Genomic DNA, 1,153,433 nt, shown 5'->3' on the forward strand with positions numbered 1-1,153,433 from the left:
GCGTTTCTTGTGAACCCATCGTCCCGGCGCTACGTGGAAACGAAGATTACATCTCTGTTCGAAACGAGTCTGAGGTAGGCAGCAAAAGCCCTTTCTCAGGCAGGGCTTAGCGAGCAGATGGTGAGGCAGTGGGTGTGGAGACAGGGCTTCCGAGTCTCTCTCAAAGCGTGGGGTGAGGGAGCGGGGCGGGCTCTGGGCTGCCCCACGGAGCCCCGCTGCCCCCCCCCGACCGCCTGCGCCTCGGGCCGCGACTGCCGCCCCTGCCTGCCCAACCCGCCGTGGGCTTGCCTGGTGAAGAAATGAGGACAGCCGGCTTTCGCTTCTTCAGTACAGGCTGCATCTGGGGAGAGAAACAGAGAGGAAAACAGGTGAAGCAGGAAGCAAGAAGGCTGGTGGCAGCAGAGTTAAAGCGTCGTCAAACACCTCCGTGAAATTCCTCCCGGCAGCTGTTTTGCCCGGGCGCCGGGCGAGCTGAAGGGCACCGAGTGCCGCCAGCCCCGGTCGGGCGGGCGTTCCGTTCCGAGCTCTGTCCTCCCGCAGGTCTCCTTGTTTCAGGTTTCCCATCTGTACAACGGGAACGATTTCGGTGACACCGTGGGGACAGCGGAGGTGGCACCGAGCCCCCAGCACGGTGGCTGCGGCTGGGGTCTCCCCCTGTTTCTGCAGCGTCCCTTTGCCTTTACTTCTGGCCGCACCCGTGCCCTGCCACGCTGCCCGGCACGGCACGGGGCCGCCGGCAGTGGGCTTGCCCTGAGAAGTTGATCTGCTTTTCTGCCATCTGTGTCCGTCCTTCTGTCCTTTCTCCTTCTCGCCCATGCCAGCTGCCGCCCTTCTGTGCAGCTCCCTGGTGAGGGCCCGGGAAATAAGGTGTGAAATCACCCAAGAAGGAATCAGCTCGTGGCAGAGATTTCGGCTGGCTGCTAGAAATTTTCCAACCCTCTTAGAGGGGCAGAACACTCTGCATTTATTGATGTGTTTTTTTAACTTTCTATCATAGAAACTTTCTGTGTGAGGAGAAGGAGCAAATTTAGGAGCGAGGGAAGAAGATGATGAGGATGCTTGCTTGCACAAAAGTATGGTCTTGCCTCCGAACATGCCTCAAATTTCCCAGTACGTACTTTGTGGCTCCTGGGGGGCAGAAGCCCGGCTCTCTGTGCAGTCGTGCTGATGCAGAGAGGTGTAAGATGCTGCTGTTTAGCTTTGGTACGATTTCAGGTGACCGTGGGTGGTGCAGGAAGGATGCTTCCTTCCCCTGCAGCACGAGGACAAGGCAGGATCGCTTCCTGCACCTCCGCATTGCTGCCAAAAGACCTGTAGGCTGCAGGGTTTTCCTGTCTGGGGTGTCTTCGCTGCTCCTCTCTGAGAGCTGTAAGTGGATTTGGTCGGCGTGCTGTGAACGTGGAGTCCCTGGAGTTACATTGATTTAGCTCTGCTCCTCTGGGGTTCATAATTAAAAGCAAAAAAAAAAAAAAAAAAAAAAGAGAAGAAAAAAATAAGCACTTCAGAAAAGGAGGGAGAGATCAGCTTCCCTGCCCGTTCCCCACCCCGAGTCCCTGGAGGTAGCGTGGGTTGTTGCAGTGACCAGCTGGGTTAGCATCAGTCTGTAAAAGCACTTTGCCTGATATTTATGTGGTAAATGAGTGCGGTCCAAGACACAACTGTGTAACCCACTGGCAGGGAGCACGCAGCGACGCGTATCGACTTACACCTCCGCACGCGGCGGACGCGAGTGCTACACGGTGACCGGGGCACAGCGGGTGCGGGGACAGCTGCAGCTGTAGCCCGTTAGCGGGCTCTCCGCAGCATTTAATTTCCCAGGAGCAAACGGCCAGCGCCAGCCCGCACCCACTCCGCGGGCGTTCGCAGCGCGCCCTGCTCCCGCAGCCGCCGCCGCTCCGGAGGGGTAATTTAATTTGCTTTCATTTTCTCTGGGGGCTGGGAGGAGGGGGACGATGGGTTTAGAGGAGCGTTGGGTTTCTGGGACAACTTGCTTCCTTCACCTGCTCTTACAGATCCTGGTTTTTGGGCTGGCAGCCAGAAACCCTCTGTGACCGAGCTCCCAAGCTGTTCGGTGTGCTGCCTCCATCCTCCCCGTCCCGATCGTCTACGGGGTACGTGCCACAGCAGCCGCGCGCTGCGCGGCGGCGAACGGCTCCATCGCCATCACCGCTCTAGGAGGTGGCAGGGGGTTATGCTCATTTAGGGGAGGGGGTGCGGTAGCAGGCTGGAAAGGCAGCTGGTCTTGGAGTGGTTGTAGCGCACAACTCCAACAGATGCTGCCATGGCTGGGACTCTGCCTGCGCATCCGAAACATAAAGCCGCTCCTTCAAACCCGCGGTGTTTCAGGCAATCCCGCAACGGGGATTTCGGGATGTTCTGGGCGATAGGAGCAGGGGATTGCTCTGTCCCGTGAGCTACCAAACCGGTCGCTTTGGGTGGGAGCGGAGACCAAAGCCCAGCCCACCGCGGGCGCGCGCTGGCGGCCGGTCCCCGGGCGCTGGGGCCACACACGGCGGCCGCGGGAGCCGCTGCTGGCCCTGCTCGCTGCCCTCACGGCTGTGCAGAAGTGGCCTGGTCGTGATGGCTTTATTTATGAAGCATTCATCCAAGGTAATTAAACAAAAAACCCCAGAATAAAGAACTATTTCAACTAAAAGCTAATCAAGCCAATAAAACCTGTCAGCGTAGCAGGGATGTCTCAGTGCTGTGGCGTAGAGACTAAGGCACCACCGAAGGCTCCGGCTCTTCTGGAGTCGCTGCTGGAAGGACCAGCTGGCCGGCGCTGTGGCATCCTCGTGGCGGCTACGTACCGTTCCCAGGCTAAGGATAGGTATGGGGCAGTAGGGCCCGGCCGTGGCGGAGCCCGCTGCCTTTTTGCAGCAGGAAAATTTCTTTCTGCCTGTATCTGTGCTGCTGTGCCCGGGCTGGCTGCCCCTGCCATGTGCTGGGGTGCTCAGGGCAGGGCTGCAACCTCCTAAATACCCCAGAGAAACGATCCAGAGCTGGATGGGTCATAGATAGCCGGTGTAAACCCTCTGGATTCTGGCTTTGCTTTCCTACGTAGTTTCAAGAGAGTTTCTGGGGCATGGAGGGTGGGGAGGCTCTGGGTGAGCCCGGGTGTCTGCGCAGACGAACGGCAGCGTTCACGCTTGGGCTGATCCACTCGGACACGCGCAGAGCTTCTCTGGAAAGGGGCACGGCCAGATGCTGGCTCCTGTTGTGGTGTCGTTCAGCAATGGTGCACATAAGCTTTCGGGGCAGTTTGACCAGCCAGAGGGTCAGAAGGCGCTCCGAGCGAATTAAAGGTTTGCCATTTGTAATATTCCCCTGGTAACGACTGATACAAAATCCATAATCTGTAGCCTGTGAGCAAGCTCATCATGAGCCCCGAATACCCCAACCACAGGCCCTGTTATTTACATTCGATTGAAGATGTAGGTCATACAATACGTTTTTTCTCTTTCCTGATCGGCTGAGCACAAAAGGCAGAATCCAGTTTTCGGTGGCAGTAGACCTGATTACAAATTCAAATTTTCACTTCTCTGAGCAGTTTTGTGACATTGGCATTGAAATTTGCCGTTTCCATAAATATTAGAGGTTCATTTGCTGGGATGTTCATCCAGAGCAGACGCAAGAGAGCTGCAAACACAGGCTGGGTGAAAGAATGAAACCTGTGGGCGCCTGTCAGGAGAAAAGGGTTGTGTGGCATCTGGCCGCCCTTCCCTCTCGCCCCGTTCTGCATACGTACAGCTGATGCGTGTACACCCATTGCTATATATTTTTAATGCCCAGGTGTTTCTGCCATAACGTCGCGCTGCTTCAGCCAGGGTCACGGGTCACTTAGGGCTCTTTGATTATGCAGAGAGTTCGTATTCATCCTTTCAGGCTGAAATCATTCGTGTCCGAGGACAAGGAGAGAACTTTCCCACCCAAAAGGGAAATGATGTTGCATTACTGAGCGACCAGCCCAAGTAATAATATAATCTTAGAAAAATGCAGTTCCCTCGAGTAAAGGAAGCTCTGTAAACTTCGGCTCCTCCAAGCTGTTAGCGTAGCTGTTGCCTGTGTTACAGTAACGCTGCTGTCAAAGCCAGACTACTGAAGTGCTCAGGAGAGCTCTGGGAAGAAAGGGAGTAATACCTAGTTCCTGCTTAAAATGAGGGACTCTTCTAGGATCTGAATACTGTGAAGTTTATAATACAGACTTTAGGATCTTGGGTCACATCTCTTCTTTGCTGTTAATTTGTTTTTTATCTCAGCTGGGTGCTGGATGTGGTGACAATCACCCCTGGTCCTGAAGAGCTTGGAGAAAGGGCAGGCAGAGCTTGGAGAAGGGTGAGCAGAGGGATCAGCTGGAGGAAGGTAAAACAACTGGAAGGTTGCCATGGACGGGGTCAAAAGTCTGGTTGTGTAAAACCGGGGGAGAAGGAGGTTCATTTTTAGAGCTGTCAGAGTTTGGGCAAACCCATGCAAGGGAAAGACACGCGATGAAGTAGCTCTGTGAGCAGTACCTGTGGTTCACTCTCTTCTGCTCGCCATGGGGTGGATGGCATCAGGACATGTCATGGTTTATTTTGGGCTCTGTTGGTGCTGAGTGTGTACGGGTCCCACGGCCAGGGTGTGAGACAAACCACAGGGACCTTCCTTGGTCTGGGTGCAGCAGCAACCCAAGCTGGACACTTACTTGAGTCTTCTCTAGCATAGTGCATGTCTTCATGAGACCTGTAGGAACTTGCTGTCTCGGAGGTCTCTGCCTTCCCGGCTAATTTGTTTCAATGTAGGAGGACAGACAAAGATGTCTCAGGAGCTTCATCTCTTCAGAAACTAGTATAAAATGTGTGAGATATAAAAATATTATTTCAAAAATTCCTGAAGAGCAAAACCCAACCTGTTTCCTATAAACAGGGTGCTTATCGGAAATACCCTACAAGCTGTCGCTGCTCCCATGCTGCTGACCCCACTCCCTCCCATGGCTTTGGATGAAGGTGTTCCCCGTTGCCTGTCCTTCACGCAGGCAGGGCTGTTGAGGAGGGTTGTATCTGCTTCGGCGTCCGCTGTGCCCTTGACTTGGAGCCATTTGATAAATAGTTTTGCAGTTGGTTACTTAAGCATCTCCCAAGCTGCAGTCAGCATCTCGGCTGTGGGCGAGAGAGCACTGCTGCCAAAAGTCAGGATCTGTGTCGAGAGCCTCCTAAGATTTGGCTGGCTTTCCTTAAAACCCCAGCTCCTGGAGTTGTCATTACAGGAGAATCGCTCGGAGAGGGAGAAAAAGAGCTTCTGGCTGTCGAGGTGGTAGATAAAAAGACCTTGAAAACGTGAGCTGCAAATCCAGGAGACACACAAGAAGTCCAGGTTGGCAGTTTTTTAAAAATACCACTAGCTCAAAGCTGATCTCTAGAGGCTTTTGAGTCCAGACGGAGGGGCAGTTTCAGACACTCCTGCTTGGCAGGGCTCTGCCTGTGGGTCTGCAGGAGAAGTGCAACCATCATAGTCGTCTTGCTTTGATGGGAAAAGAGAGGGTGCGCAAAGAAGCGCGGGGCAATGCAGCAGGAAAACGGGGTGCAAACCCAGTTGCTTTCTGCCCAGCTGTCCGAATACCTTGTGCAAGCACCTTGACCTTGGCAGATCGACTCTCCGCTGGGAGAAGCAAGCTCCATCTGCCTTTTCATTCTTTGCAAGGACAGGAAGCTAGGAGGACTTTTGAAACTGCCTTCACAGCATTCCAGCTGCAGTCTGGCCAGTTTAAGCTATTTGAGGGTGACTGTGTCACTCGTAATGCAACCAGATGCTGCAGGTCCTTCCCGTGGCCCTTCTGCACGAGCATCCCGTCTCGGGCTCCCCGGCCAGAAAAGTCCTTTGGAAACGCTGTGGCTTTTGCGGTTCTTTCGCCAAGGCAAACACAGAGATGTTTGAGGGACCAGTTGCACAGTGGTTGGATGGCAGCGAGGATCTTGCAGCTGAAGATTGGGAGGAAATACCTGTTTCTTTTTAACGCTGAGCTAATTTATCTCTGGGATGAAATCAGCTGGGAAAGGACTGCGGAGGAATCGTAAGTGGCCTGACAGATGAAGGGTTAACTGGGCAGGGTTAATGGTTGTCCCGGGGGTGCAGCGCAGACTGCATCTCCCAGAGGACATCGTGTTGCACACACACATTCAGGGCGTTTTGCTCAGCATTTTTCAGCGTGGTGTGATGGCAGAGGTTTTAAAGGCCCTTACAGGAATCAGTCTGACCTCTTGCCTCCATAGCAAGGCGGATATTGTTGACATTTCTGCTACCAGAACCACTCTCAGATTCCCTCAGGGATCTCCAGACCATGGAAGAAACTCTGTGCAGGAGTTTCGGGACGATGGGCAGGCTCCTTTGGGTTGCCGGTAGCAAAGGAGGGCTCTTTTTTTGTTTGTTTTTTTTTTTTTTTCAGAAGAGCATGCTAAAAGTCACTTCTGCATCTGGAGTGACAAGAGGAATTTGGATCCATAGAGCACAATTATCCGTGTCACCGCTTGTTAGGATGCTGGTGTTAACACCCTTCCTCTTGTGGAAAATCTCTTAAGCCCTGAGGACCAGCGTGGAACGTCACGCTCTGTTGAACTTCGCCGAAGTGTGGATGAATCACACTGAGTTGGAGATTTGGCTTCAATATATTATTGGAAAGATACCTCCTGTGATAGCCTAGCAGGAGGGCACTGCCGACCACCCAGGGTGGCAGGACCTGTCTTGGGGGAGGACAGCACTTAATTTTTGAGTATGTGTAAGTTGGGGGGGTGGAGGTTGGAGTTTGGATATTTGAGGGGTTTTTGGTTTGGTTTTGAGTGCTCTCTAAAAGCAAAAGGCAGGTCTGGAAGGGATCGCAAGACATCTCCCAAGGGATCTCAAGTCAAGTCCCCTTGCAGGATCACCCCAGAAGATGTTTCTCTCACACGTTTTTAAAAATTTGCTCCAGAGAAGGGTTTCACAGCATTTCTGGATAGCTGTCCTGCTACACCCGCGCCATTATAGGTAAGAAAACACTTTCTTATCAGGGAAACTGTAGCAGCTGGTAGTTAAACCTTCTGCAAAGGAAGATCTCTCATACAAGTGGTGGCCAGGTTTGACCCTGCGTAACTTCTAAGATCTCATGAACTGACAATTTAAGGCAATTTAGCCATCTGGAGAGGCAACGCAAAAGGTTAACCCCGTGTATTGAACTAATTTTTACCCCTGTGATGGGAATTAATTTCCAGGAGTGGAAACATCAGCAAACCAACTGCGCATGATTTGCTTTCCTTGTCAATTGGAATCAAGGACCCCAATTGTGGAGCATAATACTGCTCTTGTAATTCAGCCTTTATCTTTGTGCCGGAGCTGGGCATAATTGTATCTGTGTCTGGAGGGACAAGGAGAAGGGTTTCAGTAGCTGGTGCTCACAAAGGCATCTTTAGAAAGCTCCTTACCCCTGGTACAAGCTTGGAAGAGCTCAAAGGAAAATACCTCTGAGTAGCTTTAGGCATTTGAACAGTCATCATTGTTTGACTCGGATTCGGTTACAGGACTGACATCTAAATGTTAATTCTTTTTAGGACGTTATCAGCTCTTTCAGCAAATACAGAATGGGGCTGCAGGATTGGACTGGCAGCCAACTCTGCATATAAAAGCCCTTTGAAAGGGTGTTTCTCTAGGAGGGAAACTTGATCAGAGAGCGCAGAATAATCGTGAGGATGGTCTTTTCTGAGGGACATGGAGCAAATATGATGTGTGAAGAAATCCAAATGAGGACCAGAAGGGTTCTGACCCGGTGAATGGGCGTACCAGCAATTTTGTGGCCTCTGAGAATGGTCCACACGGTGCAGACAGAGCACCTCACAGTCCTGTCCTGCGAATTGCTGGTACGCCTGGAGATCCTGCGGTGCTGGGTAAGCTGCCGCACACGCTGGGTTAATACCAAAGTTGATGGTCACCTCATGGCAAGAGCGTGCCAGGGCGGTCGCTGCGAGGCAGCTCCCAGCTGGGTGATGTGGGTCAGCGTGTGGGCAGATGGGGTTTGGGCGCCCGTTTCTGGCCTCTTGTTCCTCTGCGCTGCCTTGCTCCGTGCCCAGCGCCCGTATGCACCAAGGCAGGCTGTGACCTGACCCTGACTCCCTGTGAGTCCTCAGTGACAGTTCAGAGGGTGACAGCCCAAACCTGCCCTTCTCCATCACCCATGTCCACTGCTGGCCGCAGGGCTCAGCCATGGGGCTGCCGGCTGCAGAGCAGAGACCCGCACGCAGCCGAAAGAAGGTGTTCTGTTTTCAGCCTCCCCGAAACACGTGCAGAAAGGCTCTGGAAACGGTAAAACCCTTCCCCCCCGGTTCTCAGAAAGGAAATGTGTGACCGCAGAGGCCGCGGGAGAGCGGCGGGGGCAGCGGGAGGGACGCCCGCTCCAGCCGCCCTGGGGCACGCTGCTCCTCCGCGGTGGCAGCGGTGACCGGCCGGTGGGTGCCCGCGGGGAAGGACCTGGCTCATCCCCTGGAAGAAGGAGGTCCGGCACCATCCTGAGCCCTGCCACTGCTGCTTCCGGCGGCAGAGCGGTGTGGTGTCATCTAGGAAATGCGATTTAGATCATCATCCTTTCGCAGGAGTTGGGGGAGGGGAGGCGGGGGCCCTTAGAAGAGATTCTGGGGATTAAAGTCTCTTTAAGCTGCTTTATTTTTTGGCCCATTTCTCCCTTCCCTCTCAAGTCTCACCATCCCTTGCTGGAGGAGCGGGAGCGTGAGAGGATCGGTGGTTCCTGCTGCCCTGACACCATGCCCTGCACCCCGCCTTCATCTGGGAGGAAAGACCTGGCTATAAGGCTGTGGCTGTTGTCAGTTTTCCCCTGGGACAGGGTTGGGTTTTGCTAGGTCACATGGAGGGAAGAATCCAGAAAGCCTGGTATCTGTGGGTCACCAGAATGCATCCACCCCTTGGTGGCCTTCTGATCCTCCTGCACCCGAGAGGACTCTTCATCCCCATCACGTCCTTGAGAAGTCACTCCGTTCCCAGGTTGGTCATCATCCCCGGTGCAGCCGCCGGCCAGCAAAGCACTTTGGCGTGTGCTTAGCATTAAGCACAGAGCATAGTTCCACGAGGAGCTTTTCTTAAGTGTGTTGCTGGAGCGAGGCTCTGGTCAAGGCACCTGGACCAAAGCCCACCCCGCGGTGGTGGGCAGCATCGCTCGGCTGCTGGGAGCCTATGGCAGCCCCCGGCTGCTCCCGGCATGGCCTCTTGGCATGGCAGCACCCCTTTTCCTATTCCCTCCTGCATCTTCCCGGTATTTATTGTCCCCTCCCGGCTATGGGAAGCAGCTTCTGGGCTCAGATCTCTTTGGAGCAGGGACCTGTGATTTTGTTTCCAGAGTCTGATGTGAAAATACCACCTTAGTTTTTTCCCGGGTCTGCAAAGGGCTGGAGTCCTCGGCTCCTGGGGTGGGTGGCTCCTGCTGTACGCACGCTTCATATGGCTGGGCGTCACTTTTTGATGCATGTCGAGGTTTTGAGCAGAAAAATCTGTGCTTCAGCCTGTAGTTCTGGTAGGCTTAAGCACGAAAAAATTATCAAAAGGCAATAGTTTAGGTTTTTTTCCCTGCAAGATCCATTTAAGTCAAATACAAGTCACTGAGCTTATATCGGGAGTAAATAAGCTTCACTGAGTGACTTCTGTTATACATGAGGTCAGACAGAATGAGCTAATGCTCCCTTCTGGCCTCGAAATCGAGTGTTTCAGAAAGCAAAATTTCATCCTGCAGCTTCTAAGCCACTAGCACCTTTCTTTATGGAGGAGCCCGAGCCCCGGGGCTGCACAGCACTCTGCACCTTGTGAGGCTGCTCACCCGCTTGTCGCCGAGATAAAGCCCTGCTTGGAGGCAGTTTTCTTATATTACCCCGTTTAAATGAACGCGGGTGTCTGCCAGGGGCGTGTGACGGTGCAAGAAAGCCGTATGATAGAGCGTGATGCCCTAGTTAGCATGCAAAGGGTAATTAATCTCTCCACAGAGGCAGCGGGCTAGCTTCCCTGGAAATACTGTTCTAGCAAGCCCCGTCTGAGATTTTTAGCAATTGCAAACTTTGCAGACAAATTCCTGGTTTCTGGAATTATTTGTGTGAGAGCTCGGGAGAAAGGTCCACGATAGAAACTAAGTCGCGTGCTTACAAAAGCCGGCAGCGGCATCGCCCTGCTCTCTCCAGCCCTGTTTCTTTCCACTTAACCAGTGCTGTACACACTGCCATGGCTTTTTTCCTTCCCCCCCCCCCCCCCCTTTTCTTTTTTGCAGCCAGGATGTTTTTTCTTGCCTTTTTATTGTTCCAGTGACCTAGCAACTCCACTTTGGTGGAGCCCTGCCAGGAGACTTCCTCCCTAAGCCGTCCGACAGTCTCCGGCAGCACTGCCCTCGGATGGGAGCACAAGTTAAAACGACACGGGGCTGGGTCCCCGCGCGGCTTTTGCTCTGCCCTGGCGAGCGCCGGCGAGGGTACCGCTGCCGTCCCACCCAGCAAAGCCTCCAGGGGACTTTAAAAACCCTGGAAAGGGGAAGGAGAGGCGCTGCGTGGGTGGTATTTTCTGTAACGTTTCCTGCAGGACATTACAGAAGAGCCCGGAGGGTTTCAGAAGCGAATTAGGTGGTGCTGGGATTTAACGTTTGGGATCTGCGGTGCAGGCAGGGTGGTTGGAGGCATTTCGGCATCGCAGGGCGGCGGGAGAGGGGACGGAGAGGAGGTGCGAGCGCTCGGAGAGCTGTGCCATTCGGGAGATTTCTTTTGGCTTATTTTTATTAGTGTTTACTGAAAACAGTGGGAAAGAAATCCCTTTGGTAGGTGTTCCTGGGCCCCCTCAGCGGGTGCCAGGGCAGAGCTGCCCTTGCACCCCGGGGGGCTGCAGGGGCTTTTCCCACATTAACGCCGGGAGACAACTCTAGAAGGGACCCTTCTGAAGTAGAAAATAAACCAGCTGGCAGGCAGGGAAATACAGCTAATTTGGGCTTTCTGCTTAGGAAAGGCAGCAGGGACACGGGTCCCGGGAGGCCTCTCTGGGGCTGGAGGCTCGGTGCCCTCTTCACTGGCTGTACGGATGGAGGGTCTGGGATTTTCCTGGAGCCTCAGCATGGTTGTGGGGTTTTTTAGGAGTATGGGTAGTCATGAGACAGCTTATCTCTGTTGAAAGTGGGCTTTTTTTTTAAATTCAGTTGCCAAAAGCAATTTAAAAACAAAAGCTCACGAAAAGAGGTTTAAGATGCTGCTCTGAGCCCCGGGCTGGTGTTTTTCAGGCAGCATGGGTCCCTGTGGTCCCAGGAGTCTTGAACCCAAACTGTCCAAGAAAGACGAGTGAGAAGCTCAGGGTTTCATAGGCTTGAGCTGGTGATCCGGGAGCCTGTGCCTCCCCAGGGGAATGTTTAGGATACCAAAATTAAGAGGCTGGAAACCACTGGATAAGCAGGACAGTATCCTGTCCCTGCACTGTGCAGGTTTTATCCCTGGTTGCAGGTGGGCCATATGCACACATGCCAAGCTTCTGGAAACAACCACAGGTTTCTGTGTGCTCTTTATTTTGGAGTACCTGTTTTTCTGCTTTAGGGTACTGCTCTTAAGAGGGGTACTTGGATCCTTTTTTTTCTTACGGCATGTCTGAGCAACAGACCCTGGGATCACGAACGCACTGCAAATAAAAAAGGGTAGGAAGCAAAAATGGCCTTTAGCATCCTCCGTGGTTTTACAGGTCCCGGAGGGGAGGTGATGTGGAAGTACATTGTGTTTTTGTCTCGGAAGGCAGCACTGCAAGCTAAGTGCCATGGCCTGGCATAGGAGGTGTTGAGGATGATGCTGATGTCCCCAGCCCTGCGGGCATCCATCACGCATAGCGGCCAGGTAGACATTACCACCCAGACCTTGGCACTCAGGGCTTGCAGGGTCTGCAGCTGGCATTAAGCCCCCATCACCTTTCTTGAGCTGACATATTAAAGCTCCAGTCACCTTTGGTGGCTGCATAAATCCTTGCTATTATGGTTAAAATGGTTTAACATCCTGCAACCTGCTCTGCCTGGGACCCAACAGGGGGAGGACGAGGACCATGAGGACCAGAGCAAGGTGCTGCCGGGGGATGCATCTGTAGGGCACCCCATCCAAACCGAGCCGCGCAGCAGGCTGGGAGGTGCCGGCAGGGCTTTCCTGCACCTCTTCTCTTCCCCCAGCCCCCCCTTTCTTCATCCAGCCTGAGTAATTCCTTTTATTAATATCAAAAGAATTAGCAAAAAGGGTCAACTGCGTGTGGTTAAACACCTCTCGCGTTCTTCCTGTGCTTAGCGCACGTGAGGGACCTTCCCCAAGCAATGTTATCAGCATGTTTACACTGAACTGACCCATCTCAAGTATGAAATTTTCTTTTAGGCTCCATTTCAGTGCCCCCTCTGTCCTCCCCCCACCTCGAACTGCTTCTTTCAGGGCAAGAACAAGGAAGGAAATTGAAAATCCCAGAGAGCCCTGGACGGTCCAGATTTAGGGCTGTAGCTTTTGTTCGCACAAACTCACTTGGCTTCTAACCGGCCTCCACCCATGATCCCGACATCCGCAGCAGCCGTTCAAAACACAGCGCAGAGCCCGGCCCCGGCCCCAGCGGGGACCAGCAGCCGCCCGTGCCACCCGCTGCGGGGCCGGCAGCCCCGGCTTTGCTCCCCACTTCTCCTCCCTCGCAGCCTGCCTTTCTTTCTAACCCTTCCCTACAGCCGGCAAGGAGCTTTCTAAGTTGAGATGAGGGTTTTTTCCCTCCGCCAGCCTCGGATGATGTTAAGATTATGCAACGTTAACAGATGTGGGCTTTATAATTATAGCTGCCTGTCCTCGGGAGGAGCCTGCTTGAGCTTCACGCGCGCTCAGCTCCGCATGGGATGCTCCCGGGGTGGCCGTAGCCCTGGCAAAACAGCTGCTGCATGGGCGGCCGTACCGGCGACGGTCCCCAGGGAATCGCCACCCTCCCAGGGAGGGACTGCTCTGGGGTGAAGGGCTGCTCCAGGCAGCCAAGTTACCACTCTTGGCTCTCCTTGTGTGCAAACACAGATTAAATTTGCGTTCCCCGGTCAAGGGAGTGTTTTTCTGCCCTTTGAGGAGAAAAATCCCTTCTGCAGGAAAGCAGCGGGGCTGGGATAGCTCACAGTGTGCCTTGGCTGGCTGCAACGCTGCTGCCAAATGCTGTCCGCAGGGATCCTGCTCGCCTGGCGTTAGCAGGATACATCCCTCCTCACTCCTTGCCCTAAAATGTCTGTGAGTGATCACAGCCGCTGCCGAAAACTTGGAGTATTGTGCTTTTCGGTGCTGTGCTGTCCCATGGTCGAGCCTTGAGCATCACCATGACATTGCCCTGGCAGCAGCCGCCTCCTGGCCAGGGCGATGTCTGTGCTGCAGCCAGGGATGGAGACAGAAAATCGCTGGTCCAAAAGGGATTTTTCAGGAGTCTCACAAGGTAGACATCCAGCTGGGCTGCCAGGGGCAAACCCAAAGCGTCGAGAAAGCAGCTGGAACTTGATCTGTTTGTCCTGGCCACGTTATAACTCAGCTCCCAGCAAGCGGCGGACTTGTTATGCTTGCGAAGAAAAAGTAACTCCAAGCCTCGACCTGTCTGGTGAGCATCACTGCTAGTTTTAACTGGGAAGGAAAACACCGGTCCGGCGGGTGGCAGGAGGGTTTTGTGCTGGAAGTCAAATATTTCTCTTGATGGCTGCAGTTGCGTGGAATTAAACCACAGAAAGCAGTTGGCAGCTTAGGATGTGACGAAACTGTTAGTGACAAATCGGTACCTGAGCTAAAGGGCCGCTCTGCTTTAAGCCTTTAATGCATCGGGGGAGGCCAGATGGTTCCCGTGTGTGTTTTTTGGGAAGAAGTTTGCGTCTAGTCCATCTGCTCCAGCGGAGAGTCGTCTTTGAAGGCTAATTTCTGCAGGCAAGTCAAAGAGGAGATTGCGGTTGTCTTGCGCTTCTGGTAGGTTTGTTTGATGGCTGTGTGACGAGCTGAGCTTTTCATGTCTATTTTGTTGTACAGCCCGATTTTTTGGGGTTTCCTTACTACATGCTGCGGGTTGGATTTTCAAGTACAGCTCATGCTCTGCACCCACTGAACTGAGGAGCTGAGCCTGTGCTGGCACGAGGTTTTCCTCTCTGCTCCAGGACCTGGCATACCTTGCAGGGCACAGTTAAAAATGCCAGATGACTCCAAAGAGCCTGTGTAAATAATACCTTCTTATTCAGCCGGTCCGCTCCCTGGCTGTACTCAAAGCCAGGTTTGCTGGCGCCCATGATAAGGGGAAGGGTTTTGCTTCTGTTTATTCCCAGCAGCTCAGCAGAGCCAAAAGGGGATAGAGAAGACTCTGAGATGGATTTGCAGGGCGAACAACCAGACAAGCAACCAGCAGCATTTTACTTTCAAACCGGTTGCATTCAATCAAGGGTCGGAGCTGAAGGTATTGCTTGCTGGCATTTCCAGGGTTGTTTTAAAGAAATGGCAATTAAATGCCTGCTCCAGTGCGTGCCCCACTATATATTTTAGCGTGCCTGGCCAGAGCCCTTGTTGACAATGACTTGGCAACCTGAGAAAGAAAATTTCCCTCTGCCTGTACTCATCCCCTAAGGGTTTCTTTAAGCATCTGCTGCTTTGCCTTTTTTCCTGTGCAGCAAAGCTGGCTGCTGGGGCACAGTGAGCACGGGTTGCACAGCTGAAAGCTTTTAGGGAGAGGGGAACGGAGAGAGACTAGTGCACCGCCCTCCAGCACACCCAAATTTCTCAGCATCGGGGCTGCTATAAATGGACTTGCAGGCTATAATTACAGGCCGGCTATTGGCTTGCAAATGGGCGTAGCGAGCGTCTCCTGCAACTTCGCGTCCCCTCGTCCGAATGGCGACAACAAGCAGCTTGTTCCACGGGACTCGCAGCGGGCTCCAGCCGGCGGCGGCTGCCGGGCGAGGTGGGCATTGCAGCCGTGGCCAGGGCTGTCAGCAGAGGCACGTGAGGGGCTCTGCTCCCCGGCAGCTCCTGTCTCCGTGGGCCTTGTGGTGCTCAGACTCCCGGGATGAAATGCAGGCTGTCCGACCTACATACCTCTTTTTTTTCTTGGTGAGTTCCCACTGAAGCTATTGCAGATGGATAGAGGAGACCACTCCAGTGGCCACCGCTGGCACGGCAGGTCCGGCATCCCCAAAGGAGGCACGCAAGGCAAGGAGGAGTAGGTGTCCCATGGGCGTTTCTCCGAGGCACAGCACAGAAAGTGCTTGGAGGACAAGGACAGATGTGCAAAGCTTAACCTTCAGCATCAGAGCTTTTGGGCAGGGACTGAGCGGTGCCTGGCTATCACCCACAGCCCTGTTCTGAGACGTCATGTGCGTGACGGGCAGGGCACGTCCCATAGCCTGGTGGTTCTCCGAGCTGCAAGATGGGGAGAGTTCCCCTCCCAAAACATGTGACTCTTCTCAGTTTCTCAAGAGGCTGCAGACCCTGTCACCCCGCATCGCGGTTTCCCTGGCCAGGCTCCCATTCTGCCCTCTCGGCAAGTGGAGCCTGCGCCGGGCTATTCCAGCCCGGAGATCGCGTGTTGGTTACGAGGAAGACGAGAGGCAAAACTGTGACCTTGCTGTTTCAGACGACACAGCTGTGATTTGGACTCGCTTTGACTTGTCGCGGACTTCGAAGGGCGTCGGAGGCCGCCGTGCCAGCCAAGCCTCAGGGCTGTCACGTGGGCAGGGACGGCTGGTTTTCATGCGATCGGCGCGCGGGGAAATCTCCCTCGCGCAGCCCTGGCTGGTGTTGCGGGCTGGAGGCCCCGATTCCCGCGGCAAATCTCCCTGGAGCCGCGCACGGCAGCTGCCGCTGGATGCTCTGCGCCGGGCGGTATCAGGCTGGATGGCAGACCCAAAGCTACCGCTACCGCACCAAGTCCTGCTGCCGCTGCCAGCGGCCAGCCTTACTGATGGAGCCGAGAAGCTGGCTATGGAGTAACGTCCTCAGTCCTTGCTTGGGGCCCAATTTGGGAACATGTTTATATTCTAGAGACGCACACAGCCATCTGTGTGCTTTTGGAGAGCCCGTAAAGCATGTAATGGCTGCTGTTGTCTCTGGGAGAAGTAATTTTTGGGACCGTGGGATGCAGCAGATGGTAGGAATGTAGAGGAAATTTGTGCAAAGAGGGGCTGAGATTGCTGCTGTTACATGTTGGCACAGTGGGGATCAAGCGGAGGGAGGGGAAGAGCTAGCTAAACTAAAGGGTAATGCTGGCTTGGGAACCAATATGCAGGAGCAAGAGAGCAGACCCAAACACTTTGAGGATGGAGCAGGTGCTCTGGCCACATTTGCTCACAGAAAATGGACCTGCAGATGCACAAGCTTCTTCTTCATCTTGTTTCTCATGTTCTGGTGGACGTCAACGCCAGATACACCAAAACGTCCGTCACCTTAGGGTGCTTCAGCACCTGGATGGCCAGTGCAATCCACACCATACGCTGATCTCTTCTGTCCCAGCGCCTTGTGGTGGCTGGATGGGTAACGCCAACCCTCCTGCTTGCCCCGCAGTTCTCAGCCAACTTAATGCCAGTTCTCTGGAAGTGGTCGGATTCGGGGTCAGGCATCCAGCAAGCACCGGCCGAGTGGGGAGAGAGGAAGAGCTGTGCCCCCTTTGTGATGGGGCACACGGGCTGTGCTGGGCTCCCGCTGGCCATCGGCTCTGGAGACCTACACACTCCTCCCATGGACTCCACACTGCACGTTATCTCCATCGGTTATTTGTTTAAGACTTTCTTTTTGCTCCTTTTTGTTTCTTTTAACACACAAAAAAAGCATGGAGTGCTGAATTGGATTAATCTTGCGCACAAAGGTGGGCTTCGGCATTTGGCCCCACAGGCCAATCTGATTTACACTGGTGTGAATCCAAAAATAAACTTAATGTCTGTGTTTTGATTATGCAAAACTTTCTCTAGTGTACATGAGATCAGAGCTTGGCCTCGGTGTTAGTGCAACAAGCCGAGCCTGCATATCGAGTGCTGATGAGTTTTTTAATTTTTTTCTTGTTTTTCCTTTCAGTCATCGAAAGCAGCCATCAGGCGAGAAGAACTTTGGACGCGGAGTTAAGGACGTCTGGTGCTCTTGTGGACAGCGTGGAGCTGGTGACAATGGTGGCCAGGAGCGGGGATCGGGCATCGCCGCCTGCCAGGCATAGTGTGGTGCCGGCGGCAAGCAGGATCACAGGGCACGTTGGTCCCCCCACCGGTGGTGGGGATGTCACCCCACCAGGAGCAGGACCCCCAGACAGCCCGTCTGCCAGGACAGACACTGCTCTGCCTGCCCACAGCCGTTCTGCCGGTGAGTTTTATCGATGCAAGAGTCCCTGTTTGCTGTACCCAGCCCATGGACCGAGCATAGCCGGTGGGTTAGGAATCGTTCCCGCTCTGCTGCTAGAAATTCAGATTTTTTGAAGGAATCCAATGCCAGGCAAGCTGATTTTTTTCTTAACTTTACAATGAAGGTGGTTCTCGGGAGCTGCCGCTGTCGCTTTTCAGCACCCAGCAGCACCCCAGAGAGTCCTGCCCATCCACGGAGCTTGAAGGCTGTGCACGGAGCGGAGATCCCCAGTGTTCCCACGCCTCCTCCCAGGAGGGGCTGAACCACATCGCGAACCTAACCTAGATTATAAGTGCCCGACTTAAAAATATCTGAACAGCTGCGTCATGATTTGTAGCTGAGGTCCTCACGTGGAAGTCGTGCAAGTGAGCACTTACCTTTGAGCTTGTTCATAATCTTCACCACGTTTTGTGGGACTGTGGTCATGAGTAAACCAATGTACTTTTTTAAGCATGCCCTAAATCAAAGCCTGTTTCCCACACCAGCAGGACAAGGCTGTGCTGATTGCCCTGTGCCCAATTCAGTTTTTTTCTTAATATCCCTGGATGAAATAAGTGTCTTGCTGAGATATGAGCATAAAGGTTTTCTTTAATTTTTTAATTCCTCATGGTTTTTTCCTGCTTAGGGACTAGAGTGAGGAGCTGGCATGCCCAGGCTGCTGGCTGCTGGCTGTCCTGGCGTAAGCAAGCTCCTCATTGCCTTCTGCATTTTTAGTGTTTTTTAAAAAAATCTGTGTTTCTTTTGCCATGCACAAATGAAGACAAATCCTGAAATACCGATATTTTTTGGTGGTAGAAACCCTCTGTTCCCAGCAGTCCTTCTTGCACTGTGCTCTGTGTTAAATAGAGGAAAAACAGGGGATGCAGCTGTGACCCTTCCTACTGTGTATGACAGTGGGGGTACCTCTGCGGGCGACGCTGCTGCCGCCCCAGCCGAGACAAATTAACCTGTCCAGGGGGAACATGACCCTCTCTGCGTCGCTTTTCAGCTGCTGGAAGCCATCACCATGCTGCAGGCAGCCAGGAGAGAGGCAAGAGGGCTCTGGCTTCTCCCAGCACCCCTGCAGCTGCCGAGAGGACGCCGCGGGTTTTGGCAGCCGTCAGCACCGATTCCGCTGAAGGGACGCTGGGTGGGCTCCACAACATGACCAGGACAGTGCTGCTGCCGTTGCCCGTGGAGACTCGTCCCCTGGGTGAGCCATCCCAGCTCAGCCTGGGAACAAGGTGGATGCTGTTCCCCGGAGAAACTGGGCATGGGTTAAGCCTGGCTTCACCGCATTGCTAGAGCTTCGTGTGCTGGATCTGGCCCTCCATCCTCACCATGTGCTTGAGGCAGTTTTCTGGCTTGCTTCATGCACAAGGGTGGAGAGAAAGATCCGTGTGGCTTCTCCTGGCCTTGAAAATGATGAATTACTCAGTGCAGCTCCCAAAGATGAAGTTGCTGTAGGCAGAGTGCAGGCAAGGGGACCGCAGGCTGTGGAGGGAGGGGGAGAGTGACAGCGGAGGATGCTGGCTGGGCGGCTCAGCCCGTCTGGGAGCCCTCACGTGCTTTCCCCCATTGCCTTGCAGGCACTGGCAGCCCCTCTCGACCGGCGAGTGGCTGGGTGGGCACGGAGCCGCCCGGCAGCCCTCCCGCAGGCACCGCAGCCGCTTCACCCAGCCCCTCGGGGAGTGGTGGGGGGACACTGCGGCCCCTCCTCAGCACCCCCCTCCCTGGCTCTCCGGGACAGCCCCAGTCCTTCCCCCGAGCTTCCAGTACCCAGGCTGGTGCAAAACATGTCACGCTACACCCCAGGGATGCCACGGAGGACTCTGCAAGCCCTTCGATCACAGCATCGCCTGCCACGGACAATGCTTTTGGAGGTGAGCTTTGCTGCCCACGGGTTTTTTTTACAGGTTTCAAAAGCCTTTCTAGAGCTTTTTCTTTCTTGAAACAGAGCAGATGCTGTGTTTTGCACGCGCTCTGTTTCTTATTGTTTGGATGGTTAACTGAAATTCCCTGCTGAAAGCAGGAAAAAGCAATGGAAACAATCATTTGGTCCAAAATTGGTTTCCTGCAGGGTGGGCATCTGCAGCTGCGAAATATCTCAGCTGGTTCAGTGCCAGCTGCAGAGCAAAAGCGAGGTGCCAGCCCCCCCCAGCTGCATGTCCCACCCGAGCGGAGCTGTAGTGGAGCGTGAGGTTGGTACCCCACGCTCACAGCCGCGCCGGCGGAGCTGCTGTTGGCTAGACGAGGTGAGATGCCTGTGCTTCAACAACCTGTACAGGACAACAGACCCGAGATCCCTGGGCTCCGCAGATTCCTCTCGCTTGCTTTGCGAGCAGCTGATTTCTGGAGCTCTCGAAAACGGAGACTTTGCTCCGCTCCACGTGAACTTATTGAAAACCTCGGTGTTGCCGAGTCCTTATGCTGTGCCCGGGGCTTGCCAGGAGCAAACGCATCTCCAGGGTTCTCACGCTGACACATCCCTTCCCTCTGTCACAGCTGCTGGGAGCAGCATCAGGGCTGCAGGAGACCCGAGGTCCGGTACCCGAACGGCAGCGCCCGGCTCCACGGCTCGGCCCCTGGCCTCAGTGCCCTCCTCGGTGGCCCCAGCGCCGGGACGTTTCCCCGGGCTCTCCACGGAGCGCTGGCTCGCTCCTTCTCGCCCGCCTTCAGAAGGCGCTGCCACGGGTGAGCTTGGCGTGTCTATGATTTGTTGTTTTACCCTGTTTTGCGCTTCCTTAAGCATTTTTCCCTGTTAAGCCCTGGAATGTGTAGTGAGCTGCAGGCTCATATGGGAATGTGGTTGCGCTCAGCTTTCCCCACTTTGCTGTTTGATGCTGTGGTCAAGCCACAAAAAAATACTAAGAGAGCCTGGGCCGATTTAAACCAGTCTTAGAGTAAAAGCGGGGTTTAAAGGCAAGTCCCAGCAGTCCTTGTCCCGTGGGGTTTCCTGCTGGCCGAGCCGCCCCAGCTCTCGTGAAGCCGTGCTGTCCTGGCAGCGAGCCCCGGGTTTTGTGCAAGGTCTTCCTGCGGCGAGGGGATTCATGCCTTTCCAAAAGAGCATTTTGTCCAGATTGAAAACTTCCTACGCTTAATATCCGTATGTCCGCTGTAAGCATCTGGGAAGAAAATGGATCCATCTGTTTGTAATTTCGTACATATAAATCCAGGGTTTTTTTGTGTGCCGTAGCCATTGGAAGCAGCTACCAGCCATCCAGAGTCTCAGCCACGGAGAGGAGAGCTTTGCATTTCCCCACCACCAGCTCTTCCGTTTCCACAACAGCCACCAAGGGTGAAGGGAGGACATTAAGGTCTCTGACAGCCGGCACCAGGCTGGCCAATGCAGCAGAGTTTTCCACCTCTGGTACCGAAATCACCAGCTCTTCAGACCAGACCCGGTCCCCTGGGATGTCTCCGGGAACCCGGGGCGGTGGTGGCCGAGGTGCCACAGACTCATTGCTCATGGGCTCGCCATCTGCTTCGGAAAGTGCTTCCACGAGTGAGTTTTGATAGCTATAGCTGTATAACTCAGAACATTATTTAAAGACTCTTTATAAACAAAATACATCCTTTTTATTTTAAAGAAAGGAGGAATAATATTGTATTTGGCACATTCTGTACGTTTAAAAACATTTCACAGAAATGAAAGTATGGATAAATATTATTCTTGTTGGAAGAGGAGAGCAGATTTTCCTTGCAAAATTTTCAGTTGAATTTTGCAAGCAATAACTTCAGGAGTTCCTATATAGAGAGACTATTTTTTTCTCTGTCTTAATGAGTTCCCAGTATTAAATATTTCCGTATTGAATATTCACACGTGCATTGTCTGTCTACTGATAATGGGACGAAACTTACCCAGCTGTTTTCATTTATATGTGTGCAGTTTTATGTTTCTTTTCTCCTTTTTTTAGCCTTTAGCAGCAGTTATGAACCCAAGAGCATCCCAGCTGCGGAAGAGGTGACGCTGCACTCGGACGCCCGCGGTGCTGACATGCCCAGCGTGGCAGCGGGGTCCCCCACAAACGGCCGCACAGCTGGGGTGGCAAGGGGCTCTGCCACCAGCACCGACCCCACCAGCTTTTTGGGGGGCACCCCGTCCTCCTCGGGGGCTGGGGCACACCATCCTAATGGCTCACAGGAAGCCACCCATCTCCCAGTGCCTCCCGGGGAACCCTTGCTCACAAGCTCCCTCCCTGCCTCCGAAAGCACTGTCACAGGTAAATTTGTTAGTCTGAAAGTTGGCTGCTTTGGGGCTGGACGAGATTTTGCATCCCTGTGCTGTTTTTCTTTAGATACGGCCACCAGTCGCTATCGGATACATGGATATTTTTATTACTGGCCGCACTGGGCTGGCAGAGGGGCTAGTGGGAAGGGTGGGATTAGATCTCCCAGCTTTTGGGAGAAAAAGTGAAAAACATCAGTGTCCTCACTGCTGATGAAACTCCTGTGCTGGGAAAAGCGGCCGTCGGTTAGAAATACGTGCCTGCGCCTTTTCCCTGCCCAGAGACACTTTTGCTGGGGATTTGCAGCCGTCGCCTGGCGCTGCATCTGCCGCGCAGGCTGGTCCGTAAGGGAGCTGGCGATCTGGGAGTCCCTGCAGCCGCGACACTGCCCTTGGCGTGGTCCCAAGTGAGCGCTGCCCCACCATTCGCCCTTAATTCACGGTTAAACCCGTAGCCCGGCGAGCCGTCGCGCAGCTCCCGGGGAGCTGGTGGGATATCGGCATCCCCAGCGCTGCAGCTGGGAGAGCCCCGGGGCAGCACGGCTGCTAAACACGGGGTAAATCAGGCTGGGTCAAGTGCCAGGCTGGGGTGCCAGGATGTTTCTGAGCACCATGGGTGAGCCTGTGGCCGGCTCTGCGTGGCCCTGGGTGCCGTGGGGAGGGTCTCAGCCCCACGGCCGAGCCGTCAGACCGGCACGGCTGAAACGGCAGCTTGGCGCTCTGGACTGTCACTAGAAAACCTAAACCGGGCCTCTTTTAGCTCATCCTCTACATTTGGTTTGAAGTGAGAGGGATATACTGATTTAAACAGGCTCGAAGGCAGCTTAAATGCATAAATCAGGTGTTGTGCACAGCCTGTAGTTAAAAAACGGGTTTAATTTGAGATTTTCATGGCTTTTTGTAAGCCACATATGCTTGAGTGTAAGGGATTCACCTTTTCCCAGAACAGCGCCTTTTCCAGCTTGAGAACTTGGCCTCTTCAACTTCTCAACGAATGGTAGAGAGACGGACGCTGTACAAACAATCCCTCAAATTTATAGCTCTATATGCATAAATCAAACCTGGTTTTATTGCATCTTAGGTGTCAGAAGCAGCCACCGACCAGTTAACAGCTCAAGGACAGAGGAAAAACCCCTTGCTTCCTCTCCCACCAGCATTTTCATTTCAGCCACGGCCACGGGCAGCGGTGGGAGGCCCCCGAGGTCTGCCACAGGCAGCAGCCGGTGGGCAGCAGAAGTCTCCACGTCCAGCAGCGGCACGTACAGGACGCTGGGCACGATCCCATCCTCATCCGCGTCCTCTGCGATAGAGACCTACGGAGCTCGTGGGTCCAGAGAAATCACGGATTTCACGGAGCGGGTGGCAAACCCTTCGCTAACACGCTCTCGCTCTCCTTCGGAAGGTTCTTCCCCAGGTGAGCTCAAGTTAGAAATGAAATACTGATTTTCTTGTCAGTAAAAGGAGGACTGTTACATCTGACACTTGCCTGACCATTTTTCTGCTATGCAGAATATATTGTTTGGAAGGATGCAGTGTCGTTTTGTGTCTGAAATATTTCAGCTCTTGCTTGACCAAAAAATGTGGTTTGGGATAGGACACACATGTGGAAAGTTTCATTATGCCAAGAAAAATAATAAACTTTCAAATCACGATTCTTTTTTTACTATCTCCAGTTGCCATCTCCATTTTATAGGCAAGAGAACTAAGCAAGTAAGGATTAGATCATGTCCCTGCAGTCCCAGGGACCGGACTGCAGTTCCTGCCCTCTGTTATACCCCTTGGACCATGCTGCTTCCCAGAAATTGAACCAGCTCAACAATTTTAAGGCAACTTTGAACGTGGTCTCTGAGGTCCTTCACGCCACTGTTTGGTCCCAGGCCCCGCTGCGGTGCTAACGGGGTCTGATGCCCCTGATCCCATTTCTTCAGAACTCTTCTCTAAGACCTTCACGTTGCTCAGCGTTGTGCCTTGTCTGAACTGATTTCCAGGCTTTTCTGGGTTGTTACAGCATTTGTTTGTTCTAGCAGCATGGAGTGCACTCAGGCACATAATGGTGAAATCAAATGCACAGCATTAGTAGTTCAACCATTTTTATACAATAGCACTTTTCTCAGCATCAAACCATGTTTTTTGGAAGACAGATTCCTGTGGGAAGGATTTACGTCTTTGGAAATTTCTTATTTTCTCAGGATCGACATCTTCTCATATTTTCTACTTGTGTGTGTACTTGCTGCCTCTGGGTGTTATTGGAAGAAAGCTCGTCTATTTATAGTTTCACATGTGTAAAAATGTAAATTGTTTCTTTATCACGTCTTAGCTACTGGAAGCAGCCACGTGTCATTCAGCATCCTGTTCACAGAGGGAAGAACCGATTTCCCTACCACCAGTACCACCGTGTCCACAACAGCCGCCAAGAGCGGAGGGAGGACGTTAAGGTCTCTGACAGCCAACACCAGACTGGCCCAAACAACAGAGGTTTCCTCCACTGGCACCAAAACCATCAGCTCTGCAGACCATACCCAGTCCTCTTTGGGAGCCCAGGGTGGTGGTGGCAGGGCTGCCACCGTATCATCCATGGACCCGTTGCTCACAGGCTCGCCGTCTTCTTCGGCAAGCGCGTCCCCAGGTGAGCTCTGACCGTCCCTGTGGGGCTTCCTCCAGCATCCGCTCTGTCTGGAGGGGTGAGGGCACGCTAGCAGGTGCCGGACAACGGCATTCGGCATTATGGAGGAAAATTTAAACTTCCAGAGAAAAATGCATTAGCTGTTTTTTTGCATTTAGTCAGCAGAAAAACCCAGCCTTACTGCAAGGGCCTGGGCCCGAGATCTGGTGTGTTTTCTGCAATTTCAGGACTGCCCTGTGTATACAAGCAGGAGGCAGCACCCGCCATTCCTGACTCCCGCCCTGGGGTGCAAATGCAGTATTTACCGATCCCGTATAAGCCTGCCGTACTTGCTTTCGAGTCTCGGGGTGCTGCTGTAACCCCACCTCGCTCACCGCCGGCGTGCGGTGCCGGTGGCCGGGCTGCGGTGCCAGGAGCGGCGCCGAAGGGAAGCGAACCCCACAGGGCTCCCATGGCTTGTTCCTAGTGCCCTCGTCAGGGTGTCCTCCTGCGAGCAGCACCTCCTCGCACAGGGAAGCGTTGTGTCTTCACCGTCACCGTTTTCTCCAGGTTTGGACCCTCTGCCGTGTTGTAGCTGTGCCGTCAGTCTAAGGGTGGTGATGGAAGAGAGCGCGCCCTCCTGTTTATAGCTTAGGGTGTATAAATCCATTTTCCTTTGCCCTTTCTCAGCAGAAGGGACCTCGGCTACAGGAGGACACCCGCCCGATGCTCCTCTCACCAGTACACCCAGCTCAGTGATAGCCACCAGTGTTGGGGAGAGGAGCACCGTGCCCCTGCCAGACACCCATGCAGCGTCCAGCGCGGCCGCGAGCTCCGCTCCTGCTCCACCCCGCACCAGCTCCTCGGACGTGGTCCTTCTGCCGTCCCCATCAGCAGCAGAGCCCGGGAGGCAGAGCGATGTTCCGCAGCACGGTGCTGGACGCGGTGAGCTTCCAACGAAGCTGCTGCCTGCGTTTTCTCCCAGCAGTTCAGTGCCTTCACCTTCACCAAGTGCTTCAGGTGGGTCTTGTGGTTTCCTAGTTCGCTGTGGAAGGCAGCTCTCCTCCTTCCCGGCCCCCCCTCCAAGCTCCCACCCTCCCTTTTCCAGCTTTAAACTAGATTTGCCTTTTGAGTAAGCGGTTTGTAGCGAAGGGCGACTGAGCACCGCACGGGTGGTGAGCTGTTCTCCTCACGGCACTTGGTGCAGCACTTCGTGTGTTGGGAACTAGACAGCCAGGCAGCTCCTCTGGGCCACATGCGAAGGCTGCCATGGGGCCTTGACCTCAGCCCTCGAACCAGGGGAGCCTGGCATGAGATGTGGCAAGGGATCGCTAGACCTTTTTCTGTTCCTTATATCCCAGTTGCCGTGTGTTTCAGCCTCAGCTCTGCTGCCAGCGTCCCCCCAGAGCTGGTTTGAAACCCACTGGTCTGCCCAAGGGAATTTTCTGCAGGATGCTCAAGACCGGATCCTACCTCCCTGCCACCATTCTCCTTCAGAAACACCGTGCACCGCAATCTGTTTTATTGTTCTAGTGTAAAGGGGAAAAGTACAGATCCCCTGGGAACACCACTTAGCAAATAAGTGATGTTGGTCACCAAGTGCCACCTCCGCTGTGAGGACTGAAATATTCTGATTTTAGTCCCTGTAGAGGCATCAAAGTTATTATTAATAGATAAAATATATATTTACCTGTATCTATCTCTGCTTTGCAATTCCAGAGAGAGGAAAAGGAGTTTCTGGTGCTCCTACTGAGACCATGTATGTCTCGACCACACTCTCCAGCCACAAGGAGGGGACATCTCAGGCTGCAGCTAACCGTGGCGTGTGGAGTACAGTGGCAGAAAGCCCCATGTCTCACCCAGACACTGGGGAGCCCCGCACCGGCCCCCTCCCATCCTCCACAGCATGGTCTGGAGTGGGACATGCCTCATCTGGCCGAGCAGGGTACCCAGAGCCCAAGGTCACCCTTTCATCCAGGATCCCCACCTACTTCTCAACTGCCGGTGAACATTCCAGTGAGTTTTTCTGAACTCTGGGGTGGTGTTTGAAGTAGGAAAAAACCCACTGCTTCTCCCTTCCCCTCTTCTGTGGGTTTGATATGACCACCAACATATGTCGGAACAGTTGCGGGTGTTGTGGGCAGGATTTATAAGCGGTGGCGATTCTGCTCCTTCATGTTGTATATCTGCAGCTGTTAATGCTTAAACAAAAGAAGTCTCAGGAATGAGACGTGTAATTTCTTGCTCTGTGACACACCTACTACCTGCCTGGGTGGGGTGATAATTATAAATAACATAAATATGCCATTATGACTCTAATGGTACCGATTGTCCCTCTGTATTTGGATAGTCCTGTTTCTTTGGAATAGGCTTTGTGTGTTAAATCACATTTAAGGGGATAGATATATGATGTCTACTTAATCTGTACTTAATCTGTGTTTATCTGTTCAATTTTAAGAATCTGCATTTCCAAACAGAATTATTGTAGAACTCACAAGTGCTCTCTGCTCTGAGATGATAAAATCAAATATCTGCTTTTCAATCCTCTTCTAGCCGCGGGCAGCAGCCATCACTCCCTAAGCAGCTCAAGTGCTGAGGAAAGGATGTCCAGCCCCATCACTGATCCTGTGTACAGCTCATCCACATCTGCTGGTGCTGGAGAGAGGACGCCACACTCGGTGACAGACAGCGCGCTGGCCGGTGGCACAGAGAGCTCTGCTTCTTACGCCGAAACCGCCAGCTCTCCAGGGCCAGCTCAGACGGTGTCGGTGGAGCAGAGCAGGACGGCCAACACCTCCACCAGCAGCGGGGACTTCATGGGCTTTGCGACGGAAACACTCTTCACACGTTCTTCCAAGATACCCACTTACTCTTCTTTCCAAAACGATCTCACAAGTAAGTTAGTGTCTCCCAGAGTACATTTGGGTGGGGGGAGAGAAGTTCACACTGTCCTGCATTTATCTTTGTTGTATGCAAAGTTCTCATTCATTAGTACATGCAATGCCACCTACGGGTTCACTCAGGGGGGTGTTTTCATCCAATGACTGAAAGCCAGACCCTACCTAGTTGGGGAATCGTTCTGGAAGTGAAGCCAAGGACCTGAGCAGGGAAACTCTCCTGTTTTAATGGCCACATTATTTTTTTGCATCCTAATTGGTTTCTCTTGGGTGATGCTTTCAGAAATGTTTCATGATGACCTAAGTCAACTGTAGAATTAAATCAAATATTCAATACCTTATTTTTTATTTTTAGAGATTGCTGGACTTAGTTGTACATTCTGAAATTCATATTATAAGATTGACTGCACCTTTTATGCTAAATGATCTGAATTTTTTGCAGACTGATGTGCTAGTCATTTAGGATTTCCTGGCTCCAAAGTTTTCAGTCAATGAGTTCACGATAAGCTGCAAATTAATATAATGTAATAATTTTGTCCTGCAGAGGTATGAAGTTCACTGTGTCTAAAAACAAATCAACTGAAGAAGATGGATATTCTTTACTTGGGAATGGAGGATAAGAGGGAGAGTTCTAGAAATTATGACTGATAAAGAGAACAGATGGGTTTTCCTGCTTGGCTTGTCACAAAATATCACAGAACAATAAGTGCTCAATCAAATTAGAAAAGCAATGCTGGAAGAACAGTGTTTTAGAAACCTACACCTTTCACGGGAGCCTTGTCTCTGTCCAAGTTCACCATTTTAGCATCAGTTAAGGAGCACAGAAGACTCCTAATTCGATACCCATGCTTGGATGGTGCTCTAAATTTTTAGAAGAGCACAGGCCAATTCACAGACAAGAACATTTTATGTATTTAGCAAGTGATTTTAATATGACATCAAAATACTTTCATATTACTCTGTCTTTCTAATATATTTTGTCCTTCTACTCCAGGATTTTCAAGTAGCCATCAGCCAGTCAGTAGCATCGATGCTGAGAAAAGGACCTCGGTTTCTCATACAGACGGCACATACATTTCAACCACATATACCAGAGGAGGAGAAAGGACCCTCCTGTCTATCTCAAATAGCAGCACCTCTGCTGACTCCTCAGAAAGTTCCACCTTTTTCTCTGAAATTTCCAACCCTTCTGATTCATCAAAATCTTCTGTGGCACAGGACAGGAGGAGCAATGTATCCAGTGACAGTGGTTTTGTTGAACCATCTACAGAGCCATTGCTGGTACACTCTTCCAAACTGTTGACTTCTGCTTCTGCAAGCAGCGTACAAAATACAACTCTCTTCAACACTGACTCTGAGTTGTTGACCACTGGCAGATCATCTATATCTTCGTCAGCATTTCCAGCCTCTTCCTCACTGTCATCGCTTCATCACTTGCTGTCATCAACACCACCAACAACTTACATGTTTACATCATCAGAATCATCTGAGCCACTCTTGTCCTCTGTGATGGCATCTTCACCCCCCCTGCAGGCTTTGTCATCCTCCTTGCCCACTTCCTCATTGCTTTCCCCATCTTATTCATTAGCATCTTTATTGCCTCTGTTTTCGTCACCATCATCCGTCTCGCAGTCCAATGATAGTGATCAAGCAAGCACCCCTGTAGCTACGACTGTGGTCAGGCGGGTGCCCTCCACAGCTGCCGTGGCTGGGAGCTCACCCAGAGGGACCAACAAGTACAATGTCACACACCAGCCCCAAAATAGCACCACCTTCACCTCTACTGGGTCTCCTCTCCCTACGGCACCCATGGAGCAGCTTGGTGGACACATCATGTCTGTGTCCACTCCCACGATGGTAATGGAGACCGCTTCACCAAAAGCCACCACCGCCCAGGGGAGCAGCTTTGGGAAGGCAACACCGCTGCTCACCACGGCCAGTGATGCCCCACGGGCTGGGCCAACAGATGCACCCCTTAGTCCCTCACCAAGTGCAACAAACCACAGTGTTCTCGTCCCTGCGGTGGCACTGACCACGGTAAAACCTCCTGTTCTGACAGTACCGGCCAGTCGCCAGCCAACCCCAGGTGATGCTAGCACCACGAAAGCCCACAGAGCTCAAGTGCCCACTACCACTAAGCATGTGTATACCACTGGTGAAAGCACAGAAGGTGTGGATCCCACCACTGCAAGGCCTGGTAAAGTCACTGAAGAAAACATCCCTGTTATGAGTCCTTCTGAAGCCCCTCCAACCAGCAAGACCACTGTAAGCATTGCAACTACTTTGGCTGCTACCAAACCAACTACCGTTCCTCCATCGACTAGCACGGCCGGGCTGAGGATGTCGTCTCCGGCAACAGGTAACGTGTCTAATTGGTGGGGCCAGGGATGAGGGGGCCAGGAATGCCTGGGCTCCACTTTAAGGGTCTTTGAAGGGTTATGTATGTATGTGTGTATGACAAGTCTGTTGTCAGCAGCGTTTGAGGATAAGAACGCGGTCTCTATGTTGGTATTTTTAAGCTAAGGGTTTAGCCATCAAGCTGAACTGCTGGGGAAGGGTGAGCATCTTGGTGAACATTTCTGATGGAAACGTTAAGCTGAAATTTGAGAATTTTAAGAAAATAAAGCTGACTGGCCTTCCAGGTAAGCATAGGATGCATTTTATATTTGTTGATTGGTCAACACAATTGGTTGATATCGATCAATATCTAACTTATTCATGAGAAAAGGTGGTTGGCCAGCACTTGGTATTTGTGTTGGAACTTCTTCTGTTGTTATGACCTATGGTCGTTTTCTCCCCACCTCACTAAATTATCTCTTGCTCAAGGGCCTGTTTCTTCTCCTGGTAGGCTACGTACCATAGTCTTGCTGAATGTGTTGTTACAGTAATTTATTACTGCTGCCAGGCTCCTTATCTTCTGAAGTAAATACCTTGACTGAAGTTTTGTATGAATAGAAATTAATTGTGTGTTTAAAGCCCAGGAGCCTGGCCCTCATGCCACTGTAGGATATTGTGTGTGCTAACTGCATTAATCTCAGTGAAATACTGGCAATAGTATATATTCCATCCAATAATTAAGTATTTAAAGGTTATTTCTCAGGCTGAATGCTTTTAATTATAGCTATGGCTTCATGCAAAAAAATTCACTGTAGGGGAATGGATATTTTTATTGAAAAATTAACGTGACCTATCCTTTTCACCAATGAATTCACACTGTTGCCAAGTTACTTCTTCTTTTAAATACTGAGTTTTGCCATTTACCAGAAGGCAAAAGATCCTTCTGCTGCCTGGGACGTGGTGCTTTGTACGTGGGTACTCACTGCTGCCAGAGAAGAAGCTGCCCTGGTCCCCACTGTACAACGCGCAAACAGAAGCACGGCGAAGTGAAAGCCGACGTTTTAAAATACGCCCACTCACTTCTGGTTGCTTAGATCAGAGATACCAAATCTCCTTCTCGCTGACGCTGAGGTAGCCATGCCAGGCCAGTCGAGACACGGGGATTGCGTCAAATGGCGCGTCCTGATGCGGAGGTTGGCTCGGGACTGTCTGGTCTGCAGGGCCTGCGTGATGTCACGGGGTAGCGTGGCGCTGTCAGAAACACACGCACGGGTTTGGCTCTCGTGCTTTACGATTTAACCGCAAAGCCCATCCTTCCTGCCTCTGCTGCAGTGCTCGGCAGCAGCCGCAAAATAGGTACAAGCAGTGTGTAAGGTGTCTTGCTCGTCATGTAGCGCTGCATTGCCGAGAAGCCCACAGTCCTGCCTACAGTCTGCCCTTGCACACGTGTGTGACGTGCATTTGTGCTTGCGTGAGTCATACGCACAGCAAGAGGAGAATTTCTGACCAGGACATGTTTTTTTCAAGGGCAAGTATTGTATATCTTCTCCAGGATTTACGGTTTGAGTTGGCTAATCTGTGAGGCATCTGGACTACAGCCGTTAATCCCTGATACTCCGTATTTCACAGCTGGCGTCTGCTCCCCGGGCCCTTGCTCACGCAGTGGGAGCTCCATTACAAGCCGTGGCACAGGCAGGTACCGCTGCTGTGGCCATCCCCAGCCTGGCACGGAGGAGGCTGCAGCCCTGGCAAAGGAGGTGACGGCAGCCAGGGCTGCCTCCGCTATTTCTGGGTAATCTGCAGACGGCATCAGTGTTCCAGCACTAGCTTTGGACCATGGAAACAGGACTTGGATGAACAGGGCAGGACTCTGGTGAAGGTGTCTAGCTCTGGCTGTTGAGGTCCCTTCTTCTGTCTCTCCATCCGTAACTGTGGTGGTGTTTGTCTTTGAAAAGTGCCCCGAGATCTGCAGATGAGCGGTGCTGTAGACAAGCTGGGTGTTCGTATTAGCATAGATCAACACTGGACCCCAAGGGCTTTTGAATGAATATCCAAGAGCAAGTGGTTTGTATTTATTCTTTCAGCTCCAACAGAATAATTAAGAGCAAGATAAGTAGTAAGTGCGAATGATGCAATGAAGCATCTCAGGGGGTCACAGAAGAGGAGCCAAGTTGATCCTTTTTAGCCCAACAGTTGATGATTTTTGTGATTCTGTAACTATAGCCTGAGGTTTTTTTCTGCTTTTGTAGATGTGGATAAATGTCTTTCCAACCCTTGTCCTGCACTGGCCACCTGCAACAACACCCGTGGCTCCTATATCTGTCAGTGTCCTCTTGGATATGAGCTGGAAAAAGGAAAGTGCAATTTAGGTAAGAAAACAAAAGTGAAAAACCAGGGGAGAAAAAGGTGGAAATAATTATCTGTAATCTTCTAAAATAAATTAACCTAGGCTCAGACTAGTGCGGGAGCTTAATGTTCCTCCCAGCCACCACATTTAACCAGAGCCTTTACTGTTTATACAAGTGCAGTGCCTAATGCCTGTCGTGCTGGGGTGCCCCGGGGAGCAGGCGCGGCGATAGCTGAGGGTTTCTTAAAAACACAGCAACAGAGCAGTGGGCTCAGGCTTGTTAGGAAGGACAGATGTGGCCTTTCTGTTCCTAATGTGTTTTACAACCCCCCAAAAAATGCTCAGCAGCCTGTGGTAGCTCCCAGCTCTGCAAATCCGGGCGACGGTGCCCGGCTTGGGAGAAGTGAGTGGGGCTATTGTGTAACCTGGCTTCAGTGAGACCAGCCATGTGCGGAAAATTAAGCAGCCGTGAAGGTCTTTGTAAGATCAAGGTCTTGTTTCGTACCGTTAGCATTTTTCATGCAGCACAGCTATTAGTTGGAACTCAGGTTCTGACCCCCTCCTTTCTGGTAGAGGACTCTCAATCTCAAGGACTTACAATGTCCCATTGTAAGGGGGAATTTGTTTTGCTAGAGTTTCTTCTGACCCTTACTCAGCGAGGATTAGAAGCATGGAAATTTTGCTAAGGAAACATGGGTGAGGTGTCCCTGAAGGGTGTTTCGAAACATTTCTTCAAGTTGGAATGTGTCAGCTTCTAATTTAGAGCGTTGTTTTGATTATGCCTTGAACTGGGATATGGGCAGATTGTATAAATACTGTGAAGGTGATTCTCATTTTTACCCGTAGTTGTTACATTAGAGCTGTCTGATATAAAATTTGTCATGAAAATAGGGTCTGTGGAGGGGAAAAAATGGGAAAGAATTGGAGGCTTTATAACGTTATCTGCAACCATATTTGTTTTTCTGGTGCAACATAAAACTGGAGCTCTGAGTTCTCATTTCCACCAAGTATCTCATGACACTTAATACAAGATTTAGGGATATTATCTCTCCGAGTCTGGACAACTTGGATTATTGCATTCTGCTGCCATGAATCAAATGTGAATCTAAGCATGGAAAAATGCATCTTTTGGACCTCTTTTCAAATATCATTGCTCATTCTGTCCAACAATTTGAAAAATGAAAATGTCCTTTCTGCAGTGCTTTATTTTGACTTGCTGATTTGCTTTCCTTCCATTGCAGGGAGGGGTAAGAGATTTGACACATTTACCCCAAGTTATTATAAATAGCTTTGGTACCTGAAACTGCCTTGTTGCTAAATTTACCCAGCTCTCTTTGTGTTCAGGGGTCCTGTTAAATTAGTCTGTGTTTCTATATGAAATGTATGAACGCTGTGGTGAAATGGTGGCTGTTCAGCAGCACTGAGCTCTGGAATTTGACTGGGGCTGTGGGAACATCGCAGCAACCCTTGGGAAAAATCCCAAGGCAGGGACTTTGCTTTACTGGGGCAGTGACTCTCAGACTGAGTTTTCTGTCTGCTGCATGAAGGGGTTTTCCAGGCAGACCGTCCCTCATGTAAGGTGGATGAAACCACGGCTACACATGGAACGGAGACATGTGTTCTGACTAACTTGTCTTACTCTCCTTTTTAGTAAGAATATTTATCGGCCAGGTCCCCCTGAAACTTAATATTACCCATGGGAAGTACGCAGAGCTGCTCCACGTCGAGGGTGAAATCCTGGCGATGGTGAGTGTCATTGCTGGGATGTCGGCAATGCTGACAGGACGGGTCCCCTTCGCTCCTCTTACGGTTGTCATGGGAAGCCATGAGACTCTGTAGCACGGATTTAGCCTTTTTAGTCATGGAACCATGGTGTAAGTAGGACTGGTGGGACGTACACTTTTGAATCCCAGCACACTTCTTTCCCTTGCCCTGCCCCAGCTGTCAAGACAGCAGCGGAGAGATCCGGCTCCTATGGGGCTTAAGACACCATACCCGCCCATAAGATCCCGAAGCCCTTTTTGTGAAGTGATGTGGCCGGGTTCGTGCTTCTGTAGCCTCCGTCCTTTGCTACTGTCTTCTGGCTGCATTGCCTTTTCCAGACCTCGAAAGGGCATTAATGCTCCTCCGAGGTCAAACATTAAAAAGTAACCCCGGGCTTCGTCGTTCATCAGTAAATCTCGCAGGTGCTGGGGCGGGTTGGACTGCAGCTGGTGCCACCTTGCTCTTCGCCAAACCCCACGGCATGAAGCGCATCGGCAGCACGCCCCAAACATACCTGCCTCTTGGTGGAGTTTCCCAGCTTTCACAGCCATGTGGCCCTCAGTCAGCTGAGAGCAAGTGCTGGGTGAGCTGGTGGCTTCCCTGTATGCTGTGCCATCAGTTGCTCCAAAAAGATCCCTGGGCTGGGAATACATACATCTCTCTGCATGTTTTAGCCAGATCGTTGCACGCGTGAGTTTGTTCTGTTCGCAGTTCCTGGGCTGGCTGCAGTTCATCCCAGCTCTTTTTGGAGTAGGTGATTTGGAGGTGCCGCGCAGGAGGGGGGAGCCGGGGTGCGCTGCCTTGGTGCTGCCTGCACAGCTTGTGCTGGGGGTGGGCACAGCCAACCGTGCGGATCCGGGGGAGGGAGGCTTCTGGGAAGATGCGCGTCTCGGAGGGCGCCGCTTTGAGCTCGGCCTTGCACGGGGCTCTCTCCCCGCTGGCTTCGGGCTTGGCCTTGGCCTTTGTGGTCATTGCACAGTGGGGCCGCAGGCAGATGCTCCTGTCAAAATCCCCAGGTCTTCGTTTCTGTCCAAGGCTGTGTGGCGGTGACTTCAGCCATCCCTCGCTGGCAACAGGACGGCGCGTCTTTCTTATTGAGCGGATGAACTGCTTGGGATGCTCAGAGCCCACTCAGCCTCAGAAGGCAGCTCTGGCGAGCACAGGGGATGGTGTTGGTGACCCAGGAGGGCCGTCCCATGCCGTGCCCTGCTGGGCTGCCTCCCTCCGTCATCCCCCAGGCCACTAACAGCTATTCTCTCCTTCCCTGCAGCTCGATGCGTCGCTGTCGGGCTTGCCGGGGTACCACCACTCCACAGTTAAGGCGACCAGGTAAGACTAAGGCTACCAGGGGAAGAACGAGACTCTCAAGCGTTCAGGATGTTCAACTTGACATCCACGTTCTCTTTCTTGAGTCGGTGCTGGGCTTGATGCGATCTGGCCCGGCAGTGGCGCAGGGCATGGGGAATGCCTGACCACCTTGCTCGGCTCTCCCGGTTCCCTTTTCCTGGCCCGAGCGGCTTGGGGACGGGATTGTGAACTGCCCAGGAGGGATTTAAGGCTGGTTTCAAAGTGAGCTACCAGTACCCCTTCCAGCCCCAAATTTACCTCTCAGTGTGTAAGTTCATCCTGGTTTTAAGGTCCGTTATACTGGCCGGCTGTTTCAGTATGTATGCAGTATTGTGTCTGTGATAAGCATCGCTTGCATTGATAAGAGTCCTCTGTATAATGTGCATTAATGAGTCCTATGTATAAGGTGCTAACGATGACATCAGACTGACCCGTGGTACTGAGGGCTGTTTTGTTCTGTTTTCTGTTAGGGAGGCAAATTTTGTGCATGTTTCAGTGCAATCCACGTTCTCTTTAGCATCCAACGTGACTTTCTATGACGTTGTCAGCAGCGTGAAAAGCTACATTCGAGCTTGCAAATCCCCCACCGAAGCCTGCCAGTTCATCTCCGGCCTGAAAATGCTCCACAGAGGTAAACAGCATCTGGAGGGACTGTGATGGGAGGGGAAAGGGATGTTTTATTTGGCTTCTTTTATAAGAGGGGAGAAAGATTTTGGGGTTTAGAAAAAACCCTCTGAATCTTTTTTATCTTATTTAAATGGGAGTCATCTTAAGAGCCTCCCAGTACAAAAGGGATGCAGATATCAAGCTTTATCTTCACCACATGTGTAAGAAATCTGCCTCTCTGTGAAAACATCGTGCAGCGCAGGATTAGAGGCATTGTAGGGCAGCCTTTCATCTCCGGGATGTGACACCGGGTCCTGGCCAGATCAAAAAAACATAAGTCTTAATTCTACCCGTGCAGCCGGGAGCCGGGGAAACAGCATGAAAGCCAAGAGACAAAACCCCCAACTGAAGCTGATTAGAGCTGCCCGAGGCTATGGGGGGAGCTGCACTATCCTGCCTGCCCAATTTCAGTGTTGCAGGGTATAAAAATGATTCACAGTTAAGAGCTTTCAATTTTGGTACCAAATCCTCTACCTGCCAAAGGGGAACATGGGTGCAGCACAGAGAGACCTGGAGAAGCACATCAGTGTTGTGCAGGGCCTTCTCCAGGTGAACCCCATCGGTGGTGGTGGCCCTGCGCCTTGCACCTCCCGGTCATCACTTTCCGAGGGAGCGATAGAGGAGATTTAGCTATGAGAGGTACCATATGAGAGGTACCAGCAGGATGGTACTTTGAAAGATGGGCTCTTGCAAGGAGGTGGTGGAGTCACCATCACTGGAAGTGTTCGAAAAACGTGTAGATGTGACACTTCAGGATATGGTCTAGTGGGCCTGGTGGTGTTGGGTTGATGATTGGACTTGATGATCTTAAAGTTCTTTTCCAACCTTAAACTTCTGCATGTGGAGCTCTGTGACTTCAGGGTTTGAGGCTTTGAGGTTTGGCTTTGAGGATGAAGGGCAGCAGTGCTTAGCCTGGCTGTAGTGGGAAACCCCTCGGATCATTTTGGCAATGTAAACACGAAGATGAGAAATTTAGTGTGTGCCTTTATTTTAACATGCTGTATTTTAAAGCCACACTCCACCATGGATTGAATTAAATTACTTTGGTAGACCTGCTCAGATGATATCTAGTCATTACGTCTGATACAATGCTTCTGGTAAAGTCTACTTCTAACTTGAAATAATCAGAATAAGAAACAAATTGTGTTCTTGTGTAAGTACTAAAAGAAAAGATGTCAGATAAAAAAAAAAGATGATGACTCTAGCAGGGAGAGGTTTATAAAAGGTGAGTGCCAAATGAGTGACATGTTTTCCATAAAATCCTATTTCTCGTGAATATTTTTTCATTTACTCATTTTTCTGACCTCCCAGTAAAAAATTTAAATTCGGTGACAGAATTTCCATCATTTACCCACATTTTTGCTGAACGCTCATTGTAACAAATCTGACTTTCTAAAGTAAAACACTGCTTCAAAGTAATGTAAATGAAAGGACAAATTCTTTGTTTGAAAAATGAAAAAATCCAGCTCTTAATATTGAAATGGAAGAAAATTGTTTTGGACTGAGCAAAATGTTTTTCTTGATATAAACTTAAAAATTGATTTGTTGAACTGTCTCAGGCGGTGAATGTGTTTCAGCTTGAGCCAAACCAAATTTTTCTTTTTCATTTTCCCTTCTGACTCCGAGCTGAAACATTTATTATTTACCCCCTCTATTTGCCTGTACAAATGACGATAGATACACTAGGAATGGTGACATAGCGTAATGTTGGCTGTGTCCTAATGGAACAAATATTATTTAAAAAAAGAAAGAAAAGATACTAAAGCAGCACATGAGCTGAATGTGATGCCTGGGAAAGCAAATGCGCATAATGGTGGGTTCAGAGAGAACCGTGCTGATGTTGGCCACCTCTTCCCAACAGTTGGCAGCTTGTGCAAGCAGAAAGACCCAGAATGTGACAAGGAAACTTCTGAATGCACCGACTTTGATGGAGTCGCGCTCTGCCAGTGCAAAAGTGGATACTTCAAATACAACAAGATGGACCACTCCTGCAGAGGTATTGCTCTTTGCGGTGTACCTTGCCTGAATTTTGCTTAAACCTTTTGTTCCGGTGGAAATGAGTATGTCTATGTGTGTGTGTATCGCTGTGCGTGCAAGAAGCTCAGTATTGTGAATAAATATTAGCAGCTCAAGTTTCTTTTATTTAGTTAGGGGACTTTTCAGCAGACACTGAAGATACAGCCTCTCTCTAGGAATAATATTATCTCTTTCTGGAGCACGCTGTGAGTCACGGTGATTGAGAAGAAGGAGAAAGGAGCCCGACTGCTTTGTGCTCCAGTTCAGTGGCACAGAGCAGAGATGACGTGCATCTCCGCCTGTTTTGATTTTGTCTGAACTCTCATTGAACTTAGGAGAAGTGCTTTAAACTCACAAGCTTATATTAATACATCATCAATATTTTTAAAATAATCGGAAAATTATTATGAATTTATTTTTCAGCTGGTTCCTAATAGAAATTTTAAGCTTAAGAATTATATTATTTTTTAGCTACTCCTCACATCATGAAATCTGTTTTTGCTACACTTTAAAAAAGGTCTTTGCATGCCAATGGTCAAAATGGTTTCTGTAGGATCAGGGTGTCCCTTCCTTAGTTCTAGTGGTTGTCACAGGGCTTCTTAAATGCAGTTTTCTGATGACATATCAATAAGAATTGCAGTAGTGGTTATATATTGCGTCTGGCAGTGTCTGTTGGGTTGCTGTTGAAATAGGAGGAGATGCTTTGTTGATTCCAAATCTGATCAGAGAGTGAGAAAAACGTGCCTGGAAATAACTCCCATGTTGCAGGTTCTGGGATGGACATCTCGGAGATGGGAATCTCTGGGTCCCGGGTCATGGTCCTGCCTCTCCTCCACTCTGCAGCTCCAGGCAAAACCTTTCTCTTTTGTGTTTTCCTTCCCTCCCTTCATCTTGTATGTTGGGGGATGGATTTCTATTAGGAAATACTGACCATCTTCACTGACCCTTGACAGGCGGAGAACGGCTTACGTAGTGAGTGGGGAGCTGAGCTGAAACCTAGAAGGCTTTTGCCCAATTCTTGCTCCATCACTAACGGTGGCGACCCAGGATGAGTTACTCCGTTTTTTTCATCCATGTGTCTTGCCAAGCAGTGCTGTGAAGATAAATACCTGAAAGACTGTGAGACACTTGGATGCAATGGTTGCAGAGAGTTAAGAGATCTAACATCTTGTACATGTGGTTACTCCCTACTTATGGGTTTGTTCGCTGTGCAAAATATAAAAAAACCCCACCTGTACACAATGATGCCTCAATTCCACCTTCAGCTCACTGTTGTCAGTAGGAAACATCTTATTGACCAGCTTGAGAGTGTCTGAGGGACAGGGTTGATGTGGGATTTAGACTGCAGTGCAGTGGCATGAGGGTAGCACCGACTGCATGGTGCCACGCTCCAGCAAGATACCACATTTTCAGCATCACTTTGTTCCCATCTGGGTAAGCCAGGTGGTTGGGATTTTTAAAGGCTTTTTCAATAGCCAAGCTATGGCCCTCATTTGATATTTAGGGCTATTTTCTGATAAATATAGCATACAATATGCCAGCCTCTGAAAATCTCTGCTCTCTTAGTGACTAAACAGGAACTGAGGTCTCCTGAGCATCCAACCCTCATTGTGGGTTGTGAAAATGTGGTGTGGTAACTCCAGTTATAGTATTTGCAAAGAGGGAAATGGCTATTGTGCTGCCCTATCCGGTCTTGCCCATGGGAAGGCGGGTGCAGCTGGGAGAGCCGCTGGGGCATGGGGGATCAGCTGCCCCAGCCCCCTGGGATTTTTCTGTCCTGCTTTGCGGTGTCTGTCCCCTGCGGTGTGCTCAAAAAAGCATCCCCTGGACCAAGGAAGGGTTGGATCTCTGAGCCACAGGAGTTTCAACATCCTGGCCATTGTACCTCTCAGGGTGCAGTTCAGTTGTCTCTGGGTCGTTACTGGTTTTCAACCTTCCTGGTATCTTCAGAGCTGTTTTAGAAACAGTGCGACAAACCCACTGTGCCAACTTTTCAAGGGCATGCTATTTTTAATAGTACAGAGTGTTTCTGGAGCGAAGCAAGGAGCAGCAAGGAGGGTTTCCAAAGAGACCCCTGAGTCTCTTTTGGGAAGGCAAAGGCAAAGGATTCCAGAGTAGAAAAGCACAACTTGATCGCTTTGCTTGACCCCCGACACTTTAAGCCTCTCCTCTGTTCCCTGCTCATGTTTGAAAGCTTGCTGAGTGAGTGTGACAGCGTGAGCTCTCCTGGGAGCATATTCAAAGGAGCAGGAAAGATGCCAGAGGAGAAAGCAAAGTGGGAGGAAAAGGCAGGGTGAGGACAGGAAAAGACATAAGCACCGAGCGTTTAAGTGAGACCGAGATGCATGTCCAGGATCTTGCTTTTCCTTTTTACTGCCCCTATAGCCTCCTGAGAGCTGTGTGCCATGGCGTCCCAGAGCTGCTCCTGCCCAAGGCACGGCTCCAGCCTTGAGAGCACTCAAGGTGTACGTTCCCTACGCACGTTGTTGGGCTAGGGCTGAGGGGTGAGGTTAGGCTGGGCTCCAGCATCTGCCTGCAGGCTCCTCCAGGCCTTCCCAGCACGCAAGCGGCAGGCTGGGGCTTGGGGTTGGGGCTGGGGTACCCGGGGCTGCTGTGCTTCTTAGGGAAGGCAACTTCAGTGAGCTGTCGAGGTGATGACTACCTCCCCTCCACTGCAGGTTTTGTTACTGCCTGACCCTGTTGTGTCACTTTGGAAGAACATTTGCCCTATAATATTTTCAGTCTGCTTTTGTTAGCGAGTGAAAGGAGCAACTCATTCAGTCTCATTTTGCTAATGCCTCGATGCTACAAATGAGCCAGGCAAGGATCCTTTGGGGTCTACTAGCCTTGCCCTGGCTGTTTGTTGACTGAGACTCTTAACACTTGTCCATCTACTGCTGGCCTCTTCCTTGACTTCAAAGAAACCATCTTAGAGAGAGAAAAATAAATCCAGTGCAAAAAGCATCATGATGAGATGCAGCAGGAGGGCTATGTAAAGCACCTCATCCTTCCTATCCCCAGCTCTGGGAAAATAAATGGAGTGAAAGAGGTAGTGGAAGAGTACTGGGACTATACAGGGCAGAGAAAGGGGTGTAAGACCAGCTGTGGTGGACATCAGCCCCCCTGTCATCATTGATGCCAGTTGCTATGGCAAGTCTGTGTCTAGAGCTGCGATATTCATGATGTGAGTGCATCTCTCATCTGCGTCCACACAGCCCGCAGGGAAAATGGCATGCTGAGTGACATGAGATGCTTAGTAAATGGTATACAGGCAAGCAGTATTTCAATATGGCTGCAAACAAGGCCAGCCATCCAAGAGCAGGGTGCCAGGCACACTGTGGGCTGCGTCTCCTGGAAAGCAGAGACTTGGGCAGAGCTGCGAAGGGGTCCTGGCAGGTAAAGAAGAGGTCCCCAGCTCTGGCTTGTAAGGCTAATATGGTCCCTGGGTGCATTTAGAGGGCACAAGCAGGCAGAAGAGGGGAAGTTTTGTTATTTCTGGGCTTGTGACATCTATTTCTGGGAACCAGAAATCAAAAGGGTCAAAGAGAACCTGTGAGCATTCAGAGAAAAGCTGCAATAACCAGGGACACTCAAAGATCTCAGTGCACTTGGCTTTATTAAAGGCAAAGGAGTGATTTGATGAGGAGAAATGTGATCATATAACTTTTTCCAATCTAGCAAGTGAACATCCAAAGGCTGGAATTTGACACTGGGATAATTCAGACCAGAAAGAAGGTGAATGTTTTTAATGGCTGAGGAAATTAACTTTATGAGCATCTGACCCAGGATTGTGGTTTATTGTCCGTCACTGAAAATATGAAGATCAATCTTGGATGGTTCTCTAAAATGTAGCTCCAGTTCAACTATTTGATTTGAAACTGGAATTAAACTTAGGGAAGTTCTGTGATCTGTATTACGAGGGGGAGGTCACAGTCACATTGCTCCCTGCTGGCATCAATATCACTTGTTGTTCATGCTGGAAGAGCCATAAACTTCTGAATCCAACCAGAATACTAGTGCTTTCTCTTGGTTTACTGTCATATTGCCAGCTCATCCTAATGGACAACATTACACATTTGTCCTCCTTTTCCTCCTTCCTCCCTTCCTGTGCTAAGTGTTTCTGAAAATACAGTTGCTGGCTGTGCCAGAGGAGAAAAGGCATCTGGCGTGCCGGGAGCAGCGAAGGAGGTGAGGGCTTTGCTGCAGCTTAGCTGGGACCTCTGCTGGGAAGCCCCCTCCTCACCCCACAGACTTCCTCGCACTTGCTGAGGTTAGAGAGTGCCCGAGCCTTCGACTGCAGGTTATTCCTATGGCTAGAGAGCAAGGCGGAAGGAAGAGGGCTTGAGAGCTGCTGCCTCACCATTTTTAAGCATATGGTGCTGAGGGGGAAAAAAAAAATCTATGAGCATTTTTGTTTTCAATTAACAATCTAGTTTTATTCCCTGCGGAGTGTGCTGCAGGGGTTTTGCAGACCCTTGGGTGACGTCTTGCAGACCCCCAAGGGCTGCTGCATGTGCTGGCCCTGGCTTGTCCCTCTGCCCAAAGCGACTCCATCCGTGTCACTCCTACTCAGGTCTTTGAGCGACCACCTTCGCTGCCTCTGCGAAAGGCAGCAGATCTGCAGGAGCTCTGGTGGGACTGTTGCTCAGAAAAGCAGTGATCTTAGCAATGATTTGAAGCTTATAATTGTATGTCCAATGTATCATTACCTTTGCTGTTCACCGGAAGGGTAGTATAATTTTCTCAAATAATTCAGGTGATGAAATAGCTGTCCATAAGCACAGAAATTACTTTATTTTGAAACGATTTCAGTTTTTCACCAACACTTTGTACATAGCAGTTTTCCGGGTTATTTAGACCTAGTAAATCTAATTTCTATTCTATATTAGATTCTATTAAAATTTGATTTAGCTCCAAATTTGAAAGACAAGAAATAAAGGTGACATAAGGCAAAACATAACATACCACTTTGGACTACCCTGACTGCGTTTGCATAACATTTTGTTGCAATACTAACATTTAAAGGTAATTACTAACATCCGTCAATGCTAAAGTAGCACTGTTCAAATGAGTTTTGAAAACAAAAACTGTAGACACTTGCAGATTTCTCACACTGCTTTTTTGTGGGAAGGAATACAAGTGTGCAGTGAGCTTGCATTTGGGCAAGAAGAGGTTCTGCTGGGAATTACGTTGCCAGCTGCCTACCCTGTGCCAGGTTCCAAGCTAGCTCTGCTGGGAAGCCCTGAAATGGTCCCATAAGTGGGAGATGAATTTAAGTGCACGGTGTTTTGCAGACCCTGCACCACGGCAGCGCGTGCGGCGTTCCTGCTGCGCCAGCAGCGTGGACTGGCCTGTCGGTGCCCAGGGCTGTTGGGGTGAGGCTGCCCTGGGAAGCGGCGGTGGGAAACGCCTCCCCTGCACCACTACGCGGTGCTCACGGCCCGTCTCTCTTCTGTGTTTTTAGCCTGCGAAGATGGATACAAGCTGGAAAATGAGACCTGTGTGAGGTATGGTGACTGTTCTGCCCTCCTTCTACCCCACCATCATTCTTAATAGAGTTTTGGTGGCCTGTTGGCACGACTAAGCCACTGAAACTCCCTGTTGTTTTCTGTTACCAGCTGCCCATTTGGCTTAGGCGGATTCAACTGTGGAAACCGTAAGTGCCAGGTTTTGTTTCTTTTAATTTCCGCAGTGTCAGAAATGGGAAATCTGAAACAAGTAATTGCAAATGACTATGTCTAAAATGCAGTAGGTACATGCTACTCTTGTCAGTGGTTTTTGTTTCTTCATTTTCTGTTGAAAATTATTTTGTTGACCTTCTTTGACAAAGTTGACGTAATATTATCTCCTAAGGAAAGGAGATCTCCTTTCTCTGGATGCTCTGTCATAATAGCACATATAGTGGGCACTCTTGAATCAAGATATTCAGAGGTGAATCCATGAATTATCATCTGAATTATTCTGATCGATCAGTGAAGGGAATCTGCCCCTAAGGGAAATAAGAGCTTGTTCTTCCTTCAGCAAGAGATCCCCAATTCCATCCATTTAACTTGAAAATTTAAGGCAATATTGCTCACGGGGAGCGGGGAGAAATGGGAAATAAGCAGTTAATCCCTTTACGTGAGGACTGCAGATGTGTTTACATTAGTGTTTACAACCACATTGTGGTTTCTAAGTGAGTCTCTGTCTTTCCCATCTGTAGCGTATCAGCTCATCACCGTGGTGATCGCGGCTGCAGGAGGAGGACTTCTGCTCATCATGGGCATAGCACTGATTGTCACCTGCTGCCGGTAGGTACCACCGCTGGCCCCAGCTCGTGTGGCATCCCCTCAGTGGGTTACACCACACTTAGTGCTCCACACGTGAACCCTGAAGGACCAAAATGAAGGTGAACACACAGGATAGCTAAGCAAGTGGGTTAATCAGAGATACTGAAGTATTACACTATGCTTTCATTTGGGGCATATCTTTTTTTTTTTTCCCCCTCCACTAACCAGACTAAAACATTCAACTTGGTGTCTGCTAAGGATGCACCTGGCAATCATGTCCTCTAAGGATGGGGATGCAAAGGAGTCCTTCCTACTCAGAGCTCTAAGGCAGCCAGGGAGCAGTCTCCAAAAATGCAAGCTAAGTAGAAAGGAGAAGTTTGGGCAACAGGAAGGGTTGCTGGCCATTGCTCAAGTGGTATTTGAGTGTATTTAAGGCTATTTTAATTTTCCTTTATGGACAAGTCCTGCATGTGCTCTCACTCTATGTGTCTCTGCCTCTCAGATGCACACATGCATGTACACACGTAGTTCCCGTACCAGCGGATAGCTTCGGACTAGAGGCAAGATGTGGAAGATGAGGAAGATCTGCTTCATGATTTATATATCATGAAAAGGATTGCCTTCCAGTAACACCCTCTCCCCCGCCATTCTATCTACCAAATCTAGGATTTCAATGCTCTCTGGTTAAAGTCAGCAGATGCATTTATCAGTAACACAGAAATGGCAGTGGTTTGGTTGGTACTGTGGTGTGCGCTTGCTCCCGCGTGCTTTGAGCCAGGGGAATGCCAGCAAGACCCAGCCAGGAGCTGTGATGGCCAGTACACCTCCATGCCCCGAAGTGCATATCTCTGCAGGGATGGACTGATCTTCTCATGAGTCCGGGACTTTGGCAGGTTATGTGACTTCCTGGTGGGTACTCTGCTTTGAACTGGAAGTGTCACCAAAGTCCACTCATACAACATAGTAGTCATGTAGGGGCATTTGATGTCATTTAGACCAGCCCCTTGCAGGTCTTCTTTTTTGGAATTATCATAGTGCCTAGAAGTGCTATAGTTAAGCACTTGGAGACTTGAATAGCATGGGAACTCCCATACGTTTTTATTTCTTCCCAGATTTCCGTGACTTTTTCATTGACGCAGGTGAACACATGCATTTTTAAGAGACAACAGGCATAAGCTGGAACAGGAGAGATTCAAACTGAATGTAGGGAAAAACTCTTTCACCAAGAGGACAGTAAGGCAGTGGAACAGGTTGCTCAGAGAGGTTACACCATATCCATCCTTGGACATTTCAAATCCCACCTGATAATGCCCTGAATAGCATGATCTGACCTCATATCTGATTTTGCCTTGGAGCAGAAGATTGGACTATAGCCCTTCTGAAGTGATCTTTGTTCCCAGTCAAGGTTCATAACGTGAAGAAAATCTTCTGAGATCACGTCAGAAGTTCATACAAGATGGCAGGATAAGTTGTGTGTTTTCACTTTCCTTCATTCTTTTATAAACAGGAAGAATAAAAATGACATAAGTAAACTCATTTTCAAGAGTGGGGATTTCCAGATGTCACCGTATGCTGAATATCCGAAGAACCCCCGGGCACAGGAGTGGGGCAGAGAGACCATCGAGATGCAGGAGAACGGAAGCACCAAGAACCTGTTGCAGATGACAGATGTGTATTATTCGGTATCTATCCATGGCTTAACTATTAATCCTTTGTGCCTGGATTACAGGAAAGACACATTCCTTTATTTTTGGAAGTACAGATCTCTTTCCTGCAAAATAAAAGAGCAAAGCAAATGACTTCCATAGACAACAAGGCATTGGGAGTGCTATGGACTCTAGTTATTACATGTGGTGAATACCACAAAGAGACGTCATTAGGAAGAGTGCTAAGGAAATGTGTAGGAACATTTTGGTAGATGCCCAAAAAGCCCAATCCTTGAGTAGAGAAGGACAGTGAAAGGTTTTGGACAGACTGCTAGGGATCCCTGTGGGTGGTTTTCTCCCTTTCACCCTCACTGATGATGCTGGAAGGTTGAGACCTCTGCCTGGGGGACTTCACCCCAAGGTGGGAAGAAGCTGGTGACTGAGGACCCCTCTTCCACTCATCCCCTCTCCAGGGTACAGGCCCCTTCCTGCAGCAGGGAGGCTGCATAACGAGCATCCCTTCAGCTCTGACGGAACAAGTGGCAGGGAAGAAGTGGTGGAGGAGTAATAGGCTGCGTAGGGCACAGAAAGACACAAGCACAAGACCTGCTGTCATGGTTGGTACCATCTGCTAATGTCTGTATCCAGAGCTGTGATGCTGGTGTATCATCTGTCATTAACCTACAGCAACATGTGCTTAAGGAGTGTGGGGGCTACTCATGTGAGTGAAGGTTGCAGGATTTCACCCAAATCACACATTCTGGACTCCTGCTTTCCAGAGTATAGAGCAGTGCGCAATACTTTTTTTTTTTTGGCTAGTATTTCAAGTTTTCCAGTAAGCAAGTTTAGTGGGTTGCACAGCGTGAAAGGAAATAATCCTCCTTCATGTTTCCAGTAAGAATGAGAGATTTGGAAATTAAAATGCATTTCCTAAACACTTTTTAAGACTTTTATTATGTTGGTAACTAGAAAGGGGAGCTTTTTAGCAGGGAGTAGGTGGTGAGGGCTTTGCATGGATCTGCTCTGTAACAGATCAAACCAGGTGGCTTGATATTATTTACTGGGTGAAAGAATTGTAGTCTTGGTCTTAGACATCAAAGTTCCTCAACCAAGTGTCCCCGGCAGATTTACTTAAGTAAGAGAAGGGAAGAGAAAGGAAGGTCAGACCACTTTTTATTTGACATATAATTCAAGTGCCTGTCTTGGGAGGGTAGGTACCTATGGTTAATGGGGAGAGGAGTGCTCCCAGGTAATGTTCAAAGCAGGAGACAAACTTTGATTTTCTAGAAGCATTTCCTTTAAGGATGGCTCTGGGACAGTATCATTTTCATGAGGGTTGTTTCAATGCCTGAGCTCATCAGCACAATTCTCTTGGATTAAAAATTAACTGTGGGCTTAGACTACACTTGGTAGAGTCAAGTAAACTTCAAGTTTGCTAACTGGCAAGATGTCAAAACTAGACTGCATCAGAATAATGGCCTTCAGGCAATGCATAATTCCCACAGTAAAAGTCATTCTAGGTTATAGAGATCATTATTGATCATATTGTTCCTTCTAGCTACTGAAATAACTGCTGGGAAAGGTGGTAAGGCTGTGCTTGAAGGAGGATTTGAGTGTGAGAATAAGACCCTTTTTATTTAATTTTTTTGCTAATGCAGCCAACTGGACTGAGAAACCCTGAACTGGAAAGAAACGGACTTTATCCTCCCTACACTGGTTTGCCTGGATCTCGACATTCATGCATCTACCCTGGACAATACAATCCATCCTTCATTAGTGACGAAACCAGAAGAAGAGACTATTTTTAGCAGGGAGTGGAGAGGGAGTGGAAGATTGACACAGTTTTGTGGCCCTTGATCCCCAGGTACAATCTGTCTCCTGGCAGTTCAGCCCACAACAATCTTACTCTTCCCATTTAACAGGAAGGACTTTGAACTCCACGCCGAGCTGCTGCCCTGAAGAACGGTTACACTTGCTGAGCAGCAGAGAGGAGGAGGGAATGGCTCAAGGTGCACATCACTAAAAGACCCAGATGGAAGTTAACACATGTCCTCCGGATTTGTTCTTTGCTCGTCTTCATTCTTTATGCTACATGGCAAGCATGGATCAGTACAGGCAGATGAACTGTGCCCATCACTCTGCATTGAATACCACTAAGGAGTGTTTTATTTACAAATCTTGTTCATTGTTGACTGTGCTTGTCTTTTTAGCCAACCTTCATGCAAAGTTTCACTGTGCAGCTGCTTTTGGTAGGGCAAACTCGTCCACTCCCTTTTCCGTTGCTGCATTGCTTTCTGCTTCGTACATGACAGGGAAGCTGGCTTGTCCCCCGGACCTCACCTTCTTACTGGTAGAAGTTCTCCAGATGGCTGGGTCCTTGCTGAAGCCTGGTGCCTGGCAATGTTGGCTGAATTCATGGGCTGATTGTCTCCAAGGATTACAGGAAAGTTAGTCATACCACTGCAATTTTTGCTGAAAAAAGACAGAGCTGACCCTAAGCACTGCTTTGAAAACTTCCTCTATACAGGGAAGAGTCCGAGTATGTTGTTGTTTTGTCAACCAATGTTGTTCAGAAGTGATGCGACTACCTGGCGTCATGGTGCTTCCATATAGGATCTTATGGGGCTCCGTTTCCCTGCAGGGATTTTAAATATCTGTAGAAACAGCAATATAATGTTAAATAATTGCTCACAGGGAAGAAAAATATGAGCTATGAATTCAGCATGCTCCTTACGAGGAATCTGGGAAGGAGCAGTAATGCTAGAGCCCTGACTGGGCAGGTGGAACCTGAATTCTGGGCACTGCAGGTGGGACATACTTTTGAAGTTTCCACAGCCCACCTCGACTTCTGTAGGAGCTGTGGAGGCTTTCACTACATCAGAAAATAAGACTCACTGCAGTCAGTTGCATTTAAGGGAGAGAAAAACATGACGCTTTCAATCCTCGTGGAGCAAATGTCACTTACATTGAAGAGTTTTTTCTTTCTTCCATCCTAGTTTCGAGTGATTCAGACCAGGCAGGTTTCCTCACGTAGGTGTATTAATTCATATTAATCACCTTGGCAAAAGCTGGATAATGTAACTTATTACATTTCTCACCAAAGGTCAGATTGAAAGCTATTGGACTGTATTCTGACCTGAGCTGGGTGTTGAAAGAGATGTTATTAATGAAGTACATTTACTGCTTATCTTTACTGCAGAGTTAGCCTGAGTCATCCAAACCCTGTCCAGATACAGATCCTTCCCCTGAATGTGAATGTACTTTTAATTCAAGGTGGCTACTTGTATGAGGATAACAAATACCACAAATCCATAGCAATTAACCCACCATCTCTGTAGTGCACACATAAACTAGTTTCACTGAAGAGCACATACCCTCTGATATTCCCTTCTCGTCCACAGTGCTTGAAAAGACACAGTGCCTACAAGTTCATAAGGTAGCTCAACTCACTGAAGCGCTAAGGACCACGGGATACGTGCCCCAAAGTGCCTAACCCCAACTGAGAACAGCAGTTCAGATGCTGATGTGTTGCGTGGTTGCTTCACGGAGGTAAACCTGGGGTGATGAGGAGCCTTCCATCAGGGAGGAGGTAGTGATACTTGCGTCTTACGGATGCTGTGATTCCCCCGATCCTTTCCCAGCACTTCCAAGGCTGTTGTTTTCCCTATCAAAAGTGAGCAACAGCTACCCAGAGGAAGGGGAGCTAGCACTAGGCAGTCATCAGCTGCATGGGCTAAGAGGTTTCTGGTCCCTGCTGACATTTACCTCTATTTTCTCAAAACCACGAGGCAGGAAAGGCACCACAAATGTGCTTGAGAAGACAGTTGGTGCACCAGCCATAGCACACAAATGCAGTGTGTTTTTATGTTTCACCCCTTATCTACTATGTAGAAGCAACAGTGTGGGCTTGCAGATGCCTAGGGCAGTATCCTTTGCACTTACATGATCTTATGGTGACGATGCGTGCAACTTCATGCCTGTCTGATCCATAATGAACCTCTCAGGTGGTAGTACACAGCTTATCTCAACTGTAGGGAGGAAATGAATGGATGCTGATGGCAAGTACAGCTGAATAAGAAGCTATATTTAAGGAAAACTCTAGTTACAGTATCCAAAATAGTGTAATGGATAAAGCACAAGAACTAGCTGTTCCTTGCCATGCTGATCAGTGTTTCCAGTCCGTGAATGATGTTCTTCTCCCTTTCATTGGCAGCCAATATCTTAATTACACAGGATCCATTGGATGATGTGAACTAAGGGCTTGACACTGCTGTGCTGTCCTTCGAAGAGGACATTGGCAGGGTTGTTTCTGTGTGGGTGAGTTGCCTCTGTTTTTGAGAGTGCCTAGGACAGAAATGACTGCCTTTCCCATGGTATGGAGGAAGGTTTTGTCTGTGTCACAAAAGAAAGGGGGAAGCTGGGATTCATGCTAAATATAAATCCAAAGCATATAGACGAGCACTGGGCTCTGACCCTGCTTACTAAAGCAGCTTAGCAATAAGGGAGAGTGTCCCAGCAATGACGGTAGGATTTAACCTCATGCCAGCATTTCTTCAAATAAGGAAGAGTTTAGGTACATGCTTATAGGCAGTTATGTTTAATTGCTTGGATAGTTCAAAGACTGGGAAACGTTCCTGTGTGTGCCAAATACAAAGGACAAAAGTAGGAAATACCAACTCGCAATTGCATATCAATCCTTCTCTATAAAGAGTAACATGGATTATACGAACAGAACTCCTGGTCTGTATCTCACAGCAAATGCAAATTGCAAGGGATTTGAGTGGAAATGAGGTAGGGCTGTTCCTAATTGAGATCACATGAAAGTTTGCAAGTAATTATTTTTAATTTCTTAATGATCTTCAAATTCTTCTTAATGCTGTATCTGGAGTGAAAGGGTCTCGGTAAACCCAGCAGGATTTTCTGAGTGAGGACTGCAAAACAGCCTTTTCCAAAAGAGAGAACACTGAAATTTTCTCTCTGCCAGAGCAGGTAAACATTGGGAAATTTCTTATGAGAATGTATCCATTGCAGCCTGACTTTCTTTTTAGCTTTGGTAAGAAAGGAGTCACAGAGCCAACGCATAGTCCACAGGAGGAGGAAGAAGGTCCCTCTCCTGACCTGCAGCACCTTCTCTGGGTGTCCTAGGAGGCCCTGCTCAGCAGGCAGGAGAGGATTTAGGCAGGTGTCAGTACTAGGGCAAGTGCAGGTGCTTTCCCACATGGTGACCAGGAAATCTTTGCGGAGCTGGCAGATGCAGCCCGAGGTGATTCAGCCCCCAGGCTTCCACCAGCCCAGCCACATTCTGTGCTGCAATGCTTCCATCTTCACTCAAGCCTCACTGGCTCCCAGCTCCACTAGGGCAGAAGGGGCGGGTGCAGTGCGGTGTGTTTTCCTGCAATTTATGACAGTTATTTTACCCCAGTCATTTACGACTACATCCCAGCAGCACTGGGCTTGCCCAGCCACGGCAGGGATGTGACGTGTTTCTGTGCAGCTTGCCTCTGTTAAAGCTGCTGCCGGGATCCTCTCCGTCTGCTTCCATCTCTGCCATAAACTAAGGATCCTTTGGCAGTGGAGTGGGATTTGTCGCTCCTGTCGGATGTGAGAGGGGTCTTCACATGTCCTCAAGCCCACTTGCAAATGTAGATGCCTCTCTGTTCAGTACCTAACTCCCCGTAGGATGTCTAAATAAATGCAGCTTATTTCTCATACTATTTAGATTACTTTTAGCTACCCCAAATTGCAAATTTTGAGGATACTGGATGTTTCTGCCAAGCGGAATTGCTCTGTACTGTCCAAGAGGATAAGATAGAAGTGGCATGTTTCTTGTAAGGAGGATGCAAGTGGTTCAGACAGATGTGGGGAAAGGAAGAAAAACTATACCAACACCGCACAGAGATCTGCTCTTGCTTCTGGCTGCTGTGGAAAGCTAGGGGAGCAGTCAGCAAGGGCTCACGGGCGGTTATGTGGGTGTATTTTTGATTAACTTTGGAAAAAATGCTAATTCTGTTGCTTGACAGGAAAAGATGTGGGAGGCCCACATGTGTTGCTATGGTGCTCTGCCAATTGTGCTGACAAAAGCCCCTCACTCACAGAAATACCCTCGGCATCCAGCCTAGGAGAGGCAGCCCCAGTGAACAGAACGTCGAAACGCAGATTTGAGGGATCATTCAAAAGGGAGGCTCATACACGCAGCCTTCCCGTGTCCCTCCATGCGCTGCTGCTTGCCCGGGCCAGCCCTCCCAGCGGCACTGGGAAAATCAGGGGCCTTTTGCATACTATTGAAACCTCACAGCACTGAACTGGGCTGTAGGAGGAAAAAACAAGACAGGGGTATAGGGATGCCCTTTGCCTTCCGCATTTAAAGCATTAGGTAACACAGCAGCAATGAATCTCATTGCTGTTGTGGCATTTCCCATAAGTCCCACTGTCACGGTCATATACTGAGTCACCCCTTGTGACCAGCCCTCTAAAAGGTATTTGCCTCCAAACTGAGCGGTAGTAAAAGGCTTTTAAAAATAACAATAAATTACAGTTGGAGAGAGGTGTTTGTCACTGTGAAACTGTTTGTGCCAATACTTGCAAAGGTTGTTTGCTGGGGCCTGAGTGGGCAGCAGAGCAGGTTTGGACATTGCTGCAGACACGCCAAGTGCTTCCCCAGGACTTGTCTCTAATGCTGGTCAATGGCCATATCTGTTCCAAATCCAGCTGGACTTCCCATTCCCTCATAGTGATCTTTAATCTTTAGTTTTCTTCCTTAAATTAACAAGAACGGATGCATTTTACTTACATTCTCTTCCTATGCTGACTAATGTTTTTTCCTCTTTACACACAAAGGACCTAATCCAGCATCCATTATAGTGACCGTGGACTGTAATGAAGTTTTTTTTAGGCCTGAATTATTCCACCACCAGGGTCACCTGTGTGTAGTACATGCTTTCCTGTGGCTCTGTGTTCTGCCTGTTTCTGTCATGCTGTTGCTGTCTTTCCATGTTGTATCTATTTTTTAAAAGTATACTTATTACTGTAGCAGGACCTGTATTATGTGAGATTGAACAAAACAGGTTCAAGATCTGAAACACTTTCCTGAGAAGAGAATGAATGTGAATTTTATGAAGTTGTTTTACTGATCAGGAGGAAAAAACAAGACAGGGGTATAGGGATGCCCTTTGCCTTCCACATTTAAAGCATTAGGTAACACAGCAGCAATGAATCTCATTGCTGTTGTGGCATTTCCCCTAAGTCCCACTGTCACGGTCATATACTGAGTCACCCCTTGTGACCAGCCTTTACTTACACCTGTTTCATGTCGTGTAAGATCTTCTAGGGACGTAGAGGTACTTTCTGCAGTCACCGATAGGAACTACTCATCAGTTCACTCTTACTTGTCCCTTAAGAAATGAAGCAAGATCTCCCAGTTTTGAAAGGGGTATGCACTGTGTGCTTGTAAGATTTTGGGAGCTTTGCAATGTGTATTTAATTCTGTGTTCTTTTGAACTGCTGAAATTGAAAAGCAGGACAGAAATCCATGAAGGGGTAAGAAATTAAAAAAAAAGAAAGAAAGAAGGGAATATGCTTACTTGTTTTGCAGAATTAAACATCTAAAGCAAGTGTGGCTTCTGTACTGTAAGGTCATATGTGGGACGACACCTCTTCTGTGTCTAGTTTGTGTTGCGTGAGTGTAATATCCTTGTTGAGGGAAAACGTAGAGACGGTGCCTGATGTTCCTCAAAAGCAGTATGTAAATGCTAAGTTCCCTGGTCTTTGTTCTGGTAAAATGCTAGAAGGGATGGGAGTCTTGCTTGGGTTAATGACCGCAGCAGGCAGCCCCCCAGATCTGCAAAATCCTGTATGGAAAAGTCCTGTGGAATACAGAAAAAAATGATCACTTCTTTTGAACAATGCCATAGAATTTGACTGGCATAAAAGATCTCCGATAAAATCTGCTAGGATATGTTCATTTTAAAGAAAAAAAAAAGAACACACCAGAATACATATTTAATAGTTTCCTTTTTTAAAGGAAATTCTCTTAAACTAAGTCATTTGTTTTAATCCCTGTTAAATTCAACAGGACTTTCTCCTAACAGAAGGTCAAACTTGGTGTGTAAAATTATAATGATTTATTTGAGCAGCTTTCAGAATTGCAGTAGTAAAGCTCATCTCTTGTGAGCTCTGTTTCAAAAGGTAAATATTCGGCATTTGTGTGTGCTTCTTTTATCAACTTGAATGTAAACCTGCTTTATGTTCTTGATACTGCCCTGTTTTCTTTCCTGTATCTCTGAATGTTTGCTTCCAAGTCTCTGGGGTTCTGAGGACATTTTCCAAACCAGTATTATTTAAAGTTGTATCATATTTTCAGCCCCCACTAATTATACAGTACTGTAGTAGCAAAATATAATTTTAAAGGATTGGATTATTTTTATACCTGCATCCAATATTATTAAATCTGGCGTTCTAGTCAGTATTATAAAAGGATATAATAAAACTATGACTATTATTATGTCTCAGTTTTTTTCTTGTCTTTAACTTTCCCTGTAGAGAGATGCATATGCAATTTTAGATTGTTTTAATACTGATTAGAAATCTAATCTATAAAATAGAAATTTTATAGTTCTTTTGTTCTTCTGCTGGTGCTTGGTGACTGAATAACCAAAATGAAAAGGAAAGAGGAAATGGGTATGTTCTATTAGTTGTGCTAAACAAACTTCTGCTCAGCTGAAATACAAGTTCTGTTCTGATTTTTATTTCTGTAGCATTAAGCAGCTCAAAGTTTAATTTTAAAGTTTTCCTTGATTTAATTTTTCATCCTGTTGGATATGCAAGAGAATTGGTGACACTGTGTGTGTGAATGCATGTTGGAGGGGAGGAAAACCTCAGGAGAGGTTGGTGCAGCAGGGCTGTTTGCAAGGGCGAGGGACTAGACCTGACCACAGTGAGATCGGTCCTACCTCACTAAGTGCCACTGGGGACTGTGAAGAATATACAGCTGAGTGTCTCTCAGGCGAAGAAGCAGGGTACCTTGAACCTAGATGAACACAATGTACAGCCCAGGCTGCTGGGAAGAGGTGTGATGTGGAAGAGCATCTGGAGTAATGGCAGGTATGTTCATCTGCAACAATCTTTTCCTATATTGCTCTGGAGGAGTAAACACTCAACTGCGATAGCAATCAGATGGGACTAAGGTGGGATTCATCTGCTCTACCAAAAGTTAGGTGGCCAGTTTGAACCCACCATCTAGCTCCTCTGGTAGCTATGAAAAGAGACAAACATCTGCAGAGGGTAGCTCACCCCATGGTCAGATATCCCTCACCCTTGACAGTAGTGTTGCAAGACCTCACACTAGACGGCTGCCCTAGGTGAAATGAGTGCCACTTGCAGAGAAATGGTGAGTCTAGAACATATTTCTTGCTACATCCTGAAACTTGCTTCTCCTTTCTACGGTGTTATAGTACAGAATTGTTTTATATGCCTGCTCCTTGTCTGTTAAGACTCCGGTGGGAAAATAAAGGAGACAGTAACCCGATTAAATCCTGAGGTTCCGTTCATTTGCAAGAGAAGTACTGTTACAATGCCTCAGTTTTATTACCAATACTATTGCAAGTTGTTCTATTTTCTGTGTGATGTTGGAATCTTTTAAGGAAATTGGCAATGCAGAAGGACTGGACACAACATTGCTGTGAGACTAGGTAAAAGACTGTCCTGGTTTTGGCTGGGACAAATTTGTTTTTTCTTCCTGATGGCTGGCATAGTGCTATGTTTTGGATTTGGTATGAGAATAATGTTGATAACACACTGATGGTTTTGGTTGTTGCTAAGTAGTTGTAGCGGTTATACTAAGTTAAGGACTTTTCAGCTTCCCATGCTCTGCCAGTAGGGAGGTGCACAGGAATCTGGGAGGGGGCAACAGCCAGGACAGCTGACCCAGGCTGGCCAAAGGGATACTCCCTTCCATATAATGTCATGTTTGGTATATAAACTGGACTTGGCCAGGAATTGCTGCTTGGGGATGGGCTATCGGTCACCGGGTCGTGAGCAATTATTGCATTATGCATCACTTGGTTTTGTATATTCCTTTATCAGTAATTATTATTATTAATCAATTATTCTTGTTATCATTGTTGTTTCCTCTTCTTTTGCTGTCCTATTGAACTGTTTTTATCTCAGCTCATGAGGTTTTTTCCAGTTCTCTCCACCATCCCACTTGAGGGGGAGGCAAGTGAGAGGCTATGTGATGCTTAGTTGCTGGATGAGGCTAAACCGCAACAAAGACCTTTGCAGTTATGGACAAGCACATGATTTAACAGTCCTGCTGACTTCAGATTTGCATACCAGTGCCTCCGAGACCATTGAATGCATCCATAGTGTGTATTCTCAGCCATCTTGGGAGCTGCCTGAAAAGAAGTCAAAGTGCATCTTCTTCCCCTGATTATGAGTAAATCTGTATGTATAGCACTTTGATTTAGACTTTCTGGAGGGTTTTTTTTTAACTTTTAGTTAATTACAACATATATTTCTAGTTGTGTATGTAATATACAGTGGAGGCACCAAATTTACATGAGATAGTGAAATGTATAGGAATGTTGTAAGGAATAGGATTGAAAAAATACACGGGAAGAAATCATCCAGCTGATGCATGTGAAGAGCTATAAAAGACACTTGCTCCTACTTTAACATAGGTCTTCTGGCAGCATGATTGCCCCTTGGTTACATGCAACTTCCAGTGAGGTAATGAGGCTGCGTGGGACTATGCACCTTCTAATAGCTAAACAAGCCCTTCTACCTTCAATACTTCTTTTTCCTGTCATAAACAAAGATCAAGACAAGAGAGCAACTACTGTGTTTGTTACTAAATATAGCACACTTTTTATTCCATAATAATAATTTGTCAGTGTTCTTGATTGCCTTATCTGAGCTTTGACACACAACAGTTTGGTTTTACAGCTTCTGGAAAGTTATTCATTTATTTCTGTAAAGAAGGTTTTCTCTGTAAATCCTGAAAGGGTGTCACAACTGCTGTGGCTGTGAGAGTCTGTCTGGACTAAAAGTCAACTATCTGTTATCTAAATATGTGCTTAATAACTTCATTAATAATTGCATTTGAGCTCCTGATGTTTCACTCATCTGAACTGACATCAGTTCTCTTGTTTTTGGTAATTCTGTGTCTGTTCTTCTAAACCATCAAATCTCTATTACTAATTCCCCCACAAACTGGCAAGCAATGGGGCACATACAGCCTCTCACCCCCTTTCTCTCTGGGGAGAACCTGTTGTGACCACGGGTGTGTCACGAAAGGGACAGGGGCAGGCAAGCAGAGAAGAAAAGTTCTGGTACATGAAGGTGTGTATCTATTAAGCGCATTATTTCCTTGAGGAGCTGGTGCCTTTCGCATTGCAAATCATTCACACTTTCCAAACTCTGATCATGATAAACAGGAACAATGAGGTAAGTATGGAAGTTAACTCTGAAAATATAAATAATATATTGGCTCCTGATGTGCATTCACTGCAGAGGACTGTTTTAATGTGCAGGACTACACACTCAATCAGTAGATACCAGTGTATCTGCAAAGCTACACCATTTACACCTGCTGAAGACCTGACCCTTATTTTTAGCTGTGCTCTGGGAAGTTCTCTTGGTCCTACATGCTCGCTTCACAGCCAACAGGAAGATATTAAGCCCTGGATTAGTCTAGTTGCACCTTGAGGCAGCATTGGAAAATCATGACTATTGTGATGACTGAAGACTCTACATATGGGAGATGGACATTGCCAGAGGACTGGTGGCACACAGCTCTGCCAACCACCCTCCACAGCCAGGTTTGTCCCACTCTGTGCACCGGTTTCCAGCTGGAACACAAGCTGTGGCTCCCCAAATGGCCGGTGCCTGGGGTTGTTGGGTCTCCCTGGAGGCTCACAGCACAGCCTGCTCAGGACTGAAATGCTTTACTCTAGTGAGACTTCGGGGTTAGTTTTCGGGTGCCCCCTGAGGCAAAGCTGAGAGGCTGGTGGTGGCCTGGCATGGAGGTCGGACACTGCCTGAGCAGGGAGGCACAGCGCTCTGGTGCCAAACGCTTCCCAGGCATTTCCTTCCCTATTTCTGTCAGCTCCCTGGCAAAAGGGAGTTTTAAGGAGGGGCGCAGAGGAATCGAATGGGCTGGGCTGGGCTTGGCAACTGGCATGGGAGCAAGGGGCAGCAGTGGTGGGAGCTGCATCCAGCGCGGCCTGGAGGGGTGGCTGGAGGGAAAGGGGGGCTGCAGGGGCACTGAGCATGCCCAGGCCGCCCTGGGGCTGGCTCTGACCCTGGCCAGCTGCACAGGCCAGCCCTGCTCCCTGGCTGGGGGTGGTGGGATGGGCCCTGGCTGCTCCTGGTGCCCCACCGCCCTTGGCCCCGCAGCTCCCTGACAGCGAGCACGGGCTGCCTCAAGCCCAGGACCCCCCACAGCGCCGGCTCCCGAGGGAGCCCCTAGCCTGGCCTGATCCCCCGCAGTGCTGCCCCTGCCCTGGGCAGGCCCACCACCTGGGGAAGGCTGGGGCAGTCCCCATGTCCTGAACTCCCTGCTGGGGGGCACACTGAAACTCAAATCCTGGCTTCCCCTCACACAGTTTGGGGTTTCCCCCACCCCACATAACCACCCTGGCGACCATGCAGGGTGTCAACCATGGGGCTCCATCAGGAGCTGTGGGCCAGTCCCAGGCTGCCATGGGGCAGGGCAGGTGCTGCCAGAGGGTCACTGTGGGGACCGCGGGTAGGTGCAGGGAGCAGACTGCACTGGAGGGGCTTCGGGGCCTGGGGGGCAAAGGAGGATGTGGACAAAACACCCCACGGTTCAGGCTTGGCGCCCTGAGCAGGTCTGTGTGGCAGGGGCAAGGCCGCTCATTCCCCATGTCGGCAGAGAGGCACCCAACCATTTTTGCTGTCTGTAAGCCGATGTTTCCTGGTTAGGTGCAAGCTAAAAGTTTAGGACAACCGTAAGCTCAGGAATGACTTGAGTAATACTTCTGGTCTCTCTCACCCTGCTACATACAAGGAGACCCACCCTCTGAATACACAAGATTAGTACACAAGACTGCGTGTCTTGTTCTTAAAACAGCAGATCAAAGGCAGGTGAAGGAAGGGCAGAGGCATTTAACAAACAGAGATGTTACTTTGCATTCAGAAACCTGTTCATAATCTGCCAGTGTTGCTGGCAGTGGAGTTTGCCAGAGGAGACCAGCTCCATACCATTAGAGGTGGCTTTGCAGTAAATACACCGATGGGTTGCTCATCCTTCTTGTCCATGTCTGGTAATGACAGGATAACCTGTGTTTATTTCACAGAAAGACTTCACTGGCAGTTGTGGCAGGATCCAGGGCCACCCAGACCTTTGAAGTGACAGAAATGACACCTTTGCCTGAAAAAGAGCAACTGGAAGCCACTGTGGGCCATCCGAGTTCTAATAGTCTCAAGCAGTGCATTTTACTGGAGCACAAAGCAGAACTAACACACTGTTCAGCTAGAGAACTCAGGCAGGTGAGGCAGCTGAAAATAAGAGGTTTTGGGAAAACCACAGCCCGCCTGCAGAGACCTTTTTTCCCATCTTGGTCTCTATCCAGCAATTTTCAGAGGCTTCCTGCGATGCTATGTCAAAAAGTCTCTGTCTCCCACCTATTTTCCCTCTGTCACAGGTGTGTTACCTCCTCCATGGCCTTCTGGGCTACTTCCCATTTCCAGATCTGCTGCAGGCTCCCTGCTCCAGCCTCCCTGCTCCAGCCTGATCATCCCTGCTTTCAGACATGTCCCTGGCACGAACACACTTCCTCTCAAGAAAGGAGGGCCACCACCCAGATAGTCAAACACCTGCTGGCGGTCTTGACTGCTCCCCCTTCTCTTGCCACACCACTTTAGTGAGCCCGTAGCACACGTAAGATAGCAGCAAACAAACCAGCCATAATCGCTGCCAGAAGGGCCAAGGTCAGTTATGTTTCTTTGATGTCAAAGATGCAGGTGATGTCTGTTGCTTTTTACCTTGTTGAGCAGTAAGGAGTGCTTTGGCATAAAATTTTGCTTATAAGGAAAGAACCATTGGGGTCTGAGGCATAGAGCTTGTCTGTACTGGTAATTTATTGCAAAGGAAGTGAGCCTGTGGATCCCAGGTACTCCACTCCAAGTGCATAATTCCTCCCAGTGCATAATTCCTCCAAGTGCATAATTCCTCTTCCTCTCAGTCTGAGGAGGAAGAAAAACACAGGTTAGATCTATCATTTGGCACTTGCCACCATGACGTCAGCTTGGGGCTGAACTCTCTACCTGTGGCTGGGGCCTTAAATGCGCTGACGCCAGAAGAGAAAAGCACTTTGTCTTAGGTTTAGCAGCAAGTAGCGACAGCAACAGAAGTGGCAATGAGACGCTGTGTATTCCTTGCTGTGTTGCTCAGCCTGGTGTTGAGCCTTTCAAAAGGTAAGAAACACTATCTTCTGTTTTGGGATTTATCAGGGCAGCTATTCTGTGGCAGTGAATGGATTGCTTAGTACTTTCAGCAGCTGCTGAGAGGCTGGGGGTCAGTGGCAATACACAATTCAGCATGTCTAGATTTTGATTAATTAACAACGAAAAATGTTACTGCAAGCCAACAGTTTTCCTCATTCACAGAACAATGCAAAAGCACTGGGGCTTGTGATTAACCTAATTTAGCCTATTCCAAGAGCAGTTTTCAGGACCTGCAAACTAAACCCAGGTAGTTCAAGCTCTATTACAGTTATCATAAAAGGTGCAACTGTTCCACTCCAGTACCCAGGGAAAGGAGTGCTGCCACTGGCCTTCCAGACAGAGGCTCCTTAAAAAATCAGTCTGGAAAGCAGCGTTGCCTGAGCTGGCTCGCAGAGCATTTGTTCCCTCCCGTTTAAGTTAATTAATGGGAACTTCACCACCAACTTGTGTGGCAGAGGGCTGCACTGTGGTCTATCCAGATGGAAAGGCAGGTGTCATTCCCTAAGCCACTTACTACTTTTTCTCACATTGTGACAAACTTAGTAGTTGTGGGCCAGAGCCTCTACCCAAACTTGCCTGCCCCTGATATTCAGTGACAGATATGAGGGAGCGAAGGCATTATCAGAAGCAGAGTTAAGGCAACTGTATGAAGAGATTTGTGGCGACTTGAAGCTGTGAGACCACAGGAAATCCCAGCTAATATGGAGATAAAGTTACAGAGATATGAGCCAAATTAAAACCTTCACTGATGCTATTAAGCTTGCAACTAGTGACAGATGGTTGTGGGTCTCTGTTGACCTCTGCAATTGAACATATGTGTTTCCAGCAACATCTACTACATGTCACAGACCAATTTTTAGCTATAAATTATAAGCATAGAAGTCTTCAAGATTGTCAGTTTGTTGGTTTTCTGTTTGAAGGCTTGTGGGTAACAGCAAGATGTGAAAAATCTTGACCCAAGAGCTACTGAAAGCAATGTGAACCTTTTACTTTCTTGAACAGACTGCATCAGGATGGGCCTGCCCAGGAACCTTTTTCACTCTAAGCAAACATTGTAAAAGCTTTGCAGGACATGCCCATTTGAATAGTACTGGCAAAGGCCCTGCCCTGCTCAGCAGCCAGATGTCTCTGTTATTCCACAACCTCAGGTGTAACATCCATTTCTTTATCTCCCTAGGAAGCACCTAAGCCTATTAACACATACTGTTTCCTTACACGGAAGGTTGGATCTAGGCAGACAGAGTCATAACATTTGCTCAGGTTGCCTTTGACAAGCCCATCAGCAATGTTCAATTGCAGCTCATGTGCTCTGTTGTCACCACGGACATGATTATTCCTGAGTCCAAAGGGTACTCCTGGACAACTGTTACCAGAGCATCTAACAGCCGTAGACTAAGGACTAGCTTTGTAAGAGAGTACTGTCCCAACACCTATTTTGAGAAGGCAGTCTAAACTTGTATCAGTGTGGCCAGCAGGAGTAGGGAGGTGATCGTCCCTCTGTACTCAGCACTGGTGAGGCCGCACCTCGAATACTGTGTTCAGTTTTGGGCTCCTCACTACAAGAAAGACATTGAGGTGCTGAAGCGTGTCCAAAGAATGACAATGAAGCTGGTGAGGGGTCTGGAGCACAAGTCTTATGAGGAGCGGCTGAGGGAACTGGTATTGTTTAGCCTGGAGAAAAGGAGTCTCACGAGAGACCTTATTGCTCTCTTCAGCTACCTAAAAGGAGGTTGTAGCAAGATGGGTGTCGGTTCTTCTCCCAAGTAACAAGCGATAGGAGGAAACGGCCTCAAGTTGCACCAGGGGTGGTGTAGATTGGAAATTAGGAAAAATTTCTTCACCAAAAGGGTTGCCAAGCACTGGAACAGGCTACCCAGGGAAGTCGTTGAGTCACCATCCCTGGAGGTATTTAAAAGACTGTGCAGATGTAGAGCTTAGGGACATGGTTTAGTGGTGGACTTGGCAGTGTTAGCTTTATGGTTGGACTAGGTGATCCTAAAGGTCTTTTCCAACCTAGATGATTCTATGATTCTAATACTCCAAAACCATGGCCTATGGCCAACATAGATTCATATTATCAGGGTTATAGAAAAAAATGTACATTTCTTCACATTGACAGGAACAAATAATGCTGCCTATAGAACTCAGTGACCACTGGAAGCAGAAGCCTTAGCAGAGAACTGGCACATTTACTTGTGTTTCCTCTTCACTTAGAGGATACTAATGGATTATTTGAGGCATTGCCTTTCTGATATGCTTTTCTACATCGGCTTTACTGATCAGAAGAAAAAGTTTAAAATGTTTGCCTCTCTTAGGATTTTCAAAGCCCTAAAAAGCACTTGAAAAGTGGGGTCTATTTTTCAAATGGCTGTTGAAACTTGCAAATATAAGAGTGTGTTAGTTCCAAGGATATTAGCCACAAACACATTAGTCTTCCAGCTGCATGCTGTTAATGTCTTAGATTAAATTATGATTGCAGCAGCATTAACTCAGAGTAAATATGTTTATTCCTAACTCATATATTAACTAATTCCGATTAAAGTTAGACCATATGATCCAAACTGGTAATTTTCAGTATCACACATTTATCTTCATTAAGAATTGGAACAGACTGCCCAGGGAAGTGGTGGAGTCACCATCACTGGAGGTGTTAAAAAAAATGTGTAGATGTGGCACTTCAGGACATGGTTTAGTGGGCATAATGGTGGTGTTGGGTGGATGGTTGGACTTGATCTTAGAGGTCTTTACCAACCTTAATGAGTCTATGATTATATCAACAAGGCTATTTTATTATTTGTGCTTCTTACTTATAGACAAAAAACCCCAAAACATTCCTTATATCAAGAGTTAAGAATGACACAGATTAAATATAGAATAAACATCCTAAAAATAAAAAGATAAAATACTTTAGAAGACTAAACACAGTAACAGGTAATGCTGAAACCAAGATGTGAGGAAAATTTTCTTCAGCTATTGTCAGTTATAAGCTAGGTTTCTTTTTATTCAGAAAAAATTAAAACAAGGAAGGAAAAAAATGACAAAACATAATGTATACTGTGATATTGGCATGGAAGTATAGTCCTGGAAAGAGGGCCTTGATACCACTGGTGATAATTTAGCAGAATATGCATTTTTTTGAAGAAAAATACTCTGCTTTTAATGTCCATTTGAATTTGTTACAGCACAGGAGATGATATTAGCAAAGGCAGTCATTCTTCACCGCTGCTCTGAAAGAGTCTATATAGAGTTTTTAATGATGCTTCTCCTGAGACCATCTTCCATAGTTGCAAAATATCTATATATGTATATCTTGCAGCAAATCAATTTTTTGTGGATTTAGCTGAGGTCTAGAGCAGAACCTGATAGTCACTCTGAACATGTTAACTGTGGAGCGAAATGTCACGTAAATCTAATTGAAAACAGCGCAACTACTGAAGATGCATTACAGTAAAAGCAATGCTTGTTGAAGGAATGAAAAAGCAAATTGACATATCAAGAAAAGGCAGCAACACTGGCCCTAAATCAGAGCAGAGCTCGGCCAGATCTCAGCCTGGACTGTATGGGTATCCAGATGGGGTGCCCTTAACCCTGCTCTGGCAGCACGCAATGCTCAGGTGGTACTGAGATGGGAAGGTGGAGGGAGCTTTCCTGCAGGGAGTCACACGTGCGCTGGCAACTCAGCATGCCACAGTAGCCGAGCGGAGAAAGGGGATAAGGGTACAAAACTCCTACTGATGGGAAGAAATCAAATGACAGGGAATGAAAGAAAGACTATGAGGGAAAATATCACAGCAATAAGGCATTGCAGCTGGAGACAGCGCAAAGGAAAGGCAAGGCTGCCCAGGGCTGTGGCTGCGCAGCCCCACGCAGGTTCCCCACTGAGCTGCTCAGAGGTTGCACCCACACACAACACAGAGCTCCCAAGACTTTTCCTCCACACAGCACTAATCGGTCCTACCATCTCTCTTCTTTTCCCTTCATCACGAAAAGGCACTGAAAAACCTCCTGCCCCAGCTGAGACGACGATGACGACAAGCCCAGCAGCTACAGGTAAGGAGCAAAAAGCCCTCAGGCGGCCCCTGATGAGGACAGGTTGGAGTAACTCAGTCCCAGGGAGCTCTGCAGCGCCCACGGGCAGGGACGTGCTCCCCCGGCCGGCCTGCCCCGAGTTCCTCCGCCAGGGGAGACAAAGGTCCCCCGACGAAGGCTGTGAATCCTCTCCACTCTTCCCTCTTTCCCCGCTGGCCTTTGCTGCAAGGGGAACGTGTTGGGGAAGAGGTGAAGAGGCTGCTCTTTCCCTGCTTGGTGCCTTTGCCTCCCGCAGCAGTCCTGGGTGCAAGAGGATCCCTGCAGAAGAGGTGCCCAGGCCAAGCCGGCGGTGGGGCCGTGCAGGGAGTTGCTCCCGTGGCTGCTGGGAGCACGGGCAGGGAGCGAGCCGGGGCACACCCCGGCATGGGGCTGAGTGCCAGGGGCTGTGGCCGCGGACCCTGGAGTGGATCCTGCCAGGAATCCGCCATGGGCGGGCCAAGACCCCTGTCCCATCCCAGCCTGGTGCTGGGGAGCCCCATCCCGGTGGGTCAAAGCTCCTGCTGGGGTCACCCTGAGGAGGATAAGCCTGCCCACCCCCTCAGCTCTTCCTTCATGGTAGGATTGCACGAGCACATCCTTGCTGCCAGCAGCGCGCTTTCCCATCCCGTCTGCCCACCGTCTGGAAAGACCGTGGTGCCTCAGACGTTCTCCCAAATGATCCTGGGGAGAAGACCACTATGTGGGGCGGGGGCTACGCTGGCTGCGCGCAGGCTGATGGTCCCCCTCGACTTGCTCTGGCAGCCGGAGCTGGCCGCGTGGCACGGCCTTGGGCAGGCGGGGGGAGCTTTCCTGCAGGGAGGCACGCGTGTGCCGGTGGCTGAGCCGGCTGTGGCCAGCGAGTGCAGCTGAGCTGGGGGCAAAGCACTGCCCGCGTGGGGCGTGTGCTCAAGCCCTGAGATCTGGGGGAGAACAGGCCATGGACGCGTCTGACTACACAGGCGTCACGGCCAGGGAGAGCCCAATGGCAGGGCAAGGCTGCCCAGCGCTGTGGCTGCTCAGCCCCACGCAGGTTCCCCACTGAGCTGCTCAGAGGTTGCACCCACACACAACACAGAGCTCCCAAGACTTTTCCTCCACACAGCACTAATCGGTCCTACCATCTCTCTTCTTTTCCCTTCATCACGAAAAGGCACTGAAAAACCCCCTGCCCCAGCTGAGACGACGATGACGACAAGCCCAGCAGCTACAGGTAAGGAGCAAAAAGCCCTCAGGCGGCCCCTGATGAGGACAGGTTGGAGTAACTCAGTCCCAGGGAGCTCTGCAGCGCCCACGGGCAGGGACGTGCTCCCCCGGCCGGCCTGCCCCGAGTTCCTCCGCCAGGGGAGACAAAGGTCCCCCGACGAAGGCTGTGAATCCTCTCCACTCTTCCCTCTTTCCCCGCTGGCCTTTGCTGCAAGGGGAACGTGTTGGGGAAGAGGTGAAGAGGCTGCTCTTTCCCTGCTTGGTGCCTTTGCCTCCCGCAGCAGTCCTGGGTGCAAGAGGATCCCTGCAGAAGAGGTGCCCAGGCCAAGCCGGCGGTGGGGCCGTGCAGGGAGTTGCTCCCGTGGCTGCTGGGAGCACGGGCAGGGAGCGAGCCGGGGCACACCCCGGCATGGGGCTGAGTGCCAGGGGCTGTGGCCGCGGACCCTGGAGTGGATCCTGCCAGGAATCCGCCATGGGCGGGCCAAGACCCCTGTCCCATCCCAGCCTGGTGCTGGGGAGCCCCATCCCGGCGGGTCAAAGCTCCTGCTGGGGTCACCCTGAGGAGGATAAGCCTGCCCACCCCCTCAGCTCTTCCTTCATGGTAGGATTGCACGAGCACATCCTTGCTGCCAGCAGCGCGCTTTCCCATCCCGTCTGCCCACCGTCTGGAAAGACCGTGGTGCCTCAGACGTTCTCCCAAATGATCCTGGGGAGAAGACCACTATGTGGGGCGGGGGCTACGCTGGCTGCGCGCAGGCTGATGGTCCCCCTCGACCTGCTCTGGCAGCCGGAGCTGGCCGCGTGGCACGGCCTTGGGCAGGCGGGGGGAGCTTTCCTGCAGGGAGGCACGCGTGTGCCGGTGGCTGAGCCGGCTGTGGCCAGCGAGTGCAGCTGAGCTGGGGGCAAAGCACTGCCCGCGTGGGGCGTGTGCTCAAGCCCTGAGATCTGGGGGAGAACAGGCCATGGACGCGTCTGACTACACGGGCGTCACGGCCAGGGAGAGCCCAATGGCAGGGCAAGGCTGCCCAGCGCTGTGGCTGCTCAGCCCCACGCAGGTTCCCCACTGAGCTGCTCAGAGGTTGCACCCACACACAACACAGAGCTCCCAAGACTTTTCCTCCACACAGCACTAATCGGTCCTACCATCTCTCTTCTTTTCCCTTCATCACGAAAAGGCACTGAAAAACCCCCTGCCCCAGCTGAGACGACGATGACGACAAGCCCAGCAGCTACAGGTAAGGAGCAAAAAGCCCTCAGGCGGCCCCTGATGAGGACAGGTTGGAGTAACTCAGTCCCAGGGAGCTCTGCAGCGCCCACGGGCAGGGACGTGCTCCCCCGGCCGGCCTGCCCCGAGTTCCTCCGCCAGGGGAGACAAAGGTCCCCCGACGAAGGCTGTGAATCCTCTCCACTCTTCCCTCTTTCCCCGCTGGCCTTTGCTGCAAGGGGAACGTGTTGGGGAAGAGGTGAAGAGGCTGCTCTTTCCCTGCTTGGTGCCTTTGCCTCCCGCAGCAGTCCTGGGTGCAAGAGGATCCCTGCAGAAGAGGTGCCCAGGCCAAGCCGGCGGTGGGGCCGTGCAGGGAGTTGCTCCCGTGGCTGCTGGGAGCACGGGCAGGGAGCGAGCCGGGGCACACCCCGGCATGGGGCTGAGTGCCAGGGGCTGTGGCCGCGGACCCTGGAGTGGATCCTGCCAGGAATCCGCCATGGGCGGGCCAAGACCCCTGTCCCATCCCAGCCTGGTGCTGGGGAGCCCCATCCCGGCGGGTCAAAGCTCCTGCTGGGGTCACCCTGAGGAGGATAAGCCTGCCCACCCCCTCAGCTCTTCCTTCATGGTAGGATTGCACGAGCACATCCTTGCTGCCAGCAGCGCGCTTTCCCATCCCGTCTGCCCACCGTCTGGAAAGACCGTGGTGCCTCAGACGTTCTCCCAAATGATCCTGGGGAGAAGACCACTATGTGGGGCGGGGGCTACGCTGGCTGCGCGCAGGCTGATGGTCCCCCTCGACCTGCTCTGGCAGCCGGAGCTGGCCGCGTGGCACGGCCTTGGGCAGGCGGGGGGAGCTTTCCTGCAGGGAGGCACGCGTGTGCCGGTGGCTGAGCCGGCTGTGGCCAGCGAGTGCAGCTGAGCTGGGGGCAAAGCACTGCCCGCGTGGGGCGTGTGCTCAAGCCCTGAGATCTGGGGGAGAACAGGCCATGGACGCGTCTGACTACACAGGCGTCACGGCCAGGGAGAGCCCAATGGCAGGGCAAGGCTGCCCAGCGCTGTGGCTGCTCAGCCCCACGCAGGTTCCCCACTGAGCTGCTCAGAGGTTGCACCCACACACAACACAGAGCTCCCAAGACTTTTCCTCCACACAGCACTAATCGGTCCTACCATCTCTCTTCTTTTCCCTTCATCACGAAAAGGCACTGAAAAACCTCCTGCCCCAGCTGAGACGACGATGACGACAAGCCCAGCAGCTACAGGTAAGGAGCAAAAAGCCCTCAGGCGGCCCCTGATGAGGACAGGTTGGAGTAACTCAGTCCCAGGGAGCTCTGCAGCGCCCACGGGCAGGGACGTGCTCCCCCGGCCGGCCTGCCCCGAGTTCCTCCGCCAGGGGAGACAAAGGTCCCCCGACGAAGGCTGTGAATCCTCTCCACTCTTCCCTCTTTCCCCGCTGGCCTTTGCTGCAAGGGGAACGTGTTGGGGAAGAGGTGAAGAGGCTGCTCTTTCCCTGCTTGGTGCCTTTGCCTCCCGCAGCAGTCCTGGGTGCAAGAGGATCCCTGCAGAAGAGGTGCCCAGGCCAAGCCGGCGGTGGGGCCGTGCAGGGAGTTGCTCCCGTGGCTGCTGGGAGCACGGGCAGGGAGCGAGCCGGGGCACACCCCGGCATGGGGCTGAGTGCCAGGGGCTGTGGCCGCGGACCCTGGAGTGGATCCTGCCAGGAATCCGCCATGGGCGGGCCAAGACCCCTGTCCCATCCCAGCCTGGTGCTGGGGAGCCCCATCCCGGTGGGTCAAAGCTCCTGCTGGGGTCACCCTGAGGAGGATAAGCCTGCCCACCCCCTCAGCTCTTCCTTCATGGTAGGATTGCACGAGCACATCCTTGCTGCCAGCAGCGCGCTTTCCCATCCCGTCTGCCCACCGTCTGGAAAGACCGTGGTGCCTCAGACGTTCTCCCAAATGATCCTGGGGAGAAGACCACTATGTGGGGCGGGGGCTACGCTGGCTGCGCGCAGGCTGATGGTCCCCCTCGACCTGCTCTGGCAGCCGGAGCTGGCCGCGTGGCACGGCCTTGGGCAGGCGGGGGGAGCTTTCCTGCAGGGAGGCACGCGTGTGCCGGTGGCTGAGCCGGCTGTGGCCAGCGAGTGCAGCTGAGCTGGGGGCAAAGCACTGCCCGCGTGGGGCGTGTGCTCAAGCCCTGAGATCTGGGGGAGAACAGGCCATGGACGCGTCTGACTACACAGGCGTCACGGCCAGGGAGAGCCCAATGGCAGGGCAAGGCTGCCCAGCGCTGTGGCTGCTCAGCCCCACGCAGGTTCCCCACTGAGCTGCTCAGAGGTTGCACCCACACACAACACAGAGCTCCCAAGACTTTTCCTCCACACAGCACTAATCGGTCCTACCATCTCTCTTCTTTTCCCTTCATCACGAAAAGGCACTGAAAAACCTCCTGCCCCAGCTGAGACGACGATGACGACAAGCCCAGCAGCTACAGGTAAGGAGCAAAAAGCCCTCAGGCGGCCCCTGATGAGGACAGGTTGGAGTAACTCAGTCCCAGGGAGCTCTGCAGTGCCCACGGGCAGGGACGTGCTCCCCCGGCCGGCCTGCCCCGAGTTCCTCCGCCAGGGGAGACAAAGGTCCCCCGACGAAGGCTGTGAATCCTCTCCACTCTTCCCTCTTTCCCCGCTGGCCTTTGCTGCAAGGGGAACGTGTTGGGGAAGAGGTGAAGAGGCTGCTCTTTCCCTGCTTGGTGCCTTTGCCTCCCGCAGCAGTCCTGGGTGCAAGAGGATCCCTGCAGAAGAGGTGCCCAGGCCAAGCCGGCGGTGGGGCCGTGCAGGGAGTTGCTCCCGTGGCTGCTGGGAGCACGGGCAGGGAGCGAGCCGGGGCACACCCCGGCATGGGGCTGAGTGCCAGGGGCTGTGGCCGCGGACCCTGGAGTGGATCCTGCCAGGAATCCGCCATGGGCGGGCCAAGACCCCTGTCCCATCCCAGCCTGGTGCTGGGGAGCCCCATCCCGGCGGGTCAAAGCTCCTGCTGGGGTCACCCTGAGGAGGATAAGCCTGCCCACCCCCTCAGCTCTTCCTTCATGGTAGGATTGCACGAGCACATCCTTGCTGCCAGCAGCGCGCTTTCCCATCCCGTCTGCCCACCGTCTGGAAAGACCGTGGTGCCTCAGACGTTCTCCCAAATGATCCTGGGGAGAAGACCACTATGTGGGGCGGGGGCTACGCTGGCTGCGCGCAGGCTGATGGTCCCCCTCGACCTGCTCTGGCAGCCGGAGCTGGCCGCGTGGCACGGCCTTGGGCAGGCGGGGGGAGCTTTCCTGCAGGGAGGCACGCGTGTGCCGGTGGCTGAGCCGGCTGTGGCCAGCGAGTGCAGCTGAGCTGGGGGCAAAGCACTGCCCGCGTGGGGCGTGTGCTCAAGCCCTGAGATCTGGGGGAGAACAGGCCATGGACGCGTCTGACTACACAGGCGTCACGGCCAGGGAGAGCCCAATGGCAGGGCAAGGCTGCCCAGCGCTGTGGCTGCTCAGCCCCACGCAGGTTCCCCACTGAGCTGCTCAGAGGTTGCACCCACACACAACACAGAGCTCCCAAGACTTTTCCTCCACACAGCACTAATCGGTCCTACCATCTCTCTTCTTTTCCCTTCATCACGAAAAGGCACTGAAAAACCTCCTGCCCCAGCTGAGACGACGATGACGACAAGCCCAGCAGCTACAGGTAAGGAGCAAAAAGCCCTCAGGCGGCCCCTGATGAGGACAGGTTGGAGTAACTCAGTCCCAGGGAGCTCTGCAGCGCCCACGGGCAGGGACGTGCTCCCCCGGCCGGCCTGCCCCGAGTTCCTCCGCCAGGGGAGACAAAGGTCCCCCGACGAAGGCTGTGAATCCTCTCCACTCTTCCCTCTTTCCCCGCTGGCCTTTGCTGCAAGGGGAACGTGTTGGGGAAGAGGTGAAGAGGCTGCTCTTTCCCTGCTTGGTGCCTTTGCCTCCCGCAGCAGTCCTGGGTGCAAGAGGATCCCTGCAGAAGAGGTGCCCAGGCCAAGCCGGCGGTGGGGCCGTGCAGGGAGTTGCTCCCGTGGCTGCTGGGAGCACGGGCAGGGAGCGAGCCGGGGCACACCCCGGCATGGGGCTGAGTGCCAGGGGCTGTGGCCGCGGACCCTGGAGTGGATCCTGCCAGGAATCCGCCATGGGCGGGCCAAGACCCCTGTCCCATCCCAGCCTGGTGCTGGGGAGCCCCATCCCGGCGGGTCAAAGCTCCTGCTGGGGTCACCCTGAGGAGGATAAGCCTGCCCACCCCCTCAGCTCTTCCTTCATGGTAGGATTGCACGAGCACATCCTTGCTGCCAGCAGCGCGCTTTCCCATCCCGTCTGCCCACCGTCTGGAAAGACCGTGGTGCCTCAGACGTTCTCCCAAATGATCCTGGGGAGAAGACCACTATGTGGGGCGGGGGCTACGCTGGCTGCGCGCAGGCTGATGGTCCCCCTCGACCTGCTCTGGCAGCCGGAGCTGGCCGCGTGGCACGGCCTTGGGCAGGCGGGGGGAGCTTTCCTGCAGGGAGGCACGCGTGTGCCGGTGGCTGAGCCGGCTGTGGCCAGCGAGTGCAGCTGAGCTGGGGGCAAAGCACTGCCCGCGTGGGGCGTGTGCTCAAGCCCTGAGATCTGGGGGAGAACAGGCCATGGACGCGTCTGACTACACAGGCGTCACGGCCAGGGAGAGCCCAATGGCAGGGCAAGGCTGCCCAGCGCTGTGGCTGCTCAGCCCCACGCAGGTTCCCCACTGAGCTGCTCAGAGGTTGCACCCACACACAACACAGAGCTCCCAAGACTTTTCCTCCACACAGCACTAATCGGTCCTACCATCTCTCTTCTTTTCCCTTCATCACGAAAAGGCACTGAAAAACCTCCTGCCCCAGCTGAGACGACGATGACGACAAGCCCAGCAGCTACAGGTAAGGAGCAAAAAGCCCTCAGGCGGCCCCTGATGAGGACAGGTTGGAGTAACTCAGTCCCAGGGAGCTCTGCAGCGCCCACGGGCAGGGACGTGCTCCCCCGGCCGGCCTGCCCCGAGTTCCTCCGCCAGGGGAGACAAAGGTCCCCCGACGAAGGCTGTGAATCCTCTCCACTCTTCCCTCTTTCCCCGCTGGCCTTTGCTGCAAGGGGAACGTGTTGGGGAAGAGGTGAAGAGGCTGCTCTTTCCCTGCTTGGTGCCTTTGCCTCCCGCAGCAGTCCTGGGTGCAAGAGGATCCCTGCAGAAGAGGTGCCCAGGCCAAGCCGGCGGTGGGGCCGTGCAGGGAGTTGCTCCCGTGGCTGCTGGGAGCACGGGCAGGGAGCGAGCCGGGGCACACCCCGGCATGGGGCTGAGTGCCAGGGGCTGTGGCCGCGGACCCTGGAGTGGATCCTGCCAGGAATCCGCCATGGGCGGGCCAAGACCCCTGTCCCATCCCAGCCTGGTGCTGGGGAGCCCCATCCCGGTGGGTCAAAGCTCCTGCTGGGGTCACCCTGAGGAGGATAAGCCTGCCCACCCCCTCAGCTCTTCCTTCATGGTAGGATTGCACGAGCACATCCTTGCTGCCAGCAGCGCGCTTTCCCATCACGTCTGCCCACCGTCTGGAAAGACCGTGGTGCCTCAGACGTTCTCCCAAATGATCCTGGGGAGAAGACCACTATGTGGGGCGGGGGCTACGCTGGCTGCGCGCAGGCTGATGGTCCCCCTCGACCTGCTCTGGCAGCCGGAGCTGGCCGCGTGGCACGGCCTTGGGCAGGCGGGGGGAGCTTTCCTGCAGGGAGGCACGCGTGTGCCGGTGGCTGAGCCGGCTGTGGCCAGCGAGTGCAGCTGAGCTGGGGGCAAAGCACTGCCCGCGTGGGGCGTGTGCTCAAGCCCTGAGATCTGGGGGAGAACAGGCCATGGACGCGTCTGACTACACGGGCGTCACGGCCAGGGAGAGCCCAATGGCAGGGCAAGGCTGCCCAGCGCTGTGGCTGCTCAGCCCCACGCAGGTTCCCCACTGAGCTGCTCAGAGGTTGCACCCACACACAACACAGAGCTCCCAAGACTTTTCCTCCACACAGCACTAATCGGTCCTACCATCTCTCTTCTTTTCCCTTCATCACGAAAAGGGACTGAAAAACCCCCTGCCCCAGCTGAGACGACGATGACGACAAGCCCAGCAGCTACAGGTAAGGAGCAAAAAGCCCTCAGGCGGCCCCTGATGAGGACAGGTTGGAGTAACTCAGTCCCAGGGAGCTCTGCAGCGCCCACGGGCAGGGACGTGCTCCCCCGGCCGGCCTGCCCCGAGTTCCTCCGCCAGGGGAGACAAAGGTCCCCCGACGAAGGCTGTGAATCCTCTCCACTCTTCCCTCTTTCCCCGCTGGCCTTTGCTGCAAGGGGAACGTGTTGGGGAAGAGGTGAAGAGGCTGCTCTTTCCCTGCTTGGTGCCTTTGCCTCCCGCAGCAGTCCTGGGTGCAAGAGGATCCCTGCAGAAGAGGTGCCCAGGCCAAGCCGGCGGTGGGGCCGTGCAGGGAGTTGCTCCCGTGGCTGCTGGGAGCACGGGCAGGGAGCGAGCCGGGGCACACCCCGGCATGGGGCTGAGTGCCAGGGGCTGTGGCCGCGGACCCTGGAGTGGATCCTGCCAGGAATCCGCCATGGGCGGGCCAAGACCCCTGTCCCATCCCAGCCTGGTGCTGGGGAGCCCCATCCCGGTGGGTCAAAGCTCCTACTGGGGTCACCCTGAGGAGGATAAGCCTGCCCACCCCCTCAGCTCTTCCTTCATGGTAGGATTGCACGAGCACATCCTTGCTGCCAGCAGCGCGCTTTCCCATCCCGTCTGCCCACCGTCTGGAAAGACCGTGGTGCCTCAGACGTTCTCCCAAATGATCCTGGGGAGAAGACCACTATGTGGGGCGGGGGCTACGCTGGCTGCGCGCAGGCTGATGGTCCCCCTCGACCTGCTCTGGCAGCCGGAGCTGGCCGCGTGGCACGGCCTTGGGCAGGCGGGGGGAGCTTTCCTGCAGGGAGGCACGCGTGTGCCGGTGGCTGAGCCGGCTGTGGCCAGCGAGTGCAGCTGAGCTGGGGGCAAAGCACTGCCCGCGTGGGGCGTGTGCTCAAGCCCTGAGATCTGGGGGAGAACAGGCCGTGGACGCGTCTGACTACACGGGCGTCACGGCCAGGGAGAGCCCAATGGCAGGGCAAGGCTGCCCAGCGCTGTGGCTGCTCAGCCCCACGCAGGTTCCCCACTGAGCTGCTCAGAGGTTGCACCCACACACAACACAGAGCTCCCAAGACTTTTCCTCCACACAGCACTAATCGGTCCTACCATCTCTCTTCTTTTCCCTTCATCACGAAAAGGCACTGAAAAACCTCCTGCCCCAGCTGAGACGACGATGACGACAAGCCCAGCAGCTACAGGTAAGGAGCAAAAAGCCCTCAGGCGGCCCCTGATGAGGACAGGTTGGAGTAACTCAGTCCCAGGGAGCTCTGCAGCGCCCACGGGCAGGGACGTGCTCCCCCGGCCGGCCTGCCCCGAGTTCCTCCGCCAGGGGAGACAAAGGTCCCCCGACGAAGGCTGTGAATCCTCTCCACTCTTCCCTCTTTCCCCACTGGCCTTTGCTGCAAGGGGAACGTGTTGGGGAAGAGGTGAAGAGGCTGCTCTTTCCCTGCTTGGTGCCTTTGCCTCCCGCAGCAGTCCTGGGTGCAAGAGGATCCCTGCAGAAGAGGTGCCCAGGCCAAGCCGGCGGTGGGGCCGTGCAGGGAGTTGCTCCCGTGGCTGCTGGGAGCACGGGCAGGGAGCGAGCCGGGGCACACCCCGGCATGGGGCTGAGTGCCAGGGGCTGTGGCCGCGGACCCTGGAGTGGATCCTGCCAGGAATCCGCCATGGGCGGGCCAAGACCCCTGTCCCATCCCAGCCTGGTGCTGGGGAGCCCCATCCCGGTGGGTCAAAGCTCCTGCTGGGGTCACCCTGAGGAGGATAAGCCTGCCCACCCCCTCAGCTCTTCCTTCATGGTAGGATTGCACGAGCACATCCTTGCTGCCAGCAGCGCGCTTTCCCATCCCGTCTGCCCACCGTCTGGAAAGACCGTGGTGCCTCAGACGTTCTCCCAAATGATCCTGGGGAGAAGACCACTATGTGGGGCGGGGGCTACGCTGGCTGCGCGCAGGCTGATGGTCCCCCTCGACCTGCTCTGGCAGCCGGAGCTGGCCGCGTGGCACGGCCTTGGGCAGGCGGGGGGAGCTTTCCTGCAGGGAGGCACGCGTGTGCCGGTGGCTGAGCCGGCTGTGGCCAGCGAGTGCAGCTGAGCTGGGGGCAAAGCACTGCCCGCGTGGGGCGTGTGCTCAAGCCCTGAGATCTGGGGGAGAACAGGCCATGGACGCGTCTGACTACACAGGCGTCACGGCCAGGGAGAGCCCAATGGCAGGGCAAGGCTGCCCAGCGCTGTGGCTGCTCAGCCCCACGCAGGTTCCCCACTGAGCTGCTCAGAGGTTGCACCCACACACAACACAGAGCTCCCAAGACTTTTCCTCCACACAGCACTAATCGGTCCTACCATCTCTCTTCTTTTCCCTTCATCACGAAAAGGCACTGAAAAACCTCCTGCCCCAGCTGAGACGACGATGACGACAAGCCCAGCAGCTACAGGTAAGGAGCAAAAAGCCCTCAGGCGGCCCCTGATGAGGACAGGTTGGAGTAACTCAGTCCCAGGGAGCTCTGCAGCGCCCACGGGCAGGGACGTGCTCCCCCGGCCGGCCTGCCCCGAGTTCCTCCGCCAGGGGAGACAAAGGTCCCCCGACGAAGGCTGTGAATCCTCTCCACTCTTCCCTCTTTCCCCGCTGGCCTTTGCTGCAAGGGGAACGTGTTGGGGAAGAGGTGAAGAGGCTGCTCTTTCCCTGCTTGGTGCCTTTGCCTCCCGCAGCAGTCCTGGGTGCAAGAGGATCCCTGCAGAAGAGGTGCCCAGGCCAAGCCGGCGGTGGGGCCGTGCAGGGAGTTGCTCCCGTGGCTGCTGGGAGCACGGGCAGGGAGCGAGCCGGGGCACACCCCGGCATGGGGCTGAGTGCCAGGGGCTGTGGCCGCGGACCCTGGAGTGGATCCTGCCAGGAATCCGCCATGGGCGGGCCAAGACCCCTGTCCCATCCCAGCCTGGTGCTGGGGAGCCCCATCCCGGTGGGTCAAAGCTCCTGCTGGGGTCACCCTGAGGAGGATAAGCCTGCCCACCCCCTCAGCTCTTCCTTCATGGTAGGATTGCACGAGCACATCCTTGCTGCCAGCAGCGCGCTTTCCCATCCCGTCTGCCCACCGTCTGGAAAGACCGTGGTGCCTCAGACGTTCTCCCAAATGATCCTGGGGAGAAGACCACTATGTGGGGCGGGGGCTACGCTGGCTGCGCGCAGGCTGATGGTCCCCCTCGACCTGCTCTGGCAGCCGGAGCTGGCCGCGTGGCACGGCCTTGGGCAGGCGGGGGGAGCTTTCCTGCAGGGAGGCACGCGTGTGCCGGTGGCTGAGCCGGCTGTGGCCAGCGAGTGCAGCTGAGCTGGGGGCAAAGCACTGCCCGCGTGGGGCGTGTGCTCAAGCCCTGAGATCTGGGGGAGAACAGGCCATGGACGCGTCTGACTACACAGGCGTCACGGCCAGGGAGAGCCCAATGGCAGGGCAAGGCTGCCCAGCGCTGTGGCTGCTCAGCCCCACGCAGGTTCCCCACTGAGCTGCTCAGAGGTTGCACCCACACACAACACAGAGCTCCCAAGACTTTTCCTCCACACAGCACTAATCGGTCCTACCATCTCTCTTCTTTTCCCTTCATCACGAAAAGGCACTGAAAAACCTCCTGCCCCAGCTGAGACGACGATGACGACAAGCCCAGCAGCTACAGGTAAGGAGCAAAAAGCCCTCAGGCGGCCCCTGATGAGGACAGGTTGGAGTAACTCAGTCCCAGGGAGCTCTGCAGCGCCCACGGGCAGGGACGTGCTCCCCCGGCCGGCCTGCCCCGAGTTCCTCCGCCAGGGGAGACAAAGGTCCCCCGACGAAGGCTGTGAATCCTCTCCACTCTTCCCTCTTTCCCCGCTGGCCTTTGCTGCAAGGGGAACGTGTTGGGGAAGAGGTGAAGAGGCTGCTCTTTCCCTGCTTGGTGCCTTTGCCTCCCGCAGCAGTCCTGGGTGCAAGAGGATCCCTGCAGAAGAGGTGCCCAGGCCAAGCCGGCGGTGGGGCCGTGCAGGGAGTTGCTCCCGTGGCTGCTGGGAGCACGGGCAGGGAGCGAGCCGGGGCACACCCCGGCATGGGGCTGAGTGCCAGGGGCTGTGGCCGCGGACCCTGGAGTGGATCCTGCCAGGAATCCGCCATGGGCGGGCCAAGACCCCTGTCCCATCCCAGCCTGGTGCTGGGGAGCCCCATCCCGGTGGGTCAAAGCTCCTGCTGGGGTCACCCTGAGGAGGATAAGCCTGCCCACCCCCTCAGCTCTTCCTTCATGGTAGGATTGCACGAGCACATCCTTGCTGCCAGCAGCGCGCTTTCCCATCCCGTCTGCCCACCGTCTGGAAAGACCGTGGTGCCTCAGACGTTCTCCCAAATGATCCTGGGGAGAAGACCACTATGTGGGGCGGGGGCTACGCTGGCTGCGCGCAGGCTGATGGTCCCCCTCGACCTGCTCTGGCAGCCGGAGCTGGCCGCGTGGCACGGCCTTGGGCAGGCAGGGGGAGCTTTCCTGCAGGGAGGCACGCGTGTGCCGGTGGCTGAGCCGGCTGTGGCCAGCGAGTGCAGCTGAGCTGGGGGCAAAGCACTGCCCGCGTGGGGCGTGTGCTCAAGCCCTGAGATCTGGGGGAGAACAGGCCATGGACGCGTCTGACTACACGGGCGTCACGGCCAGGGAGAGCCCAATGGCAGGGCAAGGCTGCCCAGCGCTGTGGCTGCTCAGCCCCACGCAGGTTCCCCACTGAGCTGCTCAGAGGTTGCACCCACACACAACACAGAGCTCCCAAGACTTTTCCTCCACACAGCACTAATCGGTCCTACCATCTCTCTTCTTTTCCCTTCATCACGAAAAGGCACTGAAAAACCCCCTGCCCCAGCTGAGACGACGATGACGACAAGCCCAGCAGCTACAGGTAAGGAGCAAAAAGCCCTCAGGCGGCCCCTGATGAGGACAGGTTGGAGTAACTCAGTCCCAGGGAGCTCTGCAGCGCCCACGGGCAGGGACGTGCTCCCCCGGCCGGCCTGCCCCGAGTTCCTCCGCCAGGGGAGACAAAGGTCCCCCGACGAAGGCTGTGAATCCTCTCCACTCTTCCCTCTTTCCCCGCTGGCCTTTGCTGCAAGGGGAACGTGTTGGGGAAGAGGTGAAGAGGCTGCTCTTTCCCTGCTTGGTGCCTTTGCCTCCCGCAGCAGTCCTGGGTGCAAGAGGATCCCTGCAGAAGAGGTGCCCAGGCCAAGCCGGCGGTGGGGCCGTGCAGGGAGTTGCTCCCGTGGCTGCTGGGAGCACGGGCAGGGAGCGAGCCGGGGCACACCCCGGCATGGGGCTGAGTGCCAGGGGCTGTGGCCGCGGACCCTGGAGTGGATCCTGCCAGGAATCCGCCATGGGCGGGCCAAGACCCCTGTCCCATCCCAGCCTGGTGCTGGGGAGCCCCATCCCGGTGGGTCAAAGCTCCTGCTGGGGTCACCCTGAGGAGGATAAGCCTGCCCACCCCCTCAGCTCTTCCTTCATGGTAGGATTGCACGAGCACATCCTTGCTGCCAGCAGCGCGCTTTCCCATCCCGTCTGCCCACCGTCTGGAAAGACCGTGGTGCCTCAGACGTTCTCCCAAATGATCCTGGGGAGAAGACCACTATGTGGGGCGGGGGCTACGCTGGCTGCGCGCAGGCTGATGGTCCCCCTCGACCTGCTCTGGCAGCCGGAGCTGGCCGCGTGGCACGGCCTTGGGCAGGCGGGGGGAGCTTTCCTGCAGGGAGGCACGCGTGTGCCGGTGGCTGAGCCGGCTGTGGCCAGCGAGTGCAGCTGAGCTGGGGGCAAAGCACTGCCCGCGTGGGGCGTGTGCTCAAGCCCTGAGATCTGGGGGAGAACAGGCCATGGACGCGTCTGACTACACGGGCGTCACGGCCAGGGAGAGCCCAATGGCAGGGCAAGGCTGCCCAGCGCTGTGGCTGCTCAGCCCCACGCAGGTTCCCCACTGAGCTGCTCAGAGGTTGCACCCACACACAACACAGAGCTCCCAAGACTTTTCCTCCACACAGCACTAATCGGTCCTACCATCTCTCTTCTTTTCCCTTCATCACGAAAAGGCACTGAAAAACCCCCTGCCCCAGCTGAGACGACGATGACGACAAGCCCAGCAGCTACAGGTAAGGAGCAAAAAGCCCTCAGGCGGCCCCTGATGAGGACAGGTTGGAGTAACTCAGTCCCAGGGAGCTCTGCAGCGCCCACGGGCAGGGACGTGCTCCCCCGGCCGGCCTGCCCCGAGTTCCTCCGCCAGGGGAGACAAAGGTCCCCCGACGAAGGCTGTGAATCCTCTCCACTCTTCCCTCTTTCCCCGCTGGCCTTTGCTGCAAGGGGAACGTGTTGGGGAAGAGGTGAAGAGGCTGCTCTTTCCCTGCTTGGTGCCTTTGCCTCCCGCAGCAGTCCTGGGTGCAAGAGGATCCCTGCAGAAGAGGTGCCCAGGCCAAGCCGGCGGTGGGGCCGTGCAGGGAGTTGCTCCCGTGGCTGCTGGGAGCACGGGCAGGGAGCGAGCCGGGGCACACCCCGGCATGGGGCTGAGTGCCAGGGGCTGTGGCCGCGGACCCTGGAGTGGATCCTGCCAGGAATCCGCCATGGGCGGGCCAAGACCCCTGTCCCATCCCAGCCTGGTGCTGGGGAGCCCCATCCCGGTGGGTCAAAGCTCCTGCTGGGGTCACCCTGAGGAGGATAAGCCTGCCCACCCCCTCAGCTCTTCCTTCATGGTAGGATTGCACGAGCACATCCTTGCTGCCAGCAGCGCGCTTTCCCATCCCGTCTGCCCACCGTCTGGAAAGACCGTGGTGCCTCAGACGTTCTCCCAAATGATCCTGGGGAGAAGACCACTATGTGGGGCGGGGGCTACGCTGGCTGCGCGCAGGCTGATGGTCCCCCTCGACCTGCTCTGGCAGCCGGAGCTGGCCGCGTGGCACGGCCTTGGGCAGGCGGGGGGAGCTTTCCTGCAGGGAGGCACGCGTGTGCCGGTGGCTGAGCCGGCTGTGGCCAGCGAGTGCAGCTGAGCTGGGGGCAAAGCACTGCCCGCGTGGGGCGTGTGCTCAAGCCCTGAGATCTGGGGGAGAACAGGCCGTGGACGCGTCTGACTACACGGGCGTCACGGCCAGGGAGAGCCCAATGGCAGGGCAAGGCTGCCCAGCGCTGTGGCTGCTCAGCCCCACGCAGGTTCCCCACTGAGCTGCTCAGAGGTTGCACCCACACACAACACAGAGCTCCCAAGACTTTTCCTCCACACAGCACTAATCGGTCCTACCATCTCTCTTCTTTTCCCTTCATCACGAAAAGGCACTGAAAAACCTCCTGCCCCAGCTGAGACGACGATGACGACAAGCCCAGCAGCTACAGGTAAGGAGCAAAAAGCCCTCAGGCGGCCCCTGATGAGGACAGGTTGGAGTAACTCAGTCCCAGGGAGCTCTGCAGCGCCCACGGGCAGGGACGTGCTCCCCCGGCCGGCCTGCCCCGAGTTCCTCCGCCAGGGGAGACAAAGGTCCCCCGACGAAGGCTGTGAATCCTCTCCACTCTTCCCTCTTTCCCCGCTGGCCTTTGCTGCAAGGGGAACGTGTTGGGGAAGAGGTGAAGAGGCTGCTCTTTCCCTGCTTGGTGCCTTTGCCTCCCGCAGCAGTCCTGGGTGCAAGAGGATCCCTGCAGAAGAGGTGCCCAGGCCAAGCCGGCGGTGGGGCCGTGCAGGGAGTTGCTCCCGTGGCTGCTGGGAGCACGGGCAGGGAGCGAGCCGGGGCACACCCCGGCATGGGGCTGAGTGCCAGGGGCTGTGGCCGCGGACCCTGGAGTGGATCCTGCCAGGAATCCGCCATGGGCGGGCCAAGACCCCTGTCCCATCCCAGCCTGGTGCTGGGGAGCCCCATCCCGGTGGGTCAAAGCTCCTGCTGGGGTCACCCTGAGGAGGATAAGCCTGCCCACCCCCTCAGCTCTTCCTTCATGGTAGGATTGCACGAGCACATCCTTGCTGCCAGCAGCGCGCTTTCCCATCCCGTCTGCCCACCGTCTGGAAAGACCGTGGTGCCTCAGACGTTCTCCCAAATGATCCTGGGGAGAAGACCACTATGTGGGGCGGGGGCTACGCTGGCTGCGCGCAGGCTGATGGTCCCCCTCGACCTGCTCTGGCAGCCGGAGCTGGCCGCGTGGCACGGCCTTGGGCAGGCGGGGGGAGCTTTCCTGCAGGGAGGCACGCGTGTGCCGGTGGCTGAGCCGGCTGTGGCCAGCGAGTGCAGCTGAGCTGGGGGCAAAGCACTGCCCGCGTGGGGCGTGTGCTCAAGCCCTGAGATCTGGGGGAGAACAGGCCGTGGACGCGTCTGACTACACGGGCGTCACGGCCAGGGAGAGCCCAATGGCAGGGCAAGGCTGCCCAGCGCTGTGGCTGCTCAGCCCCACGCAGGTTCCCCACTGAGCTGCTCAGAGGTTGCACCCAAACACGACACAGAGCTCCCAAGACTTTTCCTCCACACAGCACTAATCGGTCCTACCATCTCTCTTCTTTTCCCTTCATCACGAAAAGGCACTGAAAAACCCCCTGCCCCAGCTGAGACGACGATGACGACAAGCCCAGCAGCTACAGGTAAGGAGCAAAAAGCCCTCAGGCGGCCCCTGATGAGGACAGGTTGGAGTAACTCAGTCCCAGGGAGCTCTGCAGCGCCCACGGGCAGGGACGTGCTCCCCCGGCCGGCCTGCCCCGAGTTCCTCCGCCAGGGGAGACAAAGGTCCCCCGACGAAGGCTGTGAATCCTCTCCACTCTTCCCTCTTTCCCCGCTGGCCTTTGCTGCAAGGGGAACGTGTTGGGGAAGAGGTGAAGAGGCTGCTCTTTCCCTGCTTGGTGCCTTTGCCTCCCGCAGCAGTCCTGGGTGCAAGAGGATCCCTGCAGAAGAGGTGCCCAGGCCAAGCCGGCGGTGGGGCCGTGCAGGGAGTTGCTCCCGTGGCTGCTGGGAGCACGGGCAGGGAGCGAGCCGGGGCACACCCCGGCATGGGGCTGAGTGCCAGGGGCTGTGGCCGCGGACCCTGGAGTGGATCCTGCCAGGAATCCGCCATGGGCGGGCCAAGACCCCTGTCCCATCCCAGCCTGGTGCTGGGGAGCCCCATCCCGGTGGGTCAAAGCTCCTGCTGGGGTCACCCTGAGGAGGATAAGCCTGCCCACCCCCTCAGCTCTTCCTTCATGGTAGGATTGCACGAGCACATCCTTGCTGCCAGCAGCGCGCTTTCCCATCCCGTCTGCCCACCGTCTGGAAAGACCGTGGTGCCTCAGACGTTCTCCCAAATGATCCTGGGGAGAAGACCACTATGTGGGGCGGGGGCTACGCTGGCTGCGCGCAGGCTGATGGTCCCCCTCGACCTGCTCTGGCAGCCGGAGCTGGCCGCGTGGCACGGCCTTGGGCAGGCGGGGGGAGCTTTCCTGCAGGGAGGCACGCGTGTGCCGGTGGCTGAGCCGGCTGTGGCCAGCGAGTGCAGCTGAGCTGGGGGCAAAGCACTGCCCGCGTGGGGCGTGTGCTCAAGCCCTGAGATCTGGGGGAGAACAGGCCGTGGACGCGTCTGACTACACGGGCGTCACGGCCAGGGAGAGCCCAATGGCAGGGCAAGGCTGCCCAGCGCTGTGGCTGCTCAGCCCCACGCAGGTTCCCCACTGAGCTGCTCAGAGGTTGCACCCACACACGACACAGAGCTCCCAAGACTTTTCCTCCACACAGCACTAATCGGTCCTACCATCTCTCTTCTTTTCCCTTCATCACGAAAAGGCACTGAAAAACCCCCTGCCCCAGCTGAGACGACGATGACGACAAGCCCAGCAGCTACAGGTAAGGAGCAAAAAGCCCTCAGGCGGCCCCTGATGAGGACAGGTTGGAGTAACTCAGTCCCAGGGAGCTCTGCAGCGCCCACGGGCAGGGACGTGCTCCCCCGGCCGGCCTGCCCCGAGTTCCTCCGCCAGGGGAGACAAAGGTCCCCCGACGAAGGCTGTGAATCCTCTCCACTCTTCCCTCTTTCCCCGCTGGCCTTTGCTGCAAGGGGAACGTGTTGGGGAAGAGGTGAAGAGGCTGCTCTTTCCCTGCTTGGTGCCTTTGCCTCCCGCAGCAGTCCTGGGTGCAAGAGGATCCCTGCAGAAGAGGTGCCCAGGCCAAGCCGGCGGTGGGGCCGTGCAGGGAGTTGCTCCCGTGGCTGCTGGGAGCACGGGCAGGGAGCGAGCCGGGGCACACCCCGGCATGGGGCTGAGTGCCAGGGGCTGTGGCCGCGGACCCTGGAGTGGATCCTGCCAGGAATCCGCCATGGGCGGGCCAAGACCCCTGTCCCATCCCAGCCTGGTGCTGGGGAGCCCCATCCCGGTGGGTCAAAGCTCCTGCTGGGGTCACCCTGAGGAGGATAAGCCTGCCCACCCCCTCAGCTCTTCCTTCATGGTAGGATTGCACGAGCACATCCTTGCTGCCAGCAGCGCGCTTTCCCATCCCGTCTGCCCACCGTCTGGAAAGACCGTGGTGCCTCAGACGTTCTCCCAAATGATCCTGGGGAGAAGACCACTATGTGGGGCGGGGGCTACGCTGGCTGCGCGCAGGCTGATGGTCCCCCTCGACTTGCTCTGGCAGCCGGAGCTGGCCGCGTGGCACGGCCTTGGGCAGGCGGGGGGAGCTTTCCTGCAGGGAGGCACGCGTGTGCCGGTGGCTGAGCCGGCTGTGGCCAGCGAGTGCAGCTGAGCTGGGGGCAAAGCACTGCCCGCGTGGGGCGTGTGCTCAAGCCCTGAGATCTGGGGGAGAACAGGCCGTGGACGCGTCTGACTACACGGGCGTCACGGCCAGGGAGAGCCCAATGGCAGGGCAAGGCTGCCCAGCGCTGTGGCTGCTCAGCCCCACGCAGGTTCCCCACTGAGCTGCTCAGAGGTTGCACCCACACACAACACAGAGCTCCCAAGACTTTTCCTCCACACAGCACTAATCGGTCCTACCATCTCTCTTCTTTTCCCTTCATCACGAAAAGGCACTGAAAAACCCCCTGCCCCAGCTGAGACGACGATGACGACAAGCCCAGCAGCTACAGGTAAGGAGCAAAAAGCCCTCAGGCGGCCCCTGATGAGGACAGGTTGGAGTAACTCAGTCCCAGGGAGCTCTGCAGCGCCCACGGGCAGGGACGTGCTCCCCCGGCCGGCCTGCCCCGAGTTCCTCCGCCAGGGGAGACAAAGGTCCCCCGACGAAGGCTGTGAATCCTCTCCACTCTTCCCTCTTTCCCCGCTGGCCTTTGCTGCAAGGGGAACGTGTTGGGGAAGAGGTGAAGAGGCTGCTCTTTCCCTGCTTGGTGCCTTTGCCTCCCGCAGCAGTCCTGGGTGCAAGAGGATCCCTGCAGAAGAGGTGCCCAGGCCAAGCCGGCGGTGGGGCCGTGCAGGGAGTTGCTCCCGTGGCTGCTGGGAGCACGGGCAGGGAGCGAGCCGGGGCACACCCCGGCATGGGGCTGAGTGCCAGGGGCTGTGGCCGCGGACCCTGGAGTGGATCCTGCCAGGAATCCGCCATGGGCGGGCCAAGACCCCTGTCCCATCCCAGCCTGGTGCTGGGGAGCCCCATCCCGGTGGGTCAAAGCTCCTGCTGGGGTCACCCTGAGGAGGATAAGCCTGCCCACCCCCTCAGCTCTTCCTTCATGGTAGGATTACACGAGCACATCCTTGCTGCCAGCAGCGCGCTTTCCCATCCCGTCTGCCCACCGTCTGGAAAGACCGTGGTGCCTCAGACGTTCTCCCAAATGATCCTGGGGAGAAGACCACTATGTGGGGCGGGGGCTACGCTGGCTGCGCGCAGGCTGATGGTCCCCCTCGACCTGCTCTGGCAGCCGGAGCTGGCCGCGTGGCACGGCCTTGGGCAGGCGGGGGGAGCTTTCCTGCAGGGAGGCACGCGTGTGCCGGTGGCTGAGCCGGCTGTGGCCAGCGAGTGCAGCTGAGCTGGGGGCAAAGCACTGCCCGCGTGGGGCGTGTGCTCAAGCCCTGAGATCTGGGGGAGAACAGGCCATGGACGCGTCTGACTACACAGGCGTCACGGCCAGGGAGAGCCCAATGGCAGGGCAAGGCTGCCCAGCGCTGTGGCTGCTCAGCCCCACGCAGGTTCCCCACTGAGCTGCTCAGAGGTTGCACCCACACACAACACAGAGCTCCCAAGACTTTTCCTCCACACAGCACTAATCGGTCCTACCATCTCTCTTCTTTTCCCTTCATCACGAAAAGGCACTGAAAAACCCCCTGCCCCAGCTGAGACGACGATGACGACAAGCCCAGCAGCTACAGGTAAGGAGCAAAAAGCCCTCAGGCGGCCCCTGATGAGGACAGGTTGGAGTAACTCAGTCCCAGGGAGCTCTGCAGCGCCCACGGGCAGGGACGTGCTCCCCCGGCCGGCCTGCCCCGAGTTCCTCCGCCAGGGGAGACAAAGGTCCCCCGACGAAGGCTGTGAATCCTCTCCACTCTTCCCTCTTTCCCCGCTGGCCTTTGCTGCAAGGGGAACGTGTTGGGGAAGAGGTGAAGAGGCTGCTCTTTCCCTGCTTGGTGCCTTTGCCTCCCGCAGCAGTCCTGGGTGCAAGAGGATCCCTGCAGAAGAGGTGCCCAGGCCAAGCCGGCGGTGGGGCCGTGCAGGGAGTTGCTCCCGTGGCTGCTGGGAGCACGGGCAGGGAGCGAGCCGGGGCACACCCCGGCATGGGGCTGAGTGCCAGGGGCTGTGGCCGCGGACCCTGGAGTGGATCCTGCCAGGAATCCGCCATGGGCGGGCCAAGACCCCTGTCCCATCCCAGCCTGGTGCTGGGGAGCCCCATCCCGGTGGGTCAAAGCTCCTGCTGGGGTCACCCTGAGGAGGATAAGCCTGCCCACCCCCTCAGCTCTTCCTTCATGGTAGGATTACACGAGCACATCCTTGCTGCCAGCAGCGCGCTTTCCCATCCCGTCTGCCCACCGTCTGGAAAGACCGTGGTGCCTCAGACGTTCTCCCAAATGATCCTGGGGAGAAGACCACTATGTGGGGCGGGGGCTACGCTGGCTGCGCGCAGGCTGATGGTCCCCCTCGACCTGCTCTGGCAGCCGGAGCTGGCCGCGTGGCACGGCCTTGGGCAGGCGGGGGGAGCTTTCCTGCAGGGAGGCACGCGTGTGCCGGTGGCTGAGCCGGCTGTGGCCAGCGAGTGCAGCTGAGCTGGGGGCAAAGCACTGCCCGCGTGGGGCGTGTGCTCAAGCCCTGAGATCTGGGGGAGAACAGGCCGTGGACGCGTCTGACTACACGGGCGTCACGGCCAGGGAGAGCCCAATGGCAGGGCAAGGCTGCCCAGCGCTGTGGCTGCTCAGCCCCACGCAGGTTCCCCACTGAGCTGCTCAGAGGTTGCACCCACACACAACACAGAGCTCCCAAGACTTTTCCTCCACACAGCACTAATCGGTCCTACCATCTCTCTTCTTTTCCCTTCATCACGAAAAGGCACTGAAAAACCTCCTGCCCCAGCTGAGACGACGATGACGACAAGCCCAGCAGCTACAGGTAAGGAGCAAAAAGCCCTCAGGCGGCCCCTGATGAGGACAGGTTGGAGTAACTCAGTCCCAGGGAGCTCTGCAGCGCCCACGGGCAGGGACGTGCTCCCCCGGCCGGCCTGCCCCGAGTTCCTCCGCCAGGGGAGACAAAGGTCCCCCGACGAAGGCTGTGAATCCTCTCCACTCTTCCCTCTTTCCCCGCTGGCCTTTGCTGCAAGGGGAACGTGTTGGGGAAGAGGTGAAGAGGCTGCTCTTTCCCTGCTTGGTGCCTTTGCCTCCCGCAGCAGTCCTGGGTGCAAGAGGATCCCTGCAGAAGAGGTGCCCAGGCCAAGCCGGCGGTGGGGCCGTGCAGGGAGTTGCTCCCGTGGCTGCTGGGAGCACGGGCAGGGAGCGAGCCGGGGCACACCCCGGCATGGGGCTGAGTGCCAGGGGCTGTGGCCGCGGACCCTGGAGTGGATCCTGCCAGGAATCCGCCATGGGCGGGCCAAGACCCCTGTCCCATCCCAGCCTGGTGCTGGGGAGCCCCATCCCGGTGGGTCAAAGCTCCTGCTGGGGTCACCCTGAGGAGGATAAGCCTGCCCACCCCCTCAGCTCTTCCTTCATGGTAGGATTACACGAGCACATCCTTGCTGCCAGCAGCGCGCTTTCCCATCCCGTCTGCCCACCGTCTGGAAAGACCGTGGTGCCTCAGACGTTCTCCCAAATGATCCTGGGGAGAAGACCACTATGTGGGGCGGGGGCTACGCTGGCTGCGCGCAGGCTGATGGTCCCCCTCGACCTGCTCTGGCAGCCGGAGCTGGCCGCGTGGCACGGCCTTGGGCAGGCGGGGGGAGCTTTCCTGCAGGGAGGCACGCGTGTGCCGGTGGCTGAGCCGGCTGTGGCCAGCGAGTGCAGCTGAGCTGGGGGCAAAGCACTGCCCGCGTGGGGCGTGTGCTCAAGCCCTGAGATCTGGGGGAGAACAGGCCGTGGACGCGTCTGACTACACGGGCGTCACGGCCAGGGAGAGCCCAATGGCAGGGCAAGGCTGCCCAGCGCTGTGGCTGCTCAGCCCCACGCAGGTTCCCCACTGAGCTGCTCAGAGGTTGCACCCACACACAACACAGAGCTCCCAAGACTTTTCCTCCACACAGCACTAATCGGTCCTACCATCTCTCTTCTTTTCCCTTCATCACGAAAAGGCACTGAAAAACCTCCTGCCCCAGCTGAGACGACGATGACGACAAGCCCAGCAGCTACAGGTAAGGAGCAAAAAGCCCTCAGGCGGCCCCTGATGAGGACAGGTTGGAGTAACTCAGTCCCAGGGAGCTCTGCAGCGCCCACGGGCAGGGACGTGCTCCCCCGGCCGGCCTGCCCCGAGTTCCTCCGCCAGGGGAGACAAAGGTCCCCCGACGAAGGCTGTGAATCCTCTCCACTCTTCCCTCTTTCCCCGCTGGCCTTTGCTGCAAGGGGAACGTGTTGGGGAAGAGGTGAAGAGGCTGCTCTTTCCCTGCTTGGTGCCTTTGCCTCCCGCAGCAGTCCTGGGTGCAAGAGGATCCCTGCAGAAGAGGTGCCCAGGCCAAGCCGGCGGTGGGGCCGTGCAGGGAGTTGCTCCCGTGGCTGCTGGGAGCACGGGCAGGGAGCGAGCCGGGGCACACCCCGGCATGGGGCTGAGTGCCAGGGGCTGTGGCCGCGGACCCTGGAGTGGATCCTGCCAGGAATCCGCCATGGGCGGGCCAAGACCCCTGTCCCATCCCAGCCTGGTGCTGGGGAGCCCCATCCCGGTGGGTCAAAGCTCCTGCTGGGGTCACCCTGAGGAGGATAAGCCTGCCCACCCCCTCAGCTCTTCCTTCATGGTAGGATTGCACGAGCACATCCTTGCTGCCAGCAGCGCGCTTTCCCATCCCGTCTGCCCACCATCTGGAAAGACCGTGGTGCCTCAGACGTTCTCCCAAATGATCCTGGGGAGAAGACCACTATGTGGGGCGGGGGCTACGCTGGCTGCGCGCAGGCTGATGGTCCCCCTCGACCTGCTCTGGCAGCCGGAGCTGGCCGCGTGGCACGGCCTTGGGCAGGCGGGGGGAGCTTTCCTGCAGGGAGGCACGCGTGTGCCGGTGGCTGAGCCGGCTGTGGCCAGCGAGTGCAGCTGAGCTGGGGGCAAAGCACTGCCCGCGTGGGGCGTGTGCTCAAGCCCTGAGATCTGGGGGAGAACAGGCCATGGACGCGTCTGACTACACAGGCGTCATGGCCAGGGAGAGCCCAATGGCAGGGCAAGGCTGCCCAGCGCTGTGGCTGCTCAGCCCCACGCAGGTTCCCCACTGAGCTGCTCAGAGGTTGCACCCACACACAACACAGAGCTCCCAAGACTTTTCCTCCACACAGCACTAATCAGTCCTACCATCTCTCTTCTTTTCCCTTCATCACGAAAAGGCACTGAAAAACCCCCTGCCCCAGCTGAGACGACGATGACGACAAGCCCAGCAGCTACAGGTAAGGAGCAAAAAGCCCTCAGGCGGCCCCTGATGAGGACAGGTTGGAGTAACTCAGTCCCAGGGAGCTCTGCAGCGCCCACGGGCAGGGACGTGCTCCCCCGGCCGGCCTGCCCCGAGTTCCTCCGCCAGGGGAGACAAAGGTCCCCCGACGAAGGCTGTGAATCCTCTCCACTCTTCCCTCTTTCCCCGCTGGCCTTTGCTGCAAGGGGAACGTGTTGGGGAAGAGGTGAAGAGGCTGCTCTTTCCCTGCTTGGTGCCTTTGCCTCCCGCAGCAGTCCTGGGTGCAAGAGGATCCCTGCAGAAGAGGTGCCCAGGCCAAGCCGGCGGTGGGGCCGTGCAGGGAGTTGCTCCCGTGGCTGCTGGGAGCACGGGCAGGGAGCGAGCCGGGGCACACCCCGGCATGGGGCTGAGTGCCAGGGGCTGTGGCCGCGGACCCTGGAGTGGATCCTGCCAGGAATCCGCCATGGGCGGGCCAAGACCCCTGTCCCATCCCAGCCTGGTGCTGGGGAGCCCCATCCCGGTGGGTCAAAGCTCCTGCTGGGGTCACCCTGAGGAGGATAAGCCTGCCCACCCCCTCAGCTCTTCCTTCATGGTAGGATTGCACGAGCACATCCTTGCTGCCAGCAGCGCGCTTTCCCATCCCGTCTGCCCACCATCTGGAAAGACCGTGGTGCCTCAGACGTTCTCCCAAATGATCCTGGGGAGAAGACCACTATGTGGGGCGGGGGCTACGCTGGCTGCGCGCAGGCTGATGGTCCCCCTCGACCTGCTCTGGCAGCCGGAGCTGGCCGCGTGGCACGGCCTTGGGCAGGCGGGGGGAGCTTTCCTGCAGGGAGGCACGCGTGTGCCGGTGGCTGAGCCGGCTGTGGCCAGCGAGTGCAGCTGAGCTGGGGGCAAAGCACTGCCCGCGTGGGGCGTGTGCTCAAGCCCTGAGATCTGGGGGAGAACAGGCCATGGACGCGTCTGACTACACAGGCGTCATGGCCAGGGAGAGCCCAATGGCAGGGCAAGGCTGCCCAGCGCTGTGGCTGCTCAGCCCCACGCAGGTTCCCCACTGAGCTGCTCAGAGGTTGCACCCACACACAACACAGAGCTCCCAAGACTTTTCCTCCACACAGCACTAATCAGTCCTACCATCTCTCTTCTTTTCCCTTCATCACGAAAAGGCACTGAAAAACCCCCTGCCCCAGCTGAGACGACGATGACGACAAGCCCAGCAGCTACAGGTAAGGAGCAAAAAGCCCTCAGGCGGCCCCTGATGAGGACAGGTTGGAGTAACTCAGTCCCAGGGAGCTCTGCAGCGCCCACGGGCAGGGACGTGCTCCCCCGGCCGGCCTGCCCCGAGTTCCTCCGCCAGGGGAGACAAAGGTCCCCCGACGAAGGCTGTGAATCCTCTCCACTCTTCCCTCTTTCCCCGCTGGCCTTTGCTGCAAGGGGAACGTGTTGGGGAAGAGGTGAAGAGGCTGCTCTTTCCCTGCTTGGTGCCTTTGCCTCCCGCAGCAGTCCTGGGTGCAAGAGGATCCCTGCAGAAGAGGTGCCCAGGCCAAGCCGGCGGTGGGGCCGTGCAGGGAGTTGCTCCCGTGGCTGCTGGGAGCACGGGCAGGGAGCGAGCCGGGGCACACCCCGGCATGGGGCTGAGTGCCAGGGGCTGTGGCCGCGGACCCTGGAGTGGATCCTGCCAGGAATCCGCCATGGGCGGGCCAAGACCCCTGTCCCATCCCAGCCTGGTGCTGGGGAGCCCCATCCCGGTGGGTCAAAGCTCCTGCTGGGGTCACCCTGAGGAGGATAAGCCTGCCCACCCCCTCAGCTCTTCCTTCATGGTAGGATTGCACGAGCACATCCTTGCTGCCAGCAGCGCGCTTTCCCATCCCGTCTGCCCACCGTCTGGAAAGACCGTGGTGCCTCAGACGTTCTCCCAAATGATCCTGGGGAGAAGACCACTATGTGGGGCGGGGGCTACGCTGGCTGCGCGCAGGCTGATGGTCCCCCTCGACCTGCTCTGGCAGCCGGAGCTGGCCGCGTGGCACGGCCTTGGGCAGGCGGGGGGAGCTTTCCTGCAGGGAGGCACGCGTGTGCCGGTGGCTGAGCCGGCTGTGGCCAGCGAGTGCAGCTGAGCTGGGGGCAAAGCACTGCCCGCGTGGGGCGTGTGCTCAAGCCCTGAGATCTGGGGGAGAACAGGCCATGGACGCGTCTGACTACACAGGCGTCACGGCCAGGGAGAGCCCAATGGCAGGGCAAGGCTGCCCAGCGCTGTGGCTGCTCAGCCCCACGCAGGTTCCCCACTGAGCTGCTCAGAGGTTGCACCCACACACAACACAGAGCTCCCAAGACTTTTCCTCCACACAGCACTAATCGGTCCTACCATCTCTCTTCTTTTCCCTTCATCACGAAAAGGCACTGAAAAACCCCCTGCCCCAGCTGAGACGACGATGACGACAAGCCCAGCAGCTACAGGTAAGGAGCAAAAAGCCCTCAGGCGGCCCCTGATGAGGACAGGTTGGAGTAACTCAGTCCCAGGGAGCTCTGCAGTGCCCACGGGCAGGGACGTGCTCCCCCGGCCGGCCTGCCCCGAGTTCCTCCGCCAGGGGAGACAAAGGTCCCCCGACGAAGGCTGTGAATCCTCTCCACTCTTCCCTCTTTCCCCGCTGGCCTTTGCTGCAAGGGGAACGTGTTGGGGAAGAGGTGAAGAGGCTGCTCTTTCCCTGCTTGGTGCCTTTGCCTCCCGCAGCAGTCCTGGGTGCAAGAGGATCCCTGCAGAAGAGGTGCCCAGGCCAAGCCGGCGGTGGGGCCGTGCAGGGAGTTGCTCCCGTGGCTGCTGGGAGCACGGGCAGGGAGCGAGCCGGGGCACACCCCGGCATGGGGCTGAGTGCCAGGGGCTGTGGCCGCGGACCCTGGAGTGGATCCTGCCAGGAATCCGCCATGGGCGGGCCAAGACCCCTGTCCCATCCCAGCCTGGTGCTGGGGAGCCCCATCCCGGTGGGTCAAAGCTCCTGCTGGGGTCACCCTGAGGAGGATAAGCCTGCCCACCCCCTCAGCTCTTCCTTCATGGTAGGATTGCACGAGCACATCCTTGCTGCCAGCAGCGCACTTTCCCATCACGTCTGCCCACCGTCTGGAAAGACCGTGGTGCCTCAGACGTTCTCCCAAATGATCCTGGGGAGAAGACCACTATGTGGGGCGGGGGCTACGCTGGCTGCGCGCAGGCTGATGGTTCCCCTCGACCTGCTCTGGCAGCCGGAGCTGGCCGCGTGGCACGGCCTTGGGCAGGCGGGGGGAGCTTTCCTGCAGGGAGGCACGCGTGTGCCGGTGGCTGAGCCGGCTGTGGCCAGCGAGTGCAGCTGAGCTGGGGGCAAAGCACTGCCCGCGTGGGGCGTGTGCTCAAGCCCTGAGATCTGGGGGAGAACAGGCCATGGACGCGTCTGACTACACAGGCGTCACGGCCAGGGAGAGCCCAATGGCAGGGCAAGGCTGCCCAGCGCTGTGGCTGCTCAGCCCCACGCAGGTTCCCCACTGAGCTGCTCAGAGGTTGCACCCACACACAACACAGAGCTCCCAAGACTTTTCCTCCACACAGCACTAATCGGTCCTACCATCTCTCTTCTTTTCCCTTCATCACGAAAAGGCACTGAAAAACCCCCTGCCCCAGCTGAGACGACGATGACGACAAGCCCAGCAGCTACAGGTAAGGAGCAAAAAGCCCTCAGGCAGCCCCTGATGAGGACAGGTTGGAGTAACTCAGTCCCAGGGAGCTCTGCAGCGCCCACGGGCAGGGACGTGCTCCCCCGGCCGGCCTGCCCCGAGTTCCTCCGCCAGGGGAGACAAAGGTCCCCCGACGAAGGCTGTGAATCCTCTCCACTCTTCCCTCTTTCCCCGCTGGCCTTTGCTGCAAGGGGAACGTGTTGGGGAAGAGGTGAAGAGGCTGCTCTTTCCCTGCTTGGTGCCTTTGCCTCCCGCAGCAGTCCTGGGTGCAAGAGGATCCCTGCAGAAGAGGTGCCCAGGCCAAGCCGGCGGTGGGGCCGTGCAGGGAGTTGCTCCCGTGGCTGCTGGGAGCACGGGCAGGGAGCGAGCCGGGGCACACCCCGGCATGGGGCTGAGTGCCAGGGGCTGTGGCCGCGGACCCTGGAGTGGATCCTGCCAGGAATCCGCCATGGGCGGGCCAAGACCCCTGTCCCATCCCAGCCTGGTGCTGGGGAGCCCCATCCCGGTGGGTCAAAGCTCCTGCTGGGGTCACCCTGAGGAGGATAAGCCTGCCCACCCCCTCAGCTCTTCCTTCATGGTAGGATTGCACGAGCACATCCTTGCTGCCAGCAGCGCGCTTTCCCATCACGTCTGCCCACCGTCTGGAAAGACCGTGGTGCCTCAGACGTTCTCCCAAATGATCCTGGGGAGAAGACCACTATGTGGGGCGGGGGCTACGCTGGCTGCGCGCAGGCTGATGGTCCCCCTCGACCTGCTCTGGCAGCCGGAGCTGGCCGCGTGGCACGGCCTTGGGCAGGCGGGGGGAGCTTTCCTGCAGGGAGGCACGCGTGTGCCGGTGGCTGAGCCGGCTGTGGCCAGCGAGTGCAGCTGAGCTGGGGGCAAAGCACTGCCCGCGTGGGGCGTGTGCTCAAGCCCTGAGATCTGGGGGAGAACAGGCCATGGACGCGTCTGACTACACAGGCGTCACGGCCAGGGAGAGCCCAATGGCAGGGCAAGGCTGCCCAGCGCTGTGGCTGCTCAGCCCCACGCAGGTTCCCCACTGAGCTGCTCAGAGGTTGCACCCACACACAACACAGAGCTCCCAAGACTTTTCCTCCACACAGCACTAATCGGTCCTACCATCTCTCTTCTTTTCCCTTCATCACGAAAAGGCACTGAAAAACCTCCTGCCCCAGCTGAGACGACGATGACGACAAGCCCAGCAGCTACAGGTAAGGAGCAAAAAGCCCTCAGGCGGCCCCTGATGAGGACAGGTTGGAGTAACTCAGTCCCAGGGAGCTCTGCAGCCCCCATGGGCAGGGACGTGCTCCCCTGCCCGGCCTGCCCCGAGTTCCTTTGCTGGTGGAGTCACAATGCCCCAGATCAAGGCTCTATCTTCTCTCCTGCCTTTCTACTTTGACCCTGACGGCCTTTGCTGCCTAGGGAATCTCTTGTTGATGATTTGACAAGTCTTGACGCTCTCTTCTTGGGACATCTGCCTCCAGAAAACTAATTTGTCTTCAGTCAGCACTTTTTAATCATAATATCTGGTGTTTACACTTTATTACATTTTGTGAAAACAAGAGCCTCGCACTGGTCTGGGGACGCATTGATAAGGTTATTATTGGGGGCAAAGTGGACATTACAGAACCTCCAGAGCTTTCAGATAGAGATAATATGCAGAGAGAAGGCTAGTCAAATGGAGAGAGTTTGCCGGAGAAGATATGTCACAGGCTGGCATGCGGCTTGTACTACACCGAGCAAGATGTGCGGGTAAGAAGGGCAAGCTATTGCCTGGAGTGCAGGGCAAGGTAGAGGCAGGATTGGGAATGTGTTTGTGGCATCATACCATGCTGCCTTTGGTGGCCTCTCTCGAACCAAGCACTAACTGAGCTGACGTTAACTTATTTTCCATTTTCCAGGAATGAACGCAACATCATCTTCAGCTACAAGTCCAGGAAGTAAGTAGAAAGCAGCAGTTAGCACAAATCTGCAAATTTGTACTGCTGTAGAAATATGGTATAGTTGCCAGTTAATAGTTAGTCATATGGTGCTGACAGCTGGAAGCCCTGCAACAAATTCCTTAGCAGCATGCTCTGATATCTATTCAGGTATGTATATTGTGACGATTAATTTGTGAGCCTTCGTTTTATTAGTGTGTCCGCAGTAAAGGACCGTACCATGACACTGTATTATAATAAGGCATGTACATACCAGTACAGTATTAAAGATGCACATGCTGCTGTAGTCTGCCTTTTTCTAACTTAGTCACTGATTTTGGCATCCCTCGATATGCCTTTTTTTTTATTTGGTTTTAGTTGTATTAAGTAGAGTTAGATTGTGAATGCTTAGTGTGACAGATAATGAATTTCAGCCTTACTCTGTGTCATCACTGTGATATCCTGCTGGACTGTGTAGGGAAACCAGTTACTATACAGACATTAAGCAAGCAAGACATAGCCATGTGCTCTTTAATTGCATCTATACTCTATAAAACATATCTGGTAGTTTCCTTTAGTAGAAGTATATATGTAGTATTTAATATATGAACTACTTTATATATGAACTGGCTATTGCAATTTCATAGAAAACCTGATGTCAATATCTTTCATCTTTGTAGCAGGGGACGTGTGCAACCCCTACCCTTGTGGAACAAATTTGGCTAAATGTGTTGCTTTAAATACCACTTACACCTGCCTGTGCCAGTATGGATTCTACCACAGGAACAAGGATTGTCACAGAGGTGAGTTGCAAAAGGGCAACCTATATTTTTAGTTACTTCACAGGTGAATTTTTCTTCCCATATCTCTTGTTCTCATGTTATAACTGAAAACATTACCAGTCTGGGAAAGTGACTGCTGAATAATGCCTTGCTTTGCAGACAGCCACTGCTACAATGACCTAGATTGTTATCTCACAAAACAGTAACAGCCAAAGAGGTTAATGTGCTAGGAAAAGAAGGTGAGTTCTCTGTCAGGGGTGCTGGAGATTAAAATGAGTGAAAAGCAGAAAAAAATGCCAGTGTAAACCTGATGTCAATATTAACAGCTAGGATTTAAAAAGGCCCAAGCCTATGGAGACCTCTGAACCACTGGCTTGATTTTCCCTATTGCTAAACCCTCATTACAGTCCTGTTGAAGTGCATCTCTGAGATGCTGCTAATGGCCAAGTGTGTGAGCAAATGGGGCTTCATTTAAGTGCCAGCAGGCAAGGTTCTCAGATTTACTTGTGAGCCTAAAGAAGCAAGTAGATCCTGAATCACTTTCTCAGATAAGGTGAACCACGTTAGCTGCTTGGTGGCTGCGACTGCAAATTTGAAGTCCTTGATATAGGTACTTTCTCACTAAGTGCTGTAACACCTCAGATGGAGTCTTTTGTTAGCTTCAGGCCATGCTTACAGTTTAATGTTATTTGGTTTCATAGTCTGGCCAGTTTGGTTGAGCCCAGGACCCTGCCTTCTTCCCAGGTAACCAGAGTATATCCCCCATTGTGGCTGAATTTATTGAGCGACCATTTGTCCCCTACCAATTCCTGCAGTACACAAAAAATTGCACTGATTGATTTCTGCATTTATTTCCCCATCTCTGAAGGCTGGAGAACTCTAAGGGGAAACCTGACTTACTTGAATACTTTCTAATTAATTAATATTCTCTGTTCTCATTCCAGCAAAAATATTCCCAGGGGTCATTACACTGAAAGAATTTTACAGTAATAGTGTTCAAATTGTAAATTCTGTGCAGTATGAAGAGGTTTTCCGAAATACAACGGAGTTTGTGAGTGATGACTTTTTAAACCTTTTCTGTATATTTAATGCTTTCCTGAATGTCATGCAGGCAGAGGGGATACACGCTGCCTTTAATGTGGAGCCTAGGATAGTTTCACTTAAGAAATCTACTTCCTTCAAAGAATGTTTCACACTATTTTAGACCTATTCATAAAAGAGTTGAATTTTGCCCTCAAATGAGTACATGCATGGCTCTTGCTGAAGTGAAGGGATGTACCTGAAATAAGTAATGTCTGCATTTTTAGTGCCACTTCTATTCTGGGAAGTTCTCACATAAATTGCTCTGTATCTTTCACCATTCCCTCTCCAGAAACCATGGGGCTGAGCGAAGTTTTCCAATCCATTTAATTTTTGATCTCCACTGTTTGCCGAGAGCTCAGCAATACTCAGTGGTATGAGTAAAAATGAACAATTTTTTTTTTAAGAAAGCTATCGTTTCCACACAGCACAAACTTTTCAGAATGACTGTCCAGCAGTGTCTAAATACCTAAATAACAAGCCTCTTGCATAAGCATACCAGTATTAGTATTTTAATGCTATTAGTGAAATGGATATTGCACATTTTGAGCATTCTATGATTATAGATAAAATCTTGTAATGGATTTCCTGGAGAAATAAGATGAACAGTTTAATTTGTACTGCCATGTTGACACAAGTGGATTTGCTTACATTGCTTTCTACAAGTAAGGACGAAGAGGTATGCAACTCTACCAGACAGCTGTTAAAAAATATTCAGAAATATTAATAAGAATTCATCAAAAATGGTTAGAAAATTCTTCATGTTATTATATTGCTTCCTATGAATATTTTATCTGAAAGTAACCAAAAAATTGTCCCTCCATAATATTAAAAAATATTTTCCTCCATTTTTTTTCCCAACATTTTTTCATTACATAGTTGCAGAAGTGCATGATATGCAGCACTAGAATAGATATGTAGTAGTATACAAAAGTGAAAATAGCATAGAAAGTAATTTTAATTTTATTACAAAGAAGGATAGTTTATCTTTCATTTCAGTTGATTTAGACATCTTATCCTTTTCTCACAGTGCTTCCTGCTTGTGTGGCAGTTGGAGACAGCTGCCTCCCTCAGTTGTTCCCTGCTTCACACATGATAAGGGAGAGCAGTGACTTTTCTACTGACCCCATACAACCCCCAGTGCTTTCATCAGTGCTGTGCTTCTCCCCACAAGATCAACACCTGACAATCCCACTTCACTGCATCTTAGGGACATATGCCATCTGTAAAGATGCCTACTTCTCCCTCTTCCCTCTACTTGTACGTAGGTTGGTACCTCAGGGACTCCCTTTTAAGCAGTGAGTCTGCAAGGGAGTATCTGTAGCTCTCCAGCCAGTCAGCCCTGACACATTGCCTGACGTTCATTCAACTTGTGTCTCTCCATCCTTCCACTGCTTTCCTATGTTCCCTGTTTTACATCACCCCCCCACTGCTTCTCTTCTGCAATACCTTGCATCATGGGTGTGACTGATCAGCTTGCTTTATTTGTGCCTATAGTATCATGTTCTGGATTAAAACTGTACAGCTGAAGCCTCAATGCTCCCTATGATTTTGATCTATGTTTCTGCTCACCTTTAACTCCAATTCATTTATCTTTTACAGTTTGGGGATGCCTTTATCAATTTAACAAGCTATAGACAGACTGTCATTGTGCAAATTCAGTAAGTTTACCAGTTTTTTTTTTGCACAGTGTGTGCTTCCCACACAACTCACTTTAATCTGTTTTCCATGGAGTACCCAGTTCAAGAAAGGATATGGGATGAGTTCAGCTCAGTACGCCTCCTGTTAAGTAAGGGCATTCTTTTTGGACTTTTAAAGTTTCTGGGATGCTGGCCCCATTTTTACCCCATGGATTTCCAATAGGTCTGTGAAGTGGGCTGGCTGAGACAGCTCCACAGTGCATCTCCCACTTTTAGCACCATGTAGGATATAGCACTGTGCTATAACTAGCAGTCCCTGTGATAGCTGACGTGTCTTTGAAATTATAACAGTTAACTCTGAAGTTCCTATGAACAGGTTCAACTTGGATTCCTAGTATAATTTAAGAAAGACCCTCATTACAGAAGCTCACTGCATTGCATTGTGCATTGGCTGGTCTCTCTTGATGGCAGTCTGAGTAAAGTTGTTATTGAACGGGCTCTGGTGACTGTAGCTGTGGGCATAGGTCCTTTGCTGATCTAGGTGGACACTGTAAGATATCCCTCTCTGCCCATTCTCATCTGTTCCAGGTTACTGCCCCCAGAGCTCTGCCAGCTTCTCTGTGAGTGCCCCCTAACCCACATCAAGCAAAACATGGCATGCCAGCACACACAGCAGTGTAAACCCCTGCAGTGAACCCCATGGATTAAGCAGTTAAGCAGACTGTTGTTCTAGCAGAGCTGTGAGGGCAGTAACTTCCAGAAGAGTGGGTGTGACAAACACATGGGGCACAATCTACCACTTTAAGGTATTCGTGTGCATATCTCAGCAGCACAAACTTCAGCTGAAGAACAGCGTGGTCACTGCTGTTCTCCACTTCACCCCAGGGAGATTGCTGTCCAGCTGAACCCAACCCAGCTAGCATGTAGTTAGCATAGATACCTCTACATTGCAGACAGACCCTTCTGAATTCATTGCTGTCATACCCTGAATTATCCTTACCATGCTTCAGGATGGGTCATGTCATATTTGGATGACACCACAGGCTGATGAGAGCATGGGAAAGTTAGGGTGTAACAGATGAGGTCCTCCACATTACAGCCAGCTTGAAGTTAGCCCAGTAAAAAAATACCAGTTGCATGCCAACAGCACACAAAACAGTGATGATGTTAGCATTAAATCCAACAGTCTTTGCTTACCAGCTACCTATTTACATCTGGATCTCCTGGAAAGATGGCTGTTAATGTATTCCTAAGCAAGACTTGAACTCATTTTCAGGTGTCTTAGCAACTACCTATATTGTGGGATGAAAGAAGCTAGGGGAGAGAGAGAGGTTTGGCAGAAATCTTCTCATCTTTGCATCTAGCTTGCTATCCGTATAGATTATATAAGACTTTAAAATGATACTATCTGTGCTTTTCAGGCCTTTAAATGAAGGCAGAGCTTCTTTTTGGACGAGTGTTACAGTGACGAACCTGTTTACAGAGAACTCAGATGTAGACAATATGACAGTTAGTTCCGCAATAAACAAAGCAGTGGGAACTTCGCCCTGTGTCGCTCACTACAGTGGTATGTAATTCCTTACTATAGAAATAAATAATCAGTAGAAAGAGGTGTTCCTATCTTCAAAGCAGGTTAGAACATTTCTGTGTGCAGCAAAGCCCATGAGAGCATAGGCCCTGTTGTTTTTAAGGAGCTGAATGTTCAATCTTAGGTAATTTTGAAGACTCAATCATTCAGTGTTGGGCTTTTTTGTCTCATTAAGACTTTCTACTTCCTGTGTAAAAAAGAGAAGGAAAATACTTATTCACAAGTAAGCAGTGGTGGCATGTTGATTTTAACTTGCTGGGTGTTAAGTGGCTGGAAAAATCGGGACACAATATATACAGACGTATACTCTGCTTCTGAGAATAAACCAGTATTTTAGTGACAAAATAGAATGAAACTTTCTTTAGACTCCCATAATTAACCATGGTAATTGAAATGAGGCCTCATTGATTAGCTACTGAACTGGGTGATTCATTGGTCTAAACCAATAAAGCCTTGCATTACTAAAAGTGTAATACTTGGAGAACGATTTTGTAAATAAAATATGGATTTTTTTTCTCCTTTTTTTTTTTAAAGTATGCTCCTATTTTAAAACCAGCTTTCACAAAAGGCACAGCTTTTAGTTAAAGGAGTCCATTTCATGGCTCATAGCCTGAGTTTGGCCTCTGAAGGTGACCATATCCACCTCAACCATGACATTTCCTGTGTGCTAGTCCTAAATGTGAGGGCAAAACAGAAAAAAACCTGAGAGCTTAGAAAGCACTAGCACAATCATATCCCTCCACTGCATGCTACCCACTGAAGTTTGTAAACTATTGCCACCACTGGAACGTAGATCTAAAGAACAACATGCTAGGCAGAGAGCATACTAATATTGCTCGTGAAATGAGCTGCATGCTCATAAACATTTATATCTATGTAATGAGCTGCATGCTCATAAACATTTATATCTATGTAGAACTGTATGGGATCTAGGTCTCACAGTTCAGTTTTAGAAAAAAATAAGGGAATAGTGCTGGGAGTTTTCTATAGTTTTTTTTAAGGTGAGTCAGAAAGTCAGTGTTCACAATATGAACGTATGGGTAGAATTTCCCTCTTCATGGACTGGGGGGCAGGAAGGTTTGGAGGCAGTTGTAGGAGGCCGACAAACAGAAGGTCAGAAGATGGGATGGAAACAGGACCTTAACTGGTAAAGAGCAAGGGAAGGGAAAGGGCTGGTCCAAATACCTGCAGGATTGATGTCCTAAAAAAAGGACTTACCACTTCTTTGTGGTAAATAATTGCTTTATGATTTACTGAGCAAGAGCACTGCTTTCTATGAAATGATATTATTAGTGCCCAGTTTGCTTCCTGACTATTTCTCTTTTAAAGCTACAACCTATTGTGCTGCTTTTAATTGTGATGCCAAAACCACATACTGTGAAGAAGATATGTTTCCAAAATGCACGTGCAAGGCTAATTTCTCAAAGACAGAATGGGATGAACGTTCTTGTTCAGGTAAGAACCTTGCTATTTTATTTATCCCTGAAAGGCTGACCTGGTTATTCCCTGTCTCAGTCCCCTTTTGAAAAGGGTGCTCTGCAAATGGACTGACCTCTAAAAATCAGAGAGTGTGTGCCTCATTAAGAAAGTCATAGAAACACATTCTCACGTTTCACTTCAAACACATCTCTAATTCTATTCTGGTGGAATGAACTACTAAAGCCTGAGATTATCACTGAAACCAGTGAGTGAACAACTCTTTAAATGTGTTATTAAACTCTTCGTAAGAATTGAAACCTAAATAGGTAAAGGATGGAACAAACTGAATCCTATGTTCACAACCTTTTCTGCTGGGACATATTTTGGGAATAAATTCTACATGTTACCCAGAGGCAGCTATGGAGACGCTGACAGAACTGGAAGTCTCATGATGCATTACCATGACCTGTTAAAGCTTTGTCCCTTGTTGGTAGTTCTAGGATTGCATTATGTGTGTTTAGACAGGTTTTTGTGGGAAGAATGATTTATGTGATTTTTAGGAACTGTTAGTTGTTGGGGTTTTATTTGCTTGTTGGTTTTGAACTTTTTAATGAGTGCTCTGTTTATATTTTGAGCTATCCTCCACAGCCCTGAGATGTACCTTGTTTTCTTCTTATGAAAACTAAAATTTTCATGCTACAGAAAAAAAGTCTAAGATAAAAGATTTTAAGAAAAACAACAAATATTGAAAACGTTCGTGATGAAATCATGGAAGTTGGCTACAATAAAGGCAATGATATGTGATCCAGTTTAGGCTTTTGTGGCCCCTAACCTGTCTAAATCTGATTCAGTTTTAGATCAGTTGCAATACAAAACATCTGCTGTGAGATCAAACTGCAGGTGCATGTAAGATGCAGCCTAGCCAGATTTCCATTCTGATGAAGCTGGATGGTTTAAACGAAGACCATTTAATTTTGTGCTTTTGTATTTCAGTTTCTGTTGTACATAGATATAGCCCTAAAAAAGCTGTTCTGGTGCTTTGAAGCACAATAAAGTTGTGTGTGTTTACAATGCAACTAAAAAAATAAAAGAGGGTGGAATTTTCTCCAATGATGATTTTTTGGGGGCTATCTTCAATTCACTCTGGTTTTTTTTCCCTCTGAAAATACAGATTGCAGTAAAGACTGTTCTGCAGAAGAAAACAAGTACTGTGCAAAAGAAAAAGGGGTTCCAATATGCAAATGCATGCCTAACTTTGAAAAGAAGGATGAACAATGTGTATTGTGAGTACTCAGCTTTTTCTTGTGTTCCTGTGTTCTAGGCAAAGATAGGGGAGAAGAACATCTAACACAGGGTCACCTTCAATCTAGAAGAACAGCCTGCAGCTATGTGAATCAGAGAGGTACCTAAGGTGGTTAGCAGGTGGCCAAATTCCCATGGTGTTCCAAGTTATGGTATTTTAACTACTTGGCATTAGTTGTTGGTGTGCACTTATAATACCTCAGAGGAAAGTCAAAGAGATCCAAGATCATCTGTGAGTCAGTGAAGAGGATAAACTACTTCAAGCTTATTTTGTGGGTTGCCCACGTAACCATAAACTATTGCCACCGAGTAATTGAGCTATGGGAACTGTTATGCCAAAGCATTTAGTAAGTAGCAGGCATTAGATCAAGACTTGCCTCAAATCCCTGGAAAGTTTCCACTGATATCAGTGGAGACTGTTTCCTGATAACTTTCAGACCTATGTTACGTTCAATATTAAGTTATCATTAAAGAGGAAAACTGTAATGAACACGCCTTGCAGAGAAATTGCTGATAAAAGGTGGAAATATACTATTGTTTTGTGCTCATCTGCTTAACGGCATCATTCTTTTCTTTCTTTCCCCTTTATTCTCTCATGTAGTTGTCCAGTGGGCTACTCTGGAGAAAACTGCAAGAACAGTAAGTACAAGAATTTCTGATTTTTAATTACAGCATGGAAAAATACCCAGTAATGTTTAATCTGTCTGAGATAACAGAAATAACAAGTACTAGCCTTTAGGAGTGCCACCATCCTGTATCGACAGCAGTAAAATGTTAGGAAAAAAATGAGAGAAATACCACCGTGGCCTGGAAGGGAAAATCCTTCTTGAAACTGATATTCAGACAGACAGTAGCATTTCCTCTAATGGCCTCTGCATTAAGTCCAGTAGTTGTTAGTCACATAACACAGGTTATTTGATAGAAAAACATTTAGTACTCATCTAAAGACATGCAATGCTGAACTCAGCACCACTAATGAATTATTTTCTCCTGTAATTAATCACTTCCTCTGTTAAAACATCAGTGGATTACTCTCATTTGAAATGTTTCTGCTTGAATATCCAACCACTGGTTCTTGTTTGCGCTTTACCTTGCAAGCAAGCACTGCACAGTATCTAGTATTCTATACTGGTGAAGACATGATGGCCCCAACTCTGTTAAACCATAGCTGTAATCATCTGGTCAAGCTAACCAGACTGTCCTTCCAATGCTTTCTCACTATTCTGAGTCAGTTTTGCAGCTCTCCGCTGCACCTTCTCCAGTTTCCACCATTGTATAGATTAGGAGAGGACATTCTTCATGCCTTCTAGTGTTTGCATGTGCCTGAGCTCAGAACATCTAATACAGTCAAAGGCAGGTTGAAAAATGAACAGTTATGGTTCTTCACTTCTCAGAACTCCTTTGGCTTTATTTGAGCAAAAGGTATATCCTCATGTGGCCCTTTGAGTCTCACACTGCTGCATTCTTAAACTTATACATGTTTAACATACCTGTGTCTGCAGCTATGAGATCTTCAAGGGTTTTCTTCTGGTTTTGCCTAAAAGTTTTTGAGATTGCCTAAAAGTAGTTGTAAGTGCAGCACAAAGAATCTTGCCAGCTGTTAATGTTTGGCAGAAAGCACATTTTTCATCACATGGAACATATTTTTCTGGAGAAAGTTTTGGGAATTTTAAGGCCTTTTTCGTAAAGCAAATGAAAATGCTAAGTCACCACAAAATCCACACATTGTGAATTTAAACATGAATTTGGGTCCTGCTAATAATAAACACCATTGATAGCCTCATCTTCGCCATACGGCACTTGGTGGGTACTGATGTAAAAAATTTGCGGAGTAATAACCAAGGATACTTTACCCATGTGTTTGGCATGATGTTCTTTTGAGAAATTGTATGATTACATGTGCTGGATTGTTCTGCTGGTAATGGCACAGTTGGTGGTTTTATGTTGTGTATCTCCAGCATAGTCATTCAGTATACTAAATGGCAGATTCATAAATCCAGGCTGGGATCTTGAAGTAGGTAACACCAGTAAGATTGGGTGGCTCAAGAGACTGTCTTACTCTTCACACCCTTATCTTGAAATTATGCCCTGCAGGACACAATTCTTTTTTTTTCCACTTACCATGGCTATGCAGAGCTAAGACTAGGTTTTAGTAGCAATTCCATTCACAGTTGAAGGAAGATACAGAGAATGCAGGTCTTCCTCTCTTAGTCATGCTGGTTGTGCAGCAAGATGAGTGAAAATGAATTTTCCTTGCCAAACATTTATTCACATATGGGATATTTCTGCAGTGTTCATAGTGCCACATAATAGACATCTCAAATCAGTGTGCCTGAAGTGCCTAGAGCATGGGAAGAGCCTACTTTACACCTAACTATGTATTTTAGCAGCCATACTAGTTTAAGCAACCCCTATGCCCTCCCAGGACAGTTGTTCCTGTCCCTCAGCTATACTGGAACAGCGATGTGTGAAGCTGTTCAGTTGCATGGGATTAGGAACCTGAGCTGGGATCAAGATAGCCGTCCAGAAGAGGTGGTTTTTAATGTAGATCAGTTCCTTCATTTACATCTTTCTGTGTCCACAGACAGTTGTACTGAGACAGCACCTGGAGCCTGGGAATGAATAACATTTTCTTTCCTTCTTTCCTTCTTTCCCTCTTTCCTTCTTTCCTTCTCTCTCTCTTTCTTTCTTTCTCTCCTTCTATCCTTCTCTACCTCTCCCTCTCTCTCTCTTTCTCTTTGTCTCTATCTCTCCCCTTCCTTCCTTCCTTCTTTCTTTCTTTCCTTCTTTCTTTCCTTCTTTCTTTCCTTCTTTCTTTCCTTCTTTTTCTTTCCTTCTTTCTCTTTCCTTCTTTCTCTTTCCTTCTTTCTCTTTCCTTCTTTCTTTCCTTCTTTCTCTTTCCTTCTTTCTCTTTCCTTCCTTCCTTCTTTCTTTCCTTCCTTCCTTCCTTCCTTCCTTCCTTCCTTCCTTCCTTCCTTCCTTCCTTCCTTCCTTCCTTCCTTCCTTCCTTCCTAATAAGAAAAAGGACTTGGTTTGCAGTATTTACCATGAGTTTTCAATTGATGTTTTCTGTTTGTTTTTTTTTTTCCAGATAGCGAACTCATCCTTATAATAGTGGGTACAGTGTTTGGAGCGATTATCCTGAGCTTAGTGATAGCAGTCTCTATTATTTCAGTAAGGTAAGATTATTTCTGACAATTTAATAGAAGCTGCATTGCTGCATGTTCCTAGAGAACTAAGCAGAAATTTAGAGAGGGGTAGGGCTGTGAATGTGGTTGTGTGCCTAGTTGGGCAGACAAGTTCATTTAAGTCATATAGCCATTAGAATTTGGTTTTGCCTGTGTGCCCTCTCCAGAAGAATTTATTCTCTTGCTATGAATCTACCATGAAAGCCTCAGCCAAGACTTTCAAAATACACACCTGAGCCATTAACTCTAGTGCTGCCCTAGCCAGTACTGGTATGGCATCTGGATGAGACTGAAGAAGGATACTGATATCAGAAGACTGTGTGGCCCAAATTCAGACCCTCTGCAGGTTTCCTTGCTAGCACTTCAGGTCAAGGCCTGGCATGCCCCTTTCAGCTCAATACAGGTGGCATTTCCAGGCAAGCATCTCTGTAAAGCTTGCTATTCCTGGTTTACTGGAAAATTCCCAATTGCAGTAGCACCTCCTCACTTCTCTCCACACAATAAATATAGAAACGCTTAAGCAGCCTCTGCCTTTGCTCTCAGCAGTGCCCAGGTAAAAATGCCTATAAGACCACCCATAGCAGGCACAGCTCACCAGCAGGTGCACAAGCTGGTGCCGAGTGTGTGTGCAATGTATGGACTTCTCATCACAGGCAATTCAAATGCATTGAGTGTTCAACTTTGGCTGCAGGCACGAGGGCAACTTTTCTGAACTGGTCCTAATGAATGCCTCATTTCTTCCTCTGAACCATGGTGGTCAAGGAAATTTCTTCACTCTAGGAACTAGTTGAAAGAGGCCAAAGTCCCCCTCTGTCTCTCCTAGCACTTTAGCCCTATCTATGATAAGAGATTCCAAACTTTGCACTCTGTCATTGATAACAAGGGTTTTGCAATAGGTATGCTAGAAAAATCTGTTGTGTGTTTCAGAACAGGACTGAGCATTCAAAATAAGGTGGGAGTGGACAACTCAGTAAGTTGGACTTATTCAATAACTGAGGCACACTAAAAGGTCTTTTCAAACCTCCTTTGTTCTTTCTTTTCCCCTGAAGAGCCAAACACAAACAAGATCCAGAGAAGAAGAGCCTGATAAAGTCAGGATATTCCAACTCAAATACCTTTGATGATAGACAGACCATGATGTTCCCCAGAGTCCAGACCACTTCTGGCCATGCAAACCCAGGATATCAGCCAAACAACCCATATGAGATGCATTCCCCAAATAGAGGTCGTTTTCCAGAGAGGGATTATGATGATTTGGTAAGTGTTTCACGTGTCTCCCTATGGGAATTCTATTCCTGAACTGTAGCCTTGTGGGCTACAGATATTGTTGGAACCTAAACTCCACTCTGTCCATCCTCCCTTGATCTAGAAGGTCAAAGTGATTATAAAGGCAACCAAACAACTGTAGCTGCAGCTGAAAAAATTTCCCAAATACAGAGATCAGCACTCATTAAGACCTTTCTAAAAGCTCCAGTAGTCATCCCTGAGTCACCAGAGGGATATGTGAAAAGCAAGGGTCAAAGCAACAGTTTGGTGGCCCAGTGGTCTGCTGGGTCGTAGGACATTCGTCTGCATTGACTGAACACATCCTTCAGCACCGACGCGTATGCAAGCATCACAGGCTGTTACAACCTGTGCTTCTTTTAAGTCAGTTGTAGTGTCAATAGGTGCTGCAGTGGCAGTTCCCAGCTGCAGCCTCATGCAAGATTCACAGTCAGCTTAAGCTGGCACAGCTGCCCAGAGGGTTGGTGTCCTCCCACCTGCACTGCCACTGCCTAGTTCACAGCAAGAGCTTCTGCAGTTGCTGCACCATTGCAAAGGGGTAAAGTGTAAAGTGCCATGAAGAAGCTAGCACAGCTTTTGCATTGATATAGTCCAGAGGAGCCTGTTCAGCAGAAGTGTGTCACTAGCTGGAAGGTGATGTTTTGAAAAAACTGCCTGTTTTATCCTTGAACTCTGCAGGGTTGCTGCGGAGGGAGCCAGGGCTTGAGAAGTGCTGTGCTGTGATATGATTGATTTGCTGGGTTCTGCATGCATGCAGTAAATGTAAAGCACATTGTCCATTCAAAACTCATTTAAATGACATTTTAGCTCCACCTCTGTGGTGCAAGAAACTACCTCTGTTTAGTGAAGAAAACCTGTGTAATTGTAATACACATATGTGTTTTGCAGAATTGAGGCCTAAACCATGACAGAAGCAACACAGAAACCTGATGTTTAAAAAAAAAAAAAAAAAATCCTCTTTTGAAAAGCTGCCAATTAAGAGAAGCAAAACATCTGTTTAGTTAGTTGATTGATCAGATTCACATGGATTTTGTCATTTCTCACTTTCCGAAGACATCAACTTTTCACTGATTAGAATTTGCCTATAGAATGCATTTGGTTTTCCTTGAGGGCTAGTGTGTCACTTAGAGAGAGGGCTACCATGTGCTCAACTATTCTGAAAAAGGAGCTTTCTGACCTAGAGCTACTCTTTATTTCTCTTCTTGTCCAAATTCTGTGTAGTATGAAATATCACAGGAGCCTGAGGGCTTCAGGATGAGGAGCAGATACTAAGTGACCAGAGCAGTAGAAGGATGGACGACCACCATGACAATGGATCAGACCAAAGAGTTTCACAGCCTCTCACCAATGCAGTTACTTCAGCAGAAAATACAACAAAGTCCATAACCCCACATTCTCTGAAGATTTTCTGAAGGAAGACCCCTGCTTGAAAGAGATCTTCGACAACTCTCTGAAATAAGGGGAAAATGAAGCAAAGGGTATGGAGAAGAGGAGGACTTCTAAAAGAACTTATGAACTCCAATAAACATCAGACTTCTCTCAGGAGGCCAGTATGTTGTCAAGGGAGTGAGTGTAGACAAGATACCAGGATTTTAACCCTGCTGTTTTTCAGTTCTTCTGGAAGATGGAAGATGGCAATGTGTGTGATGCTGAAAAATGTCAGCACACAGAGATTTGCCTGTATTTGGGCTCTCTCCATTTCAGCAAAAGGCAGCCTGCATGGCTTTAGGCAGATCAAAACTGTTCTTCATGAGAACATAACCTTTTTCTCTTTACTATATCAGATACAGTCTTTTTCCCCTCCTCAACCCTCCCCATTTCCTATCTGAAAGCATTCAGTTCAGATCTCTGCTGCCATGCCTTGTGTGAGACAAAGGTACTTGTCTGACCTTTTATGCAGCCTTCCTTCCCAATACAATGACAAGAAACAATATCTTCAGACAAACACTATTGTTCTCCATCTTGCACAACTGCATTGATTTTACATTCTCAGCTCCTGTGGAAAGTGTTAGCATTTTTTTTCTCTTGCACTCTTTATGTTTTGATTGAATTATTTTAAGGGTTTTTGTTAGTGGTTTTTTTTTAATTTCTTACATACACTCAATGAATCTGTCCGTAAAAGAATCCACATTTTACCATACTTTACTGAGTATACATTATCTATTGACTAGCATTAACATTTCCTTATATATATTATATATATATGCACAAATATGTACATATATTTATAGGTTAAGTTCATTTAAAGCATCATTTAATTCCATGTTATATTTTGTGTTTTGGTTTGTATATATGCAGATTAATTATTCCTATTAAACTTTATTGTTTCTCAGGACCAAGGCTTTCTTGTGTTGCTGCCCAGTGGTGTAAATGTTTTTTTTTACAACTTCAGAGACTATTTTATGTTAAAACTTGTGCAGAGTTTAGACACAGTGGTTGCACCAGCACCCACCTTTCACTCAGAGGTTCCGATCAGAAATATTAAATCTTAATGAAGCTAAAAAGTTTATTGTTGTAAGTCTGGCACCAATTTTCTGTGATCGTTTTCGGTGGGAACTGGGTAGTTAGTGCAGCTGGGTCTCCTTTGAAAATGCTGGGCAAGGCGCTCTCTGTGATGGCAGCTTTGTGCATACGGGTCTGTTAATGTCACGCAGCTAAGAAAAGAAGTGTCTTTCAGCTTAAATTACAAGTTTGGGGCCAGTGGTAGAGAACACTGTATGTGGCTGTAGAGGTTACCAGGATGTGTACGCAGTGCTTCCAGTGATCAAAACCAGCTCCCATTTGCCAGTTATGCAGTTGAAAACTGGGAACTAAGCACTCCTGCTCTTTCTCATGTGGTTTCTCTAGCAAAAGAAGAGAGATGCTGCTTTCTCTGAACTGCCTGCAATGAGCAGTAGCTCAGAAGTAGCCTGGTGAGAAAAGGTGCAATTTTCTCTCTGTTTTTTTCTTGGGATTTCACTGTTTCTTTTGTCCAGTTGACCCTGTCCCCTTTGCTGCTGTCACCTGGCTGCGCAGCGCCTGCTGTTGGCAGCTGTCTGTAGAAGGCCAGGTTCCGGTGGCTTTAGCCACCCTCCACTGGCTCAACATGCACAAGGTGACCTTCACTCCCTGTGAGTAGGGCTGGCTGGATTTAGCTATTCATGATACCTTGTTCAAAGGATGGTAGAGATTTGGTCTTATTTTCTTGACTTTTCTTCTGAGAGTACTCACCTGTGAGGAGCAAAGCAAGGCTGCCCTTAACACAAGAGGCAGAGAGGCCCCGTCCTTCCTCCAGCTAGAAAAGCCCTACAAGGAGGACCAGCTCGCTTCCCCAACAGTTTCATTAATGTATGGCCACCCATGCCTGCTGCCCCCTTCTTTTTCTTTGAGCCTTGTGTGTCCCTACCATTCTCTCAGTGAAGGAGATGCTCCCTGCTTCTAATCCCTCTGCTAAGTCCTTTTCTTTTCCCCCTTTTCCTGATTTTTCAGCAGCAGGAAAAGGTTCTGCTGCCAGCAGAACACTCTGGGGAGTTTGCACACAGTGAGGCACTGAAAAACGGGTGGGATACAGGCAGAACAAATAGCAAAAAGTTGAGAAGCTCAGTGTAGACTTCTACTTTGTTCAGCCAGAGGCTTTTGCTTGGATACCCTCTCCTCCCCTTCTTTGTATGACAGACTGAAACTCAGGGTTAGCTGGAGTCTAATAAAAAGATTTCTATATATTAGGAGTAATAGCCCACACATCGTGGTCTTTCATTGGTAAATAGTCTGGTTCCATCAGCTTACTGCATTGTCCTTAAAATACATGTAACAGAACCTGCTACAGAGGCACATGAAGAGACTTTTAAATGTTCTCTCTTACTCTTTCTCAAAGTAATAGGGGTTGGAAATATAGCTGAAATCTCAACGATAAACAAAACTTTAATGCAGTAAAGCTTTATTGAAGGTGTGATATCTAGACCTTTGCCGTCATTGATAATAAAAGCAGCAAATATGGTCAGGTGTTGGCGTCATTTAGCTGCAGAGGAATTTTCATTGCTCTAGTTCAGAGCTAATTTCTGCAACTGCAACCAGTTCTCATTTAGCCTGTGCTGGGGAGGGGCTATCAGATACTACTGTAAGCCTGCTACTCTTGAGCATTTCAAAGACTGCTACAAACAGCTATTTTATCTGGACTGGAATTCTGTACCAAAAGGGCAAACTCCCAGGTATTTCAGTTCTCTTTGGCTATTAGCAATGTGTGATTCTGTTGCGAAATGTGATCATGGAAAATAGTTCTTTGTGGTGTTTTATGACTGTCGCTTGGCTGATGCGTTGTTTCAGCTTCTCATCCTTCAAAATCCAGCTGGGCATGGGAAAGGGAGCTAAGTGGGACCCTCAGCCGTTGGTGTGAGAGAGGACATGCCTGCAGACAGGGTGAGAGGCTTCAGGGAAGTGTCACAACTCATTTCACGTCCTGGGATCTCCCATCCATCTGCTCCCCCGAGGTACAAGATGTCCTGCTGGCACATAACCCACAGAAGATGTGGGAGGATGGTGCCACTCAAGTCTGCCACCTACTTTTGAGCAAAAATTACACCGCACATCTGCCCAGGGTGTACTAAAAAGTGCTAAATGAGTTGAGGACAGGGGTTTGCATGGTTATAACACATACTTGTATGGGGTTGTTGGGTTATAACCCCATATCGCTTAAGTCACATGCCATTCTTCATTTATCTGGCCGCACCTGAGCATATTCAAGCGATGTGGGTGGTAGGGAAGGGGTATGGTGCCATGGACGGCCGTGGGGTAAGAGCCTGGGCAGCTTCCTTAGAGGAGCTCTGACACAGCAACATGATGGGACAGTGGGGTAAGGATGGTCTTAATCAGGCCTAATGGATCTTGTGCTGTTCGCATGGCTTATGCCTGAAACCAGCCTCGAAAATGAGATGTAAAACCCTGCATCCAAACGCTCCCCAGCAAAGCCCAGCATCCAAACTTGCATGTGAAACGCAGCACCTTCCAGGCCCGAAAGCAGGACGCATTTTGCATTTTTCTGGTTACCTGCTGGTGAAAAGCACTTGTTGTTTCCTTTCTGAGACTGTTTTTACATAGATCCTGCTCGTGGTGTGCCAGGCTGTAACATAAACAAGTGAGAGCGAGCAATGAAGGTAAGACACCATTGCAGACCCAAGGAGTTTTCACTTCTTGCGTACTTCCTTTGACTTTGATGGCTTGCTGTTTTCAGGGTGAATGATAGCACTCCTTCCAACAGGAGGAACAGGGGTAAGGGAACAGGAGCCTCCCCTCTGCGAGAAGTGCTCCCCTCCTCGCTAGGAATGGCTTCCCCAGCAGAAACCCGCGGTACGGAGAGCTTTCAGGGAAACTCAGGCGAGGGCTGAAGGGATTCAGGCAGATGCCCTAGTGAACACCACTGTCCCTAGCTGGTTTTGGGGAGACCACCTTGGCTGCATCCCACACTCAGGAGAGTGACTGGACCCCAGCACAACCCAGGGACAGAGGATCCTGCTTGAAATTTGGGGTTCGTTAGCCCAGGGCCACAAAACACAGAAAGGCAAGCAAGGCAAGCTTAGCACTGCCTCACTCATCTGCCACTCCTGGGAGAGGAGTACTGTTTGTCAACTCTGGCAGCTGCCAAGTCATCAATTGCTATTTTTTTCCCAGTTTCCCACTTTCCCCCTTATTTTTAGCCCAGTAATGTTCCTGTTTCAAAGCCTTGTGCCCGGTGTTTGCCAATGGAGCAGTTTTGCTTATTAAGGCTTCCCAGGAGGATTAAATTGACTTCTCCCAGGTTTTGGGGGTTTGAGCTGAAGATACTGATTTTTGCAGAAACTAGTCAAAAAAATCCCCAAAGCCAACCCTAAAAGCCCAAAGAACAGGGTAGCCCATACAACATGTCAGGTCACAATTAAACAGGAAATAAATGGGGCTAAAAATAAGAATCCATAAATTGCCTTGCAAAGAATACTCTAACTGTTGATAAAAGGCTCTTTAAATATATCAAAGCCACAAAGGCAGCTAAGAAATCGGTGGGAACGCTAATGACAAGGTTATGAAAGGGGCAGATGGGGATGATGAAGATGTAGCAGAGGAGCTCAGTGGTTTCTTTGCGGCTGTTTTTACTGCTGAAGCTGTTGCGGAGCTTCCCACATCTGCCACACTCTGCAGTGGATCAGCCAGAGGAGCCAGAGCAATGAGAAATAAAAAGGTAACATGGAGTAAAGAGGTAACAGGAGTAAAGGAAAGTAAGGGAAGTGACTAGGTAACAGAAGGTACAAGGTCAAGTGGATGAAGTGGTTGTTAGTAAGTGACCAGGACCAGGCGATGCTGATCTGGGGGACCCAAAAGAGTGGCTCAGCCCAGCGGTTCGGGGGGCTGTGGTACCCAGCTGTGTTCCCAGGCACAGCCAGCCCATCGCACCCCATAGACTCACTGGGACACCGTGAGCCATCTTGATGAGTCTCCGAAGCCATTGACTCCGGGTGGCAGCCAAAGACCCACCAGAATTTGGGGGTATGCAAACTAGAGGAGGTCAGCATAAAGCAGACAGAAAAAAAAATACTTTACAGGCTTAGGTGGTGAACTTGTTGCCACAGGGGGTTGTGGATGCTGGAGCAGAGCCTGGGGCTGGATGGCTCACCTGGGCCAGAGGACATTTCTCGCCTTCTGAACTCATTGACCTGCTTTATTCAACAGCAGCAGGGGCTGAAAGCTGATGCCTGGGGTGTGCGTACGTAGTGTGTCTTGTATGCTCTGATTGTGGCCACGCTGTTCACAAACCGTGGAAAGGCAGGGTAAGGTGCTGTTCATCAGGCTCTTTAGTGTTTATGTAAAAGCAGCCTCATAAAAGAAACAAGGGGAAATTTTTGCAAGCAGATAACTCAAATAATGCAAAATGCTTCCTGCTTTCAAGCCCAAAAGGTGCTGCCTTTCACGTGCAAGCTCCAAACAGCAACCTCTGGAGAGCAAGTTTATGCCTCTGCTCTCCGCAAAAAGCAAACCAAGACCGCCAGCTCCAGCCCTCCCTCTCCTGGTGGAAGCAAAACAGCGTGTGAAGGAGCTGTGCCTCACCTGCTTCTCTCCGTCCCCAAACCCCGGGCAGTGTCCCCAAACCCCAGCACCCACCAAGGTGGGCGATATCAAAGGGAGCAAAGAGAAAATATCTGCCCAGCTGCTGGTCCAAACACAGCAGAGATTTCCACAGCAGAGCTGGGAGACTTGCAGGGACAAATAAGGTAGAAAAGGGAAAATAAGGCACTGAGAGGAGTAAGAAATTTTGCCCATGATGCCAGAGGGCTGTGGAGGGACCAACATTGCTTTTGGTGGGCATCTATGGCAACCTATCATTTTCTTCCTTTTTTTTGCCTGTTCTGAAACACTGATACCTCTGGTAGCACCTTGAGGGACATTTGTCCCAGCTGTTTTCCCAGTTTAGTCATTGCTTTGGCAGTGAGTTTCCTAAAGTGACATTAACAGCTTCCCAGAATAACGTCCATCACATCTCGGTGGGGTGGGAAGGGCAAGGAAAGCTCTCAGCCCTCCTGAGGTGGCTCCTCTAGACCCTCGCCAGTGTCATTGCTGCCTGCCCGTGCCTGCTGACGTAAGCCAGGATCAACATTAGGGAATCTCTGCCCCTCCTTTAGTCATGGATAGCTGGGTGTAGCTGGGGAAAGAAAGTCTGCTGCGTAAATGAGACTTTGGAAAAGAGGCTTTCTCTGACGTCCGTTATGTATAGAGATCCTTTTAAGGGGTAAATCAGCCAAAAATTTTTAAAAATGTTTCATATCTGGGACAGTCAACGAATTCGAGAGGTTATTATAGTGCGAAGGTACTTAATTCCCTCTCAAGCAGGGGAACGTTTAAATTGGTGGGAATCAGGGGTCAAATCCAGGCAGGTATTTCAGTGCCTAACTTGTACCACCTTTAATGGGAAGAAGGGTCCCCAGGGAGGAATTGTGGACCTGGGCCTATAGATCATGCCTATAAATGAAACAGGACTTGTGTTGCACATGTGTACAAGTACATTATTATTCTTTTCAAAGCAAGGTAGACTTCGTCATTTCTCAACTCTTCTGTCCTTCTAAAGATGGTTGGAACAGAGTCTGCAGCAAAGCTCATGCTGGGCAGAAACTGTTTGCCAGAAAAATAAGCAAAAACTCAAGAGTCCAGTGACTTACTTCAGATAGTGATTAAATAGCCAAGCGTCAACTGAGCTTTGAAAAAGCTACATGGGGCAGCAGGAGGCCCGAACTGCCCAGACCCAGGGTGAATTTCTTGGAAAGCCGTTTGTACCTCCGGTGAGCTCTGCTCGCCCGAGTGCTTGGGACCTGGGCTTTTCCTCCCCTCAGTGGGAATTTTGCCAGAGATTTCAGTGGAGCTGAGCCTATATGGCTCTACCTGCTGACGTATTAAATCATATTTAATGATGCTTCCCCCACATGCATGCATACTAAGGGAATCTTTTTGGGCTTTCCATTCCACTTGGGTTTTATGAGAAACCCTCTGCTAGAGGCGTGCGGTAAATGCTCCTGGCTTTTGTGGCTCTCCCGTAGTCCTAATCAGAATGGTTCCAGTTTATTTGGGGCAAGATGTGCAGGAAGAGAAAATATTTCTTAGTACATCGTGCAAGGCGGTAGGGATGGACCCTTCAGGCTATCAAACCCTCTGCCGCTCCCTCCTCCCCGTGACTTGGCAGAGTCCCTGGCCACAAGATGGAGCTGGCTCTTTGCAGTTGCAGGGCAAGCCACACAAAGGCAAAACCTTTCAATGAGCACATTTTAATTGGGGCTAACCATTAACCGAGACTACAGGCAGGTTTCCAGTGAGCTGCTAATTTTTAACCCTCTCCTGTGTCACAGCCTTGTGCATCCGCATGCATCCCTTTGATGGCACGCTCCTTAACTCTGGGGATTGGGGCATATTTTTCGGGGTAGCCTGTGGCTGGAGACATCCGTTACCCATTTCAGTTCAGCACATCAGTGAGACCCTCATGAAAATAGCCTCTTAGGCAGCCAAGAGCCCCCCAGGCTGCTCCAGGAGCCGTATGAACACCAAAATTTGCCAGGTTTGGTCTGGCTCCATCGCAACTATTTGAAGGACGCATGCTTACGCACCTTAGGGGCACGAGGAAAATCTCCGCTGTGTACCTGTCTTGCTTTCCAGCCCAGCAGCTCCAGGCATGGGCTTGCACAGAGATTTATTCTGAACCTTGCCTTTTTTCATGCAGGAGAGAGACAAAACTTGGCAAGAAGACCTTAAGTGCCGTTCTCTGCTTCCCAGCGTTATTGCAAAGCTTCCCCTCAGCCGGTTGGGAGTGGTAGCATTGCTCTTGAGTAGCTGAGAACAGAGGTTGATCCTCAGATGGTAAAAATAGATATTTTTCTATCTATTTTTATAGCGGGCAGCAGCAACATGAGCTGCATCTTTAGCCAGAGGAGAGCACATGCTCTTTAAGGAAGGATGAAATTCATGATTGTAATTTTTTGGCATGCGATTGCAGCCTACTACTGACATGGGTTTTGTGTGAATTGGAATTTGTTTCACTTCCATGGAAAAACTCTTTTTGCAGAGTTGTGAAAACCCCAGCAGCCAGGCCTGTGGGCTGGCTTGTGGGGGGAAAGGCAGCGTGGGGACGGCAAAGCCGCCCTGAGCCCACGGCCTCTGTGCTCCCACTTCCCACTGCGGCACAGCCAGGAGGACCCAGCAAACTGCACAGTGATGAACTGGAAAAGAAGAGAAAGTGTTTTCCTAATACAAGAACTGTTCATAACACAGTGGAGATCCCCAAGGTCCGAATGAGTTTGCGTTTTATTTCACAGCCCTGATCTGACCCCCCAGCTTGACCCCAGATCCCTCCAAAACTCCCTTGCATTAAAACCATAAATCAGCCCAGCTTGATTATCATCTGGTTCCTGTTTTGCTCATCTTTCGTTGAAAGAAGAGCTGTTTGGATCAAAGGATGGAGGGACATTCAGGACCTGCTGCACGCCGGCGGTGCCCAAGGCCAGGCTGCATCTGGATTCCCCTTCCAGCCACCACCAGCTTCATTGGGACTCCTGGAAATGGGTAATCTCAGCTTGTCTTTCTGGCACATGAGAAAGCTGCGCTTGAGATCCTATGGCTTCTGAACTGACTGCAGATACGGTGGTTGAATGAGTTATGTCCAATAATGAGGTTATCACGAGTTATATCCAGTCAGAGGATGTCTCTTCCAGCTGGAACCGCTAGTGAGTAGCAAACCTAAACTTAGACCATGGAGTCTAGAAATCGGGGAAAGTTGGAGGTGTCCCAGGATTTTACTGCAGGATCAAGGCAACAGTTTGTGAAACATTAAGGCTGAGGTGGAGTGTCAGTACCCTGAAACAGGCTGTGACCATGGGCCGGGGCTCTGGGACTGGCGTTTTGCTCAGACTGGTGCAGAAAGAGGGGTCATTGTTGAAAATCTAGAACCTTGTCAACACCATGGCAGACATCTAGACGTGACTCTCATGCTTTTATCCACCCTTCCTGCCACGAGGAAGATATGACAATGAAAACCTATCTTTAAAACATCCAAAGTATCTCTGATAAAGCAATTTATTTGTTTTGACTGATAATAAAACAGACAAAGAACTAACGCACAATTGCATTGCTTGCAAATGCATGCCTAGGTCAGATACACTGGGTTTATGTCCTGCTTCGACTATTGCTTTAAAATGCAAGTGATAAGCAAGCAGGCACAAAGATCAGGCCTTTCCAGCCCGGGGGTTTTCCTCTCTGTGTTCCAGCAGGACTGTGCAATGATAACCCAAAACCCAAGTTCAATGTCAAAAGACATGGACAGCGGTGATGGCTGTTTCTGGAGATCAAGAGTGACTTTGTTGCAGGTCATCCTTTTACAGTCCCCAAGAGATAGAGCCCTTCTTTGGGTTCCCATCCCAAAATTGTGGTGCTTCATCAAACTCATCTTTCACTGGCTTGTATGATCCCTTTGTTCTTAATAATCTTGTTAACACATGGGTACTGAAAGGTTTTTTCTCAGTCCCTTATTCAGCACAAGGGAATCCCAGGAGGAAGATGAAAGGCTTATCTGGTTTTGTACGTGGAGGCAATCTTCTTTTTGGGCGTCTGCTGTCACCCCATCGCTAAATTCGGAAAAGCAGCCAGCAGACATTGGTTCAGCACCCTCATCACAGATAAGCAGGAAAGATTAATACAAACACCATCTCTGGGGACCTCATTTCAGGCCACACATTGCTTCTGCTGGTGCTTCATTTCTTGATCTGCAGCCGACCTCAGGGACGCAAGGCTGCTTGCTCACTCCGGACCTCAGCGGCTCACCCTGTGGTGGGTGCATTTCCCACGTTCAACCATATTCAACCACCACAAAGTCCCCCTTTTGAGGTTACAGCTGCTCGCGTGGTCATTAGTGCAATTGCATCCCCTTTTTAGCTGCGTGGGGGGGCAAGAGCGCAGCGTTGGGTTTGGAGAAGGGTGTTAACGTTGTTCTCGTTGGGGAAGCCATGGCACTTCCTCCCCTGTAGCTCTGCGGGGTCTTTCCCTGTAGAGCACTGGGCCCACACTGTGGTCTGTGGATCAGCAGTGGTCTACTGGGATGAGATACACAGCCTGTGAATCTGCAGAGCCTTCACAGGGGTTTGGGTTGAAAAATACGATCATAAAGGTACATGCCTGATGGCAGATGTTGAGCACCGACAACAGCCCATGGCTCAAAAAATGTGTAGTAGCAGCTCCTGGCCTTCCCTCTTCTCTCAGGGGTTTCTCGTGGGGTCTGTGTGGCAAGGTGAGGTTGGGCACGGCGGGCACCGGGTGCTCGTGGTGATGCCGCAAGCGCCCACGGAAAGCAAGGGCAGGCGCTCGACCTCGCCTGAGCCCGGCTAAATATAACCGGTGGCTGATGAGGTCCTACGCCTTGCCTGGCTCCAGTCCCACGGCAATACCTTCCTTCTGAAAGTCGTCCCCCTCTTCCTCAAATCCTCTGCTCTGTCGGGTCTCACAAGGTGGTTTTCGTGCCTCCGAGTAGTTTCCTCCCCTGCGATCCTGCTTTTCCTTTCTCCCTCTTGCTCATTCACCACTTGCCCCTCTGCATCTGCTCCTTCCCGCAGCGCTCCCCGGGCAGCACCGCAGGACACAGGGACAAGGGATGAAGGATGAGAGATGAAGGACAAGGGATGAGGGTCTCCCTTTTCCTATGACCAAGGTGATTAAAGCTCTCACACACAAGCCTATCTATGTATGTTTGTACATGTGGTTGTGTCTCAGGGTACTTGGGCGTGGCCAGAAGATCTGAGAAGGGACTTCTATGTCTACACGAGGCTTCTCTGGACGCTAAGGCATTTTATCTCATGCAAATGTAGGATCTGCATTTCATTTTGTTTCTCTTCACAGAGAAAATTTTCACCAAAAATACGCCACAGAGGAACAACCCGCTCCGAAGTCCCCGCACACCATGTCTTGCATTTCCAGATCAGTCACAACGTGGCCAGTATTACTTTTATTATTAATAAAGGGTGATGGGCTCCACCTTATCGGGCTCTTGGGAGCAGCCTGTAGGTCACAGCCTGGCCCACGCATCATGTTCCTACCACAGCAGATGTCCTGGTGAGGCATTCAGAGATGTGTTTGCACCAGTTACAGGCAATACCCTTGTGATGCTCCCACAGCCACACCACGAGTTACTCTGGTTTAGCAGCACCAGGACAGTTAAAACATTTCAACTTCTGTAGGTGGATGTTTGCTAAGACAACAAATAGTCACTTTGAACCCAAACCTGGTATCTCCCAGGGGTAAGGAGAGGCTGAAGAAATCAGTGAAGTTTGTGAAAGCAGCCCTGGAAATCAGTGCAAATGAGAGGAAATGTTGGCATTACGGTGAGTCGCTTCTTTCTGAGAACCGTGATGCAACGTGTTGCATCGAGGGCATGTGTTTCAAGCATAATCTAATGGTCAGATTTAGTAGACATTACAAGCAGCACGAAGGTCTGCAGGCCATGAGTGGTTAACTGTTACTATAAATGGCCTTCAAAATCAGTGATCAGCTCTATGGTTGATTTATGATTTCTTTTAAAAACAGAAAAGAGAGAACAGAAAGCTCCCCAGCAACCCAAACACAATCATAAACCTGCTGTTTCCTTTAGATCTGAAGTGTTGCTGCCCCATCGTGATAGGGACAGGCGGTGGGTGTGCGGACAGTGCCAAAAAGCCGTCAGACAGGGCAGCGCTGCCTGCATGCCCTTGCCCAGGGAGCCCTTTAGCAGATGGACGCAGTTTGTTTGCACAGAGAAAATCCCTGAAGCGGGAAAATGCCATGTACGAGCGGCCACTGACCCGTGGGGAAACGAGGGCAAGCCCTGCTGTGAGCCCGGAGGAGGGCACGCGTTATTTGTGTGCCTGTCGGGTACATACGCATGTGTGTTGGTGCGTGTGTCTGTGTGCGCTGTGCACATCGGCCCGCAGGTATGTGTCCGGGTGTGCCCCCGTATGTGCCTCTCTGTGAGTGTGTCTGGGAAAGGTATGTACACATACATGCGTGTGTGCGCACGCGCATGCACCTGTGTGTGGGTGTCCGCGTGCAGGTGTGCATATGCAGGTGGGTGTATGCGTGTGCGTGTATGAGATGAGATGTGCATGCGTGTGCACACGCGCGTGTGTGTCCACAAATGTGGGCGTGTGTGCAGATCCAGTGTGTGTGTGTGTCCATGCACAGGCATCCACACGCGTGCGTGGGCCAGGCCGTTGCCCGCCTGTGCCCACTCTGTGTCCACGGGGGACAGGGTTCCGCCTCACTGCGCGGCGGGGCGGGGAGGTGGCAGCGCACCCTCGGGAGCGGGACAGACACGCAGACACTTCACGGACACACAGACACGCACGGGCGTCCCGTCGCGCCCCGCCCCGTCCCGCCGCCGAGCGCGGAGCGGAGCGCAGCGCCCGCCGCCCCCGGGGCAGCTCCGCGGCGCCGCCCCCGCCTCCTCCTCCGCCGCCGCCGCCGCCGCCGCCGCGGCTGCACAAAAGGCGGCGGGGAGGGCCCGGCCGGGAAGGGCTGCCCGGCCGCCCCGGCCGCCCGCACCATGCCCCGCCGAGGGGGGCTGCCGGCCCCCGCCGCCGCCCGCCGGCCCCCCCCGCTCCTCCTCCTCCGCCTCCTCCTGCTGGCCGCCCCGCTGCAGCCGGGCAGAGGTAAGGGCCGCTCCGCTGCCCGCCGCTCCGGGCCCTGCGAACGCCGCCCCGGAAGGCGGGTTATCCCCCAAACCCGCTTCGGTGCACGTTTGTTCCCGTGGCTACTTTCCCTCCCCGCCCCCAGTGCGCGTTATTTTGCGTGTGCGCCCGTTCCCCTTCCAGCCCCGCTGCCGGCGGGACGCGGCTCGCCGCCCCCCTGCCCCGGACCGGGCGGGGGCTGCCGGGGCTCTCCGCGCTTCCCCCGCCGGCCCCGGGGGACTGCGCGCCGGCCCGGGCCCGCTCTGCCTCGGCGGCCGGGCGGGGGGACCTGTGCTCCGCCGGCTCCATGCTGCGGGGCTTTACCCCTTCGCACCGCGAAGCGTGGGACTGCTGTGGAGACACCTCCCTCTGTGTGTGTGTGTGTATATATATAGATAGATAGATATATAGGTTAACGAACAGTTACAGCCGCTTCCATCCAGGGAAAAGCACTTCCCTGGGAGGTTTGTCCGGGCAGTCTGTGTTAACTGCCTGGATGAAGAACAGCAGCATGCAGCCACGAGTGTTTTCGCTCTGCCAGTGTCCCGTCTCCACCCTCTCACCTTATGTCGTTCCCCCACGCAAGCTTTGTGCCTGGGGAGCGGTCCCGGTCCCCGGCGGGGATGCTCTCCTGGCTCCTGAACGCTGTCGGAGCCCGCGCTGCGGGATGTGACTCTGCTTTCAGCCGTACTGGGAGTGGGGTTCCTCCGCTCCCCGAGCACTCGGGGAAGCTTTTTATATAAAGGGAGCCCACAAAATGCCTGAGTCCACCGTTCTGGTACTTAACTCTCAGTGTTTAATGTTTTAAGGAGTTATCTTAACAAGAGGCTGATCTTGCAGAGTGCTGTGGCACGCATCTGCAAAAACTCTTGAAGAGGTTTTCTTAGCTTTTCTTATTTATTTATTTTGTGAGTCTGATCCTTAGAATTGATGATTCGATAGTGCAACAGACTGTCTCGGGAACGAGGCCATTAGAATGCTTATTGCAAGCAAAAATAAAATTATCTTCTTTTCAGAATTAGCTGTATAAGGAATAAAGTGCATCACCTCCTCCCCCTTACCACCCCCCCCCCCAAGCAAGCCAGTACATTCATCTCAGTTTGAGGAGCTGCCCAAACTAGGATTTCTCGCAGAACAGGTTTAAAATGAGATTTGATTGCCTGGAGCATCTTTATGAGTAAATTGGTTGAGTACCTTTCATACGAGTTTCCTATCTTGCTCTGCATCAGTACTTTTATGTATTAAAATCTCAGCTGTCTAGTGGGATGCATGGTCTTCCTCTGCTTTTTTGGGCTCTCCTGCGGCTCAGACCAAGGGAAGGATGTTGTTTGGAGATGCTTTTTGTGCCTGCTGGATGCTGCTCTGCAACATTAAATTTGGCACAGGGCTTAGGACTCAGCGGCATCAGTGTGAAGGATGTATGTGGGGTGTGGAGCTCAGTGGTCCGGGGGGTGGATTATTTTCCTCCGCAGTTAATCCCAGCTAAATCCTGGATGGAATTTTCTCCATTATGAGACGTTTAGTCGAAGTTTAGGAGTGGTTTCATTAAATATATCAGAATCAAAGAGCAGACTGAGTTTCTTCCACTCTTACCGGGTGACGCGCCCCAGCATCTGGAAGTATCTGGACTAGCATGAGCCTCTTCAGGTCCTTCCTTTGCCCGATTCAGGAAAGACTGCGCTGAATCAAGCACAGCAAAGGCTTGTAACTGGAAAATCCTGTGTGTTTTTACTCCAACTCAAAAAGCTTGGGTTTCAGTCCAAAAATCAGAGGGCTTCACAAAGCTCTGTTTTCACAACAATGCTGGAAATGGTTTGGTTTTACTCCAAAGTGGAAAGAAAAGCATACTTGGAAACTTCAAAAGCTGCCACTGGGAGGAATGTCGCCCCGTGGCTGGCCACAGGCGTGTGGGCTGCTTTGGTCATGGCAGCCGGTGGAAGGAGGAGACCTTGGTTTTCTTTCAGATATTACTGTTACTAAGTGCTCTCAAAAATCCAGCAGTCAGGAATGGAGGTAAATATTATCCTATTTCCATGCAGATGGGCAAGTGTAGCCATGGGAGAGCCAGGGCTGGGTAGCCAGGGTACGAATGCAAGTGTTTGCTTTATAAAGCCTGTCATTTTTGCTGTGTTACCCAGCATGCTGCTACCAGAGCAGAGGCTCTTGAGGAGAAGCTTTCAGCGGTGTTGGAGGGTTTGGAAATGCAAGTGTTAATCTCTGTGCAAATTATAACTCGGTCAAACAAGTGGCATTTTACTTTATTTTACATATATGTTTTGAGCTCTTCCTATGTCCAGGAGCTGGAGTAGAACTTCTGGATGTGAACAAGGAATGAAATGCCTGGGTTGTGGTAACAGCCAGAAAAAAAAAAACCAACCCCTAAGAAGGCTCTTGTTCAGTATGAATGAGCCCAAGCAGCCTGTGTGAATGAGAGCCACAGAGAAAGCGCAGGGCTTCGCGCTCCCGCGTTCGTGTTAACCACCTTGTGGGCAGCAACGACCCGTCAGTGCAGGGCTCTGACAGGGTCATGCCTCGGCAGTGGCTGAGAATTACTGACAAAACCTACTTATCCTCTTTTTGCTTTTAGCCTAGGGCACACGAAGCTCTCCTCCAGCTGTCCAACTTGATTCACTGCTTCCTGCGCTCACAGCCCAGCCCCGTATGGGAGCGACCCAGGCAGCCACCACTTTTCATTTTTTGGTGAAATATTCACATGGGATACAGCAAAAATCCCTATTCCAAAGCTCTTGAAGCAGAAAGTTCTTGGGACAGGAGAAAACTCCATGTGGCTCTTCAGCAGCCATTGGCAAGTCTGTGCAATCTGCAGAATATACCCAGCAGCAGCGTGGTGCAGTGGTATCTGCAGATGCAACTGGCTGAAAATAGAGGCCTGACAATGCTTTTATTGACATTTGGGTTGGAAAAAATAGCAGACTCGCAGTTCAAACCCACGGCATTTCGTTTGGAGTGTGCAGCCTCTGTGCCGAGTCCTCGGTTGAAGATTTGTTTAATCAGTTATTGACAGTAGGAGTTAATAGCTGTGCCTGGGGGAGCTGGGGCATCGGTGGTATCGAAGGGCACATTCATAGCCACAGGCATGCTTAAAAAGCTGCTGCCTTCAAAGCCGATACCATTGACGTTTGCTTCGGCTTAACTTGTGTGGTTTCACTATATATTTTGACGCCCAAAGCCCAAATTGTAGATTTTGCAAGTGAAACTCGCTCAGTACCCCTTGTGGTGCTGGACACCAGCAATTCGGGAGCAAGGAACGTTGCTGCTGTCCCGGTCACTGCCACCTCGGTGGGCGCAGAGCCCCCGCTGGCATCGCGGGCATGGCATGGTGTCCCCACGGCAAAGCCCCAGCCAGCCTTGGATGTGCCCCAGTGCAAACGCGCTGCCTGGCTTAACCCGGATATCCTGTGGAAATGACTCCCGTAATAAATTAAAAGTAATTCACTGTAACATGAGTTCACTATGGAAATCACCTGTGTGGAAGGGAGAGATGAGTATCTTCCAAGGCTGCTTTAAGGTGAAAATTTTGGGGAGGGGCCTTTCATATATTCAGCTGGAAAAATTGATAAGATATGCCTAGTTTGAGTTCAAAAGTCAGCATCCCGGGGGTTTTTGGACAGCCACCTCCGTATTTCAGGCTAATCAAACAGCTGTTGCTTTCTGTCCACAGTGGTGGAAGTATTTCATCGGGAAGATGAATAGATGAACTCTTTGATTAACCAGAAACCACTGAAAAAGAGGGAAGAAAAGTCACCAGAGTCATATTTTGGTGGTTCTCAGCCCCTCAAAAACTGGTTTCTGCCCTTTCATTTTTCTTGGGGAAGGAAAAGAAAACTAGAGCTCCTCACAGCTGAAGAGAGGTTTATTCCTTCTCCAGCCTTTAAAGCTCCCAGGAGATTCTTTGCTCTTGAAACTGTTTGAACTTACAGTATATTTAGCATTAAGAATATCTCAGGAGACCCCTGAGCACTGTTTTGGAGTAAAGTAACTGTTCAGCCCACCCTGCTCTCTGTCCTCTCTTGCTGAAGGTCTCAATCTGTGCACGAGTGGAAGTGCCACGTCCTGCGAAGAGTGTCTCCTCATCCATCCCAAGTGTGCCTGGTGCTCCAAGGAGGTAGGTGGGCAGACTTTTTGTCTTGCATGCTTTTTGTAATGCAGAAAGGGAGCTATTCCGCCTCGCCTCTTCCTGACACCATCCATTGCCAGAAGCTGTGGGTGAGGGCAGCAGGGGCTCCCACGCTGAGCATAGTTTGGGCGTGTGTGACTCTCCAACTCTTTGACACTGTAGGAACTAAGTCCCTGACCCCGCTGGCCCCTGTGCATCCTCAACAGAGCAGCACTGTTCCTTCAGTCCTTCTGTGCCTTCAATTATCTTCTTGTTTTCGGTGGGAGCAGGGTCCCTGCATGGGCTCTGTGTTGCAGGGACCCTTGCTTGGAAGCTCTCCCTAAAAAGCCCCAAGCCCCTGGCTGGTGTCCCGCTACGTGTCCTTTGCTGCGTGGCCTGGCATGGCATGGGCTCTTTGTCTGTAACAAAGATGATTCTCCTCTCTGAATCTATTGTGTCGTTTTGGGAGCCGACCAATGCCGCTGGCATCCGTGCCGTGGCGATGAGTTACACAGCTTAACTGAGCACTTTGGGTCATGCATCCTGATGTTGGTGCTGAAGCTGCTCACCTGTAACTTAATTGGGCCTCCTTGGTTTGTGAGAAATTGCAAATACCTTTCCCTGCTCCCTAAGGACTGCTCATGAGTTTAGAGATATAGATATATCTATCTTATCAAATACACATCTTATGATATAGACTTATGATTTCTAGAGAACAAGGTTTGTGAAAGACCTGATAACGTCTGACGCATAGATAGCGGTAGTCTGCTTGGTGCCTGCATCTGTCCTGAGCGTTTAAGAGAGAAATACGGATGCTTGCAGATGCAGGGGAAGCCCCTGCTTGCTTGCTTGCAGGCACAGCTGCTGTGTCAGGAACCAGCTTTGGGCTGTAAGAAACCCCAGAGCAGTGGATGATCTTGGGCCTCTTGATGGGCATGGCCAGGAGTGATGCTTTCCTGCTCCCTGCAGACCCTTTTTCCTCTAGTACGGCTGTCCCTGTCCTGGTCCTGTTTTGGGGGAGGCAAGCTGTGGGGTTGAGCACGCGCTTCCAACTTCCAGCTATAGCTAGTGATGCTGAGCTGAGGATGCAGGTGCTGCCTGCGTGCCCCGCTCTGCTCCCATCCCTCCTCCTGCCAGCCCTGCCTGGGGCGGCTGCAGCCCCTCGGGGCAGGGGATGGAGCCAGGGAGGGGGCCAGGGGGGCTCCGAAGCCCCACGGTTTGTCTGCGTCTCGGGAGGTACCCCGGCCTCTGGCTCTCCAGGTCTGTTTTACTGGGTTTTCACTTATTTGTAGGCACAGTCGCAGCTCTCTGAGGAAGACCTCCTAACGCTACTAACACCATGCTACCTGACAGCATAATGGCTTTCGTGGGTTTTTTCCAGCGAGGCGCATGGTGTGCAGAAGGGAAAGGGTAAAGCAATAGATCCCGCTTTTGAGACATCTTGTAAACAGCTGTAAGAGCAGCTCTTTCAGCCAGCTAATCTGCGGTGGTGAGACTGCAGCCAGGAACGCTGGCTATTAAGCTATGGGTACCCAATAGCTTGCTTTTTTTTTTTTTTTTTTGGTTGCGTTTTGGCATCAAAAGACAACTTTTTGCAAAATGTTGCCAGTGGAAATGTTTATCCGGTGGTCGCTGCGACCACTAATTGTATAGCAGCCCACGGGACTGGCAGCCTGACTCTTATCTTGCAAACTGGAGAGTTACAAAAAAAAAATATTCCTAACTGGAATGGGGGGGCCAAGAAGGAAGATGGGTGTTTACAGGGAAGTGCAGTAATACTTCCTGACCTTTAGCCTGCAGCAGCTATTTAAAAATACATTTAAAGGTGTTTCATGCCAAGAGCTACGTGTTTAAAAGCTGTTGTCCTTGTTACACACTGCATGTTAAAACTTAGCGAGTTCTTATTCTAATTCTGTATTTATTTTTGTTTTAGAATTTACTGTTTGACAGTCTAATTGCTTCTCTTTAACTGAGATCATCAGGTGAGGTAATGGGATTGTGGAAGATATCTAGAGGTTTTTGACTTCAAAAGTTTTAAAGTAATATTATAAACTCTTAATATCATCTTTCCTTGCATAGTCGTTTCACCACCTTACTCCCCTCTGCCGCAGCCTAGTCAGGTATGCTCATTAAACTGCTTTTAGTCTGTTTTCCTCCTCTATTTCCATTAGCTCTCATTTGCAGCAGTATGTCGCCCGGGAGCGTATATGCCAGTCAAATTCTATGGCTCTGCTGCTGCTTAAGTATGAAGGCTAAGGTGTTGGAGGGGTTTCTGCAGATGGTAGTTATGTTGTGGTCGGAACCCCATCAGCTGATCAGTATGTGTTTTCTGCTCCCTGTGCATTTACTTAACGGGTTTGGGAGCCAGTTGGGCCAGCTGTTGTCATCTTTGCAGGCAACAATTAGTGATTTTGTCAGGAAGTCTATGTAATAGAAGTCTGTGAGTATATATAATATAATTCTACATATGATTATATATTAAAATATATATGTATTATATATATACAGTAGATGTAGAGATGTATATGATATCTATACACATCAAATACATTATTATACCTTCCTGTGTATAAATACCTTCTTCTACATAGTATTCCTCCCTTTGGGGTATAATGTCATCGGCAATGCCATTACACCTGCTGGTTCTTTGTCCCCCTGGGTGCCCAGCAGTGCCGGCGCTGCGAGGGACACCCCAGCTGTGGGAGAGGAGCAGTACGAGCCAGGGAAGCCGTGCCGTTTCCCAGAGACGACCACGGCTCGCACAGCCTCCGGCAGTGTCGCGTCCTCCTCCATCACTCTCTGCGTTCCCAGACCCAGGTGCCGCGTGGCCGCAGAGGAGCAGAAAGTCTCGAGCGCTCGTGGACTGCAAATAGGGGTTAGGAGTGCGCGGAAGCAATTCTGCAGATACAAGGGGCCCTATCCTGACAGCTTTCCGAGTGGGATAAGGTTCCTTGTATTTACATTACCTTGAATTGCGAGGGTAAGAACATGCGTATAGGATAGATGCTTACAGCAGAGTAGTCAACGTGCTGTAAATTTATAACTGCCGCTTCCTAACCTGTTAGTACAAGGGTGCATCACGTTTCCTCAGCTTGAATCGTCCTCCGTTCACTTCTGCTTGTGTTCAGCATCTCTGCTCCCATCCGAGAGGGTGATGATGGATGAGTTGATGATAGCAGCTTCTGGTATCCGGCAGCCCCAGAGCCCCCAGGGGCTGCTGAGCTAACCACAAGTCTTTGGGTTGTTGGAAATTTGGAAGCAGACATCGATTCTGTTGGCTTGTGGAAGAATACCTTGAAAGGCAGGACTTAAATGTAGTGATCTGTTTAAATGGCGCTTAAAAGAGGAGGTATATATGTGTGGCCTTAACCGTCACCCGAGCCTGCCTTGAACCAGGGCTGTCTGGGGCAAATATGTGACTCTTGGGTGATGGAGACTACTGCAGCCTTTCCATCCATGCTGGAATCTGAGGGGATTCCTCAGCTTCTCCTGCAAGCTCCAGAAGAAGCTGTCAATGATTCAAAATTGCTGACATGCTGCTGGTGAGAGACTGGCTGGAAGCTGCACGCTGGCCCGTGGGGTTGCTGTGATCTCTACAGCAGCCTGTTTTTTGTAGAGAGGAGGATGCTTGTTGATTTTTCTGCAGTGCTGTCAGGTTGCCCAGGCTCACCGCAGCTCGTTGGGCTTGCTGGGGAGAGCAGGGACCTCTGGAAGTGGCTTCGGTGCCGTCCTCCGAGCTGCTAGGTGGGCTTTGTGTTCACCATAAACCTGCCTGGAGTGCTTGTAGGAGGAATGCTCTCTGAAAGAGTGTTTGGGGCTAACAGTGTGGAGGGAAAAATTATGTCATTATGTTGCTTTTACCTTCTGTTTGCTGCTTTGGGGAGCAGCGTACAACGTGCAGAGGCTCCTCTTGTTTGTTAGGTGTGTGTGTACGTTGTGTGTACGTATGTTCAGCCATGCATTACCTATGTGGATACATTTATGTGTGTACATGCCACATAGATATGCAAATTATTACATTAATTAAACTGAAATTTCCTTTTTGACAAATTGAACTGGAATTTCCAAAAATTTCCAGAAAAATGATGCCCTCTGTTTTCCAGCAGGTTGCTTGTACCCTGTTGTCCCCCATCTCAGGGTTGTGTGTGTGGAGAATGAGGAAGGAAAATCAAGGATGTTCCTAGAGGGAACATGTCAATTCTTTTAAATGGAGAAGTCAGGCATAGTTCAGACTGAATTAATGCAGAACTACATTGATTAAAGCAAAAAACAGTAGGGGCGTGTCTAGTCAGGAGTCAGATATAGTCCGTTAGATACAGCCAGTGCTGTTCTCCATTTTTATGGCATGAACCAAGCAATTTGTCTTCAGACTGTCAAACTGATGAGCATGTAATTGTCACGCTGTTGTTTCCATTCGCTTCTGTCCGCTTGCGTGTGTTCGCTTTTGTGAGCTTGTGAGCGCAGAGGCGGGACGGCAAAGGGCCCACCGGGCTGCGGGCAGCCAGTGTTACGAACGAGGACGAGGTGGGATCTTCCCCAGCGGATGCTTCTCTGCGGCACCAAGCAATGCCTGGGGCCGTGCCCGCTTGCGGCGGGGTAGGTGCTGCGTTTCTCTCTGGGGCAGGTCAGCGAGCGGATGGTCAGCAGGTATTGGATGCACCGAATTACTGTGCTTAACTGTGAGGTGCCCTCTGCTCGGGGGGAGCGGAGGTTTGAGCTGGCACGCCACGCCTGAGCTGGCCTGGGGCTGCCTTTTGGTGTCGTTGCTTGTGAATTATTTGGACCTGTGTGATGTCCTTTACTCCTCAGATCTTCTCATTCTTTTTTCTTTTTGCTTAACCTCTGGAAGCCTCGATTTTTCCCTGTCACAGAAAACTTTGTGCTTCAGTTGGATGGTACCTGGTAGCCGCAGTTTTGGCTTTGGGGTTTGACTTGCAGGTGCACGTGAGGAGGGTTTGCTCGCAGGGTGCTGCGGCCATTGCTGGGGCTTTCCCGAGGCCACTGTCACTCCCCTGCTCGGTGTCACCCAGCCTGAGTGGGAAACCAAAGCAGAAGCAGGGGTCAGTCCCACAGCCCCTGGCTCCTGTGGCTGCACACCCTTCCCCGGGGCGTTTGCACCCCTGAGGGGGTTTATTTTCTTAGACCCCAGGTAATGCAGCCTTTCACCGAACAAGAAAGGGCCTGGATTTGATCTGAGCTGCAGTTCGTCCTGTGGCAAGTCCTCTGGGCTCATTTTGGAAGAACGTTTAAGAGAAAATAGCTGGGTCAAGCAAGGGGGACCTGGGGACTGGAGGAGTGCAGAGGTGCTGCTGCCCTGAGAGCTTTGAGCAGCTCCTGTCAGGAGGAGTTGTGTAGGGGCTTTCCCCCGACCTCCTGGGCTTCCACTGGAGACCCTTTGTCACGGAGGCTGCAGAAGAACACGTTGCAGCCGTAACCGTCTCTTGCCGCCGTGCAGACAGGCTTGCACATGCACGCTGTGCCCTGCCCCAAAAAAAAGGCTCCTGGCAGGTCCCACAGAGGTGTGCCCCTCGCCCCGCATGCCGGCGCTGTCCCGTCCCCAGCGTGCGGATGCTGCTCTCGCGTACGCCCCTTGCTGGGATGAGGAGCATCGGTATAAACGGTACCGTACCCAGAGCCGTCTCTCGTGGTGTTACAAGCGTGACTGCTGAAGAGTAGCAGCGGGGGGAGGAAGCTGCCATCCTCCTCTCCCCAGGCCGCCGGCACCTCCTGGCTTTTCTTCTGCTACCCCAGCCAGAAAATTAAGCCTTAATGCAAAGCCCTTTGAAGTTGAGTCTTTCTGTTCACATCAAGAGGCTTTGGAGCAGACCCTGGGGAGGACTGGAAGTGCCTGATAAAGGCTGCAGTTGCACGAGCAGCCCTACATATCATCCAATTTGGATTCCTCTCTCTGGCGTTAATTCCTGGGGAATAACTAAAGGTTCCCGGCTGCACTCCTGGTGCTATTTGTGTTGCTTTTTGCACAACCAGAGTGTCCTTTCTAGTAGGTGGGCAGCAGAAATGAGCTGGCAGAGGTGCTCAGCTGGAGCCATGGTCCAGGCACCGGGAGAGCAGGAGAGCATCTCCCCACTGGTGCCCTGCTGCTGGGCAGACCAGCCCAGGAGAACGCCTGGACCCCGCCGGCTTTTCACTGACTTTAGGTCAAACCACATCCAAGATAAACTTTTCTCCAAGGCTGCCCTAAACACGCTGCTCTGAAACGCTGGGCGTTGTTTTCGGTTTTGTGAGGGATTCTGATTTTTATTGTGTCATGCTGGAGATGATTTAAATAGTCCCAGTCCTCCTTTCTGCAAGTTCATCTGTTTACATGACGTGTTCCAAGAAATTCGTGTTCACATCCATCTGACGTGCCGTCTCCTTGGCTGGACCCCACTGCTGGGTGCTGGAATGCAAATCTCGCATTTTTCAAATAGCGTTGGGACCTTGTAGAGAGAAAATGCAGCAGAGAGCCTCTGTCTGCATCCCCCAGGCCTGTGGCTGAGGCTGTCCTTGGGGGGCCCCCGGAGCACCCCGCAGGGTGCAAAGGCGAGATCTGTCGGACGACCTCTCCCTCCTCAGTGCCTCCTCCGTCCTCTGCCATGCTGGAACATCAGCAAAAAGTGGGGTGTGTTCAGCCCCGTGCTGGTTTTTAGCTGTGCAGCTGAAGGAGGGGCTGGCATGGCTGCGAGCATCTTCTCTGCATTATTTCATGTCATTTTAGTCCATCAGCCCTGGAGCAGAAGATGGTTGTGTCTATTGTTATAGTGCAGAAATAAGTAGGAATCGGCTGTTGAAAATTCAGTAAGTTTTGGGCATGCGACTTGCTCCCTTTGGCCCTTTTGGGGAAAAAAAAAAAAATTAAAAAAAAGCATTCTAACAAATGGGCTCTTTGCAAAAGGCAGCATTGTGCAGCCGGTTGATCCCGAGCGCCGCCATGCACAATGCTGCATTGTGCACCACGCCTGGGGTGTGCGGCGAGGGCCGGAGCTCCAGGGACAGGCGCCGGGAGACTCCCTGCCATGGCAGCCCATCCTCCGGGAGCAAGCGGCTGCCTGTGCCTCGCTGCCTGTGCCTCGCTGCCTGCGCCGGGCATGGGCTGTCTTTTGACCACCTTCCATGCAGGCATCCCACGTCCCTTATTCTCCAGCAAAGCCCCCCAGCCGAGGTCAAACCACTCTGGCTATGCTCTGCCGCAGCGTCTGCTTGCTGTGGTCGCTGCTCTTCCCGTGTGACGGCATCGTGCCGACGCTGGCAGCACAGAAGCGTGAGGGAGGGGGAACACACGGTGCTTGTGGGGGAACGTGCAGTGTCTCGCCTGGGGAAGAGGGCGCAGGTCCCAGGAGCCGCCCAGCCTCAGTTTCCAGCTTCACACCTTGACTTGGCTCTCTCGGCTGGTGGGTTTGTCCTGCTTCCCATGGTGCCACCTCCTTGTCCTCTGCTCTCTCTTTTCCAAAGCTCCTTCAAGGCGATGCACGTACTAAAAATAATGGCTTCTCACCTTTTTCCTCTCAAAGAAATAGGAATCTGCTGTCCAGGTGGCAAACCAAACACTTTGCCTTCCTTTCACAGGGCTGGAAGCAAGTGCTGCTGCTGTGGCTGGGGTGAAAACCCAGGCTTAGCTTTCTGCTGTGGTGGTTTGTGAGCAAATTCAACTTTCAAACCTTCACAGGATTTCTTTTTTGGTAGACCCCTTTGACAGGCTCAAGGCTCAGTGTGGGCTGCTTTTGAGTACAGCCACCACAAATGACACCAGCTTTTCCTTGTCATCTCCTGTTTGCTGCAGATAGCAGCATGTCAAAACAAAGCTCCTGCTGTGGGATTGATGTCTCTCCCTCTCCTCCCCTTCCCTTTTGTCCATTCTTCACCCTCCAGGCATTCGGCAGCACGAAGTCCATCACATCACGGTGCGACTTCCTGCAGAACCTGGTTGCAAATGGTTGTGCCGGAGCCATCGAAAACCCCAGCAGCACCATCAACGTGCTGAAGAACGTCCCTCTGAGCAGCAAGGGCTCTGGCCAGACCCACCTGGACGTCACGCAGATCACACCTCAGAAGGTCGCCTTGAATCTTCGTCCCGGTGAGTCCCCAATGGCTCTGGGCCATGTGCTGGAGCGTGCTTCTTGGGGGTGAGAAAGGGTGGCCGAGACATGCCGAGAGCGTGTTATAGCCCATGACCTTGTAGCACGCTAAAGAAGGTGGGCTGCTGGCCCCTTCCAGAGCCTGTGAACTTCAGTGGTGCATCATGAACAGGTTTGGAGCTGAGGTGTATGCTCTCTGTGAGAGGGTACTGCTGTTATGCAAGGTCAATCAAATCCCACCCAAAACTGTTGTCAGTACTAGTCTTAACCTTTGCATGTGTTTAAAAGGAACCTGCTCGACTTAAAAAATGTAATCATTGGGTGGAAGGAGTTAAAATAACTTTGGATCCTCCACCAAGCTGACAGTGCTTGACTCTGAACTGAGACAGCTCCTTCTATAAATTGGAAACAAAAACACGTATCTGTTTTCTGTCGGTATGCAAAAGAGACGTGGGATCAAGGCTGAAGATGGAGATTTGAACTTGTGACTCAGGCCTTGGACTGTAGCCAGATCCCTGTTTCATTCCCCTGAGCCATCACTTTTCTTCAATCTTTTCCTTTTAATTAAAAATTAGAAGGGAAGGGCTAGCTGAGCCATGCGAGTATGCTTGTTATCAAAAGTTTTTGCATGGTGGGGGGAGGCTTTAATGTGGGTTCAGAATTCTTGCAAAAATTTGGCAGCCAATATTTCTGAAGGGGGGAGAAAAAAGCAGCTCTTTATTGCAAAGTTAAGAAGCAAATATAAAAGCTCGATTCATTATAAGGATTGGTGTGGGTTTCTAAGGCTTACAGTTTTGTGACAGCTCTCATGAGCGTACAGAAAAATGAAATATGATGTTTTGCCCGAGAAAAACAGGAGTTTGAGCTGGTGCTCACACTACCAGCGCTCTTCCAGAGCCTACCAGTTGCTGCAGGGTTTTCTGTTTTCATCCTATGCATTGGATAATCCTCATGTCTCTTAATTAGCTCTGCCTAAGCAATATGACTGCTGTCATCAGTCAGATGCTCAAAGGTAAAGAGATTTTGCTTCAAAGCCTTAAAAGCAGATACCTGAGGGTAGTTGTCACTGGATGTGTGGCTAGATGCATGGCTTCTGCAATGGAATGTTGCTGATGAAACAGGTTTGCTTCCATGAAAAAAAGGGAGTTGTTATTATTCCTGTTTCTTGAGGCAATTCCTGACAGAAGGGGCTGGCTCAGCTTTGACATCTCGCCTCCTGCAGGCTCTCCTTCATGCCCAGCGCCTGGTGCTGAGCAAATTCCCCTTTCCTAATCTCCATCCCTCTTGCCCAGCTGCGGGTGCCCACTGCTGCGGTCTGCAGCAGGGCATGGGGGCCCATCCCCCTGCGGCTTCCCGGATGCTTTTGGGCCGGGGAGCTCCTCTCCCCATGTGCCTGTCGCAGAGCATCGGAGTCATTGAAGGAGGAGGGACATACCTAGATGTTTTCAGTAGTATCTCCCATTTTTGGTCTCTTTTTGACGTTGGCCAGCACTCCATCTTACTGGGGGCTGATGACTTCCTAAACCCTTGTATTAGCATCCCCAGTAACCATTAATCCTTGAGAATGGGTCCTGAGGGTTTCACCCTGTGAAGCCGAGACAAAAAGGAGACAATGCTCACTTAATTTTGGGCACGAAGGGTGTACTATTTCAAAGATGAATTCACATGGCAGTCTGTGGCGATGGTGATCTTTTATTCTTAGGCCGCTAAGCAGAAGCAGAAGGGAGCGAATTGTCAATTGTTCGCTGATCCCACCCAGGCGGTTTGATCTAAGCAGAAGTCACGTCCCCAGATCTCTGTGCCCACAGCTGATTTCCAAAGGCCTTAAACTGATGTCTTTGCAGGGTAGCTTTCAGATCTGTCATTTAGTTTTTATAATACTGCTTTTTAATCTTGGGCCCAGCTATAAAGCAGTGTGTCCTTGTTAGATGAAAAATATGAATAGTGTAAAAGGAATTTAAAAAAATGAATAGTTGCAAGTTGTGTTGCCCATCAAGCCGTAAGCCTCACCAAGCGGAAAGAGCTTTTTGTGGAAAAGTGATTGTTGAGTTTGTGTTCTTAAGCTGGCCAAAAGCAGTTTTTCCAGTTTCTGCACTGCGTCTGTGTGACAGTATCCAAAAAACATTTCTGAATTCAGTTTTGACTTAAAAAATTTTCAGTGAAAGCCCTAAGGAGAGGATGGTGGTGACAGTACGTGAGGAAGGAGGGTGCTGGATTGTTCCTAGTAGTGTGAGAGTGATGTCATGCACAGAGAATAATAAATTCTTTTGCACTTACATCTGCATAATTAGCGATATCTTCTCCAAGATAATTGATTTATGCAGTTAGGAATGACAGAGGAACCAGGCCTAGGCTCCTGTTATTTTTGGTGCTTCTCAGGGACTAATAAATTCATGACTATTAAGAGAAGAAGGTTTCATCAGAGCATCCCAAATACTCTTTCTGGTACAGGAATTCCCATCTTAGCACCTGCTTGGGAAGAGGAGTGTTTTGGGAATGGAAATATTGGGAAATGCAGGACACATCCCCTTTTTCTGAAAGGGTTGGGTATTCCAGTGGGAAAAATATGTAGGAATTAAAAAAACAGGCATTAGAATGAATTTTCCCAGAGTTAAACGCATTCTTGCAGCACTGAATTAAAGTCCAGCGTGCAATCACTTTTTCTTGCCCTGCAATCAGTGCTGACGGGTATTGCACCGTATAAGCGATACGCTCCGTTGTTCCCCCCCGAAACGTGGGTGCCAGGTACTGTCTCAGGCCCACCCGCTCCGGCTGAGCCGCCTCCATCGCCTTGCTTTTACTGTATGCCCTGTGCCGAGCTGCACCCTGCCGCACCCCACGTCCCAGTGCCGCGCCGGCAAAGTCCCGCTGCCGCCAGGAAAGAAAGCTGGGGAGAAAAAGGAGGAATATTTACGGCAGGAGTTTCCTGCTTCCTGCAGCCGGTACCCGGGTGGTGCCTACCTGTGCGCGGCTGAGGACGCAGCCTCTGGCAGGAGGGGCTGCAGCAGGCTGTGGGGAGTAAGAAAAGCAGCCGCGGCTTGGAAGCAACCCTTGATCTAAATGTGCAGGGAAACCATTAAATAGGGGAAGGTCTTGGGTTAGGAGCCGTAGCTGGCTCCGCTGGTACCCCAGCACGGAGCTGGCTGAGAGGCGCAGAGAACCGATGGAGCAAAGAGCGCAGACCCGGGTCTAGACGCTTCACGGCTTCGGTTGCCGAAGAGGCAGCTGTGATGCTTACGCGCGTCCCTCTGGGTGCTGGGGCCTGGCTCCTTCGCCGAGGGGTGGATGCTGCCGGGCCAGAGCCGCTGCGGCAGAGGGCTGGGCGAGGGTGTCCGCTTGCACCCCGCACGCGGGGACGACCGCAGGAACCGCTGCGGAGCAGGCCCTGGAGCCAGGGAGGGTGTTCGGCCTGGCGTGCGGCTCGGCGTGGCGTGACCCCAGGTGCCACGCGGGGCTCCCGCCTGCCGGGCTGCGAAGCCCCTTGTGCCACGTCTCGCCAGCGCGGCGGTTTTGGGATGCTGCTGCTGCTGCTGCTGCATGTTGTTGGGCTGGAAGTAAGTGGGAGCAGCTGTGCTGCTCCAGACAATGAGGAGAACAATAAAACGGTTAGGGAAATGTTTTCACAGTACTAAAAAAATGTGCGTTTCATTTCTGGGGAAGAGGAGGGGAAGCCATGAGGGTTTTGCAGAACCTGCCAGTGCCCAAAGTTCAGCCTCGGCCGTGAAGAGCTGGGAGAGGTTGGCAGGAGGGGGAGCTTGGTCTTGAAAGGGTCCGAGTCCCTGGGCCTGAGACCCCACTGAGCTGGAAAAGGGTCTGAGGTGGCAGCTGGGGACATGGGATCTCCAAACCAGCCTGGGGTTTGATAGTGCTGGAGTCTGGGTTTTCCTTTTAGACCCCTCTCGCAAATGTTTGTAAAGCAAACATTTGCCACCTTCTCCCTGGCTCCACCAAGGTCTGCCTGGTGTAAAGCTGAGTTCGCTTTGAAGCCACTTCACCTTTTTCAAGGCATGGCCAGCGCTGGTGGTGGCCACCCTTCCTGGGCACCCCTTCTGGAGGGCATCTCTGGTGAAAGCGGTTTGGCAATAGGGAAGGTCAGGGGAAAGGCGTTCCTCTACTCTTCTTCACATTTGTGCAACCTGTGACTCAGCCCTGTCAGCTCCTTCCCATGTGTTCATCACTTCAGGAGGCTTCATCTCTGCCTTGGTACTTCCCTGTGTGACCCTGACAACCTTCTTTTTCCAGTTCACTTCCCTTTTGCCCTGCTTTCTCCAGAATGATGGTGGCACGGCTCTTTTTTGGGGGAGAGATCCTTTTCAAAGGTGTTTCTTCTGTGTCTGCTTCAACTTGACTTCCCTGCATGACTCTGAGGACATCTTGCATTCATCTCATGCTGGCTGTTTTTGCCTGACCCTCTTCCTTCTCCTGGTCCACCTCCTTCTCTCTTTTGTGCAGGACTTCTTGGACTGCTCCTGGTTCGTTTTGAGAACGTACCCAAGTAAGCATGTGCAGGGTCCCTCTTTTCAGTAGTCCGTGAAACATCCATTTGAGGTTCACTCTGCTTGCTTTTCTTTCCAGTTGTCTAAGAAAATGCCCCCGGACTGTACACAGTCCGGGGCAGCAGCATTTCTCATGTGTGTCCCCTTAGACATTCTCTCAGCTGAGATGGAAAGACCCTTTCCCGTATCTCCAAAGTGAAATAGAGACATGCACTCCATAGATGTGTCTTTTTCTTGCCAGCCAGTCCACTACATAGCTTTAAAGGACCCAAAGTCATTATCTGCTTTTCTACTAGTCTCCTAAGGGATGGATTTGGAAAATCTTATTCCCCTCACACTCTTCTTTAGAAGTGATCTGTCTGCTCTGCTGGGGGTAAAAAAACAAGCCTGCAGTCTGGATTTTATGTGTGCTAGGAGTTTCCTTTTCACCGCTCTCAACCCTTGTGTGTGTGCAGGTGACCGGACCTCCTTCCAAGTTCAGGTTCGGCAAGTGGAGGACTATCCTGTGGACCTCTACTACCTGATGGATCTCTCCCTGTCCATGAATGACGACCTAGATAATATTCGCAATCTGGGGACCAAGCTGGCTGAAGAGATGCGAAAGCTCACTAGCAATTTCCGGCTGGGGTTTGGCTCTTTCGTGGACAAAAACATTTCTCCTTTCTCCTACACAGCACCAAGATACCAAACCAATCCCTGCATTGGGTAAGTGGTAGGTGTACCCTGAAGGGACAAGCCCTGTGTTTGCACAGAGCCTGGCTGCAGTCTTCTCTTCCCGCCCTTGCTTTGAATGAGAGATGGGAAGTTGTTGTATTGGGAGCCTGAAGTTATTTTTAAGTACCTGAAGAGGATGAAGGCATAACAGGCTCTTTTACAGGCTTTAAGAAAAAGGAGCAAGAGCCAGAAATTCCTGATTTCTGATCCTAGCTCTGAGTCATAGTTTGGCCTTGAGTAAATCAGTTAAGCTCTTTGTCTCCATTTTACAGATAAGGAGGTCAAGGCAATGTAAGTTCTTCCCAACAGAAGTGTTTGGGGGAAGTGAGATTTGCGATGGCCTGTAATGAGTTTTTGTAAAGTGTTTTGAAGATGTCAGGCAGTTTTTTCCCTCTTTATTGCTGTGGAAGAAAAGCAGACTGAGTTGCAAAAAACACAAATGATGTGGTTTGCTTTTCGGTGATATCAGAGCCTTCCTCTTTGTTTTTTTGGGTGGGTTTTTTTGTTTGTTTGTTTTTTGTTAGTGTCTTTGCTAGAGTCTTTTTGTTTGCCTTTTAACCACTGGAGTTGGAATCAAGTCCACTGAATTGGGGGTTATGCCAGAGTGAAATTGGGTGTAGTGGAGTGTATCCAGGCTCAGATGGGTTTGGACATTGGCATGAAAGGATCGATACAGCAGCAAGTGCCCTCCTGGGAGAATGTCACTGTTGACACTTACTTTCATGGCCCCCATCTTCACCTCATCCATTGTTGGGATGCTTTCTAGTCGTGTAAGTACAGTAAGGTTGAGCCATTTGTGGATACTCGCATTGTACAATCACCGCACGAATAGATGTCAAGCTCTGTGAGTGTGCATCCTTTAAGTTTTCCACAGGTGAGGCAGATTAAAGAGGGTTTGCAACGGCTATGAGTTTCTAGGCCAACTTTTGGCACCGAGAAAGCATTTGGCATCTCGTTGCACATTGACCAGACAAGATTATCCATGTTCTCTTTTTACCAGTTCTGTCCAGAGATGAAAGTCAAATGGACTTTAACACTGAAAACTTGTGCTTTGGCTGTGAAACATAGCTAAAAGTGACCACGCTGACTGAGCCGGGAGGTGAATCTTTGCCGCCACAGCACCATACACAATGCTCTTCATAGCTCTTTCTCCCAGAAATTTGGCATGGCCTCAGAGGGATGTACTCAGCCATCTCCATTGTCCTCAGTCTCCATCACCCACTCATGTTGCTCATGGGCTGGGGACAGGGTTTTGTTCCCGCTGGGGAAATCTTGGAACTTTGCCCGGTGTGTGGCTTGATTGAAGTGACATGGCTTTTACTGAGTGCAACAGGGTGAAATGTGGAGGAGGGGAGGGCTGGGAGATAAGGAGAGGGTGGACCTGGACAACTCTGCAGCAAGACATGCCTGACTCTGCCAATGCCCTTTCATTGAGGTCATCCAGAGATGTCGCCTTGTCTTCTCCCACTGTGATCAGGCTTTCTGCACATCCTTTTGGTTTTACCCAGGTGGCTGCTTTTCTGTTCATGGGCTACATTAAGGTGGCCTGGTCTTGGGAAACCGTTTGGGAAGGATTGCCTAAGGCAGCTCGTCTGGTGGGCGCTCCCTTCCAGTCGTCATCTGTCCCCTCTTCATCCAAACCAGGGGTCCTGGCTCCCCACTGTTCTCTGTCTGAGCGGGCTGTTGCTGTTGCCGGCTGGCTCGATGATGTGGCAGCGGGGAGGGTTGTGAGGTGTGGTTTTATTTGCAGCTACTTCTAGTGTCAGAGCAGACTTTGTCCAGCGGCCTGCTCACGTCTAAAGAAAGCTGCCACTAAATATCAGCTTTGGTGGGTGTCTTTTGCCCCTGGTCCAGGCTCTCTCCTCCCTCTCTTCCTCCTCATGGTGATGGCCGTCCTGCAGGTCTGGGTGGGATGAGGCCCTGTTTTCGTGTGGAATCTGGCTGGGATCCCTGCCTCCTCCCTCCCACCCTGGGTCGCTGCTCGCCCCTGCTTCTGGCTCAGCATCCCGACTGGGACCTCCTGGGGAGCCAGGAGGTGGCCTTTCGCAGGTCTCTTGTAGCCACGGTGTCATTCAAGAGAGATAATACGAAGGAAACAAACACTAAATTTGAAAAGATAAGGAGGGCAGAGGGGTTTGACTGAACACCCAATTGCCCACCTATCTTGGGGAGGTTACAGCCTGAGGCCCACTGCTGTGTGCCATTGCATAATCACTCAGATACCCATATCTGTCCTGCTGCTGCCTGCAGCTTCTGTCTGCAAACCTGGGGTGTAAAACAAACAAAAAAGGATTAAATCACACTTAATACTCTATTCTGTCCTATTCTAAATAATAAATCCTCTTGGGATTGTAGAGAGCAGACAAGGGGCGAGACCCTAAGAGGTGGGACCCTACAGTATGTCAGTGTTTTCTTTCTGTATCAGGACTTTGGCAAACCAAGCACCCAGATGTGTCGTATGGGGCTAAGGGCTGCTTGCTGAGACCGTGCGGTGCGGAGGTTTCAGACATCGCACGCTCCTTACCTTGGCCCTAGGTGCGAGCGGGATGCAAGTCTGAAGACGGGGCTGATCACGAAGGATGGCTCTAATTGCCAGCTGGGCCCAGGGCAGAGGGACCTGCCCCATGGTTAGGTGTGTGCATGGCTGTGTGGGTGGGATTCCCTGCTCTGGGGTCCCTTGTGAGGGATTTGAGTTCCCAGGGGCGGTAAATCTTAAATACTCCTTTGTGTAAAAAGCCTCTTACACCTTACCCATAGTGGGTCATGTGTCAACAGAGGCTTTTAATTGTTCTCAGGGTTTTATCTTTGAAGATAACAGTGAATTAGTGCCAGCCCAACTCCTTTTTAAACACATTTTCTTCTTAACCCTTCTCGACCCTCTCCCCTGCACACACTCACTGATGTCCCACACCGCAGGAGCTGCTCTGCTGAGCTCTCCTGGCCACACAGTGAGCACCAAAGCCGCCTCCTGTTTCATACGGAAAAAAATAAGTTTTCCTGGTAGCCTGCCGAGACATTTCTCTGCCTTAGGGTGCCACTCCTACCTTTCTGCTCCAGCGGCGCTCGGGAAAGCAGAGATGGTGTTTGCTGACCGCCTTGCAGGGAGAGTGGGAGGATACGTGCGTGGTGTTAGTTACTAATGCACCTCGTGGTGTGCAATTGCCAGGTGCCTGGTGACGTGCAGTGGGTGCGGGTTGGCAGGTACTGCCAAGAAAACTGGGTGACAGAGTGAAAATGCATATTGAAAAATCGGGGAAAAGTAGCTGTGGGCAGTGACGCTCCTGCGTGGTTCCCTTTGACACCAGCCCTCCATCCTGGGCTGCTGGGGAGGGTGACTCTGGCCCTCCTGCCAAAACGTGGCCTCCTGATCACTTCGGGTCACATCCTGCACTGCAGATTCCATTGTGAAAAATGCTTTATGGGTGCTGAAACTCCAGAACCACATGGCCTGGTGCTTCTTGTCTCCACTCGGAGCTTATGTGGAGAGAGATGTTTGGTCCTGGTGAGATCTCTGGAAACTTCAACTGCTCAAAGCCCCTTGTGGGGAACCAAAAACATGGGCTCTACTGTAGAGTTTTGTAGATAAATAGCCAGAAATCAGAGTGTCCAAACATGAAGCTTGTGGAAGTATTTCATCCCTCCAAACAAAGATTTGGAGACCAGCCTGGTAGAGCTGGGAGCTTCTGCAGCTCTTGGCTGCTGATGTGGTTCCTCCCAGCTGACCACTCCTCTGTTCCTCCTGCAGTTACAAGCTCTTCCCCAGCTGTGTCCCATCCTTTGGCTTCCGCCACCTCTTGTCCCTAACGGATAAAGTCGACCGTTTCAACGAAGAAGTTCAGAAACAGAAGGTTTCCCGCAACCGAGATGCTCCAGAGGGTGGTTTCGATGCAATTTTGCAGGCTGCCGTGTGCAAGGTGAGTCGCTCTCATTTCTCGTCTTTTAAGGCAAAAAAGAGCAGGAGGACATTTCTTCTGATTTGTTCTTGGACCAGGGTAAGGATTTCTTGGAAATAACTACTAAATTTTTCTTGCAGAAACCATGAAAGATGCCTTGAAAAGTAGAGGCTATTGTTTTCATGTGCCTTTGTACATGAACAGGCAAAGAAAAAAGGTTAATATCTTTTCTAGTTTAAAGGGGTAAAAATGGAGTTTTTGCAAATGCAAATTTAGGGCTGAGATTTCATTGCGTGATTAGACTTGTGGGTGCTGATCCCTGAGCACCTGGGATGAAATCCTTTAAGATGCACATATGCTTGTGTGCAGCAGCATTGTGCGTCAGCTTAATGTGTTTCTTAAGCGTGTGTCAAACACATCTTGCAGAGATTGACCCATGTTGAGGGTTGGAGCTGGTTCCTACTGCTCGTACCTGCCCCCTTTGGCGTGTGGGGCTGGATGATCCCACCTCTGGGTGTTGATAGCTGGCTCTCCCTCTTTGTCGGCAAAACTGGAGCTGTGTGCAGCGTTAAAGACAGCACTCATTAGCTTGGTGCCATGTTAGCCACATCCTTAGGGTTTTTGGAGATGTTTGCTTGAATATCTTTCTGGAACAAATAGGTGGGTTGCTCCATATACCTTTGTGTGTCAGGGATGGAAGTGCTTGCTCCCCTCTGCTGTGTGGCAGAGCTGCCCTGCTTGCCAGGGATGCCTCCGTTTTCTTTTTCCCCTCTTGACATACAGTTTGGTTTTTGTTCACTCCAGCCTTCTGTAGTCCTTTTGGTTGGGCTTGTTTTCTTCTGCGTCTGGATTTTGGGAGCCAGGAGATAGGCATCGTCTGCAGGAGTGATGGGATGCAGGCTTGTGGGAAGCCAGATCTTCCCTCGCCTGGGTTGGCTTCATTTACGCTTTATGCTCTCGGCAGGACGGAACCTGCCCTGTTGGATCTGATGCCACCCAATAGTCATCTTCCCTCTCCCAGCCTGGCACAGATACGGGCATAAAGTGCCTCTCAGTTTTGGAGAGGCAGCTCTCATGGCTAGAGCAGAGACATCTCAGGATGGTGACTCAGTTGTGCCACCCACCATGTGGTTTTTTGCAGGCCCTTCCACCACGTTATTGCGAAAATGGGACAGTGTTTCCCTACGGTGCAGAAATACTGCGGTGTGTATCACAAGGGCTCATTTTGGAGGTGTTGCTGGAAGGCAGGAGACCTGCAAGATAATTCCTGCATGTTTGTGCCAGTCTCAAACTGTTGGTAAGGACCAAAATCTTTGACTGTGGCTCCTGAGTGGACAACCTGGTCCCTTCTAAATTCAGAAGATGAATTTAGGTGCTGGTGCCATCTAAATTCAGGACTGAGCATCCTCTAGGAAGGGTGAGCAGAGGTGAGCGTGTGCGCTTGCGTGGCTCTTGGCGTGATGTAGCAGGTCATGACAGAGGAATTTCTGCAGCCGTGGTGGTTAATTAATCACCGGAGCTTGGGTGTGGGAAAGAAGGTCCATGGGACCGGTGTGCAAGGAGGAGAACCGGCTGTGCCACAACTCGCGTGGCCTTGGCAGCCCCTTGCTGTGGGTGGAGCAGCTGCCTGCTGCAGAGTTAGAACTTCGACTTCTACCTCTGCCCAGAGCTAGAATAGCCAAAATTTCAGGCCAGCTGATTGGCCTCCTAAGCCCCATAGCCAAAACGGGAGCTTAGAGATTAGTTTCCCTCATGGCGACCGAGTGATGGCCCACACCGGTTGGCAGCTGCGGATTGTGGTGAAGGTGGCAGCCATCTGGGGCAGTGAGGTGCCGCTTCCTGGTGAGGATGCTCTTCGCTGCAACGAATGGCGCTTTGCATCCAGCAGTGTTTACTAAAGTGTCGTGGGGACTAAACCCTGCACAGACAGTAGTTTCTAGTAACTCAGGAACTATTTTCCCCCAGTGCAGGGAGAGCAGCATAGAGATACCTTGGTGACTTCTGGGGTGGGTTTCTTCATCACTGCTGTGGTACCCTGTTGCATCTCTCTGGCATGCTCCAGCTTTTTCCAGCTTTCACCCTCGCTACATTACTCAAAACCCAAGATTTAGGGCAGTTATGACCTTAGAAAGTCCCCCACCTTTGGGGCAATGCAGCCTGTTGACCATGAAGAACTTTGTGCTCAGCAGCAGAGTTTGTGGCATCAAGAGGGACGTCCCCGGGAGAGCCGGTCATGGCATGGCAGAGTCTTGCTGTTCCCAGGCCACGGTGTCTGAGTGTGGTCTTCTCCTCCACTTCAAGTGCTGAGGTGGGAGAAACAATACCTAGGTATTTTTATGATGTAATTCATATCAAGCATTTCTTCTGCATGAGCTGTCTAAGAGCTCTGTAATGCTCAAGTAATTTTTTGGCCTGGTTTTCAACCCAAGGAGTGGGGAAAGTTTGTACAGCTAATACAGACTAACAAGCAGGCCCAAGGTTTGGCTCGTTTCTGAAAGATGAAGATATGGTAAATGTTATTCTGGAGGCAATGAATGAGCCAGAGACAATAAGCCTTTATCCTGACGCTAAAATGGTTAGCCAGGAATATTAATCAACCTTCTGTAATTACATTTTCCATTTGCAGTATTTTGGTTTTCTGCCATTCTTTAAGTGCAAACATCATATGGCCTGGTGGTATGTAGAAGTTTCGAATCTTATATACTAAGCTGCAGCAAGGAGACAACGCTGGATTAGAAAATAAAGTGTCTGTTGAGACAGTTTTTATCGGTGCTTGCTTGACAGTGGTACATGGAGGTAGCCAAGACACCTGGGAGACACTGAGGTGCCTTTCAGATCTACGCAGACAAAGGAGGTTTTAGCTTTTTAATCTCTTAAGGCTTACTTGTCTCGCACCTGTAGCTGTTTCTTTCTTTCAAAAAGGTCTGCAATCTGAGCAACTGGTGGGGTTTTAGACATATTGATGAATCCAGGGGGGGGCCTCCTGGCAGCTGAAGCTTTGGCAATTAAACCCTTTTTATTCAGCACCCAAAACATAAATTTAGATATTTATTTCAGGCTTGGAATACTGATACTGGGTTTTGCAGCCTTTTCAATAGGATTTGGAGGGCTGGGCTGTGCTAAGACAGCTGTGGCACTTTTGCCAGTCGCTGCTGGCTGCAAGGAGAGAAAAGCTGGTCTTTCGGGGTACGGGAGGCAACTGCAGCTGGTTGTAGGAGTAAGGGCAGGATCTGTAGCGTGCCCAGCCCTGTGGAGACATGTCTTCCCACTTCACGCTGCTTTAGGTCAGGTCCCACCCCTGCTTTCAAAATCCTTTATATCCCATGGGGATCAAAAACCAGATGAGGGGGCAGACATCAGTGCAATATTTTTTTGTTCAACAATCCCAGTCCAGTAAAAATAAATGAAAGTCTCTGGTTATTTGTTTTAAGCAGAGCAGAGTGCTGCTCTGGGTTTCGTTGTGGAAACTGTGTTCTGAAAAAGCTGTATTTCCCAGTGCCTGGAAACCGCTGGCGGAGGCTGCGTGAGATGCGGTGGCTCCTTGGCGTGCCGGCCTCTCCGGGAGCTTTTCCCCTACGTCTCCGGCCCTTTTGGTGACGCATCGGCACCAGCTCAGCCACCCCATCTGAGACACCCTGGTCTGATGCTCCAAGGAGTTGAAGGCTCTCAGTGCCTGGATATTGGCTCCCAATGTGGGAGCTCATTGGTTTTTGGAACTGGGTTCCTGAACTGAGAAACCAAAGTGGTTTTGATGTTGTTTATGTGAGAAAGCGTGTGTTGGAGATGTCTGTAAAGGGATGCTTAGCCCTTGATTTAAAAGTGGTCTTAGCAGGCAGGTAAGAAGCATCATCCCTGAGGTGGTTTTACCTGCTGTTTGAATGCAGCTCGTTTTCTTTCTGCATAGCACATTTCTAAGGAAATTAAACTCAGATTAATCCTTTTAAATCTTGGCCTCAATAATTAAAGAAAAAAAAAAGAAATCAGCTCTGCATATGCAAAGTGAACTGGATGGGCTTCTGTCTGATGGCTGAGTAGACTGAGAACTACCTCTTGCATTGTTAGAGCTGTAGTCAGTTTTGTGTTGAGTGCTTGAGAACTTACATTTTAGCATGATGATTTTGCCTTTTGTCCGGTGGGGTCACTTCAGTCGAATGACTTCTGCTTCCCAGAGCAAAAAAAAGTCCTCACTGCATACTGAGCTGGCCTGTACGTGCTGGTACATGGCAAAGGACGTGTGTGGCCAGAGATTTCTTCCTATGGCCTTACTTGCATGGTGGGGGTCTCTAAAATGCCATTAGAGAAAAAATACCTTCTGCATTAGGGAAGAAAAAGAAATATACTCTGGGATAGTGTCCCTGAAGCAAGAGTTCTATTTATGGGAAAGATCAGCAGGCTGTGACTGACATTTGCAGGCGAAAATTGCACTGGCAGCAGTGATTACACATCCTTCTGCCTGCTCTGCCCTGCCCACGCCAGTGCTTTCCGTAGGAAGCGTCTTTGCAGCTGGGCTGTGGCAGCTCGTAGGCTAGCATCTTCCTGTAAAACGGGGCAGAGTTCAGCTAAATAATAAGCTCTGGAGGAGTTAGGTATATTCACCTGCACTGCGTTCCCATCAGCAAGCTTTTAACAGTTCTTCCCTCATCCCTTCCCAAGGGATTCGTGCTGTTGCTCTGAGCTGGGGGCTGGAGGGAGGAGGATGCTGGATGTGTGTGGGGAGGGAAGGCATGGGGCTGTGTCTTCTGCCAGCAGACGGGCAGGGTGGCCAGCCCGAGAGGAGGCTCTGGGAGATGGGGCTTTCTGGCTCCAACCTCTGCCGCAGCAGGATCTCCCTGCCGTGGCTGGCAGGCAGGACCTCAGCCCGCCTGGCTCGGCATGAGCTGGCAGTGGGAGCAGCCAGCGAGCGCGGGGAGTGTGCTGCAGTGCTCTAGTTTCCAAAAAATTTCCTTTGGGCTTCTCTGTTTCCCTCCGCTTCCATTGCAACAAGCAGCTTCAGTGTGCTATCATAGGCACAGATCTGCTTCTCAGGATGGTGCAAAGCTGGAAACCTGGGGAAGCTCCATGGGAGGGAAACATTTATCCACTAAATGTTATCTCTTTATTTGGAAAAAACCACAAACAAACAAACAAAAAAAACCCACCAAACCCAAAAAATCAAATCTATCCCTGCTTCTCTCTTCATGCAAAGATAGTCGTAGTGTCTGGTCCTCACACAGAGTGCCTGTGCATGCTCATGGGTACACCAAAGCCAGCCCCCTTGGGCAGGGACCTCACTGTGTCACAGCTCAGAAACAGCCTTTACAAGCGGGCAGTAATGAAACTGCTGAGCAGGGATAGTGCAGCTCTTGCTGTTTCCTTGGCCGCTTCACGGAGCTGAGGAAACAAGGTCAGATTAAATGTGAGTGGAGGAATTTGGCAAGTCTCCTTTGGCTATAAAAGCAGCTGAAATTCTTATTCTTGGATCTGGGTAGAGAAGGTCTGGTGGACGGTCCACATATCTCCTCATGCCTTTTTAAGTAAGCGTGTTGGAAGCAGATGCTGGGAAATGCTAGGTGGGCCCCTGACATTTTGTTTTCTTGCCAGGGATGGGTGGGCAGGAGCATGGTATTCTTCTAATTAGTGCTAATGGGTCTGCTGCTGGACGGGCACATGGCTGGGACCACGTGCAGGGTGAGGGGCGAAGCGTGGGCTTGGCAGGAGATGACTAGCTGTCTCACAGGGTTTGTTTTCCTCCAGGAGAAGATCGGCTGGCGTAAGGAGGCATCTCACTTGCTGGTCTTCACGACGGATGATGTGCCCCACATAGCCCTGGATGGGAAGCTGGGGGGGCTGGTGCAGCCCCACGATGGCCAGTGCCACCTGAACGAAGCCAATGAGTACAGCGCATCCAGCCAGCTGGTGAGGGGGGGACATGGGGGTATGTCCCATCCCAAAGGGTGGGAAGGGGGGTAGTGGTCAATAAGGTTGTATTGGATAGTGTGGTACCTGAGCATAACATAAATGGTATGGAATAAGGGGTGGATACTGTCCTGGTTTCAGCCAGGATAGAGTTAATTTTCTTCACAGAAGCTAGTGTGAGGCTGTGTTTCGGATTTGGGATGAGAAAATGGTGGTAATGTGCTGATGTTTTCAGTTGTTGCTAAGTAGTCAAGAACAGTCCAGCTTCTCGTGCTGGGCTGCCAGTGAGGAGGCTGGGGGTGCACGGGGAGCTGGGAGGGGACACAGCCAGGACAGCTGACCCAGGCTGGCCAGAGAGATATTCCATACCGTATGACATCATGCTCACTGTATAAAGCTGGGACAAAGAAGAAAGAAGGGGTGGAGGGACGTTCAGAGTGATGGCGTCTGTCTTCCCAAGAATCCATTACGCGTGATGCAGCCCTGCTTCCCTGGGGATGGCTGAACACCTGCCTGCCCATGGGCAGTGGTGAATGGATTCCCTGTTTTGCTCTGCTTGTGTGTGTGACCTTTGCTTTACTTATTATCTCAAACCATGAGTTTCCTCACTTTTACCCTTCTGATTCTCTCCCCCGTCCCACCGTGGGGGAGTGAGCGAGCGGCTGCGTGGGGCTTAGTTGCCAGCTGGGGCTAAACCACGACAGGGGTCCAGCCATTGGAGACCTTGGGGTGTTGGTGGACCTCTCTGGAGACCAGTCACCCCCAGCTCCAGCAGCTTTGGGCAAATGCAGCCCTTGAACAATGTGGTTTCACCTGGTCCTGCAGTTTGGAAATAAAATTTGCCGTTCCCCTGGGGCATCTGAGTTAGGAGCTTAACGAGTTCTTTCAGGGCTCATTGCAAGTGGGGAAAAAGTAACTTGGTGTCCTGAAGTGCATCAGATTTGCCTGCAAAGTGTGGAGGAAACATAAAATATGTCATCCCTTTCCTAAAATGTCCGGTGAACTGTCAGCTTCTCCCTGGGGAGGCTGAATCTACCTTGATGTGGCTACAGTAGCAAGCACAACAGGACACACTTCTTATTCACAGCCTTTGAGCAGAACACTAACATAGGTTTTAGTAATAAATAGGTAAACTAGCCCCTTTTTTAAATTTAAACTCAGTGGAGGAAACTTCTGTGATGAATGAGCACTTGCCTGCCAGCTCATTATCACATCCTTCTGCAGAACAGTGCTTTATTCAGCAGATCACAAGCACTAACTATGATTTTTGTTCTTGGATGGAAGTCCCCCTGTAAGGGAAGGTGTTTGTGGATGGCTGTGTTATGGCCAGAGGCTAGGGTCTGCGAGAAACCCTCTTTCCTCCTGCCTGTGCAATCCTAGCAAGTGTACGTAAGGGAGCACAGCCCTCGTACTGATGTGGAGTTTCGGTGGGGAGCTGGTGTGGGGATGCTGCCTTGGTGTTTCCATGTTTGAGTCTTGGAGGCTCTCAATCAGCCCTCCGGTCTGCAAGTAAATGAGATGATTTTTTTCCCTGAGGACAGCATTTCAGAAGCAGCCAGGGGTTTTACACTCAAGCTGGTCTCTTGAAAGTGAGCCCTGGTTCATTGTTTTTGTTGCTTGTGGGTAGCTAGAGCAGTATCTTCCTGCCATCCTCTCATCTGTCTGGGAAGTCTGCAGATTTAAAGAATTTACCGTAATGTCTTTATGATTCCAGTATGCAGAAAGAGCAGGCAGTGGATGTTTCTGCTTTGGAAGGAAAATCATGCATTTCCACTTACTGCAGTTCTAGATCTCCCTGCCTCACATCCCTGGAGATAGCGGCCAGCTTATTACACATGTGCATCTGCTGATGGCAAAGCAGAAAGAGGAAAGAAAGAAATCCAGTGGTTCAGGTGTTGCTGTAGCTAAAGGCGTTGTCAGTCATATTCTAGTGAAGGATGCAGCAGAAATATTTAAGGGATGACAGAATTTCTACTGTTTTTCAGCTGTGATTGTGCTGGTACTTCAGGGACTTCATCCCACAGCAAATGTGCCTGGAACGAATTTTGCTGTTGGGAGGAGAAAAGCAATGAAATTAGTCTTTGTTTCTGTGTTACCCATCAGTCTTTCTGCCCCTAGGACTATCCTTCCCTGGCGCTTCTTGGGGAGAAACTTGCTGAAAACAACATCCACCTGATTTTTGCTGTTACAAAAAGTCATTACGTCCTGTACAAGGTAAGCGTTGCCGAGCCACCCGGGCTGGGGGGAGATTTAAATGCCTTTTGAAAGCATCTTCCTGGTGGCACCGCGGAGCAGAGGCAGCCGTGAGCGCGCATGTGTGCAGCTGCAAGCGCGCGTGAGCGCGTGCGGCCACGTGCTGCCCGCGGGACTGGCAGGGGCAGGCAGATGCAGGCAGGCGAGGCTCAGCCCGCCATCCCTCCCCGCTAGTCCTTTCAGCAAAACACACTAAAGCTTCTTAGAGCAAACGGATATATACATGTTAGTGAGCATGCGAAGACCTAAAATAGACTCCAGCTTAATCTTGATGTTCAGATGGCTGCCAGCCGTGCAGCGTGCGAGAGCAGAAACCTGTTCAGCCCATTCTGCAGTGACTTAATCCCATTACCTAATCTCATGCAGTGTTTCTGCCCAGCTGTGTTTTTCCATCACGGAGTCCAGGGCCCTGACGCACCACATACAATTTAAACTCCCTCAAAAGGAAAAGGTGACCCGAGCCACAAGGGCCGGCCTGTGTCTGGAGCTGCCCCGCCAGGTTTCGCTCCTCTGCGGATGCAGGGAGGTGTTTTGGGTGGGGTCGCTTTCAGAAACCTCCGCTTTGGCTTCTCGAGGCTCCAGCAAAAACAACAAGCAGCCACGTTGCTGTGGTCGAGATGCTGCTGCTCGCCCGGAGAGCAGGAGGGCTGAGCTCATTCTCCACCCCTTCTCCGGGGATGCTCGTGGGTCGTGAGGTGAGGTGGGGCAGCCACCTCCCTCTCCTGCCGAATGCACAGCAGCTGGGTCTTGCTGCCTCCAGCAGCAGAACCGGGTCCATTAATCCCCATCCCGTGGCCATGAGCTTTGTTTAGTGTTCGACATGCCGTGTTAGCAATGCGTTGCTTTCAAAAGCTCCACGTTAACAGGGGCCAAGCCACACTGTGTACACCACCAGACAGCAGGGCAGGGTGTGTGGCCAGGGTCCCTGGCGTGGGGTCTATCCCTCCTCAGCCTCCGCTTTCCTCTCTCTTCTCAGTATTTTCTTTCATTTTCTTTCCTTTTTTTTTTTCCCCACCCCCTCCCTCCCAAGAACTTTACTGCCTTGATTCCTGGGACAACGGTGGAGATTTTGCACAAAGACTCCAAGAATATCATTGAGCTGATCGTCAAGGCCTACAACGTAAGTGCGTTTTAATACCCCAGCTGCTGTCGTGCGCAGCGCCAAGAGCTCGGCTGGCTCGCCTCGCCCCAGCGTGCTCCACCCGGCTTGGCCGCCTCCCTCCTGGTCCTCCGCACACTGCTGGAGCTGGGCACCCACCCCGGGGAGGGAGACGAGAGGTGTGAGGTGGAGATAGAACGCGGGGATGCCCAAGGGAGACTATGGCAGAGCAGAGACTTCACCCCACATCCCTCGTGTGCAGCAGCACCCTCAAAGTACAGTCCCGATGTAAAACAGTTCTCCCACACAGCACCCTTCCACTAGATAAAATAGATTATTTCTTTGCTATCTGATATTCAGAGGCCTGCCAGGGACATGTCTCGGCTCTGGCTAAGGTCACATCCTTCTGTTGGTCTCTGTGCAGCACAAGTCGGTCCACTGCAACCTGAGCATCACCATGTCTCTTGGGTCCCAAAGCAACCCTGACTATGTGGCATTGCCAGTGCAGCCTATCCTGCCACGATGGGGACCATGGGGAACAGCAAAGGACCTGCAGTTGTACCGCTGACCTGATGTTGTCCATCTCCGTGGGGGTCAGGGGAGCAGATCAATTAGAAGCAGCTAAATTGCACATTCATTGGGTAGTTAGTTGTCAACATTTCTGTTGACTTCTCCCTGAAGTCTTATGGGTTGGCTCCTCATGCTCCTGGAAGGATATTGCTGTTTCAGTGCCCAGGGCTTACATTACCCCCGAGATCCCTTTCCCCCATCTCTTCATCTTCCATTCCCCTTTTTCTTCTGCCTGGTGTGCTGTTGCCTCCCTCATCCCGCAGGGCATGAAGCAAAAGGGAACAGGGAGTGCTTTTTTCTCTGCCCTCACTAAGAATAAAACCCTTCCCCCAAATCTCAACAGGCCTGGGAGATGGAGGGGCTCATGGGGGGCTGTGCCGGGCAGTGCTGCTGCCCGCTGCCTGGGCTGGTGCAGCACTGGGGGTCTCTGCCCGGGCACCCAGGCTGGGTTTGGACTGAGGCAGCAAACAGGTTACTGGTTTAAAAAACGCTTCCCTAGACCAAATCCAGGCAGGTCTCAGATGCGTTTCTTATTACATCACTGATGTGTTTCCTGTGGCTGGCAGTGGGTGGCCTTCACATCAGCCATCCCTGGAGCTGCTGCCAGTTCAGGATTTCCTTGTTTTGACACTGAAACAATCCATCCTTTGAATTGCACCTGGTCTATAGCAAACACCTTTATTTCAGGTGGAGATGTTGCTCCATGTTGGAGCCAGGTCCTTCCCCCAGCATCCTCCGCTCATCCCTGAAGGCTCAGCAGGCTTGGGGCCACCAAACAACACAGCAGCAAAATCCTACAGTCGCCCTTAGTGGTGGCTGCAGTGCTGTGAGAAGGTATTGCTATGTAACGATGCAAAGTGACTAATAATAATAGCATTACAATTAGGCTAATAGCATTACTATATAGGGCTAATAAGAAACCTTGGCTTCTCTATAAGAACATAGGAATGGCTCACGCAAGGTTATACTGAGGTCTGACCTGGTGTCCTGTCTTCTGCCGTGCCCCAAATGAGGTGCTCTGGGCAGGAAGATGAGAGAGCGTGACAGCTAATTTCTACACAATAATTTTGGGCAGAGCAGCATGTTCAGCTTTACCGGCATGCGTGGCATTAGTGATGGATGCTCCGTACAGTCTGAACTTGCACCCCATGAATGGCTCCTCCATCACAGCAGAGAGATGGGAAATTATTCCTTTTTTCCCTCAAGGACTGTTTAGACTCGCCTGGCCTCATAAAAAAAATAAAACTCATTTATTTCCTGACCATTTCCAAAAGCGTTAGCTCTTTGCTGGTGTGTGAACCCTGGCTTTGTTACCACGTGGACTAGCCAGAGGTCTGAATTAACAGTTTTCCATAATCTGGCCACTTTAGTGAGGGTTGGGGACAAGGGGGAGAAGGATGGAGCTGCAAGCTGGCTTTGGAAAATAAATATATTTGTACAAAAAGCTCCATTTTGAAAACCTTTGTCTTTTGGGACACCACTCATAAAAAAAATCAGTTCCAGCCATTGGAAGAATGAAACAAAACCACCTCATTCTGAATTAATACTTACAAACTTAATTTTGTTTTGACTTGAAAAATCTGTGTGTGTAGCAGCATGGAGAGATGAGAAGCAGAAGAAAGGGGATAGGAGCATACCAACACCTTGCTGATGGAAAATGTTTTTCCCTTTGAAAAGTTTCACAAAGAAAGATATTTTTCATTTATTTTTTCCCGTGGTGGTGTTTCCAGCTGATGCATCTGAAAGGGTTCTTTTTGTTTGGCATTTTCTCCAAAGAGGGACGAGTCATTTTTTTGACCAGTTGGGTGAAATCAAGAAAGCAGGACAGAGTTAGCGCAGTTTTACACCTTCTCTAAGCAGTATGCTGGATGTCATAGGACAACTGCCAGTGGAGAATCAGGCCTTGCGCTTCGCTAAGGGGCTGGTTTGTGGGGAGGAGGAGGTGCAGATGTACGCACAAGGCTCTGACCTTCATCTTGGACATTCTCCATTTGTGATCGACAATGTTTTCTTCCTTCTTTTTCTTGAGCATACATACTTTTTCTCTGCTGACTACAGTGGTCATCACCACTGTCCTAGAGGGCATAAGCCACCCGCAGGGACTGTAGGCAGCTCCCCATGACTCTAGTTGTGTGTCCTGAGCTAGTTAAGTCAAACCCAAATGCCAATGTGTGTGCACAGGTGACTTTTTTTTCATATAGGTGCAGAGTTATCCTAGCTGCCCTCTGGAAACATCAGAAGAAGAGACTAATGTAGAAGAAACCAGCCTGCCTTTGGGAACCTGACGGTTTGCTTTCCTGTTGTGTTTCTAGAGTATTCGGTCCAAGGTGGAGCTCACAGTCTGGGACAGCCCTGAGGACATTGGCTTGACCTTCACTGCTACATGCCAGGATGGGTTGTCCTATCCCGGGCTCAGGAAGTGTGGGGATCTCAAAATAGGAGATACGGTGAGTCTGCCTTTCAGTCTGTCCCCCAGAGAGGCTGCTTCACACCCCATGCAGCCACATACCTCTCTTGATGAGTGGTCCTGGGAAATAAAATGCGGCTTTGCTTATCTTCCTCTGCTCTCCTCATGCTGTGCCATGTTAGTATGGCTCTGGGTGGTATAGATCAGCCCAAGATCAGCTGTGAGGAAAGAGGGAATACAGGCATCTTGTCTACAGCACCCTGAGCCGAAAGGTCTTGATCAGGCGGCAGGATGCAACAGTCAAGAATGGGCGCTTTTTTTTTCCCATAATCCCAGATATTCACATCACGCTCTCACCTGTTAAAACTTTATTGCCGTGGTCTGCTGGTCTTTTCCTGGTCTGTTAAATATGTAAGGTTTTCTTGTTATTGTTTGAGAATCTAAACCTGTCTTTTTCCCAGAGTGAAGAGGTCACAGTTAACCTCGGAGGTTGTGAAAAATGATGGGATGCTCAGAAAGGCAGCAACTTTCCTCTCTTGTGTTCCTAGAATTATTCGGTGGCAGCACAGAGTGAAAATACAGTTTACTCTTTAATGTTAAAAGTATACACAGCATAGTCCATACTGTGCTTTTTTAAAAAAAAAAAAAAACAGAAGAATTAAGCTTTGCTTGTTTAAATTGAATACTGATACAGATAAATGAGTTGCTGGGCTGCTGGGCTGGGGCAGGAAGGCTCAAACCAGCAGGGAACCCGCTCCCCTTCTCTAGTTTTTTGCTGTCTGCGAGGACGTGGGTTCATTAGCAGCCTGATTGCCTTATTTGAGAAGAGCTGCTCTGCAAACATACCAGAGCTCTAAGCGCTGAGGCATATAAAAATAGTTTGAAACAGTCAACAGTAGCTGGATTTTTACTCTGCCAAATAAGGATCATGCGAAGTGTTAAAAAGGGAGGTGGCCTCCGCTTTTTTAGCTGACTTTACTGGATCTCGGGTAAAAGCAATCCCTGGAGCGTTGCCACGCTAGGCACGTGCCCTCCTTGTTCCCACAGCAAAGCCTGAGCCCCGAGGTAGCAGAGTTAATCTGGTGGTTGATCCTGGGCTCCCGGCTTTGGCATGAGCAGGGGGGTCACTCCAGTCGCTGCAGCTCGTGCCGTAGAGGGGTTTGGCAAGTGGGTACGTGCATGCCCGTATCTGCAGAGGCTGATGGCATGAGCGGGAACGACTGGCTCTCCCAGTCTGGATGGACTGGGGATACCTTCTGCCCAGGCAGCGGAAGAGTTGGGGTGCAGCAGGAAGCCTGCACTAGGTACCTCTCACATTTTAGGTGTACCCCAGTATCGAGATGCCTGCACAGGCAGACGTGTCACAGGATCATGGAGGTCCCGTCCCTTTGTCCCCTCTCGTTCAGCTGCTCTCGGCCTCGTTGCTTCCATGGGGGTCAAAGTTTGACTCTTGCTAAGAAAGTTTCCCCAAAGAGGATAGCTCTGGCTCTGGGTCCTAATCTGCTGGGGTTTAGTCCTGGGGGCATGAGTGTCAGCCGGTGAAAAGGAGCAGGATTACCCTGATCCCCCAGCTTGCTTTCTGATCTCCTTCTCTGTATTTCGAGCTCATTGCCTCATTGCTTCAGGCCTCGGGAATGGGGGGGGTGCAGCTCTCCGGGCTGGAGGTGGCCGCTGTGCCGCCACCGGCACGTCGCCCCGTGGCATGTGGTATGGCACAGGCAGTGAGAGCCTGAGCTGGCCCCAAATGTCTCCAGAAGAAAATTGTTCCCTCCTGATGCCTAGGAAAGGGGCTCGTTTCCGTGGAATAAGGTTAATCATCTTTGCTTACCAACAGCCCCAGGCAGCACCGGCTGGCCTGAGACCCCCACCAAACAGCAGGATTAAATTGGGGGCCAAGCAAGCAGCCATAAGACGGTCTTGGTTTTCTCAAGGAGAAAATCCCTGACACTGGATTGTAGCAACAGAAAATTAGCAGGGGGGTGATGTATAAGCATATAATGATGTGTAACACTACTGAAGCCAGTCTTAATGGAAGCATCCATCAAAAATGGCCTGTTAACAGTGTGCTGAAAGCTTGGGACTGTGGGACTGATGCACATCTCTATGTGCAGACCAGGATTCTCATAAAACCTTCTAAATCCATGATCTTGTAGGCACCTCAGGCCCTTGTGCTGGGTTGGGTAGATCCTTGCTAGTGCTTGGTTTCAAAAGGGTTTGTTATTTTTAATGGTGTAAAAACCAGGCTATTTGCTAGAGATTTGTTCATGGGAATAGGCTGGCTCCTTCCTGCTTCACAGAAACCAATGGTTCCTGATGGTGAAAATTACTGCCAATAGATGACTGTAAAGAGTTTTAAAACGTTAAGGATGCCAAACCCCTCTAGGACTGGCAGATGTCCATGCATTGAGCTACAGATGCCCTCGCTAGACATGCAATTGTTTTGCACACCTGGGAGTGAAACTTGTGCTCACCATGGTCCTGCTCTGGGAAGTTGCTCCACAGCTTTTCTCTGGGACATTTGCCCTTCCCTCCTGCCTTCCTTCTCGGGACACCCGTGAGAGCTGTTCTGGGGCCGTGTGTGTTAACCTACATCTCAACCTGCCCCTCCAGGTTTCCTTTGAGGTGTCTGTGGAGGCACGGAGCTGCCCCGCTGAGGACACCTCCCATGCCTTCACCATCAAACCCGCCGGCTTTCGGGACACGCTGGAGGTGGCGGTGACCTACAACTGCCTCTGTGGCTGCACTGGCCACGCCGCGCCGGCCAGCGGCAAGTGCAGCGGCAACGGGACCTACGCCTGCGGGCTGTGCGAGTGCGATGCTGGCTACCTGGGGGCCAGGTGCGAGTGCGAGGAGGGTGCCAGCGGAGACATGCACCACGCCATGTGCCGGGAAGCAGAGGGCAAACCCCTCTGCAGCGGCAGAGGGGATTGCAGCTGCAACCAGTGCCTCTGCTATGAGAGTGAGTTTGGAAACATCTACGGGCCCTTCTGTGAGTGCGATGACTTCTCCTGCGCCAGGTACAAGGGAATCCTCTGCTCAGGTAGGAGTCTTTCCTCCCTTGTGCCCTTCGCTTTGCAGGGATGGGCTGCTGCGTGCAAGGTGGGCGAGGGGCTGTGCCTGCCCCACCTGCCACAATCTGCCCTGGTTCTGGAGAGATCTGCACTCCCTTTCTTTTCCTTATGGAAAAAAGGAGGCAGAGGTTTAAGTTCGTCCACACTAATGAGCAAAAAGTGCATTATCCCCATAAGAAGTGAGTTTCCAGCATTAGAGTGAAAAGGGTGTCTCCTGGCAGGCTTGTCCTCTGCCCAGGTCCCACGGAGGTGAGCAGAGTCTTGGCTTTGGTGGTGTTATTTTGATGTAACCATGCATATCTCTGGCACACTGAAGTATATCCCCAGGAAAGAGTAAACCAGCACAGGCTTGAATCCTCAGCAGACTTTTGATATCCTTTTAGGTTGGATTTCTTCTGTGTGTGCTGTCTTTTCCTATATAGTCAGAAACAATCTTTTTTTAAAGATGAAGTATTTGAAGTAATCCCCTGGTGCAGCACCGGTGAAAGAAAAGGTTGTGTTTCACTCTGCTATCTATTAGAGAAAATCTGTGTTGAAGATTGCTAAAAGTATTTTACACATACATTTTTCTGCCCACTGGGAAAGATGTAGCCAGTCAGCTTTGTTTAAGCAAAGGTAGAGGAGTTATTTAGCTGTGTTTGCCAAAATGGCTTTAATTCCTTGTCAGTCCGAGGTCACATAATTTACCTTGCACGTAATTGCCTGGATTAGCCCTTGGACATAATTCCCTCAGCTGGAGCTGAGCGAAAGTTTATTCTTTAAAACTTCCCTGCTTTCAAGCAAGTAAGATATTTCCTTAACTGAAAATCTTGGAAAAAAATATTTCCAAAACAAGCGTAAGCTTGGAAGAACAGCTGTTCTTTACATTTTCTCCAGGGCACTGGTAGGTTTTTTCCCCCCACTGTTTATCTTCCACTGCCTGTTTCTGAGCTGGGCAGTAAGTGGTGGGGCACCTCTTGGTTGCCAGTTTCTGGCTGTTGGAGACAGTCGTTGTGTTAGATGGGTAGAGGATGTTCACGCTCCTTTTCCTGTAGCCTGGCTAGTGATGTTTTGGCACTGCTGAAGATGGGGAGGTGATACCTAGGCCTCCGGCAGCACCCCGGGGCTCCCCACTGCAGAGCAGTGAGAAAGGCAGGTGCCACCTCCCACTGCGACTCTTCCGGACCAGGGGAGCTGGAGCTCTCCCCGCTCATGCAGGAGCGGAAGGAGGGATGAGCAAGCAGGAAAAAGGTATTTGAAAGTAGATGGGGGAAAAACTCAACTGTGAAGTGAATAAGAGCAACACTGCCTGGGGGTTCTCTGTATGACTATATGGCTTTGGTAGCATCATCCCTCCCAAAGGAGTATATTTAATAGCAAGCAGGGCAGAGATGCTTAAGAGAGGTTGGAAATTACTGGTGTAGGGGTTGGTACTGCAAGAGAAGGACATGCCTTTACCTGCATTTCCATTTCATCGGGAGAGCCAGAGCTTTACTGCTCCAGAGGAAAACAAGCTGTGTGTCTTCTGTTGCACCTGCTTCCTCCTGTCCCTGTGGAGGGCTTCTGGTGCTGGGAAGAGCAGCATAGCTGTTTTGGGATTTGCCAGAGTTTTTACAGTCATCTAAAAATCCTTTTTATAAAGGAAAGAAAACAAAGGGTAGGCTGAGGCCAAGTGGCCTTCTCTTTGCTTCAGGGGTGGGATGGAGCCTGGCATGGCTGCATGGGGTGGTTCTTGCTATGCCTCCTGGTATTTCCATTGCTGCTGGTTTTTGTTGGCGCTTTTTTTTAAATTCCAGCAGTTAGGTTGCTAAATCTCAGCTGTAGCAAGTGCCGTGCTAATCACATAACGTTATGAGGTGGTTTTGTCAGCCCAAGAGGCTTGGGGCTTCACCAGAAGCATCTTGAGCTTGCATAGAAAGCTGTGCCCAAAGCTGGCCCTAACGAACAGCCTTCTGCTACACAAGCACCTCTGGTGGCTTCCAGAAGACGTGTGCTCTCTCCTCACTACATATGTGGCCTTGTTGAAAAAGACTGTGTGTTTAGCTCAGCACTGAATGTCTCAGTCCACCAACACATGCAGATTTGGCAGCTAGAGGAATTTGGGTCACACCTTGGGTGCAGGAGGTCCTGTGGGGTGGTCATGCAGGGTCTGGTTGCTGCTTTTGTTCCTGCAAGGGGGAGGAATAACATCCTGCCCCTGCTCTGTCTTCTCCTTGGCACAATTTCTGTCCCTGAAAGGCCCCAGTATCCTGGTGCCCACCAGTCTCACAGGCTGAGTCCCACCGTGAGGGGAGAGTGCCGGGTTTTAGCAAATGCAGGAACGAAAAAAGCAGCATGGAGGAAATGGTTGTTCTGCTGCAGATTATTGTTGCCTCTGTCCTTGCTTGGGAGTTGCTTGGCTTGGACCCATGAAGAGAACTTATTACTGTTGTCAGGGGCTTGCTTTACACTATATGAATCTTTGATAGTGTAGAAGGTGCTTCATGACTCTCAATGAGTTTCTGATGACCACAGTTTGAACAGCATTTTCACTCCAAAAGTACCCAACCTCAGTTTTAGCACGCGGGCTGTGGTATCCCCCATTAAGTGGAACAACATGGTATCATGAACCTCTGAGTGCCCACCCTGGACAGAGCGTGTGGGAGAGCAGCCAGCTCAACCCAAAATGAGGTTTGGGGGAGCACAAGGAGGAAAGCAGAGTTTTCTAAGCTGAAAAGTAAAAATCCATGCATGCAAACTGTTTTGCATGTATGTGGCCATGCTTTTTGCGTGCCTCAGCTCAGAGTGCCTCACCGTGTGCCTGTCACCAGCCAACCTGGGCTTTTCTTCCTTGTATGATCCAGAGTGAAGCAGTCCCCATCGAGTCACTGCCATGACACAGGGCTGGGTGGCAGGTTGTGCTCAGCCATCACGTATTCCTGGCAAAGGCCACAGCGGGGTTGAAATAGTCTAAAATGAGCTCTGAGCTTCTTGTGTCATGATATTCAGTCCTTTGGCCAGCAAAAGCATTTTCATTCCCAGATCCATTTATAAATATTGGCCCCTCATTTTGTCAGGGTTTGAGAGGAGAGATGACTGCAGGCAGTGCTGCGTACGGATCCCGTCCTTTTGTGACAAAGTAAAAGTGGAGAAGCAGATTTTGGGTGGGAGATAATCTAAAGGAGAAGCAAGAACTTGATTCCAGTTAGTGGGAGGTTTAATGTGCCTCCTGCACCTGTGAGACAGTTGGGAAAAGGAGTCATTTATAACACGTTGTAAATGTTGGTTCAAGTGGCATCCAACTCTTAGTCGATGCTGCTTAGTCACTAAATGGCATTTGTTCTGCTGCTCCCGAGTCCGGGTAACGTTTCCAGAGTAGCTGTTTCAAACCATTAATCCAGCTTTTGGAAGGGCCGTCAGGGATGGCTTGCAGAAGTGCTCTGTTGCTCCAAAAGAGATGCAACCAGGTTATCCTTGGCATTGTGCTCTGACAAAGCAGGCAGTCGCTTCCCAAAGCCCTGAACGCTTTGCTCCCAGTTTTTCTCCGGATGGAGAAGTTGCCCTCTTGCAGTGAGACCTTCGGCACATCGCTCTGGCCTCTACACTGAAATGGGGGTGGCTGCAGGAGAGGGGAAGGGAGCCCTCCTGCCTGCGGCCGGCTCGGGAAGGGGCAGCTGGCTGTGCGGCCCAGCGGCTTTTGAACCCCTCGGCTGCCTGCCAGGCAGTTTGATGAAGGAGGAAACATCTCTGCGCTAATTGCATTCCTGAAGGTCCCATAAAACTAGGTGGCAAGAGGGAGGAGAGGCCCCAGCGAGGGCATCACGTGCTTGCCTCTAATGAAGAGAGACTGGCTCGCCAGGGGCCGAGCTTCATTAGCTTCAGTGCTATTGTATTTTGGAGGAGGGAGCTGCAGGGTTGTAGGACATTGTCTTTACTTTGGTGTCTCTAGGGAAATTTCCTCTTCACCATCACCGCTGTTACCCGGCTCCCCATGTGGCTGTCGTTTGTACGCTTTTCAGCCCAAGACGGTGGTTGTGTGCAGGAACATCATTACTGAGGCGTAAGTAAAGAGCACTCGCTCTGCAGCAAGCCATTTCTCCCCCTAAAACACAAAGGATCTCATGCCTAAAATCCATACCGCCTGAGCAACACACAGACTGCTGCTGATGGTGCAGCTTTGTGGGATCAGGTCTTCTGTAGTTTCTCATCTCCATTTTTTTAGAATTAGACAATAGATCAGATTTATAAATGCTTTCCAATTGTAAATCAAGCCCTGCAACTTCTCTCTAGCTCTTCATCAGCTGAGAGCATCTTAACTGGTTAAGAAAGATGACTAAAGGTGGCTGGCTGAAGCATGTTAAGATGGCAACGTCTCAGAATGCAGGAGCCGGCAGTCCGTCCCCCCTTGCCGATACAGAGCTTCCAGCACCATGAAAAGCTCAAGTCAGCAATAAAGCACCGGGTGTCAGATTTGCAAATATAGACAAGTGCCAGAATCACTTCTGAAATGGGATTTGGGAAGTGACAGCTCATTGAAAATCCGTGGCTTGTTTCGCAGAGAACAGCCAAGCTGACGTGTGCTGCGACGCCAGCTGCCTTACAGAAACCACTTCAAAAACTGCTGAGGACATACAAGTCCTCAGTATTTATTTCTGAATGCTTCCCTTTCTTGGTTTTATTAAATGAGGAAGCACTGTGAGTTTTTAGCCTGTACAAAGGCCCAGTGAGATAAGACTTTTTTGTTTGTTTTAACACAACCTCACATTAGAAATCTCATTCCTGCTTCTGCACCATCCCAGGTGCCATCACTGCATTTCATAGTGCAGCGTTTGCGGGAGGTCTGGTGGGGCGATGGCTCCCGTACCAGCGCCGCGGTTTCCGATTGTGCGATAGAGCCCCACTCTTTGAGAGCCGTGCTCGGGTTTGATGGCGCCCTGGGGTTTCTGGTGGGGTCTGTTACCATACAAATCACTGTGCTCATGGACACATCTTATGGAAATAGACCTTTTTCCTCACTTCTGTCACTGTTATTTACCTGCCCTGTTGTAGTGCCTGGATGGAGGATGCTGGTGTGCATCCGAAGGCTCAGATGTGAGAGTAAAGGTGCTTTTACATTTTGCTTTGACATTTCTTTTTTTCTTGTCTTAATTCTCCTCATTTCTAGTGTGTAAACTTTTACTGGAAGCTGCTGTTAAGAAAGAAATGGGTAGTATTCGATTTATTAACCTCCGAGGTGCAGGTGATGGGTTGAGTGTGGTTTGGGGAGGAAGGGGAGCTGGCCTGTGCCCACTGCCTGCAGCAGTGCCACAGGAGGGGTGGCATTAAGCAAATGTAGTCCCTTCCAGAAGGGAAGAGGGTGGCCTGCAGCAGAAAGAGGATAGGGAACGGAGCCTAAACCACATCTGCAATGTTTTCTTTTAAGTCATGTCAAGTCATGTTATCTTTAGGTTTTTGATTTGGGGGATTTGGGGGGGTTTCATTTAGTTCATGTAAAAAGGCGGAATCTGAGCGGGACCTGAAGGGGAGAGACAAAAGGACAACGTCAGAAATAGAAGCTAAAAATAATGCTTTGGTTGGTGCTAAGTACTTGTGCAGCCATGAGCCACGCAGCTGCAGAGGAGATGTGGCTCTGCCTCTGGGGCTGCTGTCCCACAGGTTGCTCCTGCTCTGCTCCCCGGGCTGCAGGAGGATCGGGGAGCACATGTCTGCTGGCATTTTTGAGGCTTGCTTTGGTGACAGAGGTCTGCTGCGTTGTCTGCTCAGGTCAGAACAGTGCAACCTCACAACACTGGTTTGCTTTGTTAGTGGTCCCAGTCGTTAGCAGCAGTTGGGGAGCTCGTGGTGGTGAGGCTGCAGGGCATGGGAGGGTGGTTTGGTGTGAGGTGAACCTGTGAAGTTCTCTGAGCCAAAACCCTTTTTGATGAGGACGAGTTGTAAGTTGTGCGAGTGTCTCTTTTCCCCACCAAAGGGCAGAGTGTGTGACAGGGAGCTAAACGCCAGATGGGGCTGGGCTAGGAAGCAGAGAGGTGTGCACGTGTTGTCACACTGTGTGGGTGCTGCGTGCCCATTGCTCCTCCTTAGCAGCCAAAAAACCTGGTTTCAAGCATCTTCAGTTCTCCTGCCTACAGCACCACAGCATAGCCCAGAGGGACGTTACAGCCAGAATAAGTAACGAGGAGATGGCACTGTGGTAGCGTCTCTTTTTTAAGATGTGGTCAAGACTCAAATCAGGCTGCATGTTTATCCTCGAGCTTCCTAAAAACCTTTCTCCATGCTGCATTCCTGTTTGGCCTTGACTTCTATCACCTGTAGAAGCTGCTCAGCAAAACCCCATGCCCCAAGATGTCTGCACACCTGAGAAGAAATGCATAAAACAAAAAAATCCCCCTGAATAAGAGTTAAAAATAAAGCTTTGACTTGCTGTGTCCCATAGCAGTGATGAACTGAGGCTGGAGCACCTGTGCCTGGCATTGCTGTTGGGTGGGCATCCCCTCTCCAGCTTACATCCCCCCTCCACCTGTGAAAAATTTTGGCTCCAACAAGAATTTATGTAGACTGCAAACATTTAATAAAAAATGAATCAAATGGGGGACGTCTGCTGTCCTCTTCCTTTTCGGGGTAAACTGCGAAGCTGGGCGTGTTCCACTTACTCTCATCACATGGATTAGTGTAAAGACATGTAAGGTTTAGGTCAGCTCTGTTTACTCACATCCTGTGGGTCAGCCTAAAGAAATGTAAGGTCCAGGTCAGCTGGCGCAGGCAGGGCTGAGGGCTGTGACGGGGATTAACTAGAAGAGCAGTCAACTGAATTCACCTTCATCCTGCTCGGACCGACATCGCTCTCACCCTGCATACAAGCTCCCTGCAGATGCTGTTTGGCCATGCATCTGATGTCATCTGTCTGCATGACATCTGAGCCCCAAATCAGGAAAAACTCTCTTTATTTTTTTCTGAAGTGTGTTTGTGTAAAACAGATCTTTTCTGATGTCAGTTGTTGATATTCCTGCATTCCTGCTTGACCTCCTGCAGAGTAAGGGGGCTGCTGTGCCATTGCAACATTTTGGGGAAGCAGAGCGTGATTGCTCAAGCAGTGATTTGGAAAATGTTTCTACAGGCAGGGAAGGAACTGTGGAGGAGCCCGCTGCTTCTGTCACATGTGGGACGTTGGCTTTTAGGTCTCACTCCAGTAATGGGAGCCGGTGGCCAAGCCCTGGGTCATCCTGGGCTGGTTCCCACAGTGCTTTCCTGAAAGCCTGTTTGGCCTGGGGGCAGTGAGCTCTGAGAGCAACACTCCAAACCTCTCAGCCTTTAATGGGGAATGTCACTGAGAAACTCTCTGCTCTTTACACAGTTGTGAAGAGGATGAGAAACCACAAGGACACATGCGGGACGCGCTTACCCGCTGCAGGCAGCCTACGGTGCGCCAGGCTGGCACCCGCCGTGATGGGAAGCAGGGACACCCAGCCCTGGGCTCCCAGATAATTTGCAAGGGTGGAGAGAGGCTCCACAGGAGCTGTGTGAGCGGCTGGCTGGTGTTAGTATCCCTCTTTAGCGGTGTTTGAATTTTCCTGGCAAGCAAGTGGCTCCCAAGCAGAAGCTACTATTATTTTGGAGGCAGAGAAATGGGGGCACTCGCACTGATGATTGATACCTATCACCATGTGTTAGTGGACTGCTTGTTATTTGTAACAGAGAAGCCAGGGAGGATTTTTATTTAATAACGCATCCTCTACCAATGCAGGCTTTCTGGGTCATGCAGATGGGCTTTGGCTCAGGTGCAAGCTCCCTCCTCTTGGCAGCCCTAAATCGAGAGAGACAGGCACCCCATAAACCACTCCCTTGGAAGGGACCTGTCCTTAATGCTGTCTTTGTGGCATCTGTGCAGCCAGCGTCTCACTCCTGACAGCTCCTTCACTCTTTGCTGGTGACTTTGAGATCTCTCTGCCTCAAGCTACCAAATTGAGCAGTGTGTCCCATGTGGTTCTGGGTGTGCTCATCTCCAGGGGTCATGGCTTGTAGCCCTGGTGCAGAGAGGGGCTGAGAGCTGGGTGGGAGGTGTTTGCTTCCCAAATTTTGTCTTCATCAAGTCTATTTCTCTGGCACATAAATGCTCGGTGGCCTTTTGGAGGAGCATGGGGATGACTCACTGCATATGTTTCCTCACATCTCCAGTCCTTGGGAGGCTCCTGAAACCTCCCTGCCTCTTTGCTCCGGGGCATCATTTCCACCCTTCCCCAATCTCTCTCTTCTGCTTCCTCTCCGAATTTATTTTTTCCTCTTTAACCTGGTTTCTGTTCTCTTTCCAGTTTTGTCCTGAGACATGTGCTGCTCTCCTCTGGGAGCGTGCGCCTCCCTGTCCTGCTCCGCGCCCGTTCAAAAGGCTGAAGATCCCAAGGGGTTCAAATGGTCTCAGGGCTGGGGCAAACGGCACAGGGTGACTCTCGCTCACTGGCCATGACCTGTGAAAGCATGGCCAGCACTTGTAGCTGTAGCGTGTAAAAATGCCCAGTTACCCCCTCTGATGGCTCTGCTAACCAGCTCCCACATTGCCCGGCATGGCTGCTGTGTTTCAGGTCAGAGGTGGCTGCGTTTCAGTGCAGGTAGATGGTCCTTAGCTAGACTGATCTGTGCTTGGTGTATATGCTCCTCTGGATTTCCTTCACAATAAATAAATGCAGTATTAGGTATTATACAACCAGGCATTACCATTACATCGTTGCCTGGTAAATATTGTTGATTATTTGGGATTTGGTCTCGATGATCCTTACGGGTCCCTTCCAACTCGAGATACTTTATGATCTTTACATGAATTTCTCACAGGAACACAAATAATACTTCAGTTCGTGTTTCAGCTCAGTGCTGTGTTTATTCTTCATCTTCCTTCATGCTTCTGGCAGCAGGTATACCCTGCCTGCCCTGCCTTGCTCATGCCAAGGGTTTGTGTTGATTGTTCACACCGAAACAGCAATTGAGTTGGACTTTCTTTCCCCCATGGATCGAGTCCTGCTTTGCCGGGGTTTCCATTTCTGGCGCAAAAGGGCAAGGCTGTCTTTTCTTACCTCTCCTTTCCCCCTGCCTGGGCCCTTATTGCTGTCAAAGTCTTGCAGCTCTCCCAAAATCTGGCAGCGGCTCCTTGGAGGACCAACCTGCACAAAGCTGCTGCTTTTCACTGGGGTTTCTTCTTGTCCTTGAGCAGACCTTTTGCAAGCGTTAATGCATGCTAATGAGGCATTAAATGCCAGGGCAGAATTAAAGAATAAAGAAGTGACGTTTTTTCGACGTCTTTATGGGAGCCAGAGCTCCATCTGTCGGTCTCTGCTCTGAAAGTGGCACAGCGTGTGGGTCGCAACTGGAGGTGTCATCTGATGGTGTATGCATGTACCCAAATCCCCCCGTCCTGCTGCAGCCACCCCCTCCCACCACTGGGAACCTCATATCTCAGAAAGTGGAAAGCTCCGGAAGAAAAACAAGATGAACTTTGAAAACACAGTCCATTGCCTACTTGCTCCCCAAAGAGAGAAGATAGTCTTAGAATGAACTCACTTAAATGCTCAATCTTTACAGCCGACAACCTGCCGAGTTTGGCGTTTGCATTTGGTCCTTTTCAGTATTTAACAGAAATATTTAACAGAAATAAACAGTTGGAAATGAATGCTGTATTTGGGGTTTAGAAGCAGATGAAAGCCTTAAACAAACAGGTGAGTGAAATTCTGGGTCTCTGCATTTCTTGTTGACATGCACTGACAACCTATGAGTTTTGCTCAGTTTGGTTTAAAAAAAAATGAATTTAAACAATTGACCTAAAAGGGAAGTGCAGCACAGGCTGTGGGTTTGTTCTTTCTCTTTTTTTTTTTCTTTTTCTTATTTTGAATGAAATCCTGGCTTCTTCCAGCTTCTTTGGGAAGGGAGAATACGTTCCAAAACCATGGACCTTCAGTGAACTTGCACCAGATTATGTGTTTGTGTCCAAACACAGAGCTGGGCAAGGCTCCCACGACACTGGATTGGGCAGAGAAAGAATCTTTCTCTGCTCCAGATACCACTCCTCTTAACGAGGTCCAGCTGAAGGGACATTCAGATCATTGGGCCTTTGGCAGAGTGGGGATTAGCCTGCTTTTCATCTGAAGGATGGGCCTAAACCATAGAATTTGGCCCTAGAGTTCAGGTGTTTGGGATCATGCAGCTTCGTTTTGGAGCCAAGTTTTATTTTAAGAACAAATCTGGAGGTTTTTGGGTGGTAGGAGGTAGTAGGAGCCTGCTTGGGCACCAGAGTAGAGAGATGAAGCTTATCCTTTCTGGAGGCAGCATGTGTTGGTGGACGGGTTGCAGCACTACAGCTTTTCTCAAGCCCTTTCTACATTTCATCTAACACATGGTCACCATATGTCCCCTCATCTTTCTGAATCTTCTAGAGCCTTCACAGTGACAAAAACTGAAAGCTAAACATAGAGTTGTGTAAGGAGACCTGAGCTAAGACATGGGCTAAAAAGTGTGTGAGTAGGAGAGAAGCTCCTGGTTCTGGACCCATGGGTGTTGGTGGTATCTGGGAAGGGTTGGGAGAACCAAGTGGAAACAGCTCTTTGCCGAGCGGTTTTCTTTGTTGGGCTTTTTGGGGTGAAAGGGAACAAATGGTGGGAGCTGCAGCAAGAGGGTTTTGTGCACTGCAACCTGTCTGTTAGGGGTTTGCAGATGAAATTCTTTAATGTGCCTGCGGGGCCAGAAAGTTGGATGGAGAGGGGAGCACCACGGTGGGAGAGGTGTTGATAGGTCCCATGGAAGACCCAGTAAACACCTGCATCAGAAGGGACTGAGGCTGGTGGAAGAGTGCAGCGGCACAGAGCCCCTTTTGAGTTAGAGCATTGGAGGGAAACAGGAGGAGGAAAAGGCAGAGGGTTCCCCCTTTATTCCTGGCTTAAGAAATAATAAGAATTCATAGCAGCTTTTGCAGTGCCTTCCATGTCGGGTTGCTTAAGGGGTGATGAAGCCATGGACAAGCGTGTGCCCAATTTGGTGGGATGGTATTTAGACCCACGGCTCAAAGGGAACCAGCGCACCCATCCCAATTGCTGCAATTTGGGGTGAAGTGCTGCGCCTCTGGGAGGGTCTGGCAGCGGCCCTGACCCCATATCACTCCCTGTATCAGTAGCAGAGTCGGCAGCAGGACCTAAAAGCTCCAATTCCCAGCTCTGGGTCTCCGTCCAAAAGGCCACGTGTGGCAGGCTCGGCTGAGGAGCTAATGTAAGCAAAAGTCAAGAGATTTGTGGAGTGCTGAAAAAAAAAAAAAGGAAGGCTTTATTTTAAGAAATGCAGCTTTAGATCTTCTTCAGGAAATGACTCCTCACTGCCTGTTTTGGCTTTCTGGTGGATCATCGGCTGTATCTTGTGATTGCATTTCAGCTCCCCTTCTGTAGCAGAGAGGAGGAAGAGAGGAAAGGCTGGCCAAGGCTACCACAGGAAATCCTCCTGCCCCGCATCGCTTTCAGCTGCCTTCATGAGACAGCAGTTTCCAGAGCCCTGTTTTCCCTGCCCAGTTCTCAGTTAACCCAGGAGGCAGTGCTGCAACGTGGGGGATGCTGGCGGTAACGTGGAGCTGGTGATGGGGCTTGTGGTACCCGAGGCTGAATTAGCAGCTCAAGTGTGTGTTTGTTCTTTCACCTTTGGTTTCATTAGTCTGCATTACTGATGCTATTTTTGATGACTGGTGAGCTCAGCCAGCGCTAGCATTGAAATAAAGGCTTATTTAAAGCCTTGTTGATTCTTGGCCAAACCCATATGCTTCAAGATATAAATATCCATTGAAATTAATGCAATGGGAAGATGCACAGATCCATGGTGTCTGGTGTAAATAACATACAGAAAAGTACTATTTACTTATTACTATCTTCTTAGTGTTTGTTTTTTTGTTTCAGTGTTCGGTTGTGGATAGATGAGCGTAGGCGAGCTCTCTTCTGGTGTGAATGGAGGCAGTTGGTGGATGCATTTCAGTTTACACAGAAATCTTGGACACTTGACATTTGTCTGTCTGTGTTTATATAGTAACCTCCTTTTCACAAGGAGGTGGTTATGCTCCGTAGGCTCCAGGAGTTGGGGATGCTTCTGCCAACCTGCCACCCTCGTTTTCTCTGCCTGTTTTCACTGATGTGACCCGGGAGATGGATCCTAAGCCCGTGCCCAGTATTTGAAATTTCCCGAGCTCTCCCTGCCTTCCTACCGATGCCGCCCATCTGGCAGCAGGACGGCGTGGTGAACCCGAGCTGTGCCGCGGGCAGGCTGCCTTGCCTTGCCTTGCCTGGCCTCTTGATGTGCAGCGCCGGCTGCTTTGAGTCACGGAAAGCAATTAGTGGGGAAGTCGATGATTTATTTGACTTAGCAGGCACTGTGTCTTACCCTAGCCTTTTCCCAAACGGAAAGGTCTATGTTTTCCAAGTGTTCAAAGCCTCTTCCGCTGCCCTTCCTCCTCCCACTCACAATGTGCTGTTCCCGGAGCTTTTCCTGCAGACGTCGGGCGCTTTTGCTGAGAGATTGGCTGGTCTGGTACAAAAACGATGCTCGAGCAGTGGGTTGCTTGCCCGTGTCGGCAGGGTTTGACGACTTCTCTCCTAAGCAGATGGTTTTGGTGCATCCAGCCCTAGGGAGTACAAACAACATGTGGCTTCTGCGTCAGGGCTCTCCGGGTGATGGGCACTTGTTAAAGGGATGGCACCAGGGAATCTGGAAATTGCTTGCCATAACTTACTTCTCTTAATCGGTTTTCCTGTGGGGTTTTTGTGGGGTTTTTTCAAACTAGTTGTTCAAGTAACCAAAAATGACAAAAGCACAGCATTTTGAAGGTGCTGACCCAAAGCCTGGATGCAAGCAAAGAGGCACAAAGATAAGTGGCTTGATTTAATGGGAATAAAATGCAGTATGACCTTCCCCCTCCCGAGTGCCCAAAAAACAAGAAACTGGCTTAAAAATAATAAGGATTTTTTTTAATTTATTTTTTTATTATGGTAGGCACATCGATTTAATTTTCTAGAAGGTGGGAAAAAAATGAGTGTTGGAGGGGCTTGTTTTCAATCCTTTTCTCCTCCTCCATAAAAGCTGGGATCACTTTTTATTTCTCTTGAAAGAAAGCTAGTATTTTTGCATAATTTTGTAGTCCCCAGAAGTAGGGGCCTTTAGAAAAAAACACTTTCTATCAAAAGACCTAGCGACAGAGCTTTTAGTGCATTGTGTTTCGGACCTCTTGGCGCAGCAGCGGTCGGTCCAATTCCTAAAAGGCAAACTTGGTTATCGCGGAGGGCAGACGGGCTGTCTGGCCGAACACTTGGTCACCACGGGGTCCCATGTTGCAGCCTGCTATCAGGAAGCCTGGGATGAAATCAGGGTCAGAGGCTGGAAGCTGCTGCCAGAAGCTGCTATCCTGCTCCCTGCTTGCCCGCAACGACCCCGCTCGGGGACCGGAGCCGCGGCACGCAGCAGCGGCGTTGGGCTGCCAAGCTGGGTGTGCACGGTGCCAGGGTGAGGGCAGAGGAGATCTGGTCTGCGGCTCTGATCCTGGCAGGCAGCCGAGGGGGAGAGGCAAAGGCAGCTGGGGTGAAATGAGGTCGGCTGGGTGTCCTGCCAAAAGCCGCCTGAGCGACAGCAAGACGTGCAGCCTGGCCGGGACACAGCAGTGGGATGGGGATGCATTTTGGGGCGGGGAGAGAGATGGAGGGACCAGCTGGGCTGCGGGTCTCGATCCACCTTTGGTGGCTTCCTTGGGAAGAGGGTGCCTCCTGCCCCACCAGAGACCAGACTAGTCCAAACCTAGTCTGGGGACTGCTCTCCCCCTTCGAGAAGCATTGCTTTCCTTTGATACACCAGCCCAGCATGTTTCTGCAGCCTCCCTGACGTGTGTTTCATGTTAGTCCCCCCAATAATTAAGAGCTGGCTGGAAAGTATGTTATCAAGTTCAGAGGGAGCATTTCATTTCCCAGTTAGATCTGGATCTTTTAAACATCTAAGCTCATCTCATTTCAAGGGTGGGAACAGAAGAAAACATCTGTTGTTAGGTTTGGAGAACATAATTAATGTCTTCTGGCTTCACAAACCATGCAAACTCAAAGGGTTCAAGGGGGTTAAAGTCCAGGCTAATATCCTGCACCATGAGACTTCTGCTGGTGCAGAGGTGCCTGGAAACACACCGTCCTCGAGGAAGCATTTTCATCTTGAAAATGAAGCTGGGAAGTGAAGCTAGGTTCATCATTGGTGTAGTGGTGGAAGGCTTCCCGCAGGCATCATCTTACATAGCACAGAGACCGCTTAACCACATCAGCTCTGCGTGTGACCGTAAGATAGCTGAGGCTGGAAACGTGCAGCACATTTTGCTGCGAAATACGAGTACCAGGTAGCACTCTGCATGCTGCCAACCTGAGCTCCAGGTCACCGTCACCAAAAGACTCACTGTGACCAGCACACTACATTGCCTTGGGGCTTCTCTTAGGTTCTGTCCTGAGCAAGAGGACAGAGTGGATTCCCACCTCCTCCACTCCAGGTGGGTGTTGAGAAGTGGGAGGACTCTTGTCATGCCTGTGTGAGAAATAAATGTATCCCACTCACCCACGTTTCTCCAGTCTTCAGGCTGCGTGGGGGATGGATGGCGAGCACCAGAAGTGGAGCACATGGTGCTTGCAGAGTCCCACTCTTGCAAGCTGATGCAGGCGGTGAAGTTTGTAACATCTTAGCCGTTAAAGGTCAACATGGAAATTCCCACTCTTGGCATTTTCCCCATGATGAGCTTCAGCCAGTGACTTCTTGCATAATGAGCCAGTGTGGCTGAGGCAGAAGACACATTTCAGCATGTTTTTATATTTCAAGCTCACACACCGCACTTAGTGACCCTCACAGAAGAGGGCTTTTTCTTTATCGCCTTCAATAAACAAAAGCGTTTGCTTTAAGAAGCTGTTTTTTAAATTTTCCAATCACAGTGGTTTAATAGGATGCATTATTTGGAAATGGCTCTTTCCCTTCCCCAGGACAGTTGTTCCAGGCTCCATCCCCAGCCTGCCAGGGTCTGGAAGGGATGTGCAGGTTTTCTAGCCTCCTACGCTGGCCTGGCACTGATGGCTCTAAAAACTGTACCATTTAATGAGCAATAACACTTCCAGAGAGAGATTTCCAATGGATTCACATCTTGTGCTTGGCTCTGTGGTGTCTAGGGGTGTCCAAGCTAAGGCAGGGGCTCTGCCCCTGGGCCCAGGAGCAGGAGGGTGGCTTCCACCCAGATCGGGACCATGAGGTTGTGTGAATGCAGTTGGCTTGCTTCTCTTGGCCCTCACAGCTCAAATTCAAGCATGGGCACATTTACTAAATGGCATATACACAGATTCACAGTGCCAGCTGCTTTGGATTCCTTGAAAACCATGATTTATAGCTAATTTGGACACATGCATTGCCATGGAGGCACCAAACTTGCTGTGTGCAAGAGCCTGATCACCTGAATTAATTGTGAATAAAAGCCAACCACCCCATTCGGTTCACTTGTGAAGCTGAGGGTGCAGGGGCCCCCGCTCTGCAGCTGCACACCGAGCAGCAGTGGTGGCAAACGTAGCTGTGTCCATGGGCTCAAAACCAGAGCTTTGTAGGGAAGGTGCAAACCAAACCCGCCTGTACGGATGTGTGTGGGGAAAGGGCAAGGCTGTCGTCGTGAAGGCAAACAGAGCGAGGGATTTTTAATCTCCATCAGATGTAGGCAGAGAAGAAGGTCACCTCTAGAGGTCTAGTAAATATAGCCTCCTCTGTCTAGCAATGTTTGAGTTTGCAGGCTGGATCCAAAGCAAACGGTGGGAGTGCAAAAGAAGCTGTAGGCGGGCATCTTGTGGTGTGCTGGGACATACGAGATGCCTTGTAAAACAGAAGGTGTTCCCATGACTGTTGGCAAGGGGTATAGCCTGACAATCCACAGCCTCTCTGGTAATCTTGGAGCGACGAGAGAGGCAGGGACATCAGTGGTTTTGTGCCGATGAAAGAAGCCTGTATATAATTTGTCTTGTCTGAGGCGCTTGAGGCTGTTTCCAGCGGGAAAGCTGAGCTGTAATTACGTTGCTGATGAGCCTTGTGTACAAACCCTTCAGCTCTATAAACTATGCCTTCAAAGGCATCCCTTCTCCTAGGGACTGACCAAGGAGGAATTCCAGCAGTATTTCCAGCAAGCTGATGGATGCTTTTCTGAAATCAGACGCTCGACAGCCAGCCACTCCACTTACTGGCACTGAAAGCCTTGAAGCCTGTTGACTCTCTCAGCCTGTTGACTCATCTCCCCCATAGATGCAAGGGGACGCTTCGGCAAAGGAGTGCCCTTACTGGATCGGTTTCTTCATCTGATTCTCTGCTGTAAGCTGCCCTGAGCTGCTCCCTGGGGGAGGTTCACCTGGTCCCAGCAACCTTCATGGTACTGGCTGGGATGTAGAGGTCTCACTTGGAGACAGGAGGCGATGCTTGTCAGTTTAATTTCTTTAAGGACTTTTTAATTTCTTTAAGGACTTTTAAGGTTTTTGGGAGTAGTTCTTAAGTAAAGCTGTTAGGAAAGCAGAGTGGGAAAGATCTCATGAAATGAGGTCTCATGAAAAGACCTCAAGTGCTCCCTCAGTAAGTTTGCAGACGACACCAAGTTGGGCGGGAGTGTTGATCTGCTCAAGGGCAGGAAGGCTCTGCAGAGGGATCTGGATCAATGGGCTGAGGTCAATTGTTTGAGGTTTAACAAGGGCAAGTGCCGGGTCCTGCACTTCAGTCACAACAAGCCCATGCAACGCTACAGGCTTGGGGAGGAGTGGCTGAAGAGCTGCCCGGGGGAAAAGGACCTGGGGGTGTTGGTTGACAGCCGGCTGAACATGAGCCGGCAGTGTGCCCAGGTGGCCAAGAAGGCCAACAGCATCCTGGCCTGTATCAGAAATAGTGTGGCCAGAAATAGTGTAGGGAAGTGATCGTGTCTCTGTACTCGGCACTGGTGAGGCCGCACCTCGAATACTGTGTTCAGTTTTGGGCCCCTCACTACAAGAAGGATGTTGAGGCGCTGGAGCGTGTCCAGAGAAGGGCAACGAAGCTGGTGAGGGGTCTGGAGCACAAGTCTTATGGGGAGCGGCTGAGGGAACTGGGTTTGTTTAGTCTGGAGAAGAGGAGGCTGAGGGGAGACCTTATCGCTCTCTACAACTACCTGAAAGGGGGTTGTGGTGAGGTGGGTGTTGGTCTCTTCTCCCAAGTAACTAGTGATAGGATGAGAGGAAATGGCCTCAAGTTGTGCCAGGGGAGGTTTAGATTGGATATTAGGAAAAATTTCTTCACCGAGAGAGTGGTCAAACATTGGAACAGGCTGCCCAGGGAGGTGGTGGAGTCACCATCACTGGAAGTGTTCAAAATCTTGTAGACGTGGCACTTCAGGACATGGTTTAGTGGGCTTGGTGGTGTTGGGTTGATGGTTGGACTTGATGATTTTGAAGGTCTTTTCCAACCTTAATGATTTTGTGATTCTGTGAAATGTTGCTAGGCTTTTTGCTGCTAAACCCTGGATTCAAAACCAGCAAGGAAGCACTGCTCCATTCCCATCCTCATTTCTCCCAATGTAGACAGAGAAAGGAGAGATTCATTTGTACAAAACACCAGCCAGTCCAGGAAACATGGAACCCCCTCTTTTACACCACTTTGAGGGCCCAGCAGTAATACCGACCTCCAGAGCTGAGTCCACAGTGCGAGGGGAAGCGTGAAGGAGGAGATAACTTCATGCTGAGTGGTGTGGCCTGGAGAAGGCCAGGCTGGAAGCATGGCTTGGGCCCCCATTTATGGGCACAGTGGCTCTGCTGGCAAAATCCGATGCCGTAGGAAGGCCAAGCAGAAAACTGGCTGCAGTCCGGCTGCGCTGCCTCCTGTCTGGCTCATGCAGTGAGCAGCCAGATCTCATCAACTCTGCCACATCCTCTAGTGCCCCAAAGTATTTGTCCTCCCAGTGCCATGCCTCCGAGATGGACATGTCTGGTTTGAGAAGCTCCTTGCTTAGCCAGAGCCTTCAGGTGGGCATGCGAGCGATGCCGAGCGATGCTTAGGAAGCGCTGGGGGCTGAGTGACAGAGATGCTGCTCGCCTTCTGCGGAGGTGGGAGGTGTCCCGCCCTGCAAAGCCCAGTTCCACGGCGCTGGGCTCCAGGAGGCGGAGGTGAGGAGTAGTCACTCTGCGGGTAAGAAAGGCTCCTGACAGCAAGTGCCAAAACGTGCTCTCAGGTGTTAATGTTTGCTTGGTGGTGTCAAGCACTGAATGGGGGGCAAGCTGAAAAGAGGGGGATACTTGGGAACCCGTATCTGGAGAGAGGAAAAGAAGAGGGTAACAAGTTTGACACCTGGCCAGAGCATGTGGTCTCTGCCAGATAATCCTCTTTGGGCTCTGCAATAGTCGGTGGTTGTTCCTCATGTGGAGCAGCTCATTTTACTGCCCTCCACCTGCAGAAGGATGACAGTGCTACACTGAGCGGGGGTCCTGGGAGGGGTGTGGGGTGGAAGTCACCTCCCCAGCTGCAGTCTGTGTCTGCTCGAAGGGGGCTGCTCTGTTCTCCCCGTGGCCACCATCACTGCTGGTGCCTCCCAAAGGCAGTTTGTCCTGGCCACCTGGTCCCACCTAGGAAGGCAGAGGTGCTCATTTGCCTTGAGTGACTATAGAGGGAAGCTGGAGGAGCTGCGGGTAGGTATTTTTTACTGCTAAATGTAGATAGTTACCTGATACCTAGGTGTTTCCCATCGCCATCTGTTTGATACTCTGCCAAGTAAGGTCTCTCTGGCAGCTTTTCGTGGTGGGCTGCTGGTCCCTCCTGCACAAGGGGCAGCTACCGCAGCCGGTGCTGGCCCGGGATGCTGCTGACGCCTCAACCTTGCTCTTGCCTTCAGGCCACGGGGAGTGCCACTGCGGGGAGTGCAAGTGCCACGCCGGTTACATCGGGGACAACTGCAACTGCTCCACCGAGACAGACGGCTGTGTTTCCAGCGACGGGCAGATGTGCAGCGGCAGGGGCACCTGTGTCTGTGGGAAGTGTCAATGCACTGAGCCCGGGGCTTTCGGAGAGACGTGTGAGAAGTGTCCCACCTGCCCAGGCGTCTGTAGCACTAAAAGGTACTCTTGGGGGGATTTAGGAGGGACTTCTCACTGGTAGGATGGGCAGCTTTTTGGTTCCTGGGAGACTTTTCAGCTAAGGAATTACACCTGCTTTGTTAAACAGGGCTGGTTAGCCCTAGGCAAGCCTGCAGCTGCTTGGAGCCCATGCTAAGCAACCCGAGAGTCTCCCAGGCAGAGAAGCAACGAGTGTTGCTGCCAGAGTCCTCATGGAGGTTCACGTCCCTGTTCGTTTCCAGTGCTGTCCCACTCAGCAGGAGAGGATGGCAACCCCGGTTTTGCTGCACCCTGAGCTGCAAACGACTATGCCCAGAGAGCTGTGAGCTGCAGAGGAAGGGGTGATGGGGACCACGGCCTGCCTCGCAGCGACAGAAGTGCCCTGGGCACCAGCCTCAGGCTGGTGCAGAGCAGCAACGCTCTCTGCCTTCGTCTTGAGCAGGACGGCTTTTGCAGTAGCTGACGTGCAGCTCCAAACATTCAAAAGGCAAACAGTCCCCAAACCTACCAGCTGCTTTGCACCTTCATTGAATCCACCCCCCAGAATAAATCTGTCCTTGAGATGGAGATGCTTGGCCCTGAATTTTCTCTTTCCTTGTGGTGCAGATGTGCAGCTTCCAGACCAACACCCAGGGAGTCCCTTTCCAAGGGATGAATCTCATGTGGTTTCTGATGGGTGCTTAATCTTGCCTCCATGTGTCTTTCTCCAGGGATTGCATTGAATGCAAGCTGTTTAACTCAGGAAGACTGGCTGATAACCAAACCTGCCAAAAGCACTGCAAGGACGAGATCATCACCACTGTGGATGTTCTCGGTAAGTAGGCAGCAACAGGACTGCAGACAGTGGGATCCAGCGACTGTGGTGTTGACTCCTCTTAACCAGACCAATTCATATCTGTAAAGAAAGCCTCAGGGAACACCTGGTATTTAGAAATGTATGTGTGTATGTAGTATGTCTATGTGCATATGGGGTATGTGTGACCTTCTCTCCAGGCCGCAATTTACACTGAAGTAAAAAAACCTTTGATTTTAAATAACATCTTAAAACCAAGATGTGTGAGGACCACTACTGCCAGTGCAAGGAGCAAAGACAGTGGGATGTGATCAGATGAGACAGAAGATTAGATGAGCTGTGTGAGCTGTGAGAGAGTGCAAAAGGACAAAGTATCACTCAAAAAAGGCATTCTGTAATCTTCCGAGAATTCATCTTGGATGAAGTGAGCTTATAAGAGAAAGCAAAGCTGTATTGGAGATGATGAGTTCTGCTTTGGTGGAATGGACTGCACCTCTCCTGCCCATTATGGCCTCTTCTAGAGGTCACCCCACATGTGCATGTCTCAGCAGATGACTTCCTCCTCCTTCTTTTCAAGCTCCATTCTGAGAGTCCCTGGTTCTGGTTGCTATTTGGGGGGATAGAAAGGACCCAAACTGTGACAGCTTTAATCCCAATCTTGACCCTGTGGGAGACTTTAGCAATACCACTGGGAGCAAGGGATAAGGAAGCTGGTGTTTCTAGATCAAGTAGGGATAAATTGCATTCCACATCTGACATTTCCTCCTTCTCTTCCCATAGTTTAGAGAGGTAGGAGTGCTCTACCTTTGCTTGCCCTTTCTCTCCTCCCGAGCTGCCTCCAGGTGCTGTTTTTCCCATTGACTGCTCTCATATTCAGTGTCTAGCTTTTAAATTATGACCAGCAGGGTTTCCTACCTCTTCCTTTGGGAGGCTTGCTCTCGTTCTCTTCATCCTCCCTGCAGTTTACCAGGGCATGCACCTGTACCAGCACACTGTGAGAGGTTACAAGGCACTTCCAAACCACATGATGCCTGACTGGCCTGTGTTTCTTAGGAGCCAGCAAATACTGGGGATTAAAGCTCAACCCTCCTGCCTGGGTGTTGCATCATGCGAAAGCCAGCTTTTGTGCTGACTGCACCCTGGAGGGTGAGGTTGGGCTGTGGTTTGCTAACTCACTGCATGGCTTGTAGAGAAAAACACAGCCAGATTTCTGTTTTAAGACATTTTAGGGAATTACCTTTATTCTTCTGTTGAACTACTGCAATCAGATTGTGGGTGGTGCTGAGCTCTTGGTAACTCAGGGCACTCTGCGTCTTGGAGATCTGGGCTACTGGAGAAAGAAGTAAAGCAAAGTATTCCTAGAGAAAGTGATTAGGGACTACAGACTTCTTTACAGGCAGGCTCAGCCAAATCCTGGTGTTCAAGTGCTTTTGTGGAACGTAGCACATGTTAAAAATCCCTGCTGAGACTGAATGCTGGTATTTGTCAGAGAAGACATAGGTCTGCATTGTCCTGGCAGTGGAGGGTGGGACCTTCTTAAATATCGAGTTGCAATGAACACACCCTGAAAGATCCCATGTGCCTTTTAGGTCTAGGTGTGAAGCAGCCAGTGCTTAAAAGCTTTGCAGAGCAGAGGCATCTATCATAGGACTGACTAGCCAGAATGATGCCTTTTGGGAGTCTTATATGACTTGCATTGGATTCTGCAGGATCGCCTTCGCTTCTGCAATATTACATTTCCATTCCTGATGGTTCCAGAGAGGAGCATGACTGGTCCAGTACTGAGCTGAACCTGCCAACAGCACACATCAGCAGACCTTGATCAGTGGAGCTTGATGGAGCCCTCATGCCTCTCTTTGTGGATGTGAAACCTAGTGAAGACCAACAGAGATCATTACTACCAAGTCTTTAATCACAATCTCTATTAGCAGAATAATGGTGCAAGGATGGGATTGAAAGCAGCTGGGCCTGGAGGAACTAAGATTTGCTGCTCAACTCAGAAGGGCATTAGTCAAGAAACATGGAAGTTTTATCAATATTAATCTAGTTAGTTCTTTGCTTTTTAACAATCAGTACTTCTCCAGCCCTGCCTTTGATACCACTGTGTAGGCAGAGCAGGTTCTCCTGTTCTGAGGTAGGATCAGATGAGGTTTGTCCACACCAGGAACTCACCAGAGGGGCAGTTGCATCTGGGCTCAGAGCAGTTGAAATGGAGGGTATTAATCTTTCAACTGAAAGCAGATCAAAGGCATTGAAAGGAAAGACAAACAGACAGGAGAGAGATGAGGGGCTGGAATAGCAGTGGTCATGAACACAGTAATTTTTCAGCATGATAGAGAGGCATGGATACGAGTGAGGAGGAGAGCTGTGGGAAGTATTTTCCAGGTGTTTAAACTAAGGTCACATCTTTGCCAGCCAATAGCACTGGGTGCCCAGATCCCTTCCTCTCCCTTGAAACTCTCAGCCCATGCAGGCCTCAGAGATGTGCTCCTGCAGAGCTACCTGGCATGGCTGGAGATGTTGCCCTGTCTCCCTCCAGGCACTGCAGCGGGGACACGCTACGAGCTGTGTCTGTGCAAGGGTGGTGGCTCTGCTGAAATCACCCCTGAAGCTAGAGCTGCAAACCTCAGATGATGGTTTTGCTGAAACTTTGTAATGGCCTTTGTGAAGCAGCCTTCCTCAGGAAGCATCTCACTGTGACCAGAGCAGCAACAGGCTCTGCCTGGTGCTATGGTGTGTTAATCAGGCAAAGAGCATCTGTATGGCCATGGGAATCTAGTAGCCTCATTTCTTGCAACTCCCCCATCTCCACATCCTCCTCTCCAACCAGCTTCTCCCTTCCCCCTCGTTCCCTCCTCCCCATTTTGCTCTTCTATCTCTCTCACCCTTGAAAAACAAACTTCTCAACCATTTCCAGAGCTGGAGCCGTTCACCACAGCTGGAGCACGAGCCAGCCATGGGCTACTGCTGCTGCTGGCCCCACTCGTGTCCTCACAGGCTGAGTCTCTGCCCCTCGCTTTCTCTTCAGCTTCCACACTTCAAGAAATTTAGCAAATTAAGAAGAAAATGGCATTTATTGCCAAAGCCGACCTGTGCGAAGGAAGAGCGTGTGTATGTGTGAGGTTGCCTCTTTTGCCATGCAATGTTTGCTGAGTGCCACATTATCTTGAGCAGTAAGTCTGGATGCTGCTTAGTTACAATTTGCACAAATTGTGATCAAACTGTGCTGCTTTCCAGGCTCGCTCCCTGTTCCTGCATTCCCAGGCACCTATGGGGAGCCCTGCTCAGCTTGCAGGGGAGAATTGTGCTAATTCCTAATACTAAACCTACCAACTAAGTCAACGAAGTGTAATATTGCAGCTTTAGACTTACCCTGTTAGAAAGGGTGGCGAGGTCAAAGATCAGGAGAGCCCATGCCATCACAAGTAGTTAGGGAAGAATTAGCTTAAAAAGAAGAGGGTTTTGGAAGCATTTGTGTAAGAAATAAGGATACAAGAGTTCTGCAGTCTTTAGGAATTTTGTTTATGTGTAAAAGACAAAATAAAATTCTGCAACTCTGCATCTCATTACAGAAACGGATGACCCGAACGTGATCCTCTGTGCCTACCCAGTGAACAACTGTGTCATGAAGTTCACCTACTCGGAGCTTGCCAGTGGGAAATCCAACCTCACCGTCCTCAAAGAGCCAGGTTGGCCCTCCCTTGGGTTTCTTTTCAATAGCACAGGTTGCCTTGGGAGAGGTGATGGGCTGCTGGGGAGCCTGGCGGGTTCCGAAGTGGCTGGTTTCACTGGCTGCTCAAAAGCACGTGCAAACAGATGAACCAGGATGATTTAAAAAAATAGTGTGTTTTACAGTGCTGAAACCCAGCTCCAAATGCTCCCAATTCAGTAAACAGAACTCTGGGAGCGAAACATGCACCTGAGCTGCCAGCATTGCTAGCAAGCAGAGGGCTTTCTGCCAGCTTGGGGTGCTGAAGTTAAACCCAGCCTATTTATGCAGCAAAAAGCATGCCATGTCCCGATACAACCACTGGGAGCAAAAAAAAATCAGAAGGGGACACTTAGTGGTGCCGCTCGTTAAGTCAGGATGTTAGGAAAGCCCTACACCACCTATGGATTTCTGCATTTCCAAAGAGCAGAAATTTCTGGGACAGGCAGCGTAAGGGCTGTGTGTCCCTGCTGCCCTCCCCAGGGCTGCAGCAGACAGCTGTGTTTCCCAGTATTATTTTAATCACGTGCAACGCAGTTTCTCAAAGAAAACCCCACGTGGTATTGCAGGATGAGCTGGCAAGCACCCAGCAGTAACTTCTGGCGATCTGCTCTGCTCCTCCAAGGCACAGGCCGGTATGGGAAAGACTGAGAGACTGCACGTTTTATTTTATTTGTGCAGCAGCTTGCACTTCATTGAAAAAACAGTTGATTATTGACAGTTAATGTACTTTTTTAAAGTACCTAGTGATCACCTGCCTCCATGTGGGCCAGAAGCTGTGCTGGCTTTTGCCAGAGGCACCTTAACCCTCTGTGTCCACGTGGGTCACCCAACATTAAAACCAGGTGTCACTGTAGGACGGCAGCACTGTAGCACGGCAGCACGGTAGCACAGCTCTTCCTCTGAAGCGCTACATGACATCTTGGCCCTGGTGACGTCCATGAGAGCTGTGCCTTTGACCTGCCTGTAGCCAGGAATTTATTTAATTAAAATAAAATCCCTTTGCTTTCAGAGATGACTGTCACTTTTTTTAATTTAGTCACTGCTGCTAGTGCTGCCCTGAGGTCACCTGCTCAGTGGCTGTAGTCCAGGTCATTACATCCCAGTATCCTTATCCAGGATACACTCACACCAGAGCTAATTACCTTCTCCCCCATCGTTACTAGCTTGCAGCTCAGCCCCCAGCGCCGTGACCATCGTGCTGGCGGTGATCGGCAGCGTGGTGCTGATCGGCATCATCCTGCTGGGGTTCTGGAAGCTGCTCGTCACCATTCATGACAGACGGGAATTCGACCGATTCCAGAGCGAACGCTCCCGGGCCAGATACGAAATGGTGAGCCCTGGTGCAGGGGTGCTGCTGGGGTACGGGGCGGGCTGTCGGGATGCGCCTGCAGCAAACATCTCTGCAGCGATGGAGAAGGGAGGTGGGCACAAGGGATGCAGATGCCCATGCCCTGCAGGGCCACGCAGCAGGGCATCAGGGTCCGGCACATTGCACTGCCCTTCCACTTGGTAAGTTACAAATATTCTGTGAAATTATGCCCAGCCGGTGGTTTCATCATGTATTTCCCAGCAGTGCTGGAGGGCTGAAGGAGGTGGGGGAGTGGCAACCAAGCTCCAGATGGAGGTTGGTCAGGTCCGCTCTGCTGGGAGGCTTCCTGTTCAGGTGGGTTTGCCCAGCATTTGAGGGCATTACCTGTGCCTGCAGACAGGACGGAATGTGGGTCTGATGGACAAATAACACCACTTTTGGATCTGAACGCACATTTCAGTCGAAGCCAAATGCAGCACTCTCTCCAAATTAATTGGCACAGGAAGGGGGATTATACACATTTTCACCATGACATGGACTTTGTTCCTCACCTTTGTTCTTTTCATCCACTCATTTCTCCAAAGGCATCCAATCCTCTCTACCGAAAGCCTATTTCCACGCATAACGTAGAGTTCACGTTCAACAAGCTCAACAAGTCTTACAACGGTACAGTTGACTGATGGGGTCTCGGCGCCTGGGACTGCTGTGGACAATTGCTTGACTGTATGTGCTGCTTCCCCACTTGAAGATGGGATCCTCTTCAGGGGCGAGAATCCCTTACGACAGGACTGGTCGATGACCAAAGCCTGTTATTTGCACAGTAAGGAGAAAAGTCTGGTTCATTCTGGAGGCACGGACACGAAGACAGGCTCCCCGCCTGTGCTGATGGACTCCGAGCCATGCGCAACTCCGTACCCCAGCTTTCTGGATATATTAAACCTGCCAACTAAGTCAACCAAGTGCCATATTGCAGCTTTAGACATATCCCATTAGAAAGGGTGACTAGGTCAAAAACCAGGGGAGCCCCTGCCATCGCAAGTTGTTAGGGGGGAATTAGCTTAAAAAGAAGAGGGTTTTGGAAGCATTTGTATAAGAAATTAGGATACAAGAGTTCTGCAGTCTTTAGGATTTTTTTTTTATATAAAAAAACAAAATAAAACTATTGTGCATATATGATGCTCTGAGTAGAGTTCATTGTTTCCTTGCTGAGCCCCCCACTGTCAGACGAAACGGGGGCTTGCTCCTGCAAGCGCAAGTGGTGCTGCCTGATTGATTTATTAATAGAGCCTTATCGGTCAGAGCATGGCTATAAAAATAGGAGCTGGAGCCGCAGTGACGGCCGCAGAAGGTATGTTGATTTAATATCCTGGTGTTGACCCAGGGCGGGGAGTGCCACAAGGAGCTCTCGCTCCATGCCGGTAGTGTTAAACATATGGGAAACTGGTGGGAGCCCAAGGGAAATGGGAGTTTAGTCTGAGGAAATGAAATTAAACGCCCATTCCTTGGGGTGTGCAAGTAGGCGTCTGTCCTGGGTGCCTGCAGGAGAGCAGCTGGGAGCACACAGGAGCTCGCCCAGACCTCCGACTTCTTGCCAGAGGACTAGAGCTGTGAGGTCCAGCAGAGCCTGGCTGGAAAAGCAGGGGAGCCCTGAGCTTTTGGCTGGGAAGGGAGCTGGATAAAACCCAGTGTTGTTACTTCACAACACACACTTTGCTTTGGGTTTGGGGTTTTTTTCCCCTCAAACTGCTCCCCCAACCCCATCATCTGCTTTCCTCTGGAGCTGGGGTTGGGGTTACCCCGGCTGACAGCTGCAGCTTTAAACCCACACAGGCTATGGCAGGGCTGCAGCCACCGGCAGGAGAGAGAAGCCAGAGCAATTGCTACTGCCTGCTTGGTTTTTTTTCTTTTTTCTTTTTTTCTTGTCTTTTTGCCCTGAACAGATCATGCAATAGTCAGCTGAAGGAAGCTTGCCAGGGGAAAGCAAAAACAAATGGTGTTCATTGTTTTGACTTGCTCTTCTCATTGGAAAAGTGCCATGGGCCCATCCTTCCGGATTTTTTTTTAATTTGTTTTTGCCTCTATAAACAGAAGCTCTTATTTGCTCAGTATAAACAGGTCTCCTTCGAGAACTTTATGGTTCCCCCTCCTCCTCCCAGCAGCACTGAAGAAACGCAGCAGACCACACTAAAAATATCTCGAAACCGGGATATTTCAGGAGTGCAGCAAGCGGCACATCGGTGGCACCGGCGCTGATCAGGTGGGCTAAAAAACCCAAAACCACAAATAAATGAAATCCATGCCCTGTCTTCCCACTTGATTCCCCTAGATCTGCCCTAGCAGGGGAGGAGGGTGCATGCATCCAGAAAACAAGTGCGAGCGCAGGCTCTGGTTAAATGTAACCCACCCGTGCATGGGCTAGGGGCTGCGCTGCCAACCCCCCCACTGCGGCACCACGAGCGATGGGACAGGCCTCAGCGCTGCTGAGGGGCAGCTCTTCAGAGCTCCACGTGTCCTACACAGTATTGAAGTCCAGGGTAATATTCGCAGGCTGAGACGTTGCGTATTGAATACCTGGGACTAACGCTGCCACCTGGGAAGGAGCATCCATGGGGCAAATTCTGTTTTCGTGACTAGTGCCAGGCCGGCAAGATAGATTTCATCACTATCACAAAAGAAAAAATAGCGAACAGTCAAAAAATACTCATCACAAGTGGACAGAGCAAGGTTTAGCGTGGTTCAGGTGACTGCCTCGCACCAGCCACTCTGCCCTGGGCACGGAAAGGGGGAGCAGGAAGGAAAGTAGAGAGAAAGGAAGAGCAGGAATGTTTTAAACCAGCTTTGCCACCCAAAGTAGCACACACTGTAAATACCGCTCTGCTGCCGTTAATCTGCAGTTTAAAAATGAAACCACCCCTTTGCTTTCTTCCTCTGCACTCCGAAAGGAAAGGCACAGGCAGTGCGTCCCTGCCCCCCCGCCCTTCAGATTACCTTTACGCTGCGGCTTTTCCCAGCACGCTGGGTTGGTGCTGAGAGACCGGACAACCAAGGCAGCCGAAGGGGCGAGGCTGGACTCATTGCTGAGGGGTGCTGTGGGAGGGGAGAGTGGGAGAGGGGAGAGCGAGGGCCTGGGGACAGGGCTGCAGGGGAGGCTGGTCTGCAGAGTAGCCAGGGAGCAGCGTGAGGAGCACATCGGTGAGGGGAGGGTGCCACAGGCCAGGCACCGACCTGGTGCACAAAAAGAAGGGAATAGGGTTGATGCCGTCAGTGAAGAGCATCCTGCAGCCCATGGCGCTGGGCCAGGCAGCAGAGAGCTCCCCCTCCCAAACTTAGCTTCTCCCCAAAGCTGCATCCAAAAAAAATAAAAAGAAGGAAGCGATGCTAAGGGCAAGAAGGCTTTGCTTTACTGTGTAAGCAGATCTGCCTTTACCCTTGCAAGGTTAGAGCCAAGGGCAGTCATGGGAATGGTGTATTTCAGTCAGCAGGCAGTTTATTTGTGTCTGTAAACACAGGCAGCCTGACCACAGCTAGCATTCCTGAATGAAAACTCCAGCAGAAGGCATCAACGGGTCACATGTGATGGAAAAACGTCAGCGCTTGTATGGCCAAGCTGGAATCCGGATGCCATTGCGACATCAGCTCCTCCTGTTTTCCCAGTCACAGCTGGCGGCTGCTGCTGCAATGGCCACTGGGGCTGGGGCTCACCAGCACGTTCTCCCTGTGCGCTGGTGTTTCCAGGGCAGAAAAGCTCTGGAGAGCATCGTACCATGTCTTGGGAAAAGTCAAGGCCAATGGTAGGAGCATCTCCTGGCCCTTACATCCCAGCATCATCCCCATATCTGAACACACGTTGAACTGGAAATGGCTGTTGTTCCTCTACCTCCTTTTCACTGCCAGCCTGCAAAATATCAAATCAATACAACAGAGACAGAGGGTTTTATTTCATCCTGTCCCTTTCTCCATGCCCAGTAGTCAGTGCTGATGTCCACTGAGGCAGCCCAACAGAAACGTCTCCATTTGGCTGTCACAACCCAGAAGGGTTACCCAGCCTGCGGGTCGGCAAAGGTTCGCAGGACTCGGTCGTGCACAAGGACACAGAGGCTTTATTTCCTAAATTACTTTATTGCTTTTTACCGCAGGTTACCACTCTCAAGGCAAGTATGATTAGCAAAACAAGTCTATCCACACTACAAATTACTACTGTAAAGCAAATACATATATCAACAGCAGCAGAAATCAATATTAGCAGCAATGAATATTACTAGCAAGTATATATTTAAATTTTACAAGTTACTACAGAATTACCACTAGTAAAGCAGCAAATATACTTGAGTGATTACTATTTAGAACAAGAGGAAATGGCCTGAAGTTGCACCAGGGAAGGTTTAGATTGGATGTTAGGAATAATTTCTTCACTGAAAGGGTTGCCAAGCACTGGAACAGGCTGCCCCCGAAGTGGTTGAGTCACCATCCCTGGAGGTATTTAAAAGACTGTCCAGACGTGACGCTTAGGGACATGGTTTAGTGGTGGACTTTACAGTGCTAGGTTTATGGTTGGTCTTGATGATCATAAAGGTCTTTTCCAACCTAAATGATTCTATGATTCTATGCGTGCCTATATATATATATGTGTATATATGTATACACACACACACACATATATATGTATAAAAAAAGTGTTACCGGTACCAAGTGGTCATCAAACCCATCCCAGAAGTGGGGCCAATTGACACTGGACAGTCTCACTTGGATGATGATCCGCATCACGGAGCTTAGAGTCAGCCAGGCGTCCCTGGCGAGGGTCCACTCTGCCAAGGAAAACTCATGGGGAACCGGGGTTCATGCACAGGCACTTCTCAGAGAAAGACGTTCCATTTTGGGTAAAAAGTCAGTTCATTTTATACCACAGAGATACAAAGGGGCGTAGGACACCACCAATAGATGCTGCTAACTTCTACATTTCACCTGGCACAGTCAATAAAAGATGATGTTCACTATTCTCTCAGGCCAATTTTTGTTTTATCAGACTGTTTTTCTCTTCTGTGACTTAGCCAATAGCAGTTACTAACTCTTCTTTCCTCAGGATGTTTTCTCCCTTTTCCAGGGTTTTTTTTTCACTTTCCTAGGTGATAAGTTGCTGTTACAGTTCCTTGTTTTTGCGCTTTGCATCAATGATATCTCAGGATATCTCTGGTTTCTTGGTATCCAGCTGCACTTCAAAGATGCCAGCTGCACTCCTCAAGGATGCTTCTGGTTCCCAGGCTGGCAGGCATTTTATCTTCTGTTCAATATTTATTTTCCCCCTTAACAACCAGGTCGCCTTTGGGGCTGCTCCCATCACTCCACCCCTTGGCCTACAACCACTGATGGGTCACTAGGAGTGAGACTACACCCTGTCTGGTGCGTCTCTCTTGCCTCCTAATGTGTGAGGCGGAGGAGACATGTCCATGTCAGGCCCAATGTTGTTGCAGCTCCTGAGAGGGTTTGTTGGTTGAGGCACGAGGGTACACTACTGCTTTGGATGAATGACACAGACAGTGCTTTGATACAAGACAGATAAACTACAGAAAAGCACGAATCCTACAGCTAGGACAAGAGCTAATGTCACAGAGAAGCGCCATGCCCATGTTCTGTGGTCTGGCAGCCAAGACAATGACCCTGGCTGGCCACCTGGCCAAACCGCAGGCAGGGGCTGCTCTTGGGCTATTTAGTGGACATGTTGCTGAATAACATTCACTTCATAGTCGATTTGTTTGGCTTTGTTAGCGTAGAGGCAATGGCTAGTATTCGTTAACACACAAATATAACACATGTCTATAACAAGGTAAGCAACATTTTACATTATGCCTAAAGGTATATTGTATGCTAGCAACATTCATACATCCCGCTATAGCTTAATTATTAGAAGTGTAGTAAGTAGTAGCATGTTTGACTCTGTCTAAATGTCTAAATTATCGTCTAAATCAACATCTAATCAGTGTCTAAATTATAATTTAAATCATCATTTAAATCATTTTCAGATCATTGTTAAATTGCTGTTTAATTAACATTCAATTATTCCTTAATAATAATTTGATGAGCGTTTGATTTTCATTGAATCATCAATTAATTACAATTTGATCATTGTTTGATCATTAATAAAATCCTTTTAGTAAACCCCACAACTATGTCTTCTCTTAATAAGTCACTTGCAACAGTAGCCAATTGTAAGAGCAAGTTAATCTCCATGTGTAGGTTCTTTAAAGCATCCATAGTAGCATTTTGGGTAATTTCAAGTGTAGCGGAAATACTAACAACAGCTTGTTCTAATTCAGCAACACCCAAGTTTGGAAACAGCGCAAGTACTAATTTGGGAAAATTAGATGGTCTTGCTATTGTGGGATTAGAAACTCTGCCCTGATTATCTACAGGGTAATGGTTTTCTTGAAAGTTAAATGTCAAACCTTGAGATCAAAATGCCGAAGGAACAAGACGTGCCTGTCCACTGTGGTAGTAGACTCAGAGGCATTAGTGCCGCAAAGCCAGAACCACACAGGTGTTAAAATGTTGGCCACCAGCCTCGCCCAGAGTCATTGCCATGTTTACAGAATGAGTTAGAAAAACAATTAAGTTTAATAAAGAACATTAATCGGAGTGTCCAGAAGGGTTATGATCTATACAGCCAGATATATTGCTTGGGCCACATACGTCCGAATTATCATTAGTACGAAGTAAACCATTACTCTGTAGACAACAGCGTGTAGAGTTAGGACCAGTGAGATCATAGTATCTTTGACAATTCGTGTTATTAATGTTCCACATGAGATGCCAGAGTCCATTAAAAACCCCTTTGTTTGTAATTGCTGATTCATTATTTCAGGTCCATGAGGTTTCCAGGATTAATACAAGCTTGTATTCTGTCCCATTTACATTGAAACCGTGTTTGGGTGTGATTGTAATACAAAGTGTAATTACAATTGCTTGTCTTCCCCCCTCCAGATTGAATTTGTGTCCTGGAGCATTGTAATGCACCATGGGGCATTATCATGTGAACGTTCTTTGAAAGGCTGTTGTCGATAGTTTGGTGTATTGGGGAGTAAGTATGCCAAATTAGGCTGATACCAAGATGCTTCAGGGATAGGTTCTGCTAACGATCAAAATTTGACATTTAATGATCAAGGGTGGCATAAGCAATATCAGCAATACAATTTGTTGCCTGCTTGAGAAATTGTATTCATAAATTGAACAATGTGATTGCTATTCCATCCGTGAGATAAGGGAACAAGCAATAGTGTAATTACTAGATATGATCCAATCATTGTGTATATAATATAGCAATTATAAGAAAGAAAAGTGCTCATGACGTCGTTTCATTTCATGACAACTTGCCAAATCAGTATGATGAATAAGGTAGGACCAAAATCCAGGAAGAATAATCGGAGTTTCCAGTTGCTGATGTTGCAGTTAGGGTGACCTGAAAGAAAAACAAAACCGCTTCATTCCTTTTGGATATTAGGTAATTTGGATATCCATCACTTAGAAATGAGATGCTCATCACCCTTTAATTTTCCATCTTTTAGTCTTCCAGTCGTGACATATATCGCATCGGCGCCGGGCTCAGGACCCCGTTGCCTTTGCGTACTGTCAATTCGCCCCACAAGCCCGGGTACCCCCTCGATCCAGCTGCGACGTGCGCTGTGTGTCACCATCTCCTAGACCGCACTGAGCATGCAATGGATGGAGGAGCAGCACGAGCAGCACCAGCAGCGGGGCAGCCAGCAGCGGCGAGGGACACGCGAGGACAAGGCGAGACTATGGCTGAACAAGGAGAGTTGTGCACCAACGCACGCAGTATGAGAAACAAACAGGGTGAACTGAAAGCATTGGTCAGTCCCCAGAGCTACCGAATCATTGGTATTGGTGAGACTCGGTGGAATGAGTCCCACGATTGCAGTGCTGGGGTGCATCCAACCCAGCATAACCAGCCGGTCAAAAGAGGTGTATTCAGCGTTGGTGTGGCCTCATCTTGAATACTGGGTGCAGTTCTGCACCCCACAATTTAAGAAGGATGTGAAAGAGAAGGACAACAGAGCTGGTGAAAGGGCTGGAAGGAATGTCCTGTGAGGAGCAGCTGAGGACTCTGGGTTTGTCTAGTTTGGAGAAAAGGAGGCTGAGGGGCAACCTCACTGCTCTCTGCAGCTGCCTGAGGAGGGGACGTGGAGAGGGAGGTGCTGAGCTCTCCTCCCTGGGATCCAGTGACAGGATGTGGGGTCCAAGGCTGCTCCAGGGGAGGTTTAGACTGGGCATGAGGAAGCATTTCTTTACCAAGAGGGTGGTCAAACACTGGAACAGGCTTCCTGTAGAGGTGGTTGATGCCCCAAGCCTGTCAGTGTTTAAGAGGCTGTCCTGGTTTCAGCCAGGATAGAGCTGGTTTTCCTCACAGAAGCTAGTGTGAGACTGTGTTTTGGATTTGGGATGAGGAACTGTTGATAATGTGCTGATGTTTTGGGTTGTTGCTGAGCCGTCAAGGACAGTCCAGCTTCTTGTGCTGGCCTGCCAGCGAGCAGGCTGGGGGTGCACGGGGAGCTGGGAGGGGACACAGCCGGGACAGCTGACCCAGACTGGCCAAAGAGATATTCCCTACCATACGACGTCATGCCCAGTACATAAACTGGAGTTGGCCGGGGGGCGGAAATCGCTGCTCGGGGACGGGCTGTCGATCACGGGGTGGTGAGCAATTTCTGTATTGGGCATCACTTGTTCTTATACATTCCTTTGTTGGTATTATCATTATTGTTCCCTTCTTTCTTTCTGTCCTATTAAACCGTGTTTATCTCAACCCACGAGGTTTTTCCTAATTCTCTCCCCCGTCCCGCTGTGGGAGGGAGAGTGAGCGAGCGGCTGCGTGGTGCTTAGCTGCCGGCTGGGGCTAAACCACGACAGAGGCATTTGGACAATGCCTCTTAATAACATGCTATAACTTCTGGTCAGCCCTGACGTGGTCAGGCAGTGGGACTAGATGATCGTTGCAGGTCCTTTCCAACTGAAGTATTCCATTCTATCCCTAAGGAATGGGAGCAGACTCTCTAATTCTTTTAAGAACAGAGAATGGGGTTTGTACTTCTAAAGGTGCGCCTCATGCGATGGGCTCTGGATCTAACAGGGCTGTATCAGTAGTCAGCAAGGATTTTTCCCAAGGCAAATATCACAACTGGGAACCTTTCCACCCCCTTAATCCAAATGGTGTAGGAGTTAACTGGGCTTTCTCAGGAACTCATTGCTACAAATCCCCATTGATATCCTCTACCTGTATGTCCTATGTGCAGGATTTTGGTATTATGGAGTCCATAGTTCTGAAACACTCCATTAATAAATTAAATGCTTCTTCATGAATAACTGCCCATGCCCAGGTAGCACGGCTCTGTAACAGACCATGTAAAGGTTGAGCAATTACACCAAACTCTGGAAAACATGCCTGCCAGAATCCTACAGTTCCCAGAGCAATCACACATTACTTGGACCTTACTGGGGGAATTGCCCCTTTAAAATGTCACCTGTGTATTAATATACTATCACCCCTGGCTCCTGTGGGACTTGCTCTGATTCCCTAGCTAAAGCCTGGTCTGACAACGTAGGGCTATGTCTGAACCTTCAGAGTATCCAGGTAAAAGCGAACTATATTCTGCCCCAGGTAAAAGTGAACCTCTCTCAATCCTCAGGTTGTAATGGGACCACAGAAAACATCTTTCATATCCAGGGCAGCCATCCAAGGCTGGGCTGCTTGCTCTATAGAAAAACCAAGATTTGTAATAGCGGGGACGGCAGCATGTAAGGGTCCAGTATTTTCATTTAATTTACGACAGTCTACCATCAAAGACCAGGTGCTGTTAGACTTACAGACAGGCTGTACGGGGGAGTTGTATGGTGAGTGAGCTTTCTGAACAATACCCCATTGTCCTAAATCCTGGATGAGAGCAGTTACGTCTTGCGAGGCTTCGGGGCTAATACAGTACTGTCATAGGTGGGTGAAGGGACTTTTAGGTAACTTGGGTGCTGCCTGTAACAGAAAAGCAATAGCCTCCACAGCAGATATTTTATCAATAGAAATTATAGGGTTCTGGCAACTGAGAGCCTAAAGGAGTATTAATAGTCTGGGATTTTAATATATCCAAACCCAAAATACTGAAGAGCCCTACTGCCACTATGGTTCTCAGTGTCTTGCCACCAGGCAGAGCTAATTTATCCTGGCCACAGGGAGCTCTCCTCTTTTCCTGACAATCACTACTATAGAAATCCTTCCTTGAGATATCTGAATTAATCCAGGGGCACCCTCAGCTTTAATCACCGATATTGAGGCTCCTGTACCCATAAGAAAAGAGACAGAGTAGTTGCCATCCACTATGAATGGCATACAAGGGTGCTAATATTGGTTCTAAAAATTGTGGACACCTGGGAGGGGTCACTGGGACTCCCTGGGCTGACACTGGGAGCTCCTCTGTTCGTTGTCGGGTAACGGGCTTGGGGGAGCGGGCAGAGCAAGGGGGTCCGGGAGGGGGGAAGCGGAGGGACTAATGCTGCCTGGCCCCTTCCCCGCCCCCGGGCTGCTGGTGCCGCCCCCATCGCGCTTCTCCCACAGCCTCTGCAAGACGAACATGGGCATCCCCTCCAGCTGGCCTGCTGTGAATCCTATTCCCAGCAGGAGATCCCATAAGCGTCTCCGTTCCAGATCACACCCCTGTTTGCCACGGGGTCGCTTGGTGTCAGATCGATTCATTTCAGGATTCTGAGCATTTTGTCCCTTATTCTTATTACCCTGACCTCCCTTTAGCATCTGGACAACCCTGACCCGACCTTCCCTTTTACAGACTCTCGTTTTGGGGGTGCTTCCCTGTCCTCGTCGCCTCCCCATAAGGGCTGTCCAATTTTGCAGCCCTTGGGTCATTATGGTGTTCCAGTCCCAGGTTTCATGGCATAACATCAAGGCCAGGTTTTTTGGCCCCCCGGCTGCTGCGTTTTGCAAGAGTTTTAGTTTCCCTGCTGCTGTTGCTGGCACAGCCATCATGTCCTGGGGTATCGCCCCTTGTCCCTTAAGGACATCCCGAGCAGCCAGTCTCATCGTCCAGCCAGAAAACCCATCAGGCGTACTCCAGGGCAGGGGAGGGAGATATCCCCACGGTCCTGGCATTTTTCTAACAGTGTGTATTACCAAACATAAGAGGGAGAAGGTATTCACTCCGGCCCCTGCATCGGGGGTCAGGAGGAATATTCCCCCTCCCAGGAACAGCTGTCCGGCCTCAGTCTGACTAAGGAACACGGTTCCAGCCCCTAGCTGGTAGCACCGCACCACCCATCCCACCCAGTCCTCGTGGGGCTTTTTGCCGTACTGCAGGGACAGCTGCCTTAGCTGCTCCGCGTTAAAATTCGCAGCGGTCATCGTGACCCCGGGCAGCGGGGGAGCGCCCTCCTCTCCGGCAGGAGCCGGGAGTTGTACCGGGGAAGCTTTAACGCGAGGGCACAAGGAGGCTGCGTTAACTGGACGATGCTTGGGTAACGAAGCGGGGGTGGAAGACCTGCTGCCAGAATCAAAGGCCTCCTCCTCGTTATCCATTTTCAGTACGTACATCTTTTCGATGATCTCGCTCTCTGAGACCAGGCATGTAGGCTCTTGCTCTAGCTGTGGTACAGCCAGAGGTCTGAGGTTCGTTTCTGACTGTCGAGGTAACGGGTTCGTAACAAAACTATGGGATTCAAAGGCCACTGCTCCTGCTTCTGCATCCTTAGCTCGCTGCAAGGCTTCCAGCTCCTGCCTAGCAGTGTACAACAACGGGCCCGCGGCCGCCAGCGCCTCCGTCAGCAGCCCGATGAAGGCCCCCTTGCTGTCCTCTGCTTTGCATTTGTGAGTGTCCTGCCACTTCTGAAACTCTGCTCGCAGCGTTTCCCAATTCAACAAGTTTTCAGACACCCAATCCCTGTCCCACCGAGGGGTTTTCCACCCCTTCGCCTCTTGCCATCTCCGCTGCTCTTCTACTGCCTTCTCCCAATCATCCATGACCTGTGTACCACAGAACCCCACTTCTGACACCAATTAATGCCGCGACCCCGTGGCAGGAGCACCCTCCTGCTCTGCGGGTCTAGCAGCACGGCACAGGGGCTGCGGTGGCTAGTTTGGCGAGAAGCGTGTGTGCTGCTCGGCACGTACACAGAGAACCCCCAGAAATGTACCCCACAAACTTGAGGCCACCAGAGACCACCTCAGCCAATAAGTCCATGTAGGAGATCCCTCAACCCATGGGAGTCGTGTGTGACCACGACCACGAGATGACCACAGTTCAGATCCGACCTGGGCTACAAATGGGGCGCCTGGAGGAGAACCCCTTGGAGCGGTTCTCCTCCAAGCAGTGGGCCTGTGACTGGGAGCCCTACCTCCAAAGTAACTTCTTGGGATTGAGTGTCCTCACCTTATAGGTGAGTGTTATGAGTATTTTGTGTCATCATTCTAAGCACAGATTCAGTCTCACACCGTGTAGTTGTAGTTCCCAACTGACATCCTGAACCTGTAAATAAGTTGTGTCTGCCGAAGTGTTTGTAACGTAAGATCCCTGTTCAGTTTGACTGTTCTACCTTTTTCCTGACCCCATTGAACTTTTTTTTAGAACATATTTTGTTGGTCTTGCACTTCCGTGACAGACCCAGAAGGATTACCTGGCCTGCGAGTGTGCGAAGATTGCAACTGTTTGCAGGTTTGCTCTGTCACGCACAAAGACACCAAGGATTTATTACCTATGTTCTTTACTTCATTGCAGTTTGCTACTATCAAGGTAAGTATAGTTACGATTGGCAAAACAAGTATAACTATGCTACAAGTTACTACAGATGACTACCAGAAAGCAAACACAGAGCAGCGGCAATATTAGCAGCAAGTCTCTATTTCAATATTACAAATTACTGCAGAATTACCACTAGTAAAGCAGCAAATATAAGAAATTACTTACATGCAAGCCTTTATGTGTGCATGTGTGTGTATATATATATATATATATATATATATTCAAAAATGTTACCGGTACCAAGCGCTCATCAAACCCATCCCAGAAGTGGAGCCAGTCGACAACGGATGAAGTCTCACTTGGACGATGATCTGCAACACGGAGCCCGGAGTCAGCCTGGTGTCCCCAGCAAGGGTCCGCTCTGCCAACAAAATCTCACGGGCAACAGGGGTTCATGTGCAGGAAAGAGGCTCCATTCTCAGTAAAAAGTCAGTCCTGTTTATATCACAGAGACATAAAGGGGCGTAGGACACCACCACCCAGAATAGCCAATAGAGGCTGCTAATTTCTATTTTTCACCTGGCACAGCCAATAACTGATGATGTTTTCTATTCTCTCAGGCCAATTTTTGTTTTATCAGACTGTTTTTCTCTTCTGTGACTTAGAACAGCCAATAGCAGTTACCAACGCTGAGGTCCTCAGGATGTTTTCTCCCTTTTCCAGGTTTTTTTTTTCACTTTCCTAGGTGATAAGTTGCTGTTACAGTTCCTTGTTTTTGCGCTTTGCATCAATGGTATCTCAGGGTATCTCTGGTTTCTTGGTATCCAGCTGCACTTCAAAGATGCCAGCTGCACTCCTCAAGGATGCTTCTGGTTCCCAGGCCCGGTTCCCAGGCTGGCAGGCATTTTATCTGTCAGTATTTGAGCAGAGGTCATCTTCTGTTCAATATTTCCCCCCTTACAACCAGGTCACCTTTATGGCTGCTCCCATCATCAGCCTAAAACAATGCCTCTCAGCAAAGCAGAAATGGTCAGCTGCAGGGAACACCACGGAATTTCCCCATCTAAACAGAATCACAGAATCACTAGGTTGGAAAGGACCTTCAAGATCATCAAGTCCAACCATTAATCCAGCGCCACCGTGTCCCCTAAACCATGTCCTGAAGCGCCACATCCACACATTTTTTGAACACTTCCAGAGATGGCGACCCCACCACCTCCCTGGGCAGCCTGTTCCAATGCCTGACCACCCTCTAGGTGAAGAAATTTTTCCTAATATCCAATCTAAACCTCCCCTGGCGCAACTTGAGGCCATTTCCTCTTGTCCTATCGCTAGTTACTTGGGAGAAGAGACCAACACCCTCGTCGCCACAACCCCCTTTCAGGTAGTTGTAGAGAGCGATAAGGTCTCCTCTCAGCCTCCTCTTCTTCAGACTAAACAACCCCAGTTCCCTCAGCCGCTCCTCATAAGACTTGTGCTCCAGATTTGTCTGGAGTCCTATTTGTGAAAATGTCTTTTGTATAGCTACTATTAGTTGTTCAGGAACAGATCGAAAGTGCCGGCAGTGGCTTAGCTTCTCCTGCAATACCTGTTTGGGCTAAACACAACCTATGAAGTACTATCACACTTCTGCTCAGGAGATCATGCTCTAGGCAAGAATTTTGCAGTTACAGCCCTGCTTGGGCATCTTCCTCTTCTCCCTGCTGGCCAGCCTCCACCTACAGCCCTGCAACGTCACAGCCTGACTGCGGGTAGCATCAACTTAGGAGAAAAAGCTCAGAGGAGGACAGGAGTCATGCAGAAACAGAGAACCAAGACTGAGGACAAACTAAACCCAGACATGCAGGCAGAGTCCCTGCCCCCAGCCTGCAAACGCCTGCCAGAAGGACTAGTGGAAAACCTGATGCTGGAGCAGGCACCAGGCTTGAGTTTTAATTTGCTGCAGCATTCAGACATGAAGCTGTACTCGTCACTGTGGCACAGCCTGACCAAGAACCAGCAGAGTGATTACAAACAAACAAAACATCCAGCCTGTCTAGCCCACTGTCCAGTTAAAAGTTTTCCAAAACAGACCATTTCCCTGAGTCAGTGACCTCCAAAACTTCCTCCGGGTGTTTCACATTCCTTTGGTCCTGTTCCCTAAATGCAATGTTTGTGTCACTTGCTAAAAAAATCCAGAGCAACAGGCTTTCCAAGTAAATTTAAACGGAAGTGATTCAGTTATTTTTTCTGGGATTAAGTCTTAAATAAATTTCCATAGAATAGGCTATGGAAACAATAATATGACCTGCCAATTATTGGTTAATAAACCAATTCTGATACTATGATGTACAAATCATACTTTTAAGGACAAAAATTTTAACTCAGATGGTTTTCATTCAGTGCTGGGTTTATCAAGATTTTGCAAGAATTTTAAGTCCAAGGCAAGCACTGTACTTTTGCAGTTACATTGATTAAAGTGCCCAGCCTTGCCACAACCTCAGAGAGAGAGACTGAACTTTACATACAAATATCAAAAGCTACATAATAATTCCTTAATGGTTCCAGCTTGTGCCGGTCTCACACAGTCCCTGCTGTGACTTGCTCAAAAATAGCAGCAAGTCAGCCCTTTTTCTGCTGCAAGCACTGACAATACTTGATTACAGTCTTGTTTCACTATGAAAAGTATGGTATCCTTTCGTTCTGTTATAAACCATACACCAGAGTGGATTAAGATTTGAAATTTCATTATAAATGCCTACTTGCCAGATAATATAAATCATGTGATAATCCAGAAATTTAAATATAGCCGTACACCTCTACCCCAGACACGATCAGATCAGAGAATGAACTGCAAGACTTTCAGATTCATATATTATGATGCAAATGAGTTTTGTAAATTGTGACCTAGTTCCCATGTTAGGAACAGTTGGGACCAACAGCAGGAACTATGCGATGAATGTGAGCAGCAGGGGCAAGCAAGGAAATCAACATTTGTTCTTAATTTGAAATGGATTTTTAATCACTTCCAGGTGCCTCAAAGAAAGTGCACACACTTGCTTACTATAATCATTCAGACAGAAGAATGCATATAGGAGGTAACATGTTTTTGTTTTACTAATTGAAATGTTTGCAACACTGGTGTCAAATGAAGCGCCAGAACACAGCTCTTTCTGGATGATTTACAGAGTGCACAATGAAGGACTGTGAAACGATGTTTTCCAATCAGTCTGTTCCTCAGAACCTGTTTTGTGAAGAAAATGAATTGCAAATATTCTCTAAAAGTGACTGGATATTAGATCACGTTAATCTTTCCAAATCCAGTTGCTCTTTTTTCAGCTAGGGGCCTGATAAACTAGCTCTCAGAAGACCCCGCTCAGAGATTTAGCTGCATAGATGTCAGCCAGTCACTTAACACGATTCAGCACAGTTAGTGGAAAACACTGAACTCAAGAGTGCTGAACTCCAGCCTGAGGCAGCTTTCTGGTAAACTCTACTGTTTTAAATGAGGGCATCAGCAAGGGTGTAACTTCTTGAAAACCACACCGATTTTCATCCTAAGCATATCTAGAATTGGTATCGCTGGAAACCAAGAGCTGTAAAAGCGCTGGGGCACCGACGCTCCTGAAACTTGGTGTCTCCGCTCCCCCTAGTGGAAAAAATAATTTTCTGCAAAACAGTTTATGTGAGAAAGTCTTGTTACTGCTACAGGCCTCAAGGCCATGAGATAATGAAGATGAGACAGTAAACAAATCCCAACTCCCCCATTCATGTTGAAGGACTGGAACTTCTTAGAAGTTGATGTGAAATACCACGACTTAGACTGTTGCAGGGCAGCTGCACAAGATACATCACACTCATGAAGTTGCAGCTGTGAAAGGAGGCCCAAGAGAGCCTCCACCTTCCCTGGATGGAGTTCTCCACATGTAAATGATGATACATAAGGCGACTATTGAAGGAAACGGCAGCCCCAAGGAAAACAAAACACACACACAGAAAGTTCTAATATTCTCTCCACAATAACCAACTCCTAAGCCCCATAAGCAGCCCCATCATAAAGGGGAGTGAAGCACATTTCCAGGGCATGTGGAGTGTGACAGGGTGAAGTCGTCACCCACAACACACCCAGAGAGAAAGTCTTTCAGTTGTACGTTTCTGAAATCTGACTGCCACCAGGGCACAATGTCACAAATACAAGAAGCATAAGCAAAGCCCTCAGACCCAAGCCTGCAGCCCTTGGTCTTGGACACTCTGCATAGATTAATCCAAACAACAAAAACTCTTTTGAACTTCAGCGTTACTCCAATCTCCTATTTTGAAAAGCTTAGTGAAGAGTCTAGTACTAATGCCAAAAAACACTTCTCACTATAGTTATCCCTAGCCTACAGGTAAATGTATCAACAAATGGACTCTGCTTTCTGCGTGCTTTGCATCAGCACAGCAATAGCAACAGTCTAGAACTCCATCACCATTCATCATTGTCTTCTTGATAGCAGTGAAAATTCAAGTCAATTTCCACCACACTACACTATTCCATCCTTTCTAATCAAAACCAATCATACAAGGTATTTCTATACTTCTCCTGATTCATTGTGAAAAGTAATTCCTGGAAGTATTCCAGCTATTGTCACAAAAAGTCAATAAACAGAAAGTACACTTTTGTTTCTCATTAGAGGAATCAACAGCTCCACTGTAATTAAGCATACAACTAGCTGCTCTGACAAATTCTTTGTAGCTCCTGTAAAGAGGATCAGGAGTAATTCCTGCAGTCACCAACAGTATTTCACACTGCCGCAGAAAGATAACCTATAGAGCCAATAAAAGGAAAAACAGTAGCAAAAGAGTATTTATTAAACACCACATTATTCAATTTCACAGTGTGGGATTAATATCCCTACTCACTCCTTGGAAATAGCAGAGCTCAGTAATCCTACAAGAGTGGGGCAGCAGGTCAGGTCTGCAGGTGAAGTTTATTAAGAACAGTAAAACACTGTTTCCAGAGCCAGAAGGAAGTTGAGGGTGGGGAATAGAAACAAAAGCAAGGACAGCCAACCAAAAACCCTTGGAGTGTTTTGTGCAACATTTTTCAGCCGAAAAAAGCTATTAAAGCTAAAAAATGGGCATGAAGTTTTGGGCTCATACATTCAAATATTAAAAAAAACATGGCATGTACAACTTGATCTATATGTGTGTCATTAAAAATAACATGGTAACAGATTTTTCTCCAAAAGGGCAGTTTTCTCCTGGCTGAGGTGTCTATGTATTTAACTGGAAGTCCCATGATGATTGCAGCTCCATCATCTTTGTTTATTGTCTAGGGAAGTAGCCTGCTTTCAATCTTTTGCATGAATACCAAGTCTGCTGACGTAGCTCTCCCAAGCTGCCTTCCTGTACTTCTCTGCTTCTTGAAGACAGTCTGAAGCTGACAAGATGCCACGTCCCACAATAATGATATCTGAACCTTTTTCATTAATAACTTTGTTGGGGCTTAGGTACTTCTGTCCAAGGTTATCACCTGAAATAGACACACCACTTTTTTTAGTTCATACAAAACTATCTACTTAAAACTGTCAAAGAGGTGCTGGAACAGAGAACAGGTATGCTGTTCCAGCTCTCACCCTAACAATCTACAGACATAACACAAAACTAACAAACCCCCTATTACAGAGATCAAATTTGACAGAGCGCGCCCTTCTTCACAACTTACTAAATCACAATAGATGGAACAGTTATGGAAAGCAGCACCAATCAGGATTACTGCAATTAAGGCTTAGTTGTCTTAAAACAGGCAAAACTCCCAAACATTTGTGTAAGCACTTGTGATTTCACTTCAGGTTTCATAAGAATTAAGCATTGCAGAGAAATATATCTCCCCTAGCTGGTTCAGTCAGTGTAAGACTTCCAATTCATTGATACTGCATCTGTATCAGTATTGTTAGACTTCTGTATTTGTTAAAAATCTTTTCTCTATCCTACTGAGTAGTTGTACATCTAACAACACTGAGGACACTTCACTTTTTAAGGACTGTGCTTTATAGTGTGCACAGAGCTGCGCAGCCTGCTGATTGCCTTTCAGAGCTCCCAGGGAAGGGATCAGTGTACCCAGACATACAGAAGGCAGCCCATATTGGCAAACAGACTCCTCCCACCAGAGAATCAGCAAACCCTTTTCAGAAGTCACTTTTTCACTGAAGGCTAGATCACTTTTTACAGACTGATTATAAATATTTCAGAAAAAGTTACCTCCAGTTTGCAGCTGCACCCCTGGAGTTAAGTGAAGAAATTCCGGTTTATTACTAACTCTAGATCCAGATATGAATCCAAAAACAAAATCCGGGTTGTCTTCAGCCATCTGTACCTGAAGATGAGTAAACAGGTAAAAGTGATATACCTAAAACTGCGCTTGACTAACAATCTGCTTCTCATCCACCCTTTGACACATTAAGCTGTGCAAGGCAGGAGTATGAAACACCTGTTCTTGCTTTATCAATATAAAGTCACCAAGAGCTGACTCACCCCTCACTGATCTTGCTGCACTTGCAGTCAGGAATATGAGTGTTATGTTTCTTTATGTTATAAATAATACAATGAATGAATTTAAACTAATTAGAAATGTATTGCTTAAGGAAAAAAAAAGGGGGGCTAATAGCAAATGTGGTATGTTTACTAGAATTCACAGTGAACTCTGACCACCTCACATGACTAGCCTACAGCTGCAACCTTTAAATACCACCCTGTCAAGATTCCCAAGTCTCCACTGGAAAAAAACCTGTAATAGTTAAGAGCTGGAGAGACTTTTGGAAGTGCAAATACTAGAAGCACACAAAACCTCTCCGTCACAGCACTTTACAAGCTTTATCCTGAAACAAGACTGCCTACTTACCGCAGCTTTTGTGTATTCACCTGTTGCAAGTGACCCTTGGGAACTCATCTCAGCAATCAGAAGACAGCCGCGCTGGAGAGGAAGACCTACTTCCTTCAGACCTTTCACAACTCCAGAGCCTGGAACCACGTGGGCATTAACAATGTCTGACCAGGATGCGATTCTGAACACACCACCTGAGAACATTGATAGGAAGACATAGGCAAAGTGTCATTAGAAATGTATTAAGCAGGAAACACAAGTCAAACAAAGCAAGCTGCATGCTAAATCATTCGCATTTTAAAAGACAGTTTTACTACTTAAGCTTGACAGTTACAAGTTCAGTCTCAGACAGTCCTGATAGTTGTCTAACTACAAAGTGTAATCTCTGTTTTACTTTTCATAAACACTTCTTAGTATCTTGCCTTTAATATTAACTGAGGCATTTATGGTAACCTAAAAATCCACTGTCACAGGTGCTACCTTTCAGTAAAGCATACACATCATACAGACGTAAGGATCAGAAAAAAACGTTTCTACAGTTCAGATGCAATATCAAATGAAAGCTGTAGAACGAGCACACGAGCATACAACAGCAGGCTGCCTTAAGAAGTCACGGTGCATTTTCTCATGGCAAACACCTACTCAAAAGTACTTACTGAGCACAACCACAGATTCATAAAAAGGTTTAGGTTGGAGGAGACCTCTGGAGGTCACGCCCTCTCAGCAGGGTTAACTTCAAAGATAGATCAGGTTGCTCAGGGGCTTGTCCCCTTGAGTCTTCTCCAAGGCTGGAGATTCCACAATGTCTCCTGGCAACTGTGCCAGCACTGCAATCACACACACCAGCAGCAACACCAGTTGAAGATAATCACCTTCGTATTGATGTTTCACTGTGTTTCCAATGTCTGCAAATTTCCTGTCTTCAAAAATCAAGAATTCATGTTGATCTGCAAGTGTTCTCAACTCTTTTACTACCTCTTGGGTGAAATCATTCAGGATGTCTATATGAGTCTTCAGGACACAAATGCTCGGGCCCAGGACGGCAGCTAACTGCAGCAGCTCTTTGGAGCTGGTGACATCAGCAGAAAGGCACAAGTTCGTTTGCTTCTTTTCCATGAGCATGAGAAGCCTGGCTGCAATAGGATGTACCCCTGGCAGCTTGGCACGAGTGCTGAAGCTCAGCTCTTTACAGAGTCTCTTCATGGGTGCGGGGCCATTCTGGGCCACTGGCTCAAACATATTTCCCTGAATGAATTTCTTCACCTTTTCAACCATCTCAGCTGCCACTTCTCCCTGCTGCTGGAGAATCTCCAACACCCCGGGCAAGGTGCACACAGAGTGCAGGCGAATTCCACGTTCCTCTAACCTGGCCTTCCCACCCTGCTCCCTGTCCAACAGCACTACAGCATCCGTGACTTTTAATCCTTCTTTCTGAAGAACTTCTGCAGTTTCCAGTACACTAGATCCACTTGTTACCACATCTTCAATGATCAAGCATGTTTCTCCTGGATTAATGGTGCCTTCTACCAGCCGCTTAGTACCTTAAAAATAAAAGGCAAACACTCTACTAAATGAAGAAAGTTTAAAAGACCCCCCAAAAAACCTTAGAAGTACCAAAACTTTAACTTGCTAGGCTAACATAAAGATCATATTTGTTCCACGTACAAGCATACATTGCAGCATACCCTGAAGTCCAACGGAATTCGAGAATACGAATTTCACATTCACTGTCAGTATGAAGAGGAAATTTGTTAGTACCTGACACCACAGTTCTTACCACAGCTCAGTCACTGACTCATAATTCAATTGATAAGGACTGTTACTTCTCCAAGTTAAGAAAATACTTTTTTATGTTTCCAGAAGTTATGTTCTATTAACAAAACTGACATATTGTTAACTGCACAAATTTAAATCTTTGGATGACTACAGAAGTTTATTATTGCCATGAACTGAATGCTCAGAATTACAAAACTATATTCTCCAGTTATTTAAAACATCTTTAAAGAAGCCAAGTTACTAGTACTCTTCAGCATATTTCCTATTTTCCACAGGCAGTATTCTGGGCTTAATATGCCTGTTAGAACAATTAGAAGGAGTAAAGCCCCAAATGCCTTTGCCCTAACCAACAACAGGCACAAGTCCATGAAAGGCCCCCTGGGGGGCAATAACAAAGGATGCCTAGTTTTCCCAAGGAAGTAGCAAGCAGCAGAACATTATGCAGTGAGTACGGTGCTCAGACCATGATAGTCTAGAGTACAGCTTTACAATCCACGTGACACCAGAAAACTTGTGCCAGGCAGTTAATTGCTATCACAATTGACTTGTCCTTCACAAGAAGGAAGAGGTTCTGTTTGGGGGTGAAATGTGGCACTGGTCTCAGCTTATGAGAGAAACCGAGTTATAAATCTTGGTTTCTGGAAGAGGCCAGTATCCCAGAACCATAGTAATGGTGCCAAGGAAAAAAAACAAAAAAAGCACACAAGCAAAAATAAAGAACATCACCCCCTCCCAAGAATCTCCAATCCTACTACAGCAGGATTCAAGCTGCAGCCTAATCAGCAACCAGCTGGGAGAGCCTGATGAGGTCAGGATGCTGTGGGAAGTATGTTTTAGGGGGAAAAGGGGCTGCTTTTTGAACTGGAGTGGTAAACTTAAACTGCACATTACAAAGAACTACAAATATATAAATCCATTTTCCAAACAAGACAACAAGTAGACACAAATTCTTGATTTGAAGGTTTTACCATAGTCTTTTGCTTCCTTCCTCCGTATCAGCATTGGAATCTGATTTTCTGAGCAGATAATCGTGGCCAGCGGCAGTGCTGTGTAAGGAACGCCACACACACAGTCATACTCCAGACCAGCATCTTTGGCTCTTTGAAAGAGAAGATCTGCGACCTGTAAAAGGAAAACCAAGCATTTTTCAAGTCAGACTGCTATGAACGTGACTAAACAAATGTATTGCCCAGGAAAGGAATGCAGGTGCATGAAAAACTCTCTCCTTTACACGATTTGACCGCCGCTGTCCCTACAGCGAGCAGCCAGCCCGACGCCTACATCCAGCTGTCTCCTGGACAGCAGAGCACGGCCCTAGCCGGGAAGGGCTCTCAGGAGAGGCCGCGGCAGCGCCCCCGTACCTCCTCCCCTCCTTCAGCTAGAAGTGACCCTCAGCCCCGCAAGAGGCGGAGAGATACCCGAGGCCTCCGGGGTGCAGGCACCGACAAGCGCTGCCTGGCACTCCGAGCAGGGCCCGGCCCGGCCCCTCGCCCCCCACAACGGCCGCGCTCGGGCCCGGTCCTGTACCTGGCGGAGGAGGAGCGGGTGGGAGACGAGGCCGCGCAAGTCGATGTAGACGGGGGAGGCCCGGCCACTCTTCAGTACGAAGTCGCCGAAGCGCAGGGCGCCCGCCTCGCGCAGCGCCCACGCCACGCGCTCCGCCGCTGCCATTCCCCCCCCCCCCACACGCCGCCCCGGCGCCGGGAGATGACGAAACCAGGGAGGGGCGGGGCGCGCTGCGCGCATGCGCAGGAGCCGGGTGGCACGTGGCGTGGCAACTGTTAGGCGAGGGCGGTGCCGGGGCCCAGCTCGGCCCTCCGCGGGGCCCGGCCCTCCGCGGGGCCCGTCCCTCCGCGGGGCCCGTCCCCCTGCGATCCCCGCCCCGTGCTGTGGGGCCCAGCCCCGCACGACAGAGAGGCCGGATCCCGCGCGCCCAGCTCCCCACGGCGTAAGGCCCAGCCCGCGCCACCCCGGGCCCGGCTCTCCGGGCCCCGGCCCCCAGGCGACGGGGGACCCCTCTGGGGAAGCTGCCCTCAGGGTCTGAGAAATAAGACTGACCCGGTCGTCTCTGAACAACTGTATTTAATCAAAAAAGCCCAGAAACGGAATCATTAGTATAGTCTATTTATGGGAATGCAAGGACAGAAGATGTACAGTTTGAAGCTACATCTGTAGATGATCATATATATACGGCAGTATAGTAGATACAACGTGGGACAGCAAGTAATCACCTCACAACAGTACACATGAGTGATCAGACTGACAAAGGAAATATTTACAAATGTAACCTTTACAAAACAACATTGTGTGCATACAAAATGAAACTTGCAATAAAACTGAAGATACATTTAAGGCAGACCAGCAATACACTGAAATAATTAAGGCTGTGGAATCACTTTGCACCTTGAAAATGCTGAGCTGTTAGCAATACTGTTTCTTTTTTCCTCCTTCGGTTGATTGTTGCAAAGATTGAAAAGCATCAATATGTTCCAACTGTTTGCTCTTATCTCAGTGTATGAGTCTGAGATTTCATTTTTTTTCTTTTTTTGCACTTTCTATTGCGTTTTCCTTCCAAAAGTTATCAGCAAATTGACTTCAGTGGCAGAGCAAGGCTGAACAGTTTGGTAGAAAGAGAAGTAAAAGCACCAGCATCATAAGTTGTACATGAAGGTGAGATACGGCTTGAGTAGAGATTTTTTTTTTCACTAGCTTCATAATAAAGACTACAGTTACAGCGAATATTCAGCATCCTGACGCTATGGTAACACTCACCACTATACAGATCCCAGAACGAGAATTCATCACTTGATGGCAGTATGCAGTCAGCCTAGTAAAATGGGATTTTATTTTGTTTCCTTGGGAAAGCACCATTTTCTGATGGGACATGAAATAATGAGCTGGAAAATAAATCCAAGCCCTGTGTTAGAGGAGAATCTACCTCTGCAGCAAAAGGAACAGCAACAAAACCAGGTGGTTAGCCCCTGTGTTAGACCTTTGTATATACAGACTAGCCTTTATATCTGTCTCTGAAGTTTATAATATCCCAGGTCACTTGATGCAGTTCCGTCATTGCAGGGGTATTAAAATATGGTTACATATAGTCAGGTCATAATGTGTGGTTCTGCATTTAGCCTTTATTCACTGTATTGGTAACAAAGGCCTAATAGCATCATCAGAAATGCTCAGGAACTCCACTGAAGCCACAGAACTTGTACAAGTCAGTTGAGGGCATGGACTTTGTCTCGGCATTAACTTAGCTTAAAACTAAAATGCTTTTAAAGATAAATGATACTGAAAAAAAAAAAGGGCAGTAAGACTAAAGAAGACTTGTTGGTACAAGAAGTAAGCAAGAAATTTTACAAATTTTAAAGCCTGGATTGCTTTAAAATATTAAAGTCTAAAACCCTGGACTGGCTACAGTGTGTCATCGCTGTAGTAGCATGCACAGGGGGCTTGGCAGCTTGGTGGATCACCCACAGGGCAGCAAGTGCTTGGGGCACCTGGTGGGAGCTGACAGTGTTACGTGGGCAATCAGATTTCCTATTCAATGGCTAAGGGTGAAACAGCCTGGCCTGGCTGCTCCAAGAGGAGTGGAAAGAAAGGGAGCTGAGCTAGTTTCTCATTGCCACGTGTGTTCATTAAACGTAGCCGTCTTAAATAACGAGCATTGAGTGTCACCATGCCCTCAGGGTGCCTTTGCCACTGCCTTTGCCGCTGCCTTTCTGCAGGCCTGTCACCCAGCCCAGCGTCAGGGGACACTGTGAGCAAGTGCACTTTGATGTCAGTGCGGGATAAGAGCACCGTGAAGGTGTCTGAAGGGGTGGCTGTGTGCGTAGTGCCCGACTGCACCAGGCTTGTGGTGCTCCCTTGCTAGTGTTCCTGTTGGTCATTCTAGCTGGTCTGAAGCTGCCGCAGAAGCTAGAGCGTGCAGCTACCATCATGCCTTCACTTGGCCGTCTTGGGAATACCCTGAGTGGTAAAGCTGCAGGTGGAAATCTTCCCCTTGGAGTCAGCTGCTCTCTGGGAAGCTTTGTAAAGGCAGAACGGAGCTTTATCAGAAACTCTGTTTCCCCATGTTTGTTACAAGCAATATTTCATGCACACAAAACCCCCAGTAGTTGGAGAATGCTGCAAAGGGGGTCGGCTGTGGTGCTTCTCACCCAGTGGGCTCACTCCAGGCCTACTTACCGAGCTTCTGTAGTCTCTTTACAACAGAGTTACAGTTTACAACAGAGTTACAGGACCTGTTGGATCTGCAGAGAGACAACAGGTTTGCTGAAAAAGACCTCGAGAGAGCAAGGTCACAATACTTTGTATTTATCATACGGCAGCACTTCATGTCAAGTTGATATTACTCAGGAAAAAGAAATCTTTGAGATAAAATGCAAGAACAGTTAATAATCACAAACATATCTGGAAGTACTAACAGGTTCAAGTTTTCCTGAATGTGCTTTAAGAAGAGCAATGCCCAGGAAGAGGAGTTCTCTAACATGAATATGGAAAAAGCAGAACCATAAAGGAAAGCAATCCCATAACATTCAAAATCTTCAGAGTTCAGCTCCTCCAGCTCTCTCTTGATGAGGAATCTCTTTTTTTAATCTAAGCATCAGTATATCCTCCTTCAGCCTTTTGTTTGGTTTTTTTTTTCTGTTATTTGATAGCAACAAGAGCCTTAACTATTCCCTTTAACAATCCAGCTTTTCCTCTCTGTGCATCCAAAGTGTCTGCTGTTGCAGTCTGAGATGCGAATCTAGGAGGTAGGAAAATAAAATTATAAATAACTCCGGATTTCATGTGATACATGAGAATTTGTTTGTATTAATGCCAAGCAGAAAGACTGTGGCTTAAACTGTACCCACAGGCCTAATAAAAGCTGTGAGTTTTATAAACCACACTTCCATAAACATTTTTTTAAGGGCAGCACAGAGCACAAAGAGCCTGCTTTGACAGCTAGGATAAAGTACAAACAGTCCTGTAGTGAGAAAGTACTTGAGGCTGGTGCTAATTAAAGACACCCTTTCATGACTGCTGTCTGAAGAAGTTTCAGTGGCTAAGCGATCGCATACTTCACACTCGTGCTCAGTATGAGAGTCTGGTCTTTGTCTAAGAGGTGCTGCTGGATTGCTTAGAAAATTAGCTGCTACACTACAGAGTGCAACTGAGAGAGGTTCTAGCTGATCCAGAAGGTTTAGCCTCTGTGAACACAAGCCTTTCCACAACTTCCCCCTGTATTAGATTTCTCTCCATCAGCCACACAGCCTCATATATCACTTCTGACTCTGCTCAGGCACCCGGGCTCACCCTTCGGACTGTGGCTCCCCAACCTCAAGGTCTGTTCTTGTACTGCATGCACGTGGTGCTGAATGTTGGGTTTTTTTACTATGCCTCCTTTCTTCTCCACTAGCAAAATATTGACCACTCCAGCTTACTGATAGAGCAAGCACAAAGAGAAGCACCAGGTCTCCTACCTGCCGTGAAACTGAGCTTGGAGATGGATCAGAAAAAGGGCTAGCAGAGCCCCAAGAATTTAACAGTATTTGCAGAGTATCTCCACCACCTGCTGGCAGAGAACAATTTTTGCTCCTGCAGATATATTGCAGGTCACAGTGCAGTTACTTGGATGGTAAATTAAATCTGACTCTTGCCCTTACAGGAGAGTCTGTACTGAGCACACGTGGTCAGATCAAGCCCTTTTCCTTAGGAAAACCTTTGGTAACAACTGGCATTTCCCATTACAGGCACAGCAATGGCACTCAGCACCAAGACAAAGTCCTTGCATGCCAGGGGAAAAAAAAATCTCTTTGATCCTCACCCTACAAGGCTATAGAGTCTTATGGTGTGGCAGCAGGATAGGGAAGCACAAGCCAGGGAGGTGTTTCCCCTCCCAGTCCCACTGCTAGAGAGGAGGATTTGGCCAGCCTGCAAACTGCTGATTTGTGACTGCAGGCTCCCTGCATTGGTTATACTTAAGGCTGGCTCCATCACTGTAACATCAATATGATGATGTTGCAACTTGGCTTGCAAGAGAGAAATGTTTTAATTGTGAGTATTTTTTATTTTATTACAAATTAGGTTTTGGACATAAAAATATCCTCACGAATGCTTTGGTGATGAGGTGCTAACGGCAGCTGAGAGATATTTACAAGTTTGGAAACGAAATGAATGACATAGTTTGAACACTGAAAACAATTTTCAAGCTGTAAGTACAAGGATGAACTCACCACTCCTACTGCACTCTGAAAGGCTTAGATGGACTTTGGGCCAAGCAATACTGAAGCTAGAAATGGAACAGGATCCTTTATATATATATATTTATATATATGATACAATATATGTATACTGAAAACCTGTGATAGAAAAAATTTGTCTTCATCATCATCATCATCTAGTTTACAGATACTGCAAAAATTGGACACAGCCTTTTCTCAATGCACAGGTTTTGCAAAAGATTTCTGTACAGTGTGTATAAAATGCTTTTAAAAAACCCATCATAGTCCCATTGTGCTTAGTCAAAACCAGCTGTATGCTCCAATGAATTCAGTGCCTTAATCGTAGCTCTGAAAAGTACTGCATGTTGACTTGACACAGCAGAAGGCCCAAGGATTAACGGGGGATTTTGGTCTGAGCACTAGCATGCAACGAGAGTGTATCCAAGCCATGCCACCACAGAAGCTGATCCAGCAGTGACTAGGGCCTGATCTTGCATGTCCTATGCAAGCAAAGTCCCCACTGAAATCCTGGCAAACCCAGGCATATGGGGCGTGCAAAATCTGTCTGTTAACCTGGAGCAGGCTTGCAACAACTGCACCAAAAACTGACTTCAGTCCAGTTCTGCAGTACATGCTAAGGTCAGCCTACTCTCACTCCCCCCCAACTAGCCTACTCCTAATCTCTCGTACATTTTGAAATCAGTTCAGCAAGATCAACAGGATTTCTTAGAAGGCTGCCTCACAAAGATTAAGGCAACTGCAATTTTGGCTCTCATTTCCAGTTGGTGTTTGCTTCCCGCAGTACTTTTTTGGCGGTGGATATGACAATACCACGTGTCCCAAGAGGAGCCCACCAAGTGGAGGGAGAGGGTACCCACCGCTGTTACCCCCTTCACTGTGGTCCTGAGGAACTGGGCAGGTACTGCCACCTCCGCCATGATTTGTAACCTGCAGTTAGGGAAGCCACGTGAAATGCAAACGCCGAATGCGGGACTATGTACAGACAGATCTGCTTTGCTGCTCCTCGCTCCCTGCGCCTGGCCTCAGGACCAGCAGTGTAGGACCCCAGGGATGGAGGCATTACGTGCCTGGGTTCAGCCTGCTCATCAGGAAACTCTTGACACTGGGGACTGGGTGCACGTCATACTGATGCCTGCGGCGCTCGATGAAGGAAGCCAAGCGGGAGGTATCCAGTGGGATCTTGGAATAGCTGCCGTTGTGTGGTTGCAGCCACGGATGCTGTAAACAAGTGGCTGCCGTTGGCCTTCTCCTGAAGTCTTCCTGAAGGATAACGTTGATGAAATCCCTGGCAGCATGACTCACATCGGAGAAGTACTCGGGTGGAAAGCTGAAATCTACTCTGCACACATTGATACAAGTCTCCTCTTTGCTTTCATCCAGGAATGGAGAGACACCACTTAACATGACGTAGGTGAGGACCCCAATGCTCCAGATATCCGTGCTCAGGGAGACAGGAAGGCCTTGGATAACTTCAGGAGCTGCGAACTCTGGATTTCCGAGGAGGTGGTGGACGTGGTAATGGCCTGTGATCTGAACTGCATCTTCCAAATCAATGATCTTGACACGAGGTACTGGGATTCTTAAATCAATAAGCAGATTTTCTGGCTGTTGAAAAGATAATGACAAAAAGTTAATTATCTTACATTTTTGCAAGTTAAATGTGTAGATTTCATTTAGGTTTAGTAACCAATCAAAGTTGCATTTAATCAGATGTGCAAGGTACAGATCAGGAGAGTGAATGACAAAGAACCAGCTCAGCTGCTGTTTACACTGCTGTAAATTCATATCAGTGCTGAAGTTGCAATGACAACACCCTCTTTTGCACTAGGGAACACACCGGGATTTTGCACTTTGTCCCAAATACCGACAGTATATTTCCCAAACTAATCTCTACAGATTAAGAGCGCTGACAGATTTTTAAATTTTTATAAGACTTGTGTATCTCTGAGCAGTTTATTTAGATTCCTTTTGTTTACATGACAGCTCGCTACATAAACATGTGTAATTTGTAGCAGAAACGTTCTTCAATAAGTAGTTACATTACTACTTCTTGAAGTAAATGTTCAACTTTGCTCCCACTACCACATATCCTGGGACGGACTCTGGTGCGTGCCATTACTATTGCTGTCAGTTGCAATGGATGGAGCTGCCAGTGTTCCCTTATAAACACCAGCACACAGTCATGCCTTCCAAGCCAGAATGCAATTATATTTCATGCCAGTTGGTCTTCCCTCTCTTTTACCAACTCTTTCAGTATTTAAGAGCTCTCTCTGCCTCTCAGTGGGAGATGCTGAGCATTGCCTATACACTCCGCTCTGGGGACTTAACATGGATTTTGCTTCCTTTGTTGCCTCTGAGATGATTTCTGAATTTATGTCTTGCACCCTCCTTAGAGTCATTTTTCTGTCTCATAGCCCCTCATCCTCATACATATTTTACTGCTGCCTCATGGCTATATATATAAAGCAAAGTTCACTACACTGCTGTTCAGATCTCCCCACTTGCTCTTCTCTTGTGCTGTCTGCATCAACAAAGACAACACGTTCTTGAGCAGGATCCTGGGACAAGACAGTCCATGGCTAGGTCTGCTGTCACTACCAATGCATCTCCTACTTGCCACTTAGCAACAGAAGGTTCTCTATTTAGCATCCCTCATTCAGGAGAACTGTAAATAGGTCACAGAAAATTGGCTTCCCACCTTGTTTCTGGGAAGTATCTTATGATCAAATAGAGAATTCAGTGCAGTTTCTTACCTCCAAGTGACACCTACTTTTTGACAGGTCCTATAAATACAGCAGAAAATACAAATAATCATACTGAAAGAAACCATGATGACTTAGCCTTTTGGGACTAATGCTCACATAAGGTACTGTACAAAAGGAATAATTTTTTTTCTGTAGTGGTAGTAGGCAGCAGAAGAATAAAAGCATCACTTCATCTGACATGCCTGGAGGTTGAGAGTTGAGAAGAGATCTCCTTGGAGCTGGACTGTCCACTATACAAGGAAGTTAAATTCTTATGTCGTTCTCCATTTTTAATTGGCATTTAAGTCTGAAAAGAACCTTATAGATTATCTGATATCCCTGGCAACCAGAATCAATGTTGCAGATCACAAAACTCAAAACACTTGAGCATAACTTCAATCGCTAATTCTCTGTGATCCAAGATAGCTGGGATGTTGGTGAGGACAGCAGTACAATGCCGAATCCAGGACAGTGCAGTGCCTCCTGCCATGTGCGCTAACAAAAGGAGGTACAAGCTGTGCTAATGTAAATGAACGTGACATTAGGGACTGCCTGAATTTCATCTCCACAATGCAGCCTGTTCTTCCTCTGCACCTCTCCCGGGGTGTATTTCCCACCCAGTTCCCCTCTCAGGCTCTGCAGCACAATGCAGCATGCTGCTTTCCCTTGCTCCTTCCTTTGCCTGGGCACAAGCCAGCTACCAGCTTGGTAGCTAAGTTGATACATGTGTAAGCCTAAACCACACCCTGTGGATTTATTTTATAATTCCCCTTCAATCAGGTGCTGGTAACACCTCACTCTTGTCTCAGACATCCTCCTCCTTCATTAAATCCAGAAAGCCCTTGAGAATAAACCAGTGAATCAAGGAAATAGGTGCATCTCTTGTCTGAAGGAAGAAAAAGACCTTGTGCTGCAGGTCAGTAAGTCCTTTTTCTTGTCCAGAGGTCTGAAAGATAGTGCTTCTCCATTTAGTGATCATCTCTTTGGGGTACAGACTGCACCCCCTCCCTGCCTGTGCAGCTAGGAACTCTCTGTACTAGGGCACTGAATAATAGCATCATTCTCTTTTCTTCTTACCTTTATGTCTAAGTGAGCCACTCTGCAATTGTGAAGATACTGCAAGGCTTCCATTGTGTCTCTTATATAGAAAGCGACTTTTTCCTCCATGAGTTCATCATGGTTCATTAAGTAATCTAAGAGACGACCGTCATCCATCCTACAAACAAATCAAACAGTGCACATCAAAGATCACATGGTATCTCTAGGAACAGTTAATATTTGAAAACAAAATTGCAATGGAAACTTCATGACCTAAAAATAGAGGAAGCTAAAATGGAAGATCTGATGAGCATTTAATGATATCTCAAGATACTGCAGGCCATGGAAGTGGTAGAATGATTAATCCTCAGTTGTTATCTCTGGTCCTTGAAAGATTTAGCAACAGTCTCAAAGTAAACTCGTTTGCTTAAGGATGGATTCAATAGACGGAGGCAATTCCTTTGAAAACAGATCCTCTTAATTATTTGGATTCATCTAATTATTTATAGAGCTGGTTGCATAATGCAGAAAAGAAAACACTGACATTTTCAGCTGGTAATATATTCTGTGGGAAAACTAACCCAATAAAAGTTTGCCACCTACTTTTATTTATCTGCATAAATAAATAAGTAAATAGCCCAAATATACTTTGTTGGATATACTGTAACAAAGAAGCATTTTGGATTTTGATTGCTACTTCTCCTTACAGAGGCAAGCATAGTTGCTACACAGCTCTTTTCACAAAGAAGTATTAGAACAATGCAGGCTTCAGTCTAGCTGAAACATATTTACTTGAATATAAAAGGTGGACAAAACTGCCCAAATAAATCTGATGCTATTCAATGGGACAAACTGCTGATACAATTACCCAAGCTTCACCGGAGTAGAAAGCAGTTTTATTTGTCCCTCTGAATTTTATTTACTGTAAAGAAAAGGCAGTGGAAGCTCTGCAGAAAATGACTATTTCATTTGCCATCACAATCAATAAAAAACAGATGACAAAATCTTTGCCCTGCTGAAGTCAGGGTGAATTTTATCCTTGGCTTTAAGAGGGCTGTGATTCCTACCCAGACACTTGAATTCAAGCTCCACGTACTTACAGTTCCAAAACTAAGATGTAAGAAGTAGGAGACTCATAGGTATCATGGATAGTGATATACTGAGGATGCTGTAGGTGCTGTAACAAAGCTGCTTCCTGTGCTGCTTGCTCTTTCTTTTTCATTTTTTTACTGATGAATTTTACAGCAACGTCTTTCCGGGTGGCTTTGTGAACACATTTCTTTACTATGGAGAATCGACCCCTGAAATAAAAAAAAAACACAACAGAATAATGAAGGAGCCTCATGAATAAATCATTACTAGTTTTCAGTGCAATAACAGACTGATTTTTGAAGTGTTATTTGATCCATTGCATTAATATTTTACAAGGAATTAGATTTAACTAGTTGTTCATAACTTTTCCAACAAAGAGCCTCCATCTCTTACTCTGGGTGTAGAGATTCTTTGGGGATTAACAAACACTGAGAGTGAACAGTGTCACTTTGCTTTGCGCAGCCATACAGATGTCCTCTAACAATCTCCCCTGGGTTCAATTTGCTGCCACTTTTACAGGTTCTATCTCTTTTTTTAGCTTGGGGTGTCCCTTCTCCAGTTGCTTTAATAAAGAGCTCAAACATTCTCAGACAGCTAAAAGAAAAGCCTTGCTAAATAATCACTAACCTATCATTTTGTCTCACTGTTTCAGGCACACAGTAAGAAATTAAGAAAAAAGCCTAGCACCATTTCTGAAAGTAAAACTACTCAGTGAAACTGTGTGCTGAACTTGGCCTCTTATTAGTACATCACTCTTCTTTCTATAGAACCAGAGAGACTCCTGTCCTTTCAGCCCCCGAATTACTTGCCTCATATCTCTCAGCTGAAGAATGAACTGCATTAACCTGAATTGTCTGTGTGCCCCTTATCTGTTGTCTGCGCAGAGCACCGACGTCTGACAACGTATGCAGCTCTTATTTAGGCTGCTGTTCAACTGACCATCCCATCAGCAAAGTGCTTCGGCATGTGATTTAAGTCAGTCACATGCCTCATGTGCTTCATCAAACTCAGTCTTTGAGGTTAAGCTTATCCAGAACCAGCACATTGTCATGACTTCAAAAGCTCACATAAAATCAGAGATGTCAGAGAAGATACCAGCGAAAGCTAGCAGTGGCTCTCAGAGATTTGGCTGCCTAATTGTTCACAAGTTTGCCAGGTTGCAATCCTCAAATCACAACTGATCTTGAAAAAACAGGATTTAGTCCATATTTTAGCCACTCTATAGTTTAATCAGTACTTAACGTGCTTTTGCAAGGAGCAGCAGTTTTCAAGCTAACTACAAAAAGCACTGTAAACTTTCCTCCAAGGAAAAAGCTTCAAGCCATTGTTTTGATGTTTTATTGCAGTGGTAAGCAGGGTTAATATTACCTCCCAATCTCATGCAGCTCTGCATAAGCGAGGTCAAAGTTTTCCTTCCATGAAATAGTGGCACCATCAGCAGCAGAGTCTTTGGGAGAACAAAGGACATTCAAGAAAGCATAAAATTAAAGACAGTTTCCAGTGGACTATAAACTGCATATTTTAAAATTATGGGAGACTATATTACTTAAAACCGTAAATAAGAGTCTAGTTTCATACTGCTCAGGCACAGGTCCAATGTGTTGCACCACTAAAAGCCAGAGTTCCCCAGAAGAAGGCGTGGATAAGGTGGATTCAAATCTGTCCTTGCAATTTTGGTCTAAAAAGGGCCATATGGACAGTCTAAGGGCATGTCTGTGCGTCACTGGGAGCTACGATTATGCCACGTGAGCTTTCATTTCATCCAGCACAGGCTATTCAAGCCAGTCACAGACCTAGTTACAAACTGGAGCTGCTAAAACATGGGGAAATGTGGGCTCTGCTCACAGCACCATCATGAGTGAGCTGTACCCCAAATTCCTGCAGGTCCGTATGCTGGGGGCTCACCTCCATTGCAGCCTTCCTATGCTGCATTGCTCGGAGGGTTACATTTTGCAAGCTGACTTGCAGACCACAGCTGGGCTGCCCAGCAGAAGCCCCTGGTGGTACCAGTATTGTGGAAAGGCAGGGGATGCAGTGGGCAGGACATGGAACCAGTTGCCCAGAGACGAAGACAAGAAATGGTCTTTGGATAGAAAGCAGGGACCTGCTAGGAAGCTGCAATAGCTTCTGTGACAGAGGGAGGCTGTGAGCCCTGCTGGAGGAGCAGATGTGAAAAGCCTTTCTAGTGGCATGAGCTGGCTTCCTCTTGTATTCCTACCAGCTCCAGAATCAGCGTTTTTATTGGGACCTGTCAAAGCACAAGTCTATCTTGCCATACTGACTGCACAAAGGTGGACACCTGCGCACATCCGCCCCTCCTCGCCGTGCCCCACTCACCGTACTCTGGGAGCCTTACAAATTCAGACGGGTCACTGGGCAAGCTGATCCCCCAGGGGTTGCTGGCGCTCACTCGAAACTGATACTGGCAGCCTGGGGCCAGGTCCTCAATGACAAGGTACGTGTCCAAAGTTGAGGCTACTGACTGCTGCCAGACTTGTGAGCCTGCGTTTTATCAAGGGAGAGGAGAGCAGAAGGAAACAGTCTCAATATGTGAACTCAGAGCAGAAGCTTTCTCTGCCCAACTCATGCAGTACCCTAGGAGGTTAAAATCCACAAGGTTTTTAAAAGGCAATGTTACGGCAGACTGGTGTATTTCGGTTAAACTAGAACCGGACTGCAGGAAGCTATTTTGTGTTGCAGCCACCTTCCAGTCTGGTTAAATGAGGGAAGAAGGAAATGCCTCTGCCTTGACCAATAGTGATGGAAAAAACGCAGCCCAGGGACAAGCTGACCTCTCTAGCAGTCTAGCCGTGGCTGTGTACTACAAGTGATGTCTCAGGGCAGTGTGATAAGCCAGGAATGGAGAGCTGATTTGATGACAACTCTGCTGTGAGAGAATTGCTAGCAAAAATACTGCAAAAAAAAATATGGACAAGGGAGTCCCAGGTGAAGCTGAGACAGGGCGTCCGTGCAATTGAAGTGCTTTTGCAGATGAAGTCTCTCAGAAGACATGGTGGCTACTGTGAAACCCGGAGCTGCAGGAGGAGAACCAGCTTTCTGAGGCTTAGTATGGTCTTTTTGCAGATGAGCAGGATTGCAGCAGAGAAATGTGTGGCTCTGCAATGTGTTTCTGCTCCTAGCAGAAACAAACCCAACAATTGCCCAACCTGTGGCATCCAAAGGGGCAATACTTTATTCATCTGCACAGGGTCACAGAACAGAAAAGGACTTGTGGGACACTGTGCTCAGTCACAGCCTATTATTTCTTTCAAGAATATATAAAATGTTATGTTATTTTAGTAAGTTCAGGGCCTTTTATCTTTACACTATTTACCATGACCCATATATTTTGTGTGCACTGTGAGCAAATTCTGATTGCCAGGTCTCACAAGGTCAAGGCTGGTTTTACAGAGAAGAGTCAGTGATTCCTCTGGAGTGGGAAGAATACTGAAAACTGAAAACACTGGTGCTTTTTTGCTGTTTGTTTTGGTGGCTGTTGTGAATAGAAGAGCTTTTATTCTTTCACAAAAATGACAATCACACTGATAGCATAGTGAGGGTCAAGGCAAAGTATTCGCTAAGAGGTGGTATTAATATGATGGAGTGATTAAGTTTGCACATTTACTAACATGAGGTAGGATTTTTTTGAAGGATGAAGGGGAAAAAACAGAGGCCACAAACCTAAGGCAAGGTTTACTGCCCAGGGACCCTGACACCTTTGTAGGAAGAATGCAAAAAGGGATATGAATCATTTCAAAATGCCCTTTTCAAGAGCACATAGGCATAACACATGCCTGTGCATATTGGGAAAACAGTGTGTTTAGTATCTATTTAATTATTCAAGGGAAAAGGATGGTTGGATCTAAGAACACATGGATTTCAGAGCTGAGCTTGAAAAGTATGCAGGGATCTGCAAATCCATCCAGATCAAAAAAATTATGAGGCTGCTTTCCCTGGAAACATTCACCAGAAAGAAAGGATACCATGGTGGTAAAATGCAAATGATGAAAGGATGCCTTAGTGATGGATACGTTTTAGCTTAGCATGCGTTACTTGCTATAAATGACTGGAGGAAACAGAGAGGTCTATAATATACGAGAAGTTGGACTGGATGATAGAAAGGCTTCTTTTGGCCTTAGACTTTGGGATCTGTGAGCAACGGCTAGTGGCACCCCAGTGGTGGCAAGGCTGCTTCTGGGACCTGTTGTGCCATAAAGGAGACTTACTTTGTTCTCATTCTCCCAGCTAGCAAGCACAGCTCAAACCACTTACTTACCTTCTTCTCTGTACTCTACAGTGTAGCCTGAAATGGTGCAATTGCCTGTACTGGATGGGGGTAGCCAGCGTAGGATCACAGAGGTGCAGCTTCTCTCCTGAGCAATGGGGCGATTTGGGGCAGCTGGGACACCTTGGGAAGAGAAAACAAGCACCAAGTCCAGCATCACATCAGCAAGCGCTAGTGCTTTATTCTGAAGATCAGGTGTATCAGGTACGTCAGCTGCATGTTGCAGAGGGAGTGCTCTGGTTTACCAGCACTACCAGAGGAAAGGCAATGTCATGGTCCTGTTCACCTACCACTGTGGGTCTGAGACCTCAATACAAGCAGCTAGGAGAGAACTGTGCTGCTTGCAGGCCCTGCTGCATTGACATGGTCTCACAGTACTACAGGGCAGGGGGAATATCTTCTTGCTCAGAGCTGGTGGTCAACTGGACTGCAACACCCCAGGGACCTCCCTGCGAGACTGGGAGAATTGCCCCTTGGGTGCAGAGGATCTGTCTGAGCTCAGCTGCTGTAAAGGCAGAGCCTCTTTACCTGCCACCTTCTGCTGCTAATTTTTGCTCCAGCTCAAGGCCTGATGCAAAGCCCATGGAACTGAGGAAAACAAATATTGTCATGGACTTCACCAAGCAGTGAGTGAGGTTCTGGAGCTGGGGAATCACCTTGAAATGTCCAAAAATTGCACAAGAAAGCCACTCAGAGTGCTTCTCGGTGTATGGCTCTTGGTATGTTTGGCAGCAATTGACAAATGGCCAGTAATTCTTCTGTGTTTTGCTCAGGGCTCCTTTCAGCACAGGAGTAGTTAGTGCAGCCACTAACTTGCTTGGATAAATTCGGGAAATTATATCTCTAGGGCAGTTTGTGAGACCAAACAAATTGAATTCTAAACAGTTGTAACACTCCTGCATCTGTAAGTCACCAGTTAGACATTTGTCTCTGTGCCATCCCCTTCAACACAGCAGGCACCCCTTATCTCTCATGCTAACAGATCCCTTCCTGGAGGTGGAGGTCACGAGCATCAACTCATCATTTCCTATTCATTACAATTAGATGGGTCATTCATTAATTACAGTGCTGAGAATTCAGACTTGGAGATTTGTCACTGAGTTGAGTCCCTGAAGAACAGTTCATCCAGGCCAAGCCCTACTCTCACTTCCTCCATCCCCCCAGAGAAGGGGAGGCTGAAAATCAGTGTCACTGGATCCCAGGTGCCCCGCTCCAGGCAAGCTCTAAAGCACAGAGCTCCCTGTGGGCAGCCGGGGCATCATCCCCTCAGGGGCTCGGCAGTCCGAGGGAGCTCAGCTTCCCCCAGTCAACCTCACTGAGCCCCTGGGAAGCAGCGCTGCGAGCAGGACGCAGGAGCTGAACCAGTGCCAACGCATTTTCATTTCCCAGATGTGATACTTATGATCAGACGACTTAATCAAGCGCAAGGAGTCTGTGATGCCTTCAGCCATCAGTGGGAGTCTTGGCTGAGGAATGGTTGTATGATTTTAACGTCTCAATTCACCTGGCACAGCTCCACGTCCAGCTGCCTTTGCACCGCCTATTCTCATGTGCTCCCAGCCCCCACCAAGGGACCCCGTACAGGAAAAATCCTGGGTGTTAAGGTCAGATGTGCTACCTTGAACTTTGATGGTTGCAGAGGTCGATGCAGTTCCATGTTCATTGGTTGCCACACAGGTGTAAATGCCGCTGTCCTGAGGCATCACGTTGCAGATCTTCAAGGTGAGCTCCCCGGAGTCACTGTGGATGCAGAAAGCCCCGATTACAAAGCGCTGCTTCACTTGCTAATGCTTTTTATACAAGTTCCTGTCCTGCCTCATTACAAACACACGTGCACACAAATCCTGTTAACACATTTGAAGGAACATCCCTCCAGCAATCTGGTACCCAAATACCACCCCTCCATATGTCAGGATTAGGCTGTTAATGAAACCTTCGAGCAGAATGGTCCAAATTGCCTGCCAGGAAATCTACTTATCTGTTGTGGCCTCGGAGGACATGGGCAAGGATCACTCAAGCAGCAAGCAAAGTCCAGGAGCTGAACATTTGCTGTGCCTATCCAGAGCTGGATGCTTAGACTCCATATATCTGGACAGATTTCCCCAGGTGCATCTTTCCTATCTTGGGAGACACTGAGCTGCTGTGCCTCTGCAGTTAAGTCCCACACACGCCAGACAAATGGGTCTTCCCACAGATGCAGAAGGCAGTCACACAGCGCAGGGTGCCTGACATTTCTGGGAAGCTTCAGACCCCTGGAGCATCTGCCGTTGATCTAATGAGGCTGCCAGACCCCTGGTCAGAAGGCTGGACATCTCACAACTGCTAGGGATAAAGAATGTCAGTGCTGAGTTTGTGAGAGACACTCAATCTTTGGGCCAATCTGAGCAAATAAACAGCTCTAGGGAGGACTCTAGTGAATTTATAGCAGGTCTGTATATAGTCACTTCAGTTTGCGCATTGCAGTCTTCAATATGCAATTTAAGGGAGTTGGCCTGAATTAAAGGATTCTGCTTGTGTAACTGCTTTAGCTGTACTGGAGACCCAGCTTAGAGCCAACAATAAATCCCCTTGATGGCAAAAGTAAACTAGTTCTTGAATGCGTAATCTATCGGAAACTGCAGAAGGACGTGGTTGCTGGTATGGACGCTGCGGTTTTTGCTGGTCTGACTATGCTGGTTTAAAACAAGACAGAAATACCCCCTTCCCCCACAATCTGGACACTCATGCCAGCAAGATTTGTAAGACAGCCACTGATCTGCTGGGCCTCTCCTTGGCAGGCAGTGTCTTCACTGAAAAACAAATACGAGTAACAAGACAATACAAGTGCTGATAATGCACAGGAGAAAGACTGCGATGGAAAACAGAACCCTGCGTGGAAACATCCCCCTATCCCAACCCCAGCCAGATCCTGAAGATAAGGCACGAGCAATCTACTGAATAATGGCTAAAAAGACAATTTTGGGTGCGCCGGTGTAGCCGCACAAGCCAATGGTCTCTGAAAAAAGCTCTTGATCAGATGTAAATTTTTTTTTATTGAAGATGTAAAATCCCTTCTCTTAGTGTTCATTTTTTACTTTCACTGGCTTTGTACTCCCTGGATTCATCTCAGTCTGAGCCAGAAGTGCTGAAAAGTTCGTATGAAAGATTGCTTCCCGGAGATTTCCACTGTACTTTGGCCCAAATTGCTTGTATAAGCTGCAGATGAGCATCCAGCAGCAGGCTATTACCTGACCTGAATTCAACTTCAGATCTTTTTGGATATTCCCACTGTTAGTTGCAGAGATGGTTTTCCTTCCCCCTAGACAGGCCGGGAAAATCATGACAAGCATCCTTCTGTCCAAGCACAGCCAGATGTAGCCTTCCCAGGAGCACATGTACGCTCTTTTAAGAACAGCTGAGGAGAGGCTCGGGAAAACTGCAGGAGTTACCACCTCTGCCCATGAGATGAGAAGACGCCCAATGATATGGGTATTGCAAGCCAGTGAGGGCTTGCTCTGCTCGACTCCTGATTCTACCAAAGGTGAGCATGGCATCAAACTCAAGCAGAGAAGCCCCAGCAACGCAGAGGCAATATTAGCCAAACTAATATGTCGGAAACATTCTGCCTTCCGGTTTGCAGCTGGCTCAGGAGGTCAATAGGAGCAAGCTCATGTCTGCCAGCAACACACTTTGTGGATATACCCTATGTCAGCTTGGGAAATGATAGAGCTACCCAAATGCCAAAGTTTGACCCTTTCTTGCTGACGCGTGGTGCAGCAATGCGCCAATACACCATGCCAGACCTGATTAACTGCATTTCTAATGAGACTTGTAGCCTGGCTGGTGCCATATTTGAGGGCAACATGACCATCATGACCAGCTACATTGGGATCCACAGGCAGGACCTTACCAGGATGACACTGTGTAAGTGGCCGTGCTGTTGTCATTGTCAAGAATGTTTTGATCCGGTCCTTTCCAGGTTATAGTTGGTTTGGGTCGTCCACAGACTTTGCACTGCAACATCACTGTGTCACCGAGCAGGCAGGTGATGTCCACTAACGGCACTAGAATCTCTGGAGCCACTGGAAAAAAATGTGGGGACACACACACGACACTTTCTTTTAATCTACAGGTGAGGTTGCTCACCCTGCAAGTCTAGAGAGTATGTTATAGGACTAACTATGAAATCTGGGTCTCAAACAGCCGAGGGTTCTGGGATTACATTACCAAAACTTCCCCTTCACTGAAAGCCAGCTGTCAACAGCTCAGCAAAGGGGGTAGCGGGGACTGCTTGCCCCCCAGGCTTGTGCTCTGGCAGGAGGGAGAGACATTTGAAGGCAGGTTTGGGGGGGTTCAGCCTCACCTGCAGCCTCAGGCTGTCTGAGCCGAGCAACCAGCAGAAGGAGTGCTCTCCCCGGGGAGCGCACCAGCCCTGCCAAGCAGCAGAGAGCTGCCTTTGCTGTAAAGGCTGGTGGGTGCGGAGCATGCTGTTGCACCCGAGAAAATCACAGCTGCTGACTTGCCCCTCGTGCCAGTCAGTGCACAGCTGTCCTTAACTTTAACTCACCTTCTTGAATGAAATTGGGGTTGATTATCTGAAAAATACAAAGAGATAAAAGCATTTATTTTTCTGGACAGTGACAAGGACATGTCTGGTTTCACATGGGAACGTGGTGAATGACCAGAACCGCAGAAGCACTGACCAGTGGCTACAAGCAACCTCTAACAACCGGCAGACACAGCAAGCTCTAGTGACAAGAGAACAAGCCCGTGCACAGCTGGGAAAGTAAATGAGAGCTACGGCTTCTTGGGCTCTGATAAAGCATCACAGGTAACAGGCACAACACTAAGGCTGAGGAGGGTGGACGTGCTTTCTCAAGTGCTAATGCTGAAGCCATTAACTCCTTTCTTCCTGGAGGTGGTTTGTGCCCCCCCTGTGCCCAGCTCCAGGACCACATCACACAGCACCTGCAGTCACCATGCACCTGGGGTGTCTCACCAGTGCTCTGGCCACTAATCAGCTTTGGGGAGATGTCTTTTAACTTCTGCTCAGCTTCAGGGAAAAAAGGGAAAGTGCTAAAACAAAAATACTGCCTTCTTTTCACCTACTGACAAGTGTCAGTCCTGCAACAATTCTTGGTCTATCATGACAAGTAAAATTTCACTCATTTCTTTGGACTGCTGGAAACTTTCTAACTTGAAACTAGGTTTGGATAACTGAGGGTTATTTTGTCTAACTAACTAGTTAATTGATCAAGTTACCAAAGAGTTAAAAAGTTACTGTCTGTGGCCTATATATACCAATTACCTCATGTAAACCCGGAAGCAAAGTTGGGAATAGCAAAGACAATGCCAGTAAGTTCTCACACGCAGCATCAACCCTAACTACATAGTGGTGTACAACAGTATAGAGGTTTTAGCCTCATTGACTGTTTTAATAATCTCGTAAGGCCTTGTTATCCAAACTCAAACTAATAATTTGTTATCAGGTACCATCAAAATGAATGTGGTTTATCTTGCCTTAAATATCTTTGTTACTATCTATTTCAGAGCTATTTTGAAAGATGCCAATGAAGCAGTGACCTAATTCGTGGCCTGCCAAAGCTGATGGGATTTTTTGCAGAGGCTCAGAAACCAGGCCATGAAGCAGAAGCAATAACCCTTCAAAATAACACAGATACATCTTCAAGATTTATATTTCTATTTTGGCTTTATAAATAGTTTTCCAAGATGAATGGCTCAGGGTGCCATTCAAGGAAGCACTTGAGCATATTCAGGTTCATTTTGGTTTCATAACCTTTCTTCATAGCCTCAGGCAAACCTCTGGTACCAGCACTGAGACCTCAGGCTCCGCTTTCCCCTATCACCATTGGAAAGCCCAAATGAAACGGGCATAACAGGGACTCACCACACACAAAGGTTTTTTCCCCCATAGAAGCATACCTTACATCGACAAATTCCTTGCCATCTGAGACTAAGACTATCCTTTGTCCTAGCAATAGGCAGAATTTGATCCTTTGGGACACACTGACAGAGAACACAGCGCTCACAGTACCGGCTGAAACAACCAGTCAATGACAATGCTTTACACTCTGTGCTCCAGAATGAGTAGGGACCGCTGTTTGTGGGCAAAGCCAGTTTCAGATCTTACCACCTAGTCAGTCAGTCCTAAAGATCTGTATCTGGTGGGCAAAAGCATGATCGTTTGGACTCTCACATGCTCCCAAGAACATTGAGATTTCAAACATTTCATTCCCAGCATCCTGGAAGGAGGCAATTTCTGCCTACATCCCTGGAGAGGACTCTTTGAGCACTATTATTATAATTAGGGCTTCTTTTTTTTTAAAGCCATATTGGGGGCCACCTCTGCAGTGGGGAGGAGGCAGGAGAGCATGCCACCCCTGTGATGTGGCGGCACGGCTGAGTGCCTGCCACTGAGGCAGGAGCCTGAGTGGGTGAGGGAGCCAGCTGGGTTCTTTGGGTCTTGCATTGGGTATTCCTCTTCCCAGCTGCACCTCCTGGCCCTAGTTTCACTTGGGAAATGCAAAGTCCCATCTGAAGGGTGCAGCTGGGCACCAATACCAGGACATGGACTGCTAGCCAGCCACCCTGGGAGCCTCTGAGAGGGTGAGGGGCTCAGAGGCAGCGATTGCTGCTCTGGAGGGTCCAGGACCCACATACGACCCCTGGATCCCATGGGCAGGAAAATATCAGGGCATAAGAGGGCACTGCATGAAGAACATCTTCTCTCCCACCTGTGCATGTGGAAAAGGAGAGATGGATCTTCATGATTGTGTCACTCGCATGACACAGCAAAGGAAGAAAAAGCTGTTCTGTAGACAACCGTCACTTGCCACTTTTCACTCAGTGAGACCATCTACTTATCAGCTTAACTTATTAACTACTTAACCCTGTGCATCAGCTCATTTGCACATACGTCTTCATTTGTGTACTTTTTGGCTTTAACTGGAATACACATCTATCCTCAAAAGCTCTCCCCTTCCTTCCCTGCAGTATGTACTAAATTCCCTTATTATTCACTGATTTCCATCCTTGTAGGATTAGAGATTGGGAGAAAGAAATGCTCATAACATTTTGTATTAATTTTATAACTCTAAAGCATTCATTAGAAGATGCAGCTACAATGATAAATTTAATGGATATATCTATAAATAAATAATGCTACATTTCTAATGACTTCCAAGGCACAATTATTTATAATAATTACCTTACCAATGTTTTTTTCCACTGTCTCACCATGGGAATATGAGAAAGAAAATTACCGCTGCTAGATAATATTGGAAGAGTCTAAAATTTACATTTCCTTTGCTAAAAATTCATCTGTTAATTAATGTTACCTTACAACACCCCCACATCCATGTTGCAGCTTTTGGCTGCTGTAAATTTAGGTGAGAAGAAAAGCCTATTTGCAAGAGCATGTTTAAGTGCTACCAAAGTGATTTAATACATCACTTAATTAGGGAACAGGATTTGGTCTGCTTTGAAGGAGGGGGTCAAATGACGGGGTGAGAAGTGCAGAAATAGGAAGGCCAAGGTTCACAGCCAGTGCTGCAGCTAGAAGCCAGCTCTGCTGGCTCACACGTCCGCTCCCAGGCCCTGGGGGCTTGCCGCCTCTCTCTGCAGCCCGGCCAGGTTTCCAGGCCATGGGCGGATGGCAGGAGATGACAGACTCCACAGAGTTTTTCTAGATTAAGTGCAAGACCTTTGGAGAGGATTTCTTCATTTGCCAAATAGGTTTTTAATCCCTGTGGCGGAGAGGAGGGCTCCAGAGCGTGGCCCCGCTGCCCTCGGAGGATGGGAGCTCACGTACTGCTTGTCCACGCAGCCTCCTGCTGGTGCCGTGGCTGTTTCCCTTATGGACAGACTTGCCAAGCATCTCCCAGAGCCTCTTGAAAATGATGGTGTGTGCAAGAAGCTGGAAAAGCTGTCAAAATCAATGCAAGTAACTCTTCCCAATTCTCCTTCTCTTTCTCAGGGCTTGCACAGAGAGATGAAAGCTGGGCTGCATGGCTCTGAAGAGCTGCCGCCGAGGCTTGGGGGCCAGCATGCTGCCAGAGATACTCGCACAGGCAACACGGTGGGCTCCAAATCCAAGGAACTTACCTCTCAGAGAAAAGGAGGTGAAAGACGGCCCTCTCCAACATGTTTTTCCCCATGTTAAAACCCCTGCTCGCCCTAAGGAGGTCCCACACAAGCCGAAGGGCAGTGGTGGTGTTTGTGGGGGTGATGCAGCAGCCCTGGCTTCTGCGCATCACTCCCTCAGGGAATGCTCTGCACTGCTTTGAGATTACCAGGTGGAGAAAAACCCTGCTGGTTATGTGGTTTTGTGGAGTTTTACTTTTCTTCTCTCTGAAAAGCAACATGAGGCTCAGTCCTGAAACCCCACTCAGCCGAGCAACCCTGGCCACGGTGACCACGAGCCAGGGAAGGCAGCCTGGGGTCTCATGCTGACAAGGGCTCCATGAAGAAATCCCAGCAAACACCAGCTGCACCACTACGGCTGGCAGTCTGGCCTGCAAGCAAAAAAACTTCTCACACCATCTTCAGCGTCAGTCCACGGCAGGCAAAAACCCTAAGGGGTGAAACTCAGTTGGCAGTGCAGTCACACTTCAGGTAGGAAACGCAGCCAGCTCTTTTTTCCAGGAACATAAATTTAGTTGAAATGAGATGATGATAGATTTATTTTTTCCATTGGAGGAAATACCTGTAGCCTGCTCCAGGGTAGGTGAAATCTTCTAACGCTCCCTCCGCAGCCAGGAGAGTTTCTGTTTCCCATACAATGATGGCTGAAAATGGAAACCCCACACCAGGTGACAAAGGCAGACCATGAAAGGGCCTCTGCTCAAGTGATGTGGGGTCTAACGCTGACCAGGCAAAGACAGGGAGCTGGAGAGAGGGGGGTGAGATAAAGAAATGGGAGGATGGGCCAGGGTTATTCAATAAAAAAAAAGCCAGAAACAGACCTTGCTTCTCCCTCCTCCAGCCTGCGCTGTTTCAGGGCTCAAACCAAGAAAGGCACACGAGGCGCGTACTTGAATGCCTTTGGGGACCTGCAGGGATCTAAGTGACTTAGATCTAAGTGACTTAAGTGTAACTTAGTGTAACAGTCAGGCTTTAGTAAAGCAGCATAAGTGCTGCAGCCAGCACTCAGTATTTTGCAGTACTGGGCCACTTTTTCCTGGTTTATTAAGCTCATGTTTTAAAGATAGAAAGGCATCTGCAGCAGCAGCAGCAAGTCCATTTGCAAAGAGACTCTGACTAATTATTAGCAAGAGCCTATCTTCCATACACATGCTGTATTCGGTGGGGAGTGAGAAACCATTCTGCACTGCCAATGGCTGGTCCTGAAACGCTCTGCGAGCACAGTTCGGCTGCCTGCAAGGGCTCTTCTCGCCTGGGCCAGGGTTTGCTTCTCTGTTGCAGAGATGTTCTGGCCATGCCTAGCCCACCTCCCTGGAGGAGGCGCGAGCCCAGCCCAGACACATACAATGCACAGAAGGGCCCAGCGGATGCCCGGATTTTTTCAATGCCACCTTTCAGTCCCATTTTAAGGGAGAGCATCAAAAACAGGAGTGAGAATATTTTTCCTCCCAAAGCATAAGGCTAGGCTGCAAACCAACTCCTCCGTAATAAGATCCATGCTTTATCTAAACAGTAGAGGGCATGTTTACTCCAAGACAAGCAGCTCAGCATTTTGTAAACACTTCATAGCATTTCTCATTCACTCAGTTAAAATAAAATATTGACGCATTTGCACATGGTGGTAACAGAGTCAGCAGCATATTCCTTGCTCCCTCAAAAAAAAGGAAAAACATTAATGATTCTCAGAGAAAAATGAAATTAGTTACAGAGGGATTAAGCCAACTGTAATTTGTAGGAAAAGATCTATCAATCCGTCTCTGACTAGGTCAACTTTTACTTTGAGACTTTTGGGGGGACAACCTCACAGTGTCACCAGCCTCCCCTCTGCCAAAAACCCAAACAAATTAACAAAAGAAATTTCTTGATAAGAGGAGAAAGTAAGGATCCTGCTACACATGGATAGATGCTACCAAAGGGAAAGTAGAATTTAAAATGGGAGAATTGTATCAGATGAAACGTCCCACAGCCTTTTGGTAGGCATGGGGGATGCTGCCTGGCACCCAGCATGGATGAGCTCAGCTGCTTTTGAGACTGATGGAGAAGCCACGAGGGATGCTGAATGTTGTACATGCATCCATGCAAAGCAGAAGTCCTGTTGCCCTTGTCTCGCTCTTGCTGCGAGGCCCTAATGGCTGGTATGCTTCAACGGCTGTAGGTGTGAGATGTCTCTGGTACTCCAGGCACTGTGTTGTAGCACTCTATCCTCTCCCTGCAGAAGTAGGGTCACTTCTTCCTTTTCTAAAAACCACCGCACCTGCACTGCCAGCTACGTCACAATGATGAGCCACCTTTCTGGTCAGTCTCAGCAATCCCTGGCCACCACTCAGGATAGCAGGACAGTGGTGTCATCCACGGAGGCCACGCCAGGGAAACACAAGAGGTTCTCTGGATTGTTCTTGTTCATACTGTGAGAACAGGCCAGGAAGGGCTTTCTTACCAGTATCGTATAAGATCTCACCAAGAGAGTATGTTAGATCTGCTCTGGAGATGGACAACTCAAGGCAGGGGGTGAAGGCATTTGCCTAAAGCACTTGGGAATTCTTGGCCTGAGCTGAGTGTTGACTTGGAGCCAATGCTGTATCCACCAAACTATTACTTACGCAACCGCTTGGACTGTGGGGGTGCTAACACAATATTCTTCCCTACAGGATGTTTCCTAGTGCTTATCTTGCTCTAAGTGTCTCTGAGTAGTTCTTAACATGCTAAAATGTCATAACTGAGAAAAACAGATTATGAAGCCAAATTTACTTACCTTGGCAATAGCCCAGCTCACTAATCTAATGATGGCACTTCCACTGACTCGGGGTGGGCCTGGACTTCATCTCTCCTTTGCACAGCTATGAAACTGGAACAAACACTAGACAGCCGGTGACAGTTGTGTGTTGGTCAGGATTACTTATAACGCACTGCAGTTGGAGTGGCGCTATGCAAAACAAGATGTCTGGGGCCATGTCAGAGACCCCTAAATGTGAGGTCCACCCCAAAGCCTGGAAGAGCTGCTGCTGAATTTAGCGAGGCTTAGTTCAGTCAGGTTTTCTGACTGCTGGAAGGACATTCACTTAGTCAAGGGAAGTAGCCCGATGGGATCTGCACAGTTGACTTATGACCCCTTCAGCAATTATCGAAACGCCATGTGACGTTACAACACAGTACTGTAGGACAATTAGTTGCGTCATTGTCCAGGACCCCAGACTTGGGTGTGGATGATATTTACTGATTCACAAGGACATACACCTTCCCAGAATTGGAGTTGCCTGTCCCTATGCAATTAGCTGCAGACATGTGGAAAGGGAGTCTCCGATCTTTCTTAAATATAGGTTACTCCTATCCCTCACATGGCTACACATGCTCCTGAAGTCCCTGCTCCTACACTCACGTGCCTAACAGGTGAGTTTGCACCTTCTGTTTTGTGGAACAACAGTGCAAAGCAGAAAACTAGGGGGAAAAGAGCCAAATTTAATTTCCATCCTTATGCACTTTCATTACATATTAATAAACGAAGAGGGAAGAAACAGACACCAAGAGATACTATTTCTAGTCAAAGTTACAATGAATGGGCAAAATCACAGCAACGGCATTTTAGCTCTTTTAAACAACCACCCAGAATTTCAGTTTCCTGCTCTAACTATGTATGTTCTCCACATTTCTTTCTGTCTATGTTTCCCCTTGAAAAAAGGCAAAGTGCTTCAGAAATCTGGAATCTACTGAACAGATATGTGGTATTTTATATATAGCAAGCAAAGCTAGATCTGAAAGACCACAGTAGCTGTGGGACTTCATGGATACTACAACCAGCTTACCAACTTCTTGCGCAGTGAGTATGCTGGAGGTAAATTGCACTGACATTTCCAAGTAATTAACATGTCTGCTTTGCATTTAGAGAGTACTCTCTCTATTCCAGCACTGCGTGCATGTTCTCATGCACGATGGGAGGAGGAGGGATGTCAGGGGTGACAGTCCTATACGAGAAGCCAGGTGACTTGCCCTGTTATTACCTGGCTGTAATAATAGCTGGAGACGACTCCACCTTAGTGACACAGGTAGGGCCTCAAGCACCTCTGAATGTCGATGGCCAGGACACAGCTCTCCTACCAGCACTTGCAGCATTTATAAAATCCATCACGAGCTGAGCTAGGTGTGGGGACAAGGGATTCCCCCTCCTTGGGCAGCTGGTCACACCGTCTCCAGCTCCCTGGGAGCTCGCAGGCGGCTCCGCTGGGACGTACCACACGGAGTAGGGAGAGGAAAACCAGGTGAGATGCTGATTTTCGCTGCACACACAGGTTGGGGTGGAGGAGTGGCACAGCTGTTTAACAGTTATTTAAGCCTAGGACACAAAGCCTAACAGACCAAATGAAGCCCTCAACCAGGCTCTGGCAGTGGAAGTAGCTTGCCTTGCCTCTGTTTTAATGAGAAAAGACTTCAGCTCCCAAGGCCTTAATACAGTTCATTTCTCATAACACATTTGAAAAGGAGCGTCAAATCACTCATAATGAAGCGAAAGGGAGAGCAACTGTGGCTTCTAGTAGTGAATACCCCAGACCTTTACAGACTAGGCTTCCTCATGGCTGCTTCTAGGGCTTCATAAGCATTTTATGAGCCTGTCCTTGCTCTGCTCCTGCTGGATGTATTTGTTTAGTTTATACTAGGTATCAGCAATCCCTCCCCTCCCAGTATTTCTTAGCCAGACCAATGAGCTGACCACACTCACTCCAGGCTGCAGATGTACTAAAATCAGCACAAAGCAAGGGCCGTGCTGCTCCTTGCAGGGCAGTGTGGCCTTAGTAAATCACCCCCACAACTGCACTCTTATTTTCAGCCCCTTTGCCATTGTAAACATTTGCTCAGCCCCAAAGAGGTTCGCTCAGAAGCAGACTTGAGCTTTCCAAGCCATGAGAAACACTGTGGCTCCTGGGGGCTGCAGGCACCTCCAGTAAGTGACCTGGGAGATGCAGGATGGGGTTTCTGAGTGTAAATCAAGTCACATACCAGGCACATAGTTACTCCTCTAGTAGGAGATCCACACCACAGCTAAGACTTCAAATTAGCATCTTTTGGTTTAAATAGAAAGGGTCGTACCCTCCTGAACTGAGGAGCAGGCAAGAACAGTAGACTGTACCAGGGTAAAAACCCAAATCAAAAAAGAAGACCCATGTGGAGCATGTCAGAGCTGACTAGAAACGCTGACAGTGTAAGGACTCTGATACCTTCCACTGACAATTTAAAAACATCTGGTTTTCCTCCTATGGAGCAAAATCAAAACACAGAAATCCTCCACAAAAAGAATGGCGATTCTCACCCAGCTCTGTACATTGCACCTGTATCTCAGCGATGTTTGACTCCACAGGGCAATTTCCAGTAATCTAAAGCTTACACAGACTTATGTGCAATAACTGGGCACTGCCTTGTGATGAATACGTTGTTGTTACCTGTGATTGGCAAAATGCTCTTTGAAAATGCAAACACACTCCTGAGAATAATGCAGCTTTAGTGGTAAGCACCATTCAGTCTCTAGGATGTCCGCTGGGTCAAAAGCTTTGCTTTAGTATGCATCTCCTTCTCAAAGATGTGTTTCTTTGTGCCAACACAATTAAAATAAAAGAGAGCCTTCAGCTTAATAGCTGAGGTAGTGCATCTCAATACGCTTCTGCTTTTTTTTCCTCCAGGAGGAAGATCATCTTTCTTTTGTGGGATGTTTATAGTGCAACCTGCCTAACAGCATCCCGGAGATCTCCTAGGATGCACAGACATCCCTGTTCTCCAGTGACCTGCCCTGTCATCTCTACAAAATCATGTCTCTCTGACCCTCGTCCTTGCCTATTTCAGTAGGAAGCTCTTTCAGCCTTGGTTCAATGTATACAAATGCTTGGTGTGGTCACTGTACTCAGAAAAAAAAGGGCCCTGCAAGATATTAATTGAGGAGAACCCTATCTATCTATAACTCTCATGATTTTAAGCTCCTTTGGGGTCTCTCAACAAGGCATGTCTCAGTCACTCCACTAGAATTGGTGGCTTCACACTGGAAAAAGAGTAGTGTAATGTATCATAATTTGGGCCCACCTATCTGCATCAGCCTTGCCTGTGATACAGGTACATTCACGCAACCAGTTTTACCATTCTCCTTCAGTGCCTTTCTAGAAATGCAGTTTCCCACTCTGCTAGGAGAAAAAAGAAATGCCTTTTCTGATCTTCTAGATAATTTAAAGCACATTTGCTCCAGTGATTTATAACAGAAGCATGACTAGCAGCTCAGCATGTATTGCCTGGACAAGGGGCCTTTTTAATATAGAAAGCTGCTACATTTATCGGCAGTTGACATGCATGCATTATCGTTTCACTGAATGAGGTCCCAGGTGGGAAAAAAGTGGCTGAGGGTGGCTATGTGAGCCTCCAGCTCAGCAGGAGCTTGTTCCTCAGCTTCCTCCACTGCTCCCACCAGAAAGGCAGCCCAAACTCCAGTTCAACACTTGGCAAAACCAGAATTGACGCTTTGTGTGACTCACGCTTAATTGGCACATACATCCACGAGCAACACGGACCCACCAGCTCCCCTTTCAGCAAAAGCGTATCAAAACAGGCACATGTTCTTGGAAAAAAAAAATTAAAAATCACAAGGATGATTGTCTCTACCTCCATGCTAGTATTGGGGTCAAGGTCATCACACTCTGATTCCTCTGAGCTGTTTGTCTCCTTGTTTGGCAGCATGAAGAGGAAGAAAGAGAAAAAGAGATTAGAAGAAAGATTGGTTAGACAGGGCAGAGCAGCACAGGAGTTGTGAGCAGCATGGAAATGGGTAACGGTACAGAAAATGCTCTTAAAAATTCAAACAAAACCCAAACCGACAACAAAATAAGGGAAGGAAAGGCAAAGACATGCTTTTGCCAAAGAAACAGCAGTGATTCTGCAAGTCGTCAGGTAGTAAAAACGGCGAGGAAGCAACAGGAGGAAGAACTATGGCCACCATGCCGGAGCAACCGCTTCCCTGGGGCCCAGTCCTTCCCCGGCTGGCTGCAGGGTGGCTGCGCAGTGGGTGCAAGGGGCGCCCGGGCTGCAATGGCAGGGTTCCTCCCTTTGCACATGCCATGGCTCTTTCACTAGACTGACAAGACAGAAAGCCTCCACAAAGGAAAACACTTAATCATGGGCTCTCCTGGAGAGGGGTGGATCCAAAAGACATGCTCAAGTGCTTTCCTGAATCAAGGCTGGGCTTTGGTTGTGTCAAAATCAGAAGTGTGTGCTTGCCTCTGTTGGGAGGGAAAGCCCCGGATTAGTCCTGAGCAGGCCTCATGGTCGGTTTATAGGGATGGATCCTCTGAATTGGAGCACAGTAGTCAGGCACCCAGAGCAGAAGATGGAGCTTAACCCCAGAGTTCTCAACCTTTTCCATACTGGGAGATCTCAGAGAGAGAGAGACAGACACAGACACACACACACACACACACGACCCTCTCCTGGCAAGACAGAGTTGGCATCTCTGCCCTGTCTGATAATATGGAAAGAAACAGGTCATTAAGACCATCTCCCCAGACCAAAAATCTTAAGCATCTCAAGGTTGAGAACCCCTTATGTCAAGATGCGGTGAAATACTGGCCTGAATAAAACTCAACTTCAGTCAGGCCTTTGGCTCACCCAGTGGCTTTCTCACTGCTGCAGCTGCTCTGATGGAGCTGCAGATTGGGCTAGGTCAGAGGTCAGTAAATCACTGTTGTCCCAATTTTAAGAACAGTTATTTAATCATATATATAGTTGTTTTTTTAATGAAGATTACTTACGTGTATGTGGGATGCCAGGAAAAAGAAAACGAAAAACAAAGGCTGCATTTTATCTTGCATGCAAAAATCCTGCTAAAATGGATACTACAAAAAAAGAAAAAAAAGATAACTAAAGTGGAAAGAAACAAAAAAAACCCAAAAAACAAACCCAAAATTGCCGCCCCCTCCCTCTCTCAGGAGAGGGTGCTGTAGGGGGTGAAGAGGATGGGAAGCAGGAGAGCAGCACACAGCTTTCAGATGGCCTTACTCACTTTAACAGAGACTTTGTTGCCCAGAATATCCTTGGATTTACGTGGCCCATTGGCTTCATTTTTGCCACTGCTCTCCTTTTCTGCCCGCTTTCTCATGCGCAGGGTATGCCATGAACATGACTTCCTGTTGTACCAAAAAACGCAGCAATCAAATGGCAAATCATAGCAGGAAGGAAGGATTTGGAAAGGGGAACCAGCATCCACATTTGCGATTACTGCAACTCCCTAGAAGGTCAAAGCCACCGGCAATATGCCTATCTCAATCTAAGCAACGAGAGTTGAAGTTAAAAACCAAACCAAACAGTTCTGCGAAGCAGATGTTGTGCCACACTTGCTGTTTCAATGCATGGAGCAGGAAAAAAATGCCCATGATGGAAGCCAGGCACCTAGAACTTGGTCATCTGGTTTGAGGGTCTTTGTCTTGCATTGCCACAAATAGAAATTTTTTTTTTTTTTTTTGCTACTGTTAAAAGGTCAATTTGGTCCTCAGTCTTGTTGGTGAAAAGCAGCAAAGCAAATATAAATAGAGGAGAACAGTCTTAACAGACTACTCAGTGGAGCAAATTAAAAAAAAATTTAGAAATTCAGGGTGTTGCTCCCTATTTTTTGCTCAGAACATGAACAGCTCAACAAATAGGAGCTACATCAGTGACTTTCCAAGAGGTAAGCCATTTCCTAGAATGCTGTGCCTCTCAAAACCAAGAATTTCCCATTTGCTTTTGCCAATCTGGCTAGAGAGGACATCAGTCAGTCCATGACTTTTGGCTAGCATCACAGCAGGCATGACTTGACTTCCAGTACACTTTTCACACCTAATTGCTGCTCCTATGACTTTAGTATTAGAAAAAAACAATAATGGACCTTGTCACCCTTTGTAAGAGCAATGCCGTGTTGACAACAAAAATTGCATATCAAAGCAGACATAAAAAATTAAGGAAAAATACCCCCAGTTCTTAATACGGATTTCACTTGGTTTATATAGTGGACAGGTTGGGGGGGATTTGGGAAGGGGTATGTTGTCCAAAGCAGAAAGCTCTTAACAGCAATGTGATGAGCTGGGATCCAGGTTCAAAGCATCTGCCCACCTTTAAGTCATGCAAATTTAATTTGCATGTTTAAGCCCAATGTTTGGCACATGTCATGTCTACAGTACCTTGATACTTTTTACAAAGCAAGTTGCATGTAATCCAACGATCACCTGCGATGCCAATAAAACGCAGTATGTTAGCAAGGTAGGACTCAAAGGTCACCCCACACAGTCGACGCTCCCCCCTGAACACTGCGTCTGACTCCTACGCATTTTTTGGTTATACTTGAGCACCTGATGGAAGCTGTACAATAGTTCAAATTAAAAAAAAAGTAAACTAATGGCCTCCCAACAGCTGGCTGCCACTGACACAAGACAGAACTGGGTCATAATGACTGTTTTTGCAACCAGGATTAGTGTCTCCACTGCAAACAGCTGGCACAGGCAGTCATGTTTGAGCACAAGGACCTCCAAAGCACCCTGCGCGTCTCAGCCAGACAGTAAGTGCTGCCTGATATTTGGGTGTTTCTGGAGGAGGTCCAAATAAGATATGCAGAGCAGGGGAAGTTGTCCAACCATTCAGGGCTGTGACGTTTTCCTTTAAAATATGGTAAGAGTCAAGGATGGGGCTGATGGACGCCCTGACCTATTGGTGAATAATACGTGGTGCCAACACTACTGGATTGACCACATATTTTGTGTACAGTATTTGTCAACAGAAGAATCAGTCTTATTACTTATACTAATTAGTCAGACAGGGCTGAAGACAACACCTGCTCTAGGTCTTTTTTTACCCAAAGGACTTCTATTATTCAAGCATCTGTTTGGTTTCAGGGTTGTTTTAGCTGTTTAAGTCTGAAAACATGATTTAAGACTTTAAATCTCACTGCAGTGAGAAAGAGAGAAGCACAATACATGTGTCTTTCAATTCTGGCACGCCTTCCTGGCCACAATTCATATGACTACATCACAGAATTTGACTGTACAGCTGCCATGAAATCAGAGTCTTCACCAGGAACCTGATGCTGTGGATGAACATAAGAGCACGTGGCTGCATATCGTGGTTAGAGAGGAACCAGGAATGGCCGTGGTGGATGTGCAAGAGACAGGCTAAGCAATTCCTTTGGCTTAACATGCAATTCATAGTAGCATTCATTGACTGACAGGTAAAGTCATAATTTTTCTTAACTGAAACTGCAGCAGAGATCAAATTATTATTTTTACTAAATCTGTCACAAAATCTTTCCTTGTGTTCAATTCTGCATCTTGAGGTACTCATGTAAGGTAACACAATTTTTAGCATACATTCATGCATTACCATCTAGTCATTTTAGATGTTAAAAGAAATCAACAGGTATTACTGAAAAGAGGGTTGTACCTTCTGTATTTAATACCAAAACTTTCTTGCATTAGTCATTTCAGACTGACAAATTTCTAAAAATCAGAAAAGAAAAATATATATCCACACATTTGTTAAATAAGCAACAAAATGTTATAAACAAAAAAAAAACAAAACAAAACCAAAAAAGGGTCAAACTAGTTCTTTAACCTCATTAAAACATGCTCATGGTGAAAATTTATTTTACATATTTAAAATAGTACATTTAAAATTAGTTACATTACAGGTACAATGATGAACATTGCGACTATCTATTATATTGCACAACCTGACTTCATCAATATGAGTTTGTTTTTTTTTTAAATAGTGCAAAATACTTTATACAGGAATGTACTTGGATGGGGGTCTTGCAAACAAAAAAATATATTACAAAAGATACTGCAAACAGAAAAAAAAACCAAAACAAAACAAAATAAAAAAAAAGATACAAGCTGTACAAGGAAATTGCCATAGACAACAAAATCTCTCCTCCTTGAGAAGCAAACCTCAGTCCAACACAGGGCCTGGATTTTTTTTGTGGGTTTTTTTTTGCTAGATGCTGTTATAACCAACATATAGATTAGTAACTTAATACAACATAAATATAAGTCCAGTCCAAGCAGGTCCATGTTGGTGTAAAATGGTGTAACATAAAACATGTCTTTAACCGTCTATGGTTTTATTTCTCTCCAAACTATAAACAAAACCCCACAAAACAAAAATAAGCAAAACCCGAGCTATCCACCATGGCTGCCCGACGCTGTGGATTGACCACTCAGCTTGTTCCAATGGCACTGTAGATAAAAATCAGCAGGAATTCCCTACCATTTGGGTTTGTTTATTATTTTTTTTTTCCTCAAAAAATCCACATAGTGCTCCCAGCGAAGCCAACATGGCACTTACTTGATGCTTCCGTCGGTATTATCTGTAGTGGATTTAGTGAGGGGAGCCAAGATATTGCCGGGGATCCATCCTTCAGCAGCCGGAGAGTGGTCGTTTGCAGGCTGGTACACGAGGAACATGTTCTGCTGGTTGATAGCAAGGATCTGTACCACCTCTCCTTGATTCACACAGATCTCATCCTCCTTCAGTGCATAGTAATCTTTAATCACCACCATGGAAGAGGTCCCATTGCACCCACCTAAATCAGTCTGTGAAAACAGACACAACAGAAACCGGTGAGCAGGCGGCACTGAGGAACCTGCGTTTTCCAGCAGCAATCCCACCACTTCATTTCCAGCCTAATTGTACCAGGGAAAAAGATACAAATCACTTAAAGTTCACATTGGTAGAAAGGGATTTTAAGGATCTGAAAGGTGGCAGTAATCTGGTACAAACCAGCCTCCTATTTCGTATTAGATTTCACAGCTGCTAGCAAGGGTGCCCCAGCCATGTACTCATTTGCATGTCAAGCCAAATGGGGGGAAAGACCAACGAAGGCTCAACGTTAGAAGCCAAATAAATACTCGCACATCTCATGATCTTAAATATAGGTCATATTGGAAAGTAGCTTTGGTCAACCACAGCCAGCAGCAGGATCCAAACACTGCTGGTGGTTACTGACTCTTTGGTGGCTTGTGTGCAGTGCACATGCACCCAAATTATAACCTTCAACTGGCACCCTGTGAGCTGTTACATGGGAAAACTCTTCCATACCATCAGAGTAGATCTATTCAGGAATGGGTGGTTAATGGATATTAGAGAAGCCTGAAGATTGCTGTCGCCAGTACTGCAAATGGATATTCAGTTCACCAGGTCTGCAAACACAGTGCCCAAAAAACCACTGGGTTCAATGCTCCAGGCTCCAGGCTCGGGCTCCATCTCCATTTCCCAGCTGAAGTGCCACCCGTCTGGATGCCAGAGCTTTCACAGTCTCTGCTTAATCCCACATCACATTTTACACCATTGCTTCACTATGTTGATTCCTGTTGACCTGGTTAGCTGATAATTAAAGCTAACCTCACAGATTGTCTATGGTATAAGAAATGGGCTATGAGATCATGTTTAATCAGATGAGCTCAGTACCTTGCTTTGTTCATACTTGTCTCCGGGCTGTGAGTGTTCATACCCTGTGCTGCCGTTGGAGGTAGATATCTTCAGGGGTGGGAGAGATGGGTTACGACTTGTAGCCTTCAAAGGCTTCTCAGACCCTACTGGAACAGAAGAATAGGGTCTGCTGTTGGGCTGAGGGACCCTACCGGTCTGGGGCCTCAGCACTGCTGAGCTACTTTCTTTGCGTTGGTACTCTATGGGAGACTGCAGCGCTGCAAAAGAGGACAAGAATTAGCTATATGCTTTCAATGATGTTGCAAAGGGATGCAGAGAGTGTGTGAGGTGATTCAACTGGAACAGACACAGAAGCTGCAAACCGAACAGGAACAGGAGATGCCACCCACAGAAGCACATGGCACATTCATGGCTAGACAGGACGCAAGCATGTTATGTTGTACTGCGCATGAACTGAACACAGCACACCATGCTGCTGCAAAGAATAGCTTCTCTAACCAACACAGTGGGCTAAAATATTTGCCATTTATAGCATACATAACTGCATTCATTTTCTTCAAAAGCACAGAAATTAATTGCATCCTGTAGTCAAAATAAATGAAAGCCTAATGAGAGATGCACAGCTCATTTACAGTGAATTTTATTATCATCAGAAAACACAGGTCAAGACCCATAAGTGTCATTTATGTATTCCCAAGAGAGTGTGACTACTGAACACTATTCAGACATGATGCACTGCAACTTGGCTCTCTATGTGCTTTATATATTAACTACTGTGGTTCAAGGAACTGCTGGAAATGACCAGCAAGTGAGGAAGTATAGATGGAACAAAGACATTAATCCCAGCAGTCCAGACCTCTCCAGAAAACACCCATAAGCAACATTAAACAGTTTCATAAGCCTTAAAAAAAAAGAGTCTGCTTGTGAAAGTGTACATTTCATAGTCATGGAAAGAGCTTACACAGGGAAAAGTGTAAGAAGGATAAAAATGCCAGATGGCAAAGAAATAAAGGGTTTGTTATGTTTGGGGGAGAAGGGATCAGGGCTGGGACTCACAGCGAATGGGAAAGAACAGATTTGCTAGGCTCAGACTACCATCCCCAGACCTATGGGTTTCTTTTTTTGCATGTCATGTGTACACAGTTAATACTGTGTACATGCACCAGACTAAACCTACTGGAATGCAGAGAGACTAGTCTAGCAAGAGGCAGACGGAAGACATAATGTCACAGCATCAGCCCAACCAGGGAATCACAACAGAAAGAATGTCTTTCCCAACAAGAGGAAAAGAAACAGAAAGGCTCAGCACCACACAGCATACTCTCTAGCATTCCCGTTCCAGAGAAAGGCAGGACTACTGCAACAAGAAATCTCTTAATACTAAAGAACAAGAGACAAAAAAAAAAAATCAAGGAGGATGCCAGGTCACCATTTTCTTCAAAAGGACAAACATAGACCTGTAGCAATCTGGAAGACTACTTGGCTCCAAAACCTGCTCAGTGATCCTTGTCACAGAAGTGCTTTGTATTTATGCCACAGTGACTACCAGTTTCACTTGCTTACCTCAACTGCAGCTGAAAACGGTTTGGTCCTGCTGCAGAAGGCCATAGAGGAGAAGGAAGGTTGGGGAGAACTTTGACAATGATTTCGACAGCGACGGTGACATTTTTCTAGTGTATACAGTAGATTAGGTTGCAAGGACTTTAGCAGTAAGATCTGAATGAACACTTATCAACCTGTCTCAAAACAATCTATCCTACTCAGTGCTTTTAAAGTGTATTTTGTTGAGTGTCCACTTGTGACTACTAATTCTACCATTAACTATCATGGCGATGTCTGGCTTCCAGTCTCCTGTTCAACATCTGTTAGTATTCTTACAAGCTTCTGGCCAAAATCAGCGTTCACTAACTTGCATGCTCTCTCTTTCTGTCTCACGCTCCCCGCCCCAACATGATTAAAAAAAAGGTACAGATTAATGGCATTTTCCTTATGAAATATATCCATCAGTGACATACTTTCTTTACAGCTTGCTTCTTAAAACAAAACGAAAGAACAGTCACTATATACAATCATTTAGTGCACAGTTTGTTTCTCAAGCTTAGCAGCTTTTGCTTTTCCAAGGAAAAATATGAAAAGCATGAATATTACAGTGTAATTGCACCAAGATTTACATTTATGAACTGTGGATACAAATACTATGCTTTGTACGTAGCCCCGTACTCTTCAGGACTTCCCTGTTGACGAGAGAAAATGAGAGACAGCTTGGGCAAAAACTCACAGGGAATATTTTGTTATTCAGTTTACGCAGCATTGGCTCAGTGTGGATTTAATATGATTTTAAAGACAGAAAACATCCGCTTTAATGAAATGCAAAGCTAAAGAACATATTTAAAGATTAGTCAGCCTCAATAAGATTACATCCTAAAAGCCACTTAAATTGTTCTGGACTGGACAGACTCTACTGGATACAATATAATTTTCTTGGATCTTATTTATAGGTTTAAAGTAAATGCTTAAGCCTGTGTTTTAATATAAATTTATTTTTACTTCTAGCTTTAGAGATACTGATGATTATATTCCTAACCCATCAAATTCCTTGCTGGCCTCACAGAACATAAGGCTAAATAGAGGCTATGAAGATGCTTCAGTAGAAAAAGGGGCTCACAGGGCAGTAGGTACTGGGAGGGTAAGAGTGAATATATAAAAAATAAAACAATGAGTAAGAAAGATGTGGAAGGGACAGAAAACCCATGCAGTAGGGTCTGTGGAGTTCTCACAAGGTTTAAAAAAAATTTCTGTAGCTAACCATTAGTGGAACTTATTTTTATTCCAATAAACCCTCATCCAAAGCTAACTGCACTGACACAAAACTAGCAAGTTCTGGTACCAACTGGTCAAATCGGAGAATTTAGACTGCTCATCTCACCAATGCATTTAAAGAATCATTTTACAGTGTTTGTATGAGGCCCTTTCTATTCCAAGACATGAAAACCCAATATCAAGTTTTAGAATCATGGATGAAACACTATTTCCCTTCTCAGCTCAGCCATAGTTTTCAAACTGTCACAAACAGCTTTTGGATGTAACCCTTTCCCAGCCAACTTCTGAAAAGTAAAACAAAGTTAAATTAAAATTTTTAAAACCTCTATCCTGAAGAAAAGGGAACCTTTGTTTTGATGTGAACTGAAAGATCTTCAGATTTTCACAGAATCGTTAAGGTTGGAAAAGACCTTGAAGATCATCAAGTCCAACCATCAACCCAACACCACCAAGCCCACTAAACCATGTCCGTTTTTTGAATACTTCCAGTGATGGTGACTCCACCACCTCCCTGGGCAGCCTGTCACAATGCTTGACCACTCCCTCAGTAATTTTTCTTAATATCTAGCCTAAACCTCCCCTGGTGCAACTTGAGGCCATTTCCTCTCGTCCTATCACTAGTTACTTGGGAGAAGAGACCAACACCACGTCGCCACAACCCCCTTCAGGTAGTTGTAGAGAGCGATAAGGTCTCCCCTCAGCCTTCTCTTCTCCAGACTGAACAACCCCAGTTCCCTCAGCTGCTCCTCGTAAGACTTGTGCTCCAGACTCCTCACCAGCTTCGCTGCCCTTCTTTGGACACGCTCAAGCACCTCAATGTCCTTCTTGTAGTGAGGGGCCCAAAACTGAACACAGGATTCGAGGTGCGGCCTCACCAGTGCCGAGTACAGGGGCACAATCACTTCCCTCTTCCTGCTGGCCACACTATTTCTGATACAGGCCAGGACGCTGTTGGCCTTCTTGGCCACCTGGGCACACTGCCGGCTCGTGTTCAGCTGGCTGTCAACCAGCACCTCCAGGTCCCTTTCCACTGGGCAGCTCCCCAGCCACTCCTCCCCAAGCCTGTAGCGTTGCATGGGGTTGTTGTGGCCCAAGTGCAGAACCCGGCACTTGGCCTTGTTAAACCTCATACAGCTGACCTCAGCCCATCGATCCAGCCTGTCCAGATCCCTCTGCAGAGCCTCCTACCCTCCAGCAGATCAACACTCCCGCCCAACGTGGTGTCATCTACAAACTTACTGAGGGAGCACTCGATCCCCTCATTCAGATCATTGATAAAGATATTGAACAAGACCGGCCCCAAAACTGAGCTCTGGGGAACACCGCTTGTAACCGTCCGCCAACTGGATTTAACTCCATTCATCAATTTTTGTTTTTTGCAACAAAAAAATCCACAAAACTGAACACCAAAACCCAAAAATCAAAAAAGCTAACAGATTGTGCCAAGCCAAAACATTTTGATTCAAGCAAATAAGTTTCATTATTGAACATGTATTTTAAATATAGAATTCTCTTCTAATATAAGCTCCATTAAAAAAAGCTGTTTTGAAATGAATAGTGTAAAACAATTTTGGAAGCATCCAAAGTAATGATTCCCACTTTGTTGCTTCCAAACAAAGAAAAGGGATACTATTTTTAGATTTTTCCTCTAGTTCTGGTTCCTCCTCTTTCCCACATCCAATCATGAGCAAGAACAAGCTAAAACTGTTAACTGAATTTGATTCCTCTGTATTCTTAAAGTACACACTTCTGTTGATCATGTGTGTTTGTCTGTCTGGTTTTTTTAGAAACACAGCTTTAATTTGAAATATTATTTCAAATCACCCCAAATCTATTCCTAAAGCAAAGCTGTAATTTTCGAAAGTCCCCCGTTCATGCACAATGGTGGTTATGCATGGTTCCTAGGAGAAACAAGCCCACAGGTTTCCTTGCTCTCTTTTTTGTTTTTTGTTGAAAGCAGCTGCTGCCCTGCAGAATTTGGACCTGTAAGCAGGTGGATGGTGAGGCAGCCTTCGTCGCACCTCGTATCCTCAGCACATGGTGACATTGAATAGGAGGTTCTTGGGGATAAGCCTTGCTCTGAGTAAGTGGGAGATACTGTGTAGATACAATGGCAACTTGGCTTTGAAATCATCTTGAGAAGGGATTAGGTTTAAAATCTCCCTGTAGAATGGAAAGCAGCAGATGATACAGCCCTGCAAACCCCAGCATTTTTAAGGGATCTTGCACGAAAGTACCACCAAAGCCAGATCACCAATGGAGGGACTTGGGACCTGAACACGAACCTGACTGATATACACAGGGCAACTATTAATAGGCACCACCTATTTAAGCAGGGAGCCGGTAGGCTGCCAGAAACAGTCCACGAGATGCTGCTAATGGAGCCAGGCCAGAATGACCTGCAGTCTTTAATGCAAGATGGTCTCCAGCAGCTTCTCAGGGTGGGCTCCAGGGCCACCCAGCAGTTCAGATCAGGCTTGCATGGCCCTTCTCCCGTTCTCCACCTTCCCATGACAGGCAGACCTGGCATGCAGGACAGAGACCTCTGTACAGTGGTACTGAGATGGTCTGTTTTTAAAGACCAACTGTAAATTATGATGACTCTTTCCCATGTACTCTGTGAATACCACTTGATCCAGTGCTTAATGACAGGCAGACTGGGCTCTATTTTCCTCCTTGGGATTTTCCTTATGAAAAGAAGCAGCTGAATGTTTTTCTCTTAGAGGGAACAAAGACACAAAGATTCCAAATCCCATTTAGTGTCACAGTTTGGGAAACAGAGCTAAGACCAGCTACATACCATTTAGGAAATCTCTTTGTGTGTCCAGGACCTGGTTGATGTCCTGTACCCAAGCTTGCTGAATTTCTGGATTAGCTGCTTGTAAAATCACTCTCTCTGATGTCTCCCGGCTCATTAGAGCAAACTTGCAGGGATCATTGTCCACATTTTCTTCAATGATAAGGTAGTTCATCTGAAACAAGCCAAGGTAAGCATGTGTTATATGGAGCATGAGTTAACATTATTCAAGAATCAGAATAAAATTGTTGTGAAAAGTTCCTGAAAATAACTGAGTCCAATAACAGACTGTCAGATTATAATCAGAAGAATTTGCCTCATCTAGATTTAGACAGATAAATCTTAAGCTTAAATATGATGCTTAATCTTAAGCTTAAATATGATGCTTAATAAAGCTCTGACAGATGTACCAGACATCCTCCTGCCCTTTCTTGAATTACAACTTCTATTTTAAGGTAACATAGACTTGACTGAAGTGCTAAAAATTTACTGTAACCTGTAAATAGAGTTAAAATGTTTATATTAAGATGTTAATAAAGTCTATCATTCCTCTAATAAGTGTTTACATTTCTTATCCTTCATGGGAAAGAAAGTCTCAGTCATTATTTGAAAAATAGAATGGACTGTGCACAGGGATATATGGTAAAAAAAGAGCAATTCTCCCCTGATGCTCCAACAGATGTTCTTATTTCTAGCAGATTACACTGTCATCTGTGCAATCACTTCACTTTACTGTAAGCCACAGACGCTCTTTCTGAATGGCAATTTTGGCTCCTGTCCTGCCCTTGTGAGGCTTCTGTTTAAGTGTACCCATAACATCAACTTTTCCTGAGCTACTTATATCTATGAGAGTAAACAAGAATAAGTTGGCATAGCCTTTCAAAAAGAGAGGCTTCACGTCAAAAGCAGACAGCTCCAAAGATTAAGGCAATAACATCCCTCTAGAAGAAGTCTATCTCCAGTTGCTCTGAATATCTGTCAAGGTATGAAGAGATCCACTCCACATCTGAATACCGTCCAGCATTCAAACTGCAAGATGGAAGGAGTCTCTTCCTTCTCTTCTGGGGGTCCCTGTGAAATTAGAGGGACAGGCAGGAACTTCTCTGACACAGGCACGAGGAAAGGGACAGACAGTGAGCCTGGACAGTGCTCTTCCTCTTGTTCTGGGCTCGCTCCTCTGGTTGATAGCCAAAGTAAGCAAGTCAATGCTGGTAAGACTCCAGGAAAAAGACTTGTAGGTCAGAGTCCCTAACCTCCTATTTGTGTCTTAGGGAGATGCATTTGCCAAGGTTACCCACATAGGTATTTTGAGAATCTGACAGGTATCCACCTGAGAAGTATCCAAGAAGAGATGTGCTATTTCTGAATGCTAACTACCTCACTGCATAAAGAAGGGTTCTTTTCTTATGTAGGACATCATGATGAAGCTTCTACCACAGTCTGAGTGGAGAACAATATTTGTGAGCGTCATCTCCCTAACAGACCAGAACATCTGCATTTGAAGTCATACGCACTTCTTTCTTTAACGGAGAGACCTCAGTGCTCAGCAATGGCTGTGACACAGAGGAAAGAAATGGGATCTCCAGTGCTGGCTAGGTCCTTCTGCTGCAGGGGAGGGTGCAACCACCAGAGAAACTGCCTACATCTCTCAGGGGGTGTCTCCCAGAAAACTGGACGACTGTGACCGCAGATGGTATCAAAGCTAGACAAAGGTGGCTAGTCAGTCCTGGTAACTGTTGCAAAGATAAGTTCAACCTACTCAGCAGGATCTTGTGAGTGTTCGAACCAAGGTCAAAGAGAATTGGTGAAGCAGACAGTGTAAAGCCTCCTCAAACTCCAGCTCATAAATTCAGACCAGATGCAATTTCAGAGCAAACGCAGGCTGAGGCTCCACTGCAAGGTGAGCACACCCGTGGCACAGAGAGGCGAGGAATGGTCCTGCTATAGGGAATGGTCCTGCTCTGCCACGGGCCACAGCTCATCTCTGTGGGAAAGCATGAGAGAAATGCAAAAGCAGCCAGAAGCTGAAGCAGGGGCTGGGAGGCAGGGTGTGAGAGCTGCCGGCACACAGACTCCACACTGCGGTGGGGGTGATGCACAAGGAGCCACGGGGGATCCCACACTTGCTGTAGGCTCTCAACAGGAGAATGAGCTGTTTGCCAAATGGAAGAAAAGACAGACTGGAAAATTATCACACAAAAATTTTAAACTCAGGCAGTGGGAACAGCATTACTTTCATAGGCTGTTTAACTAGAAAAGCAACTCATACCCTTGAGGCGAGCTAATTTTATTGACATTAGGAGAGATTTATTTTTCTCTCTTTATCTACAATATACAATGCAGGAATTGTTTCCTGCTGATAAAAGCCTCATTGTTATACATACAATAAACTGAAGTAAAAATGATTCATGTTATTTCCATGTCCAACTTTAATAATGATTTAAATCAGCAATAAGATAAAATCAAAGCTAATCATCTAAATCAAGATGACTGTTTATTTGTACACTTTAGGTTTTTCCTTGATAGCTTATTATTTGGTTCGAAACTATGAAATATGCTGACTTGCAAATGGATATAGGCTCTTCAGTAAATGCTGCAGTTTCTGTCAGCCGAGAACATGCCTTCATTTCAGTAAATATGCTATTTATCATAGTTATATATGATTAATATACATTGTTTCAGCTGATACTGTTCTATTTCATATTAAGGTACCATTTAAAACTTAGAGCAAACATAACACATTCTCCCACATCTCTTTTTAACCTGTATCTTTGACAAGGAAATCAATCCCATCTGGTTTCTCAGCTTTGAATGATTAAGATATTCAAATGAACCAGTGAGTTTGCTCCTTCTTCAGGCACAGTAAAGGGTCTTCTACCAGGAGACATGTAGCATTCATTCACCTTAACTTACCATTTCAGAGTCTAACTTTGCATTTGTTAAACAAGCATAAAACTCCTAAAACAAGCAAACAAACAAATAAGTATTTTCCCTGGTTAATTTCAGTTTTTACTTTTAATCCCAGCCCCATAATCTGGAAAGATTATTTAAAACCAAAATTAATTTCTTAAAACTTTCTTTATAGATTAGCTGGGTTTGTAATTCCTCATAGCCGCACTTTTAGAACTGTGTGTGTTTTTGTTTGTTTTTGAAATAGTTCTGTCTTCTTGCAACATTCACATTTGTACTAACAGCCCTCCCTCTGTTAGGGAGAGTATTTCCAGTAATGTCACATAGAGGCTTAATATTGACTTACAGTTTGGCCTAAGGTGACTGTTTTGGATACTACACCTTCCCCTACCTTGATCCCCCTACCTACGATCGTGCTTAAAAGCAACTACTGTATACTTCCTTTGACTACTGCAGGCTTTGTAGCAGTATTTGCTAACTCAAAGCTATGAATGGCAGAAGACCTGCCCTGGCTGTGTTCCTTGTAAAAATTACCCAGTCGATTCAGACACCCACTGCTTTATTTAGAGACAGTCTTAAATGGCTTCTGATCCACTGACATGGACCACTGAAATGCAAACGTTTTCTGCAAATTGTTGGCCACCTATGACAGGATGGACCAGTCTCACAGTATAGAAAATTGGTAAGATTTCCTTACATGACTATCAAACATGCCTCTCCCTCTCTATTTCTTACCTTTATGCTTTTCTTGAACATGTAGCCTGGTGTTAAAGATCCTTTTCTAAGGAGTTCGCTGAAGATAACTATTTGCTCAAAGAGAAACACCCTACGCTCCTTTGGTCGAGACTGAACTCCAGAATCCTGCTCTGTCACGTAGAAGGTGTCCTGCTGCAGCAGCTTGCCTTGAGCTGTCAGCTTGCCCTGAGAAGCAGACAAAGCACCAACATTACAAACCCCGACCCACCATGATCCGACAAGACAATCTGCTATGTTTTGTGCAGTCCAAGTTTTCCAAGCAGCACTGAATTCATGTGAGACATATACCCTCTAAGTTATCAAAGCAGCAATCTTGCAAATCAAGAGCTCAGTTTAAGGACAATAACATAGGTTTTCTTCAGTTTTATTGCCACTGATTGTGCATATAAAACCAAAAGCAAGAGTTCTCAAGTAGACTGTTTTGTATACTTAATTTCAAACACTGTTCCCATTATGTAGTTTTTTACTGTAGCGCCTTGGATTTCCTCTAGTCATGAGCTCTCCATCACCCCCTAAGCCAGGAGTCAATGACAAAACACCTCTGAAGGTGCAAAAAAAAGAATGTACCTGTTTGCAGGAATGCTATGATGCATAAGACAGTGAGAAAAACTTCACTTCATTTTGGAGATAAGACATCTCAACATGACTGCCAAAGTCTACGTTGGCTTAGTTACAAACCACAGGCTGTAACCTGTGGGGTTATAACTTACAAGTCCCCTCCTGGATGTTGCCAAACTCAGAGGGAGCTGTTAACATGTTAATGATAGGTGACCTTACTAATAGGCAGAGCAGTCTGGTTCACCACTTACTGTGCTCTGGCAATAGATATAAGAAGTCTAATGCAAGCTTGCAGAAGCTTTTGCAGACCTCACATTTTGAAAAGACAATAGATAGATTGTCACAAGTTTAGAGTGACAGGTATATTAACCCCACTTTTGAAACCTCACCAAAGCATGCAGCTCAGCGCTGGAGAAGAACAAGCACTAGATAAACAGCCTGGAGTAGAGCAAATTGTATAGACAATCACAGAAAGATAAAATACTTTTCTTTTCCTGATTGTTATTACAAGCAGAATGCAAATGCATACCTCAAAGCCTTGGAGGCGACCCAGGTTCATCATATCATTGCAACGTTTCGGTACAAGGCACATTAATTCAACTGCTTTCTGTTAAGGAAAAAGGATGTTGTATTGTTACAAAAGAATCAGAGGGTTCCTAAAGCAAAGTGTCAAATAATGAACTTCAGTAGCATGATCACTGCTAGCAGTTATTCATGGTGAGGCCCTCATGCACTGAAGATGTACTGTAATGCCTAAAAAAGTAAGGTGCACCTACAGAGCAGGATGGCGCCTTCATCTTTTACTTCTTACTTAAGCTAAGCGAAAGACCACATTTAGAATACCAGCGGGATCTTCAACTATTGTCAAAGGAATACTGAGGTTTTCATTCCTCCATATAAAGTGCCATTAATAACATAGCACTATTGTTCAGGATGTGAAAACGTACCTCTATATCTGAGCACTCCAGACCAGCTTTTTCACTGTACCTCAGGAAGTCCTGGAGAAAGCAGAAAGGTTTGCATTAAGGCACTCCAGAAAGAGAAGACAAAAGATGCCAGTTTGAAAAAGAAAAAGCATATTCAGCATGTGATTTTCTGAGAAGGAACTTGCTAATATTAATAAATTCATCTTCAGATGTTACTGAAGGTTATAACCATTTTATAGATATGGAAAAGGGGTGTGGATGGTTGCTGAAAACATCACAGAAAAAAGACAAAGCTGGTATTGGCCCTTGGGAATGCTTATTTGGTCCCTGTCTTAAGCCACAAGACCACACACACTTGAAGATTTTTCTTTTCCTTTTGGCATTTCAGGGAACACACTGTTGTCTCTTTGCTAGTGTGCAATTACCAAACTGTGGGCTGATGGCAGCCTGCTTGAGACTAATTCAGAGAAGAGAAGAAACCAGCTCAGAGCCCCGGTATGGCTGGAGATTACAGGGTAGGGTTCAGACATGCCTAACATTAGATATTGATATTAGGTTGAGACCCCTAGGGATGAATTTTCAGAAATGCTGAGTAATTGGCATTGTAGATAAAGTCAGTAGAAGCCAGTGGTCAAACTCCTGAGGAAGAATATTGTGGTGGGCTCCCAAAATTTTAAGACATCAGAATATTCTGGAAATAAGTTTCTTATGCTAATTTGAAGAGAAATATTCAGAAATGAAGGCTATAGCATTTATTAGAAGAATGCCATTCAGCACCAAAGACAGGCTTTATTAACACACTTGTGCATATTTATTGCGATTTAAAAGAATTGAAGGAAAGTTTACTCTGAAACTTCAGAGGAAGAAAATTCCTATTAGAAGTTTACTCTTCTATAAAAAAATTCCAAAAGAAAACAAAAAAAGAAAAATCTTTTTATTATCCTAAATTGCAAACTACTCCCACAGATGTGGCCCTCTTGCTCTCTGGACATTTTCCATGGGACTCTGTCATTGTATGCCCATGTTTAAGCAGACTCCTCTTTCCCTCTTAATTTGACAAAGTTATTCCTCAGTTAAAACTAGGGCTGATTTAAAATAACAGCATCTAATGCAAGATGCAGACTATAGTTTAGGCCAAAATGTATCTTTCCACTCACCTTGAGAAGAAGCTGATATTTAGTTATTCTTTGAATGGGTTTGATCAGAAAGTCACTGATGGTTAGCCGCTGGCTTATTTCCTGTTGAACCTCCTAAAAATTGAGGATTAAAAACAATTGCAAACAATCACAGAGTAAGACAGAGAACAAGATAAAAGGTCTCAGCAGAGATTTATTTCCACAGAAAGTTGGTCTGTTCTTAATCTTTTGTTTGCAAGAGGGAATTTTAGAGGATTTAAAAATCTGGCAATATCCTATTTAGGTAGGGGCTGGGTAAAAGTCATGACCAGGCTGGAAGGCATTGGAAAGTCCAAAATCCCTTCCCTCTTTGAGCTGACCGAGCAGGGCTGAAAGGTCTAGAGACTATTCTTTCCACTGCAGCGGGGACTACCTCGCAAACAAGTCCTGCAGAGCCTGCCTCATGCCCTTGGGTGAAACGAAACATCTTTCCTTTGTTAATCAAGCTTCTTTCACATTAATATCTAAATGTGTCTAGTCACAAAGGTTTCTTGAAACAAACTTATTGGGAATTTATGAGGCACCGCCCAGCTCCAACAACTTTTACCTCCTCCCCTGTTTGTAGACTACAGATTCACAGAATCACTAAGGTTGGAAAGGACCTTCAAGATCATCAAGTCCAACCATTAATCCAGTGCCACCATGTCCCCTAAACCATGTCTTGAAGCGCCACATCCACACGTTTTTTGAACACTTCCAGAGATGGCGACTCCACCACCTCCCTGGGCAGCCTGTTCCAATGCCTGACCGCCCTCTCGGTGAAGAAATTTTTCTTAATATCCAATCTAAACCTCCCCTGGCGCAACTTGAGGCCATTTCCTCTCGTCCTATCGCTGGTTACTTGGGAGAAGAGACCAGCGCCCTCGTCGCCACAACCCCCTTCAGGTAGTTGTAGAGAGCGATAAGGTCTCCTCTCAGCCTCCTCTTCTCCAGACTGAACAACCCCAGTTCCCTCAGCCGCTCCCCGTAAGGCTTGTGCTCCAGCCCCCTCACCAGCTTCGTTGCCCTTCTCTGGAGACGCTCCAGCACCTCAGCATCCTTCTTGTAGTGAAGGGCCCAAAACTGAACACAGTATTCGAGGTGTGGCCTCACCAGTGCCGAGTACAGGGGCACAATCACTTCTTATTTTATTTTGGACAGAAATCAATGCAGTTGTGGCACTCTGAGGGCCACAGACAGTTACTACTGGATTAAACAGTTATTAGAAATTACCAACATGAGAATTTGAAATAAATGAAATAGTAACATTTTTCACCATAGCAGAGACCTTAGCAGCACATTCAGTATCAGAATCTTCTAGAGTTTGTTTTAGATAAACCCCACAGATCACAGAATAGTCTACTTGACTAGGACTCACAGGTGTAAGTAGCAGCTATGTATAATAAGCTTACCTCAAAGTACGTCTCGTACTCAGCTACTATATATTCAGATCGTGGCTTGTTTTGGCAATATACCACGTACATGTGTAATCGCCGCTCCTGTGAAAGCAAGAGGCACAGCAGCCTGGTAAGATATTGGCTTCCATTCTGTTTTGGTATTAAAAGCTGGCAGAAAGTTGCTAAGATGTTCCACTCGGCCTTCCTTATTTTTTGTTTAATCAAAGATTTAGTTTGCTGAAGTAGGAAAGTAAAGTAACAACTGGTTCTGTTCTCCACTGCTGCACCTTAGGTAAGGGGACATTTCCAAGGGGGTAGCCAATTAGAGATGTCATCCCCACACTGGTAGGTCTGAAATTTGCTATAGAGTTGTGCTCTGGCTAATATCATACAAACATGTCAATTGTAGCAGTTGGCAAGTACCTGCCATAGCTATATTTTGGCAGATGTCAAAATCAATTTTGCCCCCAAAATAAGAAGTCTGCAAGAGGGCAAAGATTAATGCTTTAATTCAATACAGCTGCTCACTGAAGATGCATAACTATAGGGCTACTTTATGTTTAAATTAAGTTTAGACATGTAAAAGTATCAAGTTGGCAAAAACAGATGTTTTCAGAAAGGAGTTATCACACCCTAAATGACAATTATACTAGAGATAGGTGAGAAAATGAAACTTACATGCTTAATAAAAAGCTGTGCTAAACGGTCAGGTTCTTGAAGACATTTTTCCAGTTCAGCCAGGAAAAAGCTGAAAGAAAGGGTATCAACATTTCAGAATGCTTCTTTAGGTCATCCCAGCAGCAAACTAGATATATCTGTGCAATTTTAGCTACAGTATTCAATAATAAATGAAAAGGTAAGCTTGGCTTCAGCCCTTAATGGTGGGATTTCTAAAACTTTAGATGAGGGCTGTGAAATGTGGAGGTCTTGTCTTGCAAACTATCTGCTCTTCTTTACTATTCAATTTTTTAAAAGTGCTAATTATTATCTAATTGCAAGAGTTGCTTTCCTCCACTGAGAACTCCCAAAGTAAAACTCTTCCGTATACCAAAACACTTGTGAAAAGTCAACTGAAGCTTTACCAGGAGTTCTCAGTTGCATGAGCAGATTTGGAGTACTGGTCAATGTGAAAGAGATGCAGAAGTTTCCACTTGAATAAACAAATCAACATGTTTTTGCTGGTAGAGTTCTGGCATGTTCTGTTTTTCACTGTTTTTCAGTATATTACTGTTAGTCATATACTGGAGTTCATAATAGTAATAGTAATTCATAAAAAAATATCTCTATCTTGACCTGCAGCTTTGGGGAGGTCATTCATTCTAGCTTGAAAGTCCTTACCAAGAATATACTGGGATGTCTGTAAGTGGGGTAAAAGCAGCTAAACTAAACTTTAGGAATACTAGTAGGTTTTTCTAACTAGGTAGGCAAATCCTGACAATCTCCCTTTGCACCATCTTCGTTTTCACTGCAGGAGTTCCATCTCAAATGACTCCACAGATTTGCTCCAGTAGCCAGACTTGGTGAGAGGACATGTCTGCATGGGTCTGGTCCCAGGAAATCCCAAAACCTCAAAAGCAGGGGCATGTTGGACAGCTGTCCCAACTAAACATCCCTATCGCTACCATTAGATACAGCTGCTTCCATGACTCAATCCTCTATAAATGTTAAATTCATTTGCATTTAAATAGACTTCTTGACCCCAGATATGCAGAACAAAAAATAAGGAATCCCTCCCTATGTGTTACAGAAAACTCCTATCATCACACTTAAAGAATGAATGGCACTGTTAAAAACACTATGTTGCTGGTATCAACTTAATATATGGTGAAGCTTTTCCTGACATTTTTTGTTTTGTGCTCACAAGGGCATCTATCAGAACATAAGGACAGACCCAGGCCACGAGATAAGCACCTGTGGGACACATGATGGGAAGAATACCCTATTTCCTGGGTGAGGGAAATGTCCAGAGCTGAAAGAAGATCCAGCCCAGTGTCCATTGTTCAAGTCTGCACATGCACACCCAAATTCTAGTTAGCTAGAGCTGTAGAGTATTTCTGAGTGGCAGAGTTGAAATGATGACCATATTGTCCATAAGCAAGACATTGCTGTTCATAAAATTGCAGCAGAAATGGCCCAGGGTTTGAAATACGCCTCATGTTTCCAGGAGCTTTTCAAAAGCTACTTGTGTATGAGTAAGATTTTCAAGGATCTGAGTTCTTAACTCAGAGTCAAAAGCATCAACTAGGCCAAAGCACACCAGAGCTTTCACATGAGAAGGATCTTGAAGGTATTTGCATTTTATCACCCTACTAGCCAAATACTACTGGTATGGTCAGCCTTCGTGATCCTATCAGCTGCATGTGAACATGTTCATGTTGCTGAGAACCACAAGACACAGCAAGCAAACCATGACTTTCCAGCATTGTTACTGCTCATCAGTGGGATGAATTGAGCCTACAGCTGTGACCCAAGAAACACAATTATAGCAGCCTCAGTAGCTTTTCTGAGGATCCAGCAAGTACCCCACAAGCAGCAACTCTCTGGGAGCCATGTTGGAACTGCTTATGAGCAGTAGCTCAGGAGTTGTAGATGGATCACAGTAATATCTCCCACTGAGCCTCTTGTGGCTCCCCAGCAAGGAGTGGCAGAGCTGTTGGCAGCACAGCACTGACACAAAGCAGACTCTCATGTGCAACATTTCTCTCACACACTGACCAGCACTCCTGGCATGGTGTTTGAGCCAGCATAAAGCTGCATCTGTGATCAGAGACAGCATGACAAACACCCTCCCATGAAGCCAGGCAGTGTGAAGCTATAGCCCACCCAAGTTTTTTTTCACTGGGAAAAATTATTTTATGTAAGACCGATGCCTTGCATCATGCAGTTGTGCTGTTTTTGGCTCGGTAGACAAAGCCCTATATCAGGATCGAGTGTATCGTGAAACTGTGGCTAAAAGCACATGAATTAGAATATGTTATCAGGATTCAAGGTAGCCATGATTTGTGAAGTTCTTAAGCAGCACTTACAAACCAACAGAGACCATTTAAAAGCGAGGCAACGTCCTTTGGAAGTTCAGCACTGAATCACCTGCTGATGTTCAATTAAAAGCAGCTTAGATACACAGACACCATATACCCAAATCCTTTATGGATGAGCGATTAGAAAGGTGCTTAAAAAGGAACTAAACTAAAAACTTACTCTTTATGCCAGTCATAGATCTGGTGAATATTGCCAAATACAATCTTGTCTTTCCCTTTCATATCTTCAGAAACTCCTTTTTCTTCAATCCTTTTCATGAAGCCCTTTAGAATTAATGATCAGTGATTAGCAAAGGGTTCATTTGAAGGGGGAGCATAATTACACTACATTTTTTTCAAAGAAACAAAAGTTTTTATATTGAGAACACTTAAAATACCTTTTGTACAATTTAAAACCAGAAATCCATCTAGATACTTTAAATTACACAGTTTGCTTAAAAGAAAATGTTATAGGATTTATTCTGAATATCTACAATACCTATACAAACTGTTATTAGATATCATTGAAGTGACAAGTGCAATTAGAAGATAAAAGTTAAACAAAAATAGTTATCATTCTCTTGGCTTCTCTGGTAAGAGGAAGAAGACAGACTCTGTACAGAGTTCTTCCATTCATCACCATGAGTATTTTGTGGGAGCACAAAGCCAAGCAGTAAGTTTAGAGTCACATGAGCAGGATTTTTCACACCTCCTGAGAGTTTCTTTATAAGCCTTTGGAGCACTGCAGCCCTGTCAGGTTTGCCATTGGTGCATGATGAAACAGAAGATAACACAAAGGTCTTCAAGTCTGGAAGCTGTTGAAAATCACTGTTAGATGGGCTGATAATTCTTCTTGGACTAGCGAATGCCAAAAGTGTTGCCGAAACTACACTTGAATCACAAGTTCTGAGTCCTTGCTGGGAAAAAAACCGGACCCTGCATGTGATTTTGCTGACAGGTGGCTCCTAAGGATCAGCCAGGTCTTTAGAAGTTGAAGCTTAAAAAACCTGTAACTGCTTTTGAAAAAAAGGAGAAAGGGGCAAATAAAAATAAAAGCCCTCTATTTTATCTCAAGTCTTTTTGCAAAACAATAATCCATGGGCCACACAGGCACCTCAGCACAGATCCAAACCCTGTGTCTGGAAAGGTACTCAGACACAGGACTTTAGTCCAGGTGCAAACTCAAGTAAAGTATGTGTTACCATTACTCAATATGACAGCAAGAAACACAAGAAATAGGTGGTAGGAGCCTAAGTTATTCTCCACCACTGCTCTCAAGGCTGCATTAAAGCAGAAAGACTTTGTCACAAGCAGGGTAGCCAAGAAAAATCTTTGCACACTGGAGTTGAAACCTAAAATATAACATTAGTTAGATGGAAACAAAAATAGTTTCCAAAGGCATTTCTTCTTGTTTCTGTCAACATGAGAAGGGGACCATGGAAGCAGAGAGCAAAATAAAGCAGTTTGTTTCTCAGGCTGTATTTTTTGTTGCAGTCACTCTTCAGCATGGTGCTTTTTAGTGGGAAAACATTTTACAGTGTTTGCTTCAGCTCACCTCCACAACAGTTCCCAAGTCTTTGACGTAGTCTTTTTCAGTCTGTACCAGCTCATTTAAGACAAACCTGAATTAAAACAGAACATGCACATATTTGACTATATTCCTTGATGTTACTGTTTTTTCCACATACTACCCCACCGTCACTCTGGGTCACATAACACAACTCACTCTCCACTCACTTACAGCTCAGTGGAATGTAAATGACAAAACCGTCTCATTTCAGGTCAGGGTAGTTTCAATTCTCTTAACCACTCTTTTTTCTACCCCCTCTTCCCCTCCACATCCCAGAATGGTGCAAGAGCAGCAGCACAACCTGTACTGTACTTTGAGCTACCCCTCCCTGCTCTCCTCTCCTCCACCCTCCAAGCAGCCCTCCTGATAGCGATGGAGGCATGTCCTGACCCATTCTGCAGCAAGCAGGAGAAGATCTCTTGACCCAGTGCCTCTGGCTTTACCCAAGATTCATCAATTAAGTATTAATTTGGAAGTTTCAAACATTTGGAAAACAAATCCCCTCTCCCATCATAACCAAGAGCTTAATCTTTCAGACTAGGTAATCTATGTGTGGGTGTCAAATGCTTTACACTGATTTCAGAGCTAATAATCCTGGGTAGGAGAGTCTGATGAAGCCTTGATGTTGCAAACAACAGCAAGCTAAAAAAAGCCTCTCCTTTGTAAGTCAAACTGACTAATCACATAATGATCTTTCGAGGACAATTTCAAAAAGTTACAGCTTGCTGCAGACAGTTTGCCTCTGAATTACACCAATACATAGATTTGGCACACGTCAAATAAACTCCATCTGTGCTGAAGTTCGCTAGGGCAGTAACAAGGCTTACAAGATAGAGAAGTGCTTTCATGTCTAATATCACTCTGTTCACATCAATCAGCAGACTGACCCACTTGAAATGATAGGACTGAGGGCAAGCACTGCTAAGATAAAAACCTGGTTGATAATATCTAGAGGGGAAAAAAAAAATAGTAGACTGCCATTGCAAGCAGAGACTCGGTTATGAGGGTTTACTGAGAAAATAAATCCTGCTCCCACTGCACTCCCAATGTGTCCCTTGCACAGAGTGGAGGAGATACTTAAGACACGTGGCAGGAAGAGGTCAAACAGCTTCTTGTTCATTTGAGAGTGAAATCCAGCCCCCTTGGCAGAAGGCAGGGCTGGCAGCGGCGATGCCAGATGCTTGTGCTCTCCGAAGCACCCTGCCAAGTTGCGTGCCTGGGTAGTAAACACACGCGGGGCAAAAGGCTGCTCTTTTACAAAGCAGCAGCATGTGGCCTGAACAAGTGTGTGCTGTACAGTCCCCTCTCGCTGGCTGACCTACTGTGCCCTTGCAAAAGGCTTACCACATCTCCTCCACACAGGGAGGCATGTTGGGAGGCTACTTTTTGGCTCACACCACCTCTGCATTGCTCCCTGCAAACACAGAGAGCAGCTGAAAAGATGGGGAGAACCTCTCCTACCTGCCCACTGCCTCCCCCACACCCGGACCCATTTGGTTTGAGTTACTGCCTTGCAGTAACTTACAGATACTTATGGCCAACTCCTGCTCTAAAAATGAAGCAGCAGGCACTTGTAGTACTTAATGTTGCTGCACATGCAGGCAGATGGGTTTGAATTAAAAATTAAAAATCAGTGCAGCAATCCGATATCTGAGGTGAACAGACTAAACATGAAAATATACACCTCTCTTAGGAACCAGAGTCTGCATTTCTACTGCTTACCTTAAACTCAGCACCAGTGATCCCCCAGCTCCCCTCTTCCTAGCAAGCAGAGAAATCAGCCTTGACCCTCTCTATTAGTTCTCTGAAGCCAACCTGACACAGGACCTTAGAGGTACTCCCAGATTTAAGGTTTCTATGATGCATGCTGCCAAAAATTCAAGTTCACTAACCTCCTCATCTGATAACATGGAGCAAGGGCAAGCAGTTGCTTGGAAAGTGCCTGCCCTGGTCACCAGCAGGTATTTACTACGCAGCTGTATTTAAAATGGCATGAACTGGAACAAGGATAGAGCCTCCTCGCTTCTGAATAAGCCTGAGTATCTGGATATCTTAACTCTGTATTAAATCTATACTGCACAACGCCACTCGATGAGACTATTGCCTTATTGCCCATAGAAATGCAGCAATCAAGTCTGATGGAATAAGGGTTTCCTAACACTAAGGCTAGCTGCTGGCACGCACGTGCTGCCAGAGACACAGGAAATTACTGCCCATGCCTGTGCAAGGATTCAGCTGCTGGTTTGTGGGGAATGGGGAGTCACAGCTCAAATTTGGACCTCAGCTGCCTGATATGGCTATGGAATTAGACAGAGAGAGCCGCAGAGATACCTAACACACACACAAAGGAGCTGGAGAGGAGACAGATGTCTTGTGCTGAAAGCCTCTAGCAGGTGCTCCTAAACATCCTGGTGTTCAGGAAATCTGGATAGAGGCAGCCACTAATTACACGTAACGTGCTGGCAATCCCCCTGCCAGAAGTGTCAGAGGCTAGAAAGCATTACTGTATCTGCGCTTGCAGTGGCACAGGTCTCTGCACTAAAACTGCAACCTGCAGTTAGATGCCAGCTGTCTAATTAATGAATTGCCACCAGAGAAACCCAAGAACTTGCAATATTGAGAAGCTTTTAGGAGACAGGCGTGGGCAGAGTTATTCTCTGCGGGAAGGCTGACAGCTGTCTAGTAAAAAACTTTTCCCATTCAGAAACACGTCCAGGAGTGTCGTGTCCCTGCCTGCTGCTAAAGTTGATCCAGTCCCTCACTGTATTGCTACTCTGGCTTCCTGCAACAAACTGCAGGAGCAAATGGTGGCTTTCACAGACCTGCGACACTTTGCTCCTGCTTCCTCATCTACACTTAACTACCTCATTGTCCTCCACTGACTTGGTTTCCTTCCCTGCTTGGCATCTTTCCCAAATGGGCTGCTCTTTTTTCCACCTCTCACCTTAGCACACTCCAATGAGACCTGTATGGACCGTTACTTTTGCCATCGATGCATGATTTGATTAGAAGACTGCAGTTACCATTGCTAGTGTAAGAGGCAGTATAAAGAAAACAGCTACCTGAGCTCTCTTTCATATAATTCTTGATTCTGTTTCTCCAATACTCTGTGTCCTTCAGACTAACCATGCATTTAAGAAATGCTTTAATCATGATAAGCTTTGAAGGCACAAGTGTTATGTCTGTTACATTTATGGGAATGTACAGATAATTTTAAAAAACAACTTCCATGAGCTGTCAGCATTTCTTTCCTCTCTCATTACCATGAATATAAGGGTTTCCCAAATGAAACGTTCTCTTTGGTGGCATGTTTCCACCACAAATGCATCTGAATTCTGCCCCTTCCTTTGCTAATAGCTAAAGCAAAAAATTATTCTCTCATTCAAAAAATCCTAGTGGGATTCTCTATTCTTTTCCTTGAAGGTAGCTAACAAGGTCAACCACCCCTTTGAGAGGTGATTTCACCTCTGGCAACGCAGTAATTACCACGGCAAACATCTCAATAATACTTGTCTAGCAGTTCAGAGGCTTTTACAGAAAAAGATATTTGCTGTCTAGGATAAAAACTGCACATTTTAAGGAGTGGTGATGGACTTCCTGGGTGTGCAAGTGTTTTTATGAAGCATTTTTACAGGTTAAGAAAAAACAGAAGAAAGCAAAATGCAGTTTTACTCCCAGTTCCGTGCTCATTCACTGACTACAAAGTATTCTTTTAGCGCAGCTATATGTCCTCCTTGGGTGCATATTTCAGAAAGAAGAACCAGCAAGGCAACTTACATCCTGCCTCTCATTGCTTTGGCTTTCTGTTCCTCTTCAAGGTTTCGTGGGGGAGTTGAAGGCATCATTCCTTCATTTAAGCAGCCAGTGGCATCTTTTAAGCTTCCTCGGTACGATCCTCCTTCAAGGGTCTAAAAAACCCCAAGGAACAACAGAATGAAGATTATCCTTGAACTTCAGTATCAGTGTTACCTTCTGTTTCAAGTCAGTTCTGCAATCAACACTGCTGTCTAAAACCAAGCAGAGTATTCAGGAATACTTTCCCGCAGGAGTTGGTGAAACGCAACCAAACTAGTTTTAAGTTGATATAAGCCCCCCGCCCCCAAAGCATTAAAACAGAGAAGATATCCTGTTGCCAGAAGGTAGAAAAAGATGTTTCGGTAGCCCCAGGATGAGAAAACTCTTCCAAATTATTTCAAAACAACCTGAAAATATCCTGGTGTCTCAATCAGAACCAGTGTTAGGCTACACGTGGTCAGTGTTTCTCTGCCAAAGATTGAATGAGAATTCTTGGTAGTGAAGTAAAACACAAAATGAAACAGAAATAGATGGGTACACAGTAACATTCCACAATAATTAAAGTTTTCCCCAAATCCCTAGAAAGTAATTGCAATTGACATAACAGCCTGCATGCAGGGGAGAGAGAATAAAATATCCTCTGAAAAAATATCTAAACTGGATTAATGAAATACTTTTCAATTTGTTAGTCCCTCAATGGAATAAAACTATTTTGAGTAAATTTTCTAGGAATGTCCTTTTTGGTTTCCCATGTCACAACAAGCTCCTTCACCACTTATTCCTTATCAAGCACCCTATGAACACAGAACATCTTCATGTAGCAACATCTTAAACGGAGAACATACCAAAACTGTCTGGAATAATTGGCTAGATAAAGCTGCTTACACAGAGTTACAGTAATTCAATGATCACTGTGGGTTTTGTTGTTTTGTTTTTACTCTCGTCGTCCTTCCAGTATATGTAAAGAAATGAACCTTTGTAGGCTCATCATAACCCTGCTTTAATCCTGACTTGTTAATTAAGTTAAACTTGCTCAAAGCAAGCATTTACCTAAGTTGAGAGATCCTGGGACATGTAGAAAAAAGGTTTAGCTTTTATATTAACATTCTGAACTGTTTCAGGGAAAATTTAAGAGAAGTCAAGATATGAAACAGGGTTTACTCCTTGTCCAGCAGAGATGGGACCAGACGGGGAGAGTGCACAACATTGAAATTTTTGAACAAATTAAACCCAGAGCATTTTATCACTTGTTCCACTCCCTGTCAGATAGAGTTGACAAGGCAGATTAGAAGCAACACATGAATCTTTGTAAAATTAAAGTACAGCTGTAATACTTCAAGCAGTTCTACTCTTTAGAGGGTCTTTTCATTGAAGCCAGAATACCAAACAAATTCACCTATTGGGTAGTAAAACTCCTGTGCCTCAGAACAAGCTTTAAAACAAAACAAAACATCCCACTGCGTAAAATATGTGAAAGAATACCAACAAGCCCCCTGAAAGACTACAGTAGCTCATACCCTTCAAAGCCTGCTCCAAAAGCACCTTTTGACTTTGCAGCACAGACCCTGCATGCCAACGTGAGATGTAGGCTTCATCTCACACGGAGAGCAAAAATACTAGATACTCTACTGTGAAGCAGAGCACATAGGGTTAATAAAGCATAGTAGGTGAAGGTGGAAAGCAAGGAAATCAGAAAAAAGAGGTAGACTTTAAAGTCCTTCTCTAGAGTCACATTAGGCCTGTTGTGTACACAGTTTTCACAACACTAAACTTACCAGCTTACTTTTGACCAACTTTTCTATTGCACTGACAAGGTCCGCAGCAGTTGGGACATCGGAGGAGCTGTGTCGAGCAGCTAGCAAAGAAGAGGACTGCAAGACACCAGGTTGCAAAGGAAAAGCAAGTTAGCAGGATGAGAAGGGAGTAGGAAACCAGCGGTCAGTGAAGCAGCTTCTGAGACAGGAGGACAAATGTGGAAGGGGAGCAGGAGGGTTAGAGGACCACATGCATGGTCAGGTGAGTGACTGCAGCCCTATCAGGCAAGCACAGAATTGCCATCCACCTCTGGCTGCACATCCCTCTGAAGCAGGTCCAAGGCTGGGAACCAGGGAACAGTGTCAAAGAACTGAAGTTCATTGAAAATGAAAATGATCCAGAAAATTGATCTTCTCACTGGCAATGTAAGAAATTATCCCCTCCCCCATACATACATATTTAATAAATGTAGTTAAGTACAAGGTAGACATGGAGTTACAGGCAATAGGGGAGGGAGGCAGGGGGGAACAAATCATTCCCCCTCCCTTCCCCACAGATGAATTGCAACTCCAAATGAACTCAAATGACACTTCCCATTCATGCAACCTCATCCATCCAAAATGGATGGACATCAATCCATCTCTTCCCTCCCCTCTCTGCAGTAAGTGGAGAGAAAACACCCCTACATATCTCATCTATCCTAGGTACCTGGTACAGGAGGGCAGAAACACTCTTTGGAGATGCCCACTTTTCCCTATTGGCATTATTTAGAATATTTTCAGTCTCGCTTCTCTATGTCTGTCTGTTGGTCACAGGTATTCGATTTTAGGTGCCTGACATCATGTAACGTCTTTGCACGTCTCCACGCTCAGGTAGCCACAGCTAATATCTGCTGATCATTACAAACCTCCAGAAACACCGAGACCTCATCAATGTTCTACCCAAGCATCCCCCGTGGCGCTGCAAAGAGTGGCCTCGGTGTGAAATATTCACTTTTAGTTTAAGGTTTTTGCTCTGTACGGGCCTCTTCACCCCTTGGTCTTTGCCCTAAGAAACCTCACTTTGAAAACCCAAACTCATGTGATAGCTATGGAAATTGGTATTTATTAGCTCGCCTGTGTGTACATTTCTTCTCAATGAAATACAAGCACTGACTAAAACTACAAGCCCTTTGAAAACCTGGTTTTGGCAGGCTGACACGGGCTAAAGCATGGCTCAATTTTTATAAATGCTGCATTAAAATTATTAAAAAGCTTATTCATGTCTCAGCTGCTTAATAAAGGCCGTCTGGAGAGCATGTATTTCAGTGAAACCACCGTGTAGGTGCCAGCGAACACGCATCTGAGTTTAAAAAGTGCTGTGGAGTGAGAGGTGGAAATGTGATGGCAGGAATTAGGCAGCTGGCCACCTCCTTCAGCAGCCCTTTGGCAAGGTTGGTCATGTTGAGTGACACAGCCCCAGGAGGAGAAAAAAAAGGCAAAGGACACCAATCCCAACCAGAAGCCTTGTGACAGAGCAGAAGCTGAACAGTCTGCCACTCCTCATCATCTCACCTTTCACAAATAATACATCTAATCAACAGTTCTAATTACAACAACAAAAACTACAGGTAATCAAGCTGGTAATTGAAGAATTAGGCTGGTAATGCAGGATGCTCATACAAATGTAAAAGCGCAGACAGCCTGTTTCACCTGCAATGCGGACAGACATGTCTAGGAAAAAAAGGACTGAAAATAGGGACTTTGAAGAGAGACTGGACAAATACATAGACGATAACAGTCAAACAAAACCATTCTAGCCGGAGGAGTCTAATTTTTGGAGGCACTAAACAGCTGTTGCTCTCAATTCCTTTAACTGAAATTGCTCAATATCTCTGAAAAGTAAATAACTGCAGGATTTTGAAGGGAGCATGGAAACATTTGCTGCCTACAAGTCTTTCAGGGAAAAATAAAACTCTTCTGTGATTGATGAGAGGGTCTGCTTTGTATGGGGCAAATTGAAAAATGGTATTTCTATTTCTCAGGAAGTAAATTATTAATTTCTTATATGAAGATACCTTGCAATTTGCCTTTATAAGAGCCTCCAGAAGTAGCAAGGCATCATTATTGCTGCCTTGCAGATAGGCTCAGGGAACGGTGCTGCACCCCGCAGCGTGCATACATCACAGAATCACGGAATCATTAAGGTTGGAAAAGATCTTTGAGATCATCATGTCCAACCGACAACCACCATCCTCTGCACTAAACCGTGTCCTGACCTACCCTTGTTACTTCCCCACGCTGCAGCTGGTCCAACCTAATCCTGTGCCTGTAAGCAGTAGTAGGACATGAGCAGGGACCTCTGCACAAATTAACACTGTTGAAGAGCTCTTGGGTCCAGCATCACTCAAGCATTGCTAATGTGGTACTCCTGTGCCAGGGAATTCAGGAGCCATGTTTGTGAGGTCAAGATTTTCCCCCATGACAAAAAGTGAGTAGGGGGAGAAAAAGAGAGAGAAAAAGGGTTTCAGATGCATCTTGCCCTATTTAATCTTCTGTTTTAGGAGCGGGTGAAGAAACAGGATACCAAAACGCTCTATAAAGCTTAGACATCTGGAGCAGAAAACAGTTTAGTTCCACAACACTGGCGCTGTCAGAAATGTATTTAAGGAATACTGAAATCACATGGCATGTTAAAAATCAAAAGTAGTGACCCAACTAAAGCAGTTTTGTTTTTCTTTCAAAAAAACCCAAAACAAGTCCCCCCCAAAACCAAAAAAGCAAATTAACCCCAAAACATTTAGCTTAACACCATAGGGAAAAAGCCAGGAGCAACTGCTATTGTGCTGGGCACAGATCCACCATGGCTCCGCTTCACTGACCTTTCTCCTCTGCCCCTCGCCAGACAGCCAGCAGCACATGCAGCACTCAAAGGGCAAGAGTCCACAACTCCAGCTGCTTCCTTCTGGTCTTGCTGCCACCACAATGTCATAACATTTCCTGACAGATTAGCAGCAAGCCCCCGAATCCTTTCTTCCATCATTCTGCTCCTTTGCACCCTTCTCTCTATGTATTTCCAAACTCCTTCCTGAACCTTCCCCAAGAACTTTCTGGGTTGTTGTTTTTCCTGACAATTTATTAATCTCCCCTATCCTTGCTTCTTTGCACGCAGTAATTACAATCAGGGGATAGAGATACAGAAGTGGCAGTGCTAAAAACAGATGCCAGCAGGAAAGCAGGAAACAGCTAAACAGGAGGATGGATTTCTACAACGGAGACGACAGCACCAGGAAAGGGTGGGGGAGGACACGTGCAAGACAGGACCCACACTGACTGGGAATGCAAACCACCGTCGTAGCCATATCCACAGATTCTCAACCCAAGTCCAAGAGAGCAACTGAAGGACTCTGCAAGCCACTGCACCATCTACTGCAGCAAATTTGGACTCAACATTCAAGAGACGCTAGCGAACAGCAGAGAACTACCACCACCAGCATGGTGCACAAAGATGGGCAGACCAAAGCCTTTCCCACCCTCCTGAGAGGGACTTCAGACACCTTGTGGGCTTCTGAGCTAACTGGAGCTGATGGACCATTCAGTGATGATCAGCCACATATGCTGAAAATGCCAAACGATAGCACTGGGTAGGCTTTTCCATCTTCAAGTTTCAAAGCACTTTAAAATGGAGAGTGGGTGGTGGGGCACAGACTGACAACATTCCTGAACCCGGTCACACAAAGTCTGAGTGGAGAGCCCAAGCTATCTAACCCTTGGTAAATGTGGTATTTGTGGACTCAAGCAGAGTCCAGCATCTGTCCTACTTTCCAGGTCCAGGCTGCCACCAAATACCATTTCTGCTGCTACTGCCACACACCAACGGCACTTTTAAAACAGATGTGGAGAACATGCATTATCAGCCTGAATTGAATTTCTGACTACACACAACATGAGCACCTGTTTCATGACGATCTACCTGTCATGAAATGGGATGCCAGGGCTAAATTGCTTATCCAGCACTATTTGTAAATCCAGTTGGTGAAAGGTACTAGATTATGATTTGCACATAGGAGTCTCTCGTAACCACAAGTGTAGGCCCTGGATACTAGAAGACCACTACAAAACCACTGTGAAATGGCTATGTGAGAAATGCACTTAAACAGCAAAATGATATGGTAGGGGAGGCCTTACCATCTCATCTTGGGCTGGATCATTGTCAAAAATCTTCATAGGAGGAGGAAGAGGTGTGTGAGACTCTTCATCTGGTTCATCTTCTCCCCAACCCTTCTTGCTCTTCTGAAGAAAAGTTAAATATAATTAGAACCAGGGATGGGCTTCTTTTCTCTTTTTAGATATCTGAGCTCTACCACTAGGCTTTGAGTCCGTTAATACTAATACTGGCTCAATATTGCGTTGGGTGGAGAGAACTGCAGGTAATGCTAAGTATTGTGGAAGAGAAGCAATAAAGACATAAGTTTTTGCTGGTTAATCCTGGTGCATTCTAAGAGTTACAGAAATACAGTTTATCAGTCACCCAAGCAGGTAAGGCAGTTACAGCTGTCTGTGTGCTGATGGAAAAGTATTCTTTAATTTAAATGAGAACATCTCAATGTACAGTTTCTAAAATGAATTCGTCTATTTGTGTTCGGTTAGTATCTTCTCCATTTTTGGCTTATAAGTCCTTATTCACTTTATCAGGAAAGAGCCATTCTCGCAAAGAACATGCCTGCAGAGAAACTGCAGCTACAAATAGGTAGCAGATTTAACAGAGACATGGCTATTTCTCTGAGTGTTTTCTTTCAATAAGGAATTACACTGTCATGAGGTGATATGAACCTCAGCGCAAAGGGATAACAGCTGCTCAAGAATAACTTCATTTCTATCCTTGACAGCTTTCTAATAGGCTATTAAAAAAATCTAGTCCAAGCAATAATATATGTAGACTTTGAAATGCTGTTCCCTATATATTCCACTGCTCTTTGGACGACAACGCTGTTTGCAACACAGCTTCAATCAATGCAATTTAACATATGATTTGCTGTTCCCTCTAGACCCTAAGGGAACTGCATTTACTCAAGCGTAAATCACACACCACAGAAAAGACTATCAGAGATATGATCTTTCCTGCAACAAACACCAACACACACCTCATCTGCGCTGTCTCCTTGAGGAGTGGTTTCATCTCCGGTCTTTGGTGAGCCGAGGTCAAAGCTCTTCCTGCCATCTCGCACCTTCTTTTGTTTCTTGATGTTGCTCTCAGTCTTCCCGCTGTTCAGCCGGCGCACAGGACTAGTCAACCATTTCTTCAGGGTGTTGGTTGAGCGCTTGGGGCCAGGAGAGCTCTGGATTGAGTTGAGGGATGGCTGAGGTTGCAAATTGGCCACTGAATCAGACTTGCCCCCGTTGTCATTGGAAGAGACTGAATATGCATCTGGAAGAAAACAACACAGGTGAGAGATCATACCAGTAACTCCTCTATTTCCTAGTGCACAACAAGCGCTTGGCAGTCCTAAGCATGAAAATACAATCTGCCTCAATACAGGTTTTGTGACCTATGGACATTGTGTAAACTTTATTGCATAGCAGAGAGAGGAGGCGTATGCCCTGCAACAGGCATTTTTTACAATCTTACACACTTCTTTCATTTCCTACCACGCTATCTGTCCTTAAGAAAGATCGCAGACAGCAAAGTTACCTAGTTTTTGATGAAAGCCTGAAATTCATGCTAAGTGCTGAATTCCTCAGCTTCTTCCCACAGATTTCATTGTGAATTGCCAGGAAGAAAATAAGCACAAAAAGCAGATAACTACAGAAGACCTGAGAGGCACCAATGCTTTGTCAGGTTCCAATTCCATAAATGTTTCTCAGCTGTTTCCAGACTCTACTGACATTACTGTTAGTTAGACTACTTATTAACTTTTGAAGGTTATTTGAAGCACCATAAAATTACCTCCTTTGCCCCTGAAAGCAATTTGTCAGAAGACTTCACACCTTCCCTAGAACTAAGAAACTGGAATGAACAATTACAAAAGATGACAAATTGTTGAAACCAAAGGAAACTCCCAAGAAGAAGATACAGGGCAGGCTTAAAATCAAAAAAAGATTTCCATTATACCCAAACTGATGTGTATCCAACAGCAATTACCGATACACATCTTCAGACTAGCTCCTTAGAAATGGGTGCAACTTCCCTTACTCCCCCCCAAAGCAACACACCAAAGCCGTGCCAATGTCAATAAGTCTTCAAAATCAAAGCAAACAAGCTGCTTGAAGATTTCTCAATTGCCCTTCACCTTTCTGAAACCAGGCAAGGCAACTCCCTCCCCAGGAGCAATCAGGGACTGAGATTTTTAATCCCACACAGCTTAAGATGAATTTTTTTTTTACAGAATTCAGAAATCGTCACAGTCCTGTAAGGCACATCTCAGAGTGTACATCAGAAAGCAGTCACCTGATGTTATTAAACATTTTAGATGGATATCTTTTAATCTTTTATCTGCCCCAGCAGAAGACAAAAACGTTAAGTTATAACACATGAAAATAGCCTGGTACATCCACATATTCTCAGTTCAGCAATAAATATCATTAGAGATACTGGGTAGTACACACGCTGAAGGAGAGCTACTCTCCCAGAAAATCATTACCTATATTGTTTCAGAAGCCAGTTCCTGCTACCTGCTATCTCCTGCCCGGCTTGGCAGAGCTGCTGCTCACAGCCAGCTATGCACTGAGCAGAGATCGCAGCCTGCCTTGTCTGCCAGCTTGTTAAATGCAGACCCTGAGAGTTATAATATTTTATAATTATAGACAGCCTCAGTCAGAAGTTGAACCAACAACTTATTACATACCTGAGGTCAAAAGTTAGGTTTTTAGACAGTTTTTCCATATGGGAAATAATCGTAACAAGCTAGAGGGAGTCAAAGTTCATCTCCCAGACAGGAAGAAAATCCAAGTCATCTGTCTTCTGACGACAGGAGTGAGTGTCAGAGGGGCTGGGAGGAGGACGCATCCCAGGTGGAGCTGCTGGGTTTTTTCTGACGTTCCTCCGTCAGGGCAAAGTAGCAGTCTTATCTCAAAAAGGCCTGGGTTTAGCCAGCTCCCGTTGATGTTATTTCATGCACACGAAGTGGCATTAAATCAACTAGCGCAAGATAGTATTTGTCAGTGGCCAGCTTATCTTCCACTCAATAGGCTTTAGATAGTCTCCTCTTGCAGGCTCCACGTGATGCTCTGGGAGTTCATCAGCGCACCTTGCGTCAGCAACTTCCAGGGTTTCGTGATGGCCATTTTGATTTTGCAAGTGCCGTCGCCCCTCTGTCCCCCAGCAGCACCGGCAGCCCCGCAGGCAGTGGGGGAAGCACGAGGGCTCCTCGCCAAGGGGCTGTGCTGAGCGGGGTGCCCTCAGATGCCCACGCTCCCACTGCCGGTGCGCGGGGAACCGGGCTGCGGTCACGGGAGGAGAAATGCTGGCAGCGATCGCTCTGTGGGGGCTGCCACTGTCAGGGATGATGTGGGGCAAGCAGCTGTATCATGGACTCACTGCTTTTGCTGGGGCCTGGGCATGGTGGGACATTGAGGAGAACAAAGGACAAGCTGGTCTTCCCGCATCTCGGCTGATTAACGTACAGGGAGGTTTTTACTACAGCTTGGAAGTAACACAGTCCAACCCCTACCTCCAGTCGACGGCACCTTGCCAATTTAACTTTTAGTAAGGGAAGGGAGCTGACAGGAGGCTAAAGGGAGCCTGGGACAACTCCATCCACCCTCAGGATTTGTTAGGGAGATGTGTAATCCTACCTCAGCCTGGTGGGCTCGAGGCAGGGCCAAACCCAGCAACCCCGAACTCTGTGGTGGAAGGGGCAGAGACCTACCTTCCCACCAGGAAACGCCCCTGGTTTTACGAGCAGAGCCAGGCCCCGGCCTTGCTGCCTCCCTCTCCCTTCCCCAGGCAGCACAGCCACGGCCGGGGCACGGACAGACACACAGCACCTCCCGCACCGCCGCACTCTTTGCTTGAGGCCGTCCTGGGGAAGCAACGGTCAGTCACTGTCCACTGCCATCCCAGGGAAGGAAGGCAGCAGGTGGGCAGGAACAGCCCAATCCCTGAGCTGGCCCACAGCACACCTTACCTGCCTGCAGAAATTCTGGCCAAAGTTTAACCCAGAGCCAGGAAACCTCTGTAGACCAAACATCAGGCCTCCAGACCCACAAGCCATGATGAAAGCCAACCCAAAGGTTTGCAGAGGGAGGTGTGTTACACTGAGCAATGATCCCACTTGAAAGAGGCTCTGGATTTTCCTGCTCAAGGTCATGCCTTTGGTGATGAAAAAGGCTATTTACCAAGGGGTTACTAAATCTCAGTTTAATCTCAGATATGAAGTCTCCTTCTTTCTCCTTGTCCGCTGAAGTGCCCAGTCTAACCATTGTAAGGCATCTGGGACAGAGCCCGGGCTTCGCTTGGCCCATGCAGCCCAAGACTGGAAATGGGGCCTTATCTTGCCTTTACGTGGTAACATAGTCTTTGCTGGCTGGAGGGCAGGCAGGGAGGTGAAGGGAAAGGCTGGTATAAATCTCCCTGCTCCCCAGCCACCATGATGGGGTGAGTTTGCTCTACCCAGCACCCTACACACGTACAAAGCACTCTCATCTCATCGTCCCACTTCCCACCATTGCCAAACATGCACTATCCAAAAACCACACCAAAAGTCCACACACAATATTCATAACCTTTTTTCCTTTTCTTTTTTAAAAGGCACTGCAAATACGGACACATTTGTGAGCAAGTCACACTTGCCTTTTGTCAGCCCTGCTGAGAATGATTTCCTTTGCACGTAAAGCAGGTCACCTCAGCATGGCTGCAGAGGCAGGACTGGAGCTCAAGGAAGAACAGAGCTCACACAATGAGAGACAGAAACATGCAACACAAAAAACCTGCCAGTAAAGACTTTGGAAACAACCTCCTAAGCTGTGCTTGTGTGAGCTCCATGGCTTCTGTGGCACATACGGCTACAAACACATTAATCATGACACTTGATACTAGCCTGAGATACAGACACCAGGTGGATCAATCAGAAGAAGAGGACATGTTATCCTGCTCTTCTTGCAGAGCACTAGCACATATGCGCTCTGCAAACTGTATTGGTAGAGCTGCTTGGAAACACAGTTTGCTTAAGAAAAGCCAGAGAGCACTTTGGAAAAGAGGCAGTGGTACATTGCACGGTAATTCAGGCAGCCGCCGCTGCCCGCGAGGACCAGCAAAGCAGTGGCAGCCCTCACACTGCAGCGGGTCTGCAGGAACGTCAGGGCTCAGCAGAGAGCTGCAGCAAGCAGTCGTCCTGCCACCAATGTCCCGGGACACACGTGTCTAAAAAAAGGTATTTAGTGAAGTGAAATGGCTGTAGGGAGGTCAGCAGACTAGTGTGGCTAGATTGATTTCCTGGCCAAACCATTCATTCAGACAGAAGAAATGATGGTTTCCAAAACACCCCTAAGCAAACCTCCAAGAAACTTCTGGCAATAGGACTGTGACAGGTACTCAGCCAGACCAGAGAGCTGAAACACTCAGAGCTTTTGCACCATCAGAGGCATGAAATATTTGTTGTTGTTGCTCAAATGAACAGACGTCTATAAAAGCATGCCTCTCACTTGAAAAATGGAAGGTTCCAGTTCTGTGCAACCTTGGGTGAAAGGAAAAACGAAAATCTCATAGACCCATTTTAGAGGCACAGTTGTATTCCCATTTGAGTCAGTAGGAAATACTGCTGGAACATAAATACATGGCATTTTATTTTTACCTCCCAGTTCCCCAGAGCACACATGGGAGGGCAGATCTGTCTGGTCAGGCTCAGGCAGCACCGGACTCATCTGCAGTAACTCAGGTCGCTAATGGGGAAAGGGAAAGGCTTCTCAGAGCAACTCAGAAGAAAATATCAGGCTTCTCTTTTTTGATCCATACTAACCACAGATCACATACGATAGGAAGGAAATATGCTTCCATAACTAGAAGTTAATATAGAATATAGCTATGAAGACAGGTGACTATGGCAGGACACAATCTTTAGGCAAGAAGAGGTGAATCTTGTTCTCATTTATGTATGGATGCATTTCTCACCCCAGAAAAACAGCCTGAGAGAAAAGGATTTTTCCACAGAAGTCAAAGGAGATGAGCCAGAATGGGAACTCTGTAATCCTATTAGCATGTGCATTTAAATCAACAATTTTTTTTGCAGAAATAATTCCACTCATGAATGAAAGCCAATAATGACAATCTGACCGATGAGCACATAAATTAGCTCTGCTGTGCTCGACAGAGTCCATTTTCCATATTTAGTGATTCCTGTAAAATAACATTTCTGACAAAGATGGAATTGAATCAGATGTGGGTGAAAGACTAACTCGGTCTTTACTCGAGCTATTATTTCCTGAAGATCAGGAATCTCAGTACCAGAAAATCTTGGAAAGCAGGAGTCATCTAGACCCATCCTATGCACAAGCAAAGCCTTTATATTAGTATTCCACACTAAACAAACAAGAATCATCTAAACCATCAAAATGCACCCTCTTCTGCCCTTTCCAAGAGGATCTCCTTCACCATACAGGCTGTATGCTCCAGGTCACAGCTCTCAGCCCCTTGAGGCTTTATACTCTCCCTCAGGAAAACACTGCTGTGAGAGCCACCTCAGATCTGCTCGAGGGCTTTAGGGCTAAAGCTCGACTTGACAGACACAAAGATGGTAGAACAAGGTATGAAAACTGCTTCTTTGGTCTCTTCTGTGCTTTTGTATCAAATGTCCAAAACACACTCAGTGAAACATTTTTATTGGCACGAGTCAGGGTTACAAAACTTTGTGGCTTAAGCAGATGACAGTACCGATCCCAGTCTTAGTGTCAGAGCCTATTCCGCCTGTAAAACCTGGCATGGATTTGCAAAAATTTGGGAGGTAACAACATTTGCATAACACAAAGTCACTCTACAGCTATTCCTCAAGTGAAAACACTAGCTCACAACAATGTAAGTAATGAATCTGACAACTTTTAATGTCAACAGATAAACGGTCTCCTCAGGCACTGCCTCTGAAAAAGGCTCCAGTGAAGACTGTAAGTGAACATGAGGAAATTTTCAGTGCCCATGTCAGACAAAGATAAAGGACAACTGGCCTGAAAAGTCCTTTAGATTAGGGGTACATTAAACTTTCACAATGGAATTGCAAAACTCGCCCTGGTGTCCTTCATGGCTCCCTCTCTGCTCCTGGGTCTGCTTAGGTGCTCTACACATGTCTGACCGCAGATCTGCCCCATGCTTTGGCTCAAGAGAAAAATGAGATCACAGAATCCCAGAAGCATTAAGGTTGGAAAAGACCTTCAAGATCATCAAGTCCAACCATCAACCCAACACCACCATGCCCACTAAACCATGTCCCGAAGTGCCACATCCACACGTTTTTTGAATGCTTCCAGTGATGGTGACTCCACCACCTCCCTGGGCAGCTTGTCACAATGCTTGACCACCCTCTTGGTGAAGAAATTTTTCCTAATATCTAATCTAAACCTCCCCTGGTGCAACTTGAGGCCATTTCGTCTCGTCCTATCACTAGTTACTTGGGAGAAGAGACCAATACCCACCTCACCACAACCCCCTTTCATGTAGTTGTAGAGAGCGATAAGGTCTCCCCTCAGCCTCCTCTTCTCCAGACTGAACAATCCCAGTTCCCTCAGCCTCTCCTCATAAGACTTGTGCTCCAGCCCCCTCACCAGCTTCGTTGCCCTTCTCTGGACATGCTTGAGCACCTCAACGTCCTTCTTGATGGGTTGATGAAATGAGACCACATAGGACCCAGTTTCACACCAGAGAGTAAAGACATGTTCAAACTACATCATGGAAATCTAAATGCAAATTTTTCTCCAACGTTCAAATATTCTTCCTAACTTTATAATCTCCTTGAAATGAACAGAATTGAGAAGGTTCGACTGAATTTTCTGTTTGTGTTTCAGACTATCATTTGAAGCTTCAAGCTGGAAGTAACATCAAAAAGCACAAATCAATCTGGCAGGATTCTCACAATTCCATTTATGTGAATGAAATGACTTCTGTCCTAACTCAAGAAAAGTGGTGTAGAGTTAAATATTTTATGCAAAAGTTTCTAGTCTGATAGAGAAAGTAGCCTACACTGCTAAAAGCAGATGTACTTGACAAACTTTCCAATTGCTGTAATGTAAAAACTCAAAATTTGACTTTGTTTCACTGTGAAACATTCAAACAAGACTAACTTCCAAAAAGAACAGGGGAAACGAAGGGATTAAAACCTAAATTAATCACGCAACATTCAGAACGCAGTTTCTTTATTGAATAGTTGATACTTCTTGGAAATGGGAAAGAAGAGGTGCTTTGAGATAGAGAATGATCTGTAGAGTTCCCTTTAGCGACACTGTAAAGCAGGGGATGCTCCCGGGTGATTTTGCGTATGGGTTTTGCCTTTGGGAAATGGTCACCTATCTGTTGTTTTTAATATCCAACTTTCTGATCATTACTTCCAGGTAGAAACCTAAGCTGAGGAAAACAAGCACTCACCTAGCTGGGGTGGGCAAACACCATCACTTGGAGAAGCTCATTTTTGTGGCAGTCAAGGAGCTGTGCACACTCCTGCCCAGAGGTGATGCAGAGCAGGAATCACACCCTGTAGGAGCCTCTCTCTTTCCATTAACTACAGAGGGAGTCCAAGGAAATTACACCCTTAGCTAAATTTAGTTGTTGTGAATCCCCTTCCCACATTTGAGTATGTTTCATGCCAGGCCGATCTCGCAGCAGGAAATGATTAGCTGAAGTTAAGCATCTGACAATTCACTTTAATGAGCAATAATTCATGGCAACCCGCCATTAGCTTCAGTTGAATAGCTTTTATTTTTAGCTGGTGTTGCTCAGATGCGGCTTTCATCCAGCATGCGCTGGGAAAGCTGACATCCCGAAGTAGTCTCCAGGTCTTGGTTGTGCCAGTCAGAGTGTCAGGGCTCGAGAGCTCCAGTTCTTGGAGGTCAGCGAAAAGTCACTGCAGTTCTGGGAAAGTTTCAAAGAGTGAGATAAAACCAAAAGCCTGGAGAAACAGCACAGAGGCGCGTGGTCTCAAGAGACCTTGCAAGAACAGTTACTGAAATCCTGAGAGCGTGCTGAATGACTGAGCTGGGTCTCCAGGGAGAGAAACAGCACAAGGGGAAGGCACAGAGAGAGCCTGCTGAAATAAAACATGACTTTGTTACTGCCCAAGAGTGCCTAGTGAGAGAACAGCTACAGAAGTCATCTCTATTGTATCTGCTGCTTCACGTGGACCTAAAGCTATTGTCAGAGGTCACTGTAGGGAGGGCATGGGAAGAAGAGGGAGATGAGTCCTCAGATGAATACAGGGCAGAGTCTTGTTTCCTACAGATGAGGATTTAATAGAGGAGCTGCTGCACATGAAGGCAGAACATGTCCTTGTGCCTCTGAAGAGACTCTCAGGAAAGTGTGCCACTCAACCCCATGGCACCAAGCACTTGAACAGCAGCTGAAACATCTGTGGTCCTCCTCTCTCGGTGTCCTGCTCAGAAACGCGTTTCCATGTAACAGCTTACAACTGTGATGGGTATCTACGACTTCTCTGGTGGGAGGTTTGAGCCTTTTGCTCTCCATTTATCCGCCTGAGAAATTCACCCTGCTTCAGAGGCCCATCTGACCCCTCACATAAGCTGCTATGAGTTCATGACAGCAATAATGAGAAGAAACATCCACAGAGTGAATCCACCAACCCATTGGTAAGTGAGATACTCCTAGCCAGCTCCTATCCCAAAATACTATGAGATAGGTACATTACTGCTTTGAGTCCTTCAAGGGAGCCTCGCTTATCTCCCCACCAAAGCAACAACTTTTTAGAATAGGTTTTTACTGAATAAAGGGTGTGGAAAAGCTCAGAAAAAGAGCAGTTGCTCCACACAGCAGAGTTTGAGGCCAGGTGCAGTATTTCTACACACTTAATTTCATTCACCCATTCTCTTGCCTCGGGTTTGTGCCCAGCACACGTCTCAGACCAGCCCAGAGCACAGCGAGAGCAAGTCCTATACATCTGCTGGGAGCACACGTGGTGGAGCAGCCTTCACGTAATGCCTCACAGCTGGGAGAGCAGATTTTTGAAGTCAAGAGGCACGCATTTTGCTTTAGCAAAGAAAGGAAATAAAAAAGTCAAGACTAACAAGATCCAGAAAGAGCATGCCTTTTTTTTTTTTGAGCAAATCAACATTTATTTCAATTTAGTCAAACAACTCATTGAATCACTTCTCTAAAGTTCTACTTTACATTTTGTATGTACACTGTCCTCGTTCTGTGACAAAAATAAAGTAATCCCCGACCCTGAAGTTTCTTGAATAAGTGTCGCTAGCAGCAAAAAGAACAAAGCCCCAAACACAAAGCAAAAATCCCCCTTGCTAGATTTTGATAGGAGACTTATGCATGTTCCGTAAAAAAGTTTTAACCCTGAACCTTTATGGAAAACTATATGGGATGATGAAGGGGAAAATGTCATGTTTGAAGCTGAACAAGAGCAGCATTTGCTGGCCTTTGCAAGTACACTGTTACTTTTAGCATAACGAACCGTGAAATGCTTAGACACCCACATAGAAGCAGACTTTTAAACTTTGATCTACACAGTTTTGCTCTGCTGGGAGCGTAAGGGTACCGGACTCGGCAAATACCATCTTTTATCCTGGTGGTGGGCACAAAACCAAACTTTATTACATGTTTTCCAAGCAGCTGTTAGTACAACACAAGCCTTATTCTTTTGCGAAGTGTCAAGGGTCAGCTTCATTCAGCAGCTCCCAAATTGAGCTACTGTAAGAATTTTGAAGTAATTTCTCAGTTAAATGACATCATTGCTAAGATCAACTCTGCCTTACACTTGAAGCCAGCAACCTCTATGATGAGGTAGACCACTCTGCTGAATAGAGGGGAGAGGAGGGAGGAGGATGACACTTGAATATTATATTTATGTCTCCCTACCTCAAAGGAAACTGTGGCTATGTGCCCAAACAATTCCTCATGGAACAACAGAAGAGTATCGGTGACAAAATAAATTGGAATTGGGCAAAAAAAAAGCAAGAACAGAACCCAAAGTTTTTTGGGATAGGAAGAAAAACTGCATGTTGAGAAAGAAGGGATTGGTCATTAAACTTTCCAGGCACACGCAAGGCTCAGAAAGCACAGAAAACAAGCAGAACAAACAAACACAACTGTGTGCATCTTAGCGTCAGCTTCTTTTGCCAAATGCAGTAGCTTCCAACATTCAGCAGCTGTGTCTTGCTTTCTAGTGCTGTGGAGTTCTCTTTGGTACTTGGAGGCTGTCAGGAGCTCCAGGCAAAGAGAAAGTCTTTGTCCATTTACCAACCAATTCCAAAGGCGCTGATCTTGAATAACTTTACTAAGCAAGAGTGATACAGATGTCTAGGAAAGGGGACTTTTCTCTTAGTAAAGTTGTGGTAGGTGCAGTGGAAACCCAAGGCAATCTACATGCTTGTCAAATTGTGCCTAGGTAAGAACAGAGTCCTCCATGAACGTCTCTCATTTGTTCACTCTTAAATTATTCAGGCTCTGACAGCCCCTGAAAAGAAAAGAACGGAATAAGAATAAGTTGCAAGTGGTGCAGGGCAAGAGCGGACACCACGTAACCACCAAGAACAACGAGGTTGGGGTGTTTGACGACAGACACACTGCAGCCGGAGCCTCCAGGGCTGGTGCCCAAAGCAGCTTCCTCCATGCCCTTGTCCTCCAGAAATACTAGCGGAAAATACAAGCTCACAGCAAAGGTATTGGCTGGGATGAATTAAAAGAAGAAATGAATGAAGTAAATGCAAACAGCGGTTTGGAAATAAAACACACAGATAAGAACTGCTGGTGCTTGTGATGTTTTGCTCTTTGAACACGGCACAGGGAAATGGCTAAGCAGCTCGGAGACTTTTAACTGCACACTCAAGACTATCAGTTAGACTTGTGGGAAGCTTTAATTCACTCAGCTCAAGTAGGAAAAATCAGAACATCACTTGCCGTTCCATACAACAGGCTCACATGACCTATGTCTTGGTTTTTCGTTTGACAGCTCTCCAGGATAGGAGCAGTTCTGTGAGGAACCTTTCCTGTGGTGCCGGTCAGCAAGTTTATCAAATTTCAGGTGACGAAATCACTACCACACTCTATCTGCGTCAGCAAGAAAGATGGGATGGGAACTTGAAGTCTCTGAGAAGAGCATCTGCTGCATGGGAACAGGAGAGCTCTCTGCAATGCCCTGCCAAGGTCTCAGCCCTCTGAAGCTGTGCAAGTGCCTTGACCCAGCCATCAGCCTTCCCAATAAGGCTAATCCTGAGAAACTCATTGATTTTGACTTTTGGAGGGCCACACTGAGCCTCCCACAGCTTTTACGGTGCTTACACCGTTACTCTTTACCAGCAGCCTCCTCAAAGAAAAAATTCTACATCCAGCTTAGCAGAGATGTGAAGAAGTGCACTCCATAAACTGTACTGCTTCACTCCCAGCTACGTCACTGCACCTAATCGCAAATGTCTGCAAAAATGCTCTACCAAGCAACCTGTTTTAATAAGCGACTATTATTACAAAAGCCATCTTCACTATTGCGGAGTAATTGCTTTCTTTCAGCCCCCTCTTTCAAGGTAATTAGGAAAAAGAAACACTTACTTGAACACAACAGCGAAGGCTGGACTGCTCTAGCAGCAGAGGCTCTTTGATTCTGAAAAGACTTTGTTGAGTACAAGTGATCTCTTACTGCAACGACATCTGATCATAGACATCCACCTGCCTGACAGTTTAGTATCTCCAGGACATGAGACTGCAGTGAACATTCAGCGAGCATTAGCCTTTAGATGTTTGTCTGGAGCTTGCCTTGCTTGAGGCTTTTCTTAGACACACTACCAGACGACATTTTACAGCAGCCCAGCTCTGAGCAGCTACAGCCCTCCCTGAGCAGCCCAAGATGTTGAAGCCTGAGCGATTTCTCTGATACTAAGGCAAAGTCAACTAAGATGCTGCTCTCTGCTCAGCACCTGTGCCCTGGCAGGAGCTGCGCTCTGCTATTGCAGAGCTGAAGTTACTACTGTAACATTCAAACCGTTTGCCACCTCCTTGCCTAAAGCTACGATTTTCCTTCTGCCACCCTAGAAAGGATCCCTGTTGATTAGTACTTATTCCATTTCCTGAAGAAATCTATTCAGCCTCCACACGCTTCAGCTGAGAGCAATGTTTGAATATCGTGTTGATCCTCAGGGTTCAAACTACAGAAGGTACAAAGAATACCAGACTTGAGGCACTTCAATGGTATTAACTGTGAATCATCTTTTTACATTGTACCACTCAGAGACATTTGGATCTAAAACACATCTGCATTTCTAATTAAAACAGATTACCATTAGTAAGTAAAGAATGTCTTAAATCAGAATCCTTAGGCCATAAAAGCTAATTGCATGATGCTCAAACTGGATTTCAAAAATATACATATTATACCCCCTGCAGGATTAATTAGGCAACATCTCTTCAAAAGAATTCTCAAAAGTGTATTTATGCAGCATGTGGTTAAATTATACTGGGTTGTGCAACACTCCTCATAGCCTGCCTTGGCGCACGTTCCTGCGGCAGCAGACAGCTGGGGCCTTGTTCGTCAGGGGTGCTCAACATGGGCAAATCTGATTCAGGACCGCAGCGAACCCCAGCCGATGAGAAGGAACACACGTGCTGGTGCGTGCTCTCTGCTCCACAACCACCTAGGTTCTGCCTGCGCCCCTAATGCAATCCTACTGCTCCCCGCTGCGCAGCGGGGGCTGCTTTAGCCACAGTTAACGGGTGCTGCTGAACAAGATGACCTGGGGTACGTGTGTGATGTGCTTCCTAGGACACGCAGGCCTATAAAAAGATTGAAATCAATGGGTAGATATAAATCTGGAAGCTATAACTGCTATTTGATGCTCATTTTGTCACCAATTTCCTATGTGACCTCAAGAAAGTTTCAGAGGGCTCGCTGAACTCTAAAGTGCTTTCAGACAGGTTAAGACTGTACTGCATGTCTTGGGGATGTAAGAAACCTCGCTTCACCAGAGCTGCATGTGCCTTATCAAAGGAGGAGAAGAAAAACCCCAACACAGCGTAACAGGGCACATCCTCCGCTGCTATGCTCTGCAGCTGGAAGTGTCAGCAAGCCTAAACTGCGTGAGAAACCATCCTCAGTGGATTTAGCTGTAGCTGGGGTTGTGCCACTCCCAGCTCTCCTTGTGTGCTCAGAGCTGCCTGCTCCACGTGAAATCTGAACATGGAAAAATGCCCAGAAAACATAACAGTGGAGACACCTCCAGGGTTGCTAAATCCAGTCCCTTTTCAAAGGTAAAAGTCCATCTCTTTTTTTAAATCATAGAATCATACAATAGTTTGGGTTGGAAGGGACCTTTAAAGGTCATCTAGTTCAACCCCCCTGCAATAAGCAGGGACACCTTCAACTAGGTCAGGTTGCTCAAAGCCCAGTCCAGCCTGACCTGGAATGTTTCCAGGGATGGGGCATCTATGTTTACTTCAGTGCTGTCCTGTGCTAGTAAACAAGGGATCTTTGCTCAGAACTGACATACAGATTGTACTTGTGCTTTCCTGTACACAGCGACATTAAATTTCCATGTTTCATTCACAACCTTCCAATACAAACGATAACGATCTCCACCAGAAACCACCTACTGATTCCTCAGGATCACATTTGCTAAAGGGTTCCCAGCACGTCTAGGTCTGGCTCCCTGGCTTAGCCCCTCTGCGCAACTTTACAGCCTTGAGCAGACTGGAAGATAATTTTGCAGGGACACAAGATTTCAAAGCTGCTGAGCTGTACCAGGACTGGCAGTGGCTGTAACACACGGACCAACCAAGTGCACTGCGGTGCAGTAAGGGCAACGGAATAGCAATTACAACTCCTCATGTGGCAACACACAAAACGGGAGATGCATATTCTCCATTTTCCAAAAGTACTGAGCAACCACAGCTCCCATACAGCACAGAAGCACCCTGTAGGCATTGGGAAGTGCTGGGAGGTGAGGGAGTAAGAAACCTGCCAGAGCTACGCTGGGCTTTCTGCAACGTGATGTTATGCATGCTACATTAGAGAAAAGCAAACAAGTACGTAAACTGAAGAATATATAAGGGCTCTCCCCCCAACAGAGAGAAGAAACTCCCATGGATATTCTATTATTAACTGCAGTAATTCAGTTTGCAGGTGCTATTTCTCATCTCATTAGGACTTCACTGGTGAAATTTTCATATTTTGTTCTAATTATCTGCAAGGAGCCCAGGTGACGTGTGTGATTTCCATGTTCTCAGCCTGCCGGGGAGAGGCTTGCAGGGCTGCTCCAGGACGGAGGCTGACGGACTGAGAGGCACATCAAACTCAACAGGAGAGCTGGTGGGATGCACTAACTACCTTTAATCCAAGGAATGGTTTGTGTTTCAGCATAATCAGCCACATCAAACGTTATGAACTAAAAGCAAACAGGTTAATTTTTGGTTTGTGGTTTTCTACTGGGAAAGCACATTAGCCAAGGGAGATGTTTTCAAGCATATCTTGTTGGGTATTTTCTAATTTCTAATTTACACGTGCTGAAGCCCTACTTAGGATCTACAGATCTTTTTTAAGAAAACAGCCAGGTGTGCTTCTGTAGTTGTCCTAAAAAGCATCTTTACATGACACCAAATTGCGTGATGCAGTATTAGCAATTGAACTGTTCCACAATAGCAACTGATACGCAGTGGCTAAGCTGGCAGAGAAATGGATTTCCTTACTGAATTGAAAACCACATCTGTAGATCCCTGCTGTAATCACTAACCGCTCAACCAGTTCTTCTCTTTTGAAAAGAAATTGCAACTTTTGCCAAAGATGAAAATGTTTTCACAAAGCCTGTTAACAGACGAGAATTACACTGAAATGTAACAGTGTTCTGGTGTGTTTGAGAAGTATCGTGGTGCTATTTTTAGACTGAAACGTTTTGAGGTTTGGGGTTTTTTTTAAACTTTAGAATGATAGATTATTTTTCCTAATACATACACAAGTTTTAACAAGGTGTATGCTGAAACATAACTGTTTGGAAAAAAAACCAAAATCCTTCTGGGGTCATGTGAAATAACTGCCCTTTTTGTTTCACTTGAAAATGGATAGATTTTATTTCAGTATCTGTGCATTGAATTCCATGAAACAATACAGCTATCTGGCACTTATTTTATAGGAAAGCTGCATGTTTAGTTACCCCACGTTCTTTGCAGTGAACAGGGAGTTACCCAAGCTATATTTTTCACAGTTATCTGTTCCCTTTCCCTTAGAATAAAGTCTCCCTTCTTCAGGCTTTTGACAAGATGAATAAAGCCTTGTGAGTTCTTACATGCTTCTTGGAGCAAATGTGAAGTTTAGGAGCTTTGCTTGCATAAAAGCAAACCCCATGTTTCTTGAAAGCTGGATGAATTTACGAAAGTTGAAAACAATGCAGCAATCTGAATAATAAAAATCCCCACCACGCATTCACCCCCAGGCTAGTAACTGAAAGCTGATCTTTATAGAAGCTCTTGCTATCTATGTTACACATATGAATTAAGATCTGAAAGTTTATTTTCTGTAGAACTTTTGTCACATCCTGTGTATAACCTCATCTCAAAAGATAAGGCTGCAAGATCAGTCACAAAAGGGAGACACAAAGTCAGAGGGTGAGGGGCTAACTTGGGTTGGGAGAGTTGGAGTCTATTAGCAGTTTGCGTAAGTTCCAAAAAAGAAAACATAACGCTGGTATTACTTGGGTCTCGGAAGCTGGAAGTCGTTAAAGCATCCTGAACACTGGCACCAATATGATAAACATCGGATTTACAGAAAGTGGCTGGTGGAAGATGAGAGCGGTGAGCTGGGAGTCACGTGCAGCAACCAGCACTTTGAAAAAACCTCAAACCTTCTGTGCTCTTGGACACTTTATATTTTGCAGTAACACAGACCCACTGAAAACTTGACCTGTTGTATCCATGAACAAGGTTTCTACCCTCAAAAACCCCTCCTGTGAACAGGTAAGATTTAACAACATTTAAAACTAAATAATCCTAAAAAGAGTTCATTGTTCCCCCAGCTTGCCAACAGAGCAGTGGCCATGATTCTCCTTCAACTGTACAAGTTCAGCGGTTGCTTATCAGCCTCAGGACTTCTGCTGAAATCCTCATACTTCTCGTCACCACATTCAAGGGAGGACGTGCCCATGCACACAAATACTAACAGGTTCAGACCAGTGAGTATTTATTCACCCCAAAGACTGGCATAGGGACTATCAGGCACACTTTTGGGACACGCTTAACTTAGGACTATCTGTCAGGAGGGTGTAAAGCAGGTGTGGGAAAGCACGTTTCCACACTGACAAGAAGAGTGATGTTTCTTGTTAACAGTATTCACCTTGCCGTGTTAATCCTGCTTGCTCAACTGAGCAGCATTTTCATCAACTCTTTTGTCCCTTCCCATAACTATCTGCCATGACCTACTCTGACTCCTGACTCAGCCTGTGGAGGTGGGAAAACACAGGATTTGGAAGAGATGTTCCTGTCATGGGCTTACCAGTTTTCTCTTAATAGAGCTGGTAGAAAATAACAACAACTCTCCCAAACCTCACCACAGCCATTTGCTTGTCAACCTGCCAGGAGAAAGAGCCGAGCACAACTCTGGCATGAGAGAGAGACGGCCCACAGAAGACCAGTACACTTGATCCTCTTGACTTTACTGAGATGCAACTAATGAGCAACAGATGGACTTCACCCAAGGAGTTTATTTGGGGAAGGTAAGTTTCCTCATATTGCTCAATCAGGAAGGACCAGGAAACTAAGCGAGCTTTGGTTGACACCCTGAATTTTACTATTGTTTTCTCCTCTGCTTCAATTTTGACAGAACTGCTTTGGCCATGCATTCCATTACGCTTTACACAGTGTAACCATGGCTCAGGCTGAAACACTAAATAAAATATGTTCAAATTAGGAAATGTTATGGGCTTGAATATATTACTGCAGTTCACTCTCTTGCTACCACTCAGCACAAAGGTACCAGTTTCCTTAGCAAAGCTCTGCAGCTCGCTGTAACACAGTGTCAGCACCTTCTATAAAAAGCACCATCAGATCTCACTTTTTACCTAATGAAGAAATAACTTTTATTAACACACTGTTGACAGCCCTTGTAATGATGCTGGTTTGCCCAACTTCCAGTTAAGGCTCTGTTTCTGACCAGCTAGCAAAGATGTACAAGGTGGCTGGCTGAACTCCCTTCACTGCACATTAGTCACCATCACTCTGTCAAGAGAAGCTTACTTTGTTAATCTCACAGCAAAGGGGTTCACAAGACTGAGCCACTAACAAATCAAACACTCAGGGAAGGATAGCAAAAAGAGGAAAAGGAAGGAAGGAAGGAAGGAAGAAAGAAAGAAGAGGACAGTAAAACAAAAAAATGCAGAAGGAAGAGCAAAACTGTAGGAGATGGGAGAGAGGAGAAGCTGGAGGGACAGGAAGTTTAAAGAGCTTTACCAGGAGCTTAGCACAGACATAAACCCACTCCATCTTTCATTTTTTAACATACTGAGATTAAAGGTTTGACATTCAGATTAAGTTTCTTTTGTTCTGAAATGGAAAGTTCGGATACGTCTGGCAGCCTGCTCAAGAAGAGCAACTGTTCAAGGAGGTAGGACATGTTCTTTATTGAAGCTGATATGACACATCCATTTAAATCCATCTTCTCTGTTTCTGGCTACCCTCAAGAAAAAAGTATTTTATATTCTCACCTGAAGCCACTCTGCAGCCACATAATATTACCTAGAACAAGGTGTAAAGTGTTGCAGTGTAAAGTTATGCTGACAATAGATTACTTTTAACCACAGACCCTTTTCTTTGGGCTGTACCTGATGCACTCATAGCTAGCTTCTCAAACCCAGCAGATCAGAACATCTCTCTCCTTGTGCTTGAAGCAAAGCGTTTCCTACACCTTGTTAGTGCTTTCCACCTCCCCGGTGCCCCTTAGGGCAAGAAGACCCCAGCATGCTCCAGGTAGGGCTAGACCCAAATGAGCTGAACTACTGCAAAGAAATGTCCTCTAATAACACCTCAGGTATAATACAGCACACAGAATTTAACTTCTAGGTTAAATCAGAGTCACTGACTAGTCTTTACAGCCCCCCGTGCATCAGAGCCTGGAGTTCAGTCTCCACCTGACCCAAGCTCCATGCACCCACTGCTCCGCTTCAGAGCTCTGTGCTGCAGGTAGTGCAGAGTAATGGCACTCGCCTGCTGGACTTTGCTCTGTATTTAAAGGCAACCAACTTTTGACCTTGTCACATTCAAGGCATGCAGCTGACCATTTGCTTTAAGACAAGACATTTCACAAAGTGGGAATCCCTCCGATTTCTTTTTTTTCCCTCATCACACCCCTTTTAACAGGGCCTCTAATCTGAACCACATAGATAACTGAGGAGATGGACTCCATGTTAAAAGAAAATAAGGTATATTCAATTGCAAATCCTGGACTGATTTCTAAGGAGAGTTCAATGACTTTCTAGTTATCAGAAGACCATCAGAATTTGAACCCTTTTATCAGCCTGCTTTCAGGGCCAGTTTTGCAGCACTAAGCAGCATCCCATTACACTAGGTCACTTTGCAGTTAGCAGATACAAGCAAAAAGTCTTGCTTGCCCACTCTTGGCTGATTAAGGCCACTGGCCTAAAGGCTGTGCAAGTCTACTGCTCTTAAATACCCCTTTTAATAGCTGAAAGCAAGTGACAGACTCTTGCTCTGAGGCACTCCTATATTAGGATTCATATCCCTCCACACTTCAGAACAGACGAGGAGTCCTTATTTAGTTCATGTAGTGGACTTTCGGGGTCAGAGCAGAACTGCAAATGGTACTAAGTGTCAGTTGCTTTCTCTGGATGGATCCCAATAGCTTTGTACATGGGCAAAGCTGACAAGATCAGAAACTCACCAAGAGAAACAAGCAAAAAAGCAGTATCAAGGTCTCTACTGCTGCAATAGACAGGTTAAGATTGATGCAAAAGAGTAGTTTGAGTTATCTGTCAAAATCCTTCACAGAAATGCCCAGTTACACAAAATTTATGTATTTCATGACACACTGGGGACCTATGGCTTGGCTTGTTTCAGCTCTGCGTTATTGTTGCTGTTTAGAAGATCGAGCAGCCACATCACTTCCAAGCTTTACGGCACGAAAAGCACTGGTACATCTTGCACTGACACAACCTCTGAGCACTGACTGCACGCTCACCTTCCCAGTTTCTCTCACCGGACGGTTCTTACTGGCACAACAAAACCTACTCACTTGTTGCAAAAGATCAAGATACATCAGGCATCTGTCACCACAAAAAGCAGAGCTGCATTTCCAAAGGCAAAGGGAAGGTGATTTATGGGGCAGCAGAGAAAACAGCTCCAACGTGCTTCACATCCATTTCAAATACAAACTACAGTCACCTATTTGCACTGCAAGCCTGAGATCGGTGAGAAGCCCTGGGACAAACAGTGTCCCCCGAAGCAAAGATGATCACTGACAATGCAGAATCCATGAAGTTAGAGCCTCAAAGGTCTGGTTGCCGCATTAAAGCATCTCCAAGCTTCATGGCAGAAGCTACCAACAACAGCACACTGATGCTAGAGCACCCAAATCCCTCATCAAATGTCAGGTTTGGTACCTACTTATATTCAGGGAGTGTTTCCACCATCTGACTACCTCTGGTTTTCTTCAATAAATACAGCATAACCGATACCACTTTTACCACTTTTTGCCTAAAGTTTACTACCAAGGACAAGAAAGAAGTAAAGCAATCGGTAACACAAAACACCTTTTGTTACTAACCCGGTAAACTAGAACTGCAAACACAGTTAACATTTCAAAAGGAGCGAGAAGAGCCAGCTGTTTCCCCTTCCCCTTCTAGAGACGTCTGCCGGCAGGACAGGCAGCAGGGAGATTTTAATCTGTTAGAATCAACATTTTAAAGAACAGAGCCCTGTCAGAGAGCTTGAATACTGCTCTAACCTGCTGCATGGGCCAACACATAAAAGCACAAGGCTGTTCGAGAGACTTGGCTTTCACAGTAATGTAGCACCACAACCTGTCTGTCAGCAGCCCTGCCCCTACAACCAGGTTACATGTTCCTTCTTAAAGGCTGCAAAACAGCGGGGGGGGTGTGCATTGACCTCAAGAGTCACTTCTGTAGCATGAAGTAGTGTGTTCTCCCCAGGCTGAAAAAGATGAACGTCTTATGAAATCATGGCAAACTCCATCACCACCTGGTTTGCTGCCCTCACCACATAAGCATGACTCTAGTTCAATAACTGGGCAAACAGGGCTCCTGCAAACATGTGCCTCAAGAAATCAGTAAGCCCACCTGTCCCCACAGTCATCTTTACCTGGGGATGTACAAATGGGTTCCACGATTACCAAAAAACCTGCATTTAAAAGCTTTAGTTTTAAAAAAAGGTCCCGAAAAAAAAGAAAAACCAAGTTTTGTTTGGGACCTTTTTGCTTGGCCATAGAGAACAGGAAACACTGAAATACCACACACACAACTTCAAAAAACTCACATTATCCAGAATGAGTTCAAGAGCCATATCACAGCACAGAGACTGAAGGCTGGGAAATCTTCAGTCAATGCATCTGGGCTGCACTGCTCCTTGTAAAAGCCAGATTTTTATTTTATTTTTACAAGGCGGTCTAGCTGCCATGGCTTTCCCACATCTCTCTCAGCGTCTCAGCTCAGCCAGCTTCCCCAGACCTTCCCACATCACCATTCAGAGATTTGTGAACTGTGAGAAACAGATGTTCTCAAAGCATTTTGCTCCTATCCAAGCCCAAGAAAGACTAGAAAGGGGGGAGAAAAAAAAAATCTCATTTAAGCAAATATTTCTCCCTGCCCTATTGACCTTACAGTCCCAGGGTGTTTCCTACCAGGAACGATAAAATGTATCCCGCCAACTTCAGCGCTCTCCCTCCCGACGCCCGTGGCCCGTTCCCCCGCCGCTCCGGACGGCGGCCCCGCGGCTCCCTGGCCCGGGGGCGCGGGTCCCGGCCGCGGGGCACCGAGCGCGGCTGCCCTCCGCCCTCTCCGGCCCCTTTCCTGCGCTCGCCCCCGGACCCCACCGACCTTTGCAGGAACAGCAGCAACAGCACTTCGCCAAGAGCCATCCTACACCGGAGCGGGCGGGATAGCCGCGCCTGCCCGCTTTCATGCTGCCTTCGGGCTGCTCATGGCAAGGAGCCACCGGCCCGCTTGGGAAAGACAACAAATCACAATAACAAAAAAAAGAAAGAAAGAAAGGAAAGAAAGAAAGAGACCTAAACCAAACAAAAAACTATGTAAAAATAGCCGTGATAAGCGGCCGCGGCGCCCACCAGCCGCTGTCCCCGCTCGTGCCCGGCGAGCACCTCCGGGGGCGGGGCGGAGCGCGCCCCGCCGACACCGCACCGCCTTCTTCCACGGGCGGCGGCGGGCGGAGCGGTCTGCGCGCCCGCGCAGCGGCCGCGGAGCGAGGGGGAGAGAGAGAGGGCCTGCGGTGAGACCGGGCTCCCGCCTCTGTCTGGAAGGAAAACGAGGTTTCAAGGGGGAAAAAATAAAGCCGTGTCTGCGCTCAGGCAGGCGGCCGCGGCCGCAGCCGGGCGGGCGGCATCCCAAGTCAGTAGCGAGAAATAAAAACTGCCGGGGAGGAAGTTTGCTGAAGCTCTGATATGTTGTGGAGGTGGGTTCCTCCAAAGTCTTTAGAAGGCAGAACTTGTAGTGCTGTGGGGTTTTTTTAAAGTTCACAAGTTGTTTGGTTTTTGTTTTTCCCAGCGCCATTCCTTCGCTCAAGCATCTGACAGCTAAAACTTTTTACAACTAGTTGAAAATACTAACCAGCCTGTTGTAATGCCAGCTGCTCTGCCTGTCGGTTTTCTGCAGTAAGAGACCTGCCTGAAGCAATGTAGGGTAAATGCTTACCCTTCTGACAAACGGACCAAGACGCCCGAGATCCAGAAGCACAGCTTGCTTTGAAAGGTGCCAGCCTGTCATGTTAGGATTTCCCACCTACAGCATGGAAAACTGGAGGTGCCCAAAACATCACGAACCTTGCTGGAGGCAGCTGGTAGGAGAGGTCAGGCAGGATTCCAGAGCGGCAGCATCATAGTTTTGTGCTCTGGTATCGAAAGCCGAACAAACCCAACAAGCTGCTTCTCCCAGGCATAAAATACGCTTTGAGAGGGAACAACAGAGTGGAGATGTGCTGTGCTTTGTGCCTCTGTGTGCCAGGACTTCAGCCTGAGCAGGCATGCTTGTACTGATGCCACAGACCGGTGATCTGGGCTGAGACTTTTGGTTTGCTGTGTAACGGCTTTGGAGTCAGTGACACTTCGTGGGGCTGAGGGCTGTTTCTGGGCAGGAGGTGAGGGCTGTGGTTTCAGCAGTGTTCACAGACCCACGTGGGGCTGCACTCACATAGTGAGTGCTGTTGGCCAGGGGAGACCTGTGCTGGGTGATTTCATGTAGCTTCCAGGTGGGATCCTGCAGACTTTAGAGCCATCGTAGCAGAGGACCCCAGTACCTGGTACCAGGAGAGTGACAGAAACCCTCCCTGAGAGACTCCCTCCACCACAACTGCAAATATGAAACCTTCCTGCTTCGCTCCTGGCTGCGCTGTAGGAACTGTTCTTCGACTACAGCCTCACTGGAAGCGCTGGCAACCTCATAGCAAGCCTGGAGTGCACAAAATTTTCCTGCCAACGCACTTGAGCACCAAGGTGCTTTTTAATATATAAGAATGAAGGGAACCTTAACACTGTTTCCACCTTGCTGCGTGTTGTGTCTTTCTTTCACTTGGGGCTTTGCCTATCTGGGAGATGCAAGAGAATGTCTCGGGGGTGCACTTGGGGCTCTTGTGCCTGCAGCAGGGAGATAACATGTCTCACTGGAAGCAGAAACTGCAGCTGGAGAAGGAAGAAGTGGACTGGGAACCAGCTAGGACACCCCCACCCTTCTGCGCCTCTCTCTTTCCCTACCGGCTGCTTTGCCCTTGCCACAGTGCCCCAGGCAGCAGCTCTTCAAGTGGCTGTTTCACCTACCTGAAGTGCCAGGCAGCAAGAAGGCACCAGCTTAGGGCTGCTGAGTGATCCAGGGAACTGGTAGCAGGGCTTTTTTGAGAAGTAGCTCCTCACTTCTCCTCTGCTTTCTGCTTCACACCCTCTCTCTCTTTCCTAATCTACTCTCTCACATCATGCCCACTTTCTGCCCTATGGGCTGGCTGCCTCCCACCTAAACTCAGCCTGCTTTGAGCAACAAACAAGAAAAAGGGGGGTAAAATGAACTGAGGATGCTCTTCACGGGCATCTGGCTGTGCACGTGGCCTCTGCCCTGTGCCTGCCTGGGCGGGCGGTACGGGCGCTAGGCAGGAGCAGTCCCTCGCTGAGGGCCGGTACAGCGCCTAGCACACCCGAGCCCTGCTCTTGGTGCGTTTTAAAAGCCACCGTAAGAAAACCTTTAAGACGGCCTAAGAGACCAGGAAACGTCCTAAAAGTAGCATTTCCCCCCCTAAATCCCCGCCGCTGTGGGAAGGAAGCTGCCCGCCGGCAGGTCCCCCCTCGGCGGCGGCAGCCCGGGCCGCAGGGTGCGCGGAAGCCCACGGCTGCGGCCGCCGCAGGGCGGTCGGAGGGGCCGGCGGGGACACCTAGCGGCGAGGCCGGGGGTGGGGGCGGGCGGAGCCGGAGATGGCGGCGGGGAGCGGCGAGGGGCCGGGCTGCTCCCGCTCGAGGAGCGCCGGGGCCAGCGGGCGGAGGGAGAGCTGCCGCCCTGGGCCAGCGGCGCAGCAGTAACGCGGTGCTTGGGGGTGACGCTTCAACGCAACAGTGACAGTGTTTCAAAAGGCGGTGACGTTTAAGACTCTCAGGAGGGTTTTGAAGCAAGTTTGTAGCTCTTGTAGTTGCAGCTAAACTTTAAAAAATAATTAAGGTCCAATCTCAGCTCTGAAAAGCTGTTTGCTTAATTAAAACAGAATTGAAGTTGTTATTGTGGGGGGAACTTCCCCCCATCTACAGTTCTAGCAGTACTGTGAAGGTTGTATTTAAAATGTTACTCTCTAAAAATATGTATATCTATGCATACTCACTGATGAATTACACATGCAATACGTATTTCACCAAATCAGACTGAAAGACATATTCTTAATAGTCACATCATATCAATTCGCTCCTATAAAGCAGAAGAGGAGACATGCTGCGGGCATGCCGCGGAAGACTTCCGTCATCAGCGTCAGAGGGAGCTATGCTGCCAGCTGCACTGAGCTTTTAGCTTCAAGTGTGGCCTCTGGGAAGTAGAAGTATGGCAGAGATCCCAAGGGGGGAAGAATCTGCACAGTCCACTTGCTGTAGGTGAGGGGCGAGGCGGCGCTTGCCTGGGACTAGAAAGGATCCTTAACCTTACTTACTATGTTGGCATTATATTTTTTGTGTTATTACTAGACAGGGTGCATTAATGTGTGACTCTGTGGTCCCTGAATAACCTGTATGTCCCCTGGCAAAGCAAACATTCCTGCTCTTGCCCTAATCTATGCCTGAGTCGCAGGAATTCTTTGAGGAAACATCTCCTGGCACTACGCTCCAAACACAGTCGCTGTTACCTGCAGTGGAGTGGCCGAGAAACTGCTAGGGACCTAACTTGCTGTGTCTGAAGCTGAGGCTATTAGCAGTGTGCCTGCACCAGGGGCCAAGTGTGCTGCCCTGTGCAACACAGGTGATGGAAGGGAAGTAATCTCAGTCTAATGTCAGGATGACGAGGAAATTAGTTCTGTCTGCACTTAAATACAACCTTAGAAAGTCCCCAGGCATATGAGTTGCTTTCATATGAAATCTGAGAGAGTCTGTGGAAATTACTTCTGCTGTAGAGGGGAAATAAGTTCTAATACTTTCACCCAATCCTCTTGTGCAAGTTTTGGGGTGAAAGGTATAACACACAAGCTTTAACACTGTCTCCAGTGCTCCCTCATACCCATAGCAGCTATTTCATTTTCTTAGGTTATAAACCGAGGGATCTATCTGAGGGAAACACAGGACAAAACGACTGAGTGGATGTAAACTGGCATGCCTTCATTTGGGTCAGCAGAAATGTGCTGAAATATGCCTGTCCCAGATTGCCCTGGAGGTCTGTAATGCAGAACAGCAGCAACAACATTTCTCCCATAGTAACAGGTGGTATTTGCTTCCCCCCATCACATATATAGAGAGATGAATAATGTAAAAACCGTCAGGAGCATCTGTTTGTTACTTATACAAGTCAATCCTACATTGTGCTTTAGGGTATAAAGTGATCTCTGCAGAAAATCCATCCCTACAGGCACCACTATCACGGAGTAAGATGTATTATGGCTGATTTATTTTTTTAAACCAATGAAGCTTAAGTATTAACTACTCGTTTCTTGGGAAGGAATAGGAAAACAACTATCTAACAGAAATCTTATGGAAGGCAAAAGGAAGATCGGTTCATCCAGTTTTAAATCATTTAAATATGTGGTATGACTTGCAGAGACTTACTTAGATAGCGCAAGGACATGCATGAAGTTCAAGCTTTGTTAATAGGGAGAGTTAGATACCTCTGCAGAGCAATTCAGATGGTGCCAGCAGGACAGTAAACATGGATGTGTCGAGAACCAGTCAGTGAGAAACAGTAGCAGCAAGGGCATAGTAGAGCTTGTTTTCTGATTATGGTCTTGTTTCAGTTCGTGGAGAAATCAAGAGTTACCCGGTAGTTTAAGGAGCCCAGTAGATACTAGCTGACTAGTTTCATTACTGATTCTCCCACTTGCTTTCTGGGTCACTTAAGGGAAAAAATGACCATTTCATGCCTCAATTTTCCTGTGTGCAATACAAGGATATTAGCATTTCACATTCCCTTTAAAGTGGTCTGAAACAGAGATTAGACATCCTACCCTGAACAACAAGAAAAGTTGTTGTTTGATGTGTCTTGAAATGAGTGTGGCAAAATACAGCTTAGACATTATTGGCCTTTAGATTTAGTATTAAAAAGTACCTCGATCAATATGCCTTGCCTGCAAATGCTACTCACAAAACCAGGTAAATCTGAACAATTGGAGGGAAAGCAGATTGGCAGAGTGAAGCAGTCCTTGCTCATCCAGCACATTTCAGTACATTATTCTTGGCTCTGGCTCCAGCTATTTTCAACAGCACTAAACACTCATTAGATTAAATCAGATGAACCACATTCTTTAAAAATAGCCAGAGCCTTGTCATGCCAGTTGGAAAAAAACAACAACTTTATTGGGTACTAAAACAGATCAAATAAATTAAAAATAAATAAATAAGTAGAGTCATATTCCCTTCTGGTGCAAGGGAGCACAACTCCAAGGAGAGGTTTTTGGCTCTTCAGTACAGCACAGTGGTAGGTAAAAAAAGAACATTCTCAACTAGCTAAAACAAACAAATTAAGAAGAAATATAGACAGTCCAGCACAAACTCTACGCTGAACTGCGATGTAGGCATATGTTCAGCAAATGTTAGAATATATCATTCCTGATCCTTCTGCTGTAGACGTCAGCACGGGATGGGTTTATGGCAACTTAGAAATGTTGCCATGACCAAATAGCATCCTGGCCCTCCCAAGGCCACAGCCAGCCCTGTCTGCTCTGCTGAGATGGACCTCACCTTTATGCACTGCACAACCCACCTCTCCCACACATCAGAAGTCCACTATTGACACTAGCCTGACTGTCTTTCCTAATTTACAACCCATCTTTTTTCTTTCTCTGCATCCTATAGAGAAGGAAGAGCCTGTGAAAAAAAGAGAGGTTGCTTGGAGTCTTATCCCCAGAAGTATCTTAAAAAAGATCATCAGATAAACAGCTCAAGGTGGATGGCTGTAGAGCAGACTGCAGAATAAGATACATACACTTGCTTTCCTGTGATTCAGTCTGTTTCAAGGGAACTTTTAGAGTTGCCTCCAAAATATTCATGTAGGTATAATCTAGGAGAGTTTCACCCACTCTCGGGAGCAGAACAGACCTGCAGAACACATGTGGCCCTTCAACCTCCAACCCAACTTTGCCTCCCAGATATCTTGGAACAGATTCCTACATTGTCCAGCTCCTCTGGTTTCCTGGGCACAGGACCAATTCCACTATATATACGGCTTCTTCCTAAGCAGTGAGTTCCTGTCAGTGAGCGGCTTAAGAAAACAGCTAGAAGCTGCTGTACAGTCCTGCCCTGCTGCCTTCCTCCAAGACCTCAGCACACATTCACCTGCCCCTGAACTGGCTCTACTGCTTCAGCAAGGTCTTGTGTGAGCAGAGGTGATTTGTCTGACCCACTAGCAGTACCACCAGATGAACTGCGCTCAGATGAGGCTGCAGCAAAGAGCCTCACCTCACAAACCAGTGTAACGTAAGGGGTCCAGTAAGTGGAGCCACGTACCACATTATGTTAGTATGGTATTGAGTGGTTGCTGGAAAGCTGTGCTGGATGGTGGACGCATCCTGAACAAGCTACAGGTCAGAATAAAAACCCCAACCCTTCAGCAGGAAAGAGTGAAATAAAAATTTAAAGCAGGTTTTGAGCTCATTTCCTGAAGCACTTATCTCCATTAGAGCAGAGACATATCTTAGGGAGTTACTGCAGTACCCAATGATGGAAGACAAAGCATTAAAGCGCTGCCTTTTGGACATGTTTTGCCTCCTGTCTTACTGTGTTGGGCCTCAGTGGAGAAATCATGAGCTTATCTCAGCCCATCATGGTCTGCTTTCCAAGACAAACAGGAGCCTCACCCACTTGTGCATGACAAAGGTGAGTTGTTGTTTTAGCAACTACAGACTAATAGTGTAACAAAAGTATTCCTGACCTGCCTGTCTCAACTTGCCTGAGGTTGTTCTGTTTGGATGATAGAAACCACAGCTAATTTTCTCTTTAAATGGCATTTCTCTTTCCTTAGAGTAAATTGTTACCTGTTTTGTTTTGGTGGGTTTTTTTGTTTTGTTTTGTTTTTTGGGGTTTTTTTTTGGTGGTCTTTTTTTAATGGAAGAGTATTCAGACTACTTTCCTGAGATGTTTTGCAGAAAATTGCAAGTTCTGTTCATTATCTACACAATTATGGTTCAAGGCAGGCTGAAAGAAAAATTAAAAAACTGGCACACACCGTTTGCTAGCTAAGAGAGAAAATTTTCTCTGTTTGGCCAATCTGAAGGATTTGGACTGGAATTAAAGTAAAATTCAATGCCAATATTGTAAAAGCTTTTATTTATTTGGGCCAAATTATTGCATTAACTGTATTTTCCACTTTCCTTTTTTTCTAGGGTAAAAAGAACACAGAGGCGTTCTTACCAGGCAATGTTTAGGATGGCAAAGCTTTCTGATTTACATTACCAGATCTAAAACAAGCATAAAAGAATCTATAAAGCTGTTATTGAAACTTATGGCAGGTATAAATAACAAAGGCACACATAACAGGCAGCCTGCTGTGCAGAGAATGAAAAAAAAAAAAAAGGTTTAAAGCTATTTTTATCATCTGGTGAAATGACTGGCTAGAAAACAGCCCCTCCGCTTTTATCAGTGTGGAGCACCTCTGCCTGCTTTGATTCTTTAGTGGCCACATACTAGCAGTAATGGCATCTTTAGGATGCTAGCTGTCTGGCAGGCAGGATTTCTGCTGATGTCCTGTACAGAAATGCTGCTCCTGGGAAATGCTGCTCACATCGGTGAGCGATTGCTAGTCTAGCACCAAATACTCTAGAACCCCCCCTTCTGCTTGGTACCATCAGAAACTGCCAAAAGCTGGACTTCTGCACATTGGCATTTCCAGTCAGTGCAAGACAGAAAAACCTGTTGTCTTTCTGTCAGAGGGACAAGTACATGATGTCATGGAGTATTTTTTAATTCCTATGTTCCGCCGATCTCTTGGCATGTAACAGCTCCACATTACATGATAGTTCCATGAGCACTTTGAGTTGTCAAGAGCCAACAGCTTTGCCAAAACCCTTTGTTGCCTTTTCTGTCTCTCCCAGGTGCCTGCTCCTTCCTGCCGCTTCCCCTGTGCCAACAGAAATGTTTGGGCAGCCTCACGGTGAATCTGATCCGCAAACGGATACAGGTTAAAATTATCCTAGGGGGAAAAAAAGTTCATTTTAGCCCAGGTGGATTCCTTGATCTGCCTTGGTTCTCCTGTCATTATTGTTCAGATTTTACTGCAAAAGCCTCAAGCTATATGACTGATGCGTCACCTGTACTGTTGTACTATCTCCTGGTCTCAGTGATCCCACTCCCTGTGGTAGATCCTGGCTGCTCGGGTAGGCACAGGACACATATCGGATGCTCAGAGAAGTTCAGCCTCCCTGTGCAAGACAAAAAGAGTGCTTCCATCTGGCCGACTATCTTTTTTTTACTAAGCTTTTTCATGGGTTAGAATGGCCTTCCTTTGGAGCAGGAGCACCCTGATTCCTTCACACTGCATGAAACTTAATTTGACTTTTACATTCAGTGGAAGGAAAAATGTACCTATTTCACTAAGAGTCCTGCAGAGTTAATAAATTCTTCAGTGCTTTTCTGAAGAATGCCTTTTGGCTCTTAAGGCCAGAATCTGTCCTCTGATACCTAAATGCAATTCCCATATGGCAAAATGCAGCTATTAACTTAAAACTCTGAAGATACATGAAATCTGCAGAGAAAATAAAGAGCTGGGTACGGTCTGGAAGGAGTAAAACTGAAACCTGTGAAGATGTAAGAATACTTTTTAAAAGTGTGTCTTGAGTTGAAAGATTTCAGTGTTCCTCCCTAGTCTAGAAAATAGAAAAAATGCCATCCCAGTCTTTACTGCAATAGACAAGCAATTATCCCTCATTTTTTTTACACTGACAGAAATGGAATTTGTATTTTGCAAACTCTAGAAAGAAAGAAAATACTTATTTCACTGCATTACAATTCTGCAGAATCAATAATTCTTCAGTGCATTTATGAACAATATGTATGTATTTTACATATGTAAAATAGAGCCTTTTAATAAATGCTAAGGACAACCAAAGACAAGAATAGTTTAACCTCTTATAATAAAAAAGGGAACTATTCTTTAGTGGTTCTGAACTGAGAGAGACTTGCTTAAACAGATTTAAGGAAAATATAGTAAAATATGGACTCTGCCTTAAAGAAAAGAAAAATGCAATTCTGGGGTTAAAGTTAACTTTTTTAAGAAGAGAGAATATCTTTTATGAGACCAGTTAATATGAATGGAAAAAAATACACTGGCATTTATGTAAATAACCTCCTGCCCTAGACTTTTAGACCATCCTAGTAACAATAACATTAACTCTACTTTCTAGAATTTGTGATTAATCTGAACTAAGCAAAGCTGACATTGGTTTAGGCTCTTTTGCAAAATATGTAACCCAAGAATAACTGATCTGACAAAATGCTTGCGTAAATGACAGGAAAATCAGGCTTCTTGTGTCAGGATCAATATATCAAATCTGTGCAGTGTGCTGAAGCAGATATACAGAAACATAATTTCAATTACTTGAAATGCATTATTTAATACGCATGTGCTTTGCATTGCAGTTTGCCTATCTCTGGCTCAGACTGGCCAGGGAAATGGGATTTTTAGCAGAGCTAGTTCACTTCAAAATATACTCATTAAATATTTGCTTAAGATTAGCAACGGAAGGACAAGCCCAGCAGTGTACAGGCCTTGCAGGGTGCAAATACTGCATTTAGGATGAGTCCCTTTAACCGTCTGGAAGCTGAAAGAGTAAGGAGGCAACATTGTGGGGAAGCCAAAATCACCAATCATTAGTATTTGTGTTACTGCAGTTCTTGCAAGTAGCAGTTACAGGCTCAACTTTTGTGATGATGCTATTAAAAAGTACATCCACAGCTTGACATTAAGTTACTAACTTAATGTTAAGGGATGTCAAGCATGAGCCCAGAACCAGTGGTTTATTTTTCCTTCATGCTCAACTTTAAACATTTCAGGGAAAAGGATCAGGCAGAAAGTTACAGTGTATTCAGCAAGGCGGAAAACCATGAGGAACACAATAATGAATGGTGGCTCACTGAAGCTGGTCACACAGCAAAAAGCCTAGGCAAACAACCCAGATCCCACTCTTCTCCCCACAGTCCCAGATGGATTACGGTCCGATGTCCATCTGTGAATCTGCTAAATTTAGTCTGGCCTCAGAGGAAACACAAGACACAAGCCATCCACATGCTCCCGTCGCTCTTTCAGGATGACCTTCCTGTTAGCTCGATGGGCCAAGTGCTACAGAACAACTCCCCCCTTCCCACCACACTACGTGTATTTCAAGACACACGACGAAATACAGAGGAAATAGATTTTACTCAAGGAGCTATTTTTATACCCTTCCTCCAGGCTGCTTGTTTTTCACTAGTGGGGCAGAGCCATGGAGATGTTATGGCTGCTGGCTTCAGGTCAGAGCTAGTACAAAACCTCATGCTACAAACTGAACTCTCTGCTCCGCCTGCTTGCTCTGGTGTCTCCAATGCACTGAGGTACCACAGCTCCAAGGAGAAGAAACAGAAGGCATCTGTAAGGTTCCTATGCAGTTAATAAAAAGAAATAGGCATTATATTCAGACCATTTTCAGTAGGTGGCTCCCCTGGATAACTGTGCAGAGAGCCTTGGATAATACCTGACCTGGGCTCTTGAACCTCAGTACCGCAGCAGGAGCCCAACTCCTTTCTCAGTACAACAACCATTGCTCAGACTCAGTCAGGACTTTTGGTGGAGTCCCTTCAAAGGCCCTTCTTTCTGCTCTGACCCTGCTAACGCAAGGGAAGGCTGAGCTCAGCCATTTCGTGAAAGGACATATGCTGGGATCACTGGGAGAGCTGGGGACTGGGCAGGACAAGGCCTTTCCTGGCTTAGGGTCCTTTGTATGGAAGATGCCTCTGGTCTTCCCCAGGCCATGTGGGATGCTGCACAGTCCACTTTAATCCAGGAAACTATCTCAATGAATTAACATTGTAGTATTTACTCAGTAGAAATGTCTTTGGCCTTTGCGATGTCCCAACAGCTGGGACAAAATATGTGAGCAATAAAAATTAAAGACTCCTTTTTCATCATGTCTTTGAAGACAAGTTGGGAAAATAGGACCAGTGCAGTCTTGTTTGTCCAGGTATGCACTGGTATGTCCAGGTAAGCTGAAGTCCTCTCAGCCTGTCCCCTTTCAGATGGCTTGTGGGGTCAGCAGAGGGCTACGGCCACCCACCCACCCCTCACCTAAGCAGCTAGGTCCTGGCAGCGAGGACTGGCTGGGACCTCTCCTTTGTCTGTGAGCAAGATGCAGCCAAGGAGGGAGGTTCTTCCTTCTCCGCAGGACGGGGAAAGGGGTGCTCTGAGGCTTCTCAACACCTATGCTGAGGGGCACAATCCTATCCCATTGCACAGAGCCCTGAATATCTGTGTTGGTTTAACCTGGCCCGAGGAAAGAAGGCTAGGAAGGTAGGCAGGAGAGCCAGGGGGCATGGAGAATTTATTACCCTGATCTTCCGCAAAAGCTATGGGAGGAAATGCGGTCCTGAGATTAACACAGAGAGGGACTCTGTTGCTTTTTTTTTTTTTCTGTGGGGAAGCATGAAAATGCCTTCTAACAATGACTTTACAAGGAAACTTCACTAGGACGTGAGAGTCTTAGTGAAACGTCAAAGAGTTGGGAGAATGCATGGCTATTTCTCAGCAACTCAATTCTCCTCTGCCTCATCTTAAAATGTTTAGCCGTATCTCCCTGAGTGTTGCATTCAACATCTCAGACAGAAATAAGGCAAGTGAAGAGAGGAAAGAGGTCCAGGTAGGCCTGGAGAAGAGAAAGCCTCTTTAGAGCTGCTCTCTAATTCCCCTCACTTCCTACAGCTCCAGTCCTTGACAGGAAGACCAGGTCTGCCCAGCCAGCGGTACCACCATCTTTTCACAAAACAGAAGCGCTATAATAAGTAACTCTACCCTTTTCCAAAAACTGCCTCTCCAACAAACCCACAAGCATATCTAAAGGAAACAAATGACCTTTATCTTGAGAAAGAAGATTCTTCATTTTGGAAATAGACATCTCATGAGCACCACGCTGTGCAGCGTTGACAGGAGCCTGTGTAGCAGTGATACATGATGGTCGTGGCTTCCTTCCTTAGAGACTAGCATTTAACCCTTCTTTCTGCAATGTGAATGTTTCTGTCCTCTTACGGATCCACACAGAGTTTGGAAACATGCTGCACTACATTTTTGCTGATGCTTTCCCATTTGACTGCTTTTAGGGTGTCTCTGCCAGTCTTCATCTTTTTTTAACTGGCCTTGACTAATCTGATACTAAGAGTAGAATGATTTATTACCTTGATAGAATCATAGAATCATTAAGGTTGGAAAAGATCTCTAAGATAGGCAGCAATTCTATCCCATATTCAGTCACCGCCTGGGATGCTGGTGCCAGTATGTTAATGATGAGATACAGGTGATCAATACAGTATCTGCTACCAGGAAACCCTCTTCTCTGAAAGCCTCCCAGCCAAATTAAGCAAAGGTCCCAAAGGTGCTGTAAGCTACGCATTAGAAAACTGAGCATAAGTTGCACAATAATAAAGCTGTCAGAGACTGTAATGCTAGAAGGGACCTTTAGCTCAGGTGCCCTGACATTTATGCAATATCAGCTGCTGAATTCTGACTGGTTTTATCCTGTGCTCTCCCTGTTTGCTGTACTCCCCAAGCTGCTGCTGGTACACACGTAGCGAGGATGACCTATGAAAATCATAGAAGAAGCAGCAGGAAAAGCAGGTAGAGTAGCAGACTAATAAGGGGAATCAGGCCCGACAAATGGTGACATATCCAAACATTACAGCATGAATGGTCTAATCCTGATCGTGTGGATTACAGCAATGCATGTACCACTGCTGAGTTTCTCCCCAGTTTCTCTGCCAGATCAGGTGCAGAGCCCTTTGGCATTCTTGATGAGCTCAGCTGGCCACAGCATTTTAAATTCTTTCCTTTTAGGTTTTTTTTTTTTTTTTAGTGAAAAAAACCAGCATGGCCACTGTACAGTGAAACTTGGGGTTAAGCTGACAGGGGACTAGGTGGATAAGGCTTTACCCCCTGTCAGAAGGGGAAGCAAAGGCAAAGTAAACAAGAAAATTTGCAGGCCTTCTCTCTTTTAAACAAAGACTCCTGTGTTTAAAATAATAAAAATCCACTGTACAAAAGCAAAGCAACTTCCCCCTAAACAGCCTTTCCTGTTTTATCAAAGCATTCATCAAAATTCTCCACAAAAATAAAGTTCCAGGTAGAGCACTGGAGGTCTTTTGCTTTGATTAGATAACAAAGCAGCTGAAGCAATAAGTGCCACTGACTTTACTGGTACCTGATATGTCCTAAACGAGTCCACATGGCTGAATCTAGCTTTAAATATCTAGTGATACCATACTGAAAATAAGAAAAAATAGCGAAATGGAAACACCAAGTCAGAGAAATATGGGTATTTACAAGCCCTCAGAACACAGCTCCAACAGCCTGCATACAATCTGCATCCATGACTTGTGGCTGCTGCGACTTACCGTGGAGTACAAATATTTGCCATGCTTGGTCAGGCTGTGCCTAGTATCTAGTTATCTAGTATCTAGTAACTAGTTACTCAGGTGATGCTTGGACTGACGCTGCCTCTAGGGCTTGACTGTGCGAGGATTTGTCAGTATCTTTGTCAGTGTCTGTCAGACAAGTTTTGTCTTCTTGATGTACTGATGTACCCAACACGTAAAATCCCTGGTAGAACTACAGTCACAGTGATATGAATACCCCTACACAGGTACTGCTCATCCTCTCGGCTTGACTTGGCCTACCTCTTAGAAACAACAAAAATCAGATCTCATCACCCGTATTGCCAACTATTGCTAAATAAATATTTGTTCTTTTTTTATTATTTTGGAGCTAATGGAGTCCAGGAGAAGGTGTAAGCATGGACAATACCAAGGATCGACAATTTATGGGTATCTGAGTTCTTCCACAGGGTGACTCTGAAGTAGGAGAAAGCACAGAGGTCTGGGATCAAAAGATACTAGTAGGTAGGGGAGCGAGGCATCGCCAGATCTCCAGCACCGGGACAGACATTGCCCATTGAGGTAGAAAGGAGCAGTATGGTGGGGAGAAGCTGTGAAGGGCTGTGAAAGTGAAGACAAACAGCCATTGTTGGATGAGAGAGAGGAGGGAGACACAGTGGAGAAAAAACATGGGAAAGAGTGACCCGATTGAAATAGCAAAGTAGTTCTGAGTTCTTTCATCTTTCTATTTCCATTCCTTTCATGACTGCATGGAGCCACACTTGTATACTGAGGTAGAGCAGTAGTCCCAAGCTGGGCCCCGGCAGCCCTTGGTGCCTGTCCATAGAGAGCTGCTGTGTTATGCCACACTGGTTAGCCGACTTGTTTCCAGCTGCTCTATCATAATTGGAGGAGTGAAAACAGCAAAAACTTTCCTGATGTGATTTTTCTACATAAGCCATGTCCTGAACTTGTAACAAGGATGCCATGAAGCACTAAATGCCAGCAGGAGGGGTCCACATGACCTCTCTTGAAAGACAGTCTATACTATGAAATTTTGACTCTGAACACCCTTGTTGGAACAGTATTAGGAACAGAGGTGAGGGTTTGTTTTTTTATTTAAATACTGCATATTTATATTGACAAGGGGAGCCTGAACATTGTTTGGTTAATAGAAACCCCATGACCTGTTTATGTGCCAGTTAAATTAACTGTGTTACCTAATGAAATGTTTCCTCTGGTTCAGAGCCTTACAAACATTTTAATCGACTGCTCTTAATTAAGACTTTCAAAAACAAAAACAATTTCTCAACCTCTACAAGGACAACTGAAAGTTTAATGCAGTGCACTAAAACTTCTGAATCGTCCTCACACAGCTCCCATGGGACATCAGGAATCATTACCATCGAATATGTTTCACAACAGAGGTTGTTTAAAACACAACAGAGAAAGTGTGTGAGCCAATGCAGATTGCAGTTTAATACTCAACAGGAACAGAGACACAGTAAAAGCAGCCTAGACTCTTTTCCCCCTCTAAAATCCAAGATATTCTTAAAAACAGAAACATGGGAAGAAACAGTTATGCTTTTCTCTACATAGATCACTCTTCTGAGATCAGAGACTGGAGGAAAGAGAGTTCTAACCCCAGAAAGAGCTGGATTAGCCTCACTGGCTTTGCACAGTAATCCATTAAATGATCTGCTCTTTCCCACAAGGAGTGGTCACGAAAATGCAGGTCTCAATGCAACTTCTTTTTCACTGACACCATTATTCTTCTCACCAGCCTTGTTAAATCCTTATTCAGTTTCCTTCTTTCACAGCCCAGCCTGCCATCGCACCTACCAGCCACAGGCTTTCTCTGGCTGTAGGATCAGGTAGGTGACCCCCTAAATGTACAAGCTCTCACTGAGCAGCACCAAAACTCCTGTCCCTCCTGCCCAAAGCCTGGTGCTCTCCCAGCTGATGCACCAGGGCCAATGTGACCCAGCTGGGAAGTGCAGGCAAGGTGCTCACCCTGCCCTAACATACACCTTGCGAGACACATGCTCCCTCTTCAGTTGGAAAAGACCCAACTATTTCTCAGTTTGCTCTGTTACAAGGACCCACCACTGCCACCAAAGCCCTGCTGTTAAGTGTCCGTCTGCCTGCACAGCAAGATGTTTGCATAGCATCTTAAAAAAATATATCCCTCATCTCCTCCAGAGATACGTACCAGACACAAGCATCCTGCGGGCAGGATCTGGTTTGGAGCTCTGAATGGGATCCCTTCACATATCATCAGTCCAAAACAAGTGCCATAAAAGCCTATTTTTTTCCGATGCTTTCTTTTTCCTTTGGTGATGGAGGTTGCTTAAAATTACTGCAAGAACTATCCTTTGTTACTCTTTGAATTACACTGTGACTTTGATGTTACAAGAAAAATGCTGGGTGAGGGGTCATAAGATCAAGATTTCATTTAAATGTTTCATGGGCCAAATTCAAATTTGGAATCACTCAGTCAAAGCTAACAGGTTGGCACCAGGAATATGCTTGTTGCAGTGTGCTCAACGAATATTGGCTACATCATTAAGTCGCTTTCTATCCATGGGGATTTCTCTCTTAATTTGAAACATATAGCTTAATACCTTAGAGCTCAATTATAGGGTAAAAGAGACAGGAATAAAAGTCACAGCTTTCCTGTAATTAGCCATGTGGGATAGTTCAAACAGAGCTTCATTCCTAATCTCACAGGTCTTTCCTAGGAATGCTAGTCAGAAAAAAATCCATCCCACAAACTCTCAAGTACAGTAACCAAGACTGCAGATTAGTTCCTTTTACTTCATCATCTGTAAATCACTTGGTAAATGTGAATCCCAGAAACCTGTTTGCCTTTTCTACAGAGGGTAACTGCAAACACTGTCTGATTATCGGAAAGGAAGGACAGGCAGGACTATACTCGGGCTCTGAGCTGTAGTCAAGTAATGAAAAAATCAACTGTGTATCCTCCAAAGGAACACAGCCAGCAGTCAAATGGAAGGCTGGGAGACCAGTCCTTAACGTCTCTGCTCTTTCATTGATCAACAAGGAGAAACCTGTAAAGATATTTCATTACAAAAGGTAGGAAATGTTCTCTTTCAGGTTTGTTCTCTTATGTTAATTCATTACCTGTTTCAAAGGAATAGTGTAAAGAAGTGAGGAAGAGCCAGAGCACACGTTCAGTTGTGAAGTTTGGTTTTGCATTTCCAGTGGCTTTCCATGAGGCTGTTTAAAAAGGCTTATTTTCTTGTTTGATGAGGTCTTGCACTGATGCTCTAAAAAATGTTCTGGTGATCCCACCAAATATTCCAGGCCTTCATCTGTTCAGATGTTGGCTGTCATATTACTTTCTTTACTTTTTCATTTTAAGGATGGTGGGTAGCTTCTGTGAGCCACATGATTTACATTTAGAGTCCACCATAACTTGTAATAAGGCCAAATACAGTAGTTTGCCATTTCTCACTAAGCAGATGTAACTATGTTTTAATACTTGTCAAAACTCTGGATATTTCTATCATAGATGGCAAATTGTATTATTGGAAATGTTAAGTTTTGAGTATAGATACTTTCTGTTCTTGAAATTACAGTGCTTGTAAAAGCAAAGAATTACGTGTCTTGGTAATTGCACGCAAAATTCAGCTATTAACCTGCCTTTCTGCAACTGTGTATGTTTACATACTTGAAACAGGGGACACCGTTTGATGTTGATATAAAATGTGTCAGCCTTTGTTCTGAGTTGTAGGGAAAGGCCAGAAATTTTGGTCCAAGGGATTCCCAGTTCAACCCATGCCTAAAACTACTGGAAGTAGAAAAGGCCATGAATCTGAATAGTCAGAAGCCATTTATCATGCTAGTCCTTCCAGCATCTCATGGCATCAGCCGCTCTTCCAGTGGCTACTACATTTTCCCCTTTAAACTTACCCCTCTTTCTTTATTCTCAGCATCTGTTCATTCAGTTTAAACAATTTCCTGTTTTCCTAATAGAGGGAGAACTGATTAGACCCAGAACATATTTGCTGTACTCTGGCCAAAATTGTGGATTGGGTGGTTATTTTTATTATTTCTAGCAGCACTTCTGGAGATCCCATTAATACTGCGGCTCCCTAATACAGCTTTGGTATGTGCAGGAAGAAAAGTGAGGCTGAGGGGGAAAGGGATCTGAGGAAATAAAGGCTACGAATACATGGCTGGAGCCAGCCGGCCCCAGACTCACTCTGCACCTGTTTGGAGAGGATGAGACAAGAGCCAGCTCCAACCTGGAAGCGGTCGCAGCGTGTTACGTGAGATAACCTGTCCCCAGGCAGGCAAACCGTGCCAGCGCAGGCTTGGTGCTGTGCTGACGCAGCCTGGGGGCTTCCAGCCGCCAGTCGGCTCTGGCCCACCAGCCGCAGCCTGGCGCCATGCCCCTCGCGCCGTACCTGCGGTGCAGTTGTGCCCTGAAGCTCACGCAATCGTGCTGGAAGCAGAGTCCCCATGTCCCCTGCACCACCCTGTCTCCATTCTCCTCGGGATCTCCTGCCTCACTTCCCACAGCCGACTCCCGCAATTCATTGATTTTGCTTCGTTTGAGGAGAAACTCTTCAACTTAGGGCACTCGAATGAGGTTTGAGTGGCGTCGCAGTGTCCTTCAGCAGAGGACCCAAGCCCAGCTGCTGGACCATGCACCCAGCAGACACGTCTCTGGCTTCCTATGGGTCACGCCAGGCAGCGGCTGCTGTTACGCAGACCAGGCTGATTTTCAGCTTTACCCTTCTGTTTATTCGCAGATTTAATTTGCCTGTGAGCAGCTGCAGCGCTGCTTAGAGTAGCAGCGGAGGACCGGGACAGGCTCCTGCGGCAGCAGGAGCAGGGCAGGGCCCCGGGCGGGAGGCGGGCAGGGGGGTCGCAGCGGGTCTAGGACGCGTGTGACGAGCTTGGAGTTTGCACCGCAGCCAGAGCCGGCAGCCGGCACCGGCTTTGCCTCCTCCCTCTTGCAAAGCAGAGCAAGGGGAAGCACCTAGCTGAAGGAGACCTGCTGAGGGGATCACATCTGAGAGGACAAACTGAGCTCTCCTCCCCCGGGTTTGGATCAGACGGCTCTTTAAGGGAAACTCTGATTGCAGACCCTGGCCCCGCTGCGCTGCTCTGTCCTGGGGGTGCGCCCCACGCCCAGCCTCCGCCATGGGAGTGCAGGCGGGGAGCGAGGACGGACTACAGCCCCGTTTCAATGCTTTTTCTCAAAACAAACAAAACCACCAAGCTTAACTTGCTCAAACAAAAATGGATCAAATTCTATTTCCCTTAACGCAGAGGGAATTTTTTTTTTTTAAAAAGCCAGTTCAGGTTGTGGGCTTGAAGACGGGAGTGGGATGACAGGGGTTTTTCCACCCTGGACCTTACTTGCGTTGTCCGTGGCCAGCAGCAGAATCACAGCCAAAAGGAGACCCGCTCTGGCCACGCTGAACTGACCCGGTTCTGGTCTATCAATCTGGAGTGTCTCCTATGCCTGGCTGCATGGATGCTATATGCGTGACACAACATTGCTCAGAACAGAACATCAACTATAGGCCACAGACACCACAGAGACAAACAATATTTCACCATTCACTGCGGGTGAAGCCCAAGCTCTCAGGGTAATACCAGGGATGTGTTTTGTTGCACGCTAATTGTAAAGGATTCTTTCCCCATTGTGCTGTGCCGTTACACACAATGTCTCTAGTTCCCGAGTCAACAGAGTGTACCAGTACTCAATGGTGGCTTCTTTGCAACAGTAGACAGACAGCAGGGATATACTAAAAGACCATGCACTAGTGTGCATTGTGGCACTCATAAAATAACATATCCACAGTGGGGGGCATCCTGGGCATATATACAACATGACTTTCCCTCCTTCTATGCTTTTAGGCACAAAACCTAGAACCTTTGTTGTTTAAAGGTCTTATTTTTGCCCATAAACTCAAGACAATAACAATTGCCACACAGCAAAAGACGCACACATACAAACATTGATTCATGGAAATGGAGTTAGGCTAGTGCTGTGCCAATTCACAGAGATCTGGTAACAAAACTCACTAACGACTAAACAGTCTTTTACCCACACCGACTGCAAGAGCAGCCCAAGCAGCTTTGCACTTACATGATACAAAAGGGGAAATCCAAAACGGTCTTAAACCTGCCGGACTGTTGCCTACCTTTTCCTGAAGGGAAGAAGCAATCCATCTCCACACTGCTGCGGGAATGGGAAATGCAGAGAGCGCTGCTGGGGACCAGACCCTCCTGAGGTGGGCTCCGCTCCGTGGTCCGGACCAAACACCAGCCTGGCCTTTCGCTTGGCCTCTCCAGCAGCTCCACTGTCTGCCCCACCTGAACGCTCAGCTCACTGCTGTGGCCCGCTGTGAAGTCCTGGAGCACCACGGTTAGTTCACACCCTCCAGACAACTGCCCAGGTTCAACAGAAGAAAAAAAAAAACGAACAGGAATAGAAGTTAGAGAGGGCAGGATGAAGGCAATCATCTTTGCATCATATTTACACTGGCAAAGACAGAATTTGTATTCCTTAGAAGCCAAGTTAATAATTTCTTTTGTCAAAGTTCAACATGTTGTGGCCCCGGTTTCCTTTACTTCTTATTGATTCTGCTGGGCTGAAGTAAGAAATCAAAGCTACCCACCCAGTAACCTTTTGAATGCTAGCTGTGGCTGAATTTTCTAGCTGTGGGTGTCCATCAGAAACCTTGCTTTTTTTCTTGCTTTAGTTTCTGGTGTGACTTTCTAGACTGGCAATAGCCCAGGCTGCCTCAGTGCTGTGCCCTTATGGCAGGACAAATTCCAGCTCATCCCTCTACAGCATGAGCTAGACACATTCCCACATGCCACCACTGCAGTGAGGAAACAGCCACAATTTTTTTGCAAGACAAGAAACATGCCCTCAACTTTCCAAACTCGGTGGAGGGACCTCTTGGGAGACTAGGGAATCCTGACCGGGCAGATCAGAAAAGTTCCTCCCATGCTGTCTGATGGAAAACAGAGGTGTAAATATATAAACGTAGAGTGATTGATTATATGCTGACTTCCAGGATCTGTACCTAAGAATAAATGTATCGTCTTACTTCCGTACTGAGCGCTGGCAACCTGCTGCTTTCCTTCAGCCTCACACCCCGTGACGTGATGAACAATACTGGTCTCTGTTTAATCATAGTCGCTATATAACCAGAGACCGGATATATAAGCGCTTGTGTATAGAGCAGAACAAAACAGAAGTGACTGCACAAGCAGCAGAGTTAATGAAGCTTGTTTTCTTACAGATTTGGATCTCGGACGTCGATTCTTGGTATTGAAAAAGGTGTGAGCACAAATCTAACGTTTTCTGGTGTGAGGAATCTTTCTTAATGCTCCTCTGCAGTATGAATTTCTTGCTGTTTGCCTGTCATTAGGGGCCCTCTTTTGGGTCTTTCTCTTCTAAGTGCTGCCTGCTTCCCTGAAGCATGCAGAAATCTTTGAAGTCCTTATTCCAGTGTCAAATTTGATAGAAATTATTCTACTGATTCAGAAGTTATTAAGATGAGAATAGTAAACAAACTGATTCAAAACAGTGTAATACCGTAAACCTCCTTATTTCTTAGGATATGAATTTAAACCCAAGCATATTATAAAATGCTTTTAAAAGAACAACTTCTAAATCCAACTGAATTGGGAGAAATCTTGTAAGATGCTGAGTATCTCTGTGAAATCAATGAGAACTGGGATCTGCTTATCAGCTTGAATGGGGGAGCCCTTGAGGAGAGCGCACTCATCGCTACGGACTTCACTCTTCAGCTAGTACAATCTAAAAATCCCTTATTTTAGCCCAAGCAGCCCTGAACACACACTCCCACAGGAACAGCCTGTCTCCTCACTCAGTGGCATAGTGGTTTGTGTGTCTAATGCAGGCGCGAAAGAAATCCCATTCACAGAGGTGAGATTTACAATTACAGAAAGGGGTCAGTGGACAAGGACTGGTTCTCACCTGTCCTGTGTCTCTGCCGTAGACGAAATGCTAGATTTGGGGAAGAAGAAGGAAATATTTCTCTGAAAGATTATTTGTAAATAAATAGAAAAAAAACCAAACAAACCGTAGCAGCTGTTCGAGGCCATTCAGACAATGTGCTCGCATTAATCCTGGCAGAAAGAGCTCAGTGGGTTGATGAAAGCGCACAAGAGATCAGTTTAGCACCTAGCTGTGCAGTTTATCAGCAAACCCACCATTCATCATGCTGACATAATCTTCCCATAACAGGAATATAAACATTCACAGGTATGGTAATAATAAGATATTGCTATAATATTTACTGAGATTTCTTTGCTATGGACTAATTCAGGGATAGAAAATCTTTCTGATCCAATATGTTGTCTGATCTGGTATGGTATGAGATATTTAAGACACAAGGAAAAAAATCTCATTACTTCTTGGTAAATACACTAACAAATCTTACCAAATATGATGATTTTCCCCAAATTCTTTCGCTACTCCTTGCCAAGTAAATTTTCTTTCCCCTACATTATGCTATCTATGATAATTTCTCTGAAAATAATCAAATCTCTCCCTCTTTTAGGGGAAAACACGTGAACAAACACTCTGCTGTATCTACTTCTCTTCCAGAAATAACTAAAGCATCTACATGCCCTGCACTCGAGTACCACTAGGTGTCCGTGTTTGCCATCACTAAAGCTAATTTGCTATAAAGAATTAACTCTTGCTTGTCTTCAAAGTGCTTATCTAAGTACGATGTGCGGTGTCTGGGCATCCTTGACAGGATCCCAAGACCCATCGTTTCGTTTCCAATGATATGAGAAGAGGATGTTCCGGAATATTAAAAGAATTTCTTCTGACAGTTCGGGTTGATTTTTGAAAAATAAATCATTTTTATTGCTTAAGCAGGAAAGGTGAAACAGCCCTGAAATATCCCAGGGAAAAAGACTTAGTGAAGACAGCACTTGGGAAAGTCTGGGACTAACAAGGTACTTCCCAGGGAGCATCAGCCTGGGAAGCACTGCCTTAAGCAGCTCCTCGCACCCCACCCGCGACACTGTCCTCTGCACAGCGGCCTAAGGCACAGCTAACCTAAAATGCCTCTACCGCAAGCCTTTGTCCATCCCTCCTTGAATAACTAAACATCTGTGATACAAACAGATGCTTCAATTTGGGCAATACCTGTAAACATTATCCCAGAGGAGGCAGGTGTGCTCCGTGACTTTCAGGTACCACCTAGCTCCAAGCTCTGTTTTCTCTGATTAATTAAAAATAGCTATTTAATACACTGAGAACTGGAAGTCATCGTCTCCTCCAGGAGCTGCTCGGCACCTGGTGTGATCAAGCTCCTCCTCAACAGGGGAGATATTCTCGGCCCCGGCTTTAGAAGCCTACCTTTGATGTGTGAGGCGGGGAGCTGACCTCCCTCGGCTCCCTGGAAACCGTGTGAATTTATATCACGTGTTCCTCCAACATCCTCTGAATGGAAACGTGGACCAGGGCTTCCCCATGTTCCAACGCACCGCTGGAGGAGCCGGTGCTAAAATAAATCATTTACAGCAGAAGACCCCCTCGTTGGCAGGAGGAATTAAGAGGGTTCCCTTTTACAAGTGCAGGTGGTAGGTGCAAGCAGTTAGCTCAAGTAGGGGCCCGCAGATAATTTTTAGGTGCCGACCAAAAAAAAAAGAAAAGGAGTTCCTTCCTTTTGCCCAGGGCTTCCAAGTATTTACCATCCCTGTTCTGTGTCTTACACACCACCACACCACAAAGAACATTTACTTACCAAATTAACCCACAGCAAAGTAACGTCTCTAGAAAGCTTATATTATACTAACATGTATACAATTTGTAAGCCACTGAGGAATAATGCAAATACATCTGATTCCCGATGACAGAAATCCTTTCACCTATGAAGTGATCCCTCAAGCTATTAGTTACTTAATTCATTTTTAGAGAGTAATTTTCCAATCTCAGAGAAGTACGTCGTGCTTCTCTCTACCTCAGAGAATGCAAACTGGAATACAGATGGGCTGCTGGTTTCTCACACACACTGCATTTGGTTTGGAAAAAGAAAGAAAATAGAGAATGCCCTTAAGGTTGAACTTCACAGGTAAATGGCTTCATATTTTAACATGTAATGTTCACTTTTATTATTCCTGTGATAAAAAACACATTAAAGCCACTGACTGGATATATTTAAAACCCAGGCAGCAGTCTAATCTGTGTATGGTACAAGAAGATCAGTGAGAGGCATTAAAATAAAAATAACAAGACAACATGCCCTTGCAAAGCACAAGGCGTAACTGAAAGATCTGACACAGGGACAAATCTAATGAATTACACAGCAAGCAATAGCCTGAAAATCAGGAAGAAAAGGAAATGGCAGAAGCAAATAGCAAAATGCAAATGAGGAAGCAGGAGGGCACCGAGCAGTCCAGAGGAAATGTGCCGTATGTCCTGAGAGCAGCTGGCAGGACCCCCAGCTTGTCTCCACGCTGCCTGCCACCATCTCCCGTCCTCTGCGTTCACTTCTGCCTGGGCTAGACAGCGTCACTCTGCATTCAGCGTGCAAGTGTTTTCATCTCGGTGTTCTAAAGCAGATCAAACCTGAGCTAGAGTAGAGCCTTGCCCCGTGTCACCAGTGCAGACAGGGACCCAGGCACACAGCAGTTGAAAACTCCCCCCTGTGCCGCAGGACACTGCTCACTCACCCCTGAGCATCGATGCGAGCAGTTCATGTCAGACACTGACTGGTGAATGAGCTTTGTCCTGACTTACATGAGCCTTTTTGCTTCTGGGAACACCCCACTAAGTGCCTGTCAGCTGTGGGAGGGTGAAATGCAAGCCACCAAAATGATCCCAGGCATGGACACATCCTGGTGCAGGGGCATCCAGGCTGCTCCAAGCGCAGGAGCCAGCTCAGCTCCAGGGACCAGCAGGTACTGGTTAGCGCAGGATTACCATGAGATGGTCTTTCCCGAATCACAGTGTGTGTGCATGGCCACTGCTGCATCTGTTTAGTTTCTGGCCACAAAGCAGCAGACAGAGAAAGCAAGGCTGAACACCAGAGGCATATTTATCATTATACTACAGATGGAAATGACCTATCAGGTCACAGGCTGTCCTTCCTTCCCTCTGAAATAGATCTTGACTAGTACTAAGTCCACTCCAGTTGAACGAAAAGTGGGAATGAATAGATCTCTAACAGGGTGAGTCAGGATTTGGGAGATGGATGTCTGGAGAAGGATTCCTCAGGCACTTAAACAGGTACCTAGATGGTTTATCCTGCAAATCACAATGGATCTCACACTGCTTCTAAATGACGAACCCAAACTCTGAGAGGCAGAGAACTGGTAATAGTGGTAATGTGGTTGTTGTATCAGAGTAAGGGAATAAATAGCAGCTGCCCCAGCAAATGTAGCAGCATTTCAATTGTCTGTTTCTACAAGGGTGCAAAACATCGGTGTGCTTGGTCTTCCCTCCTGTGGCACAGTGCCATAATTAAGGTTTTAGTCCTTTCATAATTAAGGTCTTCAGTTTCTTAGAGGCTCACAAACCACATTGTGATCTGTGAAATTTGAGGGCACATAACAGAGATGACCTGGCTATCTATTATGTCAGGGAACTATATTTGATGCTCCTGGGAGAGACTCTATGAGCTGGACCACAGCCAGGGTTTTGATGCTGCTCTCCCCTCCCAGCCAGCCCTGGGGCAGATGCTGCACATATCCGAGCGGTTCCTTGTCTCAGAGCTGCGTTTGAATCCCTGGGCTGGATGCTGAGAAGTGAGTACTGCTCGGGCAATCTCATTGCCAGTCATTGCCACTCACTGCCAAGTGAAGTATACAGAGCAGTTACACCTGGGGTTCCCCATTTCTAAGCCTATAGTTTGGTCAGACCCTTCTCATAACTACGTAGTAACAGAGAACAGGAAGATAAATTTCAGTGCATTATACCTATCTTTCACCTTTGCATCAGCTCCGTTTGAGTATCTCACTGCCCGAAGACAGTAAGCTCAAGCTGGCATGCCTTTGCCAAAGCTTACAGACTTGTTTGTTTGGCCTGAGGCCTCGCAACTGCCAAAGATGCTCTGTCAGTACATAACACACGAGTATCCTCTCATGCAGTATTAAGCTATTTAAAAATAGATTGTAATGTAAAGAAGAATGCCCAGCCCAGCTGACTACACTAAATTACCCAGCATACTCTGCTATTAAAATTGCTGTATCCTTTGTTCAAAATTATCTCCTTTTCTTTTTTCTGCTCCTAAAATGCTTCAATTTCCCCTTCACTATATTTTTCAATCATAAAATCTTATTCAGAAGCAGAATCAGTAGTGCATAGCATCTACTGATGTAGGTAAAACCCAATATATTTCAGGTAGGCAAGAAGTTTTGTACTCTGCAGTACATATCTCAAGCCAACATCTGATTTCCAGTCAAAGAATCAGCAATGGAGAATGATTCTATCAGGGTCAGAAGAACTGCTCAGAGTATTTAAGTATTTTGAAATACACCAACGTTGTTGTAGAAATCCATACTAGCTGGTTATTTACATATATTCAAAAGGATACAGAGCTCTGCTAATTTAAACAAAGCATTCTGTGTGGTGCGGCACTGTGTCCTAATATAAATTGCTAGTTTTCTGTTGCTCTTAGGCTTTCTGCCCATCTGGGTTTGGATGACAGCCAGTTTTGGATAGAAGCATTTAGTCACCATAAACAGCCTATTTCAAAAGGGTGAGAGAGGCAATGAGAGCAAGAATGGCATTTACATTCTTATCAAGAGATTTCAAAAAGTGAATAAGGCCACTTAGACATTGATTCTGTCTGCACTGAAATAGATCCAGGAGCTGTTGCTTTAGCTGGGGGACAGGCACGAGAAATCTTATCCCCTGCGGAGTTCTTTGTGAACATTTCTGTAATTTTGTAGAGATTTTCTTTTTACAGGGAGGTTAGAGAGAGAGATCAAATTCAGAAGAAGCCTTTGAGGAATTTCAGTACTAGAGCATTTCTTTGGTTTTACTTTGTAACAGGCTCTCTTTGGAGTGTGGACACTGAGTCACCCACATTTCTCCCTCTAAAGGCTGTACAGCTCTAAAGGATGCTGCGCTGAGAGCTCTGGCAATTCTGGTGAATGCTTTGGTGTCTCTATGGGGAGCTTAGGAGCTATGAGATGAACCAGAGGTAACCTATTACGATCAGCAGAATTGCTCTGGGTTAAGTTCAGAATTGGAAATCTAGTGGAGAATACCTGGCTCATCCCTGAGTCTTTCTTGGTCCTCAGGCCCCTCTACCTGTCTTCCGTCAAGATGGAGTCGGTGCTTCCCACCCTTTCTGTTTTGTCTGACCAGAGAGGAACACCGCCTGAGCTTCATCAGGAGGTCTCTTTATATTTAAGCAATTAGTTAAACACATGGCTGGGATCACAGTGACAGCTCTGTAGCCCAAATGTAGCAGCTTTGCTCCTCACAGCGAGGAGATAACAACAGAGGCATCTGGATGTGCAGCATTCTATAAATCAAGACACAGTAAGTTATTCCACAGCAGGAAGAAGAGACAGAGGTGGCACATGGGACATATAAATATACTAATGGAAAGGAAATCTGGTGTTACAGTCTCACATAGCACATAACTTTCCTGTCCAGCATCTCTTGGTGGAGTGCCTACTAGACAACCATATCCTGATTTGTGCTGGATTTTGGACTCCGGCATATGCTGACATCTGCAGAACAGCTTGAATGGAACTGTCTGAATTATTTCTGGAGCCTTTTTTCCAGAAAGTGAGACTAAAGTTGACCCAAATTAAACAGCATGTCTGAGTATAAAAAATGCTCTCGAAGATAAAGATGACCAGACTCACTTTGTTTCACCAAACAAATTGAACTACTGCATCGGTCTCTGTTTGATCCTGTAAGACTGAAGATCTTCTCATGGCATTTGGCTTAGAGAGCTGGTACCCAAATTCTATTCTTTTCCTTTCCTTGAAGAAGCACAAAATGGAGCAGGTATAATCCGTGTTTCCTCAGTGCCACAGAGCCAGCACAACTGGCTCCAGACCCCTGTTGCAGAAGGTGAGAAAGGCAGATGGCTGAGACCCTCCAGGGTAATCCCCCACCTGCCATAACTCACAGCCACAAGAAGTTTTAAACTCACCCAGGATTAATGGGAGCACAAGAGCACAAGGATAGACTGAAATCAGGGAGTACTGACTAGTTGCTTTCTTTTGTATGTCCAGCACAGTCGGAGCAAAGCAGACAATCTTGATCTGGGAGGTCAAGGGTTTCAGTCAACAGATGATTCATCAGACATCAACTCCCAAGACACTGCTATCAAGCACACAAAATCTGGTCATGTATTCTGGCCAGGAACTTTGTGAAACATCCCCAGGAGCAGCACAGGTGAAGTGTGCATAGTAAAAGGTCTACACAGCCGATGAGCTTAAAGTAGAAACTCAGTTGTCTGTGTCACATACCTGGTACCACTGGAGAAAGAGAATTCAAGTCCAACAGAAGCTTTAGAAAGACAAGGGACAGGCGCACTTTGCAAGGGCAAAGAGTGGGCACCATGACTATCTGTCTTAATCTAACTGAGGCGTTTTGCCCTGACCAGAGTTTTGAGAAGGGAGGAATCAAATAACGCTTCAGCAGCCCTGTTCCCCCTCAGACTGTGTTCCCAGCTCGGTATGACCCCCACTGTTTGCTTGTTACCAGAGAACTCACAGCTTCCCTGATGTCAATGTCAGGGAATGATTAGGGCCTTCAGGTTCCTGATTAGCCACTTCTGCTTTTAAATTACACTGAAATAAAAATAGTTACCGGAAGAACTAGGAGCAATGGCTCACAACAACTGGAGGAGAGACCTCAGGTTGATGTCCTCTTGAGAAGGAAGCAAATGATATTCAGAGGAAAAGCACAATAAGAGCACCCTAGGGATGCTTTAGAACAAAGCGAATCTCAGTTTGTGCACTGGATCAAATTTGCTCGATACACATATCCGCAGATTATATTTCCTTTGTAACCCAGATAATTATTTTAGACAGGTATGTTGTTGTCTGCACAGTTGCACTTTTAATGGAGTTATGAAAAGTGATATAGTTTCAAACAATGCCCGCAACAGCTCTCCCTCCCCTTGTCAAATAAAACCCAGACATTTCCAAGACAAACATTGCTTCAAAGCTATGGTTTCCTGTTATGGTCCTGCTGTAAGAAGTGAGTGTGTGAAGGCAGAAAAGGGATAATCTTGTGCTCTCTTCTTTACCTCTGCCAGCATGCAGGAATCGGGATTTAGTGGCTAAGTACCACTGTGTTTTAGACAGATATAGGCCTGATTACATTAAGTAGATACCCTCCCCAGTGGACAGCCATGCCCAGCTCCCAGCAGTTATGAGAGCAGCGCACAGGGCTAATGGAAGGATCTGCCTTCCCATGTCTGAGCCCGGCCCAGCTCCGGCACTGCCCCTTCGCTGCAAACCCTCTGCTGATCTTCGCTGACCTGCCTCAGGTGCTCTGGGCTCTCCTAAAACGCACACACCTTTGCGACGAAGGCTGGAATGCTGCAGGCAGCATGGGTGGGGAGCCCAGCATGCAGAAGTGTGAAAGCCTGCACTGATGCTTGGTAGCATCATAGGAAACCACAACACTGCTCCTTCAGGGATATGAGCTCCTCGAAGTGGGTACGGTCTGAACAGACAAACCAAGAACACGATGAAGGACTTAAAGTATCCCCTGATGTTTTTTTTGCCCAAATTGTTGAATTCACAGAACAGATGTTTTATATAAAACTGGCTTTAATTTTAATTGGAGGAGATTATTCAAAGTATGTCTAAGCCATATGGTCCTGTAAGTCTGACTCCCCTCTGCCATTGCTGGAGAGGCTAGCTTGGCATCTCTCTCCTTTTCCGAGTCGTTTCCTTTTCACAGATTTAATAGCTGATATTTTTCTTTTTTATTGTTGGTCCCTAGGTCCCGTTACTATAAATCAGGGCCTTCGGCCCAAAATTAACTCAAAGGTGGATTTGGATAAGTTGCTTTTAATGATTTTCAGTAGTCGGTCGGTCTAACAGAAAATAAAGGGAAATGCAGATTTGAGATGACGGAAAAGACATCGGAGGAACGATGGGAGCAAGTGGCGTTGGTCTCCAAGCTGCCGGAGGAAGACCGGGGCCCGGCAGACTCATTTTCCTGCCCCTCTTCCCCTTGCAGGTGTCACGCTGCAGAGCGGGAGCTTGTGCAGGGCTTTATTACATGCTGGAAAAAGCGGGGCACGTTACCCGCGGGACTGTCGGGTGCCTCTGGGCGCCAGGCAGGCCGCAGGCTGAGCGAACATGTGGCGGCTGAGGGCATCGCCCTGCCCCAGCACCACACCGGGCACACGCCTGGGCTCAGCACAGCCTGGACTAGTGCCTACTTCTTATCACACCCAATACAGCCCATGAATTTTCATCAGCTGAGAGCAAGAATCCGTCCGGTAAATTTTAATCACACTTTAGGAGACTGGGGCTGCAATGCAAGCTCTGGACCCTGTTTGTGTGAGGTGGTGGCAGTTAGTCTGGTAATGGTTGGAGGCAGCCAGGCAATCCCACAGGCCCTTCTCCCTCTCTCCCAAGCTGTTTTCTCTAACGCCTGTAGTTTGCATGTTGTTATATTAAAGCCTCATCTTAACAATGTGCTTCAGCTTAGTGAATCACCATGTGAATTAATCACCACGTGAAAATACACTACTGCTGCTACAAATAGGCTGCATGGATTAACTCCATGTGAAGCAATGCTGACTCTGAGCAGGAGAGCTTGCACAACGGTTGCATGCCCATGCCCGCGGCCTTGCCCGTGCTCTCAGTCAGTGTTTGGCACTGTGGAAAAAGGATCTCGAGGGACGTGGTTACTTGTGTTTGAGTCCTCCCTGTTGCTTGCCTCGTCCCCTGCAGCCACTGAGCCTTTTCAGCATTGCTGCATCATTTTCAGCCATCACAATGGGTTGCAGCTGGAGTCCTAACAGTTAAATCCTGGGGCTTTCATTCTCCTCGCCATAATACTGCTATTTACTTGAGGTGACCTCATTTGCCAAGTGATGTAACAGGGTGCACAATCGAGCCTGGCACGTCTAAGCAGATGTTTTCAGTGGACACAGAAACAGCATTATGAAACGAAAATATCGCCTAAAACCTGAGCAGCACAAGAGATTACAACGGCCTTCATGCAGATCAGCTTACCTAAAATAGCGTTGAAAGCCTTTGGCTGCAGTTGTATGCTTCCCTTTTTAAGCTTGTACTACTGTAATGGGACTCCCAAAGGAACCAGGAGCTGCAGGTTTTGAATTTTATCATTCTTGGCCTCCCTGTTTGATAGAGTTGACAGGAGCATGCCCAGAGGACACTCCTCCCATAAAATTGTTCTCCTTTAACTACAATAACAAAAAATGGTTGCACACTTTTTTGGTGTTTGTTTTAGTTTCTAACAAGGTAATAAATTCTATTTCAAACAAGAATATAAATCCAAAGAGTTTGATAGTTGATATGACTTGCTTTGTTTCAACTGAAAAAAAGTGCTCATTGACTTTGCCATTTACATTTCCTGTCATGTCACATTATCAGAGAGGGCTAAATATGGATCAATGAAGTCCAGCACAAACAAGTAGAAGATTGAGGGGAGCCTGAATGAACTTGCTATGTTCATTTGTCAAAGGATGAGCAGAATAATAAGGTCTATTGATAAGCACATTCCCAGCTCCTGCTTAATTTCTTTCACTGAAGACACTTCAGATAAAATACTCTGCCCTGTGCAATCGCTGCTACGTGCAAATGGTTCCCGGACGAATATGTTCATTTCTGTTCCTGCTAGACTTGGTTCAATCAATACAGAGGCCTCGATTTCCAAAGACAGATGCCTATGTTTACCCACAACACTCACACATGGGTTCTTTTATTCTCCAAAACCACATTTCTCTTTTGCACACAATACATGCAGAGGAAGGTGATATGAACTGAGCTTAAAACACCCTCAGGGTATTTAACAATGTGAAATACAACAGTGTCCGGGATAAAAAAAAGATTTTGGTAGCGAAGTGTAAAATTTTCAGCCTGAGATCCAAGTACACTTAAAGTTTGACGTTACCGTATTCAGTTAGTCTCTAAAGCCATGCGGAGGATGTGTTCAGGGCAGCTCAATTAGGGAGCTACTGCTGGGGATTTCGGAGGCACAGAGAAGGGATAGAGCTTCAAGTCAGTGAAGTTCAGTGTGAATTGAACGTGTACTTCCTTTGGGTTTCTTCTAAAAATCCTAGACTAAATTATCTTATCCTTAATTGGCAGATATAAAGATATGTGCTCAGGGGAACTACATTTGCTAGTAACTGGGAAATAAACTGTGTAAGAAATCCTACTGCAGAAAGACAGTGAATCCATAGACTTTGACAGTGGATCTGACTTGGTTTTTTTCAGCTGGAATAGCAAGGGATTTCGTGGCATTCTAGCTGCACACAAGAGGGACAACCAGAGCCCATGCACAGAGTGGAGGCATGGGAAAAGCGTGGGGCTTTGGCAGAACTGGAGCTGCAGAGATGGAGGACAGATGACAAAATGAGGGCCCTCGGGTGGACAAAGGAAGATGGCAAATACCAGCAACGGTAACTAACAGGTCGATAAACAGCCCTCAGTGCTGATTGGCACTTGTCATGAAACCAAGCAACTCCCGTACAAAACCTTGATTCACTTTGAGATAAGTTTCCCAAACTGCATATTGGGGAACCCTAGAATGAAGAAAGAAATTATTCACCTTTATGTAAACTCCCCTTACTATTACTCTTGACTTCACAGCCTATCCTCCCTACATGTGTTTGTACAGTATTAACATTATATTAATTGTACCTACTTAACCTGAACAGCCAACAGGACAGTTCCTTGGCTGAATATCTCCTTTTCCAGTCACAGAATTGCATTCCCTTAATAAATTTCATTTCACTAATTGATTATTTCTTCATGTATGCTGCAAGATTTTTGGAATAAGCATCTGTTTCCTTTTATAAAATGTGAGCACATTTTGGACAAGAATGATAATGATAAATAATAAGCCAGCAATTTCCTCTATCCCCAGCAATACAGTAGCAGAACTGTCTGTCCAAACCCCATTAACCCCTACCCAGTCTAAAGAAAAGACTGCTGAAATGCTCTGGTTGCAGAATGTGTCCTAAATGGAGGGAAAACATGTTTGAACTAAAAGAGAATGAACTTAGCCTTTACTGCATGGAAAGGGATTTTACTGTTGCATCACCACACATACTATAAGTATGAGCCAGCGGCTCTTTCAGTGATAAATTTCTGCAAGAAAATGATGAAAACACAATAAAAAACATCTATCCTTCCTTCTCAGGGTTCACACGCACAGCCTTAGCAAATAGTGACCCTATGAAGAGCATGTACATAATCTACCACAGCCAGCACTGTTTCCTTCTTTTCTGCTTCCCCTTTCCGTCCCTCCGGCAAAAAAGGGACTCTTTATCACACTGCTCCATATTGTACCATAACTAATGTCTGGATTGATCCAACGTGTAGATAAATGAATTCTCCTCTTTTCTATATCAAAGGTATTTTCGTTTGTAATACGCACCATTGAGGCATGGGAAAAATGCAAAGAGAGTCTGGAAAGTCCCAGCAGAAAACAGAGAAACTCAGAGGAAGCAGTATTCAGAGGCAGGCCCGTTCTTGGCAGGCAGACAGAGGTTTTTGGCCGCTGCCGTACCACCACCCAACTGCAGCAGCAAGTCACCTCCTCCCCTCCTGGGCTCCCCAGGGACAGCCTGCCCCACTGCCCTGCTCCTGCCGGGGAAGCCGGGCTGCTCCCCACGGAGGGCAGCGGCAGCAGGGGAGAGTTGCGGTTCCCGTGCCCTGGGTGGGGATGGGGAGCAGGAGACGTGGCACTCTGCTGAGACAGGCCCCTTCCCTGGCATTGTATGTAACCTGCTTTTGATGCCTAATGTTGGATAGGGTAAATATCAATCAGATGGCTAGATCCTGAAAGTTTTAAAAATTTCCTGGAATTTGCTGGTCTCAAAGAGTAATGAGGGCTCTGCCAGTTGGAGCAGCCTTTCCAACCACATTCCAGCTAGATGGGCTTTAAAGAAAAGGAGGTGACTGAGAAAAAAATCAGGATAATATTTTTTTGCCAAAACTTTTTTCCTTTTTAAAAAAATCCCTAAATTGCAGGATTTGAAGAGACAATTTGGTGCAGAAATCTTAAAAGAAAATTAGAGGGGCAAATGGACATTTCAGTACCCCTAACAAATAATCTCTTTCATACTCCATCCTGAATTTACAGAATTTGATGTAAGAGGCACCCACACGTATGCACAAGCTCAGTAAAATTCAATAGGACTTAAATTGTAAATTATGTTCCTTTTTGAGTCAGGACTGGTGTGATTACTTGCAATCAGGACAAAATACAAAGCAGTCCATAAAAATGGAGAAGCATTTAAGTATGTGATGAGACCATTCTGCAGTGTCTGTATAGGGTAGGCTGCTGTTTTATGTCAGGAGAGAGGGAGAAATAAAAGGCTTGGTTCCTTTCCCTGGTCTCTATTCTCTCTGTGTTACACTGAGCAAGTGGCAACTTCATTATAGAGACCACAGTCACATCTCTCAGGTATCGATGACGAAGGCAAAAAGAGCACCTTCAAAACTAGACCATACATTTTGCCATGTCTCAGTTTCCCTATCAGTGGCAATAAGAACTCTGAGTCTTGTTTCAAGAACGTCTATAAAGCCTTTTTCTTGTTTTCTAGCCACAAAGTCCCCAAATAAAGGTAAATGATACTACAGTGACTTCAGATAACACAAAATATCTTTCTGTCAGGCTTACTGAAATTACCAGTAAGGAGTTAAAAAAAAAAAAAGGTAGATGAGTGTACAACGTTTTCCAAACTGAAGCCAAAGAGAATTATAGTTCTTCATAGATATTTCCAGAGTATTTACGCATACTCACCACAATGGCAACAGTACCAGTGTAGCTAACCCTTACTTCTTTCATATGAAGGGCAATTTCATCTTCTACAGAAAACAAAATGTTTATCACGCAGTTTTATTTTTTTTTACCTCCTTGAAACTTGGCAGCTGTTTGACATCATCCGTTTCTATTAGAATGCCATAGGTTATCAATTGAATGCTTATCTTAATTCATTGGCTGTTTGGAAAATTTAAATCCCAGATGGTTCTCTCTTGCAAAGATTTCTACAACTCGCTGGCTCCACTACATACATTTGGTTTCTATTTGTATAGTAAATGTCATTTAGATTGGCTGACTCCATTTTCCTTTTCTGATCACTGTATGTCATTTTATGCCATTCGTTTTCTCAGCCTTAATTCCACTTTGCAACCCAATACAATTTGAATCATCATCCATATTATAGGCTTTTCTTCTCCTCTTACAAATTATATGATAGGAAATATTCAGTTTCATGCATATTGTTTAGCAATAACAAGGGCATGCTTTAATTTATTAGAATTATCATGTGTTACCATAGACAAGAAACGCAACTAATGTAAATTCATGTTTTAGCCACTGCATAAACTACCAACACAGTGCAATTCTTTAATGGATTCAAAGTCTTCTGCAAACGCATCATCTATGATTTTGCTAGTAAACATGAACAGTCCAGCAAAAATGAACTACTTTCCCTGCTAACACATTTTTCTTGTGAAAAGAAGTAAGCTTATTTTTAAAGGAATTGTTAAATAATTTTTTAATTACTAAAAATGGGAAGGTAGTCACAAAAGCAACACTGAATGAAGTGAAAAAGTGACCTAATCTCATTTTACAAAAAGAAAATGTAGCCAGTCAACAACACTAAACCACGAAAGCATTACAGTAAAAATTGGCATGAAAACAGTCATTCCAAAAACGGGGTACAACTTATTGCTATACATCTACAGCTATAGATGCAGCGTAACAAATGTAGGTTCGGTTTTCCCTTTTTATAGAAGTGTTTCTAAAAAGGTCCTTTGGTAAACACTATCAAAACCTCTACTCTCAAGCAAAGCAAACACACTGAAGGAATTTGGTATTCTTCTTTTGAGGTACCACCCTTCAAAAGGATACCCAAAGTAGGAGGGTTTGTAGAATAGCATTGCTTGAGCAAATGCCTCCGAGAATCATAGAATGGTTTGCGTTGGAAGGGACCTCTAAAGGTCATATAGTCCACCTCCCCTGCCATGTGCAGGGACATCTGCAACTAGAGCAGGTTGCTCAGAGCCCCGTCCAACCTGACCTGAATGTTTCCAGGGATGGGGCATCTACCACCTCTTGGGGCAACCTGTGCCAGGGTTTCACCATCCTTGTTGCAAAAAATTTCTTCCTTCTATCTAGTCAAAGTCTGCCCTCTTTTAGTTTAAAACCGTTACCCCTTGTCCTATCACTACAAGCCCTGTGAAAAAGTCTGTCCCTACCTTTCTTCTAAGTGCCCTTTAAGTCCTGGCCGGCTGCAGTAAGGTCTCCCTGGAGCCTTCTCTTCTCCAGGCTGAACAACCCCAACTCTCAGCCTGTCCTCACGGGAGAGGTGCTCCAGCCCTCTGTGTTGAGTCCCTCTTAGCTGGATTTCTTTGCGAGCGAAAGCTCCAGCACCATCTGCTCACAGTATGAGACTGCTACAGCTCAGGAAAACTGCCCTGGGACTTGAATAACACTTTCTAAACCTTCACCCAAAGTTGTCTAGAATCAGGGATGGAAAACGTAAAAGCCGACATACCTTCCCCTCTGGCAGTTCAACAGGTGTGTGCGATATTAACTGAGCCTGTCACCCTGCCACTGCCACCCTGACGTCATTGTTACTGCGTTGACAAAAGGTTTCCATGACAAACAAGAAAGCTGATCTGTTATCTCCGCTTCGGAGGAAACCGAAATGCCCTCTCTCCCATATTCTGCTAGAACCACCCGTCTTGGTTTTGGCACATAGCACAGAGGGGGTGTTTTTATGATTGATTTTGATTTCTCTCTGCTCTGGAAAAAAGAAGCCAGGTTGTTTGTTGTTTTTCCCCTAACTTAAAATAGAGGGTGTCACCCTCGTCCCACTGCGATCCCACCCGCCTCGCCCACAGCACAATGTTCTTTGCAGGCATGTTGACTACCATGATAAAAAAGAGAACAGATAACACTGAAAGAGGACAAACTTTGAAGCAATGAACAAAAACACTATTAAGACATTTGATTCTCTTCTTGGCTATAATTTATTACCTCTACTAGCAGGCAGGGCCCATAATAGTTAGCAGATGTTTGAAACATCTCGTTTTGAACTTTGCCTAAGATTAGAAAGAGATCTCGTAGTGTTTAAATAGCAGCAGCAGAATGAAATAAGGTTTCCTTCCTCCTAGCCTTAAACAAGGAGGACTGTTTTATATTCTCTAAATACAGAGGAAGCTAAATTTCTGTGTACAGGCACCCACACATTAGAAATTTTATATGTGTCTAATGTGGAGCAATTGACATGAAATAACCCCAGTGGAAAAGGCTGGCCCAGCTGCCTGAACCCTTCTTGGGTTTTTGCTACAATTTACCCCAGGCCTACAGCTCACCACAAGCAGGAGAAGGGCGGAGGAGTTCGGCCACGAACACCAGGTTAGCAAATATGCAGGGCCAAATTTATTTATTGTGACAATTGCTATTCTCACCGTGTCAAGGGAGAACCTAGCAGTCCTCAAAGGGGATCACGTCCTGGATATGGAAACAAAACGCGAGAATTTTCAAGCAGCAGTGAAATACGTTTCACTACTACTGTGCATCCCCGCCAGCCTTACTGCCATACTGGCCCCAGCAGGGATTTTAGCCTGTGCAGCAGCACAAATTCACCATTTATGTGTAAGCACTGGGGCCTGATGCTAAATTCAGTCTTGTGGGCATGGTCCCTGAGAACCCTCTAGGTCTACTGATTCCCCTACCTCTTGCTCCTACAATGATTAAACTTCAGCCAAGGGCTAACTAACTAACTGAAACAGATGGCTAAGTTTCTGATTTGAGGAAGTTAGCATACAAACAGCTAATTTAAAAACAGGTTTAGATCTCAAAATGAATTATTGTTCCCTTTCAGACTGCATGTATTTCTTCTTTGCTTGGCAGCGTGGACGCTTTCTGAGTTTTTCATGAATTCCTCATACTTGCAGGTTTCTCTATGGGCACAAACTGAGATCTTATGTGGCAGACAGCCCCGATATGAAACATTCTGAAAGATCTGCTGTAGTGAACAAAGATGGCCCTAGCCTTCATACATCTGGTTTGAGTTAATATTTTTATCCCCTTAGAATACATGAGATTTTTTCCTAAGCTAGCTTTTCCTAGTACACATGTTTCTTCTGATTTTAGTAACATAAGGTTGTAATACACTGCTCTCGAACAGATGTGATTTTGGAGCCTATCCCGAGGAGTACCGCTCACCTTCAGAGGGAGGCAAGCTCCAAACCAACTGTGTACTATTGTCTTTGGGGAAGACAAAACGCTTTTCTTTGACTCCTGCTAAAATAATTTTAAATCCTGCTGCGTGACAGCTGCTTACAACTAACATGGCATGTAATATCAATGATGTTATTACTGAATATGAAAATAGCTAACACTTTTGCAAATATAATCAACGTATTTAATTCATTGTCCCAGCGAGGTTCACAACTCTTAAGACCTTCAAACCGGTGCAGGACTTAAAAACATACACTTAACCTCAAGCCAGCGCTAACACTATTCCTATCGAGCAGAGCACAGCATATGCTTAACATTAGGGGCATGTGCTTAATGGGCTCATGAAACAAGTCCTGTCTTATGATTCAGCGCAAGCAATTTGCAGCTCTCTATTCATCTTCCTTACGACCAGGTAATGTGCCCATGAAATTGCGACAGGCCGGTGGCAGGAAACGGAGCACTGGTCTCGTAACGGGGCCATCGGGCTGAACCAGCATGGCACGCAGCCCCAGCCCCGGACAAGCCAACCCGCTCCGGCCCCAGGGCAAGCCCTGGGCTGTATGTTCCATTTCCAGCCACAGAACAGGTGAAGGAAAAGCACCGCAGCTAATTAAACACCATAAAGAACCTATACGCAGTATTTTTACTATAGATTTACAATAACTCCACCATTCCCAGCAGTCATCAAGACTCCTGACTCGGAGAACACATCGCCTGCATGTATTTTTTATTTAATTACCGTGATTTTCAGGAATTTGTTCCGTGGTGCTCAGAGCAGAGTCATTAATCTTCAGCGCTCTCTTTGAGCAACAATTTCAACTTTTATGAGCCTGGAGCCCCTCTCTAAAGCCGCGGCTGTATCGTCTGAGTGCTGGATTTTATGCAAGGCAGTTGTCATGGCAACGCAACAGGGAGGGGAGAACCCAAACAATAATTGAGCATCAAAGAATTGTAAGTGCAGGAAAAATTCAGAACTAGATTCCATATTAGAGCTATAGGCTGTCCAAACTGCAGATTTGAAAGCTTAGGAAGACTAGTTATTATTATAAGCACTCTTGGGGATGGCTGTATTCCAGTAATGCATTATCACTGATCTGTTCCCATTATAATCCATCCATTTCACTAAAAATGACATGTTTGTGGGGCAGTGGAAAAAGCAATCTCAAAAGGAACAATTGCACATCGCTACTCTTGGTAGAGGGAAGAGAAAGAGGGAGGAGAAAAAAAGAGGTTACAATCAAAACTATATTTCAATAGCAAGCCCGGCTGTTGTAAAAATAATAATGGTCTTGGCTCGCCGCTTGTTGTGAAATAATGAACCTTCTGCACCTTTATAATATTACTGCAGGCATTCTATAGAACACCCTAATAAAAATGGATGGCTAACTAAATGAGAAAAGGCTGCTGTATTGTTTTATGAGGCAATAATCCAGTTCCAGAACACATAAATTGTAAACCCCAAACCAAAGAGTTTATGCCAAGAACACAACACAACTTTATTGTTATTGTTACCCTGTTGCTCTTGTATATGCTGTTACAGATGTGTTTTCAAAATAATTAAAATCTTTAAGAGTTAGCAACAGAGCAAAGCATAATTGTGTCTCAAGGATGCTGAGTGTCCCAAGCTGTTGGGAACTTTCATATAAGGAAGGTGCTTTTTTTATGTCCACATGGATTGGTTTGCTGCTTAAGGATGGGAACACACAGATATGGAAGCTAAAATAATCTAGCAGAATGCCACTGCCTGGGACATCGAAGATCTTGGTTTTAACTCCAACTCTGCCTCTTGTCCAGTGTTTAACTTGGACCATTTCACCCTCTTATAACCCTTCTGTGTCTTGGAAACAGGGGTAGTGCCAGCCACTTACCTTTTCAGGGGACCAAGTACAAGCTTGCATTTGAACTAATGGGTATTTTTTGTAAGAAACATTCAGTTTGGATTAGCACATTTCTAGCAGCGCAAAAGCCACGACTTTGGTGAAATCACCAGTCTCCTCAACACCATTGCTAACCCCTGTGCCTACAAGTGTGACTGATTCACTTCCCTCCATGACGACAAGATCTGCGTGCATTAGGGCTTGTCCTGTTCACCTATGCAAAGCTTACCAAGCTATTTAGATCAGCGGGCTGTTCTCTTTGCTCCTGACTGCTCAGCCAGCTGCAGGCATTAGTGGCATACTTTTCTTTTTTCAGCTTCTCATGGATAACTAGTAACCCCTGTGGAGCAGAACCAGAGCAGCCCAGCTCCTCACAGATGGGCTGTGTGGTCAATCCCCAGCTATAGTGGAAGCTCTTTCTGAGGCTCAAGCATCTATGAGGTCTCTCAGCCACATGGATTCCCTAGTAATGTGCGTGTCCATAAATACGTGTGTTCATACTACTGCATTTCTCCTAATTAGAACAGCTTCTGGGTCTGCTCCCTATCCTTATACTGATCTCCACAGAAATTATTTTTGAGATCAGAACCTTCTGTTCATTTGCTTGAAATTTGTCCAGTGGGTACAAAATTTATTAGAGGGTAGAGCACAAACAGACGTGGAAAACATGAAAGAAAACCTTGTTTCCTTAGAAAATTAAGTTAAAGACTTTCTCCAATCACAAAGGTAAGGACAAATCTCTTCAGGATTTCTCTACAAACTTGTCTGCCCTATAATAATTCTGTTTGTGTCTGTCAACTAGCCAGATTTGAATCCATTTAATACATGCCATGTTTATTTTCTATTGTTCTGCTTTGTTAGTAAAAATATCATGTGGCCCAAATCAAATGCCCACAAAAATCTATCGCTGAGACATTATTTCCTCTATTAGCTGAATTATAACCTCATAAAAAAATACCAAGCTAGTTTAATTTTATTTTCTATAAACAGGTGCTAACTGGCATTACTTACACGAACCTGATTTAATTCGTTAACTCACGGTCTTTATTTGCAGTTTCATTGTTATTCCTGGAGTCAATATACCAGGTTTACAATTCAGCTGTATTAACTAAAAATGAGATGCAGCAGATTTTGAGAACTGCAATCTCTTCAACAAGTCACAAGTGGAGTGGAATGATTGACACTTATGAATCCTCTTGCTGTTTTCATTTTTAGGTCAAATGCCGTTTCTGAAGGTTTCTCAGGATCTTTTGTGTTATTTGTATCTCATGCAGGAACATAGATACCCAGTACTATGTCATTAGAAACCACATCAGTTTTGAGGACTGTAAGTTAGACAGTTCTTCTAGCATAAGAGACTCTGCTGTGGGAACTCAAACAGAGATTGGAAAGCAACTCATAATGGCCATGGTAATGCAGCCTATTTGTGACACAGATCCCTTGTCCCATTCCTGTTGGACAGGATGAAATGGTCCCACTACATTAACACCTTTAAAAGCTGTCTTGTGACAGAGGTCAAGGATCACCTGTGCCTGACAGCTGAACTGTAACTTTAATGTTAGCCATGAACCCCCGAGACTGAAAATGACTCACGACGGGTATAATTCGAAGTTGCGCAATACGAGTACGTAAGTGCAAACATAGGTGCACGTCTGTGTGCTTGCACACTGCAGCCACCTTTTGCTAATGCTTCCTTTTTCTGAGACATGCTAGAAACAACCTGCACAGCCTATGGGATGGAAGAGTACTATCGGTAATTGCTCAGCACAAATCGTTTGGGGCTCTTTTTACAGCTTCAGGGTAAGTGACTTCCACTTAAACACGCTGCCTATGGGGCAAGACAGTCTATGGTGTGACGGCTTGTTTTATTGTACCAATTTCTGATTGAGTATTCTCTGGCCTTACTGTAACCAATTGCACGTGCATTTAGACATTCAAAGATGCTTCTTTCCCAATCTGCTCTTAGGCTGTCTCTGCAATAATAACAAAGCATGATCTTGGGCAGTTTGGCATGTGATTAATAACTGCTCAGATTGCTTTGGCAGTTTTAGTGTATGCTAATTGGGTTAACAAGGTACTAAGTGCTCCAAGGTGTTATGAATGTGTTGTAAAATCAAAAGCTCTGCTGTCAAATGCAGTCATTACTCATGGCCTGTAATTTGCTTGCAACAAGCCTACTCCAAAAGACAGTATTCTGCCGTTTTTCCTACTCTTCTGTGACAGACATTAGCACAACAGCACAAAACGCATCTTTAAGGGATAGGGTCTCATTTCTAGAGAAGGAATCTCAGCCAGCTGGTAGCCCGCCATCTCCCTGGTATCTTTGGAGGGCATCAGATTCTTCTTCAGCTGCAGCTGGACAATCAAGTCAGTGGGCCCTTTGCCACAGGTTGCTCTCACCAGGCTCCTCTCAGGCAAGCAAGACACATTTGGCCACCTCAGCACAGCCACTCTTCCAGAGGGCTGTGGACCTGGTGGTGCTTTGCCCATCCCTCTGCTCTGCAACACACTCCCATCTACTGCTTGGGGCTGTTCCACATGCCCTCACTCCCTGCTCTTCTCCCTGTCTCAGCATCTAGGCTTTATTGCAGTTCTCATTCTCCTGCTCCCCACCTTCTGCTCTTTAGGTACAATTCCTCATTGCCACATCTTGCTACCCAGTCACACTGCCTGACAGTGTTTCTGATCTTTGCAACACACCAACCGCGGCACTCAGAACAAAGGGCTTTCACAGGTACCCTGTGCTCTCCATTTTACAGATAGTCTCAGAGAAAACCATCACATTACTGTTCAAGTTTACAGAACAGAGCAGAAAGTCACAGTATCACTTGTTCCCATTGCCCATTTTGCTGGAACATGCCCGATTTATCTACTGACGTAAACAACAGGTTCACCTGACACCTTGTCCTCCTCCTGCTAGTTCTCTCTCATTAAAATTCACATCACTTGTCATTTCTGTGGAACTGAGCAGCTCATTATTTACTGTCCTTCCTCTTCCTGTTCCTTTTCCTTTCCCATTAACACAAAAGTCTTAATCAACAATGACATCTAGGTTGACATTGATTTCTGCTATATTTGAAATCAATAAAATAAGATAAACCATATATCTTTGCCTGATTATACTTTGTGACACAAAAAATCCCTGCCTGCAGGTACAACCAAGCCATACCAACCTGAGTAACCGTGCCAGTCATTTCATCTTGCCAAAACACTGGATGAAATTAAAACTAGATGGTGGGACTAAACCACTTCACTGAACAAAGCTCCTGGCAACAAAGAGACAAATCTTACATCCTAGATGTATGAAGCAATGAAGGACAGGAAATTTCATTTGTTTCCTAAAAAAACCCAAAGATGGAGTGAACCACACACATTATGCAGCAGACAGGAGAGTAACACATGAATATGACAGGCCAGGTAAGGCCGTCAAGAGTTTGTTTCCATTAAGAATTAATCACCCAAGAACACACATCAGCAGAAGCTGGAGGGGAGTGTACAGAAGATGACTTGTTCCAAGGAACAGCTGACTGTAAATGGTAGCACCTTTTTATGCAATTAACACTCTTCAATGGAAACAGGTGTGACAGCAGGAAGGAAACGTTTAATCTTTGGATCTCAAAACATGGTTCTTCCTTGCTTGACTAAAAGATTAGTGTTGTCTCAAAGCTAATATCAGGCTCATAAAACTCTCCAGTTTCAAGCGTAAAGGTTCAAAGCAATAACCTGCTTGAGAGGGAGACAAATTCAGGTCCCGCTAAAGTCAGCCCCCACATGCTTAAAAGGGACAGGGTTTGGCCTGGATTCCTACCTGGTTTCCAAAAGTAGAGGTGGGAACACACAGGTGTGACAGGAAGCTGATTCCAGACAGCTCATATGGGCACTTTTATACAACGTTTTCACATGTGTGAGCTCTGTATTTGCAATTGCAATTGATGAAAAGAGAAAACATCTATTTTTCTGCAGCAAAAAGATAACTGTGATGGTGACACAATGGAAAACATGCCACCCCTCAAACAGCTCCTGGAATAATCACCTGCCTTAGTGCACTACACCAGCTCATAATGCTGGCCCTAACCTGGCAATGCAAAAAAGTAACTTGGCATACCGACCACAACTTGGCAAACAAAGCACAATACGGTTCGAATCTCAGTGACTTCAAAGGGCAATAAATATATACCCAGCACTGAGCTTATATTGTGCTGAATCAAGGCTACCATTCCCTCTGCCTGCCTGCTGCTCGTTCGCCCACTTACCCTCTGTGGTGAGTAGGGGACGTGCAATTCAAACTCCACACCCAATTGCTGCTTCCAGCGACGGCTTCCCTCCTGCTCGGCTACCACAGACCCTACAACATGCCACTGGGCTATGCAGGGGGGAATGGCTGCAGCTGGATAATCTACTGCTCCTAACGCTTTTGGCTCCAGCAATTTAAAAGGAATGCATACGATTTATTTAATCCTAAAATCTTGGTGTAAGAGTTAATAGTCAGATAATGCTATGTATAACATTCCAAGCATGGTGCCATAAATAAGAAAGCATTTGAATAGAAGAGTTTGCAGCAAATGTTCAAATCCAAGATTCAGGGCATTAAAAAACAAAACAATGTACTAAACTCCACTGCTGTATATTTTAAAGACATGTAACGCAGATTCTAAGATCTTCTGAGCACCGCAAGTTGCTTCTGCGTTTTGAAAAGAAAGAAGGAATAACACTAAATTGGGTTTTTAAAGGCTTCTGCTTCCTTTGTGTGTTCTCATTCCTACAGCACATTTCATTTGTAACCTGCCATTCAGCCCCAGAAAGGTTTTTTTTTTCCCCAACTCAAAAATGCGTCCAGGAGCAAAATAAGGTTTTTTAAGGCTACACTTACAGACTTCTGGTTAAATCTACAAAGTGTCAAACCAAGCCTTGCCCCGTGCTTTCCTAAGAACATAAAGTAACTAGAAAAAAAAGTAGGGCATGGCAAGTGATTCTCTCTCACGGTGGAACGATGGTGGCCGGCAGCCTCTACAAACCTGACGGCAAAATTGATTTGTTCTTCAGGCAGATAAATGCAGGTAAGAGCATGACTTCAGCTCTGTCTCAAGCAACAAGACAACAAAGTTCATAAGAAATTCTATCTTGATGAAAAATTTCAATGTGGATTTAAAAATACCCCCTCACAGTTCATAGTCTATCATTGACTATATTAAACACAGCCGGATCCACTGTTCATTGCCCTTCCTCCAACAAAGCAAAATAGAAAATCTATTTCTCATTTTTGCTGTATGGGTCACCTGTTGTGCCACTGGTATGGGATGCCAAGCGTCCCGTCAGTCACTCGGGATTTGGTAGGAACACTCTCTTCTACTGGCTTGTTAACCTTGCTGCTAGTTGCTTCACTTTTCTTTCTCCATAACTGCTCAAGTCCAGTTAGAGAAAGCTGAATCACTCCTTAATAAAGCTAGGCTTTAAATGAAATTAAGCTTATTTGCCACTAAAATAAGATGCTTAATAAAACTGCTGAGTTGAAAGCCCAGCCTGAAATGACTAGGATCTTGGGAAATAATTTTGTGGCTCATCTTTACTTATTTAATGGATCCTAAATATGTGGACACTAACATTACTTGAGCCGATAATTTTTTCCAGATGGGGTGGCTACCTAATCCTTCTGAAATGGGACAAATTTCTCTCTCAAAATAGAAATGCAAACCCTGCCTGTGAAGGTTTGAATCTTGAGTTTGAATAATGAAAATGGTTAAATTTAGACCACTAATTCAGACCAAACTTAAGTGGGGAAGACAAGATGCAGACAAATGACATTTTGAATTGTACCACCATAAATATGTCTGGAAAATCTCTGAACAAGTACTGTCCATCGATCTCCCATAAGAAAGGGTGCCCAGTGGATTCAGCATGAAGTGGGACTGAAACAGAACTTCTCTTCACTGGGGCAGCAGTGTGAGCTCTGGCAAATCTCATCACTTCTCTGTGACCTGGTTTTCTCAGCCATAAAATGACTCTGATTGCTTTGCAGTAGACTTTGAGATCTATGAATACATAATGTAAGATAGACATGCCATGCAATTGAAGTCAGTTGCTCTTTTGCAGCTTGTCTGCATATTTGTTAAATCAGGATTTGCCAGCAAAATAGAACAAACAGCAAGTGAGACCTCTCCTGTTAGTGATGATAATGTGAAAAAGGTAAAAACTCCTCCTAATTCTGCCATCATTCAGGACTCATTTAATACTCAGTAAACTGCTAATAGCTGCCATGATTTTGTTTCATTTTCCTCAATCATATAGATGCTGCCTTGGCACACTCAGAATCGCTCCTTTATTGTCCCCATCAAGAGTTTATCTTAAGGATTTAAAATCACTTCTCTTTGCTAGATTTATTTTCTCCTCTACAGCACAAATTTCGCAGGAGAGACCCAATCTGTTGTGATTAAAAAGAAAAGCTAGAAAAGTGTTCTAGCTCATGAGATAGTATTTTGTATTGTTTCCTATGAGAGGAATTCTCTCCATTAATGGTGATTGCAAATCCCTATGTACTGGGACATTAGCATCCCTTATGCATGTTACTGAAATGAAAGAAGACAACTAAAATATTACAGAGCTGCTTTATAAACCACTTATCCTATTAAGTCACTTAGCCTTAGTCCTTACATAGGGATGGGATACCCAGAAGAATTCTTTGGGGAATTTATCAGATATAATGTTAAGAAATGCAAAGGAAAGCCCTCATTCATTAGGATCAATTTCAGCAGTTTCTATATTACTCCTATGAACAAAACTGCCAGGCTCAGGGATGCAAGCGGCCACCTTTCAGATCTGCACCCTGGAGGTACATCCCGGTTCTCCTGAAACGCAACATTGCTGCTCGTTCGCTCCCACAGCAACCAAGGATTGGGAACCAGCAGATGGAAAAAAAGTTGCATATTTGGTTAGAAGATATTTGCTTTAGCACAGCTCTTACTGAACTACTTTTATTCATTCTTCTCTCCCCTCCCACCCTCCAAAGGGAAAGTGTTTTGTTCAAAGGCTGGAGGCAAATCCTGCTACTACCGAAACAAAACCCCGAGCAGTCAATGGATTCCTGAAGGGCTGGATGTGGCGTGGAGCTGCGATGCTCAGAGCCAGATACATACCTGGTGCACAGTGAGGTGGTTTCCTTGATACAGTGAAACAAAACTGACTGACGTTTCATCCTGTTTTCTTTCCATTTCTTTAAATGACTTATCTTTTCTGCCTTGCATCTCTCTGCCTAACCTGGTGGAACAGTTCTCATCGTCCCCTTCCTCCCTCTCTGTAGTACCACATTACTAATTGCATTTCAGCTTCAACAATGTTATCTTTTTCTTGGAAATAAGCAACCAAGCACTCATAAGTAACACATAGGCATCACACAGTGAGAGGAACATAAAGGAGCAACTTGATGAGATTGAGAAAAGTTTGTTAAAGTTCTTTCTCAGTCCTGAAATATCTCTCCTAGAAAGCCCTCAGGGCAGAGGTTTCATAAAGGTGGAAGATACCAAAAAGCTCAGTTGCCGAGGAGGCAGCACAACGTCAAAGTTGGAAGAGAGTTTCTCCAAAATAACCAACCATATGTAGCACTGAGACCAGGACCTCGAAAGAATACAAAACCTCAGAGATTTCAAAAGATAACCCACAAAAACAAGTCCTGAAGGCCTGGTTCACACCTCTGTTGTATTTCAGCCACAGAGGGAGGGGGGATGCAGCCTTAGCCTGCTCAGCCATTGCAACAAGAACAAGAAAAGGTGATTCATGAAGCACAGCCCTCAGCCCCTAACCTGTACCCTGCAGTCAGCAGCTGTTTCAGCTGGCACGAAGCTGGGGGAAAGTGTCCCCTGGCTGGGTCTGCTGCTGGGGAGGCATGGGGGTAGCAGAGACGGGGTGCTGTCAGCCCTTCAAGTGCCCCAGCACACACTGGCAGCCAGCACAGCGGAGAATCCTTCGTGATGAGCGGTGCCTAGCTGTGAAGGCAAAGACCAACGAGCTGAATGCCACTTTTCTTGTTTTATATGTAGCAACAGATACAGAATGGGGCCCTTTACCTTTCTAAGGAGAATCAGTTAAATTCTTACGAAAAAATCAGCTCTCACTGCATGATCTGCAGCAAGCCAGAAAGCTGAAGTTTCTCTGTGTGCATTTCCTTTTACTTTCTTTCTCTCTCTATAAATGTCATGCTTCTAACTGATGGTTTAACAACTCCAACTCCAGTTTTAAAGGAACATCACATGGTTTGGTTAAGGAAAGTGTTCCTTCCCTTGGGTAGACCTCCTACTGTCCTTTTCAATTGACTCCTCAAGATCACGCAGTAAATATCAACACTGGAAAACTTTTAGAAGTAATAACGCCAACTGAGGCCCGAGACCTGTGGGACACAGCTGGTTCCCACCCGCAATTCTGCCTGCAGCCTCTGCAAACTGAGAAGGCTCAGCACCTTGAGGGATGACGCCCTGATGACACGACAACAAACCCAACAGCTTCTAGTGAAAATAAATAACCACCAGCCAACACGCAGCTTTTCTCCACAAGAGTGGAAAATACGCATGTGTGGTCCAGTCATGTTCTTTCAATAATTGTTTATTTGCAAGTAGGGTCAGAAAGTGATGATGCTGTAGTGTCAAGAAAAACGAACCTAAGGAGAAAACGGGTTGTGGAGTTGCGCCATACATTGCATGTCCCTCTGCTTCTTGCCCACACACATTTAAGGAAGGTGAGTTTAATCTTGGTGGGTCTTAAATTAATGCAAGATCCAAACAGAAAAATAAAGTTGGTCTGGAGAGCAGCAGCACTGACATTCTGGAAACCGAGGCTGGGGGAAGCTTTGGATGTGTCTCTCAGCTGTAGGTTGCCGGTAGCAAGGCACGCATGCTGTTTACAAGGTGAGGAGAATGCTGACTCCAAGGCAGGCAACTGCCTCCTGGGGCATCCTGCAGCAAAAATATTTGGTTCCAGAATAAATACTGCATCAGATCACTGAAAAGACTGTGAGTTTGTGGACTAGCGGAAGCAACCAGAATAGCCCTCCCCATGACCTAAAGCCTTTCCTTCCCTACTTGACCTAGGGGTCAGAAGAGGTAAACCATTACTGACATCTAAGGGGAAAGAGGAAACAAAATAATGATACATCACGTGGTGTGATCTCTTCCTCTGGTCCCCCCGCATCTAACGTCTCCAATTTTCACAAAAGCTCTCATCTCCCTCAGCTGTCTGCCCAGCTCTGTCCCTCCCTGTAGCTTGCCCTCCATGTTCCTCTGCCTCCTTCTATTACCTCCCAGTCCAGCATCTATATCCGTGTGATGCTTCGTGGTCCTCCATGCTCCTGTACTCAACCAGGCAACACACAAAGACTGAGGTAGATGTGGCCTTGCTCAAAGAGTTAAAATCAATTAACTCACTGTCTATGTGCTCCCTTTTGCCCATAATCAGGCACTGCACCTTTTATGAGGCCATGCTGTAGAGGTCTCCCACATGAGAATGTGTGAATGAATTTTATATAGGTTTTATATACAAGTTTAGATGGAGAAATTGTTACCAGCAGACAGCAACCTGAAGAGAGGAAAAGTATGACCTGAGACAGTAGGTTGTGAAATTATCAGCTCTGGAGACAAGTTTCGCCAGGAACTGATAAATTCAGTGCATGAAGAGTCAGCCAAATCTGGACAAGGCCACCAGCACAACACTAGCATCAACAACTGGTTGTGTAACTCAGACTACAACCAAGAAGGCAGTGAGTGTTGTATGCAAATATCCACATACACTTGATGAAAGAAAGGACCCTCCAAGACTTTCTGAACACCTAAGAACTACTGCACACCAGTGCAACCCTCCACTCCTGAATTAAAGGTGTTCTTATAAATATCACTGTGATCTGTGTTTTTCTGACTTGATCCCCTATATGAAAAAAAAAAGGGAATTTGCCACTCTCCCCCCTTATCCCATTCCTTCACACAGAGTTTTGTTTCCAATATCAAACCTCTTGCTAATATTAACTTTGAACTTGGATGATCTCCAATGTCCTCTAACATCCTTGATCAATGAACTCTAACAGTGTTGCTCAAAAACCTATTCTTAACCTAATTTCTGATCACACTTTCCTTTCTAGACTGTTATTCTGTGTTATCCCTGTATGCCCTTTATAGCTGGAGCCACGCCGTTCCAAGGTTTTCTAAGTTTCTTGAACAAACCTGGCACTTTACAGCTAATAAGCATTAACCACACAAAAATGATGAATTCTAAAAGGAAAAAAAAATCTTTGCCAACAAGAAAACATATTGTTCCTCCAGAGGGATATATTTAATATTGTACAGCCAAATCAAACAAACATGCTCTAATCACCAGAATGAAACCTCAGAAACAACTCAAAACAACAGCACAGGATAAATAAATATGAACTTAAGTTCTTTGAAGAACAGTAGGAGAAAGATCAGGTTTAGATGAGGAACAGCTTCTTGCTTAATGACAACATGGAAGGTAGAACTTGAGATGAAATAAAAAAAATCCCAACTCTTCTTTAAAACAAGTTCTGAATCCTGCTTGCTCCTTTCTTTCTAAGTCTAGCACTTAGATGATCCAGTGCCTGGCCCAAGAATGGCTACAGAGACAACCCCAGAACACTGATGGACACTTTTTATTCTATTTATGTTCTCATTTGGGGGGGACCATATAATCTATCCTCTTTTAATTAATCCTTTTGTCCCTTGTATCAACAAATTTGCAAAATCAGCATGACTCTGAACCAGGGTATCTATTTCTTGTCTTCAGCACAAAGCGGTGCTCAGACCTTTCAGACCATGGTACTCTCATTAGATGTCACAAGGCAAGTAGGTCTGAGCAGCAGTGATCATGCCCAATACTGTAATTCTGTGCTGTGCAAGAACAAAAGTGAGTGAAAAGGAATTGCTCATGAGGAGAAAGGGAAGGAATTAGTGAATAATTTACAGGTCACTGAATGTTAATTTTGATAAGCAATAATGAAGAAATGGTCTTTAATGACTCACAGTTTAGCTTGCACTCTCATTAACATATAGAGGAAAAATTAACTCATCCACTTTATCTCTTAGTTAATGCATTTTTGTCTAAGCATTACAGATGGAATCTTGCTAGAAAAAAAACCCTATTTTTGACTAACATGAATCAATTTTAACTGCTTCCCATTCAGTCAAAGATCAATTCAGATCTAGAAACTGCTCTGCCATTTGAAGTCCAACTCAGTTTCTAATGTAACATAAATGGCAACAAATATTTGACATCTGATTCTTTGAAAATCACAGCACATTTATAAAAGTCGAACAACAGCTGGTCTCTCTTTAGAGCTGAAAACCAGAATATCCTTTAATTCTTCTGCGCAAATCAATAATTTATTTGAATCCTTCTATTTTAAAATATACTAAACTCAAGTTGGCGATGTCTTTGAAAGAAAGATAGGGATTTTACTGCACTTCCTGCCTTCTTACTCTATTTTGATTGCATCAAACTCATTCACTTAAACATCCTCATAACTTAAACATCCTCTTTTTTCACAGCAGGCACAAACCATCTTTTTTTGTTTGGTAATATTGATTTATTGATATGGAGCATGATTTATTTCCTGTCACTTAACACCACAGTGTAGTTCATAGCTGAGTTTCAACCATCTTTACAACGACAGCATTCTGCACCTTGTTTCTGTACACTTCAAAATTACAGCAATCCCATCTAAGCAGGATCACATGTTCTTCAGAAATATCTTGTGATTGAGAGTTACCACATTTGCAGCAAATTTAGGATACTTGTTATATCAACTAAGACGACCTTTAGCTGTATGCCTGGCACTTGTAAAGGGAATGTGTTCATCAGCACATTAGTACAGAATCTCATTTTCACACCGCTTGCAGGAATAGAAAGGAGTTATCAAATGGGCTGCCACTGAAATTACATTTAAATACCCTCACATGAATGTGTTAACCCTTGATATTCATATCTACAATGTTCTCAGGAGAGCTTCAGCCTGAAGGAGCCCCATACACTTGTTTTATCATAGAGAGACTTGACTTACATTTTCAAATGTTACTGATTTACTTATTTTCCATCAAAAGATGTATTAGATTGAAGTGATCTAAGCATAAGACTGAAAGCAGACTGAATCCTTATTTCCTAAATGAAAAAAAAACCCCTATGAAAATCAGTAACAAATGCTCTTTATGAAATGGATAGCAACTGAAATTAAAATTTACAAAAGAATGCACTTTATAAAAGAAGCAGAATGTACTTTATCTGCTCTGGATGTAACTGTCGTTTATGCGTGGAGGAAAATGCCGAAAAGAGATCTTTGAAGAACCTCTTTCCCTAGGACTGCACTTTCAGGGGCTTTCAGTTGGATCTCTTATCAGCATCTGATCACCCAACTGAGTCTGGATACATATCTGCAGTTATTTATAGCTGCAAATATAAAACTGGAAGAGGTGTTAAGAAAATATCTGCTGCTTCTGCACTGGTCTGGAAGTAAACCTGTAAGTGCTGACCAGTTACCCTTCACAGACCACCAAAGAAATGGCTTTCCTTTGGGGACAGAATTGTGTCCAAGCATTTTGAGAGCAGAGGTCCCACTAAAGTTCAATAGCACCTTCAGAAATCCCAGCTGAGATATTTAAGAGGCAAGGCAAAGTTTATATGTGCCTTGTATGAAGTCATTTCCTGGGAATATTACCCAATAAACAATGTGATTTGCATTCCCATGGACACTACAGATCATAGAATCATAAAATATCTGAAGTTAGAAAGAACCCATAAGAATCAAGTCCAACTCCCTGCTCCTTGCAGGACTACCTAAAACTAAACCATATGACTAAGAGCGTCGTCCTCCAGACGCTCCTTGAATACTGGCAGGCTTGGTGTTTTGACCACTTCCCTGGGGAGTCTATTCCAGTGACTGACCACACTCTCCGTGAAGAAAGATGTTCCATGTTTCCAGATATTCATTCATTTTTGTCCGTGAAATGAAACCACAGGGTGTTCCACAGTCAGCAACCCCTTACAAAACTTGTGCCTTGTTCTTTCCTTTGTTTTGGCTTTGCTGTATTTTCATAGTGATGAAGCCAGGATTGTGTGAAACACTCAGATCTCTGCGAAATTTCTTTCTAAAATTCAACTAGCACATAAAAAAGGGGGCCTTCGGTGAAATTCATCCACTGTCATCATCTTTCAGGTAACTGTGGGGGGAATTCTCCAGCCATGCAGTACAACAAGAAATGGATAAGGCTCCACTACATACATGGTTAGGACTTTAGACACAGTTCCCTGAGGAATTACTGTGAAGTTTGCAAGTGCGTGCAATAAGTGTGATATTTTAAAAGCAGCTGCTCATGTTTTACTTTGTTTTTCAAAAGAACATACACACCTTTTCCGAGAAAGCTCTTTGAAACAAGACAGCCTGTCTTTAGTGCTGCCTTCCACCCACAGCTGCAACAAATACTTGGTGGCAACAACAGAAAACAAATGTCCCTACTCTCAGCAGCACTTGCACCCTTGACAGATCACTTCTCAGAGGTAAACTTCTTGATCATTTAATTGTTACATTTAGAAATGGGTGCCAGAAAAGACGGATTCTTTTTCCTGTGCTTTGGAATCTAGTTCCAATCTAAGGAAGATCAAAGTCCAGTTTTTTCAGTGTTCTCAGAGTTAAAAAAAGGGCAAGGACCCCAGAATTGTCCTGGGATATTTGTGTTGCAGGCAGTGCCAGTACTAACACCTGTGCTGAGGGAGCTGGAGATCCTGTGCTACATGCATTATAAATCCAAAAAAAGAGCTGCCTGCTGACTCCGCTTGTAGATGACACGTAGGTAAATTCCTGTAAAACTACAAGTCATAGTGACCAGTGTACAGACAAAAAAGTTAATGTGAGACCTATCACCCAACTCCCCAAAACAGAGATTACGTTATAGCAAAGCAGAGCCTGACACTGACTCTCTGAGTAAAAGACAATTTTAAATATTTGGATCACATCTGAGGTTTGGCGTTTCCTATGAGTGCCCATGCACTTTTGCACAAGGAATCAAATAAGGTGTGTGTAGCACCTCAGTCCGAGGATGACCTCATCGGGAAACCTAAAGATGTAATTTAAAGCTTGTTGGTTTGAATGTGTTATGTTTCACTCCAAGAGCCTCAAACGGGTTTTTTTTCCAAAAGACTGAATAAAATCTCAAATGGAGACAGGAAAGTACAGTCCTGCAGTTCAAAAGTTGGAACATTTTATGATGCTGGCGGTGCGGCATTCCTAATAAGAAATACAGGAAGCAAAGGGAAAGTCCTTACTTTACACTTAGTGAAGGGTATTACTGAGCAAGTGCCACAGTAATATTACTGATCATGAATTGATTAGAAAGGCAGGTTCATGTCAAAGGCGGCATTGCCAGCAGAGATAAAATAGTCTTATTTTTATCGATTCCAAGTGTCATCTCAATGACCTCAGTTTCAGGGAGCCATTCACCATAAAAAAGATACACATATTTGTATATTTTTCCCAGGGAAGAGCTGAATTTACAGGAGTCCTAGCCAAGATTTAGAGCAAGAATTGAGAGGCAGTCTCACAAAGCCTAAGGAAACTTGAAGACACTACCACTAGAGAGAGAGAGAGATATGTCAGCTCCTGGCTGAACAATTTATTTTCTTGATAAGATAAACATTTTGCTACTACATGACAGTATCTTGAAAAGAGTTAACAACTTCTAGTTAGTGAGCACTCAAAAAGGCTAATTAAAATGCCAAAATATTTTATGTCAGGATTTCCTTTGCTAGCTATCATGTTCTCCCTTTTCCACAGGTGAGTGCAGGGAGAACTCAGTGTGATAACTGCACTAATGCTAGGCAGCGACCAAGCAATAGAAATATATCCTCTGGAGTCATAACTCACTCCTCTTTTCTTTATCATATCTTCACAGAAAAAATCCACTTAACAGTCAGCAGTCATTTTCTATTACATAAATTTAATTTTACTTGTGGTACCATAATTCATCAGTCACTGTAAGGGAGCAGTACTCCAGACAGTGCACTACTGAATTCTGGCACATCACTTGCCTGGACAGGATCAGTGCACAATAACCACAACAATACTTACATAAATGAGACCAAATCAATCCCTTCCTTTGCCCTTTAGAAACTCACAGTTGTTAAATCTAATCAAATTTACTGAGAGTAAAATATATATGTTGGAGCTCTTCAAGTCAATGCCCAGCCTCACCCGGGGACAACTCTGTATGCATCACCTTTCACAAGGCTCCAGAAAATAGGAAGGTTTCTAAAGGCATATTCCAGATCCTGTGTTTAAGTGACTACCTGCTTTACCACTCAACTCCATATTCCCATGATCATGCTCTCCCTTAGCTCTGCCATAGTCAGAGTTTACACCATACTTTCCAACTTCCTTCACAACAGCTACAATCTCTAGCAGCCATTAACCGCTGGCAGAGTGAATTTCCACTGACGGGTGTTTTCTATTCATCTCAGTCTCACTGCTCAAGTACTGCACAGACTCCAATCCATAGCGATACGTGTTTTGACCATACACAAGCACTGCTGGGGGTCAGCAGCTCTTGTCCCTTGAAATTCCTCCAGTGCTGCAGTAGAAATGTGCCTCTTGCACAGCTCAATACAGAACTCACTGGCAGAGATGGAAAAGGCCAAAACTCAGATCATGGGATGCATACATTGTGCCATAATAAAGCCAGAGGGATAGAGGGCTTGGATCACTAGCTGAGTAAATATTTTGAAAAAGGCTAGAGATGATTATAAAAACCCTAGTACCAGGGGCTCAAAGGAAAAAAATGCTTCAGGAAAGTAAGTATATAACTGAAAGCTACAGAATACTTTAACAGCTTTGGAGAGAGACAGAGATCTGCTGTATAGTTTTTAGTTCTGCTTAGTGTATCGGTTCCCTTGCTGAGGAACTGAGTAGAAATTAAATTGTCAGCTCAGTCTTAATGAGAGTACTCTTGTTAGCAGAATTAATGTATGCATTTGCCTTATGGCATTGTTTTTAATTTCTCCGTGCCTTTAATTCCCTCTCTGAAAATGGCGATATCTCTCATTTTTATCCCAGGTCTGCATTTTCTGTATTTGACAAAGTAATGTTTCATATTGACATCAAATTTTTAAAACTTTTTTTCCTTATGCTGATGTTCTTATTTCAATATTTCAAGGGGATTTTTATTGAAAGATTATTATTATTTCATTATTTTGTAGCAAATGCTTTCATTCCTTTAACTGAGCTTTTCCAAGTCATTCCACTTTTGAGAGAAGCCTTAGGCTTGCTGCTGATTCCAGGCCAGCCTGAGAGCACAGAAGAGAAGAATGTTATTAGTACAAAAAACAGAGAAATCTCTGGTGGGATCAGCTTTATGATCCAGGAAGAGCTGATGTGCAATGCTGCTAGTAGCAAGGATCATGGTCGCAGTGCTAGCACGCCCCAAGGGGCTAGTTCCACTTTCAAGTGGCTAGAGAGCTGGGCTTGTGTGTAAATACAAATTTGCAACTAGACCCTCTGAAGTGCCTATGCCTTCATGTCGATGCAAACCATACAAAAACCCACCTTTTATTTGCAGGATCCACACCCTGTGGATCCTGCACTGTGCAGGGCACGTGCTGTGCTGGGCTGTTAGGTCAGCCTTACGCTAGTGTGAGGGAGAAGACTTTTCCCTCATTCAGGGAAATGTTGCCAGCCATCAGCAACCAGGAGCTCCCTACCTGCTGCAGTTAGGTTTCCAACTCCCACTGCTGGAAGCAAGTGGCTGAACTCCAGCTGATGGGATCGACAGTTTCAGAGAAGGGAGTATTTGTAAACTACCTGCTCACCTTAACATACTTCATTTCTTTACAAGCTGCCCAGTCAGAGTGGGATCTTTGGCTTTTCAACTTTGGTTTTAGGCATTTTAATTTCAATATTTAATTTCCAGATTAATTTATGCTGGGAAGCAATGATTGACCATTTTGTATTGTGTATGTTGATGGTGGCATCTAATAAACATAGTAATTTTCTTTATGTCCTCCTGGTGAGGTACATAACAGAACAAGTTTCCTTTACTATTGAATGAGTGGGCATTTCCATTTGATCATTTTACTTTTTTTAATCAGCACATATTAACACTAGGCAATAGTTCAAGGAAATACTACCTGTTTAGAAAGACATGCAGCATGTTGGTGCACAACTTCATGGAGTTCAAACCCAAAACGATTAGGAGCCTCAAGGAAGAAACTTGGGGATCAAGGCACTCCTCATATCTGTGTTACTTGGAAAGGAAGCTTCCAAGGAATGAAGAGTTCCTCCTAATGAAGAATCTGAAGCAGTACTTCCTGCATCAGGTCCTAACTTCTGCTTCAGTAACAAGATCACAGGGAGAAAGATATTTTACCTTGATTAGAAGCTTTTCAAGACAAGAGAATCCGCCCCTAGGTGACTTGTTCCAACAAGCCTTAATTCTAAAATCTCCCCTCTTATACCAATTACCTTCAGTTAGAAAAATGATTGTTCCCAGGTTTTATATAATACCACCAATGTGGAAGAGGTCAAGATCTCAGTCTCATGACAGCCGAAAGATGAGCTGAGTCCAGTATCTAATGGAAAAGATAAAAGTGTATCATGTATATTTATTTTTAGAGTAAAAACTTTTCAGTTCACATTTCAGAGCTGCTTTCCACATCCAAAAACAACAGAAGGAAATGAGAACTGCTCTCCTCAGCATTCTGCAAAAGCCAACAAAAAAAAAAGTCATTAGAAGATGGACCAGTATTGCCAGAAACAGCTGTTTTACAAGCCAATAGATCAATGGGCTTAACAAATGAGAATGCCCTGCATGCTAGCATTTTCTTTATGCAATACCCCATTGCCTTGAATCCAAATATAAAGACTGAAATCCTGACTGCCGTGAATTGAATAGGGCAAGGATTTCTCCCTAAGGAGAGGTTTTTAGATCGCATGCTGAAGAGGGCTTACTGTATAGAACAGAAGCCGTCTAGTTTGCCTGTTGGAAATGGATGAAGAAATTTTGCTTAGTAGGTTACCTAGGAGCCGACTTGGACGCTCAATGGGATTTACGCTTACTGGAATAGTATTCATTATCTATTGATTCTTTAGCACTGAGTTCAGTTCAAGAACCCACTTGTTCCCCGCTGTACAATACTTCTGCAATACCAAATGACAACCCAAATAACTCTTTTTCTGTGTTTGAAATATTTTAGAATATAGATTGCATATAGAAAAAGTCACAGTTACAAATGGAAAAATAAACATTTTATATGTTAACTTTCTTTCCCTTTACAAAGGTGCAGACCTACAGACCTTACGTGAAGTCTGTGTTTCTGCTATGTAGTATTTAATGAAAATGAAATGTTTGAGCCCAGGGATAATTGCTTTATATATTTTTGAAAGACAAAAATCCAAGAAAATTAAAGATATTAAGGACTAAGATCCAGATTTAGGAAGCTACTTAAACAGATATTTAATTTAAAAGACAGGAGCAATCTCTTTTTTTTTTTTTTTAAACAGACTTGGATGTATTTTTTTTTTTAATCTGACGAGTCTCATATAATCACCTGACCACTGCCTGCAGCCAGGATGGCCTGAATATTTAAAGACTTAGTAACACTTCTGGAGTCAGGCTTATAATGAAGAATATTTTCAAAGCAGAGTCTGCTACCACAAAGGTTACTGTGAATTTCCTTCAATATACAAAAATGGCTCTGAATTTGGGTCTGTATCCTGTGTTGGGACAACACGGGATGATGCTTAATTAATGTACAAATGTAATGTTTGCAAGAATTCCTGTCTCCCTCCCAAATTCTCAATCCAAACAAGAAAAAAAAAAGATGAGTGCAATATGCCATCAGATTTGTGTTGGCATCCAACACGTGAGTGACTGAGCAGAATTAGGACTCGGCTCTTCTGGCCCCCAGTCAAGTGCCCTATCCTCTGCACCAAATGATCCCCCTGATAAACGTTATGGCTACGTTCAGCTGTCTTGAGGGAAAGCAAAATCCTTGCTGAATTTACAATAATGTTATCTCATTCCCACTTAACAACAAAAAACCTTCTGCCTTTTTAGGAGTTTGAAATGCAAAGGTAGAGCTTTGCTCTAGGGCTGTGTTGTCATGAGAGGGGATAGAAATGGCTACTCGCAACTCAGAAGGGGTTGGCTCACAAATAGGTTGAAAGAAATACATATAACTTGAGGTACGAGGACTGTTATTAAGCAGAAGTGCTACTTGAAATTGGGAATCTTTGAGAGGTTGTGGTTTTCTTTGTCTAAAATGTTGTTTGTCATTCTTGTCTGAACATTCAACTAATGCATGAGGTAATCCTTGGGTGTAATTGCAAGATTTAGGGAAAGGACAAAGTGTGTCAGCTAAATCTTTTAATTCTTTTGCCTTCAGAGAGTAATATCAACTCTTAAATGTGACTTGAGAATTATTTCTGGCACTAAGTTAATACACAGACGGTCCCAGTGCAGGATTAATCGGCTGCCATCCTGGCACATTGCTAGCACTGCAAAGCTCTTTGCATGTGTTTGTAAATGAGGTTGCTGTGAACAGCCAGAGTTTTTAAAGGCAGGAGCAATTTCTCTTGGCTCCTCTGGATGGAGATCTCACTGGGGCGCAGAGAGAGGACACCCATGGAGGCTACAGCTGTGCAAAAACTGAGAGCCTGCATCTGAACTCCTGGGAATAACTCTGCTGACTTTGCTGGACTCAACTAGGCAGGGAAACCGCTATTCGCTGAACACGTTACCTCTTGGTGCTGCTAACAGTACCACGCGAGTTAGTTATAGTGTGTAAGTTACAGTGTTTACCAAGCACTATCAACTGTGCCAAGAAACCTTAACTAGAGAGCATGATATGGCACAGTCTTCCAGTGCCAGTAACTCAGTACCAGACTATGTGAGAAGATAAATCTTCCCAGTCCAATGAGATTCACTCAGACGATCCTAGAAGATAAGCCCAACTACACACTGGAGGAAAAAAAAATCCCATTTTAAACTTGGAGAGTAAAATAACTTGTAATGACAGTGAATTGCTCCCATATGGTGAAATGTCACCACTTGGAGTCTTGTGCCTGGGGTCCTTGCACAGCTTTGGGATCTGCTAAGAGTCCCCTCCTCACAGCAGATGCTAACACGTGCTAAGGGCTTCATGAAAGCACCGTAAGAACCGATGTCTGAACGGAGACTGAACGCAGGTGCGCCTCCAATGCCGCTTCAGTGGGAAATAAGACAACTCAGCTCCATCTCTCCTTAATTTGGGAAACATTGTGTAGAAAAAATGAGAGAGAACTGTAAAGTGATACAGGGAGTTCATTTTCCTTGGAGCAAAGACACAGTAATGCAGCACTCTGAGGGCTAAATTCTCCACGGTATTCTGGCAGTAGCATCAGTGACAATAAGGAAGCTGTTCAGCAGGAACTGCCTCTCTATCTAAGGGTGGTACACTAATTGCTCAGACTCAGCAAAGCACATTAAAGTGTATTTAAGCTTTAGCTATACACTGGAATTTGTTTCTATTCAGTAAATGTATATAAGGACACATGCACACACAGATAGCCTTAAGTCAGCAAGTGAACCTACCCACTTTAAAAAAGTAAAAACCATAGCGCAACCCTAGAAATGATTTAGCCTTTCCTCAGTGGTAACAAATGTTTCCCTGTACAATTTGGTGCTCAACCTCTCTCATACACATTCACCATCCAGTTCAAACAGGGTTTTGGATAGAAATTTCTATAACCCTTTCAAGTTTTGCATCCTTAAACCAACTGTTGCCATGATGGGCTGTCTTTCAGGGTATAGCTTGATGCTTTCTTGTGCTGTTGGCACTATCAATCTTGTATGCAGCTACAGCATGCAATATGGAGCATCTGACCTAGACCTTGCCTGTCTACCATAATTCATGCAACTGAGTCAGTCAGCTTGGGGCAAATGAGCAAAGCTTATGAGAATGCTTAAAATTAAGCATGAGCTTAAGTACTCTGCTAAATCAGGGCATTTCTCAGGAATGATAAATGTGAAAAACATGGAAAAGTGGGGGGATTCCACGTAGACTGAAGACGTAAGAAACTACTTCTTCAGCATCGGGCAAAGTATTTGCATACAGTACAGTGGCCTTTGGGTTGTGAGGATTAATAATTTTCTAATGCACATTATTCATCAAAAAACCCAAAAGCATGGGAACATATCTTTAAGATAAATACAACAGGTGGTCTTACAAAGATAATTTATTTGCAATTAACTCCTATTTCTGAGTCCAGCTTTCACAGTAATCTCTGCACTGAACCTTACTTGTGAACTTTAGAACCATAAACTTGAATTGCGATTTTGTGAAGACACCCTTCTACCTTGTGTAAGTGGCAGCATAATTAAAGCCCTGACAAAAAGATAAATCCAGAATGGCTCTTCATAATTCATCCTTTTGCAAGCTACAGATGGTTTAAAAAAAAACATGTGAAGAGAATATGGACATTCTTTTGGTGGCTATGACAAACCCCATCAGCACAGCTAAGGTAAATTATTACTAACAGCCCATTTACTCCTATTACCAAGTGCTAATTCAGCTCAAGACCACAGTTGGAGGTATCAGGGTGACAAGTTCAAGTCAGGCATCCTAGTGGAGCTGGGAGTCTGGACTCAGATCATCTGATAAGTAAAATGATGAGTACATACGTGCCAAAAACATGGAGCATTCCAAAGGAATCTAGCGCATCTTGGGGCCATCCATATGCTCCACCATATGTCTGCGAAGAGTGGGGTCCAGAATCACAGTCTCTGGAAAGGGTAGGCCTCGCAGGCTCTCAAGATACCAGCCAGGATCCCAATTTTGCTGTATTAATGGTGTGTAAGCACCTGTATTCCTTCCAACAAACTAGTGATTTTAGCTCAGAGGGCAAATATACTCATACCATAACCAACTGTTTGCTGATTCAGAAGCTGGCTCCCACAGGGCACGTTCTACTAGTGAAGAAAAGGCTGCTCTGGGCTGTGTTTCTTCAGAGCCAATTCAACCTCTGTGTATTAACTACAAAGAAGCTGCAGTAACAGGTGTTGCCGTGTAAAACAGCAGTACTGATGAGCACCTAGAAACAGACTGGATTTTAATAGCTTAGCAGAGGGGAATACAAGTTTCAACTAACTCAGCAGAATACAGGCTGCTTTATTATGCCTTCTAATCTGCTCCTCACTTACATTTTTCTGGGGACAATTAACTGCAGTGTATTTTTACATTTCAGTCCTACCTTATCACTGTCCACTGTGTTCTGTGATGTCCTGGATGCAATGGAAATGGTGTCAGGTTGACTGCTGCCATCTCCTTGGCTGTCTGCATCATCTACTCCATCTCTGCAAAAGACATAATAGGGGAATGATGTTCAGTCAACACACCACCTTGGGATGTGCATGAATTTATAGGTGGATTTGAGATGTGCCGAGTCAGCATGCCAGAGCTGGCTTTCTGCTAAAATTACCTCACTGATGCAGCCCATGTTGTTATGTAGTTTGCAATTTAAAATTCTGTCACCCGCAGCCATAGGGTTGGGATTAGCACATAATCACAACCTTTGTTGCTGGAAACAGGATGGCTGTTGCCTGCATATTTCTGGCATGGAAGACTGGTGTTCAGAAATAGTTCTGCAATGAGGGCATCAGGCAGAAACTTTCCTTCAATTAGGTTTCTGCCTTTAAACAAAACCATTCAGCCCAGGCTACATGTGACACTGAAGGAAAGGGTATTTCTCTTGTCTCATAGGAACCACATTTTCAGGAATTTAATACTAAGCCATAAAAATGATATCCAAACAAAAATAAATAGTGTAGAGCTCCTCAAGGCTACTTCTATGAGTTTGCTAACAGAAGGTATCTTCTTCTCTTCTGCTGTGTTGATATAGTTCACCTAAATTTGTACTGGTCTTTCAAAATAAACATTTAGATAATATAAAATATATATTTAAGGACAAAAAAGAAAAAAAAAAAATTAAGACCCTTGTACTAGAAAACTCTTGTATTGGTGCATGTCCCCAGGAAGAAATAGCTGGATCTCTGCCTTGCTACAGATCTCCTGCATGACCTTGGCTACTCATGCTTTGGATACCTCTATAATACAGCCTGAAGTATGAGAGTGATAAAACTTGAAGAAATGGAGATGCTCAAATTACATTACAAGATGCTTTTGGGAATGTCAGCGAAAGAACAATTAATTTTCTATAATTTCCATTTAATCCAGGATTCAAATAAATTGACAAAAAAATTAATATTACTTCACAGGCTGAAATGAGTTTGTATTTGATGATGAAATAGAAATTCTCCACTGTAGTAATATATTGCCATCACCAGCTGTGATTTTCATTGTCAAACAATTCAAAATGTCAAACAGGGAAAAAAAATCTCTTCATACTCAAATACGAAGAAGTAAATTCTACTTTGGGAAAGAAACATAATCTTGGACTCTGAAGAATTTTTGCTGTTCATTTCTCTCCAATACTTTGGAGTACTAAACTAAAAGACTTTTGCATGTGTATCATAGAAAATCTTTCTAGCTACTTTTGCCAAGACAACATATAAAAACCAAAGATGATGAAAACTGTTTTTGACTATAGTAAGAAAAAGTAAGTGAATCCAGTCAAAAGCCCACAGACACTACACTGCTGTGGGTTGAGAAAATGCTAGTGATTTCCTGTTGTACAGAATGACTGAGGTTACCTTCTACTGTTGTTTCGCTGCTTTGCTGGTGTCTTGGGGAGCTGAATTGGCTCTTTCAGAGCTCCTTTCAGATGGATAATCCTTTCTTGAATGACCTCCCGGATATTTTTGATCCATTCCTGTTTTGTTTCTATACTGGATGCCTAAAGTTCCAAAAGGGAGAAAGACAGACACTTTATCATATTCCCAGCATGTCACCTCCTATGTAGAAGAATCGTGGTTGGCTGATGAAAATGCATGATTAACTGTTTCTCCTCTCTGCTGTATTGTTTTAGCTGCTGAAGTAACCTGGTAACCCCAGGAGAACAGGGTATTTTTACCAGACCTACTTGGCAAGCAACAGCAAAGCAGCTAAGCTCTGGATAAATATATTTAATACTAGCAATACAGCATGCTCTGTGGAGGGGAAATAGGTTATCGGTGTGCAGCTGGGATTTCCTCAGACAAAATAACTATAATATGAATTCTTCATTAAAAACTCACTTGACAAATGGCTGTCAGCTCTGGAGGTTTGAGGAATAGGTTGACTGTCAATAAGCTCAGTGGCAAAGGACTAAGAGAATTACACCTCCCAGACAAACACCCTGAGATGTGCCCTGTGTCAGCGAGCAGCTGCTCAACCCAGGCTGCAAAAGGAGATGCAATTTCAGCAAGGCTGCAGAACTGTACTGTCTTGATTCGTACTGAGGCCTTAGAGCTGAATTCCTCCCGATGCAGGCGTGACCCCGCTGACAGACATGGAAGCCATGCAAATATGAAGGGGGAAGAAACTGACCTTTCATTTAGTGCTCCCAAGGCCTCAACTAGCCTCTAAAGGCCAAGAAAACAAGCAGAAAAGACTTACTTTCAGCACTGTTTTATTGTCTGAGGATGGTGTTCGTCCAGACCACAAAGCAAATTTACAGGGATCTCCTTCAACATGTTCAGTCACTCCCAGTTCTGAGGTCTAGTGTGGAGGAGACATGATGAGAGATTTCATGAGTCCAGAAAACTTTATATTTGTAGGGAGAAGTGGGGAGGCAGGGATGGATAGGGGACTAAGGTCTTGTCTCTGCTTTGCTACACATAGATAAGAGAGATAGAAAACCAGGGTATGGCAAGGAAGTGAATGGCTTGAGTGATCCTCTGCATTTCCCGCTCAACCTTCACATCTCACTATCTTAAAACTCTCCAGACTCACTGTGAGCTTGGCTTCCAGATGAGCACTGCAGGGCCCAGAGCCAGCCCATCCAGGTGGCATGAGTATCCTCAACCCAGCATGGGGACATGTGAGCCATCCCCTAAACTCCACCTCTACCTCCAAGAAACACAACACCCAGAGTATTTTCTTTGCAGCCACACCTACCAGTAACTTGTTCTTGTAAACATATTTTGTGTGTCCTGAAGAATCTTTGATCTCTTTGCTAAACACCAAAGAGATTTCAAAGAGAAACAAATGCCTTTCACGGCCTTTCCGAATGAGAGACTTGGGATCCCACACTTGGAAGGAATCCTGAAGAATCAGCTCTCCCTGGACGTCCAGGTTCTCATCAAACCCTAAAACCACAAAATACATTGGTTTCTATTTGTTCTTGGGTTGTAATGCCCAGAAACACCAGAGCAGTAAGAACTTGAGATAAAAGGGTCTTTATATTTTTAAAAGGGTATTCTGAAAGGACATTAATGGGCATCCATTACCCCAGTGAAAATATTTTTTTTTTTCCTACTGCAATGGTATAATTATTTCACCAGAGGCAAATACGCCATATGTACTAAATGAGACTGCTACCACAGTGTAGTAGTAATTACTTAAAGATAAACGTTATAAAGGTTTCAGTGGTGGTTACTGTACACAGAACTGCGATGCAAGGAATCTTATGCACGTCAATGCAAATTCAGCAAAACATAACGTGTGGTAGCTGGAAGTGTCCCATCATACCATGATGCCTTCAAGCATGCTAACCCAAACTTCAAGGGCCTGTGAGTCCACAGCAGTGGCATGGGGGAGCTACATCTATGACAGCAAATTGGTATGGTGTCTGAAACAAGCTTTCCAGGAGGAGTTTCGCATCTTCCAAGCTGCACGTCAAAAGCCCACACATGGCTGAGGGTCACAGGACTCCCTCCATGTAACTGGGAGGCTTGAGGGAAAAAGGATTCCCTAGGGCAAGGTGCCCTCCAAGCTTCTCAGCAGCCTGTGGGTCAACTTCTCTCCAGAGCAGGGGATTGCTCCACCATGGATGTTGCCCATACCAGATATTCCTGGGAGAGCAGCAAGCAGCCCTGGTCCCTGCTCCAAATAATCAGGAATAATGTTTTATTAAGACGACAACCGTCCAAGTGCTTGTTTACTCTAACAAAGTCATCTCTGCTTCTTTATTATTGCCTGGTGCTCGTCACCTCATGGGGAGATTATCCAGGCGTTATTTTGGGAAACGTTGCTTTTCACCGGACACCACAGTTAAAACCATCTTTATAGTGTTTCTACCTATGCTTGGTCAGTTTGCCTCCCTGCAGTTTTAATCACCTGGTCTTAATGTGCTGCTCAGCCACCGGCACCATTTCCTTTTTCTTGCCTGTTTTAGTATTCTTCTAGTTTCCTGGTTCTGACTCAAGCCAGGCTGGAAATTATTTTCCCAGGCCAAGAAAATGTTTGAGAAACAATAAAGCATCCTTGTCCAGAATAAAATTTTTAAATTTTAGAAATACTGCACACATCAAAAAGCCAATAAAAAAGATTTAACTTTGGGGTAATCAAAATATTTTTTTCTGTAATTTTGAAATACTTTTTTCTTTTTTTTTTAATCTTTGGGATAATTATACTAACATTTTGAAACACAAGCTGTTTTGACTCAGAAAACCAGAACTTTTTGTTTTGAAATGTTGAGACAGTATTTAGAAATGTTTTCATCCAATAATCATTATGGCTGCCAGCAGCTAAACTGATACTGTTTCAGGGGGAGGGGTTTCATTAAGTACAATACTGTTTCATTAAGTACAAATGTTTTAACCAGATATATATACACATTGCATATGTATACACACACATGTATGTACATATATACACACACACACACACAAGATATAGATAAACAAAATCCCCAAACTTCCTAGCCAGCTTTATTCTTCCAAGGCTTTTGGAGAAATAGCAGAAAGGAGCTAAGTAGTACCTGAAAATTATGATCAATCAACAGTACTGCTACAGTCAACCTGTACTATCTTTCTACACAAGTTACAAGGAAGCTTCATTTATCGGGGGGTCCCCCCCCTGCCCCGGCCACCTGCCCATCTACTACCTTCCAGCATGCTGACATGCATTGCGTCGTTGGCCTTCTTTGGGACACTGAGCATCACTTCCAGACCATCTTTGAGTTCCCCTTTGCCCTCCTCGCAGCAGGTTAGCAGTTCCTAAGAAGCAATGCAGAACACCTATAAACAAACTCTGACCAACGTGCTGGCTTTATATCCGATCCTGTTACTTGGTACATGCAGCTGCTTCGCTAACAGTGACAGGAGAAAACTGAACCACATTAAACCCACTGCAGATGCTCACAGGCAGCGGGGATCAAATGGGAATGACTATAAAACAAGACAAAACAAAGTGCTCCTGTGTGAGACTGTGCGCTCAGAAGATTTCTGGGGACTTATGCTTATGCAGCAGCCATCGGTCCATCCAGCTGTGCCAGCCGGGTTGCAGGACCTGATCCAGCAGTGCTGACGAGTACCGCAGTGCAGGCAGGACTGGCAGCGTGCTGTGCCCAGGGCAGGGAGGGCCCTTCAGAAAAGATTCACCTGAGGAGGAGACTACAGGGGTGATGACTGAAGGGGTGTTTTAGCCTTCCCATTAGCAGATGGTTTGTGCAGTGCAGGCTTGCTCTCCCACAGCACTCACAAGACTATGGTAAACCTGGGTGTTGTTTCAGTAAACTAGTACAAAGCACAGATTTGTCTAGACATTAAACATACTCAGTAAGTACCTTCGTAGTACAGCACTTCACTCCTTTGGCATATACACAGGAAGCTTTAGAGATGCAATTATCATATCTGGTCCTAGCTTTCCAAAGTCAGAATCTGTCTCTTCCCTTACCACCAGATATTTTTTCTTCTCTGGTTTACTACTTTTGAAGTGAACAGTGGCTGGTTAAGTTAGATCTAAAATTCACCTACTCACAAGATGCTGCAAAAAACTATTTACAATTTACAACAAGCCAACAAAAGTTGTTTTTTTTTTTATGAGAAATGTTAGTTTTTCACTTGGAAGCCCTTACTTTGTATATGAAGCTTTTCCCCATTTTTCAAACACAACATGTTAGCTCTCAAACAGAATCTAATGCCAGTGAAGGAGGCTCCATCAAGAGTCAGTGAAATTTCCCAAAGTTCATTACTGCTGTTATTGAAGCCTTTAATCAAAATATTACATGTCACAAATGTAGCAAGAAGGAAAGTAAACAGTTCTGTTATCACTTCGATTTCCCTTTCCCAGTTATCGCTTTTTAGGGTTAAATCCACTTGGATACAAAAAACCCCAGTTGAAACATGTGATCAGTTTTTTACTGTTTGTTTTTTTGTTTCTGTGAGTCTTCCTTTAAAAAACCCAACCTGATTTCACACTTTGTTGCCATGCTCAGGCCTGGGAAGTAGGAGCAGCCGCTCAACAGCAGCTGCTTACAGGTCATGAACAGGCGATGAAGGAGCTCCCTTAAGAGTAAGTTAACTCATTCCACCTGGAAACTGGTCTGCATGAGCTGACTTGGGCAGCTCACTAAGGTACCTTCAGTAGGAGTTGGTATTTTGTGATCCTCTGGACAGGCTTGATTAAATAGGAAGAAATAGAGTTGGCCAGACCATGTCTTTGCTGAATTTCCTAGAAGAGATAAAAACAGCAGTCAGTCATGGAAAACTATTAAAATCCTGCCAACAGATCCACCCATAACTAGTTTTAGCTCTGTATCTCTGCATTTCTTTGTTTAGTTTTTTTAACTCTCTTTAAGCTCATATGCAAGCAACAGTGGTTTCAGAGAGGTTGTCAATAAACTGCAGAGACTCTTAAGGCCACTTGAACTGCCGGAGTCCTGTGTAAGTCAAGCTAAGGCTATGTTGAGTAAACTACACAGGCTTCAATTTAAATATGACTTATCAGTCATGTCAGCTAGCTTCTCCTAGCTATGAAGGCTGAAAGCAGGGTCTTAACATTCAATTAAAATGGAGTGACATTAAATTAAATTGCACCTGTAGGGTGTAATTTAGCTGTCTAAACATAAGCATCTAGTCCCATTTGAGAGTCCTGGGGTAGCTGAAATATCTACATGGGAGTAACAGGTCTGACACAGTGCTGACAGACCTATGGTATTCTGAGGTGGCAGCTGGGGGCCAGGAGAAATATCCTTATGATACACCTGATGGACAGGATGTCATCCAGAGGGACCTTGTCAAGCTTGAGAAGTCACCCTGTGTGAACCTCATCAGGTTCAACAAGGCTAAGTGCAGGGTCCTGCACCTGGGTCAGGGCAACCCTCAGTATCAGCACAGGCTGGGGGATGAAGGGATTGAGAGCAGCCCTGCCGAGAAGGACTTGGGGGTACTGGTGGATCAAAAGCTGGACATGAGCTGGCAATGGGTGCTCGCAGCCCAGAAGGCCAACCGTATCCTGGGCTGCATCCAAAGCAGCGTGGCCAGCAGATCGAGGGAGGGGATTCTGCCACTCTATAGGAGCTCCTGAAAATCCTACGGGACCTTAATGAACATATTTAGCCATCTAAAAGACTTCAGACTCATGCCATACAGGGACAGATTCTCTGCTGAAATAGAACAGGTTGGAATTCCTTCTGTCTCTGCCAGGCCCTGGGCATGCCTCCCCTTGCTCCTGGCCATCAGAAAATCCTCAGTTCCTAAGGGAGTGGATGGGGAGGGCGAGTGGGACTTATCTCCAGCTACTGGAGAATAAATTTGAGGTTGTAAAGGGAAGAAGTTACAGAAGATGAAGGGGGAAGAGCTGCCAAGAACAGAGGTTTTCTTTCTGCATACAGTCTGATTTTCTGCTGAGTACTAGGGAGGTTACTGGCTTTTTTAGCTCCAGTGTTTATCTTTGTGCTGGGATGCAAAAATACCACTTTTCACACGATGTGCCAGCAAAAAATTTTTTTTTGGTACTAGGCAAGTTTGTTTTAGAAAAAAATACTTCTGATGCCATGAACAAGACCCAGAAGGGAAGGGGCTCTGTGTGGGGGTGAATGGAGTTTGCATGAAGCTGAGTCATGGCTGGCCCCAAAGAGGGACAGTGTCTGCAGAGCATATGGCTGGGACTCAATTAGTAACTGCAGGAGCCAGCAAGACCTCGGCCACGTCTGTGAACTTCCTGGAGCTGGCTAAATACACTTATTTTTGTAGGAACCAAGTAATGAATTTAGCACTATTCCTTCCTCCCAGCTATTCCTTCCCAGCTCTCTGAGTAGCAGGGCGTGCTCCCAGCAAGATGCCTTCCCTTTGGTCATTCCTTGCTCTGCCAGGATGCTCCCCGATCAGACCATGTGGAGACAGAGTGGGTTGGTGGGGTGACAGCTGTCCCTACTGCACGGGAATCTGCAGCAGGGAAGCAATAGCACTGCTACATGGCAACTGGACAAATACGCTGCCGGAAAGGGACCTTCTCCCTGCAGCTCCTCCCTCTGGTCCCTGAAGTGTTGGAGTAAGATGGCAACCTGCTGGAGTGTGTCTTGGGATGGCTTTGTAACAACTGGAGAGGTCTGGACTTACTGTGGGTGAAGATGGAAACTGGAAAGGTCTGTGCAGGGTAGAGCATGGTAGTGCAGATGTTTCTCACACACCTTTATGTAACATGAAGCAGAGAGATATCTGACCGAGCTTTGAAGCATCTGGCAGGTTTCAGAAGCAAGCTAGCCACAGGACTCGATGCTCTCTGTTTTGCCCCACTTCTTGTTTAAAGCGACCTTGGTTCACATTATAGTGCACCATGGCTCACCATTAGACAGAACTTTAGTTATTCCTTGGGTGAAAAAGTGTCCCAAGGCCCTGGAAGACATGAAGGTGTCTGACAGGCACCATGTGCTGGCAGTTGTGTGTTGCAAGCCAGATGAGCTGCAGAACAAGATCAATGTGTAGTCTTACATGCAATGACAGAATTCCAGAAAAAACACCAAAAATATCCCCTATAGGGCAGCACAGCACCCTCTGAGGTCCTGGGATGGACAACATGGAGACAGGAATACTTCAATACAATTTCATACTACAAGAATTGCTGGATTTACCATGAAGCAGTGATAAAGTGCCCAGATTTTGTATCAGACATCTAAAGAGATTCACAAATTAAGGTAAATCATCTAATTGTGTACAGTTGTTTAGTAGGAGGACAAACTGCAACCTGAACTGGGTGTACAGACCAAAGGCTTGCTGATCAGACCGATTCAGCACTCAAAACCTCATAAAACATTTAGGTTTTGTAGGGTATGACACAAATCTTCAGTGAGCAATTTCTGAAAAAATATTACTAAGGAGAAACTGACACTCTGCTTGCACCTCTGCCCATTTCCTAAGGGACACTCTAGCTCAGCGAAGCAACTGTCCCAAAACCATTATTCATGCAGAAACACAATGCTCTGCAATGCTACCAAAGTCAGTAACAGCTCTGTAAATGCTGGTCATGCAAATTAAAGGTGCCCTGTGGCTCTTGGGTATAACAACCAATCTTTTCCGAGATTTAAAGGAAAAAAAAAAATTCAAAATAGTAGAAGGGTATAGATGACTAAACCAAACTCTTTCTTTGCCCTGAGGGCCAAAGCTCACTTAAATAACAGACACTAAAATCAACTCTATCCCCTCAATAATATGCTGATTTCCACCAGCTGAAGCCCTTGCAATGAGCCCTGAAGCTGCAAATTTTCCACAGATTTGAAGGGTTCAGACAGATTACTGAGACTACTTGTTTTCATCTCAAAGGTGTCTTTCTATGATGGTTTATGCAATTTAAGGGGTTGTACACCTGTGATCTTCAAGCAGGCTTCTTACTAAGGTGACTGTTATTCTAGATAACTAACTTTCATCATCAGGGTGTTTTGGGAAATTCTTCTTCCTGGAAGAAAAACGCCAGCCATTTCCTTTGTATTCCTTGGGCCAGACTGTCTCCTTTCCTGCCACTTTTCTGCCACTCCAAGATCAAGATAAGAAGGATCTACAGGTACTTCACACTACCTTAGTCAGATTGAGTGATTCCTAGAGGACTTTTTTGGGGGAGAGCCAGCTTTCTCTTTTTGCACAGGCATCACTGGGTAGCCTAGTACAACTCCCACCAATGGAAGGGAAACATCTCCCCTTGCAAAACAGCAGATGCCGACACATGAATATTCTCTACTAAGCAACATCAGGCAGGTTTCTAGCCCATATACAGAGCTGGAGTGGAAAAGCTTAGCAGAGGAAACGCTTTTAACCTGTGCGAACATGTCGTGGATCCTGATTTAGGATCCTGCCGGCTAAGCCAATTCGTCGCCGATCCTGATTTAGACACCTGAGGTGGCTCAAACCTTCCCCGAGTGACCAACCCGTGCAAACCATTCAATAGGCTCAAGCGCCACCTCCTGGAAAATCCCTTTCAGTTCAATTCTGCTTTTAGACCATTTGGTAACAAGGAAAAAAAAAAAGTCAAAAGAAAAAGGTGTCCATCACTTTTCTTCTCTGATGTGAGATCTTTCAGTGTTCAGTTTAATTGAAATGCTATAACCATTGGTACATACGAAACCCAGAGGAGCTGATTCATGTCAGGCAGGTTGGATCCTGCTGAGTGGTTACATTTGTAAAATGATTTTCAATGCTTCGGAAAGGAGGTCCTAGCATTTTTTCTGAAAGGCAATTAACTAATCCTGTAAGTTAACAGACAAGCACAGCACAATGGATGAGGTTCCTAAAATCAGAGAGAAAGCTTAGTTTAAAAGTACTTAAAAACTTTATAGATTTTTCTCAGCCTACAAAACTGGGTTTGGAGCCTGCAAATGTTTATCACCAGGTGTAGCGCTTGTAAGGTAAATAGTCTAATTGCAGTCAATAGAGTCCCTTATTAGCATGATGAAGCAAATGTTTAATAGGGTGGGTAAAATTTGCAGAATAGGAGGACAGGAACTTGTTTGGGAGTTAGGGATTTCAGGTCATAAAATATAATGGGATCTGCTTTTCATTTTACCACCAAACCCAGAAGTAGAGAGTACATCTAAACCAGATCTTTAGAAAGGGTTGGATCTGAAAAGTGCACAAAGGTTTCCATAAGAATGTGTGTCTCCATTAAAAACGACTTGCCACACTGATGAAGATCACACATCACACCACAGACTATCAGTTTTCACAGCATGTGATATCTGCAGTGGAACAAAAACCCCAAATGTCAGAGCACAAAAAGGAACCCGTTGCTCAGATGTAAAGAGAAGGTGTTTCAGGTGCGCTATGCATGCTGAAGGAAAATGGCAGTGGCTGCTTACATCAAAGAAAGTCCCTGCATGTTCCAAGATGAGCTGGCTGGAGTCAGGCTTGTTTTTGCAGTAGGTGACATACATCTGAAATTTATCTGCCTGTGAAAACAAATACCAAGGGAAAAGCAAGATAAGCTATTTCTCTGCTTGCACAGTCTTTCATTAAGGCTCACCAGGATAAAAACAGGTGATAAATGCCCACCTCTCAAAGCAACATAAGAATTGCAAATTCAGAACAGAAAACTTATAGACAGTTCATACCTTACCTAAGCAGTTCTGAGAGGAATGAGGTGCATCATGTAACAGCTATGGGAGACCTTCTTTAACAAGTGTCACAGAGGGAAGGCCTAAAACTTTAATCCAGTTATAAAATAATTTCTGAGAGTTCTAATGATGTTACACAGATTGCATCCAAAAGTCTTCAGGTCTCAAAACTTAGTCATGAAATGTTGGCTTTATCAACTACTTGCAGATAAAGCCACTGTAGAATCTCTGGGCTAAAGACTCACCTAGCTTAAACTGGCTTGAGCCAACATTTTTCACTTGAGACTGGCTCAGATTTGTGACACTTGGCCCAAACTTGCCTCTCCTACCTTCGTTCATACCTTAATGGCTCAAACTTTATGTTGTGCCAGGAGTGTTTTGCATTTCATTTCCTAATTTATTTATTTTTAAGAGGAAATTAAAAGCATCTGTGCACTCCTGTCTTAGAGAAGTTTTGTATTACTGAACTCTGGTCTCAAGGAGAGGCAGGCAAATGGAAGAGGAGGGTGGCCTCCTTTTATTACTATTGCATTTTTTATACCAGGTATCTAAATAACAGGACTGTGCAATTGGGCAGGCAGCTTTGTATGTATGTATGGCTGTAACCATACACACAGCTCTGGACATGTACTATTGCTGAGATGATGTGGTGGTGCCTTAAAGTACCATGAAGATTTTTCACAGAATGATAGGTAAATGTGTCCATCTTTCATAAATATGTAACCAATATTTCTGAATCCATTTAATCAATATTTTTGTAGTGTTTTTAAATTAAAAGCCCATCTGAAATCATCCAAACATGCTCATTTTTTTGTAAGTGGAAATACTTCTTAATGAATTTTAAAATACTAATTCCAAGCTTTGAAACATAAATAAAACCATCAGAGAAAATGGCTGACACAAATATTTTGAAAAGAGAACAGCTCTCATACAGATAAATTACTGTAGCGAATTCCTGGAGCGTCCTACACCCGTGAAGACTCTCAGCATCACGATTTCAAAGCCCTGTTGGAAATTATCCTGGCACTGGGTAATGAAATGAGAGAGCACAGTGGCTGAGCAATTTGACATTCATTTCTGAAGAAAAATGTTGATAAAAGATGTTCACGCCTTTGTGAAGGCCTCATGGCATGACTAAAATTCTCTGAGGGTATAATACAAGATATTCAATGTCCACCCTCCTGAGGCCCTTCACAAAGAAATGAATGTCATCCTTAAATTCAGGTTTCATTTGATGAAGTCCTGTTACACAGGAACCAGAAGCAGTGAAAGCTGCGCTGGTCAGTGCAGGACAAGGAGAGAGGCTCTAGAAAGCCTTCACACCACTGCTCAGGAGAAGAGTTAAGGGAGAAAACCTTTCACCCTGGGAGAGGTGAAGGACAAAGCAGTCATAGTTCCAAGTTAGCTCCTAATCTCACTTGTCACTAAGGACATAACCCTTGCACCAATTCCCAGCTTGTTACTGTCTGTGCTGGAGGAATTAATTTGAATAATGAAAAGAAGCCTCATTACCCAGGTGACGAAGCAGTGGCCCACATCCTCAGGCAGTTGTTCGTATTTCTCTAGTTCTTTCAGAAAAATGCTGAAAAAAGATGACACCGATGTAATTAGTTAGTCAAATACCCAGGAGAAGCAGAATGACCAATGAGTTAATGAGTGATAATGATCAATATTTGTGTCTTGATTACAAGGCTAATCAAGTGTCCCGCCAGTGGAAAAAGTGTGTCCTTGTGAAGGTATGCTTTGGTTTTTGAGCACAGTCATGCCTGAGTTAACTAGAAAGGAAAAGGTAGCAAACTCTAGTAGGGGGTCAGTGTATTCAGGACTGCGAAGTGATACCCAAGAACCAGACTGTGAATCTTCAAAAAGATCTTCTGCAGTGATTCAGAGGAAGAGCAAAAAGTGAAGCCCAATGCTGCCAGCTTTCTATCACCAAACTCAGCACACCAGGCAAAGGACAATGGTTTAAACAAGCTTGGTACTTCACGGGTAGGTATTAAACTCCCAAAATACAGATTTTGTAATCAACTCTCTCGCAACACCTCGTACATGAGTGACATCTCTCTTTGCAGACAGAACCTTGTGCAATGCCTGCCCGGATAGAGGAACGTGAAACAGAAGTTGCAGAAGGAGAAGCAACTGAATGTGCTGTCTCCCCAGTCCTGAATCAGGCTGGGGGCTGCCTTAACATCACCAGCCAAAGGATAAGGTTGTGCAGGATACCGGTGAAGGTGAGGAGGAGGCAATTTATTTTTAGCATTACTAGTAGTTGTAATGGGAAAGGATTATGCAGAAGCAGCAGGCTGGAGGAAGGTGGGTCAGAGAAAGGAGAAATGACAGCAGCAGAGAAATGTGGGGCATGACTGAGGGTTGAAGGGGTGGTAGCTGTGAGCAAGAGAAAGTACAAAAGAAGAGTAATCAGATGGCATCAGTCAGGGTCACTGAAAAGAAAATATAGCACCACAAAGAGATGGGAAGCGGGAGGGCAAGTGGGTGATCCTAGTATAGTTTTAAATGGGAGAAGAATATTCACCGATATGGCAGAGCAATTCTTGTGGGCTGGAAGTCAATTCGTCTATTATTTAAAGGCCTTTTAAATGTAATATGTAGTTTGAATCTACTATCCTGATATGCTTTGAAATTGCTTGCACAAAAGCATGCATATGGCAGCCTCTGCTGGATCATATCTGTGTGTATATGAAGGGGCATTTATCTGTCTGAAGCACTGAAAATCTCCCAGAACTTCAACAGGGAAGGGTTGTCTGATTTGTTTTTCAAACTGCTTTGGTTTTGATGTGTAACTTGAAGACAGACTTTGAAATTCAGACTGACTTTGTGGGATTCAGCACCCCTAAATGTTAAGTTTATCACTGCTATTGCATTCACATAATATCCTTCATAATAGGACTTTAACATTGTTAATCAGCTGAAGGTGAAGTTAAACTAAGATGCCATTCATTTTTGTAAAAGAAACAAAACAAGAAATCAAACATTGTTTTGCAAATCTGGATCAAGTACTTTAAACTCCTGTGTGCACTGTACTGTAGGTGTTCACTGCAGACACCGCATAGATGTATAGATATACACATGCCTTTGGTTTTCTTAGTCAGTAAACATTAACAGAACCGTTAGGAAAACCTACTTGTTATGAAAGTCATATATCTCCTGAATATTGCCAAAGATGATGTGCTCTTTATTAAGGATCCCAGCGGGTATTTCTTCCACTCCACTTGTCATTTCCCAAAGGTAAGTCTGGAAGACACCAGAAATTCTTAGCTTTGTGAATAAATGCAGTGAAAAAGAGTAGATCTCCCTGTTTTATTGCCAAAGACACAAGCTGACAAGGGAACTATGTACTTTAAGTTTAAATAAACAAGCTAAAAAAAATAAAAAGCTCCAGAGAAATTCGAAGTGCTGACACTTAGAAGTTATCTAAGGAGAAAGCAGAAACATGCCAACACTATCTGTCTTTGCTGTCCAACTGACGGTGTCCAAAAACTGCAGGCACAAACAGTTGAAATATAGCTGGATTTGCCACTTCAGTAGCATTAGATACATAAAAATTTCTTTCTAATTGGACGAATGTGAAAGCTGACAGATACATTCTGCTTTTTGCCCTGAATATCACAGTCCCCTTCAGGAACACCCTGCTGTAGAGCTCGGCAAAGTATTTGACAGTGCAAATCCAGCTCTTTCTCTAGTAGGAGATGATCAAAAGGAATACATTTGAATTCTTAAGAAAATGCTCCATGATTCAAAAAAAAACCCCCTAGAAACCAACAAATTTCAAGTCAACATGCAAATATATTGCTTTTTACTGAGTCCCAGGACATTGCTCTCACTCTGCAGGGGGGAGCGTAGCTTAGCAAATAAAGGCACACTCAGGTGCAGACATTTACAGCCACGGGTGGGGAGCACAGGGCATGGTTCTGCCAGTGGGAGAGAAGCTCCCTCTGCTGCCCACCGAGCTCCCACCACCAGCAGGACATAGCTGTGCAACTAGCCGCCAATGGTGGTACCCTCAGACAGACTCTTGTCAAGGTCATCCTTTGCTGTAGAGCAAACATCACCACCACAAAGGATACCTTGCCCTTCCTGAAAATACCGGAGACTTCCCGGGCCCTAACTTACCTCTAAACATTCATGTAAGTCCCTGACATAAGCTTTTTCCGTCTGAAGCAGCTCAGCCATAATGAATCTGGAAAAAAGGAAAGTATTTCAGGTGTTTTGGACATTATAGGCATTTGTACAATGAACAGAAAACAAAACATACTTCTGTTGTCTTCATGAATCAGTGTACATCCACTCTAAGCCTCCAGCTGCCTCACTTTGCACCTTTCAACTCCATGAATGAAATACCACTTCATACTCCAGTCCTTTGTATGTTTATTTTCTAAATATCTTTTTTTGCATAAAATTCTATTAAGTTGTATTGCTGCAACCCTGAATTACGATTTACTATCTACCTGCCCATCCTTAACCACCAACTGATTCTCAGAAATTTTTTTTCCCTCAGGAGTAAGGTCTTGAGATTCACTGACAACACTTGCATCTTCACTAATAGTCAGTGGTAATTCACCCTGAAACTTGATGTTCAGTGGCTATACAGATGGATTTGGGAAACACCACTACTTTGAAGAGGCTTCAACAGCTTGGTATCTGACCGGAGAAAACCCAGACTGCTGGGAAGCCAAACAACCACATCTGTAGTGCCTGAGGCTGGGCATCTCAAAATTGAAATGCCCAATGATTTGAAAATATGCCACAGGCAGATCATGTGTAACCATTGTTCCCTAAAGTAGAAACCGTTTCTTATCAAGGTTATGCACCGTAGTGACAATTTCAAAAGGCTGAGAAGGATTGTACATACAAATGCTTTACACAATGTTGTCACACAAAAATTAAGACAAAATACTGTGATTTTTGTTTCTAGATTTAAGTGCAACAAGCACTCTTCAAATATTTACTCTAGTATGAAATATTTCCAGTTATCTCAGTTCTACACCCACTGAAATTTGAACCTAAACTTCAAGTGAACTTTTGTGTCACTGAAACCCTGTTAACTCCTCTGGATGTCATTGGAGTTTAGATAATACCCAGACACATAATGGTGTTTTTCATTTTTTCCTGTTCATTTTACTCTTCATATACAACCAGAAGAAATGTCAAGATACTCATGACAATGAGTATCTCCATGACATCAGGGTCTAATCGAAGTGCTTGACTCACTCTTTTCTCTTTCCAAAAGTAACTTCTGATTAAAACCAAAAGAAATTAAACCTGTACATTCTGAAATTCTCTAGCCTCCAAGTCACAACTTCTGCCTACACTTACAGACTTATCTCAATAGCTTTACAGCTGGAAGGAGTTATAGGACTGTCAGTCAGTTCTGGTCATGCAAATATCACAGAATCACTCTGAGATAATGTGTTATGGCGGACCATGAGCATTTGGGGACATACTCTTTCTTTCTGGCTGACTTTCTTTTTTCTTCATTGACTTCATGATTTGCATCTCGCAGCTTTACCTCCCGGTCTGAAAGACTTGCTGGAATAATATCTAGTTCTAGGTCCTTGTTATCCTAGAAAAAGTGACAGTACAGATTTTAAATTAATTGTAATACTACTGTTGTGCAAAATGCAGTATGTTCATGAGATCAAATGCATAAGAAGGGACAAAATTAAGATAAAGATACCAATGTCAGAAAGAAGGAAATTCAAAGAGATTTAGAAGAACTACAGAGAGAAGGGAGGCGAGAAGGTGAGGGAGAAATCTTTACAAAATGCCAACTATGAGATTTATTATAGTCTTCACTGTTACTCCTTTCTAGGAATAGGTATTGATGACAAATATCTACATTTTACCTTACTCCTTCACATCTAAATTACTTGCCTAGTATGTGACATCATAAATAGTCTGATAAAGTAGGGCACTATACAGAGACAATCCCAACTTCCAATGGCCTTCTGCCATGGAAATACCTTTCCAGACTGTGGTTAGTAACTTCGTGTAAACCAGAGACCTTACAAGGAACAGTACATTTAAAGTATCTTGAGCGTGTAAGTGAGGGAATTTATTCCTCTTTCTTTGATACTTAATTTCAAAGGATGGTTGATTGAAAGGTTTTTAAGTGTTTCTGTCTCTGGTGCTCCCCCTTAATACTGTCGCCAGGGAATAGCAGGAGATTCTAATTTTTGTTTCTCTTGTGTTGCTCTATTTCACCTAAAAGAGCTCAGAGATGAGGTTGGGGATCAAGTTTTTGGTTAATTAAAGGATGAGAGAATGGAAAATTACATTCAAAGCCTGAGTTTGATCCAAAGTAATTGTGTGGCAGCAGGATTTATGGCTTATGCTAAAATTAACACAGACTTTTATTCCAATAATGTGTTTCCCCTCCTTCCCAGTAGCTACCTGGTCTCCTGGAGAATGGTGCAAACATTTGCTTAGAAAGTCTTTGTGATCTTTATCTGTCTCCTCCTCATATGACTGATCTGCCACAAAAAAACTTTTTCTCTTCAGAAACAGTTCTGAGCTTGGCTAGGTAGGTTGGCTAGGTTTTAAGTGTTTCTAATGGACACACAATAACCTGCAGCATTCACACCATAGCCTTCACTTCCCTCTGTGACTTCCAGCTTTGTTATAAAACCCCAGCAGGACATGGACTTACAGTACCTCTGTATTGATTCCAAGGGCTTTTTCCAGGGAGTAGCGGTATTTCCCCATCCTGAGAGAGAAGTCACGGTAGCGTTTGTCAACGGTGGTGACCCACTTCCTAATTTCAGTGGCGTGTATGTGTCCTTTTTCTACAAAGCTGTCAGCCAGCTGGATGAGAAGCTTCACTTTCTCCTTTGTTTGCTGCCCAAAATATGGTCCTCGGTTATGTTGCATTATTATTATTTCCTTTGCTTTTTAATTCGCATAGCAGTTAGAAGTAGCTCACAATTTTTTATACATCATTAAAGAGTGCCTGTACGTCATTTTATACAGAATCAGATGCTTTAAACTTTGCCCAGTAAAACATGAAAGGAATGACACTTTTATAAGGACACTTATCAAGCTGCAGGAGATAGAAAAAGTCAAGTTTTTTAAACCATACAAACACATAAGGAAAACATGTTGGAAGTTAGACATGCCTCCTTCCCATAACCAAAAACTTATTTTTTTGTGAGCCTTGGAGTAGAAGACAGGATTTAAAAATCACACCTCATAAAATACACCCTGTTACTCTGAATCTATACTGAGGCGGTTCTGCAGACCCGTGTAGGCAGATCATTAATAGACCACATATCAGTCCAGGAAGTGAGTTTGAGTTGCTACTACTCTGTTTCAGAAACAAACAGAATTTAAATCCAAATTCCTGGTCTAGTATAAAATCCCTCGTCAGTATTTTAGTTCCAGTTAGAGCATTACAAACTAAAAGATGACCGAACTCCAAAACATACAATGAGCCTGCCCAAACCTTCCAGGGGTCTTTTCTATTCTACCTGGGCTCTGACTGCCCCTTAGTCACTATGGTTTTCCATGTTGAGGAACTTTGTGCAAATCTGGCACAAAGCAACTACTTACAAATTTTAGCTTAGATTCCAAATCTATCCCAGGAACTGATGGTGCCTGGACCCTATGTTTGAGCCAAGCCAAGTATAAAATGCTTATAAAAACTGAGCTATCAACTGTACAGGCTGCACTCCAGCTGTAACACACACGTTAATCCTCAAAAGCAAAAGGAGAATCAGTCATATCCCCAGAGGTACTGCCAAGCTGCTTTTCAGAGATGGGGAGAACTTTCTGCTCTGCCTGAAGCGAGACATGCTGTCAGGTACTTGACATCATCAGCAGTCTGGCCACAAATGGACAAATGCATGTCAGGGCAAAAAACGTCTAGCAGGTTTCAAACACATAACTAAATTCAAGAAATTTCGCCAGTAAAATAAATTAACAGCAGAATCAGAGGCCAGTTTAACAAATTAACTGAGTACTTAAGCAAGGCTAGGTATGGAGGAGTAAAAATCTGACTTCCTGTCATATTTAAAGGGTGTTTCGTTCCCAAAAGCTACTGGTGTTTTGCTTGTCAAAGAGTTTATTTGTCCAGAAAGTTATTTGGATCAGGAAGGTTTTCAGTTACAGCTTAATTGGAGAATAACATGTCTGGGAGTGACATGTATGTACCAGATTGCAGGTGGCAGTGAAAATATTCTAGGTCAGCGGTAGGAAGTGATTTACTAGAGCCCTAGGAAGCAAGACTAGCTGCATCACTGTAAGGAACAGCCAGTAACAGTCAATAAGGAACAAGGTATAAAACTCAATCCTAGGCTAAGTCAAGAGTAGAAATAGTTTAGAAACTTCAGGATTAATCAGGATTATTCTGATCACAATTAAATTATAAACTGGAACACAATTTCAGGTGGACTGATTATGGGTAATTCCAGGCCAGAAGTACTGTTAAAGGAATGTTGTATAGGTCCTGTCTGATTAAATTAACTTCCAGCCACTGCTAGTTACCTCCCATTTTCACAAACATGCAAGCTAAGGAAAAAGAAAGGGGACAAGAAGAACACAAAGCCCATGAATCAAAACCCATGCAAGCATGGACAGCCTAACGAGGAATTTAAGGATTACAGAAGATCAATTTCAGGATACAGGGAAATAGCTTTATCAAAGCCATGGCCTTGCTGCAGTCCGACTTTGCAATTTAGATTCTTATAAATGACTGTGAATTCACTGTCTGTGAATTACTTGTGGTTTGAAATAATTTTTCTGAAGCAGATCCAATCACCATTCCCCATAAACCCCACCAGGTTTCTCAGAATTGCTCCATATAAATTAATAGATTCTTGGTAATGCAACTTTGTATTAAAAAATGTTCACCCCAGAGTTTACAAACCCATTTATTTAAAGTATTTAGTTGGGATCAGCAGATTCTATCTAATGAGATAAATGATCATCTATGATCAACCCAGCTGGAATTAACGACTCAAGTCGTGGTTGTAATGACAGAAGAAACAGTCAGGGAATCCAAGATGACCCTGGATATGTTCAGACCAATTAGTTACTCTATACCATTCTTGTATAATTGTTTGAGGATAGAATTAGGGTACGTCTCATCAGATTCCTGTAAACGGACTTTCTCTTCCTTCTAATCAGAATAAAAAATGCTCCATAACCAGTACAGACCAAGGGGGAGAAAACCTCCTTTTTGAGCCTGTGTCTTGTTAAAAATGAAAGATCACAGTTCTCAAAAGACATTTATCTTCCAGGCTAGGAATGTCAGGAGGAAAATACAAAATTATAAAAAAATTATTACAGAGATTTAAGGCATTAAAACGGGGTCGTAAACATAGACTAAGGCAGATGTCATAATTAGATTAAAGTCACTGTTTACCTTGGCAGGTACTCTGAATTCCCCATATTCCTTCAGGAGTTCCTGAGTTTCTTCTGCTGATTCCCCAGTGGAGTTGTGAGTAGAGAGGTAATATTCGCCTGTTTCTTGGATCCAGTCTAAGGCCTGTGAATGTCAAAAACAACCAAAAGAAAAACAAAACAAACAGTCTTTGCTTTTCAAGAACTAATCCTCTGGCAAAAAATATGCCAAATCAAGGATATCAAATCCATTAGGACTTAATACTGCGTATAATAAAACACCTTCTAGGAACATAAAAAAAGAATACAGTAATCAAAGCAGATGGGAGAGGATACAAAAGGTGCTGTATGTTTGCTATGAGAAAAAGGAGTGTAGGGAATTCTACCTATACACAGATAAATCTGCATACAGGGGAAGCAGTTTTCTCATTCAGTAATAGCTCAATAAAACAAGCTTGCTCTTATATTCATTTTCAAACAGATGAACAAATCCAGAAATTAACTTGATCTGGCAAAAATACTGAACTTTGTTGTTGGTTTTTGGTATTTTCTTAAATTATTTTAAAAATCTACATTTACCATGTTTTCAAAAGTTACAGTTTTTAAATACAACTTGAGATTGCAACAGGAACCGCACACAGATGCATTACATGGATACAAGAAATATTTACACACTGCCAGGACAGAAAGACAAAGCAGGGTTTTTACACTACCTGCTTGGCACTGCGCTCAAAGACAACATATTGTTGGCACTGATCTAGTCTTCGCTTCTTCAGGGTCCAGAAGTGAAGAACCCGGTTCTCCCTCTGCAGCAGCTCACTCAGAATGGCTGTAGGGCAAAGGAAAATGTCTGCATGATGAGCCATTCTGCAAGTGCATGCAGAAATAAGCCATAAAGAGCTAAATTTACTCTGCCTGGACCACGTTCTCCAGAGCAGAGCCCCTGGGACTGTACTTCTTAAAAAACAAGCATTGATTAAAAAAAAAACCCAAACCACAAACAAATACTACCACCTGCCCCCCCGCCCCTTCTGGTAAAGAAGAAAATGCTAGAACAGAGTTTGGGATTTACTCCCATAAATACACTGGATTACGTGATTTCTAGTCCTTCCATTCTCTTCTGTTGCTTATTTCAGGGGCCTAGTACTGGTTGACATAGGAGAAGGTGCCCTTTTACTGCCTTGTCTGTCGCTCTGGCCGCAGGCTCCCCAGCACTTGGCACCAAAGCCTGTTGTCCCATGCAGAGCTCGGGTCATGACTGAATTTAATCCAGACTTGAGCCCCCAGTTTGACATACATGGTAAGGTTTCTTATACAGCTGTGCTGTCTGGCAACCCTCTGTGTGCTCCCTGTGCAGTTACTGCTGGGCTACGATTTTGGTTTGAGGCCTGGTATTGGTCCTCTGAAGTGTTTTCTGTCTGATGGGGCTGTGACAGACACCGAGATTCAGGAAGAGAGTCTAGGACACACGTGTTCTCCTTCAAAACCCAAGTGCTCAGCCAAACCATATTAACTTGATAAAAAGGTGTGATTTAACTCTTTAAAAAGTACCATGGGTTTAACTGAAACGATTACAGGCAGAGAGAGCACAAGAGATTTATACTATATCACTAACATAAACCTTAGTTAAACCCGAGTTTTTCTAATTAAGCTGAGCTAAGTCATGTGTAGCTGGCAGCAGCCTGGCTCATCCCAGCCATGCCTGGGTATGGAGCTCAGGTAGCTACCTCGGCAGGTAAGGCATGGCAGCCCTCCTGCCTGATCCTCAAAACAGAGCATGCACTAGCGGGGTCTTAGGCACAAGCAGCCCAGGCAGCAGCTACACTCTTTTATATATTAAAACATTGAGTCTGGCTTCTCACCCACTTACAGTGACTTATGATCATCTACAGCATCTGTTAATAACCTCTCTCACCCTAAACGCTTTCTGAATGTACAGATATTCATTGCTTATGTATTAACACTAGTGGCAGCAAACAGATTTGGATGTATCCTTCCACATATACAAGTGTGACACTGATTATGGTAAAAAAATTTGTAATACTTAAGTCGATTGCAAAACCTAGCCCAGTCCCTGCTGAGGACAATGGGAACCTTGTCTGAGTGACAGAAGGAATATGAAGCTTGTTATGGGTGCTCCAGATCAGGTCTCTGCATAAACAGTTTATGCCAAATAAAACTAATTTCACAGAATCACAGAATCACTAGGTTGGAAAGGACCTTCAAGATCATCAAGTCCAACCATTGATCCAGCGCCACCATGTCCCCTAAACCATGTCCTGAAGTGCCACATCCACATGTTTTTTGAACACTTCCAGAGATGGCGACTCTACCACCTCCCTGGGCAGCCTGTTCCAATGCCTGACCACCCTCTCAGTGAAGAAATTTTTCCTAATATCCAATCTAAACCTCCCCTGGCGCAACTTGAGGCCATTTCCTCTCGTCCTATCACTAGTTACTTGGGAGAAGAGGCCAACACCCTCGTCGCCACAACCACCTTTCAGGTAGTTGTAGAGAGCGATAAGGTCTCCTCTCAGCCTCCTCTTCTCCAGACTAAACAACCCCAGTTCCCTCAGCCGCTCCCCATAAGACTTGTGCTCCAGACACCTCACCAGCTTCGTTGCCCTTCTCTGGACACGCTCCAGCACCTCAACATCCTTCTTGTAGTGAGGGGCCCAAAACTGAACACAGGATTCGAGGTGCAGCCTCACCAGTGCCGAGTACAGGGGCACAATCACTTCCCTACTCCTGCTGGCCACACTATTCCTGATACAGGCCAGGCTGCTGTTGGCCTTCTTGGCCACCTGGGCACACTGCCGGCTCATGTTCAGCCGGCTGTCAACCAGCACCCCCAGGTCCCTTTCCGCCGGGCTGCTCTCTAGCCACTCCTCCCCAAGCCTGTAGCGTTGCAATTTTGTTCTGTATTAATGACTTTGATTTGGAAGCACAATAAGTATCCTACTAAATGGTGCTTTTATTCTGAAATAAAGTGTCCACTTCAAAGATGTTCTGTGGATAGACTCACCAAGCGTAAGAATTACACGTTTATCTTAGAAAATGACTAATATACTGATTTTTATATAAGTGAGTAATTTCAAAAAAGCTCAGTGAGGGACACTCACAAGCTTATATCAGGTGCATATTTAAGGGCTTGCTGAATAAGGGTTTAATTAATTTTCCTGTGATTTTCAACTGTAGGGAACAAAAGTCCACAACAACAACAAGCATTTGATACAGTAGAGGGGGAAAGTTGAGCCAAGTTGAATTAACATTGAAGAGCTGGTATTGAAAGAAAGGAGGGAAATAATCTCTTCAGTAGCACCATTTTAATCTTCTGTGTATAACTAAAGTTCCCATCCCTCCCACAATACATGACTATACTGCTTTTAACCTGTATCTTTCTGCAGCTTGTGAGAATGACAATAATAACAACAAAAATTGGTTTAGTTCTGCAGAATCACTTTGCTCATTCTTATCAGTACCTTGCAGCATCGCTAGGCACAGATTAATAATTGTTTGATTAAGCAGAGGAGTGGAAACATTTCAAACATCTCAGGTGTATCACCTGATTGTAAACAGTGCTCTTTTGACTAAAGGAAAGTTAACTCCAGGCAGGTACTTTTGTTGGCAATCGTTTGATGGGGTAGGACATCAAACAGGATTCCAGGGATGAAAGAATAGCAGGTCCATCCTAGGAACAAACAAGTTTGGGGTCCATTTTTTTCCAATGCTCAGCAGCAACAGGATGTAGCTAGACCTTGTATTTGATATGTGCTTACTTATTTACACATTTTTAGATATTAAGGCAAAATACTGTCTGATCATCTCAGCTGACAACCTACATGATGGGGAATGGCATAGTGTCACTCTCATGGACTGTCCCGACAAGAGAAGCTAGAGACAGCCCATGTTTTAAATGCCTTTCCTTTGGCGCTCCCCCCATTTGCAACAGCAGAGTTCCATATAAGAACGCACGCCTCGCGGAGGAGGGATCACCTTCTGAGAGGCCTCACTGCCATTGTGAAAGGTGTCAGGCATATGTATAATTTTATTGACAGCAGATGGCAAAACTTAAGGTGCCTCTCAGCATGTCCACAAACTTTACGATGACCACACAGCAGAGAGGGAAGCAAACCAACCCTTCAATGCTGTCACCGCACTGGTGCACCAACCTTTCACTTGCTGCTCAGGCCCCCTTGTATGGCTTGCTACTCCGGGCATGCTGACGTTGTTCCGGTGGATATACTTGAGGAATACCTCAGCGTTCCTTCGTGCTAGTGTACAGGCCTAAGAAAAAGAGTCCCCACCAAAGAAGAGTCAGTAAAGATGAGCAAAGAAAGCAAAGGGAATTCTCTGATGATTTTGCAGGGTGAAGTTCTCTTTCATATGGGAATATGAGAGTTTCAGCTAAGAGTCAATAAACTCAGCTAACAAATTAACAGTCTCATAAATGTATTAAAATACATGAGTCATTTTGAATCTAGTGGCTTATTTTATATATTAAGGCAAATTAATGACAATAATAAACCAAGTATATTTATTATTGTCATTATGTATTTCACATACATTTTCAATCTAACCAAAGCTAACCCATCCCTCAAGAAAAGTACTTATTGATTCAAAAAGTGTACAATCTAGAGGCATACTTTCTTAAACCTTGCCTGCAAGAGTAGTTTCATGTTGTGTATCAGTTTTAGTGGAAGGCGGGAGGTTGGCTGTCAGTTGACTTGTCTGTCTGTCAGCTCTGCAGTTCTTACAAAGCAGCACCTGGAAGGCAGGAGGAAATCTGTTTCCATCCTGGTGCTGCCCTGCAGAGACACAATTGCTTCAGTTGTTACTAGTTCTTCAGCTATTGGCTTGGAGGACAGAATTTGAAATGCTGGATGGTTTTTATAGGCCAACACCAAAATGCCATACAATCCCTATCATTTATAATGCTCATCATATGCAATTTTGAGAATTTGAACTTTGAACCAGCACAACAACTAATATCCTCCAAGTCCAATGCAAATACCACCTAAACAGTCCCGAAGTCATCTCTCTGAGATATGCATTGATGATAATGCATATTATTAATCACCACTCCTACTATAACAGTGTGAAACTGGCCTGGGTTTATACAGCCAGCCAGTAACTGAACTAGAATTACACCTCAGAGCCTCCTCTCAAACTCATCAACACTGATCTATATTGACTACTTAATGGGAAGTTTTCTTGAATTTTTAGAGGACTACAATGAGACCTTGAGAAAAGCCTCCTTCTGTTCCAGATGTTTGCTGATCAGAGGGATGACATGGTCTATCTCAGCTGCTGGTCCAAGTTTGTCTCGACCTCCACACCAGTCTTCATCCCGTCTGTATTCTTGCTCCAAGCTCTCTAATACACTGCACACCTGAAACATGCCCATTGCATAACAGTTCAGTTATCTACAATCACTATCAGGAGGAACATATTCAGTAAAAGTCTATGACCAATAACATTTCAAATCTAAATGCTTTGGACTATGGGCCATGGCATGGAGGGTAAGTGGGTAAGAAACAGGTCCTGGACAGAATGATCTAGCAGTTCTTCTTACCCATAGGGATCTGTACCATTTGGGATGCAATTCATCTAGTTTTAAGGATGATAAATCCTTCTTCTCTTCCAATGGATAATGGGGTGGAAGCTCAAGAGGTTGAATCAAGGCAGGGGTCAGTGTTGGCCCCAGTGGATCGTTCATGAAACAATCCCTATTCCAGAAGGCTGCTTTAGATGTATTTAAATCCCACTGAAGCCAAGGGACTTAGCACATACTTAAGGAAAAACACATGCTTAAATACTTTCCTGAAACAAAATCTGAAGCTGGAACTAATTCTCTTCAGCTGCATGTTAGTTGCTCCCTACACAGCTTTTGTAAAGATTGATGGAAACCAATAGACATTAAATCAGTGTCGCAACCTAGGTGGATGCAGGTGTTCCACTGTACAGAGCTTACACAAGTATATTTTATCTTGGTAGAATAATGGGAATGAGGTAAATAAACCAACACAGCCTGGAAACTGTGTGCACTGGCCCCAGACAAGGCTGAGTCTTTTGCATTGCAGATCCTGAGAATGACTCTTAGTGGCCTGTGCAGACACCAAAAAAACTGCAGAAGTTTTCAGGGCTATTTGGAACTTCCCTCTTTTCTCTCAGAGGGCTCGTCGTACACACTCTACTGCTGAGATAATGCAAGATCCAGTTGTTATTGCTGGGGGTCTAGCTAACCATGTTTATCCCTTTCTCACTCACTTCTGCAATTTTTATATGAACACAGTTATCATTCAGAAGACCCTACATGCTCAAGAGCATAGTCTGGAAGAGACTCCAGCATCACTCACCAATCCTCCCCGCTATCGCAGGCCATTTTCATATAACTCCGTTCATGAACACATCAAACTCCATTTTAAGACTGGTGAACGGAGGTGAACTGATCAACTTACCCTGCTGCCAGGCTGTTCAAGGACCTTATGTGTTTGACAATCTAAAATCATCTTCTTACTTGGATGCAAATCAGCATTCACCCTCGAACACTTATTGGAGAGCCCCATGTGTTATTTAGGCACAGAAAAGCATTTCCATTTTACTACTTAGTTCTCAAAAACTTTGGTACTCTAATGGACTTCGATGACTTAAAAAAGTGAAAGTTAGATGGACTGCCTGGGGTCCACATCTTTCCAGAAAGGACGGTCCCTCCACATGCAAATATTATATCTCTGTTAAGATGATGAGAGAAATTAATATAAAGTGGGCTGTCAATGAAGTCTGAGAGAAATTGGGCTATTTGAAAGCTGGGGTTCCACCAGTTACATCAAGAACATTGTATGCTCGGGGAAGACAGGCATGAAAGAGTTTGGCGGGCTGTAGTAATCTCTCCACCCTTTTAGCTGCTTTTTCTAGATACTCAGACAATTCGCAGTAAATTACTGAATCCGCTGTCATCCAGTCAGGGAGCAGACCGTTAAGGGCCACAGATCAGTCGTGTAGCCTAAAAGAAGACAGACTACTTGCAGCAGTGAGTTTATGAGCATTCAAAGACTGAACGATCTTTGCCCTAAACATTTGCTGAATACACACAACTAATGAGTGAACTGGTGGGCACTGCAGTATGCTTGTCTATGACTTGGAAACAGGGAGAGAGACCGACTTGATAAATTACTGGCTGTGCATAGTTTGTCCAGCACATTTGACTGTCTAAAGCACTAATGAATCCCTTAATGGTTTTCATTTCTCACAATCCTCCACCAGCAGTAATTCATTTCAATCTTGAATGCATCAGGGACTGTAAATCTGTTTGAAACTCTTCACAGTGAAAGACATTCATTATAAGGAATGAATTCATCTTAAACAATCTTAAAAATGCATTAAACAAATGACACCAAAAAGTGGCCCAAGGACCATCAACAGCCTTGATGTTAATGAAAAAATAATCTCTTTCCATAATGATATATTTAGTTGTGCTAAAAATCTTCCCATGTCTGGTTCTCTAACTGAGGAACCAACTGTGTGATAATAACAATAGAAAATTTAATGGAAATCACTGCTGCCTTTTGTATAAAACCACAGGTTCCTGCAATGTCCACGCTAACACAAACTGCCTGGCTGCAATAAATTACATCAGGCAAGGCTATTCAAGTATCCGCACTATGACACTAATTCTCACTAACTACAGTAAAAATGGCACCTGTTTGTGCAAGGGATGAATAACCCCACCATACCAGCAGCCAACCGGAATGTGTTTTGCAATTCATGGACACCTGGAATGAAGTAAAGTTAGAACTAACCATCATATCTCAACGTATGTTGACATATGATGGTTACTGCTGTAATTATCTGTGTTGCAGATGGGTTTAAGAGAAATCCCTTCAAAGCTTGGCATCTTTTTCAGCATGGTGGTGTTTAACTACTAGTGAAAACACTGGCTAGTATTGCATGCAAAATAACAGGTAATTAATTGCAAGCAGTTCTCAAGGCAAAGCAGATTTATATTGCTCAAAATTAACTCTGATATCATGAGAACTTGAAACTAAAATGGTGGAATTTCAGAAATTCTTCTTGTTGGAAAGCGGACAATTGAAAAAAAAACAAACTTCAAGAATTACATTGCTTCACTGAAAAATTTAAGATGAAAATTATTGCAAACTGCTGCCTTTGTTTGTTTGTTTTGGGTTTTTTTTTGTTACAATACTTGTCAGAGAAACAATTTTGACTAGTTCAAACTTTGGTTTCCATGTGTGAATTAGCAAAGCAAATGTCTCTTCAGTTAATTTTGCCCGTGCTGTGAGATCCCTTGCTGGCAGAAGACCCTTTGCACTCAGAGTCAGAGTAGAAAACCCACACCTAGCAGCGCTGCTACGTCATGGCGTGCACTCGTATTGGTGTTTACCAGCTGGGAGTCACCTGAGGGCTCAACACTAGCCCTATTCAGGCGACAGAAGGGTTTATATGCACCTAATGTGTGGATGAAGACATGCAAACATATGTAAAAAGGCAAAGGGCAGTTTTTAAGGGCAAGCAGGCCTGACTGAAGCCACACTCTTCCTACTTTTGGGATTACTCAAGGAAAAGGGAGAAGAATGAGCACTGCTCCTTAGTGGTATTAGCAGAGCAGGTATTTGGAACAGTTCAACACTCTGGAAGAGTGGAGAAACTGCACTGCTGGTCTTGGTGAGAGGCAAGACCTTCGCACTATACACTAGGAGCTAAATCCCAGGCTGTAGCAATATGATATGATACTGTTCAGCTCACCTGCTCAGAGGTTTTATAGAAGGCCACCGAGGCATTGACAAGCTTGAGCCTGTCCTCCATCTTCAGCATCAGCTGCTGCCAGTGCAGGGCCACCTTTTCGGCACACTCTCTGATAGCATCGGCATCATAATGCCCAGCCTGCAGCAACACTTCGGCTTTCTGCTGGACCTGCAGGGCACTCTGGTGTGTCTTCTGTAAGGAAGTGGCATGAAAGAGGGACTGTGTATGAGGGGAGGAAAGAGAGGTTGTATAGATGTGCCAGATGTATGGTAGAAAGGTGAAGCGAGGTGTGAGCATGGAGATGTGAGAGAGTGAAACATTTTCAGAGAGTTATCTTCCATTAACAGTTACTTTCTGCAAAGAATTTTAGTTTCAATTATTCACACACATTTGCAACATGTTATTAAAGCTTGGGACAAGCAAGTGCTGGCTAAGATGGGTTAGGTCCACTGATCTGCTACTACCCCTTGGGCAACGACTCGGGGTGGGGTTCCCGGGGGGATCCATTTTGACAGCCCCAATGCCGGCGGCTATTGCGCTGAGTTCCCACCCAGTCTGTACTCAGAGCCGACTGCATCCCGCACAGTCTGCAGATACAAAAGCAAACACCGAAGAGTTGGCAAACTCTGGGCCTAATCACCCTGATTTGACTTGTGCCAGGCAGTTTGCCAGCATCAGCAGCTTTACTCATGTGTGTAATTGTCCTGTCTGCAGGATACAAAACGTCAACCCCAGAAGGCATGAAGATGCCTTACTAAATGGCATGAACTATATCACAAATATTGGCCCCTACAAGATACATTTCTGAAAGTCAGTTCATTCATACTGGAGCTACACTATGCTACCTTTAAGGGCAGAGCTGGGGGGAGTCAAGCCATTTTCTCCACTGTTCCGCAATTTATTCAGTAGCCACTTTATAGGCAGGACTGAACAATGTGCCCCATTCCCCTGCCTACACCAGCTCCTCTCAGAGTAACCAAGTGGTGGTTACACCATGCTCTGTGGCTTGCTGAGAGGAAAATAGCCTCCAGCCTTTCACAGCCTCCTGAGTAACTGTGTTCAGGCACGGTTTAGTCCAATATTTGATTTTAATCTTCTGAACAGAAGCCCTAAGATTTCCCAAAGACTCCTCTGTTCTGCATCCCATTTGTAACTGCTGCTGACAAATTCTCATGTGATACTTTTATGACCTAATCCTGGAACCTGGAAAGAAGCTTGAAATCATCTGGTAATACACTGATGAATAATGCAATGTAGAGAAAGCTATTAGCAAAAAAGGGATTAATATTTGGCAGAAACATTTAGGAAGATGTTCAAGAACAACTGGTTAAATTTAATATCCAGCTGCTTTACTGATGTTAGAGTTGTAATACTTGTTTTAAATAGACTTTAAAGGATTTCAACTGAAAATCAATTCCACATCTAGAACGTCTTTAGAGAATAGTCTGCCTGGTGTGCTTTGCTGATCTCTTCCCCGTATTGAGCTTTAAACACTTTAAATATTTAATCTAGTGTTTTCTCCCTTTGAAAACCTATTTTCCCCTTACTGTGGCATAACCCTCTTCTCCCTCTGTGATTTACATTTACCACCAAATACAAGCACATCCCCAATGGCAGCAAGCTGCGATAACACAGCCAGTGGGTGTCTTGTTCCCCACTGCTGTCTGGCGACGGCTGCCAAGATGTGGTCAGCACAGCTTGGTACCAGCCAGCTAATACAGAGTTGATAGAAACCTTCTTCCTTTTCCCTTAGGATCTGCAACAGCTGCTCCTTCCTTAGTATGAGTGGAGCTGGATGAAAATATGTCATCAGCTGAAATTTATACTTACTAGCAACACTATAATGTATATCGACTTATTTAAAGTTTACCAGAAGACATAAAGACAGTTTCCCCCTCCCCTAAATCAGGCATCGCTTCAAATCTCCATTATGGAAATATTATTTTCATAGTTTAAAGTTTGGTTTAGTTTTGGTTATTTTCAAATATTTATAAAGCACAGAACGGGATTTTCCAACTTGTTCTTTGCTTTGTAAAAAGGTAACAATTAACATAATCTGGGAAGCATACACAACATGTTAAGGAGGAACAGGAGAAAGCCATGGCCCCTCTTTCTCGCAGCCAGAGTGAGCACACCCTCCGAGTGCAGGGTTTGTTCATAATGACAAAGATATATAAAGTGCTGAGCCTAACTACGAGTCTTGTAGTGCCCTACTCAGGGGAGTCTATAGCCCTCCACTACCTTCTCATTCAAAGGAAAGCAGCTCAGAGGAGGTGCTACTCCCTCCTGTCATGTCCTGGCCCTGTGAGTGAGGCAAACGAGTTGGCTCACAACATAGTTTTCACGGATCAGGTCAAAGATGCGCTACTCCCGGGCAAGCAGGGGCAAAAGCTCGGTTCTGTAGGCAATTCTTAAAAATTGCCCCTCATGCCTCTTCTTCAAAGTAAAGTTATTTGAGAATGTGGGTTTGAATGAACATCTCTTCTGTTGCCAACAAGAGGAGATTGAATGAAACAAAGTTTTCATGTGAGAGCATTATCCAGTGACAAAGATATTCATAAATGAATGCTGTGAAACGATCTGCAAATAATAGACATGGGAAGAAACTGATTTCACAAACTTTTCCCATTTTCAGATCACTTTGTGAATTTTAATCTTATTTTTTTTTACCAAAGCTGAAGAATTAACTGCAGTTGATAAATAATTTATTTCACTATTAACCTCTGGCTGCATTACGAGTTTAATGATAAGTTCATTTTCCAAAGTTTTTATTCCTTCCCTTCCTTCAAGCAAGCAACGATTGATGCCCAGGAGATAACTTTTTGTATGATGTTCACCTGGGAAGGAGAAACAAAATTAACTTATTCGTGTTACCTCTATGGCCAGCTGAAACTGCTCATGCTCTCGCTGGAGCTGCTCAGCTTCAGAGAGGGAGCTTGCATTGACAAGGCTTGCATTCAGCATCGATTCACCATTCCGGATCCAGCCAAGCACCTGTAAAGAAAGGATGTGCTTAATGGAAAGGTTGCTTCAGCAAATGTTTATGTAGTCACTGATCTGAAAATACTTCAGCCTGGCCTGAAAATACTTCAGCCTGGCTAACAAAAAGGTACTTTGCCCAATGTGGTCTCAGGCTGACCCACTGAGCAGAAAGAAATCCTAGGATAAGGACTTAATGACATAAATTTTTAGAGGGCAAAGATCTTATTGAAGAAGTTATTGGTTGAAGAATTAAACTCCCGAAGTATTTACATGGATAGTGGGATAGCAAATAGCCTTCATTTCCAAGGCTTGATCACAAAAATGAATGTTCCCCTATGCAGATACCCCAGGGCAAAACCACAAAGCGTAATGAGAGAGATTTGAAATTAAAAACATGTATCTCTCAAATTTTCAACTGCAATGACAGACCTTGCAACTCCTCTCTGCTCCCCTTGCCCGTGTTTCTTTCACACAAAAGTCAGAGCTTAGGGGTGAAGAGGGAGAAGACACAGTTGGTTTTGTCTGACACAGAGTTAAGATGCAGTTGGAGTTTCCACCTGCATGCAGAGCTAGGAAGAAATCCCAGGTCTTGCATTTTATATTTAGTCAAGAGGCTTTAAGTCAGGGATATTCAGATTATTTGTAGACATGCAATTCATGCTGTAATGACAGCAGAATCAAATCCTAAATATACATAATTAATCTACCAAGCTTGTATTTACTCATTCAAGCAGCAACATTTTCTGCTATTTTAAGACATGTGTTTGGAAAATTAGCACCCTTCTGGGTGCTAGTTCTTTGCTGTCTTGTCTCAAAGCCTATTTTCTACCTGTGTGGGTGTCAAATTATTCCAATAAAGCCAGAAAGTTTCTGAATTCAATTCACAGATGCACAGGAAATCCTGACTGCCCAATCACTGCCCTAAATTTAGCTCATGATTTACAAAGCTCCAAAATTCACTTTGCTGCAATATTCTACATAGTAATTTCCCTTTTGTGCCATCATTTTCACCAAGTGATCCATTACATTGTCTGAAAGAAATAGGGATTTTCTGTTGTTTTGGTTTTTATCCCTACATCATGTATCACCCTAGTTATAGCCATTCAGTTCCCTGTAGGGGAAGAAAATGAGTTTTCCCTAGGAGAAAGAAAGGGGAGTCATCTACACATGTAGCTGACCCTAATTTATAGAAAATTACATTCTGCTCAGTACAACACTATGGAAAATTTCATTTGTCAACTTTCTCTCTTTCATCAGCAGGTGTTATCGTTCCCGTGGGAAATGCAACAAATATTTAAAAGAAAAGAAATGGGGTTATCCTATGGCAATCTTTTTGGCTGGCATTTTCTATAATCCATCAGACAGGAAAGTTACGTTATTACCTACTACATAGTACCAAAAGCTGAAGTTAACCAAAGGATCACTGTATCTGGGAAAGACTTGAAGTGAGGACATCAAAAAGCAAGACATGCTTTCACATTTTATATACCATGATATATCCTGGCTTGGGCCATTTAGAGTGTAGAAAATATTGAGTATGTATGCTAAAAATGCAGCAGCTTTTTTTTTTTTTAAAAAAAAAAAAAAAAAAAACAAAACCCTATACAATCAGGACATGACAGCATCCTCTTGGGAACAGCTTTCATTTGAGCTGAAATTTTCAAAACCTGCCACAGAAGTTTTGATGCAGATTTCATACAAATATCTGAGCTTCCAAATCCCTAAATAGTAACAAAATCACTGGAAACCTCAGTCTTAAAACAAAGCAACTTGATTAGTGAAAAACTAATAGGCAACAAGGTTGAGTAAGGAGGATGAGGGACCACATAACAGAAAGCAGCCAGGTTTCCTCTAGTGTTAATGATACATGTGCATTCCTCTGCACAACTGTCTTGTTGATTCAAAAATATTCAGGGTAAAGGAGTTCGGGTCAGGCTCTGATGGACTACATCTTGTCAGCAATGCTTACGGCACCCTTCTTGACCAACCTGAGTTGTGCCCCTCCTGCCTTCCCCCAGAGTGTGGGTTCAGGCACTCACTGTGGGGGTCCTGCACTCCCCCTTCCAGGCCCCATGAGCACCCAAGCATTAGCAACTTTTGCTTGAAAGAACTTAAATATTGACCCCACTCTACTTACAAAAGTCTAACACTTAAATGCCAGGGCCTCATTTGGGATAGGATCAGCTTTTTCCATAGTAATGTTTTTCTCTTAGATTTTTTTCCTCTTTTTTTTTTGGTGTGTGTTGTTTACATACAGTAAGAAAAAATTTCAGTTGCATACCCAAACTTCTTAAGTCTAAGTGCAAAACCCAGTCACCTGCAGCACCTTTCATTGTGTCACTGGTTTGGAAGTAGACTGTGAAGTGGTTGGAAGAGAGCATTTATACATTTGTGTCTGTTTTACAAGACCCACAAATTGACTCCTACTTCTATAGTGCTTAATACCTTTTCATTAAAATATGTATAGAAGCTGCTAATACAGCACCAAGATAATTCTCTGATCATTGTCTGTGTTAATAGATTCACCATTATCTGGCAATGTGCAGACAGGCCAGCAGCAAAAGATGGCTTTAAACAGACATTTCCTACAAATTACAGATTTTATCAACTTAGTAGAAGCAGTGATTAAATAATTCTGGAGTTAAATAAATCTCCAAAGACTCTCTTAAAAGGCCTAACCATTTTTTTTTTTTATACTGGAGAAGCAGAAAACACATTGACAGCATCTTAGATAAAGGCCACTTGCCACTGGAGAAGAATTTCACTGCAAGGCATGGGTTGTCTAACACAGCAACCATCACAGTCAGGAAACAACTCCCACCTTGGACTCTAATTTGCTTAAAACAGAATACTTCCGCATATAGCTCCTCTGAAATTAAATAATAGTACCAAGTTTTTCTAGAATGCATAGCCTGAAACTCTGACATCTTCACTGAGCACAGAATCAGACCTTACAGGAAAAATAAAAAGTGAGGCACCTCTTGTGCAGGTTTCCTTAAGAAACGAGAGCTCTGCTTGACTTAGTGTTTCTGCCTGCTGGTTTAGCTTAGTCAGAATGCTTTCTCTGACATTTCTAAAAAAGACTTAAGGCCTTGCTAATGATACCCATCAAGTTATGTGGGAAAAGATTTTTAAGTTGAAAAAGAAAATAAGTGAATCTTTTACATCTCTGGACCCTTTGCAGCTTCTTTGAGAGGCTCTTGCTACCCCAGACAACCATCAGCAAAGACACCTTCTCTTAATTTTAGCTGTGTTCAAAACTGCATCAGCTTTCCAAGAGTTCTGTGACATTAGATTGGGAAAAACCAAAATATATTTGGTCTCTCTTAAATGACTACTTTCCATCATCCTTTGGCGTATTCACCTGGAAGCAAATTTAATGCCAAACAGCAAAAGTGGATGGATAACAGGCACAACAAAGGGAATAAATACACTTCCAAACAACCTGGAAAATAAGTGTAGTGGGACACTGTGAGGATGTCTGGGAGTAAATTAGGTCAAGTTCAACACCTATCAAAAAAAGAAATAAAACATACAAAGATAAAATAAGGGGATAGGGAAACCAAACATTTGCAAGCACAGCATTAGAGACTGTTTTTTAAACTGATCTCCACAAGTCTATTCTGCTATTGCTTTTACGTAAGCAATCCAAGCTCTGTAGTTTCTGTCAGAAATGAGTGGGAACCAAATGAGGGGAAATCAGCCTTGGACAGGATCTTTCTTAATAACAAAGAGTTTGTGAATCACTGATCTAGACTATTTCCACTCTAAAGCAGTTCACAGAACATCTCATTTGGAATTGTTCCGCTTTAATGGCCCCAAAATTCGATTCATTGTCTTGACATTCGAACTCTGGGTGCATATGATACAAAGCAGAAATCCCTGGTAAGAGTTAAATAGATAGAGACAGTTAAAAGACTCTGTTTCCATGAGCCATTATATCCAAATGCTAACACATGTACATGTAGCAGCCTTGACCAATTTTACTATGTCAGCAGAACTTAACAAAAATTAAAGTAGGTGTCTTGTGGCAACCACATCTCAACTGATCCACAAGAGTGAGAGCAATCTGGTAATGACATCATCCGTCGTCTCAGATGCACTAAAATGAAAGTGAAGGAAATCTGGACCAGACTGGAGATGAGCTACAAGCCAAAATCAATATGTTTCCCAATTTCACTAAATGGTTGGGAATATGATTCATCTACAGGAAACCAAATAGATAGGGCACAGATATATTTTAACTTGCCTCTTTCTGAGGGAAACTGTAGCTGTGGTAATTTATAGGTTAATTAGCAAAGGAGTCCTTAGTATTCAGCTGAACAAATAAAATGATTCTTCACTACTAGTTTGCTGAAAGGTCACACAGTAATGAAGGCTCTGATGGTCCCAAGCTCCGTTAAGGAAATACTAATTCAAGGCATCTGTTCTCCTCTCACAATAAGTATTAGATAGTTCAGTCTTAAAACCATTTCCTTTGGTTAGATTTTGATTTGTAAAATAGTTCAGGCCCAACAGATACTTGATAATGAGGCAAGTACATCAGGTACCTGCTGCACTGCCACTGTATGGCTCCAGGAGCCCTCACAGGGCTGACCGACGGGCGCATCAGCATGGGCAAGCGACACTTGGCTGAATAGCGATAATTTGCATTTTTAGCATTTCTGCTACACATATTACTCCTCTCTATTTTCTGTCATAACTTAAAATGGCTCTACTTCATCGCAAATCTAACGCACAAACCTCAAAGCTTAGCTAAGCTGTATGTAAGAAACTTTGGGAACCTATGGAAAGAAGGATACAGCCATAATCATATTAAGGTGGTGATTATGAATATCACAAAGTCTCTTTTTTTTTTTTTCTTTTTTTTTTTTCTTTTCTTTCAGAAGAAAGCCAAAGCACTCTATAGAGCTCTGGAGCTTCATGAGGAGTTGGCCTTCAATTATCACAAATGCAAAATGACCACATTTCCAAAATAAAAATTTAGGAGAGTTCTGTGCTGCTTTTATTTAGGGTTGCAAAATATTCATATCAAATGGGACTCTGAAAGGAAATGTATACATTGATGTTAATGCTGCCAGCTTCTAGCTTGAAACTTGTGTGAGAACGAATGATTTTTTTTCCAACAATGATAAAACAATGCAGACAAAGCATCACTCAAATATTCACTTTTGAAGGCAGAATAACTACGACCATATGTACTGAGCACTCAGTATAGCCTATATTTTTTTGTAAACAAAGAAGCAAATTTTTTCATGAACATCTTGTAGTATTTGGAAAAAAAACCCCAAACACAAAACACCCCCATTTGCAGGGGTAAAATGGAAATCTGAATATTCCAGGTGTCTGGAAAAATGTTCTTGGTTTTCCTAATGAAACCAAGACCATTCCATTGAAAACCAGATATACACTGAAGTGTGAAGCCACCTATGGATTAGGAAGGAGGAAGTGTAGCAGTATCCCATGTAGCAAAGGAAAACAAAGAAATGTGAGGCATCCAAATTAAATATCAGGGGAAACCTAGGAAGGCAGAACACAATTGCCTACCCTAGGATGAAATCTGGAAGAAAGGCAATGTAACAATACTAAGATGGCTAAACAAGTCCTAGGTCTAGAGACCACAGACAGAATTTTTTCTCTCACCCAGAAGACGTTAAAGATTCCTGCAGGTCAACAGACGTATAGCAATAAATGAAAAGGTGAAACTACTGTAATGTCATACTTAGACCTCACAGATAGGTTATCTTTTGCTTTGGGCCAATTCTCCACAACAGTTCAAGTCTAGAACCCAAATCAAATCATCATATTCCCAGAACACATGGAGTTTGAAGTAGCTTATCCAGTTGAGAAGTTACAGGGTCAGTTCTGCACAGACTTCCCATAACTATTCACAAAGCCAAATATGTGTGCACTAGAGGGAACAGAGCCCTTCGTTATTTGTAAAGGGTCATGCTGCAATCTGTCAGCAAATAGAGTACTGTTAGGGGGATTAATATTGTCCACCTAAAGGTATGCGACTTGGCAGAAGCAGGTTTCGCAGCTTGCATCTATGTAATGGCGGAAAACCCATTTAAGACCCATAAGTGTGGTGAAAAACTCTCACCTGCTTGACTTCAGCCTGTAGGTGCCGGAGCTGCAGGCACTGCTCTAACCTCTTGTGAGTTTGGTCAGCATTAAGCTCCAGCTCATGCTGTTTCTCATGAAGGAATTCCAGCAGTTCTTGAACTTGTGTTGCAAGATCAATGTCTTTTTCACAGATCAGCTCAATGCCTGCAACATGCAGAGAGAGAGATATCATTGCACTTACCTGAAACTTCAGTTGTTGCACAAATGTAAGCTATAAAACTTTTTGCCACCTAACACGCTGATTTGTAACTCTGAGTAATTCTTTCTCACTAAACTCTCTGACATGTAATATTTGGCTTTCCCAGTTTCCTATTTTGCATCACTACATTTTTCTGCAAAGTAGTGTTTCTCTGGTGATTGTTTCGCATATCACCCATCAGCATTTGGCTAGTAGGACATGATGTAACCACAGCCTTGCTCAAAAACTTGCATGAACACTGAATTAAAAAAAAAAAACAGAAAAAACATCCCTTTTTACAGTAATTCATTAACTTATACTTTAGAAATGCAAGTCGAAAAGAACTTAGAAGAGAAAAAACATGGGGAAGAAAATAGAAAAATGAAATAAAGGAAGTAAACTCTAGTCACCAGGTCTACAGTAATGTCACAAGTGCGTGGACCTCCACAGTGCAAACCTTTTTTCCATCTGGGCACTTTAGAGAATCATTAACAACAATTTAGCTTAAGCCAACTTATACTTCATTCAGAACTATTCCGCAGACTGATTTTCATCCAATCCTCACATACCAGAGAGAAAAGATAGCTTAGTACCACATTCCCCATCCCTTACAGCCTGCATGAAATTGATAAACCCCTGAATGAGCTAGTCTGATTTCATAGCTGACGCTGACTTGATCAGGAGGTTGAAATAGAGACCTCATGAGTCCCTTCCTAACTCCTGAATTTTCTTATGACCCTATGAGCATTATATGTAGTGATTACAGGAAATACAACACAGAGCTTCACATCTTCCTTCTTTATTACACTGGTGCAAGAGCATTGCTGGGTACATTACCAGTGCAATTGGGAAAGTTTGGCTGGAGGAAATATGACATCATCCCATGTTACTGTAATCCTTGTGATTATAAACTAATAAAGATCTGACTCTTTCCTTATTGAGGTCTACTGGAATTTTGGCATTGTCCTCAATACAGGGAGGATCAGGAACCCGATATAAAAATAATCAGATTGCAGTAATGCTGAGAAAACACTACACTTTTCTCCAAAACCATTTGATTTAATGGAATAATAGGACATTAAAAAAGAAATGTCTTAATTAGAAGGTGCTGTACAAAAGGCTTAGACACTATTTTAAAAACCCATTTAGAAAGTTGCCTTTTCTTCCCCCTTTATCCTCCTCAGACACTTGTGACTTTCATTCTCTCTCACAGCGATATCTGCAGAGGAAAGTACACAAAATGAATATGACCTTATGATCGACACTATCCCCTTTTTCCTGGTTTCTGGTTTTATCAGAAAAAGCACATGGGAACACAAGTGATTGGATTATTCCCTTTCCCAGCCAAAACAAAACATCTTCTTCATTACCAAACAAAGTGGAATGACCCCTGGCTTCCCATTTAAAATGGGAAATTTAATATATGTTTCTATTCTTGGGAGTGAAGTTCCTTTCAATTGCCAGACACCAGACATTGTTGCTACAATTAGCCTGCGTATGGTTCTGTATCCTCAGGACATGATGGCTTTTTGTATGCTTGACTTCACCACACCTATTCAATATTAAATGCACAGTTTTCCTTCATGCACACTCAGCTGGTATGGTTTTGATTGTGCTAACTCATCAGCAGCAATCAGTGAACTGCCTGGGATGCTATCCAGCAGCCTGTGCTCCTGTGATGAATGATCTGCCCTTTGTTGCTTGTCATATGTCACGCAGATTTATTCTGCAGTGCCAGTGCATGTGGTAAGCACTTATTCTTCTCAAAGATTGGTTTACAAAATAGAAAGCCTTGTTTTCAGAATAATTTCATACATATTATCTTTACATTGTGTTTTGATAGATAGAAAAACACAGCTGATTTTCTGATAAACTGAACTTGGTTACCATTTTCTTCTAATGTCTCAATGAGTGCAGCAGATATCAAATGAAGGATAATGAATTAAAAATGTTTTTAAAAAGTATTACAGAAAAGAGTACTGAGCCACACTGATCGGCATCCTACAAAACATACATTAGTTACACCTGATCTATTTGCAATGTGTGATGGTATTCAGTGTAAGGAAGGGCTATTGCTTTTTGACCTGTACAAAGCTGTTTTGAAACTGTTCTTAGGCTGAACTATTAAAAGACTGTGACAGAAAAGTTTAGTGTCCTCTCCCTTGCAAAATAAACTCTGGTTATAACTAACTATAAATGGCATCACAAACAAAATTAAATAGATTTGCATTTCCCTTTTAAGCAATGCAACACTGGGAAGAGACATGAATGATGTTAGCTTGACAACCAAGAAAAAAAGGGGCTTTGAATTTTCCACATAACAGGTAGGGAACTGTATAAATTTCCCCAACATCATCTCTGCAGTGTATTTCAGGCTTGACTTAGACAAAGTCTGCTTTACTGCTGGTAAAAAAACTGCCTGGACAGCCAAGCCCAGAGAGTCGGGGTGAATGGAGTTAAATCCAGTTGGCGGACGGTTACAAGCGGTGTTCCCCAGGGCTCAGTTTTGAGGCCAGACTTGCTTAATATCTTTATCAATGATCTGGATGAGGGGATCAAGTGCTCCCTCAGTAAGTTTGCAGATGACACCAAGTTGGGTGGGAGTGTTGATCTGCTCGAGGGAAGGAAGGGTCTGCAGAGGGATCTGAACAGGCTGGATAGATGGGCTCAGGTCAGCTGTATGAGTTTTAACAAGGCCAAGTGCAGGGTCCTGCACTTGGGCCACAACAACCCCATGCAATGCTACAGGCTTGGGGAGGAGTGGCTGGAGAGCTGCCTGGCGGAAAGGGACCTGGGGGTGCTGGCTGACAGCCGGCTGAACATGAGCCGGCAGTGTGCCCAGGTGGCCAAGGTGGCCAACAGCATCCTGGCCTGTATCAGAAATAGGGTGGCCAGCAGGAGTAGGGAAGTGATCGTGCCCCTGTACTCGGCACTGGTGAGGCTGCACCTCGAATCCTGTGTTCAGTTTTGGGCCCCTCACTACAAGAAGGATGCTGAGGTGCTGGAGCGTGTCCAGAGAAGGGCAACGAAGCTGGTGAGGGGTCTAGAGCACAAGTCTTATGAGGAGCGGCTGAGGGAACTGGGGTTGTTCAGTCTGGAGAAGAGGAGGTTGAGGGGAGACCTTATCACTCTCTACGATTACCTGAAAGGGGGTGAGTGGTGAGGCAGGTGTTGGTCTCTTCTCCCAAGTAACTAGTGATAAGACAAGAGGAAATGGCCTCAAGTTGTGCCAGGGAAGGTTTACATTGGATATTGGGAAAAATTTCTTTACTGAGAGAGTGGTCAAGCATTGGAACATGTTGTCCAGGGAGGTGGTGGAGTCACCATCACTGGAAGCGTTCAAAAAACATGTAGACATGGGACTTTGGTACAGGGTTTAGTGGGCATGGTAGTGTTGGGCTGACAGTTGGACTTGATCTTGAAGGTCTTTTCCAACCTTAATGATGCTGTGAAACTGCTTCTAAGACATAAAAAGGTAGGTTTGTAAACCATGAGTGACTCTTAACTGTGACTTTAAGTTAAAAAGTGTTGGCTCATTAAAAAGCCCATTCTTCTTGAGAATACTGTTATAATATTCTGTAAATGCAAATATGTTTCCTGAAGGACACAGGTTTTAATGAGACATGAAGACAATTTGAAAATACTGCAAAATTTCAGAAAACACAACCTGACTTCCATATCTTACATATCCCCTAATAAAAGCAAACACTTCTTTGAAGAATAATTATTCTGATGGTGAAAACAGGCTAACCCAAACCAGGCTCACTCACATGTGCTGGAGTAGTGGAAGAAATCACAGGAACATAACTCTGAGCTATATGGAGCTTTGGAAATACTGGACTTGCATAGATGCCTTGCATGCATGGATGCCCTGAATGTCTGCAGACTCTGAAACAGTGCATCACAGGACCACTGTATTTATTGCACCAACACGACAATGTTCACAAGGATTTCCAGACTCTCCACAGCCTGGTAAGAATCACTGCTTCAAATCTTCATCAGACATGCAAAAATCATGGGCAAATGTCTAAAACCTTCTTTTTCTACCTGCATAAGTCTTCCAAGTGAAAAAGGCATCACGGGTAGAAAAACCTGCATGTAATTTTATCTGACAGACTTACTAGCTTAAAGACCTCCAAGTCAAACACCAGAGTAATCAAAATTGCATCAGTTTCCTGTGTGACATGGTAAAAAGAATAAAGCTCAAAGAGAACTATAGGGAAGGGAAGAAATCTGGTCGATTAAAAGTGGCTGGTTAGGTAGAATGTCCCTGGGGAAAAAAAAAAAAAAAAAAAAAAAAATCACATTTTTTCCTGGCTTCTATGGCTACTGCTGAGTATTGATTGCAGCAGTGGTGACACGGTACAATAGGAAGCAGCAATAGCAGCTGATTTCCCAGAACACCTGCAACTTCACAGCTCTGGCAGTAAGAACAATCATCCCTTAACATACATACTGAACAACTACGCTATGGGATTCAGGAAGCGCACTTAACATTCTGTGCATGGCAGACATGACCATTACCTTCGATTAATGGCAGTTACCCTACATCCCCATGAGGTTTCTTCTTCCATGCCTTTGAGCGCAATGAATTTTTGTTGGGTAGGCTTCATAGCAAGTGATCTTAGATAATCTTATAAAAACATTTTAGAAGTCACTTCATTTAGTTGTTAATCTTTTGTTTGCAATCCAAAAGAAGTCGTTTTTAACTTCTTGACAAACACAGCTTCTAAATTTTTTTTATTTTTCTTAAAATTCAGTCACTGAGATTCCTGACTGTGCTCTGTGCTGGATCATATTCTTTACCTCCCGTAGATTCCTACTCATATTGAGATTCTTCCGGGGGTGGGGGGGGACGGAGAGCATCTTAGCTGATGTATTAGGACAAGTTTTCTACCCCAGAAAGCAAGGGAGGTGAAGCACAGGGTCAGGCATAAAATGGATAGATCTCATAGAAACTCACATGTGGTTCACAATGCACAGGACTGTCTAGTTCAAAACATGCTCTTGTAGCAGTCCTTAAGCCTCTGCTGAGTTCAGCCTGCCAAATCAGGCTGAATACTACCATATTTTTCAAAAGACGTGTGCCTAGAGGTAAAATGTTTGCTAAAAAATAAAAGCATAAAAATCCTTTTTATTTTGAAAGTGCAAATTGGGAGGGAAAGAACAGGAATTGCTCTTGCTTTGCATTCTCCAGACATTTAAAGAAGGTTAATACAGTTCACAAGTAATTTCCCTGCAGTGCTTGTTTCTGAGCTGGTGCAAGGACAAGGACTTAGCAGTGTAACTTGTCTTGCCCTCCCCTCTCCATCCACTTTGGAATTGATCACAAATGCCATCCTGCAGTTGTGAAACTTTTTGAACAAAACCTGGAAGTCAGTTTTATTTCCTCAATGAGTTTCAGTCTCAAAGAAAGAGCAAGTTTTGACATATAAACCTGAATCAAAGATTTCCCAAAACCTGTGGAACAGTTCTGGGAGCGAAAAGACAGGTATTGTCCATACTCACTTATGTTAAAAACTGATGTATTTGGTATGTATGGGGGTATTTTTGCTTGATATGCATTTTTGGCGTTTTGGGATTTTCTTGGGTTTTGTTTTTTTCTCATGTAAAATAGAGATCAGATTGTTCTGCTCACCTGAAGCCTGGACCTCCATGATGTATTGGTGTAAATCTTGCCCTTGCTGAATGACTTCAAAGGTCATGTTGTTCATGGCCAACTTCCGCTCAGTGTGACGCTGCAAACGCTGCTCAGCCAGAGTGAGGTCTTCAGTATTGAAATCATTCATTTGCCTCAGCAGATCTTCATTCCAGGCATCTAACTCTGCTGTAACCTTCATGGGCAGAAGAGGACACTGTATTCACTCAAGACCAATGAAAAATATTACTCTCAAACTGTGTTTGGACACAAAAGTACTTCACATTTTGACTCTGACCCAGAAACCCCCAAACCACAGCCTCAGTACACTCTGGATCTTGCCCACTTAATGGTCACACGTAACATTTTGCTTAGGTGAGGGCCCATGAAAAGATTATTGGTCCAACAATAAATCTGACACCTTCTTTTTCCTTTCCATATTCCAAAGAGCACTGTAAGAGAAAACCCACCATATTCACAGGGATGGTAGAGAGAATGTTTCTGAATAAATTCAAATTTAAATGAAGTAATAATGCTTACAGAATTGAAAAACAATTTGTAACACCTGTGACCACATAATCCCAAAATGGCCTGAATGTTTCTAAAAACATTTTGCAACACACTGAATGTTACATGTTACAGATGGAAATATTATTTATTCTATCTTTATAGAACTGAAATTACAAGCCCTAAAACAAGCATAACTAATACATTTTCAGAATTATTATTGATGTAATACATTGTGAGCAGTATCTACCCATTGTTCACAGAAATTGCATCATGAGACTAAATATTTTATTATGAATTTTTGAGTTAATCCCCACAGCATTGACTGCAGTTGTACAATGAGTCCTATGCTGTGCTTTCAGTGACTTAGTCTTTTATAAGGTTTTTTCTGTTGCCTTCAGTGAACTTGGGAACAGGCTCTGTATCACTTTTTCCTCCTGTGGGTCTGAAAGCTTTTACGTTAGGGAATGAATACAAATAATTCACTTTTACAGATGGGGAAAGCACAGCACAGAAACATCATACTCAAGGACTAGGTGAATCACCAGTAGGATCATGGATGGTACCTGGCTGTAAACAAAGATCTATATTACCTGCCAATAACTCACGGGAACATGCAAAATCTTCTGTTGCTTTCTTTGCTTCCAGATTATAACAAGCAGCCTGATGATTTTAGCAGTCTATTTACTGTACCTTCTGTATTTTACATTTTAGCCCACATGTAGTATCAAAGTCCTTCTGGTTTTGCCTGTTTAATCAAAGCAAGATCTAGCTTCCACCCAAGCAGCACAGTCTCACCTCAAGCTAGACTCTGTTACTACAGACAAAAAAGAGGGAATGTGCTAGTGACAATGAATGAGGGAGGGGGGACAAGGGGAATGAGAATGAAATCATACATATAGGCTAGTACTGTGCAGAATACAAATTTTTTAGAAGTATTTAAATATTGTTAAATAAATGCCTTAATTCTGATTCATAGGTCAATTCCTCACAGCTAGATTCAGGAGAGCTAAAACCAGGTATCTAAATTCCCACTTGTGCACGTAGTGAGAAGCTCTCTGTTTCTCACTAAAGATGCTCTTCAGTGCCTGTGTGCAGAGAGATGCTTAACTTCCTAGGTAGCCAAGATTCATAATTTTCAATTCAGTTTTCCTTTCCAGAAAGCATACATTACACCCTACGCAGGCACAGGAAGGCAAGCCCAAACGGACCATCTCAGCTCTTCTCACATTAGCATGGATGGGAGTACAGAGTTTTGCATTAGAAAAGAAAACATACGCAGTTTTTAGGCTGTTTTTTTTTTTTTTTTTTTTTTTTTTTTTTGAGAGAAGCAGAAAAACAGATTTAGTCAACCAAGAACCTGGGACCTCAGCTGCAGGGAAAAGGCAGAGTGTGGACATCCTGAGGGGCTTCTATTTTTCTTCAGCTTGTTCCATTGCCCATTCCACTCAATTACCTTTAAATAATAGCTATCTCTAGAGTCTATTTGGCCCCATTCCTGATTCCAGCAGCCTCTGATTCATTCACACATCATAGCTGGAGTTCCTGGACTGTGGAGGCTTATTGGTAGATTTAACAGTTATGGAGAAATGGTCAAAGTAGGTGCTGGACAAGGGTTTTTCTGGATACATTTACATTTAGAGACTGATCCTCAGCTAACAGTAATCAGAACTGAGGTAGTCTTGACCCTGTTTCAAACTACAAACAATGGAATGAATTTAGAGTAAGTGCAGGTTCCTACAGTCACGGCAATAAAACTTGAAGTTCAATGCAAAGCCCTTTCTGCTCTTTCTAATGGAGAGGCATGTGATATATGTGAATCAAGAATTTTATTTTTCATGAGCTACTAAAAATATTGTCTGTTTGAATTCATTGCATGGATTGTCAGGCTGCTAAAACATAATTATTTGGAATTTTGCAAGGATTCACAAAGTACTTCCCAATTTCCTGTGAATATTCCCATACACGTGCACTCAGGAAGATGTCTAACGGCATTTATAAGTGACAGTAACAGAAAAGATCAAAACAATCAAAGAACGTGTTACATTGGTTTGCTCTGACAGAGATGATGCTACAATTTGGGCATTCCGATAAAATACCTCCATCTTGTTTATGTCTACAGACATCCTCTCCAGGACAGGAAAATGCAAATCTTTCAGAGGGTTGAACTGTCAGGGGAGTTGACGATGGACATACGAAGGAATCAACAAATGATGATTCCACAAGTATGCTGAGATCCAGCACTTCTACAAAACTGCCTGGTAAACCTCTCTGCTGTGGTGCTGTTCCTCTTAGTAACTTTTCCACATGGGTGGGGAGGGGACACTGAGCAGCACTGCTTTTATTATTAAATCTACAACAACTTCCCCTCAAGCACTGGGAAGTGACTGTTCCTGACTGTACCGCTTTTTGGCCCTTAGGCATGAGTGTCCAAGACAGGTCTGTAGCAGAGAGGCATCATCATCCAAGAGAGGGGTTGCCTCCCAGGCAACCAGTGCCCTCATGCTCGTGTCAGCAGCCAGCTTCCACCAGGCTCCACACACAGGAGCAGCGACACCTAAATATTATTATTATTATGTCCTAAAATGGAACACCTGTCCTATTAGCCACTGCAAGGCACTGAAGGGTTTATGGTCCATTATCCACACTCCCCAGTTCAAAACAATGGTTCCAATTAAAGAGGAAAGGACAGAACAGGCAGTCAGGCACGAGCTGATAAACTCCTCGGGATGCAAGGCCAGTCCAGGGAGCTCCATCTCACATTGCCAGGACCGGGAACAGGGACTAAGACTGCACTTAAGTGGCTCTGGACAGTCAGACAGGTCAAACAGGGCTTGTTAGCCCAGTGCCAGCTCTGCCAGGGCCAGGAGCACAGCCACCAGCGGAGGGGAGAAGGAAGGAAGAAGGGAAGCTGCGTCTGAGTGCAGACTGATGAAGGAGTGACTATCACCCCATGTGCTGGGTTAGGGGAAGAGAGGAAGGAATTGGGCACAGCGGGAGGTGAAACATCACTACATTTCTCAGGCAACGTGGGTACAGGAAGGTTGGGTACATTGCTCTGAGTAACTGGGACAAACAGATGGCTAGAAGGGAATCTAAAGCACACGAAGGCAAAGAAGCAATAGCAGAGCTGTGATAACAACCCAGGTTTCCTGAATCCCAATCTGGTGCCCTATCCCGGAGACCATGCTGCTTTGCATATCTCATTAAGACATTTCCATTTCCATCTGTACAGCCAGTGCCTCAAAATCCCAGCATTTTCTGTACTTCAAACTGGACCATTTGGAAATGGTCCCAGAGTCTGAGTCCCTAACTGGTTTGACTTGGGTATAGGAAGAAGCTGTAATTAGGCAGCTCTCTTAAATACAGATGTATATTTTTCAAGTCTAAAAAAGGACTTCGGATGCTTTCACAGATTGGTCAGGCATCTATGCTGAAACTTGGACTGCATCAGACAAGTGTCCTATCTCCTAAGCTGTGGTAAGAGCCAATTGCACTGGGCCTGTGTCAGGAATTGTCTCGTAGATGAGGCTCACTTGGCCATGAACTTGTTTAATTTCCTTTTGATCCAGAAAAATGGCTGATTAGAGTTTATGGTGTTCATCTGCTGGATCTGGTGGGAAGAACTGACAGCACTTCGTATGTTTATTCACTTCTCAGTGTTTGTGATTCTAAATAGACCTTAGCACCCCTCACATGCCCTGAGAGTAGAGAAGCCCTGCAGCAAGAGGAGTCCTGAGCTCTGCTCTGTTCTGCTACAGCATGAGAAAGAAATTGTACCAAAGCAGAAGGGTCATGAGAACAGTAACAGTGGAAGAGCACAGGTCTGCCTTGGCAAAAACAGATGACTTATCCCCAGGTGCTCACACTGTTGAGCTGCATCCATGCCTCATTGTCAGTCACACTCCAGCCGACTCCTTGGAAGGAGCCATGCTCCTTCCTGCAGGTCATATAATGTTGGTGGCCAAGAAACAGCTCCCTATTACTAAAGGAAGGTCAAGTGATCCCAGAGTACTAATGAGAAAGAAAGACACGACAAAGCTATTGATTGACAGTGAGCCTAGAAAGCACATTTCTTCATTCTTCTCCTGAAACAGATGCTCCTGCTGCCATGATAGTGGGAGGGGAACTAATGCTGGTATTAAATATCTGAGATACCCTTATCAGATATCCTTATCAGCAGAGGCAGTGCAAGAGTTTACTTCAGCACATGAGCAAATACTGGGCTTGTCCTGAGCTCCATGCTACTTTCACAAGCCTATAATAGATGCACAGACTATGTCAGCCAGGTCTGTTTTTCATGCAGACACAGCGACCACAGTCTAGACCGTATACTCTTTAAACAAGAGTTTAAAGAGAACTTTAAACGAATTCTCCTAAAGCAGCAACTTAATATACCCAAATTCCCACTGCTGCAATAATGTGGCATTTGCTGCTTCCTGGATTTATCATGTTGTAACACCAGCAGATAATATGACCGAAGGGAGGGACGCAAGTTCATCTTCAACCCTGGAGAAAGAGGAGAGGTATCTAGAAGAGGTATGGGGGTGAAAAGTAATAGCAGTAATAACAACAACAGTAGCAGTCTGGCCATCTCATGCCTACGTTGCAGCCTGCTTGTAAATTAAGCCAAAGACCCCACCTGAGCTGCAGCAGCTGCTGTGCAGGCAACTGTACATCTGCAATAATTTTGTATCTAAATCATAAGTATCTGATATTTTCTACAAAATGGTGTTGCTGAGCCTTGAATGCTGTTTACTTGGCCTTCATTCAGTGTTTGGCACCTAAAGTAGTCTTGTTTAATGCCATCCAGAAAATTTTGTTTGCCAATTGAAGGAGGTGGAGAGGGGAAGTGAGGAATAAAGCAGAAGAAAATAAATGTTATATGGTGAATGAATCACATAGGAGCTGATATTTTGAAGTATGGGCTGAGGAAGGGCACATGTGGAGGAGGGAGAGAAAATTCTATCCTGGGAGCAGGAGCTATTAACACAGCGAGAGTGGGCTCATGAGAGGGACCTGAAGAAGAGTAAAGACTCTTGGTAAGAGCAAACAAATGTAGGAGGCGGTTGCAAGAGAAATTATGGTGCAAGTAGGAGGAGGAACAAAGGCAAGAAGAGTGGGTAGAGCATAGGGACGAGGCAGGGCAGGTAGAACAGTCGCAGAGACAGAAGGCAGATCTGTACAGAACTCAGAATCAAGAAAAGGGGATATCTACCTCATTTCAAGAGGAAAAAAAAAAAGTGGCAGCCATACAAATGGAATGAACCAAGAGTAAGGATGGAGGAGATAGATGAGAGATCAGATATGATCCAGGAAGGAATCAAAACAAGGTAATTCTGATCCCTGGATGCTGAGGGAGTGTCTGCAAGTGCAGAAAGAAAGGGATTATAATGGAGTAGGGGAGACCAGAACTCTAAGGTACATACTAGGTATTGGGCACCAAGGATGCCAAGGGCAACAGCACTTGGCTCTGCTTCAGCGTTCAGAGCAGGCTAGAAGAGCAGAGGACTGAAAGTGACAGTATAAGTGGATCTATGAGCAGACTAATACTGAAGGTATATAGTAGAGAAGATGTAGGTAGGAAAGGGTGAATGAAACTGTCACTGCTACAGATCAGGTAAGCAGAAAGCTTGCTGTTCCTCCTTCTCAGGCCTTGGTTTGGACTGACACTGTGCAGTATGACAATTCTGTCACCCATTTTTTTGACAAGAGAAAGAGATGACACACTGGTTTACTGGAGACCTGGGCCACTGAAGTATGAAAAGGCTGTCACAGTGATGATTCTGCTATGGTGCTTTTGGCTCCTGAATCCCAAAAATATCGAGAAACAACGGAATTCAGCTCCAAAAGGCAGGGTGCCCAGGACAGCCTAGTGCTTGCCTTTCCTTAAAATGAAGTAATGTGCAGTTTGAAAACTAGCTATATATGGGGGAAAAAAAAAAACTCACTAAGCATGTAACATTATAGGATTCCAGCTTATGAACAGAAGAGGCTGAATTTTTTCTTACCATTCCCTTTCTTTCAAATGCATCTCAAGATCTCTGTAACTCTTATTTCTAATAAAGCAGCTCATATCTGAGTGTCAGCTGTAAGTCAGTGAGGGGCTATAAAGCATCTTGTACATTCATGCAGGCAGCTAATTCACTTGAAAGATTCTGCTAATGTTATAAACCTGGAATGGGAAACTCAAGTGAGTTGTAAATAACAGTGAAGTAAACTACTGTGAAAGCTGGCTCCCGTTTTCATCTAAACTCATGCTCAGGGACGGATGCAAACACCCAGAAGTGCCAGCAAGTGAAGTCAAGGCTGAAAATTAATTAGCAGGTGAAATGGAGCCAAAGAGATTGAATGGTGGAAAATTAGATATCCAGCAGGTGATGATTTTAGTGATCATAAGGCTTTTTGAAAGATAACAAGTAGCATAAAAGACCAAATTTTATCAAATTGTACAATGGGAACCCCCATAACCCCTTCCAGAGCTATGTCTTGGCCTAGGAACCACATCACTCTGAGACTACAGTGCATAGGCTCTGTCTAGCATTGCAGAGATCCATATGCGTTGCAGGGAACAAAGCAACACACACACAAGAGAAGGAGCTGGGCAGCTCTGGGAAAGGGAGAGGGAAGTTTCTTTGGAGGTAACCAACAACAGTTGCCAGACAGGTTGGCTGAGATCATTCCTGTTCTCAGTCACAGAGTTTTATAGAGGCCTACAGGTAAATTTGATCATCTCTCTACAAAAGCTATAATGAAAAAATATGCAGAAAGACTCTGGGTGGCAGTAATTTTGCTAGGGGTTGAAACTCAGTGCATTTTACCATTCGTATCCTATGTATTTACTCAGCATTTTACTGTATATTAGCATTCATCTCAATAATGGTTAATAAGCCTTTATATGACTATTTCTGAAGCAAGGGACAAAGTGTACTTTACAAATTTTACTGAGGATAACTCTGGAATGAGACTGTGCTTCATATGTATAAAGTGCTCAGCGTGGTGCCAGCACTGCCGCTAACGTCTGCCAGCTATTGTCCCTTGAGTCTTACTCCCTATCTCCTCATAGTGGATCAGCTACCACATTCACATTGCATGAGATCTCCTGAGTTACTTGGTTGGCTGTACAAACTCAGCTGAAGTCTGTATCACACAGAAAGACCAACCATATAATCCTAATGAGCCCATCTTGTCTTGAAATGCGCAATGACTTGGTAAAGGAGTAAAATATATCAGTCAAAGTTAGACACTTCCTAAATAAAGCACAGGCTGTCATTTTATGGTTTTAAAACCTAAGGCAGAATAGCCTCCCATAGGGATAGCTAGGCTCTCTCATGTTCCCGCTACGTCTGTTTCCAGGTGTTGTCATAGTTTGGATTTCATAATTTACTCCAAGAAGTCAGAGCATAAATATCAGTCAATATAATGAGATTAAGGCAAGAATGAACAGGCAGCACATGCTATGTGCCTGTGGATTCATATGCAAATTCGTAACTGCCAAACCTGCCTTGACTCAAGTACAACACAAAAGCTGTCCGTGCGGCTTAGAAGTCCGTAGAACTCCTAAATGAACACAGCTGGTCTGCCCTGCCAAAGAAATAGGCAGGTGGCTTCTCTTTACGTAAAATACTGTTCCTGAAGACAAAATGCAACAATAGTTGGCAGATTTCACTGAAGCACAAATAAAGGTCCAATGATGTCTAAATAGTTGGAAGTACGTGTTGCGCATGCAGTAATTATTAATTCTGAAGTTTGTCTGGACTCCAAACCTCTGTAAAGATTATAGAAAATCTCAAAAACCAGAAGTGCTACAAAACAGATGGGTACAGTGCAAATTTAGGAAGGAGTGCCGAAGGAAAGGGTTTGCATTATTAATTAGAAAGGAGAGAGAGTAGTAGGGAAAATTACCAGAATCAAAAATATTTCATACCAAAACTGGATGGAAAGAGACAATACAAGATGTAGCTATTCTCTGAGACAGAGCTCTAACGTGCAACCTTCCCTAAAGCTGCTGGAAACAGGTGGGCTCCCACAGCTGCATCCCTCTGGCTTCCACTAGAGATGCAAGTTTTGTCTCTCACCAGAGTTCCCAGGGAAGGATCCTCATCATAAGGGATTCCCTGGAGCACAAGAACCCAAGAACCAAGGGTGAGAACAGAGACCTTAAAGAGGAAAAATGGGAAACTCAGTGCTCGACAAGACAGAAGCAGCAAAGAGGACAAAGGTGTTCAGGTTTGGGAGGTGGAGGGCCCAATTCTTGCAGATGGTTTGTGTGAGCACAGGAAGGAGAGAGAGAAACGTGGCTGCAGCAGGTTGATGGGTTTCCTTAGGGGTGTGTTCAATAAGACACTGCTCTTTGGACAGATGGAAGGGGGCTTATTTAGACTAGAAAAGGAGAAATATATTTGACAACACATTGTTTCACTATTCTTAGTCTATGCAGGACGTAGGCTATAATGGAAATTAAAAGATAAATACTTTTCTAGTCATAGCTCAAGCTGCTTTTCTTTAGTACAAAGAAATACTTAATTTTCTATTTTAAATTTCATAATCTTTTTCCCTTAAGAGTTTAGAATAGTCAACCACCAGAAATACTACATGCTTTTTATTTATGGTGATAAAGTTTTTTTGCTTCTCAACAATGGCATGAGATAATTTTGCTAATTTTGATGACAGTTTCCCAATTTTGATAACAGTTTCTCACTGACTTGGAATCTTTATTATACAGCTGAGGCAACTGACTGCAATCTACTTTCTAAGGATCATTATTGTGTCAATTTGAGCCCATTCAGCTGTTGCTTGAAATGCGTAGCGTACACGTGTCATTTAATATTTTATTTCAAATTGCCTTTCTTTTTATTATCTATCAAACTGTTTTTCTTACTTAAGCACTAAATGTACTTATAAAATTTAAGATGCTTATCTGGATATATTTTTCGCTGTGTGTTGAGTTATAAATTAAATGTCATAATTGTTCTAAAATAAAAAAAAATGTTCTTCAGAAAGAGGGAGCTTTCTAAATAAAATCATCTGCACATAGACTCCCTATGAAACATGTTCTCGGATTTCCTTGTAATATTAATCTTGCAGAGGGAATTCAGATGTTCTTATGATAAAAAAATAGCAAATCTACAGTGACAACTAAGTAGCTATTTTCTTTAAAATCTTTTCTAGCTAATCTGATTTTAGAAGACTCTGAAGCACATCTCCAATTTTACATGTCTTAATGTATCACAGCCACTCCAAATGTGTCTGAATGCACAGAAGTAGGATTCATGCAGAAACAAAACATAGGGATCCACATAGTATTTCCATCTCTGGCACCACATATGGAGGGGACTAGGATAAGTCACATTATCTCCTGATGCCTCGATTCCCCATCAGTAAAGCAATCCATGGTGGTAATGACCTTTGAGATCTTTGATTGAAAGAAAAAGAATTTGAAAATAGTGATTAAAAAAAAAAATTCTAGGTTCAGACCTAGAATTTGCAGTGAAACAGGCAGAGATCTTAATGAATAACTCACACGAGTTTACCATATACTGCCTACAGACACATTTGTGTGTTCCAGTATCACATACTGTTTTTAATTGTTTTTACTTCATTATTGAAAACACAGGTGCCATTTATAGGTCAGTACAAGTATATGCATTCACACCCCATTTACATCTTAGTCTCAATTATTCAACATTTGCCACACCATTGTATCAAAATATCTTCTATTTAAATATAGGAGATACTACAGTTACTGCAGGGTCCTGAATTTTGACTATAACATACTTTGCCTTAAGAATGCTATCTGACATGAAATACATGCATTTATACTTATACACACACACTCACAAAGAATACTGTCTCTCAATATCAAGGAGGCTGTATATAACTGGTAAGTAAGATGAAACTATTCCAATTTACATAAATAACAAGCACTGTAGAACAGACTTCAGTACAATACCTAACTATGCAGTCACAACACGAAAGCTCAGATACTCCTCACTGATTTCTATCTCTGACACCCAATTATAGATCAAGACACCTAAAATCCTGTTTCCAGCCTTTTATTCCACTGCAATTCATCATGCCATGTCCATCATGCCAAATAAACACAAAGTATAACACAGCATTCTAAGGCTCTTATTAATTACCAGTACCCAACTTGAGATTACCTACAGATTTACAAACAATACCTTTGGGAATATATCATCATAAAACACTTAAAAGTGCTCCAGGAACTGAACAAGCACCAGTGGGATATAGTAGGAGGAACACACCCCAGAAGGGATATAAGCGCTGACACATGGCTTCCGTGGATTTTATGCACAAGTTAATTTACATGTTGCCTTTTTTGCATCATGTCCTATCAGAATTACAGCAAGTAATTAATGAGATTGGCTGGGGTGTCTTTTAAAGTTTCTCTGTCCAAGAATACCTTAATTATTAATACTTTGATGCGTTTCCTGTCCAGTGTTTTTGATTTCAAAATAGAAGTACAAAACAGAAGTGAAAGATCTTTTTTTGCATGGGGACATAAAAATACACTTTAACTTTCCCCTCTTCTTTTTTTCCTTTTCAAATAAATCCACTGTGATGCTTAAAAAGCCCAGCTTTTAAATATCTTTTCCTTTCATGCATAACATGTTTTTTCACTCGGTGGTTTAAAGCCAAGCATGTATCTCTTTGTGTGCATCTATGTATGTATCTGGAGAGACAAACCTCGCTAATAAGCGATAGAGAACTTTCAAATCCCTGAGTGACTAGTATCAGTAAAGAGTTACAACAGGGGTGTCTTCACTGCAAAGCAGGCAGATTCTCAGCATAGTCAGTTAAGCAGACACAAATCTATTTCGGTGCCTTCTAGCATAGCTTCAACATTCTGAATTTAAAACCTGGTTGTAACTCTCTCTCTTCCTCACTGGGCAGCTGAGCACAATCAAACAGCTCCAGGTGTATCTTAACAGGGTAGGTATACATATACTCCCTCCCCCACACCTTTACCCTTCTCAGGTCATGCAGCCAGCTCTTACCTCAATGGTGTACTGTTCAAAAATCCGGAGCTGAAGGAAAATATCTAGCTTAATCTTCCTCTCATGGAAAAGCTCTTCCATCTGTACCTGGGCCTCGTCGAGCTGCTGAAGGACAGATTCAATGTGGCTGATGGAGCTATTGTGTGGAGTCTTATTGTTGGAAACGGCAGAGTCCCTGTAGCAAGGCAGAAAGCATAGTTAAAGCAGGCAAAAGAGCAAGAACTAGACATTTATGATTCTGTGTGCTGCTGAGAAGCAAACCCAAGCACAAAGAGCCGAGGGAAGGTGTATGCAACACTCATCTCTTCTGCTTGCTGAAATCCTGCAGCTCCTGAGCTCGGCACAAAGTTTGAACACGGGGATCATCCTTTCTTGTGTCGTGACACTGCAACCTTACACACTTGGGAGGGGAGGAGAATGACACATCAATCTCAATGGCTCTCTTGAGGAAACTGGCTGGCAATCCCCTTTAATCCTACAGAGCGACCTGCTCCAGCCTACACTCACACCAAGCTCAGAGATGTTATTTAGTCCCCTGGACTTTTACAAGTTAATTTTGTGCATTTGCTTTATTACTTACAGCCTGATTGAATCAGAATTACCAGCATTTTAGACCAAGGGGTAGGGATGCCTTGATTTCTTCTGAATTATGCAGTACAGCAACAGATGCAGGATACTGTGCAAAAAACTCCATTGAAGGAAAACACCTTTCAAACACTGTAAGACAGTTTAACTTGTCTTTTCACAAGGGTAAGTGAAATGAGACATGCCTGTGATAGGTCAGATACTGCTCCATCTACACCCTCCATATAAAGGGAGCAGAAGTGAGCTAGCCCTTTAACTGGTGGGCTAGGGCCAAGGGGAAGTTTGCTGTACTTGAAAGAAGTTTTAGCATGGACATAGAACAGTCCTGACAGTTTCTTTTCTATTTGTGCTCTCACATATATTAATAGGCTCACCTACAGTCCCTTACATGCCCAGTAAATTTTTTTCCAGTGAGTGTTTTATGCACAAAGAGCTTTTGCAGACATAAAGGGCTGAAATTTCTCCTCAAATGTGCCACAAAAGGTCCCCCAACTTTAAAAAGAACTAGAAAGGAAACTCTGAAGCCATAATTTAATCTTGGTTTTTGTACTTCAGCTAAAACAAGATTTAGATGCAATGTTTTCTTCCGTCCATCCCACTTAAAGGCATGTGATAGCAGTTGCCAACTGAAAACCCTATCAAATACACTGTTGGAAAAACCTGTGCACTGGTAGGATAACAGGATGAAGTGGGTAAACCAGCAGGTTTTACTATTAACATTCCCATCAATCTCCAGTTCTGCCTTGGAGAAGGTGAGGGAGACAATTGCAAATACAACAGCATATATTGGACTCCTGGTGCACCAAGCTCCCACATGTGCAGCGAACTGGCTGACAATATTGGAAGACAAGCAAAATGTCAGGTAATGCTGCTAGGTCACCCCATTATCCCACAGGGACCAAATGCAGCTGGGAGCCATTCTTCTGGCCAGCTAGCCTGGTCTGCTGAGTGCAGGTGCCCACAGAATCTCCCCACTGTGGAAGAGTGCTAGTGCGTTCACAATTTTTAGGTTTTTGTTTTCCTTTTCTGGTTTGAATTTTTCCTCCATAAACATCTAGCAAAGCATTTGTAGTTCTCTACAGAACTTGACTGAATTTCTTGTTCTTTGCAAATTATCATCACGTAGGGTCAGATCAAAACAACGTACAGTCAACTTAGATGTTAATTGAACAGTGTCAGTGAGCATAATAGAGCATAAAAAAGTATAACCTTTTACAGATGCCTTGAATTGTGTGTCAGCGCCTAGTTTCAGAGTCATTTTAGCTAAGTTTAAAACACACCGGTTGTTCTGTTTTCATTATGTGTCTTGAAGGAACAGAAGCATTTGCCTGAACATCTGAGCCTAAGAATAAAATTTAAAATACAGAATACTATTAACTGCATAGTAGTTTGCCATTTGGATGTGTTTCACCTCTTTTTCCTCAAATACTTTTGGTTTGATACACTGAACTTCAGGTGCTCCAGCATTATTCTGAAACAAGTACTACCAACTTCTGTTGCTTATGAGGGGATGTTACACCAATATTACTTTCTCCGGGTGATATGGTTTCTGCCCCACTCAGTCTTGTGTTTTCACCTTACTGGTGACCACAAGACCTCTCTGCCTCCACGTTTGAGCTGTACAGAGGAAGGATGAATGAAGAGAACAAGGTGAGATTTTGAAACTACAGCTTAATCGGAGGCCACACTCAATCAAGTGCTGTTTCCTTCAGTCAGCACCTGTCTTCTTCAAAAGGACATGAAATATGTCTTCAAGTGCAGGATTATTACTATTCATATCTTATCTAAATGACTCAATAAATTATTCAAGACTGGTGTTGAATAATCTCTCACAGGATCTAGAGACACGCTTGGTTTTAGAAATTCTTTTTCATTAAACATGTCACTCCTCAAATCAAGCCACACTCACGTTTCTGTGGCTGATGCAATACAAAAATTTAAGTGTAATAATCTGGTATTTTTTCACAGTCTCCTCAGATAAGGTCGTGACAATCCCTATATAGTCTGATTTGAGAAAGATCTCTCTCCAGAAGAGGAAATTTCTGAGATTGGATGCTTCCACCACAAGATTTCTTGCCCTGTCTGGTGATGAGAAATTCTGGGAAAGAATTCATAGAAGATCCTTACTAGTCTCTGAAAGGTTATGCGGGGAAATTATTGGAAAAAAATACAAAATAAACTTTGGGGAACATAAAATTGGGCTTAGTGCGTTGCTGTTGAGTTTGTTCAGAATGAATACTGCGCTCCTGCAATCACATTCAGTGCTTTAACTGGGAGAAAGCTTAACGAAACATACCCATTATCAAAGCTCATGTGCTGAACTACTGTAAAGAAGGCAAGGTACATAATTACTCACTTTCTTTTTTTGCCCCTAACATTCCTGTTCTTTCACATCTCACTGGACCAAGTGATTGTTTTGCCTTCCACAGATATGCAGAAATATTGACCCCAGCAGCACTCCTAGAAAGGCAGTTCAAAAGATTTGCTTTGTGTTGACTGCTGAGAACGATGATCGCCTTAGTAAAACACTGATAAGGAAGAGTAAAAAAAAAAAAAAATGTTTCCAATGCGTTTCCATGACATGTACAGTGTTGCTAGCCAGGCCTGTTTTATTCCTGACAGGTATGGTCTTCTGATGCAGTCACTAAAGGCCCTGAAGACCTTCTGTGAAGAGCAGTCCCAGGCATTGTATTTAACTAGTTCAGGCAGCTGAGCTTTTCCTAAGCTATGCTGAGGAGACACAGAATGCTATTACACAAATGATCTTCTCTAAACCAATATCTGTTCTCTCAGAGATAAGGACAAGAAACGTAAAATTTTTCAAAGCCCCATTAGTTTTATTGGTTTTAAGCTGTGCTATGACATGCTTGGTAAGAGCAGCGTATTTCATTCTCTTCATTGTTGTAGCATTTGCAATCTTCAGCTATTCTTCACGGCAGGTAGAAGGTGATCCACACTGTGAAACACAATGCTGTGTTAAGGAAAGATTGCAGCATTTCTAGTTTTTCCTCCTTTCTTTTACCTGTGTGTTCTTTACTTTTGCGAGCAGCCATAAAAGCTGTTAGAGTGGGCACACACAGAGATGGTTTCGTGTTTTTCTTACACAGTTCTCCTTCACTTTTTGAAGGAGTCCAGGATCACATTACAGGCATTGCAGTTAGTCAGAGTGCTCAAAAGCAACACTTGAATCGGAGATTGTCCTGACAGTTCAGCTCTCCAAATCTTTGCGTGCGTTCAGGGCCTCTGTCCTTCAGACAACTGTTCTCTCTGTGTTTGGTCTTAACTTTATCAGAAGCAGGGGATCACTTTGCACAAACATGTTCACCCTGTTCCACCTTGCTCACTGCCCAGAATACAAGCCAGACCCCCAAAACAACATTTCTTTGTTAAGAACAGCTACCACAAAACTTGTCTTGGCATTTTACAAATGTTTAGTCATGACACCAATTCCTGAAATGTCTCAAACCTGAGGACTCCCTTAATTTTCAAAGACTGAAACTAAGAATTGCTGAAGTTTATATTAAAAAAAGCTGAAGTCTCACATGCCATCTCCCAGTTCACTTCTTCCCCAGCATGGTCTTGCAGCCACTACATCAGCCTTTCTCCAATAACTGCTATTCATACTTGATGCTCCACTGACTTCTCAGCTCCAAATATCATCCTGGCCACTCTCCAACTCTGCATGCCACTTTCCTACTGATTCAGGTGTGGGCAAAAAGCTTTTAGGCCAATCCCACAGCCAGCACCAGGACTCCTTCAATACAGACATTTTCTGCAGCCACAAACCACGCCACAAACCACACCACACTCCACCTGATGGGCTTACACAGGGTGCCTTTCAGGCTCTTCTCCATGGGTGTTCATGTTGAAATGATGACTGATAGGTGGGAAGAGCAACAAAAAAATTTAGTCCAGAGTTTCACTGCCATTTTGGTGATGTCATAGATATGCCTAAAACTTTGCAAAAAGTTTCTTTGCATAAAGGGAAATTACCATGCAGACCTTTGACTGACCTGTTATGGCTGGCCATACATACATTCTTATCTAAAACCCCCTCCTTCTGGCAGCTCACTTACCAAACACAGCATATTTCCTTCCTACTTATCTCATAAGCCAAGATGAATGGACGGATGGAGCACAGCTATGTCTACTCCTGATCCTTCCTTTCCAACTCTGATCTCGGCAAGCAATACTACAGCTGAGGTCCCTCGCTCTCCCCCTGGGATGCAGGCAAGCCACATACAGCAAGACTAGGAATTTACACAGGTTCTCCTGTGTGGCTGCCTAGGGCTGAATGACAATCAAATCCTAGAGAGGTCCTTTCAAATATCTCATATTTTTTTTCTGACCCAGTGGAGAAGACTTTGCATCCAGGGTGGTAAGAAAAAGCATAGAAGAAAGCTCAGCACATGGCTGCAGTAGAAGACTCAGGGAAACCCAGGAGGGCTAGTAAGGGCAGAGGTCCACCAGGGTCCTTCAATATCTACTCTGCTCTGAAGCACCTTAGGCTTTTGCTATCCTGACTCATGCTTTTCTGCACTTCTTTTGTGGGAACTGAAGGCATCAGATTAGGAAAGCTCAGAGGGCGGAGGATGACATAACTCTCTGGGACAGACTCCGGTGAAATGTGTAAGACCTGGCAGATTTGCATATTTATACACAATGTACACACTACATACATGTAGATAAGGACAATCTGTAACAATACAAAGATCTAAAGGATAAGCGATGTATTGGACTTGGTTTTGAGTTCAGTAACATCACTTAAAGGCAGGAAAGCTCCACTGCTGTCAATAAACTTAAAGCCACAGAAAACCACTGTAAATAATAACAAATGAGAGATATCTCACAGCTACAAGTTTTGTGTAAGCTTACTCTGCAAACATTTGCTCTACTACAATTACAGACTGAAAAAGCAAAAAAAAACCAGCCCCAACTTCTTGGAGCCAGTCTCTTCATGTATTTTAAGTCATGCAAAATAAGGTGTTTTGATTCATAATGCAAGTAGAACTAGCAGTATAAGACACTCTTTGGCAGTATGAATAAACCCCACATGAGCAAAGATAAATAGAAGGGTGCTGCATGCAAAATGAAAGAGTGAAGACTGTTAGACACATGTATATTTTATTAGGAGGAATACACTTCTCCTACATCAGGAGTAACCACATAAATCACAAGGCCTCAGCATACAACCATTTAACAATCTTCTATAAATACCAGCTAAAAATATTCACCTGAAACTTGTTTCAATTCACTTCAATGTGCCTATAAATAATCTTTCTGTCAAACAGGAACCCATGCTGATCCACAGACTACTCAGTCCACATAAATCACTCCTTGCAATTTCAATGAAATACTCAAAGAATTTGAAGAATCATAAATAAGAAAAGAATTAATAAACTCTCTCAATTAATTCTAACTTACAGTTCTCTATTTATGTACACCTAGACCACAGCATACATCAGATTTCTCAATACCTGGCCTCCAGGTGGATGCTTACCTGAGCTGTTGGATTAGATCTTCCCCTTCTTTAATAACATTCAGGGTAGCATCCAAGGTGGCTGTTTGTTGCTGCTGAAACTGCTTGATAAGCTCCTGAACTGCATCCACAGAGTCAGCACAGACATCCTCTAAAAGCTCCTTCTGCAGATCTTCCATCCATGTCCACAGCTGGGAAGGAGGGGAGGGAAATATAAATCAGAGAGGGATTGAGAGTTAACCCTTTTGCTCTCTAATTCCAGATCAGTAAGCATTAAGTAGGGCTGCATGTTTCACGGGAAAACTGACCTAAAGTTTCTAAAACCAAAAAGATGCATTGGTTATGGAGTCTGGTTGATGCAATCCCATTTTAAGCAACAAAGTAAAATAAATACAATATCAGGTAATTTATTCCAAAATTTTCAGTTTATTATATGACAGCAACTAACTATATTATTCTGATTAACTCTTTACACAAGCAACAAATTGTAATGCCCTACAGCTGTGATAATCTAACCCTTTCAGGAGCTGCATGCTATCAGCTGCTATTAATTTCACATGCAGCTGAAGCCTGTTGCAGAGGAGACCTAAAATCTTTGGTATGTATGTATGGTACTGGCTGAAGTCTAGCTGTGCCTTCCCAGGCAGAAGGTTTTATGGAGTGGTGTTTGGGTTTGGGTTTGTTTTTTTGGTTTGGGTTTTTTGTGGGTTTCTGCCACTTATCCCTCACCTCCTCAAAATACACCTCAGATTCTGCTTTTTAACTTTGGGAAAATCCAAACATAGGAGACAGCAATATCACCAATCAATCTCACGTGGATCCATTAATCTTAAATAGTCCCAACTACCAATTTCAAAACAACAACAACAAATCATTTGACTAAGTGCTTAGATGAGAATTTGCAGCCAGCTGTTCATCAGAGATCTGGACAGTGGCAGGCAAGCCCCAGCAGCCCCTTGGTGGCTGTAAAGGCTCAAAGCGAACCGAGGTTTCCCCTTTAAGCTTGCTCGGAAAAGTGAGTGTAAAATTGCGCCAACTGAGCTGGCAGCCTGCCAGCAGACCCTAATGACTCCACCAGAGAGGCTGTTTTCTGTGCCACGCTGCCCCATTAACCCACATTCTGCTGGTATATTCCACAAGGTAGCGGAGAAGTACAGGAGCGGGAAACAACGCGTTGCACCAGCGCGCTGGGGAATGCCGAGGGATGCGGTGCCGGCGGCAGCGGGGCTGTGCTGCCTGCCGTTGCAGGGAGCTGCGAAGCAGTTTGTCTCAAAGGGAGCTACAGCAACACACGAAGCAGTCGACAGACGTTGTGTGGGGGTGGCAAAAGAGCTGGTAAAAACGTTCCTGTTCAAAACGAGGTGCACTGGGTCCCCCATCCTACAGGATTTCTTCTGAGATGGCGAATTCTGCATGTGCGTGTAAAACGAGAGGAGGAGAGGGACGTCTTAAGTGCCAGCTGTCAAGGCTTCTCTCAATTAGCGTCCAAACTTAAGGCCAGTCACCGAATGTTAAGCTATACGCGTGCCTCTGACTTCAAGGATATCACCCTGGTCTAAACCAAAATAATCAAAATCAGAACCTGTCCCAGAACTGCTCACGATAGGAGAAAACGGAAAGCCGGACTCTGGGCACTCTGTCCCCAACTCTGCTACTGACTCCTTGCTTGACAGACTTACAAAACAAAATTTTAAAATGTATGCCTAATTTGAAGACTTTTCAGTTAGATCTTCAGAGTCAGCTTTGACTATTTTAGGTAAACACCTCTGTTTATTCATAAATAGCATAATCATAATGGCCTACCCTACTACTGGCCCCAAATGGAATGTCTTTGCTCAGGTTATTTACATGTTTTCACATTCTCAGGAGAAAGGCATGATATAAAAAGGCAACTACTAAGAAAAGAAACAAATACAATTAAGTAGTCAGGCTTGTGAAATGAATTAAAGAATGAAAACCTAACAGAGCTTTTTCATTTGTGGCCTAAGGTCCAGGTGCTAAATTTTGGGAAGGCACTGTAAAGGAAAATGCATTAATGCCTTTATGTATGAATTCAGAATCTTCCTGGTTTTGATCTGATGCCTGTACCCGCTCAAACAGTAGGGACAGCTGGACTCTAACAGGCGAGGACCGCATTGTTCGGGAATATTACTTTCGCTGCTTATCAGATCTTCACGTAACAGAGCATTTTGTAAATATAGAAGAGAAAAACGGCCATGCCTATAAATTATCCTTCTGTTTCAAGTTGGGAAAGCCAGTAGTTTTTTCATTTCTTGCTGTTCTTCATCATATTTCATTTTTCCACTTAAGATAACCAAAAAAGCTCAGGGAATTTCCTTTACAAAAATGAAAGTGAAACTGAGAACTTGCTTCATTGTCAGGAATCTGCTGTTTTCTTGAAATGATCATGTTAGAAAGGGCAGAGGAGAACGTTTCCAATCCCCCACTGTGACTTCAGAGGAAAACCCTGTTTTCAAAACTGTCTCCAGAACCCAACTTTCAGCAGCAGCTAAAAGGATTCAGACATCTAAGATCCTTAGTCACTTTTTGAGTACGCTTCTCTAAATCAAAGCAGTTTTGAAATACTTAAACTGTACTGTACTCACCTGGAACCAAAATATTCATTAATTTCAGAGAGCACTCAAATATATTAACTCACATTCGCTTCAGATGTTTCCATTATGACCTCTGACTGTAAGGATTTGCATAATAAAATCTATCAGAATTTAGGTCATCCTTGACTCAGAGGTCTTTAATCCTTTGGACTCCACCAATCCCTGGGGAATCCTAATACAAAGAATCAGTCAATATTAATAAGATTAGTAAGATCTTTCAGGAACAATTTACAATAAAAACCTGATTAAAACCCTCCTAGGTTATGTGCTACAACTAACAGCACCTGAAATAAATTACTACCAAACCCCACTTGTGAATGCCACAGCAATGAAAAAATGAACTCCATGTCATTGCAACACCAGAGTCAGAAGAGCTGTTAATCATAAAATAGAAATCACATCCTCTTTGTCAGAGCTCAGGAAAATCAGTCTCTAGTAGGGCTTGATGTTTAATTCCAATGCAACTATTCAACTGATTTTAAAAAATCCTAACTATTAAAACCCCAAATCATTAGACACCTTGTGCATTTATTAATTTGTGCTGCGACCCACTCTAAACAGCTAGCTAGCTTAGACTGAGTGAGCCATTTCAATTTTTCATTGAAGTTTGATGTATTACACAGGACAACTATTATCTCCTATTTGCAGAAACTGACTTTCTTTTTTACTCTTAGCTAGAGAAAAATTTGTCAGCACCTATCCCATTCACATACATACTCCAAACTACTGCTAACGTATCACTTGATCCCGTACAGAGGGTGTATGTAGATGCATGCAGACATTTCAAATACTAACACCATATCTCCACATCCAGCTGTGGTGACTTTCACTAAGCTTGCCAGTGATGCACATCTCCAGGAAAGGAGATCACCTCTGAGTTGTCTTACTTAACATATACTAAACCAAAGATACAAAATCCTAGAAAACAATGAAGAAATAAAAAAATTTTAGTGCATCCTTCAAATTGACCTATGCTTTGGTATGATTAATTGGATATGGAAATACTAACGCATTAGTGGTACAACCTGAATTAAGCCCATCAGACAGAGAGATCTAGCCACAAACCTGACTCATGCAAACTACGTCTAAAAATGTTATCGTTGCCAGCTGCGTAGAAGTCTAAGGGAAATGCCTAGCCTTAAAACCTCCATGCTGAAGGTCCATAGAGGCTCCAGAACTGAAGCTTTATTTATCAAGCTAACCATGGATTTAAACAAGAAAAACAATTCTCTTCTGATTATTAGACCAGCGGAAAAGAAGAATGACACCGCCCCCCTCCCCGCTTCTTTTGGGGGATCGTCTGGCACCTCTCATGCATTGTAGCATCTTCTGCGTCCATCTTGGATATAAAACACAGGCAGTTTCCCTCCATCCAAGAGACAATATGGCTCTTTATTCCCAGCTATTTCATCTGATGCAATACCCTTCATTTTACTCAAGTACTTAATGAGACCACTTACCGGAGGTTTGAAGGACATCTGTGCCTGTTACCTAGAAATTAATGCTTCTGACTTAGAGCAAGGGACCACTTTAAACAAAATCTAAAACCTAAAGAGATTGCTAAGAAAATCTTGCCTGCGTGTTTGGAATAACTATTAAACACCCAGTATTTATACGCTGCTATTTGCAAATGCCAGAGATGAGTTTTAATCCCCTCAAAACCAGTTTAAAAACACTGAGTAATGAGACCAGTGATAATCAAAGAACTAGTCAGTTCAATCCATGAGAATTACCATTGTACAAGATTTTTGCTAGTCCTTCAAAGCAAGAATGTTAATGGAAACACGCAACTTTCCAGGGTATATATTCTACGCCTTCACTATGTCAGAGAAGTGTCATGTGTTGCAGAGCAGGCCCCAAAAGGATGCTCATGCCAACTCAGTAAAGTGAACATCCACCACAGCAATGAAGGCTAGAGCAGAATGCAGAAGAATTCAGTGAAATACGGGGACCCTCTTTTCCCACCTGATTTACACTGCTTCCACTCCATAAGTTGTAACATAAGTGTGCAGAGAACCAAGGGCAGGTTGAGAAAAAAACCAAATACAAACAGAATTGCTCCAGAGAGAGAAGTCCATCAAGCCTGTTTTCCTCTGCTACTATGCCAGGCTTATATAGACCTATTCTGAGCAGTAAATCCAGTTTTTTCACAATATGCATTAGGAAGTCACACAGACCTCAAGTTCAGGTTAATTTATGGCAGGACTTCAGCCTGTTCTTGTCTTTAAGCACCTGTTCAAGTGCTGTTGTCAATCTGGCTTCATTGCCACAGCCTATAGGAAATTGCCCTTTCTATCCTCCTTTTCCTGCACAAACATGGCGGGGATGATAATAAAACTTTTCAGCACAATTAGCCTCATCAGCTGATGTTTATTCACACTTAGAATGCATCCACTGCCGTTTCTGTTGAAAGAACCAATGGTTGTTATAAATTGGAAACATGTTTCAACATCTTCCAAAGTCATATTCAAACTCTCATGGAAATGTCAACAGAAACATAGAAAACAATGTACGTAATGATGAGCCGTAATGTGACCACATGCCACCAGTGAAGTGTCACACAGTGACAGCGTACCTAATAAAATGTGACGAGATGGGATATGACCAGACACGACATATGAAATGCCACAATATGTGACTTCCATGATAAGATACAGCTGATGAGACACCTGCTGCAAGATGTTGTCAGATACCACCAAACTGGTTGGGAAGAAACAATGACTGGAAAGTAAGGGAACATTCTGTGCAAAACCCATCTGATCTCTTCCTAACCTCTTTCTTGCTTTTTCCCTTTTCCTTGCCAATTTCTTGACATTCGTCCTTGGTTGGGCTGCATCTGGTGCTTCTGTATGCTGATGCTTTTAAATTAGCAACCTTGCCTATGGCAAAAGGATTTGCAATGCCTAAACATCTGATGCTTTTTCGAAGTCCTGCATGGACCAGATTGATATAGCATAAAATAATCTCTCAAGGGAAACGTGATTTGGGTAGCTACACCTGCATCAGAGAGTGTGTAGATCCCAGCCCAAGGTCATGTAAATGTAATTCAGGGACTATTTGCTCTAGGAGAGAAAGTTGGCTTCCAACTAGAGAATCAGATGTACATGTTCTGTGCTTTTGCTACCATCATGAATTGCAAAAACATGTTCCTCATAGTATAATTCTAATTATGAATCTGGATGTAATTAACTGCAATAATTGTACTAAGCAAATCAAATTCTGCACTTGATCATACTGATAATAGGCTTGGAGAAGTTCTTCCTACATCAGAAGATTTACTCAGATTTACACTGGTGTAATACAGTACAATTTGGTGCAGGAGGAGATTTCCATAGCTGTAAAACATACACTGCAAATTCAGCAATTTACTTAAATGCAGGTACCATTACATTTTCCTCTAAATTGTTCACTGGTTCTAAATGTTTCACTGCTTCTCAAATGGGACTTGCATTACCTCTTCCTTCTGTTCTTTTTCCAGAGACTGGCCATATCACTTGCAGTCTTACCCTAATCTGCTGCGTTGAGCCTTTTGTGCAACTGTGTGCACTATGCCCTAGGAGTCTCAGAAATAGATCACTTGTGACAATTCTGAATCATTCTGAAACTTGCTAAGGATTAAAAAAACTGTGGGACCTTTCTCTAACCAGTCTTATTGGATCCATCAGCTTGAACCACTACACTGACACTAACCATTTTAAACTGTAGACTCCATTGCATATGCGTACTTAAGGCGTCTTCTGAGTGATGAGTGAGCTACAGGAGTGTAGATGAAGACTTACTCAGTACGCAAATGATCACAGGCACTGACTGCCCACTCTGTTGCCTTTGTACACAGAAGTAAAAGCTGCAAGCCCACAGACTGGAACTGGGAGAAGCTCATCTTCCTCAGCTTCAGGAAATCAGGAAAATGGGCTGTAATATGACTAATAAAAGGGTAATTTATGAGAGTCAGCATATGCTATTAAAGATGCTTGTAAAACACCCTTCTAGCTGCAGCATGAACCACTATTATGTGGACTGCAAGGCATACAGGCTGGAGACCCATCTCTGTAACACACAAAACACATCCAAGGGCCCTCAAAAGCTGATGACAATATTTAAGTGAAGCCAAGCAGTCAGTCAAAATGTTGGTGAAGGGCCTGAAAAATATGTATAGGAAAGTGTGAACTTAAATGGAGTCTATAGGAATCCTTTGGCTAGCGCATGGCAGGTGATGGAAAGTACCTCTTTTCCATGCAGCTGCCCTTGCTCAGTTGCAGGTTCAACTTCCTGAGGCTTGATCTATATGGCTGCATTTACAAACATTTAGTTCTTATTACCTTGATTCTGTCTCACAATTTTTTGCCATCACAGATGGCAGAATTTTATTCACTAGCAGTCTGGCCGTGCTTCAAACTCCCCTGCTCAAGAGCGGGATGTACTGCCAGGATACCACATCTCTCTCCATTGCCAGCTTCTTAATCCTTCATGAAAAAACCTTGCCTCTAGATAACAAATGGACAGGAAAGAGGGGCACCCCACACCACTCCAGCTGTCCTGATTCCTCAGTCCCAGATCTTTGGTAGCTTTACAGACAAGATTTAACTGTGCAAAGAAATCACCAACATGAATGACTGGTGTATGTTTGCATTTTGGTCAAAGCCACAGTCTATGGTCTGGAGCTGGAGAGGGATTTGCTCTTATTTTGCTGCTTCATGGTAATTGATTACTGATAACCCAGAGAGAACTTCTACACAGCTCACACAAAAATAACACTTGTTAGGCCAGCAGAGCTCTCTCTACAGCCCCAATTATCAGATTGATAACAGTAAGCTGGCAACACGTGTCTTCAAGGAATCTGCCATCCAGGCAAAGGACTGCACACACGTTACCTGTACGTGCAGCTCTGGTAGTTCCCTTCTCCCACATCCTCTGCTCTCTGCCTACAAATTCAGCTCTGATGGGAATATCAGAATGTTTATGAACTGAGTACTTAATTTTTAGAAAAATCAGCATTTACTTAATCCCTTATAAAAACACTTGTTGTTTTCATCCCCTTGTCTTGTGACTTTTCTGCTTATAATACTACCCCCATCAAACTACACCGATTCAGCTCCCAGCAAAAACAACATCCATACTTGTAAGAGGCATAAATTTAAGGTTTGATATTTCACAGCCCTGCAGTGAGAGGAGGGGCAGATATTTTCAGAGTCTAATTTTGTATGCTGCTTTATATGTATTTCAGCTGTTCGTTTTAACCCATTGAAGGAACAAAATTTCTAGCTTTTGAAAAAGGCATGTGGTGCTTCATTCTAACCCTGAAAAGTGCTGGGATGTGAAATGGCCAGTCAGTGAATATTTTATGTACAGAGAGGCAGTTTGGGTCATTTTTTGTTTTATGCTTTCATTGTTTTTTAAATCTGGCCACAATATGAGAAAAGGAACAAAAGCATTGTCCAGGACAGGAGTAAGTGTACAAGTGTGTAAGACAAATACTTTGTGGTAGACATCTTCAGAGACCAAGACCTTTTTGGAACTTCTAGAAGTTGTCAGCAAATGGAATTGCTAAACTGATTATCCCCTTCATCACAAGACTCTATTATCTAATGGGCGATTGCTCTGAAATGTCAACATTAACAGTTAAAGTCAAACAACAAATTATTTAGTTCAGTAACATTAACTTTGAATCCTGGGTCAATTTACAATGAATGACAGGCTTATACAATATATCCCACAACCACTGTCATGTTTACTCCATGACTAACTTTGATTCATTCTGTCAACTCTCCTTATGAGAGTCAAAGCAGCAGACCTGCTTCCCACCAACTCTGCCACAATGTGAGGGCCAAGCCCTGTCAAAATTAGTGACCTACCTTGAAATAATCGCCTAATTATGATATTCAACAAAAGCAGAGAGAATTTAATTTCATAGGCCTTGATTATCAAGTAAAATTAAGTTAGAGGTACTTGCAATAAACGCTGTTATTGTTCCTAACTGACAAGTAAACTGACAGTAAACCCACTCCCATTACTCACTTGAGTAACCCCACTGATATCTATTGGGTGACCAAGGTGACCTGCTGAACACAAATAATTTAGGCCTATATAGGAAACTGCCTGACACTTAATGGTCCAGGGCTTTGCTCTCAGTTTCTCATGGCCTTATCAGACAAGCTGTTCAGAGTGAAGCTTTCCATACCAGGTATCTGCCTAAGGCTGACTTGATGAATTTTGAGGTAAAAGGTCCAGAATGAAAAGAAGGGGAAAAAGGACTTACTTTGCCTGTGTTAGAAAAGGAGTCTTATTTCTGCTCACAAGAGATGCTCCAGACCCTCCACACTTTTAAGCAAGCATTTGAAATTTTGCAGGGTTTAGCCTTGATGTCAAGAATAAACATTATATTATCCCCGTGAAAATTTGCCCAAATTTGGTCACTCAGAAGACCTCTGCCAAGTTCCAGTTTGCACATGTTCAGTAAGAACCTATTAAGAGTTTGGCAGTTCATTTTTCTCAACATTAAATATTTCCTGAGCAAACTCATTCCCCTGCTCTGTGGGCCGGGTAGACCTGGCAGGCTCCACATGGAACTGCAAGAACTGAGCACCTCATCCTCTTTCTCTTCTGACCTACCAAGGGCCAACAAAGCACAGGGCACATGGCCTGAAACCACACTACTGCCTGTCCGGCTTTTGGCTGCTGTCTTGCAGGACTCAGGGCAACACAAAGGTGGTAATCTGAAACCCACTGAGGTAAGAGAAACCTAGAGTTAGTAAAACATGATTTTCATGCCCCAAAGAGCTATGAAGCAATTGCAGAACTCCTTTGTAGCTCAGGTAAGACCCATATACTCTAAATGGATCTAAATTCAGTGAAGTTGCTTCTTGTTCTTAAATTAGCAACTTCATTATCAACCAATACAACAAGTAACACAACAAACCTTTACTTCAGTTATATAAAGAATACACTGAGGTACATATACTTGCTCTTAAACACGTACAATAATCCTAAAAGTTTAAAATCCCCCTGATGAAGCCAAGAATTTATTTCCATGTAGATATCATACACAGCTACCTATGTGTAGTCTCCTCTCAACACTTACTTGAAGAAAGTAATTCCCAGGCTTTTCTATACTATTGTTTAAACCCCCAGCACTGAAGCTGTATCAGAAAATGCTGGTATCAGTATTTCCTGCCACTTGAAGTCAGGCATAACAAAACTATGATTGCTAAACAGAGAAGAAAATCTTTATGGAAAGTAAAGACATTTACAAGATGCTAGGTCATCCTTTAATTATGCAAGAGGATTTTAAAAGTTTTTAATGATATGGAAATCAGTGCTCTTTGTGTCTACATTTTTATACTTGGAATGGTAAAGTACATTTCAGAACCATAAGTATAAAACTGTGAGACCAATGTAAAATATTCAGATAGTGAATTACAAGATGTTTTTATTATTTGCCTTGAGGTTTTTGAGTCTTCAGGGTATGATTTTATCATATCTGCAACCTCTTCTCCAGGTGGCTTAAAAAGGATTTTTTAAACAAAATGAAATGACAGCCAAGAATCCTGTATCATCATTTGATCCTAGCAGCTGAGAGCTCACAGAAAAATATCAACTATCATGAGATTTGTAATACAACTGCAAGACCTGACAATCCTTGATTCAGATCTGATGTAAGAACGTGAATTCAATCACAGTTAATCCTGAGAGAAATTATTTGGGTACAAGTTTGTTGAATGCATTTATCCCACTGATAATAATTTATAACTTTACCCTGCCATATAGATAACTGAATTTGATTCCCGAGGTACCAGGTTTCTGTTCACACCATCAGGAATGTGTTGGCCTAAAGGGGTGTGAAAATATTGACTACAAACTAAGAAAGCATAATGAATGCTGTAGAACAGTAGGACACACAACATCTCTTTTATAAGCATGGCAATAGGACAACTACATTACTCATGAATTATGACACTAACAATCACTTAGGGGACTGATCTGAATTTATGCCTCTAAAATGTTTTTACCATACCAGCAAGCCATCATTTCAGCCTATTGCATGTATTCTTAAGTAAGGCCACTTAAAAAAAAAATCAAAATTCTTGTTACGCTTAATTGACAGTCTTTTCCATATTTCTTCAACTGTGTAAATCAGAGTTTAGCAGAAGGAATCCTCTCATAATGCTTTCACATGAAATGAGCAGTGATTCAGATCTACTGCATTATAAAAAAGCTACTCTTAAATTTCATTGCTCATGGGATATCTGGATTTAAACAACTCCCAAATGCAACACTATATATTGTCCTGAAGAAATTCCAGCAAAGCAGATTACAAAAGGAAACATTTCTTTGACAAGATCACTTTTTAAAAATGGGAGCTCTTAAAAGTTTCTTGGGTGCTGGGAATCTGAGTAGTCACATGTGGAGATGAAAAGGTGGGCAGAGTACAGGTGAAGCAGTGAAAAGTTCACGATCAATGCACTCATCCACACCTGGCAATTATTGCATCAGAAATGCAGTTCATCTGTGCGAGGAAGACTGTCAGAAGTGACATGTGCATTGCAGGAAGATATTTAGGATATTTCCATAAAAACCACGTGAGTAACAGTGATTCTTTCTACTGAATTCTCCCTTTCACCAGTTCTGTCTCAGTAGATTAATATATCAAGAAATAATGAGAATTTGGAAAACTTAGATGAAAAATACATCTAGGCCGTAGCATAGTTTCCTTCATTTTTGCCAAGCAAACATTAAGGGAATGGTTTATTCATTTCAAGGACATAAGAGAAACAGTTGTTAATAGTTTAAGAAATGGTTTTAAGAACTACAAAGGGTGAAATGAATAATGATGGTTATTATTAACTAATAATGCCTTCTAGAATAATGCAAAATATGTCAGGTGTTAAACATGTCAGCCAAACTACTTTCTCCTCACCCCAAGACACTCCCAGGTGAGGGGCTTGGATGGGCATGGTCCAGCAACAGGCGCTGCATGGCAGGTAGGAAGGGGCAAGGTTAATCAGGGAGGTGTGTGTCAGCACTGTAACTGGAATGCCTCCTGGTAAAACAGCAGCAATGGATCTCAGATCTCCCTCTATTTTACTGCTGCAGCAAAAGGATTTTTTGCCTTTATATCTGCTAGAATTTAAATCTGACTCCAAACTCTTTAAATTAACTAAAACTGCTACCGACTCAAAGGGAATTTTGTTTGATAAATCCTGACTTTAAAATTGGAATCTGATGTTACCTTTGTTGTTTGGGGCTGAAATCCCAGCAAATACAGTGAATTTATTTTTAAGCAGTTTCATAAAATGAGCATGGATGATGCAAATCTGACCTGGACAAGTGGGTGAGCGGCCAGAGCAAGAACTTGCATTTGGTGCAGCCCAGCTCTGAAGGCTGGAGGTCTCATCGGGGCTGAGCATATTTCCCAGTCAGAGCCCAGGGAGGAACCAACTGAGATCAGTTGGTATAAAACAGAGAAAGGACATAGTACTATCATAGGCATGGTGGCAAAGGAAGGACATCTGTATTTCTTCATTTTTGAGGAATCCATCTATCTGTTTTATATTCATATTGAAAAATGACAATTACATTGGTTAACTCGCTGTTTTACACTATACCTGAAAGGCCAAGCAATGAGTCATTTCTACTTGAGCCAACCTTTTTATAGCATAAAAAGGCAAATACAGATCCAAACATGCACTAAGGCTCTCTTGCTGTAATGCTTTGCCCTTTGCACGAGGGTTCCCCCGGCAGTCTTTAGTTACTTCACTGTGTCTGTGGGGATCCCCACAGCTGGCAGACAAATACTAAAACCGCAGCGATTTCCTCACTTATTATTTTTGGCAAAAAAACGAAGTATTGGGCTGTGTGACTCCCACCAGTGCAGAAACATATCACTGAAGGAGGCAGGTAGTGACATACAATGAAATTCAGTGAACCTGCAGAAAACCAGAGTGTTTGACCCCTACAGGAGTGCATTAACAGAGGGGTAAGGAAGTGAAAACTTCCTTTCTCTTGCAGAGCTACTGTGCACCCTCTGATGTCGGGACACTGCTGGAGACTGCAATAACCTTAGCAGCCTCTTTGCACCCAACCCAATAGCTGTCATTCATTCTAATGAATGTGCATTCCTGGGTCCACCACGACTTTGCTGATGTCCCAGTTTTACGCTACAAATCCCTCGTCTGTCCCTCTGGAGAGGGTGAGGCACCCAGAGCCTGTTCACTCTGGATTTCCCTAAAACTGACAGCAAGTACTTACTGAGCTTTCCAAAAAGGCACCACAGCACCAATCTGTCCCATGGGTAAATGTCAATGAGGTGGAGATTTAGGGTTTACTCTCAATATCTAGTAAGCAGCATTGATGCTCTCACAAAAAACCTGTTTTGTAACAGTTTCAAAAAAATGTGCATTTTTATACATCTGCATTTCCATACACCAAAACAGGACTCATTAAAATCAGCTGACCGGAGCAGGCAAATTCTCTTCTTGTTGAAGAAGGGTAGAAGTGAGTATAGTGCACTGCAACCTAAAACCCTTCATACAGGGAAGCTCTATTTCCCAAATACAAATTAGGCTACACAGCACCAGTAATCATCAGAAGAAATTTAGATGATAGAAAACATACTATACTGATAATTTCCTGGAGTCATGCTTATCTTTGTGTTACTAGTCACCACCTGCATAGGTGAAGCAAGGTTAATCACAGTAGGAAACTGTTATGAAATAATTTTGACTGAGGAAATAACCAATTAAGTTTCCCCTGCAGCAAATAAGCATAGCTGCAAGTGTTTGAGCTACTCTGGAAACAATAGTACTATTCACAAGCTTAAAGTAACTAGATTTTAGTATATGCAGGAATAGGATATAAAAGGAAAGCCTTCATGTATCAACAGTTATAATGGACACGCTGTCACTCCAACTATCTTCCACGCGTATATGGACGTGTGCATACACCTATTTAAGGAGGCTCCCCAACACGCTGAAGCCTGCTATACACAACTTACTTGCAGCATGTAAATCAACAAACAGGCAAAGCTTTCAGCTTCTAAGAGCATTTCTCGGACCAAGTGTGCTTTTGCAAACAGATGCTGCAGAGCATGAAAACAACCATTCTGACTAATTCCATCTCTCTCAGCAGAAACCCTATCTTTAAAAGTCACTCATCATGGAATGGCCTTTGGTCTGCAGAAAAATGTGAAGTATGCTTTAATTACATCCCCAGTGGCCTCCCATTTGACGTCCTGTCCACTGTATCTCTGGCGAGACAGTCTTATCTCTGGATATTTTTCAATTACACCAAACAGCATTTCTTCAGGTCCTCACTGATTCACTGTATCAGTATGTGGCTATTTGCTCTTTAACTGTAATTTTGAAATGTGAAGTCTGCCTCATTAAATAATGTAAGATTTCCAGTTACACATAATAATAATGGCTATATTAATTAACATTACATTCAAATGGAATCCTTCTGAGGATACGTATCACACTGCTAAGATGTTTATACCTAACGTGTTAATATCAGCTCATGTTCTTACAAGAGAATTCTTGCTTTATAACAATATATTCTAGTTGTGAATTAATCACTGCTTGATATGTTAGGTATGTTGTCCCTTATTTTAGTGTACTATATCATCCATATGTTTCATTCACATTTTGTTTACAAAACTTTAACTTTACAACAGTTAGTCATATGCATCAAATGAACTGGATATCAGCCCTGCGCGGTGAAGATGCCTTTTCTATGTCATCTGAGTTTTCAGAGTCAGCCTCTTGCAGCACTCTGCAATAGACAGGAAAATTCCCTCATGCACATCTTACCTCTTTGGTGTGGGTATGGAAGGAGACTGACATGTCCAAGAGAAGTTTCCTCTGTTCCACTCTCCGGACAAAGTCCTGAATCCGTACTTCCAGATGCCGGGCTGCTTTATAGATCTCTTCAGGGTCACATTCCCCAGTCTGAGCCAACTGCTCTGCAGCCTCCAAAAGCTTGTCTGCATTGGTGTATGTATTCTACCAGCAAACAAAGCAAGAAACGGAATATGAGTAATACAACTGTGGCAAGTAAACCCCCGAAACAGGCTGCTTATACTTTCAAAGGCATGAAAGCAAGTGATTACGAAGTTTTAAAACAACAGTTCCTACTGGCACTGCCATCTGTGAAATGAGAATGTATAAAGCCACATAGACTAATTCCTGAGCACACATGAAATAATTTATTTGAAACACACCACCCAGCTGCATCCTGCCAGGCACAGCAACAGGACTGTGCACTTGTTTATTTCCAAGTCCCCTGGAATTTCTCAAAGATAATGTGATGAAGCAAGGGGACTAACCACCTCAGAAGCCTACAGTGCCTCACGTGACACTCGGCTATAGGCTCGTTGCAAAGCCTCCCAATGGCTATGACGTTACAGCATGTAATCACGTCAGCCAGAGATGTGTCAGCCTCAAGAAACATTTGCCTTTTGCTGGCTTTTGTGCGATAACTTGAGAAGACCGTGTCTTCAAGTTCCTTCTACGTTTTTTCCTCTCGTCTACTGATCTACGTTGCATTTCTAAATGGTGTAAGTCTATTTGATCAGCTTGCAGCTGCCAATAGTAATGCTCAGATTGCCTTGGAGGGGTATCACTTCCAGTCTGTCCGAGGTACGTACCTGCCCTCTGTTACATAACAATTTGAACACTTCACCACCCTGAACAGATTTACCCCACAGCCATGGCCTTTGCGATATGTGTTACCCCTGCTTTACAGAGAGGGAACTGAAGAAGGCAGAAGCTAAGTGACATACCCAAGACATGCCAGACTGTGGAGGAACAGAGGTGGATTCCATCAAACTTATCTCAGCTTTCAAACTATCTGCCTATCCTTTCTCTCCCTCTTTCACGTTTCTGGAAAACACCACTAAACTAATACACCAGAGAGTCTCAAGAATAACAGCAGAAATGGAAAGGGAGTGCAGTCATCTTCTCCATAGCCATAGAGCTACGGTTTAGTCAGCTATGTTTAGCTAACTAAACACAGCCAGTCCTCGCTGTCAATAGAAAAGCTTTCTTCACTCAAGTTGAGGCTGAGAGCTCTGTGGCGTTTAACACTTAACAAAAGTAACGGGAGACAAAGATATCAGCCTAAGGGTGTTTCCAGTACCAGGCGAGATCTTCAGAAATGCTCAGTGTTTCTAAGACTGCTCTCACTGGGAATTTTAACCTCTCCATCAACAGAAGCAGAATTGTAGCACTTTCCTTTTCAAAGTCCTACTGAGAATCCTCCTCAGTTTAAAAATCCATTAACTTTGTACATATACACAAAATACCTTTGAACACTGTGGACACACATGTACTTATGAGCATTAAAGGAACACTGTCAAAAATAAAAGCCATGAATCAAGTCATGTAGTTCTTACATAGATAATATGCTGCTGCAGTCAATAGTTGCTGCTGGAGAAATATTCAATACAAAGATGGAACACTGGCCTCCAAGTGTTTAATGGGGGAAATTATTTCCAGTTATAAAAACCAGAAAGAAAACAGCTCATTTGCTGTTCATTTTCCCAGTTTCTGAGGGCTGACTATAAATATACAGTATTTGCATTTCTCCTTTTGGACTGTGAAGAACATATTCTAGACAGTTTTGTTACCAACAGTAAATTTTTATGCCCTCGCTTTCAGTCTGCTGCTATAATGGTTAGGCTGTTAACAGTGGCAAAATGTTATGTTTTAATAATCATTTTTTGGAAAACTCTTTAGCTGAACTTGTAAAAAATGTTCCACTTACTATGCTCTGAATTAGGGTCCAGTTTCAGTTAACAACATCCTTTCTGAATGATCCTCTTCCAATAGTATTTGGAGCAAATGCCAAAGCTAGCACTATTTTTCAAAGTCTACTCCACTCTAGGGTTTTTCACACATTACCACTACAACAGCTCAAACACCAGTCCAGCTCCCTGGGGAGAATGCTGTCCCCTACTTTTATTTATAACATTTAGTATACATTTAAACACATTCACTCTCTGCTTAGGGCACAGATTTGAGACACAAACACCTTTCCTGAAATACAACATGAATACAGCTCGGCTGCATTTGTTCCTAACACACTTACGTTCATCTCTGCTGCAAACCATTACAAGTTTACTGACTCCAACATGTGATATACCTAATTATGTCTAAATGAGGCGAGTTTACTAATATGATGATCAAGGATGCAGTGGTCCTGCAGCAGTGCCTTTGTATTGCACAAGTTTCTCCAAAGGCAAAGAGGGTTTTCTGCAGGGAAGCTGGCTGGGTGTGGAAGGAGGCGCACTGTCAGCATACAGTGGTGCTTCCCTGAAGCATTCATACCTAATTTTGGACATGTTTGCTTAAATGCGTTGTGCATGAGAAGCCTGAACATAGCACATTTTAAGTATGGTGAAACTTTTGTTCACCTCTTTTTCTGTCTTTGTCTACTGAGTTCCCAGCTAAGTGTCTGGGTTTTAAAAACAGGTGCAGTTTATGATAGGAAAAACACTAATGGCTTTATCACTGTCATTCTAGAAGGAAGGCCTGGTGCTGAGAGATTTCCAGTTCACTGTTGCAGATTTAAGAGGTTTAGATGCACTTCAGATGAGCAACCACATTTGGGAGTTAACCACACTCGCCTTGAACTTCAGAGTTTGACGTACTCATGAAAGGATTGTCATCTACTGTCAGATGAGACATAAACACAGCACATGCCAAATAAGATAGAGGTCAGTTATTTGGTGAGGGCCTGCTCTACTTTTGTTCTGTTCATTTGCTTCAAGTGCACATAAATCATATCAGAAGTTGTTACACATGTCGAATATTTTCATGTACATCTATTTCTCACCAGGTGCTGAACTAAAGCTATGTTGAGCCCGAGAGCTTCATCCTGGCTGGTACTATAATGCTACACTGCTTGCCCACTTCATACATTTTCATCCTGAGCTCTCCCTCTTGTTAGTAAGCTCTTCAGAGTACAGACCCTTATTTCATTTGTTTCCAGCATTTTGTAAGTTTTTGGTGTGAGAGAATCTCCATCCCTTACTGGATATGGCAGGGAACATTGTCTCTAAGGATGAGGTACTTAATGCCTTCTTTGCCTCTGTCTTTAATAGCCAGTCCAGGTATCCACAGGGTATTCAGCCTCCTGAACTGGAAGATGGGGATGGAGAGCACCGTAACCCATCCATAATCCAGGAGGAAGCAGTTAAGGACATGTTAAACCACCTGGACACCCACAAGTCTATGGGGCCTGATGGGATCCACCCCAGAGTACTGAGAGAGCTGGCAGAGGAGTGCTTCCTCAGTAAGTTTGCAGATGACACCAAGTTGGGTGGGAGTGTTGGTCTGCTAGAGGGTAGGAGGGCTCTGCAGAGGGATCTGGACAGGCTGGATCGATGGGCTGAGGTATAATAAGGCCAAGTGCTGAGTCCTGCACTTGGGCCACAACAACCCCATGCAACGCTCCAGGCTTGGGGAAGAGTGGCTGGAGAGCTGCCCGGGGGAAAGGGACCTGGGGGTGCTGGCTGACAGCCGGCTGAACATGAGCCGGAAGTGTGCCCAGGTGGCCAAGAAGGCCAACAGCGTCCTGGCCTGTATCAGGAATAGTGTGGCCAGCAGGAGCAGGGAAGTGATTGTGCCCCTGTACTCGGCACTGGTGAGGCCGCACCTCGAATCCTGTGTCCAGTTTTGGGCCCCTCACTACAAGAAGGATGCTGAGGTGCTGGAGCGTGTCCAGAGAAGGGCAACGAAGCTGGTGAGGGGTCTGGAGCACAAGTCTTATGAGGAGCGGCTGAGGGAACTGGAGTTGTTTAGTCTGGAGAAGAGGAGGCTGAGGGGAGACCTTATCGCTCTCTACAAGTACCTGAAAGGGGGTTGTGGCGACGAGGGTGTTGGTCTCTTCTCCCAAGTAAACAGCAATAGGATGAGAGGAAATGGCCTCAAGTTGCACCAGGGGAGGTTTAGATTGGATATTAGGAAAAATTTCTTCACCGAGAGGGTGGTCAGGCATTGCAACAGGATGCCCAGGGAGGTGGTGGAGTTGCCATCTCTGGAAGCGTTCAAAAAACATGTGGATGTGGGCACTTCAGGACATGGTTTAGGGGACATGGTGGCGCTGGATTAATGGTTGGACTTGATGATCTTGAAGGTCCTTTCCAACCTTAGTGATTCTGTGATTCCGTGACATAATCCTTGATCGGGCAGGGTGGGAATCCAAGAGAGAATTAACTCTCATGATGAAGAAAAGCATATAATGCCTCCTTGTCCTGCTATCTCCAGCCAGAAGACATTACCTCAGATTCTCAGCCCTTATGAGATCTGAAAGGATCTACCAGGAGCACAGGATCTAGCTGGCACCAAGATTCAAAACTCTGGAAGAAGGTAAGAGCTAATGTAACCACGGAAGGAAATTTTTGCTACTAGAAGGACAATCATGGCTGTCCCCTTTTCTGAAAACTGCAGACCCATGGAAGGTTTTCTGTGACATCCTGAGGAAAGTGATGCCAAAAATGGTTAATATCTCCATAGGGAAGATCCTATGAAGAATCTCTCCTCTGCATCTGTAGAAATTAGTTCCTGTCAAACAATAATAGCATGAGTTCCACAGAAAAATAACCTATGAGTTATAAAATGATGCTCTCTGAAACTTTAGGGATGTGTGGTGTTTTCTTCCTAATGTTGCATTAACCCCTGAGAGAACTGTCATGTGTAAACCCTTGAAATTATCAGTGATCTGCTAACTGGCATTACATACTTCTGCACATTTCAAGCACAAAACCAACTTCCATCCCAAATCTCTTAATAATCTTTCTATACTAACCTTTACATAATCACCTATTTCAGTCATGATATCTGTAGTCACAAGAAGATGAAACTGCACCCTTCAGGTTTTAGACCTGGCTCTAATACATGCTTTTGGAATTCATTTTAGACAGAACCAGGAGGCTTTCATCCCTCTTCTGTTTCTTGCAAATAACAACAAAGAAACACAATTATGTAAAAAAGATAGACTAACAAAATGTATACAACAATCCCTACAACAATTCAGAATCAGAGGTGATTGTTGTCTTATCCCATGGCAATATTTACTAACAAGATTCCCATAACTTTGGTTCATTAATTGTTAACAGTTTGAGGTTCTGTAGAAATTTGAAAAAAATGGTTTATGAAAAAGCTGATATGAAATTTGCCTGTTACATTTATCATGTTTTCCTTTGCATTTCAGACCAACAAGCACCAAAACTTTAGGATCCATTTCCATCTCTGAGCCAGGTAGCAGATCTCAGCTGAGCTTCCACTGTGTCTCCAGGTTAATGTATATGAAGCCATCACTGCATTGGAAATACACTATTCAAACACAGCTCTTTCAGCAAACTGCCTAAGAGATTTCCTTAAAGCTGAAACAAACATTACTTTGTCCGTAATCTTTGTGCCAGAGAAGTGTTTTATGAACCGTTCTCTCAAAATCTTTTTAACCCAGAGTAGGAATTGCGCTGATTCTCAACATCAGAGAGCATTGGCTACGTGCAGTGTGTGGTGGCCTCATCTCTTACACAGAAAATTGCAGTGCTTAGTACAAAACAACCAAAGGACCTCAATTCTGGTTTGAAAGTATTTAGCATTTTTTTCCTAATTAAAACTAAGTAAATAATTAAATTTAAAAATACTCATCAGCTAATTCTTGGACCAATATAAGGCTAGAGGCAGCAGAACAGAAATATTTTGCCTTTCTTATTTATGATATGTATTCCAAGCTAAAAAAGTCTAATATCTTTTTCACTTAGAAACAAATTAGAATGGAATGGAATGGAATAGTTCAGTGGGAAGGGACCTGCAATGATCATCTAGTCCCACTGCCTGACCACGACAGGGATGACCAGAAGTTATAGCATGTTATTAAGAGGCATTGTCCAAATGCCTCTTAAACACTGACAGGCTTGGGGCATCAACCACCTCTACAGGAAGCCTGTTCCAGTGTTTGACCACCCTCTTGGTAAAGAAATGCTTCCTCATGCCCAGTCTAAACCTCCCCTGGAGCAGCCTTGGACCATTCCCACACATCCTGTCACTGGATCCCAGGGAGGAGAGCTCAGCACCTCCCTCTCCACGTCCCCTCCTCAGGCAGCTGCAGAGAGCAGTGAGGTTGCCCCTCAGCCTCCTTTTCTCCAAACTAGACAAACCCAGAGTCCTCAGCCGTTCCTCACAGGACATTCCTTCCAGCCCTTTCACCAGCTCTGTTGTCCTCCTCTGCATGCACTCAAGTATCTTAACATCCTTTTTAAATTAAAAAACAAACCAAAACAAACCAAAAACATGCCAATCATATGTATTTGTGTTTTTCACTGACCCCTCCCTGCATTTTTAAGGCATCAGTCAATGTAGTGCAGCATTTTGGTTTCAACTGAAGTATATTTTCCAAAAATGGTTTCATGTAGTTTTCCCTCTACAGCAACTACACTTGTAACTAGTTTATTGCTGCATGTTTCTAGTCAGATTACATAGAAAAAAGCTATGTCTAATGGTAGTCCAGGGCAGAGTTCATGGCCAAAATCTGGGCAATATTTTTCCAGAACAACATCCACTTGCACGGTATTTTACAGTTGTTTATTACATTTGAGAGGTTTTCATGGTAACTGTCTCCAAGATCTCCAATATGTGGTTAGCCATGCCTATCAGCCAGAGAGAGATGTATAGTTGTATACACTAGGAGCAACATGAGGTAGGGGAACAGGAGAGGTGATCAGATACGTTATCACATTAAACACAAACAACATACTCTAGACATTGCGCTTCCTAAGTAGATGGATGTTCAGATATGCTGAGGCGGAACAAGGCAGCGCTGGTTTGCCTTATTCTGTGTTAATCAAGTTCTGTGGCTGTGAAAGGCAGTTCCAGGCAAAGGTTCCTCATATTGATTCAGAGGGATTTGTCACCTAGGTTTTACCATGCAAAAGGCATGGAAGAGATGGCATATCTAGAGGCCAGTGAGTACTGACTAGAGAGAGAACTTAGATGACTAGCTTAGATCTGATCTTCTTGACTAAAGACTAGTGATGTGAATTGCATCTTATGCCTGCAGGCTAAAGCTTAGGAGTCTTATTAGGCTTTCTCTGATGTGACATCTCCTTTATGTTCTTTAGAGTCGTGACTCGGCTCTTCAACACCAAAGATGAAATCGCGGTATGATTACTCCTGCTGTGAAGATGGGATGTCAAGACAAAGTTCAAAGCCTGATCCATCTCTCACTGAAAACAGTAAAAAGGATCTTACTGACTTCAGTGAGAAGTGGGTCAGCCTTCTAGCCATTTACTCAAGATCGCAGGAGGAGACAAAAAAATGGCAAAGGGCTAAAAATAGAAGTCCAGAGACCTTGTACCCCTGTTCTGCGCATAGACAGTGGGTAGCAGTCCTCCCTGCAGAAACTACAGCATGATTCATATTCACAAAATGATAACTATGGAGCTGACTCTGCATTTCTCAATGCTTATAAACTATTGTTACCCTTAATTATGAAGCTCAGTTACTGCTATCAGATTCTTTGCTCAATGCATTTTGTTAAAATTAGCTCCATTTTTTTGCTTAGGTTAAGTGATCTCACAGTCAGGCTTTTGTGGAGAATTATATCGTTAGTAATTTGATATTCTAAAGCTAAAAAAAGTGACGACAATGAAGCATTTCTTTGATAAATAAATCTGGGGTTTAAGGAAGCATCCATCTTTGCCAAAATTCCTCCTCCCTTAAGAAGGGCAAAGGCTAAGTGCATATGATGATCTAATGTACGATGTGATTTTATTCAGTTTGAATTTCACATAATCAAATCAAGACCTGTATTCTCACTTGTGTTCTATTGCCCTAATTCAAAACACACTTATCAGGAATTACAGTTACAGAAGTTAAAGGCAGAACACCTCTCTGAGGTCATGCAGCCACTTGCTCTATCAGTACAGGGTTGTTCCCTACTGTACACTAAAATGGAAACTTCTTCAGGCCTTTTTAAAAAATATCCAGGTTAATGAAGTCTCCATCACCTTCTTTTGCAGACTGTTCTTCCCTTAGATATGGCAATCCATCTTAAGTTTTTCTTGTCATAATTTTGCCCTGGTTCTCCTTGCACGGTCTTTGAAGTTTGACCTCTTCAAATACTACAGCCTGTTATATTCATCTTCTGATGGACACGTAAGAACATGCCTACCTCAAATGAGTGAATCACATCTGTTTAAGTAGTTTAACAAATCAGGGTCTCAGGTAAGTTTGTGAGTGCAAGTACATGTAAGTGTGTGTCCAAGTATCAACCACTTGACAATTTCAATGAAATTACTACTATTCTCAGAACTGCATCTATTTGTGAATACAGTCTCGGAACCAGAGTGCCTGGAATGTCACCTATGCTTCAGCACACCAGCAATGCATAGAAAACCTCTCTCCCAGCTCCTGGAAAAGTTATCTTCGCAGCTGGTACACAGGCTTGAAAGGCGCTTACGCCTCTCATCTCCCACTGTGAAACTATGGCTCATTCACAACGTTTTAAATTATTTTTCTTTAGGCATTTTCTGGCTGAGCATCTGTATTTACTGATCCATTGTTACTTCTTTCCGCACTGACATTTGAAGCTTAGCTCAGTTCAGGAACATCCACAGATTTGGGGATTGTGAAGTTTGCTCCCATTTCAGATGGCTAAGAGGCCAGATGTAATACCATGCTGGTACTAATTGCTACTTTACACCTCCAGTAATTGCATGATTTCAGTGGATTATCTAAGCATAAGGGATTTTTCAGCATGAATGAGAAATAAATAGTTCCCAGGAATGACGGGGTGAATATCACACAGCATCCTCACTAACCATTGCCAAGACCAGATATTTTTCCATATATTGTTATCTTTTATTTATGGGTTTCCCTCAGGGTTCACATACAAATTGAGATGAACTCATTATTTGAATTTAAAAGAATGACACTTACACATTACATAAAATGCTGAAACCTTGTTTAAAATCTACCTTAGACCTTCAAACTAATAAATAAGCAAGATTAGAATTAACAGTTGGAAATTTATTAGCTAAAAGTATTCTTCTTTGTGCTATTTCATATCGACTGCTTACTTTAGATTAAAAAAAAAAGTTGCCTATGGTATATTTTATCATATCGATGGTTCATCTGAATCAGGAGTGCAGTCCTACATCATGTAGAGAATACTCTCATTACCACAATCACGCTAATTAACGACAGTGTGATCACAACCATTATACAATGAAATGCCAGTGAGACATATAGATGGCATTTAAAACATTATTTCACTAATATCACCCATCATATCCAATATTAATAAGTATGCAAAGACACATAGATGCAATGTGCGTGCACATACCACATACACACAAAGAACAAGCTAACTTCTTAGCTCAGTGTGCGCAGTTTAACCATCACTGAATTTTTCTATCACTACTGAAAAGTACTATCTATACAAAGACTTGACTTTGAATGCATCCAAAGCTTTTTTTTTCTTCTAAATCAGAATGCTCAAAAGCATGTTTGGCCAAGATCTAGACTTTTCAAACCTCCGCTTAGATTTTTTTTTTTTTTTAACGTTGCAAGATTCATTTTTATTTTTGTTACAAGGGGGAAGAAAAGGGATTTCATTGTTTTTGTAGACAGACAGACTACACCCACCAAAGGCTCCACCTGGAGCCTGGCAAACTTACTCTTTCCTCCCTATTTTATTTTAATGAGTATATATGTGCAACCTCCTCTATTGAATAAACCACTAAGCACTTGCTTTGTATGGACAAGTAAATAGTCCTGCTCTTTCCAGGGAAGCAATCCGCACACTTCATGTTATAAGGAGGGCGTGTCATTGCAGGATTACACTGGAGTCTGACACGCATCCTTGAAGAAGAACTACCAGAAATACATGCACCTTTACACTTTGTGAGGTGGGATTTAAGAAGTTTTGATCTACAAAATGCCACATAGGAGCTGGAAGAACACCACTTTGGCACATGAATGAAGTTTTAAGCCCACAAAGCTGTCTTCAACATCTTTCCTGAGGCAAGAGGGATTGCCAGCTGAGACAGCAGTGCTGCCCCAGGAAGGCTCATCCACTTCGTCTAACACAAAACCAACTCTGTTTACAAACTAAAGAACCATTAGAGGAAACAATTTTAAGAGACTGCATTGAAAACACTTGATAGTTTTAACTGAGGTGGCCTCACAGTCCTTCAAAGCCAGCACGTTGGCACGTTAAGGCACCCTAAATAGAAAGAGTAGCTACTTAATATGGAGGCTCACTTTGTGCTTATAGGGGAAGGAGTAGGAAATGTGATGATAGGGTTATGCAGGTAAGGATCAATTAATACTCTTTGGAATATTTTTTTTTTTTCTGTCACCCTACTGCTCTTCTAGGAGAAGCATACCTAAACAGTGTATTGAAATGAGATGATGAAATACTCCCGTTGCTGTTAAATATTTTCAATATTTTATGGACTCTACAAGGATGTACAAGAACTAGGGAAGATATCTCAAATTGATGATTATGGGCCAAGTTTCATCCTAGCACTTGATCCTTGGTAATATCCATAAAAAGAGCTTGATCTCTTCTCTTTGAGAACATCCTTGTACAGTAACAGGCATGTGGAAGCGAGCAACAGCAAGGACAGCAGAACAACGAAGACAACATAGCTGACTGAGATGCCATTATACGGTAGTTCTGGTATCAGACATGAAAACGAATTGGTTTTAAGGCCAAAAAATAATATCATCTTATATTGGTTAGTGTTATGCAGCACAGTGAGTGTACCAGTAAAACAGTATTACCCCTGCACAATGACTTGATAATTGGGTGATTAGCAGAGGGTATGAATGATTGCTGCTCAAGTGGCTGTAAGGTAACTCAGCCTTTGAAATTCAGCAAAGGTGATGAAAGCATTATTTTTTCAGACTTGACAAGGGAACACAAGAAGGCAAACTCTCAGGAGAGAAATGCAGCATTTTGAAAGCTTCTCAAATGATAAATATCATCAACAAGCCCAGATAGTTCACAGCAAAGCCCCACAACTTCTTTATGATAGAGGGAAAAGGGAAGGCGAGTGGAGAAACAAAGAAACGTGTGGCAGCTCAGAGGTGAGCAGCAATCTAGGAGGGCACGGTATTGCTTTCTGTCCCAAAGGCTCAGCTCATGTCCCTTCCGAGCCCTGCAGACATGAATACAATCATGACAGCTTTATCAAGTCCTGCCGGTCTCCTGAATTGAAATAACTTCAGGCATTCTGGGTTTAATATCATGCTCACAGTTTGGAGATTTCAAAGACACAGCAACAACAGTATTAAAAAGGCTTTGGACTGTCAGCAGCACTGGGAAAAGTGAGTACCAAATACAACTGGCAGCAGTACCAAATACAACTGCTGCCTGAAAACAGAGGCAGAAATAAACGTACAAGGATGTGAATTATGTAAACTGCCTGGCTTTTTTTCTAGTGTCTAGCTTTTTATGAACCTGCTTTAAATAAGACAGCAAAGCATTTCCTCTCTCTGTTTCCCCCACAGCCACTACTCAAACTCAGCTGTGCCTTTATTTCCATTGATGTAGAGACAGGTTATAGCATCTTCCCTAAAGCACATTTTGAGGAACATGGGCCTGTTTATAGAGCGAGATAATGTTTAACAGAAGAAAATTCAGCAAAACTTTATCCCAAATTCTCCAAAGCTTTCAGCTTAAGAATTCCTATATAGCCACATAAAGAGACCAGGCGGTCTGGAGCACAACACAGTGGTGCACATATATCACATAACTATCATAATTTCTTTCTGCCTGATAATATGTGACAAAAATATTACCATATGCAATGTAGGCTGCTGCAAAAAGGTAAGTCTACCACAAATGTATCATAGGGCCTCAAGATTTGCAGTGAACTTTGTTTTACCATAAGTTAAAGGCCACCTCTGACAAGCAAACTGGTGTTTGACAGAAAAACTACGGAGGAGGATATGCCATGACCTTTTAGCATGGTCAGTGCACTGCTGCTACCTCAGGAAGGATACAGAGATTTAATGAAATTTTTGTTGCTGCTGCTTTGAAACACGAATTACCTCCCTGACACACTGCACTGCATCAGCTCCCATGCACCGTCCCAGGAGGGAATGGTGCAGAAAATGGGCATCTTGTCCTGTAGTGGTGCTGAGCTAGTGCCATGTGCTAGCACCGTCTACATTTCCTCTAAACTCAGAGGGAAACAGGGAGTCTCTTGGTATTCGCCTGGATCCCTTCTATTTTCCCGGGTAAATTTAATTTGTAGCAAAGATCTGCTTAAAAATTGGTCTTTCCATCCACAGTAAACCTCACATTTCAGCACGCTGCCTGCTGCAGACAAAACATATGATGAGAATAAAACACCAACACCTCTGTTTTGTTGACAATTTGGGTATTTCCATTTGGCAGAAAGAGGTTTCTCAACATACTCGGTGAACAGGAACGGTAACACAATACCTGCCCACCACTGAGATAACCTCTGCCCCATCCCCCTACTCTCTTGGACCTCAGATGATTTGATGGCAAATGCCCCTCTGCTATCTACAAGAATAAAGCAAAATGAAAAATGAAGCCTCCCCAGCTTCAATTAAAGTTGAAGTAACTTTTTACTTCATCTCCTTGTCCCAGCTCAGCCTCCTTAGGAGCAGGTCAGCAAGATGGTCCCTTTGGATTCAGAATCTCTTCACTGTCAACATTAATTCAGCTCTCCGTCATGGTTTACACATTGGAATTTGTTTCAAATGAGTAGAAATCATTCTCTGTATCTTATTAGATTTATAAACCGATTTTTCACCACTTCTATTTCCCTGACATGTGAACTGTCTGTACAGCTTACCCATCAAATTAGTTCTTTAGAGGTGCCACCAAAGCAAAATGGGCTAAGGGCTTAATCTTCCCTAAAGCTTAAAAAGATTAAAATCTTCTGTAACAGCTAGTGAGATGTACTGCATATTTATAATGAGGAAAAATAAAAGGGGTTTTCACTACCCTTGAAGTAACAAACAATATTATTTATTTATTTATTTTATACCAGGTTTATTCATGTACTTTAGAAAAGTTCCAGACAGGGACTAACATTTTTTCATGTTGGTCAGAAAGCATTCATATGGGGAGCATTTTAAAAATGTGTTCCACTGTGTGAAATTCAATTCAGGTTATCACAACAAAGATTTAGAAAGATAACATTTTTTTTATTTCTGGCTCTTATTAGGCTACCACACACGATCTGAGATAAATATATCTTAATAGTGACTTACAATGAGAGATCTGGTACAGAACAGCATTCCCACCAGAAATCTTTGTGCTATAAAATGTATTGATTTTTGGCATGTAGTAGATCTCCAAGAATATTGCAGGCATATGAGATACTGCCTCTACAGCCAACATTTGCCAAATTTTTTACTATAAAAAATCCTGAGAGCTTTCTAGTGTATCCTTTATTTAACATTGCCAAATCCTTCCCTCTCCCTATTCAATCCCCCTTCCTCCAAAAATCCCAAACCAGGCCCACAAAGGATAAGATTGGACATAACATGAGACAAAACCAAAGATCGAGAAATTCTCTTTGAGTTGTCGGTTGATCTCTCTCTGCCTGCTATCCCGGAGTCCCAGTTTTGTGCCAAACCCCAAGCAGTAGGATGTGGGCACCTGCCCCCACCCCTGGAGGCATGCCCAGCAGGTCCCAACAGCAATTCACACTCCCCTCACCATTCTCATCCCAAAATAATCTCCTTATTTTGTGTCCCTATCTTAGCACACAATTCGGATTCTGCTCTGTGCTCTGAAGTACCGTGTTTTCTGTCCCACATTTAATTCTGACTACAAGAAAACTACATTTGCAACGGTTAAACGACCTAGTGACCCAATTTCCAATCCCAAAGGGGAGCACACACTCTGTGAGCTGACTGATATTTCAGCGTGGCTGCACAGCCCTGGCTGTGCCGCGAGGCTGCTTCTCTCCCATTTGGTTCTCCATGCATGACAGAGGAGTGGAGCGGGAACAGAGCCCGTCACTCGCTGTGCGCTGAGGAGCTGTGCTTTGGCACAGGTAAAACTATGAATCCCTTGGGACAGCTCGCCACCCCATGAAACGAGTCAGCAGTGGTTACTTTTACCTTTAACAAAGGAGGAATGGTGTGAATGTATTCCTGGCAGTGCAGTATTTGTTTGAGCCACTTTTATGGTGGGAACACATACCTACCTTACCTTTTAAAAAGGATTCAACTAGGTCCATTTTGAGCCTAAAACAAACCCCAGAAGACAACAGAAAGTAACACTGAAATTGTACCAGACCTCTCTCCCTCACTGTGGAGCACTGCAGGTTTCGAGTCCTTACTGCACTCAACTCTGATGTGTGGGCATTGACAAATCCAAGTTCTGGTTGTCAATATAAATCCTGGCCACAGGCAACACAACCAGGAGCCAGTTGCCAAAAACTAGCGCTCTCAGTCATCTCTCCTATCCCTGCAGAAACACCCTTCATTCCACCGAACACTCAATCCATTCACTTCAGCTCTCAGGTTGACACATATAACGTGACAACTGCACTTTCCATTCCCTGATATTAATGAGTCACAAATGCCCTTTTACACTGTGTGCTTTTGCTTTGAGCCCTAATACTACTCTGGGAGAGGCAAAAGCAGGCTCTGCTCTCTGCTGCATAGCTGTGGATCTCACTAACATCATGAGGAGTTACCTACCCTGTGCAGAAAAATCAACCCTTATGCATTGAACAAAACATTCTAATAATAATGAGGGTTGCATGTTAACAGGCCATGATGTCAATGTTTTGGAGCAAATACTGGTTTCTAATGTATTAGCTGCCCACTAACATAGGCAACCATGCTAGACAAACACATGTACACATATTCACTGACAGTTCAGAAACACCTCCTGTCTCAGTCCCTGACTTGCAAATTCTGCGATTTCTTTCTTCCCCCAAAAAGCTTCATTTTAAGTGTAGTGACATGAGAAGGCTGATTCTGCTTGCTTTTCTCATGTCAAACTTGAAATTTCTCTCCCTAGCTCAGGAGAGGCAGCACAGGGAAAGGAACCTGCATTTTTGCTTGTGGTAGTGCTCTGAACCAGACATTAAACAAAGATGTTTAAATTCCTGAAACCATATGCTGTTTCCATAATGACACAAACCAGTGCTTTCTTGGGGCTCGGTTATGCAAAACCAGACCTCACAGACCACAATTATAGAGGGCAATATTAATGGCTGGATTACACGCACTGAATCGACAAGTGAATTATTTATGCACACATTAGGATTTTTATCCCTGTTCACACACATGTAATTCCAAACCACCTCTAAAAATCCACTGATGTTTCCCTATTTCTATACAAGAGAAACTGAGATCTGAATTCTATCCCAGCGAAATAATTTTTAAAATAGATTTATATGCAGTAAAATGTTGATTGAATAATTTATATTTATATATTCAGTAAAAATATTTGCAATAGTCTTATAATGCAAATGTAGTTTTTGGACGATTCAAATATCTGATGTGGGAATAAAAGGCATCCTCATCTGGACAGTTAGGGACCTGTGATAGGAAGAGAAGAGAGGAACCACCACACTGCCAAGCATCTTGTCCACAGTGCAGATACAGCCATTGAGCTGGAGTCTCCACTCTTTAGAACAAGTTAATTACAAGGAATTTCTCTGAAATTGGAAGCGTGATTTAGTTCTAAATCTTGTGCAGCAGAGTGATCAATTTGACCCTGTTAGACTATTCCCAGAACATTTGCACAATGATTATGAATACGTAAAACCTGTCCTTGAAAATTATTTTGCTTTATTACTGAATACAAATTTGATATTGTCTTAATCTATATGAAATTTCCTTTACCAAATTTCTGCAGAGAGGCCTATTTGTGATTTGTAGCAATGTCATAATACAGTTGCAGTGGCTAATGTTGCGCCGTTCTCCTAAAGACACCACTGTGTCTTGAGGAGGAAGCAGCACAACCACGGGCAGCTCCTTCTACTGCCCTGAGACAACATGAGAAAGTAAAAACTCTGATCATAGTATCACCTTTCTCCCCATGCACCCCGCTGCTCTAAATAGCTACAAGAAATTGAACTGAAGAGTCCTAGTCCACCATCATTACAAATGAGATTTGGACACTGCTGCAATTAATCTTCCTGAATCAATAGGTAGAGTTTGATAACCCACTGACCTGCCAGTAAGAGCACAAAGAAAAATGATCAGAGGGGATCCAAAGCCTTTCGATGAGAATGGTTTTCACCAAAATACATAGGTGTTGTGTACAAACTAGCAGTGGCTCTTCTAAGTGTGTATATTTCACAGAAATTATCAATAGTAAATATCTTTTGTTTCAGCTGCATGTTTATTCAGTTGAGATATCAGTACCATATTGAATATATTTTTAGTATGCACATTATACATCACATCAGTGTTATAATTTTCCAATGTTCTCTAAGAAATTTATGGCCTTGAAAAAACAAATTCCAGGATTTTTCTCCTTTAGGAAATTTTTGCTTTCTTTTCTGATTCAAAATTAAATGAGTTAAAAAACTCAGAATTCCCCACACAATAAAAATTCCATTTTCTAGATCCTCTACAATTAAAAATACATATTTCTTAAATAGCTTCATTGTTCTCCCAGTCTGCTATGGGAACAGCATTTCGCATTTATAGGCAAATTAAAGTAACATATTTTAAAGACACAAAAATAAACCTACCCAAATAAACCAGCAATAGGAAGCTAGCTCCTGGCAATTGTCAAAAACTTATTGAATTGCCAAGCCTTGAGATTTTATAGGGAGTATTTAGATTGTGAATCATGCTGCAGGCAGATTAATGAAAAGATCCAGCTGTCATGTGATTTTGGAAGAGAAGAAGTAGGAAAGAAAATCACCTCTCGTTTGAGGAGAAATACACTGAAACGCAAACTCAGAGACGTGGCGTAATAGGCATAGCTCTTCAAGTGACTGCCACAAACGTTTCTGTGCCGTTATGGGGCCTCTCTAAAAGCAGTTTCCCCATTACCACTAGATCATGGGGTACCAATGGCCACCAATTCAATTGCATTGCTATCCAAACTTACAGAAGATCAGCCAATGCACCCTTTCAGCATCCCCTGCTGATGAAGTCTCCATGGGCATATCTAGATAATGCAATTGAGCGTGGTACTGATATCCACAGAGTACTCTGAAGAGTATCATGCTTCTTCAGGGAAAATATGTCTAACGTGACCTGTGTCTGACTCGGGTCTGGCAGTCGAGTCCCCATAGCATTACGTCTAACGCTGCTATACTGCTCAGCCCTTCCCAGCCTCTCTAGTTCCTGGCTCAGGCTGTGCAGAACAGTTTCACTATCTCCGTACTTGCAATGTGGATATGTCCCGAGTCACCCAGAAGCTGCTAAACTTCATACAAAAAGTTATACTATTGCTTCCATGATAAACTATCTGGCTCTTCAGCTGTGCTAGTAGAAGGTTTTAGATGCAGAAGTCCCAAGATAACCTTCACAGACAACCCATACATAGGCAGTTTCATTTTTCTCTGCTGCCTGTGACTGCCAGATGCAGCCTGCTGCCAGCCAGGAGGAGAAACCAACAGCTCTGGAGCCCAGACTTCCTGCACAAAGACCTGTGTAATCTGCTGCCAGTGGGCATTTTTTCTTCTTTGTGTAAAAGTGAATACATTTACACAAATGAACAGGAAACTGCAGATTATAGCTTCAGAATTTGCTAATGACCATGCAAAGGATGATGAAGATAAGAGTCGAGTTGATTTTTTTGTTGCCTGTTGCATGTCTTTATTATTTTTAGAAAGGTTTGGCGTTATTGAAACCACAGTTATTATTGCTAACTTCAAACATGGCTCTTACCAGGTTTAATTGTCTGCTTTCTCCCTGTTTTAGCCTAGCATTTCATCCTACATAGGATTTTAGCTACCTAACCCAAAGAGAGAAATCCAGTATGCCCACTGAGCTATTCCTTTCAACAACCAGGTAGGTCACAAAATTTAAAAAAGTAATAATAGTAATTTAAAAAAAATAAAAATCACCCTGGGACAATGCTCCCTAAGTGCTCATTATCAACATGGGCTCCTCATTTATGCCTAGCTGGTTTACATCAGTACTGAACTTCATGCCAAACTTTAGAACAATGACATCCAACAGAGCTGGAATTTGTATGGGAAAGAACTAGGTTTTTATCCTGAAGGCCAAACAAGTAGCTGTTTGCAATTCAGCTTTGGCCTGACTATTCCATTACCTCACTTATTTTTAAAGCAGTTCAAGTAAAACTATGTGGGACTGAGAGATCACAGAATACCATTTTTACCTGCAGGACTTCTTACTGCATCCATTGGATATTTCACATGACAATATAATCATATTTTTCAACATATTTGCACTTTTTGCAAAGTCCTTTTTATCTCCAAGAGCTTTTTGAAAAGTCTGAACTGACAGCATCTTAGGAACAGTAAAATGGAGGAAGAGAATGCTCTAGACAGAAACACCAAAGCACAAATTGCTTCTCAGATGAAGAATGTCACCTGCTCTTTGATTTCTAGTGGAGGATACAGGCTCTCGGCTTTCAAGATCTCCTCTGAAAGCCTTCCCTTACAGAAAATGCATTTACCTCCCTGAGAAGAATAAAAGAAAGAGCTGAATCTTAATGAAACTATATATGTACACATAAGGTTAACTTTGATGGTTCAAAGCCAGTGTTGAGTTGTTTAGTTATCATCTTCCAGAAGTTCTCCTGAAGGAAAGCAAGCATAGATACCCAATAACAGGAAAACTGAATAGCTTCCCAAATGGCATACCGCAAAGCTCAGCATTTTTGCTCACATTTTGTCTGGTTCTACTTCTTTGCAGTAATTCAAGAATAGTCCACATATTGCATGTATACCTTGGCAAAATGGAGTCTGTAATGTACGTAAATCCAGCTATGTACCTAAATCAAAACGGCACTGGATGTACAGACAAGCCCCATGAACTGTGATGCTACAGCTCAGCCTCCAGTCTACCTTCTTACTGTGTTTGATAATGAGGGACAACTGCACACATTTTGAACCAAGGCTATGCAGAACATGTGCTTCGTTGCATGCTGGAGTTGTGATAATTTACTTTATAAATGTCAGTGCCTTTGGATTACTGTGAAAAAAATATCAACTATTGCATGCAATGTGCACACAGGTACCGAATCCAAAATTCAGTTGTAGCTGTGAACATAATGTGGCCCAAGAGCCTTGAAAGCAGCTCCACAGATCTGAGAGCAGCTTATCCCATAAACACAGATGACAAGCACCACCTTTCACTACAGCACGGACTGCCCAGCTTTGCATTAAAAAAAAAAAAAAAAAAAAGGAAGGTGGGAGAACACCAAAGGGACAGCCTGCGAGCCAGCTTCCACGTCTGCTTCATTTCACCTCGAGACAATGTTTGGTTAGTTTGGCTAGAAGCAGCAGCTCTGTTTACCATGAGTGGAGCTGAAGGCTTTTACAACGCATTGCGAGTGCCATCTGCAGGTTCAAATACGTACTGGTCGGCGTTCGCATCCCAAAAATACGGATAAATCTGCCCGATAGGAAATCTTAACAGCGCATCTGATGGAAAAGCTCATAAATGCAGAAAGACTACAGATATGTTTGTTTCAGATCATTCAAAGCACAAAACCATTCAGCATAGCGAGTGGGATTAGCAGAGCTGTTTCCCCAGTATCTTTCCCAATCCTGCACCAGCACAAATGCAGGGATGCTCTTTGTGAGCAGAGGAGGATGTTGAGAAGGCCACCTTAAGCTCCCATTGCGAGGAATGCCAGAAGGGAGAATGATCTGTGGCCCCTCTCTTCATATACAGAGGAGAAGGGTTTCTACCACGTGCAGCTCAACTCGATAGTGCTGAAGCGTTGGGAGATTTTGGGAAAGCAAGCCAGTGAACAGGATTTTCCAACCGGAAGGCACACTGGTTTTCAGGACAAAAGCCCTGAATAAGGAAAAGTTATAGAGTCTAAAATGAAATTATCTTTGTATTTATAACCATAACTGGCTGAACAATGGTTATCTGATTCACACAAAGTAATTTCAGACGAGCAAAGAGGTTGTCATTGCAGGAGCATTGCAGCTACATCCACAGAGTGGTATTTCTTTGGTGATATCAATGAGGTAGGCCTCATCGATAATGCCAGACTACTAAATTTCACTGTCAGGCACTGTGCCTAAGGTTGGCATTCTCAGGGTGGCAGCCTCTGAACAGTATCAGCACTGGCTGAGAAACTGTCACAGGTATATGCAAGATAACAACCTCCCTCCCTCAGGCTTTTTAATTCAAATTCAAACATTTGCCATCTGTGCATGCCATGTAGAATAAATACAGTCAGGAAAATTGCCAGAGCATTGTCTAAACAGCAGTTATGAGAGAAAGGGACCCCAAATTATATTTCCTATTGCCCACAATGCAGCACTCTAAAATCACTGACATTTTCTGAGCACAGCTGTATGCAGGAATGTGATCTATCTGGGCCATGCCTGATTGGGTCATTACACCCGGATTTATAAATCTGTGCAGTTTCTAATCAGACATAAAGGGAGCATGTTTCACCTTGCAATCTAGTGCCGTGGCAGGTCAGTCAATCAGAACATTTCTCAATACAGCAATCCCAGATACACTATTCTTCTTCACATGCGGTTAGGCAGCACTCAAAAATATGAGTGTTTTGCCCACAGTTGAAAATACCAAGAACACTCACGAAAATTGCATCTAGTCTGACCTTTTTAAATGCCCTCCTGAAACAGCAGATAAGACCGAATATATGAGAGCCAAAAGAAAGTAGATTTTGGAGAATAAATGTATACTGTGTGGCAGGCTAAGTATTTTTTCCCCAGAGAACTGCCAATACCAAATACTATTGTTTACACTGTCAATCTCACCAGGTATGTCAGTACTACTACAGTTTTTATTTTATTTTTTAAGAAAAACAAACATAAATCTTTTTATTGCCATTAACACCAGTAATTAACATCCTGATGAGACGAATGGGCAAACTCACCAGTTTGTTTCAGGATCTTAGCACATGTGCTTTATTATATGGCTATATTGGGAATAAGAGATGCCAGTTATCCACGCCAGACATGGCAAAGATAGTCGCTATCTTGAGAAAAATGACAAAAAAATAAACTTAAGCTAAATTAATTATCAACCAACTCTAAAGAGTTAAGCATCAAGAAGGCAATTAGGAAGAATAAAAAGTGGTCATAATCAGAGTGGGGAGGGGATTTACTCCCCAACCACAAAATCAACCTCACTAGAAGCTACTGCAAGAGACCTCCAGATGTGATAAATTTATGGCCTCCCCTCTTACCCTCACTATTACTGTTTCCAAAGCAGAGAGTATTATATTCTCAAGTCCTTGACCTCGGATAAAGGCTGAGATTCCTTTCACTTCCCCTTGGTGCATATCCCCATGTCCATTTGCCAACACCACATTCCAGTGTCACACTGCAGACAGGCCTCATAAATTAGCAATGGTATTCTGGTGTGAATGCACCAGTGGAAACTATTCCTGTCAAAGCCAGGGGTGAAGTAACCGGGTTTGACTTGTGACAGTTATTTCTAATTAGGAGGCACCATAAATTTCATACTCAGAGTGCAGAACTGATTGTGACTGTTCACAATTGTCCAGGCAAAGCAATGAGATGCTCATCGATGATCAATTTTTACATCACATATGATGTAAAAGAATCAGATCCAGAAGAACCTAAGAGATTTTACACCCATGCAAACTATACTTCTCTCTTTCCTCTCCATCCTCCTCCCAAACACCCACCTTCATTTGAACACATGTGGTCATCTAGTGAATTTGGCCTTGTGAACTGAATGGAAATGTGTCTAAAGTTATTCACAGACAAATATGCTGAAATAGTATAGAAGGAGGACTAACAGAGGGGTTAGAAAAGTCTTAAGTGAAATAATTCTATTCCGACTTACCCTAGTACCTACACATGCAAGTTGCACAGCTGTAAGGTTCCTAAACCCTAAATTACATCATCCAGTGGAGCAAGCCTTAAGTGAGCAGTCGTTTCCATATGCAGATAGTTACACAGCTTGCTTTCATCTCTATTGTCAAGACCATGTTATTTTTCTGTCTTTCCTCACCTGCTCTTAATTGTTTCCTGCATCTCCAGTGAGGTACTACTCAGAGGCGGCAAAAAAGAAAAAAGCAAACTATGATCCAGAAATATGAGATGTAACTGGAATTATGAAGCTAATATATCATAGGGAAGCGAGAGTCAGAAAATATTAATGACACAAAGGACATTAAATCACCTAGTTTCAGCTTCTGTATATTGCATCACCTTCATTTTCACTCATTACCCTAGTATCGCATCCAATAACAGCTGACCCAAGCACATCTTCTGGAAAGGCACCTAATGTTTATTTCAGGATGAAACCTCCCACTGACTTATGCTTTTGGATGAGACCCTGAAGAACCGTGGTTTGCAACCTCCAGCCCAAGGTCCATTTTAATAAATTTGCAAAAGGTAACTCTAGAAATTCAAGTCTATTGCCAGAAGACTTAAATCCATGGAAGGTCCCATGAAATTTTAGACACCCACTAGCCTAGAACTGCTGCTTTCAGGCTGTGTGATTTGTCAATGGTATGCAAAGACATCTCATCACAGCTGAAAGGTAACACTGAAGTTCCCTAGCAAGTCAAGCAACAGAGTATTCCATCAAGAGCTGAACATCTAATTAAAAGAAGGATGTTGGTAAACGGAATGGATCCAAAGATAGGTAACAAAAGAGATTTAAGAGATTGGTAAATAAGAACATGCTAGGAGAACTAAATATGTTTAACATGGCTAAGAGGCACATAAGAGAAGACATGGTAACATTCTACAGATATTTCCAGGTTGTTAGTTCATCTCCTTCCTTGGCATTTACCTCCTTTAAGGGAGATAAATAAGACTAAAGAGATATAAACAAGTGGGCAGAGCAGGGGGAAAGACTGAGAGAAATATAAATTGAATATGAGGGAGAGGGAAGAAAAGAATATCTAGAGAGTAGCTGCCATCAGGCAGTGAAATAGTTTCCCTGAGGGCAAAGTGAAAGAGGTATGTCCCTGTTGCTGGAAACACCTTAAACTAAACTAGGCCAACACATGGAAAGGATACTAAAGAAAAAAAACCCTAAAGTTTAATTCATTTTTGTCTTATGCCACAGTGAAATATTTGAGCAATAACCTGCCTTTTGTGCATCAGGAAGACAAAGCATTTAATCTATGTAAAGCAGAATGTATCAATCAGGATTTTTTCTGAAACACCCATAGCAGAAGTACCTTTACAGAAGATCAATTTCTGATAGAGGATGCTTCACTTCTAAAACAAAAAGGTGTAACATGATCTGACAGCCAGAGCTGAGACTGGATAATTTCTGGCCATAAGATTCTTCTTAAAAATTAAAATTAAAAAAAAGAAAAGAAAGAAAAAAGCTGTTCAGTCCCTGCAAGAAATTATCAAAGTTCCTCTTTGTTTAAAATTTTATAAAGAAAGATGGGTTGTATGTTTAAACATCTACTATGACCATACTTCGAGGAAAAGTTATAAGCTTTTCGGTGGAAGCTTTTGGCTTCATACCAAAATTCCTGGACAAGCCTTGCTTACAGTGTGCTATGCAGTGTGCATGCTAACTTTCAAACCTGGGGGACACCATCCTGATCAGCTCCAAATGTTTGAAGAGCGCAGTGTGACTATACAGGGCCGCAAAACATTGGCAGTTTTTTCTCAATATACAAGAGGCGTAACAAAACAATCAAGCCAGAAAGCAGAGTTCTCCGATTCGGACTCTTACCTGTGCTACCTCTTCAAAATCATCATGTCTTTTTTGCAGTGCACGTGCTCTATGTAGAGACTTCCCCACTCCTGTATGTTTACTCAGAAAGGCTTCCCCGTGATTTTCAATCCAGTCCAGTACCTGCCAGAAAAGAAGAACATCTAATTACCTCTCTTGTCTCAGGAGCACCAAGAAATTCTCAGGGTGAGGATAAACCAGCTGCAGAGGTATTGCTTTGTGCTTGCTATGGATAAACAAACGCAAATCTGTCAAAGTCCATTCCAGCTGGATAGAAGATAAATGCTTATAGATGTTACTGGTAAATTAGGATTATTGGATTTTTACTATTCAATTTATTTTGAAGTGTAGTTTAGTTATTTGAGATTGGCAGATATTAAATATTTATTTTCACATAAATGAATTTTGGGGAACAGGAATCAGAAATCTGTAATCTTTTATAAGAAGAACCCTCCTCTTAAGAGCTCCTTGTGTAAACTGGAAAAAAGTGATAGCTGATTTCACATAAACAGCAGATTTCAATGGGAAGTATCTTAAATGAGTACAAAAGCATGATGGAGGAATTAATTAAAATTTATTTTGATGTGGGGAGAAAGCATTATCAGAGCAACTAGACTGGAAAGGTTAAGAATCCTTCATGGCAGGCCATGAAACATTGATGGTACACACCTTCCAAGCACTTTGGGTTTTCAGTTCCAAATATAACTGATCTTTATGGAAAAGTGACAAATCTGGTATTCTGAAAGTTAAAGAGGATTTTCATTTAAAAATAGATTAACTGTATGAGCACAATCTATTTGGAGCTCCTCCTCACACTAACATTGGCACTAAAATTTAGATCAAATCTGTTTGGGGTCTACTACAAGCTGGAAGAAAAAATTGAACTTGACAATGTGAACCCTTCTACACCTCTTTCCCAACACACAGAGACTAAGAGAATAAATAGTAGTAGATCCGTACTGGTATTTGTCGAAGCAGCAAGGAGCCCTGCACTCACAGCGAGTCGTCGGTCCTCGCTGCTACTGATGCTGACGGCCTGGCAAACCGTAGCCAGTACTTCTGTCACACTGAAGGGAGAGGAGACCGCAAGCATCCGCAGGACAGCGATACTGCCACAGAGCGCTGCACCTGCGAACGGCCTCCGAGCTGCATCCCGCTTCGTGCAGCGTGGGCACAGGAGCAGCAGGCATGGCCCCGGGGACGCTGGGCAGGGGTTGCAGGACACCTTGCAGCTTGTGGCAGCTTGGCCTGAGGAGGGCTCTGGTACCAGGACACAGAACCGGGGCGGGAGAGAGCTGCTCTGCGAGGAGCCACTTCTCTTACGTGGGGCTGATAAATGAGCAGATATTATTGACTAAGCCTACAAACCTAAGACTGGAAAAATTGAAGATGTGATTTTTTTTTTTTTTTTTTTTAATTTCAGGCAAGTAAAGCTATTTCATGACTTGGTTGTACAGGATCTAAAACACCTGGGCTCTGAGTCTTTTCTGTACTGCAGATCCCAAGCATATTTCTGTAAGTTCCAAGTACAAACAAAGCTTTATAGACGCATACTTATTTCCCAACCCTACTTCTTTGCTGGAAAAAGCATTTTTTAATTAATATTTTGTGCTTACAAGGTATCTTTCATCCACAGAGTATAAATTATTTCACAAAATGAGGTGTCAAAGCAGTTTATGTCCTGCAAGGACAACACATATAAGCACCACTGTGAGGATGAGGAAGCAGGACCAGGTGTGTTGGCAGTTCAGTCATCGCTTCCTGCTTCCCTTTCTTCATCTCCCATTTGCTCTGGGTAGAGAATCCCAAACAGATTCCTTCAGACTGACAGCCATGTGCCAGCTGCTCTGCTAAGTGCTTTTCTGTAATATGTTCCTGACCAGGAATCTGTATATAACTTGTAATAACATTAATTATTGGAGGGTAGCCTTCTAGCATTTGTGTCATTAACAGTCTGTAATAATTCCATTAACATTCTCTTTCCTCTTGTCAGGAGTTTTCAACTTATCTATTAAAAATGGAACCAGAAAAACCTCTCAAATTTAAAAAAATCTCATTTAATGAGGCTTCATTTTTAAGATATTATTTTTTTAATGGCAAATGGCTTTAATTCAAACAATGTTACATATGAAGTTAGTATGCAGTATGTGCATTCTATGTATTAATATTTGATAGCTACTCACTGTAGTTCTACAGCAAATTATTCTAGTTACTTTTTCATGCTTATAGCATTAAAGTAGTAATCACATAATAATAAATTTTTTATCCCAACAAATGTTATATTGGGCTGCTTTAGTTACTGTTAGATGACTGCTGGCAGAGATTGCCACTTTTATTTTATAAATGGATGTTTTGTTACATGCTTCAATTCAAAACAAGAAATACAACATACAATGTTGTATTGTTGAATATTGTTAATATACAATGTTGAACACTTTAAACAAAGATTAAAAAAAAGGCAATAAAACTATGCCAGAGTACTTGTCAAAATATGAATACTTTACTCTTAAAAAAAACCCCAAACACCAAACAAACGAAGTGCTAGAACATTAATCCATAGGGAATAAAACTTTGTTCAGGACTCATCCAAGAGCTGGCATCTCCTGCAGCAGTGTCTCATGTTGCATTTGGGCAGTTATTCCATGCTGCCTGACACAGATGGGCACTGTCTGGTGATTCACCAAATCCTTTCTGTAACATGAAAGCTTCCCTCTGAAATCATCTATACAGGTATTGATCAGGTTTCCAAAACCTTTATCTTGTAAGATTAGGTATAAAAAACCCCTTGAGGTGACAAAATTGTACATCCACTTAATAAATCAACACTACATGAGCATACAAGTTTAAAACAAAGAATAATCTATAAACCATCCACTAATGACACTGGCTTTAACATTCTGACCACCTCTTTCCCATGACATTTCTCTGCTTAGAGTGCCATGTCTCAGATTTCACAGACCCTTCTGCTCTTTAAAAAGTTCTAGTTCAAATTGTTCCGAAAACTCTACTTCTGCCATGACTCTTGCAAGAAACAAATCACAGCTTTTCAAAAAGTAACTTGCTTAACAGCATTTTCTGTGGCTCTGAAACCCATGTTAACATATTTGACCACTCCAGTCTTCAGCACATTTGTTTTCACAACCATTCTGTAAAATGCATAAATGCTGTATCTTCCTTTTGCATAGAAGGGGGGGGGGAAAGAATATATATATATATATAAAGAGACTAAGTGAATTGCTGAGGTGTCTCAGGAAGTTGGCAGAGGACAGGATGTTAGCATAAGGCTATAATAATCTAATAGTCCTAACTATCCAAAGAATCCTTTTTATATGAGCAGCTAATATACTTTTCCTTATATAAAGCATTTGCCATCTAATAAGCTCACAATAATTTGCAAACATGGCGAAATACCACATCTTTGTTTCTATCATACAAGGCACAGAAAGACTGTGCTAAATGAGGAACTGAGATATGGAATAACTGAGTGAACAAAGGCACTGCAAGAACGTAAATCTGGATGGATACAAAACAATTACTCCCCAGTGAAAACAATGAGAAATGTTAAGCAATTAGTCTATGGCAAATGCAGGAACAACTCTGAAAGGTCACAATAAAACCTGAAATCACCAGTACTTGTAAACATCTACCTGTCAGCATGTTTGGAGACATTCTCCTTTACCCTGAAGAAAGGAAATGTCTTTAGAACTAGCATAACTCTATAATAATTCAAGATAGACAATAACATCTTAATTGAGAGTATGGACTATATAACTTACTCTACTGCTAAAAATTAACATCCTGGGATATAGCTAGCCATTGAAGTTACAGTGACTTAGTTCAAATAACTTAATTACTCCTTAAAAATATAGACAGCTTGAAGATACTGTTAAAAATGCAGTTAAGAGTATTTACCAAATTACATCTTCAAATTTCCTAATTGTCCTTTATTGCCACGCTACTTTTTCTTAAATCAGCTAGAAAAAGGCTGTAGAGTAATGAATTCTTTGACATGAAAATATTCTACTATAGATAGATCCATCATCTGAAGTGTTTCTTGAAACAAAATATATTTTGTAACTACAGTATATGCCAATTCTCTTTTCAGTATGCATCTGCTACTCTACTTTCACTAGTTTGAAAGCCGCTCGGGACAAGGGCCAGGATCTGCCTCCTGCTTTGCAGCTCCTAGCACAGTAAAGCCTGATCCTGCATGACTGCAATTTAAATACAGGCTAACCGCTGTGTGGACACACTTCCCACCTTGGACAGCATTTTCCGATCCAGGCTGCTGTCCATTAGATAATAGTACATTAAGAAAACATAGCTGACCTCAAACTTCAACGCACATCTCCATGCATGGGTAAAGCTGCTCCTGGAATTGCCTAGGAAACTTTATAACTCACAGACATCTTCTGAAAAGACTGGATGATAATAAAGTCTTGGTGTTTTACCTTCACCAGTGGCAAATCTCCATCAGACACCTTACTGAACCAATTGTTATTAGTGAGCTGATTGGGGTAGCTGTTTCTGCTGTTCCTCTACCCAGTCCCATAAGATGTCCATAGAAGGAAATAAATGAGCTGCTCCGTTTACTCTGATGCTTGCATGGGGCTCCAGAAAGTGTGCGTGTGAGGCTAGGAGGTGAGAAGGAGGGTCCCTTTCTTTTCTGGATGGGGACTCATAATTCTGTGTTTAATTCCCAGGCTCAAAAGCATGAAATGCTTTCTAGGAGCCTGTTAACAGAAGGAGAACATAAACGGAATGCTCAAGAAGCACATCTGATGTCAGCAACATTTATTGTCAGGAATGCTGCAGGATACACATGTGTTAGAAGATGTTAGTATCTCTTTCTTTATTTCACCTAGTTTAAGATCAAAAGTGGTAGAAGCATTATTTTGTTTCTATCATGATGTGCATGTCCTGTCTCCTTATCTTCTCAGGGGCACAATTACACACCCAACAAAATAAGCAGCAAACCCAGGTCACCAAGAAAATTAAATAAAACTCCAGTGCAATTAGAGCAGGCTGAATGCGCTCGCTATTACCGTCATCATATGGCTGGATAACCACAAGATTCTAAATGCTACCTGGAGGAAGAATAGCTGTAACTGTCCCTTTTGAATGATCTGTGTAACTGCAAAAAGAACAATAGTGGCAATTCAGACAGGTTTCATGTGAGCGCAGCATCAGGAAGCAGGCGCTTCCAGAGGCCTCCCCACACTCCTTTTTGCTGGTGATCGAACTCTTGCCTATAGGAAATCTAAGACCTATGGCACAACTGAACTGGCAAAATAAATACTGCCCAGGTGAGGTCAGGGAAAAACATACTTGGGAGTCCATTTGCAGGGAATAGGGGTAGTCTGTATGGGACACGGTAGGAAAACATGGGAAGAAAGAAATGGAAGAATGGTTTTAAAAGAAAAAGATTGAAGAAGCAATCAGGCAATAATCAAGCAAAGTTCTGGGATGATAATTGCTCTTCCTCTAGGGTAATTTGTATGATAGGAATATGGCAGGATGATTGCATTAGTGCTGTTAAGGTCAATTCTTTTAATAGCCTAAAAAGTTAATTTGATTTTTAAATTAAAAAAAAGTGATGGGCACTATTTTTTAAAGGGCAGACTTTTCAATGCAGCATTTTGAAAATGAAGCCTCTTTCTGTAGGTATCTTTCCTAATCAGTAAATGTGAAAACTAAGAAGCACCTAGTAACTTTATCTGACTTTAAATTAAAATATCCTTGGGAACCAACTCTTTCCCAGCAAGTCCCCATGCTGTGCTCCCATTTTACATGAATACAAAATGTGAAAGGAGTAGTAAATTCATTACTTCAGGGGCCCACATATATTGTTGAAGTTAGTTGGAAAACTTCTGCATCTTCACAGCTTATAAATTGTGTTTCTTTTAGCAGCGATGAAGGAAGATGAAATGAGAATGACTTGGAGAAGAACAGAGGCTTGCTCAAATATACCAGTCACTGAACCCTGTCCTTGTCCTACAGGAAGGAGATGAGAAGTGTAAGCTGCTGATTAAACCAGCATTAACACGATGCAGCGTGTTGTGCTAGCAGTGACGGGGCGCCCTGACGGCTGCATTTGACCCAGACCCATGTTGAACAGTTTCATTGCTCCTGAGCGAGATGACCCATTGAAGTGCCTCGGCTGAAGGAATCATTAATCTTTGTTACTCTAATACCCACTGTTGTTACCATAGTGACTCTTAAAACTAGGTTACTCTAAAAACTGAAAATAAATTATACCATTTTACATTTTAAGCAGTTGAGACTCAGATCTTGATCTCAAAATGGTACAAACCTGGATTAACTCAAAGGGGTTAGGTTAACTCTTTGGTAACTCTAGCAGAGTCGTAATAAATTCCAGACCAGTTCCAGTGAAGTACACCCAATTTATTCAGTTTTAAATGAGGCCCCATTTCAAATAGGTGCATAAGCATTGCCTAACTTTAAACACATGGATAGAGCCTCCAGAATCTTCTAGGCTTATGCCAGTGACGGGAAGCCAAACAGTATCAAGCTGCCACTATGTGCACTTTATGCTTGCTCTTGAGATATTATGGGCTAACTAGAGTTCTGGTGTGATACCAGGAATTCACATGGCATTTCAAAACTTGTGAACTCATAGTCTCATCACCGTTTCTGCTCACAAGAATCAAACCTTGTCTTTACCTTTTCCGTAGCTGCTATTATGAATGCTCAGTAACTCCAAGGCCTTATGTGTCTGACACCCCTATTCCAGAAACTCTGCCTGTGCCAACCATGCTTTTTGTAACCAGGAAGTGCAGTTAAAAAGTTCATCCTTCAGATTGTGCTTTCATAGATACTTTACATCCGAAGTTTATTGTAAATGTTTTGTTATGCTGTACAGCAACAAAATCTGATCTTTTCTGTCAAAGCCCTTCAAAATTGTGCAAGTCTTGTTAGTAACACTTACAGGCTGAACTAGAATTTGCAGATACAAGACAGAGAATCTCTTGGCAGAAGATAAATAATTCATTTTCTTACAATAGAAGAACTTGAAGCTACACATCATATATGCATTTATGAGCAACACAATTCAAAGTAGGTGCGCCCTCAGGATACCCACAAACTGCGCCCTTCTTGGGAGGTAAAAGGAAAAGGCCTCTAAGTAATAAAGAGAGCACATTTGCCAGGGAGACCACTGAATGTCTAGGTGGAGTCGGTAGCCAATGCGGGACTGTCAACTTCTATCCATTGGAATTACATCTGCTCCTGGATAACGTCGTTCTGCGCAGGCTGGCATGGGCAGCCCGACCCCTGGCCTGCTACGAGGCCCCCCAGGAGAATTTGGTGTCAGCACCATGGAAGACAGAACAAACACTGAGAATCAGAAGAAAAACAAAACAGAAAATCCACCCAAACCCACAACAACTCAAGGAGACTTAATAAATCCTATTCCTCTTTAATGAATAAAATGCACACCAAATCTGTTTTAAATTACATTATAGTTTCTTTGTTGTATTCGAAATCCTTGCTGAAAATAGATTTCTTTTCCCTCCTATCCCTGGCCCTGTCACAGCAGGGTAATGTCAAGTAAAGGTCTAGCTGAGAAAATACACCAAAATACAAAGGAACTTATCCTCTGGCTTTTCCTGCTATTATTAATGGTTTATAATAGAACTCAAAACAAACTCAGCGACTCTCATTTGTGGTTTTTACCTCCTAATAAAAGCTGAGCTCACTTTTTTAACTTCTTTCTTCATTATAATTTGGTGGCAAAGAAAAGTATTTTAAAAAAACAGTTTTTTGAAGAATGGAATTACACCTTATGTTTAAATCAGAAACATCATCTTTGGCTCCCATGACATTATTTTTAATTTCAGACACATCTATATCTGACTCTAAAACTCATATCCTTTTCCCACTAAAATCCACAGCAAAGTTTCAAGTGACTTCAGTAAACATGGATTAAAGACCCCGTGTTTATAAAGTTAATAGGCAGGGGCTAGTTATGCAGGATCTGAGGCCTCCAGACACATCCTCGAACCCCATGTCCCATTTCCCATTTAGCAACTTCTGAACCAGTGTAGTTCATATGACAGCATGTTACAAGCTGCATAGGTTAACTCAGATAAGTGCACTCCTAATGTACAGAGAGAGCTGTGCTAATGCAGTGCAGTAGTGGTGGAAGGGAACACTGTCTTATTCTCTTTGGTTAAGCATGTCAAATTATGCAAGAGTTTTAAGAAATAAGCAAAAAGCAACAAGGACTTCATATCAAAAGTAGAATGGAATTTGAGTGATTTGGTTCAATGCCCAGCACTGCAGTTCAGCAAATGACTCAACTTCCCTGCCTCCATTTTAATTTCTAAAATGACATTAATCACACTTAGAGTCAAAATAAGCAAGGCTGACAAAGAATGCGTTAGGAGCAAAAGCTGCCTTTAAGTTTTTGCGGGCTCTAGCAATATGTGGCTCCAAATTTTGTTGAGGATTCTAGAAACCTTTCCCAATACAGGAAGATACTGAAATATCATAAATAGCAAACAACATCGTGGAAGCTGTATAAGTGTGAGCAGGCAATCCATTGAAAGGCAGGGCTTTAAAATCAGGTGTAAACTGCTCCAAATTTACAGTGGTATAAGTGCCTAATTGCTGAGTGTATACCTATAAATCCTGAAATACCATAGCTTGACCTGTCCATGTGGCGATGACTAATTCATCTTCAGAAAATAATATAGCCAGCCAACCAAGTTCTTCTGTATGTAATTCAGCTCAGGCGGTCAGTCATAAGAGTCACTTCTTCCATATTGGCGTGAGACCTAATCAGTGTATCCCACTATCACCAACCAAACAATCTGAGGTTTTGGGGTTTTGTTTTGTTGGTTTGTTTGGGTTTTTTTATAGAAGAGGTGGAATTGCATGAACAGAGCTACACTTATTAACACAGCCAGAGGACTGGACAAGAAAGATTAATTTTGATTCTTCTTCAATCCTTTCTCAAGAAAGACCTCTCTTAAAATGCTACAGTAGACAACCTTCCCTGAAATCAGTCAAAAGATTTTCATCTCCATTTTGCCTTTCCTTTTCACCACAACTCCTCCATGTTGTATGTATGTACTCAGCTGTGCCTGGGTCTCTTTCAAAAGCCAGAGAACAAATGCAGCTGCTATTAAGTATGATTTTTTAATCACTCCCTGCTTTTCCCCTCTAATTGTAGTTATTCCAAATACCACCACATAATTAAAGAGGTCTTTTCAAAAAGAAAAAACATGCAGTCCCATTTACCCTTGGAGGGAAAAGCAACCTTACAGACCTATCAGTATTTTGCTACACAGTGCAACTAAATTAACAAGGAGAATTAAATGCTGAGCCAATTATAACATTAAAAAAAAAATTCCTTTATTCCCTTGTCTACATTCAGCCAAAAAAAGAAGTCCCCATGAAATCAGACTGTAGATGTTTTTATGAGCTTCCTGGACATTATGTGAAAGTTTCACCTCTGCACAATTGCTCATATTAACAACAAAAATCTAACCTCTGTAGTTAAATGCACTAGTTTGCCAAAAGCGGAACATTCACATTCTGTTCTTTGCAGCGGGAACAACCTTGCAAAGCATAGCTGATACTAGTGAACACATCTCAGTAAATTATACAACTACTGAGACATGTGAGTCTACCAATTTAGAAGAATGTCAGAAAAAAAAAAATACATGCACATAGTCTTCTTCAGACTCATCACTGCTTCTAGCACCCACAGATATCCTGCAAGCCCATCTGGAAACAGAACTGTAGGAGTTTGTCCAGACAAGACAGTCCCTGCAGCAGGATCGTTGTTCATCAACAGCTTCTGCAGTGGAAATCACTACAGAATAACAACTCGCCCCAGCTACCTCCTTCTTAGCAGCTTCTATTGCAAAAGTATTCAAAACCAGTTAGTTGTGAATGGGCTCCAAATTTAACAGTATGACTGAGTAGAGACATCCTAAATATCTCCCATGGCAATGGTCTCAGCACCAACAAGGCTGTTCTCAGATTTTTCTAGCAAAGTCTCAGAAGTTCATGGTGACTTGCCGATTCAGGCCTTAGCCTCTTAGCATTGCTCTTCCACTCCCCACCCCCCTCCAAGAGCTTTCACATTATTGTAGACCTGTACAACAGTCATAAATACTCTTGCCTGCTCACAGATAAGCCGCCTTCCCATGGGCAACACGGCTGCTCGCTTCATGTGATGATGAGGTGTGGGTAGTCTCCCACACAGCTGCTGCAACTTGACTCCTTACCTTTTCACAGGCTTATATGGCAAAAATAACCTTGTGTCTGCTTTCTGCAGATGACTGTTATGTACTTGTACAGTTCTTCACATCTATAAACATACTGTGATGGTTTACAACTGACACGCATTTGGAGAAAGAGTGACAGTATGATGTGTTCTGGCCCCATCCACCTTAACTCCATGTAAAGGAAAGAACTCATCCCCACTCTAGTAATTAGGAAGATGTGGGATTTAGTCATGCTTTTCTTTTGGGAACAGCACGTTCGATTTAGGGCTCTGGCAGAGCTGGCTGGGTGTAGGCTGGGCATTTTGAGATCAGTACTTGCCCATTTCCTCTGGGCACTGGCTGAGGTCACACAGCCCCAACCTGTTCCTTCACTAAATGCTGTCATTTAGTATGCAAGCTCCCCAAAAGGGAGTGGAACTACACATGCCTCTCTTACCCTGAGAAAGAATTTCTTTCAACATAATATTGCTTTCTTTTGGTAAAGTTCCCATTCATCAAATGTATCCCACTTATCTTTCGTTTTCTTGATTAAATGTTTTACTTGATAAAATTTGGCAGCCGCCTCTCTAAAAACATTCCAAGTAAGAGAACAATAGACAGACAAATGAAGAACTAATGTTTCTTCCTTAATGCCTGGATTGTTACTAATGTTCCCAGAATATTTTTTTTTAAGAAAAAAAAGAAGAAAAAAATCTTCAGGTTAAAAAATCTGTTGTATTCTTTAAATGCTGAACTTCTTTTAGAGCAAGTTTCAAAGCTGTGTGTGGGTGGAGAAGCTATAAATAACCGCATTTGTGCATTCCTTCTGTACAAGACACAGAAAATGTGCTCTGCATCAACATAGAAAGATGCTGCTGTGCTCTACGTGAGGCTTCACAAGGCTGGCAGGTAGATTATTTCTTTTGCAGTTATGCTGCTGGTGTTGCTGTTTGTGAGTCCTTTCTCCAAAATTCAGGAATGCATACCTGGCACTTCGCTGTAGTGTGATGAATTAGCAATACAACTAATCAGACCTGTCAGTCTCTTATCAATGGTTATATTCAGAAATACAGAAATATTTTCTTACCTAGGGCATATAGAAGATTTTGGTTGTTGCTGTCCACAGCACTAGTTAGGACAGTGATTTTGCTCCTTCTACAACTACCTGAAAGGGGGTTGTGGCGACGAGAGTGTTGGTCTCTTCTCCCAAGTAACTAGTGATAGGACGAGAAGAAATGGCCTCAAGTTGCGCCAGGGGAGGTTTAGATTGGATATTAGGAAAAATTTCTTCACTGAGAGGGGGTCAGGCATTGGAACAGGCTGCCCAGGGAGGTGGTGGAGTCGCCATCTCTGGAAGTGTTCAAAAAATGTGTGGATGTGGCGCTTCAGGACATGGTTTAGGGGACACGGTGGCGCTGGATTAATGGTTGGACTTGATGATCTTAAAGGTCCTTTCCAACCTAGTGATTCTGTGATTCTGTAATATGCTTTTCCCAGGTCTCCATTTCTTGTCTCATGTTTGTCCTTTCAGATCAGTTTTACAGAGCACAGCTGCTGGGTCAGGCAGGGCTCAGACCAGCTCTAGTCTTAGGTCTGGTTCCATCCCCCACCCAGGCTGTTGGCTTGGACATAATCATAATTTCCTGAAAGAATATCCCAGGTCTCTCACAGATCAAGTGGATGGGAAGAACATTTTCCTAGGCAGAGTGGGTGTTGAAACAAAGGCAACCTGCAAAGCTTTTGATTTTTCGCTCAAGCAAACCTCCCTTTCATTTTCCACTATGGTTTCCACCACTTTAGCTTGTGCTCTGGAGCTCCCAGAAAGAGAAATACCTGAGCACGCTCAACACCTGGCCCAGCTTCTTCCCCACATGCACTGAAGTAGGGGATCTCTACAGCTCTTAACCACCAGTAGATGAAACAATATCCTAATTATTAGAAAGCTCCTGTATGCTGAGTTAACAGTACTCAGACTATGTTGTGACCATGTGTACTAGCACCTTTTTTAATTCCTCAAATAATTATTTAGCATCTTGCATTTTCTCCTACCTTTAGTAATCATTTAGCTTCCCTGGCATCAGACCAACAGAAAGCCAGCATCTGTGGACCTGATAGTAAGTAGACACCTGCAGGACCCAGCTGATTTAGATTTCTGATTGGAAGCTCTGATTTAGACTTCTAAGGTGTTGTCATCCAAGTTGATAGCTGTCATTAGTAACAACGTTACAGCTAAAAAATTAGCTGTGAACATGTTTGTGAGGAAAAGCATTCTGATCCTATAGAGCAATTTGTGCAGTTGAAAGTGTGGCCCTTTGTGGCTTTTGAAGTATTTTCTTTGCATATGTTTGCTTCATTTTTTTCTCAGTAGGACTGTCCAAAACATAAAAGGCCCCCAAGAGATACAGCAAGTACACAGGAGGGAAAAAACAAGGCTACATGAACTCTTTAGAAGAGTACATTATCCTCAAGTATGTAAATAGAGCAATTGGTTTTAACTCTGCCAGTGACAGATGTGCCTACAGGCTTCAGGAAAAGAAACAAAACAAAACTAATAGAGTGTGGATAAAGATTCAGAAAAAAAAGTACTGTTCTTTACAGTTCCAACTCTGATCTGCTTTATGGCCCCTTTCAGTGTCTCAGTTTCCCTGTCTGTAAAATGAAGAAAGAAATCCACTGATAGATAAATGTCAGACAATGATATCGTTACTTCTACCATTAAATGGTCAGTGGTAGCCACTAAACACCCAGGAAAAAACCCCAAAATAAATGCTGAACGCATTTACTACATGCTTTTTCAGCTCCAGCTGTAACCAGAGCATAACTATGATAGTGTAGACAGAAGTATGTTATTATAATGGTGTCGTGGTTTAGCCCCAGCCAGCAACTAAGCCCCACGCAGCCACTCGCTCACTCCCCCACAGTGGGATGGGGGAGAGAATCGGAAGAGTAAAAGTAAGAAAATCCATGGTTTGAGATAAAGACAGTTTAATAGGTAAAGCAAAAGCCATGCACGCAAGCAAAGCAAAACAAGGAATCCATTCGCCACTCCCCAGGACTAGGACAAATGGCAAGTCAGGTAGGCACCTACCTTGGGAAATACACTCCTTGTCTACTCAGTAGGAAGGAGCAACCTACATGGCTGGCTCATAATTTCAGTGCTCCATGTCATTGTCTGGAACTCTTACTGATCTACTAACCTGAAATTGCTCTCCTAATTTGGACATGAATTAAGACAGTACCATCTACATTTTGATAGTATCAACCCCCTAAACCGTTACTAGTTTAAACAAGATGTTTAAAGGCAATTAACAATTAGAAAGGACTGAAAAAGCAAGGATGAGCTTTACAACAGAGTAGTCTTTAACGCAAGCACTATGCTCCAGGCCCCATACAGGCACTCCCCACTGTGCTTGAGTTGTCTGCTTCACCACAGAGAAAACTGCTGATTGACCAGGATATTAAATAAAGCACTGCTTTAGGTTACTATTGGGAGCAGTGAATTTAATCATCTTGGTTTAACAAGGCTTATAATCACAGCACACAGCAAAGACAGAGAACAAATCCCAGCTGGGACAAATGGGTCTTGGTACATAGTCTCATCCCAGTAAGAGGAAAAACTCACCAGGATGGTACAATACTGCAGTAGTCTTGAACACCCCTGCCGGGGTCAGAGCCTCTTGGGGCTGAGCATCATGCCAACACCTAGGAAAACATAACCTTTCCTCCACGGGGCTCTGACCTGATTTGATACCAAAGGCAAAATGTGGAAGTGTAAACCATGTGGGGAAGAAGAAGTAGGAAAACAAGGATGAAAAGTGCCCTGAATGCCTGGAGTGGCTATTCTCTCCATCAGGACTTTTATAGGATGTCTTCTTTGTCTTTTAAATAAATAGCCTGATGTCTCAAATATTTTATCTCCCAGTTTTAGATACTGTCAGGCTGTGCGCAGGGAGAAAGCAATGCAGTGCAAGGCTGTGTCTGACCTCCTGGCAGGGCTCCTCTGCCACTGGGTCCTTACAGATTCACCAAAAGAAGCCGTGGATAATGGCAATGAGAAGCTGTTTGTGGGGAGGTGAACAAATGGATGCTGAACCCCAAGTCCCCTGGCAGAGTGGTAGAGGCAATGCAATAATAAACTAGTATATATATGCAAGCAGGGCCAAACTTACAAAAAGCCCTTTCAGTAAGGAACATCCTTCAGCTGTTCAAAAGAGAATTAAATCTTTCACCTGAAAGATTCCAGGAATGAGAGTCACAGGCAGAATGAGGGGCAGAAGTGGTTGGGGACTTCTTCCAAGAGCACCTTTCTAGTGAAAAGTTCAGTTTCCCCCAAACTGAAGTTTTCTGTGAAAAATTGCTTGCTTTCTTATGTTTTTCTCCTAGCTTGGTGGCTCTCAGAATATGGCATCTCTTCAACTTCAACTTCCTTGCCTTCTGGTTTCCTGACACCTCATGCACTTTGAAAACCCAAGGAGGTAAGCAAGCAGAAACAACACCCCAAAATACATTTGGATTGTTTAAAGTTACTTTTTGCTGGAGGGAGAGGGAAATTTGAAAAAGAAAAAAAAAAAAAAAAGGGTCATTTTTTGGTTTCCCCTGCAACTTTTCCCCTTATTTGGGAATTATCTCAAGGTCAGAATGTTTTGTATGTTGCTGAAGCCAAAAATTAAAGTAATTTTGTCTATCCCTCAACACACGCCACATCCAAAAAGATCCAAAAGGCAGGAAAGAAACAACAAGTAAAGAACTATCAAAACAAAGGGAGGAGAAAGGTAAAAGACCAATGGTCAGGCCTGAAATACGTTTCTTTTGCATGGTTTTACATTTGAAGGACATTTTTGTTAAAAGGGAACCATAGCATAACATAAAAAACTTCAGAGTTGTAATAGTATACAGGAGTTTGAGCCAACCAGCTCTGTCTAAATGTGCCTGAAGGGTCACTTCAGCCTAGGCAATAGATTCCAGAACTACAATCCAAAGATTACAGCTTTAAAAAACAAGCAAGAAGCTTTGTGTAAGAGTTCCCTATGAGGAATATGAAACAAAAGAAGTTGCTTAAGTGTCTCCTGTGAGCTAAAATGCTGTGTTTAGTCCTAAATAGGGCACAGCCTCTCTTCCAAGAATACCAGAACTCTTCAGTCAAGTCGGTTAGGTAGGACAGTTACCAAAACAAGGCACAGGAGATGCTAACAAAGCAAAAGAGCTGCTGTACAGCTGCATGGAGCAGAGCTAGTAAAAGTAGTTTGTAGCATGGAGTAAGGCAGAGCAGCTAGAAGAAGGAGCAAAAGCTAGTAGGAATGACTAGCACGGAGAGGAGCACCTAGCAGAAACAGGTCATGGTGCCAGATCAGCTCAACCTAAATTGGGCCTTGCTACCTAGGAAGACATAATAATCTCAGATCATGAGTGCATTTCATTACCAGAGCGGGAAAGTAACCATGTGGCTGGGCATCTGCTCTGTGGAGAAAAACACAGTGAAATTGTTATAGTTGTACTTCAGGAACTAGGTATCATTACCTTCTTTTTTGTCTGGCTAGGTTTTTTCTCACTTCAAGGAAAATACCTTTTGTTGGTCATCAGTCCAAAGCAATATGAAAGAGGATTGATCACTCTGAGTGACAGGCAGGATCATGAAAATGCTGTGAGGCCATGTGAGGAGATAATTGGGAGGCAAGATCAAGGGAAACAAATGAAGTAGAAAAGAATTACTATTTTGGACTCCTAAACCAATGCCTAAAATAGCATATTTATTTCTTAGCATAACAGACCCTTATTTCATTTCTAAATAGTCCCAATAAATCCTGTAAGACCTTTTCATATGGGGTAAAGCTGGAGTAGCAATGACTTTGAGGGTTTAGAGCAGGGATCTGTGAATCAGACATCCTGACATGAAGAGTTCTAGTCATGAAGCTTTCAGTGACCTTTGGCAAGTCCCTCAACATCAACCTTTTAGAAAACTCATAATCTTGAGATGAAAGAAACCACAATAAGCAAGAAGTACTACTGTTATTGTTACTTAAAGTTATAGGGAAGAAAGCCTTCTGGCATTCCAGTCTACATTTATTCAAAGACCTATTTTTCTCCATGTCCTTGGTGACAATTACTCATTCTAGCCACTGCTTTCAAAAAATATACATAGTTCTGGAGAAAATTCTACTTTATTTCTCTTCCTTCACCACTGCAGCCCTACTATTTTTGTAGGCCTAATCAGTAACAGACAAGCCTGATTCTTTCTCCTCCTTTGCTATGACAATGAGAGCCAATGATGCCTTTCAGAAACAATAAACTACCCATCATATTTTCAGGGATGCTGACATGCAAACAATCCTAGGATAGAAACAGACAATGAGGATATGCTATATAAAGAGGATGATTCTGCTTAAGTGTAACAGCAAATTTTAGCAGTTTGCCTAGGACTGACTTTCTTGCAGTTTGCTGCAAAACAAATCCTGGATCAGAAAGGCACTGAGTGACCTGGCATGATGGCTAGAGGTGCTAAGCACCACAGAGGATTGGGCTTTTGCATCCTAATACATCTCACCCAACATTAGGTAATAAACTGAAGGTCTTGTCTGAAGAGCCTACTTTATCATTATTTCCTCGACAGTCAAAGGTAAGAGAGGGAAGTATCCAGGGTACAATTCAGACCTTAGACAGACTGAGTCATTCTCTGAAGACGCCAGTGTCTCTCTGTTGACTATAAAAGGAGACTGTGCATTATGTATGATTCAGATACACTCCTAAAGACAGGCAGGATAAATCCAGACCATGGATAGTTACATCCACCTACAGAGAACTAACTGTATCTTTATATCAACCTCTCTATTTCTTCGTTCTATGAATTATGTCCTCTTTATCCACTATGTGGTAGACCCAAAACCTCAAAGAGTCAGTAGGATTTCAGAGGGTTTTCAGAAGGCCTTCTTAGAGGTTGCTAAGCTCTCAGTAAGAATCCAAACATTTGCAGTTCAGGAAATAGCAAAACAGACCATCTGAAAGGACTAGGTCTTGAAGGGCAGACAGTGCTCTAAACAAGAAAAACACTGTTTGGGGCACAAGTGATTTTTTTTTTTTTTTCTGTTCCACTTCTCACTTCAGTAGGTTCAGAGATCAAGCTAGCTGGTTCAGATTTCTTCAGATCCTATTTCCCAAGACAGCTGTGGAGCTCATCAAAGTGTTCTCGCACTACTCGTACATCAATGCTAAGTAAACTTCAGTTGGTAACTGAAGCTGGCCCCTGAAGTTTGATATCCCTAGCACTACTGCTCTGTGTGTAACTTAAACAGTGATCATTCTTATTTTTTAATCACTGACTCTTTAAATGCACAAAGAACAATTGTCTGCTTGGCTTAATAACTATATAGAGGAAGAAAGACACAAAGTTGTTTCCAGGTAATTTCAAGTTACACTTTAAATCAAATTATGAAGAGGATAGAGTATTGTTAATCAGCAACCCTTAAGGAATTTCCAGAATAAATATCATTCAATGAATGTGTAATAATTTAAACCTATAGTTCTTTGTGAAGTTTTGGCACAAAAAATACAAGATAATACTGATCTACATTTAAAGAGCATTGTCAGAAGTTTAGAACAGGACTCCCTCTCTCTCACGTGAATTTGAAGTATTTAAAGCAATTAACTTCTTAGGCTGTTAGCCTGAGACATCTCTGATGTGTTCTTATACCATACACTGATCACTGGTTACAGGATGCAAGTGTGACTGCCTGGACAGAAACACAGAGCCTAGCTCTATACCAACAGCCATTGTCTGAACATGCTCAAAGTGCCACGTATTTGCACTCCTCACTTGGGAAGCTATGCTGTGGCTCTTTGAAGGGCAGATTTCTATGCCAGAGTCATTGGTAAAGAGGAAAAATGCATGTTATTTCTTTCAGCTGTGTTCTTTTTCCAAGAACCCTGTCCTGTCTTGGAAACCCTGAGCACACTGTCCATAAACGCTCCGTGTCTTTGCAAGCTAAAGGAACTAGAGAAACATCCGTACTGAATCACCAGATACTGAAGAAACATGTGGGCAATGTTGTCATTCGTAGCATGGCTGCCTTGTGCGGCAAATCCAACACAATCTGGTTATTGAGAAATAAGGATTGTATAGCTGTGCAGGGTGTCCTTATTCTACTACTCTCTGATGCCACCAGAGTTTAGAGTTACATACATAGTGAGTAGAAATAATCTGAAACTACTGCATAATCCCATGCCACTGGGGGCTCAAATTAAGGAATGACAGCCCTTTTTAAACAGTTCAAAATAAACAACTAGAGTCACTTAGCAACTGCTGTGTTATTTAAACGTCCATGTCATTATTGATTCATTTTATAATATCTGCAGGATACTAATCAGCACAAATATACTACTTTTAAATCAGTGTCAGTGTTGCATACTTCCTCTTCAGAAGATGAGTGGGGCCACAGATCTTTTAAATGCCTAGACTTGCACTCACACCGCCTGAAAATGTGCCAGCTCTTCTGCAGGAACAAAAGGAATGGAATGAAAATTGATCTAAAGAAGCAGTTGCCAAGATGTTTTATTGCATGGTCTGTGACGAGGAGTGGATGGAAACAAACAAATAATGTTTAATTATTATTAAATACACTTAATGCAAGTGTACCATCCTTTACTGCATAAATAATAAAGCAGACAAGTACTAAGTAAGAGGCTGTTAGGGACATACTGTGGGTTTGGAAACGTGCACATGTTAGCAAGTTAGTCCTTTAGAGCTATGTAGGTAAAAGTTGTGTGGTCAATAAGAAAAAAAGTGGTATGGTCAGAGTTGTGTGGTGAGATATTTATATCAAATAATAAACCAGGTGTGGACACTCTTTCCTCAACAGTTGCTGCAAGGATGGAGTTAGTAAAAACCAAAGTATTTATCTCTCAGTCACAGATAACAAAAGGTTTTCCCTGCTGTTACATCCCCCTTTGGAAGAAGGTTGCCAAGTAGTTTCACCAGTACTGACCCCTGACTTTCTTTTTCATTAATTTTTGGGGACAATACAACCATAGCTAGAACCTCTACTCACTGTCAAGTAATACTTCAACTTTATAGCTGGTAAGGTCACATATACCTTCTAAGCTCAGGGAAAGTACAGCAGTAAGACTTTGAAAATGTAAACATACAAGTGTCAAACATTAAGTACATCTCATTACTTGATAAATTTACCAAAGGGGCTGTGAAAGTTCTCTATGATGCTCTCAATTGTAATGTTTTAATTACTGATCTGTCAGTGGTAGCTATTTACAGACTAAATCTGCTCAGATGGCTCACAGAGCATGTGATGTATTTTTGCAGGGTGCTGTGGCTGAAGTCATGTGGTTGTAAATACAATCTTGACTTGATTATAATGTTCTTCTTTCTTAACTATTGTTTACAAATAAATCTCTTGGTTTACAAGACCCAGTGAAGGTAGTATTGTAAACAAAGCATAAAAGGAGATATACAGTCTAATTTCTTCTGTCTTTGAAACAAACTATGACAAGTTGGAAAACTAGAATTTTGGAGAACTCTTCATTGCCTTGAAGTGATCAAAACAATTGAGTGTATGTGTGCATGTGTGGGGGGATGTACAGACCTAATCCTCTATAAACTTGTGTGAGAGCTAAATGAATCATTAACTGCCTCGAATATCCTAGAATTCTTCTGCAAATGGACCACATAGATCACATGCATCACATGAAGTGTTCAGCATTCTCAGATAGTGTACGGAGACAGATAGATGTTGGCAGGACATTTTTCCATGCAAGTGGTGTCAGGATCATGCCCTGATCTGTTTTCTCGGCCAGTAAAAGCCAGACACATTACAAGTTAAAGTGCTTGGTTATGAAGAGAGACAGCCTTTCCTCTGCAGTACTTTGCAGTCTCCCACAGCAATGGCAGCTGGTAAATGTAATGATATCAGTATGGCCACATGGCCTTTTTATCCATCACCAGAGGCAGATAACCATGCAAGGAAACCAAAGCTATGTCCATTAATGTATCTGGGCATGAAGCCAACAGAACACAGATCCACAGATTTAGAGAAATCCAGGTGAACCTGACACTAGTCTAGCTTGACCTTTTCAAAAACCAAGAGGATTTGAGACATAACTGCAGCTGGTATGGCAACAGTCCTAGCTTTCTTAGTACGTGCCTATCCTTTTGCCCGTAGGCGTTTGTTAGTGTCACCTTGCTGTTTACCATTGGTTTTCATCTGGCACGAAAGGCCTGTTCCATTTTGCCATGCAGAGCCACCCCAGCTAACTCAAGGCTTTGTACATAGCCAAGAAACTCCACCAGCGCACACAGTACCTCTACATCCACCTATTCCTTTACAGGCAACTATTACAAGACTTGCACAGATCATTTCAATAATGCATATGATGGATCTCCATTTTCCCTCTACTTCCAAGGGTATACTTCAGGCTTTACAGCTTCACTTCAACGAGTTTATGAAGTGAGAGCATTCAGACAAAATTCTTGCCCATACAAAACAAAGGGGGTGGGGGAGGCCATCGGTTGAAGAACAGCATTATAAACTTACTTCAGCTATTTCTAAGGCTGCTTGGTAACATCTGCTCATGGTACAACTCTTATGCTACCCTTGCTATTTCACAGTGTTGCTGTTCACAGGGGCAAAGCGAACATATTAAAGTAGAGAGATTCATGCAGAGGCAGACAGGGTAAATCAAGATGTAACAGTGGAAAGCAGTGGAAATTGGAGACAACATGAGAACAATTTCAAATCTCAACAGAAATGGAAATGGTTTTAATTTGCTGGTAAATAGTCTGCAGAAAAGGAAGACCCAGAACAGAGAGGGGTGAAAAGGAGAAGCTACCAAAAATGGGCTGAAGCATCTGCAGCAATTACAGAATATCAGTATGAATGTCAAAGGGATTTTTTTCTCCCTTGCAAGACAGAATCTCAGCACCTCCTCCCACAGCTGTGTTCTAAAAGTATCAAACAGTGCAGCTCTTCCCTATCTGAAACAATAGAGAACTTCTAAAAAATAAGTGAAGCTATGAAGTATTTTACACACTTGGCAACCCAACATTTTTATAATGATCCTAAATACTTTTGGTGTTAAAAGAGTTCCTTGTCAGTTCCTGCCTGCTTAGAGCCTCATAACAGCTCACAAATTGTCTTAACTGCTATTGCTTTTGTGTGAATGGTGCTCCATTTCCTGTGAAGGCTGCAAACGCAGTTTCACACCATTTATTTTCTTTCCTTCTTTAAAATGCTATATATTCATAACTCATTGTCCTTAGCACACCGTTATTTACCTTGGTTCACATGCGCAAACTGATGTAATTGTATTAATACACAGATGCAATAGCAAATAATCTTGGAAACTATCTGATGCTGTGAGGTAGTGATTACTTCCAATGACATTTTATAGCATAACATTTCTTACATAATATTGTAATGGAAATCCACAGTGTTTAAACTTTTTTTTTTCTACAGCACAACTTGTATTTTGGTTATGACATGACTGTAAGGATGCCTGATTTTTACTTCTTTCAATCCATCATTTTCAATGTTTTCAGGTTTTGTGTGGTTCAAACTGAAACCCAGATAGAATCAAAAGGACTTCTTTGACAGTGTGGCCTATCTGAGAACACAGCCCTGACCTGCCAGTCATGCATACAGCATATAGTCTGGCCTTGCAAGTGGTGCAGAACACACCAGGAATTATATGACAAGCCCTGTTTAACACAGCTTAACCCTTAGATCCAGTCCAAAAGGCACACACATAAAGGCACCTACATAAACCTTCATCCAGCTAACCAGTTTTGCAAGATCTCTGTATGAACACTTGATATCGCATGCCTAAATACTTGATCCCGCTGGCAAGACTAACTAGAGTAGTTAGGTGAGGAAAAATGGATCTCTTCATAAGAATCTCTTCTTGGGCATGTGTCTTTAGCAAAAGCTATTAATGCAATTAATGTCAGACTGAGAAGATGCAAAATAATCCTGGAGTCTGTATTAAGAACATGCAACACAACAAAGCCTGTTCCTATTCACATCTGCTTTTAAGAGAAGATTGATACAGAACAGCTGACATGAAGAGAAAGGTATAGATGAACAAGTGAGGGAGTGTAAGTTCTGACACAGAGCTCATCTTTCACCCAAATTTTTACTGCACTGGCCAACAGCTAGAAAGCGTGGGTCACGGGACATCCTGATAGGGAAAACTGCATCTGTGAGAACATGCTTAATTTCGAGCTGGGTGGAGGAGGATCATCTTCCCTAGAAAAGCTGCACTGTATCATTACTTGTCTAGCAGACAGTGAAGTCTAATAAACTCAGGGCCCTTCTGTCAGGACTTGTTCTCCCACATCTTTTCTTTGTAGACTTGAACCAGGGAGAACTTAGATAAAGGTTATTAAATTTTGACAAGGCATCAAATTATTATAGATAAATATTATTTATGATTAGGGACAACATACAAGTAGACAGCTTCACCTGCCAACTGATGGGCATTTAACAAAATAAGCATAGTGGGAATAGCATGACAGATATATGAGGTGATTATTTAAAAAAAACCCCAAAACATCAACATACTCAGATATCTTCCTCCTCCTCATGGAATCTACACTTCATATTTCTGTTTAGCTGGTAATTTCATTTATGAGTTACAAAGCATTTATCTTGAATAGTACAGATGTTTAGTGAACAGAATGATTCATCTCTTCCTCTCTACTTTCTAAGTAGGACAAAGAGATGCCTCCAGTAAGTGTGTGCTAGGACAGAAACATGTCTGTCATTAAGTTGTTGCTTCCCAGATAATAATTACTCATTGAGAGAAAAATTTTGAAAGATTGCTGCCAACAGAACTCACACAGAGTGATGATCTCTAAAGTGATTGTACTTCAGTGACTCTTACTTCTTGATTCTTTTCCTCTCATTAAAAGTCACAGTACATACAAAGGACCTTTTCCTTTTGAAAACCAGTGACACAGCCTCATTGCCTTGCATTTGTGGGAAGTAAAAGTCTGCATGGGTTTCATGAATGAACCTCAAAAATGCTTCTATTGATTTCAGAAGATGCAAGAGAGAAAGTTTCGGGTTGGAAAGATTGAACAAAAGTGTAAATCACCCTAGGGGATGAAGAATACCTAAGATAATAGGGATTCTTATTGTCATTATATACCACAATTGGAAAAAGCATAACAACATCAGCATTTACAACCCTTGATTTTTGAGACTTTAACCCCAAAATTGTATTAAATTCATATAGTTTGCAGAGAGTATTCTAACTGAATTCCAAGTACATGTTCTATTTAATATATAGCTTATGAATTTCATTACCATACAGTATGTTTGCTGACGCGTAACGAAAGTGAAGTTGCTTAAATTAAGCATCTGTTACATTCAGTTTTAGTTATATATACAACATGAATATTTGTGTGGTTTTATAGGAGAAACTAAGCAGGTGGAAATTTCTGGCAAACTTTTCAAGACTGCCTAAGAAATGGTCATGCATATTTGCAAAGGATATCTACAGATGCAGTTCTGTCTGTGCTGGTGCACTTCAACTGTGGCACTAACAGGAACACAAATTTGCATGTCAAATAAAAGTCGCCTGTCTCCTGTCCTTGCTGGTTCATATCTATTTTGCATGTGACAGCTTTATCCATCTCCATCTCATTTTTTACTTGGAGGAAGGCAATGACATGAAGAACCCCAGGGATATTAGAACGCTCCATAAACATCATTAGAGCATTCAGCCTCTTCATTTAAAGCAAGTACCATATCGCTACCAACATCTGCTTCAGGCTGTAATGGGGCCCTTAAACAAACCACATCACCCTGAATGAGCAGAGTCCTTTAATATCTGTAGATTGTGTTTGTATATTTGGCACCTACAAACATGGCACCTCATACTTACTTTCAGTTAAGCTGTTGTGCTGGTATTCAAATGGATTCCTTTGGGAGAAAAAAGTTATTCACCTGGAGCCTGAGTTCTCAGAGGTGAGCCTGTACTGTATAAACTGTATTTTTGTGAGGTGTGCTCTGCACATTGGGGTGTGCAGTTCATTTGAGTCAGCAAACTCGGCACAGGTATGGAGACTCCATAAGTGGTAATAATGCAAAGAGCATCTAAACACCACCACTACAAGGTCTGTATCTGTACTGTTTCCACATAGGGATGTGAAATACACCACAGTTCAATTGCTTTTTACACTTGAAATTCCTTTTTCCATTAACTTTCACGTTCTCAAGAGCAATAGAGCACCTACAGCTAACTGCTCACTTGTGAAGAATTAAACACTGAAAATAGTGTCACATTCCTGTGGGGAATGGACTGATAGATGACTTCCGACATGAAACTGAGAGGTACCAAAAGGCGCATCAGGATTTTAGCACATTTCTAGCATAGACAGTGCTGTGTGTGAATCTTGGTTATGGCAGTACCCTCTAGATGAGCCACCAAACAATCTTTACGGCTGCAAAGAAAGGACCATTCTTTACCTCCTTTAGTAATGATATTACCTGTTGAACATCCTGCTGGAAAACGCAAAGCTGCAGCCTTTGATGTAGCCGGACCTTTCTGTGTTGCCAGATGCTCTCTAGGCGCCGCTGGTGATGCAGGACTTCATGTACCACATCCAACACCTGGTGAACAGCCTTGGAGTAGTTTGCAGTAGCAGTGAGGGATTCAGAATTCCCAGGGCTTAAGGGACGCTGTAGGACATCCAGCAAAGCTTTTCCATCCTGGCTCACCTGAGTGAAGAAATAGGTCTATTTCACTGCACTGATACTTAAACATCCAATAGCTGACAGAGAACAGTCTAGCTGATTCTTTTTCCTCTGTGCATTTTATTTTAGTCAAAAAGGAAGAAAGACCTTGTAACATTTCTTTTTGACTTGTACATGCAGCACTTGCCTTCGCTTCCTAGTGGGCCTGCTGTGTCACTCAGCAGGAGCACAGATACTGCACTGCTGGGACTGCATACATAGAGGCAGAGATCCCAAGACTATATTACATTCTGACGTTCGGGCACTGAAAATTCTTGACATATACTAGTTGATGACAGGTGGCATTTGCAATAGGGGGCCTATTTTTGTGAGGAGGTGGCATTTTAAGAAAACCACAGATGGCAGAGTCATTCATATTCTGTATGATAAGGGAGAGTCCTTTCTTCATAGGATTACCAAGTACGTATACACGTTGAGAAGTGTGACAATCCGATTCTGTGTTTCGTTCACTGGCAGTGAAAAATAAATTAGTATATGATAGTGATTTTTTTCTTCCCCAGGAGAAGGGGGGAATGCTCCTTCCCCTTCAGAGGGACCTATAGTCTTTATTTTCAATCGGCTACAAAGTTTGTTGGCAAATGCAAAGCCCTCTGCACACCTGTAACCTTTTTTGAGAATATTAAAACACATTTCCAGATGCAAAGGCATTTGGGCATTTAAAAAAAAAAAACGCAGAATGCCAGATTTTTTAACGCCAGATTTTTTTCACGGAACATACCTGGAGCATTTTCAAATTGCAGGGACAAAATGAAAAATGGAACCAGAAAAAAAACCTAAACTGCTATTAGCAAGTGTGTGCATGCACTGGTTCTCTAAGTATGGCTTTTTGAAATATATTTTCAGTTGCAGGTTGCAAAGTTAAAATATTTTGTTCAATAGAAATAGTAAAAGATGACACTATTGGAATCCCCCTCCTCTTCTCAGACTGCTTTTCTGTTTTCCCTCTGAAATAAACTGCAATGAAAATGACAAGATTTTCTGAAAAGTGTTTTTGTTTCTATGCAATCACAATCACCAACCTTGCTAGGGAATGGCTTAATGAATGTTTTTCATCCAGTTAAAATTTTGAACATTATCAGTCAAAGTTAAAATACATCTCAAGGCCTTCCAAGGCTCATTAATTTCTGTACTATAAATTGCTTGTTCAAACATAGCAAATATCCTTTAATATCCAAACCTGTGTCTTTTGGCAAGCCACGCCACGTCCCAGCCTGTTGTAGCAGTGTATATCTGGTGCATTTTCAGAGAAATCAAGAGAGCCTTTGAGATTTATACTGGCAAAAGTGGGAGTCAAATCTCATCATATTATGTGACTATTACGTGGGCTTAGGCAGATCCTTGGAGATTTTTTAAATATTCAGGGCAATTTGGAATTAGATGAGGAAATAACTGGAGAGTCCATAGGGAGTGGCTTTCTATACTCAAATTCAATTGCTGCTGAAGACCAGCTGGAACAATTTGCACATGCTGGAGCCTGCTGGGGTCACAGAGGGAACGACTGTATTCGCCAACAGCAGTGGACTGTGGTGATATGAGGGAAGATTTTAGGAGGAAACAGAGGCACAGGTGTTACCTTGGCAACATTATGACGGTGGCAATCGCTGCTAGGCAGGAAGAAGTAGCTTCTAGACAGGGAAAGAGACAAGGCACACCACATCTTATTTTATTTGTGGGAAGATAATCAGCAACAATTTAATCACTGGGAAGAGGAAACCAAGGCAATGCACACACTTGGGAGCAGCTTCTCACACCAGAAAGTCACTCTTTGCACTGGCTAAATTCACTATGTTCCTCTTACTGGCCTTTGGGCCTACAGTTGGTCTGAATCTGGACCTGGGTGGTATTACAATGCTTTTAGTATAGTCCCTGCTGATTTTTTAGTATAGTCCCTACTGATTTACACTGATAGAAATCACAGCAGAACCAGAACTAACAATAAAGTTTCAAAAGTTTACCAGTAGGAGATATGTGGTTGCACAGACAACATGACAGACATGCTTTACTCAGAACAACTTTGCTGGAAACCTTGTGCCACAATACAGACCTATTCATACCTACACCATCTCCCAAGTGCAGGCCCTGCATGTCAGTTTTTTGCCTCCCAGAAGTATAATTCTGTAATTATTCCATTTTGAGGGGTCAGATCCTTGGGTGAAAATATTCTGTATACTAATTATGACTGATCAAAACAAAACTAAATTCAGTCATCTTACAAAAAAGGTGCTCTTTCAGAGCTGACTAGTGGGTGAATATGGCCAACAAGACCTTTACAATAAAAAGTCTCAGTGGTAGGAGCAATGCAGAACAAAAAGATTATTTCAAAGGCAAACGCTTGTATGCCCCTGCTTCATCTGAAGCTGAGACAGGACAATGTTCTCCCAGAATTGTGGTGTAAGGGAAAGAGCGAATATACTTGACCATTCTCTCTTACTCTTTTTTCTTCTATAGGATTTAGGCTTTTACCTGTTGCATGATAATTTGTTCCTATTGTCTGTCTAAAAAGCCTCAGAGATTACAAGTTATGATTTTTCCCTGATGGGTGTAACTTTCCAGTTATTCTCTGCACAGCCAGAGATAAATGCCAGACTTCAAGTGCTTGTATTGTTCTGTTAATAATCATTAGCACAAATCAGAGGCTATTAGAATCTACAAGCTTGTCCCGTCGTGCTGGAGTAAATATATGGTAAGGAGCACAGTGGTAATCAGGTAACCAGTGGCACTCAGTATTCTAAGGGTTACATAGATATTCCAGGATTTCATATCTTCTGCAGCTCTAAATTTCTTTCACTTAAAAAGTTTATTTTCTGAAAGTATTTTTGTTGTGAATATTACTGCATTCCCAATCAAAGGACACAGAAGGTTTGTGCTCACCAACGAACAGATTTCAGAAAGGAAGGGAACAGCTTCACAAATGGAGAAGCTACCTACTGTGCTCTTTCAGTCATTTCCATGTTCTCCTTATAACTGCAAAAATAAATCACCAAATCTCTTTTCATGTGAATTTTTTTAATTTTTCAAGGACTGTGCAAGTAGACAAGCATCAGCAACCCAGCTTAGTTGCATCACTTATGTTTCACGATATATTTTTAAGAAGTATTGCAAAAGTCTTAAACTGAATGGACTTGCACCTGGCATGACTTGCAGTCCCTGTAAGGTGTAAGTGCTAGTGGTGCATTTGTCAAAGCAAATTTGACCACTTCTCACTTATTTTGAAAAGTACAGAATTGCTGCTGCACTCTCTGGGAAGGTTTAACTCTCCACCTGACACAATGCACATACACACTCCTGTCATATGGTGATACTCCTGCATTTTGGCTTCATGGTAGGAGAACGGCTAGGATGGGCAGTATGCAAATGTTTTTGTAGGAAGATACGTGACCTTGGGTGAACCAAAAAGAAAGACTTCCAAAGCCTTGCAAGGGACTAGACTAATGGTGCCATCTGTGAAACAGCTACAGTTTGCACTAGGAAAAAAAAATGGTCTTTAGAGCAAATACATCATGCCTCCGGGAACAGACAGTAAAGTGCAGTTAATCAAGTCACAGTGAACAAGATGCTCTTGCCATCAACCAGGCTCCAGCCTGTCTGGAGAAACCTTTCTTTATCTCCCTCCTTATCTTTACCAAAGCAGTAGGGTCCTCGCTAGGGGTGTCCCAAGTTTGTCTCCTGCTGTTCATATGCTAGAAACACTGGTGGAGCAATATAAATGAGCCCTGGCTAGACACATCTAGAGCAACTTTCTGCAAGAGGGGAATCTGCCAAAGGCATATATCTTGTGTATCTCCTCCCTCCAGCACTGTTCTACCCAAAGTAAAAGCAAGAACACTACTTGATTCTCAGAAGAAAGAAGGCCTGTTCTACCAGCAGCTTGGCTTAGCGCAGAAGAGGACTGCTTAGCTGTGGATTGCATATCAGGTCCATGATCTCTGCCTCCACTATTTCTGAGCTTCACTCAAGTGCAATAAAGGAAAGAAGGCAAATAATTATGGCTACAACCATGGCAAGATGGAAAAAAACAGTCTCCCTAAGATTCTTCGGGCATCTCTTCTTTGGTTCCTGCAGTGACTCTTAACAGCTTTGTTATACTCTGTAACAGAACAGAATGGGCCCATATATCCCATTAAATGTTAATTAATATCCTATTAAATACCCATCCTAAATGGTTATTCCAAGGAATGTTCATTCTATTCCGAATCTCTTAGAATTACAGAAATAGAAACAGAGATTTTTCAATGACTCTGCAGGAAAAAAAAGGAAATAAAAAGCTACATTCTTCATCCCACCATAGAGAGCTCTGAGGAAAGAAACATTGTTTTCTATGGGCAAGGGGCATTAGCTAGATTGTAGAAATAGGCATATTGGATAAGAGGCAGGACTCCTAAATCTAATCCAGGCTTTTCAGCTCACCATGTAGCTGTAGGAAAAGGGATGAACATTTCTAAAATAACAGACTGTAACCTTTCTGGCAATTCTACATACTATTTAAAAATGTACTTATTAGTGAAATAATATAGAAATGTTTTAAACAGCTGTGTCTGTGACAAGTTATAGCTTTCTGAGGAAGCACCAGCAAAAGCAATATGCATGTTAAAGGTTGCTTTAATGAGCAATGAGTTTTAAATGAATTTTCATTTCACAGAAACTACAATTGGGGTTGATAAACAAAATGCCAGTTTCAAGCATTATTATTTTTTATTTAATCCTAATTTGACTTAATTTTTTAGAAATATTTTTTAAATGCAATCAAAAAACCTCGGTTTCAACTGTCTAGGCACATGTATAAAATTCACAGTTGCAACCAGAAGTCAACAGGACTGTTTTGTGTTTCCTCACACAATCCGCTGTTCCTGAGAAGCCTGAGTATTGAATAAGGAATTACCCTTTGTGATCACAATGCACGCTTGCTCATTCTAATTGTCTAACTCCCAAATTCTTGCAGGTGTTTGGAAAACAAAAGATTTCTATCAAACACTCCTTACATCCATCATCAAGGTATCTGCACAACTTCATTGTGTATGGGTGTGTGTCTACCACCAAGTCTAGATTAGCAAATCCTTTTCTCTTCTATTTTATACTATAGATTCTTCCAAGAACAAAATGACCAGAGGAAGTGTAGAATTGTTCTGTTTTGGAATCTCCTCTTGGTAACTAAGTATAGCAAGCACTACCACAGTCCTCCTGTTCAGCGTGGAAAACCCTGCAAGGAGCTAAACTCCTTGATACCTGGACAGTCAAGCATAGCATAGTACAGGGAAATAAAAAACACAACTAAATCCATGCATTCAGGTGATCTGTGGATTACTTTCCAACAAGCTTGAGTCCTGGAGGCATGAATAACAGAATAAAAGGGATAAGGTACATGGCTTCTCACCCCCAGGGTAATTTGCATGTCAGCCCATGCCTGGGGTGAACATCTAGACTAGACTAATTTCTAAAAGGACTCCTCCCAGATGCCAGGGAGGTCCTGCAGCCCTCTTGCAAAATAAAGTGGACTAAACATAGACTCTGGCCTGCAGTCAGGTGCACTGGATGTTGGCTGTTTGTCAGTAGTTTTTATTTCATGCTGCAGCCTGGATAGGGGGAAAAAGGAAGTGAAGAATTGTACTTTTTTTTTGACAAAATGCCAGAGAGTATGTTTTAGTCTTAGCATTCTTGGCACCCTCTTTTAAAGGAAAAATCCATGTACCCTATTTAGGTCTGAGATATTTGACAACAGTATATACACATACATCTGACGTGGCGCTTAGAAACATGGTTTACTCGGTAGTGTTAGTGGTTGAACTTGATGATCTTAAGGGTCTTTTCCAACCTAAATGATTCTAGATTCTATCTAAAGAACAGCCTTTTGCACCATTCATTGTAATGCAGACCTGACATCTTTATGACTTTGTATATTGAAGGGACAAGCCTTTGGCATCCTCTGTTTCCATTAGCATACCTGTGCTAGAGCCAGGACTCATTCACAAAAAGAAAGCAACAGGAGTAAAGCTACTGGTGGCTTAAAGGTGTTCCCTGTTCAGCAAAGATAGTGAAGCGGCCCTTCTTTGGGGTGCCAACACTTGTTCTAGGTTTCATTTCTGTATGCAGTTTGTCCCTCAGACTGTCCTGTTGTGCCCTTACAAGCAGATTGCTGGGAGTCTCCTCCTATGGCCTGGGGTTAGATCTGACTCCTCCTTTGAAAAAGTTGCAGAAATGGAAAGCAGAACCTATCTCATTTTGAAAAGCTAAGTTCTAAAATGCAATTAAATACTTGTTATCATTTCACATTCTTTTCTGAGAAGCACGTACCTCTGTGTAGGCCTGTGTGACTTGTTCATACAGGGTCTGATGATGATGGATGGCCAGTTCCAGGTCTTGCATTTCTGAGGGAAGGCCTCCTTCACTGCACATTTTGCACCAAGCATCTACACCTGAAAGGAACTGAAACAATTCCAGAAACAATGAGCAACAGTGACACATAACAACATCTCATCAATGTTAGAAAACTTTGTAGAATGCCACATATGACTGCAGCAACGACTGAGGAAAACGTAACAGTTATAAAGGAGTCCTTTTGGGCACCCTGGAACAGCACATTCCTGCCACCTCCTCAGTACTTGAAGGACACTTAGATCCAAAGGAATGTTTGCTGTTTCTTCTGGATTAAAAATAAATGCTCCTTTAACCAGGCTCAGAAAACACCCATTCTAAGAGTCTTTGCATACCATGCAGGGAGGCTACAACATTGCATCCCAAAAAGGGAGGCTGCAACATGTTTAGGAAAAAAAACATCAGTGTGAAGCACAAAAGGACACAGTTACAGCTCCAGCTGTATTTAGCATTGTCTCAGCTGTCAGTCTTCCTTCAAGTCGCTTACCTGTCCTTAACACTACTAATCTCAGCAATAGAAAACCCCATTTAAAATCAATGCTGACATTGATTTCAATAAAAGGCAGACAGTCTGTATTGAAGCAGTTCCCAACCCAGGGCCAGATCAGTGGGATTTCTAATAGGATACCAAGGCTTTAAACCCCCAGGTCACACATTTGATTCTGGCCCAGGTCAGCAGTGATCAGATGTCATTACCATCTGACGGCTGCTAAGCAGCCAATGCAAAATGAGCTGCTGGTCTCAGTCCAGTTCCTGGTGGGCAGACATCCACAAAAAGGGAGAAAAAAAATCATTGTCATTGCAATTGATATGGTTTAGCACCTTGGTTGGAAGCCTTAACAGACAGCCAGAAACCAAATGGCTTCAGGGAGCAGAGGGGTGTAAAAAAATATTTTTCCACTCTTAAAGGCCTCCAGAGCAGTGCTGATGCACTTTGGCAGAACAAATTGGGGAAGCTCTCCTGGGTGCTCCCTGTTCTGTAAAAAAAAGGAGGAATTTAGTCTCTGAGGTTCCCATCCTGTTTTTCTTTTAAACAGGGCTTACTGCAATGACACAGCTCACATGTTCATATTTTGTTCATACTAACTGCTTAATGCCACCTTGTTACTTCTCATTAATATTTTCTCTTCCTCTATCTTTCTGTTATACCAACCTGCCATACTTTGGGGCTATTTATAAAAAAGAACAGCTAATGATACAACAGATGCAAGGCCCTGTAGGGTGAATGTATAATGCCACAAAACCACCCCCAGGATCACAGCTCTATCGACTCTTGAAGTGTTCACCTGTGGCTTGTTAGCAAAGCAGCCATTCACAGCATGAAGGGCTGTGAGATTCAAAGCAGAGAATTTCAATTCAGCTCTAGCATCAACATCCCTTTTTATTAACAGTGTAAAGCCGTTCACCATGCTGCTATGTAATCAAGGCTATAAAGTGTTTGCATTGTAAACACTTCTTTTCAATGACAAAGATGAAATCCTAAATGTTCATGTCTACAAAGTACAGATCTAACAGTGAAAACTGTGCTTTCTAGAAGACTGGAGGCAAGGACAGCAGGTTCACTTGTGTTGGTTTGACTCCTGATCTGTTGAATCTCTTCAGAAGAAATCACCAAACACCCTTGCGTAAAGCTGAAGTCATCGTATTTCATGCCAAGGCAGTGGAATTTACATAATACATAATTTTCTATACAGTTTTAAGAGGATGGAGTTGAGATCAATCCCTTTTGGGGCTGTTACAGGAACCTCTTGGTCAAAACAGTGAAGAAAAGACCTTTACACCTTATAGACCAGCGTTCCGGCTGCTGAAATCATGCTGTTATGGCTCTTATCAAAACTGTTGAATTCCACCAATTTTAGTACAACCTCTTACAGTCATGTTACTCATATACTGCCATATCCCCAGACTCTGATTTGCACAGTAGGGGGGAAAAGTCTCAGGAAGGTCCTATACACACAACCACATGGTCATCTTGTTGTCTCACATCTATCTTTCTCTTGTATATCTATTGTATATAGACAATGTCACATCAACAATTAATCAGTAATTTCACTTCTGCCACTAGCAGGAGCAGTTGACATCATCCGTTTTAAAAAGTTTTAAGAAATGCAGCCTGTCAGTGTTTAACTCTGATCTGAAACCGTGCATAGTGGTTTGTGCTGTGTGTGTAGATTCACTTAGGGAGAGCAAAATCTTTAAGGATTTTTGCAAAGTGTTAGTTTGGAAAGGACTATTGATTTGGGTATTTTGAAAAAAGCAGTTATGTTAATTTTTATTATTTGTCACACACTGTGGCAGATACAAAAAACTATGAAATGTAACCCTTCATGCTAGAAACATATTCATATCACAAAAAAATCACCATTCATCTGAATCGAAAAATGATGCATTTAACATTGTAAATTGCTAACTGTTAGATTGGAACAGGAGCTGTTACTATCTACTGGATACTCAATACCATTTAAATTAATTGCTTAAATTTCTAGTTAGCCCATAGACTAGAATAGCTCCTACTGGGAACATAAAAGTTGCTTAAATATGATTTGAAATGACAGTCCATGTGTTTCAAGACTTAAGAAAAATTTCTCCTAAAAAATAAAGGTAGCTTTGTGCTCCTGATCCAATCCCAAAGTAACTTTGAAGTGATGGCCTACCACCTTGCCCCTGACTCACAATGTATTCACCCAAGTTGCAAATTCTGTATTAAGTCAGGTAATAACATATTCTCAGAACACTTCTTAGCAGCTTTCCTCAGGGACTGCTCTGCTGTATCACATGGTTGCTCCAAAACACAGCTCAGACATTTGATAGTCCATATTTTTCCACATTTTTTGCACAGTCCTTGCTTACGTCTTGCTAGGCCGCTGCATGGAAGCTGCAGGATAACCAGGGTGGTTCCCCTAGGCCCTGGAGAAATTAAAACCAAACTCTAGTGTACTTACATGCTCCAGAATGGCTGTGGGGAAAGATGGGAAGAAGGCCATGAAATTGTTTTTGTCGGTGACTTATAAAATCTCTTCATGCTCTGAATTTTTTGTATGAGGCTAATTGTATGTTCCCCGTTGTTGTTTCTAGAGTTTCCTTATATAATCCAGAAGTTGTCTTGGTCTTATCCCTACATCTTATAGATATCAACTGGCTTTTCTTTTCCTTCCTTTCCTCAAATTCTTCCTTCCTTTTTTCTTTTTTGTTTTCCTCTCTTTTTCATTTCCTTTCCTCACATAGGGGAGTTCAGGATGTGCTAAGAGAAATCCAGGCAGAGATGAGAACAGTAGTCTTCCTGGTTGGGGAGTAACGTAATATGAAACAAATGATCAAGGGTCAGTCTTCAGAGAATCAGCATAAATGTCTAGCATGTGCACCTAACACCTACTACCTTAAATAGTAATTCTGCTTGTGCACTTCTGAAGGTAGACTCTGACCCAGAATTAATTGGTTGAGATCTCTTGGCTGATTGAAGACTTTAATTTGTTCATTCTGACAGGATCTGTAGAGTGAACATCTTATGAATACTTCAGCACACTTTCAGAGATTACATCCAAGAAAGGGAGGACACCTGGTATGTCTGCTTCCCCCATCTGGCAGTTAGTGGGCTTGAATCTCATCTGCTGTAAATCAGCACAGTTCTCTTGAAATCACAGTGAGATAAGGCACTTTCTCCTACGTTCTCTTGCAACTTTGAGTAGCCTCAGACATACCTAAAGACACAGAAGCAGATTCTCTTTTGCACTAGAATATCTCCATGCTAGACTGAGAAAGGGAGGGGAAAAAACAAAAAAGAGAAAAGAAGGAAAAAAAACCACCACAAAACCCCAAGAGATTTCTAGCAGGTGGAGTTAACGGATATTTGGGAAACACATCCACTGAATATCCTGAGTTGCACCTTGACCTGGACATAGTGGTTGTTTGGATTTTGGTTTACTGGCTTTTGATCAAACGCACATGCTGAAGTAAGCCTGGCTGGAGGCTGAGTTGGCAGTATTTGTCTTTTCTTTCTTTCTTTACTTTTTTCCCTTTTCTTTTCTCTTTTCTTGATGATGGTTTACAATGCAGAAATTGTGTTCAAAAAAATTGAGGAAGACACACACGTGCACACAAACAAGAAGGGAACAAAGCAAAAAAAAAAAAAAAAAAAAAAGCTTTGATCCAGGAACTCATTCAGCCAAGTTCCATTTAACATGCCACATGTATCTGCTCTAAGAGCCAGGAAAGCAATGTGATTCTGAGGCACGTGAAGACAGATGTGAGGTTCAATTCCCAGCAGGGTTGACTCAGCCTTTCATCCCTCCAAGCCAGACAAATTATATTCTGTGCAGTTTTCTGCGTGGGGTCTTTAGGAAGAGACCTTGAAAAACAAGTTGCTTCCTGCTCAGCTTGCATATTATATAGATTGTAGAGCTTTTCAGAAATCTGTCCCAAGCCAAAAACTTCCTTGCATGCTGGGGTGTGCCAAAGGCTGAAATATTACAGTCCTAATAGACTTGCTTCCTGTTGGCATCACAGAGAACTTCAATCAATAAGAAGGAATGAACAAAGCAACTGTAGCAGCTTATCGCACTGGAGAAGGAAAGACAATCTGCATATCAGATTGGTATAAGGGAAGCAGGGGTATGCTGCTCTGTGGGAGAAATGGTTGCATCTGCAACAAGACTACCTTTACTGACAGAACAAAGGGAGCAAAAAAGGATGTGATCTGGGATAGAGGAAATAATGGGTTTATCTACATCTTTGCTTCAGTGATTTAAGCCTTATTTATTGTAAAATAATGAAGCCCTTATCTGAGTAAAAAAAAAAAAAAACCCACAAAACCACAAACCAAAACCCTGGGTGATGCCAAATAATACAAATAATAGAGCGTGACATTTAGAATGAATGTTTGATAGACAGCAGACTGAGTTATAGACCAAATTGCAAACACTTCACTTTTTATACTATACAGAGGTCAGATGACTAAATTATCAGCATTCAAGTCATTGGTTTCTCCCACCAGATTTACTAAAGCAAGGTCGAAATTTTAGTCCTGGCTAATGGACACACTGACTCCCACATGTCTTTTTGCAGCAGTCTGAGTTTACAGGCTCCACATCAGCACTTATCTTCCACTGAATTGTTTCTTATTGCAAGTGAGGCGCAACTGCTGTTCACAATTAGCAAATTCTCTCGTCTGCTTAGTAATAAAGAGACTAGCTTCCGTCAGGCATCACAAACTTCAGTTTCTTACAAAGAGGTGCCAAGGCAGGACTGTGTTTTTCAGACCCATCCATACAATTGTAAAGAAAAAGACCCAAAGCTGAAAGTGATGTTAGTGTAGCTTTTTTCAAGGCTGAGGCAAAATAACCAGTTTGACAGTGTTCAAAAGGTAGGAAGAAAAAAAAAATTCACCTCTAGCTTGATAGACAGTTCAATACAGCTTTCTGTTTTATAGCCTTTCAGGCTATACAATACCTCAGCAACTCCTCATAAATTCCAAACAAGACTGACACTTCAGAAAAACAGGGGATCGCACATAAAAAAACCCAAATAAAAACACAAAAAAACCAAACACCAAACAAACAAGAAAGAACTAATTCATTAATAAACCTTAAACATTCTTATTGTGACTATAACAAACTGGATATAAATTCTTTTTTGATTTTTCTTTATGAACATACGATGACTGACAATTAAGAGGAAGATTACACCTAAACACTACAGTGCCCATTATACAGAGATGAAAGTACTTGTGCTGGGCATCTTCTTAGTGTATCAAAACCATCAGAACCACTGAGCGTGCTTACATGAGTAAGTGCCCCGTAGGGCAAGTAATTGCTCTACCGCTATCGCCTGTTGTCAATAGGAAACACAAGATAAAGAAAAATCCGTTATAATTCTATGGTCAGAAACAAACAATAAAGAAAATCTTTACTCTTCGAGCTAAACTTTTCCATACATCTATTCTGGCTTACGAGGCACAGTTTCTGGTTTATCGGTTATAATTTCTTCTTTGGACACTTGAAGTATGGGTCATTTTATAAGGATCAAGCACATCTACTTAGTAGCTTTGATATTAACTACTTGGGGAAAAAAGCACTCAACAATACTGAAGAGAGCCCTAACGCAGTGTTTGTCCCTGGAAAATTAATGTAATAAACTTATGATCAAAGTTTAACTATCATCGTGAAGTGGACCTGATTTAGGTGTAAAAAAAGCAGGTGGTATATTCACTGCCACATTTTAAATCTTTTGTAGCTATGAAATTATGGAACCATTTTGGTAGTTTTTAAAGACACAAACCAGAGTTCAGGGACACAGAAAATTTTCTTGGATGTTCCTAGCTGGCTCTGAAGTCTCTACTTAGTGAGGTCTAACAAAGTTTGCAAAGTATGGAGAGAACTGCAAGAGTAGGTGGTGGAATTAATTCCATAAGTTTCATTAACAATAATGTGCTTTGGCTCCTAGAAATTGGCTCCTGGTGCGGATCTATAGCACATGTGTGAATGTTCCTGTGCACATAGCACATGCCACATATACATATGAGTGCAGATACATACTGTTTCCCTGACCATAATAATCCTGAATTTATCGACAGCACTGAAGAAATATTAGGCAATAGAAATAAGGCAGCATGTTACTGCAACAGTGCACTTCAGTTTTGATCAGATTCTTTCTCATCACTAAGGCATAAACATATTTTCTTACCCACTCAGAGAACACGTGCCAGTTTTTTGGAGGAAATGTTACTATTTGTTTTTGAGACACTGATCCACTAGGCTCTTAACCTCACTGCATACAAGCCAAAAGTCATCAGGTAATAATTGCAGCATCATCATTATCAAAGTAGCAGTGGATCATTTTGCCAGTCACAAAAGCAGCTCACCTGTTCAGCTTTCTGGTGAAAGACAGCAGACATGGCTAAGATGGTGCTCCGTTCATCCAGAGCTGCAGCAAAACTCTTCCACTCTTGATCCAGCTGGCTAGATATTTGTTTAATTTGCTGGGAAGCATAATGGCCTGCCTCAGAAAGCCTTGATGCAACAGACATGATCCGATTGATGTTGACATAGGCATTCTGAAAATTAAAAAGCACATGTAAACAAAGAGAAGGAAGGACCGTGACCATCCTCTGCTCTCATTACACATTGCAAACACCATCAGTTGGAGTAAAGCCGAGCAGTTCAGAGAGAGCAATCAACCACCCGCTTAAATATGCATGAATAGCAGGCATACTACCTTTCACTCTAAAAATACATCCCTTAGGAACCTTTTTGCACATCTATGTCATTATCTAAACACTGTTATCTCCCTCTCTCCCCTTGAATTTATTTATCCAAAACTAATTTGCCATACTTTCGCTATTTACTCACCTGCTAGGGTCTACTCATTGTTTCTATTTTATTCTTGATTTTTCTGTTGCATTACTTCATATTTCTGGATGCTATATCCACAAAACCATAAGTAAAATGTTTGCTTTCTGTCCTTTGAGAAATCTCTGACAATCCTTTATAGACACGCAGTGTCAACAAATGGAAAAGTCTTGTAGAACTTAAAAGAGCTCATAAGGATATTCTATAGAAATATAAGAGTTTCCATAAAAATGTCTATTAAATTATATTCTTTGGTTAAAATGTTATCTTTTCTACAGGTTATTTTAAGCTGTTCTCCAGCAGAGATACCAGTTAACCACATTCTGAATTTAGAAGGATTCAAAAAGCCTGCTAAAAGAGTCATATTTTCTGTTCTTTCATAAGAATTTTCCATAATGGTTTTTATTCAGCCTTGAAGCAGTGGGAGGATAGTTTTTTCTCAAACTGAACTATGGACAGCAATGTAATTGCATTACAATACTGCATAGGAACGTAAACCTGAAAATAAATAGCTATCATGACAATGTCTTACAAAGGTGCACCATCAAAAGACAAATGACAGCTGTCTTGCAGATTTCTGGAATGTCATTTGATGTAAACAGTTCTCATTTCTCTTTCCCCCTCACCTGAGGAAAAGAACATCCCAGAATTTTGGGTGTTTTGCTAATATTTGACTCACTGCTTCCTTGTCTCACTAAAGTATTTCAAAAGGGCTTTAGGAATTTCAGAGCGTAGACTCTGTGAGACCCTTATGCACAATGACAGATGCAGTCCTGATGATTTTAACAGTATTACTCATGGCCAAATAATAAATCAGAGGTGGAAGTGTTTGTTGGAGCAGGATCTCATCATAGTGAGCAGGAGCACAATGTGGAAAGGTATCTGCCAATCCAAACACGAAACACACCAGAGCACTGCCAAGGCAGGCACAGGTCCAAACTAAGTTGTGAAGCAGGGCAAAGTATGTGGGATAACAATGAAGTACACTCATCGTACCCATAGGTAGGAAAGAATGATGAGGCCGCAGCCCTTACAGCCACTCTGCTCTTCCTAGTGGAACCATGAGAGTGACACCTGTCACATAAATAAAAAATCTAAAGCAATACCCAGCCTCCAGGTTTTTTTTTTTCCCCCCTTATCTTAGTCTTTTCTTAAAAATTGGATTTGGCTCAAAATTGTCAGATTGATTTTAAAGAAATAAAAATATCTTTTTGGTACAATTAGATAAACTAATCAAAATTGTTCTGGAGTTTAAAAAAGATACTATAATTTGGAATTTTGACCACCAGCCACAGTCAAACATTTCTTTGTGTCCCACTAGGTTAGAAACCAAATATTTAAGCCTTTCTCCCAGAAAATCATCATGACTGATCCTCTGCCAAGATAATTTTGCAACATTTCAGGTCAGCTCTTCTGGTGGAAGGCAGTGTAGCATCACTACAGTTGCTAGAGTTTAGATGACTTGCACCAAATGAAGACATGGAACTTTGCTGTGTTTGAAGGAAAAGAAAAGTTGCTGAAGAAGTTTTGATTTAATGTAAAAAATAGTTGCTTTTCATCTTGCTTGCTTTTTTTTTTTCCTGCAGAATTTTCTCAGCCATTGCAATGCAATGAACATAGAGGAGAATATCTTTGAATACCCTGGTTCCCTATAACTACAGTATATAGATTAACTAGTAGAAGGGTAACGGTAAGACTAGTTGAAATACAGCAGATGTTCTTAGAGTCTGATTTATGTTCAGGAGATTTATATATTGTTATGTCTGTTTGTTATTTTTTTATACAGAGATAAGGATTTCCATGGATAAAATTTAGCTTTCCTAGATGAGAATTTTTAATGGAAGAACCTGTCCTATGGCCAACCCACTAACTCCATACCTTTTCCCTCACCAAGCAAGGAGCAGTTTGGGAGCTACTTGCTCACACCTCCATTCTTCGTGCACCAAGTGTAACTGGCTCAGGAAACAGACTCCTGAGCTTCCCTTGTTGCTTTCTGAGGAATAAATGGCTTCAAGTGCAGTATCACATGTGATGTGCTCTTCCATATAGTTCCAACAGTTAGTGCAATGGGAATACCTCCTACTTCCAGACACATGCACTCTTTACCTCCGCTTTATCCCTCCCACCTCAGTGAAGCAGAGACATTGAAGTGGGGCCTGGTCACATAAGACTTGTCCAAAGTCTCATAGGAAAACAAGACAGAGCAAACACTTGGCTAAAGATCTGGAACTTGGGATAGCACATCCTACCAGAGAGAACATATTTTAGTACCTCAGGACCCTTACCAAGTGTCACTATTATTAGGAAATAGAGTATCTCTGGGAAAAATTGGGAAAGATGGGATCTCTGTTGTGGGTTCAGGCAAAATGCAGTATTTTACCTCCAGGCACTTCAGAATTTGGTTTCAGGAGAAAAACATGTAATTGACCACAATCCAAGAAATGCAAGACATTTACTCTTCCACCTTGAAGTAGAATAAAATTGTAAGCCACTTTTTTGATTTTTTTTTCCATCTGTGCAATGTTCTGAGTAAAATTGAACAAAAATCCATGCTGCCAAAATTCAACTATTGACCGTTTACAAAGTTAAACCTTCCTTTCCCTCCAATTTATTCACCTCTAAAAACTGAGGTTTTTAAAAATTGAGACTTTTCTATATCACTATTATACAGATCTTTTTACCCTAATAGGAAATAAAGTAAATGGAGCAACTAATGTCTATGACTTGATTTTTCCTTTAGGCTGGAAAATCCACTACTAGCAAGTTTATAGAGAGTCTCACTTTTTTTTTTTTAAGAGAGGTGTCCCCAAAGAGGACGGCGAGGGATCACTGATTTATGGCTATATAGGACTACAGTAGGTCAAACTGAGAAAACAAATATATTAATGTCTAAAAGTAGTGGTAAAAGCACTCCAATTGACATTCTGTTGTAGTGACACTAGCATACACCCAAGTTTTGGCTAATATATTTCCTTTACAATTGAAAAACCTTTATTTCACATGTATTTGCAGACTTCCCAAAAGCACTCTCCTTGTTAAAGTTCATTTTTCATTGACTTTATTTCAGCGTCAAAAAAGGAGATTTTTGCGTTCTAAAGTTCACTTGACTGGCGATCAGAAGAAGAATTTCACCACACAGCAGTACCTCAGCATCATGATATACAAGAGTTTCTTGTACAGTTTAGGAAAGCCTTGTGCAATGCCTTGCAAGTTCACATACCCTTCTTTGTCCACCAATTCTTAATCCATTTCTGTCACCTAAACAGAGCCTTGATCCTGGTCATCGATGTTTATAACATAGCTGTTCCTTCTGATGTAAGCAATCACTGCTAAGGTCCCTAACACTTCGTAGGATAACAACGCTCAGTCTCAGCAATAAGCACTGACAGTAGTGGAGTTTCAATTGTGGAATGAGCTCCCACAGGGACATACACTAATTCAGCCCTGATCATCTAGTGGGCATGCTGGTAGACCTTCCCTCTTAATTAAACCCTCCAACCCTAGCTAGAACAATACTTTCTTCTAACACACGTATAAAAAGAATACCTTACATTCACAATAGAAAAATGAGCAGTGAGAAGCATTAAGTCTGCAAGGAACTTGGCTGTGTTCATCTCATTTCCTAGAGAACTAGTTGAGATATTGTGATGGCAAGCAGCGAACGTGGGCTGCAAGAGAAGGGTTTTGCAGATTAATTGAAGGTGAAATTTGATTTTTGAAGAGTTCTTCTTTAAAATAAAATAAAAAATAACCAGCTTGCACTGTGTTACTGTGAGTTTAGGTTCATTTCACAGATGGTTTCTAAGACATAAATCCAAAACAGAATGTTTCAGTGACAAAATAAACTCATGAGGTATCTTTAAAACCTTTAAGTTTCTATAAGACGACCAATTATATGTAGCCTGTTGCAGAATAATATTGGATGGCATTTTAGCTCAGCCTACATACAGAAAAATATCGTTCATTTAAGATAAATGTTGGGAATTTTCAACAGACAGCATTAGCCTTTACATGATAATTGTAATGTGTTTGAAAGATATTGTGACTTTCTTAGGACAACATGCATCTCCATCTAGTGTCAGACAGCTAACTCCCTGACAGCAGGGTAGGCAGTAATGCCAGCACTGAACACTGCCATTTTTATGCATGTCCCACAGAAAGTGATAACGTATCCTTTAAGGAGGTTAATGGATCCAAGCATAAAAAAGGCCTGGCAAAGGAAATATGAATAACTTCAGTCGGAACAAATGGCACATATACCACGTATCCAAGTGCAGATCTACAACAAGTATGCTTTGTGTCATATTGAAACATTGGTTTTTTTTTCCTCTAGTGAATTTACTAGATTATTGAGATTGCTCACAAAATGTTGGAGCTAAATATTCATCTTTGTGAAAAGTATTATTGCTTCAGTATAAGCATTATACAGCTGTGATAAATAATTTTTTTTGAAACTGAAGTGAAAACAAACAGTGCCTTGAATCACAGAAAAAAAATAAATATGGTTCTTGTTTACAAGAAAAATACCACACTACAGTTTTTTTACCTCAAATACATGGCTTCTCCACATCCCACATCGTTCATTTAAAAGGAAGAATTATTATTGTAAAAAACAGAGTAACAAATTGGTTTTCCAAGAGGGAGCTTTAGTCACAGCATGCCAATAGAGACGTATAGGAAGAGTATGCAACAAAAGATGTGACCCAACAAACATTTGGAGAGTGTATTTTCAAGAGGAACTGAAGAGAGTATTTTAACTATTATTAGTTATGCCAGGCTTAAAGGACACTAGGCATAGTGTAAAATAAAAAGGGGAAAAAAAAAAAATCAAAACGAAACATCTCAGAGGTCCAAGATCTGATCCAACTTCCACTGAAGTTTGTAGTGTTTTCCCTGCGAAACATAGAGCCATCCTCAGTGACATTGTCCTCCTCCATATCTTCTCTCAGTACGGATTTTAACATATTGACAAAACAAAACAAAAAAAACCCCAAAAGCCATAAACACCACCAAGACTCAAAAACAATAAGAGTTCTTCAAGTTTCCATTATTTGGTTACTCAGGTTCAGGATAGCTGAACTATTCTTGATCCAACAGTTGCTGGGACTATTATATTGCATAAAGAAATGATCTAGCTGAATTATAAAGCAAATTTCTAGCAAAATTACAATTACAAAGCAAATTCCTCAGACAGAGTTTATAGTGTGATCTAATTCACCCTCAAGACTTAGAGAGCAGATTTATGTCAAAAAAGTGCAGCAGCATTTAAGTGGGTTTGAAAAGTCATTCTTCTTGAACCAAACTCCATGAGTTGAACCCAAAGCACTGTAGCTAAATATTTTTAGTTTTGTAATTAACGTGAGCTTGAAAGCTCATCAGATATGAATCTGATACAAATGTTTTAAGTTACTAAAACTCACCAGCATCTTAAATTTTCAGACTTGGGTGGGTTGCAATACTCTACCTGGGACTGCAAACAGATCTGAGGGTAATAACCTCCCCATTCTCTGGTAAAAGATTCTTGTAATTTCTTTTTGCAGCCAAGGTTGTTACACGAAGAGACTGAGGAATACTGGATTATAAACACATACCTAATAGTAAATTCACCGGAGCTATAGTTTTCTCTCTAACACCTTCTGCATTATTTTACTTAATCTTAATCCTGAACTTCACAAATATTTATCAGTGGGCAACTTAATGCAAGAAGACTCTTGATGTACACAAGTAATTTAGGTATATCAATTATCTAGGAGCAGAGCCTTTAGCAACAGATTGCAAGGCAAAAAACATTTCTTCCTTTGAAAGCGTATAGCACCTAGAACGGTGACCTAAACCTCCTACTCTTACTGCAATATAAATATGATCAAATAATATGCACTAGCCATTTTCCAACTGTCTCCCACAGAAATCAAATGGTAGCATGAACGACTGATCTAACATGTTGCTGCAAAAATAAGACAGTTGAATGAAGGCAGTTGTGCAATAGCAATCACATGATTCTGTATTTCTAACATCACTGACTAATTTTCTTAGGGAAAACTGTATTGGATTAAAAAACCCCAACATCCACCTAATCAGACTGAACATCAGAAAACCTGGGAAAAACACATAGACCTTGTATATTGTGCCTCAAGAAGTTACAGTTCCCTGTGGTGGTTTTCCCGCTAGTTTCTCTGTTATCAGCAAGACTCTTCTTAACTAAAGTGTTGTTACACATGAAACAGACCTAATCCATATTTCTAGATCCCACTTCTCCAACAATGAAAGTATGTCTTAGATTGCTGTGTAGGCATGTAATTACAGGGTATGTAATGTCCTACCACTATATTCAGTCATCAACCAACTTTCTCTGGTTTTGCTTCATTCAGGTAAGCCTATCTGTCCTGAGTCCATTGTTGACCATCACTGGCTCTTGCCTGGAACAAATGCAGTGGCTTCATCCCTACTACAGAGTGTATTCACATAGGCATCCCTACTACAGAGTGTATTCACATAGGCTTACATAGAGTTCTTGTGCGTGCCAAGAGACAAAACTACCATCTACCACAGGAGCTGGGGTGTGGCCAGGAAAGAGTCATTTTAGTTTCAATCTCCTCTTGCTCTTTCTGCATGCTTTACCACAAATGGAGTGACTAGTATGCAGCCCAACACCATTATGCAGCAAGCTGATGTCTCCTGCATGCTAACACCTTCATATTCACAATATGGATTTTGGAGACACCAGGAATCACTCCGCATTTTTCAGATGGAGAAGATTCTTTGCGAGAAAAAGAGCATCGCTGCTGACAGCAGCTCCAGGTTAGTAGCCTGCAGCTTAAGGTTATTACCCTTTTCCCACTATTTTCCAAATGTCCTTTCAGCTTGATACAGCCCCGCATCTGCTATTGCAAAAGTAGGATGCAAGCACTCTGCAAGACAGCAGACTTGTTTAATGCCACAAGCCAGCCTCAACAGGCTATAAAACTCACCTAATTTGCCATCCTGTGCAACCCTGGCATTGAAATCCCCTCTAGAAAGGCCATTGTGCAGACACATAACCCAAATACAGGCTTTTCAGCAGTGTGGAAAGTCTTGAGAAACCTATTTGATCATGAGGAATTTCAAGCACTGAGTAAAACTCTGATATTTCTGATAAATACCATGGAGGCCTCATTTAGATTTAAAAAAAAAAAAAGGAGAAGAAAATTATAGCCCTCAGTTGCATCTGTATCCCGAAAAAATTTCTATAACCTTTTTTATCCTGACTTCGCCGTACTGTCAATAACAATACCACAAATCCTTATGTAATCTCTGTTTGACAACTGAAATCCGTTGATGAATTTTTTAAGAAGTTCCTATTGAGAGAGCATATCACAAGAATTTTTTTAAATAGAAATCTAAGTCACATGAACTGTGCCTTTTTGCTGTATGAATTGATGTTGATCCAAAACCAAAAGGAAGACATCACCCCATAGGCAGAGGCGATTCTGGGTCTAAAATTCAACTAAAGCTAAAAGAAAAGTAGCATATGGAAAATGACATACAGGCGTACTGCCCTCTGAGTTATATTTGTATAAGGATGATTATCTGACAACATATATAGTTTGGCTTATTTGTTATATTGTGGGGTTCTTCCACAGAGTCATATATTTCAGTCCAATTAATTACAGCAGAATTGAGTGCCACCTCTCACTATACTTATAGATTGAACGTTAAAGGTGCTCAGTATTCATGCCCTTCCACATAGATCCTCTAGGCTAAAGAGATGGAGGAGACAATCTTCTTTGTAGGTTGATTCACGCTGACTGTATGGGCTCCCATATGGATATACATGTGTGTGGGTTATACTGGAGATGGCACAAAGTGGGAGACACATCATGTGTTGCACTCTTTCCCCTCAATCGAAAAGGTCTCTCTCCTGGGCAGCTCTATTAGACAGGAGTGTGGCCACACTGAGATGGTGAAATGGCACAGCTGTGAGTCACAGCGCAGCACTGAGAGGTCCCTGCTCCCAGAAGTTCCCCACAAGATCTTTGCAAATGTCTCACTTCCTTGCATTCCTCATTCCCAAAAGTTCACTTGGGGACAGATAGAAGAAGAATGGAGGAAAATAATTTTTCTTCCATTAGGTGGCACCCTCCCTGTTGCTCGTTAATTTTCTATTAACAACAATTATCTCTTTCCAAGTTTAGCTCCCAGTTATTTTAAGAAAATAGTACCAGACATTACCGCAAAAAGGATAAAGGGAGGTCTTCCAACTTGACTCTTCTAATGGTGTTTTCTGAAGAATTATGACAGACTTTGCATCTTTCATAAGCCAAATGACTTTTAATGCACTAACCTCCAGGACACATTTATTTGTTAGGATTTCTGAGCAGCAGTGTTATATGCAGGCCATGCTATCCTGTATTTTGCTAGAAGGCATTGTGATGGCAAGCTTAACAATCAGGTTCCTAGAGCATGTTTTTGAGTGCTCCTTTCCATTATAATCACAATAAATCCATTAATAGACATTATAAACATTTCTCATCTTCCACTGTTATGCAACTCCCTAGTAAAGCACAGTGCTTTAGTGAGGAATAGCTAGGTAGGTGGAAATGACAGGTAGAATTTAGTTCAGAGAAGTTATTTACCTGACCTTTAACGACCTCAGGTAGTTAGGACCTCTTTCATATTTCAGATGGGTGCTCTCAAGGCCCTTTGGTGGCATAGTAGGGTGTGACTCTCTCGTGACTTACATCACCAACTTAAACATCAACCACCACCTTTGAGAACTCAGCTCCAGTGCAACTGACTGTGCACAGCATGAAGACGTACACCTGCAGGAGCTGGTTTACTCAGAGCAAGCTTTTGTGTAGTCAACAGTGAGCGTTCAGAGGGCTCACCTCTGCATTGTACATTTGCAGCAGGGGGCATGCACACATTTTTCTAACGTAGTGCAACAATCAAAACATCAATACATTTTGTCCTCATTTCTGTGCTAAAAGCAGAGCAGTTTCCAGAACAAATACTTTATGCCTGGAAAGAATAGGAAAGTGGGCAACGCTGCTGCCTTTTTGTTTGTGTTTTTTTTTTGTTTTTTTTTTTTTTTAAATAAGGTAAGTTGAGCTGCATTCAAAAAGACTGACTGATTACTGAAAAAGCCAAAATCCCACTGTGGCCACAATTGGTAGCTTGATTAGCGTCTCATTTTCAGGATTTTGAAAAGTATCTTAGCAGGGTGTGGGGGGAGAAGCATAAATTATTAAGGTGCTGCCTACAGTTCTCCTTAATTCCCAGTCAAAGAAATGTCAAAAAATTTAAAAAATATTGTATTTGTTCTCCAAAATGTAAACAAACTCCCCAGGACTGTGTTGCCCTTAAGTCAAGGGGCAGTCAAATAGTCATATATCAGTGCCTGGGTGGACAAATCAATACTCTGCTTCCCAGAAAGAGGGCTGCTGCCACAGCCCAGCCTGACCTTCCTTTCTTCACCTCTCACAGGTCCATAGAGCTCTCTCTGAACTGGAGGTGGCCTCATGTGCTAACCCTTTCCTCACTCACACACACAGACTTGCTGTTCACAGCATGCCCTCAACTCACCATGGAATTCATGGCAAAGTGATTGTGCTGCGTCTGTAGGTCAAGGGCATGTTGGTAGCTCACACCGATCTCCGTGTGACTCTGCAGGAACAATTCTTTGTTGTGGCTGATCCAGTCGAACATCTAGAAGTATTCACACAGGACAGAAAAAAAAAAAGCATTAGCCAGGGGTGAAACAAATAAAGAGACAATGCAAAATATAAAAATCCACAATTCTGACACAGATGTATGTGCAACACAGACAAAAACCCCTCATCTATGTTCCTCATCAAACTAAGCTGTTGTCCAGCAATGGAAGCATTTAACTTATCACCATATTCTGTTATTAATGGAATGCTAGGTCAGGAAACATAATTTATAAAGCATGTTCCTCAGTAAGCTGATCTTTTTCTATAAGTAATGGGAATTTCATATATATAAAGATGGCAGCAGAGGGTCCTAAAATCAGAGGTTACTCCACTGACCTAAGATCTAGCAGTTCATAAAGTACCCTTAATCAAGAAATGTACCAAAAACTCCATAAATATTATTGATGGGACTTTCTTGCCCCCTTTTCTTTTTCATCTATACATAAAGTTTCCAGATATTACATCCAAATAGCCAGTTGACTTCCTACATTTACATTTTCTAGATCTTTCCAATTCCAAAGCCAGAATCCAGTCTATCTTCTACTTATTATTTTTGGGAAGAAGAGAAAAAAAGAAAAAAGTATTTTATTAATATCTATAACGAGTACACATTTCAACTTCTCCCACTTCCAAATGTATTTCCAAGCAAAATGGATAGTTCAGTACTTCAGACACAGATAGAAATACATTGAATAAAGATGATGAAACTCATTCCTTATTTTGTAGAACATTAATGTGACACTTCAATCTGGAGCATGTTCATTCATTATAAGCTGAAACAAGTCAGCTAGGAGATAGTGTGTTTTTGTTTTGGCTTGTTCTGTGTTGTGTTAGAGATTAAATGCTTCCAAAGTGAGAACCTTTCATTCTTTACTCCTGTCTACAGCTCTGCAGGCATTACCATCTCAGATTTCTTCTTTTCTGCAAATATTTTTGTTACAAAATCCCTTCAAACCATGTTCCCTCATCTTCATCCTAGTAAGCTGCAGAACTGTCCATTAACTAAGGCTCTTTCATAATAAAACCAACAACTTATTAATTCATTATAAGGAAAGAAAAACTAATGATAGAGGCAGTGGTGGTCAGGTCAATACAGTCCCTGGCATTAAAGAAAGTGTTTTAGGGTGAAAAGGCAAGTGATGCAGCTTCTATGAAACCACCTTACAGTGAAAGGATCAGTCCAGATCCTTGTTATAACATTTACACGTCCTCCAATCGAGAGCTATTTTGTTCTTTAGCACCGAATCAGAATTTTTGACCTCTGACACTGAAGAACACTCAGCACCCACTGTGCAGGCACTGTAAGTTGCTGTAGATTCTCAGGCTCAGTTACCCATTGTCCTGGTTTCAGCCAGGATAGAGTTAATTTTCTTCACAGAAGCTAGTGTGAGGCTGTGTTTTGGATTTGGGATGAGAAAATGGTGATAACGTGCTGATGTTTTGGGTTGTTGCTAAGTAGTCAAGGACAGTCCAGCTTCTCGTGCTGGGCTGCCAGCGAGGAGGCTGGGGGTGCACAGGGATGGGGGAGCTGGGAGGGGACACAGCCGGGACAGCTGACCCAGGCTGGCCAGAGAGATATTCCATACCGTACGACATCATGCTCACTGTATAAAGCTGGGACAAAGAAGAAGGAAGGGGTGGAGGGACGTTCAGAGTGATGGCATCTGTCTTCCCAAGAATCCATTACGCGTGATGCAGCCCTGCTTCCCTGGGGATGGCTGAACACCTGCCTGCCCATGGGCAGTGGTGAATGGATTCCCTGTTTTGCTCTGCTTGTGTGTGACCTATTAAACTGTCTTTATCTCAAACCATGACTTTCCTCACTTTTAGTCCTCTGATTCTCTCCCCCGTCCCACCGTAGGGGAATGAGTGAGCGGCTTCATGGTGCTTAGTTGCTGGCAGGGGCTAAACCATGACACCCATTCCCTGTAGAGACGGTGGTCCTACGAGTAGAGAAAAGGCTCTGTATGGGTCACCTAAGATACCTACAATAAATTCATCATTTCATGCCAAGCACTTGATTCAGCATGGGAGTACATTGCTTTATGCAGGGGATTTGCAAAAATAATATTGAATATCCCTTGCACCAAAAGGCAAATAAACATTGCAAGTGCTCAGATGCCACCAGACAGACTACACTGACCTGGTCCCCCTGAAAAAATCTGTCACATATGCCTGACTTCTTAAGCTTTTATTAATGAAGAAACACTTGCAACTACAGAGTCTATACTAGTTTGTATTTTGTGTTGATGCATAGTCTTAAAGACCAAATTTAGTTCAAGTTACAATGATGCAAGTCAAAGGTAACATCATTGACACAGTTACTTTCTCATTTGTACCCACGGAGCTGATCAAGATCAGGCCCATCACCATTTTTTCAGAAAGTATAAAGAACAAGATTTTTGCAAGGATGAGGTCAGGGGTTTCAAAAATTACTGCCAATTAAACAGAATGAAACAACCTACTATAACCTGAAGAGACACCTAAAGCTTTCTCATTGGATTCCTTTTTCTCACTTTAAGATTTAATAAGCAACATAAGCACCAAATAATTTGCCACACTTGTAGGTTTAAGGGGGAAAAAAAAAGCCATAAAGCAAATAAAGAAAGAAAAATCCCATAACAGCAAAGTTCATGTCCCAACAAGCATTTACATCTCTGCTGAGAAACCAACACAGATTTTTTTTAAGTAGATATATGTTTGATGTGAACATTTAAAAATGTTTTAAATGATCTAAAGACATTCAGGTAAAAAGAGAACTGGCAGCAATCCATTAAAAATAAACAGTAAAGCTAATATTTTATGCTCAGGAAAGCCAAATCAGGATCTTTTAAAGACAAGTAATTTAAAATAGTAATCTATTATTCTGTGGATAGGGAGCATTTCCTCCATCTAAACTATACACATATTATTAAATGAAAATCTAAGTTAAGTTAAACCACGCTTCTACCTTTTAAAATACAATAATAAACTATCAAGAAAAAAAAAGAAATGTAAAGGATAATTAATCTTTTTGTCTTGTTTAATCAATTAAAATACACAATAGCAGTTGAAAGGATGACCTCCAGGAATTTTGAGCAACACTTAGTGACAGACCTCAGTGATGAGATCTGTAGCACCTTCCAAAACAGTATGTTTTTTAAACTTCAATTCATGGACAATAGCAGATTTTGGAAGAGATTCAATTTCAATCTAGACTTTGAATCTTTCTATGATATTCTTTGTAAAAAATTACTTCAGTTTCAGCTAGCCTATGCCTGCAGCAAATTATCCCCTATCAGTATGGTCTGGAGTCTCTTCCCAATTCTCTCAAGTCTCACTTGAAAGCCCAGAGAATGAAGAGTTTTGAGTTTCACGAGGTTTGGAGCAGAGAGAAAATAAAGCAGGATGCCTAGGAATGAGTGCAGAGAAAAAAAAGACGCAGATTCACTATAGTCTAAAATAAAGTTAATGATGCATTTGCGCTGTAAAAACTTTCATTGCTCTTGGGTCTTAACAAATAATAAGCAGTATTTACAATCACTCTTGCTTTACAGAGCAACCAGGGCTTTGCAAGACTGCAGACATGTCTACCTTACGCAATGCACTACTAAATCTCAGATACCCAAACAAGTTCCAGATGAATTGGTACCGCTGCATGGCACAGTCCAGTGCTGTGTGGAAATAACTGCTTGACCCCCCAAAACAGCACAGCCTGGGCACACTACTGCTGTGATTCATCCGCATTGCTTTTGTTTCCAGGGCTGGTTCATTCAGACACTTTTCAAGTATTTCTGCTTAATGCTTACTTAACTGTAGACATTTTCCCAAGTACCCCCAAAAAATAATATTGGGTTTTCTTCATTGCACAGGTCTGGCATCATGGAAAACTTTGTAATTTCACCCTCCTAATCAAGGTTGCATAGAAACAATAAGTATCACACAGTCCCATAGATCACAAGATTTGCTTAACAATCATGGGATTTAAATAAATAGATAAATAAAAATGGGGTCTTATTTGCTTTTGAGATCTAATGGATTGCATTTTCAAACTTTTGAAAAGTCCTTGACCACAAAGTCTTACAAATGGACTTAAAATTTTCTCATAACAATATGACTGGAAATTGAGTCTCTCAAAATACCAGATGTTGGTTAACTCATGATGATGCTGCAAGAGTTGGCTACGTGTGGCCCGGAGGTTTCAATATGAAGGTCTGTCAAGATTGTCTGGCCTTGCCCATATTACTAGCAATACTTCCTGAAAGCTTTCAGGTTAAACTCATTTTCCACATGAGAAACACTGATATTTCCCATGTTCCTGAAGTTAGTGTGCTGCCTAGGTTGATTAAAGTATACCATCAAGAATGCAAGCAACAATTGCTATTTTACTCAACCCTGCGAGGATCACCCCAGTTTAAAGGGGCTAACTTGGGCTCCTGCAAAAATGTTAAACATTCTTTGTTAAGTTAGTTTCTGTGTCAAAGGAATGAGGTTTTAATGCAGTAAATAGCAGAGTCTGGAGAACGTGCCCTGTGAGATCAGCTTAAACCAGATAAAGTCTCAGCTACCAGATTTTCTGTATCATTATAGCAATGTTATACAGCACTGTATCAGTGAATCTCATTCGATTCTTGAAAAAGGCTGTCCTAACAAACCTAGCCTAGTGATCGTCATAAAATTAGTGGATCTTTAATTATTCCTTTGACTTACAGAACTCTTATTTGGAGTCATGCTAACTGCCAGTGAGTTAATTCTTCTCTTAAGTCTGCTAATCATTCCCGCAGTCATAAATGCACACTAAACAGGAGCACAGAACAAGTAGGATTAGACATTATATCACTTAAAACATGTGAACCAACTGCCCTCCATGCCTCCCAGACTGGCACTTCTCCACATTGCTGTAGATAAACTGGAAACCAATTAAGTAGTTAAGAGTTTTCCAGTCACTGAGTATCTGGGGGAAGGGTTAAGCATACTTAAAACAGAAGATAAACTTTCAGTGTGATTATCTCTTGTAGTCTCTGTTTCTAACAATACATAAAGGAAAACAAATGCATATGAAGAATGTTAAGTGCTACATTTAATTAAGAAAATTAGTCTCTTATGAGAGTGCCAGAAGAACTAATAATGATCCAAAGGGTCTCCACCCAACTGTTTGCTAAAGCATCTACCCTGTCATTAATGATCACATATGTGCCAGTAATTATTACACACGTGGTCTTGAGGCCGCTTCACTTGAGAGTTAAGGTATCAGATCATATCTCCAACATCAGTTGTGCTGGCAACAATGAGTTCTTAACCTTATGTTTTGTCATCATAGTTGATGAGTTACTAGAAAATCCAGGTTAAGTGTTAGATCAAACAGCAGGTCTCAAGCTGGTCGTGAGTAAGTCCTACAGAGGGAGAATGTGTCTCCATACTTTCCCTGGATTTGTAACATCTGGCAAGCTAGCAAGTACAGGGTGAGAACAGCTGTTTGGGAACAGAGAAGAAACACACGGCTATGGAACAGCATGTATGCAGACTGTGTGCAGTCCAGCCCTACCTCAGATAAAATGAGATTTATAACATAATTTCAAATAATAATGTCTGCTCTCTGGCTTTTGTCAGAGCTCACTGAGGAGCATTAGCACTGGATTCTGAAACAGTGGTGCAGAGCACCACAGGATGATGTTCCCATCACACGCCTGGCAGCATGCCCTATGCCAAGTGGTACTGATGGGAGGATTACAGCCCTCATGGTTTTGGCAGCAAGTGAACTGAATATATTTATTAATGAAATTGTTTATACGCGCTAGGAATAATAAATCCCAAATCCATCTAACACTATACTAGGGCTGGAATTTATTATGAGCCTGCTTGTAGCAAATCATCTTCTCTGTAATTTCTGAGCCATAAATATCAAACTCATACTGGTAAGTAAGGGCAGAATGATAACCATTATAACCACACCATCTTGAAGAACAATATAGGATACATATCAAGAAAACAGTCCCAAAGGGACATTCAGGTCAAGTCCAATCACTGCTTTCAGCAGCTAACCACAGTATAAAATTTCCTTTCAAAAAAGGATGAAGCTCCACCTGAAAACTAGTTAAGTGCTACAGCTCAGCTCCTCCAATGAGGAGCAGTTCCATAAAGTTTCTGCTCCTGTTGCTGAATTCTTCATATACTCTCTGACCTACATCAGACTCATGGCTGCTTTATACACATTTGCTTTTAGGTCAACACTGTCCTTTAAGTTAAAAGAGTTCTTCTTTCAGGTGTTTAACCTTTTCTAGTGTGGACAGGAAGGGTTCATTGTCTCTCCTGCTGTTTGCTTTATTAGACCCCAGCTCTTATTTCTTCCTAAGATACACAGCTTCTCTCTGTACTTGTTCTAGTTCATGGTTACCTTTCTATCGAAGCTAAGGTTCTAACAGGACTTTGTGGAATACTGATTTTTTGCTGGAAATACTCCAGTTGACATCATCTAAGATCACCTGTGCAGTGCTTCTGGCATCAACTTCAGAAAAGATAGAAAAATGGGAGAGCAACAGCTACTGAATCAACATCAGTACCTTCCGTATTAACTCACTATCTTGTCTCTTGGTAGCCTCCTGCACAAATATTGACAAAGACCAGTAGTGCTTACCAGATTTACTCTGACAAACACAACTCAGGTCATGTTCCAAATAAGAAGAGCAAATTCAAGAGCACTTAAAAAAATACAAGAAAGGATTTTGTAATAAACTCCAGTCAGTCTCACATGTAATGCACCAGGCATAAATGTATTCTCCCACTATGTCTCCATATGTTGCTAACAAAGAGAAAAGAAATAAAGTCAATCTAAAAGAATGTCTTACCTGTAGTGGAGTAGAGGGCAGATGACTAATTATATGCCAGATGAAATCCCTATTAGATCAGTGCTTTTCAATCTTTTCCAATCTGTGGACCCCACAGAATTTTTCAAGGCAAGTGCTATAGCAAATTAAAGTCTATGGACAATAAATCTGTTTTATTGAATGCCTTTACCAACTACTAAGGAACTTAATATCCATGACCCACAGGTTGGAAAACACTGGAGGTAAGCACACGTTTCTTATTAACGAGAGGTCCATGTAAGAGTCCATGTGCATTTTGGATTTTCAAAGCTATCCAGCCAGTGTTAAATTAACTAATCTACAACAGCAAGTGGAAAGTTCCACTCTGAGGGCATCTATAGCTAAGCAAGTTCATTTTCACATGTTTCTACAATATAAACAAAATAATAAACACACATAGAACAGTAACTGCCAGAGTCACTCTCTTGAGGTTTACTAACTTTCCAACTACAAGGTCTATTCCTATCTCACTGAGTTGATGTATTCACAACAATTCAATTAAAGATAAACCAAGCCATATTTCTTACATCTCTTACAATTGAATTTAGCCAGTATTTGAACAAAAAGAATATCACACAACAGATTTGTGGTACATATGCAGCCTATACTAATATGAGGGGGCCTGATCCTGGAAAAACTTGCATGTGAGCTACCTTTATAAAAGGCAATCAATCAAGTCCCCTAGTGCCTCCAGACAAGAATCATAACTGCAGTTTAATTGGACCCAGCCATACCTAAGTCACCTGTAATCTGGAAAAGGCCAACACCTCCACAAAGGAGCACACAAAAACAGCCAACAATCTAAAGAATCAGGATATTTACCTGGAATACAGAAAAATCCCTCGCGCTCAAGCCTCTGAGCTAAATTCAGCAGAACTGAGGGCTGATGTTGGCTGTCCAAGCTAGCTGCTCCCTAGGGGCCTCTGAGGAGCCAGGAACAAAAGCCCAGCAGGCAGGGCAGGGCTCCATTAGCCAGAGCCTGTCCCACAGCCCCGTCTGCTGACAGCGGCCAGGTTTAGTCAAGAGCTCATCAGGCAAGTTGTGGTAACCAGTCCAAGCTTAAGCTAGGAAGTCGATCAGCAGGTCAGGATCAGGTCCAGTGAGGGTAACCAGGCTCAGACACAGCCCCATGATCACAGGACAGGTCCACAGGGACAGGACAGGTCCCAGGTCATGCCACAAAATCAGCTGACAGATCAGTCCCTGGCTCGGCAGGGCCCGTGGCCAGACTGGGCAGAGCTGTAGGAAAGCTGGAGGCTGATAGCCCACAGCTGAGCTGCAGTGGGGCTCCTGGCCCATGGGCAAGGGCTGGGGAGGCCCCAGGTGAGGCTGGTCAGGGCCATTAATGCCCAGCAGTGCTGCCCACAGGGCCCTGACACCGGGCTAGTTACATGAAGGGTCACTAGGAAAATGGCGGCTCTCAGACAGGAGTGTCCTGGCCCCAGAATAAATTTTGGATGGAAAGAAAACTTTGACAGCACATTTCAATTTTTTTCATGAATCAACAAATTTGATGTAAACTGCTTCAACCGAAAAAAAATCCCAATCTAATTCCTATCGCTGCTCTATTAATACAAACTTAATTAAATCCAAGTATTTGTAGGTTTAAAATAGAACTCAGCATAGACCTAAATGCTTTGCTAAGCCAGGGCCTAAACATGAAATTGTGTTTGGTTTTGTGTTTGTCTCTTGTTTACAGACGGTGACGGACAAGCCAATACTTCTGCCAGATCTTTCCCTTTCACATGTGTTCGGCGCGGTCCACAGCCAGGGTAAATTGGTGTCGTTCCAACGAGGCCAATTTACACGAGCTGAAGATTCAGACCCACAGCTGTATTTGTGTAACCTCAATCTGCATGAACACAGTTTTTCCATTACAAATATCTGTGTATATGATTCATAGAGCACAGTAAGTTTAAGCTACAGCACATTAAATTATTCCAGACAATGGGCCCAACTGTCAACCCACTAGAAAATTAGCTAGATGTGTGACGTGACAAATAGCTTTGTATTAGTATCAGAGCACCATTTCCAACATACTCATGCTGAATGTTCCCACTAAATGCCAGATATCTGCATTTTTTTCCTGACAGATATCAAGCCACAGCCATGCACACAGTAAGGCATGTGATTCCTATAATGCTAAATAGAGAAGCAATAATTTTATTGTTGAAGGTGGGAGCAAATTAAATTACAGATACTGAACACATAAAAATGACTAATGATATCTGGGTGTATTTTATGCATCAGCATGTTTGCTTCACTTTTTTGAAATATTGTACCTCTTCACTGCACTTAGTGACAGCAAACACTCGGGCATTCTTGGAAAGGATTTTCTGTTCCTTAAGATGGAAATGGTCTTTCCTGGACACAGATCATCTACAGAGAACTGCCTGCTGTCTAAGTGCAGATTAATTCATTGGCTGGGTAGCAAATGTAATACAAAAAGAGATAAATAGACAACAGTCTCATGAATGGAAAAAAGTGTAAATTATTAAAAGATCAGAGTGGGTCCTCAGATGAGGGATCTTCCTCTCAGTTTTCAGAATCTGTGAGATACAATTTCATCTAGTTGAAAACGCTGTATGAGTTTGGTGACTTTGTTATAGACCCTGGTTCTATTCCTGGCTTAATGTGTGACATTCCTGTGACTCCAAATAGCTGCCGTTAAAAACAAAACAACCAGACAGACGTGTAGTGCTTTGTATCAGAAGCATGGCATTTCCCCTGCCAAAATCACCTGTGTCACCAGAGGTACGGCTGTGGTGTAATCATAGGTTAAAACTCCCGACATGTCATGATGCTTCAGGGCCGGAGCCGGGATCTCTGCACAGATGGAAAGCAAAGGACATCAGCTTTCAGCTGGATTTTAGGGTGTCCAGCACTCCCTGCCCCGTGCCCTGGCTATTTCCCCACCCTGTGAATCAACTGGTTCAATGTTTTCCCTTGACACTGGCAAACCTGGCAAGCTGGGAGGGCGGACGGTGTCCCCGCCTGGGGACACGCGCTCCACGGGTGGCACCGGGCCTCGCCGCCCCCTCGGCCGTGCCCCTGGTTTTCATGGGGCTGCCCTCGGGCCTACCTCAGTGAGCAGTCTTGTTGGGAAAAAACCTTAAAATCCAACCCACCCCTCACAGCGACTTCTGGTTCCTCAGGGCTGAATGGATTGTAAAAGCTGACTTGGCTGGGTGTAAGGGTGCTTGCCCATTCCCCTGTGCAGCGATCGTGAGTGACAAGTCGCACAGCGGGGCGGCCTGCCAGGAGGCCGTGAGCCGCCCCGAGATGTTTTCAGAACATGCATGATTTGTAAGAAAAAAAAGCCAGAGTGACCTGGTTTAAAATGACACTGATACTCCTGGAGATGATCCACAGACCATGCTCTTGGTTTCACGTCTTAAACCATCGCCAGCTCCTGAGGAGGCAACCTCTCAACTGCACACCCACTCTTATGTGTTTCATATAAATAGATATGAAGGCTAATTTAAGATACACTTTTAAGACCTCAAGTCCTGCCAAGTGTGGCCGATTTAAAGCATTTCAGCCAGGCCAGGAAGACATTCATTTAGGAATAATCACATAGCTACAGCTGAAAGATGCTGCACAATAAGTCTGTGAACCGCATGCAGAGTTTAATTATATTATTTCCTGGCAGCTAGGCTCTTATCACCTAACCTTCTTGAGGATCAAAGCAATAAATAAAAAAAGCAGCTTTCTGCCCTTTTTCTGCATGTGCGGGCCTCTCTCTTTTTTTGTAGATGTGTGGGCTTCGTTGCCCTTTTGAGCATTTGGGTCTTCTTGTCTTCATTAACTAAAGCAGAACTTTGTGGTTATAACATGCTATATTCATCCTTAAAAATGAGTTTTAAGTCTGCATTCAGATGCCAAAACACTTTCTCTTGCCATACTGATCAGGGGAGCATTCCTGTGCCTCCCAGCGGTGCCAAGTTGGAGAAGCTGAAACAGCCTCAAAATGCTCCCTATCAAAATTGGCAAGCGAAATAAAGAGGAAATTTGTGCAAATGCAAAAATATTCCATCGGAACATACTGCCTTCAATTATTTTTGGACCCATTCTAATGTTCATGGAGGAAGCAAGAGGAATAGTAACTGCGTATCCAGTGTCGGCAGCAGGAAACTACAAATAGCACAGCACACCATGTTCCCATTTCAGCAGCGCAGGCTTCAGAGCAGTTTCCTTACAGTCGGGAGCGGACGGACTGTGAGGCGACTGCTGCCAGAGTCTGGAAACATAAAGCAGGAACTACGCCATCACTCGGTTAATGTTCTGCCCTCTTGCACTGAAAGGTCACAAGTGTGTGGGATGATCCAGTGCAAATCGGATAGAAAGTGGCCCCAGACTGCTGTAACTATGCTATAGGGCACACTTAGCATGAAGGAAATGCGCAAGTCTTCCTCATCCCTAGCTGCAGCACTGGAGCGAGGCATCGTTATTGTTTGTACATTCCCATCAAAAAGATCAAGTTCAATTCCAAGTGCTGTGGAGGTAACATATTTAGCTGCCTGCAAAAAAAAAAAAAAAAAAGGCAGGTTTGGCAGCACAGGGCAGAATGAATTGATAAAGAAAGATGGAAAGCACCGAGATATCTATTTTACACATCAGATCAGGACTCCCATTGCAGGAGAGGCTTCCTGTGTGACAGGAGGCAAGGCAGTTAACCCCTGTGGTTTTTAATTTCCAATTTTTAGCTTTGAACTTTGTATGCTTTGTACTTTCATTTTGCTGCTCCAAAGCCAACCCAGCTCAACAGCAATCATACTGTGGTGGATGATTGCCCTTCCTGATGGACAGCTGTCCACATCTGAAAAATCAGCACCACAGATACCTTCAGAAGATTCATATGTGCTTTGCCTGTGGAGTCTGAACTCAGGTCATGGAAGTGTTATGGGAGGAAGTTTGTATCTTCACAGCTGTCAAACCAGCAACAGACTCATTGCAGCAGAAAGAGAAAAGTCAATGGTAGGCTCCAAAAGGAGTCCTGCCCCCTCCTCCACAGGGAAAGAAATGATGGTTGCAACAAGGGTAGGTGACATTCACCACTAGAATAACATGCACCAGGAAGAGGATTTCTGATATATATTTATCCAGTTTCCCATACAGCTTTGCTCAGCAGGCAAGGCAATCCCCCACTTCCTCAAAACAGACGGCAAAACTAGGTTTGTATCTGCTTTCAGTTGTAGAAGCAGCACAAAGCAGTTTGTACGTACTGGTGAATTTGTCCTCTTGTTATTAGGTTTGTCTCCAAGCTTCTACTGGCGGATGGAAAGGCCGAAATGTTCACAATGCTATTGGTGCCTAGGGGAAGACCCCCCATGGCCTTAACTGATAAATAAGAAAGTAGCAGGATACAAGCTTGACACTGTGAAAAATCTGCAAGCTCGTTTGGAACATCGCTAATAATGAAGACATCTTGATTTTACAAACCAATTAGCAGAAATGAGCTCTGTTTGTCCTTTGTGGGAAGTTAAAAACTTCTATAATGATCTCCTGGTCTTGCAAAAATCTGTTCTTTCCTACAGATACCAAGAACAGGATCTTATTAAATGTGACCAGCAGTGGTCAAAGTAATGAACAGTTCCTACAGAGCCCCCCATGATTACTTCCCACATCAGCAACTCTTCACTTCAGATTGGGGGCAACAAATTGTGGATGGCATTAGCAACATGTCAGAAGCCTACTTCATGTTAAACAGAGCAGATGTCAGCTAGCTGCATCTTTAATTCAGAGCTATAGCCTGCAAAGACTGCAAGTCCCAGCATGCAGGTTCGTGAACTGAGAGATATAGGTTATGCCTGATTCATCTTCCTGTTAAAGATGAAAGTTTTTTCAAGTAATTTATCCTTATAGATGCTGAAGAGGATATACTCTACAGTTCCCCAGTAATTATTTCCTGTCCATGACTAGGTGAGGGGGATTGCAGATTTTACACTGTTTAGCTGCCACTCTCAGAGCCTTCCAAAGCGGAAGGTGCTGATCTTTCTCTGAAACCTCTTTAGCACACGACATGTATCCTCACAGCATCAGAAGGAACTGTCAACACACACCCTGTGCACTACCACCCCTTGTTATAATATTTTTTCTACTTCTAGGCAAATTTTGTTCTTTTGTTTGTTTTTTAAAAAAAAATACCCAAATCCATGAGCCTAAGCCCTGTTTTACTACCACCGAGCTTCAGAAAAAAAATCAGTAAAGATGCACGCAGAACATCATACTGTTTATTCAGCTGCATCAGAACACCTCATAGTGGCTTATCCATGACAGAGAGCACTGATGTGCTTCAAAACAAAGCAGAAGAGGTACTCAGTAGCAACAGTTCAATTATTTTTAAACACAAAAAAAAAAGAAACATGACAGAGAACACATTTGAATAAACACTGAAAATTAATGAAAAACTGTTGTTACAATAGAGTTATTGCTACATGCTTTCAATTCTCACCTGTTTTATTAGACCCTCCTTTGTTTAAGATGTGTGAATTAATTAAATAAAAGTGATTAGAGCTGGCATAGGTTCATTTGGGGAAATATACAGATTTTTAAGAATGGATATACAGTTTCTCCCTTTGATATGACTTTTCTGGGTTGATCCTTTGTCCTTGATTGATGCTATTAGAAAGGTCTTGCACAAAACACCTGAAGTGAAGCAGAGTACTCCCAGTACTATACTAAAGCAACCCAAGTCACGTGTGGATACATATCTGTATTCAGTAGGAATTTTTCCATACCCTGACATTTCCAAGGGCATTTTTCAACTGCAAATCTGCATTTCTTTGCTGGAAACACCCAATACCCCAGCCAGATTCAGCACATTACTGTGCTAGGTGTCGTACGAACATGCACTGAACTATTGCTTATGCACCCAGCTCAGCCTCAGTTTAAGCCTCTTTTCCATATCATCTAGGTAATTATCTTTCTGCATTTTAAGATCTGATATTGTAAGATGATGTCTGCCAGTTCAACAATTTAGGGAACCTATCCGCACCCATTTACCATATTGTGCCTGGTATTAGAAATTCTGTGTCAGAGCAAACACTTCATGTTGAACATGGGGCTTGTCCTCTCTGTTGTTTCAGTTTCAGTGCGGGCTTAAGTAAAAAGTATGGCAGGAGAGGATGATCTTCTCTTCACATGGCAGCTTATATAGACTGATAGGTGACTTTCCTTCCCAGCATTGGCATCCCGAGCCCGATTTTATTAATGGGGAAGAAGAACTCCCTAGTGAGGATGTCCACACTAAAAAAGGCACCGTATGCTAAGGGAAACTTCAGATCATAGAAGAAAGCATTTTTCACCAGCAGTATGACAGAGTAGACACCAGATACGGCAACAAGGTTTCAGGAGAGAATAGACACTATGTGCTCTGTGCAAGAGTCCATATGCATGAGAAAAGACTGAGAAAAATACAGTAAAGCAACTGAAAATACTTTGACTAAATGTTGCTCTTGAGCGATATTGTTCCAGATCCATAAATGTAGAGATCTGTATATTTCTGTAGCTTAGAAATAAGAACCAATTGTGTCAGGAACATTTTCAAAGCTTGTTTTCCTCATATTAGGACTGCCCTGGCAAATTGCAAATTGCAATTTGCAAGCCCTGGCAAATCAGGTTGCCCATAATGTTGCAAACGTGTACTAACATAACTGGAATACTGGGGCTGGGGGGACCAGGGCAGACAGCTGGAAATAAGGTCCCGTTTCTGTAAGCGGGTGGCAAAGTTGCTAACCCTGCCATAAGTAAGGCTGGAGCCAGACAGCAGCTAGAGATGGTGGCTGCACAGCTCCTGGGTGTAGGGCTCTAACAGCGCTGGCTCACTGAATACCTGTCTGTGGGAACGCTTACAGAGACCATCAGTCTTCCACTAAATTCCGTAGAAGCTGAGACTCTCTCTGCTTTACAGGACCTGGCCTCTATGCTCAGGGAGACCTTGAGCACCAAAATGCAATCAGATCAGGGGGTGCAGCTAAAACTAGCCTGAAACTGAGTTGTTTCACCCGATGAAGAGAGAAGCAGCTGCTTTGGGCTGAGACAACAACAAACTGAGCCCCTGTGATCTCTGAGAACACTTTTTGTGGGACTTTGGGCAATGGATTTCATTTATGCCTAGCACTAAATTCTTGGTCACTCTTCTTACAAAGCTCTCTGCAAACACATGCATGTTTGCAAGCACAGACCCCAGTTCAATGCCTTTCCCAGTCAGTATCTGTATCCCGAGGCCTCGGTCCTTTGTCTGCACAGGCATTTGGAATGGGCTAAGGATGAAAGTAACATGCTTAAATGAGCCTCACTTAGACCCTCAGTTAAATGTCTCTGCGGAAGACACTAAGCTTATTGACTCCTTTTATTGCAGAAGTCTTATGGAGCTTACCTCAGGTCTAACACCCCCCCCCCCCCGCCCCCGTGTTCAAAATCTGCAGGAAAGCTCCTTACTGTGCCATTGTGATACCACAGTGTAAGTACTTAGCTGGAAAATCCAGGGCATGCTGAGTTCTGTACACCAATGCAGTGTTCACGTAACTTAAACGAAATCTAAATCCTATGCAAAAATCCACATCTAATCCATGCTTATTATGCCTGTATGAATATTACTGTTAAATACCATTCATCCTGTAACAAAACCTTTCACAGTGAAACAGCACAGGGAGCCTATATACTTCTTGGTGCAAGACGCTAAAGATGTGCTTTCATTACTAATCCTGATTCTGGTTCTTTCCCTCTTAATATGCTTCCTGCCTCCTCCCCAGTTCTAATTAACCACCTCCCCAGAACTCATTCGCTTTGTATTCATTTCACATGCGACAGCTCCCTCCCTCAGCTTCTCAGCACTTTCCTTATTGGTTTCTCAGTCTCATTCCCTGGGACACATCCTCCTTACAAAAATTTCTAAGCCAACATTTCACACAGAATCTTGGAGGCAATTGTATATATGGCACAAAGAACAGATCAAAGAAACCAAGCACTTCCAGCAGTGAAATAAAAGAGGGGAAATGGTCCTTCACTAAGTGGATTTCATCTCAGTCAGAGAAGTCTCTCCCAGGTGCTATGTCTTTTGGCATTACAGAAATCCTTAAGGATTAATATGACATGTTGTAAACAGGAAAACTGCATCATCTCCTTATGTATCATTATGAGGGTCTTTTGACACTGCTAGAAGAAAACGTAGAGGTGATGAGAAATGAAGAAGTGAATATGTTGCTGATCTTTTTAGTCTTTCTTCTGCTGCTTTTCCAGAAAGTCAGCTAAGACCCATTTCTAGGAAATGCTTCCCCACACAGCATCACTTGACTAAAGGAGCAGCTACAATTGCTCTACTTAATGGACAGTAACAAAATAAACTGCCTCCTATTAGCAAGAGGGATCATATCAGATTTGTAATGCATTTTATTACAGAACATACAGCAGGAGAATTTTTAAGTGTAGTATAAAGGAAAGCAATATATGAAATGGTTAAAGTGGATATGTATCATACAACCACAAATGCACTGATAGTTTCGCTTCTCTCAAACATCAAGATACGAATGTTTCTTCCTTAAAGCCATATTTTGCCCCCTAAACCACAGTGTAAATTTCCGCACTTTGCATTCTATTATTCCGTCAAAGTAATTCTGCATCTCCTTAGACAAAGCGTAGCTTTGCAGAGCATTCCTTCCTTCTGAGGAACATGAACCTTTGGCAGGTGTAATACTCCAATAATAGTGTAAACATGGTTCAAATACTCAGGTTATATACTTCTTGGATAATCTCTCCCACTGGCTTTGCTGTGGAGCTAGAGCTTCTCCGTATTTTTCTAGAATAACTCTGTATGGTGTTAAGTTAGATTCTGACCCAGGAACTCCTAAGTTTCATCTGGCAGTTCCAAATAAGCATTAATGGGTATATTATGTTTCTGCTGAAGATCAGTAGGAGTCTTCCTAATACTTTCATTAGGAATGGGAAAAGCACAGCGGACAGGAGTCTAGTACAGCTGGTGTATCTGCGATTTTCTTCCTTCAGAAACCAAGTGCCCCATTAGTTATTTCACTAAATGGGGGCTGAGTTTAATAGCACCTATCCAGTAGAATAATACATCAGTTCTCTTATTTAAGGAGACCAGACCGAGGAAGAGGCCTGAAGCAGCGCTGTGTGTGAGAAGGGAGGGATGCAGCTTGCGCTTCTTGGTGCCTCGGTCTCACTGCCCACACCTGCACGGGGAGAGGGATGCGGGAGAATTGCTGCAGCGGTTATTCCGCCCCATTCCCCCTCAACCATTTTTCTTACTCCCCCACCCCTCCAAACTTGTCTTCTACTGTATGAAGTTTGCATTGTTATCACATTCCAATCACTCTTGCACTCACAGAAATCTTTCCGTCGTTCCAGGCAGGTCACACACATCACCTGGGAAATGGGAGCAACAGCTGCTGTGGGGTAGGAGCTGCAGGCCATGTCCTCCGCTCCTCTCGCTGCAGCCACCCGCAGAGCAGCAGCACCACGGCAGCCCCCAGCAGCCAGCACAGCTTCCCATAGCCTGCTCCACAGGGAAAATCGTGGGCAGAGCTTTCAAAGGGAAGCTTTCCTATGGATGAGGCAGATGGTTTTGACTGCAAGCCTACTACTTCACTTCTTCTTGAAGACTAGATGTGGCCTGTGGTTTGCCACTAGACTTCCTACAAAGCTGGCCCTATCCAAATAAAATGTTTCTCCCACTGCAAACTTCCAGAGAAATTAACTTGTGGCATTTTCTAACTACCATTGCCATCTTTTGGAGTTTGTATTTGTGTATTTGTGGACTCTGTAGGAAGTCAGGAAGGAGAAGGGGAGCTGAGGACAGAGAGAACATGCAATGTCTCCCCTGCCTCCCGTTGGAGGCTGATCCAAATGGTATTACAGCAGCCTGCTCTTCCTTTGCTCTTGTGTTAGCAGCTTACAGTAGAGGGATTTGGTTCAGTCCAGCTGACGACTATATTATTTATACTTAATGTGGACAATGCTGATGACATCCTGATAGCTCTCTTTCATTGACAAACATGCCAGGTTAGTAAAATTGATATGGAACCAACCCAGAATGATGGGGAAATTCCTATAAAAGTCAAGTTGGGTGCCAGTTGCAAATGATTTCCAGAAGAGCTGGAAAGTACAGAGTCTAAGGATAATTTTTTTACTTTTTTGGTATTTATTCAAGTGCAAAACGTGGACTTTTGCCTGAATTCTTCTCCCTGTCCAGATTTCAACCAACCAATTAACATTTCTCAGATAGTTCTAATAGTTGGATCTATGCTGATTGTGGAGTTTTTCTTTTAAACGATACTCAGTTTAGACTGGACTACATTTTTTCATGTTACTGATGGCTAAAAATATTTTCCCTGTTACCCAGTAAAAATACAGTGAATCCTCAGTTCTAGTTTTGAAATTATGTATGTATGTACATATGTATGTATAGATCAGTTGTTGAGGAATGAATTTGTTGAACAGTGAGGGTCGGGGCTACACCAGCGGCCTGAAATGTGTTATTTATCAGCAGATCATTACAGTCAGCACTGCACAGCATGTGAACTTCCTCACACCACTCTGCCAAAGCTCCCCAGGTGGCTGACCTGCCTGCTGACTTGAGCTTCAAGGAGCTCCCAGTCTCCATCTGGGGATTCGATCTCACTGCACTGCTTGTGCCTATGTGATGGCCCCACTTTTCCTTTCCCTCGGCCCCAGCACAGGAAAATAAAACCCTAAAGGCCTGACTTGGAGACAAAGTTTCTCCATAGACAGCTCTGCTCAATCCCACTGATTTGAGTGGGAGAAGCCCAGGGGGTGACTGCCTCCCCTCTGTTTATTTTGCCAATAATACCAGTTGCTCAGCACACAGCTATACAGACCTTCTGTGAGTTGTAACACCTGTAACTTGAATGATTCGTGTGTCCAGGCAGTGATTGCCATTTATAAATGCTCCAATAGAGAGGATAGGAGGGGAAAAAAGTGAACTGATTTGCTTTGAATGTCTGGGGTATTTTAATATCAAGGGATCCAAGGGGTTCAAAAATTAACCTACCTTAAAATACTGTGTGTTTTTCCTTCTTGTGTCCCCCCTTTTTTTTTTCTGTCCATCTTTAAGAACTTTTCAGGCAATAAGGACACCTGAAATCTTTAATATTAGATGTGTCCAGAAAATGAAAACTCCTTGTCCATTTTCTCCTTGTTAGAACAGGTTTCCTAAAATATCACCCAATGAGTATAGAGAGTTATTTTAAAAGGCCCTAAAACATTATTTATATGCAGAAATTTATGTTGGAGTTTGAGCTTTCACAGGTTATTAGAATTTTCATTTGATTAACACTAAACGACATATCCAGGTTTTACGGAAAGAGCTGTGCGTCTCTGCAGGAGATGAAGACCATCCTGGCTCTTGCTACCATACCTAATTGGAGAGGGTAGAGTGCAATTGAGCAAATGGAGGTACCAGGAAACTTTAAAATTCAATACAAAGACACACTGTGGTGTCTATTTATACAGTGGAGACAGCACTCAGGCTGGATTTAGCTCTGAACACTTTATGAGACAAGTACTTTCCAGTCTGAGATGGTCAGACTACTTCAAAGAAATCTGCAAAAGGCAGCTAAGGAGAATAAGCACATCAATGTTTTACATCAGTCTACATGTGCGAAATGTGAAGTAAAAGGGTCTTCAATCTTCTGTGGAAGAATTTTAGGGACTCACAAACTGAAAAGATTAAAAGCACTGACTTGAGACTATAAAGCAACAAAATATTTGCTGTTCTTTGGGAAAACGTAGTAGTCAAGGAAAGGCAAGCGGAGCTACTCGGAGAAGCCAAAGCAAGACTGTATGTTTAGTTAATGTGAGGCAGATGAGTAAGAGATATCGAGAAGATCAAAATGCCAGTTTTGTCATCAGGCATTGCTCAAGATAGCCAGTGTTAAAAAGGCAGGAATCACATTCTCGCTGTCCTTCCTTCACCTCAGAAGTTGCATTTATCTGCTGATTTGCCTAAACCTTACACTTAACAACCTCAAAATAACACATGCAAAGAATCTAGCTGTCACAATGCTCAGACTTGTATCACACCATTCTTTTATCCTTTTATGCCTGTTCAGGAGATAGAAAGGAAAAATATATAGAAGACTTCCTTCAACACTACAGAATGATGTTTGGTAACAAGAACTTCTCAGACACTGACTTGATCTGAAAGCCTTTCAGCTTATAACATTATTATTATTAATGATTTCATAAATAATAATTTTCTAATAATATTAGCAAATAATAATAACAAATACAAAGAAAAAATTATGTTAGTAAGCAGTAGTCACCTGAATAAACCCAAAGAAACTGAAAAACCAAAGCAAAGAACTGACTGAAATACAGGCACCTCTGGGAAGGACAGTAGTGAGTGATCACCCTACAGCATGTGGCACAGAAGGAAATGGGAGAAAAAGAAGAAATTGCAGCATTTGGAAGAAAAATTCTGCTCTTATGCATTCTTGAGTGATGCTGCGTTGACTTTCATTTTAGAGGGACTCATCTGAATTCAAGGTTTTCCCAATAGGAGGATTGATTATACAATGATGGAGCCTTTTCGGCCCTAGCATCCCTTAGAGATATTTAGTACATGCATTGAAAACCAATGTCTTTTGTCTTGCTCTGCACTACTGAAGATTATGGTTGTTTCAGTAATGTGCTTCTCTCTGATGTTTAAAAAATAATATTAATTTGCAGCTGATAAAAAAAAAATCTTCAGTGAAGATTTCCCCCTGCAGATAAAGTCTGTATTTTTTTTATATTTTTTTTCCCTGGGTCCAGGCAGACACATTAGTGAAACAACTGGATCATACATTAAGTGGAGAAGATTCAGAGATTGGTGCTATTTTGATGGATATACAGACTAGATAAATATGAGTCCGAGAGCTTAGTACCTTCCACTGAGAATACCGTACTTCTGTTGAGAATACCGTACTTTTGTGGCCTAGATTTTTAAATGTGCAGCAAAGACTTCTCACAAAACCATCTAACAAGAGGTCAAGCACTTCTGCATTAAGAAAGTGAGACTTACAAGACTCTAGCACAACACAGTTTCCTGAAATAAATTCACTGAAATCAGTACCTGCATATGCTGCCAGAGGCAAAGAGCAGGCTAATACTAGAAGTAATAAGAAGCCTGTTTTATTGTGTATTACTGAAATTTGTAAATGGTGTTGTGTATGATACTTTAGGGAACTCTAGCTGTTTCTTAGCCAGCCTTTTCAACAAAAATAACTAGCTGCTATGCTTTGCTTGCAGAGGAATTCCCTATCTAACTATAGGATCCTGAACGAGTACCTTCTGAAGAGGCAGGGAATGGGCATGTAGCTCTGCAGTGGTGCTGCATGCCTGTGAAACTTCCGATTCCTAAAGCCATGTTACTTACCTGTGCTTCTGCTGCTCTAAATACTTCTGCACAGTATTTCATTTTGGGACACCTTATGTGCTTTTCAGGTTGATACACTACATTACAAACGTCTAAGAACTATTAAGTTGCAATGCAATCTCTATGGAATAATTTAATGTTAAATATTTCTCAAATAAGGTCTTGTGCTGCTGAACAGGAATCTTGGCCACTGACTCTGTGTCATGTATGAATTCAAATGCCATACTTACGTGTTTTTTAATGCAAAACAGCCACACGGAGTTTTGCATGCTGCTGTCATTTCAGAATACTTTCTCTTGTTCTGTTTATATGTTTAACCTGAACACAGTCTCAGAGCTCACGCTGTGGGAACTAAGTGGCCATGCCCTTGGTACAAAGCTATTACTAAAGATTTTACCAGTTGCAAATCCTGCTGCGATTTCCTAGGAAAGGGAAAATGAAAATGTTTTTTGAGGTGACAGTTAGGAGGATTTAAACTACAAATTTCCCATAGAGTTGCAAAAAGTGCAAACAATAATCATAGTGAATCAAACCCTAAAATAATTTTTCTTTAGGTGGTGTGACATGTAGATAAATATATTCACAAACTTACTAAAAAACCTTGAAAAAAGCCTGATTCTCGTGCTAATGTCTACCAAATGTACCCATTGTGACACAAAAAAGCTGATTAACTTTCATCAAAAGTGACACAGACAAGTTATTCTTGGATATCATTATGCCTGCTACATCCAACAATTAGTTCAGTGAATTTAGTTTACAAAGATTATTCCCTACCTTCTCAGCATCTTGCTCAAAAAGCCGGAGTTGAAAGCACTGGTCCAGTTTCAACTTGCGGACATGCCACATCTGATGTAAGTGTTGCCGGGTAGAATGCAGCTTGTCTAAAAGGCTGGTGATCTTTGGCACAAGACTTTGAAAATCTGCACTTCCAGGAATGCAGTTCCTACCAGAAAAACCATCACTGCATCTTATGCATTGTAATAACCTCTGACCCTCACGATCCAGTTCTTCCACAGGAGCTTTAATCACTTTTTTCTTAAGCTGCATGTGCTCATCAATCAGCCTTCTTGAGCCCTCAACATCAACTGGAAACTCCTTCCTAGCCAACATTTCCTGGAGATCCTCCAGCCTTGATAACAAATGGATGGCACTGTTGAAAAACTCTTCCAAGGAGACACGCAACTCTATCCATTCATCGTGGTTGTAATCCAAGGATCCTTCAAACTCATCTGTCAGTTGAGAAGGGTCTACAAGTTTTGCCAGGCCTTCAACAGATACCATACTTGTCTAAAGAAGGGAAAATAACAGCAATTGAATCAGTGAGTGTCTAATCAGAAATAACAGTGCAATCCAATAAGAGCATGACGGGATTATTGTCCTCATCAATACATAATTGAAGGAACATTGTAAAAGATGCTGAAGACTATGTTTAATTGTGATGAATTAACTGGATTGAAAACTTTTCTATTAATGGCACTGATTTATTTATTTATTAAAAGACATGATATTTACTGGAAAAATGTCTATCTTTTTCAGCTGGCCTGATTATCAAAAACATAAAATGAGAATGCTTCTGCCATAGATTACTTTAACTCAGTTGGACACTGAAGGCTTCTTACTGCAGCTGTTGGATATCTGGCCATGACTGTTCACTAAACAGGTATAGGGTATTACAGGGATTCTGCTACTTGTGTTACACTCAGGCTAGTGGCTATACAGCAGCAAAAGTTTTAGGCATACGAACTGAAGCAGGTATTGTGACCCGTCAGAACACAGAATATGTTGGGTTTTTCTTCCAGATTATTCCAGTTGGCTTTTGCCACAGGAAGATCTCTTTCATATTAGTAATTTCTAATGTAATTAAGCTACAATCAATGTAAAAGTGAAATGTCATTGGAGTATTACCAATTAGAATTTATTGCTAATAGAAAGTATTGCTCATGAATCATACACAATTGATGAGAGGTCGTTTTAATTCATTCAGACTCAGTAACCAGTGATAAGAGAAATGCACTGCGTCCCTGGAAAGCAGATTACAATTTAAGGACGCAACAACTGATGGCTGTTCCCAGTTATTTTAGACAAATTATTTTTTCTGAAATATGAGCATACGGTCTCATATGTTACCAGAGATTTTCAGTGCTGTCGTGTTAACACCCAAGTTGGCAACCCTTAAAGGCTTGTGATGTTCATCAGTGACTGCACATATATCCCCTAAAGATCAGGCCTCTAAAGAATGTCAGAGTTTTTGCTTTTCAGAAGTGGAGGCACCCAATAATCACAGCAATTTTGTAAAAGTCATCCACAAAGAAAAATACCTCATGTCCTGTCCATTAGCCTGAATTATGTCCAACATAGCAGGCTGCCCACCAGTTTAAAGTTAATAATAGGCTTTTCTTCCAATTTGTATCCATCTAAAAATATTAGGCATTTTGCAATTTATTAAAATTGGGATTGTATTGAATTTATGCTCAGTAGAAAGATTATTTTAAAACTTTCTTGCAATGTTCCTTGCTTTGGGGAAGGGAGAGGACAGAGGGAAGGGCCAACAAACAATGGGGAGGTAACTACGTAGCTTCAGAGGGATTTCAAGTTTCTAAACCTCTTGACCTGAACGCTGACTCCTTGAAGATAATTCAATTTAGAGTTTAACTGCTTGCCAAGAAAAGACTTCTTTTCATGGCTAATACCTGGGCATTCCCCCTGCAGCGTGTCAAGCTAATGCAAGCACTGCTCAGAATTTGACATGATGATATAGCAGAAAGGCTTTTCATTTCACTAATTCTGCAGCAAATTTCTTTATTCAGGTTTGTTTCTTTCAGGAGTTCTTGAAACTCTCATGAAAAGAGCCTTAGTTAGGAAATAGGTGGCAAGATAAAGTAACTGTCTCTAAGGCACCACCCATCTGTCTTTTAGAAATCACTTTAAAAAGTGCTGCCCACTATTTAAACCCTTTCGGCAGGAAAGAAAATAATCTTGAAGGCACCTCTGAATTAATGCTAAGCTGCCTGGTCCATTGCTCAAAGTGACAGCAAGCTTTGGAGTCCGCATACGTCAACCAAACCCTTTTTTTTTCCTCTTTTCATTGTGTGAGCATGCTTCACTCTCTGGACTGTAACACAGAATCATTCTGCCAGAGTCTCACAACGCAAAATCCAGATTATTAGCTTCCACTAAGGGTCATACACTGCCCTGGCACATGCATAATGCTTCCATTAAGCTTAAAAGCAGAATCTGGTCTTAAAATTGACACTGGTTACAGCTGAGTTTGTACGTGGGGTAATTGAACGGAGACTTCCATTGCCTTCCACTGCAGTCTGTTCCTGCCAAGGACCCCGTGTTTGATCCCAACTGTGGGAAATCACCATGATGGTTCAGTGCAGAGGGGTACCTGTGTGCTGCCCCACATACATCAAATAAATGTGAATCATATTGACCTGTGATGCTTGTTTGATATTCAAAGTTCTTCTTATGAGAGAGCACGAGTTGCCCCGGCGCCTGAGCCTGCCACTAAGCAGCAGCATCCACAAGAATCCTTTAAAAAAGAAGTTCGTGGACTGTGGTGTGTATATTGCAGGGGGACTACTGTACAGTGAACCACAGCTTAAGAAATCTCATTAAAATAATAGAATTGAAGGACTTCTCAGTTCTGAGAGTCTGCAGGTGGTCCAATAGACAGGGAAAGCACTGACTATCCTCCTCTGGTCCAAAAATTTGTGAACCATTACAGACACCCATGTGAACCACCCAGCAGACAGACTAAGGCTTAAAGGCACACACACAAAATGAAAATACCCTTAATGCATGCCAGCATGTACAGCAAATGAATCCAGAGCTTTTAACACAACACAGACTCAGAACCATAACTATGAAGAATAGCTTGACCACAGTTTACTGTTCACTATCATCACACCAACTCCACATGATAAAGAAAAAGTCAAGCCTCCAGAAAGTATTAATTCATTTTAAAAACAAACAAGTGTTCTAAAAATATATATTTGAACTCTGTTACTTTACTTCTAGGTTTTGAAGCTTTAGGAAGACACTGTTTTTGTTTACTAAAGCACTGGAGGATTGAAATTAGTATTGGATATACATGCATAAGCTGTCTTTTCTTGGGCTACTGTGGGACTGCCCCTTAGTCCCCATATATATTTTAAACAGACACTCCCCATCCCCAAAAGCTGTTCTATTACTAGTCTCTGCACGGTCTCCCTCCTACTCCACTTTCTTCTGTACCCATACATCTCCTTTCTCCTTCCCACTGCCCCGATCCCTCTCATTCCCCACAGGCCGCATTGCCTATCTCATTGCACCGTAACGGCAGCCACTTCTGCCAAATGGTGACTTCGGTAAGTGTGAGGCATCTCTGGAGGTGACATAAACCTATACCGAAGGCAGCCTTGCTTTCAAAGGCACATAGGGGCTAGCAAGTGGAGCTTATTTTGATGGCTAAGTCCTCATAGGTAACCAAAGATGGTAAAAACCCATTTAAACAAAGCAAAATTTATGAGTTGACTGTTTTTTGTGAGACAAGAGGGAAAAAATGTACAAATACTTAAACTGTGATAATTATGTAAAAGTTTGGTAATGCCTAACACCAATCTAGTTGCCCACTGCAATTCAAGAGTGCTTTTAAGAAGAGGTTTAAGGATATATTTATATCACATGGACTTCAACAGATCTTAAATAAATACTTAAATATAGTCTTCCTCTGCAGTCAATATTAAGAACTATAGTCAAATTCTCATCTGAGTTCCAGAGATGCAAAATCTGAGTGTCTCTGAAATTAATGGATTGGTAAGTAAAACAGTCAGTGACAGAATTGTTTCTCAGCAAATTAAAAAAAAACAACACGACTAACGCATGGTTGGGCATGATTGATGTATGACCGCTTCATGCACCTGAGCTTTGCTTCTCTTTGGGTAAAGAATATGAAATTCACAGAAAACTAAAGTGAACTAAGAGAACACAGCTGGTTTGTTTTTCACCAATGAAAAAGTTAGTAAAATTCCCTTTAATTGTGCAGTTACTGTATATTGGTTACTTCTCAAAGAACGTGCCTGAGGCACCTTATTGTTACATGAATTGTTAATGTTACCCCTGAATTGTAAATCTCAATTAAATTAAAGTGGTGAGAATATAGAGATAAATTTAGTACAAATATCTTTTATAAAAAAAAGCCACTACCTGAAGGTGTGTAGAGGTCAACTAACAAACCCGTACATTAGCATCTAGAGACCTTTGTCTTTAGTATATTGACTGGGGGTTTTCTTCTAAGAGAAACAAAGTAAAGACTGAATGCACCACCAAAATTAAATACCAGAAAAAAACCCTCACCAAAGTGTACTATGTATGAGAACCTCTGAGATGAAACGTGTATCCCATTCCACCACTGTGCTCAGAAGGCAACCTGATGCCAGGGCATCAGCCCACTCCTGCAAACAGCCCTCAGATGTCTCTTTTCTCAATCACTGGGCTTGGGAAATTTTTTTTACCTGAAGAAAATTTCTTATCAGAGATAATCCTTTACCATGTGGTGATTCTCTCATGTGGCTCTCACCTCAAAGATGAACTTGGAACTGCCGAAGTTTGTTTTCTGCTTCTGCCAGAAATTATCAGGTTTTATAATCAGGGCAACATGAATCTCGGCAGGAAAAGCTTCTTGAAGGGTCTTTAGGAGAGGCTTGATCAAATCCCATTTGGATCCCCGCATATCAATAATAACAGTGAATCCTCGTTTACAAACATCTTCGCTGTAGGAATAAAAGCATATCAAGAAAATTAATACTGTGGACAGTCACACTGAGGCTTAACTTTTGTTGCTAGTGTTCAATGCTTCAGAGCAAAGCAAGGAATGATATACTTCAAAATAAAAGGCAAAGATAGTATGGCATAAAGGGTATATGAAAAGCTATATTAATTTTGCCATAATCTAATCTACATGAAATTCAAGTGTATATATTGCAGTTTAATCTCTAACTTCCCAAAAACATGTAATTCAAATTTTCACTGAAAACATACATACTTTCACACAATTGGAAACAGAACTAAATGTATCTGTATAGAAGCTATTTATGTGTACATGCAACAGATTCTGGTTTCAACGTATTGAATTCAATCCACAGACAAAGACAACAAGCAGGGTCCTGTGCCTTTGCATTGCTGGCCACTTGGAAATTTGGGTGCCTTCATTTTTAGAGGCCCTTTTAAGGGCTTTTTAAAAAGTATAATTTCCAGAAAAGTGCCTGGCAATCATTCCCTGAAAGGAAGGTCCTTGTGACTCAGCATGAGCCCTGTTAAAATTGGGGCCCTTTTCCCTCCTGATTGATCTTCCAAATGTTGCAGGATCTTTTTCAGTCTGCAGTCATGCTCTTCTGCCAGTCTGTGCTCCTCCCTTCTCAAAAGTTCAAGACAGTTATCTGGCTTGGTCATTGGCCATGCATGGGGCCCAAAAGCACCAGAGCATTAGCTTGCAAACACAACTTCCCTTTTTCCTCAGGAGAAGAGAGGAGAAAGAATAAAAGAACACCTTGATTCAAGTCAAATCTGGGCAGCATTCAGCATAGCTTTTCCAGGGACGTAGGACTGCTCCTCAGAAAAATAGGTACGGCTCAAAAGTGTCATCCTCCATCTGTGGCATCCAATATTTGATGAGATTTAGGAAGTGTCTGCTCCTATGACTGTCAGGCTAATACATGGCGTTGAAGTCTTGAGAGCTATGGTGTCTGCTTTAGGACTCAAGCACTCGCACAAAATGTGAAATTCTGAAATTGCCCATCCCCTGTAACATTATTGGTACGGTAAATGAGTAAAATTCATTGGTGATGCACTAAAAATGCCAGAATGGTCTACCTACTGATCTATTTTATTTTTTTTTAAGATGGAATGGCAGGACATAAACATATTTTGTATAATGAATGCAACAGTGAGGTACAGAAGAAGAAATCCTCTTTAATACGTGAATATAACACCTTTGAGCTTTCTGCAAACTGGCCATCAACATAAATGGGATCAATATTGTGGACATAGAGGCATATGTAAGATAATTTAAAATAGTAAGTGTTGATATCACTGGAATGAATCTGAAATATGTTGAAGACAGCTATTATTATGGTTATAATGCAGAAATTGTCAGACTCTGTTTAACCTACACATGAATACTCTCAGTGCACAAACACAGGATGATTTTCGCTATGCTCTACCTCTTTAAATTCTTAAAGCACTCTTTCTACTAATAAGATCCAGCTCCTACATATCTCACTGAAAACAACCCTATAAAGCTTACAACTAGGTTTCTGTGCTGGAACAAGGAAAGGGATATCCTTCATAGGAGGCACACTGGATTAACATACGGAACTTAAAAATAAAAGTCCTTGGTGACCTTACGAGTATCTAGGAAGATTTGTGCACAGATGGACCACCCCATGGCAAAGTGGATTTTGCCATGTTAAGAGAGTTTGCTAACTTGAACAGTCTCAGCTTAGTGCCAGAAAGGAGCTGTCAAAGCCAGCAAGCTTGGTCCTCTGCCTTAACGTTATTGGCACATCTAGAGCACGCTGCATACAACAGTCGGTGCAAAGAAAAGCTAGAGAGACCAGGCACTTCCAAGCGCTACCAGGAATATAGATCTTTTTATTCTCCTTTTACCTACTGCTGAAAGGTCAGACATCTGATCCTTCCATAATTAATGCCAAAAAAGGCTGTAAAAGAAGCTTTGTTGGTGGTGTTACTGCCTCTTGGCCTTTGGAACCAGAGCGGAGACAAAGAATCAAATCAGAAAGGGATTAATAGAAAGGGGTTTGTGTTTTGTTTTGTTTTGTTTTTTCTTGCAAAGCTTTATAGGGTCTTCAGTAACTTCTGCCAAGTCACCGATCCCTGATATACTGAACTGACTTTTCCAAGGATTGATTTTTCTTCAAACACTTGACAAAGAGATCCAGGAGCCATATGGGCACATGGAGAGCCCCTACAGCAGACACAGTAACAGGTAAGTGCAATCTGTCTTTTCTGATATAAATAAATAAATGCCCCCACACACCCCCATTGCAACCACAGCAAGGCATAGCCAATATTAACTTCATTTCAACTCCCCATGGCTGCTGCCAACCTGACAGTTTACCAAATCTGATGTAAAACAATAACTTAATTTAATACTTACTGATGAAGGACGGACCTGTCTCAGTAAGCAGAACAGGAATGTCCTGAGGGACCAAAGTCTTCTGTTCTTAAACCTGAACTAAAGTCTTAGACCCCAACAGATCCAAAATCAGAACACAGTATGTTTTTGGTGGAAGAAGAAAGGGTAGTGATTCCCCAGCTTTTTCTGGTGGACACAGAAGAACAGCCACTGACCCTGCAGGCCAGGCTGGGACATCAGCCCACGGGTTAAAAAATGATAAAAGGATGTACAAAATAAGTGACACACAATACAACTGTTCACCACCCACTGACTGATGCCCAGCCAGTTCCTGAGCTGTGGTGCCCCTGGCTAACTCCCCCAGTTTCTATATTGAGCATGATGTCACATGGTATGGAATACCCCTTGGGCCAGTTTGGGGCAGCTGTCCTGGCTGTGTCCCCTCCCAGCTTCTCGCTGGCAGGGCATGAGAAGCTGAAAAGTCCTTGACTAATGTAAGCACTACTTAGCAACAACTAAAACATCAGTTATCAACACTATTCTCATACTAAATGCAAAGCACAGCACCATATTAGCTGCTAGGAAGAAAATTAACTCTAGCCCACCCAAAACCAGGACAACTAATAATACAAAACTCAATACAATGCTCTTAATTACAAAGAGGATTTCCTTACTGGATTGGTCACATAAGCATGTAAGTTCCTGTATGAAATAAATTAAGTGAAAAGGTGGGTACCCCTTTTCAATTATAGTGCAGATAATGTACAAAAGGGTGGTATTTAACATTTTGAGCAAATCTAACTCAAGAGGTTTCAAGAACCTCGTTCACAGTCTTGCAGAATTGGCTCTGTTTGCAATTTTTTTTCTTTAATGAGATGAATGGTACTAACCTGTAACAAGACCTGTGGGTCTGTAGTCTCATCTACAGAATTTGATCTCCCTGGTACAGTGATAATTCCACATGTCCTTCACTGACTTTGCCAAAAATTAGCACTTGATTTCTAAATCTGCTTGTCAAAAACTATTATTTAACAGTGTTTAAACTGTTGTAAGCCAGAAAGCTGTCTACTCATTATTTCTACTTTCAGCATGCTTGGAGAGGGGAACCTTTGAGAGCACTTATACTATACAAGCAGGCAGTCAGATACTAATCAGCTACTAATATCTCAGAGAAAGAAAAGGGAGAAAAGAAAATTATTTAGATCGTAAGCTCTTCAGGGACCATATGCCATGCTGCGTTTGTGTAAGAAGCTTGCCTTGGTGGAGGTGTCCAGGTACCTATACTCATACTACAGTTTTCAGGTGTCTAAAATTAATTTTAAAAAATTACTTTTGAGGAAACTTTAGATGCAAATCCAAAGAATTAAAAATAATGAGTAATAACAGTCTGCAAAAACACAGATGAACATGAATGTGAAAGTACAGAAGGCTTACATAAATGTGGGGACACCTCATAGGCAATTTAGTTAAAAAAACCCAAAACTAAAAAAGACCAAATTTTAAGTTGCTATAATATTTGCTGTTGTAAATATTTACAGCTATTGATAGGGCCCTAAAAAAGTTGGCCTTGTGTAGTCATAATTAGGCACCCATAAGCTCTGGTGAGTCAGAGCAATCAGTGAAGATTTGTCATCTTTGACAGTCGGTCATTTTTCTTCAGTTACTCAACATGTATCGAGGAAATGACCCAAGTTTCTTTTTGAATAGGCTAGCCATGCTTATTAAATCTATTGTTTAAAAGCAAGAACTCAAACCCTTCCCAGTTTCGCAACTGATCAGGAACAGCATCAGTAGCAATCAAGCTTCCTCCACACCATCCAAGAAAGACATGCCTAATGCCTGGCTCCCAAGACACTACATCAATCCACATATCTATTATGTGCAAGTAATCATTTTAGGCTGGCAATTAATTTTGATTGTGGCGCTTAATTTTTTCCGGTATTGATATTTGACCAGAAACTGTGGAAAACACTCAGATCAAGGTATTTGGACAATCCATCAGCCTTTTGGCGGTGCTCATCTGGACTAGATTTGCAACAATGACCACAAAATATTTGATAGCTGATATGTCTTTTCAGTTGCTACTTTTAAGCAAAGACCAGCTTCTAAGTTTAATAAAAATACCCTAGAATATTTGTGAAAACAGTACTTAAGATCTGGATTTAAAAAAAAAAAAGGCATAAAATTGAAACTCAGAAGCAGATGTGATAATTTTGTTAAAATAAATCCCCCTATTTTGGTTTCTAGGGTACTTTCATAAGGTTATTTTCTTAAATTTCCTCTTTAATTCAGTCACATTCTAAATTGTATTTTCTTTGGCAAGAGCTGGCTTGCTGGGTACCAAATGAGTTTAAGGACTTCATGCTTTCCGAGTAATCTTTCAAATACCTATCATTGATTATGTGTATTTTTCATCCTTATGGTTTGGCCAAAGCTTCTGGCATTTAGAAGCTTCAGCACTTGATTAGCTGAAATAACATATCATCTCCATTCCCATTTTGCAGTCATGAGTTAATGACAAAGCAGCACATTTAGCATGCCTGTTGGACCACTAAAAGCACAGATCTGACATGTATAGCATCTCATTCAAAATATGATTTCTTAACAGTGAGAGCAAGATCTCTTCTAAGGAGGGTCAGCATAACCTTGTTAGGAGACACTCACAGCATAACAAGTAGCTCTACAAGCATCAGTTTGTAAGCACAAAATCTGCAGGAACTTAATTATTTTTGAGTTCACCATTCCTTTGACAAATGTGGCTGTAGTCAGCCAATTGATTCACAAGCTGAGGGTGGAAAAGGGAGAGGAAGAGGAGAAAAATGAGTGTGTGAAAGCCTCCAAGCACTGACTGTTATCCCAAAGGTCTCATTTCATACTGAGACCAAACTAACTCCGCTGCCTAGTTTCCATATCAAAATGTGCCAAGGATCACTTCAGTAACTTACGTGTTAATATTTTTGATCAATTGCAGGTTTTTATTCATCTTGTCTGTGGTTTATTTACTCATCTTGAAAATGAAGCTAGATGGGGAGGTTTATAATAGGCATCACTTACTGCCTTTAATACTTTGGTTCCACATTACCATGTTGAGCCTGAAGATCATCTTGTCAGTAGAAATAGTCAGTTCTCTGTATTCATAATATACTTTCCAATACATGTAGAGGACTGGATAAAGTCCTTTCTAGCAGACCTGCTCATCAAGCATTCCTGTTGCAGCATTATTTATTAAAATACATATTTTACTCCATTTAATACTTCTCAGCAAAATGTAGCTTGTTCATTATCACAGTTACCAGGTGTGTTCCTGGACTTCCACACCATCAGTGTGAGTTGTCACCCACATCCCCTAGTGACTGTGGCTGTCTGGTGTGACGAGGCAGTTTGTCTTCTCAAAGATCCTGGGACACCTGTGACTCCTAATCCTCACAGCTCTCTCACGTGCTGGTACATCAGTGACCAGCGGAGGAAGTTAGTGATGCACATCCTGAGCGCACCATTATTCTGGAATAACAATTCACAGAAAGCTCCCACCAGAAAGCTTCAGCTACCTGAAAGACTGTAGGTAGACAAACTTCATCCTAAATTTTCCTTCTTACATTTTCTAACTTGGTTTCTCAATGCTTTTTTGTAATTAGAGCAGAAACAGTCACCCAGCCTCCATTTCAAATTAATCTTTTCTTCCTTACTGTGACCTAAATTTGTTTTTTCTCTTTCAGCACAGAAAAGGAATCACTCATTCTCACTTTTCTTTTTTAAAAGGAGAAAGAAAGAAACCAAAGCTAGTTTCACACAGTCTGGAACTGGACATAAAGCAGCGATCTAGAGACATTTCAGTGACATGTTGTAAAAAGACCTGGAGCCAGTGAGGTCCGGTCAGAGACAAACCTCCTGTCTCTGGTTTCCAGCCACTGCTCTTAGGGGACATGAGGTGTGATTGTGAATGGCACAAGAACGCAGATGTGTGGGCTGCACAATGTCCACATTCAACCCCTGCCTCTGGCCCCATGTCAACAGAAGGGAACAGAAAGGCAGAAAAAACCCCAAATATTTTGGCAGAAGCTAACCGGTGCCAGAACGGGTGCTCCTGCTGTTCTCAAGCAAGTAACTTATTTTGGTAGTCTATTTTTACTTCTAAAAAAAATGGCTCTGAAGTCAAAGCAATTCTGTTGCAAAATCATGTAAGCTAGGAAGAACTCAGACTCTAGCTAGGTGTAAGAAAACCTTTTCCCAACATGTAACCATGATCCTGTGAGCTCCTGAGAGTTGTTGTGAGAGGTGCAGGTCCTGGTATCTCTGTGAGGATTCAGCAGGGTTGTGTTATGCTGCCTTCCACCCAGGTAAAAATCCTGATCTACATCATTACACCCCTAACCAGAACTGAGACCCAGAGCACTGCAGGCATTTGTCCTCTTATTTAATTGAGCAAATAAACACTATTGGAGAATCTTCCTGTCTTCATTCAAATAGCAAGATATAAAACACAGCTGTGTCCAAGAATGCATGATTGCAGCTGTTAAAGCCAAATCTGGAGGACGAATATTATAATTTTTCACATTCCTATTAAGTTTCTGCTGGTAAATGATGCCTTCATATAAACCCATTTACCCTCTTCCCCTTTTGTTGTTGCACGTCTACTATATTTGGATCAATATCTGGCAGGTCTTCCTTCAAACAGCTGCTGAGATAAATATTAAATTAATCAGGGCTCTGTTTTTGTTGAAGCAGGGCTACATTTAAAGATTTGTTACTACAACAAAGAAATATTTGAACAGTAAGTACCATTCAACTCTCTCTTGAGCATTTAAAGTCTTGCATTTGAGATGATTTAGCAGAAACAAAACAAAAGTGCTTTACTAAATGAAAATTATATGTTTTTGACTTTTGCTGGAAAAAATAAGTATTAGTGTTGAAATATAAACATACTGTGCTTGAAAAGGTTTGGATGAGCAGAGACTGTTGAGAATATGTTTGGAGATTCAAATCCATTGGATTCCAGGTGAGAAATAAATACATATGGTTGTGCTTAGGACGGCCAAAATAGTAAGATTTAAAAAATAAATATATCTTTTTGACTGCACTTTAAGCATTTTTTGTAGTTCAAGAGAGGAGACCATGAAGTCCATTTCACAAGCAGTTGCTATGAAGTTTAGTCTACAGCCAACACTGCTGGATTTTCACATAAGGAAAAGGACACTTCACCTGGGCAATGACTGCTTGTGGCTCTTAGACCTGGGATCCTGATTTATCAGTTCAAGGCATCAGTGATTTAACAAGTGAGTGAATGGAGCACGGTGAACAGCTCCAGGAATTCCAGTCGTCATAGTAAAACACAGTCACCCCAGACTGGAAAGTCTCCAGATTGCAAATACATATATTTCGTTGAAATGCATTGTGGGAGGCAGAGTCACCCATAGTGGAAAGACCTTTTAGAGCATAAATAAGCCTGCAAATGTGTTCGGCTCATGTAAAGAATGATTAATGTAGGTTTAAACAGACAGCAGCACCTGGTGAAATCCATTATATGTCCAGAGGCAGACACCATGCCAAATGCAGTCCTGATGTAAGCAGGTATAACCACCCTGGGACTAGCACACTTGATCCAGGGCTCAGCTGGGCTCGTAGATAAAGATAGGAAAAAATACTCTTCAAAGATGCTAAAATCACTTTTTCTTAGTAGTATTGACATTTCTTGCAGTAAGCACTCATCAGTTCTCATACGCTGCTCTTGGCGGTACAAGAGAGCAATGTACATCCATGTACGGAAGAGCTGTAATTAAAATAAGGAACTAAGGAGAGAAGATGAGGAATAACACATTAATTCAAAGTAAAATGTTCATGATGAGTGCAGGTCCTCATGAAAGTGTGTACTAAATTAAAAAATGAAAAAAGGCTTCTATAACAGCAAAATATTCTGTTTAGGCCTTTTCAGATGAAATGTCTTTTTTCATTCTTTTCCCTTTTTTTGTCAGACAACATAAAAAAGAAAGAACAATAACTTTGAAATTTATCAAAACAAAATATTTTGATTGACATAATATTTTAGAGGTATTTTTTCTGAGAAATTTCTAAAGTTTTTTGATTTTTTCTCATTTAAAAATCTGCACTTCAAAATAGCAGATTCTTCCACAAATAAGTAACTTAGTTTCTGCCCATTTGCAGTGCAGAGTTCAGCATAAGATTTGCTTTGCACTTTTTATCTCCAAAGCAGAAGTGATATAACTATTCTTTGAGGTTTACAAGATTTTGGCCAGCGTCCATGCACTCGTTTTATTTAAGGGCACACACTGGATTCAAGTGCATATGTTAGGAGGAAAGGTTGAGTATTACATCCCAGAAATACTCCACAGTCCCTGCAATGAGTCTGTTTTACTCACACATTAACATGAGCATGTGAGTTCTTTTTAGAATGTACGATTTAAAAGCTGATGCCTCCATTTTCCCCAGGTTGCACAATGAGGACTGACCATGACTAATAAATCAGTAGTACTCGTTTTTTTTTTTAGCCTCACCCGTATACAAAAAAAGTGGGTCTTTGTAGGCACAATGATTTACCCAAAATAGTTCACTTATCAGATAGATACTTCCTGCCATGCCAGGCTGGGTGAGGACTGCCTGTGGTATAACATCCAGAAGGGCTTTCTCTGAAGCTACAGAATCAACCTATGTTATAAGGTACACTTGTAAAATAAATTTTTGCATATTCCTTTACACAGCAGACTTTACTCACTCTTTCAAATAACTACCATGATGGTATTAAGAGGAGAAAAAGTCCTTTTTACTGAGTCCTCAAGAGACAGTGTATACTGTTGTGCTATTCACAATCCAGCTTCCAAACATCTGGCTCATGTCCGATTTTTTCTGAACCTGTCCCTAGCAAGGCCAGGCTCTCTCACTCTGTCCAGTGACGGGGGCTAAGCCTTGCCAATGAAGCTGCTTGATGTGAGGTATCCCTTATTATTTGTACGGAGACATAAATGTGTGATAGATCAAAAGCACAAACAAGTCCATAACTTGGTATTTCAAAGGGAACAGAAAACCCAAAAGGTATCATTGACCCCCAGAGTGAGAAAGCTGGATCCAAAAACTTCTGGAGAGCAAAGATGAATCTAGCTGTTGAATAACGGAACCAAAACTTAGCAACAACTGTGCAGACCTTGACTGAGTCTCTGAGCTAACACTCTGCCTGTCTTCCCAAGAGCACTGGAGGTATTTCTCCAGCTTCAGATGTTCCCACCTTTGTAGGAGATTGAGTTCCTTAGATGCCTGTGGGTGGTCCCCTCAGTTTTATAGTCCATCATGCTAAAGCACTTTCCCACTCTGATGGGAACTCACATATTGGTGTCATGCCAGCTCAGGTTTGAGGTTGCTTCCTTTATGATCCTGAATTTACATCATGAGCACTAGTAATTTCAGTTCTTCATCAGTACCTCTTCCTACCAGTCACCACTAATTGGAAAAACCCAGAGCAACTGTTTCATCAACTAAATAAGGTTCAGATAAATGCTCCAAAAAGTAATTGCCTGGTTTCAACTGCCTGCTCTCTGTCCCCTTAGATATATTGCTTCTCTATCAAAAGCACAATAAAACTTCACAGGCAAGTCCATCTACAAGTGCCACATGTGAACATGCATCATCCTGTTCATCTCAGGAACTGCATACCCCAGGTGGTGCTTTGCCTGCTGCCAGACTTGAAAATTATACTGACAAATTAACGTATGCCAGGACAGGAACGATAGGAATCTGCCAGTCAGAAAATTCTTACACTTTACTGTAGATATCAGCCAGCCAATTGTAATAGAATCACAGAGCAGATTCATGGAGCGCTGCACCTAAGGATATTTGGCCTAATATTGAATGGCTCATTTGATCTGGAAGAGACACATCAAAGATATGTCACAGGCCACATCTATTCCACCAGACTAATGGGGTTTCTACCTGTGGGTTAAACTAACGCAATATAACATCCTGTGTAGAAATGGGGCTAATGCAGCGGGTTTCTGTAGCAAGTTGACCACCAGAGTCACCCCCACCGACAACAACTGGCAAGGAACAACAGAAAGCATTTCGCAGTCACTCTGCAAAGCTCTAGCCTCACCTTGGACACATCACCCAGTATAAGAAAAGCCTACTAAGTATAACTCCCTGACACCGAGATAACACAAATAAATGTAAGTATTTTCCTTCCAATTATAGCTTCACCGTTTATTAATTATTTACATCTGGCTGGAGCACTGCAGTCCAGGGGATGAGACTGAGAGGCAGGCAATCCTAGTTGGGTTGCTCGCCTCCTTCTTGTGCTTCTGTGTTATAACTCAACTCTACCTCTGTTTTTTTTATCTGTAAAATGGGTATTACTGTACTTTTCTTTGTTGAGGTTAATGCATTCTTCCAATCGATGAATTATATTTACCATATTTTTAGACACAGGTAGGATACATAATTGCAGGAGAATTACAAATTGCAGATAGTCACGGATGCTTCATGGTTAATTCACAAAAGCTTAAGAGAGATCACTTAATAATCTAAGCATGCGCTTATTTATCCATGCTGGGCTATATTCTCTGTTACACATGTGCTGATTTTATATAGGGAACATTTATTGCTCTATACATATGCTTATCTAATTGTAGTGAATACACATGCTTTATTAAACTCATAAATGAGCACATTTATGGGCCTATGTGAAAGCAGAACTCTTCATATTTTATTTATAAAGTGGGACAATAGAACTGCATTGACATAAAACATCCATTTAATTCAGAGGATTTAGGGTCGTCCCACAGATTTGCTATTTTTTGCCAGAATCAAAGCTTTTGGTTTTTTTAATTAGATTTCCAGCCCATCTGCTTGCAAAGATAGCCTTGACAATACAAACTAATGCACATTTGTCTTGCTGAGTCTGCATCCAGTGGAAAGAAACAATGAGACTAGGAGAATAGTGAACTTGCACCCTCCATCTTATTGGATTGTTAACTAAAAAGCCAGTTCTGACTGCCTAAATACCAGGATTCTTAACTATTTCATTGCTGTTAATTTTGCCACCAAACCTGCAGATAAAATGTTTGTCAATGCCCTGAATTACTCACATAAGCTCTTGCCCATTTTGATGACCATGCTGTACAATTCAGGCTGTCTATTAGGACCAGGAAAGTACCTGGCCAAATATATACAACTTCAATTCCAGTCAAGGATTTTGCTCCTATTTTAATATGTGGAGTAAAAGCATTGATCACAGCATAATCAGACAATTAGTGGTAGAAGCCTATAGTGGAAAAAATTGCAAAACCACAATTATTTTGTATTTGATGTAGAACCCACAGGAGCACTAGCCTATATATGTAATTTTAAGTGCTTTATGATATAAAACTAAGGAAAACAGATTAAAATCTCTGTTGCTATGACATGCTTTACAAACAGCATAGAAAACATAGCTCAAATAGACACAGGCCTTTTCCTACCACTTGAAAATAAGAATGCTGCACTGGTCTCTTTTGAGAGTGACGCTCTCTCACAGTACTTCAGTCCTAAAATCACCCACACAATTAATGACTCCAAAAAGAACTGACTATTCCTGCATTTTCTGTAATTACTGATTCCAAACCTGAATAAGTGTTTTAACCCTCTTTGCTATAAGCTTTCCTAAAATCATCAACAAGGTGTGTTTAAGTCCATCAAGCAAGCTCACACAGGTTGTTGGTATCAGAAAATAAAGAGGTAAGATCGCGTCTGAGTTTATGACAGTGATTGCTGCCCGAATGATTAAATTGTGTGGATGCTGCATGGATGCAGTCATATCCCGATACTGAGTTTTTAAAGGACAGCAATGTTCAGTGACCATGCTGCTTTAATCCTATGGGTTGTCTGATAAAAAGATCTTCCACCTGGTTCCTGTTTGTATGGTTGTGCCTCACCATATAGGGAGCTTGATTAAGCAATTAAGATGGTGCATGAAGCACATGTTTAGATGTGCTGGATATGCATGGACTGACGTACACACTTGACTGCTTTTCTGGAGGAGGATCACAGCACTTAAACAAGAATTAGGAAAAGGACATGCGAAGTGGAACCCTGCAGGCCAGGCAGGCCTTTGGTTGACCTCTTGCATCAATTTCCTAGTTTATTTTAGTGAATTAATGTGTTAGCCTAAAAAATTATTGATATCCTCCTTTCATTTGTGACTAAGAGCAGGTATGGTGAATGCATGTTTCCACCCCGATGATTTCCTTCTTATGACCCTGGCAATTTACACAATGAATAAATGTCTTTGTTGTGTCATAGGATCTAAGAGAATTGTGGAAAAGTCTTTAGCTTGGCGAATGGCTGCCTAGACAGATCATCTCTAGTCCGTTGTTTTGAGATACATTTCTTGGTTGATTCTGTTTGCAGAGCAGATATATAGTTCCAGTATGTTCAGATTCTGTTGAAGTCAGCTGTGGCCTGGAAGAACCAACAGATGAATCCTGTGATTTTCACAGGAGGTGCCTATCAAAGGTAGGAAGAACTAATGGTTTGATAAATCAATCCAAACCCACTTATAAAATTACTTGATATATTAATTTGTTTCCAACTAATTTAAAATCCACAAAAAAATCCTGTTACATCATCTGGTGATAACAACTTCTTTGCTCTTCTCTCTGCCTCATCTAACTAAAATAATTTGTCATTAGCTTTGTTAGCACTTGACTGGTATTTTAATCTACGTCATGCAATACATAAAGTACCCTATACGTTACTTTCAACATTGGAAGTATAAACCTATGTTATAAGAATGCTGCCATAACCTGTTGTATCATCTTTCATCCTGAAGGATCTTAAAGAGCTTTGCCATGAGTAATCAGGTGTTAAATAAAACAGGGTCTAATATTATGCTTTAGAGTATTTCACTCAACAACAAAAGCAGAAGGAACTGCCTTTTTGTATTGGACTTACTTAGACAAAGAACAAAATACACCCCAGAAGATCTTTGACAATTTCCTTTGAATAGGAACTAAATTCTTGGCCAAGAAATTGAGAAATATGAGAAGAAAAGCAAGGACTTAAAAAGCTATGTGCCAAAAAATGTTCACAGGTGCAGGAATTAGACTTTTAACAGAATCCTTAATTACACATCTGACTTTTGGCATCTTTTCAAGGCAGCATGAACACATTTAAAGTTCTTTTGTGCATTTGTGTCCTCCCACAAAAAAGGCAAAAATGTGCTTTCATTTGTGAAAACAATTCTAAGTCAATTACCTCTAAGGGGGCAAAGTGAGCACAGTATTGGCAAGATGGACTTTAGCTTCTGGAAATATTGACTTGTCACCCATTTTAAAAGCCCAGAAATGGAGATCAAGACAATTTTGCATAGGTGCTGTATCTGATACATTTATTTGATTTATATTGCTCCACTTTCTGTAACTTATTCAAACATGCCTGCTTTAATTTCCCAAGTGCCACTGGGAATGTATGAAATATATATTTTAACATTAGGACAATTAGCATCTTATTCACTAAGGCAAATATTTCTAAACCTAGTGTCAAAGTTAGAGCAGGTGGATCCTCAAGTGGCTTTTTTCTCAAAGGTACTGAGTTGATTTTACCTAACAAAAATGTATGCCTTTTTCATATAATTAGTAGTGCCCAACAAGTCATCAGAAATGTGCTGCCGATGCTGATATACCACAGATGCAATTTAACAGTCCATAAAACTACAGAGATGAAGTGTCCTACAGAATTCATTCCTAAATGAAAATCCCAGGAAAACTTTTTAGCTGATCCTATTTTCCAGTCACCTACCATATACCATCTCACACTGTAAAATCATTGGGGTCATTGTTCTGGAAATTAAGGAGAAACTGAGGTTTCCACTAAGCCTGGTGAGTGCGGAACGATATAACAGTTGAGTTCTGCCTTGTGAACACAGAAGAGAGAAAGCCTAAAAACTCTGTACATATTGCTTGTGTATTTGATTCCTAGCCTAACAGTTCATTAACAAAGCAGAGCTTCCAGACATTCTTCCTATGGGTAAGATTGTCCACTACTTTCCTATGTACCTGCTTTTTAATTAGATTTTGGAATGGAATCGCAGTCTCTACCCACAAATCTCCAGTGGGAGGCAAAATCTAAACTAATCTGTGATCCCAGAGACGTTTGCTTCTCCAGATGCAGTTTCTGAACTAAATTACAAATGTTGTAGAAACATAAGAATGGAGAAATAAGGGGACATAACCACAAAATTGTATATGATTAATCAGTGTTGTAAGAGTTCAGTTCTGTCTTGAGAATGGAGGAAAAGGAGGTCCTAAAGAAAAAGAACATATTGCTTATATGATTAATTTTTAGACTAACAGTTTATTAACAAGGCAGCATTTCCAGCTATTCTTCCTATGCGTAAGATCACCCATTAGTTTATCAGGTACCTGCTTTTTATTTAGATTGTACTTTGGAATTACAGTTCTTCTGTCAGTTCTTCTTCTAGTCCCTAGACTCACTGCATAGCTAAATGGTACATTTGTAATGAGATGCTTTTATCAAGTGCATTTTCTAAGGTCAGGAGGTGACACAGTATGTGGCCAATTTCTTACATAGTGCTCCCAAGCCAATATTGGGAAATGCAGCTTTAAAGACCTGCTTCCCAGAAATGAGAGGACTAATCAGTGCATACTACTAAAGGGACCTGTATTTCCGCCTCATGCAGCATAACTATAATAAAACCACTTAGGGTTTTCTATCTTCAAGATGTAAAAATATCAGCTAATTTGGTTTCCCAAACCTTTCCTAGGTGTCTCCTGTATGGACTGGCAAATTCAGGTTATACAGTTAAACCAAGGGACAAGAGAACTCAATTTTGAGTCCAGAACTAAAATTCAGGAAGCTCTGACTGTGTGTCTTCCCTGATGTTCCAGGATGGCACCACCTTAGTGCAAATGTGACCTAAATGGATGGCCTAAATTAAACCTGAGGCTCCCATCTGATTACCATCTACAAAGATCACAGAAGACTCAAGCAGAGCTGCTAGTAAGCATAGTCCTTAGTTGGTGGTCTAAGCAGAGATGCTAAGGCTACTGAAAAGGAAACACAATTTTAGTCTCCAATTAGGACTGACTCACAATAGAAAAACAGGAGGAAAAATTTGCAGTGCTGCATTGGCAGTCAGCTGCTGAACCACAGAAGACTGAGATAGAAGAGACCTATTAAATCATCCTAGCCAGGGGTGTTGTTGGTACTTTGCAAAGAAAGAATAGGAATCTGTACCATATGCCTACCTTTCTTGCAGCTAATCTTTCACTAGCTTTAAATTAACATGAAAATAAAGAGGAATTGGTAGGAAACTATTTTAGAGGTAAAGTTTATACTAATATAATTTTTTAAATATTTGAAAATATGGAATACAAGTCTCCATCCACCATTACTGATGGTGTGCCTTTTTCATGTCACATACAATGTGCAAGTGCACTGTAGATGAAACGTGTACAGGAAGCCCATTTGGAGTTCTCTAAGGGAAAAAACTTTTATTCCTTGTGGGAAAAGATGTTTGCCCATGGAGCTGCTTAATATCATGTAATAGCACTTCAGAGCATAGCATTCATTCTTGACCTGAAACAAAGTATTTTGCTGATCATCTCTCAGGATCACCAATGCCGTTTACCATGCTTTGCAAAATATTAATCTGCAGAGAAAAATTGAAATAATTCCCTGGAGTTCCAAAGTATCACAGCCCCATGTATGGGTACAATGTGTATTTTAAAATGCTATACAGTTCCTGCTAAGGATCCCACCCATCTCCATATTAATGCTGTGTTAGGATCCTTATTATTTGTATTCCTTAAATGTATACATTTAATAATTGCTTATACATTTAATAATTGTTGGACCCCAGTTTAGGACGGGGGGGGGAAGAAAAGTTGAATTTTACCAAGCAAAGGTTTTTAATGAGTAATTCTTTCAAACGAAATGTCAAAACCCAATATTTACTTGATCCTCAATGACAACATCAATAGCAGAAGCATCTGGCTTGCCAGATGCTCAAATAAATAAATTAATAACCAAACTTAACTCATCCTTCTAACAAAAGACTGCATCTATCACTGCATAGATATTAGAGATTGTCAGTTCTTGTTGTATTCCTATGGGAAACGAGGTGGTAGAGAGCTACATCATATGAACATCACATACACACTTGAGCAGCGCACAGGAAAGGCATAGGAAAGCAGCCTGAATTTGGCTGGAGATTAACTGCTGCTGCTGTTACAATTTTCAGAGAGATGCAATTATTCTACAAAGCCAATGCTCTTGGACCATTCAGCAAAGATGACCCTTGTAAATATTGCACCGAGCCTCGAGCAAGTTCCTACTTTCTCTTCTTTGCACTGTAGCAGGGGTATGTGGAAGAGCTGCAGGACCAGGACAAGGGAAAGCTGTTCTGGTGCTTTGGCTTTTTGGTGAAATACACAAAGGAACTTTCTAAAATATTACACCACTGGAAAATTCTCCAGAGACTAAGGTTTCTCTTTAAACTTAGACATAAAATAAAGTCCTGTGTACACAGGCAGGGAAACCAATACTGCCTCGCTAACAGTAGAAAGGGCAAGGAGAGATTTTACAATTATTTTTCTCATTCATGATTTTATTTTGTGTTATGGTATTTCTCTCTTTTTTCTCCTTAATCTAAGTAGCCCAACAGTCTCACACCACATAGTTACAATTACGTTTTTCTGCACACAACGTTACGGGATCCACAGGGAACTCTGTAGCAGCGCCAGGATCCGCAAGGAAAACATAAAATACCACAGACTGACTTGGTTAGGAGCACCTTGTGGAAAATGAGAAGAAACCACTGATGAGATTTACAACTGCCTACCAAATTTGAATACCAATTCCCTTTGCAAACAGCAGGGAATTGAGCATCCCAACTTCTGAGACAAATTTTGCCAGTTCCAATCCATACTTTCCATGCTACAAGAGCATCAGCCTGCTCAGTACCATATGTTACCATGAATTGGTCATTGTTCTATTTTAGTACGATCCAATTTTCTAATACCATAAACTAGCATGGTCTTCTGTGAGCATAGGAACTGCCAAACCCTCGGTAGTGGTTTGCACATTGATTCTCAAATGTTTAACATTAACAAATTTGCCTCTTATATGTTCTGAAGATATCCCCTCTACCTCTAGTCTCTAAGAAGGGGTGAGTTCAGACCACCTTGCCCTCTCTGTGGACACTAATTTGGTCTCTTTCCTTGACACAGCTGTCTAGTCTCATTAAATATGTAGGAATTTAATATTCTTGAGAGTCTCCTCTGACAGATTTTGTTTAAACAGAGACTGACAGACAGCATAATTGCATAAGCTTTTCATCAGTTGGAGACAAGGCTAAAAATATATTCCTGAAAACACATCTTCAGTCCTACCCAAGCTGTGCACTGGGGAATCCAGACTTCGGAGCAGCATCCACAACTCCATCCATCCGATGAGGATAAGGACCAGGCAGTCTAGACTGAGACTGCTCCACTTCTGTGTCTCCTATTATTTGCTCCATATTGGCACACAGTAAAGGTCTCGTCCATTCTCCACAGGAGTTTAGAAGAGCTTTCTGCTAGTGTTAGATACCTTTGACAATATTCCTGTTGCAAAGCAGACTGCAAAGCACAGCAGTTGTTTTCCTGCTTCTAATGACGTCCATTAAGAGAGTGGCATAAGACACTTCCAAATCATAATAATTTCTAAGAATGAAAAGGATGTAGCACGTACTGGAGTTACTGATGAGGAACAGAAGCACCCATGCAGGAATGAGACAAAAATCATTTTACCATCTCTGCAAAAAATGTATGTAAGAGATCACAGAAAAGAAAAGTTAGGACTGGCTGAACTGCTGCATATTCTGCTGACTGCTGCTGACAGCTTCAGGAGGGAACCACACATGGCCGGTTCCAGCCCTGCTGCCAGCATGCCGCTCCCACAAAAGGTCTCTGTTCGCTAATTTTAGCTCTTCTGAATTACTGCTCACATTAGCACAAACCTGCCTTCTCCACGGAAGTCTCCGGGCTGCTGCTGCCTGGACCTCTTCGAGTACTGCGGAACCACAAATCTGATGGTTAAAACGCCTGCGAGGAGCATGCAACAGCTTTAAATCAGCACTAGCAGGGAAAAGGCCAGGGAGGGCAGCACGGCGAAATGTGCTGCAGAGACTCACAAACCACTTGTCAGAGAGCCGCTGAGGAAGAGGATGGAGAAAATAATGCTCTGCGTAAAAGTTATAGCAGGCTCTGGTACCCACTGGCTCCCTTACCAGTGAACGGGTGCAGGATATATCCTAGTTTACAAGTTTCTGCCTTTTCTCCATCACCTCAGCTCCTTCTTCCAGGCAGCAAATGCCAGTATAATCAACATGCAAAAGCCATTTAGAAGGAGGAACAATACTGATCTAATCCCCAGAACGAGGGCTTGGAAGGAGCTCAAACAGCAGAGTGCAGCCGCGCAGCTCTACGTGAGACGGCTCAGGGGATGGGATCAGGCCCCAGACCCCGCTGGCGCCGGCGGGTGTCACTCGATCGCGCTGGCTCCTGCACCCGAGCCGTAGCGGCGTGCGTGGTGCAGGGGGCTGTTTTGCTGTTTGCTCTGGATTTGGAGAAATCCGAGCAGAATCCTTCCCAGCCCGAACTCCCTGCTGGAAACGCAGTCAGACCTTGCCTACATGCTAACAGAAATACAGCCTCGCAGGGAGCAGCTGCGCGGGGCAGGCACCTCTCCTGTGCGGGGCAGCCAGAGATCAGCAGCCCCCAGCCCATGCCAGGGAGCTGAGCAGTGTTTGAGGCTCCCCTGAGACGACAGCTGGGGTTTTGTCAGTGTCTGGGCAAAGCTCAGAGCCCTGTGCCATCAAACCCTCAGGCCGCCTTGAGGAGGCTCAGCTGATGCCACTGTATGGGGTCACCTCACTCATGTGAGGTTGCTGTTTCCAGGTCAGCCCCCCTCGGCCATGCCTTCTGTGGGAAGCACTGCCACAGGCATCTCTATCTCTGCTCAGAGAGTTTTCGGAGCCCTCTAGTCCCTCCTCTCTCTCAGTGAGAAAGAGAAGCCAGGTGGGGTGATGCTGTGGAGCTATGGCTGCAGCAGAAGCCCATCGGCTGTTTTCTGTGCAGTGGACCTGGGAAGATGGGGGCTGTGGAGGACGACTCCACTCCCCGCCATCCTTCTGGCTGCTCTGAACTTACAGCCTGAATGTGCTGCCCGTGGTGAGAAGCAGCCCACAGCTGGGAGGGCAGCGGTGGAGCAAAAAAGGCCAGACCACTAAAACCAAAAGGCATTCATTGGACCTGAACTGGGTAGAGACACTTGCTTCACTGCCTGGGAAGAGCACAAAATAAAACAGTGACTATTTATTTCATCGGATGTGTCCCCTCATTGAGCCCTTCTTCTTTGTATGTTAGACTGGGCCTGTAGTTCTGCAATCCTCTATCTTCAAGTGAGTAACCCACTGGAGAAGCTTTATGTTGGAGACATGAGATGAACCAGAAAGAACCCAATATGACTGAAATCTCAGCATGAATCTGCACGGTTGGCAGTAAGAGAAAACTGGACACCCCCCTCCACCCACAAAAAAGAACAGTTGCCTTGGAAATAATTCAGACACAATAAACTTCATATCAACTGCTTTCAGTTGCAGATTTATAGTGTAAAATTAAGCAGATGTTGTGTTGAATAGAATGCTTAAAAGCACAATGGTAAGTTGAAATGTTAGTTTCTCTACATGTGGCAATCAATAATTTCAATTATTTATTAGAATATGATTAATATATAATAAAATGGAGCAAGCTACTACTTAAGAATATAGAAACATTGAAGAAGTTAGTGTGAAAAAACAGTAACAGAATTACAGGTCTTCCAAAATGGTGCAAATATTTTTGGATACAAGATGGACAACTTAAAGGGATTTGCAAAGTATTTTCTATGTTCTTTAAGGAATTTATTTCAAATAAGGAATTCAGTCTTGAAATAACATCAACTTTTATTTTATTTATTTGAGTTCCCAAACTCATGTTCTGAAACAAGACAATCAAACCTCTATGAGTTTGTCTCGATATTAACATTACGTTACTCTCATTTGCCTCTTTCACAGTGAAGAGGTGAGAGATAGTTCTGCTAGACCAAATAGAAAATATTGATGATCTCTGGTAGAAGTGACCTGCAGAGCTCAGCTTACTCTGCCTTGTATTAGTCTTTAGAAGAAAAAGGCTACGTGAGCTGTGCAATTCACAGTACATTAACTGCAAAGCTCTGTATCATGACATTTGTGTTGCTCATCACAAAACACAAAAACACTTGAGCTGTTATCCAGCTGGAAGGCAAAGCAGGACTCCACAGCTAACCAGGCTGGAACCAGTCTGAAAGTACTCTCAGCTCCCATGGGGGGCTGAGGAATAGAGGACATTTGCTTTAGGTCCGGAGCTGTGGAAGATCAGTCCTTACACTATCCAGGAAAACAGCAACAGACAATGAAAGCAGGAAGTAATTTGGAAACGGATATGGAAAGTCCCCGTTACCCTTAGTTTGGACCTTCCAGGTTTTAAAAATAAACAAACATGGGAAATGAAATCTTGTACCCATTTAAAAAAAAAATCCCACAGATTCATACAAAACAGTGTCACAAGAGCTGGAGAGGCTGTTTTCACCCCTCTGCTGCAAGACAGGAGCGACATTCATGATAGGCCTTCTATGTCTCCGAGATGGAGATGCTGCAGAAACCTGCTGCATTTCTTCAATCTATGATTTTAATCTCTTTGGCTTTAAGATTTTAATTCTTTTTGTCCCATATGCCATGTACACTGAGACCAAATTGTTTCCTTTAGCTCAGTCTTGCATACTGGATTGTAGTTACATAAATTTTACTTTCCTTCTCTTTAACCTAAGCATTCCCAACACCTTCAATCTTTTCTCATAACTCCTGCTCCCCAGGCTCTGATGGCTCTTGTTGCTCCCTCTGCACTTCTAGGAAGTCCACATTTTCTAGCAGCTTCTGGTAAAGAGGGGAGCTTGCCAGGCTGGCAGCTGTAGACACTTACTACAGAATTTCGACATCAACATAGCCACTGTCCACTTATCTAGGAAAAAATGTCTCAACAGGTCATTACCGCAGCTGGAAGGAAATCAGAGGTCCTCTTTGAAGAGCTGATCTCCAACAAGATGTGAACATGTAACTTGGTCCTGAGGTGGTCAGTAAAGGGGCATAGGAAGCAAAACTGAATGATGTGGTCAGAAGCCTTTTAAGAGGACAAGGTGAGACCACCAACTATTTCCACATAAGTCCCCCAGTCTCTAACAGATGGTGGTAATAACATTGTGTACCAGTATCACATACAACAGAGGCTGGATTTGAACGGGCTATTGAGTGGCAAAAGGCTCTTAAATGCACTAGCATTCAGGTCAGTTATATACTCCCAATGAGTTTCTTTCTCTAAAATACACTTACAACATTTTTTTAAAGAATCAAATTATGTCTGAAGAAAATACTAAATCTCCATTAGCCTCATTAGCTTAATTTAATTTTTTACTGTGGTATTTTGATACAAGTGTATGGTGGAATAATTATCTTATAGATGGCACCAGATATTTAGTTACTAAAATTAGGATGAAGTCCCTGGTGTTATGTTTAAAATACATGGTTATTTTTGTAGATCTACAATAGCCTGCAGAAAAAAAATGATCCTCAAAAGCTTCTTTTGTGCTAGGATCATGTAACAGAAAGTAGAGCTCTAGGGTTTAATTCCTATCAATCAACAAAATTAGTTTCACACTACTCCCAGCCAGAGGAGCTAATATACACAGTGCCACAGGTCATCAGAGAAGAGCTTAAAATAAATCCAAGAGTGGGTGATTATTGCTACTTTTTGCCATCTCCTGTATTGTTCTTCTAATTTTATAAAGCCCCAATCACTGAACTAATTATTAGAGACACTTAAGTTGTTTTACTGGTCCTAGCACCTTTCATCAAACTCTGGCAGCTCTGAGGAACTGTTCAAACACACAGGGCTGTCCCTTGGAAACGTTTTGCTGCTGTTATGAGCCCTGGATATCCCCCACAACAGGGAAATATTTGAGCAGGTTTTTAAGCAGAGGACAGAGAAAAAGTAGATGCTTTTAAAAATACAGGCCTCCGAGGCATCTCGAGTTTCCCCCTCTGCAGTGAGCACAGAAGACTGCTTATCTTGGCTCCAAAACAGATTGATGTGTTCAGCCAGAAGATTCACTATAGCTGACAGAGAACATTTCCTTCATCGTATTGCTTCACCATGTGAGGAGATAACTCAGGCTAATAATATTCTGTCTCCTTTTTATCCTCCTGTAGCCTACGCATAACTTAATTCTTAATTCCAAAGGGCTTGCAGAGGAGATTGGCCTGGTGCTAGTTTCATTTACACACATATAAATCAAAACTCAATCTACCGGAATAGATGGCACTGCACTGGTGTTAAAAAATAAAAACCTCAGCAAGACCAGAAAACTCCCCTTCAGCTCCCCCAGTCATAAACACCATGTTATCCTAGATTTAGTCACACCCTCCAAATTTCTAAGCATTGCATCCCATTTAAATTTGCATGTAAATAGGAGCTATCCAGATTCACAAGAAATACAGCCTCCCCTATCCAGAAAACGTTAGTGTGAATGTAAGACAAGCAGAAAATGGCAGAGAGGTAGAAACCTGGAATCCATGGCAATTATCTTGACTTCTAATGACTAACATCTTTGTTTCTTAGTAACTAATTACACCAGAACTGCTTGGAGTAAAGGACCTCGTGATATGCCTGGAAGAACCAGTGTACAGCACCGAACCAGGACCACATTCGTCCACGGCATCAGATACCCACTCACAACCTCCTCCTCGTATCCAGGACTGCAGGATCAGGCTTTGGAATCTTCCGAGACCCCTAAGTCACTGCAGGTACTACGGACTGCCAGGTTACCATTTTGGGATACGAACAGGCTGCGTTCCTAGGTCTGAAGGCTTAACCCCAAGCAGTAACCCTCAGCCACGCAGGAAGCCCCACTGGCTGCAGGCACCTGCCCGCCCGTGACTCGCAGCTGCATGGAAGCACTCACTATTCTGCTCTAACTCAGACACACATTGCTGCTTTCAGAAAACCCACATTATTATTCTGGTTTTGAAGGAGGACTTGCGGAAAGCCGAATCAGAAACTTTGAAAACTGCTCGCAAGACCCTGGTTTCACTTATCCTAATCTATCACCGTATTTCATCACCAATCTCATACCCGCTCAAAGCTCCCAGCAATGTGCCACCTCTGCCCCCTCCAATAAGATATAAAACAAGGGTTAAGTGACAGATAGTATCAATGTGGATCGCCATCTGTCTCACTTAGAAACCACTGCACCAAGAATAAAGAAAGAATTACCATACTGGTGTCAATATGATAAGTTACAGTCTCTTTTTCTGAAAGAAGAATTTATAGTTTTTCAGCTAGCACAGAAAACTCTTCCCCTTTCATCACTCTGAACATCAGGGCAGTTTCTCCTGACATCCTGTTCAGAGTCTCTGCTAATGAAACTGTTTATTTTGGTGAGCAGCTGATGTGCTTATTCATTACAGCACTCATCTTGGAATAAATATGAACTGGGAGCCAGTGATATGAATTCAAACTGTTCCTTCCATATATTTGTTTCCAAAAAGTAAATAAATTTGAAAGCTCTGCTGGTTGCCCTGAAGGTGAACAAAAAGTTTAGAGAAAGTGAGTTTTCAGTGTTTTCTCACACCACACAGGTTACACAATCCCGCACGCCAAACCCACAAAATTTGTGGCCACATTTCTCTCCTACAGCAGAGAGTTCACAGCTGTGGCACCAGACAAAGCAGGACTAGGAGGAAGCTAAAGAAGTCACCTCCTGACTCATCACTCCCTCTCGTAACATTTATACACGTGCCAGAGGTTTGCCTATAGAGTTATGGAGGAATTTAAGAAGAAATTAGATGACTTATTCTAGTGCTAACGGGAATCCATTAGAAATCTTTTCCTTACGTCCAGCCTATGCTTCCCTCGCTTCGGTGTAACACTTGTTTCTTGTCCTAGCCCTACGAACCCTTTCCTTTTGCAGCATCACAACATGTTTTCAAAGACTGTTCTTGCTCTCTTCTGTGCTCTAGACGGAGCAATTTCTACCCTTTTAATCCTTTCTTGAGAGGCCACTTTTTTCCTTACATCTCTGATCACTCTTGCTGCTTTCTGCTCCATGTCTCAGTGTGTGATATATCGAACAGGAGACAGTACTCTGGTTAATGTCTCCACAGAACCAATCTGCACAGTTCCTTGGGAAACTGATGGAAGTGCTTTGTGAGCAGCCAGTCCCTCACTGCTGGCCACATTTTCACAATGAGAGATTGTACTGCAAAGGAAGGAATGTTCTCTGATATAACTAGAGAGATGTCTTTCAAAGGCTTCAAACATTATGGCAGAACCAGGAGAGGGAATGATTTTTTAGTGTTTCTGGAGACAAGCAGCTGGGTCTTGTATTAGCTCCTTCAGCATGCACCTCTGTCCCCCAGCTTCTGCATCAGAGAAAAATCACTGCTGGACTGATCCAGAGTGAGGCAACCAAAAGCAGCAGCGAAGATTGAGCTAATCGATTTAGTTGTGAGAGAGTGGGGAGCAGAAGGGATGTAGCTTGCTGTTACTGCCACCTCCATGAGGGAAGAGCAATTAATAGAAAAGGTTGACATGTTAGAAGGTAATTTTTGCTGTGCAATTGCTTGCACCCCCAGTGTCATATCTTCATACCTGCAACCATGCAAAAAATGATAAGATGTAAGGGAGCAGTTTCATTATTGTAGCAGCCGGAGGGGGATTGCCAAGCCCTGGGACACACACTCCCAGGGAGTGACTTACTGCTCTCCCAGCCCCACAGCATGTCCATAATCTCTCTCACAATACATAGGTTGAAAATAGAGCTGGCTAGAGGAAAAAAGGGGATAGGATGGGATGGGTAGAAAAGCAAATCAATTCAGCTTAATAGTAAAACCTTGATGAGCAAAAGTTCAGCACAGCAAAAAAAATGCATTGCCAGAGGACTTGTGAAGTCCAGGAGACAAGCACTGGCAGATCTGGCACATGTGGCTGCATTTCTGATAAGTCTCCAAACAGCCCTCAACTCTCTTCCACACCCAACGCTGGACTTTTGTTCTGTGCATATCACATTTTTAAGGAATTGAGTGCATTTCTGAGACCTCTTGACTTCCAGTTGCAGCCAATCCCTCTGCCTTTCAGGTGTTAACGCTCTTTGCAAAAATATGAGCACTGGTTAACAGGTCATACCCTGGCTTTAAAAAAGGAGGAGCTCCTGGGTGGCAGAGGGTGTGTTATTGCAACCCTGAACATCCCTTCTCAGCCGTTCACTTGCCCTGGGGTAACCTTCATCTCAATAACCAGTGCAGTGGTTATTGGGTAAGGATATTTGGCAAGCTTGAAAATAGGGAAAGCATGCTGGATGAGGGCATACATAGCCTCGTACCCTCGGAGGAATTAAACATTGGCTCAGAAAAACCTGCCTGGGCACTAAGCCCTATAAACTGTCTCCCAAAGCTTGCAAAGATAAAATACACACTGGCAACAGACCTTTCTTCCAGCATCCCTGGGAAAGAGATGGGGACCTGCATGCTGGAGGAGGGACATAGGGACTAATGCAGGGAAAGGTGCTGGTTTACATGCAACCATTTGCAACTCCTTTCTTCAAAAGCTTCCTTCTCAGTCCACCCGTGTTCCTTCCCAAGCCTGGAGAAAGCTCTAGGAAGTGCTGGAGTAGGAAGATCTGCCTCCTCACACGGGGCAGGCTCTCCTCCCCAGCAACTACAGTCCCCTACCTTAGGAAAGGCACAGCAGCCTCTCTCCAGCTTGCTATATTCAACTGCAGACCTCTAAGCACTTTCCTCCCTTTCCACTCCGCTAGAAGAGCCATGTGGAAACACGGGGAACGAGAGCTGCTCCTCGTTGCTGTCATGAGCCTGAAGCCCAGGTTTGCTTGCATTGTCTCTGCTCTGGGGCTCCTGCATTGCCGCGTGTGTGATAAAAACCATTAGCATACACAGGAGGAGGAAGAGAACGCTTTTGTTTCTCCACCCCAAGAACTGAAGGTACTAAATGTTAATACTTGGAAATCAGCAACTGCCAAGAACAAGTTCCCCACCCACCCATCCACCCTAAGCTTTGAAGTGTTTTCTTTCTAGCTTTACCTTGGCACGCTGGCCAAATAAGTCACAAGTTTCCGAAGGTCTTCCTGCCTTATTCTGTCGTGATTGCTGCGGGCTGGGAAGGTCAAGACAGGACCACCTCGTTTATCACGGCCACCTGCAGAAAATAAAGGATTGTTAGAAAATCAGGCAGGAAGCACATGTCAAAAAAACTATGTGCACTGAATTGATAAACATAAATTATGGCTCATTCAAGAGCCTGTGCACTCTCTGTAGCTTTCAGGCTTGCTTAATTGAGGAAGACATGCTTGCATTTGCTGGACCTCCACAGGGGGGGAAATAAAAAAAAAATACAAAACCCAACACACAAAGAAAATTGCTACTAGCATTTCTTCTGACTTTCACCTAATCCCAACAAATCTGATATAACTGCCAATCCAAGCAGGCAATGCTAATGAAATCCTACTGTGGGGATAGTTTTAAACTGGTCAACACCAAGAAAGTGAAAGTATTTTTCACTGTTACTCAGTGTGTTGCATCATTCATCGCCAGACAGTTTACACTGTCCCGCCAGTTAGAAGCAATGTGTCCCAGTAACGTTTATGCAGTAAGACATTCTAATCTATCTGGCAATTCATCAGAAACTGAAATTTTGATTAGAAGTTCATGCCTCCTATGCTTTCCATTTAGAAAGTGTTTTTGGCAATTGGAATGATTTTTGGTTTGTTTTTTTCCTGTAAGCTTTCCTGTCTTAAAATCCGCTCCTTTTAAAAAGCCAGTGTCTGGCACTTCATCCTTTACAGCAATTGTCAAAAGGCTTAGCCATAAAGGAATGACTCTAGTCTGAATTTTACAAGCACAAATATAGGGGTGAATACAATCTATTCTACAGCACCTTATTTTGTTCTCTGCTGTGAATAAAGTTTAATAAGCTTGAAACTGAAATCTAGTGCCTCACTCAATGTTTAGTTCTTTCTTCACATATTATCACAGGATTTTTTTTCAGTAATTGTGTGTTGTTAGATGCGTGTTTGCACTGTTATCTAGGAAAAAAATCATAGTAATACTACAGTATATTGCAAGGACCTTGCAAATAACCTGTAAAAACGCAGATGAGTGTGCGTTTTTCAATGGAAAGTATAATCCCTTTAACAGAAATTTCTGAGAAAGGAAAATCATGTGCTCCTCTGAACTAATTTACCTGGCCAACAAGACGAAAAAGCTACACAGAGACACACACATCTCCAGCACCAATCCATGCTGTGTTCCCTCATGCAGAACACAGGACGGCCGCACTCTGTGGGGCCATGACTTCTGCAGGGGTCCTAAATGCTCTGATTCAGTAGGAAGAGTCCTGAGAGGCTCTGCTGTAAGAGTAGGACTGGCATGACAGCAGATGTATACTTGGAAAAACAGTATCCTAGATCACCACAGGACAAAGAATTGCTCTGGGCAGAATTTAGAGCAGGAATCAGGGGAGGTACCTCATATGGCAGGAGTTCCTGCAGTGGACAAACCAGGAACCAAACTGATGAGATACGTGCATGTACCCCCAAGGCACCGGTTTTCCAGCTGGCCCTGCTTACAGAACTCAGGAGTCACTTGTAGATGCAGCTGCCATCCGACAACACACCTCCTGTCCATTTTATTCTGAAACTGTCTATTCAGTTGATGGCACCAGAGGTACAAGCTCACCTTCTAGCACAAAGTATCTCTGTGCATGACCAGAGTCACACAAAAGCAGCTAAAAATAACAATGTTGTTACTATATATATATATTTTAAAAAAACATATTATCTTTTTTAAATTGCTAAGTCCTGCTTGAAGAATTTTCTACAGCACTGCAGACTGTAAAGTTAAAGTCTGTTACATAAACATCTATATAGATAGAGATTCCAGTATTACCCTGTGTTACAGTTCATCAGCACTGAAATTCTCACTCATGTTTTCAACAGATGCACCTGAAGGGCTACATCATGCATCTCTCCATTGGAGCCAGGTCATGGTTGATTTGTCCAGGGGTACAAATGGAGAGGCAAACAAGAGATGCCATCTTAATTTTGAGTCCTCATGCAGCCAGGGGTACATATGGAGTACAAAAACTGTCCTGCCTAATCTCCACCCACATCTCTATGCCTGATGTTTGCCTTTGGCTTCACACCGTGAAGGTGAGGAAGGTCCATGGGAATTTGGTGTCACCTTGGCTGATCCGTGGCTCTGCCACCTAGCATGAGAATGGAGGTGTAATGTTACAAGGATTTGTTACAAGGATTTAATTTGCAAGGAAATAAGCTCATTTTTTATTTTCAGACCTATAAATATGTGTATTAAAAAATTCCTCATTTTAAGCACATTCTCCCTTTGTTGAGATTATTTCACACACCGTAACAATGCCAAAAACATTATATCATGCATGATGTTTCCAAGAGAAAAGCAAGCCAGCTTATGGAATGGCAAACCAATGTAGTAACCAAAGCTGGAGGGAAATATTTTTTCAACACAGGAAGCTTTTCAAGGCTTTGAAAAATTTCCCATCAAGAAGCAACCAAGGCTTTCAAAAGCTTCCAGATATTCACTGAAGCAGAGACCTGAACTTGAACTGCATCCCAGAAGAACATGCTACCCACTACTCAGTCAGGCTCCCTCTCCTCCTCCATTCCCAATTATTTAAATATTTCTACAAAGTGGAAAAGCTCTAAGATGAGATCAGGAGACATCGAAGCCCACAGCTATAATCCTCTCCCAGGATATGAAACACCTGGGAAGGGCCATGAGCTTCCCACAGCCCAGGTCACTCTGATGCTTCCCATTTGCAGCAGCTTGGTAAACCAAAAATTGTGTTTCTGGTTAAGGACCCGTTTCCCACTTACAGTTCCACCAAGGTGAGCTCTTCAAAACAAATAAGTTATCTAACTTTTTCAGCCTACCAGAATTTAGATCAGAAAATTCTTGACCCTGCTACTAATAGTAACACAAAGATTTCAGCTACAGAAAAGGAAACAGGGTTCAGAACACTCATGTCCTGTCTTTGCTTCAGGATAAAAATTGTCCCTCAACAGTTCATATAAACTGTCCTCAGGGGAGCAGGATAAATAAGGTGGTAGTGCAGAGTCAGAAGTTACCAGGACAGACTGTAGAAAATGGGTTAATTCTCCTTGGAAGAAGGAGGCTACATGATGACCCGGTTGGAGGTTTCTGAATGATGGAAGGATAAATAAGTGCCTGGACTGATTCATTCTAGTCCTATGGCACAGAAGAACAAGGAGACATGGAGCAAATCTCAAGAAAAGTGAGGTTGAGAAACAAATGTTTCTCATTTGTGATAAAAGTACTGCTCTATGCTTTGAGCAATAGGGTGAAATCGTTATTACAAGTGCATTGTACATATTAAAATCCTTTACTTGTTTCCAAATTATTCAAGGGCAATCCCTAATTTTTATGAATGCTTGCATAATTTACACAATTTTATGAAGAAACATCAGGTTTCTTCCAGAACAAATCACGGTATGTTTAATTCACCATAAGACTTGTAGTGTTCACTAACTGTGGTTTACTCTCTTAAATACTAATAATATGCAGCTTTTCCATTGCACTTTATAACTGCAAATCTCAGCTTTCCTAAGCAAACTAAATGGGATATTACCACCATCGAACTTTAGACACCTAACATGTCTATATTAGGACCCCCATTTCCTCTACTGGACCCTCCACCCTGATAGCAACAGCAACTAAAAGACAATAAAATCTTTTGACATTGGCTGTGCAGGGAGTGTATACCTTTCCTTTTCTCTATTATCTCCTTTTTTACTGAGGGGAATAGCGAGGTACAGAGAGGGGAAGAAATTCAGCCCAGATCCCACAGCAGGTCACTTGAAGAACCAGGAGTAGAAATGAGGTTTTCTGACTCTTAGTCCACCATTTTAGGGCTTCACAGTGCTTAAGCTAAAGTCGGAAACTATAGAAACTTAGTTTCTATAAACACTATAGAATCACTTCTATAATGCTGACTATAGTCAGCACTATAGAAACTCTGTCTCTACTTGTCAGGAATCCACCCAAGGAGGCTAATCTTGTCCCAAGTCAAGTCAGCCAAGATCTCAACACCAATTTTACATGCACAGTCTCTTCAGAGAACTACCCAGCATATTATTTTAAAAGAAAATAAAAATAAAAAAAAAAAGTAACAAAAAAAATTAAGAAATAAGAAAAGAATCTGGAAGGAAGTAAAGATTCTCAATTGCTTTAACCAATATGTCCCATCTCCTGCCTCTCAATGGACTTGCAGACATGGGATGCAATAATCAAACATGTCATTAGGTTTGCTAATTACAGTTATTAAATGCTAAAACAAACAACTGATTATTTCTAATTGTTTTTCAAGGTGGGTTTTCATGGGCTTTGGTCTGATTTAGAGAGGCAAACAGATGGTCTAGTTATTAGTGCTTTGGAAAAAGGAGTCAGAAAAACACATGTTCTTCAGGGCATGAAGTACACTGAGAACAAATATTTAGCCATGTATGTCTTGCATTCCTCCCACAAAATCCTTTGTTGATGGCCTTGCCTGTCAGTGGCTTGCTTGCCAGTTCTTCCCATCTCCCTTTCTTCTAGCCTACACAGAAACTAGCGCTAAATTCAGCATTTCTTCCCAGAAGTTGGATTACATCATTTTTCCTCCACAAATCATACAGGGGATATTGCAGTGATGGCATGAGGCATCATCATGCATACCACATTAAAAGAAAACATTAAAGAAACCTCAAAAAACCTGCATGGAAGCAGGCAGGACAGTCAATGACCTTCTGATAACCACTTTTCTGGTCAAGCCTGCAACTAAGAGGAAAGGGACTCCAACTACAAGATCCCTGTCCTGGCAGCTGCCTGAACTGACACCTTAATCCTCTCAGTGGTGGCTCCAACTGCCTACAGGTAAGTCAAGGTAAGTCAAGATGCCAGCCAACTCAGAGAGTTATTATATATGAACTCTGTGTATGGGCCTTCCCAATTTCAAGTCCTGAGGCACTTCCATCCCTGATAATGCACAAAAAGCTGAAATTCCAGCTTTGTATAATCTTGTATGGCCCAGGAAGTTACCAGTTTCCTTTTAATGCAGATTTCTTGTATACAACAGATAATGATTTTATTGAGCTCCGTTTTCAAGCTGCATCTCTCTAGTTCTATCAGCTATTCTATCATGATACTTACCTGCTTGCATTTACCTAAGGGATTCAAACCTCTGCTTCCTTTTGCACTCTCTTTATAAGCATGACTACACAAGGATTAACACACATAAAGGTTCCCAAGTACCTTGTCTAAGGTCCTGCAACACATCAGCAATGGAGACAGGAGTAGTACACAATGTCTCTGGCTTCCATTCAGATGTCTATTGCAGTTCAAATGAATACACTCCTTCATCTGACCCCTGCAGATCATAAGCTGATCAATCTTGATGTTGCACACTCTGCTGAGACCATAAGTGAGTTTCCAGAGAAGCTGAAATACTTCTCAAAAGGTATTTCAGTCCAAAACATGGTAAAAAAATGAATGATGATGAACAGAACTAGTAGACAGAACGAGCTCAGCTGATGTCAGGCGTCTCAATAAAATGACAAACAATATGCTCTGGATTTCTAAATCTAATTGACAGACTTCCTAGGAAGTAAAAGTATCAAGGAATTGGTATCCAGAGTCTTAAAATAAAACTCTTTCCCTACTATAGCTGAGCTCTGCAAGAGTCTGCTTGCTACCAGACCTCCTGTGAAGAGACCTCCATACTAAAACTGCTCCAGCTTCAAGGGTGACTAATTTGTTGCAAGGGTCATATATAGGATTATCTGTATGACCTACCTGAAAGTCAGTTGGTTCCAAAGCAGGTGATTCTACTGCAACAGTGATGGAAATTTAAGCTCCCACAACAAGCCCACCTGCAAAGTAACACAGCTGCAATGCAGTCACCAGGGCCTGAGCCTCCAGTGTGCTGCTCTTTGCAGACTCCCATATCCCAGAGTCAATCGCCTGAAACAAATCCTAATGGCCAAAATTTGCAGCATTACATTTAGGGTTAATGATTCCAAAACAAAGGCTGTATGTTCCCACCAGAAGACCCCTTAGCAGATCAGAGGCTGTAGACAGGGTGCTCAGCGCAGCCACTGGGAAAATTGTCTCATTTCCCATGGAGAAAGTTATTGCCCCAGCAAAGCAAAACTAATGAGAAGTGAGACATTTAAAAAAAGGAAGAGCTTCTTTGTGTGAAGGCAAAACTTCCAGAGAGAGTCCAGAGAAGCCTGTTTCTTCCTCTGGAAGAAGCTGGTTTGTTGTGAAGTATCAAGGGAGCAACAGTACCCTCCTCTTCAACACTGACCCTGACTCATACCTATGCAAACCTCGCTGCCTTTTGCCTCAGCTGCAAATTAGGTTTTTTGATCTCCCCTCCTCTATTGCAGATGTATGGGAATAGCTATATATATTAAAAAAAAAAAAAAAACCTGAAGAAAATAACCCCCAAATCTTCTAAAACAAAACACCCCACTGGACACCTTCATGCCCCTGGAGAAGGGAAGGGAAAGGAACAAAACAGCACGTGGCGATGCCAGTCACACTGCTGATGGCAGTACTGGCAGAAAATCCAAACTCATGCCACTGGCCACAATGTCGGAAGCTGTACAGAATAAGGAGAAACAAAGAGAGGCCATATGCACCCTGATGACACGCTGTTTGTCTTCCTCATTTGAGAGAGGCACAGAGAAACAGCAATGGCAAAGTTTCCCATGTTCACCAGCAAAGTGAAATATGTGATAAACTGATTTAATATAACTGGCTGCTCAGGTTTGCCACATCCCCAGCAAGTAAGTCCTTGACAGCTACAGCCAAGTAGAGGATCCTGCAAATTAAAGAAAGTTCAGGGGAGAGTTCAAGCTATTGGACTTACATAATTGCTATTAGGAAGTCTTTTTCCCCTCTGTTTTTAAGAAGAAACTCAGCCTAGAGCTGGAAAACACTGGCAGATGAAAATGTTTCTGAAATTGCACATTCCAGCGAAGTATTTCCATTTCAAATAGCCTATATTTTCCCACAAAAAAAAGTATTAAAAAACCCCAACTGTTGCTAATACAGAGAGGATGTCCAGTTGTGAATTTCAGTGCTTTTTATCAATTAAAATTGATTCCTTAGGAAAAAAACATAGGCCTATGAACCAAAGTGCTTTCACAGAAATAAGGAAGTTTTCAGAGGTGACGAGTCTCATTAGTCGGACAGAAGGGCACACCTTACTGCAAAATGACCAAAATGGTTGGTTGTTACCATATTAATTATTTCAGGTGCTACAGTCACCTCCCTGGGTCCTTATATTGATTTATAAGCTCCCAGCCTCAATTTCTATATAAGGACAATTCTCAACTGCCTGCATAAATGAAGAGAAGACCTTTGCTGAGATAGATATGGAGGTCACTGTGTCTTTAAGGACAAGAAAACCCTGTGAGCTGGAACAGGATGGGATGTATACAGACCTTCTTGCTTCACAGGCTCAGTTCCTTCCTCTTATTGTTATTTAGAAAGTCCCTGTCATTAATTGAGAAGCTATACCTATGTGACAGGATGCAAGGACCCATCAACCACGAGGTGGTCAGAGTCCAGCGCGTTTGGATGACACCCAATCAATGACTTGTGATCCCACAAGTTCTTGCGGGTCTTTTTAGATAGAAATTTTGATTGGGTTGATTTTCTGCCCAGTTTTATATGACACTTGAACCTTTCTGCTTCTTCACAAGGCAGCGCAGGTTGCATCACTACTCTCACACATGCTAATTAAGGAAGTCCATAAAGGAGAAAACTCCCTGCTCTAAGGAGATATTGGTGGATCTTGGCAAGCTGCTGGTGTCCAAGCGCCAGGACAGTAAGTGCTGGCAGGGACTAGACATTCTTCACAGAAATTGTTTAATTTAGTCCATGGCTACAGTTAAAACGTATGGAAAGAAATACGGCAACTAATTCTGCACACTACATTTACAACCTGTAGACAAAATCAGAAATCCAAGGAAACATTTTGATTTCTGCTTTAACTTTAGAGTCCCGATGAGGATATCTAAACAGCCCTTATAGGTAAAGGCTCTTCTCTATCCTCAAAAATGACCTAACACTCTTGAAAAACAAAAGAAAAAAACAACAAAAACACCCCAGCAGGCTCAGACCTTATCAAAAGACCTGGAAACTTTACAGTTTAATCATCCTCATTTTCTTCTTCAAAGAAAAATCCACATCAATGCAGCAGCAAATTCTAGATGAAAGCATGATGGTCCAAAACCACTAAGAAAATTCAATAGTCAAGCAATGCTGTTTTTCTCATAACATATTTCTTCTTTTTGGAATTTCCATTGATCTATGGATCAATGATATTCCAACAGTGTTGGGAGAGAAGAGATCCCAAACCCAAACTACGTCAGGGAATGGTATAAAATGGAAAACATTTTTCTGTAACAAAACAGAGAAGAACTGTTGATGTTTCATTTGAAATTTCCATTCCAGAGGAAGAGGAGAATGGAAACTTTTAATTTAAATAAAAACTTTTTGTGCAAACACAAAATGTTTACATCATTCAAAATTTAAATATTTTGGTTAATTCTATTCCCAACCCAATACAAATTCCAGTGTCCACAAATCAGCATTTGAGACCCCCTGAAACCTGAATCTGAACTCATCTAGTGCCCAGAGTGGTCTCATTTCAACCCTTTCTCTGAAGAGTGAAGTGCATCCATTGCAGAAAAAGCAAAAACATGCCCCTCCACATGTGGTCCCATGTACCTCTGGCACTAAATGACCTGTGGTGTCTTCAGACAAGTTTTTGGGAAGGTCAGCGTCTTCCCCTCTGAGCCTTCCTCTTTGATTCATCCTGCTGGCCTAGATTTAGTGAAACCTAATTGCAAAGTTGTCCTTTCATCTGATCTATTTACACTGAAATCCCTCCTCTGAAAGATCTTTTGGGAAATCTCTCTTTGTTTTTCCTTCAGGCTCTCAGCCAAGCTCAGACGTCGCTGTGACCCAGCTCATAAGGCTGCTCCTGACACATGTGGCATTGGGGACAGTGGGGTTTTGAGGGATGGAGATGGCCAAACTGCTACCACATCCACTTCTCCCTGCTCCATGCCTTTTGTTGCCCAAAGTCCACAGAAAGCCCTCCTGCTTTGCTGAACATGCACTGGGAGCTCTGCACGTCATAGCTGCGGCAGCTCACCAGTTTATTATACCCTTCTGCCTTTCGCTGTTGATTCCTCCATGCTCAACCACCCTCTCAGACACCCGGTCAGCCTCCTCCTTTGTACTCCTGCCTCGGCAGAAGAGCAGACGCTACTTGGGTGACAGGCAGGAGCCCACACACTGCTGCTCTTCTGAGCCCTCCGGGGAACGGAAGTGCTGGGAAGGATCCTGAGAAACAATTCTGGGTGGGATGTGGGGAAAGGGCAAATGTTTTCAGCAAGACCCATGTCATTAATCAGCTAACAAGCTTTTCATAGCTTAAGTGTACGAAAAGCTCCATGCATGGGAAGGGAACATGGTAACACACTCCCCTCCCTCTCCTGAGACCCTCCTATGCTTCGTCCCATATTGCACTTATCAACAGAAAATCTCCTATAAAAATAATCAAGCAGCTGAACAACATCCCAAGTTAAACCACTCTACTGAAACAGCATCTGTGTTTCCTAGGAAAGACTATAAGCCCAGCTTCCAGAATATTTCACCACCTCCCACTGAAAAAACCCCACCTAAAATAATCTACAACCTGTTTTATTTCCTCTCCTCTGTGCTCATCTCCTTCTCAGAATAGAAAAGTCAGTCTCTGGCCTGTAGCTCGCTCCCTGATCACTCCCAAAGCCATCCCATTGCTGGAAGTGAACCACCCAGGCAAAGCCAAGATTTTATTAGAGTTTAGGCAACAAGCAGGTGGCCGAAGCCTCCCCCGCCCCAACCCCCTGCTTTATCTGCTTCCACAGGGCCAGCGATGGAAGCGATCAGACGGTGATGGCCGGGATGCACCGTGCCTCCGACTGCTCAGGCCACCTCTCTGCTTATGAGTGCTGGGATGGGATTTTCAGGTGCTGTTTAGACACAGATACACATGAACTTTGCTCAGGTTCAGCCTAGCCCATACATGAGATCACTGGAAGAAATCAAGAACCAGTTCCAGGAAAAAATCCCAACATTATCTGCCCCTCAACTCTCCCGCAGCACAGGGATGCAGATGCAGAGCCGTGTGCCGGCTGCTCGCTGAGAGAAGCGTCAGGCGCACAGCCCCAGACGGCATTTAGGCTGGATGAATCCATGCCCAGCTAGTTACAGCTGTATTTCAACTCTGAAATTAAATGCACTTCTGAAAGCTTGAGTGCTCCTCTGAGATTACACGGCTGTGCAGGCAGGTCCCGTTGTGCCTGCTCTGGAGCAGGCGGCAGCCGGTGCCGCTTCCCCGCCTGTTCTGTCCAGGTGTGGAGCATCCACAGCACTGAAACACAAAGCGTGGTACAGCGCCTGCCTGAGGAGCTTGTTCGTTCTCTGCAGCTTTCCTGTTGAATCGTGGACTAAAAAACAAGCTGGTGAGCCACAGCAGATGAGAAAAGAAATAAACGATGTAACTGAGATGTTCAGCTGAGATTTTTTTGCGCGTGCTGATAAATTCTGCTGGTGTAAGGAGAACTCCCTTGACAGCTTTACTGTACTGTTATCATTAAAATTAACTGTAGTATAAAACTCTGAAGAAGACTCAATAAAAATCTCCTTTTCCTCAAGGAAGCCTGATTACAAACACAATGTACTCCCAGAGTCTCTGCTAACTACAGAACAATTATTCTTTTTTATCTTGCAAAGTCCAGCTATTTGATTTTTCTGTTTTGGCAAACACTTTCTCTTCTGTGCTCAAAGCATACTCTAGGAGTTATTCCATTTTAATTAAAAAGAACCTAGCCATCAGTTGAAGTGCTCAAATTCTTTTCTTAATCTGCTTTATTACAGCAACACAGGGGGAGACCGGGCAGTACTTAAACTCTGGGCTGGAGGGTGATGCTGGGGCTGTTGCAATAAGACACCAGCAGCAAAGAGCATTCTATCTGCAAAGGGCCCTGACAACTGTTGCCTGTAGTCGTTGCATTTCGAGACCATGGAGAGGAGGTGTAAATCCTAGGACTGCTATCGAGCTAGCTGTGTCAGGAACAGGCACAATTTGAGCAGATACAAGCCTGGAGGCTGCTGAGGAGCGAGCTGTCCCTCGCCTGCAGCGGATCGCAGTGAGAAACCCCGGGGGATCGTGTTGGCGCTGCTTGTTTGACATCTCCCCACAAGGCAAGCTCAGCCCCGGACTAATGAGCTGGTGGTTTGGTGTGAGACCCTCTGGCTCAGAGCTGAATGCAGGCACCGTCAGTGGAAGGGGCTATATAAACGATCCAGACAGGTTGTCATTATTAAATATTCCATGAATTACCAAACGATCCTGCAGTCATTTCCATGCGAAGCAGCAGCAGGAGCCAAGAACTAAATTCTAGTACAGTCTCCACACAAATTCCTCCCTTTCACTTCCCCAGAGTGCCCGGTCAGCTTTGTGTCGCAAAAAAGTCTGCAGGTACACTGTGTTTTTATGACTATGTTCCCCTCTTTGGAGCAGTGAAAGACAACAACCATGTAAAATATTTCAGGACATTCAGAATGATACACCGGTGCGAGGTAAAGTAGTCCTGCATGCGAATACTGTTGGGATAGTCTTGGGTTTTCACATGGTGTCTCACAAACTTCCCTCAAATTCCTGGATTTTCATGTCATTGGTCAGAAAGTTTAGGGTTTAGAGAGCCACAAATCATTTGCCCAAATCACTGCTGGACTCGTGATCCCTGGACCATTTAACTGTTGCTACATGGAAAGTCACCTCCCACCAACCATTAGCCAAGGAGAAAGTTTTTCCTGCCTGGCCAGGCATTTCCATGGCTTGTCAGGGTGACGAGCCCCATCCTCACAGGCCCTACCCAGCACCCAGGAGAAGAGCAAGGGAGGAAGAGTCCGAGCACCTACAAACAGCCTCGCTGCTACTCTTGTCCCCTCTGCAGTCAACATTACTGTGGAGACGAAGGAAACAAAAAGCAGACTGAAAACAAGGGGCCGGCTATTTTTGACACAGGTTTTCTCATTGCAACAGGGAAGATCACCAAAAGCAGCCCAAATGGTTTGCAATCATCAGAAATGCTGGCATGGGAAATACCCCAGGCTTATGCTGCCAATTTAAGTGACTTCATGCAAGATTATGATAACTTCAGGCTTTCTCTTCCCCCTCTCCCTGACAAGTTGTCTTTCACACCAGAAACAATAAAATCCAAGCCATTCTCAAAGCCTTTTCCATATTGTATAGTCCTCATCCACCCCCAGGTCCTCATGATTTGTCTCCTGCACGAATGCTGTAAATCTTTGTACGGGATGGCAGGAGGCCTGTGAGCATCTGAGTTATTATGTAAATGCAGCATCAATGGTACTTTTAACTGCAAGTTGGTTGGGATTGCAAATGAAACACCAGTGATTTACACGTCTGAGTGCTTCCTACAAACAGGAATTAATGCTATTCACCGACCTTGAACCCCAAGCAGGATCCCTGAACAGTCCTGAATACTGAGACAGCACAGGTCTGGGCTGAAGCTGAGGAGCTGCAGTTCATCCCACATGTGCTGCCCATTTACCTGTTATGAAGAAAATTTACATGGGCCAATTTTCAACACTCTGAGTATTACTGGACAGCCCTGTTCCACATACAGCCCTTTCCTTAGCAGAAGAGCTAATTTAAGTACTACCAAGTCCAAACATAAAACTAGTCCCTCATGACTCTGCAGCGCCATAAGGACCAGGATGCATCAGGCAAGTGTTCATGCTGGGCTGGAGAGATCCAGAAAAGATGTGCTCACCTGACACAAAGGCCACTTTCTCCTTCAGTATAGGAAGGACATCAGCAGCTTTTAAACCATCATTTCGAAAAGAACCTGCAAAACAGAGGAAAACAGGAAAGCCACATTAGAAGAGAGCATGTCCTTGCTCCCAGCTTCACAGACACTCCATGTTTCTCAGAATCGGACTGGAGAAAGTCTATAAATTACATAAAAACACCAAGAAACAGACCTTAATGACTGATACACAAACAGCATTAGAATCAACAGAGATATGTTTGTAAAAAGGAAATCAGAGAATCAGCTCATCACTTTATGCTTCAGAAGTTCTGAAAGGTTAACAAATTTCCCACCAAGTAATCAGATTTATCCCCATTGCCTTTTTCACAGACAATACTATCAAGCCTGGGAGATGCCCAGTTTGCACAGCGAGCCAGGCGCCTTCTCCCTTCACTGTTTTGAACACACTCCAGGCAAAATTGCAGGGAACATTACAGCACATACACATCCACTGAGTGTCAGCCCTTGAGACAGATTTGCACAGGGGCTGACTTAAAAAAGGCTTTTCCTCTTCCCTGCTTTCTGCTCTACACAGCGCAGCTGGAGATGGAACAGCTCAAGGTGTGGACTGCACTCAGAGGGAGGACACGCTCCTTTATGAGCCAGCCCGAGTTCTCCCTGGGTAAGGAATGATTTGAAGCCACAGTGCATCCTCACGTAATTCATGCTGTTTGATTACATGTTAAATACACCTGCATAGGCCATTTGCCTTCCCAGCAGTGCCAAATTATTTCATGTCTCCTGAAAGCTCACTAAAGAAATCCCAGATTTTTACTCTCCTGGAAGCCTTAGGAAAAGAGTTGCAGATGGTTTCAGCCACCAGCAGCATCTTTCTGCTTTGCAAAAAACCAGCAGTAATGGATCAACCCACAGCAAGCCAGACATTGCTGTTCCATCAGTGCTATTACAAAACAAAAGGTGGGTTTGAAGGACATCTTTGCAGTTGCTCTGAAAAATAACTCATCCATCACCGGGTAGTGAATACCCATGACGACAAATGATCTTCAATATGGCCTTAAATCATCAAAGAGTACAACACATTTGAAACCTTATATGTTTACTTTCTGACATTCACAGGCAGGCAGCAGCCACCATTCTTCTGTGATGGCACCTGGGCAAGAGAATCTCCTCACTAAGCAGCTTTCTTGACTGGCTAGAAACAGGGCAACATTGCTCCAGGCATCACACCTTCCTTACTGAACACAGCAGATGACACCTGACCATCTGGGTCTGAAAGTAGGAATGGGGATAAAAGCCCCTCTATATATTGTCATCTATTTCTTGCATCATGCAGCCTGCAAAGGTACAGCGGTTTGATCCATGCAGACATATGGAACAGACAGGATGAAGACCATAACCACCATTTTCACCTGCAGCTGAACTTGCATACCTGTAAGTATTATTATTATGGTTGAGTTATGTAATGGCAAACGCTACCTCATTTGCCATTCACAGTCAGCTTGTGCAACAAGACTGTCCTGTACATGCAAATAAGTCCCTCACTGGCAACCAGTGGCTACAACTACCTATGTCCCCACATGCTTTCAGGTATCATGTCCGTGACACTCAGCTCCAGAAGATGAGCAAGCTCATCAGCTGAGCCTGTGTTCATGAAAATCAGCACACAAAGGAGTGATGTAATTCAGTGCAAGGTCAAGACCAACGTAACTGCAATGTGGACAGGGATTGGAACATGGTCCTGAGAGATCCCTAAAGAGTCCTTTGTGTCTATAAAGCGTTTTGAGACCCAGGAAACTAGTCCTGGTTGCTGAACTCTTTCTGTGTTCAAGCAAGCAGGACTTTGTGTACTCTGTGTTAAACACATGAGACTTTGCTATTAACTTATCCTCTTAACAAGAATAACCTCTGTGATCCCAGGCTGTGGCTCTCACATCAAAGGTAGGAACCGTTCAGCCACAGGCAATGTTTGGAATTTAAGCAGCTTTGCATATAAGCATCTCATCCAGCCATGAAGCAAATGAGAAAAGTCAACGTGCTACACATATCATGATGGCTTGAAGACACTGAAGCAGAGTACTGGGCCAAATTTCTCCAGCTGCAAGATCAGCAGTGTCAGTGCAAGTTCAGTTTTGGCCAATATTTGTTAAATTTGTCAGGGAAACAGCAAAGTCAGTTCTTAGGCACTTAAATGTGCAGTAGATACTATACAACTGAAGTCTTAGTGAACATTACCAAAAAAATGTCAGTGGGTGTGGTATTCAGACATGTAAAACACACAATAAGGACTTCTTAGAGCCCACTATACTGAGGGCTGAAGGACAATTTCAAACACTCTCCCACACGGAAGGATTGTATCTCATAGAGGCAATACACATGGAGACCAGGAGAAAAATGTATGACTTTTAAAGATGGTCACCTCCTGAGCTGCAGCAAGGCATGCTGCAGGCAAGGAGCTCACTGCTAAAAGCCCTGATGTCCTGACTGTTCACAGGAGAGGCAAGAAAAGACATGAATTGGGACAGTGCTGCCAGCAACTGTTTTCACCTTTCTCAGTATCTCCCAGGACAGGTCAGTCACACTCCAAAATAATGAACAAATGAGAAAACTGTGAGGCCGTCCTACATCCAGGGAATTCACAAAAACTCCCAAGAGCTGCAAAACTTTCCTCAGGATGAGGGAGGAAACTCTTGAAGGTAGATCAGTGCATAAAGCAATGCCCTTGCTCTGGGTGATGTATGTGTGGCAGCTCATGACCCACAAATTAGGCCATGGCCACTGCTTTCAGAGGTCACTCCAGCTCCTGACAAAATCCTCATGTTAGCAGCTACATCTCAGAGCACAGTGTCAGGTTTTCCAGCAAGGCCTGGGGGAAGGGATGCATAAATAGGAAAACCAATGGCTGTAATAAGGGCTCCAAAAGCAACAGCAAATCTGTCTCCAGGAGGACCCAGCGCAGCAATGATGCATTCCCCAGTTCATAAGTTATTATAAGCATACCCCTAATAATGTTCATTTACATCCTATTCCCCAGCTGTTTCTCATACATTTGTTTTGTTTGTTTGCGTGCTGGATCCGAAGCCATGCCAGCATAGCACCATCTAATTTTTGCCACAGAGCCCCGGGTGTACAACCATCTAGCCAGTTCCTTACTAGACAATGACAAAGGCTGTACTTGTATCCTGCCCTGCACCTCTCTCCTACCCCTATGAGACCTGAGCCCTTCTGTGGCAGAAGAACAGTAGAGGACAGCCAGATGAAGGAAGGGCAGGCTGAACACTGAGCCATGCTCCCATTGTCCATGGTTTTCTGGTTCACCATCATCACAAGCATGGGACTACAGAACAGTGCCCTTCTTGCCCTTCTACCTGCAAGTCTCACCATGGTCTGCAAAGAAGCTTGAGCATTGCAATCGCCTCCTTACCAAAAAGAGTCACAGAGATCACAGTGCCATGTCCCAGTCTTCCTGCAGCCCCTCACACCTTCACCACATGCTGGCTTAGTGTGCTATCCACATAGTGGGGACACTATGACGATCCACAAACTTTTATTACTCCAGCGACACCAGAAGAAAACACACCACGCCTGCAGGAGCAGCTGGCAGAATAATGTATTCTTGTAAACTTGGAAAAATTAAAAAAGTGGATCCTCAGCATGGCTGAGTCATGTTTCAGGGCAGAGCAGCATCGCACATGCACAGCCCATCTCCTAGCAGGGATTCCCTGAGTGGCAGAGCAGCTCATGGTTGTAGGTGAGATGCTGTAACAAGAAGCCAGCTGGGTGAGACGGGAAGCTTAAGGCATGCTTCCACATTAAATGCAGCAAACCTGAAATTGAGAAAAGAAAATGTCTCTTTTCTGCACAAATTCCCCAGCTGGCCTGAGGAACTTGCTGCCACAGGACACGGAGTTCAGCAGCTCAAGGGGCTTCCCAAATGGATTTGTGATCCGCAAACAACAAACATCTCCAGGGAACTGTAAAGATTAACAAAACAAGCAAGAGTTTTGGAAAGAATATAAGCCTACAGACCTTGGAGTGAAAGCCAAACTCTAACTCTTGGAGCGAAATATAAATTATCCCTGGAGAGAGTCCTGCGGGCTTTAGGATTTCTTCCTCTAAGCAGAGTGCAGGGCAGAGTGTTGGAGACACCGTCTTGAGCTAGATGGACCAATGGTCTGCTCCAGAGAGGCTTTTCCTAGAAAAGCTTCAGTTCTAACCTGAAAAATGCAGCTCTTGGCTTCAAATAAAGATCAGCTGCTGGAAATATGGAAATACTTTCTATACTTAAAAAAAAGTATGAGTAGGCAAGCAGAAGGCCTCCTGTCAGAACACTGCATGGGGCTTAATCACTTGGCTCCTGATGCCTTCAGCGGGAGTTGTTCATCCCAAGTCCCATGCAATGTTTCAGGAAAGGCAGCCCACATTCTCATAGTTCTCAGAACAGATTTGACTATTTAAAAACTTTGGCATGAAGTTTCTTTAACCAAACAAAACTGAACTCCTTGGGCTAAACCCATCCCTTGAGGAACTCTGCTAGAGTCCAGGAGGCAACAGTAGGATTAATCTGGTCCATATTGTTTCTTTCTTCTTCCCTCAGTAAAGGCCTCTCCTGTATTTCTCCCCCCACCCTCCGGGTTTTGGAGCAGTTATGTCCTAGGTTTTTCATAGCCTATTTATTTGCCTTCCTACCTCTTTTTTTTCCCCCTCAAAGTCTCAGTGGATTTTATTTTTGTTTGTGGAGTGGTAGCATCTTGGCTTTCTACAACACACAAACAGAAGGGATGTCTGATGTGAGCAGAGAAAGGCAGAACAAAGGAGACTTTATTATTCCTGTCGTAGAATTTGCAAACCGAGACACAGAGAAATTGAGTTGTCCAGCGTCAGACAGAAAGTTTGTGCCGAGCTGAACCCTCATTTCCCCAATGCTTTTCTCATACAACCATCCCTTTGTTTTCTGGCAGAATATAATCCTCCTTTTTCTTCTCTTTACACTTCTTACTTCCTCCTCTTGCCCTTCTCTCTTCATTATTCTTTCTCTCTGCCTCAAATATTTATTTTTTGTGTGTGCTAAACCCTCTTTAACCCCTTCCTCCCTTTCCTGCATACTATTGTCTGTCCCCGCCGGGTTCTAAGCCTTCCTAGTTTGATTTCTCAGATTTTCTACAAGCCCTGAGGAGGGGCTTAGCCGAGGGCTGCGGGGGCCTTTGCCGCTGGGATTTTGCTGCCTGAGGCTCATCGGCTGAGAGGCAGAGAGGCCACAGCGTGGCACAAGCATCGGGCTGAATAGGAGCAACATGTGCTCCGGACTAGTATTCTAGCACCATCTGGCAGAGATAAACGGGGCTGGACACTCTGCATCTGCTGATCGCTCCTCTGTGGACAACAGCCTGATCCCTGATGCAAAGAAAGCATTTTAGTGCCCTGAGTCCCCCAGGAGCCTGCGAGGCTCTCCTGCCACGCTTCCCCGCTGCAGGCAGCAGAAGAGCAGGTTTTGATTTCACGGAGGAAGGAAGGAAGGAAGGAAGGAAGGAAGGAAAGATTGAATTGAATTGAATTGAATTGAATTGAATTGAACTGAATTGAATTGAAATTAAAGGCAGCACCAGCCAGAAAAAATACAAAATTAATCTGTAAATATCATTACCAACTATTATTGAAGAACAACCCAGAGCTATATATCATTAACAAAGGTTATTATTCTCCTTAATAACCAATAAAAAGTAATACCTGGCCTCACAGGAAGCATTTATAGCCCTAGGACTGCAGGTCAGAGTGTGTCAGGGGCAGGGTGAAAGGCAGGTTGGACTAGCACCATAGCCCTGGGACAAGGATGGCAGCTGTCCCCCTCCATCCTTTGTTGGCATTCTCAAGCAAGAATTCTCACCTCGTGCTCCTGACATGTCCAACATTACTAAACGAACGAGTGCAGCGAACAGACTGTCTGTATTCAACATACCTTGAGCCGTAAGCATGGCTACAGCATGCAACACCCATCTGGGGAGATCAGCAAAAGCTAGCACGGACATCGCCGATGTTTTCTGTGGAAGCACAGCTGGCATTGGCTGTGCTTCTCACCCCATGCAGAGCTGGGGCTAGAGCTTGCTTTCAGCTCTGCAGTGGAAATGTAAATAATCCCTGGGACCTTCACAGACTTGCGATGGCTTTCCTTCTGTATAAGTGAAGACACACATAGCATTTAAGCTTGCGGTTGAAGTCTACTTATTTCTGCACGTGTAAGTGTATATAAACACAGGATTATAGACACATAGGTATGCAAAGTGGGTTACAGGTACCTCATAGATGATCCATCCATAAATCTGCTGTGAATCTGATCTCTAGTACTCCCGTTAGTCTTGTATGAAGTAAATGTTTCTGTGCCACCAGATCCAGTGTGCAGACTGACACACAGACCCATGCCATAGCCTCAAAAGTTGCAAGAACCATGGACACCAAATAGATGGTCTGCACAAAAGACTAATCCCACTGCACCATATGCCAAGCACTTTATCCGAGCTGAGACAAAAGTTATACTCATTACATTGCTGCATTTATTCTAAAATGAAAAGATGAATGTTGTTTTTATATGTAATACTTAGGCTCAGTCCAAGACTAATATTATCTTCTCTGTGTTTCCTTATTCTGTCCTTCCTTTCATTAATTATACACCACTACTGCTTGCTGGAACATCCTTCTGGTCACAGCTGCTGGGTGGCAATACTACAGGCTACCTTTGCTTCCAAGGTTTGCCAGTGCTTGTCAGAGGTCAAGCTGCTTTTCTGCCCCCTCTACGCCGACAGGTCGGTCCCTCTGATTTCCCACTGCTTGAATCCCTGCAATGCCACTGCTAGCACAGCCCCCTTCTCTCCCCTGCCTGTAACACCCAGAGAGGCAGGGCTGGGGCTTGGGGGAGCTTGCTAATTGCGGAGATTGTTATTCCTTCCACGAGGTACTTGGCAGCATCGAGCCTCCCAGCACAGCCTTTGAATGTCCACACATTTAAACAGTAGCCTCAGCTTGAAAGCACGCCAAAGAATAGGCAAGGCTTCAAGAAAGATATAGCCGCTTGCAGCAAGCGTGCAAATTCGTTAGCCTCTGTGCACATGTGGCCTCTAATAAGCTGCGTTCAGCATCCGAAGCCGAAAACATCACACCCTGTACATCCCACCTAAGCCAACAGCCGGGCTTTGCCTTTTCATACGTGGCAAAAAAAACATTCAAAGCATCAGAAGGATACCGAATTAATGCACAATCTGTGGTGAAGGCTCTGCTTCGTCTCCATCCGTGGGGGATTTTATTAATTTCTTTTTAAACATACACTAATAGAGATGCTAGGAGAATGCAATGACTGTGAGTCAACCTTTTACGCGTTTCCTTTTTATTTTCATCAGGACTTTGGAATCAGGCTGAGATCTTTCAGTTCCTACACTTAGAAAAATAATTAGACATTATAGGTAGCCCTGTGGATAGCACAGCTGATTGCTAGTCAAAAGACTTGGCTCTATTTGTGGTTCTGCTCCTAAATTGCTTTGTGATCCTGAACAAGCTGTTTTAACTGTGCTAGATCTTGGCTTTCCTCTCTACAGAATGGAAATAATGACTGCCCACATTAGTAAAGCACAGTCAGGTCCACAGACCTCAAAAGCACCTTACAAACATGAATTAATTTTGTCTCAAAAAACCTTTCTGAGGCAGGGAACTGTTGCAGTGTACTTTTATAGATAGGCAAAAATGAGGCATTGTCAGTAGGAAAGACTGCTCTGGTGATCACAGAAAGGACTTTTTGGGCAGGAAAGGGAGACATTAAGAGAATTGGAAAAATTAGGTCATCTCACACAAAATCCTGTGTTTTATTTCTTGAGTGTGCAAGGGATGGATGCACTGGCCCACAGGGAAATGACTGTATTCAGCACCTTGAGCTTTTAGTCATTAAGTGTCTTGCTGTAGATTGCATCAGTGACCACCCAGATGCAACAGTCTTTTATGGTGTTAATAAAGAGCTATGGGTCACTTGTAATCTGAAGTCGTATTTTAGGCTGTGGCCATGGTTTCTACCCAAGCCTAGTGTGCATGAATATTTTCTTTTTCCCCTCTCAATTACAATTGGACTACTTACAGAAACATTCCTCAGAGTTTTATAGTCCTGTAAAAAGTTTAGACCTGCTGATGGATTCCTGTAGGAAGGATGCACATCTGTGAAGTTGTAGAGGTTGGGTACCCAGCGTGTCATCCTCTATTAAATTCTGTAGGTTAGAATAATTTCCTTTAACTAGACTGGTTTAGTTGACAGGCTTTTTCCAAAAAGCTGCAGCAGGGTATCTGCCAGCACCTATCACGTATCAGTGATGTGCTTAGGGCTTCCCATCCATCTCTCAGAAAGCCTCCCTCCCAGATCCTGGAGGTCCCCAGCCGCCAGTAACTTCTCCAGGACAATAAAATAAAATAAAATATCTAATTATGTACAACATTCAGGAGGCACTTTGCTGAAACGCCAGCCGTACAAAGGAACCATATGCCAGTGCCTCAAGTGTGCTTTGCAAACATCTGCCTCTCAGGGGGATTTCATGCCAGACAGTAAGAAAGCAACTTTAATTAGAAGCCAGTTGAGATCTTTGTCCCAAGGCCTGTGACTTCCCTAAAAAAAAAAAAAAAACCCAAACAACCCAAACAAAGCAAGCAATTGCATTTGCCCCCATGTTTAAAAACAATCTGTACATTTTCTCTTTTAATGCAGAGTTCTCCTTAATTTTTCTGACAGGGTTCAACATGCCCCGTCCAAACAGACACACAGGCTGAAAAAGCTCCCACTGCCTTCAGAAAGATCCCTGCCCAGGCAGGATGGTTGTGTCTAGTGCAAGTGTTGGAGTGGGTATTAAATTAGTCATTTTTTATTGTGTTTCATCCAACATTCACAAATTAGCACCTCACTATTAATCAGGCTTACATTTCTCTCTGTCTCACCTCGCCTCAAAACCCATCTGATCAGATACATTTCTTCTTTTGCTCATCCCCTTCAGTTCTCTTTCTTTCTGCTAGGGTTTATGATGTCAGCTTGCAGCTATTGTGTCATCTTGTGAAGCTGATTTTAAAAAAGATTAACAAAATGAAAACCCAAACCTGCAACTCAAAGGAGAGTTTTCCTTTCCTGTGCACAAATTCCCCAGTCGGGGGTAAAGCAAGATCCATGCCCTGAGCCCTTGAAATGGGGCAGGTGAGTAGAAACCATCCCTGCAGAGGGGTAGGTGAGAGAGCAGCCACCGCCCTGCAGAGGCTGTCCCCACCCCTGAGAGGGACACAGTTCATCTAGACTAGGCAGTGGCAGGTCTCTGGGTCATTGCACCTCCAGACAAAACCAGCAAAACCAAGGCTGCAAGAACGGCAGAAGCAAGCATGCCAGCTAACATCAGGTGCAGCACATCCCCGTGGGGGCACAGGGAAGGCTCATGGGCTACGCTGTAATGCTGGGCTGCTCCGACCGCAGCTCCCCACAGCCCCTACCCGGAGAGCAGGACCTCCCTTCACACCCCGCTCTTCTGTCCTCATTTCAGTTTCCCAGGGTCTACTCCTCTGCAAACCAATCTAAAAACTACCCCAGCACACTGACAGGGGCTGTGCGTAACCCACTTGCAGCTGCCTTCAGACTGCCCAGACCTCTCCCACGAAGCACCGAACTCTAAAGCGACGGCAGCAGCAGCTCCTCTGAGGGTCTCACAAGGAAATGCTTTGGGTGTAACAGCGATCAGTTTAACCTCCCCAGCAACATCCTAAATCTAAACAAAACCAGGGCAAACATTTTACATACATCAGCGGGAGGGGGAAGGCAAGACACTTACAGGACTAAATAATTTATCTGCCTCTCTTACAGATGCTGACATTTTTGACACACATTAAACATTAATGAAAATCATTTTATGGATGGCTGAGTCATGCCAGTCAATGCATAATCTCCTGCCTCTCCACCTGCCCCTTTCACCCTCATCTGGCTCCTATCGCAGAGCGCAGCCACTTGTAACTCTGCCCCTGAACGAGGCCGGGCTCCCCCAGGTGCCAGAGAGCAGAGCAGAGGCACAGAGGGGGCTGAACAGACCCTAACGACACACGGATGAGAACCGAGCCCACCGAGTCCTAGCCCGCTGCCGTTCAATTCACAAACCTGCTGTTTTGTTAATTAGCTAACACGAGATGCTGTGAATCATTTTGGAAAGCAAATTACCTCCCAGATTTCTAAAAGCTTCCTAGCCGCATTTTTTTTTAAACTTACTATGTTTTCCTTCTCTCAATGTATAAATGCCAATTAAATTACTGCCTGCCTCTGTTTAATCTAATGTTAGCCTACTCATATTTTCAGTTGCTCCCTAATGTCAGTACAGCCCCTTATGCCCAAATCTCTTTAGCATGCTGATATAAATGTTTATAGCCCTAAGACTTACTGCTGTAAGAAGCTTGACATTTTTGTGGTAAAAACGTGCAATGTTATTGTAATGTTGAATAGAAAAGGATCACCAATGGGTTGAAAATGCAGCTTTCCTTTAGTTTGTTTCAGCTAAGGACACATACAAAGAGATGACTGTGATTAAAGCCTCACTAGCTGTCTGGATCCCTTCCTGGACAAGCAGTCCTTACATTTGCTGAAATGATACTCAATAGAAGGTAGAGTTACACAAAGCCACTGGGCAGCCTTCAGAGACAGAGGATACGCATTTAATCTCATCTTACATATCCCATTAGACTGTGAGACTGGATGCCAGAGTTACTAGAATACGTTCTTCATCCCAAACATACTTTTCTTTATGGAAGGGGCTAAAATATATCTAACTAGATTATCGCCTAAACTCAATAAATTGGTTTCTTTTCACTAAGGGGGAGCTCAGAGCTCCACAAATAACTGGCTACAGGTTAATGAGATCTGACTGATCTCCAGAGGGTGCAAGATGCTACTCTATAGAGCCCTGGCAACTGGAGTCAAATGACCATCCAACTCATCCCTAAAACACAGGGAAATAGTTTGGGGCCCCTCTTTCCAGCCCGCTGCCAGGTTACAAATGCAACAGCCACAGACCCAACATTGTCTCATTTTTTTTTTGACAGAGGTGACAGAAGTGCAATATATTGGCAATGATTTTTTGATTTTGCTGATTGCATTATAAAATCATTTTCCCATGCACATCTTCCCTTCTTCTGAAAGGATTTTACTGGTTGGTGGTTTCCCTGTTTCCAGTTTCACTGAACAGCACGCTCTGCTAAAACCAGCAGTACCAGGCAGGAGAAAACTGTCACATGCAAAGTGTCAGTCCACAAAGTTTGTTAGAAAGGTCTTCTAAAGATAGTGAAATTATACATTGATCACCGACAACTTATTGCAGCCTGCAGTTTCTTACCATTGGGTCATGAATATATATTCATCCCCCGGAATACACACAAAAAACCATTGCATAATGCATAAGGCTTCACATCAGTAGAACTCTTGAATGCCCGTTTAAGAACAGGATTTGTTTTACTGGTACATGAATGTATCCTGGGCTGCACACAAAGCAGCGTGGCCAGCAGGGCAAGGGAGGGGATTCTGCCGCTCTGCTCCGCTCTGCTGAGACCCCCCGTGTGGTGCTGCGTCCAGCTCTGGAGCCCTCAGCACAGGAAAGACACGGACTTATTGGAGAGGGTCCAGAGGAGGCCACAACAATGATCAGAGGGGTGGAACACCTCCCCTCTGAGGACAGGCTGAGAGAGTTGGGGTTGTTCAGCCTGGAGAAGAGAAGGCTCCAGGGAGACCTTATTGCAGCCGGCCAGGACTTAAAGGGGGCTTACAAGAAAGATGGGGACAGACTTTAGCAGGGCCTGTAGTGATAGGACAAGGGGTAACGGTTTTAAACTAAAAGAGGGCAGATTTTGACTAAATATAAGGAAGAAACTTTTTCACAGCGAGGGTGGTGAAACCCTGGCCCAGGTTATCTCGAGAGATGGTAGATGTCCCATCCTTGGAAACATTCAGGTCAGGTTGGATGGGGCTCTGAGCAACCTGATCTAGTTGAAGACATCCCTGCTCATTGCAGGAGGGTTAGACTCAATGACGTTTGAAGGTCCCTTCCAAACCAAACTATTCTATGATTCTGTGATCTTGCTACAGACAGCCATCGAGCCTCATTTGAGTACAATACTGAGGAGCAGACCCCAATCTAAATCCAGTTAAGTCAAGAAAAGGACATTACCTTCAGTAAATTAGAGGTGAAGGGAAAACACTGCTCCTTTTTTCCCCCACATCTCCTCTTGCAGGCGAGATTTCACACCAGTTTTAATAGCGCATTTTTGTATTTTTCCCCAGCCAGGAATCCGTCCTGCATACACATCTCATTTGAGGCATCCCTGCTCTCCAACACAAACATGCACCCACACACACCTTCTCAGATTTTGGCTCTAGGTTTGCTGATAAAAGGACAGACCTTGTCCATGTTTCCAGCCTGTGACTCAGCCTGGGTTTTCTGTGACCTTTTCCTGCAAACTCCAACTCTGCTGCTGGAATGACTTGTCCATTATGTTAGTTTTCCAATAACTCTTAGGCACCACCACACTAATACGGCTTTGAATAAAGGACAAGTCACAGTCAGAAGTCAGTGAAACATTAGGAGCGACGACAAAACAAAAATTGCAAGTTAACTGCACAAAGGAAAAGAAAGAAACGCACTGATATATTTCTGCCTGCTTCCAAAGGGGCATTGACGCATTGACAGGCTGGAGGGAACAGATTCATCACACTTTAGCTTCATTATTATAATAATTAATTTATATTAGCAGGTGCACATTAAGAAGATGTGTTTACACCCCTCTGCCACCACCAGCTGGTGCAACATGCATGTGTCAGTCATGGGAAACAGTAGCTGTGCTGATGTCCCTCACCATCCATTTTACGTCTGCATCCTGCCACGCCTGCAGCTTTGTTACGGAGTCCAGTCAGCAGCACCAGTACAGGGCTGCAGAAAAAAATATTTGAGAGCAGTTTCTACCCACAAACACCTAACATGGCCAGAGCCAGCTATGGTTGGAGACAATGTCATGGCCAGGGATTTGAGGCAGAACATTTATAATAACTTTTTATAAACGCGGCATTTATAAACCTGCACTGGAAAAGTAGCTAGGACATTCCAGCCAGAACTCTTGTTCCTGAGGAACATATGATAGAAATGTTCATGAGTCCACAGATCTGTTCTGTACCTCATCCAGTGGATCCCACTGCAGGACTTGGCCCAGCGCCCACCAGCAGGGTTCAGGGATATCACATGGGACTCCTGGTAGTGCCTGATTAAGTTTTGTGATCTGATGAAAACGCAGCCTGTGAAAATATGTCTACCCTCTCTACCACTTTCCTGGGAAGCCCCATTAAATGTTGCAATATCCATTTATATCAAGGTGTACATTAACTCCAGAAAGCTGAGATACATGATGCTGACTACTAATGAAAGCTGCAGGATAAAGCAATAATTACATGCTTCTGAATAAAAAATGCATACAGAAATATTATGGAAAGAAACTTATGATGCAGGAGAAGTACAAAACTCAATTTTCCGTGTGGCATACTGGCTTAAATAATATAGACAAACAACCTTTTCACGGTCATGAGATACTTCTTTGGAAATATTTTGTGAACTCACACACAGAGAGAAAAACAAAGAGATAAATAGCCTCCTCTTCCCCTGCACTGAAGAGCTACAGTGCTGAGCACACTGCCTGCTATAAGACTACTGACAATTAAGGATATGTCACCCTGAGCAGTATCTCTGTCTGCACTTAATCTAATCTGCCCATTACCATCGTCCTCAGCCACCACAACACAACCATGCACAGAAATCCTACGTTATGGGAATAAATATCCATTGAAGCCAAAATGGCAACTCAGCTGAGCACATAAATTGCCCAGATTCTATCCAAGGACAAGAATAATTATCTTTCCAAATCCACTTAAAAACCCTCACTAAAGAATACTTTCTGAAGAGGTCAAGCCCTGATGATAGCTAATACTTTCAAATGAATCTTTGTTATTGCCCAAGTACAAAGAGCTGTTTTAACACATCACGACAGAAGAATGCCTCCTCCAGGAGGGAGCTTGTCCACGTTGGTATAGATCATCATTTAAGTGTTCGGTAAGTCACATGATTCTGTGGCTTTGAAAGGTTGCACTTTGATGGCCAACAGAGAGATGTCAGCATAAAAAGATAGGGAGAAAAAAAAAGCCCAAGCTCTGCCCAGCCAGCAGTAATTGACAAAACGCAGTGAGCTTGTGTGTGGAGACCAAATAAGCAATAGCAACTGAGATACCTCCTCACCCTTTTGCTTCCCAAAACTGTTTAGTAATACTGTAGCTGCAAAAGTGCCGGTAAGGTGAAGTGCCCTAAGTCATTGCTACCTGCTCAGCAGCATGGCTATGCAACCATCTACACCACCGCCAGCTCAGGAGCACCCGCCACTACCAGGTAACAGGTCCCCGGCAAAACAGTGCACATGAAGCTGTAACACCAGTTAGTCCCTTGGGTGTCAATTGTTTGAGGAATAGTGTGTTGCAGCTTACGCTACCACTGTCACTGCTGTTCCAGGGATAAACAGAAGGCTTCTGTCATCAGTGTTTTCAATCCAGCCCTTTTCACAAGCACTGCTATTCAATTATAATGATTGTTTTGTTAAGTGTGTTTCTACTCGGAAGACTGACTCCATAAAAATAGGATCATGGAGTTCATGTTTATTGCATCTCAATGATTTCCAGATCAAACGCAATCAGTTTACAAGTAAAAAAGATGTTTGGTTTGTTTTTCCAACTACCAGGTCTACAAACTCATGCTGGGATCTAGAAGTTAAGTTGTCATCTTTTTGGCTTGTACAATTGTAAAAGGAATGAAAAAGAATCCTGCTTGCCCACTCCCGGAGTGGTTGTGTGTTTCCAGCTTCAAAAGAGATAATAAGGAATAAAAAAATAAAAACGAAGACAATATTTTCAATCCCACTTACCTAATTCTGTGCTTCAGGGCTCCAGAAAGGTAATCTGATTTTAAAAGCTACTCCGAGGGCAACTCGAAGTGACAAGACTTAAGTACCACTTAAGAACTTACTGCATATTTAGGTACCTAAATAGTATATACCTAACTTTAGGCACCAATTTTTTAAAACCATTCCCCTTAATTTAGTCAGCAGATTAATCAGATTTGCATGTGATTACACATAGATAGCAGATCATTTCAGTAGGAAGGTGCTATTTTTATATCGACATTTGTCAGAGCAGAATTGCATGTTAAACTAAAATTTATGAGTCCACAACTTGAGTTTACATTAACTATTTGACAGCTGCAAATTATTGCATTACAGACATCACCAACTTGCTTACACGGACATATGTGTGTACATGTAACTTAACCATTTCCCAGCTGACTGTCTGTCTGTAAACCCTCAGCACTGTAGGGCTTAGCAGGTCTTCCTCATGGGAACTCCTACAGGTATCAGAGCCCCACTATCATGCACATGAAAGAAACAAGCTGTTCCAGGGGCAGAGGAACTCCTGAAACCTAATTAGCTTCCTACCACGTTGACACACAAATCCTCCAACTCTTTTTCCTGTCCCCTATGAATTCCCCACAGCAAAACCTCCACTTTTCAGCCATGCCTTTGCTTCTCCCCATTTCATCCTCCCAATACATCCAGCTCTTTCTGGGCTCCCGTGCCAAGTGGTTTTGGATGCCACTGGTCAAACATGTATTATACCCTCAGTGTTGTTCTGTGGACCCCAGTATGATGGTTGCAAAGGATTTGAAGGAGCCTTAGCTAACAGCTGTATGTGACACACAGATTTATTGAGGGTAAACCAAGGGAATATTTGCCCCGTTAATCAGTTGTCACGAAGCATTCCTCCATGACTCCTAGTACAGCCTCATTAATGCTGACCACCCCGTCTGGATCTGAGCTTTGCCTCCTCTTGCCTTGCACCTTTGGGGGTTAATGGCAATGTCCGATGGCAACCAAAGAGATAATGCATAAGAGTTTACAGGAAAAGTGGGCTGAAAATAAAGGCTGGGAACATGGCCAGCATTTACAGATGTATTTAGTTAACGAGTTCAGAGGAACTTTCCAAAATATTAGCCAGATTTACACATACAGCCTTTCCATACTGGTTTCACAAGCTGGAGATGCCTGCTTGCAGGGGCAGTCCTGCCAGGCCACACTTGCAGCTTTACTGTGTCTCTCCTCCCATTCCTATCCCCCTCCAACAAGGACAAGCAAAGGTGTTTAATTAAATCCAAACGTTATAATTTTTAGCCAAGTGTAAAATTGTTGATTTGGAAAGCACCAGGCCTGGCTTTCATCATTAAGGAGTGCTGTGATCAATGTAACATCAGGCTGATTACGGTGGTTATGGCTCTGAGAGATGTATTTCTGTTCTCCGGCTCTCTTTATGTATTCAGGTGTAAAGCAAAGAAAAATGCAGCCTCAAATGCTAATTGCACTGCTTAGAGCATATTCACTTCCAAGGAGCTCCTTCCAGGGCCCCTTCACAATCACAGAGCTATTTAGTGCCAGGCAATTGCCAATCCTTTCACACTCCAGCCCCAGAGAAGGTCTTGCCCGTGATGATGAAATCTGCCTGGAGATTTTAGAAACCCATAGTCACACAAAACAAGGTTGTTGCTCCTGTGAACAAGCCACTGCTGACTTGCCTTCATAAACTGTCAGGGGGACTCTGAAACGAGCACAACGAGAAGGAACGGGTGTACTTGTGGCTCACTCCGTCCTCCGGATGATATTTTCCCAGCACGTAGTCACAGCTCGTGCTATTTGAGTCATCCTCATCTGAGAATGCAAATAGTTCCCAACTGGTAATGCAGCATTTCTGCTTGCAGGCTTAGAGTCAGCTTCTCTCACGACGCTTCAAGCTGAGCTGAGCCCTGGAGAGCCAGAGGCTGTTCGATGTTGGGGGGAAGGGGCCTTGTACGGATGGGATGGTAGGATGGTAGGCAATGAAATGCTTTGAGCTGGAGGGAAAATGGAGCCCTCCCTATACTATTGGCTTTAGACTTTGGATTAAACCCTGTCCTTAGTCATGCCAATGCAGAGAAGAGCAGCTCTATGCAGTTTTCAGAGAACTGTAGGTTCACCCTGCTGAAACCATCCTTCAGTTCCACACTTCTGTATGAGTCTCCTCACAGTTTCTCTGTGAATTATTTTAATTCCTTATAAGAAGAAATGGATTTGCCTTGCCATTTACAGCAGAGGACATTGCACAATTACTGACTCAGACCTGAACGCTTGCTGCTGGATTCCCAAGAAAAATAACATTAAATTGGAGTTTAGGCTGAGTAAATGCAGATATCTGAAAGCAAAAGTAGCACTTTGTGGGAAGTTGTAATTATTCCAGACAACCAAGAGAAATCCAGAAAATTCTGAGCTGAGTTAAATGTAAAAGCAAACCAACATAGCTAAGGCATGGAAACCAGTGTTAAGGCATACCAGCAACATTGCAGAGAGCCTTCAGGGATACAAGTGCACAGCTATGGCTAGTGTACAGTACTACTGATAACTGCAGATTAAACCGATATTGAAAGCCTGTTTCATTTTTTATCTTTCCCTTATTAAATTATTTTAGGATGAGAAAAAGGCGACCACGTATCTATCTGCTAAGAGTAACATGGAGGTATACCACATTAATCTGGCAATAAAGCCATCTTGGACAATCCCTTGGCTCAAAGCCTCAGGATGTATATCTTACTCAAAAGTTGCTTATAAATTAATTTAGCCCAGGAAATAGTTACTGCCTCATAAATATAGGATGTTTCTAGCCTTTCTTTTACCTATTGTCTTGCAAAAATAGGAGATGGTGGATATGCCCAGACATCAGTGCAGGTCTCAACCCCTTTTTGTGGCTCATTTAAGAGACCTCTCCAGAAATTAACACTGACTCTCACACTTGCATTTTATTCCTTGGAAGGAAATGGCCTTCTTTTCCTTGGCATACCCTCTCTGAATGCCTGTGAGGGAAGTAACCCATGTCACAACAAAGATAAAAGCTGCAGGTGGCCCAATATGTGAGACCTTCCCCCAGCTCCATGCGGCTCTGCCTAGGGTCTTCTTGTGCAAGCTCTGGTCTCCAGGAAGCTCTGACATTTTCCCTGATGGTCCCGTGATAAGGAAGGATAATGGTTACTGGGGTTAGCCTGAAACATTTGCTTTTGAATCCCAGCCAGACGTAACGTGTGATCACACGCAAATCATTTCTTCTTCCTGTATCTTGGTTCACCCATATGCTGAGGACAGCGTGTTTCCTTACATCCTAAGAGCAGCCACAGATCCTGTAAGCAGCATCTTGTCTTTTCACTGGCCAAGAAAATTTCTTACCATCAGTGGTAAGTGGGTGTTTTCTCTGTACGGTTTGCTCAAAGGGAAATTAAAAGCCAGAAAGAAAAGACGTGAAACTGTTCTTGAAACAAAACATGTCCATCTCTAGAAAAGTGAGAAAATATTCAAGTGCCATTCATTTAGCAATGCTGCCAAGTAAAGTCTCCAGCAATTAGTCTGCTGACTGCTTGAACTTCACTGGGTATAATCTAACTTACCATCAGTCCGAGGCCACAGGAAGTTTCCAGCACATGGTGGTCAAAGAGAGCTATTCTCATCTGCCCCACTGGCCTATTTTGACCCAGTACAGACCTTCAGGTGTAACCCACCATTCACTGCCAATTTTTAGTGGAGTAAATGAGAAAAAAAAGTGGAGAAAACTTCATTCAGAAAGAAAACCAACTTGTCTGAGTGATCCCTGAGCTCTCAGCACACACATCCTTGAGCAGGATTACTCATATTGCAGAGCAGCCACCATGGAGACCAGTGTGCTTGGAGGGAAAGTGCATCTACTGTGTGGGTGAAGGAAGAGTGGCATGGGAAAGCCAAGTCCCTCGTTGAGGTCACACATGGGGTTATCACAGACTCAGGATAAGCCCCTCGCCCCTCGCGCAGAGCCCTGTGCCATGCACGGCACTGCCTCCCCTGACAAAGACCAGGACTGAATCAGTCACTTGCTTATCCTCCATGCTGCAGATGTTTACAGGCATTTTTACTAAACACTTCAAAAAGGCGCTTGTCTCAGGAGTCTGTTTACACATTCTCGATCTTCTGAGCTTTCAAACAATTCATTACATCTGAAATTCCCACCACAGCAAGCAGTGATTTTCAGAAGGTATGGAATCTGGGTGGCAGAAGGGACATTTAAGCGCAGAGTAGGTGTTAGCCCAGATCTCTTCCTCTTCGAGCCTTCCTTATATCTGACAATGACTGCACCAAATTTCTGAGCAATAAAAGCTACAAAAGTTGGCAGATTTGAAAATAAAACATGAAACCACATGCTTAATCCCCTGGGTATTGGAGCGTATAATTTCTCTATCTACAAGCCTGAAAGCTGCTCAAGGCAGCTGTGGAAAGGAGCTGCAGTGTGGGGCAACGAGTACAAGTCTTTTGCAAGACGTCTTTTGCAGAAGCTAGAACACATGGTCGCCGAAACTATCACCTTCAGCTTTTAAGACATATGCCCCAACTCTGTGTGGGATTTTCAATGAAATGAGGATGAAGATTTGATCCTCTATAGGAAAACATACACATTGAAATCTGGAGTAATCAGTTGTTGGTCCCTACTCAGTTGAGACTCAGGTGAAGCAGGACTGACACCAAAGTACCTCTCCCTTAACGTGTTAGTCCCATATGGCTGCGTGTGAGGTGCTAAGCAGGGCATGGAGAGGAAGCTGACAGTTGGCTGTGTTTGACTAAAATACAATGACAGATTCAGACAAGACAGACTCCCCCTGCTCCCAGACTTCCAGTCAGAGGTTCACATCTAGACCAAAACCAATATTGCTAAAGAGACTCATCAGAGGCACTATAGCTTCCCGCTCTGGAAATATTAGGTTTGATAGAGTCTGTGATTTTCAATTGGGTCAGCTAACCAATAATGCGGACAAAGAAATTAAAAAGAAATTCATACCGAAAATGGGGAAAATATGGCAACAGGCAGCAGAGAAATGTTATATGAAGATACTAATGACTAGAAGATCTTTGTCCTTCATCCCACTTTCCTGTGAGGGAAACCAGGTCTCACACAGGACTTCTTGTAGCTGCAAATCAAATTTGCTCCTCTAGACAAGAGAAGCGTCCAAGATCTCAAATGCATCTCCAATATAATGGGTCCTGGCCATATCTTCTGGCACAAAAGGCCAAATTCAAATGCCTTCCCAAGGCCCTTTTTAGGCCAAGACCCGGATTTTATTGTGAGGGGACTTGTACTGAAAGTCAGTCAGTAAGTCATAAAGAGATGTGCTCATCTCCAAGCTCTCCAGACTGGAGCCTTATCTGTTTACAGGAGGTTGCTGTTAGGGAACTTGTCTCATCTGGGAGATGATGCTTATCATTTATTCAGGCTGCGTACTTTTTTATTCAAGCCACAGATACACATTATTGCTTGAAAACAGAGTAATCCACCTACCCCATGTTCTTCCTTTAACCCAACCAGAATTTATAGGAACTTCATGGATACATAGGACTTTCCTAAAAGAACAAGATTGTACGATAGCTCAGAACTGTCAGGCCTTTCTGGCTGAAAGCTGGGGTGAAAACAGACAGTTAATCAGTGAAAATGAGGACAATGAGTCAAAGAAGAGAAAGTGAGAAAGGAAGACTCTCATGCTTTTTAATGAATATATTGTCCTGCTAAATTGCATGATTAAAAGTCAAAAGAAGAAAATTTGAATGTGGCACAAGTTAAAAGAATTACAATTTTATACAGACTTTTTAATCCTATCTTCTAAATAGTCAATAATTTGTTGCACATAAAACTGTAGGATGGTAATTAGAAACAGAGTCTGGTCTCATGACAGGAAATAAACTCTTATCAACGGCTTTTGCAGATCTCAGTCAAATAGTTGAGAAATTGGTAGTCCTGGAAATTAATACATAAGATCATGATCTTAGAGAAGGATATAGAAAATACACTTCTCTGTAATGAGTCCATACTGGGTTTTTTGCCATAAAGGTAACCTTTGACTAAGAAATTCAGCCATTTCCGGCTTTGGACTTTGTCAGGATTCCTGGTAACAGCATTGAGGAGAAAACCATGTAATTTGCTTGGCAAACTGAGACAGACTCCAGCTTCCAAGCAAGCGCAAACAAGAGATTTTCTAGTATTTCATGAGCTGAGCTAAAGGCAATAACAGAGCATTATATAACGTGACAGAAACCCATTTTCACCACAATCCATTAGTTCAGCTGAATCACTCAATTCTGCAACCTGCACTGATCATTCAACATTAATTGGGGCAAATTAAGTTATAATTTATGACTTTTCTCCTTCATAATTACTTATGAGGCAGAACTAACAATTAAGATGATGAGAAAAAGCTTCAGAATAATTTGTTGAACATGAGTGTCCTTTATTTTTCTCACCCTTTCTTTCTGCTTACAAACAGACTAGTAACTTACCTGTCGGTTGGGTCATCATTTACAGCCATGCCCCAATATCCAACTCATGGAAAACAGAAAATTCACAGCCTACTTTCTCTAGGTGCATGTATAGGACCTACGTCCATATTTGTGTCAGAGACAACCGACAGCCAGTGGATATCCTAGAATGATACTACAGTGGAAAGTGTTTGTAGAAAAAAAAATAAAGGAGAAAAAAAAAAGGATTAAAGAGAAGAAACCAAGGAGATCTGGAAAACAAGGAAGGAATACACAAGTCTGAGGCTGATGCATCATTACAGACTGACAGTCCTAGCACAGTGTGACTTGTGCACAGGGTCTGTGCCTCTCTTTTTCCAGAATGATGATTTGGATCCTTAATGAAATCAAGTATATAATTTCAAACAAGACCAATAACTACTGCTTATCTTAGATGCACAGAAAAGGAAATTTAACTTAGGCTCAAAGGCAAATTACAAAGAAAAAGAATACCTCTAGCAATGTAACCTCATAACCAATTATTCCTTTCACAGCCTGTTCCTTGCATATTGTCAGCCCTCTTCAGTTAAATGCCCTGTGCTATTTTAAAGACTATAAATCAGTGCCAGTTCAAATGGATGTTGTAAATTCATGCAGATGAGGAAGACATACACCAAAGCCATAATTCTTTATTCCAGTCTAACTTGCTCAAGTTCTAAACTGCCTTTTTAGACACAAAGCAGGCCTGACTGATCCATTTTTCCACAGTGATCAGAAGACAGGGTGTGAAGTTGATAAGAACGTGCTGATATTTATGGCAGTAAAACCTCATCAAACCTTTCCAGACAAGATAATATTCAAATCCAAAATCTGGAATAAAAGCAGTATGCAATTTCTTGGCCAGGCTGAAAATTCATGATCACTTTGTTCCCATTTTACTCCTGTCACTCACTGTTTTCTTAAACAGAAGGTATTTGTTGAAAAAAAAATCCTAAAGGAGTTAACATGAATAAAATGGCTTTGGTTCCTACCCTGCCTTCCTCTTTACCAAGTAGCAAATCTTGTCTGAATTTCTCTAGAGTATGCAAAGACAACTAGCAGCTAAATAACATACTGCAAGCAAACATATCATTACAAGACGAAGTCAATACATACAATCCATGCAAGAAACACCCTCTGAAAGAGATGGGAAATCTTGACATGGAGTGATTACAGATGCAGGACCAGGTGGTAGCATGAAGTGTATAAATCAGAGAAGAAGTTGGTCCTTTATTTATCTTTTTGAAGATAACATGCCTTTAAACAAAAAATGGAGCAAGCTAGAGACTAGTGATAGGCTCAAATGATGGCTGCTTTCTCAGGGAAGAACAGAGAACCATGTTAGTGCAAAGGGAGATGATGCCTTTCCACTTCTATGAGTGCAGGGCGGAAAAGCAGAGAAGGGTTGTGAGGATGTCTCGCATGAGGATGTCTTCTCGTCCAACAGCAGTGGAGTGTACAGATAATCAAGCAGCTCTAAGTGCACTTGAGAAGCTACCACAGTGAAATGCTTGGCAGAGGCATTGCCCATCTTTTAGGCAACAGAAACTACTGCCCCAGCCTGCTGTGCCACTAGTGCTCAAGTTAGCCCCATTTGAGCCAACATCTCGGTTGCTTTGCCACTGTAACCACAAGACCAACTCTACCATCTGGAAATTATTCCTTGGGCCTGTTCACTGCAGGAGTTTGGGTCTGGAACGGACATATTCAAGGCAGTGAAAAAGTAGAGCCTGAGTAGCTACAGCTGGATAAGGCTTCAGGATGGAGATGCTCCTTGCTCTGTTCCCATAGTTCCCCCTCACCAGTATTAGCCATGCAGGCTTGGAAAAGAGACCTGAGTGAAGTGGGATTATGTTATTTTTGCCCTGTGTACATGGACCAATTTCCTTGTATTATGACAGAAGCACCATCCTCCTAAGCCCAGCAATGATGGACAACCTTTCCTCTGCCAAATTTCTCATCTGTCAGGTGTCTCTATGAGAAATGATGGTTCTTTTTGTTCTTGCCCATAGCAACAAACCAAAAATAACAAAAAGCACTATTGAGCATTTTGTGGCTGTTTTGAAATACCACAAATTCTTCTGGTAATAGACCAGGATTTTCAAAGGGATGTCCATTTGGGTAATTTAGTTTCTTAGCAACTGTAGGAGACCTCTTAAGGAGCAGAGATTTCAAGAAGACAAGAGATGAGCATGCTCTAAACCTCGCCTCTTTGTTAGGACGTTCCAGTAGGGTAACTTGAAAATATAAACCCTCAAAATGTCTGCTTCCACTGGCAAAATCTCATCACCGGTGTTGTGTCAGGCACAGCCTTCTATATCTTATCCCCTTTGCATCCTCCTCCTACTCCCACTAAAGCAAGTCGGTGTTTTTGTCAGTGCTGCAAGAAGGTCCTGTTTCCATTAAAATCAATCTTTCAGCACGCTTAGGAAGTTCAAACAAGCACTTGGCTGTAAATCTGAGGGTTTTATCCAGACAATGATGTTAGCTGTTTCTGTATGTAGGAAATGCTGCAGATTGACCTAACACTTCTTCTGAACAGGAGTTTTACTACATCTCCTGTGTCAGTCACAAAAGTGATGGGCGGAAAAAATGTTCATTGTTATTAAAAAGGAAAGTCAGTTCCCAAAATAAGATATAACACACTCCATCATTTCTCTGCCAAACATTCCCATGTAGTTAATGACTCCACTAGGAAAAGAGATTAAAGAGAATTGTATAGATCAGATTATCGAATTATTAGCTCTTTCAACCTGCAATTCTGAAAGCATAACGTTCTGACATCCCACCCCACCTTCAGCAGCTGGAATATCAGGTACAACCAAGGCTCACAGAACCCACTGCTAGTGCAAATCAGACTTTACACTGTGATGTGAGTTTCCTTTTACTGCTGGAGGGGAGTTTTTCTAGTAGTCTGAAACAGAGAGCAGTGCAGCTGAGCAGAACACAGGGCAGTTTTGTCCTTCTCACTTGCCCTGCTTGAATGGACTGTCAGCAGTTCAGTCTATGTATCATGAATGCTAAAGTACTGGTTCAGACTGGAGTCCTCAATAGATCTGCTGGTGGTACCAGGCAGCCTCAGAATTCCCACCGCTGTAAGAGCAGCACAGCATAACACACCAAAAAATCCTCTCCCCAAACACCGAAGATCCTTCTTCCCCCCACATTTAACAACATTTCTGCTCTCCATTTCTGCCTCCTCTTTGTGCATTGCTGAATATATATCAGGGACCTGCTCAGTTGCATTTTGGTGCTGCCTACTTTATCCCAGCCCTCCACGGGGAAACAGGAATCACTTTAGGTGCCTCTTCAAGCAAATTTCTTTAGTGGTCTCCTGTTTCCCCCCTCTCTCCCTCCTCTTGCCTTTTTCTGATCTCTGAATAATTTGTTCACACAGTATTGCTTCCTTTGCCATTAGAAGCCATAAATCAAAACACAAGCACTGCAAGGCCTTTCTTACACTTTCAGAATCTATTACTTTTTGGTTCCTTTGGGGAAAAAAATCTATGCGGCAAGTATGAGGGAGTCACAATTGCTCTTTTAACACAGGCTGATGGAAACTGAGTCTAACCTAAATTTGTGCCAAAAAAGAACCTTTTTTTCTCCCCTATTAATTTAAAAACAGAAGAGTTCCCCAAATTTGTTCATTTTCTGCCTACAACCACCAGGTTGCTCTTTGCAGACAGCAAACCAGTTTTGCTGGCCAGTACAACATGCCTGTCTGCTGGGCTCCTTCCCTCTGTACTCCCACCACAGCCTCTGGCATCCCGCGGCCCCAGGACAGTGGTTCGAGGAGGGCTCGCTGGTGGCCAGTGCATCTCCTGTCAGCTTTGCTATTTGGCACCGCAGGGCAGCATGGAGTGATGCTGTGGACAGGGAAATCACCATTACAAGCCTGGCTCAGGGGGCCTTACAGCCAGGTTCAATACGGCAGGACAAAACTACCATAGGCAGGGAAGTGCGGAACCAGGCAGCAGAGGGATTTGCTGTAGCAGCTGTTCAGCAAGAGAAATGCTTTCTGACCCCTAAGTTGTTTTTCCTGCTCTTCGGTCCAAATCCCCTTTTGCCACTAAATCACTCTCCTGAGATCTTTCTGCTGACAGGTCCAGAGTAATGGCACAGCCTATGGAGCCGAAGATTTGAAAATCCCCTATCAGCTGTACTCAAGAAATAGGAGAGCTGGTCAGCACATTTTTATCTGTTAATGGCTCTGCCATCCTGGATCATCTCTATGATCTTCCTATGAAGAAATTCTGCCTGTGATTCAAGGAGAAATGCTCACACTTCATCAGTGCACCTCACAAACATTTCCATCTGTTTTTGGATCCTATCTACCTAAAACCTGTAGTAAAAAGTTCAAAGAAGTGACATGAACACACAGGGGCTTGTTTAATTACCACCAGCCCTCAGAAGCTGTTCAATAATAGTGAGTGGTCTTCAGAAGGATCAACACCTCCTATGCGAGTCCCTGAAGAATGTATTTCTGCCCCCAAAAAACATTTGAAAACCAACAGCAATTGCCTGAGTTTGCAGATGATCTAAGTAAAAACAAACATGCTCGTACAATAGCACCCAACTGTTAAGCAACTTGAAGCCACCGCAGCCAGCACATGCCAGAGGTGAAGCTCAGAGTCACGCTGAAACAGCTTTCTCATCATGACCCTCATCCTGGAACTGCAAAAACGCATCTTGCCGAGTCAGATCAGCAGCAAGTTATTTTGGCTTTGTACATCCCGTATCTTTTAGAAAAAAAGAGGAAAAAGCTGCAAATAACCAGAAATTTGTAAGTCACATTAATTTGAACGCGGCTGTTATTCTGGGTTGCTTTACAGATGTCGGAATTAATTACTAGAGAATTTCCTTTTATTAAGAAAAGAATTTTTATAGCTGGATTTGACCAGCTGCAAATAACTGAGACATCATTTAAAGCACCAAAGAAGGGCTTTCACCACCTCAGAGCACTGGGTTTTTGTAAAACTGAATTGTGTTTGTATAATGTATGTATAATGTATAATCCCAGATTCCAAGAAATGAGATCCCAAATAATTCAAAGCTAAACAAGGGCTCACACAAATGCTAAACGGTGAGGTCTTGCCGTTGTTTTTTTACAGGAGCTTCTGAGCATAAAAAGAGTGCAGTCAGAGTCAAGTTACCACCTTGCTATCTCTTCCCAGGACCGCACTGCTAGTAACCACTAAGGTCTGTAGTCCCTGTTACAGGATGTTAGCACAGCTTAGCGCTCTATTAATGATCTATATGCCATTAACAAAGATTATATACACTCACACAAACTTCAAGAGGCCAACAGTTATATTAGCAAAAGGTTTTAGCCAGTCTGCGAAAACTGGGCAATTAGTACAACTTATCCTGTTAAGACCCAGTGTCCTCAGTTAACAATTCATGACAAATCGCTGAAAACAATTAGGGTTGTTAACATACAGGCACTAATGACATTTACAGTGTGAAGTCATGTGGTGCCCTGGCATGATGTAGAGATTTTATACGACAAATTACATATGCTCACGCATGTTATAAACCTGCTCATTAGAGACTACCAGAAATGTCACCTTAGAATCCCAATTCCTTTGAATAAAAATGTTAAAGGAGTCGTATATTTTCTCCTGGTGATGCATACTACAGTTCACTGGAGTTGTCCACTTAAAAACAAGAAAAAGAGAGAGCGGAGGAGGTGGAGAGAGAGAGAAAAAGGCAAAAAGACAAACTCTTGTCCCCTTGGGACATCTGCTGTCTGGACAGGTCTTCCAGGAAGGTGTTTTTAGCACCTGCCTAATTGGTGCTCTGCTCAAAGTCCTGCTGTTCTCCGGGTCCCTGTCCCCATCTGCCGCGTTTGCAGTGACGGGGAGTGGGCTTTCACGGGCACTGAAGCTAAATGCAACAAAGCAATAGCAATAATGGGCACGCACCATGGTGACGGATTTAAAATTCAGGTCTCCTGTGCAATCCCTCTGCTTCCCTCATCTTTTAGAAAGTACTGGAGTTCCTTCTGTGTTGCCAATAGATGGGGTTTGATTCCTGTAGCCCTTTTTAGCCTTCTGCCAGCTTGAATTACAGTGGAAGGAGTGCTATTTCTCCTCTAGCTTTGCAAATTCTGTTCCAAAGGGAAATTTTAATAAGGTTGTTTTTATTCTAATTTTGAAAGAAAACAAATTTGGTAATGTCGAAATTTTCCACAAACCCACCTTCCAAATGTTGACCAACTATCATCCTGATGCTTTAATAGGCATTAAAAAGAGAAAATATGAAACACAGAAATACCTGGAAAAAATAAATTGCAACTCTTGATTTAAAAAAATATAAATTGATGGAGGAACCTGCATTAGATACAGAATTAAAATGCACGTGGGAAATAAACTGGAATACCTTGCTCAATTTTTGTTCATCGCAGATCATCAAGCTAAAATGAGAAAAGCAAACATTCAGTGTTTTACTAACCTGAATTATGGAATAGAAAGTGGTCTAAGACTGCTCCCATAGCAGTTTGGAAAAATACGTATTTTTAAAAAGACTCATTCTTCTGGCAAATCCATAACAGAGTATGGCAACGAGCTGTAAAGGATAGACCACACACATGCTTTCTGGACAATCAGTGACCAGACACAAGTGTTTCCTCTGACTTCATGATATAAACTTGATAGTTACCAATATTTATCTACTCTGTAAATAAAGGTCATGATTTGGTAATACTTCTCTGTTCCATGGGGCTATTTTAGCATGTGTTTAAACAATATGGAAAGCAATGGACTATAAGGACATGGTCATGGCCTTTTCTCAATCAGGAAAAATCTAGAGGAGCACAGAGGAGAAGATCTTCAGAGAGTGCAAACTGAACTGCAATTCGAACACAAAACACAAAGATATTTGCTGTCAAGGCTTGAAAAATACTTTTTCCCCATTTGCTAGGGGTGACTTGATGGCTTTGGCTGTACCAGCACATCGTGAAGCCATCACACACTTCTACACTTTTTGGATTCTGCTTTTAAATTAATCACCAAAATTACCAGAAGCCCAAAGCAGAACTCTCAAAACTGACACAGGATTAGAGGGTTCCCCTCCCCCCACTTTTTCCTTTATGATATGAAACATATCCACTGACTTGCACAGAGTCTGGCTTTGTCAGAAGCTTTATTCTATAATCACACTAGGAAAGCAGAAGATGCCCTGCAAACTCCCCCAGCCTCTTATTTATTTATTTGTTTCCTTCAATGGCAATAGCAGGACAGAATTTCATACAGCACTGAGGATGAACAATCCAGCTAATAACATTGCTAGAAATTCAGACATCTGGGATAAAAGCAAGCTCCAGCCTGACAGCTGTTTGAAACGTATCAGATATAGTCTCGTTCTGTTGAGCAAAATCTCCCCAGTACAAATTTTAGATGACTCAGACAACTTTTTGTTCAAGTTTACTAACTTGCAACATAACACCTGCTTGTGAAAAACCTGCAAGTTAATTTTCAGAGACCTGAAGATCTCTGAAGATTTAAATATCTTCAACTGATTCCCAGTTAGAAGAAAGCACACCTGAGCTAGGTGGGTGTCAATCCAGTGTAACAGCAGGGACAGCCTGGCCCTGGCACTCTCTTCCCACACCAGGCTCCGCAGGGACCTGCTGCACACCACGTTCAACTGCTTTCCCAAGACCCAGAAGGCAAACCAGAGGAAGCCATCAGCCATTCACTACATACGTTATGCCTGTGTAAGCCACTGCCATCCGAAGGAGTTTCTGTACCCACAGTACCCACAGTAGGTATATCCACCTGGAAATCCTTGTCCTCAGCATTAATAATAGCCGTGCTGTGTATAATTTGCTGGCTAAGAAAAACAGTTTCATCTACAATATGAATAATAACAAAACAAGAATTTCCTCTTTTTCCACTAAGAAGCCCCACTTCTTGTTCCTCCTTACTTTTGGCTTTGTCCATCCAATGTTTTGAGCAATATCTGCATGCTTAGACAAGGCAAAGGTGCTGCCCATTCCCACTCACAAGTATCCAAATAAAACTTCTAGTGCTACTCTATACTTCCTTTTAATGACCATCAACAGAGAGACATCTAAAAAAAACCCCTTCCAGCTGCTCCATCAGAAAAAATGATGCTTTCAGCAGGAGAGGTTTCCACCCAATTCTCCAGATTAAGAAAGATGGATAAGATCAAACCAAGCTGTTTCAGCACAGGGGAGGAGTGGGCAGGAGGCAAATGTGAAGGCATACAGGGAAAATACAGACATGACCAGTATTTGACTGCAGGGACCTACAATCTGGCAGTTGGAGACATCCAGGTTTTTTTTAACCTTTTGTTCATTGTTTTAGTAATTTTATCTCTCGATGACAGATGAGGCGGATATTGCTAGGAAACCAAATGATTTCTTTGACTCTGTCTTCTGTGGGGAGAATGAGGAAACATGCCAAAAATGGAGAGAAATTTCCCAGGGGCAGAAAATGAAAAATTAATGAAATGCTAGGCAACACCCGAGTGTGTCAAATAAAAGAAAAAAGGGATAAGAACAATTAAAATCAGACAATGCTCTGAAGGGGTCAGGAGGATCAGCAAGGCAGGAGCAATAGTCTGAAGAACAACTTTATGGTGGAAGCTCTTTAACTCCCCTTGAGGAGCAGATGAGACACTGCATGAGCTCAGGTTCAGGACAGAGAGCGGGGAACACCAGGCCCCCTTGAGCCTGGCCTTAGCACTGGGAAAAGTTACTGGCAGTAACTTGAATAGAGTGACATACATTCGCAGGAGGGATGTCAAGGTGGACAGACTTTTTTTTTCTGTAGGGAGATGAAAAGAAGACACATCCAGGATGAATAAGCCGATCTCGTTGACTTGGTTTTCAGCAGGCAAGTACAATCTCTATAATCAATGACAGCAAGTGGAGAAGACAGCGTATTGTGGTTTGGTGGTAACTTATCAGGTTGGGGAAAAGCAACATACGTGGGTTAATTTTCCTTATTGCCTATAAAGACCTCTTTATAGGCATATTATTATATATAGAGGTGTTCTGTGCCCGTGACATCTGGTTATTGAAAGGTTTTGTTAGCACCAAGCCCACATTTGCTGCTTCCATCTTGCAGCTGCTCTGCTGCCTAGGAGCTGTTTAGCGGAGTAGTTAACAGCTCCAAATCCCAGCCTCTAACCTAATCACGGCTTGGGGCTGCCAAACTGACTCTGCATGCTGGTCCTGCAGCGGCCGTGGGTTTGTGACTGGAGTCCTAGTTTGGAAGCAACTCTCTCTCTCAGCAAGGTACAGCAGGAGAAGGCCATGGATCTAGATCTAAACTCAAGAAGGCATATGGCTATGCCCCTTTGGGACAGGGCTGTTTTCCTAGATTAGTGAGTGACGCTTTCAGCTTGCTAGTAATAACACAGGGGAAGACTAGATGCAGAGACATGAAGAAACAGGAAAATAGGTCAATCACTCACTCCTGAGAACAGAAGAGAGTGGGGACAATGCTGGAAAACAAATAGCTGAAAGGATGAAACCCAGCTGCCTTGACAATGGTGCAGGATGTTGACTAAGAAAGCATCACTGGTGACACAAAAACAACCCCCCAAAACAGGTCAATGATGGAGAACAGACTGCACCTCCTTTACAAAAAGTAGAAAAAGGCTTTCTGTGGATCATAACCCAGAGACCAATATGTTTTGCAAGGCACAGTGGTAGCCCCCAGCCTCCTTAATTCTCTTTTAAAAGGATTAATTTTCTAATGAGGGTACTTGTCAGCAGGTCACATGGTGAGCATGGCATGTCTGCTGGTATCAGCTAGGTTGTGCTCCCCCACCAAAGCAGACAGCCTTTCTGTTTTACAGAAGCAGGGTGAGGGGAACTGTCAGATGGAGAGAGAGGTGCCAAGACTTCCTTGATGGAAGGTGATAGACGGGTCTCACACTTCTATACCAACTGTTTCAAAGCCTGATTTTTCAATCACTTTAAATAATTTCTTCTGGATCCAAAATAAATGTGGACAGATGACATGATACCCAGACAAAACCTGACTCTCCCAGTGGGAGGAGGAATATTCCTGAGGTTAGTAGGAACTCAACTTTTAAAGCCAAAGAAAGTAACATTTTTCCTACATGCAGCCATTACATTTCCTTTCTGTGCATCTCCTCCTTCCTGTAAAAGAAAAACACTCACGACTAAGTGAGATCCAATATATATATTTATGTATATATATAAAGTGTGATGCTGGAAGAAGCCTGCTGCCAGAAACCCTGGATGCTTTGGGACCAAAGCCGTGCTGAAATCAACTGGAGCCCTTCATTCACAGCTCCGTGGGCATCTTCTAAAACCCTGCATGAAGCTGTATCCCAGAGCCTCTCCTGCAGGTATAAGGCCACTCAAGGATTTTACATCAAGAATGGCAGAACATGAGAAATAGTCCCGTTCCTACCAAATTGACTGGCAGGCTTTTCTCCCAGCCGAGTGTTTCACCAGTTCAACAAGAATAAACATGCCGTAACTGGCTGCCCACCTACAGCGTGGGGGTAAATTGTTGCTCACCCAAACCAAGCCAGATAAAAAGCCAAGGGCCAGCTGGCATCTGTCAAAGGAAGCCAATGGTAGGCAGCAAAGGCACAAGGTGGAAAGCCATGCGCCTCATTTTGGCTTCAGGTATGTCTGCGCAGACTTGCGAGGCCCTGGGTTTGGAAGGGGATTTGTGCAGGCGTAGCCAGCGCTTTTACTGCATTTATCTCAACATCAGGTTTTAAAGTGCTGGTACAATGGTGAGCAATGAAATCACAGCCCAGATTTCTTTTGGATCTACAGCTGTTTATCTGAATTTTTGGCAGCCACCTCCATGAGCTAAGGTTCTCATTGGGCTCGTTGTTTGGTACTGGCCGGATCCTCAGCAGCTGGAGTCAGCATCTGTAATTTCACATCGCTTCAGTGAAACCCGGGGAGCTGTTGTGATTTGTCCCAGCTGAGGATCTGTCCCACAGTATGAGAGAGATCACATCATAAAGGAAACCATTTCACTGGGGACCAAGGCTGCGGAGCCATCCATTTTGCCATCTGGCTTTGCAGCACAAGGGGTTGACACTTGAAAGGGAGGAGAGGAAGGAAAGACTCCACCGAGCTGCTACCTGGCTGTGCAACCCTGCATGGCATTTGGGTAGGGACATAAACCCCTCCGTGGGATCCTTTCGTAATTTGAAGCACCAGTCTTTGTACAGGATAATTCTATGCATTTTTCTACATTGCACCATCCAATGCATATAAATCATCTGCATCACCGCAACTCTCTAATTCATTCACTGGCACAAGTAAGTCCTAAATAAAACTCAGCCTTTGCAGATCTGAATCCCCTACACAGAAAAAGGAGGAAAAGCAGCCTTTTTACTTTTCTCCAAAATCCAACACAAAGTATGACCAGAGGAGGCTGTGAGCTACTTGGGAAGTAACATTACAGGCAGAGATGAACCTCAAGGTACTTTGTGCAAGACTAACCTGGACAGACATCATGACACCTCCCACATACATTTTCATGGACCAGACCCTACACTTTAGTGGTGTTCCCCTGGTCTCATTCTGTTGCTTTATCAATGAGTACCCTTCAGGAGCTTGGGGGGAACACCTACCCCTGTTCGTTGCAGTGCATGTGCCACAGGGGAGAAGAAGTGGCATATGCAGGATGCTCAGGGCCAGCTCCTGTGTTGAGGGTGAGAGCCACCGGCGTGGAGCTGAAATGGCTGCTCAGGAAGAGGAAGGGTCGTGCAGGAGATGGCTGCCAGGCTCTCAGGGAAGAAGTGTCTCCAAAACCCATGGATGAACCCATCCCTTTGCATAAGAGAGGGAGGAAAGCTCCTGCTATTCAGGGCTCTTATGGAGAGGAGGGTGTGCATGGAGAGGAGGGTGTGCATGGAGAGGAGGGTGTGCAACCCACAGCAGTTTACCCCGGGCCCCTGTTCGGCACTTACAGGTTGGGTATCACATCACCCTGTGATGCATCCTGGCCCCAGGGCATCCCACAGCCTCTGTGTGGTCCTGACTTCCCTCGCAGAGTAAAGTTAAAGACAAGCCAAGAAAACCTTAGCAAGAAGGTGGTTCATCAGAAGGCATCTCCTCAAGCAAGCCCCTGACCCTCACTGTGCAGCTTGCAGACCTCCCTGTCCCATCACATAATTACAGAGAAAGCCAAAAGGATTCATTTTTTATAAGCAGCTGTGTGTGGCGGGCAATGACTGAAGTAATATTTCAGCTTGTCAGAGCATGTCTTCATGAGAAGATCTCGATATTATGAGGTTAAGAAAATCTGAATGTGAAGCTGATCCACAACATAAAAGCCATGCTATCTGTCAAAGCCATCAACAACCTTGTCGGTGGGATTTAACAGTCAAACTCCCAGCCCAGAGCCTGTCAACTCTGTCTTCTGCAGCAAATAATGCATTTAGCAGCAAAACTCTTCCACATGAGACAAAAAAATTATTTGACCACAGAAGTGAACTTTGGATTTTATATTCTCCTTTTTTTAATTGGTGATGGACATGTAATAAAGAGGGAAAAAGAAAGCTGTAAAATGACTGAAAAACAGATGTAAGTATTTCTGAGTTAGGCCAGAAGCTTTTTCTGCCAGAGGACTGCACACACCTGATCTGCAGCACTTCCAGGATTGCAAGCCTAAAATATTTCCCAATTTAACAAGCAGGTTTGAAACTTCTACAGAGTAATAGCTGACCTTGATAGCCGTTGATCAGAAAGCACTTTATTATGGAGCTCTCCACTTGTAAACCATGTACAAAAGCTTTTATGGAGCTCCCACCATTGCTGAAATGGTAGGGCTAGTACGGCTAGAAGAAAACGGTGCTTCTGCTCAGCCTCCACATACCTCTCATGGAAACAACAGCAGAGTGTAAAATAAAAAATTTGAATTAACCAAGGACCAGGACAACTCAAACTGGGAAATGCAAGAATAACCAAAAACCATTGCAAAAATCCTTCCTAAGTGGCTGCATTCACTGCTGTGCCACAAGCCGTAAGGTAGCCCTGTCCTGAACTGAGAATGGGTGAGCACCAAACGAGTTTGAGAGCGCTAATAGTGCCTGGGTTGCACCGTGACCTACCAGGCTTAACTGAGAGCATATGGTCACCTCAGGTTGCAGAGAGCTGAGCCTGAAACCCTCCCCCTGCCCCACTGCAGTCAATACAAACTGCAGTCAGTACAAAAATACAAAAACCAAAGACACATCGCATGCAATTTCACAGAGATGCACACCAGCTCCTACAGGAGCTGGCGTCCTGCCTCACCACCCTGTGCGCTCCCGGTGCCGAATGTACCGGCAGCACCGCTCTGGGGGTTTCTGTGCTCATTGGGGATTCACTTGCTATGAACAAAGGAATATTTAACCTTTCTATCCAAAGGAGCTGACAAATTAGTCCTCTAAATCTGCATCAGTTGGGCTGTGTTAAAAGGGGGAGCCTTCATTCTCTGCAAGAAATCTGTAATTCAGTCGACGTGCTGAGCAGCAGGATAAGGAGGGCATCTGACATAGAACAGATGTCAGATTTTATCTTTTTTTTTCCTCTCCTCCAAGTCTAGACAGTGGGTCTCTCGTGCTCCCACCTGAGGACACAGCCGCTTGATTAAGCTTGTGGAAATGAGCGGTGATGCACCTTGTGTGGATCACCCAGAGGGACCCAGCCTCTCAGGGGAAAGCCAACATCATCACTTCGTGACAATGACACCTCACCACAGGCTGGAAGTAGGATGCTGAGGCAAAGGTGAGCTAGTCTGCTATGCCACTCAAAACAAACTCTGACAAAACCAGTGGCAAAACACAGTAATGTTCAGTGGTGGAGGATGAGCACTTGCCCCAATGCCACAATACAGGCATCAGAGTGTATCCTGCACCAGCCACCCAAACCAGCAGCTGGGAGCCCCTTAATGAGGGCAGGCAGAAAACAAACCACGAATCTACCCCACCTGTTCAGTCCTTGAGACATTTGAAACTCTGTCCCAAAACTATTTGTTCTTCAGTGTCTGCAGGTCACCTCTTCAATAAACTAGTTTCCAGCTAAACTTTGAATGACGAGTGAGGCACTTGCGTGCTCCCGGGGCAGGGGAAGCCCCTGGGCCCATGCCGCTTTGCAGCGTGATGCTGAACGGGAGGCTGCTGGGCTGCGTGCCCCAGATCTCCACCAGCAACCCCTGCTCAGCACATTGAGAGTACAAACATTGCACCCTCAAGCCTAACAGTAGCAAAGAAGTTTAAGATGTTTAAAGAAAGTGGGTCAACTAGACTGGGAATGGCATTTCCAGAAGCCTGTTGTTATTTATATAGCACCATAGGGGGCTTTGGAGATTCAAAGACAAATAAATCATGACAGAGTCCCTCCCTGAGGGGCTTTGTGACGTACAGCTCAAACCCTCTGGGATGATAAATGCCTCCTGTGAGGTGCTAAGCGCTATCAACTCCACTGACTTTAATGGACATAAGAATGCTCAACACCTTGAAGGTCAGCACTTTCAAATGCCTTTAATCTCCAGCAGTGTGTCCCCTTGCCCAGTTTTAACATAATTAAGCGCCAAATGATAACTGTACCAAAGAACAATACTCTGCAAGGGACAGATGGAGGACAGGACCACCTAGATCTCTAGCTTCTACAGTACAGAAATTTGCTGGGAGGAGATGGATATCTCTGAGAGGCTGAAGAGAAAAGTGGCCTTGTATGAGAGTGCAGCAAGACACAAGTGAAAACGTCACAACTAAAGCTGGCCTTCAGCCAGGGCTGGGGCAAGACACATCACTGCCCTAAGCTGTTCTCTTTTTTTTTTTTTTTCTAAAGCATTTTCATTTCAGTTGTTTTATGAATGTTAGCTATGTCTTTAGTAATAGTAAACCATCTACAGCACAAAATTTCCTTTCCAAATAGGCAAGTGATCCAGATTGAAGAGATACAGGGGTGTCCTAGATCTTTAGACTATAAATCTTACTCAGCTGCTGCCTCCAAGCCCAATATTGTAATTAAATTTTCTCCTTTTATAAAGGTTCCCCCCTCCATGAATCTTGTGGCAACGGGTCTGGCTTTTCTTTGTCCTTTTTTTTTAATCTTTAAATCTCCAGGTAATTTAAGCTGCTTCCCCCATTTTATCCTTGCTCAGGGCATTGCTACAATTCCATAAAATTTTCAACACACACAGAGACAGGTCAATCCTTATAATGAAGCTTGTCTTGCAGGGCTTGTAATATTTAAGATACATAGCCAACATAAAAGTTATATGCTCTATTTGCTAATACCTTTGATGACTAGTAGTGAAGGTTATTTGTGTTTGTTGGGGTTTTTTTACTCAAATTGCCTATATTTCTGTATAGACAGGAACAGATTGTGATGTGTACCAAGTGGTACAGAACCAACCCTTCAAATCACTAAGCAGAAAAACAAGGTCATTCTAGTACATGTAGGAGGGAAAATACTGTTTACCTTTTTAGCACTTTTCATTTGAAGATCTCACAGTGATTTGAAGAGATCAAGGATGGTGAAGAGCCAGTGTCCATTAAAATCAGTGAAGTTACCCTTTAACCTTCAAAGTGATCTCTGTCCCTGGCGAAGTCTTACAAGGAGAGAGAGAGAGAGTAGTACCAACACCAGGTTTTTTGCTATCAGAAAAAACCAGAAGCACCTGACTGTGAGCAAAGCACGCGGGCGGAGGAGCAGGTACGGCCCCTGCTGCCTACACGCCCCGAGAGCAGGATCCAGCTTCCTGTGCTTCCAGCTCTCCGCTGAACTCCCCCCAGCACACACGCACACTGCCCTGCCCTACAAGCAGCTGGAGGTGTGAGGTACACTGGGATTTTTACATCCAAGTAACTCTAAAAAGACACAGGACAACTCTAATTTATGTCCACAGTTTTAAAGATAAATCCCCTAAGTACAACAACTACTTCTAATTCCAGAGACAGTAATATAAATACAGGTAGTCTCCTAAAAATAAACCTCTTCCCAGGTGGATAGAGACATGAAGAGTCAGAAGAGAGAAGTGAGTTTTTTACAGACCAGTGTGAAACAGCAGAAGGCTTTCCAGCCCCGTCATCCTCGGCTTCCCAAAGGACTCCTTAAACATGTTATTGTTTTCACTGGGATTTTATTCCAATGGGGAAAACAATCTATCAAAGATATTCACTTACTCCACTCTAAAATGCTAGTTGACTTTATGAGGTAATAATAAACATATTCATATTAAATTTTTTTCCTGTAAAAGACGAACAGCAGCAGCACATATAACAGAACAGTTGCTCTGACTTGAGTTCCACATTTTCCCAATTCACTCACAAAACCAGATTTCCTTTCCATCTTGTATTTCACACAGGGCTAGATTTCAAATAAGGACTGCCATTTGCAGCTGTATTTTTGCTTCCTGCATATTTAGGGCAACAAGGACTGCCATTTGCAGGTGTTTTTTTGCTTCCTGCATATTTAGAGCACCCCATTCGTGTGCCAGCCTTTAAGAAGGAAGAGCCAGGCTAAACACTTGTCCTTTCTGCTTCTGTGTGGCTGCAAGTCAAAGACCTAGAGAACATTCTGCACACTAAATTCATTTAGAAGGTTCAGACCCACAAGAAAGGCTCAGGGCTTCAAAAGTTGTACTCAAGTGCCCTGCATTAACCGTCACCTCTTCCACGTAATAATCTCAAATTGCTGTGACTACTTGCTACATAGATCAAACTCAGGTTTCTGCTCGTATTTTGTCAAAGCAAATTCCTAGTCACCAGCATGGCTCAGAGGAGGCAGTGACAGCACTGCTTAGAAACTCATCCAGATAACAAGAAAAAAATAATCGGGGAACATAACTTACATTATAAATGTGGTGTACAGGCCACTTGCAAAAGTCAAGAGTTGTGAAAGCAAGCAGAGAAAACTGAGCATGTGTGCGTGTGTGTATACACATGTGTTTATACCCATGTGTTTATACCATGAATCCCTATATATATATGTGTATACACACACAGATATATATATAGGGATGCATGGTATAAACATGTCAAATTACCAGCCTATATAAAAGAAAAACTGCTATGAGTTGAGAGAGACAACTTTTGGAGATGCTCTTGCATGGAAGGGGCTTTTTGCTTTGCCATCCATATCTGTGAGATATCTGACTTTCTACAGGATGTGGACTCACTGTGTATTGCTTTGGCTCCTCGGATGGCATATGCTGTATGTCCAGCAGCAGGTCATGCTGCATCCATGGCATGACTCTTTTCGGCTGCCATCTTAAGATATTGTGAGTGACACAGTTGATCCCAGGGGCTAACACTGTACTCTTACATAGAAATAGATTGTCCTTTCCACTGTAACTCTTGATAACGTCAAAGTCCCTAATGCCCTTTCACTTAATATCTCCGCAGAGAATGGAAATACCATCCCAACTTTATGACAGATTTGCTCATGTTATGTACCTGAACACAAGACCTTACTCTAGACCTTTTCCTCAGTATGCAACGAGCAGCTGAGCAACAAACAGCTTTTTGACACCTAAATGCCCTTGTACACTAGGATAATGGCTCCAGTGCTGTTTCATGGCACCTGAACTGGGCAAAATGGTCATTGGTGTTAGAATAATGGAGATGATAACGTTTTTATCTAATAGCACTTGAATTTGTTTCTATTACATATCGTAATAATGTTCCATAATACAGTTAGTTGTATGCATGCTGTGCCCCTCTGAATAACCCAGCTTAAATTTCTATGAACAGGCATAATAAATCCCATCTCCCTCTCCACAGAACTCTTCCGTTCTCCATAATATGCTTTCTAGCAGGTTTTATTTGGAAATAAAAATGCTTGTGAGGCATCATCTCATTTAATTAGGCCCTGAGAAAGGCAGATATGGCTCGAGAACTGGCTGATAGTCATCTGTCTTCCAAACAAAAACTGCTTGCAGTTACAGGAAAGCTGTTTAAGTGGTTTTGGCAAGACAAGCAAGGTAATGTTTATACATCTTTGTACACAGATCTGTCCTCAGATGTATTTAGGATTTTTTTCAAGTCTAGGAGTTCTGCTATTGATTTGGATACTCAAAGGGCGCCTCTGCTATTGAGTAGGTTCAAAAAACACTGTCCTGAAGGCTGTGCCGTGGGCTCACCAGTGTCTGAATACTACTGTCAGCATTTGTTGGGTGCTCCATTTTGAAGTGGAGAAAGAAAGAGGGACTTGCAGAGCACCTGTCTGCAAAGAGTGAGGTGGAGACCCTTCTTGGCTTAAACCAATGCTGAGAATTGAAAGACATCAAACATCAACTCATTCTGCACACAGGAGGAAATGCTGAGGAACCAGCTATTTCCTATTTTCCTTTGCTGCTGGTCAAATTTGGCAATAGGAGATGCTTTCAAGCCTCCAGCTAGCAGCTACTCTGATTTCTGAAACTATATAGTTCTGCAGTGGATTATCCCAGCCACGATTTTCCAAAAAAAGAAACAAATCAGAAAATATAAAAAGACACGAAGGTCAATAAAACCTCTTTTGGAGTATCTATCAAGCGATGTTTACTGTCATCAAAAGATTATATTTCTCTAAGGCCATTACAGACTGAAGCAGTTTGTGCTATGATGCATGGGAAGCCACGGGTATGTTGCAAACAATCCATAGACTGGAGAACAGCACCCCACCTCGGGCCATCCAGGGCAGGAGGACAATAAATCCTCCTTCAACTCCATTCACAAATCTTTGCACATCAGACTAAATCTGACCAATGAGATTGCCAGGAGCAGTAACTTATAAGCCTCATCTGCTGTCCAGCTTTTCAACACCCTCAGCAGGAGACTCTGCTCATCCACCTGGGCATCAGCCAGTGACTGTCATTGTCCTAAACGATCCTTTAAATATTGGTAGCTGAACCACAGTACAGGGAAAGAGATAAATCTCATGAATTAAATGGTGTAACTGAATGGTCAGGTCACTTCTAAGACATACTTAGCAAAATCAAAACACAGAGCCTCAACACACCATTTGGTCTATGCCACCCCCACAAGTGGCAAAAGCCTATTCTTTTCATTTAACAATCCAAATGGAAATAGGTCTCATTTTAAAACAGAGTTGTCAAAAATTAGCAGTCCCCTCCTTGCCTTTCTCTCATCTAGAAGAAAAAATTCCCTCAACTTCAACCCAGAAAAGTTACATCAACATCACATGCATGCGGAAATGCCAAAGTCAACATTTAAGTACCATGATGTATCAGGTCAAAAAATGAGAAATAACTGTGCAAAAACATCTCCAAGTACAACACAGGAAAACTATATTAAATAGGCTTGTTGTGACTGTTGATGGAGAAAGCAGTTTTCAGTGAGGTGTATAACTGTCCTTCTGCCCCAAAATTGTGTTGCTACTGACTCTTGACTTCCACAAGATTGTATCTGGGTTTGGCCTGTTCTGCTCAGGGAAATCATAATTTCTATTTAAACTTCAGTAATGTAATTTTAAAAAAAAATCTAAGGTGGCACTTAGGCTCCTAATCCTCACCAGCATTTGGGGATCCTTTGTACTGAGCTGAGTGACCTTAGTTTCCCTTGACTTCAGTGCTGACTGCAGGCATTCAGCACATCACGGGAACGCTTTTTATTGTGCATTAATATTGCCTTGAATCTATAACTCTTCAAAAGCCCAGTGCAAAACAAGAAGGCATGGGAGTAGTTTGTCCTAAATGACATTACAAAGAGATACAAGACAACAATAACTTGGCCCCAATAAACTTCCACAAAACCCAAAGCTGGTTGTGTGTCTATAGCCACCATCCCTGCAGGAGCAGAAAGAAGGGAGAACATGCAGCAGAGAAGCAGGACAGAGTATAGGAGAATACCCGACTGCATCCCTCGAAAGAAGAAAGGATGAGTGAGTCTCTCAGGCATATGCAGCTCCTGGATTGGTACAGCTACAGTGTAAACACAGTCTAACCATAAAAAACACACTTGCCAGAATCTCTGACAATTGAGCCCAAGGCATAGGAGAAAAATCCTTGTATTTAAATTAAGCATGAAAATGCAAAAGTACAAATCTATTCTGCCATAATGCATGGGAGTATAAAATATCTGAATACTCAAGCATCAATTAAAAACCAGACACTTCTAAGCATATCAACCAGGTATAAAATGCGCCTGGATTGTCTGTGCTCCTCTGAAAAGAACACCCTGTCCATGGATAGCACGGCTCATTTATTCATTTAAAGAAATATAATCTTAAAAAACTTGCTCTAGACTTTGATCTCCAGTCATCAGTACAAAAGGCATTTGGAGTACTGCTCAGACTTAATTAGCTTGCTCCTTTTTTATACATGACCCCAGTCACACTCTAATTAATCCATTTATAGTTAAAAATCTATCAGTCAAATCCCATACTTCATTTTTAAGACAACTTCAGAAATGGATCCACTCCTCCTCCTAATTTGTTGCACTACTAGCAACATCCACCCCTCCTTTAGACAGTGCCCCTTTCCCACCCAAGAAAAAAAACCCAAAAACATACACCTCCAAGGAGTAACTAAGCTTGGATCACCCAGAAACAGGGCTCCTCAGTACACAGAATAAAAAGGAAATATAAGCCTTATTTTGTAAAAAGGGAGAACTATGAAGAGTTGAACTCCACCTCCTGTACTGCACTGAGCCACTGCTGCACATAATGAGGAGAGCTGTCAAGAGATTTAATTAGAATACAAAATCCAGCGATTTAAGAATTCTCTCTCCTTAGAACATTCTTAGGGATTTGCTCAGAATTAGAGGATGGTTTAAACATTAAAGGGTTTTTTCCCCCCTTTAATGAGATCAGCTGCATAGAAAATGCATGGAAAATGAGACTTTATTTATCTAAATATTACATGAAGAACTGAATAATTTAATAACCTCTCTCAACTAAATCCAACCCAATATATTTACATATCTTTTTTCTTTTGTGTATGAAATACTTATTTTGTATTTGACTTCCAATGGATAAACAATTCTTAGCTTTACAAACCTTAAAGATAAATAATTAGAATTCTATGTTAAAAATCAACTGTTATCTTTGCTAGCGATAAAAAGTCTTTCAGTTTATACTTATAATCAACTCTGAAATAATATGATGGTTATTCACTTAAGCTAAATCTCCTAGTGAATATTTCTGGACATAAAAAAAAATTCACTTAATTTGAAAGTGTTATGTACGATTCTAAAACCAATTCTTGTCCATTTTAGACCATAAAAAGCACTGGGAATCAATAACAAATAACACCCAATTGATCATTAGAGACCTAGGAATGGCTGAGTTATGCATTCAGTTAAATACAGTTTTACAGAAAACTTTAATATTTCAAGGTTTGGAAAATAGTCATCAAGTATTGTAAATGTTAAAATTTAGTACATCTATTTCCTTTTGATACTGCTTTATCTGTCTCTAGGGCCAGACTCTGCCACCCTTGCAAACATTTACTGTCTCAGTGGAATGCTCCATTTAGTTTACAGAATCACAGAATCACAGAATGGTAGGGGTTGGAAGGGACCTCTGAAGATCATCTGGTCCAACTCCCCTGCCAAGGCAGGGTCACCCAGGGCAGGCTGCACAGGAACACGTCCAGTCAGGTTTTGAAGGTCTCCAGAGAAGGAGACTCCACAACTTCTCTGGGCAGCCTGTTCCAGTGCTCCATCACCCTCACAGTAAAGAAGTTTTTCCTCATGCTGAGGTGGAACTTCCTGCGCTGCAGTTTGTGCCCATTGCTCCTTGTCCTGTCACTGGGCACTACTGAAGAGAAACTGTCTCCATCCTCCTGACAGCCACCCTTCAGAGATTTACAGACATTGATAAGGTCCCCTCTCAGCCTTCTCTTCTCCAGACTAAACAGCCCCAGCTCTCTCAGCCTTTCCTCATACAAGAGATGTTCCAGTCCCTTAATCATCCTCGTAGCCCTCCGTTGGACTCTCTCCAAAAGTTCCCTGTCTCTCTTGAACTGGGGAGCCCAGAAGTGGACACAATACTCCAGATGAGTATTTAGTTTAGGTTAATTTAGTTCAATAAAGTCAGTGTAATCAGTTCACACCCAGGATTAAGAAAAGAACTGAGTCTTGGAAGGACAAAAAACAACAGGAAATTTGTTTTCTCCTTCTGATACCTGAAAAAGAAATGGGTGTGGAAAACTGGGATCTGATCATTTGGAAGGACAGGTTGACCAAAAGTAATCAGTCTAGTTTATTACCTAGAAATAATATTTTAAATATAATATATTTAAATATATTTATTTTAAAATAAAAGTATACTTGGATTACTAAAAAAACCAATAATCTCTTGCATCCAGCACAAGTAAAGTACCTTTACTTAACTAAACTAAAGCAATTTTGCAGTGTAGGTTTTCTTCATTTTAGCAGAAAACCAATTTGCATCCTTAGCAAGTTTGTTAGAAATCATGAATGAGAAGTAAGCTGGTAAACAAAAATAAAGTTGTTCACTATTTTCTAAGTGATTAAAGCCTAGAAGTTGAAAATATTAAAAAGAAATTTGAAGATATATAATTACTTACAGTTGTCTATAATGTATTCTCTTGCTGGGAAAAACTGCCAGATTTGGTGTAAATTACGTACTTTGGCAAATCATCATGTCCTAAAGTTTACTAAATAATATCAAATGAAGCCTCACTCATAAAAAGATCAAAAAGTAAAAGCAAAAAACAAAGACACTTCTCATGTTATAGAGACTAGACGAACTCCTCCGTGTGATGACGTTAAGGGTGTATCTGCCCACTTCGGTCCATGTAATTCTGTGGCCATGGATGAGCTCAATAAATGGAAAAGCTTAATTCGTGCACAGCTGCCAGCATGCACTCTGCTCACCAGTCACTCTTTCTTAGCAGGAAAGCACATGCTTATACTAATATTTATTAAGGTGCTCTAATGGCGCTGGCCTATTTGCGTGCTTCCGCTTCAATCCATGGCTGCCTCACAAGACCATGGTATGACATAAATCAGCGCCCCATTTGCAGTATCTGCTTCCCTGACTGTAATATATGGCTGCGCGTTGTGGTAAAATGCAAGCTAGGATGTTTTCAACTTAAGTAGCTTTTGCCTTTCAGTTGCAAATAGCATGCAGAGTGGAACAGTGTTCCATCCGAGTTCCATCACTGCTTCCATCCAAGTCTAAGATGCTCCTTGGTCAAGTAAAGCAGGAGAAAACTGAGTGAGGGAATTGAGTAGGTTGCAAAGATGCACTGTACAGAAAACAGTAAAGCCATACCACACCGTGTGGGCTTGAAAATATATTCAGTCGGGGGTTTCGATCACTGTTTTTTCCAGTTGCTGCTGACACTTTAGAGTGTTTCCAACTCCTTGGTTCCTGCTGAGCCTTGGCTTTGCACAGGACTGCAGTGGGTGCAAGCTTTCCCTTCGCAGCAGGGCACCAGAAGACAATTGTAGATGCCAACATTAGGTGCTTTTCCTTCATTGGGTACAAATGGCTTACCACAGAATCAAAGGAGAGAACAGAGAAACGGGGCAATACAGGGGGCAATTCATCTTGTTTGAAAGAGATTTCTAAAAAAAATCAGATGTATCGCTCTTAGAGAGTGTCTACATCTCTTAATTAACAACAAAGAGATTCCCAGTGAGCCCAGATGCAGGTGTAAATGCCGTAAACTTCTGAAGTAGGATCCACCAATCCCACCCACAGCACCTTCAGAGAGCTGAGCTGCTTGAGTGTCATTGAGTTTCCTCTGCCTGGAGTTTTGCCATTAGCAGCAAGCCAATGTCTTTAGGCCCAATAGCACAATGCACACTTATTTATAGAGTGAACACTTTGGAAAACAGTATAGGTTTCTAACTATGGCATGAAGGATGATATTCAACAGTTTAGGAAAAAGCCAATGGTGTAATGACCATTCATATATTTCAAACCTCTCCGCTCATTAACCTAAGCCACTAAGTTTTGGGTGTTTAACACATGGTAGACACCCAAGTGCACTGTGCATTGCCTGACAGTGTGGTCACCATGGCAGCAATAAGCTCTGCTTTCCAGCGGTGTCACATGTAGAGATTTTGCAGGTGAGCAAAGTCTGACTGCACTTGGGATGAGGGTCTGGGAATGTGTGACATGCCAGCCCCTACTTTAGCAACCTCTGCTTGCATTAGATGGGAGCCTGAGGAGTTAACATTTCCCAAAGACAAGACAATCTCTGAAGACAATACACACAGTAGGAGAAGGGAAGAAAGATCTTATTTATACCATGAGAATACTGCAGTATCAGAGAGATTAAAAGCTGGGCATGAAACCATCTCAATTCAGCATAGTCCAATTAAAGGACTTGTTCTTCCTTTCCAAAAGAAAAGCAAAAAAAAGGAAAATTCTAATAAATGTTTTCTTTAAAAAGAAAGTACTTGTATATAAAAGTATAAGTAGTGAGAACATAGTGTCAGCATTGACTTACAGATCTTTAAAACATGGATGTTCTCAGGATGTAAGTAAGTAGCTGACACTTTCCCAGCACTAGCACAGCACAGGCTCAGGGTGAACTGCAAATGAGACCAAGTTATCAGTAGTTCACCACTGATATCAGGTTCTCATAGCCTGCTTTTCATTTTCATCAAGTCTTCTTCATTACCATGGCCTTGATGCAAATTAAAATAAAGTCATCAGTCTCTAGAAGATATACAATTTTTGTTAGAAAGGCGACGAACCCAGTTCCTGTTCCTGCAAACAATTATGCAGTAAGCAGCCTGATTTTCTACAGATGGCTTAATGAGGCTGCATATGTTTAAAAAGTTACCCATGAGCATATTTGCAGTAGAAAGGCCACGGTTATCTCTTAGCTGCAGTCTTCCAGAGACCCAAGCAATTACCATTGTTGAGAGCAACAAAAGCAATGCTATTGATTCATCATTAGAATAAATATTTCATAATTGTGCTTTAATAGTTACACCTGGTGCTAATATTCTTAATGGTGAAGCATCATTCAGGGGGAAAACTTCCTGCACTGTGTGGTGATGGTTACACCACCAGGGACACAGCCAACCCATGCCTCTGTGGTGTCTGCAAAGTTCAGAGAGAGCTCAGATGCCAGGATGGCATCAGTGGCCGAGCTGCAGAGCTGCAGCCGCATAGGGGTAGCCAGAGCACCTGAAGTCCTCTCTGTGGGACTGAGAGAAGGATGGAGGGAATTTGGTGGGACCATGGAGGCCAATATTCACAGCATAGCCAGGGACCCCATCACCCGCTCACACAATGCAGTCCCCTTCATGGAGAGATCAAGCTGCTGTCTGCCTCTTCTCATCTTCAAACATATCTCCAGGCTCTTGGCTGTATGAAAATTTTGGCACTGAGCTGGTAGGGAAGGATGGCCACCTCTGTGGGAACAATCACCCCAGGATGGTGACCTGTGACCAGGCAAGGGCAGCATCAATGCGATGGGGACACTAGACACATCTTTGTCACGAGTGAGAGTGCTGATCATGGGGGAAGCCCCAACATCCCCAGTGATGACCCCAAATGCAGGGCATGCCCAGAAATGTGCCAGGGGACAGTCAGGACATTATTCAGACAACCATTACAATCTTCCCATGACTGCAATGGGACATTTCCAGGAGCAAGTCTGGCATTACCATTCTTACATTTCCCCATTCTTACACTTCCTCTCAGCAGGTATCCTTAGACTTTGAAGGCTGAGCACATTTTATCTGCTGTAGACCTTCATTCTTTAGGACAGGTCAGCTGTGATAATCTCCATCTCTCCTATATAATTTCTATCCAAATCCTGGTTGCAAATTGCATGGGAATGCATATTCTCACTGTCAATAAAAGTTTTCTGTTGCTGCTCTTTAACATGAAGCTATATCTCACAGGGCATGAGAAACAGGAATTTTTATCAATTACAGTCATACATATGTTACTTGCTTCCACCACAGTGGGGCCAGGATGACTGAGTTGTCACAAGTCAGAGACAAGGCAGCTCCAGGTACCCTTGGGTGAGGCTTAGAGGCTGGAAACTCTTGCCTCGCGTGGACCCTGCAGCTACCTGGGAGCTGAGTAAGGAGTACATGGCCCAGGGACCTTCAAAGAGATTTTGAAAGGAAACAGCTGGTGTGTCAAACTCCCCTGCGTGTTCCTGAAAAGCTGCATGAAGCATGTAAAAGGAAACAAAATATTTGTCTTTGAAAAGAAAATGAAAAGTCATTAAAATCTTGGAAGATGTGATACCATACAGAAAAGCAGATAGAAGTAGTTCTTAGAAAATACATAACTTAATATTTGTCCCATTTAGGTACTTAATATTCCTACACTCCCACATTAGACCAGGAGCCAGGAAGACTCCCTACTTTGCTCAGACACAGACCAAAGACCCTGTAAGGGCTAAGGGAATGAAGCGGGGACTGTGAACTGGAACATACTTGTACAGGAAAGGTTAACAAAACTCGCCCAAAATCTGCAGGAACCCCATATAGGAGAGAGTCGAGGTATGAGAAATGCTGCCATATTTATATCTGCAATACAGTTGTACTGCAAACACCTTGAGAAATTGGAACTGGAAGAGATTTATTGGTAAGTCCAGTGTTTACAAAAATAGCAATGTAAAACACATACATAAATTGGAAAGTTGTTCTGTTATGTAGAACAAATAGATCTCCTGGCTTCAGACCCAGCACTGTTGTCAAAATAATTATCAGCAAGTGAAGCAGAACCTATGGTCCATTATGGAGACAAGAAGGAAAGCTCTCAGGGACCATTACCAGCCCAGGGTTAGACCTCATTAACCCTAGTTAAGCCAAGGGGGATTACGTGCTGCAAACCAGATCTGAACTGGGCTTTAGATTTACCACTTGTTTACACAAGTGGATCAAACAGAGCCCGTTTCTGCTTCCAGACACCCTCACTGACCACTCCATGCTTCCCTGGAAGAATTCTAATAAAATAGCCATACTATTCTGCACTGGCACAGCACTTTTCGATCCCAGTCAGACTAGTCAAAGCCCAGGCCTCGTGCTTCTCTTCGGACAACCCTTGTCTCCCTGCCCACCTCAGAGGACATGCCAGGGGAGTCTGGCCTTCTGGAGCCTGCAGCAGCTAGGGAGCAGCCAGTTCCTCTTGCCTCCTCCTGAAGCTGGAGTAGATGGTTTGCCCATGACATGGTTATTTGTTTGAACTCAGACTACGCAAGTTTATTTGATGAAAAAACTAAATCCAGGTTGGAAGTCAATGCTCTTTGCTGTTGAATAAATGGTGCCTGGCATGATTTTGGCTTGTGCTGAGTAGCACTTTCCTGAACAATTTCCAAGCATGGTAGCACAGGCCATGAGCAATTTGCATGTAGCCACCCTGCTTTGTAGACTAAACCAGGGCATCAGCACAGACCTGGGCTGCCCCATGCCAGACACCTCACTGCTAGAGAACAGTCTTGAGCACATTCAACTTGTTGTCCAGCTGTATTCCCAAGCCTAAGTCCAATGGATTTCTCAATAAGATAGTGATTAACTTGCCTTATGCCATGGTATGGGAATTATTTCTCCTTGCCACCTCATGTGAGCACACACAGAGGGATGCTGGCTACTGGTGCTGGCTCGCCTTGCCGTTGATGGAGATGGGATCACACACACAAACCTATGCATGTTAGGATGAAGAGAGCGGCCTTGCATGCTCTCTCACAGACTGCATGTCTTTCGGGCGAGTAAACCAAAGTCCTGCCCCACCACTTTACAAACACAAACCCTACAGCCCTCTGCACCAGCTGGGACAAGGTGAAGGCACAAAGGAGACAGGGAGAATGATGTTGTTCAGGTACAAACCAGATCTGCACTTAAGCATACCCCCGTTTCTATTGCTGGGGAGCTCCATCTCACCGCATTTCTAAGGGATAAAGTGATGTATATCCATCTCTACATGCTATGCAAACAGCCAGTGACCCGGAGGATAGTGCGTGGGCAAGCCAAGATCATCAACCTGCCACAGCTGAGAACGTCCAAGTCTGCTATTGTTGCTGGGGGATTCGTAACAGTTGTGCTTTGGGAAACAAAACAAACAGCGTTGAGCTTCTGTACGCACCAGCTCAGGCAGCTCACCAAAATCAAACCGGACGAGCAAGGACTGCTTGACCTGGAGAACTTAATTCCCCCCTCCTCCACAAACTGTCTGAGGGTTTAGAGTTTTATTCTTATTAACTTGCAAATTTACTGCTCTTATTTGAAAGGAAAATTCACAATCTCAAATGTCAAGAAGTTATGTCCAATTTCCTCCTGGCATTTTGACCTTCTCAACATAAGGGAAGTAACCCTTAAAGAGCCAGTGAAGTGGAGCTGCGGAGTCTATTTATGTTGAAGGGCTCCAGTACACCTGTCAGGACAAGGCTCCACACTGGGGACCCCTGATCCATCTCAGACACAGGAGATACCTCCTCATTTCAATGGACAAGTGTAGAATAAACACTGACCTTTTTTTAAAAAAATTTGCAATCTAACCAAGTCCAGTTTAGATTCCAATATGGAAACTCAAAAATACTTATTTACTAATTTAAATTATCGTTTTAATTCACTGTATAAGACCAGGAATTGGGTCCTCAGTTTTTCTATTTTTAGTGAATCAGCATCTCATGCAGCTGGGACGGGTTATAATATGATTCAGTGAGAAGCATTCTAACATTCCAGGGTGAATTTTGGATGGTTAGTGATTTCCAGCTAAAATTTTCAGAAGTAAATAAATCACCGAGTTCCATTTTGGGCATTGCTGAAAATGTCACCCAAGCTGAAAAAGAGTTCCTATTCATTAAATATTACTTTGATTTCTGGAAAGAAAGAAAGAGAGGGAGGATTCACCATATTATTTGTAGAAAGAGAGTTAGTAACAAAAATACAAAAAATGTGAAAATCTCATCTGTCATGTCAATTATGAACACACCTTAAAATGATGAGGACAATTCAGTGCCATTTCACATAATATTTTTCATAATTGGCTGCTGGAAGGTAGGAACCAACTACTATTGCATTCCCTCCACAGCGGTCTGGTTCAAATTCAGCCTTTGAAAGTTACTATCCACATGCAATATCTGGCTTCCATGAAATGATTTCCATCCATCCACAGGTTTTGGAAGGGACAGGTGCCCATGTACTAAAAGCCACTATCACAACCTGCATCTTTGCTGTCAGCCTCAGCTGCAAGGCTGAGGAAGCAAATCTGCACGGAAGACGAGCATGTCTCCCTCTCTGTTTGCTCCCACCAGGCTCAGTCAGAGCCACTTCTGTGCTTCAAAACAGGGATAACACTGGAAAATACGCCCATACATCTTGAGGAGGAGTGTGAAACTGCAGACATTGCATGCTGACAGCTTTCAGCAAGTCAATTCCAAACTGTTTGGGGATTTCCACACAGACAGCGCAAGCTTCTCTACGCAGTGTTGTGCAAAGAGTTATTTCAACAATTGTCACCATCATTCCATGCTCAGCCACATCAGCTATTCGGACTTCCTTGCTGGTACAGACACTTAGGACATGCTATGTGGACATAGGACCTTAATGCTAAGGAAAATCCCTTCTTCCTGTTACAGCAGCATCACTGCTGCTGTGGTACAGAGAAAGGGAGGTGAAACTCAACTCCTACAACAGATCTGTGCCATCGATTTGTGTTGCTCTTCACTCATTGCAAGAGATCAATGAGGCGTAAGAGCAAAAGAAAGATAGCCCTCACTGGCATGAAGTTTTACAAGCATCCTCCCACCACTTCAGCCAGCTTGCACATTTCATAGCATTATGAAGTTTAAATGCCATGGGATAGATCTGTCTGGCAATAAATTCAGCCAAAGGCAATCTCTTAAAAAGCCATCATTATGTAAGGGTGTGCTTGCTCATTATAATGAAGGATGGAAAAAGCAGTATGCGTCACATAGTGTAATTCAAAATTGATTTCCTATCGTGACACATTTTACAGAGGCTATTCTGCACAGTGCCTTTGCCAATGGTCTAAACCAGGACTGTTTTCCCACTTTTCTTCCCTTTCATCTTCGCCTGTTTGCCCAGTGCAGGAGGCTATTTCAAGGCAATGCCTTCATCTTTCCTGAACATCAAAAGCAAAGCAAGGGAGGAGTGCTGCTCCTATCCTGGCAGCTCTCCATCACATTTAAAAACTCTTCCTTGAACCAAAAAAGCACATCACTCATTTTATTTTGTTACTCGTCAAAGAAGAGCTGGTTGCTAACAGCAAAAAGAGCCACTTGTGAAACATGCCAGCTCCTGGTCTCATCCTCCCAGGAGCTCCGTCACCTCGCTTCCCAGTGATGCTCTGCTTCCTACAAGAATCTGGACCATGCAGGATTGTCCTCTCCTAGAGACTCAGACGGTGCTATAGTTAGTTTCTACTTTGAAGACCGTATAGAAACCCTGTCATAACACCTCCAGTTTTTCAGCTGAGCTTTTCTTTCTGTTTTATTTAGATTTTACCTCTTCAGCCACTTGAAATTTGTAATCTTTTTGTACTGATGCTGCTAAATAGGTCTTATATCCCAAAAACTGCTTTACCACCAGCACTGCCTGGCAACCTTGTCTGCAAACTCAACAGAGATGTCAAGGACTACGGTGTAAACTACACTTCCCACCTTTGATCTTCTGTTGGATGGTGCCCTTGACGTGACTGGTACCGCACCTGTACCCTTTCACAGGCTTGTCAAGTTGATGTTACATGCACACACAGCCATGTTCACACCTACATAAGAAGCTAGCTTCAGTCAGCATCACAAAGGAAGAAACCCAGAAGACTACAGTCCTTATGGAAATAAAATGCAATGAGCTGTCCATGAAGAGCCACTTCAATAAGGTGACCTGCCATAATACTATGCTACGACCTGCAGCATAAAGCAAACAGATGATGGCGCAGAGGAGCCCTGGGTGGCTCAAAGCCCTCTTTGCTCACCCCTGATCGCACCACGATGGCTGGAAAGGCCATGAGCATAATTCAGTGATGATTTCTCAATGTTACAGCCTTTTCTCTAGCCTGCCCTGTGGGCTATGGTTACACTGCTGTATGTCAAATACACAGTCACACTCTCCTTACTAAATCCATGTCCCTTATATGCCCTTGCCTCCTATCCAACACACTTCACACCTTTCCCACAGGACTCTGGGGAGGCAGCTGGGTTCCCAGGTAGCAAAAGAGCTGCCGCAGTGGGGCTCAGGCACTGCCCTGCTCCTTGCGCTGGGAACAGGACTGCCAGGGCAGGAGTAAGGAGCTCATACAGACACTTATTTGTGCTTCACATGCTATAAAGAAGCTGAAATTCCCCGTCTTCAAAACGTGCAGAAAACATTAAAATATTATTTAATGCCTGGGGTCCAATGAAAATTGAACCTTCTATTATTTCTATTTTTAGAAATAATGATTGAACTATTATTATTTCTATTCCATAAGACAGAAAGCTCATAAACTTGGTGTTCAGACTGGAGCAGCTCGGGAAAACAAAGCAGTCTGACAGCCATACAAAGCCCGTTGGGGTTCAGCTCTTGAAATCCTGCCCTGTGCTTGAGCTACAGCACCATACTTGGTCCCTTTTGTCTTCCCAAAATAGCAGCTAGCAGGGCTGGAGAAGAATCAGTTCCCAAGTAAATCTCATGCAAATTGGAACCACACAAAAGAGGCTATTAAACTGCAGTGGACATCGGCAGCACTACTCTTGGACCTGCATGACGTTTCAAAAGAGACTGATATTAATTAAAAATGAGTCTCGATTTATTTAGGTTTCTTTCCACTGTGCTTTGTTATTTTAATCACTGAAATACCGGACACTCGTGACCTATTCCATTATACAGTTTTATTCATAATTAATACATTAACATAATTTTTATTAGGTTACATAAAAAATAATAATGGAGTTTTACCATCAATATAAAACAACAATTTAGGTTTTGTCTGTAGTTTCAATTTGTCCAATAATAATATTTATACATATCTGAAATTAAACAGCACAGATGTTAATCAAATCGAAATAGGTCTGCAGTACCTTTGCATGAGTAATGCTAAATGAAATAATTAAAATTTCACATTTATGTAACACTTTCCATCTCCAAGGGATCCCAGAACCCGTTAACAAGTACAGCAGAACAGGCATATTTTGTAATATTTTGCCTTCTTGCGACAACTTCCTTCCACGGATTTAAAATCATTTCACAAACACCAATCAAGACTTCAACACCCTGTGAAGCTGCTGCACAGGGAAGGGGATCAGCTCTGCTGAGGGCGTGCCACCCTGAGGACGGGGTGAATCGCAGCACATCAGAGTAAAGGCTGACTCGGTACCGACCGCCTCAGTTTAGCAAAGGATTCTATTTAATTAAATACTCAATCATATGTTTAAGTGTGCTTTAATGGACATAAGAATGGCCTCAAGCATCTTGCTGAATATGAGTGTGTGATGAACAAGGACCTGGGAAAAGTGTGGTGCAGGGGAGAGTGTGGTCAGTACTTGCCTGTGAAGGCAGCTCCTCCATGCCATCTCTTTGTCCTAATTACCTCAGGTTAGACGCAAAATAACCTAATAAGTTATTTTAGTTGGGTTTTATGTGTGATGAAAATAACTAAATGCCCTCAGACCCATCATCATTTTTTTCTGTTTCATAAGTCCCCCACATCCTTAACAGGTCTTGCAACTCAGCCTTCTTTCCCTCCATACTTTCCAGTTTTCCAACTGATAAATTTTCCAGCTGACATTTTCTAGAAGAGACTACATTTTAAATCAAGGATAGTTCTCCAAAATTTTCTGTGCTGAATCTTCTTACTTCAGTAGGACCCCATGTAACGGAGAGGTACCACTAGGTGAAGCAAGGGGAGAACCCAAGTGCTCTCTAAGGGAAGCAACAGGTTGTTCCCAACCTGAGTCTTTGCTGCATTGAGCTAAGCCTACTGAGCACACCAATCTATGTACACAGCGCTGTCAGCTTGCTGTGGCAACCTTTCTTTTAGGCATGAGGAAGAACTGACTAAAGGCAATTCACTCTAATGTCTTAGAACTTCCTGTATCTGTAATAATGATTTTGTTAAAAAGTATGTGATTTGGGGATCATGGAACAAACACATATATACAGAAAGATATTTTCATGTAAACTGTTAATTACAACACCAAAACATTTCCAAGCTCTGTTCAGAAGCCTGAAAACCATATTGATTTTTGGACAACATATACGCTATTGAATTTCTCTTTCTGAGGCATTAATGTAACATTGGTCTTTTTCAGCATCATGTTGCAGAGGACACAAAGGATTCTGCCTAAGGCTTTAGCTGGAACACACTTTTTTTCATGTATTAGCACTAAAGGATCATATTAAGAGGTCTAGGGGATTGCAGCAGACTGAAAAATTATTATCCTTGTCTTTTAAGAAATTGAAAGCAGGGCCTGGGAAGAAATGCCCGATAAGGTCCATAAATGTCCATCAAGTGCTAAGCCAAGGACCATAAAACCTTCCTCCTTCTCTCTAAGCTCTGTACTGACAGCAAACGATGTTATGAAGTATAATGATTATTTCAGCCTAATGTTTTCTTTGGTTTTTACTTTTTCATAATAAAAGATGGAAGCCTGCGGTTAATTCTTCACCTGTGACCAGACGTAACTGAATTCAGAAGAGGAACAATGATATTCTGTATTTTTACCGCCTATTATTAAGTGCTGGTTTCCAGTGTTGTTTAAATGCCAATTATTAGGATTCAATTTACCCCCTCTGAGGGTGATGTCTGGTATCATTCGGAGAATAATAACTGCAATATATTATGTTAATTGAGCACTACTAAGCTTCACTAATAAGCTTGGTGCTTTTTCTTCCAAACAGGAATGGAAATGTCATTTTTAAAATAGAGTGCATTAAGCACCTGTCTATACCTGCACCACCTCATTCCTGAATCCAAGAATACAAGGCAGCAGTACAGATTTGCTGGGGATTACAGAGACCATAAGGAAAACCCCAAAGATTTAACTTCTATTAACGCACTCCTCTTTAAAGCCCAAGCCCCGTTTGGGAAACTAGGAAATCCCACATGAAGAGTGCATTTCATCGAGATGGCCTCCCCTGTCAGCAGCCTCCAATGAACTTTAAGTAATGAACTTTAAGGCTGTTGTCCCATGTATCATCAATCTTAAAGACGAGGAGTCTCCAGCAGTGAATTTCTCTTCTGTTTAACTCTCAATAGAACTGTATTTCATGCAATTAATGTCAGACGCTGCTTGTGCATTTTGATGATTTCATTTACTTACAGCACAAGAAATGATCACGACCACAAATCTAAGGCATCTTTTCCACTCACTAAAAATTTGGCAGCAAGCCTGCAAGGTTATGCAGGCTTGAGAAGACTCTCAGGGATAAAAGAGGATTATACCAGTTACCCTAATTAATATTTTGTTATCAGACAGAATAGGGACAATGACCTTTAAAGATGAGCAAGAAGAATTCCCTTCTGTATCCAAAAGAGATAAACATATGCAATTACATGCATTTGTATCAGTATAGATTTTGAAGGTAAGATGTCATGGCCACATTATAATTCTCATTTTAGCAAGACAAAAATAAATGCGAAAGTTTTAATCTGCTTCAGTTTGAACCTTTGCAACAGAAGCAAAACAAAAATAAAAACAAAACCCCACAATCTTGCTTATTTGCACTGTTTTAATAAGGGCAATGATACCTGGAGGGGCCAACTTACTCCTTCTACCACTGGCTGTACTTCTCAGTACCAAGCAGACAACACAGGTGAGGCTGGAATCCCAGCTGCAGGGCCATCAGAGGCACGGCTGCAGAAGGTCTGGGGGGCTGATAGAGCCAAGCATCCCACCATATCTGCCTGGGAACCCATCCTGCTGCCTCACCAGCTGGTGAGGATGAGCAGAGCCATGTCACACCACCCACTCCTTTCAGTTTTGAATTTTCCATCTACAGTAATCTTTCCCTGGTGTAAGGCCAGCTTCCAGTGGCACACAGACACTTCTCTGATACTGCTCATCCATGCAGACCTTTTCCCAAAACCTGCCTTCTTCCTTCCTCCACCACCATCAGGCCTACATGCAGCTCTCCTACAAAATCCTCTTCCTCTGTCATGGCACTAACATCTTAAAGCGTCACCAGAAAGCTGGCTGAGCATGACCTCCCCAGACAGTGCTCGCTCTGCTTGTCCACAGTGAAAATACACTTTTCCAGGTGTTTTCTTACCACATCACTCGAGAAAGCTTCCAAGAAGTTTCCTGTTCCAACAGCAGATATTAAGTAAACTAGCCTACAGTTTTCTGGTTCATCTCTTGAACAATTTAAAAATAATAAGAAATATGTTGTCTGGTACTTCACAGTCCTCAGAAGCCTTTCTGGGGAAAGAGCTCTTTCAAACAGGTCCTTTCACGGTTCACCAACCCCCTTGCATATTCATGCAAAACAATGAAAGGGGGTTTCCTGTCCAGACCTGGCAGACATTACTTAAAAAAGATAAAGGTAAAAATCTAGCTAAGCCAGTAATACAACTTCCAGAAAAATGGAAGAATTACATCTTCCCCCTTGGAGACCCTAGGCCAAAATCTCTGCTGATACAAACTGGCCCACGTGTATCAATTTAAGAGTTCTTATCACAGTGTTACTATCAAAAAAGCTCTCATTTTTTCCTTCGTTGTTCTTCCTCTTACCTTTTTAGATATCAGTATATTATTTTAAAGAAAATATTTTTTGTTAGATTAACAGCAGGGCTCTGGCAGGGGCCACAAACCCAGGGGTTTCAGATACATGATAAATCCAAGTCTCTCCCCAAGTGTCCTAGACGAATGGGCACCATCCCATGTGAACTTGCATATTGAAGAACCACAAGTCACAAACCACACATACTCAAGCCCTTGCAGGTTACTCTGGATCCTTCCCTGGCGGCCTAATCTTACCCTCAAACAAGTTTGTTTTGAAGCTATTTCAGATGTACATTAGGAGGAAAGTCTAATGCATCAGACCTGAAATGTTCATGTATCACACTGACAGCCTTTACAAAATAACATCTGCTCTGTGGGCACGACGTTCAGTAGCAGGGTTGGATGCTCTGCAGTGATGTTTCTAACATTTATCACAGGCTATAAGGACTTTGGTTAGTGGTCTTTTTCAGCTGTCTGATGACTAACACGGTTTTATATGAAACTAATAAAAACTGACCAGTCCTTGATGCAAATTTAACACATTTGCTCCCAGTGACAGACGTGCTGCCTGTTCATACCTAACATCTAACAATTAGGCTATAGTCTCCTTCCTCTGTCACTGATATAAATATTAAGGAGAGCCTACCAGCAGTAAGATCTAAGACACCATGCTTTCTCTTCCTCTCTTGCAGGACCTACTGCCACTCACCCGGAAATGAGAAATTTCAACAGTTGAGTTTTATGCATCTAACACTCCTGTGTGGGATTTCCAGGACAGAAAACTTCCAGGACGTGTGCTGGACATGCCAGATTTGCTGCTCACATGAAGCACAACTGGGCAGCAGATGCCAAGCAGGTCCACCCCACACTCCCTGGAAGTGTCAGACCCAGACACATGTGAAACATGCTTGTTCCTGCTTCAGCAATAGTTTTATCTTGCTTCAAGTGAGAGTGGCAGGTAGGACAGCGATGAACCCACAAGCATCAAAGAATGCTCATTAACTTCACACTGAAGTTAAGAACATGCTTAAAAGCTTTGCTGAACTAAGTCCCAATCTAAATAGGGAAACTGCATACCTCATGTGAGGCGGAAACTGGTGTTAACTGGGAAGTGTATGAGAAATCTCCTCAAAATCCTCCTTTGCTCCAGTAAAGCCACGGTCATGCAACATTCGAGCAAAGCCAGGATGTTTTCTGCTGAGCTGGGACTGTATGGTAGCCTCTTGTCTGCAGGAATCCTTCTCTAATGCATAAATGTAGCTGCTTGTTCATTGTCAAAGGTATACCAGGCATCATGCCCAACTGTTAACACCTCTTATCTTGTAGCCAGGTACTAAAGATACAAGCTGCCATGAAAATAACCCAATTTATTATATACCACACTCATTTAGAAATCACTATTGATTTTTAAAAAATGTAGGGGGAAATCAGTAGATTTAATAGGTAGCAAAGCTTCTGATGGTGTAGAGTCCTTTTTCCAACACTCCCTATACGCTAAGTTGCAGAAAAATTAAATAAAAAAACTGTTCCTTCTCACCAGGCACAAAAATAAATAAAACAAAATCAACATTTCACCAAATGCATGAAATTAAATACATGCTTGCTGGCATGTGCTGTGAGGGTGTCACTCAGGAGAGCATTTAAACGCATATGCTTGTACTTAATGAGTTATGTAAGACTTAGGAGTAGGTTTAACATCAAGCATGTGTGTCTCTCTTTTGCTGCACAGGGGAGGTGTGGTAAACCAAGGTCTCAGGAGCTGAAGCACCCCGGGGGTACGGGGCTTGGCAGCGAGGAAAGCTGAGCGTGACTTCCCCCTGCAGAGCTGCTCGGCATTTTTCATGGCTGATCCCCCGTGTTTCATAGGAAACATGCACATTATTGCACTTCAGCTGTGCTTGCCAAAAACAGTCCACTATGGCCATGTGGTGGTTCTCACTCTACAAGAAGAACAGCTGATACCTCCTTGTCTCACAATAACTCTTACCCCTTTAAATCAAATTGACTAAAATACATAAATCCCCCCTTTTTTTTCATGCCTGTGGACAGGCTAGCAGATGTTTTCAACATCCAGGCTGAAATCGTAAATGATGAGACAAACTTGGACCTCTGGAGGTTCATGCGAGGCTTGATGCGAGCGAGGAGCTGCCGTTGCCCGTGCCTGCACTGCTGCCCCAATGCAGGCAACTGAGCCACTTGACTGCAGTCGGGAGGAGGAGGGTGCCTGAACCTCAGGGTGGTGATGCGCCACAAAGATAACCCCCCAGCTCCCCTGTGCCCACTCCTGACTTCTGGGCTGTCTCCTTGGATGTCTGTGACTAGGTAGGGAGAGCAAAAAAATAGTGTGACCTCAGTTTCAGCTTTGAAATTAACTGAGAAACTATTTATTTTTTTAAAAGGGTGATCCATGTAAGTAAAAAGACTAAATATCTGAGTGATTATTTCAGTCTTCTGTTTAGTTAGCTTCTACTGCATGATCCCAGCATAAAGTAAAAACTTCACACTGGATGGATCCCTCCAAGTGAACCTCCAGTTCCAGGTGATGCTTTTTTACTCAGGTGTACAGATTTATTATTCACAGGCCGGTTGCATCTGGCACCCAGACAGAAATGAGGAGCCAGCATGCACATTACTGTGCAAACACACAGTAGAAGCCTGACAAAGAGCTTGCAACTGTAAATACACACAGCTAGAAAAAGGCATGACTGAAGGGGCCCGCAGCAGTGACGCCAACTGCCTGCCGCTCAGAGGTGGTGGGGGCACGGGAGGACCGAGGCATCCGCCTCCCCCCTCCAGATGGAAACATCCCCCTCGCCCCTCTTGATCTTTTCATCTCAGTTATTCTTCCAAGTGAATTTTGTCCTACTAAAAGCAGTTTGATCTGGATGTCTAGAGAACAAAGCCCCCAGAATGGGCACCAGAGATGCTCCTTGCCACCCCCAGTGGGGGACCAGCAGGACCATCTTTGCAGCTATTATTTACAGACTGGTGGTGAAGTGGGGGGATGTTTTTTGCTCATTAAGAGGCAGAGGGAGTGGGACCACTGCTGTACTCCTTCCACGCACAGACAGCGCTGGGCAGCTACTGAATGAGACAATGCTCCCTCATTAGGGAGAAGGGCGACAAACACGTCTGTCATCCTTCTGTTACTATTTCCAAATGAACTCAATTAAGTTAATTAATTTTTTTAGTGCAACAAAAATTGCAAGGAAGAGGCTGGAACATTAAATGAGAATAAAAATACAACATCGCTCCTCCTTCTCCGACCCAGATCTCAAGATTGTTTTCTTTCAAATTAAAATAATTTTCAAAACATTAGCTTACTTCAAGAAAATCACTAAATGTTTTTCTCTGTGGTTGCTTAACTTGAAAAGGCACACCCACTCTTCTCCCTGCAACCAAGTATGATTAATGCAAAGCAACATACTTTCCTAAAAGAGGAATTGCTGTCACACTTCTGTAGCCTCAATCAATTACGGATACTTCAAAAAATACAATGAGCTTACATTTAATCACGATAAAAATTTAAAGGAAAGATTATGTTACATGCTTTGGATATATGAGGATACAGGCATGTACTTTTCCTTGGGACTAAACATTCTTTTGATGGAAATTGGTAGGTAAATTACACATAAAGACACAATTTCATAATTGACTATTTCTGGTTTGTCTCCTGATGAAGCCTTTAAAATGAAATAGGATGTTAATTCGTTAACAGTTTTATGCATATGCCTATATGTTTTGCCTACCATACAGATTTCTAGAAGGTGGAGAAAGAAGAAAAGCTTTCCATTTTTTGCAATCTGCCATAGATTGGAGTTAGAAAAGAAGAAGGCAGACAAACATTAATAAGGAAGATATATGATAAATCTTTAAATATTATTCATTTAAATTATTTCCATTTCAGTGCTTCTTCATGCTTTTTATGTTAATGATTTGATGACTGCACCCAGCAAAACGAAACAAAATTAACTTTTTTTTTACTTTTGAAGAAATGACACTATAAGTGAACTTTAGTGCATGAAAAACATGTTCTCTAGAAAAAAATTTCTATCATCTTTTATTGATGCATTAGAAAGAATTATGTCAACAGGAGGGGATGTCTTCTGTTTGTAAACTGGTTTTAGTTCTCTTACTAACAAAATCATGGATGCATCTGGAACTTCTACATGAAGTTCAATCAAATGCAAACCAACCCAAGAACTTTTAGCCAAGGAGCACATGTATTACACGCACAGTGACAACACAAGATCCCTTTCCAGATGAGCATTTCACTGTGCCGTGCCCTGTATGAGACACAGGCTGAAAAGATATTCAGTGCTTCAAGAAACCTTCCAAACTGGTCAGATGTTGCGTTAAGATTTAATCTCTCAGTGACCTCAACTAGACAGAAAGCCTCACTTCCACCTCCCAACAAAGCTTTATGCAACCACTGGAACAGTATCATCATCTCTACGCTGTTGCGCATGTTCAAAGTCAAGATCATCATCATCTCTGATACTGATTTCACCTTGTGCTTTGCTCCCTGTAATGTCAAACCACCTAGGAACCTAATACTCTTGTTGAGACATAGTTAACTAGAATTATCCTCCACCTGGCTCCAATACAGTCAGCTGCAGTAAGAGTGAAGAGATTTTTTATCTTTTTTGTCCCAGGTCTCTCATAATGGCCACTGAATGAGTTCTTATAAGACTCCTACAATGCAGTTAAACAGCATTATTGCATTGTTTCAGATTTAGAAAAAGGCATGTAAAAACACCCCTACCCTTTAGAAGCGGCTTCTATTTTGATGTTTATAGGCTCTGAATTGCTTCTGGAGACTCCAGTGAATTTATACAGATCACCTAAGTTGCTGACTGAAGTACTCAGATCAAATGCCGAAAATTGGGATGCGAGTATTCCCTATTGGAGATCGAGTTTCAAAGATACTGCCTAGCATTGTAGAAGTTTATCCAGGTGACACCATCAAATAAATCAGGAAAAGCAGACAGTGTTTACATGGGCACATCTAAACTATGGTGTCTGGGAAATTTTCCCAGCTCCTACTCTGGATGTATACTCTGGCCACATCCCAACTTAATGTCAGGGCAAGTGCTAAGTCCCACTGTCTCCTCTCCAGGTCCTGTTTTCAACTGGAGGAAAACCTTGGTAACTCAGGAAACCCAAGTTATGCTCTAACACATTGAATTACCAGGACTGCAGCATAGCCCTGCATGCTTTGGCACCAATTAAATCATTTGAGACTCTAAACTCATAGAAAGCTAAAAAAACTCAGCACCCGGGAAGCTTATAAAGGTCTTTAATGACCCAACCACCTCTGCTGTGTCATTTTGCAACCTTATCCTTTAAAATGCACATTATTATTATTTTTAATTAATACCTGTCACCCTTATTTAAGGATCAAACTTTTGAGGTCTGGTGAAGGCTGCAGCTCCTTCGCTCCTTCTCTTTACACACAGAAGCTCCGAAGCAATCTCAGCAGGTGACCCTGCCCTGTGCCGGGAACAGATCGGAGGCTGAGGCCGGCTCTGGTTCTCAGATACTTTTGTTTTCTAGTGTTGACACGGGATGAGACTGGTGCCCAAGTGCCTGACTCATGGTGGAAATGGTCCATAACAAGTCCCTAACACTGCCCATTACAAGGTCAGCCATTTGTCTCACCATTCAATACTTTCCTGGCAATTGATGCCCCTATCCATAGCATGTCTGGTAATAAGCAAAGCATCCTGCCAGCAGCTCTTTCATGCTGCCTACCTACAGCCTGATACTCATTCACAACAGCTTTCCTGCACATAAACTTAATGGATAAAGCAATCAATACAAACAAAATCAGATGCTGTCCAACTTTTTTCCTTCACTAAGTAGAGTCTGAATCTTAGCATTTTGTCTGAGCTGCTCCCTAGATCCAGCATAACTAAAGACAATACAAATATTTACAAACTGCCACAATACTTCTAACATAATTATGACATGTGGGTAAATTCCTCAGTTAAGTTTATTGCCTGGCAAAAAGAATCTTACTGGTGAAAACCAGTGTGGTGCTGTACTGCTGCAGACCATCAGAGGAACACGGGACAGCCTTTGAAACCAGTATTTCAGGTGTCAGATCTCACTTTATACCAAACTGGTGAAGCACAGATCAAGAGTTCAGAGTTCTAGCAAAACTGCCTTTCAGTATCTGTTAATAAAGACATGAAGACAAGCAGCTACATGCGCTTACTTTCTATCAAGGTTCTCATTAGGCTTTCATGCCACCAGTAAAAATAGAAAAGGAGCTGAAAGCCAGCTTTTGTTGGAGGTTCTGGGTTGTTTTGATCTACCTGTTGCAGAGAAGTACAGTATGTTCCCAGTTATTCATGTTTTAATGTATGGTCTCCCAGGCCGTATTTCACCATGAACACATTCCCCACAAAGGAAAAACAATGCAAAGATGAGGTGAGCTAGAGAAACACATGAATATCAGGTTCTCAAACGCCTGTAAGAGCACCACCACAGCAGTGTGTGACTGCTTTTTTTCATATTCCTCTGTAAGCACCCAGGATGTCATCGAAATCTAGGACAAACAATAATAAACCATTTCATAGTTTTTCACTCAAAAGATTTTTACTCCAGAGTTTTCAGCCTGCTTCACCCCACAGGGGACACCGAGAAGTTCAATTTTGTGTCTCATGCAAAATCATGAACATGTACAGAATCCTGCACTGACAAACCTGGGGAGACCTCACAGCCAGACAGACACGGCTCAGCTCCCCACTACATTACTGCACTTCTGTACGCTCTTTGGCAAGCCCTTTCACCCCTGTATGTCTGTCTTTACCCTTAAAGCTTTTGTTTTCTGCCTCCATTGGGCTGGAAGTTTTCCAAGACAGAAGCTGCTTATGCCAGAATGGTGCTCCACTCTCAATATCAAAAATGACCAAGAGGTGTTTGCCAGTTATGATACACGGTTCTCTGTATTTTAAAGCTTTTCCTCGCTAGGATTCAGACACTGATTACAAATTACATGCTGAACAGGTCTGAAAAACTTAGCAGAAAATCTGCTACTGTGATGGGAGATGACCCCACCACCAGCATTGTCCCCAGCACAAACATGCAAGCCCAGCAGGGCAACCAAGGCGGCAGGAGCTGCATTTTGTGGAAAGCACGGGAGTGATAATCTTACTGATTTATGAGACACTAACTGCCTTGCAAGGCAGTAATGATTTCCCACAGAGGTCATCACAGACACTGTTTATCAGTCTGTTTTGAGCAAATCCCATTAATAAATAGGTGGCTGCAACGTTTATTAAGAAAACCATAAGCCACATGACAGAGCCATAACATTACAATTTCAGGTCTACTGGATGGCCTATGAATATGGGGAACTTGATGAAGCAGGTATTCCCGAGAGGAATATTAATTACATAAAATAGAGATATGCACAGATAGATTGGCACAGTCTGTGTGCTCTGCACTGCTTGAATTACTACCACATGACCACACTTCATGCTTACCTTTCCATTTCCTACATCGATCTCTGAGCCTAGATTTTACGTTCTTATCTTCTCTTTGTCCATCTAGCACATAAGAAAGATTTATAGCATGTTACACAGGGTGAACCTGTGAACAAGCAGTTGCTATGGCAACCCAGTATTTCTTTTCTGTATAAACTTGAAGTACTGAAGCAGAGGAAGGCCAGAACTCCACACCAATTTCAAAGTTGCTCTTTGTTCCTATTATGATGTTTAAAAGCAATCAAAATATTTTACTGCCATCAAGCAAACGTATTAAATATGTCTTTTAAAACCCTTTAAGAAAACACAGCCCTTATGGTCAGTCATTGGAAAGCACCACTACAGATGTAGCTTGCCACTCATCAAACATGTTATCACAAAAGAAGTATCTCAAGAGATGTCCCGACCATGCACACCTGTGAAGAAGCACGTGAAAGTGCAATAGGTCACTGCATGCCACCACAGGAATTCGGTATTACAGGTCAATTTTGCAATATTAAGATACTACATGGTCAGATTCTTACATGTTCCTCTACTGAATCATAAACCTTGAACCACAAAGATTGATCATAGCTGTATTTTCTAAAGGTATAAAAACAGAGGCTCCATTTCAGTGAACTCATTTATCACAGACTACTTTATGTTCACGTACATAGGCTCCACTGCCCCTAAGTTTATTATTTCCCAACAAACGGCATCATAATTCAGGGCACCCTCCCAATTGCACTGACATCAGTCAGCTTTACTGCAGAAGTCACTAGCAGGCACCTTGGGGTCAGACTGCTTGACACAAACCCCCAAGCCCCTTCATGCCTCTACAATTAGCCGTGGGCTACACAGGGAAAAGGTGAGCAGAACTGCGGTCCTGTCTGCACCGTGGAGCGGAGACTCTCTGTTCTCTGTAAGCAAAACTTTTCTGCCAAGGGTGGGCAGGATCTGTGGCTCACACACCACACAGAGCCCAACAGATCCAACACAAATAAACAGATATGCACTAAGGTGGCCTAAACATCTGCTAGGACCATTTGTCCAGACCATTTGATATAAAGCATTTCTTGAGGGGGAAAAGAAATAATCCAGGAGGAAAAAAAGGTATATTTCTAGGGAAAACCAGACAAATGGTAGACCGACCTACAAGTAGTGAAACAGTAACCTCTTTTTCTCTCTCCTGTTTTTTCATATGGGAAACACAGGCATAAATAGTTTTGTCTACAGGATACATCACTCACCTTGGAGTGTGGAGACCCAAATTTATAATTTTGACTGGAGAACTTACGAGCTCAGTGTCCCTCAGCAACATGACCCTTGGAACCTCCATTCCTCCATGAAGCATTACCATACAGCAGCAACATTGTGCCAGCTGAGCATCTGAGCGGGTCAACTAGGACAGGCCTAAGCAGCCATCTCAACTGCTTCATATCCTGATATTGCTTTTTCTTTTCCCTACTGCAGTGTGTTTTCCATATGGCCGAAGCCCTTGCCAATGGCCATCGTTGCCCAGCTCCCACATCCTTGCATCCCTGTGGTGGGACACCAGACCAGTTCCCATGCACGCTGCACTTGTCTTGAACTCCCTTCCAAATGAAATCACTAAGCCTTTTTTTATTATTAGTAAGGGCTGAATATCCTGTGGCGCTGGTAGTGTGGAAACACAATCTATGTTTCACTATTAAAAACACATTTTCCAACCAGAATGGGGTAGAAAGAGAGGGAGAGAGGTAGTGGGATACACACGCATCCCACTGAAGACGCCTGAGTCTCAGAAAGCCACAGATAAACATGGGGGCATTGCCACCTTAGGGGAAAAAAAACAGTGCTTTTTTGGGGCTATGATATAAATTGGGTGGATATAACAAATACTTGGTTTGCTATGTAAACTGTGAGGTGACTGACTGTTTTTTCACCTGCTTGAAGTGCTCCTGCTGCAATGTGCTGCAGCATTTTCTGTACAGACGGGAACCAAAGCTCGGGCACTTTCTTCTGCAGTTATTGATGGAGTCTAACAGTGTTCCCAGTGAACATGGCAGTAACGTGGTGTTATTAAGTGGAGGCCCACTATTGATCACACTAAGACTGGTATCAGAGCAGAGTCATTCCTTTTTACTGCAGAACTCCATTTTAATTTTATTTAGGGAGGCAACGTGATCTCATAGGCAAGGCATCAGGAGATCTGGGTTGTGTTCCCCACCATGCCGTGTGATCACAGGCAAAACATGCAAGTGCTCTGTGCTTTCCTTTCTTTTTTTTAATCATCTGCCGCATGCTGGAAATGATCATTATTTACTGCACAGAGTGCTCTGAGAACAATGAATGATAAACCCTAAAGAAATGCTAAGTGCTACCATTTACCAATGAAGTGTGCAATTTTTATATGATTAGTACGATATAAATCACAACTAACCCCAGTGTCACCGACGTAATGCAAAATCAAGCCTCAAGGTGATCTGAACTGGTAGTAAAGTTTCTGGGAACAACATAAGACCCAGTGAAAGCACAGTTTAGCACACGAATGATGTAATGGTGTAATAGTCTTTGACATGAAAGACAAAGTGCCATAGAATAAAAAAAGCAAATTCATCTTATTTTGTTCATATTGTGTCAATTTTCCTTTCCTCTCACGATTGCATTCTCTTGCAGACATATTCTACCTCTTTCTGTTCCTGCTGAGCTTTGTCTTGGTCTTATGGCCTCCTCCCTTCCTCCCCTTTCTAAATTCATGCTGTGCATAAAATTGTCTCACTCATTTACAGTAAGATTTACTCTTTTTGGCCCAGTGCTCTGCTCCATTGTAGGCCACTGGTCCTAAAGCAGGGAGATTTAGCATGTGTTTCATAAAATATTTCAACTCTTAGTTCATGTTTTAATTCTTTTCCATGTCTTTTATTTTTCCTTTTTATTGAATTTCACCAATACCACAGGATTGGTACCTGTACTCTAACAACAGCTGATTCAACAATGTGCTACCCATTCATGCTCAAGATAGTACATACAAATGATAATTCTCTATCAGGTTTGTTCCTCATTAGTCTGAATTCTGTAAGAAAGTCAGAAATTGAATGAGCATTGCTGGCTGTACCTTGAATCTAATTTAATCCTCGGAGTAGCATCACTGTATCTATTATTAATAACAAAACTCCCAGCATCATATCACATTGGTGCTCTGAACACTTAAAAGACGAAAGAAAACAGAAACATTTATGTATCGGACATTTACAGATCTTGGACATTTAAGCTCAGTCTATCACAAGAAATGCCTATTGCAACAAATAAACCTCATAACTCCAGAGGAAATTGGATTTCAGAAAGAAAGAAGCCACTGCTTAGAACCGATATTGTTCATAAGACAGGAAATAAGGTAATAAGAGGTGCATCTCTGGGCCTCTGGTCACCAGTAGGTACCCACTCTTCCCCCAGGAGATGAGAAACTTGTAATGGGAGGAATATTAGGTTAAAGATATTACAGCAATTCTGCCTAGTTATGATTCTTGTACACCTGAAGCCATGCTGACTGTTGCAAACATGCTGGAAATTGTTATTATTAGGATTACAGCTATGATGGGGCGACTCCAGTTGCAGTTCTTCAATTCCATTAAATGCAAAAGGCTTTTTGAAAGCCACAGTTCTCTGTTAAAACTTGATGGCAAGGTAGATACTGTAAGTTAGTTCAATTCTATTCTATATTTCCCTTTAACATCTGTAGAGCATTGTGGGATCAAAGACAGCTCTTCCTATCTGTCTGGAAAGGGAAAGATAATTGAGAGCTACAGAACAGACACATCTTCCATCAGCTGTAACCTCCAACAGGACAGTGGGATGTGATCTTTGCCAGAGAACTGCCACGTCCACAGCAGGATTCAGCACATTCTCTACAAGCCAGACCAGCATCAAATGCATTAATAGCCCCAGCTTAGAGAAAAACCCAGGTTCTTTAACTCTTGGGTGTGTATCTCACTTACTGCCAGCCTAAACACAGGAGAGATTGAAATACCCTTTTAGTGAAAAGGGGTTTTAAATCCTCCTGGTTTTCTATTTTGGGTAGCAAGTTCATTCGCCCAGATGGAAGAAATGAGCTCCTAGAAGGCTCTGCTTACATAGCCAAGTAGCACTAGTGGCAATGCATATAAAACACTTTAAAATATTGCAAGTGAAGTTGTTCTGCTTGATTTTCAAAAAGAATCAAAAGCATTTCCAGCTTGCCATTGCCAAGTCAAATTTGGCCTATAACAAAAAATCAAACCCTTAATAAAACCAGAAAGCATAGGTATGTTCCCATAACCAGAAATGATTGAGCTGTTACAGCTCAGCAATTTACTGCCCATCCACTGAGTTGCAATAACTATATGTGCACTTTAAGCCCACTTCAGTACTGAAATAAAATACATTTGCTGAAAACGTGCTTCAGGGGATATCTGCAGCTGTTTCATGGAGGTTTAAACCCACCATGCTAGTGATCGGAGTAAGCTAAGAGCACACTAACAGTAGATTAGAATGTTTTGCCCGACGAACTAGAATTTGTTAAGCCACAGTTATTTGACTGCTTCAAACCATGCGAATTCACCATTGCTCCGTTAGCTGAAAGACTAGGTGTTCACAGTGACACCAGCTCAAATTAAAACTGCTGCTGATTCAGAAGGAAATAGTCGAGTTTGACAGTTATAGATAGACCAAAAGCTTTTGAGGTAACTGCCCTATTGGGTATGTAGCATAATCAGACATTAAAGCCAATAGAATTCTAGGATCATGTCAATCACAGTCCTTTAGGCTTCTTTTAAACACACATCTGAAAATTTGAAAACAAAATATGTTTCTGCATATATTTTTAGAAATGAATGGCCCATTTTGTGGTGTTTCTTAATGCTCCTGTATGCAAATCTACATGTTAATAATTTCTGAATCACTCCCTGGTATACTATACGTATGATAAATATTTAATTCCTTGCACTGACATTACAGGTTGAACACTTTTATATTTCTACCACAGTATTAAAGCCACGAACAGTGGGGAATAGACTGAAATAATCAATTATATTTGATCATTCTCAGCCATACCCACTGCAAGGATAAATCTGCCAAAGGAAAGGAAAATGTGACAATTGAAGAAGGTGTCAAAGAGCTTGAGAAACTTGTTCATTTGGCATTATGTGACAGTGGTGGCATGTGCTGCCTCCTGTCTACGTGAAGAAAGAGCTTCCAACAGACTTTAGAAAATTTTTCTGTGGTCTCAAAGCATGTAAATGGAGAAGCATGGATGCTGGAAGAGACATACATTTTTTCAACACCAATAACCTTAAGGAAAATAATTAAGCCATGAGTGTTTGCCCAGTTATCACTGGGCATTTGAAGCATAATTATGACCTTTTCCAGTGAATTCACAGGGATGAAGTCAGGAGCAGGTGAGAGGAGGCCACCACACAGGCAGGAATAGAAGACCTGGGGACAGGCAGGCTTCTCTTCCAGCAAACATCCAGGAGATCTGAGAGCAAAGCTCTGCTTCTCCTGCTGTACAGAGATCCTGTCCCTAGGAGGAAAGTGTTTGCAGAAATGTGGTGGCCTACGACCTTTGCACAAATCCCCTCCCTCCGAGCCCTACCATCACAAATTTGGACTGGCTGAAAAGTCCCAGACATCAACTTTCTTCAAAATCTCTCACACCCATGGTGCCCCAGGGTCCCACCACCACCACTTCACCACCCGCCTTCTGCAACCAGAGTAGCGAACTGCCAATTTCTCTGCCAGCTCTTTTCAGTCCAGAGAGCCAGAGCTGTACTCACAGCGATTTTTCCATCATTGTTAATTTTCAGATTATCCAACTGCATTTGATCAAGACAGAGAGAAGAAACTAATAATATAGCACAGCACTTAGGAACACTAATTGCAAATTACTCTTAAATAATACATCAGCCCTCTCTTAATTATGGCATCTTTCACTCTCCTCAGAAAAGTACAGCATCTGCTAATGTATTTTTCCAATTATTAGTATGAAGTTGCAGGGAAAGGGTAGAGTAGTGGCTCCTTTGTATCTTGACCTGCTCTCAGCCTAAGTTTCCCTGAATGTCCATAAAGCTTTTTAATTTTTTCCTTTCTGACTTAAAAAATTAATTCTCAAGATCTATTTCTTGAACCAAGGCTCACTCACACCCCTTTCTGAAGGAAAGGGTACACCAGGAACCTGGTTTGCCTGAATAAGTAACTAAATCTTGTATTCCCCAGTCATTTCCAAAGGCTTTCAAGGCTGAGCCACTGTCAATTCTGCAAATTTCATCTTTCTAACTTGCTTTACTGTACTAAAATCTTTGCTGCCATTTTCTTCATTTAATCTGACATTTTCCCCAGTACTTGTGTGAGGGATTGAAAGATGCTGAAGCATGTGCTGCCACCCCAGTCCTACACATGCCCATTGCCAGAGTTTTCAAAAGGCATCTGTGACTCTGCGCTCTTTAATGTCCCCTTGCCAAATATGAGGATGGCCATGACAAATTCTCATCAGTGGTGAGCCCTAAACATTTGCACTGGTTCCTGGCTCTGGCATTGAAAACCAAGCACACGGCACGTTAGCTTCTGCACCCAAAGCAAATGGCCACCTTTGAAAAACATTAAGGAAAACTATTTTCCCAGCACTATCCACTATGTCAGTGGTGGAGCTGGAATCTGAGCTCAGCTCTTGATTTAACCCCCTGGATGTTACTGCTTCTTGGGAGCACTGTAGTCTAAGACCTCTAATTTGAATTTTTAAATAACTCAGAACATTGGCAACTAGATCTGTTCATTCTGTTGTCTAATATTTCCATCAGGCTCCAGAAAAATCATGTCATAGTCCTGACATGCAAATAAAATTGCAGTACAGCTCCAGGCCTACTGCTACCTATAAGCAACACCATCTTCCTATGGGATCTTCTACAGATGGCTGTAATTAGCCAGTCAGCTATCTCACCTGTAGCCCCATGACAGCATCACCAAACTAATGATCTAAATGAGATGAGATACCCATCTTGCTCCAGCCAATTAATCACATATCTCTATCTGACAGGCACAGGCTTATGATTATTGTTTTGAGTGACCAGTTTTCCTTAGCTCAGAGAAAACCAACAATGAGGAGAGAGGAGAGGAGAGGAGAGGAGAGGAGAGGAGAGGAGAGGAGAGGAGAGGAGAGGAGAGGAGAGGAGAGGAGAGGAGAGGAGAGGAGAGGAGAGGAGAGGAGAGGAGAGGAGAGGAGAGGAGAGGAGAGGAGAGGAGAGGAGAGGAGAGGAGAGGAGAGGAGAGGAGAGGAGAGGAGAGGAGAGGAGAGGAGAGGAGAGGAGAGGAGAGGAGAGGAGAGGAGAGGAGAGGAGAGGAGAGGAGAGGAGAGGAGAGGAGAGGAGAGGAGAGGAGAGGAGAGGAGAGGAGAGGAGAGGAGAGGAGAGGAGAGGAGAGGAGAGGAGAGGAGAGGAGAGGAGAGGAGAGGAGAGGAGAGGAGAGGAGAGGAGAGGAGAGGAGAGGAGAGGAGAGGAGAGGAGAGGAGAGGAGAGGAGAGGAGAGGAGAGGAGAGGAGAGGAGAGGAGAGGAGAGGAGAGGAGAGGAGAGGAGAGGAGAGGAGAGGAGAGGAGAGGAGAGGAGAGGAGAGGAGAGGAGAGGAGAGGAGAGGAGAGGAGAGGAGAGGAGAGGAGAGGAGAGGAGAGGAGAGGAGAGGAGAGGAGAGGAGAGGAGAGGAGAGGAGAGGAGAGGAGAGGAGAGGAGAGGAGAGGAGAGGAGAGGAGAGGAGAGGAGAGGATCACCTCAACCTCAGCAAAAATTAGCATAGGTCTTTTAAGAGATTTTTCAGCCTGTACTTCACAGGACATGCATCCTTTTACTGACAAAAAACAAAGATGGGCTTTTAGATTCTCAGATGTGTTGGCCTGTGAATCTCCTCATCCTAACATAACCCAGAGCTGAAAAAAGGACAATTTCTTTTCTTTTGTTTGAGTTCCTCATTGGACTGAAAATCTTTTCAAATTTTACAGGAAAACCAGTACAGTAAAAATATCTATTTCAATGTAGAAAAGGTGAGAGGTTTGATGGAGACCTTATTATTCCTTCTTTTCAGAAGCAATCAGGGTCTACATTTGTTCCCAAATCCTTCCTGGAGAAAACCTCCCTGAGACCAGTGTGTTACCACAAAACATTTTAGCTTCAATGCACAGAATGTAGACTTGGCCAAAATTTTTCTGACCCTCCCTAATAGAGTTGCAGCCCCAGCAAAGCCACTCTTCCTGGGCATCTTTGAATTTTCCTGTCACTGGCAGAGGGAGCCTTTTCTTGTGTTTCCTCAGAGAATGCAAAATAGGAAACAGCCTTAATGGTGACACAGCCCTCATAGATAATTAAATAGAAAATCTGGCAGGTTTTCAGACACGCTGCTACCTGCCTATGAATACAAAGCAGTTTTGCTTGACAGTCAGCTAAAGCACTGGGACCCCTGCCTGGGTTTGGGTTAGTCTCCTGCAAGACTTTAAACAAATGTTTATGATAGATCAGCATTAGACTGCTCAGTTAGTCTCGTCCAAGAGCCATAACACCCACATCAGTCTTTGACGACTCAAGTAAAAATCCCACCCCTTTCCCAGCAGCACTGTGCATGCTCCTGCTAGGTTTTTTGTCTAAGCAGCGCCCGGCCCATTTCTGGGTATTTTCACTGGCAATCCTGTAGATCCAGGTATTAATAGCCAGGCTATTAGCTGGTGCTGCTCAACTGCATTCGGAGCTGCTTCCACACGATTTCCACTTGTTCCAGACAACAATTTTAACATTGACAGGCCTAGCGTGGGGTCTATTAACCCCACAGTATCCAGAAAGTTAAAATGAACAGCTTTACTCTCTTCCCAGCAGCTGTAACAGCTGAAGTATTAAGAGCATACTGAGGGCAATGCTCTTTTTAACAGCACTTGGCACAATTACGCTTTATTAATTCAGAGCTGTTATTTTACAGCTTCATTTGTTTCTGCCAATTTTATGTTTTGAAGGGTGGAGAAAGCGCAAAGGAATAACAATTTAAGTGGAGCTGAGCAGACGGAGGAGGAGTACCTCTTATTCTCTCCATCACTGCTGAAAACAGAAGTATTCCACCTTGCAGGGATCCCTTGCCAAAAATAGGAAAAAAGAAACACCTTGGCAATTACCAGAGCATTTGAACCATCGCAAGTACGTTTCTTTGCAATGTTGCACATGGATACACAGCTAGAAAGAAGATAGGCACCTCAACAGCACCAGGAACAGTGGTGGGTAGTTGGTGTAGTGAACTGTACCTTCTGGATACCCAGGCTCCAAGCCAAACAGGCACTTTTCAACCTCTCTTTTTTTCCTAACACTCGGGATATAACAGGGGGAAAGCTGCAGGAAAACAGGACCCTAACATGCCAGGTTGCCACCAAGCATGTGAGCTGGTTGTGGTTCTACTTTGCTGTGCATGGCTCTTCTCCACTCCGCATACCTGGCAGCAATTCGCCTCTGCAACAAGGAACAGGACAAAAGCCATTCTCCTCCAGGTTTTAAGCATACAAAGCAAACACACACTCAGGCCTCATGACTAAACTCTGGCCTGGGCAGACCGCACTGCAATTAAAGGATCATACAGGCTCATGAGAGGGGAAAGATAAAGACCTGTTTGTAAGGGAAGTGTCACAGAGCACGGGAAGCTACGTCGCTGTCCAAGCTGGAGAAGAAGGGTGAATCAGTAGTTCAAAGCTCAGGAACCAAAGACGGCTTTAAAAATCACATCACTCTGAAATGGTCCAAAGGAGGAAACATGCTGCTGCTAATGGGGGATATCCCTGATTTGCAACTCAAGAGAACAATTTGGGCAAAGCTGCAGTAGCCTCATCACAGTCAACATCATTATGGCGTGTTGGACCTATAGGTCCTGGTGGAAACCGCCATATAGGAAGTCCTCCAGCACATGGTGCTGGGACAGGAAACACAGCAAGTAATAATCACCCCAAGGACAGATACAGAAGGTACAGAAAAGGGATGGCAAACTCAACAGTCCCCCACCCACTACCTCCCTAAAAACAGACGCAGAAGTGGAACATGGTGCAGGATCCTGCCCCGGGGACTTCTCTGCTCTTCAGCTCACTGCACAAAGTGCTCACATACCACAGTAATGAGCACAGATGAGCACAGTATAGAAATGCCTCCAGAGGTAGATTAGATTAGAGACAGCCAAACAAGAATGCTGCAGCTAAAGGGATAATCAGAGCTCCCCTCCAACAGGGAAAGGGCAAGTCTTGGCACTTCTCTCTCTGTCAAATCACTTCTAAAAATAAACCTGGGAGCCAGATCCAGGCCTGACAGCATGCCAAGAGTTAAATTTCAGCACTGGGGGTCCTTCATGCCTCCTGCAGCTACAGAATTGATCTGCTCAGAGTACAGGTACACCTCCAAGTATTTCTCTCGCATCCTCCAGTATGGGCAGTGGTCAGGTCCTGGACAAGATGACACATCAGCTCACCACCCTCCATTTCGGAGCCTGACTTTTACTTTTTCCTGGGGAAGGCCAACTTTTTCTTATTTCCACACCAGTTGCCAAAACAAGGCAGCAAAGGCTCAATAAGTTTCACTCAGAGCTCATTATCCCATGATTTCAAAATCTACCCTTTCTTGTGCTGTCACCTTAGTATCACCTAGGAAGGCTGTACCCAAACTCTCCTGTCAGTTGAGGCCAAGGGAGTGCAAAAAACTTGCTTTATTCCCCTTCAAATAAATTGTAGCAAACACATTGCTTCCTATCTATGTAAAAGCACAAGAAATATCAATGTTATAGCTAATATAACCTTTCATGGAACCAGAATAATCAGTAATAGATGTTTGCGCTGCAAAATAATACTTGGTAAACCCACAGTGCTTTAGGGTCAACAGAGAGTTGTCGTTCCTTCCTACACAAAATCATTAGCACTGATGCCACAGATATGCTACTTGTAATGCTGGGTAAATAACCCAGAAAGATTAATAATATTTTCATTGAACTCTCTATTTAAAGGAATACAGAAGCACCATTTCACCCCAAGCTGGTAATAGGGTCCACATGTGAAAACAATAGAATAATAACAGTGACATGAATAAGATTTTAATGGAAAAAGCTCTACCCAAGGAAAAGGTGCTACAACAAAGCAGGCAGATAATCCGACAATATTTTCTTCTACTAAACTGGATAGTTACTTAATGATTTAAACAATATAAAGTATTACAATTTTTATTAGTCCCTAAGGAACTACAACTAAGCTGCAGAGGAAAATTGCCTGCCTTATCTTGGTAGGAAATCTAAGGTAATTGTTTTTTTTGTTTTGTTTTGCATGATCATGACCAAAAACCCAAACAAATAATTGATTTTTAAAAATTACAACTGCAAACACTAGTGGGTTTAGTGTAAAAGTACTTAGGAGGTAAAGTATGCAAGGATCTGACCAGTTTTCCAATTCAATGTGAGTAGGAGGTTCCATCCTCTCTCATGCTCCTTGCATTGCTGTTGTGTTCCTTGACCAGCATTTCATAGCAGGGGTATTGCTAAGAGGTTAGGATGTCAGAGAGAGCAAGATACTTCTCTGGCAGGATGCATCTGGATTCATGGAGTCAGGATGGGTGTTCCTAATGGGAAGAGTCTCAAGCTGGCCACCTCTCCTAACATCAACTAAGTGCTAACTGAATTCTTCTATTCCAAGAGGCAGTAGAGAAAATTAATGGACTTTCACTACCTGCTTAAACAAGTGGTATACATGGTTTTTAAGGATAAGTATCAGTAATAATAAGTGCAATAAGCAGCTCAGCTGCTGTCAAATGAGAGGCATACCTTGTCTCTCTGTTGGGCTGTTGAATTTTCTCCACTGCGTCTGACATGCCAGTAGCAAAGGTGTGAGGGTGGTACAGGTGTTACCACTTTAGTAATAGCAAACTACACAGTAATTTGGTCACAAGTGAAGAAACTACTTATAAAACTAACCATGAATTTGCTACCATTTTGGTTATGTTCTCAGCAAGTTTTCTTCTCTCCCTTTTTTTTCACTCGCTCAATCCTGGCCACAGTCAGTAGTTTGTCCAGCGGGGTACCTATGCTCATGGCATCTGAGGACAACCTGGCCTAGAAGCTTAGCCCTTCATCTATGTCCTGAGTTTTCCAGGTGCCCCAGACAATGTAACTAAGGATCTCCAGGTTAAACATCTGTCAAGAAGAGAGGTAAGACAATAGTAACTCAACAGGAACAGAAATTGGTGTATTAGGACCACAAACATATTTGCAAAATGGACATGCTGTCATAATCCCTACAGAACTGGAAAGATCTTGATGGTTCTTTAAGCATAGATGTTATGGCTCTCCCTTGGCTCTCTGCACATATATGCAATCCTGGTCACAATTACATACATATGTTAGATATTATTTATAATTCAATGACAAGAGATCAATTTCTTTTTTTTTTTTTGTCACTGCTGCTCTGTATGTTTATGCTGCATAAAGCACAGATTTACTTTGCCAGTCAAAACCTGGTATCTGAGATCTCTATGGTCAAAAACACTTCATTTTTTTTTTTTAATCCTTCAAAAGCTTTTTCTTTATCCACAGTGCTCAAAATTCCTTCTTTTGATTCTTTTTCTTTCCTGACTGTCTAACTTCTTGATCCTAATACTTATACTGTGCTTATCACTAAAGTATCCAAGTAGCAAAAGAGCCAGGGCAACTTGCAAGAAAATCACTCCACGTCAGAGCCCAAATGCACTCACCAGGTCACTTAGAGGTCTCCTATACAAGGTTCAGTTTCTTACACCAAAACATGAGGTTTCACCCCTTCCCCTGTAGCACTAGGATGACAGCACTGAACGGGAAGTGCAGGGAAGTCTCAGAATTTGATTTAGAAGCAGCACAAAATGTTTATTTGTGAGCAGCACATCAGGAAAGCAGCTCTGTATCCTCGCGGTATTTGGGCCATCTGCCTTGTTACTGAGTGAGGGACCAAACCAGAAGTACTTTGGACTTGAATCAGGACATGTCCTCTGCAAGAAACTGACTATAAGCAATCACTTTAGCCTCAAATTATCGATATTAATAGTAGCAAAAAAAAAAAAAACAACTGTGTTGCCACAAGGCCAGTAGACAACTGGGAACTTTATGTGTCAAAAAAGAGAGCTAAGGCACCAGGCCACAGAAACTTCTTCAGGTATCAGAGTTGCGAGGAAGAAGAGGCACTTGCCTGTAAATTTATGAAACCAAAAAGAGTTCAGAGTGTACCACATCATCAGAGATCAGATACTCAAACTGTCTTACTTTCTCTAACAGATGGCTTGGGACAGCCCAGTCTCCTGAAACACTCCTTTTGAAAGTCCCTCTGGTCTAATAACAATGCAAGTATGCATCGGTTTATATCACAAATGCTGTTCATAGTGCAACCAGCCTATAAAACTAGAACTAACCTGCTGAAGAGATACTTCAGACAAAAAATATGTCAATGAATTACAGCTGGGTTTGCTTTCTTCCCCTTTTGTTACTGAGCAACCTATTGATGCTGCCTCTACTTTTAGTTTTACTCATTATAACTTCATGATGCAGAAATAAAAAATACTGAGAGATTTATTATTTCATTTGTTCCTGAAGGAAAGACAGCAAACAAGATATGTCCATAGGTGGATGGCCGGGTAAATGACAAGCAGAGTACATATAACTGAGCATAGTCCAGCCATGCTAACCAAAACGATTTAGCTTGATCTTAGTCAATAAATATTGCATCAAAATTCAGAATAAGAAATAGAAAGTTTGTACATGAGATTTATGTTTCACTCTATGATTCATATTATAAGTGGTTTGATTAAATATTTATTCTAATATCCACTTGGCTTAAGAATTACACCAATCTTTCTGTACATATCTATGCACAAGCTCTTATGAAATCTTATTAACGCACCAAAAATTCATTATCAACATTCTAGTTTTATTCTAAAACCATTTTTTTTCTTTCCTGCTGAAAAAAACTGCCAATATAATTTATTCCTTGCCACCAGTAGGCTATTGATCTTCACAGCTGTTGCTCATGGACTAAATCAAGAGAGGTTTCTGTAAAAAGAAAACAGAAATGTAAAAATTCTCAAATACCTTCAGAAGCAGAAGTACAGTAGAGTGAACATTAAAGGAGAACTTGTAGAAGGTTGTAGATAAGCTCTGCTGATTCACTGTGGTCTTTGAAACATTTCAAGATTTACATTAAATTCTTCAAAAAGCTGAACTTCATGCCTCTGATAGTTCAGTTAACAACATATTCTTTCTGCTAGAGGGAATGATTATGATAGCTTGGCTTTTTTCATAATGAAATCAGGCCAAAAGTACATGTTATTTTCCTGAGAAGACAAAGAGATCAACAACATTTACATGAAAAAGGGCCTGAATATTTAAAAATGTCAGGTGATGTTGAGAAACATTTAAGAAGACTTGCTCTTAAAATTGTTCATGGTTCAGACTCTGAAAATGAGCTCAAGTTATGCATTCCACTGTCATTAGTCATATCATAAAACAGAAGCCACAGGTCATGATTGAATGGGTTGATTATTGATAGCTGACAACCACTTCTAAGGGGAGTTGAACTTGAGGAACTTTGTTGTCAGCTCTAGCATTGTTTGATTCACTGAGTTATGTGGTCATCACCTTTATTTTTCTCCCTATGAATGAATTTAGAAGGTTATCTCTCTCTGTTAAGTATTGTAAAGTTGAGAGACAAAAGGCACTATATGAATTCCCATTGTGCTGCTGTTTATTACTTATTGTAGTAAAAAGGCACGATTGTGCATTTTTTTGTTTAGGAACACAATGGGAAGTCTGTGAAAGTGCTTTAAACTTCACCTCTGCTGATTTGACAAGAGGAAATATCATATTATTAAATACAAAAATGGCAAGTACATGATGATTCTGTTGGTCTGTCTTTGCCAGAATCTATCAGTAGACCTGCACAGATGATCAAAAGTTACATGCAGTGAAAAATATTCAATATTTCTCATCTGCTTTTACTACAACTTCTGTCAAGTTTCTTTCAGCCAGCCAAGTAAGAGTATCTGCTAACAGTGATTTAAATTCACAAGTTAAACACTTCTTCCAGATCAGGAATGGGGTGCAAAACAAATGAGACTTGCAAAATGAATGAGACTTGTCTTGCTTTTTTCCCCCTCATTGTTTCTTAGAAATGGGCAAAGGACTCTCATTCTCCAGATCACCAGAACAAGTAATTCAACTGGAGAGAATATAACAGCACAGATGCTATGGGCTCTCCTCAGTGCTAAAAAAAAAAAATAAAAAAAAAAAAGATAGTTTTCTTGTCTCAGTCATGTCAGAGCCGTCCTGTGTGACCTTAAGCAAGTCACCTTACTTCAGCATGCTTTATCTTTCCGTCAGTAAGACATATATAATAAATATGCTTGATTTTAAAAGTGTTTTGAAACTCATCCTGAGAATTCTTTAGGTCTAAAAGTAAAAAGTCCAGAAATTGGTGTCAATCAATTGCCTTATCAACACCTTTAATTTTACTACTTAGGTATTCGCAGAAATAACCAAAGCAGAATAGGCACCTATGTTCTGAAGCAAGGAGAGACTATCACAAGCACAGGAATTTAGATCCACTGCTTCAGACAAGTTGCAGAAAATTCCTTGCAATTCTTCAGAAATAAAGCTACATACTGTGGTCACTTTACATCATTTACTTCAGAAAGATACTTAATTGTTATTGAAATATTCCAGGTAATTAAGAACTTCCCACAGCTGCTGGTAAGCTACTGCAGATGATAACCCTGATTGCTGAAGTGTTACACATATTTGCTGGGTTACCCAAATTTGCTCAATTTATCTGACTTCAGTTTCCCGATAGGGGATCTCAATATGTCAGTTCCTACTAATTAAACAATTCTTTAATATTGTATACTTTCCTTTAAGTATTCATGGGTCATTTCTGAGCCTTGTTCTCACAAAAGGTCTTAAAGGTCACTACAATAGAGGTCTCAAAGCGTTGTGCTGTCTAGAAGCCCTTGAAGCTCCTTCTTGCACATTCATACACGCAAAGTCATGGTTGCTTTTGTCTGGCAAGCCGGAGTAATGCATCCTGGCACAGCCCACTGCATTACCGATAGGACACAAATTGCCCTAACCTGCTTTCAAGTACTGGATGGCATTCATGTCCTTGTCCAAGCAAGCCTTTCTGCCTGCAAACCCAGGTGATATGGCTCTAGCCTATTCCCAAAGACAGAGAGGCTGTTAAGGAAGAAGTCCGAGTGGCTCTCCAGCCTGCTTAGGGTTATCGGTTACGATGCACAGTTCAGAAGGAGAAAATCTGGCTATACAGTCCAGATTCCCTTTTTCCCTACTTCTCTGGTTCTGTGTTTTATCAAGCAAAGAGACTATAAAAATAGAAGATTATTTTACAGAAAATATACTCAGATACTTCTCTCTCTCGATTCATCATGTCAGACCCTCTCCCAAATTTGGCTGCTCCTGAAAGTTGGAAAAAAACATAATTATGCATCTGTATGCTCAATAGCTCAGTGCATTGGTATCCACAACTCATAGTTTTACTCTGCATTGATTAAAAGGAAGGTTGAGTGGAGAACAGCACTACAGAGAAAATGCTGTCCCCACATTCCTTCTCCTCAGGCAAGGTCTGGTGGTCAGACACAAATAGGACAACTCTGCCTGTAGTCAGCTGTGGACAGGACAGGCAGGATACCAAACACATATCCAGGTGAGCCCTGTCACCCCTGTATGTGCAATCATACCAGCTGTCTTCCTTTCCAGCTTTGATTTCATCAACTCATCAAGCGCTGCCACATCAGTGTTTCCCCCTCAGCAAGGAATAGGCATGAAAAACTGTCCCAAAGAACTGGGATTGTGTAGGATTTACTACTGTTTTCCCTTGATTGCCTTTCCTTACTGTGAATCATGCAAGTGCTTGTGCAAGGTACTAAGGTTTCTCCATTGCTACGGGAACACAGTACTCTGCAGCTACTGAAATATTCAGCCCACCTCCATATAATACCAGGATTCACAGATGCCAGCCAAATACCTGAGCAAAGAAAGGTTTTCAAAAGCTAATGTGGTATTAGCATTTAATAAGGTTATTCTCTCCGATCAGCTTGAGACTACTCCAAACAATGGAATTGCTGCCAACCTGCAAGCACTCAACAACCCTGCCTCCCCCTCACGAGAGTAGCCCTGGCAGTAGGAAAAGACAAACACACCTACCTCCAGAATAACACAAGCATTGGTCATCCAAATGTGGCTGAATATTTGTGGTCAGTATCCAGCTATCTGGCACCCAACATTTGGATCATCTCTGCCCTGAAATTACCCTCCCGCAGACCTCCAGGACAGGCACACAGACAGCATCCAGACATCTGGCTTCCTACCTCAGGGTTGGGGTTAGATGGCATTCTTGTTCAAAGAGCTGAATATTTCCTCTTTTCTTTTACCCACAAACTCAAATATCAGAAGAAAAATAAGAGTTTATTTCCCATCACTGGCTGGCACAACTTTTATGTAATCTGGAACAATAAACAAGGACACTTTGCATGGGATTTGGCTTTTGTTAGGCAAGGATATTACTGAGATTCAATGGGTTTACTTCTGGTTTACTGGGCTATCCCACTTTAATAAGCCAGTTCTTACACAAACATATTTGCCTGTCAAGTGGTAAAATGAGGCATAGAAACTAAGTTGCAACAGAATTGAACTCTGCAGGAGGGGAATTAATTATTTCTCTTTGAACAAAACAAAATAAAAGACAAAAAAGTCTTCCAAGCATATTTCCAGGATCATCCTGAACCTATCGAATTACTGAGCAGTCAGAAAACATTGAGGAGGAAGACAGATGATTGACTGGATGACAATTAAAAGCACTGTAAAGCTGCTCTCACTGAAACATATATGCCTGGTTTTGCTGTACTCTCAGCAGTGGTAGGAGCTGTAGGGATTTAGGGAATACAGGAGGACCAGCTGTATCTGCAGACTTTGCCGAGCAATACCAGCCATGCTCTCTGAAGTCCAGGCTCCTGGGTCCAGGGTCCAGTAGCGTAGGAAAAGGAGAACCAGTCCATAATGACTGGCCACAGCCCATGATTTGCTTCTATCTTAGGTAATAACAACCCATGGCTCCCACAGCCTCCCACTTTCTGTAGAGGCTGATTGAAACAAGAGTCATGTCTGCGCACCGTTTGAGCCATGCAGTACACATACCTAGTGCTTAGTAGGTCACAGGACCCTCCATCTTCTCCTTTTGTCTATCATTAAAAGTATGCCATGCACAAGTACATGAAATGATAGTGATTTAAGTTTTCTAAACAAATAAGTATTTCAATTAGGCTCGTGGGAGAGGGAGTACAGGGCCCTATATTCAAAGCTTCATTTTAACCAGGGAAAATTACTGACTGCTGCATGAGGCAGCAGCTTTTTTCCTTTCCTTGAGAAGGGCACCCGGCTTGCCTTGGGAATCCAAACCTGGCAGGATGCCTTTCTGACATCTACCTCTGACTAGCCGTGGGTGTATCTACTGACATTAAGCAGCATGAGATCTTCTCAAGGAAGCAAAGCCCTACATGAAAAGGTTTCACTGCAAAAGGAGGAAAAGTCTTTAAAGGGAAAAGAGGCAGAGAAGGAGAGGTAAAGGGAGAAGGAGAAGGATTTGGGGGTGTTGGTTGATGAGAAGCTCAATATGACCCAACAACACATGCTCACAGCCCAGAATGCCAACAATATCCTGGGCTGCCTCAAAAGCAGCGTGCCCAGCAGGTTGAGGGAGGTGGTTCTGTCTGTCTACTCCACTCTACTGAGATCCCACCGGGAGTACTGTGTCCAGCTCTGGGGCCTCCAACAGAAGAAGGGCATGGACCTGTTGGAGTGAGTCTAGAGGAGGGCCACGAAGATGATGAGAGGGCTGTAGCACCTCTCCTGTGAAGACAGGCTGAGAGCTGGGGTTGTTCAGCCTGGAGAAGAGAAGGCTCCAGGGCAACCTTACAGCAGCCTTCCAGTACCTGAAGAGGGCCTACAAGAATGCTAGAGAGGGACTTTTTGCAAGGGCATGGAGTGATAGGACAAGGAGTAATGGCTTTAAACTGAAAGAGGGTAGATTTAGGTTAGATATAAGGAAGAAATTCTTCACTGTGAGGGTGGTGAGGCATTGGAACCAGTTGCCCAGAGAAGTTGTGGATGCCCCATCCCTGGAAGTGTTCAAAGCCAGGTTGGATGGGGCTTTTGAGCAACATGGTCTAGTGGAAGGTGTCCCTGTCCATGGCAAGGGGGGTTGAACTTGTTGATCTTTTAAGATCCCTTCCAAACCAAACCATTCTATGATTCTATGAAAACTACCCAGCATGCTGCTTCAGAAGCCAAGCTGAACTTTCATTTTAGATATGAGCATTCTGCAAGAACAGAGTGCTCATGTACTTCCTACAGTAAATTATTCTTCCTCAGCTGTATTTCTGTACACCATAAATTTTAATATAAAATTCTACAGAAAAAGAACTCCCAGCAATTATAATCCTAGCAATTATGTAGGCCCATTTTGCTAGACAGTAGAGGTTGAATTGTTACCAGTGACAAAAATGCTGTGCCCTGAAAAAAGTAGGACAATGAATTCCCATTATGTAAAGATGATGAACCCCTCTCCAGGTAATGAAAAACTGAGAACATTTTCAGGCAGCATCTATGGAAAAGAAAAATAAAACATAAAGCAGAAAGACTGAAAGGTCTTAAAGTCTAGCTAAGCAGTTTGGCCTGCAAATTATGCCAGGGAAAAATCTTTAGCAGAGAATTAATGCTGTTCCAACATTGAAAAAGTACAAGCAGAAAGTTAGGACAACTATAAAGTATAGAGTCTGATGAATGTAAAAGTTAATACAAAATGCAATTGATAAAGATGAATATGGTCAATACCTCAGAGCATACTACAATCGCTGAAATATCTTCTCAAACAAACCTGACTTCATTCTTCAATGAGGTTGCAAATTTGATTGCTGAAGTCTGGTTGTATTGGTATAGTGTACTTATCTTTTTATAAATTGTTTGATTTAGTGAGGTGCAACACTGGTATTAAAAGTTAGCAGGATAGAGTACCAATAAAGTGTGCATTAAATTAATTCAGACCTGGCTGACAGATCTCAAAAATATTTATCAGTAGGGAATAGAACATGAGGGATGGGTGTTTGCAGAGGTTTCTTCAGGAATTATTTAATAATAATTGCTTGAAGCCACTGAACATTTTCATCCGTGTTCAGGAGGTAAAAGTAACTTTGCTGCTAATATAATGCCTGATCAATATAGAGCCTGGTAAAGCAGCAAATGGTGATGAAGGCAGGACAGTCTAATACAGCAGCAATCTGGGTTGCTTGGGAATCCATTTGAAAACCATGTATTTCTGCAAAGCAAGGTGAAAAATGCAAAATACAAGATACAAGAAACAAGCTGTGCAGGAAAGTGGGACTTGTCTCTGCAAGGCAGCAGCTCTGAAGGAATTTAGGTTAATGAGCTACAGCAGCTGAACCCAAGTCCTTTATTCAGGGATGTTGCAAAAGGGATCTGCAAACAGAGGACTGCAAAAGGAAAAGAACTGGAAAATAACTGCAGATTATAATCGGTATTGCTACAGCGAGATTGAAATTTTGGAAGTGATGCAGAAAACTGCCATTAAAAAAATAATCAAGGTATAGGGAAAAAAATCTTAAAATGAGACTTTAAAAAGCTTAATTTACAGAGTTTACCAGCAATAAAACATCTGACTGCATTACAGGGTCTAACTACTGCCACTTATAAAAAAATTTCAGATGGGAAAGACTACAGAAAGAGCATGATTGGCCACAGGACTGAATATAGAAAGACCTAAGTTAATTCTCCAGTACTCACTATCTTTGTATCAAAAGTGATTTTGTTCTGGAAAAAATAAAAATAAATTAAAAAATAGTCAAGTGAATTGAACTGCTACGGCTCAGATCTTTAATGACCCTGGCTGAGTAAAATATATTGCCTTAAAAAGTTCTGCAAGTGGTGTGAAAGTCAATACATGCATCCTGACCCACAGTCTCCTACTTAATCCAACACAGAGCAGCAAAGCTTAATGGTGTGATCATCTATTTGTCATACAACAGACTCCTCGATGACTTGCTGTGAACTTGGTGCATGAAGAATTCAGGTCTGCGCCCCTTACCTGGGCAGCACCCTGCTGCCCTTCAGATGATGTAGGCCCAACAAATTTCAACCATTCAATTTGCAAGACAAAAAGAAAAAAGGGGGAAAGGTAAAAAGATTTGCAGACAGGGACACTTTGAGTGAAAGGCTAAAAAAAAAAAAGAGGAAAGGAAAATGCTTTCAAATTAATATTTTCCATCTAGATAAAGTGGTCGTGGTCTTTGGAGAGATAGAATTAATATCTCCATAAACAGGACAAGTGTGTCACTGAGCAGTTAGGACACACTTTTCCTTGACCACACTGTCAGGTTCCTTAACTAGCTGTCATAACTAAAATGGGTTATAAGACCTAGAAATAAATCTGTATTTGTGGATACCAGACCGTGGCATTTCAGACAGAACATGGAGACAGAGTGTTCCATGTTATCTTCAATTAATTTTGTGTGTAGCTTAATAGCATTTTGTTGCATAATAATAACAGAGGGCAACCCAGCTGCGTACTCAGTATCATTCAAACATAATGTCTTGGATGTCACTAAGTCTGCAGTCCAACCCCAAGACACGCCATTGAGATTTCTCTGAGTCCCGTCCCAGGGAGGGCTGCACCTCACCTGTGGCCACTGGCCCCCATCGCACCTCCAGCCCCACAGCCCACCACAACCACCACTGGACAGCAAGGCTGTAAAAAACAGACCTCCTGGCTGCTATCCTGAGCTTCTCACAACTGGCCCAAAGTGACACTTCGTATATATACATAGCTGAAAAATCTGCACACATTTAAGCTGCTAAGTACTATATATGTTGTTGCACCAAATATTCACTGACCTCTTGCTGAATGCATTTTAATTGAAGTAATTATTCACTCAGCTCCAGCTGCTAGAAAGCCACCCTGATTTGTCTGAAAGCAAACAGCTTTTCAGATTGGTTGCTTAGAAGGCTGGAAAGTATCTGCAGATTGATATGCAGCTGGGAAGAGATTCTCCCCAGGCCTGTCTGTTAAGTTAACAGGCTAAGTATGGATGAAAAGCATAGTCAGGGAGAGGCTTGTGGTTTTTTTGATTTCCAATGGGTATTCCCAAATTTTTCTCGTTTTCATCAAAATGTAAATTGAGTTTGAACTTTCAAGGTAGCAAGTGTGCTGCTTGAGTTTCCTTGTGAAGATTTTCTCTCATTAATTAATCAACATGTTAAAAGCTTGGGTTTACCAAAGCAATTGGCAAAGCTTCCACTGATTTGACTCGGAAAGATTTCATTCTAACCTTAACACTGGCTTAGTGTTTAGAAATAATATGGTGTTACAAAAGAGAATTTTTTGGCCCTTCCAACATCTGAAAAGGCCTTATGCTTCCCGCAGGGTGAAATAAGTTGTAAGTATCCAAGTTCAGTAACACTGCCCTTCTCATTTGGTTGAATAAGTCTCCAGGAACATCCCCATTAATGAGAATATCACAGTCATAGTATTGAAAAGGGGATCTGGAGGACACAAAGGCTAAACATCATTTCTCTAGGTAAAGCATAATGTAATTGCCATGAGTAGGGCAGACAGCAAAACTTTTTAATCCTTTTAAAGATTATCCAAGAGGGTGAAAAAAAATTACCCAAGCAGTTGAAGCAAATCAAGGTCAGAGTCAGGAAAAAAACTCAACCAACCAACAGATTTACTGCTTCCCAGCATCATGCTCTAATTAAATACTATCAACACTAGCATTAACAATGCCCATTTCTTATGGGTTTCTGTCTTGTGGAGGGGTTCCCTGGGGTGTAAGACACATTTCGATCCAAAGCCTTCTCTACAGCTCAGGCTTTCAGAACCACCCTTTACAATGGGGTTTCTCTGTGGTCTAATAATCATATAACTCAATTCATGCTCAGCCTTTTCCCACTGTGCTCAAAAATTATTATCCAGAGAACTGGCAGTGTCTCTCAACCACCACAATGGCACTGGTCTTTCAGAAACTGGCTAAGAAACAAACTGGATTTGTTCAATTGCTTATCAATAAATTTTGCAAAGCCTTTTCTACATCTTCTCCTGCTCTGTAAAGAGATGTTACAGTTTGCACATCCCAAGTATTTCTAAACATGGCAGAGGTTTATCTGAGCTGATTATGCTTTGTGAATAGCTAACTAGGACTATATAAACAACTGAAAACTTAGGCTTTAAGAAGATTTTGTCTAGCAATTTATATCAGATCCATCACTAGGGATGATGGTGTCAAAATTCTTGACAGTGTTTGGTAGTCTAGTAACAACAGAAGAATTAAAAGATCTGTTCAGTTATTCCGTTAGGTTTCCTAGCATTGTTTACAACACAAATGGACTTATGTATACATTAATTACATTCAATTTTAAAAATTTAAAACCATGGCATTACAGGGAAGATTTATAATGCAAATGACCAAGGCAAAAAGACTGTTAGGAAAAGGCAGAAAATTAATTACAATGACTTTACGCAGTTAATAATGGCTTTGCACATAATACTATCATGTTTCTTTTTCATAAGTTAAAGCTGAAAACTGATTGTAATTATCAGGGAGGCATCAGCTCTGCTGATTTTGTTAGACCTCTGGCAATTGCACTTTTACAGGTTAATGAAATGAGCAAATTACTCAGTTTCACATTATAAATAAAAATTTGACACTTTTTAATGCACAATGACCTCCTCTAGCAGAGCCTTTGTCATGAAGCAATCTCCCCTACTAAGAGAACACCCCAAAATCACTCTATGTGCATTGAGTACATTTTGACTCCCCCTTGGTTAAGCAATTGCTTTTTGTTAGTCTCTGGAAGGGTCCGTTAAGACAGTGACTCCCACACTGTCCCTACAGGCACCAGGAATAATTCTAAACATTATTTCTCCTTTGGAGTCAGACTAGTAATGGCTCAAGTAGGAAAAGAGAGATCTGAAGCAACCTGTAAGAGGGGCAGAATATAAAAGTTTGTTTAAACAAACATAGCTAGTGTCACTTGGATGCTGCAAATTGCAGGACATGGTAGAAAAGAGAGGAGAGAGATAGGAGAGAGTTTATGTATCAGTGGTGTAAACAACAGTCAGAAAGTCATCCTCAAAATAAACCACTTTCTATTTTATGATCCTCTCCAATCCAGCCTTTCTCTGTTCAGAAGACAGGGCCTCTTACTAGAAGGTACAAGGCTGCAAATCCCCTCAGAGGACCTTTAGGCTAAACACAATGGCTAAGACGCTGCCTAAAGCAGACACCCAATGCTGACAACAGCTATCCTGTCTTTGAGCTGAGCCATGGCCTCCCCATTACCCACCATCTCAAAGACAGCTCAACCTTGAGCATTACACGAGGGTAACCCAGCAGTCTACTTACCATGGGTTGCCCACCTACCACTTTTGCGTTCACTTCATGTGCTTGAGAAACGGCAGTGTATACAGATGCCACCTCTCCCGTCGCAGTCTGCTTTCCTGCCTCATGCTCTGCAGCTACTGACCCCCAAAAAATCCAATAGATCCCGCCTCACTCAAGCACTGGTACAGAGAGTTCACATTCCCCATTTATACTGACCTCTCCAAAAGGCTTATTTCTTTTCCAAGATCAGAATATACATTTCATGTACATGTGTAAATTTTCTATAGGGCTGCTCTGTCCCCTTGAGTTAGGCTGGGCAACTTACTTATGTACTGACTCAGGTGCTTATTTTGTTTTTCCATTTTCTAGGCTGTGAAATCCCCAAGGAAGAGATTACTGTGATATTTGCATCTCATACAGTGTTGTGGAAATTACAAGTTTAACAAATACACAGCAACATCCACATACATCAGACAACCCAAACAGAAGAACCAAGATGGAGATGTTGCTTCTGACAAGCAAATGAGAAATAGTAGAGCAGAGCATTGCAGTTCTCATGCTCTGTTCCCTGTGTATCTCCAAGATTACTTTGGCAGAGAAGTACTACTTTTTAGGGGTTCTTTGCTGGCACTAGCAAGTTTTAAATGAATATAAAATGAGTGAAAAATATTCCACATTGAAATAGTATGTGGCACTGTACTGAGATGATGTCAAATTTTAAGAGACATCTTGTCAACGGTATTGGATGTAATTCTAAAGGCATGTCATCTAAGAGACAGTACAGTATTTCCACAGAGCAAGAATTAAAACATATATAAATCTATTCTAAACATTCAGTTTACCCCTTTGATTTCAAGAGTCCAGATTTCCCAAAACAAAAAAATTCTGCAAGATCTGTTTTGTGTACACCAGTAGAAGCAACACATCTGTTAATGCCAAGAGGTTTAGTTAAGCACATTCAGAACAGATTTGCTGCACAATGTTAGCGGCACTGAACCTGAAAGCAATAGTTAGAGAAGGAATTTATTCTTGTGCTAACCCCAAGCAAGAGTCACCATCCAGCCAATTTAATATCAACAGCAGTAATTTCAACAATATGATATTTAACCACAATCCTAAAATGGCTCAGTCTGGAAGCAACGCAATATCAGCGTTTGAAAGAATGTGTCCCCAGCAACAGCTGAAGAGGGAGGAAAGATTCAAGGCCACAGTGGCTTTTTCATGGGGTTGCGTACACAGCTTTTGATTGAACTTTTTCTTAATTGAGGTTGCAAGAGTATGCTGAGGAATGAACCCAAATACCATTTCAATTGGCAGCAAAGTCTTCAGAGGGCAGTAACGAAGGACACGCTCTTTGCTCAGAGAGAGTCTGAATACAGTGCTATACCACAACATGTGTATATGCCAAGGGATGCTCAGGTACCCATCAACCCTTTACAGCTTTTACAGTGGTGGACCCCTAAATGCATCATCAAAGAAGATCACAAGGCCCAGAGATGAACCCTTTTTTCCTCCTGTAATTCCTCCATTTGCTCCCCTCCTCTCTATTCCAGCAAATTTCCTCTCCCCAGAGTCAAATTCCCTTCCACTCCTGCTCCCCTGAAAGTGTCCAACAATGGAGGATATTTTCTTTTTGCTGTTGTGGGCCCCTAAGCAACCCCAGCTCAGGGGAGCCCAGTCTGTAGTCCCTGAGCCAGATGCAGTTTTTCATAACAAATCATTTGGCCTTGAAAACTTTCTTGTGGCTTTTGGGAGGGAGGATGTCAGTTCAAAAAAGTTCAAATTGTTCAAATTCTGACCCAAATTGACAATGCCCTTGTGAGACTTGCCTTATGAATACTAACGTTGTGTCAATGTATTCATTGTGTGTCTTATCAGGCTAGATGATTAGATCTTTCTGCATACACACACACATTAGGTGAAATCCTGTTTCCACTAAGATTAAGTTAGTTTTACAATTAATTTCAAAGGCAGAAGATTGCAATCATTAAGGAAAAGAAGTAGACATACAAGTTGATAGAAACCTCCATTTCTCAATAGCTGGTGCAAACGAAGCATGCTATGAAACTGTTCCAACAAATAGATTGATAATTATATGACAAATGTAACACTCTGAAATAAAATAGCACCACTGCTTTTGTAACATGTTTTATATGCACTTCCTTCTCAATAAGCAAGGATGAAATGAATAAAAAAGACCCAGAAAAAAACCAAAAGAATATTAAAAGCACAGAAAAAAAAAACCCAGAAATTTGTACTAAAGGGATTATTGGTCTGATCTAGGATTGCAGTCTCCATGCTCTTACAAGCCCAAATATTCTCTTCACCATAACACTGAAGAAACACTGTATTTCATATCTGGAATTTCCTTGTAGCGTTCTTTCCCTCCTGAAGTTTATTGTACTTTGGGAAAGGATAGTCTCAAGATGCCACAGACAAAAGAAATATAAGAATTCCTGCTGATAGCTCCTTGACTAATTGCCATGAATGCATCCAGCATACCAGCAGGGTTTTCTCTCAGTGTCAGCATGTATTTCTCCTCCAAGCCTCGGAAAAATAAGAAAATTTTGCTGCTGAAGGAGATGCTTATATCAGCTTTTTATCAGTGCTTCTGTACTACCTGTGGATAACTTGAATGGCTTAAAGTATTCCATTAAATTAAATAGGATAATTAGGCACAAGTTCTTACTAAGGATCAGATGAACTTTAAGGCCTTAGGAGAGAAAATAATACCTAATCAATGGTTCTGTAGAGGGTCTCTTGTTCCCTTATCGTTTGTAAGAAAACAAATGTACTTGTTCTGATAGATCATAGAATTACAGCATCCAGGAGTGCCTCGTCGTGACTAAGCATTCCCATCTGTCAGCACAATCACGTTGATTTAGCATTATCTAACCTCTGATTACACAAATTAAATAACCCTACTTCTCATTCAAACAACAAGCAAAGTTGTTATCAGACAACTCATTCTAAGCAAACTGATGTAGGGAAATGCATCACCATTAACAAAGTTATCCACTTGCTGGATGTTTTCAACAACCTCAGTGTCTTTTTCTTCAATCAATTACCCTTTACCAGCCTCCACCACTCATGTCTGAAGCAAAAGGTACTGTACTGCAAGCAACACACCTCCTAGCTTTCTACTCATTAAATCCTCTTAAAAGTTCCTTTTTCTTTCATTTTCTGATGCACATACACACACGTTGTTGAAGTTTACTGCAGCTGATCCTGAATTAAGAAAACAATCTTAATTGAATAATTGAAATGCAGTAAGCAAGCGTGCTCTTCTGATAGATTGCTTGAGTAAAAAAAACCAAAAAGACCCTAACCCCCTTCAAACTAAGCATTAATTTGAACCATCACAAAGCCATATTTTAACTTTAAGCAATTCTTGTCTTCATTTCTTTGCAGTTGCCAGCAAAAGATGTATATTTGGGCACTGAGGAATGAAAACTTGAAATACATATGCTTGTAGGCCAATTTCAATACCATGATCAGAGGGAAAACACTTCAACATAGTAATGAATAGTCTAGATCAGTTCACACATGACTCATACACTTCACAAACAGAAAATGATTAAATTTATAATTTACCAAATCAAATCTAAATGGTTATTTACCTGCACACTCACTATGGCTCATCAGGATTGCATTTGCTTCTGTGTCTGATAATTTCAAACTTGTACCCAACCTGAAGAAGTCACAGAATATTTTTACAGTGCAAATGAGATCGTTTTGAGTACCAGAACCACTAAAGCTGTGACTGCTCAGAATTCACCTAAGTTTTTCTGAGGAACGAGCTTGCTGGGAACTCCACCCTGCTGCAGTGAAGCTGCTTTGGAACCCATGTTAGCTCAGGTATTTCTAACAACCGACTGCAGACAGACCAAGGGCTTTGTGGTCATAAGCACCCTTGCATTAAAGGACAAATATCCTGGGAAGTGTTGGTCCTCTGAGCAGCCCACGCAGAGCCAAGCCCTACATACACAAGCTGCCCAGTGAAGAGAATGTCTCCAAAATGCAGGCTGCGCTGGGCTTAGTCTACCTTATGCTGATTTAAATAGGTATTATTATTATTACTATTACTGCAGAAACTGCAAAAAGTCGAGGAGTAGATCTAAAATATATGTCTGTATAAAGTCCACTGTACCCAAATGTCCTGTAAGCTCAGCTTTTCCATTTTTCCTCAAGCTCTGGAAAGAATATTGATAGATATATTGGCCAGTTTGGATGCAATTCTAAGATCACTTTTGATAGGCGTCTGGGAGGCCTGTATGTGTATATGCATATAAAAGACTGGAAAGGAGCCCTGCTGTTAAAACTTTGTAGCGCTGTCATTCACCTATAAGGGGAATGGAAAGAATGAGGACACCAGTTGCAAAATTTGTCTCAGAAGCCCTATCAAGATTGAGTTATGGGCCCTGGAAGATGCATATTTCTTTCTTAAATATTTTAAACTCTTATCTTTGCAGAAGGCAAAACCAGACCATTCCTAAAATAGAACTTCTGGTGATCTTGTTGGGGGGCCTGACTTCTTCAGCACTGGCAGGCCCAAAATACCTTGGTTCTGTGCTTTGGATAAAGACAGAAGATGACAGCAAGCCAAACTGAAATCCTTTCCTACCTTGCCAGGTAAGTGTTTCTAACTGAGCCTATTCTGCTGCCAGTGAGGATGTCTTGAATATCTATGTGTGCCTCCCCTTCCAAAGAGCCACATGACATCCATTTGGTGAGATGGAGGGTGCAGAGCCTGTCCCTGTCTCTGAGAGATTAAATTCGGGATTAACAGTATGTTTATGAGAAACTCTAGAGTGAAAATATCAAAGGTTGAAAAACCAAAATGTCTTAACTGTGTTAGGGCTGTTAAATCCATTTTAGTCAGAGCTTTCTGATTTTCTTGAAGATGCCTGGGCTGGGACGGTGCACATACAGGAACTCCAAGTCCAAAATTGGCCCTGGGCATCCCAGAACAGAAGTAATAATATTTTTTGTTTCCTCGCTAATAGACAGGTCTGAAGTAGGAATATTGCCTGTATTACTTAGAGTTGATTCATATTTGCCAATAAACTTCCCGCTCAGATGGCTGACCAGGTTGTCTTGCCCTCTGGAAAGGCATCTCTTAAAGAGTTCTTCAGGGAACTGATCCTTGCTGATGATCTGGCAATTGCAAAGAAACAAACCAGGATCTGGTGCAACAGATTAGACCTTGTGCAGTCAAATTCATGGTCATGTTGCCATTGATCACTGGATCAGTACGGACTTTATTGGACAGTAGGAAAAGTTCTTAACTGGCATGGAAGATAGTAACACAGACATAGGAAGACCATGTGAAGAGACAGTTTTTAGCTGAGCACCAGACCTTGAGTTTGTATATCGTTGTCTGTACTCCCCATCCCAGAGCAGAGGTGTGTCATGGAAACTAAGGAGAGATTAATTCATCATTTGATAATGATACACAAAGAAGATGTGAATTAATATAATCAGATGAGGTTTGTTTGGTAAATACACAACCATCAAACAGCTCCAAATACACTGCTTAGGAGTCTGGCATGCTGAACTACACGCATGCAAGGTGGCGTGGATCCCAGCCAACCTTGGCAAGATCTGGCTACTGAGGCTATGTGAACTTGTGAAGTGTTTCACAGGTTTCAGAGGGGACTAAAATTCATCTTGAGGAGCCAGCTGGCTGGTGATGCAGAGTCAGAACAGACACAGTGAGCACAGTATTACACATGGTAGTACCAATTTTTCTTTGTTTTACTACATACCTAACTGAGCAAGGAGGAACTGGTCCAGAGGGAGTCCTGACTATATTTTGAATGAATTGAAGCGCTTGTACACTGGGAGTGATGAACTGAGAGGAAATTCAGAGCAGCTCTGTGCTTTACAGCATTGGAAGGAGGCAAAAAGAGGACACGCAGAGTAGTAGCCCCAGGATGCAAGCACAGATATCTAAGCTATTCCTTCCCTTGAAATCCCAGCTAGCTCAGCACTCAGAGCTCTGAGTTTTCTCGTGATGGGATCAACTGTGACCATGGCTCCTCTCCTTTCAGAGGCAGAAAAGGATGCAAGTTCCAATGCTCTCCCCTGCACAGACCAGCCTTGGACATATGCAGATGGGCTCTGTCATGTCAACATTGGCTTTTAGGCTCAAGATGAACTTCACTTGCATTTATACAGACATGGAAGTATGGCATTTCCACATCTTATTTCCCATTTATCCTCATGAGTAGCAGCTTTGAATCTTAACCCATTTCATGCTTCCCCACCCTAACTGTGCCTTCATTTGTGTTCCTTCTGCTCACCAGCACTTGCTCTCAGCTCTTTCATTTGACGCTGTATGTTTGGCCTGATGATTGCACAGCTAGCTTGTCCCAAGTTTTCTTTTCCCACAGGAAAATTAACTTTAAAATGTTATAATTTTAGGCCACTAAAGACTGTAAATGAGATATACAGATTTAGGATGAAGATATAATATAATATGAAGGATAATAAAAGAATGTCATTGATCATTTCTTTAAACAAATTACATGAAGCAAATCACGGTGTTTTTTTCTTTTGAATCTCATAACCATCAAAAACAATGATCTCATGCTTCTGAAAACAGAGAGAAGTATTGAGAACTTTATTTTAAAAGGACAAAGATAGATACGCTGCAAATAGATTTAAAGGAAAAACAATATAGGTGGAAGGTACTAGATGGCAGAACTTTAAATTACTTCAGTGGGAGTTGTAAATATCCTGAATGGCTCAGAGCCTGGCCCTCACTGAACGCTGGTGTGGGGAGCCTGCAGTATTTGCATATGGTGTTTGGCTCTCACCAGCATTATCCTGCACCCCCATAAACACTAAGTACACAAAATAGAAAATAAGTTTGTTTAAGTAAATGAATACAAGGAAAAACTTTTCCTATTACAAATAAACAAAATAGGTTGAGTAAGATAAAACTGATATGGTTTTATAGCATTAAAAAATTTAATAGAAGCATAGAATACCAGGTTGGAAGTGACCTCAAAAATCACCTGGTCCAACCTTTCTTGGTAAAAGCATGGTCTAGACAAGATGGTCCAGCACCCTGTCCATCTTAATCTTAAAAGTGTCCAGTGTTGGGGAATCCACCACTTCCCTGGGGAGATTATTCCAATGGCTGATTGTTCTTGTTGTGAAAAATTTTCCTCTTGTGTTCAATCTGAATCTACCCAGGAGTAACTTGTACCCATTACACCTTGTCTTTTCCATGTGACTCCTTGCAAAAAGGAAGTCTCCATCTTCTTTGTAGCCACCCTTTAAATACCGGAACATGGTGATAAAGTGTCCCCCAAGCCTTCTTTTCTCAAGGCTGAACAAACCCAGTTCTCTCAGCCTTTCCTCATATGGCAGGCTTCCCAGTCCTTTGACCATCTTTATGGCGTCCCTTTCCACAGGGCTGTTCCCCACCTGGGTAGAACCCAGCCTGTGCTGCATGCCTGGATTATGTTTTCCCAAATGCGAGACCTTACACTTGTCTTTGTTGAACTTCATAAGGTTCTTGTTAGCCCACTCTTCCAGCCTATCTAGGTCTTCCTGCACGGTGGCTCTCCCTGTAGAGAGTGTCCACTTCCCCACTCAGTTTGGTATAATCAGCAAACTTCATCAGGGTACAGTTGATCCCATCATCCAGATCACTTATGAAGATATTAAGCAGTGTTGAGCCCAATATTGATCCCCAGGGGACCCCACTTTTGACAGGTTGCCAGTTTGAGAAGGAACTATTCACCACCACCCTCTGGGTGCGGCCTGTCAAAATAAATTTGATTATTTTTTTTTTAATTCAAAAGCAAACAGAAAATTACTTTATCTTCCCTTTTTTTTTTTTTTAATGTTGTTGCATTCTGCTTTGATGCCTTTTGATTTTCTGTTGTTTATTGGTGAGGGGTTTTTTTCCTTTCAATCAACTTGAAATCAAGCCATAACTGCTGCTTGGAAAAGTTGTAGTTTTTCCCTTCTGTAGATTTCATCCTCTGTGCTCCTGGGTTTGGGGACAGCAAAGAAGCCGAAGTGTCAAAGTACCAAAATGGAAGAGCTGAACTCAAGTGATGAAAATAGCTGCAGAAAGCCTACAAACCTCTCTATAATATATTATATTATTACCTATATCAGCATCATTTTAGCCAGGTCTGCAGCAGACAGGCCCACTGCATTGGGGTAGCAGTCTGGGGGCAATGCTCTGCTACCTAAAGCTTCCAAGAGCGTCTAAACACAGAGAAGAAACTTGGATGGCGCTCAGCACCCACAGCAGTTTCCCCAACCACCACCTGCTCCCCACACCCTGAAGACAGCAACAAGCAGACCACATCTTGATTTGCACCATGGAGAAGAAAAATAATGATTCGCTTTTTCTTTTGAGATCCTTCTTTTTTTGTTCCCCTCTAAGCACAGAGCAGCATGGCTCTGAGGAAGAGGGAAGCACCCTTTGGCAAAAGTCCTATTTGGCTGGAAGTGAGCGTGCTCCAGGGCCAGGAGGAATAACCTACCAACAGTGGCGGTACTGCTCGTGGATAGGGATTCCAACAAAAACTTCAGCCTCAGACTTAAAAAGAAGTAAGATGAGCTTAGCATTCTTAAAGCAAATAACCAGGGAGGATATATTGTGACAGACATCATGCAGGAGCTTTAGCATCCATTGGTACTTAAAGAATTTCTCTCTTCACAGTTAATACTGAAATTGCACCACAAACAGGCAGTTAACTTTAAACTATCTCAGAATCTAGTCCTACCTGGCTTTCACACACACAAACAACAACTTCTGTTCCCCTGAGAGTTCAGGGCCAGGCAAGTTATGGGATCAGACCCATATAATCCAAAACTCTTGCAACCAGCCTCTGCTGATGTCCCCCCAAACCACCATTGACAACTCCGCTCTTGGCAAGAAAAATAGCTCCCTTCCCACCCTCGTGGCAAGACAGCTCCCAGTTCAAACGTTCAAGCTCTGTTGGGCTGGCTAAGGCAATGTTTATAGTTCAGTGGTACGGATGAAAGCTTACACAACGCTTTATGCTGTCAAAGCAAAATGCGATCATTCCAGACTGTGCACTGACATTAGTAAAAATATCAATTAAGGCCAAAAACGCACTTTTACACTGAGCTGCTTGGATTAGATTGTAACCAGCTCAAGGATAAGAAACATTGCTTGTTTATCTTAATCACATTTAAAAATCCAGGCCTTTGTATTATCCTCCCCCACAACAGCCATTTCAAGTGACAGTAGGAATTCCCCAGTGGCTTCAAATGGATTTTTTCTGCCAACACATTCCCTCTTCAGTTTTAAATTTTTCTTTCTCCTGTTTTTATAACTTTTAGGCAAATACTACCAACTCGTGATTCCCCAAAAAACAAAAAATGAAGCGGAAAGAATAAAAAGTTCAATGTACAACCACAAACGTGCAGGACAATTTGCAACACAGTGCCAAATAAATGCTCATTCGCCTTCATTGGAGGTCAGTGGGGCAAATCGGTGGGAACTATTTCTAATTACAGGTTGGTGAGAGACAATTGTGGCAGTTGTATGGCCTTCTGATGATGTGTTTTGCTCTAATTTGGCCTTGGAGATCTTACAAGAAATTGAAAACACCCAGAGCTCTGCAGGTTCCCAGAGTGTCTGTTTGAATGTATTCAAATAAACAAGACTGATTTGTTTCCAAACTCCGAAATTTTATCTCAATAAAATCTGTGAAATATTACTGCATAGATCAAATTATGATCAGTGCATTGTGTTGGATGAATATCAACAAGTCTCATTTGTGTCTCATCTGGAAGTACATATATTACATATAAGAGAAAATTATGTAAAACTTCAGTTCTGTATTACTATTCATACTGGACTTAACATACTATAAACCAGAGATTGGATTCCTCCTGGTTTTACCACAAGCCTCCTGAAACTTTCCTTGAAATTTGGTTATTAATGTAAACTTTAAAAGGACAGATCTTGGAGGTTTAAAGTCCAGAATACATATACAAAAAGCAGGCAAATGTACACTGCTTGCAAATCTCATTTTTAAGGCATTGGTGAACCCAACCCGCAATTTTTGAAAGCCTGAGGTTCACAACACTACAGAAGGCTTCCAGCTAACTACATTTATTAAATGATCCCTGTCATAAGCCAAAAAGAAAAGGTGAACACTTGCATACCTAAACAACCTTGTGTCTGGTGATATCTTTTTACCAACAGGAAGATGAGAAAGAGAGGTTCAATTTAGTTATGTTTACAATCATTAGCACAGAACACTTAAGATAATTTTTAAGTTTTCCATTATTGAACTTCTTATTCTGTTACTATTACTGCTTTTATCCTGGTACCAAGACACCGCTGATGCTTATCAAGTTTATGCTTAACCAAACATATTGCCTGCAGCCCACTTGCAACATTTCTCTGGGAATAAACTTCACCACTACAGAGTCCAAACTGCAAAACTAGGATTTAGATTTTGAATTCATTTAAAAGTCAGTTTTTCTTTTGAATTCTGACACATATATTATGCATGTTTCAAAACATGCACCTCTACATTTCCCAAATTTCAGGTCAAGGATTTTTGTTCATGTTTCCTCCTACACATCACTGCCACTACTTTCTTGTTTCTGAGAGATTAAGTTTTTGGCCTGTTTAGAAATTTTTATGATAATGATTAAAAAAAGCAGACCAGAGAATGGGATTACACTTTAAGAATGTCTGCCTCGGTGACAGAAGGAAATCTGGACTTCTCTGTGTTATCAAGTCACATATTTAATTTAAAAAATTATCTTCTAACATAGAGAAAAGAGCACTTCCGTGCTGCAATCAACCACTAGCCAGAAGCAGAACACACATGTACAGAAAAGAAAATGCAAACTCTTTCCTCTCTGCACCTCTGAATTCTCACACTGACCAACTCCTGCAATAGGCACTGGGAGGGCGATTTCAGAGTGGGACGGAAAAAACAGAAAGCATGATTTCTGTGCCTTTTCACTAACAAACAGCTCTGTCCACAGCAACAGTCTCTATGTACATATAGATTGCAGAAAAGTCCAGCTCTTGGCAGACATAATCTAGTGGAGTGGCTGAGCATGTGGCTGTTACCAGCAAGAACAGCTCTGTGCCTATAACTCCACCAAGATCTAATGTTATTTTTACCACACACTGACTGTTTAATATTAGTAATTATGTACATTTCTGAGGTTTCCTTTTTGCATGCAAAAAACCACAACAAACAAGGCAAACACTTAAGCATCCCACAGCTTTAAATCCCAGGACATGGACCATAAGGGCTTTTACGACATCCTGGGTGAGATCTGTTGTGTAACACTGAGATGCTGTTTGAAAGTGAAGGACACTCCTCTCCTGCAGGCCTAGTGAGACTGTCAGACTCAAGGAAACAAAACAGAAAGAACATTAAAAAAAGTATTTTTTTTTTACATTGTTTTTGATTTCTGCCTCCATTTTGCTGACAGCCTGGCACCTCATGAATGCAGACATTCCTTGGCTCTACAGCTTCCTTTAATCAAGGAGAGGTTAGCTACTGAGCCTGTGATTTAACCTTTCACGAGCAAAATACGGGAAGTTTTACAACACATATCCACATTAGTTTAAATCTATACATCTGCACTCACTTAGACCCAGGCCATCCTGGTAGACTTTCCTCCTCAAACCAGTGCTTCTCCTGAACAAGACTCTTTGCCTATAATATATGCCAAAACCTTCTTAAATTAAAGACATAAATTAAAATAGAAGAAATATGAATTCAACAAAAAGCTGTTCAACTTTTAAAAAAGTAAACATAATCTAACTTCATAATCTACTGAGCTTTAAATTGGGACTCCAGTGTAATGGAGAGGAGAAAAGAACTACACAAGAAGCGACCAGCTTCTCCCCATGGCAGTGCCGTCCCAGTGCCTCTCAAAAGCTTATTTTTGGAGGCTTAATTCTGTCTTTAGCAACTGACTCTATTTGTCCTAAATATTCAACTGAAAATATGGTCTACATTATAGTATTGCACAGAGAGTCTTTTAAAAGCCTTGTGATCATTAACGTTAAAGGTCTGATGAGTAACGTTCTGTCCAAAGTATATGTCGTTCCCTTTGCCTCCTTGCTTTATTTTGAGACAGATATACTTAAAATAGTTTTTAAAAAAGTATGGAGATTATTATCCAATCTAAAAGATTTAATTTAGCATTTATACGGGTTTTAAATGCATGCCAACACTTTCCTTCATTTCAGTGTTTGGCAACCATTCACTATTCACAATTCCAAAGGCTGCAGACACATGTCTGATCATTTTAGGATATTTACAGTTGTAGCCAATAAAGACAGTGCTGATTTTAATTAAACCTTTAATTGCTTTCTGAGACAACAACAAGAAGCCGTGATTGCATGAAATTGTGACTGGCTCCTTTAAGTAATAGTGGGTGCGAATTGCCAGAAGCATCACTGTCCATCACTTCCTAACGGGTGGGTATAAATAAACTCTTAATCATCACTCCTGATAACATCAGTGGCAGTTTGGTAATCCAGCTCGACTATACACATCTTTGTTTCCAGTGAGAAGCAGAATATGGACTGGACAAAGAAAAAAAGCAACCCATAAACTAACTGTTCTGCCAGTCTGTGCCTGCCTTCGGAAACTGTTCATCAGCACTTCAGCTACAACAAATGCTGATATATATTATCAGGCAGAGTGGGACAATTGAGGGCACTGGGAGCAGTGCAGCACCACTTCCATGCCACCAGTTCAAGTCTATCCCAGGTCTCCTGGGAGCAAAAGCTCTGTGCTGCCTTAAGGCTGTACTATAGCATCCGTGTTTTCCAGACTTTCGCAAAACATCTTTTTTCTTGCTCTCATTTAGGAGACACCTCCCCTGCCATTCGTGTGCATGACCACTCTGGCCATTGTTTACATGGAAAACTCCAGAATTTCCGCAGCCACTCTACAAGGCGCTTTGGCAGCTGGAAGCACGGCTGCAGCTCAGGGCTGTGTGAGTCACTCTCCCAAGGGACCACCAGCAAGTGTCCTCCCAGCTCAGCCTGGGAACCACAGGTAGCTGGGAGAAGTGTTAGTCGCCTTTGGCCAGTTCCTCCAGGCACACATCCATGTTAGAAAGTCACCGGGATGCCTAGGACCACCAGGTCTTGTGCCAGCAGCCCCCGGTGCTTCCTCATGCAAGGCCAGACGCTACGCTGCTGTGTGCAGGACGGCTCCCTGCATAAATAAATGACTTCAGCCTCCGGGGCTCTCACCAGCACTAAACTGCTGTTCAACAACATAAATCACCCACTCAGCCAGCCTGTGGATGATGGAGATGGCATGGCCTCTGCCTCAGTGTAACCTTCTGAGAAATGGAGACAGTAGCACTGAGCACCCAGTCAGAGACGTCCCACAGGCACTGGTGACCAGCACGAGCACACTGAAATGCTGAGCAGGACCCTCACTGCATGGCAAACAAGGGTAACGTTTGATTTCTTTTTATAGAATTCCTTTAAATCGTGCAGAGCACCACTTAGACAGTTTACATATTTAAACATATTACATCATTCTGCAAGATTCTGGGAAGATTTGATGCCTTACTCATTATTACTGCTATATTTTGGAAAACAACAGCAACTTGGATATATCATTATTATTTTGTGACAATTAGACAAAACATTGCAAGGTCTCTACATATAAAACATTTTCAGGTTCATCAAACATAACTGTGTGGGCCATGTCAAGAAATGTTCTTTTTATGTGGTTCTTTATGGCATGGGAGCTGTTAGCCTATCTATAAATGCTTACCAAGCATCCCAATATAATTTGCCTCTATGCTGAAATGTAAATATGTTCAGTCTCGTCTGTGGACAGACAACACAAGCTATAAGCTACGACCCACTAGCTAATAATAATGTTTAGTTATTGGGAGCTCAAAGATGCTTACATAGTTATAACCAAAAGCTGCTTTGAAATGACCTGCCAGACATTAACACCGATGGAGCGGCTTACAGTGTGATTATACAACTATTTCAGGCAAGGAAAGTCTTTCCTAAGGACTGCAGGAATGGGCTTTTATGGTCAGGGGTGGCTGGTGATGACAGTCCCACCCACATTTCCAAATGATTAAAACCTCCTAATTCTTTCAATTGCTGAAAACCTCCTTCATTCCCCTAAAGCACCTTAAAGCTGTTTGGCTGCCTTTCCCACAGACTTTTCTGTTATTCAACACTGAGTGCTTGCTCAAACCCTTCTGTATCTTCCTTCATGTTAATCACACAAAATTTCATCCTAAACTTGTTGTCTTGCTACAGTCTACTTTGAGCACTCGTATGCACGCTGTAAGGCAGCATGAAACACTGCTTGCAAAGATCTTCAGGTTTTCAAACCACTTCTTCATTAATGGAAACGCTGAAAATTCCACTATATTGATAGAAACAGCTCATGGTGCAACATGAGAAGACCCATGCCAGTAATGATACTTCCTCAGGAACTGGAGGTTTGCCACAAAGTAAAAATAAAACACAAATTATTATTGTACCCCTTGCACAGAAATACAAAGATGCCTTTCACTGTCCAGTGCATTTACTCACTTTAGTCAACATTTATCATCTCAGCCCCCTGAGCATTAGTGCCATTGTAACTGCAGGCAACAACCTTTTGCATCTCCTTAGTGATACTACACGGCATTAAATGCAAAAGAGGATTTCTAAATACCTTATCAAAGAATGGCTGGTTTGAGCCACTTTTATACCACAGATATATTTTTCACATCTGTACAATTGCATTGGCATCTGAATGTTATCTGCATGTGGGAGCATCCCCGCTACATGCAGTCTAGCAAAGAACTGTCCAAAACCTATTCTGAGCTCTGAGTGTATTTGGACGCTACCACTCCCCCCTGCAGGAAACCTTTGCAACATGGTTTGATTAAAAAAAAACAACCAACCGAAAACACAGTTAAGGGAACAAATTTTTTGAGCAAAACAAAACAAAAAAATCCACAGATCATCAAAACCAATCTTTAGAAGGGAGAAAAGGGGGACTGATGAATTAAAATCATGCATCAAATCCTTACAGTGCCTGATCCATTATTCCCAAGCTCAAAACATATTATTTTTCACATACTTTTCCCATTTTTGCCAAGTTCTGCCAGCAGTTAAATCTCCCATGCAGTTAAATGCCTTTTAACCTGAATGATGTCAATGAGTTTACACAAGCTTAACTGAAAATGTTTGGGGTTTTTTTCCCCACTGGTAATGTCTTTACTGGAATGGCAGCATGCAGTGCTGGTCTGCCAAAAGCCAGGAAGGCCCTGGGGGAGCAGCACCGCAGACCTTGCGCTTGTTCTGCCCATGAAACTTTATTGATTCCAATGATAGCTTCATGGGTGGGACATACCATATGCTGCCCACAGGAATCCAGGAAAAAATGCCACAGAGGTTAACATCGCTCTCCATCTTCAAATTGAGTAGGATATACATCAAATCAATATTGCATTGTTACATTCCGGAGCATTTAAATCAGTATTCTTCAGAAGCTGTTGAGCTGCACAGGGCACGTAATAAAATCTGGGCTAAGTGATTGATAATCTACCATGCAGACCTCAAACTTTGGAGCATTAAATTGAGAAGACCTTTAATTACATGTCACCAAACTCCCAGCACTGTAACACAAAATAGAGAATCTGTGGAGGATCCCCCTTAATTAATTTGTTCATCAGCTTTTTAGAGTGTTTGCTGTATTTTCATATGCTGCTTTGACAATTACTCCTATTTTATGCTTCTAAAATATTGGTGTACACTTGCAGTCAAACGCAAGTCCTAGGTAATGCAATGAGAATCCCTCCATCAAGTTCAATGGACTTTCCAGCAAATGTTGAAGACCTACAATTTCAAGCTAATTTCAGATTAGCTAGGCATCTGGTTTACCCCTGTATTTTCATGGAATATCGTTAAGGACCTTTCTACACCTGCAATTTTTTCTGGAGAGATCACTTAGCTGTCTTTGTATCTGAATGAACCCCAGCTCTCTCAGCCTGTCTTCACAGGAGAGGTGCTACAGCCCTCTCATCATCTTCATGGCCCTCCTCTGGACCCTCTCTAACAGGTCCATGTCTTTCCTGTGCGGAGGGCTCCAGAGCTGGACACAGTAGTCCAGGTGGGATCTCACCAGAGCAGAGCAGAGAGACAGAATCACCTCCCTCAACCTGATGGGCACGCTGCTTTTGAGGCAGCCCAGGATATTGTTGGTGTTCTGGGCTGTGAGCACGTGTTGCTGGGTCATGTTGAGCTTGTCATCAACCAACACCCCCAAATCCTTCTCCTTCTCCTTCTCATGTACCAGTAAAACAAATCCTGTGCTTAAACGGGCATTCAAGAGCTCTATGCCATGAAGCCTTATGCATTATGCAATGGTTTTTTGTGTGTATTCCCAGGGATGAATATATTATATTATATATATTCATGACCCAATAGCACTGGATCATCTATAGGTTGGCTGTATAAGATGAAAAGGAAGATTCAGAGTTCTTTGTTGGTCAGGCTTTCCTACACATATCATTGGTAGAACTTCAGCAGAGAGGCTAATGCAGACTGACAATGAAGATATTTGGAAATTCCTTCTCTATATCTTAGCAATGCTTAATATGACAGCTTGAAAAGTGGTGCAAGATTTGCAATGCATTTTGATACTTCTTGCCATAAAGAAATTTCCTGAATTGTCTGGGGCAGTTCCAGGACTATTTTGCAAGGACTCTGGGAAAAAAAAAAAAGTCCATCTATTGTAGTTTCTGACTATAAGTGATGGGTGGCTGTCATTTTACTTATACTAAGAACATTTTTCTCTCTGCCTTAAATACATTTTTCATATTTAATTCCCCCAGTTTCCTTTCACTTAATCTTAATAATACCATGTATCTGTGTCAAAAATGCAGACAACATTGGCAGATCATAAAATCATCATCTCTTACTCCACCATAGAGAACTACTGGTAACATGGAGATTAAAATCATCTACACAGTCCTCTATTGCAGTTCAAATTAATAGACGAACTCTAACCAGTGAGTAAATTTTTCCATACTTCCTAATTGATTTGGAAGCTACATCACATTGAAATTGAAACCCTATGTGATAAAGATGAACTTTAAATACATCCTCATGCTTTCAGATTTAATGCACAATAGTATTATATCAGCACCAATGCCAAGCAAACAAATACAATTTTAATATTATGCAAAAAATATTAAAATTATGACAAGATGGCATTCATTCTTTAACCATTTATCTGAATTTACTCTGTGGTCCTTCTAAAGTGTAATTGGGATTATTTACTTTCATAGGCTAGGTCTCCTTCAGCACCAACATGAAAGAAAATGGAGATGGGCAGTCTTACAAATGACAAGGGGACATTTTTCTTTCCATTTCAAGACAAGACCAAACAACAGTACATTGGTTCACTCTTGATAGACAGGGGCTGGGAAGAAGATGCGCAAGTCAAAAGTCCTACACAAACTGGACTTTAGTAAAGCCTTTGACAGCGTCTCCCACAGCATTCTCCTGGAGAAACTGGCGGCTCGAGGCTTAGACGGGTTTACTCTTCGCTGGGTGAGGAACTGGCTGGATGGCCGAGCCCAGAGAGTTGTGGTGAATGGCGTTAAATCCGGCTGGCGGCCGGTCACGAGTGGTGTTCCCCAGGGCTCGGTTCTGGGACCAGTCTTGTTCAATATCTTTATAGATGATCTGGATGAGGGAATCGAGTGCTCCCTCAGTAAGTTTGCAGATGACACCAAGCTGAGTGGGAGTGTTGATCTGCTGGAGGGTAGGAGGGCTCTGCAGAGGGATCTGGACAGGCTGGATCGATGGGCAGAGGCCAACTGTATGAGGTTTAATAAGGCCAAGTGCAGGGTCCTGCACTTTGGCCACAACAACCCCATGCAATGCTACAGGCTTGGGGAGGAGTGGCTGGAGAGCAGCCCGGCGGAAAGGGACCTGGGGGTGCTGGTTGACAGCCGGCTGAATATGAGCCGGCAGTGTGCCCAGGTGGCCAAGAAGGCCAACAGCGTCCTGGCCTGTATCAGGAATAGTGTGGCCAGCAGGAGCAGGGAAGTGATTGTGCCCCTGTACTCGGCACTGGTGAGGCCGCACCTTGAATACTGTGTTCAGTTTTGGGCCCCTCACTACAAGAAGGATGTTGAGGTGCTGGAGCGTGTCCAGAGAAGGGCAACGAAGCTGGTGAGGGGTCTGGAGCACATGTCTTATGAGGAGCGGCTGAGGGAACTGGGGTTGTTTAGTCTGGAGAAGAGGAGGCTGAGGGGAGACCTTATCGCTCTCTACAACTACCTGAAAGGGGGTTGTGGCGATGAGGGTGTTGGTCTCTTCTCCCAAGTAACTAGTGATAGGACAAGAGGAAATGGCCTCAAGTTGCGCCAGGGGAGGTTTAGATTGGATATTAGGAAAAATTTCTTCACTGAGAGGGCGGTCAGGCATTGGAACAGGCTGCCCAGGGAGGTGGTGGAGTCGCCATCCCTGGAAGTGTTCAAAAAACGTGTGGATGTGGCGCTTCAGGACATGGTTTAGGGGACATGGTGGTTCTGGATTAATGGTTGGACTTGATGATCTTAAAGGTCCTTTCCAACCTAGTGATTCTGTGATTCTGTGATTCTGTGAAACTCAGTGCCATTGGTTCTTCCAGACATAGGTTTTGTTGAGGCTGAAAATGTTTCAACACTGCTTCTGGTATTTGCATATCCCAAGATTTAAACACAGATTTTCTATCTAAACAAGCTTATTTTAGATCTAAAGAACCATGGCAATGGGCAGTCATGAGTCCTAAGAACAAATCTTCCCTAAAGGCAGAACTTTTAGAAATGTGAAAATGCTGTCCAATGCATACACAAAAGAAAAATCACCTGTTTCACAGTTCCATACATGGCAGTAATTAATTCTACCATGTAATATTCAGCTTAAATAATAGTGGCAGTTAATGTGTAAAAGCATTTTGAACAAGACAACATGGCATATGGATCACACCAAATACTGTAAAGCAAAATACACAGGTTGGGCTGTGATCTAGATTAGGTGCATGGTGAGGTAGAACAACGGAGCACTGCATCTGAGATCGCAGTCCTGAATAGTGTGGGTCATCTTAATGGTAACAGGGAGGAGTTGGGAGAACTTCAGCACATCTCTTAGGGAAACAACATCGCTTCTTGTAGGCCAACACTGTCACAAAAGACATGAAGCCAGGAGAGTAACTTTTATTTTTTCCAAACAAATAAAAATGACAGAACATTGTCATTTATATCATTTTATGGTCTGTTCATTGTAAATTGCATGTTATTATTTGTATTTCAGAAAGACCTACCTATATTAATCAGATGTAGTGCCCATTGTGCTCAAATTGTATACACACACTGTGCTGTGTTTTGGAAAGCCCAAACTCTGGATATGCAACCCAAGGATAAATGAAACATGAAGCAGAAGACAGAGAGCTGAGGAACAAAAGCTTAAGAGATTTGCCCACGGTCCAACAGGACATTTATAGCAAGGCCAAGAACTGAAGACAGACTTTCTGTCACATAGTATAAACATATTACCACTCTTCCTCCATCATCTTGTGCCTCTACTGACAAATTTACCTTAAGTCAATGCCAAGTTACAGCAGCTGGAGAAAACCACTGGTCCCTAGTTACTACAAAACCTTGTGTCACAAATCTGATAGAAATAAGTGGTTTATTCTTTAATATGTCAATAGCTTTCTTGTTTATTCCCTCTTCTTCTTGATCTTTAACATCTCCTAAATTGTACGCACAAGCTGGTTCAGTTCTTTAATATTATTTGCATTCAATAGTGCTTATCCAAACTGTATTTTTAGTTAACATGCAATTTGGATACGACTAGTATTCCAAATCTGACATTTATCTTGATTCCTTTAAGTTAACTGTACCCACAGGCTCTAAAATGCCAGTTTGGAAACTCCTCTGGGCACAAGATAATATGAGATCACTAATTAACTAGCAAGTTTTAAACGAAGATCTGATTTAGGCCCTGATTCAGCAAGCAAATAACATTAAGCGTGAGTAACCCTGTGGAAAACATGTGAAGTCATTGCATAAATCACACAACATTAAGTGCATGCTGAAAGCACCTTACTGAAGTAAGGCCTAATTTAAAGGTCTCATGTTCTCTTTAATGGAGTGTACTTCAAGTGCCTGGTGTGTTGTGGTTTCCTCTTCTCCGTTAGGGCAAACGGTCTGAACGGAGGGCCAAGAGCCAGGAATTCCTGCTCTCTTAACCTCCTTCTGAAATTGTCTGTCTGCGTTTTGGACAAGTCTGCTAACATGACTGTATCCCAGATTATCACTTGAAAAATGTGAAAAAAGTTTCTACGCAGCAACTTCATGCACAAACTATGGTTAGGATCAATTATTTTTTTAAAGGCCTGGATGATTCACTTTTAAGGTCTCCTAATATAACAGATTTTCTACTGTCCCTAATCAACTTTCCAAAGTTGTACACTCTGTATGCATCTCTTCTTCTATTGGATTTTTGTTTTTTTAATTAATAAATGTCATTTAGGGATCTTTTTAACATTGACATCCAGAGGAAGAGCAGTGGAGAAGCTTTTTCCCACTGTAAAGGTCTTGCACAAAAGATTGATGAGACCCTGAACTGGGGCAGCATTGTTGGGATATACAGGCTGGCGGCTGACAGCCCTTTCAGGCAGACCTTGGCACATGCCTGGTACCACCTCCATTGTATCACCTCCGTGTTCTGCTGCTGGACACCACAAATTCAGCACTTGCATTTGCTCGGGAGTGTTATCTCCTCACTTCATACCCCTGATATAACCAAAAAAATTAAGAGAATAGAAATAAAAGCCAATAGGTCCTTAAGGAGAACTAACTGGCAATTCCAGTGTAATGCTTTAGATCTTCCTCGGGTGAGTAGTTCTTGCTGACAGTACTCATCCCCCTGATTTTAATGGAAATGCTCAGGCTTAACTGGACACTACTGGACACATGGCACAGGGGGAAATATCAAGAAAAAGAGAATGAAGGGGAACAACTAAAGATCACAATAGGGGTTTCTCTCTTTTTACATAACCTGGTGCTCGCTGTGATGCAGCACATCTATAACTAGTGGTTGTTATTGAGAATTGTAACTTCAAGGAACAGTCAGAAAAAGGGAGGCAATAAGAATAGGTGAGGAACAAAGATTTCTGAAGAAGGATTTGATGTGATGGACTAAATTTAGAAAAAGAAGAGAATACCATTGTTTTTTTCCTTACCAAATGAAGAATAGAGACCTTGCCATTCACATGAGCTCATGGCATGAACTGCGCACCAAAAAGAAGGGAACTTTGGCCAAATAAGGGCCAAAATGGAAAAAGCGAGTGTGACTCATACTAAATTGAGGCATCACTCTCATTTAAGTCCTTTCCTGGTCTCTCATATTCTCCAGACAATGATACACTGAAAACATTCAGCAAGTTCCCATTACTTCTCATAGCTGATATGTGTTCCTTACATGACCCACTGCAGCATTATCTGATAATAAGCATGTTAAGAAAATGGAAGAATATAATCACAGGCTTTGAGACAAGACATTGCTCTCTTCTTAACCATGACTTAGACATTTTCAAATAGTATTTCTCATAGTGTTGCATGAGAGTTCAGCTGATGTATTTTTTTTTCTTACTCATTCTTCCCTTGAAAATAATGGTTGGTCTCTGAACAGTGTAAGAACAACAACTGCTGGTACTGTTATTGTCAGAAAAGACAGTCCCACCATTACAGGTGAAGGAAAGATTTTTTTTTTTTTTAATTGAGTTCCTGGGAATATATTTTTCAAAAGCACAAAAATGCTTATAAAACTATAACCTGCATATTATATTTTAATTTGGATCTTTACCGAGACCTATCACTCACACAAGGGAAGAGGGGGAAAGAGAGAGAGAGAGGCAGGCTTTCCTCCCATCACTGCCTTTGAGGCTGACTTGAACCTATTTTCAATTCAGAAATCTGTCACCTTGCTGTCTCACCCTGAGCCACTGGGAGCACCGGCATGTGTGAGCTCCTCTGTGTGAAGGCAGCCGGGTGAAAATATTTTGCCTGATCACCATATTTAGGGGTCTGTGATATTCCCTGAACAAGCTACAATTTCACTCATGACTGATGAAAGCAGGTAGAGCTACGCAAATGTAAGTAACTACATAATGGCTGCATCTGTTTTAATTTTTAGTGGCTTTTCAAATAATGACTGTTATTAAAACAAAGTGTATTTTGTCACAGATGCTCGCAACAAAGACTAATTGGCTGCACAATTACCAGGCTGCAACTGAATGGATGCTGGTGCAGAAAGCTGGGTCTGCCCAGGTCAGTGCCCCTGCACCCCGCTCAGGCAGGGGAAAGCCCAAGGGCCATGATGGGCTCCTGGTTTAAGCCCCCCAAAATAGTCAGAAAACCATCCTGCGTAACCAGGGCTTAGTGCCACCAAGGAAAAAATGCTTTGATTTGGCTCATTTCTGAGTTTAGATCTCAAGCTTTATGAGTGTCATAGAAGACACTCTCCAAGTTCAGAAAGTTTGGGAAATGTGATGCCAGAGGAAGTTTGCCTTGTGAACCCACACTATACGGAGCCCCATAAAGCAACAAAAACCAGGAGCTGCCACAGCTCACTTTGTCTTGATCCTAAGGAGAAGAAAGGATGAAGTGGTGACCCTACAAGCCACTCTTCAGTCCCAGATCTACTCTGCCCAGAGCTTAGGATGAAGGTTTTTATTCAAGCAAATCTTTCTTTGCTTGACTTGCTTTTAAATAGCAATACCAAGACTTGTTCTCTAGTGAAAGGTCTCATCCACTCAGGTTGCATGCGTTCTACATAACTGGAAGCTAGTATTTCTTAGGCAAACATTAATCTCTGAAAGCCTCTCATTACTTCAATAATCAGACCCAAACCCAACATTCTTCAGAAAAGTGTTTAAAAAGAAATTTTCCATATTTTTAATTCAGCGTGGTTTGTCCTCCTTTAAAAGCAATTTTAATTACATTTCAGTTTTGAGCTTATTTCCACAAGATGCATAAGATATTATTATTCTTCATTTAGACTGTGTCACTGGAAGCATTTCATTACATGATAAAAATCCCCACAAGCCTGTCTAGCCTCAGGGTAGAAGTGACTGGAATGACATCTCTGTATTTTTAGTTCAAGAATTAAATGTGTATGGGCTACAGCTCCAGTCCCTTGTGGCAGGCATACTCCAAGAGGAGATGGCACAGCAGGTATCATGACAGAGAAAACAAAAGCAAAAGAAAGTTGGAGATGGAAGGCAGGCAAGAGACTAACAACAGCCAAACTTGCCCTGAATTTTATAGACACATGGAAAAGCCTGAAGTAAAACCATGTTGAGTCTAAAAAGAAAAGGAGGAACAACCATCTGGTACATCTGATGGAACTACATACAGGAGTTAATAATCCATAGGAATATATAGTGTCAGATAAATCACTAAGCATTTCTGCAACATAACCTGCTCCCGGAAGAATGAGTGAGGCAATTGCAGTAAATAGACTCTGACTGTGGGTGCACAATACTAACAAGCTTTAGCTACCAGATCTGCTGGGCTGTATTCTCTGCTTTAAGGTACACATATTCAGGCATGAAAAACACCTCCTTCACTCTGCACTCATACTACATTTGAGTGAGATTATTCAGCATCCAAATTATATGCTCAGCAAGATCACCTCCATTTTGATAATTGCCTTATGAATGCATAACGTGGCAGCATGGGGACTTGTATTCCCAGGAACGTCTGCTATCAGGCATCAATCGTTAGTCTGCTGAGGATGTGGCGCACCAGTTGATAAAGAAGAGGCACACAGCATGCTTGGAAGATTATCAACAAGAATCTGATCCTCCGTGCTTTCACTGGGCTTTTGCTCCATAGTTGCTGACCCAAAGGTAAATTTTAGGCATGACCCTGTGTTGTGAGTGATACAAAAATTACCTTTCCCAGGGGCTACGCAGGAAAAGGTCAGGTCCCAGGGCAATCTTTGCAGGTCTGCTAGAGCGCACAGCAGCACCCCTCTCACGGAGGATACGGTGTGCAACCCTCTCTGCCCTTGCTAATACCTCTAGTCAGACGTTTTAGAGACACTGCTAGTCTTGATGGGGGAAAAAAAAAAATCCACGTATTATAAATTCTTTACTTAAGGCTTGCAAATTACTTGTCTCCATAGGGTGCACAAGGAGCCAGGATCTGGCATCCCTGAAGTGAAAAAGACCTCAGTTACTCATCACTCCCTTAACCTCAGATACCCCAGTAATTGCGGTGAGTCAGTAAGGCACTTCCAGTAAGCGCTCTACACAGGGGCTGATAGCCTCTCTGCTCTTTTCCAAAATAGCAACCACTTGAGTGGGAGCAGTGCTGATGTGCGCACAGATGGGAGAGATGGAGGTGGAGGGGCTGGGGAAAGCTGGGTGCCTGCTCTCTGCTTGGCTGAGAGGGCAGAGCACAGCCCACGTGGCGGGTGTAGGGGCTGCACTGCAAGGTGGAGCTTTACAGATAATGACAGAGGCAAACGTGTTACACTGAGGAAGCGGAACATAAAGGAGGAGAGTTTTGGAGGTGCATTCATCCCTCAGAGCCACAATAATAATTATCGCTGGTTGAGAGGAACAGAAGTGATAAACTGGCCGTGCAGGCAGTGGCCCATCACCTCACAAGGGCGAGAGTACATGCAGCTACTTTAGCATCACAGCACAGGTCTGGGATGCACTTTTGAAGAAATGTCCCAACTGCTCCCACTTACTGTGCCTTCATTAGTGCTGCCAAGGGGTCTTATGGACACCCAAAGTGCATCCTTTTGGATGATACTCAAATGGCTGATGCACACACACCACAAATAGGTGACCTGGGCATCTGTGGGGCCAGTCCAAAGAGTAACAGCTGAAACACACAATGTGCAAACATCGGCTCCTCCACGCCAACCATCTCTTGGTGCAGATTCACTCCCTCTTGCACACTATTTGCTACCATACGCATAGCAGCATGTACCATTTGGGGATTCCTCACTATTTCTGAGTGTCCTGAGCTCCAAAAGCAGAAACAGCATGTAGTCCCTTCCACAAGTCTTTTTTAAGACTGAAAGTCCTATCTAACTATTTTCTATCTATTTTCTTTCTTAGTCGATTGGGGATTGGAAAGTGCGGAGCACAGCTAGTAAGTGAACAAACTCATTGGTCAGATAGATGGTTTGCTTCAGCTATGAAACAAGGACATTCAGATCTTATCGTCTTCTAGGCATGGAAAATATGCTACTCTAAGAATTACAGGCTCAGCTAGGAAATGCCTGTTGTCACCACATTGCACCCTGTGGCTACGAAACACACAGAAGAGGGAACAAGTCATGCACAGGTCTCCATCATCCATTTCATCATCCTAAGACACTACTCTGAGGTTTGGGAAAGTTCAGTGCTTTGACTTCTTTCTTTTTTTTCTGCACACAGATATGACAGAAATTTATTTTACAATATTAGATTAATGACAATTTCTCTCACACTTTGCTACAAAACCAAGAATACTTGAAGATTACATGCAGCGATCACAGGAGGTTGTTTCAGAGGCTTGCACAACCACAAGGGTTGCTCCCTCTCTCTCATAAAGCGCTGTGCTCTTTGAGATGTTTATTTTTCATGGTCTTGTTGCCAACTTCGGTAAGAGCCGTTCTTCCAAGTCATCTCAGCATCATTGCAACTGGAGCGCTTTCACTGCAGAACCCAAACTTTTGGCTTCCATGAGACTCTGTCCTGTTTGGCATGTTTCCTCTGACAGAAATGCGCCTTCAATCCATACTCCTGCAAATATTAAGTCTATACATGTGGCCCTGATTTGCAACCTCTCTGCAACTCCACTTCTGAATCTGGTCCATTTGTTCAATGGAAAGGGCCAAAGTTATTAGTGCAGGTAACCACAACCCAGAGCTGCAAATCAGCATAGAAACGATAAGCCAGTAGAAGCAATAACAGTCAAGAACCCAGATATAGATCCCATAAAACTAGCACTTTGCCAAACTGCTTAGGCCAAAAATCCATCAGCAGATGCCTTATGAGTAACTTTTTAGAAATTGTAATTTGAAAACCATTGGACAGATCAGCAACCAAAAGATAACATCGCTGAAAACCCAAACCATGTGGGTTTTCTTTTTTTCTATAAACAAGCAGGACCATATTTTGTTCTCGTTTATAGCCATAAGGATCGCTGGTCTCAGCAAACAGCCATCCAAGATTTACATGCACAAAATGCAGAAAAATTAAGCTCAGGTTACTTCTGTGGCTGAAACTTTTGTTCTTGGACACAAAGGAAAAGCTGTGATATAACCTCAACAGTCTTGGGATAGCAAGAAACACAAGAGAAGTTTTCTTGTGTCCCAGACTACTGCAACAATAGCAAGGAGGACTAAATCGCAGTTAGAAAGTAGATAGGGCAGCTGGTTTGCAGATGAAGATAGATATAAATCACCATGCGGATAGGATGGAACAGAGCAGCCAGTAAATTTCCACTTTCTTGTGCTGGATCTCTTCGTTCCATTCTGAGTTACTCAAAAATCCCATCTGAAAACTAGCAGCAAGTAAATACTATAGAATGGAGCAGGAGAGAATAAAGAGACAATAAGTGAATTACAACATTCAGGAAATGAAGGCATCCCAATCACTTGCACCAGAATTACAAGAAATTCATTATATGGGCACTGGGCCACCTGGAACAAGCTGAATTAGCTGAATAATGAAATGTTAATTCTTCAGTTTTGCCTTCTACTTCTATTTTACCAAATCACTGTTTGCAAATATCCTTTAGCTTCCCCATTCACCAAAAAAAAAAAAAAAAAGAAGAAGAAGAAGGAGATATGGACATATTGGAGAGAGGCCAGAAGAGAAGAGTGCAAATGTGCAGAGATCCACAGCACACAAGTTCCTGGGAAAGACTGAAAGAGCTGGGGTTATTTCATCAGAGGGACTACAAAAACACACACTAAGGGTTTTCAAAAAAATTCGTGAAAGGACAGCTTCAAACTTGCAGATTCCTGTTTAAATTTCTGCAAATGAGATAAAATTTTAGGAAAAATATTTGAAAACGGGGTATAGTGAAGTGCTTGAATAGCCACCACTGCAATGCCTGTGGCCATTTCCTTGCTGGAGCTGCCAGATAAAACACAAGAGCCACTGTCCCCACCATGAAACAGGGGATAAACTAGAAAAACTCTCGAGGTCCATATTTTCTGTGATTTGCTTTGTAAACAATCTGCCACCAACTTTGGCAGGCAACTTTTGAAAAGGTGGTACGCTGATGCTGAGCAATAGGCCACATGAGTGTCCCCTGTCTGAGATGCCGGGCTTTCATATACCTCTGGTGACATAAAACATGTGTGTACCCCTGTGTAACACCCAGTTGTGAAACATGGGACACCTGACAGGATCATCGTTGTGCCAAATCTGAACCACAGCTAAAAGATCCAAGGAGTCTTTTTATCAATACATGTTTCCTTTAAAGTATCCTTATAATTCATTTTGCAGTGGTGGTAGCAAATATTTTAAACACAGAAAGGGTCATTTTAGGTAACTCTCCAAAGGGTAGTCTCTATTACCTGCAAGTTTGAGAAATATCCATTACAGATATCCTGTAAACTTGGTAATGAGCCATATTTAATAGGTTGGGGGCTTTTTTATAAGAAAATTTGAAACAGATTCTCCAAGTAATGAAACAAAGTTGGCGAGCTAGAATTTCACCATGTGGCTGAGCGCCGGCATCACAAGTATGTGGGGGTGCTCAGGGCCCTGTGTCTGTCCCAGGCATTTGGCAAAAAGCCACTATTCTGTTTCTACTGCCACATGAGGCTTTTATGTTCATAGGATTTAAATGTTTCCTGTTCCTGCCCATCCATTTATCATTTTCTGAATGAAAACCTGACAAAGATTTTAACAAGCACATAGTTACTTCAGGCACCTCAGTTTTAGGCACCAGCTAGAGACAACAGATACAAGAACCTGAAATAGATGTTACTCATTCTAGAACTTGAATCTCAAATTACATCTAACTGAAGGGCAAGTTTAACTACATACTCGAATAAAAACATCGGGAATAATTCTGGACAGGACCGTATCCCATTGTCACTACTATGATGTATCTATAATCTTCTTTTCCCCTAGGTATCCCTTGGGCACAGTAAAAACCAATAGTATTTTACTGAATTTTGCAGCTCCGATTATCCTGTGCTTAATCAACCTTTGCTATTCTAGATTTCCCAGTTTGCAAAACTAATTATAATGAATTGGCCAGCCTGTATACGCACTACTGCCCTTCACTGAATTGAAAAGGACTGCCCAAATATGTACTACAGGTCAGCTATAAGTTAATAACCACAGACAAATTTGAACAGATGTTGCTAGCAAAGAGCTTGTGGTTTTGGAACTGGAGGACAATGCTCCATCCTTGCTGCCCTTTTGGAATTAGACTTACCTTTTATTTCAGATAAAATAGATCTTCTATCTGTCTCAATAGATATAAGATAGGTAGATATCCGCTAGATATCTAAGGACTGATTTTTTTAAATTATTATTAACATCATAAATCATAGCTGGTCTGCTGTATTTATTCACATTATTGTTGCAGCAATATAGCAGACACCATCAAGTACGTCATAAAGGTATGCCTCCCACCATCTGATTGGTAGGGAACAACAAACTACAGCTAGTTTTAAAATAGATGTGCATAGACTTTACACACCAACAGGCAAATTTGAAGGCAAAAATCTATGGTGAAAAATTACACCACTTTATGACTGAATACAGCAAAGCAGTCGAGTGAGAAAGACTTACATTCAGCCTTGCAGCAACACTTAACATTTTTACTCTACAGAGCCAGATATCTGTCCCCAAGTATTTTTGACTCTCTCATCTAGATTATAACTCCTGCAGAATAAAAACCGTCACCATCAACATAAAAAGATCCCTTGACTGCTCACCTGATTTCTGGGGTTTTTTGTCCCCTAGAAAACAACCACTTGAAACTCTGATTAATCGGGATGCACAGGAACCTACTCTCTTTTCCCCAGTGGTGACAAAAATAGCTTTTCTGAGCAAGCACTTCAAGAGTAAACACAAGCTGCTACAATAAAAGAGAAAGTTTGATTTCATAATTCTTCCTTGTGCAAGGAAGCCTTTTAAAGAGAATATTAGGTTAGGCAGGACCCTAGACAAAGCAGGGGAAGTCCCACGGCAGCCACACAATAAATGGCAGCACTATTAACATTAGGTCATAACCTCCGTGTCGCCGAGCCTTTGTGTGCATAGAGCCTGGTGCGCTCAAAGCTGTCGACAGCTGTTCCCGGGCAACACATGGCAAAAGAGAAAAGCAACAGCCAGCAAGGGGTTAAAAACGTTGCTTTGGGGTTTTTTGCTATAAGCAGCACCCCTTGAGCTTGCTATTATCTTCCTGCCATCTCCTCCAGACCTGTCCAAAAACACAGACAGGTCATGTAGGACTCCAAAATAAATGTAAACATGCCAGGTGCTTTCCTTTCCTGTGTAAAATAATTGTGTCTTTCCTGTGTTTCTTTTTAAATGGTCATTAGTTTCTAGCACTTGTGTCAGAAAACCATCATCCAGATATATTCAAAGACACCATTAGTTTAGCACGCAGATTATCTGCTCATGTATTCTGACTTCTTGAGATTCTCTTTTTCAATTAAGAAAAAATGCATTTGAATTCTTCCATTCAAAACAGCAAGTAAACCAGCATGCTGCTTCACACCCCAATAACAAGTTTAGTTCAAACATCAGATGTGTCATAAACATTATCCTTACAATCTTTTTTAAGCAACAAAAACAAGCATTCTTTAGTCTCATGGCTTTTCTCAAGGCACTGGCAATATATTATTTCCGAATATAAACTATTCCCAAAGTCCAAACATTGCATAAAATAAAAAGATGCAGCTTTTTTTGGAACACCTTGTGGCTTATTGCCAAAAAGCATAAAACTATCTTCCTATCAGGAATTCATATTTATTCCTGAGGAGCAACATGCACTGGATGGAGCTGATAAATAATTCAAAAGGGACTCTTTTACTACAACCAGGAAAGCACTCACCCAGAATGGGAAAACCAGGAAAACCAGGGGAAAGGACGAAGTTGTGCTGGAAACTAATTCTTCAGGATGTTACAATGGCACTACATAGGGTAAAATAGCTTCCTTCATAATACACTTCTACATCTTCAGGGACTGCAGGGGAGCTTAGCAAGGCTTACGGCGGGGGGCCATGGTAAACAGGAGTGACATAACACAAAAAGTAAAACTGCATGGAGTTCACTAATTACCAAAGCCAGGTCTGCACCCAGTTCTCCTCCATGCATGACTGCTGGCCGCAGATGTGATTTTATACCAATACAGTTAGAAATACACTGTCCCAGTGTAAGCCTTGCTGTGGGCATCACTGGATGATTGCAGTGCTCACTTAGGTCCATGCAGGTAGACCTCGCCCTGCGGAACAGTGTTTTCTGTGAAAAGCACCTTTAACTAGCCATACTGCGGTTACGTCAGGGAGTGATATATTGCTTTAGTAGCACTGGTGGTGTTACTAGTTATACAACTCCCCAAGAGACAAGGCCTTAGTAAACTACTGTGGGTATCTGGCAAACTCAGGAGATGATGTGATGTGTCCCACACCATGAAAGAGCCTGTAATCGTAGTTTGGTGCTGAAATGGTACAGACTGAGGTCCCTGTTGCTTTACAGAGCATAACATCAACAGCAAACACAGCCAGCAAAGAGACTGCTGTGGGCTTGAGACAAAACAGAAACTTTTTTAAAATTTAAAAAAAAAAAAAAAAGGCAAGAAAAAAGAAACTCCCATCACCCTTGCATTCATCATAAAATCTGTTTTGTTTTCTATTAAGATCTTGCCTTGATCTGGTAAAATCAGACCCTTTACTTTATGAAACAGGCCTGGCACTAGCCTTTCCCCCCTCTCTCCCATGCACAGGACAGGACGAGGTTCAAGACCTTGGAGCTCTTCAGTCATTCACAGCTTTCCAAATAAGCTTGCTATTAATTCCCCCATTCTCTCCCTCGAGTCATACATAAAAGCTGCACACCCATTAGTAACTATTAACCAAGCCTAATCAAATACTCTAGCAGAGTTTGAATGTTGCTATTCAGTTTGGGATGTTTAAACGTAATTACAGGCAGCAAGACTTTTTGACATGACAAATATTTTTTAATAACATTACCAGAATTATTAGTTCTGTTTTCACTGTGAAAGCAAACAGAGCAATTCCAGCTGGAAAGTTAACATTTATCCTTGCAGTAGGCTAAAAAAGACAGACTCTGGCAGCCACACAGCCAAGGAAACTGCTTCCACTAACCAAGGAGCGACGGTGCTTCCAGGGAGACTCTCCTACAGCCAACTTTTCTGCAGTTCAGAGTAGTGAACCATTACAAAACTTCATGTACTAATAGTTCATTGCCTTTTTTCATTGTTTTTTTTTCCCCAATTCCTTCACAATATCCTTCTTCTCACACACACCCTTTGACTTGCAGCAGGCTGAACCTTGATGAAAATCATTATTTCTTCAGAAAGGGAAACACTGAGTTATTCAACAAGGAAAATCTTCCAACACTGAGACGATAGCCTAACGCTGAGTGCAGAAGGGTCGGAAGGGCGAAGGTGCATGCTAAAAACCTTTGCAATCAGAGCTGACAACAATAGATTTTTGTTCACTTACGCTCATTGTTTAAATTGTATTCTACTGCAAGGAGTCTGGGCGCCTTTCAAATGTAAATATTTTACAAGAGAATACCATATGGGAGACACAGCTGTTTGTTTTTATTAGGAAAAAAATTGAATCCTTTCATTTTGCAAAAAAATTTTTTTAAAGCCTGACTTGTAGTTATATGACAACACTTGAATTATCTTAATTCAAATTAATCCCTAAGTAGTTGCAGGAAGTGTTTGAAGTTGGGTTTTTGCAGTTGTTAAGCGCTTAAAGAAGTTGTAAAGGAAATCAAGATTGCAAGATATTTATACGTCAGTATTTTCCCATGCTTGATTAAAGAAACAAAACACATTGAATCCTTACACATTATTACAGGTGACATAGAGTTCAATAAGGCATAATGACATTTAAATAGGTACATAAGCAGTATCAACTACAAAAATAATACTACCTGGCCTAAAATTAGAGACCAGCAAAAGCTTCAGAGTAACTAATTCGCTTGCCAATTAAGCCTCTAATTTTGTTTAAAGGTTACTCACACAAAACCTTGCAGATTTTCTCAGATGTGTTGCTGCTTAAAATGATTTGCCAAATAATAGCCATACAGTGAGTTAAAGCAGAAAACAACTGCTTCTATGCTGTCTTTAAAGCTCAGTTTGCACAGAGGACACAAAGACCCATGTGCAGGAACAGAGCACTCACACCCACAAGACTGATGTGCCCGGGCGTTCAAAGAACCTGCTTCTGTTTTTTGGGAGAGCCCTCGCTCTGCTGGTCTCTTGACACCAGAGAGAATATACATGCACATGTCTCACCTTTATTTATCCTACTAACTCTTTTCTTTTTATCCTCATACCTTGCATAGCAAAAAAAAAAATTTTTTTAAGTCACCAAGAAACAGGCATCATGCTGGAGAACATCAGTGCTGAAGCACTATACCTGTTCAGCCCTAAGCCTGACCCAAATAAGGACTGATATAACTAAAGGAACCTTATGGAGCAGGTATAGGACCCAGACATCTGATGAGTGACCCTTTCGACAGGATGGTCTTCCAGCAAACAGTGGTTTAAGAGTGTTCTCTGAAACAAATTCTAATTAAACTGTTTTGTAAGCTTTTTTGTTGGACTTCTCTTCCATGAATTCATTTAAACCCTTTCTGAATCCATATAGTTTTGATCCCTACAACCTCCTGTGACAATGAATTTCTAGTTTAATTATGTGCTGGGCATAAAAACTATTTCCGGCACCTTAATACTTCCCTGTCATTCAAGATGCCCTCAGATTTGTAAAATGTGCTGCACCCTACACAGTCAGCCAAGAGTAAAGGTTTTAATGCGAGGTCCAAAAATGCAGAAGCTGAAAAGTGCTGAGAACTTCATCTCTACAGCTCTGGAAATTGATTGCTGCCTGGGGCTGGGCTCTAAACAGAGGTGAAGGGTGGAAAGGGAAAGGAAGAATGTTTTGGAGGAAACATGCTTTAGTTAAAAATACACCCAAGAAAGCATTTCTTTTTTTATTAGCTAGAGCAGCTAGGTGAGCAGGTCTGAATATCAGAAACCAGCCACCGAACCATCATTTAACCCGTCAGTTCACCAGAACCCAAAGCCATCCACTTTGCAGCAGTTGCTCCACTGCAACCTTCCTCACATGCTATCAAAGGCAATGTAAACCCTCTCTCCCCTTCTTGTACACCAGCCAAAAGTTTCCTGCTCCTCCTCGTGCTCCTGCTGCTGCTTCTTTCATTCCAGCCACCCTGGGGTTTATTTGATTCCCAGAAAACAAAGGCCAGTGTTGGGCGAGGAAAGCTGGTCTCCTTTGAGGGTCCACATGATCCGTACAGAGGGTGGGAGAGCAGCTCCCCCATCCCTGCTGCTCCGGGTCAGCGGCACAGGCTGCGTTCCTCCCAGCAGCAGCTTTTTGTCTTTTCACTATTTTTTGTGTTACAGAAGCAGTTAAAGCTTTCAACCAAAATTGAGCTGGCCACCATACCCATAGTAAAGGCAACATCCACTCCAGAGACCTTAACATCTGAAATAAGATGACAAGCAATGACTGAGAGAATTCACGTCAGCATCTCCATGTCCCAAGCACGGAGCAGTATGGGGCAACCCAAGCTGCTGCAGGTGAACAGGTCCCATGTTGTCCTGGGAAGGTTGTGATTTCTATGTGTTACACCCATTTGGAACTCACTGTGGCAGGCTGTAATTCAGCACAGCACTCTGCACTGGCCTGAAGGTAAGGTATGTTATGGACTGACCACATACTAAAAATTAATTATATCCCTCAATAGAGCTGGCACACGTGGGTCAGGATGGAAGTCCTTCTCCCAGAATAAACAGGCTTTGGCATAGCCCCTGAAGGACAGCACAAACTACAGAGCAATGACAGTTTTCCTAGTATATGTTTACGTAAGGTAAATCTCACTGATGTACTTATCCCTCCGCATGGTCTCTGGGGTTGTATTTTATCCCTCATGTGGGCAAACTGCTCCTGCAGTACCAGCACAGCACACACTTCTCTGAAGTAAAATCCCTTCTTGGGGGAAAACTGAAACCCCAAGTCACTCATGCAGTGCCCCTTCACATCCCCACAGTTGCAGTGCCACAAACCACAGTTATAGACCATCTTGTGCTCTTCTCCATAAGACAGCACTCTCCCAAAGAGCACTCACAGGCTTTTCCTGAAGGAAGTGACAGTGGCAAAGCCTTTTGGTCACAACCTGGTAAGACCTAGTCACACTACAAAACACTGATGCCTAATATTAACTTATGCTAACAAGAAGCAATCCACATATATTACAGCCTGTTTAGCAATGCCACTGAAAAGCCGGTCCACATGAGGGCATTTCCCTTTTCAGTGGGTTTCTGTTTGAAATTCAGTGGTAGAATTCAGCACAGAAGGAGAGAGGAAAAGTTTTAAAAGATAAGGAAACAGGATTTCTCTGCACAATTGGCAACAGAGGGGTTACTGATGTTCAAATGCATGCTCCAGGCAAAAGCTGACTTTCTGACACTGTGCCCCAAACCATGTTGTTCTTATAATAAAATCATTCAGGCATCTGTCGTGGGGTGGAAGATTACACTGAAATAGTACTCCACAGACTGTATCTTTTTCATTTGCATCATTTACTGCTGGGCATCTGAAAAGAAAGGATGGTTTATGTAAGAGCCTTACTCAGGTCTGGGAATGTTTTTCATTTCTCCTTCAACACAAAATCTTTCTTATAAAGGGAAAGTCAATGTTTTTTCAAAGCTGGACTATACAAATTCAGACATTTCCTCTTTCTGGCTGAAGTGTTTTGTAGTAGTAAGAGCAGTTATCACTTTGGTTCCATGTTCAGGTTGAGAAGCACAAATAGTCTCTTTAATGAAAAACTAACAACTGTGGAAAGGGGAGGTCTCCAGAATGACTTCTTCTGCCTACAAACAACAAACCTACCTGTAATGACACAGGGACCCTCTAAATTTAGTGCTTGCAGGAGTGATGCAGGACCTTAAAAGCCTTTCCTCCTGCCAGCACGAATGGTCTGCATGTTTTGAGGCTGTGTTTGAAGAGGCTGCCCCAGATGCCCACCCTGCTGTGATGGCATCAAAACTAGCACTAGGGTTTTGAGAGGCACCTGATGGCACAGGAGCCTAACTGAGAGTTAACGCAGATAAATTTACACCTCAGAGCACAGAAGAGATCCAGTATGTAACTAAACAGCACTTCTTAACCACTGAACCAACTGCATTTGGGTATCAGCCTACTTCATTGAGCAGTTACTTATTATTTCCCTTCAAAGACATAAGACTATACACTAGCTCCATCTCAGTCCCTTCCTCCAGCAGTCTAAGAGATTATATTAAAAGTGTTTATTAGGACTGAAAAACATCAATGGAGATTTGCTAAGGTTTCTTAACTCAGTTTGCACCTCAGCCCTCCTTGTCGATATGAAACATCAGTTTTGCATGCACAGCAGAGCTCCTTTACTCAGCTCAGGAAGGAGTCTGGCTGAAATCTCCAAGAGAGTCACGGGAAGGTAAAACAGCATTGAGATTTTACTGAAAATAAGGGAGATGTATAACCAGTGCCTTGCAAATCGCAGTGAGGATCTATGCCATGTAACATGGGTCACGGGGCCTTCATGAAGCCCAGCTGAGGGCAGCCACGGCTAATGGGGCATGGGTACCCATCCCACAACTTGCTACACTGCCCTGACTCTGGTGTCACAGAAATTGGAGCAGCAACTCCAAGACTGTGGCAAGACAAATTTGAAAGATTAGATTCAGGCAGGGGTAAAAGGATACTACATATTCCTTTCTCAAATAAAACCTGCAGAGAAGCAGCATGCAGATGTACAGCACAGTGAGTAAATAAGCACTTCGTCCTTCAGGGGTTATTTTCTCCCCTCGAAAGTTAGCTGGTCACCAAAATCTCCTGATCCTGCCTTGAAGTCACCCTTAGTCTTAAACAAAATGCTGCAGAGAGGTACAGACAGGAGTGTCACCTGCCAGCTTTTAGGGCTTTATAATACAATCTCTCTTCCTCACAATTTCTATGCCTTGTATATTAAGACATGAAGTTCCCCCTGTAGATGAGGGTTACTCCTCTTACCCCAGGCACGAATGAGCAGCCGCTAATGTAACAGGACCCTGAATTGTGGCTGTTAATATATACCATAATACCAGCAACACAACTGTGTGTGACAACGTGATCTCTACCTCACTACTGTCTGTGGGTATTGGATAGGACCCTCTCCCTGACAAATTTAGCTATCGTTTACAGTACCTATGAGAAACATTTGGTGAATAACTAGAAGTTACAGTTCAGATTTACATTAACATTAATGACAAAATGAAACCAATAAGTTTCCAATGTAATTGCTTCAACGTCAGCAGAGAAGAAATTGTTACCACAAATCCAAGTTTCTACATAGGCCATTGCCCCCGTATCCATCAGTATGCAGCAAGCAATCCGAGAAGCTATTCCAAAAAAAGAAAAATACATTTTGCATTAGCGATAAATTCACTACAAAAGATTTTCAGTAAGTATTAATAATAGCATATTCCTCACTTAGGACTCAAGTGCCATCAAATAAAAATAAGCTGCTGTTGCCAATTGGAAAACTAGCTCCATATGTGTCTGTCAGAGTTATAACAGCACTAGTGTCCAGGTGTAGAGGTTATACTTTTGGCAAGGAAAGACCTTCTGGAGGTACCTAATCAATATGAGCAGAACTCGGTGTGCTGTCCCTGCTGCTGCCAGGCCACATTGAGAGGATCGTGTCCCTCACCTGCAGCAGTTACTGCAGCAAAGCACAGATTTCAAAAGGTATTTTGACATGTGACTCATTAAGAGTTTACTTATGGACTGCTATCAAAATACTTATGAGGCTACAGCGCTCACTCCATAACCTGCATCCACACAACCTACTTTATGTTCAGTGCCTGACTTAGTAAGTCTTTATATATATGGACTTTATATATATAGCTACTGAAATCAATGCAAAATAAAAGGCTAATTATTCTGATGAATCTGGACCCTAAGTTCTTTCTCATTTCAGTGGGGACCTAGGAGCCTAAAATAAAAGCTAGGTGTTTAAATACATTCTCAAATCTCAATGCCAGGCAGTGGGCACCTGTACAGGACCTGGGACAGACCTTAGACCCTCCTTGAGGCTTTTGGTGTCACCAAATGATAAATAAATAAATGATCAGAATAATAACGTTGCCTGTCATTAGTTCATATGGGATCGATCTGAAACACCAGGAATGCAACAGCACTGAAACCATCAAAGAGGGCAGAAAGAAAGATCAAGTGGATGTTTCAAAATACAGCCAGAACATGGGGAGTATATATTATGTTAACACATGACATGTTTTTGTCAGAGACACAGCATTATTCATACAAATGACAGAAAGAAGTGAGGCTGGAAAGAGCAGTTCCCCAGTGTGCAATACTTTTTTGGTTAGCTCAAACTATAGCTGAGATGGCTAACAGTTTTTTCTTCAGGAAGAGAGATGCCATGAGGCCAGACATGAGCTGGTGTAGTACCAAGTCTTCTCTCCTGATAACTAAAGAGATCATAACAGCTTTCTTCCAAATCCCCAATGACCTTTTTTTGAAAATTTTTTTTAAAAAACTTAAATCACAGGTTTACAGATCTTCTCTCTCTCTTTAATCACTGTAAATGCCACTGAAATATCAGACAAGATGCCTTCATGAGAAGGGGGAATCAATTTTGCCTCTTTCTGCAGACTCTCTTTGGTTTTCAGTTTCATGTGTCGCACTGGTATCAACTCTCTCTTGGCCGGGTGATGTTATAATTAAACACCCTGTGATTCCCAGAGTCCTCATGATGCAAAACTCTCTCTCCTTCCTATCCAGCATCTCAAGGACAGTCCTGGCATCAGGGCAGGACACGCGGCTGATGCTGGAAGCCCGGCACAGGCATGAGGCATGTGGCTTTCCAGCCACACGACCGGGTGGGTGCATGTCTCCTCCTTCATCAGAACACATTCACGAGGGTAATAACTAGGACACAGTCTGGTTCAGTGTTTAATAACTCTGTCATTATGTTGTGAATTTGCTCTGGTTGTTTACATGTAACATGAGTGGGAGCACAATTTGGGCACTGCAGCTATAATGATGCCAATTTATAACACTCTCCTGACACCAGTAGTTGATGGTAAAGTTCATGGGAAAAATTTCTTTTTTATATATGATATAAGATATAACATATATAAATTTCTTTTTTATATATGATATAAGATCTACACAGAGTTACTCTTCTGCCTTTAGTAATATGCCCTTTGACAGTTTTGGTTTACTAACAATAGCTTCAGAGTTGACATTTTGATTGATACTTTGTCATGTTTTTATTCTCACAAGGTGTAAGAGACATATAATTCAGATCTGGCAGCTACAGGTAATCATTCAGCAAATCATTCAGCAAATCATACCGCTAGACAAGAACAAACAAGGAACATTATACCAGTGAACATCATTCATTACAAGAAGGAAGCAAGTATGTGTTATGCTGGACAGTTACAATAAATTTGCAGTAGTAGAAGTGAGGAATTTGACTCCCATTGAGAGGCGCTTGCAATAAAGAACTGAAACATCCAAAAGATCATCATGTCTTATGCACACAGATCCACCAAAATCATACAGATCCTTGATCAGAAATGCAAATTTGGACAGCAACCTGAAAAGCCCGTGCAGCAAGACATGCCACGAACTGTTACTCATTAAATGAACAATTACTGAACTTGTTCATTTCTGAAAGAGATGAAAGGGACTTCATCTTCAAATGAACCTCTTTATCCACAATTTAACAAACAAAACAAAACAAAACTCTCAGCATTGCATCACTAGGTATAATCAACCCATCAGACAGCATTAAGTTAAAACAATGGCTCAGATATCATTAAGCCTCTTATGGGAATTCGGTCAAATCCAGACTTATTCGGATTACATGGCAGGTTGGGAAATCCAGTAGTAGCGGATCATTTTCCTTCCAATCAAGCTCAAAGAATCTGCATTTTTTCTTCTCTTACAGCAAAAAGAAAGAAAAGAAAAAAAAAAAAGAATCATTGCATTGGCCTTGTATAAAATTGCTCAACAGAACCAACTTGTAGCCAGCCTGGAAGCTTAGTGACTGCGTCTCTGTGCCAAGCCACGTCTGACTAATGGTCCTTGTCTGCTGCTTCCGAGGCTGAGAGTGCTCAAGAGGCAACAGAAGCAGCTTATTTCAGAAAAGGGTACATGTCATGTTGTTCAGCAATAGCCCACTTTGGCCTCAATCTTATGGTCTGGGAGTTAGAAACTAGATGATAAGGGAAAGCACTGATGAGATTTGAAGAAAGCCGTGTCATGGTCGTCTGTGCTTTCAAGCTGTTTTATTTGCTTACAAATTTTGAGGGCTGGTACAGGAAGTACATCAAAAAGGAAGCAAGAGTGGCAAGCCCACCCATCCCAGAGAGCCCAGCATTTGGCTCAAAGTCCTGGATGCTCCAGTACTGGGCACCCACATGTGTAAAGCAGACCCAAAGCTTTAGATGAGCATAAGCAACAAACATCTCTATTTCCATTTATGTCAACAAGGGCTGCAGAGATGCAGTATGTCTGAAAGTAGGCATGTGTTAATGACATGTCCATATATGGGCTTAAATGTCCAAGTTTTTTAGGATGCTGTATTGAAAATATTGGCCCTTTTTTTCCTCATAACTTTTAGCACCCGATAACTCTTTAGACTGAAGTGAGACATCTCTCCTTTACTTCATTCTTATGACAATGTAGCGTCACTGCTTTCAAATTAATTATAACAGAGTAAACCCAAAGTGTTAACAGTGAAAATTTAGATCCTAAAGTTACATTTAGTAACTAAAAAATGCTGAAGTAAACTAACCAGAAGACTTGACTAAGAGTGCAACTTAACCAGCACCGTCTGTGCTTTTGCTGGGCTATAAAGGAGAACTTGTGGATGTTGTGACAAAACTCAGCTTGAAGCTAGTAATTTTCCAAACAATGACATACACGAATGTTGATCTGAAAGTTGTGAATTAGGAGATGGAAGGAATTCCTGACTTTCAGATTCCATCACATATTTTCATGGTGAAGAAAAAAAAGTTTTGTTTTCCTCATCAGAGGACTGTTATGTTTTTAGGAAGAGCTTTCCTTTTGTTCAGGGTTGCCATCTTCCTGTGCAGTGTCATTCAGCCCCACGCTGTGACTCTGTACAACGGGTCTACATGGCTTGTACAGCTGTTAAGAGCAACTACGGCAAGATGCTGAGGTTAAAAGTAAAATAACACTTCTGCAAACTTCACCTTGAGTTGGAAGTCAAGTTCAATTTTTTTCTGGCTCATGCATCACCAGTAGGTGATCACCTTTCAGGTCCTGTGTTGTGTAAATCCATTACTGGTGAATTATGTCTCCTCTGTCATTTGGCCAACTCTATTTCCTTCTTTGGGGTTGCACGTGTCACTGGGAACATAATTTGAAGACAATGAGTTTATACAGGTGGCTTTGCACGATAAATGCAGATAACAGTAGTTCTGATAGTGTTTAAACTAGAAAAAGTTTCAGGTTATTTGGTCAGAGTTGTGGTGGGTCTATAGAGCAGAGTAACAAACTCTATGACCTGACTTTCACTGTGTGCAGTGAGCAGATGTCCAGAGCAAGACCATGCCACTTCTTTACAAGGAACTGTATTTTAATCACTGGGGATGTCATGGTCTTGAAAAAAAGGAAAAAGGAAAATGGAGGCTAAAAGCAGCACAAAGGAGGTGTCGAAATGCCCACATATTTTTGCTTGCACACTGTGTCTGTCAGGGATGAGCCTAGGTCTTCACTCCAGCTCACAGAGCTGTGCCAGTTCAAGAGTTTCGTGTCAATGCAATTAAACCAGGACAACTGTGCTGATGGGGCTGTGGATGCAGCATTTATAAGTTAAAAAAATGTAAAATTGTTCGTCGGATTTATTCTAGTCTTTTCCAGGTCAGGATGAGCGCAGCTGCACTGGTAGAAGTGCATCCATGCAAGGGCCTTTGGCCAGAAGAGCTGTGATAGATACAGGAGCTCAGCAGTGACAACCACATGGCATTGGTGCTACAACTGGTCCAGGAAGTGATTGAAAATCTCACATTAAAAAATCCACATCTCTCCCTGCTGGTTTTCTGAGCCATGAATCGTCACCTCCAAGATCAGTTTGTCCTCAGGCCCTGGTAAGTGGAAGTACATACACGTGAACAGCGCAGAGCTGCTCCCAAGGAAGTTGGCAACAAAGTTCCCAGTGATCTTGATGGAAACAGAAGATGGCACAAAATGCCGCAAGTCATTGCATGATCTTACTATGACGGTACTCTGAGCAAATCAATACTTGGGCTGAATTTCATTTCGCAAATTAAATCAAGGATTCAATTCCTCTTGCAGGAAATGTCTCTGCCTTACAAGATACCACAAGGAGAAGAAGAAATAACTCAAATGTGCCTTATAATCAGTTGCATCTATTCTAAGACCACAACTGCTAAAATGCCTTAATCACATATTTAGCATTATTGCGGGACATTAGTATAAAGTAGATTATTTGATTGACTTAATTGTGCATTTCTTATAATACCATAGTGATTGATTTTAAATGTCTCCTTAACTCCAAACTCCCTGCACTTGCAGTGCTTAGATTTGGGGAAGTTATGATACGATATTTCCCACCCTCCCCCAGCCCCCAAGGGGAGGAAGACCTGTCTGGGATTGTATAAACTCAAATGGTACTCTGGCTGTTTACTTCAGCAGACAATTTGGCCCAAAGTATGTTGTAAAGCTCAGGATGGGAGCAAGGAACAGCATGTTCCAGCCTAGAAAGCAGGTCTGAAGGACATCGAACCCCTCCTTAGTCGTACTTAGATTAAAACAGCTGATATTGGGAGTGTCCTGAACACTCTTATTCACTCTAGCCCTGCTAGAAAAATCATATGATGTGCTGGGGTGGAATGCTAATTTTAAATCACAGTACAAGCAAACATTTTTAGAAAGAGGTCACACCTAGTGGGTTAGACACAGGGCCTCTTGAAAGCCATGAACTTGTGGATGGAGGTGCTATCCCAGCACTGCACCCCTCCACGCCTTTGGGAAAGTGTTTATCCACCCTCATCCCTCATGTTCAAAGAGGCAATGCGATTTATTGAGCTTGGTAGTCAAGATGCTTTCATTCATGACCTTGTTCCTCCGTTAGTTATCTGGCAAGTCTGATTTCACCATCAGTCATGGCTGTGAACAACATTTGTTTCGCAGTTCAATCATGAGGCCTCAGGAAATCAAAATACTTTCCCCAACATTAGAAGAAACAGTGGTGTAATATTAAAAATAACCTGGACCATATTTACAACTATCTGATTTAGAGCTAGCTCTACCCACCTGCTTCCTTCCTTTTCCCACCTCCAATAAAACTCATTTCATTCATCTTTGCTTCCATAAATTCCCCATACATCACAGTTTACGCTGCAGTCCTTGTTTCCTCAGTTCGATTTTTAAGATTACCTATCAGCTACATTTTCAGATGATTCAGTGAGCTTTACTGTTCTGACTTATTAGGAATTGATGACAGTTAAAATAACTTTTGCTATTAAAAGCGCAGCCAAAAAAAGACAACATTTCACTTTGGAAAAAATCCATTTCAATGCACTCACTCCCTTCTAGAAGCCCTGAACAGCTTGATCCAGGAGACTTGCTAAAAAGAAACGTAATATCTACTTATAGCAAGCTGAAGGAACTTTTCCCTTGGAGATTACATCACTTTGATTGGATGGTATGTTTTCCATCCTAATCTCTCTAGTAAAGTGAAACTGTAGGAGAAACATATTGCTCATTGAAAAGCTGCATACAGTACTACTGCAAAACAGGGAGAAAAATACCAAAGGAAATAGAAATCACTTGAGCCAAATTCTTTCCTGGTTTACCCCTGCACAACCAGCTTCAGTGGAAAAGAGCTGTCTTCAGTATGGGAAGGTTAAAATTGATAACATTTTCCTTTGAATATTAACTGTTAAAAATGTTCAAAAACAAACCCAAAAGACAAAAGAACTCCAGTATGAAATGAAGAACAAATAACTAGCTGAAATGCAACACTAACATTACAAAACATTTATTTTAGCTTATACCATGTGCATATAAATAGAACACAGTGCAAGCACCACTCTGAGGCAATGAGAAGGTTGCACAAAATAGCATTCAAAAATCAGGAAATGCCAGAATTAAGGTTGCCCAGGCAACCTTAATTTTACCCCCTGTGCATATGCATTTTACAACATAGCCTTTAAATACACTATAGCATTCCATTTCTCAAATAGCATCACATACGGAAGAAAGCTCCTAACAGCAATAACCAGCTTGTCATGTTGTACTTGTTGGCGACTTTTGCTACAGGGAAGAAGCAGACTGGTTTGTAATCTTTCTTATTGCAAGAGTGCATTAATTTAACTCAAAATTTAGCACAAAAATGTCCCCCAACATCAACTTGGGAAGTGAGTTTTCAGCCATTTCTAAACCTTGGGAAGCAGAAAGTGATATTCATCCTGGCATAAAGTCTGGTACCAACATATTTAAAATAAATACACCTGTGTGGGCAATGTAGTCTTTGCTCACAGTTGAAATTCGTGTTCTCCTGGGCTAAACAGATACCATGTTTACCCTATAGTCAGAAAAAGCCTAGGATATTGCCCTGAAGAGACTAGATGAATTAGTTGAGGCAAACTCAGAACTTGTTAAGCTTTGTTAATTCATTTCTCCAACAGGTGAAGACTGGTCCAGGGAATAAACCAGCCTCTGTGAAACAACAGAAAAGAAATCCCCTTTCCTGGAGGAGCTCTGGATATGTAAAGCCATAGAGCTGTAGAGAAAGTAAATGCAAGTACAGGAACAAAACTAATAAACTTCCCAGTAGTTGATGAAGTTAAGGAACTTTCACTAATAATGAACCAAATGAAAATATACGTTTCCTCCTCTCCAACATAAGCTAATGAATAAAGAAACCCAAATGACAGCCACCTTGAAGACATCTAAGGCGAATCATGGTGCATTTTGTTTCCAGAAGCCTTACTTCCCTCCTGTTTTAACAAGGATCTTTGGCATTTCTGAAAAGCCAATATGATAAACTTCAGGGTTTTTGTGTTTCTCTTACAGCACTCTACAACACAGCACATTGAACCATTCAGCATCAGGACAACTTTCCTGAGAAGGCAAATGGTTACCCACAGGACCAGATAAACCAAAGAGAAATGGCATAAGTGGCTTCTATTCCCCATGGTAACAGGCACTGTAATCCCCCATTAGACAAGAGTCTGTCCCTTCTCCTGCTGCTCTCAGACAGCAAAGGGCAGATAGTGCTCCAGCAGAAATCAGTTTGAAAACTCCCTCAGTTCCATCAGAATAGATCCAAAATTAGTCCAGCACAGAACAGGGTAATGTGCTTGGGAGCCCTGAACCTGGACCAAAGAGACCTGGCTACACTCCTCATCCTTGCCTGCCACTCCAATCAAGCTGTGTGCCTTCTGCACACCCTTCTTCCTTCACCTGTCAGCCTTCCCTTATCTTCCTATTTATACTACAAGCTCTTTGGGACAGGTTTCCCCTCCAAGTACCTGTCTGTACAGTGCACAGCATAGTAAAGCTCAGTCAGGGCCTCTAGGTACACTCGGAATGCAAGTAATAATGAAAAAAAATAGCAATGAGAAAAAGAACAACTAAAGCAAAAACTTTGACTTGTACAAAATAATCCATGGCTTGGATAGGCACAGTTTGTGACAGATTCTTTCCTACTCCCAGTAAGTTGATGGCAAAGCTCCCATTAGCCTTAATGAGAGCAGGTTCAGACCCAGCCTGTGCACACTGAAAACTTTCAAAAGGCCAAAAAATGTCTAGCTTGAATGACATACAGCATTTCAGTTCCTATGGAAATTTCAAATTCCTATCAAGTGTGTGATACAGTCAGCCCTGAGCCACGAGTTACATCCATTTCCGAGCATGGAGGCTCCTCAGAGACACAGGCACCTCAGAAGCACTGGATGCTTTATGAGAAACTTCAGTCACACAGCCAATAATACTTAAAACAAAAATAATATTTTCCATTCTCACATATTGCTAAGTTGTAAACTGTTCCTTAGATACCTGGACATGGAGTTTATGAGAAACACATGTAAAATCCTGACAAGCAAACCTTGTTTATACCTTTATACAAAATAACTACTGAAAGGACTAATTTTCAGAAGACGCCTATTGGGACTTGTCAAGTATGCAGTATGCCAAAGACATCATCAAGCAATGCACTTCAGATGCTGCTCTGCTTTCCCTGTGATGTATGCCACCCCCTGAAACTTCCCTTGCTTTTTTCCTAGGGCAGCTATCACTCTGATGGTTGCCTTCAGATGTCACCAGTGACTCGATAAGAACTTGCTGAGCCTTCTGAGTAAAAGGAAGAAAAATTCTCATGTTTGAGATAATTCTTCATAGTATCCGCTGTCTGGTTTAAATCATTCCTGGGTGAACACCACATCTTTGTGATGTTCACTGGGACATGATGAAGACCTTCCTACTCAGCTCAGAAGACACAAGACCTGATAAGGAGCTCTACATTTGCAAATCAGCCAGATGATTCTGTCACGTCCTTCTTGTGGGTTACATAACATCTCTATTTACACTTGTAACACCAAAATAAGGAAAAATCAGCACAGTAAGAACTTTCTGTTGCTAAAAACGCTAATTCCCAAACAGTTAATACAAAGGAAACTGGTTTAACCAGCTGCAAAGTTAGTGGGTTGGAGTTTTTTGTTGTTTTGTTTTTTAACCTATGTGCTTCAACATGACAGTGTATGTAAGGATCTCAGTACAGTGACTGTGCACTAATGACATTACTCCATCCCTCTCTTACCACTTATGAAGCAGATGAGAACAAATAATTGGGTACTTGCTTTCAATTATTTTCTCCCACTGTATCTTTTCTGTATCATCTCATGATGTTCTTTGGTCAACTTGACCTTTATACTTTCCAACAGAGAAAATGAAGTGCATTCAAAACTGGTTTTGTACTTCTTGTAGAGATGCCTCAGTGTGACTAAGCTGTTTTATATGAATTCTAGGATGAGAGCACACTGTTTTTGCCTGCTTAGATACACACTGAAAGTACACCAGGAAAATACTCCTTTCAGCTTTGCACTGTTATGTCATTTTAATCCCCAGAGCAGTAAATTTGTCTCTAATGAATCCAGTTTTATCAGTTAAGGTACTGAGTGATACACTATAGATGAGCTGTGCTGTAACAGAATAAAATGTGGTGCTAGGGAGCCTGGGTTTACTCAGCAAGAAACCTCCATCTTCTAATTCATCAGAGTGTGTCCCCTTACCTAAAATTAGACCAGAACATTAGAGTATCACTTGCAGTCTTTGTATCTCTCTTACTTTTAGCTACAGCTTCCTAAAAACTGTGTCACAGACAAAACCAACCACTAAAGATGTGCTATAAAACTTACACCATGGGCAACACAATCTCTCCAAAATCATGATCAGAAGAATAGCTTTGGGTTATGTCATTTTAGAGGATCTCATACACTTCCATGTAGTCCGCTACACCACCCAGTATCGCCATCCAGCCCACACACAAGCTGGCTCGGCATTCCCTGTATTTTTAGAGAAAATCTATTTCTAAGCCCATTTTACAAGCTGTATTTGTTTATTTATTTATTAGTGTGCAGGTAAGAAATATCCTGAGAAAAAAACTGTGCTCTGTAAGAAGTGATAGATATGCAAATTGGAAGTGTCTCTTTGGTTGAAAACAATATTTTTAGCATGAAACCAGCAGCATAACATCCCTACTGAATTTAGGATACAATTAGAAGAACTTTGTTGTCTTGAACCTTTGGTGAATACTCTTTGAAGATTTCTTAGGCCCTTTGCAAGCTGAATCTGTTTAAATCAGCAGTTATAAATGTAAATACATAATGAGGGTGATGAACAAACTGTACTTTGACCAACTCCAAAATATGAAATTGAAGCTGGGAGCTGACAAACTGGGAATTAAGTTTATCACACACATAGAAAAACAGCAAAGTGGGTACCTCCCTCACCTTGTTTTTAGAATTATGCAAATAAACGAGAAATCTCATCCATCACTGTTTGTCTAAAAGAGAAATCTGAAACTAGAACTTGGAGAATTTCATCCCTTTTGAAAGATTTTGAAAAGTTCTTAATCCACCAGCTCTTCAGACATGAAGATGATATTCAACTGTTAAAAATCATCCTCCAAAACTGTCAGTGGTAGAAAGGACAAATGTGCCCACAAAAGAGAGAAACTCACTACAAGATGGAAAGGAAAAGGGAAAAGGGAAAAGGGAAAAGGGAAAAGGGAAAAGGGAAAAGGGAAAAGGGAAAAGGGAAAAGGGAAAAGGGAAAAGGGAAAAGGGAAAAGGGAATCCCAGTGGTCCCACTGCTGAGGGATGGATGAAGACAATGGCTTTAAGTGGCATCTCAGAACTTCACTCATACATGTCAAATGCTCCAGTTGGACAAGCTTAGAGAGGCATCCAACATGTTATTCCTCAAAAGTTAAGTTATTATTTCTTAAGACTATCATGTAGCTCTCTGGAGATCACTGCCTCCTATTCATATGATGACTGTTTAGAACCCTGTGTTGCTAATGCCAGCACTCAGGAAACACAAACACCACCCAAAGAGTTTGGTTTTTCATTAAAAAAAAAAAAAAAGATGCAACCATAGAGCATAGCTTATCACAGTGATGCCAGGAATTCACGTAAACTCATGGGAGTAAACCATGCATTCCCAGAGATTATGAGCTTTTTTTATTACTATTATTTACAAGTTGTCATTCATTCAGAAAACCACTGGGTACACCATTTCATGGATCTACCATTGTTATTCCCAACTTCTCCCTCCATACTCATCAAAACTGTTCACCTTCATCTGTCCCATCTCATGCATTTAGTGAGCTCAACACTTTCTGGTGTAGACATACACACTTGAATGATCAATACAGCCAGATCTGACTGAGGCCTCAAATTATTTGCCATAAACAAATAAATCAGGTACCTCTGCTTGCCATCAAACCACAAGGATAACAACTTCACCATCAGTGAAGGTGTGAAGGAGTTCTTCCTCCTTTTAGAGGAAAAAGAGGCAAGTAAGCTCATGGAGGAGTCTAGGCAGTGCACTTACATTAATGGGGCAGCGTGAAGGCTTGGTATTGAAAACCTGGTTTTCTTGACTGCCTGGCAGATGCTCATAAGGGTAGCTATTATTACTGTAGTGTTTCTGCTTTTTTCTTTGAAATCCAACAAAGCAGGCTCAAGCTGTTATGATCTGCACCAGTATATCACATATGAGAGATCATCTTTCTGTTGGAAACGTGCATGTAAGGCTGCCAAAATAGGCAGATACATTCCCTTCAGTTCTCACTTCCATCAAATCCAGACAGCTTTTCTGACCATTACTCTCCCAGAGCCTGTCTGAGGTTACTACATGGGTGACAGAGGGGTTATTTCACCTAACACAGCCAGCAGCTTTCTGCTTGCTTAGGGCAACCAGAGGAGGAAGCTTAAGGGAGCCAGGTCAACCAGCTTCTCACTGGTTTCTTGGTTGCAATCCAACCCATTAACAGGCCAGCAATCCCTCTGAGGCTCCGGCTCCAGCTCTGTGAAAGCCTCTCCCTGTCCTTCTCTACTGCTAACTCAAAGAGTATCAGACAAAATGCTCAAGCAAAACTTGGACTGTGTCAGAGCCAGGCTCTACTTTCTATTACAAGAGGCTGCAGTGGGCAGAAAGGAGGTCCTGCAGTTAAGCGAGAGAAAATTGGATCCATTTCTGTTCCTCCACCACTGACAAATCCTAGCATTTCATCCACCTCTCCATGCTTCAGTGCCATCTGTAAAACAGAGATGCTAATAATCCCCCACATCTCACAGCTGTTCTATGAATTAACTCACCAGGGCTCAGCAGTGCTTCGGTACTGGTGACGGGAGCTAACAGGACATACACAACAACACCTCTTTTCTTTGTCAGCTTATTAATTACTGCACATATTCTCCAGGTCTTGCAACTGAGTGTGTTTTAATGGCTGAAATAAATAAATAAATGAGAGCAAATAACCTTTCCCTTGCCTATAAATCAACCATCTGTCACATTCTTGGATATGACAAAACTTCTAATCAATAATAATTTTCACTCTGTTTTAATGAGTGTTGCTGTATTGCTACCTACTGCTGATTGCAGTTATGTCTCCTGTTGGACTGGTATTAAACAGTTCTGCAATGGGAGATGATAGCAGCGCAAAGCCTTCATCCTTCAGTTGTACCAGAGAAGCCTGGACACATAAAGTGCATGTTTATATTGCATATTTCACTCTGCTTCCTGAATGGGAGACAGCAACAATTTTATAACCATAGCAGATCCCAAAAATTAAAAAGCAGTCATGGTAGATTTTGCAGAACTTTTTCATGGAATAACCAAGGAAGTTTTCATACAGTTTGTTTCAGACTAAACGGACTTCTCTCACACTGTCTGGGCTGTATCTCCTTCTGTTAGGATTTAAGGAGCACTTTAAACAAATCCTTAAACGGGAAACATCCAAGGAATAGTTAACTGTTGAGAGAAGGGGATTTGGGATGGTCCTCTTCCTTCTGAGTCAGGAATAACTAGAGCTGGGAAGAGAAAGGCTGTTACCTAATGCAGGATTTTAGTATTTAAAAACCTGGTTTTCTTCCAAAAGTAAAATGGGGCCCTAGTGGCTTGGCAGCTTGCTCCTTAGCCACAGATCCTGTGATGCCAGGATCCTCAGCCCCACGGTGGTTTGCATGCCTGGCTGCCCTGGCACAATGTCCTCTACCAAGAGGGCATCGCCAGCCCCACAGTGACTTGCACAGCCGGCTGGGTCCGCAACGGGGACCCTGTGAAAGGTCCAACTTCTGTCACAGTTTCAGCAAAATCAAACTATGTCAGCAAAATATACAGCTCCTTTCAAAGCAGAAAATCCAATTAAATAAATTTCTTTTATCAGCTGTAATGTAAATCTGACACCTCAGGCTGGTGTGGGGTAAAGAGAGGTCTCAAATGATCTCAAGTAAGATCAGGTTTGTGACCGCATGTGGTTTCCTTGCACCATGTGCAAGAATAACCTTTGCAGTCTGGTTTGGGTCATACTCTACTTTATAGAAAGTGTGACTGGACATTGAAGAAATTGGAAATACTGGAATTGGATGTTATAGTTAACAAAAAAAAAAAAAAAAGAAAAAAAAAGAGAAAGACCATAGTCAGCAAATAACAACCACCAAGTAAATATAATTAGTTCACTTTCCGTATTTGCATATCATCACCTTGTAAGAATGTGATTTAAAATTTAAAGTCTAACTTTCCTACTGCAGCCTCCCAGGCCAGCACAGTGCAGCAGAGAGAGAAACCACTGCACAACAAGAACACACGGTTTCAGTGCTGGCATTCAGGAGGATGGACAGCACCACAGACACAATGAGAGGTACAGACAGGCAGCCCCTCGTTTCACACACAGAGAATGGCCTCTTCTAACATTCGGTTCTACTTTTTGGTCCTCAATTGGTTTAAAAAACATGTGCAAATCTAAAACTTGGCACAAAGGCAAAATTACAGACAGGAGCAGTTCTTCAGCTTGTGTAAACTGTCATTGGCTATTTTGTAGGGGGACAACTGTGAATAAACCGCAACAGATGGAACTGGAGGAAAGACAGGGTAGATCTAGGCTCACCAGAGCACAAAACACCAAATAAATGCTCAAACATTTCGGCTGCCTTCCAAACAGCCCCCAAACTGTTCATACTGCATCCTCAAGACAGGGAAGATCCAGACCTTGAGGGCAGTTCAGCACCAGCTGAAGCTGGTGCTGGTCCTGGATGGAGCCAAACCCTGCAGGCACACGCTGAGCCTTCCCTTTCCTGGGGAAAGCTGCAGTGCTGCGGCTTACAGCACCTGGCTTATTTCATGTGCTAGTTAGCTGAGTCCACATGTACTAAGATAGTGCAGCAACAAGGGACACCAAGCCTGGAGACTTGGTCTTGATCCCAGATTACACTTGACCCACTGCACTACTGCAAATGATGTCCTTACTCCTCCAGAAGGCAATGATCCCTCGGTCACAAGCAATGGAAACTCACGGGGAAATCAAATAAAATTAAAAAAAAAAAAAAATCAAGATCATGATCTCCAGTGCCTCCATCGTAGGATGTAAAAGCCACTTCTTTTCACCAGGCTACCCACAAGGAGGCCACATAAAATCCCCCACTTCACACACAGCTAAACAAAGCCCAGATGGCACTGGGGAGAAACAGAGAGAAACCTCTCTGTATGTGCACACTTTATAATTTGGGGAAAACTTGCAGATACCAGGGCACAGAGCTTTGACACATCAGCAAACAGATGTGAATTTGAGCAAGGCTCCAACAGCGCTGCTACACTACTGCTTTTAATCTCTGCTAAAACAGCAATGAAAGAAAGGATCAGGCAACTACAGGAAGGGAATTTCTGGTAATTGGTGCAGACCTGGCTGGCTCAGTAAATGCTCTTTCTGTTCCTCTCTGCTGCAGAATGATCTAACCTTACTGAAGGCAGCGGCAAAGCTCTCACTGAGTTCACTAGAAGAAGGATTACTGAAAACAGCTACACTAGAAGTGTCAGGAACCCAGATTCTAACTCACATTTTAATAACATACAAAGGCCTTGCTTCTTGCTTCTTTAAAGGGTGTTAACCTTTTACAACATTGACATTTTAGCTGGTTATGAATTCACCCCATGAAGAACAAACTGGGGCAGGAAAAGGTCTGAGACACACCATTTAACACTTCCCAGAGCTGCATTTGTCATTCGAAGCTCTGAATTGGACTGTTTAGAGAAAACATATTTTTCCTTCTTAAATTTTCTCTGCACTAAGCTGTAGGCTGCATGTCTAAGACATTAAGTGAACTGCTCTATCACAGCACCTGATCACCAAACTAAGCAATAACAGCAACCATGGATAGCAAAAGTCACAGAAAATTGACCTTTTGTTGCTACCACAGCCTTATTTGGTGTGGAAGCTCAAACATGCCATTATTAATGAATCAGACCAGAAGTATTTCTGTCTCTCAGCTTGTTCAGAACAGCCCAAACTACCTCATCGTTTGTGCTGCATGAGCACTCGGCACACCACAACAGGCTGCTCTTCACAAGTCCTGCCACTACGGTGGGCGTAAGGATGCTCCAGCTAACCCCCAGTGTAAGTTACTCTGCAATTCATACACTCTGAAAGCTACAGCCAACATCTTGGCTACTTAACATTGGACACTTATTGCACATTCTTGAATAAGTCACTTTATTTGCAGAAGCCAGAGCGAGCAGTGTCGTTACTCTTTTCCAGAATGCAGTCTCAACACATATAGGAGTCCAAAATGTACTTATATGTCTAATGTCAGGAACTTCAATCTGAACCTTTTAGCCTAAGCATCCATAAGGCTTCTAAATGGTATCTAATGGTATCAAAACTCATTTTCACCATGATGGAGAAGAAGAGACCTTTATGTGTTGCTTACGAATTGTAGTATTTGGTGCTTATAACAACTGGGTTGCTTTAGGTACTCAACAAGGCTGGTTTGGGGTTTTTGTTTAATGAACTGCTGATACATAGTACATTAGTTACTAAACGCTCACAGCAATATAGTGAATTTGCCAGCATAGATACACTTCAGCAGCCTAGTGAATGAAGCAATGAGGTTTGATGTTTTACTTAAAGGTGTTCAGATGTCAGCAATGCCTGTTGGTCTAAAGGAAAAAGGATAGATAACCATAAAATGCTGCAATAGCTGGGGGAAATACTCCAGGTAAAGCAGAAATTAACCTTCAGAAAGCTAAGGACAAAATGCCTCACCCAAGGCACAATATGAAGTGATGCCAATTCACAACCAAAGACACCAGATGATGTTCAACACCTTTTAATATCGGGTATTAAACAATAGAGTTTGACATCTTCAGAGGTAAGCACAAAAAAGAATCTCAGGCTTTTTTTCCCTAATACCAGAATTTCTTCCTGAAGTACCACAAATAATAAAAACAAGCAAATATTGCAGACATTCAATTTCTGGTCCCTCTATGGGCAAAAGTATCCAAGAAATCCATTCGCTAAAAAATGGCAGTGAATATCAAGATTTTCAAAGCAATCATGAAGGTTATATTTTTTCCTTTTTAGGACATCTATCTTGGACCAAAATAGAGTGGTCTCCTTTTCAGAGGGCTGAGTACCTGCATCAGAGGAGCACTATTATTTAAGATCCATCCACAGAGCAGCTTTTCTGTTGGGATACAGAGAGATATGCAAGACAAGGGGGAAAAAAATTACGTTTGGCAGAAGTTGTACAGAATGAAGTTAAGTGTTACAAAAGACAGCTCATAGCAACACATCATGCCACCCTGGCAACGTGGTACATGCAGAACCTGCACTAATGCCAAGGCACTCCAACATGCACGTGTAAGTCACATCCAGGATAGATAGGGCTATAACTATTGCCAGCTCTTCTAAACAATCCCAAAAGAATCATCCCATATGGAAGGATTCAGCACATTTTCTGATGCTTTAAGCCACGACCAGTTCAATGTTCTCTCTATGGCTCTGGTCATGCCAGTGTAACAAGTCAGGAAAAAAAAGTGCGTCTGAATTTATTATTTTTTTTAATGCAAAAATAAAACTCATAGAATAAATAAGATTTATGTACCACATCTTCTGCAAGCCATGCAAATATAGACATTACTGTTCTCCTACTCCAGACTGCTACTTTTCCAGAGCACGACATCCAGTATTTATCTGAATTCTTTCTGTTCACCCTCCCAGGGCAAGACCGGTAATTGCCCATGGTTTTTTGCTGTGCTATCAAGACTAGGCCTGCTGTGTGAATACTGAAACACATGAAGCAGCACTGAGGAGTGTAACACAATCCACCCCATAGAAACAAAGAGGATGTGAAGACAAGGTAAAAAGCTGGAACTATCCAAATAGGAGCAAGGCTGAACGCTACCCAAACCAGGTGCAGAGCAAATAAACCCAGCTTTCCTAGATTCATTTATTTTTCTAAAGAGCTGGACAATAAATTAGACAAGAAAGTGTGACCATGATGTAGGAAAAAAAAAAAATGAAAAAGAAAAAAAGACATTTGCCAAGAAGTTTCTAAAAGCTGAATTTCCACTAAGGTAGGAATAAGTATTTGGAATCACCTGTAAGATTTTTAAAACAAATTTCACTGCAACATCCAAGTGTCATATGGATTATATTTTTCAAAGGAAATACAATAAGTGGGAGAGGAAATTACATAATGAATAGATTTTTTCCTTTTAATTCTTCACATTTTACTTCAGAGAGAAATTCACTCATATATACAGGAAAATATCCTTTTCCTCTTAGACATCCTAAATCACATTCAGTGGAAAGATTATGGGCATATGGACCTACTCTGAAGGTACAGAAGAAGAGAAGGAAATTCTGACCTTTATTTCAGCAATTGCTTTGCTTAAGGCAAGAGCTTCTGACACGGATAGTTACGTATATGGCCTCAGAATGTAAATACTAACCAAAAACTGCCACAAAAGATGCTACAGCATGGACTAGCCCTAGTTTCTAAACACCTTTCTAGGAACTACCAGCAGGCTCTAGAAAATATAAGAAGTTGGTAACCACTATTCAAAATCTTGGCTTAAAATCCAGTTTCCAGGTTTTTCCCCAATTGCTTCATTTTAATGTGGTGTAGTGCTTCTTCCTGTGTGATCAGCCACGTGTAACAAACTCTCAGGGGGACCAGGCTTGGGTGGCCTCCTGCAGCAGGATCAGGCCACTCTGAGACACTACCCAAGGCAGGATTTTGACAGCTGCTGGAAGGAAGACAACAATTCACACGTGAAAACAATTTCAATAAAGTTGCGATAACCCCACTACAGGTGAGCGCTACTCACATTGTCCTAAGTGAGGGTTGGGACACCATCCCCAGCATGCTGGAGGTTGTGCTTATCACTGCCTTGTACCTTGCCTCCTTCCTGAGTCACTCAGGTGAGCTCAGGAGTTTTTTCTGAGAATTTTTTTTAATCATCTGTAATCAGTGGTGAAATTCCAAATTCACACCAATAGAAAAAAATAGGCTCCATTTACTTGTTAAATAACCCTTATTTCTGCTCAAGTTTTGCACTCCATGACAAAATAAAATAAATAAAAAGCAGCTTTATCTCACCTAAACTGCTATGAGACACAACAGCAAATCTGTCAGTCTCATAACCCAACACCACATGTGTCTGTCTTTCCTTGCCATAAATTTCTGCTCGAGCAGCAGGAATATGACAGCTGTACCATGCACTGGCATATTCACAATACTAAACCTCTCCAGAGTAGCATGATGAAGGGATGAAAGCTCCATACCCCTTAGGGAAACAAAGCAAGCAAGGGAGATAAATTTCAAACTGCCTTGGTGGCTAACAGCACTTTGCACAGTTTGGTGAATAAATACTGCAGGAGAGCAGGAGGGAGCAGAGTTTGCAGACTGCAGCCTCTGTTGTCCTTCTGGAACCGTGAGACTTTCCAAGTAGCTAGAAAGTTGACTGCAGCTATGTGGTAAGTTGCTGCTTCCCCCCCACCTCCCCACTATATTGTCATGCTATATTCTGCAATATTCTTCAATGGGAGCATGGGTGTGTCTTTTTTTTTTTTTTACCAAGACTTATCTTTGAAGTAAATAAGTGAGGAAGGAGGGGAATTGCCACTGTGAACTTATCCTTATCCTAAGTCATCCTTAGTTTTACTGATTTCCAAGTATGCTACACTGACAGTGGCTCCAGGACCTCTTGGACCCACCAAGACTCCCAAAATAAATAAAAAATATAAAAATATGAAGGTAACTAACTATGTTTTGTTCTTTTCCTTCTACTTCTCATATACCATTGTCACACATTGTAATCATACAAGCAGTAGTTGATCCAAATATCTGAAGGTCTTTCTGTAGTCCTTGAAACTATCCCATATTCACTGGTGGCATATGTCCCTGAAGCTCCCATCCTCCCATGTTGTTAAATCTCTAGTCTTTGCATGTGCTTTTCAGAGTATCAGTTCCCCATTTGCCTTTGGTGCTTAAATTGATACACCTAACCCAGGATCTCTAAATTGCCCTTACCTTTTAAAATATTTATTCTTACTAATGATGTAACCAAGGGCTTGTAAATTTAATAACATGCTGAGCTGGCCCTACCATAAAATAACTGTGTTAGAGACAGTAATATCCAGTAGAGCAAACAGAGGCATATCACATCAGGGAGACTATCTGCCCTCACACCACAGAGCAGTGAGTAAATAGTGATCTGGAGCATCTTTGGGACAAGGAAAAGCTCTGGGCTCTTTCGAGGGCATTATGAACAACTTTCCATGACCACAGAGAGAAACTTTGTTTCTGAAAATTTACATGAGCTTCGGATGACTGTACATGAAGCATAAAAGCCAAGTGCATCCATCACATAAGGTATAACTCAGCCAGTGCATCCACAAGGGAATCATGTACAACTCCACTGGTTGTGTCCACACTGGTCCCCACAAGTGGATCAGAAGCAGACACAAGTACAAAATGGGCTCAGATCTGCCTGACTGTTCTCTACACAGGGACTCCTCTGCAAGCTGCCTGGGAAAACTCCTTCAAGAAGCCCACCAACAGCCCAATTGCATGCTCCTTGTACCCTCTAACCCATGTCTCTGTCACACTGAAACCACATCAACATGCCAGGCATACACACACACATCCATGCAGTCCCATATGCTCTGAGATATGGACCCCATCTACCCCTAGTACCACTGAAATACAACATGGCAACTGGTTTCACTGGTTGGTGCTCCCATAAGGCAGGGGCATACTCATCTCCAGGTAAAATTCTTCCTGCTGAATTATTCCAACTGACCAGAAGCATGCTGGGTGCTTCAGAGAAACACGGACATAGTCCAGCCCTGCCAGTACTCAAAAACAAAAATAAAACAAATCTGTACCAAAGTGCATCATTGTTCAACAAGCAGAGGCATTAACACGCAGACAAGACAGAGAAGGGGAAGAGGCAACTCCATCAGAGTGCCCATCAATCACTATGGCACAAACAGAGCCAATACCTCCATTAACTCTGGCACATGCAGGTCACAGGCTTGCTTGCTTTTTTGTTTTTTAATATATTATCAGCCTCATTTTAAACATAAATATTGAAGTGTGGTAATTTACTGGTGATGCAGGCAGAATGTTTTTTTAGGAGATGCTTAAAAAACTAGTTGAGGAACAGGGCTGAACAAGGAGTTTCCAGCAAAACTTTTTCCTCACTATGAAATATGTCTTTGATTCAGCAAAACAATCAAACAAAAGTGCCCATTGGTCTCCAAAAGAACTTAATATTTTTATTACAAAATGCAAGCCACTCATGAACTGACAATTTTCTATTGTAATTTTCTGAGAAGTTTTGAAACAAAATTTTTCAGTTACTAGTGTTTTTGTCCAAACACGTCAAATTATCTGCTTTTCCTTTTTTCAACTGAAAGATGAAGAGGTTTCTCTTGAAATCATCAATAACATGGACTTTTTGTTGTTACCACCAAAATTTTCAGGATGAGCTAATGTGCAGACCATTGCACTACCGGGATGCAGAGATAGCGTGGAAAAAGCATGAGGAATGGTAAGTGAAACAGTCTGAATACCATGAAATAGGACTGAAATTCTACAAACAAGAGACAGTTGTTGCAGAAAAGTAGTGTTCAAGGTTGAAGGTAGCCAATTCCAGCTCAAGCCATGAGCTCACAGAGTCCAGGCCTCCAGGCAGGTATATGATTTGAAGGAGACCAGACAATGCTACGAATGCCAAGTATTCCCAGAAAACACAACCAAATCACGGCAGAAGCATCTGGGATGCAGCTTTTCCTGTGTTTTTGTGTCAATCAAGCTTGTTTCCAGAAATATAGATAAACTATTAGTGCACAGAGGTTTCCAAAATGCTGAAGACAGCCTGTAGGCTGCGTATAGACTTGTCTCTGTGTATAACACAGCAAGCAGGAGGACCCAGACTGGGAGCACAGGCTTGTAATACAGGAGAAATTGTAGGTTTGCCAAATGCAACCAGTTGAGGCCAGACTCTGCTCTGGGACCACTCAGCCCCACCAGTGTCTGAGCTTTTGCCGTGGGATTTTCCATCCGATCCCCACAGGTATAAATGACCACACAGGTTGCACAGCAGCAGAGTCAGCCTTTTGGGTTGGAGTTGTGGCTGTTGCCTCATCCTACAGCCCTGTGTGAGTGTGTACACGAGGGAGTGTACTTCAAGTATGAATTAATTTATTTCTCCCCATATGAATGATGTCTATTGACAAAATCACTGGCTTTAAATGACTACAACAAAATTAAAGCCAACAAAAACAAGCTGATGGGCTGAGAAGAAAGATACTGTATTTCTTCTGTGAAGGGGAAGCATGTAATGCATTCGATGACCCAGAAAAACACGCTGCAACATCTAGGTCTGTTCGTTACAAGTAAATGTCAAGAGAGCTGAAAGAAGGACAGGTCAAGCCTTCACCTGAGACACCCAGAGGAAGCACTGAGTCACACTGTGAATGTATTTGGAAATAAACATCGACAAGGAACAGCCATTTTTCTTTGGTTGTCACCAGCTTCAGGGCTGGAAGGCATCAGCTGTCACATGCCACCATCAACACACCTGCAACATGCACCAGTAGGACTACTGAAGGCAATGAGATGGGCCCCAGCATTCAGGGGGCGCCCTGTCCAATGGCCCAAGCAGCTCTCCTCACCACCATGCACCATACACCTCACTGCAGCAGAGCTTCCTCCATTTATTTATATGGATGAGCAGCTTCCCTGAATGAGCCTATGCACCAAAATAGGATTCCCTTACTGTTGCCTCCACCAGAAACTGAAAGAGTTCCCATGTTGGCCAGAACATATTGCCCTGGGGAGAAACCGGATCACAGTACCCAGTGTGTGTGCTCTGGAACCAAAAGCGTATCTCTGAGGGAGAGGAAAGGGGGTGAGAAGATGCTCTTTTATAACTGAGGCTATCTTGGAAATGTCTGCTGGCAAGTGACACAGAGCAGTGACTTGTTGTGCACACAGGTCACAGGCTGTGGACATGACCTGCATAACCACTGCCAACAGGTCCCCCAAGGGTAAAGAAAAAGTATCCATCCTTTCAGCGAGCCTAACTCTGCACTCATGAGCACTGATGTTAAACCAGAGTAACTGAGTCTCAGCACAGCAGAAATCAATGAGACCACTGTCAAGTCCAGTGTCAAACACACACACTTACAAACTTGCCCAAGATAGCATTACATGGATTTTTATACTACCCTTTGTGAACTAAAATCTTGAATGTTTCCATTCAGTTTTTGCAGAAAGCCTTGCTATATCTGCCCCTTATCAGCATGTTTAGAAGGCTGTGAAAACCCACAGAGCATCTTTCATGTCAGGACTATATATGTGTCAGTCATGTGCATAAACACCTCAAAATCACTCCTGTTATCCAGAAAATATTGCCTGGGTAGCAGCTTCCTTACAACCCATGAAAGCAAGTGCAGTTTAGAAGAACCTTGAAGTTGCTCTAAATTGCCTGTAGAGGAAAAAACAGCCACTACCAGGCCCTTGGGCAGGAACATAGATATACTATAGAAGGCATCAGACTGCAAACTGATAATCAGAAGCCAAAGCTGGGAAACATCAGCTGCACTTCCAGACCTTAGACTATTTCATTATTTCCTATAAAACAAGGCTATGGTATAGGACGAAAGTCGGGGCAGCTTACTGAACTCACCCACAATTAGCGTTACTCAGTCTGCGGTCCAACTCACAGCTTGGCTGCAGCAGAGCTGGGTTACCGCCCCCTTCAATCTGCTGCTATATCTGTATGCAGTCGCTTCCTAACCCGGTTGTGTCAAAATGATCCAGGTTGGCTTACTATTTAAAAGCATGAAGGGTTTTCTTTAACCCAGATCATTTTGACTGATTTGGGTTACAGAAGGACTACACATGCAGCTATGCCTGCAGATACTGACCCCGCAGCAGTGGGGACAATGCCCAGCCACTTCGAGTCTGGCTTGGGTTCAAAGTCTTTGAACCCAGCTCAGCTGCAAGCCAAGCAGAACATCTGGCCACAGCTGTAGATGCTGTTCAGGAAAAAATGGCATATGAGGTTGCATTCAGTTTCACAGATGAACTATGTAGTGTAAAAAGTTAGGGTATGATTCACAGGAAACACCACTCAGCTCCAGATTCCACTATCATAATAAAAAAAAAAAATGCTGGTACTAATGGTCTTAATATTTCAGCTAAATTCTCCATTTTAGGGTAACTAGGATTGGCTTGTTAATACTACATAGCCACACACACAGGTAAGTGTCTCACAGTACAGAGCATGGCTTCAATTGCCTCTTGATCTGGAGCTAAGTGTGTATTTGTTTCAGCCAACCCAACTCCAGAAAGGTGAATTTTAAAATGGAAGCACACTGGAAGAGCTGAGAAGCTTCTCTCCCATAAGCAAAACACCATCTGTTGCCTGTATGGTAGGCAAGGCAGTTCAGCTCTTTCTCTGCCCCTGTGCTGGCTGCTGTCTTGCACACCACAGCCCTTCCTTGGCTTCCCAGGCATAGGCAGAGCTCACCAAGGGACCCATGCAAGTATAATCTGCAGCTCAGAGTGGGACGGAAACAGTTTTGCACTCTTCTTTTGTTCACCTGCAAGAAGCATCAAACCCATGTCCAGGATCACATTTGAGTCAGTGTCAAAAATAGCAAGACTCCAAGAATCTGCTCCTCAAATTTCTTACCTAAAGGCACACCATCCCATATCATCTTCCAGCAATCTCTGCTACCAGCCTGACATTAGAACTGGATCATGTCCCCCTGCTGGTTAACATAGCTGTAAAATGGGAAATTATATTTTCTTGTTTCACAGAAGTTTGGTTAGACTGAACATATTTGGCTTTGTAAAATCCATCAAGATCCAGAGATGAAAGATGTTCCTTAGGTGCAAATAACAAATGATCATCTTCATTTAAGAACACAGGATCTAGTAATCCAGAATTTGTTCGGGGATATTCTGAAGGATTAGACTCTGCAGATCCATTCCACCAAAAAAAAAAAGGGGGGGGGGGGGAGAAAAACTGTTTGCACATATGCTTCAGCATAAAAGTATTTATCTGACATCCAGCCAAAACCATTTTATCTCTGTAAGCAATCCTTAAACGCTGCAGAATGCATTCACTGCTTTCATTACCAAATTACTTTTTAAGAGTTCAGCAGGTAATTGAAGTTCCAAATGTCTTAAACTGGTTTGGCAACTCTAAGATTTCTTAATGGACTTGCTATCCAAGAACTTTAGAGGGGAAAAAAAATCAGCTGGATACTAAATATATACCCTAAAATAAGAAGGATTCAAATTACACTAAGAAGCTGGCTTTTAAAGGGAGAGAACATTTTAAATGAAGAGTAAAGCTCTGCTCAGAGGATGTTCCATGATGTTGAAGCTTCAGCTCATATTCAAAACCACAGGGCAAAAAGTCCTGTGAATTTTTCAAAGACATTGTGTTGGCCTAAATCTGTTCCTGTTGAACTCAAGGGCTGTTAATTTCGACAGAAAACTAATTAGGACAATGCTGTCCCATATACTTTGTACTATTAACATATGCTTGTTAAAAATGGAGGGCTCTAAAACCTCTTTCCTAGATAAAAAACATTTTGTTTATTACTTTTCCAATTCACTCAGCAGGAACAGTGAAAGGAATGAGCCTGAATCTGTTCCACACACCAAAGTCCTCCACATTTAACCAGTGCTGTGGTACTCAAAGGCAGGGACAGGAGGGTGAGGAGCAGCACAAAGCCTGCAGGCTGGCCAGGCAGCTGCCAGTTCCAGAGGTCTAATGAGGACTCTTGCCACAACTACATCAATAGCTTTTGGCAAACCATTTTCTGCCTCAGTTCCTCACATTTATAAAGTGGAGACGATGACAGTGTCTGTGTTAATAACTGTTACGTGCACTGCTTTAAGTTTATTATTTTACAGGGCTTTTCATCAACAGCCAGTTACCCAGTTCTCAGAGGGAAACTGAGGCACAGAGCAATGCCAATTGCTTAATGTCACCCAGCAGCCCACAGCTGAAGTAGGACCTTCGTCTCCAGAATTTTACATTATCCACTAAACTTATCTACAGCCTTAGTACTAGAAGGTGAAAATTAGCTTGCTGTTTGTCCACCACTGTCAGGTGACAGGATACTTGCTTACTTCTGTTAACATTCCTATTTGCAGCCTATCTTGCTGTTGCTGTTGTTCCTGCAGAGAAAGCACAATATTAGAAATGTAAAAATCACATATAGGGGAAGACACTGTGATGGCAAACGCACGATTACTGTCTCACTGCAGGCTCCAGCAGCAGGGAAAGCCGGTGATGATGTGGGCTGCTCATGGTCTAACAGGAAGAGCTTTAATGAGGACAAGAGGAACACAGAACAACAAGACCAAGGGCTTTGCTTTTCACAACAGCAACCTTTTCTCTTAGGATTACTCCAATGCAAAAAAATCCTTGTTCAACAAGGGATCAGTTTTCACAGCAATGAGATAACTGATATTTAAGATGAACAAGAACAACTGAGGAACCTTCTGGTCTGACATTGTCCAGAAAAGATGAGATGTATAAAATTAAAAGCCTGGTAAAAAACGCTGTTCTATCACATAAAATTATTGTACCCAGATTATGGTTCCCACCCAAGAAGGCATAACTATTGCATTTTACAGGGATGCAACACTTATTCCTGTAGCACAGCCTTGCTGCTAAGGCATTTCTGTTGCAACATTGCCACTTGTAAATACAACTTGGGGATACCTACAACTTTAGGATTAAAGTTTCTGGCTGCACCTAGACACACTGACACCAGCAGAGTAAGCTATTAGAAATATCAATTGAGTTGTCTATCAGATAAAGCATGCCAGGCTTTACCTAAGGGAGCCTCAGGAAAGTTATGGATTCAAAAGCTCAAGAGGTCCTGTCAGAAAAGCTTGCAATTCAGCTGCTGCACCCTAATTTAACCCTACATGAATACTACACACCAAAAAGCAGAAGAGGGCTGAGATATTGGGAACCAGCACCAGAAAAAGTATCCACTGATTTGGGATGCTGCCATCAACCAGAGCCTGCCTTTCCCCTTCTTCACATACAGCAGGTGTTCACTCACAAGCCCCTCCTCAAGCAGTGGAAATAGGAAAGCTCTGCCTGAGCAACACATGCTGTTTAACAGCTTATAAACTTCTTTAACAACAATAACATCATTTCACATTTTACAGCCCCTCTCCTGCTGCAGGACCACAACGCACTTTGCCATCTTAAACAATAAGCTGTGACGTGCTGGACCCGTGCGCAGCTGGACAGGAAGAGCTGAAGATATGAGGAGGTTTCCTTCAGGCGTACAGGCTGGGGCGTGACGCAGGGGAAGCCCGTGTGTTCCCGGATGGCTTCAGTAGCAGCCGGGAAGGATGAAGTGCCTGGATGTGGTGTCTGCTTGTGCTGTTCCTAACACAGAGCTGCCAGAGGCTGTTTGTTTTACCTTACCTAAAGCAAGAGAGGTTCTGCAAAGACAGTGGAGGTGCTAAGAATAACAGGATCTTCACCCTGAAGCCCTATGGAAGAGTCACAGATACAAATTACCTCTCAACACTAAAAGGCAGCAATTAATAGAGTCAAATTCAGCAACTACTCATGCACACCAGCATTGCAAAGCATAACCTCAGAGTAGAAATGTACAAAAGCAACAGAAGACTATAGCTATACCAAGAGGAATTTGGCCAGGATATGAGGTATGCAGCCTTCCTTTTTAAAAATTGCTCGGGAGGTTCCTTAGTTGCACCAACAGCTTCAAAACTGGGAACCTCAAGCCTTAACTTAGAAAAAAGTGCAGTTTCAATATCTAAGGGTCTCTGAAGGGCTCATATGGATGGGTACCAACAACAGAACCATCAGTACCTACTCATCCATGGAGGCTTTCTGTCTAAAAATCCCATATATCACCAGAGTCCCAGCAGGACTACAGTATGATAAACAGCTCCATGACAAGCCCTAAACTTCCAAACTAACACATTCATTTACTTATCCACCTGTAAAAGTGTGACACTGAAACTGACAGTTTTCCTGAGCATCAATACCTAATCCAAAGCAATCCATTACAGCTTTCCGATTTGTTTCTGGATTGAGAGTAAACTTCAGCAGAATAGAAATATTGTGTAGAATTACACAGTAGAAATATTGAGACAGTTTCCAGAGACCAAATACAAGATTTACACTGATATCTACATGTTGAATGCCTCCTATAAGGATGTACAAGCCCAGGCCGGTGCCTGGCAAAGTCCCCCTGTAAAGCTCCTGTGCCACTGGTGTTAAGAGGAACTGCACAAGGATGTGTCCAGAAGCATCAGGGACTGACCGCTGCAACAAGGCATGGCTTTCTGGATCAAGGTTGTTCAAGTTTCATCTACTGTAGCTGAGAGGTATGGTTGTTTGTAACTCTGGTGTTTTAAGGTCTTACATAGTACCTATATCTGTAAGTCTATAGCAAAGTTAAAGATGAAACTTATGTAAACTACCTCTTCAGTCATGGAGGATTTTTTAATCGTTTTTTACAGATAGTCAAAATAAATTAAAAAAAATGTAATACTGTTTCAGAAAAGATGACAGCCCCAACTCCAGACTCCCACCACCTGAATGGAAACAGGACAGACAAGAAACTGCAATATGACTGCCATAGTTTAACCCCAGCCGGCAACTAAGCACCATGCAGCTGCTCACTCACTCCTCTCCCCACCCCAGTGGGTCTGGGAGGAGGATCAAAAAAAAAAAAAAAAGGTAAAACTCATGAGTTGAGACAAAGACAGTTTAATAGGACAGCAAGGGAATAGGATAAAAAAATAAAATACACAAAATAAGTGATACACAATACAACTGCTCACCACCCATTGACCGATGCCCAGACAGTTCCTGAGCAGTAGTGTCCCTGGCCATCTCCTCCCAGTTTCTATATTGAGCATGATGTCATATGGTATGGAATACCCCTTGGGCCATTTTGCGTCAGCTGTCCTGGCTGTGTCCCCTCCCAGCTTCTTGCTGGCAGGGCATGAGAAGGCAAAAAGTCCTTGACTTGTGTAAGCACTGCTTAGCAACAACTAAAACCTCAGTGTGTTATCAACATTTTTCTCACACTAAATCCAAAACACAGCACTATACCAGCCATCAGGATGAAAATTAACTCTATCCCAGTCAAAACCAGGACAATGACAAGCATGGTTTTGCTTTCCCCAGCAAAAGATCTGCAACTCTCCACTATCAACACAGAGAACAAGCAGGATTGAGGGTGGAGAGAATAATTTGTTGCTGTCTGGTACAGTAAGCAGATAGGATTGCAATGGCAAAACAGCACACAGTGACGCTCCTGTGGGTTCAGACTGCAGCAGCACAACATGTGGGTGCCCAAGACTAGTTCAAATCAGGTCATAAAAATCCAACTCATCAAAACAACCTTTTAAAAATAGATTGCTACAGTTGGCTTCCTCTGAAACCTAACTGCTTCAGGCTGCTCCCCGAGCCACCGTTTGCAGGGTGTCCGCACATTGAAAGGAAAAGTAATGACTAGGGAGGTTTTAATTCCATTCCTGGAACAGCTCTCAGGGATAATACATACATAGATTGGAAGAGCAAAAAGGGAACCAGGAGAGGAGATCCCTTCAGAAGTCATTAGCTGCAGCTGTTAACATAGCTGTATATTAGACAAAAAACAAAGCAAGCAAGCAAAAAAAAGGAGCTTAGTGCTGCTTTGTTCTCCTGTGCACTTTGCATACCTGATAGTTAGGCACCCTAAGTCTGCCTTCTGCGTTATCCTATTAGTTTCAAGGTTTTCAGTTTAATCTGTATAAAGTTTCTGTCTTGTTCACTTGACATTCAGCTACTTTGTGTGCAAACAGAGGTCACTGCACACCCCAGGAGCAGGACAAGAGGAAAAGGAGTGACAGGCTCCCCCCATAGCACACTCTTATTCAGCTCAACAAGACAGAGGCCCATTTGCACTGGGGACATCTAGGAAACAGAGCCAGAGAGCAGATTTGCTCCTTCAAACTTCCAGGTACACATGAGCCAAAGGAAGCCTTTTCTGGAGAGCTGCTGCCAGCAAAAATTGAGGGCTGTGCTCTGGACTGGGGAGCAATGGAGGGGCAGTGGCATTTACAGGAGGAAAAAGATACCGTGCCAATCTCTCCAGTCCACAGACTGGTGACTGCTGCCTGTGCTACACCTCCCACAGCTTCTGCCTCTAAAGAAAAGAACTACGAAGATAACTTCTAAGGAGAAAACTTTCCTTTGTCTATATATTCCCATAGGAAGATGCAACATGACTTTCTGTTTCTTGTCAGTGTGAAAATTACTATTCGGAGTAGCACTTAATTACAACTGTTTGCAGTTCTCTCATTCACATGTTATATGGGGAACGGATGGTGGTATGTGCAATCAATTCGGCACTCTTCAGAAAGCCATGGGTATCTATTCTACCCTGGACAGTGCCACGTGAAGCGAATGGCCCCATTTGGAATAACAATACCAGGTTTTACATTTTCTAGATATATTCCAAGAGGAAAAAGTATGAGGAAAAATGAGACCAAGAAAAGGAAATCATATACTATGTTTATAGCTCCATTAAATTCTGCTGTATGGAACCAGTCAGAGGGTACCTTCTCATGCCCCAGGTAACTAAGGTGCCCACGGGAGACATCCACAGCATAAACTTCGTGGCTGAGTGGCTGGCTCTGGAGCAAAAGGGAATCTAACACTTGTAAAAGACAACAGCAGAATCAGAGCTGTAAATGGCTCCTGACAGCATTCTCTTCATGAAGAGATCTTTGTGAAATATGGAATATATTAGCAAACCTGGGCTGGAAAGCAGAGCATTTTTAAGTAGGTGGAAATTTTTTATAGCATGTAATTAAATCTCTCTTATATTTAGTGTTTAATAGATGTAACTTTCACAGCAGCATGCTCATTACAAAAAAGGCACAGGGGACCCTATCAAACAGTGAGCAGAACGGACCTAGAGCCCAGGTGCCTTGTTTTGTCAGCATTCAGGTACCACAGTGGTGAGCAAAATTATCTGAATGTCTTAACACATTAAACTAGAAATATCCTTACTCTGCTACCAGTCCTCTTTGGCCCCATTCCTACATGAGTCTGTCAGCTGAACACGGGACAAAATTTCCACCTGTGTAAATTACTGCAGGTCCTCTGCTGTCAGTGGCATCAGGCCATTTTTTATACCAGATGTGGCTCTGACCTACAAATATTTAAAAACAGGGTCAGCATAATAAAAATCTTAAGACCGTTTGACCAGTTGGTGTGGACATAGGCAAGGTGTTAGTCCCATATCCAGGACTAAGGCCAAGGTGTAGAACCTGTCTGAAGTAGGTCACCTGCATCCATAGATAGGCACCTGCATCCATAGATAGGCACCTGTATCAAGTGGTTTAAGAAGAGCCGAGTGCTTGCACATCTCTCTGATTTCACCTGTCACTGCAGCCATGACTTTTGACAATCCTACAGTAAAAATGGATCGGTGTGCTTTTCCTGGGCCATGCCCTGCCAGCAGAAGGTAAAGCCATGCAGTGCTTTGTCAGGGTTTGCTCCACCACCAGGATGTGGGTTTTTCAAAAACATGTGCACAAAGTCTATGCAACCTCAAGAAAATCACTTACTACAGCTTTGTGCCTGATTATACCCTTTTTATAGATAGGTTTGATGAGAATTCCCTATTCTACACAAAGACCGTGACTATTTAATTGTTCTGAAATGCTGTACTAATTCTGTATATTATTTCTAATTACTGTTATCTCCATTACTACTGCACACCAAGGAGAGCTGAGGATGGCTGAGCCAAGCAAAACAATTATTGTTCATCCCGCATGTCTCAAGCACTGCTTGACTTCTGAGGTAGATGCTGTAGAAACCTGTCCTTTTTATTACCCTAGTAAGAACCTACCAGCCATTGGTTTTGAACCACTGCACATAAGTATCATAAGGCTCCCAGGCACAAACATCATGACAGAGCTGAAGCTGGATCAAGTACTGAAATCAACCCAAATCACAGCAACCAGGTCTTAACTGCACAACTCAATGGTGAAGACAAGCAGCTTTTTTAAAAAATAATAAAAAGTCTTTTCCCATGATATGAGCTTACATGCTGGGAAGTATCATTTTTACAAACTCCCGTTACCACACAGATGAGTTTTAATTGATCTGAACTCATCTAATCAACAGGGTTTTCCCTCTATTCAGTTTTAGCACCAGAGGTATTTTAAACAGAGTCGGTGTTAACAACTTTCTCCTGGCCTCAAATAGTTCAAGACCATCTCATTAGGAATTTGATAAATAACCTGAAGCAGCAGACAGATTACACGCTAACAGGAATCTGTAATAGATAGCTGACCTATTTAACACCCCAGCTAACTTTCAAGCAGGATTGAGTTGAATAGAAGCAAGCTGTTAACAGGAGATTCGCACACCGTAGATCTAAGTCCTTGAAGCTCACAAGATCATTACTATTAACCCGGTAGGCCTGACTTGCTCCTTCGGACTAAATTTATCTGAATGCGTCAGACTGACTCTATTAGCATCACTCCTGAACTCTCTGCTTCAGCACAGAAAAGCAGAGCAGGAAAGTTAAATTGCTGTGAACACAGCGGCAGTCAGATCCAAGGAGGCTGGCTCTTCGTGACACATTTCTGTGAACAAGAGGCATTAAACGTGAAGCAGAACACCCAAGGATTTTGGCTCCATGTCTTCACTTCATAGGGAAATGCTTTCTCTCCACAGCATCAAAGCAAGACAGGCATTTTGTGCACTATCAAATGACTGCAGTGGTCTTCAATGGTGAGGGGCGCCTCCTAGAAGATAAAACCTTGCTATTTTTCCTGTTCCTTGCACTACCTCCTATGGCTGCCTTCCCCATTCTGAGCATGGGGCTTTGCCTGTTCCTTCCTTTGACTACGTACCCAGCCAAAGTCTGCCAATTTTTTTTCTCTAATGTGTCAGAAAACCTACCTTTTGCTTTCCATCCCAGAAGCTACAATTCCAATCAAACCTCACATTTCTGTGATTTCCTTTGGCTTCTGACCTTCCCCACACTAACACCACCTGCTTCCCTTCCACAGAGGATGCAGGCATGCAGGCTGCGATCCCTTTCTCAGCCAAGTGCCCTCCAGCTCTGAAGTACTCTGCTAGAGAACTTTGTTGCATTCTCATTTCTTCTCTATTTTTCTGCTTGTACCTTATTCTCAGCCATTCCCTCTGATCCACACCCAGCACTAGACTCCATAACTCCTCTGGCTTGTCCTTCAGATGTGTTTAAAAGGAAAGCAAAGCAAAAGACAAGTCTTCAGTTAAATTAATTCACTATCCGCTTGACAGGTTTTATCATAAGCACTTGATGGCAGGGATCATTTTTTTTGTTCAGTGTTCACACAGCATCTGCTTCAGAAGGAACTAATCAGTCACTGAGACAATAATAAAAATAATAAACTCTGGTAGAGAACAATTGTAACATAATGACAATATTGTAGGTCCTATGGGAGGATAGCCCTATTGGAAGTTTTATTGCCTCCACTCACAATCCTTCAAATGGTCTCCTGCACCTATAGCTTCAAAAGCTACGCAGACTGACAGGTACAGCACTTGAAGGGCCTGCTGAAACCAAAGGCAACCCGCTGAAACTTTTCATCGGGAGTTTCCACTAAACTTGTCCCATGGGAAAAGACAGTAGTAAAGAGTGGAAGAGAAACACAGTCCAGACACTTCCACAGAAAGTAAATCTGTTTCCACAGAGTACAGCATATTCCTTGCTAGCTATTATTTTTAACCTCTTGCAGATTTATTTTTACTACAATTTAAATGTATCTGTTATATGCCATAACATTATTATTATGAGAGACACTAAAATAGCAAAGTATTCTAGGCACTTCATACTATTTTACAAAACAGGGAATTAAAGCCAGCAACGACTGCAGATCACTGCAGCAGCCACCAATGCACATGACGCCCTTTCAGCCTTACTTGTTATACCTCCTCTGTGGACGGAGGGAAGATGAACAAAACCTGTGGAATTATTCCCAAAGTTGTGGTGTCCTTTCTCTTGCTGTTTAACTAGGGGGGAGCAAAAAAGGAACAAAAATGCATACAATGGGATGAACTTCTGCCTGCTGCTACTGGGCTGTGGGCACAGCCTTGGGCTCACAGCCCACAGACACTGAAGCCACCAGCTAAGCCTACACATCTTATACTGAAAACTACCTGTGATTGACACATAGCTTAGAATCATAGAATAGGTTGGGTTGGAAGGGACCTTTAAAGGTCATCTAGTCCAACCCCCATGCAATGAGCAGGGACATCTTCAACTAGATCAGGTTGCTCAGAGCCCCGTCCAACCTGACCTGAATGTTTCCAGGCATGGGGCATCTACCACCTCTCGGGGCAACCTGTGCCAGGGTTTAACCACCCTCACTGTGAAAAATGTCCTCCTTATATCTAGTCTGAATCTACCCTCTTTTAGTCTATTACCCCTTGTCCTATCGCTACAGACGCTGCTAAATTCTGCTCCCATCTTTCTTCTAAGCCCCCTTTAAGTACTGGAAGGCTGCAATAAGGTCTCCCCGGAGCCTTCTCTTCTCCAGGCTGAACAACTCCAAGTCTCTCAGCCTGTCCTCATAGGAAAGGTGTTCCACCCCTCGGATCATTTTTGTGGTCCTAACCTTGAGGCTTTCATTCCATTTTTCACTAAGCTGTTTTAAATAAGGAAAAGTTTATTTGCACAAGGGCCTCAGGTTTTGGATTCATAGTATATACTGCCTTTAAAGTCTAATAAGAGACATTTAAATAAATAAATTCTGTCTTTCTTAATCAGCTTAGCTTTTCAGTGCTCCCATGCTGATGGACATCTATTCGTATCAAGACAAACTATGGTACAGCATAACTTTCCACTCCTGAAAAGCACTGCTGCAAAGCTCTTTGTTTTCAGCTTGGATGCTGTTTGGCACAACAGTTTGACATTCACTTACAAGACTGGTGAAAAATATGCACTACTAATTTTCCTAAGTGTATTCTAGCGTCTCTGAGGGCCATGCGTTTGCCTACCTCCCCATACAGTAATATGATTTGCTCCCAGCTAATAAAGTGGACTTCATATCAGCTAAGGAAAGACTTTATTTAGGGTGTTCCCCTTCTTCGTTCTTGAATAATATATTCATGGAAAAGAGCTAAAGTTGATAACATCTTTAAAATACTTCCCCCCAATGTGGGGGATACAAGCCGATAATCCCTACAGATCTTTTTCTCCCCCATTGCCCCCGTGGTTTATCACGTCCAATTAGCCATCTGCCATGCCTGCATTGCCATACAAAGGCAGCCGGCTCTCCTCCACCACAGCCCATCAGCGGGGCTATTGTCCCGGCTGACAAACCAGGATTAGACACTATTGTTTCCAGCTGACCATGCTGCTCCCAGCGTAGGCTGCCAGTTGCCATTAAAGCAGCAGGAGTGCCAGGGTACGCTCCAGGATCCAGGAACCATGCCAGCAGCGCCCATATTACCAGGGAACCTTTACAAAGCTCTTTGTGCTACACTTATGTATTCTAATTTCAGGTAACAAACCAACCTGGGACAGCTACCACTCTTCATATCCCGGCTGCACCAGAGCATGCCTGACCTACTGCCATTACTGTTTACCAAGTGCTCACCTTGCAAAGAAAAGCTCACAATCCCCAGAAGAGAGCAACATTTTGGAGGCAAATCTTTCCTTGCAATGATTTTATTATTTTTTTAAAGGTAAGGTAGGTCTTCTGCCACTTCAGCATAGCTTATTCCACACACACACACAAAAAAATAGTTTAAAAAAACTATGTAGTTTAAAAACTACACTAAGTCTACATGGTACCAATTATGCGATGAGGTTAATTTAATTTCTCTAACAAACACCATACACTCACTTGTTTTCCCAAGGCCATTTCACTAACAGAAATGACCAGAGCAGCTGCTCTGCCAGTCACCGAGATGTTAAATTGAAGATCATTTCCTCTTATTATTCTCAAAGCATGTGACCTTATGCTAAAAACTACAGTCTGCCTAATTATGGTATTTTTGTTCCATCAGTGAAACTGAAATGCTGGTTCATATAATTAAGGTTACAAAAAAGGAATTTCATTTTTAGTTTTAAAGGCAATTTGTTGCTTTGAAGTGGGAGTGCGACAAATGAGGCCTATGTACATATATGTTCTCAGTCATTATATTGTGCAATTTGGAAGAAACAGAACACACTCCTAGATTTTAGTAACAAAGCCACACATGTTGATAAGAGAAAGAATCCAAATAAACCACAATTTATTCTAGGCACTAGTTAATGAAAATAAGCACACAAAACAAATACTTATATTTAAAAGTAGAAACAGAATTACCTCCTAAGCGCTTGATTAGGAAATAGGAACTATTTAAACTTCAGTAAATGTTTTACATGGTATTTTACACTCCAGCATTGGACATACATAATTTTAATATATCACACTGAATCTTCACTGAATAGTTCAAAATAAAATAAATGAAAAGCAACTGAAACTAATGTTATTCCACAGTGGCCACATACGTAAAGACTCACAGTGACTTACAATAGAGGAAAGTCTTTGCCCTGAATTCAAATACTGGGCTTATTCTGAACCAAACCTGAAATATGACATGAAAACTTAAATATTTTGCTGAAATATTACTCCATTCTTAGCACAAAATACTCTAAATCCCATTTCAACACACTGCAGTCCACATATTGCACAGGTGACGGACTCAAACCTAGATTTACAATCACTACTGCAGTGCCTTAGACTTCTGTTTTCAGTTACATCCGTGAAAACTTCCAAACAATTCCTCTGAAGTCCTCTGGATCTGTGAAACAGTAACACAATCTGTCCCAGAACAGAGTGGAAAGAAAAATTCAAAAAATTATGACTTCTTTCTTTTACAGCCCTCCACACTCTAGGGTTCTCCATTCAGACAATCACATTTGACTTCTCTTTTCGTATCCAGTTTTCTTTTGCAACACATATACCATAATATCACTGTTATTCTTGCCAGATTCACTAGGCAAAATTCCCCAGGTGGCAGAGTCCCTTCAGCTAACAAAGGGTGCATGTGCCACGCAAGGCTGTAAAATGGGAAATGTTTATCCAAAGAAATACTAAAAGCAGGACATCAGTCCAAATCAAGAAAAAGCACAAATACCTCTAAGTTGTTTCATGACTTACTTTAAGTTCCAGCCATAAAATGCACAGCGCTATGGGTTTATAAGGCCTAATACTCCATAAGTATTTTCTTTGATATAACTATGAAGTACTTAAAATACCACTGGGTACTGTATGGTACATGTCGCCACAGAGCAATAAATCTGCTATACATCCATAATCAAGCTTCCTAGGGACCATAAGGTCACAGCAGCTGAAACAACAGAATACTTCATCCCCTACCTTCAAGAGGCCCAGAGCACCTGTCCGGCCTGAGGACTCCCCAGCGGGCTCTTAATGCGAGGGTGTGCTTGGAAATGAAACCAAAAAGAAAAAAACCCAAATCCATCAAAGTTGCTCCCATTCCTAAAGCCTCATGTTCCACCAGCAGATTATTATTATGGGAATTGATAAAATATGCTATGGGAGGCATGTGAGGGGAAACAGCGATAATTATATTTGCCTGGCCAAGTTTGATGCTTGCTTGTATCCATGCAGTTCATCATCCCAAGACACACATGGCCATCTAAGGCCACATGCAAGATGGTCTACGCAAGCACCAGGAGGGTTGTACAGAGCTCCTCTTTGATGGCTTTAGGATAGCACTTTTCTTCTTTCAGAGTTTCAACCCCAAAACACAGCGCAGGCAACAGGTTTCCCCCCCACCAGTAACTTTTGCAGGTGCCATATCAAGCCTTGTTGCACCACCTGTGCACTTCACTAGTGTCTGCGCTGTAAGCTTACATTCCCTATTGCACCCTGTCCAGGAAATCAAGGACTGTGAACTTCAGTGCATACCAGCTCTGAACCAAAGCTGGGTGTGAAAGGCCTCTTCCTCTGGAAGTAATTCTGTTCAGCGTTAATTCAATTAATATCAAATAGAATAAATATCTTCCTACAGACCTATAATACAATGCAATCTCATCCAGAAAAAACACATTGTAAACGACTATCAGATGTCACCCCTGTTGCCCTGTATGTACTTCTGAGTGAGGAGGAAGGAAGAAGTACAGGAAATAAATGTTTTTCTGAACATAAACCAGCAATTTAAATTGCTCCCTTCCAGGATCAGACAAAAAGAGATCCTTCCCTCTTGTCACAAGACCCCAAAAATCTGCAAGTTCTGCCTCATTTCTGAGCAGCATCTGCAGAGTGGGAGGGGGAAGAGGACAGTCATTCCCACCAAGACCTCTCAATTCACCTACACATCCTTTGCCATATCTATATGTCAATTTCCAGACTATCAGAGCTCTCTCTGAGAGTCCTAAGGAGGAGGAGATGGGACAACAGCAGGGCAGGGCAAAGCCACATGGTCTTCCCCACGCACTGGGGTACCAGCTGACAGGCTTGGGAGGATCTGGGTCCCCACATGTAGTGAGATAAGCATCCTCATGCCCCATGTCAATCACATGAAAAAACACCTACATTAGACAATAAGGAAAGAAAAGAACAAAACTCATATTCCTGACAGGGTCAGAGGTCAAAGCCTCCAGAGAGTGGAACAGATTTTAATTAACAGCATCACCTTAAAGAACACAGGAGCTTTCCAAGTAATAAGCACAACCTGACAGTCTTTTCTACCACAGAGTCCCCTTTATCAGCACACATTACCAGACCGGACCTTATAAATTATAAAGTCTCAAGGTGAGGAAGCCAGGCGTCACACAAACACCTCACCCTCAGTGACAACTTGATTGAATCAATTTATCTGCTCTATGAGGAAACACTTGATTCCATCAACCTCGAGGAGCACTTCTCTGCAGACATCATTTCATGAACATCTATTGATCAAACAGCCTGGCCACTGCCAATCATTTTAAAGTTATTTAGTAACGGAGCTGCCAGTCACTCGTGCACAAATGAACAATGCTGGAAGTATAACCGGCTGGTGGAAAGCAGAAAGCAAACAGAATAATTCATCATAGTCAAAGGAGATGGAACAATATCAATTTTCAGCTCACTCACAGGAAGTATCAATGACAAAGTCGGCATCTTCGCATCAGACATAATCAATGTTATACTTAAGTGCCAGAAAAATAAATTAGAAAATAAAACTGTGCCTGCTAGTGGATAAGAAATATTGATGATTACCCTTGCCAGTAATTGTACTTTGCTAGATTGTTCTGTCACTGACCTGTATAAATATTTAACATTTTGGTACAGGGTTTCCTTATATGTTTCACCTCTGCTTCCAAAACACACCGCAGAAATTCCTGCGGCTTACATTTACAAATGTAAATCTTTCCCTCTGTGTCTATATCCAAGGGATATCTGTCATTTGTACGCTTTACAAAGTGACTGACTTTATGTTTGAAAGAATGAGTATTCGGATTCAGTTTGGTGCAACATAAAAGTCTCAGTACGCATTCAACATAGACTACTAAGAGTTCCAGAGAACTTGCTCAAATTTTATTATCTGTCACCAAAATAGACGTAAGAAACTTAATAAGGCATACCTAGGCATAGATTTGGTTTCTTACTGAAACATAAACTCAAACAGAAGTGATAGACATCATGCAGAAATTACTGCCTCAATTCAGCAGCTGGTGTTATCCCAGAAATCAGAGCTGGAGACTGCAATAGTAATTTCTGCCCTTACAGCCCCACTGCCTGTTAATTTTTATCCCAATTACATGGGAATGATTCTCTAAAAAAAAAAAAAGAAAAAAAAAAGACTGAATTATTCTCTGCCTCTATGTGATGGTGAAAATTAGAACAGTCCCTACCTTGCCTGTCTCCGGGGAGGTTTAAGTGACTGCCAGCATCAACCAGACAGGTGTTAAAGCCACTGTTTTCTTAAAAGTCATTCCTCATTCTCATCAGTGTAAGCACCAGAACAGACCCTCCTTTATTACCTCGTGTTAATTCCTTCAGTTTTACTTTCCAGTTACAGCTCAGAGAGCTGCTATCTCAGTCATCAGGGCTGATAAGGGACTGCTACCTCTGAGTGCTTGGGTGCTGCTGGGAGAGCCGCTCCCTGCACGGTGCCGTTCCCAGCATTGGCCTCCTCTGCTGGTACCAAGGAGCAGCCTGTCCATCCTCCCGCCTCAATGCAAAGCCCAGCTGGCTGCTGAAAGCCTCCGAGCAAGGTATTAGTTGTTTGGACTCCATTTTTTTCCACTGAAAATAACAAGTACTGCTTTTCCCTGCAGTAGCTGGGAATTTGGGAAGAGTTTAGGCAGTTTAGCATACGTTTGTGCTATTGGAGCAGCTAATCTTTAAACCACATAGATTCATTTTTTTTATTTGATGTGAACGTATGAGGGTATCTAAGCCACAATGGTTATGCTTTACAAACCCAGAATACAAGTCAGGAGAGAAGGAATAAAAGAAAAAAGCTAAAAGTAAGGGGAAAAAGATGCTAAGTCAATGCAGGTCTCCGCAGCTATCACAAATCAGACTCCATCTCACAGTCCTTACTCAGGCAAGATTGCCATTTTGACAGCTAAAAAGAGAAGTGGGAGAGTCAGTTGTCTACAGCTGTTCTCCTAAGCCCCACATCAGCTGTTCTTTCTGCCATCCATTAAAACCAACTTCATCCAGGCATGACAGCAGCGCATAAACCCCAGAAGCAAACAGTGCACAAACAACGCAGGAAACCAAAGGTGCAATTTCACGCACGTCATGCCTGCCCTCATGTCCATTTTCCCCATCTCTGTGTGCTGCCTGGCCATCATAACAGCTGACATTCAAGATTAATTACTAATAGGAGTTAGGTTTTCCCCCTCCATGTCATCTTTTTGGATGCAAGAAGCTACATAACAGCACAGAAACAAGAATTTTGCCATTTCCGTCAATGAAGCTTAAGGTAGATGAGACAACCTTCAGGGATGGCCCACGTATACATGCCTCAGTGCAAGGATGAGGCCTGGGAATACCGGCCAGACCCAGGTTCCTGTGTTTTTGTTTCTTCAAGAAGCAGAATTGTTAGGAGACTTTCTGAAACCTCCAGGTTAAACATATAAAGGCAGGTGACAAGTGTATTCATGGATCTACAAGTGAAACTTCAGGTGAAGGAGGCAGACTGGGAGAACTGTCAGGTCACATGGCTCCCTGCACTTTTTCCTCATGTAGGAATACTTTTTTCATATAAGCTAGACAGATTTTACTCCCTCCAAATTCTATTCTGCTAACATGCTTATGTTGAGAAGGCAGTGTCACAGGGAAATTATTCAGCTTCGGGTGAAGGGAAGGAGAGAGAAGAAAGATGGGGGGAACTTTAATTAACAGGTTTCATTTAAAAAGAAAATTGGTGGGTTATTTTTCTTTTTTTAAACAAATCTGTCATTGTTGAGACTTAGGAAATTAGCTTGTAACAAGGTAGGCTATCAACAGGCAAATATCCTATGGCTTAATGGCTTGTGGATCACAAGATACACACAGCCAGACGTTATTATAGTTATCCTCTAGATCAAAGGGTTTTCACATAAATGGGGTGCAGTCTACCATAGCAGGGAGCTTGCTGCAGGCCTTCAGGATTTGACTACTTTCAAGTTTTGGTGATTACATAATTGTTTTTTGTAACTGGAGCTCCAAGCACTGTGTGTAGTTAATGAGCAGGTAGAAGGTGGAAAACAGCTGAAAAGCAAAGTCTTGACAAACAGCTGTGGTGATAAGTGTCAGTCCTAGCCTAAAAGGGACAAATCACTTTATGAAACAAACATTTAATTCTTTACAATTTTTAATTAAAAATCTACTAAGATGCCTATAATACTTTCTTAAGATTGGGGGGGGGAGTGTCAAACTACAACTTGTTTCAGTTGAGATGCTGATCCTGTGCAAAGCCACGTTTCGGGGCCGAGGGCTCCCACACGAACAACACCTCGTGAACTAGTGGTGCAGTGGGGACCCCAGCACGTACCCATTGCCCAAGGCATTTAATTAACCAGTGCACGTTCAGCGAAGGCCCGCACCGCGCTCTGATGTAGCTCAGCTACCCTTCCGCTCCACTTCAGCATCCTCTGAAACCGGCGAGCGAAGCACAGGGCTCTCGCCCAGCCCCGAGACACTTCGCGAGCCGCTCCCCCAGAGATCGGCACCCCCAGCCGGCAGCGAGCGAGCGCTGCCCGGGCGCCCCGGCCCTCCCTGCCCACCCGAGGGCAGCGGGGGTAGTGCCCCGGCCCTCCGCCCGGGCCGAGCGGGGCGGGGCGGGCAGCTGGCTCCGCTTCCAAAAGCCGCCCGGTGCCCGGGGCAGGGGCCCGGTGGTGCCCAGCCGGCGCAACCTCCCTCGGGGGCGACGGCGCGGGGGCTCTCCCCGAGCATGCCCGCGGGGCTTTCGTGCCTGCCCGGGGCGGAGGCGCGTCCGGTCCCCTCCCGAGGCGGGCGGCAGCACAGCCCCGCGGTAGCATCCTCCCGGGGGCGGGAGGGGGGGACCGGGGCACGGACGAGCCGAGGGGCTGCGGCGGACAAAGCGAGGAGCCAGGCAGGGACCCCCCCCATTCCCTTCCCCTCCTCTCCCCTCCCCGCGGCTCCGCTGCTGGCGGTGCCCGCGTCGTCACCGCCGGCCCCGCATCCCGCGGCGGAGGCAGGGCCCAGCGCTGCCCCGGCCCCTTCTCCGCGGCTACCCTACCTGTTCGGAAGAAAGCGTCCACCTCGGAGTCGGGGACAGCGCCTTCCTCCGCCGCCCCTTCGGCGGGATTCATGGCTGGGGGAGAGGCGGCGGCGAGCCCGGCGGCTGGTAATATCCAGTGAGTTAGGGAGGAGGAGAGCCGAGAGAGAGAAAGAGGGAGGGAGGAGAGGAGGGAGGAGAGGAGGGATGGAGGCGCGTTTAGCAGCAAGCCCAGCCGAGCGCCGCCCGGATCATCCCTTCCGCGGTGCCTGCGGGGCGGCTACCCCGGGGCTGGGCTGCGCTGCCCCCGGGCTGCGCTGGGCTGCGCTGGGCGGCGCGGACCCGGGGCGGGGTGCCGGTGCTGAGCCCCGCCGCCGGCCCCCTCCCCTCCACCCACTATTGTTCCGACCTGCTCCTCTCCGTTCCCCCCCGCTGCTGCCGCTGCCGCTGCCCCTCGCCGCGCTGACAGCCCAGCCCGGCCCCCGCCGCTCCCTCACCGGCACTTCCTCAGTCAGGCCGGCCGCCGCCGGGGCAGCCCCTCCGCGGGGCGCGGCCGCTCCGCGCAGCAGCGCGCCCCGGGCGGGGCCGGCGGCAGCCGGCGGGGCGGGGTGGGCGCAGGTGCGGGCGGGTTCATTGCCGATCCCCGCGCGCTCCGCGGCCGCGCTAGTGCGCGGCGCTGGCCTGCGATGCTGCTGCCATGGCCCCCCCAGGAGCAAGCGGGACCAGGACCAACAGCGGACGCCGATGTGGTCACAGGGAAAAAGATTCTTCCCTTTGGGAAGACCACCTGTCTGGTTTGGGGTTCGGTGAGGTGGTTGGTCTCTCCTCGGAGGCTGTGGGGCACAATCGCTTTGGAAGCGATCAGTGGAGCTGCATGTTGCTGCAGGTATGCCTTCCTATTTTATTCTTTACAGTCCTAAGCGACTAGAATGCCAAAAAGGAGCTTGAAAAGCCAAAATCCTGGTCCCCGCTCAGACATGGATTCAACAAGCTAAATTATTTTTATTTCTCTGGTGTAGCTCCAGTATTTGTGATTTGGGACAATAATTGTTGTCTCAAAAGGAGTGCTGTGAGGAATACTTGTTTGTACTTTGTTAGCAGCTGTGTTAAATTTTATTCCCTGAGCCCAACTTTCAAGATTTCAAGCACAGACAGGCAGAGATAGACAGGAAGACAGATGTTTGCCATTTGGGCACTTTCCTTTCTTCTCATGTTCACCTATTTGAAGTCTCACCAGCTCCTCATTCTTCTAGAAGAGCATAACATCTCTAAAAGTAGCAGCCTGCTTAAGGAGAAATGTTGCTGTTCCACCTATTCAAAACATCATTGTAAAGCAGAAGCGTTACTCTCATACCTCACAGTTGTTTGTCTTTGCTACATCTACCATTAGAAAGAAAAAGCGACCATTGGTGTAATTACCCCTCTGGCTGTATTACCCTGGATAACCCATCCTTGCTGCAGAACAGCATCTCCCACGCTCAGGAACAAAAGTCTTTTACCAGCATGTCCCCGTGCCCTCAGTGTCATTATCCTGGAGGGGTAATGCCCACTCACCAATCCTTTGTCACTGAAAAACTGAGGTTTGAGGGACTCCATAGCTGCACAGGCGGAAGTCAGCTGTGGAAGATGAGGACAAAAGATCTCCAGGAACCCAGCCACCATAGAGGGACTCACTGGAGCACTTCAAAAGATCTAAGCATCAGTCTAGTGCACCTCAAGAAAGAAAACACTCCAAATAGCAGAAATCTCAGAGTCAACTGGTTGTAAGTGACACTGTTTGGATTAAATGTCGATCTGTCAGGTAGGCTAGCAGCTGACGCTGGCAGAACCTTTCCTGTTTCAGCCTAGAATATTTTAGACAACAGAGGAACATGGGTTTCCTCCATATGATGTCTTCTCAATAGAGCGCAGAGGAAGACTGGATTGGGATGTATGCTCACTGACTAGTTATATTGCACTTGATAAAAGGGCTGAAACTTTCCCTGCAGAAACTTAACTGTCAAAATAACATTGACCAGGCAGGCTGAGCACAGAGATCCCAGTCACATCTTCACTGACCTTACTGTTTACTACTGCAATTGAAACAGAATTGAGAAGCAAATCACGTCATGCCTGGGGACTGCAGAAATATGAGCAAGCATCCTATAGAGATCTCTCTAGCGTTTAGTTTCCTGCTAGTTGCCCAATTCCCTCCCTTCTGATCTACTGCCCATTTCCCAAGCCTAACACCAGCTATTTTTAACTGTAGCCATTTATGGGACAAAAAGGGTCATTTCACAACTGTCAGAAGAAGATACCAACACAAACTCTACTGAAGCTCATTGCAGACCTGTGTGCTGCCTCTGAGCTCACCTCCCTGGGACAACCAGCATGCCAGGACCAGCTCGAGCTCCAGCAGTGGGGCACTACCACAGTACAAGCACCAGATTGCAATCGGTCTTTCAGGTGCAAGACTTCTTTCTTCAGTGACCATTCACCTCTTCTTCCACACCATGATGCAGAAAACCTTCCAGTCTTTCAGGCCTAAGCCTGATGGATTTCAAATCCCATCTCAAGATCCCATCTCCAAATATTCACTACCTTCAACCCAGATTCTCTCCTTAATGCTCGCTCTCCCCTGGACTCTTATGTGCAGGCTGATTTGTAAGTGTGGGCTAAAGCCTTGGTAGCTGGGAAGAACATGGCTTCCTCGTGAAGCTCTTTGAATCTGCTCAGGATTTGGTACAATCTGTTGGGTTTTAGAGTCAAAGCATTCTTCCTTCAGGAGCATCCTTAGAAGCTAGATAGAAGTTACCCATAAGCAGGGAAGGTTTAGCACCATCCAAAGGGAATTAATGTTGTCAATGACAGAGAAATTTATATTCCCTTTTGAATATGAACCCTGCAAGCGTGGCCTACAACATCAGTTGTAGCAATCATACAGGCTACAGAAAACATCTTTGTCTGTATACCCTGCAATCAAATGCATTAGAAAATGCTGAGGGGGCGAGAGCAGTTCATTTAACTGACCTGCCATCTTGATACCTACAGATTCCTGGTTAATGATTAAACCGGTTAGGACACTTACATTTAACCATATAAAATACTGTTAATTTTCTGAATACAAATTATTGTTTTCTTCACAGAACAATTTCATTAGAACAAGAATGATCCCAGATTGCTCATACTGTGAAACAAATGGAAATTTCTGCTTTTTAAAGAATAGAGGTGTTACGAGTTGTTTTTGTTCAGTTTCATTCAAGTATATCAAGACTTAGCGATGCATTTTTGTTGCCTATCTCTGCCATGCAAGGCACAGCAAGTTTCTTCTTCTGTGCTTGCATCTCCACTGGCCAGGGAAGCCCTGCACAATATATTCACTGTTTTCATGGCATTATCATTGAAGCAAAAGTCTTGCTGTCACACTTTGCACACACCTCTTATATGCACACACCATGGCTATGAAGGATGGGGAGTACCACATTCAGATATCAGTAAATTTTGGTGTAACCCCAGACATGAAGTAAGCTACTATTTTTATTAACGTTGCAAGCAGAACAGGGCTGTCACTGTAAAATATCATAAACAACTAGGAACCACTATGACTGCAGTTCAAGTCTCAGCAACCAGTTACGGTTCTTGTTCAAAAAAGAGCTGTTAAATATAGAATGAAATACTTTCTGCAATGTATAATTTGCTTTTTACATATAATGCTGAAGACACCTACAGTTCCCTTGCAATACAAAACACAAAAAAACCCTTTAGAATTACATAAGCCAAAATACACTAGTTTCACTGACAGACACTGCTTTAATCTTTTGCATGGCTCTACTTGACAAATACCTCAATCCATACCAAACAACTTTGTTTAACTAGGTACGAATGTTTTTATTTGTGACAGTCCTTAAAGCTGCTCAAAGATCAGAAACTGTCACACAGGCTTTTGATTTAAGGCTTCTGCTACAGTCAAGTTTTCTAATAGGATGGCAATAGGTGGCATCTGAGATGAAACAGTTTTTAGCCAAATTTCATGAGCTTGCAAACTATAGGATGGAAGGTGGGAGAAGAATTTGAACAAGAATCAGCAAAATTCATCCTCCCAAGACAGTAGATCCAAGACAGAAGAAATGTATTTGAAGGCTCTAGGACAGTTGCACTGCTGGAAACGGCACAGCACTCCAAGAAAGAACATGCAGCGTGGGTGTCCTGCACAAAGGATAAGGAGTCAAGTGCTGCAAAACACAGTACACATGCCAAGGGTTCTCATTCAAAAAGGGACAGGGAGAAAAACCAATCTGCCAGGCTCAGCAGACAAGCTGCAGTCTGCAAGGTGCTGCAGAGACCGTTATTTGTGCAGAAAGTCCCTCCCTTTCAGTGTAGCTGCAACGTCTAAATACAGAGTGTTAATGGGTAGGATCAAAGAGAAAACTTGAATAGCAGAGCAGGAAAACATAAGTCTTAAAAGCACCTAAGGCTGCCTTGTTAATAAGTTATTTGCAGCTACATTCTGGGGTATGTGAAAAGAATTTCTCACACCCAGAGACCTGTTCAGACCTATGTCTAGGTATTAGAGTTGAAATTACTATGCTCTTAAATGGGACCAGGCACAGGGGTGGAAGTTTCCATCTGTATTCTAGACTATCAGGAATGCTGCAAAGGAAAATCTGCAAGTTCCCAGAAACACAGTGTGCAGAGACGCCTCTAGGGCAGGATGGAGAAGGCAGAAGGCACGTTTCATATGCTTGGACTCAAATGCCCACATATATGCCAGAGATTATTTCTGCACTCAGTAGACAGCACATGCGCATCAAGGTTGGCTTTGCAGCACCCACATATACATTTACACACGTAGGTTAGCTCTACCCTTTGCTCAGATGTGGAACAGCTGTATGGGCAGGCACAGAGCAAGCCCTAATCCCATGCCAAAGCCCTTGTCCCAGCACCATCCCTGCTATTGTTATCCTCCCCATCTGGGTCAAAGCTGAAAGAATATCTACTCAGTTGCCATGTAGTGTCCTGCTTCCAGAGTCGACATTACTTCCAATTTCCCCTGACTTGGATAGAAAGCTGAGCAACACCACCCCATCCAGAAAAAAGTGATAACAAATAGCAAGACAACTTCAAAAATAGAGAGTAGTTTTATCACTGTGGCACTGCAGAGGTTTGCTAGCATCAGCAGACAGACAAATGTGCCTCCTCCATAAGATGCAGAACTGCATTTGCCACTCTGGCCACAGAAGCTTAAACTGAATGAGCAGCAGGCAGAACAACTGATGCACCCAAGGTCTTTCTTTAAGTTTATAGATATGAATCTGGAAAGAGTCAATAGTGACTGAAAATCCTTTTCTCCCTGGTAACTATTTGGATACATTTGTTAAATAAGTTCCCTAGTGATAATAGATCAGAGATTCTGTTAACTAATGAAAAAAAAAAAATCTAATCACAAAGGTGGTATCCCTCAGCCAGGCTCCATTTGCTACAGCAGGGTTGAAGAGAGAAGCTTGTGTTGGCCAAGTCTACGCTGTATTTTTATGTACATAAGGAACATCAGTCTTAAGCACTGTTAAGCTGTAACATTTTATTCTAACTAAGTTTCCTGCAAACATTTAATCCTGATTCTGCAATTTTTCCAGATTCTTAGCGATACTGAGCATTATTTATTTACCAGGAAGTCCTAAACTCCATGCAACCCCCCGGGCAAGTTCTGCCCAGTGCAGAAAGAGTTACAGAACTAGACCAGAAAACGGAAGTATTAAATATTGAAGTGTTTTGGGAAGAATGTAAATGTACATAGTAGCTATTCAGAAAACCAATTTTAAGGTGAAGCATGCATTAAAATTAAACAGTGACTACTGCTTTATTACCACAAGCATTCATTTCAGTGCACTTGTAGGATACTAATTTCACACATGGTTGGACATAAATACTAACCTGTTTTCCATTTCACCAGTATAAATTAGTGTGAGAAAGAAGTTTCTTCCTGGGATAAAAGAAAAATCATGGTGGTGTATGCAGAAAAAAAAAAACACAACAATGTGAGGTCAGTTGTTTTTTTTTTTTTATAAAAAGTTAGAAAACTAAATTACTGGATCTCTAAATTCATTAAAGTATTTAGGCTTTGGACTATCCTAAGAAGCCCTAGTAAATCTAAACTTAATCAGCTAACACGCTAAAAGTATTCTTAGGACATCAAATGATTCATGCATTCTTATTGAATCAGATAGTGTCATCTTTGACGACCTTCCAAAATCCCCTAGACCTCCTTACTACAAACTGTGCTATACAGTCTTCATAAATCATCAGCAATCTTTATGGACCCTATACCTGGCAGCTGTTCATCCTGCTTAGTGCTTTAGAATATCTGTAACACTGAAAATGTACATTGTAGTGTTCACACCAGATTCCACCCAGTAACTGGAATGTCTTTTCCCAAATTACCCAAATGAATAAGGTTAATCCAATAATTTTTGTTTTGTTTTTAAGTGAACATCACAGTATCACTCATGTAACAAATTTGGATAAGTCTTATCTGCAGAGCCTCACATGAGGAACTGTCACATGATGCTCCTCAGTTGTCTTTTTTGTGGTGATTTGGACTTAGTATTTTTTTGAAAACAGAATTAGTGTTACTGAAGGCAGCAATCAGTGAACTACTGAGGCCAATCTGATGCCCTGGAGTCATTCAGTGACTGACTGAACTCCTGCAAGCACACACAGCCGTTCTTTCCACAGGATCTTAGGGGCAGACATAAGTAACTCTTCCTGACACTAGGACCAGGGATTGGTTATTCAGAATCTCCCTGCTTTCCAGTAACTACTTCTCTCCCAAGAGTTTTAGGAGTCTTGCTAAGTAGGTCTCCTCTTCTGCCATTCCCTAGATATCTTTCAGCCTGGCTTGCAGCTATAGCTGGAGAGTTTCCAGATGCTCTTCTTCATTTATTGCCCTTTTGATTTTTTTCTTTTCCACCTATTAGCAGGTCTCCTTTCTCTTCTGCCTAAAAACTGAGGTTCACAAGGACGGAGAGTAGCTCCAGCTTCCACTCAGTATTGCTTGCTACAGGCAAGTGTGAAGGAGGGAGGATGTTGGGATACTGGGAGTGCAAGAGAAGCACACGTGCCTGCAACCAAAGACTAATAACTAGGCAAGGAAGAAGGTGTATCCAACCAGCCACATCCTTACGCTTCCTGTCCCCCCAGGCTGAGGGCCAGCCTTCCACCCCACTACACAACTGTTACAGACCTGGTGCTTAGCTGCTTGCAGTGATACTTCAGATCTCACACAGCTCAAAGCCCAGCTTAGCTCTGAACTTTAAAAGTAGGTCTCTACTGCCACCACATCTTGCTCAGGGTATCTTACACTTTCCAGGTATGAAAAGGTATGGGATGGATTCCCGTGGTTCACAAGGAAACCTAGACAGACAGACAGGGATGATAATGTACATATGGTATATTGGAGATTCTTGATGAGGTTTGTGCCAGTTCCAACAACTGCAGATATGAATGTTTTTCACCCTAGAAGAGATGCTTCAGTGGCAGAACGTTCAAGGAAGAAACTCGGTACCACAGAGAGGCTCAAAACCCTCTATATAATTTGTGTTTTCAGTACAAATTGCCACTTTGATATTTATATTTTTAGTTCCAATGCTGATGGCATCAAGATTCAGGCAGAAGTGCGGATCTGGTGTGCTGAGAGCTTAGAAGGAGATAAAATTAGGAACCAGATGGGAAGTCACAGATGATACTGTTCCACGGAAGGGGCAAGACAGTATCTGAAGATACTATTTTCAAAACAATATTGTTCCTAGCCACCGTGACACTTGCTCTGAGAGGGAGGTCATTTATATGACAATATATATGTCAGATAAGGCTGACATAGTTTCTGCAGTAGAAGAGCTGCCTTCAGGGTAGGTATTTCTACAGCCCGGTCTGTCAGTCTGATGGAGACTGGTATCAAAATTGCCCTCCAGGGAAGCTGTGCTATAAATTCTTAAGGACCACACATGATTCTGAATATCTTTGAAAACATAATGCCTCACAGCTGCTGGAGCTGAAGTATTCCCTTCCTTCAAAGGGTAAACCTTCAGTGGTCATCTGGATCTGTTTAGAAACACTGGTATCTGCTAAAAGGAAGCTCTCTGTATCGTTATGACTGATATAATGAATCTAGAAACTGTACAGAAGTACCAACCATCTTCCTTTCTTTGACTATGTCATGTCAGCTCTTCTCTGTACTCTGGTGAACATCTGGCAGAGAGCAAACCCATGCTATGCTATGTTAGCACACTTCATTTCACAGACAGCACTAGACAGCTCACACTCCAGAGCTGCAAGAAATCTGAGCTATAGGCTACAGGTCATCTGACTACCAAGATCCAGTGCCTTTGGACCAAGCCTCTTTGGTCATGGTAGAACCGTTTTTTTTACCAGCAGACTTTGTGTATAACAGAGACAGAAATCTACAAAGGCCTTCATACACTGTCTTGTCAGTGATTAGAGAAAGCATAACTCATTGCATCAGGAGTTGGGTAGAGCTGTCTGGGGCAGCAGCAGGGAGCTCGGGATATCAAACAAATACTCAGGAAGAGAAAGCTGGGCAGCCTTTCTTGTTCCAGTGCAAGGCAGAGTTGGGCTAATATCAGTTTTTAACAACTAATACATTTGCTGTAACACACAGCTTTGGTAAAACTGACTGAAACAATTCTTCTAGAAATAGCAAGAAAGAATTCAGAATGTTTTTCTTTTGAAATTAGACATTTTGACTCTCTATCTGAAAATGTGGGTTTTTTGGCTTCAGATACTTTTGTTTTAAATGATTGGTGGTTAAAGACAACCCAAGTAGCCTGAAAATGAAACAAATACAGAGTGCCTGTGCAGCTCGAGCAGTTATGGCTACTGGAAAAACTAAACCTGTGTACATGCACCACATGCTCAGTGATATTCAGTATGGTATGTAGCCAAAGAAAAAATACTTTTACTCCAGTGCCAAAACCAGAACAACAAATATATATTAGGTAGAAACAAATATTGTGAGTAAGGATTCTTAGATTCACATTCATGGTTTCTTTGTGCTATGAACTGTGACCTTCCAGAGAACAATTACCCATCTAAATATTAATTAACCTATCTGCAACAGGGCTATAGTGTATTCTTATCTTCAGGAAAGGGTAAATTCATTATGGTTCAGTGAAATATTTTTAGATGTACAGCTGAATGACACTACTTCAGGGTGAATTTTATTCCTATGAGAAGCCTTGGCGGATCCTTTGTACAGGGGTGAATTCCACATACCCATTCATGGTCAGTGGTGTAGATCTATAGCAGGATATTTTGGTGCCCGGAAGACACACATTCCCCTCCCAGCTTCTGTTTTCTCCTCCCAGCTGGCACTGCAGGCACAGTCCAGGCCACAGCCACAGTGGTCCCCATTTGCTCACAAGAGTGACACCCAAAAACCAACCACCCCTGCTCTAAGTCTGATATTCTGAAAGTGCTAAATAATAACCGATTGCAAGTGCTGCCAGGATAAGTTTTTATCTCAAAGATAAATCTCTTCGTCAATTGTAAAATGGAACAGCACAACATGACAGATGAATTTAAGATTCAAATGTCAATATTGTAAACATATGCAGCTTTCCTAGGCAACAGAAGTAAACACTGCAGTCATTATTATCATTCATGCAGTCAAATATCATTTGAAATCCATGAATTCATATTTGTTTATCTGTAATGGCATTTTAATCCTTTTATTTAATCTCTTGCCAAGGCCATCCTTCCTGCTCCTTATATATACATGTGTATAACACACATATTTGGGCTGATTCTCCCCCAGAGAGTGGAGAGTTTCACACACACTTCTATTTTTTATATATATTTTTATAAAGTGTGGTGAACCAAATTAAAACTAATTTTGTCATTGAAGATTAAAATTCTCCACTAAATATTTTTCTTTATTTACCAATGGCTATTATCTTGTGTAACTTCTTAGACTATACAGGTTTTCTGTGCCTTTTATCTGCAACACTGGCACAACAACAGCATTTAGTTTTAGTCAGTAGTGTCATAAGTCTACTGTTGACTTTAATTGTGGAATTGGAGTAAAATCCCAGGCCCAGTGAAATGAAAAGCAATGTCCTAACATTAAGACAACCAGATTTTATTCAAATGATTTTCAGTCTGATCAGTATAAGACATTTTTATTGCTGGAAATCCCAGGTTCAAATACTACTACTAGCACAACTCATCATCCATTTAGATTGTGAAACTGGAACTAATCTTAGAAAGTTTAGTCAGGAGCAATTTCTCTTATTTGAATTAAAATTAACATTTGTTGCATTCTGTACATTTTCAGTAAAGGGCACTGTTTCAAAAATTGTCCTTCCACCCTGTACTAATGTGCTCCAGGATCTCCCCCACTACTTTCTTCTGTGTCAGTTATTAGACTTTGCACTACCCACAATAACATCAAGTTCTTACACTTGAGAAGTTGCAGCTAATTCAGAATTCATCAGTGCACATGAACAGCTTAACTGATTTCCCCCAATACATTATTGTGTGTTTATCTTCATTGAATTTCATTTGCCATCATATTGCCCAATCATCCAGTTTTATTAAATCCTCTGAACATCCTCCCAGTCCTCCATACTTTCTTGCTTGGCTTCACCACCTTATTATTCAATTAATCTTCTAGATCATTATGAAGTTTATTGAAAGGTATATTCTCTACACTACAAAGTGATTATTCTTAAGACTGAATTGGATTTTGCTGTGATACATTTAGTGGTGCAAGAAACACAACCATGAAAGTATTAGAAAAATGCTCCAACATAGGTCCCTATAGAAAATGAAAGCTCGATGGACTTCTCATCCTTGCCAGGGGCACAGTGGTTTGTTGTTCCAGGCCCAAGAACACTTTCTGTGGTTTATGGTATACTAACAAAAGAGCACACACTTAAAATAGAGCCTGATGCTTCCAACTCCTCCAGTGCAAGGGAGTTGAATATCCCTGCTGCATCAGTGGTGCCTGCATTTGCTTTAGTCCTCCCTGTACCTGGGAAGAGTACCATAAGCCGATACTGCTCGCTGACATGTTCTTCCTTCTAAAGGCTCTTGCCATCTCCTGCAAACTCAGGTGGGGAGAGGGTAACAAGCGAAAAGGAAAAGGAGAGGAAAGCATCACCACACTGGGATGATGCCAAGAGCCTGGTAGACTTAGGCACTTCTCTCCCATTACAGTCCTGTAGAAGTTAAGCGCCAAAGACCATGAAAATAATTCAAAAAATCCCTAAAGAAATTACGTGTATCATCTGCCACACTTTGCCAAGGCGTGGAGCTGCCTCCTTGCTATGCTATAGTTTTGTCAAAATAGGACATTTTTAGACACTAACATCAGGCAGAGGAGCTACTGACTCAGAATCTGCTATGAACTTTCAATTAACAGGAGTCAACTCCAAAGTCTGTCTCTGGAAAAGACTTTTCCACAGCCTCCGAGAAATCAATCCATTAAAAGGTTTCAGAAACTACCATCTGAGCCTACCCAGCAGACCTTGCTTTCTGTCCACCCACCAATCAGAGACACACACTTCTTCAGAGCCCAGTATAATTTTCATAGAAGTCAACAAAAAGACAGTTCAAGCTCCAGGGCTGTCACTTCCTTATTAATTCTGGAAATACTCTCAGCTAAAGCAAAATTGCCATTGACCTTCTTCCAGATTTCAAACAGAGAAGAACTGCAGGGTTTGACTCTTATTTGTAGTTTCTGATTCTTTAGGGCAGTGCTTTCTGTTTCCCTGCAGTTGGATCTTTTCTATTTCATGTTTTTAGAAATCTCATTTTTCCATCTTCGTCTCTATTTTCTTAATGAAAGACAAAGTATCTAAATAAAAGCGAAGTTGAGAGTTGATCAGTAAAACTCACAACTGTGTGACAGAGTTGTCAGCAGTAGGTGGAAGGGCTTGATAACCCAGAATTTCCCTCCCAGTCCTGTGCCCTTCTCTGCCTTCCAGTTACACTGTCCACAAGGGAGAAACAGGGTAGCTCTGGTCAGGAGGAATGCACTGAACATGAACACAAAGATTTGGATTTTTTTTTTTTGCCTTAAAGGTATTTTGCCATTCATAAGTTTTTAAATGCTACCATATTTTCATACATAAATCCTCTGGGTGATTTGTATGTGTGTGTGTGTGACTGTGTGTGCGTGTGTCCAGACACACACAGTTTTATACATGCACAGGAATCTCTGGATCTTGTAACAATTCTGCTATGGATTTGCAAAATGACCTCAAGCAATTCACAGTTCTGTGCTTCTCTTTTATACTTCTGTAAAATGGTTATAGTGATACTTACTGGCCTCACAGGAGTAGCAAGGAACCCTCGTTCCAGTTTATAGTGTTCTGAGATGCTCAAGGAGTGCTAAAGAAAAGTGGAAGTTAATTGGTTCATAAATTGTCAACCTTGCGGTCATCCTCTAGGTTAAAAATAGCTTTAATAAGTCAGTTCTTTTTGAATTAACACAGGAAAAGGCAATTACTGATGACAAGGTAGGAAGTCGTCTTTTTTTCTGAGATGTACCCAAACACTAATTAGTGTGTAAATATTTATTACAAACTACCACTCTTTGGAGACTTGCAATGAAACTTCAGTACAACCCTAACAAACGCCACAGCACAAATTGCTATGCACACATCACATACATACACTTTTTGTAACATATTATTGTAGTACTAACTGCTTCAAGACATTATGATGTAATTATAACACCATTATGGAGACAAAACAATGTTTCCATGGTTCTATCAGGATGATGTTATGATACCAGAATGAAACTATGTCATTGTGCACATATGGAGGTAACGCTGGATTGTTAAGGTGAAATGAAAGGACGATGCTGCGAATCGTTGATGAGCAACCTTTAACAAGAAAATGGAAGTGACACCAACAAAATTATGCAAAGATGGCATGATGTCCAAATTAAATAAAACAAAATCAGAGATATTCCATTTAAATCATGTTATGAATGAGAGCCATTTATGCATTTGTGATTTGTCTTTTTAAATGAGTCAGTTAAAATAAATTACAATGTTTTGACGGTTCATCTCGAATGGCAAGTGGATCATCTGAGATGTGAGCCTTTTTTTTTTTTTTCCCCTTCCTCTAATCACCTCCCAAAGAGATTATGAAGTGCATTTCTGGTAAGAAGAGTGGTTTCATAAAAGACAGCACTCTGGAGATCAATATTTATTCATTGTCAGTGACCACCAGAGAAAAGCTCAATTCCTACACTTTTTTGCCTATAATGTCTCACTTTTACTGTAATATTGAGACACCGAGCTAAGATAATACCCTTATCTTGCCAAGTACTACCCAGACTGTATGTACAGACAGTCCCGGGTTTAGAATAGTTTGCAGCCTGAACACCAGAATTCCCTGGGAAGTTTCAATCTAAGTATTACATTTTAAGGAAAAATAGTCTTCCAAAATGTGAAATTTCCTAATAGGAAAATTCAGGATTTGCCCACTTTCTTTTTTTCTTCCATTTTATGATGGAAAAATCCAAATTTCTTTGTTTGTTAGTTTCTTTCAGGCCGAATTCCGCATCCCTCCATTTTCACCTCAGATTAGTCCTCCAGCCTGAACTGCTTCCCACAGTGTGTCACATCTCTGCCCTAAATAAGCCACCACATGCTGTAGGAGCCAATCTGTTTAGAAATCCCAATCCATACAGGAGAGATACCCTTCCTGTAATTGCACTGAAGTGAAGATGGTGCAGGAGCTGCAATTTAGGTACAGCATTTAGATACAATTCTGTTCTCAGCTGCATCCTCCGGACCTGTGCACCTGGAGAGCGGTAGCTGGAACCCTACACTGCTGTGCAGCCACTGCAGCCTCCCTCAAAAACTTCACCTGGCACATCAGTGCCAAACACATCCTCTTTCTCCTTTTCAAGAGGATCCCTCATGTAAGGAAATATATTCTACTATACAGAAATCTTTCTCAAGTGACTACCCAAAGGATTAGTGAAAATGGGTTGCCCAGTAATGGCATTGATTTTTATTTGACCGGCAGTTGAAGTCCAGTCTGGGAAGGCTGATGTATATATTACAAATAGCCTGTAAGGCACATTGCACTGAATAGAAGTCTTAACTTAACTTAACATCCTATATTAAGATGATGCCTTTTCCCAAATAATTTCCTAATTTTTCTGACTGCCTCCTGCTTAAGGGTCGTGTGGTTGAACAAAGAGTTGCTGAACCACCGTCACCTCTCCCACTCCCATTTGAGCATGCAGAGATCCAGCGTGCGCATACTGTAACCTCACCATTTCCATAGCAACACCAGAAGGGTCTTGTTAACCACAGGTAGCACAAACACTCACAAAGGTTTTAAACCATTCTGCAAGCCTTGAAAGGAAGGTGCCAAATACATGATTATAATTTAGAATTCCTGATAAGAGCATAATTTTAAGGTAGCAATTGAAAAAGGAAATCTCTTTCATGTGGAAACGGTATTGCTGTTTAGCTCATCCAGCTATATTGTAAGACAACTCCCTAAGCAAAATGTTCTGCTTTTTGCAAAACAAAGTATTATTTTAATAGTTAATATGAATCATGAGGGAGACTTTACTACAGAAGAGACCACATGATTTCATCTAGATAATTGCTGTTTTTCTATATATCTGCTATACAAAGCTACAGACAAGGCTACACGACTGACAGATAGCCAAAGAGAAATAGAGCAGCAATGGTGTTATTGCTCCCTCTACTGTAAATATTCATTATTCCTTATTACAGGTGATACAATCCAAGTCATTAAAAATAATTCAATTAAATAAAAACAACAACAACAACAAATCATGTTTTCAGAATGGCATAACCAAATTATTATGTTTCCTCGCAATGCAGTGGAAAGAATATCCTTTTTTTTAATATATAAAGATGTGTCTTTTTTAATATATAAAAAACCAACAAGGTATCCATAGGTTTTAATTCTGGCTGTAGTCTTAGGTAAGCATTAAAGGGACAGTTGCATCCATTACCTTAAAAAAAAACACATGAGCAAACCTTTCTGCCACTGATCACACTTTTGCTTCCTAGTGGCAAAGAGAAAACAGAAATAAGTTCCCAGTGAGAGGTATTTTGACCTTCTGAATAGCCTCCCATTACTAGCACTGGCACTGAGGAATTCAGGGAATTAATCAGGGGGAGCAGGAAATAAACAAGACGGTGATTCATGAGGAAATTTATAGGGCTGAACTCTACATGCATGGGAAAACAGATTATTGAATAATGCACAGCCTTCCATTACCACAACCGCCTTATTTCTCAGCTCAGGAACTAAACGCGCTCATTGCTGAGGTGCCGGGCTTACACAGAAAGTCTTCAGACAAACTCTGATCCTCTGTCAAAGACCAAAAAGGCTGAACATCATTTTATCCAAACCATCTAAAAATAGGTTGCTATTGAGCCAAGGACAGAAAGAAGTTGCCTTAGCACCAAACTGCTCTCTTCAGAGGCTTTATTCCTTTGTAACTAGAGATTTGTAATTTAAGAAAAAAGCCTCTTCCATCTTTTCTGCAATATTATAGGAATGGAGAATGAGAATATAGCCGCTAGACTTTTAGTACAAAATTCCTGCTGGGAGGCAATTTAAAATTGCCTTCCGTCTTTCTCGGTCCCCACTATGGCTCAAAGCAATCAGCAGCAAGGAGAGTTCAGCAAAGGAGGGGCTGAGGGCAGGCACACATGGGAACGTAACCTCTGGATCTGGCTGGCATTTGCACAGGCAGCATCATCTTTGACAAAGATCCCCAAGATCCACAGAACCGAGAAGATTTATACACCTCCAAATTTCTCAGCTATTTAGAGAGTAATTTGAAAGTTAATTGCCCTTTTATCCTTTCTCTAAAATACTTCTTTACAGGAAAGAATGAGATATCTCTCATTTTCTACTAATTTTAATTACACAGGATAGGGCTCCTCAGCTTATTTGTTTTAACACGTCTCCACTCTTCAGTTCGGATAAAGCTCCTCTTCTTGTTTTACCACCAGTTGAAATCAACATTAAAATCTTCACTGATTTCACTGAGCTATGGACCAGATCTTTGTGCTCTGCAGCCTTTATGGATCTGAAATCATAACTGTATTTTAACATACAGAATTTTTTTCTTTTGTGTAAGAAAGCATGTGTCAGGCGCTTTGGGGAGTATGTTTCAAGTGTCTTATTCACTCCATGCTCTGCTGCTTGAGGAAGCGTATGGCTCATTGTGTTTGAAGTCCCATAAATCTGCATTAGTTTAAAATATATGAATGTGAGTCATTAGCCTAAGATTTCAGAGCTAGTAAAAGAGAACACAAGTTCAATATCACTTCTAATAATTTCTGAATTTGACATTATCATAACTGAGAATAAGAAACACTATAGTTGCATATTTAAAGTGTGTCACTAACCACTCTTAGGACAGATTTTGCTAGGGATAAAACCTTTTTTAAAGTTCAAAAACCTTTTTTTTTCCTTTGAATCTTCACAGACAAATAGCTTGTGAAGATTACATACCCAAAATAGCAGCACCATCACTTGAATCCAATTAAAACCATTTGTCAGAAACATATTTTAAAATTCAATGAGACCTGTACAGCCAGCCTTGAGTTCAAACTACAATTATCCTGCCCTGTGTATAATTAGAATCACAGGGATTAATGAGCACATACAATTACACTTTTTTTTTCCTCCACCAGGGTTTTCATTTTAGAGGAGGAAGGAAATAAGTCATTGAGGAAGAAGGTACAAAATAAAATAAAAAGAAAAGTTGCATATTTCAGACCACACTAAAGTGAAAAGCACCGGCAGAGAATAAAGGGGGGCTTGGAGTGAAAGAAAGACTTGGCAAAGTTTGGAAATATTTCCAAAACTTTTACTTCTAAATTGTCTTCATGATGTGGTGAGAAAGATTCGGGATTCAGGTGAGCTTGTCTTTAGACACAAGGATTATTGTCTTAAGTTAGCCGTGAAAGTTCTAGCTGTTTAACCACTGACTGAATGAACAAAATCTGTTTATTTCAAGTAAAGAGAAAATACATATTAAAATACAAGGAGGCAAGATAAAATTCCTTCTTTACATGCATCTCCTTTTCACTTTTTTTTATTCCTTATCTAAAGGCAATAAGAAATGAAAGTGAGATGCAATGCCAAGGTGGCCTTCCACTACCTTAATGCTCCTGCTGCTTCAGGCTTTTACCAAAGCCTCACAACTATTCCAGCCCTTGGTCTATGTTGGATCACAAGGGAGAGAACAGCTAGAAAATAGTGAGCTTTTACTAAAACCTGTCTCCCCCACCATAATTTATTAACTGACCTGACATTTTTCCCATGGTAGATTAAAGGTGGGGCAGCTTTGGGCTGCTCCACATCACAGAGGATGAGCAGAACTAAATAGGATAAAATGTAATGATCCTATATCTTAAATCATACTGCTATCACAAAAAGAGATACCATCTGTAAAGACAAGGAATATCTTTTATTAGTTCAGCAGATATAATTGGGAAACACCAGATATGCTTTTGGGTGCATAAGTCTTCCTTCAGGTTAACATTCCCCCCAAAATGTCTGTTTTTTCCAGTAATATCATCTGACTTAATAAAATGTAGCACATTTTGCTACATCATTTGCCTTGCTCAGACCTTTAGGTCAACAGCTACAACACTGTAATGCAATGGCAAGATTGAATTCTACATTTGTTGCTAGCTTAGCAGCAGGTTGGGCAGGCACTGGCATGCTCTCATCACTCAGAAATAGTTCTCAAATAATCACAGAATCACTAAGGTTGGAAAGGACCTTCAAGATCATCAAGTCCAACCATTAATCCAGAGCCACCGTGTCCCCTAAACCATGTCCTGAAGCGCCACATCCACACGTTTTTTGAACACTTCCAGAGATGGCGACTCCACCACCTCCCTGGGCAGCCTGTTCCAATGCCTGACCACCCTCTCAGTGAAGAAATTTTTCCTAATATCTAATCTAAACCTCCTCTGGTGCAACTTGAGGCCATTTCCTCTCGTCCTATCACTAGTTAGTTGGGAGAAGAGGTCAACACCCACCTCACCACAACCCCCTTTCAGGTAGTTGTAGAGAGCAATAAGGTCTCCCCTCAGCCTCCTCTTCTCCAGACTGAACAACCCCAGTTCCCTCAGCCGCTCCTCATAAGACTTGTTCTCCAGACCCCTCACCAGCTTCGTTGCCCTTCTTTGGACACACTCCAGCACCTCAACGTCCCCCTTGTAGTGAAGGGCCCAAAACTGAACACAGTATTCAAGGTGCGGCCTCACCAGTGCCTATTTCTGATATAGGCCAGGATGCTGTTGGCCTTCTTGGCCACCTGGGCACACTGCCGGCTCATGTTCAGCCGTCTGTCAACCAGCACCCCCAGGTCCCTTTCCGCCAGGCAGCTCTCCAGCCACTCTTCCCCAAGCCTGTAGCGTTGCATGGGGTTGCATGGTATAATCTTAAAAGATTTCCAGACACAAAGGAATCTCTTGTGATAAGAAAAGAAACCTCCATGTCAGTTATATGTCCAAAGCTCAGGACTCCCATTTAGTCATCATGACTGCTGTTTTAATTCATAGGCATTATGCTTTATTAAGACTATGCCTTTTCATGGCTTTGTACCCCTTCTCTTAACCTGATCCAAAGCTTGCCTTTTCACTAGCTTTTCATGGACTCTGGGTACAACTAAATTAACTCACCTGATTCAGTCAATAAAGAACTATCTCTCATTGGCATCGTACAACTTGCTTCACTTGCTTTTCCCTTAGGAGATGCTCCTTTAAAGGTTTGAGGAAGACTGAACCCACAGTACATGAAGTGTGGATATGCAGATTCCTTATGTTTTCATAGCTTTCTCTCATATGCATAATATATGGTGCTTGCATGGTGTGGCCAGAGCTATGCTACTGACAACTTGTCTTTACAACAAATGCCTCTATTTGCTGTAAGAAATCCAATCACTTTTTGCAAAGCAAAAGGTAGAAAAAAGCAGGCTCTGGCTGCAGCTAGGCTAAATACTCCGAACAACAGTGGCTTTTTTTTTTTTACTTCAATCAACAGTAGTTTCCTTCCAATTTTCACTGACAAGTCATTTCCTCCCGTGGTCATTATGTTGTTATTTTTACAGCGATTGCTGCTTTACAGAAGCAGAAGACACTGCTCCTTTCACCAGTGTCAATAGGCCCCTCACTACAAGAAGGACATTGAGCTGCTGGAGCGTGTCCAAAGAAGGGCAACAAAGCTGGTGAGGGATCTGGAGAACAAGTCTTATGAAGAGCGGCTGAGGGAACTGGGTTTGTACAGTCTGGGGAAGAGGAGGCTGAGGGGAGACCTCATCACTTTCTACAACTACCTGAAAGGGTGTTGTGGCGAGGTGGGTGTTGGTCTCTTCTCCCAAGTATCTAGCAAGAGAACAAGAGGAAATGGCCTCAAGTTGCACCAGGGGAGATTTAGACTAGATATTAGGAAAAACTTCTTTATGGAGAGAGTGGTCAAGCATTGGAACAGGCTGCCCAGGGAGGTGGTGGAGTCACCATCACTGGAAGTGTTCAAAAAATGTGCAGACGTGGCACTTCAGGACATGGTTTAGTGGGCTTAGTGGTGTTGGGTTGATGGTTGGACTTGATGATCTTAAAGGTCTTTTCCAACCTTAATGATTCTATAATTTCTGTAATAGGCAATGGGAGCACCACATCTCACACCCGTGAGGATGAACTCACATGAAGGGGCTGGGTGCAGGCATGTTCGATTGCCTCTCCAGTGCCAGAAGAGAAATCACGCTCTCATTTTCAAAGTATCCAAAAGAGAAAAGTGACAAATAGCACAGGGCAGACAAAAGAAGGGCTGAGTTCTGTAACAACATGATTACATGATTCTCTAGTTTTACTCTGTGTTTAAATACATCAGCTCTTTTTCTAAATTAAAGCTGTGATTTAGTAGCCTTTCTGACTAGCAAACAACTGCTATATAGCAAGATTTGTCTGTTATTTAAGTATCAGTATTAGACTCTATCCTTTTCCCTTGTTAGCAACTGAAGGCAATTGTTAAAATTTCTGGATCCTTGCTTTTAAGCAGAAGTTGTTTTTGTCAATGTTGCTCTGCCAGCAGGGATCACCTGAGGCAGGACCCCAGCTTGTGCCCTTTTGACCAATTCATCTTCCAAGCGAAGGTCTTGCCCCACTGGGGTGGTCCTTCTCTTCCCAACCACGTGACTCTGCACCAGGGCAGTCCAGGGCTCCTCTCCCAGTGCTGCCTCTACCTCTTACTGGCCCCGCAGCAACCTGCTGCTGCACCCTGGTCTACCTCTTCCCCCGTGCCCCATTTCAAGCCCTAACCTTTCTTCCAGGGAATTGTAATTTAGGCTTAATAAGAAATTTTAAAAAGAACCTTATTTGATTTCATCTTTTTTAGGCAAAGGTAGGAGACAGACTTTCTGGACTTAAAGGATTTATTATCATAAGTACATGTGTTGGTAAAGAATTTCATTAAAATACTCTTTAAGATCATAAAAAGGCAAGGTTTTATTTTATTTTCACTACAAAGTTTACAGTCATGTTGCATTTCTTCTTGCTTAGTGAAGAGAAACTCCAGAGTATTTCTGAACCTTAATTACATTAAAATAACATGGTAACAATGAAGTAATTCTTATTTGATCATATACAATGCCACTTACTGAAATGAGCCCTGTGGCTAATTTGGGAAAGAAAACAAAGTGGCACGTTAACCCCAGTTGTCTTTCTCTGCTGTCCCAGAACATCTTTCCTCCCCTGGCGTGGTAGAACAAGAAACTCCTGTCTCAGCTGCAGAACTCTAGGAGTTTTAAAACTGGGCAAGAAAGGTTCATAATAGACAAAATCAAGGACAGCAGGGACACCTAAACTTTAGAAAAACATATTATAGAGCAGGGAGTTGGAAACACAGTATCATACTTACAGACTATCAAGCATGCAAAACCTGTGGATAAGGTCTCAGGTGTAAGCCCTAACTGCAAGAAAATGACAGCGTGAAAGGTGTCATTGATGCCTATAAGGAGCAGGACTGAACGCCAGATTACTCTTACAGAGTACTTCCATTTGGTTGCCACTTCCATTTGGAAGTGTAAATCTTTGTAAAACCCTCCAGCTCCTGCTCCCTCTTGGGCAGAAGGTGGCAGAAGCCTTGGTATTGTCATGCTCAGCCTCAGTTGCCACATGCCCATCTCAACACGTTACAGAAACGTGCTACGGCATACAATAGCTCACGACAACATGTGACAAGCTTCCACATACTTTTTTTTTTCCTAGTGCTGTTTAAACAGGACGCATTTCAGAGTTTTCATGCATTCATGCATCTGGACAGGAGACCTCATGATTTGAGACATGCACATAGCAACTGGAGGTGAGCATAAAAAGGGGTCAAAAGGAGAAAATGAAAGGTTCTTTGCAAGGCAATAGCCATTTTTTTTCAGTCTGCTAATGTATATCCATTAAATATTGTGTCTGCTTATTGTTTTTGTGATAGTGAAAAACCAATTCTGTTCTTGATTTTTGTGATGTTCTCTTCAACTTCCTTTATGCTACATGCACACACACATGTACAAGTCTTCTACAAATTACTCTGCTGAGATGCCCACCTTTACCTAGGTAAATGATTTTTACGTAATCATTAGAGTCATCACAGGAGGAAACTAACACCTCCTGCACATGCACATAAATTCCTCCCATTTTATTGCTCATATTTACCATCAGAATAGTATAAGGGTTTTTAGAAGTACAAGGAACCAGACTATTATTTCCATCTCCTTTTCAGGATGCATGATTCTCCACCAGTTTTTTCTATTTTAATCAGTTTTCTTGTAAGCATCTCAAGCAACTAGGTTTTCCCATGAAGCACATTCTGCTGACATTTCATTACATTGCGTTATGTTCAAAATTGAGTCACACCCTTAAAAGAAAGTCCTGTGGAGATGCTAAAGGATCTGGTTCAAAATTTAACAATACCACTGACTTTTTTTTTTTTACTACCTCTGTGGCCTTTCTGCAGCCTGCATGCCAGATAATTTATTTCAACAAATTGTCAATATTTTGTGACTGAGGCTGATTTCAGTATTTCTCTGCTGATGTATCATCCCTTACATATTTCCCTTGTTAGTGGACAAAATACTGTGGGGACAGAGGGTGAACTGGAGGTCATCTGCCATTTATATTAATGGCACTAAAATGGCAAATATTAATATTGTTATTCAGCTCATTGAAAAGAGGCTTGAATCTCATCAGTAATTACAATTTAGTGAACAGAGCCTATTTTAAAACAGTACGTTTTCTCTCTTGGCACCCTCTTTCTTTTCTCCAGAGAAAACACTGTGTCTAATTTTTCTGGATTTTTTTTTCTTACTTTCATCACAGAAGTAGAGGGAGGACAATCCTATTTTGCTCTGCCATGTTCTTGGTTTGGACCAAATCTAGAACACGTGCTAAAAATCTTGATCATTTGTTGAGACAATATGGGGATAAAACCCTCACAAAAGATTGTCACATAGTAGAGAACGCAGAAATAGCTCTGCAAAATACAAAAGAAAAAAAAAAGTTGTAAGCAAAAGAAAACTTATGCATAGAAACATAGAAACATTTTTGTTTATCATTTTCAGCATAAACATGCAAGGAATCTAAGGAAATTACGGATTTCACTACAGTATCCCATGATAAAGAGCCCAAATCTCTCCACTACCTACAGAAAAAGACTGCAACAAAAGCTGAGAGAGAAAAAAACACAGTCAGAAAATGAGAAAAGTCACTCTGATTCTCTCCCATTCCCACCTGATGACCCTCCTGAAGGTCAACCCACTCCCACCTGATCGTCATTCAGCCCCTGCCACCAAGCTCAAGTCCTTTAAGCAGGATCATATTTACCAGGAGTTTCTCATTAATTTCTTGATTGGTAACTTAATGGTTTGAAAGAAACCTTTGTAAATATCATGTTAGGCAAAAAGAGGCCCAGCAGACCAGTATTGAAAGAACACTAAACCAGTCAGCTGTGCTAATTGCTTCCACCAGTTTGTCAAAGAGCCTCAGCTGAACATAATACAGAAAGTATATTTCTCTTTGCACCACTGCAAAAGGATTTCTAACATCTCTCACAGAACAGCTGAAGATGAAGCTATTACTGTTTTTGTGCCACCATTCCTTCATATAAATGACAGCATGCTTCTCCATTTAGCAACCACTTCTCTTTGCTCTTCTCTGCTGTTTCCCCCACAAGTTCTGTTTTACTATTATTTTTTGATTTAGTACTTTTCAGTTTCCCTTTCCAACTGTGCACCATTCTAGTCTTCTCCCTAGCTGCTGAAAATTATAATTCATTCTTCTAGTACTTGGTTTCCTACTCTTTGATCCTTTTTTTGCCTTCCTAGTAAGTCACCTGATGCTTTCATACTTCCTCCACCCCTTTTTTCCCCTCATTCACCTCCTCCTCCTCTTCTTTCTCAACTGCTTTCATCTTTGTGCTCTGGCTTCCCAGTTTCTCTTCAGCTGAAAATGTAAAATTTTTCCTAGAGCCTGATAAAGCCCAGAAGTCAAAAATGTCATCTTTAATCTTAATTTCTGATTTTCAGTATGGTTTCTATTCAAATGGAGTCGGGGTTTTCCACTTCACAATATACCAATGTAGCATTATCAGAGTTTGAGTTATGTGGTAAAGGACTAAAGGAATTAAAAGCCAAAGCAAAATTTAGATCCTTTACATATTTTGCTAATTTAGATATTAGCTAAAATTATGTATAGATGTAGATGTAGACACAACATCTCAATCTTTCATTATATACTGCTCTTTGTAACTCTCTGCTCTCTTCACGTTAGTGATACCAAACAAACAAACAAAAAAATAGTTAAAGCAGACCAAACCAGGAGATGGTTATCCAAACTGGCAGATTTCTGTTGGTGGGCAGAGGACTGACCAAGCTGTACAATGGGAGAATGAAGGGCAGAGGACTGACCAAGCTGTACAATGGGAGAATGAGAGTCAGGAATGTAACGTTTGCCAATGGCCTTCATCACACAGCACATGTATGGGTGGATGCTGCACTTAGCTCACAGGTTCGGCGGTGTGGGCTGCCAAAACCACTCAGTGTGATCCCACAGAGGGACCTACAGAAGTAGAAAAGGAATTTACCTCACCCTCATGTTTCTTTTCAAATTTCTGAGTGGAGTAAATAAAAAAGCAGCTAAAAGCTTTTCCTACAAAAGAAGGAAAGCAGACTGAGTTCCCCATACTGGTGTTCCTCCCAACCTACTGGTAACAAAGGACTTATAAAACTCTTCTTTTTAAAGATTCTCCCAATCAGCAAGTTCCCAGTTAAAACACAAAAAATCATTTCCATGGTTAATTAACCTTACCAACTTTTAGCAAAGAAAATGTAGCTGTGCTCCCATCCTCCCTGCCGTGGTTTCACCCCTGTTTAACCTCCTTTAGCTCACTGGAGTTGCCTGAAGACATCTGCCTGTGTGAGATTCTTGGCTCAGCACATGTACTTTGCTGGGCCAGTTTCAAGGTGCACTCTGCAGTGAGGTCTCTGCACAAGGCAGCGCTCAGACAGACCTGATCACAAACCAAGGTCCAACCCTTCATCAGGGCACCAGTTGCATGCTTGGACCTTGTGAGGCTTACGCGAAGTCTCAGATATATGTGAGAAATGTTTTTTGTTTCTGTCAAGCAGTAAGCCCTCTAAGGTAATTGTACCAGCGCCCCTAACCTGCTGGGAAGCCTTTGAGAGGTTTCACAGAAACTCTCAGTTGCTGAGCTGTGTCAAGGCAGAGCCTCAGTGAATTTGCACACTCCACATTCCTCGCTGTCTGAGCCAGTCTCTAAGCACCACCTTCACAGGCTTTCTGGCTCATACTGTATGTCTAAAGTCAAGATACAGCTCTTAGAAAGATTATGTGCTCAGCAACATTTAAAACAGCTTCTTTTTCTTTTTTAATGGAGTGGAAGTTCTGCTGGCTATTTCTTTTTGTTATTAAATTACTAATCATGGATCTGACTGACTGCTCTAAAACCTAGTGTCAACACCAACTGGATGTAGATCACCATCTGCCTTAAGATTTGCGACTGAATTGCTGTGATTTAATAAGTTGCAGCACAACAACCACACCAAAGTAATTCTTCATGTTTGCACTTAACCTGTGGAAAACATGAAAGGAATCATGTTAACTTAAACCTCTGTGAAAGAGAAAACACAGATGGACATCTGAGTCCCACTTACAATGTTGAGGCCTCTGTTGTATTCACTGAACTTCTGACACCAGAGGCACTACTGTAATGCTGTCAGTAAATGACCTCTTAATGTTAGCTGGGGGCGGGGAAGAGGACTGGGAGGGCAATCAGAACAAGTACATTTGGACTGATACCACTTGGACACACAGCTGATTTTTGAAAACCAATGTGTTTCCACCTGCTGTGGCTCAGTGCATGGCAGTGCTCCTACCAGTTGTATCAGTGGCTGTGGAGGCTTCACTGGACTCACAGTTTGGGCTTTTGCATATCCTGGTCATGTGCCAAGTAGCCCAAGAAGAAATTACAGCAGAGACTTTGGTGGCTAAGTCTCTGTGGATTCTCTGAGGGGGTGATATATGGCCCACAGATGTCCTCAATGTGAATTTCCTCCCAGGAATGTGGTCTCCCAAGCTGCCATATAACCTTGTAACTGCAATGTAACACCATCACACAGACCCTTCTATAGAAAAATGTTCCAGTGGGCTGTTTTGATCTTTTCTGTGCCTGGGAACACCTGGGCAGGTGCAGTAGGTCACTGCAGTCTCCTCCCTGACACAGAGGGATACAGATAAGGGGAGTGAGGACTTCACAGAGCGCAGAAGAAGGGAGAGACTGAAAGGCAGGAAGCAGTTGTGAGTGTGAGGTGGGTGCACAGAACTGGTGTGAAGATCCAGAATGTCATCTTTTATCCACAGCTTATCCACTGAATCTCCTTCCTCCTTCTCACGTTGATCTCCATTCTTTGCTCCCCAACTTCTAAAGCCAAGGCCAGAAAGGAAATGTGCTAGCACACCAGCATGTCAGAGTTGCTGTGCCTCCACCTTGCTGCTGACTTGTAGTTCCTGTGGTGCCAGTTTGCCTTAAGAAAAATTTGCATTTGATAATGAGTTGAAAACATGGAAGTTTTTGATAGGATCAGTTGTTGTTGTAGTAGCTGGCAACCCCTTGCACAATATCTCTTTGCCTCCTCCCCAGCTAGCTGGGAAGTAGCTGCAGGGTACATCTGAGGCTGGCTGAGCCAGTGTCCCTTCCCTGATGCAGGTGTACAGCAGCTTCTCTGCTGGATGCTGCTGGGTCATGGAGAGGGGAGAGAGAAAACTACTCACTCTGGCTGCTTTATTATCTGTTTCTCTTTGAAGCATGGAGTTTTCAGAAGCAGAGGGGAGGAACGACTGATGGGATCCAAATGAACTGTGATAAAGAGGCTCCCTCCTGCCATTCAGGTAAGCCTAGGGCCCATGAAATAGGAAAATCCAGCAACCAGGCCATAACTTTTCCTGCCAAGTGTCAGAGAAGCCAGTGTTGCAGCAGGCGGCTAGAAAGGCTCAGGGGTCATTTAGGATGAGTGAGAGCACACTTTGCTTCAGCCATGGCCACATGCCATCCCTATGTCAATTGCACCAGAGAATTAGGGAATGAAAAATTTGCAGCCCGAAGGAGATGCCTTAGTGAATTTTGCTGCCTTTGGATGCCAAAAAACCAAGATCAAGCAGGGAACTTACAGTGAATAACTGATTTAGACCTCCCAGGGTTGCTGCAAGATGTATCCTTGGGATGAAGATGGGAATATCTGAGTTTCAAAACCCACCACAATATTGCACCCTGTTAAGGTCCAAGAGCAGACAATATATGCAAGACTGTATGTGCAAGGCTATTGTTTCCTTTGGTTATGGCTACAAATAGGGAAATAATAAGCATTCTTCAAGTGTCCCCTCTATTTAAGGATATAGTCATACAAAACCAGCAAGCTCCTCTGCATTGTCTTTCTCCCATATTTCTCACAGACTACTTTTTCTTTCCGAAAGACAGGATACAAACACAGCATGCCTCCACTGCCCTGGCAGTTTGCTTTTATTTTTTTTCTGTCAAATGATCCCAGTTCTCCAACCCATGAAGGAGTGATTAGCACCTCTTCTTTGCTCACCTTCTTATCAAAACATGGATTAAAGATGGGTGAACCGCTGGGAGAAACTGGGGGAGGAAGACGTGTAAGCAGAGTTTTCCTCATGCTAGCAGCATGCATGTCCATAGCAACCTCCTGCCGATTTACTGCCATTAGCAGTAATGTGGTTATCGCACAGCAGCTTTCTGAGACAGTTCCTTTGCTCACCTTGTCCCGCTCATCATTATTAAGCTTTTGTTTTTATCGTAACATTACTGTGCTATGCTAAATCAAGAATTCATGTTTCTCTGTAGATTAATTAAATGCATTCCTATTAAATAAGGTTTATGAACTATTCTGCATAGTAAGAAATTATGGTAAAGAATAATAAAATATGAATCTGAATCAGAACAAAAATCATGTGGGTTATTTAATCAAACCCCAATAAAACTTGTCTACTTTAATTTTCTCAAGGAATATATGTCTCTATTTGCAGTTTCTCAGATTGATTTAATTCATCCTCCATAAGCTTTGTTTCTATTCTTAGCAATCCACAGAAAAAAGTTACTGCACCTGTGTTCTATTGCATTTGCACCCTCTCAGAAGTGATATAAACGCCATTAAGCTCCCTTGATAGTTTGTCCAATACTCACAGATTATTGCTGTGGGTTTTTTTAACCCTAGGGCAATGCTGTATTACAAAATGTTTTAAAGGGAAAACAGAATGAAACATGATGTCTTTGTCATTATATTCTGCCTTATTACAGCACAGAAAACATGATTTAAAATTATCTGTCTGTTAAAGACAGCTTAGAGTAAATTTAAAAATAAATATGCATATCTAGATAAAGATAATTATGTATATGCCGTCAGGGTGAATATTTTCAGACGATTCTCACATGGTTTCTGAGAATCCTGAAGGTGAGGAAGCCCAGGGATAGCTGTTCATTTCCCAGGTGCTATGGGGAGTCTGCAAAGAAGATAAAACCAATCTTCTGGTTTTAATTTATACCAAGCTCCTATGCCCTTTTATTTAAGCAGTGCTTCATGAACCTGAACAGAAAAAAGTCCAACTGCTGCTGAGGCCAGTGTCTCTTGTAGATTGCTTACAAGTGTTACAGACAGGGTTCCCTGCGCTTTCTGTGCAGCGGGGAAGGAGAAGTTGGACTTCGACTACTTCTTTTCTGATGGAGGAATCTCACTCTCTTTTGTATTCCTCCCACAGAGTTTCCTACAAGGCAGCATGATCTAGTCCTTAGCAATTTAGATGCCCATCCTCTTCCCACCACATTCAAGTACAAAAGCCTACTCTGACATCAATAGGAAAGAGAAAGTAATATTATTAGTGCTAATTGGTTAGCAACAAATCTCTCTGAGACATACAAAGCCTATTCACAACTTGAAACAGTTGCATAGGGGAACATAAAACTGAGCATGAGAACTCCATCAAGAATCCTCAGCAACCTGCAACCAGTTCAGGACAGACTTCAGCTAGTTAAAACCAAATAACCAGTATGCTTTGGTGAATGACAGTTTAGCAACATTATTTCGCTTCTTGTATCTGTGAAAAAAAGAACTGTTTGGAAGAAGAGAGTTGTACATTCACATTGTTTCACTACCATAAGCAGCAGGCTATCTCCCCTGTACTTCCTGAGCTTCAAAGATATACTAAGATGCAATTTTAGACAAAAGCATCAGGAAGGGAGCAAAACTTTGTATATTGAAATAAAATAATAATTTCTATTTCATTTGTAGACTAAAGCCACATAAAGAAGTATTGCCAACTTCCACTGGAAGTTATTTAGCATTTACCTTCGGACCAACCTCACTGCAGTCTATGTACAGCACAGTTCTTGTCACCTGAAACAAAGGTACCGGTCTCCCATAAACTTGAAAGAAGATTTGCAAGAATCTGCAAAAGCTTTCAAGTTTTTCTACTCTAATAATTACAAAAATGTACAATTTCTTTAGCTGCTCTGCTCTAATTACTGAATGATCCCTTTTTCAGATTAGTACATTATTATTATTTACAGCTCTCTTTTGCCAGATATCTAGTTTATATCTACGTCAATATCTTTGTATCTATTGTGTTATATACTGACAGCACATAATTCAGAAGGTACATATTGTACTTCTTGACTAACTCTTCATCCGTTAAGGTGTTTTGCATTTTAAGTTTTTTGACTGAAGCATCCGAACAATTTACACAGGTGATACGCAATTCGTGGGAGCTACTTGTAGAATACTTGTTCGTTGGTTTGGGACTAATACTATGTATTATTTCAGGGTAAATGGATAGGAATCAAGCCTTACCATGACCCTGCCTTCCCTTGGAAATCTTTTAAGTTTCAGAGCTCAGATGACCTCCTGGAGTTATTGCTTTTAGCGTGTCTGCCTAAAATCATTCCACCTGAATCATTATTTTAAACAGGGGATTTGGGGGATACACAAACATTGGAAATATGTATTTTAACATAAAACAGGCCTTAATTTAAATATACAATTCTAGAAGCTGACAACTCAGTTGGACATTTGAATCATATTGTGCTGCTGTCCCCTCAGACATTCGCACACAGGTTCTTATCCTTGCTAAGAAATACAATTGCAGGCTGATCTCGCTTTTTTCTCAACCCCCTTGATCCCAGTGGAGCCCTTGTCTCCCAGACACAGAGCTCCTCGAACCAAGGGCCACTCTATTTGTACAAATGTGTTTGCAAGTTCCCTGAAAAACTGCACACAGCATCCCCGACACCCCACTGCATTTACGCACCCCATGCTACCTTTAGGCATTCTGCAGTGTAGACTGCAAATAAGCAGTACCTTGCCTATCCCCCGAATCACAAGAATATTTTGAGGTCACCACTCTGAAACGTTCAAACACTCTCTTCTTTGCTGATCCCCAATCCCACTATTGCTTCTTTCTGGAGCCCCAGTGACCTTGGGCAACATGCAGCTGACGGGATCAGGGTGTTTGTGATTCACCCAGGGACACAGGAAAAAGGGATAGACTACAGCTGGGCTCACAGAGATGCTTCTGGAACCAGTTCCAGTGGTTCCTCTCCTTAAGACCTGCCAAAGTCCTCGAGAAAAACCTCATCCTCTAATAACGGTGGAAAATTGGGAAGAGCATGGAAATGGAGAGAGAGGGCCAGTGGATGGGCAGGCAGGTGGGGAGGGAGATAACTGGAGTAAGGATGAGCATGGAGCAGGAACGATTTAATATGCAGAGGACAGAGGGAGAGAGGGTGCTGTTAAGGTGGGAAAATTATGAAGAGGTGGGATATCTGCATGGACATTGGTGATGAAATGGGAGGAAATTACCTGTTACATAATAGTTTTGTGGTAAACTGTATGTTTAATAGTTCAGGGAGATATTTCAGGATGAAGACTTGCAAAGGGTTGGGAAGTGAAACAAGAATAGGTGGGTGGAATTATAAAGGAAAAGGAGCTGATTTGAGAACTGCAAGGTGGGAATTACCGGACTTATACTGAGGAACTTCCACTAAGCAGAGCAAATTACAGGTAGTAATGTCATATGGGGTAGTAATTTTTCAAGTGTAGAAATATAGTTGTTCAAGGCCTGGAGGAACTCAAGCTTTTGGGATGTCGGCTTTTCTTTTTTTTCAGTGTGATTTACAAATCTTTAGGAAGTTAATACAATTTTCTTGGCATGATTTCTTGATCCATCAGTTTCATTAGCATTCTGCACAGTAGGAATTCAGCTCCAGAGGTGTTTTTTTCTTTTACTGTTTTTGAGATTGCAGTTTCCAAGTCCAATTTTGTCTGTTAGTAATCGCTTGGGAGATTATTATAACAGTATTTTTTTTTCATTCATTTCACATTTAATCATGTTGAACAGCAAAAGTAGATTAATAAGTTTCAAGACTGTGAACAGTTGTTTTAAGTTTCATCCTCTGATTCTCATGCAGAAACATAATCCAAACACTAAATCAAATATTTAAAATACTATTAAAGAAACAAGACATTTCTTTAGTATCAGGCTCTGGAAATCTTTAGAAAAAGCCTGCATGTTGAGCCTAAGGTACCTAATATCAATTCAAGCACATTTAGAAGCCAGTCTTTTTAAAGGTCTATCCCATACATACTGAAGGGCGCACTAAGCTCAGAACATGGTAGGTCACACTCCTCTCCAGAAGAGACCAGATGGGACAGAAAGCAAGAAGCCAGCACTGAACCTTGTAAAGGTGGGCCCACCATAACAAAAGGGCTGACACTTTTGGTGCAAGAAAAAGGCAAAGAAACAGGAAATAAAGTAAGGGACATGTCAACTGCTGAACTTAGAATGGGGATTGCAGTTGTGAGTGAAAGTGAGAGATTCAGTGGGAGACACTGAGCACAGAAACAGCTTATTTTAGGTCAGCAAACTTCTTTCATGTGTTCTGACACAGGTGCTAAGGCTGAGGCCACCACTTCCATCCCTGAGAATGAAACTGGAAATGAAGTTGTAAATAAGTTATGGCCCTGGAAATGAAACTGAAGAGAAGGAAAGGGAGAAAATCTAACGTCTTGACAGAAGACCAACAGGGGAAAAAAAATCCAATAGGTTTTACTCAAAAGCCAGAACAGTCTCTGGATGTCAAGTCATCCTCTGTATGACCAACATACCAGGTGACCTTAGCCTAATTCAACCCTGAGAAGGAGACCCTTGTCCACCTGAGACAGGACTCCCAGAGCTCACAAGACAGCCAGTCCCATGATGTAACAAGTGTTACAACATGTCTGAGCTGTTGGAGAAGGATAGAGGATGTCACAATTGCCTTAGAGAAATTACCCTATATAACTCCTTTATGTCTCTCTATATGGAGAAGCACAGACACCAAGAGTTCAAGCTTCCCTGGCTTAAGCTAGGCAATGTCCCTCAGCAGTAATTTGAGATGACTCATATTAGAAAAGGAAAAATCTGTTTTCACATCTTTATATTTTCAGCTTTCTCTGCTGTGGGAGTCATAAGTTATGCTAACATATTCACTAGAAAGCAGAGTGAGATCACTAAATTCATTTCACATAAGACAACAAGCAGTCAGGAGATAGGAAAACACCTCCAATCACTTTCAGTATCAGGCTTGGCAAAATTGAAGGCCATGATGTTTAGGTGATTTATTTATATTTTTTTTCTTCCATAAAAGAGATATGAGACAGATCCTGAGAAAAGTTTTGTAAGCATTTGCCAAACATATGATGATGAGCGTATCACTGAAGGATTTACATGGCTGTTCCATAAGTGGAAGTAAAAATGATTGCATGAGAAAGTTAGTTGAGAAATACTGAAATGAAATGGAATGGAAGATCAAAAGCAGACTTTTCAAGTAAAGACTATGCTGGAGCTAGATGACAAAAAGTGAAGCATGGTTCCCATCCTATAAAACAGGTTAGAAGAACCCTGTTTTAGAGGATAAATGCTTTTCCATGACTAAGGTCTACTTTACATCAATAATTGTTTTTCTCAGATAAGATAATTAAGGTGAAGGTGACCATATCTATGATCTAATGTTCTTTACTTCTACTGAATAATTTAAGATGAAGACATTTTACCTTCATGCTGTAACTTCATCCTTTGATGTAGTCCCAGGCCTAAGGAGACATATCTAAGACTTGTTTATTTTTCAGTCATTTCCTATATTGTTTCAAGGAACAGATTATATATTTTCAGTACTATTAATTGTTTTTTAAAGAAAATAATCCCAAACCTACTATTAAATAAATAATGTTTCCTAAATATTTCAAATGCTTTAGGTTAAGGTCTTAAAAGAGTAAAAAATACTTAGACCTCTGATAAGATCAGATTCAGAATGTTCCCAGTGGCTAAATTGGGAATACAGGTCAGCTTCCGAGCTAGGGTAAATGGAGTTGTACCGGTTTACATCAATTGTATATCTGACCCAGCTGAGATTCCATTTTAAATGGACTGTAGTATCAGGCCCATATTTTACTTAACTCACTAGAAAGATAGGAAATGCCCTTTAAGCAAAGCTCATCATTTTCACAGGCAGAAAATTCTGGCATTTTTTTAAATATCAGAGAATTCCTCCAATTGACAAAAATTATATTCAATAATAATATAAGTAAAAATTACATAAGCATGATATGTACAATTAATTACAAGGTTTGTTGTGAACCTTGTTTCTCCATCACCCCAATGCCATGTTCTGAAGCCAATCCACTGCAACGGCAACACTAAACTGGAATAACCAAGCAGTATACCAGATGTAATACATTGAATTTTTCCTACAATGTCTTCTGACAAAACTGATTCATCATACTATAGTGTTAACATTGAATCAAAATGATAATTGAAATGTCTGTGTTATTAATCACTTTGCTGATAAAAGGAGAAAGCATATGATGTAAGAAGTGGGTAGAGGCAGTTACATGTAGGTAGATTAAAGAGAGCAGATTCTAATCCCAAAGACCTAGGGGGTGAAAGCTAGATTAAAAACCCCCTTAACATATTTTAACAAATTATAGAAATCTTGTGGAAAAAAGATAGTCATTCAGTAAGAAGATGTGCAATATTCTACAGTGAGTCAGGATTCAGCAACAATATACACAACGTAAGGAATAACTGGATAGCTCACACTGTTGCAGAATGTTTTGAGGACTATTGTGACACTCAAGTTCAGCATCAGTTAACAGCACTGTGCTGTTGCAAAAGAGAAAAACATTGTACTGAGAAATATAAACAGGAGTATCGTTTATAGACAGATGATGTAATCCTTCTGTTATTCTTAGCATCACTAAGGTCTCAGCTGGATTGTTTTGTCCAGTTTTGGGCATCACATTTCAAAGATGTGTATCAGCTGAAGACTCCAGAGGAGAGTAACTAAAATTTTATGAAACACAACACACAGGCAGGATTGAGCAATCACCTCCAAGTTCATGGAGAACAGAAAATAAAAATGTTAAAATGCAACAGGGAAGATTTAAGCTGGGAGCAGGACAAACTTTTTCACAGTGAAGCACTGCAACAGATTGCTCAGGGGGATGGTAGCACCAGAGCGCAGCAGGGGCCAGCTGCTCCCTCCAGGGTGGGAAGGGGAGCCATGTGCAATGCCACAGCTGGCAGGGCCGAGACCTGCCAGCCAGGGCCCATCCCACCGCCCCCAGCAAGGGATCGGGGCAGGCCAGGGGAGGCAGCCCCAAGCCCATCAGGCAAGTTCCTGGTGATGAGGCAGGTCCAAGGTCCAGCCAAGGAGTCAACCAGCAGACTGGGATCAGGAGAGCCCACGGCCAAGCAAAGCAGGGCTGTGGTGGAACCAGAGCCTAGCATCCTATGGCATTGCTGGGGCAGGGACTGAAGACCCTGGGCTGTGCTGAAATATGGGTCCTGGGTCCAAGGACAGACACGGGAGTTATTCCAGGGGAGGCTGGTCAGGGCCATTTAGGCCACTGATGCCCTCAGGACCATGGCAGGTAGAACACCACATGGAAAGGCTGGAGGTCTTCAAGAGCAGACTAGACAACTCCTGGCAGGATGGGCACAGACGTCTCTGATCTAGCCTTGGGGCAGAAGGAGAGACCAGATGACCTCTAGGCTCACCTTCTTTATTTTGATATCTTAAGTTTGATGCCATAGGTCTGAATTATTGTACGTCTGCTGGGGCCCATAGTGATGTTCCCCCAGACATCTGGAAGCAGTGCCTTGGACAGAACGCAAAGATGTCATACCAGAGCTCTTAAAGGTCCTGGATCAAAGTGCAAGAAATATCTTCCCTGCTTCTGAGGCAAATATTTAAGATATTGATAATTTACATCCATAGGCTTTTAATTATATTTATTGTTCCAGTAATATTGTTACACTGACTACATTTTCAGTTTGGATGATCTGCTTTCACCTCTATGTCCATAAAGATTCTATATGGTTAATATAAATATAATGGATGGTGAATACTAACGCATTAGCTGTTTCTGTACAGTAAAAAGTAGATTATTTCTTCAGTTGTGTTTCCTTTGGCCCTGAAGATTTATGGTTTTCATACTCAGATCACTTGCTCACCCAAGTCATACCACTGCTGACAAAGAAAGAATATGGATGAATGAATGTCCACTAACAAATTTATAGTCAGGCCACACTTCTGTAAAATTAACATCCTTCCAGATGTTGCAGAAGTAATTATTTCCTGTACTTACACTGTTAATTTTACCTGTATTTTTATAACGTGTAATCATTACGTGCTTCCACTTTTTCTTCACATTTTACTTATGGCATGTTTTTGCTGTAATCTTTCTTAACTGCACCCACCAAACATGTGCTTCAGGCATCCAGTTAGTCTCTGATATCACTGGTGCTCCCTATATATCTAGTCCCTAATCATCACAGTACACTTCAAAAAGAAAAGCCTAGGTCAAGCCCAATTCAAGCATTTTGGGCGTGATACTGGATGACAGAAAACTTCGTCTTCCTCTAAATGGAGGCAAAATAGCATGCATTTTCCTGTGATGCTTTTTTTATTTGCACTTATCTCCAGGTGTCAAGGAGAGCTATGATGCTTGTAGGTGGACTGGCTCACATGTGGGAGGCAGTCAATCTCCCAGAAGACTTATTTGCTAGTACAATGAATATTGGACATTTTACTGAAGAAATTGAGTGGCTGAAGTTTTTAGCCCTGGTGTGTAAACTGATTGGAGTTGTAAGTTTATGCATGCTTTCTTGTTGTCCTGGCTGAATACGCTGTATATTCTGAATTTGAGTTGTTTGCATTGAAATAGAAGACCAAGAAATCACATGTTTTAACCAGCTAACCACTAACCCAGCTGCTGTTTTTAAAATCAGGAGGAAATCTTTTTTAGGAATAAGGGAATTACTTTAACTATATTCTTTCAGAGATCAATGGAGCTAGAATATATTTAGTAGGTTCTTTTGCAGCTTTTTCCTTTCCAGACAATTCACAACAGATTAAGCATTGGGGAAGACAGCTAGAGAGAAAAGGACAAAGGTTGTAAGCTTCATCTAACAATTTGCTAAAGCCATTTCTGCAACGCTATGCCATAGCTGTGAGGCTAAGCCCAAAAGTGTTCCTTTGTTTCCAGCGTCACACAGCAGATAGGACTGATTAAAAGTATCCTGGCCCTGTGCTATTCTTCACTCACTCTGAATCTGTATAGTTATTGTAGGTGACTGGACAAACTTCTTGTGTTAAAGGAAAGACATCCACACCTTTTCACTGCTACCAAATATTCAGAAAATCTCTGTCAAAGAAACAGAGATTATGAGGGAAACTTAGGACCATAACATGTTTTCAGTTACTAAGAAAAAGAAAGGGCAGGTAGTGGGTTTGGATCTAGTGGCAACTGATAGTCAATTCATATGGGGAGCAGACTGCAGTCTTCTTGCATAACCTCAAGAAACCGGAATGTAAAAGCCTATCAGTTAATGCTGACAACCCAGCAAATACAGTCACAGATTTCACTATGGATTCCGAAAAGTACTTCTCACAGCACTTAAATGCATTGCTACTTCAATTCTTTTAGCCATATAATAGAGACAGGAAAGTGGATTTGTCATTTTCTATTATCAGTAGAAGACAATCAGGTTACTAAGCTGATGTGACTAGTTAGATGTATTGGTGTGATTGATTCACCTGCAGATCTTAGAAAAGGAACTCTCTCTCTCTCTTCTCAAATACCAGTGCTGGGCAAATGTTTACATACCAGAGACTGCATAGTTCCATAATTCCTAAGTGGGGCCATTTGGAAGATTAGCAGAGCACTGGTTATAGCACTGTTATTATATTGGTATAACTGACTTTATATTTGAAAGCTTTAATACAATGAGATCAGACATGGATGTGAGCAAGACAATAGATTACACTGAGGTAATCAAGAGTGGACTTGAAGCAAAAAAAGTAGAAGAAAACAGTTCTGAATCATAGTCACAGAACCACGTAGCTTGGAAGGGACCTCCTGAGATCATCCAAATGATCTGATACAGCTCAAATGGAAGTTAAAGTTTCAAGCAGAAATTTGTGGATAAAGCTCTATTGGCTGTTTGCAGTAGAAGTATACTATTTTCGAAGTAGCTCAGAAATTATAACTTACTTATCTATGAATCTGCTCCTCAGACAACAAGAGTTACAAGATTTAAACTTGGTGGGACAAACTTCATTGACACTTGTCTTCAATACTCTCATGGCTGGTACTAATTCCAAAACCTGACTCGTGGGAAATTTGGACAAACACTCTAAATAGAGTCAATTCTCTTTAGATATTCTATTTGGTGTTCTTCTCTTGCTTCATTTCTTTTTCTAACTTAGAATGAAAGTGAGAAATGTTTTGAGAAATTCTTGTTAGAGTTTGTTCTTCCCCTAAAGCCACCAGATTCTAGATCTGCTATTAAACTTACACGCTGTGAAAATGGCCAATTTGTTTTTAAAGATCATTTTGATGTCATGGTCTATTTTATGTTTAGTAGAGCAATAAATAAATAGTGCCATGAATTTTAGCCAAAAATTACTATTTTCATACATACACTTTGACTTAGAAAACATTATTCCTGTGAGTAAGGTTGCCTTAAAAGACAAGTACAACAAAGATTCTATGAAATATCAGTGGAATTGTCCTATTTTAGGGACCATTGTCCCTAAATTGTCCTAAATTAATGTTATTTAAACAAAAACGTGCATCGATTTATCTCTAAGGAAATGACGACGCACTTTTTGGTGGTTTTTTTTTTTAAAAAAGCGGCTCATTCTTTTATGTTCACGTGGCGCCATCTTGTGGGAGTCAAAACTCAACTCATGCACAAGTACTTGTGCCGCATGTCACCAGCTTTCTGAAAAATCTGTCTTGCTATTTAAACTGTCATCAGCTCAAAAAGATCAGAACAGCTTGAATCTTAGTGATATCCTACAAGCAATAACCCTTATGATCTTGTCCTTGTGAGAACTTCTCAAGGTCAAGAGCGTTTAATGTGCTAAACCTAAATGTGGGCAGGCAGGCCAAAGCTAAGTTCTTTTGATTTTTCCCGCTATATTTACATATTAGGAAGAAGAAATTAATGGCTTATACATCCATGCATTCCAAATACATCACAAAATCAAAATTTGGCGACAAGCCTTCTGAACCATGCAGATCATGGGTCTTCCATGCAGCGAGTCCTGCTGCAGCTTTCAATATGCATGATTGAACTTGACATTGCAAACCTAGTAGAACACTTTGTAGATTATTTTCAAACCTATTTTACAATTGCACCACAGTTCTAGGGTCCATAATATCCAGCTTAATCTCCTCATTATATCTTTAACTATCAAACTGAAAAGTTCTCTACTAAATTTCTGCTTCCTTTAATAGTATTTTACTGTGATCAAGACAACCCTTAAGCCTGTTTTTGACAAAGTACCTGTTTTCTGTAGGTTGTATTTTTAAGAACATATTCATTGCTATTTATCTCCCCTTTTCTGTTTGTTATACGTAGATTAAAGGATAGGTGGGTAGACAAAAAAAATGTTTATTCTCTTTCCATTAGTGAAGTTGTAGCTTCATTTCTTAATTGCAGTTTTATGGCGTTTTGGGTACCTACCAAGATATTCTTAAGCAATAACGTTATTGGTATTCTTGGCCTACTTATCTCATAAAAAGCTCCTAATTTTATGACATACTCCCTTGTTAAGTTTACACAAATTTTTGGTTGTAACCCATTCAGAGGAAAGCTTAATATTTGTTTGTGCTAGTACTTGATGATGCTTAGGTTAGTACTTAATTAGATCACTAGACTTTGTTAGTACTTGTAGTAGGAGACTTCCAGAACTTACACTGAATGAGAACATGACTTGATTTTCCTAGGTAGGTACTGAAAAAGACCCATTTTCTGATGAAACTGGATTGTTTGACAAATGTCTTCTCACGCCTTTATTAGCTTCATTGTGTTTGTTTTCTCTCTTTCCTGAAATGAAAGAGCTTTGTTTTACTTTATCTGAGAATTGTTCCCTCAAAAATCATTGGTCCCCGAAAGCTATCTTTTAAGTATATTTATTTCTTCACCATTATTAAGCACATCAGTCTTGTCTACAGTTTGCTGTATCACCCTGGTATTTCAACTTAAACTGTAAATTATTTAGGGTAAGAATAAGCTTTTTGTTATGTTCAGTGACACGTCATGCAACATGGACACCACCTCAAGCATTGAGATTGCAAATACAACCACATATATGTTTTAATTATTCATCATTCAGGCAGCTTTTCCCTGGTTAATGATTTTGAGTCTCTTCAGCCACATGTGTTTTCGTCCTGTGTTACATTGGTCCTGCCACTATTCTTTACATTATGCCCAATTTGTCAACCACTTTCTGGTAGGGAGAGGATGTTCTGTCACAGTAGGCTTAATATTCAGTTAGTTTGTAACATGTTTTCTGCATAGATGGTCCAATGCACGATGACCTGTGTTAAGCCATCATATCCCACTTCACACTTCGTTCTGTTTCACTACTTGGACATCCTTGTACAGTATTTGTAAAGGCAATTTATTATTCTTCCTCACTAACAACAATATAATCCTTATTTCTTTACATGAATTAATTGTGTAGATATGGCACAACCTCAAATTTAAGATAAATCATGGAAATCCAAGAAGTCCCCTTCACCTATTCAGGACAATGCTGCTTATCACTATACTTTTATTTATGTTGCATTTGCTAGATTTTTTTTTAATTGCCTTTAGCATTACTTCTACACCAAATAGTGTTGGAACCTGGAAGATTGCTACAGTTTATTTTCCCAAAGGCTGAGCAAACCTGGCCTCAGCCAAATCCAAAATCATGCCCCTGGAAATGTTTGGGGAATGTTAGTTACCTGTCAAACAGGAAAATATTAAATTGGCTTAATGAAATGCAATGGAATGAAATGGAATTTAATTTTCTCTCTGAAGCACAACTTGATCATGAGTATGAATAACAATATAATATTATGTATGAATGCAGCACATGACATTGAAGCATTTCAGTATGTAAGACAAAGAATAAGCTTTTTTTAGAATCACAATTTTACCATAACAACCAGACAGGTCCAGAGATATTCAATTATTTCCTAAACTGTTTCAACAGAGAAAGCCAATGTCAGTCAGAAAAAATATCTAACTGGTCTAATAGCTAACTCTATGCTCAGAATACATTGCTGCTAACTCTTGTAGTTTTATCACAAGTCTCATGACAGCTTGGACTTTTCTTTAAAGACTGACCACTTGGAGGTCTGTGACTTAATGATAATTTTAATTCTTTATGCAATTTTTTCATACTTATGAGTCCATTTTTAAAAATTATTTATAAGACAATTGTGCTATTTCATCCATCATTTCAAAAGGGTTCAGCTGACAAGAATGGAACTAGATAGCCTTCTGTATTAATCTTCCTTTTGTTGAAAAAATGGTGTTCTATGTTATTCCTCAAATAATATGTCAATCGAAGGATGGAACTGTGGTTTGGAGGGGTTATCTGTTACTTGTTGCTAAACAACTTGGGATAATTCTTCCTTAATTATTTAAATTGCTGCACTCACGTCTATCAGTTCAATGAGAATTTATCCATAAACTTCCATAAACCTCCTTAAAAAAAAAGCATACAAATGGTTCTGGCACTGGTTTGGTAGTTGCCACATCTCTTTTTGAGTCCTTTTCATCTTCTTCCATTTTTCTAGTTTATATTCCTTCCTTCAGCTGTTCTATTACATTGATCTTATTTTAAATTTTTCAAAGCGAAAAATTGAAGCAGTCTCCAAATTCCTGTCAGAAAACCCTTCTGGGTTTTTTTGACAAGACAATAAATACTTTCACAAGATAGTTTTACTTCAAGTTCTACATAGTTTCAGTGCATATGTTAACACAGTAATACCTAGTAACAATACAATTTACAATATTTACAATACAAATACAATGTGGGAGAGCACAGGTGTTGAATATTTATATGCACTTCTGCTGTAGTACTCTTAATAACGTAGTAATGTTACCACATTTTCAGCCTAAGTAAATGTAATTGCTTTCAATGCTACGTTTTCAGAAGATCTATTTATTCAGCTTATAAAAGCAGAATACTAATATGCCTCTGTGTGTGTGTGAAAACTGAGGCACCATCCTTCACGAGCCATGTACATGGCTGTTTTCAGCGACTGCCAGAGAAGATTTAACACTAGTTGAAAGCCAGCATGGGGAACAAAGAACCGATGGTTTTAGTCTGTACACAAAATATCAACCGTTCCCTTTGACTCGAAAACAGCATTTTTACCTTTTGTGCCCCTGAGGACTTGCAGATCACGGACTGCACAGGCAAGCATGAGGTAATTTTATGAGCAGTCCGCCACGCAGATGTCCGAGTTTTCCTTCAGGGCCCACCTATCTGCAAACCCCCTTTATCATGTATTTTAAAGTGCACAGAGTCCCTGCCGCTGCCGAAGGATCCCTAAGACACTGGAGAGCACGCCATGCCAAGACAGCACTGAAATGGGAACAAGCAGCTACGGGAGGTGATTTTTTTTTTTTTTTTTATGAAGCGGAGAAGAAGGTGCCGGGTCTGCTCGGCGGAGGCGGGGGCGAGGCGCGAGCACTGAACCCTGACACGAACGGACAGTGACCCACTCCCCAACAGCCACAACGGCCAACTGCCTCACGGCCCGCCTTAGCCCCGCCCACTCCCCTTCTCTCCTCCGATTGGCTCCTCAGCTCCCATTCTCCGCCAATCCCCGACCGCGCTCCACAAACGCCGCTCTTTCCGCTTCCCGCGCCGGCTGCCGCCCGCGCGCAGAGAGGAGCTTCCAAGCGGGGCGGGTCAGGGGGCCGTTAGCCCCGCCCCTCCCGTAACGTCCATCCTGTCCGTCAGTCAAGCAGGCTCAGGATTGGTCGGCGCAGGTCGCGGGCCCCCCGGGCGGTGCAGAGCGAGACGGCGGATGGCCCCGCCCCTCCGTCGGCGGGGACGGAGCCATGGCCAGGCCGGGGACTGCGCGGCACTGCAAGGTGCGTGCGGGGCGGGAGCCTGGGGGGAGCAGGGCTGTTCGGAGCCCTTCCTCGCCCGCAGTCGGGTCTCAGCCCTCTCTTTAGGTGCCTGATTAGACCCCTGATTTGCTGCGAGGGGGTTGTCCCCGCCGAGCGCCGGGCTGGCCGGGCTGCGTAAACGACTCCTGAGGGGCAGCCGGGCCTTCCGGCACCGAGTGCATTTGCTTGCCGGCGCTTAGCCCGGCAGCCCTTCCTCAGGGCCCAGCGCGCCGATGTGCGTCGGTAAAGGGGCACGGCAGCAAGCTTTCCCTTCAAGGGTTTATCCACCTTGGTGTACCGATGGTTTGGGCAGTGACGGTGGTTTGTTCTTAAAATTCCCAAAATCTGGGTGCGCGTTTATAGAGCTTGGTTTCAGTCTGGAACGTATGTTTGTATGTCAGCCCTTGACTGGGTCACTAAGTGAATTACTGTATCTGTAGGATGCTGCGGAAATTAATGAAGCTTCATGCTGTAAAGGCACGTTTTGTGAAATGAAAGCTACACGATTCAGGCCCTCATGGCAGCGGTGGGCCAGCTCCTTGTTCTGAGAGCTGTAAATTACCTTTCGCTGATCTGCCTCAGCCAAAGTCCTTCGAATTAGTGGGTAATGGTAGTCTTCAATTACGTTGTGAAATTGGGTAATGAAAATCAAAGTATATTTCTGTAATCAACAGGTACTGTCTTCTGGAAGGCTAACAGGAGCAGCTAAATTAACAAATGGAAGAAAACAGTAAGATCTTAATCATGAATACTAAGATTGAGTGTGCATGTGAGCATTTGGGAACCATATATTTGTCATACCTCACAACTAGCCAAAAATCCTTTGTATATGTCAGAAAACATTTTTAGCTTAGAGGTAGTACGGCCAGGTTCTGAGCAGCCCGTGAATAGACAGACACAAGCTGAACAGAAATTTTGCCTATAGAAACACAGGGTTGACGCTCTTTCTGTGTTTTATGTATAAAAGATTGAATTTGTGTAGTTACTAGCCATACGTAAGACTGTTGATGAAAGACTGAGTTCTCCTTTGACATAAGCTGTTAATATCTGCTAAACCTGTTTGTCGCAGCAATGCGAAGTTTTCAGAAAGAGAAGATATTTTGTTTCTTGATGAAATTAATCTAGTTTGCTATTATTGAATAAAAGTAAATTTTTACTTTGCTGCATATTAGGGGGTAGTATAAACAGTGAATTTGACTTTTTCAGGTTTGGTTTAAGAAAAGGATGTCATTCTGATGTGGAGTCTGGATACTCTCTCTATTCCACTGACTCTGATGATCAGGTAATTAAATGACTTTTTAATACGGTCATCTCTGTTACCTAAAGAGAAGGGAAATTAGAATACCTTGAATAATAGAAGAAAAACAGGTTAATTTAGATACTACTGCATCTGGACTAGAAGTAGCTCCTGCAAAGCTAGCAAGAGTGTTTAGGCTGCATCTTGCAGATACATGCAAATTGGCTTTGTGTGCGGTGAGTTTGGCTCGGAAAAATCTCATTAAGGCACAGGATATATTTGCAAACACAGCTGTGCTGTTTATGGACCAGAGCTGGCCGTGGCAGTATAGCCATAGTTGTTGTGCCAAAAAGAGTGACTTGTATGGAGTCGGTGCTGCAGCGCTTTTTTCTGTGTAGTGCCGAGTCACTTATCTCCAAAATAGAAATAGGCTGTAGATAATAACTTAACTGTACATGGAAATAAAAATAAAAAGCACACACATGCAATTATCAAAACATAAAATCCAGCAAATGGGCACGTGTGCAACAACATAATTCAGGTTTTTTTGCAAAATTTGCGTGTTTGCAAACTTTTGTGTAATTGCAAATTAATACTTGGAAAATTACATGTTTTTGCTGGTTGTCAGTCGTTCTTCAGGTGACAGTGTGAGGAATGCTCCCCTCTCAAATAGTATCTCGGTTTTCTGAAAAAAACCAGGGATACTCATTTTCTGACTGCAGTATTCTTTGTGCAGGTTGATACTATTCATAATGGACTTGACCGTTGTGCAGCTTTACTGAAGAATATCTTACAAAATGAGGCTACAGGTTGTACCTATTGAAAATTTAAGTTATATTTTTAGTTTTTGTAAGACTGTTTTCATTTTGTTGACTAGTTTTTGTCTTGACTAATATTAGGAAGGGAGACTATCCATAAACAAGCTGGGAAAACAACTTCCATTAAAATTACTTCCAAGCCTTTGCTAACCAAAGGAAACACTTCCACGAAGAAAGGGTTGAAAAAAAACCTTACTCCTGCCCATGTCCGAAAAGAAATTGGTAAGTGGGCTTTCTTGGGCTTGCTTTTTTCCCCTCAAACTAGATTGAGAGACTCCTCAACTTATTGAGGAAATAAAACAAGGCTTCAGATAATTGTTGTTGTTTGTTACAGGTTGATCCAGGGTTGGATCCACAAAAGGATGTAGGCTTTACTCATTGCCTTTTAGAAGCCTTAAATGTTTACTAAACTGTTACTGAAACTCACAAATGTTTGAGCTTCAGGTACAAGGAAGAAGAATTTGAGTGCCTTTACAAATACCAACATCATCAAGTTTAGCTGGCAGGAAGTGTGGAGGGGAATGATAATAGCCATGCCCCATTTCTCTTGGACAGTGAAGCATTACGGTGCTTGGTCTGTGGGATACGCGGCTATAAACTGTCCTGGAGTTAGGTGTCCAGCCTGGCTTTTCTCATAGTTCAGTTTCTGGAAGCAGGAAAGTGTTGTAATAAAGACTAAGAACTGAAATGGCTTGGTGTCCAGAGCACTTGAATGGAAAGGTAGATGGTCTAGGCTGAGTTGCTGTCAGTTGAAATATTTCACTTTTTATTAGTGTTTCTCCCTCTCTCCACCCCATTTCTTTTGTGTGATTTCTAATCCAGTAGACAGGTGGGGCCTGTAGACTAGGTGTGTAGCAGAATGTCTACTTTGTGCACTGTAGAAGTTGAGTGCCCAGCTGATATCTTTCCAACACTGTAAAAATACGGAGTTTTAATGATACCCAACATAAGAACATTAGGTTTGGAAGGTTATTTGGTATGGGTTATTTCGAATAACCTAAAAACTTAGGAGGCAGCTAAGCAGAGATTTTAAGAATTGCATTTTAGAGCTGGCCTTCTGTAGGATTAAATCTCTCTGCTTCCTTCAAGGACAGCAGTCTGTCCACTGGGTTAAGTTGCTCTGTCTAGAAGAAAAAAATGATGGATTAATTTGCTGGTGAGTAAAAATCTGACTGGAATCTTAGGCTGTAGGGTCTTTTGGTGTGTTTTTTTTTCAAAGGAACCTGCCAGAATCTGCTTGACAACACAACATGTTTGTAGATTGAGAAGACAGACGACTTCAGCTGAGTTCTTTCTTTCTCTATAGTGCCAATATCAAATAGAAAACTTACGTCGTCCACCACACCTACTACTGAGAAAGAACTTTACAGTACAGCACAGAATCAGATGGTTCAACCACTTCATGTGCCTTGCACTCAACACTCTTCTGTGATGCACCAGAAACTGTGCGAGCATGTGCAAACTCAGATGTCTCTGATAAGCAGCCAACCACCACAGAACAGTAATGAAATTCCTACTGTAATTCCTTTTCCTACCTCAAATCACGGTTAGTGGAACTGTTAATGTAGAGCCTGTATTTTACTGTATGAATTTTGTCTGAAACAGTCCTGATCTGTGAGTGTTTTCTTTTAGGATGTCAAAATGCTACATCTTTGAGTTATCAGTTACCTACCTCAGCTCTGTCCCTGCAGCATTCAGCTAATCCCTTATCTACTCAGTCAGTAAGTAAAAGTTTGATTCTGACTATTAATAAACATTTTAAATTAGCACTGCCTGTTTATTTATACACTTACTTGTGTGGGGGTTTTCTTGGGTTTATGTAATAATTTTCCTTAAAGAAAAAAAGTACATTTTTCAACCTATACTGATGAACAGAATAAATAATGAGAGAAAATACTGCTATTTAAAATACATTTTATGTGGACACAAAAAAGTGAAATTAGAGGCATTTCAGCTGGCTGCTTGTTTCTGCATAATGAATTCTGTAATGGAGAGCAAACATGGAAGGTGCACGAAATTCATTACTGTTAATAATTATGTTCTCAGTAACACATATTAGGATCATTAAGCAACTCCTGATAAAAGAAATCAAATCTCATATGTAGCTTTTCCCTGCCAATGAACAAGTTGATTATTTTTTCAGACACTGTGTTATCTTAGAGCCACATTTTAAAATACTTGTGTATTTCAGCATATAGAATAGAACTAATGGAGGGTACAAACTGCCAGGTTGGGAAATGTGGTAAGGAGCTTGCACCTTGAAACTGTGAGATTGTGGACTTACCTTCCATCTGTACACAGTCCATATATAGTTAGTGCTGTCCTTGTCTTTTAAGAAATTCATTTATTTAAAATATTGAAAGGTAACAGTCTTGTCTTTTTTTTCTTCCCTGTTCTGGTTTGATTCAAGGAATGAGGGTTCATAAAGAAAAAAAAAACCCCGAAACAAAACATTGCTGAGGTTTTTTTCTTTACAGGACAGCTGTAAAAAAGAACTGTGTTTTAATCTTGCCAATAGCATGTAAGATAAAGGTAATCTAAACCAGATTTACATTTTAATTACTCCTTAAGGTACTGGAGAATTGTGCAATTAATGAGCTGTAGTTGCTTTTGTAATTTGCAAAGAATGATCAAGGCTACGTTGAGTCAGACAAGGGGGTTTTGGCTTTTCTTTAAGATTTTTTTAAAATCATGCTAATTTTTTGTTTAATATGAGTATTCCTTATGCAGGACGTTCCTGTAGACAGTGGCAATGAATGTGTGCCAGAGATGGGAAGACCTGTGGTTTGCCCGGTAGTTTCTGCTGTTCCTACTACTGCTGCGCAAATACAGTCTGCCGCTACTTTTCCTAGCGTGATCCCTTGTATAGCATCAGGTGCATCAAGTAACTCTACAATGCCTACACTCATCCCATCATCTTCTGGCAGAGAGACAACCCCAAACCACGAGCAACAGATAAAAGAAGTGGATTTGATAAGATGCATACGAGCTCACCTGGCTCTGTTACAATCACATGAAATGATGAACAGCAGGACTGAACAGAAGCATCATCATTGTCCAGCAAAGCATAATGCTTCAAGTAACAAGGAGGAGGATACTTCTGAAGAACACAGTGAGGACATGGTCAGTGAAGAAGATGAATTGAATGTACTTGACATAGCCCCAGTGAGAGATACAAGCTGTAAGGCAAGTTTTGTGAAGAAAGTTCTGAAACCTAGAAGAGAAAGCCAAGAAGAAACAGCCCATAAAGTTAAGACTGTAAAATATCTTCTGGGAGAGCTCAGAGCGCTGATAACAGATCAAGGTGAGGACATTTTCATTGTGCAGTAGAGTGATTATATACAAATAACACAAGAGTTACATTAAATGAGTGAGCACTTTGGTTTCTGGAAGTTGTACGTCAGATGATATGTGACATCTTAGAGTAGTTTTCCACGACTTCAATAGCTTCATGTTTCACTCTGCATAAGTATTAAATTATTTTTTGGGGTATTTTAATGTTATTGTAACAGCTAGGATAAAGATTGTTCTCATTTCATATACAGTGTTTTCCCCTGAGAAAGGCAGCAATGTAGACAGATTGCAACAGCAATCCCACCAAGGCTTGGCAGAGAGATGGTGGGTTGTGATTTATCAAGAACCTAAAGCATAGTTCTCATAGTTAAGCTTAAAAATTTTAAATAAATATAGTTGAAATAAAGATGAGTTTTTACTGAGGGGGGAAAAAAAAAGTAGATACTATTCTATCACTTTGTAGGTTGCTTAATGGCATATAGAATATTACTGTCATGTTACAGGTTTATATGTTTATGGGGTCTTTTTTTCCTTCATCTTGTGCAGATGATTTGGAAATGTTAAGGTTGATGAGTGAAATAGAAGACGGCATATCAGTACTCCCAGCTGTAGCGGGAAGTACGAATGTACAAGCTGAAATAGCACTAGCCTTACAGCCTCTCAGAAGTGAAAATGCCCAGCTGCGTAGGTTAGTAACTTGTCAGTGATTCCATATTTGCTGTAAATGTGCCTAAAGCATCTTCTAACTGGTCTGTTCTAAATTGCATATTTCAGCATTGTCATGGTGTAAGTATTATGACCCATTCTTGTCTGTGCAGTATTTATATATTAGAAAGTGTGTTGGTAAGGCTGTATAGTTTAAAAATAAATAATTAACACATAGCAAGACATCAGTTAATGCTCATGTTTTAGTAGCATCAGTTACATCGTGATTAAGCCGTTATCTATGTGGGATCAATGTATCATTCTGTCTGAAAACTGCAGTAACAAGGTAGTTAGCCTGCTTATATTCTTTTTGTAGTGTATTCTCAAATGCAAAAATGGTGCTCATTTCAGGGGAGCTCTCACATATGTAACTAGGTAGCACTTTACTTCAGAACAGAGGGAGAGGTATTTGCCACAACTTGCAAAGGGTCTTTTGTGTTGAAGAAAGATAAGAATAAGAAAAATGCATTGTTAAAACGTTTTTATATTTTGGAAACATTCTGTGACATTTAATTCTCTGTAGCACCTTCTTACCAAACTCATTGAAAATGCAGTGGTTTTGAACTTACTCTGAACTGTCTGAATTTGTGCTTTTTCACAATTTACATGTAGGAGACTAAGAATATTAAACCAGCAACTCGGGGAAAGAGAAAGAAGTGAGAAGATGTCTGGACAGAGCTGCAGCTATGAATGTAAAGTACTAATAGGGAATGACGCTTGTTAGCGGCATTTTTGTTAAAGCTTTATTTAAATAGATACAGACATATAAAGAGATATATATCTCTAAAAATAAAAACTAACAAGACATATTGTGGCCTTTAGTGGCAACTGAACTAAGTGTTTTGTGTCTAATCATGCAAACAGTCATGCATTTGCGTGGATTGTTGTGCCTATTTAGAATGCACATAGTGGGACTCAGTTCTTCAGCTGATTATTTTTCCTTATGTGCCTCTTAAAATGAAGATAACAGATAATTAAGAAGAAAGCTTGAGTTTTATCTTACTGCCTCAAAAACCCCTTCTACCTGAAAGCAAAATTCGTATTACCAAGTTTACTTAAAAACTTAGTTTGATTTAAAAATTTAAACTTTAAATAAAAAGCACACAAAACACTTAGATTTGTTATGTTTTACTTTTGGTAGTAGTTTCTTTGCAGTCCTTGAATGTGATGCTCCAGAGTCAATTGAAAGAATCACTGAAAGGCCTTGAGTCACTGCAGGCTAAAAATGAAGAACTACTTAAAATAATAGAAAGTCAGAAAGAAGAAAATAAACATCTTGCAAAAGATATTCAAGATAAAGAAGAAGAATTGCTTGAAAACAAACAGCATTATGACATTCATTCTACCAAGCTCAAGATTGGTACGTGTTTTGAATTGGTTTATTCTTCATGTAATGTTTTAAAACTTAAAAGAAATAATTAGGTAAATTATTTTTGGCATTTTAGAAGTGGAAGAGGCATTAGCAAATGTGAAGAGCCTTCAGTTTAAGCTGGAAGCTTCAGAGAAAGAAAATAAGATTTTGGGCATAACATTACGTCAGCGTGATGCAGAAGTTAACAGACTGCGTGAATTAACCAGGTACTATTGGCTGAGCAATTATTTTTGCCTCTTGACATGGCTTTTCTTTTTTCTCTTTCTTCTCTCCCCCACCACCCCCCCCCAGCTTTGGATTATTATAGTCTTAGTATCTTGGTGGTAGGAGGTCATGTAGGCTAAAACTTCTCTTTGTAGTTACTTTTGCTACAATGGTGCTGTAATTTTGTTAAAACAGAGTTGTCATGCTCCATGACTTGAGTTCTGTTGTGAAGTAAAATGCTATCTGCTGGAACTTGTGTGAAGTTCAACTCTTAATAGCAGACCTGCCATATAAGGAGCTCTATGGGAAGTGTGTGGACCTGAAAACCCACTGATGTTTCCCTTGAAGCTGTAGAATTTGGAAACTAACTCTTAACCTAAATTAAGTAGGGATATTTTTTTTTTTCCTTTCTTTCTCTACGCTGGTTCAGAAATCGGTCTGTTTTGAGAACTCACGGAAAGATCTGTCTTCAGGACCCACAACAAGCTCTTCCTGTGGGAATGAGCAGTCCTTTCTTTAACTGTACACACATTTGAAGTAGATTATGTCCAGATATTAATTACAGGTAAAGGTGGGCATTCTTGAATCACCGAATGAAGGTGGTGTCACTCACAGCTTTTTAGAACTATTACTGTGAGCTTATTTCACCATGGTCTTTTATGATGAGTATGATGGCAAGCTGGGAGACTTAAATAGCTTTTTGCACATGCAGGGTGGTGTGTACTTAAAATCTGTTTGGACTTATGTGCACAGGAAGTTAAACTGTTGTCTGTCTTGTTTATAGATGATACTGATTAGAATGGCGGAGTATTTTTAGTCAACACTTTAGATTCTTTAGTAGACATTTAGATACATTACACACTTCAGTGACTATTATACTGACCACCAGATGGTAGTATAATGATGTCTTATTACATGTGTATATGTATATGCTATCTACATAAGCATTTAAGTGTTCATTTCTTTTGATGTAGCAAGCAGAAATTGAGAAGAATTATTTGTTTTATTTTCTATTTAGATGCAGTGGGAAGAATAATTTTGGAAAAACTTTGTCACTTATTTTGATAGCTGTTTCTATATGCTTTGTAACAGTTTCTTGACATCAGTTTATTTTGTAGTACTCAAAGCAGGTAAATTGGGAATAATCTTGAGAACTTCAGTGAGTTGTGCTGTTTTAGTTGTTTTGTAGGCGCATTTCTGTGAGCTGAAGAAAGAAATTCAAGAAACTTGGAATTGGTTCACATTTATATTACGTTATATGACAACATACAGAAAGATAATTTTAACTTTGCTGCAGCCTGATAAATCTAATGTTTTGGTTTTATAGAAAAATATTTTTTTAGTGACTATTTTTAAAAAAAATCTGATCAATTGATCTTATCTTAACAGAACCTTGCAGGGCAGTATGGCCAAGCTTCTGTCTGATCTCACAGTAGACAACATTAGACCCAAACCTGAAAAAGGTCTCTCGAAGTCTCTTTTGGAAGACCATGAAAAGCAGATGCAACCTGATCCATTTCCTGGGAATACTTCAGTAATGACTTACCTTAAAAAATTAGAAATGGATCATATTTTGACAGATGCAGAACTTCAGTTCTCAAATAAAAGTGGAGAATTAGAAGTGCGAAATCTAGCCTATGAAAAGTTTGCTGCTGAAGGGGGTAAAATAAACAGTACATTCTCAGAAGAAGGAACATCAGCTCCCAGAATACTACTAACCTCACCGAAGCAAGATGCAGAAACAGTTAGTGATTCTGGGACTTTACTAGATGACCAAAACAAGTTGGATGAGACTGTTTATATTCCATTGACGAGCAGTGCCTCTAAAAAGCAGCAGCCAATCTCTGAAAGAAGTGGTGTGCTGCCCCAAAGTAGAGGGGCTTGTAAGATGTTGGACTACTACTGTGAGCTCTCAAACTCTGTGCAGCAGAATGGACGTGAGATCGCAAAGGATCCAACTGTTCTGGATAAATTAAGTGCTGGGTACAGTGTGAAAAAGACTATGGAAAACACACTTGAAGTTACAGGGGATAAAGTGAAGCTGGAAGGAGAGAAGGTCCAAGTGAGGCCAAAAGGCACTCCAAGTGGAGCTGCAAAAGACTTCATAGACAAACCAGACCAACTTCAGCCTGGTACATACCATCAAGTACCGATGCTATTTCAGAAAGAGATTGCTCAGAAGAAAGGCGGTGAAATAGCTGATTTTAGTTCTATTTTATTTGATGATATGTCAGGAAAGTCTGTATGGAGTGCATCCTCTTTCTCAACATTTACTTCTCGAGATGAAGAGGACTTTAAGAATAGCTTAGCAGCCTTGGATGCCAACATAGCTAGGTTACAAAGAACTCTGCAAAATAGCATTATGAAACAATGAGTATGAGAAAACAAAATGGGGTGCACTTGTTTGTACTATTTAGGTGTCTCTGAAGTACATTAATAAGTATGGTACGGATGCAAATATTTGTATTTTTTGGTATGAAATGACTTGTTCCTAGCTGTTTAAATTATGTATGGGATTTGTTCCTCAATAAGTTATGGTGCTACTTCCCTTGATGTGTACAACTTGAAATATCTGGTATATAGGCCCTTTTTTAAATTATGACTTATGTTTATACTCTTTAATTGCAAAATTAATTCTTAGAACAGCACTTGATAACTGTTTTTCTATTAAATGATAAAGTACACTTGCATGTTTTCTCTGTGTGCTTTTTGAAAGTAGTGAGAACAGCGTTGAGAGAATGCATCTGAAGCCAGCTAAAGGTGTGATAAAGAGGAATTTTTATTTCATTATTTTCCTTGGTTATGACCATGTGTTTCAAGAAACCAGCTCCTTGTTCTGATTCACCATATTGTGCAAACAGTAGGGTCAAAGTCAAAGAAATAGGTGAACAGGACTTCTTACTCAGCTGCATTGCTTGTTAATCCAAATTGGGTTTAATCAAGAAGTGGGAATTTAACTGGTGAAACTGGAGCTGCCTTGAACATAAACAATGTTCTGCCTTGACTAGGTAGGTCTCTTCAAGTTGAGGTGTTGTTTTTTGTATTTGTGGTTTTTTGGTTGTGGGGTTTTTTTTGTTTGTTTTATTTTTTAAGAGGAACTTAGGTGCTGAAGGCTAAATTAAATGTCCTTGTTTACTCATTTTTTTTTCTTTCTGGAGGAACGATTGCAAGGTACCACACGTGAGCAAGAGGTTCCACAGGTAGAGGCCAGGGAAGAGGTAGCTGCAGAATGGCTCTACAGGAATGTTGAGAGTTACAATTGATAAGTCAGCGTCATGCTGTTCAAAAAAAAAAAAAAAAAATTGCAGCCATCGTATGGGTTTTGCAGTATGTGGTAAACCCTGTAAAATACATGAAGTAATCCTTTTTCATTCATCACTGGTAAAACTCAATTTTCAGTTTTGGGCATTGTACTTGAAGAAATTAATTGATTAAGTGTAGAGTCCAGAAGAGGGCAAGAAAAGAACCATCGAAGTTCTGTTCTTTTCTACAATAATTTTTTAGATTGTAGTTTTTACAGATGTTTGATTTTAGCTAAACTAAAAGAGAATTATAGTACCAGTGGATAAACACAGAACAGCCTGATGCTGAGAAACAGAAGCAGTAACAGGCTTCAGCTGACACAAAGGAGACAAATGAGGCATTAGTGAAAGCTGGCAAACCAGTACAGTTAGCAAAGCACCAGAATATACAGCGTGAGGAAGTCATGGAAATTCCACAGTTGTTGAGGTGCCAAACATCTATTGGGCATAAATATAGAGAGTCTGGACTGAGTCACCCAAACTGTCTCTCACAGGAATGGGAGCAGAGGGGGGAATGATTCCAGTCCATTGTTCTCCTTGGCAGCTCTTTCCAGGTCTCAATGTCAAGAATATGCACCATGTTTTAAGTTACAGCTAGAGGTGGTGGTATTGCTACCATTCTGTCCTCTTACACCCTTAAGCAGCGCTTGAATGCTGTTTTTCATGACTCACCTTTTTTTCAGGGAAAGTATCTTTGGAAAGGGAACAGCAGTATAAGAACCTGAATTTAAGACAGCTTTTTCTGCAGTGTTGCTGTTTTCTGGTTGGTTGTTGGGTTTTTTTCCTAGAAAAATTTTTGTGCCTGCTGGTGCTGGCTTTTTCTTTCAAGTTTCCATGTAGGACAAAAGTTTCAAGTTTTATCACTTCGAAGAAATTTTTTCCGTGTGTCGTGGTTTAGCCCCAGCCGGCAACTAAGCACCACACAGCCGCTCGCTCACTCTCCCTCCCACAGTGGGACGGGGGAGAGAATTAGGAAAAACCTCGTGGGTTGAGATAAACACGGTTTAATAGGACAGAAAGAAAGAAGGGAACAACAATGATAATACCAACAAAGGAATGTACAAGAACAAGTGAGGCCCAATACAGAAATTGCTCACCACCCCCTGATCGACAGCCCGTCCCCGAGCAGCGATTTCCGCCCCCCGGCCAACTCCAGTTTATGTACTGGGCATGACGTCGGATGGTAGGGAATATCTCTTTGGCCAGCCTGGGTCAGCTGTCCCGGCTGTGTCCCCTCCCAGCTCCCCGTGCACCCCCAGCCTGCTCGCTGGCAGGCCAGCACAAGAAGCTGGACTGTCCTTGACGGCTCAGCAACAACCCAAAACATCAGCACATTATCAACAGTTCCTCATCCCAAATCCAAAACACAGTCTCACACTAGCTTCTGTGAAGAAAACCAGCTCTATCCTGGCTGAAACCAGGACACCGTGGTTAGTTGCTTGAAAGAACATGTTTTAAAGTTAGAGCACTATTTACATTGTGCTGTGGAGCAGTTCTGCGATTAGCTACTAGTAACTGAACAATAAAAAGGTATGAAGACAACACATACTAAAGAAGATGCCAACTGGCACTCCTGCTTCAGAAAAGGAAAGTTAGACTAAATAGTGACTTCAGTGATTTAGAATGCTTTTAAGGCTTGGCCTGAGTTTCTTATTACTCTCCACATTATTCATGCTCAGATTCAAAAGAAGGTTGATGGTATAAAAGTGAACAGGTTTTAATTAAAAATTTACAAGCAGTTTCAGTGTAGAAGCAAAGCAAGATTTAAATTATAATTATGATATGGATTATAGATAAATTACAATAAATTCTACTCTTTAAAAATTAGGAGAAGGCTGAGAGAAGACTGGAAGAGTAGTAGGAGACAAACTAATACAGTTTTCTTCTTGCAGCTGGGACTGTTACTCCATTTGAAGGAGGATATTTGTCCTGGCCAAAGCTAGTTGCAGTCTGCATAAAGCAGCTGTGGTGTCAAGATGCCCAAGCACGTTTTTTTCACATGGAGAGCATTTACATTCACTTTTATCTCAACGGGGAAGATGTTATGCCATCTTACTTGTGTCCCGTTTGCCTCTACAAAGTTAGTTATATCAAAGCATGAGATGATTACTGGAAAACCTTTTTAGGGATAATGAGATGTAAGGAGAATTGTAATGTGTATCATCTTCTTGTAAGGAGGAGAAGCTAAGAAGAAACAGGTAGAAGGAGTCATCTTTAATATAGTTCTTTGTTTTGTACTCAGACATGTCCATCAGAGCTATAGTAACTTTCAATTAAATATAAAATTACCCATATATGGGCATTAAGAATGTGCACTGTTATTGAAGAGAAAGCTGGCAAGATCAAATACGTAAGTCTTCGAAAGGTGGCAAAGGCTTCCAGGACTCAAGACAAGGGCATGGAAAGGAGGTCAGCATAACTCCAGTGTTCAGATAGGCTCAGCAGAAGACAAATAATGGTAGTATCTCTTACAAACTCATTCTTTTAAGGTGTTGCATGTAGTAGATAATCCCTACAGAAAATAAAGGAAATCCTAGAATTTGCACATTTTGTCACATTCATATTTTGACCGCTCAACTTTGCACAGTCTCATAAGTACATAGTAAATAAGGTCCCAAGTGACTGAGTGGAAAGAAATACTTCTTTGATGCCTAAAACAACTTTAAAGTTAGTTATTCTCATTCCTGTAGTAACAAGGTAAAAATCACTACGGACCAAAGGCATCACCTTTGTCCACACCAATACTTGGAACGCTGGAGTAGCTCATGCTGCAGCATCTATTGCTGTTCTTCACGAGTCAGGATATGACAAGTGCTTGTCATTGCATAAATTGGGAGTTACTGGGATTCTTCCTTGTTGCAAGCAAGTAGATCTCGGGTCCGTATCTTTTATCGACGTAGGCACATCCCTCTCCACACTAGTTTTAAGAACTTTTCAGGCTGATCTAACCCATTGAGCTACCTGACTAGATTCCAACACCAAACTTTGTTTCCTTGCTGCCCCAAGTTACAATTGCTAAAAACTAACTTTCTATTTGGAAGCAGCATAGAACTTTTACCTGCATAAATCCAGTGCTCATGACAACTACTCCAATAAGAGCAATACAATCTCCAGTTGACTTCTGCTTTTGGACACATCCCTCCAATGAGGGACACTCATGAGAGAGAGACGAGTCAAAGTGTATTTGCAACACAGAATTCAAGCTCCCTTTCTCTTCCAGGTTTGTTAAGGATACTTTAGGATAGCCTGGAATAAGCAAGACAATACAGTAATGAATTGGACCACAGTGTCAACTATGCAAGTAATTTTTGTGTTGCACATCAGAGAATTTTGTTGTTGTTTCTAAGGAAAAAAAAAAAAAGGTAGTATTTAAATTCAGGTAGATACATTGTCTCAGGAAAGCATGGACCTCACCCAGAGCTGAAGGATCAGATGAAGAGCAATCAGCTGTGGTGCCTCAGTTTCTGCAGCCAGGAGGTACCATTTGAAGGAGCAAGGTTAACAGTAGCATAAGGAGCCATGCGATACCAGAGACAGTTCAAAAGGAACCATCTCCTCTGTGTCTGAAGACCTGTTCTTCCACGCCTGCTGTTCTACTGTGGTCATGGAAAAAACAGCTTAAGATTTTCTTCCACTGTATTGCTAGTTGTTACAAGTTATTTTATAGTATATTTTCAGTATTTAGAAAGATTTACAGTTGAAAATTATGATGCCAAGTTGAGGAAAGTGCAGCTAGTTGGACTGAGGAGTTTTAATCACAGCTGATCATAGAGCCTAACAAGTCTTCAGAAGAATTTCCCAGCTTGGCCAGCAAAGCTGGTTTCAGATTATGTCCACCACTGTATCAGCCTCCAAATATAAGTGGTATATGAAATTTGTATATTAAACATGAAATCATTGTTCTATGTTCAGTAATAGCTGCTATGAAACACATCTCCTCTTCCAAGGATTAGCTTACAAGGAACAGCATAGCAGCTGCAACTTCAGTGATTATGTAGCCTCTAGATTTTTCTTGTAGCCACAGAGAGAAGATACAGGAGTTATTTTTACAGATTATATTACATTCTATTATAGTTATTTATACATTTTTACAAAACGTATTCTGTGAAGTTGACATCTGTACTTTCCAGTGATGTGGAAAGGAAAGGAACTCTCGAAACACATTTCATCAAGCTCTTAACATTCCTTATGGAAAAGTGAAAAGATTGGGCAATACTCTGGAATCCAGGATACCTGAGTTTAACCCATATATAATTACCTGCTCTGACTTCTTGAGCAATGAGTGTCTATAATCCAGTGTCTCATTCAAAGAACTGGGGAATGGTGGTAGCTTCCTGGTAGATTCTATTCTATTGCTGCCTTACTACTGTGTCCAAGTCAATCAAAGTCTTCATAAAGTGCAAAGATGCCTTATTTGCTGAAGTGAAGCCAGCGCTGCACCCGTGCATGCGTAAATAAGCTACCTGGGACACCACTTGTGGTCAAGTGGCAACATCATCCAGCTCTGTGTGGACAGAAGGTTTTACAGCTCACGGTGCATTTCGCAAAATAACAGAGATTGCTACCGGTACCTCAGGTACCTTTCTTAAGTCATTGACTTACACAGGTATCCGTAACACAGGTGAATTTTCTTTCTTAGAAGTGAAAGAAGTATTTCCCTGGTTAGAATCTGACTGGTTAGATCAGAGAAACAGATTAAGGAAAAAAAAAAAAAAATCATAGGTTTAGTCATTTCAATGATGCCCCCAAATACGGCAAAGGAATATTCAAGTTTGAATGGTTCAGCCAGGACAGGTCTGCGCACCTACCACTGCACCAGAACCAGAACCTATGGGAAGAGATGAAAACGTCAAGTCAGCTTTGGGCCATTAAAGTTGATATGACAGACAATTCAGTCCAAACCCAGATTTATCTCTAAACCATCCAACCAACCAGGTAGATCACACTGCCCACATTAATGACCTGTGTCTGATTAAGATCAGGTAGACCATCTCAAGTGGTTCTTGATCGAGACTAATGTAAGTAGTGTTAGAGATTAGTGTCCGTCTTCCCCAAGGTGCAGGGAATTCCTTCAGTAATTTCTTCGCACAAGTCCTAGAGTCAGTTTTCCTTCAGCCAGACTCAGGGATATTCAGTAGTCTTTAGTTATATGAGTCAGGGATTTTGCTTGCTGAGCCTTAGGTACAGGAGAGTCAAACAAATAGCACATGAGGTCTTATTGCTGAGCTTACTTTACCATAACTGCTTTTAATATGAAATCAAGAGCGACAGTATCTTCCATGACTGTTCTTACGTTTTTGAGCTGTAACCAGACAGGAGATCGAATAGAACAACCTAGCCTTTCCTCCAGCCTTCGATTAGTATTACATTTTTTCAGGCCTTCCCTCAGGATAAGAATCGTTTATGCTTTTTTTCAAAAAAAAAGGTGTACATATGGCAGATACACACACATAGTGCATAAGCTGAGAAATCTTTTTCATAGAATCATAGAATCACAGAATAGTTTGGGTTGGAAGGGACCTTTAAAGGTCATCTAGTCCAACCTCCCTGCAATGAGCTGGGACATCTTCAACTAGATCAGGTTGCTCAGAGCCCCGTCCAACCTGACTGTGAATGTTTCCAGGGATGGGGCATGGTAGAAAAGAAAATAGTTTTCTCAGGATTTAGTCTCCAGACTTCTTTTAACCTGTGAAAATGGGCTGTTTCTGCAATCTTTAACATTCTTTGTAAGTGTATTCACTTTAGCTCTTTTCATCTGTTACTGCAGTGTAGGCAAGGGAATGGTACCTCTCTGTAAGCAGTCCACATCTTTGGCACTTCCCTGTTATACTTGTCAGAAGTCCTCAAAGGCTTCCCAGTAAACTGTGGTGCAGCTGTGAGGAGAGCAGTATTCATCAGGTTATCTTTGTGCAGATGTGGGTTAGTCAATCCTCATGGTCATGCACTGCTTTCCCTTCCAACACTTGACAGAAGTGCCAGAGTTACATGGTGATCTTTTTCAGGAATGAAATCTTATGTAAACGAGGTATGTCAGCTGTGAACTGCAGATCTACACAGATGCTGTGGCCATGCCTAAATGCATCTTCAGTGAATGATTTCACATTCTGCTTGAAGACCAAACACCTAACTGAGCTGAAAATCAAATGCTTTCGCAGACATATTCCATTTATCGGGACACAGAGTAGAGAGAATATTATCCCATAGGTTCTCCAGTTTTACTCTTAAGTGTTTGTCCTGGCCACACACAAGACTGCAGTCACAGTGCACAGCCATACAACAACCCCCCAGTCATGAAGTGACACCAGCACTATTGCAAGTTCACCAGCAATGACAAAAAAATTGAAAAAAATCTCCTTTTTGCCCACACATGAACATCCATTACTGAAGTTTTTACACTGTGCTCCCAAGACAGTGTAAAAATGGTGCTTTACTGACTGGAAAAAGAGCAGCTTAAACTAGCTGAAGTGTAGAAGCCATCTGTGCTACAGTTAACGTTATGTGGTTTATAGGCCCTTTAAGCATTTGCATGTCTAAAGACTACTTAGAACTATTATTTCTTTTAAGACTCCTGGTTTTGTCCAAGCCCATGATGAAGTCTGGCTACTTCCCTGCTGCAATCATACAGCCAAAACATATATTTTCTTACTGCCTTCTCCCAGATTCTATTCTGTATTTAGAAGCTAGCACTGATGGTTTTGGACTTGCAATTATGATATTAAGCTAAGTGTAAAATATTTTTATTGGCATAAGCTAGAATATAAATAGCTTTAACATCAGTTTCAAGTTCTCTTTATTGCACTAGGGAATGACAGTTCTCTTTCATAGTTAGTCTCAGAACTAAGATCATCCCAACATCACCCTTGCCCCAGCACCCCCTTGCTGAGAAGCATAAGCAAAGCAGGGCCAAGAACTCTGCCCCCCAAGACTTCAGAAAGACAACGCAGAATTATCGCTCTGTGCAGATGTTCCCATACATTCCCTCAACCTTCATCCCCCTTCCCTCTCAATATGCAGAGATACAGCGGTTCACCATGACATTGGGCTCCCTCCAGCACTAGTGCTGTCTCCAATCAAAGTTTACATTGCTGTTCAAAGAATTTTTCGCCATGGTGTTTTTATGGCTCACACTGGCCAGGGCTTGAAATTTAAGGGCTACTGATTCTCACCTTCCTTCTGTAACACCAAGCACACAGGAATGTTGCCACCCAGTCCAGCTTTTAAACCATGACCCTATGTGCGAGAGACTGGTGGAGCCTCCCTGCAAGTAGTGAAGCTGGAGCTTAAGTGATTACTTTCATAGCAGCCATTGACTACGGAATGACTGCTATGAAAAGCGCAGATCAGATTTTGAAGTTAGTTCTTTCAAAAGCACTTACTATTTTTATTTAACAAAGACTATCCATTGTTGCTCAATCCAATTTGCTCTGTGTATCATACACTGAGCAAATATAGGCATTTGCCTGATCAAGCTTCCTAGTTAAATTCTTCTGAGGAGCGTTCCTGAGGAGGGCCCTGCAGACACTGCTATTCTCTTAAGAAGCCTCTGAGATGCCCCACCTCAAGAGGTCACAAACACCTGCCTTCCCTCTGCAAGTGTAGGCAGCACTGCCAACCACAATTTCAGCTGAGGCAACAGCTAGGAGCATGCGTATGGACTGAGGAGTCACAGTCCAGCCCCATTCGTCCACGGGTGAATGCACGCTAAACACTCCCTCACATGCCATCACCGTCTTTACTCCACTTTTGTCCCTGCCATCTCACTGTCCGACCCTAATCCTTACAAAAGGGTTAAGATTGTCCCCTGAGAAAGCACCGCTTTGAGCGGCAGGCTCAGAGCACGTTCACTCCAGCAGAGCCTGTCTCCTAGCAGCTGGCTGTGGAAACAAGAGCAAGAATCACCACCACAAACCCGCCGAGGAGCCTCAGACACCATTCATGCAGACTGTCTCGGGCCATGTACGGAAGAGCTGCTATTGTTAGTGCCACTCAGGAAATATTCTAGGGAGTGTGTAATTGTTTACACTCAGATTCTTTTATCAACGCTTAATTAACTGCAGTTACAACACATGTTCACCATTAATATTTTAAATTACTGAGATGTTTTTTAAATCTGTTCTGTCGGCCTTCTTAGAAACTTCCACCAGAAGTTCCAAAAGTGATAGGATGTAGTCCTGTGCTTGCAGTACTAACCCCTTCTTGCTTAAGGGTCATCAAGTATGATCTTGCATGACTTCTACATTTCATGCCCATGACAGTACAAAAGGGACCATTTCTAAAAGTTATCTGCTACTGATTTATTTTTCCTCCTTTGTAAACAGCTCTGGGCATTTCTAAAACACTGTTTTACCCAGCTACAACAAAAGCTGTTGTCATCCAGCCACGTTGCAGGAAGTGGTTACTTTGGATTTGGCCACATCTTCCAAATACACTGTTTCATCAGTCATTTCATCCCACAGGAGAAGCCACAATAAGAAATATTTTGCTTCTAAAATCCAGAGACCGCATCTAAAAGTCTAGAAATTTTCCCCCAATTGGCTTCTTCAGCTGGATGTAACTGCTGAAGTAACTGAGCTTCTTCACCTTTTAAATAGGAACGTACCTAGCCTAAATGGCCTGAAAGACTAGTATTCCTTTTACAGAGACCTGGGAGGACTGCAAAGGAAAGTCATTTTACAGTGCCTGGGTTTTGTGAAAAATCAGCCAGGGCTCCAAAACTTAGCCAAAAAACCTTCTCCTTTTGAAGATTACTTTACAGGCTTGAAAGAAGATTCATTACTTGGGTCATAAGGCTTGAAGTTGATCATTCTCAGCCTATGCTCTAGACAGTCTGGCTGTGTAGTACGCCTAGTCATTAAAGTTTTCGTGTTTGTGGTTTTGCAGGATTTTAGTTTCTAAAGGCGTTATTATTCCCCTTATAGTTTAAGGGGACATTAACTAGTCTTGTTGTTTCCATCCACCTCTTGCAAATACTGCCAATTAAATCAAGATTACAATTAATGCATTCCTTCTGTGCATTATTGCACTTATGGTAGATCAAATCTGGAAACATCATTCCAATCACATTGAGGAGACTGTGCATTTTTTTCTGGAGCAGTTCTGCATTTCTTGGTCTAATCTTCATGGCTTTATGCTTATATGTTAAAGCCTCTCCCTTTCCTTCCTGCTGTTACTTCTGTCCTTGCAAATATCATATTGTACACGGTTCTGCTCCCATCTTCCTTCCAGTGCAAACCTTATTGGGATAAGAGTCTTCCTCGGTTACCCACTGGAGGAAACAAATTCTTAGCATAATGGCATCTGAATGTCTGTGAGTAGTTCATTATAAATCACGGCTCTAAATTCCAGGGACATGCTATTTCCAAGCCAAGTTCCCCAAAGAATGCTCAAAAACGTTAGTGTGCTTGAGATCAGCGTTAGTATCTGGGCTCCAAGCCTGTGAAGGCACTCTGCATCTCAGTTTTAGGATCAGGACCTGTATTTGTTAGATTATTCAATGCTTACACTATTTAATAGAGAAACTAATTAGCTGAAGGGGTGCTTTAACTAAGCTTGCAGCTTTTCTTGTTCCTACTGCATACATAATCAATAATAAATAATATTCTCATGTTTCAGTCCCAATGTATTTACCAAAGGCTTCCATTGATCTAGAGAATATTAAGACTACTACTAGAACGGTGTCCAGGTTTTAATGAAAAGTTATTTTTTTTCCACAGGCAGGAAAGGACTTAAAGGGTCATCCCAGATTAGTTAGGGAGAAAGATTTAACTCCATGCTCTTTAGCTTCCTTTGCTGAAGGCAGAAAATGTTTTATCTGCAGATAGAGCATGCCCAGACATAATCACCACACTGAAGTCTGTACAACCCTTACATGTGTGGTCTATTGGTTAATTCAGAATTGCTGTGTTATTCTTTTATCACCACTTTCCCTGAGGGATCAGTACCAAGATGACATCTCCTGACCCATTTCTTACAAGAGAGCACTTTCCTATACACAAAAAAGCTTAACACAAATGAACAAAGATTGGAGACTTTATGATAAATGCAGGTTTGCATGTCCAGTGCTTCTGGAACTAGAGAGGCAGTTTGATAGTAAGAAATGTACTCAAATCAGTCATTTATTATAACATTAAAGGGCTGCCTTTGCACAGCCAGTCTGAATCGGCTTCCAGTCAGATCAAGGATTGATACTTATTAGTGAAGCTACTCACAATCCAAAAAGATAGGAAACTGAGGCATGGTTTTTAAATTAAAAAAAAAAAATCCTTCTTACCCTTTTCAATTATGCACTAGCTATAACCTGTATCTAGTAATAAAAAAAAAGTTTTAAAGAAATACTGTAAAAATCACCCCAGCAGAGTGGCATCACTACTATAAGCTAGAGCGCTTTATTTTGGGTTTTTTGAAGAGTAAATCTTTGCTTTCCTGGCCACTCGTTCTATCACTATGTAAAGACAAACAAAACCCACTACCTTAACCCTGATGAGAAAGGTAAGCTCTGTATAAAGCTAAATGTATTTTAACAGTGAGAGCAACATGAACAGTTTCCCCTTATGCATTTCAAAACTAAGCCATTGAAATATTACCATACCTCTAAAGAGGCTTTATACATAATATAAGAATATATATAACTTTTCACTGGAGTTATCATTACAGTGTATGTATTTTCAACAAAGCAAACTATTTGGAGATTAAAATAAAGACTTAAGAAATACAGAATTCAAAAGTAATTGAAAGAATGTTAAAATTCGTATCTGTAAAACAAGCCAAGAAAACGTAAAGAAGCTTCAACAACAGCAATCAATTTCTGGACCTTATACCTCTGTTTTTCCGTTAACCGTTTGACCATCCCTACTAAATAAGGCCTACAGTACAAACTTTATTTGTATTTACTTGTTGAGATGGGTGTAAATCAAAACACTTGCACTCCACCTCATTCTGTTTTGACTGGCAAATGCCAATGTAACTATATGGTCCCAGGAGTCAGCGTTCAGGAACAGCTTCTGGTAGCTTTATATTACTTGTACCGAGGAGTTCCTTGAATATTCGCACATTTTCTTATTAGGCTGGGCAAGGAATTATTGTTAAAATTCTTGCTGAACTCCAGTTTTCAGCAGTATTTTTCATCAGCATTTTTTCCTGGTGTGATTGTATGTTATTTCTGACAGCAACTCTGCCAACAATCTTTTCCCTGTGCATTGCATGGCCCAAACACATTTGTAGGAAATCATCTTTCATTAGTTCTACTACTAACAAACAGAGATATTTGAGTTTTGACCATTTATTTGCTTTTCAACTAATTTATATGTTTTAGAGAAAGACAAGATTCTTAAAATATGCCCTATTCATCTGGAGAAGGTGCAGGTTGTTGACTGTGATGGTCCTGGTCTCTCAGGAGAAATTCCCATGCAGAGCTGGAGCTGCCCTGGGAAAGGTCTTTTTCCCACACCCCTGAGCTCTACTGCTGGACCTGCTGCCTGCATCACTACTTTTCATATGCAATTTTCCTGAAGAGCTCAAAGCAAAGTGAAGGCTTCAAGTTTTGTAAGACAGACATATAGTAAAAACTTGCTATGTTACATGACTTTTGAAGCTTTGTAGCTGTCCCAGTACCATTCTGATCATCTGAAAAGTCATTTAAGCATGAAAGAATGCTCTAAAGACTGCAAGGTAAGGTAGTACTGCCTATCTTATTAGATATACGTATCTGGGAATATCATCTCTTCCCTCATCGCTCAAGGAAAAGTGTCAGGCCCAACTTATTACAGTGACAGTGAATGGCAGTGAAAGTCAGGCTGGGACTAAAAAAAGATGTGAGAGAGAGACTCAGATGAGACAGGGAGAAAATCTCTTTTGTAGGTAAAGGAGGAAAAATCATTCTGCACAATTGACAGCAGCAGACAGCTGGCTGGTTAGATCATCTGACTTTACGTTTCCAGGACATTTGAGTCACTGAAACACCTGAGGGACAATTTCACAGTTAGGTGTCATCACAAGTTCTGTTACTTTTAGGCTTCTCCTCTGTAATTTTATTTTCAAAGAATTGTTGCTAGAATGCCTTTGTTTTCTGTTTAAGCATGCCTGGTCCTATGAAGGGATTCCATTTAGCTCTAGCAGGCATGAGGTATGCTGTTTCTTTGGAAACTTCAAATCTAATTAAAATGGTAGTGTAGATATAATGCCCTTGGGTGCCTGCAACCCAAGACATATCTGGGACACTGGGAGATGGGATAATTTCTCATCAGTCTGTAAAGGTCATTTTGAGGACTAGTGGCATCACCTTCCAAGACACAGAGAAGCCAGATGTTAATAATGCCCTCAAGCAAGGGACAGAAAGTGGAGAGAGAATCGTTAACATCAGGAATCCCTAGACTGTCGTCATCTAACACTATTTAAATATTCGTTGTTAGTGACTGTTTGCTCCAGTAGGCATAATTTACCCAAACTGTTGAGTCACTTACTCCCTTTGCTCATGAGTCAGGTTCCAGCCCCTACTCAATTCCCTCTGATACAGCTGCAGGATGTCAGCCCCGTAGCGGTGAATGAAGAGCCCAGACCTGAGCAGAGCACCCCAGAGACAGCCATCCCAGAGGCGTACAGGGGACCGGCCCTCCCGTGGCAGCGGCACCCTACCTGCACGGTCGGTACTTTGCCAGACTACCCCTTTTATTTTGCGTTTTTATTTTCTCTTGCCATGCCACATTGGTGTTCATTACACTGTTCAGCAAAACTTTCAAGCTTTTTTTTTCCTAGTGGGGCATTCCAAGCTCCTTCCTACTTCTTGACAAGATCATTTTCTTTTAGATCTATTAATTTATATTTTCCAAAACTATGTTTTCCTTCTTTTATGTTTTTTTTTAATTTTTGCAATGATTCCCAATGTACTGTAAATTTAAGATTTAATTATTTTTCTGTTTTATCTCCCTTTAAATATATTTTTTAAGTTAAATTTGGCTCTGAATCACAGCTGCTTTCCTGTCTTTTGGAGAGCTTTCAGTCTGACTATAGTGCTCCTATGCAACTAGTGGTAAACTCTGAACCACGAGTTTATATCCTGTAGGCGCTTATACAATCTATAACAAGAGTAGAGAAATTCTTAATACCCAAACAGATAGCTAATTGTTTTTTTAATTCTTTTAGCCTTTTGGCTTCAGTGATATGAGACAGAGTGCTTTGGACGCTACTTACATTCTGTGATAATAAGCGGTATTTCATTCAGTTGGAAATATGTTGCCTTGAAGTTTCAGCTGATATTCCATAGCCCTGTACCAGCAGATAATAGGACAGCTTGACATGCTTTCTTTGGTATCATACGTAATTTCACAATCCTACTGTCTCTTCTTTAATTACCTTCTCTCTAGACTGCACACATGCATAGCCACATTAAAAGCAGATGATGTTACTTGCATAAAAATGCTAAAATTTGTTATTCAGCTTTATTGAAGCCAAATGAGTTCTGGACAACGCTGATGTCTCGGATAAAAATTGTGTGTAAAGAGGAAATTGGCTTTCCAACAGCAGCTGTAGAGCCTAAAGGTTCAGGTAGAGGTGTGATAACAACCAGTCTGTTACTGTTTGGCATACTTCAATATATAATGAAAGCATGGGGGTTTTTTTGCTTAGCATGTGCTTTTAGATCTATTTGATTAATTGTTGTTTTCAACCTATCATTACATCTGCCTTAATGAGATTAATGTATTAAAAGCTGTAGTGCCATAAACAAACTAATTCACTCACGTGCTCAGTTCTTCAGACATATAACAAATTATTTTGAAATGTTCTCAGAGAAAAAAAAATCTATTGCATTGGAGAAACTGTTGAAGCTTTTATTACAAGATTTGTCACAAATCATTTAGCACTTGAATGCCTCTACTGATGAATAGGAGTCTGATCTGAGTCTGAGTCTCCGGCTTATTCTGTTAATTAATTTAGGCCAGTTTTCTGTGAAGTCAACATAATTATTCATATTGTTATAAGGCTAAAAGACTGCAAACTAGACTGTTTTAGAAGATGAAGGATACGTATGGAGAAAAAGACAGTGTAAATCTTGTAGTCCTGAAAGTCTAGTACAAATAGGCAAAGAATATGTGTAATTAATTATTATTAGAATGTCCATTTAAAAGCAGGGCAGCTGAGATTTAGAAAGCTGCCCAAATCAAATTACATCGTAAGTTTGTGGTAAAGAAATTAAAATGTTTCTTGAGCTGCATAGATGTGGTGAAAACATTTCATTTTTTGATGTGACTAGGCTACCTCTAATTTCTAATTTTCAACTAACATGAGACACACATTTATGTTACTAATGCATTCATACTCCAGAATAAAGGCAACATGTGCAACGTATGAAGATGTCAAACAGTTCCTGTTGAAAATGAAACTCTGGCAGCAAAACATATAGGCTGAGGGTTTTTTTCTGCAGTTTATTTTGGGGGTTGATTTTGGAGTCTTTTTTGGTTGTTTCTAACCCCAGACTCTTGGATATTTTAGGGTGACATGAATGTAGCGTTTCAACTGGAGTGAGCATGTTTTCCAATTTACATGTATTCAGTGAAAGACAGCGGGTAGGAAGCCTCTCTCTTTTTCATTAAGTAAAATTGTAACTGATTTTTTTTAATACCTAAAAAAGCTTTGGGAATTGGCAAAGTCTGAAGACCAACACTTTCTACTCACATATGGAAATGTCCATTTTTTTTTCTGTGCTACTCACCCCTATCTAGAAACTGTAGGTGGCCAGCACAGTTGTTTCTGTTGAAACACCATTTCTGAGGTGGCCCATGAGAGTGCTAAATCAGTACTACTCTGAGGTAAGTAGTCTGAGCAATAATCCAATTTAAGAATAATTAAGATGTACCAGAAATGCTTCTAGATCTTAAAAAACCTCACACACCGCTTCGTAAAACTATCAAAGTACCTTTTAAGCGACACAGACAAAGCTTTCTGTGTAAAAGTAGGTTACTGAGTGTGGGAGAAACACTGAATCTCATTTGTTTCAGCAAGCACGCTGATCAACAGCCATGTATTACCATAATCCATCTCTGGATCTTAAATATTGTCGTATTTTGGGCCTGGTTTTATTTCTTCATCTTTATAGTAGACATTTTGCAACACTCCAGTAGAAACATTCATCCTGATAGAATGACATTAGAGGTCTGGGGATATAAGCAAGCTGTGGTTAGTACATACAATCTTTGGGAAAAGCTTGGAAACAGTATTCATTGGAACAATCTGCTGGTTATGATATTTCTACTCTGCTCCACTCCTTTATTTCTGCAGTTCACCAAACACATATTTAGCCTTGTGAGCTGTCACAGCCATCAATCTTCAAATACTTCATACTCATTCAAAACAATTGTTTTTGAAAATAATAATTGGAGTTGACACCTGCGTTGCAATGACATCTTAGTCTGTTTTGGAGGTCAGAGAGGGAAACTAGCAGCCTTCTTCCAGATTAAGACTTGGAAAGATCTCAGTTCTCTGCTTAATGACCAAATATTGCCTTAGTGCTAAAGACAGACACACACATATGTGTGTTTATATATGTATGCATCTAGAGGCAAAATAATCCTACAGCCACAACATTATTTTTAAAAGTCTCTAATATTTTGTTAATCCTTATGGTGGAATAACAGAACATTAGTCACAGTTTTCTGTATCAGAAACACTTCCAGAAGTACACACTTGACCAGAGTCAAATTCCAGCTCCTCCAGCAGGGATATATACTGAATGTCTTAATGAATGCCAGGTACAAAATACCTACCCACAGCTGCCTTCCTTTCCCAGCTAACAGCTTGTGTTGGAGCAGCATCAAAGCTGGCTACAGGCATAGCAAATATATGCACCTGCATAGAGTAATTACCAAGGCTAATGCCAGGATGTATTAGCTTCAGTACTCTTGTGAAAAAAGTATGGATTAACTCACAGCATTCAGCTTATTATAGCTGTCTCACTGCACATCCAGTTTTTATGAGCACTTATAAAGCAATATCCATCTATGTTCCTTTTTTATTTCTGATGATAGAGTCCTTCAGCTGCGACATTGGAGTGTACTTCAAAACTACTCCTTTGTCTGCTTTTCTCCCTCCTTTTTTTTTTTCCATTTCAAACTCAGTGTTGGTTTGCATGTTACTGCTCATGTCCTGCCATGACACATACCCCTATTGATTAACTGTATGAGGTTTAACAAGGCCAAGTGCCGGGTCCTGCACTTGGGCTACAACAACCCCATGCAATGCTACAGGCTTGGGGAGGAGTGGCTGGAGAGCTGCCCAGGGGAAAGGGACCTGGGGGTGCTGGTTGACACCCGGTTGAATATGAGCTGGCAGTGTGCCCAGGTGGCCAAGAAGGCCAACAGCGTCCTGGCCTGTATCAGAAATAGGGTGGCCAGCAGGAGTAGGGAAGTGATTGTACCCCTGGACTCGGCACTGGTGAGGCCACACCTTGAATCCTGTGTTCAGTTTTGGGCCCCTCACTACAAGAAGGACGTTGAGGTGCTGGAGCGTGTCCAGAGAAGGGCAATGAAGCTGGTGAGGAGTCTGGAGCACAAGTCTTATGAAGAGCGGCTGAGGGAACTGGGGTTGTTTAGTCTGGAGAAGAGGAGGCTGAGGGGAGACCTTATCGCTCTCTACAAGTACCTGAAAGGGGGTTGTGGCGACAAGGGTGTTGGCCTCTTCTCCCAAGTAACTAGCGATAGGACAAGAGGAAATGGCCTCAAGTTGCGCCAGGGGAGGTTTAGATTGGATATTAGGAAAAATTTCTTCACCTAGAGGGTGGTCAGGCATTGGAACAGGCTGCCCAGGGAGGTGGTGGAGTCACCATCTCTGGAAGTGTTCAAAAAACGTGTGGATGTGGCGCTTCAGGACATGGTTTAGAGGACACGGTGGTGCTGGATTAATCACAGAATCACTAAGGTTGGAAAGGACCTTCAAGATCATCAAGTCCAACCATTAATCCAGCACTGGTTGGACTTGATGATCTTGAAGGTCCTTTCCAACCTTGGTGGTTCTGTGATTCTGTGATCTACTTGCAATTTTTATATAGTATTTACTTTTTAATGTCTTAGTACTAGTTTCTTCCTCATCACCTGGAACTGATGGGAAAATTGGTTATGCTCAAAAGGCAATTTAGAGATTGCTTCTAAAAATCAAAGTGTCTTTTACGATCAGTGCTGTCTGCAATGGATATCCCTCCAATGAGAACTGAATTTAGACACTCCTGACTTTTGATCAGTATTGTACTATGCTGGAATAAATCTGGAAACATAGAAATGAAAAGCTGCTACTTCTGTAACCATTCTCTTGAGCTGTCCCCAAAACCGCTTAAAATTATTTTTATTGTGAAGTTACAATTTCTTTTCTGTGAAAATGATGTAAAGATAAAAATTAATTTGAGGTCTAATACCCTGCCTGCCCTGTGTATGCCTGTTTTGTCTAGACTGTGAGCAATGAGAACCAGACACCATCTGAAATGTTAATTTAGTTTATTAAGGAAATGAGGCTTATATGATCCTGATATCTGTCTGTGTCCCCTTAATGACTTTTGAACTCATTGTCTGATTTTAAGATAACGTGACAGAAGTGGGGGAACAAGAAGATAGTTAAGCTACTACAGGTTTTGTGAAAATTAGAAGATGGATGGAACAGGCTGCCCAGGGAGGCAGTGGAGTCACCATCACTGGAAGTGTTCAAGAAACATGTAGATGTGGCACCAGGATAGAAGAGAGAGAGCTATAAAGGACCTGAAAGCCAGCTGCAAGAATGTACATATGGGATTAAAGAATCCATAGTCAAGATCTCTTATAATTTCCCCTATGCAGGAAAAAAAACGTACAGTCTGAAGTTTTATTTGGTCAAGAAATACAAATAAACAGCTTTATTAGTCTGGTGCCCAGGGAATTAGTCTGCTTATCTGCCGAAAAACAGCAATGCATCCCACGATGCACAGGAGGAACTAATGCTACAGCATGACAGGGATCAGATTGTCCTGATCCTGGGCTGGGGATCAATCACAGAGGATGGGGTTGGCAGCCTGCAGAGCTGGCACAGCTTGGAACAGACACCAAGCTGCATAAATGCAGTGTGAAAACAGAGAGTTTACTACAAGTGTACTCACTTGGATTTGGCTGCCAAAAATTTAGGAACTACAAGGGCATAAAGCAGCCTTGACAAAAGTAGTTCTTTTGATCAGTGACCTGCATACCCAATGTTTCACTGCAGGGCTGCAGAGAGAAGAGATGCCAACTTTGATGTCTGCAGATTCTTTGCTGCAAGAAAGACGATTAAGCTGTTTTTTAAAGCCCCTTTTCCTAGCATGGGTGAAAGGAAGAGCATAACTGGTATTAAGCAGCTGCCCCTGGAACTGTCATTCATAGTGACACTGTACTGGCAGAACAGTGCTGTGAGAGAGGGCAAGCAGGTATGGTATGTTTTACACAGAGCTTGTAGGGTGGGACCAGGAAGATGAACTGAGAAAGATCTGAGAAAAAAAGAAGTTGGATTTCTTTCTTTCTTACTACATCTCTGAGCTGTTACTCATTTTTGTGTTCAGTCTCCCTGTTTTCAGCGCAAAATTTCAGGGGCACTCTGAAGTCATTCTGTACTTAGCTTAAGGGCAAACACGTGGCAGAGTCAGCTGCTTTTTATCTACTTTCTTTCTCCTTGGGGAACCCTATTCCACTTGTAGCAGAGAAGGGAGCCCTTCCTCTGAGCATGGTGGAGAAGGTCTAACGCCGGGAACAAGAATTCATGTGCATATGCTGATGATGTTGTGACAGGTTTGCAGGCATATGAAATAGCTCATTGGCCTAGAAAAAGATGCTTCCTAGGTGTCACATTAAAAATGCAACTGTGTCCTCCACAACTGCTAACAGTATAATAATAATTGTCATGTAGCAAGCTCTGTCTGGTAGATGGAGCTCACTGATCCTTCCTGTCAGCCAGTCGTTGTGTTGGAAGTTGTCTAGACAGGGAGTTATTTTATTTATTTCAATTATAGTTAATTCATTTTCTATTCATAATGACAACCAGCTCACCTGCATACTGCCCTACATATCTTCTCAGAGGTCCCTGGTGATGAACATCCTACATCCAGCAGACCACCCGGCGGCAAACCGGGGTTTTTTATCCCGGCAGTCACAGGAGGGCACTGTTAAACATGGTCTCCTGCTCCTCTACACGAGGGAATTCCTGCCTGCAGGAATATTAGAGAGTTTGTAACTTAATGCCTTGGCAAACGGTTATACTTTTCAAAGTTATACTTTAGGCCTGCCTCCTCTGGTGGTGTAAGCTGCTGATAGCAGAAGGACATCCTAATCGTGTATTTACTAATAAGGAATGTGACCATTGTAATTTAGCTATCCCTTTGCAGTGGCAAAAAAGGAACAGCAACTTGTCTTGTGTAGTTCTCAGCCCTGCACCCAAATTCAAGGGGTCCCTGAACCATCCTCTGGGAGAGAAGGGAAGAACGGGGTGGGGTGTTTTTGGTAAGAAACAAAATTTAAGCCAGCACAAATTACTCTTCTCTTTCCTTTTCTTTTAAGTTGCACCACACAGGCAGTAGCCAACATTTGTTTAAAATATATTTTCTCAGCACAAGGCTAGGTTATGGCACTCCCTGCCACAAGACATGTTGGGATCAGAAAACTAGCATGACTTGAAAGAATCTGAATTCTTTCACACCCATGAACACCAGCAACACTGAGTCTTCAAAATTAACACAATTAATTTTAAATGGATATTAGTGATTCTACTTTGTAGCTTAAGTCATCTCTTTAGAGAAGCCACATAGGGGTTTGCTGTTATGCCTTTCCTACTGCCTGGTGGTTGTGCAACTCCAGAAAGTACCAGGCAGGTAGCACAGTGCTGTGCTAACATGGCTGCACCACTGTCAGCACCAAGCTATGTGGCAGTCTCTGCCCAGCTCTTTCTTCACAGTGCCATGTAGACAAACCCTATATCCTATAGTATCACTGCGTTAAAGCTTGTACCTGGCACATTAGAAAAAAACTTGTACCTGGCGCAAAGAACTGGCTGGATGGCCAAGCTCAGAGAGTTGTGGTGAATGGCATTAAATCCAGTTGGTGGCTGGTCACAAGCGGTGTTCCCCAGGGCTCAGTTTTGGGGCCGGTCTTGTTCAATATCTTTATTGATGATCTGAATGAGGGGATCGAGTGCTCCCTCAGTAAGTTTGCAGATGACACCAAGTTGGGCGGGAGTGTTGATCTGCTGGAGGGTAGGAGGGCTCTGCAGAGGGACCTGGACAGGCTGGATCGATGGGCTGAGGTCAACTGTATGAGGTTTAACAAGGCCAAGTGCCGGGTCCTGCACTTGGGCTACAACAACCCCATGCAACGCTACAGGCTTGGGGAGGAGTGGCTGGAGAGCTGCCCAGGGGAAAGGGACCTGGGGGTGCTGGTTGACACCCGGTTGAATATGAGCTGGCAGTGTGCCCAGGTGGCCAAGAAGGCCAACAGCGTCCTGGCCTGTATCAGAAATAGGGTGGCCAGCAGGAGTAGGGAAGTGATTGTGCCCCTGGACTCGGCACTGGTGAGGCCGCACCTCGAATCCTGTGTTCAGTTTTGGGCCCCTCACTACAAGGGGGACGTTGAGGTGCTGGAGCGTGTCCAGAGAAGGGCAACGAAGCTGGTGAGGGGTCTGGAGAACAAGTCTTATGAAGAGCGGCTGAGGGAACTGGGGTTGTTTAGTCTGGAGAAGAGGAGGCTGAGGGGAGACCTTATTGCTCTCTACAACTACCTGAAAGGGGGTTGTGGCGAGGTGGGTGTTGGTCTCTTCTCCCAAGTAACTAGTGATAGGATGAGAGGAAATGGCCTCAAGTTGCACCAGGGGAGGTTTAGATTAGATATTAGGAAAAATTTCTTTACTGAGAGGGAGTAAAGAGAGAGTCCCCATGTGGACTTCGGGACATGGTTTAGTGGGCATGGTGGTGTTGGGTTGATGGTTAGACTTGATGATCTTGAAGGTCTTTTCCAACCTTAATGATTCTGTGATTACCCTACAGGCTGTGTTCCCTTGTGCTGACTAAGCTTCTTGTAATGCAAAGATCAAGCAAGTTCTAGATGTCAAGCAAAGAGAAGCAGGGACCAAAATGTTCTCTATTGCTTTTACTTCTTATTATTACTATTCCTCATTTTAAGCATCTGAAACGCTGTTTATATCACTGCCCATGTGCCGAAGTTCTTAAATAGCTGCTTGTTTTTCCTTTGAGCAAATGGAGGCCTTCACACTTAGTTCTCTAAGTGCTTTCTCCTCCCTCATTCCCAGATGGTTAAGATGTGTATGAATAAAACACACAAACATGTAACATTAAAATGCTTTGGAGATGGTTGTGTTTAGTACAGCAAATGGCCTGACTTTGAGCAATCAGTTATTTGTATTGCAGGAGGCCTGTGAAGCCCCACAGGGCAAGGTATTTTCACAGGTCTATAAAAGAAAATCCTTTGCTTTGGAAGGTGCTGGGGAACACCTTATGTTCTCCTTGTGTTACAGCCTAGAAGTAGAGTTTGGCAGTGAATTGCCTCTTTTATCTGGAGTCAGTGAGCTCAGATAAGTGGCCAGGCTGTAACTTTCTTTGGTGTCCCCAAACTTTACTGCAGTTATTTCCTTGCTTAATTTCTCCGAAGTCTGTATCGACTCTTACAAATCGGATTAATTCCTGGCTCCTGCTGGAGCTGAGAATGGCATATACTGCCTTTAGGGGTGCTATGATGGTCCTACTCTTTCCATGAATGATACTGTGTTTGGACAGGTGAGTGTCATTCACTGTGGAAGGACTGGTACTGTAAGAAGGCAGATCTTGTCTTAAAGCAAATGAAGCTTAATTTTCTAGCTGTAGTAAGAAAAGCAGGAAATATTTTTAAAGCTCTTTTAAATAAAAACTTGATCGTGCAAAAGGAAGATGGAGTCCAAAATACTAAGTCAGTGGGAATTTTGCGGGGGGAGGAGTCTCCAGGTGGACTGTGAACTTCCAACCTGCGCTCTGGGTTTGAGAACTTACCATGTCTATGGTAAGCATTTGCTCACTGGCTACATGTTTTTAAATGCTGTGGTGGGAGGAGAAGCGGATTTGAATCAAACATATGAAACGTTCACGGTCTTGTGTAATTCTTGGTATGTTGACAGAGAAGTAATGAAAGGCTGTTTCAGCTGACCAGCTGGAATATAGATGGAGAATGTGCATGCGGTAAGGAGATCTGCATTCAATTACTGTCCTACCACAGACTGGCTGTAGACAAGACAATTATTCTCTGCCTCAGTTCCCTAATTCTAAAACAATGATATTCCTTTCTCTGGCTTGCCTGTTTAGATGAGATGCTCCTTAGGGCACTGATTGTCTCGTAAAATGTTTTTTGTTTTATCAGTTAATACGAAGCAGCTCTGATTATCTGAGTGCTACTGGAATTCTATTGCTCCTAATCAGAAGAAGTGGTTAATTAGTCATTTGTTATCTCTGGGTTTCATTTTTGTTTTCTTTATCTAATCTGGGAAAAAAATGCTTTATTCTTGGATAACAACATCACATGGTACTTTTGGAAAACTGTTTTACGCGATGTCTTTATTTCTCTTTAATCCCACTCCATCAAAATTCAAGAATATCATCAATGGTAGTCCAAATTCCCCTATTAGACCATGAAGACAATTTTTTTCTTAGACTAAAAACACATATGATTACTTCAGACCTATTTCATGGCCAGTTAGCCCCTTGTACCTAAAGATAGATTGATGATTTCAGATTAAATTTGAGATGCCAAAATGTCACTAGTCAAGGGGAATTTAATGCAGTCTCTTGTGCATGTGTGTCATTCACATTAAAAATATCACTTTGGCACAGAAGCCACTTGGGCTGACTTAATGTTTGACCAGATAACAAGGAGACATATCAGTCACTGGAAGCCTTTCCAGCTGGGGATATTTAATTAGATCCTATGACTGAAAATTCTTACAATCATCTTAAGATCAACATTCCAACATATTCCTGGTTATGTTTATTAAATATTCCCTTTTTTGGTCCTAAGTGTGAATGTTTGGAAAAATGTTAAGTTAATACAACCCACTTGACTTCACTGGCACATTTTACAAAAGGAGGAAGAAAAAATGTGGAAGCCACTGAAAACTAAAGGGTTCTTGCTTTGGAGAAAAACAAAGTTCAAGCCAATGCTACAGACTGACTGGAACTCTTCCACAGTTTTAAAAGGAAAAGACGCTATTGAAGACTCTTTTCACAAAATTCCTTTGCTTCCTTTGAACAAAAGAGGAACCAAGCACACTTAACACTATATAAAACACATTTCTTTCAGAAAAGCCAGCTTTATCTTCAAGTCCCAGCTAGTTAATCTGTTCAAACTCATTTTTAGCTTAAAGTCTCAGAAATTTGACACACCACAGGGACTTAAAGTTTTTAGTCTAGATGGAATTTGCTGACAATACTCTCAGCTAGGGTACTGATATAGCAGGATTGGTTTCTCTCATTATGTTTGGTAAGAATAAAAGTTCTTCTGTCTCAGGGAAAAAGAAGGAAGGAGGACAAGTAAAGAAAACATTAATTTTCTCTCTCCCTAGGTCTGTGAAGTGTACTAGCTACATCTGTATGGTATCTCGAGAGACGTGTGCTATATATGAATGATGTGCAAATACAATTGTTTTGAAAGTGCCTAGGAAATCCTGTGTGAAGCATTCCCCTCCACAAGTTGCAAGTTTTCACCTGCTCTACAACAGCAGTCTAGCTATAAATCCAGATGCCTAGGTATATCTACAATGTAATTGGGGTTGGCTTCCAAAATATACACTGCTATGCATCTCTGTAATCATGATGTAGCCATGTAGCCATTACAAGTGATTCTTTCTTTAGGCTAGAAATTGAGATTAGAGACTGAAGGTTGTAATAAAAGTAAATTATACTCTGTAGCTAGCTTGGCTGGTGTCTGTACGAAATGGGAATGGGCCCTAACTGCATATGTAATGGAAGCTCTCTAGTTCTGTGCTATTACTTGAGCAGAACATAAGCATGCTCTGGTAGAAATGGTTAATAAGCATATTTTCTGAATTCTTCCAGACTTTGATTCATCTCAGAAGCTCTCTATATATTTGAACTTAGTTCTGCTGAAGTGAGAGCTTCAGGGGAAAAAAGTTGTCTTCCACATGTGTGCAGGTACTATCTGTTCCCATTTCATGAAACACGGGGTAAAGCGAACTGCATGATGCAGTGTGGCAATATTGTCTCTCTGTTGATTGTCTTTGTATTGATCCATTTATTTGCAGGGTCAGCCTAGCCTCAGTCAGTACCTGATTCTCAATGCCTTTTTGCAAAAGACACAGTAACCACTCCCTTTATCCATCACTTGACTTGCATGAAAACCAATAGAACTCTGCTGTTGGCTTTAATTCAGCAACCCTCAGAAGTAGTTAATGTTTTTAACATTTTAATGTATGAAAGCAGAAGTTCTCTGCCACCACCAGTGGCTTTAGAAAAATGATGGTGCAGAATTTTTGCAGTCCACCCAAATATTTGGTGTGATACTCTGAACAGTGTGTTAGTTTGAAACACAAGTTGTACATTTTAGCTGCTATTAAAATCCGTAAAATTTCTAGCTTTTCGTTGTTTATGCTGCTAGCTTATGTTATTCCAACCTCTAAATAGAAGAGGATAAAACAGCTGCTAAGTTTCCAAAGCAATTGTTGTAATTTCCCCAACAGCCAAATGCTTACAGCCCTGTTGCCTTTTTCCACCAAACCTAAATGTGTAAAGATTCAGATACCTGTACATGTTACCAGATATGCATAAACTGCCTGTGATGTGGTCTTTTGCTGACAGATGTAATTCAGTTTTCTTGCTCCTGAGCTGAGTGAACTAATGCTGACTTAAACGTTGTATGTCAATGTTAGTACTACATTGTGTCTGACCTCTTGGCTTCCTCCCTCCTTAGGTACTCAATTCCATATTTGCAGCACAAAACTCACAGGCTTCTCAATGCTTTCTATGTTCATGGTCAGCAAAGACAGAAGCAGGATGGGGGATGATAATTTAATCTGCCTGTAGATTTGGGAAGATATTATAGTGGTTCACTTTTAGAAGATTACCTTCTAATCTCAAGAGGCTAGAAATTGCATTGCTTTATAAAAAGACTGCTTACATTGTGCAAACACAGGCATTCATATACCAGAAAGAGAAAAGAAAGAATTGCCTCTAGGAAATGAATGGATGTGTTCCTGCCCAACAACATTACGTCCTAAACATCTGATTCTACCAGTTTCCCTGCTTAATAATGGGTCGTATCAAGAACAAGCCATATACTTAAGCAATTTCTGAAGCAGAAGTTTGAGAAAGAAGCACGTATAGAAGTGCACCTTCTGAACTCTATTCCAAAAGGAGCCTAAAAGGTTTTACATAAAGATTGCAAGTGAAAGAATGAATCAGGAAGAAAGCAAAGGAGAGATTATCTTTACTCCCTTTATGCAGCTCTGCTCCTTGTACTCCTAATCACCTGATAATCATCTGAACCCTATAGTTCAGCTTCAGTAACTCACTTTTCCAAACACTTCAGCTGAGTAACTTCATCCTTCATTTGTTTCCTGTGCCTTGCCCTACAGAAGCTATATAAGCTCTCTGAGGGTTTTGCTGGTTACAGTCCATGGCTTGTAAGCTACAAAAATCTACACGTAGGTCAAGATGAGTTGAAATCTTTTAAACACAGCCAGCCACTGTTTCCTAAACATGTCACTTGAGCAGCTGCATGAAGGATGTTTACAATTAAAAAACAAAGAAACCAAAACAAACCCTTTAGCAGCCAGTTAAGAATGCACAGGATTATGCTAGCCAGCAGCATTCGTTATATGTCATATCTGAACATTCATTACCTTGAGCTTGATCTGATTTAGGATCAGCATCTAAAGAAGAGGCACCATTGACTTCCAGTGTCCTAGAGGGCTCCTAGGACAAAGGCCCAACTGGCAGATAAGTGGTCCTAGCAGGGACTCTGGGGAGAAACTGTGACTGGACATGAAGTGTTACGTCATACTGGCTTCTACTAGGATGGGAGATCCCTCACTTTTTTTTTTTTTCCCTTCTTGATCTGACTTGTGCAATCAAACAAAAACAGGAGAAAAGAGAGAAATATGTGAGCTCTGCTGAGAATGAGTCAATCCCTTGAAACCCAGCAGGGGCACCGTCTGCTCTCCTTATGGAGCTCAGGGGCTTTCATCCTGATTCAAGTGTCTCCTACTCCTCCCTCTCAGCTGAAGGCAGATGTGGGTTCACTGGCAACACTGGGCCTTGTTCTTTGTGAGTGTTTAAGGCCTGAGCAATCATTTTAAATTGAAAGCAGAGATGGTGATGCTATTACAAGATTGTCTAGAGCAGCAATTCCCAACTGGTAAGACATGAGAACATTTACAAGAAAAGGTTTTAATGAAGTCTAGGCTAGAAATCAGCAAAGAAAAGCACGAGCAGGATACAGAGCAGCATATGGAGTAAATGCTTAAAAATGTTGAGAAGAAAACTCCTTCCCAAAAGGTGTTGCCAGTACAGACTTTGGTTAGCTGTGACATGGAAAAGGTCAAACAAGCTCATGCCAGGCTCTGTGTGGGTATGTTAGGGTTTCATATTCTTTCTGTATTCTAATGCCAAATAAACACTTATCTGCAGAAAGAAAATGTTCGTACAATAAACATCTTTCTTTTAGCAGCTCATGTGACAATGTGTATGTAGCTGTTGGATCCTGTGCACATGCACTGCCATTTGAAATCAGCTATAGAGTCATGCACTTGACCAGAGATCAGGGATGTATGTGCATTTGTTTTGGTCTAAAGGGAAACACATCTGTACAGTCCAGGATATGCCACCACCATGCGCTGAGGAGGAAACAGACTAGGAATAACAGTCTGGCTGCATGTAATTAGCATAGTATGTATGTACAGTGGAATGCTAATGCTATGAATGGTGTTACCTGGCACCACATTACCCATGAACTGGCTAATAGCTGTCTTTAATATTTATTTGTACCAACTCATAGGTTTATTTTACAGATATTCTTAAGATTTCCTTGAAACTCGGTTGTGACTTCACAGGAAAGAAAATCTGAAGAAGAATGTTCAACAGAGACAGTGAGAACTGAGGTATTCAGAACCTCTGGAAATAAAGTCACTTTGCTTTAGGACTCCCATTTCAGTGACTCAAGCTTTAAAAAAAAAAAAAAAAAAAAAGTAGTCTCTATTTATCTGTTTTCAAAGTCCCAGAGCCTTTAAAACAGTGAAAGCACCTTGTGCTCCTAACATAGCCAATCTAAGGGAATTAGGAGTAAGAAATGTATCACTACCAGCTGACAACTTCCTCTTGAAGAGGCAGCAGCAATTCCTCCTAGTTCGTTCACTTTGTACGGCACCTGGAAGACAAAGAGTCAAAAGTGATGGCTACAGCCTTTCCTGGACTCATACTGGTAACTGCAGTGGTAACAACTCCTTTGCAGAGGCTTGTGCTCAATATGACAAATGATGTACCAGGAAAAGGCAGCATCTTCCACTGCCTCTTTGTATAGCCTACTCAGGTTGCAGAGCACATCCTCTATCAATGTCTGAAAATTTCACCTCAGGATCAAAATGTAAAACATTGAGGTCTCTGCAAATATAAAACTCCTGACATTGCTGCAGCAAAGTACAGCTTTGCTGTGACTTGCTTATCTTGGCCACATTTTTCTGAGTTGACTGCTGTTGAGTGGAAACAGAGTGAGGGGAGAGAAAGAATTAGAGCCTGGACTGTTGTTTGCTTCATCACCACGAGAGGTATTTTAGAGCCTGGTGAGGAGGCAAGTTCTCTGCAGCTTGTGCTTTCCCTTTTTTGTAGCAGTTAGGAACTGCATTTTAAGATATCTAGCAGTGATTTGAGCACAGCAGAGAAGAATGCAAGATGACAGAAAGGCAAGGCTTTATCTATCGAACCTGGGCATTTGGTGTGTCTATCCCCATGTGTGTTTACGATCTGGCTAGAAATCCATTTCAGATAAAAAGTCAGTTGTTTGGGGTTTTTTAACGTGTAAATAAAATTTTTTAAATATACTAGAGAAAAAGGCTTTAAGTTTGCAATGTACTTGGATTTCCCTGCCCCTCCCTTTCAGAATCTTTAGTTCCACATTATAAAACAGCAGTTCAAAGGTCTTAGTATTGAAGAGGATTCAGTTTGTCCCCATTTCTCATTTGCTTTTCCTTCTACACTACTTTAGCACTTAACACAATTACTGTAAACGGTTTATTAAACTAAATCCCCTGCCCCAGATTTGGATGTCCCTAGGCAGATGTGCTGGTGCACCAGCCCTAGCCAGGCTCCGGGGTGGGGCAGGGGAGGCGAAGGGCAGCCCTGTGTGCCTTGTGTGCCTGAGAGGGTGCCCCATCGCTGGGCTCGGGGAGTGGGCATCAGGGCTGCAGCTCCATACAGACCCCTACACTCTCCATACATACCCATATGCACACATCCCTGTAAAGACAACCCTTAGATATCCCATCCAAGTCCCATACAGACCTTCACATACATCCAGTATGCACTTCCCCTATATGCAAGCCATTCGCTCACCCCACAAAACATATATACATCACATACATATTTCATGTATGTCCCATGCAAGCCCATAAACACACACCTCTATGCTTCCCCATACATACACCCCATAGAGTCCCCATACACACGCTTTCTACATACCTCCATATGCACCTTATTCAACCACCACATCCCTACACACTCTTGTACCCATCACATATAGCACCCCTATACAGTCCTCATGCGTTCCCCCACATACACAGCGCTAACTCCTTCCCCATACAGGCCCCCATACCTAGCCGCCCCACCTGGGCGAGCCGCGCTCCACAGGTGCTGGGCCGGGCTGGGCCGGGCCGAGCTGGGGTCGCCGGCCCCTCCCTGCCAGCGCCGCTCGCTGTGGCGGGCCCGGGGCTCCTGCGGCCGCCGCCTCATAGGGCTCCGAGGCGTCCGCAGCCCGTGCTGGGGGGGTAGGGCAGGAGTTGAAGGGAGCTGCGCCGGCCGCTGTGAGTATCGCCGCTAGGCTCCGGGCTTCCCCCGCTCCCGGGAGCGCGGGGCCGCGGGCCGTGCCGAGCGGCAGGTGGGCTGCGGCCGCAGGCGCCGGTCCGGGCTGGGGGCGCTGGGCGGCGGGGAGGCTCCGGCAGCGCTCCCCGGACCCGCCAGGCGGAGGGAAGCCCGGGGGCGGGCCGGGGTGGGGGTACCGGGGCATCCTCCGGAGGGGTGGGGGGTGTGGAGGAGGCGGAGAAGGAGGAGGGAAACCTGCGTCTCCGCGGGGAGGAGGTGGCCGCGCTGCGGCGGGCAGCCCGGCGGCGCGGGCTGCGGGCACATGCCTGGCTCGGAGCATCGGAGCGGCGGGTTTGGTGCGGGTGTCCCAGGTCGGCTGCCATCCCGTCCCCCGCAGCAGGGGCTCCTGCGGGGAGAAGTGCTCACCTACGGCTGCCCTCCCAGAGTGTGTTAATCGAGAGCAAGTGAACCTGGTAGTAAGTACTTGTCATTTTATATGTGCGATTTGTTAAAGTTTTATTGTTCTCTGTTGGCAGGTAGCAAAGGATTGTTAAGAACAAGGATTTATAGGCTAGGCTGTAATGATCGTCTCTGGCTCTCCCTTAGACTTCTGAACCTTTCAAATATAAGGGTGCATGTGTGGAGGCATATGTAGAAACGTTCCTTCACTGCATGTCCACATCTTTCCTGTTTCAGACAAAATGTATGTATGTGGGTTATTTTTGGTTCTTTTTTAACTTCTGTTGTTCACAAAGTAACCTGTACCATGTTGCACACCACACTTAGGGTCTCGGAGAAGGATAAATCCTGGTGATACCTCTTGAACATACTGAATAACCATGGGAGAAGGAGATGAATGCTTAAAATCATTAGCTTGGGGGGGGGGGGAAAGGGAGGGAAGGAGGTGAAGTCATTTCTCTGCGGACTGCCTTCATGCTATGGAGGAATATGCTTTTTAGGATTCTTTGCCATTTAATCCTCTTTCCTCGCTGTGTGCGTCTGGACTCTGGCCTGGCACTGCTCCCTGCACTCGGGCTGGAAGGGAGTGGCATGGCAGGCTAGGAGGTGCTGGTGACCAGGGATGAAAAGACAGAGAGTCCTTCCCTTTTCTTACAGTTTAAAGACACTTTTTAGCCCCAGGAATAATTCTCCCTGAGTCAGGAAGCAGAATCAAAAGTGTTTTGGAGCCTAGATTATGCTCTCTCCAGAGGGAATGTCTGAGAGGGTAAGTGCAAGTACCTGGCTCCACACATCCTACTTCTGAGGGTTTCCAAGCATTGAGCCCTATGGAGGGTGAGCATGGAGTTCATGACATGCAGAAGATGTGTTTCCTGCTAAGACTCTCCATGATGATGCCACCTCTTAGTGGAGTGCCAGAAATACCATTTCTGTCAGTGAAGCTGTAAGGGAAGGAGTAATTCCTCTTGCATTTTATATCCCAAACAGAATGACTATCTCCTTCCCCCTACTTCCTGCACACATGTCTTTATTTTTTTTTTTCCTGATGACTTGCATTATTATTTGCCAAATATGGTATGTGTCTTCCTGTGCAACTTTATATTTGCTGAGATGTTCCTGGAACTAGGCTTTAAGAGTGCATTTTAGGAGCCTTCTGTTTTAAACCAGAATTATATTCACTAATAACTGTCAGATGGCACAAATAGTTAATTTTCATCTGGCATGTATCCACAGCATTTTCTGTTTCCTCAAATGATACTGTTCTGTAGCTAGTTGCTACGTGCACTGTAGTTTGTAACACAGTGCTCACTATAAGGCATTTCCATAACATTCCTAGGTTATACTCGCCCTTAGCATTTTGCATTCTAAGGCTACAGGACAAGTGTTTTAACTCCAGCAGTAACTGGAACGACTTTGGTTGTAGTAGGAGAATGTTTGCTGCCAGAGGACCTGCCACTAGAAGGATAAGCAGCTCGTCCTGTGCTGGTGTGCAATATGCTAATGGTATTTAACCTTTTAAGAGACACGAGCAGAAAGAAAATGCCAGGTTTAATACACAGCACAGCTGGGATTTTATATAAATGTGGGCGGCTCACACTAGTTAATATCACTGACCCAATTTTTATTGGTCTTGTAGGGAAATCTTTAAAGGTCTGCTGCAAAGAAAGTTAGAAATCTGATACTTTGCTGTTGCAAGCATCTCCATAGCTTTAGTTGCCTTGCTACACAGTGCAAAGGAGGATGAAGGAAATGAATCAGTGAAGTTCTGTTGGGTTGCTTGTATAATGCTGAAAGGGAATTCATAAAGTCTGAAATAAGCAGTGATTACGTATTGTCATTGGCTTAAGTTACATATAAGACGCATGATTTTTCACCAGTTTTTGGTCTGTTTTGTGTTCTCCCTGACTCTGCCTTTAAGATCATTAGGACTTCCTCTGGGCGATGATCCTATTTTTACAGTCAATCAAAATCCATACCAATATCCTTACGCAGGCCAAATACACTGTATTAGAAAGACTATAAACCAGCAGCTACAAATTACTTTCAGAGCCCTTCTAAAACAAAATGCAGATGTAAAGAATGCAGAAGTTCAGAACTGCTCCAAATGCTGTGCCTTAAAAGTTGTAGATGTCTAAATCTGGAAAGTGTGCTCAGAAGCTCTGTTTGAGAGCCATGTAGGGAGATGGCTGAAGTTTTTTGGTTAGACTCTGGAGAACTGGGTGCCACAGTCTGTGGTTGTTGGACTCTTCTAGCTAGATTGGGTTCAGGCCTGAGCACGGGCTAGAATGGATCCTGGACTGTTTCATCCTGGTTTTGCAGAAAGACTCCTCTCCTTCGTAAACTTGTCAAGTTCATATTAAAACATGCAGCAGTTGTTTGCTTTTGCTGTGTTTAGAGCTGGGCTTTTTTGCACCTTGGCTGGTTAATACCCTCTTCTCTCTTTGATAGTAAATTACTCATTTTTAACTTGCTCTTGGAAGGTAGGATGGCCTTTCTTTCGTTGCTCTAGAAACATGTTGCTATACCTGTTGCAATAGACTTTTAAAAACTTTTTCTGAGCCTGAATGATGACAGTGGCATCCACTGTTCCAGACAGAATCTTAGCAAGCTTTGTACAGCTGCCTTCATCCCCTTCACTGATGGAAATGTTTCTACGATGTACATTAGGATTACATATGCTGTTTGGATTTCAGCACTGCATGCAGAGAAGATATGATTAATCTACAGTGCTGAAAAGGATTCATTAGTGAAGCCAGATGGATCCAGGTAGGATGTACTCTGGACTTTTTTTAAATTTATCACAGCTTTTAATGTTATCTATGTTGTCTGTGAGTACAGTACAGGTTTTGCTAAAACCTGGGTCTTTCCTGAGCAATTGTAAAGGGTGTGTTGAATGTGCTATGGCAAGGTCTGTCTCTAATAATGTCTTCATTAAGCCTCTCTACAAACAGAAGAGTATACTAATTGCCAGACTAACATGTCATTTGGCTCCGTGAACAAGCTACTGAAAGCTAACTTATGAATGGAAACTTAAAAGGATCATTTGCAACCTGCTACATGAAAGAAAAACCAAAATGAAATGAAAATACATTTGTATCTCTTGTTGCTGTTGCTATTAAAGCTTATATAGAATTCCAGTTTCATTTTCCTGGGAATCTTGACTAATTTCTTAAACTTTTTTTGCTTCTGAATTTTCAGCAGCTGCTTCCCATATAAAAGCTAAAAATAACTGGTTCCCCTTTAGTAGGAATGAAAGGACAATTGAGCTCTATAGAAATTAGGAGATTAGAGCTCCATGAGACATATACCCATTTAATGTTGCTGGAAACCAAACCCGCTCGAATAATCTTAATTCTCACTTCTGGTGAGCAGAAATTCTAGGGAGGGGAAAAAAATTCCCTTAGTGACTTATTAACAAAGGCTTTTCAGGTTTACTGGGATTTATCATGTGAGCCTAATCTACCTTTTGTTCTTCCAGTTGGCAGACTTTAAGATTTAAAAGGGTCTGCAGAAAATCCTCCCCCAAACTCCTTATTTAATTAAAGAGGCTTGGTGCATTATTTACCTTTGAGTCTTCCATTTACGTAGGAACAATGAGTTTGGGCTAACATATTGTAGAATATTTGTGAATGCTGCATTATAAACAGATGGGGAAAAGAAACAAACTCTGGCTATACCTTCAAATTTACACTGACCTATATGGGTTCACTCAGAATGTCTGAAAGTGAACACACCCCTACATAAATACTAAAGTATAAATACAGGTGTGTAACGCTACAGCAAATTTCCTTGCCTCTGTAGGTGATTAAAGAGCCTGGATGCAAGTCAGTCTTCATTTGCTTCTATGGGAGCTCTCCAGAGTCATTGGATGTGCAGATCAGGCCATGCACCTACTGATATTTTATATATTTTACTTTAGTAGTTCAGCAAAGACAGACTAGTAGCTGTAGTTCTCTCACTGGTTTCCCCAGTTTCTTCTCCTCCCCCACTCCATTCACTGCTGTAGCTGTGAGCATCAAGTTGCAGATAAAACTACCTCTGAGAAAGCAACGGGATGCAGCTCTTGCCAAAGGCAATTAAGTACTTAGGATTACAGTGTGCTTTACAAAGTGTGTTCTTGCTGAATCCCTTTCCTCTTCTGCTTGCTGGCACAAAGCAGTTTCTTGGCACTTACCTTTGTTATAACAAAGTCTGAGCATTGTTAAAACTTCACTACAGTGTGTCAGCTCTCTAAAGAAGTCTAGCAAACTGCAGTGTCTTACGTTTTGAGGACAGTCTTGCTGGTGATTCTTCAGTAAGAGTCAGTGTGACCTCATCACCTCTGTTGTAATTGGATTAAATTCATTCACTTGCCAAAAACACAGCCAGCTGATCGCATATTAATTATTCAGGCTGAAGTGCTGTTTTGTATGCACAGGATTCTTGGTGCCACAGGCATTTTTAGGCCTTGTGATGCAGCTGCTGTGCCACAGGATACAGAGTTGTCACCAAGGGACATTTTCAGTTATTTTCTTCATCAAGAAAGGATTAAAACAGACCATACCTTCTGTTTGAAAGGAGAAGATACAACCTGTGGGAGAAGGAAGAGATGCTCTAGTTGCCAGTCATGTGTATCACTTGCTGTTGCTTCCTGTGAAATGTGATAAATTGCTGAGGGTCCACAGGTGGTCTGAAGCTGCAGACCTCCTGGCTGAGGAAAGTGAGTGATGGCATGTGCTGTTTTACACACCCACGGTGGTTTATTTCTAATTGTTGCACAGCAGGTTCAGACCACTGCTCTGAGTTGTCTTTTTACTGCTGCTTCTGTTATTCTTCAGCTGTCTTGTGATCTGGGGTATTTGCAGAGTGACAGGATGATATCTGAACAGAAAGATGTGCCCAAAATGATACCAGCACTGTGTTAGTGAAGGATAATCTGACCCAAGCCTGCAGTTTCATTCCAAGACCTTTTATATACTGTCTAAACCAGTGTAATCCAGCTTTCAGTGGGAAACAGTAAGTAGCAAAAAATCACTGTCCGGATTGTTAATGTCAGCAAAATCTTAAGGGATGGGTGTGTAACAGGGAGACCAAGGGCTGAGTTGCAAATACTTTCACAAAGAGGATCAAGATTTCAGTGGCTGGAGAGACACAGTGGTACTTGGTCTGGCATAGACATTCACTGAGATGTTCCAAATAATGAAGGGATCCCTGTTTTGTGAGTTTACTGTTCTTATCTCCTTGGAAGATTTGCAAGTTTCCTTTTTGCTTCTAAGGCCTGTAAGAGTTGTGTTTTGCAGGCAGCGTGAGTCAAAGGAACTACAGCTACCAGCCCTTAGTTCTGATCAGGACATTGTTGCATTTGATTTTAAGATGATGTTGTTTTCTTAAGTGCTATAAGCTGATGAATACTCAGAGTGCAAAACAATAGATGAACAAGGTGAGACAGAAATGTGAGATTTTCCATATCTACTGACAGCCACAATTTCATTTACTGTGTAAACATGCAGTACAAATAATAACAAGGATGCCTGCTTTAATACCCCATTACAAAATGTATGTAGTTGTGTAATCATGTTTTCTGCGGTGTTAACTCTTACAAAGTTGCTTGTCTCTTAGCGGCATAAATATATTATTCAATTAATTCTGTATAATGGTGCAAGTAGTTTCTTAAATACTGAAGTAAAGGCTTCACACCTTATGTCATGTATTTGGAATCAGTGTCATTTAAAAAAAAAAATCACTGACCATCTCTCCTGAACAAGGATTAACAGTCTGACTGGGTAAAGAAAACGTGTGAGGGCATGCTCTGTAAGAAGCACTCACGAAGTTTAGGTCAGCGAACCTGTATGGTCTTACATTGATTATATCAAAAGGAAAGTTACAAAACAAAAGCAATAAGCAGGCTGTGCTTAAAATACAGAGAAACTAGTTTAAAATGGCCTGCTTTACTCAGGTTATTTACCTTAGATCTTTTATGATCATAAGCTTTCCTTTCCTTTAGTGGAAGAAGAAGGTATTAAGCCGATGCCTCATGTCTGAAGGCGTTACTAGCTTTCCATGTCACTGGTTCAAGTCCAGCCTAGTTTTGGAGGTGGGAAACCTTTTCTCTTTTGTGCAGCACAAGTTTACTCCAGTGCTGCTGTGGGTTACGTCGGTGGGATCTGCCTGTACGCATGCTGCCGCGGTTTAAGCGTGGTCGTTCTGGCTGCGGCTGCTGCAGGGGATGTGTCTCCAGCAGAGCCTGCGAGACCAGCGCAGAGGGAGCCCTGGCTTTGAAAAGTCACAGCTGCCGAGCGGGTGCCTCGCCCCCAGCATCAGAGCAGTGCAGTTGCTCTGACCTCTACAGAGTCGCAGCATTCATGGTTCTCAGTTAATGTGGGAGTGAATCTGGGCCAATATGCTTTTAACTGGTCTATTTAGCCGCTCTTTTCCATATGCAGTCTCCATGCCAGTGACAGGAGCTTCCTGGAACTGACAGGAGACACAAAAGACCCTCTTCTCTAAGTCACTGGACCTTAAGAATATTGAAAGGATGTTACAACAAGCCTCATAATATGCCATTGTCAGTGTCTCTCTGAAGATGCCTGCAGTGGTATCACACCTCTAAGCTTTCCAGTGGGGGTGCGATGACCCCACATGGAAGAAAATAGAAGAGTAATGGTTTGGGTGGCTGTGAGGAATTTTATGGTACTACTTCCCTGGCTGTAACTTGAAACCAGCTGGAGGTATTTAGTGCTGAATGAACTCGTGTCAGTAAGAGGCAAGCAAATATCTGAGCATGTATCGTGCAGTTTTTTAGGAAGAGATCCTGTCTTGCGTGCCTATGCATGTCTGGGTGCATCTTTCTCATGGACAGAGGAACAGTGAAAGGTTTGTTGCATTTTCTTCATTTCCCTTTTCCTACTCATTTTCCTGCTCCTCCACAGTACATCAGTTTTCCATGTTGCCATGAAGATGTCTGTGCTCGTGAGTGAACACATGTGAGTGGAAGAGGCTGCTGGCTTTTCAAGTCTGAACCTCAGCATTCCCAGGGGAGTTGCGGAGGTCGCACTCTGCGCTTCCTCCAGCCCCGCTCAGGGACGCCACACACGTGCCTGTGGGCGCTTCCCCCGCTGGGGCCGCCTCAGTGCCAGAGCCGGCGGGAACCGGCCGTGACCAGCTCGGGGCGGCTCGGGGGCTCCTGGCAGGCCACCCCGCTGTGCCAGGCAGGCCACCCCGCTGGCCAGCAGGCCAGCTGCAATGTCGTTACGAGAGATGTGAACAAAGGTATGGCTGTGGGGTGGCAGGGAGTATCCATGAGGGACTCCCCTCATGTTGAGGGATGGGTGAGGAGGCAGGAGCTGTGCCGTGTCCTGCAGACATGGCTGGCCTGAATGCCTACCAGGCAGGCTTAAAAGCGCTCACTCCATTTTGCCTCAGCCCTGTGGGACCAAAGATTTATTGCAGCTGATGGGGAATTTTGCTCAAGTTACATGCTTAAGTCAATGTGAACATAGGTACTGGGCTACTTACTGATCAATGAAGCACATCTTGTGCAGAGTAAAAGTCAATGTGCCTGTTTAAAAGGCTTTTTTATATGGCTTTTTCTCAAATGCTTCTAAACTTAGTTAGCAAAAGTATTGCTCCTTCATTTCACCTGAAATTGTGTCATTATCTAGTTCATCTCAGATGGCTAATAAAGTGTTTCATTCTCATTCAATCTGTTTAGCTCTTATCTGATATGAAACTCGAAGTTATGTTTCTTCTCCAAGGTATTCCGAACTATAGCTGTGGACATTAAGGTATGGAGACCAAATCGGTGGTCCTGGTTAGCCTGAACAGAAGTGGGGGCTCAGTTCCTCACTGAACCATGCTGACATCCAGAAAATGAGGTTGCAAAAGTTAACAACTTGCATGGTGTCTCAACATCAAGGACAAAGTCAAACGTTCAAATTGTTTTCCAGGTAAAATAGTGCGGACCTTACTTCTTTCTCCACATGCGTGCTCTTGACCTTAGGCTTAATGTAGTATCCTCTAACTGCAAACTCTTTACCACTTTATCCTTTTTGCTTTGTCTGAGAGGGTAAAAGTAAACACAAATGTGTAAATACATTTTAGTACTTGATGTTACATTGTTTTGAGTTTTTTTATTATATTGTACTTTGCTTGATAACTGAGGTAACCTGCATTGAACTTGCTGTGATTGCTCATCAGTGCATGAGCACTGTGCAGGATCCTGTATGTGTGACAGGTACCCATATATTACATTAGCCATGTATGGTTATTGATATTGGTGTAGGGAACTGTAATAACATAGCCTACTTCTCACCAAATTAAGGAGGAGAAAAACATATGGCATTTCATGTCTGTTCATGCCTGTTGTATATTCTGTGGTGGATGGAACTCACTATATAGTTTTCCAGTGCTAGTTCCTTTCTATCTGGATTTATTACAAGTATAAAGGCTTGAGACAGACTGTGTCAAGAACAGGCAGAAGAATTCACTTTGTCAAACCTTGTTAACTTCTGATCTGTCTAGAGTACAAATCTTTTCCACAAGAACCAAACAAAAATATTTTCTTTTAAAACTGTAGGAGTTACATGATGAGCTAAACTGAGCCTCAAAACAAAGGATTTGTTGTCTTGAAGACAGGCTCGCTCTAATTGCACTTCTTGTGAGGTACTTTTTTTTTCTGTCCAAGCTTATATTTCACTTACAAGACAGGAAATACAGCTTTGCTGATTAAATTTTTTTCAGATATAAATAACTTACTGTCTTCAAAGATGGTGTTCATTTAAAAAATGCTTCTAAAATGAAACTTTGTGATGAATTAAAAATGAAATTAAAATCTTGGTTTACATGGGTTGGTAAAATTACTTATGGATGTCTGTACTATGTGTATGGATGTAAAAGGTGCTTTCAGGGGGATGGGTATTAAAAGGCAACCTCTGGCACCTGTAACTTGTTTAAATTATTTTATTTCCTGTTCTTTGCTGTTCATATCTGCCTCACTTGCACCATAAGAGGTAATGAATATGTTTGCTTTCTACCAACTTGCTCCTTTGGGGTTAAAGTACAGATAAAATAACAAAATTAATCCAGAAGCTGCACAGGAAGAAGAATATCAACCATATGTATTTTTTATTTTATTGCATTGTTTATGGATAAGATACAAAGAGACAGTGGTCAGCATGTTGGCAGAAAGATCTCTAAAACTATATTCCTACATTAAACCACGTGATGAATTTTAGTCTGGTTGTCACAGTGGAAATAGGTCTTTTTCTGAAACCATGATGAATATTGGTCATTGCTTATCCTCAGGAAGTGGCATGATGTGTGGGAATGCTGAGTCCACCTGAAAAATGAATAGCATGAAAACTGCCTCAGCGCTCCAGTTAGCCCAGCATAGTAGCTGACAAGTTAACAGAAGATTCAACAGCTCTTTTGAGCACCCTATCTCTCCAGTTTCCACAGCTCTTGTGTTAATAATGTTAGAGGATTCATACCCATTTAGTCCTTTAAGTGTCCATTTATGGACCTGTTGTCCAGGAGTTTGTTTAATCCCTTTTTGAACCCATGGACACCCTTTGCCTTCACAGCCTCGTGCGACAGCAAGTTCTAGAAGCTTGTAACCTGCTGGGTAGACAACTATTTTCTATTTAAATGGGTTTATTCCTAGCTTCAGTGAGTAACACCTTGCTCTAGTGCTAGGATTTGGCAAATAACAGTTCTGCGTTCAGCAGCTCACGGGTTTTTTGTTATACCTGATCACAGGCACCCTCAGCTGCTTTCTCTCCAAGCTTGTCCCAGACTTTTTAGTCTCTCTCCATGTAAAGTATCTGTTCCATTTCTATTTGGTTGCCCTCTTCTGTACCCCTCTAATATTACTATGTCTGTCTTGGTACGTGGAGAGCAGGTCACAGTACTTAAGCTGTGGGAGTGCTCAGGCTGTGTGAAGTGGCAGAAATGCCCTGTCTTGTTCTTTCTGATGATGCCCTGTATTTTGCTGGCTTTTTTGACTGCTGCTGAACAGTGAGCCAATGACTTTAGAGAACTGTTGAGTTCCAGCTTCTGAGTAAGAATGGTTAGAGCTGGTGTCACCTAGATGAATTACTTGAAGTTTATCTACATTAAAGCCTACCTGCCAACTTTTTTCCCCAATCAGTTATTTTTGTCCTTGATGAACATGCTGATTAACACCAGTCCCAGCACTGATCCTGGGGATGGACTGCTGATTCCTCTCCTTAAAGTGTCCGTTAAGCCCTATCCTTTGCTTTCTTATTCTTTCTAATGTGCTCACTCTTACTGTGAATGAGGTTTGACTTGCCAGAGTGTGGTTCCCAGGTTCCCTGGCAAAGCCCTTCCTGTAGCTGGGAGTTACGCACGCAGAATCTGCGAGCCCTCCAGTACAAAGGCTCTCTGTAATGCTGGCTTACACACCTCGGCTAGTGGATCTTCAAATTCACATTTGAGTTTCTTCAGAACTTGTGTGAACATTGTTCTGTCCCAGTGATTTATTAACATCTAACTTGTTTGGTCTAGTATTTCCTGAATTTACTTCAGATTGATCTGGCTCCTCTGCCAGACTTGCAACAAAGAGTTCAATGGGTGTGGAAATCTCCCCAAAGATTTCAGCAGCAAAGACTGCTGTAAAGAATTCACTGAGCTTCTCTGCTACAGCTTTGTCATCACCATCTGCCCCTTTTACACCTCTGTCATCCAGCAGTTTGACTGCTTTCCTAGCTGGCTTCCTGTTGTTGATATATTTAAAGAGCTGTTTACTAGCACCATGGTCTTTGTTTGCAGGCACTTTTTGAATGATCTTCTAGCCCTCTTAATTTCCTGCTTACATTTGACTTGCCGTGTTTTATGGACTTCCCTGTATTTACTTAAGCAATCCATTTTCTAAGAGCTGACCTATGCCCTGCAATACTCTTCTAACTCTCCCTGAGGCATATTGCTTTTTGAACTACTCCTTTTTAGTGTCCTCTTTCTTTTTTTGCCACCTCCTTATAGTGGCAAAAAAAAATATAGTTCTCTTTCTTAAAATTGAATATCTCTGCGCTGGATTTGTTTGACCCTTAGTATCAGCACCATTCTTTGTTACCTAACAGGTAGCCTTTAGGCCTTTCTCTGTTTTGGATTGTACCCTATACTCAGAATTCTCTCTTCCACTGGAGATCTGTATATGGAACTAGAATAACAACTGATACTATATTGTCCCTTTATTTTCCATGTGGGTGAATACTTAGTGTTTCTGAATGTCGTCATGTGTTGTTGATATATGGCAGCTATTAGTATAGTAATACTCATAGAAACTATATTAAAGCTGAGAGGCACAAGCTGGGCATGAAGCTGTTCCAGGTGCTAATGGAGCTACTTATGCACTTATACATATTCTAGTCCAGGATAAAATTCGTAAAATTCAAAACCCATGAACTTAAACATCCAGGAAGAAGATAGCCTTGCTTTTCCAGTTTTGCAGACATGGAAAAAACCTGAAGGAGAATACTCTGTGGTTATATGACAGGTCTCCATTGTCATGTTTACAAGAGCTGAAGTGTGTTTATATTAATTTCCACACAGTTACAGGAAGACTGTCCTTCTTCCATAAGCATGTGCAGAAGTTTAATCTCTACAGATGCGCTTTGAAGGGCTGCTTTTACAGATGTGGTCTAGCATTGAAACAAGATATGCAAACAAGTTATTTTTGATTAATATTGCTTAGCTAGTCAAAGCTAATATTAACCAATAACCCCTAGATAGCTGAATAAACTTAATACTGTGTTCTCTTTGAACTATATCAGTAAAGTCACATATATTCTTTTTACTAGGAGCACAGGACTGCAGTGTATGGGTTTTTTTCCTGGGCCACATCCAGTCCCCAGCTATAGCAGTTACCTTGCATTCTGTAAATAGAAATACCTAAATCTGCAGAGTTTGTCTGTTTGAGCCTTTACCTAACCTATGAATGCTGGACCAATCTTGCCTCAAATCTAGCTATGTTTCTGTGATGCTTTGTTGAAGGTCTTGGATTCAAGCCCACTACATACCTGCCTGGACCAGAAAGCTGTTGGAAATGTGCATGCTGTCTCTGTGTGATGACTTTGCTGATGAGTTGCAGGGGTTCCCCATCATGTGAGGAGTTAAATAATGAAGTAGACTTGTATACCTTCAATTTTTTTTGCAGTAACTTTTAAAGTGAAATTGTCCAGAGCAATTTCTTCATCAAAGCTGACTGGAATAACAACTGTGGTAAAAACCTATACCTCATCACTTCATTGTAGTATGTGCAAGGGAAATTATGTTAAGTGAAACAGTTGTATGTCACGAAGAGGAACTGGACTTCGCGGTACAGAAGACTTCTTACAGTCCTGTATCTGACTAATCCATTCTCTTGAGTGATTTCTTATCAAATGAAACTTTAGTGGCTGTCAAGATCTCTTGTGATAATTGGCTTCTGTGGAGGTGTCTAGCTGTGGAATTGTTCTCAGTGCCAGGCTGCAGAAGGGTCTTGCTTGTTGTCTAGATACCGTTTTCTACTTTACAGTTAGACTGGTAGATTTATGTAGCTACTCCAGCCAGACTTCATTTTCTGATATTTAGTTATTGATAATTTCAACAGCATAGTAATTTATGGAAAATACACTCATTAATGTGAATTATTTACAGTATTTCTACTAGAATGTTTTCAAACGGTATGGTCAAATACATAGTTCTTACTACTTTCACTATGTTTCAAAACATTTTATGAAGAAGTATCCTTGTAATCCCCTCACTTTACAAAAAGAGAAAGGGATTTGAAAGGACTTCTTTAAGGCCTGAAAAAGGGTAAGCAAGGTGAATCTTCTGATTCTGTGTCTGAATGCAAGGTTGCCTTAATCTAACTAAAATCAATCGAGGAGTTCACTGACTAAAACTTGTGACTGAATACCTATAACGTAGGCTTAGTCTAGATTTAGCCTAATGTACTAGGTGAAGGGAAAAAAAAAACCAAAACACAAAACAAACAGAAAAGTCACTTAAACACAAGTGTACACACTAATGTTTAGGTATTACCAATATTTAAGTTCTTAGCTTCAAGCTACATGCTTCTTATGCAGAATTTCTGGGCCTCATTGCAGAATTATTTTGGGTGAATTTTTTAGTCCAACACTGAGTCTCTAAAGTAAGATTTTGCCCTGTACTTGCATTAATATTAGTTCTGTTGGCTCAGATGGATTAATTAGCTCAAAAATACGTAATTAATTTAGTAAGCCAAAATATTAATTTCTACAACGAGAGACTCAATGTGAAAACAGTTTTCAGATGCTAATTCTGACCTCATATTATCCATAGCTTTTCCACCTATCTGCAGACCAAGAAGACTTTTAGATGTTTATAAACTGGACATGAAGCTATTACTTTGGGATTTTGTAGCCTGAAAAATAAATAAATAAGATTAAAAATCACCCTTTAAACTTATTACATGGACTCCCTGTACCTTGCCCCTTCCAGTGACCAAGTTATTCATTCTTTTCCATCTTCAAATGAGAGAACCTATATGAAAACTGCTCTGAAAAGTTCCCAGGCTTACAGGAGACAGAAAGACTTCTGGAAACTAAAAAAAAAGAGCTTACTAGAAAAATAAAATTTTGAAGTGTTTGACAAATATTGAATCTCAACTTGGGTGGGGGGGAACACAAAAAACAACAAACCCTGAGTTGAGGTACAGTGTCAGGACTTGATGCTGTTATTTTGAACACTTCTGGTTAACTTGAATTCAGAACAAGGGCTGATGGCTCCCTTTTGCATTATGGAGTTACATGGTATAACAATTAACTTTGAGTTGTGTTATGCCAGTTGCTGTGCAAACACTGAGGAAGACCTCGTCACTGCCCCCAAAAAGTTTTGTCCAAGATAATGAGTAGCTGCTTACTTCAGTGCAGTGATTTTTTTAAAAAAGTATTTATTTATTTTAATGGAGAGCTGTACTGAACTGATAAAACTGTTCAGTTGTGATTTGTTTGTTTCTGTAATCTAGGGGGATTTGCTGTGCTTCTGCTTTTACTCCCTGCTTTTCAGAAGTGTGTGTCTTTTGGTCTTATACTCAATAACTTGTGTTGTTAAAACATATCTCTTAGAAAACAACCTGTTTTTCATTAGAAGAAGAAAGATAGGAGACCAAAATCTCATGCAATGCTTTTTTTCTGATTTGTTACTTTTTTCTCATGCTTTAGAAGAAAGGCAGTCAGATTTCTGCAGCTTCAGTTTCCAGCCCCTGGGTTTTGGTATGTCTTTCTCTGAGATAACTTTAGCATCTGGTATTGCTAGTCTTCCTCTGAAAGTACTTCTGCTCTGTGTGATAAGAAACCTTCTAACGTTCTTAAACCGAACTTTGTACATTTTTGTCTACAATTAACATATATGTATATATCTATATATCTAAATATCTTTCCCAATCTCCAAATCATTGTCATGCCCATGTAATGCTCTCCAGACTTTTTCAATGCCTTTCTAAGGGTTTCTATGGATAACTCCACTGTCAAGGCAGAAGTCTGTGACTCTTCCTGGCTCATGTGTGAAAGGACTTGCATTTTCTTCAGTGAGGCAGTAGACATTTTCCATTATGTGTGTGTGCGTCAAACTGAGAGGCCTTGCTTGCACTTCAGAGTTCTCTGAAATGGTAAATTTAAACCCAAACACTGGAGGAAAAAATGCTAATGCTGTATTTTTTTTTTAAAGAAAAAAGGAAAAAAATAAAGCAGCAAAAGAGAAGAACTAACTAGGTCCTGGGGGTTGATCTTGAGTGTGCATTATTACCACGACTTTATCCTTTCCAATTCAAGATGCTGTCAGGTATTGAACTCTGATGACCTGATTAATGCATTGGAAGGTTGCCTATAGATTGTGGTATTGATATCGTTTCCAGATCGTTTCCTGGCAGGCAGATTGGCAACAAGATGTCATCTTTGTGGTGATTGAGGGGGAATAGTGTGGGTTTTTTCTTTTTTTATGGAGCTTTTCTCAGTAAATACCAGTCATTGGGTCAGTTGCTCTGAAAAACAGTAGCCTTGTGGGAAGCTGAATTATGTAGATTTATTGGAGTCTATAGAGCAATACAGTAAAAGGATATGATATCTATATTGCTTGCAAAGTCTTAAAAGCCCTATAATACCTGTTCTTTCTTCAGTCAGCAGGGAGCTATCGTTTGAAGCTGCGTGTATCCTGTGCATGTAGAATCTGTGGGATAATCCCAGACGTATTTCTTTGGGGCAAATACTGGATTTCACAGGACTTAATTCAGGGATGTGAGTTCAGTCAGTGCAGCAGCTGTTAGAAATTCTCGAGACACCACTGTTCAGGAATTGTCTTCCTGTATTTTGTGCTTCACCCAGGTAGCACTGATCAGTCTCAGTGTAAATGTGAAAGGGTTAAACCGAATTGCTGACAGTATCCAGTGGGTCAGAATAAATGACTGAACTGTTCCTTCTAACCTTTCTCCCTGTTGCTTTGTGGCCACGGTGTAGTGTCCTATCCACTTCTCTGTACCACCAAGAAATGGCTTTTTAGTGACACAGTTTTGTTTGCATGATGGCCACATCTACAGCTGGTTCCATTTAACCCATGAGACTGAAATAGTTTGTGAAGTGACTTCATATTTTTATTGTTAAAGTGAAGATTAACCTCTAATCTCCTTTCCCTTACAAGGGGATTTCTTCTACATATCAACATATAAAGTGAAGACTTGTTAGGCAGAAGAATCAGCTGGGAGACTGGGATTGTCACAATATAGTTCCTCCCTTGGATCCAAGTTCTTTTGCTTTTAGAAAAATGTTTAATTTCTCTGAAGGGAGAGGAGCTGGATTCAGTGGTCTCCCTATCCTAATAAACTGAAAATTAGCTTGCTTACTTGGTGGGATTTGCAAGCTGTGCTGTTTCACCATCACTAACTCATTTTAAAACCAGTTCAACTGTGTCTAGATGATCTGTTCTGTGTGCAAACAGTAGGGTATGTACATGTTGTGCATTATTACCTTATAAGGAATGAGATGGAAAATTCCCTGGATTTCTTTCTTCCACCTCCATTGTATTACTGTTTCACACCACATCCACATTAATGGACTTGCCAGAGCACCATTTTCTTCCCTCTTTATCTGTTGATCTCTTAATGTTGGAAGAGACCTAGATGGAACGAGATTATGTGTTTTGCTTACTTCAAGGACCCAACCTGTCCCCACTGACTTGTGCAGAAAGTGCTTTATTGGAAGGTGGATGCTGTAGCTCTGAACTGTTATTGCACATGTTTTAACATATAACCTAGGGAGACCATTGTACTGTTGGACTTTTAGCACTAGAAGAGAGGGAGATAATAAACTGCTATAGGAATAAAAGCCTTGGCCAGAGTTTTCAGCGTTAATAACAGTTTTTGTTGTGAGGAAGCTCTGAAATTGCAGTGGTTCTGAGCCAGGCCATGCTATATATCTGAGATGTTAGAGACAACTTAGTAGTAATGTTCTATGAGACTTCTTACAGAAAATGTGGTTCTTATTGCAATATGCCGCCTCATTCCAAGAGGACTGGCAGCTGGTTCTACTACTGCTTACTGCCAACAAGGCAGTAACTCTATTTTTTCTCTTCATCATCAAATTATTTTTCTTCTAGACTATGAAATAGGCTTCCATTTAGACACAGGTTTAATGGTGGGCTTAAACTTGTTACAGCCTCTAGGTCGGTAGTGTGCAGTGTATTAGGGAGAGGCTCATGGCTTTGGCAAAGGTTCACTTAAATTCGGTTTGTGACCTGTCCTTCATCAGCTTCACTACTAAGTCCTACCTGCTTCTGTCTACAGACAGGCCAGTAAAAATGCCATAGGAATTTGAAATGATGCATACAAGACACAAAAGGAGAACGCTAACTCCTTCTGCCATAGTTCTAAACCAACTAAATTGCTAATGCGTGATTTGTGTCTTGTGTATATCTGGCCAAATGTTCCCATGCAGTACAATGGCAACTGTCTGGTGAGCAGTCTCTAGTGTAAGGATCACTAAAGCTTTCTGTGAGAAAGCTTTCAAGGAAAACCAGTGTTCCAAATTCATTTCGCCACTTTCGTCATCTTCTAAGGACCCACAACAGCCTGAAGAATACAGAAGCAACCAAAGTCTTGCTCTAGTTTGGATTACAAAATCAAATTAATGTGGAGACAAAATACTTATCGATGCCATTGGTTAGTGTCTTCCATAGAATAAGAAATTACTCCATAATGGGTTCATTGCTATAGATGTTTGAGAGGGATGGGGAGTGTCTAGGCTTAGTCTGTATAAAACGAGGAAATATGAAATAGAGGTTTATGTTTCCAGCTTAATTCTTAAAGTTGTGGGCAGGGAGGGCAAAAGGAAAGTGTATTCAGTGGTATGAGGCTAAAGGCAAATTGCCCAGATCTGCCCTCAGAAATGTAAGCACAACTTTTGGTAATTTCGGAGGGAAGTGAACAACATAATGAAAGGATAACGTGGTACACAGAAGTATCCAACTCCAGTACTATCCTTGCAGTGAATGAGACCCAGTGGTCCAGGGGGGCCTGTCCAGCCTCATTTACAATAGCTGTGCTATACAACCTCTTTCATACTCTGATCTTTAAGTGGAATTAGGCTTCTTTATTTAGTTAGTGGGAAGGTGTTCCTCTGCCGTATTGGGAGCATTCTTCTGATTTCTAACCTAAATATATTCACTGTTCATTTTGCACCCATGATTTTTATGTGTCTGGTTATCCCAACCCCTTGTTACTCAGAATCATTTTCTTTAAGTGGTTTTCTGTTTGATTTTGTTTGTTTGATATCTGTTAACAGTATGCTATCAAGAGTGGGGCTAAAACCCAGCAGAGGGATGTTTACAGTGAGAAACAAAATGAACCAGTAGGGTATGTACACACGGAAGTTAACCCAACCAGGTTGCAAAACTGCAGCTTTGGGTGTACAACTGTTCCTCTCCAAAAGCACAGCTGACCTCTTGTTGTGCTCCTTTGGCATCTGTACAAAGAGGAGTTTGAAGGCACTGGTGGCCTTATGCATAGGGTTGCTGGAAATGCCCTGATCTTACCCAGTGAAAGATGAACTGTGGCAAGAAACTAAATTAGCATGGTATTTCCTAGTTCTTAATTTTATATCCCAACTTTTAAGTCCCTGAAAATCAGCAGTATGTTTCATCTTTCAATGGCAAGATATGATGATGCAGAGTAGTAGCAGCCAGAGATGCTTTATGAAGAATTATTAGTTTGAGAACGTGAGGGGTAACACAAAGTAACATTTTATTTTGTGCCAAGTCTAGTAGTTCCCAAAAATAAATAAAAAATTAAAATTTCATCATGAGAACACTAGGAATGAAGCTGGAATGTGTATTATTTGGTCTTTACCTATTTTGCTATGTGTAGGTAGCATTTTCCAGAAGTACCTATGTTCTGTTGAACATCAGTGGAATTTAGCATAAAGTTTCTGAGAACCTCTCTAAAAAATGTATTCTCTGTGAACTATGTTGCTTTTATTATGCATTTGTCATGACTCCAAGGAGGCAATGCTGCATTTGGGAGCAGGGAGCATACCTGCTTTGCTGTGGTTCTCCTGGGTATGGGCTGAAATGGAACAGCAAGTTCCAGATCTGTGTGGAAATAGGAAGCAAGGCTGCTGTTCCATGGTTAGATGCGTGGCAAAAAATGTGAATTTTATTACCTTTTTGGATTGAAGGACTTGAACATATAATGTTTGTTTAGGTATGCAAGTCCTCTCCTTGGCTGTGTATCAAATTTGTTCCTCAGTAAACCAAAATAAGCTGTGCAAGTATCAGGGGAAAATATCACTTAAAATACATTACTACAATGTGTCATGTTTTACTTCTCACAAAAGCTGTTAGGTGGATTATTATATGAGTAAAGAAAATATAAATTTGTAGTAGCAGCAACATGAAAGAAACTGGTTTGCTACGAGGTTCTTAAGAGTCCTTATTTCCATTTGCAATAGTAACTGAACCCCAGTGAGTATTGCTGCTCCTGCCTCCATCGGACAGCTTGCTCAATGAAAGCCTAAAAATAATGCAAATTATTTAAATATTTTTTATATAGTATAGTTAAATATACAAAGGGGAAATGTTTGAGTTGTATGCTTTCTTCCAGTTTCACCTTTTCTTAAAGCATCAACATACATACAGTTGCTTTGTCCCAGTGGAAGTCATAAGGAGATTTTGATTAGTTCTGCATTGCAATTAACTATACAAATGAGTTTCACAATTGCTTTTATATTTATACCAGTCTGCCTTGGGAGCTCTGAGAACCGCAGTATGTCTTAGGCTACTGTCTTGCCGTATCTTCCTGCTGCCTCAGCCAAAACAGAGTATCAAGGAGAGTAAGCAAAAAAAAACCCCAACTGTTTTATAACTCCCACCCTTCTCTTCACAAGACTTTGATGCAAGCTGATAAGACTCCACTGCCCCCCACACTGGAAAGTACTAGAAACTTCCCTTAAAGATGTCTTTTGTAGTCTCTCCTTAAATCAGTTATGGGCAGTATTACAAAAACTGAACGGTTAAATAATGTTTGGTTAATATCTACTTAGGTGGAGGATTGTAGCATGCATTTCACTTACTACTGCAGAAGCTGTAGTATTTGCTTAGTTTGCACTGCTATGGCTCTTGCTTGTGCACCAGATTTGGATGCAGTGAAGGCAAACCCAGGTTTGCCCTCTTTCATTTGCATAAAGTAACCCTGAAGCTTCCCAGCTCCCCTCCTGTTCTCTGTTCCCCAAAAGTATTCTAATATTTGGAATTTGTAAACACAGGATTTGGGATTCCATATGCATCTGGAACTGATAAACTCTTGGTATTAGAGATGTAACCCCTTATACCTCTAACCTAGGAATTCTTTGGAGAGAACTTACAGGCACATCTGATGTAGATGCAGGCAGATTCCTAGCACCTACAACCAAAATGAAAAAGTTGCTGTTGAATGAGTGGAATTTTTGTCAAACTATGTCACTTGGAATGGGGGTGAATAAAAACTCTAGAATCTGTTTGGCAATAAATACAGCCATAATATTTTTGAGCTAGGAACTGAAGAGATGAGTCAAACGCAACTTATCAGACGGCATTAGTGGGGGAGAAAACCTTTCGGAAGAGACAGGGTAGTGAAGGGGGGAAAAAAAAAAAACCACCCCAAAAGAAAACCTCAACCCAACAGAATCTTGAATTAGTTGAGGTTCAGTGAATGGCTTTGTTGAAAACGCAAGAAAAGAATTTAAATAGAGAAGGCCTGATAAGGTGCAGGGCATCACAGATCTGTTTCCATAGTGACATTGTTCAAATAGAGGCTTAAAGGAATATGAATACCATTGCAGCTGAAGTCTATAGAAGATACCGGTCTTCCAGTGGGGATACTGGATATTGGTTGGTTGATGTTTTTCCCTATTAGTTGGATTTGGGAAAAAGGTGGTGAGGGGAAAACGAGGACTTAGCCAAATAATTGGTTTGACAGACTATTGCTTCCTTCCAGCTCTTGCCTTCTGCATTTTACGTGCCCTCTCCACTCACTTTGACTGTTTTAATTGTTAAAAACTGCATTCAAGTGTTTTTGGAAAAAGAAATAGATACTCCCACTCCCTACTTGCCTATATTGAAACAAATACAACTTTATACCTGTGTGGGATACATATATTCATCTTCCTTCATGTCTGTGTTTATTCTCCTTTGATAAAAGTTCAACTGAACCATTTACTTAAAAGTGACCTCAGTGTGAGTGTAGCACAGTACATTTAGTATTTCATGTTGCACACTGTCCTAAACATCCTATATCCATTGGGAAATTCACTGAGCATCACCTTCTCATAACTGATGCTTTTCCCTTTGAAAAGCAGGGTCAAGCTCTGGTTAGAAAAAAAGCTACAAATACTGTTACAAATATTGTGGTGTTGGAGTTCTTCCTTCCATTTTTCTTCTCAAAATTGCCATTCTGCAGATTTTTCTTAGCTAAGTGTACTCTGAAAATAAGCACAAAACCCATAAGTTATAGCTGTATAGAACATATTTTAAGATTAAAAGCATACCAGTCATGTCTCTGTCTAAATTATGATACATTTTCTTTTTAAAAAAAACCCTGTATTTAAATAAAACTGCAGCATTTCTTGGACTTGAACTTTCTAGTACAGGCTGAATAACCAACCTAATAAGAGCACACATTTTTGTAGGAAGAGGGTAGAAAAACTTTGTGCTGCTTTAGCAGCTTGACTTCAGTGCACAAAAGACTGGGGCAGTATGGAAATGATGATTTTCGTGAGAATGGTCAAGTTTAGACAACTCTTATTCAGACATGAGCAGCTTCATATTTTGGATGGATCAGCTGGTGCTTATTTTTACCATGACTATTTTTCTCAAAGTATTTGAGACCATATGGAGTCATTGGAGTTGCACCCAATCTGGATCTGATCATTAGCCTGTTTTCAACTAAGAGTACAAGTAGTTTGAATTGGAAATATTGAATCCATTGACCTTTAGAGTTAAGGAGAATTACCTAGGGAAGAGTTCTGGATCCAGTGAGGAGAATGGATTAATTTTTTCCCCAAATTGCTTAGTTGGACTAAATTTTTACCTTTAAAGAAACTTGAATGCATATTGCAAAATATTAACTTTCTGTGTGTTGATTCAATAGCTGCTTTATGAAGACATATCCCAAAGGTGCTTCGAAGCTGAGGGAAGAAAAGCAAAAAACTCTTAAAGTGCAGTGTCTTGGCATGAACATGCTAACTTTAAACATGCTATTTTAGTTACTGTATTTTGTTTTGGTTAAGGAAACAGGCTAGTACACATGTCCTCTAACAGCAAAAATTTGAGTATCTAACTTAGACTGTGATGCTGACAATAAACTTGGAAGATAATTCATTTATAAATGGATGTTTCTGCAGAAACTATTTATATTTTGCAAAGAAATCAGTTTTTACTTTTTTTTTTTTTCTCAATCATAGCCCTTCTGAGTGTCAACAGAACAGATAATATTCATTAACTTCTTCCCCTTTTCCACTCCTACCTTAAGGGGAAAAAAAACTAGCTTACATGAAAATTTCTTATTTCACTTCTTGGGAGGAATAGAGAGCTGAGAATCACAGGCACCAGGGAAAATGTTATTTCTCTTTAAATAATGTGGAATAAAAATGTCACTTTTAACTAAACTCTGCTTTTAATGACAGATGCTCTTTTATACTGTGCTATTGTATTTAATATAAAATTCTGTAAAGTAGTGGGAAACTGAAAAGTGGGATGTTGGGTTAGGGATGTGTAGAGATCCTTTCCACTTAACACTTCTAGGACCCTGCCATTATGTTATTGGTTTATTAGTTTTCCTTCTTTCATCCTCATCCCTGGGTCAGATACCATCTTGCCCATTACAACACCTCCCAAAACTGGTGAACTCTCAATCTGTCGGGGTCCTGCTTCATAGCTTATACATTTGGACAGCTCATTCCACTTAAAGTTTATGAAGCTGTCTCTTATCATCCCAATTCTGAGCTTTCCTGGATCTCAGCAAACAATGGTACATTTTGATCATATTTTCTTTTGTGTATTTTTTTCTGATGTGACAACAATCTCGGTCTATTGATCTTTCATAGAAATCATAATGTTCTACATCTCTTAATCTACTGCTATATTCTGTGAGCCTAAAGATGCATGTTTTTAGAACTTCACATGGGAGCTGCAGAGTATCTGCCTAGCTGTTTGCAGTATAAAAGACCAGTGCTCCTGACTTTAAAGACTGTGAAATCACACATTTTTTGAAAACAGTAATCTTATTCAGTGTTGTGTTCCTCACCGCAACATACCTTTTTCTTGGAAGTCCTTTTTTAGAGGGAATGTAGTTGCATTTGAAGTTTCTGCCTGCCTTGGAGAGTTTCTGCAACAATTTACTTCTGTAATAACTGGATAATTTCTCTTTGAACATGAAAGGAGCATTACATTTTTGACTGGAGTCAAAAGTAGTATAACTCGGGCTTTTTCTCTGGAGCTTGCATTATTGCTTTGCTAATGTCAGCATAGCTCTCTGCAGGCAAGCACTTGTCAGTGAAGAAAATACATGTTGAATTGTATAATTACACCTGTAATCTATTATGAAAGTCTGTTACTAAATGGGTAATACCAGAAATAACTCATATGATGGTTTTGGTTAGCTTCCTGCACAGCTAGAATCACAGAATTTCCTAGCCTATCTGAGCAGACTTACTGTCACAAGCTGGGGTTTGTTGCACTCTATGCCAGGAAGGCTCCCTAACATGACCCTTGTTTTGACAACTTATGCATGTGTGGACATCTCCAATGTCAGTGCAATTCACTGAAGGTGCCTCCTGTATCTTCAGTATTGGAGAAATGTACTGGAAGGCTGAGCATGACAAGCACATTGTGGTATGCTTGTGGAAGGATGGCCCCTTCCATAAGGGTGGGATGCCTTTTACCTTTAACCATTAGTGCTTTGAAACAAGTTACACTACATACAAATATTTGTTCTGAGAATTCAAAATAGGTAATAGTGTTAGAAAGATTTTTATAGAGACACAGGTGACAAAGCTGGGAAAATCGTATTTTCCTGCCAGATCAGATCTTCTCTAACAAACAGGAAATGAATGTTACACTAAAATTCTGACAATGCAGTTGTCCAATGTCTCCCTGCAGGAGAAACCTAGTTTGGTGTAGCTTGTGAGTTTTACCTCTGTCTTATCTGGGGTCCTTTTAAGGATGGCAGGTCATCTGACAGTCTAATAGGAGGTAATTTTGCCTCTCCTCACTGGTATTTGGACAGTTTCTGCCTCTTTGGATGTGCTATTGTCACTTTGGTCGGCCAGGTTCAGTTATCTAAATTTTACCATCCCATTATCAAATTATTAACTCTCTGTGTGATAGGATGTTCTATCTATCTTGAGTACTGCAGAAAACATATTTCATATTAGCACATCAACTGGCTGCTGACCAGTACACAAAGATAGGCTTGGATTAGTTAATGAAGCACGCTACCAGCTTTTACTTAAGATTAGACGTGATTTTGGCATGATGGACTTATGTCCACACTCTGTCTTCTCCTTAACAAAGAACTTACAGAATATTGTGACATTAACCTAGAATGTATTTCTAAAACAGTATGTAGGCAGGGACCTGAGAAAACTTGTGTTTTGGAATAAGTGAAGATATTCAAACTCCAAATTCTGGTCCTTTTGAATGTAATGTGATTTTTATTTTCAGTCCTGATCCAGTCCCCCAAACCGTGCTTGGGTGAATGCTGAAGCTAGTAAAAAGGGAAGGGAAGAATGAGAACAGGGGGTGAGGGAATAGGAAGGAGGAGGTGAACGTTGTCATTGGTAGCAGCTGATGCTAGCTGCATCCAAGATCCTTCTAGACTGAAGATTAGAAACCTGTTCATGTTGCTGTACAAGCACTAACAGGCACAGGCCCTGGGTTATGGAGTTTCCACTTAAAAACACAAAAGTCCCATCCTTCTACAAGCAAAGAGATGAGGAGCTCTGCCCTGGAAAGATGAAATACTTTGAGAAAGGTCACTGTGGTTACCCCTTCTCACACAAACTGACAGTAGCTCAACTCCTGTCATCTGAGTGCAAGGCACTACTGCCAAGCCATGCTTTTCTTTCCCTAATGTTTTCTAACAGTCTAGTCAACAAAACAAAGTTGGTTACCAGGGAGCTGGTAGAGACCTTCCCTGTGCTATGGAGGGAGTGTGTGTGCATATTTTATTCCTAGGATAAAACTACAGTTCTACCTTCCAAGAGCATTTGGAAATAACTTTCTCACACTTGCTACCTGGGCAAGTGGTATTCAACCTGTGGATTTGGTATCTTAGAATTGTCCTGAGCCAGTTGTTTTGGAACCCAGTGTTGCATGCACAGAACCTGGAAGCTCTCAGTGGGTGAGAAAAAAGCAACCTTTTCCAAGTATCCTTTGAGGTATACACTGAATGATTATTTGTTTTTTAAGAGTGAGTTAATATTGGTCAATCTTTGTCTGAGTTAACATTGAAGAACTAGTGAATTAGGAGCTTTCTTCTATTTCCAAAGGAGTCTGTATCAATTTTGCTTGTTCTGGCTGTTCAAAATGAGAGAATTACTTTGTCATGTCAAGAGGGGAAAAAAATCATTAAAGAAAATTAATAATCTTGCAAAGGATGTGTCCCACTATGAAACCTGACACCAGTGGGGTTTGGGGTTGTTTTGTGCAGGGATTATATTTGTTCTCCCCTCCCATCCTTAGTCAACCATCTACTTCTAAATGATGTAGAAAATGTTGGTGCCAAAAAATAACTAGATTAATTATTGATAAATGTGGATATTGCTTACCTAGAACAGAGGCAAATTAGAAGGCATCTGGTTTTCATCTTTTCTTTTAACTTGGAAGATGGGAGGGGGGGTGTGTGTGTGAAGAATTGAGGCTACTGATTTATGTCCCCATATCATGCTCTTGGAGAAGGAGAAAAAGCAAGAGTGCTGAGAGTGAGAATCGAGCATACAGCTTTTCTTCAGGTTTCTATTCATTATAGACTGACTTTTAAGAAATGGAAGGAATGTTTTTTGCAGCTTTTTGTCTCTTCTCTATGTCAAATGTCATTAGTGCTAGGGATGATATGAGACTAATTCATGGTATGCTTTATTCCCAAAACAACTTGCTACTTGAAAAACTTTATTGAAGTGGAATGAGTGTTATCCTGTGTTTACAGTATTATGGAGATGTTGTGGTGCTGAGCATGGTGTCTAGGTTAATTCTAGATTGACTGTCAGAAAGGTATTGTAGTAATAAATACATAGAAGATTTGAGAATCCCCATGCAATATGTAAATTGAGAATGTAATTTAAATTCTAATGTAGAGCAAGTGGTTCTGGCATTACTGTGGCTAGTTCTTTCAAATTGTTGGTTCTAGGCATGACCAAATGACAAAGTTAGGATTTATAATACAGAATAAAACAAACATTTTTTCCGGCATTTTCAAAACTCATATCTGTACCTCCGACTATAACTCAGAAGGGCTTGATAGAACTGGGAAGGATTCAGAGATGGGCAGAAAAATCAGAGGTGGAATGACATCCATAGGACCAGAGAGTAAACTAGGTCTATTTAGTTTGGAAAAAATCCTGGTTGGAGGCTGAGGATGTCATAAAACTAGAAATGGTGTGAAGAAGGTGAACAAGGAATAATCAGTCATAGCGTCAGTTGTATAGAGAGAGAACTCAGTAAAACTCAGACAACAAGCTTAAGTCTTATTTTCTTTTTTTAATAGAAGTCATGTGCAATTGATTGTGGAACTCACTGCAATAAAATGTAAAGAAGGCCAAAATGGGTTCAGGAAGAGGTTAAATTCATAGAGGTTAAACTTGGGGACTATGAAACATGATGGTCTGACTTCTTAAGTCCATAAACTGCTGATTGCCAGAAGCCAGGAGGGTGTATTTGGGAAAGAATCGCTGTAAGCTTACTCTGGCTTTATGTGTTCTTTCCCAAGGCAAGTGCTACTGATGGTCACTGGAGATAGAATATGCATAAGAATGAGACATTGGGGCATTTTTATAGATTGCTTTCCAACATCTCTAGCTATCTGACTCCATTTACAGACATATTTTGGTAGCATTCCACTTAATGATCAAACTACATCCTTATAATTATTCTGTACGCCTCTCTTCATACATCAAGGCATACAGTAGCCCTGTCTGCCAGAGCATCACCCAGGAACGTCTCAGAGTTACCTATTCAGTATGACCCCATGAATTTCATGAGTGCTTTCTTTGTGAGTTGCTGATCCCAATTCTGTTTTGTCTCTTTGCAGCATATATACACTCACTTCAGCTTTACTTGCTGTTGCTTTAATCATCTTGGAAGCCTTTTCCACTTCTATTTATTGAAGTTATTTACTGTTGTTATCTAGGTACTTTAGCTGTTGCTTTCCTAGTTGGGACCCATGCTTCTTTCCAGCCATTAACCTTTCTGTTTGTCCACTTTTGGTTTTAAGTATTCTTCCCTTGAAATAATGAGTGGGGGTAATTTCCTGCCTTTGTCATGGAAGGGATGGAAGTGTGGTGCTCTGGTTCATGTTTGTGAATTTGGAGGAAGCAATGCTGTAAGCTGCTAGTTTTGTAAATCTCTCTTGACAAGTGACAGACAATTGTATTTCACATGGGCAAAATGCACATGAGATTTTGCTGTTCTGGATTTTGCTTGTTTAATCCTGTAACTGCCATGAGTGAATTCCGGGTCAATGCCAGTGTCACATTAACAATGTGTGAGCAAGTGCAGTGAAGCTGCAGGGGCATGCTGGTTTGTTAACCTCTGTAATGGTGTGCTCAGAAAGGGTGTATATTTTTGCTGCTATCCCAGAGACTGGGAGTGAGAACTTGGAAGTTTCCCACTACAACCAATAGGAAACCAGCAAGTACTTAGGAATGAGAATTACTTTCCTTTCTGGTATCTGGCCCACTGCCTATTTTTGTGGTTTATGTAATATTCCAGCTTTCACACTCCTTTGGGGGTGCTGAGGTAACTGCATATTAAAATACAGCTTGTATACAGTGTGAACATATGCAACTCTAGGCAAGCGATCCGCAGGGAGCTGAGGAAATTTTTGTGCCTTCCTAAGAAGGATGCCATGTTGAAAAGTGCTATCCTGAGGAAAACAAAGAACCAAACCACGGCTTAAACACAGGACTTTTAAACCAGTGAGGCAGGCTTCCTTAAAAAGGACTATCTAAAGTTTGGGGGCTAGACAGATACCATAGTTATACTCTATTTTCTATGACCAGAAGTTTTCAAACTAACTTTCTAGCTTTTGTAGTTGTGAAGAAACCTTTTAAAGAGTGCAGTAACTACCTGAGTTGGCAGGCAGCCTGAAACAATAAGCCTTGAGATGTGAATTCCTCTCATTCATTCAATGGATGGCTAATTCAAATGGCATTGATACAGCTTTAAAGGTGAACATTAACTGTTTCATTGTGCATCAAAGCAGCTAGAAAAATGTGAGTGTATGTAATGAAGGTGAGTAGTATTGTGTTGGGCAGTCTTTTAAGAGCATAAGGTGAGCTAAACACTTGGCTTCTGAGTATCTGTGCAGCCCAAGTCTGCTCGATTAAAGAAACATTAGTTATAGAAGAGTAGCAGTAAACAAGGGAAAGTATGAAGTGAATAAAGGGAAAAACAGACTTTGTCATAACATTTCCACTGGAGTTAGTCATGTATTTGCCTGCTGGCTGTCTCATGCTCACCAAATTTTGACACCCTTGGCATGTGAAAAAGTTTGCCTACTTGCTGGAGTTGGGGTTGGTACCTATCTAGTCTGAAGGAGGAGATACCAAGTATGCTTCCTACCTGATAACTTGATAAGCAGAAGTTTGAGATAGGGAACTGCATGCTATATTTTGTTGCTGACAGAACAAAACACAGTATTTTCTACTCTCCATTTAGCAAAAAATGATTAGTTTGAGAGGAAGAATGATGTTGCTATGTAGTCTGGCTCAGGAGGAACTGGCATGCCCTTTGAAAATGGTTCATTTTTACGCTCTTCTGAGTTGGAGAGCATGGAAGAAATTCACTGCATGAGCTTTTATTTTAAGGCAGTTCCAGCTGCTAAATAACAATTCTGAGAGCCTGCAATGCACCTAAGAATCTCCTTTCTCTATATCAATCATTACTTAATTGCTCTAATTACCGATTGTTATTGATACCGTTCAAATTGCTGTTATGCTAAAGGACTTCAGTGTCATGGTTTGGGGAAGACTGCTAGCTGCAAAGTGCTTCAGTCTGGAATGAAGCCAAGTGGTATGAAAGTAGAAGAGGAACGTAGTAAAGCTTTCCAAGACATTCTGTATTGACACATTATTTGGGAACAAGAGCTTTTGGATTCACATGGATGTCAGTTCTGCAGAAGCCAGGAGCAGATAGACATTGGAAACTGTCACAGAATCACAAAATCATTAAGGTCGGAAAAGACCTTCAAGATCATCAAGTCCAACCATCATCCCAACACCACCATGCCCACTAAACCAGGTCCTTTTCTGCCAGCCAGCTCTCCTCTGCAGATATATCAATGATATGTGAATATTGCTTTGAGGGGGATGGTCTTGTTCAATATCTTTATTGATGATCTGAATGAGGGGATCGAGTGTTCCCTCAGTAAGTTTGCAGATGACACCAAGTTGGGTGGGAGTGTTGATCTGCTGGAGGGTAGGAGGGCTCTGCAGAGGGACCTGGACAGGCTGGATCGATGGGCTGAGGTCAACTGTATGAGGTTTAACAAGGCCAAGTGCCGGGTCCTGCACTTGGGCCACAACAACCCCATACAACGCTACAGGCTTGGGGAGGAATGGCTGGAGAGCTGCCTGGGGGAAAGGGACCTGGGGGTGCTGGTTGACAGCCGGCTGAATATGAGCCAGCAGTGTGCCCAGGTGGCCAAGAAGGCCAACAGTGTCCTCGCCTGTATCAGAAATAGTGTGGCCAGCAGGAGTAGGGAAGTGATTGTGCCCCTGTACTCGGCACTGGTGAGGCCGCACCTTGAATCCTGTGTTCAGTTTTGGGCCCCTCACTACAAGAAGGATGCTGAGGTGCTGGAGCGTGTCCAGAGAAGGGCAACGAAGCTGGTGAGGGGGCTGGAGCACAAGTCTTATGAGGAGCAGCTGAGGGAACTGGGGTTGTTTAGTCTGGAGAAGAGGAGGCTGAGGGGAGACCTTATCGCTCTCCACAACTACCTGAAAGGTGGTTGTGGCGACGAGGGCGCTGGTCTCTTCTCCCAAGTAACTAGCGACAGAACAAGAGGAAATGGCCTCAAGTTGCACCAGGGGAGGTTTAGATTGGACATTAGGAAAAATTTCTTTACTGAGAGGGTGGTCAAGCATTGGAACAGGCTGCCCAGGGAGGTGGTGGAGTCACCATCTCTGGAAGTGTTCAAAAAAGTGTGGATGTGATGCTTCAGGACATGGTTTAGGGGACATGGTGGCACTGGATTAATGGCTGGACTTGATGATCTTGAAGTTCTTTTCAAACCTTAGTGATTCTGTGATTCTGTGAATTAGTTATAGCAAAATCCTCTAGGTCTGTGTCCTCCTTAAAGAAGCTTCTTTAAAGCAGATATTCCTTGTCCAAATCCATTTGGACATTAATGACTTAGTAGATTTTTGCCAAGAGGCCTGGAAGGTCAAATAGCAGATCTAGTCCAGAATATAATTGTTGGACAAAATGACCTTAATTCTATTCATTGTGCCTTGAACAGGGATGCAGTTACCCTAGGAAGTTTGAATCACTTCTGGGCTTGAATAGTCCTGGGTGCCCATTGTTGAACACTGGCCCTCAAAAGTTATGCTGCAGGTTTTTCCATCCCAACTCAATGTATTTGTTAACGGCCTACCTTTTTTTTAGAAACTCAAAACCACAGTGAAACAGTCAATGCAGCTTTCATGTGTGTATGTAAGACTATGTCAGGGCCACCTTAAAATCTGCCTAGTTTCACACTCAGCCTTGTATCATTACTTTCCCTGGTGTATCAAATATACTTTCCAAAGGAAGGGGCCAAATGCTGTGAAACTTATTGGAAAGGCTTAAAATCTTTGACCTGTTCTATGTTCCACTTGTTCCTGTTTTTCTTAGACTCTCTAAAATTGGTAATTCCATTCAGTCTGTCTCATTCTTTTAATCAGTTCCCTCCTAGATCTCTTTCCATTTGGCTGTTCTTGGAGACTTCTGATCTTATTGCCACAAACTCCTAAACTGGTTCATTTTCATGCCTTGTAAGTGTTATAAAATTTTTTTAAGGGTGACCAGTATTTCCCAAACTCTATTCATTTTCAGGAGTCTGAATCTGACAGCTGCCCAGTCCTTTAAGCTGATGCAGTGTCTACTACTGCCCTAATTGATCCTGCTGACCTTGCACAGCTAAAGTTGTGTATACCACCTCAGAGATGGCTGCACTCCAGGGCTGGGTGTAACAATTCACATATAAAACTACAATACCTGGAAAGCAGCTTGGGACAAAAAAGGGCACATGAATGTGTCAGATATTAATGTTAGTGTTCCTGGAGGCCTTACTGTCTCCCCAGTAAAACAGGTCCAGATATTGGCTTTGTTTCCCTGTGGCTGAATTCAGCCAAGATCATTCCTATCCAGCTTCTTAAGTGACTTGAAAACACTGAAATGAATTGCTTTAAACCCCAGTAAGTAATTTCTATGACTGAGAAGCATGTATTCACTGCCAGCATGGTACTGCTGCTGAAAGTGGATTACATTAGCCTTTTGTTTGAAATCAATTGAGTTTACAACTCCACTTCAAAGCCTTTGGAGCTTTAAAATAAAGCCAGCAGAAACTGTTTAACAAGTCAATGCTGCCCTGGGATTTGCATTGTTCTATCTTTAGTTGTGAGAGGGAAAGACTTCATTTTCCTGTACTTTCACTTCACGTGGGGAGAGTGGTGCAGAACAATAAGCAGCCTATTCAGTTTTGCCTTACCACTAGTTTGTTGGGTTTTACCTAGGTGCAGAGGCCTCCCTACACAATGAATTGCAATTCTTCCACAGTTTAGTAAGAGTGCTCTCACTTTAAAGCTCGACTTACTGTTAGATTGTACTGTCTTTGGATTGTTTCACTTATCAAAACTTTAGTTATGATGAAGAATCCTTTAAAATGAGTTTATGGAGGAGTGGAGCCTTTTAGACTTCACACATTAACTTCTTATTCCTGTTGTACAAAGGGCAGCACATTCTTTCAGTGACCCAGGGAAAAAAAAAGAGCATTGGTTTAAAGTGAGGATGATACACTACCATTTCAAATTCATAGATTTCTCAGCCACTGGATGTGTTTTAATGAAACTAACACACCACAAAGCCTTAGTTTAAACATCAACAGCTTCTGGGGTGGGGGAAGAATTTTCCATAAAATAAGGGCTTCTCTTGAACCCCCGCACAATGGAAAGACTTCTGTCAACTTCAGACAGAAGGGGAAGCAGAGAGTGAGTGGGTGAGTACCATTGTTTCACCAAATGTTTCTCTTTGCTCTCTCATTTGTGGCTCCAGCAGTGAGGAAGCGGAAGCAAGCAGCAAGGTGTGTTTTACCTTAGTGAAAGGCTACATCAGTCTTGTCCCACTTTTGGAACCTTCCTTGGTCTGTGGTGTTTCAACCTGGGATTAAAACTTCCATATTTTTCAAGGGCTACTGACTTGGAAGATGAAGTGAAACATCAGTTCTGTGGAAATAAATATTATAGCTGTTTCCCTTTTAGGACTGAGGTTGTTTAATCTCTAGTTTGAGGAGAAAATGTAGGGACTAGCTTACTCATATTTTGTCAAAAATGCAACATAATGAAGAACAGTACGCACACAAATCAAGCCTGACTCCTAATCTGTTGAGCATGCAGAATTTTCTGTGACTGTCACAGAAGGAAACCCAGACAATTCTGGATTCCCCCTGCTTCCTCTCCCTCATGGACAGGAGAAAGGGGAGACACGGACTCATATTCTTGCTATTAAAAGACCTTTTAAATGCATTGTGACACTTCACATGCATTAAGTCATGTGGAAGACTGAGTTTCGTAGCTGGTGTGTGATTTGGGCAGAGGCTGAAGCAGTCTCCTCAGTCTCCGAATACCTGTGGACTCCTGGGTCCTGACTCCTTTAGGGTAAGTTAAGGCTGGTTTTGCAGTTTTTTCTTTGACTAGAAATGACCTTCTTCAGACTAGCCTGTATCTTTCTATGAAATGCTTTAGCTGTCCCAACGGCATTGTTTTCTCAATTTTTTTTTCGGAAATGTCCTTGTTCACACCACCCTGTCCCACTAACATCCTGCCTTTTTCAGAGGAACATGAAGAGCTCTTGGTTGCCATGTTCTTAAATGTGCTATCTCTGACACCTACCACAAGGCTCTGCCTTGCTGCACAAATAGAAGCAAAGTTAGAGTTGTCTGTCAGCACGAAGCTCTAAAGTTTTGGACTGTCGATGGCATTTGCTGCTCAGAGATTCCTTGTTCATACAGCAAATGCACAAAGTACTAGTGATGGAACAAAACAGATCTTCGTGTGTGTGGAAGTGATAAAGCAGTGTGTCTCTCTAGAACTGTTGTTTCTATAAAGCACGCACACAGATTTGTTTCAACAATGTTTCACAGTACTAGCAAAGACAAAGAGGTTTATCAAGTGAGCAAAGCTTGAATTAGATTTTTGTACTCTGAACCTTAATCTTGTTATTTTTAATGTCTCTGTGTTCCAGGGTGCATAGGATTGATGATAAGACTGAAGGTTGTGAGCAAAGGATACGTATTTTTGCTTTTTCCTGAAGACTTGTGCAAGGGAAAGGGTGGGGAAGGAAAAATGTAATAAACTCAGGCCTTGTGCTTAGATCTTGGAAAAACATGCTAATATCGCAAAACAGCTTTGAATGAACAATAACTGATATTTACAAACACTTTCTTCTGCTGGAGTGCAATTTGCATCCTAACACAAGCTCTTCATTATAAACACTGGTTTCCCTGTGCTGGTACAGAAGATTCATCAGTACCTCAGGCTGCCAAGCACTGGTTTTTCAGAAGGAAGCAAAAGGCTTAATGCTATTTGTTCAACCCAGCCAGAGATCTACTGTTTATAATCTGAAATATCATAAAATGTGTTTTCAATTACCTTGTGCATATTTTTAAAGAATTAAATTTCCATCAAAGGACTTTGTGAGCTGTTTGATCTCACTGTGTCTAAAGAGCCCAATCTGACTGGAGATAGTTTTGTCTGAACACATATGGCACAATTGTAACAAATGTGCCCTTTGCATGTATGTGACTTCAAGAGACATCAGTCAATTTATTAGTGAGAGAAGAGGATGGTGGGGGGCTAATTTCCAGTGTTAGCTGTGAAATGAAACGCTAAAGACTGGACGTGCAAGAGGAATATGGTTCTTTGTGCTATATGGCTGACTTAAGCTTTTGTTTTCTTCTGTGTTATTCTGGAAATAGTATTCCATTTTCCAGACATCTTTCAGTGTGAGACAGAGCCCTACCCTACTGTGAAAACCTGGAAACAAAAGATGTAGTATTTTTTGTGGTGCTGAAAAAAGGCTGCTTGTGATGCCATTGTGCTAGGCTCTGTACAAGCACACAGATTCTTTGCACTGAATTTCAATACGTAAACCAAAGATAAAAAGAAAAGGAGAAAGAACAATGACATTGTTTTGTCCAGGAATAGTGTCAGATGTCTGAATTCCTACTACGTGATTGTTCTGCCTGCTAGACCATGTTGTTTTTCCAGTTTCAGACTCTAAACAGTGTAATGATGGAATTCAGATTTCTGCTGCTCCTGGATGGAAACTGCATTTCCTAAACTATAAAGGCAAGGCAAAATATTGAGAGTCCACAGTTATGCTTTCTATGCTAATACATCTTACGCAAAGAAACACCTGGAAAAATTACCTTTGGTCTCAAGATAATTAGTCCAGTGGATTAGCATGCTCATATTGCTATTTTAGCTTTGGAACTGCCCTCATAATGTCTATAGAATACTATACTGCCTTGATTAGGCTCATGGGAGATGTAAGAACACCTTTCCTGTTCCATTAAGTAGCTGTTATGACTCCTTTATGCATGCAGCTATTTAGAAATAATTCTACTACTGCAGTCAAGCATGTATCATGGCTTTTGATCTCTTTTCCCATCATCCTTTATTTCTGGGTAATCCTGGCATGAAAGCAGAGGGGTTTTTTCTTGCACATCTTGCTTCTTTCCAGCACCTACTGATCACCTTAAATCCAGGTCTTGTTTTAGTTCGATTGAAGCTTGGGTAGCTGTTGATACTGTTCTTTGTACTAATTTGCAGTCCTCTTTTAGAAAGCTAAATTTGTCTGCATTTAATTAATGAAAATGCATACTACACAAAGTTAAACTGAATTAAATTGGCAACACTTAATTACATGTACTTGTGTGGTGGCATTTGATCTGTCTTTTGCTGACATTTGTCACTTAGGAAGTGCCTATGATATCACAAATAGATGTCAGGTAGAAAATAAGCAGCAGTAGGTGAAGCCTTAAAAAGACAAAGAGCCTTTCTATGCAGTTGTCACCTGTACTAAGAAGGAAAGAGAAAGCCAGACACTCTGTACAGCAACAGCATGGTTGTATCTAAACAGAAAGGGGCCTGTTTTTCCAAAGTTTCCAGCTAGTGATAGTAGAGGCAGTAATGAGATACAGAACTGCTTTCCATCTTACTCTGCCAATTCAGCTCCAACAAAGATGCCAAATAAGTTTCCATTTATGAGCTTTTCAGTAGAAAACAGCTTTAGCAAAATCCCTGTTCTTTTTTTCTGCTGAAATTGTCTTTCCCAGTTTGTGATATTTGCTACCTGTATGACTGTCATTAGCATGAGTCAATGGAAGACTATTATAAATTATGTGTATGGAAAATCCCTAAATCATTCCCTAACTGTTTCTTAGTACTTCTGGAAGGGAAAGTAGTGACATCTCTAGGGATGTTTTTTCTATCAGCTGGATCTTCACTAATGTGATTAGCAGGTTAAATGCTTCAAACAAATCCATGACTGGCATCAATTGCATCAGAGGTGAAATTTTTCATTTTTTAATTCATTAGTAAAAAACCCAGTATTTGTTTCCAAGAGTCAGTGGAAATGGATCAAATTCAATACTTATTTTTATCCACACTGTGGTTCCATTAGTGTTTTTAGACAACACGTACAAAACCATTGTCTCTTGACCTTTGCTTCTACTGAAATCTTATGGGAAATTCCCTCATATCAGAAGCACCCTGACTACAGTACACCATGTTCTGATTCTAGGTGAGTGGTTAATTCTAAAGGACTTATTGACACCATAGGTGCCTGAGTGGGGCAAAACGTTTTTTTAAATTTTGTTTGTTTGGTTTTGTTTGATTTAATCAATAATGTAAGGAGCATGCATAATAATGTGTGCTAATCTGGATCTTATTGCAAGGCAGACTCTTGTTTGTTAACAGTCACTTGTTAAATCATGTATGTGGGAGCAAAATGTGGATCACAGAAAATGGGATGTTATATCTGAGAAAGCAGGTTTTGAAACATTTTTGGGGTTAGTACTGGATAAACAAGGAAACAAGGACTGTCATTGTGATGCCGTAGGCAAGAGATCTGATTAAGCCTTTATTGAGATGTAGAAAAGGGAAAGAAACATCAAGAAGGAGAGAGGCGGAGACCATTTGACACTTAACCATATCCAATTCTAGTAGCCACAATTCACAAAGGGGCCTGAAATGGTAAGATTCAGGAAAGAGATAAAAGAATGCTTCATTGTCTGGAAAAATGTCTTGAAGCCACGACTAAGGAAGCCTAGTCCATTTAACTTTTCAAAAGGTTAAAAATGTTACTCTAATTATAACTGTACCTACCTGGGCAGGAGTTTACTGATGGTAGAATTAGGTAGAATTGGACGCAGAGGTTGGAATCTGAAGGAGAGTTTAATTCTAACTAGAACTGAGATGCCAAAATGTTTAACAATGTTAAGAAATAATAATATGGCTTTAAAGACATCTTAGGGTGACTGGATGTCTTCTTTAAAGGATCTTAAATAAGTGGAGGAATTCTTGCATGATTTCTTTGGGCTGTGTCCCAACAAGTTCAGACAAAATTATTGGAATAATCTGTACTAATTTTGAACTCAATAAAAGTTCTCAGTTGCCAGTTTGAATTCAGTTCAAACTTCCAGTTTGTGGTCCAGTTCATAGTCTGTCTGAAGACCTATTAAGAAGCTAATTAGTGTTGTCTTATTTTTGGAGGACAGATATCTCTTATAAAGCATCCTTATAACTGGTGCCAAGGGAAAGCCTCATTAGAGTCTACGTGACTTTGATAGTTACCTTCTCTGTTGTTACCATATTGCTTTAACTCCTGAGTTACAGCAGGCTGTCTTTCTGTAAATCATGTTGAAAGACACATAGGCCAAATGAAGACTAGAATGTCTGTTTGTACTGTAGCACAGGTAATCTAGGGAAAAACTGGAGTGTACAGCCAGCCTTAGAGCACAGGACAGGGACAAACATTTGCGCTTTAATCCCACTTCTGCAGTTTTCCAGAACTCACTTCAGTTAAAGATGTTGTGAGTGAGCACAAGTGTGTATGTCTGCCCAGAACACACTCAAGTATGATTTGTGTAGAAGAAGCAAGGGAAGCTTGTGTTAGTTTTCTGTGTGAAACGGAGAAACTTAGGGAAATCTTGAGCTTAATGAGGGTGATTTGGGTTATTTTGTCCACTGTAGCTGTGACCTTTAAAAACAATAATAGTAATTTGACTGAAGAGAGCCACAAAGAGCATCTGGGTAGTAATACTGTTAGGTGTGTCAGCCACAGGAAGGCCTGCTCTCTCTTTCTGTCAGGGCTATGGGAAAACTGGCAATCTTTTAAAATGCCTCACTTAGCTCCTACTCAAATTGACACACAAAAGAAGAATAAGTTCTCTTTATCCTCAGTCTGTCTGAGGAGTCAGCTACTGATAATGAAAACATGTATGTTATTGTGCAAGGAGAATGACTTTAGGAGTGATTTGCAATCTTTTAAAGAGAGTTGCCAGCGTATCAGTTACAGGTAAGCCTATATGATATCTAATTAAGAATGTATTGATCTTAGTTTGATAGAAAAAGCTGAAAAGCAATCAGGTTTTATTAAGCAAAATTTTGAAGAGTAACAGCACAGTATTTCCAGCACTGAGTGAAGAATTGGCCTGTGCTAGTGCTTTTCATGCAAACAATTTTTTTTTTTTAAGTGACCTTATTTTATGAGACTGTTTATTCCAAAATACACAAATCATCCTGGGTGAAAACTATAAACTTTATCATATTTGTTTTGGTTGGAAATGGCCTTAATCTCTCTCAGACCCATTGAAATGGAATAGTCTGGTGATTGGCACAGTGGAGAATAGTTTAGGCTTATAGGTTGCAATTACCAATATACGTGAAAGAAGGATGCATCTGTTTTCTTGGGCATTCTAGGGAGCAGATCATCTTCAGGGAGGCAGCAAGTTCTTTTCTATGTATGCTGTCAGTCTCTACACCTCACTCGTCTCACAGACTTTTTGAATGTCTCTTGGAAATATCCAGAGAGAAGGGGTCATACAACATGTTTAAACAGAAGTTTTTGCTTCATCTGTGTTCACAAAGCTGAAGCATACAAGCAGTAACCTTGAAAATTTTGCTGAGTCCCAGTTTAGGAGTCCAATGCCCATAGTAAAAGTTTAGCACTAGATGCATCTTATGGTGAATTTAATTCCCTGTGCTAGGGTATCATAAACCAACCACCACCAGGCTTGACTAAAAAGAACAGTGATCATTCTGTGACTTTTCTAACTACGAATCTGTTGTCTGTCACTCTTACCTTCTCTATTTGCAGATTGCTCAGTAGTGTATAGAGGATAGACTGTTTCTGGCCAAGCCACTTGCTTTCTTACCAGGCAGGTCGTTTCATTCGTATTTCTGCTATTTTCTCTATTCTTTTCTGCAAAGTTCTAGGTGTAGCAGCCACTTTTGCATCTAACCTGAATTAGCTATTACAAATGAAAAGAGGAAGCTGGATAGTACCTATCTTTCTTCTTGTACCTGTTAGCTCTGAATGGGGCATGATACTGCACTAGACTAATCTGAAGTCTCAATTTATTAACAAGGCACCAAAAACAGATTATGTTTGAGCTAGGGGCAAAGAGAATGGCTGAAACACTGAGCCCGCAGGAAGCAGGAAACACTTTTCCTTGCACGGTTCTTGAGGGAAGAAATAAAGTTTCTTTGGGGAACTCAGTGTACAAGGGAATATTTTTCTAGGTACTGAAAATCTCGTGGGGACTAGGAATGGTTCAGGTTTGTTTCTTTACAGGGAGTGGCATATATTTTTGCCAGATATAGCTCAGGTCTGATTAATTCAAATCCTGATTAAAGGAAAGTTCTCTATATTTTATGTGATTGGACTTTCCTTCCCTGTCCCTACCCTCCCCAATTCCTACAGTGCAATCAAAAGAATATGGGCTCCCTTTAAGATGCTACATTAAAGAAAATATACCTCTTCAAAAAACCTGATGCAAATCATTGTAATCCTTCCAATCCCCTCTTGTGCATGTCTCCTCAAGTGGATTCAGAGATCCCTGAGGAATTTTAGATAAACAAGATCATATTATGAAGGCAATAAAAGGAGAAGCAGTGAACTATTATGAACATTAAACATGAAAATTCTACACTAAAACATTTTTGCAAATTATAGTCTTATCAGTTTTTAAACTACTGAAAGGTCTGAGGTTCTTTTTCTTCCTTTTAAGTTTAAAAGTTTAATCTGGTATAGCCACCTTCTGGTTAAAAGGATGTCAGTGATTGCATTTTCAATTACTGTATTTTCCACTGTTCATGTGTGTCTGGACCTATAACATCTGTATAAAACTCTTGAAGGCAGGAGCCCCATTCCTGTAAATTCATTAATTCAGTACAGTTTGGATCTTGAGTCCTTTAAAGGGCTGTGAATTAAACTTCCAATGAATTTCCATTTTCCCTATTATTGGGTGATGTCATTGCAGGTGTAAAGAAAGGATATGAATATAGATGGAGCAGCCAAAATTCATAAGAACAGAAGATGTTAATTTTTTTGGTTTTAGTTGGAGGTTAATTCCAGAGAAGTAAGTAAATTTTTCCAGCATTTAAAGCTATTAGTTTTTTATTTAGTATTGTTTTTTTCCAAGTTTTGGCATTAGTGAGAGGTCAGGAGATGACAAAAACTGGTCATAAGCAGGTATTGCTTAATCTGTTTTCTCTGCTTGTTGATACTGCAGTACTTCCACTACAGATGCAACACCTTGATGATACCGGTAGGATCAGATGCAGGTATTTTAATCCTCCAACAGCTGTAAAATCCTGATTTCTCTGTGGTTTCACATGTTTAGTTTGCATTACAGTGATAAATATACTTTTTCATCAAGAAACAAAATAGCAATTACACTGAGTGAAGGCAAGTCAGGATAGCTCCTGGTATTCTGAATAAACTCTTTTCTGTCTCTACCTAGTAGAAATGTATAATGTGCCAAGAACAGTCAATAACTTTTTGTGCTTTTAAGGAGGTGCTTTGATGTAGGGCTGTCAAAAGTATCTTAACTGGGTCTTTTAGTGGTGTGTTTTTTCTCTTTTTTTACCTTTATTCCTGTGATGTGGAGGTTTAGAGGGATACACAAGTCTTCATCACTTACTAATTGTCTTGTATTTGCGGTCCCTCATTAAGAAAGGAAGCTGGTTAGACGCGTAGTCTAGGTGTTAACAGTGGTAGACACCTCCAGGTTAATGCCAGTAAGGAGCCATCAGTATCCCTGCCAGTTACCAGAAGACTGCATGAGTCTTCAATACTGGAAATATAAGAGTTTAAGAATGTTAATGCAGTACTTTTTATTAGCATAAATTTCACGTGTGTATTTTTGGGGTGTTATTGGGTTATGTTATTTTTTCCTTTGATATCCTTTCTCTGTGACTGAGATTTGTGATTTACTTTCTCTGAAGTAGCTGATATGCAGGCATAACTAAGGTACCTAGTGGAATCAATCCAGTCCGGAAAGTTGGGCTGGGCCTGGAAGTTAAACCACTTGTTAGAATGGAAAATTAATACGCTGAAACTGATCTCGAATGTTCTCCTTTGAAACAGTGGAAGACATTCATATGTGCTCCTTTTCCTTATTGGTTTGTACTAGTAACCTCCGTGAAATAAATTATAACAATTTAATTAAAATCTGGCTTTTTAATACTCAACAGTTGAATGCACTGCACTTGGTTTGGCTCAGCTCAAGAGAAGCCACTATGCCACGGCTAATTCTTTTCTCAGTGGGATCAGAATGAAAAATCATGCTAGAGAAAGCAGATGATTGCAGAAGATGCATTAATAGGAAAACTGCTTGTCCTGGGAAGAGTTTACAGCTGTAAATCTAGCCAACGTTTTAAATTTCTTACTCTGATTCCCTTAAAGTTTGGTCTTTTAAATACATTAGTCTCAAATACTACATATGTAGTAGAACAAACAAGTTGTATGTTTTCTTTATAGATGAATAAGTTTGTCGCCAAAGTATTTTGAAAACACTAGAATCTTTTTCTGGTTAAATAATTTTTGATTGTTGAGCCTCTAGTGTAATGGTAACCATAAGGCCAAAATGATGATGATGTTTGTTGCTAGGAAACACGTTTCCTTGTAACACATAACTAATAAAGTGACCTGTGAGAGCAGAAAAGGAAATGGGAAGAGAGAAATGGTAAACCCAAATAATATGCAAGCACAGGTTTCCTTAAGCTCTTTGTCTTGGAGAGGTCAAGTTAACAGATGTTTTTCTGCAAGAAGCATTGTAAAGGCTTTGTTTTTTTCTTAATGCTTTAACTAACAACAGATTTGCTTGATTATTTATTATATTTATTTGTAAACAATGCAAACCGATTTCACCCTGTGGATGAACTGAGTAGCTTGGAGCAGGTGTCTCAGACGTGTTTCTGTGCTTAGATCTTACGGAACGTCTGTTCCTGAGCCTTAAACCTGTCAGCAGTGCCCCCAGTCTGCATTACAGTGGTGCTTTTCATGCCCTTTAAGTTCAGAATCAATCATTGCCATTAAAATATTTGCTTTCCTTAATGTTTGCTTAACTCAGATGCAAGAATATTGCAAAGGATTGAGTTCTGTCAGATGCCAATAATATTGCACCTGAAGACTTCACAGGACCATGTTTCTTCTGACTGAAAGCTGCACTAAGATTTTGTTTCCTTGTTCCATGGTTGTTGCTTCATTTTTATTTCCATCTAGGTGTGCTTATTTGTAATATTACTTATCTAAATAGACTTACAAAATTAATGAAGGGCTTTACGTATGCAAGGACTGTGCAGCAAGCAATGAAACTTGCAATGAAGCCCTTAAGGAAAGGGACTGGCATTAGCTAGGATTAGCACTTAGGGAAAAATGGCTGTTATTTTCAAACCAGAGGGCACACTGGTATGCTTTATATGGCTTGCATTTATCTGTCCCATTTGTTTAACAATACAAATCTCCCACTGGTTTGGGTTTGGTTTTTTCCCCACTATTTAAGATTATTTTTTTAAAATCTACAGTAATTTACACTTCAGAATCAACTCAGCAGTCTCCAAAGAATGAGGAAATAAGTAGCTTTGTAACAGCATGGACAGTTTGAGGAGGCTAGAAACCTCTGAATTGTCATTTATCCACTTTTCATCATTCACCTTTTTTCCTGAAGCTACATGTCTTTGAGGAGCTTGTTGTTAGTTTATTTTGCACACTTGCAATTCTTAGATGTCCTTACTGTTCCAACAATATAACAGTTATTTAAATGATATATAAATATTTTGCCTCTAACAGACCATTCTGGGCTCTGGTGATTTGAATCTTCCATGTAGAAGATATAGAAGCCCTGCATAAGAGGGGTTAAAACATAAGCAGCACTTCAGTGTAAAAGTAGTAGTTAAAATACACATAGCAAGGGGAAATCTGGCAAAAAGAAAGCCCACAAAAATCCTTTTCTACTCTCTGGGAGATTTATGAGGTACCACAGGACCTTCCCAAAGTAAATATAAAATATTTTAAAAATGCAGCACAACATCAGGAAAGTTATCTCTAGCACTTTTTTATAACTTAGGGGAGAAAGACAAAGAACTTAAACTTAAAATGTTAATATACCAGCCTTCAGTTCATCTGTCTTTCTGCAAGAATGTAGAGAACAATTTAGGCCCTAATACTGTGAAAACTTACTTTCATGTTTAGTTTGATTCAGAAGTGCAATTGTATTGAGCTTGGCTAAAACTCTTTCTGTGCAAGCTTCAGTGTTGTTTATGGTTATGCACAAAGGCTTACAGGACAATCTCCAAAAAATCTTAGCAAGCTGAGCAGGTGATGATCAGGCCTGCCAGAGAAGTGGCCTGTGGATGAGACTTGACTTTGATTCCTTCTAGTTACTGAGTGATTTATTTCCTTCTCAAATGTAAGAATATTTGTTTGCCTTTTGATCTTTAAGGAACTGTCATTCTAGTTCCTGACTAGGAATAATTCCTTCCATTCTAGTTCTGACTAGGTCTGCTCTATCAGAAAGCTGGACAGCCCTTTGGAAGACACACTTAGAGGTCCAGAGCCTTCACTTCAGCTTTGTCACCTGTTGTTTGTCTTGTAGCAGTCCAGTGTAATTGGGCATGAAACCATCATCACTTAACATCAAGTAGAAAACACTGAAGCATATCTCCTGCAAGACAAGCTGCTATCAAAAATTCATACTTCATACAACTATATAGAAAATCTGTCTTCTCTAACATTCTTCCTGAGGAGCAAACATCACAAGATCACCTGTCAGTGAGTCCATATGTGAGATCTTATATTATGTCAGTAGTAAGCAAAGAATAAGGTCTATGACATAACTACTTGGTAATCCTTAATCATTTGGCAGTGTGTCACTTCAAGACTGCTAATCTTGGCTTCTACTTTGTATAAAGATAAAGTGGGTAATTAAAGGTGCCCTAAATCCCCTTAGTCTTCCAACTGGATACTTGCTTAATTAATATTGGAGATAGCACCTGCTATCTGCAAGGAAATTATGTTCTTGCCTAGAATGTTTTCCTGTGATTTCCTGCCCCCCGCATATATATGTAGGAGAAATATAGGTCAGGAAGAAAAAAACCCCACATGTACATACCTGTTCAGTTATGATTTGTCTATGGTGTTACAAATCTAGATTAACTCTCAATACCAATACAGTTACTTCACTTTCTCTCAGAAAAACAGCATGTGTTGGAGAATTCTGCAAATCTACTGTTTCAAGGACTTAACATTTAAAGAGAAATAATACTGACTTTATTTGATCAGGGTTTTCACAGCAGTTACATTTGTATTGTTATCTTTGTGTGATCCAGCAAACAAACAAACAAAACCAAAACACAAAACAAAATAACAGTTGTTTTCTAATTTCTCTGTCCTTATTCTAGTTTGGAAAAGCATTATTTGGAATATCTCTGGGCACTGAATTTCTATTTTTTCTTTCTGCTCCACCATACAGGAAGAATAACATCCCCAACCACCCCTATTCCCCCCACCCCCAAACAGAAAACTGCTAGCATAACAGCATGCAGTAATGAATAATTGAACATTTCTTGTGTGCTAGTGGAGGAACTTTCTGGCAAAAAGTTGCTCTGAATCTTGAGGGTTTTGGTTTTTTTTTTAATTTTTTTTTTTTAAATCAGCTAGTATTTCTAGTTTAGTTCATTATTGCTTCTGGAGAATGTAAAATACATATGCTGGATCTGGGCATTTCAAAAAAGGCTTTTTGAAACGGCTTAAAACAAATATGTGCTCTTGCTCAAATAAACACTTGCTTACTCAGCAAGTCTGTCTCCGGTCTCTTCAAAGACCTGTCTGCTAATTTTAGGTCACTACAATGGTGTTACAGTGCTCTTCTCCCATCTCTTCAAAGTCATGCTAAGAGGAACTAGCTATCACTAGTGGTGTTTTCTATAGAAAGTTTCTAAGCTTATAAAGCAGAAGGGTAGAAAAGCAACTGGCACCTTTTCGTAACAGCATCTTGAAGATTTGATGTTGGTGCATGAAAATCCAGTGTGACTGTAGTTCCTGTCTCCTTTTGATGTGAGAAGAGATAGCCCCACTGCTCTCCTGACATCTGTTACTGTCCTGTGTTTCCCTGAGGCAACAGTATTGCTGAGTGTTGATATTTCCATTATTCCCTGCTTGCTTCTAAATCCCTTTGATCATTGGATCCACATGGTTGAATGCAAGTGGAATTAATATCACTTTAAGCCTTCAGGCTTGTTCAATTTAGTATGTCTCTTCCTTCACATGTATTCAATATTAGAGCCTCCTGTTGAACTGAAAACAAATACAGTGCATTTGTCTACTTAATTCATTTTACAAGCTTCTAAGATTCTATGCTGTTGTGTCCCAGCTAACATATGTTAAAAAAAGTAGCAGAAGTCTAGCTTCATTTTTCTGTGGCTTTGTGTGCCACAGGAGCAAAGCAGTTACTTGCTGAATTGGACCAGTGTTTTTTTTCAGCTGAAAAATTACTATTGTGACTAGAGAAGCAAGACTCTCTGCAGCTTTACTTATACAGCCTCAGCACGAATCTGTTTTATCCCATTTCTGATTGATGTGGGTTTGCATTAAGCTCGGATTTCAAATTCAGAGAAAAAGCCTATAGTGGAAGGAAAAACTTGCTGTGATTAGGGATGGCAATGGTAACTGAAATGTTTGCCAACCTGAGAAAATTGGCTTAAATTTTAGACTTATGAGAAACCATTTCAAATTGGGCAATTTTCTTCTTTATTCAAATTTTGTGCTAAGGATTTCCATTTGTGATATCAAAAACCTGGAAAAATTGGTTTACTTCATATTTTTCTCCCAGATCTCTCTTCATGCATAGCACTAATAAATCCAGATAGTGTCGGTTTCTTCCAGCATAGGAGCAAGTACCTCTTTGTAGTAAGCGGTTAATAATTGTTTCAGATCTCATGGGCTTAGATAATAGTGCTGGGAAAAGCTGCTCTTGTCTGTTAAACCAACAAACCAATTCTTATTTGGAATTCTGCTGCATCCTGTTATTTGTTCTTGCTGTTATTGCCCAGCACAAATTTAAAAATAGAAAATAGGGCAGTAGCAAGTTTTTTTGGTATCTCTCCTGACTGTAGGAATTGCCCTTGCTTTAATTTCTTTTTTTCTTTTTTTCTGACTCCAAGAAGGGAATTATTTTTTTTCTTGGTGTTCATGACTCCGTGTGTGTGTGTGTGTTAGAAATACTGATGCTTTGCTGAACATACTGTGTAGTGTCATCTTCTGGGATCCTAGAAAAGCTTTGTCACTTGTTGTGTGAATCATTTGGATGTACACTGTAGAACCACACGTAAGTAACAATGCTGCCTCTGATCACTTGGACTGGAATGTCCTTAAAACTGCATCTGGTCACATACTTTAAAGCTTCAGAGTGGATTGTGGTGTTGGCTTTAATGACAAAGCACAAAGCTGCAATAGGTACCTCGTGACAACTTGCATAATGCCTATAATCTATTTTGTAGCCAATCTGTATTTCTGAATGCCTAAAAAGCTGCTTCCGAAGGGCTTCTTATGTAGAAGTTGTTTGGCTGTCATTCCTGGTCATATAAAGTTAACATGAATGGCATTCACTGTGCAATTAGTAAAGATGATCAAAAAACAAAGACTGAGGCCCTACCAATTTCTTGCAGCAGGCTTCTGATCCAGAATTGTTGAATGGTACTTTTTTAAAAAGCCAACTCTTACAGCCATCTCAGAGATGGCTATCATTCTTGTACCAACTAGGAGATCCATTTAGAGAACAGAGGCAGGAAAAGATCACAAACTGAGAGAGAATCAAGAATAGAAACAGAATCTGGAAGTTTGGGCTCCCTGTCCTCTCTTCAAATTGCTAGATCTTGTGTGGAATTTGCCTGGGTTACTCTGTTTAAAGGTAATCTATTAAAGCAATAAAAAAGTTACTTTGAAATGTCTCCACTATTTGAAAACAGGACCATGCTATTTAATCTAAAGAAGAAAAGTAGTGCTAGCTACTCTACCTTTGGTTTCAGATAATCTAGTCATTCCAAATATGAGTCTGTTGCTTCAGAGTGAGAAATCACCCATTGTCCTGTACTTCATGAGGCAGATTCCTGGAGGCTGGTTTTTCCTGCCAGATAAGGAATAGAATAAATAATTCAGGGTCATTGTGATTGCAGATCTTGCAGAACTGTAGTACTGTAGTTCATGATTAATAGGTTTACATTGAGCTGCCAAAACTTTTACAGAAAGATGTGCTACCAGATCCCTAGCCAATGTAAACTGGTTCACTTTTGTTACTCTATGAAAATAGACTGATTTATACCAGATTAAAACTTAGCTTCTTATGTTAAGACATTCCTCTCCCTTATGGAAACATGATAATAGTAATCATAAAAACATTTTTTACCTGTGCTTGTCTGGCCTCTGTGCTTTACCTTTTATTTTAAGTAATCTGGTACATCATAAGCCATGTATTTATTGTTTTTATTAGTAATAGTGTCCATAGGATGCACCACTGTACTTCCATACAGCTAAAATGCATCTGACAGTGATGTCATCGGAACATTGTGTCATTGCTGTGGGAGGACAGAGGAGGTAGGAAGCAGCAGATCTTAGCAGTGATGTGAGGAGTCAAGAAGGTATTGAGCAAGAATACCCCAAGCTGAAAATAAACACTCATGCTGTCAAAAAACCCACAAACTAAAACGAAACCTCAAGGAGCAGATGAGCCTTTCAAGAGAGTCCAATAGATTGAATACTGCCATGAGGAAGTGCAGGGGAAGAAATTGATGATAAACACGGGATCTTGGAACTTCTTAAATCACTTCATTCTGCTGTTTAAGAACTGAGGAAAGACAGCGTTTCACAGAGCCCAAGGACAGCAATAGAACGGGGTCCTGCTTCTTATATGGACTTGCTGTATGTCTTTACTAAAGTTATTCAGAGTTCAGGTGTGAAGCTGACATGGCAAAGATGCATGGGAGAGATCTAGCTTATGCAGAAAAAAACCCAAAAACCAAAAAAAACAACCAAACAAAAAAACCCCACGAACACCGCCTCACCCCCAAAACCAAAGTCTAAAAGCTAACACAGCTGTGGCTTCATTGGAGTAGCTGGCACTGTGATACTGTGAAAAGTCGGCTAAGCAGCAGCACAGGGGAATGCATGATTTGATTAACAAGTAAATATTTTGCAGCACTTCTTTTAGGTGGTGAATGTGTGGATGTGTTGGCAAGGAAGGGATCCATGGCTATTGGAAATAGTAGTGAAGTGATTGTGGTTACAGGAAAAGTAGGAATGGTATTTGAGGCATAGGGGAAGTCTTCCTGTGTTGTAACCTGTAACATCCATATGCTGTTTGTCAGAACCTGTGTGGCAAAGTAGCTGCTGGGGCTGGGTGATGTGAACTCTGAGGCTGTGGCATAGTAGGAATTCCACTACAGACCTCTAACTTGCTATGCAAAAGGGTCTTTGTGCTTTTGCTGCCATCTTAGCTTCCTGTGCTAATAGGAATTCCTGTGGATCCTGGAGGTACTTACTGAGGTCTTAGGATTTGCTGGTACTTGTCAAAATATTGCTATATTGATTTGGACTTGTTTAGTGATACGTGTATCTAGTCTATATATTCATATGGTCTTATTTTTATTAATTACTTTATCCCACTGTCTTCACAGCTAAATTCCTCAGAAACTATACCTGATGTTAAAAAAAACTCCTCATTCTGAGGCCTTTAGATGTAATTTAGTTCTATTCCCTGCCACTCCAGCCCCCCTTGAAAGAGTTGAGTACTTAGGTGCATGGTTTTTCTTCATGAATGTTTGTGCTCACTAAACTTTTTCAACAATTAATTATTTGCATGTGATTTTGGGGGTATCTTTTAAAACTGAAGCCTAAACATTCCATGATCAGCAGACTTGGATATGTATCACGAGGTGCAAATATTCCAGGAATTTCCTCGGCAAGACCAATGAACTTTCTGTTTGTGTACCTTTGCAGTTTTCAGTGCAATGATTTCGACTCCCTATTTACTGGGTCTGGATGTAGGTTATCCTTATATGCAAGAGATAGATACACAAAAGATGTAATGGGATGTGAAGTGTCAGCGGCATTCAAAGAACTAGCTTTTTTCATATGTGCTTGTTTAAAATCTTCTTTAGTGCTTTTTAACTTAAAGTGAAGAATGTATTTCTCTGTTTCTAATATCAAGGTTGCACATTTTTATTCACATCTGTGTAAACACTTGGATAATTGGCATCTTTTGACCTGCTCGCTTTCAGTACTGGCATCCAGAGCGGCTGTTGGGATCTCATATAAAGGAGAATTGCCCTAGACTGGCAACTAGACAGATTGAATGAGGCACTGGGGTGGGAGAAATATAAAATACTTTGCAAACAACAAAGCTTAAAAAATGTGGAGGAGGTGTAGGGGGTAATGATTCTTCAGTAACGGACTTTGTGGGTAAAAGTCAGTCAAAAGAGGTTTGTATGAACCTCAGTCATTCTTAGATTATTTGTCTGTTCTTATATGGGGGGGTAGAATCAAAGAAAATGTCCTGAAGTTCACTCAAAGCTGTAGAATTCAACAACAGAGCCATCATGATTCTCAACCATACTGCCAGTACAGCTGAATATTGGTTAGCCTTTGACAGCCTTCTTCATGTGTTCTTTATTATATTCTGTCTACCTGTGTGACCATACTCTTCACTGCTCCTCAGTGCCTTTCTGCATCCTCAGCATTGTCTTTTTAATCTCCTGTTGATTTATTTTTCCTTCTTTCTGCTTTTTGTTTTTAATCTCAATTCTCTGTTTTTTCTCTTGTCTCTTTGCTAGGGATTATTTCTGCCTGGCAGTGACATGAAATGGTATTCCACTCCCATTCTCCTCTCTGCTCATGAGGAGAGCTAGGCCAGTTACTCCCAGTGTGATAGGCAAACTGATGCAACTGACAGGATCAAGCCTCTACAGAACATCTTCCCATGAGCATTGCAGTGCTATGCCTTGGTCAATTTTGGCCTTTTAAAGGGGGATAGGAAAACTTTTGATTTGTGGATATAATGGAAAGATTTTTATTACTCATACCACTTTTTTTTTTCCCTGCTGATGGAGTAAATGTTGGTATGTTCATTGAACAGATATACTGTGTAAAGAGGGGCTGAGGATTGGATGCACCCAAATGTCACGAGAAGAGCCATGCTAATGAATTTCCACGCAGAAGGAGGAAAACAGGTCCTTCTTGGGCTTGCTTCACAGCTGGAAGCAGGGCAGTCAGGACAAACTTGGATCTCAGACTGAGTCCAACCATTCTTCTGTTCATACCAACCTCACTGAAATGTGAAGAGGCTCCAAGCCACTGTTTCATATTTGAATCTTTTTACATACACTTTTAGGCTGATAACTTCAAGAATGCGCATTGTGTGCTTTTGTAGAACATAGATGAATGAATGTGATGTGATCTAAGTAACTTACTGCAACTCTTTAATTTACAAACCCAGTAAGAAGTATGTAAAAACTTTTTTGTCCAGTAAGGGGTTTGAATGTAACAGGGCAGTTTCTTCTTTTTGAAAATGGAAATGTTTTTAAAGGCATTGATTTTATTTTTTTTTTTTTTGTCCACACTCTGCAGTCTCAGATGAAAGCTGTGTTCACTTGTTATCAGAAATGGACGTTTGGTTGAGATTTGCAAACTGGTGCTTAAGTAAGATTAAACCAGATTCCTTCTGTCTTCCTCCTTCTTGTTAAGCTCTGCAATGGTAATGATTTATATATTGATACCATTGTCGTCTTCACAGGCTTTTTTTTTCACCTTATAACAGTTGTTTCTTTTCAGATTTAGAGTGTTTTCTGCAGCATAATAGTTGTCTTGCTGGCCCATATCCAGCATGTGAAAGTCCCATATTGTAGTCCAAATTTAATATCAATTGTCAGATGAATCATAGAGTCATGGGATTGAAAGGGACTTCAGAAGGCCATCCAGTCTTTCCCATGTCCAATGCTAAATCAATTGTACATGTCACTCCTGACAGACATTTGTACGGTTTCCAGCACTGAAGACTCCACAGGCTCCTTTAGCAATCTCTTCCAGGGCTGATTCAATTTTTATTTATTAACCTTTTTCCCTACGGTCTAAATTGTCCCTCATACAATGAAAAGCTTATGACTTCACATCTTATTTCCTATATACATCGAGAACAAATTTGTCTTCATTTTCTTTGCAGCAAGCTGTTAAGTGTTTGGATATAATTACCACCCTAACTTCTTCAACTAGTGGGGCCCATTTGGGGAATTATTCCATTTAAGAATTTATAAAAATGCTATCACTTGTTTGCTCGTTTCCAAAGTCTCCAGCTGGTTCACACTTGGAGTGCAGCATGCAGCACCAGATGCAGAACTTTACTTGCTGTGAGAAGAGCAGACAGATGGCTTCGGTGTTAGGAGTTGGTCTCGTTTAGTTACGTTGTTGCTAAAACCTGGACAGTAGAGGTAAAGTAGAAAAGAAGTCTCCAGCTCAAAGGATGCGTGTAGGGTTTCACATTTCATCATCTGAAGACTGCTTTAACATCTTGATCTCTGGCACAGCTATCCTGGATGGTACTATTAAAGCTTTCACTTCTTTCTATGATTAGAGACAGGAAGATCACAGGAATCTGTCCTGTGTCAGATACGTAACATGGGGTCAAGGGTGTTGTGGGACAACCATAAACTCATTGTCTCTAGTATCCATTGCTTTATCTTGAAGTTTTGAGAGCTGTTACCCATGATGAAAAAATTCTTCTGCAATCTGATTGTAGATGTTCTTGTCAATGCTGTAGCTGTCTGACTGTCTGGAGCATGTTGCAGCAATAGGTTTTTCTATCTAGTGCTTTTATGAAATAAAACCAATTCTTTGTTAATTAAGAAAAAAGGTATTGTCATTGTATAACCCCATCTCTCATCTAGGTTATAACTTTTTCAGCAAGGTGGTGTTTCTGTTTTCTTCACAATGCCAAATACATCATTGAGGATTGATGTATAACCAATGATTGTTGGAGTATGCTGGCTTGCATACATGAACAAAACTGCCGTTTCCAGAAAAAATAAACTTGCAGGAGAACTTATGGGCTAGGTTTTCTGCTGACAGTTAATGGGACTCCATAGAATGGAAGGCAGCACAGAATTTGGCCTTGTGCAGAGTATCTCAGCATGCAGAACCAGTGGCTCTTTCAAATGGAGAACCTAATTCCTTTAGTATTAAGTATTTGCAGTATAATTTGAAACACAGTGATGTTTATCCATGGCCCAGTATATCTCTGGCTGAAGTAAACAGGTTTCTTTCCAATGTTACCCCAGGGTGCACACACCTCAGCCAGTAGAGTGCATGTGTCCATTTTCCCAAATGGCACAGAACTTGGCAGACTTGGGTCTCTCTTTGTTTTTTGAGTTCTGGCTATATTTGAAACTAAAGCACAAAGTAAAATTTAGAGGCTAAAAATTCTGTTTTATGAACGCCAAACCATTCATGACTCACCTTTCATGCAATTTTATGGCCCTACTGGCTTGGAAATGGGCAATAGCAATTGGCCACCTGCAGCACCAGCATCGAGGAAAGTTAACGTTGTAGTTACTCTTTGAATGTGGAACCTAAAAAATAAAATATAAAATAGTAATTTAAACACATTTAAAAAGACAACTTCACTCTAAACTGCTGATTTAGCATAATGTTCTACCATTTAAGACATCACAAATAATATGGCTTTTACTATAAAAGTTTTTATTTAAATCAAATGGCAGGCAGACACTTCAAAACTTGCCCCATGTTAACTTGCTCAGAATTAAACTTGTTAGCTCTACTAGAAGCCTTGCTGAAACCTGCATTCAGGTAAAAGGAATTACCTTACAAAATAAACAGGAAATAAAATTTTTCTTTCTTTTAAAAAGATTCATTTTTTTATTCAATCCTTGAATCTTTGACATCTTAATTTTACTTTTTTTAATTGTCTCCAAACTCTATAGTCTTGTACTAAATCATTGAAGCACTGAATCATTTCTTTTTCCTCAATACTGGGGATTTATTTAATTTATATTTAATACATAAATTTAATAGAATTTAATACATATAAATGACTTCTAAGGGGCTTGGATGGAAGGTATTGTTTAAGTGCAAAGTACTGCTGTTAGGAAAGCAGTATTATTGGGCTTGTGTATGTTGAGTATTAATGTCTGAAGCCAGATCTGTAGCTGCAAATGTGTGCTTGTGTACTTGAAACCTCATGCTATTATCAGCTTACACTGACATGCTTCACCTCCACATGGTTGCCACTGGCCCTGAAAGTTATTCTAGAATTGCAAGTTACATTTCAAGAAGGTTTCAAAAGTCTCTATTCCAAACGTTTCACCCAAGTCCTCTTAAATCCATGGTCAGCTGGGATTCCCAGCTGAACCTCAGGTATTCTGTGTTGTTCAGTCACTGATGCCACATGGATGTGAATTGTAGAGAGGGAACAACTTGGAAATTCTCATCTGCTGTGTGAAGATGACCTGAAGGAAATGTCTTCCTCCAGGTTTCTCTGCTACTTGCATGAGTGCATGTCCTCAAAGGCAGCACAGCACTGGGAAAGTTGTCTTCCGTCCTGCAAAAATAGGTTAGTAGACCAGGTCCTGCTGTTCAGTGATCAAGGTCATACCCACACCCAGAAGACTCTCTGAATTTTGAATGATCTTTAACATGCTTGTTTGTATCATAAACACCAACAGTTATTTTCTGTACCTGTAAAGCATAAGATATAAGGTGCAAATTAAGTACAAAGGCTTGGTAAAATGAGGACTGGTGCAATATGTCTTTCTTCAGATACTGTAAGTGCATGCTCTGCATATCCTGAAAATCCTTCTTTAAGAACTACGAAATGTATTATTATAAGTTTGTTCCTTTATGAGGCCAGCTGTCAATGATGAAATTCAGATTAAGATTTTTAGTCCAAACCTTACCAAGACTAAGGTGTTTGGATTTTGGTATATATTGAGTACAAGAAATGATCCTTTAAAGAATATCCAGTAGAATTTTATACTGCAGACTTGGGTCTTAGTATACTGAAAACCTTTCTGCAGGTCTTCCCTTTTTTTTTAAATGTCGCTTATAAACTAGCATTGTAGCAGGTTTTGAAGTCAGATTGAATTACTCTCCCCAATGTGCTTCTATAGGAAGTCACTTTGGAATCACAAGAACAAGCCCAACTTGCACCCCATTTGCCAGCTGGGTTTCCCTCTGGCTTCAATATGCTGCTATAAAATAATACTTGGGTATGGATGTTGTACTGAACCTGCCCAATGCATGTCACATTTAAGTTACTCGTATTTCTTCTAAGATAACAGCTGCAAAGAAGATGTGTTTCTTGTGGTCTCTCCTGATTTACTGCTTCTTAATCTGATGTTTCAAATTAAACATGCGAGGTTTTGAGTCTTAAAATGTCATTGCATTCTTTTAAGACACGTGTTCAGCTGCTTTGTAATGGGCATGTTTTTTCTTAAAGTTTAAAGCTCAGTTGTTATGGAATAATTGAATAATGTAGCATGTCTGTTTATAATCAAGATGAGTATATGTTATCAAAGGTATACATCCATTTCTCTTATGTGTTTTCCACATTCTTCCTTGTATGAAATGCCCTTTGCAGCTACTCTAATATATCAATAAACCATTAAGGTGCAATTGTGCAAGGGCACATATCGAGGCTCATGTTATAGGTGTTCTGTTGCAGCAACATGACTACTGAGAGTAGATGAAGTTAGATATCTGTACAAATCCAGGGAACCTTGTATCTTTAGAATGCTAAACAGCACTTAAATTGAGTAAAATTAGGAGATGTTTACAATTGTCTGTATCTGCAAGAGTCACATCCTTGCTAGTGATTTCTTCGCTAGGCAGCACAGAGGGCTAGGGAGGGCAGGGTTTTCCTTGATAAGAACATGTGGGAATCTTCTTTTTTTTTTTTTCTTATATAAATCATATAAAACATTTTTGCCATCCTTCTTGTGCTCTAATAAACCTATCTTTAAATAAACATAGGTCACTTAGCATCATCTTGAGTTATTCTTTTATATAAGATCAGGATGAAATTCCTTTCCCAGCTATGTGACTGTTCCATGGAAACCATTTTAGGTTAATGCCCATGCTGCATTAGTTATGCAAACATAATAAAAGCACCAAATTTATTGATTAGACAAATAGATTCTTTTACCTCCCTCTCTGATCTGCTAACAACAATTCAGTTCTGTGTCACATGAGCTGTGTGACAGTATCTTTTTTTTTTCTTTTAGAGACTTGTCAGCTGAATATTAGTGATGAAGTTTGTTCTCAGTCACACCAGGCTAGCCACTTTTACTTCTGGACACTTCTACAGTAGCCACTGTTGTGATTTGTGTTTTCAACAAAAGCTAATGAACCCAGCATCACAGAAGCCCTGAAAGAGTATGTAGGAGCTGTACTTTTTCTTGCAAGGATACCCAAGACATACAGTAGACTAAAGAATATCTGCAACAAAACACTTTTGTTCTCCTCTTATCTCAGTGTAGCCTGAAATCCTAGGAGGTATTGCACAGTGCTACATAAGAAAATTACCTAACTTCATTTCAGAAAGCTCCTGCTATACTTCGTAGTTCAAACTCTATATTGCAATCTCACATGTGTACATCTCCTTTGGACCCTGACAGTATTTAAAGCAGCCAGAAGAACCTTATTGTATTGGAAGAAAACATAGGGGCTGCAATAGTGTTTTGTTAAAATGAGCACCTGGAACAGTTTGAACCAGTTCTTTTGCTAATGCAAAGCCTCATGGCTGGCTTGCCGAGTGTGAAATCCAAAGCCTTGAAATGACAGGATTTGAAGAACTTGCTTACTCCTGGGAAAATCTTTGATGTGATGGTCCCAAATGCAATTGTAGTTTAGTTTGGAATTTTGTTGCTGTCACTTTAGTGAGTTGAAGCTTTAGCACAAATTGCAAGTTGATCTGTAATTTCTGTTTATGTGGGACAGTTAGGCAAATGCATATTGTGGGAACATACCCGGGGATTTTACATGCATGGCATTGCCAAAGCTTAAGGTTGCAAAATTTTTGGATCATGGAGTTGTGTGTGAATGTTGGCATCTGGTCCTGCTCCTACTGACATGTCTAATAGTTGCTATCAAGTTTTACTGGGAAAAGGATAGGAATTTTAGGGGTCTGAATTGAAAATGCCTTGAAAATTTTTGAGGCAAGGACTTTTCTAAAAACTAGGTATTTAGAGAACGAATGAGATGATCATCATCATTTATGGATGAGACAACAGAGTAGGAAACCCCTCTGATACAAAATCACACTTCTTCCCGTAGTGTCAGGGCACATTCTGAGGCTTTGCTTGACCACATCACCTACATATAGCAGAGCACAGGCACAACAAGATCTGAACATCACAAAAGCATGATTTGTGGACAGTATCTTATTGTTCCCTTAGAAAAATAAAGATCTATTTCTCTTGTATTAATAGCATGGTCAGTTCAAATTAGGCCTACTTGCAACAGCATAATCTTGTTGCTATTTCTTTACCAGAGGCCAATACCTATTACAGTTATGGGGTCTGAAGGAGAAGCTGCCCGGAATAGTGTGGCTATGATTGGTGGCGTTACATACCCCTCGCTTCCTGTTCCAGCTTCCAACTTTTATGAACAAAGTTTGGTATTTCTGGTTTATGTCTTGAATATTCCTTCTTGTGTTTAACTTGGTCAAAAATATTTAAAAAGCTATTGGAAATATCACAGAATCACAGAATCACTAGGTTGGAAAGGACCTTTAAGATCATCAAGTCCAACCATTAATCCAGCACCACCATGTCCCCTAAACCATGTCCTGAAGCACCACATCCACACGTTTTTTGAATACTTCCAGAGATGGCGACTCCACCACCTCCCTGGGCAGCCTGTTCCAATGCCTGACCACCCTCTCAGTGAAGAAATTTTTCCTACTATCCAATCTAAACCTCCCCTGGTGCAACTTGAGGCCATTTCCTCTTGTCCTATCACTAGTTACTTGGGAGAAGAGACCAACACCCTTGTCGCCAACTTCTTCCCATGTGCTAAATCTACACGACTTCATCACCTTTCCCGAGTCTCTGTGGTTTATTGTTCTCCCTGCATGCTGTTTCTTGGGTACCAGTAGCTGACAGGAGGCAGGATACTTCTTTGTGTGGTTTTGTAGGGCAAAACTGGAAAGATAGTCAAAGTCATACGGCTGCAAAAATTAATTTCTGTAGTTCTGTGGGGAATGTGTTCAGTTATAGATTTGTATAGAATTATGGTAACCACATGTTAGTCCTTGTGGTAAAGAAAAAAGCTGTAGGAAGGGAAATAAGTTGTGTGAAAACGTGAAGCTATCAAGCAGGTTTAGAAATGAAGGAAACTTTTAAATACTGAAGGTGCTGAAGCATAGTAAATAACATTTAGTCCATTGCAAAACTCTGTTGAATTCAGTGATCTGTGTAGGGGAATAAATTTTACCTAGTGTTTTAAAATGTGTGACTTTTGAAAACACCCCCTGATTGATTTATAAAAAAAAGAAAGATACAATGAGATCCTGTAAGTTTATGGTAATTTTGTGTCTTTTGCTAGTTATGCTATTTATGTGGTCCTGTTACTGTAGCCTGACTCCCACCCTCTAATATAGTTATCCTCACAGCACTTCTTTGTGGTAAGGAAATACAATAATCCCCACTTTACAAATGGGGAGCCATGGCAAAAGAGAGGCTTAGCGACTTGCCTAGGGTCATGCAGGCAGCCCATTATGGAACAGCGAATTCAACCGGGACTCCTAAACAGCAGACAAATGCTCCAACCCCTGGGCTGTCTGTCCTTTTGCTCCTATTTTTAAAGATCTCAAAAGATTCTATCCAGATTTGAGAGAAGGTTCAGAGGTTATTGAAGGTAGTCTGGCTAAAAGAACAGAATAGCTGGACCAAGTAAAAATGTGTTGCTTAGGTGTAGAGTTGCAGTATCAGTAAGTCAAATAAAGATTTTTTTCAGCTGGTAGCTCTGGTTTCCTCTCACTTGCGCGAGCTTGCTCTCTCGTATGCACACGCGTGCTTTCTCTGCAACTCATTTTTCTTCTGCCTTGGAGGAAGAACTTGGTAAAAGGAAATGAGTGTAATTAAATGCTTATGTAGGAAGCTGATGGTAAGTATTTACTTACATAAAATAAGTGGAGGAGAAAAAACTGCGAGGTGGATTTCTTAGTGTTTGCTTTTTTGGGTTTATTTTTGTGAGCAGAGCATTGAGTGACAGAGATTTGTTCCTAGTAGAAAATATTTGAAACACATTAGTCTGCTTTGGTATTAGAAAGATTAGAGGGCACACTGTGAGAATTTGTAAGGATTTGTGTGCTTTTTAGAAAGGATTAAGAATAAAAAAAAAAATCCAGATTAGAAATGCTGTCTAACCACATCACTACCCTACAAGCCAACATTTGCATGGTGGTTTTCTTTTCTGTTTAATACCACAATGTTTGTATTGCAACTTCAGTTACAGTTGGTTTTGTTAAAGATCATCGTCTAGGTGCACTCAGCATGTGAAATGAAATATTGTGATGTAGCATCCTTGAAATCTTACTCAGCAGCAAGCTTGGAGTACCTAAGAAAAAGATTTTAGGGATAAGCTCATCCTAGAAAGTTGCTTAAATAAAAGAAAATCAGATACATTCTGTAGCTTTTAACTCTCTGCTTTCTTCCTGTCTATCAAATTTTAAGCTTGAACAAGATTTCTTCTCTGGAACATTATTTCTTTAAAATATTTGAACATGGTAGTTCCACAGTAACACCAGACTGCACAATGCAGAATTATTTATTTGTTTGGGAACATAATTGTTAAACATCCTCTAAGCTGAAAAAAACCCTTCCTAATTATTTACTAGAAGCTTCTTCACCATACATAACTAATTAAAGTCAGACTGTTACATGTGGATGATTAGAGACTTTATGTTGCTAGAAAACTGCTTGTGCTTATTTGAGCTAATATTCATTTGTAAATTCAATGACATTTAGACACTTCATTTATAAAAACATAAATCTGTGCAAGATGTGCTTATGGAAAAATCTAGCTATTACTTTATCTTATGCTTTACAGTCTTGCTGTATCAGGCATCAATTTGCTGACAGCTTTTAGCATCTTCATTGCAATGAAATGTAACATGATCAGTAAGAGTGGCTTAGTTGTTCAGGATTTTTTCTTCTTTCATTCTACTCTCCCCTTTCCGCCCCCCCAGTTTCTTTCTTTTCTTTTTTCTTTTTTTTCCCTCCTAATTTCATTTTGTAATTTTTATTTTCTCTCAAAATAACCAGAGAAATCAGTGGAAAGCCAGTGTTGGGCTTTAGTTCAGCCTTTTCATCAGAGGGTCTTTCCTAGCCACAGGACTCCTCGTCCAATGCAGTCCAGACAGCTGAGCCCAGTGATGCTTGGAGGATGAGCATATGTTGAATACAGTGTATTCTCCAGGCATAGGCTGGTGGCTCTGCTTCAGGTACTTGGTGAATTTGGTCTTGTAGCATACCCAGTGTGGAGGTTTCTGTGTGTAAGCAGGTGTCATGCCTAACATGTTCCTTAAGGTCGCCCTGCATAAGAAGTGCATGGTACCTAAGGGCAGATACTGGAGCATTTTGTCTCTATGGAATGGTCCTGTGAGCATCTGCAGTGCAGATAGTTTTCTGTCTTGTTTGTTTCAGCCATTATAAAGGCATTGGCCAAAATGGAGTTCCATTTGCATGGGTGAATATCAAGTTTGAATTGGATTCTGGATGTTGGTTGTTGGGTTTTATTGTTTTGTTTTCAATTTTATTACTCTTAAAATATTATTTTTTTAAAATAAATTAGAGGATATATGCTTTTTTTGATGTTGTTTTGGTTTTGTAAACTCTCTGCAAAGCTGATACAGATGTGTGTGTGGAAGGATGGGGTTTGTTACTGGTTTCTTATGGAATAAAATGCATTACAGTGTCTTCAGACTGGAGAAGATTTTTCATCTGTATTATCTGGCATGTTATTGTCACTACTGGTGATCTGAAAATTTTATTGCAGGCTTGTATTGGCAGACTGGTTTGTGAGTTAAGAGTTTCACAGCTAGGGAGACATTACAGATTTGTGCATCTATAGGCTATGGAAAGGTGTAGCTAAGCAGAGGAGAGCAACATGTGGGAAGAAAAACTTAAGATTGAATAGTTAGTTGAGCATGTCAAAGTGCAGATCATTTGTGGAAAAGATGGAAATTCAAGGAAGCACTTTGAGAAAGAGGACAGAAAAAAAGAAAATTAGAAATAAGCCTTAAAATGGGATTTAGACCAATTCAGAAAAGGGTAAGCAGATATAAAATTATCAACGTCTTATACTAAAAGTGACAGAAGATCACTGTTGATATTTATGGCAATCTGAGTTTAAAATATTTTTAATCTGTAAAGAAAAATTAATTTTAAAAACGTGCTGGCAAATATCAACTCTGTATGCATCAGTTTACAGCTGTGTAATTGATTGAAAATCTGCTGGGATAAACTGTGGTTTTAGCTGAGTGGAGAATTGAGTTTGGAGTCTTGTCCTTAATGAAAGAACAATTAACTGAAAGAATAATTCTCTCTCTTTTTCAGGCAAATGGTTGTTCATTGCAGTGACTATAGCTGTCAGAGACTGTCATTCTTTGTCTCTTAGGGTGCTAAGTACACTTCTTAGAAAAGAAGCAAGACTTGGATTTCATATCTTGTCTCTGGAGTACAATCAATTTCTTCCTTCCTGAAATTATATTATGATTTCATAGGGTTCTTTGATAAGTTAAGGTACAAAGATAATTTTGGAAGTTTTTTTTCCTGTTTGTATTTTAAACAGTTGCTTATACTGGAAAGGGGTACTTATGCTGTGCTCTCAAGTGACTGGGTGCCAATACAAAGATTCACTGCAAGATTAACTCTCATGTAAATCAAGGTAGAATTTCTCAGTTTAAAGCTTTGCATCATGGTTAAGGAAATAATCTTTAGTCCATTTATGTGTCGGTCTCAGCAATTCAATTATTAGAAACACAAGAGGATTTTCTTGGGGTTTTGCATGTTGATACATGGAAATGCTAACAGAACACTACTCCAGAAGAAATCCAAAATCCAAGTCATCTGGATTCCTATGAATGAGGAAGGAGATTTCAAGCATTTTCTGAAAATCTGTGTGCATACGTAATTTAACTGATATCTTGGAAGGATTTGCCTTATAAACCATAGTTCCTGTCAAGTGCATACCATGAAGCAGAAAGCTCTGTGGGTCCCACACCTTAGAACAAAACACTATCTGGAGGTCCCTCTCTCTGTTGACTGTGAGGGAGCCAAAACTTCTAGTTCAGATTAAACATCTAGCTTTTAGACTAATAATTTCCATGAGAGGAGTTGCCCTGTTAAACTCTTTTCAATCAATATAGAGAAGGTGTTTCTGCATGTTTGTGGAGCGTGTCTGGTATGCTGTATGGAAAACTGTGTTCTCAGACGCATATATGTGACATTAGAGTGCAAGTCCTATTTGGAAATGAATGATTTTTGTGTTCCCTTGCTCCCCAGAAAAATGCAGCCTATTCTAGAAAAAGTATTCTTCATACAGTCAGGAGTAAGTGTCCCTAGTTTAATTGATTTTTCTCTTGTTCAAATTGAAGTTTCATTGTTTACTCAAGTATTTATTGTAACTTTCATCAGAATCAGATGAATAAATACATAGGCTATCAGGGATTGGTGTGTATGGCAGAGGATTATGACTGGAAGCCCAGTGCCCAGTGTTCTTCATTGGTTCAACATGACCTATTGGTGGGTCAAGCCATTTCTCAGAGTTTTTTTTGTTGTGAAATTTGTCTATTAAATAGGCATTTTACAGTGGGGCTTCTAATTTACATAGGTGATTCAAGGAATTAGTACAAAGGTCAGCTACTACTTTTTTTCTGGAAAACCTGAAATTTTACTTTTCAAAAATACAATAATTTTTGCTTTCTCTTGGGGAGTATGAAATGTGTAGCAGAAGGATCACCTCTGAAGCAGATATCTGTAATGAGGTCTCTAAAATGGCATTTTTGTAGCATTATGAAATTTGGTCTCCATGCTATTTTACTAGTCTAAGTAACTACTGTAGAAGGATTTGGAGTAAAGTAGAGACTTGGAATGTCTGCAAAAGTATTTGTTATGTACTAGCAGTACTTTGCAGGGACATATCCAGATATTTCTTAAGACCTTGAAAGCATGGTATGAAAAATCAGATTTTCCACATTCCCACTTGCAACTTAAATCCAGTGTAAACAGAGTTCTCTCTATTTCGTAAGTACTTGTTTAATGCTGGCTCTACTTTTGAGACTTACTGATTTTGGTATATTCCAGGCCAGGAAAATCAAAGTCATGTTGTGAAAATATCCTCCTGAAATAAGTTATTACCTTTTAATGCAGCTGTAAAGGACGACTTTTTGGTTAATGCTCTGGCCTGGGACTTGAGAGTTCAAACTGAGTTGAGCTCAAGGCTGTGGCCCTGACCGCAACTGTAGGCACACCAAGCAATCTTCCTGGGTCTCAGTTCCCCACCTAGAAAATAGCACTTGTCAGCTTAGGTCAAACACTCGTACTATGTATATGAATATAGTATACATATAAAACAATCTGCTCCTGATCTGATTCTTAGCTGTTACGGTAATGTAAGTAATTAATCATAACAACTTCTATATTACCACTTGTTTCTCTTTTACAGCCCACATCATGGGGGATGTGAAACTGGTGACATCTACTCGAGTCTCTAAAACCTCCCTGACACTCAGCGCCCCCGTCCCTGCTGAAGCACCAGCATTTACTCTTCCTCCTCGGAATATCCGAGTGCAGCTGGGAGGCACTGCAAGATTTGAGGGGAAGGTAAGAAACAGAGATGATGGAGGGCTTTCTCCATTTGGTTTTGCCTTTTCCTGAAGCTGCCTAGTAGGCTGCAAAGACAGTGAAGTTGTCTCTGCAATATGAGACATATACTCAAGAACCAAACACCAGTGTCTACCCTCCTGAGGAGGCAGGAGCATTACAGGTCCGTTTGACTAGAGAGTGTTGCAAAACCTGAGTGTGTGCTAAGTATAACATAGTTGAGCTACAACATATTCTTCCTAGTAGTCAAGCTAGGAATCAGTAAAGAGACTTGTGACACTTTATCTGCACCACCTGCCGTACATGTTGTTAATCTGAAAGCAAAAAGAACATTTTCAGCGGAAAGACGGATTTGTTCAAGGAAACTTGTTAACCCAAAGGGGTTAAAAGAGTGTGTAGTGGGGTGTGGATCCCAGGTTCTCCCCTTCCCTTCATGCTTGGGACATTGAATTGTGCTTACTGGCATCCATATTTCTTTCATGATTTAATCCTGGTATATCTCTTCTTTGTTCTAGCTACCTTCCATTATCCTCCCTTAACCCAAATCTTTTTCCTGGAGCTGCCAGTTTTTCTTCTCAGCCCTTTCAGCTTCCTTCTGTCTATGCCACGCTCTGATTGCACGCTGACAGCTCTATCATCAAACTGACCACACTCTTAATCCTTGAAGTGGTGGGACTTGTCTGACAGACAGGAAACTGCAACTTTACTGTAACAAAAGCAAGGGCTAGAAGGAATTTGGGAAATGCATAACTTCTGAAACCCTAACTTAAACAGAGGGCCAGTAGAGGGCATCTGATATTTATTTTATTTATTTATGCAAGAGCAGGCCAGGAACTGGGTTTTTTCAACAGGAACTGGGCAGACAAACAATTTTCGGAGTATATAAATTTTTAAGTGCAAAACCAAAACTCAGAAGTAGTTCTTGGATTTGACCTTTTGAAGAAAAGTTGGCATTTTTCATAAAAAGCAGATAATTTAAATTAAAGTGTTTAAACCAAGGAAGAGGTTTTTTTTATCAAACCTTTAGAAATTTTTTTTTTTAATTAGCTTACTGTTATTATGATTTTAAGGCATCAGTCAGAAACCCTCTGTGTGTGTGACATTGGCCAGGCCCAGTGAGCATTCCCTTTTTTACTGTTTTTATCCTTTATTCCCCCCAACTTCCATTATTTCATCTTGCTTTGTTGCAGACAGTGGAAAAATGGGAACACATTGCTACCTTATGCATGTGACACTCATGCACAATACTATTCTAGCTACAACTGGTTCTTCCAGACAACACTGCAACTGCCAATAACAGTACAGTGAAATCAAAATTGAAACATGTGATGTTGCTAAGATTTGGTTTTGCAGTTCTCATGTTTTCTAATTAAAAACTCAAGTGGGGTATTTCCAATTCTTAGTGCACTTGCAGACATTTTATTATTAGTCAAAAGGAAGCAACTGTAAAATATAATGACCTACAAGCTAAAGTGCCATCACTGCTTTGCATTTTTTTTCAGATCTGGTTTTAAAGTGCTAATTTTTCAGGGATACCAATCCCTTTTTTAAAGTTGCTTTGAAGGCTGGAAGGGTAAACCTGAGGGGTTTTTTTTTAGTAGCTTGGAAAAAATACACAAACTGACAGGCTTAAGTTCCTTGAAGGAACCAAACTTTAACTGAAATCCTGCATTGAACCTACTTGATGAAAATCTAAATTCCAGTTCTGCCCGTTTAGTATATGATCATGGTTGAAACCTTTAATTTTCCATCCTTAAAATGGGGATGATAATATACTAGTTGCATGCATGTCGTATAGCTGAAATAAACCTTTAATGCTCAAAGTGCTTTTTTACGTGCCAAACATTAAGAGCATAGCTTTGCTGAAATACATGAGATCTGCAATTACTTTGTGGCAAGTAGCCTGCCTTAACGATTTGGCAAATCAAGACTATGCAATTACAGCCACTGTCTTTGGCGCTTCAACCTCTTGCTATTCTTGGAGCATTGCCTGGTTTTCGTTCAGTCCAGCTTGCTGCCCTGGAGGAGCTTTGTTTTACCTCTCTCAACTAACACAGGTGAGAAGACACATGTAACACAGGTGAAGACATAAACCAGCCAGTCTTTATCATCATAAATTCATTGCAAATTTCCTGGAATCTACCCTAGCAGGAGGCTGATATGCAAAGTTGTAATTTTTAATTTTTTTTTTTTTCAGTAGGGGGTTGGGTGTGGGAAACAAGCTACATTATAATAATTGGACAGAGAGAGTAATGGAGCACAGCATGTTCTTCTTATTATCTTATGCAAGAAAAAATAGCTTTTTAATTATAATAGCGACTATTAAAGTTGAGTCCGTGTGATCTGTTGTTTATAATGTAACATGGCTGGGTTTGGTTCTGTTGTTTATATTTGGTGGGTTCAAATTAAGTGTTTTGTTTGTGCTCCTAGTCTAGTAACGTGGGCAGGGTGAGGGGCAACGCAACAGTACAGTTCGAAAGGATACTGTCACTTAACAGCTGCAGCATCCTGCAGAACCTGTATCATCTGGGTCCATCTTCAGCTGGGTGGTACAATGTTGCTGCTTCTGTCACTTTAATGTTCCAGAGCTTCAGAAGGACAGCAGACCTGTTCAGAAGGACAATCTTAATAAAAACAATTTATTAAGATTCAGTAATAGAAGTAGCTACTGAACATACTTAGGTTTTTCTATCCTGGAAAATAGGCTACAGATGTTCTGAAGGGTTGTTGCTGATACTCTGCTTCATCACACAGGATAAATATTAAACTAGATTCAGGCTAAAGAAAAATAAAAAGTTTTAAAAATGGCTAGACGGGAGATTTTCTTCAAAGAGTTCCTCTGCAGTGGGATTTATCTTATCAGAAAGAACAAACATTTTGAGAATCCAAGACAGGATATAAATCCGATCTTGTGATGATCCTATATTCACATTAAGTGAACAAGGAAGAGAGGGCCCCAGAGTCAAACTCATTGCTTTTTCTTTCCAGCGGCATGTAAGGTAAGTTGTGTGAAATGGCAATTCAAGATTAAGGAGAGTGGCGAAATTGAGAAATAGCCCATAAATGTAGAAAATCGGAGGTAGAAAGGAACTGGAGTTGCCATTAACAAGAGTTCTTTTTTTTTTTTCTGTTCCTCCCACTGCAACCCTGGTTTTCTTACTAAAATCTCAGCAAGTTTATCTATATCTGACTGCAGATCTCAGTTTTCCAATGTGACCTCAGTGTAAAAAGTTAGCTCATCATCTTTCAAGTGTATGAGCATGATTTTGGCCTGGAGCACCAACTAAGGAGTAGAACCACTTAGTAAGGCAAAGGCAAGGCTACCTTCCCTAGATGCTCCCCCAACATCTGCTGTGTGGACAACTCAGTTGTTCATCAATCAATTGTTGAGATGATTTTTAGGGAAACCATCCCAGATTATTACGAAATTCTGTTGTGGGTTCAGTTTGTTAGGAACTGGTTGACCTGCTGTTCTTCTAATGCACATCATGTGTGAGGTGAACAGCTCAGGGTGGTAATCTCCTGCCTTGTGCTAACGCATTGTAGCTTGTCCATTGGAGCCTTTAAGATACTCTTGGAAAAGAACTGCAGGCCAAAATGTTACCAGGCTTTGTTTTAAGCTTTTTCTTTCTCTCTCCAGTATTAATCACTAGAATATTTGTAAGTGCTTTGCAACATTCAATTGTGGTTATATATATTTATCTTTGTAATTCATCTGAACATCACTGGATTTTACAATGCCCAATGGCATACTATGAAGGAGTTTCCTTTCTTTGTAGCAAATATCATTGGGGTTTCTGTGGCAAGTGTCACATGAGAGGACAGGGAAATCCTTTTCATCCATAGCACCTGAATAAGCACCTGTAAATTATCAGTCAAGGTGATATTTTGATGCTGCTGATAATATTTGATCAATTCATAATCCAAGCACAGTATCCTATCGAAGTCTTGTGGACTTTGTTCCTAAATTTCACTTTCTGAAACTGTGCAAGATACTTTAATTATGACACAGAGCACATATTATGCTGACCTAATGACCATACATTAGCCATATGTCTAGTTTAAAATGTAATGTTTCAGTCTGTCTCACTCTCCGAAACACAGCTGCACTATTCTATAAGAGAGATTCAGAACATCACAGTAGACCAATATGGATACAAATAGTATAATTTTCCATACAGTCAAATGAAATAAAGACTTGAAATGTTTCAATGAATTTTGCTAGCTTTTCTAACTCTCAGGGAGATGGCAAGCATATATTAATGTCAGTGCTGGGCAGAAGCTCCTAGAAAGATTTTTCACTGGAATTTGCAAATCTGCACAAGTTTCCTTTTCTTATGGTGGGCAGAGGGTGGCCACAGTTTTCCACAGCTTTGCATGTTTTTGTGTCTATCTGATTTCTTAGTATCCTCTTTCCTGTTTTTTCAGAGACTACAGAATCAGTGACTTAAGACTGAAGCTTGTCTTATGTCTCAAATTCCGTCCTTTTTTGAGAAGACCTCCTCCTTCATATTTAGAAATTTGAGTTCCTGCTATAACTGTTTAGAGGGGAAGATACGTCTCGATTGCAGAACCTAGCAGTTATTTAAATGTTGTCCTGACTCTGCTCTGCACTCACCTATAGCCACAGCTTAAATGTTGCTCTTAGCCTGTACCAACCCAGCCTAGTGTTAAGGCTGAGGCTCAGCTTTTGCTTGGGTTTGTGAGCCTTGCCATGTGTGTATTAAGATGGCAAGCTAATCCTCCAGTTCCCTTTCTGTGTTTAAAAGCACTGAAGAGTTCTTTAATGATTGTCTGGGGAAGGCTTAAAAAGCAGGTTTGTTTTCTGTATCAGAAAAAAATACTGAGTCCCTGAAAGTCCTGGTGATGTGTGTAGGTGAATAGAGCAGCAGGATGGACTGACCCCAGCAGGACTCTGCACTGTGACTGCCTACATAAGGAGTCAGTGAATGTCAGTGTTCTCATCTGTGATTCCCTAGTCCACGTTAACTGTACAGAAAGATACTTCAAGGCATAGAGAGATTTACTTAAGTTTCTGCAGCAAACTGATGGAGAAGCTGAGAACAAAAAATTAGAACATGTACTGTTCTTTAACCACTCAACCACATTCTCTTGATCTTTCCCTCCCTGTTTTAAGCTTTGGGTTCTGAGACCAATAAAATAGTCTGCAGCAGGGTTATTGCTTTGAAAAAAAATCAAGGCAGTTGCCCAAAACAAGCATTTTTACTTGATAACTATGTGATTAGCTGCCCACACATAATTTTGCTGAATTTAAATAGCACTAAGACTCGCTACATCAAAAATATAGAGTGAACGCTTCTGGTTCTTTACTGTAACGTCATTGAGTGTCAAGCTGTAAAAAATGTCAAATCAAAGAATGATCAGTTTCCAACAAACCCTTCCCTGTCCAGAGTGATATTAACCTCTGCATTTGATTGCAGCAAGCAGTTAACTCAACCTGCTCTGGCTGCACACATGTATAATTTTTGAGGATAATATTGATGGTCATTAATTTTATGAGCCTAAAGAATACTTGTGCTACAGCTCTGCTTGAGAGGAACAGCCAAATGTCATGCTACAGACCACAGACTGATTGCCTAGGGGTCAGGAAAGGATTTTTCTCCTTGGATAAAGCATTGAACAGTTGGCAACAGCGCAGCACGGATTGTTTTTCTGCTTCATGTGAACCATCATATATGGCCCATTGCCAGAACCAAGATATCAGACTACTAAATCTAGTCTGGTATTCTAGTCCCAGGGAGCTAGATTTCATGTCTTGACATGTAGTTCATAGTTTGAGTAGATGTTGGGGTACTTATTTCAGTTTGTTGCCCATTGAGTAGTTACTGTTCTACTGTTCCCCTCCCATCCCCCTCCAGGTAAGGGATCTGGATAGCAAATTTTCAGGCAAACCAGGTCAATGTCAAGTCCTGCCTTTTTTTAACGTGCTTTCTGGTTTTCCTTCTACCACCTTGCTGTTGCAACACCCTATCTGTATCTGTTCAAATCACTTAAGACCAATGATGTGCATCAATTTGCCAGCTTCTGAGCTGCTTTTGCTGTCGCTGGTTGCACAAGTACTCTTTGAAACATCATGCCTGAGAAAATAAACTGGGATCAAGCAATGAAAAACAAGAGGCAATGGGAAGATGGACAGCGATTCTGCCATCTGCTTTGAGATAGAGGAGACCCATTTATGTGGTGTGTCAAGATAGAGCAGGGAAGCGCTTAAAAGAAGCATTGAAGGGAAACAGTCCCACAGCATTTGTAAATCCTTTCAATTACTTGCTAATGGAAAAACTGAGATCTAACCAATTTGTTTTACTGTGGCTGCTGCACCAGCTTTGCATGGCAAAACCTTTGTTATTTTCCTGTTGCTTTGGACTTGAAGCAGCAGTCTGTGCTCCATTTCCAAGCCTCAGTCAGCAGGCACTCCAGAAGTATGCCTTAATTACATTGTATGTCTAGATTTGAGATGGCAGGATCTGAAATGAGAGAAGCCCATATAATGACAGAGGATGATGACATGGCACAAAATCCTTTGCTGTCGGCATGAGATATTTGCTGTTACAAAATGTACTGGGCAGCTAATTGTATGAAGCTGCCAGTGGTTTTGGATCTGCACTTTCTGGCGGGGTGCCTGTTCTGAGCCATATGAGGAAGAAACTCAGGAAAGATCCATGTTTTCATGGGAGACAGTTGTCTGATGAAAGTGAATGCTGTGGGAGGACTTGTGCTGATCTGTAAAACTACCATGCACTGTGATACTCCCAGAAACCTGATATGAAAAAGGGGCATATTTTGGGGGAAAAAAAATTGAAAAAGTTATCAATTTGACTGGAGGCTTTATTTGATCTTTCTTTCCACATACCAGTGAGCATTCTTGGGGAAAGTGTGGTGTCTTCAGAAGTTTCTGAAACATTTTGTATCAAACAGACATTGAGGCATAGACAGCTGAAATAAAAAAGGAAAATAAACTTGTTGGATGGCTGTGAACAGCTAATTGCACATCTTCTTTTCTGTTTGGATCTTCCACTGCTATTTCTTCCTTGGTGTAATTGACCTCCCATTATATTCACTTACCACAGTTCTGGGGGTTTTTTTACCCATTTACATGCTGTCATGAGTAATGCATGCATTACTTTATTTAGTTTTATTTTATTGTATAACTCTGTATTGGCATATAGAAACAATGGCTCAAAAGAGTTTCAGCTTTAGAGGAGGGCAAAGTGGGATTCAGTCAAAATTGCGTCCCCACGTAGTGTCATCTACATCCAGAATTATTCGAAGACACTCCCCTTCATCAGCTGATACACGTGCCCATGTGTTGACACTCATTTTCCCTGCCTTGCATAGGATATGTCCTTTAGAAAAAAAAACTGCAGGGGTGCAGGTTGCTGCTCAAGAAATGTCTTTGTTTTAGACAGGAGTGGTCTGGGAGCTCAAATTCTGTCTTTCAGTCTCTCTAATTCAAATTCACTTCATAACTCTCTCCCTGTCACCTATGGCTCTCATAGTTCTACTCAGAACTTTCCGGGTAGAAGTATTTAAGCATTAGTTTGTAGCCTGCGTGCAGTGTGTGTGATGATTCGCAAAAGTGCTGGACTTAGTACACCATCCCATGCAACTGATTTGTGCATACGCTGAGGCAACAGCCAAGATTTCTGGATGTTTGGCAGCAAAGTTTGGTCAGACCTTTGCAGAGTTGTTCCAACCTGCCAGACATTCAGAAATCCTAGACAATGCTGAATATCTTAAATTCCACCCAAACAAAATTTCTAAGCAGGAAAGAGGCCATGACTAGGGAAGACTGGACATGCAGTATCCCTATTCTCAGTTGCCATTTCTCAGGGTTGATTTTTCTGGTATAATTGGGCCTGTTTTTAGTAACTCCTCCCTAAACTGTGGAAGAAATGTGCTATTTGCCACTATCACACTTATTATTCTGTTTGCTTTCTATCTCCTTTCCAACCTTAATTGCTTATCTATAACCAATTGGGGACAGCAGTTCTCTGCTCCGTACAGTGGCAGAAAGACTGGGTGCCTATTCTTCCCTCTCTCGGTACTAACTGCTGTAATTAAAGCAACATCAAAACTAATTTTTTTTTAATAATAATGGTAATAATGATAATTGAAGTTCTTTAGAACACTTCAACTAATATACACATGCAGCTAAAGAGAATCTCTTATTTTGTGTAGTATCTACCCAAATCAACATTGTTTCAGATGAAGCAAGACCATGTATTTGTGCTGCTCTTGCTCACCACATTTTCTTTCTATAATTTTTCTTTAATGTGTTTCCAGTTATTTTGGGTTTTGAGATGGAAGCAATTAAAATCACATGAGGAACCTGGCAATAAAATTCTGTGTGATTTAATTGCATCTACCTACTCACAGTTTGAGTTGGGTAACCAACAAACTATTGACTCTGAAAAGTTTATTGTAGATGCTTGTTTTGTGATCACACACTGCTGTGATCTATTGTCATAAAGCATGGCTTTGTGTCAGCTCAAGAGGCAAATGTGTTTGTTTAAGGATTTATCCATAGAGATATCCCTAGGGTTGATTTCAAAGAAAATTTACTTCATTAGTAGGGATTTCTGGGCTTGCTATTTTTCTGCAGTCCCTAAATAAAAACCAGAGAAAAAATTCTTAAATTATGTATTGACAAATCTGCAGAGCAAAAGGACGTATAAAATATTCATATTGCGGTTTAAAGGAGGTTCAGTCTTCTACAAAAGTAATGATGGAATAAATACTATGACTAATCATAACACCGACTGTTTAGGGATGATAAGGTAAAAATGTCTGAAAAAGGAATAGGAGAAAATCTAGCAGTTTCCCAAGAGAAAAATATCTAATCAGCATATCCTAAATAGCTGAAAAAAGATATGTTCAGAGATTGAGTCCATGTAAGTCAGGGTAGAAGCAGTCAGGGTAATTCTTATTTTTCTTGTCCCATGGTGGTTAATCGTGAATCTCTCAAATTTCAACAAACTCTTATTAGATTCTTCAGTTCTGCTTTTAATTTGAAAAATATTATAATCTTCTCTAGCCTAATCTTCCTTGCTCCCCTGGGCCAGTGTGCAAATCTTTGTTGTGGTCAATTCCACTGGTGATAAAATTCATCACATAGCGTTGTGCTTTCTTATTTAAATAAATGTTCTTAGTAGTACATGAAACATGACTGCAGCTTATCTTTATAATGTTTTAAATGGGGGGGGGGGCGGAATTATGCATTTGACTCCTTTCACAGTTATAATAGGTTTAAAGGTTAAAGAAGACATAGTAACTGGAAAAGTGTGAGCAGCTAACTTTCTTTTCCTTGTGCTGCAATAGCCTATAGTGGCGTAAGAGGGATGAAATGGGAGAAAGAGTATTTGTGGTTTCTTTTTTTTCTTCCAGAAATATGCATCTAGCTGGAAGAACTTTAAACTTCCTTTTTCTAGCTGATCCAAAAGGTAGGATGGAGTACTTCTCATCAGACACGCATTTAGCCAATAATATATATATTATTGTAGTAATATATAGTAATAATAGTAATACATTTGCTTTCTCCCATCATAAGCAAGGCTTAAGCTTTACTCCAGCACCTTGGCTTATGAAACCACAAAGGTCAGGGAGGGGTTCAGTGCTACATGTAACTATGAGAGCATGTAAAATGGCAAAGTATGCATTTGACTGTTTATAAATGAGTCCTTAAGAGTTTGATTTAAATTACACCAAATGACACCAAATCATGCTTTTTGATATAATTCTGCTTTTCCCCTGGGAAGAGAAAGTAGTCATTAATAGAAAGCATGATGCATTCAGAATCTTTGCAGGCGGCCACACGTGGAGAAGGTTTATAATCAAAACACATCATTACGCAATGCGGTTTTGCTCAGTCCACACTCACTCTAGCACCTAGACTCCAAAGCTAAAAATTTCTACTTTTAACATGTTACTTGGCTCTGCTCACTCATGAATACAGTATGAAGCTTGGAAACCTACTGGGCAAAACCGGAAAACATACTTTTTTACATGTAACATCTGGACTCCCTAGCATCGAAGTGCATGCTGAACAGAAAATAATATTGCTGTAAATTATGTACAATTCAACCCATTCATGAAAGAGAGAAACCATCCTGTCTGACAGGGAGCAGCAAGGGCTGGCCGCTCCCCAAAGAAAAGTGAGCCAGGAGCCGAGGGTGAGCCATGCGTGGGCCATGCCATCACCAGTGGGCTGCAGTCCCACAGGCTCCAAAAGCAGCAGGCAGCACTGTATGCTCTAACAGGGTCTACTGATGGTTCCAGGCATGGCAAGCAATGAACCGGATTCAGGATCCAACCAGAGGGTAAAGCCAGGAGCAAAAGTAGGCAAGGCCAGATTGTCCTTCCATAGGTGCCCAGTTCAGGTTTTAATGTTCAGTCTGTAAGACATTATCACTGTGTTACTGGAGGTTGCTGAATCTCTAGTAGGTAATATTTCTGCGTTTGAGCTGCCAGAGTTCATTGTTTAATGTCTGGGGACAAAGCTGCCTTTATCATGATTTTTAAGTCAAAGGTCATCCCAGTTCACAGTTCAGCATCACATGTGAATACACATGTCTCTGTTCTTTTACATGGAGGAAATAATCTTTGGACAAGGAGAGACATTGATATGTTGGGGTAGTGCTTGATGAGGGAGACACTGCTACTCCTATTGCTGTCAGAGGTTATGTGTCAAAGCTCTGCACTAGTAGAAGCCAGAAAATCAAGGCATTCTACTGACTGGTCATCCCTGAGATGACTAGTCCAGTATAAGGGCTTTGAATTGCCCGACTAAATACGCTGAATTTATTCTTCTAGGAAACTTGACAGCCAGGTTATTGGTTGAGAATTAAATCATGTTTGTTGACTCTCAAGTTAGTAACCTGACCTCTGGGCTAGCCTTACCACATGAAGTGTATGTTGTATTGAGATTCTAGAGATGATCTAAGCTCTTATCCCTTTCTTCAGAGGAGTTTTAGGAATATATACCGCTCTGCATGAGAGTGTGAAAACCTGGAAATGTTCCATTTAAAAAAAAAAAAAAATACCTTTCTAGGCTTTCTGATGATGAAGATAGCCTTATTCTCTGTAAATCAGTGCATCGCTGTAAACCTGCAGCCAGACAGAACAAAGCAATCCTTGTCTTCTGAAAATACCGTGGCTAAAACTGTAACAAATTCCAAGTCAGTTTTGCATGTTTGTATTATAGAGACCTCTGTAATCCATGTGCAGAATGAGGTGAAGTGGAAAAATACATTATTTTCTTTCTGAATTTTCCTTGCCTTTCTGCACCTTTTCAAAATACTATAGTAAATGTTACTCTATGGGGTATACTATTTATTATAAGTACAACAGCTGAGCTTACTAAAATACTAATTAAAAGTCATACTGTATGCCAATGTGTAATGTATACAAGAACTTTTCATTTAAAGATGACAACAATCTGCACATATAGCCGAAAGAAAATGGAGAAGTAAAGACTAACAAATTAAATTATTTTGTTTATGGTTACTTGGCTTTTGGCGACAGAACACTGAATTTAATTCATCCGGCTCTGTGCTCTCTTGAGTCATGTTGAATCCGAATGGTAATTTTCTCCTAGCTGCACAGTAAAGTCAAATTGTAACTGTGTGGCTTGAAAGTTTGCCATTCTTTCCATGTGCCCCATAATATATAAGCGAGCCTATAGTTAAGGTACTTGTATTATTTAAATTGTTTTTGCAAGGCTTAGAATACTAGTGTAATGCACACATGGTAGTATCTGGTATCTTGTACCTGAAATCTAACTCGTTTATATCACATTCCCATACTCATCAGGCAAACAATGAATAAATAATTTTTCTGTTCTGTGAACACCGTGGAAAAAGACCTCACTATAATTAAGCTTGATTCTTTTGTCTATGTATCTTTTAGTGTTCCTTTTATAAAAGAATAACTCAGCAGTTTTTCTCTACAGGGAGGCAAATATAAATATTTCAAAAGAGTCATGTTAAAAGCCAGGGCACTGGAAGAAAAATTATTATAAAATCTTGGAAATACAGATTAAAGAACTATGGTAAATGGTATTGATTTTTGTTTATTTCATGATACCACTTGAACAGCCCAATTCAACTGGAGTCCTGGTGTATGTTTGCTGATAGTATTTAACACGTAGGCCAGACTAGAATTGGACCCTTCTGTGATGATGTTTCTAGCTAAAACAGCAGAGAAAATAGCCATTGTTACTCACCTTGACATTCATGTGGACTACTGAAGCACAATGAGATTTATTGGTTTGTGCAATATCAGGAAGAAATACGTGCCTGGATTCAGAACTGAACTTCTGTCTTCCAGAAGTTCAATTCCCATCCAGTATCTTAGACATAAACCTTCTTGGAGATTAATAGTTTCTGATTTTGGAAGAGAGAGTTAGGATTTGCAATAGGTGCAGGTATCACCAATATCTAGGTGATTGCTGTTGGATTAAGAGCATCACTTAATGAAAACAGAATGCCAGAATAAGGTCCTCAGTGCTTTGACACAAAAACTAGTTTGTTCGACTGTTGGGATATGCTAATGGACAGAAGCATAGACAAAGATTTGTCTGCTCTGGAGACTACTTCATGCTCGTAGGTTTAATGGAAAACATTGTTGGATTTGTTCAGATCTCTCAATAGGAATGCCAGCAACTGCAGTTAAGTGGAGCTCTATTGAAAGCATATGCAGAGTAAGCACTTTTTCCCCAACCTAAACAAATGTAGCTATTTTTGAGTGCACGTGTGTGTTGCTCCTATGAAGATCACAGCAATCTTAGTTTTGAGAGAAAGCATTAAAAAAAGGAGGTGAGCCCACAAAATTTCTCTTGAACTCAGCATGTCTATAAATATTTATTCTGAACTGTTGAACTAGAAATTTATAGCCACACCAATTTATACTTAGTATTTCAGTTAGTGCTTTGAGGGTTTTTTAAACAGTTGTTGCTCAGCCCTTTATTTTTATTTTAAACACAGCATTTTGTATATTGTACTGTATGTGTTATTTCTGCTAAGCTGTTATTAAAAAGTATATGTGTGAAGCCTGAAAAGCTTATAGATTTTACAGATCAGTACAGGATAAATATGTCACTGACAGAGAACGAGCAGTTGATGTTTTGCAATAGGCTTATGTATGGAAGACTTAATTATTTAATGCATAGCAGCGAGTTACATGTAGCGGAACAAACAATGCAAGGAGAAATGCTAGATGTTTACGCTGTCTAATATATTCATAACTTCACAGTCCAACATTGCATTTTATATCTCTTTGTAATCACATCAGTTCTACATTTTAATGAAAATTAAGACAAATGACATTTCATGGCCAGCATGCTTGCCAGCCCTACCAAGTAGCATTAACAATGAAGCAGTATGCATAACTGAGGAGAAGTTTTATGACCCAGCCAGAGAACTGCCTTTGCCAGCAGCATTCGTCACTATCAGCAGACAGTCTTCAAATGAACGTACAACTGTGCAGTCAACTCAGCAACAAAATCCAGTTTTAGCATTTTCTGTGGCCACTGCCAGACTCCTAAGCAGCAGGAAATAAATCTTGTCTGCCTGGAAATTGATAAAGTACCGGCATGTTCATTCAGAGCAAAGAGGTTTTGTTACCACCTTACATTCCAGATGTAGACTGTTGCCCTTAATTATGAATTTCATAGCTCCAAACGTACTTTCCAGTAGCTGTGTGTTTTGGGCACAGAAGTAAAGCACATATTTTCTTTTTTATTAATTTTCCATAGTAGGTCATGCATACTGTGTGTGCTCATGTGTATGTGTGCTTATAGAGATTCCTTACCTGTTGATAGCATGTATTGATATTGAATTCCTAAGAACAGCATCCCTAAGCGAGGAAAGTGTGAAGCTCTTTTGGTCAGTGGCATAGCTTCTACAAGAAGATAGGGCCAATAGTATTTGGTGACATGTAAAATAAATTCACATCCTATTAAGATAGAAACTTTGCATTAGTAAGTGAAAAAAAAAAAATCTTTCAATCTTCCAGAAATAATATGCAGCGGAAAAATTAGTTTTTTGCAAGTGTTATTACACTGAATGACGATACTCTCTTGAGAAAGGAAAGAAACAGAGTGGATTGTCATCGTTAAAAAGCGACTGCCAATTCAAACCCCAAATATTATTGTTATGAAGGGATTGTTGCTCTGAAAATAATCGACGCTGTTTAATTTTGCTTTTTTCATGTGGTATCAGCAGAGTTTTTTGACCTGATGATGTCCCAGTCTCAAGCTGTGGCTCAGAGTGTCTGGATTCTATGATCCATTCTGTGAGATACAACAGCTAAATGTTTACAGATTTCCTTCTAAGTGCGGACATACACATATTTTGCTAATGACAGAGTGAAATGTTGGTGCTAATTTCATCCTGTGCTAGTCAGGGGGCTTCCTAGTGCTTATGCTCGGTCTAAACAATCTTTATCCACCTTTCTGAATGCAGGATTCACAACTGGAAGTAAAAATTTTTTTCAAGTATTAAAAGCTAAGTTTTTTCGGGTGGGAAGAGGCGAGACAGTTTTCCAACAATTTTTTTTATTGTGTTAAACTGTTTTGGGTTTCAGGATTTCTTCTAGTGCTGCCAAGTAAAATTTATGAACAAAAGGAGCAGCAAACACAGTAAATCAGGCTGTCCTGTTGAAGTGGAAATGGATGAACTGCTCCTGTTCTGACAGCTCTTGTAACACAGTGAAACTCTGGTCTGAGTTTTCAAAATCTTGTTTTCTGTAACAAAGATTGCTGCTGCTCTGAAATGAACACTCCTCCTATCAGGAAACTTCCGACATTCTCCTAAACTCATTGCTACTGACTTCGCATGTTGCAGCTGTTTCATCTAGTAATTTTTGTTACACATCTTGATTCAGAATCACCAAAGATGGGGGGAAGATAAGAATAGGGAAAGAGGGCACATTCTAGGGGCTGAGCTATGTGGAACAATTAGCAAGAGTTTTATTTCCATTCAGCAGCCACAGTTGTTTCTGTTTGAATTCATTTACATCCTTCCTGCATAATCCTAAAAGACCCATAACCATGCACCCAGATCAACTATTTCTTTGCATTTTTTGGCATGTTAATCTATTAAAACTATTTAGCACGTCATAAAATTTAACACTTTTTAAAAGGCCTTAGTATCAGTTGGTCCATGGGAAGAAAGCTTCCTAAGCTTCCTCTTCGCACTTTTTTTTTTTCTTTAAGGGGAGACTTAGAAGCAGAGGAAATTCTTATTAAAATTGATCAGAGTTTCACCCAAGAGAGGGCTGCAAAGTTTATCTTCCCTGTTTTGTTGAGAGCTCTTGTGCTTACCCTTACCTTTGAAATCTTTTTGGCCCATTCTACATGCACTTCTATTCTGCAGAGCTGTACGGCAGTATTGAAGTTACTGAGAGCTGACAGAGTCATATCATACTATGTTGCTCACATTCTCCTATGGTGGTGTGTTAACGTTCTCTTATTTGTAACACTATTTTACATGCTTCCCATTTTGCTATTGAGACTCTGGACCTATTCTGTCTGGACCCTCTTTACTGTTACATGATACTGTGCACTTAGATACCTGCATATGAACACATTAATACGGTGTTGATGGCTTCATTATTCAGGGTAAGAAGAGCAGCTGCCCTCCTGTGCTGTAACTCCAGTTCAGTCTTTGCACTGGTTGCTGCAATAGGAAATTTGTTGGCAAGGAGGAAATATGGTCAGCTTACTTGATCTAACATTACTAAATATGGAAAGGTAATTTCCTTTTAGTGTGAGTTTGGCAAACTCTCTGAGTGTCTCCATGTCTCAGATCCTCTGCTATGAAGTCAGAGTGACTCGTTCCCATGTGACAGCTACCTATTTTGGAACTGAAATAGTCTTCATTTTGTACATAACTCAGTACCCTGCACATTCCTCCTTTGACAAAGTGTCAGAATTTCACCACTTTGCAGACACCTTGTCATCTTTGTGTGCCAGCATAACTCACAAAAATATGCAGCAACTACAAGGGAGTAGGAGGGATCCAGGAGAGCATCTGGGTGACAATGGGCAAAATAGCCTAAGGTCTCTTCTAGACATTATCCAAGGCATTTGACTGCTTTTGAATTGCCAACTTAGACAAACTTTTTTAAAAAGGGGAAAAATTGGACAATGACTAAATAGAAATATAGATCTAAAGATGGGCAGAGATTCAGTCTATTTATAATCCCATCTTAAATTCAGAAAACTTGTATTTATAGAAAATAAAGGTCCAGGTGAGTTATACAGGTGGTTTGCTTAAAACTCTCCTCATGTTCTTAATGGCTACAGGTCAGCTGGCTACAATGTGGGGAAATTAAAAAGGCAGATGTTGCTGCTGGTATAATGATTTATTAAAGCTCCATCAAAAAAACACTGCCTCTCTGAGACTCCAACACCTGTGTGAATATGCCCCCATTAGTGTAACAGGTTTACAACCTCTGATTCACTTGCTGATTGACATTATAGCTACACAGAAATGTATTCTGTACAGTGAAACATTCCCCTCGTGTCCACTATACTGGAAAGGGTAGAGTCCACCTTGATGGTGTTCTATATTTCATCTGAATGATGTTTCAGGTTATTTTGGGGTTGTCTGAAGACTCCTATAACAGTTACTTTAAATGAAATATATTTAAACTTACTTTTTAAATGAAAGCAAAATCTATTTAGGTAAAAACATCTATGCATGTGATTAATTCCAAGAGACATAAGTAGGGCTTAAGCATTTTCTTAAGAGCTGCCTTAAAATGGGGCTGATGTTTTAACTTAGAAATTAAATGAACTTAAAGCAGCTTGACACGCAGTGCTGCTCTGAAATTCCACTTGAATCCTTCAGAAATAATTTAGGACAGATGGACTTGTAGATGTTATGGTACCTGGGAAAGCAATGCTTTATTCAAACAGCTATACTCTGGTGACTGAGTACAAAGCCAATACTCAAAAAAAAAAAAAAAAAAAAGATTAAATGTAGAAGATTGAAGAAGAAATGATCTGCAGCTGCTGTCTGCTTTTCAGTTAGCAGACCATGTCTTCCATGGATAGGTCATAAATTCTTTCCTTCTGGGAGTATCATAAATGCTCATTCCCCTAAAGAACTCTGTTAGGGTCTAAATTGCTCTCCTTACAAAGTTTGCTGTTTTTCATGAATTCTCCAGTGCATTACTGTTTTGGGCACCTTTCCTTTCTTGTAACATCTTTTGCCCATGACCACCATAATGGCTGTGTTTGTGTATGCATTTTCTGTGTGCATGCTTCTTTATGTATTTTAAGATGGAAGTTTTGTCCTTGGGTACCTGAATTCCAGCTTAGACTATTAGGAATTGTGAAGTGTGCTAGTAGTTCACTAGACCCAGTTATGTATGTTTCTTCTAGATTATCTGAGTAGTGTGCATGTAATGCCAGAATTGGTTTATGATCTGAACTGAAAGCATGTTTCCAGCCAAATGGAGCATTGCAGAGTTAATGAGGCAAGATCTAATGGGTTTTCATGAGAGTCAAAGAATTTTCTATAAGATAAACTTTTATATTTTTGATACAGAATTCTAGATTGTCAGTACTGGTGTCAGGGAGGGAATAAGAACAGAAGCATGGCAGAAAATTTTTCTCCTATGTGATCAAGTCATTCCACACTTCTATGATGAATGGTCTTTTTGCCAAGCTCCTGCAGAAACCCTTGCATATTGCCAGACAGCAAAGTAAAACTCTATGAAAGGGTCTCTCGTGAAAATTTAGAGAATCTTTTACATTCCCCCAGCTTCTGTCTCACCTGAATTCTGTAATTGTGTCCTGTGATCTACAGATTAGATCCAGGATCCATAATCTGAGCTCGGTCCATATAAGTTTATGATATTGTGGGGGTTTTAGTGGACTTTTAAAAATAAACTAAAGTATACAGTTTTTCATTCACGTCCCATAGTTGGGTACAGCACTCAAAATGAGTCAGAAGTGCTCAGCACTCACTATCATGTTTTACGTCAGTGAAAACTAGACATTACTCAGCACCTTCTGAAATTGGGCCACAGGTTTTTACATGGGCCTAGGAAGAGATAAACTTCATATGGCACACTAACAGTTACATTGAAATAATAATTTTAAAGGAACAGCTTTTAATGGATAGGAAGAAAGTGCTAAGTTTCTTTTTACCTTCTGTGTCCCCTTACCCTTGCATTGAATTCTATGAATTGCATTTCCACAAAACTCTTCTGTATCTCTTATCAGGGCAAAGGGGACAGTGACAAATCTTGCGGCCTTTCTATGTTAGTGCTGTGGCATATGATCTTTCTACTCAATACTAAAAGAATATGAGATTTCCTTCATTCACGATGTTAACATTAGCAATATCAAGGAGTTCAATCAGCAAAGGTTTTATTTTCATTGCCACAAATGAGAATCAAGCAAAATGTGTACAGTTTGAAACTTCTATAGGTGAAACCTTGAGAAGGAGCTCAATGTAATTGTACACAGTCTGAGATTGCCTAAGAACAGAATGCAGTGATTGCCAGTGATGGGTGCCCGAAGAATGAGTTGTAGCATTTGGTGGTGCTTTGCAGATGTTTCATTCTACTTTCTACTTTGGATTTTTTTTTATTGTTGTTGGTTTTGGTGGGGGGTTTTTTGGTTTTGGATTGTGTTTTCTTCAAGACAATGGTCTGTTTCAAGGCCTGTGTTGTCATTTTTCTCTCCCTGCTCCGCACCACTCAGGAGACAGATAATTGCACATACCACTTGTGAAGACTTACGTCTTCAGAGTTGTGTTCCAGTTAAGGTTACGCCCAAAGAACTAATTTATGAGGACTGTGTGCATGTGGAACAAGAAACCTAAACACCAGGTGTAGTGTACCAGAGTTCATCACTCAAACAAAAACATACCCAATATTCACAGAAAGACCATTATTTCTTGTACATACAATAGGTAATGCTTTGAAGTGAGCTATGTTTAGTCCTTGTATGTACTCCATTTTTGCTTTAAATGAGGCAATAGTAGATTCTAGACTGCTCCATAAAAGAGGTAGGTTATTTGCTTTGTTTGCAAGGTCACAGCTAAGTCTCCAAATATTTAACATTTTCATGTTTTACCTTGCCAGACAAGTTCTCTGTTTTAGAAGCAAGCTTTTAAAATGGATAAACTATTCTTGAGATATGGTTTGTGTGTGTTAAAAGTCTCAGAAGGAGCTTAACAATGTATCATGTCCACTTTCCTTTATCAAGAACATCTGCTGTTCATTTGTGAAAGCAAACTGCAGTTTGAGCCTGACAGAAGCTTTGTTACAAGACTTACAGAAGAGCTGCACTGGCCAGAACCATGTTTCCCACTTGCACTAACCAAAAGAATTAAATTAAAATAAAAATATACCACCTATTAGGTGGGGTTGTATTCACAATGTTCATGTTGTACTCTCCACAGTTTTTTAGTACTTTTTTCCTAAAACTGACATTAAGAGTTCACATCGGTATGAATTATCACAACAAAAAGTGGCTTTTTTTTCATGTTAGCACACACAGCTTTGTCCACATGGACAGAGTATGTGTTATGGTGTATTCAGTTCTTAGCATCCTCTGCTAAGTTTGCTCTCAAGTACTTAATTTCCCTTACAAATCTTTTGATCAAGGTCCGGATCCAAAAGCTCTTGGTTCTCGATTCACAGGAGATAGAGGACACGGGCTAGAGTCTGATGCCCTCTTTTTTTGTAGGACCTAGGATGAGCCATACCTACAGAATATCTATTACTGTCTGGATTGAATTTCCTGGGGCTGTATGAGGGCCTTCAACTGTATGACCTTCAGATGAGCTCATCTAATACATGACTTGCAATAAAGTGAATGATATTCCATTTTTGCTGATACCTAGACATTGGAAGAAGAGGTACACTATACAGTTTCTACTTCATTTCAAGTGTAAGTGCTATACATTGTTTTTTCCTATATCTTCACTTCTTTGAGCAGAATTACACTTACAGAATTTACTTAAATGCTACTTAATCGCATTTCTTGTGCTTCTTTCTTGATACAATCTCATAGATTAATACTCTAAGTTTTGCAGAAGGTGTTTATGCCCTGCTAGTAATGAGTATTTGCTAGGTCAAGTCCCTTCTTTTTTGGTGTTAGGCTTTGGTTTGCAGGCAGCAGAATAAAGGCCAAATTTTGTCAGATATTCTGAATGGTTTTCCACATATTGGTTGATGCTCCTCCTGGTGTGACTTCTTATGATCTGCCCAGAGCATACTCTTTGGAGAAGCTCAATGGTAACATCTGGCAACTATATCTGAAGTTATCCTCTTTTTACCCCATTGCAACATCTGATCTCTGTGACCGTTTCGGAGATGCAGTTCCCAGAAATCACTGGTTTCTGGTTGAAGGTGGGCATGGAAGAGAGGATAAGCTACAAACCCTTCTCAAAAAGTTACTTCACTCTCTGGCATTCCTTAATGCTAAGATAGGCAGGCAGCCAAACAAGAAAAACACCTTCTGTTCTTCTAAAGGAGGTCACTGTTGTCAGACATCATCTACCAACCCACTGGCCAGTTTCTTTTAAAAGTCTCTTGCTTGTCCTGTCCACTGTGGATGTGGGAAATGGTTTATTCTCTTCTGCTTTGCAGGTACCTTTATACATTAGGAAACATTTCTCATTACTGCCATTCTTCTTGTAAGACTTGTTACCCAGGTCATGCAAACTTTGTTTTCATGTTGTTTTAATGCTTCCAGACACTGCAGTCTAACTATAAATGTGCTTAGCTACACTACTAACAACCAGCTTTTTTACTAGATTATTTCTCTGTCTTGCAATGAATGAGATACAGGTTAAGAGCATCACTTTTAATAGCCTCAAGGGCTGCATATCTGTAAAAGCCTCAAGACAAGTGGAAAAGTCTATTTTTGCATAACCCTTTGTCAGTGCACATCTTAATTAAAATAACAAAATCTTCCATACATTTTCTCTAAGAAGTATATTCTGTATTATTCCATCTGAAATATAAACAGGCAGTTATGATACCAAGTTCTTCTCACTGAGAACCAGGTGTGAAAAAGCAGTGTCACTTAGCTGCAGGAGAAGCAAACCTGTTTATTTTAGGATGTTAAATACCATACCCTGTTATTCTTTAACAGCCTACAAAGGGGACAACCTTCCTCAAAAAGCAGAAAAGTATGCAAACTGTGTTAAAAGCTACATTTTTAAGTAGTGTGTGAAACATAAAAAGTTGAATAGAGAATATTTCTGTCTTTAAAGATAAATTCAAAATAAATTTTCTGTAGATGGATAGAACCACTCAAATACAACTGATGTTTTATTCAATGATTGAATAGTTTACATACAGTGATCTTAATTCTGTATTTTGTGGAATTAAAGGCAAATGTAGTCTACAGAAATAGCAGCATAACTGAACAAACACTATGTGCTGACAGAACCTGGATGTTTTAAGATTCTGACTTCATGGAAGAAGGATTGTCTCATGAGAGGAATCTTAGTCATTAGTGGAATTCATATTGCAGCATATGAAAGCATCTCTATGAGGGGAGTTATTTTGAATAGCAACTTCATGACAGTTGTATCATTGCCAGTCTTAGTACAACTTTTGATGTGCCTGTTTATATATGATGTAATTTGGGGGTATTTTGCAAACCAAGACATCCTTTTGATAGCTGTTTTCTTCCTGATCTCATTGCTTGTGTGTTGCTGTGACCTTGAGTAGCAACATGGGACACTTATCTAGCCCTTAACATCAAGCATTGAACACCTCAGCCAGTGTAATGAACATAATAGTAGAATAGGTCATGTAATGTTTGCCACCATTTTCAATAGTCTTAAGGTGTTACTGCCAAAGTGAGCAACATTCAGTAACAGTACACACCCCATCAGTGTTTCACAGTTGCTTACACTTTGGTTTATTGTCACTTATGGCTGAATCTTTTTGGGTGCTGTGAGTTTGTGTTCATGTTAACCTCACTGGAGTCAGCAACAGTTATTATAAAGCAGAATATATATGACTCTGAAGTTAAAAGCATGAGCAAAAAGAGTGCATCTCAGCGTCCTAAACTGCTACTGCAGCTGTGATGCACTATAGGCAAACCTATAGTTTTTTGACAGTATATAAACATTTATGGAGCATAGATGCAGGCCAAGTTTTAGAAAATCTTCCCTGCACATTTGAACAAGAGAAAGGGTCACTGAATATATTTGGCATTGGTGGTCACTGAATGCCTTTAGGTTTGTGACAATGGAGACTAGTTTGTAGCAGCACATTTTTTAATAATACTGTTCTTTAGTGGACAGCTTCAATAGATTTGTTGTATTTTTTTCCTCCTTATTTCTTTTCTTTGGGAACCTGACACCATCCCTTTTCAATAGCATTCCCCCAGACCTGGATGCAGAACTGAATCTTAACTCTGGAAATTTCACAGGCAACAGGTTCTCTTTCAGCTCTTTCTATTTGCTGTGTTGATGAATGGAGCAGAAGGCCTGTTTTACCTTAGCAGACTTTACTAGCAAGACTCTAAGCAGTTGATGGGTCCAGACAAAAACTCAAAACTCATGTTTGTGCTAATACAGCAGTTATTTGCTGCTTGCTGTCAATTTTCCACTTGTTAGTGTTGTAGAGCGGGTAAAAAAAAGCTGTAGCCTCACTGGGACTGGCAATACTTACACAGGCCAAGTTGTAAATAAAGGTTATAGCCTTCTGCTGCTGGGCATTAAATAAGCAGATAAATTTCTCTTTGCTGTGGATTTATTCAAGGCAGATGTTTTTAGTGAGCTCTGGAAAGGTTAGGGAGGAATATAAAACCTGCTGCAGTTCTGGAATTGATCCATTAGGATCAAAACCTAGTAACCAGTGATTCGTTTAAGGGTCCCTGACACTTTTATGGCAAGACTATGTATTTCAGAGAGGGCTGGCTCAGTTTGAAACACATTCCAAACCCAAACCTGAAATTAATCCTTGCAACAGAGCAATTCTGTAAACTTCTGCTTTCCCATCATTTCATTTTTGATAAAAAGTGAAAGAAAAAAACCCCAGAGTTTGGGAAGGGAATGAGTCAAACTTTTGAAAGGAAATGGCATGCTGATCGCCTGTGTTTGTAGTTTTCTGTGTGGCATTTCCTCAGTGTAGAGGTGTGGATGAACAAAATAATACAGACATAGCAAGCATAAAATAAACACATATGGAAGAAATGGAAAAATACTTAGTGTGGGCTCAGCCATGTGATACTGGAAGGGCATGTATAGTGGTCTACCAGAGCTTGACGGGTCAGGTAAAAATGGCCTTGTGTGGTCCAAGAGGGACTTAAGAATATGATAAAACAAAATGAAAAATGGAAGGAAGGTGTTTCCCATTGCTTCAATCCCAGTAATTCCCTGGGATAAGTGATGGAAGGTTTATCCTTGAGAGTCTTGAAGCAGGATTGAATAATACATAGAAGAAAACACCAGAATGAATAATTATGAACTGGAAAAAAAAGCAAATATATTAGGTGATGTGTAATTGATGACTTACATTCACTGGCCAGAATCTCAGCAGGTGTAAACAGATGTGGCTAGACTAACGTTAGTAAAGAGGTTGTGATTTAATGCACTGAAAAGGTGGTTCTTTCTTCACACCAATTCAAATGCTACTCTGTCATTTTACTGTATTGTATTACTTGAAATAGCAGTTTCAAAGCCATTTTGCCTCAAATGTTTCAAATTCACAGAAATCCTAATATCCATTGAAGCAAAAATGAGAGGTAGAAACTCCATTCTAATACACTGTCTGGCTTTGGGTAAATCAATCTTTCTGTTGGTTTCTTAATCTGAAATGAAAAGGTAGGTAGGAAGGCATTGACAAGTTAATGGTAAGAAGCAGTTCTTTGGTACAAGTCACTTGTTGTACCAGTGAGCACATTACCAACTAACAAGAGTACACCACTGTAAAAATCTCATATCGATGCTTCACAGCTCCCTTTTTCTGAAAATGAGATGTGCTGAGAAAAATAGTCCTGGGACCCTGCCCTCTGAGTAAGCATTCAATGTGCTGGAGTAGTGTTAGGGGGCATGGCTGAGTGGGAGATGCTGTTTTTCAGAAGGCATGGGAAAGAAAAGATATGGCTGCAAAGAGCTTTAGAAAAATACTGTGGTTTTTTTAAACAGTAATCAACTCCCCATTGTGCAGGATCCCACAATATATTCTTCATAGAACATGGCTCTTACTTAGGTAAAGATAGAAAGAACTTGAGAAGTTTGTACCAGAAATGGAAAGTTTCTCCAGCTTATTCAGCATATTCATGCTCTTGGCAAACGTGTCCTCTCTATATATGTGTTCAGTAAGTAGTGCCAGGAAGAAGGGATCACCACATCATTGGCAAAATTAATTTGTCTGAACTGATACCCAAGGAATTAAAGGAAAGAGAAGAATTTCTGACAGCTGTAGGTTAAGCTCCAGCAGATGAGAAACACAGCTGGAGTGAGGTGATGTTGGATTAAAAATGAAAGGTTTTGAAAGAAAAGAACCTAACAATGGGTAAGGTTGGTTGGGTAAAGATTGTAATTTGGAAAGTAAGTGCTGTGCAGTCAGAAGAAAGCAGAGCTGAAATGCAGATTGGAAACTGAGAAGGGAATGCTGGGAGGAATTTGCGCAAGCCACAACCAAGCCTTCTTCACATCAAGACAGATCATCAATATTTTGCCCACCTGGAGGCTGAAGGGACTTCCTGTTCAGTTGCCAAGATTTGATAACATAGTTCAAAATGCTCCTTTTCCAGTGAGCAAACATAGCCACCACTATTACTCATCCCAGCTCATCTTGATCCACTCAGTTACTTCATGACATGTAGGCAAAGGATCAAAGAGTCAGAAGATGGAAAGCTAACGTATCAGAGTGGGGGAATAGGAAAGAAGGGGGAAATACTGTAATCAGGAGTTGTTATGACGACTAGGGAAGTGTGCTAACAGTTAACACATACTAAAGCGACCTTCAAAGAGGATGGCATCTCTCATAAAGCAGAGGAAGAACCTTTGCCTGAGGAGTTAATTTGTTGGTGGGAAATGGTGTATGTCTGCTTTTTCCATTTTTTAATGAAAGAAAGACACAGATCCTCAGCAGCTTTCAACAGCTCAGTTGAAATCAAGAACTCCATTCTCAGTTATACCAACTGAGAATCTGACTGCAAATCTGTAGATAACATTAATGCCACAGCAGGCAAAGATATAGTAATATGGTTGCTATTTAATGAGCACAGGACTGCTTCATTTTGTTGAAAACACTTCTTTGGGCTACCAATAGACCACAAAGCTCTTTAAGTTGAGCAGTGTGTGTGTGTGAGTACGTGTAGGTCTTTAGAGTCCCCCTACCATCATAACATGAGAATGACCCTTAATGACACTTTTCTCAAATTGCAGTTCCTTATCTCCTGCCTTTAAAAATCAAGACAAAATTTGGCATGTGTCTCCATTTCTTGCCTGTATATTGTCAGGAGCTACTCTATCTCAGCACATTTGAAAACTAGATGGCTCCATACAGATTTACAATATAAGCCTAATCCTTGGCAACCATGCTAGAAATTTTTGGTCCAGATATCTTGTAGTCTTGCATACTTAGAGTTATAGTAGTACTACTGCCCTTGAGTTTCTGAACAACAGGAATCCAGGTCTCAGGATTCTTTGTTGGCACTGTCACTATGCTTCTGCAGGTAAACCATTCTAGTGGGAAACTTTTCTGTGTAGGTATCTATCTGCCTGACTAGTCTTATGATTTTAAGTTTGACTTATCCAAGAGTTTTTTCATTTCATTATATTCTGCCATTTGGCTTGCAAAGAGTATGTGTTTAACAGCTCCTGTGTCAAGAACTTTCCACTGTATTGCTAAACGTCCAACATTTCTTCCTAATACCGTCATCTGTTATGTTTGCGTTCTTTCTCCACTCTCTCTCACATCTTTGCAGGTCAGAGGCTACCCTGAGCCTCGGATCACGTGGTACAGAAATGGACATCCTGTCCCAGAGGGAGACCATTATGTCGTGGACCGCAGCATTCGGGGGATATTCAGCTTGGTAATCAAAGGTGTACAGGAAGGTGATGATGGTAAATACACTTGCGAGGCTGCAAATGATGGTGGAGTTCGTCAAGTGACCGTGGAACTGACAGTGGAAGGTAAGAGGATACTTACACTGTAGTTGCAATGATTATAGAGTTTAATTAAATGAACAAGCTGTGTTAAACTGTCTGGTTAAAATCACAACTGTACACACATGCTTTCTCACTGGTGCAAGACTAAGATTCATTAATTGCATTTCACAGTTTAAGACATTTTGCAGGGAACTACATGTCTATAGCTAAAGCGTGTGTTCAGTTTCTCATGTGTATGGTTGATGCCCAGGTAACAAAAGAGCTAGCTTTAAAGACTTTGCTATAAACTTTGTAATTTTCATGGAAGCCACCACTCAGGACAGAAACAAAGGCCTGGGAAGTTATCGTTTTCTCTCAGGCAGTAAAAACTGTGGTGATCTTGGCTGCATCACAGCCTATCAGATAGGCACACTGAGGCAATGGGTTTCTGGACTTCTCCACGCTTGCTTCCATTTGCTAAGCTGAAAGCCTGGTTGTAATTGCATGGTTAATGTCACACGGGAAATAGCCAGGATCAAACCCAGGAATTTTTAAGAGAACATCTGTGTATTAGATAGTTGCAAACTGCCAAATTTAAAATGTAAAGAGTGACACAAAGCCATGGAAGAATGGAAGTCAATTGTACTACTTCTCTCTTTGCAATTTGATCATGTTAGAGATTGGTTGAATATCAAAGCTCCTCAGGTCGCAACTTTGTGTTGAATTCTTGAAGCAAAGAAAAATCCACAGCAGTCCTGAAACCGGCATTTGGGTTTATTCAGAGTCAAAATCTCTAACAGATATCCTCAGAGTACATACTGAAATACGCATAGATTTGGTGTGATTGTTATTGCCTTCTGTTGTAAAAATTATAAAAAAACTCTTTTTTCCCTAGTTTTAAGTTGTGACAACTTTTATGAGTGACAACTTGCATGGAGGGGGAGGATTTTTTAAAGATAGTTTTATGCCAGTTTTTATGACCTGGGCTTTGCTGCAGTTTAAAAGCAATTTCATGGCAGTACCCAATGACTGAATTTCTCAGAGTTTAAGAATTACATGCTCAGCAAAGATATCTATGTCGGGCTGACTGCTACTTGAAAAAATGAGTGACTGAAACACAATGTAGTTTTTCCATGGTGCATGGATGTCCGATTTGACAGTAATGTAGATTCTTATAAGACTCTAGAACAAATTTTTTTCCCCAGCCATCAGAGCTGTCTGTTTCATGTGGCCACTCTAGATCTACCCCAGGTCACCCCCTTTTTTAATGTGCCAAAGCTACCAGCAATGCTTGTGTGCAGTAGATGGCGCTGAGCTTACACGACTTCGTACACACCTCCCTGTTGCTATACCCAGCAAGCATGAACAACTATTGTGCTTCAAAAAGAATCATTTTATAGAAATGGTTGTCTGGGTTAGCACAGGACTAAAAAACAAAGTAAGTAAAGTAAGACCTCTTTCAGAGTCCAAAGCCCTTTTTTGTTACCTTAATGTGAATTAGTGCTGCACTGTAGAAATTAGATACAGTGTTTCATTCAGTAATTTTAAAATATTTTTGAACTAATAATCTGCAGTGTTGTTACTGCTGAGGCCAGGGAGTAGATCGTAACTCTGCTAAAACTTGTTTTTGAAGTTGGAGAGCCCAACTTTGGACTACAGATGAGATAATCAGATACTGCAGGTGTTGCATTCCTCCTTTGTGTTTGAAACCTGGAGAAAGGCATATTTTACATAGTCTTTAGTATCTGTAATTCCCAGTGGTCTTGACAAAACTTCTGACTTCCTGTCTTTCTGTCTTATGCTTACAGGAAACTCCTTGAAGAGATACAGCCTGCCGTCCAGTGCCAAAACCCCTGGGTAAGTAGTCCACTGGCTTTGATATTGTTTAACAGACACCTAAATATGTTTTGGTAGGAAAACAAGTAAAATGACTCTTTCTAAAGAATAACCACTTCTCTCCATTTTAAATGCCTCTTGCATTTTGTCTTTAGCTCTGATTTACTTTGCAGGCCAGTAAAAAGGGTTGGATTCTTGTCCAGTTCTCAGTACTTCCTCACTGGAAACATATCCCCAAGGCTCCTTACCTGTGCAAGAATCAGGGGTAATAGAGGAAAGAAAAGCCTGATTGTTAACCACTCAGTTCTGCACAGCATTGCAAAGCAATAGAGTAACTGTTTGGCATGATTTCTCACACTTGGGCAACGGGGATTGCAAGAACATCTGGGCTCTCAGAGGCAGGGCAGTGCCAGCTACAGCAGCATCTGAAAACAAACACTTCAATATTTGTGAATTCAAATGCTGTAAATCCAAGTCTCCATTTATGCCAAGCAGAACAGCTACCATGAGAGCTGCCCTGCTAGTAAAATGGTTGAGGCTGTCAGGAAGACATGAGCAGCTTGATACAGTTACTGCTTCCTCATACAGATAGGAACTAATCTGGCTGAAAACAGAACATTCTGCTGGTATCTGCAATATTGCACCCTCCTCTGCTGCAATATTGCACCATCTTGTCTCTGCTCTCTGATACTCAGAAATCCTTCCCCACATCTTCCATGACCTAACAGTCTCCTTATAAAGCCAGAGCAAATACTGCTTTAAGAGTAATCAGTAAGAAACAAAAGCAATTTCAAATCAGCATTCTCTCACATATAATTAAAGTATTTCCAAGCAACACAGTGGGTACACTGTAGTCTAGAAGAAAGAATTGTTCTGGTTTGGAGTAACTGTTAGCAAGAATGGGTTGATGGGGTGATCTACACTGACACAGAAGAGCCTTCTTGCTGTCATGTACTTTCTGCACTTCAGTAACCACTTACAATTAAGTGAATGCCACTGTTTTAAAAGCCCCAGACCTAATTGTATTTATTTCTTTATAAAATGCTTGAATTTAAGCAGAAGTATTTCTGATTTATATTCCTAGGATTGAGTTGTCCTGGACGTAGACAAAAATACCTGTTTCTGTTTATCAGAATACAGATAGTTAAAAATGAAATTTTTAATTTGATCAGTGATATGTATTGATTATGTATGTTTTGAATTTTAAAATTAACTGAGATTACAACAATGAAAATAATAAGTGAAACAGATTAATCAGGAAGGCTTTTATATGATAATGTCTGTATCACAAATGTGTGACAGAAATACACACATGCTAAATAATCAAAGCAAGAAAGGACAGTTGAGGTTGCTGTTAGATTTTGTAATACATTCAGACTTTCCAAAGCACTATCCTAATCCATTGCATTGCATAGAGTTAGAGTGATTGTCCTCATTTTTAGTTCTCATGTGTTTTGCTCCTATTCAGTATTAGTAATTTTATGGTATGGAAAGTTTATGCCTTCCATAAACAGGGAAGAGGGAAAAGAAAAAAAAAGTTTCAGTTTGTGCATATCTAGGAAACAGCCATAAAACTGCAGGCAAGGTAGTAGTTGATTTTCTTTTAATGCATTCGTATATGTGTATAGATATATAAATATAGAAACCACCTAAAGATGATCACTGAAAGACTTCTTTAATACACACTTATGCTGCTCTTTAGTGTTAGCATGAGGAAGATGACATTAAAGGCTATCAGATATTTCGTTATATGGATAAGTGTTTTCCATTTTAGCATATTACAGTCACCCTTCTCTCCTAAGACTTTTTGCTGGTCCTTCTGTCCATGTAAATCCTTTCATTATGGTATCATCTCTTACTTAGAAACTTTGAGCTGCCTATATGGCAACCATCATGTCTTGGCAGCACCATGGACTGAGGCAATGCAGTATCTGTTAGTATCTGACACCTGGTAGAAATGGTGAGGTATTGACACATCTTACTTGCACGTGGTAAAAAGCCATCTGGAAAAGGCGGCCTTGAAAATGGTTCAGTTTGCTTGAAATTAAAGGTTAAAAAAAAAAAAAAGATATCACCATCTGTCATCTGCTAATGTGTGTCTTTGTTGTACCACAGCTTTAGAGCAAAGAGTGTAAGTGTTCCCTTTGACATTAACAGACCTGACATTGCACAAATTGCACTTTTTCTTTTTTTGTGTGCTATAATACTGCTTGGTGTTTTATGTTTTATGGCTGTGTAACTGAGGGTTTTGGACTGCAGTCACTAATGTCACTCTAGTTTCATTCCACATGTTGTTTCCCAGCTGTGCCATCCACGTAAGTAGAGGTGGGCATTTACACTTAACAGATATTTGGTTTTGTGCCCTTTTCATGTTTGCTTTGCAAACGTTGTAGTGAATGAGATTCCAAACAGAAACCTTCCCCAAACCAAAAATCTTTACCAGGACATGTCAGAAATATTGCAAAAACAAGCTGCTGATCATAAATCAGAAATTACTGTGTCATTGAACTCAATGTCAAAACAAAGTACATGATAAAGAACTGTGAACAGTGAACAAGTATGCGCAAATAAAATATTAGGAAGCAATTAAGAAATAGAAAAGAGGAAAAACTAAATGCATGCAGTGTTTCCTATCATTTGGTTTGTCCAGCTCTGCTTATAAGCAACTGAAATTGTCGCCAAGATCTGTTATGTGAGTTATGTGTATGCTGGATGGGGGTGTGTAGCATCATGCAATTCAGTTGCATGAGGAGTCAAGAGCAGTCATCACCAGCATTTCCATTTTTTCCATTGGCCCAAAAAAATATTGTGTAACTACAGTCTTGCTTACCACCAATCATATATCCTTGCTGACAGACAGACCACTGGTCTAAAATGCTTCCTGAAGTATGCTCTACCCACAACAGCTTCCAGTTCTGTAAAACCAGGATGTCAATTGCCTTTCCAGGGGAAGGATTCCTGTTCCATCTGTGGAGCATAGGCCAAGCATCTGGGGAGAGAGTCCACCCAAGTTTGCTACAAAACCCAATAGAGTTGTTGTGCGTGAAGGCCAAACAGGCAAATTCTCATGTAAAATAACAGGACGACCTCAGCCTCGAGTAACTTGGTTTAAGGTATGATTTCCCAAGAAGTTCATGTTTTCTTTCTCTTTTGAAATTTTGTGACTTGAAAGGATGAAATGCATTTGCAACTGCAAATTCTCACGGTGAGAATTTACATGCAAACAGAGCCATATTGCTCCTCATTTTCATGCTGAATAAACTCAGAAGTGGTAATAGCGTCCCTTCTCAGTATAAACGTCTCCCTTATCTGTCTCGTTGAAAATATTTGTATAAAAAAATAATCTGAAAGCACCAAACAAGATCCAGGTTCCTTTATAAAAATAATTAATATGGGATCTTCTTGCCCAAAGACCTTACTAAGTAGATAAGAGAAATACACAAAGGATGGGAAATGTGAATATTATTGTTCTCTCTGTTTTATAGAGAAGGTCTGCAGGGATTTAATGCTTTTACTATGGTTACAATGGAGTCTCTGACAGCTGTGAAAATTAGAGCTGTATTTCCCAAGTTCCATGTCGGTGGCTCAGTCATAAACTGCCTTTTCTGTATCACTTACTTGGGTCTTACCTGTACATTAGAATGAAGAAGATGTTTGCAAAGAAATGATATTTAATTGAAAAGAAAATTAAGTATTTAGGAATTAACAGACATGATTGGGTTTTGGCATGCACGACTGTTTTTTGCAAATTAAAAAAAAAAAATGTCCAAGGCAGATAAACAACAGTTCAACTGTTTCAGTCTGACTTTTGCTAAAAGAGTGATAGCAGAAAATAAAGGAAACCTGAGCCATCAACTTCAGATCTTCATTGAAAATGGGAATTGTGAGTGTCTGTCATTTACAAAAAAAACTTTATGAATGAGCAATATTTAAAATTCATTAGCCTATTAAAAAAATTTGAAGTCCTAGTGCCCCCTTTGGGCATACACAAGATCTCCAAACACTTTTTTTTGTTAGTAAGGAGAGAGCTTTCTGGTCATAATTAAATATTACACTGATTAGGCTATTTCTACTGAAACTATTAGTATTTTAGAGAATTACAATTACTTTCTTTAATTTGGAAGAACAAATATATGACTGCTTTGTAGGCATCCTGCTCCCTTTCAGCCTTCAACAGGCAGTTGCCTTATGTATTGTGAAAAAATGAAAGCTTTTCTCAGAGCTTTTATTTTCTTCTGCAGTCTCCAGGTAATCGGGGCGGGGGGGGGGGAAGAAACCATAAAAAAACCCAGAAAGCTGCTCATAGAGCAGGGAAATGCTTCCAAGTAATTGTCTGCTTTATTCCAGACTTACCCTTGTTGTATGTAATAGAAGAATGTCAGGGTATGTCTCAGAAAACTATCAGCCTCTTGCTGTGGAAGCACTCACTAAGAAATCTCCTTCAGTTGTCGACGCCATCAAGAAACTGCTTCTCTGTCCAGGTGCTGTCTGTGCTTTTGGGCCTGCTGGCTCTCTAGGCAGTCTGCAATGCAGCTGCTCCACAACAGCCTGCTACCAGTCCCGCCAGAATCACCCAGGTTTTTGAGAGCAAAAGAGGTTTTGCCATTCAGTTCCCTTTCTTCAGGGCTGCGTGATAAACAGCAAGTAGGGATTAGCAGTCCAGCAGCTTGGATCTACACTTTGGTACTTCTTGATACATGTTTTTGCAGTTTGTTTGAGGTTATATTATATATTTTGCTATTGGTTGTTAGCTTCCATAATATGTTATTCTATAGTCTGGCATTCACTGTCTTTTCAAATGAATGAAGTATGTAAAGTTCTTGTTTTTAGAAGCTCCATGAGTTCTGTTCTTGTTTATGTCCTTAAAAAACGTATTTCAACACTTGCAGATTTGCATATATTATTCTGTAAAATACCACAGGTGGTGGTGTTCAGAGGTTCAGCAGTCATACCATTGCTGGCTTGCAGACACCCAGCCCACTGTCCTGAACTTATCCTCAATCCATCGCTTTTGGTTAAATTGGTTTTCTTCAGGCTTTTGTAATATTATTTTAGCACCTCTTTTGAGCACCATGAAGCTGTCTTTCAATAATTCATATGCTCTGTAAAGCGTAAATGTGTTGCTGCTCTTTATCAGAGTTTTATTGGTGGGATGTTCTTGTGAAGTGTGTTTTTGCATCCCTATTCATAAGCCATTGCTTAACAGGTAATCATGTATGGGCTTTGGCTAGCTGCAAACAAGCTCAGGCCTACAAGCATGACCATTCTGGTCATGTCAGGATGGTGCTGCAGGATCCTGCTGAGTGATAGGTGTATCAGCTCTGCCTCAGCATCATGCAAATGAACTTACATGGCTGCTGGACCACATCTGGCTAGTGTAGAGACAACACATGATCACTTTCCATACATGATGGAAGTTTTATAAACAATCAAAATTGCAATTTTCAGAACTAATTAATAAGCTTTTGTCTAAATGTCTTACTCTGCTTATTGTTTACTTTCCCCTTTTTTTACTTGTTAAGTTGCAAAGAACAGAAGCTTCTACTGTATCACCACCAAATCCCTGATGTGAACTAGCTTTTTTATATTCAAATATATTTTTATATATTTTATATTCAAATATATTCAAATAGGACTTACAGCACCCAGATAGCAGTAAGTTAATAGAGACTTCAGGAATGACAGTGTCTGAAAACATTGTAGTGTTTCCCAAATGTTTACTGACCAAAGCCCTACAAATTGTAAATTTGTCCACTTTCCCTTCCTAAACTCAGGATAGGAAAAGCTGTGGTGCCTGATAGCAAGGGACTCCTCTTTAATGGCTGGTACTGAAGCAGAAGCACTGATTTGCTCACAAATGAGGTGTTGGTCAATTATTTGATAGAATTTAAAGGCAAAAATTGTCGTTCTGGACATCTAATCTATGAAACAGAGAGCATAGAACCCCATGCATTTTCTCCTGCCCCAAAGCCGTACCTTTTGATTTAACTCCAGTGTAGTGCTGCAAAGTAGTGTTGCGGCAATGCTTCTCTTAATGTATGCCTAGTGCCTTCTGCCACCCCCACCTGGCCACTGATGAGATCCTCTTATGCAGAATTTTTTTTCCAATTCCTAAAGTAATACAGCATAAAGGAGCTATTGAGGGATAGAGAACCACTCATCAAGTTGTAAGTTTTTGCTTAAAAGTGTGATGTTTGACTTCGGGGAACAAACATGAACAGAAAACTGGTTTGAAGCCACATACAGTGAAAAGAATTTTTTCTAGGAATATGGATATAGTAAGTAATGAAAAGGCAAAACCAAACTGAGATGAGTGGGTGGCAAAATGCAGGGAAAACCAGCCTCCTGCAGATATGAATTATAGAACTTTTGCTCACAGATTTTTGTTTATACCATCTGAGTATTATTTGTAGAAGGTATTTGGCTAAAAGATAGGAGAAATGCATTTTGACCTGATGTTTTACCAAAAAAATTTCTTGCTCCCCTTCTCTTACCAATAGCTGGTCATCTCATGTTGTCTTGTGCTATTTGCAGGGTGATACTCAGTTGCAGCAAAATGAGCGTTTCAACATGTTTGAGAAAACAGGCATCCAGTTCTTGGAAATCCAAAATGCTCAGCTTGCTGATGCAGGAATTTACACATGCACAGTGGTAAACAGCGCTGGGAAGGCATCTGTGTCTGCAGAGCTCACCATTCAAGGTACGGCAAAGAGTTTACAGGAGAGAGCACAACTGAACCACAGACATTCCTTTGAAATCTCTTTGGTTGTGTTCTCAGTATAAGCATTCACTTTTTCCCATTATCTTCCTCTCCCTTCATCAAGTGACGCTGTGATAGCTTGGAGCATGCTACAGCTGAAAACATTGTGTTGGTTCAATGGGAAAAAGGCTATCCAAATGCTTTGTAACTTCTGTCTTTAGAACCAACTTTTCACTTCTACTGTGATTTTGACCTCCATATGTTTTGAACATAGATTTTAATTTCAGCCAATGGAAACATTGCACTTGTCATTATAATCAGTAATTAATTTTGTATTTGCTAAGTACCAACACCAGCTGCACATTTATACCAGCTCCCTTTTGGGAAACAAAATTGTATTTTTATTTGTAGAACCAGGAAAGTAAAGGAGCATAACACTCAACTGTAAGAGAGAAAAAACAGCTTAATGAGCTTAAAATTCAGGCTTCTCAACTCCCAGACCTTCCTTTTTTCACTACTGTTAAAGGAAATAAATGTCTTTGTATAAATAATTTAGGATGTTCTATTCCATATATGCATTACCATATATGGTTCATTTTGCAGTTTGATGCTTCTTAGCATCAAAATCATACAGCCTTCAGCAACACTAAAGAGAATTTCATCAGTCAGTGGGTAAGCAGTCACTGAATCCAATTAAATAATTAAATCAACAGCTGCTGGCTTCAGCTGCAGTCATAAGATCAGTGGGTTACATATGCACCCAGCAGTGAATCTTCTGATGCAAGATTTTTAGGTTCACATCAATGCTGTCACACTGTAAGATATCAAGAATATAGATTTTTAGGTTCACATCAATGCTGTCACACTGTAAGATATCAAGAATATAGATAAAAAGAGGATATACATTTGGGATCCTCAGAGCCACAACTAGCCTTTACCACTTAGAATCACAGAATCGTTTAGGTTGGAAAAGGCCTTGAAGATCATTGAGTCCAACCGTTAACCTAGCACTGCCAAATTCACCAGTGAACCATGTCCTTGAAGCTTAAAGCTGTACTTTTAATCAGTAAATTCCAATCTGATGAAGCCTTGTAGAAGGATCTTCTACAGGTTGCCTATTCAACTGATGTTTTATGGAAAGGGCCATTTTATTCAATAAGCCTTTTTTTTAAACATGAAACTTGATCCTTTCTTGCTCTCTCTGAAGTGGTGATCTTTCTGTTGTGTAATGGGTACATCTGCCTTAAGAGATGATGCAGAATGGGGGTCACAGAGTCAGTTGTGGTATATGTTTGCTTCAGATGCTGACCACATCTCTGAATAATGCGTGCATTCTTTCTTGGATTAGTACAGGTCAGTAAAAAGGGCACTCTCTTGCAATGTACTTGACTAATCAGATGATTCCACTTACCTAACCACAATATATAATACCTAATTCTTTCACTATCAATTAAATCAGGTCATAGGAGTTGCTGCAAGATGCTAGCAGACAATCAAGTGGCTTAGAATTACTACATTTTCTTTTAAAGCCATGCAATCTCATATATAGATAATCTTGTTCCAAGGGCTACATTTTTTTTCCCCAAGTTCCCATAGTGGGAAGTGGAGAGGGAGGGTGAAAATGTTCTTTCAACTGACAGGGTTGCGTGGTCTTGTCTGCAACCGGTGTTATTCAGCTTCCTCTTCTGCATTTATCCAGTCTCTTTTCAGCTTTAATTTTTATGTGAAGAATTTCTGTTACTGTTTATTGACAGGTTTATTGAAGTGAGGTCAATGGGTTATTTCCCTCTCTCACTGCAACTTTTGTGTGTGTGTAAATAGATTCTTTTGGTCACTGAATGGTGTGGCAAGTCCAGGCATTTAGATGGATTTTTGCTTGCAAAACACAGTGGAAGTCAGGATATCATCCATCACATGGTTTTGTCTTTTCCCTGAGGCAAAGCCTCTGAAAGCATTTTTATGGAGTACTTGTTGATGACTTGCAAAATTCATTATCTTGCGAATTTATTATTACATGTCTTTCTACTGTAATTTCTAGTCTCACTGCTGACGACAGCATAGATGCAACTGTGATCTGACCAGGAGAAATGAGCTTCATCCTGTAGTGTTAACTAGGGAAAAATGGAGAGATGTGGTTGGTACTTGGTCTGCAGTGGTATTTCTATCCTCTCAACTATTTATTATCTCATGCTGCTCCCAAGGAAAAAGAATACTGTCAAGGTTTGCGCAAATGCATAAAGGATTACATACATATCAACTAAGAGATTGACTATGAGCAAAGAGGTGCTCAGTTATGTCAATGCAGCTGATGAGGTACCTTGGCAAATCAATAGAGCTCAGCCATGTTCCCAGATTTCCTTGTGGTGTTGCAAAGTGAAGAAATGTGACATTATTAGCTTTTGTGTTATTCATGTTAAACATGATAATCCTTGCTACACAGCAAATGAGTTGGTCAAAGTTTATGAGTAGGTTCAGGTTTTGGGAGTTTTTGCTACTGTTAATTTGGTTTTGTGTTTTAGTCGGAGGACAGCTGCAGTTTCACTGTGAGCATGCTCAGGTGTAGTACTGATGGTTTGTCTTTCTCCACTTCTACAAGCTCTTTGGAGTTCTCATAAGATTTGATGAGCTGCCTCCCAGCTGGAATCTCTTCCCCACTTCTCTCCCCAACAAGGCCTTTGAGGCTCGCAGAACCTTTAGTTCCCAAGGGACTTGGGAACTTAGTTGACCCAGCAATGCCTCAAAATGGACCAAGACCTCTTCGTGTTTCAGCTGAACAGCTTGGTGTTGTCTATACCAAATTTCAGATGTGGTGATAGTAAATCTTGACTTCTGTGGATTGAAAATATGAAGAGTGAAGGTTCTTAAGTATATTCTCTGCTTAAAATACTTACAATTTATGGAACTGTGTACAGTATTGTATGTCACCTGGTTTTTTTCTTTTTTTATTTCAGGTCCAGATAAGACTGACAGATATGCTCAGCCACCATGGTATGTTTTTACTGGAGTACTTTCTCAATATATTTAATTGCAGTGCATTAATTTTGACATTTACTGCATGAACCTTCCTCACAAAGAGATAAATCTTTTTGGGTCAGTCTGTATTTGGCAGTTAGAAAATGTTTACTTGGAATGAGATTCTCTCTCACTGCCAAATTCAGCTGTCCTGGTAGACTCCTACAAAATAGTTGGTGGAACTGGTGGCAACACTATGAAGTACAGAATTCTGGTCTGGTTCAGGAAAGCAAAATTTAGATGGCTTTCTGCTCACTGTTTCCATGTAGCCAAATAGTTGTGAGGAGAAATTATACTCTGTACCAATTGGTCAAACTTCCTTTTTGGAGTCAAAGTCCTGAATGCATCATGTGAGTACTGAGCTGGTGGTTCTTTGCTGTCGTAAACAAAACATGGTATGACCATGGTCTTTGCTGTTGTTTGAAAATACATACAAAAGTTACAGGTAAAGTAACAAATGAAAAAATTCATATTTTAGGACTTTATCAAGATTTTTAAAGTTAAATGACTATGATTTTTTTAAAAAATATTTTTGTACAATGGATTTTCTTCATCAATAGAAAATGCAGGAATGAAATGCTCTAAGCTGACTTTCATGAAGGCCAGTTGCTTTACAGTCTTCAGGGTGTTTAATCTGTCCTCACAAGCCCTGGATGGGATTTCAAAAGGGCATGTTTGCATTGTCCTAACTCCATGTCCACTGCAAAGTGCATCTGAAAATGTTGTCATTTTCAAAACATTTCAAAGTCTGTCTGAAAATCTTATCAAATTTTCAGGTCTGGGTGATTTTTAGGAACATACTTTAAAATAAGTTTAGTGTGCATGAAACTGTGCAGCTCTACAGCCAGAACACCCCATGTACTGGCTTCTCTTTGCCTCCTCCATTGCTTATTCACAAAAAAAGGGATACCTTGTAAAATGTAAAAATCTCACAGTAGTAACTGCAAATCTCATAGGCATTAATTCTTTAGTACCTTTAACTCTGGCTGAAGAAAGTACCACAACAAATATCCTGAATCTCCCTGGGAGAATAAGTCAATGGCACTAAGTATAGAAAAACAGATCTGGGCTAGAAATTACTTACAGTATTTCAGATATGTTCCAATTCTGCCTTGGAATAATGCTTTGTAAGTGTGATACACAGACACAGTGCTCTACAGGTAATAGCTTAGTGGTCAGGGCAGACAACTTCAATGTAGGAAACTTAGATTCAAGTCCTCAGTTAGTCAGCTATCCTTGTCCCCCTAAAGTACAGAGCAGCAGATCCATCATAATTCTGAGAAACTTTTCCTAATAAAACCATAGCTGACATTGTTACATCCAGTCAATTGATTTTTTTTTTTACAACACTCCCTCTCCCTCCCCTAGCCTTTAGTCAAGTTTCCTGATCAGTCCTGTTTTGAAATCACCTAAATTACAAGACAACATAATTAGAAATAGTAAATTCACTGCACAATTTACATTTTCATTTCCCTTTAGGGAACTATTTTATGTGGTGTTTTGAACTATGATTATATGTGGCCTCAATTTATGAAAGCATGAAATAATGTTACATCATGGTCATTCCAGCGTCTCATGTAATTGCTCTCTATCTAAACCAGTGTATGCAAGGTTAGCATCTGACCTACAAAACATGTTAGATCCCAAGCAGTGGATTTGTATTCAGAAACTCCTCGGCTGAGATAGTGTCTGAGCACTGATCCCATTTTATGAAGCTTTTCACCTCTTTCATCTGTGTTCTTAATCTGTGTGAGGGAAACTAAAGGCTAATTTGTTCACCTTCTTGCTAAGGGCCTTGCACATTTATATCATTGCTGATAATAATTAATCTTTATACAGTGTCATATATCTGTAAACTTATCATTTTCCTTCAGCATGCCATCAAAACCAACACTTGCTGTTAAAGCGGTTGAAAATTCAGAATTCAAACAGGCAACTAGCAATGGGATTGCTAAAGAGCTGAAATGTAGCAGCACTGAACTTATGGTTGAAACCAAAAACAGGGTGCCAGCAATGAAAGAGGCCTTTTACATCACCAGAGAAGCCAAAGACAGTAAGCAGGGACAGCACCAAGAAGCTAATGCAATGTCTCCTCAAGAACCTAAAGAAGGAACAAAGGGATCTCAGGTCTTGCAGAAAACTTCAAGCACCATTACACTACAAGCTGTCAAACTGCAACGAGAACCAAAGGCAGAGTCCCAGGCCACTTTCATCAGGCAGGGTGAAGACAGGAAAAGGGCTGTGCAGCCCCTGATGTCAACACATCAAACCCCATCTCTGACAGGGCAAGTCAGTCCAAGGAGCAGAGAAGCAGAAAACAGGTCTGGAACCCGGAAGGCTGTAATGGAGGAGAAGAGGGAGCCTCTGGGAATTCCCCCTCAGTTTGAGAGCCGTCCACAGAGCATGGAAGCATCAGAAGGCCAGGAGATTAAATTCAAGACCAAAGGTAAAGAGATGAAAGCTAACAGAGCCTCGGGTTAGTCAGGTTCCTCTTCTGTGTTTGGAAGTGGGGAAGGAATTCCTTCTTCACTGCAAGTTGTCCTCCTAAAGCATTTTGGAAATAGATGCAGAATCTCATGCTGTTTCCACAATACTCTTAATGAAATTTTCAAATCATTCCATACCATAGTGCCCATCCCTTCTCTCATCTGGGCTTTCCCCAGATGTAATCAATGCTGCTCTTTCTAGGGCCTTTTTCTCTTTTTAGGGCCTCGTTTATGAGGGTGCATGAGAGAAAATGGATGGTACACTGTCCAGAACTATAATTGGTTATATTGTCCTTGAGCCAAAAAAATGATCAGATAAAAAACTACAATTAGTCACCGGATTTCCCTTGCAGCATCTACTTTTACGCCTCATATTTGGTCAAACCAGTGCTGATCTGAGTGCTTCCTAACAGCTGGAATTATAAGGTCAGAATTAAAAGAGAGGTTTAGAGTTTGCTTTGCAGAATTTGACCAGGTTTTAACCTCCCAAAAGAGTAATGAGAGCTGCATTTTGCTGAATCTAGGGAGTAGATTTGGAACACTTCTTTTGTGTTATTACATTCTTAGTAGAAAATAATTTTGAAGCATTTTTCTAATATTTTTTAAAAATAACATTTGCACTTTAAGGTGTTCCCACAACAGAGAGAGAAATTGTTTTTTATGTCTCTGGAGGGAAAAAAAATCACAACAAAACCATAGTAATTGATTTAATTTCTTGATAGTTCTTGCCCCATGGAGAAAGAATACGATTTATATCACAAACCCAGATATTAAGGAGGGGAGAAAATATTCCAAAGATCCTGACACCTTTTGAATAGTCTATTTTTCAGGTATATTAGTACTAAGAACATGAATTGCTTTCCATGAAAGCATCTAAAAAACTTTGCAAGCTTTAACTAATTCATGATCCTGTTTGGTAGGGAAATGTAGTCCCTATTGTACAGATACCAAGGAGATCATTCAGTACTGATTGAAGCCAGTGAATGTCTTTTCATTTGGCTTTGGACCCAAAACACAAACTCTTATATACAAAAGCAAGGTGTCTATAGGGAAGTTACAAAGGAAAGTCCCTTAATGCACTTTAATAACTAAACCAAGAAACTCTTTCCTGAGAATCCTCTCCTCAAAGGGTAACCAGGGCTGCTTTCACAGGCACCTCTGCTTCCTGGTTGCCATGGACAATGGAAATGTTATTACACCCTTAAGGAGGCTTCCACCTGCCAGGCTGGTAGCTCAGCTTGCTTCTGGGTCTGTAGGGTTACTACAAAGCATCCATGTTCTTTGATGCTTTTGGGCTTGATTTTATACTTTTTTTTTTTTTCCTTCCCTAGCTTTTGGAGGATCTCCCACCTCCACTGTCTGTTCTTCACTAATTGTCTGTGGATTCCAATGTGCTCCTTCTCTGCTGGGCAAGAAAGAGATTCTTTTCTGAATAATAACTTGTAGTTTCTAGCTGAAAAAAATCACAGAAAAGGGACATTTTCTGCTTTCTGATGTATGCAATGGGCAGTCCATTTTTTGCCCCATTTGTGGGTGTAATGGTAACCTGCCTCCTTTTGAATTTTTTATGGATTTGGAGAATCTGGAGCTGGATTTAGGAGCTGTTTTGTTTCCAAAGAGAAGGAATTCCCTTTTTTTTTTCTATTTCTAGTCACTTGTATCAGGTGGGGTCCTGCTTCTAGTTAAGGGTTCTTCTTCTTTACCAAGAAAGTCACTCCCTTATCCTTGTATTTTCTCTGTTCAGAAGGGTTTCCTGCAGTATATCATATATCTTTGTTGCGGATATTCCTGCCATCTTTTACTGTCTGTACCTTCCTCCAGGGCTGAGCACTCTTGCTATAATGAAATGGGTAGAGTTGGGAAGGAACATCAGCAAGGTGGAAGCCCCAGAGGGCCCTGTTTGCTGAAAGTAAGTGAAGGATGGGGTGGGTGACCTTTTCCGTCATTCTTTCCTCACCTCTCTGCTCATCATATCAACTGCCCCATGAAGCCCAGGCATCCCTCAGCACTACAAGGAGACAAATCTGGTTTTCCACAGCTCTGACACAGGCAAAGCAGGCAGTGAAGCCACAGCTGTTTCGCTTCTGCTCCCTAAAAGTTTACTGTCCTAGGAAGCTGACTCCTTTGCCTACATCTGGACCTTAGTCTGGAAAAAAAACCACCAAAGCAGAATCACAGGATGGTTGGGGTTGGAAGGGACTTCTGAAGCTCATCTGGTCCAACAACCTGCTCATCCAGGGCCACCTAAAGCAGGTTGTCCAGGACTATGTCCAGATGGCCTTTGAATATCTCCAGGGAGGGAGACTCCACAATTTCCCTGGCCCACCTGTGCCAGTGCTTAGTCACACTCACAGTAAAAAAGTGTTTATGTTCAGATGGAACATCCTGCACTTCAGTTTGTACCCATTGCCTCTGGTCCTATCACTGGACACCACTGAAAAGAGACTGGCTCCATCTTCTTTACACTCTCTCTTCAGATATTTATATACATTGATGAGGTCCCCTCTAAGCCTTCTCTTCTTCAGGCTGAACAGTCCCAGAATAAATGACGTCAGTGGTGGGTACCATAGATTGCAAAGTACTGCTAGGTGCTCAGAGAAACCAATTTAGCAGCATAGGAAAGAATGGCGAGAAATTTCTTTCTTTCTCCTCTAAGATGTCATCACATACATTTTGTGTGTGACTTTAGAGCAAAAATTTTCAGATAGAAGTGCTTGGCGTTTTTCAAGTTACTAAATATTTGTTATTTTAAAAGATGGACTAGCCAATGCTTTTTAAAGATTGGAAATACCAAACCATCCTTTTGAACACAGTTTTGTGTTTACTTGCTCATTAAGGTTTATGTAATTATGTATGTGTAAATTATATCTAATTTAGACTGAAGCAAATAACGGAATTACACTAAGGGGAATACATGTTCATAAAAATTCAAATATCTGATTGTCTAGTTTCAGGGAAACCAAAACCAGATGTGGAGTGGTTCAAAGAGGGTGAACCTATTAAAGATGGAGAAGGTATCCAAATATATGAAGAAGATGGAATTCATTGCCTATGGTTAAAGAAAGCCTGCTTGGGGGACAGTGGATCTTATAGCTGTGCAGCTTTCAACCCCAAAGGCCAGACTTCTACCAGTTGGTTGTTAACTGTCAGAAGTAAGTAAGCTAGCTCTTGTGAGCCTATCTGCACTTTGAAAACTGTGGCTGGGCTTTTCTAAGCTATCAAAGGGTGGTGACTACAAATTTTCTATTAGGACTTCTCATTAAAGGTTAATTCTGATTCCTAGCTCTGTGACCAACGTGGTTTGGAATAGCTGGCAAGCCACTTTCTGCATCAGTTTCCCTTCTGACCCTTTGGTTTTGTTGTTTGTATAGCTAAAACCATCTAATTGAATATTTTGTACAGAGGGAGACCTGTTGTCCACTGGGGTTTTCTATTAATGCTTGTATTTAATACAGGTTGCCAAAGATTTTATTGTTGTTGTTCTGCATTCAGATCTTTTGGAGTTGCTTAGCACTTCTATAGGACACTGCATTTCTGAAATGTTTTGCAAACATTTGCAAACCGATCCTGTGTAGTAAAGCGAGTAAGAAGAAAAGTGAAGGAACGAGAACTGTGTTCTGCTAAATTTAAGTACATCTCCCAGTGACAAATTACTTTGAGCATGAAGGCACTGTCTTACTGGTCTGGTTTAAAGATTTGTTGGCCTCTTAGTAAATCCTGTGCTCAATTCTAATCTTTTCATCTGGTTTTAGGTTTTGTCCTGGAACTATGATTAAGTTTATGCAACACTTCTCTATTTGCTGTGCCCGAGGTTAAACCAGGATACTCAAAATACTCTCACTTTCTGTCTCATGAGACACCTGTAAACTGCATCCTTAAGTCACCCTGTTTCACTGCCAGCCAGGGGAAATATGGGTGAGGGACTGGGAGGAGACAGACAATAGGGGAGAAGAATTAGCCTTCCTGTTCTTTGTGCTGAGCTTTTTGGGAATACTTTGTATATACTTCTAGTGATTGGCTGCAAATGGTGGATTGTGGCATAGAAAACCACCGTCAAAGCTTGAGGGCTGGCAACGCCTGCCTTGTACATTATAGAAGGATCTCTTCTTTATACCAGTCCATTTCTCAAAATTATTTCTATTTCCCATAAGACATTTCACTATGATTTTGATTTTTTTTTTCTTGTTTGCATGGGATGAATCTGTTAGCCTAGCCACGTCACCTAAGTATACCTTGAAAAATTCACTACCGGTAAAGATAATTTTGTCAATTTGGGTTAAAGGAACTGTTTTCATTTTTATTTTTAAAGGGCCTAAAATTCAAGAGGTTGCTCCATGCTTTTCCAGTGTCTTGAAAGGATGCACTGTGAGTGAAGGGCAAGACTTCGTGCTGCAGTGCTGTGTAGGAGGCATACCGGTGCCTCAGATCACATGGCTTCTCAATGGTAAGGAATCCCCTGGTCTGCAATACATGCATGCACTCACATCCACAGTCACAAAAGCCACTCTGATCAGTACATAGCAAGGCTATGAATACTGCACAAAGCACTCTAAATCACCGTAATATAATCCACTAAGAATATTTGAAGAAAATCAGTTTATATGCACATAATATACAGGAAGAGTGATTTTCTTGAGCAGTTTTCTGTCTTACTGCAGTTTTCCAATATGTCCAGGAGGGGACTCTGCTGACAAGACTGTAAGCAGATGGATTTCCTGGGTTTTGTTAAACACAGCTTTTCACCAGGCAACAAAGTCTGCGTTGCTACTGTATGTTGTGCTACTCCCAGTCCTTTGTTGCTAGCCTCTGCTCTGAGAGCAACGGATTGGCATCATGATCCTGCAGGGATAATAAGTTCTAAGCAAAAGTGCAGTATACCACTTTTTACGAGAGGAAGGAAACCCATGCTGGATTCTACCCTTCCATCAGCTGGGCAGGTCACAATTGGTATTAGCGGCTATGTCCCCAAGATCTTAAAATCGCAGCTTTTCTGGTTGCTTCTCTGCTAGAAATATGTTTCTTAAGATTCTAATGCTTGCACAAAGCTGAAAAAAAAAGGATAAGTAAAATATTTTTTTACTTTTATCAGACTGTATAATCTCCTACCCTGCCCTGCTTACACAACTGAACATGCAAGTTTCCTTAACAGTCCCCTCTTAATATCAGAGTTGGGCCTAAACATCAGCATTTTGCTTAGAAGAAATTATTTCAGAGATCCAGGGACTATATGCTTTGGCTAAGGGCTCTTTCTATTTAGAGTCATATCTATTAAGCACTAGACAGATTTATTCAGGTTAAACCTTGATTACTTCTATTACTCCCGAAGTGCAATAGATTTTTTGCAGACTCTCCCAGGCTATCTTTGTGTATATGATTTAAAGACAAAGAATACCATACTTTGCCATAAAGATGTTTTCTCCAGGATTCTTTTAAAATTAATTATTTGCACATGATCTCTGTATTTCTTTAGCTATTCAGAGTAAATGGGATAACTCAAAAAGGTGTCAGGGCAAATGAACCATGACCTTGAGATTACTATGTTCCCCCAGCCTGGTCTGTTGCCCTTCCCAATAGCTCCATGTCTAGAACAGAAAGGCCACTGCTTTATTTACAACACGAAACATGTGAGTAAAGGCTCCGACACTCTCCCAGTGGAAATAATTTCTCTGAAGGCTACTCTGCAGTTCCTCCTTTGCAGACATGAGTAGAATCACTGTTTTGCTATGCAAGAATTGTGTCTTGCAGCACAGAAGAAGCAACTCCAACCCATAGGGTCAGTCATCTTCATGTTCCAAGGGTACTCCCTGTTCATAAAGGGTTCCCTTAGTCAGTGAATGATGTAGTTATACCCAGTTGTCTTCCACATACAGAGCATCTTCCTGTCTCAACTTTCTGTTACTGTTCATCAGGCATAGATCCTGCATCTCAGTTGGTGTAACCATGTTCTCCATTGCGAACCAGAAAACTGTTATCTCCTGAAAAATACAGCCCAGACATCAATAAGCAACAGTTTCTGCAATAAGTTTCTGCAGGCCTCCAGTATGCACTGTGCTCCCCTGCCTTTTTTCAGGGTGTTTGCTCTGCATTGAGCTTTCTTCTCACTAATCTCGGATGAGTCTGCCCCTGTTCAGGTATAACCATGTATATATTGTATCCAAGCTACTAACTGCAATTGGATCAATATCACAAGGAGGCAAAAGCACGTGGGTTTTTTTCAGATAGTTGGATTTCAAACCATTAGGGTTCTGCAAGTGAAAGCCAGTACATTAACTCTGCTCTTAAAATAAAAGGCAGTGATGAGTCTGAGTAACAGAAACACAACTATCATAATAATAAAAATTAGGGACATCATATATTATTCCAAAGACATAACCACACTACTTTCATTCCAGGCTCCTAAAACATACCACTGTAGTTTAATGCTTTTCTGTCTTGCATCTGATTGTGATACATAACTGTTTGTATATCATTTTGATACAAACTTGAATGGATTATAAACAGTAGTTTAATGCTAATAATTCCATGTACACTCCTAGGGCCATTATTTTACCTAAGGATCAAATTGGCTATTGTGATATCCATTTGAATGCAAACATTTCCTTCCTGTCTACCAGCTAGCTGGATACTACAAGCTTCTCATATTTATATCCATTATCAAATAAAGGAGAAAGTTGTGTTTCTGGTCCTGAAATATTACTCCAAGCAGACATAACAATGCTTTTGGCAAAATGACATGATGGAGTCTTTAATCAACAGGTCATATGAAGAAAACAGTGTATTCACAGGCAGGCAGGCAGACAAATTTTGTTTTAAAAAAAAAGGTGTGTTACAATCTGCTGTCCATGCTTGGAATATAAAGCTTTTTAAGTTGACAACAGATGAACTTAACTGAACAGGCTGTGGCAGAGAAAAAAGCAATCCACTGAGAGCAATCACACTACTGTTCAAAATATTTTGCAGAACTCCATAGAAATAAAAATCCTACAGGATAGGATGTGTAAAGTTCACAAGAAAGTATTAAATGCAAATTGTCTTCCAAGCATGACAATGATGACAAACTAGAATTAATTTTTGAAAAGAATAGTGAGAAAAGTATGTATATATGTATATGAAATAGTGAATGTAAAGACCAACTTATCAAATCATAAGATACATGAGCTGCTTTGAGAAACAAGAAAAAAAAATAGGAAAAAAGCAGAATAGTCACACTCCTAGGCTGGCCAGCCCTTGATACTGAACAGCCTGTATGCCATCCAATCTGCCTTCCTGCAGTCTCCAAGGAATCCACACCACCTGAGAACTAAAAGACTGCAATAAATTCTTGTACAATGTCACATACAAGTATTACTTGAGATATTGAGCATTTTTATCAACTGTGACTACCTATAAATTTAAAACATTTTCCAAGCCATTATATAGATTGACCTCTCTTTCAGGTCAACCAAGACAAAAAATAGATTATGTATGCTGTGCATTGTCTGTAATTACTTCTTAGAATTTGTGAGGATGAGTAGTTTTTCCATATCCATAGACACTGCACAAATAAGAGCTACTCAACTGAACTATGGATTTTATTCAAGCCCTTACTCTTCTCTGCCATTCTCAGGGTTTTTTCTTACGCTTTTTCCCTATTTTAATGATTAAAAGCTTTTTTCCAACTTCTTCTTCCAAGATTGTTCTTTTGTCCTGTTGCTCTCACTCTACCCTTTATTTTAAGTTTCTTTCTGAATTTTCACTGATTTACTGTCAAATTCCCTAAAAGTAAACTTCTCCTGGCCTCACTAAAGCCTTATGAAGAACTTTTAAAATGTGCTCTCTGTCACAATACTTCAGTATGTAACTCCAATTTACTTTAGCTTCTTTAAATACTTTATTGGTAAATTATTTTTAAATTGCAGGAATATGGCCTATATGACTCTGCTTTAAATATCTTTTCATATTGTTTTCTGTGTGTGGTTTTTTTTTCCCTAAGCTGAATTGAAGCTCTTTCTGCTGAATTTAAAAACAGTATGACCTTGACTTTAGCATAACAATTCTCCGAGTAGTGTTTGATTTTAGAATAGCTTTCTGATCTGTCTAGAAAGCTTTTAATAAATGGGCCAGGGGAAAATTTCCTTTCTTCTGGCATAACATGCCAGTAGAAAGGTATTTTTTGTTATTGTTCATGCTGCCAAGCTGTCATGGAGATTTAACTGTTCTGTCTCTGGAGAAGGGAACATTTCACTACTGGGAGAGTTGTTTTTATTAGATCAAAATAAAAGTACAATGGACATAACTTAGAATCTTGTGCAGGTTATTCTTCAGAGCTGATATACTTGTATTTGTTTTCTGGGGTCTGATGAAAAGGCTATTCTATAAGTGAATTTGCTATTCTGTGAATAGTGCTAAAAAATAGTCACAGTTTTGGTGGGAGCTGGAGTGAAAAAGAGGATGCCCTGACAAAATTTGAGGACATGGTGAAGGAGACCACATTTTCTTTTTCCACATAAAAGAGTTACCCTATTCATTTGCTTATTTACAACAGAAATAAAAAGGCATTGTTCTGGTTTTGGTGATGCAGCTTTCATTCTAACTGTATTTCTGTTATGGTTATCATCTTAGCATCATTAGGGACCATTAATAATTTCAATGTCAGAATCCCAGACAGGATCCCTGTCAGGTTAGATATTCTACAGTCAGACCAAGAAGGCAGTCCAGTGCCCCATGTTCTCTTACAGAAAGCTTTGTCTGCTTGGGCTTCAGTTCTACTACATGTTCATATTTGAACATAATGTTATTCCCGCAGGCAAAAAATATGTTGTTGGACCTAATAGTTACAACAGTCAGTGTGTAACTGAGTGAAAGGGAGCTCAGAGGAACCAGTCATAAGAACAGGTGACCTCTGAAGAAGGTGGAGAGAGCTTATTCTAAAACTGGAGTCTTCTGGGCAGTTGATTAAATCTTCAGCCCAGTTTTTCATGTGGTAGAAAATTTGCTAACTTAACAGAGAGATGACTTTTAAGACAAGTAAAGGAACAAGATCATCTACTACATTTTATAATATATCTAAATATTGGATTGAGTTGATTTTGGCACATGCATGTATTTCAGCTTTGTAAGTATTTTCAACTTTGTATGCAACTAGATAGTGACTGCCTTCTGAGTTTGCTAGTGTTGAAAATCAGAGATGAGAGAAAAATCTGTTCCATCATTTAATTTATCCTGCTCATAAGCAGAGCTTGTTCTTAGAAACCCCAGAGCTTTTATCCTAACCTTTTAATATTATTTTGGTAATAAAATCAATTTTGATCTTTCCTTTTGATCATGTTTTCCCAAGTGACAGATGTCTTCGATTCAGTCCTGCACAATTTCTCTGCAGTTTTGCTGTCTTCACTTAGATGACCCTAATTTATTTTTCCAGCATGGTGTTTATGCACAGATATCAGGCTCTCTTAATCATTGCATAGACTGGGTAAGCAACCAATGATGAGTCAGTAGTGGAAACTATTTCATATTGGGAAAACAGATTGCAGAAGCATTTCAGAAAGTAAAGCTGAGATTGGTGGCAGTTCCTGACACAATAGCAAGGCAACTTTAACCAGTCTACACTAACACTTAAGCATGTTCCAAATCACTTCAAGAAATCAGTTTCTTAAAATGAATGTCTTTAGTATCCAGGTCACCACAGCCCAACAGGTTTTGCACATCTAGACAATAACACTAATATCTGGTTTCAGGCAAAGTACAAGATGGAGACAATGTCTGAAGCAAACACACATGACATTTCCTTTCTTACCCACTTGAAAGAGAATCTATTCAAAATACAAAGATAAACCTTTCTCCTCTTACTGCTACTCAAGGTAGCACCTGGTGAACCTCATGGTGAGATTTGTCTGACAATCATACTCTGCTTTGTGCCTGGGATGCTGCTGTTTGTAGTCACTAGAGAGCAGTGGCTGTGCACCAGAGAGCGGGATTTGGCTCTGCATGCTAATATACTGGCTGGTGTTAGGCATCCAGATTTCACTGAAAAAAAGAAGTGCTTTTGAAACTTTTGACAGATTTATTAAGACAATTCTCTTCCTTTCTGTTGGCAGACCAGCCAATTCAGTATGCCCATTCCACTTTTGAAGACGGAGTTGCGAAATTGACTGTTCAAGATGCCCTACCAGAAGATGATGGCATTTATACCTGTCTGGCTGAAAACAACACAGGACAGGCATCTTGCAGTGCTCAGGTCACAGTCAAAGGTGAATATCTTGGCCTGGTCTAATTACTGCAGTGATATCAGCTATAATCCTTTTAAAAAAATACCTTAGATCCTAACAGAGGTGGTTGTAAGGGGGTTCCATGTTGTTTGAAAGCTGTTGTCAGCTGGGTACATTTTCTCCCCCTTGGAGGTGTGTGCAGCTAAAGTGCTTAGGGACTGTGAAATGAAAATTAATATGCATATTTCAGAAAAAGGTATTAAAGCCCTGACCTTACCAAGAAGTTCTTAGTGTGGTACAGAGCAGTGAGGCTAAGTTTTGGAAGAGGTGTACAGGTGTAGGAAAAGACTGTCGCGGCTGAAACAAAAATAAGTGCCGTATCACCAGTATTGCCCATTAGGCAGAGTGTTGTGGTGAGAAGGCAGATGCTACCCCTTTCTCTTGAAAGGCAGAGCATGGAGACCAATGCCAGGGACTGCAATTATGATAGCAAATGCCAATATTCTTGTTCTGCTACCAGGATTTATCAGAGAGAATTCTGAAGAGGTATGTATCAGCTAATTGGGAGCAGTATATCTCTAAATAGCAGAATTTTGGTAATGGAAGTACCAGAATAACATTGTAGTAAGTAATTGAGGTGATCTGTTTTCTCTGAAATCTGAAAGCACCCTCTTTGCAAATATCAATAATTTGATACCCTCAGTGCTGATTTGACATAGTTGATTTGTCTATGAAAGCCATAATTCTGCACTAGGATCTGAACAAACACAGTCTAAAAGTCCAGAGATTGCAATGAAGACAGAAGATGACAGGATAAATTGAATAGTGATGTAGTATCAATCAGTGTTATGGTTTTTATTCTTATAGTCTCACCTGGCATCAGTATATACAGTTGTTTCATTTTATGGCTTGGAGATGAGCAGTCTCCTCCCTCTACAATCCTGCTCCCTCAAACTCCCCCTCCCTCTACAATCAAGCCTATATTTGGTATGTGGCATCTGCAAATGATTTTTTCCCAAAGTTATAATAGTTTGGCACTGTCTGTCCAACAGGCTGCTGAGTGACAGCTACCAAGGGAACTATTCAATTTGCCTATGACCAAATAATACCTGCTGCAAATTTGTACATGCAGCTTGGTGGGAACTGTACCCTGATCCCTCAGATCCCAAGATTTGTCTTTGCTTGCCAGCGTTCTGCGGTGTTTGTCTACAGCACTTCAGTGATATGCCTGCCCCTATGCTGTCTGCATGAATCCACTTAAAACCCTAGATAAGCTTAAAAATGAAAACAAAGTATTCTGGTAAACCTATGAGTTAATTTCTTGGTTAACAAATCGGAAAAGCAGTCACCTCTGACCCATCATCCCCCTCCCCCCCCAAAAGGCACCAAGAGGGAAAACATTGATTTAAAGTAAGCCTGAAACTAATCTGTTCTCAAAGCTGTCATTTATAAGTTCTCTGAAGCATTTCATCTGCATTAGTTAAGGGTCAATCAAGAGTGTTCCACCTCAAGGGAGCTGTCTTTGACATGGGACCTGCTGATTCTTCCCTGGGACACAGAAATCAAAAAAGATAGCCCGTCCCTTACTAACCATTTCTGGGTTATTTTAGGGTTGACATACAATGCTAATGTGAGAGTAATAGTGATCTAGCATTTCCCTAGGTTTGTGTACTTGGCTGAGCTATTTCAGGTGATGTAGTTGCTATTGCACTGAGTTGGATTCCTCCTGTACTTTAGCTAGTCTGGGGCTAGAAAGCTACATTGCTGCTATTATGGGGAGTTATTTCCTCTGTTTTGCGTACTTTTCTATTTTCTGGGAGTCATGGAGTGTGGGAGGAAGAACAAGAGCAGAATTAAGAACATGCGTGACAGGCTGTGAAGCCACATGTTCAACATTTTTACAGCTTTAGCTGTCCCCTCCACTTCCTCCTAAAACTCATTATGTCCCTGTTGCCATGAGGATTACAGTAACTTTCTCCAAGACTCAGATCAATGTAGATTTGCCTACCAGATATAGTATCAAATTCTAATTAATGATTTCCAAATCTCTTACCTGTTCATGTATTTTTTCCATCAGACCCTCTAGCAAATACTTATTGGTATTAGAGTTCTCTGAGACTCTGAATGCTACTCCTAAGGCTTCTCTAAATGCTCAGCTTTTGCAGATTACAGCAGGAAAGCAATGTACATGCAGAAAGAGAGAAAAATCCTCTCCTGACTAGACATTGATTTTTGGAATAAAGTCTGTAAAAACTGGTTCTGAATTGTAACCCATTTCTCTCCAGTTCCTTTTTGTCTCCAAGATGATTTAAGGTTTTCAGGTTTCATATAGTGCTCAGTTTGTTCATTTATTACTAGAGAAATATTTTCCTTTTGTTTGTGAAAAGTAATTTGTATTTAATCTAAGAAGGAATGGATGCTCTTAACATATCATCAATATCAGACCAGTGTCAGAACTCATCTTTTCCTTAACTTGATACTGTCGTCCTCGGACACATCTCTGAGTCTGTCTGGGTCTACATTTCACTTCATATTGCCATTTTTGTCTTTGCTATTCTAATTCAGCAAGGGTCTCATGGAGAGGCATATCTGCTGTGATCATTGGGGAAACTTTACCTGGAGTCAATTGTCTGTCTGCACAGTAAAACTCAGTATTTTTTTTTTCAAAGACAAAAAACTTCACCTTCTAAATTAAAGTAAGCTCACAGATAACTCAGAAAAATCCTGTACTGGCAGGAATTATAGTCAGTGACAAACTGTTCAAGGGGGCAAAAAACCAACCACAATGTAAGCCTTATCTTTGAATTACAGTACAAGATAATACTTAAACCTGCTATCAGGTTACAGATGTTAACTGGCCACATATTATGTTTTCTGATCATCTTTTGTGCATTCTTTGTCTTTCAGAAGATCTGGTGCTTTGTTTTTGCCAAAGGAAATTTCCTTTTGTGGGATTATTGCAGCAAAAAACATTTTAAAGGTCCTTTGCCCCATAGAGGGTTACTGCTCCAAGTCCTGTTAAACACAAGGAGGGGATTTTTCCCAGTATTTTCAGTATGCTTTGCATTGGGCTCTGGATAACTAGCTAGGCTTGTTGTGGCATAGCATTCCTTCTAGGTCATCGGTCCCGGATTCATTTATGGTTGTCTTTTCCTTCCTTATTGTTAAGCAGGATAAATTCTGCCTAGTGCTGAGCAACCTCAGTCCTTCCTTGGTTTTGTATGAAAAATACTGAAGGTACTGTTTGTAGGTAGCTGTTTGTAGGAGGCTTTTGTCACTGTGTTGAAAAAGTCCCACACTTCATATGGATGGGGCATAAGAAATGCAATGGTGTTAAAAAATTCAAACTAGTCAGTCTTCTCCTTAAGTCAAGAAAATAACATCTTCAGATCACTTCAGCAAATGATCTGAAGGCTGAGTAAATTGGGATAGATCCATTAGATAGTCTGTGGAGAAACTAAGTTAATCAAGATGAAGCTAATTTTGGCCTTGTAAAAGACTAAGTAGACTAAATTGAATACTGACAGTTGTCTTCCCTGTGACATGAGTTTCTTACTGCTGAAATAAAGGTGGAGGTTGACTACAGAGAATGAGCAGCACTTCTTTTAAAAATGAGCCTAACAGATGACTTCACCATGAGAACTTTTTCTAACTGAACTCTCCAGTGAGTGGGATGCACTGATAAAGTGTTAGATTAATTAGTCTAATGCCAGAAAACCTGAGAGGTGAGAATCATGGTCCAGATTACTCAAACATTCAATGGTACATGTTCCTGGAATGGTACTATTTGCTGCTCTGCAAGTGTTAGAATTTTTTTCTTTTAAATTTATGCATAGTTTTCTATACACAGGAAAATCAGAATTTGGGAGGCTTTGGGGCTGATGTACAAAATTTTTTTCAAGTTTTAAACAATGTGTACATGACTGAGTTGTTTCTGTTATTGTATGTGCAAGCTAGGCAGTTGGGTTGGTGTTCCCATTAAATATTACAATTTGCATATTGTTTTGTGATATGAAAATAGGTATACAAGCCATTTTTAAAATACACCAGGCATCCCATCTAAAAAAAACCAAAACAGCTCCTTAACAGGGTTATGTGGGGTACATTCAGGACACAGAATCATAGGATCACAGAATGGTAGGGGTTGGAAGGGACCTCTGAAGATCACCTGGTCCACCCCCCCGGCCAAGGCAGGATCACCTAGGGCAGGTTGCACAGGAACGCATCCAGTCGGGTTTTGAAGGTCTCCAGAGAAGGAGACTCCACAGCCTCTCTGAACAGCCTGTTCCAGTGCTCCGTCACCCTTACAGCAAAGAAGTTTTTCCTTGTGCTGCAGTTTATGCCCATTGCCCCTCATCCTGTCACTGGGCACTACTGAAAAGAGACTGGCTCCATCCTCCTGACAGCCACCCTTCAGAGATTTATAGACATTGATAAGGTCCCCTCTCAGCCTTCTCTTCTCCAGATTAAACAACCCCAGGTGTCTCAGCCTTTCCTCATATGAGAGATCTTCCTGTCCCTTAATCATCTTCATAGCCCTCCGTTGGACTCTCCCCAAAAGTTCCCTGTCTCTCTTGAACTGGGAGCCCAGAACTGGACACAATAATCCAGATGAGGCCTCACTAGCGCAGAGTAGAGGGGGAGGATAACCTCTCTCGACCTGCTGATTACACTCTTCTTAACGCATCCCAGGATACAGGATACCATTGGCCCTCTTGGCCACCAGGGCACATTGCTGTCCCATGGATACCTTATTGTCTACCAGGACTCCAAGGTCCTTCTCCATGGAGCTGCTTTCCAGCAGGTCAACCCTTAACATGTACTGGTGCATGGGGTTGTTCCTCCCGAGGTGCAGAAATCTACACTTGTCCTTGTTAAATTTCATGAGGTTCCCCTCCACCCAGCTCTCTAGTCTGTCCAGATCCCGTTCAATGGCAGCACAGCCTCCTGGTGTATCAGCCACTCCTCTCAGTTTTGTATCATCAGCAAACTTGCTGAGGGTACATTCCAACTCTTCATCTAGGTCATTGATGAAGGTGTTGAACAAAACTGGACCCAGTACTGATCCCTGGGGAACATCACTAGCTACGGGCCTCTAATTGGACTCTGCGCTGCTTACCACAACCCTTTCAGCTCTGTTGCTTAGCCAGTTCTTGATCCATAGTCCACTCATCCAACCCATACTTCCTAAGCTTCACTATTACAGGAGAGACAAAAGCCTTACTGAAGGCAAGGTAAACCACATCTACTGCTCTCCATCTACCCAGCTAGTCACTCCATCACAGAAGGCTATCAGGTTGGTCAAGAACGATCTCCCCTTGGTGAATCCATGCTGACTACTCCTGATAACTTTCTTTTCATCCATGTGCCTAGAGATGGCCTCCAGAAGGAGTTGTTCCACCACCTTCCCAGGGATGGAGGTGAGGCTGACCGGTCTATAATTTCCCAGGTCTTCTTTCTTGCCCTTTTTGAAGACTGGGGTGACACTGGCTTTCCTCCAGTCCTCAGGCACCTCTCCCATTCTCCATGTTTTTTCAAAAATGATGGAGAGAGGTGCTGCAACAACATCAGCCAGCTCCCTCAGCACTTGTGGGTGCATCCCATCGGGCCCATGGATTTGTGAGTGTTCAGTTCAGCCAAATGAACTCTAACCCAAACCTTGTCAACCAGTGGAGAGTCTTCCTCTCTCCAGGATTTTTCACTTATTTCCAGGGTCTGGGATTCCTGAGGAGTAGTCTTAACAGTAAAGCCTGAAGTGAAATACCTGACACCTGAAATATACAGTGATTATATACTGATGGTGATTATAGATACTGAGATTTTAATATTACTCAGATTTTTATCAGGGTGGCTGAACATTTTAATCAGTTTTTAATGAATAGGAAACTGAGGTGAGGAGCAGTTAATTTACTTTCAATGCACCTATATAGTGAGTCAGTGTTAGCACTTTGCTGTAGCTGTGACAATCAAACTATATGAGCAAGACCACTAGTGGTAATAACTGGTGCAGTTGGAAGGTAAGGCCAGCTCCTAAGCATAGTAACTATTTTTTAGGTCAGCCTCATACCTGAGATAAGCCTTCTGGTACATGGATGTCTCTGTCAGTTAACTAATCACTGACAAGAAATTACAGGTCAGATCCACCTGTAGAAAAGATGTGTCAATGGAATATTTAACCATTTGATATTCACACCAATACCTGGGTGTACTACACAAGATTACAGGCTGGAGGAAGAGCAGGAACAGGGATGGGAAATACAATGGGCTCAATCTACTGTTGTGCCGAAACAAATTAATGTTGTGTGTAGGAAGGTTTTGTTCCTTTGCAAACAGATTCTGCATGTAAGAGAGGCAGTTAGTTGCTTTTTCCAGCTTTCTCTAGGTATGGTATCAAGCCAGAGTGCTTGTTCCATGAGGGTTGATTCCTAGGAGAACGTCCTCCTGTCTTGTAATTCAGCAGTAGATGACAAACAAAATATCTGACCTACTGCAGACTCCAAGAGAGTTCTCCAGCCTCCTCCCACTAGGCAGCAGCATCACTGATTTCAAAAGGGAGGGCATGAAGCATGGGTGTTGATAGCAGCTGCACAGGCTTGCAGCCAGGGTACTTTTGTGGGCTTTAATTCTCTGCAGCCACCCATTTTGCTGATGCTTGTCTTCTGCACACTGCTTTTTTGAATAGAGGCCTGATACTGCCTCACTTGGTGAGCAAACACGAGTCAGCAAATACTGCTGCTCCTGCTTATTGGCTCTTGACCTCATTTCTCCCTCCCTGCCAGCAGTGCACTTTCCTGACTTCACATCTGTTCCTCTTTCTCCCCCACCACTTTCCGTTCACACTTTTTTTTTCAGTGCAGCCTTCCCAGCATAAGTGTCTATGTTGGGAAGCCTGTAGCTCTTGCAATCCGATTACTGTAGTCATTCATTGATCATTGGACAAGCAGATTAGAGTCACCTGAAAGCCTGTCAGAGTCCCTGCTGTAACCAGTTTATCAGAGCAGTGAAGGGAGATGCTTTCTGGAAAACCAGTTCGTTTTGTTCCTGTCACTCTTCCATCTGGTGTCAGTGGGACCATAAAATATAACCAGGTGGAAGAAGGGCTTTCAGGTAGGAGTCTTTTCTTCCAGTCATGAAAGATGCTGTTGTTAGGTTGTGAGTTGTTTTTCTTTCTGTCTCAGAATGACCTATCTTAGACATTAATCTTTTAAACAACGCTCTCACTGCAATAAGCAGCCACTCTTTGGAGAATTAATTGAGAGGCTACAGCTTTATTTCTCTGAGATATACATTTCTGCCTAAGGTAAACAAAGTACGGTGTCTTACTTGCCTACAGTGATGAAACATTTGTGACAGCTTTTCAAAGCCACTATTTATTTGAAAGCAATTTTGCTGTATTGCAAGAGTAACATAAATATCAAGGACTATAGAAGATTTTCCAAAATATACAAGCCTAGCCTTGTTAAATGTCCAAGAGGCATTCCAGATCAGTAGCCTTCTGGAACCACTTGGCTATGTAAGAATTGGTTCAGAGCACTAAGTGAAAGGGAGGGGGTTTTGTTACTGTATTGAAAGGTCAGAGGTAAGCTGTCATGAGCAGAGCTAATATTAGCCATCAAAGAAACTCTGTTCCAGTGCTTTCAAGAGTGTCACAAAGTTCTCAGTCCAGCACTCTGTATGGATCACTAACATCTGTAATACTTGTAAAATTGGGCTGCTTTTTTTTTTTTTTTTTTAATTGCCTTCTTTCAGGACCAAACATGAAACACAATGCCGGCTAGAGACCAAAAATGAAGGACAAAAGCAAAACATGTGTGGAAGCTTTTAATGATACAGGATTTGTGCCATCAATACAAACAATATTCTCTAAAGACAGCTTCTTGATATAAACCATTTCCTGAAAAAGGGGAACCAAATTTGGATGCAAATAAAGGAAGAGTGCTTGCAGAATGAGCAAAAGTTAAATGGCATGAATTGCATTAATATTTCTTATAAATGAAGAACAAAGATGAGGTGCTGACAGGAAAAATGTTTAATTTAAAAAGAAAAGAAAAAAGAAAAAAACTCCTACATCTGATGGTTTTCTCAACTGTGAAGTGATCAAATGCTGTGAGCATTAAGCTATTACGTACCAGAATGACAGAAAACAGATGGTTATTATAACAGTTTTAGGAATGACCCTGCATTGGCCAAGGGGTGAACTGTCCAAACTTGGATTGCCAAATTCTATAATGTTCTAGGTTTCAGCTGAAAAGTGGAAGTCATCAAAATACATATAAAACCTGTAAACTGAATATACGTCTGAGTAATTTTGAAAGCATGGGCATGATGCTACCACAAAGAATGTTTCCAAGAGCAGCTGACATGGACTAGCTAATGGGAACTCAGTCAGCCATCAAACTATCTCATAGGATTAGCTGAATTTATAAAACTCTCCAGAAATGACTGTTGTGCAGGCAGATTTGAGGTAGGCAGCCTGTGAGATGGGAGGAAGTCCTAATCAGAATTAATCAATGAAAATTGGTCCCAGAGCATGCAAAAGCATGTGAGCGCTGGAGGTATTGTGTGTTTTTCTGGAGGAAAATGGACTTGGTTTCTGACACTAAGCATCATTTCTGTCTGCATTCATTTTCTGGCCTTTTCCCTGATTTTCTCATGTAGTTAAGAATTCACCCAGCTTATGTTACTTATATGAATTGACTTCCAACCCAGCTTCACTGACCTTCCTTTCCATGACTACCAGATTAGCCTGTATTTATCAAAACACAGTCTTGTTGTGCAAATATTGCTAAACATATGACGAAGAGCAAATGTGTATTTTAATCACTTGTGTACCATCAGTCATGATACATCAGGTGCAGTACCCACCAAAGAAAAATTTAGTCTGTGGATTGGTTATGTAAGAATTAAAAAACACTACATACCCAAGAACATCAGAGGCAAAATGGCTAATTAAGTGCTAGAAGTGACCTGTTTTGACATCTCAGCTTTTCATCTCTAGTGCATCTTATTTAGGCAGAGTGAGAGTCACAAATGGAAGACTACCTGTAGGATTGATGTTTGCCTTTAAACAACAAATCAAAAGGTGAAATATATCTTTAAGCAAATTGTTTCCCAACATTAGAATTCAAATATAGGGGCAGAAAGACAAACCCAAAGGATATATCTGTGCCTCCTTTTTTCAGTTTTTTTTAGAGATAATTATCACTTCTATTAGTGTGAGTTTTGTCTCTTTCTATTAATTTCTCTTGGATTTGGGAGCAGACATGTTGACAGTATTTAGAAGCCTGTGGAATACCTTGTATTACCAGCAGATATAAAACATATATACAAACAAACATACATATCCTCCAGTGCAAAAATCTTGTGGAAGTTCCACTTACAGGAGAAAGACTCTTGCATAAGCAGAGGAGCCTGGCCAATGCTTACAGAAAAATGGAGAATGTCAGGGTATCACAAGGGTTTTGTCTTGTGTTCAAGAAAATAATAATTTAAAAATGGCTCTTAATGAAAGGACTCGGTGAACTGAAGGGATTGGTTTGACACCAAGGTGATGTGCATTTTTCTGTTCAGTATAAATATTTTTGTGAATACCATTACTAAAAGCATAGGGAAGTGGGAGGACCATGGAGAAGAGTTCTGAGTGTATAACCAAGGGATATTCAGCACCAGCAGAAAGAGAAGAGCTGTACAGGTGAGAATTAAAGAATTGCTTTATGACTAGCATATGCAGGGGGAGAAGTAGGGTTGTAGCAGAGGAAGGTCCAAGTAAGGAAAAGAGGACATGGCTTTGCCCAAGGGAAGCATCTGTCTTTCAGTTAGGTGACTAAAGAGAAATCTGAAAATTTCAAACACATAAGCTGGTGTATATAGAGCCAAGTAAGGATGGCAAGTTCTTAAAGGTATGTTTCTTTAGTTTAGTTTTACAAATTTAAGTATGTTTCTCAAGAATATAACTGGGTTGTAACATACAGTCCCTAGGTTAGTATGGGCAACCAAACTGAAAACAAAGCTGAAAAAACAAATACAGGACCCCCATACTGAAATTTAGCAGGTCCTATCTTGTCCTTACTCATTCTGCAAATATATGCAGTTCTCTTGCCCTAAAAGGCAAAGATGTCCACATAACAGAAGCAGCATAACAGAATTTGTTGTATGTACATTTGGGATATAAAATATTTCTAACTAAGCAGATACACTACTCTAACACCTGCTTTAGCCCTTCTCGAAATCTAATTTTGTCAAACAGTGATACCTCACTTTTAGAAGAATAAGGTTTCTATTTTACAGACTGGAAAAATGAGCAATACAGAGATGTTTAACACATTAATACAGGTTAGAGTGTAAGTCCTAATGAGCAGGTCATTCCTTTGCAGTAGGAAAGGAACAGTAGGCAGGATCTTTGTATGGCTGTATACTACTGGAAGTAATATAATAATATATATATTATTCACTTTGGTTGATTTATATATACATATAAAACATATATAATTTCTCAAGAAGAGACAACTGACAGTAAACAATGGCATACTAGAACTACCTTATCTTTTCTGGACTTAAATGCCAAACAAGCCTTGCTTGAGAATTCGTTTCTCACACCAACTTTTAGCCAGAAATACGTTGCTGGTTTTTTCTTTTTTTTTTTTTTTCCTCCTTTATATTAGTGTAAGTTCAAATGTTTCCTTGCTCTCAACCAGAGTTGTATTTCACAAGTTCCTTAAAAGCATTCTTAGCACAGTATCATTTTGTTACTCAACAGAATGAGCAGCACTATATTAATATTACCACAGGTACTATTCTGTTGCCAGTGTGGATTTGCCAGAGAAGGGAAGGGCTGAAGGGGCTGTAACTCTTTCTCAGTGGCATCCTTGGGGATACTTGCGCTTTATGTGACTGCCTGTTCCTATTGTGCTTCCATTGCATTTCAGCTCATACACAGCTCATACCACTTTTTCTAGTGGAAGCGGTATCTCTATACATCAGGGTACACTGCAATTAAGTTAAAATCTACCTGTGCAGTCACACAAAAAATTGAGACTGTACATGTGAAAGTGAAATTCTGCTTCAGCAGCATGCACATTTTCACTGCTGAGCTAACTTGGCTTGATCTAGCATATATGAAGCACCTTTTCTGCAGTTCTGTATGCCAGACTGGTATCTAATCCTGGGTAATTTGTTAGCAGTGGGCCAGCTGAGCTGCTTTACAAATGCATTGGTAGGTATACACGCTCTCAGACCTTCCATGGAGCTGCTGTCTGTGGCAGTGACAAAAGAGAAATTACTTGATATAAATAACTTGCAAACACAGGGTTAGTCGTTAATAAGGCAGACAGTTCTGAAGGCAAAAGCAAACACCACTTCAGCTGCAAAAACTTCCAGTGAGACTGTCCCTGAGGAATTTGGTCTGCTGACTGCAAAGTGATCTGCCGTGAACTTGGCTGGCTACTTTGTATCTCTGTCCCCTGCAATCTAAATTGAGATTTTTTTATTGTTTCTCCCAAATCTTGATTCTTACTGGTGTAGTCAGCCTTTTGATAGTGGGATTTCTGGGGTGGCATCTCTTGCAAATGCTGTGGGTTGCAGAACAAACTGAGTAAACAAAGCAGAGGTTAAAATGCTGTTGACCTGCTGAGGAAAAATTTCTTTACTGAAAGAGTGGTCAAACATTGGAACAGGCTACTCAAGGAGCTGGTGGAGTCACTGTCACTGGAAATGATCAAAAACTGTGTAGACATGGCGCTTTCGGACATGGTTTACTGGGCATGGTGGCGTTGGGTCAATGGTTGGACTTGATGATCTTAAAGGTCTTTTCCAACCTTAATGATTCTATGATTCTATATCCCATACAGAGAGAAAGACTCAGAAAAGAAGGAGCATACATGGAGATGCAGGATAGGGCTGGAAGCCTAGCCTGCAGTAAAATAAATAGATTGCAAGACTGGATAAAGTGGAAGTCGGCCTCCTTTATATGTCCCTAACCACCCTGACTAGGTTTAGGGCATTGTCAATCTGGGGTTAACAGTTATTCTGTGTAATGCAAGGCACAACATCCAGAATATAACTTGGCCCGGGTCTTCAATGAAAGCATCTCCCAAGGATATTTAAATCTCACTTCCCATTTACAAAAACAGATTATAACTGCAGAAATAAATGATGGGAGGTAGGTGTGTAAAGAACACTGCTAAGTCATTAACCGTCTAGTTCTCATGACCCAAGTTAGCAAACTGGCATACCAACGTGAGATCTTTAATAAAGCAGATATGTCCCTACATGTCTCAAAAGCATAGAAGTCTCATATTTTTTATGCCAGTGTGAATCAAGTTTGGAATTCTTGGAAAACTTGCAGAAAATATTTTGACCATATCAACTCAGTCTTGAGATAGAAAAATACTTTATGGGAAGAAAGACAGATGAGATGAGTGTCCTAATACCAATTTTCTACCTTATAAAATCTGTTATTTTTTAAGTTGATAGCATTGTTAACATGACATCTGGTAACAGCTGGATTTATTTACATTGAAAATAGTTGGATAGATGAAATTCTTTTCAAGATCAAGATCTTTGTGTGAACCTGAGCCTTCCTTTTAGAGATTTTAATGGAATCTGCTGCTGCTTGCTGACACAGAGAGCTTTCTGAGTTAAGCATTCTCCTCAGCTCAGTTGACTTATTAGCCTTTGAGCCAAAATGATATTTAAACACCATAAATGGTAAATGTTGCTGAGACAGTCCTTTTGCAGGCTCAGACTAGGCATTATTTGGCAGTTAACCATATGATTCTGGCAAACAGATTCCTCGAGTATAATTAAATCTCTTATAAGACTAAACACTGCAAGTTGTTTGCGGTGTTCTGAACAGAAGGCAGCAAGCTCTCTATTCTTTGCATGTCCTTGACTGGTAACCAGTTGTAACTCTGATCTTGTGCAGCTGAGTTGTTGCACTGAAGCTGTATATGTGCAGTGCTTGTAGCTCACCCTCCTTGAGCTGGGGGCTGGACTAGATGATCTCCAGAGGTCCCTTCCAAACTCAATTATTGTGCGATTCTGTGCAGTGTTGAGCATGCAGAAATCCTGATATTTCAACAGGACATGTGAGCATTCTGCAGCTCACATTAAAAAGTCTTCTGTGCATTTGGGTAGGCAAATGAACAAGAAAATTTACTAGAATAGATGATGTCCATAAAATGTTAACTGTTTTGGCTACAGCCCAGGTAGAACTGAGGTCCAGTCTTTGGAAACCTTCTTAGAGTTTGCATCCTGTCCTGGATTTTCTTTTCAGTCCAATTTCAATAGCAAATCTGGGAATGGAAATGCCACAGTGCAGTTATTGATTCTGTTTTTCCTTCTCTCCGAGCGTATAGATTTATCTGTATCTTTTACCTTAGTAAATAGTTGGTTGCATACTTGCAATTTAGCTGATACATATGTATTGAAGAATTGATTTGTAGTAGGTTAACTATTCGGTGTAGCATGAATTTTCCACTTTTTCTTTTGCATATATACCTCCAACACAATAGCTCACCCTTGTTTATCAATATAAAAATATTTACAGTTGTTGTCAAGCATCAAGTTCTAATCCAGGTCTAGGTTTTAAAAAATTCAAGTGTATTTTGGTTTAGGCCCACAGCTAACATTAAGACTTCTTTTGCAATAATTTTCAGTGTGCAGATATGTGGAGGTTAAACTTATGTAAGGACTCCAGAAATCTTGGATAGAGAAAAGTCAAATAATAAGAAAGCATTTTTTATCACCTTAAACTTCTATTAATACAGGTTAATAGATAAACAGGTGTTTGATATGGTAGCTGTAGATGGATTAATTTACTATTGATTACACAAACACAGGAAAACAGAATAAGAGATGAATAGAAATAGTTGTGTATCAGAGGTAATATATCTCTTCCCATTGCCATCCAAATATGCTAAGAATCTGTATTTTTGTAAGAAACTGGAAGAGTTTGAATTCTTCTTAATCTCTGTGGATTTAGTGCACTAAGCGGCTTTTATAAACATAGATTTGTCTGCTTATTAGAGTGTCTTTCTAATAAAAAAATTAATGCTTAGGGGTAAGGCAATGCTGTGGGAAAAGTCTATATTACTTTTGCTTTGTAGAAAACATATGTGGGTATATAAGGTAGTCTTTTAAATGCTTTGCTTACTATCTCTGGTCTCCCAGGCTGTGTTTCCCACTGAGCTATGCATCTTATTCCTTGCTGTTTCCCAATATTCATGCATATTAAAGCCTGAGGAAAGGCAAAAAATAGGAACCATATAAGTGGGATCACTGTGGTGGACTTATAAATCTATCACCCTGTGCAATGCCTTATCAAAAGCCTATTGAAATTCTCAGCAGAGAATGCTCCAGCTGGGCTTATGTTTGATGCCAGACCACATGTCTCTGCAAAAACTGTTAAACTTGAGCACATAATTTTATAAGAACCTTTGAGAATCCAGTGGTCTGTAAGCAGCCTTTGAGAAAATGATAGTAGCTTCTGTCTTATCTTGCATGATTTGACTTGCACAACAAACAGCTGCAGTTAAAAATTATAGCAGCTTTTATAAGCTACTGTAAAATAAACTAATTGCATGGTCTGAAAACAAGTTATTGAAACGTACCTGTGTTTTATCAAGTCCACCCTATGCTTTCTGATGTTCCTCCTGAATTCCCGCGACATGATTCATCTGGGGGAAACTCACTGCAGCAGCAGAAGTTGATTGGGGAAAGGAAGGAGAGGGTGAAAATTAACTGCCTGGGGCAGAATTTTTTTAATCACTATGGCAGTACGGCTATGTGATAACTCTTATATTTCTTCGTTTCATTCTTAGAGGTAATATGTGGTAAGAGTGGTGAGGGAGATGTTAAATGACTATAGGCGATTGGAGTGCATTAACATAATAGGAAGAGGTCGGATCTCTTCTATTTCACATCCACTTGATTAAGCTTGAGGACATGTAGATATATAACAAAGTCATGCCCTTATGCTAATATCAGACAAAATTTTCCTTAGGTTCCAGATTTCCTTTCTTGTGCCAGATGTGCTGTATTTTTATTGCCTATAGTTTTGGCAGCAAAAATACCCTGCAGTGTTACAAAAGAGGTTGTTTCAGCCAGAACCATAGTGACTTGCAGTATTTAAGCTTGGAGCTGTACCTGTACTTTCTTCTTTTTCTTCCTTCCCTCAGCCTGTTTCAGGCTCTGAAGCCAGCTGTCACTGAAGAGCATATGAATTTTGAACCCAGCAGAGTTCATGTAGTGAAAGGGGCTTTGGAGGAAAGAGGGAAAGAAAGTCCTAATACTGGCCTTTTGTTGTGTGCGGCTTGCTTATTTGTGCCGTTTTTCTTATCTCCTTGCCTTCTGCTTTCCCGGTGCAAGTCACCGATTTTGTTCCTGATGTATAAGACTAGCTAGCACCCAGCTGTGGCCAGGGAATGTGAACTTCTATGGTTGTTACACTTTCTGAAGCTACCTTTCTGCAAAGAGTGCCTGTGTTTTTGTGTATGGTTTTTCTTGTACTGCTTTCCTGCAAAATAATTACCCAGGTGTTTTCAAAAGGAAATAGAATCACATAGTATCTTTTCACCATAAACGGGAACAGGAATTATTTGCTTAATCTTGAATGAGTAGTGTCCCTTCTTTCCCTAAGTACTCTTCAAAATCAAATTGATGGCTTTTTTTCCCAATCAAGGGCTGTAAATGCTAAAATTGAAGAAGTCCTTAGGTATATTAAAATAAGCTGTGAAAATGTACAGCACTGCTATCTCATGGTAAAATTGTGAAATGTTAAAGCCTTCATCAGAGGAGCACTGAGTCACTGCATGGTGCTATGTAAGAAATAAACAACTAAAAGCATTTACAAGCTTCAGAAAATTTGAAAATATTTAACATTCAGTCTTCATAGTCTGTCCTCTACATGATTCTATCAGTCCCTTCTGAGAAAATGGAATTATTTTAGACTAAGACTAAATTAAACTAAATAATGTATCTAAAACTGGCTGTGTTGTCTTGTGTAAAACATCTGCTAGAAACTCTAGTTGTCAGTTTATTTTTTTCCTAAGTGTAGACGTCCACAATATCAAATTTTAAGTAAAGGAAGAAATGTTACATGAAATGAGCCCCATGGCTTCTTAATGAACAAATAGCATTTATGGATTAGAATGTAAGTCTTTCTAATTGTTGCTGCCAAGTCAAGAAATAGTAGATAATTTTGGTGATATTCTGCTTAAGTTGTTGGTACAATAAACATATGCTACTGATCAATGTGTACTATGGAGTAACAGTAGCATAAGATCAGAGATCTCTGTTAAAATATGTATTTAAAAAGTAGGGGAGGATTTTTGTGTTTTGAAAAAAGGCTGTTCAAGTTGCTATGGAGTCAGTCTTTTTAGCCATATATATTTACTGTATCCTGGATGTCATACATTAGAAAAAGGAATACTGGTTGCCTTAGCCATGATAGCTTCTAATTTTTGAGCTCTTACATATGACAGATTTCATATCAGTTGGTAAAGAAATGCCTTCACTGCTCCCGTACTCCAAACAACATCGGCAATAGGAAAGGGAGGTGTTTTTACCTGCTTTGTAAAAGGTATTGAGGAATCCGGTAATACTTCAAGGAATAAATCAAAGTGTATGTGCATTGGTATATGATAGGTTTACAAGGACAGGAATGTCTTCAGAAATGTTATGATATATAAAGTTGCCTTTGTTTATGTCTCTTAAATAATCCTCAAGTTTTCAATATTTTGGACTTAATAATCCATCTTAATATTCCTCTGCATGTTTATATTCAGTTCTCCCTAATAAAATAACACTTTCATCTCTCCAGTAATTTTCTCTGGACTATTGAAGCTGTACCCTTTTAAGTTTTTTACTGCTTATATACCATAGACTTCTGTTTTCTGATACTTACCATCATAATTTTCTGTTTAAGCACAGAACTGGTCTTCATACAAGAGATCAGCATAAGTCAGTGTAAATGCTATTTTTAAGATTTGTGTGATGGTGAGGCAGGTTCTGGCCCCCTTCATTTCAGTTTGACAGCTTCACTTACAAATAGTGAGCACTGATCGGTAACAATGTCAAATTGTTCTTTACCCTTTAATCCTGCAGGCCTCTCTTTTAGGGGTAGAGGCCTGTACCCCCAGTAATCTTCTTAATGTCATTTATATCGTTAAGGTCTCCTCACCAGCACAGGATACATCTCCCTGAGATAACTTCAGAAACTGAGGCATAACTTCTTTGTAATATTGTTGGATTTGTGATTCTTATGTACAGTTGCCGTGAATGATCTGCTTGCTTCCTTTTAATGTTTATGCAGCTCTGTGCAAAAAGATGGTTTTATTCCAGTACATGAAACTTTATTCTGCAGCACATATTCCGGAGGGGTTAGCATTGCTGAAAAATCCCTTTCGGGAAGTGATTTTGCTCTATTAACTTCTGCAGTTGCTCACCCATTTTTTAATACGCTGAAGCTGTTATACTGTGTTGTATTCCTTGATTACAGAAATTCATTTATTTAGACTATATGGAACAGGCACATCAGCCTAATAAAGGAAAAAGCCAGTTTTGAGGGATGTGGAGTGCTGCTAGTACTTAATGCTGTTTGTACCAGGGCTCTGTTGGAGGCAGCTCAGTCTGTTCTGCAAGAACTGCTGCTACAGCCACTACTAGTTAAATTGTTTCCTGCTCACTGTTAACTCTCTCGTGGGAGCTGTTTCAGCTCTTTTTTTCTTATCTGTCCTTCTCTGTAGGCTTGAACTTCTCTGATCATATCCTAAGTCTGTTCCTCTGTTCGTCTAGAACCACACCTCTGCTTTCTACCTTTTATTTTCCTTTCCTTGCTCTCCTTTTATTGCATGTCTGCCTTCTTGATTTGCAATGTTATGAATTGCAATAAAAGGAATAACAGAACCATTATCATTTAAGTGTCCTTTTCTTTTTTTTTTTCTATGCCACTTTCCTCTATTAGTACTTTCTTGTTTTCTCCTTTTCCTCCTTCTTTTTATTTTCCTTCTTTTCCCCCTCTATGGATTTCTGCTTCCCCTCCCAGGTCTGTTTCTGTTTGAGGGACAAAGGGATATTCTGCAAGGCATTAGAGTGGTGAAGGAGTATGTGCTGATATTTCTTAGTCCAGCAGTTGTTTGCAGCAGTTTCCCCAAGCAAACAGTACAAAACAGAGGAATATGGTGAACCACAGCGGTTTATCACTGTAGATGGGATTGACCCAAATTCATAGCTATTTTCTATACAGCATTAGTCACTCACAAGCAGGTGCTATAGAAAGCCCTAAAACTGATCAATGTGGTCTGATGGTGAATTAGGCATTTCAGAGTAGTAAATCCATAACACTGAGCTTAGCGGGTCTCAGTCAGGTCCCATATTTCCATTCTCACATGCATCAATGTCTCACTGCTCAGTGCCAAGAACAGACCTACAACACAAGCCATAAGTTGTAGGTGTCTACATTGTAAGCCAATGAGACAAGATTTTGGCTAGAAAAAGCTTTGCTAGAGAGGAGGCAAAACTTCCTCTCCAGGCAGCTTCCAAATTTACATTGAGTTCAAATAAACCTGGGCCAAGCTTAAGTTTTTGCCTCCAGGAGGTTCAGTCGACTTGATCAGTTGAGGTGCTTTCAGCTTTTCTAATCACCATCCTTTTATGAATGGTGGTTTTTTTTCCAGCCTGGCCCTTTGTGTTGCTGTAATACTATTTTGGATGAGCTGATATACCTTTGAAAATTTTGAAGTTAGGAATAAGCAAAATGAAGCTATTTTCATGTATGGACTTTGAAAGTAAGTTGCCATTTTAAAGGCAAGACATAAGAGGTCTGAACTCAAGCTAAAAATAACAAAAAGTGTATCCAAGTGACCAATAAATATTTGTGACTTCTTACATTTGGTCATGATCACTACTTTGGCTTCAGAAGTGTCATTGCTCAGGTTTTTAGAGCAGAAGTATCTTTCCTGATCTAGTGTACCATTTAGGTCACAGTGAAATCATCTTGCTTCATAGCCTCTGAATCCGAGACAGAGGAGACCATTGTGGATACTGGAAATTACATATCTATCACAGCTAGATTTTATTTTCAAAAGTGATTAATTTAATTCCAGCACTCATAATTTGATTGTACAGCCACCAAAAAAAAAAAAAAGGAAAAAAAAAAAAGAAAAAGAAAAAGTCCTAATCCAATAGTTTGTTTTGAGATATATGTTGATAAGCCCAGGTTCCAATCTTTCCCATCAATTTCATCAATCCGTTGACTAAGTGTAATACAGGAAAGGCGTATGGTGAACTCAAACCCATTTGATATTGACTGTCTAACAATCTAAATGGTTTGTAGTTTCATACAGAGTGGCAAATTGTATATTGCTGTGAATTTACATTTAATATATAATAATATATAATCAATATTAATAAATACAATTAATGTATAATAAATACATACATCAATCATGAGAATAGCAACTTGTAAGATACCTTAAGATTTTTATGTGAATTTAGCAGTGATTAAAGGCATTGAATTGTTGGTTACAAGTTGTTGGGTTTTTTTTTGTTCCTGAGCATGTGTACTTAGGGAAAATGAGCATAAATTTCTGTGTGATACTCTATGATACCTGTTAACAATGATTTAGGAGGTTCCCTGGAGGAAGGACAGTTCCATTTCCATTTGTTACCTTTTTGCTTGTACTACTGGCAAGGCAAACCAGCTATTTTTGGGTGGTTTCAATGACTTTTGCCTTCTGAGGGCTGAAACAAGACCACTGACTCGAAATCAGTTTGAACCTAAGGTCGGTTAAAATTCATCATGAAAATTCCAGTAAGAGACCACTTTTGTTCTCCTGTTGACTTCACAGAAAAGAAGAGCAGCAAGAAGGCAGAAAATGCACAGGCTGCCAAGTTAAACAAGACTTTTGCACCCATCTTCCTTAAAGGCCTGACTGACCTTAAAGTAATGGATGGAAGTCAAGTGATAATGACTGTGGAGGTATCAGGTGCGCAGCTATAAACGGTATTATTTAAAAATTTTAAGTCCTGCTGCAAAGTATGTGCTTTTTTCATTGTTCTTTTCTTTTAGCAGGTGTCTTTGTGTTTGGAAATAATATTTCAAGGAACCAATTTTTTAAAATAAAACCTTGGTTTGTCTAATTGATCTTCAGGGTGGATGAACATTGTCCAGTGCTAATGTGTTCAGACCTGTACAAGTGTTTCTTTATCGGAATAATAATAACAACAACAACAAGGTTATTATTGGGTTCTGCTGTTGAACTAAAACTAAGTCTCAGCAGATGTGTGATAGCTTTTGTTGTGAACTAAACAAGATTGAATTCCTGTCAACTGGCGTAAGATTAGTGCTGCAGAAAAGAGCAGCCCTGGAATGAACTTTGGTCATAGAAACCCTTGATAGCCACCTTCATGGGATCTAGAGCTCATTCTCCCTCTCTATTGTATACATGCTTCCCTTATTTATTTGTATTTTAACTGTAATAAAACAGACTCAGAACTCTTCCACATTACACAGTATCGACAGAGTTAATGAAATTCCTGAATGTTTTGAAGATGAAATTGCAGAATCAGGTGGCAGAAAGCAACCGGCCTTAATCAATATATGGGGGGGGGGTTGTGTCTGTGTCTGATTTTTGTTCTTTCCTATTTTTCAGCTAACCCACCTCCTGAAATTATCTGGCTGCACAATGGGAAAGAAATCCAGGAGACAGAAGATTTCCACTTTGAGAAGAAAGGCAATGAGTACAGTCTGTATATCCAGGAAGTATTTCCTGAAGATACAGGCAAATACACCTGTGAAGCCTGGAATGAATTAGGAGAAACTCAAACCCAGGCTACATTGACAGTACAAGGTATAAAGTTCTTCTCCGCCCTAGGAAACGTTAAAAAGAAATAATTCTAATGTGCTGGAGGAGTGTCTATTTAAAGTGCATGAGTGTTTATAAGGTCTGTTGTGAAGGATCATAGGATTTCTGTGTCTCTGCATCTGAATTAAAAAGGATATTGAGCAGAAGCAACTTTAAAAAGATCTTTTCACTCTGGAACATTATGTTACTATTTCAAAAATGCATTCCTAAGTCCTATTCCTAGGGACAGTGCAAAACTTCTTCTAAATGCAGCTTCAGATTATAAGGCTTACTTAGCTATGGACTTAATGTAAACCATTTAATGATGTTTTTCTTTCTAATTAAAGCCCTGAGTATTTGGAAAAGCTGTCTAGGAGCCATGTATCTTGGCTTTAATATTAGCATTGTAGTGGTAACAGGTGAGGAACACATGATTTCTGCAATTTGAGAACTAGCTGAAAAAAAATTTGGCTTTGAATCTCCACATATGATGTAAATCCCACAGTAAACGTTGAAGTACCTACAAACTTCCTACGATTGGGCATTCGCTACCTTCGTGACAGGGGACTTCATCTACTCTTACTCTATGCCAATATTTTCCCATAGTCATTACTATGGGAACATTACATTAAGAATTATTTTAAATCAATAGGAGACTTTTATTATTTTTGTTGTAAAGGATCTTAACCCCAGGATTTCAGAGCGATGCCTCCAGGGGTGGGTCTGTAGTCTGTTGTCACTGTCTGCTCTGAATTCAGATCTTCCACTATTATCTAATCTCCCTAGAGATTAGAGATCTAGCGTCAGGGTCACTCTTCCATATTAAATGCAATTTTATGCAATTGTTAATGATTATTTATTACATGAGCTCTCAACTGCACAGCAGGCATAGTACTGTCACTTGCCTTTAAAGCTATTCCTACCCATATTCTCTAAGGACAAATCTTCAAGATTCCTTTTAGGGCAGCTTAAAAGTCCCTTTGTTTTGCTCTTAATATAAGCTTAGATCGAGCCAGTAAAGTGCCAAGTAAATGATTAATTTTAGTACCAACACAAGTTACTGCCAAAATTGAAGTCTGACTTATCTGCAGATGAAAAACTTATACACTGCATGTTCAAATAACTTCACTTGTCTTTGATGCTTTCCCTGAAATTAGTTAGCTTATTAGTTACATTCAAGCTTGGCATTTTCTCCTGATTTGTAAACTGTGTTTGTAAACTACAGAACCTCAGGATGGTATTCAGCCCTGGTTCATTAGCAAACCGAGATCAGTGACAGCAGCTCCTGGGCAAAACGTCCTTATATCCTGTGCCATTGCTGGAGATCCTTTCCCCACTGTTCACTGGTTTAAAGATGGGCAAGAAATAATGCCAGGAACAGCATGTGAAATCCTGCAAAATGAAGACATCTTCACACTGATCTTGAGGAATGTGCAGTCTCGTCATGCAGGGCAATATGAAATTCAGCTCAGGTATGTTTGCCATGAAAAGAACTTGTTTTCTTGGAACAATTAGTAATATTTACCCTCAAGTTGAAATTCCCACCTCAGGAAGACCAGAGTTCCCTCCTATTCACACAAAACAGTAGGGTACTAAAGGAACTAAATATTTCTGAGGGATGAAAAGATCAAATAAAACTCAGAGAGGAAAGAGGAGACACAAGAATAGTCAGAAAGAAGGATAAAGCAGTGTGGAGTTTCCTCTTGGGATCCTGAAAAGAAAAGCTTTGTGACAGCAGTACGGGAAGAAATTTGGGTTTCAAGCAAGGGAAACCACAATCAATGTCTCGATTTTGGAGCTATTGTTTATCGTGTTTGGCACCTCTTTGGATATTTGTAAGGATGCTTGCTTTCCATGGGAACAACCTGACTGGGAAGGGCCATTCCACAAGATTATGATCCATACCTTTAAGAGGAGAAAGTGTTTTCTGGACATGTTTGAAATTTCTGAATTTTATATGGAAGCTTGTAGTCTCCTTTTTCTCATGTATCTTTGAAATGAGGCACCCTGATGCTTTGAACTTCTTGTCATTCCTACAACATTTGGAAGACCTGTTTTGATTTTTTTTTTTTCTGTTAAAATAACTGTCCTTTAAATGAAGAATCAGATTTACTGGTTCTTTATCTTGTAGAAAGCGACACAGCATTTTCCACCTCCAACAGTGAAGACTGGGTGTAGTTACATATCCCCTTTATGGTTATAGAAAACTTAGTGTACATCATTCTATGGTATTTACTGTGTGTAGATGTTTTGACTTACTTGCCTAATATTTGTGACTTTCTTTATTAAAATTTATTTAACCATCATGGACATTGGAATCCATTACACTGGAAGAAAATTATCTGGTCTGCTCCGCTCCACACACTAGCTTTGTAGTCCAGACAGACCAGTCCAGTAGGCAGTTTAGACAGATACTGCCCAGTATTACAAAGTGTTAGCATTGCAGTTCTGCACTGTTTGCACTTGCCCGGTTTATGGTGGTTTTTGTCTCTTTTCCATGCTTTAAACAACTTATTTTTGTTTCAGTCTAGTACAAAATTCAAAAACTGAAATGTCCTTTTCCTGCTTGCAAATAAATTACTCTCATCTTCCTAACCCAAGGAGGGAGGACATTTCTTAATACATATAACACATTTAAGCCTCTAAACAGTGAGTTTTATTTGTTAGAGTTCATGTTCCAACCAGTGTCAGAAATGGAATAAAGTTGTTGCCTGAATGATGGTTATGTCACTGTGTAGATGTCTAATCCTAAGGTATGATTCCATAGACTATCACAGGCAGCCACAAACTAGCTTTACTTTTACTATATTTTAATATTTAAAGTCAGATGAGGTACTTGCTTTTCACCAGAAAAGGGTGCTTTAGAAAATCATAGATGTTGTATATCAAGATTTCCTAAAATTAAGCTTTTCTACAGTTAATTTCAAGTCTTATTACTAACATTTATGTAGGTAAAGCCATATGTGCCATAACCTTTTTGCAAATAAGTTCTTTAGTAGATTTAGATCCTTTGTACTCTGCAATACATTGTGAACTGATTCATTTCAGAACAATTGGCTTGTTCACAATCAGCCCAGGTCATGTAGCGCATTCATAATGCTGATGTGTGCAGGTCGTGTCTACATACATCCTTGCATTTAAGAAAAGTCTCTTCGGGGATCAGTGGCATGCTCTGTACCTCTGGCGGGATTAGAAATGCCAGTTCAATTTTATTAAGGTCACTAACCTCTACATGAGAGCAAGGCAAACTGTGAGAGTTGCTACCTTCAACTGGTACATTTCCACACTTCTGTTTGTGTGCCCTGGACATAGGCATCTTCTCTTATGATGTGCTGGTGGTTTCACTTGAACTGAAAGAGAATGAGGTATTTAAGCAAAACTTCAGGGATGGAAAAAGGAAAGAGAACAGGAAGAACAAAGGAGAGCCAAGAGGGCTTTGTGGAAGACTTTGCTGTGGCTGACTTGAGCAAGTCAACCTTAATGATCACGTGTAGCTGGTGATCACTGTGGCCAAATTCATCACTGAAGACATATGTCAAAGTGGAAGCCTGGCAATATCATGCTTCTAGAACATAACAGAATGTACACTTAGAAAATAAATTATTTCAGAAAATTAGCGGAGGAGAATAACTTTTTTGGGGGTGGGAAGAATTTGTAGCTAGAAAACAACACAGAAGATTGCATGCTAGTTTTAAGTTATTCCCTAATCCTTTTACTGGAGAAATGGCTGGGGATCCCACAAAGATCAATGCATTCATGTTGGCTTTTTCTAATCCATAATGAAAAAAGCTATGTTGCAATTAGAGCAATGGGAATACTCATACCTCTTTTTGCCCTGCTGTCATTTGTAAAATTTCGTTTGTAAAATGTCATTTGTAAAATTTGTAAAATTTTCAGGACATGGTTTAGGGGACATGGTGGTGCTGGATTAATGGTTGGACTTGATGATCTTAAAGGTCCTTTCCAAACTAGTGATTCTGTGATTCTGTAATTTCAGTTACTGTTCGGGGAAGAGAAAGCCATAGCCTTTAAGGCAATTGCTTATATACTATGAATAACAGAGAAGTAACTGCTTCAGGAATATTCAAGGAGCCAAATGTCAGCTGTATAACTTCAAGTTTGCAATAGAGCTAAAATAATTTTCAGCAGCAAATAATCTTGTCTAAACCTCCTTTGAACTGCCTGCATTTGTCTAGAATACTTGATTGAGAATTGTTTATATATTCAGAAACAGTCTTAACAGTACCTGAGAGGAGGAGAGCTGCATTTAGTGTCTTTGCCTCAAAAACTCCTACAAAGTCCATTAAAAATATGCAATAACTGAGAAACCACAAGTCAATTCACTGAAGAGTTTATAGAGAAGTTAACAGTGGGCTATTTTTAAACATAATCACTTTCTTTTCAAATAAAATGTGCAGCTCCTTTTCATGTATTAATTTCAGAAGCATGTTGCATAGCTGCTTTTAGGGAGTCATTCCTTCTCCAACTCCTTTAATTTAGCCTGGGTATGGTTTCCTACCAGTGTTAATTGTTTTCCAGTTTTCTTCTTCATTATTCTTAAGCTCTAAATTCTGTCCTAATACATCCAAAATTCTCATTTTGTGTTGGCTGCTCGCAAATTAAAACTCTGGACTTAAAAATTTGAGTTTAACAAAAGATCTATTTGTCTCTTCCTAGTTCTTTCTCCTTTCATGAGAGTGAGCTGACAAGAATGTGCAGCTCAATGTGATCCTAGTGTGATCCATCAATGATTGCTGGTTGGCTTTCTGTCTTTCCCTCCCTCAGCATCATTTAGTACATGCATTTGCTTTGCCTTGCCTTTCACTATATAGCAGACCATTAAGTCTAACTTTTAAGAGGGTAGACGTTGTAGCCTCTCCTGGTCCTTGTTGTAAACCTACACAGACCTCTGATTTCTCTACACTTGCATTCTTCATTTTAATTGTTCTAATAAGGTTTCATTGAGCCTGTTATTGCTCAGACCTCAAGGAATGGTGTTGCATAAATATAAAAAGAACAGATTCACTACTGTGATTCATCTATTGAAATTTAAACATTTTTACAGCCTGCAAAACTCCAGCCATGCAGTTGAGGGATCAGAAATCAGTCAGAGTTGCTGTGAAACCATCATGATTGAAATGGGAAATAACAATGCTATTTTGACTCAGAAAACCACAGACATCTTTTTCTCCTCCTGTCCTCTGCATCCTTCCAGTGATGCAAGCACTGGTATACTTTTTGTCCCAATATGACTTTCCCATGTTCTTTCAGTCAGTGTGTACATTGTAAATGAAGAGGTAAGCAAAGAAATTGGGAGTACTGGACAGAAACAGTATTTGAGTAAAGCCTTTATAACAGCACAGTCAACATGAGAGACCTCAGAAATCCTCCTGCAGTTCCTTAAACAAATCACCTGCTTTGTTAACCTTTGTGTCCTCAGATGCTGAGTATTTCTCTTCTCCCCCACTCCATCTTTCGTAAAAGTTTGGTTAGTGTTGATTAATCTTTTTTAGAGATTTTGATAATCTGATTAAAATCAGAGGTAAACATTCATCTTATAAATCAGTGGTACCTCGAATACTCTGCAATTCAGGTTATATAAAAAGCAGTTGTAAGATTACATGCCATTACACCAAACAGTAAATATAGTTCTGTCTTTCTGTAAAATACAATATGCAAACCTTGTTTTCTGCTGTCAACACATTGTCTATTTTTAGGAAAGAAAACCATGACCCTTTCCCATTCCATTCTCCCACTCAATACTGTAAAAAAGCAAATAATATGGTTGGTCTTTCAGGTATAAAAAGATTTTGGCCAAACCCTCAAGTGAAGTAAATCAGTGCATTATCAGCCGGTAGAGCTGCTCTGCTTTATGTCAGCTAAATTTGTGATCCAGTGGATTAGTTGCTTTCTTTGGGATTAAAGCTTCACAGAGTCTGGACTCTCCATTTAACTAACTCACAAAGGAGTTGCAAAACCTCGTTCAGAAGCTTTGCAGTTACCTGGACTGAAGCACCAGCTGTAGCTAGGGATCAACTTCTTTACCCCTTTCAGTTCATTCTTAAAAGATGTAATTTACTCTGTAATGTTTGTTTCACATATGGTAGGCCAGTAGGAATTTACAGTGTGTCCCCACACTGTAATTAACAGTGCTTTTTTTCCTGTTCCTTCAGAGAGTGCTTCCTAGGGACACACAGACAATAAGTCTCATCTAAGGTTCAGTGAAAATATTTGAGTAGATTCTGCCAAGAAACTAGTATTTCAAGATATTTTGAACATAAAAGCCATTCCAGGGAAAACTGATCCCACAATAGGACAGAGAGCTATTTTTAAAATTGCTTCAGGCTTTGCAGCTGGGGTTTTATTTGTTTTTGATGGGGGTTTTTTATTATTATTCCTTGACATTTTGAAGATAAGTCCTGCGCATGGGCATTCTACAGAACAATCCTGCAAAAGTCAACACTTCCAGACTGTACAGCATAGCTACTAAGCATAGGTTTTATCCATGTCTATCTAATTATTCCACAATAACAGAGCCACTAAGATCTGCCTTTGTCTAGAGTTTTGTTGATAAAATGCCAACAGAGAGAAGTAATATTTATTGCCAAGATTCAAAACAGCAGAGATGTGAAAGACTTGAAGTTAATGCTTATGTACTGCAAAGCTCTATTTTTTCTAACTGCCCCTATGTATCTTGCCTTGCCTAGGTTCTGGATTTGCGTAAATGAAAAATATTTTAAAAGTTTCCAGAATTATTCTTGATTGAACTTAGCATTGAAACCATCCAGTCCTTTTTAATTTTTCTTGGCTTGTTTCTCTTTTTCCGTCTTGTGATCTCCAAGGTAGGTCAGTGTTATTAACTTCACCTTTTTAGACTCTGCAACTGAATTCAGAAGTCAAAATTATGTTCTACCTGCTCCTAAAATCAGTAACAAAATTCACTTTGATTTCACTGGGAGCAAGATCTGCCCTGAGAAGGCTACACTTTTGAACAGGGGTATGATGAGTCAGTCACAGACTCAATGTTTGTATCCAGTGGTGTAGTTTTCAGCCACCCACATGAATCAGAAGTCATAATTAAGATCAAAAAACTACCTTGTAAATCATTTTTCCATCTAGGTACTTCTATGTCCCACTGTTGCCATAATTTGTAAGTGCTTCCCAAGGTTTTAAAAATAGAAAGAACAAAATGCTCTCCTGCTTTCTTACCCCCTCCTTTATTTTCCAAACCCTGTAAAAAATAGCTTAATTTAGAGAGGTTTACTTTGCCTTCCTTATTTGCTTCTTTGCATATGTGAAGAATTTGCAGAGGGAAAGATGTATTGCAGAAATGGGTCCTGTAGAAATGCCATTATTCTTCACAGTGGTCAGGACCACATGCAGTATCCCTAGATCCCTCTCCTGGGAGACTGCTGTCTCTGTTACTTTAACCTCTCCCACTGGTGACACAATTCTTGTGGGCAAATACTTTTGCCATACAGTCATGACAGAATCTGAGCAGTGGTGCCTCCCTATTTGATGTTTCCTGTAAATTGTCTATACTTCAGCTTGCATGGCTTCTCCTACTTTGTCAGCTTTGGGTTGGTTTTAAGCCCTAAAGTAAGAGTAATTGGGGTCTAGTAGACTTACGGGAGAGATCTTAGGGTAAACCTACAGCCTGCTAACAGCTCTATAGCACTGCTCAGTGAGAAAGTACTTGAGCAGTTTCAGAGTGTGTCTGCTTCTCTTAAAAGCTTCTGAGAAACAGGAAAAAAGATCAGAAGTTTCAATAGTGGCAAAAGAGGCCAGTATGAAATGCATTGTTTGAAGACGACAGGTTTTCAGCAATGTTGGTACCCTGCCATCTTTTGATGCCAATGAGTATGTTGGGAGGAGATGACATGCGATTCTTTCTATTTATCTTTCCATTTGTCTTTCCTTCTTTCTATTTCTCTTGCTTCCAAATGGAGGTTCTATGTAAGAGGAAGTAAGAATGGCAGGTCGCCAGTGCAGGACTGAGTTGAATATTCTCTGCATTGACTTGGATCTTCTTCTGCCGTTCGGACAGTTTCTGTTTGATACTCAGATGATCTTTAGTCTTTTGTATTGAAGGAAATAGCTTTCAGTGCTGTCCTTATGGATTCTCTTCAATAACAATTTCTAGTGTACTTGTTCTGACTTGTTGGATATAAAGTGTTGAAAATGTTTCTACGGCTTCTTGTTGTTAATGGTCTTAAGGTCAAATCAGATGTGTTCCTACCAGCAGGGCCTTTATTTTGCAATTCAGTTACTTCGGTCAACCCCACCAATTCATCTTGCTGTTAAAGGCTTGATTTTCATATTAGGCTGATCTGTTGTTTCATTTTCTAAAGCAACAGAAAGCAAGGGAGATCCATCTGAAAAAGTGATGGCAATAATTGCATCTGTGTTAATGATCTTGCCTACTGTGTGACTTCATTGTAAGTTGTAAATGGGTGAAATTAAAGTTTATTCACACAACCAGAACCATATCTAGGAATGTATTTCGAAGCACTATTTAAAAAACAGGCCAGATGATAAAAAACAGGCAAACTAAGAGAAAGGCAAGCCTGAGTCTGTGTTTTAAACTTCAGGGCAAAGTGGACTTGACAGTGCTCTTATCTACCAAGTCTTTTAAAAGGAGAACACAGCTGGGAAAACCCATCTCTCTTCCTTCCTTCCCCCAATGCACATGTGTTTTGTTCATGTCCAGGAGATTTTTTCGGTAGCAAAAAATAGTTTTGTTTAAAAAGAAAGACCATCCAGGAGTTTGTAGTGCATTTACAAACTTATACTTTTAAACTGGTAAGGACAAAAGTGGTTTCACTGATAAAAGATCTGTCTAGTCCTTAATCAATTCAAGTCTGTTTTTTTAATGGCAGTTCAGGGGAGCAGTGGCAACAGTTATACAACTGCTGCCATGGGGGAGTTAAATTTTGCTTTTGGCATCTCCTGTGTTAAGTGGAGAAGAGCTGTTTGGGGCTAGAAGAATGATATATATCTGCGGGAGGGAGGGAGCAGCAGGGGTGGAGGGAGCATTTTAAATGAATTCTTTAATGGGAGCCCTTTCCAGAAGGCATCCATGGCATTCCTCTGCAAAAGGAAGAATAAGTACTCAGCACCATATATGGTGACACTTTTATGTTTTTTAATATAAACATGTACAGACTGGAGCAATCCATGTAGATGGGTTTTGCTGATTGGTCAGGCCAGGGGGGAGGGAAGGAAATGAAACCCTGCTTTTAATATCTTAACATTAGAAAACTTGGGTTTGAATAAATAAACAGTAGGCAGAGTTGGAAAGATTTTCAACTTTGCAAAATAGCCCCTTCCTCTGCCTTGATTTTCCAGGTTTTGTATTTGTTTTCCTTCAGCTTGTTTGTTTGCAGCTGTTTCATTCTGTAAATTGCTTTGATTTTTGTTCAGGGAGTATGTTGTTCCCAGTGTAGACAGCAACAGATCAGTATAAGCTATTTTAGATAGCTTGGCTCCAAATGTAAGGGGACCAGATCCACTCAGTCAGCCACCACAATGCTGGGCATAGGAGAGGAGCATGCTACACTGGGTTTGAGCTGCTTTAGGGCAACACACAATCACTTAGCTCAGGCAAGTTACAGTTTTGGAGGGAGAATCCTCTGCTTTTCTGATTTCACTTAAATATTTCAGGAACCAAGTTGGAGAATGCAGCTGCCAGGTGTCTCTGATGCTGCGGGAGAGTTCAGCTTCCAGAGCAGAAATGCTCAGAGAGTGAGTATTTTTCCCAGGGACTTGCATGGGTGGGTTCTATTTTTTGCTCCGTTAATTCCCTGCCCTTACAGACCCAGGCTGGCTGCTGTTCAACCTAATCCCCAAATGTGACCCAACAAATTGTTTTCATCATACGAGCTAAGCACATTGTACCAAGCCAAAGTAGAGAACATCTTTTTTGTTTGTGCCCTTATATGGCTCCTGAAGTCATCATTGATGCAATAAACTAATGGAGTGTGCTCCTCTAATCAACCTCCCCTTCTATAAACACATTTTGTTCCTGCTCTGAGATTGTTCCCTGACATTTTTAAACCAGCCCCTTTCCTGGCTCTCTCTTTCTTTTCTTTTTCGGATCATAGTGGGAGGGAATCAGCCAGCTCTGGAGAGCGAAGAGATGGTGGAGAACATGGTAAACTAACATTTGGTAGAACAAGTGGCTTCAAAAAGAACAGCAGTGAAAACAGAACAGCTGAGGAAGAGCAGGAAGACGTCCGAGGTGTGCTGAAGAGGCGAGTGGAAACTCGGGAACACACAGAGGAGAGCCTGAGGCAGCAGGAAGCTGAGCAACTTGATTTCCGTGACATTTTAGGCAAGAAAGTCAGCACCAAAAGTTTTTCTGAGGAGGAACTGAAAGAAATTCCAGCCGAGCAAATGGACTTCCGAGCCAACCTGCAGCGGCAGGTCAAACCCAAGACCTTGTCAGAGGAGGAAAGGAAAGTTCATGCTCCTCAGCAGGTGGACTTCCGCTCTGTGCTGGCCAAGAAGGGCACCCCAAAAACCCCATTGCCAGAGAAGGTGCCACCTCCTAAACCAGCCATTACAGATTTCAGATCTGTGCTGGGCTCAAAGAAAAAGCCACCTGCAGAGAATGGCAGCGCTAGCACCCCAGCACCAAATGCCCGCACCAATTCTGATGCCCAGAACGCGACCCCCAATTCTCAAGCCCCTATTGCCAAACCAGCAGTGAAAAAAGAGGAGAAGAATGACAGAAACTGTGAACATGGGTGCGCAGTGGTGGATGGTGGAATAATTGGGAAAAAAGTTGAAAACAAAGCAACAGCAAGCAAACCACCAGCAAGCAAAGGGACAGCACCTTCCTTTACAGAGAAGCTTCAGGATGCTCAAATAGTAGATGGTGAAAAATTGGTCTTACAATGTCGGATTTCCTCTGATCCCCCTGCAGCTGTCACCTGGACACTAGACAGCAAAACCGTCAAATCATCAAAGTCCATTGTCATCTCCCAAGAAGGTAAATTAATTGAATTACAGCCACCTGGATGGCTCACTATTATATCCAGCTCTTGATTAATAATATTTAGTTCATTAAAGGTAATGCAATACTTAAGTCCTGTGCCAGTAACTGTTTCCAGATGTAGCTTTCTTGCTATTTCAGTGGAGTACACAAGGAACAGTATTGTTTGACATTTCTTGCAGATCCTTCTATGACAGCCTGCAGATGTAATTTTTACAAAGTTGAACTTCTTGCATTTTTAAATGCTGTTTACATTGCTAACGCTGTTTAAGGAGCTGGTACCTGACGTTTATTTAAGCTGAACTTTAAGGATTTAGAACTTTGAAAACAGAATAATATTATTGCTGGTTTACAAATTCTAATTTAATTCTTTTGTATGTTTAATTTCCGGCTTTTTATTGCAATAAGAAACACAGAAGCAAAGAGGGGTTCTGTTATAGAAAGAAATTACTGCAACTTCAAGTTACATAGTTAAGATCAGAGTTAAGAATTGATTTCCAGTGTATTTAATGCCCCACCACAGATGCTTCTGTTGCCTTTACAGACGCTGAAATATTTGAACCCCACTGGCCCGACGACTTTTAACTAATTTCAAAATAGTACAAAATTTGGTAGAAGTCCTCAGAGAAACTACTTACTGTTGTCAAATTGAGTGATTTCTTTATATTCCACATTCTGGATAATCAAACCTTACTAGGTTGGTTTTGTATGAAATTTAATACTGTATCTAGACAAAATATATTTTCCTTGGGACAAAAATAGGGAGGATAACTGATAATACAAAAAAACTTCTTTACTTCATAAAAGTCTGAGAGAATTATATGGAGAATGACACTGTCCTGAACATTGTAGTAAAAAAGTTCACGTTCGCAGCAAGAATTATAGCTTGGCACAGGAATCTCTGCCCTTAATTGTGAATCTTTCTTCATTTAATCCAGACTATTTTCAGTGTTATTAAATAAGAACCAAATGAATACACACAATGGTTCACCACAACCAGTGAATCCATGTGCAGTGTTCCAGGCACTGAAACATGAGGATTCTTTTAAAGTCGATGCAGTCAGAAACAACATTGCCTTCAGATAGTGTGAGGAAAAAAGGTACCCGAGTACTACATTAAGGGGATACCAAAGTAAGTAGATGGAGAGAGGGAAATGGTAGCAGGTGTGTTGTTTTTGGCATGTGTGTGAAGTAGCATAAAAATTTTATTTATGAGTACATGATGATTTTCACCAAAGGGGCTGTATAGAATAGGGGTAATTGTTATGTCAAGATCTTTTCCAACCTTAATGATTCTATGATTCTATGTACATGAGAAAAAGTCGACTGGTGGAAATGCCACCCTTGTAAAAAAGACTCACAGGATCAGGAAGGTGGGATAGTGCAATTTAATCAGCTTTAAGCTGGAAGGAAGATTTCAAGGACTTTCCTGGAGTTGCTCAGAGTGAAAAGAAATTATACATCTCAAAGTTTCATGTCTCCTATCAAAATACATCGGATAGACAGCACCTCTGTATCAAAGCTTCTGAGCTATGGTTGAGCCTCCTAGAGTCCCGAAGTTTTAGTGTTGTGGTGCTGCAGAAAGCTGTTTTCTTGACTGAAATAATCTGAGCAATTGTTACAATCCCCCAACTCATATTCACTTCATAAAATGGCACTGTGGAGCTGAAAATCCAGTGTAGTTGAGTTTACAGAGCCTCATGTACAGAAATGCTCTACCACCTGCATGACCAGCACATGTGATTTATCCCATCCAGTTTGTCTGGGCTAGGTGACACTCTTGGTCATAACACCCCAGAGCTGGCATTTTGTCAGGATGTCACACTTTAGCAGTGCTTTCCACTGAGGTAAGGAACAAAGGTCACCATTGGCTAAGGAATCCATCATTTCAGGACAGCTTCTTGCAGGGAGTGAAGAAACTGTCCTTATTTTGAGCTGCACCTACATTATTACACTAGTGTTGTGCTTAAATCGTCAGTATTATCGGTGCTTCAAAGTTATGCTTTCTTTTGCACATATTTGCAGAGGAGCTTAGAGAGAAATACTACACAGAGGAGTAAATGCTACAGTTTTCTCCTTTAATGGAAAGAAATAGAATGAGGATTAGAACTTTTTTTTTTTTTAAACCTTATTACATACCCTCTGGTACACTGAGGGGATGCATTGCATGATGGTCAATTTAGGTCTTTTCCTAACAGTATCTGCTAGCTTTGGCACTTGGAGAACAATGTGTTGCTGCTCTCCCACTGTGAGATGCTTTCATGCCAACTGTTAAGTAATTAACTAGGTATGCATGATACTTACTTTAAGTAAGTTCCAGTTTTCTTAGAGGTTGATTTTTCTCTTTCCCCCTAATTAGGAACACATAAATAGTTGAAGGAACCAAGGGAGGAGAAGGAATAACTAGAGCTACAGATTAGAATTGAGATATAACAAATTCAGGATGAATATCAGGAAATACTGTTCAATAGAGAAACTGTACGGATTAGTCTCACAGAAAGTGTTTGGGGCAGCTTTAAACATAGAGAGCAACAGTAAAACTGGAACCAGTACTTAGCAGCCCAATGCCAAAATCCCAGATTCCACCTTGTGCCCCAAATGCTGAAAAGGCAGCTTCATCATGCCCACAAGGTGTCATGTCCTTCAGCAGCAGTGCCTTTGGCCAACCTTGGAGCAGTATTTAATGGGCTCTGGAGATAATCCCATAGAGTCATTCTCAGCTGAAAGAAGGTTGAGTCTGTGGGGAAGGAGAGGAATTCACAGCAAACGAACCTAGCTCACATTAATGGGTTTAGATCTTCCAAAGCCATTTTTTTATTTCTTCAGTATGACTTTGCTCCTCTGGTGTTCAGCAACAAAATTCACCATAGAAGTGGATAGACTGGGTCTATTCTTAGCTATTTCACCAAATGGTTTTGTGCTGCTGTGATGTTTGGTGGTGACCACTGGTTCTCATGTATGGAAAATTTTCCAGAGGTATCTCAGAATAGCCTGCTTGTTCTTAGTGAGTTGGATACTGGAAAATCCTCTATCTAGAGTGAGACATATCTTTCTGCTTCTTATCATACTACAAGCCCATCTTAGTAAGTATGGGCCACTGGCCCACAAACTGTTCAATGTAAGTAACATGTGAACTTGCAGAATGCCATGTATTTGTCTTTTGGAAATTAAATTAACCCTCCCTGTCATTGCCAGAAAGCAAAAAGAGATAGCAGTTTGTTGATCTCCTGGTGCCAAATATATTGTGAAACTAAGTGCATAAAATCTTGTTTCAGGAATACGCCCACCTGATAAAACATTGGCATATTTGGCCAGGAAGGGCAGACTTAAAAGTATACTTGTGTGTAACAAGTTCGTAGGATAGGCAAACTAACTAGACCTTTCATGTAGTCACTCGCTGAAAGTAATTTTCCTTGGCATATTTGTCCTAGCTGATACTAAGGTCCTTTACCTGTTAGAAACAACTCTATTCACACATCTCCTCTGTGTTTGAAGAGGCTAACACTGCATTGCCTGTCCGAGGCAGTTTAGCCATTAGCATGCAAGAGAAGGGGGATGTTAGCCCCACTTCTGTGCTATCGGAGAAGCCCAAATTCAAACACCAGGATCAGAATAATCATTGATTGGTAAGGCCTTTGGCAAAGGAAAAATTAAATCCTGCTCCAAAAAAGACCTTCATCTTCAGGCATATTTATGCACCATTTGTGCTGTATTCTAGTCTTTAATCTAGGGCTTGCAATGTATTCTATTATTCCAGGGTTAAGTTTACATTAGCAATTAGAAGTCAGAATCTGGGCAGCATTATACTGAATGTCACAATCACACCGTATCTGAGATCAATCTAATTCCTCCCATTTTACATCTCAACTATTAATACTGTTTTGTTTCCCTTTGAAATCATGAACATCAGTACTTGTTTTCTCCATTTCTTTTAATAATTCTTCAAGTAGTATTCTGTCAGTTGATTGGTGTGAGTGATTTGTTGCTTAAAGTATCATTTTTATGACAAAGTGAACTCTTACACCATTTTTCTTTTACGAACATGTCTGACCTGGTAGGAGTTTATTAATGGTTTGATTTTACATTTTTCTTCTTTTAAACACTTGTCAGAATGCAGTTATCTACATTCCTGGGATAGATAGTAATGTTTTTTTTGCCTGTGAAATCTCAAAATAAATGGTAACTGTGACAAACAAAGAAAAGAGGGTACTCATAAATTACAGCATTATGCATTTATACAGGCAGATTGGATGGTGTATGGTTAAGGGGCAATTGATTTGAATATGAGAGATATGAGAGAGTTCTTCTTTATTTGAAATTATAGGGGGCTTTTGGTTTGGAAAAAGTTTTTAAGGAGTCTCTAGCAGACATTGCAATGGAGTTAGACATATAAGGACTGAGTAGAACAAGCTTCCTTGCACGGTGAGCTCTTCAGAGCGGGAACCATTTTGTTTTACATTTGTATAGTAATGTAGTGCCCTGTGCTAGTGTCCTGCTATGTGACTCACTCTTGGACAGAAAATCCAGATAGAAAATTTTGCATGGTTACAAAAGTTGTTGTAGAAGACGATAGTGAAAGGGGTTTGGAAGCTGGCATCCTTACTAGACTGGAGAACTGAGGTGCACAGTGAATATAAGTCAAAACTGGCAAAGTTGCCATTTTTAAAATCAGTTTGCTCTGCTTTTTTTAGCTAGATTTAGTGTGACTATATAGATTGAAGAGGAAATGCTTAATATCAGCTCAGGTAGCAGTGATGGTATAGCTTAGAAAATACCCAGAGCTTGTATTGCTTTGTGTAAGGCAGAAGTTTTTTTCTTCCTAAGTGTCTTGGCAGCATAAAGAATTGGTAATCTTATTAGCAATAATGCCTTAACAACTTTCTTGTGACTTAACATAACTCCTAAATCTCCCTATTAGTTGTACAAGTCTGTGTCTGTCAGTCTAACTAGGTTCTGAGTTATTGTGTAATTAACACAAATCTATCTACAGCTGAAAGTAGAAGGATTCTGCAGCTTAAAAGAAGCTTCCTCAGAAAGTTTAAGGCTAGGGAGATTGTCTGAGCATCAGTTCTGACACAACTCCATGTTTGTCGCATGCCACAAATTCCCTCTGTACTGCCATTTTTGTCTCAATCTTCCTTATTGCAGAAAGAGAGACATTTGCTATAATCACTGGTAATTTATTGCAATGTCTAATTATTCTTGTGTTTTGTTTTTAAATCAAGAAACAAAGCAATGTCTTATTTCTAATTTGAATTTATCTGGTTTCTTCTTCCATATACTTGTTTTCTTTCTTTGCTAAGCTAAAGACCCCATTTGTACTTAATAGAATGGCTTTGACTCTGCAATTAAAGATCTCCCTCTCTCTCTTTTTTGAAACTTGACAAGTCAAGCTGTGACAAACTTTCTCTCTGTAATGCACTTTATCCAGCCCTTGGAGGCTTGGTGTTGTTTTGTTTTGTTTTTCTTTTTAATATCTCCTCTTCAGTTGCTGTTTGTTGGTTTATAATCCTATTTAGAAAATAGGCAGCAGAACTGTATGTTGGTATCAGCATCAGTGAGACCAAAGTAATTTTCCTGTTGCTATGTTTACTGGAGATCATAGGTCTTCTTTCTACCTCACAACAGTGGAGTCTTTGCTACTTCTGTATTAAACCTTTAAACCTTCTGAAAACAAAGTATGCCTGGCTGTCCATGGATCTTTGTCATTTCACTATCTTAAGCCCTATTTTCCTTGAGTGAAGAGGACTCAGCTTAAAAAATAAATGAGATTATGAGGGCTGCCCTGTTTTCTCTGTCTTTTCCCTTTCCAGCATTTTTTCTATCATCTCTAAGTTTATCAATATTAATTTATGAATACTTCTACAGATTAAAATATTGCATAACTAGTCTGACCACAGAGGAAATCACCAGAAACATACCAAGTGATGATTTCCTATTGTCAGCTTCTTCATGAGATCTTTATTTTGGCAGCTCTAACTCTTCCTAACATGAATGTCATTAATATAGTAATATAGCATTAATTACAAGCAGAATAACATAAGAGAACACAAATATTTCAGAAAAAACTAAGAAAATTACCTTTACACAGATACATTTGCCAGTTAAACGTGTGATCTCATGAATAATGAAAGTAGGTTTCTTACATTGTTTTCCTTAAAACTCTATCAACTGATAATTAAATTTGACATTTTTTCGTATCTCAAACTCATGAGGTTTTTCACCACTTTGCCTGTTGTCATTGTAACTGTAGTCAATATTTTTCAGGTCAACCCACTTGTTATTTTTAATCACAACTGTGACACTAGCACATATTTGCACTTTCACAGATAATTTGTGAATTGTTAGAAAATTAACACCAGTGGGCCAATGAGTTCCTTAACAAATTTGTTATGGCTCCTAGGCACAATTTCTCATGGCTAGTATTTATTAATGTTGCCGGTATACTCCATAGTACTTCTTTATCCCATGGGATACAAATGAGAAAGACGTAAGTCAGGAGGTTGGCCAGCTAGATGCCAGTATGGGGAATTAGACTCAGGAACTGGTTTTTATTGGTTTGTGTATTTGATTTATATCTGAAGTTGACTTTCTGTGGAGATTCATGGAAATAATGCAGAAGCCTAGAGATATTTTAAACTGGCTTGCACTATTTTTGAGTGATATTAAAGCTATCCTTTAATAGCTCCAAATGCGAGAGAAAGGCTTTGTGTATCTAAACCAGAGCCTCCAGTAAACCGTCAGCTTCTGTGGCTGCTAAGGTCTTTTCTAGAGCTGCACCAGCTCCTATGTCCAAGTAGATGATCCTGGTATTAGTGTTTACTCCAGTCCTGCAATTTGTGACAGTGTTTTAAAGACTATGGGCTGGTTCCTAAAAAAAAAAAAAGTAGAGGGATGGGAGGACAAAATTGATAGAAAATTATTTTAGTTGACTGGGATTTGTGAAGTGCCAGCATTCAGAATACCCAAGTGGAATAACCAGTCTGGACTTTCTTGCAGTTATGAGAAAATAAGATTGTTTCAGGTCATGAAGGGTTTTTACAGAGGAAATACCAAATACTTTGTTGAAAGACATTTGGCCTTCTAGCCCCGGGAACTGACTGTAGCTCTAGATCACAGAACATAGGCCTATTGGGGAGTTTCCTGTCCTTATGAAATCTCATCGAGTTTTGCCCGTTTGGTTGTTTTTTTCCTGGTTTTCTAAGAAAATGAGGTTTCTACAGCCATGTGGTCTCTCAGCCTCTCCTTATACTCCTGACCCAGCCTGGCTAATTTGTTTTTGAACCATTGGCCAATTTCACATGAAGTCCTAGTGAAAACTAGAGACTAAATAAAGGAGAATATCGCAAATTATCTCATTTTCCCTTCACTCCTCCACTGAGGGCAGAATACCACCATTGCATCTGGTGGTAGCAACAAGCCCAGCAATGCCCATGTTCTTTGTGTGTGCTGTTCCAGTGCTGTTGCTGGGGAGTACAAAGAAGTGGAGGGAAATAGGATACAGATTATTGTTACAGAGGGGTGGAAGTCAGGAGAAGAATGATGCAATCATTGAAAAAACAGATTTCCTTCATCCTCCTTCTCACAAAATAATTTAATTAAAATTCAACACATATTCCTTCAACACATATTCCTTTGGAATGAGTAAGACTGGCGTTACTTCATGAGGACTGTGCTTCCAGTGGAATAAGACAAATGCAGCTTTGATCAGATCCCTGCCACATAGCCTGGACTGGGCTAGATTCTAAAACCAAAACTAACAGAGCACCGCATGCACATGGCAAGTCAAGGATCTTAATGAAAAAACCCTAGGATTTGTTTCTAGATTTTAGTATAAGTGTGGGGAATGACTTATTATTAGGGTGGGATGTTTCTGTTTGCATATGCTGCATAAGTATTTCTCATAAGGTGTTAACTTACACTGCTGCACCATGCTGTATGGACAAAGAGTGCCAGCAGTATGAGTGGTGAGGAATGACCCTATGTCACATTAGTCTTCAATGAGCTGATTAGCGTGTAGGTGAGGAACGGCTTTTGAGCAGGTAGAAAACTTCAGCAAGTAAATGCTGCTTTGTTCCAGTCCCTTAATGATCCAGTTATCCTTACAAGCCAGACAATCCCTGCAGTAAGGTGGCAAGAGATCTCCTTCATATGTACGTGTCTTTGTTCCATAGCTTATGTTCTTTCGCAATAGCATTTTTATGTTCTAATATGTGATCTTTTCTAATCATGTTATACAGATTTATACAAATTCTTATACTGGAACCTATCTTTGGCTTGCTCTCCAATTGTCTCTTCAAACAGCAGAGACGTGTGAATTTATATTTGCTAGATGCTTGCAAGAATACTTGTCTAGTGTCCCTCCTCCATTTGGAATGGAACTGCAGCTCGTGACATTTTTGGCTCAGCCTAACTCATGGAGATGAGTTGCCTCAGGGAAGGCACGTGGCTTTTCTTTTCACCCTGTGGTTGGCTGAGCACAGTACATGTGAGTAAGGGGTCAGTGCTCTTCTTCTGAGATAGTTTTCACATAATTTCTCAGGGGGAAAGTTGTCATTATTTAGAGCTTCTTGATTTTGTGGAGGATGAGGAGGAGGAAAAATTCATTTTCTTCTAACCACTGTGTGTGTCTGGCAAACCAAATTTGTTTGGAACCATTTGAATGTTTTTTATAAGATTTATGCTGAATAATAACATGCAGTTTTAAAATGAGACACAATCTGAATGCCAAAAGCATAATTGCCACGTAAGAACTGAAGTCTAGTCTCCAAGGGGAGCCAGTCAATTCCTAAAGTTCTTCTGATAGAGGGGTGTTCTTTTCAAGGACCTTTTGATTTCCTCTTCAAGGACCTGTCACCTGTGCCTGTGCCATCTCCCACATCACAATGGATATATTTAATGGGGAGCCTGGCATCAGGCACTCTGGAATGCAGAAAGTAGCCTCCAGTTAACATAGAGAGAAAGGTGGCAAATAGCAAGAGATGCTGGGAAATTTCCTTACGTCTCAGGACAGACAGGAAATGTATAAAAAAGATCATCTATCCACTCTTGCTATTAATTAGGAGACATAGTGAGAAAGGTAAATGGAGGAAGGGGGGGAAGGTATTACTGCGGCTGAAATAAGTGAAAGGTGGAAGCATTCTGGACAAGCAATGGGTGGAAGTGCACAATGTCTCAGGCTGTGTTTAGGGAACTGGCCAGGCTTTCCAGAGAGAAAAGAGGAAGGAAGCCCACACTTTGGCCTCACTGAACAAAGGATATTTTGAAGGGAAAAGTCTGGAGTGTTTTAACTGGGGTTATCCCCAAGGAGCAAGGTACTTCGTTGTTCCAAGCAATGCAAGTGAGCATAAGCAATTAGGTAAACCGCAGTTCTCCTTCCTTATGCCCCAGCTACTGGGAACTACTTCTGGTTTTGTTCACAGAGTTTTATTTTTTAAGAGGAAATGTATTTCCCTTGGGTCGTACCAAGCTTCTCTTGGTAACTACAGAGCTTATGTCGCATCCTGTTTCTGCAAACCCAATGAGGTCAAATTTTGCTTTTTTATTTGGAAAGAAATGGATTTTTTGCAGTGACAAATTTGATTGCCATTCATATATTGGACTTTCTAACAGATGCTTTACAATATCAGACACTTGTTCTCTGAGTAACTAAGGCAAAAAGAAAATGGCTCTCAGTGCCATTTTGAAACTTGGGCACTAAGCTGAAGTTCTACTTTCACACATGGATGCTCATACGAGTATTAGAGATAAGGCTGAATCAGTTAAACATTGATTAACGAATTAATTAAGCATTAATAAGGTTCCAATTCTGATGTTGAATTTTTAAGGACAAAGCATCTTTTTCTAGCAGTGAAGATCACGTGCAGTAAAGGATTTGATCTTTTGATGCATCTGTTCCTTAAGAGCACTGAGTTTTTTGTGAACTGCAACGTAACGTCCATTTGATCTCTCCTTCCTTTGTATTAGGGACACTGTGTTCACTTACGATTGAGAAGGCCATGCCTGAAGATGGGGGCGAATACAAATGCATAGCTGAGAACATAGCAGGAAAAGCTGAATGTGCTTGCAAAGTTCTGGTGGAAGGTAAGTACTTTGCTGGATACAGGAAAACCCTTCCTTAGAACTTTCTCCTTCCCCCCTTTATTTCCCAATACCAGACTTTGAACCAGGTATACAAAAAGGAACTCTGCCCCCTTCCCTCCTGCACTTTTCGGTCAATGCATAATTCAATGTCTATCATAAAGGAGCATGGGCAGAGAGACAATACAGAGCCAAGGGCTCTGGCTGCTTTGTGGAATAATCCATGTTCTCCTGCTGCCCACTGTATTTCTACAAGCATTTTAGAGCAGTAAGTTGAGCACATGGAGATTTGTTTCTGAGCTGTATGCATTCTTTAAGAGCACATAAGAATTCAGTGTGTGAACCTGGGTACCAGTCTGCCTCAGGACTACGTATGGCACATTTCTTAGTCTAGAACTTTTCAATTCTTTGCATTCACTGATGTTTGGTCATTTGTTTTTTCTAGTGGAAGTGAGTAAAGGTAAAGAAATTAGCAGCTGAACCACCCTCGTATGCCGTAGTCTTAGAACATGTGTAATTTACTGACTGAGTTACCTGATTTCAGCCTCAGTCATGCTGGTGGCACGGTATTTTTGCCAAATAGTCTTGGCCTTGGGCAAATATTTTGTCATGAGGTTGAGAGCACAGACTTTTAAAACTGCCATGGACTTTAAGTAACCAAATGTGCTTCTTATCAGTCCACCTTCTGATGAGCTCATCCTTGAATACTCTGATACTTTCCATTGTAACTAAAAAGAACACAAAACTAAACAAGCCCAATGACATAGATCTTGGGTACTAAGCCTTCACAACTGTGCTGCATGTGTGATATTTGGAGCAGGAGGTCTAGGAAAGAAAACTGTTATTTGCTTTCTTAATGTGCATGACATAAGGTAAGAACATGATCCTGTAACTCCATTAATAAGGATCAGTCTTAATGAAGCTGGAAAAGGAATTAATTATGCATATCATTACAGTTTATTATATTGATTCCTGTAATGGCATCTTCCATGATACTATGGTCACAACGTAGTCTGGCTTAAATATTTGATAAATTATTGTTTATACTCATGTAATTTGAAGTAATAAATTTTACCAGTGCTGAAGTTTAAGGAAGACTATCAAGAAGAGGCTTTAAGCAAAATCTAGTACCCTGTAACACCTTAACTACCACAGATGCTGAGGGCTAAAGGATGAGGTCTTCACGTGCTTAGCACACAGTAGTTCTCTGGAGCTGCCCTAGGATCTTTTCAATCTCTCAGTCACCTGTGTGTTTTTTCCTTTGACACTGTCTTCTGATCTCCTTCAAGTAGTTGCTTTTCTTCCTGAAGCCTCCCTTAGCATATTTCCCACTTCCAATTTCCTGCTGGGCAATGCATGTTCTAGAAGGTTGGAGGCAGACTTTGGCTTGCAAAATCTTGATAATGGGAGGCTGTCAGCTCATGACATATTCATTGCATGATGAAGTGAATGGCATTACATCAGCTGTCTGACTCACCCTGTTAGTGGCACCCACGGTGTTAGGAGCTAACTGCTCACGTAATATTGGACACCAGAATGACCACATTCTTACCTTGGTACTGGCTGGCTCATCTGTCTTTCCCATTCCCTACTGGCATGCTGCTTTGTTTGGTTGAGAAGAGGTTTTTGAGGAATGGCACCACAGCAAACTCCAGCTATTTAGAAGAGACGCTAGTTGATATCCTATGTCTGTGACTGGCAGAGGGCATGACTGTTATTTTTAAATTAGAGTTGTGATCTAAAACAACAATTAAAATTGCTCCCTTCTACTCAGTCTGCTGTCAGCATCCCAGATGCTGATTTTTAGTCTCAACAAGTAACCATAAATATCAGTATATTCCTTTTGGCCCCAGGGACACAAATCAGATTGGAGGAATATTTTACTTCAGTTGTCAAATTAGCTCAGGGACACATCTGTAGAATCTGAGTGTCTGACCTCAGATCTAGCACAGCCTTCTGCTCTGAATTGTTTGCTAGTAGATTCTGTCTTCCTTTTCTAGCTTTTTTGGAAACTTAGAGAGACCAACTTTCATGCACCTAGAAATAAGTGACTGAAATAGATGGTTCCATAACGTTTATGTTATCTTTTCTCTGGTAACTAAATTTCAAACAACTGTCTCCTGCACAAATCCTCTGAAAGCTGAATATTTGAAAGCTATAAATTGATACAGCTATTGCTGAGATCATAATCCAGATTTGGGATCTTTCTTCCAAAGAGAAATGTCAGGATCAAACAATTGAACAACTGGCGCTCATTAGGATTTGAATTATATGACACGATCTACTTAAGATAACCTTTCTGAAAAAGGTTGCACCTTCTAGTTATATGTGTCTATGTCATATGGGGTACACATGGAAGAGAGTTTGTATTGACTCTCAGCTGTCAGTGGAGTCTGCAGTGCTGAATAGTTGCTGGATATGAGACGTGCAAGCTTGAGAATAATGAAATCCATCAAACTCGAGTCCTGTGGTGTCCCTTTTGCCATCTTTCTTTAGGAATGAATCAATGTGTAATAATATCTTCTTGGAAAGATTTAAACATACAGGGAAAATGCTCCTTTTCAAGTAAAGTTCATCTATATAGATCACATAGACAATGGAGTGGAAGAATAAAATGGCAAGAGATTCTTTTGGATGAAATGATGCTTCAAATATGCCTTTGTTTCCCTCTGCCATGAACTGCCTAAAGCAGCTTTGCGCACATTGTATTTTGTTCTCTCAGTATAGATGGTGCCTCATCTAGTTGCTCTCTCAGGTTCTCAGTGCAGCTGCTTTCATACAGGACTTCTCCTTCTCTGCTCCCTCTTCCTTTTAGAATGTGACATTCTCCAGCAAATCTCTGCAGAAAATCTTTTCTTAAAAACAGTAATTTCCTCTAACTTTGCAGAAAGATCCAAAACAAACTGATGTTAATAGGCAGCTTTTTCATTATTGATTTTTAAATAGAATTTGTATTTTATCATTTGTTTTGATTGCAGATGCCTCATCCACAAAGACCTCAAAGCCTACTGAGAAGAAGACCAAGAAGCCAAAGACCACACTTCCCCCTGTGCTGCCAACAGAGAGTAAGTGACAGTGATTTTGATTACTTGCTTTTCAGTGGAAACAGAAGAAAGCTTTGGGTTTCTGTGGTCATTCCTTTCTGTTTGCAGGCATAGTATCAGAAGCTTGTGGTGTTTCTTTAATGTTACCCTTGTACATAAGTCATGTGAAATGAGTTTTTGCCTTGTGGGGATTAGAAGTAAGTGCTTGAAACTCTGAGTTCAGACCTAGCCCACTCTATTCTCAGTTTTCCATAATGGTGCAATAAACTTATGACACAGATTTATTTTCATCTGCCTCCCAAAGAGCACAGAAATTCTTAAGTAGGTTGCCTCAAGTCATGTTGTGTCCAGTGTAGACAACATACTGTCTTACCAGTGGTAGGCAAGGTATCTTGACTGAAATCTCCTGTAGCATAATCTGTCCTTTTTTCCATGACCATGGGGAGTGGTTTGGTGAATTTTACATTCCTTGTTTTAAGCCTAAATGCTTTACTTGCTTTTAATGCTTCCTGAAATAACAAATCAGCTATCAATACTCATGTTTGCTACTCTGCATATGTGCATTTGATTAAGAGAAAACTTTAAATGGTAAAGGTAGCACAATAATGTCAGTTTAGAAAGTCCTCATACCACTACTATTTTTGAAATTAAGTGTCCATGGTATACAAACATCTTTTAAATCACTTTTTAATCATCTTTTAAACACTGGACTTTGAAAGTTGTCTATCTAAGAAGTCCACCCTGTGAGTTCCTAAAAAAAGATGTAAAGACTCAGTTCTAATGGAAACATGAAATACTTTATCCAGCTCGCTTGCTTTCTCTCTCAAAAAAGAAAAAGAACTATAAACCGGTTTTCCAGAACGGAACATTTTCAGCTGCTCAGCAGGACTCAGTGCAGTTTTGTACTGATTGATGATCACAGGTAATAATTGTGTTTCTGGAACTGTTGACTTACATAGAGCTACGCTCTGGGCTGCAGCTCTTTCTTAGTTGCTGGCTGAGCATTATAACTTTCCCTCCAGCCAATCATTTGGGAGTGTGGGAAGGGTCACACAGACATGCTCCACCTCTGCACCTGAGCTTCAAATGCTGTAAATAATAACAATTAAGAGCAATCATTTTGTTCTTGAACTTCAATAGAAAATATAGTTTTAAAGCCATTTAAAGCTCCACAGGACAGAGCTTTGAATAGTGTTTTCTATGCATACAAACACATACATTTCCTCTGACCCTCCCAGCAGTGTTATCAATTACAGCTTTCCCAGGAGAAAGTGTGAGTTGGGAACTAAGTCTAAATATGTGGATATATGACCTGATCCACATCCTGCTGAAATCATTGCTTGTCTTGCTGTTGATTTTAGTGAAAATTGGATATAGGTAGCAAAACAGAAGCTAGCAACTCTGGGGTTTTTTGGCTTCAGAAATTATTGGGAAAAGAAGGTTGAAATAATGGTGAATTGTTTTCTTAAGGTTGCTTCTTAGCATATTATATCAGTGTTTAAAGTCCTTAAACTTCTCATAAGCTCTTTTTTCAAAATACCTTTAAATCATCTTCCCTGTTGCACTGAAAACATCAAGGTAACCAGAGAGTAATATGAGGAAGCTGGGCTTTGGAAGAGCTTTTGGAAAACTTTGGGAAAATACATATCTAATTTTAAAAGGATTTGGCTGCAGAGATTCCACAGGTGGTTTTGAACATCTCAGCCTCAGTCTCTGAGGACTGAGGGTATTTGTCTGCCTGAAAAGAGTGTTGTATTTGTATGTTTGTCAGGGGCAAAATATACAAAACTGATCCCATAGATGTCACAGTTTCAATATAAACTGAAATCCCTTTCAGATATAGAGATTTTAAAGTTCTTTACCTGACAGAGAATGGTCTTAATGAGTCAGATATTTGTGCATCTTTACTCTATTTCTCTCAAGAATAAGATTAATAAAGAATGACCGTGAAGTAAGACGTCCCAAGCTAATAAGGAGACAAAATTTACTCTGATCTCTTCTAGTCTTTATTACCCCACCAACTCACTGACAGTCCTAATGGCAAGTAGAGTATAAGGAATGATATTGAAGAAATACAGAACAAAAATTTCTAATAATCCCACTGAATAAATTCTCAATTTTGAATAGGGAATTCAGTCACAACAGTATATAGTATATGGGGTACAGAAGCTATATACTCTCTGTCATTTTTAGAAATACTTCTCAGGGGAAAATAATCCATATTGTCCATTTCCTGTAGGAAAGTACAAGTCAAATTTCATGGCTAGCAGCTATGTCAACCTCTTCTCCCTTCAGATGAATTTTAAGTGATCCTTGGTTTTTGCCCTAGTAGAAAACTTCAGGAAATCTTATGGAAAGTAAATAGCTTTCAGTTCCTGAAAGCAAAGATCTATACATTTCTTTTCATGAAAGAGAAAGAATGATGTCAGTATGTTAATATGTAGAGTTGGTCTCACTGTGAGAATAGTTGCTGAGCCAGGTCCTTTGACTGCTCCTGACAACATTATTTTATTACTGTAAGCTTGGGTTTTGTAAGCTATGGAAATCCAATAGTAAGTAAAATTTTGAGCATTAACTCTTTTGAAATGCAATAGATACTAAACTCTGGTTTTGAACAAGGAGTTTTTCTCAGAAAAAAATCTATGATGGCAGCTTTGTAGCATTCAGTGTTTAACAATATCTCTGAACAGATGCTTGCATTGTTTATGTGCAGAAAGACTGCTGCTATGCTAGCAAATTAGGAAAATTATGATGTATTTCTTTTTGCTCATGATTAATATTCTGTCACCAGAATTTAGTAATAATTATGACTCTACAGAATGAAACTCTGTAATGATAAATAGAATAAATACTAATGTTTTTGAGAATAACAGACAGATCCAGCTTTGAATCTGAGTGAAATCAATCCAAGAGGAAGAATGGAGGAAGGACACCTCTTTTTTTAATGCTGGAATTGGTTCATTCTTCACTGACCGTAATGACTTAGGCTTTGTCACTTGTGTCTTTCCCAGGTGGATGCGAAATGCTACTGAGTTAGAATAACAAAGTGGTGTGTTTCTTCAGCGTAGATATAAAAGACTAGAAGGGGCAGTGGAAAATTGGAACCTTTCATTATTTATCATACTGCATACTCCATGCTACGCCAGCCAGAACAATTAGTGGATAATATAAGGGTCTTCTAGCTTGACATAACCCTGCAGCAGAAATACTAAGCTAAAAATTCTCACCACTTGAACATTTCTTTAGGGAGCTTTGAAAGTATCTGCTGTAAAGGGATTTGGGCACCCAATTGTCATTGAAATTCGAAGTTACTTCAAATTAGGCTTAAAGGGAATCGCTTATTTAAATTACCAAGCCCACCTGTGAAATTTTCAGTGCCTAATAAATGTTTTTTGCCCAACAGATTTGTAAAAATCAAAGTGATGCTTGAGATTTTTAACAGTAATTTGATGGTTTATAATGTGTCTTAAGCTGAGGACCAAAACAGCAGTAAATCATAGCTCGAGCAATTAGCCCAATATCAGGCACATTCATTTGCAGGTCTAGAACCCAACTTCCTTGATCCTCAGTCTCGTGATTCGTTTGCATGCCATATTTTTAAACTGACATCCCAAAAATTTACATAAAACATGAGTTTTCCAAAAGGATTTTTTTTCGAAGTTCTTTTTCAAGATTTGCTGGGGGAAAAGGCATATTACAACAGTTAGATGTTATTTTTTTAAACTTCAACGGGGCTGAGCCATGAGGCATAACTTTACTATAGTAGGAAGAAACTGTATCCCAGTCATTGCTACTGAGAAAAGAATTGGCTTTGATGTTTTAGAAAATAACTCTCCTAAATATAAGCATTGGATTAAAGTGTTTGGAAAGAAATGCCCACTGATTTTTGTAGGGCTAATTCACAGCACTACTTCCAGTAAAAAGTAAGAAGTGGCAACTATCACCTGTTATAATCAGTGGCATGAAAACCTAACAGGATATCCTGGATTCCCTCATCTGAGTAACACTTGTTAAACCCACTGTTCTCATATCCAAACCACCGAAGGGCTGACCCAGCACACAGTTTGATTGCACAAATATAAGTTCTTCTGCTCAGTTAAAAAAAAAAATTACATCAAATAGAAGAACTTCCTTCACAGATCTTCAAGTAAAGGGGACCAAAATACATTATTTAGCAGTATTTTGTATCTTGCTGCTATAAATCTTTTATATCTACTACTATATAAAATCTGTTTGATTTCATGTCAAACACATTTTTGGTTAAGTAACAATGCATTTTCATGCTGACAGTTGTTAATAAAATGTCGCCACTGCCAGTGTCCAGATCAAATCCTCTGTAAGGCTGCACTGTTATGTCCCCAGATCTGATTTCTCAGCATTATTGGTATTTGAATGCAAGTTTGAGGAGCGGCATCTCTGGAACAGTGTGCCATAAAAGTAGATATGTCAGACAGGAATCCTTATCACGTTATATATTTTTTTTCATAGTGGTGGGGATTCTAAGCATTTTAATTACCATGGAAAAATTATGAGTCAGTGGCCAAGTGATTAGCACACAATTCTGTTATTTGCCCTTCAATAAAAAATCTTGCCAGAGAATCCAAGACTGCAAGCACCATTTTAAGAAATGTCATTAAAAAATTAAACTTGATGTGTCCAATTTAGATAATATGTAACTAAATCAGTAAACACTTCAAGTTTTTTGTTGATTTCCATTCTATCAGTATAATATGAAACACAGCACTGATGAATACAAAATGTTTCCGAATCTTCCTTTCATATCAGATTGTTTTATCCTCAGTATAAAACTTGCCGCTTTCTAAGGGAAGAGCTCAGTTGCTAAGGTCCTAACTAATCAGGTAGAGATGTTGTCTCAATTGCAGAAATAAGAGCACTGTGTAGCATCTGTGATCTAGTGACTATGCTGCTGCTCTCCTCTGGTTCCTGGGATATTCTGGGATGCTTTTAAGGGTCAATAAGGCTATTCAAACCAGTTTGCTCAGTCCCATTCAGTTCCCAGAAGGTCCATGCTGCTGTACTCTGGCTGTTGCAAGAAGAACCAAGACACTTTCTGTGCAGTGAGTTCAAGGTATCTACATAGTGTGTTGGAACACTATGAGTTACATTGCCAAGGAAAGCCTCTGACCAAACTTTTTCAAAGAAAAAAATGTCATATCTTCTTCTAAGAGAAGCTGAAACTTCCTCTTTTAGTATAGATGTATAATATTGCCATGAGCTGTTTTTAAGATCTAGATATAATTTCTCTGAAACTCTGAATAACTAAAGGTGCTAATTTCATTCCTCAGGACTGAGGTCTATGAGTGATAACTGTGGCACAAGGCCTAACAACCAAACTAGCTGAAGTAAAAAGGCAATATAAGATTTAACTTGGTGACTCTAAAGGTTGCCTCCACAGATGAAAAGAAAATTCAGTTACTGTACATATAAAGAGAGCAATGGAGAACCACTAATTTGTTGTGTAAATCATTTCTCCTTGATGCCCAGTTCAGCACCGTTTAGGTAATGCCAGATACGCATTTTGAATCTCTGCCAGGTTACTTGACAGCTCACACCATACTGACATTTTCTGACTTAATGTTGGCAGAGAACAGTATTTTCCATGTGTTTTTCATACAGTCCATCCTACATAGCTGTATGTTGACAGAAGAAGACAGAAATGTTTATTGACTGTCTCATGCAGAGAAAAATGAGTAGTTTTTGCAACATGGCCTTGAACTGAAGAGGTGCCATGCACCATTAATTCACAGTTAAGTCATTGACTAGAAATTGCAGATCTGAGACATGTAATAGAAGCATTGACCAAAGTTTCTTTTCTATAAAACGGTGACCTAAATCCATTGGCTTAATTAATGTGCAAAAGCACAGAACACCTAGCTTTTCCCGCTGAAATCATTTGGAGCTCCTTGTCCAAATGACCTGACAGTATTTTCCTACTTAATAGACTGGGTAGCAGGCTAGTAACCTAGTTTAGATTGCTGTTCCTACACACTTGGGCACAGCATCTAATTGTACCTGTTCTCACAGGACATGAGAAGTATGAAAATTAAATATATATTTAAGAAATTAACATTGCTGTCTTGCTCCCACCAGAGCTTTTAGTGGAATTCACATGATCTGGGTTGTTTGTAAGCTCTATTTGATACTGGATCTCTTCTGCACTGCTCAGATTTGCTTTAATTGCAGAATTTGCTCAAGCGCTGTGCAACTAAGCTGCTATGGAATTGTTTCTTCCTTCAGCCGAGCTGTTTTAAAATACTGAGTTACTTTCAGTGTACTATGTTGCATTACTGAAGCTCTGAGTGGGCTAGTATATGCTAGCTCTCTCTTGACTGGCAGGCAAGAGTGAGGATTTCCTGGATTATTTGTTTTATTTTGAGAAGGAGAAGGCTGGATTTTTTTCAGTTAGAGAACAATCTCTGCATTATTTAGAAGTTAAATATCGGATGTTGCAACAAAATGACAGTTGTTTTTAATGAAAAATGTAAAAGCTATTAAAAACCGTTCTGAAACACGCAAACCCAAATAACTGACTTGTATGGCATTTAGTTTTTTAATTTCTACTTGTCATCAAATTCAGGCCAGCGTTGCTTTCTATTTTATTGTATCTAGATAATAAACAGTTATTTGGAAACAGTATGAGGAATTTGTTCTTTGACAAGCAATGAAGCAGAACTGTTTAAGTTTTCAAACCTTGATGAAGTTTTCAGGCTATTGGTGCTAGTCATTTTTTCCTGTAGCAATTAGCATAAATTCATGAATGTATGAATACATTGGTAAGTAATGTTGTGTTGTCTTTTTCTGCTACAATTGTAGCCATCACCTTTCTCCTATTTCATCTTGTCTGTGCTAAGTAGTAACTGTAATAATTTTTTGTACCATCAAGGAAGTCTGTGACAGAAGCAAGGATAGAACTGAATAACTCATTGCCTTGACCACAAGGCCAAGTGTTTTAGTTTTTCTATATTTCTAGGTCTCAGTCACTCCATGCTTTCTAACATAGCAGTGAGTAGTAAAGCCTTACAGACAACAGTCACCTTTGATTCAGACCCTGATATCCATCCCCAGAAGAGTCTGAAGGAGGTTACACTGTGATTCATTTACATGTGGGAGAGAGAGACTTCATAATGTCACATCCCACATGTCTGAAGCATTCAAGTGAGATGGGAAAGAAGAAGCAGAGACTTGAATCTGGGTTTTCCATCTGCTGTATAAATATTGTTGTTACCATGATATCTGACATGTTACAGACATGACTTCTTTTTTCAGTTTCTCTTAAAGGAAACTCTGAAAAAGACAATTTAGTTCCTCTCAGAAGATGAAATCTTGAAAAATTTTGCATGAGGGGAAAATAGTTTCCTATGTGACTATAGTATTAGAGTGTGTCATTAGCCCTTCTCCTATCCTGAGCTAAAATAAGGCTATTCCACAAGCAGACAGAAGCAGGGAAATGTCTTGCTCCTTACGTTAACGGAGTTAGGTAGTTACTATACTTGTTCGCCACATGCTGAAATCCATCACTATAGAAGACATGCACAAATTTTAGGCATGTCCCTCAAGGAAGGCAGTAGGAATTACGGACTGGTTCAAAATGCTGTCTTGAGTACTGATGGTTTTTTTCAGACTGTAAGAGTTTTACTTCATGCTTTATGAAAGCAAGTTGTGCAGAGAGCCATTTCAGGGGAGGGCTATGCCTATTTTTAGTAAAATTCCAAAAAAGGGAAACAAAAAAGAAAGACGGAGGCTTCTGAACATATCTGCTCTCACGAATTCAACATCAGGGCAAAGAACAGCACAACCAAATGTCCTACAGCTATAAGCCTGTATATCTTTCCCTTTTTTAGTTTATGTGTCCCCTCACCAGCTATCTAAGAGGCAAACCTGCCTATAAAGTTATGTAAATACCAGCCTTGTAATGTTTACGTTAAGTTGTTTCTAGAAGGCAGATTCATTTAAGGAGGGAATATTATGTCCTTTTTCTTCCAGGATGGTTTTCAGCTTCAGCCTGTTTCAACATAAATATCAAGAGAGAGACAAAGTGTCTTTTTTAAAAAAGAAGCAGCAGAGGCAGACTTGAGCTAGTATTTCCGAAAGGCTCAAATATTTTAATTAAAACAATCATTTGACCTTGTCAACTTTGGGTAATTTTATCAGATTTTTTCACTGTCTCCAGCAGCTCTTGAAACAAAAGTTGCATTTCAAAAAGATGCATGAGATGAGCCGGTGCTCTTAAGGAAGATCTACGAACAGTGGAGTGGATGCTATTAGCCAAAGAAGTCAGCTTCACAGACCCAGAGACACATCCTTGTAGTCATCCCCTCCCACACTGCCCCTGCCTTTCATTTCTGCCTAGGGCTGCTTGTGTCTGCAAAAAAAGATATTCAGCCAGACCTTCCAGCAACCCCTTGCAATCTGCATGCTTTGATGAAGTCCAGTAACAGTCTGTATATCCTCAGCTAAGTGAATGTAATGTACTGGTGGGCAAAAACTAAAAATTAAACAAAATGTTTGTATTTACATATAAAAAGCAGTACCCTAGCTGAATGAGGCTATGGGTTCATGTTCTTTGCTTTGCTGTTATGGAAATTCTCATTGAAGTGAGAGCCTTTTAAACTGTCTTTAAGCATAGCCCGTAGTTATTCTAGGGCTAAGAGGGACACTATACATTTATTCCACTTATAGCGTAAATGTAATACCTAGTGGTTCATTATACATCCTAGCCTGTATAGAAACATTGTTCTTTAAGAGTGATGAATTGAATGTCACTGACCATAGCTGAGAATGAACAATTATTTTATTGGAGTCCCTTCTGTGATGAACTGAGAGTGGCTGATAGTAGGCAGAGAAAAGTGAGAGGGGTATCTGAGTATATAGATACCCATTCTGTGTATGTATTGTGCAAAGGCAGAGAATGACATTGTCAGACAGGAGGAAAAAATAAAATCTTGATATATTAAGAGTCAGAGACACACATGAACATTTGGAGAGTGTGATGACTCCATCAGCATCTTGCTTGTTAACTAAGCTACTGCAACAAATATGCAATGTAGGCCAAGGTAAAGATCACACCAGGCTAAGGAATTTGCTTTTCCTCCTATTTGTCTGCAGTGCCATTTCTGAAAAATAGCAATAGTATCTGCAACCCAAGATGGCACTTGACAAATGGTGCTTTTTCTTCATCATTGATTCTCTTTGTTCATATCTGGCTTAATGGAGTGTGGAAGTAATCAAATTCATATCATCGCTTTAGCTTCTATCAAAACCCACTATGGTTCTGAGGAAATATGCAACAGCTATTTAATTCTCAGTTTAGGGAAGACCAGAGAATCTGATGTCAAATACAGCGTGCACACACAAATGTTGACATGTTTTTAAATCATGTAACTGAGTTAGTTTGCATGGATTATGCATCTAAAGAATAACTAATGGCTTACTTCCATTAATAGGATTGTTTAAGAGTAGATGATAGGCCAGACTCTACAGCCCTTCAAGCTGGCACCTGATCATTTAAGTAGTTGCATCCATGTAACTGTGACTACTGCCTGAAAAAAATGAGAGTTTCCGCTCGGGCTGTGACCATACAATGACGAAGATGAAATCTGCTTTGAAAACACTGCTTGTTGCTCATACAGCTTGGGCAGGAAAGAGGAGCTGGAAATATATTTGCTGTCACTTACTACAGCAGCCAGGGTACATGCCAGTCTGTTGGTGGCCTGAAAAGTAATGGGTCCCTTTAATGAGCAGTAGTGCTCTTTGAAGATCTCCATTTAAACACTGTTAAGCCCACATGGAAGACATGGCAGGACAGATACCTGGCTCATTCCCTGGTGGTCCATTTATACTAGGGGAAACACCTCACAAGTACTAATCTAAACCTTTAACTAGTTCTGTTCAGCTGACAGTCATAGAAAAAAGGCTTCCTTGGGAGATACCAACTATTCTTTTTTGACTCAGCCATAAGTACTGCAAGAATATCCTACCTCTCCATTACTGTGTTTCCAGTTCCAACAAGATAAATAAAGACAGATCATATAAAAGCTAAGCATACTTTGAAAGAAAATTACTATGAAATGGAAGTTTACGAAAAGAAGGTAGGAACAACTTCTTCTGTATTCAGTGCATAGTGAAATATTGCCCAGAATGAACTGAATAAAGACCAGTGTTGACAGCTAAACCATTATGTATTTATTAAAGCATTTGGTCTTTTAACAACTTATAGCACATAAGTTACTATCTCCAGTGACTCTAAATCTTAAATCAATCTTCACATCTGTCTCTTGCTTGAGCTATAACGTTAGACTTCCATGGTGAGCTTACAACTCATGGCTCTTTATTCATGGGGCATCGGGTGATGTGTTCCCTCGGTATTGTGTACAGCTTGTAGTTTGCTGTAGCAAAGGGGCGTAAAATAGAAGACTCTATTGGTTTGGTGGATTTTTTAGGAATTATTTTGCTGCTCAGTGTCTTGCTACTTTGAAATAACTTAAGTAAACAATGAACCGAAAAATTTGAACCTTTTGAGACTGTTATGGCTAACACTAGGCACCTATATATATGCTGCCAGATATTCAAAAGCATTTAGCAGATACTGCCTCCGTTGGAGGCAATAACATCTTAAAAGCCAGACTACATCAGTCAAGCTGCCTACTTGAGCTTAAGAAAATAAGAAATCTCTTTTCACAGCAAAGGCCATCCTCTGACAAGGATGCTTAGGATAGCAGATAAAAAGAGAGTGTTCTAAAAGGAATGAACCCTTACACTTCTGGAATTCAGTGGTTTGAAGGCATCCAGACTGTTACATTTAATGGCCACCACTAGACCTAACTCCTATTAATTTGTCCTTTTGAACATGTTTATGTTTTTGGCTTGCTAAACATTACTTGTCTGTGAACCTAATTTATGCACGCTGTGTGTAAAAATGCTTCTTTTGTTTCTTTTATGCCTACTGCTTGGTAATTTAATTGGGTGGCCCCTCATTCTTGTTTTGTGAAAAAGAGTTAATAGTAATTTTCTACCTACCTGTGTTCTCTACTTTCTTTCTACCTACCATCCAAATTTGTAGAACATTGTCTTCCCAATATTTATGTGCCCAGGGTTCAAATTCTTTTTTGACCCTTTCTTTTGTGAATATAGCAAAATGTTGTCCCTGTCTAAGGAAGAGGATGAGGCAGAGGGGTGATACTAGTGTTTACTGCCTTTATATCGCTGTTTCTTTTCTAGCTCACAAGTGGTGTAAGAAGTAGTATGTGGTGTTAACTGACCTCATTCAGCATTAATTATGCTGGAAATCTGAGCAGAAGTTCAGTACAAGATGGATCTTGGCCCAGTGTCTTCATCTCAGTTAAACTGCTATAAGGAATGGAGTATAACAGAGTATGAGAGATGTGTATCACATTGCTTGGATTCTTTTAAAAGTTCCAGCTTCAACTCTGAATATTCTGAGGATCATTCAGGACAATAAAAGTGATTTTTTAAAGTATTTTTAATTCTTGAGATTAATATGCTGACAGAACATACTAGATTTTCAACGGCCAATAAAGCATTGCTTTGTAGTTAAGCTGGTACCTTCCAAAGCTCACCTTTGCATTAACTTTTTTTTTTTTTAACTAGGTGAAGCAACAGTGAAGAAGAAACCAGCTCCAAAGACTCCTCCAAAAGCAGGTAATTTGTTGTATGTGTCATCCTGTAGGAATAAATAATAAACCAATACAGTTCTAAAGAACAGACACCACATTTCTAAGTATAGCTGTTTGCCTATTAAATTTGTTTGCGTATGTGAATAAACAGTGAGTATGAAGCTCTATGAGGAGAAAGCTGGAAAGCAAAGTCCATTTTTCAAACTCGTTCATAAGGTTACATTGCACTAAGACTTAAATTATAAGCGTGCAAAAAAGTTACTATCAAATAAACTATAGCAAGCTCCTACCAAATGTCAGCAGTAGTGTTGTAACAACACACCTTAGCCTTCAGAGAAAAGAGATTTTTTTATGTATGCCAGAATGCCACCTCTGCATGAGTTGCTACCACAGAGAAGTTGATAGATTTTACATTTCCTTATAACTACCGTTATGGTAACCTGTTCATGTGTTTACACTCTCGTAGGCAAAGCTATCTATATTTAAAGTTACCCAGAATGTTGCTATAAATAGCAACCTGCTTTCAGTGTCTCAAAACTTTGTTAGACTTCAAAACTGTTCAAGCTGTTTTCTTTGCCAGATGTGTGCCTCAGCCTAGTTTCCTTCAGATATTTCAAACCAAAAAGACTTTTAAAAGAACAAGTCTAGAGGGAAAAAAAACAAAACACTTTGTTTTAATTACATTGAAAAGAAAAAGAAAGCACTTTTTTTTCATGCCCAGTAGCCCTGTGCTTTGGACAAGAGTGTTACGTTTGGCAGTGGGGTCATTCTAATGTTAGAGAATGCCTTTACTGTTTCTGTCAGTGTCCTTAAATCTGCACATATCCACCCCCCGCCAACTAGTTTTACTGTGCTGCTCCTGTAAAGCAACAGAACAGGTTTCACCCTGGGGCTGCCCAGGCTGCAATATTTCTGGCGTCTGGCCCTGGCAGCTGCCAGGGGTCTGGCACACTCAGCATCACAGCTGAGAGTCAGGAAGCAGCACTATTAGCAAGAGAGATGTTCTGCCATCTATTGATACTCAGGCAGCGAGAGGGACGAGGAGGGCAAATACCTGATCCAGACATGGAGTATGAATGGGAGTGCAAGATTTAAAAGCAGTGCTGTAATACACAAACAGAAGGATCTGTCGTTGCTCAGGGGAAAATTGTGACATCAATTTCAAAGACATCAATTTCCTTCCTTGTCTCTCTAATACATGTCCCACATGATGTTTACCTGGCTACTGCAGCCAGAATCTTTGTAAGTCTTACATTTTCTGGCTGCTGTTGATGACATTAGGGAGCAGGTTTGCAGACTCCCTCAGCACATGCTAATTGGTATGAAGTTAGCTGGAGCCATTCTTCAAAAATACAAAGTCCAAAAGAAAAAAAGTCTTACTGTAAAACCCAACACAAAATTTCATAAGCTGTGCATTTGGAATTGGTGGTAGGTCTTAACAATTTTGGCCTTTGGATTTCTGTACCTTGGTCTTGCATGAGCAAAATTCTGACAGGTAAATTTTTATTGCTTCACTACTATAGAATTAACAATGACCTCAGAATTGTTAAATTGCAAGCAACAGATAACTGCTCATCTGGATTTCAAATGCTGATGTGAAACTGAGCTGAGAGATGTACGTGTTTGAATTTTAAGAAAAATAGAAAGTATAGTCACCTAAATATTTTTTTTTTTCCCATCAGCTGCTCCTCCTCAGATTACTCAGTTCCCAGAAGACAGAAAAGTCCGTGCAGGTGAATCAGTAGAACTTTTTGCCAAGGTGGTAGGAACAGCACCCATAACTTGCACCTGGATGAAATTCCGTAAGCAGGTAAATTGTTCTCTGGTCTCTTTTAACAATGAGTAGAGCTGGAAAGGAACTCCAGTGATCCATCTCGTCCATCTTCTTTCCCCTGGCAAAGTCCACGTCATTTCTGTTAGATGTTTTCCCCACCTCTGCTGAAAACATTCCAATGATGAAGATTTCACACCTCCTTTAGCAACCTATTGCAGTGCTTAAATATCCATAGTGTTGGAAATTTTTTCCTAATGCCAAGACCAATTCTTTCTTGCTACAGTTTAAACCTGTTGCTGCCTGTTCCCTCCTATAACAAACGACTGGTCCTTTGAGAAAATCCTTAGACCCTATAATTAAAGGGTAGGTGATGTGAAAGTATCGTGGTTCAGCCCCAGACAGCAATTAAGCACCACACAGCCGCTCGCTCACTCCCCCCTGCCACAGTGAGATGGGGGAGAGAATCAGAAAAAAATCATGGGTTGAGATAAAAACAGTTTAATAGGACAGCAAGAGAGGAGGAAACAATAATGGTAACAATAATAATACTGGCAAAGGAATGTACAGGAACAAGTGATGCACAATGCAGCAATTGCTCACCACCTGGTGATTGATAGCCCATCCAGAGGCGGTGATTCCTGGCCCCAGCCAACTCCAGTTTCTATACTGAGCATGACATTATATAGTAGGGAATATCCCTTTGGCCAGTCTGGGCCAGCTGTCCTGGCTGTGCCCCCTCCCAGCTTCTAGTGCCCCTCCCCACTGGCAGAGCGTGGGAATCTGAAAAGTCCTTGACTCACTATAAGCATTACAACTGCTTAGCTCCAATAAAAACTTCAGTGTGTTATCAACATTATTCTCATACCAACTCCAAAGCACAGCACTATACTACCTATCAGGAAGAAAAAACAACTCCATCCCAGCCAAAACCGGGACAGAAGGACATAGGTATCTGAAAAGTATCTGTCACGGGAAATGTTTCTCTCCTTCAAAACTAACCTCTTCCTCACTGGTGCTTGGTCTGAAGCTATGTCAGAGGGACAAAACGCCATGTGAGAAGCTTGAGTGAAATGTCTTACAATACAAATGTCACCATGCAAAGCACAACAGCAGTTATGCTGCCATTAGTGCCCTCACCCCTGGGTTTAGAGTTCCTTCTACTTGAATTAATTTCCTTGAACTATATTACATGTGTCCATAAGGGCAGCTTCTAAGGGAGTTGCTTTAGTGATTAATAAAATCGCTTTAAATCAAATAACCCAATATGCAAGTAAAAACTGGAAGATGGAAGTACCATGTTAGGATAGAGCAAATACGAATACGTACTGTAGCTGCTATGCTGTTTGTTTCATTCTGAACTAATTTCATTATGCACTCTGTAGAACATAAATAAAAACATCTCTTCCTGCAAGGAAGTTTGGACTCTAAATCCAGATGTGTCGGCATTTAATTGAAAGAATTCAAAACAGTTTGCTAGTGCAAAGGGTATTCCACAGTCCATCTCTGCTAATCCCAAATAACCTCTTACTTTAGGGGAAATGATTTTTTTTTCCTGAACTCCTACATCTTTTAAAAATTCTTCCATTTCAAGACTGGAGTTAAAAAGTGGCCTACTTATTTCTACAAAAATAGGTCTCAGAAGCTCCAGTGACATTGTGTCCTGCTTTGCTGAGTTTCTGGTGTGTGTTAGTCTTTAGTTATTCACAGGAGACAATCTAAAGGTTTGCAAAATCATACATTAAAATTACACAGATCTTTTTAAATGGTTCATTATGGCAGGTGAATGAGATAGAAAAAAAAACTTCAGGAAAGTTAATAAACACTGTAGAAGGACAAGTGAGGGCAGCGGTCTTTTATTTATGAAATTAAATGGGGGGCCAGTTACTGTGTACTGTGCTGCACCATTTTTTTGCTTTCCTTTTCACTTATCACTTATCCTTTTCACTTTTCACTTATATCACCACACATTATTTTATTCTTGCATTTCTTCCTCTTCTGTAAATGTTGTTGATTTCAACTCCATGCCATTCCCAGTCCTAAAAGTGAAAATCACCCAAGTGTTCTTCCAATTATCCTGGGGGTTATTTGTAGTAGTTATCCAGTACATGATGAGTTGTGATTTCAGCCCTGCCGCTGTATGCTGCAGGGTGCAGGAGGGACTTGTCCTGTCCATGTTCCTTCTTCACATTCCCTCAGGTTCAAGAGACCCACAGTGGCCTCTCACAGGTATATTCTGGACAAATATTTGTTGCTTGAAGAAAGGGAATGTCACAAAGTTGTGACCTATACTGTTGTACCTGATGGCAGTCTAGTCGAGGGAAGCTGGAACTCTGCTCAGCTCAGAAGGGGAAAGACTTTGAAAGCCTCTTCATTAGTTGCGGAACGAAGTCCATCGTTTAACATTGCCAGTTGTTGGAGTTTCTTAACTATGAGCAGTGATTTTCTTTTGGGAACACAGGCATCCAGCTTCCTGTTCCCCACAACCATTGCAAGCCACTGAGCATCCTTGCAGGCTTTTCCCTGCATACTTTCAGGGCTTTCCCTGCATAATGCAGATCTAGTTCTACTAGACTGATTTTTTTATTACTCTTACCCTTTGACTAATTCTAATGAAGCAAAACATATAAGCCAGTGTAGACTCTCAGAAGAACAAAGTACGGGTACAGAGAGGAACAACTTTCAGTATAATTTAAACTGTAATCCTACATAATCCCATTTGCTAACTTTCTATTCGAGTTATGTAGGAGCATCTTTCTCAGGTTACTTTGGGGCAGATAGCAATGCATGTGTTCTATCTCAGTTGAGGAGAAAGCAGGGAGGGTCCTGCTCTTAGCCTTTGTAATTTCTTAATTCTCTGAATATATGAGATGAGATAAGGCAAATTAAATAGCCTTCAGTTTTAATGAAGTTCTGAGAATGAGTTGGAAAAGTCACTTATCTAAGAAGGAAGTGGTGGGAGGAAGAAGGGCAGTGACACCATGTTGTCTGTTTCAAAAGAACACAGTGTTCAGCTTCTGTAATTGCAGTTGTAGCATTATGAGGTTTTTAAATAATCTGTCATGTCTCAAGTTAGTACTGATTAAAATCTAAATCTCCTTGGCCATTTATGCTGTGATAGCTTTGTTTCAATTAAAAACTAGTTCATAATATGTCTATGGTATTCAGCTGAGATTTTGATTTTTGCCTCTCCAGAAAATAAAAATGCTATAGGAAATCTGCTCTTTGTATGCCTCTCTGCACAGCTGTAGCATTACATCTCCATTTCAGACAACATCGTCTTCAATTGTTCAAACCCAAGAAACTGTTACCCTGATTTATGTGGAGGTACCAAATAAGGCTGGTTAAGACAAGGGGGTAAAAGTCACAGCTGTGGATGATTTGCACACTGGGCTTCTAAAGGGGAATGGCAAATGAATTAGGGTATTTAGAGCTAAACCCTTGTTCCACTGTGAACTCTGTGAGACCAAATTTTGTTCTTTTACCAATTACACAGTTTGCACTTTCAGCCTGTTGAAGAGGAGTTAGAACATGAAACTCCTGTTCCTTAATGGAGTCCCAACAACACCAATACTCTCTGTTGCCTTTGCAGGACTGGAGCCATTATAATGTTCCACTGCATTTCTAGATGTTTTGTGTTGATTACACTCTTTACCAGCTGCACATATTCACTGCTGTAATACAGCTGTCTGCAGATAACACTCAATATGATAACCTTGTATTGTAATTGAGCTCTTTCAAATATGAAGAAATTTATCCCATAAAATCTTTTTTTTCTTTATAATTTGGCAGATTGAAGAAAATGAATATATTAAAATTGAGAATGCTGAAAACAGCAGCAAGCTAACAATATCATCAACAAAGCAGGAACACTGTGGATGTTACACCCTAGTCGTAGAGAACAAACTTGGCAGCAGACAAGCACAAGTGAACCTTACAGTTGTTGGTAAGTCAACAATAAAGTTTTAGATATATACTCATTCTTCAGACATCACTCTACATTTGCTTTATATATGATGATAGGCAAAAAATTAAATAAAATAATCAGATAAGTTAAGAAGACTCAAATGAAAACCTAGTACTTTAAAAAATTTCTGGACTGGACAGTGACATTGTAATAAGGACTATAAGCAAGTTCAGTAGGGCTATACTCTGTTTCATTTGAAAAATTACTAATTACAGATTAAGGTACAAAACAGCTCAGACTTTAAAAGAAACACAAGAAAAAAATACCTCATGCCTCTGTTTTTTTTCTTAGATACCACTCCTTTTTCCCATTTAATGTTTGCAGCATCCAGATATTTGCTAGACTGCAAATTTTAAAACTGCTAGTTAGGAAGGATTGAGGTGGTTTCTATTAGACTGTAAATATGAAAACATCCTATTGCTTGGGAGTGGGAGATTTTATCCTTTTAATTGGAATTCCTACCATTGTCTACAGTTTTATAGTGACAGAAAGCAGTGAATAAAGGCAGTCTGTTTTAAATATGGTGCCCTTTGTATATGGGCTTTTGCACACATATATTTTAAAGCTTCAAACAACCTTGTCAGATGACACATTCAGGCCATCAAGTTTGTTGTAGTAGGCTGTGGACAGCTGCAGATAGCTGTAGACTGGTAGATGGTTGCAGTATGTTTGCAGATAAAACTGCAGCCTAGATCTAGACAAGCTAGAATCATAAAATCATAGACTTCCAGAACCTTTTGGTTGAAAGGGACCTTTTAAGGTCATCTATTCATGTGTGTGTCCCCCACAATAATATCTTCAACTAGATCAGGTTGCTCAGAGCCTTGTGCAACCTGACCTTGAATGTTTCCAGGGATGGGGTGTCTACCACCTCTCTGGGCAACCTGTGACAGTGTTTCACCACCCTCATTATGAAAAATTTCTCCCTTGTCTCTAGTCTAAATCTACCCTCTTTTAGTTTAAAAGCATTACCCCTTGTCCTGTCGCTACAGGCTCTGTTAAAAAGTCTGTCCCCATCTAGCTGGAGTACCAAACAAAATCTAGAGCTGTGACATCTAGCTCTGAAAGGGCTAATGAACCCACCTTGGTGTGGATACACAGCAAATAGTTTCCAGGGAAGTCTAGGGAAGTTCTACAAGCAAGGATGGTGATTTGGTTAAAACATTAGTCTGTGGGATGGCTTTGTTTCCAGGCTCTGTTATTTTGGCCTGCAGAGGGGTTTTGACACAAGGTAGGGGAGGGCAGAGCTTGCCCAGGCATTTGGACAAGTTGTAGTTCAACCAGCAAGGCTGCATCCTAATCATACACTCATGACTGCCTTGGCTCTGCTGTCCTAACAGATAGGTGGGCTAGTGAGCAAGCAAAGAAATAAGGTCAAAGATGAAAATCTGACTCCAAAGAAATCAAGGGCAAAATACCATTAACCCAAGTTGGACTGGAAATTCATTGCAGCAACCCAGTGAATAACATACAAAACTTAATGAGTAGAATCACAGTTTCAAGTACAATATACACTGCCAAAGAGTGAATGTCCCTCAGTTGCATACTGCTATACATATTGTAAATAGAGCTCTCCTGATTATTTAAATGAATTTCTTTCATCTAATCTGTGGCTTTCATTGTAGTTAAAAGATAACTGAATGAATGAGTACAAATATCAAGTAGATTCCAGCAATGTGCCAGAGAATTCAACAATAGAAGAAAATATAATAAGTATTTTTCACATGATGCATACATAAATTGTACTACCCCTTCCAACAGTGGATTGTGCAGGTCAGAAGTATAGCTAGGTTAAAAATAAACACCATGCAAATCTGGTCCTCAAATAATCATCATATACATTGTTCTGGGTACAGCTCTTTGCTCCAAAGTCCCAACACAGCTGATTAGCAGCTAGAAGAATGGCTGGAGAACAACCACTCTTTACATTTCCCTTTTTTTCACTCTTTCCTGGGCAACTGCTGCAAGCTGCTAACTGTAGCAGGTTATTGGGCAAGATGGATTTTTTTTTTAGCTGAACTAGGCCGACAATTCCTATTATTTTGTCACTGTGTGAGCCTTGACTCACTATTATATAAGTCACTGGTTTATATCCTTTGGAGTTAATTGGTTTGAAAGTCTTTGAATTCTATAACCTTATAAAGCTACATCTCAGCCTCCTGCTTTGCTCTTCCATAAGAAATGTGCCAGAGAACACTGGGATTTCCAGAGATGCTTTTGGGACAGTTGGGTGAAGAATCCTTACAATGTGCTGGAGTTTGCCATGCATTTTGGCTGATGACAAGCTGTCTGTTTCCAACTGAAAAGAATAAATTCCCTCTTGTAAAATGGCCAAGCTCTTCAGTGAGACATCTCGCTGATGTCAGCACTGCCAAAGGCACGACAAAGCCTCAATATTCCTAGTTTGCTACACGTGCATTTTAAGGCCAGATTCTTCCATCTGGGTACTAAAAAATGTGGGGAAAAGGGAGCAAAAATGTCGTCTTCTAGGAAGTGGGTTAGAATCTCACTACTGAGATAAAATTCTTTACCCTGTTTGCACCTTCAGAGGTGTTAAATGTTCATGCAAGTTGGAAGGTACTTTTCTCCATAGCCTGCTCCCGTAAAAATAGGGAAACTATACTTCTCTAAATATGCAAAACGTGAGATCTCTTGGTCTACCAAAACTCATTTTTAGTCCTAAATTCACACTTGTCTATTCTCCTTGCTCCATCCAACGTACTGGGAAGAAACTTGCCCTACCTGCCCTGACCCCACATTCATAGTAAGTGTTTTTGTGGAGTATGCCCTGGTGCTAAAGATCAGCTCTGTTTGTCTCAGCTATTTATAATAAGGCTCAAAACTCTGTGTGAACTGCCTCTCTGTGAGTTTACCAATAAAAGGCACATCTATATGTATGCTGTGTGGTCAAAACACTGCTGACTGACCACAGTCCACCACTGAGTCTTGAATGTATTGAGGGAAACTACAAACAGAGAACATCTGCTCTCTGGAGGAGTGTGTCTGAGCCAGCCTAGAGCTACGTTTCTCAAAGCGGTAGCTAATAGGCTTGTCTGTTCTGAAATTTAGGAAATCAAAGGCATTTGTTAAAATATAAAATTAAATAAATAAGGAAATATAAATAAAATAAAAATAAATAAGGAAAGAAGTATTTATTTCATTATTACTCCCTACAGCCATGTGGGTTGCAAAGTCTTCATGCTGATGGGCAAACTTCTCATGTGAAAGACTCCAATAATCATTTCCCAAATTAAATTTGGACTGTAACACATGCCAGGGAGCAGGTTGCCCAGAAAAGTTGTTCAGTCTCCATCCTTGGAGGTATTCAAGTTCAGACTGGATAAGCATTTGAACAATCTGGTCTGACCTTATAGTTGATCCTGCTTTGAGCAGAAGGTTTTAAGACCTTCCTGAGGATACTTAAGGTCTTGGGTTTATGCTTTCATTTGTCAAAGACCTTTCTTCACAAAAAATAACGTCATTTACTTACCTCCAACCAGAGGACAAAGGACTGAGCTTATTTGCCAGGATTCAAATCAGAAATGAACCTGCTATGATTTAAATCCTGAGTCCTAGACTGTAAACTATAGATGGGTATGATTATTAGAAATTATTTTTAATAATGATTTTTAGGGGGAAAAAATCTACCCTGCATTCCTTTGAATTTGGCTCCTAAAGTCTTAAATTTCACTGCTCACACTGTCAGGCTTAGGCTTCAACTGCAAGCTTAACTGAACTGACCAGGGGTTCTGACACTTGAAGACTTTGAATAGTATATGATTGGATGCAGTTTGGGCCATGGGAAAAGATGCTCTTGAAAGAAACCCAACTTTATTCTAAGGATTTTTTTTTCCTTTGTGATTTTAATGAGCATCAATGAACAAAATGTCCATTACACTCAGCCTCCAGTGTGAGCTGTTTGCAGTCCACACACCAGGTGCAGAGATATGTAGTCAAGTTAGAGGACACCTGTTAACTGATGGGCAGTGCAGTGCGGTGATGAGTAGACAGCACTGAGCCACAAGGACTGAATCTTGAGTTTCACATTGATTCATTGTGTAACTTTGTATAAGCACTAACAATACTGGGAGACCTGCAGTAGAAATGAGACATCCAAGTTAAGCAACGTCTGCTTTTAAAGGGTTGACTGATCCCAAAATGTTCATGTGGGTTCTTCTCTATTGTTATGATTAGCTCTCTTAAATAAGCAATTTCATTGGCTGTGTGATCTCTCTAGGGAGATTTTGCAAGAAGTTTCTGCTCCAAAACAAAAATGGCCTGATGTGGGACTGAGCTAATGATTTTCCAAACACTGTGTCAGATTAAAGTGGACTTCTGTTGCCAAAGCTATATTAAATGAGCCAGTGATGAGCTTAGTGTAAGACAGGACTGATTTAGGCAAAGTAGAACCCTCACTCCACAGTGCCAGCAAGGAATATTCATTCCTTTTCTGCCATTTATTATACATAGATGTATATGGGTACATTTACCAAATTTCTGGTTCTGAACATTTTAGCTCTATGACAGGAATACCCCAATCTTTAACCGCTTTTGAAAAAGAAACCTCGTTTTCATACCAGCTGAAGCTAGATACTATGACAAAGAGTCAAAAGAATAACAGAGTATTCAACAAGGAGAATTTGGCACTAGAGAAGTAATCTGTTCTGCAGCTATGCCACAAGCTTCCTTCATGATTTTGGGCAAACTGCTTCATGTTTCCATGCCTAGCATACAGGAGTTTTCTGATGATCAGTGTTTGGTGAATACTTTGGATACTAGTGACATCTTTTACTTTTGTTAATACAGACGTTAAAACGCAAGAGGGCTGATTTTGATCAACTTTCTTTGTCTTTTATAAATCCTTTAAATTTGTGTTTTTCCTGGTGTGGTATTGTATAAAAAAACCTATCCTGGTGATTAGTGAGCTATATGATAGATGTATGCAGAAGAATAAGAGTGATATCATTATACCCTGAGAGGCCTAAAGACAATTGTTGTGGTGTTTTTATTACCCTAAGCATCTGTGCACATACTATGTACTGTGTCCTCATGCACTATTGGACAGTGATAAACCAAGTACTTGACACTTACATACAAGCATGTTGCACACAGGCATGCAAGTAGTATAACATGAATTCACTACGTAATACCTGCTCCTCTGCATGAGGTTCTGATTCTGTACTTGAGTTGGGATGGAGAAGTTCTTTTCCATGACGAATATGTTACTTCTTAGTAGAATCTGTAGAGTAGAGCCTTTCCAAGCAAAAATGAAAAAATACAAGTTTAGCTTGGAACAAGATCTGATCATCACTAACTCCAATAGCCATTGAATATAATGGTAGGATTATTAATAGCTTATATGAAGGGCCTGGGCCTGGTTCAACAAGTGACATACATGCATGCTCTATTAGCATTAGTTCTTTGCCCTGAAACTCTGTTAGAAGGAAATGTGGTAGCATAACCAACAGTTCACAGTGGCACTATCAGCATTTTTTCTGAGTGCCTGAGAAGTCTGGCACAGTGCTAGCCACTCAGACTGAGTGGATCCAGCAGTGGTCAGAAAGTGTGTGTTCTTTCTCTGGGAAAGCAAGTGCAGATATCTGTAAGCAGATAGAGAAGCAGAACAACCATAGACATTTCTACAGAGAATACCACAGCTCAGAAGTACTAACATGAATGCTTCTGAAACTCCGTCTTCTTTTTTGAGAAGCATCAGATTATATCTTGCAGTATCCATGTGATTCCCTGTTTACAGTTAGGGTCAAGAATGCAGTGAATTTCCTAAGAATATGTGGGTGGACTTGGTCTCTAACCTCTAGCCTTTTAAATTCTTCTGGATTGCTGGAGGATTTTTGTCACCAGTTTTATGGTTAAAGGTCAGCTAGACTGGTGGTTAAGGAAGAAATGTCTTACGCTGCTGTTGTTGCTGCTGCTGTTGTAGTTCAACAGTGTTGTAACCTCCACTGTCAGCCTCCCCACTAATGTTTGGTGGCAAAACTCTGCAGCTGCGTCAAAACTACATTGTCACAGCAAGATAACAATGTATACATTGGAAAAACAATCTTTGAGGAAAAACAGCTTACGTTGCCCTATGCATCAGTGTCGGTACACTGATCCAGATTTATTCCCTGAAGGGACATCTTGTTTCAATGTCATTTCTGTTAGGAGAAATTCCAGTAGAACTCCCTGCTTAGTTATTTTTCCTGATACTTATCTTCACCTTTTTTCAGGTGAAGGAAAGGAAATATCATGACAGTATTTCTCCCAACAAAATTCCTGTATTTTACCTGCTGTTAAATGCTAAGAATGTCTTAGTGACTAGGAAATGATTCATCATGACTTGTGCACACGAACATGGGGTTCCTAAGGACCCAGATTAACCCCAGTGGAGACTTGGAATCTGCTGATAGTCTTACTGGGGAAAGTCCTAAAATTTATTCTGTCTTTCAGTGGACAGGTATCAGAGCTCTAATTCAATCAGTTATCAAACCAGACACCTAACATGTAGCACATGAGTAATCCGAATTGCTTGTTGTCTCAGGCACAGGAGCAGATGGTTTAGAAAAGGGACTCCTGACAATGCATTATATATTTGTTTGTTCTATTAGGCCTGTGGCAGAAGGAGATGTTCTTGTGCTGAGGGCATTTGCGTGGGAGTGGTGAGCTCTGGTTTCGTTCCCAGCTCCATTCTCCTGTGTGCCCTTGGGCAAGGTCATTTTACTTTTATGCCTCAGTTACCCCGACTGGTAAAGTGGGAACAACAGCACGAAGCAGTTCTCTGGGCCTCCAGTATTTGTGAGCTACTTTATCCGCAGGTCTCAAAAGGGCAGTTTTTAAATAACTTAGTTTTATGTCAGTTGTTGGGAGCGGCAATATGGTGAGGCATTACGCTTCGAGGAGGCTAGCAGCAGTCCACAGTGGAAGTATTACAGGGAAGCAGTGAATTTCAAACTCTGGTCTCCTGAGCTGACTAACCTTGTCCGTGTGGTCCTCGGCTCTGCAGGGGAGGCTGTTTCACTAGGATAAAATTTCTGTGCCTTTCAACTTCTGTTGTGTTGTTTTGCAGGAGAATGCAGGCCGCCTTTTCTAGTTTAATTTTATGATAAACCTATGGTACACTAACATCCAGAAGGGCGCTAGTGGGTGTTACAGGGTATTAAGGGGTATCTCTACTTACAGCACTCCTCTCCCTTGGAAAAAAAGCTGCAGGGCATAGTTTTCCAAGCAAAGCAGAGAGGTCTGCCATGACCCCGAGCTGTCAGCAATAATGCAGAGTTCAGTTATGGCCTTTTATGGTTTCGCTTTTCTCCTGCTGATGAATTTCAAACGAAAGCTTTGCCAGTGCTGTCGGCATGGACAGTGTTCAACTGGCTTTTGCAGCATATTAAATACCTTCTCTGGCTAAACAGCTTGTGGAATGGAATTAAATTGTTTCTTTCTGTCTGTTCTCTATCTGGCAGACAAATATCACAATAGCTAATAATAGTATTATACAGTAATATGATAACTGGATTTAGAAAGAAACCAAACCAATTTTGAGAACAGATAAAGAAAACTACTTCAGAGACATTGCTTCAGTGCTGCCTCTGTTCATAAAAGAAAAACAACTTTGTTCAGAGGCTGTGGTTATACTGTTCTCATTTTTCAGAGGCTTTCTACTGGAACAGCATTGCTGCTTAACTGTCCACCAGAGCCCTGCAAGCTCTGAATGTGCAGCAAGCCCTAGCGCCTTGCTTTGGCTCACTGACCCTCACATCAAGTAGCAGAACTATTTCCATTTCCCTGCGCTCAGTTAGATAAGGAGATTGCTGCCTTTTTTGGTCTCCTGGAATGGTGCTTGTGTTCTGCAGGCTCTGTAAACTGAGCCATGTGGAGAACGCAGGGAGATCTGGATAGCACGGTTTCATGTTATGTGGGTGTCCTGTATGAGCTGTGGGTTCACCGCCTATGCAGAAAGAAAGTCCCTTTCCTTATCAGGAGGAATTTTGGGTTACACACCACTGAAAAAAAGGCAAGGTCCCCAAGTCAAATCTGTCTCATAAATAGCAATGATTTAAAGGCTGAATATGCTTATGCTTTATCTGTCTCAGAGTGTACAAATACAAATTAATTCAAGGCTACTCCAGGCTGTACATCAAAACCTGTTTACCAAAATATTTCTGAGAATTTGTCTGAGGAAGGAGTGCAGCTGAATTCAGTTTGGGAGTAAATAAGAAGTGTGCGTTTCAATCCTGGTATGGTCTTAAATGTGGCTTATACATTTCATGTGAGGCCAGCTCATGACCTTACCATCTGCCCTAAGGAATGCATGCCACAAAGAATAAACTGGAATCTGACCTCCTTGTGCTGGGGTGGTGGTAATTTATGTCTCCCTTTGTTGGGAAGTAAGGTTTTTTTAATCTGTGTCTAGTCTGCTGGAAGACAAAGGAAGGAAAGCAGTAGAGCCCTGCTTCACATCACCACCACTCCCCTCTTACTGCCCTGTGCATGGTGTGTAGCACATATGAATTGCTGCTGCTGTTTCCTCTGTGCCACTAGTGTCAGTGACTTTATGCAGTCTCTGTTCTGCTGTGCAGAACAGTCCCTGAGGCAGGCTTGAGGCCAAATTAGCTGCTTGTCCATCTCCTTTGCTTGCCACTGGGCTTTGGGAGCCAGCTCGGGGCAACCCTGCTGATATTCCTAAAGAGATTACATAGGGAGCTTTGTGCTTGAGTCGCCCTTAGCTTTTAACTGTCCAACCTCCAACTATCTTGTTAGCCTCTGTAGTCATGCTATTAGGCAAATGAGGTGATCATGCATCCTAGTAAAAGAGGTGTAAGTACTATCGACTACAAAGCAGGTGAAGTTTGTAGGATTCTGACCAAGTTCAACAGGACTGTGTGGATATAGCCAATTTGACTGTGACAATCTAGAATATCATAAAGTGTAGCAAAGTCTTGATTTTGGTGTTACATGCATGCTCTAAGTTAGCCAAGACTGGAGTGGTCCTAGTTTCATATAGTTAAGACATCTTATGGTGGAGAATAGATACATATTTTCTTCTGTTGCATATAATAGTCAAACTGAAGTTAGAGCTCAATATTTTAAATTAATTGCTTCCCCTATAGAAATGTTCACAAGGAGCAGTGTATGTTTGGATGCACTCCCTTTCTTCTAGTTCACATGTTGGCTTCTGGCTATGGTTTGCTCCAGAACAGGAAGAATAAAATTGTGGTCCAATGAAGCCTAAGTATGTGTGTGTAAAAGACTGCACATGTCATGCAAATGAAATATTGAAGGTGGGCAGCTCAAGGACATTAATGGTCAAAATGGACAAAAACCACTAAAACAGAAGGACAAAATAGAGAATTGTGCTTGACTTCCACACCCCTCCTCAACCCACTGGATATTTTTATTGGAACCAGTTAACTGTGCTGATAGAGATTTCATATTTCAGAAGGGAATGTAGTTTGGCAAAATATCCTAGCTTTCAATAGAGTCAGCTGAATAAAGGGTAACCTTTAAAATCCCTATAGAATAAACTGTTGAGAAACAAAACAGACACATGGAGAGACCATCTGCAAACTCTCTGAATATGCAGAGCTGTAGAATACCATCGTCTGATATAAAATAATTTTTAAGCATGGTAAAATGGTACATATACATCTGTCATATTAAGAAAAAGCAAAGATTAGGCTTTCATTCTTGTTTATGATCTCCCATAGCAGCTACTACCCCAGTATATATACATGGAGCAGCTCTGCAAGCAGCGGCACATGGTAGACTTCAAAAAAAACCATGCATCTTTCTGGCTCAAGAGAGTCCTGCCAGGGTTGCAGGTTTTCATCTTTGCCTACAGGGAAAAATTTATTAGGAAAGTAGAAATAGCCCTAGGGCTGGCAGATACTTGACTAAAGCCATGTAGCATTTTCTTTACTGTTGATGTCCCCTTGGCCATGAATGTTTTCTCTCCAGTGCTCACATACCTAAGCCTTGCTTCTGTAAACTATGCTGGCCAAATGGAGTGCAGTTATCTAGGTGAGTCATGGAAAAAGAGGTCACTAAGGTAACTGTAGCCTAGGCAACTCATAAATCATGCCCAGAGTTTCATTTGGGAACAGAAGTGTGTTGAAAGTCAGCAAAAAGAGACTGTATTTTCATGTCCTGCACGGGAAGCAGGCTACTGTGCTCTGCAAAGACTGAAGCATATACATTCTTTCCTTCTTCAATGTAAAATTCAGTGCAGATCATTAAAGTTAACACTTTTTTTTTTTCCCAAACACACACATACTGTCCACAGTTAGCTGTGTGCATAGCAGATGTCAGAGAATCTGCACTACTTTGACAAACCCAAACAGATGCCTGTGTAAGGTGGTAGACTACTGGCTTGGCTTTTTCTTCAAAGTATTTTCCTCTTGCTATCTGTTTGGATTTTAGGATAAATCAGCTGCTACTTATCCAAGTTCTTCTATCTGCATCTTGAGATGATGCAATGATGGTTATATGTGAGGAAAACAAGACATACAGCTAAATATTCTTCGTCTGTACTGACTTTGAAGAGAACAGAGGTAGCATCATTCCCTACAAGGTCAGCATGGATAATAAGTTGTAGTGAAAAGAAGATGCTGCTGTCTGACTAAAATCATACAATCCCTGTGTGCCACGCAACCAGCTCTCTGGCGGCTGCTGTAGTATTGTACAAGAGTTCTGTTGTTGTGAATGGTGTGAGCATTGGATTCGCACTTCTTGCAGCTCTGAGGAGCCTGGGGCAGGACTAGTACAGGGAAGAGGGGTGCTGCTGTTCAGGCAACAGAAGATCAAGATTCAGTTCTCATCTTTGCTACAATCTCTCTTTCTAATCTTGGACAGATCATTTAACCTCTCTGTGATTCAGTTCATGATATCTACACTATAAATTAAGGCTTGTTTAACTAGTCCCTTTTGTTCTGCCAGAAAATGAGGCAAGTAAAATGTGACAACTAAGCAGGGCAATAAGCCATTCCAGAGGTTAAGGACATCTGGTCTCTGGTTTTTGTGTTTAACAAGAGATGTACTGTATAATGATGACTCCTAGTGGAATGGTGTTTTAAGTGTTGCCAAAATGAATAAAGATAACCTAAGTTCTGGCAGTCTCTTTTTTCTTCCGCCTGGGCATTCTCATGCTGAATGCGGAGGCAAATCCTTGGTGCCCATCTCCCTTCCTCCCTCCCAGTCTTTTCCCTCATACTTAAAAGTTCTATTTATATACCTTCTGTTTAAGTTGTGTGGGGAGATAAATTTTCCATCACAACTGAACTAAAAGCAATTACAAAATTTTTTTTCAGGGAAATCATTGGTCAACAGAACTTGCACACTTCCAAATAGTGAACTGATACTTAAATGTCTTGATCAGATTAGACTACCACATTTTCCCTCTTTATAAGTAAAACCACAGCAGTCAGAGAAGTCCATCTGTCCAAGAACTAAAGGCATGTTTATGGCAAACTGTGGTTATTTCTGTCTGCTCAGTGATTTTCCTAGGAATGATAATTTGAGTATGAAGAGATAACTGATATAGTCTACCACAGTAAGGCTTTGATGAAGGTCATCAGCAGTTTTCCCCAGCATTTGGATGTTTTTATTGCTGAGAGAGTGACTATGTTTTTTTGGCTGGTTTGACAGCTCTGCCTTTCTTAAGGAGAAAGTGATAATGTCCATTAACTGTTTTAACCAGCAAAATGGGACAGGATTTTATCAGTCCATGTCCAGTATAACCATGTTTGTAGCATCTCACACTTTCTATCTTTTTGTTTTCATCTTCTGTCATTTTATCCCATCCTTTGATTTCTCATTCAACCTTTGGCCACTAGTTCATCCAGATAAACATCATCATTATTTTGCATGTTTTGCTAGATTACTTCTGAGAGGATTATTCCCAAGGAAGATATTTGTTCCCTTTAAAGTCTTTTGAAGTGCCTAACTTCCATAATTATTTTCTTAATCAGTAATTTTTTTTAAAAGTTAACATTTTTCTATCTTAGGAAAACATTCATTTCAATAACTTCAATGACTTTGAAAAAGTCATATAACTGCAAGGGTTTCATATTGTGTTGGATGTTTGCATAGTTGGTTGCTCATCTGCACACCAGGTTCTGGTGATATTGGCTCTATTCATGCAAATAAGGACTGTGGGAGCAAGCCTTCAACTGAGGAAAACCAGAAGTTTTTATCTTCCACCTCCCCAACAATTTCCAAAATGCACATGAGATTTCAAAAATCTCAATATTTAAATGATGTATTCTAAGTTGAATTCCTTTTTACCAAAAAGTGCACTAGGCTTCCAAAAACTTCACATAGAAAGACAAAGTTGTCACCCTTCAAGGTCTGTGTTTCTGCACGAACAAACTGGTTTTGGTATCTCTGATTCCCGTGTAGAGTCGGATGAACAGCACGTTTTGAGGCTGTGAAAGGCTAGTAGTGGCCCTGAAGTACAGAAGCAGATGAAGGGAGCTGGAGAAAGAGCACCACAGCTGTGATGACTGTTACAGGCGTAAACCTCTAAGGAAGTTCACCAAGGAGTGATTTGCACTGTTGTGAGATTTGATTTCACTACTTGCAGGCATAGCTGCGACTGGTTTTAGTCTCAACAGTTTCTGTAATGATAGCTGTGAAGGGCATTAGGCTTCAGCCTATGCCTTCAGCAAGCTGCCCAGGGAACTGAACAGCCCACGCTGAGGCGCACGTGGGATTGTCATCCATGTTTAGCTAATCCAGGTACATCTATCTGTGCTGCAGTTGTTCCTTTTTCCTGTAGTACAGATCTCTGAAGCAGAGCAATGGCATGGAGAGAAAAGGGCTGTTAGCTAGGGCCAGTAATACCCTAATGGAAGTCCTACCTCTTACCTTCACAATGTCATCTAATGCGCTTTGCATATATGTTTTTGCAGATAAGCCAGACCCGCCTGCCGGAACACCTTGCGCATCAGACATACGGAGTTCCTCCCTCACTCTCTCGTGGTATGGTTCCTCTTACGATGGTGGAAGTGCGGTGCAGTCCTACACTGTGGAGATCTGGAACTCAGTGGATAACAAATGGACAGATCTCACTACCTGCCGCAGCACCTCTTTCAACGTGCAGGACCTGCAGGCTGATCGGGAGTACAAATTCCGTGTGCGAGCTGCTAATGTGTATGGCATCAGTGAGCCCAGTCAAGAATCTGAGCTGGTAAAAGTTGGAGAGAAACAAGAAGGTTAGTTTTTAAGAGGGAAAAAAAAAAATCTAAATTCAATTAAACAGTATCTGAACTGTTTCTCAGTGAGGTCAGGCAGCTGTACACGCTCCTTCACATGTGTCTCTCTGCAGTGAATGCTTATGCTGGCTGTAAGTGTGCTGAAGTCCCTTTGCAAAACTTCATGCGGGTGTCTGAGCATATAAGTTTTGCATGCATCCAGTGTGAAAGCTTGGCTTCCGGGATCCCAAAACCCTGCCTTGTGAAAGTAAGGCTCCTGGCTTGCTGTGCGAGTGCTGGCTGGCAGACTTCTGTAGTTCAGTGCACAGGTAACAGGAGATGAAACCTTTCACACGTAAGTTACACATTCAGACTGCGCCCAGTTGGAAAATGATGTTTGGTGGTTTACCTGAAACATACTGATGGATTCATTACAGTTTATACTGGACACACCGTAGAAAAACAAGCCATAAACACTATCACAAATTTGCTTTTGGAAAAAGTAAATGTCCTTGCTGCTAGCCAAGCACTGGATATGCAGCAGAAACTGAATTAGCCTCTCATAACTAATTGTAGTTCCCATGCTTCAAATCCCAGCATGGTAGAGCACCTCAGTCCTGTTGCCCCTAGTAGACCAATCTTGTGAATTCAAGGCTATCTAACTTAGCATGTTGGTTTTGCAGCATTATGGGTGCTAAAAATAATTTTTAGTGTTTTTGATTACAGTTGCAAGTACTTGTAACAATATTTTTCAGTATCTTTTGCCTCTTATTTTTTGCTTAAGATCTTCTCAAAGGACTCATGGGAAGCTCTGGAGCATTTTCAAAATTATTCAGAAACTAGTACCAAGAATTTACACACACACAAAAATGAGCATGATTTTTTAAAAACAGATATTGAACACATATTTTTGTGCACACCCACGTCTGCCTACTGTGCAAGGATCACTTTGATAGTCATACCACACCAAAACGTCCAGACCAAGAATAATGTATTTTGCCATTTTTCCTGTCTTTGAGAAGTGGACTGTGTGTTGCATCTCTCCCTCCTTACTTATATATGCAGGGCTTTGGAGTTTTAAGTGTCTCACATAATCCTTGCGACGGTATCTTCTATTGCCACATCAAGACAAAATAATAGCAAAGTGGTGCAGCATTACACAAGTGTGTAATCCTCTCAACAGACATTTCCAAACAAAAGTAAATCATATTTCTCTTTAATTGCTAGATTCAGAGAAATTACTTTATTTTAAAGATTTAAAACCTGATCTATGTCAAGATGCAGCTTCTCTTCAAAGGGGGAAAATACCATTAAGAATAGCAATAAAATTGAAAAGAAGCTAGACGGTTCTGGCTCTTCAGCTCCCTGTGTTTGAATTCCCTCTTTCTTTAGTTTTGGGATAAACACCTTCTAGACTTGGGGACCTGACTCTTCCCTACATTTGTTTTTCCTAGAGCAAGCACTACTTGTACTGGACCAAGAAAACATGCTGTTTTTCTTTCTAAGACTGACAGTTTTCTCACACAGTTTTAATACAAAAAGGCTAGAAAGTGTATGAATCATTGTGATACATATAAAAACAAACGAAAAAAAGTTGTTTTGAGTGAAAAGAAAATGTATTTTGTTTGCCGGAGGGTGGGTTGTCTTGGTGCTTTCAATGCCAGGGCTTCATGATTTCAGTTCTTGATACTGCAGCTAACGTGCAGAAAGGGCAAGTCATATAAATCATGATTTTTCAAGTGTGTGAATATAGCTGGTGCTTTAATTAAAGGCAGTGGAAAACGCATGTGTTCAGCACCTCTCCAAGTCAGGACTGAGCTGCCATCTATTCAAACGCTTAGTTGAGTAACTAGGGATTTTCCATTGCTGCCAGAAAGACCGATTACTGATTTTCATACTGCGGTGGGCAGTGCACATTAGCAATCTCAACAATAACCTTAGTGAAGAAAGGCATGGCTAACTTTTCACTATGCGTTTAAAGAAAACAGCTACTAAAATAGGGTTGTAAGTCACAACAGATTAAAGTAGGCATTGCCATGTTTGAGGAAAATTTGGTACTGTTGACTCACTTCTGAGAAAGGTTTTAGCACAGCTACTCAGCGCTTACCAAGCTCGGATATGTTCCACTTATCTAATTTAGTCTTCCACTAGTGGACCAATATGTTTCTATTTCACGGCTTCAATATAATGTCGTTGCAGAACCAGGAACTGACTTCCTTGTCTAATCAGTATTTGGCAGACATTAACTACTGGCAGCATGGTTGGGATCAGCTCCCTTATGCAGCCCTTAAAAGGGGAGGAAAATGTGATGTGCTTTATGCAAGTGTGGTTTCTAGCTGAGGAAGATCTGAGGACAGCTACCCCCGAGTGGGGAGGGCTCGCTTCCCTCCCTGCTCCTCTGGTAAATTGCTGCAAACCAGCTAGTCTGTGCTGGGACATAAAAGGGTTGCAAATCCAGAAAAAAAGAGAGAAGAGCCTTAGTAGCTGATTATATCTACTTGATTGACTTTTCTACTAGAATACAGATGCAGCATTATGTGTCGGATGTGGTAAGATGATGCCCATGCGTCAAACCAGCTATCTGCTCACGCTGCACCCCTTTCTTCTGTTGTTTTCTTCTCATCCATTGCATGTAACTTTATACTCTAAAGCACCTAAGAGCGTCATGTTGCATTAATGTTTCCTAACATAAATCTGTTGACACAGTGGGGATAAATCACTTGGTTAGGCTTGCACTCTACAATGGCAAAGTGCAGCTTCAGCAGATAAAGGGAGGATTGTACAGGTCACTGTGCAACTGCCTTTGCAGTTTCTCAAATTACTGGTCGTAGCCACAGGTCTTAGGAGCAAGCCCAAGCAGTATAAGTAATATATAACAACATTCCAGCTACAACCCTTTTCCCCTCATACCTGCAGGCAACATAGGGAACAGCACACAAATCAGTGCTACTGACAGTTCATGCACATGAAAATTAAAAATAAAGATCAAGACACTCAGGCCAGCTTTTACTCTGTCTTGTGTCACTGGGCTTGCCAATATCTCTGCCTGCCTTTGAGTATGCCTGCAGAACTGAGGCTCTGTTTGGATCTCAATGATTTCAAAATTCAGCCATGCTCAGGGAAGTGCATGTTGTCCAAATTTTCTAGTCATCTTGAGTCTGAAAAAATTGTCTGGATGCTTTGCAGAAATCTTTTCATGTACAAACTTGCTTTACTTTTGGCTTTGCAATCGAAAAAATGCATAGAAAAGCCATAAAAGGATTTGTCATTGAACCAGAAATGTTGTTATTGATTTTAATATTTTAAATTTATTTTCTATTTCACTAAGGCATTCCTAGAGCTATTTATTAGATGACTTTGAACTGTATGCTGATGTTTCTAGTAGGCAGGTATAATAGACAAGTACTGCAAAACACATGAAATTGATTTATTAAGAGATGCTGACAAGATTGTGATTGTGTAGTTAATAGTCGCGTAGAAGTGGTGAAGAGATTTTAATTATGAAGTTAATGCTCAAACTCCCTAACTGCTTTTTGCTGCCTAGCCTTAGGGTCTACCAGTTGGCCATGTTACTGTGAATAATTTGACTACCTTATGTAAATACCCTATCCTATAGAATAAGTTATTCATGCCTTTTTATTTTCATCATAGAACTTAAAGAGGACGAAGTGGAGCTATCTGATGATGGTAAGAAGTTTATATTTTAATCAGGAAAAATGCAAATCTGTGTCTTTAATTCATGTTTTAAGGAGGTTTTAATCACGGTCCTTAACACTTATTTGTAGAAGGAAAAGAAACAGCGGTCGACTATCGGACGGTTACTATCAACACTGAACAAAAAGTTTCAGATGTCTATAATATTGAAGAAAGACTGGGATCGTAAGTACTGTATTGTGCTTTTGAAGACACGGAATTTTCAAGGCTACTAGTCAATTATAAAGATCATGTGCATTCATTCTTTGATGGTGTCTTGCACTTTCAACATTCCAGCTGGGCTCCTCTGTTGCAGTAAAAATGGATTTTAACACATGTTGGCCTCCACTCCATAAAGATCAATTATCAATTGATAATTTAAAATATGCACTACATTCATTTCTGGCAGGAAAAACAGAGCCCACGAATGAATAAAGCTAAAGGATTTCATTCGTTGTTCCATGTTCTAAAAGCTAGCTGAAAAACAGGTACACATTGTGTGCTTGCATTTCCATTACACCCATTAGTGGTAATAAGATTATCCTGCCCACAGGCTAGAATCTCTGTTGACAGCGGTCATAATCCCAGGAGCATTAATAGTATTGCTCAGTGAAGGTCAGTGATTAGCCTGGCTGTGTTTCTCAGTGCTCAAACTCGTGGGTGTGTGAACTGCATGCCATGATAAGCTTTCGGTGATTTGTGCTGCTGGTGGAGCTGAAGGCCACGGGATCCTGTATGCTGCCACTAACAAATCTTGATAAGTGTATCGTAGATGTAGAATTGTACATATACAGCATTGTGAAGTAGTAGTCCTGAAGCCTCTGGCATTCAGATTCTGATTTCACCTATATCCTATACCTGAGATGTCTCCTGTCTGCTGCCCCTTCAGAGGTGTATGACCTATAGAAAACCGTGTGCAGAAAAATTTGAGTCACATGAATTAAAGCCTGATAGGAGTCCATTTTTTGAACCCTCTTACATAAAACTTGCTAATTGGAATAGCAGGGTATCTCTAAATGTGGCATTCATTCAAAAGTTCTTGCAGAATACTCTGGACAAAATCAGTACATAACAGTACTTGATATGAAGACATTTTTATTTCAGAATGGAGTGGTTTCACTGGAATGTATAGTAAAATGTTGTTATTCATTGTGGCCCATACATTGCAAAAACATTTTATGGAAATAGTTATATATTTTCAGGGGGAAATTTGGACAAGTCTTTAGGCTTGTTGAAAAGAAGACTGGAAAAGTTTGGGCAGGAAAATTTTTCAAAGCATATTCTGCTAAGGAAAAAGAAAACATAAGGGATGAAATCAGCATCATGAACTGTCTACATCATCCAAAACTTGTCCAATGTGTAGATGCCTTTGAAGAAAAAGCCAACATCGTTATGGTCTTGGAAATGTAAGTATAAAGCAGATCACACTAACAAAGCTAATAATGTTGAAAATAATTGTGCATACAAAAGTAGCAACTTACCTAGACATGGGACTGCCGAAAGCTTTGGCATCTGCAGGGCCTGGATGGTTTTCACATCTTGCAAGTGCTTTCCAATTAGTTATCCAACTTGTTTAAACTGTGTAAGTGAATCTGTGTTGTATCTCTTAAAAATCAGTGAAGATGTGTTACAGTCTTTATTGTCTAGTTTGTGTGGTTTTAATCAAATACATATGGTGTTTTTCTGCAGCTCACTCTTCTATCGCCAACTTGGGAGGGGAGAGAAAAAAAGTTAGCTGCAGTTTGGGCATTTAGAACCAAAAACAGGTATAAGGAGGAGAAAAAAAAATTTTTCTTTAGGCAGTTCTAAACATGTTTTAAAGAAGCTTGTGTCAAATTTCACTTAAACACTGATCAGTTGTCTCTTGCAGAGAATTGAATGTTGGTGCACAACAGATAGTAGGAGAGAAAGATACACTTGAGAATGCAAATGTCTAAGCTACATTCTAAGAAAACTGTTGAATTTCCACGGAAAATTCACCCAGGCAAATTTATAGTACCTCAGAGGTACTGGGAACACTTCAATTTTCATCAAGTGCTATATCCAGTTTTTATATTTTTAAGAGACCTTAAAAGATTAGTCTGATGTGTTTTTCCTACAACAACATAAATACTCTGATTGCAAAACATTTATTTATAATAAGGGAGTGCTGTCTGAAAAATCTCCACAGGTGAACACAGTGAACGTTCTAAATCTGGATCAGTAGATGAGAAAGATCGGTTACACTGGCTGTTTCCCCAAAAAAACTAATTAAACATTAATTGATCTGGCCCTAATGTCAATACATAGATTCTCCATGATGGTCCAGGTGTAGCAGTTGTAGAAGGGTTTTTCTCCTTTACTTGAAAGTCATCGCACCCTTCGTCCAAAGCTATACAATTAAGTAAAGCTGAATTTGAAGACAGCCAATGTTGCTGCCCTGGTTTTGCTGAGTAAGATAGCAACACTTATTTTTACCTCTCCGAAATCGTTTGCCTCGATCTACTTATGCCACACCACTGTGGGAAGTAGCAGAAAAGCACCACAAAAGCAGTGTTGTAAAGCATCTCGCAGGGCTGTGACTCGGGTATCTTTGTACTTCAAGATAGTAGATATTTACAGAAAAAAGAAGGTTCAGAACATGCTCATGCACCAGAATTCATTATAAGAAAACAATCTGCACAGCGTGGGATGGCAAGTAATGGTCAGACTTCAAAAACAATAATGACCAACGTGACTAACGTACATCATCCATAACACACCTGCTTAGTGTGAATCCCATACTTGTGGCAGTAGCAGCTGGAAAGAAAATGAAACCCTGATCTGTCCCGATGTTTTTCCCAAAATGTTACATCAGCCACTGTTCTACTGCCATCTCTTTGTGCGCTGTCTGCTGCAAGAAGGAGAAGTGGGTTTTTTGCTGGCTGGAAGTGCTGAATAAAATATAAATTGTTAAAAGCAAAAGAGACTATATGTCTAGTTTGCTTGCTTGGCACTTGCCTAGATTATGTGCAAACTACTATTGCACTAGTGTATGTCAGAGACTGGATTGCCATTATACAACCTCGGTACTTATGTGCAAGAAGGCGCTTTTATTTTTAGATTCAGCAGTTGAGCAAGTGGATGACGGGAAGGGAAGGGAGCCCTACTTAGCTTGGAATTGGGAGCTGGCAGACCTAATGGAAAATGAAGAAATGTATAAAGAGTTTTGAATAGCATATGGCTTTACACTCCATTAGTTCCCCCCTGCAAACAAAGGGGGTTTACTTTTTAAAAATATAGAAATGTGCAATCAAATGTAAGGTAGTTTTGCTAAACAGTCTACTTAGGATGTGATTTTAGTTTGGAGTGGCCACCTTTTCTGGCTTTTGAACCCCACTCTGAAACTTCCACAGAGTCGAGTGCCATAGCAGGAGGGGTTCTTAAAGCAGCACACAGGCAGGCAGTAGCACTCTGTCCCTGCTCTGCAGCAGGTCTGGGCAGCCAGATGCTTGTGTGACACCTTCACGTCAGATGACTTGGTAGCCCCTGTACTGTCACATCTTTCCTGGCTGACACAGTCCCAGCACGGCAACTGCATCTGTATTTCTGGCCAGCCACTGACGGATCATTCATGGTTTGGCTGTTAAGCTAATATTTCTTTGCATATCAAAGACGTTGTGGGGAATACCTTAAAAAATTCTTGGTATCCAAGCTATTCTCTATTCCCATCAGAGTCTAAACACATGTATTTCAAATAAATGGAGCTCTCCTGCCATCAATATCCTTTTAAACTAGATTTTCAGCAGTGACTGAAATTTAGCAGCTCCCCCCTCTACTCAAATTAGACCTATTGATGATTCCTGATATTCATCCCAAATTTTTCATTTTAATTTTATTCCCCTTTCTTTCTTATAACTTTTTGAATTGCACCCTCTCTCCTTTTAATATTTGTCATGCCACTATTTTATGTGGCTTGATTTCATCTTTCTAATAAATTCAGAATTTTTTATCATTCATTTAGATTCAAACACTGTTATGATTCAAATCACTTGATGTGCTCTTCCCTGAAAACCCTTCCATCCACCTATTTGCTGGAAGTCAGGGGTAAATCTCAGGCATTTCCTTTTCAAGTACAGCGATGTACCTGTTCCACAATAAGAATCTCAGTGAAAAAAGAATATTTGAAAAATAGTAGCATGTTGTTAATGGCATTCAGTACTGGGAGCTAAGTGCCTCAAAGTTTTTACATACTTCAGATAATCAGTTTATTTGGACATAGATCAGAAGAATATTATTGTATTGCAAATTAAGATTATTAAAGCAACATTTCAGCAGTAAACTCCATTCATTTGGTGTGATTTAAGTTGGCACTAAGGTTTTTCTCTTTTTTTTTAATAGAGATCTATTAAAATGCAGGTGAGTATTTGCCTGGGCACCTCCAAGTGAGATTCTTCCCACTGTTGCTCCATGACCAAAACCTTATAATAAAATATTTTTTAAATGCATATTCTGTGACTCTATAGACAGGAATATTTTCCTCTGTGACCTTATGTGACCTCCTCTGTGACCTTCAGAAGACTGAAAAGAGGAGAATCCAGAAAAGAATGAGAGATGTAGATTCTGAACTAGTTGTGACTGTGAAGAAAGCTGACTTCTCCTTCTGTGTATACATAGAGCCTAACCTACATTGGTTCAATTCAGCTTCCTAACCTGGCAAAAATAAAACTGGATTTGGCTCAGGATGCAAAAGTATGCTTTCTGTAAATGCAACTGCAGTTTAATCTAATGAAGTTACCAGAGTGTCTAGAGGTCCCAGGGTAAAAACAGCATGGAGATGTATTAACAGTAGTTAGTTTCCAAATAATATGCTAAAAAGTGGTGCTTGAGACAATGGTACAACTTCTGAAAAATTTTCACTCTAGGGATCTGAAAAGTATGACACTTTTATAGTAAGTCATCATTATCTATGTTAAATAGTCAAAATTGACTAGTACTTTTTACTATTAGGATGGTTATCATTTGGAATTGCAGATTGCTCCAGATATAAACATTTTGCATGCAGATGTTTTCATAAACACCTCCATAGTGGTTAATGTCTTACTGAAGATCCCCGACTCATCAGAGCTGTTTATTCAACAGCTCTAGCCATATTATTGGCTTTATGTTATAAATGTGTTATAATCCAGCATAACCTCTCAGTTTGTCAAGCGTACACTATTCTTACTATTTTCATGTCAATAGGAAACTGCAGTAGCATTTCTAATTATATACTTTCTGAAATCTTATAGCCAAAGCAACAAATGTGTCCAGAACTCCAGATGTTTCCATTTCAGTTAGTACACAAGGGATATAATCATATATCTGACAACACTGCAAGGCCAGTTTTCAGTTGTGTATTTTCTTTCTGTAACTGAAGTGTGCAATTACATTTGGCCATAAGCACGAATGCTGCAAAATATTAAGCCATATAAAGACCATGGAGCATTTAATTTAGAACAGATTTCTAAAGCAAAGCTGCTCTTCACCATTTGGTCCTTTCTGTACGGGTCATTCACTCACCGCACACAAAAAAAAGTATTTCCCATCTTCAGACACAAGCAGATAAAACAGTGAGTGATTATTCAGAATTTAAAAAAAAAAACAACCAAACAAAACAAGCCACAACTTCAATTTTCCTTTATTAAATCTAGGTTAAAAAAGTCCCACTCTAGTTCCACAAACAGTTCAATCCAGGAGATTCTACCCTGGAAAGTCCAATTATTTCACATCTTAAATAAGCATAAAAATGGAACTGACCTATGGGGAGTGTGTGATGATGGCTCAGCTAAAAATACCAGCACTGAAAGCTTTGTGGTTTATATCCTTGTCCTGTCACAGCTAAGGAGGAAATTCCCTCTGAGCTCACTTGGGTCAGTAATTTACCCTTTGAGCTTTGCATTCCAGTTAACCATATCATTTGAATTCTTCCTTCTGCAGACTTTCTTTGTCATTCTCAGTCTCTCCCCAAATGTTTGCTAATCTACTAAAAATTTTGTCCTCTTTTCCTGGGACCCATCCCATGTATTTTAGTTTTCTTTATTTCTAAATTACATTATCTGCAGTTGTGTAGTGATGGAGCATAGGCGGGAAGGAGGCAGTGAGAAACCTGAGCTTGTAGTCTGGAGGGGTGTTATAAACACGTTGGTGGAGTGATAATCACACGGCGCATGCTTTGCTGACAGGTACAGGTGGCTGAATCCTAAAGACAGGATGTAAATCCAGCTACATTCCTACCACCTGGGACAACACTATGACTGTTTCACAGTCCTAACCTGGGAAAGAGATCCAGAATGGAAAAATCTATTGATTTATACCACATACAAGAGGTGATTCTTCCTATGTGATCCTTGTATGCAAAATGCCATTGCAAAACATAGAGTGCATCCTGAACTGACTATTGTGTGTTTGAACTATCTGTATTTGTGTAAAGGAAATAGTTTGATTACTCCCAAAATGAAAAAGCGACAGAAGTCCTCTCTTTATTCTGTCTTTCATAGGGTTTCTGGAGGAGAACTCTTTGAACGAATAATTGATGAAGACTTTGAACTGACAGAGAGGGAGTGCATTAAATATATGAAGCAGATTTCAGAAGGAGTTCAGTACATCCATAAGCAGGGTATTGTCCACTTGGATTTGAAGCCAGAAAATATTATGTGTGTCAACAAGACCGGTACAAGTATCAAACTCATTGATTTTGGACTGGCAAGAAGATTAGGTAATGACTTTTCTGCCTATTTGAGTATGACGTGGGGAAAAGGGCAGGATAGGCAATAATTCATACTTATTGTTATATTCTTTCATGTATAGAGAGTAAATAAAGGTGCTTCATACAAATAGTTCTGGTTTTGGGAAAAAATGGAAAAGGAGAAAAAAATAAGACATTCAAGAGTGAGAGTAGGGCATCTCATCTTCAAGAGGAGTTTGCAGTGAAGTGTATGCAATCTACATATCTGTTTCTATACATAGAGTATCCCGGCAGACTACAAGGTAAAATACACAGTCGTTAGTAATGGTAACAAATGACAGGAAACCATAAAACACTAACTCTCTAACTGTAAAAAACAGAACAAAACCTTGATCTTCGTGAAAACTACAAATCCATTAAACCTTTGCAACAGCAGGAGTGAAGGTGATGTTCTAAAAGATTTTCAAATATGGATAATTACATTCAATTTACACTTACCCATTAGTTTCATCATTTCTTATCCTAAACAGCAGTATATTGTTCTACATGTTAAACATGGGAGGAATTCTGTAAAGACATTTGTTTTGGCCATGTTCAATAATAGCTTAAAAATAAAGCAATGGGACTGGGGAAAAAAAAGTTCCATTTGACAAGCTCCTCCTCTTCCTAAGGTGTTTTCAGCTGCTTCCTATCATTCATTTTGGACTAAGCTTTCCAACATGCTCTGCAATTTGAAAGCCAAAAACCTTGGAGGGTTCTTGTTTTCGTATTGCTCAGTGTTAATTCAGCTCTAAAAAGCAGCCCTTCAGTTGTGTGTGTTAGTGTTAAACAATACCAGCATCACACACTGATCTTTTTTAATCTTGTATTTTCACAAGAGAAAAAAGAATCATTCCAGGAATTAAAAGGAGATAAAATACTTTATGAAGCTGTTATACCGGGAGAGCTGAGATTTGTGGCTCTTCTGCCATTAAATTGATTGGGACAACTCATATGAATTGCTACTCTCTGTATAAAAAGGCCCACAGCTAGATCCTTCATTGTAATCTTTTGCCTTCCCTCTTTAAACAAAATTATATTTGACACTTATTAAAAAGTAGAATGATTATTTTTGTAAGAGTACAGTTTGGAATTACAACCTTCTGGGTTTTGTTATCTGCCTACATGCTGCTCATCCTACTTCTTTTGACACTTAGGTGACAGACTACTGTATACCCAAGAATATAATTTTACTAAAACAAACCAAAAATTGTATGTTGAATGAACAGGGGAAAAGAAATCTGCTTTTCAGATTTTTAGATGATGTTCAACTCCAAAAGAGTATTACGTGACTCTTGGTCACATGGATGCTGCGAACTCAGAGAGAAGGCTTTTTTTTTTCATTCATTAAAAAAAGAGATCATTGCCATTTATTCTGTTCTTTCAGATGATTTCTATACTGAACTTCTATACATTCTTTCTATACTGAACTGTTCTTTCAACAGTTTAAAGCCAATAGTTTTCTGGGAGCATGAACTGGATTTTACTCTTGTTGAGGAAACAGCTGAAGTGTTAAGTAAGTTTCAGTGCTGAAGTTTTTGTTATCAGAGGCGTGTGAAAGACTTCATCCCATGATGTTCCAGCTGTCAGGCTGAAAACTATACATTTACTGCTGAAGTGAGTGGATTTCACCAACAGATATAATGTAACCACAGAATAGCCTTTTACAGAAATTTCTTCAACTTCCTTTTCAACTTCAAACCACAGCTAAACCCACATTTAGCAAAACGAAGATCCTATTTTCAGTAGTCTGTTCAGATCCATCAGCTTTTCCATTTTTCTGTTAATGTTGTGGCATCACTGTATACTGCACGGCTGACGCTAGCTTGTGAGCTGCTACAGTCATGCCATGTGTAGGAAACCTCTAACCTATATATAACTTTTGATGTAGAAGGATGAGAGCTATGGGTACTGACACTGATTTTTATTTTACAATACTGTATATTAATTTGGCTTAATATGTTGCTGATTCTTGCAAAGCTACATTATAGGTATTTGCTGTTTCTTTCATCAGCCTGCCGTTCCGGATAACTCGGGATGTGTGGCATTTCTGTAGGAAGATAAAATGCCCTCCCATTCCATGCCCATAAAGCAAAAACACTGTGTTAATCATGAAGACGTTAGTAACATTTTGGCTGAGATGTTTTCCAAAAGCAGAAAACAATTTTTAATGCTTCATTTACTGACAAAAATCGCTAAGAACATTTTTCACTAAGTGTCCTCTTCTTGCCAGTTGTCTTACACGGTGCACTGAGGGCATGTTCCTCCACCTGGGTTCCTTCAAGCCTTGTGATATTGAAAATGGCTGTCAAATTCACTTTCGCTTTGATGTGGGATTGGAGCCCTCATACTATGGACCTGATGCTGACTGAGCAGACACTGCTCAACCAAAGGACTGACGAAGGGAACAGTGACTGATTTTGCACTTCAGCTTCTGACAGTTACTTTTAACTTTTTGTAACTAGTGCAAACTAATGCCTTTAAATAGTCGATGTTTTGATGAGTTTTAAAGAAATTAGTATCAGCTCCTCTGCAGTCATCTGCTGCAGCTAATTAGTTCTCTTACACTGTCAGGAAATACCAAAGCTGCAGTGGGATATTTTCCTGACCTTTTTTGGTGTGCTGAGGAACACACGTAGAAAATTCTTTAAGATAAACTTCTTGAGGAGAAAAGAGAATGTTTTTTGAGTACTGTAAAGATTTTTTTAAAATCAGTTGATTATACACAGAGTCGACAACAGTTTCCAGCTAGCTTGTCAGCTTTCTATCTGAACTAAGGGATATTCAAACAGAGATCCTCCTTGTGTACTAAGCTTGTAAACATCTGGGTAAAGATTGGACATATTATTGCATAGAAAAGGTCTAATTCTTTTATTTTCTTTTTCTTTTATACACAGAAATGCTGTACCAATTGTTTCACACTCTATGCTTTTATTTTTTTTTCAAAAAAACACTTCTCTGACCCATGGGCAGCACATTTCATACACCAGCTTCTTGCATACACAGTGGCTCATGGTAGTTTACAGAGAGCACAGAAAAGCCTCCAAACTTGGATGTGAAAATCTGAGCTTGAGATTTGGACTATCATGATGAAGCTTTTAGAAAAATAGGTTCTTTGTGACAAATTTCAGTAATTTTTCATAAGGACAGTTGGAAAAAAAATGTAGGCGTTGACCTTACAAAGGTGGCAAAAGGGAAGATAGGATCTTAGCCTTCCCGTTTGTGCTTGGAAAAGGAAGGGTGATCTCTCACTCCTCATTGCTGTTGTGGAGAAGTCATTGCCCTTGTTTTAGGCTAAGTCAGTTCAGATTGGATATTACGAAAAGGATCCTACTTTTATGGGTAAGAAAACTCTGGTTATGTGAGTGTAGGGATGTTGTGGAATAGCTTTTGAATGTGCTTTTTAAAGGCTAGTCAGACATCTGTCAGGAAGGTCTTGATGTTGGTGAACTTGCATGGGAGGATCTCAGTGATTTCCTGGGGCTGCTCCGAGGCGTTCTTCTGTCTCTTTCTGTCTCTAGAAATGGGCACTCTCTGCATGGAGGGGTGTCTGAAAGCAGGACTAATGTGAAAATGAGGTTTCCGCAATTTATTTACTATCACCATTCCTGAGCGGAGCAAAAAGTGTTCCACAACATTTAAAATGGGGAACTGGCATGACTGTGCTTAAAAGATGCCTCAAGCATGCTGTTCAACCATTAGGCAAGTTATTAACCCCATATATCCTTCAATTTTGATTTGGTAAATTGGGGATTTGCATACCTCAGAAGGGTACTAACTGAGGCGTATGATTACATTTTATGAAATGGCTTAACAGCTTTCAATGGAGGTGACTGTAGGTGTGGAGTCAGTATTGGGACTGACTATAGAGCTGCAAATCTCTGTACTTGTGGTAACCTTAACAGGAGGATTGGAATCTGTTACATCTGGCTTCCTTCCCGTTCATATCTGTTTTGTTTAGATGGTAATCTCTCTGGGAGAGGGATGGTTCCTCACTATCTCATTCTACTGTGCCTAATCTGGATGCTACTTTTGCACAAAAGATAAACAGAATGCAATGAATCTCACTTAGGGCAAATACTGATTCCTCAGGCACATGTGCAGATTGGACAAGAGTTTCTCAACCTAAATCCAAGCTTGTTTCAAGTCAGAAACAATTTATTTCCTGCCATTTTTATACTGATATAATACAAATTTTTATATTGGGATTGTTTTTTTTCCCCCAGTCCCTCGTCTATTCCTTAGTTTCCTTTCTCCCTGACCTTGTTTACTCTTTTCTTCTTCTTCCCATCCTATTAGAAAAAGCATTGATGAAAACGAGCCCATTGAGATTTGACTAATATTTTTTATCTAAATGACTTGTGTGGTGTTTCACACTATGACTAAAAGTTAGACATACCACTCATAGTTGTGCACTAGTAGCATAGACTGGCAATACTAGGTTCTGTATAGGTTGTTATTCTACCTTCAGCACTGTATTTTCCAGTAGAGCAATACAGGTGGGTCAGTACAAGACAGATGAAGAGCGAGTTCCTGTGTCCCACAACCTCATTCTTTCAGCTCACATTGCTAGCAGTAGCTTCGTTGTAGATCATTTTAAAAGCATCCACATTGTGTTTAAGCAGAGCCAAATGTAGGACACCTGTGCTACAGGCGAGCTGTATAAAAGTTTGGAGTGGCAGCTGATGACTAAGCATTTGTGGTTCCCCTTCACCACTTTGGAGCTCCGCAGGTATGCTTGTAGGTAGGCCTGGTTTTGAGAGCAGGCTCAAGCCCAGTTTTACTGACAAGGTAGTGATCTGACAGGTGCACGTCATCTGCTTCTTTTCTGGTTTCATCACTGACCTGTGCCACTTCAAATTTCAGAGGCATGCAACCCAGTATTGATTTTTTTATCCTGTTTAAGCTATAAAAAATGTGTTGGATTAAAATAGTTACTTTTTGTTATTATAATTTTATCACTACTGTTTACCATAAAATGCAGATCCCTGAGCTTTGATAAATCTTAGATAATTTGTGAAAACTTCAGCTTCTTTCTAACACTGGATTCCTGAAATCCTCTTGTGCAACTGCTAAAATGACGGAGGCTCAAACATTTTTGTACTTCAGGATATCCAAATCTGAATTAAACACTAAAAGTTCTTCTCTTTCTTGGACTTGGTCTTGTGGAAACTCCTTGCAATAGGAACCTTCTTATTATGTGCCTTGTACAGCGCTGCGTACTTGAGGATGCGTAGTAAATAATTCTTTATTGCTATACATGTATCAGCTAAGAAAATAGTTCAGGCATAGTTTATTTTTTCTGATAAGGATCTTTAACAAAATCACAAATATGAAGGCAAAAGTGGTTTTCCTGTTACTGGGGTATAACAGTTTTTAAAAATCTGCATGCAGCAGTTAATGGTTTTCTCTTTCGTTCTTCACAGAAAATGCAGGTTCTCTGAAAGTTCTCTTTGGGACGCCTGAGTTTGTGGCTCCGGAAGTTATAAACTATGAACCTATTGGATATGAAACAGATATGTGGAGTATAGGAGTTATCTGCTACATTTTGTGAGTACCTTTGCTATTCATAACACAAATCCTGTTGCTGAACATACAAAATTTCCATCAACTTCTGAATTCTTCTCCAATTTTCAGGCCTTTTGTATACTAATTAGCAGCTCCAGCATGTTTAACAAAAATTCTCTGTTCTCTGAAGGGTGTAACTGGTAAACTGCAGAACTAGCAGTCCTGGAAATTCAGCCATTTAGGGTTGTACATCTTACATCATAAACCAGCAATGTTTCATTTCATTTAAAAAGACAATGAGACAGTATTTTATTATTAACTTTAAACTATTTTTCCTTCCCAGATGTTAAAGAGAAATGTTTGGGCATGCACTAATAACTGATAATTTCCATTCTTTTATTACCAAGAGAGAAAATTTTTGTGAAATTTTGGGGTCATCTTATTCAGATTGGATCTCTCATGGGACAGACTAAAGTACCCCTTCATTACCATATCCGTTCACAGTGCCTTTTAATTTATTAGTAAGCATAAACAACTGGATAAATACATTTTATAAGCAGCATGGATCAAGCTCATGGAATATTTCAGAGGACGGCTGGCTGCAGGTCTTGGTTACATATTTCAGTATTTGATTTGGTTTTTACTTGTGATTTGATAACACGTGATTATGAACTTCAATGGGTCTCAAGAAACGCATACAGAAATAGGATCTCCATACCTAGAACAGCAAGTAATCTTCTTCCAGCTGTGACTTTACACATCTGATGCCATATAAACAAATGAAAAGAGAATCTCAGTTTGGAACATGGTTCTTCCTCCCTCACTCTAGTTTCAATAGTAAGTAAATGGCAGATCTGTTTTGCACTCATTCTTTTAAAACATTTCTCTCAATACTTTCCTTCCTTTCTTAAGAGTCCTCTCTGCCCTGGCTACCCTCTTCCTTGATACCTGGCAACGCACCACTGTTTGCCTCATCTTTACTCAGTCTTTCTGTGATTCTGCTTGCCTTCTCAGCTTATACTTGTTCTCTTCTCATTTCCAAACTAAGCAACATAATTTTTGTTCTTGTCCTGTGTAAAAGCTACTACATCAAGTCTCCTACTCCCAGCAAAAACTCTGAATATCTCTGTTATCTTCTGTTTCTTAAGTTAAGCGTGCTACACTCTTCAAGATTGCTTTACTCTGCTACTTTATTTACAGGACTTTTATTTTCCAGTCACTTCCAGCATTCTTTCTAGATCTTGAAAGCTCATTTGGATCATTCTGTAGCTCACATAATGTAGACCACACACGCAGTACTCGGATGACAAATTCACTTGTTTCTCTAGCTTTTGAGGCCTCCTGAGTTGCAGAGCACTGGACAAGCGGTATGGAGATCCCAGGCTGCCTACACGGCAACGGAAGACCCCACAGTTCCATCAATGCTGCATTGCCCCCTAGAGGCCTCTGACACGTTAAGGAACAAAACATTAACCATAGCTACGCGTGCATTTGGGGGGTCTAACGTCTGTTGCTCTCATTTGTTATCAAAGTATACGATGAGTTTTTGTGTGTTTACAGTATAAGCAGTGACATGTCAGACAACCGAGGCAAAAATCGGTGAGAGCAGCCGTGTGTGCTCCTAAGGCATGCAGCCAGGGCTGCTGCTCCAATACGGTACGTGCCGGCTAACACCGTCATGGTCTAAGTAGACAAGGCAAAGGGAGCAGGTGGAACAGATGGAGAAAAGGTGAAGTGCCTTTCCAAAGACCAGTCTGCAGGCAGTGGCAGGACTGCTTCTTCCCAGTTTCTCTGTGCCACCAGAAGCAAAATATCTGGATGCTGTTAATGTTCAGCTGATGGGAGTGGGGTGGTGTTACCTTTGATTCAGAAGACCCAGTATGCCTTGTGAAACGTATTATGAAATGACTTGTTGGCTAAGGTGTCTTTAAGCTCATGTAATTCCTCGTGAGGGGAAAATTACATTACCCAAGCGCAACGAAAATCTTCTTTTTGATGCATAGCTATTGCTGCAATAATGATTAATAGTAATAATCGGCTTTTGTCTTTCTTGCAATAAGGTAATAGAAGTTAGGGAATACCTGTGAGTCATTACTTGGACTTTCCCTCTCCACCCCAGAATGACAGGCTCCCAGTCTGTCTTCACTTCCTTAAAGCCCAGCTATTTTTGCAGACTCACAACTATGAGCCATTATCCAAAACGGACCATCACATCATCATTACAGAATGCAAATAAAAGTCATTGAGAACTGCGTCTCTCTTTAGTTGTAGCTCTGCTTTCCTGTTTTGATTATAAGCTCAGAACTGCCAAATCTCATGCACGAAGTGTAAGACTCACTCATTTGGTGTCTGTCTCACATACCATCATTGTGCTTGTTAACTTAGCATTTGCATCCCCTCTCCCCGTGACGTGGTGAGTGGGGCCATGAAGGAAGAGGTGAGCACTGCAGCAGCACTGGACATAAGGACAGGTCTGCTATGGGCCACTGATGGCCCAAAGCTGCTGTGTCCATCATATGTCCTAAGCGAAGCAGCGGGGAGCATGCTATAGCATGACTTGACATAACACTTCTTTTCTGGTAGGATTCAAGAGTGTTGAGAGACCTGTAACCTGCCTAGAAAGAAACTGTGGATCCATTATGTCCTGTAAAACAATGAATACAAACCAGGTTTAGCAAAGAGCTGCTAAAGAGATCTCTGTGGGTGAAGGGTCTTCCCTGCAGAAGAAGAAATGCGTGGGATGTAATCTCAAGTAGGAAACAGAGTGACAGCGCTCCTCCAAAACCCTACAGCAAAACCTCTCTCCTAGCCTTCTGCTATGGAGGCAGCAGTATAGGTACTGCACTCTCTGTTGGGATGCTGCATCTGTCTTCCTTATGGCATGACTGAGTTAATTCCATCCTACAGCTCATGGGTTCTCTTTCCACATTTCTAAACTACACATGAAATCCTTTTAGTCTTTCTGGAGAACTTCTTCAGTCCTGTCTCTTCATCTGTCTTTGTTCATCCTTAAATTTCCCTGCTTGTATTCTCCGCCTCATGTTTTTTATCTTCCGCTTTTATCTTGCTCTCCCTCCTGTTATGCATCACAGTACTGTCCCACATACTTAAGTTGATCTATTGCCTTTGAAGTAACAGGCCACAAATCTTACAGCATGTATATGCCATCTCCATTTATGTCTATTTCAGCATTTCTTTTTGCATTTACAATAATCTTTATCTAATGAAGGTTAAACCGCCTAAATTTTTTCCAGCTCTTTCTGTCCCATTTATTCTTCTGAGCATTGCCGAATTTGTTGTTTTTTCTGTTTCTAGTTCTTTTCTGATGGTCCATTTGGATAGTCAGTGTTTCCAATATTTAGTAATCTGAAACAATTTCTAAATTCTATTTTTATTTCAAATCAAATGTTTGTCTAAGATTTCAGTGCTGCATGTTCGTATATTGGAAGTGGATAGCCCTTTTCCTTCTGTCATCATAGAATCTGACTAGTTTCAGTGGGGAATTGGCTGTGGCTGATTCAAAGTTCTGCTTGCTTTCCATTAGTTCTTCTTGCATTATCAGTGCCAGGCAGTGCGTATCTTTTCAGAGTAGTTGATCTCTGTCAATTAATAATTTTTAATACGCTATATATTAGGCTGGTTTTTAACATCCTATTTGACCTTGCTATATATTCTTTTCCTTCAGCACCTTCCTAATAACATGCACTCTGATTCTTCAAACACTCCCTTTCCTTTTTTTTCTATTGTGTTATACATCACTGCTGTTATTCCTCCCTTGTTTGCAGTTTGGGTTTGTTGAAAGATATTTCAGCATTGTTCATCTTTTGGGTTTGCTGACTTGGGACTTTGATAAGGCAAGACACCCACACTGCTGGCTTACACTTGGCTCCACGTCATATTAAAAATTTAAGCCTTGTTAATATAAAGATGAGAGAGCTCTCCTTGCAGTAAAGCAAGTTAGGAGGGCTTTAATGTCATGACTGTACTGCTCAAAATAAAATGAATTGTTCAGTGACACTGGCATGTTGTGATTCCTCATTAATTCACCGGGCACATATAACAAGGATGAGAACAAAGCAACGCTCTTCCTTCAGCACTGAGCTGTCTTCCTTTACGTGGGTTCAGTGGTCTGTTTCTTCCTTGAGACGACCACTGTGGGAGTCAGTCAGCCCTCAGCTAAGGAAAAGGTGGTTTTGTCCAGTAGATGCATGTCCCCCACAAAGTCGACTGAAATTCTTTATTGGTTTTATTTCACTTGTAAAAAGACTAAATTGCTACGTGATCTCCAGGGTGCAGGCATTATGATGTGCTTATTTGACATGACCTGCACAGGTTTATCAAAAGCAGATAGTACTCTTCACACTGAAATCTGTTACTTTTTTTCACTGCTAATACAATGTAAAGACTGTAAAGAGGAGCTCAGTGTCATCAGCCCAAATCAGTTGCTGCTGCAAGCACTGCTTGCAGAGGAATGCTCAGAGTCTGACTCTTTGAGACATACGGCAAACTCACCTTTCCTGGATTACTGTCAGTCTTAACACAGAGATTTCCAGGTGAAGTGCTGTGGCATTTGTTACATAGGCAGTGAGACTTGCGATCACAGTGGACCCTTTCGATCTTAGCATTTCTAAATCTGCACTCAGAGCTTTGTTAGATCAGACCAATAAATGTTAGGGAACTTCTAGAGGATAAAATATCTTTCTTCTTTATTTAGAAGTGGAAACTGTGAAAGATTTTCTAAACAAATGGTTCTTAACATGCCAGGAAGATGCCTGGTTAAGTAGCTGGAAAAATGTTTTTAGTAAACAACTTGCTGCTTGCTTAATAGTAACTTTGCAGTGTAAGCTCAGTATTAATTTTCTGGAGCAGTAGCTCATCTTTATCACTTGGTTTCAGCATTCCAAAAAGAAATTGTTTCCATAATCTGTCAAAAGAGTTGCTGGGCCATTATTACTTTAAATGGCTATTAAAGAAATGAACCACCAAGACTCAGGTCAGTGAAATCTATGCTAAAGATAAGAATTTTGGGTTATAATCTGCGTTAGTTGCTGGATTTTGTTTTCTGACTATAGACAAGGATCTAGTTCTCTTTGCAAGTATTCAGTGACAAGGCAACTGATTCACAGTGTAAAACTATAGTAGAAAGAGAAAATTATTTTAGCCTCATAAATTTGCAACAGGACATTCAGAAATATGAAAATAGGTTCATTGAAACATTTGACTGAGTACTGTTATACCGCTGTTTGGAAATGACAAAGTGAGGGGAGGCTTAACTGAGACCCATCTGGTAATTTACCAAATGCATGGAATGGGTCAATCCTACCACAGCATTTAAGATTTTATCCTGTCTTGCAATCTTTATTCTGTCACACAATTCTTAAAAAAAAAAAAAAAAAGCTGACCAAAACAATCAGAGGGTTTTTTTCCTGTCTCTTCTCCTCCTATTTATCCTCATCCCTCAAAAGCCGTGTGTGACATGCAGTATCCCTTCGCCCAGAAAGCTAGATGTCTTTATAGGCACTGCCCCTTACGGCAGTGTGGAGCAGGTGGTGTTTCCACATGAAGCAATCTCTCTGTATCTGTAGCAGTCTTTTTGGAATGGAAAAGATCTCTCAATATTGCAGCTTTAATGTCTGGAAATAGGCCAAAATATTATCTAATGTAGCACAAGAGCTGCACAATACTATTTGTGGTAATATTATGCAGAGGTCACCTTTGCCGTACTTCGATCAAGTATTGAAGGGAAATGGGCTTGTTATTGCGCTGGCTGCCCAAGTGTGTCTTCTGGAAGCTTAACTGGATGAAGAGAAGATGTGCATCTCCTATTTTGATGGAGAACTAAGGAAATACTTCGTAGGCCCTTCATCTGTATAAAATGTGAGCCTTTTTAGCAGACGCTGAACTGGCTGCGAGATTATTGTACTTACTACGTAGTCAAAAAAGAGACAACTTGGCAATAAATGTCTGGAACCCAAAACTTAGAGCTGCAGTCTGGATGAGATTTTTTTCACTTTCTAAAACGTTATAAAGAACAATGACATTGTCATAAGTAGGAAAATGCTTAAATATTGGAGTGGGGATAGGCTTAAGGCCCTGCAGGAGTGCTTTGCAGATTTCAGGACAGAGATTTTGCTTCAATGACTTACCTGGCTGTGACAGCTGATGTGCATGAGGGCACATGAACAGTCATGGTAAAGTTGTTTTATGTGAGCATTTTTGGGTATGTTAACCTTTCAGCTTTCTGTAACTCATGCCTAGTATATGTTCATAAAAGGGGCTTATGACACCTTATACATTTATAAAGTCATGATTCACTGTTGCATTTGAATGCTCCCCATATAATGGAAAGTAAGACAGCAAATACCTTCTGTTCTGATTTACCTCTTTCTGCCTGAGAAGAAACAAACCTTTTATCTTCATCTCATGTATTATTACTAGCAAATTTCTGAAGTATGCACATAAGATTCTAGACTGCTGTACTGCACACAACTTCCAGAAATGGTAAAAATATCTGTTTTGTCTGAAGCTTCAAAGGGTGTGTGTTTCTGCTTTGCTTATAGAAGTAAAATCCTTACGAACAAATTCTAAATCAGATTTTGAATGTAATCAGTAACAAAGGAGTAGCAAAATAACTTTGGAGAAGATTATACTAATATTATTAATCTAGTAGCTCACTTTATTTGACCAATGTCTTTTTCTACCAGGCTGTTCTGTGATATTCAGTAGCATCATGATATTCATATAGTATTATATCCATATAGTATTTTCAGAACCCTAATAAATTGCACTTACTTTTCTGTATTTAAAAAAGAAAATACTACTGTTGAAATGTAAGTGGTTGTTGTAACTAGTTAACATGATTGTACAGAGAAAGCAAATAACATCTGTAAAATTTCATGAAGAACAGGCTAGTATGTAAATTGCATGCCAGGAAGAAGACCTGAAAAACTGAGTAATTTGTCGTTCCACGGAATAAGCAACCTTTCACCTGAAAGTTTTTACTGAAAGGGTGTTATATACAGGAATCAAAAGTATCTGGATGCACAAAGGTACAGTATAACAAAGGACAATGCTCAAGTGGAGAAAGATACTCTGCAAAAATTACACCATGATGTTCTGTAATTGCCTTTCACTGGCAATTTATCAGTTATATTGAGTAAAAAGCCTTAGAAGCTCAACGTAGGTTATAAAAGAGTGTTATTTCCATTTCATGCATCATCATGACTGATTGCGAACGTAAAGACTAAATTACTTTTGGAAGCATGTGCATAACTCTACAGCCTGCAGTGATGTAGCACTGTTTTATCTGGCTATATAATTCAGTGTGGTTTTGTTTACAAAATAGCCCTGTGGATTTCATGATTTCATGATGCATCTTTCTTCTTGGTCCCTTTCCGCAGGAGTAAATGGAATAAAATGTACCTGAAAAAAATTGGTGTGACAGTAAAGGAAGCAAAGTCACTCTGAAAGCACCAGGAAAAAAAAAAGCTATTCAACTGAATTTGGTGTGAAAATGTTAAATGAGACAAGTCATTTAACAAACCAGTATGCTCCACTTTCACCTAATTCAAGTCCTCTCCTCAAAAATGTCTTGGGAAAGGAGAAAGAAACAGCAAAAATTTTCCTTTCAATTTTGCAGTCAAAATTCTAGTTTCCTTCCCATAAGACTATCTGTAGTTAGCTTTGAGTCCTTTTTCTTTTTTTTTAAAGGGAGATTTTACTGATGAAGATCTGCAGAGCATAGATGTCCCACACAATTTTAATTTGCTCCTCTGATAACGTTGCAAATTGACACAAATTTGTTTTGTGTCTGTCTGTCTACTCTATCCCCAGGGTCAGTGGACTTTCTCCATTCATGGGAGACAACGACAACGAAACCCTAGCCAATGTTACCTCAGCAACGTGGGACTTCGATGATGAGGCTTTTGATGAAATCTCTGATGATGCCAAGGACTTTATCAGCAATCTACTGAAGAAAGATATGAAGTAAAGCCACTGGACTTGATACACTTTCTATGTTTGCGTTTAGCTGAACTTGTCATTCTTGTTTCCCTGCTGTGAATCTCCACGTTGATGCAGGCACCTCTGACGATACTTTATAAGGAGCTCTGTGTACCCACTTGTCTCTGTGTGCAGCTCTCGTTTATTTTACGGTGCAGGGTCTGAATGGAGCTCGCTCTTCTAACCGTCTTCTCATTCGGCTTTTCCCTTCCTTCAGGCAAGATGCAGCCTGAGGTTTTGTGTGGCTACTCTTACCTTCACTGTAGTGTGACACAGATCCCTGCACGACATGTTCTGTCTTGATCTGAATGGGTTGCAATTTTGCTAAATTTACTTCCATGTGTTGCTTTTAAGTGCGGCACCTCTGAGTAGGCAGCTTTCCTATAAATCTAGTACTTGGGAAGAAAAAAAAAAAAAATCAGTTGGAAGCCCTGTTTACAGCAGGCTCTGAACAAACCGAGGAAAGAAAACGTACTTCTTCCAAGGAGTTTGCAATTGGACGGACAGAGAACGGAGGGTTGTTTATCTGGGTACCATGAACAAAACAAAGAATGGGTGTGGCTTGATTACAGATTTGGACACTTCCGTTTTATTAAATATTCAGTGCTGCAGGGAAGGAGGGTATTAAGTGGCAGGAAAGGGGAAAACTCTGTAAGTGAAGGAAAGGAGACCTGGGACAGGGTTCTGGCAGCATGGGGTAGCTGAATCATTGCCACTGTGGCTCTGTTGTATGTGTTCTGTACCTAAAACATAGGGCTTTTCGTGCTTTGTTTTATACTGTTTTATTAACGCTTAAAAATGCACAGTTTTGTCTCAAAAAAACCTAGAGAAATTGTGAAAGTGAGTTTAAGAAGTAAGCACGGCTGGGAAAGCAGTGCCATGTGATCTATTTTGCTAAATTTAGGAAACATAAAAATCAGCTCTGAGAAAAGAGAGTGCAAAATAATGTTAAAGCAGGTAGGTTCAACCATCGTTAATGGCAACACTGACTAGTCTTTTTATATAAAAACAGGAGTCGCTTAAATTGTACTCAATGTCTTCAGCATCCTTGGCTGCAAAAAGACACCAAAAACATGGAAGCCAAAAAACTTTCCAAAGATAGGATGAAGAAATATATGGCCAGAAGAAAATGGCAGGTAATGAAGAGGATATAGAACTGGGCTAGTTATCCTAATAAGTCTCTTTGTTTCTAATGTTTATAATTCTGAGAAACGTGTCATACCAGGTGGTTTCTGCTGCTGGTGAAAACTCCAGCGTGGCCGGAGTATGAATGCAATAAAACAGGGTTTGGTTTCTATGGGCGAGCAGTAGGAGGGTGCATATATGCAACACGTAATGATTCCATTTCAGGCTACTAAGAGGCGTATGAGTTCACGTACAGTTTTTCCTGTTCTTTTGGGGGTATGGTCATCTCTCCTCCTTGACCTCTCAGTGCCGCTGAGGGCTGGGGGATTATGTTAACCTTAACGAACCAGAACAGCGAGGGAAATGCTTGTCCACCTGGCCTCTCTAAAGATACCTCATTTTACGGTAGCTTAATTCTCCCAAGCCAGTAGTTCTGTCCTCTTGGAGCACCAAGCTTTTCATGGATTTGGTCAGATTGGTTTAATAATTTTTGACATATTTGGTCTCCATATCTTCTTTTTTCTTAACACTGGAACTGTTGTAGCAGGTCTGTCTGTGCCGTTCTGATAGCTAGGGGAGTTGATGTATAAAATCCTGGCTCCAGCCTTTTGAGTAGCCTACAAAATATTCATTTATGCAAATCTACCTTATATTTCCTCTTATGTTCTGCTGTGCGTGTTTCTTAGGAACTCATGCAAGCGGTACAAAAATACAAGTGTCCGTGCTAGAGGCAATGTAGTTTGAGCATATTTTAGTATCCTGGTGGTTGATTCTCAAGCCTGTCAGAGGTCTGCTTCCATCATGCAGATGGTACTTTCTCATTCATTTCCTATTAGCTGGTTATTCATCCATGATGAAACTCAGTCCAGCCCGTATGGCTATTGAAAGAGCCGGCCACCACCAGAGTTAAGTTCCAGTTAAACAGGACATAGCTTTTTTGCTGGCCCTCCTCTCGCACTGTGCTTTTTATCCACGGCTAACAGAGACATTCATTTAGGTATGAGTTCATCAGGGGAAGTTTATATCTGCAACTAAATTTGGTAATTCAGACCAGCCTGCTCTGTCTCTCCTAAAACAACAGAGCTATATATAAGCAGTTTGTCCAACAATTCCAGCGAGGTTTGCAGAGATCCCAGATAATTTGTCCGAAGCACGATTGTTACAGAAAATCACATGCCTTTTGGATTGGATTGATCAGAAGCCTTTTATGTTATGTCTTAGAAAACAGGCCATGCTGTCCGAGCAATAGGAAGACTGTCATCCATGGCAATGATTTCTGGTATGAGTGGGAGGAAGGCCTCTGGGAGCTCGCCTACCAGCCCTATAAATGCAGACAAAGTAGAAAACGAAGGTAAGGAATTTTGCTGCACCATATTTTTACCTCTCTGTGAAAAAACTTTTAGCAAAATGCTAGGGACCAGTCATTGAGTTGATTATTCCTGCTTCTCTCTCTGTTTTTATTTTCTTTTTTTAAAAAGAATTCTGTCCAAAATGAATTGTTCTATATTGTTCTGCTACTCAAAATGCCTCAGTATACGTACAGGCAGTAAACTCTTCTCTTTTTAAAGCCAAAAAATTAAGGCAGATTTGTCAGCCGCACTTTCTATCAGTTTGGGAATGCATGTTTATACAAAGATTACAGTGATGAATTGCCTTCTCCTGCAAGCGAGCAAGCAATAAAGTATTAACGCTTGCTGTAACCAAGACATGTACTCTGCATTAACCATGCTCCTCAGACAGGGGCATTTAAGAAAAAAAATAATGTGTCTACATTATTCCCCTGCGTCCCCATGTGAAATGTGGATTTGTGGTGTGTAACAATCAGGGGGGCAGATGTTTGACACTTCTGAAAATCAAGCAAGTCATTTTGACATATTCACATAGACGGCGGGCCTGGTACAAGTTGAACTGGTTTACCCCTCTGAGTAGCAAAAGTCCAGGTTCGGTTAGAAACAAACTCAAGGAGAAAATAAAGATGATTCGTAGCGTGGTGGCCTGCATGTTGATTTCATTCTATTTATGGTCTCAATCTTTGCCCAGCTGTGAAAGATTGGCACAAATCTAAGCAGCTAACGTCCTCACTGTCCCATTAGCCTGACAGAATTAAGTGAAATAAAAGATGCTTTCGTTACCATCTGGTAATTAAAAATTAAAATGTGTCTTTTGAGAACGTGCCCTGTGAAATTATTAACTATCTCTTTGCTCTCCTCCAGATGCTTTCCTTGAAGAAGTGGCTGAAGAAAAGCCCCATGTAAAGCCATACTTTACTAAAACAATCCTTGACATAGAGGTTGTGGAAGGAAGTGCTGCTAGATTTGATTGCAAAATTGAAGGTACTTTGAATTAGCGTATCTCTCTTTCTTTCTTTCCTTGACAGCTTTCTGCATTGTCCTGTTGTTTAATTTTTTCTTTTTTTCTTCCTGCATTATGGTTGAGTTTGTGCCATTTTGCTTTACCAATATCTGTATGTCACAGCACGAATGTGTTGCAATAACAGAAATTATCTGGAGCTGCATGGGCTTGTTCTGTGCTTGCCATAGAACAGCAGTCTCCAAAAGTCAATGTGTGAATCACTAATTCAGAATAGCAAGTGTGAACAGTACGATGATTTTTGAGAGCAGAAACAGTAAAAACAAGACACAATGTAGTACCATAAATTGCAAGAGTACGCTTTTAGAGACTGCTAACCAGAAACCAAGAATAAGTAGGAAGTCACTTTTCTAAAATGACAAGTTTCAGGTGGCCTCAAGATAACTTTAAGCCACACATACATTGTATTAAAGGCAAAGAAGTCCCTAACAGAGTATTTGCATGAGAAGTAATGATAGTATCATTGCGCTCGTTACAGAAATCACATCTAGAAAATACTGTGGTGGTGTTTGTTTTTTTTAACTTACGAGTTGAAGGAACAAAAACTCAGACTGGAATATGCAGTTGGAAAGAATAAGTTTACAAGAAGGCAGTTAAGGAGCTTGGGCTTAGCCAGCCTAACAGTCTGAAGGCCAAGGCTGCTAGCATTTCTATCGCAATGAGATTGAAGATTCTGTATCACAGCTGCTGCTGAAAACTAGAAATTAGGAAGAGAAGAGCTGTTAAAACAAAATGGATAGAGTTGGTACCATGCTGCATGTGTTAAATGTTAGACAATTTCTAATATTAAAACGAAGTCCAGAAACTGCCTCACTGACCTTCTGCTTGGTTGTTTCTGTGCTCCTAATCTCTTTCGGTGTCTGTGTTTCCTACCTCACAGCAAAGATGTGAGGATGGATTATTGTTGCTGATGGATGCTCAGCGTGAGGGGTATGTGCATAATTACTGCATGGCATAAAATAGACGGATGTACCACGGTTGATGTTCCAAACTTTCCAGTGTATTGCTGTAATGTTCATTGTGTATTAGGGAATTCCTGCACTTTATTTCTGCTCAGTGGGAATTCATCCTCCCGTCACAGTCCATAACTTGGCTGAGACAACAAGCCCTCAATTTTTTTACAGCAGCCAAGAGTACTGTATAAGGGATTGTTCTCCAGCATGCATTGTACAGCCCTGCTCTGGATGCTTCGAGTATAGCAGAGCCATTTGCTTCACAAAAGGCTCCAAAACTCCTGTTGAGGTGCAGAATCAAAATGCTTTTCTCAGACTCCCACGCTTAACCAAAAGAACACAAATAGGAAATGGGAGTGCCATGGTCGCTGTACAGGACAGGCTGGTGTGTAAGGTGCAGATTAGGAGGAGGAAGATTCAGAATAAGCCACAAGAAAGCAACCTGGGAAGGATATTAAATTTAGCTGTAGCCCAAAACACCTTACCCTTGAAAGGAAACTCTCAATCTCATTGTAGGGAACTGCAGGTTCCACAAAAGCTGCAGCGTAAGGTAAGCCTCAAATACGCTATTTAGCGTCCCTCGCTGCCTGACGTCCGAGACACAGAAAAAGCTGTCTGCAGTCACTGCAAAAGTAGTGGAAAGTGAGTACCTCAGTGCTAACTTTCTACTTTTGCTATTCGTAATGAAGTTATTTCAGGTAAACATGAAGTTAAAAAGACTCAGATCATCTACATTTATTTTCAGTAGAATTCAACAAAATATTTGTATATCGACATATTGGTATGTCCATACACAGACATGGAATTAAAGCTTAAAGTAATTACAGATAATTAATACTCATTTATTGCAATTGCTGTTCTTTCTCCACTATTGCAGGTTATCCTGACCCTGAGGTAATGTGGTACAAAGACGATCAGCCTGTCAAGGAGTCCCGTCACTTCCAGATAGATTATGATGAGGATGGGAACTGTTCTTTGACTATTTCTGAAGTATGTGGGGACGATGATGCCAAATACACCTGCAAAGCTGTTAACAGCCTTGGGGAAGCCACATGCACCGCAGAACTCCTTGTGGAAACAATGGGAAAAGAAGGAGAAGATGAAGATGAGGAGGAGGAAGAATGAAACAAGGCTTAAAGAAAAAAAAATTTGAAAAAAATGTATTTAAAGACTCTCATTATAAGGCTCAGAAAACCAAGTTATCAAAAGCACCTTGTGTGATACGTAGGTCTTTGGGGGGTTGTCTTTTCAGCATGATCAGTTGATATCTGTTTGCTTTACATATGGGCATTAATTCAAATCAGCAGGCAGTTTTAAGTTGCTAGCATGATTTGATTTACTTTAAGCAAGTCATCAACTAAGTTGCCCAGCCTATTTTGAAAATCAAATGTGTGGAAAACAAGTCTACAGTTATATTCTGAATGACTTAAAGAAAAACAGTCTATTTACTGAGCTCATTGCTCTGTACCATCACTTTCCTCAGCCAAAACCGCAGCTAAGTTGGCTCCCCAAGATCTACTTTACAAGGAATCGTTTGCCAGACACACAGTGAATCTCTCCAGTCCTAAGAAACAGGCTGCTCCCCAAGCAGTATCTTCTATAAGGGAAGGTCTGACACAGCCCACATTGCAATTTATATGTTGGTATGGCTCATTTTTTCATTTGTTTTAAACAGAATTTCACGGTCCTAACTTCAAACACATTTACTGCACTTTCTCAGTGTGCTGTTAGTGCCGCTGTAATACTGGCAAAAGTTAAACATCCAGGTGGTTTCCTGAGATACCTCTGATCCTGCACTTAACCAGCTGATCACATCTTGTTGCCTTTCCCTTGTAGAACCTGCCACTTCAGTGCAGTCACAGCTGCCCACTTTAAGAAAACAGACTGAAAACATAAAGACTGAGAATATTTTCTGTTGTTCTGGTCAGTCTAATAATGAGTTATGATTCATACATATGCTGCTGTGAAAAAAACAGGTCATTGCACAATCAGTGACTTCTATGTCCATGTGTGTGAACGGAATCCCAGGTTAAAGTTTTACTTGCATTTATTTGGCGATTGCAAAACAGATTTCAACTGATGATAGGCTGGAAACTCCCACAGATTTTTGAAGTAGCCAAAAAGATAGTAGCCTGGATTACAAACTCCTTTATACTTAGCAATTTCCAAAGAATCTTAACCTATATAGGACCTATTTCTACCTTAGGAGCTTGACTGTCTTGTTTTTGTCCTGAACCAGCACCAGTAAGGCTGTTGCGGTTTTTAAAAATGTTGAAAAAACAAAACAAAAAAATCCAAACCCCATTTTTTTTTTCTCAGAAATGGTTAATGCACTCAGACTTAGTAACTTTGCTTTCCTTTCACAGTATCGGCACTTTTTAATTTTTTTGTTGTTGTTGTTCAGAGGTAATAATCAGAGGCTGCAAGGTGATAGGCATAATCCAAAACCAGTGTGTCTTATGTCTATGTATCATTCCAAAGATGATGATTCTTCTTTTCCACTTTTTTTGTGTAAAGTGCAACCATTTGCATTTCAAAGGTTACCTCTTTTAAAAAAAAAAACATTACCTTAAATCCTCACCATTAAGTAGTCAGTGTACTTCAGTACAGGTGTGTACAATATCAACCTTAGGTTGTTTGATATTACCTAGTTGTGTATGTGTTTCATATGATTTGCTCTTCTACATTCAAAGCTCAGCTAATGTGGATGACATAATGGTTTTTAACTGCTTTACTCTTTGTTGCTGAGTTCAGATTGCCAGCATGTCTTTTCCTTTTCAATTGATAAAAACCTCTTGTTATACTAAACACAGTATTGCCACAATTCCTTATACAGAAAGGTATTGAATCTGATTTAGAGCATACAGAGCTTTTCTCACGTTTTTTTAAATGTTTTAGGCAACAACAGGGTATATTTCGTACCTTAATAAAAATATGCTTATGTTCTCCCAGCTTGTTAAACCATCAGAATTGCAAAGATGAGAACTCTACGGCTGTAGTTACTCACGGTTCCTAAATAAAAAATACCACAAAGCATGCTCCTTGTATACTCTATTGCAGGCGTCACTGTGCTCCCGTTGGCCAGCCATATCGGTAACAGTGATCTTCTCCCATCCTGTCCTGAGAGCTGCTTGGCACAAAAATGGGTCAGGTGGCAAAAGTAAAACCTCCCTGGCCTTTGTGGTGCTGCTGTGCTTCTAGCCCACCAGCGCAGGCTGCTCTGCCCGAAAGCTATCAAGTACAGCCTGGGGCTGACAGTAGTTATAGCCATGTGCTCTGCTGCATATCCCCAGCCCCATCACATCCTTCACAACAAACAGAAGCACCAACATGGATGGGGCACCATGACAGGTACGGTTTTCTTTTACAGTTGAGAATGCCCTTGCAGTGGGGAAACGTATACTTCAGAAAGATCTTAAGAGCAAGAGAGAAAAAATTCAGGGAAGTCTAAATGTAGGTGTGTACTTACACCGATGTTCCTAGAAGCTGTAAAGATGAAGGTATTTAGCAAATACGCTTGCACTGCCTTTACGCAGATTTCTTCTAACATGCAGTCCAAGACACCATGGACCATGCAGGACCCGAGAGACACACGCTAAAGCAAAGATTGTGAAATATCCTGCTTCTAGCAACACGTTCCTTGAGCAAATCTTCAGCCCTTGAAACAGTCATCTTTGCAAGACGTGCACTACTGTCTTGTGAACATACTTAACTTAACTTTACTCTTTGACTGCTGGTTTCCACTCAGGCAGGCATGTGCACAAAGCAGTAAGAGGTATGGCTCTGATGGGCTGGCCTGTGGGCATGGCAAGATCTGTGGGTACAAGTACTGGGTATCACAACCCACAGCCTCAGTGCAGATGTTCCTGCACAGATTTTCCATTCCCTCTCTTCCTTTACTAGTCCTTCAGTGTCCCACAGGCTATAAGCTGCCTGTTTTTCCTCAAGGATATAACCAGCTTGCCATCTCCCTCTTGCCTCCGATTAACATCCCTTCTAGTCTGCAGGAAACAATGATCTCTGCTTCAAAAATGATGTGATACGTATCTAATTCAATTCTGAGCAACTGACTCCAGTCTGTATTTGACCTTGAATTTTTTGTCTTGTTTGAAGAATAGAACTCTATTTCCACTGAATAAGGACATTTTATGTACTTGACATCCTGCCTCATTTTGCCAGCCACTCTAATTGGTCTAGTAAAAGGTATAATCTCTTCCTATAAACCTTGTCTTGCTTGCATAATGTTTGCAGGGAGCCATTCTTGGGGTGTGGTAGGGTTGAAACAATCCCCAACAGCAGAAGTTATGCAAGACATTGGTACTGCCCATGATGGACCACTCAGTTCTTGTTTTTCTTTTTTGTAAAATTCAGTCTTCTAAAGAGACATGGAAAATTTAGGACTGGCCACTAGTTTTCACTACTCTGGTTTCTGGATTTGCAGAAACTTAATTTACTTAATCACAGGCCTGTCCAACCACCCAGGCATCCTGTGCATATTTCTGCTTGATGAAGAGACCTTTGCTAATGGTATGCATGCCGTGCAAAGACTTCTCTATCACTGTATCTCTTTGCTCACAAGGAAGACAGCACAGGACTTCATAGTTCTCTCCTCTGTAGCGAGTGTCAGGCTTTGAAAATGTAGAAAATTTTTTTAGTTGCATACGTCAATAAGGAATGGTCTGTTTCTCTAAAATTTCTTGGAATATGTTGCACTGAAACATTGCTGTTTGAAAATTAGTTTGTCATAAATCATCTTGAATTTTGAGCCCTACAGACTACCAGAGATGTGTGCGTAACACCATGAATTTATTAGGCCACATAAACGTTTATGTGAAAGCAGAATTTGCTGGGAGGGGGAGGGAGACTCATGCTGTTATTCTGCACTGCTCATAAAGGAATTGCACCATAGCCAGCATGAAAAATAAGAAAATTGTTTCTGGAAGTTGAGAAGTAATTCCACAGAATACTTACAATTTCGGGGGGGGGGGGGGGAAGGATGATTTATTTTCATCCTTTCATTGTAACTCTTTGGAAAGGTAGTTGTAGCTGTATCTCCCCTAAAGAGGATGCTTGAGTTTGCCTTGCTATCTAAGTAACGCTCCCCAAGTTTTTGCTATTGCATAAAACTTCAGCAGAAAATGAGTCACAGCTCCGGCCGCGCTCGGCTTCAGCAGCTTATTGAACTCTGAAAGTAATGAAACCTATTAAATATTCCTAAAATAACCTCAAGTTGAAAACTAACGCTATCGATTTCTCTACGGAAATGACAGACCTACTTCCTCCTGCGGGAGCGAGGCCGCAGAGGGGCCTGTTTAACCTGTTTTAGAACGGGATGGAAACCGTGGTTCACCACCGGGCCGGGCACCGCCGCAGACTAAGGGCACCGCCCCGGGAACAGGCCACCGCCCCGCGCCCCCCCAGTGGGCACCTCCGCGTCTGCTCTACCCCGGGGCGCCCCCGGGCCGCGGGGCGGCACCGCCCGACGGGAGGGCCAACGGCTGCGCAGAGCTCCCTGCCCGCCTCCAAGATGGCGGCGGCGGCGCCGGCATCGGGCAGGCTCCGCCCCGCGGCTCCGCCGTACGCAGAGAGCGGGAGGAGGCAGCGAGAGCGCCGTAACATGGCGGCGTCTGGCAGCAGTGGTGGCGGCAGCCGGGCGGATAACGGCTACGGGAACCAGCCTCCGCGCCGGAGGAAGGGCCCGGGCGCCCTGGCCACGGCCTATCTCGTCATTTACAACGTGGTGATGACGGCGGGGTAAGGAGGCGTGTGGCGGCCGCCGACTGCGGGCGGTCTCCCTTGCCGGGACGCCTCGCCTGTCTGCGCCCGGGCTCCCCGCGGCCCCCTGCCCGCCTCTCCTGGGCAACAGCCGCCGTCGCTCCGGCCACTGCCGCCTTCCCCCGCACCGGGGAAACTTTCCCCACACCGGCTGCCTGGCGAGGCGGGGGGCGGCCGGGCGCCGCCGCTGCCGCCTTTTACGGTCCCCGTGCGGGTGGCGGCGGCTCGGGCTCCCCCCCTGGCGCCTCCGGGCTCGGTGGAGCCCGTCCCGTCGGGGGCGGTGGCGTCTACCCGGGAGCGGTGCTCCGCGCGGTGCCCAAGTGGCTGCGGGGTGGGAACCTGTGGGCGCGGAGGGCTCTGCTCGGGCAGGCTGTGGCCGCCTGTGTGCCCGCACGCCTGTCCGCGTGTGTGCCCGCCGTGCGTGCGAGTCCTGGCTGGGAGAGGAGTTGCGGCGCCGTGGCTAGGTTTGCTCTGTCCCCGTGCGCTTCCTCTTGTGCGTCCCTGTCCTCCCTCCGGCGTCTGCTGCCGGAGCCGTGCTGGCCTGAGAACCGGTGGAGCCGCGTTGCCGTTCCCGGTGTCCCTCCTGCCATCCGTGGTCATGCCTCACGCTTTCGGTAACGCTAAAAACAACACAAGCGACAACCTCTCCGACTGTTTCTCGTGCTGCAGAGGAGCGTCCCGTAGCCATGTATGAGGCTGCGTTGCTCGGTATCCCATTTCGCTCCGGTGTATGCGGTGGGGAGGCCCCAGCGCCATCCCTGGGGCTGCCGCGGCCCAGCCCGCGGGGCCCGGCGGCTCCGGCGCCAGCCTGCCGCACATCCGCCGCCGCGCGCCTCGGCCGAAGCGAGGAACGCAGGAGTTCCCTGGGAGCTGCTGTGTTTCATAATCGATGCCTTAATTCGCTCTGCAGCTGTTTTCTCATCCAGGTGACCGTGTAGATCGCTGGTCTCGCCTCACCGCCTCTGTGGTGTGGACACCGGCGCTGTTAGTAGCGGGGCGCACCTGAACGGCGGGAAGGCGCCGTGGCAGTGGTTGAGAGGGCAGAGCTGTTCTGCTTCGGGGCCCTGCGCGAGTTCCCCCTAAACCCTGCACCTGCTGCGTACTTCGGATGACGTTGAAAGCTGCTGCTTGCGACGTGTGAGCTCCTAGGCCTGCTTGATGCTCTGTTCTTGCCCTATGTAGCAAAATGGAGATTTGGGCCGATTCGTGCATGCTCAGGTGTGTTCTTAGGCATAATAATAAAGTTAACGACAATTGGGGACTCTCCAATTAAGATAAAGGAGACTTTTTTTCTTTTCTTTTAAAGAGGCTGTAGAGTCTTATTGAAATCCAGATAAAAATAATCTTTTGGAAGATTAAGGATATTTGGGTGGGAGGAGAAAAGAGCCTTTAAAATGAAACCCGAATGAGCCTGTTATCTGCTAGATAAATCCTGGTGGGTGAGGAGTCAAGCAAATAGGCTAGTTCCACTGCTTTTGGGGGAAGGTTAGTATAGAATTAATATAGACACAATTTATTTCATTAAGGCAATTGGATATGATGATGCTTGTCTTAGCTGGTGAGAGCTGGTGCCATTCTAGCTCATAAGATGGTTACACTTGTGTGGAACAAAGGTAGCTGAGAGGGGAGAGCTCAGTTCTTGTGAGATTCTTGTTACACCTATTACCCAATAGCGGTGTTACTGTGAGATGGAACTGCTAAGCAGGTTTACAGCTCCGTACGCTGTTCGCAGGGTGTTTCACTTGGAGGAGAATGAGAACTACATTTTTATCAAACTGGTAGGTATCCCTTGCTTCAGAAATACTTAATTACACAAGCAGTACAACACAGTATAGACAGTCAGGTCTCTTCAGTTTGCTTATGATGTCCGTGCAGAATGTTAAGAAGTTAACCTCTTTAAGCTTTTCTTAGAAGTAAAAACATTTGCCTGCTCTTTGAGCTGCTCATATTTAATGCACTGACTTTTTACAAAAGATCTCGGAAACCTGAGAGAGAAATTGCAAGTATAAATGGAAGGTTTCTTTAAAGGTCCTGAAGTTTTTATCATGGCAGGCAAGTTCCTGAGCATATGAAATTTCAGTTTCCTCAGAAGAAAAAATTGAAACAAATCTTAAGTGTTAGGTACTCATAAGTAGCATAACTATGTATTTAGCTTCCTGTTGTCACGTGAATATTCATCATGGTGTTACCCGGTTTCCTGATTTATTACCAAACCTCCTAGAAAATTCCAGTCTTGGGTGGGATCTGGCTTATGGTACTTTAACATGAGCTGCTTTTTTTCTGGACATGTTTGTGATTAGATGATCATGGAGGGCTCTGCCTGATAATTTGTCTTCAAATGGATGAGGATTTTGCACTTCCCCTGGACACTGCTGAAATTCCACAATATACAACGTTAAGCTTAGGAAAGAAACTTCAATTAGTTATTTTCCTCTTTTTAAAAAACTTCATAACAAGGTAGCTTTTCAGGAGTTGGTTGGCAGAAGCTCAGTTGTCTGTATGGGAAAACCACAGCTGGTGGTGGTAATTAGTTACTGTCCCCGTGTCAATCAGAGTGCTCAGACTTAGTTTCTTGGCAGCACTGCTTTGGAAAGAGACTTTTGAAAAGAAAACACACAAAATTCGATAGTGCCCAGATGATGCAGCGATACTGTAAAAGCACATGGGATTTTAAAAATTTTCTTTAAAGTGGGTTTTTTTGGTTTTGTTTTACAAAAAGGTGGCTTTTAAATGGAAGCACACAACAGTTTTGTCATGCAATAAACAGGTAGTAGAGTAAACGTTTTAAAATCATAGTTGCCTCCGCTATTAGCTGTATTTAAAATGGATCAAGTAACAATTGAAAGATCTCAACATAATTAGTTACTTTGCATTTATCTTGAATTAACTAAAGAAAATACATTGATTCTAAAAATAATAGATGTTATTTCTAACTTTATACTGTAGTGCAAGTAGTGTATGCATGCCTAGTAATGCAATGGCTTTTGCAAGAGCAAAACAGCAGACAAAGTATATTACCTGTGCATCCCTACTGCTGGGTTCACGTTGGGTTCACATGTTCGGGTGTTTTCTTTCAGAAAAGGGACCAAGATGACACAAGAGGGAAAACAAGCCCTGCAAGTTGGTTCTCAGCTGTACTTGCTCAGTTTTTTTGACAATGGTTCAAAGTGTTAAGATGTAGAAAGCGTTGCATCACTCTTCTCTTGCATTCAGTCAAGCTGTTGTTTTCCCATCACAGTGTGAACTCGTGTAGTCAAGCCTGACCTGGCATAGAAAGCTTGTTCTGGAGGCATAGATGCAGCATAGAAATTATTTCCTGAAAATTGTGGTTAGCTGAAATCACTGAGTAATGGAGGGCAGGGAGGGAGGGCGGGCATGCTCTTAAAGTTGAGTGTAAATGTTTAACAAGCTGCTTTAAAATGTGATTATGTCTCTTATTTTTAGTCAAGCGCTGTAACTGACTAGTACTTCTGGGTGGATGTAGCTGATAGTGGTATAAACAATGAATTTCAAAAGGATTTCACTCAACAAGATAGATCTTAATGTAACAGCTTTTGAATTCGCAAGGGTTCATGTTATTAGTGTTGTTGAAAGAGCATTCTGGGTTATAAGGTTCATTGTCCATGTCTTCAGTGACTAGTTGTTGAGAGTCAAAGTACACTTCTCCGTTTTCAGGTTCATTCACTGCATAGGTTTCCTGTATTCTCTTGCATAAGTAATGCAGAACTTCAGTAAACTTTGCATAAGAAAACACCTTTTTATCATTTGTAAGAGAAATAAAGAGAATTAAAGTGAGGACCCGAGCATGAAGCTTGCTTATCAAGTCTGAGCAACTGAAAGGAAAAAAATGAAATTGTGTGTATGCAGTATTCTTCTTAGTTTGGTTTAATCAAAGAGTGTAAGAGTCTAGCTTAAAGTTTACATGCATGGCAGCAGTAATTTCATTAAAATGTAACTCCAGCGGGTGTATCAGTTGGACTTTAGTGTCTGGGTCAGAGAAAGCTGGAAAAACTAACATAGCTTAGCTTCCATGTGGCAGTGGTGCCTTTTGCTGCCCTTTTAAACTTCTCACCAAGTTTCTTTTTCAGTTGATTTCTCTCACTTTCACCTACTCCTGTTCCATTTTCTCTAGTCATAGAGGGTGAAGAGCTATTTAAGAATCGCGGAAGCAGGACGGAGGTACTAGAAGCTCCAACACAAAGTAGGCACACCTTTTAATTTTGTGTGGGTTAATTCTTTGATCTGTATTAAAAGCTCTTTGAAGGACGGTAATTTTATTATTAAAAGAGAGATGTGATCTTCGGTGATGGAAAGTACAGTCTATCTGTAGTCAGTCATCTGGCATGGAGGGGTGGAGGTGAGCAAGGGGCTGGAGCTCATCTGGGAGCCATGTACTCTACCAGTTGCTCAGTTAAGGTGAGAACAATCTGCAGGTGAGAACAGTTTTGCAGCACAACCAAGAGCTGGTGTCTTGTGCAACCTGAGAAATTGCTCAATTCAGCGAAGTTTTTCAACAAATAGGGAAGATTAGGAAGAATAGGGAAACTTCAATGAACAGGACAGTCAGCCTGCTCTGATTTACTATTTTAAAAGAGAAGCACTCAAGTATTGCAAGGGAGAGTCATTGATACTATAGCACTTACTGGTTTATTCTACACTGAAGTCCAAATACCAAATTAATCTGATCCTTTCTTTGTAAACAGCAATTACTTGGCAAATGTTTGTCTTTTGGTTTCACAAGACACTTTAACTGAAATAACTTGTCACTACTGAAAAAAGGGAGGGCTTGTTTCTCATTCCCCATTTCTCTTCCCCACTTTTACTGCTTTTCTTCGGTGCTAGTCTTCTGAGAAGTCCCGGCAGAAATTAAGTAGCTGTTTTTCAGTTGTACTGACAAATATCGTTGCGAACACAAACTTGGATGTACAGAGTTACAGAAAAATCTGAACTTTACAGTGTATTTCAAACAACTACTACATTTTAGGATGATATTTGTATATACTTCATAATACCTAAGGTAATGTGGTACTTGTAAGCATCTGATATGCTCTAAAATAAGGGAATTTCTTCATCTTCCCTGTTACAAAACCACACCTGCAGATTTTTTTCCAAAGGGTAAAAAGCTACTGTATATTTATATGTCTACTGCATTTATACATGTCTATACACACTTCCACTGAGCTGCACCATTGTTAGCAGAGACGCTGGGTGACTGTTAGCACAAGCATTGTAACATCACTTCTGGGTTTGGAAGGAGATGGAGGTAAAGGAGGGTGGCATTAAGAGTAGCTGAGGTCAAGACAGCCAGGACAAGCCTGTCACTGAAAAGTTTGGGAGCTGCTGGTCAGGATTCCCACTTCTTGTTGACCGACCCCTTCTCCCCATGTTTGCCACAAGGAATTGGAAACTAAAGTTAACTACAGATGCTAATTTCAAATGAAAAAGTGTTTACCAGGGTGTACCCACCTTAGTTTTGTGGCTTGTTGTAGACTTCACTGAATAATTTCTGAGGTTGTGGGCAACCACTGACTCTGGACAGCTGTGGCAGTGAAAGATCTTACTGCAGCGGCCAGGACTGGAGGAACAATTTTTAGCATTGCTTCCTAAATTACCTGACGGGAAAATCAGCAAGGTTAACACATCACACTGTTCATAGTATCATTGCAGCTATATAGGCACTACTTGTGTAGGCCTAGATATATTTGTTGCTTAAAGGAAAGCTGGGACAGGAATAGCCATTGCTGCCTTCAAGTCTTTAGCAGGCTCAGTTTCTTGCAGTTACTTATCCATGACTGTTTCACATAAAATGTATGCTAGCAATTAAGCTGGATGGTCAATCATAAAGTGTAAGGGTTTACTTTGAAATGAAACATTAAAATGAATGCATTCTGAATCTTAATTGTTTATGTCATACTTCTTTAAATTGTGGTACGGTAAGAGATGTTTGACTAGTGATAAATGTTTTTTTGCTTAAACTAAAGAAAATGTGATGCCAATCTTGTTTAAAATGTTATTAATACCTTCCATAACGAAATTAAATACAGCTCACTGAAAAATAGACTTGGACATTAAAGATACTGGTATCATGTTGGTGCTGAAAGATGTTTAAAAAATGCATGATCTTTAACTTTGATAAATTTTAAAAGAATCCAAATATTTAATGTTTTCAGTGTTGCAGAGGGTAGGTAAAAAGTTAGTATCTTTCAGGACAGTTATATGCCTGTTGCTTTCTCAGATACTGAAAGAAGGATTAAGGATTTACTTGTATTTATGCTCTGCTTAATGTCTCCTTATCATAGATTTTTTTTCTGTCTTTCAGATGGCTCGTTATTGCAGTTGGTCTCGTTCGAGCATACCTGGCTAAAGGTAGCTACCATAGCCTTTACTATTCAATAGAAAAGCCCCTGAAATTCTTCCAAACTGGAGCTTTGCTTGAGGTAGGTGTAGTCTTCTTCCATAGAGTTACTAATACTTGCATGAGTGTTTTCCATAGGAGAAATAAGGCATCCTTTCAGCAGTGCTGTCTAGGTACCTGTTTTTTCATTAACGTTTATAGGATGATTTGAAGGTAAACGCAAGAAATATGCCTTGCACAAATGCTGAATTTTTCCTTTTAGCAAGTGGTGAGGGAGCTTACTGTCTGCTATTTGGCTTGGGGAGCAGAGCTAAATATTAAGCTTAATCTTTGAAATACAAATATTGAAATTTAAGCTCTTGTGATACACCTAAATGTACTTCTGAATTGCTTCATTTGAAATGTTAGTGATTTGTATTTTTCTTTTTGTTCTAGATTCTGCACTGTGCATTTGGTAAGCTTGCAAATTTTTAGTTTTATTATTTTTATAGAAGACTGCAATTTTAGCAATATATTAGCATTAAAAATGTGATGGCCTATGAATTGCCAGATTTAATTCTTGCATAACTCGCTAATTTTTGCTTGAAGTACGTTCCAATTTTTTACTAAATAATTTGACAAGTTAAATCACAAAAAAGGAAAATAGTGTAACAGGTTTTCAATTACTTGACGTTCTATTTTTATCTAGATCCTTCCAATGCTACAAATCTTGGAGCAGTTTATGAATGTTTTATGGTAGATCATTACTCTCCATCTCTACACCCTATAATCTTCTGTACCATGCTGTCTTTCCTAAAAAAAAGAAATATTTCTAGCTGGAAGTAATTTAAATTACAATGAAAATAACATTTCAAGCACTAGGACTTTGCCCACATCCATAGAGCATAGATATGTGTTGTAAAATTATGAAGGGGTAACCACTCTTTATCCCAGATTTGGAGATTTGGTTGTGCTTGAATGGAACTGTTTGGGAGAGTGAGAATTACTTAAGACTTGACTTGTCAATTCTTGTTAGCCTGTACTATGAGGCTTATTTGTTAGCTTGGTAACAGGAACTCCGTTGTGTATAGGTGGCCTAGGGTCAGTGGCAGTGTCGTGGTTCAGTCAACCTCAAGAGTCTCACGTCTGAATGACAGGTTTGCATCTTGTCTGGTTTATTAGTTGTGATGAGTGGTGAATGCAGTTTGGCCTCAGCATTTGGGTGTTTTGTTCATAGAATAGATCATGTGTCACAATCTCTGCAAGATCAAAGCCAATGTGCTACAAAAGGGAGCAGTGCCTGTCTGCATACCTTTGCTTAACTCTGATTTTTCTGAACAATCCAGTCTTCACAAAGAGACAGTCTTATGTTCAGGTAGTTGGTCTTGTGATTTTAAATGTAAGTATTTGAGCTCCTATCTGAATGTTTGCTATTATTTAAAGAGTAGGGTGGCATTAAGGTTCCTAAAGCTGCAGCTACAAACCTGCTATTTTTCACATATCATACAAACAGTCTATGTACTGGATGATGCGTCACTATGGTACAAGTAGGTTTGTACTGAATTCCTGTGCAAAAGATTTTTATTTTTTTAATAACCAAATGTGGTAGTTGGAAAACTTAAACTCCTATACATAAATTTGTCAGCAGAGGGCATTCTAATACTGTATTTGATTATTCAGGAAGTCTGACCTTCCTGAATAATTCAGTTACTCTGAAAATGCTATCTGATAAAGGGCGGTTTGTAGACTGTGCACAGATCATCCCAAGAAATGAGTGATAATATATTCCTCAAATTAATGTAAAGGCTTCTCGAAGTAAGCTGTGTTTATCATATAGTTGCCTGTGCTGCCAAGGCAGGCCTTCCAATACTGTTTCATTTTACTAAATCTCAGTGACTTTTTCTTCGACCAGAATAAACCATACTTATTTTAAAAAACATTATTAATTAAAAAATTAATAATAAAATGTGAAATTTTTGAGGTCTTATTTAACAAGTGGCAAGAAGGACAAGTTAAAGCTCAGAACACTGGGCAGAAAAACTTGCAAATGAAACGCTATTTTACCATCCTAAATCTATAATGCTCTACTGTTTTCTTAAGCTAAACTTGTGTGCAGATGCCAATGTTTACTAGTACTAAACCTAACAAAAAGTGTAAATGGATTATCTTTTCCTTGCACACTTCAGAGTGTATGTCCACACAAATCCGTGAATAGCAGGAGAGTCTCCTGTGTTTCACCTTCCAGGCTGGTGCAGAACAGCAAATAAGATGACTGTACCAATCTGTGTGCAGACTAATAATTCTGGCTCAGTTGATTGGAGGTGTGGATCCATTTAGCCCATGTTGTCCTCAGTCACGCAATTTAATATTAGTGAAGAGAGCCATTAGTGGAATGTTGCAATGTTTTATACCATTATATCTCTGTCTTTTTGCTTTCCCTAACAAAGTTTTTTACAAAACCCCCACTTATTTTATTGTAACTGCCCATGGATATATTTTTTCTGTTAATGGAAGCATTTGTCAGCTAAATAAAATGATTTTTTTGCACAGCTGGATACACTGCTGCTGTCTGCTGTAGTCCTGTTGACTCTGGTAAAGTTTCTATGCAAGGAGAAACAGGAAATTTGCGGATTCCTTTGCCCCTGCTAAACTAATTGCTATAACTAGAGCTGTAATTCTCTGTCAGTAGAGGAGCTTATCTGTGACAGATGGCTGTGTGTATCAGCATAACTTTTCTCTCCACATCTTTTCAGTAGAATCTGTAATATTAGCATCTGTGAGGCAAGTTCTTCAAAATATGAAGATTGATAGGGGAATGACTCTCAAGCATAGCTGAGAACAGAATTTTGGTGTGTGGCAAAGCAAACAGAATCCAAGGGTACGAATGGCATTGACAACATGGAAGAGCTTCTGCCTGGAGGAACTTGGTATAGAACGAGGTGATAGGAGCCACCAAAATGCAGAAGTGATAGTAGTACAGGGAGTTTGTGAAGGGAATGGAGAGCAAAAGCAAGCAGGCTTTGGTGAGTACAGGCCCAGCCTACAGAATCACTACAGTGCCAGCCTTCCTACCATAGTGATGCTTACCAGTAACCCTCTGGTAAGCCAAAGTCAGCACTGGTTGATTTTGCTTTAGCCTGCTCTGTTAGGAGAGATACGAGGTCTCTACCTGTAAGCTATGCGTACAGCCTGTTTTCAGTTGGGAGCTCCCTGGGAGAGAGGATGCACTTGTTGGGAGTTGGAGGATTTCCTGGTGGAGGTGGGAGGCTTAGTCTAAGATGTGCAAGAGGTCTGGGCAAGGCTTGCTTGCTGCATTGTTCTGGACCTGAGCCCCCTGTCAAGCACTGCTCTGGCACATGCAGTGTTGGGTAAGTGGTGACAGACATTTTTAGAGATACCAAGTTTAAAATTGTCTGCTGAGTACCTTTTCAGTGCAATGAGTAAATTATTAGAGGCAAGTAAAGTTTACATAAGTTGTAGCTGGTGAGTCCTATTTTGATCTCCTGTTTTTGGCATAGATTGGCATTGTCTTGGCTGTAATGGAAAAACCTTGTTTGTCTTACTTGTGAGAGAATCTTGGATAGTTCTTACACAGTGTTTTTGGCTTATTTATAGATTCCTTTGCAAGAACATTAGTTTATCTTGCTCAGGAAGGGATTATCTAAATTGTATAAAAGAAAAGTCTGTTATATCGTAGGAGTGAGCCTTTAATGAGTACAGATTGTAGGTTTTTATAGCACCCCCTTTTGTGTTACCCTCAGGGTAACAGAAATTCTGCCCTGAGGTTCTACAACAGAAAAACTGAAGAGAACTGTTTGCAGGATTTTTCCCTCTTCTTACTCTGAAAGAAGATTAATATTGGACTGAAAACAATTCTAATGAAACTTGCTTTTGACTTTTCTTATTCTTTCTTCTTCTTCCATTTTCCAGTTCGGTCTTTACTTCTTTCTGAGAGTGTTGTGTTGCTTGCTATGGTTTGCATTAGTTTTAGAAGCACTTTCTTTTATTGTGTATTAGGAGCTGCAACTGCTTTTGCATTCGTCTTCATCATGCTATTGTAAGAAAATAAAACTTGTGCTATGAAGTTTACAAATTTTGTGTAATCTTGCAGTCTAAAACTTTTCCTGCTGTCAGACCTGTGATAAGGGTGTGTAGGATCTTTTTAGTGACAGTTTAATCAGCACCTCAGAACTTGCTTAGAAGAACCAGTGAAATCTGCTTCCCTGAGAAAAGCTTAAAATTGTTTCTGTACCTACCAATGCATCAGCTAGTCCTTGGGTTTTGTTTTATGGGTTTTAAGTTGTATTCCCTTGGAAGAAATTATGAACTTTGTATCTATCAGAATATGAGCTAGATCAGTGTTTCTTCAAAGTAATTGTACTTCTTGCTTGCTGTTTTTGGGGATATACTGTGCAAAACATCTTTATTGTTTTTACTTTTTAAATCACAGTAATGAAGAGTATCTTGGGTATTTTAATCGAACAGGGTTTATTTGAAAGACTGTATCCCAAAAGCTATTTGATTGAAGTTATCTCATCTTATTCAGCTGTCTTGTGTACTACGGAATGTGCTATGATTGCAACAAGACTGATTACTTTTATTTGCATTTTGATGCACAGAGTCTTGTCAGGGGATTGCATTGCATTAGGCTGTATAAACACACCACAGGACAGACTTCATGCCTTCAAATTAAAAAAATTAAATGCTTTCCTTCCAAAAATGTTGAACAACTGGACTTTGGCTTAGCTGTGGTTTGTTTTCCTCACCCCCACCTCCCACCCTGATAGTCAGGAATATTTACTAATTGCGAAATATCTTCCAGGCATTGTTCCCTCTTCTGTTGTTCTGACTGCTTTCCAAGTGATGTCAAGGGTTTTCCTGACGTGGGCAGTAACACATAGTGTAAAAGAGGTAAGTTAAGCTACAAAATAGATAGGAAAACTAATGACCTATGGTGAAAAGCAGGTGTTGGTTGCTGTCTTATTTTCCTTAAAATTACTTCTGTTTGTATCCCAGTGTGAAATTGTTTATGTGAATTTCTGTGAATCAAAAGAAATAAAAATAAATCTGATGTCATCTTTTCTTGACAATCAAATAGACTGAGGTCCGATTCTTTCACTGTAACACATCTAGCTCTTGAATAGATTTTGCAGTCCTTACTGAAAGTTAAAGAGATTCCAGTGTGTAATATGGAACCCAGAATTTGGGACAGCAATCTCACTAGAGCCATAATTAATAGCAAAATCTCCTCACTGCCCCTTCTTTCATACACAATTTGCTTGCTTTATCATGGCATGTGAAAGCTCCCACTCAACTGTTTGTGCACAGCAATGCCTGGATGTCCTCCGTTACCACCTTCCAGGATTATCTTCCCTGTGTCCTTCATTCATTTTTCTTGCATTCAAGCGCAGATGGGGTTTGGGACCTGCGTGTTTTTTTCTGATTGTTTATCACACCAAATATTGCTGTACTTATACAAATCTCTGCAGAATCGTTTGGAAGCAATCTTGTTTGAAAATTATTCCAGACAGCTATTTTAAAACCTAAACATGCTTTAATTGATATAAATCATGCTGACTCGTTCATGTCATCCGAATACTTTGTGGCAGCCCACATATGCCGCATCTGTGCTGTTAGTTTAGCCAACCAATCTTACTGGTTTTATGCTCATTAAAGAAAGAAATTAAGTCTTGATGCCAGTGTCAGCCTGGCTGCCTGAAATAAGTGATGGTCATCTAGTATCGTCATATGCATATGATCTTTTGTGACTTGACGTGGAGAATGTCTTAAGGAGCTTGTCTCATTACCAAGTCTTCAGGGAAGCTGCTTTCTCTTCCTTATTCCAAACCTGTTATCACAGCGTCCATCCATATGTTGAGTAACATAAGTCACTGTAGTCCCTAATAATTAACAGCTCTTTCTGATATTATGGTCCTTGTTCATGTAGAGCCTTAGTTTCATGCTATTTAAAGTGGAGCAATGTTATTTTTGTCAATAAACTCAAAATCTTGTAAATACTTATCTTCTGACGGATTTCACTTTTGGTGCACTCCAGTCTCTGTTAATTCACTGGAGAGAAGTACTAGATTTTGAGGGAAAAAAAAAAGTTCCATAATCCTAAGACACTGGATTTTAGATACATGTATAAAATATTTATAAAGAAATAGGCCTCTAGTTGTGCTTGTTACCTGTATAATGTTGGGTACTCTGTTTTTATGAATTGTTTCCTGGTTTTGAAGTAATCCAAATGTTAAAGGTTGGATTGCATGGATGAGAGTTATTCCATGTGTTGTCTGTTAGACATCAAAGGAAAGTCTGTAAAATTATTGTGGGTTAGTTTTTTTGAAACTTATGCCCACATTCTCACCAGAGAAAACCAGCAAAATGAGAGAAAATGCGAGCAACAAGTTCAGCCTAACGTTAAATTTTTAACAAGGAATTTTTTTTTATCAAGGATTCTTTCAACAATATTACATGCATTTTTTTTCCTCATATTTATGTGGTCTTTTGGTTAAAGTCTTGCCAGAGACTCTGTTGTGTTACTTTTTTTTAACATCTTGGAAAGTGGGCATAAGAATGGTGAGGGTGAGGAATCCTGTGATGAGTTTTTCACCTGTGACGTAGAGCAAATAAATCAAATGAAGAGGCTGTATTCTGATCCCTGTCCTTCCCTGCAACCAGAGAGCATGCAGTCTCAACTGGGGAGATGTACTGAAAGTGTCATGAGTGTTCTACTTTTTCTAAAGGGCTGTCTGCACAAGTGAGCTCCATGGTGAAGTCCAGGATTAAATTCTCACACAGCTTTATGGAACTTGTAAGCTATGCAGTTGCATGATGAGGTTCTTGTAAAATAAAACACAGTTTTCCTCTTTAACTTTTTGAGTGAGACTTGTTCAGTATCTTGCTTTTCCAGACTGTTTTCATATATAATATAGTTAAAAGAAGAAACATCTGTATTGCATCCCTCCTTTCTGTCAGAATACACTTCTAGATATGTGATGTGATCTGAAGCATGCTTCTTGCCACTAACATGTTTGTGCTTTTTGTTGAATTTAGTGCTGATGTGTTGTTAAACTCAATATGAAAGCATTTATAATAAATGTTAAAGCATGGCAAATGTTAAAGCACTGCACACTTCTTTGGGTATCAATGAGATCCTCTACCCTTCACCACATAGTAGCTCTTAGCTTAGCGGAGGAGGGCCTGGCATGTAATACAGTACTTGCAATCGTTTTGTCGTTACGGGAAAGGAATCGGTTTGGTGAATTTTACTGTTTCTCCTACAAAGGAGGGAAGAGAATGAGCAGACTGGTGTGAAGGGCTAGAATAAAGTAGGCCTAGGAGAACAGAAGGTGCCCTTCAGTTCAAAGTTGTCTTTTTTTTAATTTGGGTGAACAGTGAGATCATCTGGTGACATCATGGCAGGCCTTCACAGAGTTCATTCTGATAGATAATTCTGCACCCAGTTCTGATAGGTAATTAAAAAATTATGTCAGCAGTGAGTTAATGCTTATCCACTTGGGTGCAGATGAATAGAGTATTTTTTTAGGGGAACCTTTCTAGAACACACAGTCAAAAGGGGTGGTGTGCAGACATGTACAGCATATTGAGCTGGTAATTAGGACTCCAGTATCTGAAGTTGTGAATTGACATCTTCAATCCGTAGTAAAGCATACTTAAAGAGGGAAGAGCATCTTAATTTATGATATTTAAGACTAAGTTGTGGTCAAAGAAGTCCACACTGTAAAGTTCAGAACTCTAAATGGGTGAGTGCATTTGAAAAGCGTGATTCATCACTGCTTTACATCTATGTAGAATTTGAGTAATACTGTATAACACAGATGTCTGTCAGGCCCTTTGTGCCTACTGTGAAGCTTCCTTTCTCTTTTTTTTTTTAATTGATGTACCAGAGAACCAGTGCTCTGGAGGGAGATGTGCTGTTTCATCATTACAGTTGCATAGTGCTGCTGGTTTTATTCTTCTGCACTGGATTGCTTAATTATGTGTTTAGCTGGAATTTTCTGCAAATAATTTGTCAAACTGTTACTCTTAATGTGGAAAAATCTATAGAGAATTACCCTTTTCATGCATAAGGAGAACAGTAAAAACCTCTCAGGCTTTATTTTGTCAAATCCCAATTCTCATCTTTGCATTTTAAAAGGCTATGGATTCTCTTACATTTTAACAAACATTGTCTGCTATTCGTAGTATTGAAGATAAGCTAAATATATTCAGGACCCTCCTTGATAAATTCTTTTGAAACACATGCCAAAAAATTATGCCCATGGTATGATTGACTCTTATTACGGCAGTTGGACAAATAAGTTGTAAATAAAGTGTAAAATGTGCTTTGACTTTGTGTAACACCTCCTTCAAAGACTGGCATGAGAAAGTAGAGGAGGAGAAATTGAGTTCTGAGGGCAGCATTGGGCTGAGTGGTTTATTAAGGGTCTGCTGTTTATTGGCTGTACTATCCCCCTTATCCTCAGATTGGAAGAGGAATGATACAAATGCAGCATAAGCAGTACCTAAATGAATAAGACTCTTGAGAGACCGTTTTGTAAATCAGTTCCCAGGGGTTTGATAATGTGCATCTTGGATATCTTTAAAGTACTGAAAAATTGTCAGTCCTCCAAGAGGTGTTCTAATAGTGACAGACTTAGGACAGATATGTTAGTGTGTAAGAAACATATTTTTTAAGTTATCAGCTGCGGACTGTAGTTAAACTATGATGATAAAATGTACAGTAGTCTTCTGTTCCTTACTGCACAGAATGGAACTATTTGAAAACTGCATAGGTCACTTTTGTATGAAAACTACCACCAATTTCCAGTATTCATTCTTCCATAAAAAGGAGTATGAATCTTTTTTATAACTCCTAAACACTGTTCTAATATTAAAGTAGATGGGCAAGACTAGACCTGAGAAGGCAGTGTCACAGAAGTCCTGTGATAGAACTGGATTGTAACTGACAGATTTTCTACTTCTACCTGTATCATTCATTGTTAGCTTCACAGTTTCTTGTCCTTGCTCGTGTCCTTGGGTGATACTTTAAGGTACAAGTTTTTGTCGCTTTCACTAACTTCCATAGTTAGGGAAAGTGGGGTTTCAAAGTACAGGCTGAAGTCTGTGACACATGTATTTAGTTGAACTCACTAAGCTGCTACTCTTGATTTGACCAGAAGATGCAGCTCTGGAGTGCTTGTGAAGCATGTTGCTCCTTGGGAACAGCATCATCTGTGAAGCGCTATTAACTTTCCCGGGTTGAGAACAAAGTCTTGCTTATAAAGCAGACTGCAAACAAGATTAGGATCCTGTAGCTATGTAAAAATAGATTTGGTCTCTTCTGTGAAAACCTTAAGTTTTGGATTTTGTTCTTTTATGATGATGTAATGGAGACATATATAAGCAAATTACCAGTTTCATGTGGAAAAAGGATAAGGTGAATTTGCTGCAAAATGCAATGAAAGTGACTTGAAATGCTATATGCAGCAGAATGTAGATTAACAGCAGCTCTATAGAGGATAGATATCCAGGATATCCCAAGATTTCTGTTTAACTCTTTCTGGGTTTTGTGGACTGTAACAGGAAGCTTTTTATGGGTAACCTTCATGAGCATTTTTACATGCGAATAGATGATTAGTCCCCTCAGAAGGTTTCTGATCACCGATATATTTTCATGCTCCTTTTTTCATTTGTACATGTACTTTGCCCAAGATGAATAGAGGCACACCTACTGACTTCCTTTTCCCTTTTTTCAAGAGTTGGAGGAAAAAAGAAAATGCAGGCCCTTGTGGTTGAGCTCTTTTTGTTCCCACGGTCCACTGAATTTGGGCTCAAGGTACTCATACAGCTGAGAATTCTGTTGAAGGGGAGGGCAAGAGGGGGAGGGCTGCATAAAAATCATGTTTGCTCTCAAGAATTTGTAGTGCGGGTGCGTGACCCCATATACTTTATCAGTGTTAGTCCACCTATAATTATTCTCCCAAATGTAAGAAATCTAATAATTCATTTAAAAATACATGCTATTGAAGATTAACCTTCAAAATATAGAGTAGAAGCTGTTTGTGATGTGTGTCTGAAATAAAAGCTCTAAGAGGTGTAAAGCAGTGAAACACAATAATGCCTTGAGTGTAACATTGGAGGAACTATACTGGATACAATAAGCAGACAACGGAGCAAGGAACAGTGAAGCAGGTAGTTGTCAAGCCTACCTGAGGTGGGACAATCTGAGCCTGTTTCTTCTCTCCTCCTAGCCTATGTCCTGCTGTTAGCTGTTTTGCTGCTGCTCAAAATTAGGACCCAGTTTCTCATCTGTAGAGAGAGGAAAGCAGTACTTCTACTCAGAAGTAGCCCAGACTAGGATCAGAATATAAACTAAACCAGGTATCAAGTGTTAGACTAATGTGTTAGCATCCTTTCTGCTTGCTGCACTAGGAAGCAATCGTAGGACTGAAATAGAAGCTGGTACTATATAGGAATGGGAAGAGTTACGAGTTGTTCTCAGCATTTCAGGGATTTCTTATACTGATGTACCTTGCATAGAATGGGAGATCTTAAGTTATCTGATCATCAAGCAGAGCTATTCTTAAGCAACTAGAAAAATACAGAGCATGATAAGAAGGGTTTTTACTGTTGTTACTAAAGTTGCTTTTAAGTCACTCTTGGAGTCCGTTCTCTAAAATGGTGTAGTAAAACAACCCTTGGGAATTGATTTCTCTGAGGTTTTCTTGGGTCTGGTGAGTGATTAGTAATGCTTGAATTCATATTGAGCTTTTTTCTTTTCTTACAGGTGCAAACTGAAGATAGTGTCCTGTTGTTTGTGGTGGCCTGGACAATCACTGAGATAATCCGTTACTCTTTTTATACATTCAGCTTGTTAAATCATCTCCCTTACCTCATCAAATGGGCCAGGTAGGTGGCATATTAGAAATCATAGCCTTAAAGCACTGATTTGAGAGGGGTATTTATCTTGTAAAATAGTTGTCATACAAAAATTTAGATTCTGCCTTGAGGTAATTGCCCTGTTTGTGAATGTGACTTCCTAGCTTCTTTCCAGCAGATTTCTGGGTTTCAAAAATCTGTTATATTGTAAGCTGAAAGACTAGTTTGTCAGAACTCAGTCCCATTCACAAAGTGATTGTGTTTGTCAGGAACTGACATTTAAGAGTAAGGGGTAACAGTAAGTAAACTGATATTGAACAGTAACCCTTGAATCCAAGGGTTGTACTTGAAACAGTCCATAAGCTTATTGATTAATATTAATTGTGTTTGGCCCCATTTAAAGTAATATAATGAAAGTAACAAGGGGGATGGGGGGCAGAATAGTTTTGAACATCGTTTTCAGATTCTCAAAGGTAATCTTTAAGACTGATTTCTCATTTGAATACTTGCAATAATGTTGACACCTTGCCATGCTCTAATCAAATAAGAGCTAAGGGAAATAAATACTGAGTTGAGAATTTAAAATTTGAATATCCATAATAGCATTTAACAAATACTTTGTCAGATTTTTTTCATAACTTTTAATCTTTTCTGTAAATGTTTTGTTCTAGGTACACTTTGTTTATAGTATTGTATCCAATGGGAGTCTCAGGCGAATTACTCACAATATATGCTGCATTACCCTTCGTCAGGCAGTCTGGCTTGTATTCCATTAGTTTACCTAACAAGTACAATTTTTCTTTTGACTACTATACATTCCTGATCCTGGTTATGATCTCCTATATTCCAAGTAAGTGTGAGTTTTTTAGAGGTTTTTTTAGTATTAAAAGTTGTAATAGGAAAAGCTAATAACTGTGGGATTAACATACATATAACTAATTTTGCAAAATTATTTTTGAAACTCTCTAAAGAAAAACATCAGAGTTAAAACTGCAGGGATTGCTTTCTACCAACACCTGCAAAACAGTAATACATGTTTTTTCTGTCACACTTGGAATACAAAATAACTGTGGTACTTCTTGGGAAATGTTGACATCTTAATTTATTTTTTTTCCCTCTACTTACAGACTTTTAGGAGAACCAAGTTCAAAACAGCTTCCTAAATTTTAGTGCCTTATAAGAAATAAGAACATTGCTTTTGCATTAGTGGGTAGGCAACCATTTCTGTTGAATTAACTTGAATTGACATAATCTCTGGTTGATGTTTCTATACCTGGGATGAAGATTTGGCTTTGCTGCTTTGAAATGGGGAGTAGGAACACAGAAGCCTTTAGCAAATTTAAATGTGCAAATAAATCTAACATGCAGAGTAATGTAGTGAGGATGTTGCTGCTGTTAGCTATCTCTGCAGCTGTCTTTATATGAACCTTGTTTGTGCAAAATAATAAACCATATTCAAAGATTTATGTTTCAGTAGTGTGGCTGTCTGTATTAACAAGCACTTACACTTTCAGTGAACCATCTTGTAATTCTGACATAAAGGTTCACAAGTTTTTCCATCTGTTCCTAAAAAAAAAAAAAAAAGTATAAAAAAAACCCCCCACATACTTTTTATTAATTTGTTTTTCCTTGTCCCTCTCCTCCAAAAATGGTGATGTTACTTACTCCAAGCAGCCAGGAAAATATCTTTTGTTTTAGTCAAAATAACCATAAGTATTAATTACTACTTGTGTGGTAGCGAGATCACAGTTGACAGGCTATGTGGGAGCGAACCTACATTGAACCCAATTAACAATTTTAGCCCACTTTCTCCATTAAAATTCCTGTCTCTTAAATGAGGTATTTTCTGTGAACCATTACCATTTGCTGGATGTGTAACTTGAATGCAGTCGTCTTAATTTTTTTTTTTAATTACTATTGTGAATTAGTACACTAACTCTGAGAACCAACTGCTTGGACTCAAGCAGTCTCAGGTGCCTCTTCACATCAAGGTATTCCTGTGGTATGCCTGAGATAGAAGGAAAGCAGTGTTCATTGCAGTCATTGATTATACCATGGTTCAGTTGTTCACTCATAAAAGCTACCTATGCAGGAGTTATGCCTTCTGAACTCACTGAAGATCTTGGAAATTTTGGGAACGTTAATATCACAAGGAAAGCAAGCTTTGAAAACTGTTAAAAATTAAGTTTTTACATTTTTGATAGTTGCATCTTACCATTTACCTCACTTTAAATCTCTAATTTGGTACTTGTCTGTCAAAACTGACACCTTGCTAGAAAAGATGTCATTGAATTCTTTGCATATAATGGATACCCATTACTTAGACTTCTAATGGAGAAATGACATCGCTCTGTATTCTGTTGTGTTTCTGGACATCTGTATTCACTTCCTTAACACTTGGTTGAGTGAATTAGAATGGAGGGAGGCAACCAGGAAATGAAATACAGGCTAAAGAAAGCCAAAAGAAACATTTTGACCTGAAAATAAAAATTTAGTACACAAATTAGATAGACTTTGGCCTATGTTTGACTAATGCTTTGCATGTGTAACTGATATATAATTTAGGCTGATGCTGACTTTGTTTAATTTTCATATGGTTCACAAAGGTTTAGTGTCTCATGGCAATTTTAGCTTTTGCTGTTTATGTATGTATGTTTTCCATACCGTACTTTGTTCTGCAAACATACTATGTAATGTAGTCTTAGAAATAGGAGAAAAAGCTTTGCATGAGAGGATAAAGAGAGGAGATGAAAGAGGCACCAGCTTTTAAAAAGATCCTTAGATCCTGAAAAAGTGACACTAGAATTATAAGCAATTAAACAAATCTGGAAATTTCATTCTTTTGGAAGGATGTTTTCTTCCCTGCAGTGCATTTGCTGTTGTATGTGTGCAGTTCAGGAGACTTTTGTCATTCTGCTTGTACGTGCAGAGTTAAATAAGGCATTTTTGCATTTAATTAAAAATGTGATTGCTCTAGCAAAAAATAAATAGTAGCCAAAGCCTAAGGACAATGTCACTTATTCTCTTTAAAGACTAAAAGGCAATAGATGGTTTGAGTGGAAAGCAGATAAGCATGTTTTCTTCTAATACAGAATTGGTGACCTTGAGCATGTGACTGTGCATTTTAAATTGACATGTAAGCCTCACTTGATACTTTGTTTAATGAAGTCTCTTTTCTCTTTAGTCTTTCCTCAGCTGTATTTTCATATGCTACATCAGAGGCGAAAGGTACTCTCCCACACTGAAGAATACAAGAAGTCGGAATAATTCCAACTCTTTCAGAACTTTTCAAACATCAAAATGCTGCAGATTTTCAATACCCAGCACATTTATAAACAATATACCAAGGTAAAATAAGTCAGAGGTAAAAGACCAATAATAGCAAGAATAACCAATAAATCTGATTTCACTGAAATTCCACAATGTAAAACACTGAAATAATTTTCAGACTGCAGTGCTTCAGAAAACTTTTAAACTTTATATGGCTTGGCAGTTAGCCTTTTCCTTAAATGATGTGCTAAATGGTTTTCATTTATTACTAAATGCTTGAAGGTTGTAGTATGAGTGATGAAGTTGTACCCACCAAATGCTTGAATTGGGATTATATTACCGATACCTCTTTTTTTAAGTGCTTGACTGCATGCCAGAAACTGTATGTATTGCTGTGAAAGCAAACAATATGCTCTGGAGTACTTTTAGATTTTGTCAGAGATTCCAGTGGAGAATGTAATCTGGGCGAGGTATTTAAGTTTAGAAAGGTAGGTTGTATATTTAAAAGGTGATGGAAAAAAGAACAGGAAACCAATTATGGGAAACGAGGGGAATGTGGTTCTTTAGGAATTTAAACAGTAGGATGTCTGACCAGAGTGTCTTCTCTGAAGATCTTGTTTAAGCTGATTACTCAAATACTAATGTTAATTCAGAGGCTATAATGCTTATCTGAAATGTTAAAACTCCTCTAAGTACTGCATTCCTGGATACTTTTAAAAATATTTATAAAAAAAAAAAATTAATACTAACTGTAATACTTCTAGTGATATCAGCAATGAATCTAAACAATGTAAGGAGGCAGGTCACCCAGAAACAGGTACAGTTCTGCCTCAATTTACTTTGAATTATCATCTCTAATCACTGTCCACTATGTCAGTGGTACTCATCTTTTAGTGTTGGGGACTATTTGGTCTACTGTGGAATCATTTGAGGGCCTTGTTCCTCAACCTAACTTTTCTTAAGTGACTAACGGGTATCACTCTGGCCCATCTAAGCAGGCAGTTCCAGGCACTCAGCTTCTGAAATGTTGCAAAGTCATAAGCTCCTTCTTTGAAAGCAGATTATCTCATATGTTACATGCTGCTTTTGCAGATTGGACAAGCCTTCCCTCATCTGCTCTTTTGAAAGAGCAGAACACCATAGAAAGTTAAATTTTCCTAGGTGCTTTCTCTGGGTTCTCAGGCTAAGCCTTCTCTTGGGAAGGTAAAACAGAAAATGAAAGAACTGATAAAACCTTGAGGTGAGGCAGAAGGCACTAATGCTGTGTGATCAGTGCCCGAAGTTATGAATAAACTGTTGATTGGGGCAGGAGGTGGAGAATGGAAGGGACAAAGAGAGCAGGGAAATTAACAGATATCCAAGCAAAGGCAAAAGGAAATGTAGGTTATGGCCTTTACTCTGTTAGGAGTTGATAGTGAAATAATCCTATCTTCACCCAGTCAGAACCACTAGACAACAACACAAGGGCTTCTCTGGCTTCCCTCTTGTAATATCATGATTTAATGCATAAATGAGGTGTGACCACTACCATGGTACCTGCCATACTAATCTCATGTTGTGCCTGCCAGCACCTCCCCCTGGACGTGGCCCATATCTGTGTCCCAGTTACTTGTGCTTGATGTATCGTAGCTCTCCCTAAACATACCCAGTAAGTACTAAGGGTGCAGGCTTGCTGTTCTAGCACTTGGGGAGAGCTGGATTTACAATTATTTTGATTTATATTTCAGAACTATATTTAAAAAAAAAAAACAAACCAAAAAACCCCCAAAAAAACCAAAAAAACAACAACTTTGCATTTTTCAGTATTTTCCTTTGGCTCCGTCAAAAAGTCTGACTGAATTTTCCTAGCGCTCAGTAATACGCATAACACCTTTCCTGTTCAACGCAGACAGGATCATTGTAAGCAGGGACAGGGTAAGAAACAATAATGATCTTTACTTCTATTTAAAACCTTTTGGAGACAGTTATTGGCTGTAATCAAAAACACTATGGCCATATGCAACCTCAAGGTGGTTTTGCATTCAAAGATGCAACAATTTAAATTCATTTTTTCACTAGGTTATGTGGTGCTTTGTTGTAGTGATCTGACAAATGTTGCATTATACTGAACTTACTGTTCAAAAGTGTAAACTTCCACATCTGAACAAAATATCTCCTTTTGCTTATGCTTGCTATCAAAGGAGTTAGTGTCAGTATTTCTGAAGGATGTCATCTAAAAGACCTAATTTCCTGATGTACTCAGGTTACTTGATACTGTTGATGCTCAGCTCCTGAACTTTTCTTGATTTGGTTTTTGTGCCCAAATAAAAAATTTGGTTTCAAATTTGCTGGTCCAATTTGGAGGAAAAAAAGTCTGTGTAATATTCCTATATGAAACAAACCCATAGCTCTGTTGATGAGAGATGCAGTACAGATCTGTATTAGATTGCTTTTCCATAGTGCCAATGCTGAGAGAGCTGCCAGTAGGGAGGAGGCTTGTACAACCAATGTCTTTACTGGATAAGCTTTATTATGGAATATTTACTTTAACTGAAAATATTAATTTACCACACAAACGCAAATAAACTACAGCCTTTTAAAAGAGAGAGAAATTGCTTTGATAGTAAGAAATCTTATCAGCAAAGTTATCTAAAAATTATTTTCTGAAGCATGAATATGCAGCTAGTATGTACAAGAATTCCAGCACTTCAGCTTGCAGTGCTTTTTCAAGTTTAGCTTCCATAGAAATCACTGGAAGGTGATCTTGAGTAAGAACTGTAGTGCGATACCCTAATACTGTTAGGGTTTTTCCCTGATACTGACTTTGGTCACACATTTAGGGGTTTTCCTCCTCATAAAATAAGAACAAATTTCCCCTCATCTGTCACTGAAATTGTAATGTGGTTTATGTGAACTCTGTAATAGAAGCTTTGATTAGTACTCTGTCACAAATCTGGAGGTTTTGGGTTGGGTTTTTTTGCCCCACAGACTTTACTTGGCTTGCATGTTTTCTGTCAGCCTCACCAAACTTCTGCAGCAGATGTTTTCTGCTTTGGTAGTCTTTGTGTTGTGTGCATTGGTTCAGTTGACAATACCTATGTTCTACTGAGACAGATTTCTACAAGTTAGTCATTGCCCTCTAAAAGACCAAGGTTCTTACCAGTGTATTGTTTACAACTGGAATTGTAGAAATGTTCATATTGTAAATTACAGTGAGATGCAGGTTACAGTGCAGGTAAATTGTAATTTTTCACAATGTGATGGTTCTATCAAAGGTTGTTTTTATTTATCAGTAGAAAGGTTGGCGTTTGTGTGGACCAATCTGCAGTGTCATTTTAAAACCTGTCTTTCAGCTTGAAATTTTCATGAGTATACATCAAATCATACATTTTGATGTATATTTATATCAGTGAAACTTGGGTGAAAACTATATACAGTCTTTTTTGTATTTTTTCTATGTTGTGAGAATAAGATTGTAATTTTATAAGTCTGATTCACTAAGATTATTATAAGTTAAATGTATTTTTTTGTATATTTAGGAATCTGATATTACCTGGAGCTCTGAAAGATTAAGCATAGACTTTTTGTGCATGTTTGGAAGATATTTCTACTTGATAATGCAGTGAAATGGTTTGTATGCTAAAATACTAATCTATGGTGTTGCCTTGTGAAATTGATTCTGTGCTCTCTGCCTGGATTTGGCCTACTGATCAGTGATACTAATTGCTATAATCCAAATAAAATAATTCTGAACAAAGTATGTTGTATTGTTACTGTTTAAGGAACAAAAGCAGATTCTTTACAAATGTGAATTAGGGCTGTATTTTTATTCGTTTGTATATAATGTGTACCTTGCAATTTACAATGTTTTTTTGGCATACATAACTTTTGAGCTCAAACAAAAGAATTAAGCAAATTGATATTGTTACAAATGCTCTGCTTTTCACTTTTGAAAGAGGTATTCATAACAATGCGTTAACTACAGCTTCCTGAAGGATCCTCAATAGAATGCGAGCTCTTTGTTCTCCTGTTATCTGTACTCTAGATGGTGATAGTTTTCTACAAAAACAATATTGTTTGAGTATTATAAATATAGTGGAATGCTTAACTAATGCAACAGAATACTTCAGAGTTCATTTACTAAATATAATAAGTCTGCTACCAAGGCAATGTTCTTAGCATTTTTAACACTTCCTGAGAGAGATTTAAATATTGTGTCTAGATGCCATTAATGCTCACAAATAACAAGTTATAATCCTCTAATAGGAAGTGAGTAGTAGTTGCAGAGTGAGTGCTATTATGCTAGGCATATGCTTGTCATAAGATTACACAACTACAGTGATTTTTTTGTTTAATTGCAGACGGGATGAAATAATGTTGTCATGCCCAGTATCAGCACATGTCCTACGCATGATAGCTGTGACTTAGCACTACGGTGTAATTAAAAACTTCTCTTTGAAATGTTACACCATGAGAAGAGTGGTGCTAAGCTCCGTTAGTGCCTTACAGTAACTGTTAATGGTTATTTGTGTTTCCTCTTTGTATTTTGAAAACAGTAGGTGTGGAAACAGTTACCTAGGGGAACATTAAAAAGTCTGGAAAGCATAAGGGCTCTGTGTTTGTAAGCAAATTAATTTCAAAATGGCATTTAAGGCTCATCTTAAAGCATTGGCAGTTCTTGACATAAGATTTGAGGAAGGATCTGTGCTGGTGCATTAAGTATAAAAAAAAAAAGGCATGAGTATCTGTGTGATTCAGTTTCATTTGGTAGGAACTGAGCATTTCTAGAGTTGGGATTGGTCAATTCAAGCCACCCGACTGCCTGGAACTTCCATTCAGTATCAAGTGGCTTTTAAATTCTGCTTCCCATCTCCTGAACAAATACTCTTCCACACTTGTCAGAAGACTTCTAATTTTGTAGTGAGAGAGTTAATTAAGCTTCTGTGGTGGTGTCTGAAGGCTACCTTGGAGCAGTTGGAATTAAAAACGTGGATGGAAAATTTAAAACTCTTTAATACTGTTGGTCACTGATTTCCAGAATAGTACTCTCCTTTACAGATGTGAAAGATCCTAAAGCCCCTTCTATGTGTTCACAAATTAGCTTGGTATTATTATCAGAGGTGTGTTTTTCTCTTTGGTGTCCTGACACTGATAATATGCTAATACCAGGGAAAGAGATGTTACTGTCAATATTGTATCTTAATTTGTCTAGGGTTTTAAGTAGATGCATATTATTCCAATCTTCCACTATAAAAGCATAATCCACAATATTTAAAAACACTTCCATGTCTAGTTATGCTTGTAACACAGAGTTTGTGCAACAAACTACCTCACTGTAGATAAATTAATTCTGTATAGTTTGTACATAGAAATTTTACATTACCTAGTACTACATGAGGATGTTGTTATAGGGAAATTCATTACTGGAAGTTTTTGCAGAGACTTATTCAGCTGAGTTGTGAACACTGAATTGCATTTTGTCCTGTCATTCTGACTCCTGCTTCAGACAGTCTGCACAATCTTCTGCAAACCATCTGTAGCTGTCATTTAGGCACTGTCAAATATTATAGTCACCATATATAAATATCACAACAAGTGTACATTAAAAACTTTAATACTGACATTTTCTAGTTTGAACACTTGAACTCGCAGAATCATATTTGCTATATAATCTATATTCAGCCTCTCGGGCACTACAGTGGGTTAGTCTCACTGTAAACACTGAGTGATAATGTGAAGAAAATATATATAGGCATTTCAGGTATCTTCTTTAAAATTAGTTTTAAGTTGATGTCCATTTAAAGGTCAGCCTTTTGTTTCTTCTGCATCTAGCATGCCTACAAAAAAATTCAGTTCTGGAGAGGATATAGGAAGTGGAGTGCCTTCCAGTCAGCCTAACACTAGGTTGCTTTTATAAAATCAGTTTGCCTTTTAGATAAAGGTTTCTTCAGGTAAAATACGACCTTTTCAGTTACCGGAGAAGAAAAATATACTGAGTGCTGGTCTTCTCTACAAAATGACAGTCAATAAAAAGATGAGATGGAAGAAGAGGAGAGGTACTAGAGGATACAGAGCTGCCATTGTGCTTCCCAAGGAATACTTGGGACTTGATAAAACATGAGACTTTATTCCTTCTTTCCTTTGTTATCCAGTAGTTTGTTGTGGGTTTTTTGGGGGGTGGGGTGGTTGGGTTTGGGTGGTTTTGTTTTTAAGGCAGAATAACAGCACTTCACAGAAATGCTGCAATGTTTTGTCTGGTGTGCGGATGACATAAAGTCCCTTTCATTCTGCACCCGGTGTTTATTGCATGGTTGTGAGGAACTGGATGCACTGACTTAGGAGCTCTGGTTTAGTCCTCTGTTCCTGTTTGCAAACTACTTTGGGGAAAGTTACTGATTTGGGTATTAAATGTGTTTCCTTACTCTGCTTTTTGGTGCAATTTAAATTAAGTAAACAAAGCACTTTCAACTCTTCTGAAGTTAGCAAACTGGAACAGTGGGAAAAGCTGCTGGCATCAGCAAGAAAATGGATCTGAAATTGGAAGACATTGCTGGTTAGTTTATTTAGTGAGACTGGAAATTAACAGTTGATGTTGTCAAAGCCCTACCAGAAGTAAACGGTGTGATCTGAAGATAATTGAATTATTCTTCAAAAAGTATTATCAAATCAAAGGATAGGTGGAAATCTGCTCTTAGGCTTACAAGTGTGTACAAACATGGGGCAGACATAAGCATTCACGGACCAGTGTGCTCCAGGTTCCTGGTGAGACATGACTGCAGATCAGGCCATAGCTTGTCAGATAATAATATCAAGATTGTCTGTGGCAATCGATCGACTCCCTTCCTGAAATGCCTGTACAGCAACGCACGCAGCATGGGGAATAAACAGGAAGAACTAGAGATCTGGGTCCGGTCACAGGGCCACGATATCATTGCCATCATGGAGACATGGTGGGATAGCTCGCATGACTGGAATGCTGTCATGGATGGCTATGTCCTGTTTAGGAAAGATAGGCCAGGAAGGTGAGGTGGTGTTTCTCACAACTGGAATGTATGTAAACAACTGCCTAGGAGGGGATGAAGTACGTGTTGAAAGTTTATGGGTAAGAATCAAGGGGCAGGCTAGGGCCAATACTGTTGTGGGTGTTCACTATAGCCCACCAAACCAGGAAGAAGTAGTAGATGAAGCCTTCTACAAACAACTAGAAGTAGCCTCAAAATCACATGCCTTGGTACTTACGGGTGACTTCAATCACGCAGATATTTGTTGGAAAGGCCACACAGCTAGGCACACACAATCCAGAAGGTTCCTGCAGCACATTGATGACAACTTTGACACAGGTGGTGGAGGAGCCAGTGAGGAGAGGTGCGCTGCTGGAACTTGTATTAACAAACAAGGAAGGACTGGTTGCGGACGTAAAGGTTGGGGGTAGCCTTGGCTGTAGTGATCATGACATAGTGGAGTTCAGTATCGTACAAGGAAGAAGTAGGGCGATACAAGTAAGATTGCAACCCTGCACTTCAGGAGGGCTAACTTTGTCCTCTTCAAAGACCTACTTGGAGGTATCCTGTGGGCTAGGACTCTAGAAGGTAGGGGAGCCCAAGAGAGTTTGTTAATATTCAAGTACCAGTTCCTCAAAGCTCAAGATCGGTGCATTCCTTTAAGTAAGAAATCAAGTAGAGGAGGCAGGAGACCCCCATGGATGAGCAAGGAACTGTTGGAAAAACTTGTATGGAAGAAAGGAGTTTACAGTAGGTGGAAAAAGGGACTGGTTGCTTGGGAGGACTATGGGAATGTTGTCAGGATATGCAGGGATGCAACAAGGAAGGCCAAGGCCCTCTTGGAACTAAATCTGTTGAAGGAATTAAAAGAGAACAAGAAGGTCGTCTTCAGGTATATCAGTGGTGAAAGGAAGACTAGGGAAAATGTGGGATCTTTGGTGAATGAAGTGGGAAGCCCTGGTGACAGAGGAGGCAGAGAAGGCAGTTACTGAATGCCTTTTTCACTTCGGGCTTTACTGCTAAGACTTCTCCTCAGGAATGCCAGATCCTGGAGATAAGCGAAAAGCCTGGAGGGAGGAAGACTCTCCACTGGTTGATGAGGTTTGGGTTAGAGATCATTTGGCTGAACTGAACACTCACAAATCCATGGGCCATGATGGGATGCATCTGCGAGTGCTGAGGGAGCTGGCTGATGTTGTTGCAGCACCTCTCTCCATCATTTTTGAAAAAACATGGAGAATGGGAGAGGTGCCTGTGGACTGGAGGAAAGCCAGTGTCACCCCAGTATTCAAAAGGCAAGAAAGAAGACCTGGGAAATTATAGACCGGTCAGCCTCACCTCCATCCCTGGGAAGGTGATGGAACAACTCCTTCTGGAGGCCATTTCTAGGCACATGGATGAAAAGAAAGTTATCAGGAGTAGTGAGCATGGATTCATGAAGGGGAGATCGTGCTTGACCAGCCTGATTGATAGCCTTCTATGATGGAGTGACTAGCTGGGTAGATGAAGGGAGAGCTGTGGATGTGGTTTACCTTGACTTGAGTAAGACTTTTGACGCCGTCTCCCGTAACATCCTCATAGTGAAGCTCAGGAAGTATGGGTTGGATGAGTGCACTGTGAGATGGATCGAGACCTGGCTAAGCAACAGAGCTGAAAGGGTTGTGGTCAGTGGCACAGAGTCAAGTTGGAGGCCTGTAGCTAGTGGTGTTCCCCAGGGATCAATACTGGGTCCAGTTTTGTTCAACACCTTCATCAATGACCTAGATGAAGGGTTGGAATGTACCCTCAGCAAGTTTGCTGATGATACAAAACTGGGAGGAGTGGCTGATACACCAGGAGGCTGTGCTGCCATTTAATGGGATCGGGACAGACTGGAGAGCTGGGCGGAGGGGAACATCATGAAATTTAACAAGTGTAGATTTCTGCACCTCGGGAGGAACAACCCCATGCACCAGTACATGTTAGGGGTTGACCTGCTGGAAAGCAGCTCCGTGGAGAAGGACCTTGGAGTCCTGGTAGACAATAAGGTATCCATGGGACAGCAGTGTGCCCTGGTGGCCAAGAGGGCCAATGGTATCCTGTATCCTGGGATGCATTAAGAAGAGTGTGACCAGCAGGTCGAGAGAGGTTGTCCTCCGCCTCTACTCTGTGCTGGTGAGGCCTCATCTGGAGTATTGTGTCCAGTTCTGGGCTCCCAGTTCAAGAGAGACAGGGAACTTTTGGGGAGAGTCCAACAGGGGGCTATGAGGATGATTAAGGGACTGGAACATCTCTCATATGAGGAAAGGCTGAGAGACCTGGAGAAGCCTGGAGAAGAGAAGGCTGAGAGGAGACTTTATCAATGTCTATAAATCTCTGAAGGGTGGCTGTCAGGAGGATGGAGCCAGTCTCTTTTCAGTAGTGCCCAGTGACAGGACGAGGGGCAATGGGCATAAACTGCAGCACAGGAAGTTCCACCTCAACATGAGGAAAAACTTCTTTACTGTGAGGGTGATGGAGCACTGGAACAGGCTGCCCAGAGAGGTTGTGGAGTCTCCTTCTCTGGAGACCTTCAAAACCCAGCTGGACGCGTTCCTGTGCAACCTGCCCTAGGTGATCCTGCCTTGGCCAGGGGGGTGGACCAGATGATCTTCAGAGGCCCCTTCCAACCCCTACCATTCTGTGATTTTGAAGAAATAAATTGCTGGTGGAAAGACGTAAAACTACTACGTACCACTGGTGTTAAAAATTGTATGATTTAGTTATTCTCAGTTACATGTTTTAAACTGCTACTTGTTTGCATAGTGAACCATCATTGGAGTCCTATTCCTTGAATTCTTAAGAATAAATGTACAATGTATTGCTATCTGTCCTTTGAAGTTGTGGAATGCAGAATAACTTTTCAATAAAAAAATCGGCTGGTTTTGCATATTTTTATTCAAGCCTGGCTTTCTCATGAAAACAGGGTAGGCAATAATTTTTTTTTCTGTCCCATTTACCTGTTCCTGACTAGGACTACAGTCACTAAAAAGTACTAGCCAGATTTCAAAGAAGGGTAGAAGTCTCAAAGAAATTTCTACAACTTGTGTCTGTGCTTAGCTCCAGACCATCTACAGCATGTGCTAATGTCATATCAGAGTAAATAAGGATGGGGGTGGTCACAGAAAATAAGATGACAACATTTAAGACTAGGTTTTGCTAGTCTTATGTACAGAATAACACTTTTCCATGCACTCTTTTGCAGTTCCTTACATAATTATGACAGTATCAGTGGGGGTTTTAATACCATGTATATTTGATGGGTAAAACCACCTCACCCTGGGCCCTGTTTTCAGGTGTGTTGAAGGTCGGCTTCATGGTAGTGGAAGTTGAAGAACTGCAGGTGTGCTTAGTGCTATAATGACAAGGCCTATCACACACTTCCATTTTAGGCATGTGTGACCTCAACTACTGGTGCTCCTTAACTGTTTGTGCTTGTACTGCAGTAATCTTGTAAGTGGAACTGAAGACTGAGCCTCACTAACAGCTTCTGTAAAGGTATTGGATAAGCTATGTTAAAACTGTATAGATTATGTGCCAAAAGCATAATTGTTGTGCTCTGAGCTTCATACAGGCTACAGGAGTCCACCTGGGACAAATATTTCATTCATGCTAACATTGTTTTGCTGTTACCATAGGTGAGTTAGCAAGGCTGAATAGTGAGTAGGTATATATGAGCTACAGTTAAGAAGTGAGCTGCTGTGTTCACAATCTTTGTAAAGAACTGGAATCCTTGGCTTTTTTCTTAATGTCAAAATTATGTGAAATTCCTGTGATTGACCACATGGATAATTTGCCTTACAGTGGATTTCATGATGCAATCCTCCTGTATTGCATATGTGCATATGCATGTGTTGCAGATCTGCATCTGTGCTGGTTTTGGCATAATTTTTTTCATACTAGTTAGTATGGGGCTATGTTTTGGATTTGTGCTGAAAGTGTTGATATTACAGAGATGCTTTGGTTGTTGATGAGCAGGGCCTACACAGAGTCAAGGTCTTTTCTGCTTCTCACAGCACCCCCCCAGTGAGTAGGCTGGGGGTACAAAAGAAGTTGGGAGGGAACACAGCTGGGACAGCTGACCCCAGCTTGGCCACAGGGACATTCCATACCATATGATGTCATGCTCAGCATATAAAGCTGGGGGAAGAAGAAGGAAGGGGGGGACGTTTGGAGTTAGTGTTTTGTCTTCCCAAATAACAGTTATGCGTGATGGAGCCCCGCTTTCCTGGAGATGGCTGAACACCTGCTTGCCCATGGGAAGTGGTGAATTAATTCCTTGTTTTGCTTTCCTTGTGTGCCTGGCTTTTGCTTTCCCTACTGAACTGTCTTTATCTCAACCCATGAGTTTTATCACTTTTATCCTGAGTCTCTCCCTCATCCCACGGGAGTAAGCAAGCGGCTGCGTGGGGCTTAGTTGCTGGCTGGGGTTAAACCACGACAGCATTCCAGCTCTAGCTTGTCCTAAAAGCATAGAAATATAAATATTTTTAGTTTTGCGTTTGGGGTGAAACGTTGGGGATGCTGCTATGAAAAAGCTGATAAACCTGATTGAATAAGCACCTTGTCGTGCTAGATTTCTGTATACCCCTAAAAAACCTAGAAATCATTAATGAGTCAGGCTGTTTTATGTTGGGTTTTTTGTTTATTTTTTTAAATGTCTATGGTTTTGTATTTTCACAGTTTTCTACTCACTTTGAGTTCTATTCCTTGTGAATCATCAGATTAGAGGGGTGGGGGAGAAAGAAGGAAAATATATAATAACAGCTTGTTCAGTTTCAGTATTTCATGCTTCCAAGCTGGATTCTCTTATTAGCTCTGGATTTCAGCGGGTTGCTTTGGACTATTCAAAGATAGTTGGTGAAAGAACCAAGAACTTGTTTTATAAATTTGTCACTAATTTAGGGAACGTAGATATTTTAGTGTTCTAGATTTAATACATGCATGAATCTTGTAGTGCATGAAGGCCATGAAAAGTGAATGTGTGATGCTGCTTCTGAGGTCACTGTTCAGATGTTACTCCCTGTTTTAAGTAAATAATGCAAAGAATGCTCATGTTTGTCTACTGCACCTGTTGTAAAAATAATAAAGTAAAAAATGTAATAATAATAAAAAAGTAAAAAAAATACAGATTTATCAGGCTATATCTGAAATCAGAATTTATGTGAACTGTTTATGTGTTGAAGCACTTTAGACCTGTTCTTCACTTAGCTCTCTGACTATACTTGTTAGTTCTCTCATGGCTTCCTGAACTTGTGGAGTTCACAGAATCATTAAGGTTGGAAAAGACCTTTAAGATCATCAAGTCCAACCGTTAACCCAATGCCACCATGCCCACTAAACCGTGTCCAGAAGTTCCACGTCTGCAAGTTTTTTGAACACTTCCAGTGATGGTAACTCCACCACCTCTCTGGGCAGCCTGTTCCAATGTTTGACCACTCTCTCAGTAAAGAAATTTTTCCTAACATCTAGTCTAAACCTCCCCTTGTGCAACTTGAGGCCATTTTCTCTCGTTCTATCGCTGGTTACTTGGGAGAAGAGACCAACACCCATCTCGCCACAACCCCCTTTCAGGTAATTGTAGAGAGCGATAAGGTCTCCTCTCAGCCTCCTCCAGACTGAGCAACCCCAGTTCCCTCAGCTGCTCCTCATAAGACTTGTTCTCCAGACCCCTCACCAGCTTCATTGCTCTCCTCTGGACACGCTCCAGCACCTCAGTGTCTTTCTTGTAGTGAGGGGAAGTTGATACCTTTCTAGTAATTTTTTGCTAGTTTTCTCTAAATCTTCCATGTGTCTACTTCCATTTAGGTATTATTTTAACTAGAGAAACATTTTTTGAAAAAGAAAGAAGCCCAAAGAGGCAGGGTACCTAATGGAATTTTGCTCCCCCAAAAAAGGAATAGCTTTTATGATTGAGTGAATAGAATTTGGGAAGACTAGGCTAGAATGGAAGGGGCAACATTAGACTTTCTAGATAAGGAACAGTAAATTTCTCTGTTTTGGTACTATATAGTCATGTGATATTTGTGTTTGTTGATCTCTATGTCCAGAGCAAATAAATATCCTCATTTTACAGATCAGAGTACAAAGAATACTTGTATTGAGTAAGGTCATAGTTTGTAAATAGCCAAGTTGGGACTGAGATATAGAAGCTCCTCACTTCTACAGTCATTATTCAGAAACTGACTGGACTAAGTCACCAAAGGAAAAGGTAATTGTTATCTATGTATAATTTATTATCAGAGAATAATTGTCTCAATATTCTTAGAATAAATGTTGGATGTTTTAAAATTACTTTACAGCCAGCCAGGATATGTTGTTGTTTTGCTTTGTCGCATAACTCTTTTGGGTGAGGCACACATAGGTCCTCATCTACTGTTCATAATCAGATTCCTGAATTAGAAACAAAAAGCCAGGGCTTGAAGAAACTGCTTATTAGAATGAAAGCTATAGGTAAGGTGTCCATATTATAATCTTTATCCTTAATATTACAGTATCTTACTAGTTACTTTTCTTCTACTACAGTTCCCAGATTCGAGATCCAGTAATATGATCACCTAAAAGTAGGCATTATTTTTAAGATTTTTAGTATCCGTGTGGAATCTTACCTCTTCTTTGTCATAGCCCTCTATGCCCTCATTGTGTGAACTGCCCAATTATTTGGCACTACTCTCTGCTTCTAAGACAGCATCCTTATTGTTTTCACAAGTTACAGAGTTCTTGAAGACTCTCTTGTAACTGCTCCTTTACCTTTTGTTAAACTTGCCACCTCATATTTACCTACCTGTTTTTAAAGTTACAAACTTTTGGTTGAAGACTTGTTTTCCTCTCTAGCAAGGACAAAGCTGTTTTTCCCCTCTAAGGGATTTTTTTTTTTTAAAACAGCTTTGATGTCTTCACCTTTAGCATCAATTATTGTAACATTAGAAAAAAGCAGAACTATTCATATGTCAAACAAAGTAACATAGTCAAAAGAAACGTGAATGATACTCTAGAATTGAAACTACCAGTTTCTGGTACCTGTATATGTAAACTTTCTGGAGAAGGGGCTATAGCTTACTGTATAGTGGAATCCTGTCTTGGATTCAGGCTTCCAGAGGCTATCATGATGCAAAAGCGAAATAAGACCTTAGTCCCAGTGGTGAAAAACAAGAACCTTAAAATTATTTGGTCCATTTACCTGAGCAATGCTTTGCTGGTATTCAGAACTAAAGGTAGTAAAATGTTGATGTTGGATCTGGAACGTGCCTGGTTCTTAGACATACCTCCTCAGTCATTTTCTGTCAAGCAGAATTAATTTTAAATATTAAGTTGTTGTGGGACATCTTTCTCCCTTTACTTGGTTTTACAGTTGCACGTTTTTGTGAAAAAGTGAGGGTTTTTTCTGCTGGCTTTGAGAGAACTCCAAAATGGGACTTTATGTAGAAAACAAAAAGACCTGTCCCAATTTATGACTCACTGAAGAATCATTTCACTGTCTTTATCCCTAGAGTTAGGCACTGTGCAGCTGGAGTAACCAACCACAGAATTCTTGAGTTTTATTCTACTCTAGTGTATGGATACTGACAACATTGTATAATATCGCAAGAAAAGATAAATTCCGTCTGATAGACAGTAGTATTTATATATAAAAATGTCTCCTCATGGAAAAGGAACTGTGAAGGCAATCTTGATCAGCTGCAGTGTGCAGCCCCTGGCAGGAAAATGCCACATAAGTGAGCACCACTGTAATAGTTGCATGCATTTTTTAGTGAAAATCTCCAACTGTGTATTGCTGGTAGGTAAAAGATGCTCTGTGAGAGCAGCTGATGAAAATTCAAACCTTCACTGAAATGCAGAAAGGCCTAAATTGCTGTAATTTGTGGTGTTACTTGCAAATGTAAAGTGAAGGCCTTCTGTTTTGAAGGTTATCTGTTTTTTGCAACTGTACCCACCAATGCTACCTCTACAAACCTTGCCTTATCTCCATGCCTTGATAACCACAACTTCAGCCCTACTACTACTACTAAGGGCGACTTGTGAGCAGTTTTCGGTGTTTGGGCAAACATCTAGACAACTACCAGTTTCAACTACTTAAGCTAAGCAGTTATCTGATTTGACAGTTTGCTTTTAATAAAACATGATACAGAACATCAAGCAATAATAATATTAGTAGTAGTACATATGATGGTTACCTTCAAAACGCTGTAAATCATTAATTGGTTAACTCACATCTGCAGAAAGAGTGGATCATCTGAAAGAACATTGTAGAAGAGTCTGGTGTTTGAAATGTGTTGGGAACTGCTTTGGTATCCTCCCCATGCCCCCCAACCAGTCTGGCCAACCAGGTTAGAGAATATACCCTCCAGTGAAACCGTGTCACAACATTGTCAGACAAAAATGTGGGCTGTACTTTAGGTAGTTGGAAAAAAACCAAACAAAACCCACCCAAAAATCTGTATTCATATTTTAGCCTTAATTGCTGTGTTAGTAGCAGGTCCAGTAATAGGTACTGAGGGTGGGAGAGGTTTCTTTAGGGCTTTACCTTCCTCTGTTCACCAGCGTTTTTGCCACCGGTACTTCGTGTCAATGGTTCTGCCATCTTGAGCAGGAGGCAGTTTCCCTTCTGACCCTTCCACCAGGGAAAGCTACCACACAAGAGCCCACAGCCTTGAAGATGAGGCAGAACACGGAGACAACCCCCTTTGCCGCCCGTTACGGCAGGGACTGGTTAAACCCAGCCGCTCTCTGGCGGGTAGGACCGGCGGTAGCTGCGAGCCCTTCGGCTGCACCTCACGGAGGCCGCCGGGCTGGCGCCTGAGGGAGCGCCCTGGAGCGGCGCCAACGCCCGCCACCGCGCGCGGACCGCCGAAAGAGTTAACGGTCGCTCCGCGCGGCCCGGCCCCTGCCCGCCCCTCAGCCGCGCGCATTGGCGAGCCGGCTGGCGGCGATACCCAATGGCGGTGGGCGGCAGCGGGGGGCGCGCCAATGGGGGCGGGCGGGGGGCGGGGGCGGGGCCGGCGCGGCCGGCGCCCGGTTGAATGGGGAGTACAAAGAGGCGCGGGGCCGGGGCGGGTCGTCGCCGTCCCTGACAGAGGCGCACGCGGGGCCGCTGCTGCCCATAGCCCCGCGCCGACACCGCGTCCGCTTCGTTCGTCTGAGAGCGCGGGGGAGTGGAACGCTAAGCTTCCGCCTTTTTTTTTTTCTTTCTTTTTTTTCCTTCAGATTTGCCTGTTTCTCCCTTTTCTCGGTGCCCGTGGAAGAGGCGCTCCCGCCGCCTGAAAGCACCGCGGCGTAGCGGGAGCGGTGGCGGCCGTCTGCACGAGCAGTGCGGCTGCCGCTGCCTCTGCCTTGCCGCTGGGGCTCCGCCGCCGCCGCAGGGAGGCGAGGCGAGGCAGGGGAGCCGCCGCCGCAGCCCGGGCAGCCCCTCGGCCGCGCCCGTGCCCCCGCCGGCGGGGGATGCTCCCGCAGGCTGCCGCGGCCCTGCAAGCCTGAGCCTCCGTGCCCTCCCCGCCGACCGGCCCGCGGCGCAGCCGCCCGCCCGCCCCGCGCCCGGCCCCGAGCGGCGGGTGCCGGGCCGGCGCGGTGCGCTGCGATGCGGCTCCCCCGCGGCGCCCGGAGCCGCCGCGGCGCGGCTGAGGGCGAGCGGCCGTGAGGCGGGGGCGTCCCGGCCCCGGCGGTGCCGAGCTCGCTCGGAGGTGTCGAAGCACCGGCGCCGGCCATGGCGGCCGCCGCGCTGCCCTGAGGGCCCCGCCAGGGAGACCCCATCTCTGGGGGACGCCCGACCGCCCGGGAGGCTTTGAAGGCGTTTGCGAGTTTTGCCGCCTTTCCCCCCTCTTTTTTCCCCTTCCCCTGCTGTCTTTTGGGGTTTTCTGCCAGCTGCCTGCCCCCTGCTCCAGGGGAGCCCCTCTGCCTGCCCGGCGGTTGTCCCCTCACCCGCTGCCCCTTCCCTCAGGGCATGTCCCGGTCCAACAGCATCAGCCCCCCGGGCTTCGGCGGCCCTGCGCCGTGGGCAGGTACTGAGCAGCACCGCTCAGCCTGGGGCGAAGCGGAGGCCCGGGCCAATGGCTACTCCTACCCACTGCCTCCCAACAGGTCCTCAGGCAAGAAGGCCTCCCGCATGTCGAGCAGGTGGAGGAGTGAGGAAGACTACGATCCCCAGGCGAGCCGAAGCCGCGGGGAAAGTGGCTGCAGGATGATGAGCTTTAGGTCCAAGTCTGCCTGGCAGGACCACAGTGACGACAGCCGACATCACCGGTCCCGCCACTCGCCCGGCAGCGATTCCCCTGCTGCCCCCAACAATGCCAGCCCCCGGCAGCTGGGGGAGCAGGGGGAGGTACGGCCCCGGTCTGTGGAGCTGGGGCTGGAGGAGAGACGCATCAAGGCCAAGATTGAGGAGCTGGAGGAGGAGGACGGGGACGAAGGGGAATCTGAGGCGGCCTTCTCCATGGGTAACTGTTGCAGCAGCCTTCTGCAAATCTTCAGGTCTAAGAAGTTCCAGTCAGAGAAACTGGAGCGCCTCTATCAGCGCTACTTCTTCCGGCTCAACCAGAGCAGCCTCACCATGCTCATGGCTGTCCTGGTGCTGGTCTGTGTGGTCATGCTGATCTTCCATGCTGCGCACGGCCACTATGAGGTATCCTACGTCGTGGTGCTCTCTCTGGCCATCCTGCTGATGGTGGTGCTGTGCATGGTGTGCAACCGCAATGATTTCCACCAGGACCATATGTGGTTGGCATGCTACTCTGTCATCTTGGTGATCCTGGCAGTGCAAGTGGTAGGGGTTCTGCTGGTGTGGCCCAGGAGTGCCTCGGAGGGCATCTGGTGGACTGTCTTCTTTATCTACAGCATCTACACGCTGCTGCCGGTGCGGATGAGGGCCGCGGTCATCAGTGGGGTGGTGCTCTCTGCCATCCACCTGGCCGTCTCCCTCAAGATCAACGCAGAGGATAAATTCCTCCTGAAGCAGGTAGGTGAGCCCCTAGCTGGTTCGGGTGTGCGCTAAGCAGCCCCCACCTGCCCACTGTGTTGAAGGGTGAGGAAGGGGGGGTTATCTGACTTCCACAGGCCTGCCCGATGCTGGAAGGCTAACAGGGCTTTCAGTCGAACCCCTAGGTTACCTGCTGCAAGGTGGGATGTTGTACAACTTGATGGCTAGCCTGTAATCTTGGTGCTTTTATAGCTGCGGTGTTTCCTCATTGCTGCTTTTCATTAAGGCTCTAAACGTTTAAGAAATGTGCCTTACTGACGTGACCACTGATCCAGCGCTGTCAGCTAGCCCTGCTAATGCCCTTCAGTTGTATTTAATATAAACAGCCCTGCGCTAAGCATACCCGTGGAATGGTATATGCGCGTGCTGCCACGTTACTGAGAAATGCGTGGAAAGTCTTGCCATTTTTCTCAGCTAGAGGTTATCCTCGTGTGTCACTCCCCAGTCTGGATTCAGTGTCAGTGCGGCGCTTGCTTAAGCGTCAGCATGCTCCATGGGAATGTGGAGTAAGCTTTTGGTTTAGCAGGAAGGTGTTTTGCTCTGAGATGTGCTAGAAATATCTAAGGTGAAGAAGCCCACAGTTCATATACAGCCAGAAAAAAAAAGTAGTTGTGTGGGTTTTTTTTAAAGAAGTATAAATGCAAATTATTATTTAGCTGTGATATGTTTAACTGGAGCAGTTCAGTTCACGGGAACAGTAAGACTATTATCGAATGTATTACAGTGCAATTTTCAATTACCGTATCTGTATAAACAACGGCAATACAAGGCGCCACTCTTCTTTTCAAGCAAAGCAAGCAGCCTTGGGGCTCACAACACCTTGGCAATCGGGAAACCATTGGCTTAAAACTTTGTAGCTATGTGGTAATCGCCATCCCTCGGATGAGCAGGACTCTGAACAAGGATGAGCCTGTCGCAGAGTCAGCCCTGACGCTTGTATGTAACCAGGGATTGTTTATTAAATTTGGGTGTTCGGTAGCTTTACAGCCCTATCGCATAATAAAAAATGCAGTGCCTGCCTTGAGTCTTACTTCTAAGTTGTTCTGCATTCCACATATTGCAGTATCAGGAAAAGTTGTAGGGCTTAAATAAAACTTCTGTAGGATGGGGCTGTTGCTGCTCTGCTCTACGAAATAGCACGTGAAATTTCTTTTTCTTCCTTCCCTCTATTGTCATCCCCTCCGTTAAGACTGCTTGGACAGTTTTTGGCTTTGTTCTTAGTTTGTTACAGATATTTTTATGAACTGTACATGGCGTATTTTTCTTACGCTTGATATAAATGGCTTTTTGTGCATTTCCAGCAGAGCATACACTGTAAGTGGGACAGTTGCTGTTTTTCTGCTTGACTTGAAAAAGTTTGCTAATGGCCTCAGCTATTCCTTGCTGGGGCTCTGCTCCTGCAAAGCCTTGTGCATGCTCTTAACTTTATAAATCGGGACTTGTCCTGTTGAATTCAGCATATTTGGAGACTGTAGTATTATATACAAAGGCAAAGCTCATTATTATGGCCAGAAGACTCAGCAATCTGTTATGAGCGAAGTTGAGTTTGGAGGATACTAATGACTGCATAAAATACTGTTCTGTTGGAAAGTGTTGGTAACGGTATTTTAATGGGAAGGAGCCTAAATCACAAAGGCCAAATGATTGACCCCCTCTGTAGAGAACCTGGGATAATGACAGCTCCCTCCCTTTACAAATGCAGCAGGGTTTTTTATAAAAGGTTGAGTTTGTGTATAAATGTGCACTTATCGAGGGTAAAAGAATGGGCAGTAGGTGATGGTATAGTATGCACGAATCTGTGCATTACATAGCTGCTTTCCCTTTCATACTAGCGCGCTGGGTTTTCTGGCAGTTTGACAATAATTGTTCAGTTAATAAGGAATATTTTGGGAGTACTCTCACTTTGTTTTCAAAAGCAGAGTGTCTCTCCATATTGCATATTTACTTTTCCTACTAACACCAAATGCCGGTCTCTATCTTGCTGTGGTCTACATTGGCGTAGCTCTGTCTGAATTCAGCGGGGTTGTACAAGGCCAAGAATCAGATTCTTTGCACGTTTGCGTATGAACATGAGCTGCTATCTCTGGCTGTCTGATAGAAAAATCTGTTTCTGCCAGCACATCACCTCACAGCTATTAGCAGGCTTTCTTCACTGGGGCTGTATCTCGTTGCCATGGAAATCTGTTGTGTTCAGCTCTGCCCCACTGATGCATGCAGGCCCTTCAAACTAACAGGGGTGAAGGTAGATGAAGACCAGATAAATTGGGAAGAGGGGGTTAAGTTGTTTTCCATGACTTCACGCTGGCAGTCAATACCAGCCTGGGTTTTGTGGAACTGGAGTGGATGTGAATGCATTTGTGACTACGTGACCAGATGGTTCTTTAGCCACCACAGTCACAGAAGAAAGGCTCGTTAGGATGTTTATTCTCCTTCCTCTCTTTTTCATGGCATTTTAAATCATAATACTTAAGTGAGTTCTTTGTGTGGGGTTTTTCTTTTAATTTTCTCCCAGTTGTTTCCAAGCCAGGAAAAATCATACGCTCTTGTTATGATCCACTAACATTCAAAGCTGGATGACTCTTGTGTAGACTCCTGAGCACTTTTATGAGGCTCGGGAGCCCATTAAAAACCTCGCTGCTCCTCTTGAGAAAGACAGTGAAATTCTTGGTTGTAGGTCCCTTTCAGGAGAAAGGCAACTTGCTGGATTCCCTTGCTGAGGATGCAGATTTTGTTGTCCGAATTACCTTCTCCTAGCACTACTGGACTTCTCTGTCACCAAACTCTCTGGTCCGAGGTGATGCTAGTCAGGCTTCATAAAGGGTTAAGGCAGGCTGCTATTTCTGAATCTGTAAGGTGAGAGGAGTAAAGGTAAGGAGTAAAGGAGTAAAGGTAGTTGTGATTGTTCTGTCTTAACTGAGCTGCTTTTTAAATAATTCTTCTGGGGTTACTGGACTTTGAAAGCAGGCTCTGATTTCTGTTTGCTACCTGGAGGAGTCTGGGCTCTGTCTTTCAAAAGAGTGCCCTGAGCACTCCTCGCAAAAGCAGCAGGTATACTTAGTACCGCTGCGAGTTTGATCAGGTAGAGGGTAATGATCTTGGCTTCTTGAATTAATGAATGATTGGAACAAAAAAATGCTAATTAATACAAATTACTGCATTATATTCAAAAGTTATCCAATGCTGAGGGAGCGGAGAAAAAGAAATCGTGTGTTTGAGAATTTACTTGCATCCAAAGACTGGTGCTGGAAGCAGAGCCCATAAATGTGTGACGCTCTGCCAACTACAAATCTTGATTGCTTGAAGATTTGTGTGTTTTTTTTAATGTACCTATGATAAATTAATTCTAGAGGCACAGCTCTCGGATTTATTGTGGAAGAGGTGACTGCATTTATCTTCAGGTTTGTGTCCTTGTATTATTCTGGGATAGTTTGGATTACAAATGTGTTTCAATGCACGCAAGTCTGGTTTCCTCTCTTTGTGTATATATAGTGTATGTCTTTATAGCCCAGCCTTTCCATGTGTGGGTTGTGATACGCTTTTGGACTCTGAAAACTTAATCAACTCCAGGATTCATATAAGAAGTACTTCACGTGTGAATGAGACTAATTCTTAACTGGGAAAGAAATATACTATTTATCAATAAATAAATGATACTGAGATTTATTCTATGTTCCAGTAGAAACAAACTACGTAGCCGACCCACGAACTTGTACAGACACATGGGAAGAACTTAGAGCGTATGGGTTGCAGATGCTTAACTGAGGTCATGTGAGTAGACCAGCTGCCCTCAGTGCAGATAGTCTTGAGTAAGTACTGGCACTTCTGTAAGACTTGGGACTAAGGGACAGGGAGTTTCACAACAGAGTTTATTGGGCTTTGAATCAGACTTAAAAAGGGATGGGGATTGTGTGTGGGAGTGGGTGGGGGACCGGGGTAAGGGATAAGAATGCCATATACAAACATCAAACAAACTTGTGGACTGAGGTTAGATTTACTCCTGTTTTCCCATCCAAACCTGTTTTATTGTAACTTTCTGGGGTTCTTTGTTCAAGGATACATTTAAACCTTTGTGGTTTATTAACTCAGTGTGAGTGGGTTACTGTTAAGGTACCATGAAAACAGAAGACTGGGAAAGATAAATACTTTTTTTTGTTTGTTTTGTGTCAGTAACCTCATTGAAAGAGAAACTGAAATGATCTAATCTCTTCTCTCCCCAAATACTACGGCAAACCTTCTGTAAAGGCTCTCTGATAGCACAGTTCTGAACAGCTTCCCCAGCACATGGCACTGAATCAAGACTCCTGATGTTGAACAACTCCTTGCTCGGCCCCTTTCCATACACCTCCATCATAACAACATTACATTAGTACTCCTCATCCTTCACTTCTGAGAACTGTGTATGTATTGGCCTGTCTTGCTGTCATTCCATGTTAATGGTACCTGACTGATGTGCAGCTGCCTGGTCGGTCTCTCTCGAAAGTGTAGCATTTCAGTTTAACTGTTTCTAGGAAGGTGCTGGTATGAAAACGTGTGCAGTCTCTCTTTTTCCTTTCTCTAAATAAACTATAATTTCAGCAGGGCTAAAGACAATTTCTTACTATAATATAATAACGACTTGAGTCTTGTGGATATCCTCTATCATCTCATAAAGATGCTTTTCAGATGTATTTTAAATAGCATTCAACAAGAAGCTAGTCACATAGCAGGAGAAATAGTACTGTATGTTCCATCTCATCCTTAGCATGCTTAAGATATGTAGGTGATGACTGATTTTGAGACTAACAGATTCTCAGAAGTGTGTTAGTCAAGTCACTATATACTGCACTTTCATTGTCTTTGAGTGGCATTTATGAATAAAGAAGGAGAGATGAGCTCCCTGAAATGCAGACAGATCTGTATGTCACTTTTCTTGTGGTTGTTTACTGCCTGTTTTACTTAAGTCCACCTGGAAAGTAAATTTGAGTAATGTTTATTCAGGATGTGATTTTAAGGCACTTGGCCACATGGGGCTGTATACTGTGTGCCTCAAACAGCACTTAATGTCCTATTCTGCATAAACACTGGTATCAGTAGAGCTGCTCATACAGTAAGATGTGCTCCAGCACCGCTAACAACCGAAGACTCTGCCTGAGCCGCAGTTTAAAGTTAGTAAAAATTGATGATTTGTGGTCTTTTGCTCAGAAAAAAAAGGCAACCTGAAATACTCAGTAACTGTTGCATTGATAGTTGCCTTCTGTCACAGAGGTCATTAATTAAATCCCTGGGGCATTGTATATCAATTAGTCCTTAGCAGGAATATTGTCTGTGTCTGTTGGGAATGCATGTGTTGCTTGAGGCTTACAAAAGCATATCTGTTTTTCTCATCTCCTAAGTTACCCTATGATCTTGCCATCTCCTAATCTACCCCCATGCTTTATCCTCCTTCCCACCCTGCATTTGTTTGATATTTCACTGTAATGTTCACTGATAGCAGTAACTGTTAGTGTAATAGCTGTTGAGTGCTGTGCATCTATTTTCTCTGTGTTCCTGGATTCTTATTATGTTCGTTGTCTTGGTAAACTGACCCATTTGACTCATTTCTTTCAGCCTTGCAGTAGCAATCGCAGTCTTATAGCTGGCTGGGATCTTGGTGGATTAAAAATGAAACCTGATGGGGATGATCTAGGTGCATTGCTCTGCCAGATGCACTAATTCTAGGAAAAGGCTTGTCCTTCTAAGCTTTTTTTATGGCACGCTTGAAAAGGCAGGGTGTGCAAGTTCTGTTTATTTTTGGAGAGGTGAAAGTATTTCAGCAAAATGTTGAGGTTCATTTTGATGCATGAGGCAGAAGGGTAGCTTTCCATGCCCTAATCTTACAAAGCAGTCATTGACTTGTCCTTCAGTGTCTTGGGCTTGATGGCTTGGTTTGACACCAGTGTGACCCCTGTACCCTGTCAGAAACCTGTCCAAGGCAGGGCATCTTATTTACATGGCCTTTTGTGATTAACTGCATTCAGAGGATTTATCAGCCTGAAAGGCAGTGGAAACAAAATGCTGATTACCCTAGTGCTAAAGGCTTGCTGCAACTGGTTGTGCCCTCTCGGAGCCTGAATAGGCTCCAGTGCTTCCTAAATGCCCTTTTGCTCCGAGTTAGCTGTTGCTTGGGCAGCGCTGCTGAGGTCTGGGGTGGAAGAGGACTGGGACTCTGCCCAGCTGGAATGTGAACTTTGGGCACCAGACTGTTCTCCAAATGTATTCAATTTGTGTTTGATTAGCTAATCTTTCAGTCATGCACCATAGCATGCTCTCAGTCTTTTAAAAAAAATTGGAACAATTGCTAACTTTTTGGCCATTGCAGTAGTTGGAATAGTTACAGTCTTTTGGGAATAGCTGGTTTTGTCTTCATATTTTGATACTGGTTATCACTCTCATCTTCTAATAGAACTAAAAGAACTTTCCTTCTGTCCTGGTACAAGAGGCAATGAAAAATCTTCAGCAACAGCTGAAACACTGAGAGGTAAAAAATTAAATTAATTTGACAGCAGCTTCTGGTGTGTGATGGAGTGGTCCATGCTGTAGGTGGTAGTGGCTTTTGATAAGCAGTGCTTTGAAAAGTTCCTCTTCTCTCTCTCTGTTCTGTCCCCCCTGCCCCGGTGCAGGTGGGTGCAGTTCAGAGAAAATACTCATTTTTTGGGGGGGAGGTAGAAGACAGGGCTCCAAGTTTTGCTACCCTTGGGCAAGCTTTATCTTCCCATCTGCTTTATTTTGCAGGATTTACATGGTACCTTGCACAGGTAACATGTACCCAGAAAATGTAGTGCAGAGGGAGCTGGAGTGCACCAGACTCTCCTCCGAGCCTTCCAGCTGCTACACGATTTCATGATGTGCTACATGTGGGTTTTTTCATGGCCCAGAGCTGTTGGACAGTGACAAAATGTGTGCAAGGAATGTGAAGGTTCACAGCTTCTGGGAAATGGGTGGGGTTCCTGTATAACTGCTGTGTGACTTTTTTTCATCTCCTGAGAGTCCTGTGTTTTGATGTGGGATATACTCCGTGTTGGTTCCTTCCCTCCTTCTGAAGTCTAGCCTAGTGATCTGAACTTGCGATATCTTGCATCCAAGGGATGTTCTTTCTTCTTTTTTCTTTTTTTTTTTTTTTTTTAGAATGGTGATGCTTAAAAAAAAAAAAAAAATTGTCTTTACCTGAGATGTATCCTGCTGCTGCCAGAAGTTTAATTTGATTCATTATTATGGAGTCCTCAGGCTAGGTAAAAACCCAAGGGGAAATCTCACGTGAATGAAGAAACACAACCCCAAAGATATTAAAAAGGACAATCTAGTTATGAGGGGGTGTGAGAAACAGACAAGAATTTTAATATTTGTCTCCTGAACTCCAAAATGTTCTCACCTTATCATAAGAAAGCTTGAAACTTCTAGCACTTAAAATGGCTGTCAGGGCAAGACAAGAGTCAAAAAGCTTTTTAGCACCTGCAACTGGACCACTCCCAAGGAAATCTGTACTTGATGTTTTATGACAGTGATAAGTCTTGCCAGCCTCATCGCTGGCAGGTACAGGAATGGCATCATTGAATGGATCTGTGGTAGAATTTATCAGGAGATGGTCTTGTTCTGACACTTGGAGAAATGGACTGAACACAGTTTAAAGCCTTTAACTTCTGCTTTCAACTTTGCGTTTGAACATTTGGGAAGCCCTTCTCCCACCAGAAGCCTGGTACTTAGACAGGTGTGTGAACTGCTTCAGCCAGACACAGTTTTGCACCACAAAGGTGATGCATTTAGACCCATGGTTTAAGAGTTCATGGGTAGCGGTGGCATCACAAACGGTATTGCTTCTAGTGCCAGGCTGGCCTCACTTGATGCTGAGTAGGATTTTTCATTACAGCATTCACTATAGAAAGTTTCATTGTATTGGCAGGCTTTGTTCTGCAAATAAAATATCTTTATGTACTTTTTTTCATATTTGTAAGTCACTAATGCAATTGCGATGTATCCTTACTCTCTTCCCCAGACAGCAAGAATGCAAACCATGTTTGTCTGTTTAAGATGTTATCCAGACTGTCTGTAGTAATAACATCAATCAAATCCAGTGTGCACTGTATGGTCATCATTTGTGGCTTCTCCTACTTCATAGCAGCAGAAATACCAGAAAAGTATATTTCAAAGCATCCTCAGTCCTGCCCTGATTTTGTTTTTAATTCCTCTAGCTAGACTACTTCTGCAGCTTGAGTTTTTATATGAAATATTAAACTTCCCTTTCTTTTCCTGAAGGGTTTTACATATCCATGCAACACCCATAAAATTTTTTTCCTGTGAATAGGGCCTTTGTGGTACTGCAGTGCTTGGCTATCATCCTCCTTTTTCCTGGGAAACCTTGCTTTTGGGAGGTTGAGTTGGATTAAAGCTGCTCTACAAACTTAACATACATATTCCACTAGTATCAGAGTGCATCTTTGCAGTCAGTAAACAAAGGACTGTTCTGATGCAAGAGAGGGGGAATATACATGAAGAAAGGTTTGTGGTGTTTTTTTCTTTTTCCCCCAGACATTAGAAATTGATCTCTCAAAGCAGCAACTTACACCAACTGTTTATTCCTTAAATGTGTTTGCAGCTGGTATAAGACATTCTGTCTCACTTCATAGTCAAAAGAAAAGGCTATGACATTGCTTGCAAGAATCTGTCATAAAACATTGCTAATGCAGACAGTTCCCTGGCTGTATTTTCCCCTCCAGGAAAAGCCGTGGCTTGTTCCCTTTATTCCCTGCTCTAGACTAAATGCTACAAGCACTGATCTCTGTGTCGCTCACGCTCTGAAAACTGAATTCTTAGAGCTAGCGATATGTAAGGGAATACTGAAATCAGTATTTCTAAAAACAGTAGTTTGCTGGTCAGCCCACAGATGACAGAGCTGCTCAGACATGCTTGCTGAGTGATGAACTCTTTCTGTTTGCTGGGAGGCACCCAATGGCAGCTTTGTGAGTGTATTCTTCCTTAATGTGTGGGTATTTATGCACAGAATTATACAAATGCTTGGACCAAGGGATATGTTATTAATGAAAATGTTTCCAACTGAATGAGATTGGGGGGGGGGGCAGGTGGTTACTAGTAATCTCATAGAGGAAAGGAAGAAATGCTCAGCAGTACTAGGAAAGGAAGATACTCTGTAGTGTGGTGGGAGACTGTAATTAAAATGTCAGTCTCTCTCATGCTAAAAGCTAGCTGCAATCTTTAAAACCGTTAAACATGAAGTAGGTTACTAGTGTAGGAACTGCTATTGTGTGGTGAACTCTGTGTATCTTAAGGCCAGGAAGGACTACTGAGCTCATTTAACACTGCTTGCTGAACAATTCTTCTCTTACATTTAATGATTTCTTCTGTTCAGATGGTATGGAGGGGAAAAAAAAGTTTTAATGACAAATTGCACAGTATTTGTCAGTTGAAAAAGCAATCTGCAATGATCTCTGAACTGAAGGTGAACTAAACCAGTACCTTTTTTCTTCTCCCCTCTTAGTAAGACAGGATTATAACACCCTGTGATGGAACATATTTGAGGTATTTTCCTTTTTCAAGGTGGTATCTTCTACTTAAAACATAACACAGATGGTCATGTTGGTTTGTGAAGGGGCTCTGACATCATGCGCAGATTTCATACTGGGGAATTATGTTCTTGCCTTTTTGATTGTTGTTGAATATGGCATTTTTCTTTGCTCCATTTCTATTCTGGACTCTTCAACAGTATACCACCAAACAGCTGCTGTGCATATGTGGGTTTTACTATCACATCTGAGAAATTTGCAAGGCTGTTAACAAGCCAGAAAAATGAGGGTAAAGAGCTCAGGCTTGTATCTTCTTAGTTGTGTTGGTGTGCTGGAGCAAGTGTCATCCCCCTGGTATGACAGATGAACTGGTAACTTTTGAAAGCTACAAAACCAGAGATGATATGGTTGAAGAATACTTGTGGAGGTCAGCTACGCCATCCCACTGCACCAAGACAAGACCAAGTCAGCCTAAACTGTTTGTGGCAGGTACTAAGCATGTATCCACCTGAAATAAGCCCTCCTTTGTATCTGTGCTCTTTGGGGTCACAAAGGTACTGATGTGCTTTCCTGTTTGTTTTATTGGGGTTTTTTTAAGCAAGCAAGCAAGCACAGCCCTGTGTAGCAGCAGACAGGAGAGAAGAGATGTCCATGACTAGAGCTCTCTGGCTGCTCTTAGCTGAAACTGGCTCTTAGTTCCATTGTTTCACCTATCTTTAGTTCCCACCCCACCCAAAGCCTGCAGTTCTTTGTCACAAACAGTACCTTTGTATGACATCTGGCACCGCTGGGTCTTGTTCTTGAATGAGGTCTTCTTGAAAGCACTGCAGTACAAGCAATAAGCTTGAAGGTTAAGTGTCCTTTCATAGGTGACTTTCCTTTCAGTGCCTAGTCCTTCTCAGCTGCTAGGGTAGATGTACTTAGTTAACTTATTAGCACTCCAGGGCTGTTCTGGGGACTCAAAAGTGTGTGCTTTTTTTCAGCTGTGGCCAAAATGACTCTGAACAAATAGTCAAGGAAGTACTTCCTGAAAATATGTTAATTTCTCATTAGAGGAAGTTAGGAGACTGCATTTATTTTTTTTCCTTCTTCCCTAAGTTAGATAATGAGTATCTGGCTGTAGTTATGACACTAAAGGTTTGTCCAAATAATGATGTCTAGGAAAGGTGACCCCAGGGTGGATTAGTTAAGTCACAACATAGAGCCCTATATACAGAGACTGAAGTCCACTGCTGAAATCACCTTACTCTTCTATTTTAGATGCAAATGGACCTAGTTAATTTAATTCACATCCAGAGGGAATGCAAACTAAATAGCGATGCTTGTTAAGAGGAGTGTTCACACAGGTTTAAATAATTTTCTTCAATTTATTTTGATGAACTTTTCTGAACAAACCCATGTTTACTGTAATATCTCCAGGGTAAGACTGTAGCTTGTGTATGTGAGAAGAACTTTATATTATTAACTTAGTGCATTGCTCATATATGCAATTTTCTATTAGAAGAGACAGTGCCACCCTCTGTGCTATGGCCTTACCCCCTTGGCAAGGGCTGGTTGTGATAGGGGCAGAGTCGAGATGAGCTTATCTGTCACATTTAGCCAGCCCTTGGCACTGTTACCAAAGTACTCAGGAGCTTGGTCATGAGTGTCTCCTCGATATGTCTGCTTCTGTGCTAGGAACTGTTGCGACTGCTCACGACTCGTCCTTCACAGAGAAATGACCTGCTTTCAGAGCCTGGCCTCTTGCTTGAGCCTGAGAGTAAACCTTTTCATTGCCAATTCCTTAGCAGCAGGACAATATACTGTAATAAGATGTAGGTCTAGGATCCCATGTTGTTAGACGCTGAAGTGGCAGTGACTCTCTTCTCTGTCTTTCCTCGGAGCAGCTCCTTTGGTTTCCATCAGCTCTTCCTCTGTTTAAGCCTCTAGCAATACTGCATGTGCTACTCAGGCAGTGCCTTGCCACAACATGAGCGTATTCACTGCATGTAAAACTTCACGGGGAGAGATGCTGACAGCTCCCTGCCCACCAAACCTTCTGCTGGAGATTGTTGGAGAAATATTGTGCTCCATTCACATGGGTGGCATTGTAACATTGGCTTGCTGGTGGAAACTTAGCGTTTAGGTCTGGGCAGAGTGGGAGAAAGCGATTTCCTTTCAGTAAAGAGGAAAAGACCTGAAAAGTGCCTTCTGCACCAACATTGGCCTTAGGCATGGCTGCAATTTCCTGGGCTGAGTTAAACAACTTTTGAATCTTAATGGCCAGGATACTGCCTCCCTCTGCTATTGCCTATCCCAGCCAGATCTAACAGGAATCTTACCTCTGTTCAAACCATGTCCTAAATCCTTGTTGCCTTGTCTATTTTTTATTCAGCATAACAAGAAATAAGTTGGAATCTAAATGTGTTCTGCCTATCACCAAAAATACCTTTTTCCCTCTGGCTGCTTGCGAAGTGCCTTTAACTCCCCTCAGGGCTTTTCTGTGTGAAGGGACAGCTGGTGTAGAACAATAGGGACTGATTTACACTGATCAGTCCTCGCATTACTGAAAGGCATCTGTCTTGTACTAGCCACCCTGTAGTGCACATTTTTCAGAGAGATGCTGGTGGAAGATGTGTCTGCAGTGTCTCCTGTCTCTCTCTGCAGCCTGACTGCTCTGTAGGTCCTGGGGAGAAAAAAAAACCTTGAGAAGAAATACTGTTAAAAAAAAAAAAAAAATTAGTAGAGGGGTACATCTTGCTCTTCTTCACCCATATGGTAACGGATCACTGAGACTCTGGTTTTCCAGAGTTTTGGTCGTGTGTACTTTAGCAGCAGTACCTGCCAAAGAGACAGTCAAACTCAGTAACTGAAATGTTTTTTGCTCCCAGCCTGGTTTCAGCCCAACTCAACCAAAGTTAGTTTAGTTCATTTATTTGGACCAAAATAGTCTGGGAGGTGCACATAGGCACCTGAGCTGGCAGATCAGAGGGGTGGGTATCATCTAGTGAGAAAACAGTGTCAAGGAGCTAGAAGCAGAGATGCAACTGAAGGGTGTTAAGGACAACATCCTGACAGGGACATATGCTGCTTTCAGACTTTGCTGGAGGGAAGGGCAGAGAGAGAAGACGGCCAAGCATGGTCTTTCCATCTGCTGTAGCCCACTCTTCGTCTCCTTTTTCCTTGCTTTGACCTCCTCAATGATGTGAACAGCTGCAGGAGAAGGTCCCAGGCAGTGCAGCTCTGTGTTCCTGCTGCTGGTGCTTATTTTTCTCGTTCACTTTACCTGTGCAGGTAGCTAGGATAAACCCTGGCAGCTGTCAGTTTTCACTGACTGCATCAAACTGTGTTGCTTACTGACAAAAAGAGAGACAGTTGCATAAGGTACCTGCAGCATCTCTGGTGGTCTAGTTGAAAGTTTATTTGGTCTCTAAATAAATTGCAATGGATAACTGTATTAAAAAAAGGACACTGTCCCAATTCCCTCTGTTTTGCTGTGGTCTGAGTGGAGTGTGTGCTGAGAGCATGATCCAACAAGCATTATTTTGGAAGCCTCACCTACTGCTTCAAGTAGCGCTCACTCTCATGCACTTCATGTGAGGGCAATTAGTGCACGTGCATGGCAATTAGTGCTGCAAATGAAGTTGACACGGGTGCATTCTGCCTCTCTAATGGCTTGCTTTCCTTTTCTGCCAAAAGAGCAACCAAGCAGTCTCAAAGGAACCTGCTGCCTTCTGATATTTAATTTGCTTCAGGCTTACCTTGGCCTTCTGCCTCTTTCTTCTGCTGCCCAGCCTGGCCCACCTGCCTGTTCCAGCTACCCGCGCTGCAGAACAATACCTATTTCTCGCAAATCAGGCCATGACTTGCCCAACGTGCTGCAGCTGGGCCTCACAGACCAACAGCACCATCTCTCCCTGACGTGCTTTTTCACTCTCAATTTCTGACCTCTTTTCAGCAGAGCATTGGGCTGGTTTCTGATGAACTGCACTGCAAGTGGCATCGCCTGGCAAAGGAACATGCTGGTGGGAAATTGCAGAGCAATTCTCCTGTTAGCCATCTTTTTGATTTAGGTATCACAGTGACAGGGGCCTTAAAATACCCATGATACCCAGTGATTATTTGTGACCAATGGTGACTCTCTGGAATGTGTATATGCTGGATATAGATGGTGTGTGTATAAACTCCATATATATGGAGTTACATGATGTGACTCTTAACTGGAATATTAATTGTTTCAAAAGATTTTTTTTAAATGAAACTGGATAGGAAAGGTGTGGCAAAACAAACTTGCAGTTGAATACTCACTGATTGTAGGAAAAGTGAGGAGTTAAAATATTAGAAGAGACCTTACAAGTCACTGACAGTAAGAGGAGGGAATGGATGTGTAGGTGAGATGTTAATTTGATCAACAAAGTTTTGGTGCAGACCTCCTTGTATGGCTTTCCTTATTGCAGCAGAGCACCTTGCACCATGGACCACCCATCTAGGTTTGTTTTTTTTGAATGCCTGACAAGTAATATCTTTACAGTGTCTCCTAATATGTCTCTTAATAAGAAGCTGGTAGTTTATGAAATATATATCTGAAGTGGAAGCTGTTTTTTTTCCATGGGGCAGGATTGCTCTGGACAGGAGTATGGAGTAACCAGCTTTACTCTGAGTGCATGCTGTAGACAAGAAGAAAAAGTTCAGCATTAGTCCCTGCAACAGAAAAATTGCCTTAGAGAATCCCTGCACTGAAGATGATACACTCGGTTAATGGTGTTACTTTGAGAGCCTTTTTCTTATGCACCACTGGTTGAGACAGTTCAAATGTGGGACAGTTTTTCTTTCTTTTTAAGTGGGGTTTGCACACAGCAATAAGCAAGCTGTTGCTTTCTAGCTAATGTGGGTCAAGTGCTGTTTTGCTGAGGAAATGGGGAGGTTTCTACTTAGCTAGCATTAATACTCAAGTGTTTCCTAACTTTCTTTTGCTGAGGTCCTACATTGTTATGCTGCTAAATGTTTCTGTAACAGAGGTGTGCATTGATTGTGACTTTGTGTCATCAGGACCACTGGCTCATGTGATTTACAGAGGTGGATGGAGTTCACAAAGGGTGTGCAAGCCCCATCATTGTGGCTGCCTTCAAAGTCAGCTCCAAAATTCATGAAAAACAGCTGCCACAGAAGTGCTTGGTGACTTTTGGGCAGAGCAGGGATGGGAAGACAGAAAATGTGTGTGGATGGGATTGTATATCGCTGCTCATGAGGTAATGAACATATGGAACAGACCATGGTTGAGGAGGACTTGAGGGGTGGAATATTAACCGTGGTGAAAACAATCCTGGAGGAGCACATGCATCCATGCTGGCACTTTGCGTATGTGTCGTCACGGAATTTCCAAAGAGGGCCCTGAACAAAACAGCTTTATGGAAGAACAAAACAGCATTGTCAGCGATGGCCAAGGAAGCTGTGCCGGCACCTCTTTCCATAACTGTACTCAGAACTGGTTCTTGTTCACAGTGTTTCTGTGGCTATTGCATGCCTAGCTTTATGTTAGCATCTGCCTTATAGGGTTTTATGAAACTGTGGTTTAGAAAATGGTGGCTGGGCTTTGTTTGAACTTAGCTACTTTTTCTAAAACTGACTTTTTTTTTTTTTTCCAGACCAGAATAACTCTTCCTAAAGGAAAAGCTTATGAACAGTGCTGATTCCCCCTTGCCCCCCTCCCCCGCCCCCCCCCCCCCAAACAGCTGTGTTCATCAGCATTCCCTTGCTTTGAATCTGGGAGACTGTATTTTAGCCCTCTGCAGTGATTGTGTGTCTCATCCAAGGTTTTGTTCATTTGATCAGCCCCTTGAGCCAGCAGAATCTCTTGAGGTGTTTGAGGAGCATGACAAGGACAATGATCTGATCCTCTTGGATGAGTGTGCACAGAGTGTGTCTGTCTTGATCATGGTGGGGATGTGGTGCCAGATGAAAGTGGGTTTTAGTACGTTGTGCAGTATCCCGTATGGGACAGCTGGTTTGACCCATCTACCCTGCAGGACAAGGGGAATGGTTATGGCTTCCTGAGGTCCTTGGCTTTCCAGCCTCAGTAACAAGGAATGGGAGGAGAGGTCTGAGGAAGGAGTAAGACCTTCTTGCATCATCTTGGGTTGGTTAACCTGTGAAACAAAATTTGCAAAGCGTCTCTTTCCTCTAGTGCCTAGACACTCAACACGGGATGCCTCAGGTATCTGAAAGCTCTCAAGTGAGTCTTCTGAATTTAGGCATCTAAAAATCTTCCTAAAGAGCATTTTTTTCATTGACTAAATGGTGTGACTGCCTGCTCTTGCCTCTAGTCACTCCTACAGAATAAGTAATAAGCTTGTGGGCTTCTGTATTTCCTACTGTTCAGTCAAGCTTCTGGATGTAGCTGCACTTGAATAGGCATGAGCTGCCTGACCAATCTTGCGTACTAAAGCATGCTGATTACTTATGTGATCAGCAGTGGAAATTGGTGTGGTAGAGCAGAAAGAATTCTTACAGCACCTTTCACTAAACTCTGAACAGCAGACTTACACTAGAAACACAAGAAAATGCAGTAGACTCGGAAGCTAGGTGTCTGTTGGGTTTTGTTAAGGCACAGGAAGATTTTAAATGGGAATACAGCTTTGAATTTGAACTCTGGGAGAGAAAAGGGAACAGGTTACTATTGAAAATGCTTCATGTGTTGTCCTGAAGAGGATGGGTATGGTCTGTGCTGTGCAGGTGAAGGGCAAGCACTTAGGGATGCTAATGGTTGGGCTACAGCTTCCTTGTTGAATTCTGTGCTTGCAGTCCTGCCTGCCTGTTCTCTTCTCTTCTCCATCCCCTTTTGTGGCATCCATGGCAAGAGAAGGCAGCAGCAGCTCGCTGTTGAGAAGATGTGGGATATCACATGCGATGGTGGAGTTAGGTCTGTGGGACCCTGGGGAGGGTCAAACTGAAAATGGGCTCTGAAGGAGAGTGTGTGTGTGAGGAGACAGCAAGTACCATATGTGAGATGGAGTAGGTTTGTGGGACCACGTGGAGATGGTGGGGGCAGCAGACTGGAAGATAAACCAGAAAGATCAGTAGCGATGGTACATGGAGCTGAAGAGAGCCAGCTGTGACACATCACTTGGGGTTGTTATTTTTCAGAGTAAACTTGTTTCTGTTATTTTGAAAGCAAAGAAATCTTTAGATCTGGACCAGTATTATAATTTAGACCAGATCAACCAATTCTTTAATTTTCTTTTTTCCCCTCAAACAAAGGAAAATGTTGCAAAGAAGTTGCAGTTAAAATGAATTGTGAAGTGTTACCTGGTGCCTGTTGAGCAAAATCTCATGAGCTGGCTGAATTAGCAGTCTGATAGTGTGCCGTATAGGATGCAGAGAAGCACAGAGCCTTGGCTGTGGCAAAGGGATGGAGCACCAAAATGGGCCAAATGTACTCAAGCCCTGCTGCTGCCTTAGAAGGGGGCAGTGGGTATATGGCAACAGGCTGAGTGGGTAATGATTGCTCAAAATTGTCTGAAGGAGGCCTCAAAGAAGAGGTTGGAGGGAGGAGAGAACAAGGGGCTGGATGGAAGAAACAAAGACAGAGTGGTACTCTGAAGATGAGACCCAGAATGTCTTGCCATGGATCTTATGTTGGGAATAACAGTTATTGACATTTCTTGGCATGTCTGTGCTTGTCCTCTTTTTCACGTGTGACTTCTCCATAACAAACATCTCTCAGCTGGGACTGACAATGGAAAAATTGTAGGAAACTTTCACCAAACAACTCGGTGGTAGGGCTACCTCCTGTTTTGTTCCTGAGCTTTTCTGTTTTAAAGGAACCATCTGCTGTATAACTGTAAACACAGCAGACCGCTGGCAAGCTTTATCATCCGAGGGTCAGTAACTGTCTAACGCAAAGTGCCGGCAGGCTCCTGTGCCCTCTCTTTGTGTTGCTGCCACCACCTCTTCTTCCAGGGTCCAAGCCTGTGGAATTGGGCAAAGTTAACTTTGCAGATCACAAGCTTCCCACAGCATGGTGACAGTGTCCTCCTGTATATGCAAAATTGCTAGAACCTGACAGACCCATGAATATAGGAAGCTGGTGTGTCACTTCAGCTGCACCCGTGCTGGATGTTAGTGTGGCTCTGTGAGTGAGTCAGGCTCAACAGCTGAGCAGGTGCATTTCAGTTTTTCTTTGCAGAATGTTCTACAGTGTCTACTCTTGTCAGGAAATCTTTGGCAGGCAAAGCAGAGCACTGCAGAATCCCTTTTCCCTCTGCACGCCTTGGTCAGCAGTTAAGTGAAGAAGTGTTACTTGGAGTGGATGGGATCTTGAGTTATAAGCATATCCTGACTGTGGGGCCTTGTGGCTTTGCATAGGGTAGGCTTGACACAGCTTTCTTCCCATGCTTTTATTGAAGTTGTGTTTTACCTGTTGGGGCTTCTTCCAGTTCATTAAGATGGGGAACTCTGAGAGGGTTTGTTTGGAGGAAGTGCTGATAGGGGGGTGTGCTATACCAGATGTGGTTTCTCCTCAGCAGAAGAGAAATCTTCTGGCCTGGTCTAAGGCATACTACGAACCTGCATGGCCTGGCACCACCACCAAGAGAAGTGTTTGCTGACCCAAATCTGGGAACTGCCTGGATTTGAAATTACCTGGGGAAGGGTGAGGGAGACAGTTTTAGATGGTGCAAGGGAAGGCAGGACACGTAACATGCTTGTTAGTGCTCATGTGGGTGAAACTGTGTATGGGTTCAGTATGAGTGAAACCGACAAGAACACAGCTCTCTGAGGTGGTTATTTCTAGTTTAATGCATCTAATGAATGGGCTCTGACCTGCACTGCATCAGAATAAAAGAGGAAAAAGTAGTTAACACTTCCACTGTTAACAGGCAGGCCAGTTCATAGGGCTTGAGAGGGCCCAAGTCCTGGTGCATGTCTTTAAATTAATCTCTGGTCTCTAGCAACTCATTTTAATTTATCAATCTCATCTTCGTTAAACTGATGAGGAAATTAATGCATGTTTATAGAGGCCACACCACAAGTGATATGAGGAGCAACTAGTTAATGTTTAGCAAAATTCTCCTGAAGATGAGGAGTGGTATACAAGTGCTGTTCTGACTGTATCAAGATTACTCTTGAAAGAAAAATGCTATTTAAAAGAATGCTTTTGTCCCCTTAATCATTGCCCTTGCAAATGAGCTTAAAATAGAGCCATATAATCATCCATTGCCCAGCTAATGACATATAGAATTACAAAAGCAGAGGTGTAGATCCCTACAACCTAAAGAGAGATGTATGCCAGGTGAATGAAGCCAGGAGAAAGCTGAGCTAAAAAGCATGCAGAGTAAAGTGACGCAGATGGCAGAATGCCCCAAAGGAAACTTTCAACAAGGGTGATCCATTAGCAGTCAAATAGTCCTTTTTCTTTTCCTGCCGTGCTGTATTTACATTTTGAAATGTGTGCACATCTCATGGAAATGGCCTTCCTAGCTGAAGTGTTCTTCTAAATAGGAGAAAGGAAGATTTTGTACTTTGATAGGCTCTGAGGCTTGGGTTACAAACAAAACTTTCTTTAGTGGGATACTTGTATATGGTCTGTAAGGTGTTGCTAAAATCTTGTACTGATAGCATCATGGTGGTTTGGGTTGTGATTTTTGACCTGCCTAAGGAGGTACCCAAATTACAGGCCTGGTTTGGTGTAAGAAGGAGAGACTTCAAATTTGTCGGATAATCCATATACATCCTGGCTTTTTCAGAGTGTGCTGAAGTATCATTATATCTGTGAATCTTTCTGCATCCAGAAATCCCTCTGAAACCAAGGGAAATGTCCTACCAAGGGGATATGCAGAGTCATGCGAGCCATGTGAACTACTGAGGACCACACTCTAGTCCTGCAGAAGAGTGGCTGTTCAGTAGCATCAAAAGTGAATCTCTGATTTCTGCATGCCACTCACAGCAGTATGCTGTGTCATGCTTGCAAGGCTCATGCTGTTGAAGTGCAAATACATTGAGGTTTCCTGCATCAGTGTTGTGCTAGCAACAGCCACCAGCTCCTGATTCAGTTAAACCCAGGCATGTTGTGGGCAGACTGGTAGCTGTGATTTACAGGGCTCTGTTGGAATAGAAAGCCTGTTGTCTATCAACACATTGTCCAGGCAGCACAGTAGGGCAAGGTAAGCACTGGAAAATCAAGGTCAAAGAGCTGACAATACCATATTATATTGTGTGACCCTGAGTGAGTGGTTTACATGCCTGGCTTCTGCTACTCTGAGTGAAACCAGAATAGTGCTTGCTTTTAGAAAAAGTGCTTTACGGTCTGTGGGTGGAAAGTATTCGTCTGTGTGTGAAGTATTTCTGTTGTAGGAAGAATTAGTCTCACTTGCCATAGTTTCCCATTGCAGACCTGGTTTTGGGGAGATCAGATGCACTGGTTCCTTTTGAAGATGCAAATCTCTTTGTAGGTGTTCTGTTTTTCATTCATCGTGATCCATCTGGAAATGCATTTTGGAACAATGCATTTTGTTTGTGGCTTTGGCTGGATTTACATTCTCCAAATAGCGGAGTGTGGTTTGGGCTTTCCAATGGCATATATGGCCTCTTTGGCTTGGTTCCAGCACAGGTTGGAAAGGACTGAAAGGAACTGTCTTTAGGTCTGTAAGGCAGTAGCAAAGCACTAAGTATCTAGTAGCAGAAGCTGGACTGAGAGCTTAGTTACAAGCAGCCTGTGTGGTATAATATAGTGGTCTCAGGCAGCCAAAAACAAAAAGCAGAGTGCCTTTCTTGTAGAGGATGCCAGTAGATAAAACTGATTCATAGTGGATAATCAGTTACTGATTCAGGTTGCTCCTTAGAAGTGGTCTGTCTTGCTTAGTATTGGTACAGTGGATTGTCAGCTTTCACGGCATTGTTTTCTTGCTCTTGCTAGTCCAGGACCTTTCTCCGAATTCATAAGCTTTCATAAGCTTTACCCAGTCTGCCAGTCTGTATGAAAATGGCACATGTACCTGCCAGGTGAGACAGCACCTACTCTTTCTAGGCAATGTGGTGCCTAGAAGAATTGCAAGAATTTAAGCCTGTTAAGCCACAAACTCTTAGAAGGTTTTTTTGCTTCTAAAGGACAGGACCAGATATAATTAATATCTCCCCCTACCTCCCAGCTAGCTTTCCATTGAATGTCTGCTTTTTTAGATTCCGTCTGTCTGCGGTCCAGCCCCAAGACAGTTAAATTTAATAAATAAATAATGATAAAAATAGTCTCTGAGGACTTGGCAGGCAGCAGGCCAGGGAATCTGGGCAAGTCGCCAGCAGCTCTTCCACTTGAAATCTGAAGTTAACTCAGGCTATGGCACTCGTCATCGGTCTGTTCAGATTATTTCTTTGAAAAGTGCCTTTGCATTCCCCACCTCCAATGGTACCCTGTGCCTGCTATCCTCTGGCGTGGCCTCCAGGGCTTCAGAGTGAACGTGGGAACTTGCAGCCCAGCAGTGGGGGGAGCACCCAGTCAGAGGCAAAAGGCTGCGGTGTCAGTGCTCCCCTGAAACAAGGTTAGGGCATCAACTCAGGCAGGACTTTTGTTAAGTGCCAAAACCACAGAAAAGCTTCAGCTGGAGCAAGTGTGTCAGCTGCAAGATGCAAGGGTGGAAGAAACCAGCCCCTGTGAGTTCTGGCATTTGCATCTGGCATTTGGTCTGTTCAGTCTGCTCTGGTTTTTTTGGCCGATGGTGCACAGGCTCCATTTTAATCCCAGGGGTGCCTTTATCATTGTGTGATCTTCCACCCCTGTCTCCAAGTTATATCTTAGGGTAGGAGCTGTCACACCGCCTGCCTTTATATTCCTGTTTCCTATAATGCCATATATTCACGGCATATGGTTCCAAGGAGCTGAAAGAAATACATCTGAATCCTAGGTAGGCGTTTACCACTATCAAGAATATCTGGGAAATTATGTATCCTAGAAAATGCATGCCCTCTGGTGAGAAACAGCCTGCCAGCAGGTGGGAAGGTTTAGAGTAAGAGAGTCATGATTTCCCCTTTAAGGAGAAGTGATGGGGCCTGGAAGAGCAAAGCTGTCTGGACTTATCTCCCCGCAACGATCAGCACGGTTCCTGCAGCATCGTGCCTACAACAGAGAAGTTGAAAGTACAAATGCAAACCTGTGCCTTCTCACCCAACCCTGCCGGGAACACTCCCCAAACCAGCCCTGCTCTGCTCAAGTCGGTTGATAGCTATTTTAAACCCTCCAAAAGGTTCAGACTTGCTTTTCTGTAGGCATGTTCCTGAAAGAGTGCTCACAGTAGGAACTGGTGGCAACTGGGTTTAACTCGAGCTCCCACGGGCTTTAAAAATCCTTAGTGTGGGATAATCAAACATCCATAGATAGGCACATACCTGCTGCACTGGTACAGGCATGGAAATTCCAGCAAAGGCCAGTTTGGGACATGGTACCTTTGTTTCGCTGGCAAGGGTGGGCACAGTATCTCTGTTTTGTTTTTTTTCTTGGCTTTATCGTCTGCGTTAACATGTGGCCTAGAGAACTGGTAAGGTAGAAAAGATAAATGCACTTTACAGACTTTGTACTGTGCAAGCCAGTCCCCGGTGATGTGTCTGTCAGTAGTCCCACCTGGCTCTGGGAGTGTAAAATAAGCTGTTTGCAGTCAGGGGGCAGTTGGCCAGCAGGCTGATGAATACCTAAAGTGATTCTGCAACCAACACCGGGGACATTCTCAGGTGATAATGGGGTAATGAGGGGGAGGAAATCCCTTTGAATGTCTGAGATTTTTACTCCATTTTGGGACATCTGGGGATGCACATTGTTTCTGAAGGAGTCAGAGTGGTGAATGGGGGAGCTGCTGCAACACCAACTCTCTTGTCCAGGGCTCTGGCTGCAGGAATGCAGGATGCGGGCTGTCATGGCTATGATGGGCTGAAGCACCTCTAGAGGAGGGTACTGAGAACATCCAAGGAAGATGTGTGATTCAGCACAGACTAGAATTACAGTTCTCTTTATGTGTAGTTTTTGGGGTTTTTTTCCCCTAACCATGCATTAGAAGCCCATCATTGCCCACTTTCATTGATCTGTCCACTGTTTTTACAAAAGCCTGCCAATCCAGGGAGGAGGCTAACGTGAACTCTAGGTGAAACTTTGGTGCTCGATCTTTCTAAGGCAAATGAATCAACCTAAAGCAGCCTTAAAGAATCAGCTATCTAAGATGTGTGGAGAGAAGCCGGTAAGCAAAGGGCCTCTGGGGTACCTGTGCTGTCAGCTACCAAATTTAGGGAGGGAATCTACTCTGGGGTGAAGAAACTAGCACCACTCCTGCAAGGAGCAGATGCAGAGGGAAAATCAATGGCTTTAGCTGCATCCCTGGAGCCTCTCAGTCCTTGGGAACTCCATACCCCTTTGCAGGGTGACAAAAAACCAAGTGTTAATTTTGAGCGCTTTGTAAATGCTCTTTTGGAGAGGAGAGCCCTTAGTTTCTGTTACAAAGCCGAAGTGGCAGGGCAGGGTGCTCTCTTTTCTCTTGGCACCAGATGCACATACTACATCGATGAAAAAGTGAGACCTCCTTCAGGACTTTGGTGTAGCATTGATGGGGTGAGTAAATTGCAAGGGCTGCTTTGTAGCTGGAGCAAGTCCATATAGCTCAGAGCTCCAGTGGGACTCATCTCAGGGAGAGTCTTTGTCCTTCTTGGCCTGTAGCATTGGACTGATTTGACTGATTTGTCATGGAAGTACATTAAATTGTATAACTCCGGTCATGACCTGTGACGCCACATAACCTGGAAGGTGATGAATTTCCTTTGGTTCAGAAGCCATCATAGAGGAAATATTTAAATACAAATTCTCAGACGATTAAAGTACTTTCTAATGGGCTCTCACCTGGTATTAACCTGGACATGAGGCAACCGGGCTTTAAGACAATTGGTTCATTTCCGTTACTTGATAGTTAAGTATTTGGGTCCTGCTGCAGTGGCTCCTTAACTTAATAGTTCATTGACTTCAGAGGGTCTGGGATAATGCTGATAATATGTACTTACAGCTTCTAATCCATGCATAGCTGGAACAAAATCTTTTGTGTAGGTGTGGGAAGAAGGGCTGGGTAGATTTTTATACCCAAATATAAGGTACTTTTAGAAGTAGGAATCATAGGAGTAGTTTTGCTGATTCAGGGAAGTTTATCTAGTCTATAAGGGCATTAAATAAAAATACCCATAGGCCAGGAATGGATGGAGAGGAGCTCCTGCCAGGTCAGCATGCAGGGCAGTAACTGTGATTAGCAGGCTGTCAGGCAGAAGACAAAGCAGGCAAACTAATTACATCTTGGCAAAAAAGTGTAATTAGGAAAGAAAGGCTGTTGCTTAGCTGGCTGAGCACCCCTCCCCCTGCTGTGTATCCCAACCCTCTTGGATGGTGCTCCTTGGAGATTCCTGCAGAGCAGCCCCTACTCGAGTTACCTCTTTACCAGGAGGCATTTGCAAGTAGGCAAAAAGGGAACAGCCTGTTCTGACTTCAGCTCCCCGTGCCTTGGGGAGGCACAGCCTGCAGCTCAGTGGTGAGGAAGGCCCTGTTAATCCCTGGGATGACCCCATCAAAACCAATGCCGCTGTGTGTGGTGTCTAGCTGTTTAAAGAACTGTGGTGGTCAGATATTTGAGCTGCCATCTTCACCAAGCCGGGTCAGCACTGCGAAGAAACAAACTTCGTAGCCTTTGGCAAAGGCTTTTCAACTGAAACCAACAACCACTGTGTGCGTGTCCACTGACAGATCCCATGTTGTTTTCTTGACAGAGCTGCCACTGCTTTCTCTGTCGATTCAGTTAATGTTTTGCCTTATTTCTCTGCTGTTTTTACCACTCCTCCATCCAAGAGACTGGTTGGTTCTTTCAGCATCTCTTTGCCAAGTTACTGCTACATACAGGGAGAAGGGAGTGTCTTTGCTGTGTGCCATCACCACTTTTCATTGTTGTTTCCAGTAACTCTGACTCCTTCCAGATGCGTTTGGTTGGTGGTCAACACCTTCTCTGCTTTCATTGGCAATTTTTCCTGGTTCTGTCTTTCCTGTCTTGGTGTGTCTTCCTGATACCTCTATCTACCATCTTTTTGCACTGTTGGATTTGCCTGTCTTTACAATTAGAAGGTAGGTCCTATAATTAGAAGAGTCCACAGGAGTAGAGAAGACACTGGAGGTTTTATTTAAATAGTTGTGGCTTACAGACCTGGAAGGAGGAACTGTGGCTTATGGTGGACAGGGGTATGGGATGAGACCATGCCTCTTGGGCTGGCTGTCACTAAGCCACTAATTTACATTGAGTCCATCGTTGCTTAGGGATCCCCATCTGTAAATGAGGAAACTTGTAAAACCTTTTTCTACTAGTACTGAGTCCTAGTAGGTTTGGGAAGAGAGTCCATTTTTATCTTATGGTACACTGGCAGTGGTGGTAGTGGTCCTGTTGAGCTTAGAAAAGTATAAATTTGAAGAATGTAAAACATTGGCATCTTGTAAAAGGCAGCTAGACTGCTGCAGCAGCTGATGCTAGATACCAGCACACCTATTATTCAATTAATAACATTGTACTACTGAAATAATATCGGAGTGTCGATGACAGTCTCCGAACATGTGCTTGAAAGCTGCAATTAAAGCTGTTTACCTTTCATTAACTTGTTTAGCTTTTACAAGTCATGTGAAACATGAAAGTGTGTGTCTGGAGAGCAGTACTTTTAGATAGGGAGTAATGTTTGAATGTTTAAAAATAAAGTAGCTTTTAAAAATATTTATGTTGAGGTAAAAAAAAAAAAGTTCCTGTAATCTGTTGCTGCTTTCTCTGTGTGTCAAATTTGCTTTTGTTTTGCATTTGGCTTGGCTGCTTTTACGCAAAAATTTTTGCATTTTGGCTCTCTGTTAGTATTTCCTTCTTCAATTAATCTTCCCATTGTGAAAGAAGTTCGAAGTCCACACTCCCAAGGAGTATGCTGCACAGCGTTTCCATCTCATGCCAATGCTCTTAATTTAATATTTGCGGTAGTGTTAACTTTTCCAGAGAAATTAGATTAATTTCGGTAACCAAACCCTTACTGCATGGGAATTTCCTAAAAGATTTTTTTGATAAACATTGTCAGTGTTTCGTGAAGTCTATGTACCTTCCTTTCAGTTGATTTGCTTTACAGACAGCACGGAGGGAAATTGGATGAGGCTCTTCTGTCTGTGGCCATGACGCTGACTGAGTTCCTTCCCTTCTTTTCTTTTCATTTTCCATGTTTCCACTTAATTTTCCAAATTTATTTTTCGTGTTTCAAAGAACAATATTGACTGATTTGAGACACTGTTAATTTAACTTAAAGGGTAAATTAATAAAAAAATGTTCTCAGATCCTCTGATAAGAGGTGGAGTGGCAGGTTTCTCTAGAATTTCTGAATGTCATTTAAATTTAACTTCTTCACTGTTGGTGACATACTCAGTTCCCATTCTGCTGTTAGGTGTTTGTGTATCACCACCAACCACAGTGTTACGTCTAAGGGTCAGGAGGCAACAAACTTCTAAACACATAATTGAGAACTAAATTTTAGCTGGCAGCACTTCACCACTCTCAATGAAGGAACAGGGAAATACCTACGATTCCTTCTGGTTTACGGGATGCCTTGTTCACTCTTAGCTTTGTAGGAGAAAGATAATAACAAGCTAATTAGTAGAGACTGTGCTATACAGAGTCTTTTTTTCCCCCCTCTTCCCTATCTCCTGTGTCAAAAAATGAAATTTTGATTTATATTTATCAAGACTTTTGTGTGGCCCAGTGACCTTTGTTATAGCAATAGAAACATACACCAGGAAATACATAAATAAAAAAACACTAAGTTTGATTTGATGTCCCCTCCCTGCAATGGATGGGAGTCCCTGGTGTCAGTATAGTTTCTGGTATATCAAATAAAAGGGTCAGACCCAGAAGAAGCCTTTTCTATGTGTATAAAGTCTGATCTGAGTATCTTTGTACAGGATATAGGCAGATATGAGGCTACTTATTGAAGTTACCTGAAACTGATACGCTTGCAGAAAGCCTTACACAGACAGGGCATGTCTGTGCAACAGCTTTCCCTCCCTTAAGCCAGTGTGCATCTTGCATGGGCTGAGGAAGTAAACATCCGTGGAGTTATTTCAGACTTAGACAAATGCATTATGCAAATGTGATCTAGTTCCCTCTTGAAACCAGTAGGAATCTTTCCATTGCCTTTGTAGGAAATCGGGCTAGCCTGCAGAGCAGAGTAGTTCCTGTTGACAGTTCCCACCCTTTACTATTTCTGAGGTTCATTGGTTTTCCCGAAGGAGCAGTACACTGGAATGGACATGGAAATTTGGAACTCTGCTGAATACCGTAGGTGCCATTTCCCAATTTAGAGCTCCTGGTTTTGGCTCTGTCTCTTAATGGCTGCACATGGATGTAAGTTCTTTCTACAATAATATCTGCCAAAGTAGTTGACCTTTGGGACCTTCACGTAAAACTACCTATTTAATAAGGGCTTTTTCAGAAGAACAGAGCAACTTCTATCAGGAGCAAAGGACTGTCTATGCAACTGAATTTACAGGCTAGACAGGTAGTGTCTACTGTATTTTATTGCCTTTGTGATATAATTGACAAATACTATTGTTGTGGATTGTGACATTTTAATTACTAAGGTTCTTAGGACCATAAATAGGAATACTTTAAACCCAAAGTATGTAAAATAAATGAGGAAATACTGGATTAGTAGAAGTACTCTTTATGGAAATCTCTCAATTAAATATCAGAATCTGTCCTGAAAGCAAGGTATTTTAATACAGGTGCATTCTTTTAGGAAAAAGCGTGATGCAAAGGTGAAAGCTGGTCTGATGCCTCAAGATTAAACTGGGTGAAAGTCTTGCTTGCTCCCCAGAATGGAATCAGAAGCCCACATGTAGGCATCATGGGCTCCTTGTACAAGGCAAGTTGCAGGATGATGCAAACGCAATAACATGCTGAGAAGCAGCTTACAGAATTTTCTCTATTTAAATACCTAATTAAGGGGATGCATTAGGCACTTGCTCCAGAGCACAGAAACCTTCCTGAACCAGGCATCTATATGTAAAGCATAGTGAGGGAGAAGGTAATAATTCAGTAGTTTGAGGCAGTGGCTATCAGTTTTTTTCCAGGGTTTTGAGGAAAGCCCTTGCTTCTAAGGGAACTGTGGAGCAATTTTAAACCTACTAACAGTAGGCTTGCATTTCCTAGATGTCTTTTTCATAGCTCATCAAGGCAAGGCTATCTAAGAGCCAGAACACCATCAGATTTCTTACAGTACCAAAATTTCCTCTTCAGTCACTTTTTGGAAGACTTTGAGAATAGCTTCATGTTTGTGCAAATGGTTTTTGTACTGGGCACTCTTCCTCAGACTTCTATTGCTGTTACCAGGGAAACTAGCTAGGTTGCTGTGAACCGAAGGTGTTCTAGATGAGCCCAGGGTCACTCGTGTACAAAACAATTAATATTTTCATCTTCTCCTACCCCCTAGGACAAACTCCCGAGTGGGAGAACTTCATGAACTCTTTGAGATAAATATTTTTAAATTTCCTCTGCTGGAGGAGGAGGAGTTCCTAAATATTATAGTTGGCAAATTGCTATTCTTCTGACAGCAACATTAGGTGTGAATTTTCTGCAAGTACCTCATTGCAATGTTTGAGAAGTTTTATTTTGTTCTTTCATATATATGAAATTGGACACAGAATGTATATAACCATTTTAAATGGAAGTGTTAAGAAAATTGTGGGAATCTACAGTCACAGTTAAAAGAAAAAGCAATCTACCTAAACAAATAATTAAATAATTTAAATGTTGCTTTTGGCTGTGGGGCCTATTAGGCTTGGCTTATACCTGGGATTTCTAGCAGCTGAGTATTTCTTTTGAAGTATGATGATGGCTCGTATCAACATGGCTCTTAGCTTATGTTCAGTTGTGTGACAGTATGCAGCACCTTTTACAGAGAGGCTTGTGTTTTTGTACATAAATGAGATGTTGTAAGTGCACTCGTAGTGTTGTTTCATCCATGCTAGGGAAGTTGCACTGCTTTTCATGAGAGTGGTAGAGCTAGATACACCACATCAGGACGTTAACAAGGCTTTTATTCCAGGCTATTGGATTTTCAGAGTTTTTGTTTCGGGAGCAACTGCATGACCCTGTGTTACATTCAAACCTCTGGTGACCCTCTCATGTGATGAGAGAAGAGACTGATGAAACTGTCAGAAAACTGTTTGTCATGCTCTTGGGTTGACAACCTGTGCCCCAGGCATTAGAGCATTGGTGCTCCTCTCTTAAGCCATTTTCTTAAAAGCTCCATTTGCTGGCAGGAGAAGGCCTGCTAGGACACTCAAAGAAGTGGCTGAAACCCCCTTGTTACTGTACTGGTTCTATCTGAGAGGTCATTGAGGTAGCGGAAAATGGAAAGAATTAAACATAATGCCTGCCTTTTTAAAAAAGGGGAGGTGGGCAGAAGTGTTGGGGAATTGTAGATCCATCAAGCTTCACTTCAGTTCCTGGAAAAATCTGAAAGAAATAATAGCACAGTGTGCAAGTAGCTGGGACATATAACACAAAGATGAATAACAGCCAAAGTGGCTTTGCTGAGAACAAACGGCATCCGACCAGTCACATTTCCTTCTGCAACTGCAGTAAGAGGAACGATAATAACAGTAGTAGTAGTAGTAATAATAATGTCCTACATCTCATAGGTTGGCTTTTGACTCTCTCATACAACAATCTCAGAAGCAAATGGCATCTCGAATGTATTTTCCTAATCTGGGGTCAAGCGGGAGAGACAAAAATGGTTGTATATCCTAGTGCAGCTCTAAAGGATTTGCTGTCAGATGAAAGGATGCATTGAGTGAGATTTTGTAAGTATGTTTTGTTTCCTGAGTCTGCTTCTACTTAATGTTTAGCAGAAGAGAGATACCTACCAAATGTGTAGATGACAAAACCCTGGGAAGAACTGTAAGCCTGTCGGTACTAGTGGTGATACAGCAAGACTCTCCTTGAACCTGAGCTGGCGCAGGTTTCTTCTGGCTTCTATCTGTAAGGCTAGAAATAAAATCCTAACTGCTTGTAGTCACTGACAAATATCTGTTTATCTTGTCCCAGACAAGGAGTAGAGATTTGAAGCTGAGGTTAGCAGACCTGCTTTCTGTTGGAAAGTGAGGTGACCTGGAGGTTACAGAGCTCTTTGGTTACCCTGTTCCTTTTCCATGACACCTCATCAGACTAGTGTTTGGCTGACCCAACATACTTTGCATCTCATAAGGGAAGACACATCAAACAAACTGTCCCAATAGACAGAGAAATACAATTTGCACAGGGAGGTGGTGGAGTCACCAACACTGGAAGTATTCAAAAAAAGTGTAGATGTGGCACTTCAGGATGTGGTTTAGTGGGCATGGTGGTGTTGGGTTGATGGTTGGAGTTGATGATCTTAAAGGTCTTTTCCAACCTTAATGATTCTGTGATTCTGTAATTGTAATAATCACTTCAGGCACAGATTTGGTCCTTAACTTTTGATTTTTTTTTTTTTTAAAGTTCCAAGTTGTTTGGTTTTGTTAAACATTTTGAGTTTTCTTTTAGTCTACAGCCGGTCTGGACAACATGCCTTAGTTAAAGCCATATAAGCATCATCCCATGGGCTGTTGGAAGCAATTACTGGTTACAGTCAGTGACAGTCACCCTTTCTGACAGTTTGATCCTTAAAGCCATAAATTCAGTAGGGACAGGAGAAACCAGTCAAATGCCATGTTTTTCTTCACACCTTATGTGACAAGCTAGATATAGCTGTTTGACATGCTGACTTCATATGTGTCAGTTTTCTTCAGAATTTGGAGAAAGCTTCAACAACAAATATAGATGGGTAAATTAATTTTGTTCTAATTGCTTCTAATCTAATTAGCATATTTGAAACAAGATGCTGAAAGAAATGTGACACAACATGGATTCCTAGGGCATTCTTAAAGGATGCTCTTGTGATTCAGAGGACCAGATTACAGCACTGGAGGTGATCTAAAGTGTAAAATGTTAGTATGAATTGCTTTGTGCTATTTTTGGCCTGTCTTCCAAAGAAAATTAGGCTCCAAAGATCTTTCTCTCTTCCCTCCTTCCTCACCATAAGTTTCAAATCTGTTGATTATTTTCAACCAAATATGACAGAGATACAGTATCACTTTCAGATAAAGTCTCATGAACTTAGGCAGGTGAAAGACAAGACGCCCTATGCATTAGTGCCCATTCAGACAGATGGTAACACTGAAAAATTAACCTCTGCCATTTTTGGAGAATCTTCAGAGAAGAAAGAGGCATTATAAATACCCCAAATGCAAAAAAATCTTGAATCAACAACTTCGTTAAATCTCAGAGAACCAAACCATAAATCTATAGGAAGCCACCTTTTAATTTCTCTAGAGAGCTGGTGTGTACTGAAGCTCCCCTTTCAGTGTTTGCAGGGATGTTACCTGAGAACCAGAAACTGGAACAGCTCTGTGAGTATGACTGAGCTGCTGGCAGGTGGTTTCCTGTCTCCAGAGGATTTGCATAAGACCAGTGTCTGAAACATGTTTATCACTTGACATTGCCCCTCCTCAGCCATACAGAAGAAAAGATCAGGAATGGCAAACTCCATCTGTGATGCTGATCTGCGCATTTAGTTGCTTTTAACTGGACTCCTGTGTGCTGCCCTCAGTGAAAAGTGCTTAAGCATTCTTGAATTTAGTGGTGAAAATTCAGTAGGTCGAGAGCAGCTCAACTCCTGTGTTAAAAATTGTATGTAGGCTCATTTCTTTCTCTCATACAGTGACTCCATAAACTGTGAGTAGGTTCCCAGTCTTGCTGTTAGCTTGGCATGGTGTCCCTAGAGGCATTGTCTGTTAGTAATGTCTATATTTTAGTGATAAAATTACCTTTGAAGACGCTGCTATGAAGATATTGGAGGGATTTCTGTGTGGATCACTTGTTCCCCCAGTGCTTGTATGTCTTTTTTTTTTTTGTCCAGACTATAAAAATTTGAGGACAAGTTGCTGTAGGAAATTTAAAGGTATTTCTCTGCACCTTTAATGTACAATGCTATGCTATTGTGTTAAAATTGTTCCCATTTCTTCTTTTGTGTAAAAGGGGAAAGTGGTATTCCTTTTGTCCTACAGCTTTGTACCTTGAAAATGAGTAATATTGGAAACATCTGTAAAACATTTAATAAGGACATTGCTAATCAGTACTGAGGGCCAGTGTAAACTGTTTCAGCTTGGCAGAAATAGTCTACAGCTGGTAGCAGTTGAACCTGATGTAATGTACCTTTGCTGCTTCTGTTAGGTTGACCATCACCAAGCTTAATGTGGCTCTCTGTCTAGCCTTGGGACGTCCAGCAGTTGCTAACAAAGCTGAGAACTTCAGCTCTACATTCCCCCAGATCTAACTCTGGCACAGGTCACATCTTGGAGCCCAAGACTGTTAGGTTTTCTGAGCTGAGAGTCTCTGTCCTAAAACCCATGAAACTTTCCTGCTTGAGCTGAAAGATTTTGTTTGCCAGGTTTTACCTCTGGAATAAGCACTGCTAGACAGAGGCAGAAGGACACAGTGTGTGTGCAGTGTCTCTTTTTCTTCCCTGTTAGCTGACCCAAGGAACTTTTACGATTTATTTTGCTTGTGCACCATAGTCACAAGCTGCCTTCCCTTCTCCCAGAGAAAGGCTGGGGTGAACTATGCAAAGGGGAAAAGGAACTGGCATTAGCATGCCTTTCTTGACTTCATGCAGATGGTAACTGAGACATAGAGATAAAATTAATTTTCTTCTATTTCCCCAAAATTTTGCTATATTCCTTCCCATGCTATTTAAATTAGAAATTTGGAGTATGTTTCACTTGAACAAAACCAGATATTTGAGGGGGCTAGAATACGTCATTCTCTTTTAATCCTGGTGTATTCATGCACCTGCTTAGTAATCCAAACTGAGAGGACACATATTGCAAAATTTAAGCTCTGATTATGAAGTAGGGAAAAGCAGATGCCACTTCCTGGGTACAAGCAGGAAGATGAGCTAGCATTGTTCGATTAATCTACAAAGAGATCTTTTCTATATATTAAAGCAGTAAAAATGGGTAACTCATACTGATGCTGTCTTCGTGATGCTGCCTCAGCACTCAGACTTTTTCATGCTTCCAGTCAGAGGCAGAGCTGGAAATAGTCCATCATTTCTGGATTCAGCTGTGTATTGCAGCTATTAGTGGCTGCTAGCTCCCTTTATTAAGATTTCTAAAATATGTTGTGTTAGTGTAGTTTGGATAAAGCATCCCTGAGTTCTAGCCACACCAGTTAAGCTAGAGCTTTTAGCTATTTACTTTAACACTTTTTCCTGAATGTCTCTTGCCTTTACCTCAAATTGCTGAGACTTCCTTTTTTTCAGAAGGATTCAGGCTACTCAGAGGGAATGAGGTGACTCTGCTAGACAAGCAGCAAGGCTTTAATAGAGGAAACCTGTGTTTCCTACTACCATCAATCACCAAGGCATTCAGATCTTTCACACACAGACAAAGTTTCCATCTCCTACAATTTTACTTTGGAAATTAATTTAGTCAGCAAATGCTGCTTCTTTCAGGATGCTGGATTCCCACTTGCATTTAGGTCTTGTTTTTCTCTGGATAGGGAACCAGGACCTTCTTACAGGGTTAAACAGCTCAAAAAAGCTGTTTAAGCTTTGATAGAAATAAGAATTGAGTCTTCATGTTTGAGTGGTGATGATTAAGCTTGAGCTCCATATAAAACCTTTCTGAAGCAGAAGCTTTGTTCCTTTAGCAGGAGCTGGTTTTCAACCTGGAATGTAAATCCCATCTGGTGGAAAGGGAGATTTCTGGATCGATAACTCATTGCCAGGGTTGAATTTCTGTAGGTGGTGTTGTGAGACTCCTTTAAGGGGGGGTCTTGCTAAGTTTGAGGTGAGTCTTTAAGGCAGAGATGTGCTTTGGTTTTGAGGGCTCAGTTACTGGGAAATTCAGTATTTCAACATATCTTGCATCCAGAATTAAGTAATGTGAAGGGGGAAACGAGGTAGCTGAAAACACCTCGTTGAGGACCTATAACCTCTCGCTTATCAGGGCAAGAACAACTGGTAAATAACACCTTGCTAAATAGTACTGATTCTGACTGAATCTTATCCAAGGCATTTTGACTTGCAAAACAGGGGCTGTTGAAGAATGCATGAGTTAGGCAAGCTGGAAAAAAAAGCAACCTTCACTTTTGAAATAGATCTGATCATAAGATTTAATTAGGGCAGGTCATTTCTTTGGCTTTCTTAATTTCAGTGTATGATTGGATTTTATTTCCTAATAATCTGTCATTTTGTAAGGGTGAGGAATGCAATAAATAGAACCTCTGAGTTGCCAGCATGGACAGACAGAGGCCCTTTTCCCATGCTGTGGTGTGGTGAGATGGCTCTTACGTGCATGGGTATGCATGGGTACTTACAGTTTCCTTTGAAATACAGAAAAAGCACCAGCTCTCATCCTTGCTGCAAGGTCAATGAAAACCTAAGTGATGGATGTTGTTATCCGTAAGTGCACCCAGCTTTTCCATTTGTTTTTAACTTTGATGTTAGCTTCAGCAAACTCTGCCTATATAATAACTCTGCTGTTGTATAAGCAGATGAAGGATGTGTCTGGCACTTGTATGGAGAACTAGTGGGCAGTCCTCAAGTTCTCAAACCATGCAACTATATAGGGTTTGATGCTTTGCTCTGTTGCAGACCAAAGTGTCAGTGTGTTTTGCGTTCACTTTGTTCAAAATTGTAGAATTAGATTTGTAATGCAAGACTTCAGCTGAAGACCCTTCCTTGCTCTTTTGTGGATTATCAGTTATTACACTTTTTTAGGAATCCCTTGCTGTACTCTCAGAATTAAGAGTTCCAGTGAACACTTAAATGAGGACAGAACAATCTCCACCAGTCAGCGAAGCAGTGCTCTTTTTCCAAGGTCCTTTCTAATATCTTCCTGATAACAGCACTTTCCCTTTGTGAGGAAAAGGTCACAGTGGTGGAAACGGTGTGTATTTGTTCTCTTGTTTCTAAGCTGTGCTATTCTTTCCTTGTTGTTGTTGCTTCTGACAAGATGGTTGCCAAGCCACTTTGTCATCACTCCTGCATCTTGACAGAACACAGGAGCTGTCCCAGATAACAGGAGGATATGTCCTTCCAGCAAAACCTGAGTGACTCCATCCAATCCCCGATTTAAACAGACCTGACATGTTCTGGCCGTGTTTACAAACAGGATACTTCAACAGGACTCTGCCACAGAAATAGCTATGCTTCCCTTGCTAGAAAACAAATGTTTCATTTTGGAAAAACCAGAACTCAATGCTGATGGCATAATCAGTAATGAATCTTTGTAATGAGCCCATGCTGTTTATTGCTATCTATCTTAAGCCTCTGATATTGCATTGTGCTGCATGTTGAAAGGCAACATACTAAACAGAAACTGTCTACTGGGGCTAGTAGACTAAATTCAGTCGATATAATATTGCATTGCATTATGTGTATAGTTGCTCTAATTGTGGGAGGAGAAGGAAGAACAATGAGTGAATATAACAAACAACTGCCATCATTATCTTCTGTCCACAGCCAATTACATTAATGCAAATGGTAAGAGCCTCCTTTGATGCTCTTATCAGTCTGCCTGCAGTCCCTATGCCCTGACGACTCCCAGCAGTCCATTGAAAGGCACACTATGTGTGTAGCTTATCATTTGGTGAAGTCATTATATCCTTCAGTTTCCTTCCTTTGTGCATATACATTAGTAAAGTAAAATACATCCATTTTACTTACATGTGGATTCTGGGATTTATCTGTGTGGCTTTTGGTAAGTTAATGCTCAGTGAAAACAGCATTTCATAAACTTCCCTGTGTACCTCACCCAGGACAACCCAACTGAGATGCTGCTTCCATGCTAAACAGCCATGCAGTATTATCGATGCTCTACCAGATGCTCTAGGCAATTTTATGCTTTCTTCGGCTCTCAGCCATGCTGTCTCCTTATGTACAGGTGCCAATTTCAGAGCTATAAGATGCTTTAATGACACACTTGGTCTTAGATTCATTTCACTGGGCAACTGTGTCAAGATGCGGTGCAAATCATCAACATGGCTTATCATGCAGTCCAAATCATCAGTCATAAGGCTTACGCCAAGCCTTATTTGTCCCTTTGCTTCTGCTACTACTCACAAGGGAGCAGCTGTCTCTGAGGTAAGAGAGATGTGCTAAGAAGTCTAAAGAAAATCTAGGGTTTTTTTACAGACCAAATCTTCTTTTCAAAATCAGAGTATTTGAGACAACCATTTTGGATCACTTGTTAAGCATAACTCTTTCTCTCAAAAGTTTGTCGAAAATTCAACATCCAGTTGACTCAGGTTTCTAAAATTGTTTCAGAAGGTTTTAGAGAGATTATCGAATAAGAAGATTTGCACTGGCAAAATGATGAGACAAATATAAATTGAAGCAGGGGAGAGAGGAGAAAGTAGTATTCAGTAATGCTTTTGGAGTGTGTTTTATCTTGGCATCTCATTAAAGTAATGTAAAGATCCAAAGCACTACAGAAGCATGGAGAGAGCTGCCTTTAAGAGATGAAGACTCATCACATGCAAGTTTACTGCCATCATTCATCAGAATTGTATGCTTCAGTCCTGATTTTTCAACAGCCTGTGCTATTGCAATAACTGCATTGCTAGAAAGGAGAGCTGGGTGAACCTAAATGTAGTTGCAGGCACTTCAGATGTTTTATGTTTCTAGGAATGAGACTTCACACCTAGCTCTCCTGCTTCCATGACAGGGTGTTAACCATGGGGCTGTGGTGTCATGTTCTCCTGCTGCCATGGTGTTTGCCTTCCAACTGCACTTAGGGAGGGCCTTTGTCCAGATCAGCCTGATATTGTACCCGCCTTCCTGCACTAAAGTTAAATGTTCTTTAACTGAGTAGGGCATGTTTCATTTTCCTGGCTGAATACTCTAAACTGTTAATTAAAGATGAGCAGGGACAGCATGACCTCCTCACTTGATACACATGCCAAAAAACCGTGTATGCACCCTGCTCAGTCAGGCATCTCTTTGGCAAGGGCTTCATGTTCTATGTCCAGCTAAATTAAGACATCCAGTGCTCAGCCCTCATTCCAACACCTGTATGCTAAGGAAAATGGGTACTTAGAGACGTTCATGTACAAAACACCTCCTGTTAGTGGGATGTAGGGTAATCCCTGTTATGGCATGAGGCTCTGGAGTGCCACCTCTCTGAGATACCTGATTCCCCTAAGTGACTGTGCCAGAAGCCTGAACATCTGGTTCTGTTCTCGGAGTTCCTGAATCAGGACTGAGGGCTTATCAAACACACTGGTCTCCTTTAATGTCAAAGAGGACAGATAAAGGAAATTCCAGCTAGTGACTACTTACTTGACTTCACTGCTTCATGATGACAGAGACTTCCTGAGGGAAGCAGAAGTGATCTGAAATAATCTAATGCTCAGCATTAGCTAGGGAGAATCAGAAGTGGCAGAGGCTCATGTGGCATTTGGGGAAGTCTGGGCATCCAGGTATGAGTTGTCACGTGAGCGGGAGCAGGTGGGCTCTGAGCATTCCAGAGCAGACTGGCAGTATGCAGCTTGAATGGAGGTTTCATCAGTTCTCTCCCTCTGAATGTTTTAGCACCTTGGCTTGTTTGCATCCACGCTTGGGGGAAAACCTGCTTCATTGCAGAGCTGAGAGTCCTTTCTTGCAGTGGTGGGGATGCTGTGAGCTAGTGAGTTAAGTGCCACCATAGAAAGAAGACACCTTCCAGTTAGATGACATGGAAACTCAAGCTTTGTATTTCAGAACAGGCTCCAGCTAGGGACCTGTTGTTTATCTCAAAGTCTCCCTGGGGAAAAGGAGGTTACTTCTGTTATGATAAATGCACTTATGAATCAGCTTTTGTTGTCTTCTACATCCCGATGTTTTAAGAGGACAGCTGTCCTACTCCTCTCCAAGACTATCCTTAATCTGAGTTATCAGTTCTTGGTGGCTGCAAGGAAGAGATTGGCCTTGGCTTACAGATGAGTTCTCTGTTACCACATGAGTTGGTGGGTTGCTCTTAAAAAGTGTTTTGCTGTGCAGGTCTTTGTTTTGTCTGATTAGGTGAAAACTTACTGACTTAGTCCATACGTATAGGATGATTCAGAGCTTTACATGCACTAAGAGCAAGTGACTTGGGAGGGCTTGGAAAGCCATTCCTTTCTTCTGGGTTAGAATGTGTCCAACTCACTTAAAAAGGTGCTGGTTCATCTTGACTTTAAAAGAGGTGTCACTCTACAGAGGAGAGAGCAGATATTTGGAAATGCAAAGGCATTTTGAGCTTTTCCTGTTCTTTCATAGCTCTGAGAACTGTACAGGTAGGCAAATGGCAACGCTTGACAAGCGTAAATATACAGATCTCCATATATTTTTCTTTCTACCCTCTCCTTTTGTGTACCGTGCATTGTTTATATATGACAACCACATCAGAGAGGAGCAAGCTGTATGACTTCTGCACAGGGGAGAGAATAATAAAAAACCTCTAGACATCGTTAATCTGTCTGGCTCTTTAGCAGCACTTCAGTGTTGAGGTGTCTCTATGCTAACGATGTGTTCAAAATTTAGTGACATCTGCATTCTCTCCTTTCTTCCCTCCCTGTTGCAATAGCATAACACAATACAACATGAAAAAGGCATCAGTGCAATTATTACAGACGTTCCTGCTTAAGACAGGGAAGGACAAATACTTTCTCGTGCTTGAGGTTCCTCTGTCATCTTATGCTCTGAACAGAACTGGCAGTAAACTGAGTGTTCATTTTTTAATGTGTTGGGTTTAGCCTTGTTTCCATAGGAAACAAGCATACGAGATGAAGCTGGTTCTGCTTATATTTTCCTTCCTTCTTCCTTTCCCCTCCCTTTTTTAACTCGTTGGCCTATCATGGACAAATTTTACAGACCAGTAGAAGTCTCAAGAGTAACTGTGTTACTACAGATGAGCTTCTTCCTGTGGACGCTAGGAAATCTGCCCAGGGCAAAGTCCTGTGACATCGTCCCGGCTGTGGAAAGACCTTTGCTCGAAGTGTGTGCTGTGAGGCATCACAGAGCCCGAGATTCAGATTGGCAGGGAGCTAGGGAATTAGACGTTTTGTATTGATAGGCAGCAATATCTGTGTTTGTGGCAGAGCCTCACATTAGGATTACATTTATGTGCAGTACTCTGTAGGGTGGGGATCTCCTGTTGGAGACTAGACTGGAAGCTACTGTTAACCCCAAGGCTAGGGTCTCAGAAGGGCTTCCTGGGTCTGTGCTGTCTGTGTCTCATTCAAACAAACAAATAAATCCTCCTTCAATTGTTCGTACTGTTGACAATCTCTAATTCTTGTTATGACATCTTTATTCTCTGGAAATGAGAAATACAGCTGAACAATTTTTCAAAGCAAAAGCAATCCTAGTTATACTCCTGGGCTTTACAGTCTCATCCCCATGATGCATACAAGTGATGTTTTTTGGTCTGTTTCCACCCCCACCTCTCTTTTGGTATTTTAAATAATTCCTGTGATAGTAAGGTTTTCAGCCAGCCTCACTGCCTTCAAGCGTAAGGCTTTTGCCTGAAAAAGCAAACCTCGCAGTGAAGGTAGAAAAAAGCTGTAGGATATTTTATCCAGCTTTTTCCTCTAGTCTCTGTCTACTGAATTATAAGTACTTGGAGAGATGTTTTCACTGTACTGTGCTTCAGACCTAAAATGCTATGTAAAAAAATTCTGTTACTGAGCTCAAGATAGATGAAGTTCCCCGAACCTCACGTTTTAAAAAGTCATCCCCGCACAGCAGGGAATGGGAGACCAGATTCTGCATAACCCAAACAGCCTTCCCTCTTCTGTCTGCTTGGACACTGCCAGCCTTGCACAGCCTTGTCCCCTGCTTCCCTTATTTTGTAAGACTGTGCTGATCTCTGCTGATGGAGAATCAGAGTGTTCCAGATGAGTCATGTGGTGATGCTCTGCTCTTAGTCCTAACAGGAGGACAGGTGGATTTCTCCTTTGGCCTCCCTGGTGAGCTCCCTGGCAAAATGGAGTCTCACTTTCTCTCTGTCCCTTAGTTATATTCTTCTCCTGTGTGCTTCACCACAACTCATCAGACATATCCTGAAGTAAGAATGAAAGAGCTAGTGTTTCTGCTCGAGCACATGTAACTGTGCCTCCACGTGCACAACAAGCTGTGGAAGTTGCTTGTCCTTGCATCACTGGTACAAGCATGAGTCGCTTCTGTCCCACAAAAGAAAAAAACATTCTTGAGATGCTTTTTCTCTAACTTTCATTGGCAAGAAACTGGGGCTTGGAGGGATCCTGTGACTTCTGTGTTGTTTTTGTGACTGAACAGCAGCAAGAGAAAGAAAGGCTAAGTCTTCTGACTCACAGTTTCTCTCCATTTGTTTGTTTAGTGGTGAGCTCTGCTGTGTGTTGTCAAGTTGCATACCCTCACCTAAAGTTTCATATTGATAATGCCTAGAGAACAGCCTTACATTAGGACCTACATGCAATACAGTCTTTGGCAGACCTTGTTGACTGCCTATCTACTTCATAGCTACTGTCCTCTCCTAGTTCACAAGAAGGCATTTATTGTCTCTGTGTCTGTGCCTCATTCTTCAGCTGTTACAAGCATACACCTCAGAAAACTGTGTGTAGTCTAGTGTAGTGAGGGGACCCATGAAATCATATTATTTAAGCATGAGAAATTTTCAAATGCAATCTTCTTATGCTGAATGAGCTAGATGTTTTTTCTCTAGAGTTTTTAATGATTATGTCTCAAAGTTTTAATGGGGAACCTGTTCAATATAACAATTACATTGACGTTTTCAGAGAGAGAAGGTCATGGTTTACTTAAAATGTCAAAATCTAAAATACACTGACATTTTGCTTTAGTTTTTGATGAGTATTGCTCTCTGTTTTAGCTTTCAGGGATCCCTTTATTTTAATTTCAGTGTCACTATGGCTGGCTCTCGGCCAGCTTTCACAATTTCAAAGGAGTTATTAAGAGCAGCATCCTGAAAGTAATAAAATTTATGAGAAATTAATAACAATGTGGTATAAAGATTTTATTGCAGCAAATTTAAGAGTAGTGCATTACTTGCCAGCAGCAAAGTCACTTCAGTGTGGCAATTCTGAATGACTGTTAATAAAAGGAATATGCACCCTACTATGCCACGTTTAGCTTATAGCATGGATATGTACAGTTTACCCAGTATTTAGAAATTTGCATCTTTTAGTGATGCTACATTTTTTGTCACCACTTCTTGAGCAAGCTAGATTGCCCTAGTTCTGTTATCCTGTTACTGGAAGAAATCAGCTATATAATATAAGGAAAAATACAACCTTGTTCTAAAGCCCAAAGACTTCAAATCTGGACTTTCTGTTCATATAAATTTGGCATATGTTGTTTTGCATCCAAGTGTAAATTTTAGATGTTGTTCTGACTACAGGGTGTTGATAATATAGAGGCCATAGTTTTCACCTTCAAAAACATGAGACCTCTCCATTTGGCCTTCTACTAGGTGCTGTGCCCATGCTTAGTTGAGTGATTGCGGAAAAGAAAAAAAAAATTTTTTTTCAATCTATAAAATGGGGAATGTCTAGAAACCCACATGACTTTGTGTTGGTATAATCAAATTGAGTGTTTATGGGTACTGCTGCAGGGAAAGAGAACTCTGTGTTGCTCTGGGGATGGCAGTGGAGGAGCAATAAGAGCTCCTACGAGAGGAAGCGTGTGTCCACTTCCACCACCTCATCTCAAGGCAGCATGGGTAGGTTTCCCTGCATGTGCCAGAATCCAGCCTTTCTCCGCAGCCGTTTCTTCCACAATGAATGGAACGTGCCTGAGGATGAGAATGGCTTGTTATCTGTGCAAAGTAACTTGGATTGATTTGGTTTGTACTCCCAGCTGGGAAAGCCCTACAAAGATTAATTCATAGTTTGTCATGGTTATATTCAAGCTTACAGATTTACCTCATACGTGACATGTTGTGTGATTCCACCAAATAATTCTTGCTTTAAGCTGGGCTATGTACTGATGAATTAAAGGATTTTAATGAAAAATATTCAGTCTTGATTAAAGTGGGTCCTAAATGACAGTTAGTTACTGTTGTCCTCTGTAAGCCATCACAGTAAGGAATTACCTGTGGTAAAAAGATGCCTTTTGTTTCCAGCTTGAATATCTTGTTTCTCAAATTCTGATCACTGGAATGTTTCAATGGAAAACATTCTGATCATGTTCTGCCTTTATCTGCATGACTAAGAGGTCTGTGGCTTCAGTTCCCTTTTCTGCATATGAATAATTGCCTCCCCATCTTGCTTTTGTTAAGCTGCATAAATGAGCTTCTTACGATCTGTTCTCAAGATCAGATCATTCTAATAACTTTTCCTTGAAACCACTTCAGATTTTCAGTCTCTTTTTGTGCAGGCTGGGCTTTAAAGTAAGATAGGGCCCTCTAGTAAGAGACATGCCAGGGTTCCCAGGGGCCACTGGACCTGACATAAGACCTAGATTCAGCTCAAATTTGCAGTTCACTGCATAATGCATACAGGACACTTGTCAGGGCTGAGATCATCAATGTGACGGGGCGAATACTACATTTCCAGGCAAGTTCTTATGCATTTTTGTGGTGGTGTGTTTTTTAAAAAATAAGTTTCATTGCATCTTCTGCACCCCACTTGGGGAAGATGTCACCTGCCTTGGAAGTTCAGCATTCAAATGGGTGTAATGTTGTTGCTTCAGCTGACTGGGTTTCCACACAGTATGTGTTTCTTATCGTGATAAAATGTTGATCATGTGAACTGTTGCAGCTTGGAAAAGATGCTTGATTTGCGAAGCAGTGTTATCTCCACACCATTTCCATGCAAGGTTTTGATTTGCAGATCAAAACCTTGCTTGAGACAGCTCTTAGAAGGTACAATATTGATCTTGGTGAATTTGTGGAACAGTTTTATAGTAAGTCTGTGTGTAGTTTTGAGCCTTATTTGAGAGGTGGGAAAAAATCCTTATGGAAAACCTACTTGTCCATAGCTCAGTAGGTTTATTAAGAAATAAAAAACAGTTTGATGTTGGTTTCTAGCATATTGTCACAATTATACAGCTTGGAAAACCTTGTGTTAGATTTTTTTTTTTCCTGTTTTTCCTCTCCTCCTTTCCCTGCTCACTGCTAGCAGGTGGTCATTTGCCCTATGGTCCTTATCAAGTATGGAAATGTGTGGGTGACTTCATTTCCAAATGGATTCAGAAGAGAACTTCTACCCACTCAGAAATGACAGTCAAACGGTTTTATTAGCCTTTGAGTTGCATGAACTTGCAACCCTGAGTGGCTTAGAGAATTGCTCTTTGAAACAAAAAGAGAGGCATTAGGATGTTTGGCTAACCAAGTGCAATTGAAGGTGTATTTGTGCTTCTCCTCCCCCTCCATCTCTCCTCTCCCTAAATAAAGGAGCTACTTATTCCACAACTATATTCTAGGCTTTTAAAAATCTCTGTGGGGTAATAAGAGCTAGTGCTGCCTTTTATGTGTGAAAATAACACAGCAAACAATTGATTCTAAATTAAAGTTTGGAAGAATGAGTCAAGTCCCTGTAGAAAAATAACGTGTGGCTGAAAATGCTTCTTTTGTAACAAGGTGATGTCAGAATTCAGAGTTCTGAGTCAATGAAATTGTCATTGAGTCAACAAAAAATGTGCCAGACAAATGTGTAGCTTTGCTTCCTTGCCCTGATTTCATTGGAGATGTGTTTTTAAAAGCAAAATATCACCTCCCTCCCTGATGCCTATATTTCTTCTAAACTAATTTTATATTCCATTTGAAGCAACCTGGCAGGTCAGCTAATTGGAATTAATTTCCTAAAGTGCTTAATATAATTTTAAAACATGGTAATGTACAGGGGGAGGCAGAATCTTCGACAACTCTTGCAACTCTGCTTCTTCTGAGAACTAGGAGAAAGGTGTTTCATGTCAAGACTCGGTAAGTAGGATGTTGAACAGATGGTAAATAGCAATGCATTTTTAACAGTTCTGCAAAGGAAAATTTAATCCTGGTTTTATGGGTGAGAGGAGACAGAGGCATGGACATATGAAGCCCTGGGCAAAGAAAAGTTGTGTTTGAGATTCCAGATCTATCCTGTGCTCTTAGTCTGTATGGATTCCACCGTTTCAACACTTGTTTTTCCCAAAACCAAGTCTTTCTATGAATAAGTTGATCCTTCCCCTTCTGTCCATAGTGCTTTTATTCTCTTCAGCTAAAATAGAATTCATTGCTTAGAAATGAATTCATTACAATGGTTGGTTTTCTGTCGTGGCAAAACACTGGAGAAAGCTCCTGGGCAGTTACAGAGATAAGTGTACCTCAGTTCATGGAGGAGCTGCACAGCAGGGAGAGGCTGTGGCTCTTTCAGTCTTACGGAATTTCGCTAGATCTCCAGGCTTTCTCTATTTCACATTTCTGTATTCAGAAAGTGTCAGGATGAAAAATATGTTCCACTGGGAAGAAGAAAAATGAACTTTCTGGCACTGAAATAGCATGCCTTGTGCTGCAAAATCTCTCTGCTCTGAATTTAGAGATTGAAATAAATGTCTTCATAACTGACAAATAAAAATCTGAACCCCTTTTTACATCTAAAAAATGTTGCAAGAATACTCCTCTTATGGTCATGCCTGTATTCATCTTCTAACAAAACATGGAAGCCTTTCCAGATGTGAACGTACAGCCCTCTCAGCTTTAACAAGGGTTGGTCAGCTCTCACCATCCGTTGAGTTCTCCACTTGGCACTGTACTTGTGTAACGAAGGAAGAGAGAAGTCAAGTCACAGGGGATGCAACTGCCCTCTCGGAGCCATGGTTGACATGTAGGTATGTGAGGAGGCCAGACAGCACCTGCAAGTCACCCAGTAGGAATGGAGAATTCAACTAAAATCCATCCAAGGGGAGAGCTGATGACCTTTGCTGGCAGGTCACTGCATGCCTTCTTTATAGCTCTTTGGACTGGCAAGCAGGGAAAGGTGCAGTAGCTATGGTTCTGCTGTCATCTGCTCCTTACCTGCCACCTCAGATTCTCCTGAGGCCCCAGTGCGCGTAGACTGCCATTTCCTGCCTCCAGCATGCACCCTGTGAGATTGAGATGGCAGACTGGGGATGATGGACAGACTGCTTTCCTACCTGCTGCTGGCCCCTGGGCTCATCTCTGCCAGGGCAGATACAGTCTGGCACTTCATTGTTGTCACTTGGCGTTAGGTGAGTCTGGCATGAGGGGTCACAAACCCCACATGGTTAAAACTGATGAGGAAGCGTTGCATCTTTTGAGGAGCAGAGCCAGTCCCGGTTGGGTATAGAGCTGTTTCTTGACCAGGGACCTAGAAAGACAGGGACAAGTTAGCCAAAGGAAAGCAGCAAGTCAGGCTTGTGAGCTGATAAAGGCAAGCAATACCTTTCTTTTTGTAAAGCTTTTCTAAAGGAGTTCCTTCCAGGTTGGCTGTGCTCATCTCGGAGTAGGGCAAAGGATATGCATGCTGCGTGTTGCTTCAGGTTTCAAAAACACCCTCTGTTATCAAATCAATGCCAGTCTCTGCATCCTGACTGGACACAAAATACATCCAGTCATGGCAGTATACAGATAGTTGTTGATGCATTTCTTCCCCATCATTTATGCTGTTCCCTCAGATGAAAATGTGACACTGAAAAAGGGGCTTGTGACTTGAAGTACATACAGCTGTATGGGAGAAAGCAGGTGCAGGATTGGACCTTAACATGAGACTTAGAGGTGTAAAGGACACTACAATACCCTTGTGTCAATTTATTAAAGTATTTGCTTTCCAAAGTTCAGGCAGCTGAAATGAAAACAAGTTGTATGAAGGGAGTAGGCTGTGTCCTGATGAATAATAAAACTGCTCCTCTACTGCATTTTTCTTTGAATGAAGTATACCATTGCTTGCAATTGCTAACTAGCAAAGTTCTTCCAAATCACAATGGGAAGGGCAGCAATAAAGTTAAAATTATTTGTGCAACATGTCACTGCTGCTTCGTGATTATATTTTGTGTGCATTTCTCTCAGGTGATGGTAGGACTTAAATTGCACAAATAACTGGTATCCTTAAGCTATAAAGCATGTGCTGCTGGTAATTCTGCTTATCAGCAGAGGACAGTTATGACTTGATTTATTACTTTAACTCAAGTTGTTTGGCCACAATGCTGAAAGGTACTGTACACACTTGCCAAGGTCCCCTAAATGATGAGTATCATAAAACAAATCTTTTCAGTTACTGAGAAGAATAATTGGAAAATGAAAAGGTCAAAATTATGGTATGAAAAACGATGAACATATTTTAATAGGTTTCATGTGCTTTGGTGAACAGGTCATCCTGATATTTGCTCATAAGCCATAAAACAGGACTGGTTCTGTTTGGGGAATAATTCACTGTAGTAATTTTGAAAGTAGCTGGTGTATCTCAGACTTTTTATAAGTTAAAGCTTTAAAGATAGCCAGTGGTGGTTATAGTACTGGGAACATATGTTTCACTGTAATTCTGAATATAGAGATGGGAGAAGGATGGGTAGGAAGAAGAAGACCCTCTGTTATCAAAGAATGTGGAATTGTGTGTCTGATTCTATAGGCTTTGCCACAACATATATATCTTGGTTAAGATCTTCTATGTTGTCCCATCATGTACTGTTCTTCTAAATTTTCTGCAGCGTGGTCTTAAAAGGAGTAGCTTGTAAAGGAAAAATCTTCTAAGGTGCAGTTGGCTCCTATTGTTTCTCTTCAAAATCTTAGAAATACTGAGCTTTTTTGCAAGAACACCAAGATGGTACTGTGTTGGTAGTGATCAAAGGCAGTGAAATGGAATTTCTGACATACAGTAGACGAGTTATTTCCACAAGATGAGTCTCAGCTGAGTGGAGAAATACTGCAGACTTCCCTGTGCTGATCAGCAGCATGTTCTGCCAGAGGTTTTACTTCTCAGGAAAGAGGTTTGCAAGGTCAAACCTTTAACTACTGTGGCAGAGAAAGTGTCTGAGTGCTTCTCTTAACAATGATGTTGAAATCATGAAGTCAAGTGGATTTGCTTGGAATTGACTTAACATTCAGTTACTATCATACAGACCATCAGCAGCCTCAAAATGCTAACAATTCTGGTTACTGAGCCGATGCTGTAGATAATATATCCTTCTTTTGGTTTTGTAAACTGTAGTTGTGATCCATTGGGAGCGTGCATGCATGCAGCAGTACAGTGATACAGTTAGAATACGTGATGCAGAAAACTGTCAAATACAATCTGCAATGATCTCTGGTTCATTCTGCTGCATGTTTTGTATGTTATTTTTCCATTGGTTTTCCTGTCTCTATCAGGTTTCTAAAGAGGTAAGTCAAAATGCAGATTCTTTGTCATCTTTCTTTCAGTAAATCACCATCTTCTGTGCATGAGCAGTCTTAGATGGTAGCTTCTTTTAGGAACAAAACCACCTGGTAGGATGGAAAGGACAGAAGTAGTGAAGAGTAGAAGGGAGTAATTTTTGATTGAAGCTGCTCTTTTACCTGGAGAAGCAGATAACCAACTTCTACGACTGTACTTCAATGAAGCTTGAGGCACTGGATTTCCTATTAATCTCTCTTACGTACAGCTGTAAGCTGAATGTATGTTTGTTGCAAGTGCTGATGGAGAATCTGAAAGGACTGAATAACTCCTGGGAGTGTCCTTGGACCAGTTAGTAACTGTGTATAAAGACATGCCAGTGTGTAAAGTTGTATGGGGCTATTTTTATTGAAATGAGACAGGGAACTTGTTATCAGAGAGATCAGAACATTCAATTATTAAATTTCGGTGCGTGAAAATGCAAAAGAATACACTATTCCACAAAACCGATTGTTTGTACTTAGTGGTCTTTATGTTGCTATGATAGAAATACATGTCTTGTATCTGTATGATAAGAGATAGAAATAGATACACATGTCTTGCTCCATTTAAATACATAAGATATAAGATTCAAAAGATCAAGAATAAGCGTTCAGCTTTCTCTGCTGGTATTTCTTTCTAGACGCGGTGAATTTTACATTGAGAAATCTGAGAGTAATATACTAATACAGAGAAAGGCTTATAATGGACTCCTCTCTCTCACTTGACAATTTAATCAGCGCAGCAAGGTTTTTTTTTTTAGGCCCTGTTTTGTCTTAGGTTGTTTTTTTTTTTTTTGCCAGTGTCTCCGTGGGTTTATATCTGCCACTTTTTTACCTGGGGAAACTTGTTTCAAAAGCCATTTCTAACATCATGTTTACAAAGGCTCCCTTGGAGGCACAAGAATGTTGGCAGCAGGAAAACAAGCCAGAAACACGGCTGTATCTGGAAATGCAGTAAACCTGAGAGTCTGCCAGTACATAAGCCCACTGGATTTATTGCTTAAGAAAGGAGAATCCTGAACAAGAACAAGCATCCGAGGAATGGACTGGCACATCATTGCAAGGGAAGGCACAAAGTCTCTTGTGTATAAATTCAGTAGATTTATGTTCTTAACTGCAGTACTGGACTTGATGATTAAACTCTGTCCTCTTTTGCAATGCTATCCTTTGAAGACTTTGGATGGTAAAAAACCTGTGTCCCTATAAACTTCCTTTCTTGCTGCCATTTCTTCATTAGGAGCCTCTCTTGTTTTTACCGCCAAAGCAGCTAAGTGGATTTTTTTCTTGTTTACTTCCTTGTGTGGTATTATCTATGTCCATAGTTTTGGGAGTGTAGCTGAGCTAACTGAGCATGCGTGGGTGAGACAGAGCATTGAAGAATCCAATGCAGAGCTGTCATTCGTATAGATAGTCCCGACTGCCCCAGCTTGAAGTCTTTATAGCTTACAGGGTATGCCTGTGTAGAGAAGAGCAGGTTCCCCAAGCTTTCATCAGATTGCTTTTCATCCTCAGTGCCAAAACTCCTTTCTGAAAGCTTTCCTGGTTTTCACCAGGAAAAAATGTGAAGTTGTTAATATTTTTATCAATGAAGAGAGCGTGAAGATGCTGACGGAGGGGGAACACAGTAGGACTGAGCATGGTTCTCCAGGGCTGGAGAAATCTGTGGTGGTAGTTTGGCCACAGACTCCTTCTGCCATTTTGGACAATTTCCTTGAAAATCTTTACCTTTTTTGCTTTTGCTTATTTAGTGAATTCCCCAGGCCATGAATGATCTCCTATCTAATATATCATCACAGTGAGAAGTTCCTAAGATTGGTTCTGTCTCTTGGTGCAAACACAGCGTTGATATTTTGTTATGATCCACAGGGGACTGTGAGAGTGACATTAAAGAGGCTGGATTTGTGTGTATGGAAATGTTTTTCAGAAACGTTCATTTTTGACCCTGCTCTGCTCCCACTTGAAGCCAATGGGAGCTTTGCCTTTTACCTAAATAAGAACAGAATTAGGCTCAAGGGGAGTGAATTTGAAAATGTTGCCTTTTTACAAGATAGAAAGAGTCCTAATGGTTCACCTTGTGCCTGGAAGACAGCTCTGTAGTGATCTACTGATGTGATGGCATCCTTTTTATCCCCTCTTAATTCATCTCTTTCTTCCCCACCCATCTAACTAGAACTCAGAGAAATATTCACTAGGTTACTAAAGATGTGTTTTTAGAGAAGTAAGTAGCATTTGACAATGCTAATTGCACCCCCTCCCCAAATACTAGTTGCATTAAGAGTATAACTTTTATAAAAGCCATCTTTTCTGTCAGTTTTAAATATTCTTCTACTGGTGGCAAACAATAGACTGCTTAAATTTATTCAGTTGGTTGCAATATCTAGTTATAACCTTTTATTGCTCTTTCATGTTGCAAACTTATTTTATTTACAGTAGGTAGAAGTACAAGTGCAGTGTGTTGCAGCATCTTGCATCCAGTGGGTATGATACAAGAACAAACAGATAATCCTTGGTATTCCTGAATGTATGTGTGCTTAAATGCGACAGAGATGATCAGGAAGAAGTATGTGTGTCTGGAAACTGCAATTTCTTCACACTGCTTAAAACAAAAATGAGGTGGAACAGGATACTTTTTTGGGGGGGTGTGATAATCTAGTTTCTGATACAGTTTCGACAGCATTGCACAATTGTCAGTTACAGCTGCGCAAAGCTTTTTCCAGTAAATGGCAGCTGTGGCTGTAATTTATATTAATGACTTTTTCTTAATGCTTGTGACATGTATTGGATCGACCCCTCTGGCAAGTAGAGATTATCTCTATTTACACAGCATGAAGGGCACAGACAGGAGCACGGAGACAGTCTCTAGGTGTCTGTGACAAGATGTGTGCTCACCTTGACCTAAAACGACGAGCCCTGCAGCTTCAATTTCCACACCCACACACCTTGGCCAGCCTTGCTAATAAGAATGCCAAGTTTTTTAATGGACAAATTGCCAGGGAGAAACAGGCCACCAGACCAATGTCGGAGATCAGCTGTCTGAGCTGTCCTGAGGCTTGTCTGCACAGAGGAATTGCACTGGGCAATTGGGCTGTGTGAGGCAGCCTTAAATCACTTGCTGGGATTCAATATCTTTTTTCCTTGTTGTGAGGTCGTTTTCTTTCAGAGGAAAACATAGTACAAACACACTTGAAGTAAAGTGCAAGACATTGTTTATATTAAGTGTGTTGCCAGTAGTAATACAAAGCCATCCATTTCTCTTGACGAAGTGCACTATCTCAGGAGTTTAGTGCGTTCAAAGAACATATTGTGCTGCACAACGTATTAAAGGTTTCCATGGAAATACCAAAATGCAAAAGACACTTGCTACTTTTTAAAAAGTTTTCTTCATGACCTTTGCCTATAAAATTTCAAGATTGGAAACAAGGGAAAAATGTTAAAATCTGAGATTGAGTTGTAATTTGGTGGGTTGTTAATTTGCAGGTGTGTGCTGCAAATAACTGTTCACTGTATTCATCCATATTCTCATTTAATAGAGCTCTGCTCATGTCAGTGGAGTCCAGCCAAACTCATCCTTTGTATGTTTTTAGTTAATCGGTGCTAAAACCATCCTTTTCTGTGGCCTGCACTGGGGCTGTCAGCCAGTGTCCTGCTGTGCTATTTCATCCACCACTTGAATGAGTTATTGATCCACAAAACAGTGTTATGTGGTGTAATTGTCCTCAGCTCCTTGGCTCAGCCATTATAATATGAACTGGTCACCCAGTCTTAAGAACACGGGAAGCCCCAGGATACTCAGAAATGCCGATTCAAGTCAGGCCGTGGCACAAAAGGTTCCCATCTAGTTAGGTAGGCTTGACTTCGAGTAAAGCTTTTAGGCTGCCGTGATGAGCTGTGCACCACATGGTGAGTCTGCTGTCTGTAGAATTCATCCCTCACTTCCCCACGTTCCTCTGCCTTCACTTTCCTGTACCTGGCAAACACTTCACTCAAACTTCATTCCTGTACAGTGTTAGGATGGTGCGGGATGGTGACTGCAGGTGGCAAGCGGTGCCAGCTCTTAGGACTGGTGTCCAAGATGAGCGAGCTGTCTGCGCTTTGCCATGTGAGTCTTCAAAATAATATAGTCACTTGAAATAAAAAACAATTTAGTAAGCTTTGACTTTAGCAAGTACTTGAAGCATCCTGTCATTACTTTGATCCCTGTTGCCTACTTACCTCTCCTCTGCTAGTTGTATAGCTACATACATTAAGCTATAACTTACTTCAGTTAGATGCTGTTGTTATTTTATAATCCTGCAGCATACAGTAAGATCGTGGCCTGGCTAATGGCTTCTTTGCAAAACACTGATTCACATTTCACTTGTGGGTGGATCCCTGAAAATTAGGCTATATAACATCTGGCTAAATGTATTATTCAGATACAGTCTTGCATATTATAAGACATGTTTCTTACTCTCTTAGTGTATCTTATGTCATGATGCTTTATCATCTAATTTTTGAGAAGTGTTTCTAATGGAAGGTTTGTGTGGGCTGTGTGATGGGTAGATCTCTGCTGACGGCAGGAGAGAAGGCAATCAAATGTATTACAGATTGCAGAGTAACAGCAGATAATACACCCATCATAAGAACTGACCCGCTGTTTGCATCAGCAATGGCATAACAGGACCTCATGAAGATAAAGTGTGGGAACAAACAGTCCACTGCCATGGAAAGTGCTGGGAGGGATTGGGAGTAATTATTTCTGGTTTTAATCTGTGGGCCAGTCAGAATGAATATGGTGACAAAGCAGTTGATTTTGCCTGGGAAGCTATCAAAATAATGAACCCAGCAGGAGCAGTTTGGCCTTGCTGTACAGATTTTTCATATGCCATGTGATAAAGAAACTGCCTGGCTGCTCAAAGCAGGGTCAATGCTTTGTCAGAAGAAATGAGCACCATGTCTGCTTGAAACTGGTGAGCTATTGGAAGCTTCTTTAGCAGAGACTCCTTTCTGAGCACATGTTTAATTTCACGAGACAGAGCTATCAGGAAATACATTAACATGCAGGAAAAAAATGCTCCTCAGAATAATACTTTACTATTTTTACCCAATGATGATTTCCAGAAAATGCTTAGGAAAAATGAACTTTGTCAAACTTAAGGAACCCAGAGTAGAGTGGCTAGTCTCAAAGAATGGTACTAGGGTGAAACAGCCCTTCTCACAGCAGCATTTGAAAGCAATGCTCAGTGGTAACTGACTATCGTGATTTTAAAAAAGGATGAAAGTGGAGGGCAAAGGTTAACAATGGATTCAAGCTGCATCATCATTATTCCATCTTTTCCAAGGGTAAGATAGTGGATTAGAATCTACTCCCAGCATTTTCTGTTGCCCACTGTCCAAAGCACCATCTGTATAGAAATGCATTGATATTGTGGTTTTCAGCTCCTGTGAGGTTCTCAGTTTTTAGCAGCTTTTCAGCCACCTGATCTTATAAGCTGATACTGCTGGCTCAGGAAGGTGAAAAAGTAAGAAGAAAAGGTTATAGGGAAAGGAGAGCTGACTGAAAAAGGGTATTTGAAGATGGGGTAAGCAGAAGCTAAACTTATGCAGAGAAATGGGGAAACTAGGAAAAAAAGATGGGGAAGGGAGAGAGTAACCTGAGCACCAGGTGAAGTGAAGGATCTTACTACTGGGTGTAACTAGCACAAATCTTGTATCGTGCTGTTCTTTATTCAAATTCATAAAACAGAGTAATGCCTTTTTTGGGTACATTCACAGAAGTATTTCCTAAATAAATAAAAGAATAATTGACATATCTCCTTAAAAACCTCAAACCAGCACGCAGGAATTTAACATTGCAGTTCCCATTTTACTGAAGGATACATCCTGCGTGAAAATAAACAGACCAATGCGGATTTTGCAGGTCTTTAGAAAGCCTGCCACGTATTTCAGCACAGATTAATCTTAATTTTGATCTCTAATACCTTGAAGCAATTGCTTACTTCTACAAAAACAATACCAATCCTATTTTGGTGGCCTACAGATTTGGCTGTAACTTTTAAACTATCTGAATGAGGGCTCTAGAGGAATGAATATATTTTAGGTATACATTGCTTGCTGTATTGAGTTGTATAATTTACACAGGGAGAACTACTTACAGTAATTTTTGGGGAGTGAATTTTTTTAGATACCAAAACAACATGGAAGTCACCAGTTCTAAAAACCTTGAGGTTCTCAAAAATAAAAGTTCAGGAAAATTTTTTAGAACCCCATTCCTTTTGTACCTTGGTCAGTTTTATAGGTCTCGAAGTAGGTTGACAATATATTCAAGTATGAGGAATATTGTAGCTGCTTGTCACTTTGAGGATGCAAACTTTACCTTCTGGATGTCAAATAGAAAAGTTCCACAGCTGAAGCTTCTTATTGTTTCTCATGGGTCTATGATGTTAAAAGGATCCTTCAAAAGGCTTTCATATTTTTGATTGATCCACACTACTAAGGTCAAACATCATCAGTCAGTTTTGATATCAAAAGAACTTTTGATCATTTTATCCCTCTCATAAATGTCCATTTATCTCTCCAGTTATGTTTGTGACTTTTGGAGATGAAAGGTGTGGTCTCTTTATTGTTTAGAAAATGCTGTTTGATATATTTGAGAAATTTGTTTAACTTTCAACAAGTTGCTGCTTTAGGAATCTAGTTAACCATATTTATACCAGAGTAGGCAAACAACAGGGATTATATGTTGCATGTAAATGAATGTTTATCCTTTAACCAGAGAATTGAAATTGTTTGATAATCAGGGAAAACTTGTATTTGAAGTTTTCGTAGCTAAATTTATGTTTGACTAGAGGACCTCTAGGTAAGAAAAAGTTAATGTCAAAAATAGTTTATTTCTTTCAGAAAAGATTCAACAGTATTGGGAGTAAACTCTTTGAGATCAATTGCTAATCAAAATTAAATCCTTAATACCAATCTCTTTAATTTCAAGCCTTTCAGCTGGTTAAGATAGCAAAGATTCATAGACAACAGTCTGTGAATCTAAAATGACCCAGGGATGGTAGCAACTTTGGACAGGTAAACTTTTTGACCGTATGGAAGCCTTGTTAAGGGCTCACTGGAGTAGAAACTGTCACTGTTGTGTTGAAAGGATGATTTCTATACACCCTGCTGTCGACACTCAAGTGCCTCAAGACCCTAACTGAAATCTGGGCTTTGTCTCTTCACTGGCAGCAATATCATTGAGAGAACATGTGTATGTTCTGCCATATTTATAACTAAAATAGAGGAGAGAGAGTATGACAGGTAGAGAGTGAAGTGATTTGCCTGGAGGTGCAAGCAGAGCTTTGCAGATTCAGTACTAGATGTTTAGTGCCTGGTGCCTTATTTGTAGTGGGACTCTCTAATTCAGAAGTGCTTGTGAGGTCCAGAGCCACCTCAGTCCCGGCAGACCTCTGAGGGCTGTTTTTATAGTCTGCTTCTTGTTCATCAGAACTTCTTGCAGACATGGGAGAGTAGGGCTGTTGTTTGAGGGTTTTGCTTGTATTTCTCTTCAAAGCACAGTTGGCCTCCAGTGTTACAACAAAAACCTTGGAGACAGTGAAATCCAGGTGTGCCAGTTCTAGATGCCTGTCTCCATTTAGCCATAACTTTTTTTTGTCTTTTCTCATTTTGCTGAAGGTGCACTTTCTGGTTCTGGTGACAACTAGTTTTGTCTTGGTGGACTTGGAAACCTGCTGATTTCAGGGTGTTCAAATTCTGTACTGAGTCAGAATGAGAATTGAACATCTGCCTACTTCAGGAGACATACAATCTTCTGGGACTGTTCTTATTTTTAACCACATTAGTAATAAATTTCATTCGGTATATATCTCAGAAAGGGCTATGCTTATGTATATAAAGCTTGAGTGTATATTGTCAGATTTGCATAGGCAGGTGTGACTGTACTCCCTGATGCAGAGTTATAATAGTTTTTAATTGTAGCTTCATGTTGTCCTTCGAGTGGCAGACTGAATGAGTCTGAGCACTCCGCATTGTGTTTGTAAGTGCCATTTTGTTGGCTCTTTTGGATTAAATTCTTGCCCTTTGACACTCCTCCAGTCTCAAACTGCTACCAAGAGCTGTAAATGCCCTAGTTCCTTTTGTGGCTGCAGCAGGATCTCTCAAGCATAAAAGCTTCAGAGGGCAGTGATTCTGTAGGCAGGGCTGATGTGATTAAGCATATCTATAATCCATAATGCAGTACAGGCTCTGAACAGGGCTGTGCTCGTAGGACATCCTTGCAAGATTATCATAATTCTGACGGCCCAAAGGTCGAAGCAGCTAAAGGAGAACACAAACCAGAGTGCCAACAGGTGACACAAAGTCCCTTTTAATTTGTGCCATCCTTAGGCTCTGAATTCTGAACTGTTCATCTTTATGGATGTAGAATGAAATCTTGCCCTTATTTCATTCCCAGAATAACGCTGTAAAATTGCATCAATTTCTGTCCAAAACTGTTGCAAAAGCCTTATCTGTGATAGCAGCTAGAGAGTACATAATTAAGAAAATTAATCCTGTGCACAGAAAAGGCAGGAGTTCATCTTGTGTTAGCAGCTTTAAAGTGAGTTGTATGACTTCTTACTATTTAATTAACTTTAGTATTTAAGTGCATGTGAGAAATCAAAAGTATTTTTCTCTGACATAGGGTGGGTTTTTTTCCTCTTAAGAGCTGGAATATTATTCATGTGATAAGCTGGAACAAATCTGTGATGAGAAAGATGAATATAGAACAGTCCATTAGTTTCCTTTAAGAGCACCGATACTGTAGATATTTGTTAATTTAGACTGAAAAATGATTCTTGAGCTCTGTGCAGAGAAGAACAGTTTAATCAATCTTGTGCCTTTGTGCAGGGCATTCCTTTCAAAGGCAGCAGAGTGCAGGATCCAGCCATTCTGTGTCCATAGCTATATTTTTCCTTCTTCTCAGGTGTCAGTTGCATCCCCTGGAAATGCCTCTGTATTCAGTGCACATGTTGAGTCTGCAGCATGTTGCTTCTTGAAAAGACCATTCCAATTTTTACTGAAAACAATCTTTTCATGTGCAACCCGTGATCACATTGGGTATCAGGGTCAGGTTCAAAGCCTGCACTCGATAAAACTTTAAATCTAAACAGTGGGTTGGGAATTTTAGAAGGCTTAGAAGGGATTTCCCCCATGAGAGCCTGTGACAATGATGTTCAACAAAAATTAAAGGATAATGTTAGAGACCCACAGCTAAGCTTGACAAGATGGTATTTTTTTTTTTCACGCTCTGTGAGCAATTTGAATGCCATTCCTTTCTCCTTCAAAAATTATTTTTATTAGCATTTCCAAAATATACATTATAGGGGACTGTAAACACTACAGGATACCAAGCTAGCTGTGATTCGATACAAACTAAAATTACCTTCATCAGCAATAAGCAGAGAGGCCATAAAAGGGAAGTGAAGCAGTGTTGCGTATTTGCGTCAGGGCAAGGTCAAACGTGAAAGACATCGCAGCCTCTCCGCTAAGGAGGAGGAGGTGATTGAAAGAGTGAAGCACTAGGGTTTCATCAGGCTCCAGTGAATGTTTGGAGGGAAGTAAAAAAAGGCAAAATGCTGATTCTGCTTAAAAGGGAGCATAATGCAGGTGGGATGAACACCTAGTGTATTTGTTAGGAAAGGTAAACTGTTTGATTTATGAAGTGGACAGTCCGACTTAATGTACAGGGGAAAGGTCTGTGGGAAGCAGAAAAGCTTTGTCACAGGTCATTTTCTGGTTTTGCATTCACAGACTTGATATCCTGGGCAGGCTTTTTGATGCTGCTTTGTAGGGCAGGACATGTGCAGTACACTCTGCGAATGCGAAGTACCTTGGGCTGATACCCAATGGCACTGCCTGTACCTGCAGAGCTGCCGCAGGCTGGGCAGGGCTGGAGTGTGTAGACAGCACTGCTCTGCCCATGCAGTTCATCTACCTTGGGACTAGGGACTTCATCCTCAGCAAAGGCACAGCTGCAACCTCTGAAGCTTTCTAAAGCTGTAAGTTAGGGGTCCGCAAGCTGAACTACATATGCTGCTAGTCACATGCAAACCATTTAAAGGCAACATGCTTTTCCCACCTGTGTGCCCTACCACCTTTGCAGCAGAGGGTATGGAGAGCATCTGTGTGGGCTCTGTGTCCCACTGTGCAAGGGAAGACAGGGGTGCCTGCTGCCACTGCTGCCCTACTGCTCCCACAGGCTCTTCTGCCATAACTAGGAAGGGCCTGGTGACAAGTGGCTGTGGATGGTGATGCTTTTTATTGCAACAAGCAGATTCTAAGAGTTGATGTCTCTCCACAGACAAAGTATACTTGAATTTGAACTAGGGTTTAAAGAAGTCTGTTCTGGTATGGGAAGGGAGAGATGACTTCCTTCATCTTGTTCTTCCCTGTAAAACTTCAGCAAGTTTTTCTGCAAGGGGAAGCTGACCCAAATAGTTGTTGCAAAATAAACTACTTTGCAAGAGTAATTTTCTTACTTCATATTCTGAAATGGGTATTGCACTTTAAAACTATGCCTCATTCCAGAATAAAGGCTTTGTGTAGATAAACCTTCCAAGGAAGAATAACCCTAGAAATACTGAAATTCAAATAACCAGAACAGACACAGAGGTAAGATGGGAAAGCAAATGGAACAGACTTGAGACAGCAGCCCCTGGCACGAGAAGCCTAGTGCTCGGTGGACCATATTCCACTGTTTATGCTCATACTGGTTTGTACTACAAAGTCTCTCAAGCATCCTGTAGTACGATGGTGAGAGAGAAGGACATTATCGTAAACAATCAATAATGCAATTATGTCTCAGCCTGTGATAGGTAACTCATCTTAAACTGCAATTTCATCTTCGCGTGCGGGTGTGCTCACCGATCTTGCTAGCTGGAAGCCCTGTGGGCACATTACCAGTGCTGTCTCCTGAATTCGCGCTCTCTGCTTATTTGCTAACTGGATAGCTTGATGGTCTTGGGATAGTAGATTTAAGCTCTTCTTTTTCTGAATATGGGGTAAGAAAAATAATGGGAGGAGCATATGTAAAATGGAATGCAAGGGATCTTTTTAGGTCATCTGTTTACGGCTGATTGATTGCCACTGCTTTTGAGAAGCATGGCTACCTGAAGACCTTTTTTATTTATGGGCAACCTCATCATTGCTTAGTTTGTGGCTTTGTTTTACTGCACCTGTCATCCATCTGCCCACACCTCCTCCCACACGCAATCACAGAGACAAAATGATTCTGTTACACAGACCCAGATTGTATTGCCAACAGATACACTAAAATTACAGTTCAGCATGGTGCAGATGATTTGTAGCTACAAATAGTGAAGTGGTCTATCATTTCAAGTTACTGTCTGTGTATGTTGCTGGAGAAGGTTTTAATTAGAGAGCAGTTAGGCACACCTTTACTGCCAGTGGGGACTGTGTGCATGCTGAGCTCTGTAACTCAAAGGAAGGATGGACGTGGAACTCCAGGTGCCTGCTTTGATGGCCTTATAGCATCATAGCCAGAGTGTGAGAAGGCAGAATGGTATCCAGGCAGCTGCACCTACATCAGTGTAACTCACCTTTTACAGTCGGAACCTCCTTGCCAGAGTCTGCAACCATCTTTTCTTACCCACAGTGGAGAGCTTGGGATGCTAGGAAATAGGTTGGAAAATGTACAGCAGCTAATCTGGTTTTATGTGTGGCATGCTCAGATGGTTGCAGGTGGGAGGATCAAACCTGAAGATGAATTACAGAGAGGTTAGAGACTGGGCTTTCCACTCACACAGATGTTCCATGTTCCTGATGGGTTTCCAAGGTCAATAGATTAACTTAAGATATTTTCCCAAGACCTAGAAGAAATTACGTGTTTAAAATGTGTTCACTCTTAGTTGCACAGTTGAGCTAGCCTTGGGGAGACTTTAAAACTGCCACTATTTGTGATGGACAAGGGGGTTTTATTTTGCAGATCTGTCAGTATCTTATGTTAATTTGTTCTGACACACATGATGCCAACAAAAGATAAAAAAGTAGAACTTCGAGACTTTTGTTAAATATTTGCATATGCAGGGGTCCGGAGAAGATTGTTGTTGATTCAGTCTGTTTCTTTCAATTGTTTCAATTGTTTTCCTAGGTTACATCTGGATCTTCTGTGCTAGAGTACTGTGCTATAGTAATAATATACTAACTATACTGACAATGAAGACAGGTGATTGACGCTGTCAACTTCCATTGGATGTCTTGTAGAGATCTGCCCAAGACTTGTGTTGTTGATGGTTCACTAATGTGAATAGATTTTCTTTAAACACTATAAAACCTTCTAATTAGCTTGTAAATAGAGCACTACATTTTGAATAAGGGAAATGTTAAATAAACCATAATATTTGAACTAGATTTTACTTCTGGCAATTACACAGACCCCAAAGTTAAATTCTTTTTTTCTTAAATTACTGAGGGCCTATTATTGCTAGCCTTTGTGTAAATGTATACTTACCTATAGTCAGAGAAGATGGGCAGGAGAGAACAAGAAAAGGGTGAGGTGATGTGTCTAAGGAGGCATTGCTTTCTTCTGTGAAAGAGAAGAGTTTCACGTCAGTAATAGTAGTCCTTGAAGATTGTTTACATTTCTGCTTTGCACTGAATTGACCTTGTTATCAGTCGGCTTTGGGTAGAACTAATTCCCCTTCTTCCCAGATGAAGGTGGCTTTGAAAACAGAATAGCTCACCTAATCCTAATTCTTTTGGACCGGGTCTGGCAGCCACAGTGTGTTCGCACCAGGTTTGCATCTGCTTCTGTCTCGAAGCAAGCTGGTGCACACACAGTCCTAACAGAGAGATGGTAGTACCTCTGCTCCCTACAATTCATGTAAAGGTTGGCCATACTGGAAATCCTGGATTGTTAAATGGGGAAGACAGGAGAAGATGTAAAACGTACAGGTGGCTCCATCACATGCTTGGAATACCTCCATTGTCTCCTGCAGAGGAAGACCCTTCCTCTCTTAAAGGTCAGAAATACTTGAATCGAGAAATGTCCAAATGCGTGCTTCAGAGATGCTTTGGAGAAGACCTTCATTTCTGCCCTGCTCCTTAGGAAGGATGAAATGTAAACATTTGTGGGATGTGGAATTTTTTACAACTGTAGCATGTACAAAGTATCGAGTGGGGTTAAGAAGGGAAAGCCTTTGTGCAATAGTGTAATTCCCCTTTTGCAACCCTGATTTCTGAGAAGTTGGTGTACCCGACCGGCCTTTCCATGCTCGTACGGACCCATGTAGGTGCACGTGTCTGTGTACAATTTTGGGAAATGTAAATGTAGGGAAGAGGACCTGGCATTTTTCAGGCTCATTGAATGCTAAATAATGCCTTCAGAACAACCTGTAGTTTAATCAGAGGTTTTGAGGAGGAAAAGGTTGTCCTTGAAAATAATTTCAAAACATGTTTCAAAGACATCATGTATCTGGAGATAGGATTATTACCTCTTTTGTGTAGACTTAAGTGATCTCAGCTCGTTGCACTTAAAAGTAGTCTAGCCCTCAAATCCTTTAAAAAAGTGAGATAAAATACTGGAAGAAGTGAATAGGGCAACTGCAAGAAAAACATGAAGTAAATTTCCCCCTGTTAGAAAATTGTGTTTTAGAATCTGGGTTGCCACAGGAGAAAAAAAGAAGATTGGAAAAGACTTCTGGGATTTTTTTTTTTTTTTGTATCATGGACCTTTAACTGAACTCAATAAAAGTTTGTTTTAAACTTGCGTTGTCAGAAATGCAGACTAGCTGCCTTCACCAGTGTACGCCAAGTGTTTCTGCAACTAGAAAAGTGCCGCTTCCCTCCCTCATCCCTCCCACAAAGAAAAGTAAAATTTGGAGATGTTTGTTGTTGCTTGGTTTTTTTTACTTTGTGGTCAGTCGAATGACTATGAAGTGTCCGGCAGCATGAATGTGGTGAGTGGGATTTGTTGATGTGAAAGATCTTTTTCCCTGTAAACCACTCAACCCGGTGCAACCATTATCCTGCAGAGTGACACAGGCTGGATTCTCTCCATATTCTCCATCATTTTCTGTTATGTTGTGGAAGTACCTGCCAAGTACTCCACCACTAGTTCTGCATTTCATTTAAATAAATGCATACTTTGCTGTATCCTGTGTGGGCTGAGCCAATGCTTTTTTAGCTGAGCAGTCCCTTTGCAAAATTTTACGCATTCACAGCTCAGCACTTCTCACTCTTGTAGGTAACACCTGTCACAGACTTGTATGTCTAAACAGATGCTTAATTTTTCAGTGGAGTAAATACTAACTTAATCCCTGTTTCAGGCAGCTTTTGCTTACTCTAACACAGAATAATTTAGGGTTAATATTGCTTGCTTGATTTGAGAATGAAGCAGTTGTTCAAGTTAGGGTGAATAATTCATTTTTCAGAGTTCTTCTAAAGGGTAGATGTTAATATTGTGAAGCTGCAGCTGATGTTACAAAAGCCATTCATGTTAAGAGAATAAATTGCCGCTTGGCGTGTTGAAAAATTAACCCAATTTATAGCATGGGTGAAGATGAAGTCTCTCTGGCAAAAGCTATATTTAAACTACCAATGAGATAATTGTATCTTGGTCTTCTAACACATTCTTATGTAGCACAGATGTGACTGCTTTTTCTTCATAAATGAATGCGGCTCTAACAACTTCTAAAAATTGTTTGTGCTTGTTTCTCTGGATTTTATGCATTTTTATCTCTAAAGTCTGGAAATAAAAAAAATAAACAGTGCAAGACATGCATACATGATGTGTCATCTAAGGATTAATCCAGCAGATAGGCAAAGCAAATGTGTGCTGTTTGTACATGGACAAAACATTGGGAGAACTAGTGCAGGTTGTGTTTCCAAGCAGGATCAGTGTCCATTGTGGGTGCAGCTGCTTATGAACAGAGTTAGTGACTGTGCAAATTAAGGGGAAGCCTCATCTTCTAATTTCCATTATCTTACATGGAAAAGCCAAGTAATTGCACAGGCAAACTTGGGTCACTTCTGTCTGATGTTAAAAATAAGGCCTATGGTCTTTGTGTCTCGCTCAACGTAATTTTGAAGGTGGGGTTTTTACCTTTATCTGTTTAAATCAGCTGCAGGACCTCACAGCAATTGCTACTCCTGCAATTGAGCTGAGCTTTCCTGGGCAAACAAATTACCCACCAAAACAATGTCTTTGTGTTTCTAATAGAACTGGAACAAACACATCTCTTTTGTTTCCTTGTTTGTGCATGATCTGTGTAAAAGATGACAGTGCAGATCTGGGAATGGCTTTCATCTGCTAAAATCCCTCCACCTACCAGGCTACAGGAAGATCCTGGAAGCGCCCATCACCCTGTATATCCTTTTGCCTTCCTGCTGCCCTGCCTTTCTCTAAGCTGGGGGAAATGGCAGCCCAAGTTCAATGTCTTGTGCCAGGTGAGAGCAGTGGGAAAGCATTTGAACCCCATGGCGTGGTGTCACCAGGCCAGAGCTGTCCTGCCACAGCTGAGCTGTCACTGGTGGTCACAGGATGAAAAGAGAATGAGGGTGGGTAGCACAGGGGAGCATCCCCAAGGCAACTGGTATTTGCTTACTGTCACAGTTTTTTCTGTCATCTTTCTTTACTCAGCTCTTCAGTTTCACAGCTTCTCTTCCATGGGTGTTGGTAAGCTTGATGTCTTCCAGGAACTCCTGAGCTTGTTTTCGTCTCTATGTGTCTATAAAGATTGTGTTCAGCCTTGCCCCTTTCTGAGACTTTCCTCTTTGGGAGAAACTGGCTGGTATTTAGACCATAGATTTTTACATCTGTTGAGGAGAAATGAAGTTATAACACATACTCACCTGCAGAATTTAAGCCAATTAAATAAATAGTTTATCTTCCCATGTGAAGAACGGCCCAGTTGGCTTAAGCAACCTGGGATGCAATTGCAAGGCAAAAAAAGAAGATGCTCTATTCTCATACTAGTATCCAGTCTTCCCTCCAATGTGTCAAGGAGCACTTTCTGTACTCTCTATTCCTGCAAATGTGCCCGAGATCCTGTTGTTCAGCCAGTGGTTGCAGCTGGTATTTGTGGAAGGGGTTTTGTGGCATGTCGTGTATTTACAGCTACAAAATGTTAGAAATCTACACTTTTCTGAGAAAGCTTTGGGTAGCTGTGATGCATTAAGATACTCTTAATATCCACATGGTGCAACTACATAGTAGCGCTTAGTCACATGCACCTAATTAAATGCTGATTTGTTTCTTATGTAAGCAGGCAGGTAAAATTGGGCAGAAACTGTTAGTGAACTTCTCAAGCTCAAAAGGATGATGAAAATGCGGCTTTTCAGCTGGAACCGTTGGACTCGTCCACAAATTCGTTCAGGTTTGTCTAAGAAGAAAAACAGCATGAGAGGAGATGTAAATTGCAATTTCTGTTTTGTTTTGAAGTGGTGTCTTTACCTCTAAATTGACATGAATCTTAAAAAGGGATCTGGATATCTGAAGCTAATAATACTAATAATAAAGCAGTCACTTTGTGAAACACAGCAAAAAGGAAAAAAACAAACATCTTTGGGTAGGATTTTTGATTATTTGGTTACAGCTTTTTAAAAAAAAAAAGTCTTTGATTCGTACAGCTCCATACATAATTGAACTGCTGAATGGCCAGGGATCTCCCAAACTAAAAAGCAGAGGAGGCTGAATTTGGAGAACAAATTGTTCCCTCAGTTTTTATTAACGAAGGATCAAACACAAGGGCAAAGCAACATATGAAAAGTCACACCACAAGTTGGTGACAGAACTGAAAATATCATGCATTTGAATGTCTTGATTACTTCTCCCTCTCACCTCTGTGGTAGAGGGAAACACCTGTCTGTAGCCGACAGACTGAGCAGAACTTGTCTTCGTGCCTATACCACGCTTCAGTAGAAGTGTTGTATTAAGGCTCATTTCCCATGGTATGCTAACTCTCCTACCTCCTCTCATCCTCGGTGCGCTGGCAATCGTCTATGCAAAACTGTGTTTTGTAGTGGTGCTGACTGGTTATAGTCTCTCAATGCTATTTAGTGGCTTTAGGTTAGGATGAGAATGAATACACAATGGTTATCTGTATGGAGTTAGGTGTTGTCCATCAAATGCTGATGTTGACTGCAATTACGGGAAAGTCAGATTTCTAAGGCTTCAAATGCTAGTTCTGAGACTTGCCATTTGGTGGGATATTGGTGATTTACAGTATGGGGAATGCTTTGCTGTTCCTAGCTCTCTACCTGTGGGAAGTACCATGTCCTCTAAACTTCAGTCAGATTGTTCACCCAAGCATGGGAACTGATCTAATAAATAAGGATTAAATATGTTACTAGTGGGGTGAGTTGCTGGACAGATTTGGTGACTGGATAGCGGAACTCTTCTTTGACCTTGAGAGTGACATTTAACTGCTGTGTGTCCATGGATCTGTGCGCATAACATGGATATCAGAGCTGTATCACAAGGCTAATTAACGTTGGTGAAGTGTTCTGAGGCCCAGAGATAAAAGGGGTCATAGAATATTGGTGCTAAATAACGACACTTGTTTATTGATAAAGTAACTTCTCTCACTTACTTGTACTCCTGTCCTATTGTCTAAGATCAGACTGTTTCTTGCTTAATTTGAGTGTTTGTAGGTCTGGAGATACATAGCTCCTCAGCTATAAATCACTACAATACTGAATAACCATTTTCTGTAAGGATTCCCTGAAATTGCTTCTTTTTCATAAAGTTTGACTTGTCCATGCACTTAACTGCAATTTGGTGCGATGAAAAGTTTCGTTGTGATGAGCAACGGGAATGATGGGCCATGTCTTGTCCCTCACCAATGGGCTTAGTCAAATGTGTGATGTACAGTCCTAAGTGAACTGGACTCAGTGTGCCATGGATAACCTCTCCGCCCCACCCTCAACACACATTTCTAAGCTTACAGGTGAACCATGCTTGTTTCCAAATAGGACTTGATGTGTGTTTAAAGCAGAAGGTTGTATGGATTTAAATACTTCATTGATTCTTGCTGTAATACGTGATGGTCAGAGGACAGTTGCTACTCCCATATAGCATAAATTTGCCCTAGTTGTCCCAAGATTCAGAAAACAATTCATATTCTTATGATGATCGTCAGTTGGGAAAGTTTCAGGTTCCTTTGCAAGAAGAAAGTTGGAATGTGCAAAAAGACCTACCAAGCTGCATTTCTTTAGCTAGCATTTAACCCCCTTGATTTCCTTTGGAGAAGCTGTGGTTGTGGTATCCTTAAGCTGAAGTCATATGTTTAAAATATAAACCATGTTCCTTGAGCTTCTCCCTCACTTTGTGCCTAGCTCTGGCTCTGTTGTACTTGTGTGTCCCAGCCAGTAGCAGGAAGGATCCAGTAGTTCAAAGTGCCGCTTATTTTCCATGGCTGTCTTCATCAGCTCTGTCAGGTCTTCACGTGCATCGTTCTCAGTTCCCTGGCCATTCCCTGCTTCAGGGAAATGGCCAGGGGCTCAGAATCTGAAGGCAGATGTGTCAGTGGTGCCAAAACAAGCAAAGTCCCTAAAACTCACAAACCTCAAACGCTGCAGTAATTTATGTAACGGGATGATGAGCTCTGGCAGCTTCCGTCTGTGGCCAGGAGATGCTATGCTTCATCCCCTTTGCAAGGGAAAAGCACTGGGTTGCATTCTGTACAGCTGAGGCACAGAGAAGCTGAAATGACTCACCTGAAAGGAAGCATCAGGCAAAGCAAGGAGTCAGACCAAGCTATTCCAAAGATCAGATTGGAATCAAACTACTGAAACACCCCTTTTGCTTTATCTATCTTCATCTGTCACAAATCTGAAAAAGATTCAAGCCTGGGAAAGTTAATGAAAGAAGACAGCCTGTGTTGCACACACCTGGCCCAGGGGAAAAGCAGGAGTCAGCAGGCTGTTGTCAGGCTGTGCCTGCGTGTGCACGCATGCTGCTGTGTGCCCTTGCAAGAGGAGGGGGTGAACTGTTCAAAGCAGGAGTTGTGTCAGGGTGCTGGATTGCGCTTGTCACGGTAGATGGGAGATTATGGTACTGCGGGAAGATGTGTTCCCATGGTAACTGAAAGCTGTTTTACCCAGAGCCGGAGTGGAAGCTGAAGGTGTGCTTTTCCTATGGTCCCTTACTACAACCTTTTCGTCCAACATTAAGGGCTCATTATGTTTGGATCATATTGATCTGGATGCAGGGATTTTTTTCAACATGAGGAGGAGAAAGGATAACCTGGGCTCTCTTAGCTGTGAAGATGTTGCTGGAAACAGCATGATGCTTTGTGGGCTTTAGGGATTTTAGCAATAGGATCGTATTTACAGTGCAGCTGTAGGGCATGCAGCTTATGTCTTTCTGATCATTTGCTTAGACTATGAAGCAAAAACACAACCAATTTCTTGTTTGAGCTTGGGAACTTTGCACCATGACCTTTATCTGCTTTAGCATTGTGCTTTCAATATTTTAATGAGTAAAGTAATCAATTATGCTGTTGTATCAATACATAAATTATTTTGCAGTATGTTTCAGGACCTCAGCCCACAGAGGAATTAAGACTTAGATATTGGGTCCCCAGTGTCCCCTGCATGTAACTTTCGGAAGTGAGACCTCTGAGCTCTACACCACTGTCATGCTGCATATGGGACACCTACCTCCTATGAAAAGCTACGGATAGTGTTGTGACTGAGTAGCATCCTTCCTCTGGAGGTTGGGCACTGGCTGCCCACACACTCCTTTTTGCATCCAAGGTCTGCAGCTTGAAGCCCTCTCAAACGACTGGTGTGTGCAACCATCCCTTCACAGACCTTAAGCTCCAGGTGGAAGAACCAGAGAATGTGAAGTTCGGATTAAGCTGCACCTTTTATGTGAAGAACGTACTAATAGAGCAATTGTGCATGAAACGGCTTTCTCAGCCACAGTGGAGTTGAAGTCGTCTCTAAGCAGGAAACATTTCAACATTTCTGCTGGAGCATGTAACTTCTCAGAAAAAAGAATTCATATGTGGAGTGGGCAAAGGAGAGTTATTCTGTCGCACAGTGTTGACAGGACTCACCTGGCCCAGGGAAACACAGGTTTCTCATCCCTTTTGCTAGGATTATCCATTTTCAGTTAAAATGGTTATTCATTTCTAGTACTTGCTTGTTGTCCTCCCTCTCATTGGAGGCAACATGCTGATTACAAACCCCAAAATCATTCCTTTGCCACCATCAAAACACTATGCTGTGTGTGGTGGGATCATTTAGGAGTGCTGAGCTCGGTTTGCTGTACAAAATTTAGGATGGGGAATGAAGATGAATACTCTCTTCCGGTAAAGCTGTAGGGGGGTGGGATGACATCAATGACAAGTGAACACCTGGAATGCAACCTCGGTCAGGAATGTCAGTTTTTCAAGGACGACTCTGGCATCTTTGCCAATGAAGATGTTACCTTGTGGGTATGTTCATTGTAGCATCTGTTTCCCTCCTACCTTCATGTCCCTCCATCACTTTGGTGAGACCACATTTATATTGTGAGAACTTTCAGTCAGATCAAGTTTAAGTTTGTCTCGTGTATTAAAGCTTATTTTAGGGACTTGCTTTAGAAACCAACTGTGTTAATTCTTTTAAATGCGAATCTTGAATTTGAAAGCTATGCTTTCATGGTGATGTTACATTTTGCTTTGTTTTGTATGTATTTTTCCCCCACATGTGTTGTGGAATACATTGGAATAGGGCACTCTCCAGCCTGTCTTGGGAGGAGTGTCTGAAAGATGTGGAGTGGACGCTTTTCAAAACCTGAAAACTCTTACAAAGTTGTAAAAAGTTTAGTGCAGAATGCTCTCACTTCAAAACTGTCCACCTACCTGAATCTTGTCTTTCCTGTTTTTTCAAAACGCAGAGGAGGAACAAATCTCACTTTGTTCCTTAACCAGCTGAATAACTCAGTATGCTAAAGCTATGCTAGGGAAATATTAAAGCAGAAACAGAAGAAAACTCAAAAAGTTGACAGTGATTTGCACAGCGTGGTGCATATGCATTTCTGCATAGCTGTGAATTATTGATTAGGTATTATTTCAGTAATTGATTTTTCTGCAACTTTACACTGCCCTTAGAGGAACATGCAAGAATGAAAACATTAATTTGTATTGTTGAAGCAATCTAATATGTCTTTGATAGCTTTTATGAGATCATCCTACCCTTCTATACTATATTCAGTGCGGTTGATTTAGTTTATACCAATAAATGTGAGAGAAGATGGGGCCTTTCGTTGCTTTTATACATCTCTCTCCCTCCAAGCAATAACTGTTGTGCATTTAACCAGGTATTTTTCTTGCGCATTTAAATGTAGAAGCATTATTGTAGTGTCGTGTAAAGCTTTTGTCACAAACTTCCAAACTGCGCGAAGTTTAGCTGAGTGGCTTTTAAATGATGTAGCAATTCCTAGATTAAAGAAAATCCAAAAGTATGAAGTATAGGTAATTGCTGTCTGTAATATTTTTAGTAATTTCTGGTCACCCCCTGTTGTTACAGGGAAGGAACTAAATTTGGAGATTAAACAAGCATCGGATTCTCAAAGAGAAATTAGTCCATTTCAGAATAGCATCAAAACAACTATACTGGGCCAGAAAAAAGACACATCGAATCCAACATCCTGACTCAGACTATAGCTCGGTCCTTCACTCTCTTTTCCCAAAGCATCTGCTACTGGCCAGTGTAGAGCAGAAGCAGCAATATCCTTTCCCAGCTTCCGGCAGTCGGCTGTTCGGGTACTACTCAGAGGTTGTATTCACATCATTGTGTTTAAAAGCCCTTGATGGACCTTTCTTCCATAAATTTTTCTAATTGCTTTTCTTTTAATCCATTTATACTTTTGGCTTTCAAGACACCCTGTGGCAATGAGTTCCACAACTTAATCATGTAGTGTATAATAAAAAAAATAAAATTGGCCCCTCTCGTTTTAAGCCGTCTGCTCATTTCATTTGGTGCCCCCTACTTCTTGCATCATGAGAACAGTTGTTCCCACTCACTGTCTCTATGTTAGTTGTCATACTAGGCCATAATCATATTCTTCTCCACAATGATCTCTCTTGCAGGCTGAAAAGTCCTCCTCTGGATTAATATCTTCTTGTAAAGAAGCTGTTTTGTACCTCTGCTATTTATGTCTTCCTTTTCCTTGTCTTTTTCTAATTATCCCAAATCCATTTTAGAGCTGTGCATAGTATTGAAGATGTGGGCAAAACTTCAGTTTCTAAGCAGAGATGATGCTTTCTGTTTCTTTTGTAATCATCCCTGACATTGTTTTTCCCTTTTACCATCCCCAAGCGTTCAACTTGATGCTTTCAGAGAACTCTGTGTTATGATTCCAAGATCTCTTTCCTGAGTAATAATGGGTAATTTAGAGCACGTAACCGTGTATGCACAAACTCGGTGGGTTTTATCCATATACAGCCCATTGCATTTACTGACACTGTATCTCCCAGCATCCCAAAGCAGCTTTCTTCCTTTCTGATGTTTATAGTGTTTATCCTTGTATAATGGGTGGAAATGAGCAAATCATTTATCTGAAGGATTTTGCCTCAGTTGTTGCCTGCTTCAAGTAAATCGCAACTTCTTCAAATTCAGGTTTTGCCATTGCTGTACAGAGCAACGTCAAGTGATAGAGAGGAAATGAGACATTTGCTCGAGCAAAGAACCGCACTGATCTGTTTGTACTTTCCCTGGTACTCGGGCTAGCCCGGGACTTCCTATGTAGCCCTGCACCGTGCTAGCGTGTCTGTACCCATACAGAAACTGGTCAGAGAGGAAAACTCTCTCTCAGTAACACTTTTCTACCTCAGTGATAAAAATTAAAGTTAACAATAAATTTGAGAAAACATTAAAGCTTATGTGGCACATATAGGACCATGTAAATTCCTTAAATAAGAGATGAAAAGTGGATGGAGGCTTCTTCATGCTGTCGCTCACAAAGGCAAGCCAGGCAACGCTGCCAGGGCAGGAAAAGCAGGATATAAGCAGGACAAAGGGTGCAGCAAGGGACCCTTCTTTCCTTCAGCGCCTTCCTTACCTCCTGGTGCGCTGGCTGGACCGTGCTCAAGGGCTTCATTGCTCATCACTCCCTTCCCTACAGAAACTGTTTCCAGTTTCTGTAGCGGTGTTAAAACAAACCAATGCAAAACTAAATGCAAAGGTGAAAATCCATTTTAGTGGCATCTGAAGTGCTGAAAGCACAGTATTTCCGGAAATGGAAAATTAGAGTGCTGTGACTGAGTGTTTGATGGAAAATGTAAAGGCTGAATGGCTGGGTAAAAAATCCAAATAATCTATTTTCTATGAAGCACTGGCTTTCCGAGTAGTAAAGCAGTAACCAAATTTGGTTCCTCAGAGGCTTGCATGGCTGTTGGGTATTTAGTATTGAGTAAATATTAGCTTTCATGGTCTGGTGGATTTGTGGCACTGTGTGTGATTATAATTTTTTATTAAGAGTTATCTTTAAACATCTGTGTAATAAATAACTACACTGTTATGTCAACTTGTATCTGTCATGTGAGCTTGGACGCAAGAAGAAAGGCAGTCTTTCTTCCATGGTAAATGCGTATGTGTTTGATGTTTTTTTTCTTCCCCAGAGAAACAAGGAGACTCTTGTGCTCCACAGCTTTGTGTTTATTGTACTTCTGTTACTTTACACTAGGGGATGAAAGTGGAGGGAGTGTCTTTAAAATTGTTGTTGCTGTCTAGTAATTTATTTTTTTCACCTGCCACCATTATTATCCAGAAATAAAAGTTATGACTTCTTTGTGGTAGGAGTAGAGGGTACAAGAGAGCCATTAAATGCTGTTGATATGAGGTGACAGTGACTGCAGCTGGGCTTGCTCAGTAACCAAAACCTGATGAATGCATAACTAAACCTGCGACAAGCCAGAAAGGAAAGCAGGGAAAAAGTCAGTTAATAAATACAGGACAGGAAATATCTGGCAGAGAGCCTTCCCTTTTACCTACCCCTCGTCATTCCCAGAGCATCCACTGAAGATAAGTTTAGACTCTGAATCTATTTCTTGTATAATTTTTTTGTGTGTGAAAGTTGATATTGGGGAAAAATGGGAATGCTTTCATTTCCAGGTTTTGGATTGTGAGAGGAGGAAAGGAGGGGCACAGTTAGGCGTAACTGCACGTGAGAACCAAAACAGTTTGCTGAACCCAAGAGTCTTTCAATAGCATATGAGCCAGCTAATCCCTTGTGTATATAACTTGTATTGATCTCATTAATGGACCTCTAACAATGAAACTTCCCAGATGCAGATGGCTTACAGACAAGTGGAGAATACACAAAAGAGATTTACCTTGTTGACTGTATTCCATTATATTCTAATATATTACTATATATAAACACAGATGGATTTTTTAAAATCCTGTAACCCTTGAACAACTAAACTGGACTTGACAAACTGGTAGAGGAAATTGTCTAGGAATGCTCTTGTTAGATTATTTCTGAATCACCAAAATTTTACAGTAAAGATGGGAAACTTTTAAAATCTGTTTATGAGGGATGGCACAGCTAACTTGTATTTCAGTCTGATAAATATTCAACATACCCTTTCAGAATCATAATAATGTGAAATAGAAAAGTGTATGTTGAGAACAACTGCAAGGAAAAAATCAGTGTCATTTTGTACTTCGACAGATCTATATATAGAAGATGAATCATTTCACCCACCTCTGAAAAAGACTGTGGCCACTTACTAGAAGCATATTGTACCACTATGCAACAGTTCAGGGCAGGTAATGAGATGTGTATATACCCTTCCTTCCCTCCTTCCCTCCTTCCCTCCTTCCCTTCTTCCCTCCCTCCTTCCTTCCTTCCTTCCTTCCTTCCCTCCTTCCTTCCTTCCCCTCCCCTCCCCTTCCCTCCCTCCCTCCCTCCGCTACAAACTGGTGTCAGAGATGGGTCCTCCTGTCCTGCACCTGCTCTGATAAGGAAAGTTTGGCCTCTGCAAACAGCATTAGCTGCAAACTTCAAGCAGAGGTTTCCTTTCCATTGCACTGCAAGATCAAAAGCTTCCCAGTCTAAAACTCTGAGTAGATACGCATTTCTTAAAACAAAAACCAAGAGATGAAAGAAATTGTTCAGCTTTTGTTGACTGCTTTTTCTCTGATTGCTAGGCCAAGATTTAATGTTGTGTGCTGCGCTGACCATCACGTATTTCAAAGTAAATTAGAAAATAGAAAAAAAATGCTACCGTTACAAAAAGTAAGATTAAATATGCTCCTGGTCATGTTTATGGAAGCTTTAATATCTGTGCTTTTCTGGACCAGGCTAGCTTCACAACTCTTCATCATTTTCCTCACATTAGTAAGAAAAAAGACTCTAATAACATCAGAGTTAAGAAATGTGTATGCTTTCTTGAATAGAGTGTGGGAGAAGGTCCTTAAGACAGGCTTCAGAAAATCCTTCAGCTGTGAAGGAGGTTGCACTGGATCTAAAGATGATTAACTCCTGCTCTGGGTCCACCTATTTACACATGTTCCTGTGTATTACTGTAATTCAACGCACAGAAGAGTGTCACCAGAGCAGCACGGCAGGGCACTGAAGGTGGAAGTTAGTGGGATGAAATGTGACTGCATTATGGTGTGAGACTGAAGCTCAGTTGCTTCAAACCCAGCCGCAGACTTGTAGGGAAGAGTTCTGCCTGAGTGAATTATGTGAAATTATTCACAACGCTGACAGTTATTAGTAGCAGACCTAACTGGAACAGCATGGGAGGACTAGAAATTTTTACAAAAGAGGCTGAGTGGTTTTGTCAGTTGTATGCCAGGAAAATGCTTACAGTTTGGGGATCCGAGCTTGCACATCAAATGAGGCCCTGCTAGCGTGGCTGTATTTCTGTAAATACCCTGTGAACCTCTGGAGCTTCACCTTGAGTTATTTTTGAGGTTTTTTTCCTGTTACCTTTGTGTGCTACTAGAAACAAATCAGCGTTGTGCCTTGTACATCGTCCCACCTGCAGCGTGTGCGGCAGTGCCGGCGGCTGGGGCTCACCTGGGCCCGGGGGTTTCTCCTTGCGGCCATGAGTGAGGAGGCTGTGCCCCTGCAGAGCATGCCCCTGGGGGCTGGGGAGAGTGAGACTGGAAAGCTGCTCTGCGCCTGAGGTACTGATGGGTTCCAAATTTCATTTTTAAAAAGGGAAAGGGGCTTATTTATACCTGGAAGAAAAACGCTGACTGTTTGGAGAGAACATTGGGGTTTTGAGTCTGAAGGAATGTGGTTTTGTACCTCAGGACGGACCAGTCAACTCCCTCCCTTGTGTCTGCTTGTTTTCTGTCTAATGCACAGAGTCTCCTCTGGGACACAGACCCTTCTGTTTTGGGGCAAGCCAAGGGGGATGCAGCAGCCTCAGTATTGCTGGTGAGGGGGGAGATGCATTTACCTTTGGCCATAGCCTTGCGTGTGGGATGGCGGGGGGGAACCAGGCCAGCTCCTGGAGCTCCTCCTCACACCCGACACTCTCCCTGAAATATGTCTTAGAAACCAGGAAAATCTTTGACGAGTGCTTCTGTTCATATCTGGGTTTTGCAGACTAGTTTTCCAAAGAAATGAGGCTGTGTGATGGCACTGTCCGTGAATTGTCTCCGCTCCCTCACCAGGATGGGTTTAAATCTGCTCGCTGGTTTTCCACCACATTTGGCAATGCAGAAGTAGTCTCAAAGGTTACCATGCTCTCAGAAGTTGTGTAAAACAGCATCTGGGTAGAGGAAGGTGACCCAAGTTCATGCCTTGCTGAGGGTAAGGTAGGCAAAACTTGGGACCAGAAGTGGCAGTTGGCTGCCCAGTCTGAAGGTGGGTGGTGGCCCAGTGGCCATTGCTGCAGGCCAGGCCCGGCAGGTCCTTGACAGGAGGTAAGGGAATGGGGGTGCCACAGTAAGAGGAGACAGAGGTGTAGGTGTGTACATAACAAAGTTTGGCTGTCTTCCCTTCCTTCTTCAGCTGACGTGGTGTGTGTGCTCGCGTGTGCCTTTCTTTTATACAGAGCTTTTAAGGAGCTGAGGTAACTGGAAATCAGGCTTTGGCCCTTACCTCACATGGAGGCGTGGCCTTAATGAGGGGAAGGAGATGGTGAGAAGTGGGGCTTGGGGTCCTGCTCAGCCACCTCAGGACCTCACAGTGTACACAGTGCACACCTTGCCAGTCACAGTTTAATTCGTGTAACCAGAGCCTTTGAGGCAGGAGATGTGTTACTGTGATGGAAAGTGCCACAATCCCAGCCAACCTCTAACTGACCCTGTGTTCACAAGGTAAAAATCCTAGCTCATGCAATGAGGTCCCTGTGTCACCCAGTTACCCGCTGGCAATAGGGTAAGAGTATCACAATAACCCAGGTCCATGAGGCTTATTTGTAGCTAACTTCTGCTGAGCATTGGAGGAACGTGGCGGTATCCTTGCTCTAAATCTGTTCCCATGACATCTGCTAGAAGGTAAACCGTTTTTCTCTGGGACATGAGACAGTCACATGAAAGCCCCATTTGCGGCACTACTTCCAGCAGAGCAAGCATAAACCTACCTCATTTGTTCCTGGAAGGCTGAATGCAAATTTGTCATTTGTTGAGTTGCCTGTGGCTCTCCTGTGAGAGTTCGTCCCTGTTGGTCTACGTGCAGATGCATCTTCTGGGGGAAGGTGGATGTGTCCTGAAAACGTTGTGGTGGTGCAGAAGCAGGATAAAGTTATGAGATGGGACTGCAGATTTCTCCCAGCAGCTTGCTCTGAGCATTGCAAAGCTGCTTCAGTGCAGCTCTTTCTCCAGAAGTAACACTCCTTTTCTGTGCATGAGGGATATGGGACTTGCTAGCCAAGTGTCACCACAGGGAAGCACCCTGCTAGCCTGAGTGGTGTCTCTTCCAGTAGAGGGTGCAGTAAGGTGGAAGCCAAGTTAGTAAGAGGTGTTTTTTAACTGCCAGTTTCAGAAACTTTTATCAGCTGTTTTCCACCAAATTCTCTCCAAATCGCAGAGACCTGCCAATTGTTTGAGACCAAAGTGATGGTGGGCTGTGAGCAGCATTGCTGGTGAAATCCACTTTTTCAAACTTCAGGGAAGAGAATGCTCTGCTAATACATTGCTATGTACTGTGTTAGCCAGAGAGGAATGCCTCTTCTTTAGTTCAAGTGGTTTTTTTGCAAAAAAAAAAATCAATATGTCTTGTGAGTGAAATGCATAACTGAAAACATCTTCATCTTTGTTTGCAGCATCACTGGTGGTTTTTTTCCTGATCTTGGGGGAATGCACAGAAAGCTTTCAGAAACAATAATTTATTTTGCAGTCACAAAGTAAAATAACTGTTACCACTGAATTTTTACAACTAGTGAGCATCTGCATCTCCCACTGGTGTGACTTGAAGGTTAAGTCACGGCACTCAAAGTTGACAGATTTGGGGAAACAATGATGAATTCTTCACTGGGGTATGCTTTTTTATATGCAACTTTAAAATAGGAATTATATTGACCTAAACTTCTTAGGACTTCTCTAAGGGTGGGAATGTTGATCTGCTGGAGGGTAGGAGGGCTCTGCAGAGGGACCTGGACAGGCTGGATCGATGGGCTGAGGTCAACTGTATGAGGTTTAATAAGGCCAAGTGCCGGGTCCTGCACTTGGGTCACAACAACCCCATGCAACGCTACAGGCTTGGGGAGGAGTGGCTGGAGAGCTGCCCAGTGGAAAGGGACCTGGAGGTGTTGGTTGACAGCTGGCTGAATATGAGCCAGCGGTGTGCCCAGGTGGCTAAGAAGGCCAGCAGTGTCCTGGCCTGTAT

General features: G+C 42.9%; 8 protein-coding genes across 12 annotated transcripts in view; 6 read left to right on the plus strand and 2 right to left on the minus strand.

The window, feature by feature from the left end:
• Window positions 1–14,867: 14,867 nt before the first annotated feature.
• On the plus strand, window positions 14,868–47,266 carry LOC309406136 (uncharacterized protein; the record flags this gene model as incomplete). Its single annotated transcript, XM_082001175.1, is given in 24 exon segments — window positions 14,868–14,937; window positions 17,043–17,321; window positions 18,349–18,583; window positions 18,929–19,033; window positions 19,845–20,033; window positions 20,516–20,844; window positions 21,257–21,562; window positions 22,649–22,981; window positions 23,885–24,193; window positions 24,860–25,180; window positions 25,183–25,189; window positions 25,953–26,185; window positions 26,723–27,064; window positions 28,061–29,425; window positions 31,653–31,772; window positions 33,402–33,496; window positions 34,785–34,843; window positions 35,332–35,492; window positions 37,389–37,523; window positions 43,008–43,050; window positions 43,162–43,199; window positions 43,746–43,833; window positions 45,320–45,494; window positions 47,117–47,266. Coding segments are annotated over 24 exon segments (5,487 nt in total).
• Window positions 47,267–120,481: 73,215 nt separating this feature from the next.
• ITGB5 (integrin subunit beta 5) lies at window positions 120,482–182,756 on the plus strand (the record flags this gene model as incomplete). Its single annotated transcript, XM_082001341.1, has 15 exons — window positions 120,482–120,587; window positions 124,646–124,731; window positions 132,592–132,796; window positions 137,749–137,998; window positions 141,753–141,921; window positions 147,634–147,795; window positions 149,914–150,009; window positions 151,079–151,168; window positions 154,030–154,164; window positions 156,735–157,164; window positions 176,043–176,265; window positions 176,973–177,076; window positions 180,628–180,744; window positions 181,931–182,097; window positions 182,661–182,756. 15 exons carry the CDS (start codon window positions 120,482–120,484, stop codon window positions 182,754–182,756), a joined length of 2,436 nt encoding a protein of 811 aa, XP_081857467.1.
• Window positions 182,757–200,124: 17,368 nt separating this feature from the next.
• On the minus strand, window positions 200,125–205,110 carry UMPS (uridine monophosphate synthetase; the record flags this gene model as incomplete). The annotated part of the gene is made up of 6 exons (XM_082001124.1): window positions 200,125–200,313; window positions 201,042–201,156; window positions 201,682–201,857; window positions 202,536–203,204; window positions 204,408–204,561; window positions 204,967–205,110. 6 exons carry the CDS (start codon window positions 205,108–205,110, stop codon window positions 200,132–200,134), a joined length of 1,440 nt encoding a protein of 479 aa, XP_081857250.1. The 3' UTR covers window positions 200,125–200,131.
• A 5,618-nt stretch (window positions 205,111–210,728) lies between these two features.
• Window positions 210,729–734,372, minus strand: KALRN (kalirin RhoGEF kinase; the record flags this gene model as incomplete). 4 transcript variants are annotated; one of them, XM_082001553.1, is made up of 61 exons in its annotated part: window positions 210,729–211,274; window positions 213,491–213,629; window positions 214,552–214,752; window positions 215,912–215,990; window positions 216,881–217,045; window positions 218,820–218,951; window positions 220,447–220,568; window positions 222,718–222,889; window positions 223,375–223,402; window positions 233,601–233,660; window positions 234,994–235,117; window positions 238,302–238,549; window positions 239,424–239,662; window positions 245,026–245,197; window positions 248,668–248,853; window positions 249,776–249,853; window positions 250,194–250,244; window positions 251,330–251,422; window positions 252,739–252,825; window positions 253,402–253,471; window positions 255,922–256,025; window positions 257,296–257,362; window positions 261,088–261,218; window positions 262,881–262,976; window positions 267,027–267,131; window positions 267,983–268,266; window positions 308,617–308,863; window positions 310,428–310,457; window positions 350,988–351,090; window positions 352,447–352,589; window positions 353,291–353,392; window positions 353,792–353,982; window positions 355,722–355,833; window positions 357,197–357,289; window positions 361,905–361,994; window positions 363,672–363,741; window positions 365,302–365,411; window positions 366,291–366,357; window positions 367,622–367,740; window positions 368,832–369,014; window positions 371,539–371,661; window positions 372,230–372,345; window positions 375,689–375,803; window positions 376,759–376,908; window positions 380,283–380,501; window positions 383,157–383,276; window positions 389,368–389,534; window positions 395,207–395,402; window positions 406,735–406,909; window positions 412,820–412,989; window positions 427,218–427,409; window positions 451,251–451,373; window positions 475,981–476,211; window positions 482,536–482,667; window positions 489,473–489,664; window positions 499,521–499,643; window positions 521,663–522,175; window positions 526,452–526,644; window positions 553,237–553,351; window positions 566,112–566,186; window positions 734,300–734,372. In XM_082001553.1, 61 exons carry the CDS (start codon window positions 734,370–734,372, stop codon window positions 210,729–210,731), a joined length of 8,952 nt encoding a protein of 2,983 aa, XP_081857679.1. The 4 variants fall into 4 exon arrangements, with proteins under 4 accessions (XP_081857679.1, XP_081857680.1, XP_081857681.1 ...); XM_082001554.1 differs by lacking the exon at window positions 310,428–310,457; XM_082001555.1 differs by lacking the exon at window positions 262,881–262,976.
• A 41,965-nt stretch (window positions 734,373–776,337) lies between these two features.
• CCDC14 (coiled-coil domain containing 14) lies at window positions 776,338–786,395 on the plus strand (the record flags this gene model as incomplete). The annotated part of the gene is made up of 13 exons (XM_082001725.1): window positions 776,338–776,373; window positions 777,066–777,121; window positions 777,598–777,673; window positions 778,365–778,437; window positions 778,528–778,668; window positions 779,753–779,992; window positions 780,079–780,167; window positions 781,177–781,750; window positions 782,287–782,428; window positions 783,058–783,137; window positions 783,587–783,805; window positions 783,891–784,023; window positions 785,411–786,395. Exons 1-13 carry the CDS (start codon window positions 776,341–776,343, stop codon window positions 786,393–786,395), a joined length of 2,841 nt encoding a protein of 946 aa, XP_081857851.1. The 5' UTR covers window positions 776,338–776,340.
• A 92,669-nt stretch (window positions 786,396–879,064) lies between these two features.
• Window positions 879,065–1,035,195, plus strand: MYLK (myosin light chain kinase). The gene is made up of 31 exons (XM_082001360.1): window positions 879,065–879,222; window positions 905,165–905,372; window positions 907,136–907,184; window positions 910,111–910,276; window positions 913,698–913,863; window positions 916,815–916,851; window positions 918,750–919,321; window positions 922,310–922,513; window positions 923,671–923,805; window positions 929,438–929,590; window positions 949,396–949,533; window positions 950,200–950,397; window positions 951,617–951,863; window positions 960,055–960,135; window positions 960,495–961,384; window positions 971,354–971,470; window positions 974,446–974,532; window positions 986,140–986,190; window positions 987,848–987,975; window positions 991,729–991,882; window positions 1,004,809–1,005,111; window positions 1,008,742–1,008,777; window positions 1,008,876–1,008,969; window positions 1,009,986–1,010,189; window positions 1,015,281–1,015,498; window positions 1,020,934–1,021,057; window positions 1,028,849–1,029,001; window positions 1,030,029–1,030,152; window positions 1,031,363–1,031,492; window positions 1,032,355–1,032,474; window positions 1,034,342–1,035,195. The coding sequence occupies exons 1-31, from the start codon at window positions 879,073–879,075 to the stop codon at window positions 1,034,587–1,034,589; spliced, it is 5,685 nt and encodes a 1,894-aa protein (XP_081857486.1). The 5' UTR covers window positions 879,065–879,072; the 3' UTR covers window positions 1,034,590–1,035,195.
• A 3,838-nt stretch (window positions 1,035,196–1,039,033) lies between these two features.
• Window positions 1,039,034–1,059,724, plus strand: HACD2 (3-hydroxyacyl-CoA dehydratase 2; the record flags this gene model as incomplete). Its single annotated transcript, XM_082001857.1, has 7 exons — window positions 1,039,034–1,039,218; window positions 1,045,559–1,045,676; window positions 1,046,030–1,046,048; window positions 1,050,396–1,050,484; window positions 1,056,366–1,056,487; window positions 1,057,129–1,057,307; window positions 1,059,642–1,059,724. Exons 1-7 carry the CDS (start codon window positions 1,039,082–1,039,084, stop codon window positions 1,059,722–1,059,724), a joined length of 747 nt encoding a protein of 248 aa, XP_081857983.1. The 5' UTR covers window positions 1,039,034–1,039,081.
• A 16,640-nt stretch (window positions 1,059,725–1,076,364) lies between these two features.
• Window positions 1,076,365–1,153,433, plus strand: part of ADCY5 (adenylate cyclase 5) — a gene marked incomplete at its 3' end in the record, with an annotated part of 214,657 nt that continues 137,588 nt past the window's right edge. For both annotated transcript variants that reach the window (XM_082001557.1, XM_082001558.1), the window contains exon 1: window positions 1,076,365–1,077,673. In XM_082001557.1, coding sequence (XP_081857683.1) covers window positions 1,076,663–1,077,673 — 1,011 coding nt within the window. In that variant the 5' untranslated portion in view covers window positions 1,076,365–1,076,662. The remainder of the gene's footprint in view (window positions 1,077,674–1,153,433) is intronic.

The sequence above is a fragment of the Phaethon aethereus genome (genome assembly GCF_964289735.1).
Source record: "Phaethon aethereus genome assembly, chromosome: 6".
In the NCBI taxonomy this organism is placed as follows: Eukaryota; Metazoa; Chordata; class Aves; order Phaethontiformes; family Phaethontidae; genus Phaethon; species Phaethon aethereus.

What these genes read in the sequence shown, in the direction of transcription:
- MYLK (XM_082001360.1), top strand. Translation starts at nt 879,073, where the DNA reads ATGGGGGATGTGAAACTGGTGACATCTACTCGAGTCTCTAAAACCTCC. An exon ending in TGCAGAGCTCACCATTCAAG is followed by an intron (nt 913,864 to 916,814) that starts GTACGGCAAAGA and finishes TTTTTATTTCAG; the next exon opens with GTCCAGATAAGACTGACAGA. An exon ending in AGTGGAGCTATCTGATGATG is followed by an intron (nt 1,008,778 to 1,008,875) that starts GTAAGAAGTTTA and finishes ACTTATTTGTAG; the next exon opens with AAGGAAAAGAAACAGCGGTC.